General features: G+C 41.4%; 6 protein-coding genes and 1 long non-coding RNA gene across 13 annotated transcripts; 3 read left to right on the top strand and 4 right to left on the bottom strand.

Moving 5' to 3' along the window:
* Nucleotides 1-20,971: 20,971 nt before the first annotated feature.
* MYO1B (myosin IB) lies at nt 20,972-128,942 on the top strand. Of its 2 annotated transcripts, XM_063399880.1 has the most exons (30): nt 20,972-21,107; nt 36,151-36,291; nt 49,433-49,548; nt 68,713-68,807; nt 71,775-71,879; nt 74,760-74,806; nt 77,440-77,503; nt 85,618-85,716; nt 86,083-86,186; nt 87,061-87,208; nt 87,874-87,992; nt 88,731-88,817; nt 89,149-89,214; nt 99,632-99,736; nt 101,219-101,281; nt 102,021-102,221; nt 104,497-104,723; nt 104,895-105,095; nt 106,113-106,206; nt 106,640-106,789; nt 108,882-108,950; nt 110,531-110,617; nt 113,620-113,706; nt 116,832-116,906; nt 117,294-117,428; nt 118,276-118,382; nt 120,849-120,981; nt 122,487-122,639; nt 123,540-123,667; nt 126,199-128,942. In XM_063399880.1, the coding sequence occupies exons 2-30, from the start codon at nt 36,157-36,159 to the stop codon at nt 126,320-126,322; spliced, it is 3,324 nt and encodes a 1,107-aa protein (XP_063255950.1). In that variant the 5' UTR covers nt 20,972-21,107; nt 36,151-36,156; the 3' UTR covers nt 126,323-128,942. The 2 variants fall into 2 exon arrangements, with proteins under 2 accessions (XP_063255950.1, XP_063255951.1); XM_063399881.1 differs by lacking the exon at nt 113,620-113,706.
* Nucleotides 128,943-143,654: 14,712 nt separating this feature from the next.
* On the bottom strand, nt 143,655-144,668 carry TSSK6 (testis specific serine kinase 6). Its single transcript, XM_063399783.1, has 2 exons — nt 144,641-144,668; nt 143,655-144,556 (listed from the first exon to the last, which is right to left on the bottom strand). Exons 1-2 carry the CDS (start codon nt 144,666-144,668, stop codon nt 143,655-143,657), a joined length of 930 nt encoding a protein of 309 aa, XP_063255853.1.
* A 38,441-nt stretch (nt 144,669-183,109) lies between these two features.
* Nucleotides 183,110-194,645, top strand: NABP1 (nucleic acid binding protein 1). Its single transcript, XM_063399879.1, has 6 exons — nt 183,110-184,612; nt 184,719-184,857; nt 187,752-187,823; nt 189,166-189,238; nt 189,497-189,563; nt 190,376-194,645. The coding sequence occupies exons 1-6, from the start codon at nt 184,132-184,134 to the stop codon at nt 190,561-190,563; spliced, it is 1,020 nt and encodes a 339-aa protein (XP_063255949.1). The 5' UTR covers nt 183,110-184,131; the 3' UTR covers nt 190,564-194,645.
* A 41,099-nt stretch (nt 194,646-235,744) lies between these two features.
* CAVIN2 (caveolae associated protein 2) lies at nt 235,745-246,250 on the bottom strand. The gene is made up of 2 exons (XM_063399878.1): nt 245,807-246,250; nt 235,745-238,196 (listed from the first exon to the last, which is right to left on the bottom strand). Exons 1-2 carry the CDS (start codon nt 246,197-246,199, stop codon nt 237,405-237,407), a joined length of 1,185 nt encoding a protein of 394 aa, XP_063255948.1. The 5' UTR covers nt 246,200-246,250; the 3' UTR covers nt 235,745-237,404.
* Nucleotides 246,251-272,200: 25,950 nt separating this feature from the next.
* On the bottom strand, nt 272,201-825,300 carry TMEFF2 (transmembrane protein with EGF like and two follistatin like domains 2). Of its 5 annotated transcripts, none has more exons than XM_063399875.1 (18): nt 825,017-825,300; nt 702,426-702,468; nt 698,987-699,145; nt 677,300-677,356; nt 674,538-674,649; nt 650,584-650,697; nt 461,529-461,727; nt 460,754-460,891; nt 395,807-395,916; nt 389,967-390,096; nt 387,599-387,625; nt 325,406-325,502; nt 305,294-305,442; nt 304,101-304,160; nt 280,367-280,490; nt 278,712-278,870; nt 273,860-273,946; nt 272,201-273,457 (listed from the first exon to the last, which is right to left on the bottom strand). In XM_063399875.1, exons 8-18 carry the CDS (start codon nt 460,866-460,868, stop codon nt 273,361-273,363), a joined length of 1,155 nt encoding a protein of 384 aa, XP_063255945.1. In that variant the 5' UTR covers nt 460,869-460,891; nt 461,529-461,727; nt 650,584-650,697; nt 674,538-674,649; nt 677,300-677,356; nt 698,987-699,145; nt 702,426-702,468; nt 825,017-825,300; the 3' UTR covers nt 272,201-273,360. The 5 variants fall into 5 exon arrangements, with proteins under 5 accessions (XP_063255945.1, XP_063255944.1, XP_063255946.1 ...); XM_063399874.1 differs by having other exon boundaries at nt 674,538-674,646; XM_063399876.1 differs by lacking the exons at nt 702,426-702,468; nt 825,017-825,300 and adding an exon at nt 699,321-701,100 and having other exon boundaries at nt 674,538-674,646.
* LOC134551888 (uncharacterized) lies at nt 787,024-792,221 on the top strand. The gene is made up of 2 exons (XM_063399872.1): nt 787,024-787,139; nt 790,485-792,221. The coding sequence occupies exons 1-2, from the start codon at nt 787,073-787,075 to the stop codon at nt 791,852-791,854; spliced, it is 1,437 nt and encodes a 478-aa protein (XP_063255942.1). The 5' UTR covers nt 787,024-787,072; the 3' UTR covers nt 791,855-792,221.
* A 5,415-nt stretch (nt 825,301-830,715) lies between the features above and the next one.
* LOC134551797 (uncharacterized) lies at nt 830,716-871,308 on the bottom strand. Of its 2 annotated transcripts, XR_010080691.1 has the most exons (4): nt 871,143-871,308; nt 866,446-866,526; nt 834,262-834,334; nt 830,716-831,840 (listed from the first exon to the last, which is right to left on the bottom strand). It is a non-coding gene; the product is annotated as an uncharacterized LOC134551797 (long non-coding RNA). The 2 variants fall into 2 exon arrangements; XR_010080690.1 differs by lacking the exon at nt 830,716-831,840 and having other exon boundaries at nt 833,643-834,334.
* Nucleotides 871,309-960,097: the final 88,789 nt, after the last annotated feature.

Here is a 960,097-nt window from a genome sequence, read left to right as displayed (position 1 = left end):
AAATTCACATTCTGGGACATGATATGTAATAAACCAAGGAAATACTGCTGAGCTGAGACCAACAAGTGACTATAGGTGTAATTTGGCAGGTTTAGTACTAGAAATGTTGATTGGCATCTACTAAACTAGGTTATTTATTATTGTTGATGTTTACACTGTAGTTTCTACTCACTGATTGTCACTCATGGATTCCAAGATTTCAAGCCTCAGCAAATTAAGAGATACTGGAAAAAAAATGGATTTGAATCCTGCTAAAATGCATTGAAACAGACTCCTTGAGCATGACTTTCCTAATCCTTCTGTGCAATTTTAACAATTGAGTTTTTCTTGGTTCCTGTCCATTGACCTTGACTATATGGAAAGTATCTTTGAAATATGTATCTAAAACAGGGTTTAGAGTCAGGAGCAGACACCCACATATGCTCATCATCTGGAATTTAGTACTTTCATGACAAAACAGGGTATAGCATAAATCTGTTTGGATATAGTATTTTAATTGAGCAAGAGTTTCCTGTAGAAACATTGGTCAAGTTGTGTTGGGTTTTTTTTAATAAGGGAAGAGATGATGCAAGTGCAAATTGCTGTAATGCTGAAATACTGTAGATGCAGTTTCAGTGGAGCAATAATACAGTGAGGGCTAATGTCTGATATCTCACCTGCTTGTTATTTGCAGGTAATGAAATACCATTTCATTGCACATGTTAAAACTTGCCTCTGTATTGTTTAACTACTATCAGATGAATATTTCATTTAAAGGCAATATGAAAAAAACCCAAAGGCTTGTTTTTTCAGAGCTTCATCAAACTATGCTCACCTAGAAATTGTGCCTGAGTTCCCTATAAATTCTCTTGAAGTTCGAGAAGAGAAAGCTTGTCAGGATTTTGAGGCTTGCTATGTATTTAGACAGCTCAGCTCTGGCTTGGAGACATCCTGAAGTTCATTACCTGTCCTCGTGCTGTTCCTCAGTAAGAATCGGTCTAGCCTGGTACCCTGGCAAAGCACAGCTTTGTCTTTCAGTACTGCACTTGAATCTAAAAGCCTTTTTATGAGCAGGTGGTCTTACTTGCAGTAAAATCACTCCTTACAAAGCTGTGCAGTGAAATAACGATGAAGTCACAAATCTGCAGGTATATCAAAATGAGAGTGGTAGGTAGCCCTGTGCTATAGGAATGTTCCCAAAATAATATTGAGCTTCTCAGTAGGGACTCCTAAACTGGGAGAACCAACACATTCAGTATGGTATTTATAAATCCAGGAGATGTCAAAGTTCTGTTGTGGAACAGAAAGTGTGGGATTTGCTAAATCGCGTTATTGCTGTGGAGCCTGGTAATGGCTTTTTCTTGTTTCTTTTCTTTCATCACTACGCTAAATGCCCTGAGCTATCTGTCTAATTATTTCAGGCAGCAATCCACATTGTTAGCTTATTTCCCCTGGGTATGTTTGGTGCATTTTTGGAAGTCGGTTTAAAAATTGCATGGATCCATTTGGAAGGAATACAGCAGTTTCCGTTCAGTTTTGCCTTATGGGTGTCTCTGGCACTCTGAATTACCAGAGGCTCACAGCTTCTTGGAAGCCTGCTCTGGAGTGGTGGAGCACAGTCCCACAGGAAAGGTGGTGTTAACACATCATGGCTCTGGTATTTGATGCTCCAGGTGAAGAATTGCAAGAAGAGAAAATCATGTAAAAGTAATACCTGTACTTAGTCACTGAGTCTGTATAGGCAGATACCACTGCTTCCAATTCATGCACTTGCAGGTGATTAAGCAAGGCAATGAGCATAGCCAGCCTTTGTCACATTTTCAGCTGTTAAATTCACTTTTATTGAATTTAATTGAATTGAAACTTTAATTGAGACTGAACCTCTGATTTTTCTTGCCCTTAAATAAAAGCACCTGGAGATTAGAAAGCTGGGCAAAAGCTAATTTACTAATTTTATATTTTCCAAACCAGAGGCAGTTGAAATGGTCACCTCAAATATGCAAAAGGTCAAGGCTGCACAGTGTGCTGAGCTCTGTAAATGGCAACTCAATGGCAGTGGCAACTGGTGAGCACTGTCCTGGACCTTGCTGCATGACTGGTAGCTGCAAAGATCCTGGACTGTACCCAGTGGCTTGTGTGACAGCAGCTCAACTCCTTGGCCACATCTCACCCAAAGGCTTGGAGAGCAATTCCCTGAATCCTGGGAGCACTTGTGTTCAGCCTTGCTGACTCTTACAACTGCTGAGCTGATGTGATGGCTGAGCTGCTTCCCTCCCAGCTACATTTCCTCCTTTCCCAGCTATGAGCTCTGAATCCAAAAATGTGGCATCACTAGAGATGTTCCTGCCAGAGGTAGTGTCCCTTGAAGTTTTGCCTTCTCTAAGGACATGGTGCTATTCTGGGTTTAGAGAGAAGTCCTCTGAACAGCTGCTCTCATCTTACCAATCCTCAAACGCTTCTCTCAGCATTAATTGCTTAGCCAAAAGTCTTCTCACCTGATGCTGTTGTGTGCATTTCCATTTCAGATTGTTGCTCCTGGTGCTTGGTGCCTATGTCTCATGTCACACCTTGCTAGGAAACAGGTGCTGCTTTCTTTCCTCTCAATTACTCAGGTGCTTGTGTCTAAAGGCCCCCATGGTGGTAGCATTCAGATGCTCTTCTCTCCCTTAAATGTCACTGCAGCTGGTGGATGCATTGATCTGCGTTTCCATATCAGGATTTGTAATGGATTTTTTGTATCTGTTGCACCATGGCCTCAGCATTTAGCTTGGCTCTTACCCTGTACTAAAACCAGAAGAACATTTTTTTCATCTGCTACCAGGGAAAAGTGACTTAACATCAGGCTTTTTGTTTGTTAAAGCTCTTCTTGTGATAGCTGTGGAAATGCTGTTATGACTGAGCAGAAAAAGTAGGTAAATGCATTTGCAGTCCAGGCATCTGTGCTCTGTTGTTCTGCTCTTATCTTGGAAGACTTGTTCTGATTTTAATTAAACTCCTTGTTTAATTTTAGAAGAAAATGTTTTTCTGTGATTTAATTGTTATAATACATAATTGCCTCAATCAATAAGAGGAGGAATTCAGGGTCTTAGCCTACCCTGTGTATCACTAAATGCAAGACTTTGTCCTCTTCACTGGGTTTACATTTCCTGCAGACACTTGAAGTACAGACCACCTCAACAGTTTATCCAGGCTAAAGCTGAAGTATCACTGCCTTGCCTGAGGAAAGAGATAATAAGACTGCACTTTAAAAATATGTGTTGATTACTTAATCTTACTAAAGAATATAAACAAGCCTCCTGCTGGCCAAGCGTGAGGAACTCCACAGAAATATTTCATTTGTGTGTGTGGTGTAGATGATATTACTGCTAAAATTGGCATCCAGCTTTCTGCTGAATTCCTGCACAACTCTGAAAAAAGCTGTGCAGGAACACAGAGTCAGGGCTAGCAGACTGTACAATTAAACACTTTTGCTGATTTATGGGATTCTAACTCTTGATCAAGGTGTATGACATCTCAGATAATACCAGATGTCTTGCTGATTGACTGTTGGATAAAGACAGACTTCATATTGCTTTGCTTTTCATAGTACCTTGCATGTTTGACAAACATCCAATGTATGGACCTTGGGATGATCTTGAAATTTGCCTCTCTAGTTGCTTGAGTTGACTCTAAACTTCAGAGAAATGAGGTTTCCTTTGTGTGCAGGTAGTGGAAAGATTTTACTGTTTGGTCCACTCTCAGGCTTGTACATTTAGTGCAAAATGTAAGGTCTTCATATTTACAAAAGTATCCATTTTTAAGTCATTTGTAGAATCAAGGAAAATCTTGTGGGAAATTTAATTTCATTGCATTGCCATGTTGAGGGCAGACTGACTCATGAGTGATAAAATTTTGGATGTGTTTGTAATTCATATGGAGTTGTACCTAGGCTCATATGATCCCACTGGGACAGAGGTGATGGGATTTCTTCAAGTAAATGAGACATCTAAATGGAGTCCACTTTTAAGGAATACATAGCACCAGAGGGTACTGCAGGTGTGAAGCTACACACTCCTGCAGCTCATGCCAAGTAATGCTTTTGAAATGATACACTGGGGCACTCTTCTGTGTAACTTGCCATCAAATGACATAAATTCCCTGACAACTCCTAACTACACTGAAGCAAGCATTCTTGGAGTAGGCTGCAGTACTGGAGCCAAGCAGTTAATCAGGTGTAACATGAGGTTTTGACATGATTTACTGCCTGCTGGTAGCTTGTACTGGGCCTGTATTGTCCTTCTGTATGCACTGTATAATAGCTTTAAGCTGTCCTTAGACAGGACCCTATTGTAAACATGCTGCCTGGCTTAACTGGGATGTCCTGTAAAAATATGTTAATAAAAACTGAAGTAATTTTAAAGGATCCTATCCCTACTATTTCTGTTTCCCAAACTAGTCCCACCAGTAAAGTACAGGCTATGCTCTTAACTCTTGCTGTGCTGATGCTTTGCTAATGTCTGCTTGAGTTGTAATCCTTGTTCAAAGCTAATCAATCATTGTGTGCCCTCTCATCTGGCTGCTGCTGTGCCTGAGTTCTCTGCTGCTTTGGCTTGCACAGTGCAGAAGTTACCAGAGAAATAAAGCTTGTGCTCAAGGGAACCACATAAATTTATTAAGACTTAATTTATTTCATGTCCTTTCTTGTCTCAGCTTACCCAGGTCTATAGAGTGAGTTCTGAAGGCAGTACTTTATTTAAGTTAAAGAAGTTTTTAAAACCAGGTAACTTGTGTTTGATATCTGTATTTGCCAGGTCCTTGTAACCTGGAGCTGGCAGGTCACGGTACAGCAGTAAACCCTTCATGGGGTGCAGTTTCAGAAGGATATGCTGAAAAACCCATTTATTTGGACCACTTTTACTAGACTTTCTGCCTGGGGACAGATCCTGAAAATGTGAGTTGTTGCAAAGAGAGCCGTTCCTTTCAACAGAAGGATGCACTCTGGTGGGTTTAGACATGCTGAATTTTTAAAGGAAACTGATGCAGAGAGGTGCATACTGAGGGGCTTATCAGAGAAATCACTGCATTTTATAGGGAGGGTGAGACATTTGCAAGACCCTCAGAGGAGACAGTGACCTGCATGAAGGGCTCTTGTTTCCTAACCCACCTGCAGCTCCTGGAGGAGCATCACCTCAGTTAGATGGACTTGCAAAGAGTAGCAGTAAGCAGAGAATGATGCTTTGGAGGGGTTTCTGGTTCCTCTCTCTTTTTCTTGCCCTGGAGCTCTGCCAAGTACAAATCCTCTGGAATATGGCTACCAGGATTTTAGCAGGACCTCAAAGAGACCTGCTGGCAGCTCTAGAGAAATGCATAAATCCCAGTTTAAAATAGCCCCCTCCTACCCCAGCCTTTTTTTTTTTTTTTTGAGAAAATTGTGATGTCTTTCTTTTTGTGAGTTAATATGAAATTCTGAATGTAAAGTAGGCATCAAATGTTTTTAGTAAGGATTTGAATTGCCTCACAGATGGAAACAATACTTGTATGTTGGGTAGTGGTTTGGGGAGGGAGGAGGGTTGTGTGTGTGCAGCTGTTGAAGGCCATTAAAAAGTGACCTGAGCCCCCCTGAGAGCAAGCCTGGCATTAACTGTAAATTGATATACCAGGTCTCAAACACTAATTTCAGATTTCTGCATGGCAGGGTTTTGCTAAATGTTCTTATTCTAGGTATTCTGGTTACACTAATCTTTCAAGTACATTTAAAAATAGACTGCACAGCAAATGATCAGCTGTTGCTACAACTTAATAATTGAAGAGTTAATCCTTCAAATCTGAAACAGAAGAATGAATTCCCCTGATGTATTTCCAGCATAGGAGTTTATTTAATATTCTCTTAAAAATAAAGAAATAAAGAAGGACAGTTTTGATTTTTATCTCACTAAAGGAAAAATTATTTTTTCTTGGTTGATATTTAAATTAAGAAATTTATGTTGTCTTTGCTCTGGTAAGTGTTTATCATTGAATGCTACAGGACCTACTATTGTGATTGTGCTGCTTAAAGTTTTAGCAGAGATTGGAAACAAATTTGGCAGACAAAGGGGTGTTGACTTAGATTGGAAAGAAGCTTGCAGTCGAATGTCCCATGATGCAAACTCTGCTTCCTTAGTTCTGGCGTTTCTTTTTTTCTTCCCCTTGATCTGACTAATTTCAAGTTGCTGCAGTGAACTTTAAGAGATGGGTGTGGTGGGTGTTTTCTAGGCATCTGTAACAAAACTGAAGTTACTGGATAGAGACAGGGGAGCTGGGCATCTGAGGTGAGGTGTTTGCAGAGAGAGAATTCCTTGTCAAATCCCAGACACGGTGCCTCAATATTGCAGTGGAGACAAAGCAGAGGGATGGTGCTTTTATGGGGCTGAGGGAATAGTGGCAGAGACCCAGCACCAGCGCAATTCTTCAGGAAAAAAATACCAGTTTTGCAGTGGCAGAGAGCTACAAGCAGCTAAATCCTTCCAACAGCCTGAAGATGGTGGCAGCTGTCTGGCTGGCAGGGCTGGCTCCGTAGCTTGCCTGTGTTTGCAATGGCCTGAGTGCTGCCTGGTGAAAAGGAGCTGCCAGAAAGCTTTGGGAGACAAAAATGATTCTTGGGTTCCTGGAGGTTCTTAATTATTTTAAGGCCACAGTTATTATTTCTTTTGATTCCTGTGAGTAGGATAAGTTCTGATGGCTCTAGAAGCATCGGTGCAGGACAGTGTTGACCTCTTTTCAATGGGAATATAGAGCTGATGGGTTAGTGTGTACCTTTTGTGTGTGCTTATGAGATTTTTATTACTGTTGTATTATTAGTATCAATTATTTTTTATTTTTGTTGCTTGTGTTTTGGCTGTTGGCTTAATGGAAACACAAGGAATGGAACCTAATTTTTGCCATCTGACTGTCTTCAAAACAACAGCAACAAAGGCAATCATGTAACATTGCATGTAAATGAGCATCAATGAACTTTGAGGTGAAATACAGACAAATTGCTTGTTTTCAGTAAAAAAGGCTCTTGCTCTCCCTTAACACCTTTTTATTTTATTTTATTTTTCAGCTCATGTCTGCACCAGTTTGTATGGGAGTTGCACAACTTATTTCCAGCAAGGTAAAGCTGAATATTTTCCTGTTCACGTAGAGAGATGATGAACCCTCAGAGCACCATCTATTCACTCAAACGTGTTGGTCATGGTAGTCGTCTTGCAGAACTTTTTGCCCTAACTTGTATCTAAATTTTTCATTGTTGCAGTTCAGATTCATCATTTGTTTCCCTGCCCAAGCCAGTGAGATTCAGGAAGGAGTCATGGCAGAAGGTTAAAACCTGTTGTTCGACTCGCTATTTAAGCTGCGTGCCTTTTGCATACTTAAAAGCATCAGGGATTAATGAAAGCATTTTAATGGATTTCTGTGTTCCTGAATCATAGCAGAACCATGAGATCACTATGGGTAGCCTGACTACCAGATTTTTCAGGCTGGGTAGTGGTCCTCTATATTATTGAGTAGAGTTTTTAGATGCATTTGAAAAATTACCTGGTAAATGAATGGTGGTTTTATATCTCCCCTTTTTTTTTCATACTGTGTAAGATACATGATAAGGCTAATCAAAAGAACTTTGACAAATACAGAATAAATCTTAAATTTAATTACAGATTCATGTGCCTTCTATCCTTTTCCTGAAAAGGAAGCCACTCTAAAATGTCATTTCACACCACCTGTATGCTCTGGATTCACATTCATTCCCAACTGATGATAAAAAAATGCCTATAAATACATTCAAGAAACATCACCAAAGTAAAATAATCATCTTGTTTATTTGAAGGTGAGGTCAGAAGACCAGTTACATCTGCCTGTGACATGCAGGTTATCTCTCAGCATGTGGAACAATTGCTCTGTGGGATGCCTGGAACCAGACTCAGTGCACTGAAAGGTGATGTAAAAAATGGCTGGCAGGGTAGGACAGAGCATGGTCTTGGCCATGAGCAGTTTGTGGTATCTCTGCAGCCACTGTGTTTCAGTAAAGCAATTTAGACTAAGCTGAATTGGAAATAAGTTAATATTTCTAGTCATTCTTTTAACAGCCTTAATATATTGACCTGATTTATGATCCCCATCAGATTTCTCTAAGGAGACACTGTAAGAAGCCTCCTTTACCATGCATCTTGAGGAGTACAGGGACCATGTTTTGGGCCGGACAAAGGGGGTTTCTTTTATCCTGTATCTTGTATGCCATACCTGGATCTTATCTATGTGGCTTTACACAGCCTGATTATAAAAATGCTGCAATCTGAATTATCTTTATTCTGCCGCCAAATTACCAGTGCAGAAGGCTTTGAAGTCAAAGATTCTTACAACTTCCCTGCCACAAATCCACCATGGCATTTTGAGTACAGTGGGCATTGATTCTGAACACAAGACCAGAAAGCTGTTACTTAATGTTGCTAATAAATGTATTGATGAAATGTCACCATATGGATCCCTGTCATGCATGCAAAAAATAAAATCCCTGTGTATGGCTTATAGTTCTCCTTCCTTCTTCCTATAAGTGCTAGGGACCCCAAATTCTCATTTGGTAATGAGAGCCCAACTTCTTCCTTGGTAGTGAGACCCCTTGGCTTCATTCTGGTGTTGTCCCTGGGCCTTGGACTGAGTTTCATGTGGTTCCTTGAAAGTGCTCTGCACTGCTGGAGGGAGCCATAAGGAGTATTTAATGCAGATGTAAACCAAATGCAGCAGAACACAATAGCCCTGTTCATTGCTCTGTTTATAAAGTCATTAAAAAATGAGAAGAGTAACTTCAAAGTTGCAGAATGTGTCCAAACTCCATTAGAAACTGGACAGAAATTCACATTTTCTTATAGAGTGATAATTGTTTGTTATAGGGACCATATGGAGCTTGACAGGAATAGCTGTGATGAGACTGACAGTTTTAGACATGGGCTTTCTTCAACCAATCATCAAATTGGTTAATGGCTTCCCCCCCCCGCCCCCAGCAAAATCAAGATAAAGCAGCTGCAGTGAAACTTCAGTGGATAACACTGGGAAAGGCTTTCCATGTGGATGGAAGTTTGTCCATTTGCAATGACAGCAAAATGTCCAACATTGTTCTAAAGAAAAGGGCAACACCTGCCTTTAGGCAGACCTTGGTTACTGGGTTGCGGTTCTTTGCACAGTCTTTGACTGTTTGCAAAAGATTTGGGGCTTGCAAAAATGCAGGCCTGGAGCATTCAAGATTTAATACATAGCAGTGTTCCAAACAGACTGTTTTAGGGAACTGGGGAGAGTTCACATCTAATTACTACTATACCTATCTTTTTTTCAATTTTCCTGATTCAGTTTCAAAGCATAGAAAACACAATTTCCCCTGTCTTTTAATTGCCCAAGTAATTTTGATTGTTAAAATACAATTTGTGTAATTTCTCCACTTAGCCTTACAGTGCCCCCATTGAGCATCTCTTTTAATTATACTGAATCAAGCTATGATTTTGCTGGCTTAAAATATCCAAAACTGAATGCCAGTAGCATTGTGTTTGGCTACTGCCTTACTCTAGTTCTGCCAAGGCAGAAACTCCCCAGGCTATTCACTACTGATTTTTTAAAACATTTTTTTGGGGGGGTATCAAACCTTAAAACAAGAGATGCATGATTCAGTGTTGGTTTTGATTGACTTTCAGACACATGTTTCTTCCTCTATGCAAAAATAGTACACAGGAGACCCAAAATAATGGAAAAAAGAAACAGTGCTTGCTTTAGCAATGAGAAGAGAAAGGATTGCAATTGGCTCAGCATGGAAATGTAATGGTGGTGAATAGTAAGCCTTGCAGCTAGTGTTTACAGACGTAGAGGATGTTTTCTTGTAATCTCATTCTTGCCTTTATAGTTATTACACAGAATAAGTTTATTCTGTTTGCTCAGGAGATGGCTGTGTTTGGCATCCTGTGGAGTGGGAATACGTAATGCCTTTTTCATTTCCTAGGAAGCTGAAGGAAGAGAACAGGACAATGTTTAGCACATCCTTTGTGCCAGTAAAATGAGTTACCATACATTATTCTTGTGTTAGAAAGAGCTATAGCTAAGTGATTAACAAGGGAAGGGGCAGGGGAAGGAAATGCTGCTCAAGATTTCTTAACACAGAGACTGGAAGAGAACAAGCAAATGAGCAAGATTTTTCTTTCTTAAACAAACAAAACATCAAACAAGCAAACTTGTTTTTTGGTTTACTTTTTAGGTGCCTGAACTGAAAAAATATCATATCAAAGATCAGTCATCAGCCTTACTTTAAAAAAAAAAAAAAAAGGCAAGACTATAAGTATGGTGTCCCTAATTAAAGTTACAAACTGTTGTAAAATTAAATGGGTGATTATGTGTCAAAACTCCAACTCTAAGGGAACACCTGCAGTGAGGACTAAAAGATGACTTCAGCTCATGGTAGGAGTCCTTGTTATGCTCCATTCCACCCTGACTGTGCTCTTGGCCCTATCAGAGGTGGTTCAAGAGTCAGTCTGGGGCTCCCAGCCAGAGTTCCAGCTGCTGTAGCTGGTATTCTCCTAAGTTTACAAGTTTAGCTGGTGTCTGGAAAAAGGGATGATCTTCCTTTCCTTTCTTTTTTTTTTTTTCAGCTTTATTTCTGTGAATAATATGGGAAAATACACGTTGAGGGGAGCAGTTTTCTGAGCTGTGCCATGGTCTTCTGGACATGGCAAAAGAGGACAGAGGAGCTGTGTGTCCTAAAGGAAAAATTTGCTATTTCAGTGATAACTGGGTGTTCTTTTGTTGGATAATGTTGTGGTGGTGAAATTAACCCTGTATGAAGCAGTGGCATGATCCTACACTGTGCTTGGGCTTCAGGAAGTTGGCCTTGCTACATGCTTTTTCTGAAGTACAGAGATAAAATAGTTCTAAACAGAATGCCCTGAAACGTGTGTCTGTTTCAAAATATCCATGTAAGGTGGACAAGGGATGATTATGCTAACAATGAAGTTTCCATCACATCTTTCTGTAAATAGCTTGGAATCTGAGCTTGAGGTGTGTTGTATTTGAAGTGGTGGCCGATAAGAAGAGCATCAGAAAAAAACCTCTGGCTTTCCTGAGGAGGTGTTAATGCAGCCACAGGATCTAAAAGGTGGTGTCCTTCATCACCTGGCACCTGCAAAACTCCAGGGTAAGGGCATGATTTGCAGGAAGCAGTTTATTCGCTGAGCAGGAATTCTACCAAATTTCCTAAAAGTTTGTTTGGAGTGAGGACTAAAAAAGCAGGAAGGATAACAGGCTGCAGAAGTGTCTTGAGTATCACTGGCAAGTAAGAGTGCACCTGCCCCCTAATTAGTTGAATCTTGCTTGCAGAGAACAGGATTTTGTTTCTGCAGACTGCTGGACATATTAATTGCTGTTTCATACCCCTTTTCTGTTGCAACCCTTTTTGGAAAGCCTCAAGGATTAAACTGCAGTATTACTGCAAAGTGAATAATACAGATGCTGAGTGTGCCTGTGCAGTAAGGAAGGATCCTGCCCTGAGGGGAGGAGTGGGAAGCTCCAGTGAAACACATTGAATGTCTCAAGAGTGATGTGTCCATGATTAACACGTTCATGAGGGGCTGTTGTGTAACAGGACACTGAACTGGTCAGTGAGTAAGCATTTGAAAAGCCTTTAGCAGACTGATAATTATACAGGGCTGTTATAATTTCACAGGAGATATTTCACTGTATCGGCTAAACCGATAGATATGGAAAGCATCAGTTCAAAAAGTTCATAAAAATCTAATGCTAGTAGAAATAGTTTCATTATTTAAAAATGGCACAAAAGCCTTTTTATTTTAAATTAAACACCTCTATGCTTTTTGTAATAATATCGCAGCTGTAGACTCCTGGCCTAATCAAAAGACAATAAAATAACTAATCAAAGGATAAAAAGAGTCTGTATAAATTCACCTCATAAATGAGGTGAAGGGACTAGTTTTCTGAAGGGTTTGTTTCTAAAACTGATGTGATATTTGGTTTCTGGCTTTCAGTATGGTTTTTAATTTGGAATCCTCTCTCCTACAATGAACAAGAAATAGCAAATCAGTACATCCAGTTGTGTTTCACTTGTTACCTTTGGCACAAAGCTTCAGCATCCCTTTTTAGCTTTTAGATACACAAGAATGTTAGAGTGAGGATGTGCCTTTCTGTTTTCCAATAAGACTCCAGGACAGCTTCCTTTAGTCTCTGGGTTTACAATGACAGCCCAAAACTCAGCATAGCTGGCTGAGGCAAAATTGCATCAAAATTGCATCAAATGCTGAACATTTTACAATCTCAAGTCCAGAATTCAAGTCCAGTGGTGGCGGTGGCTACTTGGGATAAGCTCATTCCTTCTGGCCTGATCAATGCTCAGCAAATAAAATCTGGCTGTGCAAAAGATGGAGGACACGATAAACTCAGACGCTTGCCCATATCACAATGTGGATGTTTAAAGAAGACCTGCTTGTTCATTAACATTGATAGCCTTTAAAGGAAATCCTTCCTTGCGTCTGAGCTTGATTAAGGCCTCTTGCCTCTCAAACTGAACTGTGTAAGGGTGAGCAACTGTAAAGTAATCAGGGTTGATATCCTAGTTTCTGCTCTGGGGAAAAAAAAAAAAAAAGGCAATTTTCTTTGTGAGCTTTGACATCTCAAAGTGGCAACAGTTGGTGAGTGTTTGTATGAAATGTGCAGTGGTCTCTGCAGTGCTCATTCATTCCTCTGAGCCCCTGTCTGCTGGAATTTCTCACATGGAAAAGTTATCTGCTCTTTAAACAAGAAAATGTAAATTGATGTCTTTTGTAGGAAACATGCTGAATAAGGATCTCCTACAGACGTAGTTCTGTATGTAGGCTGAGACAGTTTCTGGACTCGAGCCATTCATTTTTGTCCCTACAGTCAAAAACATTCATTATAGCCTACGTAGCTTTGCTGGAGTCTACCAGCTTTGTTTGCAGTAAAGATTCCAGCCTTTTGGAGACTTTGCTATCTTTTGTGCTATGCTATCTTGATATAGATACCAACCCTAATTCTTCCAATGAGGCAAATGTGTTTTAGCCATCCTTTCACCAGATCACAGAATCTCCCTTGCTAGATATGGAGCAGTGCAGCAAGAAATTTTGACCAGTCTGGACTCTTCTTATTATTTTTGTATTAAGTAAATGGGTTGGGTAAGAGGAGCAGGCACTGTTTCCTCATCAGTTTCCTGATATTTATAAAATTTATGGCAGGAACAATCCTTGTGCCCTCAGTACACTGCATCTAACTCTCACTGGGATGGGTGATGTGTGGGAGGAAAGGTTCATTTTTTATCCCATTCATTCACAGGACCCCCACTGCCTTTATTTTTTTAAGGCAGAAAAAAGTAATTCATCCCTTAAGCAGGCACTTCAGAGCTCATGGGCAAATTATGCAGAACAGGCAGCTAAAAGCTGCCTTCTCTCTCAGCTATGCTTTCCTAAAGAGAATAATCATAGAAACTATAGGGTCATGGTTGAGCCCTTTATAGTTGTGTGTGTTATATTAAAACAGTAAATCACTTTCATGAATGTGCTTTTTCTGCGTGGAAGCCATTGGGTAATTTAGTACAAAGTCAGCTGAACATCACTAGTTACTTCAGAGATAGCATGTCCTACAGATGGTTTCAATTAATACTTGTTCAGGGCTGTCTAAAGCAAGTAGCCAGTCTGATTGTTTAGTAATTGTCAGTTAGAAATATCTCTATGTATGTATGTGAAATGTGACCTTCAGGCCTGTTGTTGTCTGCTGGGTAAGACCCCCCAAAATGTCTTGGCATAGGGTTTTAATTTATGTTCTTCTCTCTTCATCTTTTTTACCCCATATTGGAAGTGGGCAGAATACCTGGGGCTTCTGTGGGATTGTCAGCCACAAACCCGTGCATCTGTTTGAGGAAAAAAAGCAGTAATCTATGTTAAGCAGTTATTATGGATTTTACAGAGAGTATTTTTTGTTCAAAGGCTGGCTCAGGCCAATTCTTCTGCTTCAAATTAGTGTTCATTTAGGAATAGCACTTAAATGTGAACGTGGTTTAGGAACTTCACTGGCTGCAGCCCTTTGAGAAGTAGCAGGGCCTTTTTAGTTAAACCACTATTTGAGGTAAATGTGGTTTATTACTTGCACAATATAGATGTTTCTTAACGACTGAATATGAAATAAAATGAATGTTTTGAAAAAAGACAGGCTGTAATTATTTACTGAGGTGATCTATGAAAGCAAATGGTTTGTAATAAATATTACAAAACAGGACATGCATAGGACCAAACACCATAAATACACAGAATTTGATAGTAATGTGAGAATGAGAATCTAGGTATTTCACAGAATAATAATCACAGAATAGCTAAATCATGCACAATCAGTGAATCAATGGAAATGTTCCTATAAATTACACTTTTTACGGGGAGAGGCTGTTTAATCTGGTGACATTTAATAAAGTATATTCTTGGATTCAAACAGGCAGTGGAACAGCTCGGTAGCAGCACTGATGAGGAAGCAGTTTCATCTCTGTTGCCTTGCTTCTTTCAGCAGAACTGCAGTTGGTTCCTGCTGGTCTGGCTGGGTTCAAGATCTTTTCTTCAAGAGAGCTGTAAATATCTTCTCTTACAAGCACTGTGTTCACCTGTGATGGAAGCAGAAACACATCACAGACATATGTTATTAATTTGCTGCATCTTGGCAAAAATTTGCACTCCTAAGGAGTTCACCATATTGTAATAAAGCGGGAGAACAAAGAAATTGCTCTTTGCCTGCATCTGAGACATGCCTAATCCCCAGTGCAGAGTTAACATTTGGGGAACAGAGGAAGAGCTCTGATGCTGGCAACATCTGCCTGGCATGTGCAGTCACATCCTTCACAGCTAGTTACCTTTCATGGGCATTTCTTGCAATTAAGGTGGGAGAAATAATTGTTCTTACGTGCCCTAGATAAGTTGGTCTCTTTTCTTTAGCTGGCAGGGAGAGGGGAAGGCTCTCAGGTTTACAGAATTAGTAAGAAGGAACTTCCAGAAACATCTAATTTTGAAGTTCTTTAGCCATTGATTTTTCCATGCTGTGATTCTCTTTCTTATTGCTGCTGCTTCCATCATTGCTGCCATTTATAGACTGGTGCATAGCCAGCAAAGAGCCTTGCTGAATTGTCCATCTGGCTGCACTTTTGCTTGGACTCAAAAAGGGTTTGGATCCACAGCTTAAAACTTGCCCAGTCAGATCCCTTTTAAACCCTTTTTTAGGAAAATCACATGCGTGAGGGGATCATACATTAAAGAAAGCATGTGCATCATGGCTTCTTTGTAAACTGCCTGGACACTGTTCAGCATTCGTATTTAGAATGAAACCTCTTAAAAAGTCATTCTCTTTTCAACTTCTGTTGGCTAAAGTGGTGCAACTCCTTTTCTAACACCATCTTCTGTCAATTTCTTATGTAAGGAGTGGGCATGCATTTAAAGATTTCTAGTGGAAATTGCAGACCAGTTTTAAATAGTGGGGAAAATAATAATGAAGCATAACTCCTCAACAGAGTTTCACATCATTTCACACTACCACACAGGGATGGGCATTCCCAGACACTAGCAACTTAGTGTAACTTAGTTACACCTCAGTAGGCATGGGAAATACAGAATTATAAAATATACTTGGGTTTATTCTGAAAATAAGTTTGCATATACCTTGAGTTTATCCTGAAAGTAAGCTTGCATATACCTACAGTTCCATTTCAATGCCCTTGTGTTGGGTAATTTTGTTTGCAAGAAGAGACATTTCCCTGGTGCTGTGTGGATTCAAGCTGAAAATTTTTTTCTTGCCACTTAATGTGCTGAGTGATCTGACATGAACTTTTGGATCTCCATGACTTCCTTGAGGGGATACTTGTGAAGGGATGCATGCAGCTATATCTCAAAAATATTTCTTTTGCAGAGGGAGGAAAGATTAATTTGTCCTACTAGGAAAAATGGGACTTTTTCCTCTTCTGTAACATCAACGATAAAATTGAAAAATTGGGGAAATATCACTTAGGAAGTCTGCAATTTCAAGACTTACCTCTGGTCAGACTCTTCCTTGAGCTCTTGAAATGTGTTCCAAGTTTGCAAGATGGCAGTTCAGAAGGCTCTTGCAGCTCTCATGTTTGTATTGAGGTCTCATGTATGTGTTTGTATTGTATATCTCATGTCTTTATATTTTTTTGTTTTTCTGAATTTTACTGGGTGTACTTACTCCTGACCTGAAAAGCAGAAAACTACTAAGTGAACACTGCTTCTCAGAGCCCGTGCTTAATCCTAACACACAAGGTAAAATCTCCCCGGGGTGACATCTTCTCTTAAATTGTAGGTCTAGACCTTCAAATTGGCTTATGCAGGCCTCTGCTGCAAAGGAGAAAAATACTGTGCTAATTGGAGGTGTATTGCTGCCTCTGGACAAAAAGCCATAGTCCCTCCGTGGCAAAATGAGGAAACATTATGGCAAAATGGAAAGCTGACAGTGTTTTGACAGGTGGAAATACAAATCCTGTATAAAATCCAGCTCAGAGAGGGCAGATGATCTGTCTCAGTACTGAATGATGTTTTCTAAAGCACCTGAGGAACATTCCAGCTGTACAGAGCCACTGCTCATTCTCCTAGTTGTGTGCAGTTTAATTTGCCACAGGTATGTGAAGGATGAGCTGTGCTTTCTCGGTTTTTAGTCTAAAACCTGGAATTCTCTGAACTACTGGCAGTTTGTTTGTTTAATCATTCACTTGTGTACAGCCAGAGCTCAAACCTGTGGCCATTTTCCATGACACAGAGACTGTTATTGTTAAATCTCCTGCTCAGTCTTAGAGTAAAATTTTCTGTTGTTTTATGAGTACTTTTTTTTCTTTTTGCCTGAAGTAGAAAGTGTTCTAACTACTATAAAGTATATTCCCACAATTAGAACAGAGGTGCAGCTGCCACATTTTATAAGCATGCAGAATTTTCTTACTGAGTATAGGAAAAATGGCTAAGCATGTTCTTGTGGTAAGAATGGGATTAGAAACATGGACATCTAAAGTGTTTTCCACTCTATCAGGGAATGCTGTATTTATGGGGGTTTTTTTGGTTGAGTTATTCTTGCTGACTCAATTTCTTCATTTATGAATAGGAAAAATTGATCTTCTCTAATCTCTTCATAGAGGAAAATTGTATAAAGAAAGATGAAATAATAAAATCATGTCAATCAGTATGAAAGAAAGATTAAGAAAAACAAGGGTTGACATATTTTTCTTTTCAGCTCTTGCAAACTAATTTTAAGTTATAAATAGCAATACCTGTCTGATTTGTAAGTTCTGGTATTTAAATACATGGTTCAACCAACTCAATGCATTTGAGAAACCTCCTATCCCGTTTTAATTGACACCATCAGGTGTCTCTGTATTTCTGGTGAGCTATCCTCATCCCAGCACCATGAACTGGGAGCAGATTCCTCTCCTGCCTTGCTGCAAATCCTGACAGGCTGTGCAAATTGCAGTTCACAGTAGTTTTGCTCTCTGGAGTGGCTGGGTCAGCTGTCCTTTGCCTCTCTTCCTGGCAAGGTTGGCTAGGAGGAGCTTCCAGCCACTGGCTAGTGCTCATGTGATTGCCAGGGACTGTCAGAGGCCACTCGAGGGCTGTTGTGTGTTTGGTGCATGGTTTGTAAGGCTAAATCACACCCTAAATCTCCACAGTTTGCCCCTGTCAGTCTCAGCACCAGCCAGTTTCACAGTGGGTTTTGTACCCAGCTTTTGGCCTTGTGAAGCTGGAGACTTTAGGCTGCAATCAAGAAACTGTAATTCACCCTGTGGAAACAGCCAGAAAAAGAAAAGGGGGGGAAAAAAGTAATTTGTAAATAAGGAGGTCTTAAACTGTGCTGATGTACCTGGATGTCTCTCACAGCTTTTGGTAAATTGTGATGCAGGACCTGCAAAAAAGGGATGCAGACACATTCTTTTTTTTTTTTTTTTTCTCTGAAATGGCTATAGCCTGTTGGTAAACAAAACCTCTGCCCCTTCTGGGTGATATCTGTGTACTAAAGAAAGCATATGTAATGATTCAGTAGTTGGAAATTCCCCTTAAATACCCTTCAGGTTATACCTCATATTTGAGAGAGACCTGAATGTGTGCCGAATACTGATTATCCCTGAGCTCTCATATGGCCCAGGATATACTACTTGGGTGTGAGAAATGAGCCATATCTTACCAAAAATAGTTCTTGGTGTCTAACTGATCCTCTGTGACCAAGCATGTCTTTTGGTTTATTTTAGTGGTTTTTTTTTTTTTTTTTTTTTTTTTTTTATTATTTACTACAGATTGTTTCAATGGTAATTATGTAGTCCAGTAGATGTAATAAAATGAAAAATATTCTAGATTGAATTCAGTATTCTTTGCATTGCACTAACTTGCTTTAGGAAAAGAACACCGGTTTTGGAACCTATGTTTTTTCCTTTGCTTGCTCTGCAAAGCAAAGAATGTAAGATACAGTGACAGGCTGCTAATTCACATTGTATAGTGGAATTGGAAAATGGCCTCAGAATAAGGATGGATAATGAGATATCTTCTTTCACACAAACCTGAAACAAGGTGGGGAATGGAGTGCTGGATGGGTGGGGGAAACTCTGGATAATTTTTGTTTCTTGGAGGACAAGGCAACTTCATGAAGATACTATATTATTACATATTAATATTAATATTAATATTATTTGCGTTATAAATGCTACCAAATATAACCAGCAGTCATGGATGGAATTTCCATTTACAGGAATCTAAGCATCAAATGGGCATGAAGAGTGTGCATGAGAAGTAGCCAGCATTACCCCTTTTGAAGCACTGTGGTAGGACCATGGAAGGAAAGCTGCACTGCTTTATTGCCCTGTGACCCTTCTCTTTGGATCAAATGGAGAATTTTAACCTCTGAGGTAAAAATTCTTGTGTTTCAATGCCATGGCGATGGCTTATGATAATTTTAATGTGTTAAGTTGAAATGTGTACATTCTCAGTGAAATGCTTGGCAGTCACTGTCTTGGGATGTTTCTTTTTGTTCTGTGTGTGTTGTAGATAAGTAGTGTTGACTGGACAGTAGTTGCTTTCCTTACTGAAACTTGAATTTAGTTTTCATTTGGATTTGGGGTAAAAGGAAATTGCTTTTTTTAAAATTATTATTATTATTTCCCTTTGTTATTTGGGAAAGAATGCAATAACTATCTCCCAGATAGTAAGTTGAGTCATGAGCAAAGCCCTTACCTGAAGCGAGAAAGAGGTGAAAAAAGAGGATCATGGTGCTCCTCAGGAATGGTTCTTGCCTGTGCCTCTTTCAGGCTGCCCCAAAGGTAAATTATCCTCCTGAGAATACCTGCATCAGGCTGTCACTGTTTCCATACAACTGAGTTTTGACCAGGCCCTTGGTTATTCAGCAGGAAAAGTATTTTGTTGAAATAGTTTATGACCACGTCTAATGAAAGCAGTAATTAATATCACCAATATAAAAAACTAAGGGCAAGACAAATCTCAGGAGCTAAGCATCTGTGCTAAAAACCAAAAATGGCCATGAGTCTATGAATCAGCAGGGCTTCAAGGCTCTAGTTCCTGGGATTCATCTGAGCGCTGTCTCCAGCACTTGTACAGTGACAGATTTGAAAACTCTGTGAGAACACAATCTCTTCCTATAAACGGAAGGATACCAAGGAGATGTGTATCTGAAAATGTAGTATTGACTTTGAAATATCTTTGAAATATAAAGTGTTTTAACGAGGAAGACTTTTAGAATGCGTTTTGCATCTTCACTGTGCGGTTCCAATCACGTTGAATGCGGTGACACAGGCTGGATTTCTTCCACACACTGAAGAATTCTGGTTGTGTACCTGCAGTTCAGCTCCTCTTCTCACTGCTGTCTAGCAAATGTAGGTTTAGCTTGGGGTTGAATGGAAGCTACAATGTTGCTGTTGAATTGTTGAAGTTGAATGTTGCTGTTTAGAAACAGCCCGGCTTGGGAAAAGCCTGCTTGCAAACATGAGAAAGTAACAAGATGTGCTAATTAGCTTCTTAGGAAGAAAGCACAGCAGCGAAACTTTTCGCACGGGGTATTTGGCCAGGAAGAGTGTCAGTGTAATACACAGACCTACACTCTCCCTCTCACCTGTGAATGGGGCGTTTTCACGAAGGTGGGGAGAAACCTCTGTTCCTTGCCCTCAGTCCCTGAAACCCCACATGAGCCCTTCAGGGCTTTTTCTTTTCTGCCCCTCTTTTCACACAACGGGGCAGTCTCTCTCCGTTGTTGGTGGCTCCTGCGCTTCTCAGGGGCAGGATTGGGCAGATAAACTGTGTTATGTCAAAGCTTGCTGTAAATACTTTGGGGTGCTTACACTCAGCTGAGGAAATACTGAAAACATCGTTGCAGAAACCCAGTGGGAGACGTTTCACACACACCAAAAGAGGCCAATCTCACTTTTTGACGGCTTCAGGTGAGGGTGGAAGAAACGGAGAACAGCAGAGCAGGCGCGTCTGAAGCGCGGGGGACCAGGTGGGGAAGGCGGGGGGTCGGTGCAGTGCGGGGTTCGGTGCAGCCTCGGGAGCGGGTCCAGGGGTCGGTGCAGTGCGGGGTTCGGTGCAGCCCCGGGAGCGGGTCCAGGGGTCGGTGTCGCAGGGGTTCGGTGCAGCCTCGGGAGCGGGTCCAGGGGTCGGTGTCGCAGGGGTTCGGTGCAGCCTCGGGAGCGGGTCCAGGGGTCGGTGCAGTGCGGGGTTCGGTGCAGCCTCGGGAGCGGGTCCAGGGGTCTGTGCAGTGCGGGGTTCGGTGCAGCCCCGGGAGCGGGTCCAGGGGTCGGTGTCGCGGGGGTTCGGTGCAGCCTCGGGAGCGGGTCCAGGGGTCGGTGTCGCGGGGGTTCGGTGCAGCCCCGGGAGCGGGCGCAGCCCGGACCCCGCGCAGGGAGCGGTGCCCGCCGGGCGGCGCTGCGGGCCTGGGGCGGGCGGGCGGGCGGCGGCGCCTCCGCCCCTGCCGGGCGGGCGGGGAGGGGCCGGGGCTGAGCCCCGCTCGCTCGGCTCCGCTCCGCCGGCTCCTCGGCAGGACAGCGTCCGCCCGCGGCTCGGGGCGGGAGGCGGCGGGACGGCGGGCAGCGCCCTTCGGAGGCAGAGGTACAGCTCCCCACGGGACCCCCTTTGTTCGGCGGCACCGGGGGCTCCGGCAGCCCGCGCGGGACGCGCCGCGGGGATGGGGAAGGGATGGGCGAAGGGATGGGGTCGGCGGTGCGGCGGCTCTCCCGTGAGGAGGGAGCGGCGGGGCTGGCGGCGGGTGCCGAGCGCGGCAGCCCCGGCGCCTCCCGGGCTCCCCTTCCCCGCTCCAAACTGCGGCTTCGGGACGCTCTGCGCGCGTGTGGCTGAGTGGAGCTCTGCGGGCTGGGACAGCGGCGTTCGGGCAGGAACGCGGTGCGCACACACACAGGGACGGTCCGCGGCTCGCTCCCTCAGATAGGAGTGTGTGTGTGTGTGTGTGCGTGCTCTTTCTGGGAGCAGAGCGTGGCATCTGTTTCTTCTTGTCTAAAATAATTACCCTGCGTGCGCGGCTTTGCTGAATTCAAAAGAACGGGCTCGGCTGTGGGGCTCGGGGGAACCGTGGGAAGGGTGCTGGTAACTTGGAGCAGGATGATGGATTCTGCTGTCGGGTAACGCTTGGAGAGGAGACTTGAGGAAGGGCTTTCCGGGGCAGGGTCATTGTCCCAGAGAACTTCCCCGAGGGGACGGGTTGGTGTAGCCTCCCAAGGAAGCCCGCCCGTCTGCGCCCATGGAGGCTGCTGGGATTCGGTGCGGGACATCTGCTGCGTTTTGGGAAGGGCATCCCTTTGTTCCTCGGAGTTGCCAGACTCCCCGCTGGAAAACAATGGCCCTCCCAGCAGAGCCCAGGGAGTGGGGCTGGCGGTGCAGTCACCAGGGGGTCCCGGGCTCGCTTGCCTTGCCCACGGTACCTCTGTGCTCACACGTGCTGTTTGCTTTCTCGAGTCATTTAAAGCTTTGAAATTTCAGACCATGTCATTAAATTAGTTGCTATGTATTTAGTCAGGACCACTATTCTAAGGGACTAATGTAACAGTAATGAAATAAAAGCTACCTATTCTTAAAATTTATGTCAGAGAAACCGTTTAAAATTTATCCAGATTGGAAATGACCACTGGTGTAAAGGTCAGGTAAAACTCCTGACTTTGTGATTTTTGTGTCGAATCATGAGCCTTCCATATCCGTCTGCCCTATTGTTAATTGTGAATTAAGGCTGGCAACAATCTGCCCATCCTTCCCTGGATGAATCATCACTTTGTCAAGCCCTGTGTCAAAAACAAGGCTTTCCCCAAAAGTGTGCAGTGTTAGAGAGCAGAAACAGTCCAACCCGTCTGTTAAAGTAAAGTTCAGTCTTTGGCTGCTTTTAAACATATAAAAGGTAATGACATTCTTCTCATCGTGTGCTTTTATTTCCAGTTTTCCCAGGCCTGAGTTTAAGAATGTCTTCAATTTAGTGCTTAATGAAGTGCTTTGCCTCTGGCTTAGTTTTGTGTGAGGGTGTAAGGGTTGGAGCGTTCCTATTGTCCCCAAAGTAACATCAAGTGGTCACTCCTTATGTTGGCTTGTAGCAGTTACTGGTGTGGTAGGTTTCCACAAGTCCCTCCATATCCTTAGCATGTTTCTGAAACACCTCTGTAGTGTTGGATACCTAAAAGGCTTCTAAAAACACCACGGACAGGTTGACTGCTCAGCAAAGTGAAGGTGAAAGGACTCATGAAAACATCTTAAATCACAGAAACTTGCCTTTTGCCTTTTTACTTTCCTTTTATATATATATATTTAATAATTTTAATAATGGTAAGAGACCTTCTTAAATCACACCTGTGGGGAGGAACTCTGTGAGGAAATGATGTAGGGCCGGTAGTTTAGCTCTGTTGTGTGTTAGCCCTTTCAGGCATTGTGCAAGGCTTGATGTGATTGCCTTTAGAAGGGCAAATGTACATTGCAAGCCTACTAGTGCTTCTGGGGGAAGGGAAAATAGAAGTCTGGCAAATGAGGAGAGGAAGTGGGAGAGAGCAATTGGAAACATAAGCAAAGCCATTAATTTTTCCCACTGTGCGCTCTTAAGAAACTGCTGGCAACATACTGGAGATACTCTGCCTCATGGAAGTGTCAGGGACTTGCTTCACATGATTCTCTGAGATCATCTGGTTTCCCTGAGCTCTGTGGGAACAGAAATTCTTCGTGTTGAAGTCCGATCTCCTCTTCCTTCGGCAGCAGTAGTAGCAGCAGCTTGGGAATTGGAGAGGAAGGTGAAAAAAGTGCCAGTGGGACAGTTTGGAGAAAAGCTCAGTTCTGGTGTAGGCCACGCTGGACACCGATTCCTCCTTTCACTTGCCTTGTGTGGTCAGAGCTGGGACAAATGCTGACATATCCACCAAAGTTCAGTGCCCTTTCAGACTGCTGAGCTTATTTAGCACAGCTCATGTACCCCAGACTGCCCTATAAATCTTACCGTATATTTCATTCATCTTTTTTTACTGTGCTAATGAACAGCAAACTGAAATGGAAAGTGGTGACTTGAGTGACTGTATGCATCAAGCTTGGGGAATTTCCTGCGTTTGATGAAAGACAAAAATAAAGGGTTTTTCCCTCCCTTACAGCTATGTAGTTAGTCTATTAAATTCTCAGAGCCTTCTAAGTAGCCTCTTCTGTTGTGGGACTAATGACAAAAATTTTAGGGAGATTGAAGTAAGCAATGACCAGCCCTGGAGTCTGTAACTTGATCTACAGCTTTTTCTCTTCAGCTGGGAAAGGAAGTAACAGCTCTTGTTACACCCTTATGTAACCTCTCCATTCATATCCTCCAAAAAAGAAGGAAACCAGAGCTTGATTTCTGGTGTATAAGCTAACATCAAGGCATGCTTTGTCATAAAGAAACAGTAAAGAATAACATTAATTTTCTTCTGTTTTGCAGTTCCCAGAATGAAAAAAAGGCCCCCAAACCCACAACCCTTCCGAAAGTTAAACATTTTAATTTTGCACTGAAGGGATAGTGGAAATCTCTGCAACTCTTTATCCTATGGTGTGAAGTAGCTCTTAAAGAGGATACTGCAACAAGGGTCTTTTTGTGAATCTTTCCTGGTGTGTTAGAGCATTAGTCTCAAACTTGCAGTTGTGCCCCGGTTTGCTTGTGGTTTGGGAAAGCTTTGGTCTTTTGGTGTATATTACTCCAGATTTTGGTTCTAAACAGTGTGGAGACCCCCTTTTTTTTTTGTTTGTTTGGTTTGGTTTTTTGTTTCCTGATAATGGCATAGCTTTTAGTAAAAACTGGACAGAAAGTTAATCTTTTTGCCTCTCCCAACTCCATTTTACTGGGAAATTTCCCTTTTGGTGTCACCAAGTAAACTTGTACCCATTTCTTGATATATATTTTAAGTCTGATAGTGGAGTCACCATGGTGATAAGAGAGTTTCAGTGAGAAAGATTAGTGCTTAAAATACAGTTTCAGAAGCAAAGAATAATTATCAAGTCCGCTTTCCAAATGCAAACTGGTTGGGGAATTCTTTAATGCAAACAGTAAAACAGGAGTAATGGACTCCAAGGCCATCTTTTTTCCAGTCCTCCATATTTTGGGAGGAAGGCAATCGAGAGGTGGTCATCAGCCTAAGTGACCAGATTTAACACTCCAGCAAACAAGCTGAAGGCTCAAGATAAGGAATCCAAATATCCTGACTCCCAAGGAGTAAGGGCGAGAAATGTTTACTGTTACTGAGATTTTCTTTCCTCTGCAGGGGTGGGGAGTGGGTGTACCTTGGCCTTAGGTAATTGCCTTGTCTCTGGTTTTGTGAAGTGCTGCCTTGGAACTGCTTCTTCGGTGTGGGTGCACTGGTAAACTTTCCCTTGTTCTCTCTGTCTTGGAGAGGCAGCAGCCCTTCCAAGGTTCTTGTATTGGCAGAAAGCTCTATGCTTCCTCTCAGGAGGACCATGAGAGCAAAAGACACCCAGAGGAAAGTAAGAGCATGTATCAAGGAGAAAAAGAGGAGATCATTGTGAGGAATAGGTGCTGAGTAAAAGATGGGTTGGTGGGTGTTGTACTATCAGAAGTGATTGTTGTAGATTTCTTTATTTTCTAAATGGAGGCAGCAGGGAAAGACTCATTTTTCCCTACTGTAAGGAGAAACCAGTTTTTAAAAGTCTGTGACCACAGCCTGGTCAGCACTGGTACAAGTTTCCTGGGCCCACAAATATGCTTTGTATGTGGGCTCTCTTGCTGTTTGCCTTATGCTTTTTTTTTCTGTAATATTCTATAATTTTCATAGTTTGTACACTCTAAAGTGCTACTGAAGGTACTTGGAATTGCCATAAGAGTACAAATATAAATTACAAGTAATAATAATTAAATTGTAGTCTTTGCTACAATGGAAAGAAAAACAGATAGTGAGCCATGACATCCTGAAATGTTTCATCACATCCCAAAAAGTTTCTACTCTTTTATAAGCATTTTCTTTATGGAGCCTGTTCTCCTTTTGTCTGCAAGAGTGTACTGGTGTTTGAGGATCTTTGAAAAGACTGGGCCTTAAGGTAACCACCAGTTTTCATGCACGATGGAGTATATACAGTGTCCTGATCCTGTGCTTAAATCCTTGCCAGTCACCTTTGAGAACCTGCACCTCAGAAATGAGAGCTGCTAGGTGATGAATTCTGTATCTTGGGAAAGCACAAGCAAAGGAAGTTACACCTGCTCTGTGTTCTAATGCCTTTGTGTTAAAACAATTTGAATCCAAATTACGGGTATCCTTTTATATCAAAGAGATATCCTTAAAGTCCCTATTGCATAAGGACTCTGGACTGTAGTGAGATGCCAGCCCTGCTTTTAGGAGAGCTGTTAAAGGGAGTGAGTTGCTATTAATCCTCTGCACTGTTCCTCTATGGAAGCAAATAAGCTACTTAACATAGAGACACTGGGGAAGAGACGAAGAGGTGCTGTTTTTTCTGGGACTGGGAACCAGTTCACTGTCCACTTAATAGCTTGGCTAGAGCTTTGTGTTTGAGGGCTGAGAATAGAGCTTCTCCTAGCAGAGCTCGTGCTTACCTGATGTGAAAGGAGGGATGCCTGGGATGTCTAAACTCCCAGCAAAAATAACAGCTGCTCTACCTCTTCATCAAGAGAAGTTTGGAGACAGGGTAGCAGAAAGGTGGTAGAGGTGGAAAGGCAGATTATTTTTGGGAATAGTTAAGCCTACAAGATAAACACGTGGTGTGTTTAGTGTCTGGAGACCCTTTGTAACTTTTGTGTGTGTAGGTCTGTGACTGATGGAGCACTTGAGGTTTGTTGTGCAGAGTCAGCTAGGGAAGTGCTAATTCCCTGTGAACCTTTGGAGAAGGAAAAAGTCACGAAGGGGGTGAAAACGAATCTCTCTATGAAGGAATATTCCTGGTAGTGATGAGGAAATATTGCTGCCGTGATGTACCAAGAACCTTCTGTACAGACTAATTTAAACCCTGCTTGGCCAAGATGGGCTCAAATAGGAGAGGGAGCAGAAAAGGATGATTGGGATGGTCAAGGAGGATGGAAAAGCCACTGAGAGGGAAGTAGGCAACTGGCTATGCATTAGTTGGAATGAAGTCCACTGAAATGAACCTCTGTCAATATTTCCCTGTGAGGGAGAAAACACATTTAAATTTAAAAACAAAACCAAACTCCAGCAGCATTAGCAAAGCCAGAAGAAGTGGATAGATTTAGTCTAGAAATAAGGCCCACCATAAGAACAGTTTCTCATGGAGAGGCTGAAAAGTGGCACTCTGGAGCACCGCCGTGCAGTAGGCATGGCTGTGAGATGCAGTGGGTTTGGCACCGGTCTGGAGCACACAGAACAGACACAGCTACAATCGCCATTGTTCAGCTCACAGCCTGCCGGACTTAAACGGGCTCGGGAGATTGCCTTCAGTGATCAAAGAGGGCAGGGCTCTGTGGAAACAAAGTTCTCTCCAGGAGAAACCCTGGAAAATCTTTTGGCAAGCAAGGGTAGTGCTGGAGCTCCTTGTGTCTTGTAACAGATTTCTGGAACACGGGGAGCTTGCCTGTATCTCGTGTGAATAGAACTTTTTGCTTCCTAAAAACTGCCAGATGACAGTTCTCACTGAAACACAGTGAGGGGAAACTTAGTAGCTGTGAGTGTGTGCTGAGTTTGCCTGCCATGGCTGTTTTCCATCTGTGGGAGTTGCTTTCCATTGATGTTTTAAGAAGGTGTCCCTCTCTAAATCTGTGAAGTGTTATATTTTATTTGGAAAATCTCTGTTTATTGTGCTAGTTGTTAATAAAAACACTGTCTGCTGGCTTTTAACTTCATGGACATCTGGGGAAGAGTGATTACCATGTGTTGAAATGCAACTTCACGAACCACTCCCATTGTCTGAAATAGCTCTTGATACAATACACAGGAAGAGCTGGAGATGCCTTGATTTAGAAATGGATGACTTTTATCCTCTAATTTCAGGTGTCCATCTGAAAATGACTGTTGAGAATGAAAATGACAAAATTGTGGATATAGGTAAACTACTTGAGACAAACAAACATGTCTAAACAGTACATGTTATTTATTTAAGTCTTGTCTTCCCTTAAATAGATTGGTTTTTATCTTAGGTTTGGGCAAGTAATGCTTCATTTTCCCACAGCACTTGCATCCAAATTATTTTATTGCTTTCCTCCATTGAAAAGTAAAAGTGTCTTGCTGGGCAGAAAATGATGTGCAGAATAGACAGTGATGGCAAGTGGTAGGGTGAAACGTTGCACTACTGTTTTGCCTTGGCAACCACTCCTGGGACTAGTTGAGTCTGACTTCCTGCAGGTTTTTCTCTTGTGATGGATTGACTTGCAAAGAAGTAATAATTTCCACTTGAAGCTTTTTCTGCAGCTAGGGAATTTTACAGAGCAATTTTTCTGCTCTGTGGTACTTAATAAGGGGTTTATTCTCCTCGCAACCCCATGTCTGATGGAATGATTATGCTCAGATCTCCTCTCCTACCTGCTTTTGTGTGGAAAATCAGCTGTTCTGTTGTCCTTTATTCTGTCCTTTTGCATGAAATTCAACATTAGACGTGTCTGAGAGAGTAGATGTGTAGACCAAGAGATGTACAGCTGTCATGATTTGTCTTATTTTCATAAAATACTAGGCTAAAAACATACCAAATGTTATTTACAAATATTACAAGGACAATGAGTTTTGGAGGAAAGGCCATTGCAATGGGCAAGAATAAGATCCCTGGCATGGTGTTTGGGTGACTTCTTTTCCTCCTGTTTTAAGTGGGAAAGGACAGGGAAATTTTTGCTTTACCCAGATTTTTGCTGCTTGGAGGATGATACGGGTGCATGGAAACTGTGGAAACCTGTGAGTGCCAACTGCTCTCAGCATTAGGGTGCACTCAGTTTTTGTGGCTGACTTATGCTGCATGGATACAGGCACCAATGCCTCTGCTGGGACCTGGATTTCCTGAAGCTCCTGATCAGGCCTGTGTTCATCTGTGACCGCTTTTAAGCCTGGTTCAGTGACTGCTGTGAGGGCTTTCTGTGGCTGCTTTTCCTTCTGCTCTTGGCAGCTGAGTGAAGCTGTGGTGTTACCTGGCCTGTTATTTCATTTTCTGCATATCTTCAGGGCTTATCACCCACCGCTTAACAGGCAACAAAGCACTTGAGCAGAAGATTAGCGTGTACTCTGGTATTTTAACCCTGTAGTATTATTAGGACATCTCTTAGTACCTGCCTTACCATTAGTGTTCCCTCCAGTTGTTCCACCACAAGCAGTTCTTTTGCCTGTGTCAGGGCTGTGTGGTTCCTGTGCTGACTGCAGGAAAGCAAGGTCTGATTGCTGCCCATGTGCTTGTGTGGAGTAAAAAGTAAAAATCCTATTTTAATCAAAGATCTCGATTACAGCTGATTGCTAGATTGCTCCCGAGGGGCTGAAACCTCAGTTGAAAGAAGTGATTTGACTTTGTGAGGGCTAATTGTCCGTATAAGTCTTTTGTAGGGATCTGCTACTGAGAGATCTTTTGAATCCAAGCTCCGGTGTGGTGGCAAGCTACTGGCGTGTGACATACAGCAAACAAAGAAGATCCCCTAATATAAATAAACGTTACCTCGGTTTTTGTGCCCCTGTTCTGTAAACGTAACCTTTGGACTGGGCAGAATCCCCCAAAATTGGCTGAAAACTTTAAGCGGCAGCTTGAAAGATTGAGATAATCAGTTTAAAAGGGCACCCACTGCTTAGTGGAGTTTGGCTATCCATTAGTAAAAGATTTTTTTTTTTCCTGAAAGAATGAGGGTGTTTTCTATGTGTCCATGTCCTGTCCTGAGAACTTTTTGAAAATTGTGTTGTCCAAAGAACACTGTCAGTCTGAAATCGAGTCTTTGGTTTAGGGGGAGAAGGCAGGACCATTGTCAACTTCTGGCTTTGCAGTCACACTTTGTTCCTTATTTTGGAAAGGATTCAAGGAAATCTTACGAAGGTGTATGTGCCAAAAATTGACCTCCTTTGTTACTGAATACTTTATCCCTTTCTGTAGATGTGGACCTGGAATGATTGTAAAACCCTGTGGCTAGGCAATGACTAAGAAAAGCTTAAATATAAGAAACCACCATGGATTCTGTTTCTGCTGAACTCAGTGGGAATTTAACCAGAATTTTGGACTGCAAATAGCCTTGGTAGTGAAGACCTATTTCTAGATGCATTGAAAACACCCAAGGTGTTTTCCCCATTAAACTAATCAAACTAAAAAAAAAAAGGAAAAAAGGACTCCAGAATAACCATTTACAGAAAAAGCCACTTCACACCTATATTCTTTGAAGCCTGTCAATATAATCCAAAATGTAAAGGAACATTCGCAGGGTAAAAATGGAGTAGCAGACATATTTTGACTGTATTTTCACAGCTGCTAAAGAAGAATACCTTAGCAACGTTGAAAGACCCAAATGTTTTTCACAAAACGTGGTGTGACTGTATGAACGACCCAGATAAGTTAAAGCAAGGCAGAATGTTGACTTAGGAAATAGATCAACCCCAGAGTGCGATTACTGGTGGCAGTTATTGTGTTGTGGTTGCACAATAATTATCAGAAGTAATTCGAAGACATGTACTACTGGGACTATAAAGGAGGAATAATAGAATAGATATACTCCATGGTCTCCTAGAGCAGGTAATATCCATGCTAATGTTATTCAAACTACTGGGAAAAAAACCCCAGAAAGTAGCCTTAGAGAAATGCAAACACAACCCCCTCGGGCTGCTGAATTATTTTGTTTTGCTTTTTTTTTTTTTAAGGAAGAGAAGGAGGGCAAAGCTGTACCTTCTGCATTCATGGCTTATGTGATTTTGGTTTTGTGGTAAGGCACTGTGCACCTTTTTGGTGATACCAGAGTTGTTCATAGTCTCATCATAATAGGAACAGAAGCATGAGAGAGGCATCTCTCTCACTTTAGGGGAGATTACTGCTTAGTGTGGGTTGTAACCAAGCTGGTGTAAAAATAAAAGAGAAAACACCCCACCCCCTCACCAAAACAAAAACCCCAATACCCCCCCAACAAGCCCCCAAAAACTTCAGCAACAACCAAACCTCTCACTTCTGAATTTATGAAGAGGCTGAGTCCTGTTAATGAAGCAAGTTTCATCCACTGTTTACGTCAGGCGGAGATAATGTCCCAGCGAACATTTTTGTACATGTCCTAATGCAGTTTAATTACCGCACTATCAGTTTTGCTAAACTGCAGTTAAGGCTCCATTGTTGAACTATTAAAAGATGATATAGCCTCACGTGGTTGCAGCTGTTTGTTCAACAGTACCTTAAGTGGCCTGATTCTTCCTTGAAAAGTACCCAATCTTTAGATAAACGCGTGGTGTTCCGTAGCAGAGGCCAGCAGAGCATTCTTTTCTCCTATGGAATTCTCTGGTCAGATCTTCTGTCATCTAAATTGCAGTCACTGGTGCGAAACTGCCCTAATCTGATGTTGCTGAAGGGCTGTTCCCATTTAGCTGATGCTGAATGCAAACATTCCTGTGGTCCCGATACGAATACACCCCGTAATGCCGCATTTTACTTTTGTAATTCAGCAGAGCTGTTTGCTGTTAGGTGCATTTTACTTTTGTAATTCACCAGAGCTGTTTGTTGTCAGGCGCTCAAGGAATCCGGCACACGTGTGTAATGTTCAGTGCCCACGGAAATTTAAGAGGGGTTGCACAAGGCTTCAAATAACAGCTCTTGCTTGGTAGGTAAGATATGAGAAACACCAGGCAATTCAAAAGCTCCGAATTATAAACTTTTCCAATTTGGAAAACACTGGTTTGTTCAGTAGGACTGCGAGAAAAAAGGGAATTCAGAAGCTATTCAGATACTGGCAAAAACAAAAGGAAAGATGGAGAGTCAGAGGAAGCATTTTAGTTCTTTGAGTGCTTTTACTGTTGTTGCGATATCCATTAACATTCCTTCCTGCAATTTGTCTGTCACGTTCCTCAAGTCCATTTTCTTGCAGGAAAAAGTAGTGGGCTGCACCATGGAGCTGTTCTCTGCCTGCTCTTTTCCACAGGACACGAGTAACAATTGAGAGCAGTCACAGCTGGGAAGGAGGGTGCAGGTGTTCCTGCAGGCTGTGGCCAGGCAGCAGATGGGAGGATCTGGAGGGAAAGCCAGGGTTTCCTCTGGATGATATCAACCTTTTTTCACACATGCTGATGTCGGGAAATGTAGCTCGGAGTGAAAAGGGCATTGTAACAGTTCAGCTGCAGAGGCTGCCTCAGTTTGCCTGGTGAACCAGCACAGGGTGTTTCCAATGAACTTGCACCTTTAGGGCATCAGTCAGAGGCTGGTGAGACACAAGGTCTGCTGGGCAGCAGAACAGGATAAATTTAAATCCTGCCTCTTGCTAAATTGGTACTTTAGGCTTGTCATGAGCAGCAGCACGAGATTATGGGTGCAGCCCCTTTTGGTTTTATTTTGTTCAAGTAATGACATTGTGTCCTTGGCTGCTTTTTGCAGCAGTGGCCTGTCAATGTCCCCATTCTGCGTGGGCTGATTGCTCCCGGACAGAGAAACCAGGAAGGGATGGGCAAGCATAATTACAGCCTGACAGGGGCTCAGGATCAGACCTGAACATGAAATCAGCTTGAGCACCACTATTGGGTTACTGATGTTGCACATTGTCCCTGTTAAGACTTATGAAAGAAAAAGGGGGTTATCTTCTACAGTGAGCTGGTTGTAGTGAAACCAAAGGCTTGGGTTTTTAAAATGTCTTTTTAAATTTTTTTTTTATTTTTTTTTTAAATAATCAGAGCTTGACACTTATGTGAGTATATCTGTGTCAGTTTTGATGGTAGGGAAATTGTCCTCTTGCTACAATGCCTGGAAAGAAAAAAACCACCCAAGCCACCTCTGCAGACAGGGATAGTTCCAGTGCACCAAACTCTTGAGTGTGAGGCAAGGGCTGCACAGCTGTAGGAAGCTGTTGACAATTGTTGCTGTTCTGCTGTTGGAGGGTGATGTGGAAAACCTTGGACAATTCTGTGATGTGCTGTGTGCCAATAACAGGGCATTACTTCATTTCCCCCGTGGAGAATGTGTGCATTTAATTGTACAAGACATTGGGGTTTTGCCTATTCTCTGTATCCTCTTCTATTTATAGTTCTCATTAACTGTTATTTCAGAATGGCCAGTGATGTGGCTGCTGTGGCTGTGGGATGCTGTGATTTTTAATTTGCCATCTTTGTGGCCAAGGGGGGCAAGAAGGTTTTAGGTTCAACTGGCCTGGCTGGATGGCAATCCCAGGCACTGCAGGCAGTGGGTACAGCAGTCTGTATTTGAAAAGGCTCTGTGTGGCCTGGGAGTGTGTGGATAAAAGCATTTTAAAGACATAGCCCGTCCAGCACTCTTTCCTCCCAAGTATGTTGTCCAACATAAAACAGATCAAACTGTAAAGGGTTACTGAATTGACTTTTAAATTTTTTTTCTGAGAATTGAAACATGTTGTAAATGTTCTCACTCCATTGAATTAAGGCTTAGATATGAGACCAAAGGGAGGAAGAATAGATTTGACAACTCCCTACAGAGAAAGGAGATATTTTGAAATGCTGCCAATCTTTCCTTTAGGGACAAGAAGGGTAAATTTGGGAGAAGCCTCAAGTGGTAAGTGGGTATGGGTGAGACCAGGGAATGTTGGGGGAACAACCTGATCCTCCTGATCTCTCAGGCACTGGGAGCAGGTGGTGGTCCCATCCCTCTCATAGATCTGGTCCTTGAAAATGGTTCTTGAGAAGCACTCATTTTTTAAAGGTGTGGCACAAGGAAGCCACTTGTTTTATGTACTGCTGTCCAAACTGTGGTGAGCACGCTGTCAGCAGTGCTGGTGGGAAATATTAACAGCTGCAAGGCATCTCTGAGAGATGGCAAATACTTGGACATGGATTTGGATTGAGTTTCTGAGCTTTTTCTGAAGTTTAGCCATGTAATGTTGCAAGGGTTGGATTATTTTTTTTCCTTCTGTGTAGTGTGCTGATTTTTGACATTTTTTTATGAGACTACTTCTAAAATTAACATTTGGTATCTTGAAAGTGCTATATATCGATCTTCTACTACATTCTTCTAGTAGATTAATTTCAGTTATTAAGCCCTATTTAATTGATTAATATACGTTTAAACACTGTTGCTTTCTCTTAGCAGTGCTTTCCCCCCCTCTTTTTACCTCAGATAGACACCAAATTATCCCACAGGCTGGATTTTTCTTTGTTAGCTAAACCAGAGTAGGGATTATGATTGGATTCCACCAAAGCAAAGGGCTAACAACACTGGTATGGCAGAATACTCTTGAATCATACACAAGTGTAGGGGGTCATCTTTCATGAATTTTTGCAAAGGCTAGGCTATTGAAAATGGATTTGAGCAATCAGTATTATATAAGTTGTCTCAGACTGTTCAATTTTTTCATCGTTTGGGTTTCTAGTATTTTCTAACTCACAAGTTAATAAAAAATATTTTAATCATAGAATGCTGTAAATTATTGTGGGGAAAAAAAACCAAGCTGAAAATTAACCTTTGACCATAAAATGGAACTTTTCCCGTATATTGGTAAGTCAATTTCTGTATACAACTTTTTTGATCCGACTTACAATAGTAGATATAGTGTCTTCCTGCACTTCTTCTGCAAAACATGCCACTGAGTTTGGGAATACGTGGATGTTTTTGATGGGTTTGGCTGCTCTTGCTCTTGAAATTCTCAAGCAGTGATGCATGAAGTGTGGTAGGTGGTATGTAATTTCACAATGGTAAATGAGGTATTGTACTTAGAATTTAAATTTTAGGTTTAAATTGCCCTTATTAGGATTTTTGTGTTGGCTTTTTTATGTATTTGGCCACAAACCCATTATTTAATAAGTTCCATACTTGAGAAGGGCTTTATTTTTTTCAGCCTTCAAAAGTTATTTGAGCATTAGTTGATGTATGGGAAGTAATTAGGTCACTGAAACAAGATTGGTAGTTTAAAGAATTTGTCTTAATGGGATTCAGAAGCTGAAATTATACCTCTGAAAAGATTCTATGAATGTTTAAAATTTTTTGGTGATTCAGAGAGGTGAATTTTTAAGAATAAAAGTATCTTTCTCTACAAAAATATTTGTCCAGTGTTTCTGTTTAAAATAAATGCCCTTTTGTTTGTTTAGCAGAGTTGACTCAGCTTTGGTTGGTTACCATAGTTCAGCACTGTTTTTGCATTTCCATGTGAATTTCTAGTAATTCCCAGGCTTGGTTCAGGTTTTGGGGATCTTTTTGTATTGCTTTGTTAGCTGCCTGTGGAGCTGTGCTGCTCTTCGTTGAATTTGGAAAAACATCAAGCAAGACTTAAGTCTTGATCTAAAATCTCTCAAATGCCATTCACTGATGAAAAACATCAAATAACTTTTAGTAAAGTGGTGGCTGCAGGCAGAAGGGAGAGATAAAAGACTTAGCTTGTTTTAAATTAGTCATTTAATTGGAGAGGGACTATGGCAACGTAGCATTGATTATATAAGGTAATAGCTGCTCAATGGCATTTTGGGAATCAAGAACAAAATGTTTAGAATTAAAATGTACAGCAGTGGTAGGGGGACCAAGGACAGCCTGGTAGCATTCTGTAGCTGGGAGGTGGCAGCTGCCTGGTGAAGGTGAGCTGTTGTTCTGTGCAGCTGTAGCTGGTCCTTGGTTTGTGTGGTCAGCAAAGCTGTTCTCTCACCTCTGGGTCCCTGTTTGCTGGCTGCTGCTGTGAATCTGTCCATTTTTTGGTCTCCTCACAGAAGCTGAAAGCAGTAACTGTGTGCCCAGGGTTCTTGGGGAGCTCAGTAATCTCCAGCACTGGGATTGGAGGGAGGAAAGGCTGGGAGAATCAAATAAGTGCTAAGTTTTGGGCTGACCTTGACTTCTTTGTCTAAATGACTTCCTTTATCAGCCTTGCTTACTTTGATTCTGGTCTCCTGTTCAAGCCCAGCTTCTGGCTTTTGCCACTCGGGTTATGTTGATGCAGTGTCTCCACTTGTCAGCTGGATTGTTGCTGCCCCATGAAAATGTTCTCTCAAGCAACAAAATGACAAGCAAATGAAGTCATTTGGCATGTTCATGTAGCCAATACCAGCACTGTACTGGAATACAGGCACTCTAGAGCCCAGGATTCATGAGCTAAGATCAAATACTGTGGGTTTTTGTCTCTGAGTGGGTTCATTGAGTTGGTTTCCATTTCGATATTAATGGAGTTGGAGAAATGCAAGTAAGGGTAACAAGGAAATTCCAGTTAGGGTTATTGACAAATTTAAACCCAAGTTTGGAGATCCTGATGAAGCCTTTGATAAAACACAGCCTTGCATGCACTTGAATATTGAAGTCATCCAAATACTCTGGTTGTGATGCCCACTGGAATTGTCATTCCTGTTTCTAGGAGTTTCATGTTTAATGTAACCAGTAGGCATTGTTGACTATTAGAAATTAAATTTTGGAATCATGTGGACTGCCTGGGTAGATGCAATGACTTTGAGAATGTTCCTTGGAAACGTAATTTTAATGTAGTATTCTTTTAACTTTTATTCCTGAAGCAGTGTGAGTAGGTAATGCCTGTGAATAATTAGAATAACCTTCAGCTAACATTTGCTGTTTGTTTTAGTCTTGTTTCTTTTGTTTTTCCCAGGACAAAATGGCCAAAATGGAGGTCAAGACATCACTTTTAGATGACATGATAGGGGTGGGAGATATGGTTCTTTTAGAGCCACTTAATGAAGATTCCTTCATCAACAACCTGAAGAAGCGCTTTGATCACAATGAAGTTTATGTGAGTATATGTTAAAAAGTAACATCCTATGGGGAGCTATGCTGTCATTCTTAAGATATGTGTTTATTTATAAGGATACACACAGACTGAGTGCCTGAACCTTATCTATTGCATTAGGGATGTTTTAAACCTTACTTGTGCTGTAGTCTTTCCTGTACTGCATTCTTTGCATTTGATCTTTCCCATCTGGGATATTTTTGCTTTTTCGCCGCTGCACGACACGGAGGACCTCTGATTTTCATAAAGAACACTTTATGAAAGTGCTGCTGACAGTAAATTTGGTGCTCCTGTTGTCAGAGGGCATCACAGATGTAAATAATTCACTTGCAGGGAAGGCACTTCCATAATATTAGGGTGAGCTGAAGCAGAAACAATACATGCTTGGAATATGCTAAGGGTAACTTAAATATTGCCTGCTATCTCTGATTTGCAAAAAGGCTGTGTTTATTAAAATGGTTGGATTTTAAACTAAATACAATGAGCTTGGATATATGTGGAAGTAATCAAAGTCTTCAGGCATATTAATCTCTGAGTGATGATCAACAGGAGAGATGTTGTGAACTGGCAGTTGAAACACAGGCAGGGAATGAAGAGGCAAATGGTGATTCCAGTTAAGCCTTTCATTTCCTGCTTCATCTCTTTGTTCCACTTTTGCTAAAATGTGCACTGTATTGTATCTGTTATACTGCTTAGGCTGTGTGAACTTAATGGTTTGTAGAGACTTTCCAAGGCTGCTGGTGAGCCTAAATATTTAAGCCAAAGTATATCTATGGTCTGGAAGCAATTGTGTCTGCAGCTTACTAAAATCAAATAGTTGTTCTGTACTTAATTATAATTTAGCCTTCCCCCCCTTTTTAATTTTTAGTGTGATTATATTTTTCATTCTTGCTAAGCATTTGAACCATCATGGTTTCATTATACTGGAGAACGGAAAGGAGAAGGTATGAGGGGATCTGTGCTATTTTTGTTTGCTTCATCTATCCTCTTATAGTCTGTGTTTTTGTACCTCTGCTATTCATTGTCTGCCATGTCTTTGTTCTCAAGCAATTTTCTTGTTCAACCCTGGCTGCTCCCTTTTCTGGAGACATTAGGATGGTAATACCTGACTAATTAGGTTGGTTGCTCCTGACTGCTATTGTATCATCTCCACCGATTTGCGACTTCAGGTTGTACTGACAATTTAAATTAAACCATAAATTTAGATTAAGAAAAGACTCTCAGTATCCATGAAAACCTTGTTGAAGAAGAAACCAAAACAATGTATATTTGTGGAAACTTTCTCTATGGATAACCCTTGGATGTTGATACAAGCAAGTAGATATCAGACTTCTCTTTCCTGCTCTTTCATCTTGCTTCTGGTAAATCCTTCATTTTCAACAGCTGCAGTGGTTGCCTCCTCTGGGATTCAGAAGTTTTTTTTTCCAGTCAGTGGCTTGTACACTTAACATGCTTCACAGCAGTTTTAGGGTTAATACTCGGTTTCTAATACTTACAGTAACAGTGGGTGATACTGAATCATCTCATTCCATTTAACTCAAGAAAATAGGAAGGAAAAGACAGCTATTTGCCTGGAGATTAAAGGAGGCAGTAGCACCCAGCCCAGTCTTTGAGCTGTATTTGAAAGTATTATTTAAAGCATTAAAGATGCAAACCTGTTCTGTGTGGGCATCCTGGACTACACAGTTCCTTATGAAGGATTGCTATAAATCTTAGGGGAGTGGATTTCTCAAGGTGGTGGTGGTGGTTTTTTTTTTCTGTCAACCACCATGGATTGGGAAGTATTTAGTTTAGTTACATGTTTCTGCTTAATTCAGACTGGATAGTTTTTTCTTGAAAGAAACAGAATGTTTTAATGGCAATTGGTTGTTCTGTTTTGTTATGAGCTAGTTGTTCAAACACACAGTTCTTTGAGATGGTGACAGTGAAGTATGTATTTCCCCCAGTTTCTGATTCTGCTGCACCTGGCACTGATGTGCAATATAATTATCTGTATTATGTGCTTTGATAGGTGATACCAGGTGCCACTTTTCCCTAGCAATGTAGGATCCTTTGGCTTGCAGGTGGGAAAGTCTGCTTTTTCAAGGTCTTAGAAGCTCTGTTTGTGAATCCATAGTATGAAGGCCAAATGTTGTAGATCTTTGCAAATATTAAAATATTCACTACACACAATGATGGAAAAAAGAGATGTTCATGCCTGTGCCACATGCTGCTACCAAGTATGCAGGTTACTTGTGATGCTGCATGGTTTTATTCACCAAATCACTTGAGGAATATTGTCTCTTCTCCATATCAGCTGAGTTTTGCTGCCTTGCAGATTTTCATGCCTCTGTTGCATATTTTAGAAAACTTGTAAAACAGTAACAGTTGGAGTGGTGCTCACTGTAACAACCACATTAATTTTCAAGTACAAACTCTTCTCTAGTTCTCCATGTTGCCACCATGCACGGCAACTACACTTGGCATTTCTGGTTTCAGACTCTGATGAGGACAATGGAGCCTCTGTTACACCTGGAAGTAGGGCTTGTTTTACCATGTGAAACCTGTAGTTTGCATCCTGGGGAAACCAAATCGCGCTGTTCAAGAGCTGCTGCCGGTGCTTAACCAAGACTGCAGATCTCTGCTGCTCCAACAAGCTACATAGAGAAATTCTCTCAGGATCCTTTCAGGGGGCAGTGGGAATGGATTTGTCCTTTAATGACCCAGCTGTGGGCTTAAGCTCAGCCCTCATGTCAGTGTTCCACTGCAGACATTGCCAGAAGTTGTGTCCAAGTTTACAGAGCAAAGTCAAGCTGCAGCAAACCAGGCTTACCCAACACGGTTTTCTAAGCTGTTTCCTGCCGACTGAAGGCTCTGTCTGTGCTACACATGTTAGTTCTAAGGGGGAGTTGCAGTTGTAGCCTTCAAAAGGGTTTGTTGGGAGGAATGAGACCTGTAACGTGGGTAGCTTTGAAGATGTTGTAAGGTTGGCCAGATGCTGCATGATCATGTTAGCCAGTCTTGGTAGGGAAATGCACAAAGACGGCTTAAAGGAGAGATGGGCACAAGCTTTTTAGGAAAGCCTGTTGTGACAGGAAGAGGAATATTGGTTTTAATCTCAAAGAGGGTAGATTTAGAGTATATAATAAGCAAGAAATTTTTTTTATGATGTGGATAGGAAAACACTGTAACAGGGTGTCCAGAGAGGTGGTAGATGCCCCATCCCTGGAAACATTCAAGGTCACCATGGAGATGGACTCTGAGCAGCCTGGTCTAGTTGGAGATGTCCCTGCTCATTGCAGAGGGGGTTGGACTACAGACCTTGAAATATTCCTTCCAACCCAAACACTCCTGTGATCCTATGAAATGTGGGAGTCAGATCGAGCATTCACTGAACAATGCCAAACCTCTCCCCTCCCCATAGCCAAAGATGACAAGATACTTGGGCTCATTCCACCAGAAGGTTTTTTGCCTTTTCTAGTCTCTCAGTTGTTATGTTTGATGCTGAATGTTTGATGTTGGGCATCCTAGTGCCAGCTCTGTTTACCCCTTTGAAACTCTAGATCTCCACCATCAGAGCTCCCTTTGCAAAAGCATTTCAATTTGGATCCTCTGATGGTCCTTTTGTGTCATCCCAGGCACACTCACTGTTCAAGAACATTGGCAAAGTTTCATGCCATGGTGCAATGAATTCCCTCCTAAGAGTGAGGGCACAGACTGTGGCTTGATTACCTGTTGTTCAATTTTATGTGTATTTGGTGGAAAGTTTAATAGACTTGGGTGTTCTGTTACACACTAGAGTGCAAAGCTGGAGGCTGTGCCTATAAAAATAAGCATGAAGGCTGGTGGAGCTGGAGTTAGGCCAAATATTCTACTAAAGACCATCAAATTCTGCAGTAATCTCATGCTGAGGGGCTTTGGGAGGGGGAGGGTTTGTTGGGTAACACACATGTGTTAATTGGAAATGGGAATCTTAGAGTTTAGTCATGTCTGGAAACGTCTGAGGTATGTCTGACCAAGAAAAATCTCATTAGAAAGCTGTAATTGTTTCTTATATTGTTTTTGCAACTCTTAAACTTTACATTGATAAAATTTGCATTACTGTTCCACAAAAGTTCTTTTCTGTAACTGTTAGTAACAAAAGCCCGTGGGAGCCTTTCGTTAACTTTACAAAATAAAATGTGGCTCATGGGCAATGCATTAGCAAGTAGGAAAGAATCCCACAATGTTGATTATATGAAGGTTTCAGGGAGCAGTTTGTGTGGTTAAAATGTGTGACCTGCAGACCACATGGAAAACTTTAAATGCATTCATAAAGTTCAGTTTGTGTGTGATTGATGAATTTTTGACTTGTTCTGTTGAACTCCCTCTTGGAGTTGTTTTTTTTTTTCTAAGTTGGCTGAAATATGCTGGCCCAATCCAGTTCAGCAATTATTTTTCCTTTGCAGTTTGGGATGCTGACAGATGGGAGGGGGCATTTATAGTGACTATATATGCATTTACAGTGACTCATGAATGGTAGAGATTTTGGATAAATTGTAGTATCTCTATTGGTCTGAAACTTACTTTTATGCTGGGTCTGTTGCTTTGTGAGGCATGTGGAACTGTCAAGGGAGGTGTGAGGAGTCTGGAGGGGAGTGGAGCTGCGTAGGCTCACAGGAGTCAGCCTTTAGAGGTCAGATATGGCTTTATTCTGCTCCGCTGCACATTTTTCCCCACAGTTATGTTGTTTCTTGAAGTCTTCCCAAATTTGCAGAGGTCAACATTTTGTTCCTTACAAGAAAATGTTTGTTTGCTTTTTGTTCTTACAACAAAACAGAATCTTTCTGTGATGTCAGTGTTTAATTTGTATTTTCTGGTGAGTGGAGTTTGTGGGCTGTTTTGGGCAGCAGCAGTCTTATGTTACTGAACATTTGTTGTTTTATCACTGAAACATTAAATATTTGGCATTCCAAGGTAATAACTCTGTTTTATCTGTTTGAGGTACCATGCTTGTGGCTGCCTTCTGCTGGCACAGCTGTTGTGCTGTGCTTGTTTCATAGACTGAGCTGCTTCCTCTTGATCTTGGTTGTTTTAATATTTTAGGGTCAGCCTTTCTGTTTTTGACTTTGAGTAAACTCCACTGTGTCTGTCTATACTATTGACTCATCCCATTTTCAGCTACCTTATTTAGGACCTCACTGAATTGCTGTCAAGCACAGTGGCTTTGTTCCTGCTGCACTTCTACCTGGTATTCCAGATGCTGCATTTGCAAGAACAGGGTAGGGAACAGAATTATGTGAGTGAGACCAATTGTCCTGGCTTGCATCAGCCTTGTGTGACCATTCCATTGATGCTGTGAAGAGGAGAGCCTTGTGGTATGGGAAGCACAAATGCAGCTTGCTGGGAAGATCTGTGTGGTAGTAGTAACTGAGTGACTGTTGAAGTTCAAATTTAGTCTCAGTTTCATTACCTCCTGATGCCAGCATGATCATGTTCACCTTTAAAATATTGTTGTTGAGGCCGGGTGGGGTCCTTTGTTGGGTTTTGATGGGGGCTGTTGTCCCCTGTGGACTTTGGGTACGTTGGAGCTGCGTGTGTGCTGGCTGGTAGCAGGATTGTGCTTTGCAGGAGCCTTTCCTACTGCCAGATCTGACCCTGCTCTCTTGTACTTTCCTGTGTTGTGTTTATCCAGTGAGTCCAGCCTGGGCTGCTGGTCTTCCTTTGGGAGTTTGAGGAGTGGCAGGTGTGGTGGCTGACCAGCTTCTTAAAGGCAGGATGGTTTGAGAGCTGGATGGGAGCAGCCTGTGATGGGAGCCCAGGGGACCTGAGTTTCCTCCCATCTCCTTCTCCTCCTCCCTTGGGGAATGCCTGTGTCAATTTGAGAAATTTTCCCATCAGTGTCTCAACAGTTTTGCCCTTTGAGGGAAGCTACTGAGTTGTAGTAATAATATTGTTGCAGCTGCCACAGGCTAGGACCTTGAAGCCTGCTGCTTCTTCAGATGTTAAGAAAGGATTGTGTGCCCAAGGCACATCTTTTGCTGTGATAGCTTGTGGCCTAAGAAGTATTCTGCCACCCTGCAAATCTTGCTTTGCTTTGTTATCTAAAAATCCTGTGGGTCCTCTGGCCCTTCACATCAGCCTGGTCTGGCAAAACAAACTTTATAACATGCCCAGAGTAAAGATTTTCACAGCAGGTTGGCTGTTTTTTACCTTAAAGTGCTTTGTGGGAGGAGAGTTATTTATCTCAAGGCAGTGCTTTGTTTCCTTTCCTTTTTGTACAGCTCCCACGAACCTGAGCCTCGTGTTTGAGGCACTGTTTATAGTGCTCCATGCAGCATTTGCATAAAGGGGTAAGAAAACAGTAATAAGGATCAGAGAAAACTGAATGCATTTGGTGGGCTGTGTGTAGGGGTCTTGTCCTCCCCTACATGCTTTCTTTTATACCTCTGATGTGATACTTTGAAAAAAGAGAGGAGAAAGTGTAGGAAATGCCTCCAGTTATAGTGTTAGCTTTGCCTCGAAATACTGTGTATTGCTTCACTTGGGTGATGATGACATTTGGGGCGTTTATTGATGGTTTCAGCGCATGTTAAATGAAACCAAAACACTGAAGGAAGATTAATGCAAGATTGACAAATAGAGGAATAGAAGCAAAAGTGTCCGAGGGCTGTAAAAACATGGCTTTCACCCTGAAGAGCATAAGTTAGCCTTGGCTGCAACATGGCAGAAGGTTCCCCTTCTCTCTCCCCACATTTCATTCATACAGAAGCAATGAAACATTTTGGAATGAATGCTCTCTCTAATGTTTTCACCAGTGGTTTCTTGGCACAGACATGTCCAACTACTGTTTGCTTGTGAAAACAAGTCCTTCTTTTTTGAAAAGTGGGCAAACATGGATGTTCGGGGGTGTTTAAACACTGTCTTGAAAATTGCTCATGGCACCTTTGGGTTGACTTCTTCATTGTTTGTTTTCAGGTTTTGCCTATATTTGTATCCTGTGTAGGAGCTCTTTTTGTTTGGATAAATCATCCCAATGTAGCCAGAGAGGAGACCAGCAGAGAGGATTAGTCAGCTTCATTAACAACAACACTGGAGCCTGTCATAATGATATTGAGGTTAGCAGCAGTGTTCACTGAGCAGAGAAGAGGTTTCTGCACCCTCAAGAAACTCAGCAGAGAAACAAACCCGATAATCCGTGCTCGTGCATCCGCTTCTCATACTCGCTCCGACTTGCAGTGTGGGTGTCTTTCCCTGGCAGATGATCTGCTGTTACTTCAGGGCTTGGATCTCAAACAGGTTGCAGAGCAGTTAAGGGCTTGATCCTGGCCAGTGCTGGTTGCCCACAGCTTGTCCAGGCTGCTGCTGCTGCTTGCACAGTGGCTTGCAGGATCAAGCCCATAATGAAAAATATTTTAGTACTGTGGTTTTCCTCTTTGACATGGGTTGCCTGTGTTCTGATTGTTTGCTCTGGGATACAGATGGAGGCTTCTGCCTTTGTGTGACCTCGCTGAGCTTTGTTTCTTGAGTCATTATATCAGCTATTAATGTACTTTGTACAGGACTGTTATTTTGTCTCCTCAGCTTATTTTCCTTGATTGTTTTTCCCTTCTCATCCCTTCAGGACCTCAGCCACTGCTCTTCTGGGTGGTTTTTTTTAACAGCCTTTACTGTCCTGTCCAAGTTTTACAAGGCTGCCTGTCCTGGTTAATAACTTCATTAAGCACAGAGTAGCGTACCAGGATTGAGTTTTTTTTCTATTACAACATCCAGACTTTGTCCACTGTATTTCTGGGACTAAAATGCTGTTTCTGGGAAGGTGGGCTTGAGCAAGAGAGTTTTCATCATCGTGGAGAATAGCCTGTGTTTGTTCAGAAACCCAGTGATCTATTTCTCTGCGGAAGCTCCCAGCTCACTGAAGCACAGGCAGTGTTAGCCCAGCGTTGCCCCAACCTGAAGTGCAGCTGCTGGGATTGGATCACAGGTGGGCTTTATTTGGTGTGTGCTGTTGTGAAACGGTGCCGGCAAACCCTGGAGTGCTACAGGATGAAATCTGAGGCTGTCTGTTTGTTTGTTTGTCTTTTTCAAGTACCCAGCCCATCCCTCTCCACCAAGCAGTACAAACACCTCCACTGCCATACACAGGAACAGAGTAAATCAAAGCCCCAGAAACAGCAGTGGGCTCAGGTGGCTTTGCTTTTAGTCCTGATGTTGCTCTTTTCCTTACTCTTTTCAGACATTGTCTCTTGCAATTTTGTGTTTCCAACCTGAAAAAACACAAGGGACTAGAGGCACTTAACACTTAACTATTTTGTTGTGGCCAACCACAACGTAAAACAAATTTGAGCTCACAACATGATTGTTCAAATAATAGGTGATAGTTTAATACAGTACTGATCTAGCTGGTAATGCCTATTAAAATGAGAAACTTCGTTATAGAGTAAAGCTGTAGTTTTAAATTTGCCCAGCTCTGTCTGAGGTTGAGACAGCTCAAAAAACTTAAAACATGTAAGTACACGCTTCCTCTGCCATCTCTTTGGCCTCAGCTGTTCTGAACATGCAGCAGCACACATGCTTATGAGTTGGCAAGATCCAGAGGGGCAGTAGGTCAGGCAAATACAAGGGAAAATGAGTATTATATTAGAAATATAATCTTCGTGTGTCACATTAAAAAGCCACCTACAAAACCAACACACAGCCCTCCCCTACCACAATGAAAACAGTGCTGGGCAAGCCTTGGTTTTAGATTAATTCCAATAAAATCTAGTCACACTTTTCTTTGATCCTATTTTATTGTCTCCCATTTCAATGAATTGTTTTGGTGGCATGATATGAAACTCTTCAAAGTTGTAGGAACCAAATGATTATTTGAGCAGAGCCATTACTAAAGGAATGTGCATTATATATCTGGAGTATTAAAATTGGCCTGCATAAATGGAAGAATCCAAACTAGCAATCTTATTTTACTATTCTTTTTTGTTTTCTATTTCTGTTCTCCAAAGTTTAACAAATTAAGTAAATGGAGAGAGACCTTGTTGCTCCCTGGGAATTTAGTGCACTTGCCAGGTACATTAGCACTTGGGGCATTTTACAGCAGGACTGACTTGCAGCAGCAATTTCTCTGGGGTGTTACAGGCTACAAGAGGTAAGAAGCAGTGGGTTTGTTTTTAGCAGAGATGATAAAAGGGATGTAGGGTACAATTCCAAAAGGCTTGCAAAAAATCTGTGTAGATGTAGATGTAATGATTTTAACCTCTGCAGAAGGTTGCTTTGCAGAGGTTGCCACAGATCCAGAAAAGATTTTAAGGATACAGTGCGGGCTTTTATGCCAGCCCCAGCTGTACAACTTCTGTGCTGCAGCCTCAGCTGGTGTCAGGAGTGTTCCCTGACTTCTGCAGAAGCAATCTCCTCTCTTTTGGCCCTAGGGGCATTGCAAGTCTACCTGTTACAGGAGGAAAAATAGCTTTATTAATATACTGTATCCCAGGGTGTGAAATATTCTCCATAAGTTGTACTAGTGCTGCTCTAAAGGATCCTCTTCTTGGGTTGGGGTGCACTGCTTCTCTCTTGTGTATCAGATTTCACTGCTGTGCTTGTGCACCCTGGCTGCAGAGGTGTTTGGGGACCTTTCACTGGGCTCACTGTAAGGTTCCTGCAGCCTCTCAGCTGGAAATGTCCAGTTTATAGCAATGACTTTCCCTAGCCCTTGACTGGGAAGAGGCTGCTGCCTGTGTGTTTCTTACAAGTGGCAAGAGCCCTGTTATCATCTTGCTATTTGAGGCTTTTTCTTAAGCCAGTCTGCTTGGGTGAGAAAGGCTCAGAAGGCCTTGCATGGTGCCTGTAAACTTGAAGTGGCACTAATATCTTGCCCCAAGTGGTTACACTGGCTTCCAGTCCTAGGGGGAAAAAGTGGGACATCGAAGGGTCTTGGTCATTGCATCTTGACCAGCGTTTAGAAGTGACATTAACAGCTTTTCCAGTTGAACTGGAATTTGGAATTTTCTTCCTGCTTGAGGTGTTAACCCCTTACCTGAACAGGAAGGAGTTGTATGTGTTGTTTTGGTGGAGAATGCTGCATGTGTTGTCATTTAAGCTGGCAGAAATTTGAATGCTCTGGTTTGAAGCTGACGTGTTTTAGCGCGGTTTCTGCGTTGCCGTGCCACACGAGGGATGTCCTGAGAAATGATGAGTGAGGGTCCTTTTGCTTTGTGCTCTGGGCAAACACAGAATTCGCCTTTGTGAGCTGCAACAAAGTACAAGTTGGGAGGAAGGAGTAGTGTCAAGAGTCTAGTTAGCAAAACTTGACTCTTGAGGAGACTCTTGAGGAGACAGCAGATCTTATCCAAACTTGCATAACGAGACCATGTCAAATGAAGACAGAAATCAAATCTCCTGACTGTATTCTGTGCATCCATCATCATGAGACCACGCTTCTTCTTTCATTTCTGTCCTTAAGCAGGGAAATTCAAGAATCCCTTTTGTCCCTGGGGGGCTGTGGTATGATCTCCCACTACTCTTGGGCATTCTGCTTTCAGCACTGGAATGTTTCTGTGCTTGTCGCTTGCTCAAGGATTTAAGCCATTTATTTTGTTTGTTTATAATAGAGTTCTGGTGGGAAGACAGATGTTATGTGGGAAAGCTATTTTCCGGATCTGTTTATCCCTGTTATGTGGAGTCTCACAGACCACCAGTAGCAAGTAGCTATTAGGCATCAGCTTTGAGAGATTGGCATTTTTAGAAGAGGAAATGTATTAGTTCTTGTAAGCAGCTTTGCAACAAACCCAATGACTTCTTGGCACACTTTGGCTTGGTTTTTAAAATGGATTGGAGTATGTCTTTGTTTCAATATAGCCATTTGACCTTTTGAAATATTAGTATTTTAGGAAATGGCATGTATTTTTTCGTATCTGGCAGTAAAGAGCTGACTTGAATTCCTAAAATACATTGTCTAAGCAGCACTTAGCTATGAAGACATGGTTCTAAATAAATCTCATTTAAATGCCTGTATTCAAAATTAAAAATCAAGGTTTTCACTTTCAGTCATCTTTATTTATCTTGATGCCCCAGGGTACTTCAAGGAACTTAACAATTAAATTGTATGCTATTATGGTAGCAGAATAGGGACAAGTCTTTGTGTTCCAAAGAACTCATGTTTCAAAATACAATGTTTGAGATTTGGCCTTCATGTCTCTTCTGCTGATACTTTACAACAGTGGCTTCGCAACAGGCTGAGCTCACAAATTCCTAAGATTTAGGAGGGAACAGTTTATTAATATTTTATCAGAGAAGAGTCCTAATTGGTGTATCTGTGCACTTGAGAAGACTAGAAAGCTTCTTACTCTTGGGCATTTGTTACTCTTGCCAGTAATCTGTAGACTTCCAAATTGCCAAGGCCACATGTGTTGAGAGAGAGCAAAGTAAACACTGCAGAAAGGCAGTTTTGGCATTTCCATCTTGTTCAGCCAAAGAGATTAGACATAGTTGGAAAATTATTTCCTCCATAGGGGGAGGATGACCACAAACCTAGAACAATTTTTTCTTTATTTGAAGAGCATTTGCATAAGCACACACTATGGTGTGTGCTTGAAAGAAGCAAAACTCTTAATGATTTGGCTGCTTCTGATCCATCTCAGGAGTAGGAAACACTACAGGGATGAGCTGCGAGGGTCTCTGGAGGCCTCCTGCCACTTGTTTTATCACTGCAGTCTGGGTTATTCCACTCAGTTTGGGACAGGAGATGCCATGTGAGTCCACAGCCTGCCTGTGCATGTGTGTGCAATGGAAAATGGAAAATATTCCTCTCCTTTCTTTCTGCTTAGGACCAGATTTAGTAGCATTTAGCAGGAAATTGCTTTAGGCATGGAAGTTAGATTTGGAAGGGTTGCAGCAATTAATATTTTTCATTTGTTATTGCAGCCCTAGCCATAATTTGGTGCTCTACGGAACATGCTGGTCAGTAGCTTGGGCTCCTCATGCCTCTCCTCCCATTTAAAGGTGCAAATTATAGTATTTTCTCTAAGAAATGTTGTGGGGAAAAATCCAAATAGTGATTGTCAGGTACTGAGGTATCACTGCACAGAAGCCCTTTAGAATCATAGCACATTAAAAAATCTATTATTTTTTTCCTTCTGTAGTTACCGCAAATGTAATCCAAGTAATGAGAATCTGTGGCTTTTGTGTAGAGCATATATACCTCCCAGGGAGCACTGGTTACTGGAAAACCATGTTTCATCAGGTGTTGTTTATTTGTTTCACAGTTGTGGAAAGAGATACCAGACTCTTGGGGTTTTGTTAACCTTTGGTCAGTATCTGCAGGCAGGATGGAATGGGGTTTTGGCGTTTTTTGCCACGCCGTGTATTTGATTGCAGCCCTTGGAACTGGAGGGAGGCACAGTATGACACAGTATCTGACAGTAGGTTTAAGGATTCCAGTTAATTGTCATGGAAGTCATGGTGTGCAGAATTTGTCTTCCTTCAGGCCAGCAGTGCTTGGGATCTAACAGAGTGAAACAACACATTCCTCCCTTTGCTTTCCAAGGGTGCTGGTGAGTTTAGAATCTGGAAATAAAAATTGCACTTCACATCTGCTGAGGAATCAGGGCAGGACTTTGTCTGGCTTGAACCCTGACAGTAAATCTGTCCTTTGACAGAAACCTGTCCTAGGCTGTTTCCCTTCAGGTTTCTTATGTGCATGAGGCTTTGACGATGTGGCATAAAGTTTCTCCTTGGGAAGAGGGGCACAGTCCAGTGCCAGCCTTGCCTTGTGGGGTTTGGTGTGAGTGCCCAAGGGCTGCAGCCAAGCTCTGTGACATTTGCCATGCAGATGGAGTCAGTTCTTCGTGAATATCTGTGTCCTTTTGCCTTTCCCTCCCCCAAATGAATTAGTCACAGAAATATAGTATGATTGGACTTTCTTTTAGAAAGTGGTCATTAGAGGCTTTCAGTTATGCAGAAATAACTACTTGGCACCCAACAGAAAGAATATCTGAAAGGTGTTTCAGAATGTGTGAATATATTTATTCATTGCTACAATTAGCCTTTTTTTTTTTTTTGGTTTTTTTTGGGTTTGTTTTTTGTTTTTTGTTTGTTTTTATCCACAAAAGTATTAAATGGGCAAATAATATATGAGCAGCAAAGGTATGTTGAAAAGAAAAACCCTGAGTAATTTTCTCTTTTCCTTCAACAGACGTACATTGGCAGCGTAGTGATATCAATAAACCCCTACAGATCTCTACCCATTTATACTCCAGAGAAAGTGGAAGAATACAGAAACAGGAACTTTTATGAACTCAGTCCTCACATGTAAGTACAGCAAAGAAATTTTAGTTTTCATTCTGTCCGGGAACAGATGGTACCAGCTGTCTCTCTCCTCAAAAGATCTGTTGATTAAAGTAACCAAAATGAGAATCACACCACCACTCCCCCAAAATGAATTTTTATTAGCTCAGACATATTTTAAAGTGAAGTGAAAATGAGTTACTCTCTTTCTTTCATAAGCTTAGGCCCTGATATGTGCATTTCAGAACATTTCCCCCTCCCTGTTAGCAGTAGCCAGTGTTACAGCACTGTAAAGTAAGCAGTCTGTTTTCAAGGAAATCTGTTTCTTTCAAAGTCCAGACTGCCTCCTGGAAGCCTCGAGGTGTTAAATATGTTTGAATCATACAGTGCTCCTTTTGATATCTGAAACTCTCGATTTATCTTTGTGCAATGCAGAAAAATAAAAAACCCAACTCTCTCATGATGAATGCAGAAATGTGTTGGATATATCTGAATGACAACTGTAGAAAAATTAAAGCTTGGTCTTCTCTTCTCTGTGTTGGGTGGAAATGAGCCCATTCATGGAGGACAGCCAGAGCACCATAAATGCATAAGGAAAACTTCAAGACTAAAACAGGATGAATAATAGGACAAGGTGCTGTTTGCAGGTGTGGGTGGTGTGGCTGAGAGAGGTTCATGGTCTTCAAGGTCTGCTTGTTGCAGTAATCCTTTTATCTGTAGTGGTGAGGCTGAAGCCAGCTGTTCCTCCCCTCAGTGTGACACAGGGAAGGAGAAGTGTTTCCAGCTGGGTGTGAGGTTGCACCTGACTCTTCAGCCACAAATTCAGGAGGCTGACTTGAGCAATCAATGGTTGGATAAGTGTCTAAACAGGGCCATGCATTTAGGCATCTTCCTTCAGTGGTAACTTTTAGGTTAAATGAAAGTTACGTGTAGAAAATGTTCTGGAAGCTGTTTGGTTCTGATTAATTTTTTTTGTCTTAGCACTTCATCTGTCACTCTCCCAGATGCATGGTCTGAAATGCAAACAGACCAATAATCAGATCAAATAAGCTTCTGGTAGTTCTTGGACCTCTTGCTTCTGAACTCTGGCTGAATTCAGGTTTTCTTTCTTCACAGTTTTGTTCACCAAGCCTTGCTAAATAGCTTGCTAAATTGACACAGTTCCTTGCTAAAAGAACTTTCTGCTCTGCTAGTTTTGTTCAGCTGCATAAAATTTGCTGTCAAATGATGGAGTATTTTAAAAATAAAACTTGGGAGTTAAGGTTTGTCTGACATTCTGAAAATCAGTATATGTACTTGGTTGAACCTTGGATCAAGTATGTAGTAATATATTGATCTCCACATTTTTCTGTCTCTCTTCAGAGATGATTTTCCAGAACAGAAAATGTTAAGAGTCATTCTTGTGTGTATTATGAGAGTCTGAATTGGTAGAAAAGTATTTCATAAACACCATTCATCGCTAATGACAATAATTGTATGGTCAGGTTCCTACCTCACAGCAAGGACTTGGGGAGCCCAAACACTAGAGATCTGCTTTAAGAGTAGGAGACTGAAGTGGAAAATATTGACTTTTAATTTTTGTTGGGAGATCTCAATTGCTTGATAGCAATAGATTTTCCTTGCAAGTTTGGATAGAGTCCCAAGTCAATAAAATGTAAGCCTAATTTTCACAGATTTTCTTTATTTTGTGTTGCTTCTGTGTGAGAATTTTTTCTTTTGATACCTGCTACATGGACAAAATATCTTTAAAAATAAAGTATTAGGAAATAAGCTTTGTTGTGGTTTCTGTTACTGATACATCATTTCCAAACTGTAGAAATATAAAATGATGCTACTTTATGGTGACCTTGCTTCCCTTCCCACCTGTCTCTAGATGCTTATGGGAATTTCAGAATCAAGAGAGTCACTTTTGGCTCTGCTAAAACTGGTAAACTTCTCATCATCTTCAAGAGATATTTGGGCAGTACTGTAGGTGTATGAAGTAAGTGCTATGTAGGCTGCCTTATGGCATCTCTGGCAAGCCTAAACCACTTTTCATCCCCTTTAATGTGGAGTGCCTCATGCTGTGCCTAAGGATTTGTGCCAGTCCAGTTGTCCACTCTGCAAACGTGGAGCTGGCCCTTGGATGCTGGTTAATAGATCATGGGTTGAGCTTGCAGGGTGGCTTGGAGCCAGCCTTGGGCTGGTCACCAGCACTGGGAACTGACAGGCTTTGGGATGGAGCTGGCATCATCCCGTCCTTGGAGCTTGCAGCTAATTCTGGGGTTGACTGCTCTGGCAGCAGTAGGCCACTGCTAAAAGCAGGGTTCAGGCATGTCTAGGGAGGTTGCTGCACATCCACAGAGACCTTGCAGTCTTCAAGGTGGTGTTTATTTTAGCTGCTCAGGAACTTTAATGAGGAGATGCTGTGAGACAAATTGCAATTTGTGGCACTTGTTCTGCCACGGGGGTAAAATCTCCCCATTGATTTGTGGAAATGTACATACTTAGTTTTCTTTGATGTGTAAATCTCTGTTGAGCCACGGACTCTTGAGAAGAATTGATAGTGGGTAAGTCCACTGCACCATTTAAGTGTGCCTTGGGAAAGACTTTTGGCTCCTGTTTTGTGATCCTGAGCAAAGTAAAATTCTTGACTGTTTAGAAGGAAACTGATGCATCCAACCTAGAAAGTGTGTCTGGAAATAAAATTAGATATCGTGTGTTTCTTATTTCAACATCTCTTTTGTATAAATTATATAATTTTGGTACTAGTGCTAGCTGGAATTAATTAAAACAAAATTTTGAGCAGTGGTTTTGGTTAGTGATTGCTATAGAAACCAGGTCAGTATGGCACCAAACTCTTCCATCTCCTCTGGGTATAACAGCTCAAATTCTCCAATGTCTGCAGTCTTGGAGAGAACATTCAGGTTTGGGAAGCCCAGGATTTCAGTATCAGCATCTCTAGAGCAATCTGACATGGGATGTTCCCACAGGTACAGCTCTGTGTGGGAGCTCCTGGAGAACCAAAATTGTGTTTTATTTCTTTTCCAGGAGTTTTATGTGAGCTTCTGTCTAGGCTGGAGCTATTTGTGTGTGCCTCAGTGTGATGGGTAGGGAGGGTGTGCTGGAGAATGTCAGCTGTCCCAGTTGAAGAGCAGGCTTGGCCAGCACAGGAAAACAGAAGGAAAAAGAGACAGCAGTTTGTGATGAAGGAAATGCATACCTGTGGATTTCCTGCTGTATATGGTCACTGGAGGAAACACACTTTAGGGAGTGAAAAATCTGTTCAGGTGTTTTCATAGCCCTAATCTGAAAGAAGAGGGAGGGAACACCTCGTCCTCTGTTCTGTGTTTCCTCAAGAGCGTCTGTGAGAGTGACTGATGCTTTCAGTGACGCCAGTTAATACTTAATTGCAGGCTTGGACAGGGTTTGTTTTTCTGGGTGTTTTTTTTTTTTTTAATGATCTCTGGAAACTAGAGTAGGGCCACAGTCACACTTTGAATGGGCAGCCAAACTGAATTGCTGAGAGAAAGTTTCTGGTCAGGTGATTTTGGATGGTGTTATAGCTGATAAAATTTGATCCAAGAGGTTGTATTTTAATGGTTCATTCCTCCCTGAGTGCACTACTGCACTACTGTTGTGGCACCGTGTAACAAAAGTGTTATTTTTCTAGTCTCCCAGAATGCTTGTTTTCATAGTCTGTGGCTATTTGCATAGGTGTAATAGGAAGTTTACCAAGCTTTTTAATTGCTGCCTTGTTGTTTTTGTTTTAATGTTGTTAATCTTGCTGGTTTTGTCTTTATCTGCAAGGCAGGATCAAACTTGTCTCTGACTTGGCAGAGCAGAGTATGACATTTCAGTGTTCAAACAGTTTGCTGCTTGATTTGTGCAGTTCTTACACTTCTGTTCTGCTCTCTCAGTTGATGTAATTACTCTTTCAGTTGATGTAATTGCTGCTTTGCTTACCTTGTGGCTGAGCTACTCAGGAGAGCAAACCAAGCTGTCTATCTTGCTGTGTTACATTGATTTTCACTGGTGACAAAGGCAGCTGCTGGCATCTTTGAAGTGAATGCAATGGGAAATCAAATAGTTTATCATCCCACATAGTTGTAGCCATCGTGCTGTATCACTTTCCTACCAGTAACAGATTTGCATTAAGGGGTTGGAGGGTAGGTGCTTTCTTGAATTTCCTGTTTTAATCTTGTCTCCTGGCTACTAGCAGCTCTCTGTCCCTGGCAGGGAGGGTGGCATGTGGCTTTTTACTCCCCTTTATGGTCTGAGATGCCCTACCTGCTCGCTCTAAAATGATTACAGATTATTTTAAGTTGAGGGACAAAGTAGAAGTGGCAGCTGTGCTGCTAATGGCCAGCAACATTCTAATAAGAGTTCAGTCCTGTGCAGTTTTTTTTGGCTATGCACTGAAGTTTTTAGGGGGACATTAGAAATCTGGAGGTGGCTTTTATGAGACACTTATTTAATTCCACTTAGGCAATTTGCAGTATGTTTTATTTACTTATTATTCATTGTATTAAATTGACATTTCTGAAGTTTTCTGAATAGTTTTGCATGTAAAGCTTTCAAATTTAGACTTAAATGTACACAGGCAACTCCAGAAAACCAGCTTGCCTTTATATGGGATACAAGCACAAATACATCAATGTGATATGTTAAAATGCAATAATGAGGAACTTATTAATGCTCTTCATTTCAATTATTCTCATGTTTGGGATATCATCATATTATCCCAATATCAAATGTTACCATTATTGGGATAAAACATCCTGTGGATATCTGCAGTTACTCTGACAATGGATACAATTTGCTGTTTCTTTTTCCACTTTTGAGCCAATGTAAATGCTGAATATAGAAGTTATATTTTTGCTTCTAGCTCTTTTTTGTTTTCTGCTGATGTTAAAGGATTGGATGTCTTCAGGAACACCAAGGTTTCAGTAACCCTTTTTCCTCTATGATGTAAAGCAAATATTTTTGTCTGAAGGGTATGATAAAGCCCCAGCTGTGAAGGATAGTTTTTACCTGTATGTAAAACTAAGCTTTTACCTATATGTAGCAGAGTGGTAAGATACATAGTAGCTGTCTTTATTTATTGAAGATGATGATGATGATGGGATGAAAGTCTGTGACATAGTTAAGTGTCTTTCATTGCCCCAGTATGTTTATTTTAACATTTCCATTCCAGTTTGTACTTTCCTGATCTTCATTTTCTTTCTTTTTTTCTTTTTTTCTTCTTCTTTTTTTTTTTTAAACCACTCCACTGTGGTTTTCCTCACCTTGCAGTGTCTGATTTTACAGACATTTTCTTCTTATTCCTAATAATTCGTGACTTCTCCAGAGACTCAGTCTTTGGACTTGTTCCTGTGGCTCAGCAGAGTTCTGCTTTCAGAAGAGATTCATGGCTGAGGAAAGACAGTCACTTCAGAGGTTAGGTGCCATAATTGACCACTGGGCAGGGAGGGAACATCTGTGACTGGTGGAAATCATAAACAGCAGTTAGGGAGGGCTGTCAGTACCTGATTGTTAAAACCATGGCTGGAGTGAATTGAAAGAAGAAGAGAGGGGTGGAGCCCTAAAGAGAACCTTGAAGTCTTTTTTTGGTAGAGGCCAGACTTATTATTCTCTCAACCCCTGTAAGAGAGGCAGAGCTGATGTGGTGTGCCCATGAATGTAAGCCCCTCGAGCACAGGGGGGAAAAGGGGATGAAGCACCACACTTGTTTCAAGACCCAGAAGGACCTCATGCCTGAGAAGAGCCTCTTTTATTGCAGTGTTCTCTCACACCAATCATGGCATGCAGTTTCCTACATTTCACACTTGGTTGGAGACCTCCGAAGTCCTTCTGAGGCAACGAGAGTTTTGAGGAAGGCAGTTGTGATGTGGCCATATTGAAGTGAATGACCTCTGAAGAGCATTTTGCCAGGGCTTTGAAGGCTTAGGGTACAAAGCAGGGTTTCTCCTACATACAACAACAAATTTAGTGCTTTTTTCCTGAAATTGGAGCAGGGCTGTTTTAGTGGGTTTGGATAGCACATAATGCAGCCATCTGACCCCAGTGCTCCAGAGTTGGATATAGTCTTATTGAGAAGAACAGTAGTTGCTTGTTTGCTGCTGGTTTTATTTTACAGCATTTTTATTTTAAATTGCATGAAATTTTCTAATAATGCAGAATAATACAAGAACTGACTTATGGCAAGATGTGCAGTCGTAAGGAAGCTCCAAAAATGCACCCAACACCCAAGAAGTATAAACAGCCTGAAAAAGCAGTGCATGTATGAATGTTGTGCTTTATTTCAATTTTCAGAATATTCTGGAGTGACTTCTGGAATGACATTTAGACCGGATTCCAAAGTTTGGTGGAATGAGCCTTTCTGTTGGTCCTCAAAGTAGCTCAGCCTAAATTAAGAAGTGAAAAGGCCCTTTGAATTCCTTTTGCATGGCACTGGTGCTGTCCTGCTGCTGTTGGTGCCCGGGAGCTGGGATGCCCAAGGTGGAAATGGGCGATGCCATGTGGCAGCAGAGCTCTGCCCAGGTGGATTGGGGCTGACAGGGCTGTGTGGAGCCAGGGAGGGTTCCTGTGCTCTTGTGGCATTGAAACACTTCCCAGCCTAGGAAGGAGTATATATAGAGACTTCAGGGGATATAAAAAGCATCAAGACAAAGCTGCTGCCCAAAATACCCCAGAAGATGGAGAGTGCTGCCTGCCTCTGGTCTCACCCTCCCTCATCTCTAGGTCTCTCAGAAGCTGCAGCAGCGTGTTCTGCCGTGACAAAAGTATTCAAAAGCACCAGTTGTGCTGGCTCACAAACCCTTTGGGTGTCCACAGCCACACCAGCTGGCAGTGCTGTCAGTCCCAGCTCCTGAGGTGCCAGAGCCCCCTCTCTGGGCAGGGGAGCCTGCTCAGCATCAGTGTGTCCTTTGGAGAGCTGTGTGTGGTCCCAGCCAACACTCACCTGTCCAGTGGGCTTCTTGGGCAAGGGGAGTGCAAGAATTTGGGTACCTTTAAAGCACAGTGAGTTTGTAAGGGAAACACTTAACTTGAGATCTGCTCCAGATGCTTCTGTAACTCTATAATTATTGTCATGGTGTACAAAGGAAAATAATCTCAGAGCATCCTTCATGAATTAACCGCTGGCTTAGAGCATCAAGAAAATAACTTTGTTTTCAGAACTGTTTTCAAATATTTACTTGTACCCCTGTACACAACATATTTCACATTTGACTTCAGTCACGTTGGGGATGGAGAGTCAAATGTTTTTGGTTATCTGTGATGATCTCTCTCTCCTATTTTTTTTCCCCCCTGCATCTGAGTGTATTTGTTAGAGTCTGTGTTTATTTGTAAGCACAGAAAAATTTTGAACTTGGCTAGGTTATTAGACTGAAAATAATTCAGAAAAAAAGAAAGAAAAAAAAAGGTGCCTGAATATATGTTGGGGATGTGTGCAAATGCTTCAGCAGTCTAAACTAATGGTAACATTTTTGCCAGATCCCATTTCTCTCATTTTCCTGGAAACTGGATTGTTCTGTCTAGCATTCATATTATGCCATTGATATTTTTAGGACATAAAATACCGAGATTTTGTTAAAACTAATTCACATTGTCACATGAAGTAGAATGTTCAATAGCTTCATTTTTTCCTTTCATTAGAAGTTTGGGACTTTTTGCACACTGAAAATAATGAGTTGTGCTTAAAAAGGAGACACTGCTGTGTTTCCTTTCTTAAATGCTGTCTGAAAAGTGAGGACAGGTAGAGGCCTTGTCAAAAAGGAGACAAATCCCATTATATGCACTGTATGTACATGGACCAGAATTTTCATTATGCCCTTCCTGCACTGGCAGCCTGCTACTCTCTTTAAGATCTGGGATTTCAAATTGCAAGTAAGAACAGCTGTTGTTCTTTCATTGGAAGTGTCTCATTGTGTTTAATGGTTGTCTTTTCTTCTTCCTTTAAGCAATTTAGAGCACACCAGAAAATGCCCATCTGCTCTGCTAGGAGCCTTTGTCATGATTTTCAATAAAGCATAAACAAAGTTGATGTTTAAAGCCTTCAAGAAAAGCTAGTGAAATTTCAGATATTGTACCACTGTTAACAGCAGATCATTTCCCATTCAATCTCTTTTTATCAGGACCATTATGCAGCAGACTCTGTTTTATTCAGCTCTGGGTACAGCATGGTTAATGTAGTTTGGGTTATTAAGGATAAACTTTTTCATGTTAGGAATCAGGAAATACAGTCTTAATATTTACAGTCTAGCGCACTGAATAATCTCATACTTATGTTTTGAGTAGATAAGAGATCTGGGACTTGGGTTTACAAACAAAGGTCTGAACTACAAAGACTGTGGTCAGTGGTTTAATTATGGTCATTTCAGTAAATTAGTTTAAATCTGCATTTTTCTTTCATACACTTTCCGTTTTACGTGCTGCAGAAATGATTTTTAGTTGCTAAACCTTGTGGAATTCAAGTTGCAATTGGTCTTAATTACTCCAAGATGATTTTTTGTGAGGATGTAGTGAGGATGAAAACAAATATGTGTAGTTGACATCCTCTTTGAGCATCAGCATTCCAACCAAGGCCGTAGATGCAGTAGATTGTTGCTGGAAATAGTCCACAAGGGCTGAACTGGAGCCTTGTGTTTGAGCAGTCTGAAGGAGGCTTTTCATTTCTTGCTTTGACCATTCATAGAAAGATAATTTTGGACATATGTCCACAAATCTCATTCACAAACTCGAGCAAATACCATTTTATAGACTTGATAGACATGTCAGCTCAAAGTTGTACCTGAGCTGACAAGCTCTCAGAAGCTCAGATAAGCTTTAGTGCCTACTTTGCCCAGGGGCTCATGGCAGGGACTTTATTTGGAAAAGAGAGCTGGGAGGCAGAAATTAAGTTGTGTAAGACTTCATAACTTCTTAACAAACTGCTTGGTTTGTTAAGAGAACTTAAGAGTTACTTGCAAAATCAAAAAGGATTCAGAAACACCTCTGAGTAGAGCAGCAGCATAACTATGTAATTACATAGTGTTGACATTGCCTTTCAGATGTTTTCCAGATAAGTGAATTACTTTTATTTGCAGTTCTGTCACTGTTGTCTCTGATAAGCTTGTGAGCAGCTGCATTCTAGCCTTTGTTACAGAGCCTAGATTTCAAATTTGGTGATTAGCAACTCGGTTTAGCTTACAAATAGCTCTGAGGATGAGAGAATACTCCTACTGCCCCGGTGAGACCCCACCTGCAGGGCTGCAACCAGCTCTGGGCTCCTCAGCCCAGGAGGGAATGGACCTGCTGGAAGGGCTCCAGATGGTCAGAGGGATGAAACACCTCTTCTGTGAGGAAAGGCTGAGAGATCTGGGATTGTTCAGCCTGGAGAAGGCTGTGGGGTGATATAATTACAGCCTTCCAGTACTTGAAGGGAGCCCACAACAAAGGGGGAGAGGGACTTGTGACAATGAAGGGACAGTTCCAGGGGAGCTGGCTGCAGTCTGAGAGGAGGTTTGGATTGGATATCAGGGAGAAATTCTTTGCTGTGAGGGTGCTGAGAGACTGGAACTGTTGCCCAGAGAAGCTGTGGTTGCCCCATCTCTGGAAGTGTTTGGGGCCAGGCTGGATGGGGTTGGGAGCACCCTGGTCTAGCAAAGGTGTCCCTGCCTATGGCAGAGAGGTTGGAATGAGACGATCTTTAGGGTCCTTTCCAATCTGGTCCTATGATTCTCTGATTGTATTTCTCCAGTACTGTGATATGAATTTGGTGGCATGCTTGGCATTTTTTCTGCTGGCAAACTGTTGCACTAATGCACAGCTGATCTCTATTTACCTGTCTCACCAGACAGAACTGTGAAGTCACTCCACAATGTATCTTTCGAGGTGTTGTAGCCCTCAGGTATATGCTGCATGCTGGAGTTCAATTGTGCTGGGTTATTTTCTTGTGAGGTGAGACCTTGTAAAACATGTCCTTTTCTGTGCAGTGATTATGTGAAACTGTGCACCTCACTTTGCTGTTTTTCTCTCCCTGAGTACAGGAACATGTTTCTTTCCTTTAGAATAAAGGAATAAATTTATTTTTCTCTCTCTAGTTAGCACAGTAAAACAAATTTGTTTGGAAAGCACTGATAGTTCTGCAGTAAAATTATTTGCAGTGAGAGAAGTCCCTGCCTGAACGCATGATATCAATAAACTCTGCGTGATTCCAAAATTTGACTTGCTGTATCTCTGCTGTCACTGCATCAGGAGGAAATTACTTATTTCTGCCTTCTGACTTCAGGATGCTTCCTAGGGCTGCAGGAAAAAAACCCCAGGATTTTCTATTTTCGAAGCAGAAGAATGGTTTTTTGAGGCAGAGGCACGGAACTATTTGCTAAACATTTTTTCATGCGAAATCATAAGAGCAGCACTCTGCCCTTCAATGCCCAGGAAAAACCCCACCACTTGTACATGTACTATGTACCATAGTAAAACCCTATTTTGGTTTCATCTGTGAGATGAAGAAGTCACTGGGATTTTTGAACAGAGCAAATCAGTGCTCTGCCACTGTCTGGGAAACGCACACACTGTAATTCCCAAAGATACATCCTATTTATAAATTAAAAAGAAAGGAGAAAAGCGATTCATAGTATATTCCTGTCTGTATAGGAAGAAATGAGTTATAATGATCATTGTTCCTCTTATAGGATTATAGAGTCTTGTCTTCTAAGTATCCAACTTAACCTGTACTCTGGCCTTGTTATTTCTGAAATAGCTATGAATACTTTTAAGGACCGCTTTTTAACTAGTGTCTGTATTTAAAAATGGGGAATATTTGTTTTGCATTCTTTTATTTTTATGGAAAACATATTCTTTGTAGCCAGCTAAGACAGTTTACTGTTAGCATGCTATTCTCATGGTATAGCAGCATAAGCAAAACATTTCTTGTTCTGCAGAAAAAGATTTTGTTTATGTAAAATTTGGTCAAAGCTGAACATGTGTGTTTGGCAAGTGAACTTCCCTGTCTTTCAGACCCATGCTGTATTAAGTACAGAAACTAATTCAATTTTCTGTAAAAATATTGAGAGTCTCTGTATTTCAATGCAGAAAGGGAATGACTGTTTTCTCCTGCTCCCTATTTCCTCCCTGTCCCACCAGCCCTTCATTTCCACACATGTAAAAGCTCAGAGGTGCAATTCAAATCTGCTTCTGCATAGATGAAAGAGTAAACTGGGATTTCAAATAACCTTGTGCCCTCTAGTTAAACTCTAACAAAAGCCAAGCATGGCAAATCAGTTTGCCTCTCTCTTCCTTTACTGTTCAGCTGTGTGACCCCTTGCTGCTTCATTTAAACCAGGAAAGTGGAATAAATCCCAAATTTTACAGGCCCAGCCTCAGGGACTGGGAAGCTTCAGAAGAAAAATGAGGAGCTTGCCATCAGCATTTCTGCTGTGCCACAAAGCTGCTTCTCCCCTGTTGTCTGCAGGCTCCTGCAGTGCATTTGGGATGGCAGTTCTGGGAAAAACCTGCAGCTTCTGATGTAAAATATGGCCACCAGGAAGCTCCAGCCTGCAGCCGTGCAGTAAGAACACAGGGTATAAGGACTTGGCTGGTTTAGGCTGTCATTACATCAAGCATGCAATTGCTGATTCATCCTAGCAAATAAACATCTAATTAAATCTGATTTTTGACGAAACAATAGAAAACACTTCCTGTACTGTTGTGATTTAGATTTAGAGGGGGTCCCCGGGGAAGGTTCCCCGGGAGCCCCCCAGGCTCTAGGGTCATGGATGTTTGCATGCTGGCAGGTAAAGAGACTCCAGACGCTGGTGGGGTGCTGATGAGATGAGGGTTTATTCAGAGTCTTACCCTGGGAAGGCAGCATGGTCACTGAGGGAGAGGGGGAAGGGAAGGGGAGAGAGGGAAGGGAAGGGGAGAGAGGGAAGGGGAGAGAGGGAAGGGGAACCTCTGGAGACCTCCCGGGCAAAGAGGACGAGTCCTCTCCGTTTGCACTCTTAACAGGGAGGTTCAAAGTAGGCGCGGTAAGATTCTTTAGCCAATAGAGTTACAGATACACGATACTGCAGGGAGGTTACAGACTTGAGATAAACCATACACTTTCCAGGGGTGAGCCAGAGCAAACCATTTCCATAAAATGCAATTCTACACTGTACTTCCCTTCAAGGATATCCTAGCCCAATAAAATGATTGATTTTTTTAAACAGAAATGCCTTTTCCCTCGAGAAACTTGAAATCCTTGCAGTACATGTGACACCAGACTGCCTTGGGGCAGCTGTCCTCCAGTGTGACAGTGTAGGAGCTGGTTTCTGCCTTGGGTAAGGCAGCCTGGTGTTTGGGGTGAGAGTGTTTGGTGACAGACTCATCTGGTGACTGCTGTGGGACTGGGGCAGGCTGGTTCATGCTGGACTGAACCACAGAGTGTTGGTATGGCTGAGGAGCTGATGGTCAGGTGCTGTCCAGCTGGCTGATGCAATTTCAAGGAAAATGGGGCTGCTCAAGAGGGAATCCAAGCCAAGCTGCACTTCTGAAAAGCAAGGAGATAGGTGCTTGCTTCCCTGCCCCACCTTGACTTATGTGTGTCTTCGCTTCGAGGACGTGAACCTGCTCCAGAGAGGAGTTTGCTGGTTTAGTTCCCTCCTTTGGGCAGTCACGAGTCGTGTTTGTGTGCAGCTGCAGGTGTTTATAGTGTGCAGCTGGCACTGGTTCAGCTCAGTTTGGTGTGCCCTGGGGCACCCGGCTCAAGCTGGCCACTCTCCTCATGGTCTGCTGGATGTCTCTCACTGCAGCTGACAGGACTGAGCCACGGATGGGACATCGCCATGCTTTTCAGGCTTGCTAAAATTCAGAGGGAGACTTCATTTTGTGGACTGGCAAATGGCATGGTCCTCTTCAGCTACAGAGATGCTGGTTTGCACTGGTTGAAGGAAAATAAGGCAACAGCTGGGTCTCAGGCTCCTGGTAAAAGGCACTTCTTCTTTTCCATCATATTAATGTGAGCTCTAACAAGATGTCTTAGATGTTGTTGAAATAGGCAGAAAATCAATGGCTGCATTTTTGGCTTTTCTGTACAGTGCTGGGGAAAGATCACTGTTGGTTTAAATTTTTTTTTTTTTTTAACTCACAATAAAAGGAAGTGATCAAAACAGATAAAGCCTCCCTTAGAGTAGAAATGTGTACCATCCTGTGAGAGGGAAAAGGACCAGGTTTTGGTGAACTGGGAGATTGTGCAGGCACAGTATTTTGGGAAGAAGCATTGTCTGAACCTCTCTGTAGGGAGTCTTGGAGTTGAAGTTCATTGAACAGATCTTAAATCTGCTTCAGTCTGAGAAAGACAAGATTTTCAGCAAGAGCTTTTTTCCAGAACTTTTTTTGTCTAGACCTCAGATTATTGATCTGACACAAGTCTTCTGCTAAACCTGAAGTGTATATATGACCATCAGAGGTTACATTATATTCCCAGTCTACTAGAAAATAAATATCCCTGGCTTACTATCAGCCTGTGTACTGAAGTATTTTACTCACGAAAATTGAGTGGCTTTGCCCTTTTCCCCCTCCCTTTTTCTCTGTCCCTTCCCTTCTGTAAATGACGGCTGCTTCTTACAAATCAGATGGGCTGATTTGCACAGCTTTGGGCTTTATTCTGCCTCTAACAGTGTCTCAGTGGCTCACGTGAATAACAAAGTGGGGAGGCCTGTGCAGGAGGTACCCTTCTGTTGTGGGTATTACCACACAGGGCTGTTGATGAAACAGGTTTCTGTGCTTACCAGGAAAATAAAAATGGAGGTTATGAATAGGAGCAAAGGCTTTCCATCTGTCTTAGCACACCTCTTTAGCCTGGTGTTTAAATTTGTTTTATTTTTTTTCCCTGATTGGCATTTTTGAAAGAGCAGCTGCTTGCCTGTGAAGGTCTGTCCTAGCTGATGCTCCATCAATTCAGCTGTTACTTTATTCACTCCAGTGGCAGGCTAATCAACCTTTTCTTTTCAAGTGTGTCAAAGTGCTGAACATGAGACAGTTTGTAATTATGGAAAATGGGAGTACACTTTTTATCCGTAGGGCAATTAAATGATTCTGCACTATGAGCTACTACTATAAATAATCTCTTACAGTTGTTTTTCCTGAATGGTGAATTTTCCACTGAGCTTCAATGGGTGGGGGAATATATACAGCAGATGATGATTTACAACGTAAAGCCTCAAAGCACTTTATAAAATCTGCTTCAATTCTTCCTAGCTCAGGTTGTTAGAATTTTCATACTGAAACAAACTATAATTCTGATGTTTTCCCATTGCATGTCATGAGAGAAAGAAATAATATCTTTGCTGTTACCCTGCTACTGAGCACTTCTGTGCATTCAGAAAGAGAAGGAAGGAAATTAAACGATGCTCTTAAGTAAACTTGATTGAATTACATTTAATGCAAAATTTATATTAAAAGTGCATGCACAATTTACATATTACTGCTGTTCTTTTTAGTCTGGCATGGTATGTAGTTTTTGATAAGCACTGGCCTTTACCATCCTGCCAGTGTTTAGACACGTTTGGGCAGAAATGAACCCTGATACCTGAGCAGTTGAGCCCTGGTACCAGGACTCTGCTTCATGAGGAATTGGAACAGTCAAGAAAAGAGGTTTTCCTCATTTCCTTTAAAAGTAGCAAACGAATTGTCAGCCAATAGCCAAGATTAGGCAAAGGATGTTCTGAAAAGGGGACCAAGGATCTCTGAGTCAAAGCAACAGCTGGTGAACAAGTGAATTGTCTCTATAAGTGCATGAGAAGAGCAATTGGAGAGAATTTAAAATAGTGTTGACTATTACATTTAATTGAGAATGCTAAGGAAAATGAAAGGGAGAATGAAAATGATAGCACAAAGAAGTACCAGTATGTGGCAGATACTGACCCTGGTGAGGTTGGCTTAAAGGAAAAAGATGGTAGAAAATCTGCTCCTGTAAAGTGAATTTCTGACTGTAAGAGCGAGGGTTTTATGGCTTTTGTAAATGTGGGTGTAGTCTGGAGTGTTCAAATGCAGCACTTGTTGCTTGTTTCAGGGTGAGCATGTGGGAACCTTGCTCCTGTCTCTTCCTGACCCCAGTGTACTGTTTAGACACAGAGATGCTGAAAATTGCCCGAGCCCTTTGGAAATTTCCTCGGAGGACTATGCCATTTCCCTTTGTTAAATTTTTGGGTCAGGACTTTGTGGCACATCTGTCCATCTGGAGCTTGTGGCTGGGCAGGCCGTGCTCTAAAGAAGCAGAGCCTTCTTACTGGGCTAGGTGTGGGCGGCATTTCGATTTCAAATTGCTTCTATACTTAAGGCTTAGCTAAAAGAGAACTCCAGGAAATATTTCTGTGTTTGTTGTGGTAAGAGATGTCATCTTCCTCCATGAAAACCTAAAAATCAAAGAAGAGCTTATTATAAGGTATGGTAAGTGACACTGCTGACGCACTCATCAGCTAATTCAAAACACATGGTTTAAAACTGCTTTTTGAACTAAAATTTTACTTAGGCTCTGTAATTGTGAGGTGGCTCGGAGAGTGGTATGTGGTTTAAATCCATGGTTGCAAATGTTGACTTCACAGAGCCATGACTCTTCATGTTGCTAAAAGGAAAAGGCTAGGATTCTTTGTGGTCTATAGATCCTTAATATGTGTTAAACTTAAATGACCCTAAATGAAATTATTTTTTAAACAAATAGGGAATAGCATGAAGTTCTATTTCTTTTTATCAGATAGAGTTTGAACTAAAAGACTCAAAGTTTTGTTTGTGTTTTCTGTTACTGCAAAGATAGATGTTGATAATAGATAGGAAGGACTGTGAGGTGTAATGTGGTGCCATAAAAGTCAAGATGACATCTGAATAGATCTATCTTTTTCCATGAGATAAAGAGCTTTGTTCAGACTGACATAAATGTGCTGTTGCTCTTTTGCAGTGCCAGAAAGACGGGTCTTAGTTGTTTAAATAGACTTTTTGGTTATTCCTTCTCCGATTGGATTGTTGGAACATCAGTGGTAGATTTTACAACATTTCTGCTGGGTCACTTTTGATAAGTTCTTATGCAAAACCTCTTTTGAAAGTTGACTTACTTTTTCTTTTGTCTGTGGTAGATAATATTTGATACTCTGGTGGAGTATTAGGCTTTGTGGGCTGTGTAGATTGGAGAAAATGGCAGGAAATCTCTGACTAGATTGGATTAAACCAGAACTGAATGAAAACCCCCTCTCTCCTCCAACTTCAAAAACCACATTGCAGTATTAGGTTCTCAGTTTTTCTGTGCAGGAGGAAGAAAAAGCATGATTTGCTGTCTTCAACTATGCAGTGCAGGCAGAGTTAATAAATACATCAAACAGTAAAATACATTTTGACAGGGGCTGTTGAGAAACTTAAATTCAGTGTATTATAAAAGATGAATGGGTACTAAGCTGATTAACTCGTAAGTCAGTATATCAACAGAATACTTCCTCTGTGCTTGATGCTGATTTCATTTTGCAGTGTGAAATTACTGCCAAGAAAATAGTTTCAAAAGTGAAAAACTAGTTGGTGGCCAAGATTGTTTGAAGGACCAAGAGGCACAGAACGAGCCATCCAGTCTGTCAATTTGAAAAGTGTCTCAGAGTCTTGTCTTCTTGCTGAAAGACAGTTTCCCTCAGTCAAACCTGTGGAAAACACAGCATTATTGTTAAAGTTTGTCTCATGTGGCCCATGAATGCTCAGTGCAGTTTATTTCTTTCATCTTCATCCTGTTACTTTTATTTTTTTCCTTGCAAAAAGGAAGGCAATCTGTGCTGGAATAAGATTTTCTGAGGGCTGTTGTACTTTTCCAATTGCAAGTATATCTGCAGCAACTTTCAACAAATATTATTAATTTCCTAAATATGTCCTGTAACAGAGTCTGGTAAAGTGTTATTGCTACTGTAGTTTGGATTCCAAACAGTAACATGGGTGCCAGGAATTGTGTCATGGTCTCACAGCAGCAGCAGCAGCAGCATAGTTTATATATTTTTTTTTTGCTATTTCTCCAGCATGTTGGCCACATCACAATGTGACTTTGTTGTAATGCTAAAAACATTGCAGCCTGCTACTCTCTCGTAAACACATTTTCACCTCCAGCTGAACTGCTGAGCTCAAATGCTTCAATCGGCACAGCAGTGTTGAGGTTTGAGAGGCCAGCCTTGCTCGGGGTTCAGTGGGACACGTACCAAAAGGAGCCAATGACCTTTGATCACGGGTGTTAAATGGATGGTCCAGCCATCTGTGCAGGGGGGAGAATCGCAGTTTAGTGCCTTGGATGGAATAGGCTGGAGAAAAGCAGTGAGAGAGGGGAGCCCTGGGCGGGTGATGGGGCTGGGCAGGCAGTTGTGCTGCGGGAGAGAAGAAGGGAGGGACACAAAGAGGGGGGGAAGGATGGTGTGAGCATCCTTGGCAGGGGCTGCAGAGGGAGGGGAGGGTGGTATTGCTTGGCAGCAAAGGAGCTGCGAGCTATGTCATTGCCCCATTGTCCAAATCTTTCAGAATGCCCCTCACTTGGACACCTGGGTCTCTCGCAGGGTGGCTGGGCTGGTGACATGATGTGGCCACAAAGGCAAACGAAACCAAAACCCAAATAAGCAAATGTGAGATGAGTCTAATACAGGTGAGGGATAGGGAAGTAGAAAAAACAGTGTTGCACATGCACCTGATGATAAATTGGAGACAACTTGTCATAAACTTTTTGGGGAGAGAAGCCTGAAGTTAATGGGCAGTGGTAGCAATAAGTATGGACTAGTTTAATATATGTAGGTTTAATATTTGAAGCTTTCAAACTGCAGCAGTAGGAGCCGGCTCTCACTGCTTGCATTGTGTTGTTCCTGCTTCCCATAACTGGTGTCATGACAAAGAGCTTGCTCTTCTGTAATGGAGCTGTGGTTGCCTGTGGAAAAAAAAGCACCATACAGTTGTGTTGTCCAAAACAAATACTTGATCTGTTTGCTTTTATCAGCTGAATGTGAAGCTCCTGAACTGCTGTAGAATAAAGAATCAAGTTTCTAAAAAGTGCATTGAACCTGCAGTGCCTCTGCATCTTATGTTGACCTGAGAGTTAATTTCTGTTTTTCATACATGGTTTGTTTGCTGTAAATAATAAACAATATCCACTTTTGGATATATGTAAACACTAAATATTTTACTAGATGCATTAATCTAGCAAAGCTCTTGCTCTGTTGAACAGCTGTTTATTTCATGTAAAAATATGCCGTGATTGGATATCATATTTTTTCTTTAATTGGATTATGCACGTGTGCCTTTTTGTTTGGATTTTGGCTTTTATGTCCTTTTTCAGATACTACTTGTTTAAGTTTTTCCAAAGGGAAAATGCTTAGTTTCCAGAGTACTTCATTCCATTAATTGAAAAATGCAGTTGAAAGAAAATCTTTATTCTGTCTCAAAATTACTACTAAAGAAAACTAAATATAAATAAACCATCTGCATTTCTTCAAAGTATATGTTGCTGCATGGCAGCAGAGCACATCTGGATTTAAATTGCAGCCCAGGAGTTTCAGGGTCATGATAATCTGAGCTCCAGGAAATAACATTTTTGGTGCAGGAAATCTGTTGGTTCTTATTACATTCTTTAGGTTCCCTACATGATATCTCACTTACTGGGTTAAGAACACAGTTGGTGGGAAATAAATCTGCATATTCATGCACAAGTCCAGCTATACCCAAAGGCTTAAAGTGCTCAGTGTTTTATAAGGTTGTGAGATTTCTCCTTACTGAGTAGAATTTGTGGCTTATGGTGTAATTATTGCTCAGGGTTCTCCTCTTTCCTTTATCTTATAGACACCTTCAGACAAACCATGCCCTGATGTTGCATTGACATTTTTTCAGGGGAGAATATGACAATTTGTTCAATGAAGAAAGATAACTATGTTTCCATAAAATTCTATTATTTTGTTTTGACTTTGCCATCTTTAGGAAAACCTCAAGATTATCTTTGCTTGTTCCTGAAGGAGGTCCAAGTAAGCCTCTAAGAAAAAGTATCCATTTTGTTTTCTGTGGTCTTTATTTTTGAAAAGTGAATGCTTTGCCACTTATGGAACATTAGCACTTTGAGAGTTTTGGGCTTTTGTTGTTTTTTTTTTCTTCCTGGGTGTGTAAAGGACAGGTTGTAATTATTGTCAGTATTTGGTAGTTTGGGGTTGTTTTTTTCTAATTCTCAATTGGCTTTTTCTTTCTTTGCAGCTTTGCTCTGTCTGATGAAGCTTACAGGTCTTTAAGGGACCAGGACAAAGACCAATGCATCCTTATTACAGGAGAGAGTGGAGCTGGGAAAACAGGTAAGGGGCAGTTAGGATCTGATTAAAAACCATTCAGGGTTGTTTGGAGTCTTGCAAAGGGAAGCTGGAGTTGGTGAGAGTTGAGACATGTCAGTAACTCTCTGTGTCTGGCCACTGCAGGAAGAGAGTGCTGCCACACTTGTTGCTGCAGCTGGGAACTCACATTAAAAAAAAGAGTGTTTTTTCACACTGTCACCATGCTAAAGTGCCATATCATGTTAGCACAGTGTCCTCATCAGTATCCAGAGTTGTACCAAAGTAATGCTGACTTGTCACAGAGTATTGCAAGGGCAGGAAACATTTAGGCTGTCCTGGTGGGAAACTTGAAGAGATGAAAAACTGAACGCTCTGAGTTTTCTAGACTTGATACTTCCACTTGTCTCTCAATAAATACATGCTCTTGAAAACTGGATTATTGCTATTTATCTAAGAAAAAGAAATAACTGTAGCTGATTACTTTGGAAATTTTATCAGCCTTTTGCACACTGTGCTCAGCTGCAGTGCTAAGATTGGCTTGTGTGCCAGAACACAGTGTTTCTTAGGCAAAGCTGATATTTCCTTGAAAATGACTGCTGGTTTTCAAACTGGAAGGTTAGAAACCAAGTGAGGATTGCATAACTGCAGTACATTTTAGGTAGACCTTAAAAAAGAAAGAAGCCAGTTATTTTCAAAGATAGCAATTTAAAACAGAGGTGGCTTGCAAAAGAGACAGCAGGTAGGAAGGCATACATCTGTTTCCAAGTAATTTGAGAGATTTTTCCTTTGCATCTCAGGGTATGTGGGGCTTTGTGTGCTTATTCTGAGCAAGACTCAAAGTAGGTAACAAGAAGTAGCTTTCCAAGACTTTTGTGTACATATGAAGTGTAGGCACCATCTTTAGAGCTCTTTGATTAGTGTCATCCAATTGAAAGGTGTTGAAGTCTTGTAGTCCTTATTTAGAGTTTGAAGACAGGAAAATGTATTCAGTAGAAGTGTAGATTAAAAAAAAACAAGTTCTTATTAATATGACTGTTTGAGGTTCTATCTAGAAGTTCAGACTTTGACAAAGAGTCCTGTACTGGTGGTGTTTGATGTCTTGATTTCCTCACGAACTGTGAATTATCAAGCACCTCACACAACTAAGGTACACATATTGTTGATTTATTCATTTGAAAGGTGAATCAGAGGTTGAGTTGTTGAACTTCTCTGTATGTAAGTAGTAGATTTAGATTTGTATAGAGATTTTGACTCTTCTGTAATTTTTATAGCCATATGGAAAATAATATGAATTATTTCTCTTTTATAAAGGTAATTACAAAATAGGGAGTGGAGAGGGTAGGAAGTTCCTGGAGTTAAGGAAACAATTTTCTTAGTACAGATAGATACACTGTATAACTGTGTTTTAAATTTTTGGTAGCCAGAATATTTGACATTTTTGCACTGGAAGAACCGAAACTGAATTCTCATCAGTTGGGTCTTTTTATTTGCTTCCAATTTTGTCCTTGTTTCTCTGCATGTTTTTAGTGTTAACTGATAGCAACATTGGAAAAAAAATGGTGCATCACCAGAACAAGTGGTGTATTTAAATGTTTTGAAATGTTAGGGTGATAACCCCCTTCCTGATGTCTTTCTTGGGCAACACAGAATTCATAATGAGAAAAAGGTCCTTTATTTTCTTTTGCTGATGTTCAAAGCCTGTATTGAAGTTATTGTGTGTAAACTATTAGAATAGCTTTTCTGCTGCTTCAGTGCATGTTTCTCTTAGTGTTTGAGTGAAAGCCTGTGCTTAAAGATGTTGAAAAATTTCAAATTAAATAATTTGGTAATTCCAAGCTCTGAAGGGAACAGAGTCAAAATAGAGAGCTGGGTTTGAGGCACAAATAAAGGAGATAGGAGCCTTCTGAACCCACCTATAGTTTTTGCTCCCTGATTGCTTCCTGTGTGGCAGGTTTGCTCAGTTTCCTCAACAACATAGGGTAGTAATGCAATGCTAACAAACAAATTTGGATAAATAGGAAAAATCAAAATCCAAGGATAACATCTCTTCTGTCAGTTCTTTCCTGAAATGAGACCCTTAAATTTGTAACAGCTCTCTGAAGATTTGTTACAAATGTAATGTAATGTTTTTTTTTATGACTAGTCTTGAGTTGATAGGGTTTCCAGCTGTCAGTAATTACATTGTGTATCAGCCCACATTGCCTCAAATTTCACTGCCTTGCATCATAGTAACTATCACAGACTCTCTTTATAAACAAAATTATTTTCCAGCTGCTTTTTCCTGACCAGCAAAAACATGAGGGTTGGATGGATTATCTAATCTTTCTTTCTATCATGGGTGATTAACACCCATATGAACCAAACTCTGAGAGTCTAGAAATTGTTGCAGACTTTCTTAAAAGCATCTCCAAATCGGTTTTATTGTTTAAATGAATGCTTCATTTTCTCTGTTGGTTTTACTTTCAAACAGACTGCAGCATGTTATGTGATGTTGCAGTTACTCAGCTGCTTGCAGATTAGAGTTGTAATTGCGTGTGTACAAGTGTTGTGTGTTTGCACTTGTGTATCTGCTGATGTAAACGGATTGAATTTTGTGTCCTGAAACTGCCTGAGCCTGTTTATTTTCAGGCTAGATTAAAACATTTCCAGTGTGTCAGCAGGGGATAATGTTCTTCCCTTGAGGAGTGTCTCTTACTGAGGCTAAATGAAAAAGGAGCAGGTAATGTGCTATATGGTGGCTTTTTAAAAGCTTGGATAGAGGCTCTAGGTATTTAAATCAAGAGAATTGCTGATGTAATGGCATGGGTTTCAGAGCAGGGTATGCTCCTTCTGCATTTCCAGATGGCACAACAATGCAGGAGAAAAGTGAAATCAGTGTGCTCACAGTTCCTGTCTGGCACTGAGAAAATGAGATGGAGATTTAGTCTGTAAAATCATATTGCGGCCTTTTTGCCAATGCTTATCACTGTTTTATTTGGCTCTCCCCCACAGAGGCAAGCAAACTTGTCATGTCATATGTAGCTGCTGTGTGTGGAAAAGGGGCAGAGGTTAATCAAGTAAAAGAACAACTTTTGCAATCAAATCCAGTCCTTGAAGGTAAGCATCTCACAGAGTATGTGCAAGCATGTTACCTGTGTGCATACTGGTGTTCCAGCTGAGCGGGTTTGGAAAGCTGTGTCTGATGATGTTTTGTGATTTGGTGTCCAGCACCATAGGAGATGCTTTAGGTGAATACATCTGCAAGATTTTCTCCAGCTGTGTGTAGGTTTTCTTGAGAAGAGAACGGTTTCCCTCCTGAAGGAAGAGCTCGGGAAGTTAGGTCATACTTCCCAGCCTCCTTCTGCTGCTCTGGGAGGGCTTACCCTTCTTAACCCTGCCTTCATGAAGCTAGTCTGTATCAAAAGACTTGACTTCAGTCTCTCTGATTCATTTCCTTCCAAATCATACTATTATAGTCTCTGGTAAACAAACAACCTCTGTAAGGCATTATTTCTCTTTTAGGGAAAAAAAAAAAGGGGTGAAGAAAGGGATCTTAGAAAAAACTAAGCTGATCCATATGCATGCCTGTTCCCTGAGATTTATTGTTTCTTGGGTCTGGTGACTGCTGGCCTGTTCTTCCTGACAACTGCCATTCCTGCTCTCCCATGAAACACTTCTATTTTTTTAATTAGTAATTTTAATTTAAAGATGTTGGCTGCCAAGAAACAGGATTTTTTTTTTTCCTGGAGATAGGATATATGATCCTCAAAGCTCACAGTTCTGTCCCATTGTCTAATAATTGCCTTCAGAAGTTCCTCAGTTAGCACTGACTTATTTAGATCTATTGTGTCGATTCCTGGCTCAGTCTTTCCCAGAATTTTCAAAGCTGTTGTGGTGCTGAGACAGTGTCAGTTGTCCAAAGACAATTTTTCATTATGGCCAGATCATATGTGATGTTTGTAAAGACTGTTGAGTGTCAACATTGTGTTTGTTGCCTTGCTTATAAGTGATGAATTGGCGTCTATAGGGGACAAGGACTATGCAAGTGAGAACAGAGGGAAAAGTTAAAAAAAAATGAAAGGGAATGCAAGAAATTGGGCAGAGAGCAGTGAGGAACTGGATGGTTAAAACATGGTCTTTGTACACAAAACAGAAATTGTAAGCAAAGGCTTGCAAAGAAAGGATGAAATGTTGACATTTAAACATAATAGAAGTGCTGGATAAGCCTGTCTTTGACGATGGGCTGTGTTCCTCTTAAAGCTGAATGGGGGCATTGCAACCCTCCATTGTTTTGGGTTCACAGAGAAGAGCTGTGTTGTTTTATCACTGTTCTGGAAGCAGATTTCAGATATGGACAGCAATGGCATGGTGGGTACGGAGGCTTTTCTTGCCAAAGCTAGATTGTCTGCAAAATGGGTTTCATTTCTTGTTGGTTTGTGAAGCTTTGTTTTAATGCAAGAGGAATCAGCTAAGCTTACTGAAGATTGCCGCGTCATTTTAAGGTGCTATTTGTTCTGCTTGGTATGCTGGTAATGCCTGTTTAGCTGTTTTGGAAGGTTGGAGACTGTCTTATTCCATAAGGAATAAAAACTGAGCAAGCCTGACTGCTTATATAGGTTTTAGACAGAAATTAAGCATTTGCAGTTAGATTTATTTTTCTTTGGTTATGTAGTTCTGTTTCAGTCCAACTCCAGTGCAAGAAAATGCCATAAATGTTACATATGCATAATTTATCTTATAGGATTATTTTTATTAAATTACAGTTGCTACTGTAAATTAACTTTTAGAAACAATGAACTTTAGGGAAAACCAAGTAATGTGTCTCATGCTTTATAATGGAACATTTGTGCTTGACTCCATGCAGTTATAAATGACTTTACTGTTCAGCACTGTGTTTAAGAAAATGCAGCTCAGAGATTTGGTTGCTGAAAAGATGATTTATTGCAGGGCATAAAGATTTTAAAAACAATTCTTTCACTTATCCTGGCCTTTAGGATCAACAAACTTTTCATTTTGGCTCTAGTTCTTTGGTCAAGAATAAGTCTACTCATGCGAGTTTGTGGAAGCCTAAAAGCATGTATTTATTTCTGTCCAAAAAACATTGACTTGACTTGATCTCTGAATGTATATATATGCTATGTAAATAAATACTGGGATAAATAAAGTCTCTTGTTGGAAGTAGGAGTGCTGTACCTAATGACGGAGGGGTCACTCCTGTTTGACTCCATGTGCGTGGACAATGTGTGAGTTTCAGAGCTTGAATTGTCCTCCAGTCTGAGTTCTTGTCCTGCCCATGCTCTAAAATGGCCACTGAATGTAGCCCTGGAAGTCCTTTCTCAGAGAATTTCCATTGTCATAAAACTTGAGCTAAAGGAATTCAAACCAAACTACTCAGAAGGCTAGTTTAGGTCAAGCTGAAGACTTTCATTGTAAATCTAAATTATTTCAGCTGATAAATATTCAGCTTGAGGTAGGATTAATGAGTTGAAATGGTGTAAGTAAATCCATTTCAAAGCAGTGATTAAACTGTCCCATGCAAACAATTTTTAAGTGTCATTCTGTAATTTCCTTACTTCTGGCCTCCAGTTTTTAACATATTCTGGGATCTAGGGTTCATTTCTTTCTCTGCAATGAAGAGGAAGAAGTATTTCCTGTATTTAAAGTTATTTGGGTAACAAAATTAGGAATTTGTTGATTCAAAGCACAAAGATATATGCTTAATATCAGTACAGTTTTGTTTTGGAACCATTTCCTCTTGTGTATTTTTCTTAAGCTTTTTTAAACAAGGAAAGTGTTGAGAGAAAACTTCTTTGGACTTCTATAGGATTTTGTAATTTGTGATCATATCTGTTCCACTCTGTCCCCAGGGACTGATGCCCATTCAATGAACAGGACATTGTTTCTCTTTAAATGTGTAAGCAGACCTAGATATTTTAGTATTTAAATATTTTTTTACTGATGGATTTGCTTGTTGTATTTGTTTTTCTCTTTCTCCAGCTTTTGGAAATGCCAAAACTGTGCGGAATGACAACTCCTCTAGATTCGTAAGTATTTTCTTTAGTCCTTTTCTGTTTTACTATGTATCCACCATCAAGGCACCCGTAAAGAGGGAAGGAATAATCTGGGGAGCTTTCTTGTAGCTGTCTGAGGACTGTGGTGTTTGAAGAAGGTAAAGACCTTCAGCAACAATCAGTATTTCGTTTTGTACACAGGAGCATCTTCTCCTTCCCTAGTGTGTTAGTAGGGTGCTATTTGTGACGCCTCCTAAAAGATGTTTCACCTCCTTGCCAGAAATCTTGTTGATTTCTGATATGGGCATGGAGTTCAACTGGATATCAAAGTAGAGGCTAAAAAAAAAGCCAAACAAAATTAGGATGTGGCAGTCTATGATGAAAACATAATTACACTGCAGCTGGATTCTTTAATTTTCTGGCACTGGTGGCTTTAGTGTCAGAGACCATGTGTCCAGCAACTGCTCTGCTTAGCAAGTAGATATTTCCATGTGATCTTGTTTTCCATTCATGTATATATATTTTGTTAAAATGACTACTTTGGGTTCCCATTTGCTTTCTATAATGTTTCAAAATGCGTTTACAACTTTAGTTTCAATATGAACTTTTGTAATTTTTTTTTTTTTTTGTGCCTAAATTCTTTATAATCAACTAGTTGAATTCAACCTTATTTTTGGGCATGAAACTGAATGAGAAATTATCGAATTGACAGTTGAAAAAGCAGAAAAGTAGAGTTAATGCTAGAGTTTAGAAGTTCAGAATGTGAGTACTTATCATAGTTTCTCCTGCTAAAATCAGAAAGCTGAACACAACTCTGTCATTTGCTCACTTGTGTCCAGAAGAGTAATATTGTGAGATGTGTTAAGTTGACAAGAGAAGGAAAATTGATACTCTGGGAGAATGGTGTGTTGTGAGTTAAAGCAAATGGATAAAAGTGCTGGACATTGTGAGAGTGAAGAGCTGCCTTTTTTCCCCACTTGGCAGATTTCCTCCCCCTCCTTTCTAATTCTCCAGAGTTGATGATGTTCCACATGTCTGTGAATGCTCCTTCTGCAGCTCATTGCCTCTGATTGTGAACAGAGCAAGGGGTCTTCATCACAAGGGCAGGGCCAAACTTTGGGGTATCTGTGGAGATTTTTAATATTTTCTTTTTAATAGAAAGGGTGGGAAGACTGCAATTATCAGACATGACACTACAGAAATGGTGAATGGAGAGCTCAGAAGTCTTTCCAGGACAAAGTGGAACTAACAACTGTTTTGCCTTTCAAGTCCTTCCTTATAAACACTGAGCTAAAAATAGTTTTGGAAACACCCAGCTGTCCCAGTCCTTGGGAAATGAAAATTTAATTATCTGATTTATTTTTTTTATCCCTGAAATTCGAATCAGCTCAGAATTAACCTTGAACAAGACAGTACAGGAAAGGAAATAGAGTTTGAGTCAAGCCAATCTTGACAAAATACCAGTAAATTAGAAAGTATCTTTGAGTGAGTCAGTGTAAAGTGCTTGGTTTTTTATGTTCTGTATTAAAAAGCAAAATAGAAAAATAAACAAGACCAAATCTCTTCCTAAACGTGGTGGATAAGGAAGTATAAACACAAGGCTTTTCAATGTACTAGTTTTGTCTTACAATCTTGGGTTTGGGTGGGAAGGGACCTTAAAGACCATCTCATTCCAACGCCCTGCCATGGGCAGGGACACCTTCCACTGGACCAGGATGCTCAGAGCCCTGCCCAAGCTGGCCGCGAGCCTGCCCTGCTTCTCTGGGCAGCCTGTTGCAGTGCCTCACCCCCTGACAGCGAGCAGTGTCCTCTGTTAAGCGTGAGCCAGAGGGTGGAATTTGGCTGAATTACTACCAGCAGCTTTTACCGCTCTTAACTCCCTTGCCAACACGAGCAGCACCGCTTTTGCCTTTTCTGCACAGTCTGTCCGTTTTGTCGCTGTTCACTGTAGCTGTTACTACATTAAGCACTTGTCAAATAAATTAAAACGATCCAAAGACCGGAGTGATCTTCCGTGATGTGGAAAAGTCAAGCAGAAGTCAAGGAAGCGCACCGCGCCAGCACAGCCGGGACTGAAACCGCTGGTGCGGTGACAGCCCGTTAATTGTTGCCCCTGGTCTCCCGAGTTACAAGGGAAGGAGTTCAGTGGGAAAAATCCATCACTTTTACAAGGCAGCCACGCGCTCAGGGCCAGGCGTCCCGCAATCGCGAGCAGCGCCGGCTGCCAGCCGCCGCTTCGGGCCAGACTGTGCGGCTCTCCTGCAGCTGCCTTGGCTGGCGCTCCCGCAGCTCCCAGTCAGGAGAGAAGGCTGCCTGCGAGATAACTGCTTCCTGCATCCTTCAGTAAATGAGCATGGTGGTACCTAAATGGCTACAGGGATTGCTTGGTGTTCTTGGCACGCCGATGGAAGTTTGTGCAATATGCGTTTTCTTTGTAGAACCTTAGAAACTGAGCAAGTTACTGGGTTGCTTTAAAAACCCTATTAAAGCTGTTTCCATAAAAATCCCTGGCTGAGATGATGTCTTAGAAGATGTGAATAATTTTTTCAAAAATCTGACAGGAGATTGTCAGGTTGCTCTGCTAACCTTTCAACAAACTAACTTAATGTCTCGGGCAGTTTTTCTTAAACAGAAAATTATAATCTTAAAATCTCTTGCTTTCACAGGGAAAATACATGGATATTGAGTTTGATTTCAAGGGTGACCCGCTTGGGGGAGTAATAAGCAACTGTGAGTATCACTTTTGATATCAGTTATTGATATATTCACAGATTAAATATTTTGTGTAGAAAGGAAGATGGTTAAGTTATTGAAAAGATCAGCTGTGTTAATCTAATAGAATCTCTCTCCATCCTGCGACAAATTCTGCTTTTTAATTTTATTGCTGTTGTGCTGAATAATGTACCTTAGAGTAAGTGAAAACAGACTTGAAGTAAGCATGAATATTGAATTTACTGTGTTGTTTCAAAGGTGCTGAGTGATGTGTGTGAGTCTGTATATTGTCTCTGGAGCTGGTGGCAGATGCATATGGATATCTGAGGGTCTTTTTTATTTTTGAATCCCTGGAATCTGTTGTGTTACTAGGTTTGGTGGGCTTTGTGTTTGTGGCAGGTGCTGTTCTGTAATTTGCAAGGGTGATACAGAGTGTGCTGGAGATCACCATGAGATGAGTATGTTTACTTGGAACCAAAGGCATCTGTACAAATTTATACTCCTGAAAGTGTAGGAAAAGGTTTATAATGAGAGAGGATGAACAGCTGTTGAGTTTAGGGAGGCAAAGGTGGCCTTGGAGCTTGTTTTATGACACCTGTAGCAATTCAGAAATTCTGACCAGCTCTCTGTGGGGAAGAAAAAGCCTGGGAACTGAATGGCAGCCTGGAATGCTTTGACTTGCTTTTCTTTTGAGGGTTTAAGTGTAGCTTTTAAAATAAATTACTCCTCAGTGCTATATAAAGCCGTATTTGTTTGGTTTTCTTATTTTTAAAAGGGGAGGAAGAGGGCAGTGAGTGACTATACTAGGTGTCACTGACCTAGCCTTGACCTCTCTTTCCACTCAGCCAAATTCATTGCTGCTTCTAAAGATGTGACCTTTGACACCATTGGCATTTTACTGCTTGTGAAATAATGAGACTCACCCAAGCTGAGCTGTACTCTCCATATAGAATATAAACATTTTAAAACACAGTGAGAAATTTTGCACATAAATGTAGGTTTTGGCTTTTTTCAGAGGGCATGTTTTTTTCTGGACCAGGTCACCTTTTGGAACTGTGCCTGAAGAGCCTGAGTTTTGTGACAGAGTAGATCTTGAAACTCAAATTAGTCACTATAAAATGTTTATGTCTATCTATGAGCTTTGACATTTGGCAGTCAACAAAATTAGAGGCCAGACATAATATATTCATAATAACTAAATGTGAACAAAAAGGTTCTAAAAGGCTGTTACTTGTTTCTTTTTATTTCACATTCAAAATAGGTATGTAAAAATGAACCCTCCTTTTTAAGAGTGGACATTTAACAGTCTGTCTTTGAAAGTACTGCACTGAGTCATGTAATTAAAATATTGTGTCATATCAAAAGGCAATCCAAATTGCTGCTCTGTAGTTTATCTGCCCCATCAATCTCTGCATGGTGTAATTATAACATTACATGTAATTGTAATGATGTGATGACATATGTATCAAAGGGCAGACATATTTTTGGATCTATCTAAAATATGCCTATTTTAGGCATTCTTTCTGTCTTGTCACATGTAATAAATACCTTTTAGCAAGGAGATTCATTTCAATTTAAGACCTGGTGTGTAAGCCCTGTTGTGGAAAAAGATGTTGCTTGTTGAACTATGAATGCCTCATCCTTGGCAGGGTATGTCACAGGCAAATACTGAGTTCCTGTGGCAGTGTATTAATATATCTCATCTTTGATTAAATGCTTGCAAAATTTAATAGTCCATCCATCTCTCTTTAAAAGAGATTTTAAATTCTCTGCATTTTCAAAGCAAGTTGGTTGTGCTGCCTTAGATCTTTTCCACACATCTGCAGCACTGCATTGCAACACAAACTTCTTCTTCTGTGAGACATCATCATTCTGAAAATATTGAGGACCTAAATTCTTTTAGACCACTCAGAATTTACTCTGGTTTAAGTCAAAATCAGAATTTGTCTTCATAATTCATCAAACATGAAATCAAGTAGCAGTGACGTTTCCTATCTTTAAAATAGAAAGTATTCATAAATATTCTTTGATTTCTGAGTGTCTCTTGGAAGATGACATCATAATGCTTTAGTTAAACCTTAATAGTTATGTCTGACCACACTGATTTCCAAACATCAGTTAAGGCAGTGGGCTTTTTGTGCCACAGCCTGTGCCACCAAGATGTATCTCATACTGTGAGTGGCTTGGAGCACACACAGCGAACATTTGGGTTATTTTGGTGGCAAGAATGGTAAGCAAGATAAGCTACTAATTTTATCAGGCTGGTGTGGATAAGCAGAGACCCATTCGTTTGAAAGGTCTCTTTTGGAATGGCCTGCTCTGCCCTGCTCTGGAATGCTGTGCAGCTCTATGGAAGGCTGCCCACTCTGCCTGTGGTGACCCTTCAAGGAGTGGCTGATGCTGCTGTGACCTTCCCTGGGGCCATTCCCCTGGTGCCCTTCAATGAGCTCCTGCTTCTTAATGAGAGGGGTTAACCTAGGAGTGAACCTTGCACAGGATGGAGGTAGAAGGTGTAACTATCACTGCTTGTCTGCCCTGGCTGGTTTGCAGCCAGGGGGAATGTCCATCTGACAGACCCAAAACATTTAATGCGCCATAAACAAGGGTGAATCTTTTGAGTAAAATCAGAATGGAAATAATGAAATGGAAGGGATTTGTGGCATCTATGAATTCAGAACTGGCATGTACCCAAAGTGAAGATAATGCTGTGTTTGAACAGTGTAAAATCTGTGCAGTCTCATTTCACGTATAGCAGCTCAGATCTTCCAGCTGTGCTGGTTTCCAAGGAAATTGATATACAGTTACATCATCATGAACAGTCATGAAAAGAAATTGGGAATGGAGAATTTTAAATGATTGTGATTTATGCAAACTTTAAGTATTTTTCTTCAGTCAGGATTTTTTTTCCCTTTGGAGCTCAAGGTAGCATGTGTTGCATTTGTTTGATCCACCACCAGCAGGGGTGGGGGTGAGTAGGAGGGTGAAGGAGGATTACTCAGGTGTGCTGTAAGCCCGAGTTGTTCCTCCTGCCTTTTTGTTGCTTTCTGTGAAGTTCCCAGCTCATTTTCCTGATGGGTGGGAGAAGCTGGAGCCCATGTAAGGTGCTCAGTCCTGGTGCCAGCTGCCAGCCAGCCCATCCATTCCCAGGTGACCTGTTTGATGTGTACGGGGTTAGGAAATCCAGACTGCTCCTGCCAGCATTGCTAAACATGAGACTCTTGCCACCTGGGACTGTAGGCATCCCATCCCTGGTTAGGAGCAAACATCAGTCCCTGCTTGAAGGTGTGCTGCTGCTTTAGAGGGCAACTGCAAACAGGTAAATGGCATTTACACTTTCTCTCTCTGAATCGAGGCTGAGGTGTGTTTGCTCTTTGTGCCCTCCTGCAGGGCGTTCACAACCACTGCTGTTGCAGTGGACAGTCTTGTCAGCACTTATGCACTCAGAGCACTTTTTTTCCAGAGCACTTCTGAGTAAAGACAGTGTTGGAGTGTTGCTTTCAGCTGGGTGTAATATTGTGGAAATAAATTATGGAAAAGATCAATACTATTCTTAGTTTTCCATTTACTGTAACTACTTCATTAGTGAGGATGAGAGAGACGAGAATGTGGTAGTTCCTTTTCCACTTGTAATTACAGACTAATGTATATCTTATATAAAAATAGGTATGTTTGCATTTGAAGTAATAGGTGCTAATTGCAATAGCTTTTTTCAGCTCTAAAATATGACTCTGTTTCCACAGATACTGCATCAGTTTTGTACTTAAGGCAGAGTTTGTGTGCACACTTGGTTTGTTAGTTTTGTGATTGGTTCTGTGTACACTAAATTTGATGGCTGAAGGGGTTGTGCATAGTACAAAATGTTTCACACTTACAATAGTTTAAACCTTTTGAAAAGAATGGATCTCCCAATATCTTTCCCAGAATTTTTGTAAGTCTTAAATTTTCATGTTTCACCTGGAATTTCCTGCTGAAAAATACCTGGATTTTAGCATTAGGTGATCTTTTTTAATCTGGCTAAGCCCTTCAGTGATTTAATGATTAACTAGGGGACAACATTGTGCAGCTTGGGAAGTAAAGGATATGCAATGCCTCATCTGGAAAAGCCATTTTTAACCAACAAAATGTCTTTAGAATCCAAATAAAAAGAGATTAGGAAAGGGCTCTGTTTTGCTATCTTTTCCAACAACAGCATGAAAGAAATCTATGACGTTTATGTAAGGCACCAACTTTTTTTTTTAAGCTAGCAAAGTGATAATTTTGCAGCTTATTCTTTTTTACAACTTGTTTGTTCATTTTAAAAGTCAGAAGTAATTACCCACTTACTGAGAAATCTAGAGCCTGAGTTATGTGATTGCTGTTGGAAATCTCCTGTGCTTAGGGAAATATTGCACAAACTGGACAAATAGACATTATGGGAACAGAGACCCATTCTTGTTGATTTTCTTTTTGTTTTAAATCTTCACTTGTTGCAACATCTCCCTTGGTGTTCCTCTTAGCACGTTTGCCACCATTTAGGCAGTGGTTTTGCCTAAACTAGGAAGAGTTTGAGAAAACAAACTAAAAACTATATTAAACATTTTGATGAGGTCATTTTTAAACATCAGTCATCACTTGAGCAACGAGGCTTTAACACTCTAAAATTATGCTGTCATTGTCAGTGCACGTACTGCCCATTTAGTAGTTTTTGACTGACACAATTAGGGATCAGTTAATCCAAGACAACATTACTATGAATTTAGTGGGAATAATAGGGAAAAGTTAATGAGAAACTTTTTAATCTGTGACTTCTATTGATAACAGCTAGATAATCAAGGTAGGAAAAGAGAAAATGTCATGTGGCTGTAGAAATAAGCTGCTGTGACCAGAACATGTTCTGTAACTTCAGCTGAGCAACTAAAAGGCTCCTTTTCATGGCCAGTTGAAGAGACTGTGACTAAAAGAAACTTCTCCTGGATGATTTAGAATGTACTAAGGTAGTGTCTTTTTTTGGTTTTACTGTTTACTTACTCCTTTGTTGAATGCTGATTTGATTTCTAGTATATTTAGAGAAATACAAATATCCTACATTTTTCTACATCACTCGAGTTCATGGGTCAAATAACCAAAAAAAAAAAAAAGGTGTAAATTTGTGCATTAGAGTTTGTAGAAGTATTCTGCAAAAAGATTCTCAGAATCTTTTTTTTTTCCTTTGTTTTAAGTCAAATTGTTTAGTAAGGTGCTTACGGAGATCTCTTGCATTTAAACAGTGATATCTAGGAATAACAAAAAAATCTTCAGAACCTGAGGCCTGTAGCTTGATTTTGAGTCGTCTGAATTGATGGATAATCAGACAGAAATATTTCCAAGGTTGAACTTTTCCAAGGCAATTTTGTTTTTCCTGTTGCTTTGGTGCAGACAACAAGTAAATGTTCCTGTTGAAGCAGAAGCACTGTTAGATAATGCAGAAATATTACCTAACCCATGAACACACCATGTGCTGATAATTCTCTGTAGCCCTATACATAGTTCACATAGACCATGTAACAAAATGTAATTCAGAGAGAACCACCCAGGGGCCACATGTAGCTTTGTCTTTCCTCTCTGGAGTGCTTGATCCACAGGACTGGCAGTTCACACAAAAGTTACTGCCAGTGCAGTGGTTGCATTAAGAAAAATATGTGTGATTTTGATTTATTAAAATGCTAATTAGGGCAAACAGAGGGAAGAAGTTTCCTGAAGAAGTGGGCAGATGGCCTTGATCTGTCCTACGAGTCTGATTTCAGCCTGCATGTGAAGAGAAAGAAAAGGAAAAAAAACACCAGTGAACACAGATCTGAAAAAGAATTTGCAGCAGCTGCTTTGTTAAGGAAAACACCTGATTTTCTGACAGTGACTGCTTTATTCCTCAGTTATGAAGGCTGACAGAATATGAAATGTTAGGACTTTTGAAAACTTGATTGTGAATTGGTTAAATTTGTTGCTTTTAAAAATATGTAAATAAGATAAGCTGGTGAAAAAAACAATTATCCTCCTAAACATAACTAATTTGACATACATTCAGGAACCTGTGTTTTAAATCTGCTGAAGGCATGCATAATTGGTAGGCTTGCATACAATATTTTGCCAGGATGTGTAGCTGGCCTTTCATGACAGCATTTGAGTAAATTTATAGGTAGAATATTTTGAAACCCAAATAAGCCAAACCACATTGCTTCAGTACCCTTTGAGAATACAGCCATTTCCTGACGTGTGTGTAGCCACTGTGGGAGCTGAAGTTGTTTATTTTTTTGAGATTAAATTTGGCCGCGATCTGTTCCAACACTTGCCTGGAGAACCTTCACAGCCAGCACAGCTCTGCCTGCTGCTCCCCTTGCCTTTCCCAGCCCAAATACTAACACTTGGATGGGGGATCAGCCTCTCTCAGCCTGTAAATACTTGAAACTTGTCCTACTATCAGCCAATCAGAAGATTAATAATACTGTCTGAATTTTGTCACTGTTGTCACTGGCTAATTATTGGAGCAGAGAGTCATTTTTGAACCTGACTTGCTATAGCTTGGGTGGAGGAGGGACTCCGAAGACTTGTGTAATTTTGTGGGTTGAAGTTACTTTAGACCCTTCCGAAGGGTCTTTATTTCCTCTTCCATGAGAAGGGAGGTAATTACAGTGGGCAGCACAGGCACTGCCTGTAGCCAGTAGAAATAGGAATACATCTGTTGCATTCTGTTCTTGGAGGGAACCCCAGGACAGATCCACCCCCCTCTGGCCAAGCCCTGCGGTGCCAAGGGCTCCCCAGTTGCTCCTCCATGGTGGACTGGGGTGAGGGGGTTGCAGCACAAGGGTTGCTGGCCTGAGTGCCACCTCTGACTTCCCAGACTGCTGCAACTGAACAGCTCCATTTCAGCAGGAATGGGAATCTGAGAAAAGGTGTTGGAGAATACACCTCAGGTATTCCAGCAACGGGAGGTGTTAAACAACCCCATGTCATGACTTGGCTTTTCCTGTGTCTTACCTTTGTGAAACCTCATCTCACTTTGGGGGTGTTCTGAAGGGTGACAGTTCCCTTTGGGAGCGCTCTTCTTCTCTGAGCACAGGCTTAGAGAGCACTGAACCCCCAGTCACAGAGAGATGTGGGGGTGTGTCATGGTGGTGCAGGGGGAGCTCCTTTGCTGTGTGCCTGGAATGAGGCACTGGATGTTTCTGTCTCCATGTCATTGAATATATGTAGCTTAAGAGAAACACATGGGAATGATGTGTTTGCTCTCTGGAAAAATGTAGTTGTACTAATGAGAAAAAAAATTAAAACCCCTAAGTTTTGTTCAAAACCAGCAGGTCACACTGGTACCTGTCCAGACGTTCTCTTACTGCATTCCTCTTCCTTCTCCTGGGGTGCTGTGACCCACAGCCTTCCAGAGCACTGCAGTCTGGGCAACCTTTGAATTGTCACCTCTGTGATAAATAGGATGTTGAGTCTGAAGTGATTGCAGGGTGTCACAAGTCAGTCTGCTCATGCTGCCTGCCCGCATTCCTGCCCTCGTGGGCAAAGCTTAGACACGTGCCTGTCTCTGAAAACAGTCTTCCTGTCAAGCTGCTCCATCAGTGCAGTGATGCTGTTCAAAATGCTGTTTTTCCATTTCACTTTAGGTATATCAGGATGGAGCTCCTGTCAGCCCCAGTGGGAATTATTTCTTAGTGTGATACACCTGAGGATCACAAAGTTCTGCACGATTATTCAGTTTAAGTGCTTTCTTTATTTGGGCTCTCCTTTTCATTTACCTATCTTTCATGCACTTAGCCTGGAAACATTTTGCCTCTTTTCAAACTTTCACCCATAGAGTCATCCTCACCAAATCTTAATTCTGTGGTGGTACTGTAAATCAGTTAATACCTTTTGAGCACATTCCCTCCCTGATGTGAATTATCTTTGCAGCTCATAGACTGCAGCCTTTACCAGAGCACTGGGCTTGACCCTAGCTCAAAGAGATGTTGGAGAGCCATGATATTCTGTGATAAGGTTCATACTGACCATCTCCTGGTTTGCTGATGGTGATATAAGGTGATGAAGTAGAGAATGATGGAGGGTTATATTCATTTTAAAGGGTTTTGCTCCAGCAGTCTGTCTCTGACCTGTGAGATTTTTGCTTGTTTGTTTAGATCTGCTAGAGAAGTCTCGTGTTGTTAAGCAGCCAAGAGGTGAAAGAAACTTCCACATTTTCTATCAGATCCTGTCTGGTGCATCGGAAGAGTTTCTCTGTAAGTGTTGCCCTTCTGCCCTGTTCAGATGTGCCTTTTCTTTATATCTAATGTGCTATTCCATGTACATCATCTTTTGTGGGAAATGTGATATCAATTAATTTTTCAAATTTTTGGTGGTAGTATCATTGGTAATACCTGAAGGGCACATGCGCTTTGATGTTATCCAGATACCTGAGTCAGGATTGGCTTAACAATGTATTATAAACAAATTTGAAAACCTGTTCTTATTCAGAAGGCTAATAATTAAAAGATCTTTGAGGAAAATCCAATAATAACAACCTATTCCTGACAATGCTGATTCTGGGATAAAATTGCTGCTAACGAGAATGCTTTTACTAATGATATTTTTACTTGACTTATTAGGCAAACTCAAGCTGGAGAGGGACTTCAGCAGATACAACTACCTGGGCCTTGATTCTGCCAGAGTGAATGGAGTGGATGATGCTTCAAACTTCAGAACAGTCAGGGTAAGAAGGAGCAGGGGCTGGCAGTGCCCTCAGCACCAGTGCAGGGTTATGGCCCTTGTTGTGTCTGTTCATGCAGGGCTGGGAGGGACAGCTTTTCTGAGTGCTGGCAGTCTTCGTGCTGGGATAGAGAACGTTTGCACAGGGAAACATGGACACAACTAGGAAATAGGGTCAAGTTTCTGGAGTATTCTTATGGGAATACAAAAAGGACCAAAAAAAAAAAAATTTAAAAAAAAAATCCCAAACAAAACTCCCCCAAACCAAAAAGAAAGAAACAAACAAAAAGAAAACAAAAAAAGGAGGGAAAAAAAGTCCGGATGCCTTGGTCAGATCCTGGGAAAAGTTATATTTTGTATTGGCTTAGGACAGCAGTAACTGAGCCTCAGGGCCCAGGTGATGCTGACCAAGTCAAAAGAAAAAGAGGACTGGGATGATTCTCGAGAGGATTTGCTGTCCTGGTTTTGCTTGGTTGTATTCAGGGAAAAGATGAATACAGGGCCTTGATACGCAGTGTATGCAAATATTCATTTTAAAAGTGACTGGTCTGAGAAGACAGGAGTACCTGTTCATTTGACTGGGAAAAATTGGGTTGGGTTACAAACTAAATTAAGTGGCTAAAAAAAGTATAGCGTTTCAGAAACCCAAATACTGAATGAGTCCTAGAACGGACTGGACTGAATGCCAGCTCCATTTTCACACCTCTTGTGTGTTAAAAAACTTACTTATCTTAGCATAGGAATTATACTAAGTACTTCTAGAAGCAAAAGTGTTCATAAACTATTTGTAATTAATGCAGATAAATGGAGGATTTTTCAAGTATGATCTGTTTAAATGCAGATGCTTTTATCTCATAATTTTATTTGTCCCCTTCCAGAATGCAATGCAGATTGTTGGGTTTATGGATCATGAAACACAGTCGGTTTTTGAAGTAGTGGCAGCCGTTCTGAAATTGGGAAATATCGAATTTAAGCCTGAATCTCGTGCAAATGGCCTAGATGAAAGTAAAATCAAAGATAAAAACGGTAAGATGAGATTAGTGGTGGGAGGAAAGCCAATAATTTGTCTGAAGTCATTATTAATTTTGTCGTTTCTGCAGACATACAATATCCTTATATATGAATTAAATTAGATTGTTTCCAGAGCTCACCCTCAGGCAACCATGGGCTGCATTCTGTACAATTTCAATCATTCTGTTTGAAATTCCAGAAATGATTTTTTTTTCTCACTTTATTAACACTTTGTTCTAAAATATTAAATGGTTCTGTGCCTTTATGTAGCTGCTTGTTTTTTCTGCAGTAGAGGATTTTTGTCCTTTTGCAGTACCTCTGCCTTTAGTATCAGATTCATTTGGGGATACTTCTGCAGCTGATGTATTTTGAAAGTTCATTTTCATCTGAAAGTTTTTCATTATGAAAAGTAGTTTGCTATAAATGGAGGGAAAGTTTCCTCTCAAAAATAAGCGGATAGGAAGTGCTTTCAAAACCAGTAGCTCTGTTTCCTTGCATGGTGCATATTTTTAAAAAAATTGCTTGGCAGAGTGCTGGGGAGGGAGTGTGAACGGGGAATATTTTTGTTTAAGAGCATTTTGGGAAAAATACCACACTTCTTAAAAGCTGGTAGTTTTGGGGAAGAAGAAGCAATAATGATGAAGGATTCATTGCATTTACAGTTTGCTTTTTCTTGCTAGAACTCAAGGAAATCTGCGAGTTGACAGGTATAGACCAGTCTGTATTGGAGAGAGCTTTCAGCTTCAGGACGGTGGAGGCCAAACAAGAGAAAGTTTCAACAACACTAAATGTGGCTCAGGTAAAAAGAAGTCCTGATCTAAGAGGCAAGAATCATTTTAAATGGCAATTTTATTCTGCATGATTAAGTCACAACTGCCCCCCAAAAAACTACAGCTAAGAGGCTGCACTGAATCAACCACAAGCAGAAGTGTGTTTTTTCTTCAGTGGCTTCTCAGGGTTAAGAGATACTGGACACTTTGGTTTTGTGAATCACCTCCAAAAGGTGAGGGATAGGCAAATGTTGCAGAGGATGGAAACACAAGCAGTCCTGCACAAAGCACATGTTGTGGCAGACTGTTTTCATTTAGGGAACTGCTGTAATTCCATGGGAGCTGTGGGCCCCAGGCTGCTGAACAGCCTTTGCTGCCAGTGTGGTTCACGTCCCCAAAATGCTGCAGAGCCAGGGTGGTTGCCACGTGTGTCTCATCAGCTCAGGCTGGCAGGAATGTGCCTTCTCCAGCTGCAGCTGCTCCAGTCCCTCTGCCTAGGACTAGGATGGGGGAGGTGAGGGAGGTGAGTGTTCAGGGAGCAGCTGGAAGAGCAGGAGGGGAGCTGGATTGTGCCCTGCCCTGGTTGTGTCTGCTGGCCCAGCCAGCCTGTGGCCAGGGGGCAGAGCTCCTGTGCCCACTTAGGCACTGCCAGGGCTCCCTGTGCTGCTTTTACTCAGTTCATAGCACCTTTAGCACATGTCAGCAGCAGGAAAATGTTTGGTTTAGCCCAGCATTTATAACATTTTTCTTCTTTTTTTTCTCTTTAGGCTTATTATGCTCGTGATGCTCTGGCTAAGAATTTATACAGTCGCCTGTTCTCCTGGCTTGTTACCAGGATCAATGAGAGCATTAAGGTATTGTTGCTTTGTGCTTGTAAAAAACCAAAAAAAAAAAAAATCAATAGAGATCCTTTAAATTAAAGTGGACAGTAAAACTGTATTTGCAAATTTAATTTCTCCTGGCTGTACACCGTTACACATAAATAACCATATCACAGCTCAACAAATTGCTCTCTGCTCTGTTCTTAAGCTTATAAAAATATTCACATTAAGTGTATTTTGGGAAGCTATGCTTAACATTTTAGTTTTACAGTATTTGACAGCCTACTTATGAGATACATTCATTTTCTTGTGTCCCAAGTTTGCTATCTACAGATGATTGATTCAATGTTTAATTTTGTTCAAGGCACAAACAAAAGTGAGAAAGAAGGTAATGGGGGTGCTGGACATCTATGGCTTTGAAATTTTTGAGGTAAGACTTTTATAATGGTAATCATTTAGTGAGAGAGGTGTTATTAAAGCTTAACAGAGTTGTTCATGGATTCATATTCAGAATATATGTAATTTGACACAAGTGTGTCGTGCCTGACCAAAAAAAACTAAAACAAAACTAAAAAACCCCCACACTAGAAAAGTAAACCAAAGAGAGATGTCTTAACATGCCTGGCAATTGAACAAACAATTAGGAAAGTCAAACTTGTGTTTTTACACAAATAAATATTTATGATGGATAAACTAAATATGTTTTGTTGTGACATACATTCTGAGCATAGGAGAAACTCTGGCACTGTCATTTCTGCCCTGAGGCATTTTGTAGATGTCTTTGAACAAGCTGTGGATCCTGAGAAGGAAAAAACCCAACCACCCAATGAAAACTATATGGTTTTTTTCCTGTCAAAATTAAGCAAGGACTTATATTGCATTTCATCTCAATTCACTTAGATAAATACTCTGTACCTATTCTTAGCTAAAGATCTGTGGCTCGCTGCTGTTTGTTTACAACAGTATTTTTAGACTGGTGGTATGTTGAAACAAAACAATCAATGAGGAGTTTTTAATTGGGTTAGAGAGCACCAGGGACAGGGCATTTTCATAAATCTTGTTCTGACAGTTTTTATTAAGAGATTTATAGAGCTTGGTTGGAATCTGTATGCATTTAAACTAGAAACTCATCTGAGGAGGAAAAAAATCAGCAGAAAACATGCAATCCTGGCCCACTTCCCTACATCCCTCTTGGAAATCTGGGGAGGGTGTTTAAGCTGTGTGGAAAATGGGAATAATCCAGAAAAGAGTAACTGTTCATGTGAGGGTGGTGTAAGTTGCATTTCAGAGGCAAAACCTCCAACTGTGTGCAAATCAGAGTACCCCTGTGAAGAGGAAGAGGAAAGCTGAGAGCTGCCTCCAGGGCTTGCTGAGCGAGGTGGTGTTTGCATTAAACACAAGAGCATGTCTATGAAAATATCAGGCAAGATATTTCAGGTGGCTGAATGAGGATCTTGGTGCCAGATCTCTGGAGAGCTGGTCCTTGCAGTAGCTTTTAGGGAGCTGCCACTGGAATGGTGCTGCTGGCATCCTCAAGGCAGGACTTGTGTTTTTTAGCTCCCCTGTGTTTGCTTAGGTTAGACATGCACAAGAAGGTGGCAGACAGAGGCTTGTACATGAGCCGGCTGAAGGATTGTGTTTGTGGGATGGTGTTCCACAGACAAGGCTGTTTCTCATGTGTAATTTTCATCTTTTCTACATTCAGCCTCTCAGAAGGTCATAAGTGAGTGGCTGAGTGCAGGAAAAAAGAAAAAAAAAGCTCTTTTCACTTACCTGGCATACTGAATTACAGAGTAGCTTTCTTTAAAGTTTTAAAATAAAGTTATTTTTATAACTTTATAAAGGAGTGAATAATAACTACCCTATAAGATATAGGGTAGTTATTGTTCACTCTTTTAAATGCTGAGTGTTGGTGTTTCCTGGAAAAGGTGGGGAAGGTTTTGCTCTTGTGACTTGAGGATCAAATTCATCAGTACATTCATACAAGTTGTGACTCTCTCTCAAGACCTATGGCGAGAATAGTAGCCAAGCAGCTTGGTTCAGCATCACAGAAATAATTGAATTATTGTTTAAATCCAATTATATTAAAGCAACTAATCAATAAATAAAATTTGGACACTATGGAGCAAAAAAAGTCATGTAAAATTTAATAATATCTTAAGATTTACAGCATAACAAATACAGTGGAATTTGGAGTGTTTTGCTATGTGGTACATTTGTAAATATGATAGCCAAACATTCAAAATATTAGCTGAGGTGTAGCTAATGACAGTAATATATCCATCTAATTATAAATCAGTTAAGACCTATGACTAAGAATGTGCAGTACCCTCTTGAATCTAATTCCTAAGTCATGTTTTGATTTTCACATCTGCTCCTGAAAGTTAGAACTGATGTCAGCTCTACAAAGAATGTTTGTTGGCGAAAATGCACTTGAAAGGCTTGATGTCTAAATTTGTGCCTTTTAAACGTGCAAGCTGTTTGATGTGCTGAGGGCAGAAAGGCCTATATTAATCATGTTTCTACTCAGGGATCAGGTAAGTTTGTCATGAGTGCGTGGTCTTTGACCTGAAGTGGCCTTGTACACTGGAGACAGAACGTATCAAAACCCACAGGAGGTGTAGCAGGAGTGTTTTATATACATGCAAAATATTTACACAGGAAGCTCAATACCATTGGAATAAGAAGCAAAGAATGTGTTTATTGAAGGATGATTTTTACATTTTAATTTTTTCCTTTGTTTTTGAGGTTTTCTTTTGTTTCCTAATGGGCAGGGCACAATATTTTTTGGGCCTTTTTTCTGTTCAGGATGATTCTTTGGATCACCCTACATTTCCATGTGTAAGAAGAGTGAATAAAGAAATCCAGATTTACCATTCTGAAAGATCCTACACTTAAGCTTTTTGATGACAATAGCAGTCTTGTTCTAGTATATGTAAATTGAAGCTTTTAAATGAGGTTTTTTTCTTTATTTTTAAAAGATTAATGTATTTACTATTCACTCTGCTTTCTGCAATTAATGCTGAAGTTAATCAACAAGGGTGACTGGAGGTTTCTTGGAAATTACCAGCGAAAAGATAACCGGAGTATTGATACTGCTGGCATATACTCTTTGGGATTTGGGTTTTGTTAGTATATTTATCAAACACAAACCCTGTTTTTCAGACAAACACAAAAGCCATCCAAGAAAGTAGATATAAGGACTTGGCTGTCTAAAAATTCAGATTAGGGAATTTAAATCTATCAATAATCCTCAGCCTCTGTGGGTTTGGCAGATGTCAGCAGCGAGTTTGGCTACGCAATCCACAAAATAGGTGCTGTAAAGCTGTGTTTATTTTTGAACCCTGCTGTGCCTTTTGTGGTAAGCCAAATGCTGGGACTGAATGTTCACAGAGCGAAAGGCTGAAATTTTGGGTGGCTCTGTGTGAATTGTCTGTAGGCAAGGATTTAGGGACTATGATGAGCATGAAAAGGCAGGCTGGAGGGCTGGGCTGGTTGTGTAACTGTGCTGCTGGAGCCTGGGCAGTGGCCTGAAGCCTGACACTAATTGCTCTGAGTATGTTTATCCACATTTTTGAGCGGCTGCGTGCGCCGTCAGTGTGCAGTCTAGACTGTCATTTGAGATGGGGTAGGGATGATGGCTGGTGGCACCAGGAGTTTTAGAACCAGCTTGATTCCAGGCTTCCTGGGGTAGGTTTGGGGCTGTTCCCATTTTATTCCATGTTTGGGTGTGCATTTTTGGGCAGAAAGCCGTTTCTGCGTCTCTGCAGGGTGTTGGGGCGGGGTCCTGGAAGGGAGGGATTTGTGATCAAGCACTGAAGGCTGTAGGAGGCAGATGATGGGGGCCTGGCAGGGCTCAGCAGAGATGAGCAGAAGGCTCTCTCCATTTGCTTTGGGTGTTGAGCTTCCTGTTGTGTACATTTCCTGGGGAGACAAGAAGTAGGGAGTGTAAAAACGAATGTCACGGAGCGAGTGTGAGCATTTCATCCTGCTCAACCCTTCAGAGATGGAAATGTCTGTCTGTGCTAGTTGGCTGAAAGGCTTTATTCTGAATATTCAGGCACCGCTTTGCAGCTGGTCCATATGATGAAGTTAATGATTTGGAGTGCAGTTTTATGGAAGTTAACACTGCCAAACAAGGCTTATTGTTGAAATTTGCCAGGCTTTGAGAAGACAGTTTGAGAGTGTGAGTACTTTCTGCTCAGTCCCGTGGTGGAGCAGTTTGTTCCATGTATTTTAGCCTGACAAGAAACTGGGATGCACTGGCGATAGAGCTGCAGAGAGGGACTGGTTCCATTTGGCTGACCAGAGTGCTGTGACTGCCTTGTCTTTGGGGACAGCATCTAACCAAATCCTTTTGCTCCAGGTGCACAAGAACAGGCAAAGACATGGCAGAATCCACCACATTCTGTGTAAAACCCACCAGTAAATAAAAATATCACCAGCAAACCAGCCAAACAAGCCACCCAGCGGTAAAACCAGGTCCATTTCTCACAGTCTGTGATGCATTTTGATAGCTCGTCCATTTTTTTTAAGCAATTAGCTTGTTTCTTGTGCACAGAAGTCCCTTGAGGTGACAGAAAGAAGCTTGGTCTTGCTGCATGTACTATGTAAGCTGTCATCTGGACAACAATAAAATGACAGTATCTCTACTGGGGGAATGTATGAAGAATGCATTTCTTCATATTAACTACTTCATAGTTGTGTTAATTGTCTGTTTTTAGAGGGAGCTAACCAAATAAAGAGCAATATTCACTGAAAATGTCTTTCTGAGGTGTTTAAGGCATGAAAAAATATGGGAGATATTTCCACCTTCCCCTTAAACCTGTACAACAGCTTGGTCCAGTTGCTGACAGGTTGCTTTGCCTTTTTCTATCCTGTTGAGTCAATGAAGGGCATTGCAATTTCAGAGCACACTGAGCTCTGAGAGATTGCTGCTGCATCAGGGTCTTCCCCCCACACCCCAAAGGATTATTTTACAGGAGAAGGGTCTAGTTATTTTAGTTATTTGCTAGCAGGACATATTAGGGAAAAAAAAATTAAAGGGGAAAGTTATTGGGATCTTATTTTATCTTAGTTTTTTGTTTTGTTTTGTTTAGTTTTTGTTTGTTTGTTTGTTTGTTTTTTATTTATTTATTTTTTTAAAATAATCTGGGAACCCTTTCTTCGTGTTCTGACTTTGGCTTTAACTCATCCATGGATATATGTTTTGTTAGTTGCCCTAATCTCCAGACCATACTTTCCAGCTGCTTTTTCTAGGCTGTCTACCTTGCAACAGATTTCCTTTTTGAAACTGCTCAATCCTTGGCTGATGCCCAGAAGTTTATCATGTACTGGCAAGCAGTAGTGCCAAAATGTGTGTACCCAGCCCTCTGCTTCTTCTGGCAAACCCCAGTCTAGTGGGAAAGAGGAGAACAGAGTTTTTAATCTATAATTGATCAACTGGCAAGTGTTTTGTGAGAGGAGCTTTACAGAGAGGGACCCTTGATTGGACTCCTAGGTGCCAGGGAGATTTTAAAATACTGCTGAAGCAATAACTTCCTTAAGTGATGGGATGCCCAAAGCAGAGATGCATCCCAGAAAGTTAAGCACCATTTAATTAATTGTATTATAACGTAACTATTTAGAGAGGCTTATTTTGCAATGTGCAATTTTATGAAGTAAATCCCATTGGCTGGCTCTTTGCAACAGAGGAAATGCTTGAAATGCTGGAGCAAAAATACACAAATGTTCTGCTTCAGGTTGTGAGAATAATGTTTTGCCCTACAGCAGCTATTTCTGTCTTAGTAGAGGAGTGGTTCTGATTATACAGCAGGTTCTTGCCTGTTTGTAATTCCTGTTGTTCCAGGACTGTGATTTATCAGGTTGAGTTTGTTGAGGCGATGGTACCTGGCTTTTCCCAGGAATCACACCTACACTGGATTCACTGGAGTTTCTTGCCCTTTTAAGTCCAAATTGGGTTCAGATCTGTGTGCCTGGACAGCAGAGCTGGGAGCACGATGGATTTCAGAGTGCCTGATTCTCTGCCTGGCACACAAAAAGGGCTGAAGTTGGCTGAGCTACCCAAATATGGAAAATGGATAATCCCCGAAGCTTTGGCACAGGTCTTTCTTGCTTCCGTGAGGTACACAGAAACATGGTTTGATTGCATGTAGTGGAATATTTGTAATTAAAAGATGTGCCTCTCTGGTTCTTTGCCTATAGAGATATTTACACAAAAGCCCAGAGCAGTCTAGTTTACAGGAAAAAAGCTTGATTGCTCAAATGTTTGTATATATAAACAGAAAAGAAAGGAATAAATGTTGATAACATACCTTTACTAAATTTGCAAAAAAAATTTGAAAAATTATTGTACCTGAGTCACGTTATAACTGGGTCATTGCTTTCTGAGATTAAAATAGTATCTTTTTTCATTTTGTTTAAATGCAATTTTCCCATTTTGCTGATTTTAACTTCCTAGCATTTATATTCCTTAGTTTCATCTCATAAACTCGTATGCTTGTGTGGTCATACATAAAACCCCTATCCCCAGACACCACAGTAGCATGTAAATTGAATTTGCTGGTTGATTTCACTCTTCACTCCACCATTCATCTCAGTGAAGTGAGTATGTTGGTCTTTTATCATCATTACTTTTGCCATCTGGCTTTTTCTCCAGGGGCCTGATGGAACTACTTGGGGTCACCTGCTTATGTTAGGAGGCAGTCAGAGACTCCTGATGCCTGGAGCTGTGCTGATATTTAAAAATCTTTGCTTTCTGGGGCTATTTGTTCTAGAGCAGAAGTATCAGTCTCTGTGTGTCTTTTTCCCTTCTCACATTGATGTAAAAGTTAATTTTAATGATATCAGCCCTGTGGATTTCAACAGTCTCATGACTTGAAATGCTGAGGGTTTTCTTTTAAAAGATGCTTTTCCTTGAAATACATCTCACGTATAATTTCAGCTGTAATGCTCACATAATGTGTTTGAAAAAATGTTGCTGGACACCTTTTTGTCAGTGTGGTTGCAGACTGAGCAATGTGTAGGTTTTTGAATTGCCTCTGAACAAGAATGGTGTGGTGAAAGATTCAGAAGGAAGAGGAGACATTGAGGAACACCTAGGAAAGTGTGACACTGAGGTGTGATATACCTAAGTCCATAGGTTTGGATCAACATCATCTGCTTGGTTTGGGAAAACAGTGGAGAGGACACAAAAAATGGAACACTTAAAGTTAGACTTTATCAGGCAGGTGAAAGTTAAGAATTTAGTCCTGCCTAATGGACAGGTACCCAGATTTCAATTTTAGGCAGGTGTCTTAGTTGCCTCATCATCTTTGGAAATTATTGGGAACTGGATACTCAAAGGTGAATTTGAATTCTATGTGGGGAGAGATCGTTAGAAAGTATCTAATGTTGATAGAAAAATGCCCTGATTTACATAATTTTTATTCAGAAATCTAATGGAGATATTTCTGCCTGAGACCAGTTTGAAGATTTTAGGCTTTTTTTTTTTTCTTTTTTAACAGAATTTTTTTTTTTCTGTTTTGCATTGGTATTTTACTGGTATAAAAATGTATAAAGTCAGCAACAAACCATATATGTCTTTTTCAGATGATTCCATGGTACACAAGTGGAATCTTTTGAAGAAGAAGCTAGGTAGAATATCAAGGACAAAAGAATATTTTCTGTAGGACTTTCAAGCACCTATATGTAATAGCTGTGGCCCACAGATAGAACTTTATAGCTAGTTTATATGATCACTTTATTTTTGCATGGAGAAGAATTTTTTTGGAGTTCAAAATTTGCTATTCATGAAATACCAACCATGGAGGTTGATAAAGAATGAAGCTGTATGAGCAAGACACCATTATTTGAGAAGCGAGAACCATGGTGAGGTAGGCTTTGATTTTTGTCAGTGAATTTTTTTACTCCTCCAAATTTAGTGTTGCATCTGATAAAAGATTCAGAGGATAAGCTGAGGCGGGTTGGTTGAGCTGTATCTATAAATTCAACATGACTTTAAGCCTAGCTCAGGTGTCATTCTGTTTTCCCAGCACCTTTATTTAATTTGAGAGACTGTGTGGTTTTACATTCCCTGAAGGTTTTATTTTGTATTCGTCTGTGCTTTCAAAGGCATAGTTAGAAATCTGCTATTAAAATGCAGGGATTGAGGTGATGCGCTCGACATTAAAAGTAGCAGATTTACAGCCTGGAAGAGAAGCTGATACCTTGAGAATATATGGTCTTTAAAAAAGGAAAAAAATTGATAGCTCTTCCTCAAATTTTGGGTGTGACTGCTCTGCTTCTGTGTTGGTCAAACCCCTTTCTAATACAAGTGGTCAGCATAAGGAGCAAGTAGTCTCTGATGGTTGAGTCCCTCCAGCCCCTGTCTCCTGAGTGGGTTTAGTGATGTACTATCACTGATATGGGTTATTCTCTACTGTCTTCTAAAAAAAAAAAAGTCAGAAGTCCTTTAGATTACTTCTAGTTCTGTTGCATATATTTTTATAAGACCTTCATTAAAATATTGGGGGGGAAACTAATTTGTGAATGTTTGTATATGTTTTGTGGAGCCCTCACATAATTAAAAATCAGAGATATTTATTAAGGGTGAATAAATGCACAACCTCTGTTACCTTTCTTTGAATTGCTTAGAGATAAACATTCTAATTGATTTATTTCATAAGGGTTTTTTAAAAACCTTTTCTGAAGTGTATTTAATTTATCAAATGTCTTCTGGTCTGCTCAGAGTTAAGTGTTTTGAGAATTTCAGTAATTTCAAACCTTTTTCCTCATTTTCTTTGCCATAATTAACTGTCTTGGCCTCGTGGTCTGTGTTATTCATAAAGAACAACATTGCTGCTGCTCTTCAATAACTTTTTTCCTGGAATAGCAATTTTCAGTGGCTTGGCAATGTCAAATAGAATTTCATAGCTCAAAGTGAGCGATTTGTGGAGAACTCTGTGGATTTTTTTTTTTTTTTTTTTTTTTTTTTTTTTTTTTTTTTTTTTTTTTTTGTGGTAAGCCATAAATATCAGAGATATACAGCAAATCAGGAAAACATCTAGCAATTACTTTAATGTATTGTTAATGACATTTTAGTTAGATGGTTTAGCTGGATTTTCTGTTCAGTTTCCATCCTCTTTTGATGACCAAATCTGTATAATTTGTGAGTGAATAGCCCTGAAGTCCTTTTAATAAGAATAACCTAGTCTTTTGGAGAAGCAGTCTCTGAGCTGGGTGGCATGTGCCTGGCAGGAGGATGCAGAGTGTGTTTTACCCTTTCTCATTGTCTGGGTGGTGTGACAGCTGGGGTCCTTTTACTTCATACCCGATATATCTGAAGTGATGGCCTTATCTGAATGTGTCAAGTAAACTTATACTCATTCTTCCTCCAGTATTCTCTGTTCCCTTCCACATTCTACTCTTCTGTTGCAGAGATTTGTATGCCCAAGGTTATAAATATGGCTTTTAGAGGCAAAAATTACCTGGTGATTTAGAGACAGGGCAATGCAAGAATGCTGTTCTGTGTTGGGCTCTGATGTGTCTCAACCTCTTGGTTTATTTGCTAATATTTAGACAGTATGTAAAGAAAGACTCATCTACAAAGACGTGATACATAACATTCATGTAGTGCTTTCCATTTTCAGTGATACAAAGATTGAGCTACTTGGTATGCTAAATAAGTGCTAATAGATATATTCTGTATATTGTTATGGGAGTAGAATAAATACTGACTGCAGTTTATGTAATTTCTTTTTCAACAGAATGCAGTAAGTATGCCTTGTTTGCAGTGCTGATTTTGCTGCATGCCAAATTTTAACTCTCTCATCTAGAGCTATGCAAGTTTTGCAATCTCTGAGTGATAATTGCAGTTGGTGAGAGGGGCAGCATTTGTGGCTGAGGGATTTTGATGATCAGCTATGATTTTGCTTCATTTAAAACTAAAATGATAGAAGTAATCTGTGCTACCTCAATATTTTCTAATCTGCTTGTGTGTTCTTAATCTCATTTAGCAACCAGATCCTTAATTCAAACAGTCCAATGATTGCACTTGCCTTCAGTGATAAAAATTCTGTCAGCATAATTTAAGCCTCACAGGTATTTTATAGCAGGTTATTTGGTAGTTTAAAAAGGCAGTGTCATGTCACAGCCTGTGGTGGGGCAGTCACCAAGCCTCCTTCCTGTGCCCACCCCTCCTGCTGGGGTCTGCTCCACTCCCTGGTCCCTTCTGCAAAGGGTCACACATCTGCTGCTCCCTAACCCAGTTTTAGATGAGTTAGCCTGTTAGAGGGATTTCAGTCAGTGAAGCTCTTTTGTTTCCCATCATTTCAAGGGGCAGTTTGTTGGCAGGGAGGAGGTGGGTTGACCTCTGAAGCCAATAATCTCTTAACCCAGGCTCTAGAACTGGAAATGCAGCTTGAGCCTTGTTCTGTAGGGAAACAGGATGCTTTATTGGCTGAGTGGAAAAGAGCTAATGCTACTATTATGATTTTATTTATCAGACCCTGCAGGAGACTACATTTTACATGTGGGGACAGATTAGTGCAGGCAAAACTTTGGTTGTTTATTCCCTGACACCACAGGTGTCCTATGACTTGTTAAAAGGAACCAGTATGGAGGCATCATGACTAAAACCTACAGAGGTTTTTGTCCCTCCCAATGGACAAACCCTCAGGAAAGGATTTGGTCTAAAAATTCTGAACTAATTGTGATCTCAATCAAATAGTACTCCAACCATCACATCACAAAACTGGAAGGAGTAGTTAATACAGCAGCTTGTTGGCCTGCAGCTGCTGCAATAACTCACTCCAGCTGGGTTCCAGGCTGTTTACACAGAGCTAACTCAAACATGTTTCATCTGACAGGACAACAGCTTTGAGCAATTCATTATCAACTATTGTAATGAGAAGTTGCAGCAGATCTTCATTGAACTTACCCTCAAAGAAGAGCAGGAGGAATACATCCGAGAGGTAATACTTGAACGGATCTTTCCATATCCTCCTCCCATTGCCCCTGTAAAGATACACAGGCATGCAGGCTGGAACCATTTTTCAGGCAACAGAGGCACTTTTTGACCACAGGACTGACATGGAGCATGTTTGTGTGGGGCTGTGTGCTAGTTACATTAAGCAAAAAATGTTGGTTTGGCATTTGTTTCACGTTATGAGTTCTCCAGGTAAAAACCAGACCCAGCTCTGCTTCATTCATTGGCAGCGATGACTGGCAGTTCTGAGCAAGGGCTAATTGATTTATTGGAACACTAATATCACTTTCTGGTGTTAGTACCATTACCCTGCAGCCTGTGTTTTGGATTACACAGCAATGTCTGGGATGCACCCCAAGAACAGCCACAGCCAGTCCTTCCTCAGAGGGAGTTGGGTGGCTAAAATAATAGCAGTCATCATGAAAGAAACTGCAAATGGAGCTTTGGTTCTAGTCTTCTTCCAGGTATGTATTGAAGGGAGCCATGTGAGCTTTATGGATAAATTTAAGATGTCCTGTGGATCTCAGCCTCTAGTGTTTGATGTTATTCTGTGAGTGAACATCAAGCTAAAGTTTTAATAGGTTTTAGCAGTGCTCCACATGATACACAGAGCTCAGACAAAATACCAGCTGCCAGCTATAAAAACTGGCACACGCTGCCTGTACTCAAACTGGATGATACCATTTTGCTGTATAAACATTTTTTTAAAAATACATAAAGTTCCTACCTTGTGATCCTGAGGATAACATGAAATTTTGGCATCGCTTTTTAATTTTGCATTCAGTGGTGAACCACCATTACTGCAATTTGGTTCTTGAATGATATTTCAAATGCTTCAAGAAAAGTAAATTGTAAGAGGTACCACAGAGTGCAAATTAAGAAAGAAATTAATATTTTCCTTCTTCCAGTCATTTGCCCTACCAGTGCTACCTCATGATACATTGGCATCTCATCCTTGAAATTTTAGCGCTGATGTTCAAAAAAGAAATGGAGATATTAGGAACATCTGAACAACAGTCACACTCTGGATTTTTCAAATGGTTTTATCTAAATTTAGCCCTCTTTCTTCCTCCCATTAAAGAAAAAAAAATCCCAACAATGAAGAACTGAGAAATTTTGATCTCAGGAGCTCACAGTGACATGGGCTGATTTCCTTCTGGCCAGTGGGAGCGTGGGCAGCGTGGGAGGAGCCTGGCCTGGCGCCAGGGAGTGCATGGGAAGCTGACATGGGTGGGGGAAAGGAATGGAGAGTGGCTTTGGCAGCCGCTCAAGGACACTCATTTTGCACAGATAATGTTAGGACTATACGATTGCTTTTTTTTTTTCCTTAATAATGAATTGTTGGTAAGCTTGAAGAATTAAATGTGAAAGTAATGCCATGGTTTACTGGAATATCAGTTTAACTGCCTAGAGGAAAATCTCCCTCCATAGTTTTCCTGTTCATACATTTATTTATATTTTCTTATAGGGGATTGAATGGACTCATATCGAATATTTCAACAATGCTATCATTTGTGACCTAATAGAAAATGTAAGTTGTATTCAAGAATCTCTCTGGATAATTTTTAATGCACAGATTTAATTTAGCTGTAACATCTGTATGCATCCTCATGCACAATATTTTTGTGAAATTTTATATTAATCTTACTTTGTGTAGTAGCTTATTTTACTAGAAAGGTTTTTTTTTAAAAAAGAAAAGCTGTGTTACTTTTGTAGAAATAGTCAGCAGTACCTACACACACACAAAAAATAAATCAAACAGCTCTTAAATGTTTACATTTAGGGCTGTTTTCCGTAGCAGATATCACATGCAGCACTGTAATTAACATTTTTTTCATATGGAAACTAGAAAACTCAGTTATGTGTTACTGAATATTTGAGGTACTCAAAGTACTTGTGCATTATGAGAAGACTTCCAATGCAAGGAAGATAAAATTCCTTAACAATCAGAAAAGAACAGTTTTTAACCGTTAACATAAAACACGTGGTGGTTTTACCATAAACTGGATACTTTCAGTTGAGTTGGAGTTGCTGCAGGCTGAGCAAATGACACAAAGTTTCAATGTGAATTTCGGGATTCAGATCTTATACAAAGCTTTCCAAAAATGCAAATGCTAAAGATCAGTTGGAGATGGTATGAGGTAGAAAGAGCCAAATGTTGAGATGGCTCAAAGAATGTTTTTCTGGGTAGCAGCAGTCAAACAGGTGAATGGTCTCCTTTTTGTGCGCTGATGGAAACAAGTACTAAAGCTCTTGTTTTGAAACCTCAGAACCAAACTGGAATCTTGGCCATGCTGGATGAAGAATGCCTGAGACCAGGAACTGTTACTGATGACACCTTTTTAGAAAAGCTGAACCAGGTCTGTGCCACTCACCAGCACTTTGAGAGCAGGCTGAGCAAGTGCTCCCGGTTCCTCAACGACACCTCCCTGCCTCACAGCTGCTTCAGGATCCAGCACTACGCTGGCAAGGTACCCAGTGGAGGGAGCACGTGGTGTGGGGGGCTGATTAAAAACTCAGACCTATCTTAATCTTTTCTGTCTTAAGCCTAAAATCTGTGATTCGGGCTGGAAGACTTTAAGAGGTCTTGGAATGGTTTTGGTTGAAAGGAGCCTTAAATGTCACCTAGTTCCCAACCCCCTGCCATGGGCAGGGACACCTTTCACCAGAGCCCCATCCAGCCTGGTCTTGAACACTTCCAGGGATGGGGCAGCCACAGCTTCTGTGGGCAGCCTGTGCCAGGGCCTCACCACCCTCACAGGGAAGAATTTCTTCCTGCTATCTAACCTAAACGTGCCCTCCATCAGTGTGAACCCCTTGTCCTGTCACTGCATGCCCTTGTACAATGCCCTGCTGCTCTGGCTGAAGTCAGAGCAGCTGTCCTCTCATTAAAGGAGAAAGGTGCCCCGTGTGCTTTGGTGCTGCATTAGGTCTCTGGAAATAAATCATTGCTCACAGTGACAAAAATTCACACACGTTTGTTGGCAACATATTTTAGAAAACATGCTCTTTGTGACTGAACTAACTGCAGTTCTTAGTCACATTCTTGAGAAAATGCAGTTATTGTACATTTGAAGGAATTGAATTTGATTCTCTGTGTTTTAACAGATGGAAGAGAAAGCAATACAGAGGGCTCGCAAACATATTTATATTTAAAAACATAAGCAGTATGAATAAATACAAGTCTGACAGCTTTCAGTGTGTAATCCATGATGACTTTTTATTAATGAAAATCAAAATAATTTAATTTGTAGACTTAAGACAATTTATTTTAAAAAATGGAAAGTAAATGAAGGGTTGAAATTATACCTCTTGTCTGAATCTGCTGAAATGATTGTCACACAGTAACGAATATTTGGAAAGTGTTTCATTTTCCTAGGACTGCTTAATGCTTTTTGAAATTTTCTCAGTCTTACAATTTTGAATAGCTCAATAATTTTCTCATTCAAAATAGTCCTGGAAATTTCAGACTTTCAGCCTTTCAGGCAGCCATTCATTAACATTAGTTGCCGAGAAGAGTTTGTAACTGCATATAATCTGTCAGGGGTTAATACCTAGGTATTTCTTTGGTTGTCAAAAATCTAAGTGAAATGAAAATACCCCAGTACTTTGAGGAGGATTGTGCACAGATTGTGTCTTAGCAGGCAGTGAGGGTCTTTGATTGTTACAGGCATTCACGTACCCAGCAGAGTGAATTCCTCCTATTTTGGGAGGAATGTTGTTTTTCCATCCTCAGCTGAGAACATTTTGATCTTGTCACTGGTCAGCATAAGTTTGACCCTCCTTTTAAGAAGAAATATAAGTAATTTCATGTGAACAGTTGTTCGGGGTTTTTTTGGGTTTTTTTTCAATAGTGGCATTTACTGCACATGTCAGAATCAGAAACATGTTCTCCAAAGTAAAATGCTGCCTGAGTTCCCATAACTTGCTGTTGTGTAAAATACGTGTCAGTACTATTTTCATTTGGTATTCTGTGTACATAGTACATACCTATGCAGAACTGAGAAATCTTGGATCTGAAGAAGAATCTGTACTACCAGCCAGATGACTTGTCACAATTAATCAAATATGTTTCCTATTTGAAATTCCTATTTTCCCTCAAAAATTAAAGGAGCTGGTAGCAATCTGAGATCTGTATGAAGTTCCTCTGGCTGCCTCCTAGGTACCCAGCTGCAGGTCAGAGCTTTGTACTCATTCTTGTTGTTATTGGACTGCTTTCCTGGTAAAGTCCTTTAAAATAACAGTCCCCTGGGGGCTGCACAGCTTGCTGCTTATACCGTGATAGCAAGAGGTGATATTCCCTGTCTTGTTTTAGTTAGGCAAATAATATAAGCACTTCAGTGCTTTGAAAGGAAAGGGTATTTTTGTTGTTGTTTTGGTTCAAAAGAGAGGGAGAAAAACCTTGTCAGACAAAAAAACCCCAGATTGTTTTGGAGTCTTGGCAGGTGGTGGTGTGTCAGAGTTATCATGGAAAAAGGGTTTCTTCCACTTCAGAAACCAGAATTGATTGACAGGGAACTGTTGGCAGTATGAGAAAATGCATCTTTCTTAGGTAGCACGTTCACAGGCATTTTATCCAGCAAAAAGTCATCCAAATGCCAGATTTAAAATGAAAGCTGAAATATCTTTCATTTCTGTCTTTTGGACAGTGTCTAAAAAGGAGAAATCAGTTTCTTGGGTCAGTTTTGAACTGGCCTCTGTTGTAGTTCGAAACCTGTGCTGATGAGGCTCTTCTCTGTTGTTCAGGTGATGTACCAGGTGGAAGGATTTGTTGACAAAAATAATGATCTTCTGTACCGTGACCTCTCCCAGGCCATGTGGAAGGCCAACCACTCCCTTATCAAAGCATTGTTCCCAGAAGGAAACCCTGCTAAGATCAATCTGAAGAGACCACCGACGGCAGGTTCACAGTTCAAGGCTTCAGTTGCTACCCTGATGAAAAATCTCCAGACAAAAAATCCAAACTACATCAGGTAAATTCTGCGGTGCCAAAGATTTGGTGAATTTGTTTGATGAGGTTATAAAAAGCAACAATAAATCTTGATGTCCAAGGACGAACTATTGAAATGTGTGGTTTAAACTCACCATAATAATTGTGGGCGTGTACAGTGCAAAGAGATGTCCCTTTTGGCTTTCCTCTGCAGGTGCATCAAGCCCAATGACAAAAAGGCTGCACACATTTTCAACGAAGCCCTGGTGTGCCACCAGATCCGGTACCTGGGGCTCCTGGAGAACGTGCGGGTCCGCAGGGCGGGCTACGCCTTCCGGCAGCCCTACGAGCCCTGCCTGGAGAGGTACAAGATGCTCTGCAAGCAGACATGGCCCCACTGGAGAGGGCCAGCCAGGTAGGCAAGCAGCAGTATTCTTACCTGTCCTGAGGGAAATTCCCACCTCCCACGTGTCCTGAGCTTTTCATTGTTGTGCATGTGTTGCAAAAGGAGTACAGTGCAGGCCTTACTGGTTTGGGTCTGAAGAAAGGGGTGTGAGGGAGGGATACTAGAGTGGATTCAAAAGAACTGGGAGGGCTGGAATGATCAGGAGGGCACTTACCTTTAATAACCAACTTTCAAAGTGTAAGAACACTCATTTTGTTGAAGACAGCCATACAATCTTCCTCTGCCCTTTCAGGAATAACTTTACATAATGATTGGGGAACGATTATGAGATAAAGCCTCTTGCAAATCAGTTAAATATATACTTTTAAATTGCATAGTATTCACATGTATTTTTGCAAATAATGTCTGGGATGGGCAAATAAGCTTCTATTATTTCTTTTTACATGTGGCCACCAAAAGCATGATTTAAATGTCTTTCATAATTGATTAACATCTTTTAGCTACAATTTAAGTCTTTAGGTTATCAAGATAATGGTGGCAGTGCAACATTGGTAACAATAGCATTGCAATAATCATCACAAAGATCTGCACAGTTCCACTTTCCTTTTTTCTGTTGGTGTTCATAAAATGCATTTGATGAGAATGGAATGCTGGCATTTGTCAAACTCGTCAGTCTTTGTTTCACATTTTGACATTAGTGTGAGCCCTTCCTTTTTCCTTTCTTCTGTTTTTTTAAGTAAAATAATTATAGGTGTAAGAGGAAAAAATAGGCCGTTGCTGATGCTGTAAAATAAAATTTACTTTTTTTCATCAAATTATTCTGAACCTTTACAGTGATTATTCTTGCCTTTAGCTGAATAAACCACTGAGTAAATGAGTTAGGTTTTCAATCTTCTTATGTCAAGCACTATTTAAAAGTTTAAAATATGCTTTCGTATACTTTCCATAAATTAAGCTGTGAATATGTAAACTAAGAAATTTTAGAGCTGGAGGTTATGTTTGTTAAGCTCCTTTGCACCTTCTTAGGGCTGGAGTAGAGGTGCTGTTTAACGAATTGGAAATCCCTGAAGAGGAATTTTCCTTCGGTAGATCAAAGATTTTCATCCGCAACCCAAGGACAGTAAGTGAAAAATGCCTTCTGCAAAATCAAGCCCTCTCTCTCACGAGGACAGCATCATTCACTACCTGCTTGCTACAGATTTTTCTACATGCAGTGCTTTGATATACTGCTGTGAATGTGGCATAAAAAAGAGCACTTTTTAATGTTAGACCCATTAAAATCAATGTGAATCAAGATTCTACAATAGCTGTCAGCCCTAATTTAATGTAATTTTCGAGCACTGACTTGTGACATTGTGTCTGCCACAAATCTTGTTGGTGTACCTGCCTTTAGCTCTGGAGATGAATAAAACAATGTGTGACTGAGGGGGGGACTCCAGTAAAGAGGAGATTTCTCTTCCAACATCTGTGCTTATGGGTTTTTTTCCTTGTCTCCTCTCTCCTGCTGTTTTTCTTCCAATCTCAAACAAAACCCTTAAAACCCCCACACCCAGCTCTTCAAACTAGAAGACCTGAGGAAGCAGCGTCTGGAGGACTTGGCTACTCTGATTGAAAAGATTTACAGAGGCTGGAAGTGTCGTACTCGCTTCTTGCTAATGAAAAAATGCCAGATTGTGATCGCTTCCTGGTACAGGAGATATGCAGTAAGATACTATCCTTACTACATGGGGGGTTCTCTTCATTGTTTAACACATATAACCTTGATAGGATATTTGTCTTCAGTATGTATGGAGAGCTGTTGAGAGAATTCAATTTTATGGTAATACTTAAGTACCAATAGCAGGAATACAGAAAATTTAGTTTCTATAGACTACTGTTAAGTGCTTGCACTGTGCTTGTTTCTAAAAAATTAAAAAGCTCACCAGAGCCCTTTCACTCTGGGAGAGCAGGATTCTGTGGCTCAGCTGGGAAGAGTCTTTTTCATTCAGCTAAAATGCTGTGCTTCCCAACACTTACAGTGCTCTCAAAACATATGGTTAATGTGTAAAAAATGTTCAGTAAGACACATGTGCAGTTCTGTGGAATTCAGTCATTCCTGAGGCTTTTTGTGTTTTTGCCTTATTTGGAACATTTGCCTGAGACTCAAGAATGCTGCCTGTAGGGGTTTATTTTAATTGTAACTCCTAAGACTTGCAATTTGGTATCATTGTTGACACAGTTCACCCTAAAGCAGCTTCAGCTCTGTGTGTGGACTGGATGCTCTGTGCTACAAACTGAACAGCAGTTCTGTTACACGGCTCTTTCACGTCTTCTTGGCAGTTAGTAAATAATACTGACTTCTGTGATGAAAAGGATTTATTTGTTTTTAAAACCACTCTTGAACTTCTCAGCTGTGTGTTTTATTGCTAGAGAATAGCACAGGCATATCAGAAACCTTGGCAATATATGGAAAGAAAGTCTTCTTAAACTGCAAATTGCAGAGTTGACAAATCTCTGCTTTTCAGCTGACAATCACTTCTGTTTGTCCTCTTGGAAAGCCATCAGTGTTTGTTTCATTTCTCTTGGATAATTAGAGGGAAGTATAGATCATTTGGAAAAATTATGACTGAAGCATTCTTTTTTACTGTAAAAACTCTTCTCCCTGACTTTGTGTGATTGAAAGCCCTGTTCCTACAAACAGCATCATTACAGAATTGCACTGTGCCCATATGGCTTCATTATGACATCACGCAATTGTAATGAATTTTAAATGGACTTACTGCAGCTAGATTGGCACAACTTTAAATAAAAAGAAATCAAATACCAAGAACTGCTGATTTCTTACCTGTAAACCTTTATTGGGTCGCTAGTGAAACATGGCAGCAGTTGTTTTATTGGTGATGATAGAGACATTTCCTCAGCCTCTTCCCGTGGATGGAAGGCACCATTCTCCTAACCCAACATGACCAGTGAGTACTGTGCTTTGGAAGGCTTCACAGGAAATCCCTGGAATGGATAGAGCTTTTTTGACTAACTCCTTGTGCTGGAGGCTTGACTCAAGGATCTGCAGGCACTTGTCTGTCTGTTGCCTTGCAGGGCATGACGGACAGCAGCCATGGCATGAGGGTGGCCCAGAGGGGACCCTCTCCAGCTTGCTCACAGGGATTTTCACTGTCACTGAGTGGGCTGAATGTCAAGTCTAAAAGCCCTCTTGCAAAGTCTGTCAGTTTAGTGTTATACTAAATGCTGGGCTACTAGAGAACTGAGCTTTTTAGAAGGAAAATGCTCAACTGTCCAGGAAATTTATTGTTCAGCCTGGCATACTTAAATAGTACTTCCAGCACCTCATTCAGGAATCCATGGTTTTGATTTTGTGACTCTTCCTAAATTATCATCAACCATAATAAAGACACTGTGGGTAACAGTAACAGCACATGTCTTATGAAATGGTGGTAGAAAGCTTAGCCACCAAACCTGAGCATTTGTGACAGTTTGTGTTCTACTCTGGTGGTGGGAAAGACAAATAAAGCTCTTACTGTTAGCATTTAATCTGCATTTGTGCTGCTGACCATGAACTTAGTGTTTCTGTAAACAGAGTGACATTGTCTGTGCAGCATTGTTGATGTGCTTTGTTTCCCCTTGAGCTGAACACAGAATCTACACTCTGATCTGCCCAGTCAGAAATTGTTCACTTTTTACATTTAGTGCTTGTCTCCTCAAGCATATTGTCAAATGTTAGTAATGAAAGGTTTGTTATGCAGTGTTTAACAGACGTAATATTCTGTTCTAAGCATCATATACTTATTTCCAATGCAGCAACAAAAGAAATACCAGAAGATAAAGAGTTCGGCTGTTACAGTTCAGTCATACATCAGAGGGTGGAAGGTGAGTTTGCTGTTACTGCAGCTGTCTCTGTTTGGTGAGGTAAGGAGCAGGCCACAAAACACATTCCAAGTGCACTGAGCCTCCTGCCTTTCACACCTCCTCTCCTTGGAGCTGTGGCTGTGCCACAGCCATTTTTAAATGCTCGTGTTCTCTGCAGAAGAGGTGAGTTCAGGATATCTGCACGTGCTGCCGGGGCTATAAATCCCTGCAAACGGTGCAAGGGGAGTGCTGGGACCACACTAAACCACTTGAGGTTATCCTTGAGGTGGATAATTGAGAGGGTCAGCAGCTCCAGAGAAGGATGCTCTGGGGCTCTGCCACTGGCCTTAGGAAAACTGTAGCGCTGGACTGATTTGGAAGAAACAAGTTGTGATTGGCAGTTATTTTATGCTTAACAGGATTCTAAAAGAATGAATCAGATTGAAAGCAGGATTAAAATAAAGAGTTTGGGTTGCCTGGGCAATTTGTTACTTGGGTTAAATCTTGAATTCTCCTCTGCTAATTGGAGGAGTGAAAGGATACTTGTGTTGAGAAAGTAGTTCCTTGCTGTGGGCTTGTACTCTGCCTCAGTTTGCCACAACTTCACTTCTTCACTGACAGGTTTGTACTTTGTGAAGGGATAATCATGCACCCTAGTAGATATTTAAGGAAAGATGCTTTAATAGGAGGTAAAAATGAGATTAACAGCTCACATGAGAGCAGCCATGATGCTTAAAGCAACTACTGCTGTTCATCTTCAGAAAAAACAACCTGGGCTCCTCTATTTTCTTATTAACCTTTCTTCACCCTGCTAAAGGTGGCTTTGCCCTCTAGTTAGGGAACAGAGAACTGCCCTTATTTCTGGAGTCAGTTCCCTTTCTGTCAGACAGGGAAGGAAGGGGCTGCAGTTAGTAGCTCTTGATGTAAATAGTCTCTCCTGCCCAGAAGGTTTTAAAGTTTGCCAGCAATAAGGTAACGTGATTTGATTTTGCTATTTCTCTGACTTTTTACTTTGTCTTTATTATTTTGTTTAAATGGGTTTAAAATATCCTTTCAGTCTAACTATTGATGTGCTGTCTTTTCCCATGAGCATTATTTGAAGAAAACTGGGTTAAAAGCTTCATCTTTAGTTATGGTTTTCTGTTTGCCATTGGAGAACAAGCTCTTTTGCAGGAGTATTACTGTGCTTGAAAGCAGTAAGTGCCTATGTGTGCCTATGACAGCAGCCTTTAGTGCGACCTAAAGCCAGGCAATTTACTTGTGATTTATTCTTTATTGCACTGTAAATGGATTAGACATTTACTGTATGAAGAAAAAATATTGTTGCCATTGTGCAAACAGACATATAGATATCTCAGGTAATGCAGCAAATCTGGGAGAAAACTGAGCAGTGAACTAAGATCCCCTAACCTGCCAGTCCCAAAGACTTGCAGCACAGAATCATCCCTGGAGCAGCAAATGTTAGGCTGGGCAGCATTTGTGAATATATTTGCTTGGGGATTTGGAGGCAGTGTTGTTTTGGTTTTGCCTAGATTTACAAGTTGCGGTGCCCTACCTCAAAATATAAGAAGTTAGTAAAAAACATTTCAAACTGTTTACAGGCTCGGAAACTTCTTCGGGAGCTGAAGCACCTGAAGCGCTGTAATGAGGCTGCCACAGTGATTGCTGCTTACTGGCACGGTACCCAGGTAAAGAGATGGCTACAAATTGTGTGTCCCGACAGAGACTGAAGAGGGAGATCCCTCAGGAGAGTCACCTGGGAAGATTGTCAGTGCCTTAAACCGCTTTTACTGCTTAAACTGGTTTTTTTTTGGTTTCTCTTTGCTGCTAACATGTTGTAGCTGGTGCAATCTGGGAAGCTGGGACACGCTTTAATATTTGCTGTTTGTAGTGACTGGTTACTTGCTTTCTTTCTTGCACCAATGGGAACTCGCAGTAACCTTTTCTTTCCTAAGCTTTTCTATATCCCATTTTCAAATGCATCACAGGCACGAAGGGAACTGAGACGACTGAAAGACGAGGCTAGAAATAAACATGCTATTGCTGTTATTTGGGCTTTCTGGCTTGGATATAAGGTACTTCATGCACACATCACATGCCCCCCCCCTTCATTACTCAACAATATCGGCATTTAATCACGATTTCATGGTGAAAATTAATGACTAATATGATACACTCTTAAATAATTGAGCATGATCATCGACTCCTTCTATTTCCATTCATGCCACACCTAATAAATCTGATAGCATTGTGTATGCCAGTTTTTTGTAGAGTAGGAAATTCTTTGCATGGCAACCAAGTACAGATTTGCACTAACAAGCCATTAGACTAGATTAAAAGTGAGTGGGCTACAGTAATCTGAAATTAGGAAAAGCATTTAACTACATGTAAATATGCAAAGCATGGTTTGTGGGGGGAGAGGAGGTTGGGGGGTTTTGGTGTGTTCCTCCCCATGCCCCCAACAAGTGCTTTCAGTGACACTGTGTTAGTGGTCCAGTTGAGATTTTCACCACATATTGTAATCTGTACCCTGGACAGTCTTCATCTACAAGTTCAAACCAACATTATTAAGTTTCATTGAATTCTAGTTATGATTGGTTTAATTGATTCTCTGGCTGTGATTTGAACCAGTAAAAAATATCAATGAGTACAAGTAAAGCAAAATTTTATGAGCTGATCTTTTAGGAGAAAATGATGTTAGTGTGCAATTCTGAACTTACAGCTCTAGAAATATCCCAGGAATTTCAGCATCAGCTGTTTGTTTTCAGAAGCAAAGTCCCACTGAAAGATTCTTGCTAATCCCCAGCCTGTAGTTGTGGGTTATGTGAACATTTGAAATGCTGTTCACTAGAGGTCAAAAAATATATTGGTTTCAATTAATAAATTCCTAATTTAGTTGAAAGCCATAAATATATTACATTTAAAACATTTTTCAGTTATTATTCATGCTGTGGGTCTGTTGTTAGAACACCTTGCCAGCTGGATGGAGAAATGTGCTCAAACTTCATGTGGAGTAAAATGCTGTGATTGACCCTCGCTATTTTGATATAAATCTATTAGATTTCCAGCAAAATGGCAGCTCTGGGAATCCAAACAAACATGTACAGAATTTCCTTCATACTAGAGGGTCTTTGGAACTTTTCAGATCTAGCTTGATATTTAGGTAACAGTATAATTTGACAGACACATAGTTTTCTCTACATTTGATTAGGCACAATATGTTTATTTTTAACCGGAGTTCCTTTCACTAAAAAATTGCTCTGTACTGCAGAAGAGGTATTTGTTTTCACAGTTTTAAAATATTTCTTTGAATTAAAAGATACATCCAGTGGATGCAATAGTGTTAACCATGTTAAAGTTCCTCATTTAAATCTTTAGTAGATTTGGATAATTTTTAACACGGTTTAATAGTTATTTATATCAACTGGCTCACAGGAATTTGGTGAAAAATTGTCTCAGTATTCCTTAAATAGAAATAATCTAAATATAATAATATATATATGATAATAATATAAATTGAATTAAGATTAGAAAAATAATTACAGTCTCTGATAAGAGAGACAAAGTTTTATTGGTGCGATCTTTTATCTTTTCCTGGGGGAGTATTTAGAACAAAAATTTTTAAAAGTTATCATCAGAAGTCTCTTGCTTTACCAAAAAACCCCACAAACAAACAAACAAAAAAATAAAACAAGAGTGAGCCTCAAGTACTCAGTTTCCTTCCTTTTCACAAGTAAATAAATACTTGGCTTTGCATAGTTCTTGCTTTTACACTTCTGTGCAGTAGGAGCTTTTCTGCCACGCAGATGATGAAAACAATCTGTGTGTCTACATCTACTGCACGTGAACCTTTCCAGCTGCACCAGAAGAGCGTGACTGGCACAGGCTGGACCTGCTGCTCCCGGGTCTGATAACTTACAGCCTGACAAGGGCAGCTACAGGGCTGGAGTTGCTCTGACTGAGCCTGCAGTACTGGAACTCTTCCTTGAGTGTTGTCATCAGATAACTGAATGAAAAATGTGCTGGTATCTCCTAAAATGCGACATTCTGTTAAGTTGCCCACACATGCCTCAAATTGCTTTCCTAAAATGGAATGATTGATGAAAGGTAGGAAGGTGCCTGTCTCTTTGTGCATGAGGAATGCACTAGGTTTGATGGCTTTATCCCTTAATTCCACAGCCACCATTTAACAGGCTGGAGAAATTTATTTATTCTTATTTTTTAATACATAAAGATCAAAATAAAAAATAACCTTCAGAATAAAAGCCCTGAAGCCACAATGCTGGAAAGCCATTGTGACACGTAGTTTCAGAGCTGATTCTGTCCTGCCCAGGCACTTGCCAGTGGAAGAAGTGACTAGATAGTGAGGTTTTAGTAAGCCTTGACTTTCACATGCATCATTTTGATCGTGAAACTGCAGGCAGAGCTCTCCCATTAGAACCAGGCTAGGGGATGTGTGCACAGAGGAAGAGGAGGAAGGGCTGACAGAATTCCCACCTGTATGTGCCAAGTCAGCAGCAGTGGGGCCCTTGTGACCTTCTCCTTGGCCCCACACTGCCTCCCGCCCCGCTGGGTGTCCAGGGCCAAGCGCTGCTGCTCCGTCCTTTCCCCCGCTGGTGGCTGCTCGGAGTGGGAGAGGCGATTCCCGGGCGTCGTGCTGTCTCTCTTGCTCACTCTCTGAACCTTTTAGGCTCGGAGGGAGTTGAAACGCTTGAAGGAGGAGGCTAGGCGTAAGCATGCTGTGGCAGTCATTTGGGCTTTCTGGCTTGGACTGAAGGTACTTTCTCCGGCGCTCCCATCTGTCAACGTGAACTCAGTAAAGCGTGGCACACCTTACTAACACTTCATAAACAAGCTGTGGTGTGGGCTCACCGGAAGGGATGGTTTTTTTACACATTGTTTAACTTTGTCATGGACTTGGCTGAAAAAGCTGTGAGCTGAAATCGCCTCATTTACAGCAATGTTGAGGCATTGTGGAGTTTTTGTCCTATCAGCTTTCTGATAGGAATCTCAGCTTTCAAGAGAAAGACAAAAAGTCAGATTAAAGGGACTCTATTACAGTTGTTAACTTTAAAAACTGACCTACCTTGGCAGAGGTTCTGTCTGGAAGGATTACAAGGATGTATTTTCTTGTTGTGACCTCTGCTTGTTAGACAGGGAAGTAGGGTGGAAGTGTCTGACTCTCCCTGCTGATCACAGTAGACCCGTGATCCCAGCGTCTGGGGAAATGTCCCACTGTGGAAAGCCAGTGGTCATGTCCTGTTGCATCCAGCAGCCTTTTTAGAGCCTGGCATTGCACACAGCTACCTGTGGCTTGTGACAGCCACGTGAATTCCTAGAAAAACTGAGATGTGTAAAAGTGTTTTGTTTCCCGTCCCTTGTTTTCAAGGACTGGTTGGCAAAAGAAAACACATCTGTAATCTGGAAAAATGTAGTTCTGCTCTGTAAATAGACTTACAAAAATGGCATCTTCAGATGTTTCAGGTCTGTGCCCAAGTGATTTACATAACACAGTTTTACAGACGCAGTCCTGAGGAACTGCGGAAATCTGAATCTGTTTGGTTTGGCTGGGAGCGACCTCTGCTAATAGGGATAGTGTAGAATGCAGAGGTATGGAAGGAACAATTCACTAGATAATGCAGAGTAAAGTTCAGCTCTCATATTCCTGAACTTATCCTGACAGTGATGAAATGGGAAAAATAGTCAGAAAACATATAATTATATATAATACATGTTCATTTGTATATAAAAAAATCATTATAATATACATGGAGACCAGAGCTGGAAAATACAAAGGAGCCATTTTAAGAAGTCATTCTGCAGATCAGAATCACACTTTAGGTACTACTGCCAAAGTAGGTCTGTTTTAATGATTTTAAAGCAAGGATATGTCCCTCCTGAGAACTCAGAGGCCATTGTATATCAAACAGCAGCATTTAAATGCAAGCTGATGACTCCAGAACCTTTAAGGCACACTACAGCAGGAATACATTTCTGCAGTCTGTGGTGTGGTTTTCAGTGAGTTCACTAAATAGCATAAGCTACATTTCCAATTTCCATCTCACCTGAAATACACAGATTTTTCTGAATAAGACTGCAGTCTACCATTCCATTCTATCACAGGCAGTTTGAAGGCAAAGTGTTTTCACCCATGACATGCGATAAAAACAATGAATATTAAACCATTAACTTGTGAGGATTTTGTTGTTTAGTTGGTTTTTTTTTTTTAATTGTATGCCAAGTAGATTTTAATAGCATTTGTGGTACTTTGCAGATTTAGGCTTTTCTGGAGCAGCTTGCATTTCTCAGTGCTTGCTTTGCAGCTTCCCTGCAGCACCAATAGGATGCCTGGGTGTCTGTTAGTCCCTTTCTTCCAAATTAATTTGCACACCTTGCAGCTCGCAAAGAATAATATAAAGCAAGATCATTAAGGAGAGTCCTTGGTGAGATTTGGGATGATTGTGGTTGGAGTGGCTTTGAGTGTGTTAATTATCATCCCTGAATAATTAATAAAGGATGTACTCTAATTATAGTGCACTAAGCCTTGCAGAAAATGAGTGAATAAGAACTCTGATTTTTTTTCCTTTTTAAATGAGGGGAAAAAAAAAATATGGGCTGAATTTGCATGGAATGATGACAGCTGAGTGCTGCCAGTTTTGTTGGTGCATCTTAATGTGTAATTAAGCAAAATCTGTGTACCTGTGGGGTGGTTTTTGTCCCCACATGGTGACAGATTCTTGCTTTCCAGATGCTGGTTTATCTTAAAATGCATGAATCACTATGAGGCAGAAGGGGGTGCCAGGGTAATTTTTTTTTCTGTAAGTTGAAGGGGATTTCATTCTAGGGGTTTCCCTTTATACTCTGGTTACAGAGAAGCCAGCAACACACAGTGAGTTAGCTAAAACCACTAAATTTTGCTCTGGGGTGAATTATGCAAAGCCACGATGTTTTCCCTGGATTTTGCCCAAAACCCATAACAGGTGTGTTGCAGGCTGTGCCAGAGTTTGCAAAAAAATTTGGGGGATGTTTCAGCTGACTTGAGTTCGGCCTGGGTGTTACAGGAATCTGGAAACCAGTTGGGCTTTCCAAAATTGCCCTTTCTGAATTTTGATCTATGCTAATTAGCACTGATAGAAATACAAAAGGCAAAACAAGTACTCTAAAACTTGCACTGCCAAGTGTGTATTAAAAATTAATATCACCTGCAAAAATTGCTTTGATGATCACTTTTTGATTGTGTTTCTAATTTTATTGGTTTTAAAATAAAATTTGGGAGCAAGTAGCAAGCTTGCTGACATTAAGCAACCTTTGTGTTGATTCTCTGCTCTTGCCAAGCACCAAAATCTTATTTTTCTTTTGCAATGAAGACTGCTTGTGTGAAAAGAATTTTTTTTCATGCAGAAGTCTACTAAAAAAAAATTCCCTTTTTATTATAGCAAACTCTGTGTATTAAGAATTTTAAAGGAGAAGAATCTGAAAATTTCACCAGTTAACTCTGTAATGAACATCAAATCAGTGTCACTTCAGACACAAGAAAATTGTATCATCACTGATGATGCCTCACTTTTTCCAGTCCAGCTTTATGCAAAAGCCTGTTGAAAACAGATTCATGCTGTGAATTTACCAATATTTGAATAATTTGTCTTTTTGGAGGGAAGTATTTCAAATTCCTTGATAAGTTTGCAAATAACTGCACTCAGGTCAGCTGAGGTGTGTTTCAGACATCGTGGTCCATGGTGTGCTTCACATAATGTAAGTGTGAGGTGATATTCCTGTTTCAGGGAACCCTTTGCATGTATGTATGCTTGTTTTAATGTTTTCTACCATAGAGCTTGTTAAAAAGTACCTGTGCAAACAAATTCATTCTTTATATTCATTTTGAGGGTTTGTTTAAATTTTCAGGTCCGTAGAGAATACAGGAAATTCTTCAGAGCCAATGCTGGAAGAAAAATTTATGAATTTACCCTTCAGAGACTTGTATGTATATATCTGTACAAAGCACATGTACACTTTCTGTGTTTTAAGTTTTTATTTTCTATCAAATGTAACTGTTGTGTTATGATAGTCTTTGTAAGAAAATGTCCAAGCACATGGAAAAGTGACAAATTAATGATCTGATATTGTGAAGAAAGGATAGTGATAGTGTTTGAAGGTGTAGGAATGGTATTTGCCACTCTTCTGTGATACCTAAATCTGCTTTTCTCAATATTCCTGGCTTTAAAAATCCATATTCTGGTTTATGAGAGCTGAGAGTTGCAGTTTGGTAACTGCTTTTTAATCACAGAGCATCTGCTTTTCCTTGTGTTCTTCAATAACTCTGATATTTGAGCATTAATAAAACATCTTGCTTCAATTTTATCACAGATGCAAAAATACTTCTTGGAAATGAAGAATAAGATGCCTTCTTTATCACCAATAGATAAGAACTGGCCAGCGAGGCCTTACCTTTTTTTGGATTCAACTCACAAGGAACTAAAGAGGATTTTCCATTTGTGGAGGGTAGGACACATTCTGGTCCAGTCTGTGCAGAGCTTCTTCCCATGATTTTCAACAGTTTTATTCACAAAGGATCTATTTTTAGGATGCATTTCCTTCGATTCCAGCCAGGATAATTTTATTCCTTTGGAAGGAGTGTGTTTTTTGATCGTTGCCTTTGGCCTGCAAGGGATGTAACTACTCTGGCTACTCCTTTCTGGGGCTATGGAGAGAGGTTTGCTTCCTGCCACCAGCCTGTTAATTAGTAGCTCGTAATACTTGTGTCCATGGCCAGGACTCAGACTGAAGCTGGAAGTGCTGGGTGGAATTTTTGACTTATGAGCTGGGGTTAGCTGAAATTTGCTTTGGATGGAGAGAATGGCAAGAATCTGTACGAGTGCTGGTGGGACGTTTTACTGATCTTGTGGGCTGTGTTTTCTGTGAATTGTCAAGGAACAGGTTTTCTTTCTGAGCCTGCAAAACTCACCCTCAGCTGTGCTTTTTCTCTCTGCCTACATAAGCTTCCAAAGCTGTGGAACTGTATTTATGTTTCTGTGAACTCTTTTGGCACTCTTCCAGTGAATGGTATCTCATAGATTAAGCTCATGTTTGAGTGCAACATGCTTATAGGAGATATTATTATATAATATAACAATATTATATATAGTTCCTGGTGTAATTCAAAAGTATGTAGAATGGGTGAGGAGAAAAATCTCTCCTGTTTGTTATCAGTGGCATGTAGGATGGAGCTGAATCACTTCAGAAGCATACAAAGAATGTGCATCTTGAGCAATGAGCAAACATTAGTCTGTGGTGCTGTGAGATTGGGAAAGATAATTTTATGGTTTGTTTAATATATCCTGTTTTGTAGTGTAAAAAGTACAGAGATCAGTTCACAGATCAGCAGAAGCTTATATATGAAGAAAAACTGGAAGCAAGTGAACTTTTCAAGGACAAGAAGGCTTTATATCCAGCCAGGTAATGACAGATTCTGCTGCTTTTAGTGTGCAAGATGATTTGGGAAATGAAACAAGATTTTGCTTTTTATCTTAAGCAGGAAAGTGCATTTTCCTTGTTTGACAACATCCCTCCATCATTTGCCTTTACCATCCTGAAAATTGACCTCAGCTAGAAGAAAACTTAGATGTTGTTACAGCCACCAGTGCTGTGATAGGAAGAACTTCTAGAATCCATGTCCAGAATCCATGGTGGTTTGTTGTTCTGACACTGCTCATGCCATACAGGTTTGGGGAACTTGCAGAAGGGAACAGCTTTCCCCCTTTCCCCTCATTCCCCTCAGGCTGTTTCCTGCAATAGCAGACCTGGAGTGAGCTGGAAGGCTCTGAGTGACAATGTCACTCACTCCCAGATGAGCTGTGCTGGGGAGCTCTCCTGTGTTCTGGCTTAGCACATTCACCACACTGCTCTAAGGTGAAGACTAGTGGTGCATATCTTTTTGCAAAGATACTTATAGGAAATTTCTATTTCCATTTTGGAATGTTTTTTGTGGTTTTTTTCCTTTCTTTTAATAATGTGAAATCTCAGCAAATAAGTTTTTTGGTTTCTCAGTTTATTGAGTTCTTTAAAGCTGACAGGTTTTTGTCACTGCTACCTGCAGAGCCAGCATTATTGAAGAAAGTGCAGTAGTATCTAATTTTGTTTAAGGAACACACTTCTTTTGGTATGCAGTAAAACTGACAAAAGAGAGATATGATGTCCTTGAAATTAGTTGCCTTACAATTTTTAAGTGAATATGAGCTTATAAATTGTGGTTTTTCTTGAAAACAACCATTGAGAGAGTTTTCTCTTAGATGCTGTAGTTTGAGCTGAGCAGGAACAAACAGAATGAGAAGCAAGGTTCAGCAGAGGGAGGAACAGGAATCTGCAAGACTTTATGAGAACAGTTCCATGCATGGACAAGCTCTGCTAGTTTGTTTGTGTGTTTCCTTGGTTTTGTTTTGTGTAATTTTTTTTTATTGAGACATTTCCTGTTTTCCTGTAATGGACTCAGTATGCATTTCTCTTTTTTCCCTTCAGTAGATCACTTACTTAATGGCTATATATGCCAGCTTGTGGTTTATTCCTTATTTGCTTTGGGATGTCTTTTTATGCTGCTGGGAAAAGAGAAAGATGGTGCCTTTGGACTTTCCTATGAGCATGCAGGTTTTTTTAAGTTTTAGTCATTATGCATCTGTTCAGCATAGTGCTCCTTGGGAAAGAAGGAATTGTATTTATATTTCTTTATATAGTTTTACACCAAGGCTGAACAATGAAATAACATACAGCAAAATGCACACACAAACATATATACACACATATATATGAGTCATTTTTATCCAAGACATTCTTTAGTGGTATATGTGATAGAGGAACTGCTGATTCATTTCAGTTTTAGTTATAACTTGTCATCATTTGATCATGGATGACGTCCACAGGGAATCTACTGTTTTGATGGCTATGGTATCATAATGCTAATTAATAAAAACCAAAAAACCCCAAAGCTCCAACATGGTGGAAAGTTGGAATGCTTTCCCTACCCTGTATTCATTTAAAAACATTTCCATCTCTTTTTGTCTGGTATTCAGAGCTGATTAGCTCCCACTGTTGTTTTGTTGGTTTGGTTTTTTTAACTGGCCTAAGGGTAGAGAAAATTGCTGTATAAAGTTTCTGATTAATTAGCATGATAGCAGTTCATAGGATGTGGCTAATTTTCTATCTGTACTATAATTATTTAGGGAGAGAGAGGGACTTGTGGGTACTAAAATTCCAGTACCCTTCCTCTTCTTTCCCATCTCTCTGTGTGCCAGAAATGCAATTGCAGAGGCAGTGCTGTTCCACATACTGTATTGGCTTCTCTTGGGCTCTAGTCTTGGCAGAGCTTGGTGTTAATGCTTTGACTGCAGTTAAATCACCGTTTTTAAAGTGACTTCCAAACAAAGGAAGCAGCCACTATTCATTAGTTCTTGGCCTGTAGTGAAGCCCTTATTTCAACACCCTGAGGTGTATAAAGATGGGGGAATTTGCAAGTGCAGCAGATCTTGACAAGGAGCTGCTACACATTTCACAAACAACAGCAGACCTTGAAGGCAAGTCCATGTCTGTCACTGAAGTCCTGCCTTCAATAATAGTATCAATAATGTGTCAGTCCTACTGAGGTTGTGTTTTCTGTTTTCCCAGAGACTCTTACTGGGTGATTTCAAATCACAGTTGACTGCATAGGCAAGGATGTTCATGTGTCTGATAGCCAAAGCAGTTTGGCCCTTTTAATTGGAAAATGTTTCCAGAGCAAGGAAAAACCCCATTCTGCCTTTGGTGATAACTTTCTCTTCATTCACCATCGCTGAAAATTATATTTGTTGCATCTCCTCCTAAAGCCTGTGAGGGTGTCAGGTCTGCTTGAGGTTCATGTTTAACTTGGGTTTCCTTTGCCTTTCTTTCGGGCAGTGTTGGGCAGCCATTCCAAGGGGCTTACTTGGAGATCAGCGAGAACCCCAAGTACAAAAAACTCAAAGATGCCGTGGATGAAAAGATCATTATTGCAGAAGTTGTGAATAAGATCAATAGAGCCAACGGGAAGGTAACCACATAGATTTGATTTATCCAGAAGGGTAGATCATTTTTGTTACAAATAAATTGAAAGCGAGACTCATAATAGTCTGAAGGATTTTTTAAATAATGCATGCTTTTAAGGGCAAGACTGGAAAAGTTGGTTTTATGTAACTTGGTGATTTTAAACACCTTTTTTAAATTTACATAAAGATTACTAAACTCTTGTTTTGTAGCTTCCAGTGAGTTTTCCAAACAAAAAAGGTATCTCATCAACTGGTAACAGACTGTATTGTGTCACAACTAAATGTAGTCTCTGCACTCAGCTAAGGTCTTCTATTTGCCAGTTCAAGAAAATACACATTTAGAAAATACCTTATTCAAGTATTTAGAAAACTTAACTTTTCAAAGTCCATGCTGTCAGTCAAGCTTCTGATAATCACATTTTATTATCTTTTAAAATTATGGGTGGCATACTCTGCTAGTTTTGCCTGTCTTCCAAAGCTCTTTGGAATGAAGAGGCAAGATTCTTGTATCATTTGAATAAAGTTCTTAAATATGGTGGGTCCCTTTTTAATCTGCCGACATAGAACACATTTTGCATTTAAATTATACTTATTAAAACTGGAAGTATAATTCTGCCTTAGTAAACTTAATTGCTTTCACCATATCTGTCTAAACATTAGAAATAGTAGATCTCAACTTCTCAGATCCGGATGTCATTTATGCATTTGTAGGAGTGAAATTACGTTGCCCGTTGTTGATGCCAAGTTAATTTTCTGGTTTAGAAGAAACTAATTAAATGAAGACAACATCTTTCCTGTACTTGCATAGGCTACAGCTCTCAAGATTAAAAAAAAAAAAAAATGAACTATGGTTCTATGTGCTTAAGGCAGCTACTTCTTACTTCTAATAAAGATTTTATTCTTTAAAAGTTTACAGTAGAAAAATCTGTATGTGGATTAAGTTCTCATTCCTCTTTCTTACTATTTTCTAAGACAAATTTAATAACACACATTTCATGCTTTAAAAATATTTGTCTTTTGAAAATACGAATGCTTATCCTCCTAAAGGGTAATTCCAATAGATAAAGGGAGGAGAACATAACTCTGAAAAGTACTTAGGTGATTTGCATTGCTCTGCATCATAGTTTTGTTGAATAATGATCAATATAGACACTTAGTGTGCGATGATTTTCCTGGAGATTTAAAGAGCATGAGAAATGAGGTTATCCTGATTTGCATAGTTTCAGAGTTTCACTTTCTGAATTTTACAGCTGTAAGCCAGTAATTAAAGGAACTGTTTATACCTAAGCATATGTGCCAAAATGAGCTAAGCTTCTCAGTCTATAATTAGACACATAAATAAATTTGACCTGATTTTAACTGATCTGCAGCTTTTACTGAACATCAAATGATCACATTTGCTAATGTGGGCCAAGCTTTTTAACTCTGTGGACTCCTTGGAGTCTTAGTAGGTGCTCGATGAAAACCAGTTCTCATGTACACAACAATCTGCATTCTTGCATTTTCACAGGCTGCATCCAGGATTTTCCTGTTAACCAAAAATAACGTTCTTCTTGCGGATCAGAAATCTGGGACTATCAAGTCAGAGGTTCCACTGGGAGATGTTACCAAAGTATCTATGAGCTCCCAAAATGATGGATTCTTTGCAGTGCACCTCAAGGAGGTTGGTTACCACTCCATCACACAATAATGTGACTGTTCTATGTGCAGTGATGTAAAACCTGTTTGTTAATTATCTTGTAGCATTAAACCATAGGGGTTACCTTGTGGGCTTAGAAATTTATTGAGCTTTGCTATAGTTGAAAAAACTTTTGATTTAAAGCCACTGAAGCCAAATGAGAACAGTTTATTACATTATGAATGATCATTTAACTGTGAAAATCGGACTTCATGTTTCACTGCAGTCTCTTCAGGATCAGAGTTTTCCACTTGTAATATGGTTCAGGTACCTTGTGCCAGTGTTTTCCTTACATGTACTGGTAGAATGTTTCTCTCTTCTTTATGGGATGCCAAGAAGTCCACGTTGAGGCACAGTTAATTTGTCACTCAGTTCTAAAGAACTTAGCTCAGTGCTATATTTGCCTCACTGCACTGTAACTATTGCTCTGCTAAAATCATTAAGCTGGCATCTGTATTCTAGCCTAAATGTATTTGAAGACTCATATATACTTGGTGTCTTTTCATGCTCACTGCCATCATCCTAATCCTGGTGTTGGTAATTTGCTTTTGTTCCTTTCTGCAAGTACTGGAAGCTTGCTGTGGTGTATCCAGACAAGGGGTACAGAAACACTAAAGTTTTGTAGGAAAGTGAAGATGGCCCTCCTTTAGGACCAGAAGGGATATTTTATTTTTTTACCTTTCTCACCTGATTTGCAGATTATTTGGGTGCAAATGGTATTTTGAGCCTATACACTGCACTGCAATCCCTATTTAATTTACAAGACAAAGGATTGTTGTTTCCTTAAACTGTGAAGAGAAGACTCCTTGTAAACCCTCGTGCTTGGCTGCCATTTAACCATACTCAAGGTTTGGGTAGTCCTAACTGCTTTCCTTCCTGTTTCAGGGTTCAGAAGCCGCCAGTAAAGGAGATTTCCTGCTCAGCAGCGATCACCTTATTGAAATGGCCACTAAACTTTACCGCACTACTCTCAGCCAAACCAAACAGAAGCTCAACATTGAGATATCTGATGAGTATGTTTCTTGTTTGCTTAAGAGTATGCTTGCTTCAATGCAGCATGCTAAAAAGTCAAGTATCTAGTGTCAGAATAACAAAACAGTGCTGTGTAGCTAATACTTCTTTTCACTTGACAGAATACTTGTACAGAAGGATCCAGTTTTCAGTGTGTACTCATTTATAGTATTCATTTTGGGTTTTCCAAGTCCCTGAAAGTCATTACAGAAAATGTGCTTTTGTTAAAGTAGTTTCAAATAGGGCTGTGAAGCAGAATTGCTGCTGTAGAAATAATCAAGAGTTACTACATTTGAGAAAACAGTTTTGCATGTGACTGAAAACTTCACAGATTACTATGAGATATTTATAGATTAGAGTGGACACTAGGTGCCAAGTTCTTCTGAAAACAACCAAAAAGAATACAAAGCCCTTCCCCAATCCAATGTAGGTTTGTGAAGCTCTATCTTCTCTCTTGTGAAGAGAGAAGATACAACCTATTGTTTGGGGTTTTTTGGTTGTTAAAAAGCTTTGTTTGATAAAAAACTTGCATCTCAAACTAGTATTTCTTTCTACTTGGTGCAGTTTCATATTTTGGCCTTAAATAAGGACTGCCCTTGTGGTGTTTTTAGCTATGGAATAAAGGTGTTTGTGTGTGTGTGTGAACGCCTAAATTTTGCTGAGTAAGAGTCTCCCTCTCAGTCCACCATTGCAATGTGCCACTTTTGTTCTGTGATGTGGCTCCTCTTTTCAGTAGTATTGATTTTGTGGGTTCATTCACTTTGAATAAAGAAGGAAATCTGGAACCCTTTAACAGTGGTGAAGTACATTTCCTGTAGGCAAAACCTGAACCTTTTTATCTGGCTGCACCATACTGCGTGTGTTCTAGAGTCATGGTACTACAGTTTGTATCCATTCAGATCTGAAGATTTATTAAAAGGATGATTTTGCTCTTTCCTTGAGAATAAAATCTGCCATTTTCCTTTGTTCTGTTACCAGATGTCATTTAATTTGCTCCAGAGTGTGTGTTTTTTAGTCTCTAAAAGTGTGGCTGTCCCCAGTAAATTTCTAGTTTAAGGTGGGCTACAGAGGAATAAACTACTAAAGCAAAGTCACAGCATGCATTGCACTAGTCTGGACTGCCTTCTTGCCTTAGGTCTGGAAAACAGCCTGCTTTCAGGGAGTCTTGCTTTTTGGGATGTGGCTTTTGTTTCTTCTCTTGCAGATTAAAAACATTCATGTGTGTATTGCTATTGAGTTTATCCACAATAAATAATTTTAAGCTGTTCGCAGTCCCATCTCTGCTGATGGTGAAGCAGGAATCTTCTCCCTGCTGGAGTTTAGACACAAGCACAACTAGGGATTGAGGAGAAAATGTGGCCTTATTTTTGACTACTCTGTTTTTTGGGAGGAGAGTTGATCTAAGAATGCTGTTGATGCAGGGCTACGTTTAGGAAGAGACACACCATTCACACGCACAGCATTGGAACAGCAGGTGTAGGAAAATGCAGCGTTGGTGATGAGACAGTGGCTGTAAGAGCTGTGCACACTTTTGAGGTGGCTGCATGGCTGTGGGTGCTGAGCAGGCTCTGAGAGCCTGGGCTGTGCAGCAGGACCCAAGGGCAGCTCAGCGCAGCAGAGGCCACTTCCTCCCCTGAGCTCTGCCGTCAGCTTGATTTGTGGTTTCCGGCTGCAGAGCAAATTCTTTGAAGTTTTTTGGCCTCTGCTGGAGGACTTTTTAAGGATGCTAAAAGGGAAAATCGGCTGTATTACAAAGGACTTTTTAGGTCAGCAGCCACTGCATGTGAGCCAAGAGGCAGCGCTGCCTTGCTGATTGCTTTTAATCTCGATATCCAGATCCGAGAGAGGTTTGAGGCTCCACAGGAGCATCTTGGTTTTTTGTGGCGGTGGTTTTTTTAAAGGCAATTCTCCACATCCAGTTTCCCTTCCAGTAAAAAGTGAAGAGTCAAATCCAGATTAATTTACCCTGAACTGTAGAAAATGTCTAAATTTGGAGATTGCTGGGCAGGAAGTGAATTTTCCCAGTTGCCGAGCAGGGGGTTATAAAGGCTAACTAAGGATTAGACATATGAGAGCTGCTAAAATAGCAGATGTACTAAATTAAACATAAACCAGAAGAAGAGAACTCCCCATGTTGCTACAGAAGTATGGAGCTTCCATGAAAACAGAGAAGTCCCTTTGGCTGACAGTGAAGTAGTTGGAAATAGTCTTTGCTGCATTTCTGGTACATGAGAAATTCTGTTTCAAACTGCTTTTTTTCTAAAGGAATAGCAAACTAACTTGTAAAATGTCCAGTTATAGGCAAAAAGCAATAATTAAGAGATACAATCTGAAGGAGATTCTGGCCATAACAGAAATTATGTTTTTTAAAATTTATTCCCCAATCTTTATTATTAACACAGAGCTGAAAAGACATCTTTTGGAGTGATGCTTAGAACCAACAGGAAAAGTCTTCTGCTACTCATGTGTCTTTTTTGTTTGTTTGTTTTCCCTCTCCACACTTAACTAAAATTTTTACTGTTCCCTCTCTTAGGTTCCTGGTCCAGTTCAAACAAGACAAAGTGTGTGTGAAGTTCATACAAGGCAGCCAGAAAAACGGCAACATCCCAACTTGCAAGCGAAAAAACAATCGGCTTCTCGAAGTGGCTGTCCCTTAACTGCAGCTGGTGACTCTCCCCTCTATGGACTTGTTTCTTTGTAATAGTGCAATTTTAGTGGTTTGGTTTTGCTATTTTTATCCCTTTCTGGAGCTGTTGATGGCTAATAGCTTTAGAAACCTTTGGCAAAACATTTGATCAATCGACTTTGAAGTCTTTTTGCTCATGCCAGTTTTCACCCTCAAAACGCAGATTTTTACCCAGTGAGGCATTTTTACCAGCTGCCACATATCTGTCATACAACCAATCATTCTCTTTGTTTAGCAGCCGTATTTTAGTGCAGCATATCATAAACCCACATATTAATGGTAACTTACTCGTATTCCTTAGTGTAGAGATCTGCTTAACAGGAATTATACATGGCCTTGGTGCTGGGTGGCCATTTGTGCCCAGTGTCCTTTTGTCCCAAGCTGTCCAGGTGTCTGACAGGCTCCTCATGTCCCACCCCTGTGCAGACCAGCAGAGCAGAGGCTGATAGAACAACTCCTGTAGCTCACACTAGGACCTGTGTAACTCAACCTTCCCATCAGCACAGCACGGAGACATCTAATTCTGCAAAGTAGAAGGAACAGATGACTGCACAAGCAGCTACATGCATAATTTTATTGTAAAACAGGTGGAAATTTCGAAACAGCATTTTTAATTAGGTCAGATGTTTCTAATGGCTTTATAAAGTAGAGATCAGCAGAATTAAAGAAGCTTTTTCTCTTTTTTCACAGAAGCTTTAAAGTTCAGGGCATATTTTCTGTTCTGCTATTCTTCTTTTAAATTATGAGTTAAGATTAGAGCCTGAAAAATGCAATAGTATTCATAACACAAGTAAATGCTAGTTATTTAAACAATTAGTTATCAAGTGAAAGGTTTGAGCCTTTCTTTTAAATATTGGCATGTACAATGTGCAATAAAACATGCGTGACATTTTGTGAGTTTATTTATAATACACTTTTGTGTGGAAGACAGGATTGGTGCAGACTGCATAGACAATGTAGGGCTTAAAATAGGTCTGTGTTGTTAATTTGCAGTTTCAGAGTGTACACTACAGTTGTCAATTTGGGAAGAGTACTTTGAATTAAAAAAAGAAAAAAAATCCTTCATTTGGGGGTCTGTATATAAATTGGTATTACGGTAATAAAACTGTTCTAATTCTGTGCTGTTTGGTACTGCTATGTTATAACCATATTTTTGTACTCCAAACTATTTTATATAACTCGTGTGCCTGATGTAAATGCGTGCACAGAAAATACAATCAAGGGCCACATTATAAACCCTCAGTGTAACTGATTGCACTTAGTCTTTTATAAGCCAGAAGCATTAGCTGAAATCCTTGAGAGGAGGGATGCTTTTCCAGAGGGAAGGAACTGCTCACGTGAAGGGTTTGTGGGATGTGACTGTGACTTGTCGACGCGAGGGCAGCGGAGGAAGCGCGTTATGTTTTTGCAGTCTGGACAGAGTAAGACCCTGGCTACCTGATGTGCAGTGCTGGCAGTCCAAGCATAAATAAAAGAAAGAGAAAGAAAAGTTCAGAGTCTCCTTCCTCTCCTGGTGGTGATGTGATGTAGCACTCATGGCTGTGAAGGCTCCTCTGGGTAGTTCAATGTTTGAACAGAGTTTACTGCAATAGCTGTTCAAGTGCTAATGGTTATCAGTCTGAAAAATACAGCTGGTTTGGGTTACACCACACTCTACTTTGGGATTAAATGGTTTTTCTATGATTTGGGTACAAAACAATTGTTTTAACAGGCTGCTTCAATGTTGCTGTTAAAAGTCCATACATGTGACCTTGACAGGTGGGAGAAGTCAAAGGATGCATTTCCCAAACTGACAAAAAGCTGCCTCTTCCTCATAATTGTAGTTCAAACCCTTCTTCTTAATAAATGAGTCAGGTTAATAATTTAATGAAATTTAAGTAATTTTACATGTATTGTAATGATAGATGCTTGCAAAGGAAATTTTAGAATCGATTTGTGATGCAAAATTATGGTACTTGAATTATTCCATTGCCTTAAGAAGACAGCACATAATAATGACAATGTGGCATTTAAAACTCCTAAATCCTGTATTAGAGTTTCTGCTTGGGGAAGATTGGACAGTTAAATTGTTCCCTCACATAAAACTGTTCACTTTCTTGGAAACCTTACAGTAAGAACCACAGGGAGAAAATGTTGAAAATTAATTTAAAAAGTAAGGAAAACAAATGTTTGAAATCTGATGTAATTCTGTAGTTGCTTGCAGGTAAGAAATGGGAGAGTTTGGATTAAGAACATCTGGATATTTGGCCCATGAAACGAAGGTATTTGTCCCATCCCAGCCAGCTCCAGCACACATCCCTTCTATTTCTTTGATCTTTCCAGCAAGTCATAGTAGCCATACCTGCAAAAGACTGCAAGAGGGACAAACGCTTCACCTTGGTTTCCCTTCTGTTTCTGGACTTCTTCAATTTCTACCTTGCACATTAGCTGGTACTTTGTGACAATTATCTTTTGAGTCTTAAATGCTTCTCAATGTACAGAGCAAGTTTTGCTGAACATGAGTTACTAGATATGACTAGGAGAGCCATGGTATCCTGATGTTTAAATTTAAGTGTCTTGGATGTTGAAAATAAAAATGCAAGGTCACCTAACCACCTAGTGCTTTTTTTTTATTTTTTCCTTTTCTTCTGTTTTCTTTTATAACTGTCTATCAAACTGAGTTGTAAAGAGAAGAGTATTCCTCCTCTGGTGCTAACCTTACTTTTGCATCCTTTGACTTTGTAAGTGCTGTTCTTTCATCTCAAAGCTGGGCAAGGATCATTAAGAAAAATTTTTGATGCATGATGCTTTCTAGAATCAAATAAAATTCTGTTACTAGACCTATATTTTCTCTATATCTGTATCTTTCTTACTGCAAAAAGAGCAGATGACTGGTTTTTAGATTAATTAGACACAACACTGGTGTGTGACTTGAAGAAAAAATTTTTATTTTGTATGTGATTCCTTTAGAGGCATCCTCAGTGATCCACAGTAACATTTTTCAGTCCTTTCCTCATCATAATTTTTGCTGAAAATTCTACAAACTCAGTTTCTCTAGCATTAGGTTTTAGACCAATTGCCTGAGAACAGTATTATGGCCAGTTAAACCTGATTTTTAAAAATGGCTTTGTGCCCCAAACCTATCATATTCCACATGTTATGTCTTGTGATCTGTTTCTCTCCTTTTGCACCTAACAATTCTATCCTGATTTTTTTTATATTTTTGTTCACCATACAAATTATGGAAGAAAAGAAACTAAAAGGTAAAATTAGGAAAAGCGTATTCAGTTTTAATTCGTGTTGCCAAAATATAAGCCTTTTTCTAATAATTTCTGGGGGGAAAAGACGAAGACTGAATTAAAAAAAATTATGTGAAATGAGAAAATTTTCCCCAGTCTGTGTAAATGTCACTGTTCTTAAACTTTTAGATCCTTAATCTTGAAGAACCACATACTTTCCATATTCTATAGGAAATGGTTGTGGTTATTTTTAAAGGGTTGCTCTGTAGTGCAATGGTGATGGGAGAGGCACACACCTGTGCTGCTTTGGGCATTAGAACTTCCCAATAAACCTGTTTCAAAGACAGAACTGGAGGAGGCTCTGGGGATGCTGACCACTTACACCAATATAGAGCAATGTGAGTTAGAGGGAATCTCTAGTATGACCAACAAATGAGTTCTGACTCCTCCAGTCTCACTTCCCTCCTTGCTGCAGAGTCTTTTAGCTTACACAAACATATGACCATAAGTGGGAGGGACAATTGTTTGCCAATTTTTGTAAAACCCTGCAAAGTGATCAAAATTTTCTGGATACTGCTTTTAGTCAAGTGGTTTAAAGTACATTCTTGGTACTGTCCCACGACCTTCCAGTTGCAAGGCAGCTAAAGGTTGTTGTCATGTAGTGTGATCTTGCAGCCATTCCAGCACAGGATTTGGGGATTTGCACTGCAGACCTGTCTGCAGTTGTGGGATCTGCTCAGGAGCTTCAGGAGACTTAACTGAGGCAGTGGCATTCTCCTCAAAGAGAACACCATTCACGTGTCAGTCCCACTTACAGTGAGACTTTCCATGTTCTGACTCACTGGAGTGTTTCTTCCTGGACTTGAAGGTAAAGGGAGGTTTAGTGCATGGAAAAAAGAAGTTAATTGGCACAGCAGAACTTGCTTCTGCTGAAATACTGAGCAGTAGGTGTGAGCAGTGGCTGCTTTAAGCACAGACTGTACAGACACTGCCACGTTCTGTCTCACAGGGTGACTGCCCACAGCACTCCCTCAGCAGCCCCACAGCTCTGCCCTTCCCTGTGCTCCTGAAGCAGGGTGGAGAGAGGATTGTGGTGAATTTACAGTCGCTGTTAGTAATTGTTGTGGAAATGTGTGTTTACATAGGTTGGGGAAGATCTGCATTGGGCCGTCTCAAAAAATTAGCTGGAATGCAAAGAGGAAAAAAGTACTCCTATGAATTTGTTGGGTTTAAGTAAATGCATCACTATTTTATGTCTGACTGGTTTTCTCTACAGTAAACTAGTGCGATTTAAAGAACTGAGATTCTCTTGTCAACATAATCTCATTATCAGCTAGAATCAGTTTTGCTCCTGTTCCCTTCCACCCTTGGATGAATTGAGTATTCAGACTTTAATTCAAAATGAGTGTTAGGACAGTCTGAGACCATGGAGTTAACTTGGATTATAAACAATTGATGAAATTGAGTTCTAAAACTATTAAGAAACAGATTGTCTCTCTCCGTCATTCTAAATCTTTAAACAATTGACATCTAGCTGTGAACTGGCTAGGCAAAATTATGAAGTGTGAGCCACAAAAGGCTTTATGTGAATGAACACTCAAAGAATCTGAATCTCTTTTCTTAACAATTCAACTGTTTTTCAAGCTGCACACTGCATTTAGCCCAAGGTAAGGATCTCTTTGCTGTGCCACATTTACTGTTTATGGTCTCTAATTATTAAAAAAAAACCCCAAAACCAAAAAAACCCACCAGTCAACTAAATATTCTTGTGGCCAGGGAATCTTCTTCTCTGGAAACATGGCAAAGTGCTGGGGATCTTCAGGGATTCCCTCTGTAGGAGCCTGGGACTTCACTGCCCACTTTCACCTTTACCCCCTGACACATGGGATGCCTTTAGGCTCGGAAAGTGGGACATGGTGGGTTTTGCCACAATGAATGGGGATTTTTACTGGCCTGACAATGTCCCTTCTGCACATTATGAATTCCTTCCCCACTTGATACTGGGTGGTCTTAGAGATGCTGGATGATGTTTTCTGCTCTGGCTCACATCACGATCTGATTTCCTCCTGCAGTGATAAAGGGAGGCAAATATCTCCAGGATACAGCAACAATGTATTCTTTTAGGTTATTCCATTATCTACTGCTGCATCTTGGCACCTTGCTTGCAGCTGAACATACAGGAAATGTTTTATTTCCTTTCTAACCAAGAGCTGTTTTTAATGAAAGATGCTTTGTTCCCTTTCGAGTTACCTTGTTAGCTGTATGGCATCGCTGGTGTTCCCCAAAACTCTTGACAAAAAGCAAACCTGAAGCCTGAGACATGAAAAGCTGCTGTTGCTATGTGTGCTGTCTCTTCCTGTTAAGAGATCTCCTCAAAGTGCTGTTGTGATGAGTCTCTGCTGGTTTGATTCACCGCACGAAGCCTTCAAGGCTGCTGGGCGTGCTTCTCGTAGCCAGAAAAAATTAATCCATCAGAATATCAAATAGGCAGTTTCAAACTGTGATGCCAGAAGGAGGGAACTCATTTTTAACTGATGCAAAGGAGTATTAAATAGCTGAGAATAACTCAGGTATCTCTTTACTTGCTAGCATGCTGTATAGCTATGGGAAGGGATCTGGGCATAAGTTTAAACACAAAGACTCAAATTGGAGGTGTTCAAAGCAATTCTGTCTGATTGAATTCTCCATAAGCTGTTGATTGTTATTAAAAATTAAAGTCCAAAAGTTGTGGCTGAGCTTGCAGTGGAAGATCCTATATTTTCATTATATCACAAACTTCTTAATATCATATAGACCTTGTGATGGTTCCTGAGTTTTCATGAGCTGTTCTGGGGACGATTAAAAAAAAAAAAAGAAGCTATTTCTGATAAAGAAAAAGGGCATTTTTTCTAAACAAACAGCAAACCTATAGCAATATAAATGTGTGAATGTTTCCAGATCATTACTGGCACAAAGACATTCTCTTTGACCCTTTATTTGAACACTATTTAGAAATTGTAGTGTTGATCTGACCTGCTATCCTGCACATGATTTTCTCCAGGAATGTGGGCTTTGATCCTACCTGGGTGGTTTTCTTCCTATTAGTGAAGGAGACAGGATTTCTCAGGGTGAAACAAACAAAACAACAAGAAAACAAACTGGAAAAGGAACATGGGGACTGTAAGCCATTCCACGCTTCAAGTTTCAGTCCCACAGACTCATGGAACAGTCTGAGTTGGAAGGACCATCAAAGATCTCTAGTCTGATCCCCGCTTTGATGAGCAGGACTTGAACTACATGAGATTGCTCAGAGCCCTGTCCAGTGTGACTATCTTCAGGTTTTTCTGTACAAAGAGGGTGAGGAGAACTTTTTCAAAGAGAGGAGAGCATCCTTCCCCACTGTCAGACCCTGGGATGCCATGGGTGGGGGCTACATCCAACCAGGGTGGAGCAAAACTGGATTTGATCTATTTTTGGTTACTGTGCTAGTCCTGATCTATGGTGTTATTTGGAGGCTTCCCTTGTCTTTGTGGCTTTCTCCTCATGTTTTGTACTCCCAGATATTCCTTTTCCTCACATTGCCCCAGTGTGCTCTACAGTTCCCTTGTGCTCAAGATATCTGTCCGTCTCTCCAAATCATACTTGCATGGAATTTTCTAGAATCTGATGTAAAGAGGGGCATGCAATTCTCTCAGAAAGAAAAGCAAATCCAAAGCAGGGTATGGGTAAGAGGCACTTGGAAAAGGTGCATGAGCTGCCAGGCATCAGGAGCATTCAGTGACTGCTGAATTGCAGCCACCAGGGTTTAGCTGCTTTGGCTATTCAGTCTGGGCTCCAAAACCCATGTACCAGGACAGCAGCCATCTGTACTGGTGCCTCCCAGGGAGCTTGTGAGGTCTGTCAGGCAGCTTTTGAAGTGTGTCACTGCTCAGATCAATGCCAACAGCAACTTGAATCAGTGGGAAATATGTTTGGTGGCAGTGCAGCACTGAGGAAACACTGTCCCTGCAGTTCCTGGGAAACTGCTTTTGGTGTCCTGAACTGGAGTGTGTGAACACACATGCTTCAAAGAAATGAAAATGTGAAGGGAATGTGGACGTCTCCCACCTGGCACATCCACTGGATGCAACTTCTCACCATCTAAGGGATGTTGCCACGTTGTTCCCTGAAGATTGTGCCTTGGCTGTTGTGGAAATCACACTTCAAGCTGAGTTTCTTTGTTCTTCTTTGCACTTGCAATATGGCATAAAGGTCACTGTGGCTTTAAGGACGTGTCTTTTTTCTCCTGAAGAAAAAGTAATTTGACACATTTTTGTTTCTTTTTGAGTGAGTTGGCTACTAATGGAGTTGAAAACCATTCTCAGTCTTGGAAAACAGAAGAAACAAAATGGATCCTAGCAACTAGAAATAAGACCTGTATTTATAGCTATTTCTTTCCTAGAAATGGCTGGAAAAGTAAGACTGAGGCTGCGGTTTCACATTTCAGCATGATCTGAACTGCCACGTTCTCTGTCATTGTAAAACCATGGTCTGGTCCTTCCTGGTCCCTGCAGTGAGCCAGGACCCTGGGCTGCAAGGGCTGAGAAGTCACCCTGTGACAGGAGCTCCCTGGGGAACACAGGTCCCTGTGCAGCCCCACAGGGTGGGACAGGGAAGAGGACGTGGGGATCTGGGACTCTGGCTTGGGTGTGATGCACAGCCATGCACTGGGGTGGCAGTTGTGCTGTCTGCAGCCATGGCAGGTGTCAGGGACGTCACAAACCCTCTTAGAAGACACTGTGTGTCAAAATCACAGCTTTTCTAACTTTAGACAGACACATGTTCCTGAATTTTTCCACAGCAGGGAGAGGAAGCGGTGGATACGGCTGCTGCTGCAGTGTCACCATCTCAAAGCACGGTTCACAGCCTTTCTGTGCCCTGGTGCTGACTTTGTTACAAACCTGACCCGGGTTGGGCGCTGGGCTGGGGAGCGCTGGGAGCAGCACGGCAGCCGTGCTGAGAGCCCAGCGCTCGGCAGCCGCGCAGGGCAGCCTGACGGGCAGGGCAGCAGGGCCGTGAACGCAGCCTGCCGTGTCACTGTGCCGGGAAATTAGGGATGGATACAAAATTAACGACTGTGCCAAACCTTCCCCCTCCCAGATGATGACAAAATTCTCATCGGCTTTCTGGGGGCCAGGACCTCTCCCCATTCTCATGTAAGTTTTCTGTGCAGACACCAAGCAGTTCATTACAGAGCTTCCAGCTGGGATCATAATGTCATTTCCTCTGCTATTTGCCTGGATTCCTTTTTCATACGTTCCCATTCCCTCCTCAGGCTCGCTAAAGAACTGCTTTGCTAATTTGCAATTTACCTGCCAGATAGCTCTGGTGGAAAGGCTGCTCTGGGTTTCTGAGGAAATTACTGCGCTAATCAGAGAGCTGGTGCGTACGGCTGGCAAAGCACGCACCTCCTTTTCCGTGGCTGCAATACCCCGTGTGCAAGCTTTGGCATCAGTCCCCAGGCTGGCCTGCCTCCAGGCCAAGGATCACATCTCCTGTCCCTAGGGAATGAGAGTTTAAATCACTGCAGCTCAGCAATGCGGGGAATGTGACACCAGCGGTCCCTGGCTGTGCCCTGCCTCAAAGCAGGCGGTGCCCGCTCTCCCCACGTGCTCATGGCACACACGAGCAGTGATGCACTGTCAGGGCTCCAAACTTGGCTCCTCCAGCCCGCTTTCCACACACAGTCTGACAGTGCTGTGATGATGGAAGGAAGGAGAACAAATGTGGAGAGGCAGTGCAGTGCTGGCATGCTTTGAAAGCTGACTCCTTCGTTCCAGATGTTCTAAATCACATGTGGAGAAGTGTTTGTGGTCAGATGCTGCTTGAAACTGATTGTTGATAGTCTCCTGAGACAGCCTGTGACAAATTGAATAATAAAAATGCTGAAAATAGCATAGTTATTCCCTGGAAATGCAAAGTTCCCACAATCCAATGAGCTGGGAAAGTTGTTGAACTTTCTTTGGACACAATGTGCTCTTTTTCTGTGCGTGAATGTTCCTCAGCCTTCTGTAGGTCTCCAGGCTTTTTCCTTATGACCCTTCCTCTTCTTATGAGCTCGAGGCAGCCACGCTTCCAGCCTCCCCAGCAGCAGCTGAACTGATCACCAGCCTGCACCATGAAGAGAGGTGTCCCACACTCCATGAACCTCGTCGTTTGCTCCCTGGTGCTGTGGGTTGTTGCGGGTTTGTCTTTGTAGGGCATTTTTCTTAAATTGCTGGGAAAGCTGGCTCACAGGACACCTGAAATCTTCACCACAACAGCCCACCCTGGCCAGCAGCAGTCCTCTCCTGGCCATGCCTGGCCTATGCCATCGCTGGTTCCTTTCCCACTAGTCCACTTGTGGCACTTTAAGGTGCAATCCTTCCCTTCCATCCTCAGGGCCACCTGATGCACAGAGCACCAAACCCTGATGCCAGGGTTTGGTGCTCTGTGCATTCTCCTTGAAGCAGAAGGCTTGAGGTCAGCGAGTGTCCCAGGAGTGCTTGGTGAGGGCAGGTCCCTCTTGAGAACTTGGTAGTTTCATCAGTGGAAGTGGAGGTTTTGGTGGTGAGAGGAGATTTGCTACAGGCTGCTTATGCTGCAGTAGTGAATTCCATTTCTGGTGGCAGAGGGGATAAAAGCCATGGGTTATGACAAAGATGTGGAAATGTTTGGAGTGCCCAGAGTGAGACTGTGTGTGCTTTGCTAGCCAGCAACAGTCCTTATCTTTTGATGGATGCTAAATACATACAAGTGACCTGAGTCTGTCTACTACTGGAAAAATGTCACCATTACAAAAACTACCCTTCTGTGTGCTGATTTCTCTGATACTGGAATTAGCTACAGATCCTGTTCTGTTCTGGCATGAATTGCAGATCTGCAGGCACATACAGTTAAAATTTTCGTGCAAATAGATTTAGGGGAAACTCTTGCAAATATGGGCTTGCCTAAGTGATGCATTGTGATGATCTTTCCATGGGTGATGATTTTGACCACAGCTCAACATAGTGATTTGTTTTTTCTGACCATTTGTTCTGGAGACTGACAACGTTTGGACTTCCAGCAGAGCTCATAACTGAGGTCATCAGCATTTTAACACACACACTCGGTTGAAGTCCTGACCCTACGTGCCAAAGTCTTCTCTGATGCTTTTTGTTCAGTGAAATATTCCACTCTCCCACCAACCTGCTCACCCAGACCTCTGCTGCTCCCCTGCTGTCAGGCAGGTCACCAGCTGATGCCCATTTTTGTGCCCTCCCTGACTGCTGTGGAGTTTTGTAAATGAAGCATCTGCAGTGCAACTATTCCTCCCCCACATAAAAATCTGAGGCGTGCAGAAAATTCAGGGGTAGAGTAAAACCAAAGAAATGGAGCAGGGTGCAATGAAAAACACAAATGCTTTAGGAGTGTTGCAGCCAAAATATGAAAGGCTCCAGTTTCGTAATGAAATTAAGTTTGTGCTGAGCTGTTGGTCTGAAGTTTAGATCCTGCATGATGTGTTGAGAATAGCATTTGCAAAAGATTTAATCTGCTGACAGACTGGTTCTCTGTCCCAAAACCACCAGCACAGATCTCTCCATGACTGTCTCCCACCAGGCACTGCCTGAAATAATCTAACAAAAGACAGAGAACTGGCTGTGCTTTCTCTGTAATGAAGACGAAATGCAGGAGATGCTGGCTGCAGGAAAGGCTACAGTCTCCACTGGAGTCTTCTCCTGGATAGTCACCTGCCCTCAGTAGTATCTTGCACTCACACCTGCATAGTTAACTGTGCTGCTGAGTTGTGTGATCAGCTCAAGAAGTACCTCAGTGACTGCTGATCACCCAGGCTGGCTGAGCCCTGCATCCCCCTGTGCCACCACTGCTGTCCCACCCTCTGCCCATCATTCCCCATCCTCCCTTCTTGGGCTTAGGAGCTATGACCCTGCCAGGGTCTGGGACACCCCGGGGTGCTTCCTTCACCAGTAGTAGTTTTCTCCAACATGGACATAATGGTTTGTGGATCTGTTGTTTGCTGGGACTCACTTTTGACATTTCTCCCCCTATTTATCTGAATGTCTGTGTGTTTATTCAAAGACTGATGTGTTTTCATGTGAAGCTTGCCAGTAGGTGCAACCCTTGTGTGGGTCCTTCTTCCAGCAATTCCCTGGCTCCATCACTAATAAATAAATAGATATTGGAAAAGATAATTGGCTGTGTAATGCACAGAAAGCAAAATTGCTTTCCTTAAGATTTATTTGTCAATTACAGCTTGCCCTGGATGGTGCAGCTTGAACCATTTTCTGGATCGGGAGAAATATGTCGAATAGAAGGGAAGCTGTTGTTGTAATAAATGATTGGGTGCATATGTGCATGACTGTGTGGTTTAGCTCTTCCATAATAGGTATCCTATTAACATGCTAATGAACATGCAAACAAGAAGCCAAGGATTATCATTATTTCTGAGACATTAATGTGTATTTTGGGGTTTTTTGCTTGTAATTAATGAGAATGTTGTCTGGTGTGTTTGTGTCCCCTGGGCTGGCTCTTGCTCTGCCAGGAGGAGGTAGCAGCCCATGTGCTGCACAAATCCTGCCTCTCCTCTTGGCAAACTCCAGTTTGCCCCCATCCTCCAAATCCCACCATGTACCTGTGGAAGGACTCCAACATCTTGCCAGCCTTCAGGCTGGGCATGCTGAGGTCTGAGGTAGCACTAAACCAAGCCAGCTGCAGTGAATGCTCCATATGTATTTTTAATGAAGGTTTTAATGGAAAGGGCATGTTTCTCTAGAGAATGTAATGATATGACAGTGCTGTGCAGAGCATTCTGACAAAATGGTGCTGCCAGTTACAGTTCCAGTGGGTTGCTACAGTACATGGAGAATAAGCAAAGTGACCATATGGAGGAGAGATGGTCAGAGATTTCTGAAGGGCTTGTCTGGAGGTGCTCAGTCCTCTCAGCTACTATTTACTTTAAAATAGTTTAGTGGGACTTGAGAGCTCTCAGCATTTGGCGAGATCCAGCTTCTCTGTAAATATATCCCTGTGAGGGTACAAGGTGATCTGTGACCCTGACTCTGCTGATACTGTGGCCAATGACCTTGTCACATTGTTGGTGTTAAATGGGTCTGCTAAGTTTACTTTTATTTTTTTTCCTTTTTCCCCTCAAGAATCACTTGTACTGTTAACCACATTGAGCTGTGCTGCTCAGAAATGCTTCTCTGATTCTCAGTAGTGCATGAGTCAAACAGTCCTGTGGTGTCTCACTCTCTGCTCTTTCTGAGAACACCTACATATTGCACAGTCCAAGAGAAGGCTCCCTCCTGTGACCAAGGTGCCTCTCATTTATGAATTGAGATCTTCTGAGGAAAGATGATCAATAAAAAAAAATGACACCTGTATGCAGGATCTGTCCCAATAGGGCTCCTGTGACATTTAGGTGCTACCTGAATATAATGAACATCTGCCAACTGAGAGGGAGAAATAACACCACAAATGTCTTTCAGGGAATCTGCTGGTTGCTGCTGTGGCTGATAATAACGTGAGAAGGAAAGAAAGAGCACAGACACCCTACCCACCCCTATGTGGCTCTTTAACTTCAAAGAGAAACACCTAACAGCCACATTAGATCCCAATGTCATGTTGCCTCCTGTAAGAGCAGTAATATCCAAAAAGTAATTAGCAGATGGAGGCACTGCTTTATGTCCCACTTTTTAGTGGGTCTAGAAAATACAGTTATTTATCACCCTTGCGGTCAAACTGATGGAGAAGGCTGTGTCTCTCTGAAACAAAGAATTTATGTAAGCTTGTAGCACAAAACATTGTGTTTGTGGGATCACAGGGTAATTAATGTGGGAGGGCAGGCTGGAGACCTCCAGCCCAATGTGCTGCTCAAGGCAGGGCCAACTCTGAGACCAGAGCAGGGACTTTGCCCCGCTGGCCCTTGGAAATCTCCAAGAACTGAGATGCCCCAGCTGAGGGCAGCCCGTGCCTGTGTCACATCTTGTGGTGTGAGTGTCACCTTAGCTCGTGCAAAGGGCTGTTACATCCAGTTAGGAAATGCGGGTCCCTTATTCAGAACGTGGAAAAGAAACTCCACCCGTCTGTGTTTGTAGTCTTCTTCCTTTTATTCATTTATGAGGTAAAATGAAGTTGACCTGGAAGCTGTTTTGGAGAGGAAAAATCATATGTCTTTCCAGAACAGTAAATATTGTTGAATTTATGATTGCTTGAAGACAGAGTCATGATCTGGCTAGAGGACAAGTGGCTAGGGAAGTTTGAACTGTAATGTAAAATGAAATCCCTTTGGCCTGAGGTAAGCCCCTTAGCCTGTGCACTGTAGCACAGGGAGAACAATATTTACCACTTGGTGCAAGAGCAAGGATTAATGTTTGCTAGGTGCTGTGAAAATGAAAATATTATGAATAGAAAGCTTCTTGTTTGCAAGGAAAGTTACATGCACAAAGACCCCCTGGATCCTGTTCTTTGGTGAGAACCTCTTGTTAGCTTTTTTATTATGCTTAATATAACCAAAAGGCTCAAGACAGGAAAATGTTTGCCTCCCTTCTCCCTCCACATCTCTTCTGGCAGACAACTAAGTGTAGAGACCTGTAGAGATGATGAAAAGAGAGGATGAGAAGATTTTCAGCTGCAGAGGGGTAGACACAAAGTTGTGGAGACTCATAACTTGGTGCAGCAAGGTCCAGAAAAGAGCCAGGGGGATTCCAGGTCACTGGAGAAAAGGCTGCTGGCACTGAAGGCTGCAATTATGGAAAGGTTAATGTATTCAGGCAGGGCTGAGTTGGCTCAATTGCCTGCTGGAAGCTCTGCCGCTGCAGCGAGGCCGGGTCACGCAGGTGCACCCCGGGCAATGGGCGCAGGTCAGCGGGAGCCTGGCGGGGCTGCAGGCAGGCATGGAGAGCCCAGGAGAGCCAGCCCCGAGCTGCTGCAGGACTGCCAGAGGTGTTTGATTGCCGGCAGTGTTTTCCCACCACTCATGAATATACTTATCTCCAGAGTTTGGTAATGTGTGGACTTTTAAGTAGCTGAGTCCTGACGCTTATCAGACACATCAGCCATGGCCTAAAATCTCGAAAGCAAATTTTGCTTAGCTGAAAAGGGAGTTTTAATGTCAGTGTGCAGTGAATTACCTCCCTTCCTTTCATTTGTCTGAAATAAAGGCTGGTTCTCAGGCAAAGTGATGCAGAATATGGACAAAAGAGCAGCTGGAGGAGAGCTACACTAAAGGTCTGGAAGACGTCTTTGAAATTTATAATGGTCTTTTGAGATTAAATGGGGTAAAATTGCTTCAAGATGATCTCAAGAAAACACTAAACATTCTATTCTGCTGAATGTCCTTTTGAGAGTCCCTCTAACTGATTTCAAGACCCATGTCTAAAAATCTGAAAGACCTTCCAGTGAACCTGTGGGTGACACAGGGCACCAGGACAGACAGCAGAGGGCTGTGGATGGGGTAATGCTCACACCATGCAATGAGCCAACAGGAGTCAGGTGCTGGCACAGCACGCAGCTGCCTCATACAGGCCCTGAACATTCCCGTTCTGATCCTTGGAGAAGGATTGAAGAGCGCATAGTTACTTGTGCAGATTGCTTGGTGGTCAGGTCCCCCATGGAAAGTTATTTATTTGGTGATGGTATAACACAGGACCTTTCATTTCCAGATTGCGCTGCGCCAGGATGTTCCACACAGCCTGGGGAGGACAGAGTCACGCTGCAGGGCGAGTCTGGTGGCACTGATCAGGACACTGGTAACCCAGTGTGGCTGCTCTTGCCTCCAGCACACGCTTGTTTAAGTCCAAGGGCTGTCCCATAAACACAGGGCACTGTGCCCCGTGTCTGGGATAGCGGGGCTCATCTGCCAGCAGTCAGGGAAGGGTCGCTTCCATCGACTGTGCGCCTCCCAGGAAGGCTAAAAAGTTAAAGGTTAAAAGCTTCTACCTCCTGAGGAGGAAATAGGCTTAGGGAAGCAGCAGGCCTAACACATACAGAAGCCTCTGGAGGGGAGAGGTGCTGGCAGAGCTGTGAGCCTCAGCCTCCTCCTGCTCAAAGCCTCTGCTCCTGCCCTCCTTCAAAACTGACATGCCACTGGTGCAAATTAGATAAGAATTGGCTCAGGGTCTTTGTGATTTTTATTTTCAATTTGTATAATTAGACGTGTAATGGACTATTTTTACAGCCTGGGGACTGATCTGAGGTTGTTAGTGCTGGCCCTGGAAGATCACCATCTGTCTGCAGAGGGCAAGGGCCGTGGGTTGCCTGTGGAGCCTCCTGTGGCTCGTTCAAAGCTCTCCCCACTTGAACCCCAGCTGCTTTCCCAAGGCACCCAAGGGGGTACAGCCTCACAAAACATTAGTCATCCCTCCCAGCTTGTGTCCTCAACAGATGCAACTGTTTAGGAGAATGTGGTGCTGAGGGGAGATTAATAGGTTCTGGATTTTAGAACGACTCCCATTGTGTTAGCTTTGTCCTTTAAGGAAAGAAGATTAAGATAGACCAAAAGGAGAGGCAACACGGCAGCACCAGGTTTGTGCTTCCCAGGTTGTGGGGAGGTACCTGGATGCAAGTAAGGGCTGGAGGGAGTCAGTAGATGGAGATGGACAGGTACTTGGATGTCCTGGGGTATGGATTGGGATGAGACTGACAGGATGGCTGGAAGGCGAGAAGAAAAAGAAGAATTGAGCCTTGCTGAAAATTTCACTACCCTGAAGCCCACCTCCTTGCTTCAAATCCTTATGACTTCTTCCCTTCTTTTCCATCCCCTTCCTGATCCTTTCCAAGCCTGTTTCCACAGCGCTGGATGGCCACAAGATACCCTTGTATCCCATTCCTCTGCCCACTTCGGACTTTGATGCTGCAAGTTCTATTTTGCAGCTGCAAGAAGAACAAAATAAATCTTCATTCTGGGGTGGCAAAATTCCCAGTAGCCTGCATGCTGAAAAGCCTTGGGCTGGCTCTGCTGCCACATCTTGTTTTACTTAAACCACTGCTTTTAATAGACCCAAAATGTTTGTTTTGGGAAAGGTGTTTCCACCTTCTCCAGCAGAGCCACGTGCATGGGTTTGTTCATGTCAGACATGGTCTGGCCATGGCCCATCACCATCAAACCACCCAACTGGACATTTCCTCTTAGACTTCAGTTCCAGTGGGAGCTGGAGATTGTTTAGAGTGTGTTGAAATGTCTCATGAAAGCACATTTCAGATGCCAGCTTCCACCTTTAATTATTAACCCTTTAAAATGGGGCTTGCCCATAAGGACCGACAAAAGATTTTGGAGGTTGCATTAAGAATAATTGGTAATTTTCCACACTGAAGCTGGTCAGCAGGAGTTAGCAAAGTGGTTCTCTTTTATACTTTTCTCACTTTTCCATTTCAGGTTCTCCACGGCCAGTGGCATTTCTCATCAAGTGTCTTTTGGCAGACATTTCAAACATTGCTGAGAACAAATATCTGAAAGATGTTCCATGTGAGGCGTGGATCTCACAGCCACACCAAAACTTTTGGCTGAGTAATGCTGCCAGCTGCCTGCAAAAATTCTGGTGTGATTTTGGGCTGTGGGTATCACTGTGAGACCAAAAGAGTGGCACACAAAAAAATGTGACATTTTCTCAGCAGCAGTGATTTGTAGGACCACTGATTCTCCCCTGCCACCTGCTCAAATATAGTTTGGTGGTGAACAAGGCTGAGGAGAAGCTGAGACACCTGTGAAGCAGCTCTTCTGCCATAGTCCCCATGCATGCAGCAGCAGAGGGTGGGGAGGAGCAGACTGGGGTGGCTGTGCCAGAGTTTTGGAGTTCTAGGGAGCAGGCATCATGATGGGCTGTGCTGCTGCACCTCGCCACCCTGCCTTGGCAACTCTGCATGGCTGCTGTGTCTCAAAACCCAGCCTGCAGCAGGCTCCCACTGCAGTTTTGGGATGTGACCACCCCCTGAGAGCACGCGGCCTTGCTGGTGCCTGAAGTTCAATCAGCTGCACACACAGGCATCCCTGGGCCTTGAAATCATCAACAAACCACAGAGGTGCTTTTTCATGACAGCATTTACTTCACCAAAATGCTCTCCCAGAATCTTCAGGGAGGGCTGTGTCCTTCAGATGTCCCCATTGAGCCAGCGGTTCTTGGCTACCTGCCCTGCGCCGGGCCGGGAGGATGGGGTGTACTGCAGCAGCTGGGTGATGAGGGCCTGGCAGGGCTCCGGCAGTGGGGGCAGCCCCTCTGGGTACATCACCCCCTTCTTCTGCAGCTGAGGCATGCTCTGGACATTGCTATCATCAAAGGGAACGTTGCCGACCACCATCATGTAGAGCATCACCCCCAGGCTCCAAATGTCGTACTTCTTGGCGTCGTAGGGGATGCCCATGAGCACCTCGGGGGAGGCGAAGGCCGCCGTCCCGCAGAAGGTGGTGCTCAGGTCCGGGTAGCCCTTGAGCTCCTTGCTGAAGCCGAAGTCGCTGATCTTGGCGCGGCGGCCGTCGGCCGAGAGCAGCACGTTCTCGCACTTGAGGTCCCGGTGCACCAGGTTGCGGTCGTGCAGGTAGCGCACGGCCCTCACCACCTGCACAAAGATGTCCCGGGCATTGGGGGTGCAGGGCAGCTTCCCCAGGCTCTCCAGCAACTGCAGCAGGGTAGTGTCCATGGCCTCCATCACGATGTACAGCTTTCTGTTGCAGACCTCGATGAGCTCGAAGACGCGCACGATGTTGGGGTGCTGGATCCTACGCACGATGGAGAGCTCCCGGGGCAGGAACTTGAACACCACGGCTCGGGACGCTCGCGCTCGGTCCACCACCTTGACAGCCAGGGGCCCCTTGTGTCTGCTGGAGGTCGCTGCTTTCACCTTGGAGAAGCTGCCCTCCCCTAGCGTCTGACCCAGCCTGTAGCCCAGCTCGCTGAGTACCCTGTCTCCATCAGACTTTGGTGGCATGCTCAGTGATCTTTTTGGCATGATGTCTGGTTCCGGTGAGCCTGGTTGGAGCTGGTCTTCTGCTCCAGGATGGTCTTCTTCTGCTCCAGGATGGTCTTCTTCTGCTCCAGGATGGTCTTCTTCTGCTCCAGGATGGTCTTCTCCTGCTTCAGCATTGGGAAGCTGTAATGTCTCCTCCATGGCAGCTGCTCAACTTCACCTATGGCAACGCTTGCTTCCACACACCACCTGGGCATTGTGATGGGTGGAATGTTGTGTGCGACATCTCCTTTGTGAGGTGACGTGGGCCTCTGGTGGGTCCCCTCTGCCCATAGGTGCCCCTGGCATGCCTGCACGAACAGGGGACAACCCTGCTGGGGCTGGGTATTTTGGAGTTTTTACCCTTTCAGCCTCCTCACTTGAATTCTCAACATAGTGCTGTATGGATGAAAGTTTAAATGTCAGCTTTCTGGGGTCAGGGACCCATCTGGGGACTTACACCAGTTTTCTGCAGAGTATTAGTTACACTAAAATCCAAACTACACGGAACAGTACAAAGGAGTGACTTCTACTGGCACTAACTGTGAACCACCTTGGCTGGCTATAAATATTGACTTCTTGGGTGATGATGCACAGAACTATTATATCACTAGGGAGGCTTTTGTGACCTTTTGTGGGGCAGATGGGGAATTTTAAATGCCTCTTTCAGAAAAACCAGCCTTTTGGTTTCTTGAGCTTGGAATTGCTCTTTATCTGTATTTATCAAAATGATATTTTGGAGACTTACAGAGAAGTGAGGCCTGAGATCCTTCAGAGACCTTCTGTAACTTGGATTTTAAAAGGTTTTAGTCTGTTTTAGTGGCCATAATGTGGCAGTCAAATTGAGCAGAGGGCAGCTGGGCTGGGCCACAACACCATCCTCCCATCACACGCTGCGTCTCAGGGCAGTGTCTGCTCCTTCTTCCAGATGCTGCATCCTTGGCTTTCACAAACAGTTGTTCCTGGTTTGTGCTGGGTTTTTAAAGTTGTCTGAGTATCCTGTCCTCCCTGTGGAGCCCACATTTCCTTTCCAGCTGTTCAAAGAAGCCTAGGACCACAAAACCCTATCTTCCAAAACACCAAATGCTATTTTTAATTTTTGAATGTATGTTTCATTTTGCAAGTCAGTTATAAAGGGTAATGGTGATCAGCTGAAGACGAAAGAAAATCTTTCTTGTGAGTCCATCTCGTCAGTATTCTGAAGTCACTTTGAGGAAATTAAAATAGCTCAAAGCTGCAGACATAGGTCTGTAAGTGCTGCAGGGGAGCTTTACTCTGAGCTAAGAGCAAGTAAAGCAGTCACCAGGTCGAGTTTTATCTGCTTAGAGGTTGTGGATCCAAACCAAACCACTTTCCCACTCAGATGTTATTTCTACAGGCCAATTGGAAGTATGGGAATGCAACATACCATGGAAATATGTTTGCCAGGTATAGACCACCAGGCTGTACCATCAGGCATGTTTGGGCCTTCAAATAAATGCCCCCAGATTTCTTCTTTCTGGAGTGGATCAGCAAGAAGCCGTTTCCCAAGTCCCTGTTCAGAAACTGACGTTACTAAACACAGAAAAATCCCACCTAGCAATCAGCAGGCCAGATGCAGAAACCCATTTTGCTGGATACGCATGATTTCCTGACAAGTTTAGCCCTTGAGTCATAACCACAGTGACTGCAGCAGAGGTCTGAGCTGGACCTTTCAGAGGAGCTGGGAACTTTGAGATGGCAAAACATAACCGAACCAAGGCAGGCATTTTTATGAGGGGAAAGTGTTTAGACCAGGCTTCCCTTCCCCACTTACTACCAAAGCACCTCTGGAAAATACCACTGCTGCTCCTGGGAGCAGAAGGACACATGCAGACATCTACAGGGGCTTGGCTGATGCTCAGAATGTATTTTAAAATAGGCATGGGCAGTCACATCACAGGCACGTTCCCAAAACCCACAGGCAAATCCTCATTTATGGGAAGCCCCTGTGAAGCCCCTACAATACCACAACCAGAAGAGGGGGTGTCCACACTGAAAAATCAAAGTGGCAGCTACAAATCAGGCTTCAGTGGTAAGGAGTAATGTTGAGGACTCCTGTGCTGCTGGTAATTCTTCATCTGCTCGAGGCAGCAGGTCATTTTGGGGAAGTTTTCTGCAAATTTGGCTGAAGTGGGCAGTTTCAGTCTCAGTAAGCCCTCCTGGGAGCCCAGAAAAAGCCTTGTGCAGTCAGATGCTGCTGGAGCATCCTGGGGGTGGGAGGGCTTGCAGGAGATAGGGAAGCAAGCCCTGGTTTCCCAGGGAGGAAGCAGCTATCGAAGCAAACACTCCCCCTCCTGTATGCTGCAGGCTGCAGCTCTGCCAGCTGCCTGGGCTGCAGGCATCACTGCCCTGCATCCCTGAGCTCCTGCCCCACAGCCAGCAACATGGCCTGCGACTGCTGCAAGCATCTCCAGAGTCAGCCAGCAAGAGGCTGGGATGAGAGGGTTTGGCTCGGCAGGACACTGCCAGGCAGAGGAGGAGGAATGACAGCTGAACTCAGCTTTCTGTACTGTCCTTAGATGCCAGAGAACCAGATTTTTGCTTGGTTGGCTGCTGGCTCAACATTTACCAGTATAAAAACGCACCCAAAAATCTCTTTTGCTTTCAATCTCTGCACCTCAAGTACTGCCACCTGTGGTATAAATATTTTGGTCACACTGATATACTTTAGTAGTGTACTCACTACCAAGATATACCAAAAACCCCCTCACCTTCTGTACTTTCTAGAGCATTTTTTGCATCAAAGCTGTGTTTGTAGAACTGACGTGTTCCATTGCTCTTGTTAATGAGAGCAACCAGAAATCAGGTAGCAATTACTGCTTTGTTAAGTGTGGCATGTGAGCAGGAGGAGCTGCTCTGCAGAGGTATAAATTATTGGAGCTCACTGTCAGGGATTTTGTTATGGGATGTTTCTAGGTCTGGTGGTACGGCTGTGCATCAGCCCTCCATGCACTTAGTCCCTCTGACAAGGGGCTGATCAGCTCCTGCAGGGCCATCCCTCTTCCAAAGGGCTGATCAGCTCCTGAAGGGCCACCAAGTAGGTCAGTCTTACTGGGAAGCTCATGCAGTTGAAGGTCTCTGTCCTTATGCACTGTGTACAGCCACCTTCAACTGCAGGAGAACACACAGCCCATGACACCTAACAGAGGAGGGACTTTTTTCTTTCTGCATCACCCATAGATTTTTTCCCCACAGGTAACATGCCTGTGTGGTGCCTTACTGCCTCAGTGCCATCACTGAGATCCCAGCTGAGATACATATGGCAAACCAGGGCCATAGATCGTGCATGCTTTGGGAACTTCCCCCTCTCTCAGTGAACCCATTGCCCCCAGCCCCTGAGGGCAGGGTTGTGAGAGTCTCGGATGCCTGCCATTGATCTGATGACAGACTGACACCTCTGGGGCAGGGATTTCACTTGGGAGTGGACACTGTTGAGCTAACATGGGTCCTGCTGGTACAAGGGTAGCAAAACACAACTCCTGTGAATGCAGATGTCCAAGAAGCCATAACATACCATATTCTTATACCTTATGCCATGAGGCTGTAACTTACAATGTGTTGCATGACCTCTGCACTTGCACAGAGCCCTTGAGATTTCTTTAAATACCTCTATTTCCATACAAGCAGAAATATTTTGCCCAAGGGCTGCAATGTTCAAGACCAGTCAAGGAATTCCTAGGTGTCCAATTTGTGGCAAGTCCATACCAGACATTATTTCTGTGAATATGGGAATGGGCAAACTTCTGCACAAGAAGTAAAAACAATGTTAACATTTTTGCTGTACTAGGTCATTACAGATAGCACAAAGGGCAACCACAGTTCTTCCCAGCAGATGCTGAAGTTACCAAGATCTTCTTGCAATGGGCAAACATCAGTTTTCTATGATTTATCTTGTATTTGATTTTACAACTTTTAAAAGCATGTTTTATTGTTGTGTGTCTGCACAATGGCACCCTAAATTTGGCCATGGTGCTGTGGCTCCTCCCTGGCAGCAGCAGCAGTGCAGACAAGGGGGAAAACCAGAGTCACAGCTAGTCAGAAAGCTGTGCAGGGCAATATGCTGGTTTTGCTGCTTCTTTCCTCCCTCTCACGTTTCAAGGATTGGTCTCTATTTCAGATTCTCAGGCTATGTTGGGGTTTTTATCCCATTGGCAGATAAGAAGTTTTGGAACCTGCCACCCCTGGTGTTCAGAAGTGGCTGTGACCCTCAGAGCTGTCTGCCATCACATCTTGCTCTTACTCTCTTTTCAAACTGAATAAACTAGTGAAGCTGGGTGTGGGACTAGTACAAGGTCTCCCAGAAATTCAGCAGGATGAGAGGAACAACACCAAGCAGCAAGATCTGTGGATATCCACTTGATTAATTGAGGTTGTTCAGACACCAAAGAGAAACCTGAGGCCAGCACTTGTGTGCCAGAAATATGTCTTCAAGAAAATTAGAATTTAAACTGTGTGAGGGACATTAAATGGGCTTGTAAGCCATCAGAGGGAATAGATGCATGGCAATAGGCCATACTACCACCTCTTGGAGCAGCTTGTGAGTGCCTCAGTAGGTGCCAAAGGAGATGAAAGATAGAAGGCTAATGGGCTGCTCTACAAAGAGGATTTTGCAGCTGGCATGGTCAGGCTGCACCTGCCAGGAATCTCAATCCTAAAGGCAAAAAACTCGAGTGGAGAGAGAGACAAAATGGGTTAAGCAGGCAGTGACAAGTGGGTTGCTGGAGGAGCAAGAAGACTCTCTTGGCAGGTCTGTCTCTGAGAGGTTTTGTACCAAAATTCATATGGAAAGAGGAAGCAAAGTGAGATCATATGCCTCCATCCTTGTAGTAAGTGGAAAGTCATGCCTGGCTTGTCAGAGCAAAGGAAACCCAGCTGCACAGGGAAGGGAGCTTTCCTTTTTAGCTGGAATGCCTGCTCAGAGGGGTGGGCATGGCTGCAGAGAGAGGGGAGCAGATGGGGTGCTCAGTTTCAGAGCTCACCACTCCCTTTCCTGGCTGGAGGTGTTGATCTCCCTGTGTCTTTGTTCAGAGGGCTCCTTCCCACCATCTCCCTTCCAAAGGCTGGGAAGCTGCTTCTCTCTTGGCCCATGCTGCAAACACTTGGCCTCAAGTGGCGATTCCTGAGCGCTTCCAGGGACACCTGCACAGGTCAAAGGGAAGGGCTCTGCAGCACCCACAGGCTGCTGGGTCACCAGAAGCACTGAGCCTGCTCTTCCTGCCCCTCCCCAAGGCCAGGGAGAGAGCCCAGTCAGCCTGCTGAGGTCCCCTTTGGTGCTGGGCAGCTGGTGACAAAGCCATGGGTAGGAGCTGGGGCTCCATGCTGCACATACCTGAAAACAAGGAACATGTCTCTGCTCTCCTTGTTGCTCCAGGATCCACAAAAACACCTCTTTCATAGCTGAAAGATTAAATGCCTCCCACAGCTGGTGACTTGCTTGTCCGTGTTTGTGTGCCTGCTGTCTGTCCCCAGGCTGAGTTAGCTGGTGCTCCCTCAGGGCTGGCCATCCAGCAGGAGGGAGAGGTGTGGATTTAAGCAAGGCAAAGCTTTCAAAAGCCACAGCAAGAGCCTCTTGGGTTAGTGGAAATGGAGCTGGAAGTGGAGGGTCGAGAGGAAAGCTGCTCAGCTCCCAACTTTTCTCACCGCATCAGGTTATGTCTGTTAAATCCAAATATAGTCTAGAAAAACAGGTAAGCATTTTGTGTTTAACTATGCCAAGTGAACAACACTTTCCTCCTTGCAGTGATTTACTTACCTGCCTGTGGAGAGCATGATGTGTTCAGAAAGAGATTTAGTTGTCTGGCACCTATGTAAGTAATTTGTGGCCAATTAGGGATTGCAGAATTTGGTCGGTAATTAGGCTACAGCAGCCTATGGTGCACAGGGCTGGAAAGTCGATGGCAAAGTTTCAGAGCTCTGAAGCAGACGTTTAAATGTTTTTAAGTGGTATGGCTCTTACCAGTGGCTGATTTCAAGAGGTGCTGTGGAGTCATGTTGCAAAACCTTTCCAAGTGCTCCACAAATCCCTGAGGTGGCTTCTCCCACAGGTCTGGTTAGCCCTGGATGAGCCAGTTGGTCGGGGAGCACTGGAGGAGGGGACAGGCTAGATATGCAAACCTTCACCAAGAGATCTTCAGAGCTGTCAAGAGGGATGAGACAGTTCACACTAAGATTTGAAGATAGCAAGGCCAGGTTCTAAAGGCACATTCTAAGTGGCAGAAGGAGGTGATCTTGGACCAGATAGATGGTGTGTGCATATCAAAGAGGGAGAGAGACAGGCAGGCACTTTGGGAACAAGGCTGGAGGCAGCTGACAGGGTTTGGAGGTCTGTTTGCTGAGCAGACACCATCTGTTTACTCAATCCAGCATCTCACTGCACAGGCCTTTATGGTATTTGAAGCTGAAACTGCCTGAGAAATCAAGCAAGAAACTATCTGTGACCCTGGGAGGAAAACTGCCAAGGGAACCGAGGCTTATTACACCCAGCTGCCAAGGGATGGGTGGTTTGGGTGGGGAGTGAGTACAGCCCTGCTCGCACCAGCAGCAGCACATCTTGCATGACACTGGCTGCTTTGCTTTCCAGCAAACTGGGCTCTTTGCTGCTTTCCTGCTTGTGGATTTCCCTACCAGGGGAGTGAATCCATGGAAGGGAGAAGCAGGTGTTCCCCCTGCCTGCTGGCTGTGGCTGTGGGGCTGGGCTGGAGGGATGGCATTCCTTGGCTCCACTGTTTGGGCCGTGGGTGCTCCCCTGACATGACATATACATTAATAATCTCCCAGTGCCCAAGCCAGGAGGAATACACAATATCACAGTGCCCTCTTGGGGGCAGGTGTTCCTTGGAAATAGACCTTTGTGAGTCGTGTGCTGAGGATCTCATTGCTTGCCGCCGTTGTTTATTCTAGCAGCTCCTGCTGCTTGGCTAAATCGTGGAATTTCCCATTGAACAATACTCCTCCCGGAGAAGAGTTCAGAGTTTGGCCTTGGGTTTTCATTTTATTGCTGTTTCTCTTTTGCTGATCTGTGCTTTGAATCTAAAGTGACTGGGGTGAGGAGTTCCTGAGTGAAGATGGCAGTCTGCTCCCAGAAATGAAACCTGTCTTGTTGAAACGCTGTCAGATCACTCGGCCCCAGTGAGAAACAAATTGTTTTAACAATAGATTTAATTAGCTGGTGTTTATATTCCTTCACAGAGTGCTCGAGTCCTGCTGCTAGACCTGTCTGCAAGCCCTGGCATCTGGTGTACAGGAATATGAAGAGCGAGTGAAGCGTTAAATAAGGACGTGGATAAGTGTGGCAATTCCCTGCTGGCTGCCCCAAGAGCCTGGAGAGGGGACACTGCGGCCAGTCGCTCTTCCCCTCCAGAGTTTGCAGTGCCATCTTTTGTCAAACGTGAAAAAGAAATAAAACGAGAATTAAAACACAACTTCCAGCAAATATTTGGGATGATCCTATGGAACTGTAGCTATGTCACAGCTAATATGGCTCTCGATGCCCTACTGTTGCCCTTAGTGCTCTGAATGTAGGATTCTTAGGTCCAAATACCTTACAATGGCCTGTAGAGTGGCCACTCTTGACTCACACAAACTGGGCTCTTCTCCCAGGCAGCTCCAGGACGAGGGGAAATGCCTTCAAGCTGCACCAGGGAGGCTCAGGCTGGATATTAGCACGAATTCCCTCACTGCAAGAGTGGTTAGGAATTGGAACAGGCTCCCCTGGGACGTGCTGGAGTCACCATCCCTGGAAATGTTCAAACACTGAGCACACGTGGCATTTTACAATGCCATTTAGTGGCCACGGTAGTGTTTGGTCAAAGGTTGGACCTGATGCTCTTGGAGGTCTTTTCCAGCCTTAATGATTCTATGGAACAAGCTGATTTTTTTTTTCCTGGGATACAGACCCATAATTTCCCTGATTCCTCATGTTTGTGGGCTTATGAAAGAACCTCTGTTTTAAGGAAGATATGAAATGACAAGCCTTTGCATTTGTCACAGTTTTTCCTGTGTTAGTGGTTTTGGGGGTTGGTTTTGTTTTGTTTGATTTTTTTTTTTTGAACAAATTTGACTAAAAGCCTTTCTGTGGTGAGAATTCTGTTGAAAAAGATGTGCCACCTGGCAGATGAGTCTATGACCCTAAAAGCTGATTTTTCTGCAAAGCCAGACTCCAAAATTGATGCTGAGGGCTTCCCTAGCTTTTGTTTTTTTCTTTCTAGATCTGGGTTGATTCACATCAGAAACAAAGTTTTCCTAAATGCCTGGGCTAAAATCTTGTTCTGGGCTCTGCCAGTCAGTCTTTCATGTTGCTGCTTCTCCCCTTCTCTTTTCTCATGTCATTATGTCTCTAAAGAAAATGTGTCATAGGGTAGCCCTTGGACATCATCCAGCTACACCAGACAGCACAGTCAGTTGGAAAGATGGAGCATGGGGCAAAAAAATTGTGGTGTGAGCAATGTTTGTCCCACCAGGTGCAGCTGGGAAATGCTGGGACAGATCTCCTTCTGTTTTCCTGGGCCAGCACCCTTTGTTAGCGGGGATGGGGGAGAAAACCTTGTATTTCTGAGCATACCTTGCTGTGTGTGCTGAAGCCTTTTAGCTTGCAAAAACAACAACTGATCTCCCCAAATCCCTGCTTTCTTTCTGAGCTATGACAAGGTAGGACACAGCATCTCTCCTGTGCTGCCTTTGTTTCCTTGGCTCTTGCTTGGCCTCAGCCTGTATAAATGCTTTGCCTGCTTTCGTTTTGCTGCTCAGCAGCTCTGTTTTAAGGGGATAAGTTGCTTGATTGCCACTTACTGGATCCTGCTCTCAAATTGTTGTAATTCAGCAAGATTGAACTGTGTGGCGTGAGCTGGCTTGTGCCAGGTGGGACTACAGCTGAATATTTTAGAAAAGCATCTGTATTTTGGGAAAGGAACAGCTTTTGTGGACAAGGGAAGAGGAGGGAAAACCAATTTTTTGAGAGGCTGTGGTGGTCTTGTGTGTGAGGACAGATAGTGCTGAAGGCAATCTTGGCCCCGAGATATTGCAGTTCTGTTAATTACCAAAGAGTGGGAACAGCCTTGCCCTCCCAGCTGTGGGTGTGATAAAAGAGTGAGTTGGGTGGGAGGGGATTTAGCTGGAGTCTTCTGCTGTGCTGTGAGGAGGGAGGGACAGGAGGTGGTGAGACGGACAGAAGGGGGGAGATGCTGTACAAGGGACAGGGTTAGGTGGCTGTGCTAGGGAAAGAAAGGAGTGAGCTAGAACTGCAGAAGGAAGAAAGAAGGAGAGAAAGAGCCAGAGCTGTGTGGAGCTGCCCATGGGAGGCTACATAGAAAAAATATGAGGGACTTTTCAATATCAAGGTGCTGATGCTTGAAGCTTTCTTTGGTGTCACTTGTACCTCCTCCATCAGTTGCAGGGCAAGGCCTTGGCACCTGGATGAAGGAGAGCTGCTGCCAGGGACATGGTTAAATCTGCTTGGTTCTGGGGTGGGCATGGCAAGGTCTCCTCCTGCAGCTGCTGCCAGGGCACTTGGAGAGAAAAGCAGCATTGCCTCTGCCTCCAGCATGCAGGCTCTGGCTCAGGAGCAGGCTTTCAGTTTTGTGCAGAGAAAAGACTCTTGTGCAACTATCTTCCCACCTCCTAGTGGGCTTCTTAACATAGATTTCAGAGAAAACAACTGACCTTTTTTTTCAATTTTTTTTTTGAGAAGGAAATGTGTTCAACACCTCCCCACCCACCCTTTTACTGTCCTACCAATCCTCTATCAGCAGGTTGCAATGGTCGCAAGCTAAGCAGAAGTGCAAAGATGACACCTCTGGGCTCTTAGGCACTGCTGGAATTCTGGCAGTGGTGGGAATCAGGCACAGCCTGTTTGTCAGGACAGAAAATTTTATTTCTCCCAGATATCTGTCTGGCAGGTAGGTGTGATCATTAAGGTGGCATTGTCTCCTGAGTGCTCTTCCTTCACTCCAGTGTCCTGAATGCACAGCAGGAGGGATGAAGTAGTGTTTGATCAGTGACTGTCAGAGACAGAAATAAATAACTTCCAGTCATATAACTTCACTCAGTTTCTGTCTGCTTGTGCTGGCTATACCTTGTGTTTACATGGTACCACCAGAAACTATTTTTAAATGTTAAAATTCAAATGTCCTGCATTGTCCTGCAGGCTAAATCTGTTACCAGTGATAACATTTCCACTGTAGTTTGTTTTGTAGCGCCTCAAGAAAAGCAACTGATTGGAGTGATTTATTTCCAATCCTAAGGAAAAAAAATATAGCTTTGGAGTCTTTGTCAGCAGCAGAAGAAAAGCAACCACAGCACTGGGCAGGCGGTGTCTGCAGTCACAGAAATGACTGATAACTTTCTCATCTTATCACTTAGCAGAGTTTGTGGGTTTTTTTGCTATAGGGTGGAGACATGAAAGAGTTTCTAGGGTCCTCCTGCCCTACATGAGAACTGCAGCAACTGTCTTGGCACAGCTTGAGAATCTGGTTATCTGTGTGAGATGCAGCTGATGGATGAGGCTGCAGAGGAACAAGGGCTGGGGTGAGAACTGCCTGGGGTCTGGCAGGGGTAACAAACACCCACAGCAGAAAGGGTCCCTGGGCATCCCCATGTTCCATTCCACCCAGGTAACTGAGCAATTAGTTACTGCCTGACACTTCTGGGACACTTCTGGGTCTGGCTGTGCTCCCACAGGCTGGCTGGTCCCCAAGGAGATAGGGCAGTAGTCACCAGAGATGCTTCAGGTCTTTGTCATTTACCAGTTCCTCCAGTGGCTTCCCATGCATGTTGCACAGCAGCAGGGACAAAATTAGACTGCTGTCACAGACAGATACTTTTCTGTGTGACATGTGTCTGAGAAACTGGTGTGGCACCAGCTGAGAAAGCCCCTGAGGGCCAGTGAGCAAGGAAACACCACCATGGACTAAAACCTCCCCAAATGATGTGGTCAGGCTGGGATTATGTGCAACCAGGTTTTCATCAGAGAGGCACCTGGTGGTGGCTCTCTTTCCTTCTAGCATCCCTTTTGGTAGGTTTTTTGCTTCCTCAGTGAAATGCAGCATGCCTTTGCACATTTTACAGCCTCAGTTTCTGAGAAGGAATATTTGAAGGGGAGTTTCTGGGTCTGAATTGTTGAGGAAAATAAAGGTTTTTTTAGGAGATGAGGACTTTTTGTATCTCTTTTCTTGACTTCTCCAACTAGGAAAATGCTTTTTATACTTATAATGAGAGGAATTTCCCACCTAGCTGCCTTGTTTTCAGTTTGGATGTTCTTTTGTCTCCTTACTGGCAGACACAGCCTCTGGCAAGGGAGAAACTGCTGTTTTTCCAGCTCCTCTGAAATTCCTCCTCACCTCTCAGAATACCAAACATATCTGATAGCTCAGGCTTGGCTGCAAGGTGCTGATCAAGCAGTTTGTCCTCAGGCATGGGAAAAGGCCCTGAATTACGAAATCTTCAATTGTTTTGCTGACAGAGTTTGTTGATCCTCTCTGTGCTGCTGTGACCCCCAGATGGGAGATGTCCTCCTGGCAGTGGTCAGGAGAGCACAGCAAGCCACTGCTGGTGCTTTCCAGGCAGGGCATTTGCTCTTTGTAGCCCTTTCCCCCACCTTCTTTTAGGAGCATCTGATTTTTAGGCACTCTTGCTGTATCTTCCTAACTCCAAAAATAGGTGTCTCTGTTTAATTAATTATGCTTCTTCTGGGTGCATAATTGCAGGAGCAGGTGAGAGAGCAGTGTTTTGCGTCCTCACCTCTCTCACCCAGGACTCCATTAAAGACAGCTGATTGTCTGTCCCTTGCATGCATGATTTACAGCCTCTTTCATCACAAATTATCAGCTTTTTCCTGCTTCTTTCAAGCCTTCTTGAGTTAACTAAGACGATGATGGGAAGATGATGGTGGCTAGGCCGGGGTTCCTGAGGCAGACATGGGAACAGGAGCAGGGTGTCCTGCAGCTCCCTCTCCTGTGCCTGCCTGAGACACCCCCTCCCCTGCACCTGCCAAGGCAGGAGATTGGCAGGGCAGGGCCCTGCCAGGGCAGATTTTCCCTTGTCCTGGTGCCTGCCTCTCCTGCACACCTCCCAGAGGCACTCCTGGCCACAGGGCCATTTCACAAGGCTTCCTTGTAGCTGTGAACCCTAGATTTTCTTCTTGGAGCAGGCTCAAAGGGCATTTTGCTTCCATGCTCCCTAACGCTGCACTTGTGTGGGCACACTGGCATTTCCAGCCCTCTGCCATAAGTGTCAGAGGGAGGGTTCAGTTCCTCAAATCCCGAAATAAAATGTTCTGGGGAAACTTTGCTGGGTATTTTCCCAGTCTGAGATGCATATTGGACTTAATGAATTCCGTGGGTCCCTCTCAGCTCAGGATATTCTGTGATTCCATGAGGCTACTGCAAGGGACAGGAAGGACACCGGAAAAAATCTTTTGTCCAGCCTGTCTGTTCTTGTGTTCATGTCGTGCTGCAAAAAAATCAGCTGCTGGGTGTTGTCATGGTTTTGCCTCTTGCTTCACATTTCAGGTTGCTCTGCGTGGGCAGATGTCACCTGTTTAATTTCTGAGGTGACTGCTGCCAGTGCTGTGATCTCAGCTAATGGCTGAGACCCCAACGAGTGACACCCGATGGAAAAGCAGCGCTACCCCTGCCTGGGAAACCGCACCTCAGGCAGCCTTTGCTGTACTGCCCTTCCCATCACAGACCTGAGTGTCAGAAGTTAGAGCCTCTGACTGAAACCTGCCAGAAATGCTGCCTGCTGCCTGCCTCAGCCCTCCCTGGAGACCTGCATCCTGTGTGGATGGGATGAGAGAAAAGCTGCCTGGGCTGGGGTGGCAGTGAGGGCAGGGGCAGGGGCTGTTGAGAAAGGATGTGATGTTTGTGGCCATGCTTCATGCTGGCAGCCTGTGTGGAGGGTTATCATTTATCATCTGCCTTTAAGAGCCTGCTCTACACCCTTCCTTTGGGGAATCAGAGCCACTTTGGAATTCACAGGGTCTGGCATTTATAAGTGTTATTTTTCTACCAAACTCTTGTAGGAAGAGGGAATCTGGGGCTGGTAGGTAGCTTTAGGGAACATCAGCCCCTTGAACTGAAAACAAGTTCTCTTTATCTCCTGTTCTAAATTTCTCTAACTTCTCCAGTGACTTCCCTGACATATCCCCAGGAAGCAAAATAAAACGGGGTTTGGACTGGTTTATTCTGCAGAACAACTACTTGCAAAATCGATGGCGCGTTGTTTGTCTTCTCATTTGCTGGAGTCAGAAATAGGTCAAGCAGCACAGCAGCGTTTCTGAGGCAGCCAGGAGCGCTGGTGTACATAGGTGTTTCAGAGGTGGCCTCTCTCCGGGGTTACCGCTCTGCCTAAAATCCCCGCGTCTCCCTTGCGCTAGGAAGAGGAGGAAGGGCATTGTTTGCAGCGGAGAAATGAAACCGCCTAAGACTTCCTCGAACAAAGAGGGCTGGTTTTTCAATAGCAAATCCATCCTGCACGTCCTTCTACAAGGCTCCGTGTCCCTGACGCCCTGCTCTGCTCCTTCTCTGCCGATGTCTGCGCTCCGCTCAGCCCCCTCTCATTAACACCGTCCCTTGCCTGTGGTCAGGCTGTGGTGAGGCAGGAAAGCTTCCTAATGCAAGTGAATAAAAGCGTCTTGCATTGTATGGGGCCGTTCTGGATCGCATATGGGGTTGTCAGGTCTATTCCAAGTCACATTTAAGTTAATATGGTCACAGCAAGACAGCAATATTCACCGTATTTTAGGTCGACTCTTCAGGAAGGTCGTCCCACTTAATCTCCCTTGGAAGATCCTAGCTCTGGGGATTGGCTTTATTTTCTGCAAGTCTTTCGAATGTTTGCTTGTCTCTTTTAGATGTCTGGCAGCATTGTCACTGACTGTAACAAGAGGCTGTAACAAGCTGCTGCATGGGCTTTCACAGGCAGTCAGTCACTGCCTTGGAAAAAACCAGGGGTCTTTGTTTCCTCCTGTGCCATGTGCCCCCCGAGTGTGAAATCAACCCTTCAGAACACACAGTCAGAGCATGAGGGTGACAGCCCACAGATTGTTTAGCATTGCTCTTAATTGTTGGGGCAGCAGAGGAACAGTAATTACACACATGCACTCTTCTGTTTCCTATCTATACTGTGGGGTTTTTTATATCAAACTGGCTTGCTTGAAAGGCTGAGTTCCTGGACCTGAAACCCAGGAGCCACGGGGTATCTGTGCATGGGCTGAGAACTGCCAAATGCGCTCTTATGAGTGCTCACGTCAAACAGCAGAAGTGGTTTAAGGGCTCCCTCCAGCCAAGGTCATAGGAAAGAATTTTATAAAAGCAAACAAACCACCAGCCTGTTTTGGAAAATGCAAATGAGAAAGCTGCTTTATCACAGCATCTGAATGGGATTTGCTTGCAGGGGAAAGCAAAGAAAGCCAGGGATAGGAAATGACCTTCCAGAACTGTCACCATGCTGCCACATGGCTCTGTCACCAGGGACTATTTCCTAGCACAGCCACTGTGACAGCCCCTCAGAGTCCTTTCCTTGCCAGCTTCCTCACCAGTCCTTAATGGCCCTGCTCAGATGACACCCGGTGTGCTTGTGCTTCCTTCCACATGCAGGTCTCTTTCAAGATCTTCTGTGTTGGCTGCTGCAGCATCTTGCACCTGAGTATGCAAATAGCTCCCTCCAGTCCAGGAAACACACAGCAAAGCTGGGTTTTCTCCCGTGTGATCTTGTAATTTCTCCCCTCTTTTGAATTTCTGCACAGCCCAGGTCATGATCAAATACAATGTCAGAGAAAAGCTCATTTCTTAGCTCCATTCATGTTTGGTAGGGTCAGTGTAACATCACTTCCTTTTTATGGAATACGTAGGCTGACTACATGCAAAGAAAAGGCTTTTACCCACTCTTGTTGTTAATGGTGGTCATTATGGGAGGCAGAAGGAACAGGCAACAAGACTGAGATCCCATTGTGATGCACAGTGCATGAACACCAAGTGTTACACTGGTCCTGCTTTGTATTAGAGTCTAATTGCAGCCTGTCACAGTCAACAAACCATTTTTTCCATAATGGAAACCACACACACTCTATATTACACAGCATGCTAAAAGATATTGTGAGAGATGGAGAAAAGAGCCCCTCACTTTTCAGTTACGACGAATTTTTGTTAGTATGTATAATTTATCTATTCAATAAAGAGCAGCTATTCCCCTACTGACCTACAGGATTTTAATAAAGAGTAACTGTGTGGCCTGACAACCTTCTTTAAGCACCTACTTAAAAAGTAACAGATGTTAGGCTAGCATGAATAATATTCTGTGAACAGGTTTTGGGTTTTTTTCATTTTGTGTACCTCCTTAGCCCACCCCAGCAGTGGAGGAGAGCCTCCACTTACATAATTATTAAAATTCAGATGATGGAAGTCCTTGCCCTGCCCAGCCTGTGTCTCGATGCTGCGTGATCTGCTTTGCTATTCTCTGCCGTCGATGTACAACTGAGATCCAGAGTGCTCAGTTCTTCAGTCAGGGACTGGAAAAACAGGGACTGCTAACAGAGCCTGGGGAGCTGTGTGTGGTGAGAAACACACGGTGGTGTTTTGTCCCTGGGCTTTGCCATGAAAACTTCTATCTGTAGGGTTTTGCTCCTGTTTGTTGTTGCTAATTTGATATTTGTATTGGCACTGCAGTTTGTCCTTTATATCTTGGTATTCTGTGGGGGCAGCAAGAAAGGATGCTGCTTGTGAGCCTAAAGCCTAAGGAAAGAATGTGATGAAAAAGCTTTGATAGCAGTGAAGTGGCTGGGGACAGAGGGAAGGAAATGGGCAAATATTAGCAAGGATACAGATGAGCATGGGAATGCTCTGAAATGCCAAGAATTTGTGTGAGTTTGGAATTTGTTTGGTAACTGAATTAACTGACTCTGAAGCCCAAACACTTGGGCAAAAGCAGATCAGCAAAGAACTCTGCATAACAGAAGCTTCCAGCAAAATCTAAACAACAAAAAACCCTGGGAGACCCAGACCTCATGCTCACCTTTCCTGTAGCATCTGCAGCATCAAGGGACTCGCTTGAGCTTGATGCACCAAAGAGATTTGTGCTACAGCTCTCTTTCTCAGCCTGTGCTGCACAGCAAGCAGGTCAGTGATCAACCTGCTCTTCCCTTGGGACTCCATCTCCCTGAAGTCAGGGAGAGTCTCTGCATTGCCATCAGCTTCACAGACTTTGAAGCAGGCACTGAAGCTTGTCCTCAGCCAGCTGAACCCTATTCAAGTTCTGAAGCATAATATTTCATATGGGTTTCTTGTTTCCTGAGGCTGTGGACAGTCTTATGTGAAAGAAAGAGCTCAGGGACTTGAGGCTGAGTCTGCTCCCTGAAGGGTGTGGAGGCTCAGAGCAGAGCAGGGCTGCAGGAATGGCAGTGCTGGCTGCAGACATTCCTGCCTGCCTCTCAGCCTGGACCCTGGTAAATGAGATCCTGTGAAGCTCAGGGGCCTGGCAGCAGTAGCAGGAGCTGATCACCACTGTCTCCTCAGGTGTCAGCCCCCAGAAGAGGAGTGGGTGAGGGGATGATGCTGTTGGGCTGGAGTGGGCACAGTGCAGAAGGCACGGTGAGGATGTGTAAATGGTGCTCTGCTCCAGCCCCACAGCTGCTCCTGTCCTCCCCTAGCTCCAGGTGAGCATTCCCTCCTCTCCCTGCTGGGGAATTGGTGTTAGCCTTTTACCTGTGCCTGAATTGGCTTTTAATTCATGTCTTGCAAGAGAGAAAAGAAGATGATGATGTATCTCTCCTAAACGCTGGCTCTGGCTTCTTTTTGTACAATTATTTTTAAGGCAATAATCATTTTATACAGTGCTAAATCCAGCTCAGCAATGTTAAAAGGAAGACAGTATTTAATGGAAAAGCAAAATAAAAGCATTCTGCAGAAAAGGGAGTAGGTTTAGCTCAGATATCAGAAAGAAATTCTTCCCTGTGAGGATGGTGAGGCCCTGGCACAGGCTGCCCAGAGAAGCTGTGGATGCCCCAACCCTGGAAGTGTTCAAGGCCAGGTTGGATGGAGCTTTGAGTAGCCTGGTCTAGTGGAAGGTGTCCTGCCCATAACAGGGAGGTGGGAGCTAGGTGGTGTTTAAGGCCCTTTCAACTCATGCTATGGCTTTATCAAAACAAGGAGAGTGCAATGCAAAAGATAGACAAGGGTTGTTCCATATCAGCTTCTTCCTGCTCTGGCCCTGGTGTCAGTCAGGATGCACAGGCTGTTCCCTGGCAATAGCCATGTGAAGTCAAACTGATTGAGGATGATATGTGAATTTGAGCATGCAGTGAGAATGATTTCATCCCTGTGGACAGGCAGTGTGAAGTGGGAGCTGAGGAGTGCGTGGCTCTCACAGCCACAGCACGGCTCTCAGCACACGCCTTGGTGGTTTGGGTGCTAATTAGCCTTCCACCTAGGCAAAGAAAAGGAGATGATTGTTCTGGGTGGCCTTTCAAAGGAATGGCAGGACTGTTAGGAAGCTAACAGTCATCTCTCTAAGTCACATCTGATTCAGCTTTGCTGTCACTTGGAAGGAATGCTAGAGAACAGCATTTCCTCTCTGAGGAAAGCTTGAAAGTTAGAGAGAGGCACTTAGGGAGTCTGAAGTAGGGAGCACCTCTCCAATGGATAAGAGAGAACAGGGTAAGAGAGCTGGGATTGTTCAGCATGGAGAAGAGAATACTCAGGAGAGACCTCCCAGCACATAAAGGACGTCTGTAAGAAGAAGGAGAACAGAAATTTTAGCAGGGTCTGTTGTGACAAGATAAGAGGTTACGGCTCTAAACTAAAAGAGGGCAGATTGAGCACCACCCCTCCACCCCATGACCTTGCCCCAGGTTTTGATGGCAGTGAGATCTCCATTCCATCTGCAGCTTCTGCTTTTTTCAGGTTGCTCTGGTGCCTGCTCCCCATGTCAGACAGGTGAAGACATGCTCAGTGTGTTTAGCCTTAGCTTAATGCTTTCTTTGTAGCTGCCTGGGGAGTATATTTACCTCTGGTGGGTGTACTTGACTTGTATTTACATCAGCACTACAGCTGTCCTGGAAATGAATAATGTTACTTGCTGTTGGAGGTAAAATACAAGAGCTACTGACCAGAAAATCCCCTCTCCCGTTGCTCTGATTCTACCTTTTGTGCATTACTGTTGCTGTAATATTTATGTTATTTCAGGTACATTTGAAAGCATTGCATTCTGGTACAGTTCACATCACAAGATTAATCCATCCCTGGAAAACTCCAGCAATCACTGCAGCCTGTGGGAACCTTTGTGTGGATCTGCTTTGGGTCCCTGGCTCTGGATGAAGCCGGCTCCCGATGGGCAAGTCCCTTCTGTGCAGCCCCAGGCTGCCAGGAGAGGGCAGGCAGCCGCCAGCAGCCTGCAGGAGGATGAGAAACCCTTCACTCTGAGCTAAGAAACCCACAGACAAAAGCAGAAAAGCAGACTATCAAGTGACATTGCAGCACATCTAACACTTGTTCATCGAAATTACAGGAGCGGAAAAGTATCAGAAATTTGCTGCATTTCCAGGTGTGGATATGAACTAACAGTCAATACCCAAATACTTGCCATGCTCAAGGATTTTTTAAAAAATGAATCCAGCATCATAGCCTAAGCCTCTCTTTAATTGTTTCTAAGTAATATTTCTTTTCTGGCTTCTGGAGATGATCTGCAGGCTCTCTAGAGTGCACAGGCATCCAAAGACAAAGATAATCAGGTGGGGAGTTATTTTTTTCCTGACTTCAGGAAACATAGGCAGGTGAGCTGCTACTTCTTGCAGGTGGCTGAGCAGACAGGGGGGGCTCGGGTTCTGCAGCCCTGGTATTGCTCCCTACAATCAGTCACATTTCCCTTGCCAGGTGCAGCCTGCCAAGGAAGTCTGCTGCACCAGAGGTTTGGGAAAGGGCCAGGGAGTCCTTCGTGTCCCTCCTCAAATTAAGGCTGTGGGGAGCAGTAGGCTCAGTCAGCCCAGCACGAGTTTCAAGGTGTTTTCCAGATTTTCTGCATTCAGACTCGAGGCGTGTTCTTACCAGGCTGATTTTTAACCTACCTGAAGGTGCTCCCAAAGTCTGGGATGAGCACACAGCTGTTTGTGTGTGGCACGTGCAGACTGGGAATGCTGAGGCCCCAAACCCAGCGCAGAGGTGCTGCAGGTTCCTTTGCTGTGCCTCTGCAGTGAACCTGGGTGCCTGTCTGCCTGCCCCCGTACGTCTGCACTGGCAGGGAGCTGCTGATTGCAGCCTGACATTCATATTCAGGGGAAGACAGCTTTTGTCAAAACCGATCAGTGACTCTTCTTTGGAGGAACTAATACAGCAAATCCTACAAACCCAGTGTTTTCTGCTATTTTTGACATTCTGTAGCTCAGTGGCTTATAATTACCCTGTGTGCTGCTACAGGGTCTTCTACTTCCCAGAGGGTAGCTGCTAGCAGGGCTTCAGTGCATGCCTGGGTATTCAATTAGAAAGAAAGCTACACCTTACATTGGGATAAGCTTGCTTAAAAAGCCAGACCCCCCTGCTGTGAGGCAGTGACAGTCACCTGGGTGACTGATGCTGTGTCTGCAGTCAGGATGAGGGGCAGAGCTTCCAGTGGGCTTGAAGAGACCTCGTGTTGGTCCTTCACAACCAGCTTGGCGTGCTCTGCTGCAGCCTGAGGTGAGCGTGCTGTGTGTGAAAGAGGTGCTGTCTCGGGGCTGGTGTCACCTATGGGCCTGCAGGGTGGCAGGGCAGAGTCAGCTCCCCTGGATCTGCCTGCCAAAGACAGCATGGAAGTGTGTTAAAGGCAGACACGTCACAGGAGATTGGCCTCCTCGCTCCTACATCCCCTTTCTTGTGGGAATTGGTAGCCCTGAACACAAAGGGTGCAGCCTGCCACGGCTGGGAAGGACAGCTGATGAGGTTCTTGGCCACAGGGCATGGAAAGGGCTTTGAGAGGTCCCAGAGCTGCGGGCTCCACTGAATTGTTCCCCTGCCCTACAGCCCAAACCTAAACGAGTCAGCAAATACCCTGCTAATGAGCACAGGGCAGGAGAAAGAGGAGAAGAGATTAGATGGGCTTTAGGATGCAGCAGGTCATTTTAGGATGTACCATTAGATGATGGATTTTTAGGAGCAGCACTGGAAATAGAGGATCTAGCGGAGTGAGTGAGCAGGAGTGTGCAAATCAGTAATAAAAAATAATAATACTAAGACATAATTTCAGTGCTTTGTGATAGAAAAAATAATTATCTTACTGCACAAACAAATGGAAGATCATGGATGATTAAAATTATAATTAAAGCAAAGGAATGACACTGGCACCACAGACATCTCTGCAGACTATTTGAACAGTGTGTTAAACAAAGTCAATCATTTCTTCATAATAATGGTATTTACAGTAACACAATGGGAATGCAAGGCATTTCACTGCAGGCAGCCCGGTGTTTAAAAATATACTTGCAGCATTAATATCCAGAATGAATAGGTATGGTCTGTGCTGAAAATACGGTTAATGCTACTGTTCAGTTTTCAGATGCCAGGCTTTAGCATAATAAGGAGCAGCAAAGGAAATTAAAATGAGGGAAAACATTGAACAAGGGCTTTAAAAAGAGGATTTTCTATAGAGAGTTTAGAGCAGGATGATTTTGATTATATTACTGTACTAGATAAAATGAAGCTGGGGGGATTCATAATTATTAGCATCTCTAATCCACAAAAAAAGAATTTAAAGACAAGATGATAGAATATTATTAGCAACTTCAGGCAAAGCTTTCCTATTTGTGGTCATTATTAGTTGCCTTCTTTGGATATAATTAAAAAAAATCCAACAAGACATAGTTCTGGATTTTTTTTTTTTGTTAGGAGGCTTCAAAATTTGGCCACAAATGTGTTTATAACACTGGGAAACTTTAACAGGTACTAGAAAAGAATAAGGAGTGCTATCATATGCCATGCCACGCACTGTGATATTGCAAGGAGATAATCAAGTGCTCCATGTCCCTTCTCTCTTTTGCGGATAAGCAGGAGACAGGGAAAGATTCAAAAACCCAGAAGGGTTAAAGCAGTCAAAGGAATGCTTAGAATTAATTTGTGTAAATCCTTGCCAATAAATTCTACTTTATGTAAGAGGTTGGTATGGTGCAGGAGAGATCATAAAGTGAAGTTCTTAGTCATTGCCCTTGAGTTGTACCAGCCCCATGTGTGTCTGCCTGTAATATATTTAAGAATTACCTTTTCTGTTTGGTATTTTTCTGGAAGAACCTGTTCCCCTTTTTTTTGCTTTTTTGCTGCTGCTTACTTACAGTCTTGGGTTGTTAGCCCACTCTGTGATACCAGCATACTCCAGTTACCCGACTGAAAAAACAAACACCATCCAATAGATTAAATTTGTACATCTTTTCATCTGCTTTTCATTCGCAGGTACAGATCCAGCTGATAGTGGGGCTGAGCTAGCAGAGCTCCATTGTTTGTCTGGAAAAACCTCATCTCTGCTGTCCCAGTCTGCTGGGGCTCTTCCCATTTTCCCAGCTAGGCTCTTTGAGAGCTGAGACCGCAGGGCAGAGGTCTGGAATCAGCAGCACCTTCTGCCTGGCATACCAAGTTACCAGAGAAATACTGGGCAAGAACAAGACAAGGGAAAGGGATCTTAAGGAGGCTCCTTACTGCCTAGAAATGTTTTGCTTGTGCCTTCAGAAGGTGTAGGCTTTACCTGGGGAAAAGGAAAAATGCATCACAGAATCCAGCTGGTTTTGGTACGCTTGAAATCTTCTGCTTGGAGTTTTTTAAAAGCTAAAGTGATGGAAAAAAGTAGGAATGGTGGTGTACACAGAAGATGGGGAAGACAGCATAAGCGTGCTGTTTGGAGAGTGTTGCCCTCTGTAGAACAGCAGTGAAAGGAAATATAGGCAGGAGGAATCTTCAATTAAGATAGTATAAGGAAGCAAATATTTGAGGAACTGGTAAATCAACTAGATAAGGGTGGAATAAATGTAATTCAAAGACCAATTTCTTGTTGTAGGATGTTGCAAACATGAGAGCGCAGCACTGCATTTGGTGATGGACTATGCAGCACAGAGTTGGAAAAGAGGCTGTAGCTCTCTCTAAAGCTCACTGAAAGATAAATATATCACAGAGGTTATTGTATCATACTGTCAGTGAGGTTTTTAATAAGTAGGTACAATTATTTTAGGCATGAAGAAAATGTAAGAACTATCTGCCCCCAAGGGCTGTTATTCTCACAACAAATGTGCTGGCAGAAAAAGTCAAGCAAAGACATAAATATAATAGGATGGAAAACTATGTGCTGGGGAAAAGGGGACTGTGATCCTGTTAGATGTGCCCAGCACTGAGAAGCACATTCCTGTGGAAAACTTCCACAGAGGGTGCAAGGGGGAAATTCCCAAGTTTTACATATGGCAATGAAAATGGGATACAAGGCATAAAACCAGGCATCAATAAATTCATAAAATTTTCAGATTTACTTGGCGGTAGAAATGTTCTTGGGATGATCTCTGCAGTTGATCAGCACTGGGATGGGAAGTGTGAACTCCCACTTGCATAGTAAGGGCCAGTTTAGAAAGCCTTTGCTCTTACTGGTGAGCATTTAATGCTCATCTGGGGTGACTAAATTCTCCATCAGTTCAATTTCAGGCCAAGTCTGATGATTCAAAATGAATTTTTCCCAAATAATGACTCCCCAAATAAGGAGTGGAGGACTAGGAGCATTAGCTACTATCCCTGTCAGCTATATGAGTACCAATAGAGGGCTCATAGGTTAAATGAAGAATAACTTTTATTTCTTTATTACAGAAAGTAAATGTAAAACAATGAAGAAATGTTTAAAGCAAGTAAGGATAAATGTGTCAGATCAGGCTCTCACACTTAGATTCAAAGGGTAGGGCTAAGTGGGAGGGTTAGTTACACGTGCAGCTTGAACTGTAAGGCAGCCCCAGTGACTTAGGGACATGCCACCCACGCACAGTGTAATGCACACTGCAGAGGGCAGTCTGTGTGTCTGATCTACAGGGTGCACAGCAAACCCCTGCCTCACTCCAAGCTTGTTCCCAGCCTGCCTGGGAGAAACCTGTATGCTCTTGGTTATCCTGGTTCTCTGTATCTGTATCTATTTCACTTAGGCTTTAATTTACCATTTTTAAAACCTTTAAAATATGGAGGGAGGAGATTTGTGGGGTCATTTTTAAAAAAATATTTTCCCCCAAAGCTCTTGTGAGAGCAGTGCTCAGCTCTGTACTGAGAATGCCACCAGTGCCCACACAAGGACCAAACCTTGCTGTTATCTGGTTCAGGACTAGTCTGCAGAGCCTGGCAGCAGCAGGCTTTCAAACATGTCAGTTGAGCATACTTACAGTTTGAGAGGAAAAAAACCTCCTCTGTCTCCCTTGGAAAAGAAACCCACCGTGGTTACTGTAGTAACCATGATCTCATCTGCCAGCAGACACAGACTGCTGGACAGTCAGCACTGCAGTGGGGATGTGCTGCACATGCATGACTCCAGCAAGTAGGGCTTGGGTAACATTTTCTGAGTCATTCAGGCTACCCTTTTGCCCCAGGGCAGGACTGGCTTTGCCTTCACCAGGCAGGTTCTTGTCGAACTCTGTTTTTTAAATCTCCAGTGATGAGGAAGGGAATGTTTTTCCTTGTCACAGCTGTTGCCTGTTTCATAGCCTGGGGTGTGAAAAGGATGGCATTTCCACAGTTTTCATATCCACTGGTGTAGCTGTAGTTCTTGTCTCTGCTTGTTTGATAGATTGAAATAATGACCAGCCATTCATGTAGTCATCCTTGGTGCTTCCCTTTTAATATTCTGGGAGTTGGAATATGCTCTGGGAATCCTTAGGAGATGGTGAAGGGCAGAGCTGTCCTGTGATTCTTCATGGCTGGAGAACAGCTGGGCAGACTCAGAATCAGCCTTTTTCTCTATATTCTTTTGGACTTAATTCCTGATTTATAGAATTGACTCTCCCAAGCCTGAAGGCAGTATCAAATTGCTCTTCTTTGTGACTCAGTTCCTTCTTTTTGGATTTTAAATATGCTGTTACCAGTAAATAGTAGATCTATGATAACACTGGGTTGTGAGAAATTCTAGATCTTGAGGAAGAAAGAAATGGGCATGTAAGTAATTGCTGGCCAGAAGGTGTAACACGTTTGTCAGATGAAACAAGTCAGACGCCAGAGTGTCCAAAGGAGAAAAGAAGATGGTTATTTTAAGGGAGATGATACTGGAAGCATGAGCAGCAGAAACATAATTTCAGTGTCCTGTGGGAAGTTTTTCTGTTTTATTTATCAATTTGAGCTTCTGTGTTCTCCTTTCACACTCCCTCTGGACAGTGCCTCAGTCCATTGCTCCAAGGAGGCTGGATGCAGATGCTGCCCTATTGCATCCTGCAGCAGTACAGAGACAAGGAGATTATTTAGCAGCCTCACAGTACATTTCTATCTCATGCTTTGCTCCTTTCAGGTGGTTACAAATGGTTTTACAGACTTTGAACTTGTAATGTATTAATAAAAAGTATAGAGAGTTTACTTTTAAATTTCTTTAGCTCTTAAAGTGTTTTGGTGTTTCCAATTTCCAGTTGGATTTTTCCCAGGTAAGCTCTGTTGTGTTTATTTTGCCTGGGCTCTGCTTTCATTTCTTGAAGCACAGCTTTAGACTTTGAAGTGATGAGTAAACTTTGCCACTTGGTCATAAGGCTTCACTCTCCCTTGCTGCCTGCTCCTCTTCCTCTGCCCTGCTGTAGGTTCTGTATAGAAGTGAGATGTGCTTCAAGGCTTGGTATAACTTCTTGTGTAGCCTCCATGCTGAGTTTGGGGACTTTAGTTGTTGCATGGGTTCCACTAAGAGCCCTCATCCCCAGAAACGCTGCTTCTTCTCCCACCCTGCCTAAGTTCTTATTGAAATTTTGTGCCAGAAGCTAAGCTAATTCCTTCTTGAAGATATGGAAATTTAACAGCTGCTTGGTGAGGGGTAACTGGGTTTCTTCATGGACTCACTTCCATCAGCCAAACTAGAAGCAGGAGGTAAGGCCCAGGTCAGTCCCAAAGTCCAAAACCAGCAGCCTGGCCAAGGAAATCCAGAACCAGTAAAGACATTTGAGTCCAAAGCCCTTCAGCCTCTCATGGAGCCACTGCTCCCACAGACAACCCAGCCCTATTGTGCGTCTGCCCAGCTGGGAAGGAAGGTGGCCAGGGAAACAAGCCTTGGCCAGCTGCAGCCTCTGCTCATGCTGTGTGGGCCCTTTGCAAGGAGAGATCCCACCTGTGGATCTGACTGCCTCGATTGTTTGGCTACGACACGATTGCCAAGCTTAATTTAATTTTTGACTGGTCAAGATTTGGCTGATTTGATCAGTACAATTCTCCAGGGACAAAAAATAAAAAGCCATTATTCCCACTTCCTGCTATATTTGACTTTGATAAAGCAACAGATTAGTTATCTCTAAGGTAAAGGCATCAGCTGACCAGAGTTTTCAGCTGAAGCATTGTGTATTTAAATGATAACGGGGCTATGTGAGCACAAACACCTTTTTGTTAAAGGTGCCTCCTACTTAATGAAGTGTTACATAAAAACTAAATTGTCCCCAGGTAGTTTTAGTCTGGATATTTGGGTAACACACAGAACAACAGCTTATTAAAATGGAAGAAGCAAACAAAAATAACAGTGATGAAAGGGATCCTTGATTCAAAATGATATTGTGTGTCTTAGAGCATTGACATTTGTGTCAATATCGTATTAGTGGTAATCAAATTTCTCATTGTCTGCTGCAATGTAACCAACTCCGCGAGTGTAAAAGTCCATTAATCATGGAGGTGTGCTCTCTGTGCCTGTGCCAGAGGGAAGATAAATTAGGTGGCACTTTGCAGATCTGCTGAAAGAGAGGAGGACATGCACTGAGTATAGATGGAGTAGGATAAGCAAAACCTACTCCTAGATCTTTTTCTTTGACGTTTTCCCTGTACCAAGCCAAATTATGGTTCATGCTGTACTTTTATTAACTATTCTGCATACTTGTGTATCAGTTTTCGTTTTAGGCCAAATGAAAGTGCACTTCTGTGCTTATGGCAAGAGGTTGTGGGGAGTGAGTTTCTGTGCCTGCAGACTGTGCAGGCATTTTCACCCTCTTAAAATGGGGATAACTACATTTCATTGTTCTCTTGGTCCTGAAAGAAACTGCAATGCTTTCAGCAGGCTCTGGAGACCCAAGTCTGCCATAGCTCCACCACAGACCTCCTGCATGACGTTGGCAGATCATTTTGCTCTACCTTGTTTCCCCTACTCCTACTGCAGGCGACAGCACCCCTGCATCCAGAAGGCAGAGCCTTAATAACACCAAGTTCATGAGATAGATCCAAAGAAAGGACTTGTGGGTGTGTTTTCTTCACTCCTGAAACCATGTGAGGATGCGCTGCACGTGGCGGATGTCAGCTGGATGGAGGGGGGGTCTTACAGGCTCTGCATCCTGTCCCTGGCTTCCTTGGCATGGCTCTGTGAACAGCCCTTGCTGTAAGAGTGCAGCCAGGTAAGAGCAGCCCTGTTATGCCTCTGTTGAGCTGGGAAGGACGCTCCTCTTCCCAAGGGAATGGGTGGCCAGGGAACACAAGCCTTGGTGCATGCTGTGGCAGGCCCTTTGCAAAGGAGAGATCTCACCTGCAGGTCGAGTATGCAGTGCTCTGTGTGCAGTCAGCTCAGAGCTGTAATTTCTGCAGCCAGGATTACATGCATGGGGAAACTTGACTCCATGGACCTTCCCCCATTAATTCCCCAGTCATTCTCTAAGACATGCTCTTATCCCAGTGACTTGCTTCCACACAGTTTGCCCTGGCTGTTGTGTGGGCTGTCTGAGGGGGCTGCATGTTTGAAGAGGTGATTTCAGGTGTCAGAGCACTGAAATGGGTGGGAGTTACCTGAGAGATCGGTTTCACCTCATAGTGATTGAACCCTCCGCACCTTCAGTTGAAAAGTGATGACAATATTCCTTACTTTCCAACATGGAGCTCCTGGTAACAGAAATGCCAAGTGTACTGCAGTGTAGAGCATTGGGGCTCTGCAGTTTAGAAATCTCTGGTTGTCCGTAGCAACCTGCAGGCATTGAAATATCAGCTTGCACATATGTGGGGGTTTGAAACGCTGCTGCTGCTGGAGACTCCAAGGAAAAGGCTCCCAGCTTTGTCCCTGTGTGGACCTTTTCCCCATTGCCCCTCCCCATCCCACACAGGTTGTGGCTCCTGCCAGCACAGCAGGTTTTGGCAGCCTGCAAGTCCTCTCTAGGAGCATTGTGCATGGCCAGAGAGAAACCAGGATCGAAGCAGCACGTGCAGGACAGTCCTACCCAGAGGTAGCCCCCGTCCAGCACAGACATCAGGGCTCTGATGTCCACCACTACACAGAAGACCAGAGTTCACTGGTGACTGATGCATTGTAAAAGACAGACTTGCTTGTAGTTGAAATTAGGAAAGAAGCAAAGAAAGAGATCAGAGCCACTCTATCTCATGCTCCCAGGCCATGATCTGGGCAAAATTCCCCGTGCCCCAGCTAACAAGCAGCAGGCAGGGCAGCATCCCAGACTGTAGCCAAGTGGCCAAAGCAGTGGCTGTGTGACGTGACTCAACATCACAGCGTTCCCCCTCTGCTGCAAATGTCTCAGATTAGCATCCTGGGTCACCTTGCACCTGTCAGTGACCTCGTCCCCCATGTGTTTTGCAGGACCCTTGTGTCAGCCAGCTAGTGCACACTCTATCCTGGTGCCAGCTGTTGTGACAGCCCTAAAAGGGTCACTTGCCATGTGTGCTTTGTCACTGCCTGTCACTGCCTCACTCCTTAATGCTCCCCTCTGTGGGGAGCCAGGGCCTGGACCAACTGCTCAGCTTCAGTGAGCCACTTCTGCAATATTACAGTATGAAGACATTTTGAGCAGCTTCTGGGCTTTTGGCATCACCCAGTCCCTACTGTAATTAGGCTTGGGTGTCCTCCAAAATGACAAAAACTTTAGGAGCCCCAAGTGTAAGCCTGGGTGAATGTAGGTGGGGCTGTGATCATTCCAGGAGTCTTTCAGCTCCAGTGGCCAGTTTACATAATCAAGGCCTGACACAGCAAAAGAGACACATAGTCCAATGGTTTCAGTCCTTTAATCCCTATTTCTACCAGTAATCCTTTCTCTGCAAAAGGCCCTACTTGTCCAAGTAGTTCTCTTGGCTTCAGCAGAGTGTCTTTGACCTGACTGTGCTTAATGTAAACTAAGATTACTTTTGGCATCTGTGGAATCCTAAAAAACTAAACCAGCAGAGTACGATTGCGAGCAACAGGCTTTACAGACCCAGGAGGTCACACTGGAGTTTATATTTGCTGCTGGCAATTCCAAGGGTTTGCTAGAGCAGCCACAGCAGATGAATTGCCTTTCTAACTGCAGAATAAACACTGCATGTGGGGTACATATTAAAGGAATTACAGGGGAAGGGAAGGGAAGGGAAGGGAAGGGAAGGGAAGGGAAGGGAAGGGAAGGGAAGGGAAGGGAAGGGAAGGGAAGGGAAGGGAAGGGAAGGGAAGGGAAGGGAAGGGAAGGGAAGGGAAGGGAAGGGAAGGGAAGGGAGCCCCTTTGTCAAAGACAAAGGATGACTGTTTTCCTGTAGCAGACACTGCTTATTGGAGTGTTTTGCAAGTCAAGAGATAAAGCCTTAAATGGGGACAGCCAATGCACAAAGATGAGCTTTCTTCCAGCTTTTCAAGTTTTGGGTAATTGTGGCCATGGCTAATTTTCATACCATGATGGGTTAACAGTTATGTGTCTGTGATTGTGCAGCCCAACTCACATGGGAAATGCTTCTTGGAGCCTAATAAGCACTGAGGTGCACATCTTGCGTGCTGCCATGGCAACAGCAGGATGCAGGAGAGCTGGGAGGGCTGGCTGCCAGGAGCTGCTTCACTTTGGCAAGAGAACTGCCCTTTGGATGTCCAAATCTGTTTAATTACCAGCTGTGGAAAGTACCTGGTGTCTAGTGAGTGATTCTTCCAACAAGCAATACTCCCATGAGCAGAATGAACCCCTTGGTTGCTGGGCCAGCACAGCTGTGTAGGGGGGGACAGGCAGTCCTGGGGACACTGCCATGCAGTGCACAGGCTGGCAGTGTTTGTGCAAAACTGTCAGGCCTGATGAGGAAGCCCAGTAAAACTCCACTGATGGTGTTCCGGCATTTAATGTCAGATTGTGTTTGGGGGTTTTGTTTTTACCTTGCTTTCCTGGTCAGTGCTGATGCCTGTCCCTTTTGCTGCTGAGAGGGCACGTGCAGGGCAGCCTTCACTCCCTGCTGACCTTCTCTGCCTGTGGGCTTTTGGCAAGAGAGCTGGTAACAAAACATTTGTCCCATGGAGAACTGTGTTACTTCGACACTTATTTTCCCCCAGGTGAGGTGTTTTCCTTGCTGGAAAAGATCATGGTTCTGCAATGCTGAGGCTGTGTTTGCCAGGTTAGCCAGAAAGAAAGTCCCCTGCCTAAGCAGTGGCAGTGTCCATGGGAACTGGTGGCTTGGATACCCTGTGTTCTCAAATTTCCTCTGTCTTCCAGCAGGGCAGCAACTCCTGTGCTGTGTTGTAGCCAAGGATATCACATGAGGCCCTGTCGCTGGTGAGGGAGGACAGTGGGATGGAAAATTAAATGGGGAAAAATGGTTGGTGTAGGAGAATACAGACATGAAATAATTTAAATGTAGCTCCTATGAAGTACTCTGGCAGCTTGGGTAGGTACCTGCTAATTTCAAGTGGAACCAAAATCAACTGCTTTGGGGAGTTTTTTTATTAAATTACCATGGACCTGAAACAGTTTTGTTTGGACATACCCCTGCTCAAGCTGTGGTAAAAGTTAGTATTTCCCACTCTTGGGTCTTGATGTGAAAGAAAGCCAGTGTTTTGCATCAGCCACCACTGCTGATTTCAGTTGCAGGATGCACACTTGGCAGTGGTTTTCCTGCCAATGTTATGAGTGTTGCTGCTGGGCTCAGGGGAGTGATGGTTGATGCAAAGCCTGAGTTTTCTGATACAGCCCTTCACCTGGTCTGTGCCTGGCAGCCCAGGTACCTCCATGCCAGATCCAGCCCATGAAATTAGAGAGTGGCTATCAAAACGATGCTGAGTCTCTTACATCTCTCTGCTGAGGTGTTGGGCAACCTGGTGAGCTCTCCCAGTAAGAGCCTGCATGGTCGTAATGCCAGCCTGGAGTGGCTTGTGTGACATATGCCCCACGTGAATTCCCTGCACCCTCCACAGGTGCATCATTTGCCTGAAAACAGACAACACTCATGGCTAATTATGTGTTGCTCTGCTACCTGCTAATTAAGGAAAGCTGCAAAGCTGAGATGAGTTCTCTGGGGTAGTGTCCACCTGACTTAGTGACTGCAGAGGTGAAGGATAAAAACTTGGGAGAGAAATCTGGAATGGGTAATACAATCGTAGTTGGTTGGGTTTTTTAACCTTCTTCAGATTTACTGACGCTCCTGTTCAGAAATACAGCAACATAACTAGGATAAATAAATGTATGTAAAGATCATAATTCCTAACTCAAGGGAAGCAAACACACTGCAGTAGGAAAGGCCACTTCTTATCTGGCTGGAAAAGAAACCCAGTTGTGTTGGCAGAGACCCATTTTGGAAAATTAAACAGCAGGAAGGGAAGTGCCGCCGCAGTTCCACAGGTGTGCAGGGAGGCCATCAGAAGGGAGCTACCTTGCCCTGCAGGCTTCAGAGAAGGCTGAGGGGAGCTGCAGGGGTGGCTCCCACTCCTGGGAATCCAGCTGGGTTTCCTGGGGCTGAGCATCCATGGCAGAGACTGTGCCGAGACGGTCTCTGCCAGACTAAACAACAAACTGCAATCAGCAATGAGATCTGGGTATTGCACCATGGTCCCTGCGCATTGCAGATGTACAGCGACAGTCAGATGCACACCTCTGGCCACGGCTGCACCTTGGTACCTAGGCTGACAAATGCCACAGGGAGGTTTCTGAATGTAACATATACATTGAAGAGTTTCATTATAGTTCCAATATAGGGCTGGATTTCAAAACCAGAATGGTGCCACGAAGCTTCTGGAATTAACATCTGGTTAAAGCCTGGCTTACAGGAACTTTTAAAAAACTCTTGATATAACACAAGATAAAAACGAGCCTGAATATGGAAAACCTGTACAAAAATATTCATGATGTATGTCACTCTGTATCGTCTTTTACATGGCATCTGACATGAATCAGGATATAACTTAGGGGGTTAGTGAACTGTGTTATCGAGGTGTTGATGTCTCTCAATTTGGCATCACAGCAGCTGAAGCTCTGTTGTAAGGGATGGATGACTAAATGACAACACACAGATGATGTGCCTCCTGTGGAAGCATCTATGGAAGATGCTAAATGGGTATAAGAGACTATTCATTTTATCAGTAATGAAATATCTGCAATACAAAATAACTTTCTTGTGTGCTAAGATTTCAGTATTGTCTGGCTTGCCTGGGGAACGTAATGAAACTATGGCACTAACAGATAATACAACTGCAAGCTGAATTAACTGGAGTTTGTGGTCCTCTGGCTATACAAGACTTTATTTGTGTTTTCTTGTTAAGATAAATTGCAATAATTAATTATTCTTATGCAGAAAATATACTCTAATACCACTCTGCAGCAAAGATGAGACTCTTAGAAAAACTTTAAATTTAACCTCATCAAGAATATTCTGGGCAGCATCAGCATCTTAATGGTTAAATGTACACAAAAAATTAGTCTATACAAGAACTGAATCTTTAGCTCTCCTTTGTACACATCTAATAGTAACAGGAGGGGAAGGGAGTGACTTGCTACATGAAGATGTTACCTTCTATTTTGCTATTACTAGAGCCTTTTATTGGTCAACGAGACCCAGCAGAACAGAAACAATAATTATTTCCTGTAGTACTAGTTTTACAACAGTGGAAAGGCACCCAGTTGGCAAACCCCTTTAAATGAAAGCAGTGAAGGCATCTGATGGCTTGGGATTAACCATTTCCCCAGCAATGCCAGTGAAGAATCACGCTCCTCTTTCCTAAAGCGAAGCTGCATTCACTGAGACAATGGGAACAGATCTGTGTGGTAAAATCCCCATCGAGTACCTGGTACCTACTCCACTGGCACTGTTTTCTTGTAGGATCTCCTGGAGACCTAAATGAGGCCTCCAAAGGTTAACCTGTGGGTAGGCGCAGGATGCCAGGAGGGAATGTTCACCCAGCTGGTCTGAGGCCGGTGACGTGCACTGGTAACCTGAGAGCCTGTTGCACAGCTTTTGTTCCTAGGGTTGCTGAGCGATTATACAGAGTTGGCTGGCTCTGTCCCTGGTGTGCCATGCCCACGATGGCTCTGTCCCTGATGTGCAATGCCAATGTCAGCTCTGTTCCTGGTGTGCCATGCCCACACCACCCAGCCATGCTGCCCCTCCTGAGCACGTGCCTTTCAGCTGTGTTTGAATTCAACGTGCAGTGCCTGTTTCCCAGAGACTCACTGGCTGCACGGTGCTATTCTGTGCTGCCCTGTCTGGATTATTCAGGGATATCTGGGAACCCGTGTTCCTGAACTGTCTGCTATCAGCAAGCCCAAGAGCTGGGAAGCTCTAGGAAGCTTTCACTGTACTTCATTTAATTTTCCATTCCCTCCCACACCTTCCACAACATGGGGCAACAACACAGGATGCAGTCAAATGGTTCCTACAAACATCACTGTGAGTAAGGCTTTTAAATTCATCTTTTAAAAGATCCCAAACTACAACTTGGTTTCAAACAGTACCTTCCCAGGGGTGCTCATTCCAAAGGACTACTTGGAGTACCCATTTTACTTCACATATATTCATGGCTTTCAGAAAGAACAATTTTCTTTGTTATCCCACCTGGACAGGAATGTTGTTGTTACATATGATCAGAAAATGGAAGTGAAAATACAAAAGTGGTACAAAACCTCTTCTTGTTGCCAGTGGCACTTGAAATGTGCTGCATCATCAGGTTTGATGTTCTGAAAAAACACTTTTTTACTTTTTGGCCCAGGTGAATGACTCTTAGGGCTTTTCCTAATGTCTTTAATAGCAGTGATGATATGCAGCTTATAGAATTCTGCAGAATTGTTGCTCATTAGTCACTGACACAAAGCTTTGCACAGCAGAATCTATCTACAGATGCCACAGGGAGAAGACAAGAAAGAAAAACATGTCATACTCTGAGGTAAACAGCTTTATTCCCTATTAGTCTGCCAGAGGCTGAATTAGTAATTGATGAAGCACTTTGCCACGATGAGATTTGTTTAGTCCACTTAGGATTTGTTTTTTGCTGTTAACACAGAGCTAAACAAGCGAGGCTGTGTCTACATGCTCTTCTGCAGATAGGAGCTTGCTCCGCGCCTGGTGCCTTTCAGCAGTGAGCCACATCCCCGGCAGCACGGCTGCCTTGTTTGCACAGCACCGAGGGGAGGGCTAATATTCCCACAGTTACTCATCCCAGCACCGCACCCCCTTCCTCCAGCAGGTGGGAACTGCCTCTGCCTTGCTAGCGCAGGGCAGGCATGCTGTCTGCAGCACTGGCATGCAGCTGTCACACACTGAGCGCTGCCGGCAGGCCAGGGGTAGGGCTGGTGACAGCCCTGGTGACAGCCCTGGGCAGGGTGGGGTCATGTCACCCCCATCCAGCTCTGTGGCAGTGTGAACAAAGTGGTTCCTCTGCCTAGGAAACACATCAGTGAGAAGGCTGGGGTTTTTTACCACCTTTAACACACCCTATTGCTTATTAAGATTTGAGAAAGGTAGAAGTCTGTATTGTTAAGACCAACACCAGATTTTTGGAAAGAAGCTGACACTGCTATAAGAGGAAAAAAAAAGAAGAAACAAGAGTATAGAAAGGAAACATAAATCCTTGTTTCAAAAAGCAAATCCAAACCAAATTAAATTTTCAAAGCCTCCTTCCTGGACATAAATCCCCTATTTTTCTTTTGAAGGTCAGCATTAGATGATGCAAGAACAAGGCTGAACTTCCAGCCCATTAGGCTCTGTGGAGCCAGACAGCAGACAGGGTGATGTGGTGTGTCTGCATACCTCCCCCAGGCATTGGAGAAGAGGTGAGATGCAAAACCCTTCCTGCAGTGGAACGAGTTACAAGATCCTTCTCATCTCCAAGGGAACACACTGCTGCCACAGGGGTGCCATGGGACAAGCTCATGGACTGCAGGAATCATTCCTAGAAGAGACTGCGCTGGCAAATGGAGAAGGCATTTGCAAAGCCTTCTGAAATGTTACCTCCCCTGGCTAAAACTGATAGGCAAGGGCTCACCTTGCTGGTATTTGAAAGGTTTCTGAGCCACTTGAGACAACTCCCCAGTGCCAACTGTCCTGTGTGAGCCTCGTGTGTGTGAAACAAGGAACTCAGCTCAATTGCGAAGGCAGAGGTTTGTCAGAGCCCAGTGTCCCATTGGAACTGCCCTCATTCCCCAACTTGAAGTGTTTGTCTCCTCTTATCAGCCTTGGCAGTGGGGCAGTTTAAGGGATCACTCCACATTTTTGTTGGCATAAAGCTGGTATCTATTTTCCCTGTGTAAGCAGGAGTTACTGAACTGGTTCAGGTGACTGTGACTGAAATCCTCGTGAACAGAGTGTGGGTTATTCTGACACAGCTACAGTGAGAAAGTGCTAATCCCTTCATCTGCACTTAAACCTTTTAATTAAAGATCACTTGGATGAAGGTGCAAGGCTGAGAGGTCAGGGTTTTACTGCAGCACTCACCAGAGAGCCAAGAAACAGCAGTTGTGAGTGGTTTGAGTCTTGTCCTTTGGAGCTCTAGTGGAAAAGATGAAGAGCCAACAGCTCCTATGCTCTCCATCTGCATGGGACAAAGTCAGACCCAAATACCTCTGGTTCAAGCTGATTCACAGCTGAGCAGGAAAGCTGACCTAGAACTGCCCCACATCAGTGATTTTGTGGAGTCATCTGACTGATGTGTGAGGGATTCAAAAGAGAGAGATGAGTAACTTTCAAAAACACCTCGCAGGATTGAGTTCTTAGATGAAAACATCTGCTAAAATGTGTGGAACCCAGGAAGAAAAGACTATGTTAGTGCAGCCGCACAAGCACGTGGCTTCTCTGGAAAGAATAAGAATGCTGCAAATTTTGATTGTTTGCTTGCCCTTATTTTTTTTTTTCCCTGTGATATTTACAGTGCCCCGGCACTCATTCAGCTTTCCTAGCTAACAGTAGGGAGGTAGATGGAGCTGCCTGGAATTCTAGCATCAGACATTTGACAGGCATCTTCCTGCTTCAGGCAACCTGCAGGTACATTGCCCTGAGGCAGAAGGGCAGCAGGCAGCTTGGATGTGTTCCTGTGTCAGAAACAGGACCCCAACAGAGTGGGGATTCCCCAAGTCACCTGCCCCACTGACTTCTGGATGAAGTTCCTCTCAAACCTGTGTGGCATTCCCAGGTATCACTCCTATTTCCCTGGGGAAATACTGACCCTGATGGCAGAACATGGTGTGTTTGAGATGCTGAAGACACCAAACTACTGTTTGTTGGGGTCTCCAGACTGCCAGACTGGCTGCCAGCTTGTTAAACACACACTGATGTGCCATTAGGGAGCTGAAGTGTCATCAATGTTATAAACCTGAACCTGTAGCTTAATTTAGAGGCTTGTCAGACATATGGTAATGGGCTGGTAAGGCTTGGTGAAAGGTGATGTTTGCAGGCATCTGTACATTTTTAGTCTCTATACAATAAAATATTACACATTAGCTTTTGCTCTTGCTGGCAGATTTCTTGTGGGAAGATCTACTTTGGGACTCCAGTAGCACTGAATACTGAGCAACTGACAGAAATAGGGAGTTTGGAGCAATGTCACTGCTGGCGTAACTCCATAGCAGCCAGAGGGTGAAATCCCAGCCCTGTTGAGATGCACGGGACTTGTGCCAGGCTTCAACTGCTGAGAACTCTTTCAGCAACTCAACACTGATTTTGCTTTGGACTGAAACCTCCCTGTGGATCTCAGCCTAGAAACACTTGTATCTTTCACACAGAAGAAAAATGTTCTGGAGCAAGCAAATGAGCTTGGAAATGATTTAAACTTCATCAGTGTCACCCTTGCTGTAGACATTCACTGTGAGCTAAATTTGGTTTGTGTGGTAAGACACTGAGTGGCTCAGAGATACTCATCTTCCTCAGTGATGGAAGGGCTCCTGCTTTGGCTGCAGACACAGTTTATTGGACATGTTCCCTGTTACTCCTGTGAATGGCAGAAGCAAAGTTTCAGTGCTCTCAATGTGACTCATTCATGCAGTCAGTGTTCATCAACATTTTTTTAAGACCAGGAACCCTAGATATTGACAATGTATCTCTCCTGTTCACAGTGTATATTGCTGTCCTGGTGTCCAGCTCCTTTTCCAGGCCTATCCATTATTCCATCTTGAGGATGAAGACTCACCTGCATCAAAGTCCCTGCACTCCTGTTTGTGCAACACTGACTACAGCCCCAGGAAGGTCAGAGAGCTGCTGCTTCCATTATGCCTAGCTGTTACTTGATAACTTTGTGGTTCTGAAGTCAAAAATGAAGCAGGAAAAAAGGTGCTGAGAAACCAAAATAATAATAATAATTCTTGTTTCTTTATACATTACAAAGAAGCAGGATGGGGAAAACTCTTTTGCTTTGCAGGTCACCTTCACAGCAAACAGGAATCATTCAGTCACTGCTGGATAGTACCAAGGACACTCTCAGAGGCTGGCAATTGGAATGATTAAAAAAATATGAGCAAGTTTTTAAGTGTCTCTTTGAGAAACAAACAGAGCAAAATTGTTCTTCAGTGGGAGAATAGACACTGTAAACAATGTATTTAATGAATCTGGAAGGATCTTGTAAGGGAGCAGATGACCAGCTCTGTCTTTCCAGCACAGTCCCAGTCCCTTACAGGAGGAGTTGGTGACCTTGCCTTCCTATCACACACATCAAGCTTTCTGCAGCTGTCTCTCTTCTGGCATTTGAGAGAACAGGAAATATTTCACAGTATCAATGAAATTGGCTGGTGAGCTAGCACAGGTTGCCTAGGATTCTGTCCAGTTGGGTTTTGAGTATCTCCATAGAGTGAGATTCCATCACCTTTCTGCACAACTGACTTGTTTTTGAGCACTTTCACGTAAAAAAAAAAAAAAAAAAAAAAAAAAAAAAAAAAAAAAAAAAAAAAAAAAAAAAAAAGTTTTTTTGTGTTTCAGGTGGAATCTGGTGTTCCATTTTGTGTCTTTTACTCTGTCAATGAACACTACTGAAAACAGTGTGCCTCCCTCTTGTTCTCTGTGCTTGCGACAGACCTTTGCAGCACTCGCAGATGATCTTTGAAAGCCAGGCAACTTTTCTGGGTGCTGCCATCTCCAGGACCATTTCACAAGCAAATTCCCAAAGAGGCCAAAGTCTGCTCTTCAGAATCAGAGTTGTGGTCTTGCCTTTTGTGCCACTGTCCCCTCTCAGGATCACAGGCACTGCACCTAACGCTGACCCACCTTCACATTTCCAAGCAGTTCTTCCTTGATTCTGAGGTCCAGCAGAGCACCCTTGCTTATTAGTTCCTCAATCAGACATGCCAGGGAGTTGTCAGTGTGCTCCTGAGCTTGCTTACATTGCTTGGGCCCCTCCCGCTGTGTTGTCTACTTCAAACCTCTTCCTACCAGCTTCAAAAGAAACCTTGGTATAAAAGAAACCCACGTCCCTCCATGCTCGCTGCTGGTCCCTGTGCTCCCTGCTGCAGGCCTGGTGCAGCATTTCCAGGTGTACTGGCTGTGAGGCACCTCGGAGCCCACATCTGGTGTCCTCTGCACCTCTCCAGCTGCTCTGGAGCACCAGCATTTGCCTTCCTGCACAGATGTTCACCTGAAACCATCTCACCAGTGACACACCACACAAGTGTTCTTGGTGAAGTGTTTCAGTGTTTTCTGCTTTTCAGCTAACTGCACTTGTGACTTCCTTTCTGCTCAAGGCTTGCCATAATGTGAATAAACTTTCTTAACTGGTTGTTTTGGGGTTTATTTTCCCCTTGAAAAATGGAATGGTTCTCCTCAAATCTGTTATGCTTGGGGTTGAAAACACAGGATACATAATTATTCTTTCCAAGGGCTCTAAATAGAAGTGGCAGACAAAAGGAAGAAATGAAGGCAAAGAAACCACCTATGTATGAAAAAATGTTACCAGTTTAAATACAGGTAAAGGTATTTTTGTCCAGCCTTTGCCAGAGACACTGTCGTTCCTGGAGTTAGGTTTGAAATGCTTCCCAAGTGACTAAATTAAAGCCATTCATATACTGAAATATAGTTGATGACTCTGAAAGTTTCAGTGCTACCATATTATAGATCCTGTCAGGAGACAGGCCCCTGAGGGAGTCTCTCATTTCCCTCATCTGCACTCACTGAAGGATTCAGGACAGAAGTGGATTAAGCTCTTGAGGGGGCTTTAAGCAGACTCTCCTTTCAGATTCCTGCAGGCAGTGTATTTAATTCCGAGCCCCGAGTGGCACCCAGCAAGGCTGCTCTGCTGCCTACACAAATATTGCTCAAAACTCCTTGGGCCAGAGCTCCCATGTGGCAGAACATGTGGCCAGGCATTTCACAACTGCTGTCATCTATGGACTTCTGTTCACACGACTCAAAAGGGAAAGCCCAGCTAGGTAGGTTTGGCTCTGACAAGGAGCAGCAGTGCACACACACTGCTCTGCTACCCTTCCTAACGGGGAGAGCTGCATTACAGGACCACCTGCACGTCTTTGGGCTGGTCTGTGGCATGGAGCTATTTCCTCGGGACCCGCCAGCCAAGGATGCCTCAAGGCTTGTGGGGGCTTCTCCAGCAGCTCGATGGCCTCCTGCTTGGAGAAGCTGCCCTTTCCTCCCATTTTACACCCTGCCCATCGCCGAGCACAAGGGAGTAACATCTCCTTAATAAGCTGCTGGCAGAATTGCGATGCTTTGAGAACCTTTTTAGTGCCTATCAGGATTTAGGATCACATTTTAAGCACAGGAAGGTTCAAAGCAGGCTATTGCACAACCCCCGGCTTTCCCTACACGCCACGGGCATTGGGTCCCAGGAGCAGAAAGGTGGTGAAGCCGTGCCAAGCCCCGACATGCCCACAGCCCTGACAACGGCTTTTTTTGCTTGGTGGAGACGGACATCAAATCTCTCCCTGAAGGGAAAAAAAAAAATCCACAAACTAATTCACATGTCTTTATCTTTTTTTTTTTTTTTGTTCCTCTCCCAGTGAAGGAGGCCGGAACTGCCGGGAAATCGCCCTCCGGGAAAGCTGTGACAACGCTCCTCTCAGTGTTACGGCCGGGGCTTAAAATGGCGCGGAAGGGCAGCAAACCGCTCCCTTACTCCGCCGTGCCGCACCAGCCGCTCTCGGGGTGCCGCGGGGCTGTTGCCCGAAGGGAGATCAGTCGGTGGGCGGTGAGGGGAGGCAGAAGGGATGAGGGGAGGCAGAAGGGATGAGGGGAGGCAGAAAGGGTGAGGGAAGCAGGGCGAACGCACGAAGGACACCCCAACTCAGCAACCCCGACTCAGCAGTGGCAGCGCCCCTAGAAGAAGATGGCGGCGGCGGCGCTGACCAATGAGCGCGCGGCGCCGGCTCGCGCCCGCCCGTTACCCAGTCCCGGCGCTCCGCGTGCCCCGGACGGTTCCATTCGCCGCAATCGCCCCCTCCCGGCGGTCGGGTTGGTGGCGCCCGGCCGGTATAAAGTGGAGCGCGGCGCACGTGTGCTCCTCAGTGCCGGCGGGAGAGGGAGGCGGGGTGGATTCTGTGCTGGTGGTGTCGGTGTGGAGAGGGAGCGGTGGGGGTCGGGCGTGCCGCACAGTCACCGCACAGCCCCTCGGTGCTCGTGTCCCCGTCCCCTGTGAGGGTCGCCGGTGCCCCCCTGCCCGGCCCCGCGCTGCTTCTGCTCCCCCGCGGGATGCGGGCTCGGCCCGCCCCGCTAGCCCTCACTCCCGCGCCGGCCGCAGCATGAGCGCGGCGAGCGACACGTATTTCCTTATAAAAGACATAAAACCCGGACTGAAAAACTTAAATGTCATCTTTATTGTGCTGGAGATCGGTAAGTGGCGCCCGGCACGCCCCACCCCCGGGCCGCCCACGCGTGTCACGGCGGGCGGGGGGGCCGGCGGCGCCGTGCTCCCCCTCAGCCGCGCTTCTCCCCGCAGGGCGAGTCACCAAGACGAAGGACGGGCACGAGGTGAGGTCCTGCAAGGTGGCGGACAAGACGGGCAGCATCACCATCTGCGTGTGGGACGAGATCGGCGGCCTTATCCAGCCGGGGGACATCATCCGCCTGACCAAAGGGTGCGTACGGGGCCGCCCCGCGCCCGCCGGGCCGCGCAGCCCTTTGTCACCCGCGGGGCCCCTCCAGGGCCACGGGGGACACGGCCGCCCCCTCCGACCCGCTCCCTGTTACCGAGCCAGCGCCCTAAGGTCACTTGCCAAACGAAACCCACCTTTCCCAGGCCAGAACATGCCCAGTGTGAGCGTACAGGCTAGGAGGGGCTTGGGTTTGTAATCAGGAGGTGGTGGTGAAGAGATTTGGGTTAGCTTTAAAAAGATCCCTACGAAAAGACTGCTGGGGCAGGGGGGAATGCAACAGTCAGTCCTGGTCTGTAAATCAAGCAGGGGAACTCCAAAGCATGTTCTTATTTTCACAGTTAGTTCTTTATTCTGGCAGTCAGCTCCTTAATGAAAGGAGGGGGTGGTTACATATCACGCAGGAAAGTTGCTTCTCATTGGAATGATATAACAAAAATGACAGGCAAAGGAGAATCTTTTCAGTTTCACTGTAAAAATTCATTCTAGGGCTACACTGAAGAACGTATTAATTTGGTTAGGTGCAACTAGTTCCTCAGAGGTAATTTAATAATAATAAAAAGAAACAAACCCAACTGCGAAACTTACTGAAAGAAAGAATGTTAGAGTCAATCTGAAAACCCTTTTCCATGTCACTTAAATTGTCACTAGCACAGTCATAGTAAGATTCATTTGAGTTCTTCATGCCAGTTAGGTTACACTTTTAGAAATCCATTACAGTGATCCTTTGGCTTATGGCACTCCAGGATCTGCAGTGTGTGTAAGGTCCTGTTGACTTGTTTTTATGAAAAAGTAGGTGAAAGGTGACTCAGGCTGCTAACTGAGCTGCTTTTAAGTTGTTCATTTTATCGTAATTCTCAGTTCTGGACTGAAATGGCATGACCCTTGCCACCAAAACTACAGCTGCTTCCTCCTATGCAAATGTCCTTTTACACGAAATGGGCTGACTCCTCAGCAGAGTTGATCTGGGGAAGGCTGCTTGCGTGGAGAGCACGTGGAGTTCAGGGATGGGTAGAACTAAACCAGAGCTCTGGGCCAGCACAAAGCGCCGTGTCTAGATGACATTGAACCAAATCAGAAAAATACTGTTCAGCAGCGTTACTGTACTCCCTTCTGTGACTGGCTTACTGTAACTGCTCTGGTGTTCCTGTGCAACAAATGGGAGAGTCATGGCGTCCTTTAATGTAAAAATCTGAGCTTGGCTTGTATGTATTAAATTTATGAGCTGACACCACTGTTTCTGGTGGGTGGCAGAGTCATGCCCTCATTCACATGAGTTGCATGCTCCCTTAGGACTGTGAAGGGAATGAAATGGCAAAAGCTAAATCCATTCTGGTTTGGCTTTCATCTTCAGAAAACTGGCCTCATGCTGGCATACCTGAGCTCATAGTGCAGGATGCCCTCTGATACAAGCAGAAAAGCTTACACAGACACCGCAGGTAAACATGCCTTTTTCCCCCTTGCTGAATTTCAAGCTGCAGATGCAAAAGCAGGCACTATTGCTTACTTATGTCACTGGGTGGTGAACCCATTTACAGGAAGCTGTTGCATGTAATATTTCTGAATTTGAAATTAGTGCTTAGTGCTTTATGGCCAGCTCTTTTTGAGATAAAAACAAATGCTTGCATATGTGGAATAACTTTGTACTGGAGGTTGTTAGTCACATGATTTGCTGGGTCTTTTCCCAGTAAATGTATGTTTGGCTCACATGTATTGTTTGGTGTCTCTTTTCCTTTGTTTTCTGCCACAAGACTGCATGACTAGCTGGTTATTAAAGGTTAAGCAGTGAGAGAGTCTTTAAAGTGAATCTATGAAGTGAAGAGCACTAATCCTTGTTCTGGATGGAAGGCTCCCAGGATAGTATCTGCAGTTACAGTGCCTGTGCTTTCTGCTGGTGCTGAAGTACAGAGAAGGTTATCACTGCCCTGGCAGTGCTGTCCTCTCCTGCCAACCTGACTCCTCCCTGGTGCCTCTTCAGGGCCCTGCGTGTGGCCGGATGTCTCCCAGTCTCAGCAGATAAGGCAAAGGGCAAGAGGAAGGTTTCTTATCTCTGTTCCAGAGAGCATGAGGAAGTGGTGACTTGTCCAGAGTGGTGACTCCCATTGTACAATTGCTGAGACTCCCTGTTCTGTGCTAGAAGACACACGTGTTCTTTTTAACTCCCTTGCATTGTGCCTGTGTTTCTGGTCTGCATTTTCCTCATCCTCTGCACATCCATTCTGATGCCCCTCACTGAAGGGAACAATTACACAGAACATTTTGTATAGCTCAGATTTCAGTGCTTGAAATCAAGTGCTACCATAAAGAATAAAGTGCACTCACACTGTCTTGTAAGGGAATGTTCCTGCAATCAAAAAATGATTTCAGTGTGTTTCTATACATCACTTGGAGTTTGATGGCCAAACTTGTGCCTTAGAAAAACCCAGTCTGGTAAGGACCTATATTAAAAACATAAGCACTTTTGATCATACACATTCAGTAGGTGTTCTCCAGCAAGCAAAGGTGATTCTTCCTGGCTCCTGCTGAAAGCAGAACTGAGAGTTGTCACCAAATATTACACAGATACTGCTTTTGGCAAAATGCCTTTTCTCTGCAGGACAAGTCATAAGGGTTGCTCCAGTCAACAAAAGAGCATCCACTCTCAAAATAATTGGCTGCTTTCCTGGAATTGTCAGAGGAGTCTGCCGCGCTTCCGGTACCTTTTGCTAGAAGTAGTACATGGAGATCTATAAACCGTTGGTGACATTGGGGTCCCTGGGAAATTTTCTGGTCCATGCTGGTGTGTAATACATTTTAGATGCCTGGAAGATGGCATGCTTGCACTTCCTCTGTCAGCTCATTCACTAAGAATCTGCTTCACTTCTCCTTTCTTTTGCCAGGTACGCATCTCTGTGGAAAGGATGCCTGACACTTTACACAGGACGAGGAGGGGAGCTGCATAAAATTGGGGAGTAAGTATTGTGTGTTCGTACTTCTCAGCAGAGCCTCATGGTAAGTATGAGACCTGGCAGCTCTTAGGAAATGGAATTTAGGGCATCAAAAGTGTGTTCTCAGTTGGTCATGGATGTAATGAGCTCTGACCCTCTCTGGACTGTAGGTACTTTGAGGAAAATCAGCTTCTACCACTAGCAAAGGTCTAGGAGGAGGAAATGTAAATGACAAGGGACTGAATCTGCATTGCTTACTTAGGCCTTATCTTGATTAACCACTTTGTCTTGGTGGAAGCCTTTTCTGTGTGTGTCATCCTTGAGGGACAGGCAATGCAGAGAGGGAAGAGTAAGGTCACTCCAGTGAATCACATCCAAGCAGAAGCAAGCCTCATTAAACCTGCTTTGAACTGCCCACAGACTAGGGCAACAGCTCCTGCCTAAGAACAAACATGAGTAATGTACTTGAGCAATAGAAAAAACAGCAACATTTTTCTAACCAGAAGAGTACTTCCACTGTTGCACAAAGTGCTGTGGGAAACCTTGCAGTCATCAGGGCAGTGGGGCTCTGGGATTGCCACATACCCTCCTGTGGTTCAGAAATGCCCAGTGTTCAGATAGATTTACATGAAAAAAACTCTACAGATTTCCTTGTCCAAAATCCATTACCTCAGAAATGTCACCCAGCTGACTTACTCTCCAGCAGGCTGGAGTGATGAGAGTCCTTATTTGGGTTGTGCCTCCCAGCAGCAGGTGGGAGCTCTGCTTGTGTTTAACCATTCCAAGCAGTGTAATGGTCCAGATCTTTCTTCCTGTCTGCCAGAATTTCCATGTAGTGAGTTGATGGGCCTATTCTGCCATAGTCTCCTTGAGTGGAAAAGGATGCTTTGAATTTCATTGCCTGTTTTGGGCTCTTCTGTGCTATTATTGTTAATGGGGCACTGCATGGTGTGGGAGTGAGTTTTCTCTAGAGGTGTAATGCAATCTCTGTCTGGGAGCAGGCTAGGTGACTCAGTGACCTTGTGAGTGGGTGCTGGACAAGATTGTGCAGCAGGAAGAGAGACAAAGGGAGCCCTTTCATCACCTTTTGTTTTATTTAGGCCACTTAACCTCCCTAGTAAATGAATACTTGCCTGTGCTTGATTGAAATGCCCTGCCAGGAAGATGTGGCATCCTCACCACAAGCCTATAAAGGGATCAAAGAGCCTTTTAATACCTCTGTGGATATTCTCTGAACAGTGGGGTCTTGACTAATTACTTCTAGGTGATGAGATGTGTCAAGAACATATACTCTGTGAATTGTGGAGTTGAGAACTCTGTTAAAAAACGGCTTTAGAACTTTCTAATAATCCTTATTTCTTTCCAGGTTCTGCATGGTGTACTCAGAAGTGCCAAACTACAGTGAACCCAACTCAGAACACGTTGGGCAGAACAAACTGGTAGGTTAAACTTGTCTGAGGCTTCTGGCCTAAAGTGCTCTTTGTTCCAAATATTTCACACTGGGCTGTGATCAGATGTGACTTTTCTGGAAAGATGGACTCAGTGATATATAGATAACAATGAGCCAATAATTGAAGTAGGAGATAAATTCCATGTGGAGTCACTGTAAGAACACAGGGGGAAAAATCAGCCCCTTTCTGTAAAAATGTGGATTTTCTCTGATGCATGTCTTTTTTTTTTTTAACCTTTCTCTAAAGGCACAGAGTGAACAGAATAATATTTCTGCATCAAGTGGTATGGGTACTTGTAATTTTGGGCCACTGGGTAAGTTTTTTTCAGTTTGTAGAAGTGAAAAAAAGAGAAACGCTTAATGGGAATGGAAATTTTATTTCAAGGGTTCTTCATTATTGGAATAAAGAAGTGCACTAGGCTCTAAAAAGTCATTCAGACTGGGGCCTGAACCTCCAGCATGTAAGCATGAATGTTTCCTGAAACTGTTTTCAGGATTTCTTCTGTAGCAGAGGAGATTAGAATATTCAGGGTGCCTATATCACATAAGGGGTGACTAACCTTAAATTGTGATGCTTTTGAAAAGATTTTGCAGCACTACAAATTCTGCTTATTTAAACTTCCTGAGACACTGGCTTTAAAAATTACCTCAGTCTTACTAGACACCATGGCTTTCCTACCTGGTTAGCTCCCAAAACCAGAAGTGGTGGTAATCTGAATTCCAATATTTGACTTACCCAGATCTTTTTTTTGCTGTATTTAAACAAAGAATCTTAAAAAAGAAAACACTTCAAGGCTTAAGCAGGTATAAGCTGGGAGGGAGCCTTAAGTTCTGGCCTGCCCTACACAGTGCCCATACTCAGTAGCTGGTGTTAAAAGTCTGTTACTATGGCCCTTCTTGCTTTAGCTGGGAAAGGAGAGTAGGGATGGAGGGAAGGTAGTTTGGGAGGGGAAGGGTAAGGTGTGATTTGGGGTCTTGCAAGGCCAGAGAGGCTTTTCCTTCTGGTCTTCAGAGTTTGGTGGTTACTTCAAACTCCATGTATTCTCTGTTGGTAAACTTGTGTTGTGTAAGGAATCGGTGATTTCAGCCTATGGAACTTGTGATAACGTTTTTTCTGTCTTCTCAGGAAATGGTTTACAAGCTGGACCTGAAGCAAGTGGATTTCCATTCACGTATAACCACGGCCACATTTATGCAGGTAGTGGGAGAGGCAATGGACGAGGACCTGTAAATCCAGCACCAGCTAATACTGTTCAGCCTCTTCCCCCTGCTGTCAGTAATGGGAGGGACCCACGCAGGGCCTTTAAAAGATGACTATGCCAAATGTGGTTGTACAGCTTGCTTAAACTCTACACTCTACTTGAACACTTACTGCACTTTTATTTATAGTTAACTGTGAACCAGTTTGTCCTTTGGTTGTTTTTTTTACCTTTTGGTGTATGGAGCAAACTTGATGTGATCTATTTCTTGTTTTACATCAGGGAAGCACAGTGAGTCTTCCCTGTACGTAAAGGGGGTAGGGGGAGAAGGTGGATACAAGGAAGTAAGGGTCACAGGTGAAGTGTCTCAATTAAAACTCGGTGCCCTTGCTAAACAGAAGAAAATTTCAGTTACATACCTGTATTTCTGTTTCTTTTGGTCAGCCATGTAGCCTTAATAGGTCTATTCTGTCCTGTGCACGCATGTGTTGACTTCTGTTAGGGATAATGGGAGCTCTTCTTATTGGAAGAGAAATGAAGGGGAAGAGCAAAAATGCTCTGGTGAGCTAGGTGTCCTGGGAATGAATATGGCTTGTGAAAGCAATAAGTGTAAGGAAATGGTGGTGCCAGACCTAGTGGTGTCTCTGGAATCAGAGAATGGATAGCTCGGGTCAAAGCTGAAGGTGTGGTGTCTTGAAGCTTGATTCTGATTCCAAAAAGGTGTACACTACTTGAAAAATTCTCTCTAAACACCATTATCACTGTCAAGGAAAGTGACACTGATTTTTGCTTTGGATAGAAGCTTGGATATTTGTTCTTGCTTTGCATGAGATAGCAGAACAGGAGGATCTAAATTCAGACAGTGTTGGAGAATATGCTTTTTGTAGCCTTTCCTTGCGTAAAAGCCCAAGGTTACTTTGCAGGAGCCTGAATTTCCAGAGCGGACTGTTCTCAAATGCTGCATTACCCATCTCTTCAATGAGTCTGCCTACTCCTCCTCCTTCTTTCATTCACTTTTCCAAATAAATTATGTATTAGGTGAAGCTGTATATGTGGATTGCAGAGGTACTGGCCAAGCACACAGCTGCACTTCTGATGCTGTTAAGGGGGCAAATAGCTGGTTTTATTTCTGAGATTACAAATGCCTTGACTCTAGATGAGAGTCCAGTGCCATATTTCAGATCAGGTTCAAAAACAGCTTGGAAACTGAGGTGTCATACTGGATTCATCTGTTTAACTCTTCTTAACTGACCTCTCAAATAAAACAGAATTGCACTAACCACATCAAAAACAAATCTAACTTTCTTTTGTCAAGCCATAAAGACTTCATGACAAAAGGTTGTTTCTGAATTGTGAGTTGTCTCTGTGGTTATTCATGTTATTTGAATCTACTGCTGTGTTACTAATGTTTACAAGTTGTTTACATTTGATTCTTTTCGTTTTGGTACTCTATGCTGATCTGTTGAAAATTGCTTCTAATCGGTGCAAGTTCCCTGCTTGGTGTGGAATACTGAACTTCTTTTGAAATGCGAGCATCAGCTACAACAAAGTGCTGAAGGGAGGCTGAGAGAGCCCTGTGTGCCCAGACACCTGGGGGCTGTTTGTCTCTGCTCTGGTAAAGTGCTTCCCTGGTACTTCCAGGTGGAACCAGAGAAACTTGTTTCGGACACAACAGGGTGGCATGCCTCAGAAGATCCCCTCTGGGTGCTGCTGTGGAAGAGCACTGCTCCTTGGTGAAGCAGAAAGCAGGCATTTCTGGGGGAATGGTGTAAGGAGGTGACATGTAACTCAGGGACTTCAAATTGCTCACTAGTTTAAATAAATGTGATGTATAGTCCAGATGCGTGGACAACCTCTTCTTCAGTGTTGCTCTAAGACAGTTGATGTGCTTGTGAGAAGGAAGCCAAGAGGACTTCTAAACCCAGGAAATGTCTTTGACGTGTTCCAGAGGTACATAAGATGTAAGTACAGTGTGAGAGCCATGCTGCCCACTAGTAGGTGTAAGGTTTGCAAGTGAACAGTGCAGGTGGTGGTGGAGACTTGGTATTCATTGGAGTGTCTCCAGTGTGGATCTCAAGTCCTGGTGTTCCTAACTTCTCTATGGCATAAAAAAGTTAAAATCCAGGGCAACCCTGTGTTAGTGTGTGCTGAGGTGCGTGATGTTTGTGGCTCTATGCATCTGAGCTTTTATTAAGCTGATAAACAGAGTACTTGTTCACAAATTCCAAGTAAAAAGTGATATGATTAATGCTAAGTGGCATAAGATTAAAACCTTGCAGTCAAGTGGATGATTGATGTGCAGTCGGGAGGAAAAACGCAAGAGATGGTCTTCATGTTCTCAAGGTTAGTAGCATTCCTGCTTTCCTGTTTCTTACATGAAACTATTGCAGTTTATTAATAAATTTTTACTTCTTTGCAGGGGAAATCTGTGCCCTGAAATGGACATGGACTTAAATATAATTTTTCAAGGTCCTCTGATATTCCACTGAGCCTGTGACAAAGTTGTTTCCCTCAGAGGTATCAGTGTCAAGATAGTGAGATCTCAGCTTGCAGAGGAATGTGGGAGCCTGCCTTGCAGCTGTTGGGATCATACCACCTCGGTTCACAGACAGACACACATCTCTATGCAAACAGGCAGTTGTGAATTACTGTGACACAACTAAGGCAGTTCATCAGTGGTTAGGTCATGGAGTCTCTTTACAGATGTCTTCCTATTAATGGTTAGGCTGCACTTAGGGTCCTCTCTGGATAATACAGATTTCCAAAGGAAAAGAAGCACTGGAAAGTGTTCATGTGCCCAGACCCAAACTGCACGGTGCTGAAGTGCTGCTGAGTAGTCACCATACACTTTAATCACAAGATGCTCTGTTCTCATCACCTGACAACAGCTCCCCCTCTCCTACCTGCCCCAGCCCAAGGACTGATGGCAGAGTGGCAGTGGAAAGAGTTCTGCTGCCATCTGTGTTTCTGTCCATACTCAGCATGAGTCACCTTGATTTAAAAGTGGCAAAGCAGTCCCATACTGTGAAATACGGTCACAACTTCGGTTACGGGGGAAAGCCATAAACACCCCATGTGCACAGTGAAAATGGGAAGGTGCTCTAAGAACAAATACAAATGCTGGACCAAAATGCAGGACCTGAAATGTAATCTGCCTTCACAACTTATTTAATTAGTTTTGGTGTAACTTGAAACTGGCAGGTTGCAGTCCTGTGCTCCAAATCATGCTGCTCTTTAGCATCACAAATCCCAGGAAAGGTATCTGCAGTGAATGCTGCTTCTGTAACGCTGTGATGGGTGGTAGAAAACACCTTTTCTACCTCAGTGCAGTGTCTGCACAGATGACCCCCTTAGCAACATTGCAGGGCTGTCCACCACGTTCTCTGGACAGGGGAGTGTTCAGGAGACAGGTGCTGTTCCCTGGAAACCCTTACATTTTTCAGGGACATTGAACCTTATGTTTTGAAAGGACCTGGCTGCTGTGGCCATCTTCTGCAGCTCATGTACATGCTCCTAAAGGCTGGGATCTTTTCCTTGCTATAAGGCAGTTTTCTTCAGAAGCTCCTGAAGTGCTTTTATAGGACTAGGGATTAGTAAAAGCAATGGGGCTTGCAGTGTTTCTGGGGAAGTCTCCCGGGTTCCTTCATGGCCCATGTGTTTTCACCTGCCAGGTTGTTCCCTTGGTTCTCAAATGTTTGTAGATTTGCCTGGTCAAACATGCTCTTTGTCCCTAACCCCTGAGTCAAGTGGGTATTTGCACTGTGAAGCATCCAGCAGTGCTTTCCCACGGGATCCCGGGAGTGCCTTGCTGTCTTCCTGCAGCCCTTGCTGGCGGCTGGCTCAGGAGCTGCACTCAGTTAATTTGGGGAATTGCCTCTCAGCCGAGCACCTGTGCATGCTCCTGAGGAGGCTGCAGGGCTGTCACTGCCTGTTCCGGACCTGATGAGCTCTGCTAATGATCGCAGTGGAGCTCCCACTGGCTGTATCCCAGCCAAGTGCTCCCCTGACTGCAGGGTGAACCTGGCCCTCCCTGCTGAGGAGCAGAGGGGCCACAGGAGTCCCAAGAATTCATTAAGAGATGCTCTTTCTGTCTTCAGCCCTCATTATCTTACTGAGTCCTTTATTGTTTGCAGAGAAGGTGAAATTGTTATGGCTCTTTATGGGGATGTTGCTTTTTAATTTATTCTCTGACAGACATTTGTGTGTGTGTGTAACTGGGATGAGTAGATTAATCCTAAACAAGCTGTTGATTAAACTGCTGAAGTTCAAAGGGGTTAGGAAAAAGTTTAGAAGTGACTAAGGCGAACTCTTAATGACTTCACTTAGGTTTTTAATTTCTCTAAGTTGCTGACTTTTTTTCTCATAAAGAAAATGCAGTTGTAAGAGCTTCATCTAAAACTGCCCTACACCCCCAGTTGATAAAGACTATCTAGATTTATACATGTCCTAGGAAGATTAGGGAAGGAATAAGACATCAGGATGTAGCTCAGAGAAGAAAACTTGTGCTCTGAATGTACCTTCAGAGCTAAATGTTTCCTTATTATTCAAGTTTCAATGGGATGGTTTTGGCTGTGTGAAGTGGATTGTAGGGCTGTCTGGCTGCTCCATGTTTAATAAATTCCCATATAAAAGAGAAAATTTGCTTAATGCACCATCAACTGTGACTCCATGGGAGCATGGTTGTATGTGGTTGTAGTGTGTCAGCAGAGCCCTCTACCAAAGCTTGTTTTGGGTTCGTGTCCAGAGGATGAAATGGCCTTGCAAAGTACTGGACAGCTATTTGGGAAATTTGGAACCATGCTTCTCCACCCTATGTCCCATGGGGCTTACTGGAAGATCCCACTGACTTCCAGGATAATTTGGATCAGCTCCTATGCAGGCAGGAGTTTCTCATCTGTAAAACTAGGATAAAGTAGTAGTGCAGATCTGTCAGAGGCTAAATTTATACTTTATGGTATGGACAAGCTGAAAGCCACAGCCAACATGTAGAGTTCTTTCTAAATTAGGAAAGTTTTACAAATACGTATTTCTAAGCCTGGATCCTTTGTAGTTAGGTAATTGGGCTTACCCCTTTGGGTTTACTTTTTTTTTTTCCCCTCAGCAGTGCCAAGTGTTGCAGTTCTGTGCCCAAAACTGCAAGTGACGTGTCAGTGCAACTGGGAGAAGCTGCTGCTTTCGTGGGCCCTGCCTTCCAGGGCAGGGTGGGAATACCCCAAATCAGGATAGCTGGGGGATGCCAAGGCAAGGCCTGTAAGCACAAGGGCTGCAGGACTCTGACTGGTGGCTTCTGGTACCTGTGTTGTGGGTAAACTTTCAAAAGGGTTGGACAATAACTCTCAGGAGTGGCTTAGGGAGGGGGGGAGTTGGTTCTAGTGTGGGACAAGCATGAAGATGCGTTAAATAGTCTCTTGTGGTTGTTGAGATGGACACTGCTCTCAGAATACTCCTTTAAAAATCTCAGAGGACTTCAAGTATCAGCCCCTTGTTATCTAAAAGTCTCTCATACCTTTTCTCTGTTGCAGTCCCATGGGCAGCCCCACACAGCTCTCAGGGTCTGTCCATCTATGCTAGCAGCTAGTCTGCAGACTCAAGCCTCAGCTCCTCTTCACACACTAATGAGGGAAGTGTGCCCAGCTTCATCCAGACTGACCTGGGACTCTGCTATCCATAGCACACAGCTCCAGATCTTTCTCTGAAGTTTTCACTCTTCTTTCTGCAGTTCCAGCTCGCTGCTTCCTGTCCCTACTACAGCCTAACCCTGTCTGTGCCTCATACAACCTCCAGTCCTTCCCTCCTCACAGCACAGCAGCAGACTCTTAACTGAACCCTCTCCCAGCTCACTCACTCTCTATCACACCCAGAGCTGGGAGGGCAAGGCTGTTCCCACTCCTAGATAATTAGCACAGCTGTAATATATTAAGGGTAAGATTGCTTTTAGTGCTATCTTTATCTGTCTCCCCACAATCTCTAGCTGGCTCCACCATTCTTTTCTATGATTTATGCATTATCTTAATTTTTGTAATTTCCTTCTTCCTAGCTTGATTAATACTAAATTTAATTTTCTATAATCAACTTGAGCATGTAACTTGAAGAGATGAGGTTTAGGCTGATTGCAGTAAAAAATCTACCTATCCAGCCTAGCTTGAATAAAGCAAAACTATTTTTATCCCTAAATTATGCAATATTTTCATGGAGCTCTGCAGCCTACTTATATTTAACCTTTCAAAGGAGTGCTCTATTTTTTCAGATCACCTAATGCAAACTTTGCAAGTGGGTTTTTTAATTATGAGAAATCCACCTGCATGCCATCAACCAAATTATTAGTGAGGCAGAGGATAACCAATAGTGCTGCCAGACTTAAGGTGAATATGAAAAATGTTTAAGTGCTGAGAACAGAAGTTGCCCAGAAATAACTTTAAACACCAGGTGCTAGAGGAACGAATTAATATTACTTACTTTATTTTTAGAAATATGAGTTGAGGCCTGATGCAGATAGACATTTCTATATGCAGCAGCAGCTCTTTGCTATGCAATAGGATCAACAAAATCAACACAACCTTCTTTTGGAAGAAAATAAAATATCTATTTTAGTTTAAAAAAGCCTTAGGTAGGGAGAGAAAGAGAACTTAATAAATTCTCTACTGTTTTTAAGTCTCTGGTGAGCTGTTGTGCTGTTGCTTACCAGAGCTGTCTGTGATGTGGGTTGGGATGACCTTGAAGCAAGAAACTTCAGTGCAAAAGCCATTCTTGCAAGTGTTTTTCTGGAATGCCGAGTCTGGTTTAATTTTGGCTGCGCTTCACTGATGGCAGGGCCCATTGCTAGGGACAGTGAGTCTAAATGTTCTTGTTACGCTTATTTTCCCCAGTAGTATGAGGAGTTAGAGGTAATTTCTACAGGAAGTGAGACCCAAAACATCAGTAAGTCAGTATCATGAAGCCAATTAGAAGGATGTGTCAGCTCGGAAAAATTGTTGTAATAAGCTTCCTGTAGTTTTTTTAGCCAGGTGGATTTGCAGAAGCTCTCTGTGCAACTTCATCACCTGAAGACGTGAGTTGCAAAAATCTGAGTCTTCCTAGTAGATGTAATGTCTGCAAGCCACACTGGGAAAAAGAGGTGCATTGATTGTGGTTGTTCTGTTGGATGTCTGGTGACTGGGAAACAAGAACTGAAAGTAGATCTGTAATTACCTTGTAGTTTTGGGGATGTGCTTCAGCGGCCTGTTGTCACTGGGCTAATTGTGATTTAGTTTGGGTGGTATGAGCAAATGGCTCCTTCATGGCTGTGGTTACTTTGATGGCCAAAGCTGGTGAGGCTTATTTAGTCCAGGCACACAGGTGGCCCCTGAGGAATTAGTTTAAGGGATTAGCTTGAGGTGCTGTGTGCAGCCTGTGATCAGAAGTAACAGCCTGTCAGAGGGCCCCAGCTGTCAGCAGGGTGATGCACAGGAGGAGGTCTCCACAGGACAGTATTTTTAGGTACCACAGGTGTTATTTCATCTTCCAAAAATATTTGGTTCACTCAGGATATGAGGGCTTTGGGCTTGGATTTTTTTTTCATTTGTTTCTTGTAAACTTGAGAGCTGCCTGCTGTGCAGCTCTGTGGTTTCTTTGGCTGCCTTCTCTTTTACCTGTCCTGAGAAAATCTTCTCAGTGGAGGCACTCACCTGTTGTCCTGCCGAGCCTTCCCCTGCCTGTTGCTTACCTTGCCTGGTGAGCCCTTGCACTGCTCTCGTGCCAGTGCTCGACCTCTTCTTGTTCGTCTCTAACATGTTATTTCTCCTCAGGTGTTTGACAGGTCTGTCTCATTACTTCTGCTTTTTCCAGCTCCTTTCTGTACTACCAAAGTAATTGGTAGTATTGGTATCACTACCAAATACAGCCCTGCCCAATTAGAGCCCCTGTTTCCCTCCCCAGCCTGGTGTGACATTGCCTGCCCTCAAGAACAACCACGCTCTTCCTGCAATCCCATTGATGGAATCCGCTGAGGCTGGAGAAGGCATTTCATGCCTCACTGTAACAAGTTGTTCACAGCTCCCCATGTGCTGGGCTTCAAATTCAGCCTTTCAAAAGACTTTGATAAAGAAGAAAGGACTGTTTTTTTTCCTGACTGCTGCAAATGAAAAAGCTTCTCACTTGGGAGTTGTGGGTCATATTTATGGAAATGGGGAGAGCAGTTGCAATATTTATGGCTTGTTACAGAAGCGCTGGAATCTATATTTTATTGATATGTATTTACGTGCCCACAAAAAATCTTATTGCACACTAGTTGAGAGAACTTTATTTAGATTTAGTATTTTGAAGTCATTTTTTAGTGCTTCTTTATTATCCATGGAGTGCGAGCTCCCATATTTCAAGTAGGACTGTCACCAAACAGCCGGAGGTTTTTAGAAGATTTTTATTTTACATAAAGATAAATGTTGAAGCCACATTTTTCAGAGGCACCATCTGTTCCGTGTTGACCTTAATTTTCTGGATGAGTGCTTTTCTTCAAACATTTTAAGTCTTGTCTACATTTCATTTGGTTGGGAGTGTTTAGGTTATTTGTTGAACAGGAAATCAGATATTCAGACTGCAAACACACCACTACATTGCAAATTATTCCCTTTGTGTAATTTAGCAAACTGCTTTGTAAATACGCTGCAGACTTGCTGGGGTAGCTGTGTGTCTCTGGCATCTGGCGGGTTGGCCCTGTGTGGAGATGATTTCCTTGGAATGTCACCGTCATGCCTTGCACTGGGCAGTGGGGTGCAGAGCACCAAGGGAGAGCTGCTGAGTAGCTTTTTAATGGATAGTTTCTGGGAGTGAGGGTTGGGTAAGGATTTCTTGGTTGGCTTTTTGGCCTTGGAAGGGTTTGCTGTCCAACAAACAATATCTGTTCCTACTAAGAGGTGACACTAAAATAGCTACATAAATATATACGACTACATATGCATCACTCCCACAGGGCAATACTCCCCTTTCTTCCTTCAAATTCTTCTTGCTTCCATGTTTTCAGCTGAAATAGGTTTATAGATTATTTTTCCTTCCTTTGCCTCCAGCCTTGCTCTGTGGCTTGTGTGAATTGTGGCTCCAGTGGTTCAGCTGTTTGCTACTCTGCCACATCCAAGGGCTTTCAGGACCCTGCCTGTCTGTCTGTTCCTTCTCTCCTGTATCAGCTCCCTGCTTTGCCCTATCCAAAGCTTGTCCCTTGTCATAAAAGCTTCTTGGCACTGCCTGGCCCTGTCCCTGTATGGCCTGGGCCCGTACAGCTGAATGTCAGGTGTTCTCTATTGAAATCTGGTCGATCTGGGCTAATGCTGGCCCACAGCAGCAACTATTTTAGTGACACAATGCACTCTTGGCAGAGATAGTAATTTCTTTGTGGCTTTGGAAGGGAAGTGAGACCATAATCCTGCTCTTATGTGTTTTTTTAGTTTTAGTTTGGCATCTCCTTTTGCCCATGCAAAATGCAGAGTTATAGTGAGACTTTTTTTCCCTTGGAGTATGGATTTGGAAGTAAAACTCATGATGTGGTAGAAAAAGTGTTACAATATAAATTTTTTGTGTGCGTGCTTCAAGAAATTCCCAGAGGGAAAAAGCTGTAAGGACTGCGCTCTTTTAAATTAACCAGCTGGTTTCTTTACAGCTCTGCTATGTAAGTGCCTAGTAAAGCCCATTTCAATGAGGTGACAAGATATGGGGCAAAAGAGCTGAACAAACTACAAAATAGCTGCTTAAACCAAGACTGAGCTGTTCTGAATATCAAGGCCTGGAGCCTGTCTCACCAGGCTGGTTGCATTTGGAAATACTATTCCTACACAATTTTTGAGGGAAGTGATGGATAGGGAGCTGGAAGGAGCGACTGCTGGGCTTGTGGCTTGTGCTAGTGGCTGTTTACCATTCCAAAAACCACATAGTGCTCTGGTGCTGGGTACTTAGAAGGTTTTTAGATGTTCCTGTGGTATGTGAGGCCCCATGGAGAAAGGCAGTATGTGGCCAGGGCAGAGGAGGCAGCAGGTCAGGTCACCCTGCTCTTCTTCCTCCTCACCATGCCCTAGGCACCAGACATCTCTGCTGGGAAGTGGGGATGTCAGTCTTGTTTCAACTCCAGGATCTTTTTCTAATCTGTGCTATCAAATAGTTAAATCTAGAGTGGGTAAGTTTTGTCTCTCATGGTTATTGCTGGCATCTAGATTTATAACTTTGTTTGCAAGGACAGAAGTCATTAGTACTGAAGAGAACAAAGTTTGCTCTCCCTTGGTTATGGAAATAAATGTTTTTCTACTTCTGAGAAAGCCCTGAGCCCTGAAAATGGAAAATGAGAGTGGTTTGGGTTGAGGCTGTGACTTACGTGCAAATTGCACCTCTCTAACCAGGTGAAGAGTAACTTCTCCTGAAGAACTGCAGCCTCATCCCGCACCTGTGAGATGGGCAGTTAGGAAGGCAAGGTTAGGCTTGACTGCCAGGAGATCAGCTCTTCATGAATCTCAGGTGATCTCTGTTAGCCACTCAGCAGAAGGAGCTGTTGCAGAAACTCAGTAAAAGCATGACTCTTCAGCAGACAGGGGAGTCATTCCTAGATTCTTCCAGGCTTCAGAAACAGCACATTGGGCTGACGACAGCATTTAGGCCCTCAAGTGCCACTCTAGGGTAGCTTGAAACATCTGAACTGTCAGGAAGTAGGACTGTGCATTTGATGTGGGGGTTTTGGGCTATCTAGCGGCATTCCAGTGTGCTGCTGATTGCCCTGGCAGCAGCACCCCCTGAATAGGAATGTTCTAAGAGTCTGAATTTGGACACAACGGCAGGAGTGGGGTAAGAGAAAGAGCAACAGCTGTGTTGTTTTCATAACAGAGCTGCATTAAATACATTATTTCTGTCTCTCCAAACATAAAAATGTTTAATTTTACAAGACAAAGACCTGGGTTTTTTTCCATGCATCTGACTTTCTACAATTGCTTAAGAAAGCACCTAACTTTGGTAACATTGTGGCAGAATAAACTGTTTGGTGCATGTTCATAATGTTTCTTTTGGTAGTTCTATAGCATAAAGTTTGTGAGGGTTTGAACAAATAGTTCTTTTGAACTAAAAAAATCTAACTTTCATCTGCCTTACGGAAGGTATTCTGCAAATACTGCCTTTGCTTTGATATGGCATGGGGTCATATCTGGACCATGTGAGTAACTGTATGACTAATAACTGTATTAGGGTGACCAAAAGCTCTCTGACCTGCTGAGCAGCAAGTTAAATATGAAGGCACTGTAAAACTATTTGGAAGACTACAACTTTGTTTCGTGGTTCAAACTTAAGTAGTTATCCTTGAGAATGTCTGAACTATCACCACCATGTGATTTTAGTTATAAAAAAAAATAAGTGTTTTGAATCTAGGGGGCAACATGCTTTTCACTGGCACATAAGGATGGGTTATTACTTAAAGTAACAAAGGCAGCTCCATCCACTTCAAATGTGGCCTCATCCTCCCCAAAATCTGTGCTTGCTTTTCACTGCTTGTACTTTTATGTCTTGTGGTGAAATCAAATGCCCTGCTACCTGTTTAATTTTTGAGGGAGTCTGCAGTGCAGTCTTTCTCACAGGGTGAAACTGATGCTGAAAAATCTACCAGAAAACTGGCAGGTCATGATTTTGGGGAAGCAGTACTGATGTTGCTTTTGTTTGTCAGGGTGAAACAAAGTATTCAATAATGGGAGATTTTGTGTGTTGCTTGAATTTTGCTTATATGACTGGGCTATAAACCCCAACATGCAGATCAGGAAGATGAATTGACAGGCAAGGGACAGCTGAAGGTTGTCAGTGGGAGGTTCACAGAGAGGTTGTTAAGGGCTGGAGAGGAGGCAAACACAAGCTAATGGGTTTTGATTCTTCTAGTCTGCAGCAAGAAAATAAACCCTCATCCAGTCGTAGCCCTGCCACTTGGTTGCAGCACCCTTGATGAGAAAACAAGCCCACAATTTTCCAGAGTGCTGGCTGTCTGGGGCTCACCTGTGTGCTATTAAGGCTCTGCCTCAGCAGGTGCCCTGGTCTCTCTCCAAGGGCTGCAGCCTCCCTCCTGGCTGGGCTGGATCAGCACAGATCTCTCACTACTCAAAACAACAAAAAAGGTTCAGAATGACTACTCGATGTTTGGAAGAAACAGCAAGGTTGGTCTCCTGGGCTTCTGAGAACTGTTTTCATATTCACTTCTCACAGCAAACAACTAAATTTGCTACTTTGTTTGTATCCATGTTTTTTAATAAAGCAGGCTCCTCTTTAAGGAAATTGCCACAAACCCAAATGTTCATAAGCCAAGTGTCGTTTTTCCTTATTAGAGTATGCTATTATCCCATGTAATCTCTGAATTATAACTAATGAATATAGCTGCACCTAATTACTGAGCTAGCTACAGGTGAGAAGTTTATTTTTAATGAGATTTCTGTTTGATGGGAATGAGTGCATTCTCCAAATGGCATGTCCTTACATACAGAATTTTTTGCTGACAACTGGGTATTTTAGTGATTAGGTTGTGGTTTTTGTTTTCTTCTTGTTGTTGTTGTTGTTTTCCAAATAGAATGAAAAAATGTAATGTGTGGTAACTTGGCTGACTGCTCAGGAGTAAAGAATGCTGTTTGAGAAGAGACTTTCAGTGTTCTACTAGGATTCCCAAATGTAAGAAGCTTGCAGTGCAGACACTAGTGTAGAGATATTGATGTTTTGATAGCAGTGATGTGGCAATAAAGGCACTGCTTGGAAGGTGGCCATGTGGGAGAGACACACTGTGTCTCTCTAGTGCATCAGAAACCCCCCAGAACGGTGTACAGGTGCAGCTTGTAGGCAGCCCCAAATGATGTTAATTCCCTGCACAAGGGGTTCTGATCTAAAGCAGGCTGGTCCTGCTGTGCCATAAACCATTTTCTCCCTGGCCTAGCTGGCACTGGTGCTTGGAATACTCCAACCAAACTCTGAGAGAAAAGGATGTCCCTTTTGCTGGTCTTGGTGAGACTGAAGAGCAGTACATTCTCACTATGAAATTGGTGTCACAATTTGGAGCCAAATTTAGTCCTAGACATTGTTTATGGCTTCATCCATATGCAGGCAAATAATTTTCCCACTATTATGAAAATAATTTGTTTATTTGCCCTCTGGTTATTATACATGATTTTTTCCCCCAAAGATAAGATCTTTTGACTAGCAACTACAGTAAAATGTGTCTGATTTATTTGTGAGAGTTGCTGTTTGCCAAGCACATTGCTGCAGCACAAGTGCTGTTTGTTATGACATTGTACTGAGTCATTTGTTGATGCTATTTGAGGGAGAAAATTTAGTTAAAGAAACTAGAACAGGATGTCCATTTTATTTCAGTACTTGTAATCCTGAGTCATCTCAGATAGTTGATGAAATACAGCACCTCACATTTGAGACAAGGCTTCTCCTAACATAATTTGGGGGTGCTGTAATTTGATAGAGGGTGGAAAAATACACAGAGCTGATTTTATGCATTATTATAGGGAGCTTTATTTTAGTTGTTACTCTCTGTTGAAGCACTATTAAACTTTGCACACATCTGTGGCACTTTACCAGGTCTTTAAATATTTTGTACTCAGAGTGAAACAGGAACCAATGTGTAGATAGCACACAGCATGCAGGTACTGGGATTTTGAGAACTCTGTTTCAAGCTTGTGGCTATTCTGTCTGTGGAGATCAATTAGGTTTATTCTTGATTGATCATGTTGGCTGCCTCCCGCTTTGCTTCCACTGCAAAAATAGAACTCCAGAGGCGTTTGGTTGAGTGCATGGGAAGCAAGCAACCAATGGGATGGTTATTTTTCATGGATGAGGTTGAATTCAAATATTAAGTGAGATTTGTGATATGATTTTATACAAGCCTGTATATCCATGTGAGTATGAGAATTAAAGTCTTTGTGAGAGTAGTATGAGCCATCAAATGTGTATTATTGTTACTTCCTGTATGAAATCTTTAATGATATTAAGATTCTGAAATTAAGCATATTTCCCATTAGGAGCTCAGAAGCTTTTCAGAATAATTTGCATGTATCCCATTAGCTTCACTTTAGGGTAGCAGGCAGCAAATCTTTAAATCACAGAGTATTTATGGGCAGAAAATAAAGGATATTGGCTCTGTTTAAAGCTGCGGGAAGAATTCACATTGGAATAATATAATTATTAGATTTGGAATTTGCCCTGTGAAACACAATACTGCTTTTAGGTGGGGCATGCTACTATAGGGTGAACACTGGTCAGAGGCTGTAAGGGCCTGGTTTCACTTTTAATTTGGATACATGCACATTCAGTAGTTGCAGGAGCCCAGAAGACAAGGGGCCAATGTGTATGTCTCAAACACTGATAGCCAGATAGCTGTGGCATCAACCAAAGATTGTTGGTAGTAACAGCCAAGGGTTGGTAATAACACACAGAAAGAACAGGATGTGGCTGGAGAAGGGGCCTTACGGGGTAGGGCAGCACTTTCCTGGGACAAACATCCTTGTTCTGGCTCCTGGAGAGAAGCACAACCCAGCACAGGCACAGCAATGAGGCTGAGAAATGGGCAAGGGTGTTGGGGATCAAGACCATCAAAACTCTTCCAGAAAGGTTTGAAAGAATGGACTGTGCATGATAACTAATTTGCATAGAAAATGAGAAAGTTTCCAGGGCAGGGAAAGCCTACCTATGAAAATTCATGCCCACCAAGCCCAGGTGTGTGGGTACCCCAAGGACCCTGGACACCCCATCAGCTGCATCCATGCTGGAACCAGGGCTGGTGATCTCTTTCTCTTTCTTCCCTTCTTTATCTCTCCTCTCTTTACTTAATCTTTCTTCCCTTTCACCTTCGCTCTGTATCCTACAGAGGTCAGGCACTATCATAGCAATTTCTGTGCCGAGTGAGTAATTTACTAAGAAAACTTTGTAAGCTTTTGCTGACCTTCTGATTTCTGTCTGTCTCAACCACGAGCATCTGTGAATCTTGGTGCTGCCTGCCCCTTAAGGGTGGCACATCACAGCAGTGCATGTTATGTTATGGGAACCAAGGTGACAATCTTGTTGGAAAAGGAAAATGATACCACCCCTCATGCCATGCAGTTGTTGTTTTCCTCTTGGGATCCTGTGGCTCTAAGGTAGCTATGTCTGATCTGGGACTGGTATGTGGCACTGTCCAAAGGCTTCTCCTTTCATCCCTTCTCCTCCTGACATTCCCAGGAAATCTATGTGACTAGGCAGCAGAGCAGCTAGGAAAGCTCCTTCATCCCTTAATAGAAAAGAACAATGAATAGAGGTAATGTAGGTAAAACTGTACATTTAAATTATCTGCAGTCAAGAAGTGAAATACATTCATCCCTTCTGGCACTCTTGCTAATTTATATTTAAAGCAATATGAATTTCATGAGCATTTTAAAAAATCATATTTTAAATTCAATCTGCTGTCAAGTCATTTGATGTTTTGTGTAAAGTCATTTCCCGTAAACAGGTTATTGAATATCAAAAGACTTGTCTCATACATAATTTCTGGAAAGAAATAATATTATAATAAAGATGAGAATCTGGCACTCATGTGAGTTGATGAGCACTTTCTGGATCAGTGCAGCTTCTTGGTGCTTGCTTTATCCCAGTCGAGGGAGTGACCTAGGAAAGGAACATTTGAGAAGGAGTCCATAATAATAATGTTTTCTAGGTTGCAGTAGGTTATTTTGCAATTAACTAGTGATATATAATATATGAGGAAAGACAACAGTGTAATTTTTTCCAAATATCAGAAAGAGTTGGAAAAATATGGATTAAAATACCTCAGATCTGACAGTCCTTTCAAGCTGTAGAGCTCATGCTGAGTAATGGATTGGTTAATGCAAGCAGATATGTTGAAAAGCTAAGACATGCTTGTCCAAAACTGTTGATGAAATAACTGCTGTATTTTCTTGGCATGACGTTCTTACCTGTGCTTGGAGAGTGTTGTCATTTGGCAGATGCTGCACTATGCAAAACTGAGCATCAAAGCTGGTATGTAGCTGAGTCTTTTGCAAAAATGAATAAATTTGCCTCTGGATGCCTCCAGTTCCTCTTCCAAGTGCTAATATACCCTGGGTGTAAGTGTATAAAACACACAAATAAGGTGCTTGGGGTCTCAAATGAGATGGATCAGGCCAGTAGGGTTGAAATAGCTTTTGATTTAATAATTTCTTCATTCATTTATTTGAAGAATCTCTGTTTTAGAAGGAGGTTTCTTCTGCTTTTGAAGACTGCCTGAAAAAGCAATCTCTAAATTTTGTATCTTTTCTATTGTAGTTTATTGTGATGAATCAGTATAACATCAACACTGAAGTAGTCTTGGTTATATTTAAGAAGCAGCTGGACATTGTGCTGAGTAGAACTGGATTGTACTTCTGGCTTCTCCAGCAAACTGCCTCCTACTTGATACAGGTTTGAAGCAGTTTTACACCTTAATAATCTTCAAACTTAAACTTTGAAATCCCAAGCTCCCAAACTTTCCCAAGTCAGTTTTGTTTTTCCCTAGGTGTTGACTGTCCTGGAATTTGTGTGTTCTTCCAATCAGGAACAGAAGTTCCAACTAATTGCTAAGTGCCCAAATGCCCTAAAACATAGAATTTCTGAGCTTGAGGCCACTGAAGCATTTCTGAAGTGGCACCAATCACATTTCAACTCAGAAGCCACCTGGGACCCCTCTCTGTTTATCTCCGAGGTTTGCTGTGCATGTTTTGTGACTCTTGGAGATGTGAGGACTCTGGTACAGGACTCACACAAAAGAGTTGTCCAGTCTTTTGTCTTCCTCATCACTTTTGAGCTGGCTCCATATTTGGTACCTGTGGCCAGAGCTTTGTCTCCTGGGCTGGAGTTTGGAGCTGGATCTTGCTTGCTGTGAGCCTGTGGGCTGAGCTGACAGGAGCTATGCCCTCTTAGGGATTCATCCTCCATCAGCTACGAGTGCTTCAGGGTGTTAGTGAGATTGGAAAGGAGTTGGGATCCAAAGGGCTTGTTGGCAAGGAGGTCCAGGCTGCAGGGGTGAGAGAGAAGGAGAAGTCCTGAAGTGGCTGAAGGAACCTCCTATTACTGCAGAGAGTGGAGAGCGGCATCACCACCAAGAGGAGCAAAGAGCAGGTGGGTTTGCCCTCTGCACTGTATATTTTTTCATTGTTGGGCAAATTCTCATCTGCTGGATATTGCCCCTCTTTCTCCAGAGGAACTGATGTGACTTAATTTGTCTGAGAAAAGGATTTATTACAAGAAATGGAGAGGTGCTGTTCAAATAAATCCTTGGTGCTCATATGGTAACGTTTTTCCCAAGTTCCTTTTATGAACAAGGTGAAATTAATCCCTGAGGGTCATAGACATCTAATGACCTAAATCTAATGCCATCCAAAGACCTAATCTGAAAATGCTGACACCATTGCTTTGATTTGATTTTTGGAAAAGAATTCAGAGCAGGTAGAAAGCTGAGCATGGGCCAAGCACACAGGGAAAAATGGGATAAGTAAAACCAGCTTTTCCCAGCAAGTACACTGCTTTGAAGGAGTAAAAGTGTAATGTACTCTGATAATGCTGTAGCCTGCAAGTTAAAATTGTAATATGAAGCAAATCCACAATACCCACAGTAGGAAGCTCAGCGCATTACAGTGGAATTAATGTACCATTTCTGTGGCCAAAACGTGGGGCATGCTGAATAGCAGCTAAATTGTCTGGGAAGAGCCTGGCCAGACACCCTGTATTCCTGTGGAGCTCTTGTTCTGAGGGTGTTTGATTTCTCCCTTCCGGCTCCAAGAACAGCAAAAGAAAAACTTCCCAGCTCCTGCGCCCTGGGCAGGACTGATGTCCATCTCAGTCACACCAGCTCTGTTTTTTGAGAGGCTGCTGTGTTCTCAGGTCACTGAGATTCCTCCTCTGCAGAGACCCTGACCTGAGGGCACTAAGGGGTGGTCAAAGGTGAGGAAGAAATAGCATCCTTTGGTTGCTGGCAGGCATTGTGTGGCTATTGTGTTCAGTGCTCATAGCTGTGACTGGTATTCAAAGAAGTCACCACAGATGTCACCACCTGGGACAGCCCCCCAAAGTATCTGCAGCTTTCTGCTGCACACAGAGGAGAGATGATGCTGGGAGAAAATGTTCCATAATGTAGTATTTCTGCAATGTGTCAGTGCCTGCTGTGAAGCGTGCAGGAGAGGCTCAGTGGTGCAGAGGTGCCAGGCATGTCTGCACACTTCTTTGCAGGGTCAGTGTGGTAAACTGAGTTTGCTATACAGTAGGAATAAATTAAATTGGAGATGATGTTGCATTTGAGTTAACGAAATACACGGGAAGGAGGAAAAAAAGGTTAATTTCAAGTGGAGGAAGTTCTCCATGGCCCGGGCCTCTTTGTGACAATGAATCCAGAAATGCCTGAGCCAGAGAGGAGGAGGCACAGGACGTCCTCTGCCAAGCACAGAGGGTGACAAAGGGGCAGCAGCACACCTCGGGCAGCCCGGGGCCTGCAGATTAATCCCTGCGCTGGGATGGGTGCGAGGGATGCAGCCACATCTGGTGCGTCAAAGAGCCGCTAAGGTGGAGCGCTGCTTAAAGAAATTATTCTAAGCCCATTCTAACGTAGGGTGCTGGGAGCACTCCCGGGTTGCTGTGCTGCCTTCCTGGCCCCAAACCAGCGGCTCTGTTGTGTCGATAGGTGGTGCAAGTTTGCTACGGCTTCTGGAAGGCTGGAGCAGCTTCTCAAAGGCTGCAGCACACGTTTAGGCTACAGGAGGAAAAGCTGAACCCTGTAAGCAAAAGCTGACTCTCAAATATAGGCTCTCTCAATATCTAGCCAGTGCCAAAACAGCAGAGGCAGTGTCCTGTCATGTGTGCCACTTCCATGGGCACTCGGGGTTGTGCTGGGAGGTGGCGTTTGGACAGGCTGTGTGGCAGAGGGACTCCCCAGCAGAGTGCCCGGGTCAGTGGGAGCCCCGGGTTTGCTGCAAGAGGGGTGAGCTGTGCCCGCCCCAAATGGCCTCTGGAGAGAACAGGGCAGAGCAGTCAGACTGCTGGTCTCCGTGTTCTGCACGCCATTAAATGGCTATGAGGGAAAGTGAAAACCTTGGTGATGCTGAGAGGAAGTGACAAAGCCCCTGGTTTTGGCTAAAGCAGCTGTGACTGCCAAAAATAAAGGAAAAAGAGGATTTAAACCAAAGTGGGGTGTCTAAGAAGTCCTTGCACACTGAATGTATGATTGCATAGCTTGTCAATCAGACTGTAGATGTGTCCTATAAGGTTTGCAGAGGGTTGTGTTGCCAGTTGGGGAAATCTGGTCTAAATCAGAGGCAGTTAACTATGTGCAGGAGCACGAGGCCATCAGGACTTCCACTGCCAGAGAAAGTCTGTCTTGGTGTATCCAGTGGTTAACTTTGGGGTTGTAGAGTCTAAATTTATTGTATGGAAATATTTGGCTTTGCTTTCTCTTCAGAAAAGACCCCTATTAGCTGTTAGCAGGCCCACTCAACAGAAGAAATTAATGGTCATGGACACCCCAGTGTAAGGAGATTATGAAGCTGAAGAGTGAGAAACTGCAGTGCTGCAGTCTGTCTGCAGGAATATTTTCCACAAGGGTTTGTTTCCATGTCCTGTAGCTGGCAGTCACCCTGTCCTAGCTGTCCAGGGAATGGCAATTTCTCTTTGCTGCAGCTTTCAAGGTTTTTAGCTGAGTCTGTTTCACATTGAGAAAAAAAAAATTCTTTTGGACTGCTTTCATCAAAGTGGAAACATCTGGTTTGGGTGTAAAAATAGCAGGGTGTATTCTCCAGGCAGAGCACATTTTGCTTCTGCTTGTCCTGCTCTGCAACAGCATCAGGTGCAGCCACTCTCTTCTCCCTGTCACTGTGGCACTGGTTTGCTGAAGCCATGGGGTGTGTGTGTGTGTGCCTGTGCACCTCCTGCCCAGCCTCCCTGCCTGCTCTCCTGAGCAGTTCTAATTGAAAGCACTGTATCTACAAGCAGAGATGCTGTCTGGAAAAGCAGTGTGCCTCAGGAATATGTTACTTGCTTAAACAGGTCTCAGAGAGAGCACTGCTTGGGATGGAAGCAGTGCAGATAATGGGGTTTGGACAGCTTTTCTACTGCCTTGTCACTTTGCCACATTTGTGGATTAATTGAGGCCTTCCTCAGACAGGTTGGAAGAGGAAAGTTAAGGTAGATCTGGTATTTCTGCTATTTGTTCTCTCCCTTCCCAGGTGCCCTCCTTGCACAGCGCAGTGCTGAAGTCAAGCCACAGGAAACAGTGGCAGTGCTCTCCAGTCACTGCAGCCAAGGAGCAGACCTTGCCCTGGTCCCAGCTCTCTGCTGGCTCTGGCCCAGCACACAACCTGCTCTGCCAAGCAGGGAGGGTCTCTTTCTATTCTGTGATTCTCTTGTTGCTGATTGTGGGGATGATGGCCCTTCCCAGTGAAACACAGAGTGCATCTGAGATGGATGGGGGAAAACTTCATGAAGATCTCTTGCTAATAATCCTTGATTAATGCACTTATACCGTTCTTGTTAAAGGCTGTTGCTGGACAGGATTAAGGAAGAAAGACCTATGAGAAGCAGGATTGGTTGTGAGTTATCTTCTTGTATCTTTTAATCTCTCATGTGCTATTGCTTGATGTTTTCAAGTCTTCCTTTTGAAATGGCAGATAGAAACATATTACTGCTGTCTAGAACCTTTAATCTTCAAATGAAAATAAGCTTTTCTTGCAGAAGTAGGCTGCTTTTTCAGATGCTTTCAGAAATGCTGATGTTGTGCCTTGGTTGATCTGGCTAATTAAAAATGAGCTTCTGTCAATCAAAAGTATTACTATAATGGTAATGGCAAAAAAGCAAAGTGCAGCTCTAGTAAATCAGTGTTAGAAATGTGCCTTATTTCTTCTGTCTGATTCACTCAGGGATAATTGAAATTTTTGTGAGTTTTGATATTCACAGACTTTTCTGTTACAAACTTTACCCTTTTAATTCCTGTTGTCTGCTTAGATGACCAACGAGTGCTTACTCAAAATACTTAGTTACTTGCCTAAATATTGTGAAGGGCATGAAAGCCTGAGATTTCTGCTGGGCTGAGTCTGGGTTTGAGACTCTTCCTCCTTCTCCTCCTCCCCCTGCATTGACTGTATCCTGTCCCCTTGGGAACGTTTTAGCAGACACTACATTCTGCACCATGTAAAACTGGGTTGAACTGAACCCACAGTCCCAGGATTTCTATCCTGCTGTCAGTCTCTGAGCTGTGCCATTTCCCAGAGTTTGTTTGCTGTCCTAGATGTTCAGAAAACTTACCCTGATGATGCTGAATTCTTCTCTGAAGACGCCCATCTCACTGGCTATGTGTGACTGAGAAGGCTCCCTGATTAAGCATATACAGACAGGAAAGTATTTTTACTCCCTCACATCCTTTGTAGTGTATTTGGCTTTTAAAAATCTATTTCTGCACCAAAAAGATGAGTAGTTGCAGTGAAAGACATACTGAGTATAGAGTTTGACTTAGAAGTGCACGCATGAAATGCTTATAAAAATGTCTGATGGCCAAGGTTTGAAGGTTATGTGCATGCAGCGTTGGGATGGTGTCAGATCTGCCCCTGGTTTTGTTTTCAGCAAAGACAAACCAAAGGACCAAAGCAAACCAGCCTTTATATATTGAATCTCTCAAACATCAGTACAAAGACTCCAGGTGCCTTAATGATTAATTAGACTCAAAATGGCAAATATGACCACCTAGCAGCAAAAACTAACTATATGCAAACAGTGAATTAAACTCAACCCATGGTAACTCAAAAGATCACAAGGCAGCTCAAGGATTTTCAGAAGTATTTCTGATCCACCCCCCCCGCCCACCAAATGCAAGGAGCTTGACCTTCCTCAAAGCAGCCTTGTATAGAAAGACTCTGACTTTCCCTTCTTTTCCTGTCTTTGCTAACCTCCAGTGTCTCTCTTTGTCACTTAAACTTTCCAGTGGTGATGTCCTCCTGCTCCTGTCTGACACGAGCTCCTTCCCCTGCTGACTCCTGTTATCTGTGGCTCAGCCGTTCCTGTCCCTCCCATCATTTTGAAATAACACTCTTTTGTTCTGCCTGTGTGCATGTTCTTGCATCCCACAGACCAGCAGCACTTCCCTGCTTCCTCAGCTGCTGCCTCATCCCTTCTTCCCATTCTCGCCTGTCTGCAGCCCCACTGCACTGTGAGCTAAAAATCCTCGCCCAACAAGATGTAACTGGGGCAATTTAATGGCAGGCCTGAATGCACCAGGACAGGCTACCTCAGGTTCAGTACCTTTTCCCAGATGCTGTAAATCATCCCTATTACTTTAACTGTTCTTCAGATTTAGTGGGACACAAGCACCAGTTTCCTTCATGAAATCCTGCTTTACCCTGTCTCAGTGTGGGAGCCGTGGGATTCAGCAGGGATGTGTGACAAGAAGAGCTGACAGAGATCCTGCACGCATTTGCAGCAGAGCCTCTTGCCTTCCCAAGGTGGAGGCCTCCAAGAAAGTACCTGCTAGGGTATTCCAGTGCTCTTACAACCCTAATTACCTTCTCATGACTAAATCATAAGCTGCCTTTTGCTCAGGTCTGCTTGTAACATCTTCCTCTTTTCTGCTTCTGCTGTAGGGGCTTTCCCTTTAATGTAGCAGCTGTTCAGTTCCTTTCTGAGTGATGGGACTGAAACACCTGCAGACAAGCAGAGGATCTTTCAAATTCCTTTTGAAATACACCTGGAAATGGCAAATTCATTTCTCAGATGGAAGGCTGAACTGCCTGCCACCTGAAGGGAGAAGCCAGGCACGTGCTTCCTGCACAAGCAGGGAAATGGCACGGACAGGAAACACAACCTCTATATTTAAACACCTCTACCCTTCACAACGCACCCCTGTTCTATTGCAAGGCAGTCTCATGATGGTCAGTATTTTCCTAAGGCCTTACCATTCCAGTCTTGTGATCAGACTGCTTTCATCAAATAAAATTGGCCTGAAGGCATGGGGGTGTTCAACAGGGGTGTGCATCTGGCTTGAAAACCACAAGGCAAAGATACACAACCCCTCATTATAAAGCTTTTTGGCTTTAGAGGCCATGATTTCTTTGGAGGAAACCAGAGTGATAATTTTGGAGTGCTATTGGCAGCTATTCCCAGCTGTCTTTTATTTTTAAGGTGGCACATGAAGGAATGTTTTCCTCTGGATTTGCCTCTTTGAGATATAACTCAGGGCAAAAAGGATCATTCTGAAAAGTCTTTGTTTTGTATGACTTCTACATTTGAAATACTGGGCTCTTTTAGACTGGAAGACATGGATTTTTAGCCAAACTTTTTTGTCCATGGCTGTTGACATGTGCACATTGAGAAGAGTTCACCTTGGTTAAAGTGCAGTACCAGTGCAGGTGGAGACAGCCTTTTGTCTTTCTGGTCATGTGTGTGCTGAAATAATTTTTCCTTTGAATGATGTAAACACACAAGGAACAAATTAAAACACAGCATTCTTTGTGCTTTGTTGGGTTCCCCAAGATCTGATTTTTTGATAGTGAGAAAAGAGAATTTGTCCAAGAGGGGAAAAAATAAACCTGTATATAACAGCTCTAAGCTAGGATGAAAAATGCATAGAATAAGCACCCTTTATTTCCCTCAGGTTCTACAGCAAAGTGGGGAATTGTCTGCTTTATCTTGCTAAGATAAAAATAGGATTTACTTTTTAAAAAAGTTTCTAGAGTGTTTAAATAAAAAAAAAATCAACTGAGTTACAAAACAAATCATACACTGGTTACCTTTATCATCTGTTTAATGAAAACTAAAGGAAATCTGTGGCCAAAGTAAAAGGCTAAGGTCTAGGAGTACTCTAGCAATAAATTTGGGAGCTCCGAAATCTTGAGACCTGTGTATTTGGATCATGCTTGCATCTAGTGACAAAATCTTCAGTCACCTTCTCAACCCCTTGCTGTATGTGATCCATTTGTCTTTCTAATGCATATTGTGAAGTCACCTGGCTCACATCTATGCACAAATAAACATTTTAATGAGGAGGAATGACTGCTGCCACCAGTGGCTGTGTCTGGCCGGCTGCCAGGGAGTTCACTGATTGCTGGGGAGATGCCAGCGTTTATGAAAAACGAGTATTCTTTCAAATCACAAAATTATTTCTGATTGAGGCTGGATTATGAATAGCCACTGTGTCTGCCATGGCTAAATAAGTTTACTCAGAAATCAGTGCTCGGAGCTCTGATTGGTAAATGGCTCCACAGCTATTGAGGGGTTTGGGCTTCATTTTCTGGTGTGCAGAGAGCTGTCAGGTGGGACTGGGCTTGCACAAAATGGGGCTGCTCCCCAAACCCCATTGCTGGTGACTGCCTGCTCCTCTCCAGACTGTCTGATGGCCCTTCCTGAGCTGGCTCCTGCTGCTAATGAGAAGTGGGGGAAAACCTTTGGTCTGGAGAACATCTAGGAACAGTCTGTATTTCCTTTAGCTGGTGCTGCCACCTTCTCCCTTTGCCCGGGTGATATCCTGGCCCGGTTTGGCTGCTCTCCTGTGCTCTGTGCAGTCTGGCCAGGCTCGCTTTGCCCTCCTGTGGCTGACAGCAGATATTCAGGAGCTCGGTGCGGTGCCTGAGCCCTGGCTTCGGGCTGCACCTACCCACAAGCCCAGCCCTTCTGCCCAAAGCAACTCCTTGATGATGACACTCAGTATTTAGGATTTGTTTTTAAGTACAAGCTGAAATGTCTTACCCTTGCCTATGTTGTTCTGAACTGGACTGGACTAGCTAATAGATATGACTGACTTAGGATTTATTTATTCACCTTGAAATACCACCAAATTTTTAAGAGGAGAAGCCCACTGCTGGTTCTTCTTTCTCTGAATCCAAATAATTATAGCTTCAGACAAAATAACTCATGGTAACAAAATCTTTTTTGGTAAGAGACGAAGCATTCAAAATCACTTCTTGAAATATATAGTTAAGCATAATTAAAATAATGTTCATACTGCTAGCTGCCTGCAGAACAGTTGCACCTTCAGATCTGTGGCTGCTTCAGCCTGTAAATGTCGATTCCTCTGTTGGTTTATTTCCAGCTGCTGATTTGTCTCTAGAAGGTACTAAAGCATGTCCAGAGAGGGATAAGACTGGGGAAATGTTTAGTGGCTCTGTGTTGTTGCCTTCCCAGACCCTGCAGAGGCAGGTTGTCTCAGCAGGGTGGCCTGGGCAGGATGTGACTTTCCCCATCTGTGTCACACAGGCATGGGGGGAACATCTCCTGTGTCTGGTGGAGCAGCTGGGGCTGCAGGGGGGTGTTTGACTTCATCCTGAGAAACTGGAGATGTCGTGTGTCCCAGATTTACAGCTGCTACATATCAGGGTGGCTTACTGCAAGTGGTAAGGATTTTTTTTTTCATTGACAGGTAGGATTTTTAAGGTGAAGATTAAAAAAAAACCCCATGTTTTAATAGTTGTGAAGTGGAAATTACTGAAATAAGGGAAGCTGTTGATGTTTGCATCTGATCTAAGATGGCTCAGCAGGTGCTTGCTGGCTGTGTTTCCAGTTTCAGCATGGTTCATGGATATCCTTGGGATATTTTGATTTCTAGGTGGAGAAATGAGAGGACAGGATAAACACACACAAAATAAAGCTTTCTTAAGAAACATGTCCTTAGTATACTATAAATGGATTTGTACTTATCTTGTACTTCATTTAAAATAGCTGAAATCTAAGGAGTTTAGGCCAGGAAAGGGTTCTTAGTCTCTGGTATGTATGTCGTTCCCTACAAATCTCTTAACTGTTTGTGAGGTTTATGAGGATGAATGGGGAAAAGGAGAGCAAACTTGATGCTATATGAATTGCAACTCTTTAAAATAAACCACCTGACATAAATGCAGTAGGATAAGGAAAACCAGTCATTAAAGCAAGTGGGAGCTCTTCCTTTCCCTGCTGTGGACATGCTGCTACCCTGGCTCCATGGCAATAGGGTAACATTTTAAGTGGATCCCTTTCTCCTATTTTTGAGCATGAATTAGTGTTCCAAGCATCTGTTATTGGCTGTGCATCCTCCTGGCTAAATTCCTGAAATGTGCTCTTAGAGTTTGTGGAGGATGAACTCTGGGAAAAATTGAGAATTCCACTTTGAAGCATGTGTTTGATGCATTTTGCATCAAAAAATAGAGAGTTTGGGAGTAAAGTTGATTTTTTTTCTGTTCTGCTAGAAGAGGAGGTAACCAATTTTTATCCCTCTTAGAGCACAGTTATTCTCTCTCTAAGCTCTGAAAAATCCAGCGTTCTTTGAGAGAGACAGTAGCAAAATCTCTCCATTTGATGCTAGAACAGTGTTCCTTTTTGCTCATCTGTTTAATAAAGAAGCTGTTGAGGATTCTGCACCACAGGCTCTTGCAGCCAGGAGTCCAGGTGCAGGAACTGGTGCATTCAAATGGTGAGGAGTCTGTGGCAATAATGATTCCACATGGCTTACCTGGGTGCTGTGCACTGGAAGATTTGTCCCTGCCTGCAGCCATGAAATTTCCAAAGCAGGACTGGGACCCAAATGTGATTATAATGTGAGTCAGAATGTAATTATGAATGCAGGAGGGGATGTGGGAGTGCAAACTCTGTTTGATATGGTAAAATCTTTGGTGTGCTGTAGTTCTCAGCCTGAAGTTCCGCACCTATTGAAGATTTCTAAAGTTAGGGCTTTGGAGTTGCTTTAATGTGAAATATTTATTTTTACATTACAAAGAAAATAATGGCCTAGGGAAAAAAAATCTAGGGAAGGTGTTCACAAAACACCAAGATTAGGACTGTGAAAAATTGCATAGGAAATTGCTTTCAGCTTGACACTTCAGAGCCAAAGTGGCACGAGTTCTCAGATGTGACAAGCAATCACCATCTCCTCTTAGACACTCCAGGAGCTGCTGAGTGCTCAGTGTGTATTTGAAAATGAGGCCACCGATTTAGGCTTCTGTGTAGGGACTTAATGGCCTGATCTGAGGCATCCACTTCAGAAGGTTCTGACTGGATTCACATAAACCCTTCAAGTCAGAGTATACAATTTTGTATTTCCTGTGGCCAGTCGGAGACTTAACTCCAGTTTTGCATTTCACATGCCAAGATTGTTTATAGCCCCGGGAGGGAGGGAGGTATTTTAGGCAGTGCTGTTCAGAGGACTGGTTAATCTCTTAAAACTGCCTGGTGTTTGCATTCCTGCAGGCAGAGGGTAGCAAAAAGTTGTGTGGATGCTTGATGTAACTTGGGGAGGGCTGACTCAGCGATGCCCTATACTTCCACCCTTGCCAGTGAACAGAACTGGAGCCTCTGTGCTGCAAGGGTCTGGTCCCACCACCTCCAAGTACGTCATTTGTGGCAGGGGTTTGTCCAGCCTGCTTTAACCAGCAGCTGATGATGGTGGCTCCTCAGCCCACCCGAGCAATCTCAGCAGTGCTTCGTGGTGGCTGCTGTTAAAGAGCATCCCCTCACCCTTTCTGATGTTCACTCTAACTCTCACTACTCACAGCTTAAGTCATTGCTTTTCCCCTTCCTTTAGGGAGGTAATACCTAGAAGATTCCTTCCTAGTTTTGGAAAGTCCTCCTTGTACCTGACAGTTATTATGTTTTCATTCAACCTTCACTTTGTGTAGGACGGTTAAAGAATTATGACAAATACATCATACATGCAAATACAAATACATCATACATGCTAGTTTCTGTTCCTTTGGCACTCTTGGCTCTCTGACTGGCCTGTAGCTCTGTGAGGGCAGTATTTCAGCCAAGGTCTAAGGACTGTTGGCTCTTCGGTTATTTTTGCTCCACAGGGATTCCTTACAGATACTGCATTTTATGATCTAAGTCTTTTTGCATCAATATCACTTTGACACATATTAATTTTAAGATTCCTTACAAGCATCCCAGAAAAATTCCTGTGCCACTGCCATGCCCTTCCCTGTTTCATGCAGGTGCTTATGTTACAAAATGTAACTGCATTTTTTCTTCACTGGATCACATTTTTAAAACTGTTTGTTCTTCTGCTGTATCAAAATCATGTTCACTCTAGCTCTGTTATCAAACTTCCTTAAAGCTTTTGTAATCTGCAGGATTAGTAAGCATGTTCTTTTCCATCATCACGATTATTTGTGAAAGCGTTCAAGTCACCCAAGACAGATCATCATAGAAAATATCCTTTCAGTTTGACAGTGAACTACTGATACTGCTTTCTGAAAACAGAGGTTTTTTTCTGTAGTCTAGGTCATGTATCCTTTTTTAATCATTATGTGTGCAAGGAAAGCCTTCCTGAAGGCAAAGTGTGTATCATTGGTCCTGTTTAAAAAAGATGGGAAGCACAAGGTGACGATGGTTACTCATGCAAGTTTTGTCCGATCCTACTGTATGATCCCATTAAAACAGGGTCACACTTGATGGACAGGCCAAGGAGAAAAGAAATGGGCATGGGGGAGAATTTCCTTTCCATATTTACTTTCCTCTGGGCTCTCTGGGATTGGGATGACCCAAGCTCGGACGTGCTGGCTGGACATGCCCTGGCTGTGCCCTGCCAGCTGTGCCCTCCCCAGCAGGGGCTGGTCCTGGGAGCTCAGCAGGCAGCAGCAGCTTGCGTTGCCTCCAGCCGGGGCTTGGGGCGCAGCCAGAGAATGCTCCAGCTCTGAGCAATGCTGCCTCAGCCGGGCTGTGCTGACAGGAGGGGCAGTGAGGGGGTGCAGGTGGGTGGATGCGTGCTGGAGAGCTGGGTTTGCCCTTTTAGTGCCTGCCATGGTAAGGGGGGCTTCTGCCCTGCCAGCCTGCAGCCCGAGGGACACGGGGAGGGCTGAGGAGGAGATCCTGAGTGGAAGGCAGCCAGCTGATCTGCCCTGGCCCTCACTGGGGTTGTGCTAGCCTGTAGGGCAGCTGTTGTTGGAGAGGGCTCGGGCAATGGGAGCAAGCAGCCTGGTGTTGCGGAGGTGTTGTCCCAAATTAGCTTCTTTCACCTGGTGAACAAGAGGCCAGTCTACACAGAGAGTTGAGATATTTGGTTTATTTACATTTCTGCACAGAAAGAGGAGCTGGGTGGCAAATCCCCAAGGGCCCACAAAGATTACCAAAACTTTTCACTATTTATATACTTTAGCAAACAAAGCCATCAATGTTCATTGGTTACAAGTTACCTGGCTCTCTTATTAATTAGTATTATATCTTCCATTGATTCACGAATCTCTTGCTTCCCATGCTAATTAGTCTATATGCTCAGTCACTCTCTTCTTTTGGGTTGGGGCATTTTTTTGGGTGGGTGGCCATGAGTTGGTTATGATCTGTCCCTGCCAGAACTGCCTTTTATGCAGTTGGAGCTGATTTAGCACAGTTGCTGTGGTGGCTTTCTTAATTTCATCCTTATCTTGGAGGTCGTGCCAAATGTCCCTGTGGCCCGTAAATTCTGCTTTCTTTGTGTGCACTATCAAGGACACATCCTTCTTTCCAAGCTTTGGGAACCTCCAGGCTGTCCCAGGTGTGCCAGCTGGGCTCTGCCTGCAAGATGGCTGCACCAAGACTTTGGGCTGCTGAATGTTAAATTAATATCCTTTAAAAAGACCCATGCACTGGACATACCGTAACTTTAAGCAGGAGATCTTGTGGAAGGAAAATACAGCCTTTGCATGAACACGCACTGAGTCATACAAAATATTGCGGGTCCAAAAAATTCCTGTCCTGAGGCACTTGCAGCCTGAACTGCTCTGAGGAGATAGCACTGACCTGCCCTTGGCTGGGGTGAACTCTGCGTTTTCCCAGAGTGTTTCCAACCCATGTTCCCTGTCGGATAAGCAACCTTGAAGATCTATAATGTCAGAGGAAGGGGAAATCCTGTGAACTGAGCCCCACCTATATACAGAAAAGAAAATGGGTCTGTGTGTCCTTGGATTTTGCCTGTGCTACGCAGCATCTCACATAAATTAGTGATGAATCATAAGGCACTGACGAACTCCAGTCCCCACCACTACCTCTCTTCCCTTCCTTATCTTCTGGCTGCTGCCTTGCTTCGTGCTAAGCAGGTCACCAGACCATAATAGTTCAGTGATTGTTGCATAGATGGCTTGAAAGTATGGGCTGGGGAAGGAAAAAGAAAAACCCAGTGCTAAGTATTAAAAGCATGTCATAACTCTAGTGCTGTAATAAGGAGATATTTCATAGCATAAATGTTAGTTGCTGCTAATGGGACACATGATGTATAAATAACATTCCCATCTGGTTAAACATTTTCCACTGGAAGGTAATTCCCAGCTACACACTTTTTAAACACTATCTCCTGCTTTGGCCTGATGCTTAGCCACGCAGGCATGCAGATATTAGGCAGTGAGGCACTGTTAAGCCTTTAGTACCACAGTCTTATCTTAATTGATATTCATAACACTCTGACACTTTCATGGGGAGAGGAAGAGAAGGCAGAGCTGTGAATTAAAAGCACCTGTGTATGTGAGGCATACCGAGAAAGCTGATTTCTCATAGTTTCATCTTGTGAGGTATGATATAAGCTAAGCTGGAGAAAATGCTGGTTGTTTCATCTCCCGAGGCACCCAAGTTGCCTTTGTGTTATGGGAGGGCAGATTTTCAGCTGAATTGAAGTGCAATAGTGGAGCTAGCAATAATAATAATTCTTACTTTTGTATTGTTTCAGTAAGTGGTGCTAAGGACCTGCTCCTTGGTTCCCTCTCCAGTGCTTTCAGGGTGAGTTAGATGGCTCTGACATTCACAGCTTGTTAATCACCAGAACCCCAGGTAAAAATAACTGGATATTTTAAGTGCTGTAAGATTTTCAATTGAAATTCAATAGCACCCTGGATGTTTTTCTTAGCTCTTGTACTGTCTGTGCATTGTAGGAGTTTCATCATCACAGCATAAATGTCTGTGGCTGCATTGAGAGGGAGCAGGAAATGGGGTGGAGGTTTGAAGCTGCCACAATGTTTTTTTGTTCAGTTTGGCAATTTCATTTCAAACCATTTTATTTGGCTTATTGTGAGTGGGTAAATATAGTCCTCGAGAGTCAGTCAAGCCATACAAAAAGATGCTGTACTGCAAGGAGCATTATGGACTTCAGAGCATCATACCACTCTTTTTCAGGAAAGGACAAATGACAGGTACATCTTGTGTGTTTACTCTTAGATTCTGTTCCTGTTTTGACATCAGGGGCACAGTTGCACTCATGAGATGTTTTCATTTTGAATTCATGTTCTCATACCAAGAAGAAGGATGTGTTCTGGAAATGGTGAATTTCAGAGGGTGAGATTGTTGTGGATCAAAGGACTCTGATGTTGAAGAAGACGAAGATGGTCTTTAATTTTTTTTAATTATTATTATTTTTAACATTCTTTTTGACACTAAAGTAAAAAATTGCTTAGTCTGTTTTCTGCCATTTGTATTCAGGGTGCTCTTGTCCCTGAACAGAACAAAGCCAAGATAAAATAGCAAGGCCCTGCCTTCTAGGGGGGCAGCTAAGAAACCTCAATGGCTGTTGTAAGCTTCTTCAGTGTTGGCTGGGGTTACAGAGCATTGTTTGTCAGGTGATATTTTCTTTGTCATAGATGTGATAAGCACCTGCCAGAATCTGGCTGGCATCCAGCTGCATGGGCCCAGCACAAACAGAGAGGGATTTGATTTTAAATGCTGGTTGGAGTTCCCATCTGGAAATTCAGGACAATTAAACTACCTGGTGCCTAATAAGTTAATTTTCCACACTTGCAAACATGAATCAATTGGCTTAACAAGCAGTACATTATTAAAGTGAATTAAGTTCCCCTAGCTGGTGCTGCTTTCTGCCCGTGTTACTCCAGGCAGCAGATGCTTGCCTTTGGTTCTTCCATAGATACAGCATTTTTGCCTGTCTGAAGCCCCCAGCATACCCATAAATGCTGATCCTCATCTGGTGGGAGATGCTGCTGCCTCAGGTGCTCACCAATATGGGCAAAGGATGCCTGATCAGAGCCCTGTTTGTCTGAGGGGAATTCATGATCTTCTGGCCTTTTTTGGCTCTCTGCTAGGGACCCCTTCCATACTGCACAGCTTCCTTCAGGCAAAGTACTAGGATTCCTGATGAGAGCTCACTCATAACTCTAAAGCATTGGGAAATACTGCAGGCCTTGTCCATGCATTGTTCACTGCATTCTTTGCACTGATACGACACAAATTTGTCCCTGGGTATGCAAACTCTGTACTTGTGTTAGTTCTAGGTAATGTGTTTATTGCAGGGAGAGATTTACACATCAGGCATATCTTTCAGTCACAGAGCACACCCATGTCAATAGTTCCAGCTTTTAATATTGCTGTGGCAGTTTGCTGAAAACAGATGCATATATCCTCAAGAGCACAGGACAACTCTCTAAGCTGAGGAAAGGGGCCAATTTATTTTTCTTTGTGTTCGTGTCTTTCAGCATCACAAGCAGCAGTGCTGGCCACAACTGATGTCACAGAGTCCATGGCTAACAAGCGGGAAAGAAAAATCAGTGTTTTCACAGCCTTGTAATGCCCTGCTTATTGATGTAATAGATCGAATGTCATGTAAAGTTTGACTCTGCACTTAGCTTTTCTCAGCTCCCTTGATCTGTCTCACAGCTGTGGTAGATGGTTCTCTCAGCTGCTGCCTCTCTAATCTGCACTTTGATTCTGCAGGCATTTCTTATCTGCTGGCTGGGGTCTGTTTGACATGTCCAGCTATGAAAGGAAAAACAGGCTGCTAAGAACTCATGTGATAATACTTCTACCCCATGAAGGAACTTTATGTTCCTTGCAAACTTGCCATATGCATGCAAAGCAGCCTGTCTCCAAATTCTTAGAAGCACCAAGCTATTAAATGCCAGTGTTACCCTGGTTCATTTTGTGTTTGATTTTCAGTGGGTATGAGCTGATGAATCCCTGTTGGTATCAGTGGAGCTGTATGTGTATTTAGAGAAAAATAGAGAGCTGCACAGTTCCTGGGGCTTTGTGATGACCTGGTTTTACTAAATCTGCTCGTGATGATTAATCTTTTTGCTTGTATGTCTGTATCATGAGGGCTGTCCCTGGAGACAAAACCCTGGTGTCAGGAGCCCCTCTGGACAATGTGGGACCCAGACGAGTGAGCACAGGCAGTGGCTCAGTGTCAGAAGTGCCCAGGCTGGTGCTGCCCGCCTGCAGCTGGTGCAGGCTGGGGTGGGTCACAGGGTGTGCCATGGCCAGGCTAAAGCTCATCCTGAGCAACAGGGCTGGCTGTGGGACACGGCCCAGGGGCCGGAACTTTGTGGAACTGCAGGGGAAGCTCCTGTGTTGTGAGGCACATTTCTGCACCAGCTCTCTCTCCACAGTGCAGAATCTGTCTTATCTAGGCTCATGCTGGTTTTTAGTACATGACTTTATTTTACTGTATGTGCAAATCACAATTACTTTACAAATTAAAATTACATAAGCAGGCTTAAAACTTGGGTTCTTTGGTCTGCTTCTAGTTCCATTTGGGAAGGCAGCTACCAATGCCCACTCTGACTACCATTTTGTCTTCTGACCTGAAAAAGCTGGTGTACAAGAAAATAAGCTGCCTGTGCTTTGCCTCCTGCTTTCCTGTGGTCTCAATGACAGAAACCTGCTCCTTCAAGGCGTAAGGCTACGGGTAAGTGTGTGGCTGGAGCTGTGATACACATCACCAGCTGTTCATCTTCTCTAAGTGGGGAAGAAAACTACCCAGAGGAGCAGTGGCTGTCCCTGAGGCAGCGGCTGATGTGGATTTATGAGCCTGTAGCAGACATAACCAACCCATTTAGTTTTCCCAACGCAGGAAGCGAAGCTCTCCTGTGGGAACAGACCTTCTGTACCCTTTAGCAAAACAGATCTTGCTTCCTGGGTGATTCTGCTCCATGGAAGCCAAAAGCTGGGCGTTGTGTCACTTCAGCTGTGGGAAACTTATTTACCTGCCTGTGGAACAAGACCTGCTGAGGATCTTGGGGCTTTATGTCACCTGGCAGGTATCACAGGCTATCTTACACCTTTGGAAACATCTTTCTAATGCAATCCTGCCTGCCTGGGCAAAAGCCTGTACTCATCCTTGCTTTTTCACTGCTTTGGGCTCCAGTTAGAGCCATTTTTTTTGAAACAGAGTTTTGCTGGCCCCTCCTCAGCAGTGACCTGTTTCAGCACTTCTCCCTGAGCAGACAGCAGTGTCCAGGTACAGCCAACACTGTTGAACCTGTGTTGGAGAGAAGGAGAGCACATTAAATCTATGGCAAACAGTCCACAAGTGAGCTGTGCTGTTTCCTATTCTGCCCTTTTCTCCTTTGGATTGATTGAGGGCAGGGCAGACTGAGCAACAAGGGCCAGGGGTGAGCCAGGGCTCAGGGAAGTGTGCATGCCTAGGAGTGGCTGCTGAGAGGGAAATCTTCTCCTTTGCCTCTCCTGGGACTGGGGAACACAGGATCTGCTCTGAGAGCAGCACCGTCTGCGCCTCTGATCGTTTGGATGCTCGCTTATCGCTGCGGAGCGAGCGCCTGGATGCAATCCTCCCAGGGGAAACCTGGTGCAGTTTGCACTGCTTGCTCTTTATTGTGGCAGTATCTGAGAGCCACAGTGGTGGTTCAGAGCCCCCTTGTGCAGAGAATTGATTAGGAGCAGGATTGGGATGAAAGGCAACAGTTCCTTGGGGACTGGCTGAAGTTTGGTATTTTTCTCAAGTTTTATGGAAAACAAATTCGTTCTTAAATGAGTGTTGGAGCTGTTGGTGTTTATGGCCAACCTGAGCAATATAGTCCCCTTTCAGCATTTTCCTTCAGAATGTGAGCAGTGGGAGGCTGAGGCCTGGGAAAAAGAGTTTGTAAGCCAAATTCCAAAGGTGGTGTTGAATTGAGGTGGCACATTTTGGTGGCAAATTCTGGCATTTTTAGGTGGTACCTGTGTTTTCAGGAAGATCTAAAGTTAAAAAAAACAGGTTTGAGAAGATGTGGAAGTCATCTTCAAGTGGAAAACTGTTTGCTATCTGTTGGAAGAGCTAGTAAGAATGTGTTTAAATATTTGCATGATGCAGGGTAAAGAAGTTGGTAAAAACCTATGAAAACTTTCATTGCTTTCTGTTAAGTGTGACCTTTTCTTACCCTCCTTTTTTCTGGCTTATTTTGTTGGCTGAGTTTGGTTTTGCTTTTCTTTTTTACTTTTTTTAAATCAAAAGAGCTCCCTGGGAATAACTGTAGGTCTTCTTCAGAATTCCTTTGTAAGACACTGGATTTTTTTGCTTGTCTAATTCATGCTGAAAAGCAGTGTAGCTCGCAGGAAGCACCATTAATTTCAAGGAACCAATCCGATTTAGCAAGGCTTTTCAATGAGATTATTAGGTGGCAGTTTGTGCAATATTGAAAGTGCCAAGGTATTACCAAATTTTACATTAATTTTTCCAATTGTCTTATTTTTTGACAAGTGTTTGTAATTGTTTACTGGAAAAGGAAATGAGTATTCACGTTCCTCCTTTTGCTGCCTTTCTGTTGTAGAGAGAGGAGCAATTCATTATCTCACAGATAGAAAACAAAGTGTTGTTTCCTTCATGGCTGCACGATAATGGAGCAACAAAACGGCACCTCAGACCTCAGTGCTTGGGAGGGAGAGAAGTGCTGTGTGCAGCTGAGCTGGCATCAGAAATGTCTCCTTTCTCCTGTGCTGGGGGTGATTGAAATCTCCCTGCAAGCTACTCTATTTGATATGCTTATGCACTACTGAAAACAACACAGCAAAGCACACCCTGAATATAGTAGTACTTAATTTGTCAGGCAGAGCTTCACTTATCTGGCTGAGAGCCAGTTTTTTATGATACAGGCAGCAGTGTTTGTTTAATGTGTCCCTTATCAAATCCCAAAGCTAATATTTGCATTAGTCCTCTATGAAGATAAACAGGAACTGTTTGAGTGAGAATTAAGATATTGTGTATCATGCTCCTCAGAACTGTATCTGGGTACTTTACTTTGAACCCAAAGAAATGTCTTGCAGATGTGTACTCACTCTGTTCAGAGCAGGCTCTCTTTAAAGCTAGCTTGTGTATAGTATTTGGGGAGGCTACAGCGATGAGGGAGATCTTGGTTTTTATCAAATACAAAGCATTCTGGAGTTGGTTTGAATCCATCAGCCACCTTTCAGGTCAAGCTTTTGGTCCTGAAGGTAGTAAAGAGATGATATTTTGAAGAAACTCATGCAGGACTCCTGCATTCTTGGGAGTCTGGTTCATGTCCATCTTCTCTGCCCCACTGCACAGGCAGAGCTTGCACAGCCCCCAGTTCATTCATTCCAAAACTGCATCCCAAGCAGAACTAAACTCCCCAGACAAACTCAGATTTGAAGACAAGCAGCAACATGAGGACTCTTAGTGACTGGTCAGGATAAAGGTAAATAAATGGATGGTAAAACAAATGATTCCTGGATGTCATTGCTGACGTGTGTCAGGACCCCACCTTCCCCATCACCACCCCCTCAAAAAAAACCCCAGTACAGTTGGGTGGCTGCAAAGTTTAATACAGCTTTGTACAAGCCTGTGAAAAACAATCTGGTACTGCAAATAGTGGTGGTAATGGTAGGGAAACGTGCATGGGGGAACAAAAGTAAGGAACTTAGAGGGCAGAGTCACAGCAATGCAGCTGGGGAAAGGAACAACAACAAATGAACACTGTGTTAAAATAATATGTAGCATGTTTTTCCTCACCAGGTAATATTCATGTTGCTTTCAAAGCTGAACAGGAAAATCTGAAAATATCATGAAGCTATGAAAAGAGGATTATTGTGCAAAAAGAAATCTGTAGTAATGAGGAAAAATAACATTTCATGCTAAGGGCGAGCTTTAACTATAGAGATAAGAACAATAGCAACTGTTGTTGCTGATAATCATGAACATTTGAGGTTTTCAGATTCTTGCCAGGCTCACCACATGCTTTGTCAAGCTAAATGCTGGGAGGAAGCAATGTAGCTGGAACTTGCTGGAGTGCATTAGGTGGAGAAGAGGAAACCTTGTTTCCTGAGAAATAACTTTTTCAGCTAATGCTTTTTTGCAGTTTTTGGCCAGCTGCACTGTCGAGTGAAAATAATTTTTGGAGAAAGACAGCAGAACACACTGAATAATATACAACCTTCAAGAATAAATTGTCTCCATCCCAGTGGGGATACGAGAGCAGGCTAAAGTCTCTTCATTACCCACACAAAGTAATTATTTTGTGGATCTCAGGAATGTTAGAAAAGCATCTTTCCCTTTCTTCCACCGCAGGCCCCTGTGTTCATGTGGATGGCACAGGCATGGCAGGAGAACTGCTGCTGGTGATAAATGTGACTGTGAGCTTTGCCCAGAGCCCCAGAGGATGGGGCTGTATGCCACAGAGGGGCAGGCACATGCCTTGCTGCTGAGTCCACAGGCAATATTTCATGTGACTTTCCCTGGAGGATTTAGCCTAGAAGAAAACTCCTGCAGAGTTTAGCTGATCTCTCCTTTATTCTCATATTGAGCCTTGTTACAAAGAAAATGAGAGCAGACACCAAGCTCTGTGTTGTAGTGTGAAGACTAGGATCTATAGAACCAAAATAATCTTTCAGGTTGCTCCACTAGCATGGCATCAGAAAGGGATTTTTGCCACACTTCCAGCTATAAAAGCAAATCAGCTGAGTTCTGAGTAGACATTTTCACCTCTGGCTTCAGTACTCCCTGCAGGTAAAACAATCACCAGATTTCTTTGTTCTGTTTTTAATTATAGTCAGAGGGTTTGTTTTAGTCCAATACTTGGGGTAGATGAGGCATTAGCAGAGCAACAGTGGATTAACATCCCCTGTGTCTGCATTGTTCCTGCAAGCAAAGCTCCCTGTCTGCATTGCCTACGAGTATTGTAGAGGCAGAGATGATCTCACCCTGTCTGCATTTTGAGCTGACCAGGCACCATATGGATGCAGTTAGCGCCGTGCCCTAACAAGAGACGTGGCACAATAGCTTGGGGCAACATCTGACATTTACCACATCTTCCAGTTGGCTTGCAGCATGGGCAGAGTGAGCTGGTGTCTGTCTCCGTGTGAGCATGGCCTCTGCCTGAAAAATATTGCACAAAGCTGTGCGTGAAAGACTTGCAAAGGGATTTTGTGAAATTGTTACAAAGTGAAACGCTCTCAGTAACATGAAATTACTCCTATTAGAGCTGCAGCTTGAGTAAGTTACATATGATCAAGAAGCACCAATTCAAGTTCTCTTGTCTCTGATTTTCTATAAACACTGATTTTGGTGGTCTCCCACTGATGGCATAGATTATGGCTACTGTCACATCTTGCAAAAGGGAACTGGCTGAAATAGTTTAATTTTCAGGCTGGATGCTAAATACTGTGATAGCACAGGCACTTTAAAACAATACCAGGAGGAAAACTCTTGAGGAACTATTTTACTTTATAGAATGAGGTATAAGTGTGCAGATGACTTCAAAATCAAGGAGCCTTGGATGCTAAATATTTTTTTTAGGGTTTAGCACATTAATCCTTATATTAAATAGCAAGGATGGATATGAAGGTGAACACATAGAGGTAGACGTGTGATGTATATTACATAGATGAACACATGTATGACATACATTTGTTCCTCTCAATGCACCTTCTCCTTCCTCTCTCCTGTAGGAGACTTTCTTTTCAGGTACTGAAATTTGACAGTAGCAAACAAATAGGTGAGGAGACATTTTCCATTAAAGGATTAGAACCTTAATCCAGGTTTTTCCTTCTGTTTTTTCCAAAGATGCAATCTTTTTCTCTCCATGTTGTCTTCTTCTGCACAGGAAATGATCCAAGTATGGTAATTATAAAACCCCTGTATCTATCAACCTGCATCCTGTAAGTCATTAACAAGATTTTATAGTATAGCCTTCCATTTTATGAGAGAGTTATATAGCAACAGAGAGTTTCTGAAAACGTACAATAAAATGACAGACAGCAAGTAAGGAGATGTTAGGAGTGGAGCAGGAGAGAGCTGCAGCTTTATTTTTTGAAGAATGAATGGTGGGAAGGGGACTTGGGCAGGTCCGTTCTGGAGTTGGAGCAGAACCTGGCTTCCACTGTGTGAAGTGGCACCACTAAATAAAGAAACTGGGGAAAGCCAAAAGGAACAAGCTGTTTCTCAGCAGATGCATGAGAATGGAGCAACTCCCACGGGAGGCGAAGCATGAAGGAGAAACGGTCCAGCCAGCATGGCTGCCTCATATCTTAATATAGCCCAGCCTCTTGGCAGAGCAAGGGGGTGAGGCCCGGTGGAGGAGGAGAGCTGGGTTTGCCTTCCCCAAAACCTGTTTGCAATAGGGAAGAAATCCTGCTGCCTGTGTTACAGCCAGCTGCTGGAGGTGCATTCCTCAGTGCTTCCAGCAAATCCTGCCTGCCCCTTGTCTGCAGGTCTGTCCTCAGTGGGGAATTACCTAAATGTCTGGACAGGAGGAGACCCCATCCTGCTGTTCACAGCACCTCTTCTCTTCTCCCAACCTCTCTCCCCCAAGCCTTGGAAGCAAGCAGACATGGCAAAGGTGATCTGTGAGCTTGCACTGCAGCCCTGGCGAGGTGCTGTCACCATCATGGTGTTCTGCAGGCTCAGGCTGAGCTATTTTGATGTAAGATGTTGCTTTTGCCTATTCTAGACCAACTTTCCTCATACAAAACAACCAAAAACTCTAAGCAAAATAAAAATGATTGACTACCTTGCACGGTAAAAATCACTTCTAGACCTAATCCTGGGCGTTGCTTCATTTTGGCAGGTAGAGAGATAGATGATAAATATTGAGCTCTTGGCTCACTGTTGCTGTCTCTTACATGGCAGCTGTCTTGCAGTAGTTTCTGATTCCCTACTCCCATTTCCATCTTTTTGAACTGTAGACCTTATTTGACCCTTGTTTTTCCTTTCTCCCATTTTTGTTGGTTCCCCTTGGTTCTGTCCCAGCCTTTGTTCTGGGCACTCTGCCGGTGTTTCTCAGTAGCCTTTCAGCTCCTTCCTCCAGTTCCCCACCCTTCCTAGTGGCTCCTTCCCTCACACATTCCCTTCTCTCGTGCACACCCCACTGTTCCATTTCTTATCCACATTTTCCTACTTCTTTCTCCTCCTACGCACTTCTTGTTTAATGCCTCCCCCCACTTCTGGCTGCACATCAACTATTGTACCGCTGAGAAGTACTGAGAACTAATTTTAAAAATATATATATATATCCCTGATGCATTGTTTTTTAGGACTAGATTTGTAGGATCCTGCCAGTCTGTTTTCTTTTCAGCAAAAGAATTTACAGCCACATCAAAATCCATTAAAACCTTTCCAGGTTATCACCTTATTTGAGGCTGTGTGTCATATACATTACATATCTATGATATATGTAGTGTTGAACAGCTGCAGCAGAACATGGTCTTGTTTCAGTTCAGATCTCTGTGCTGCTGAGCCTAACCCAGGAATGAATATTTCCATGTGCTGCAGCTTGCTTTTCCTTTGAAGAGTTGTGCAGTGGCACGCAGAGGACACAGGTATTCTTCTAAAGAGCCTGAATATGCCAAAAGAAACCTCCTCCTTTTCAGTTTTACTCAGGACATATTTACCGGTCTTACATGACATGTCACCCCTTCAGTGATAGCCTCCTCTCTGACTGCCAGACTCCAGCTGTTGCCAACAGTGGAATGGTGAACCTTGCAGGGCAATGAAGGTGATTTAGAAGAATTCACATCACTCATAGCTTGCCTTGTGGCCGTGTGGAAGTGACAATTGACTCTGCAGATGCAGGCAACTTCTGTGTGCTCATAATTTGTTTACCACGAGTCAGATGTTCCCAGTGTCCCTTTTTCCATGTCTCTGGCAGCGCTGTGTTGAGTAGCAGTGATTCAGGGACCAGGCAGCCGGTTAATGCAGCTCATGTTGTCACCCTCACGGGGCTCGTTTGCCTACAGGCATGTCAGGAGGAACAAGTAAAATAAAGGCATATATAACTGTAGCTGGCAGCCTGCTGAGAGGATGCTGAAACTCCCTTTAAATGGATAGTGTAGGACATCAGGAGCTAAGTAGCTGAGGAATAAGATAAATTTTCTTGAACAGAGCTGTGTTTCTGTAGTTAGACTGTGCCTGGTACTTGATCTAAATGAGCATGTGGTGTGCAGTGTAGTCATCCCTCGTGTGCTGTCTGTTCCTAGTATTGTCTTGCACATTTCCAGTATCCACCACAGTTCACATCACCTGCACTTCTACACAGCTTAAGCCTGATGGGAGGGAGTAAAGAAGGCAAAGCCAGAGTTTCCTCACTGCAGATAATGGCATAGGGTTTACAGTGACTTTCTGCTCCCGACATTCAGGACTTTGAAGGCTCAGGGTGTTTTTCCACAAACCTTTGGGGAGGAGTAGAGAAGCCTGTAGAGTGATTAATGCTGTATTGGTTGAATTTCTGCTCTTTCATGGTGTGCCTGCACAAGCCTGAGCCTGTATGTGCAGCTTCATACTGGAAAGGCCAAGAGCAAACCACGTGTCCCTTCTGTTGGTGCAATCTGGGCTTGGTTTAGCTGCTGGGGATCACGCTGCAGAGCAGAGAGAGAGGCAGGCTTGTTCTGTCTCTCCATTTTGGATTATGGCTGTTGGCAAAAGTGTGTGTCCTTGAATTTGCTAATTGTATTTTTCTAATTATTCTCTGGCAACAGGCACTACAGTTTTTCTGAGGGCTTTGCACCAGTACACAGCAGACTGTGTTGTAAGGGGAATGTAGGACAGCCACACACACAGAAAAAGTCATGTAATCTCTTGTGGTGATCCCATGTGATTATCTGCTGAGATATTCCAGGGAGCCGTATGGACAAGTTGTTCCAAGGCCAGATTTTCACTGAAGGGAGTAAAGAGCATCACCATTATTAGGGAATTCGGACAGTGTATTGCAGCTGTGTTCTGAGGGAGAGTAAATGCTGGAGAGTTTAAAGCCCTTGACTGGCAGAGGAGCAATGCTAGTGTGCAACCTTGCTGCCACCCAGTATAATACAGTTCCCAGTTTGGATCAATTCCAGCTCTCAGACCCCAATTTACGAACCACGGTGGGAAGGACACCAGTTTTCTTTTAGAAGGTCACTATTATTTAAGGTTATTGGAAATGAGTAAACCTGTTCCAGCTTTATGAAGAAAATATTGCTGTGGAATTTTTAGGACCCAGTTATAATGAATAATGAATATATGATACTTTGTGTAGTGTTTAGCTCAGCCTGAGAGAGAGAAAATAATGGAAGTCTCCTCTTTCTGCCCTGGTGTTCAAATGAAGGAAAATCAAAGCTGTTATACCAGAGCTATATATCAGCTGACATATTTTAGGAACTGTGGAATGATCATAATTACAAAAAAGTCCTCCAGAGAGAAATTATGAGTCATAGTTTATGTACTCTTTGGTGTTGCTATGGAAAAAGAGGTTAGTGCCAATGGTCATACAGCAATATTAATCTCTAATCTGAAAGAAAAATAAATAACAATCTCTAGCTTAACCCAAAGCAGATTTATTCTGTTACTGCAGCACACTCCATTAAAGGGGATAACCACGTAAGAAAAATTAAAGATGACATTGATTATCAGTTCTCAACACGCAATTAGGGAGAGTTCCTTGTTTGAATTAGTGTGCGCTTGAGACTCTTGCAAATCACTCGGTGGAGTGAGAGGAAGGGGAAAAAGCAGTTTGATCAAAAAGGAAGGCAGGAAAGATCAGCCACCACTGACAGCTGCAAGTATGCTGATTAAAATTTCTTTATGCATGCAGTTAGACTCAGCCCGGGGTGGATGCTGGTTCAATGCAAACCCTGAAACAAGGCGCTGGCAGCGGGCAGTCTGAAGCGGTGGAAAGCGGCTTTGAGCCTTTTTCCATTTGTTTGAGAAAGCCGGGGCCGTGAGTCAGGGAGCGGCGGATGCTTGGCTGCTGAGTCAGCACCGCCGGGGCTCTGCCAGTGGTTTCCCGCCCTTTCTTTCGTTGAGGAGGCGAAACCCTGGCAGGGCCGGGGCCGAACAGCTGCGTGCTGGCTCCGCTTCGCTATGGGTGAACCCTTCTCTTTGCCCGCAGGAAGGCTACCTGCCTGACACCTTCCCCTGGACCCCCAGAGTGAGTGTGCCTGAGTGGGGCACAGTGGAACTTCCACCCCTGCCTAGCTGATGTTGTTTTCGGGAGCTGCAGCTGCACTTGCTCCCTCACAGGCAGCTCCCGACAGCACAGACCTCGCAGCCAGAACTTGAAGTTTTGCTCGCAGTGCACCCTGCAAAGCGGGGCAGAGCCTTCCTTTCTGCCACACCGCTGCATCGGCTGTGCTGATGGCAGGAGAACTTTTTGTTTGGTTGATGAGCTAAGCAGACTGGGCTGGGGACACACACGGATCTGGTGCCCTGCATCTGTGCACACAGCTTACTGATGATCACAGGAGTTGTACATGTGGCCCAAAACCAGTGTATGGCTCAAAGCGTCTTTTGAGCCAGCTGAAGGCTTTTCACTGACTCTCAGGGTTGGACTGGCCCCTTGTGAAGAGTTTGACCTAGAACAAATTGCCACTGCATTACTAATTCTTCTGAGCTTACCTCTTTTTTGAGTGTGTGACTATCAGTCATCAGTTGAGCAGCTGTTTGGCATTACAGCCTGCAACAACAAAGGGTTTTCATTGCATTAGTGTGAAGAACTATCCAGGTGTATTCTACCTTCTGATCCTTTTCTTTTTCCCTTTCCTCTGTCTGTTAAAGAGACAGAATATGCTTCAGTCAGGCCTCTATGATGGCTCTCACTGCACTCTCTTGACAGTGAAATGGTCCAGAAAGCCCATATCTGTGCCTTTTCACAGAGGAGCCAGCTCGTGGATTAGCATGTGGGGGTCAACAGGATGCTCTTTGCTTTTTCCCTTAAAAGGGGACGGAAATGTCAGCTGGTTTTGTGTCATTGAAAATGGAAGTATCAGCAGCTGCTGAGTGCTGCTAGTTTAAATATTTATACCCTAAGGGCTTTATCACACCCTTTTTCTTTGTGCAGAGCTGCCACCGATTCCAGTGGAGGTCAGACTCTGAATCTGTGCAGCAGCTCACGGGTCAGGTCTTCCAAGGAATAATGGTACAAGCGGAGCTTGCTGTTACTGTGTCAGGAAGTGTAAACAAGCAGTTTTTAAAAAAATAATTATGTAGACAAACCTGTCAGCAGATCATGGAATGCTTGTGCGTATGCCTGACATCTGCCAGCCTGAAAAGATCCAGGCACATACTTGGGATACTTGAAAGAATACAGGGCTGCTGGTCCCACAGTCTGTCTCCCTCCAACAGTGGGTTTTGCAGGCTGACGTTTTCAGTCAGGCATTGAGAATGGAAGGCAAGGGGAAGAGACAGCTTGGGGGACATCTTGAGAGCCTGAGCTTGCTCTCTCTGGTTTGTAAGACAGCACAAAAGCAGACACACATGAGTTGAGTAAACACTTTTCTCTCTCGCAAAGCATGCTTTGTTTGTTAGGATTACAGATCCACCTGTCCTTGTAAATGGGCAACTGTGATGCAGAAAACATTAAATTCTAGTCCTGCAAGTGATGGCTGCATGTGTGCTGTATTTTGAAGTGGGTATTTGAGTTAATTCTCCCAGATGCTCAGTATCTGCATTTGCAATGCATTTGCAATGCATTTACTGGACAGCATTGTAATGCTCTTAGAACACTGTGCGTGGGATTCATTTCAGCATCTCTAAAACTGGATAAAGCACGGCCAGGGGTATTGTTTGAATTAAAGCTTAGCAGGACAAACAAACCAGCATATCTGAAAGCAAAATGTAAACATGATGCTGGGTCTCCTGGTTAGCACTTGGTAACAGCTGCTGCATAAAGGTTAAACGTGCTTTCTTTGGTCTGTCAGTAAAATTAAGCTCACTAAAGACTATGTGGCACTCTAGAAGACAAGAGTTTATCTGTGTGCATAAACAGAACATTGACTTCAATACAGGAACTTCATATAAATATGCTTTCAAAACTATTTAGTGTATTAAGACTATGCTGCAGTCCAATAAAAAGATGCAGATTGAGCCAGAGATTTTGGAAAGTGCCTGAGTACGTGGATGGGCTAGAAATCTGACAAGTGTCTGGAAAGCAAAGCACTGGTGTTTGCACTGCTAAATAACAGCATAGGATGAGAAAGAAAATGGTATAGATACAACAGGGACATGAACTGAAGTAATAAACACTTGACCTTTAAATTTCATCTTTGCCAGCTTCTCAATACTGCTTCTCCCAAAGACTGACATGGCTGTGTTTTATATTATGCTTTTATTTGTCATATTCATAGTTAGTTACAAGTAAAAATTATTGAAATCCATTGTAGTTAATACAAAATAAAAATATAGCTGCACGAGTTATGCCATGATTTTTCTTAGAAACAGAATCTTCTATATGACACCATGCATTTAAGAGCTTAACTCTTAATAGTACTTGCCTACACTAAGCTCTGACTAACTTCCAGTGTGATTTGCTGGTTACAGACATTATCCCTGTGGAGTAATACCTGTTAATTATTTCATAATGGTACTTCTGCTGTAGCTTTTATTTCCCCTGTAATTTGTGATTCTAAACGCAAAAAGAAGTGAGCTTTTAGTGCAACATTAAGTATCAGTAGAATTTTTATGTATATAAAAAAATAAAAATAACCCACTGCATAAACAACCAAGGATGTAAGGGAACTGGTTGTGGGTATTGTGCTTCCCTTTCCTGCCTCGCCCCTTATCTTTAAGTGACAGGAATGAACATTCATAGTGAACAAACTACCTTGTAAACTTTCATTTTCAATTAATTTTGAAAAATTGACTAGTAATTTTGAGAGCAGGTGGGTGACTTTGATCAAAGTTACTAGCAGAAGACCAAATCCTGTGGCTTTGCAGGCTCGTACTTATGTAAACTCATCCCTGCCATGAAGTTCAATCCATAACACATTGTTCCCTTTGGACATGCCTGAAAGGGTATTTCACCTTTTTGAAGAAATTGTCCTTACATCCCTGTAATTATCTAACTCTCCTGTATAGATATAGCTCTATATATGAAATAATCTGTAAAAAGATAAATTATCCTATTTTCAAAATGCTCTGAGATACAAAGTGGTGCAGGTGCAAAGTTTGACAGTATCTTGCTATAAAGACTGAATTAATTAGTGTTATCTGAGTATATATACTTTAAGCTGGGACTATAGATTGCATACTGTGGGAGGTTTTTTTTCTTTTTTTACATTTCATAGCACTTCATATTTTCTTCAGGCTGCCTTCATGTTCCTATCAAACACCTGTATTTTTTTTCAATTTCTGAACCCTTAAAGGTACAGTAACTGATCACACATTCACACTTGTCGTTAATGTATTTCCATAACTCTGTTAGATTGAAAAAAACTTTTTTTTTTCTCCCCACCTAAGCACAGTGATTTCTTCTAAATGAATAGTAAGTGACTACTGGCAAAGATCTTTCCCCCACTGAAATGGATGGAACCAGGTTTTCAGCTTCACTCTCTAAGTACTCTGCTCGTTTAGTCCTACGGTGCTGTGGAGCAAAGCCCCAAACAAACAATAGGTGTGTGCACAATTACTGAGGCTTTTAGTATTTATGGAGCATGGCAAGGCAACTGAAATCAAATGTTCTCATTGGCATTCCCACATTTACATACAAAACTACTCACAGAGTGGTGGGAAATACTGCGGGAAGAAAAGAGAACAGAAAGGCTTGAGTCTTGACTACTCTCCACATGTTCCTCTGACCTAACTCTAAGCAAGACAGCTCATCAGCTTGCCTCTACCAGACATCCTCTCTTCCCGCTGGTCTCTGACACCAGTTGCCAACATCTCTAAATTCACCAACACCAGTGACTCGGCCTAAAGCAGAGCACGCTGCAGCTCAAGTCATTGACCTTGCCCACTCTGCATTCCAACACGATGCAATAAATTATCACTGCAGAGAAAAGGATGGAAGAGTCGCTTCTCCTGCCTGTGCAGCTGAAACCAGTTCCTGGCCTAAGGGAAACCACGGTGTGTGCGGCAGGCAAAGCGGGGCCTGGGGCTGCCTACGCTGTTTGGTCCACCTGCAGGACGGCTGCTTGGGTCATTTCCTCATCAGACTGCTCCACTTCCCCACCAGCTGGGTTGTTTCTCTCATCGAACAGTTTCTGGGTGGATTCTAGAGGCACCCCGTACTCCTCGTCGTCTTCCACGATGGACAGCTCGATGTTGTTGTTCATCGCTGCCTTCCCCTCCGCTCTGGCCTCCTTGTCCAGGGAGTCGACAGCCGCCCTGCCCTCCTCGGCCAGGGAGGTGGTGGGTGTCATATCCGAGTGCATGTCGGCGAAGGACATCTCATCCTCGTTCTCAGCCTGCTCGTTGCTCGCTGTTTCCGACGGCCTGTCCTCGGCCTCCGCGGGGCCTTCTCCTTCACGGCCTTTCTTCGTGCTCAACGTGAGGGGAGACACTTTGAAACCCGAGCCCTTCGAAGAAGAGGATTTCTGGTGATGCACAGTAAGTGATTTCTTGATCTTTTCTCTCCGTTCAGGCGACACAATCTTTGTGCTGATTTTGTTCATCTTCTTCTCGATGTTTTGGCGGGAAAAAGCTTTCTTGAGGCTGTCCACCTTCTTGAGGCTGGATCTTTTAAGTTTCTCAGCTCTTGATTCTTCTGTTTTCTCCTCTGCACTGTCATCCAAGTCATCTCCCTCATGAAACATTTCATCATCTGAACCCAACTCCACTGTGTGCAAGGTTTCTTCCAGTGTTTTGTTCTCATCCACAGGCTCCTCTTTTCCTTCTGTAATGCTAGGAATTGGCTCTTTTGCAAAAACACTGGCAGGGATCTCATTTTCCTCCTGAAAGAATTGACAATATCTGAGTTTTGCAGTTCACAGGACACAAATAATTTAATAAATAAAGCACAAGCCTGAACAATTAGTCCACCTTGCCCCATGATGAGATGAATGCTGAACGTTTATTGTTTTTTTCAGTCCATTTAACCAGTTACAAGCCACTCAAATCCCACTGAGCCATTATCTGGTAAAGTTTAAGACTTATGAGCTGTCAGCTGTAGGACTACTACTACTACTACTACTACTACTACTACTACTCCTCCTACTCTTTCAAAGTGACTTGGAATGTATGCAGAATGGAAATCCTGTTCTTTTAATTTGTATTAGATACCCTTCAATGAGAGTTTAGCTGTCAAGTTGTACACCTGTCCCTGGGGAGGAGGGAGGGTGTGGTGGGGAGGGAGGTTGTACTGCAGACCTCCAGAAGTCACCTAACCCCACAGAGGTCTCAGTTTCTTGAGCCAAAGACTGAGAATATCCCTGCAGAGGAGTTGGTTGCATCTGGGAAGCATCTCAAAGGGCAAATGCAGTTAGCGCTTTCACCGTATTCCTGGAAAATGCAGGTTGCTGTTCAAAATGGATTGGTGATATTGAGAAACCATGAAGTTCATGATGTGTAGTGTATATCCTACTTTACACCTATTTAGAGGGAAAAAAACCTCAGACTAATAAATTTTGTTGGTAAATATTAAAATATGGACAAGACAACTCCTTGAAATGTAAGGATACAAATTTATGGTATAAATAAAAAGACACTAAAACACATAGAAAACAGGAGCTTCTAGCTAACAGGAAAAGTATTGCTTCGTAGATACAAAACCAAGAGAGGTTTTGTACCTCAACACAGAAAGAAAGAAAGAAAGAATCTAAAAACAAAACAGCTGAACAATGGCACAAGCTGCAGGTCATAATGAGGGATGTCTGTGCCCACTGAGTGCAGAAGCTCTGCAACCCCGAGCAGCTCTGAGGCAGCACAATGAACACTCTGTTCTGTGGGGGTTTTGCAGGCATCTACCCGTGCAAAGAAAATGAGGCTCCTTGCACACTCCTTTCTCCTCTCAGCACTTTGAGCCTTGGATCTGCATAGTCTCTATTAATTACCTTTTTTATCACTTTCAGACAGAGTGCATGCAATTTCACTTCCTCACATGCACAGGAAGGATTTTTCTTTTCCCTCCTCCCTCCACCTTTTTCTTGAGGTACAAAAAAGCAGTAAGTGCTGAGTGAAATGGTTGTAATAGTCTCAGATCTGTCCCTAGTGGGCCTGAGTGTACAGTTATGGGGAAAAAAGGCCACATACACTTCCAAGTTCATGCTCATTATTTCAGGACTGAGCATACAGCTGTGATCACTGCAGAGAATAGGGTCTTGGGTTAAATGTGCTGTCAAGGCTGTTGTACATGGTTGTTGTTTAGTCTGGAGAAGAGGAGGCTCAGGGGTGACCTTATTGTTCTCTACAACTCCCTGAAAGGAGCTTGTGGCCAGGTGGGGGTCAGGCTCTTCTCCCAGGCAACCAGCACTAGGACAAGAAGACACTTAAACTATGTGTCAGGGAGGGTTAGGTTGGACATCAGGAAGAATTTCTTCACAGAAAGAGTGATTAGACACTGGAATGTGCTGCCCAGGAAGGTGGTGGATTCACTGTGCCTGGAGATGTTTAAGAGAAGACTGGACGTGACGCTTGGTGCCATGGTCTGGCTGACAAAGTGGTGTTGGGTCGCAGGCTGGACTCAATGATCTCATTTCCAACCTAATTGTTTCTGTTATTCTGTGATTCTGTTAAAAACTAGGGCTACTTTGTAGCCCTTCTGGTACTCAAGAATATGCAATGTAGATGGGCAGAATAATTTTATACCCCCCCCACACACACACACATATATATACACACAGAGTGATTCAAGTATGCTGGTTTTATATCCTCGTGGATATAAAAATGAGAAGCATAAAAGACATGGAGGCTGGTTTGACAGTTTGCACATGCCTTGTCCCTACAAGGCACAAGGTTTCTGCACATTTTCTGGGCCAGTGGCCTCAGTCAGATACATTGGCACACAGCTTTACAAGCCCTCTCCCTGGAGTGGAACGTCTAATGAAGCCCACACTCTTCTCCCGACACCTATTATGTTGTTGCAACTATCAGCAACAGTGACCAAGATAAAACAAAGGAAACCTGCACCAGCTTTAAGTGAAACCAGCTGTTAACTGCTGTGCAAATATTTATATTTTCTCTCCACTGCAGTTAATGAAATGTGGATTACATGAGTGGGTGCAGTGTTGAATTATTCCCCAGAGCATGAGAACTCAGAATAAAACATAATTTTCATGTCTAGTGCATTCTTTCCAAACACAGGTAATCACACACAATTTTAGACATCTGAACACTTACATTAGGTGTAAGTGTCTGAATGCTATAGAAAACTCTGATTTTGATGAGCAGAGAGGTGGGTTGTTACTTTTTAAGTATTTTATCTAGGAAAGTGGTGTCATGTGAGTTTAATAACAGCACAGTCTGAGCGAGAGATGGGTCTGAAAGATCCTTCTCAAGGTCAGTTTAGCTCTGTCTACAGTATTCATGTTAAACTGAAGTACTGCATGCAGTCTCTAGAAGAGATTGGATTAAAATTTTTATCAAATTTCTGACTGAGTAGAAGAGAGACTGTCAAACTACCCACGTTTATAAAGGGAAAAAGAACCAACAACACCCAAACAAAAATATACTGCATAATAATGAGCTAATGATTCAATTAAAAGCCAATCCTAGGTGGTCTCTGGTTATCAAGCAGTACTGGAATTCAAGTGATCACCCCTCTGTCTACGCTTCCTGCATGGCTTTGGAAAACACCAGCCTCTGGGCATCTATTTGTGTGCTTACAGAATGGGAATGACACGCTTAACCTATGTCATGCTTCCGAAAGACCTTAGGATTACAGGAACTATTAAAATGCAAATGAAAATAAATTAAGTAAAATGCTTTGAAAACACAAGGATGATATAGCAGGAATGCTCTGTGGTGGAACAGACATTTCTATTTCAAACGTGGTTACTGATAACACATTATAAGTGGGCTATTGATAACTTTTTGGTCTTACAAGTTTATGTGACAGCTGTATTTTGTTTTGATACATTTTTAAGCAGTCTGTTATTTCATTTAGGAAAACTAGAACAATACACTGAAAAATGCCAGCTGTTACAAACTGCATAACTATTTTCCATGCCAAAGGAAGTAGAACTTTGATCTTTTCTTCTTGATCTAATCTAAAATTCTAAGAAAGAAATACATCTTTGTATTTTCCACATCTGAGCTCAAAAACAGCCCTTGCATTTTTTTCTCAGATGGCTTGACTGTAGGTAGCTAGCTCCTCTGAATTTTATTTTTCCATGCAGAAGATGAATAGAGTAGTGGAAGTTCTCTGCATAAAACAACTTTTGCTAACACTAACAATACTTGCATAGTTAAAATCAGTGCCCTCCTTGTGGCTTTGATCAGCCATCACTGGGAACTTCCTGCAGGTCATAATTTTACCCCTATCTTCTACAGAAAGGAGTAAGATCCATAACAGTGTACTACAAAACTGGGTGGCCCAAGTGAACAGGTAGTAAATTTACTCAAGAAGTGCTGATTCTCTGATGCTGCTGCATGAGGGAAATCAATCTGCTTTGGTTTGGTTTGTTTTTTGTTTTTTTTTTTACATTTGCTGAGTGAGGCCATGACCTTCAAGAAGGAGAGATGGCATTTTCCCAGGCCAGGCTCCTCTGTACGTTGCTGTTATACGCCCAAATGATCACTAGCCTAAAACTTGTTTTGCTACACAAAATAGGTCAAAACGTGACAAATCCTCCTGAAACAAGCTCCAGATCCACTTCCTTTCCTTTGGACAAATACAGCTCTTCAGACTGGGATGCCAGGGTGGGGAGGGAGGGCCGGCAGGAGGAAAGTGCCACCCGCCCACTGGCACATCCCATGCAGGCTGGGGCGGTGGCTGCACCATCCCCTGACCTCCCACAGCACAGCTGGGCCAAGTTCAAAGAGCTGTGGGAGGTATTTCTGTCATTAATCAATATAAGAGTATTCTCCCTGCAAGGCTGCAGTGGGAGATGCAGCATTATTGGCTTGTAATTCTTCTGGTTCCCTCACCTGTTTATTTTTTAGTTTGAAGTTGCTTTTGAAAAAGATTATTGCAGTGATCTGTACAAGAAGATACAATAAAATGGCTAATTTTTTGTGCCCTCCTTTTGCTTCACTTTAGGATGAAGGACTTACCAAGAGCAGCATCTGAAAAGGACTTGAATGTTAGTGTACTTGACCCCCAAGCTGCAATTTTGACTTATTTTATCTGTCCTATTTCCATGACATTTAATTGAAAAATTAAACATGAGCCTTTTTTTTTTATCTTCCATTTTGCTTTTGCAGCTAAAAAAGCAAACAAACCCCCCCACCAAACTAGAACCAAAAAGCTGGTCATGTGGCAAGAACAAAATAGAGGGGAACAATGCCAAAGCTTAACAAGGATTTTTAAAACAGTCACTTCAGTGTTTTGCTGAATTGCTGTGTCATTTATAATAATTTTTGCATCCTCAAATTCTTGGAACAGAGCTCCCTTAAAATATGCCACCAATTAAAGAAATATATGCAGACATTCTAGGGAGAGAAAACTAAGAGCATTTTAATGGAAAATATGTAAATAGGTGAACTTTTCTAAACACAGTTCATTCTCAGTGCATATGCAGAGGGAAAGCTGATGCTGGTACGTGGCTGCGCAACTTCATAAAATGCAGAGCTGGAGCTGAGTTGTTGTGTTTTGGCTATGCTCAGTGGTCCCACCAAGTATTAGGGAGTTTAGGGTATATGGTGAGTGCAGAACTGAATGCCAAATGTGAATTAGTGTTTTCATATTGAGCTGTCTCCCCAAGCTGGAGAAGCTGGTTCTAATGAGAAACATGCTCTGTGAAGTTTGGCATTGTTTCTTCCAGTGGAAAAGAAGGATTCCCCAGCTGAAGAGGAGTCTCATACATCCAGATTCCCCTTTGTTTTCACAGAAACCTGGCGTCAATATGGCTTCATTACTGTGACTTCTCCTTCCTGCAATTGTTTTTCCATGGATTCCTGTGAAAGGCAGGACAGAAGCCCAGCCAGCCTGCTGGATTTTTCCCCTGTACAATTATCCCAGCAAGGCCGTGGCCCTACTGACTACCAGACTGTCCCTCCTTTAGCCTGCAAGGAGATCCTGACAGGGAGATTTCAGGGAGGTGGGCATATGGGCACAGCCCGCATGGGCATAGCCTGCATGGGCACCCCTCTGGCTGCAGCCAGAGCTCAGCAGAAAATCCCAGCTCCTGCCAGACTCCACTGGAGAAAGCCCTGGATGCTGCCCACCCCAGTCACCCTCTTATGCCCCCAAGGAGCTCTGCTGACCATCCTGGCTTCCCAGACAGCCATGCTGCCATTCTACTGCAGACCACTGCCAGCAGCAATTCCCAGCTCACAGCTGACTTTTTAAAGTAGATTTAACTGCAGTGTTTCATTTTTAAGTCTTGTCTTCCTTATCTGCATTGGCTTGGGACTGGTTATGTTCATCACCCTGCAGTATGGTGAGATATTTTCTGGTGAGGGATGGGAACAGAGTCACCTAAACCCCCACAGAAGCTGTGGAGAACAGACTTATGTCCAAAGGCACCAGCCCAGAGACAGGCCGTGCATTTTCTTTATCTGTTGTGCTGGGACATGGGCCTGTGTTGTTTGCCTGAGGTTTGTGCAGCAGTAAGAAAAGGTTCAGAGGTTTAAACAGGCCTTAGCTTTACCACACTGTTCACTGACACTAGTCAGGAAACGAGCCAGCAGGGGCACTGCTTTACCCCTCAAACCCTTCTGGATGGTTTTTACTGTTGCTTTCACCCAGTCCCTGCAAATTGCTGCCAGTGGAAGATCCCCACCCAAGGTAACACCAACTGTCCTGCACACACAGAGCTTTGTTTGTCTTTCCTCTCTGCATTATGTCATCTTAAAACAGTAAATATTGAGTTCTCTGGAGGAAGACACTCCTTGCAACAGCCAGGCCTTAATTCTCACATTCAGAGGTATGAGAAATGTTAAAAATTACCTTCCCCAGGGGCTGCTGATGCACCCACCCCACAGGACATTTTCTAGGTCTGAACCTAGAGGTAGGAGCCAGTCATTAGTTAACGGGGCTTGGGAGATGGCAGTGTTTTGACATACACTAATGGATCCCAAATTACTTGCAGAACTGCAGAGAACATGTGTCTTTTAATTTACCCAGTCTCTGGAATAATTTCCACATTCCTTCTGGGGAAACATGCTGCAGCTCCTCCTCCTCTTCTGGCCTGACAACCTGGACTGTAATTTGGGAGAACAATAAGCAGGGAGGTGGGGGCTTCCTTTCTGGGGGAATTGCCTGTGCACTAGCCAGGCCTGCCAGCTTTTTACAATCAAGCACCGCTCTCTTATTTTGGGATTGTTTAGAAAAAAACCCCAACAACCCAAGGAGCAGAGTTAGTGGCTGACAGAGGTAACGCCCAGCTGACAAGTTCAGTATGAAGTGCCTGAGCAGTGACTACCTCAGCCCAGCGTTTGCTCTCCTACCCTCCCTCAGTGATTTGTGGAGGCCCGTCTTTATTTTTTTTTAAATACGTGAGAGTCACGTCCCGTGTTTAGTTAAAGCTCACGGCGTGTTCTATCCAGAACATTGCTTAAAAAGGGGAAAATATGCAAACTGCTTCTATCACTGGATGGGCTCCCAGCAAGCTGGGTGTTTCAGCTGAATTTTTAGCCCGTCCCTGAATGGGCCAGATCAGTCCTGCAGGGTGAAGCAGGACACAAGGAGACAGGGAGATGCAGCAGATGCTGTGGCAGTTTTTAGGGACATTTCTACTGCAAGCTTGCAAAATGGGCTCTTTCCTCAAGTTTGCCAAGGGTTTGGAAAAACATGAGGGCCATTCAAGTTTACTTAACCCCACAACACACAATAAAACAAACCTTTCCCCACATATGCCTGGAGTTAGTAAAATAGGGCTCTTTCCCTCCATTTGCTGAGAATGAAAGACGACAGTTTTCTCACGCATGCTGAAAGTTAGCAAAACAAGGTCTCTTTCCTCACGTTCACTTAGGAGTTAGTAAAAAAAACCACGTTATCTCCAAGACTGCAAGAGCTGAAGAGGGCTCTTTCCCAAAGTTTGCTAAAAGTTAGCGAGGAAAAAAAAAAAAAGGAAAAAAAAAAAAAAAGAAAAAGAAAGAAAAAAAAGAAAACAGGGAAAAAAGTGCTTTCCCCTCACATTTGCACGAAGTAAAAAAAGAAAGCTCTTTTCCTAGATTTCCTAAGAAATCAGGGAAAACATGATTAGGGGTAACATGATTTCCCCACGTCCACGAAGAGGAAAAGTGGGCATTTCTCCTAAATTTGCTAACAACGACAGAGGGCACTTCCCCCAAGTTTAAGAGTTAGCAAACGAGTACTCCTTCCCCGAGTCTGCTAAGGTGAAAAGGTTTTCCTCCCACATTTGCCCAGCTAGCACAAACACAGATCTGGTCTCCGAGAGGTTTTGCGGAGAGCTCGCAGGCAGCGAGCAGGGCTGTTCCCGGGCCGGGCCAGGGCTCTCACCTGGAAGATGAGCACCTTGAAGCGGTCCCGGCGGAGCAGCTGCGCGTGGTGCTGCTCCAGGCGCCGCACCTGGTCGCACTGGCGGTCCAGGCGCTCCCGCACGGCGCGGGTGTGCGCGCACACCTTCCGCGACTTCTCCAGCAGCTTCTCCACCGCCTCGCCCGTGGCGCCGTGGCTGCGGCACAGCTTCACCAGGTCCGCCTGGATGCCCCGCACCGCCCCTTCCAGGCCCCGCTGCCTCTGCTCCATCTGCCTCTGGTGGCCTTCCACCGCCTCCAGCATGGAGACCAGCTTCTCCAGCAGCGCCAGCACGGTCAGCGCGTTCACCTGCCCGCCCGCCGCCTCCGCGGCCGGCAGCGGGGGCACGGCGCTGCCCGCCGCCGCCTCCCCCATGGCTGCCCCGGGCCGCAGGGCACCGCCGGCGCCGCGGTTAAGGGCTGAGCCCTGGCCCTGCCCCGGGGAGGGCTCGGGCAGAGCCCGGCCCCGGCCCGCCCCGGGCACGTGCTGTGACCGCCCCGGGACGGCGGTGCCGGCCCCGGCCCGTTGGGGCGGGCGGCGGGGAGCGCTGGCCCCGCGCTCGCTGCCTCCTCGCAGGCATCAGTAGGTGGCAGGAGATACCGCGGAATGCAGCCCGGGAAGGGGCCGAGGCAGGAGAGCGAGGACGGGGTGGTGGGGATGGGCCAGGAGAGAGATGGTGGCTGTAGGCTGGAGTTCGAGCCTGTCCCATAGCCTGAAGGCCTTAAACGAATAACTAAAAGTGTTGAAATTATTTCTGTTCAATTTAAATTATATTAATCGATATCACAATTATTACAATACTCCTATATCGACATGGTTTTATAGAAGGAGATTACTTCTTTAATAAATCAATTATTACATCAATTATTCTATGATCAATTATCAATATACAACAATTATGACATTAATCCCATATTAATGTGCCCTGACAACGTAAAAATGTGGTATAGGCGCATTTATTCTCGTATCAGCATCCTGATGATAATTTGTAATAATGGTCATGATAATTAACAAGCTTGTAAAACATTTACTCATGATGAATCAAATCTTGCATAGCTCTTTCTACTCCATGCACCACCAGACTGGGTTCGGGTGGGGTTTTTTAATAATAATGTAAATATTTTTATCTCCTCATCATTATTATTACAGGGCTTTGAAAAATAATTTAGGTGGTGACCTATTCTATTCTATTCTATTCTATTCTATTCTATTCTATTCTATTCTATTCTATTCTATTCTATTCTATTCTATTCTATTCTATTCTATTCTATTCTATTCTATTCTATTCTATTCTATTCTATTCTATTCTATTCTATTCTATTCTATTCTATTCTATTCTATTCTTCTTCGTTTTGTTAGTAAAAAATCCCTAACAAACAAGTGTGGTGGTACATGGGGTGCTTACTGGAGGGAGTGCCAGGAGCTTGGATTGCCTGCTTGGGATGTGCAGATTTGCTGGGCACTCTGCCTGTCCTACCTGGATTCTGCAGCGTTTCTTTAGTAAGAAAGAATCCTAAGGTTCAATGTGGCTGCTTTGGGTGTGGTGGCAGAGATACTCAGGCACCAGGAGGAGCTATTTGGCATGAAGAAACGCCAAGCTGTTTATTTAGAATAGTGCATAATTGTTCCCAGGAGAGACCCAAAACTGTTACCACCAAGGAAAATGTTACAAAATTCCGTGGACTTGGGTGTCTCATCCTGTCCCGATGTCCTCAAGCAGTCACTGTCTTCTCTCCTTTACATTTGCTTGGAAACAGGACTTCCTGCTGCCACACAGATGTTTCTAATGCTTGGGTATATAGAATTCTAATACGTGGGTAGCTGAAATATCACATTTTCTAATATTTGCCCAAACATACTTCATGATTTCCCTACATACTGCAGATTAAAACCACCTTTTTGGAGTCCAAATGACCATGATTCCTGCCTTTCCTTTGTACACAGAAGGGGAAAAAAAAAAGCATTTTGCCATGAAAAGGGATAAAAACTAATGACTGAAGAACTATGCAAGTGAGTTACCAATCTCAAATACTGTGTGCTTGAGTCCCTGAATGTTCTGCAGTGTTACCTTTTTTTGGTCCTTGCTTTTTTTTCTTTTTCCCTCAGGCTGCAACTTCTATTCTTCAAGTTGGGGGAGCTTGAAAAATGCATTTGTGAGTGAGTTCACTTTGGGAAAAAAATCACCGAGTCTGCCAGAGCTGTCCACAGGGGAAACTATGCTGAGACTGTAAAATATGCAGGCTGAGAGGGGAGTGGACATATTTTAAAGGCACAACCTAAACAAAACCCTTCTGTTTCCACCAGCTCTCCCTGGCAGCACTACCTGATACGCCCTTCCCTAGGAAGGACGTGTTTGTGTCTCCAGAGGGCAGCCAGTGCCAGCCCCTCTCAGCACAGGATGCTGCTTCCTCTCTCCCTCCCTTCATTTGGGCTGGGACCTGGAGCCCAGGCAAAGAGGAGGAATTTTTGCAGAGAGCAGTAGCTTACCTTGCTCTGGCAGGGAGCAGCCTGTGTCCATGCCCAGCTACAAAAATATCTGTGGCAAAATATCTTTTTAATTTTCCAAATTAATTTTTTCTTCAGTTTTGCTGGGCTGTGGTGAGGCCCTGGCCTGGCTTTGGTCCCAGCTGCTGGCCAAGCTGGCTTCCCAGCCCGTCTCTGGAGCCTGTCTCCTCCAGCCTTTTTGAATCAACCTTCTGCTGCACCTGGCACAGATGGATAATGGAGGAGAGAGCTGCCCTGTCTATGGAATCTAAAGAAACACTCTCCTGACTCCTGCTGTGAGCCTTCTGCAAAGGCTCTGCAAGTTTTTGAGTGTTTAAAACTCCCAGCCCCGTGTGCATCCTACAGAAAAGTTGTGACATCCCATGGGAACCAGCACAAAACACAAAGTTTGTTTTCCTGGTCAGTCCTCTGACCCAGCGAAGTCAGGCCAGGGACAGCAGCTCTGCTGGAGCTACAAGGGCTGTGGAAAGCCATGGCAGAGCATTCCTCAGGGTCCCCATGGCTTGGGAAGAGGTGCTGTGTTGTCCCTATGCTCCCTTCCCAGAACTGCTGCTTGGGCCATCAGCCCTGAGGCAATGCTGTGGGGAAAGGAGGGGTGATGAGAACAGGAGAAAAGATGGCCCCAAACTGGTACCTGTCCCATTCTGCTGCTGAATTCCAGCTGTGGCTTTTGACACCAGCTGTCAGCTCTGGTTAGCTGTCACTTTTGTAACAGCACTGTCAGGCTGCTGGGCTGCCAGTGCTTGGAGGAATAGGAGAATTTTTATGAAGGTTTGGGGCTTTTAATTTCATCAATTAATTTGGCAGAGTAGTGGAGGAGGGTTTTTGCCAAGTTTCAATACAGATTTTACTGGTGAGAAACTTTCTAGAGGAAAAAATTTTACATTTATTTAGAAAGAAAAAGCATTAAAGAGATTAAATTTATCAGGGTCATCCTATGTAAGTCAGGAGTTCTTTTCATGTAAAATCAATATGCGTGAATTATATGGACAAAAATTGGAGGTTAACTCACTCATTACTCACGTGGTGCTCACGATAATAAATGTTTGATGCTGGAGCATTACTGATAATTTATTAGGCATGGAGTAATAGGTAAAACAAAATGACAGGAAAGGAAGGAGAAGGGAATTATAGGGGAGTGAAGAATGGCAGGGACCATACAGGTCATCGCCATCTTATTGAATGTCATGTCCCTGCTACCAGTGACTTTAATGAGACGGTGTGAGGCCATCTAACTGCTAAGTTGAAGGGCTGGCTAAGGGGAAGAGCTGTGGAAGGTGTGGGAGGACAGCCCAGCATGACAGGGCTGGTGCCATGAGGGGCTGATATCTGCTATGCTTGGACACAGGAGAAAAGGGGATACGGATGGGAGATGGGTTGGGAAGAAGTGATGCTGCATTTCATGCACCAGAGCCAGCAGTGTCTGCACCCAGCAAGGGCTGGAGACATGAAATCTGGTTGTCTGCTGCTGAAGGGCTTCTCTGAGGGCTGGGCCACAGTTCCACTTCCCTCCTGTCAGCCCGCTCCATCTGTCACAGTGACACTTGTCATGCCTTTGGCACCTCTGCCACTCAGGCAGGGCTGTTTGACACTGGTCAGAAGCTTGTGGGGAAACAGAGGCTGGACTGGCTGGTTTGTTAAACGTGTCATGATTGAGGGAGGTTTATGTTCTTAGGCAGTGAGACTAACAATGCTGATGGGATTTATTCCTGTGGAAGGAATTTTCCTTCTCAGCACAGGTTGCTTCTTCCAGGGACACAGTCCAGAGAAATTAGTCCATGAACCCCTAATGTTGCCTTTTGATGTTTTTTTGAAAGAAACTAGTAATTCTGTTATGAGTCAGTCTCACTGGAAGCACCCTGTTGGTTGTGCTCTGAAGGCATTAGAGAAGAAATGTAATGGGTTAGAGAAGCAGAGACTGAGTTCCTGCATGGTCTTTGGCACTGAGCAGCCAGCCTGGAGTGGTACAGCTCACCCAGGCCTGCTGATGGATGCCAATGCACTGTGGACCAGCCCTCCTCTAGCAATAGTTACTAGCCCTTACATTTTGGGAAGGTATCAGTATCTCGGATGTGATGTGGTGTTTTGTGTAGAGGAGCAAGCATTTGAGCTGGGGAGGGGAAACCTTTTACTGCTCCCGAGGCGAGGGATTCAGCCCAGGAGTCTGCACACAGCCTGACAGGTCCAAGGAATATTTAGGATGAGGGGAGCAAGGGGAAATCACCACCCATGCACAAGGTGGAGTGGGAACTGGGCGGATGTGGGCCCTGGGGCTTCTGCTGGAAGGGAGAGAGGTTGGTGGAATGGGGGCTGTAGGAGGAGGATGCAGCAGCATCCTCGGTGCGCTGGGAGCAGGAGCCTTTGAGAAGCAGAGACTGTGGGCGAGGCAGTGGCTGGAAGGGGTTCCAGAAAGACACCACCCCTCCTGCAGCACCATCCCTGGGGTGTGCAGGGGAGCAAAGCCCTCCCTGCAAGGTCTCTGTTTGTCCCACGGCCACCCAGCCTGCTCCTCACAGGAGGGAAACCCAGTGCCTGGCACCTCTGTGCTCACAAGGGTAACCGTGTTTGGAGAGCCCATGCGTGAGAACGGGAAATTTGGAGAGTTGCTGCTAGGAGAAATTTCAATATTTGGGGAAAGAGAGAGATGTGGCTGTCTGACAGGAAATGTATCAGTGTAGAAGAACATGAAACTGCAATTTTACTCTCTTGTGCAAATGGTATCCAGCAGAACTTAATATGCAATGAAGAAATCCACTTCCACTTTATCGGCCAGACTAAATCATGTTGTGCACAGGAGACTTCCTTTTGCTGTGTGCCAAATAGTAATGATTCTGTGCAGACTTGCAGACAAGGGAAAAAAATAAGCCACATAAAAATACCATATGTGCCAGGCATTTTCTGTGTATTTGCTCAGACATTCGAGGAACACAATAATAAACTACATGCTTCTTTATTTTTTTTTTCCCCATGAAAAGCAAATTAAGTTTCATTAAGGGGGGAAAATAGTTTCCTTAGCTTCAGATAAAAGAGAATATTTCAGCTGCTCAGTTGGACTTTTCTGCAGCTCGGACAAAAGCAAAGTCAGGACACCAGCAGTTACAAATTGAGCGGCATATGGCCGGTCAGCCCGGACCTGCCAGTGCATTGTGCTCCTTGAGCGGGTATGTGGGGCACAGAGCAGGAGGAGCAGCCCCGTTAAAAAGTGGTACAGAGGTGATGTTAAAAGGATGTGAAAAATGGCAGCATCTGCAGGCTGGGCCGTGGTTACCTACAGGGAGCAAGCTCTGCCTTTGGAGCAGAGAACCAGCTTTGTCCTTGGCACCTGCTCCTGCAGCCAAGCCTTTGTGGGGGCTGTGAGGATCTGCAAGGTCACGGGCAGCCAGAGCTTCAGGGAAGGGGCTTTGTTGTTCTTGGTAAAAGCTCTTTCCAAATAGAGGGTGGGCTTTTAGGAAGTGTGATTGAAGTGCTCACCAGTGTTTTAACTTCCTTCGAAAGTGCTGTGTTCTTTGGAAGAAAATGCTGTTTGTTTTTCCCAGTTTCAGATCAGAAGCTATACATGGAAACAGAGCTACTTTTCCCTTTCGGTTTAGGATACTTCTGGAAAAAGGGGGTGTAGTTTTCAGTGAAAGGCAGGATAACCTGTCTGCTTTTTTTTTCCCTTTTTAGGAGAGTAAAAATTATAAAGCTTTTAATAACTTGAAGCTGAATACATATGGATGCTTTCTTCTAGGATACTTTTTATTACAGTACGTTCTCAATTTATTGTCTTCTGAAATTTCTTGAGGAACATTTAAGAAATCAACCCTCTTGGAAAGGACAAGAATGGGCTGCTCCCGTGAAGACTGACAGTGTTCTTGTGTTGTTGTGGAGATTACTTGAGGTGATGCCTCTTCATAACAGAGGGGAGATTTTCTAGGAGTAAATAAGGGATTATGATGAGTATTGTGCTTAAAAGGAATTGTGCCTTTACCCAGAATTTTTATTGTTGCTACAAAACTGAAAGAAGAGATTTTCCTACTTTGTAATCAGGTTGTTTGGAATAGGATGATAATGAAATAACATTTAATGGAAGCAAGTAGGGCATTAATTATATGAAAAGCAGGTGAATTGTGATCTGTTTTCTGCAGATAATTGAGGAGACTTGAGTCACTTCTGGCCTGCAGACACACCATCATTCATATCCTTTGAATCTTTTATTTGAGATGAGCTATAATGGACTTGGAATCTAGAGAGTGTCTTTCCCTCATTGCTGAGGCATCTGTCATGTTATGCCATGCGACTTCACGTTGTTCTGATGACATGGCAGAAGATAACAGTGCAATGCAAAGCCAAGCGTGATAAATGTGACATGGCATGTCCAAAACAATACTTGCTCTTAGTAGATCAGTTATCCTTTAAAAGCTAGTATTTAGGTTTGTCCTTAGATAATTCAATAGCTCCCATCTCTGGTAGGAATGATGTCAACCTGAGTTACTGTTTGTGATGAGCAGCGCTGATGGGACACGATGGCATGAAAAGGATGAAAGAGCAGCAGGCTCCGGGTGCACATCCCCGAGCTCAGTGCTGAGTACCTGGTCAGGGCCAGGTTCACGGGGCTGGGTATGACAACAGTGTGACAAACAGTCAAACAGAATCTGTCACAGCTGGCCTCCGTGACAGCCTCTGCCCACCACAGCACTCTGGCTTTTAATTTATCCTTTTACAGACACCACCAATAGCATGCCTGTGTTAAGGCAGTGAAAGAGAAAGGAAACAAAAAGCAACTCCCCAAAAATATGGAAAATCGTGTGAACTGGTTAAATGAGGAACTGAAATCAAGTTATTAAAACCCAAAGCTGGATGTAAATCTTGCCCAGCCAGTTTGTCATGCAAACTGCATCAATGTGACCTGATAGGCTCCAGGGAGAAGCTAGCCCAGCCTCCTGGGAGAGACAGGGTCAGAGAGCCTCCAAAGGTGGGGTGCATCCTGGGACTCCAGAGTTACTTCCTCTTCACAGAGGAATATTTTGAAAACTGTTTATTCTTATATGTGAAAATAAGAAACCTAAGCTGGAAGAATCTGGGGTATTTGATGGTATTTTCTCTCTTGGTTTCCCTCTCTCTCACTTGCACTCTCCCCTTGCTGGCTTTTATATGCCCTATGACTACTGCTGTCTGTTCTTGATAGTAATTATTTTCAGTGATTCAAAACACTTATTAAATTAGTTATAAAAAATTGCATGTTTTTCAGAGCCCCTGTTGAGGTTAGAAGAAGAAAAAGAAGGTTAAATCAGGTACCGAGCATCCATGGTGCACAGTATTAATAGCTTATTTATTACTTCACAGGCGTTTAGCATTTTTATTCAGAAGTATGGAATAAGCAGAAAGTAATCTACATAGGACACGGCTAAAATGTCAGGCTGCAAATTACATGCAGCCAGCGCTGAGGGTTTCAGACTCGCTCTCCTGCGTGCTGTCGTGCTCTGGGTTACAGGCGGAGAACCTGCTTCAAACCACGTCCATCAGCAGGCTGAACTTGGTTTTTAACCCAGGCACGGTTCACCAGGAGTTATTTACATGTGCTGCCTGTGCCACTGAACCTGTGGTGCCGCTCGGGGTTTCACATGGCCGCTTGCTGGTGCCCTGTAACCCACCCCAGACCTGTGAGCCTCTCCTCTGCCATCCCAGAGCATCTCCCATTGCCTGCACCAAGGGGCTGCCACAACCCTCACATGGCTGTATGCATACCCTGGTTTTATTTCAGTGCATGGATCTTCAAATGCCAAAGCCTGAATCTGTCCGCAGGCTCCAGGCTGTCTTGCCAGGCTTTCTGGAGATCTCTCAGATGATTCAGGCTTGCAGCCACATAAAGGTTGCTCCTGCTGTGAGAAAGGATGGTGAAGGAGTTGCACTGGGTGCACTCTGCTGCTCTTGATCCTTTGCCAAAGTCCATTTTGTTTTGCAGTGTCGAATGTGTTTGAGCAAGCTCGTGGAGGAGCGTTCTGTTCTCTGGGTGACAGGGAAGCTGGTGGGATAGCCAGTCTTCCAGGCTGGCCTCTTGCAGTGCATCAAATCAGCCCTGAGATCTCTGTTTAGGCTGCCAATGCAAAGATCAGTTAGTCCCTGCCATGTGGGGTACCCTGAGGAGCAGCCCAGTGCCCTACAAACCGGTCTGGACCTGCAGAGCATTTCCTGTCTGCCACCAAGGAGCTATCAAAGAACCAAGACCGAGATGTGTAAGACTCTGTCCCATAATTAGTCCTCCAAACCAAGCAGCTGCTGGGCCATTGCTTTTCGACTGGCTCTCACCCTGATCTCATATACCGTGCTGCTTGAATCATTTCGCTAAAAATTCCCCAGAGTGAGGCATAAATCCCTGGCAACCGTACCTGTCCCTGTCTGCACCGTGCCAGCTGCAGGCAGGTCCCCAGGTCCCATGGCTTCCCCTGTGAGAGGAGATTCATCTCTTCTGCTCTTCATTGCTTAGGAAGGGAGGGCAGGGGGAGCTCAGGGATTTAGGGCACAGGAGGAGTATATGGGGATCTCACATACCTCAGAGATTTCCTCCAAATAGGATTTTGATTTTGGTAGCGCAGGCCTATCGTAAAGGGACCTCATCCCTCAAAGAAGACCCAACCCAAAACAAACACCAAAGTATTTTTTCCTCTGAATCTTCTGACAGCATTGCAGATTGCTGAAAAAAGGGTTGAGAAAAATCAATCTTCATTTGGGAAGGGCTTTTTCTCCTAGCATGCTTTCTCCACAGAAATCTCCCTTTCCAGATTCTTCATTTCTTGCCAGGAGCAGTAGCCACAAATCCAATACTGAATGGGAGAAAGGAAGGCCATAGCAGAGGGAAGTTGTAATTGAAGAAATAGAGCAGGATGTTTTTACTTTTTTTTTTTCCTTAGATAAACCTATAGGCCTTCAAAAAGAAACATTTTTTTCCATTGGCATTTTGCTTTAGTAAAGTTTGTCCTAAAAAATACACAAGAACAAAACAAGCCTGGTTCCTCACTCCTAAACATATTTGCCCAACCTCAGAGCTTCACTTATAACTCTGTTTCTTAGCACTAGACATCATATCAACTATTCTGCAGTGTACTGTGCTGCAGTGGGTTTATTTGTTTGTTTGTTTGTTTCTGAGTGATTTCCAGGCATCTGAGGATACTACACTGGGTTAAGGCAAGCAAGATGCTTTTAACCTTCATGCACAGATAGAAAAAAGCTGTCTGCTCTAAATGAGCTGCGTGTAAATCCAAGGACCAATATGAATGGAAATCCTGCTTTCTTTAGCTGACTTGCGTTGAAAAATACTATTTAAGGGACTCAGAAAAATATCTTGTCCTCTTGGACAACACCCAGCTGAATGGGAGGCGCAAGAGAAAGAAAAGGCAGGCTGAATTCTGCATTTAAACTAGCACTCGTTCCACCCTCTCAGTTCTTCTTTTCTTTTTAATGCTGATAAATATTTTCTCATCACATCAGTTGACAGCTTTGTGTAGTGCGACAGCGCGTAAATTCAAGGAAGCAAGCAGCATTCTTTAAAGCTGTGTATTTTCCCAGAATCAACATTATTGTGCCAGACATCAGGTCTGCACCTTCTGCTGCTCTAATGAGCTTTGAGAGGAGCAGGCAGACAGAACAGTGTGGCTCTCCACCTGAATCCTCTCTACGTCATTTGCCAGATCCACATTTGTGAGAGTCCGCTGTCTGTGAGAGCTCTCCATCGAGAGATGTAAGAGTGTGGGTGTTAATAAAAATGGTTGGAAATAAAAAAAGGGAAGAAAAAAATCCCCTCCCCGCTTCTGGCCAAGTTGCACTCAAGGTATGTGCCATAGGGATGATGCAGGATGTTTGCAGTGAGTCATTGGATGATTTGAGAACTACAAATCCCGACTTAAGGAAAAAAAAATTCTAATTTTCTCCACTATATACCTTTGGCAAATATTATCACATCTTCTCCTGTTACTAAATATGGTAATATTTAAAGAACTAAGAGCTGATGGTAGAAGCACATGAAATAGAAGGTTGTGGGAAGTTAAAGAAGTCTTTTGAAGTCCAGCTTCCGGGATAATTTTCCTCTCACAAAAATATGATTGCCTTTGGAATAGCCCCACTCAGGGTGCGTTTGCTGATTGCTGTCTCACAGGCTCACACCCTGTAATGGGCCCTTCCCTGCCACCTCTTTCCTAGTGCTTCGAGGAATTAATTAGGAAAAGGTTATTCCTGCACCTTCCAGTACTTATTCTTCAATATTATTCAGACCACACTATTTTCCCTTTCCCCCCTCTTTCCTCTATCTCTCCTGTAAGACTGGCGTTTTAGGATTAGTCCATTTCCGATCTTGACATTTTTGTCTGTTGCCTTGCACATCTCTATTTAACAGCATATTACCAGTGTCACTTCATGTGAAATGTGTGTAATTATTTTTCAGGTTTGAAAGGTTTTTGCTTTTAAAGGATAAACAACACTTTTCAGGAGTCGTTCCAGGTGCATTAAGACACGTGGGAGTTTCCAAACACAGTGGGAGGAGAAGTTTCACCATCAGTAAGGTCTAGAAGTGCTAGCTGGTGTCCCTTGACACTTTCTTTGTGGAAGATGATGGTTGTCTGCAGAGGCTTTTCAGCAGCTAATTTTAAGAGCATCTTAAATAAATCTCTCCTTTAGTTACAAAGAGTGAATACCAGGTAGGGACAAAATGTCTACAATCTATTGTGTATGCCCTTCTAGAAAAACTCAAGGTAAGAAAACAAAGTTTGAGAAAATGTCAAGGCCTTTTTCAAAATATTTATTTCTGAATTCAGGGTTTTCTTTCCTCATTAAAGTATTAACCAAATTCAGCATGACGTTGCCAGTTGACCAGATCAGTCTTAGGTGTCACCAAGGGCTATTTTGTGTTCCCAGATTCTGCTGGGTATGGTCCAGGGGCAAAATCAGGGGCAGCAATGTGTTCTTCTTTTGCAAATCCTGGCCTGCAGTGTAAGTATTAATAATTTTCTTTGTGCCAGGAGCACTGGGGAGCGATGTGCAGTCAGTAAGTGGTGCTCACTTAGGGGCAGGACACCAAACCCTGGCTGATAGCCAAAGCATTGTTGCAGTCACAAAAGATCTTCTGACATATTTGCTCTTCATGAGCTGCTGCCTTTGTGCCATGCCCTTCAGAGAACTACTGCAAGAAGTGTCACAGGCACAGGGGTAATCCATGTTTGAGACTCATCTGGTGGGACCAGAGGTTTCACATAGGAGGGTAGGTCTTAGTCTGGTGAAGGGTAGTGCTGTGTAGCATTGCTGGCTTTGCTGCTTCACCGTGCTGTGATTGACATATTTTGTCATCAGGATATGTTGATATGCCCCAGGAATAAATTCCATATAGGAACACTAAACACATGCATAGAGCTACCAAAGGTATGTGGACATGGGAGGGCAGGTCAAACCAGTGAGAGGACCATATCTAGTACTTGTGGGGGCTTTGGGGGTTCCAGTAACTCACAGGGAGGTGATGCTGTTCCCAGGTGGGTGAATCTGAAGATGTGGAAGCTGTGTAACGCAGAGTACCTGTGTAATATGTGATATACAAATCCATCCTGCATCCATTAGACCAACCTTTAATAATCTGCTGTGTGTAGCACACAACTCTCCCCCAACCCTCCAGTCCCTGGAGCTCACAAGGGTGAGATAAGGACATGGTCAAGAGGTTCCTTCATTCTCTATCTATTTTTGATAGGAGAATGTGGGAAATACTTCACCTGTGCTACTGAACTCCTGGTTTTGAGCTTAGTGTTTCTTAGAATTCTGGGGTTTTTTTCTTACTTTATTCAAGTACTAATTATGGCAACATCAGTGTACACCAATTTTAGTACCAAGCAAACACGTGCCATTTGTGAAGACCTGTGAGAAAGAGAGAGGGAAGACAAGGTCCCCCTTGCTGTTACTGCACAAAGCAGGGTGGGCCATCCAGTGCAGCATTTGTCCTCCCCAGAGTTCCCAGGCTGCCCTTTCCCAGCCTCGATCCATTGACACTGATGGAAGAGGGCCTGCAGGTGACTGCTGGAAGGCAGCAGCAGCTCGTGTTCATCAGGGCAGCCCTGCTGAGGGACACAGCCTTCCTCTGCTATTGAGTGGAGCCAGGGCTGAGGAGCTGGGCTGGCTGCACCTTTGGTGTGCCCTGGTGTGAGGGGCCCTGTGCTCCTTGTGTAGCCTCTGGCACAGCAGCTGTGATGTGTGAAGGGTGAAGAAATTCGGCTCCCTGAGGGAGAAATGACATTGATCACTTGTAGCCAGTCGTTTTAAGTGGCACTTGGTAGAGCAAATGCATTTAAATAATAGTATTTTTGAAACAACAGTGCTGTAGATATTGTGTTCTCATCCTTCAAGGAGCATTTTCCTCCCAGCTCTGAGGAGAGCAGGGCCAACCCACCAGGCTGTCCTGCAGGCATGGCTCCAGCCCCACGTGCTCTCTGCGCAGCACGCCCTCGGTGTCACCCTCTCCTGAAATTACTTTTTCACTTTTAGGCATGGGATTGTTTTTTGACCTTCAGGCTTCCATTTCCAGCAACAAGACTTGTCAGCTTCTGGGACATGGGCCGTAGACAACTGCAAGCTGAAAGGCTGCCCACTTGTCTTTTGATCCCGTGCCAGGCTGTCCTTCGTGTCGGGGCTGGGCTCCAGCAGCTGCAGCACGGGCAGAACAAGCGATGGCTGGGCTTTGCAGAGACCACAGGTCTCTTCTTGGTGAGCAGGCTGGGTAAGAGCGGTCCTGCAGAAGCCGGAAAGGCAAGGGGACAAAACCAACCTCCAGGGGAGTTATTTTGATTGTGTTATCTCCAGCCAGTTTCATCGTTTTCTCAGCGTCTCCATGCTCTCCGTGTGTGTGAGAGATGAAGGCGCACCCCGGCAAGCACAGAGGCCGCCCTCCCTCCTGACCATTCCTCCGCGGGGGTTTCCCCTGCAGCAGCCCTCGCGGTGGAGCCCAGCGCTGTTTTGAGCATCGCGGGGTCTCTGTCATGGTGACAGTCCCGCAGGGGCCCGGTCCCTCCGAGCTGCCGGGGCAGGCTGTCCCCGCCAGCCCCGTCAGCCCAGTCAGTCCCGCTGGGCTCCCGCAGGGCTCCGCTGCCGCAGCAGCTGCTGCAGACCGGGCACCCTCGGCGGCAGCTGCTGCTCTTAATGGGTTTGGTGCTCCTTCATTAGTGAGTGAATGGCTGGGGTTTCATTTCTCCCCCTGTACTGGTTTTCCAGACCCCTTCTTGAGGAAGCAGACCGAATTCAGGCAAAAGTGACGGTTTTCCTAGGTTAAATTACTCCCGTCTTTTTCCTTTTGATTTTCTTTAAACCAGAGCAGAGACTATGAGGGCATCAAAATGGATACTTTTTGCATATACAGTGCTACTGCAGTTGAAACTATTTGCCCCTATTAACTAACATAAATAGATCTTTAAAAGCCATGGCTATTCCTGATTATTATCACATATATCTGGCAAGAATTTGGATTTTGAGGAGGGGAGGGAGGGCTTTATGCACCCAGAACCTAAAAAATACTCAAAAACCCCACCACTCAAACCACATGTATTTCTTTGAATACGTTTTCCACAGACTTCTGCAAGATCTGTTGTGAAGGGAGCAGTAGCCAGAGACTGGCTTCATGCACCACAATTGTCAGGAAATCAATTTCGGGAAGCAAAATATTTCCTGCCTTGGAAAGTGGGGACATTTTCCTTCCCAGCCCTGGAGAGGCACAGCCAAGGGAGGGGTGAGCAAACTGCTGAGCTGGGCTGCAGGGGAAGGGCTCGACCTGCAGTCCCAGGGAGCCTAGGGTCTGATGGGATTAGCCTGCTTATCTGCTTTTCTGGCTTTCAGTTAGGATTTAGTTAAGAATTTCCTGCATCTGCATCAGCAAGATGAAATTCTGCTGTTCCCGGGATTCGGAAAGGTCAGCAATAGGCCAAAGATATTTAAGCACAGAGTTTGAGACTTTTGAGGTGTTGGAAATGCATAGGCTGGAGCCAAACCCTAAAAGTAGGTCCTTGGCATGAGGAAAGAAGAAGCTTCCAGCGAAGGCTGCCTTGCTGTATCTCTGTGCATTTGTAAGCAGCAGGAGATGTTCCCACTCCATTTCATGCTGGCTGTTTGTCTCTCCATGCCAAACCTGCAGCAAAGCTCCCACGGGCTCAGGTGCTCTGGGGTCTCGCTGGGTGCATGGCGTTTGGGAGACAGTCCTCCCCCGTGCTGCAAAGCCCAGGGCTCCCTGACTTCTTCCACCCCATCTGTGCTTTGCCCACCAGTCAGCATCTGGTAGGTGCTTGCTTTGGAGTGTTCCTCCTCTGCAGGCAGAAAAAGTTCCTCAGATTAATGGTCTGCCTAAAAGCTGAAGAGAAAAAAAAAGAGAAATAATTTTAAGTATCACATTAAAATGCCACTCCACATCTGAAAGGATCCATTAAAACTTTTATAGAGCTTTTTACATTTGTTTCCCCTCTTTTACATTTTATTCTGATTCAGGCACTTATAATTCTTCTCTTATAATTCTCCTATGTAATAAACATTTTTGTTTCAGTTGACTCTGCTCTGAGAGGGACTATTTTTGGTGCAGAGGAGAACGTGGCACTTTTGATAGAGTTTTTCTTTCCACAATCACCATTTGCAGGGATCCAGCCTGGGCAGGAGCCTTGGGCTAGCCCCCTGGAGGTGTTCCTGCACAATCTTTCTTAAAAACGTTGTATTTTTTAAAGGGATTTGGAGAATGCACCTAGGCTTCACCCTCTGGTTCTTCTCTTTTTTAGAAGGAAATGTTTCTAAGGTCCAGCAGAAATCCCAGAAAACATTCAAGGCCAGGCTGGACTGGCTTCTGAGGAGTCTGGTCCAGTTGAGGATGTTCCTGCTCATTGGATGGGGGTTCAACTAGGTGACCTTTGAAAGGTCCCTTCCAACTCAAACCATTCTAGGATCCTATGATTGGGCTAACTGGGCAGCTGGCTCCCTCCTCCTTAGAATCATGGCCAAAAAAAATAGAGCTTTCACCTGTTTAGCCTTTGTAATTACTTTAAAAAAATATTTTAATTCCTGAGTGCTCGAGGGGTATTGACACAGGCCCTACTGTCTGCAGGGGAATCCAGGAGCTGCAGGACATGTCCTGCACCCTGCCCAGCCTGTCCCCTCCGTGTGGGCTGGGGACATGCTCACCATCCCACCTGCCTCCCCAGGCAGCGAGGGGTCTCTCCCAGTCAAACCTGCTCCTCATGGCACACTGTGCACAGGGAACTGGTGGTGTCAATGTGGTACTTGGAAAATAATTTCAAGACCTCAAATTTAGACTAGACTCAAGTGTCCCCATAGAGAAAAGCCAGCACCTTACCAGGTTAGTCGTAAACAACCCAAGGGAGCACGTTGTGCCACGTATTGCCCTTGCCTTGCCTTTTCCTCCTTCTCCTGTGTCCATGACATTGCAGATCCTGCCAGATGAAATCCCACTTGCTGCTTACCTGTGCTTCCTGACTGAGGGATTTGAAATGTATTATTTAATCCTTTGTCTTGTCCCTAGTCCTCTTACATAGATACATATTTTTAAAAGTTAAATGCTCAAAACAAAGCATCTCAGTGCACTGGGAAGGGTGTGGCCACCCCAACAGGCATTTCTCAGGAGGAATAAGGGTTTCACCTCAGCATTGCCAAGCTCCTTGCAGGGCTCCCCTTCTCTCTGTACTGCCTCGTTACTGTACCTGCTCCTCAGGCTTTCCTGCCCTTCCTCTGGCTGCTCGGCGTCACCTCAGCCTTGCAAACCAACGGGCAGAATTCAGGAATGAAAATAATATTCCCTGTGCATACAAACCATGTCTCTAAAAACCTTTTTGTCTTGTTCCTTGTTGCCCTGGAGGATAGTTACTTCAAAGAGCAGCCCTGTTGCCTGGTGTTTCAGTTTATCTCATTACCATTGTGTTTGCCAAGCCAGCCAGCTTTGCCAAAAACAGAATCAAGGTTGTTGGCAGTGCTGGCTGGCTCACATCTTCACCCTCTCTGCTGGCAGAGATGCTAATTTCCCCTTGATTGCAAGCCCTGCATTCATCTTTTGTGAGTAAGCTGTGCCTACAGTCACGGCATAATGGCTTTAAAAACCTGGGCTTGAGCCTGTGGGCCCCTCTGCTAGGGCTGTCCAAGGCAGGGCTAATGGATGCTGTTAGATTATTTACTTGCCACTTTTCTGGCCCAGGGCAGCAGCTGGCTGGCACCCACAGCTGGCAGAGGGCAGGCAGGAGCAGCAGGGTGGAGAGCTGCTTGGCAGGCAGAGCGCCCAGGGGACGAGCTGGGGGAGGCACCACAGTGCGGATGGGTGGAGGGAGGGAGGGAGGGATGGATGGATGGAGGGAGGGATGGGTAGATGGAGGGATAGATGGGTGGGTGAGTGGATGGATGGATGGATGGATGGATGGATGGATGGATGGATGGATGGATGGATGGATGGATGGATGGATGGATGGATGGATGGATGGATGGATGGATGGATGGATGGGTAGATGGAGGGATGGGTAGATGGAGGGATAGATGGGTGGGTGAGTGGATGGATAGGGGCATGGGTGGATGGGTGGGTGGATGGATGGATGGATGGATGGGTGGATGGATGGATGGATGGATGGATGGATGGACAGTGGGTGGGTGCAGGGACGCATGCACCATTCAGGTCATTTGTCACAGCAGGGGCTAGTCACAAGAGTAGAGGTGAGAGCTGACAGCTTCTGGCTCTAGGGGCTTCCCTGGGCTTCAGTAAGACAGGAACAGCCTCAGGATACCCTCAGGATGGTTTTAATACAATCTGATTTCCCTCTTGTCATCTTGAGTTGATTGCAACAAACTGTGTGTAAATTTTTTAGAAGTCCCTGGTGCAAAATGCTGAGCTGGCAGTAGTGTAGCACAACCTGAACAGTTTGTGCTTTTGCTGACTTGGGTTGGCATTGCCAACATGATCAGAATGGGACAGCAAACTTTGGGTTGCTGCTGAAAGCCACTTTAATGGCTGAGGATTATTTTATTGTTTTTAACATGTCTAAAATGAAACACCCCTAAAAAAAGAGAAAAAGATAAAAAGAAAAAAAAAGAAAATTAGCAAATCCTGTATCTATTAACCAGGGGTGAGCAGTGCCTCCAGGGATGGGGGAGTTGGGGTGGACAGCCACATCCCTGGGCTTTACATTCCTGTTTAGGATAGACCTGCCCCAAGCAATGCTATGGCTGTTGCTAAGCAACAAGTGATGCTTGCTATAGCCAATACTGCCCTCTTAAAGGTACGTTTGCAAGGAGCAATCTGCTGTGTGCATGACATTAATTTCCAGATGTATGGATTTGTATTAGTTAGTGGCAATAAACCTTGGCAATGCTTCAGCGTGGTGTTAAAATGGAATACAATGTGGCACAAAGATATTGTGCAGAAAAAGCATTAAGCCCTCCCCTTCATTTAATTGGAACTTAAAGCCGGGATATCTTACTCACCAAAATAAATTAACAGTAAATCAGGTTACAGAATAAATTAACAAATTAAATTGGGTTAGTTGGAAAGTTTAAAAAGGAGTTGCATCTGTTAGCTGCTTGCATTACAGTTACAAAGTCTTGAGCTGGAAGACAAGGCTCACATAGAAACACATAACTGTCCCAGTGCTACTTTGATTTCCAGAATTTATCAGCAAAAGACTGGGCCTGCTCTAACCTTGAATTAAAACTCAGTCATGGTATAACACCAACCAAAGTCAAAGCCCCACATCAAGAAAGGCTTTTGGCTGCTTGTTTTCCTCTGGTTTTGGGAACAATTGCCAGAGATTTGCAGAGGATAGGGCTCCTCTCACGGGCCATCACAAACTCCCTTCTTCATTTTCTTAAGCTTCTTTTCCTTCACTTGCTTTGCTCCATCAGCCAGCACCTCACTTTATCTCCTGTGCCTGCAGAAGATGCTCCCACCCCTTGCTTGTTCCCCAGGGATGAAGCCCTGGTCCCACCTGTGAATGCAGTGGCTCTCCTTACCCCATAACCTTGGTGGTGACTTTGGACATGCACAGAGCCATTTGCAAGGCCTGGGCTGAGGCACTGCTGGCTCTCAGGATGTCCAGGAGGGACTAGCCTGATGGTCTTCCCATGCCACAGGACTTCCCTGTGCTCCTTCACTCAGGCTAGGCTTGCTGTGCTGCCATGGCAAGGCTGAGTGAACTCTCATCTGAAGGCAGCAGTGAGGAGGGGAACTGTGGCAAGGTATTCTAACTGTATTACTTTCAGGTGGTTGCCACATCTTCCCTAATTAAAAAAAAATCATCTTAGGACTCTGGAAATGAATATTTGATATAATAGATTCAGAAAGTGATGAAAATGTTTTCATTAAATAGTGAGAGAGAGACCCTGCAAGGCATAGCATTTTATCTCAACTCTCTAATAACATTAATAAACTCTTTAATCTTTGTCACGTTTATGACTTAATGGCAATCCTTAAAGACATGACAGACAAGTTAGAGCTGCCAGGTTCCTTTAACCTATAAGCATTCATATTCTTCCCAGGATTTTGATTAAGTGGAAAATTCCTCTGCAACGGGCTTTCTTCTCCTTGTAACTCTGTGCTCTGCAGTCGTGTGAGTGGCAGGGGATGCTCAGCTGGACCCTGGTCATGCTGTGGGATGTGTGGGAAGGGGGTGGCACCTCCCAGTTCCATGGCCAGGGGCCAGGTGAGCGCTGGGGGTGCTCAGTGTCAGCCCTGGTGTGACCAGCCCTGGCTGCTCCCCTTCTCCACCTGGACACTGCTGATGGGCTTTGCTCTGCTGGTCACCTGGGGGACCTGGGCTCTCCTCTCCGTGAAAATCCTGCCCAGCTGTGTGCTGTGTTCCCCACCGCCTCTGGGCTCCGTAGCACTGAGAGTCCCCACCCCTGTGCCTTTGCTCACACTCTCGGGGCTGTGGCAGTCTGTGGTTACAGACAGATAATATTTGCCAAGAAACAGCATTAAGGGAGCATCATTTGGTGACAAGGTCAACACTCCAGGCATGGATGCTGAGAGCTGCCAAGGCCAGACTTCACTCTGCCTCAGTGTCCCATTCTATGTGTGTGGTGCAAAGAGGCAGATATCCAGGGGGAAAATGGTATGGATCAAGCAATTATGGACCTGCACAACAAGACAGGCACAGCTGGGGGCAGACTCTAGCCTTGGGATTTTCTTTTTTATTTTTCCCAGCAATCTGGCATTTTCTAACCATCAAGTTCCTGACTAAAAAAGCTAATTCATATTCCTCTAATGTAAGGTTTTGCATTTAATCTCCTTTATTTATTTTGTTTGGTTTTCTTAATGTCACATGAAAGTGCAGCCTTTTTCCCTCTCTTGCTGGGGCTTGGACCCACAACATCCATTTGGGCAGCTGCCACCCACCCCACTGTTCCGAGCTGGAAGCAGAGAGATGCTCCACTGTAGGGTGGGTGCAGAGAAGGGCCATCAGTGTCTTCCCTTCCCCTGAGGCAGCTGCAGTGCCCAAACCCAAACACCCCCACAGCAGACAGGTGTAATTTCATCCACATTAGGTTCACTGTTATCTGCTGCACACAAAAGTTTACCAGCTTGGTAAATTCACTCTTGTAAGTGATAAGCTGCAGCCTCTTTGGTTATTTCTCAGTCACATGCCAGCAATAAAATGAAGAATCACCATTAACCCTCTATTTATTTGCATAATTTTGATGCTGTCAAAAAAAAAAAACAAAAAAACAAAAAAAACAAAAAAACAAAACAAACAAAAAAAAAAACCCCAAAAAAACCCCAAAACCAAACAAAAAACAACCAAAGAGACAATACTCATGTAGCATAAGGAGAATTTTTAAATAGAAGCATTAAATTTTAAAACCCTAATAAAGATAACAGCAAAATAAACTCTGGAATTTGAACTTAGAGAGTGAGAGAAGAAAGATTAGGCTGTGCTGGTGAAGTAATGGAGGTAGTGGCTGGTAACAATTTTTAATAGCACATTAATGCTGAATTACTTTGGAATTTCTGCAGGAGTCAAGATGACATCCACATAAACACCAAATGAATTCCAAATGATTGGTATTATCATAAAGAGCACCAAATGAATTAATAATGATGGAACACTTAAACTAAAACGTTATCTTCCCTAATTTGTTTTCTCTTTTACACACTGCGCAATTCATTTTTAGCCAACTATGAACCTTTCTTTCATTCGTCTTTTAATTTAAAAACATATATATTTATTTTTGTGTGGATGTTCTGCTCCTGCACTGTTTGGGTGGGACTTGGACTAGTCCATCTTCACAACAGTTTCATGTTGGCCTCAGAAAATTTAAGCGATAGATGGGAAGACATCTGGACATGAGACTTATCGCTGGGAAAATGACTATGACTAATAAGAACAATAATAATAATGATTCCCTCTTGATGGTCCCACATGTGCACAGACCTCAGGGCACCCTTAACAGCATTTAATAAGCTGAATGGCTCACTTTACAGCTAGGCATTATGTCTCCCCCTCCCATGGAGAAGCCCAACAGGAGAGGAAGCCTGAGGTCTGTGTAGATGAGCCAGAAGAGATCAGTCAGCAGGAGTCTGGGGCTGGTTTGGGGTGTCCCAGGGAGGAGCTGAGCCCCAGCACTGCTGCTACACGTGTGTGTGGCTTTTTGGGGTATCCTCCCCTGTCACATGGGGGCTCCTTGGCACAGCCTGGGCAGGGGACACCTGCACAGCGTTGCTGCCTGTGGCCAGTGCTGGCCCTGATCACTCCAGGTCCCTCCCCACGGCCCGGCTGGGTGCGCATGCTGACAAATTAGCAGTCAAATGACATTTAGAGAGCACAAGTCTCACTCTCTTCTGCAGGCCAAGTAAATATCATTAGTAATGATATTAAATCTCAAATTGTACTGCTGCACTATGGCAACCACTCAGCAATTTGCTATTGCAGCTTGTTCCTAACAATTACTTTCACAGACTTTATTTCTTGGAAAAGTATTACTGACCATAATCCTCTACATAGCATACCATCAAAAGAAATAATAATAATATTAGTAATAATAATAATAATAAAATAATTTTTAAAAAAGTCAACCCAGCTTTCAGAGTGAGGGTTTAATGCTGCCACCGGGCTGGCATGGCAGGTTTTGGTTTTGATAGGAAGCTGGTGGTGCTGGGAGATGCACAGGGAGCTCGGCAGGGCACAGTGCTTCTGCCGTGTTATTCTTTGTGGCTTTGGCACAGGACATGCTGCAGGGCAGTCAGCTGGCTCCTCTCTACAGCATCCATCACACAAATGTAATTTTATTTCCCTCTCTAAAATTACATTCTTGTCTGTGCATGTGTATTTCTTACAGGTATGGGTACGTAGGCATGCCCGTGTGCGTGCATGTGTGTGCCTGTAGGGTACTTGTGTGTCTACACACGCAGAGGAGCCTGTGTGTGTGTCCACACGGGTATTTATACATCCCATCCATGTCCTCTGTGCACACACACAGACCCCCCTGCTCCTGGCTGCTCCTGGCTGCAGCAGTGCTGCCTGGGCTGTGGCACTGGCAGGCCGCTGGCCCAACACATGTGCTGCGCTTCTGTGACAGAAGCAACATGTAATTACATTAAAAATTAACTTGCAAATGCTGGCGGTGATGTACTCCGCGGGAAAAAAAAAAAAAAAAATCATCGGTTTCATCTTCCCTCATGTCTTGTAGCTGGTCCCTGCAGCGCGGTCTGCATCCATCCAGGTCAGGATCCATGCCCTGGGAGCACCAATCATTTTTATTAACCATTAGACAAGAGGATCCTTTTTATTTGAAAATGTAGAACATGCAGGAAGCACTATCTATAGCCGCTAATTCAGGTCACATTACACGGCTCTCCCTCACCTCTGTGCTCATCCCTGCCCCGCTGAAAGCTCCGCCGTAAAGCCGGCGCTGCCGTCGGGGCTGATCTGCATTTAGGGGCCGGCTCTTACCCTGAATAGTTACACTTCTTTTCTCAGTGACCCCATGTAAACCAAGCCCCTTTTAAAGCTTCTCTCATGGCTAGTTTATGAGGCGTTACTGAGTTTTCTTAACATTTTCCCCTTCTGGTCGTTTTTCCTTCACGCTGGGGCGGCGGCAGGTGAAGGGCGGCGGTGGCTGCGGTCACCTCCGTGTCCCTGGGGCTGGGACACTGCTGGGGTGACAGCCCCGACGCTGGACCGCGGCTCCCACAGCCCAGGGAAAATAACTGGGAGAGGGACCGACCCCAGGGCTCCTCCCTGGGTGTCCGTGCTCCCCGAAATGAGCGAAATAGGCCTCCTGTTTTATTGACAAAGCTGTGCCACCTCGTTAGCATTATAGAGAGATTCCTCACATGCTTTTTTTTTTTTTTATCCTGCAGCTTGGCTGCTGCTGTGTGAGACTGCGGAATATTTTACTGCCTTGTGGCTCCCATTCAATACGGCAAATAAAAAAAAAAGGAAAAGTTGACAAAAATCCTGCCTTTTTCTTTTTTTTTCTTTTTACATGCATCTCTGCTTTTAACAGCGGTGACAAAACTGTTAATTAAGCTGAAACTAAAATAAATTAAGCCCACCTAATATGACAAGCATTTGAAAGCAAAGCATGAGTCCAAAGGCTGGCAGGGTAGGAGCTGCTGTGCCTGTTCCTTCTGCCCCTCGTGTCCCCCTGCCCCTCCTGCTTGCAGGTGCCAGCAGAGGCTGCATTGGTGGCACTGCCAGGGTGCAGTGTTCCAGATGCTTGGGGGGGGGAGGGGGGTGCAAAAAAAAAAAGAGATTTTTGCTTCCATGTTGAACAGAGCACAGTGTAAGAGACTCCATCAGCCAGGCTGTGGCCCATCAACACCAGAAATACAGGTAAACTGTTAATATTATTTATTATTATTATTAACAGTTTTAAATGACTCTAAAAACTTAATGTGTAATGGCCCAGTGTTTCTCCATCTCCCTTCAAGTTCAGCTGAGGTTGTTGATTATTCTGTAAAAGCCCCACCAACAGCTAGACACTCTCAGCTTGCCTTACAAACCTGTGGGGGCTGTAGATGCCTTACAAGGAGAGCTGCAGCCTGGCCACGCACCCATAAATTAAAGAGAGGGCCAGGCTGGCCGAGGCCAGCTTTGATGTCCAGTAATGAACCTTGCTTTTAATTCGGGGCTGCGACTTCCATGCCAACGCAAAACTGGGAGCTGGGAAAAGCTGCATGCATAATCAGGGGTGAAAGCGAGGATGCGGCAGTGCGATGTGTCTGATGTTGGATGAGAGGGAAGATAGCCTTTAATCATTTTGTTTTCAAAGAAGCTTTAGAGAGCTCTTTGAAGATGAGGCTTTTCTGAGGGCTGCCTCTGGAAAATAGGAGGCAGAGATAGACGGCAGCCGCGTCCACCTGCCTGCTCGGTTAACCTGTGCGAGGGGCACACCTGGGCATCCCTGCCACCGCCACGGCCACCACGGCAGAGAACCTCTGCAAAACCAGAGCTGCCCGTGCTGGTGGCACCCTGATGGAGAAACTGCCCCAGTGTCATTGCTGTTGAGGTGATCCCCGTTCCTCAGCGTGCAGGGGAAGGCAAGCAGTCAGAACAGGGTGTCCACATCCCTTCATTAATTGTAGTGTTTCTGTAATGATAATGTTCTGTAAATCATGGCTTATTATCTTTGGATGGAAGGGACTGATAACATCTGATCAGACTGTAAGGAGAAGCACTATGCTGGTGAGGCATGGGGCTGTGCCTGCCCTGTAATGCAGCATTTGGGGTGGGGAGAGGTGAGGTGTGTGTCACACACACCTCCCCAGCGCCCCACACTGCAATCAGTCAGGGTGGTAGCTGCAGGTGAGCTCCTTATGGGCTGGGATCCAGCCCAGCATCCGAGGGCACGAAGGTGTTGGACACCATCTGACCACCCCAGGCTGGGGAGGGTGAGGGGCTCTGCCAATAGCACGCCTGGCTTTAGTTTGAGGACTGAGGTCAGGATGCTGTTGGGATAAATGCATCACATACAAAATAAGGACAGAATTTCTTCCTCCAGGAATGGTACAGGCTGTTTCTTAGGGAATGGGTGTGCCAACAGTCCTATTTTTACCTCTTTTTACCTTTTATACCTTTTGGTGTGGCTTGTGATAAAACAACAAGCCAGGCCAGCAAGTGACTGCAGGCTGTTGGGTGGGGTGTGTTGCCCCAAAGCCATCACATTGAGTGTGGAATACTGGTCTTTTCAGTGGTTTTGGTACATTTGGTAATTTGTTTGGTTTTTAAAGTAGGTGAGTGCTGATAGTTATTTGCAGTTGCCATAGTGCCATGACAAAAAAAGCCTATGAAGCAGCCAAAATAGATTAATTACTGCCCTCCCCAAGTCTATCTCCATGGGCATCACAAGGGACCTTACTCATGCTGCTAAGTTTGAACTGAGAAGAGAACAAACAGCATCACCTCCTCATCCTTCTGTGTGACTCCAGGTGGAGGAGCTGGGCTCTGCCTTGGTGCATGGCACAATCCTCATGGCCATGGCTTTGCCTGTGTCTTTATGTGCCCAGCCCACCTCCCTGCATCTTCTGTTAAACTGCACAGACATTGCCACATCTGGGTTCTGGCCAGCACAGGGATCTAACAAACATGCATTTTCCAGAGCCTTCAGAAAAAAAAAAAAACATCCGCATCTCCAAATCTGCTGTATTTTGTACAGTTTCTGCAAATGTCTTTGGTAGGAATCTCCGTTCCTGTACGCACAACCCCAAGATACTGTTACTGTCAGACTGTGTGGCCATGCCAGCATTTTGAAGGTTAAGTTTGAAAGACCTAAAGAGGTGGGACCTGCCCTCTTGTGTGTTAAAACAAAAATCCCTTTCCCCTCTCTGCCCTCCTGTCTGCAGCAGGTATTTAAACACTGGCCTTGCTGGGGAAGTGACAGCCCCTGCAGCTGGGGATGCAGCCAATGACACCTGGCAAACTCAGGCTGTCAGGGGACTCAGTGTGCCACTGCTCAGTAAGAGCCAGGCTCATAATGTTGGGAAGTTTGGAGACAGTGTGTGGGACTCCTATTTTCACTCCTAAGTGATGCTGTGCTATTTCTGTCCAGGCCAAACCTTACCTTTTTTAATCAGGTTTATTGCTATATCTCCATGGCGATGTGTTTGATTTCTGTATCTAATGTAAGCAACCGAAATAAACAATCCAGACCTGATAGTCCCAGTGGGGGGACTGACATTTGGAATTGGCCCAAAACATGCAGTTTTGACACTTGTTAGACTCCAACTTTTGCTCAGGAAGCACAAAGCACGGGAGGGTGTCTGCAGGGTAGGGCTGCCTTTGCCTCCTTCAGCTTAATCCTCAACCTGCTGCTGAAGTGCTCCTCAGAGGAGATCGCTGCCCTCCCTGTGTCAAGGGTAGCAATGCAGGGGTCTGAGGAGGGACACTGTAATGCCACCTGGGCATGAGTTACCAGAGCTTGCAAAGCCTCCCTAGATGGGATCTTGTGCCACCAAACCTGTACAGTGCAGTGCTGCTGTGCCTGGCCTGCGCTCCTTGTCAGACCACCCTGGCTGAGCCCCAGCGTGGGACACAAGGCCAGCAAGGACTGGGACAGAGAGGAGTATTTTGCAGTTGGTTTCAGCATGGAAACATCCCTGTGGTACAGCCAGCCAGGATCACACCTGCCCACAGCCTCTGTTATGCACTTCTGCCCCACTCTATCACTCTTCCAGTCCGAAAACAAGGCTCCAAGATCGGAGGGCTGGGGCAAGGGCTGAGGACAGGGGGTGCCTGGATGGCCCCCTCTTCTTCTCCCTTGGCCCAGGGAGCAGAAGGTCCCTGCAGAGCCAGCACTCAGTGCCAGAGAGCTGCCCTGTGCCACCATCTGCCCCTCTGCCTGTGCAAGGACCACACTCCCACTCCCATCAATCAGCACAGACCAGGTGTCTGGAAGCATCTATTGCCAATCACCTTTTATTACCTTTAAAAAGCCAAGAAACCCAGAACAAGACAAAAAACTGAGATCGTGTGAACATCATGCAATGGATTCACTTTAAAGCAGGCTGGGGTAGGGAGGGGGAAGACCAAAAATCATGTGAGAGTAGAAGTATTGCTGCACCCATGTCTGAAGGCCAGGCTGGGTGGGCTGTCACTGGTGGGGTTGGTGGTGACTGCTGTGAGTGACCAGATGGGTGCTGAAGCAGGAAATGGAAACACACTCATGAGACGTCATCCCAGGGAACCCCAGGTCTGATTCTGACATGGTGATGACAGTGAGAAATACTCCTAACTCTTGTCTTGGGTACGTTCTGCCTGGGCAAAGTCTCTTTGGAGAGGAGCAGCACAGTGACTGCTGTTCCGAGGGCTCTTTAGCTCAGTTCTGCTGCTCAGTGGGACTAGAGCTCAGGCACTCCATTAGTGGAGTGGATTTTATCCTGCAGCAGTGATGTTACCCCACTCTGCCCTTCAGTCCCACTCTGCTGTCTTCAAAATTCACAGCACAAACTAGAGCAGAATTACCTTCTTGAAGGGATGTGTTTTGCAGAGTTTCAGCTATCACAGAAATAATTTTGCATCTTGTCCATCATGTGGATGTGACAAAACACATGCCCTTATTTTCCTGAGGTGTAGCCAACATTTGGGTTCATTACATTTAATGGAGTAGGGTCACCCATAAAGTTATTCATAAGGTACTTTCTGAGTGGTTTTCACCTTCTCTTTGAAAAAATAAATTATATCAGCATGTTCACGAGGTGCAAATGGGACTGGCATTTCAGCTGTTATTATGTTATTAACTTTTTTTAACCTAATAATTTTCAATCAAGAGTGAGAAGCAATTTTCACTCACTCCAGTGACCAGAGTTGGAGATTCTGCAAAGTGTTCTTGTAGGGTTCACCTTGACAGACACCTAATTCCATTCCAAATGGAAACGTTACCCCTGACACTCTCATTGCGGTTACCGAGAATTTCCATTTCCCCTTCGGTTAGGATTTAATTTAGAAGGCAAAGACTTCCTAAGCTATGGGAGAGTAAAGATAGATGGTATGGGAGAAGAAGGCTGATGAAATGTAGTTGACTCCGGATCTGAAATATTTTATCCCTCCTCAATGTAGGTTAAATTATTCTTCACCTTTCCCACATCCATAATTGTCGCTGATCTTGGACCAACTCAAAACCCTACTACTGAGTTCAGTAGACTCAAAATTGCCACTAGAACTGGAAAAAGAAAAAAAAAGAGATTTGTTAGTGTCCATATACAATATCCCAAGACTATACACAGCTATGAGATACAGCAAATTTAAGAAAGGCAATTTTTTTCTCATCACTGAGTATTTATTATATATAACAAATACATGAAAAAGAAAAAACTATATTGTGTGATATAAATAGTTTATTTACATTACAGAAAAACATCAAGACAATGTATACTATTTCAAATATATCCATACATAATCAAATATAGCTGTAGTACATGTTCTCATTGGTGTAGATTACCACAAATGCAAGGCAACATGTGTAGATCTTGTCTTAATCTTTTGTCTATAATACTGTATTTTGTAGTCCAAGCTCTCTGCAGTTAGTTTTGCCATTGTGGAAACATGCGCTCTTTAAATTAACCTTGTCGATGCTCTTGTTGTGTTGTCTGAACTGTAGTGCCCTGTGTTTTGCTTCTGTCTGTGGATTCTGTTGCTCCTGGGACATTTCCTGGAAAAGAGAGTTGTGAGAATACACGGCTCTTAGCAACACATCTGCTCGAGAGGTGGGGGGGGCAGCAGGGGTGCAAGGGGCATCCTCCAGGCCTCAGTGTGCTTCCTCCTCAATGAAATGGAATGTGCTGGCTAATGGCAATGGCACCACAAAAAACAACACAAAAACACCACAACCCCCAGAAAATACTGTGGACAGAATCATGGCAAAGGAGATGTTCAGATCCCTGAGTGCTGGACACTCTTGCTGCATTGCTATGATCCCAAGCGCATTGTGGCATTCAGCTTTAAATAATGGGTTTATTTTGACCCAGGTGCAGGTGGAAGATCCAGGATGGTCCCACGCTCACTGGCCAGCGTCCCAGGTCTGTGGAGTGTTTACCAAGTGGCTGCATGGGCTGCTTTTCCAAGGCCCTAAGTGTCTGCAGTCCCCCTGAGCCCATGGAAATGCTCCATGCTCAGCCCATGAGCAAACTGCTCCTTTACTGACAGGGGCCTGCACTGTGCCATGCCTGCTTGGCTTGGTGGGGAAAGCAATTGTGCTGGAAAGCCCCAAATCTGACATTCCTTTGGACAGCTGCAGAGACAAACCCCTCGTGTCTCAGGACCTCCAGTGTTCCTCAGCAAGGTAACGTTTCAACCTTTCACCTGCAGCAGCACCTGCTGTGGGGATGCTATATTTCCCCCTAATGGAAAGCTAATGGTGTGTTTCTGGTTCCCTCTCACGGAAAGGCACCCTCAGGCAGAAAGCATGGAGAAGTTTACTCCCAGGTGGAGGCCACAGGATGTTCTAATCAGCTGAAAGCCAAGGGTGGTTATGGTAAAAACTGGGCAGCTGCACAACAGAGACTGAAACACCCTCTTGGAGTGCTGTGAGAAGAGGCCCCACAATACTCCAGACCACAGTGACATGGAAAAACATTCCCTTTGTATGGGGCTGACTTGTTCTTCTGTTACAGGAGGGCTTTCAGCAGCACCTTGTGAAATCCTACAGGTTATGCACTGGGGAGACCCCACCTCAGTGCAGTGAGAGCTTAAAGCACTTACCTGCAGCTCTGTGTCAAATAACCAAGAGCAGAACAGAGTGAAATAGATTTTTACTGACCCCCTAAAATAAAAAAGGTCACTCCCCACCCCCCACCATTGAATGGAAGTGATGTTATAGTTTTATGACGTCAAGTGAAAAGCTAAACAAGAGCATAAGAACTTAGGAAGCATTTAAAAAAATGCTGGAATACAATTATGTAAGTGTCTAGCAAAATATGGGTCAGACTGTCCTGACTTGCCTCACTTTTAAGCCACCAGGACCACCCCCTCCTGAGAAGCTGTATGGCTGTGGGCTATATTTTGCCTCGTTCCTTCCTGGGAAGCAGTGAAGTAGGCTGCTATCATTACTCCAGGAAAAGCCAGCCTGCATCTCCTGCGCTCTCGGGGGTCACGGCAGAGCTTTCATTACGGAACTCAGGCAGACTGCAGTCGGCCTGAGATCTCATGACAAACTCATTATTCACTGCGAGTTCCCTGAAAAGGCCATCAAACTTTGGGAGTGAGTCAGGGAGCTGGCAAACACAGGCTGGTTCACCGTGCGCTACGTGCACACCAAGAGCCTCCTGGCCACTGTCCCCGCGCGGCCGAGCACAGCGGGGCCTCGTGGTGCTCTGCAGGACACAGCCACTGACACTGCCACAGCTCGGGCAGCCCCACCAACACCCAGGGCTGGTGCCCAGGCAGCGCAGCCAAGCTTCCAGGGCTCCTCCCAAGCCCCCAGCATGTGGATTTACAGCCCTGCTTTGCCCCAGCACTCAGCCACGTGGAGCAGGCAGAGCACAGTGGGCACAGCCAGACGGATTGTCTACAAAACCTGGAGGAGCTGGGTGGCTGGGGGATGATGAGGATGGTCAGCAATCTCAGGGGATGCAGCTGTGCATGGTGGGTACCAACTGCTCCAGCTGGAAGCAAGGAGATGAACATCTCATAGGCACTTTCCCCAAGCAAACGATGACAGTAGCTACACAGTAACTTCATGGCCGAGACAAATCAATTCAAATGTCGAGATTACTCCAATTAAGATGATGAAAAGGCATCTTTGAACCAAAAATGCCCATGTTTTAACTGTAAATGACCAGTGGGTGGGTAGGCCAGTGCCCAGCACCAACACCAGGGCTGCTTACACACAATGCTATTGCATTTACAGGTGGGTTGTGTCTGAAGTGCAGCAGGGGTCTGTAAGGGGGGCATTGCATTTAACCAGCTTTTGAGACTTAATCATCTGCTAAAGCTGAGTGGTAGGTTTTCCTTGGTCCTTAACTCTTTAATCAAAAGTCCTTTGTAGTGCACTGTGTGGGGTGCATTCATTTATGAACACAGCAGTTACATCGATGTAAACCAAGTACTGGAGCACAGGCTGCCCCCCTCTCTCCACTGAAGCTTTGCTCCTGAGCTCGAGTTACTCACAATGTGATTCATAGCAGGTGAAACACGTTATGCATTCATTTTTAATCAAGTTATTTCTTCACATAAATAAGCTGCTGTGACTAAACATTAGGGAAGCACTAAAAATGCAAAGCTGTAAAGAAAACTGCTGAGAATCATTATGACACTAGGCCATACCTCTATTATATGCCATCCCCCTTCAGTTTTATCACTGCTTCTTTTTTTGCCTTATCTCTAAGCTAAAAGTCCTTGGGCAGACTGTGCCTCAGTGTTTTACCTTTTGGCCTCTGGTTCCCTACTCCTCCACCCCAGAAACTTTTTCACATTGCTGGCACTAATGATGAGTAGCCAAGCACCAAGCCACTTAAACCCCAATCATCATCACTTCCGTTGGCTGCATTTTCAGCTGAGTCCATCCTCTGAGTCTGCTGGTTGTGTGGCTACAGAAATGGTAATGGTGGCAACTTGGAGGGCCAAGTGCCCAGGAGGCAGAGGAAGAGGCAGGGGCAAACCTCAGCTGTCAGCAGCCCGTTTATTCAAATTAAAGTGTCTGTGCAACAACGGCCCTAAAAGTTCCTGGGACTTACTCAGAGCCTTCCAGCAGTGGAGCACCACTGTACAGGCAAAATTGTAAGAGCAACAACAGTAATTGACAGCTGGAGAATTACAGTGGTAGTTTTGTGAGGCTCAAATGGATGCAGTGCATCAAACTCACTTGATAAATTAATTAGCTGAAAGTTGCACTGAAATGAGCAGCAAAGAATATGGCCTGAGCACCCTCTGAATGAAGTTTCTTTCTACCACGAACCTGGCAAGGTGGTTTCAGCATTTTCAAGAATTCAGGGTGTGGAGTTCAAACCAGTACAGTCAGGTTCTCCAAAGCAGACAACTTCAGAAACTCAATTGCTTATGCACATGCTGCCACAATGCTCTCGTCATGTGGATTTCTCTTAGGCCATTTAAGAGCACACTTTTGCAAATGCATCTCAAATCATTATGCTGGGATGGAGGATGCTCTGCAGTAATTACATGCATTATAGAAAAAAGTCAAAAGATCATAAATTGACTTGGTTACAAAGTGTGGGGGAAAAGGTACTGACTCTGTATGGAAACAGTGTGATTGGTAATTTGCATTACAGCACTGGATCACTCAGAGCTCCCTGTCTTCATTCTTCAGGGTAAAGTACTTTGCTCACTGCATCAAGGTGACAAAACTAGAGTCACTTGACAAAACAATGCACGTTTATTCCATTATCAGTCACTACACCACCTTCTTTCTCTCACTACACACTGTATTTTTGGTTGTTTGAAATACCTCTGTAAATGCCACCTCCTGTAATCTACTGCCTCATTAGGTAGCTGCCATTCAGGTGATGAACTCTGGCCAAAAAAGGTTTTGTTTTGTGCCTTTAGGCCAGAGAAGGATTTATGAATCTTTTTTTTGTCTTTTCCAGGAACAAATGCTCTACACTTGTCTTCCAGCCAGGTAGTCCAACACAGGGACTGATATAAAGTAGAGGTTTTATTTTATATGAAGGTATGATACCTGGCATTTTTTTTTTATTTTAAAAAGAAAATAGTTTTTGAAAGAGTGATTTCTCAGTGCTGCTATCTCAATTAATTTAACCTTGTGATTTCTAAGAGAAGCCTGTAGATGTTTGACATTCAGAACTTACCCCAAGCCCTCCCAGAGACAGTAACACAGTCAAGTGGGGGAGTAGGGCAGCACGTGGAGGGGAAGGATTGCATTTACCCCTCTCATTCTGAACTACCCAGGGGCTTTTTCCATTCACACAACCCTCTGCTCCTCACTAAAGGAAAACAACCCAACTACATCATATATGGAAGACCCTAAAACATGTGCAGTGCCTTTGAACACGCACTCAACACTAATGAAATCATTTAATCAGTGGGGTTGCAAACAGGCTTAAAAGTTTGTATGCTTTGCCTGATTAGGACTAAGGGAATGGGCCCTTAAGGAAACCAGATGGAGATATGATTAGTTTTATTAAGTGTTGATCCAGCTGCTGTATTTATATTCCCGTTATTTATATGAACAGTATTTGTCCAAGCATCTGAATACAAAATAGAGAACTTCACTTGCTGTAGGCACCGTTGCTACCTAAGTTTGATTAAGATGGAAGTAAAAACTCAGTCATAATAATGAAGGAGCACTGGCTGGCTGGACCAGATGATATCTTCTGTTTGTTGGTGAATTAAATAGCATTTGTTATCAGCAGTGTCACTGCAGAAATTGGTCTAATCAGCGCACATTGCAAGAAAACCAGAAGTCTTTTCTCTTTCTACTGTAAAGTACCAGAGATACTGACCTTGTAATACAGAGGACTACAACACAGATGATAGCAATCTGGATGGTTCCAATCACAGCTGCTATTAAGACATACTGAAATCGTACTGGACCTGGAACCACATATAAAACGCTGTAGTCCTTTTTTTCACAGTGTTGTCCAGTATAGCCGGCATCGCATCTGAAATAAAAAAAAATGTTTCTTTCTCGTTATACCTGCTGCTTTCAAAGAATGCTGTAAAAATTGTATCTGGAAAAAAAATAGTGGCTGAAACATAGGCTCATGTGTGGGTTTTTTTTTGATTTTTTGTTTTTTTTTTTCAGAATGGACTCCCACAGAGAGAGTATCAGTGAGTGCTCAGCCTCTCAGAGGGAAGACTTGTGGCCCTCAGTGTCACTAAGTCTGTGAGAGTGAACAACACAGTGAGAGTGCCAGGAGGTGCCCAGGGGACCAAGACATAACTGGCTTCAAGTAGAACTACTTGCTCGTTGTGATGAGAACTCATTTAGTTCCTTGCACAACATACTTTAGATTTCTCCCTTTCTTTGGGGGGGTGGGGGAGGGTGAAAAGCCATCGAGCTGTGGTTCCTTATGCAGATTACCCCTAAGGAGGAGATAAGCAATCACCCAGGCTCCATATGAAATGTGATTAGATGTTCCTGAAAGTGGATACATCATTTACATTTCGTCTGGTTGCTATAAAAAACCCCTCTATTGATGCTGCAGCCATCCACCTCGATGCTGCCTGCTGCGCTGCTCTGTGATTTTGGGGCAAAGCAGTGCTTTTACAGTTTTAGCTCTTGCCCTGTTTCCCCTTAATTGCCCAAGCAAGATGTGAAAATCCAGGTCAATGGCAGCAGGAACTGTCAGGGACTGACAGATGGCTTGGGCTCCTCTCAGGTGTGTTAGTGGAGCACTAACCCTGATGGGTTAAGCCTTGTACTTCCTCCCTTTGCTTCTCCTGCTTTCCCACAGCTGCCAGCACCTTGAGGAAAGGACATTTTCCAGCTGAATGGAGCACCTAAAATGCAGCAGCTGCCAAGAGCAAAATGTGCCCTGGCTGTTTGTGTGACTCAGGAGAAGCTGGCTTGAGGTTCTGCCCTGGGGAGAGTCTGGTCTGTATCTTTGCGCTCCCACTCCAGTGTCCCAGGAAAATAGTGCTTCACTTTTCCAGTCACCTGGCCACTGTGTGGACTGCGGAAGTAATATCTGCACCTGTGCAGGGAGGCATTCACTGCAGGAGCACTGCAGTGCTTTCACTCTATTCCTCCTTCCTGCCCAAACCTCCTCCAAAATCACCTCCTGCTGAAGCAGCTACCTCTGCTCCAGCCAGCTGCCCCAGGAGCACCACCCCTGCAACAGCAGGGACACACGCTGGTGGCACTCCTCTCCCTCAGGCTGAGGAGGGCACCCAGCGTGGTCTGAGTGCTTTGGGAAGGGCTTTTAAAAACACATCTAAATATAACTGAAGGTTACTGGGTGGCTGTACAGTCAATTAACATTGTTCAAAACTCAATACACTTTTGGGACTTCACTGAATAATTTAAGTCTGATGGATTTTATAGCACAAAGGGCCATGGTTGCCATTATTTTCCATAGCTGATCTAGATGAAGTGTTGCTGTAAGTCAGTATTTCCATGTGTGAAGCCTTCCCTTGCTGGTAGGAGAAGGGTTACCTGCAAGACGGTTCCAGCATATTTGTGGAGTGCTCACACTTGCCATGCATGCAGAAGCCGTTGTAATGCTCTGGACAAGGGATGTAGATCCCTCTTGCACTTTCTTCCAGTTTATTTGCATTCTCTGTGAACACAGGTGAAGGGGAAAGTTAACCTGACCCTGCCAGGATAAGGTGAAGTGATGGAAAGAACTCAACATATAAAAGAAAGGAAAACCAGAAGAACAAGGTGTAAAAGATGATGTTCATGGGAAGCAAGAGCAAGGGCTTGCCCATTCTAACAGGTTGGCTGGTGTGAGACTGGCAAGAGTTTATCTCAGCCTTTTGTAATTCCTGTCAAGTTACAGCAAATGAGACACCTGAGAAAATAACGTGACTATTCAAAATCTGATGACAGAATAGCACATGCAAAATACCTGATTATTTCTGTTTTACTTTATGGACTGTCTCCACAAACTGAGACAAGGTTGGGAGAGAGACTCTGGACATTTGCATGTAATATACATTACAGTACATTTGGTAATTCAACAGAATGTATACAGAAAGACTGTTTTATGGCTGAAGTAGAGCAAGAGCTCAGAGCTGAAGTTTATCACCAGTGCTGCATGCCCATGCCCCAAAGCCCAGTGGCCTCCTCCACATCCCACAGCATCCAGCACTTCAAACTGGTTTGACTTTCTGAGCCTACTTCTGCAGCAGTTAGAGTCACTGAGACTGCAAATCCTGGAAAATCCCCTCATCCAGCCAGGAAAATGGAGGCTCCATTTAGTTTTGAAACAGGTATGTGCTCGACTTCACAGGCTGAAACACAGCATGTTACCACCGTGAACTCACATGAATTTTGTAGGCCACCAAGCTATTAATTACTCTGGGTAATTTTGGCAAATTCTTCCATTTAACCAATACTTATGCTCTCTCAAATGGTAACACTCCTTCTTCTGTCATAGTATGTTCTAGCCATGATTAATTAAAAACAGAAGAAAAAAAATCTCATGATGGATGTCTGAGGAAATGTAGCTTGCACGCAAGTAAGTTGAAGCATTTTTATCTTCCAAAGGAAGTCCCCAAGTGTTATAAAACAATTGCAATTTGTGTTCTGCCTCCGAGCCAGTCATGCCAGCAGCAGGCATGCTTAGGTATTATCCCACCTCTGGGAAAAGTGTGTGCAGCAGATCCAAGATTCAGATTTTCATAATGAATTTATTTTCTGTCACTGCTGTCCAAGGAGACTTGTAAGAGTCTCTAACCACTTGCACTAATAAAGTTGGTTATATTGTCCTTATGTGAAAACAGGCAAGGACCAGCTCCCAGCAAATGAGAATGACAGGCAACCTCTACGTCCCTGCTGACAGCATTAGCTTCTCTTTCATCCTCAGGATTTTCAGGACCTCTGCACTCTGGACCATATTGCATCTTTTCAAAGGCACACATGCTGAACACAAGCCTGTATGCCTCTGTTCCCTGATTACACTGGGATACCTGTGTGAGGCTGGTGGAGGCTGTGAGGGACCATGCAGTGCAGGAGCATGGAGGCAGGGAGGATTCCTAGGCTGGGGGCTGATAGCTGTCTCTGGGACAGCACAGGCAGGATGTGCTGACAGGAGGCCTGTTAGAAGTATGGTATAACCTCCTTTGACAGCTTGCCCAGGAATTTTTGCTACTGGAAAAAGGTGGGAAGACAAGGGGTCCATTTGGCACGAAACATTTTTGGCTACCTGTCACCCTCTAAGTGAGACACTGGCTACCAACACGTGAGATATACACAGAGTTATCACCTCTTCATGCATGTTCCTTTATGCCCTGGAAATCCTCCCAAACAGAATAAATGTGTGTGATGTGTCAGCTATCAATGGACTTGCCCATGGCACACATGTAGATCTCGATGTGCTCAGGACTCGTGGGACTCCATACCCATGCAGTGATCACCTGTGCACTGTGCCTGATGGGTTCTGGGTGTGCTTGACCTCTGCTCACATTCAAATCTATTTCTGTCCAGGAAACTGCAGCAAGAAGGTATGGGATGCTTATTAATACACATCTTTTTTCTATGGTGGAAAACATAACGCCATTGCCTTCAAAGCCTCCATTACCAGAGGAGGTTTGCTTCCTCTCTGAAGAACAGGAGACTGCTCTGTGTGCACATGCACGTGTGCGTGTATCTCTGATTGTTCCTTCTCAGGTATTGAGGATCTCTGCCATGTCTGCATACCACCACTCAGTGCAAGAATCCCTCCTCAGATCAGCCTGCAGTGTGGTTAAAATGGTATGAAATCCTTTGGTTTATTAATTTTTTTTTCAAGGCACACTTCAAGATGGGGAGAAATCGTAACTTTCAGGACAGACTAGTCTGGGGCTTGAAAGGGGCACCAGGACCTATCAGCACATGCAGTGGCTCACTGTGTGTAGGCTGTAGGGCTGGCAATCATGTGGGTAGAAACCATCTTTTCTTTAACAAGGTCTTTAGCACACTTTAAAGTAAATCTAGGATAATGCAGAACTTGTAATTACACCTCTAAGCATAATGCTGTGATGGAAAATGCTTTCCTGAATCTAAAATGAGATGGCCCAAGCTTTGCTAGGATTTGTAGGATCAACACTTCATAGGGTAAACACTTCATACAGGAACACTTGTCACCTGTCTCAGAAGAGCCCACAAAACTTAGACACAAATTATCTGTATCTCATTTTGACTGATGATTCCTCCAAAAGAGCCAGGGATTTATATAAAGGCAGAGAGGGAGGAAAACCACATTTTTAGTTTGATCTGCCTATTAGGTTAACTTGAAATACAGACCACAATAAGAACATAATTTTGTTCAGACTGAGAAGATCCCCCTCCCAGCACATTTTGAACGCACACAAAATACTTCCCTGCCTCAAAACAGGTTATTTTTCTCATTACAAAATCCATCTTTTTGGAGCCAATATAGACCCCCAAACACCAGGCTTGCTTTAAAAGCCACTTCATGTTTAAGCTGACTGCTCCCATTTCTGGAAGACCCTGAGCACTTTTCAGCAATCCAGCTGTTGAGGAGATACTAACTCCTATGAATGCATAACAGGATTTTCATCACCATGAAACAAGAACTGATCGTAAAAAGAGAGGATATAAATAAAAACCATGCTGAGGTTATGAAGCAAACAAAAACTGTACTTATCTTAAAAAATTAAACCTAAATTAAATAAACTAGGACTTCCAGCCTTATAAAAACTTTTGATTATTTACGAATTCAGTATTGGATGCAATTTGTACTAATGAAACTACATTATCACTACACTAAGGAACCCCTCTACCACACCAACCTCACACCTACAGAGAGCTAAGCTAAATACAAACCCACTTTTCCCAAGCACAGCAGATCTATATGCACAAAGCAATGACCCAGACCAAATTCAAAGTTACTCAGGTTTCAGGTTTTGTTAAATTCAGTAGCTCCTCTTCACAACCTAGACTTGTTGCTTTGGTGTTGGCAACAATGTGGGAAAGCTTTATTTGTGCCAGAAGGACAGATTTGTACCTTCTTGTGATGGACAGGATTTGAGGCAGAAGCCAGCTGTAAAGACTAGAGGTAAAAATTGGACTGACTGGGTCAGTCTCTCTTATCTTTGGATAAAAGAAATTACTGCCACATTTCTCAAAATGCTTGTCCTTTTTATTTCAAAAAAAGAAATACTCTCTCACCCTCCAGATCAATTGCATTCAAGAATCTTTTTCTTCAAGCATTTTTCTGATCGAAAAAGTCACTTTGATGAAGCCAACATCTTTTGCATTTCTGCAGCATCTTTTTCATCTTTAGCCTAACATGACATTTCATATTGTTCACATCTCTCGTTAGTGCCAGCACATGACATGATAGCCTATCAAATAAGACATCCCAGTCAAAACACATTATTTTTAAGTGCGTGGAGCCCAGATGCTATTTTTTGTAGCCTGAAACAGCTCTCGCACTGGAAAAGTCTCCCAGCTGAACCCTTGCTCTCCAGCCTCTCTGGGGATGGCAGGGAGAGGCTGAGATGATGAGCTATTTCTCTGGGATAAACTGGATCCCAAAAAGATATCCAGTGTGGCTGACCACCCACTCAGTGATCTTGCTTTTCCTGATGGACTGTCTTCTGAAATGTTAAATAAATTGTTTAAAGCTATCCTGTCTAAATTCCTTAATATTCGTGCCTGTTTCTGTCTTTCATCAAGACAGCGCAAAAGAATGATTTCAAATATATTATGTATAATTTCAATTTAAATTTCTGGTTTAGCTATATGGCTTTCCCTCAGTCTTTGGGAGTTGAACGCACACCCTTCAGATTCTTGGGTAACTCTTTCAGTGAGAGCTGAAATTCAGAAGCTGGAACAGTCTGCCTGGTGGCAGGATGTGACTCTGTAAGTGATGAAAACAAGGCAGCCAGACTCTTCTCTGGGCAGCCCTCACTGGTCCCCAGCTCCCATCTGAGCTAACGTGGAGCTTCTGTTCCACAACCAAACCAATGTGCAGCAGTACCACTGTCAAAGGAATAAATCCATTAGTGCCCTTGATGAGGATTATATGAAGTACTGTCTGGAGTGCCCAGAAAATTCTTTCCAGACATGAGGTCCTACAATCCACTTTATAATAAAAATCTAGGCAAAAACATGATTCTTGTATCCAAGTATTGACTGCCAGGCACTTAACAATTAGTTCTGCAGGGCTGGTAATTCTGTCATTCTTCATGTGTGAATCAGTGAGACTTTCTAGGTGATTTCAAGCCAGCAAAGTAGAGGGTCACAGCCTGTAAATTCTGACGTTAGTATTTTGGCTGATGTACAGCAGGTGATGTTGGAGCTTTGGAAGTAATAACTATTAGGCTGTGCCCATATGAGAAAATACTGGCTCATGTACAAAGTTAACACCTAGCGTACAGTCATCCCTGGACCAAGAGAAGGCCTGAAAATACGTATATACACACATATTTCATCAAATAAGGGATGAGACAGTGAATGATGTGCAGCAGAAGCTACTTTGACACTTATCCCATTGGAAAAGTGGTTAGGGAAAATTGACTTATCTAATAATTTAATCTTTTAATACTGCTGAGGTCAGTCAAATTTGCAGACGGAAGCTCTCGCTGATATTGAAGTAGTGACTCTTTACACATCACATTATCAGAGGACATATGAAGAGAAAAAAGGATTCTTGGGTCAAGTGTATGTCTTTAGCCTTCTCAACCCCTTTTGGAAGCAATTCCCCCTCACTCCTTTTACCTCCCTGGTGGCTCTCCCAGAAAGATGCTGCAGAGCACAGCACTGGGAACTTCCTTAACAAACCTCTTCTGCTCTGCATGAAAGACACTTGGTGTGCAATTCTTGTTTGAAATCGAAACAAACATCCAGAGAGTATCCACCTGTGGAGCAAAGGCAGGGATGCCCTGAATTTTGGGAAAGAGCTTCAGATGATTGACTGTAGGTGGGAATCTGAACCCTGTGGATGAGCCTAGGGATAGTTTATGTTACTCATCTTCAGTCTTCACAGAGTCAGCAATCGCTGCTCTTTGGGTGTAAAAGGGAGCTGTCTCAGGCCAGGAACATCGGCAGGAAAGGTTCAAAGGTCCAGGAGAAGGATGGCAATGGTGCTGCTCCCTCTGAAAGTGCAGAATTGCTTTTAGCAGGTTTGCTGGTACTTCCCCCACTCTTCAATAGCCTCCAACAGGAAGGAAGTCCCACAGCAACTTAGGGATGAAGTCCTTAGGAAGGCTCTCTACTCACTTGTAATGAAGAGCTGCCATGATAAATCCCAGCTCAGACCCAGCTCTGATGAGAGAACAGAGATTTCTCTGCTGAGCAGCTCCAGGGCACAGCATCCTTGGCAAACCTGCCCTGCTGCCAGCTGCTCAGGGCCAGCCTGGGGAGCACCTTCACCCCTCACGTTCCCTACTCCTGAAACCTTGCTTCCACAATCATAGAGAGCCTCTTAACAATGAAGAAAATGTGTGCAAGCAGCTCGCCTGAAAATCACTGTTTGGGTGGGCGTTGAGTGAGAATTCCAAAGGAAGTGCTTGCTGCTGCTCAAGAGGGAGCTCACCAGCCCACTCTCCCCGAGAGCAAGTGGAAAATGAGACACCAAATGTCAGCTGAAAACGTCTGGCACCACTATGCTGCAGCCTGAGCCTAAATTCCTCCTGCAGCCACTCCAAGTACAAACTTGAAGCTAGTTTTATTACAGAAACTGCACAAAAAATACCCTTCGCATATCAGCTGCTTCACCAAGGGGAAAAAAAGAAATGGAACATGATGAAATAAATTACATTCACTTCTTTTCTCAGGCACAAAATAGGCTTGCTGAACACAGTAATTTATTAATTTTAAATGTCCCTATGCAAATCAGTTCCCTGGAATAAGATAAAATCCACTTTCCTTTTTAAAAATAACCTAGGGCTTTTTATGTTTGAGATGGTGGCAAGATGTCCTAGTGCACTTTGAAAAAAAAATATTGTGCTCTGTCTTTGCAGCAATGCATCGTAATTATTCAGCCTGCTGCCATAATTAATAATAGAAACCAATGAATTAAGACACTAATAATCCCCAGATGTTCAAATGGAGAACAAAATACTTTCAGCTTGTCAGCAGATATATGGGGGCTATGCTATATATGTTAAAGCTGTTGCTGAACTTTGGAAATCAAGAAGCACTTTTATTTACAACATCTGTGAGTGTATCTTCCTTCTTTGGGAAAACTGATTGAAATCAAGCAACTTGTTAATCATTTTCCTGCATACTTAACAAGACTGTTTGTCTACTCAAAACTAAACCAGGACTGGTTTTCTGTTTTTTTTATCTTTGTTTTTCACAGTGTCTGTTGTTCCCTTGCATTCACAGATGCCTTACCCTAGAGATTGTACAGGCCCCTAAAAGCCAAGGCTCCTGCATGTAAAAGAAGGTTCTACCAAGCAGTTATTGCAATATAAAGTGCAATACAATCCAAAGCTGCAGAGTGATGCCAGCACATGGCAGCAACCACTGCTCACACGTCTGAATGGGAACACCCAGCAATGTAAGCTAAACTGGAAGAGAAAAAACACCCCATGGGCTAATGTGTCGCTCCAAAGCAGCATTTTCTCCATGCCCAGGTGCTCACTTTAGGCTCAGCTCTCCCTGGGGTGATGGTTTCATTCAGGGAGGTAAGCTGCTGCCTCGCCCTGTCTGACCTCCCTGCTTCCCTGCCACCACCTTTCAGCCTCACTCTGACCAAGGCCACTCTTAAAGCAGCAGACACTGCTCTTTGATGCTGCACTCCACACGTGGTTCCAGGACATCCACAGGAGGCTGATGCACTGAGCTCTCCCTGCAGCAGCTCCACAGAGCTGCTCATCCCAGCAGACTGGCCAGGTCCCCACCTCCCTGTGTCACCTCTGTGTCAGCTGTCTCCAGGCCATCTCCCCACACTTTTGTGGGTGAAGCAGCACAGAGAGAGCTCTTCAAGGAAGCTGCTGGGGCCAGTCTTGAGGGCTGCCATCATTGCTAGGCTGTGACTTAATGATGCGGGGCTGTATTGTGGATTTATCAAAGCCCTGGGTAAAGCGGCCCTGACAGTTTGTGCTGCCTCCTTTGTGTCAGGATTGAATAAATCTGTGTTAATCCCATTCTTAGATTAGATTAAATCCCTCTTCATGCTAACTCAGCTACTCTTTGTTTTTGGCAAGCTGCTGACATTCCCTTCACTCAGATTCTCCTGCCTAAGAGAGATGCCACCAGCCCTGTGGGAGCAGCATCCTCCCCCTTCAGAAACCAGCAGTGTAAAGAAATAAAGTCATCGTTTATCCCCTTGCATATGATCTCCTTAGGCAGCTCATGACAGAGCCCTTAGAGGTTGAGTTAACCTTATTATTATTGTAATTCTGTGTTGAAGAAGAGTTGGTGTCAGTTCAGAGATTTGTGAGGTTCCCTCCAATTAGGCTGTGTGCCTGAAGGCAGAGGGGCGAGTGCTGGATCCATCACATGCGGCACCGCAGGAGCAGAGCGGGTGTCACCCTCTGTGAGAAATTCCTCCCAACAGCTGAGCCACGGGCTTGTTTTCTCTCCCATCCACCTCTCCTCCAGCTACTCATTAGTGCCAGTTCTGGAGGGGGTAAAAAATGGACAGGAACAACCAGATCAGGGCTCCTCTCTGTGTGCTCCCCTCTGAAAAAGCACGCCTGAGAGTTTAACTTACTGTTTAATACCAGATTAAACAGAGATGGAAATGGCACCACAGTATGTGGATATTAGCAGCAGAAGATGCTTTTTTATACAACCAAATTGTGTCTCCTTCAGAGAAAGCAGGCATGGATGTGCAGAGGATGGCTAGGAGGGATGCTGCGAGAGGAATTCCACGTTCAGCTCTGTGTTTTGGGGTACAGGAGACACACCACCATCCCACCTGCACAGCCCCAGCAGCACACACAGGATTCTCACTAACCAGCAGCTCTACCCAGTCCAGCGCTGAGGTGACACAGCACAATTAGTTAACTTACTTAGTGATGATTAAGGAACAAAACTCCCGAACTTGACCGAGTGGCATCCTGCTGTTTGTGCTTTGTGTGCTACTATGCAATTTCTGTATCAAAGCAGCCTGGCTAGTGCAGCACTCCAGAGAAGCTTATTTATATGTAGATGTGGCTATATGACATTTCCAAATGCCATACATTTGCATATGAAGGTCCCACTTTTTTCCCCCCACTTCAAGAAAACAGAGTCTGCTGCGATTCCAAACCAGTGCTTTCCCTTACTTGGAGCTGACTGAGAATCATCCTCCTTAAGCAGCTAAAAAACTCCTGAAACACCTAATTTTCACTATTCAGCAACCTTGGCTATCAATAGTGTCTCTGGGTGGGTCTTGTGATTTATAGCTGTACCTTTGATACCAAACTGAGAGCAGAGAGCAAAACTGCAAGACCTTAAGATTTCACATGAAATGGCTACAGATAATCTACAATACCAATCAATATTTGCAAATAGCCCTCAGACATATGATGGAAGCTTGTGGTCATCCTAAAAAAGCCTGTGGGTCACATTCATTACTGCTATGAAGATGGTATTGATTTTTGTCACTGATTCTCCACTTGAAAACAAGAGCAGGAGCATGTTGCAGGAGCTGCTGAGGAGCTCTGAAAATGCAAACCTAACACAAAACCACAACCTTATGCAACACCAGGAAAGCCAAATGGACATTATACATTCAGCTTTCTTGTCAAAGAAGATAACGCTGAAGCAGATGGTATGTGGGCAAAGTTTCAACCTGAATACATTGCCTTATAAAAACCAACAGTGCTATGAAAACAGACCTATTTTGTGGCATGAGGCCGATGAATGCACTTTACCTGCACCTTGAGGAGCTGCCTGATGCCAGGAGGTATGTGCTATGGAGGAGCTGGAAGAGTTTCCCTTTGGCAATGTGTGCATGGAAAAACAGGGCTCTCAGCACTTCTCCTGTAGCACCTTGCATGAGCAGTATGAATTATTCATAATCCACAGCCTGGGCCCTGTCCTTGTGCACGTTGGAGCTGGATGCACAGCCAGGGCGTGTGCTGAGGGAAGCAGTCCTTCAGCATCACCGGGCGGTGTGGGAGGGCTGCTGGGCAGTAGAGTGGATGGTGGTCACCACACATCAGCTGTGCCCCTCTCCCACAGCTCAGCGCTGCTCCCAGGCTGAGCTCCCTGCTCCCTCCACATCCCCTTGGGTTGGGAAACACCGAGGTGGGGATGAGCTGCTCCTGTGAGCCCTGGGGCTCTGCCTGCTCTCAGAAGACTGTGACAGGCACTTCCTGACTGTGGCAACAGGCACAAGGACTCCCAGGAGTCACCCTCACTGTGGTCTCAGCTTATGGAGTTTCATCCACCCGCCACTGCCTTTCCAAAGCACCTCATCCTCCAGCACCAACTGGTAGATAGCATCAACTATGACAAATGGGATGAGGTGCCAGAAAGCTGATAAATACTTTTGATATGGCTCTAAAAATAGTGAAGGGATATTTGTATCCTTCTGACACTTTTTGAAAAGTAGATGGATATGCATGACCTAAGTTTTAAGACGGGTGTCAGGAATATTGATGTGTGGAAGGAGCGGGATCGTTTGGCTGGCATTGCCCTGGGGGACTGTCGCATGACTGATCAGGCCTCCATCTCCCAGCTGAGGGTGTGCTTGGAGGGGGCTCAAGCAGAAAAATGGGAACCCATCCAGAAAAAAAACCAGGATTCATCTTGCCCACCTAGGATATATCTTTTCCTCGATGGGAATGATGAAATTGAAGAAATGGGGCACAAGTCCTCTCAGAGTAGCAATGCTGTACCCTAAGTTATGTTATTGCAATTCCTGCCACATTAACTCCTGTACCATGTATGACTGAGCCTGGCATGTTCTGAGGATCACACCTGTAAATTTAATCTGGTATTTCCAAACCCTCTCTGGAAATGTGGAAGACAAATGTGGTTTCTTCTTTTTCCCTCCAATCTCTGAAACACTGTAGACTCCAAAGGTCTCCAATTTGCACATCCAATCCCAAATCTCCTGAAGGTTTCCCTTTTTTGGCACCCATGCAGATGGCCTGCAGGAATTTAAGTACTGGTGCAACTAGCAGCTCTTCCAGATTGTAAGGACTACACTCATAAAAATTGTGTTTAAGCAATTAAACTGTAGATTAACAAAGCATGCTTCCAGTTTGTGTGGAGATGCATTTACAGCCTGTACCCACCTGACCATACTCAGAGAACAGGCACATCTTACACAACACAGAGCTGCATTTTCCATCCATCCTCTCCCCTTCTGCTGCGTGCATGGCTTTTACTGGCATAAAGATTGGGCAGGCAATCAATGAAACAAAAGCAGGAACTTCCTCTTGAGAAACTGCTGCACATAAAAGCACACCCTAATCCAATTACCAGGTGGCCCCCTAATTTCCAATAGGGCTCCAGGTCTGACTGGATTGTTTTCCACAGAGAAGTGGTGTTTGAAAAGGTCTCTGACTTATATTTAGGTCTGCCAGCATGGTGTTATGAGACTTTAGTTTCTGGTTCCACACTTCAAACAAACTCAAAAAATTACAATTGAAAGCAAGTATGAATGGCAAAATTGTCAGAGGTTTGATGGAAGGCACGGATAAGGAAAGGTTACGCAGGTACGTGACAGGGCAGACAAGTAGGTCAGGGATGTCATTTTGGCTACAAGGGTTTCCTTCAGTCCCTCTGACAATCCGAGGGTTTTACAGTCCTAGTTTTGCACTGATTTTATATTCAGTTTTGATTACTAAAATCAGTCCTTTTTCTTTTTTCCTTTTTTTTCAGGGCACATGTTGGCAAGATGCTGCCAAGCTGAAGTGTGACACCCATTTGGCTCCCTTCCCTCCTTTCTTTTTTTCCAAGGTAGCATCTGTGCTTGTAAAAACATGCTGCCTGAGAGGATTCATCCAGGAAACTAAAGAAAGAGCTGCAGAATTTGGGGGAAGTGTGTGTGAGAAAATAGGAGACTGAAATAAAAATACTTGACTCCTATATGTGATATTTTTGTAGACTTCCTGAATCACATGCCTGGCAAACCCCTTGTGAATATCCTGGTTATTTTAGTTGCCAGAGCATGACCCTGAATGGCCTGTGACTACTCAGAGATATATCTGTTGTTGGCTAAAAGCATGGTCTCAACCATACTTTTCACTGCTTTTGTTCAGGCTATTCAGAAAAGTTTTGTTATGCTCAGAAACACTTTATTGGCATGTTGCAAACCTGTGATCACTGCTTGGTACAAATCAAATGCTACACTTGCTGAGGGATGAATCCTGCGTGGTTTGATGCTATTTTTACTCACCCCTTTGCCCTGCATTGTAAAACTGTGATGGCAATGGGTCCACACAGTCTACAACCTTGCTTTTTCTATCAGTCCAGTTGTATTGTTAAAATCTTTTGTGGCTGCTCAGAGGGTTGGCTTTCAGCAGACTATATGTTTGAAATTCCTACTTGGTAAAGAGGAGCACACCAAGCAGTGTGCATCCCTTAACATGCCTAGAGGTTGGAGAGGTATCTCTTAATATTCCCAATCTTAAGCGTAGGAGAAAATGGATAAAACAATATAAAATGTCACTATTTTACCAAAGATACACTGTTTCCCATCTGTCCTGAAACCCTGTAATTGGAGGGACTGAGCCAAAACCTTTGCGTGTTCTTGGGCTTGCATCACGAGAGTCCGATGTCACCACACAAATGTAAGCTTTTTGTCTATTACTGCAGTGCCAAAGGTCTATCAGGCAGTGGGTGATCTCTGAGAGGCAGAGAGGAGCCCACCCAGTGCTGCAGAGCACCCTTTGTGTCTATCAGAGCCCGAGGGGCTGTGAGGAACCCCTCCAAGGCACGCCGTTCCCGAGCTGCCGCCTCCCCTCATCTGCTGACTGCAAACTCTTCCACGAGCGTGGAGTCCTTGAGCTGACTGCCCCACAGACTCTGCCTACTGAAAGAAGCCAACAGCAGGCAGCGACTGGTGGCCTATCCCCCATCAAACCCTTCCACCCAGACCCATGGCTCTCCCTGTAGGATGGGACAGAAAGCAAGCAGAGAGCTCGCCCTGCGATTCCCTTCCATAAAGAGTGGAACAGCTTCTCTACCCCCCACAGCTCCTGGGATTCATCACTGGTCACACAGCTCATCTTGAAGCACAGACAGAAAAGTCTATTAAGAACACCTTTTTTTTTCAATAAATGAATACCTGCATTTACTATTTTATACACCTGTTATTATTGTCTTGCAGCAGTGTCACAGAAGTGAGCTGTAAAGACAGCATTTCTGAAAATAAAGGGTTTGGTATTTTAACTCCACGCTCACTCCTAGAGCTAATATTGAAAGCAAGAGAAGCTGAATGGAAAAGAAAGGGCAATTCTGGGAAATGGAAAATTTACTAAGAATAAAAATGGTTGAAAAAGCTATACAGAGAAATCTCAAAGCCATTAAACTCAATGGCCACTATGCCACTACTTCAGCAAGGCCAGAATTTTACCTCCTGCCTCTTTAAATCTTATTGACTCCTATAACAGTATTTTAAACCAAACAGCTGACATCCTTCTGCCCAGCCAAGGCCTTTTAAATCACTGAAATGCAGGATGGAAAAAAATCTGCAGTGCCAGATGTGTCTAAAAACAGTCACAGTTCTTGTTGAGGCAATCTGCAGAGGAAAATGTTTAGCATTTACCATGCCTGACAAAACACTAACAGTTTATCAGTTTTGATATTATAGACTAATAACAAGCTTTTCCATGGCTACTTCATTTGTAGAGCATGGAGACAGGCTACACTACTGTTACTTGATTTTAGAACATTGCTTTTTATTTAATCCTTTCCTGTCCTAGCTGGATGGAAGTACACTTTCATTATTAAATGAAATTGTAAATGAAATACTCCAGGGAAGGGGTGTTTTTGATGTATACCTGACAGAGCTTTAAACCACAGATAAAATAAGAGGGAGATTAAAACCTTGGGGAGAATTTTATTTTTTCTTCCCCCCCCGAAAAATATTTTGCTATTATGTAATGCTGTCTAAATTGGCTAAGGCTTGTGATAGCAGCAGTAGGCAAAGCAGTGCATTTTGATTCACTGCTGATAATATTCTGCACTGCTACTGGTACTCTAATAGCACATTTTGTTTACAGCTGTTGTATTTCCAAGAAGAGTGTTTCACACTCAACACTCATGGGTACAAGGTAAAATGACAGCCCAAGTGTGTAAGAAGTCACCTTTCTAGGCAGGTAAATACTGCTTTTCAAACCTGAGTTATTAAGAGCACTTCTGCTTGCTCAGTGATACAGAGGTGCTCCTCAAACTGCCACGGCTGGGTTTATCCTGAATGCAGAGGAATGCTTATATGGAAAGAAGCATGGGAGAAGTGTATAGTATTCAAAGTGCTGCATCTCCCATTAAAACTCATACTTTCTCTTAACTATTTCCATTTTCCTTCAGAAACAAGTTTCTGTCACTCATGGTTTCATACACTAAATGTTAATATGGAAAGAATAGTTATGTTGCACTGCTCGAAAAATCAGTGCAGGGTTGTGGGAAGACAGAGATAGTGCTGAAGGCAATCCTGCCTCTGGGACATTGCAGCTGTGTTAATTATCTAATAGAGGGAACAGCCTTGCCCTCGCAGCTATGTGTGTGGTGAAGGAGTGAGATAGCTAGCAGAGAAGTTGGAGTTCATCTGGAGTCTGCTGGCCTTGCTGCGAGGAGGAAGGGACAGGAGGTTGTGAGAGGGACAGAAAGGGTAAGACACTGTATGAGGGACAGACAGGGTTAGGTGGCCGTGCTAGGGACAGGAAGGAGTGAGCCAGCACTGCAGAAGGAGGAGAGGAGGGGAGAAAGAGCCAGAGCTGTGTGGAGCTGCCTGTGGGACTGCAACAGAGAAAGGTATGAGGGACTTTCAGATAACAAGGAGCTGATACTTGAAGCCCTCAGAAGTTTTTAATGAAGCACTCTGAGTGCAGTGTCTGTCTCAACAACCACACAGGGTGTGGCTTTTAGCAGCTGTGTTCAATGGAAAAGGTAAAGGCACCTTTTAGGAGGTGGGTTCAATGGAAACAAGTGGAACCACCAGCCAAGTGAAACTGTTGTGGCAAAATATTTGTCTGTTTTTACTTTCTTTACCCAAATCTCTTAAACCAGGCAAAATTTGTCACTTGTCTCCATCTAGTCTAATTCTGAAGGTCTACTAAAAATAAATACACCAGCTCCCTCTTTTCTTCCCCAATTGTATTTCCTTTAATTCCACCAGACATGTTTATACTCCTTAATCCAGGTGAAAGCCTTTGTTATCTTAAAGCTCAGGTTACTGCTGCACGTGTCTAAATGATCAAATTATCTTGTGTTTGTATTGCAATTTGACATGATGATACTTCCTCTACAAAAAAGGATGTTTCAGTCAGTTCTAAGCAGAAACTTTCCTTATGGTTACAACTTATTTATTACAACTGTCATATGCTTTCATCTCGTGGTATCTGATATCTAACATTTCATAAAGAATGCCAAAACATCCCATGAAACTAAATTCTGAGGAAATTCAGTTCTATGAATATTTCAAAATAATTTTTTTAACATTTCAGACTAGATCAAACAAAAATATTTAAATATTGTTGATGACTGATAATTCAAATAAATGTTGATGTTTCCTGAAAACAGATATTCTAGCATCTCATTATAACTTTAACTCTCAAATCCTTGGGATTCCTAACAGCAAATTCACAGAAATTAGGCCTAAAATAGAGCTGCTGGGCATAAAAATACACTGTGGTACTCCTTAATATCTATCAACTAATTCAAATCAGTGTAATGGATGGCAAACAGCTGCTGTGCATCGTTTTGAGCAGTATCCTTCAAGGATGACTCTTGAGATGATCAAAGTGCCTGGAGCCCAGAGGAGGGATGGAACCAAGGGTGAGGGCAATTCCTCCCCGAATCCAGAAAACAGGATTAACTTCCCACCCTGTTCCTTGAGGAAGATTGATAGAGTCTTGTCTCAGATCCCTTTTTTTTTTTCCTTTCTTCTCCTGAAGGCGAAGCAGGGGAGTTGAGAAAGGAAAGAAGATGCTGTCAAAGAGGGAAATGCCTTCAGAGTGTCAAAATGCCAAAGATGCTATCTACCATGCTTCTGGCATGTGGATGAAGTGCTGGGGGTTACAGACTGACAGCAGAGTCCCCCAGGAGTCACCCATGTGCCACCACCCTGCATCCCCGTGACTGTCAGTGTTGGTCCTACAGAGGAACTGGGCTCCACAGTCCTCCTAGACACCAAAGGGAGAAGAACTTAAGCTTCCCTGTGACTTCTGGGGCTGTCTGCAGTAAATTTAAGTACAGATCCGCGAAGCCACCTCATGGCCTGCATTATTAGATAGAGTTCATACAGAACTCTGCTATTTAATGCTGGCCTGTCTCAAAGGAGGGCCTGAAAAATGGCAAAGATGCAGTATTATCTAGGTGCTACAAAGTGATTTAGTCAGATATAAAAAGACTTTTTCGGATAACTGTAAATCCCTTCACAATGGCAGTGGCTGCAGCCAGGAATTACGGTGCATATTCCATGTATCCATGGCAGCCAAACACTGGTTGTAGATCATGTTGTTTCATTCCCATAAACCTCTGAAAACAAAGGTTAGGAAAAACAAATTTTGGGAGTAGCTGTAACTAGAGCGTAAAAACTAGCATGACTGCAAACCATAAATGTAATTTTGAGGGTCCCTACTCTTGCCATTAGAGCTACTATTTAGGAAGTAGGTATCTGGTTAAAGACAACTTGAGAAATCAGGCACAATTCAGCTTGTGTGGAGTTTTGGGGGATCACATTTTTATGTGTCAGCAGGAAGGTTTCTTTTCTGCAAGCTTTACCTTCTTTTCAGCTTACCCATTCTTCTGATCAAAACACAGATACTGAGCAGAGGCCCAAAAGATCAGCAAGTACTGAAAGGTTCAGGTTTGCTCATGAAGATGAGTTCCTATGCTCCAACTAACACCAAACATGTAAATGGAACATTATGTGTTTATGGACTGGGACACAAATGGAAGAGTCTGTAGAAATGCCTACATGAACTCAGGTCTGCTCATATCTACTGCACATTGAATTTCTGTTTTTATCCATAACCTTTAAGAGAACAAAATGTTACAGAAGGCTGCTTACATGATAGCATAAGGGAAAACCAACAAGTTAAGGCACACAGTCTTGGGCAACCAGAAGTGTTTGGAGCAAGCTTCATACATTTCTCACAGTTCTGATGGAAACCCCACATGAAAAAATAAAATTGGATTACAACCCCTACCTTCACTCCACATCTTAAGGAAGCTTTACAGCTGAATTCATTTCCAGGATTTAAATGCTCAGGGATGCTGACAACAGTAAAACAGTCTGGTCTGGTTTTGTATTTTTTTAGGCTGCCCATGCCAATACTGGTGTTACAAGTTGGAACTTGTTTTTCTCGTTTGTTTCCTACAGATCAAATTCTTAGCCTGGGTTTACTGAATTTTCAGGCTCCCAAGCTTTAATGCAAATCAAATAGCTTTCTTTATAATGTTCACTCACAACAGTTCTGAATTTGTTTATTATGGGAAGAAAGCACAAACGAATTCTGCAACTTTTGATTCTCATTAGTGACTGAATTAAGGCTAAGCTTTAGAGGCACAAATGGAAATGTTCTTCCTCCTTGAGCTACATCAGTCTAGGTAAAGAGATGTCTAGCAGTTCACCTGAGACCTAATTTAAGTTTTAACGCTAACAATTACAGGTTCCATGAGCATGACACTGGGAAATCGTAAGTAATGAAAAGGCACAATTTATCTCATTATAAAACCAAAACCCCCCAGAAATCCAGAAAAACAAGGCACATTTTACCAAGCTTAGCACATACAATTCAAAGTTAGATGAGAACTCCCATAAAAAGTAAGGTATTCTCTTGGGGCTGGCAGATTAAATGAGCAATATTTCTCTCTCCCTCTCGCTTGTTTTTAAAATCTCCATTAGCCTGTTTTTATTTTGCATGCTCCTCAGGAAGAGATTGTTAGGAGTAAGTGCTGTTAAATCACATGGCATAGTGTTCTGGAGGGCTGCAGCTTCCTTCCTGGCAGGGGGCTTGTTTGTGAGGCTATAATGTGACCCCTAGGACAGTGTGTCTGTCTCCCATTCCAAAAAAATTATGTAGATTGCAGCAAGGTACAGCCAAGAAGGATCTGAAGGTAAATTTGAGAGGGTTCTACAGAAGAAAAGCACTTGGGGTAGCCTGTACTGCAGTGCCCACAGCAAGACAACTGCATTATTGCCCCAGCCTTTCCTATTTTAGAAATAAAACATCCAGTCTTCCTTATGACTCAGGAAAATGCTGGAGTGGGACTTTCCACAGTCCATCTTATACAGCCTTGGAGTTAAATCACAGAAGAAGTAGCTGCAGGTTTTCATTTCAAAAACACCCAGGACAAGTGGAGGTTTGGGGGCCAAGAGAGTCGTTGGGACTGATTCTGTTGTCTGCTCAGACTTGAGTTCAGAAGTAGCTGGCAGTAAGATTTATTGACCCAACAGCTGGTATCTATCACTGCCTTTTAGACTTTCCTCTGGATATCAACAACCCTGGAGGACATGCAAGGCAACAGAAGGGCTGGAGATCACCTGGAGGCTACTAGAACACAGTGATCTCTCTCATGTTTGAAATGCTCTCAGAAGGATCTAGATGGTTTTTTTTCCCTGTGTTTTGCAGAGCTCATCTTTTGAGGACTTTCACTGTGTATAAGACTTAAGTATATTTTCATAAAACCTTGCAAACAAATGCAAATAGCAATTTGTAAGTAACAATTCAAGCAACATTTAAAAGTTTCCTGTTTTTAAAAAGATGTATCAATTGTACCATTCTTGCTCTTCCACAGGTCCGTGTGTGTGTGTGTCTGTGTGTGTGTGAGCGCAGGTGGAGGCCACAGCTAGACAGCATTCATGCTGCCTCACAGCTGTCAAAATATTAACATCTAGGTTTTTTCAAATTTTAAGTGATTTGATGGAATAGCAGGGAGGCTTTCTATATATAATCTATTTATTTAGTGTGACAACCTCTGACTCTGAGGAATCGAAAGCCAAGCAAATCTGCATATGCAAGGATGTAATTTACCTCACATTTTTACAAAGCTGCAGATGAGAAACAGTTTCTCTCTAGCTGTGATGGTTGCACAGTGTTCAGCCGTGTGTCTCACTTGCTAATTCCATTAAGCAGAAAGGAAAGCCTGGTTCACAAAGGCAGAGCAAAAATGCACCATAGTTTATATCCCATAGCTAAGCTCTGGGGCTTTATTATTCTTCAGCAGTTCAGCAAATGGCTGACATAGTAGTAGACACAAAATTTAATTTAAACAGACAATGTCAAGTGGTTTAGACTCCAAACGTAACCTACTTTGAAAATGTTATGATCTGGAGGAAGAATCTACTCTGAAGTTCTCATATTGTATTCCAGGGGAAAAAAAAAAAAAAAGAAGTAATCACTACAGAAATTCAGCACTGCTGTTCTGATTTCTGGCTACTCTCCAGGCCTGTTACAGACAACGAAGATAGCTGTGACTGAATTGTATTTATTTTGGAGCCCAAGACTCTTGGACTTTTGAAGGGACTCTTCAATGAGTCTGAGACTCTTCTTCATCCTTGTAATGTGCCATGGCTCTCATGGCCTTCATCCCGCAGCCGTGCCCCAGCCAAGGGAAGAGGATGTGTTGACACAGATGGATTTTGCCCTTTTTGGTGGAGCTGTGAGTTTGCTTGGGCAACACAGCCATCTGCCGGATTGCTGGCCCCAGCACCCCCAGGAGTGCCAGGACGGCCCCGGTGCCAGCAAGCACTCTGAAAAGGATCCAAGACTGTCATGCAGGTTTGAAATCCCATGGGAAGCCAGCAGGGTGAGCAGGGAACAGAGCAGCCATGAGCAGACGTGCAGCATTTTGTGCTTGTTATCAGTTCTGCAGCAGCGCTGGTGAGATGGGCCAAGTCAGTGCCTGCAGGAGAGTCCCAGGACTCCCCAAAAAGGCACCACCTCAGGCTGCTGCCAAGGGAGAGTTTGCTGCCCTCGAGGAACCCAAACTACAGCTCAAACTGACCACCTGTGGATGCACATTTTTCACCAGAGCTGAAAATGCCTCCTTCCCCCTTCCCATCACCTTCTCAGAGCTGCTGGCATTCAGCTGCTGAGACTTGATCTAATCAATGCTCATATGGGGAGGTTTGTCTGGCCTGGGAGATGATATTATTGAATAGGTCTATCAGATTTGTCAGTGTCTTTGCCGACAATTTTCATGAATATATAACACTGAAATATGGCACATCCATACTGACTTATTTCTTATGGTGCTCAAAATGCCTTGGAAAAAACCCTCTGTAATTTGATAATGAGAAAGAATAAAGTCATTACGGGGAATAATTGCTAATATCCAGATTTTAAGAAGAGAATATAAATATTGAAGAATACAAATAAATAGGCAAATGGATTAACAAGAGGAGGACTCCTTGATTGCCTGGACTCTGAATTCCAAAATGCCACCAAAAAGCCTCAGTTATGCATATAATGGAGAAATTCAAGAAAACATCCATCACAGGACTTTCAGCTCAGATTCTAAAACATACATTACACTTAAAATGCTTCAAAATGCTCTTTCATGGAAATTGCAAGATAAAATGTATTTCTATTGGATTTGAGGGGAAAATCACACCCATTCATTTATTCAGTAAAACCGAATCTCACTGCACAAACTTGATCAAGGTCAACGATCTGCCATTTGTTGAGAGTGAAAATCTCCCCAAGTCTGATAAATAAATACCTTGGGGTTTCAGAAAAAGGAGAGGCTAGAACTGCACAGAGGCACAAATACACGAGAGTACAGACACCGTGTTGACACGAGTGGCACAGGCAGCCATGGCAAGGGCAGAATGGTGACCCTGGAGAGGCGGGACAGGGTCAGAGAAGGGCCTCCTACAGCTCACTCATCTCAGGTTTGCTTTGTTGAAAAAGGGGGTACTGCTTTTTGGGTGCCTCTGATATTGGTCAGGTACTTAGAGTGCTGGTGTAAATTTTGCCTGTGAAAAGCAAGAGCCCTTAAAAACCGAGGCGATGCAAACCTAATGCAAAGATTTACCCCCCAGTGGAACGAGTACCCTTGGCTCTGCAAACCAAAAGATTTGTGCATTATTGGTGAGCATCAGCGGGCTGGCAAGAACAGGAGGGAGCGAAGGGGCTGATTGAACAGACAGTTTGAGTGGTCTGGTATGGAAAAACTCAGCTGGGCGTTGGGACTTGTGGCTGTTTGCAGAGCTGCTGCCCTCCCAGGACCCCATGGTGGGCGTGTGGGGGCGGTTATGGAAAACCCACACTGCTCAGCCACCACAGCCCCTGCAAAGAGCATCTGGCTGCATTAGCATAATTGACAACATCAATTATGCCCACTGCTACACTCTCCCCTGGGAAGGTCCATCCATACGAGCCAGTGTTCTTAAAAGCGTGCGGGTGTTCATGGTCTCAACGTTTTTTAGTGCCATTAAATGGCAGAGAACAAAGGTATTCTGTGGAACGCCACAGGCTCGGGGAAATTGCTTCAGAGGCTGAGGAACTGTTGCTTTTTCACACAAAGCTTCCCATGGTTAGGGCATCATGTCTGAGGAGATATGAAGGTGGGAAAAAAGTAGCACATACCACATTCTTATCACAGCCATCACCATCAAATGTTCCTGCAGCTGAAAGAACACAAGGATGGCACAGAGCTTCCTGTCTGGCAAATGCTGATGCATGAATGTTCACCGAGCCTCAGTTTTATACTGCTGCCTTCCTTTCCCCTGATTATTTCCAGAAGGCTGGAGTTGCTGCAGCTTTTTAATACAGCAGTCCCATTCCCTTAAGGTCTCCTGACAGGGTTATGCCTGAGACATTTCAGGACACTGGAAGCATGTGGATTGCCCTGCATAAACTAGCATTTTTCACCCTACATGCTGTTACTGTATGTAAAAATGAAAAATTTAAGCCAGAGTACTAGGTGCACACAAAAAAGATATCAGCTGGCACAGGGTACTGTGGCTGAGGTTAAACCAGTGGATAGAACCTGATGAGACCTGCCCAGGGAACGCAGCCACCACCCTTGAGAAGCCCACTGGGGCCTGAGCCACACCAGAAGCCCCAAGAAGTGGCTTTCTAAGGTGCAACAATGGCGTCCTCCTTTGCCAGAGGTACCTACTGGACTTCAGTGCTGATTCAGGAAGCCTCCATCACTCCTACTCCTTTAGAGGAGGGAGGCTGCCTGTGTCCTTTCCACAGGTCTTTGTCATCTCTCACTGGACCATCTGTTCCCACACTACTTCTGACCTCTTGATGCTTGGAGACCATCTCCATCACAGACCTGCTCCTTTGTGCCTTGGCTCTGCCCTCTCTGTCAAGTAACCCACATTCCTCCTGAGGTCCCTCCCTGGCTCCCATCCCCTGACAACACTTTGCTGCAGCCAATTTTCTTCTACCCACCACCTTTCCTCTTGAATGTGGGCTGAAATATCACCTCTTCTAAGCAAGGGCTGTTCTCTTCCTCCTGCTCACCTGAACTCAAGGTGCCTTCTGTGCTCCTCTTCCTCCATGACCCACGACGTGGCTTTCTCCTGTCACCACTGCGATCTCCTCCGCCTCCCAAATCCCCAACCTGCCTTTCCTCCCTTCTTGTTACAACTCAGTTGCTCCGTGCTTAAACATGCTGTCTCCTCTCTAGCTGATGTGAATCCCTGCCATCTTAAAGCAAATCCACCAGACAGCAGCAGCGTAGGACAGGCTGCACACAGAAAAGGGGCTCCAGGCCTTCAACTTGGCTTGGGGAAGCCAGTGCTCTCCTTAGCTCTCCAGCAAGAAAGAGAAAGGATTTAAGATAACATTACTTGGCCTTGTTTCTAAACATAAAAGAAATCATTTTGGCCTACTTGGCCTTATCTCCTGTCCCCACAGGACACAACATCAGCCTTGCCAGCCTTTGAAGAAAACCTCCCACATAAAGCAGAGGGTAATCAAGAGTTTGGAGGAAAGACACTGGAGACTTTTTTCTCTTTGCATGTCCCTGTCTTCACCAATGGAAGGGCTCCTTGACAGTAGGAAATACCTGGACTGTGGCTCACCCTTGATCTTACAGAAATTCATCCCAAGATCTTCTTTCTATAGCAACTTCTACCCTCTCTGCTTCATGCTGCAGCAACCCCTAATACCTCACACTGCTCTGCCTCACCGAGATATCACTCATTCAGAGCTCTATGTTTCAATACTCACACACTGTTTTAAATAGGAACAGAACAATCATTTCTAAGGCTGGGTATCCCACTGTCACAGGGATGGCACAGAGGACCTGCACAGGAGATGACCAGCTGGATTAAATACTGCCTCAGCACTCTCCCAGCAGGAAATGTTCATACCTGTGAAACCATCAGCTGCGTTTCACCCAAGCCGTGCAGCTCAGGCAAACCCAGCCATCCACACCTACTCTCTCCAAACACTTCAACACCACAGAAACATCACAAAACTGAAGCAATGAGTGCATCACCTGACCCATTTTCACCAGACCTTCCCAAAGGCTTTCATTCTCAGTGTGAGCTGTGAACATTTGTGTGCACGTGCGTGCGCACGTACACGTTCAATTTCTAAATCGATCCTCCCAGGCGAAGGGTATAAAAAAATGTCTCCCAAGCCTCACTAGTATTTACATGTTTTTAATTTCAAGTGCCATATAGGGCTATTCAGCCATTATATTTTACTATAGCTTCTAAATAAATTAAACCCATTTATCACTTAAACCCCCCACATTTTAAGAACCTTATTAACTTCATAGTTAAATGCTGACAGGTGATATCTATTATGGCAGCGTTTCATGGTATCCCAGCAGTGCTACAAGCTTGATTTTCACTTCCTTAAACCTGTATATCATGACAAAGATATGCATAATCTAGTGCACTGATTCTATAATTTTCAATAACGTCTGCTAATTCTGGCAAATAATTTACAGTACTTATTTCCTCTGTCAGAGAAGGTGTTTTATGGCCCGAGTAGCTGACAAAAATAGAAACAGCCCATTTATTATGAGAGTTTGTAGAAAAAAAAGAGTAATGGAAGGACAGTGTTTTCTTAAAGTAAACCAGGAAAACCATACTAGAAGATGAGGACACTTCACCCGAGCAAATGAAGGAGAAAAGAGACTTACACAGATCCTGTGAATTGTGATTCTCAGAGAACAGGAACCGTACCTGCATAATCTGTCCTTGCATAATGCCCATCTTCTGATTTTGAAGTTGTTGTAGCATTGTCTGTGTGAAAAGAAATGTGTTGAGTTGCCTGGGGAGCCTGGACTCGATACAGCCCATGCCCCAGCCACAGTGGCCAGGCAGAGCTAACCTCACTTGCACACACATCACCTCTGCTGGCTGCAGGGCTCTCCTGGGCCTGCCAGGTGAAAACAGCAGGATCTTTCTTCCTAACAATATGTGATAACAGATTGCAGCTGGGATAAATATATCAGTCTGAAGCAGGAGTTGTCATTTCTGCTCTACTTGAGGTAATTGGGGAGTTTTAATATGTACCCTGAAATGAACTGCCACTTAGAGTGGTTAACTTTAAAGAGATGGGAGTAAACTGGAATGTGTTTAATACATCTGTATACTATGGCCTTGTAAGGAGATGTACTGAGGATTTATGTGTTAGAATCTAAGGAAAAAAGCTATTGAGAGTCTGAGCCTCAGCAGACACTTTACATATCAGGAGCTATTCAAAGGCAAATTCTCTTCATTTTTATCCTAGAGAAAAACAGGGTTTTTAAAGTCAGCTCAAGGGTTATGGGTGATGTAGTAGCCCAAGAGGTTGGCACAGAGAAGCATGGTATTTATGGAGAAACAAAGAGAGCCTCAAGCCACATCTGGAAAACTTCCTTCCAGGCATCTTGGGCATCCTGGGGCCCAGCAAGGGTCACTGGAAGAACCAGCCTGAGCACTGTGTTTGGGAGCACCTTTTCAGAGAATCTTCCCCAGACTGCCTCATGCTGCTCCAGATAAGGGAACACCAGAGGATCCATGCTGGGTGGCAAAATGTACCTGAGGGGCATTCCCACTGTCCTGCTCCATCTGCTGCCTGGCAGACAGAGCTCTGAGCAAGCTGCTGTGGGCAGGAGTCTGGTGACTGATGGAGAACCCAGTGCAGGGCTGGGCAGTTCCCTGCTGCTGCTGTGGGCAGGGTTAGGAGTGGTGACCCCCTCACCCCTCGCTGTGCATCACAGAGGGCTCTGCCTCTCACCTTCACAGACTGTGCTCTACAGTATAAACTGCAGCAGTCTAATGGAAATGTAACAGTTCCCAAATAAGAAGCCAGCCCTGATTCCTTTTTCTTTTTTTCTCCCTGAACAAAAATTGAAAACATTCTTTGAAATGAGTTTTGTTATGAGAGTTACCTTGACATCGACCCAAAGACATGACTTCAATTTTCTCCTGTTTCTGGCATGATGCCTCTTTGATTTGACACGCATTATCATAAGATTTCCCATCGGAAGCACAAAGAGGATTGAAGTTGGTTTGAGAACAGTCAATGTTGCACACACACCTGAAAAGATACAGAAAGAGACAAAAGAAGAGGCTAATATGAGAAACTTTTTTCAAGACATCATAAATACATCTCAGAAATATAAGTGTTTGTATTATCCTGACTGTACAATGCAAATCAACATAATGAAAGTGGAAAGTTCTGTCAAGGGGTCATTTGTATTTCTCAATGGAAATGAGATGCAGGGAGAGGAAAGAGGCACATAAAAGCATGCAAAAAGAAAGATGAAAGAAGTGTGTTTTACATGGAAAACTGTATTACCGCTTGTAATCTCCCGTAAACCAAAGAGATATGCAGATAAAGCAAGCTGCTGAGCCTTCCTGCAAACTAAAAGAGCCACAAAATTCTCCTCTGTTCAGGTGCTGTCTATTGTATCTAATACCATATAAATCCCAGATTACCCCATCCTCAGATTGCCCATATAAATGTGGGTTTATATTGACTTTTGATTTAATTCCGAAAATAATTACAGCACCTAGAGGCACTCTGATTGTAACAGAAGATGAAATACTGAAGCCTCTCACTCCACTGGGATAAAACCACCTGCCAAGGATGAGACTGGAGCAGGGATGTGACCACACTCTCTCTGTGCCTCAGGCTGGTGGGATCTCCCCAGCTCCTGGACACAGAGAGGCCACTCACTATTAAAACCACATGAATGCTGTTTTAGGGAAGACTTTGAGCACAAGCACTTTCTGAAGCACTTGGATAACTCAGCAAGCAAATAGCCTCACCCAGGTGTTACCCAGGAAGGTCTCCTGATCTGGTTTTGTGCTCTGTGCAGGGTGAAGGCTCCCATGTCCAAGAGCACAGTGTGGGCAAATGCAGGCAGTGATGGCCCCATGCTCAGATTGCTTTGAGCCATCTCCAGAGACTCCAGAGCCCATCCTGTGAGCTCCTGGGCTGCCCTGTGATGTGAACCAGAGCACAGGCAGGTATTCACTTCCACAGTCTGCTCTGGATATAAACCAAGGCACTAACGGGGACACATCCTCATCCCAGCAAGCCTCACCAATGCTTCGAAGATGGAAAAACTTAATTATTTCCATTGACAGCAGGCTGTAGACTCTTTTCTTTAGCTTTTTCCTATTTCATTATCATTAGCAACGCCAGACACCCCTGGGCACCTGCAGGGGAAAGGCACGCTAATCTTCTGCCCCCCAAGTGTGCCGTGTAACAGAGAGCTCAGCCTCAGCAAACCCAATGTGATCTCACTTGGGGACAAAGCCAGAGGTCTAACCTGGCAGCTGCTCCAGCTCTTCTGAGCATGTAATTGTGCACATGCTGCTATCTAAACCCTTCCTGGCTCTTCTGACATTAAGGCAAAGCAATGTGACTGATGCTCTATCCCCAGCCCACGGGTTGTGCTGAACCTGGCGGTGCCAGCTCCACCGCTCTCCCTTTGGAAAGCCAAGTAATGGAAATGTCAAGCCTCCAGCCTCGCTGCTTGATTTAAGAAAGCATTTAAAAGTCAGTCCACCTCCCATTTGCAGCAGACATCTGGACACCTTTGAGTACTGGAAGTGTAGAGGGATATACACAAAACTTTGGTGGAAAGAGGAAGAAGGGAATTAGAGAGTGTGGGTCAGATCTCTTTATCACTGTTTGGTTTCTGGCCTCCAGGAATGTGCCCAGGGTGATGGAAAACAGTGGAACCGGTAGTTGTTTTCTAGATTTTTTTTTTACACTGGGTAGGTCTATTTACCCCAAATGTTCAAAAGATACAGAAAACTTCAGTCAGAAAGAGGCCAGTGGTGAAAAGCTGTGGTTATAAATTAAATTACATGATTTCATAACTTGAAGAAAAGCGTCTAGCTCCCTGTGTGTAGCAATTTCCCCACACTGATAAACACACAGAATATAAGAAAAAAAATCCAGTGCATTTCCCAAGAATCTCCTTATCAGCAGAATAAGAATGTTCTGCTCCACTGAAATATTAACCATCATCATTTCTTCCTGCAGCCATTTCCAGCTTCCCACCTTAGTCAAACTCACTTCATTAGGAAACATTTACTGCTCAAGCAATAGCAATTCTTTCCACGTAGCTCCACCATTTGCATTTCAGATGGGACACAATCAGCCATATGCTGCTTTTTTTTTGTAATAAACTAGCTGAGAAACAGCTTCACTTCTCTACATCTTGCTACAGAAAAATGAGTGAAGGTTAATATATATTATGCTTCAAGTCAAGAGAAAATTAAGCCAACGGGAAAATTACAACAAAAGGGTGATCTTTAGGGGAAATCTCAGTAACTCTGGATGCAATTTCAAAAATACCTAGGGGATGCAGGAACCTATGCTCAGAGTTAGACACTTTAGAGACATATTTTTAAAGGTGTTTAAATGCTTCAAGATGCAGGAAAACACTTTGTGAGGGATTTTTGCCATCTCAGCAACCTCTCTCCCACCAATTTCAAAGACCCCTTCAGAGCCTACTAGGCATTTATTTACATCTTCTGATACCTTCCAATACACAAGGACCCCAAATTACTTCCCTGACCTCTTCCAGCAAAACTGAGAAGAGAATCAAGGTTTTTCTGGACCCCATTCTAAAATTTCAACCGTGACACCAGCCTTTCTTTCCAAGCAAACCTTTGCAGCAGCCGCATGAAGAGGACACGCCACGTGAGCACCATGAATCACATGCTGCTTGTGCTGGGGTCAGATCACTCTTGTGCCAGGGAGAGCAGAAAGGGACACCCCCAGGATGCCACCCCATGGTCCAAAGCCTTACAGGATCTCCTGTGTGAAGCCTGATTTTCAGGGCCAGCTAGAGGGATGCAGAAAAAACACCAAACTTGTCACCCCGATCTCCTTGCTGCAAGGATCTGTGCATCATCCACCCCTTGCACAGTTTTCAGCAGACAACTTCTAGCTTTCATCTGCAGTTTATTACTGCTTTTGCACTTATATACTCAAATCCTACTTTAAGGCTGCACAATTAAGTCGACATCAAATGTGTGTCAGGAAGTGCGAAAGGTAGGACTGCATCAGGAAGATTAATGTGCCTGTGTTGCTGACTCTTTCTAATTTATAGTGCTCCTCTTACCAGGGAAAATGATGGTATTCCAACACATTTTTTCAAACTGGAGGAAGCAATAGTCTGCCATTTGGACTATGCTGCCAAATTCCAGAAGGGCAAATTGCAGGGAAAGAGGTGAGGCATGTACTCCAGACGTGTGTGCCCAGGCAAATGCAGCCTCTGAGAATACCTCAGACTTAAGAGGGATCCACCAGTGAGGTAATGAACACATAATGAACAGCACTTAATGCACTTGATTGAATAAAAACCTGTAAAGGTGCCTTCGCCTCTCAAAGCATTATAGAATGCAAGAGTGGGATGATGTTGTGTTAAACCAGAACCACACTGTGACAGCCCTGCTTGGCTCAGGGTGTGTGTGAGGTGAGAGTACCAATGGCGCTCCAGTGCTGTTAATTTCCAGGCACAGAGAGGACCTTCAGCTCTTGTGGGACACAGAAGCCCCCCACCCTGAAGAGAGTCTCCCCCTAACACTTGTCATGCACTGGGCTGGCAGCATCCATCCCACTGTCAAGGGTGTGTCCAATGGGCTGGCTGGCTGCCTACAGCTTCCCAGTCCCTGAGGCACTCTGGTATGTCTTGAATTTTAAGTAATTTGATCATCTGACCGTGCTATCATCCTGCATTTGACTTTTCATTATAGTTCTGTCAATAAATCTATTTGCTTTCTGTGTTCCTAAGTGTAGCACTGAAGAAAGCATGGCAATAGAAGGGCTGACTGAGTGTTCCTGGGGCTCAAGACACTGTGGGAAGGTCAATGAGTTCTCCTAGGGGGTCACAGAATGAAACTGTACCTAAGAGCACACACAGAATACGTGTGTAAGATTTAACTATGCCTTCTGCAGCCAGAAATGCAGCTTTAAAAGCCTCTGTGAGGAAAGAGAGCCTCCAAGATGTCAGCAGATACCCTGCAGCTCCTCTGAGAACGGAAGATATGCTGTTACACAGGCCCTTCATATCTTCAAGTAATGGGCTCGTATGTTAATTGATTAACATTTGGGCTGCCACCATAAACAACCATTAAACAAGGCTCATTTTCTTATGTCTTTTCTTCCAGGTCATTGTGATAGTCTCCAATGAATTCCCTTTCTTTTATACATTTTATTTTATTCCATTTCATTTCAGTTCACATGATGACAATCCTGGAGGAGCTGAACATCCAGCATTTTATGTGGTTACTTTGGTGATCATAGAAGAAAAAAACACCAAAGCAAACTAAAAAGACTGTTGAAGGGGCAAGCCTGGGCACCCCCCCCGAGGGGATTTTGGGCTAACTCCCTATGGTGGATCTTGCAACACTGCTTGATGACGCTGTTGACCTGTCATGAGAACGTTATACCCAGGATGAACCAGAAGGTGTCTGCAGGCAGAGGTGCAGCTTTGCAGGTGAGATGCAAGACAGGCCCAGGAGGGTGCCTGGGGAGCGCTGGCAGAACTGAGCTTAGCCTGAGGCAGGTGAGATGCTGACAGGCACCTCCCTGTGCCTCACTATTGACTTGTGTGTGTGTTGCTGCCCTCTGGTCTGTGAGCTTTGGGAGCTCCTGTCAAGGCAGGAACTCAAAGGGGGGTGCTCAGCAGCACAGGGGAACCCACGTGCATTTTGGGATTCCACCTGCTTATTGTGCTTCCTCCCTCCCCAGGGAAACGAGAGAAGAGCACAAAGAACTCCCTTCCAGCCTGGATCCTGATCATGAAGAAAGGCTGCCCAGCCCTCAGCCTGGTCTGTGTGCCAGCAGTGGCGGTGATGTGCTGCACCAGGCTGCTTGGCCAAGCTGGAGCAGCCAACTTGGCTTTCTGTTGAATCAGTCTCCATAAAAATTAATGGGGTCAATAAAGCAGGCATGGGTGAGTGCACAGTCTCCTAACACCCCACGCTTCTGCAAATAACATATGGTATTATTTTCTGGGCACAGAGAGTACCTTTGCCTGCAGGGAGCAAGCTACTGAAGAGAGGATTCATGGCTATGAAGGACTGTCCCTGGAAGGAGGAACTGCGTTTTAAGGAGGAGTCTCAATAAAATTTGAGAATGGTTCTTTCTCCATGAAGGGTAGGAGAATCCTGTAATTCTATTTCCTTAGTTCATGAATAGAATATAATCATTAGTGACACAGCCGTGAAAAAAAGAAATGCACTCCATACTTTATCTTTACTCTTAAGACAACTATTCAGTCTTTGTTTCCAGCAATGTATTACTGAAAAATAATTTAAAAAATTTACTATGCCATATCTGCACGTAGCATGAGGAAGGTCTCCTATGTAGCTCTGATGGGAAGCAAGGAGGATAAATGAGACAATGCTTCCAAAAGAGCTGTTTCACTGGGAACAGATGCAGGCACATTTCTGTCAGGGCAAGATGGCAATGGCAGCTCTTTCCCATTCAGCATCTTTTAATTAGCCCTCTGCTGTTTGGAAACCTGAGAGCATTGTTGGTGCTACCTCTGTTTATTAAAGAATCATAATCAGACTTTGCTGGCCGTGGGTCATTTGCTTTTTGGAACCAGAGCAACAGAAAATTGTGCCTGAGATATCTGAAAGAGAAGTACTTAATGAAATGACTAACGTCTTCAGCCAAGTGTCTAGTTGATTACAGGGTCCAAACAGCAGAACAGCAATAAATCTGCCACAAAGAGAATTGTCAGTCAAGAAAAAAGGCATAAAACCAAAGAGACAGGGAGGCAAGAGCTAAAAATGTGAAAATGCAAATCTGGTGTTATTTTTACTAGTAGGAGCTCTGATATTTGAGCATATACACTAATTTGGTCAAGTGTGAGATCGCACCCTGTCTCAGAGAGCACTATTTTAGAGGGAAGGTGAAGTTCCATTCTGTAATAATTTTAAGTGCCATATATTTTCTCCAGGCAGAAAAAAACCAACAAAAACCAAAAAACAAAACAAAAAAACCCCAATGAAAACCCCAACAATATTTTGCAGCATAAAAAAGCCCAAAGCCTTTCCTTTGCCACAAAACAGTGTATCAATAAAAACACATTGTTGTACATTTGTGATGATTTCCACCAGAGACATTTCTTATCTTCCTCTGCTCTGACTAGAAAATGGTGATCAGAAACTCAGATTTCTGGATGTCAGCACAGACCTCTCCAAGTCCCCGCCCCTCCGAGAAGGACATTAAATTTGGACATTTGAAGCAAACCTGGCAGTATAAGCCTGCATAAAGAGCCTGGCAATCAGACCCAAATGCCTTTTCTGTCATTTGGATTCCTGCAAGGTTTTTCTTTCTGGTACACAGGGCATCTTTGTTGACATTACCAGCAGGCAGGCTGAAGGGAAGCCAGGCTTAACACGATGCCTCGACACTGGAGCAGGCATTGTCGCACGGTTCAGCCGCGTGTCAGGAGGCTGGTGGGAGCTCTCATTTACCCAGGCAGCTTTGGGGGTGTTTAATGTCTCAACACAACATCATGCAGAGACATTTGAAAGAGCTCTAGGCAGGCACTGGGCAAGGTGAACCTCTGGGAGCTCAGATAGCTTGCTCAGACCAGCCTTGTTCAGACACACAGCCTGTGACTGCCCTTCACTGGGGAGCAGTGACAGGTCACCTCTGTACCTGCCTCTGTACATCACCCACCCACAAAGACACCTGCACACACAGGCAGCAAAACGGGACTGCTCCAGATGGCTTGGACACACCTTTGTTTTGACACGTCAAGAGCACCACATAAATCCGAGCTTCTGCCTCTGACCCTCGGCCCATCTCCAAGCACAATGCTGAGTTTTACAGACAGCCCTACAGAAGCCATGGCCTGGCACCATTACAGCCCTTCAAGAGAGAGACAAAGTCCTGACATGCTCAATGCACAGGGACTTCTGGTAGTCTGGCCAAACACAGGTACCCCACAGTGGTCTCTGCAGCATGTGGAGCACAGCCCAAGAGTGTGAGGAGACAGACTGTGGGGAGACACAGAGATAGGGCTAAAAGCAATCTTACCTCCAAGATATTGGAGCTGTGTTAATTACCAAAGAGTGGCAACAGCCTTGCCCTCCCAGCTGTGGGTGTGATAAAAGAGTGAGTTGGGTGGTACAGGAGTACCACCATTACTCCATTACTTGGAGTCTGCTGCTGTGCTGTGGGGAGGGAAGGACAGGACGTGGTGAGAGGGACAGGAAGGGTAAGGTGATGATGCTGTATGAGGGACAGACAGGGTTAGGTGGCCGTGCTAGGGACAGGAAGGAGCTAGCTGGAACTACTACAGAAGAAGGAGAGGAAGAGCCAGAGCTGTGTGGAGCTGCCCATGTGATTGCTACAGAGAAAAGGTATGAGAGATTTTAGATAACAAGGTCCAGATGTTTGAAGCCCTCTGAAGTTTTAAAGAAGTGCTCTGAGTGCAGTGTCCGTCTCGACCTCCACACAAGAGGATGGCACCCAAAACTGCCTGGCATCACTGCCTGGTTTGGCATGCACTGAACATCACATACATGCAGACATCCATCTACATAATATATATTCAGAATGCACACTGGCACACAGTGCTTTACACTTTCTATGAATCATACCCTACAACCTGTCTGTGCTTGCCAGGAGACTGAAATCCTATCACTGCACTCTTAAGAACATCATTAAGAGGCTTAAAGAATAGAGATTCTATGTGTCTCCTTCAAACCAAATTTTGCTGTAATTTTTGAGGTTGATGCAAAACTTTAGCTGCAGTGCAGAACAATAAACAATACATATTTTATAGTGGCAGTACAAAAATAGCATGCAATATTTCTTTCCTGGCCTGCTAGTGCTTCTCTTCTGTTGAAGATCATAAGAGAAGAAAAGCACGGCTTATTTTGAGTGCCTTCCATTCAATGATTGTTATTTACTCATTTATTTATCTAATTTATTTTTCCTTTTTGTCCTTTGCAGCCCTGTGATGGCACTATGGGCTTTAGCATGCTGACTTTGCACGGTGGCTTCCCTGGGATATTTCACCTATTTCAACTGTTCAAATGTTTATCTTCACCAGGAGTGAAAGGAGAAAAGCTTGATTCCCTCAGGGTGATGCAATGTTTCTGCATGGCATTTCAATTGCATCCTGTTATTCAAACAATTAGAAATCACAGAGACTATGCACAGAATTATCAGCATACTGCATGGAGATTTTTATTATTATGTAGTGCATAATGAAAATGATTTGAAGGACCCCAAAGCATCATAACAGAAGGAAGCACTGAATAATCAGGTGTTGTTTTTTTTTTACTGCAAAAGCCCAAAATATTGTTTACTGGGCATATGTCAAGCTAAAATGCACTAAAGTGGTGAAAATATTTACTGATGGCCTTCCTTGCATACCAAATGCAACACAGTCTGGGAGTGTAGCTGGAGACAGAGCCAGGAGCTTGGGCTACAGCTGCCACGCTGCTGCTGCTGGCAACGCTTAAAAATTCACATGGATTTTTCAGAGCATCCTTTGCATGGCAGCTCATGGAGGATGTTCCAAAACCATGGGCTACTCCTGGAGACACCTTGCTGTACAGGTGTGAGGAGAGTCCCTGGGCACTGGCTACTTCCCAGAGCTCAGTGAGGAACTGGTCTCATGCTCCTCCAGTTTTCAAGAAGTCGCCCTGGAGACTGCAGCTCATGAAAAAAAATCTTTTTTTTCTGCAGTGCAAGACACTGCAATTTGAGTCCCAATTCCCCTTTCATTTTTGACCTGTAACTTTTTTTACTAAATTTTTGACAAAAAACATTACGAACTTCACCTTTGCTTCCTTTTTACAGTTCACAGCACCAATTACAGTATGACCTTCACCTGGCTTCCTAATGCCTCTGGTGCACTCAATAGTACATTGAATTGTGTGCTAACAACTTTAGGGCAAAATAAATGTCTCTCTCTTTTTTTTTTTTTTTCTTCTAAATATCAATTCTTATTTAAATGGTACTAAGTTGTATAAAATGATCTTTGCTACACTGGATGCTTTAAAGCCAAACAGAGAATCACAAGGCTGATGACTGGGTTTGAAGAGTCATGGAAAAGCCCTCGTGCTAGATGTGTGACCAGAGAAGAAAACTGTAATTCTCTGCATGTGCCAATTCAAGTGTCTGCAGGTATCTAATGTGTAAAGTTTACTTAGAGCTCATAGAATAAAATAAATGCCTTTCTATGGTTTGCCTACCCCTGGTGTCCTTCACGTCTCTGTGGCCTGTGCTAAAACAAAACTTTGCTGACTGTTTCTCTCTCTGTAAACATCTGAGGCTGTCCTTCATGAACAGTTTATTGCTCTGTGCCTCAGACTGCTGATACTGCTCACTCCAATCTTGAAGCCAGCAGAATAATGAAATTTTTTTTCCACAAATCCCCCAGTTTCACCCCGGACTGAACAGCCAGTGGGAATATTGCAACATCCAGTGGGAAGCATGGGACACTATCTAGCTGCAGGCCCTAGCACAGGCCTTGCCACACAGGAAGGATCCATCTGCTCACAAAGAACTGCAGCTCTGTCTGGGACCAACCACAAATTTCTCCTAAAACTTTTGCTGACACTAGAAGTTACTTCTGGAAGTGGAAAGTGGACTCTGACTTATCAGTGGAAGTAAAGTGATGATGGCCTTTCGGCTAGCAGAGATCAGTGTGCTGCCAGCCCCATCCCTTGCTGCACATGAACCATCCACTGCTGGTGGGGAAGAGGAGCCTCCCTAGAATGAGTGAACACTGTGGTAAAGGAATTCCTCAATGCAAAGTCTGCCTCCACACGTGCAAACCTGGACCAGCTCACCCCACAAACCCCTCTGTGTGTCCTTAAACACACCTTCCTCAGGGATTCACAGAATTCTCTGAGGTGAAGGATCATCTTAAGGAAATGGCTGGACACACAACCTTGGTGTTATTAGCGCCACACTCTAACCACGGCTACCTGCCTGAGGCAGCACCATCTGAACTGGCCACATATTCCAGGATACACAGCTTGGTCAGCTGTCTTCAACTACAAAACAAAATCCAGTCTGCTATTCAATGAAATTTTAGGAGAATACTTCCAGGCTTTCCTTCAGGCCTCAAGTTATGGAGGAATGAGATCTCAGCCCACAGGTGCGACCCTGGGACCCAAGCAAATCACTGCATTTGCAAGAAGGAGGTTGCAGTAGTAACCCTTTTTTCCTCGGAGCATCCAGGTCTGTAGGTAAAAGCTGCTGTACAAAACCAGGCATTCCTGCTGGCTGGGGCTCTGCCTTTCTCTTGCTGCCTCTGATGACCACAGTGGCTGGCTGCTGTTGGGACCAAGCCCCAAGGTCCAGTACTGCTGCCAGGGAAAGGAAGACAGACAAATGACTGCAATGTGCCATCTCAAGGACATGTCCTTGCCATCAAACTAATGGGATGAGAGTAACCTTCTTCAGGGCTGGCACACAGATCAGTGGAATCCACCTAGCAAGGAGCAAGTGCTGTGCACTGGCCGGGACAGGAGTCCCTGGGGTACCTGTGCTGTTCCACAGGGGAGAGCTGTGTTACAAAATGGGCAGGCTGAGACAGAGCAATTAAATCTGTACCTCTTGGGACATCTCACACAGGCTTTTAGCTGCAGCCTACACCTAGGAAGGGACTGGGGCAGGACATGGGCTCTGTGAGGAAGGGACACCTGCTACTCTGCAGGGGCTGTGGGAACTGAGGTCAGCCCTGTGCGTCAGCTCCTACTGAGTTTTCCTCAGGCTCATATTTAATGCATGGGATGTATTTTTAATGGTTTAGATGTGTGAACAAACCGTGGCCTTGATGTTCCTACACGGGTGTGTGAAGGAGCCTCTGACCTTCTGCAATGGATGCAGTTCTATTTTAATAGTTAACATAAAGTGGGATGGAAGAGATGAAGCATTCTATTAAGACATTTGATAATAAATTGGTAGGTGCTTTCCCAGTGTTTTACATAGTTATTCTCTCTGCTGATCTATTTAGCCAACACATGTAATTCTGAGCTACAAAGTTGTATTCCTGCTTTTGTAAACATACTTACATAAAACTCAATAACAACACAGTCTATTTATTGCTAGAACGCTAGTAGGAAATTGGAAAAGGTATAAATACAATTCATTGCTGGTGATCTCCTGCCCCCTGAAGGCACTGCAAGGCTCCAAATCTTGCTCAGTTCACAGCATCATAAAACTGAAGCAATAAATGTCACTCCTTTCCTGATTGCGCATTAGGCCAATCGGCTTTTTATTGCGACTAAATAGGCCGTCAGGAAGGCACCGCTCGCTTTACTGCTGGGGGAGGGCTTTGCCTAAATGGGGGGCCAGGAGGCGAGGGAAGCTTGCTTTTAAATACACAAGGCTAAGAGAAAACAGGGGGAAAAGAAAGGTGCAAAAGCACGTCGCTCTGCAAGGCCTTTGCACTTGCTCTTTCATGCTGTAATGCCTTGATGGATGCAGACGATTATGTGTCAATGCACATTAATATCTGATGTGCATTACCATATTATCATCCCCTACAAGCACTTTCTCAGCCTGGTGAGCCCAGGCTGTCCCAGCCATGGGGTTACACAACCAGTGTCACCGTGGGAGTACAAACCGAGCCTCCCTTGCAGGGCCCAAAGGGACGGACCCTCCTGCGTTCCTCCCACAAAGCAGCAGGAGCTGGGTGATCTTTGCAACACTCTGTACTGCAGCAGGAGCACAAAACAGACTGCAAAAACCATTCCTCCCAATGCAAATAAAGGCACGTGCTCAGAAGGCTGAGACACTTTCCTACCCAGGACTGAAAACCACAGCCATAGCTGATGGCAGAGGAGTTAAAAAAACCCAAACGAACCCTGGGTTCGTTTGCTTCTCTGTTGATCTGGGCACATGAAATGGTGGCTCTCCACCATGCTGTCATGTGTATATGTTGTGTCCAGACTCTTCCTGAAAAGAGAGAGGGATGCTGTTGCTGCCCCACACACCTCTGTGAGAGGTGCAGGTTGGCATTAACACAGTCCCACAGGACTTTGATGCTGCCACCCCGCATCCTCCAGCTGCCCTTGCCACCTTAATCTGTAACTCACCTGCTCACGCTGGGTGAGCCATTCCAGCCTCCCAGGCAAGCAGAGGGAAGGCAGGAGAGGACAAACTCCCTTCCATCCCCAAAACCCTCCCTGAGCCCCTGAAAGTGTGCAGCCACTGCAGCTCCTCCCCAGTCTTCAGCAAGCAGCCAACTGGACTAATTGCAAGTCATCTTTACATTTCCTCCCTGCTTCCACAGTCCTCTGCCCCTTCAGCCTTCTCTGCCATGACCACCCATGCCTCCCATCCACACACATACATGGATAGGCATCTTGGCCATGGAAACCTAACAGGAAAACTGGTCTCTGTTGAGCCACGCTTTTAAAATTATTGCAGCTTTTTTTCCCCCAGCTCTAATGTTGACAGACGACTAATTGCAAAGACAAATGATGACTCTCTCTTACAAGTCTTCCTCCCCTTGAATTTTGAACAATTTGTCTTGCTCCTATAAGAGCATGGCATAGTAAGACACGAAACCTCCCCAAATCTCAGAAATTATTTTTGGCTTTTCACAAATCAACATTTCCTCTGAAGCAACTGAAGCAGTCAGTAAGGCAAATTCTGCTTTTATCATCACAATTTCCAAGTTATTCCTTTGCACTGTAAGACTGACAGAGCATTCACATTCCAACTGAGTTTGTTCTCCCGTCTACCAGCAAAAGGCTCCACAGGCTACTGAGAAGTTACTCCACAGTTATCAAACTGGGAGAGAACTTTTGTTTCACTGAAGTCAGTGGGATAACTTTCATTGACTTCCCTAAGTTGGAAGTTCACATTCTAAACTGAAAACCAAGTTTGGGTGAGCATCTAAAAAGACGAGTACAAGCAAAAAAAAATAATTGTAAGCTTTATGACTGTGTAGAGTATTATTCCCTGGACACACAGCAGGTTTTGCTGTAATTGCAAAAGATAAAAAATGCCTTTTTTATTACAAAAGCAAATGTTAGGGATTCTGGTTTTAGGATAAGAGATGGATGTGTCGTATAGTGTCCTTAAAAACCTGCTTGGGTGAGTAGTACAGATGGAATACAATGTGGGTCTGCATTTATCTGAGAACATTTAGAGCCATGATATATAGTCTACATGACAGACTTCCTCGATGTATAGAGAAAATATAGCCAATTTCTTTGTGTAGGCAGAATTATTTACCAGAGTGTTCCAAAGTGTATTGGTAATAAAACACTATGCAGTATAAGTAACTCCAGACGATCTTGGCTTATGTTAAAATAAGTTTTTTTTTTTTCCCAAGAATGTTATTAAGAAAATAAATCCTGAGAATCTGGAAAGGCAGGACTTACTCAAATGAACATAAGCCTCTGAAGGATTGTGTTGACTCAATGGATAGAAAGGTCAAATTCTCCCAACCATCATCCTAAAGGAGTTGGAAATCAGTCTCACTTCAAAATTAAATAGGCTATTTTGGCACAGGATGAAGGATGCAGAGATGATAAAGTGATTCTGTGAAACTCACCTGACTAGGAAAAATAGCTGGCTTTAACTAAACCCAAATAATATATATGTAGAGTAAAACAATTTCACCAGATGGCCAAATAAGCCATCATTCTTCCAAGTATAACTTTCTCACCAGGCCACTAGTAGTGCAATCAGTTTAGAAACATAAGGTTCTCATTCCCTCACCCTCCTCTGGAGAACTGGACCATAAGCTATTCTTGGAGCTGCTGAAGATAAAGCCAACTGCTTTTTCCACACCATTTCTGGTTCCTTCTGCAGACTCCTTCTGAGAGGAAAACCACTTGTTTTTGGCTTGATTTAGGGTCCTTTTGAAGACTGTGGGGAACTTTGCTTGTTTATCGTTGGGTACGAAGTCACTTTTACACCTGGGCTAGTTTAGGTTGAAACTGCCCTCTAAAGGAATCCTACAACATCTCAGCAGCTTGCCAGAGACAAACCTGACAGGAACCACGGCATTCATGCAATGCCTACCTGGGGACCTTATTTTCTGACCCTAACATGGTGTCTAGACACTGGTTCCTAATAAGCAAATCTTCCACCTAAGCTGAAATGTTCTTGTTTGTGCTGTGGACAGCAATTCATGGTACAATTTTGTATTTTGCTAGTTTTCCCACTTCTGTGTCTGTTCATGCGGCATTTTTTTCCCCAAGTCCCAGATGAAGAAACATGGCTAGGTTCTCTCTTCAGCTCTCATGCTCCAGGCAGCAGGATCTGGCTGACCAGCCTCCTATAAAAACCTCCAACCTGGCCCCTTCTCAGAGCAGGCTTCCTAATTAAAACGTAACATACAGATGGGGTAGGCATCATCTTGCTTTTTCTAATATTCCTCATGTTTTATCTTTCATTGCAAATGCTTCATTGACTAATTTCCAGTTGCTTAGGCTACATTTTTTCCAATGTTGCTGACTCTCAACCCACTGAACGGTGTCTCTATGCTTATCTCAACATGGCAGCTCGACAGTTTCCCTGGAAGTCAGCTGCTTTCCTTTTATTTCAAAATCTTTTAACCACAGAACATGCACCAAAATGAAACACTACCAGGTAACAGAGACAGAAGTGAGCTAATTTCTGGGCAGGCATTGGAGGTAGCTCTGCTATCAGGTTAAGGTGACAGAGGTAAATCAGTGACATGGGTGTGAGAGGGTGCAACCTGCTTGGTCCTCTGCTGCTGTGCAATGCAGAGATTGTGCTCCAGTGCCTTTACTTCCCTCTGCAAACTCTTACCTGGACTCTTATTAGACAGGACTACTAAGCTCCATGTGAAGATTTATGCAGCAGCAGCTTCACTTCAAGCCTTAGGTATGATGTCAAGTTAAGCAGAAATTTAAGGTTTTGCAGAATTGTGTATTTTTAATGATTCCATTCCTGTGCTTATCTGAGCACAAGTCCAACATGTGTGTGTTATGTCTAGCTATGAACAAAGATCTACTTTTTCACTAGAAGAGAATGAAAAGCAGCAGAAAACAGCAGTGTATCTACTGTATAATGCCTGGGACACTGCAGATGTTAAAGCAGCTCGTTGTTTCTGCATCTGGAACAAGTAGGTCACACATAGTTATTATACACACTGCTGAACACGAAGCAGCCAATACCCGTGTAATGTATGTGAGACTTCAAACTACCTTTTAGTACTTTATAGCAGTACAGCATCTTGTTTGCAAATGCTCTACTTGAGAGCAACTGATGGGAGGGGGAAGGGACACAAAGCTGACTGACCTAATTGCTGCGTGGATCGAGAAGCCGGCAAAATCATTAGTTTCTTTTATATGTTTTCTTTCTGTACTATAATAAAGATAAATATTGATTGCTGGGGCAGGATTGATTGCAGGGGTCGCTGCAGATGGCAGCTGCATGATTTGCACAGATATCTGCCATGTACAGAGCCACTTATTTGCATGAGAATGTGGTTTCACCCTCCTCACTGCCTCTTGACTGTGGGCCCGCCTTGCAGGAGCGTTTACCCAAACTCAGTGTACCAGTGATCAGCAGTAAAGCATGAAACGAGGGACTGAAAGAGCTCATCTTCGTCATGCCTTTTGTCTGTGTGCCTGGCTGCTGTGGGTGAGTGGAGTTTATTGTCCCAGTCATGTGGACAGAGGCATAGGACACAGGGACCTGCTGTAATTACGCTGCAGTGTCACTGCCTCACCCGGGAATGCCACTTGGGAATGCCACCCGCCACACAGCCCCCCTGGGACCAGCCCTCCTTCCTGCCCCACTGACACACACACGGAACAAGCCCAGCTCCTTCCTCCAGGCCTGGATGCTTCCCTCCAAGCTCCCTGCTTGGGGTCATCAGTGACCCTGCAGAATGGCTTCAGCATCTCCTCCTGAGCTGAACCAGCCCAGTGGGATCCTTGTCCACTTGCAAGGAATGGGAAAGGCGCCTCCATTGTTGGCCAGGCTTGTGAGTAGGGAAGAAAGTTTGTTACCATCAGAACAGTGCCTACTGCAGAGCATGATATGCCACTCCCAGCCAAGGAGAAGTCCTTGGGGTGAGTGGGACCAAGCTGCAGGAAGCAGCAGGGGCATTTAGGCACCTTTTAGCCACTGGAGCAAACCCTCGAGTGGTTTCAGGGTTAGGCACCTCCTGCCAGGGAACTGCTGCCTCTCCTCCACCTGCAGCCTCCAGCAGGGAGGAAGGGGCAGGCAGGGGAGCACTCTGGAGGAGGACTCGACTCCTCCCCTCCTTGGACACTGCCAGGCTGTAGGGAAAGCTCTCTCTGAGCACACCACACACCACTGTGTGTTTGCCTTCCAGCTAGCAACCTGCATCTCACTGCTGCACCTCCACACTGCTGCTGGCTGACCTGCTGATATTGGAATTCAAAGGGAAAGTATGCATATTTAACCCCAATTCATCATTTTGATTTTGATTAACTCTGCAAGTCAGAGGTTTGCAGGCTTTAGTTTTGTTTTAAGAAAACACTCCTGTCCTCTCTATTGTCAGCATTTTCCAACTGGAAATTCAACCAAAGGATCTTTCTTATTATTTATCTCCTTCCACTTGGACATATTGGTGGACCTCTGAACCAGCTGCCCAATATTTATCCAAACCATGGCTTGTCCAGTGTAGGGAGTGCTCTTATTTCCTCAGTGGCCCATAAGAAGAAGATTAATGCTGGAACCCAGGCTTCTGATGAGGTTCTGCACTGAGACCAAGCCACTCCAGCAGAGAGCAGGCACTTCATTTGGTGAGCACTATTTATGTACACTGAGTGTTTCACAGATGCCTTTTGGAAGGTCTGAGCAATACACCATGGTTCCAAACGTTACGCCTAATTCTTTAATTCCTTTTAAGTATATCTCTCGGGGTGTCATGTTGAGTAGCCCTGTCTTACAAAATCAATTATTCCTTAGCCAGCTCAGAAACAAAACCCAGAGCAAGCAACACCAAATGTCTGATTTACCAATAGATTGGAACCCCGTGCTAAAGAGTGTAGCCACTGCCCTGCTTTAAATATTCATGAAGCCCACTGGTGCAAAATGCATTAAAGGTGGGAATAATGCCAGTAATGCATGATCCTCTTAGTGACAAGAAGCTTTCACATATTAAAGCAGCAAGACTTTCAAGTGAACAGCCTTTGTTTTTAACTTAGAGAAAGAGATTCACTAATGGAATGCCAAATTGCATTCACTCTCATGATACTTGACTGCAGAATAGGATAATAACACATGTGTGCTTCTACATGCCATGGAAAACCTGTTATTACAGAGGCTTCTTTCCTGCCTTTTCTCTGTACTTTCCAGAAAATGTTCACACAAATCTTACCCCTTCAAGTAATCTGTGTGCCAACCCCCCATTAGAATCCCAGGAGCCTAGCCATTAACAGATTGGTTTTACGCAAATAAAAAGATTTAGAAATAATGATGACACTGTACAATAGCACAATTGAGATGAGTGACAACCGGCAATGAATAACAAAAAAAAAAAGAAAAAAAAGAGTTAAACCAGAGATAACGGTCTGCAAGATATAGACTGTGACAGTGCAGAAGAATGTCAATTGTCACTTTAAATCATCAGCAGCCCAACCACATCTGCTATCACACCTCTGCTCTCCTTTCTGATCTACTCTGGCACCCTAGAAATAGCAGGCGAACAGCCAGCCTTGCATCTCCAGCACTCTGAAGTCTGGCTCTGCTACCAGCCTGCATTCCTCTCACCTGGAGCGGATCAGGCACTGACCCTGCACCCTCAAACTGTTCCTGACTGACAGGGACTTGCTGCTGGTGCTGGGATTGACATTCTATAATAACAGGTGCCAGGACCACCAGGAACTGCTGACCCTGTTTGGATTTTACAAACCTCATCAGTCAGGTGAGAGAGCTAGAGGAACCCTTTTTACATGTCTGATACTTACTTGATCCACATAAAAATAGTGAACAAATAATAAATTTGCATTTCTTGGCAAGGGGAGTGGGGCAATACGTGCCTCTAACATATATTTGAAAGAGGGATCTACAGCCTCCATATACAGTGCACTTTTATTCTAGAAATAAAAATAATGAAACGCTGACAGCCAGGAGGCTCTTTGTTTAGGAAGATGCTCATCCAAGACAAATCAGGGGGCGAGGACAGGAAAATAGAGCTGTGTTATGGCATATGAAGTTGCTTATTTCAAAGCAGACCCTTCACAGGCTTTACATGGGGTTTGGGTTTTTGGAAGGCAGTCGGCTTTCCAACCTCCTAACTGTTTGTCTGGGATCTTCCGAGTGCCAGCCCTTCCCTGCCTCCTGCCCCCAGAAGCACCTTCCCCTGCAGAAAGAGTGCCTATCAATAAAGACTGAGCACCTCAGTTCCTGCATCGTTATTCTGCTCTGTAAAAGCCAAGTTGTTTCAAAGGGGAGGAATTAGATTGTGCAAAAGCTGCAGTAGGAACACTGGGCTAAGTTGGATCAGGCAGTTTTACCAAGCTATTTCTGGAAAAAAATAAACACTGCTACTGAGTGCTTATGATTAATAATGTTATCTTGTAGCTAATTTTATTCCTTGCCCCTCTCTTCTCCTGCCTTCCAATTTGGAAGCGCACTTAATTATGAAAACATGAGCACTAGACTGCGAATTTTGATATATTAATTTCACCACGGTTTTGTTTCTACACTGCACCACCAAAGCTCTCAAGGACAACCAGTCAAGGAGACAATGAAAATCATAATACCTGGGGTAATTTTCTTAAGCAAAGTCAACATTAGGCAATTTCTTACTCACAAATTTCAATACATTACTGAAACCCATAACCAGGATGCACCTTGCTCCTGTTTTTCAACACCACAATTTCCTTTGATAACTGAAGCCAGAGCAAGGTGTCAGTGGTTGGTTTGCTCAGGGTTTTTTTAAGGACTAGAAACTGAGATTACTGTTTACTAAGAGGCTGGCAAGACAAAACCAAAACCAGCACAAATGGATAACCATGACCATATTCCTGAGCTTCTTCACTCAACAGCAGAACTGCTCCTAATTTCATGCCTGACCAAGGCTGCATGGATGGAGTCAGCTGCCCAACACTGGGCCCAGCTATCATGTTCATCATTCATTTACTTTCTCCTCTCTGCTCCATTCTGATTCTCCACACTAGAGCTCTGGCCTCGTTGTTCTACTGACACCTCACTGCCCAGTTTGCACATCCATTCTTTGGCCACAACTCCAGCAGCACCTCCAGACAACAGCTCTGACATTTGCATGGTTATTTTGTTGTCTCTCTAAATCTGTTTCAGTTACTTAGAGAGAAACATGAGGCGTGGCATTAGGGCAGTGTTAGAAATACAGCTCTGTGAATAGTGACCTTTTTGATCTATTGGCTGTTCCAAAATCACAGCGAAATGATTAGCTCAGAGTTGGCTTAATATGAACTTGCATATATCCTAGACAAAATGAAAAATTAAAGTCTGAGTCAATAGAATTATTTCCCTTCAGCTTATGTAATTAAGGTTTAAAATAAAAAAAATCTGAATAATTTTGAAACCCATTTTAAAAAATAAAAATTAAAACCATTTCCATTGAGAAAATGTCTAAATGTACACTCATTTTTTCAAGCAATTGAAGGCCAGGTTTTCAACTCCAGCAAACTAGGAAAAAGTGAGACATATTTCCCAGCCCTTCTAATGCCACACATGAATTAACATGATGATAATACTAATGATACTTTTTAACTGGAAAAGCTTCAGGTCAATTATTTTTCCCAATTCTATTTTTTACTGAAGTATGAAGCTGTAAAACCCCAGATGGAATAACATAAGTTAAAATGGCAACAAAATGGATAACTGTGTTTCTAAACTTGGTCTAAACTGTGCATGTTCCAAAATTATGAACCAGAGTGTTTTATACATTTTTTCAGAGTAATAACCACCTCAGTCACTTTGAGATGAATCTCTGCATGCAGAAAATTGAGTATCTAACATCTGTAATGCTTTCCAAACCACAGTACCTTTAAATAATACAACATTCATTAAAATAGAGGAGTAGAGCAAATTACTGTACCAAACATCCTCTGCATCTTCGTCGCACTCTGCCCCAAACTGGCAAATGTCACAGGTCGATGTCTCTTTTTGATTGGTTTCACCTGAGCCTTCATTGACTGTTTGATGGAAAGCAGAAGAACACACATTAGTAAAGACAGCACTGTAGCAAAGCACTTCTCTCTCTCTAGAAAAATCTATTCACTGCATCAGCTTAATGCGCTGCTCACAGAGCCAACAGCCGGCCAACAGCGCTCCTGAGTGTGCCAACACAGAGACTTCCACGCTGGCCTGTGATAAATCCCCTCAATTACAGAGTTAAAAGGGAAACCCTTCCTTTTCTCTCTCTCCTTAAACAATGACCCCTTCAATCTGCAGCCCAGGAAGGTCATGTCCCCACTGAGCCTTACTGCTTTGTTGCCTGGAAAAAATGGAGGGGCACTGATCGCATCACATGCTGCCTCGTGTCCTTTACCCGTGAAGGCCCTGAGATTGCCCCAAGGGGATGCTTTCCCCAAACATGTTTTGAAATTACCTGCCATGTGGTGCAATCTAGTCCACTCCAAAGGCAAAACATTTTTCTCTGCGGAAGCACAGCTATGAGCCCCAAGGACTAGTTATCTCTGGCAGGCAAGATTTAGTGCTGTCCAGAGGAAAGGACAATCTCCAGCATAGGTTAAATTTGAAACCAGGGCAAAGTCAATGCTGATGTCTGCAATTGTGTAAGGTTTGTACCTGGCCCCTAAGTCAAAAACAAGAAGGAACTAAAGGGAAAAAAAAAAGGGTGTAAGAGGACTGCAAAAAAATACACTCAGCTGAGTACTGAAAGACAGAAAGAGACCACTAAGGTAGGCACCAAGAAGAAGGTTTGTTAAAAGATCCAAAAGAAACATTATCTGTGTTTCTACTGAAGTGTATATACACCCTTTGATATCTTTTGAAAGACACCTCTCTCTAGCAAGACACCATACCTGGCGATATCTTTCTGCCAGTTGCAGAGTTATTTAACCAACGCAGACTTTAAGCATCAATCAGCTCTGACTGATGTTGTTATCTGCACAAACAGCCTCTGCAGTGTCATCTCTCTTGCATTTGGAGTCAGCACCGTGGTGCAGGCTGCTGCACACCTGGGTGCAACCCACCAAAGCTGGCGGACACGCTGGAGAAATCCACTGGACAAATCGTTTGCCTGATGCACATCCAGGTTGTTCCCAGAGGCTTTTGTGTCAGAGCGCTCTGCCTTTGAATAAGCTGCTTTTGTTATTTACTCAAAAAAGGAGGAGAATCCCAGGCTTTCACAAAGCTGTTTGAGGAGAAAGGGCTTTTGCCCACAGAAGAGCAAGTGTGGCTCCCACGCCTGTTTTTCAACAAACTTGTTTCCCTGTCCTGGGCAAGTTATGTAACCTCTGCCATGCTTCCCACTTTGTGATAACAGGAATAACATCATTTCCTCCAACAGAGAATGTGGAAACAAGTATATTAAAATATTGTGATATGCTTAGATACTATAGTGATAGAAATCACAGAAATACCAAAGGTAGATGACTTATCTAAAATGCCTTTTTCATGAGCCTTGATATAGTCAAAGGAAGTGTTGGTATTTTTAGGTATGGACTATGCTGCATTAATTTCTTATCAGTCATGCTTGAATTTAGACTGTATTAAACTGAAAAAAAATCACCTATGAAAAGTATTCTGGTTATATGATTATCTCAAAAGGAAAAAGAAATAAAAGGGAGTTTTGGTGTATTTGTACAAATTTGCTCACCTTTATACCCATAAAATTCATGTACAAAAAAACAAAGGGGAAACCAGGAAAAACACACTCTGGATTTTTGTTCTACTGCATTGTCAGGCTTTACAGGGAGCATCTGAGCTGTGGCTTTTCTGTTTCCTTAGATGACTGAGAAACTCTGTAGGCTCACATGTTACAAAAGCCAATGTATGAGGGTGGGCAAGGAGTCCAAGTGCCACATCCTTGCACCATTACATCTCCATGTGCTGCCTGTGTGATTCCAGCCCCACAGCACCACGAGGCTCATGATCCTCCCCACCTCCCTGCAGCTGCATCCAGGCCTGCAATGTCTCATTTATATTTTAAACACAGAAATTTCTTTAACTGAGGTGATACCTTTGACAGCCTATCGTGGCAGGGGATTTCCAGTGGTTGAGGTATTGGGCAGGACATTAACGAGTGACTGTGGGACCTACGGGCAGATGACTTCTTACAACAGCCAAGCATTCCTCACCTGTCAGCAACATGACAATTGCTCCAGTTCAGGAGGGTGAGAATACATACTTTATGGAACGGAGCTTTGATTTCTTTATTTTGTTATTCTGTAAATCACTTGCCTCGCATCTCCTTTTAATTTACAACGTATGCCCTGCTTTCTTCCTCCCTGTAATGTGGACATTCATAACTGCCCAGAATGTGTTGCTTGGCCGGGGACTTCACACAGAAAAAGTGAAATAGCTACTTAAACCATTAAAAAAGGAGTTTGAAAGACTGAGCATGTTGAAGAGAACTGATTTGGAGAAGATTATCCACTCCACGGCATACTGCAGTTCTGAATTTCTACTTGAAAACAGCAGGTCACTCCCTCATATTTTTCTTAAGAAGCCCTGTGACCAGCTTTCCATAGTCAATGTGCACGTTGTCATTAAATGTGCAAATATGCAGCAGTCCTTACTAAAAAAGACAGCTCTTTATCTCCTGTTTATGCTCTTTCAGTAACACAGATAAGATTATTCTTTACATTTCTTAGAGGTGTGTTTTCTCTCCCTACACAAACATACCCACTGGCATATGCACCCACACCCAGAACTGACACACACAGAGCTGCTTTTCTCCATGCTGTGCAGATAAGTGCTTTGATAAATCTGACATCTTACAACGAGTTATTTTCCCAATACTTCCTGCTGCTTTCTAGCTTGAGGACTAGTGGATGCTTATTTTCTAAGGTGACTCTTTTTCCTTTTTTCCCCTCACTGCACTTGCTGATTTGCACTTATTTTCTAACCCAACTGGAAAAAATTTTTAGCGAAAAATAATCTAGTTTCTGGATTCCTCTTCTAAAACAGAGAATGAGTCGTCTTCTCATGCATGTTAGGTAGCTTTCATAGTAGCAACTATTGAGGTTTTAACACCAAGGCCCTGCAGGAACATAGCAGGGCTCCAGGGAGGCTAATCGCTGAAGCCCATCACTTATTACTCACACAACTAAGAAATGCTAAGCTGAAAATTCCTATTTGTATTAGCAAGATTATCAACTTGGAGAATCCAAAGAAGTGTGCTAACAAGGGTTAGAAGGTCACTAACATTATCCGAAAGTCACTTCAGAGACTACGTCAGTCTCCTAAGCAATATAAATTCTCAGCTGTGAAGGCACTACACACAATTTACAGAGTCAATGGACTGTGGTAACCACAACAGCTCCTGCTTTAATCATTTGGTCCTTCTCTGGCATGCTCACAGTGCTCTGATTGGATAGCTGTGATTTCAAGAATGTCTGTGTTGTTTGCAGGTCCCACAAGAAAGAAACCATTTCTGAGGCATTTTACTCTGTCTCCCTAGCTGAAAAATACCAGATTGAAAGTATCATTGGTAGATTGGTCTGACCCTGTGCTTATTTCCTGTAACATCAGGAGAAAACTAAAAGCCCCAAAACTGCCCACTCCCACTGTAGACATCTCTAGTTTCTCTGTACACCTAATCTCTTTGAATCAAGCCTTCTGTAGGTGCTACAACCCCCCAAAATCATGCTAGGGCTTGATCAACACAGCTTCCCAGACTCATGCTCTGCTAGGAGCTGGATCGGTGGTTCAGAGGTTTTAAAACAGAGACATCAAAATCTCTGTGTTCAAGCCTTCTGAATAACCCTCGCTCAAGTATCTTTCCAAGATGCTTAACGAGTGGCAAAGCCAGGATGGTATAATAAACTCCTGGTAACTTCCAGAAAAGCAGCTCCAGTGGGATGGTTAGGAATGTGCACAGCATCTTGATCTGGTACACAGAGTGCCACAGGGAACATGCACGTACCTTGCCCCACAGACCACACTGTGAGGAGTAAATGTGTGTGGGAAGAGCAGCTGGCGAGAGACAACCAGACAACAGTGGCCAGACACAGATCTCTGAATCTCTCTTTGCTAACACACCTCTGAAGGTAATGGAGCAAACCCAAGAAAGCCTCAGCCCAGTGTCCACACAGCTTTTTAGGACTACTGTAACAATCCTTATTCAACTACACTGGAAAAGACAACAAAGAAACGATATAAAACATCACCGCGTGCTTGAATATACAGAATGTGGCTATAATGAATTATGAATTATGACTACTCTTATGTAGTCTTGCTTTGATCGATGTGATCAGACACGTGCTCATCACAACCCCTGACTCTGACTTGACTTCACATGGTGGGATATCTTTGCTACTGTTGAAAGAAAAACTTCAAAAAAAGGTTTACTCTAGCTCACCCTAACAGGATACATGCTTGTTTTCAGCTGTAAAATCTAGGTAACAACAAAAATCACAAGGAGATGAGAGTTGATGGCCATTTTTGTATTGCAGAATGAAAGACAATGTGCAAATTAAAATGTAGTGGAGGAGGATGCTCTTCAGACCAGCTGAGAGCTTCAGTCCTAAGAGAATTGCTCTGAGCAGGTGAGGAGGTGAGTGGATAAAGTGAGAAAGCTCTAAGCAAGCAGGGCAGAGAAGCCAGGAGAATTTACTAAATGTGTGAGAACAAGCACTACCTGCACTACCAGACGGCTAACAACACCTCACAAACGGCACCAATAAAAGCCCAGATGCTGCAGGCGACTTCACTCTAATCAATAAGCCTTTTTTCCTGAAAGCATTAGCTCAGTCAAAACCTGCAAAGTGAGAAAAATGAAGGGTGCGAAGCAGGGGGTCAACATACCAATGACTCTGCCCGCAACGCCTGGCAGAGGCTCAGAACGGCATTACCGTCAAAATGAAAGGAAAATGGCCTACAGTATTGGTAATAAATTCAAACTCTGACATGCCTTGCCCTGCTTTACTCCTGCCAGCTGGCTCCATCTCAATAAATACAAATTTGCCCTCTCTCACACCCATAAACACTCTGGGGAAATTACTTATTGCAGGGGAAAACAAGTGTCTGTGCCCAGCTCGGGACCCAGCGCAGAACTTCTTAAGGAAACCTGAAGGATTCTCCTTTATACCAATGTGCCTTTGATGGTTTCTCCACAGCACCACAGGTGAGTCCTTGAAACCCCTCTTTGCTGCATGGGCAGTGATTAAAGAGCACTGGGGCTGTGCCATACCTGAGCTGGATGCCTGGGAAATCAAGACCCTCTTTCTCAGGGTTTACTCTCCCTCAAGTCCCATCCTTGGATACCTCTGTGTTGCCATTCTCAGCCAAGTGCTGAAAAAGGTTAATGGGATGACTTTGGCATGATGTAAATACCTAGCAGGGTTTTTCAGGAGGAACTCAATGCACCCAGCCAGCTCAGATTGCTGATAAATGTGCTCTTATCTTATTGCTAAAGACCATGTAGATAGAGCCTGGCACTGCTTTGATGCCAGTCAGACTCCATTTGCAGTGTTTTTCAGATCTTGTATTTATACTGTGATTCTCAGCTTGTTTTTTTTCCTTAAAAATCATAACCAGTAGATTATCTCTGGTATAAGGATCTCGGTTTCCATGTATACATTTGTTTTGAAAGGTATGCCTAAGCAGTGGAGAAAATGCTCATGAGTAAAACAAACACCAGAAACTCCCACGTTTATAATTTTTAAAAACTACTTTTGTAGGGCTGATTCATAATTTTTCAGTCCAATGCTGAGTTGATGTCAGACAGGAAAGCAGCACTTCTGGAGCTGCTCACCAGTGTGCACAGCCCCGTGCTGAGTTCACCTGCACTTGTGGGTGGAGGCTGTGCCTCTGCCCTGGACACAGAGCCTCACAGTGCAAGAAAACTGCCTGGAGTGCGCTGAGTTTGGGGAACAACTAGCACAAAAATTGTTTCACACTATTGCTAAGCACTGCTGCTCTACCTCCTGTCTTGCTTCCTGTCGTGCCTTCTTATTCTCTTGGGTCTTCTTTCCTTTTCCCACCCTAATTTTCCAGCGGCATTTTCCCAAACACCCAGAGCAGCTGTCAGCCCTGCAGATGGGGGTGCTGCTGTGAGGAGAGGCATGGGCCCATGCAAACCCACCTGCCCCTCGCTTGGCCCAGCTCAACATGTTGGTAATAATCTTGATCTTGTTTTTCATTTTGGAAGTCTCAGAAGCCTTCCCCAGCTGTCACTTGGCCTGGGGGCTCGGGGGTCTCTCCTGGCAAGATGGGCATCATCCCCACCCTCCAAACCTCACTCATGGTGGCTGGAAGCGCAGGGGATGGGGATGGTTCCACAGGAGCAGCGCTGCTGCTCTGCACCTGCCTGCCTGCAGCTCTCTCCTTTCAGCAGGTGCAGCTGGAGCTCTCCTGCAGCATCCGTGTCTGAAGCCAGGCCGTGACCCTCCGCAGACCTCTGCAGGGACCTCTCTGCATTTCTACAACCGTGGCCAGGAGGGAATGGATTGGATTCTCACTCAAAGTGTATTTCTTTTAAACAAACACCACTTGCATGTTGCTGCCTCATGCATATTCCTGCAGCTCCCACGGTGCATTTGATAAAAATTAAATGCGATTAGTTGAGGCCAGTTTCTCCCAGCAAATGCCTCTGATGGCGTTACAAAAGGAATGGCTCATTGAATAAAAGCCTGTTGTAAGCTTTCTGCACGCTGACACCGAACAGCTGTGGTTATTGCACCATTGTGTGGTCCCCCTGCAAAACCTGACGTCTGCCTGGTTTCTGTGGGCTGCCAGCACTGCAGATTCCTGAAGGTGTATGATGACCAGCACTGACAGTATTTGCCAGCGTGAGGAAGAGTAGGCTCATGTAATTTTGCCAGGAGCTTCCCCTCAAAAACAGCTTTGAGTAAAAAGCCGAAATAGCACATGGGGACTATTCATCTTTGCCTTGCATTAATTTAAAGTGAAACCTCACTTCTTTGGAGGAGAATTTTCAAGAAATAGATACATCTTTTTGTCAAACATGCCTGCAATCCTGCCAAAGCTTTAGTGCCATCAGTCCCTGCTTTTAGGGATTTCAATATGCATGACAGGATGAACAAAATAACCAAGTGGATGTGGCCACACCTAGGAGGATGCAATGTCACGGGTCACCAATCAAGCCCATTACTAAAGAGCCTGGAGGGAAATTACTGTAGCACTAATTGCAAGGACTGGAAGATTTTTCAGGATCAAGGAGATATAAGAAAAGATGTCTGATTCTTCCCTCAGGCTGACTTGCCTAGCCACACAGATCATTAAACCTCAGCACTGTGTCAAGGTAGGTAGGCAGCTGCAGTCCAGGAAAGTGCCCAATGTCTTAACGCTTTTCTTATTTGTCAGAAAATGGCCATTACCCTGAAGCAGAGTCAGGTCTGAGCTGCTTCTGGCTGGCTGGTCCTATGTGCCAGAAAGAAGTGGAGTAGGCCAGGATGGAATTCCAGAGATGGGATGTGTGGACTCTACACACGCTAGAACATGGCACTTACAAATTCTGTCAGGAAATACTGCATGAGATGTAGGTTCAGTTAGAGAACTACGAGGCAGCGGTGCCTTCCTCTGTAGGAGATGTTACAGTTGGACATAAACCACAGAAATTACCCATCTGTGCTTTCCTTGACCTCTGCCAAGAATTCACATCCCACCTGAGGTTCTGGGCATTTTCATTCATTCCAGGCAGAGGAGAATCCACTGTGAGAATCACCGAATTTACAGTCAGCGGGGAAAAAAAAAAAAATCCAAAGCCATGGTTTCACAAAGCCTAAAATAAGCAAGTCCCAAATGGGTGAGGTGACTTTCCAGAGCTTTCCACACTGAAAGGGTGCTTTTGCCAGCTTCCTACCTGGTGGAAAGATTAACAGAAGTCTTAAATGTGAACCCTTACAGCTACTCATCTTTCAAGAAACAGAATGAAAGGAACAAAGATAAAACCTAAAAGAGCTGTCTGGCATCCACTTGGTGACTACTCCAGTTTTAAGATCTTTGTCACTTTGCTATTGATTTAAGTCTGTGTATCCTTTTGAATATTAGTATGGCTAGCAAGATAGCAACATCATACATAAAAATGTTCTTTATTCCAGAACAGATGAAACTCCCAGTGGTAAAAGAAGATTTAGGTATCTCTGAAGATTTCTTATCTCTGTGCAACATAACTCTCTAATGGTTCAGTGCCTTGGAGGGTCATCTGAGATCACTTATCACATAAATCAAATAGGTGGCAGGCTATAAGAATGGAAGCCTATAGCAATTTCATGTCTTTGCTTGCAGACATCAAATCTATCTTTTAGGCAGACTATACAGGAGATAATATGCCACTCCATTTAAGCCAGTGAAGAAACCCAAATCTGGGTATTAACCAATTTTTGGGAAGCTGCTCCTGGTCTCGACTGCACCACAATTATCTTGGGAAATGACTAGTTTTAAATCCTAAAATGTGGATGGCAGACACTGGTCCTGGTTTTAATTTACACTAAAGCTGCTGTAAAATCACTCTGGCAATGGAAGGGAGTGCCAGAGCAAGTGAAAGTCCAATTTAGTTTATGTCCCATTTACATAATCAGCGGAGTGTAAAGTGGATGCACTGTAAAAATTACTTAGGTCTACCTATCACTGGATTTGACAAGAGGAACACAGTTTTCTTTTCCCTCCCCACTTTTCTTCCATGTAATACTCCTTTCTCCTGATTTCTGTGGTGTTAATGCAGGTCACACACGTGTAACAGAGAGCTGGAGTTGCCTTGGGGCTCAGGAGCATCAAGGAGGTGCCTGCCAAGCTCATTTTTAGCAGCAGGGTCTCAGAAGGGGGCAGTTCAGTGGGGTGCCAAAACTGACAGTCACAACCCACGTTCAGCCAGGCTGAACCTCACAACTGAGAGCTCTGAGAGATGGCTCTTCAGCTTCCTCTCCCTCCACAAGCTCAGTGGATCTCCAATCCCCCTTCACAGATCCCACCTCAGAATTTAGTATTTCTGCAGAAGCACTCCCTGATCCAATCCTCTAAACTGTGCAACCAGGGTTCACCCCTGAGTTTGCTCCTTTCCCTGTGAGAACTTTGAAAACAAAAACAAACTGAAAATGCATCTCAGAGCCAGTGGTTAGGACATCCCTCCTGACACATGTGAAGGTAGCTCTGCCTTCCCAAGGCTGCAGGTAGGCAGTCCCCGGGTCTCTGCTGCACCTCAGGGTGCAAAGGAGTGCTGGCACCTAGAGAACTTGCCAGAAGCTGGGACAAGGGCAGCTGCAAAGCCTCCAAGCTTTGCTGGAGAAGATACAATATTTATGCAACATAGATCCTATCTTTTACATAACCCTACTCCTCAACTAACATGAAAACATATGGCGTCAGTTAATTGCATGAAAATATTTGGTAGGAAGACAATCTTTCAGGACAAATGGGAAATAAAACCCAATCAAGCCATGTTTTTCCCTTTTATTCCTATTATTAGTGGGCAGGTTGAGATAGTGCATGAGTACTGGCTTAAAGCACTCCTTGGTTTACTGTTTATGCAGTAGAATAGTTGTGTCCACAGCACAAAATCCATGAGAAGCACTGGCAGCACTGCTGATGACCTAGGCAGAAAGGCAAGGCAGTTCACGGATGAGTAGCATAGCCACTCCTGCAAGGGTGGCCAGGATTTAGGAGCTAGAGCCTCCATGAACCAGGTCTGCGAATAAACAGGCCATCTAATTTTGTGCTGTCACCCAGAATTTACATGACTGGGAGAAAAAGCCTCCCAGAACTCCACTAACAGGACAAACAGGCTGAGTTTGAAAACTCAGCCTTGAGTTTGAAGCAGCAGGAAGATGTGGATTGGAATCCACTTACAACCAGAACAGTGTTGCCCTTCTGAGTAGTGTAATTTTACAGACGTGTTTATGATATAGGGGGAGCCATATGGCACAAAAGGTTTAAACATTTAATCTCACTTAGCTTCAATACACTGCATATACAGAAAATTGGAAGCCCAGCAGGAAAATGCCAGATTTCATTCTCACTTAGTCGTGATTAACCTTTATGAGCTCTCTCGGAGTTTTGTCACCTGTGAAGTCGCTTGGGGCAGGCAAAGGCTTGCTGCTTTGGCCAGGGGAGCACAGCTGCTGAGCTTGAGCTTTCCAAGAGCTCCACTGCCCAAAATGGGGACACTCCCCTGCCCCACAAGGCAGTGCACCCTGCCCCTGCATCCCCTGAGTATGGGGAGTGTAAGAGGGATGACAGGGAATGAATGACCCAGAGGACTCTTCCCTTTTCCTTCCTGCAGCTGGGCCTCCTTGGCTGAGCTGGGTCCAGTTGAGAGCAGCCTCATCCCAGCAGACAAACACAAGGCAAACAGCTGATACATATCACACTTTGCAAATATGCTCTTTCTCATTAATACTGATTCCCACACACAAACACTTTAGCTATATTCACTGATTGCATTACCATTGCAGAAGTGTAATTAACAAATTAAAAGGGAGGACTGTGATTCAGTTTAATTTGGGGGAAATCTTTAAATAAATAAAATAAAAAAAAGGAGTGTGATGAGTCTGATGTTTAAGGATCGTTACCCTCTGCTATTTGCTTTAATTCTTTGGACATGCTCTAAGATGAATGCTTTCCTTGAAACAAACATGTCCTGAGTGTGCTGCAGTAGTGGCTACACGGGTACTTAAAGAAGAAACAATAACAAAAACCCCAAAGAAATGAAAGAAATCCTGACAGATACTAGATCCAATTACTAGATTGCAAATGAAGGTGTATCATCATGGAGAGAGGAAGAGGGGAAATGCTAGCTGGAAGGTGGTCAGACTGACCTGAGACTGACCAGCTTATTCACCAAAACTTATGAAAAGCAACACAAAACATGCACACCGCCTGCCCACAAATATTTGTGGAAGGAGGGAGAGCAGAAAATACCCCATACTTGCTGCCCTTCCAGATGCTTGCATGATAAAATAAGCCAGTTCCACTGAGTAAATCAATGTTTGTGAGAGCAGTCAAAACTCCTGAGCCAAAGTTAGACTGAATTTCTCTCCAAACACCAATGGAGAGCTCCTGGAAGAATGGCTGCGAAATGATACATACTGCCCCTCACATTTCCGCCAAAAACACCTTTCAGGTGATCTAATATGATGAGAAACCATAATCATTAAGGATTGATCATGCTAATGTAATTTTCCAGATGGCTTATTAACCTACTAAGACATGTTTTTCTCTACTTCCCTTCATTAGCGACAGCGGTAATTAGGTAAGGACAGAGTAGCAAAATTGATCTTATGCTGCTGCTGAAGGGGACAGGGGATGTATCATGGACATTCAGCATAATGTTCTCCAAACTCGAGATGCATTAATTTTAGTTAGTACCACAGCTATTTTCTCCCTTTGATACAAGGAATCTGTTAATGTAGATATTGTATAACAGGAGCTACATTTTTCTCGTATGCCAAAACAGAATTTTCTCTTTCCTTTAAAGTCCATAGCACAAAACGAGATGAGACAGGAAAACATCCCCCTCTCAAGTCGTGTCGTCCTCTCCTTATTTCAGTCTCCTCATGAAAGCAGCACTTTGAAAGCAGAGCAGCTGCAGAGCCCTGGCTGGGAAGCAAAGGAGTGAGTTACACTGTCAGCTCCCGGGCAATGACCTGCAGCACCAACCTTCCCCCACCATCCCACTGATGTGGCAAGCGCCTGTAAACCCAACAGTGACAAAGGCATCACAGCCATGGTGGATTTTATGTATTTTTTTTTAAATGTGAGCAACTGCTTTTCCCTGAGCTCTTCCCCATGTGAGCAAGAGGCAACTTTTTGTAGATAAATGCATTATAGAGAGCTGAAAAGTTGACATTACAAACTTGGCACTCTGATGGCATCCTGTACGAACAGGGAAAGGGAGGATCTGCCAAAGCAAGGGCCAGACATAATATAAAAAGCATCAACCCAGCATATTGACCTTATTTAAGCCCAAACAGCATAACACTAGAATACTTAATGCAAAAATGTCATAAACAGTCTTTATTCTACATGCACATTAATGTTTTCTTTAAATATGCAATTCACTTGATCTCTGCAATCCCCCCTTCTTCAGATGCAAAATCCAAAATAATGATTATATCAGTCATTGCTTAATACATTCAGCTGTGGCCCTGATTTTCATGCATGAATGGTCATTTACATATCATTACCCATCATGCCATCCACTCAGATTTTTCTTTCTAAACAGAGTAATACATTTATAGTTGTCATTTTAAAACAAAAAAGCTTAAAAAAATGGACTTTCATTTCTCGTTACCTTATCTGTGCTCTTAGCAGCTAATAGAGCGGAATATTAAAATGGAAAATTCTCAGTGTGTGTGACAACTGTCACAGTGAGAAGATCTTAGAGAAGAGGCAATTATCAAGGGATTTTTCTCAAATTTGGAAACACTGATAAATACGAACAGAAAAGCCAAAGCAAACCGACCAGAAGCAAAAGAGTCATTATAGCACATTCTTCTGTTTTCCTAACAAAAATCCTTGTTAGGGGCAAAGCTTTTTCCATGTCTGCAAAATCACTGCGGACACGAGGGGCAGTTAGAAGCTTTGCAAGAATAAATTACAATTTTTCAATTAATACTGCCCATGCTCACAATAGAGGAAGGATTCTTCCCCCCCCTCCTCCTGTTACTTTTAAAGTCATTTTCTGCTATGTTTAATTAGGAAATTTCTCTACAGAAGGGAATGTGATAGAAGATTAATTCTCCATTTTCTCACCCACTGTGTCAGTAGACTCAAGTGGACGCTATAAACCCCAGTTAAATACGACGAGGATGATCGAGCGCGGAGCTCCTTTCGAGAGGTCGCGTCCACAGACCGTGGAGCTCATTTCAAAACAGCAGAAATGAGTTAGGAAATGGTGTCTCTCCATGGTGCAGTGCCACGGAGGAGCCATTCCAAGTGCTGCGTGGTGTGAGGGCTCACCATGCCCGCTGACAGGGTTTGCGTCGTGGCTAACGACATCGGGCGCCGCCGGGCGAGAAATGGCATTGCCACAGCTGCCTTGGGTCTGCTTCCCCCCTCACCACTCATAACTATTCCTCCAGTAGTCCCATCCCATCTTACATCTTTTATGCCAAGGATGAAACAGAAGTTAAACAATAAATAATGAAGCATTCGCTGGTGGGCAATATAGTAAAGTTTGGGTTTCGTTTTTTTTTTAAGGGGAGAGACAAAGGGTGCAAACTGTATTTGTTTTTAATGAACAATGAAGGGAACGAGCTATTTACCCACAGGACATAAAACCCCATGAACGGTCTGCTGCTGCCAATGCTGATTAAATACCAGGTTAAGGCTTTTTAAAATTGAAATCCAAGGCAGAGTAAGAACGATTACTTAGAGGAGAGTCAGATGCAGAAACACGCAAGATATTACCCTTTGATGGAGAGGGTAAGCAATTTTCTCAGAAGTTTTGCTAGTGGGGTGGCTGAATACCAAAACAGAGAAAGCATGAAAGCATGAATGATTTAGAGGAGGAAACACAGATATGTAGCCGAGTAGAGACCGAGAGCTTTGCACATTGATTAACCAGGACCAGATTGTTATAATACAATAGAAGTTGCCAGTACAAACCTCCTGGGGACAGGGAAGGTCAAAACAGGACAACTGGCAGAGAAAACATGTAATGCAGAAGAAATTTAAAAGCTTCAATTCCAGTTTTATTTTGAGCTTAAAAAAAAAAAAAAATCAGCATTTTGGCTAGTCCGATGCCTATTTATTCCCCCACATTTTGACACATTTATGAGGCATTCTTATCCCACTCTGCTTGATGCTGCTCTGGTTTCATGTAGAGAAACGCTCCAGCAGAGCATTTAAGAAGGGACAGCCACCTTTGCAGAGTCTAAGGGAGAGCTGCAAGGATGACAAGATTTAGAAAACACAGTTCCGTGGTGAGCTTAGGGGAATGGAAATTTTTTTACTTTGGATAGACAAGACTGAAAAGGAGACTACTCAGCTGATACGAAAAGGAATGTAAAAAAGGCTGCTATAAAAAGAAGTATAGTCAATTGTTCTCCACATCCATAATTCCTGAGACAAGAAGTAATTGACATAATTTACAGCAAAGGAGATTTAAGTTAAATAATAGGAGATTTTGTCCCCCCCAAGTTCTAATAATTACTGTGGGCTGGAACAGGCTGCACTGAAATGAAGCCAGTGTGCTCAGAGGCTTCTGAGACTGCTCCATACAAGGTCTGAGCAAGGGACAGTCTAACTATAGTTGCTCCCATCAGATTGAGGAAGATGGACGAGATGATCAGTCTAAGCTACTTCCAGAATGATGTGCCTGTGACTACACTTTCCTGCAAGCTAGGGAATGGCTTGTCCATGTGTGAAAGTTGTCCACACTGTGAACAACTCAAACCTTTACTTGTACAAATTCCCACTGAAATCATGGCACATTTTTTGGTAACATAATTAAAACATCTTCATGTCATCTAGGTGTGTGATGAATGCTCACATATGGGGCCAGTATATATACTTTTGCATAATCTCTGAAAGTTTCTAGCTCCTGCAAATACAGAGGATTTGGTCACACCTAAGACCTTGTGGTCAAGATTTCAGCTCATCTGATCATGAAGAGGTAGAGGAGCTAAGCATATCTTCCTCTCTCAGAAGAGAAGTTTATTCCCTTAGACACAGTGGTTTGACTATATCTGTTCCACATGACCAAGATTTTGTTCCATTATAATAAAATACCTCTTAGAGAAAAGGAATAGACCTCTTTAAAAGGAAGACACTTAAAAAAATTTGTTAAATGGACTGAAAAATCTATGTTGACACAGAAATACAGGTAATGCATTTCCCAGAGCAGTCAGCAGTGAGGTTCCAGTGCTAGCACTCAGCTCGTCACCCTCACACCAAAATGATGCTGCCTGTGGTGACTGTGCCCTGATGCGGAGGGCAGAAGGTGATGGAAGCAGTGAAGCTCCTGATGCCAGCTCCAAATCTGGGGACAGGAAAGCTGGGAACCTCAGGGAGGCCTGCTTTCAACCAGAGCAGCCTGTGCCTGACTGGATGTGTGTCAGCAGCCCTGGCGGCCGGCGCGAGAGCCGAGAGCCACGCAGCACAGAGGGCTCGCAGCCACCTTTGTGCTGCGTCCCCTGGGGCTGCACTTTCTGCACTGCACCTGCCAGAGGCACAGCACAAAGTCTGTCCCCTTGCTCATGTTTCCAAGCACTGAGCAGCCCTCCTACAGCCAAGGCAGCCTCTGGTGGCTCCTCAGCCTCGGGTGCCCACTCCACACGGGATGTGCTTTTGTTCCCCTCCTTTTTCCTTCCAGAGCAGCCCAGCCCAGGGCAGGATTCCAGTTTATCTGCACAGTGATAGCACAGCCTTCCAGAAAGGGAATACAAAACAGTGGATCGAGTGCAGGCACATCCATCTGTCATCTCCAAAAAGCACACGGGTGCCATGTGAATGCCTGGTCACTCCTGTAATTACCTGTTAAAGCTGAATGGGCAATTTTCAGCCTGAAGTACATGAAATGTGTGAACATTTTAATGATGCACAGAACAATTAAGAATATTACATGCACAGTTCCCGATCACCTTGAGATTTTCTCTCTACTTAGCGCTGGGGAAGCTCAACCTCTATAACCCTGCTAGAGCAAGAGGGCACAGCTAGAATCAGGAAACAGTGAGCGGAGTAAATTGCAGCAAGGCAGGCACTTTTTAAAATGTAAGTTTTCCTTCCAAAAACTCTTAGATAATGATGGAAAAAATGTCCACAGTGAATTCTGATGAAAGAAAAAAAAAAAAGGAAAGACCAGAATAATAAATGCGTCCCATGTGACAGCCAGGAAAAATGAAGGGTCTGATTCAGGTCCTGTTCTAATCAACAGGACTCTCTCCATTACCTCTGCTAACAATCCCACTAAACCCTTTATGTCTGGTTGAGCAGACAGAGCACAGAAGTAAGAAGCAAGCAAGCCTAGCCACTGAAATGGCAGTGAAGCATCATGTAAGACACCTGAACTCATCCTGCAGTGAAGCTGTGTGTATGAATCCATACAGAAGACATAAAGATGGTTGGATGTTACTTCAGCAGACTGCAAACCCCTTGTGTCTGCCCCCCCAAACATGGGATGAGGAGATCTGGACCAAAAAATAAATGAGAGAGGAGGCAGCCAGATTCTCCATGCATAGCCAAACAATGTAAACATAGCTAAGCAATGCAATCCGATGAACAGAAAGGCAGAAAAAAAAGGATCTGGCCCAGTGTGGTAGGGAAAAGTCTTCAGTTATCACATATGAAGTATTTCCTATAGAAGATGAAATGCTGTTCTTGCTCAAGACACTGTGAAAATTTCGCTTCAAGAAAACCCATGGGAATAAATGTGCCAGCCTGAAATGCAAGAACTGCTGTAGCCTCAGACACAGCCCGATGAGGAAGGAGGATGTGCCCCCTAGTTCATGGATGGGAGGTCAGCTTTCAGCTCCTCTCAGCTGGGTGCCCATCAGACTTTGGGGGAGCAGAGCTGCCTCCGAACATGTTGGGACCAAATCCTCTGTGCTCACCATGAGAATTTCTTAGGAAAACCTAATTAGCATGTAGTAGATGTGGGTACCTTTCTTTTCAAACGCTGTTCAGAGTGAAAGAAGTGTAAACATCATCTAAGCCAACCATTGCTTTCAAGTACCTTATTTTCACACTGAGTTGCTATAAACTATCCCCATAGAATTTTGCTGTAATTACATGCAGTAAAGGGAACAACCAGGTAATTACCTCAGACTCTGCAATAACATTTCTACATTAAAATGTAAGTGCAACATGCAGAGCTTGTATCCGTGTCCCAGCCATAGGAAAACCAGAAAAGTAACCCATCTGAGGGTAAAACCACACACTACAAGGCCCTCTGGCAGCTACCAGTGGTCCAGTGCTGTCCCAGTTCAGGCTGCGTGTAACCCCACTGACAGCAGTGCATGGAAACAAGAGTGCGTGTCTTCAAGGGGTGTTTTATCCTCCCTGGGAGCCTGACACCCTGAAGCACACAGAGAAAAGCTTAAAGCAGTCCATTTATATGTGGAGAGAGGTAGTGGAGAAATTGGCTTTCTGATCCTGGTCCCTGAGCACACCACGGGCTGGAATAACGGGGGCTGCCAGCCCCTTGCACCGCTCTCAGGCAGCAGAAATAAAAATCACTGGGGGCAAGGTGGAGTTGGATTAGCCACATTTCACCTCCACAGGCTTGTCTTCCACATTGAAGAATTTTCTCTCTTTCATGAGCTTTTGTGCTTCATTTAAGCCCTAAATAAAGCACCAATAGCCTACAGGAGTAAACTTTACTTTCTACCTGTCAGAATAATTTCCTACCTGAATTAACTTGTGAATACACCTTAAAAAAAACCAGACACAATCCTCTCTGTAGGCTGATTATTTGCCTGCTTTATTTTCCAAATGCCTTTTTTAAGCTGCTCTCCCATTTTGGGCACAAGTGGAATCATGTTAACACACTGACAGGGGGAAGAGTAAACGCAGGCTCGGACTTTACGTGGTGTGTGTGATCTGGTTTATACACTTCCCCCAGGTATGACTCTTCCCTTAACACTACTCACATGGGCCCTGTGCCTGCCTGAAGTCCTAGCACCTGAATGTTTTGAAGACATACTTCTATGAGCTCTCACCATGGGAGCTGAGAATTTTCTCATCCTTTTGCATCAGGAGCAAAAAGCTCCCCCAAGTCTGGCCTGGCTGAGTGGGAGGAGGAACTTTGGGGATGCCCCATCACGAATCTCAGGAAGACACTTCGAAGAGCAAAAATGAAAGAAAAGAAGAAAAATTGTTGGTTAAATATCTCTACTCGAAATGCCAGCAGCCCCGGTGAGCTGCAGCCCTCCAGACAGAGGTGATTCATGTAAGACCCGCCATCTCATAAAGCCTTCTTTCAGTTTAACAAAACTCGGTGTCTGCACCACATCTCTTATCCCGGGATTTCAAATAGGCAACTCCTGGTGCTGGCTGCTGCTGCCCATTCCATGGGGCGTGGCATTGTGGTTCCTGCATCACTGTGGGAAGGTGGTGGCAAACCCCTACTGACTCCGGCCACCCTCCCAGCTCCGGGCAGCACCGCCTTTCTGATCACATTGGTCAAACAAACCAGAAACAACTACCAGCTTTGATTTTTGCTTCCAGGTGTCTTTTGAACCTGAACGCCCATGGAGGACAGCACAGGCTTCTGCATCACTGCCCAGAAGCTGGACAGGCCAGAAAACCCCAGCTGTCCACACCTGGGCTGGCGGCCCCTTCTTTCCTAAGATAACTGTGGTTGTAGGAAGTTCACTAATGGTCTTGCTTTTCAGCGGAGCAGAACTCATCCTCTGCCCTCCAGCGTTTGGTGGGAGCAGCAGTAGCACGCCATGGACAGCTGCAGAAGTCAGGGGAGGGCTGGAAGAAGTCAGGGTGGGTAGCAGGAGTCCATCTGAGAGGATCCCAGCTGCACCACAAAACCAGCATCCAGCAGATGCTCTGCCTAGCTCCCAGTTACACTTTATTAACGAAAACACAGATCTCCTTTTCTGCTCTTACTATCACAGGTAGTTTAATCAAAGAGCTAATGAAGCAAGTGGGAAAAACACAGCCATGCATTGTGCTGGCTGCAAGGAAGATGCTTTGGAGGAACAGAAACCTCCAGTGACCTGACAGTTGGCAGCTGAGCTGGCTGCAAAGCAGGTGACCCAGCTCTGCCAACACAGTGGACCATTTCCAGGAGCTAAGCCTGCAAAGAGCTCCAAGCGCCCGCCAGCATATCCAAAACCCTGCAGCAGAGCACAAAACACAGTTCTCTCTTATCTCAAAGAACCTGGTATTTATCACTCTTAAATCAGGCACAGATTTCATCACATCCTTGTCTGGATCTGGGTTCACTTCCTTCACTGTTTCCCACCTCAGAATCCTCACTGACAAAAGCACCCATCTGCCCCGTATGGTTTTGGTCTGCACATAAAGAATGGTTCTCCTCAAAGACCCCAACCCAACTTGCAAATTCCCACTTCTTTCTTAGTTCATATATCTAAAATGGGATTATTTTATGGGGATCATCTTCCTAATGTCTGAGCAGCTTCAAGAGACCTTACACTGCCTCTTTGCTTCATTAACGCTGTTTTTTTTCTCAACAATATTTCCACACTAAAATGAAATTCACACACTCTGCATCCCACAAACATTAAAGACTTTTCAGGGAATAAATATAATTGCTCAGTGCATCAAGTATGATTGATCTCTCTGCATTTCCTGGTAATTACCCTCAAGAACAGTGTGCATTACACACTCTCTGCTATCAGAACTAGTGTCCAGGGACTTGTGGTCAGGTTTACTAAAATACTCCCTGCAGTATGTGACCTATAGGACATATATGCATATTCTACTTAAGTGGATTCAATTTTGCTCTTGGACTTGCATCCGGCCAAAGGGAAAACATCCATTAAGCTACTCTACCAAACCACCATTATTTGAAACAAAGAAAAAAATACAATCACTGAATCATGGAATGCTCTGGGTTGGAAGAGACCCACAAGGATCATTGAGTCCAACTCCTACATGAACAACCCATACAAGGATCAAACCCACAACCCTGGAGTTATTAGCATCATGCTCTGACCATCTGAGCTAATCTCAGATGTTTTTCTATCAGCTTCTACATATTTCTCTTACTTATTTTATTCCTGCCCTTTACAAAATACGTTTGTGAATAGAAGTCCATACTTAAACTGGACTCTTGATATTAACATTAACAGATCATCTGTTTTCCCTCTGGAAGCATTAAGATTTTGTGCTGATTTTGGCTGAGGTACAGTTAATTTTCTTCACAGTGACTCACAGAGGGCAGTATATTTGGCTGGCTAAACCACTACTGCCCCTTCAATGGCTACTTTTTATTTACAATATAAATAGATTAACAGAAGTTATGCAGTATCAGAAGCTTCATCAGCCTGTGGTCACACATGCCTGTGGGACAGGTACCTGCCTTTTCCCTGTTCTGTCTGTAAGTCTTGATTGTCACTGCCTCTCTGACAGGTCAGAATAGGCTCTTCTTGCTCTGAACCAATCCCTATTGAAACACTGATGCTGAAATATGCTCCCACTTACCAAGCAGTACTAGTGCTTTAACTTTGGCTTTGAATCATGTTTTTCTCATTCTTCTAAAGCAGTGGCAATCCTAAGCATCTGAGTAAATGCTATCCCAAATAATTTGTGTTCTTTCACCACTGCCAAGATGGTGCACCTGCTTTATGCTTGCTTCTCCAGTATTTGGTTCAGAACACTTTCAAAGCCAATGAGGACATTAAACAGTTGAACAACATTATAGTCAGCTTCAAAAATCCTTGCCAGGGCCATAAACACCTTGTCTCTGTGAGCTACTCTTCTCTCTTGCTACCAGTACCCAAATGGATGGATCTAAATAGTCCAACTAGCTGAGCTCTAAATCACATCAAAGGTATCATTAACAAATGGAAAAAAAAATGGTATGGGTCACTCTTGGAGGCACTCAATTTCCTGGAGCCCATCTGCATTCTTTCTTCGCACTCTTTTGGCTTGAAATCCCTGAGACTTAATCAGAGCTCAACGATTTATTCCCAGGGAGTCTTTGGTAACACTGTTCCCTTTTTTATTTATCTTCTGCTACTGGTCTGGTGCCAGCAGATATTCCCCAGCACCTGTATTATATTTCAGTGCATTCCCCTGCACCTAGGTAATATTTCAGTGGATTCCCCAGCACCTATATAATGTTTCAGTGCATTACTAGCACCTGTACTATATTTCAGTGGACTCCCCAGCACCTATATAATGTTTCAGAGCATTGTTCCCTGGTGTGTACTTTGCTAAAGGCCAAACCTCCTCGATATTCTCCTTTCCATGCTGCTCCAGCTGAGCAGCCACCAGCCATTCTGTTTTTCCACACTGTCCAGCTGGCCCATAAACCAGTCCTGAAATCCCAGACAGGCCTCATGACACCAGGGCTTTTTCCTTAATTGCTTTCACAAATTTTGAATGTCACTATTGCCTCTTACTTTGGAGTTAGATGGGAAGGAGCAAACCACAACCTCTGCTGTCTGCTCAGATCGTGGTATTGTTGCAGATCTATTTTTTCAAACCTTTCAAGTACACTTGAATTCACAGCAATTTTGTACCCTGCTCTACAGAAAAGGTTGAGGGGTGCAGATAATGCTTTCAGACTATTGCTAATACATTCTTCTTGTCACTAGATATTCTAGCACCCATCCTCATGTTTTAATTGGGTTTGGGATTTTAGGTGTTGAAATTATCTTTCCTAGGACTACGCAGCCATCTGGGTGAGCTTCAAAGCTAACCTTTCTGTTACCAGATGAAAAATCTGCTAGAAAAATTCAGAAGAGAAATAAAGGTGTCACCTGTTGATCACATGACAGCAAATTCCACCATTAGTATACAAGAGGTAACTTCCACAGACCCGCACCAAAGATCTCGTCCTCTGATGAGGCGTCCCTTGAGCCCAAGGACCTTTGTTCTGCTGAGATGATCACAGTAACCAAAATATAGCTACCATCTTCTCATTTATCTGTCACCTGCTCTTAAATCTGTTGAATGCCCCAGAAAAACTCATCAGCATCATCCTGGAAACACCTACTTCCCAGCACACGTTAACCTGCAGGAGCAGCCACTTGAGTCCTGAGCTAGAGAAAAGAGGTGGCTTTGCACAGAACAGTGGTTGCTGGAAGCTGAAGGCAGTAGAAGCAGACAGGATGGGTTTGATGGCCATTTACAGTGTCTCATTGGTCTTAGTTGCCCTTTTTAGACCCTAGTTTTCTTTTCGCAGTCTGTCTGTTATCTGCATGGAACATTTCCTACAGAGAAAACCATTGCCCACACTTCACATGAAGAGACCTAAGCATGGAGGCTGTGCTGAGGCTGCTCACTGCAGAGCTGTGTGTTCCCACTGCCCAGCCATGGCCTGGCAGACCTGGCCTCGTTCTGGGGCCACAAAACTGGATTTTCTCACTTTGCACTTTGCTGAGGGTAGGAGCTGGGATTATGCACCATATGCTGTCCTTGTATAGGACCAGAACACGGCCACTCTGAGCACCGTTTTTGAGAATAGAGTCTGAACTCAACCTGGCAGAAGCCCAGGCTAATGTTCGCACTGCCAGTCACGGTTTCTCTGGAAGCATCCCAGAGTGGAGCAGAAGGCTTTGAAGGCTTTGAAGAAGACAGGGCTTGAGGCGATGAAACAGGGTAGACATTCCACAAACAGGTAAGAAGAAATTACTATGGCAACACTACACATCTTCGTTAGAGGTGGAAGAGCTGCTTCCAGTAGAGCAGTGTGTTCCATAAGGCCTAATGTAAACTCGTCCTCACAGCTGGAGAACACCTGAGAAAAATAGCTGGGTGTGTAGATAACTAGAAAATCAGCCTGTACTGCCAGAACACACGGGAAGCACAGAAAAAAATGACAAAGAATTCCAGGGCCGCTGTCGCCAGGCTTCGGAGGAGCAATGCTAACTACATCATCACTTGTGCCTTGCCCGACTAAATAAGACCATACATCTTTACTTGGTAAAACTGCCAACTCACTAAGTTCAACTATAAAGTTCATATTTCTACGAATTTTGCATTTCTAAGGGAATCTGGAATACCACCAGCAATTTAATAAATTTATAATAAGTACATCCAGGCCTACTGTAGAAACAATGTTTGGGTAGCAGTTCTGCATGCTCTGAATAGAAGTGGATATTAAGAGAGCCAAGAGCAAGGGTTAATCATGGTATTTAAAAAACAAAACCACCTCTGCCTATGATTCATTTCACAGACTTCAGTGTTTCATGTAGCAAGGCACATAGTTGAGTAGATAATCCTTGTGGGCTCAATTTGAACCATTTGCAGCAATGAAGAAGGGTGGGTACAGTATTTCCTTAGGTAGGGAAGGAAAGTCATCACCATTAAGGAAGGTGTGTGGCACTGTGTGAATAAAACCTGGCTGCTACTGAATATAGTGAAACATGATCTGAAATCAGATTTGCAGTTGTGCTGCCAGGAGACTGAAGAGGTCAGCTGCTTGTTTTATAAACTGCCAATGTTTTCCCCTCTCCCTGCGTGCTCCAGTCTCACCGGAAAGCAGCAGGATGGATGGGAGAAGGTCTCCCTGCTCCCAAAAACCTCTGCAACAGAGGCTGTGGGCAGGTTGTCACCTCTGCCTGTCACCTCCACCAGGACAAGGACACAAAATATACTTGGTGCCAAGGGTCCCCGATTAGCCCCACATTCAGCACAAAGCCATCGTCACCCTTGCTCCTTGGGCCGTATTTGTTACACCCATGGCCCTCTAATGACATTTATAAGCTGTGTCTCAGATAATATAATGCTTCTTGTTGAGCAGCAGTGCTCCACAGGACAGCAGACAGCCCTGGCTGGAAGATGCCTGCCCCCTTCTGCAGGCAGCAGCTCTGCTGGGCTCCATGCAAGCCCTACAGAGAAATGCTCTGCTCAGACAGATCAGGCACCGGGCAGGTTATCACCCTATGAACAGGGGCCACAGGCTCTCAGTAGAAAAGGGAAAAGAAACTTCCCTGGACTGAGCACATGAAAGCCTGAAAACTTTCAGGCTTTTTGGATGAAAGGTGGCTTTAAGCATCTCCCCTCTGAAGAGTCTGGCAGAATAAAGACACTGTTGGAGCACTTGAGCTTTCTACTCTCAAACTCGCTGAAGTCCACAGGGAGCATTGCGTGTCCTTTGGTCAGCATTGGATCAAGCCACCCCAAGAGCATAATTGCCTATGCTGGTGCAGTCTGCCTGCATCCCGCAAGAAAAGAATCAAGGAGAAGAACAGAGAATTATCTGAAGGGAAAATAATCCTGAATTTACACTTGGGCAAAGCACAAAGCTTTGTCTTTATTACCCCTCTCCCTAGGCAGATTGTTTCCCTTCCCTTTCATGTTCACCCTTGAATTCTCTGCTTGCTTTCTGGAGACACGGGCAGGTTTTGACTCTCACAGTGGATACTACCAAGAGAACAATAAACAGGTGATTTTCACCTTCAGGTGCCTGAAACTTCCTTTATTGTTTCATTACAAGCACATAGAGCGGGCTGGCAGTACACACAGTGCAACTTAAAAAGAACTGTGGGTCGAAGTATCTCACAGCAAAATATTACTGTGGATTTAGCACTAATTCCAGCTTTATTCCTTTCCTAATTCCTGTATCACATAGCCTTATCTACAGAGATAAAGTCCCTTGAAGTGCAATTGCTTTGATGCATGGATGGAAGACTTTTGTCAAAAAAAATGTAAGATTTGCTTAGAAAACAATCACCACTATATTTAGACCACAGTCCACTCCAAACTCCCCTGACAGGTTTCAGTGCAAACAGGCAAAAGCTTCCCTTGGCTGCCTACAGAAGTCTCATTTCAGCCAAGCCTGTAGCACACCAGGACATTAACCTCTTGCAGTGTTTGGAGCGTGGCCATGCTCTCTTCAAGCTAAGACCATCACTACCAGGTAGCTAATTCCCCAGGTGCCACAGAGTATCGGTGTCCCTGAAGGGCACACTATTGATCCACAGGTAGATCATATTACTGCTAGGCTTTGGCAGATGCGTCCTTGCAGCAAAGGGCTGAGCTTAATGCACGCTCTGCCCCGGCTCTCAGGAGCTCTTTGACTCAAATCATAGTGGTGCAAGGCACAGATCTTTTGATGTCAAATCCCGTATGATTTTACAGCTGGCAACAAAGAAAATTTACATTTACAGCTGACAGCGACTTTCAGCCAGAAGGATTTCAAAGCACTTTAAGAACTATCATTCAAAACAAATAACGCTGAATTAAGATATTTCTGGGTTGAAATATAGAAAATATTGAACAGAACTACTCAGCAGCTTGGGGTAAAAGGTGAAGAATACGGCATCCAATTGAATGACTGCAATGCAATTTTAGTTAGGCAGGATGCAATTACAAAAGCTGGAGTCTGGCCAAGCCACCAAGGTTAACTATTCTACTTTTTCTAAAAGTATCATGGGATTTTTCTAATGACCACAAGTTAATGATGTGTCTGAAAGTCAGCACCTCTCCCCTTACAGTGGCCTTTACAATCATTTAATAGCAACGGCCCATACCAGATCCAGTGAGAAAACCCCAAATCACCATTCCTACCATCTCAGAAATTTGCTTATCTTAGAAAATTGGGCTTGGAAGGGACCCAGTGAGCCACTAGGTCCAGTTCTCTAGAATTGCAAGAAAGATCACACATACAGTCCTGTCAGCGACAGTGAGTCTAGAAAGTTTGATACAACTTCAAGGTTTACTCCAGAGTCATGATCACCATAAATTTAGTGCCTATCATAAAGGGAGTACACTCGTAAGTCATAAGTACACACAAAACCATGCATGGCGAGTCAAATATGGGCATTAACACAATGGAAACTTTATGGTGTTTGCACCAATTTTCCTATCTTCAGATACTGATCTTGGTGTATAGATCTTTGGTGGAAAAAGGTGGCAAAAATAAATAATCTACAATTTTCAGTTTGCCACACTTGCCTTTAGATTTATCATGGTCAATCCATTTCTTTCAAATGAACTTTTCGACCATTCACTCAGTCAGGAGGTAGCCTGTGTTTTTAACTGCTTGTTAGACAAATAAAACACAGAATTTAATTGTGATAACAAATGGAATGGACAGACTAGAAATAAAAAAGTCCTTTACAATGTTCCATTCAAATCCTGAATATTGCTTATGTGGACCAAACCATCAGGTATCACTTGCTGATGAACATACACAACATTCCCTTCTACCAGATACAAAACCTGCATGTGCCAGTAAGCCCTAGCGTATGATCTACCAAAATCAACAGAGGTTTTTAGGTTGGCTTCTCAGTGCTTTGACCCTCACGTAGCAGATTACAACAGCTTACCAGCTGCAGAACAGCATTTGCACAGCTCGTTGGCTCACACTCCTTTGTTGAATGTTGATCTGATTAGGTAAATGAGATATTATGACTGACCTTCTAGAAAGTTTTGGGCTATGCTTTTCTTGTGCAGGATATTAGATAAAGAAATCATAATAGCCTGTGGTTGCCTGATCTCAAAAGTAATGGTATTCTAAATCAAACAAGAGCAGAACAAATCCAGCTCAGAGAAGTCAGGGCAATTTCTCAGAGAGCAACTCTCTCAGCCATGAAGATCTCTACTGCCACCAGTGAACTGAGCACCTGTCCTGAAGGATCTATCTTGTGTTAATTCATTACATTCTAAGCAAAGCACACAATAGCTTCACTGTTATTTTTAACACTTAGCACATTGTACCATCATTTGCCAACAGTTACTTTTTCTTGGTGCCAACAATTAACTTGCAAGCCTAGTGAGAACTTAATGGGACTGAGATTCACATCAAGTTTGCCAGAAATTTCAGGTTCTGACACATTATAAGGTTGCTGGTAGACAGCCATTTGAGTTCTCACTTCTTTAATTGTTTACAGGTGAAACAGCAAATCTGATCTTTGCTCTTATGCTAGCTGGAAGCGAGCATACATTTGTGAGTATCTGGCGAGAATTTTTCATCTGGGATTTCATTTCCTGCAGATGAAAAAGCTATCTTCTGCTCCTAATACTCTGATCATTATTTGATTAAAAGGATTCATTCTGATTTCTTTCCCTGTGATATTGCATAATATCACGGAGCCCTGTCTCTTTTGTGAGATGTGTTCAGAGGTCGCTGCTTGGCCCTTCTCTGAGTCCCTCACCTCAAAAGTATCACTGTAGGCACAGGGCTGACTTTGCTCAGTCTTGAAAAATGTGAAGATATTTAAGTATTCAGGCAATGCAGCCAAGCTATATTCAAAGGTCTCTTCTGTCATCTGAACTGAGAATCTAAAACCTGGTGTTAATATTAATCAAAACCGGTTTATGAATGTAAGCTCCTACTGAAAACACAGGGCTTTGCACATTCTCTTAGCCTGGATCAAACCTTTGACGACTGCAGTGTTTTTCAGCTAGAGACACCGAACAGAAACAAAAAGACATCGAAGAAAATGCAGTTGTTACACTGCCTTTTCTCTCAGAAAGGAGGGTTTTATAACTGTGCATTTGGTGAAGGAAAAAACCCAAACCCCACAACGTTTATGTACCTTGGTATGAGTGCAATAACTCAGTAATAACCCAGCACATAAAAAAGGAGCACACAAAAGGCTCCAGGTGAAACTCTCTGCTGTGCAGATTGCTTGTCTGCTTTGCTGGGTCACCCTCCAGCTCTCTGCGAGGCCTGGGAGAGGGAACGGATCACGCTCAGGCCCTGCCCATTAAAAGCAGCACTGACAGCTGTCTGCAGACATTTGCCTCTCTGTGCTCAAACCCAGACCTGAAAGCAGCAACCAAAGGCAGCACAGACACAGCTAATGTGCTTGGTGAATAGATGGATGGGTGGATGGGTGAAAAATGAAACCATAAGAAACTAAACTTCACTGAAAATTTAACGTTTCTCCAGTAAAAAATGGCTTTAACTCAAATGTGGCATTCAGTGAGAAAGTTTCCGCTTTCAGTGAAAACTTTGGGATTTTTTTTGTGCAAGAACTCAAGCCTATATTCTTATTTTGGTGACTCTAACTGTACATTACACTGCAAACATCCGACTTTTACAGGGGCTCTTCTCAGGGCCAGAAGACCCTGCCATCCATCGCCAGCTACTACAACACATTTATTCTGTGCTAAGAGCAGGTGGACAGACATAAGCTGCAATTCAATGGGCATTTTTCTTATATTAGAGATACCCGGGATCCAATTCTGTGCTACATATTCTAGTGTGGCAATGCTAGCAGGGCTAGCACTTCCGTATCTCTACAGAAGCGAAGGTGAAGCAGTATTTACTATCTTAAAAAGAAAATACACATCTGTGAAGAAGAGCAAGGCAAAAGAATAATAGTCTTTGTATTTAAAAACTAAAATTACCCGGGGATGGCTGAGAACCCATGTTTGTTACGAACATCAAATATAAAACCAGTTTTTTTGTGACCAAGGTACTGGAATAATTTTTTAAAAATGAAAACAATACCAAAAGTCAAAGTGTAAGTGTTAACTTTACGTCTGGTAAATATTTTTCCTTTCTCACCTTTTTTCCCTAAGCAACAGACTCTCACATTTGTGCAAGCCTTGCCTAGCAGAGCTTTCTAGGAATCACAGACTGTTTTGCTTCTGATTGTACCACCAACATTTTTTCCCTTTTTTTTTTTTTTTTTTTCTTTTCTTAATCCTGGCATGAAAGCAGATGATTTTAACACTGAAATGGTTTTGGCAGCACGAGTTTTAAACCTCCTAGCAAATAGAGCATTTTTGTCATTGCATCTCCTTTCAGACACGTGGCTGGAATTGACGTGGCCCATGCCCTCACATCCTGAGCAGTCACTCCAAGAGGCTGAAGTGTGTGCACCTTACATTCAGGTGTATAAAGTGAGATTAACAGGCCAAAATGTCAACTGAGCGTCCCTACACATGAAGAGCATGCAAAACAGGAGCTGTCATTTGGCTCAACAGTTCTTCAGACACAAACCTAAGGAAGAACTATGGTTACTGAGAGTTTAATAAATCCCAGGGATGTCTCTTTCCCAGAGGGAAGAAACCAAGCCCAAGCCCACCACTGAGCTCTTTTTATCTTGTATCACACAGTGGGGATCTTCCTCCACCTGCCATTTCTTGCCTCTAGAAGTTGTCTGCCTCATTTGGGATTTGATTCCTTTCCATGCTGTCTTACAGCCTAACTGTGTCACCTTGCAAACACAGACAGGACTCTCTGCCAGTACTAACATTCTCAGAACAGTGTTTTGACCAGCCTTCCTCTCTTCAGGAGTGCAATATTGCTTTAATATTACATCTCCTCCAGCACTACAACACTCTTCCCTCGCTTCCTCCACTGTCTGTTTCAATTCCTGGCACCTTCCTGGTGTCCATCACATCTCTCTGGCTCTTACAAACACTACAAACCCCTACATCCATTGCTTTCTTGCTTTCATAGAAGACCCATAAAGGATATAAACCTTCATGACACCTTCTTGAGCATCATTTTCCGCATCATACTTGAAAAGTGAAACAAAATCAGCATAAAAGGAAGATGGAAGTTACTGCATTAAGGTGTGACAACAATTTTTACAGCTTTGCTTGCATCCTGTAGTTTTTTTGCAGTAACAGTGTCTACTTACTCACCTTTCTGCTTGAAGTACTTGAACTCTCAGGGTCTTCTTTTTCAGTCAGAAGGACTTTAACACAGTATGGATATTATCATAGTAAATAATAAAATAGTCCTATAGTACAGTCATCTGGACCAGTAAACAAGCCCAGATCTTTTCCAGGTGCTCCTACAGAGCATTTCTTCCGTGACTCTGGACTGGGGTTTACATAATGATGCAAGCTCTGATCCACAGACACCTCCATTTTAATGGGAGTTTAACAGTCTGGTGCATTATTTGATTTCCAAATGCAGTCAGCGCCAGCCCGTCATTAGAATCAAGGCAGCAATGTGGCCCCAGGGAACACTTCTCCCTAGGCCCTACTAATCACCACCGGCCCTTAAATTCATGCCAAAGTGTTAGTTCATTCAACACTTTGCTCTTTTTTGTTACAGCTTAAAGAGAAGAACGGAGGGTAATTTCATACACAAATGTACAAGAGATTTGGTGCTCATCTGGTGTGAAGAAGGTAATTTGAAAGCTCTTCTATTTAGAAAATCTAAATATAAGAAACTTTGGCCTTCATTTATTGAGATTCTGAATCAGGTCTGGAGACCAATAATAGTTCAGCTCACAAACCATAAAGAGATGCAAGCCCCACTAATTTCATGCTCCTTTAATCTGCTTTCATCAACTGTGTGGATTTTGTAAAAGCACTCAAAAATTAGATGTTACCATTTAGCGAAAGCACTGACTGATTTCTAAAGGGTTAGCTTGCAGCTACTGAAAACATTAGTGACATGGCAAATACTCCAGAGCTATGAGCTTCCCTGCACTACATGAGTTCTGCTCTAGCAACATATATATAATTGTGTGAAAGTTATTGCATGCCCTTAATAAAGATAGAGAAAAGAAGCTTGGCCTGGATGTTGAACTGATTCTGATGAGGTTATAAATAAACTGCTGCTTGTAGTCCCCAAGACAAACAGTTTGGATGTGCTCAAACATCATATTCATTAGCATGGATTGTATTTACACAAATGGAAAAAGAAGTGAGCAAGGCCATTGATTTCATTGTTACGAGCAATGCAAAGTAAGTGAACGCTGTTAATCAACAGTGTGAACAATATCGCTTTTACCAGGCTTTTTAATAAGATTTTTCAACATGTGTTTTCTTCATTTCTGTGATCATTGTTATGAATAATTGCATTAAGAGTGCTGTTTCATCGAACTGTCTTACAACTGCAATAACCTTTCACGAAGATCTCTAGGACAACAGTTACTGTGAGTATAGAGAGAACTGAGTTCTGAGAAAAAAAACCCAACACCTTAGTGCAAATGAAAACACATTGTGTACAGTGGGTCCTGGCACTGTGCTGTGCAGTTACAGAGAGCATTAAGGGAGAACAAGCCTGATGCCATCCAGCTCATCAACTATCATCAGCTTCTTGACTAAAAAAACCAACATCATCTCCATCCTCCTAGCCCGAGTCAGCAAAATGCTGAAAAAGCTCCTGTGAGCAACAGCCACAGCGCACATCAAAGCCCAGACACTGGTTATGTTATCCATCAGGAAGTACCCGTGACAAAATTAAGATGCCCCCCCGCCCTCAAATATGTGACCCTATGCCTGATCTGAATTCCCTGCCTCCTTGGAGAGGAGTGATGCAGAAGACAAAGTGCCATGAGATGAAATGGTAGGTGGGCACCGATAAACTTGCTACACACAGTCTGAGCATAAAAACCTCTCCAGGAAATCAACAGGAAAGTCCCTTCCAGCATCAACCTCCAGTGATATCTGAGCATCCAAGACTTGGGAGCAAAGTCTGGATGGCAGCAGCAATGACCAGAGCTCCTTTAGTCGTGAGAAACACTGCAGATACAACAACACTGCAGGGGTAATGAGGCAGTCACGGACAGAACATAAGATCTGATGCCACCGTGAGAAAGGTGACAGAATCTTAGAATTTCTGAGATGACGTTCTCACCACCAAAGAAATGCCATTCCTAATTCTGATCTGCTGTGCTAAGCTCTAGGCACCCATGCTGAATGAATTCTAACCTCTCAACCTAATTTCTGTGAATGAGGGGACATGAAAAAGGTACACAAGACTCTGGCCTGTTTGACCTAAGGCAGAGGCTGAGAAGAAGTGCAATGGCTATCACGGGATACTGGTGGTTTGGAGAGAGAGAACACGTGTCAGGAAATGGGAAGAACTGGGATCAGTGGGCCCTTTGGTCTCTGCCACTTCTGTATGTAGCTACTCAGCTGGCTGTAGATCAGAGATCAGAGTTCAGAGGAGATCTGGACTGTGAGCTTGGACAACTTTCCTGATGGAAGATCCACACGCAGGAATTGCCATGAGATCCAACTATTCTGCTGGAATTTATATGTTGAACTTTTCACCTCTCTGGGAAAAGTGACAACATTTTTGTAAGGTTTTAGAAACTGCAATAACATCTTTTAAAATGGGGAAAAAATAAAGCACAAGAGAGAAGGAAATGCACATGGAAATATTATTCCTTACTGAAATCAATGGATACTGTTTTTGATAACATTACACTGTATTTATCATGTCCTCTTCCCTCCCGAATGTGGCAAGTGAAATTCTGACATGAACTCAGCTGAAACCCTGCTGATTACCATATGATCTCTGCAAACCCAGGCGGTGTTAATGTTTTCAAAGGAAATGGAAGGTGTTTAATAATTTTAACTCAAAGGCTTCTGAGAAAATTTAGTAGTATGTTCATTTTGATTACTTTGGTGTTCAGCACAGACAGGCTCCAGTGATTTTATCACAGTCGTGGTATGGCTGAAGCTCACTGGAAAGAAAAATCACCCATTTCAGTGCTCCTTCGAGAATCAATTGGTAAAGCCCTTTATCAACAGAAAGCAGGGGAGGTGAGCTAAAGCACTGCTTGTATTTGTTCAAAGTACAAAACGTGCGAGTCAGATCTGAGGAGAAATTATATGACAACTGGGTTAGAACTACGCAAGGCCAACCTTTTCTGTACTGTCTAGAGATCCCTTGCTCATAACCTCGGGCTACTATGAGCACTGTGATGCTGGCAACAAAGTACTATGTGCACATCAGTACTTGATGAACTGAATGAATAAATGTTAAATCCCAAAGCATGATGTTCCTTGTGATCTCTATTAAATGCCTGCAACCCTTTAAAACAAGAGCCTTAACTTCATAATCTCTGTGGCATCTAAATCATCATGAGAAATGAGTTCATTTTCCATACACCGTGTTCTGCCAAGCAAAGTTATTTTTCCAAACGCTTATGTAACTGTTTGAGGGGAAAGGCAAGACTGGAGCTAACCCCGAGTGTGCTCCATGCCCAGCTCGGTCTGATGAGATGCCTTCTGCTAACTGGAGCGAGTTCCTCTTCGGGTTCCACTCTCCTTTGGCTCTTCATCTCCCTTGTACTCTCTTGTCAAAGTGCTGGCAGAGGCCCTGAGCAATAAGCAGCTCATCCACTGCTCGGGAAGTGCTGGAACAACTGCCTTGTACTGGCAACCTGCTGTGTATTTCCAGAGATCCATTCATGTCAAAGTGCTTAATCAAGGTTCAGACTCAAAGTACGGGAATAGCACATCTGTGTTCAAGGTCTGATCTGCAATTAAAATATTTCTGTTGAGCTGGATATTTGGACTGAATCCTGGACCTGCCTTTCCATCCTCTTCTCCATTTTAATCATAGGCTTTCTTTGAGCCTCTTTTGTGTTTTTGCTCTTTGTAGTTACCATGGATGGCTGTAAACTGGGAGAAGAGGATAAAACACCTCAATACCCAGCACTGCTAAGAGGAGTGAGAAAGCAAAGCAGCACGACTGCAGAGCAAGGGTTCAGCAAACAAGGACGAGCATTCAAATTGATGAGAGAGGACCCAGGAACCACGAATGCAGCTTTAAAAACAGCTTTCATCAAAAATAATCAATCTGAAGCACACCTTTCCTCCCTTTGGTTTCTAGACCGCATTGCCAGCTTGCTTTCTACCACACAGTGACAAGAGAAACTCCTTAAAAGCAATCAAAGAAATCTCAGATCTTCACTAAATCACATGCAGAGGATCCTAAGCTTGGGTATAAATTCAAAAGACCACAGAGCCCATGATGAAACCACAAAACTTGGCAGCAAGTGCCACCCCTTGCTTTGCACAGCTGGGAAAGGGGCCATCTTCCCAAAGCAGTTATTTACAGCTCTCTTGACAATATTTAGCTATACCTGGAGCCAGTAAGCCAATATCAGCATTCCCAATGCTTTTAACTACCTCCGGAGCAGGCCTCTAGAGACAGCCAGTCTGTGAGCCACGGAAGAGAAAACCAGCATGTGGAGATGGAGGTTTTCTCAGGCCCCAGGGACAAGGTGTGTGGCAGCTCCCAATGGGTTTGATTTCCCTGCTGCAGACCCAGAAGGAAGCCCTTACTCAAACTAGACCAGTCAGACTGAAAGCAAGTTCTGATTCTGGCATAAATCAAGAGGAGACGGCACGAGGCCTATGGGGAGCAAAGAAAAGACGGAATCAGGAAACCACAATTCATCATTTATCTTCCCAGTATCCTGCTAACAACGGAAACTTCCAAACTAATGACTATGTGAATGCAGCCTTACATGAAATGTATCATCCCTGAACAGAGTATTGAAACACCCAATAGAGAGTTCTAAGATTAACAGGATGTTTACAAACAATTATTAGGAGGTGATTGCCTAATTTTGGTCTATGGTTTGGTGTATTTACATTCTTATATTCAAACATATCTGTACTTTGTAATATTTACACATCTCTAGTTTGAGGCTTCGCATAGTAGTGCTATAAAAATGCTGATTTACTACTTATGCAGACACGGTACACATTTTACTGTGCTGCAAATGCAATTTGCCAAGCTGTTTCATTCCTCCCTTTGTAGTTGTATGATTAAATATTTTGATCTTCCTCTATTTATTTTGCTTAATAAACTTTCATGTATTTTGTTCAACAAATACTACAAAGTTTGGCTCTTGCTAAAAAAAATATTATTTCAAAAAGGAAAGAAAAGATAAGTTTTCCCTATCAGTTTACCACTTGACCGAAATATCATCCTATATATGATGAGAATTACTGTGCTGAGCATTCAATTTTGACCAAGGAGGAGTATTAATAAACACCAATGCTCTCTACTTCCCTGTAGGGAATACTTAGAAACCAAGTTCCAGGTACAGAGAATGACACTTCTGAAAGCACCAATCTGAGGTGGTTATGGATGTTTTCTTATGCACACCCAGTGATTTCTGTTTCCTCTGTTCTTGCATGCATCTTCTTCCATTAGCTGATTTGATCAGATTTAGGAGAGATGAACTGGCTCTCTCGAAGCTCCTTCTACGATGTCAGTAAAACTATTATGTTTATTTCTATCTCAATTGCTTATTTGTAAAATGAAAATAACTGTACTCTTCTCAGAGAGGAAGCTTCATCACAAGAAGACACATACTGACTGCAAACACCATAATATTCTTCTTTAAGCTATAATAATGCTGACATTTCACTAGTGTTTTGTTCTTTCCCTCTTAGAATTGTTGGAGCTAAAACCCAATGCTTCATACCAAATACTGAAGTGCCAAGGGAGAGTATGATATAAATATACAGATATGAAACAGCATCTAGAAATGATGAGTTTGATCTTTCAAAAGACAAATCACTAATCTCTGGCTCTAGTAAGATACGGGATGATAAAGGTCACGCTGAGTAAAGAACTAAGCTGGCGGATCAGTCCAAAAGTTTCAAAACTGATATTGCTACTCTTGTCCCATTGGGGAAAAAAAGCAATCCTTTGTGTGACCTGCAGCAGAGTGTTACAGACACACTGGAGAGACCCTTTCACTGTGCTCAAGGCAAGGGCAATTTTTAACTCACCCAAAGATGTGCAGGCTGAAGCGTGGCACAGTGGTATTTTAAATGCCACAGAATTATTCTATTTATTCTTTCAAAAGACACTTTTAGTCTAAAACTGGTAAAAGCTCTTTCACCTCTGCACATCTTTATGAGGATGATTAATGTGATTCAGTAGAAGTTGCCAGGTGACTGTGAAAGGACCTCTGGCCAACAGTAACTCGAATTAGCTGCTGACATGAAAAAGGAATTGCAGAGTAACATAGCTTTATTCAATTTGGGGCTTGCTAGTTTAAGACGTGATGTAAATCTGATCCACAATTGCCAGCAAATAAGAGCCTCAGCAGAGCACTACCAAAATCCCTGATTTACACCTTTCATCCCCAACAGTGTGAGCATTTCATGGTCACTCCCATTGTGGTGATAACTGATGTTTGGCACTCTGCAGAGCTCTGCAAAGAGTGGAGCTCCATTTCACTGGCTGACTTTTCTTCAATTTCTTTTGCTCAGGTGAACTGGGTGCTGTCTTGTAAAACCCAGCTCCTGGTGCTTGCCTCTACAGTAAGAGCAGTGAAGATCTGTGGACTCTCACAGCCACAAAAGCTGTTACAAAAATGCTGGACCTTACCTGCTGCTCTTCCTCTGAGTCACCAGTGAACTGGCTTGTCCATTGCTTTCAAGATCTTTGAGGAAAGCTAATGTCCTAACACTAAATGCACAGGGAGTCTGAGAAAACAAACTTTTTCCATGAAAACTTTATTCCTCTATGCTCCCAGATGAAAAAATGCTGTAAGGTGTAGCTGAAAAAGTGGAAAGTTCTCTACTTTCCTTTCAGAAACTTATTTGAGCTTATTCTGGATTGAATTTGCAACTATGCTCTCAGGTAAAGACCAGGTTATAGTACAGTAATCAGTTCAGCAGATTGGCCAGACAAGGAGCTAAAGAAGGCAGAGAGAGGACAAAATGAGGGTATATTTTTGGGAAAGCTCTGAAATGAGGCAACTTCACTCTTGTGTTTTCTCTGCCACGCAAGTGAGCTCATTAATGCCTGCAGAATTTGAGGGAGATTGATTAATTGCATAAGGGCCCAGAATGGGCAAGGTTATTGTTATTAATTCTAAATAAATACAGTATGATACAATTGCATCTAAGGGGAACAAAAAAAGCTTTTGTCCCTCTCAGAAGTGAGGAAAATACTCAGTAAACAGTGTTAATTATAGAAACAAAGGGATGGAGTCAGGCACAAAGCTTTTAGGTCACTGACTCCATTCATAGAAGGGGGAAAGAAAAGAGGGTAAGGCACAATCTAACCTAATTATAGCTTTGTAAAAATTATTTTCAAGCCATTAACTGAGATTTGGCCTACTTAGATTGCAAACTTCTAGGGGCAAAGACTTGCTCTTCTCAGCACTTGCCTGTCTTGCAAAATGCAGACTGTGTCCCTGACCAGAGCTCCTGCACCCCAGTATATCAATCCCCCAAGCCAAGAAGGTGAGCCAGCCTTGGCTGGACACATGCCAGGAGCTATGCCTGCTGCTGAAGGACTTCTGGAGCTCCCACTTGAAATTAGCAGCTGGCAAAATGTGGTTTGAGATTTGTGAGCTAGAGCAGAAAGAAGAGAGAAAAGCTGTTTAATCTAACAGTCAAGTCTTCCCATGAAAGCCCAGTTTCTCTGGAGTCAGAATAGGCAACCATCCTCTCCATGCAAAGATCAGCACGAGCCAGAAGCCAGCCCAGGAGAAGCTTTTCCTGAGAACTCAGGGATACACCTACAGTCCTCCCAAAAACCAGTCATCCAGAATCTGAGTCAGCATAAAAAAGAATTAGAAGAGTTACAAAGTTGAGTGGGAGAGGACCTCTCGAGGACTGATCCTAAGTATCTTGCAGGCTGAAAGCGCTGTTCACTGAGAATGAGCACATTCTTTTTGATTTTCTATTTCTTCCAGGTCAGTGCTGGCATAACCTGCTATCTGCAGAGAACCACTTAGTGTCACGGTTCTGCTGTGATATGTATGATACCTGCTGGTTTTGTTCAGGCCTTGGATGCTGGAAACAAGAAAACACAGAAGTGATTCCCTGGAATGCATGGGGGAATGCTTGAGGATATGTCTTGCCCAACTCTATGACTGCAGAGAAAAAAACCCTTGAAAATATAAGTGCACCATTAAAGATCCTGAAACTGAAAGGCAATAACAGAACTGAAACGTTATTTTAAAACAAGCTGATTTGGAGTAATTCCTGATTTTAAAATGTGCCATGAGGGACAGCACAGTGTAGAAATTCTGTGTTCTTGCATGGCCCACCCCTCCCAGCACCCCAGCAATTACTTTTGAATTGCAGGTGAAGAAGTTCCACAGTGTAATTTATAAGTCACCTCCAATCTGTGAAAGCTCTGATGTATTACAGGTAAAAGCGCTCCGCTTCTTACATGGCAATCAGCAGATGTCAGGAGTACAAGTGCTTGGCTCTGCTGGTATTCAGCCTCATGCATAGGTTTGAAAAACACGTGCAGAAGAGCTGGCCAGAAGCATTATTTTTTAATTAAGAGGGGGGAAAAAAAATCTTTACAAAGCACCTTAAACTGACAAGGTGAGGTGTGTGGAATGACCTAAGACAGACAGGCACTGATTGAAAGCCATTGAGGTAATTCCCGAAGTAATTAGATCTTTGGACAACAAAGTGATGAAACAGGACAAATGACCTTTTCTCATTCGCACACCACCAGCCTTATTTTTCTGATTTGTTCCACTCTCCAGGAACAGTATTTCTTTTAAATACTACCAGAAAAAAAAATATGGCTACGGCACTGAGCTAGGATGCAGAGTATCTGGATTCAGCGCCTGGCTCTGCTGCAGATTTCCAATATGACCTTGGGCACATCCATTAATCTCTTGCATCTCAGTTCTTTAGCAGTAAAATGGAAGGAGAGCTACTACCTTTTCCTTGCCTGCGTGCTTGTCTTCTCTGCGGCGCCCGTAAGCATTTTCAGAGCAGTTTCCTGGCATAACCACCTCTATAAATTTAGCAGAGGCAATGAAAGTCAAATGCTGCACTAAAAGTCAGGCAGAGGGAGGCCAAGGCAGGATTTGGAAGCGCCCCCTGGTCCCTGCACTACCTGTGCCTGTGCCCTGGCTGTATCTGGGACATTCCCAGGATGCTCCCTGCCCGGGCAGGAGACGAGTCCCTGCTGCCCACTGACCTGCCCACCACAGGTAACACAGCAGCCTCACATTTGTGAGGCGGCTCCCATGACCTCAAAACCCCACTTGAAACACAGAACTTACTTTTAGAGCACAGGAGGAAGACAGATTTAAGCCTTAGCCACGTGGAAACTTCTATCTGAGACTGGGCATCAGGGAGTTACATGTTGGCCTTACTAAATTATGTGAAAATCTACCTTTTTTGGCATCTAATCATCTCTTTGCTGCATGTGTGGGAGAGTAAATTCATAAACATGCAGCCAGGCAATGCCATACAAGTTCTGTCTGCCTATCATATGCGGACACCCATGGTATGAATATACATCGTTACACACCCACACATGATCACATTTCATCCCAGAGAGCAATGTCAGAGCTGGTTTACCATCGCAGTAAACATCCAGCTTGACACATTTTTCACAAGACCTCTGTGAATTCTGCATAATTACGCTTTTGAGGATGTATTTTGCCAATGTGCCAGCTAACGCCAGAAGCACAGCTTTGAGTTGACTGCATTCTTACTCCCACCAGTGTCCTTGCTATGACAGTTTGGATACAAACAGTGTGCATTAGATCATTAGTACAGAGACAACCCTCTCTCCCTGCCACGCTTGCGAGGTTCAGGCTGATGAATGGGAACTTGCTACTTTTGTGTGGAGCTTGGCCAATATATCACAGAGCTGAGCCCAGGGAACGACACCTAGATTGCCTCTGACCACGCTGCTGGGGTGTTCCTATCAGCAGAAACAAACAAACAAAAACACACAACATGCCTACATCAATCAAGATGTAATTTTCTGTAAACACACGGAAAGTCACTTATTGACTAATAAGGCAGCCAATTATCCAAGGCCCATTAAGAAGTATGAGCACTCAAACCTTCACCCGCTCACGTGAGGTCTCTCAGTGCCCCATTTGCACGTGTTTGCAGTCCCTCTTAAAAAGGTGGAAAATGTCGAACTTATGGAAATGTGCAAAGAATAATGGGTCTAAGATCTGTGACCAAACCAGGAATGAGGGCAGGCTTTTTATTTTTTCGTGTGTTTATTTTTAATTCTAAACACAGACTATTTCAAAAGAAGAAACTTGTAAAATCTCTCCCTGACCTGGAAGCCCATGAAATGACCTGCAAGAGGTGACAGTAATTACAATCAGAAGTTGTCCAGTGATCCAGCCTTATGCTCTGCATCACCCTTTTGCTAATCAAGTGTCTGTATTGATCCCCTCTCCTTGGATGCTTTCCCTGTTACCCCAGGGCCCAAGCAGTGCTCTACATATGGGCTGCAGCTTGAGCTTTCACAACTCCATCACAGTCAGGCATCAAATCTGGTTTGGAACAGAGTGGGGCAGCCCTGCACCACAAATACAAAAATGTTTTAGCTCTTCTATAGTTAAATCTGCCCTCCAGAGATCACATGCCACTTTCTATCAGTGCTAGAGAAGCACAATAACTTTTTGATTTTTCTCTTTCTGTCAGTCTCTGCATGACTCCCACAACTTTTGGATCAGATTTTAAAAGAATACTAATTCCCTACAAGCCTCAGGAGAATGAGCGGCTTCATTCAGATGAGATACCCAGCCGGAGCTCCCACTGATGGAGAGGCTGTGCTAGAAACCATGCTGGATTAAGGACCTTTGGAGGAGAGAGCTGCTGTGAACCCAAACCACAGGAACTGGCTTTATACATTCTTCTGACCATGAAAGCACTCAGAAATCTGAATTTTGGCTATTTTTGCAAAAAGCAAAAAAGGAAGGTCTCCTTACATCCATATTTATGGACTCTGTTATTCCTCATTTTTGTTCAAGATCAAATTCTGGCAAAAACCGGCTCTTCTCTGTTGACTTTGCAATTACACACAATACTTACACTGGGCTCTGCACTGACCCTGCTGATCCTCCTTGTCATTTCTTCCTGATGTGCTCCTGTGCAAGCTCCCCTCTGAATACCACAGTGATGATCAGTTACCTCTTAGAATCAGTGACTGCTCTAAAAAGACTTATTCCAGCTTTAATTAAAAGGACAGTTATTACAGTCATACTTGAAATTCAGCTCTTTAAAAAAAAAACAAAACAACCAACCAACCAAAAAAATCCCCAACCATATTCAGTTTCTTTCCCTCTATACTAATAAAACTGAAAAAATCTGCTAGAAAATTCTAAAGATAGTGTTGTATACTCAAATTTCAAGACACACTAAGTTTAGAACAAGATAATGCAGCATTTCAATTATGGTTTTTCTATTTATACATTTCCTATGTGGCACAAGCCCCTTTAATGAAAGCATGTTTTAGAGTAGCTTCAACACCCAGCATTATTACAAGTTTTTGAATGCACCAGAAGCTTATCAGCTAAAATATGTTAATTTCTCTAATAGGGTAATGAAGTCTAAATGCTTTCAGGAAGACATTGCTATGATAATGGGTCTACTTAAAACACAACATTAGGAGAACCTTGATTACAGGTTGCTCAGTAGTTTCTGACTTCCTTAGGAACCAGAGTTTGTTCCATTGCTAATTTGCTGCAAGAGCTGCTGGGAAGGAAGCTCATTTCCATTTACTTAGTCAATCACCTTCAACAACAAAACCAGAATAAGATTCCTAGAGAAACTGCTAATACAATTTTATCATGGCCTTAAGACTGACTTGGAGCTGCAGAGGCTTCGATGAGGAAGTGAATCCAGGGGAGCAAGTGGAGGGTGTGGTGGTGGCATACAGATGAGAAGCTGAAGGACAGCTGAAATGAAGTGACAGGTTTGATGAGATGAAAAAAAGGCAGGGGAAGGGTGGTGAAGGTGGCACACCCACTAAGGAACGACCTGGCTGAGGTCTGTGCACCTCTCTGGAACAAGCCTCTGCATTTCTACTCGTGCAATGCTTGGTAACTTGGGAAGTCCCCCATCAGAGCCTGAGGATCCTTGTGTTCTCTGATATGGGAGCTCCTCTTGGCTTTATAAACCTGGTGACTTCCCAAGACTTGACTCTTACCAACACACGTTTCTCCCACCTTCAACACACACAGGCAGCCCCCAGTGCCAGCTCTCAAATTGTCCTCTGTTTCAGATCCATAGGAAGCAGGATAACACCACATAACTTGTGACCAGGAAGGTGCAGAGGCAGGGCTGTGGTATCTGCTTTGTGTCCCTCAGGCACAAAGCCCAGGACATCCCAACCCTGCACTTGCCCTTGCCTCACCCAAGAGCAGCAGGATGCAATACTCGCCCGTCCCTTCCCACACCCAGGTATTTATTGTACCACCGAGGCCCATTCTCCTGAGTGCACCCGGGGTTTGCCAGGCTGCCAGCTGCCTGGCCTGACTACAAACACACACTTCTTCACTTCTCCCTGTGTCCCTCCCAGCTGCAGGATCAGGACACTACAGGATCAGCCGTGCCAGCAATGCTTCAGCTTCTGCTAGACGGGAGAACAGGTACGTGGTGTGTATCTCGTGTACGTGGAAGCATCTTGTCAAGCAGCAACCCGTGTACAAGCCAGCAAGCTTAGACTGAAAATAACATTAAAAAAAAAGCTGAAAAAAGAGATACTTCTGTACTTAACAATCACACCAAGTTCTGACCCCAGACATCACATCTGATTTCCATTATAGGAAAATCATGAATGTCTGACTGTGTTGTACAGATACACTCCTTCAAAGGAAAAGGGCTTGATATTTGTCTCCATGTGTGTACCTGAGACCGTACTCTCCCTCGTTGTGGAAACAAATGGTGCTGTAAATCTAGCAGTATTGAGCCCAGCGTGATCTAAGTGAACTAAATAGTCTAGCTTGATATTTGCATTTTCTCTTTTATCAAAATAATAGTAATCCACTCATTAAATCCAGTATTTCTGTAATTAATTTGCAGACATTACAAATCACCTTTAATTGGATTAGCTATAATTACTATAAATTAATTTCCTGAAATCATGCTATATTTGTGGGATTATTTTTATATTTTATTTTTAGCAATATGAACTTAGGTGAACATAATGAGAGACGACAAACCCTTCAGAGGTGAATATCGGAACCTGCTCTACTCTTTTTTTGCCAAGCGCATCTGTATATTGCTCCTTTTGAGAGGCCCCAGTGATCCCTTTCTGTACTTGAACTCCACAGACCCCAGTTAGCCAAAACAGTGCCTCATTGCTGCTCCTCCGACTCCCAACTGGCCCCTGCTGCAGCTGGGGAGTTCCTCAGGAGTCTGGTGCCCACCACGACTCTCCTTTTCCAGTGGCAGTCTGTCCCTGGCATCAATCACCTCCTTCTGATGCAGAGGGAACAAAGCCATGCTCATGTTCTAAAAGCAGGCAGGCCTTTTCCTTGGCATAGCGTGGCATGACTTTAAGCAGCCAGTTCCTCTGAAACCTCACATTTTTATGGCAAAACAAAATGTCTCGAGTCAGGGATCCACAAACCACTTACCATGCTCTGGGACAATCTCTGTGCTAACAACAGACCCCTGGGCTGTCTGTGCTGTACACAGTACCTTGGTTTCGGTGCTCCACCCCACTTTTGGGAGGGGTTATTTCCCAGCTAAGGGTCCCTCAAATCTTCTCCCCTTGGGTTATGCTCTTCCTCTGCTGACCCACGCTAACACAGCTCCAGGGACTTCAGTCAACATCGGCTGAAGATGTGGAGCACACCTCATACAAAAGGGTCATTCTCGTGCACTGTACATGATTTTACAGCTGCAGAAGCCACCTAGGCTTTCTCTGCTCATATCCTGAGATGAAATCAAATGTCGTGTAAGGAAGAAATCAAACATAAAGGGGGCAATGACCTATGGGCATAGCTCACCCTAGACAAATGGAATAAATTTGCTGGAAATACAGGGTTCTCATTCAAGACCTTTCATTCTTAAAATAAAATTACATGGCACACTGGCAGGAGTTCTGGCACTGCTCTAACACCAGTCACACTTTCACATTTAATACGTGCCATAAAAATAGCACATTTGATTCAAATGAGCATGTCACCTCACATAACTGTAGCACTGTCCTGAAAGTTACATTTTCTACTCCTTATATGAATATGCTGCCTTCCTTTCCCACAGTCCAGCTCTCACAGCTCCTTGTGAGCAGAAGCCCAGCAAGATTTAATCATGGAAAGCAATCTCAAAACTTATTTTTCAAATAGGTGGAGTCAAACCAGCTACTAATGCACGAAACAAAGTCCTCTTGAAAAAAAAGTGAGAGTACAACCAGGTGTTATATTAAAAAAAAACAACCACCAAAACTAATAAATGATGCTGATTTTATACACCCTGAATTTACCTAAGGCGCTAGTGTTTCTATTTGACTAACCCCTTAAAACAAAATGCAACTCTAGGGCATTCAACAGCATCTCCTCTTCCACTGCTGCTGCTGACACACACCTCTGGCCTGACCTGTCTCCTGCTCCCCGTTTTCCACAACAGGCACTCGCTCCTTTTGAAAAGTGAATTCTCAGTAAGGAGGAGAGCAGTGGGACTGACAACCACGATCCTTGCTGACCACCCCAACCACGCAGCCTCGCACACAGGTTTACCCTCCCCATCTCCTTTGCTGTCCCTTCTCTGAGGCACTGCTGGCCTGTGCCCGGCACTCTGCTGAGCCCCTGCACTGCACCAGTGGGCAGAGGACGGAGCTACGGACACAGGAGCCGTTTCCTGCTGGGTGTTGTCCTGAAAGGGGCCAGGAAAAGCGCCAGGCCAGCAAAAGGCAGGGCAGGACCTCGGCAGCCCACAGCGAGCCGAGCCGAGATTGCTGCGCTTGACAAAACAGCCCGATCAATATGTAAAGGAGAAAGAGGGTAGAGAAGGAGCAATTAGAGTGAAATGTAACTTTCCTCAGTTTCTCTCTGAGTTCCATGGGCAGTCATGGCATAAATGATGCAGAGCTCATATATTTAGCATCTTTGTTGATGATGTTGCGTGGCCCAAGTAATTTTGCTCACCGTTTATGTACTTCTTGAAAATACAGTCTCTGACTCGATGCTCAGACATTAAGTATGTTAATATTGCAGTTGTAATTACATGTTTTTTTCTTCTAATTTTGGAAGTATAATTATTTGGAATAATTACACAGAGGGCGAGTTAAGTTCTGGGAAATGGTTGAGTCACCAAGAGTCACATCTGCACTCACGCAGAAAGGCTCGCTGAAATCCTCAACATTTGTATCCTATGTAATTACAAGAGCTGGGAAAAGCAAAAAGTTGGTTTATGCCTTTTAGGAGAAACACACCAAGTCTATTTGAGAGATGCTATAGGGATTTCCTCCAATGGAAACAGTGGAGCTGCTATGACCAGTTCCTTCCTTTAGACTTGCTGAAGATTTTCCGCTTCACAATTAGAATGGTATTTTATGTTTATCCAGTACCTTCATACTTGAAGAGCACACAGCCAAACCACAAACAACAATACCTCTCAAATCTTATAAGCTTTCCCCACAGAACTCCCACCTAGAGCCAGAGATGAGATGGAAGAGGACTTGCAATTCACTGTATACAGACAACTCCAGTTTGTAGTACAGTCACTGCATAACAGGATACTAAAATACTCCCAAAACAACTGAGGAAGGAAATTACATACAACTGAAACTGCCATTTAAATGTCAGGCTTGCAGAATTCTAACTCTTGAAGCTGCTTGTTTTGGAGCAACCAAGGACCAGTGGAAAAAAACAACAAATGAAAAGCAAATGGAACTTTTCAGTGTTCAAAAATGAGGGTTTAAAACTGAAGGTCTAACATTTTAACAAATTCATCATCAGCCAAAATAAGTTCAAGTGGACCTGCTGCACCTTATTATCCTCTTTCCTTGCCCAGCTCTAATGGAGATTTATTTCAGCAGCCAGGGTCTCTTAGCAGTGTTTGTGTGCTACCCGCAGGTCTGGAGTCCTCTATTCATTCACGTTATTTAAATAATAATACATATGTATAATCCTTCTTCCTTCTGTAACTGTTCTACTTGAAGAACCAATTAATTCCATTTGTTACTTCCTGGTGTATTATTTCTTCTCTACAAGCTGGAATCCCTTTAGGAGCCCTGTCTGCCCTTGACTACTGATTATTTCCTTGGCTTTTCAATCATCAGAGTCTCTTCCTGTGGATTTTAGAGCATTATTGTGATTGTCAATTTTAATAATGCAGGTTTCCATAGTCTGTGCCTGCTGCAAGCCTTTAAAAAAGAGAAAGAAAAAAAGGACAATCCTGATTTCCATGGTTTTAAAAATAAATGAATCAATCATTTTGATTTTTTAAAAATATAAGTAACTTGGTCTTGCTTATTATATGCCCATATATTACGTGATGCATATGTAAACACTGACACTCACACAGCTCTTCTCTACTTCTGTTCTGGTCTAAGAAACAGCCACAAAATGCCTTCAGATTTAGAGAAAGTGAGCTTCCAGAAGAACAAAGCAGGAAAAGGGTCAGCCATTTAAATGTCTTTAAGCAGAAGGCACTAAACCCAGACCTTTGAATCCTGACCCCTAGAGGAGTGGCACAAGCCATGGTATCTGCTGAGGTTCCATTGGCTTTTTTCCAAGACATTATAGATGAAAAACACCTAGCCTATTTTCAGGAATTTATTTGCTTTGTAAGTACTTGACTGAATGATCCTTAAGTGCTTGAATGAATACTTAGAGGCAGAAAATTCAGAAACACAGGCATTTCCTGAGGCATCAGACTTCGGGAAGCAAAGTTTCAGATCACCTGTACTTCCTTCTGCACTATTACGTGATTAGGGGAAGCATTAAATGCCTGCACACTGCCGCGGCGGATGGTTTAATTTAGCTATCAGGCTTCAGGCAGAGCTACACCACCACCAGATTCACTCCTCCAGCTGCAGCCTTGGAAATTACAAATCTCCAGCCAATGCCACTGATCATCTCTATTCTACACCAAGCCTGCTCTGGCATGGAGAGCAGCAAGGGTATTAAAACTCTTCCAACTCATCTGCCAAAACGAACAGCACAGTGACGCCTCCAGCTTCAGCAGGGGCCTCTGCTGATGGTTTTGATAGTTGAATTAACACCATAAACAGAAACGACACTTCATCTTAATATTTTGCTGTGTACTGCTGCCACCACCCGAAGGGGTGCTGTGGAGCTGAGAGCAGGAGAGGAGCCAGCAGGAAGTTTCCTGGATGTTACCTTGGCCAAGCTCCACAGGACGTGTCTCCCACTGCCTGGGTGATGGCAAGGCGTCCAAGGCATCTCAAGATGTCCAAGGCGTCTCAAGGCTTTTTGAGAACTCTTCACTGTGGCAGTGCAAAATTAGGTGTAGATCTGAGCTTCCAGTTACATCTGTCTGCAAATAACCAGCGCATCTGCTCCCTGAGCTGCACAGGCACTGAGAGGCTGATGCTTGTGAGGTTATTCAGGACCAGCTGAGAGGCAGCTCTGCCCCAGTTTTGTCCAAATAATGATTTCCAAATTAAACCCACCATAAGGCTGCTGATGAGAGCAAGCCAAAGCTCACAGCCGTACTGTATCTATGAGCTTTCAAATGCTGCCTTAGCATCTTCCTTTTAGTTACTGATCAACATAAGCACAAGCTCATCTGTTCTGAAAGAAGCGCTATGAAAAAACACAACAAACCAGTTATGTCAGGCTGTGGGAATGCACCACAGTCAATCACCTAACAATTAGCAACAGTACTCAATAGAGATGTAACTAGTAATGTCCTATTAGCACAGAAAGCAGTGTACAAAAAGCACAGGGAGGAAATGGACAAGCTGAAATGCTGGGAAAGAAAATGCTCCCAAGAGTAACAGTGCTCCCTGAAAAAAACACCTATCTTTTACAAAGGAGTTAAAGCTAAGAGGACCAGACAGAGGCAAACAAGATAAGGGGCAGCACAGGGAAAGGTGCTCAACGTCCTGAAAGGTCTTGTGTTCAGCTTTCAGAATCCAAGGAAAACAGAACATCCAGTGAAATCGGTTTCATTCTGGCAAAGGGATCACTATTAAGATCATTACTGTATAGCCAGATACCAGCATTTCGGTTTATTCACAGCTGGTTCTCACATACAAACACATTTTTTGTATGAGACCATTCCTGTTCACATTTACACTCCCATCTTGTTGCACAAGCCAAGCATTTGTTGGTGGTTTTCAGCAAGCCATTTCCCACTAGGGTAGCTCAAGGATGAAGCTTCTTTCACCTTCTTTAGAAACAGCTGCTCCTGGCTATCTCCAGTGACATGATTTGGGAATACATTGACCCCAGTCTGATTCATGATGAATATGCACATAGAAACATAAAAATTGTGGGCATGCATTTATGCAGAATAATGCACACAAAATATGCGTTAGGCTCCCTTGTAATGCTCATACCTACAAAAGGTTAAACAGCCCTCAGTGAGAGAGAGATATTTAAATGGACCTTTTTATAATGGCAAACAATAATGCATTCTGGTTACCTTCTGACATGGCTTACTTCCAGTCAGCATTAAGGAAAATTACTACATGATTTCAATACATCTTGGTTCAATTTCATGCAAGCTTATTGTCTTCTAATTACCAACACAGCCATTTGATCTGCATCCAGATTAAGGCACTGCCCTGACTTCTAACACCAGAGCAATGCCTCTGGTGGTGTGCTCATTTCTCAAGCAGTAAGCAGTTTGCTGTTGTCTCACATCCCCAAGGCACAAATAAGCAGATGCTGCATGAAAGCTTGTTTTACAAAACTGCTTCAGTTGTGGTATACATTTTCAATATAATACACTGAGTGCATTACAGCAAAAACTTCCAGGGCCAGTAAAATCTACAAATTCATTAGCAAACCCAGACTCTCAATTAAATCTAGCTGAAGACTAGATCTAGTTGAAAATGACTGTCCAGGAGAAGGTGAAATGAATGAAAAGCTTGATTGTGCTTCCCCATGTGAGAATGGCTCAGTTTACCACCCCAGTTTTCTCAATGTCAGGTGGGATTGCTCCTCATCAAGGATAGGCTTCACTAACCTTTCTCTTCTTTCTGTTACAAGGATACCGTGGTTGGCTTAAAAACTTGCATGTTTTTTACAAAATTACAATTCTGGGTGTAAAAGCAGAGGCACAGCTTTTCACTGTCAGCATGGTTTCTACACAGAAGGCACTAGCAGCAAAATGCTTTGGAGCATGCCCTCACATGCTTTCATTCACGGCTAGGTTTAAAGGATCAGAAATTATACCTTTGTTTTTGAAAGACAAGCCAAAGGAAAAAGCAACATTTTCGCTCTCTTTGGCTTATTTGCATTTCTTACCTACATTCTTCTCCCTCAGAACACACTGTCAGCTGCAGGATGACAAGAGAAGAGCACCTCTGGAGTACTCTCTAGCTAATTCTTTACAATGCCTGTAAACTATAAAGTGGGTTGGTGGTTACAACAGGAGCTCTTGAAAAGCATACATTTTGCCCTTCCTCCCAACAGAGGGGAATCTTTGTTGAGCCCTTTGAAGAAACTCAAACTAGGAGAGGATTATTATTCCAAAAATATTTGTTTAATGGCAGTGTAATAAAAATATCCCAAAAGTTAATCTGGCCAGCAGCACACCAAGGTTCAGACAAACCACCTGGTGGCTGTTTCTGGTAAATGTGACATTTGTCTCGTTGTTTATGGCATAACTGGCTGCTGCTGACAGCCACGTTCCAGCAGCCTTGTGTGACTGCCTACCTTACAGGAAGAGAAGTTCTGTAACACAACCTGCAGGATTACTGTCTTTTATGAAACCCTCTGGCACTAAATCTTTCCAGACAGTAACAGCGCAATCACAGCAAGGAGGATGAGATATCAGAAGAGCTTCCCTCCCTCACACTAGTTATTTCTTCTGTGCTTCACCATGTTCCCTCACCACCTCTCTTGGATGCATTCAGCACGTGTCCCTAAGGGTCACAAGGCCAGGGTGCTCCCCAGTGTCCCCTCCCACCCCTCTTTGTGTACAAACATGACTATGACAGTGTGTTTAGTTTTGTCTCCACAAGATGATGGCACCTTCACCACCATTCCTCCTCCTCATGGGAGGTAATGAAGATGAGGGTTGCTAGAAGTGCTTGTAAGCTCAGCTAAGACATCAAGCTGAACCAATCCAACCCCTTATGAATTGCACTAAAAGTTATATTAAGTCCTAAAATCCAAAAATAATTTCACTGCCTGCCCCACTCTGAGACACTGCCATTTGACAAGTGACATGACCAAATGAACACTCTGTGGCCATTAATTTAAGAGTGGAATTTTCAGGGATTTATAAGGTGACACTTGCATCATACATGCTAAAACCTGCTACCACTGTACAAGTAATTGGGCACTAATTTAACCTGGCCTCAGGTGCAGTGTTGTGCAGTCTGACAGCTCCCCATGCAGTTCACTGCAGTCAGATCAGGGCCTGCTGAGGATCTTATGCTTCTTCCACATCTCTCCAAATTAGTAGCTTTTCATCAGCTAGTTCTACAATGCCATTAAACACAGAAAACACAGAGATGACAGAGATGGCCCTGATCCTGAAGGCACAGCACTCTGATGGGAAGGGAGAAAATGCAGATTGTGTGCCTAGCCACCACGTGTTGTTTTAAACAAATGGGAGTGCATATTCTTAATTATATAGATTGCACTAGTAATCTCTTCAAGAGAGAAGATACATCTTGTATAATACGACGAAAGATTGATTGCTTCTGCCACCATTTTTCCTGCCCCTAGCAGCTGTTTAATTCCCTAGTTAAGACAAAGCAAAATCTCTCCTTCCTATGAAGCTGAAAAGCAATCTAGCAGGAAAAACTAGAGATGAAGACAGGAAAACGTGGTGAAGTAGCCTGGTGAATTCATAAGATACCATGTGTAGAAGTTTCTTCCCATTTGTTTATCAACTTTAAACCTTCTTATAAGTGCTCTGCATTTATAATTGCTTGCAGATAACTGGAATGCTCTAGAAAGTTACTTCAGATATTCTTTCCAATACATAAATTACTGACAGATTTTCCCAGCATTACTTCCAAATTAAGGGTACCTGCTTGTCCACTCCAGTACTGGCTTGGGACTGTATCAAGCCACAGATTACTCTCAGTGTAGCTGATCTCTGTAAAACAGATTTACCTTACCATAACTGCCCATGGAAATCAAGCAGTTCTCTTTTAATGAACAAATGTTGTAGGCACGGGAGTTGAGATGGAAAAACCTCAGGTAGAAGTCAGATGGATAGGCACAAAGAAAACAGAAAATCCTGTGAAAGACTGGCTAGTACCAGCTCATGCCTGTTAAAACTGCTCTTTTCAAGTAAGAATGAAAGCCTTAAACCCAAAACTTTTCACTTCATATGTATTATTGTCAATTCAAAAGTGGCTCATGGTAGTGTTTTCAAATAAAAAAAGAAATCCAAGAAAATCTCCTCACAATAGAAGGAAAATTTCACACTAAAAGCAGCTGTTATGCAGCTAAGGGTATCCAGAAAAGAGTTCCTTATAGCAGAGGTGCTAGTGCATGCTGCACCTTTGTACCCTGAGCCCTTAAGTAGCGCTAATGGGTTCAGATACAGATTTAATTCACTGCTTTAAAAGAGCTCCTCTCCGTGTAAAATACTCTCTTTTCAACAAAACCCCCATTATTGCTACTGCCTGTAGACACTGCTTAGTCATTTGTCACCCTTACCTTTAGGAGATTGATGAACATTGGGATTGAGGGCCTCAAATCTGATGAAGCACATTTTTCCAGGATGCCACAGCACAGGAAAGATGCAACCTTCCCCTGCATACACAAGGGAACCTGGCCTGGCCCAGACAGGGGGGAGTCACCACCATGGGGGCAGAAGGAGAAAAACGCCAGGAAGAAACCAAAAAGAACAACAGTAAGGATGGTGCCAGGCTCGGCACGGCCCAGGCCCTGAGGTCTCGTGGTCCAACTGTGTAAGTTGCTGAGTGCCCTCAGCTCCCCTCTCCTTCTGGGAAGTGTAAGGGGTCCAAAACCAGCCATGGGCAGTATCCAAGGGAGCTGGTTTGGGAGGGGCTTGTGATGACAAAGGGGCCTGGGCAGGTGTCAGCTTTTCTTTGCTGTTGTCTAGGTAGATTCCTGGCACGCAGACAGCTCAGCCAGGCCATCTTATCCATGAGCTGTGCTGTCCCCAGGTCATCTGCTGAGCCTCTCCTGTGCTGCCTGCAAAGGCTTCACAGGGCATTCCCACTGCCAGCTTTTAGAGGTCCCCTGCTGCTGTTTGTGTGCCACCCGAGGGGATGGCAGGACCCTGCCCCTGAAGTTCTGAGCCCCTTTGCTGAGCTTTCATTTCTAGCACAGACACACGGGTGTATCACCACTGCTCCTGGCAGGTCCACCAGGTCCTGGGAAGAGAGACAGGACAGCAGGACACTCCTTGCACAAATGGGGCAGGGGGGACTCATCCATGGCCCATGATGTCCTCGGCTGTGGGGCTGAGGGGAAACAGCACTGCTGTGCCATGCCACAGAATGCTGCAGGCACCAGCCAGGTGACAGCACCCAGCACTCACCACGGCAGAGCCCTCAGCTTTGCAAACACTCAAATGCTCTGTTTCTCGGGGACTGCTAAACAAGGGCAGGGGATTGCTCTGCACAGCCCCAGCAAAAGCTTCCAGAGAGCCAAGGAAGAAAGAAAAGACTAACAAAAACTTTCAAAAATATTTGAGAAAACCTGTGCCAAAATCTCCTTGGATGTGTATCCATGACTAAGCATGAGAAGTGAATTGCTGCTGCCATGCAGAGGGTGCTGCTTGCTGGTCACAGTCTAAAAGCACTGATGCAGCAATAAGCACAGCTTAATTGCTAAGAAGCTTCCATATTAATAGCAGAATTTTTGGTCACAAACATGTAAAAGCCTGTAGGCTTTGGAGCAGTAAAATAGAACTGGGGCCGTATGGTGGCAGAACAAAGTCTGCTGAAGAATGTTGTATTTTCTGCCTTTGATAGGGACTTTCCAGAGCTGTCAGCTGCGCTGCAGAATTAGAAACCTGACACTGCAGCAATCAGTTTTTAGATTTCAAGCTGTTCAAATGACTTGTCTCCAGGGAGGAATATGTGGCATGCAGAAATCAATAGAGGAACAGGTAAAGATGCCAGTGTACAAGGGCAGCTGCCCCAACACCATGCCCCAGCCAGCCAGCTGCCAAAAAGGAGTCCTGGGCAGAGGATGACAGGAAAACTTGCTCTGCCTCTGAATCAGCACCAGAGAGGTGCTATAGACAATTCATTGCATTTGTGAGATTGCAGCTTGATTATATTTGCTTCCACCTCACAGGCAGATCTTGCACACGCCCTCAGTTCACACTCCGCCAGTGCTCCAAGCCACTTGCTGAAGAGATTATAAAAGAGTCTATTTTATCATATCCTCACCTCTGAATGCATTACAAGTGACACCGCTTAATTTTAGCCAATCTGAACAGCTAATTAGATGCAAACAGATTGAAAAATTGTACACACGGGACAACTCATTTTTCGAAAGGCCACTAATCTAAACAAACCTGAGTCCATCAATTCACTTCAACATTTGTCTAAATGAATCACAGCACAGACCTGTCCTGCACAGGCCTTGTGATTCATATAAGAGGCCTCCTCCTCTTTTGATGAAAATTTCAGGCACTGTACAAAAGAAGAAGTTATTTATTTATCAAGGCCCTTTTATAACAAATATGAAGATGTCTCTCTGAGTCTAGTGGACAATGTGGATGAGCCAAAGCAACTCCAACCTCCTCCGGCACTTCCTCTCTCACTTCCCAAACACATCACACACACCACATCAAACACAAGGAGGCTCTCCGTAGCGACAGATAAAAATCAAATTATATTTAATCATGATCAGTACTGGTTGGAACTTCAGAGCTCCTTGGGTGTCATCCTCCCCTGGAGAAATGAGAGGGAAAAGAATCCTGGACAGATCATCCAGATTTATGTGGGGTTCCTCCTCCCCTCAGGACTCCCTCCAAGCACCAGCTGGAGCAGACCAGTAAATACACTGGGAATCAGGGAAGCAGTGCAGGACACAGAAACTCAAAGGGGCCTGTCACAACTCAGGTAAGATCAGGAGCTACTGAAATTATCCAGTGCCTGGCAACAGAGAGAAGTGTTAGTATGCAATGCAGTGTAGTATGGCCTATTTTTTAATACAGAGCAATTAGCAGAGCATTATGCATGAAGTTTTCCACTTCCTATAAAGCCCACATTGCTTCCACTAAGTGCAGATGTAAATGTACACTTACATTTACAGTCAGATGGGAGAGGGCAGAGAGAAACATACTTGTGTGGATTCTGAAATGAACAAACATATCCACATAATCAATCCCTTTCTGGACTGCTTAGCACAGCAATCTTGCTGAACAAAATAGGCTAAACTCTCCCTAATTCACGTGTAAGCTAATTTTTGGCACCTAGAACTAAGAACTGCTGAGCACCTTTTGTGACCTGCCATGCGACAGAGGCCTGAACTTTGAAATTCATCCTCATCTGAGCAGAGCAATCCAGACACCCAAGGGTCAAAACCCCGAGCACTGCACAATCCTCCGTAACTTTTAATCACTCACTTACTTCATTGTGCTATTGCCTTCATTTACAAACACACACACAAACTTCGCTTGGAGTTTGTCTAGCTTTAATTGCCAGCCCAGCATCTCATTAGACCTCTGTCTGTCAGCATAAAGAGCCTGCTGCTCGTTTGTGCTCCCCGCACTGGTACTCACTGATGGTGACTGAAGTCAGCCTTTCCCTTCCCCTGACAAAGCCTAAGGCAGCAAAGCTTTCAGGGCAGTGTTTGCTTGGCAGCCACGCCCTTGGCTGCACACAGCCTGCTCCCCTGCTTCTCAGGGCCCTTGGAGCTGCAGCCTCCTTTTCTGGTGAAGGGGGAGGTAATGTGACATCCTCAGTCCTGCTCAAGAGCCTGATTCTAAAACACACCAGTGGCCCTTTGCCCTGCTGTGTTTCCAGAGCTCTCTCACACAAGCACATTCACTACCAAAACTCAGCTCTCTTTGGAGCATCACTGTTTCCAGCAGCATTTCCCCACCACTTTCTGGTTTTTGTCTTTGCTCTGTGGTCGTGGCTTTATGTTTGGCCACACTAGAGGACCTGCTCTTGCACCAGAGTACCAAGTAAATCGGAGTGGGTTGTGACAGTGAACCACTCATTTCTTAGCTGCCCAGACAGAACTTTTGAGAACCTGATCAATGAGAAATGCACCCACCTAAGCCACTGGTAAAACAAACAAACAAATGAAGAGCACAAGGCAGATGTCTTTTGCTGTCTATCTAACAATGATAAATCCACTTATAATTACATCCTGAAAGGCAGTTTTTACTCCACTAATTGCGTACCATGTCAATTTTGCACGATTCTTGTTCCTTAATCATAGTGTCATGTAGCAGCACGCCAAATGCTTCACTGACATCCACGTACACTGTATCAACCAAACTTGTAGCTTCATAAACAACATTTCAATTAGTTGACAGAATCTATTACATCAGCCCATATTACTGATATACATGTTGCTCAGCATTAATTCTCATTTATTTCTTTATTGAGCAGGTCCGGGACTGCATGTCCTGTTCCACCTCAATCAATGTCAGATTGGCAGGCCTAGAAATATCTGATTTTTTTCCCCCTTTACTCTTTGTAATACCTACACATCTAATTTCTCTTAGACCTCTAGAACTTTTCCATGTTCTCAGGTTTACAGAAAACCAACATTAAAATTCCTCAACGAGCTCTCTTTACACTGCTACCTGCAAGATATTTGGGGATGCAGGGTAAAAAAAAGCCCTTATTTGATATCTGTTTTTCTTAATGGGCTTAAAGAGGCACCATCATTATCTAACTCCCATGCAGCTAGAAGAAATGGTATCAAGAAATCCAAGGCATTAAAGAAATTCACGTGAAATAACATGAAACTGTTTTGACCTCTTCTTCCCTGAGTTGTGATATTTTCAAACTGCAGTTTAGAGATCTCCCTGTTGTTGAACACTCTGGGTTTCTATTCAAGTATTCTCCTGAGCAACAAGCTATGTTTTAGTTTTAAATTAGAAACTGATCATTTTCTAAAAAGCTATTCAAAAACCTGGGGTAAGAGATTCATGGCAACATCTTAAGAACTGGTAGTGCTCTCCCATAAAATGCTAGCTTGTCTGGATTTGATTATGAATCGCTCTGGAGTCCTGGCCTTGCACCACACTCATTAAACTTGTCCTGTGTGTGCATTTACATGAAGTAGGAGGCTGTCTCCAGTTTGCTAAGTGTCTAGGAATCAGCTCTGCCCTTCCTGAAGATAAGCTCCCACTGACTTCAAAAACAGCAGGCAAAATTTCTGGTTTCATTTCCCAGTCTCTGAAAGGAAAGAAACCTCTTAGACAAAAGGGAATTTAAACATCCAATGCAGAATATATTACCTTTGCCAGATGCAGCTGAGGTCTGAAATGCAGGAATTAGAGAAAGCAAATACATGAACCTTTAGAGAGACTTGGCAGTTTTCATCCAATTTGCTCTTTTTAAGATCTCATGAGAGAATCTCACAAAATCCTATGTCACACCAAAACCAGTTCAAAGCAAGTGCACAGTGAATCAGCTTCTTCAGTCACTAAACCACAGTGTAAGTAATGATGAGATGCACGAGGATCTGAAGCAGTTGTGGTCACTCCCAGGCTGCCTCAGATCCCACTTGTGCAAGACATCCACATTCAGAGGAAAAATTTAAAAGTCAGAGGCATTTAAGCATGTGATAAAAATGAAGCATGTGCTTGAACACATGCTCTTGCCCCATGAAGGAAGCTTGTTCTTAGCAACCTTGGAAGAGCCATTTGAAAGTTCAAAAACCATTTTTTTACTCTGTAGAAGAACTCCCTGAACAAAAAAGCAAAATGATTTGCCTCTCACTGTCATCATGGCTAATCTCTAGTGACTCCACACTTGTCATAAAGAAAATGAATCCAGGTTTACAGAGATGTAGCAGACAAATCGAGATCACTACATCTCTCTTTTGCTGTGTTTACAATAACAGACCAATAAATGAGTATTTGTGATGGGGTGCTGCTTTTTTAATCTGTTTGCTGGAGTATCATAGGATTTGTTTGATGATTTGATGACTTAGTTATTATAGTGGATTTACAGATTGCACATGATTAGCCAGTATATTTTGGATTTTTTTCTCTGTTTCTGTGCAGAGAAGCAATTTTGACTTCTAAAGCAAAACCAGGGCATCCTCAGTATTTTTGGATGTAGGTGAGCATCCTCCATTCATAGAATCCCTGTGTGGCTCTGAACTACTTGCACAAAGTGCCAAAAACCTAAAGGGTTGCATAACACAGGAAAGAGGTTATGAATGAACGTCATTCATACTTCTTGCCTACAGGAGTCTGGGGATCTTCATGTCATCTTCCATTCATTTTCCTCAGTTTTGCATGAATGGCTGAAAACGGGCCACAAATCATTCCCTACCCATCAACTCTTCCCCATGGCATTTCTCAGTGCCTGCTTGATGGGACCAGGAGCACAGCAAGGACTGCTGCCCATCACTAACACAGCAAGCACAGGTAGAAAAGGCAGCCCTTTTCACTGGATGTTTGCATTCCAGCTTCAGAAGCAGCAAGCAAAACACAGGCAAAATCCAGGAGACTAAATCCAAGCCCGCCACCTTCCAGGGCTGCTGCTTTATCTAGAACCCTGGAGAGCTTCTAGGAGCTATAGGGATTTGCTCAAGCATCTCAGCCTAGTAGGGCTGATGAGCTCAGTACTTAGCTCAAATGAGAGCCTAAGAGGAGTCCAAAAACTGGTATTGCTGTCATCTCCACACCTTCCTAGGATTTTCCAAAATGGCTAATGCATCCTACCCAGCACAAAATGCCCCTGGCAGTGGTCAAGAAGTCTGGCACTTTGAATGTCCAAGTGCTTCTCTTCTAGCCAGCAAAAACAGGTTAGAACTTCATCCTTTCCTAATTTTTAAAGGCCACAAAGAGACATGAGCTGCCTTTCCCTGACCTAACTGTTATATAGGTCAGATGAGCACCAGCCCTGAACTGGACGTCACGCAATCATGTTAGGACAGCAAAGAGCCTGAGCTAATAAACCTGGCCTTTCAAAGAGCTTATTGGTTTGGGCTCAGTGCCATGCTGAGGTTAACAAGGTAAAAACCCGTTTAACAAAGGAGACATATCTGACCAACCACAGTCAGGTCAATCATTTAAGATTTAAACATTCCCTCCAGAGGTATTTACCCAGTCGGTGCACGTTGCTTATAGTTGATTCTGTACCTTCTGATGCTGCTTTAAATTATATCTCCCAAATCAAATTAGAGCAGAAGAAGCTCTCCTATTTCCTCATTGCAGTTGACAATTGCACATGGGGTCAGCAGCTATTCTGAATTCACATGAGGGAAGCTTGGATCACCTATTACACCCAGGAAAAGAATCTGTACCTCAGACATGAATTCTCTTTCTTTTCAAGGTTAAACTAGAACAGAGTATTTTCCTGTATATTGAGAACATGTGTGTAGGTGTGTGTTTATCAGCACTGCATTTTAAATGCTGCTTTGTTCAAACCAATATACACTCCAGGTTTTATGGTGTATTTTGGCTCAAGTGTGATTGCTAGGACAGTGTTTACAGCAATATTCAGTGTGTTCTGCATAGCCCTGCCCATCAACCAACACTGTAATAAAGCAGAAAGGGAAATCACTGGAAAAGCAGCAGACCTGCTAAATTCAAGTAAGCCATTCAAAACTAGCATGGAGACAAATGCAAAAGCAATTGGGTCAAAGTAGCCATTTACTTGTTTTTCAAAGGCAAAAAACCCCTATATACATGCTGCACTATGGTTTGCCTTAAAAAAATAATATACACTCCAAAGTGTTAATTTTTTCCTGCCTATTTTCTCTGGGTTAGTGTTTCAAGATGACTGCTGCTCCATATAGATTTATAATATGTATGTGTTCATTCACACATCTCTAAGTCAACAGGAAAGGCAGACCAGAATACCAAATCTATCATTAAATCTACATGTAGGCACCTACAAAAAGCTGTAGGACTTCATATTTTTCTGGCTAAGATTAAAGGGATAAATTGAAAGAATGAACAAACAAACGTGCCATGCTCATCCTTAAAATACACACACAAAGCAAGAGAGGCAGGAGGGAGGGGAAAGATGACTTGTAAGGTTGTTGGATTTCAGGTTTGTCTAACAGATCAGGAGTAAGTTTAAGAGCAGTATAATCTCTGATTCTTTCTGGATGTCACAGTGTTTTGCTGACAAACACTGGAGTTCAAAAGCCCCAGCACTGGCTTGGCTCTGAAGCAGCATGTGCTATTCCCAATTCAGACACTGGAGTGTGATGCAGATTCCAGCCCTTTCCCAACTTGAATATCCAGGCTCTGCCTCACAGTTTTTATTCTCTCTCCCACTGTGAAGAAGTGCTTCACAGTGTCAGGGTGTACCACCCTGGAGTCCTAATCTTAGAATTAGCACCCCTACTGTAAAATAAATGGTGGTGATGATATCGATGAATTATGACTCGTTTGGTTGGTTGATTTTAATTTTGCTTTAGTCTAGATCATAAAGAATTAGCATAAAAATCAAACTAGGATAAGATCTGTGTACCCAGGGGCCCAAAGAACTCCCACTGAAGTCAGTGGGACTTGAATGCAAATTGAAGGAGGCTCTGAAAGGCATTCATAAGGTAGGTGCTTATGCACTGCCCTGCCGGGGGTCACAGCAACCCCCAGGTGCCAGTCACCCCCAGTGAATCCATCAGACTGTGAAAGAAAGCCAATCCACAGAGCTGGGAGTGCAGACAATGCAGGCAGGGCAAAGAAGTGCTCTGTGTGAAAATGAAACCGAGGAGAGATGTTCTTAGCCCATTAAGAGCTATAATGAAATACTGCATCTTGAGTTTGTTGCTGTTAGAAGGAAGCCAGGAAACGAGCAAGAATTCATTATAAAGCTGCTCAAGACCAAAACATGAATCATTGGGTTCTAAAAAAACCTGGTTGTCTAGAGAACGGCATAGATGAAAATGAATGGAATCTCTTTAAATTACTCTCTGTATAAAGTCTTTCACATTCATCCTTTCTGGCTTTCTGATTAGTATCTTTCTGGGATGTGGGTTTTTAAATAATTCTACACCACACTCCCAGCTTCTGCAATCAAAACACTGAAATGGCTCTTGATTCTGCATTTTTCATCTTCATTTACAGGGAAAAATCTACTGCTGTCTTCTGCAGTAAGAAACTTGAACACCTACTGTCCTACCCATCTACTGGATATCCCCAAAAGTGTATGCTGAAGGCTCAGTAATCAAATGAGATTAAGATTCCCTCATCACTTTACAAATAAGGGGGCTCTTGTATGTCACTGCTGCATAAAGGAGGATTAAATCACCTCTGGAAAGCCCTCAAGATCAATCAAGTGCTGAAATGCTGGGACCTCTCTGATCTCAGCATCCCTGACAGGAAAGCAAAAAACCCCAAATCCTACACAGTAAATTGAGAAGAGTTCCCTGCAAACCCAGATGGGAATACCTGAAAGGAAAACATGGCAGCAAATCACAGCCTCTGGCTGTTTCGTTCATGCCCTGACCAGTTTCCTGAGAAAAAGAGGCTTGTATGACCACATGGAGTGCTTTTCTACATCTGTCCCTCACACCAACCCCTTTCCAGCTATTTCTGAGCCCTCTAGCAATTACAGCTTCCTGTGACAAGCTCCACTGAAGGAGCGGCAGTACTGGGAGTTGAACTGGTGTCCGTCATGGGGGGAACCACCTCAAAGCCGAGGTTTTCTTGTGTTTTAAGAACCAGAAAAACACAACTTGAGTTCATTTCTTACTAGCTGTGTACCTCATCAGACCAAAGAAATCCAACCACGAGATACAAGACTGTTGAAAAATTTGTTCCCTTATCTCACAGCTGGCTGGCTGGGAGTGTCCCTATGGCAGGAGTTTTGCTAAAAAAGATGCTGCACTGGTTATTCTGTCAACCAAGACTGCTTGGAGAGGCGTAAGAAAGAAAGAATTTTCAGGAAAAATCAGAGAACACACAAAATTGCCTAAGACCTCGTGCTTCTCATATGAACATGCCCCACTCATGACTGCTGGAGTGGATTTTACAAGACTCACTGTGATGACATCCAAAATTTATTGCAGCTTTTAAAACAAGACCATGTCTAGTAAATAGTGATGTAGTGACAGTATTTACTTGTTGGATTTAGCTTCTTTAGCTTCTTAGTGCACATAAATATACTTTTGTACTTTAAGAACAGCCATAGCTGCCTACTAAATCTTGAATAATACAAGGCAGCTTTGTAGACCTTTAAACACATGTACCAACTTGGTTCTGTCTCCTTCACAAATCTGCTTCCTTACTACCTGCACAGTCAGTCCCAAGGCCCTGTACTGCCCATCTGCTGTTGACCTGAGCTTCTAAAATGAAAGTCTTTGGAAATCATGCTTTGAAACTCCTATGCTTTCTGAGAATGGAATTCATTGCTTCCAGAAAGTGGCCAAGTTTATTTTCCCATCTCCTCAGTCATAAAACAAACTCATAACTTTATCTGTCTTCCTTGGTACATGCATGAAGAATTTTGTGCAACTTCATCTGAAAACCAATTTAGTGACCACAGGTGTGAAAACATTATCGTACATATAAATCAAATTGTAGATTTCTGATAAGCACTGAACAAGGTATTTTTCTGGTGTAACCATTTAAAAAGACAATCTAAAAGAACATTACAGTAAAATAGGAATAGCTGGAAAAAAACAGCTATTTTATGTGGAGTTTTTGGGGATTTGAAGCATCCTGAAGTGTCCTCAGTTCCAGAAAATAGCCTGTGTCTGATGTCAGAAAATCAGGCCCCTTGAAGTGCCTCATGCTCACGTTGCTGACCACATCACAGGTAAAATAACACCTTCCATACACATCGTGCTCACTGATACTCTGGTTACCAATATTAAACAAGGACTAGGGGATACTTTGCCATGTAACGTGACTGTATTAGGAAAACCTGACTCCAACCAGGAGCAGCCATAAAACTGGGTCAGAGCCCAGCCCTGCTGTCTGTGTCATGCCAAAAGCTGGCTCAGCTCCTGGGGGTTGCCCCAGCCAGAGGAGCCCAGCAGCCCCCAGGCTGATGCTGGCCTTGCCCTTCCCCTGCCATGGGGCTCCTGGAGCTTACTCACGGAGCTGGGGCAGAAATGAGGGCAACTCTCCAGGGCAACCCTCCCAATCTACCCAGACTAGCCCTGGCCCTCCCAGACAAGCCTAACCTATAAGCCCCAAAAGTCACATTCCCTACCCCTAGGCAGAGCAGTACCCGGGCCCAACATTTGCACTTCCAAAAAGGACTGATGTCAGATAAGCAAATCCATTATGACTGCACCAAGAAATAAAAAACAAAACAAAACAAACAACAAAATAAACCCCTACTTAAATGCTAGTTTGTCTACATTTTACAGTATCCCCTGTATGCCACAAAGGGCTCAGGTTATTTCCACATTCAGTTTTGTTGTTGCTGTTCTTATAAAAACACATTGCTCCTTCCCTGTGACATTTCTTCCTATCTTTGAAAGAATGCTCTCTGCTACCACAAAATATTTGGCTTGAATCCTCCAGTGAGGAGGAGCCAAGGGTTTGGCTCATGTTTTAAAAACAAAAGAAATATTACCCTAAGCATAAAACAAATGAGTGCAACTGTAACAGTAGATGGAGATAGAGCTCCTAGCACAATCTATAAATAATTCCAAGTCCTATTAGAAGTAACACAGCTTTCTGAATTTCCCTAGAAAACAGCATGTCATGATTAGGTTCCAGCTTGACTGAAATGCAAAATACCACTTTTTTCAAAAGACAGAGCTGAACAAAAGACAATATGTAGTGCAACAACTAAATTGCAAAGCATATCCACTTAGAATCTGAAATTGTGGAAGACAATGTGTGTACACATAAGAGCAGAGATATTAAAGAAGACTCTTACCTCCGTCCCCAGACCCTGAGCCAGCATCTGAGAAAAGAACAGAAAGAAATTTACATTCATGAGCTCCAGTGTGTGCTGTGAGCATGCAAAGCAAGGCTTCAGTGAAGTGTGCTACAGTGCAACTCGCGTTTGATGGCATCCCTGGGTAAATTACAGAGATCTAATCTGGATGTGATTCACTCAAGCCATCTTTCTCATGTCTCCATTTTTTTTTCTTTAAAGTCTCTCTATCAGATGAAAGCAATGTAAGCCACAGAATGCTGCAATGTCCTTAGAAGTCTCTACCTTGTTTTGTTGTTCTCAGACTGATAAATCTTTGTTCCCAACAGTACTACAAAGTACTCCACTTGGTCACTATTAAATCCTCACCAAAGAGAAATTGTAACCCCATTTGTTTAAGGAGAGAGCAATTGTAAATTTGTATCATTATCTTTAGACAACAGGACATCTCATCAAATTATTACTAGCTGCAATAAGCCATTAAATTACTATTCTTCAAAGTCTTCAGGTAAATTATTAAAATGCCATTTTTCTCACGGTTGTTGCTGAGGTTCAAAACTGAGTGCTTTCTTTCTCCTCTGCTCAACATTGTGTTGGCTGGAATGATGACAGTCATGAATTTAGAAAGTGCAACATCACAAAATTGCCAAGCCCAGAGCTTCAGTAAGAAACCTTCTAAACAAGGCAAAGCATGGAAGTGCACACACGTAGGGTTACCAAAAATAATGCCTAAGAGGAGTTTCTTTTGCAGGGAAGGGAGGGAGGATGCCATCCTATCCTCCCTCCCCCTTAGTGATGGAATCATGCACTTATCAGCATCAAGATTAATAGAAAGTGTGGAAATCACACTCTTTGGGATCAAAGTACCCTGTGAACTGTTAGATCTCATTTACTGACAGCAAGGTCTGGTGGATCTGAACTTGCACATGCCATCACTGCTCAAAACTACGAAAGGAAAGGAAAATCTTTGCTAAATAATTGGTTGCAAGAATTGCTTCAAATGGCAGATTTATGCAGCAAAGCTGCAAAGGCCAGATGCAAAAGGTGGCTGAGGAGGGGAACAGAAATAATGCTGTTTTCCCAGTGAACATGTCAAGACTTCAGGAAAATGTGGGGTTTTTTTCTCTTCTTTTCTCTGTTTTTGAAATACACAATGTATTTCAAGAGAACACTGCCAACACAGTCATTGCCAGCAGGCAAGCAAGTTTCAGAAAAGTTGTAGCAATGCATTGAAATTATCCCTTTAATCAAAAAGTTTGAACCGAAAAAGACCAGTTAATTGTGATGAGAGAATTCACTAAGTTGAACAAATCCTACACTGCAGTAGGTTTTGTCAGCCCAAGCTCCATTTAATACCAATTTATGGACAAAAAAATTGCAGCATATGTTTTTTTCTTCTTGAAAATTGTCAGGTTACAGCTTCAGAGAAGAACAACATTTCCAGAGAAAGGAGTTTATTTTCTCTCAGGTGTATGAAACATGAAATTACAGCACTGAAAAAAGTTTGTCTAATGTACTTTTTATTGACTCCTCCATCCTCAGCCAAGAAAAAATTCTGCTTTAAGTTTAAAGAACTCTCTCAAGAACAAAGGCTTACTCCTGCTCTTTTCAAGTTAACTTCACTGCCCACCTCTAACACATCCTGAGCACAAAAGAAAAACATCAAGAACTCCTGCACATAAGCAACTCAGTTTTCCTGACAGATTTTGCTCATTCACCTTTCTGGCTGTTTTCATACAAGCTGAGATATCAACAGCTCACGAGGCTCAGAGTTGAGCAAAGCTGTCTCCCACGCCAGTCAGTTTTCTCAAGTCCAGAACAGAACACCTGTGGCACAGACCTGTCCATTATGTGTGCTTTGGACTAAATCTTCTGCTGGTATGAATGCAGGGCTCATTACAACCAGTGGTCTGTTGAATCACACCAGCTGGGGATCTGGCCCTACCAGGATAAGGAAAAACCCAAGAAACTGGATTGCAGGCAATAATGCTCCAGTTCTCTCTCTCCAGATTACAGAGAGGTCTGTGGTAATCCAGATGCCCATTTATCAGACATCTGCTCACTTAATCTGCTACCAGGTCACTTGTCGTTACAGCTCAGAAGTGTAGGGCACAGGATGATCAGGAGCACAAGATACAAATTAAAAGATAAATTTACTTCTGTGCTGAATTCTACCAAACAGTGCCAGGGTACTGCGTATCAGCGAGCCTATAGGAAATCACTTAAAATGGAAGGATGGCAGCGACTTCCCATGCCCCAAACTGCAAAGAATTAACCAGTAATGAATTCAAAGCAGGAATGCAAATGGTTTTGTGAACCAGGGGGGCGTGGCAGGGTCAGCAGGCAGCCTGGAGTGAGTTGTACGTACCAGTGGCACACGATCCCTCGGACACCAGCAGGATTTCACTCTGCTGCTTGCAGGCAGCCTGTTTCAAGTAACACTCGTTCTGGTAGGTGTCACCATTGGAGCCACACACGGGCACGTAGTCATTGTTACACTGACGGGAAGGGACAGAGAGCGGCAGCGTTAGTCACACGGGCAGGGGCACAGAACCCATCCGGGTGCCCCCACACACACCCCCTGCTCCCTGCCAGCACTAAAACCCTGGGAAAACAACAGACAGGGACACACTGACAATCCTCCCTCACCTTTACTGACCAGGGGAGAGGGATGGGTATGTTGGAAAAGAAAAATCAGACTTGAAGAGACTAGGGGAAAGGTAATCTGAATGGGTAAAGTGTTCACTAAATGCCGCAGGGAGGTCTCTCACTGCCAGCAGGAGCAGGGGGCACTCCCAGGGAAGGAACGCGGGCAAGGCAAACGACTCCACACATCTGCAATAACAGCTCCTGTGTTTCCAGTGGATGGCTCCAGACAAACAGTGCTGAGCAGGCTCCATCTCCCCCTCCTCCTGCACACACACAGGTGCGTGTCTAACTGCTCGAGTGCCCGCTGGGCAGAGGGGAATGATTTCTGAGACATCCACAATCAAAGTCCATCCCTCTTTCTGCACAGACATTTCTGCTCCCGGCAAGCTGCAGCTGGGATGCTCCACAAAGGTCCAAGCTCTCCCCACGGTGGCCAGTGGGGAGGAGTGGCAGAACTGCAGCAAGCTCAGCCAGTGCAGAAGTTTCTCACCCCTGCTTTGGTTCCAGCTCCTGCTGAGCTCTGCCTGATTTCCTCTACCACCTGAAGGCAGTTTTGCCCCTTCTTGTTCATTTAAAAAAAATAATCATTTAATTTGATACCAAAAATTGGGCAACCTACAGGGTGCAGTTATCACAAGATAATCATGCTTGGAGGCTTAGAAATACTTGGGATGTGCCCTGTACATGGCAATTATACCAGGGATATGATTATCTTGTGATTACCCTACTCCTGGTATGCCTCATTGTTTAATTGGAACAAATGGAATGATCACCATTATTATTTACAAATGCTCACCTCTGCCTAAATCCAAGTAAAAACTTAGAAGAAATCATACATCCTATTTAGCTGTATTATGCCACCATGCATCTGAGGTGTGCTTGTTGGGCACAATGTGAAACACAGAACTGAAATATCAGGGATATTAACGTCAAAAATGCTTTAAACTGAATGACTACAGAAGTGATTAACACAAACAATTGCATAGATTGCATTAATTGCAGGCCTCCACACAGAGCAGCTGCCAAGAAATTATTCATAGTTGGTCAGAGTGACATTTTGATTGGGCCAAAACAAATGACATTTTCCTTTTGCATTGTATTCTCTTCAATCTTCCCAAGATGTTGCCCACCCCCAGCACCCTCTTCCCTCAGAACAGCAACCACAACAGTAGAAAGCCTCTCCTTCTGCTCCTCACGGAGGGTTCCTCCATGCAGAGATTTTAAACTGTTGATTAAAAATGTTTCTAGGCTATTTTCACCATTATGTTTCAAATCTGAGCAATGCTTCAAGCATAAAATGCCAGCTTCATCCAGAAGCTCAACAGCAATTGCTGGAGGCTGATCTGGAATACACAACCAGGACAATTAACACAATCGTGCGTGGTTTTTAAAGCATGAAGCATCAAATCATGCTTGCTTTAGGTGTAATATCTGCTTGTCACCCGAGGATTTGTGAGGAATTTGGCCTGGAGTATCTCAACAGGCTTTGTTACATGTAGAAACAAGGTTGGATTCTTTGCCTAGGAAACACAGTGGCAACTTCTCTGCCTGAGAAACACAAAGACAGCTCCTCTGCCGGTTTCCCCCACAGGAAGGGACTATCTTTGACAGGGGACCAGCTGCAGATCTGAAAGGCCAGACAGCCCCACAAAAATGGTGAAATCCCAAACCACAGAAAGGAGTACTATGAGTTAGGCTGGAACTTCTCACAAAGGTAGGCAATTTTAAAATGCATTTGAGAGACACTAGGATGCCAGGAACTATTAGTCCACTCTCCCCACTATCATCTTTGAAACACTAGGATTTAGATGGAAAAGTCAGGAGTCATACCGAGCAAAGGGAGGGATATCTTCTATATGGATCCTGCCTTGGCATTGAGCTGGAAACTGTAGTGGAAGTTACCCAGGAAAGAAAGCAAGACCACTGATGGGAGGGTTGTGATGTTAGTCACCAGGTGGTTCCTAACCCACTAGAGCTACACTCTCGCGTTTGCCCATGCTGAACCCTGTGCTCATCACGATCACAAAATACTTCCTGCTAGTGCTGGCGAGTGTGAGGTGTTGAATGGCTGTTCCCTCAGTCTAGTAACATGTTTGTGTCATTGGTTTAGGGCTCAACAGACCAGGCTCTAGATGTAAGAATGATTCTTCATTCCCAAGTAAGGACTGAGCAAGCCCTCAGGGAGATCCATGTCAAAATTCCCACTAAACCAAGCAGCACAGTGCCACACTGGCCACTTCTCTCTTACACATGCCAGTTTTTAAAATACAGCTGTAGAGCTGTCCAGGAAATGGACTCATGCAATTCCATCAGTGTCAGTCGAAGGCTGCCTTCCTCAGCACCTTCAGCCTCGAGTGCCCACTGTCACAGCCAGGGACAACCTACCTTTGGGAGTCTTTGGATCAGTGCCACTGAAAACAGGTGGTTTGTTTCCTAAAGATAATGGGAACCTGTGTAACTCCTCCTCCTGGTTACACCCTTAAAAGCTTGACCTCCTCCTACTTTCATGGATCAACTACTCCTAAAATGCCACCCACATCTTGAACCAAGCAGCACAAAAATATATTCCAGAAATAAAACAAAGCTGGAAGTTGGACAGGTGGTGTTGCAGCTCCACAAACACTGAAGCACGTGGAAGACTCAATATGCATGAAAACAGGACTCCTTCCTCCCACAAAAAACAGTGACTGCCCACAGACTTGGTGACTTAAGGGCAAAGACACTGATGGAAAGTGCATGGTATACTGTTTTGATGTGTTCATGAAATGTAAGAGGGAAGAGCCCAGCTGCCAGACCTATGGCTTTGGGCAAACAGGTACAGACCCCAGCAAGCCATGTCTCCAGCCACACGCCTGCTGGCACAGCTCTGCACCTTCTGTTGGACGCACTGAGGCTGAGGGAAGGAAGGGCTGGTGGTTATCACATGCTCGGCCCTCCTGCAGGAGTGAGCACTGTCCTCACAGAGGAGCCTTCCCTCCCTCCCAGCACCAAAGTCTGGGCTTGTCCTGCGCAGGGGATGGTCTGCATCTCCTGATCAGAATGGGACATGATGTTTTTCAATAGAATATGTGTCTCATTGAGAGGTGTCACAGCAGACTGTGACAAGAGAACCAGCCAATATGAACTTCTTTCTCAGCACATGCCTGCTGGCTCTCCAGGGCTGGAAGTCTAACTTGGGTGTTCCAGAGCAGTCTGATCATATTCATCCTCTCAAATAAAAATAAATTCATTTTAACTCCACTTGGGCAGATATGAAGTATCTGTAAGTGTGGTTTGCACAAACCCAAACAAAGACTGCAAAGCTCTGCTCTCCACTTCAGTGTTCACAGCCCCTAAAGACACGGGCTGGTCAGCCCAGAACTTTCATCTGTACGGAGGCAAAATGAGCTCTCCATCCTTGTCTATTCTCTCAAATTTCTGAAGACATAAAATGCAGTTATAGTGGTGAGGACTCTGTTATTGATTTGCTCACTATCACCACAAAGAGCTATCACTGAAATGGGAGCCCTGAATTCTGATGGGTGGCCCCCTTAGTCGTGACATAAAATTACCTGGCCAGCTCTGCCTCACCACACCAGCCTCACACACCACACCAGAAATTAATTTTCTACTCCACTGGCACATCTTTTTGGCTTTTCACGCTGTCCAGTGATGTTACAAGAGAAGCTAACATCCCCCCAAGCTCTGCCTGTATCAAAGCGCTCGCGTCTGACTAGAGGAGCCCCCGGCACAAGAGCGCCCTTGGCAGCGCTGGCACAGCATCAGCCACAGGTAATTTGCCCTCCAAGGTCACCGCCAGCCCTGCGGCTCCACAGAGGGCTCACAGCAAGACAAAGAGCTCTGAGTATTTACAGGGCCACTGAAACCAAAGATTGCTGTTGATGCTGACCCATTTCCTAGTGACTGGGACCACAATTGCCCAACTCATTCTTTGGACCTTATTTGCATATTCATATACCAATTACGTGATTTCCTTAAATCTGTTTCAACTGCCCCCTACAGAACTGCTAAACTCAGCATACTTAGACTGTTCACCTCTCAAAGAGGGGACCACACAGCCTGGAGAAGTTTACCTATCTTCATTTACCCCAAATCACCAGGCACCAGCACTCTGCCTTGGGAAAAGAGCGCTCCCGATGCCTTCTTCCCTGCCAATGGTAACATCTGAATTTGCACCCTCCAGGCTACGAGTTCACAGCTTTATGCCAAATGGCAACACCAAACAGGGACCAAAGACCCAAGCATTCTCAGTGGCTGCTCTAAGTTCCCCAGGCTCATGGCACAACATCTGCCCTGGCTTACCACCAGGCAATGGGACAAATCACAGGGGTTTCACTGCCTTACAGATTTTTTCTTAGAAAGGATAAGCAGACCAGACCATAACCCCAGTATCACTGTATATGCTGAGCCAAGGCAAAGGCTCAGAACAGCAGTCTCACACTGAATTTTTGATTGCATGCGAACTCTAAATGGAATAAAAGACTCCCATGGTCAATGTGATTTCCCTTCCAACATGGGAAACACAAGTGTTCAAGAACTACTGTCTTGCTCTCATTAGAGAAAATTCCTTCTTTGTTTAAAATGAAGGAACTTATCACTTGGGTTTTATCTCTGAAGGCACATTTAGCTCTAGAAATATAAACGATACTTGCAACACTTTAACGTGAATGGTCTATCAAAGCTCAATATTAACATAGTCATTACACAAGTGCAATCTTGAGCTGTGCACTATTTGGCCTGTTCTACTGTAAACACTCAAATCAGCACTGTAAGTTTCACAACTTCACCAATCCACATTAAAATGCACAAAAACATTGGAGCATAAACACACAAAGAACCCTGCGCTGGTACACGCTTTAAAGTCCTTTAATTTGTGTGGTTTCTATTCAGGTCATTATTTAAAGACCAGCTGTTTTGCGAGTTAGCTAAAACATTAAATGGAATCCTTCATAATGAAATCGTCTGACTTTGAGAAGGGCTGAGGTTTAGATGTAGCTGAGAGAGGAAGAGACAAGAAATAGAAGGAAAACCCCTTCCTACTCAGTAATAGCTCTCCTAAAACTATATAAAACCTAAAGGAAGTTCATCATTTTGGAACAGAGGGATTGCTCCTTAATCTGATCAGCTGGGCAGATAAACAAGCAGAAGCATTGTCACTATGCAGCCCTTCCTGAAAATATTGCATAAGCACATTACAGATCCATTTCTTTAACTAGATCAGAACTCCGAATACAATAAGCCATGATCTGTATCAGAAATGAATTTAGAAAGGACTCTAAATCCTTGTTAAAAGGGCAGGGATGAAAAATCAGAAATGCACAACCTGGAACTGCAGACCCGAAGGGACATTTAAAGCCACAGCATCTGCATTTTCCCAGAGAAACTTACATCTTCTTGACACCAGTTGGTTCTCCTGCCAGCTTTTATACACACTGCCAGGTTTTCCCTCTAACTTCTCTGCACATAGAGAGATAAATTGCCAAGTGATAGATTATAAAGGGAGATCCTTGATTTGTATTCTCATTAGTGAATTAGAGAACGAAACATCAATCTCCTTACCTTGAACTGACAGACACAAGTCACACTGTCTCCAATCCTTAAACACTCCCCATCAAATTTACAGGTATTGGTGTCGCAGAGAAAGAGATCATTTTCTCTGTCATCGTAACCTCAAATGCAAAGAGAGGAAAAAAAAAAGTCAGCTTCGGACTAGCAAGAGGAACTATACGGGATGATTGCATTTTAATGCACATAGCACGACAACCTTGTTGATGAAATTGACAGAGTCCAGATTTCCTTTTGTCCTTCCCTGTCCTCAGCTTTTCACTTTTCCTCTTGTTTCTCCCTCGGTGTTTCTCTCAGTTCTTATTCCCCACTGCCTCACGCACTTTTTTTCTATTTCACGGACTCGGTTTCCTCAAAAGTCACTCGGTAATTATGCAATTTCATGGCTCTGGGTTGGAAATGTCATCAACTTATCCCCATCCGATCACAAATCTGTTGGACGAAAGTCCAGATTGGAATTTCTCCAGCCCATGACACAACAAAGCCCCCAATAATAAAGACAAACAGGCTGTGTGTTTTCTGTGATGGTCTGCCTGATCCCAATGAAGATTGATGACCTCTAAGTTAACAGGAGAAGTGCCAGGTTCCCCACGAGCCGCTGAGTGAACCGAGCTCTTTGCCTTCAGATTCTCCAGGAAAAACCAACAGATCTGACTGAAGATTCAGTTCACGAATACGAGCATGAATTTCAGATTTCGCTAGCTGACTTCCCCCTCCAACAACGAGTGGCTAGATACTAAACAAAACAGCTATATCAGACTCCAAACCCATTAAGACCTGAATCCATTGATTTTTTAAAAAACATCCGAGTCCTTTTAACCATATCACTACATGTTTAAAACGAAGAGCTCACCGCGCAAATTCCCCCCGATCTAACACGTCATGTGCGATGCACGCAGTATCCCGAATACCGCTCTTCCCCTCAGAAGGCTACTACAGTCTCATTTCCGAATGATTTTACGTATCGGAGAAGGACCAGCTGCTGACCTACATAGGAGACCCGTTACAAAGGTCAGCCCGACTTTAAGAAACAGGCAGCGGGCTCCCGGTGTCGCCACGCCGATGCCCCGATCCGCTCTCCGCCGGGTGCGCACGGAACCAGCCGCCCGCAGGATGCGCACACGCGGCCCCGTCTGCCCGCGCCCCTCTCCCGCAAGCCGAGTGCCCCGTTCCGGGCAGAGCCGCGCTCCGCAGGGGCCGGGGCTCTCTCCCTGCCCGGGGAGCCGCCCGCACCGGCGGAGGGCGCGGCTGCCGCGCCCGGCGCCGCGGAGCGGGGCGCAAGCGGGGCCCCGGGGGCTGCGGTCGCACCGGGAACGGCGGCGAGCCCCGACGCCCGGGACTTTCAGCCTTCGCTATTCCCGTGCACTCAACGGGACGCGGCATCACCCTCTGAAGTTGCCTCCCGCGAGCTCGTCCGCGCAACTCCGAGCGCCCGGCGGGGCGCGGCGGGGCTGCCGGGACGCTCCGGTGCTTACCGGAGCAGTTCCAGCCGGTGGGCGTCTGGCAGTCGCTTAAGGAGGTAGGGAAGGCCGCCAGCTTGTCGGGGCGGGCGAGGACGAGCAGCACGGCGGGCAGCAGCAGCCAGCAGCAGCAGTCGCAGAGCGTCCAGCCGCCGCCGCCACACTGCCGGGGCGGGGAGGGCTCCCAGGGCACCATGACTTCCTAACTCAACTCTCCGGCGGCGGCGTGCCCCCCGGGCGGCGCGGCGGGCGGCAGGGACGGGCGGCGGGGCCGCTGGGCATCCCGGGGCCCCGGCCGGCGGCGGCAGCGGGTCAGCGAGCGGCGGCCGGGCGCTACGCTGGAGCGAGCGGCGGAGCCCGGCGGGGCGGCGCGGGGGTGCGGGCGGCGGCGGGGCGGGGAGCGGCTGCCATAGGGGCCGGGCGGCGGGGAGCGGGGGGAGGGCGCGGAGGGGCCGCCGCCGCGCAGCCGCCGCCGCCGCCGCCTGCCCCGCTCTGCCGCCCGCATCCCTCTGCGCGGGGGAAGCAGCAGGTCCCGGCCCGCCGCGTCACGTGCGCCGCCGCGCCGCCCCCATTGGCCGAGCGGGATGCGGGGCCCGGCGGGCGGGGCCGGCGGAGCCGCTGCGCCCCGCGGCAGCGCCCGGGGCAGGGCAGGGCGGGGGACGGCGGGGACGGTGGGGACTCGGGCAGCGCTCCGCACCCCTGCGCACCCGTGCGCCCGCGGGCGCCGTCCCGCCGGCCGCGGGGATGCGCCGGCCCCGACGGGGCGCGAGCAGGGCAGTGCCGCGCATCTCCGCGCATCTCCGCGCCCAGACATGTGCGCGCACGGCCCCCAGCCGCAGGTGGCGAGCGCGCCCGCGGGCAGGGCCGTCCGTGCCACCCTCCGCGCACACACGGCGCACACGCTCGGGCGCTGCTGAAGTTGCCAACCGCGCGCCCGGGTGCCGGAATTTAATCACGCGCGGCTGCGACGTTAGGAAAATAAAACACCGTCACGCCCGTGGGGTCTGGAGCGGGCACGGGGCTGGAGAGGTGACGAGGGGAAGAAACGAGCACTGCGGGGAAAGCAGGGAGAAGAGAGAGAGGGAAGATCTTGCCCAGCCTCGGCAGGCAGTGGCCAAGGTCTTCTCGGGCTGCGGCACCATCCCACCATCCCCGCGACGGAGCCGGAGGAAAATGCACCATCACGCTGGCACGGAGGGCTGCTCTTGCCTCCCACACCTAAGGCACGCTGGCGGAGCGCAGCCCCGGAGCAGCATCCCGCTGCCTCCAGCCGGCGATGTGCCACGGGGCTGCGGGAGCCGCCTCCCCCGCTGCGCGCTGCGCTGCGGATCCTCCTCCCTCCTCCCATCTAGGGCTTCAGTTTTAGCAGGCGGTCGCCAGGACGGTCGCGGGGGGGGACTCCCCTCGCTGCCCCGGTGGCGGGAGCACAGCAGCAGTGTCCCCCTCACCCTCTCTCCGCGGCCGGGGTTGGGAGCCGCCGGCCCCGCCGCAGGGCTGGGGGGACCCAACTTCGCCCCCTCCTCCGCGCATCTCCGGGCCCGGCGCCCGGGCGGAGCGAAGCCGGCAGACCCCGCCAGGTAAACCGGAGACCTGGCCCCGACCGGCGCTTAGCGTGCGGCCGTGCTGCCGGCGGGATGGGGCGGCCGGCGGCTTGGGCGACAAGGACGCGTTAGGTTGGAGAATAATAAAAAAAGATCGCATCGATTTCTGCAGATGGCACCAGGGAAGCGCTTTCTAAACACGGGCGCTGGACCCCGCGGCCGCCCGTGCCGGTGGGAGCCGCCGGCGGAGCAGCCGGGCCGGGCGGGACCGGGGCTCTGTGCGGATGCCAGGCGTTGGGCAGGCGGGCTGGGCTGGGCTGGCCCTGCCCCTCCTCCGCCCATGGGAACAGCTCGGCATCTCCGAGGGCTCCGGCAGCGCACGGGCGAGCCGCGAGTGTGGGCGCTGCAGGCTGGAGGAGGGTGCGACTCCCTGTGGGCCCGGAGACCCCCGAATGCATGCGAGGAGACCCTGCTGGAAGTTTGCTGTTCCCGAAAGTATGACCTCCTTTTCGCCCCCTATAGCTGAGAGTCCACACAAATCCTTACACCAGTACTACTGCTTGTTATCCCTTCATATAGGGGCATAGCAGGAGCCAAGGAATACTTCACGCTCAGTTAATTCCCGTCTAGCTTCTCCCTAAGCTGTAAACCAGGTTTTCTTCTGCCTCCTTCCTCCCCTGTACATCTATGTCTGCTCCCTGCTCTGCCCACCTGCTGCTATCTGTATTGACCTCTTCTGCCTACTTGTACTCCAGAAGCCTATGCTACAATTAAAGGGTATCAATTTGCACATTCCAATATGTTCTAAAGCTCTGATGAAGATCCACACAAATCCGTGCCTACAGTTTCCTACTTACTAATCAGGACCTAAGCAGAAAGAAAATACTAATTTTTACTGCCTGCTAGTGGTTGCACTGGATCTTATCCTTCATCTTCCGTGGGATTACAGAGCATCTGCCAGCTGAGCACCTGGTGCCAGATCAATTTTTTTTCCTTCCTTTTATCTCTTTACTTCACTTTTTCATGCCATTCTGTTATTTCATATACTATCATGTTCCTTTTATTTCCCTGTCTCCTCTCCCTTTTTGTTTTAACTGTTTTGGTTTGTTTGGGTTTTTTTCTCCCTCATATTCATTATTGCTGTTAAAACTCAGCTCTCTGCTTGACATATCACCGAGGTGCTTAAAAACCAAAAATGTCCTGGCTGGCCACAGGTACCACAGTCGCAGCCTCACCAGGGGAATGTCCTCTCTCTTCTATCTTTCTGCCCTCCTCTTGTTTCTTCTTCCCACTTCCCTTGTTCTTCTGTGTGGTGTCACTTCTCTCCATTCCCCTGGCTGCAATTAGCAAAGCCTGCAGTTTCTATTCCCTTCTTCTCCTTTTCCTCCACTCTCTTCCCTTCTTCTACCCCAACCTACCTTCCTTTTCACATAGCTACAGGTCATAAAGGCACGCTGGCCTCATCTTCAGACCGGTCTGACCAGACCACATGGGAATGAGACTGCGAGGTCAGTCCTTCCCAGACCCTCTCTGACATGTCTCTCCTGCCACAATAACTCACTCTCCAGACGATCCCACAAGTGTTCCTGGTGCTCACAGGACCATGAAATCCAGCAGCAGAGCCCGGTTCTGGCCTGTGCTGTCCCCAGAGTGCTGCACAGCACCTCAGCCACCGAGCTTCAGGCTCACGGTGCTGGCTGACAATTACCCTGCTTTATCTTCAGCCACTCGCACAACAGGCAGTGCCTGGGGAGACAAAGAACCCCTCTGTTGGTATACTGGCTTTAAGGCTTTGGGATGTGGAAGTTCCACCAGAGGTCCTGTAATTGCCACAAAATGATGCCTGAGCTGTGAACATGAAAGCGTCTGAAGGGCAATCTCCTTATGGCAGAGTAGGACAGTTTTTGCTCTGACTAGCACTGGTATCTTCCTTAAAAAGATTTTCCTTGTTGATACGAAAATTCTATCTGTAAAAACATTTTGTTAAGATAAAAAAATACATCTGTCTGTTCCAAAAGGGATGGCTAGACCCACAAGCCCCTTTTCTCAATTACTCTCACTAGCAATTTCTTCTGAATTACAGAGACTGAGCTATAATCATTTTTTCATGTAGTCCCTAGCTCCAAAGCATTCTACCCTCTTAATGCGACACTGCACACACAACCTCTCAGCAACACATTATTCCCAGCTATACTGCAACACTTAGGCTAGTTGACATCTACAGTCTTGTACTCCCTGATGTGCCCATCCCATCTCACCACTGCACAAAATCTATGACTTGTAAACCATGCAGGCAGCGCCAGGCTGGTGTGAGGTACAAATTGCCACCGGTATCTCCTCACTGAAACACTGAGGTCATGCTACCGAGCCACCGGCGGGGTTCCTTGCATTGACTCTAATGTCAGATGAGCAGCAAAAATAATCACAGCCTTCTTGGAAGGGTCTTCTTGTACATGATGAGGGCAGGCTACATCTCAACTATTAAACCCACCTCTTGTAGAGCTTTTCTGAGGCCTGCAGTTTTGAGATGCCCATATTACAATAAACAGGCTGATGAGTGTATTCAAGGGCAGCTAATAGCGATGCAGATTTGTCCAACACACGTGGCCATGCCATGCATCCCAGTGCTCGGAGATCAGCTTCCAGCTGACAAGCAGCTGTTTGAGGTTTGTTTCAGGCCCTCAGATGTCTCAAAGTGAGGGCAGGGTGGGTCCTGGCTGTGCACTGCACTCCTTCAGCTAGGACTGGGCAGCAGCAGCTGGCAGAGGGGGCCTGGGGCCAGCCTGCATCTGGTCCCAGTCCCACGTAGGCACGTCTGTGAGTAATGCTTTCTGTTGCTGTGCTTGGCCAGCAGATGCTGTACTGGTGAGGAATTACGCAACCTCAGTTATTCACACTTGTATTATATCTTGGCTGTGCTGCTCTGGGAGGCTGCAGATTCCAGAAAGTTTTCCAGAACTTGGGAGAAGCCAAATGGTGCAGATGAGTGTACCAGAACCTCCTCAGCAACACAAGCTCTGGGTACACAACACCCATTCTCTTTCTTCTCTGTCTATCTATGGAGCTATGACTATGAAGCTAATGTCATGGATCTTGATCTTTAAAACGCTTTATGTCCTGTGTCTGATGTCTCTAAGGGCCCTAGGAAGTAACCTTGATTAAGAAGAGCACTGAAAAAAGGCTTCTTACAGTTCAGCTAATATTAATGAACAATGTTTTAGTTGAGCTAGCACTAGAAGTGTGGGCTAATGTTCCACAGCTGCTAAGAACAAATCCCACCAAATGTACAAGGGACATTTGAGTTAGCCCCTTCCCTGTTGCCACTACATCACAGCCTGTTTATGAAACACACATTTACAGAATTGCAAAAACCCCAGCCAAACCCCACTCTGTACAATTCTTGAGAGAATGAAAACTATACGTGTGTGACCTACTGCAAGCTACCACCACTTGTTGTGGTTCCTAAGGAAAAAAGGGAAAAAATCTATTTAACCTACAAGACACTCACCCAATCATGGTGGTCCCAGCCAATCCTAAAGAGAATGGAGTGTGAGGGTCACCAGTTTTCCATGGTAATTCTTCTTGACAAAACCATGTGTCTCATTCAAAAGATCCCACTAGAAAAGGCTTGGAAGCCCAGTTGCCAGTCAAAAGACCCCAGGCAGAAGGAAAGGATGTTACCTGTTCCAGCAGAAGACCAGTGAAGGACACACAACCTGTATGCACTTGCTGTGTTGTATATGAAGCTGGAATTTCTCCCCGCACCACGGAAGAATAATGCTTATTTCAGGTCTGTGTATTTTCAGGCCTGGTTTGACCAAAAGTTGGCACACTTAGACTAGACACGTGTTTCTGTCAGAAGTTTGTGAATCTCAAACAGATTTTATGATCATCTATTTTTCATGTGTGCAGGAAAAGCACACATGGCTTCACTCGAATGCACAGGCAGTAGGGAGCTCTTTGCCTACATGCAGTTTTACAGATTTTATACAGCTTTCAGCTAAATCACATATATCCATGCTAAGTATGCCACTCTTGGATATCATAGATTTTTAATGCTCTGAGGGATCCTTTGGGTCTATAAACAACAAGTAGATTACATTCATCTACATCATGACAGACTTTTTTCTCCCCCTCTTGCTTATGAGACAAAATATGGCTCTTGTTCTTCCCTGGAACTGGTATGGGATTCAAGCACAATTCATGTACAGTTATGAGAAAACCATGCCATATTTTTCATTGTAATTAACTGCTTCAGAGCAAGACTTCTCATGTATAAAGATGAAGAAAGGTCTCAGCTTTGCCTGAAAGACAACTTGCCTTTCAGCAATGTCTCACACTTTGAGTTTTGACTGAAGCATTCCACTGCTTTGGTGACCTGTTGTGCCAAAAAAGCTGTCTTGTGTTACGCTTTGCTTTCAACTGAATTTGCTGGCACATACCAAGGGACAGAACAAAGTATTGCAATTTATACTGGAACACTATTTTGTGCTGCTCCACACATAAAACTGATGTCAGGAAAAAGTGTACAAAGGACATGGAAAACATAAATAAATACTTTTACCTTCAGTTTTAAATAGATGGATCGAAATGCATGAACCCTAAAGATTTATGAATCCGTTTATAGTCCATTCTGGAGTTTTAACATTTCATGCAGCTTGTAGGAGGGAGTGTATTATTTATAAAAAGCCATGGTTATTCACCAGTGTTTATTTCTGAAGAGCAACAAACTATCTTCAAGGGAGATTAAGAAATTGATACCTCTGGTTTACCACTAGTGTTAGCCAACTTAAAAATCCTTTCTCATGACTGATTTACAAAGACCTTTACTCTTATGAGCACATTTGCAACACTGGACATTTTGTTACCCGCAGTAGAAATCACCTCCACCTCTCAGGACTGCAATGGATTCAAAGAGGTGGTGCTGGTGGAAACCTTTGCTGTTGTGGAGATACTTGAGCTTTATTTTTGCAGCCCTTTTCCCATCACAGTATTGAATGGAAATTCAGACCTAGGGCCTGCAAGGAGAAAACCCACAGCAGCTATTCACAGATATAATTTCTGTGTGATGTGAGTTTCTTGGCTATGTGAACAATTTCTTCTGTCTGATGAAATGTAACATCCATTTCTTGTTTTCATTTTCTATCTTTGGGCTCCTTTGCCCAGAGTTGTTTTTAAGACAAAGGACCTGGAAGAATTATAATGTAAAAGTAAGTGAAGCCTTAGCATACCTTTGGTCTTTCTAGCTACTTTACCTCATTGGAATTGCAGTGATTGCTTTTCTTCCTAGCAGGTCATAAATCAGTTTCAATGAAAAACAACTTGGACATTAACCAGCATTTTCAAATCGTGTTTCTCAGTCAACTTTTAGCTTCTCCCTCTGTGAAAGTGGAGTTTGCAGAAGTTGCATTCAAGCTCATCTCAACTGACCATGCAGCATCCTTCTACCTAGATACAATTCCTACAAGCCACCAAGGGAGTTCATAGTTTAATTGAACAAATCCCAAGCAGTCTGACCTATCCCTCTGGTCTCTGCTCGGCAATGCTGTCACAGAAACACCTGAACTGTGTCTATCTGCAGAGCTGAGAGCCCAGTCACAGACAGATGTAGCACTGCTCATCACAGGAGCCATTTCTGGCTTGTCTCCAGCAGAGCCTTGAGGACAGGTGGAGGGATGGTGCTGCTCAGGGATAAGAGGGAGTCTCTCTGTGGCTAATAGCTCCTGATAGATTTTATTTCCATGAATTTCCCACGAACCACATGAACATATGGCAGCCTGGAGGACCTGTGGTCGTGAGCTTCACAAACTGTGAGAAGGTAACTTTCCTAAACTCGGCACCTGCCAACATCATTTGATACTCCTACTTCATGCATTATGAAACAAGAAACAATCATTTTGTATTCAGCAACTTGTGCCAACACTTATCTGTAAGCTCTGCTCTATGTCTCCTGATATATTGCTAAATCCTTCTAACAGATAACATCCTGCCCATGCTCTCCTTTCACGTAGGGCTGGAGATCTGGCCCCTACTCATGAGAGGCATCAATGGGCAGAGTCTGACCACTGCATGCACCGCCAACAGGAGTGTCCCTTCCATAGTCCTGAGAGAGTTCCTGCTGTCCCGAGCATGTGGCATGGCTACAATGTGTGAACCCAAAGACAGAGTTACCTGTTAAACACAAGGAACTAAAGGCCACTTTGTACGCCCCAGGAAAATATTGGGATAAGTTCAACTGCTCTGTCGTGGTATCGTGCCAAAGTGGTGACCAGAGGGGTGGTGTGGTCCTGTGTGCTGCTCAGTGAGAGCCTGGTGGATAGCCCTCAGCTGGCCTGGCTCAGGTCAGAGAGTGAAGGGTCACGGGAGCACTGCCAGCTGTCCTTGGGAATGGAGCATCAATGAAAATTAAGGACAACAGAAAAACCACTGAGGGTCTTGAAGGATTTGCATAAGAAGGATTTACACCTGGATCAGAAGTCAAAATCCTTAGAAATTTTTTGCATACACGCACACACACACACACCCACACACACACACTCGTACCTACATACATGCATGAAACATAATGCTTTAGACATTATGAAATCAGATTCCACATCTGAGAAAGGAGATGCCTAGGAGAGCTACAGTTTTGTAAAACACCATTTGGCACTTTCCACCTCAGGATCTGAAAGGGATGTTCTGGCTATACTGGCATTGTATACAACAGGCTACCAACAGCCAGCACAGAGATGGTGTTCTAAGGAAAATGAATATTACTTCCCACTTAATGTATGGCACCAACACTTAGGTAGAATTTGTTAGTAAGCCACACTAATCTATCTGATTTGCGAGCTATCACACATGTATTTAACTTTACCTTAAATGAAACAAAACAGCAATACTGTGAAGTATTGTTGAAACCTGAAAACAGTTCACTCCACATAATTAAATTTTAATTCAAAATGTCATTGCTTGTGTATGACAGAAACATTTTTTATGATCAGTCAGACAATTTCTATATAATAGCTACCTTTATTTGAAGGCATATCGACTCAAAAAAGTAAAAAATGCAAATGAAGATTCTTCACTAGCTAAAACATTGATGTCAAATTATATATACAAATGGTAGCATAAAAGAAAAAAAAGATTTGTCAAGTACATCAAGTAAAGCTCTATAATAATACAGAACTCCCTGATGCCTTAACCAGAATATTTAATAGCTTCCATTTAAAGAGAGAGGAATTAAAGGCAGAGTGCAGTCCCAAATACCACTCCCATCTACTCTGAATATGGTGGCAGAGTAATTTTTCCTAGATCTGTGACACACAATCAGAAATCATCCAAGGTATTTGCTGCCCAACACATGAGAAGTGGCTTTTGCATATAATACTGGGAGACCCAAACTGAAGGTGAACAAAGTACCTCTGCATTTGTGATATCCACAAAGTCGCTCATCCCTGCCCATGACCTCTCGGCTGTGCTTTCCTCTGCTGGTGATCCGTGTCTTGGCTGACCCCGCCCTGCTCCCATTCCCTGTTCTCTGAGCTTTCCAGGCACAGCACACACCCTGCTGTCCCACGCTGCTGGGAGAAGTGGCACCCTCTGGCACAAGTTGTCTTAGCTCAGTGTCCACCCTCCTCCTGCTGCAGCCCTGCTAGAGGATCTCAATCCCAGATGGATGAGGGTGTGAGGACAGGGCTGGCAAAGACTTTGGCTTCCTATGGAAATGGCACATTCTGCCCAGAATACAGCCTCACCATTTGTTTTTTCTTTACTTCCTAAAACTTCGGTGCAAAGCAGTCACCATTAAACTCCGTGCAGGAGAAATACACAGCAATTATGAGAAGTTCTCTGCAATTCCCTGTCCTGCACCAGCCACAGCCTCACTGCGGGCTGCAGACAGGGCATGGAGGAGTCTGGTGCAAGAAGGACTCTGAGAGACCCCCTGCAGATGATTTATGAGCTTAGACCGCTCTAAAATGGCTCCTATTTCCATCCTAGCAGAAAGATGTAAAACCTGCTCCATGCCTGCTCTGTAAAGTGAGCAGGGTGTGTGATGTGCAGTATGTTGATAACAGACAAGGTGCCAGTAGATGGCTCTCAAGATATGAGGCCTACAGGGCTGAGCCCCCCTCCTGGTTAGGGAGCAGTGCTGCTGCTGCATGCCGGAAGCAAAACAGCCCCTCAAACTCTACCTTGGGGCAGGACAGGGATGGCTTGGAACTGTGACATCTTCTCCCCAGACACGCCTAAAAATAGCCAAGTCCTTAGCTTTGTTATTTTTGATAATTCGAGGCAAAAATGCACTCCTCACTAAAGCAGGCTTGAAATCTCCCTTTAATTCCTTAAGTGAGATTTAGGGGCTGTTAAAGTGGGCTGGGAAAAGCTGAGATGATGCTTCTGCAGTACCCCTGTTGGTGTGCAAGAAGAGGTACTGCCAGTCCCAGCGGGGCTGTGTAGTTAATAAGTCAGATTTTCCTAACTAAACAGTTGAGCTATGTCTATTTAGAGTTGATTTTCTCAGGCATATGTGAACTAACACCCCTAAGGGGAGGGGGTCCAGGAGGGATGCTCAGAGTTAGAAATTCTACAGAGGATTGAAATGAATTTTAAGTACTGTGTAACTACTGTAGATAACATTTAATTGGGAGAAAAAGAGGAGAGAAGGGGAGGGGGCTCTCATTTTCAGTTTGGGCAGTGATTTATATCCCAAGTCTAAATTTTGTGAATTGAGTAAATATAGAGATAACAAAGCAATCAAAATTCCTACAGCTATTCAGTCACTCTTAAACCAAAGAAGAGGGCTTGTACAGCATGACTTTATTCAGACAACTGGCCATTTAGTGTATTCTAGAAATTCTGCTGGAAATGTTACTAAGTTTTTAATTAAATTTGGTTTTATGGTTACTTTAAATGCAGTTTTCCACAAAGCATGTCCTGAGGCCTTTGTCACTCAATGGTGATATATTTTCCTGGTCAGCAACTCCAATCTATATATATTATACTCCTTCTGTTTCTTGGTTTCATGTCAGGGACAGCCAGAGTGACTGTTGACTAAAGAAGGGAACACCATCTCTGTAGGTTTCTGTAGTCATTAGGTTAGCAGAAAAATAAAACTAACTTCCATAATCTTTTTCCCTATAGGTACCTGGCACTTTCCAGGAGCAAAGTAGGGAAAAATGTGATTGCTAAAATCTCACACAGTCATTATTAAACTAATGATACCTTTTTCTCTCAATCTTGCCCCATAAAGGCATCTATAGAAGTGAAGGTGTACAGCTGCTGCTTCCCATTATAATAGGAAGGGGAAATGCAGGCTTGTAGTATTTTAACCCCATCAAGCAATAATGTGAGCATGTAGAATATTAGAGTATTATGTAATAAGGTAGAATGAGATAATAACATAATACAGCATTATTAGACACACTGTGCCCAAACCATTTCCAGCCACAAGAAAAACAGGGTGAGGGCAAAGGGTTTGGACTGGCACCAGCAAAGGTGAGGAGTCCTTAATGAGCTGCCTTCCTTCCATGCTCTCCAGATGAATAACACTTCCTAATTTCCAGCTCTGTTTGTGTGTGTTTCACATCTTTCCTCTTGCTTCCTCCTACTCCAATCCAACCTCAGGCTACAGAGGGAACTTAAGAAAGGTAGCTGGGTAAGGTTTGTCAGGTAAGTTAGGTCTGCCACCTGTTTTGCATGAAGACTATCTAGTATTTCAGACTATTAAAAAAAAATTTAAAAAAAGGATGAATGACGCGGCCTGGCAGTGTCCTCCAAAGGCCACTGACCCCCTCTGGTCAGCCGCTGCTGGTCTTCGGGGTGCCGCGCCCTTCCGCGGCGAGTCGTCCTTCAAAGGACGCTCCTTGCCTCAGAGGCACAGGCACTCCCCAGGGATTCAGCTCAGTTGTGAAGCACGGCTGCCCGGGCAACCGAGCTCGGAGGCCAGCAGTGCCCTCTGAGGGGGAGCAGGTGGAACTGCTCAGCCGGGCAGATCTTCTTCTTCCTCAGGCGGAGCAGAAAGGAGAGGCGAGAGTCAGATGGATCCTCCAGGGCCTTCTTTATTCTGGAACCGACGACCTCTGAAGAACCCCGAGGGCTCTAAGTGCCCTGCTTATATAGGGACTAAAGGGGGCAGGGCCAGCCACTCGGGCCAATCAGAACAGGGATTGAGAACTTGGCCAATCAGGGGAAGGATCCAAAAGTGCACCAATCAGGGAGCAGGATGACAGGGAAATGTACCTTGGACCAATAGGGAAGAAGCAATTAACATAGGGGCAAGGAATCATGGGTTTTGCTCTGGGGAGGTCACCCTAACATAGGTGAACATGAACAAGGGAGACTCCCCAAAGGGGAAGACTGTTGGCTCCCAGCATACTTTCCCTCCAAGAGAGAGTGCTGCTCTCCTGGAGGGTTTCTTGGGTTCCCACAGATGAACTTTTACTGAGGGGCTGGGCTGAATTGAGGTAGGAACAAACTCCTTTACTTTAGTTTTCTGAACCCAAACTTTTCACAGAAGATGAGTGTCCCTCAATTTGTGATACTCTCCAAAGCCTTGCATGCAACTCTGTTCTGGGGTTTGAGAAGGACCCGTTGAACTCAAACCATGTTAATGTAAGTTACATCACTGAACTGTAACATTTCTGGTATTAATTAGGGGTACCAGAAACTGTTTGTAAAAAAAGCTTCCATTCTTATACAAGGTCATAGTTTCTCCTTTCCTCCCCCTCCAGATTTCTCCCATATGAGGAGGGAGAGGCGGGTATTAGCACTGGAAGGAAGTTGGCTGACATTCTGATCCCACGGAAATAAATGTGAATTAGTTATTGTAGTTAGTTAGGATTTTTTTCCATCAGCTTTCATGACTAATATAGTTAGTCCTTGATTTACATGCTATTATCTCCCTATGAACTTTAGAGAATCTTGTGCTCATTTCTTTTTATTACAGCACTAGAAACTATTAAAGAAAAGCTCACCTTGAAGTGTAGAAGACAAGGTGGTGGTTCTGCAAATACAGACTATCTAATGAATTCATGGCTTCCCTTACAGAACTGTTCTGGTAGTGGTGATGGGAATTTTTCAAGATAAATTTGATAAAATGAATTTCACTTATTATGGTTCTCCTTTTATGGACCTGTGCCCCGATTCAATCTCCTAGTCTGAACATCTGGTGTGCCTTAAAAAGATTCTTCCACGTGGAGCCTGGTTCCCGATTTCCTCAGCTATTATTTATTACATCGTTTGGGCTTTAGGAGGGCTTGCTGAACCAGTGTGGATAATCTAAAAAATAAACTTAATGTAAAACTAATGCAAACTGTACAGCATAGGAGATTTAGAAAAGCTTACTTAGCAGTCAAGTAAAACCCTTTCATTTATCTTGGTACTTCCTGAATCCACCTCTGAACAGATATGGGACCATGAGGGAAAAAAAACCCCAAGTACTTTCTGAGTGACCAGAAGGCAGAAATTCCTCACACACTTGAAAACAATAGTCTCAGCAATGTTTAGAGATCAGAGAGGTTTGAACTCCCTCACATGGCCCCCATCTCAGTTGCCAGGTGGCATCAGGATGTTTTGGCCCCTGTTTTGAGAACAGTGTCTTACCCACACTTAAGCCACAGCATCTTTTTAAATTTAAATTATGACTGCCTTAATAGCCTGCTGCCTGAAATGTTCTTTGATACTGAGGCAGAACGCTTTCCAACAGTGCACAATCAAATCTGTGGGGCCTGTTAATGCTGCGTGCTGGCAAAACCCTATTTAGGACATAGAAAGGTGATTATCACCTTCTAAATTTTGTCCAAGTAGAAAGCTAAAACAATCTGGATTGGATGTGAATGCTGCATACAAAATTCTTTAACATCACCTGTCTCCAGAGTCGAGGTTAGTGCCAGTGGCTTCAGCAAATGAAGCAAAATAATCCCAGATCCAAGGCTTTCAGGAGTGAGAAAGGCAGAACTGTTAGCAGCAGTGCTGCTCTCACACTGTTTGTTAAATATGGTGTGGAAACGTGAATGCTCAGGAGCTCACAAACCCAGATGGAGGATTCTGAACGTGTTCATGCAGTAACAGAGACTAACTCCACTCAGGGCCAGGTGACGTCCTAGGTGTCGTACAAGAGACCTTCTGGCACTGATGGGGATTTTCCACACCTCAAGCAGCAAGTTTTAGTTAGAAGTTTTAACTTTTCTTCCAGAGAAGAAGGCTTCTCTTTTTTTTTGTGTCAATAATACTTATTTCAAGCACAGATTCTTTGTATATAATTCTTGTTTCTTTTCTCTCAGGCTTAACCATTGTTAAGGGTTTGTATTGCCATAACAGCCCATTTTTTTGTGATACTGATGGGGCAGATCCAGTCCAAACCCTCCTCCTAGTCATATTCGTCTGTTCTAATAAACATATGACATATCTATCATTCAGAGAATGTAAAATGGCCCAGAAGATGTGGGGAGTGATCTCTGGATTGCCTGGTCAGATCCTCTTTGCCATTGTTATAAACACATCTGGGTTATTTTGCCAAACCAAAATTACCTGTTTCCCTGTTTGACCTTCAAGAGCACTCTAACCAACCTGGCACCTTGAAATATAGAGAAAACAGTTTCTTAAAAGCACCAGTATGTCTGCACTTCTACCTTTCTCTGCAGTACCCAAAACCAGCATGCCAGCACTTGATTGCAGGAATTTGTTCTGTGCTGGAGAGCAGCCCCGGTACAGAGTTAGAAGACAATGTCTCCCTGCCTCATTAGCAGAGCTGCCCAGGGCAGCCCCGAGCTGCCCACCGTGCCTCCCCGAGGCACATTTGCTGGTTACAGCTGACCCAGAGAGGTGGGGAAGCCGTGGCTGGATCTAAGCTCAGGAACGCTCCCCAAATCCGCGTTCAAACGCATTCCTGACTTCCTGCCGCGGGAGGAATGGAGCTTGTGGCCTGTCCCCCACTGTGCCAGCAGGTCCTGCAGCCAGCATGGCGTGAAGGCCACCAGGGCTGGCGCTGGGGCCTGGCTGGGTGCCCAGCCCAGCAGCGACCAAGGGGAAGTGTGAGCCTGAGGAGGAGCGACGGAGCCAAGATTGCTCATCAGAGAACCCCCACCCGCGAGAGACGGAGCTCCAGAGGCAAAGCTCAACTGCATCCTGCAAACGAGACCTTTGTTAAAGACCCTCAGATGGCTTAGAAGTGAGATTTCTGGAAAATGTACAAAATGGAAACAGAATTACAGCACTGCTGTAGATGGTGACAAAGCATGAAGATACATCAGCATTAAATAAATGGCCAGCTTGGGGCTCTCAATTGCAATTACCACGTACTCTCTGTGTTTGTAATACCTAGGAGACCCATAGCACATTACAGAATTCTGTTAATTACTAAGTACATGAAGAAGGAGAGGAAAAAACACTGTGACCAAAATGTATATTGTGTATTGATTTAGAGCTCTGTAATTTAAAATTAATAATTTATCATTCCTCTTAACAGGCTACACTGTATTTTATAAAAAGTAATGAAACCTTTGGAATACAGAGGAAATCACTTCCAACTGTCATTTCATCTATGCTGAGAAAGGGGAAGGAGTGGTTTGTCTTCCTCTTGCCACATTTATAAAATGTGCAGTTTGGCAAAGAGTAGATTAGCAAGATTACAGACTTCTCTTTGCTGTTGCTTATCATGCAACAGTGGACAAAACAGTAACTGGTGTGTGATGTTAAGAGAGTCTTCCCAGGTAACACCCTTGGGAAGCTGGAGCACTCAGAGCAATGACAATCGTTGTCCCATCAGTTTCAGCAATTCCAACCAGCAAAAGTAGCTTGGCTTATTGAATGAAAATGAGACTGTCTCTCTATTGCTCGAAAAGCTAAGTCACTCAGATCAAGACTTCCACAAGAAATGGAACACTGCACACGTCCAACTAGAGGAACAACCACAACAAAACTAATTTGTCATGAGAAATTATTTAATCTTGCTGCAGCTGCAAGGTTTGTTTTGAGTGCATGTGCCCATTTGTGCTAAATAATTTCCTACAACCACACTGTGAAAACTTTAGGGGAAAAAGCTTCATAGAGAGCTTCAAACAAACACAAGTATTAAGTTCTTATGTGTGCTTTCTTTATAGAGGCATTAATCATTTTCAGTTATTGCTCATTTTTAGTGCAGATAGCTCCTGCTACATCCTTGCTGTTAGAGACGTGAAAAGCTTCACAGCATGGTGAGGAGGTCAGGTCCCAGCCTCCTTTCCAGGGGAAACAGGGCTTATGCGATTACATTGATTATGAGCATGCAACTCTTTTCTCCCTCATACATTATTTATTTAATTGGCTGCTTTCAACCAACTACAGAATCACAGATTTCTCCAAAGTAATTAAATTCCTAGCAGTTTCATTGAAGCAGACAAATAGGAAAAGGACAGAGACCCTAGACATGCTCTGAACTGAACTCCTTTTTAATAGACACCAAAGGACCTCAAGAGGAGATCCAGCTAATGATACTAACTACAAGCAAAATTCACGTGAAACTTTGACCCATTCGAGGGTCTTTAGAGACAAATTAGACACAAATTTGGTGCTGATGAATCTGTGCCAGCTGCTATCAGCTGCTGCATGCTCCTTGCATTTGGCACGGGTGCTTGATGTGTTGAAAGTGCAGTGCAAAGTTAAGACACTGTCCTAAAATCTGGAGAGACCTTACTGCTCTGCCATGCACTTCTGTGTGATTATGGATTAGGATTTGTACGATGCTGCTAAAATGAGAGCAATGCCTTTGGTCTCTATAAAGAAAGATGAAACAGGTAGGAAGGCACTCACACAATGTGAGGACACAAAGAAGGAACCTCAAAGACAAAACCACAATGTCTAATCCTGGAGAAAATTAAAAAATTACCATACAGTCCTCCCTTTCTGCCACTTAATGCATAACTTGTCTTCTAGACTTCATTTTTACGCATCTTGTTTCTTGTATCTTTTTTTTTTTTTTTTTTTTTTTTAATCATCTACCCTCTGACCCCAGTTGGTTCCTTCCAGGTGATTCAAGACACTAAATCAGCCTGGGAAGCACTAGAGGAACAGCTCATAGCTTCAGAAAGAGGTTTCAGGAACAGAGTCCAAAGCATGTGAGGAGGCAGCATCCCAGGATGGCTGGGATTTTCAAAGAACTGCTACTCTGCCTGCAGATTGATTTACATGCCCTGTTGATCATGATGATATACTCCCAAGTAACTTTTCTCTTGAGGTTTAATAATAAAATTAACATCCCAGATTTAAAAAATTTGAACAGGTTTCTCCAAAAAAAACATCAGAAGTAGGAAAAATATATATATGTGGCAATCAGCTATTAAGAGCCACAGACATCAGGAATGGCATCTAATCCACGATTCCCCAAGAGCTGGAGAAAAGTCATTACTTGTAGACAAGCTAAGCCTCAGTGTCCTTTGAGAGCCACACTCACTTTTCATGCTCTCTTTTTGCAGGGATGGGATGCAATAGCAGAACAGAGGCAGCTGTTCTGATGGAGCACACACACTACCAACATGTCTTCATAAGTATAGTGTACAGGGTTTTTTTAATTTCCCCTCTCAATTAATTAACTTTTCTTTAAAGCTCAGTATTTTTAGTGGGTGAAAATTCTGTCGTACTTAGGATCACTTCATTTTCTCTTCATTTTTTTTGCAATTCTCAAAGCATCTCCCTTTGTGGGGGAATAAAAAACACCAAAAGCAACAACCATAAAACCAAAACTCCCAAATCTGATACGTCAAATGCTAGAACAAAGTTATTTTTATTTATCTCGATGAAAAAAGAATTGCCCATTTCATATGCAGTAGGCACTCCTGGACAAAACCAGAAACTAAGTGGCTTATCTTAATGTCTAGTCATGGATCATCTTACTGTTGTGCAGAGAGTAATGGAGGATAACAAAGGCACTCCCACCCATACTGCCAGATCACTTGTCTTCTGTTTAAATTCATCCTTAATGACATAACTACTCCAAATCTCATCCCTAAGTAAGCAACAGAATACAGAGATGGCAAATATCTAAGTGGCTCTAAGAAGAACATCCCTGGTGTTATCCCTGGGCAAGATTGTCCATTACACTGCCAAATTAATGAAGACCAAGCCAGCAAAAAATTCTGGGTGACAAAACAAAGCATAGCTCCTAACTCTAGATAGGCCACTGAATGATCATTCCTCTGCTCACAAAGTTTGGTTCCAATTACACCTCTGAATTGCTCATTCCTTGAAGACATCTGGTGTAAATTGCTTTCTGAAAAGTAGCCACATCTTTCACAAAGTTATGCAGATACAACAGCTGTTGTATATATGCTCACCCAAAAGCGAGAAATGGCATTCTGCTTCTTCCCCCTCTTGGAACACAAACTCACTTCTTAGCATCTACTGTACAAGTAGAATTCGATTTTTGTTGTTGTTGTTGGATTTGGGTAGGGTTTTTTGCTTTGTTTTGTCCTATTTTGTTGGTTTTATTCTTTTTGGTTGTTTTTTTCCTCTCCTGCTGACTCCATTCCTTCCACATAAACCTATGCCTGCAAATTACAAACGCTGTGTTGCTAAGTTCTGGCTTTACACCTATAAAGCATTTCAAAATCCTGGCTGAGGTTGTGCTGAGTGCTCGGCGGCTGTTTTGGTGGCAGCTGTTTTCTCTGAGTCAGCTGGAAGCCAGCTGTTCTTTAGCTACCTTCCCCTTGGTTAGAGGATGCTCACTGGAGGCAGTTTCTGGGATTTGTGATTCATTTGCAGGAGATTGCTGGACAGATCTTGCTTTTTCCCATATGCTGGAAGGCCACTTCTGCAAACAGCTGTGCCATTTGGAAAGGTGTGACAATGCTCTTGCTTTTGAGAGTCTGATTAATCAATATAATGTGAATTTTGTTCAAAACTGTATGGGTCCAACCTAAATTTCTGTTATCAACAGGAATGTCTCTGCACACTTCACTGAGCTTTGAGTTAGATTGTGCTAAATACAGCATCTCTATTTTCCCAGCAGATGTTGGTTGGAAACAAAATTCATCTGTGTGCAGAGAGATCAGAAAAACAAAATCTATACCAAAGTCAAGCAATGAATAAACTATATCTGAGTTATGAATGTGGTTTGATTCATCTGTCATTTAGACTGGCTTGGTGTCAGTATCTCCTGACCTCAGCCAAATGATTCTGGCAGTCCTCTGAAGAATAGAGACAAAAAAAAAAAAAAAAAAAAAAAAAAAAAAAAAAAGAAAAAAAAAGAAAAAAAAAAAAGAAAAAAGCTCCAGTAGCTGGAAATAGCATAAAACGAGTTACTATGATGGAGCTTTTAATAATACACAAGACACATACAGTATCCATGTTTGGAGTAAAATAAGGATGATATTTACTATTAAACGAGGGGCTGACTTGGATCCTTCAATAGTGAATGGCAAAGAAAATCCCCAACAAAACAACTCCATTCATATTTTTAAGCTAAAATTTTAACAGGATTTCTTTTCCTATGAGAGATATGAAGAGGTATCGTTGCTTACATTATTTTAGGGCTTGTTTAATAAATCTACATGAATTGTCAGTATGTTTATCTGATTTGATTTTATATGATGGGAAAAGGGGAAATAAATGTGTTTAAGAGAGAAAACCAAGCACACATCTAAAATGATGAGATTTGTGCCAGCATTTGCTATGATCGTTTGCTGCATCCCCCCTGCCCCCACTCTTGTGTTTCTATGCCTCTGTTCTTTCTGGATTTTATCTGACTCTGAGACTCAGCTCCTGTCTCTGGAACAGAGATAGCACACCTAGGCTGCTGCAGTCTAAGTAATGAAAAATGGCTATTAGTATGGTATTTGTTGTTGCAGGAAGAGAAAACTTTGAAATGTTCCAGCCGTGTAGTAACTACCACAGAATGCAACACAAATGTATGCCTAGAAATGGACAAACACCCATGGACGTTTTCAGTTTTCCCCAGACTCTTTGGGGTTTTTTTCTGATTTTCTTTAAAACCTCATCAGCCTGTATTGCAGGAGGCATGCACAAATATAATCATACAATAACCTGTGTAAATATTTATAGTACCAGGGGATAAGGAGACATTTTAAACACTTAATTGCAGTGAGAAGCTGAACAGGAGACAACACATGTACCATTCCTCCATCCCCCTTGGTTAAAGAGAGGGACAAATATTAATATAATGTAAGGCAAGCACAACACCTACAAAAGCTGGATCAACCCTTCTCCCAGGGCACTGCCAATCAGCAATTCCTGATGAAAGATGTTAAACAGGAAAATATTTTGAAGAAGTTTTACACAGCCTTGTGGACAGGTCTCCCCCTTCCCTGGGCTCAGCCTCCACAACGGAGAAATGGGCTGGTGACTTGCTGTCCCTGCCCACCTGGTGTGGCACTTTAAAGCACTGCTCCTGGTAAGGAGATGAGGCAAAGGAGGTGGGAGTGGAAGGGAGAGTTTGTTCTTAAGGGAAAAAGATTCTTCCAATGACAGAAACCCACATGTTACAGATGGGTACATGCTGAGCTCCTGCCTGCTTTCAGAATGGTTTCTGCTCTCCAACACTTACTGTCGCTTTTTTTCTCTACATCATCAGCAAGGATCCACTGTCTGTAACAGGGATTTATTTCAGAGAAAAAGCAGAAGTTGGAGTCCTTGCAAAGAGCACCAAAACTACTTCTGAATAATTTGCCACTGCGACCACCCTCTGATACCACACAAATATGGAACTAACGCTGCTCCTGTAAAGGTTACAGGATTTGTCTTGTCTTTGTTGAACCTTACGCTGCTGTTCCATATTTTAATAGAAATTAAAGAGCTAATTACATACAATTTAGACTACACATGAGGGACACAGGCTCAGCTTCCAGCTGAGCTGGGAAAATTTTAATTGTTTAGTTAGAAAAGCAATCTATTTGGAGATGTGCGAAAGCAACTCCTGATTCTAGGTTAAAAGTCATCAGAGCAATTTATGATCTTACAACTATTAATTTCCTAATTTAGATCAAGGAATAGCAACTGTAAGGAAAAGGCAGCGACTGTGCAGATTAGATCATTAGAGCCACAGTCAGCAGAACTAATGTCCATTAACCTAAGTGGCAGCATTAACACTCTTCTTCCTGGCACGGACCCACTGCCTCCCCCTAATCTGCCTTTCTGGAAGAACACCTGGCTACAACAGAGTGAGGCAACTCCAGGGAAAAAAACCCCAAACAAACTAAGCAGAAAGGCAGCATCCATGCTTCTTTGGCTATGGGATTGTCCACTGTGATACGGAGTCCACTGTGATGGGTGCAAGGGGAGTGTGTTCCCTCCTTCCCACCACACAGCTCAGGACATTAAGGATCCCACAACCACTTCATTGGGAAATGATTGTGGAAAACTGCAGGGCAGAAGGCAGGAAAAGTGCTAGTTTCCTGGCCAGCATCAATATCATCTGCCTCTTCTCTCCTGCCTGGTCAAGTCACCCAAAAACCTGACAGACAGCTTCCAGCAGAGACTGGCTATGGTGCCACTGGCAACCACAGGACATTAACACACAGAAGAAAAAAACAAAAAAAAAGAAAAAAAGAAAAAAAAAAAGAAAAAAAAAAGTAGAGAAAATTTAAAGGCATTTTATTTTTATCATGATGAAAAAGTGAAAAGTGTCTTCATGTTCCAGTAATGAATGTGAACACACATATTTTAGGGAACTTTTAATTATATTTACTCCTTAGCTATTCTCATTTTCCAAAAGCGCCCCTTTCTGGGTCTGCCACCATCATTTCTGTACCATCCACAGTCAGCAAGGAACATCATTTAAAAACTGCTAATGTGTAGGATTGAACCAGCATTTATGTGTCTGACAGATTCTGTCTTACTGTGCAGAAGGGAGAAGCAACAAAAACTAACAATTAGAAACTTGCAACAACAGTGAGATTTAACGAGAGCGCATTCACAGGGAGCTGCCGAGGGCAAATGAAATGAACCAGGATGGATTGCCATCTGTTTTGGGCAGTTTCACTTGGCAAGGCCCTAAGGCCAGAAGGGACTGGTGTTATCTTTGCTGTCTAGGTCACCACACCATGCTGCCTAGGACAGGCTCAAGCCATGTATTGAAACAAAACTTCCTCTCATGCCAAAGCACCACAAAAAAAAATACATTTTGCATAACCCTTGACAAGTTATCTGCCATATTAATCTGGTGATTTGCTCAGTTGAGTCTCCAGATTTATCTGTTCTCTTTTAATCATGGCCATGATTCAGTCATCGCATCCATTTTTGCTGATATCAGTGAAAGTGTACTTCATTTGTTCAGTAATATGCTCATTTTATTAAAAAGATAAGGAAGCAAATATGAAATGAATGATATTAATAAACATTGGACTGACTTACTACATCAAACCACCACATGAGTACTCATAATTTAAAAAAAATAATCATGTCAGTCACTGAATTAATACAACTAAAGATCTGGGCTCTATTTTTTAGGCTCTACACAAATCTGTTACAAAAAAGAAATACACAGCCTCTGTTTCAAGGCAAAAATATTGGCTGTTTCAACACCAGTCACTGATATATTGGCAGAAAGTTCAAAATTTCAAGTCCAAGATCATCATGAACCCTCTAATAGAGAATAAAACACACTGCCCCCCTGCAACCCTTCCGCAGCACTGACTGAACTGCCATGGACTTTCACTGCTAGGGTGAAGATCTGGGTGGTGAGAAGGGGCCTGGGCAGGTCTAGAGCAATGTGCTTTTACCACTCTGCATAAAACTGCTGGGGGACATGAAGGTAAAGCACTCTGTGTCCCCTCTCCACCTGAAAGACACGGGACCATGCTGCACTTTAGCTGCCAGTGGACTGAGTCTATGGACTAGTGGTACTGCTCAGACAGAGCAGTGGTGACTCTGGTTTCTCTGTTCTGTGGTGGGATAGTAAAGCTGGATATTTCTAATTATTTTTTCCTGAGTTCAGGTGCACAGAATACACTTTGTCTAGAGATTTCCATTTCCTACCCATCATGAAGAGGGCACAGACATGAAAACCTTCAGGGTGGTGTTCCATGACCTCTGAGGCCATGTTAGAATCTATCCACAGCACTAGCAGTGAGCTCTCTTTGGAGGGAAACTGCTGGAGTTCTTGACAACACTGCTTAATGTGTGCTCATACAGTCCACTGACGTAGAACTGCCAGGGCAATAAAAATAAGAACATTGTCTTTGTTCTTTTCAGTTTCCCCAGCACAAGTGTCATAACACCATATTCCTCCTTCTCTCTTAAATAGCAGCAAAGCTGCTCTATGTGTCAGAGCTTTTGTTTCTTACCAGGGAAAGAGAATTATTTTATTGGGGTGGTTCCTTTCAGTCCTTGTTACTACAGAGTTAAGGCACTGCCAAGGCAAGGTAATATTGCTACTGAGAGTATTATCTTTTTGGCCTCTGGGCTTTGACATGCAAAAGTAAACACAAGGCCTTTACTAGACGCATATTTTCAAGGGATGTCTCTGTGGTACTTTAGATCACATAGATACTGAGGTGAGAGGTAACTCTGCACAGGAAAGTAAATCCACATCTAACTCCAGCATGTTTGGATGTGAGATCTTGATTTTGCTGTGTAGATGCAGAAAACAGCCCCTTCACCCAGCTTTGCTGACCTCCAGCTCTAAACCAGCATGTGTCACATTGCCTAAAACCATGAGGCTGATCAAACCCCAAGATATCAATAAGCAGAGAACTGCACTGTTGCTGCTTTTTGGGCCTCTAAAACTTTTCTTCATACCCAAACCAAAGTCCAGAGAAATATTTCCTTTAAACAAAACCAGCTTTTCACATAACCCTTAGATTCTTGAGCTCTGTCTAGAAAAAAACATCCAAGTACCACAGGAGTCTGAAGAAAAGAAAATATGAGAAGTCAGAGCCAGCAACACTAGCATTTTAAATGAGAACATGAATTTCTCTGAGATGTGGGGATAGTCAAAAGAAAAGAGAAGGTGAGGACTGTGCTCAAAGCAGACAAGGATATTGCTGGAAAGGGAGACAGACAAAGAATTTGGCAGAATTCAACTCACATGCTGCCTCAGCTGAAGCAGATAAAACTTGCCTTTTTCTTAGAGACCTGTTGTTATGGTTTTAAAACTTTTTTTTTTTTCCTTTTTTTTTTTTTTTTTTTTTCTCTTCCCTCCAGCCTCCTACCTATCTTTTAGCTGCAGATTTAAAGAAATAGGAGGCAGGTGCATTGTGAGATGAAGGGCTGAAAAAAAACCTGAAAAAAGCAGCAGCCCTTATCATTCTCTGCTCTCTTTCCCCAATCCATGAACCAGGCAGTGAAGGAGCTGCTCTTTAGCCACCCGAAGGGAAAGCTCCTGATGCAGCCTGTGCCATGCCTGGCGCCTCACACGGAGAAGGGTCCTGCTCTCCATTTCACAGGGCCACGGTGGGGAGCAGGGTCCTTCTCAGGCTCCCTGGCACGGTGGGTAGGGGGAAAAGCTGGCAAGAGAGCCAGGGAACAGAGTGCCAAGAGCAGGGAAAAGGAAGCAGGAAAACTACCAAGACAGACAGAGTGGAGGAGGCTGGATGAGAACTCAAAGTCACAGCCAAAATGCAAAGCTCAACACTATATTTAACAGAACTGCTCAACTGGATGCTGCTGGAGAGCTCAAGTTTTGAAGGATCATAGGATTAGGGAGCAACTTTGGATTTAATGTTTCTTCCCCCCTCTGTTACGACCTTCACTCTCACATCCCATTCAAATGTAGGTAGGAACTTCCCTAGACAGCATCTTTGCAGCTGTCATTTCCTGGAGCAGTCGTACATACCTAATAAACCTTTTCAAATATTATGTCTTGCTTAATTTAACACCATTGTCCTGATGTAAGTGCACTCGATGGAACACATTTTAAAAACTATGTTAAATTTGGCTTCAATAAGCTTGGGGAGCTCTGAGGATTTAGTAGCAATCTAAGCTCACTCACTTTAAGGCACTGCTTGCAGAACCAAGAAGGATGAAGAGATCTTGAAGAAAAGTTAGGAAAGGGGAGTTATGTGGAATTCCACTACTTTCCCTCACAGTTTTCTGATTTATGATCCTTTCCAACAGTTGTAAAATAAGATAAATAATTAATATTACAACATGAACTATTACAACCATGAATATATTCTGGTGGAGTTGCATGTAACATCAGAAAAATATTCCATGTTACCAGCTTCATCTTTACATTCAATAGCCAAACAATGATCAAACCTTATTTGATGCCAATATACTGATTGTCCTGGTGGAATTTATATTGTTGAATATGCATCTGCTTGGTTAAGTTAGATCACATATCAGACAATACTAAAAATTTCTGACAGAGTTGCACAAGATTGCAGCAAACCCATCAAAATAAAGCAGCATGATAGCAAATACAGCAGTTTAAACAAGGGTTCAATATTTAATACTGTAGTCAATTTTTTATTTTGAGAGGCTGGCAAGGATTAAGCTAGAGGAATTGAAATAATTTATTTCATAGCTCTTTATTCAATCCACACAGTAAAGAACCTGTCCATCGTGGCCTCAAAACCATGACACAGATGAATTGCTTCATTCTGTTTCCACACAAGGAACTGGATATTGTTTAATTAGGGAGAGATATTTTAAGATGCCATGAGATTGTCTGGAATATTTCTGAGACCTTTCTAATTTGCTGTTAGGACTAAAAGACAACTGTGAATGTCATGAAAACAGAACCTGTTTCTTCCCCAGGAGTTTACCATCATGGAAATGACTCTGTGTTATAGAACAATGTTCTTGTGGGTATATGGCCCACGCCAGGGTCCACAGAAGCTGGGCATGCTGGGGAGAGACTCTGACCTGTGTAACCATTGGAACACTGGTGGGTGTGCATCACCTTGCCCCACTTGCCTTGGTGGGGCTGGGCCAGCCACGCCAGCTGGGAACACAGCCTCATCCATCCCAGGCACCAGGGCTGAGTGCTCAGAGCACAGCTCCGCACAACCAGCACTGTCTGAGACATGGTGCAACTGTGATTAATGATTATCTTCAAGACTTAATTACACTTAATGCTCTCCTGTGACTGAGTGAGGTGGCAAGAGAGACTCCCATACCTGTTTGTCAACAGAAATACCACAGCTAATAGCAATAATGTCTAATATATTCCATCTTGAACTTCAGAATATGACCAGCTGGCATCTCCTGTCCCTGCCAGGAGACAGGGTCAAGCTGAGGAGTGTGAACTCCACTACTAATTATTGGACAAGGAAGTTGCCATGACACGATTGTTTCTCCCCTTATGTCAGTTTTTACCAAGATTTCCAGAATACCAGGATCTGTTTTTCCACACAGTGACAAAGGGTCTAGACTCTTTCCAGACCCTGCAGTAGCCACAACCCTACTGCTGAGCTGCAGAAGACCACACTGGCACCACACACATTTCAACATGTGTGCACAAGAGAGAGAGGGTGTGCACAGAGTTTAATTCCTGCTGCTTGGTTTCCATCCTGAAACACAAGGAAATGTGTTTGGGATGAATTCATTTGTCACTAAATGGACTGCCAGACCTCATTTCTTCTTTAAACAGCAAAAGGAAATGAAGCCTCCCACTAAATATTGGAAAATACAAAAGGTTTAGATTTAAAAGCTAAGTAAAGCTCCCTTACTTGCAAATTCCACTGAGTAGTCAAGAATAAAGCTGTTCTGAAATACCACAGAAAACAAGAACTTGGGATCTTCTTTGTGTCCACTCTATGAATGAGGGAGGAAGGCCTGACACAGATCTGTGATAATCACCAAACCCCTCAGACCCACCCAGAACAGTGGCAGAGACATCCTAAAGACTACTGGGGTGCCAAAATATGAGTGCTGTAGAAATAGCAGGAACTCATTCTTTAAGCAAATATTTCAGCTGTGAAACAGTATGCATTTTTTTGGAGTGAAAATCATTCATTTAAAGGAAAGATGCAGTTACCTGAGGCTTTGTGACCTGACTAGAACCATAAGCAAAAACTAATAGAGAGACAATGTCTGTGAACTTGTCTGACCTTTTCCCCTCCCAATAGTACCCTCAGCTCTCACCTGAACTTTTTCTTGAACTGTTACTGTTCCCAGGATTGAAGGGTCTGAAGCAGTTTCCCAAGTGATCCCCTTAGCCTCATTTTACCAAATGAGCCCCAACCCAACCCTAACCTTAAAAAATCTTAGCCTGTTTCTCCCTGATGTGGGATAGAGAGCTACCTTTGGCCCTCCTGCTAAAAGGGTAAAAGGAAGGAGAGCACTGCAGAGCTATCACCACAACTCAGCTGAGCTCAGCTAAACCCAGTATGGACCAGAGCCAAAAAGGTGTCTGAGGAGAAAGCTCAGACTAGCACATCCCTAATATTCCTCTTCAGTGGAGGTGTCCAGCAGATCCCTCCCCTTGTTTCCACTCTGCAGCTTGAATTGCACAGCCCTAAGGGACACTGTCTGAAGGTGGAGGTGTTTTTGGACACACGGGGCACCGACAAGGGAACAGCCCTCCTGGAGGAGGCAGCAGCCTCCCTCCATTGTGTTTTTGGCAAAGAGACTCAAAGAAGTGACAGGAACACCCACAGGTACAGGATTCCCTGGCAGCTCCTACCACTGGACAGTGGAGGGTACTTGAATTCCCCGGTGTGGAAGGCTGGAGCCCCTAAAATGCAAACACACAGAAAGATACTCAGGCTGGAGGTGACCAGCACTTCCTACAAGAGAAGTCAGAAATCACACACAGACTTCCAGTGGCTGCAGGCTGTGTGCTCCACATGCAGAGGGAGGAAGAGAGAAATGCAGTACCAATAATTTTTCTGCAGCTGCTTTAGGAGTATCTGCACAAGTGCTAGAAGAACTGCCTTCCCCATTCCAGTTAAATAAGACTAGCATTTTCTTCCAGTAATTTCTAGTCGGGTGCACATTTGGTTTCCTGTAAACTATAAATTCATGAGGACAAGCCCCACAAACCAGCACAAGTAGGAATCATCCCAAGACTTATGTGTGTGTGACATTTTCAAAAAATTCCCACAAATCATTTATACAGCAGGACGTGTACATGCTGGCTGTGAGCAAGTCATCAAGAAACAACATTTCACATCCCTGGGCTGGCACTTGAGGTGGGGCCTGGAATACAGCTGGGTGGAGAAGAGGGAATTTATACATCTTGTAGATGTAGCAGAGCTCTCCATGTAAGACTAGGCAGCAGAGCTGTGGAGGAAACAAGCCTTGCCCATGGGTTTGTTGGGATGTGAGCAAGAGCTGCTGCATCTGCTGAGATTTCTCTCCAGCAAGCTGCCCGGGTTTGTTCAATTATGAGCTGTGCCAGTGAGGAAGGAGCACGCTGGACCTAGAGCACATCCTCACTGCTCTCCTGCTGACTTTTCTGGGCTGTATTTCTGCATCTCCTTACTCACGGATTCTCCGGTCCTTCCTCACTGCTCTCTCACAGTAACTTGTCACACACCCTTTGCAGTATGTATGAAAAGAGCAGCTACTGCTGGGAGTCACAAGCAGCTAAATGCCTCAGGATGCTCAAGTACCACCAGGAGAGGTGAGATGTAAAGGGAATCCTCAAGATTCCCTTCGTTTCACAAGAGCAAGTGCAGCTCGTGGCTGCTTCTCTGAATACCAAGTTGATTGTGAATTTTTGTCATCAATTGTCATCACCTACTCAAAATCTGCCAAACTTTAAATGCATTTTTAGTGGGCTCAGAGAGAATTAAACATTATTTTGTGTCAAGAGTAACTAAAAACTCGCTATCGACCCAGTTTTACTCTTTGTGGAAGGAGTCAGAAGCATAAAACCAGCCATCAGCCTGCAGTGAGTCTGCTGAGAAAGGAGGAGAAAATATTCCTCCTTTTGCCAGAGTAAACCAGATTTCAAAGTCAACCTGGGTAAAGAAAATCTCCAGCCACAGTGGAAAAACATAGCTGAAAAGCCAACACTGAGCCCAGAGTGCAAAGGCTGGTTGTGTTTCTGAACCTAGGGTTGCAAATTCACATCTTTAAACTCAAGGGGCTTTGCACCCACCTCACAACAGGCTAACCAGTGGTGTCAAGATGGCCACAGTGGCTGTGACTTAAACCCAGGATTTAAGAAAACAAAAATCAACTTTTCCAAGCACAGAGACTGCCTGATCTCTTTCAAGCTAGGATGAATAATACAGATATGTTTAAATTTGAAATACTCTTCTTGTGAGCTTTATCTTCCAGCAGCAAATTCCTATCCTCTTTCCCCAGCTGAGCCAAGATATTCCTAAATATTTTATAACTAAAAATCTTTTTCTCTTTGCCCTCCTATGTAGATTCTCACACCCTGCAGCCCAGCATGACAAGTTCTTCTCTTTGAAATACTGAGCCACTTTCAGTGGGTCTTGTCAATCTTTTGCACCTATTTTAATGGAATATTTCAAAGCAGAGGGAGATCAGAGCACTCTGCCTGGGTGGGCACTGGCTGATGGTGTCAGGCTCTCTCTGCTCACCTCCAGCTGCAGTGATCAGATCCCTCAGCTCTTTGGGATGAGAGGATCATGGATGTCACAGCCTAATGGGTGAAAAGTGGTGGTGAGGGAGCTTGAAAAAGAGTAGATAAAGCATGCTAAATTTAGAAGCTGTTTGTTTTCAAGAATGGGTTTGAACTTTAACTCACACAAAAATTATGCCTCACAATTCTGCTCTTTCATGACATCTTTGTTCCTCAGCTAGGGCCACAATATCACTTCATTGTTAATAGCAAGGCTCATTGTTTTTTTTTTTCCTCCACCTCTCCAAATGTGGATGCCTGGATCACACTGGCAGATGTAGCACCCAGGTCTGCTCTAGATGCAGCTGCATCTAGTGCTAGCTGCATCCAGCCCAAGTTCTTTCCAAAGGAAATTAATGGGAAACACTGGAGGCTTGGTGTTATTCATACCAGAGTCAAACCAAAGGCTATGTAAGCTTCCATTCTGGTATAATATTTAAATATTAAATAGAATCTGAACAACTACTAAACAACTATTAAATTTCTCAAGCAGCTCATTCTTCTGGATAAATTAGAAGGCAGCATAAAATGGGATCTCCTGTACTTCAATTACATTTCTTTGTTTACATGAGAAGCAGCCTTTTCAGAGGGAGTAACTGCAGAAGAAATGGCTGGCTGTACCCAAAAACTCCTGCCAGGATATTCTGAATATTGGGGACCATCAGCTCCATTAGCATCAGGCCACAGGTAGAGAAGGAGGAGAGGCTGCCACGAGACAAAGTCCTGAAACTCACTACAAGCCAAAGGGGAAAAGGAGGATAGTATTTTCTTGAAAGCAAGACAGTTAAGGAAACAGGGATAAGACACTTTGATGTGAGAATTATTTTTGCTTTTTTTTTTTCTTTAAATCATCAGTTTGTTTTAGCTGGAAATGACACTGTGAAATTAATTATTTTTCTTTATTGTCCCAGGCAGAATCCCCTGCAATTCCTTGATAAACTCCTATCTCATGCTCATGTCTTCATCAATTTAGAGTCTTTACTTCCCATTAGAATTAGTTGTTTACGGTTGACAAATATTATCTGTATTTTCCTTGCTAAAATGGTCATGGGGATAAAACTTCCATTTTTATGCTCACAAATAAAGCTGAACAATTATATGGCTTTTGGCAAAAACAGGAACATAACAAGATTTCTTTTCAAATATTTTTCCTCCCTTAAATTCTCTATTGTGGTATTTTGGATCCAATGCCTGAACATTCACCATAATTAATTAAGCTTTTTATTCTCAAGAGTATTTTAGTGAGATTTGCCAGAAAATGCTTGGAAAATGGCTATGCATTTAATAATATGTCTATTGACTACTGTTCCAGTGATCTGCAGGAATGGATAGCCAAAATAAGCATAAAAACTTAGTTACGACTGGGAACTGTGTCCCTGTTACATAAACACAGCTTAAAACCAAGAGATGAATTTTGTGTCTTTCCAAATGATTAATACCATATCAGAGTAAGAACCCAGTTAAAGGTGAAATTTGCCCAGATCGTGAAGGGTAGAGCGAGCCATTGTGGTCATCAAATGTTGGGGCAAGGGACAGAAAAGCAAAGAGTAAATGTGTGGTCACACACAAGCCAACTTAGGAAGCCTGAGCACCGAAAGAACAAGCTACTGAGACCACAAGTGCCCTCCAGAAAATGTCCTGTGCTGAAATAGCCTCCAGCAGGCCTCCACTGTTCACAAGTACCTGGATGCAACCTCTGTCCCATTAATTCTTCACTTTTACATTCGCTTCTTCCTTACATGCTAATTCCACTGCCAGTGTCACTGGAGATTTGGCTCATAAAACAGGTTTCAAACCCAAACAGAAAATGCGAGGTGGCTTCACACTGTGGCCACCAAATCATTTCTTTCGGTACTCAGCATACCTAGGTTAGAGCTTACTCAGGAGTTTGACTCCTACACTGCGCCCTCCAACTCAAAAAGCTTTTACTCATCATCACTGTGAGCTGGGGCTGCCTCCAAAAAACCATCTGTTTGCATTGGAGCTGTTGTGTTGTAGCCTTACTACCTACTGCCATGTCAATAAAAATGGAAAAATAATAAACCTGGTCTCTCTGCCTACAGAGGTTTCCAATCAATGAAGACATTTGGGTTACTGGCTTAGCAGCCCTTGACCCCATTTAAGGTTTCATTTCCTGGGCCCCAGCAGAGAAGAGATCAGCACTGCTAATGCAGCACAAGAGCATTGGCTGAAGTTGCTTTGAAAGGAAAACCAAGATGCACACAGATGCACACAGCCCTGATCACAACTTTCCCCTCTGTTACTTATAAGGCATGATAAAGTAATAATAAAAAATCTGAAATCCTTCAAGTACCATATGTGTATTTTCAAACAGTTTCACTTAATGTAATTCTTCAGTCAAATGTCCAGAAAACAGCACAACAAAGGCTGACATATATTTCAGCAGTAGTAAAGGAGGGATCACATTGAGTTTAAATGCAAACATATGCAGCCCTTGTAGACTGCAGCCTGACACTGATAATTGTTTTGCCCCATGAGTTTGGAACTTGGGATAGGCTCTACTAGCAAAATACCCTACAAAATATGGGCCTGACCCAGTGCTTACTGAAGTTAATTGGATTCTTTTTCTATGACATTGGCAGACATGATTTTAAGCCCCTAGAGCAGAAATTGGTCCATTTTCTCTTGCTGTTCACAGAGAAGAAATTCTACTGTGCCTTTTCAAAGATGATAGCTAGGTGTTAAATCCATGCTTTTATTTTGTTTAAGGAGAATGGATTTCTTTCAAATAAAATGTCCTTTTTTTTCTTTGATGCAGAGTTTTGGCACATGTTTTCAGGGTCAAGATCTAATAATAGCCCTTACAAAACCCCCACAGTTGTGACATTCATTCAAACAATGAGACTGTAATGATGATGATAATTGTGTTTATTTTTGATTCTGGACAAATGTCATCCATTCTCCATCCAGTCCCATTGTGAAAAGGCCTGAGCCACGACCTCCAGCAGGATCAGCTGACACAGTTCCACTTGGCCCAAATTTATGACAATCTGCTGAAAATGGCAATCTTAATTTTTTTCTATGCTTTTCTCATTGCTGAAGAGATCTCCAGTAAGAAAAATTACTTTTCATTTAAGTTAAAATATTTCAGCTAAAGGTTAAACCAAAATAATACTAATGATGCACTTAACATCCTCCCACTGCAGAAGATCTCCTGGTGTCTCTTACAGAGGTCCTTCACCTACTCAACGGAGATTTGCCTTCAAAAAATAAACAGACCTGTTTGCCAGCACCCTCCCCTCCTCTAGCTGCACTACTGCCCCATTTTAAGGGAGACCATCTGCCTCTAGGGCCTAAACAGGTGATTGTAGCTTCTTCTGGAAGGTATTTCCCAGTTGCCACTAAGCTGACGTCTTACTGCATGCTGGGGATGAAAGTAAAAAGAAAGATGAGAGTAAGAGGGAGAAAGGGAAAGGGGAGAGAGAAAGGAGGGACTTACAGAGATCTTGGGTATGTGATAGATTTCTTCCAAGTAATTCTGAATTTGTAAAAATTCAAACTATTTGAATATCTCCTGATAGTTCAATATATTGATAGTTCAATATATTTTGAATACATAGTTGAACATATTTTTTGAATGCTGAAGTAATAAGAAAAATAAAGTATTAGCAACTGCCTTGGAAGTGTATTATTAGAAGTTAATATTTGAATAGTTTTCTTTTGTAGCTCAGCAACCCAGCAGAGCCCATCTTTATAGCAGTCCTAGTCTATGTATGTTTACTTAAGACAATTGAAGTGATTCTCTTCCTTACATAATTTCTTGTTTTCCCCTCCTTCTTTCATTAACAGATTTTGATTTAATAGTTTTTGCTGGAGTCATAGTTCATCATTGTACCAAAGATGGTAGCATCCAGCAATTTATCTGTCAACCTCTTCTCGATACACCAGCAATTTTTCATAGAAGAGAGGAACTTACTGGAGCAGCAGTCTATTCTTATGGCATATGGACCTATTAGTGTAGTAAATTTATCATTATACATGACATAAAAGATGCATTACCATCCATTAAGTTCACGTAGAAGCAAACCATTGGATGCCTACCACTGGATCTCTCCCACACAATATCCTTTCCAGTAATGCCTGTGTGGTCTTTGAGGAGAGTTTCCCTTCTAAATGGTACCCTACAATTAAACATGCAGGGCTTTCAAATGCAGGCCAGCTGTAAGATATTGGCATCAACATTTACTGCTGTGTAATGAGGTGCACCCAGTTAAATGTGCATAAATTATTACTTGTTTTTTATGGATAGGAAGCTTGATTTTGCATTTATCTTCTGCCACACCTTCCACACCAGTCAGACATAAATTGAAAAAAGGCTCATTATCTTTTTTTCCCCTTTGTGTTGTAATGCAGCAGTCCCAGGCAGGGAGGGGAAATATGCACAGTCCTGTGCTTCTGTAGCAGAAGAACAGAGCCCCAGGCAAAAAGCCACCATGCCCCAGAAGCACAAGGGGAGCCCCCAGAGATTTGCTTATCATCTCAAACCCCCTCTATTTTCAATTAGATGATCTAAATAGCAAAATTACTTTGTGTTGTCACAAACTATATTGCTGTTCTAAGGGAAGCATGATTTGAACTAAGTTTACACCTGTAGCTGACTAGTTACAGGCAGATAATTTGTCAATTGAGTTTTGCCTGTTTTCATTCTAATAATGCTCTTTGGCAAGCCTAGATGCCTTTTTCTCTTTTTTTTTTTTTTCATTCCATCTCCAAGAAGCCAAGCCCAAGACAGGATTGGAAAGGTCATTTTCCCTTTTCCTTTCTCTTTTCCTCCATAGTGAGAAATGTACCAAGATAAACATACCCCTCTACCCATTGTACTTGGCCTGAATTCACCCATTGAGGTCTGCTGGGGTTTCACACTAAACCTTCAACAAGAACAGGAAACACGCAGAAGGGAAGAACATTTTCATTTAAAGGGTGATAAAATTCATCACAAGTTCTCAAGACTGATCTATAAAGATTGAGAGCTTTCTTCAAGCAGTTTGTACTGCTGGGTCACTTTACAGATATTGCCATTACCGTAAAAAGGAAAAGAAATAACCCAAACAAAACCAAAAACAGCAAGGGAGGGAAAAAACCAACAAAGAAGGGGTAGAGGAGGACTAATTTTACAGGGTGGTGGAATTGAGGACACCAAGAACAAGCACTGAAATCTTACAGTCTTTGATCAAACTTCTGCATGCCTCCTCCACTCCTCAGGAAAAAAAAAGGCAATTATACTCCACTCTGATAATGATGGTAAAGTCTCAGGAAGTAGCATATGCAGCAGTGGGTACTTTTCTTTAATTATTTGTTGCATTCAAAGGCAAAAATTGTACTTAGATTGCTTCAGTGTTGACTACTGGAGAAAAGGCTTTTACTGAGCAAGGTAAGAAAGCAAGGAGGGAGAAAGTAACTGATTTTATTTAAAACATTCATATTGAGAAAAGAGAAAATGGTGTTTGGCGGACTTTTACTCTTGAAAAATAAAAATCCTTCCAACAACATTACTGATTAAGAATCAATTGTCAGCCCCTCAGTCAGTGCAGAAGAGACGCACAGATCAGATAGGCTAAGTGTGGACCCACATCACACACCTGCAGGGATATTGTCTCTTTCAGCCTGAGCAGAGCACACGCAGAGGGGTGCCTTGGAGGAGGACTGGAAGCTGCCCCGGGTGTGTTCACAATTGGTAAAGGAGGTCCCATGGAGTGATCACTTAGCAGAGAAACACATAACAGCCCTCTCACAGCGTTTGCGCTGTTGGCAACCATTACAAACCAATTATTTCCTTTGGTCTCTTAAAAGGGATGGGAATACAGGCTTCCTAAGGACTGCCATCACCCTGGAATGGCATCACTCCATTGCTTCAAAGGGAGCTGTGCTGAACACGAGCAGACACTGTCTGACCTACCCTCCTAGCACTGAGCAAGCCCACGAGCTATGGCTACAGGAATGAAAAGTGCTCCCCAGGTGCCTTGTCTTATAAACTGGTAAAGACAGGAGAAAATTCTCTGAAATCTCAAAGACCTCAATTCAAATGTGCTTGCAGAAGCATCTTTTTATCTATCAAAAGCTTTTGGACTCCAATTAAGCAAAGTACAGAAAGGGCTGGAATGCCCCTGCATAACCTTTGCACAAGATGATGCTTGTATGCCAAGTGCACAAAAAGCCATACAAGTTATTTAAACCTGTATTTTTTTGTCCATTTTCAGTAACAGCTACCACTGCATGCTGTGTATCAGTGGGCTGACTTGTCAGTGGCTGAAGCCTGCAATTAGCCAATGAGTAAACATGGCTTCACGCCCTCAGACCCTGCAAGGATTAGCTTTTGCTGTGAAATACAGACACATTGGCAACGCTTTGGATGCATTTTGAAACACTACTGGAACACTCTGGTACACTTCAAAAGTATAGATTCTTTACATTTTCCCATAGTGGCAGGCCCTGCAGGGAGTATTTAGCATCAAGTGTAATTATTTTGTTTTATGGAGTCTGTCTCAGGCTCTAGATGTCTGTACATGGCTTCTGTTTTAAGAGAAATACATGCAGATGCCAGGAGGTATTGATGTACACTCAAGTTCCAAAGTACTGTCACTGCAGACAACATCTCCAAACCATCCTTCTCCTAAACAGCATCTCTGTTGGGAAGGACCAGGTTTTAAACCTGCTGTACCCAACTTCACTCAGATAACAGAGGGAATAACTAGAGAGCATTTCAGAATAAGGAAAACTGAACACTAGGATGCCAATTTGCATTTCTTGTCCGTCTCACAGCTGTGGGATCAGTTTCTTGGGGTATTGTGGCAAGTCTTGTCAGCACAGGTCCCACTGTCCTTCTCCCCAGCTCAATATATTCATCCTTAGAGGTGTGATCAGAGACACTTGGATTTGCAGCTCCACACCTTTGACTAAACTCTACAACCTGTGAATTATCTACCTGTAATTTCTAGCACAGGCTGCTCTAAAAACACTTGAGTAAAAGTGCTCTTCCTTCCCATTCTCCATTTCATTTTTTAGCTGTATATGTTGAGAGTGGCCTTGTGCTTCAGCAGGGCACACGAGAGGCATTTGGGTACATCAGCAGGAAGGTTGGCAAGAGGCAGCCAGCAATCCTAGCAGAGCACACAATGCAAGGATCTCTTAAGCCAGAGGGCTGTGTACATTTTTGTAATTCCTGTATTTTACCTCTACTCCTGTGAAGTGTCTTAGATGGCAGTCCCTGGTACTTGTTACCAGACTGGGTCTAACCTCAAGCACTCTGGATTGAAACCTTATTTTAAAAAATCAAGCAAAATACTTGTAATTCCACATCACATATTACTTCAAATAAGCAACTAACGTGAGTGCTCTGCACCTCACAGGGAAGGAGGGCCAGAGGGACACTCATCCATTTGTTTAGAGCACTAAATATCAGTCAGAGTCAAGGATTTATGATTGGGTCCATCACAGTCGGTTTCTGCAGGTAGTTTTTTAATTTGTTTGACCAAGAAGAACCAGCTATTGTAACAAGGATTGCCCCTGTCAGCACTGCTCAAGGCAGTTAAATATAAGATGTTATCACCGGGGAAGAAAAGCTGGCCCTTTATTGTTATGGATGGGAGAAGCAGCTTGTTACCATAGCAAGGATGTATTTTCACATGTGGAGGCTGCAGCTCAAAGGGGCAAGCAACCTCTAAACTTTAGCAGTCATGACTGTGGGGCAAAATAGAGGGCAAAATATTGCTTTTCTGTTGAAACAACATCTGCAACGTGGGAGAAAAGATGCTTACGGTATCTTGTATGTGGTTACGCCATTGTTTTGCCTCACTCTTGCCAGCAGACACCTCATGATTAGATAGAATTTTTAGTGCTGCTCTCATCACCTGTCTTCATTATCCACAATGTTAAGTGGACATGGGTGAGAAAACGAACACGTAAAACTTATTACTGCAAACTAATTAGCAGAGGTCTTTTACATTTATTTAAATATAGATATTTAAAAGCTTTCCTCTGGGAGAAAGGAAGACATTCCCCGGAGTGGGCTTGCATTTTAAGATCTAAAAAGCACTGTGCACTCGTGCAAACATGCAGATACTGAATGTGTACACGAGAAGTCCTCATCAGCTTCACAGGCATTTAAGCACCAGGCGAGTCACTGTCCTTTAGAAGGCTCATTTGCCCAATTACAAGAGGGAATTTTGCCCAATAAAATGAGGGGGGCATGGGCAAGCATGCTAAGGTAGAATCCTTCCAGCCAGTAAAGATTCTAGATAGATACTATAACTCAGCACAATTAATTGTACCAAAACCATGATCACCAACACTCCGCTTTCACTGCTAAACACGAGCAGCAATCAGACAAAAATAGGAGGGTGGGCACCCAGGAGCATTAACTCACAGCTTCTTGCTTGGCAAACAGAGATTAGCATTTAACGCTGTCTCCTGGAGCAATGCAGTTGGGACTGCTGTTCACAATGAGCAGGCTCAGTTTGTCCAAAGTCAGAAAACACAGAGTATTTTGGTATGAAGTTTGGTGATTCAGAATGCAAGCTGGACAACAGCCAATGGTGGAAGCAATAGAGGAAGGGACGAGAGAAGTAAGAAGTTCTTTGACTGTGGTCTAAGAAAGAGCTTATACCAGAAAGACTCAGATGTCTTTTAAAACTTTATTGTTTGAGAAAGTATTTAAAATATTATTAATACTTCAACCACTTTCACGGTTTTTATTAAATTTCTAGCTAGAATGAAATCTTTTGGCACTGACTTTCATAGCATAGCATGCATCTTGTGAAAGACTGATTGCCATCCAGCCTTCAGTTGCCACTTTTCAGTTTAACTGGATTTAACAGAGACTCCTGTTTCTCTTAGTCACTTAAGGAGTGTGTATGGGGGGGAAATTCCTCAGGCAGCTTTTTTCTTTGCTTCCTCTCTTTACACTCCATCCAAAAGAAATAAAAACTTCCAGACACAAAAAGTTAAGGGTTTTTTTCTCTTTTTAAAGAAAGCTGGTCCAAGGCAAACAGGATTGCTTGAAATGTTGGTCATGAAAATCTCTTGCATAGTGAATTATCCATCTGCGAGCTTGGAACAGAAACAATGCAGGCTTCATACTTGGACTCCTGTTGATATTTAATGCTCTTTCCAATATATCACTCATAAAATCCATGGATATAGGTGATTGCAGTTGTTCTGTTTCCTTTAGCACATCTGTCTTGGAAAGTCTGTTGCACATCTTTACCCAGAGGTGTGCAGAGGGCAGCGATCGACCTGCAGCGAGCTGAGGCCCCATGCTCTTATCTGCAGCTCTCACACAGCAGCAGGCAAACACTCAATTATGCAATTGCTGACAGAGCATTTGATGATTTCCCATTTCTCTTCATCTCCAAAACATGTATCCTAAGAAAACAGACAGCACTGTGGGTTCAGCATTCCTTCTCATGCCTTTGCAGGAAGCGGGAGCCACGCCACTGATTTCAGTGAGAACAGAGAGGGATCCAAAGGCAGACCTGGATGAGACTAATCTCCCTCATTTCTGTGGGGGATAATTTCTAGCTGTTCTCTCATCCTTGCTTTCCCCCTTCTCAACCCTCACTTGCCCTCATTGTTCCTCCTAGAGACAGGGTAACTGAGCTGTTGCCAAAAGGATCTAATAAGAGTAAACCTGCTTTAATTGTGATTTTAAAAAAGAGACTGTTCCCTTTTTGAGGGAAAAAGTCCAACTAATGGCTGGTCCTCTTCACCTTCAAGTAAACAGAAGCCGATACTTTTCTAACATGCTTCCATTAAAAAACCCCTAATTATCTGTGAGGAAAAATGTTTGAATAGCTTCAGGAACGTACAACCCAGGTGTCAAGTCATTTGCAAGATCATGCATCTCAGCACGGCCATGACATGGGAAATAACCTTAAAGGTGCACAGGGCACCTAAGTAGTACTGGGCAAGTTTTTCTTTCTGATGACTTGGGTGAACTTCAGTATGAAGTGACATTATGTTTCTGTGCCTACATCCACTGAACTTCTTCGGTCTTGGGAGCATCAGTGATTTACTGAAGAGAACCTGAAGACCACAAGTCACATCTGAAAAGCCATAGTACTCCTATAAGGGAGCAGCTGTACTGTCACTGTCAGGTATTCCCTTGCCTCTCCATCACTTCCACTGCGTGAGATAACAGCTTATTTAAGAACATCACACTGTGCACAAATTAATCTGAAACAAAGGAAGATGGCACTGAAATCAAGTTGGCAGAAAATTTAATTTCTCTGCTTTCCTTGGAGCCTAAAAAAATGGGTTGTATGACAGACATGGAAATGGGAGATGAGAAGAATGTATTGGTAGCATTCTTTGATTCACTTTTGAAAAGGTAGTTTTGCCACACGTCTGCCAGAGGAAGACATAGATGAAGGACATTTTTACAAATAAAGTCCTGGAGGCTATTCCATTGCCCTCCCACACAGTACACCTGCTTTTCACCACATATCCCATCACATAGTTCTCATTTCTTAGACTGTTTTGCATTTCCATATGTCGTCAGAATACTTTTCTACTACTTAAAAAACAAACAACAGCCCTAACAAAGCCATCAAGAGTTTTGCTTTTTGTCATGCCATATTCTTCACACACACATGCACAAAGACTCAAACCCTTTCTCCTCCCCTTAAAGCACAACAGATTAATTTAGTTTGCCTCCATATCTGCAGTACAGCATTGCCATGACGAAAATTTAAATGTCAGGAAGAATTCAGTACTGTATTAGAAAATGAGACATCTGCCATGGTAGGCTCTGGCAAGGAATGATGTTCTCTAATTGAAATGCCCAACCTCTAGCGGGTTTCCACTCAATAAACATCCTCATTGTTGGTGAAATTGTTACAGACAGAAGCTTCCAAGTTAGAGAACCCAGCAATAAGCCTTGCTTCTCTATACACAGAAAAAATCTGTCCCTTGTACATATAAGTTCATAGGATGAGAACCATGAGGGAGACAAGCAAAGACAACTGTATTTATTCAGAGACAATGGATGGATGAACCTCGTTCCTCTCCTGCAAATTATTTCAATTTCCAATGTGGATGTTGGCTGAGTGGTTAGATCAGAAGTGTGCTGTAGCATCTGGTTTGCAGTTATGCACAGCTACTTCAGCTTTATAATTCTGTTTCCCTCGCCAAGACTATAATACATTTTGGTTGCAAAGCTAATCCTTGGCAATAATATTCTATAGTGACCTAAAATCTAAAATACAGTTTTTCCTCTGAAATACAGGTCTATAACTTTTACATGTTATGTTGTTATCAGTGGGAAGGTCTATTGCTGATTTCACTGAAGTACCTAAACAAACATGCATTTTTTTCTATATTCTACTTTGTTATTTATAGTTTTAAAAAGGGTTATCTGTCCTATTCTTCCTTTTACAATAAATGCAGTGCCATGCCAAATAAAGTCTTATTTAAGAATGACATGGAGTTGTGGAAAACTAAAATCAGAGAAAAGTTGACACTTTCATTCAGCAGCAAACATATATGAGCTGCAGCACATTGCAAACGAAGCAAGCTGCATTGTACAAAAAAGCAAAAAAAGAAGGCATCGTGGGAATAGCACAAAGAATCCACTGAAGCAGGAGACAAAACTACAGATGTGCTCTGTGTACACAAAGGTTCGCACTTGCACAATCCACAGGTGAAACAAAAAGCGTGTTGGGATGCAGCAGTTCAGAGATGTGACTGGTGAGCGCCCAGGGCTAATTCTGAAAGGAAGGTTGCAGATGGAGGATAAGCAAAGCGCTTGCTCTTTGACAGAGATCACATAACTATTTCCAATGAAATAGAATAAACGTTACCTGACATCAAAAGCTTAGTTCTGATCAAAACTCATCCGTGAAAGGAGGCAGCAGCAGAGGAACGAGTTATTCTCCATATGCACTTTAAAAAGGGAGATGAACCAAGAGGGGAAAGTCACTTTACATGAAAATGCAGTTTTACCACTCTACTTAAAAATACCAGCAGCAGAATTGGATCGTCCTTTGTCATCACTGACACTTCAAATATCCTTTTATTTCTTTGTAATCGCTTTCCCAATCATGTTTGCCTCATGCAGACTGACAAGAAGGGAAACTTGCTCCTGCATTCTGAGTACTTAAAGACCCGCTTCCCTTAAAAGAGAGGAAGTGCTTTTTGAGTACAAGCTGAGAGATACAGATCTCAGATTAGAGAACCTATTTGTTACTCTGATATAACCTTGTTTCTCAGTGGTTTTATGCTCCTAATATCACCTTATGTTCAGTTTAATGATCTTTTTATTCAGTCAGTTATTTTGTTTTACTACTTAATTTGCACTTAATCACGCATCATTTTATGATTAGCAATACAACTACAAGAAGAATGCTTCAAGTTTCTTAAGGCTCTGTTAACTCTGGAACAACTTTAAAAACTCCATGAACACCCCCCCTGTGCGACCCAGATTTTTGCTGATGAAGCAAGTAACATACAAAAGGGTAGAAAAGAGAAAAAAGAAAATTTGAGTTTCTTGCTATCAGTGGTGCAATTACCACCGGATTATTCCGACTTCATTGTCATGACTTGCATTGTCTTGTCTTGCAGCATCTATGAATCCCTTTAATTTACAGTCATGTTCTGGTTGAGCGTAAGGGCTTAGGGCTTACAATAGAAGAGAAAAAGCTCAGAAATACCTTTAACTGAAGTTGTTTCACATGGAACTTCACAAGCAGTTCACACCATTTTTTTAGATGTTACATTTTAATGGCCAGATATGTCCTTCTGATTTAACTTAAGGGAAGATACACGAGGTGACAGTAATGCTTCCAACACACTGCCTGTACAAAAGACCCTGTTAAGCAATTGCCCATCACAGAGGAAGCTCTGACAAGGTGAGTGCCCCTCCACAACCTTAAATAGCACAGAGTTTTAAAAATCCCTTCTATTTTGTAAGATCCTTTTACAACCCATGGCAGATACTCAAATTCAGAAAGAAAAGATTGATATAAATTGCACATTGATATAAATTATCAAATACTTGAAACAGGGTGTTTTAGAGCATGAACAAGGACGTTGAACTGAGGAGGGCGCAAAGAACTTTAGCATTTCCAAACAAATTAGACCTTGACTTTGTCATCTTCAAGTTCTTCAAACACCACCTTTTAAATTACAGTCAGCATGAGACCACAGTGGACTTGGAGACCCTCAAAGCTGTCATATCCTGTGATCTGCAGGCAGCAATAAGAAATATAAGTTAGTGTTGCATTCACAAATCGAAAGAGCAAAGTTCAGGATTCAGACCAACTATTGCCTGGCCTTCAGAAATTCTTCATTTAGGGATAAGCTTGGTCTTATGATTATTTTGCAGTTAATATCTTGGTTTTATCTAGCTACCATTAGAAAATGGGCAAAACTTCTCTTAACTTCATAGTATCCACAAAGGGCCATAACTCGAGAGTCACGAGACTACCTACTTCTGCTTCTATGCTTTGCCCTTAAGAAAAACAAGTAAAATAACTTCATATATATGTATAGTGAGGTACACAGCAATTATTTTAAGATATGGGCACACATAGAGGAGAACAGGTATAAAGAGATGGTTAAAATAAGAGGTTTGCTTGGAGGTGAGAACTGTAGAATCTAGACAACATGAATATAAAATGTAAGCAGGGGGATAATAGAAAAAAATATCAAGACCTATAGAGACATCTTGGTAAATGTCAGTGCAGAATTTGACCTTTTGGTATCTATCATACATTCACCTGTCTTTGTTTGGGACTGGTATCTCCAGTGTCATTTTGCATTGCCTTGCAAATCCTCTGATGCCTGCCCAGAAATGTTGTACAGGAAGGATCCAAGAAATAAGGCAGACCACTTCAGCAACTACAGGGATAAAAGTCACATCTTCTAGTATCTCAAAATCTAAAAATTGGTGTCCTTCTGCATCCAAGGTGTTGTATGAGCATGAGCCAAAATTGTGTTTCATGCTTTTGAACATGGGGATCCACTTTGCTTGGCTTCAGGTGGAAAGGAATGCACTTACTTGGCCATGGCACCTGTAAACTTTAATTTTCTTCATCTGACTTCATTGCCTGAACTGACATGTTTTTGGCAAAAACAGGTTGCTGTCAGCTACTCAAAAAAATGCCCCTCTTTTAGTTTTTTTTTTTTTTAACTAGCAGTACACAGATAGTGATCCTAGAGCAAACTTGGGCCCTGAACTCTGCCCTTGACCTCTATCCTCTCTCACCCTGCCCATTAAAACCACAACCTGCAGACCCAGTGTGGGCCCAGCGTGGAAAAGGATGCTTCATTAGCCTTGCAACGGTCTTGGCTTTTCACCTGGTCACTGGAGGAAGAGGATGTGGGAAAAAGATTAAAGGTGAAGAGGAGTTATCCTATTAACAAAAAGAGGACCCAGAGGAGCTGGCTGTGCCCTGATGTTGTTGTGACAGAGTACTGGAACTCTGAAGCCACCAAATCCAGACAGATTTTATATGATCCCCTTGTTCAGACAAGCACTCAGATGGCACCATCTTCTCAAACCAAAATTAACAAGCTTATCCCATCAAATGGAGGTTGAGGGCCACATCCAAGGCCCATATTTGGGACTACATATCTATCCAAGTGTGTATTCCAGAGAGCTCTGATTCTCTGCAAGGCTCCAGAGCTGCAGCCCAGCTGTGCCTCTGGACTGAGAGGATTTTGTCATCCCGTTTTGTGCTTTGGCACTGAGTTTTATAGGGGCATCCTGAATTGTATAACAAAGCACCACTGAATGGTAGATGCACCATAAAGTAGATTTCTTTTTTTTAAATCGAGTTGTTAAAAACTCATCCCCCCCTTTTTTTAATTAAGAGAGAAGAGCACGACCTTCTGACACTGAGGACTAGAACACAAAGGCACTGTGGATTACCCAATCTGCAAGCAGGTCCTAAATAAACAGCAGGGTAACATTTCCAGAGAAGCCCAAATCCAGTTTCCACAGGGGTATAAAGACACATTCTTTTTGTTTTCTGTTCAAGGGAGTGGAGGAAGCTCTAAAGGAGACAGAAGCTGCTACAGATATGATCAGCTGAAGTTAATCTTGTCTCCAATGAGCAAGCTGCTTGATCAGTGCTGTAAGTGCTCGGTTACTGATGCTGGAAGAGGCACAGCTCCTGGAAACCATGCAGATGCTGCAGCACTTCACTGAGCTAGGGCCTTGGGGTACACCTTCCTGAAACCCTCAGGAGGGTGTGGGTTTAATTTTGGGGGGGTTCAATTGGCTTTTGTATGTTTGCTTTTGCTTTATGTCTGTTGTTTTTTGTTGTTGTTGTTGTTGCTGTTGCTTTAACTTTCCTCCCTCCAAAACAAGATATTCCTCCTATAAGGTCTGTAGGTACAAAATGGAAGTCTTCCCTGTTTTTGGAACGTTTGTAGTTCAGATTAATGTTTGCAATTTGAATATTCCATTTAGTTAACATCAAACAATGAAGAGATGCCAATAAAAGCTACCGGTTATAAATTAAAGCACCCCAATATCAAAATCACTGCAACATTCAAAACACAGTAATAAATTTATTTCCTTTCACTTTAACAAATCCCAGGATTTTAATTTTGAAAATAACCTTGTAGGAAAATGAATGCAAACCTCCCATAAAATTCCAAAGATCAGCAGACACAAGAAATATGAACAGACAGCATGTTTTTTCTTGTTCAGTCTGCCCAACATCTGCAGCCCTTACTCCTTTTTGGTTCTCACTAGCTTTGCTCAGTTTAGTTTCTTTGCTAAATTTTCCCTTTCTCTTTAGCCTGAACGTGTTTTACCTCCCTCAGTAGATTATTTCCACAGGCTGTGGCTTAAACCCCATGGCTGGCTGGCAGTGCTAGTGCTTGCCCCTCAGGATTACAACTATTGATTTATCCACTGCTGAAAGTCTGTAAAAAACAAACCTGCTTTACTCAAACACCCTGGAAAAAAAAGATCAGAATACCCATATATTGAGGAATCTGAGGAAAGAATGTAGGGAGATGAACAAACATGCCAACTACTTTTTTGGCAGTTAATAAATTTGGTCAGCTCCAGCTGCTGAACACCTTGCTGCAAGAGAACCATAGTTTGACTGAGAGCTTCTCCTTCCTGCAGCAATCCGTCTGCACTGGCTGGATTACCTGACAGCAGGCACCCCTGGGATGCACTACTCAATACACACATGCAAGGAGGGCTTCCCTTCTGAGCTAACTGGGGATAAATTTCTGCTGTCCACATCCACCTCTGCACCCTCTAACAACCGCCCCTTATTCAGAGCTCCTAGGCCTGGCTATTTGAGAGCTCTATTTATGGCACTCTGACACCAATCCTCCAGCCCCCAGAAAGAGCTCACATGAGCTTGGCTTATACCACTTGGAGATAAGCAACTAATTCAGAGAAATAATGAGCCTTCAAATATATTTAGGTTATTTTTCAACCAGTAAAAACAAGTGGGATGTATCCAGTTTTCAAAACTACTCATATTTAGAAATTTCCCCCCCTCTCCAGAGGGATGGAACAGTTCACACTGTACATTCTGCATCCTCATCTGGATTAAAAACTACCAGTGGTCACCCTTCACTAGACTGAATTTTACATTATTTTATAGGAAACAAGTGATATGATAAAGAAAACTTGAATTTACAAATATTGTAGGCCAGATCCTTCTCTGCTTGTACATTTATCTTCCTCTAAGACTTTCGTAAGGCACTTCCGTAAAGCATCTTGCTTGCTACCTTTCATCACAGCTGTCCACAGACTTGTCTGAAGGACTAAGGATATTTGATTAAATTTCTCCATTCAGCCAACTGCACCCCCCGAAATTAAACCCACACCCTCCTGAGGGTTTCAGGAAGGTGTACCCCAAGGCCCTGGCTCAGTGAAGTGCTGCAGCACATGCATGGTTTCCAGGAGCTGTGCCTCTTTCAGCAAAACATTAACTATGTGAGCTTTCTTCCTGGTTCAGTCTGACGCGGCCTGGCGGTGTCCTCCGAAGGCCACTGACCCCCTCTGGTCAGCCGCTGCAGGTCTTCGGGGTGCCGCGTCCTTCCGCGGCGAGTCGTCCTTCAAAGGACGCTCCCTGCCTCAGAGGCACAGGCACTCCCCAGGGATTCAGCTCAGTTGTGAAGCACGGCTGCCCGGGCACCCGAGCTCGGAGGCCAGCAGTGCCCTCTGAGGGGGAGCCGGTGGAACTGCTCAGCCGGGCAGATCTTCTTCTTCCTCAGGCGGCGCAGAAAGGAGAGGCGAGAGTCAGATGGATCCTCCAGGGCCTTCTTTATGCTGGAACCAACGACCTCTGAAGAACCCCGAGGGCTCTAAGTGCCCTGCTTATATAGGGACTAAAGGGGGCAGGGCCAGCCACTCGGGCCAATCAGAACAGGGATTGAGAACTTGGCCAATCAGGGGAAGGATCCAAAAGTGCACCAATCAGGGAGCAGGATGACAGGGAAATGTACCTTGGACCAATAGGGAAGAAGCAATTACCATAGGGGCAAGGAATCATGGGTTTTGCTCTGGGGAGGTCACCCTAACATAGGTGAACATGAACAAGGGAGACTCCCCAAAGGGGAAGACTGTTGGCTCACAGCATACTTTCTCTCCAAGAGAGAGTGCTGCTCTCCTGGAGAGCTTCTTGGGCTCCTGCATCAGACCACATCTCCTCTGCTCCTACATGCATGGATCATTTTTGGTTACTGATTTCCAGAACCAGTGTGGTGCTCCATCCCCCCAGATGACATACCTTAGGTGCGGTTCTCTAACAACAGTTTTGTGAGGCTATAAATGGCAACACAGAAGAAACCCCAGTAAGTAATTTCGGGAATTCAGGCCTTTACTCTAGCCAAAATATGAACGGTTCAGGCAAACTTGCGAAAGGGATGATTGTTCCCCATGTGCAAAGACAACTCCTACTTCTGAAAAATTAGTTTGGAAACTGTCACTCTCCTGGGCCACTCAAGCCAAGGTGTGCTTAGTTTGCACTGATGGTCTCCACTGTCAGAGTTTATATTCTATTCAGTTTTGGAGCTCCAAAAGGAATGACAAGACTCAGGCTGCCAGAGATCTCCTGATGGTAATTAGTCAAACAAAAAGAGCAAATTCTTGGCTCCTGATGCCCAGCCCAAGGCCACCCTCCCTCCCCCAGACTCGGAGATAGTCTCTGTCAGAAAGGGGCATTTCAGAGTGTCTGGCACAGATCAGAGCCCTTGCTTCTCTGACTCCCTCTGATTTCTCCCCTCTGTCCCTCCCTTCCCTGTGCTGCAAGGCAGAGAAAAGCCTCTAGGATAGCTCAGGACCTAACAGTAGTCCCATTCTTGCCTTTCTGGCAAGGAAGGAGAGTTAGGTGCTTCAACAACACATCATGCATAGGGAGTGGGAGGGGGGAAGGGATGAAAGAAGGCAGCAATTGCTGACAATATGTGCCATTTGGGTGCCTAACACTAATTTCAAGATAGAATAATAAAAATATACCACTAACACAATTTATTATTTGTTTGCATTTCAGGATCTTAAAAATAGAGCAGACAAATCATAATAGATGATGTCCCCAGTGATTTCTATTCCCTAATTGCACAGATAACTTGCTTGATTAGTGCTGTGCTTTGTACAACAGGACTAGCTGGAACACAGTGAGTCTATTTACTTCAGAAGTGTTCTGGATATGATTAGCAGGAGTGCATAAATGTACATTAGTGCATATTAATGCACCAACTAATCTACACTGTGGACAGAAACAATACATATTGTATTTTTCCACCCAGTATGTTTCTATTTGAAAATTCCTTACACAACAAGTGCCTCTGAGGTACTTATTTTAATTTTCCTGTTGCAATTTGTAATTACCTTAGATTGATATGTCTGTTTTTCCAAATAAATTGCTTTACTGGCTAAAATATGCCCTCTTTGTAAGCAGATTATATCTAGTGCCACACAGCACAGTTAACTTCTTTCTCATTGGGAGAGGAGGGTTTGAACTCCTGCTGCAAGGAGATTTTTTTATTTTGCTTTTAAATACATCAAGGACATTTTCTGTCCAGAAACAAAGCTTCCCTGTAAATGATGGGGATGATTCTGACATCCATCTTCTAACTAAGGATATTTAAATTTCTGTGACTTCCACTGTGCTCTCTGCAGCAGTGAGAAGTAGCTTTTGTACACAAAAACTGGCAGCCGAAGAAAGAGATGGTTTATAACTCTGTTGTCAAATCATACATTTGTTGTGACCTTTTCTATGACATACATGCAGATTACTCACCATGACAAATATTTACCATGTAATATAGGAAATACAAGAAATAATATTTCTGATACAATGGGAAAGTCATTAAGTACCAGAAAATGGAGAGGAAGTTCATCCCTTTTGTCTGTGGTGCCTTCTGCACAGCTCTACAATCTACAGGATACCCACCACCACTTGGCACAAGAGGGGCACCCCTCAGCAGGACAGATGAATTCATGTTTCCATGCACAGACAGCATGATTCTTTCAAGAGGGATGAAAACCAAACCTCATCCCAGCACCTTATTTTCAGAATTTGCAGAGACAGACAGATTTCAGTAGCATGTTTCCCTTTGCACTCAAAAGTGCACCACTACCCTCGAGTCTTTGGAGGTCATGTCATCTTTCCCAAGTTCCTTTCACCATTATCCATTGTCAATAGAAGAGCCAATGATTATTTCAAAGTTATTTATCTATTTCATGTAAGTGTCTGTAAGTGTTACCATGTTTCTCCCACTGTCCAGAGAGCTCTTGGCTATTCTATCATGACATTCAGTGATGACAGTTAGCACTGGGATCACTTCCAGAGGAACTTTCTGTATAAACATACAGGAGTTGAACAATCTTCTGTCCAAAAAGCAAAGAAAGAAGACTTACACTGCCAAATATAAATCCCAAGAAAAGGATGAGATGTACTTAGTAGCTGCTGACTGTACAAACTAGACAGGCAAGTTTTCTTTTCCTTCATTATCTCTGAAGGAATGTGCCTACCCTCCTCATGCTGACATCACGGAATATCCTGGGTTGGAAGGGACTCAAAAAGGCTAGCTCCTTGTTCTGCACAGAACAGCTACAAAAATCCACCACTTGCCCAAGAATGTTGTTCAAATGCTCTGTGAGCCCTGGCAGGACCCTCAGCACTTCCCTGGGGAGCCTGTTCCAGTGCCCAACCACCCTGTGGGTAAAGCATCTCTTCCTAATATCCAGCCTAAACCTTCCTGACACAACTCCAGGCCATTCCCTCGGGTCCTGTCACTGGTCACAACAGAGAACTCAGTGCCTGCCCCTCTGCTTTCCCTTATGAGGAAAATGGGATGAGGTCTCCCCTCAGCTGTGACAAGCACACACGTAGCAAAACCATTGCATTCCTCCTGACCTGGCCTCAGTGAGACACCCTGTGCTGAAAATTCTCAGATATATTCTCCTTGTCTCTTGCTAACCAAGTCTCACTGCTGGTAGCCAAATGGATGATGCTCAGATTTCATGAGATGTGGAGCCTGGCAGATTCCTGTTCTGCTGGGTACCTGACCATGTCAGCCTGCAGCCTTGCCAACACTCAGCTGAGCAATTTCATGAAGGCAAACGCCAATTCCAGATCACCAAAGGTGATTGATCACAAAGGCTGTGCACATTGTGGTGCCAAGGCAACAGGGGAAGGGCTGGTCCCGACAGCTGAGAGGAAAGAGGACCCTGAGGAGAGGAACTGTCTTCAGAGCAGTGCAGCTGGCCGTGCAGATGCTTTGGAGGCTGCGCCACACTGCAGGTGGGCCGACATATCAGCACAAAGAGCAGGTTGGGAAAAGAAACACTCGACACTTTGTTTAACTGTAACCAGACGGAAATGTCTCACCCTCTGCCTTCAGAACTGGGAGTTAGATTAGACACTAGCAAATTGCATGGATGTTCTGATGGGATGCTACTCTGCAGTTTCTATCATTTTGTTCGCAATTTCTTTCCAAGAGTTAGGGGTCAATGGCTAGAGTCAGACAAACCCACTTCCTCATGCTTATGGTAATCACTTACTCCCACTTTATCACAGTGCCTCTTATCTGAAGTATCCCAAAGCATTTTACAAATTCAGCAACACATCGATGTTGGACCTGATCCAAAGCCCATTAGGGTTAATGAAGTTAATATACAATGTATTGTATGCATGCAAACATTTCATAAATTTCTTGCAATAGCATAATTACAGTTGAGGCCATCCAAACAGCCTCGACCCTGCCCTATAGTGATGGAAACAATAAAAAAGAACAACTGGATGAGTCTTCCAAAGACAAACTGCATTTTTTTGCAGCTAATTCAAAGTAAGACCATATTTAAATACTTAAATAATAATTAATGTGTACTATTGGCAAAGGAGTGGGTTTAGGTTATGAGTGCCACTTAGCTGAACATTCTCGTTCTTGAGATTTTTACAGTTTGACTATCAGGCTGAATTTCCTAGATTGAATGCAATTTATCAGATAAACTTTGAATGAAATTATTAGGGTAGAAGAGATGACAAATGCTAGTTCAATTTTAACATTGTATTTATCTAACTAGTGATCAAAATTAGCCTGGGCACATCAGTGTGCCATCCTGACACATTCCAGAACACTTGCTAATGCATACTGCCCCAGGGAGTCTTTAGATAGGAGGTGTACCAGGAAAAATATTATGCTCTGCTTCACACCTTTTTTAATGCTCTTTCCTTAAGTAGCCTTAAATGCCCACAGTTTGAAATAAGACACAAACTGGATGGACACTTCACCTGACCTAGTGCAGCAACAGCTCTGGGAATCACATGTTTTAGAGAAAAGACTTTGGGCTTTACACTAAGGCTTTTGAAGTGTTCAAGCTAGCAAACCCATGGATCCATTTCAGCCATCCTTACAACTTCATATATCCCAACAAAGGCCCACACTGAAATACCTCATGCCTACCCTCCAGCTGTTTTAAATGTCAACACTAGTATTTTAAAGTTGATATAAACAGTAATTTCAATCTGAAGCTTGAATAGTTTGAAGTTCATCATTATGAACGGTTACCTTCTATTTGGAATTTGGCTCCCCATCTCAGTGCTGGACTTCTGCTGAGTAAAGAACGAACCAAGTATTGTCCAGTGTGGGCTTGTGTTTTCCTCAGCTCTAGAAGGAAGATGGGATTGAGAAGAACTAAAAGAGCTGAGGGATAAATGACATTTAATAAACCAAAGCACTCCCTTAAGTCTGCTCTGGGAGACAAAGGGACAGCACTTTAAAACACTGTGTTGTGATCAGTGCAGGAATCATTCCCCACTCTCAGTATCTGATCCTAAAGTGCTTCCACTAGAACAACACAATTCCCATCCTTCTTCCCAGTAATTCACTGAGAGTGTGCCTCAATTCACATGGGAGGGATTACAGGGAAATTGCAGTGCTTGTGAGGTACGTTGGGTTGGCAGCCTCGGATGCCAATGCAGATGACTATTCAGCAGAGACTCTCAAAACAGGTATAAAACAATGCAAGCAGATGTCATTTCCAATGCAGAAAGAGCTCAGCTCTGGAATAGCTTTCCTTCTGCCTTGGATCAGGCTCCCCAGGGACAGCATAGCTTTTCTGCCAACTGAAGCACAAACTGATGCTGTCTAACCCAGTGAGCTTTTTGTGATAACTAGACTTGGAGCATCTACTCACTGCACAGGGACAACTGCCATCAGCAGCAGCAACCTTCAGCCACTCAGATGTCTGTTCTGAAGATATAGAATATTATCTTGTTACACAAAAATATATTAAAAGATTTCGTTTGCCTGGAAACATCACAGTTCTTCAGTTTAGAGTATTTTTGCAAGAAAACCCTCTTCTGTGTCAGAGCAGAAAGTTTGTACAAAACCCTTCCTGTTCAGATTTGCATTGATTTAATAACTATATGTTGTCCCATCACTTACTAACATTTTTAAAGCAATAACCTAAGCCATCTTAATAAAGACTATGAAAAAATTCTCTTAACTTCAAATGCTGCAGATGTTCATAAAAACTGTGTGAAGGTGAAAGGGATAAGAGAAGTCTTTTCACCATGGAGACAGAAAAAGGGGACCCAGACAGGCTGTGCAGTTTCCACACTTGAAAGTTTTCAAGGTCTGCCTGAATAATGCCCTGAGCAGCCTTGTCTCACATCTAACGCTGCTTGCAGGAGGTTGGAGTAGGGATCCCTTTGAACCTGAATTATCCCACGATCCTGTGGAAGTAATTGTCTGACATAAACACAAGACAAAATAACTTCAAAGTTAGTATGGGATTATCAAAGTATTTGATAACAAGTGCATTTGAGTTGGAGAAAATCTCCCTCTGCTTTTCAAGCGCAGAAGGCCAAAGACCTGACCGATAGGGGCAAAAATAATGATACAAGCTAGCCTTTTGCCATGGGACTATCTCAACTCAGATGTTCACAACATAATTAAAGATCTTTATAATGGACACATTAATGAACTACACAATTCCTTTCTAAATTTAGAGGACTTAACAGTTGTACAGCTTCTACCAGATATAGGCAACACCAGCAAACCAGATTTGAGTGAGTGGAGTCCTGAAGGGATCAGGTTTGATGCAGCTCAATAACGAGGCACATACAGCTGGAAACACTTGTGAAAGTGCTGAGGGCACAAAGATTATTTCAGCAGTAAGATGAAAAAGTGAGTAGGTAAATTGGTTGTAGTACAGTGACCTGATAAACTGGCAATAATCCAAGAATATGTTGAACACAACCACATGGAAAGAAAACCCTGGCTGGAGCTATGAAATGAGTTAGAGAGTGTTTAAGGATCAAGTTGTTCAAGAGGAGCTCTTAGCTGATATTAAATTAGTGGGGCTAATGTCATCTTGAGTTGCACACCAAAGGAAATGTATTTCTAAATATTGCACTCCAATTTAGGAAGTCATACTTCAGGAATACAGAAATAACAGTAAGTCATAAAAGTCAGTGACCAAAAAAAAAAAAAAAAGATTGTGATTTTAATTACATTGCCCAGTGGTAAAATTTTAGCATTTTTATGTTTACTGTTCATAAATGCCACAAATAAAGAGCTCTCAAAGCACACCACAGAAGAAGGGTCTTCCAGTCACGCAGATAAAGAAATAACAGGAGCCAGTGACTGGCCTTACATCAGCTTCAATTCCTAGGAACCACATTACACAAAAACCTCCAAGTCCCTAGAAGACTCTAAACCCAAACAAATACAAGAGTGGCTGTCACTTTGTATTGATGCTCACTCAAAAATAAATTTTTAAGAGGCACCCAGTGTAATTCTGAATGCAGATACCACAGGTGTGTGTGTTTAGGACTCACTGCAGTTATGCATCCGCCATGCCAAGAACCAGCAACTCTCAAATATAAGGGATTCATATATTAGCAGTCTTCAACTGGCAGCCGAACTCTGCTTTACCTTCCTCTATTTGTGATTCTAAACATCTAAAATATTCAGAAGCTATAACCTCCTTTGAACATTTCCACTCTTACTTCAATGGGGCTGTGACATTCAGCACATAGGATATAAGTGTTAGGAGCAGGCATCTAATTCCCTCTGCCAAAGGCAGGAAGAATTTGGATTGCCTTGAATGCTTGGCATTGTGAGTGTGCACAAACCTGAAAGAGCATAATTAAGATGAACATTGGCCTGTTAAGTCTTTTCTTAAATGGTGCTAGTCATGGAGGGGAAAAAAAGAACCGCAGAATAAAAAAGTGATTAGAAGCATTAAATCTGGTCATTTGGCTTAATTCCCACCCTGAGTCACAGTCTAGTACGAAATACAGACACTTGATCTTTTTTTCCTCCTCTGTCCTTTCCTTTCCCAGTGAACCAAGTGTTATACCACCCTCTGCCATCCTTCCTGTTGTGCCATTTTTCTGCAGACCTGCTTTTTCTACTCTGGTTATGTCTGGTTATCTGCATTTTAGATCACATTATCATAATCAATCCCAAAATTTGTATTTTACAAGGGCCGGCTGGGTAGATTGTGTAAGCTTTTTGAGCAGATGACTTTATAGCCACCTTGCTCGCTGCACTACAGTTTCCTAAAGCTAAGGAACATGCTCCCATTTTTCAACTAATTAGAGCAATCAGATGTAAAACAGTTTGAGAAAGCTACTGATCGGCAGACTATTTGGTGGGGTGTTTAGTTGGTTGTTTGGGAGTGGGTTATTTTTCGGGGAGGGTTTGTTGTTTTAAAATGGAACTGTTTGTCAGTATTCTCATGGTAAACTTCTCAAAACAAAACCTCTCCTTTGTGTTTAAAATAAAAAAAAATATTAGCAAGGCAGTCTAGCCAAGATTACAGCTCAAAATATCTATTCAGCCAATAAATTGACCTATTTAATTTTTTCCCAGACTCCCCAAACCTTCAGAGCGTTGTTAAAAATCCAAACTCCGTGGTGCATCCTTTTCAGTGGCACTGGACACTAAACAAATAAATAAAATAACTGAATAAAAAAAAAAAAAAAGAAATGAAAAATTGACCTATTGTCTTTGCTAAATGTCCACCAGAAATCTCCACAGCACCTGGGGTGTGGGAAATGGGGCTGTGGAGAAGCAATATGATAGATTAGCATGGCAGGAGAGTGAGAGCACTTCCTTGCCAACAGCTGCGTTAGAACAACTCACAAAGAATGACATGTCCTAAACCTTACAGTTCTGTCGATTTACACCAGGACCCAAATGAGAACACTGCAGGAAAAAAACCCTTCCTGGCCACACCACTTGACAGCTACTTCAAGGAGTACAAATATCCTGTGTTTGAGGCAGGGGGTGCCAGTCCATCCTCGTGGGCAGCGGGGTGACCTGGCCTTGCCGTCCCCAGCATGCTGGGGGAGGCAGATCCATCCCACCCTCCCAGGTGTCACTCAGGCTGAGCAGTTCAGCAGGTGCTTTTGCTCACATTAAAGGCTTGCAAATGGCGCTGCTAATTGAATTACAAATTAACTCATTATCGGATACAGTAAGTAATTTCTTTAAATTAAGTGGAGATTAATTAGAATAGCTGGGCAGAACAACTGAAGCAAAGTGGTCCCACCCCCGCCATCAACAGCTAAAACTGTCAAATTCTTCTAATCTGACTGAAATTGATTTGGGATTATCAAGCACATCTGTCAAACTAGCATTAAATACTTCAAAACTTAAGTGATTCTCCTAATATTAAAACTTGGGTATTTGACACCTAGAAAACTTGAGAATAACCTCAAAAATAAGGAGTTATTCAGCTATGTTTCTTGAAAGAATGGATTCAAACATGCATTCAGGTGCTTATGAAGGGTACATTTATAGCTGCTTTAGCAGATTAAAAATCTGAGTAGAAAACAGCCCCTATTATCCTGTGAAACTTTATTACTTCTGAAATAGTTATTAGTACCAGAGTAACACCGAGATTTCCTCAGGTTGTACAAATACACTCATGGTCACCAGGGACACTGCAGCTCTCAAGGTCATCCTTCATAGCATGACGTTGTGTCTATGTGTAGAGCAGAAAGAGACAATAAAAGTGCTGAAAAAAACCCCAAACCCAGTATTTATTGGAACAGAACATTCAAATACAACAATTTTTAAAATCTGTTCCTAAAGGAGGAAGAAATGGTCAAGTATTATAAATCATTATTAGCAACTGAAACATTAAGGACAAAGCCAATTTAGAAATAATCCATCAACTGATCAAGAATTTTCTTTCTCCTCCCATATGTGTAAGCAGTGCCACATGAAATCACCCAAAGCCTTACAAATAGCATTTCCACCTGCTGAAAAATAATCCATTAAAGTCTTTTTATGTGAGTCACAATAAAGTACATCATGATAAACTGTATTTTAATTGGAGACTATGAGAAGGAAATTAATTTCACCAATAACCTTCTGTGATAAGGAGACACACGGGTAATTTGATGCTTGGTCTTGTAACTCGAACTTCCCAAGGAAAACTGGGATTCACAACACCATCATTTATAATCCCAGAAAGGGACTAGGTAGGGTGGGCCTGAGAAACGTAGGACAAGCATGTAAAATATTAATTAACACCTCGAGATACCACCTCTCCAGAAATGAACAATAACCCAGAGGACTGGAAGGGACTAGAGGGTGGTAAAAGGCAACAGCTGTGTCCAGAAGGGCTCAATCTTCTTTACAGTGACAAATACAGAGCTGACAACAGAACAGACGCCATCAAAACACTATTGGAAAAAATAAAAAACCCCAGAATGCTCCACGGGAAGTGCTGAGCACCCAAAGAGGTTATTTGGAAAAACTACAGGGAAAGGAAGGCAGGTCAGGGTTCTGATATCCCCAGGGTCTTGTGCCAGGTTATGACATAAGTAACTCAAAAGGCACCCCCAGAAGCTAAAAAAACACTTAAATCACATCTTAGATGAAACAATCATCACAACAGAACAAATTTGACTGAAGAGTTGTGGCGGTAAATGATGACAAACTTGTTTCTTTCCCTTTTAATGCAAATTAAAATGACATAGAAACGTGACAACTGTTTTGATGCGGACACATCTTGGCAAGTCCTCTGTGGCCTCCTCATCCTCATGGAACTGGAAACATTGAAGGAAGGCATTTGCCATCACTCTGACAAACCTGCTTATTCCCATCCCCACATCTAAGCCACGGGTGTGTTACAGTGCAGGATTAGTAAGGATAAAGTAGATAAATTGGAGTCAAACAGGACTCCTCACTTCTGGAAAGGAATGAGGGAAGAAGGGGTTTAGAAGAGAGTTAAAAATGCTAACTGTAAGGCAATTAAAATTCTCTATGAAACTATCTGTGGTACCATATTAGAAAGCAGACCATTTCCACAGACACTGGAAGAGGTACCATAAATTAACCAAATGACACACTAAAAAGCTTATACTTAAAATCTGCTAATCCCCTTAGACTCAGCCTCTAACAATTTTGCAACAGGAACTGCAGCTCTTTTTGACAGAAACAGTAAATCATCCCCTCAAGCATCATATCTTACTGCAAAATAGGTATGTAAGAAACGGTATCTGTCCCAGCTGGTTCAGAACAGTGTTTTAGAGCAGCTTATGATTATACTTTAGAACTTTTTCCCCATTTAAAAATTCCATCAGTTTTAACATTAAATCCAGAGATAAATTGGGCACTTAGTTATATTAGAGGCTTTTTCAGTAGATATTCTAGACATTTTGCTACCTTTCATGTTATTCTAGAGGCTAGTTAAACTCATTGTTTGAAGTCCAAAAGCTTTTGGAAATTGATGTCTAGGGCTAAGCTTAAATCTTTAAACACTTTTCAAAAGCAAGATTCATTCAGAGAGCCAAACAGTCTTAGCAGTCAGCCTTTGCAACTGGACCTATTTGCAAAGATGGATCTAAAATAGATTACTTTATCTGGCTGCTCCAACAAAAGCCATTTTCAGAAAGAAATTCTCTAATACATCAGTCTGTTTCACAGAATGTAGCAGTTCTTAATTTGTCCTTCATACAGCTGCAAGTGCAGTGAAGATCTTAAATGCTTTATCTCAGTGGCGTAAAGGGTAAAGAAGGGAAATGCAGATGTAAAGCACTGAACTCATTTATTTGGACAGTGGATGAAGCAACCATGATACGTTTATTGATTTGCTGCTCCACTAATTAACATAGAGCTTTCAGTCTTCAAGTTTTCATCAAAAGATTGAGCTGTTTAAGACAGTGTTTCCAAAGTCACTTTTCAGAGATGACACCTTAAACCAGAGCAAAAGCTCTGTAATTTCTGCTTGTAATTGGTAATGAATGGGCCAATTCTCTGAAGACCCCAAGCCATGTACTCTGACATGCAGGCTTGTGCACAACAATGTGAAAAGCAAGCCAAAATAAAATGCTGCATATTTGTTTCTAAGTAGCAAACACATTACAGCAGGATACCAGTGTGGAAAACACTTCCCATTATAAACATGGAGACATCAGACCTGCATCCGTCATCAGACACCTCCCTCTCCCTACATAATGCATGACTAGCAAGTTAACAAATACCTCCTTAACAAGTATAAGAGAGGAAGTAAAAAATGGGGTCCCAGAAATTAGAAACACATTTCCATTAAATTCTGCCATGCTTAGCAAGGCAGCAGCTCATTAATTTCCTGAGATCTGCTCGTTCATAGCCACAACAAACAACTACAGCTTGAACAGCAGTAATGGAGAGACAGTGTTCTTCATGGTATTTTCATGTCTCCTGACACCAAGAGGACGGTGTTTATTAGCACAAGCTTTTTTTTTTTTTTTTTTTTAATTTTTTTTAATTTTTTTTTTTTTTTATTTTATTTTTTTTTTTTTTAATAACCTTTTCACAAGTAGCATCTCAGAAGACAGAAGAGGAGCGATCATGTCTTCACGAGCCCAAAGTCCAGCTTGTTTTCTTAACTCCTGACTTTTCTCAGCAATTACTTAGAAAATTCTCTTTCATTCAGAATATCAGCACACATCCCTGACCTTTGTTCCTCGCTATATACCGATAATTAATGCACCAAAAATTACTTTCACACCCTGAAAGAAGAAAACAAGACCACTGCCTGGGAATTAATCCACTCCCTGGATGCTAGAACACACAGACTTAGTTAATAGCCCCAGAAAAGCTTCTGATAATATTGTCTCATTGCCAGCACTGAGTCATGATGGAGGTCCCTTACAAACACACCTACAGAAACAGGGCAAAACTTGGAGGGTGAGGGCAGATGCAAAAAAGCTTGTCTTTCCTGTATTTCAAGGAAAGCAAGGGGCAACAAGGATAATAATTCCACTGGGCTCTGAAGAATGTGCTGCCATGAAGTGGTGTTGAACAGCCCTGGCACAGGGCCCTCGGCTCACTGCTGGATGCAGGGGTGGTCCCCATGTGAAGAACTCTTCCTCTGGTTTCTGTCTCTGTTTGTTGTTGTTGTGGTGTTGGTTTTTTCCCCATTTTTTCTGGCAGCTGAGAGAGCTAGAGGACCTCGACACAGAGAGATACTTTAACACTTCAGTGGATACCCAGCCAGTAGTGGTGTTTGAATACAAAACCGAGGAGCAGACCCATTCACCCTGGGCTACCTGACAATTTGCTTCAAAAGACACTGCAGAAAATAATTAGGAACCATGTGTTAAGGGGCACATATTTGAAATTCCAGGTAAGCATCTTCCACAGAAAAGTGGAACTGTTATTCTTGCCCAATACAGTTCAAATGAACTACACAAGTTTAGGGGTTTTTTCCCTGATGAATTCTAATCATATTTTCCTTATATTAACAGCAAAATGAAAGCCTTTCCTTATGTGCCAAGAAGCCCATTTGCAGCTAATTAATTCTCAAGGTTTTTATGCTGGTCTTTCTACTTACAATTTTACAGTTCAAAAGAATAAAATACAACCTCTTTGATTAAAACAATATGCAAAGCCTTTTCACTGGAAGTGATGTTGTGACAAGATGGATTATAAAGGTTTTTAATAAAGTTACAACCTCAGGTAGGATGAACATGTGTCAATATTATAAGAAGAAAATGCAGAAAAAAGCATGTGGGAGAAAATAATCACAGGGATAAAACAAAATAGTTCTGGCCACACATTGGGATTCTACAACAGCCTCAAGTACAGCAGTCACATGGGAACTGATCAAGAAAATGGTCACCTCTTCCTTTATGTGTATCTACACCGTAATCAGAAAAAAATCTTGCAAATCTTATTTAGAAAGAACTCAATGAATTCCTTTGTCCCTCATCCTGCTGGATATTTAGAAGGGAGTGGATGTGGGGGGGAAGATGTAACTGGTCTTATAACTGTCAAGGTTTCTTAATAGATCAACAGTGAAAAGTGGATTTCTCCTCTGCCCATTTTACTTTGCAGATAGCAGATTTCAAAATGGCACAAGAAAATCTCCAGACACTTGAGCATTACAGGGCCTGGTCCAGCCTCTGAATGCACTGGCTTAGGAAGAGATGTCTGCAAGCAGCAGCTTCAGGGTGACATGACTGAAGATTTTGGTGGCTGCAGAGGGAGAGTGTCTTGGTGCTAGCTCAGAAACAAAGCTTTACTTGGTCTACCAAAACCTTAGTAAACACACATGTGAATTTATACCCTGGGCCAAGCTGATTGTGACCCATCTGCACTTGTGGGTCAACTTTAATCCACAAAGTGGCCAACTGTGTCCAAAAGGCCACTCACCAAACCTTCAAAGACACTAGAGGACAAATTGTTCTCCAGGGAGCGAATCTTCTGCCCTGGTGCCTCAGAGTAGTTTGCCTCAATGACCCACATGTCACACCAGAACTCACCACCAGAATTTTTAGGGAAGGGATTTCTTTCCCCTGCAGCACTGGAGGAACCTGGGTGCTGATCAAGCCTATCCACACAATACTCACCAAACAGAAGCTGTCCAACAACCCTGGGCTGTAAAGCAACTTTAAATTAAACAACTTGAAAGAACTTCCTTTTGTTGGGGAATTAGGGAAAAAACTCCATCCTACAGCCTCCCAGACACAGGTACCTATAGAAGAACTAATGAAGTACCTATAAAAAAAATGCTAAGAGCAAAACCAACTGCCTAATGCAAAAGGTTTTATTTTCCTGGCTAGCAGCACAGTTGTTTTTCAGGATATGACTCTGTGAAGATGTCAACTATTTGTTTGTCTGTCTAGCAGATGTGTTCCTCAAGTGTAAATGTACCTGTGGCCATGCCAGAAAGAAAAATTATTTTCTCCCTTCCCATGTCCTGTTAATTTTAAAGGGCCAAGACAACAGCAGGCAAGCCAGATCTGAGTCCCCTCACATGACAAGGTTTGCTAGGCTGTATTTTGTCACACCTGCACAAGCACACTGAAAAGGCAGGTGTAAACAGAAGCTGTAATTTGTCCTGCTGGTGCTGATGCATGGGGAGGCAGAAAACCCAGCTTGAGCCAAAGCCCCAGTTGAATGCACAAGGCTGCCAGGTAGAAAAACAAAAGCATCTTTTCAGTCCCAACCTGCATATATTTTATATGAAAATCACGAAGGCACAATAAATATAGAACACCACAAAGAACTTTTTTTACAGTCAATTTTTCGGAGGAGAGCTGCAATTTCTATAATGAACATGCATTAAACCCTCCATAAAAAAGTTAATTAAGAAAATGAGTTTGTTTTTTCTACTTCAAATAAGTATTTTGCTGTTTAAAAATACAGTACGTATAGTAAATAAGGTTTGGCAGGAAAGGTTTGTTGCAGAGCTCTATTGATATAGATAACAGAATTCTTCTCTTGTGTAACTTACAACAAATTTAGACACTCCATGCATGGAAATAAAATATGGAAAAAAGAAAAGCAGCACATGAAACACCACAAAATCATGAAAAAAGCAGAACAGAGATGTGCAGAAATGGCACAAAACCCTTGGGAAAGAGAAAGGTCAGATATTCACTATTAAAATGGATAACTCAAATGGATTCTTTCCCCCATCTCACATTACAGCTAGTTTCAGTAGAAGCAGAGGAGCCCACAGTTTTTCCACCAGTATTTTGGAAAACAAAGTCTTTAAAGAACTGAAGGTTTCCTTTTTCAGTCACACAGATCAAGAGGGAGACTTTTGAAACCACATTCAAACAATTCTGTATTGATAGTTTCCAAATTTTCTCTAACTTATCCAAAAAAAGAAATAATGACAGTGCCCTGTAACAGGAGGCAGTAAATAAGGCTATCACAGAGATGACAAAGAAAAATACTGAAGAAGGTTGAGGGAAAAACATGTATGGTTTGACCAGAGACAATCTATATGGAAGAAGAGCTACAGATTAAAAGGGTCTTAGTTCCAAGCAGAGAAACAACAGGCGGAAGAATTCAAAGAAAAAAAATCTACTTGTATCATTAAGAGAGGAAAAATATAGAATAAATGTCTAAAAGGGAAAAAAATCCTAAGGTTTACAGCAGTTCATAGTTAGAAATGAAAATGTAAGTTTTACCAAAGAAAACAGAAAAAACCCATTGGGGTGTTGCAGACTGGGTGCCAAGCCAAGAGGAGGAAAGGGGGCCACAGCTCATCCCTGAGGCTCCTGGTCACCAGCAGGGGTGGATCCCTTCCTGAGGGATGGCCGAGAGACCCCTCACCCCTGGGCAGCCAGCACTCATGCTCTGCAGCACAAATAATGAGGTCCTTGAAAAGGTGGCAGCTTCAGTGGTTGGGACAGTCTCCTCATCAATACCTCACCCCAGCTGCAAGCTGAACTGATGTCCAGCCTACTCAGCAGCCAAAGATTAGGTTTATCTCACAATTGGCAATGGTGGGGTGGATTCACCAGGACAGATGTTTGTTGGGACCAAAATCCTGTTCCCCAAACAATTTTTTTTTTCTTTTTATGACCACTTGGGGAAGCAAAATGAGCCAGCAGCTGACAAACATGATAAACTAAGAGTATGGAAAGAGACTTCTTTTCATAGCACCCAGAAAATGAGACATCCTCACCTGCAGCTCAAGGAGCCCCTCTGACTAACACCCCCCAGGACAGACACCACAGGAATGATGAAACCCCAGCCTGAGACCACATCACAAACCGTGCTCAGAAGAGCACATCACAAAGAACCCTGAAGAGCAGACAGGAGCAAAGCCCTCTGACAGGGCTCAGGGTCACTCCTGTACCTCCAGAACTCACCCTTTACACTACAAATACCATCTTCTCCAAAAGCCCACCATACAGGCAGCACACACATACCCACTAGCCCCTTTTCCCTTTGGTTTATTGTGTAATATTGCAAAGAAATGAGAGTGAGCAGAGCAGGACCTCAGATAATTCCAGGCAGGGAGACACTGGAAATATCAGTGTAACTTGTTTTAGCCATATCTTGTCATAAAGCACAAAGTTTCTTACCTGTTGTCAGGTGGTGAAGAAGGAGTTCCTGTTTGCTCTAATTCAATGTATTTTTCTTTCACAGGCAAGAAAACAAGCCTGCCTGCTACTTCCTGGGCCCAGTCAGCCCACCTAAGGGTAACTTAGAGCCTTGACCATGGCAAAAGCTACTGGGGCAGGTGGATGTGGTATGGGTAACTCAGCTACAAAAGGGAACTTTGTAGGCAAACCCCTCATTGCTCATTTCAGAAATGGAGAAGGGGGAAATAATTTGCTCTTAATTTAGCTGTTTTCCTTCCCTTACTCTTGCTCTTATTCCTTTCCAACTTTATCTCTTAGTCTGCTTTTCTTTTTACATCAAGCATTTGTATAGCTCCAATTTCCTGAAAACGAGTAAGCTTACATGAAAACCCAAAGTCACATTTTAGACCTAAGTGAAAAATGCATGGTTTACTCTGGTAAATTAAAGCCCATATGCAGGAATTGTTGGTATTTTACGAATTGTCTTTCACAAAGCATTGGCTGAAATGAACATTTGCTCATGAGCTAATGGGAAAACCTTCTTGTCAGTGTGCTCTGGCTAACGAGTCATGGCAGCTCCTGCTGGACCAGAGCAGGAATCCAACTTGGCCACATCACAGCCTTGCTCAGTGACAGGCATTAGCAGGTGCTTTGGGGAACAAGAACGGATGAAATGCCTTTCCCTATGCAGAGGTTGCAGTCCTTACCTGTTAGAAGAGCATATTCCGTGGTGTTTGTCTCACAAAGGTGTTTTAGGATGTTTGTGAGAGCCTTTGGATGCCAGGGCTTCTTCAGGTGTGTGTTTATTTGAGTTTTACACATGTCAGGTCCTAATAGAAAGGTCTCTGCAAAAAAGGTAGTTCTTATGTTCATAGCAAGTCATAAATAATATAAATTTGATTTTAAAAGAAGTTATTGTGTTCTGGTCTTTCTACATGCAGTTGCTTTGTAAATGCAGGCTGACTGACTTCCCTGAAGAGAGGCACCTGAAGCATCATTGAATTCTTTGGAAAATTAAAAGAACAGGAAAAACTTAGGCTGATTGCCAAAGTGGCAAGTTCAGTCCAGAGATGGAGGTGCACAGGAAGCATTCCCACTGGAACTCTCCCCTCTCACACGTGCCTGATCTCAGTGCTGGGGTAATTAATTCTCATGTCCTCTCAACACATCTCCTCCCTCGTTACCAAGACTGTGATGATACTGGATGGTGTCTTGTCTAGTCTATTAAAATGCAGATTACATGACAAAAAGACCTTCAGCATCCAGAACTATCATTCCAGCACATTTCAGCTCCCGCTGGTGCTGGCTGGAGCCTCCATGTGTAGGGAGCTGAATATCTGAGCAGGGATCTGTGGCACAGATATCAGGACATTGTAGTCTTTAGTCACTGCTGGCACACAAGCAAAGAGAGACATTTTTCTTCAGTCTGTTCTGTGGTATCCTGAAGAAAATGCACCTTTACACTCTCCTCAAGAAACTCACCATGTGCTTCCCCGGAGGAAGAAAATCAGGAATAATTAAAGAAGACATGTGCTGTCCGAACTTCTGACAGAAGCTTCTTTGATAAATAATTCATCTTAAAAATCTTGAGAGGTATGAATGAGATGGCAAACGAGGTGCTCCTCTCAAGCACACAGGCCTTCCCGGGTGACCTCCCCTGGCACAGGCAGTTCATAATACCCTGGGGGGGCACAAACAGAGAGGAGTTTTAACAAATTTGTCAATGAAGCTGTGAAGTACAGGCATATGCTATAATCTTGGTACTGGAATATCTCACACCAGAACCTACTGTGCAATTCAAAAAGTATCAGATAGTTTCCCACAACGAATTCAGGGAAGACAAGGGAAAACATCAGACTCAGCTCTCACCATCAGAAGTGAAAAGCAACCTTACACATTAACAAGGGTTTGCACAGTGTGTGTCCTTTGTGCAGGACTGCAGTGACAAATACCCATGCAGTTACAAACTACATGGCATTACACCATTTAGACCTCAGGGAGCATCCTGCCAATTTTCTGTCCATCATTTATTTTCAGATCTGATGGTATGGACACTTTGAGCGCTCTTAGCCGAAGGTCACATCCAGTGAAGCTGCAGCAACAAACCATTTTCCATCTCTGGTTTTGAATGGTTTAATTTTAAATAGTTTGTTATACTTCTGTTCAGGGCATGTGTTCATAATAGTCAGAAGGGAGCTGAGTCTTCCAGCAGTGCTGTTCTTCAGCTTTCTTCAGCATTTACTCTTAGATACATGAACTGAAACATCTGCAGTAAACATTTTGCTCTTTTTAACCTTACATCATTCTTCCTTGGATCTCCTAACCCCCGTGCTGGGGATGTTTACGACAAATGTATAAAAACCTATGTGATCTCTTCTTACCATTAACAAGTAGCAATGAATAGTCTTCCTAATGGTAAAACATACAATTAGCATTTTAACAGAACCAATCTTTATAAATCAGGGGTCTTAACTGAGGGGCAGTTCTAAATAAGGATATACAGATCAAAAAAGTGCATGTAAAACCTGCATAAATTATATATACATATTTGGACCAGATTAGCCCATGTGATTACCTCAGCGTCTTAAGGAGAGAGGAGCATTGAAAAGGAATGTTTCTTTGTTGAAGGTACTTGAGCTGATCTCATGTAAAAAAATATTTCAAAGAGGTATTGTTAATGTGACAGGCATTGCATTAATGTGAGGCTCATCTCATCTCTGTGCAGAGTAGGGGCTCCCATATGGTTTGAATTTGACAAATTTAAAACAGCATTACAGTGGTTCATTAGGAAATGTGAGATAGATAAGCAGAAAGAGTGTCTGAGCATGGCCTGCAGCAAGCAACTCCATGCTCATATTTTGAGATTCTGAAAAACTTTTCACAGTTGGTTTTTTTTCTGTTTGTGTGTTATATGGGTCAACTACTTTAAACTCTGGATATCTTCCCATCTACTTGCCAACCACCATTTACTTTACATGAATATTGATTTTTATTTTTTTGTCTCAGTTAATCAGAGATCATCTGTCAGACTTTTAAGATGTCTATCTCACTCTGCCAAAGAAAGCTCCATGCAGATCCTGTTGGACTGCCATTACTTTACTGAGGGGGAAATATTTTTATATCTGATTTTACCTTTCTACTTCTGACACAAGGGAAGTCACAAGCTGAATAAAGCTTACCTGAATCCATCCTACAGAAGCAGGAGCAAGGGTGCATAAGATTACTCACAACCAGATTTAATTAGGACCCATCTTGGATAACAAAACTGAATTAAAAGAAGGGAGAAAGGAAACAACCCCACCCTTACTCAGTTCCACACAGAAGATGTTACATACACGACTATGTGCCAAAGTTACTCTGAGGACTGTTTTTGACTTGGAAATAGGTGTTGCTTAATAGAGACTTTACAGTTTATGAAAAAAACCCAAAAACATGTAAAGACAGACGTTTTCTTGTCTCCTGTTTGTACACTTCTGTTACTTAGGCTGAGAAAACAAGCACAACATTTGTGCTGCAGAAGTATTTAACACTTTACACATTGCTAAAAGGGAACAAGTTTTTTTTTTTACAAGTTCCTTTGTAAGAGCCTCCAGCACTGCTGGACAAGCTACTCTTGTCTCCCAAGATCCCAAGAATCCTGTTCAAATGAGCGTTCAATTTACTTTTATTTATTGACTGACTTGGCCCATAAATAGGAGGTGATTACACAGAGTCAGTGATCAAAGCTAATGCTAAGGGACAGTTCAAGGCTATTAACAAAGAGGCCACAACTAAGAAGGTTTTTATTGAACACTTTCTAATATTCTAAGGATTTTTTAAAATGAGACCGGATAACCAAACTTCTGAGGGAACCACAAAACTATTACTGAGTGCCATTTAAATCTTGTCATTTTGCTGACACCTGTTGTTATAAGAAAAAAATAAGGTTAAATCTGGTCCCATAAAACAAAACCAAATTTTTGTTTGCAAGTCAGAAGACCTGAAGCAAAGAATTAAAAAAGCCCCAACTTTTAAAGAATCGAGTGTCACAGATAAACAACACAGAAATAACTCATGCAATTTATGGTTTTCCAATACTAAGTTGTATCTGTGATTCAGACAGAGAGAAATCTAATTTATGGGGACATCCACATCTTAAAATAACAATCTTGAAAATAAGCAGGAAATGTATTTTCTCAAAATAATTTAAGTGGAAAAAGTCCACTTCTCTTATGACAATGATGAGACTGCTTTTACACAGTTTATGTAGGTTTTTTGTTTAGAGAAAGATGATATTCTAAGCTAAACCACAATTATGTTACCAAGAAACACACCCTTGTGCCCTTACAAGAATGTACCATAAACTGAGGAGCTGAATGTGATAGACATTATTGAGCAAATAATTGTTTCCTCTGCAGAATGTCATATTATGTGTCCTACATAATGCAATACAACTCATTTCACAATGCATTTTCACAGAAATACCTCGCTGTTCACAGAAGTTGTTACACCAAGGCATCCTATTGTGGAGTGCTTCAATGAGAGGGAAGTGGTGCAAATGCAGGCAGATGAAAAACTGAGCTACAAAACTTTGTGTGTCAGCACTGAGGGTACTGGGCTCAAGCTGGGAGTTGGCAATGAATAAAAACTCTCCTGCTGCAGACAGCACAAGGAATCTGAATTTTCGCAGTGCATCTCCAAAGTGGAAGGGAGGCAGAGAAGTGCAGAGCCCGGCAGGGTGAGGGGGAACTACTGCGAACAGCAGAGAGGGGAGAGCAGAATCGCAGAATCATCTGGGTTGGAAAAGACCTCTGGGCTCATAGAGTCCAGCCTGTGACCCAACACCACCTCGTCAACCAGACCAGACCACTGAGTGCTGCATCCAGTTGTTTATTGAATTCCTCCAGGGAATTAATGGTCTCCAGCACCAACCTGGGCAGCCCATTTCAAGACTTGAAAACTCTTTCCAAGAAGAAATTCTTCCTGAAGTCCAACCTGAATATCCCCAGGCACAACTTCAGGCTGTCCTTTCTTCCTGTCACTGGTTGCCTGGCAGAAGAGCCTGACCCCCACCTGGCTACACCCTCCTTTCAGGGAGTTGTAGAGGGTGATAGGGTCCCACCTAAGCCTCTTTTTGTCTAAACACCCCCAGCTCCCTCAGCTGGGGGTTTATCAGTCCTTCAGTTCCTCATAGGACTTATTTTAAATGGTCACTGCACTCATCAGCAGCAATGGGAGCACAAAAAATTACAGAAATACTAATTGCACTCCACACCTGCAATGGTAATTGCAATGATGCTTCTGATTCTTGCAAAAAAGTTGGTTTGGAACTTAGGATGGATTTCTGTTGTTGTGGTGGTTTGTGTGTTTGTTTGGTTGGTTTTTTTGTTTGTTTTCTTTTGTTTTCCTTCTGAATTGAAATGAAAGCAAAATTTCCTGAAAAAATGAAGCTCTGACTTTTCTCCATCTCAAGAGACAGTGTTAAGCCTCAAGAATCAATTGCAGGAACTAAGGCATGGCACCATATCAGCCCCTCCGAGGAGCAGGATGTGCAGTTTTATGGCTGATGGTGAAGCAAGGGACACTCACTGATTTGCTGTTGACTCCAGAATTGTTCTAAGGACAAATGAAGTGTGATAGTACATCACACCCCGATTGCACGTCGATGCCATTTCCCCAAGTGATGTGATGACACTGTGGTAGGACCATTAACCCATCTGAGGCTTTCTGCATTTGTCTCAATCAAACTGACAGCAGCATTGTGTAAATGTGACTCTGGGCAACGCAAACCCAGCGGTGTGGACCTGACAGAGGAAAAGGCAGCTGGCATTGAGAGGAGGGACTGACACGACACAGACATATGTTTGAAAGTAGGACTCTTGCTAGAGGACATTTAAATAAAAGATTTGTCATTCCTCTCAAGCAATTTGAGGTTATTGCTAAGGCACCCTAAAGATCGCTGGAACTTTTTGACAATCTGCCTGCACATATTATACAGAGCATCACACTAAGCATCAGGAAAAGCAAATTCCTCTGAGGAGCAGAGACATGCATTTAACTGTAGGCACACCTGAAAATACTGCTGCTGCACTGGTAAGTTTAGAAGTACTCTTCAGGACTACTAGGAGCAATATTTTGATAATATTGTTGCCCACCTCTTGGCCAAAATTTCCATTTCCACTAACCGAAATTCTGGTGGATTTAGGATTTTAAGGCCTGGTTTGAACATGGAAATACAGATCAGAACCAGCCTTCCCTTTCATATTTATTCAAAAAGCTAGAAGAATCATTTATAAGTGTTTTCTCTTTTCTTTATGGCATGATACATCTTTACCATATAACTGAATCTTCAAAAATGCAACAAGTGCTATTGTAACATTACTTTCTTTTTTTCTTAGCTAAATAAAGATATAAATATCAATTCCTGTGTGCAGATTACTGTAGATATTGAAATAATAATTAAATATATCTCTACAAAATGTTCTCCTTGCCTTCCCTTTTATCCTAGTGCATTAAGGTGCTCATGGAACACAACTTTTCTGCTGCCTTCTAACAGATTTTGGTCCGTTTAAGTGTCATCCATCTTGTGATGTACATAATGAATAAGTACAGAACAGAAGTGAAGTTTGTTAGAAGTGAAGAAAAACACAAAACATTTTCTTGGGCCCCCCAAAAATCTACAGAACGCCTGCTAGGACCCTGACATTTAGAACTAGTATGTAGAAATAGATAATAATGAAAACTAGTATTTAAAAGACCTGAGGACTAGTGACAGACTTAAGACTGAAAACCAATAGAAATCATATTGCAATGCACTCAGTGAGAATTGCTCTGCTTTCCCAATGTTGTTTCACTAATAGAAGGACTAGAAGTGTTAAATTCCAGAACATTTCAGGATAGAGCAGATAAAAAAGCCAGCAGTTGTTTAATAATTACTAACTAGAGGCTAGGAATAGGAACTAAGTCACAGAGTGCACAGTTTTACTGCCTTGGGGACATATTTTTTCCCCCACCCTCTAATGTCCCTCGGTGTCCCAAAGTAACCTCTCTCCCTGTGAAAAAACCCAAACCGCTATTAATTTCTCTACTCCCTGCTACCCGTTTTTCATTCCCAACTCTGAGGCTCTTTACTTGTTGATTTTGTTGCCCCGGTAGCATTTGATCAGTTCCCCTGGTGACAATGAGTCCACCCCAAACACCGTGGCCAGCAGGAAGCAGGGACCACAGCTGAGGCCATCCCCTACACCGCTCTCGGCTCTGCCACACGATTTATTTCAGATCCAGGCAGCTGCCTTGTCACAGCTCAGGGAACAGGGCAAGGGAGCATCAAGCTACTGAAATAGGAGCAAATGGAAGAGCACAGGCAGAGGGAATCTCCAGGAAGCAGACACCAAAAACGTTCCTCCACCGGGGCCTTTGGTGTTGCTTCTCGCAGAAGTGCAATCAGAGCAGAAAGAACAAATTGAGGAGGTCTTACGAAAGCTCATCTGTTTTCCCACTATTTCAATTTCCTAATAAAATTATTACCTCCCCAAAAAGCTTTGTCTAACAAAAACCACGTTCTATCTGCCAAACTGTTTCCTTTTTCCTTTTTTTTTTCTGAATAAATGCCTCAATCATGCAGGAATAAAGGGACGGCAACTGTATTTACAGTATTTCCCTAAGTGTAATCTCTCTCCCCAGCAGATGTGACAATTTACTGCCAAAGTAAGTTCATCACACCATTAGTGGTGTGAAAGGAAAGCCTATTGTGTACCATAATGTTTTTTCTCGCCATTAGCAGTTCATAATTACCGACACCGGCTCCAGGGCAGGCGCAGCATCCCCATCTCTCTGCAGCTCCGGCAGCGCTGTTCTGCAAGCCTCGGGGACACGGCAAGGAGGAGACGCTTCCTGATGGCTCCTGGTAAAGCCAGGGCTTTATTTCCCCCAGACCCAAGTGCCCAGGTGGCCCCCGCGGCTGTGCCCCTGTTGGCATCACCCCCCGAAGTCACCGGACTCCTCCGATGCAGGCACATTTCTTCCCCATTGGTGGTACCTGGGATGAGACGACGCTTTATGGCTACAATAATGACATTCCTATAAACTTTTATCACTTTCTATAATACCCTTTCATAAATATTACTAGCACAATACTTAGTTCAACATTTTATTTGAAAGCCCATAAAGTAATAATAAAGATTGTCAAACCTGGACCTTTAAACTACACAACATATTTTCACACAAATCACATTCTAAGAACTGACCCTGCCTCACTCTTTTGGTGCATTCAGCATCTCCTGTGACAGGTACACTGTGTCCCCAGTGAACAACTGTCTGTGTTACCATTGCTAACTTTTCAGCCTTTTAAAATATTTTTCTATTTTGAGGTGGTTGTGGGGTTTTTTTTTGGTAATTTTTTTTTTTTTTTTTTTTTTTTTTTTGGAATAGGATTGAGAGTGATTTTTTTCCCTGAGAAATCACAGAGACTGTTGTTTTCTGGTAAAACTACAACAAAGAGCTAAAATAAACCCAAGAGAACTCCCCAAAGACTCAATACATCAGAAATTTATGAAGAGCCAGCTAAGAGTGTAAAGTTAATGAGCATATATCGAAGCCTGTTAAACCACCATGTACAGGCTTCTCATCTGGGAGTAAGGCAGCCTTCAAACTACATTAACCTAAGAGTACTTTGCCCCAAACAAAGGGATGCACACTGTACTTTAAAGGCTTTTATTTCTGCCCATTAACTTTACTTGAGCTGTTTGAATTCTCCTGCTCTTCTCTAGGCAAGTTATCAAATTGCTGCTTCTCTAAACCATCTTCCATCCCAAGCAGCAGATTTTCTTTTCCAACCAGAGGGACACAGTTATCCCTAAACTCTATTCATCAACTCACTTCACCTGTTGATTAGTGATTTCAGCAGGGGATGGGGCAGTCACCCTGGGGAGCCTGTCACATCCACGACCCTTTCCTGAATTCTGCTGGAATGGGTGCTCTCTTTCTGTTGGCTGCAGTGAGAGATAAGACACATGATTTTGACATATGATTCATATGCATAAGGTGGGTGTACAAATAGCACATCCTATCTTTTGGGATATGCTGGGTAGCCAAAAGGAAAAAAAAAAAAAGCACTAATGAGATCATTCAGTGAGATGGGTTGAGTGCCTTGGTTGATGCCTCAGGACAGCTGATAAGAACTTTACCTCACCCAATTTAGAATTGAGTAATATTCAGAAAGCATTATTGACACAACAGGACATTATTTTTGGGGTTTTTTTTAATCCTTGAAAATACATGCTCAGTGTGAGCCAGATGCTGGCTCCAAAGGCATCTGAATTCACAACAAGCAGCTTGTCACAGCCACGTAACTGGCAAATCTCCAGGCAGCTTTCACTCCTCTCACAGATGCCACATTTCTCAGACTAGGTTTGGCTACATCACAGTCTTGTATGAACTTCTTGGATTTTTTTTTTCTGCTGCTTCTGACTGGTGCTTCCATTCCTTGCTGGACTTTCAGCCTACATGACTGCATGTCACCTTTCCTTGGGAATGTGGCTGCAGGGCTCAGTTCTCTCCCTTTTCACTTACCATGAACCAGCACTCCCACCAAGTACATTTGACCTACTTATCCACTCTTATCCCTGCACCTGGGCCCTGCTGGGACCCTGGCTTGCCCTACCAGCTGGGGAGAGGCAGTGCATGAGCAATGTGGTCCAAATGTGCACGTGCATTTATGCCCACTCCAGGCCTAAACCCTCGCTGCCAGCAAGCCTTTCCTTTGAGAGCATTTTGTGGTCTGCCAAGAGACACGACAGAGAAAGTTCACAAAATTGCTGTATTAGCTGACATTGTAATGGGATTGTGTGATATCCCAGGTGACCAATCATTTTCCTCTGATCAAGATAGCTTGTGCTGGGTGGATGTGAGAAAAGAGCCTCACAATTTGTGTCCACCTTCCATCCATCTCCCAATCCTCTCTGTGTGCTCAGAAAGTGCATTGTAGCTAGTGAGGAGGGAACAGTTAATCCCCTCACTTTGTGGTAGCTCAGACTAAATCCATTCTTGCCCTGTATCACCTCCCCTAACGCAGTTGCACCCATACCAGAGCTGTCTTCACCAGCTGCTCTCTGGTCCCTGTGCTTTGCCTGCCAAGCTGGTAATGCGCCGTGTTCACAAAAAAAGCTGGAAGATATGGAGCAGGATTGAGGAATAACATTTCATCAAGAAGATTCATTCATCCTAGACTATTTAGGATCTGAAACTGGCACCAGCGATTCCTCAAAAGATAGATTGCAGAGCTGCAGAAAACAGGGTGAAAAAAATTTGAGAGGTCGTCTAATCCCATCCCATCTCCAAAGGGCCATCTGTGCCACATTTGTCTGACCTGCTCTCAAAAGCCTTCAAAGACCAAGTGCCTGTGATCGATCTCTCAGGGAGTTTTGAGAGTGACAATCCTCAGGACGTGGAAAGAGGCATCTCTGGCTCCTTCCTGGCAGGGCAGCTGCACTGCACAGCTCCCACTCATGTCTCCACAGGCTGCAAAGCACTATCTGGCACTGTGGAAAAGCTGGCTGCAGCATCTCCCAGTGCCAGCCTCGTACAAAAGCAAAGAAACCCCCTTTGGCACAAATCCTCTCGCACACACAAGCACTCAGAATATTTCTTTCTGGCTCCCAAGAGAGTCGCTGCTGAGCCTGGAGCATGTTGTACCATGTGGGAGGATTTCGCCCCATCCTAAGCCTCCTCATAATTTCTGTGTCAATTTCAATACATCAAATTAGGGATTTCTAGCAAAGCTGGGTGGAAGAAAAAGCACTAATTCACACTTTTCTGAACAAAGAGTTACTGGCCAAGAGCTATGCATTAAATATCATCTTTTTAAAATTTCATTTTTTAGGTTCTTCCTCCCTCACACCCACCCACCAGTGCCTGAACAAGGAACCTCCATATTTTTTCCAGTCTTTGCACACTGCCTTACTATCTATACAATTCCATTTGGATATTTAGAAACAAGGCTGCAGCCACTTCAAGCTGATTTTTCCATAAAAGCAAATTGCTGTTTAATGTTTTCAGTCTTCTTGCTCTGCAGTGCATCAGATGATGACTAGGCTGCTTTTTACTAATCTGAGCACTAAACTTAATTGTCACTCAGAAGTAAATTTTTCTGTAACACTTCCTTCCCCTTCTGTCATCCTGGGTTTCTCATCAAACTGAATTAGCTCGTACATGGTGATTTGTTTCCTTTTAAATGATGCTGATTAAAACAAAAATCCCAGTCTGGTAGCATGCAACTTCGCAATGGCAAACGAAGAGTAGTGTCGCGGTGCCGAAATTGAAGCCCCTTGGCTTCACCCCGAGCCAGCCCAGGCACCGGAGCAAGCGTAATTCGAGCTGCCCCTCAGCGGAATGAAGGGGTCAGCCCTGTGGGTCCTTGGCCCTGGGAGAGGCCTGAACGGCGGTAGGATGACTTGAGCGACGCGCTGAGAGCAAGAAAGGAGGATCCAGCCAGCCAGACAGTGGAGCCACAACTTTAATCCAACCGAACACTGTCAGGGCCACGCGGAGCTGGACCCAGACTGAACTGGATACAGAACAAAGAAATGCACCAGCTTATAAGCTCTCAGGGAAGGGGAGGAGAAATGGGAGTTCCTCTTTGTAGCCTCCAATGAAAACTTATCACTAGGGAGATAAGGGGAGGGGTTGCAAGCCTTGGACCAATTAGGGGGTAGGGGAGGGAGAACACTGTGGCGGGAAAAAGGGGAAAAGAAACATGTAACTAAGGGGAGCTAAGAATAGGGGCTTGTAGGGAGGATGTATCAACTTATGAATTTCAATTGGGGGGGGGGTACACAGAACATACAGCATTGTACAGAACATACAGTATTGGACCCACCAACTTTTTTCTTTTCACATATCTAAATCCATTCCACTCGGTAAACCACCCATATGTCTTTCAACTTCTCTCTGCCTCAAAACTCTCTTTCCTATATCCTTCTTTCAGCACCCTCTCCTTCTTTCTTAAGTCTCTCTTTAAATCTTCTCCCTCGTCTGTCCTTCTTTTCCTTGACACAGTCCTTCACAGCACCTGCTTGTCCATGCTTACACTGTCCAACTTTCTCTGGGGAGTCCAACTAGGATTTAACAATGGGGAAAGTTCAACCGTCCACACCACCACAGAGTAGCTGTGTTCTTCTGAACATGGACTTTAACAGGAGTGAGGAACAGAAGTATTTTTCCCCTTTATTGCTCTCAGTTGGGTTTTTTTGGTTAGTTATATGTATATATATATTTAGACACACATATATATATGTGTGTGTGTAAAAGGCTGCACACTACCCTTCCTTCATAGCCTCTTCCCTTTTAAAGCAGCAGAGAGAATCTTCGTGCAGATTCTCCACTATTAATTGTTTATAATGTTTCTTTCTGAAGGAAACACTTACAATGGTATCTCAGCAAACATTTCATATTATTTATATCAGTAAGTGCTCTAGGAAGTTTGTATGAGCTGTTCCTTCATGGCTGAAGTAAGCCTACTTCATACTTACCAATACTCTACTGCCTTGGGACTTAGGGCAGTAGACATACATTTTAAAGTTACATAAGATCAATTTTTTATGCCATTGAAGTGGATTTGCTTTGTAATTAAATTTATTTCCAGTTGTCTTTTTTAATTGTTAATCTAGAATGCTGCTTAGCATACATTTGCACCTGGAAGCTGAAGTATTACAGAGTGGTATGTGAGAGCTATGTTAAAATATATTTTCTAAGAAAACTAAACACTCATCATTTATGGGTAATTACATCAAATGTTTTATAACCAAAAGGGCTTGATAGAGGAGGAATTCTCCATCTCCTGAATTTTCATCTGTTGATGGAAAGAGAATTCATTAAGGTAGAAATAATATCCATAAGTAAGGAATAGATATGTCTCTATCTCTTCTGAGTGTGAGCACTGAATATCATATGAACTCACTAATATTAAAAGAATATAGAAAAGAAGATGTGATGGCTACATTATGCATGAACCTGGTGTAGTTTGCTCCTTTAGACTTAGTCAGCTTACTTGTGCTTTTTCATTCCTCTTACAGCAGAGATCAGAGAGCAAAAGATTCCCCTGGCAGGGAAGCTAAATTGGATAATAACATATTAAGGGTAATAGAAAAGTGGAAGGGAAGAGGGAGGGTTTTTACCCAACAGCATCCAAAGATCATTAGTGGGAAGTTAACTCTGCAAGTGCCAGCTGGCTTTTCCAATTTTATTTTTTGAGTGTACCAATGGAGCAAATAACTCAAGAAAATGTCCAGGGTCAATGAATTGATTTCCCTGCCAGGTAGGAATCATTACCAAGAAAATGTTTACTACTGTCATATTTTGTTAGCTAAGAAAGTCCCAAGAAATATTTCACTTGAAATAGTAAAAATCATATTCTGCTCTGATGAAATGTATCTTTTTAATATTTATATCTCCCCAAATGATGATCTCCCCACATCAGGGACAGGATGGTAGATACACAGACTGCTGCCAGCTCCTTTCCTTTCCTACTCAGAAAAGCATTCTTATTCAGAGCAGCTCTTGAGCAAATGTTTAAGTGCTTTCTTGAATTTGAACCAAAATAGTCACTCTCTAGGTGATATATATTTGGCTTTTTAAAACTTTACATTTTTTTTCCCTGCTGATCTTCCAGGTTGGATTTATTTGTTTTGCTGGTTTTGTTTTTCCCATGTTGCTGATTTTTCAGACTTCTCATTTTTTTTTTGTTATCAGCATTCTGGTGAATGTGTTTCAAGATCCAAAGGGATTGGGGTGACCACTCTCATATCCACCCACTTTATTAAAAAAGTTCAAAATTTAATTAGGTCTCTTCTTGCTTTTAGCCAAAAATCAAGCCCGTAAGAGCATGGCTTTGAAACACTGCTTATTGATACATTTCACCCTCTAAACCTATACAAATTAAATGAATGAGAAACTATTTTTCTCCTTACAGTGGTGTTGAGATATGGAGAGTTGAAGAAACGACAACTTTTACAAGCCTTCTCCTTGGTTATTTAGAGTTCAGAAATTCTGACTTTTTTGCATCCAAGCAACTACTCTGAAGTGCGTTCCTTGGCAGAAGTGAGAATCTCTGCCCAGCATTCTAAAGATGAATTTACAAAGACACAGTATTAGATCCTCCAAAGGAGGAAGACACCTGCACATTGAACCCGTCTCAAGCGAGACAATCAGCAGGCTAATGGTGCGCTGTTCACTTCAAACTGGAACCAGGCTCCATGTGTGTTCCCAGCTCCTGTGTTTGCAGTGTCAGAAGGAACTGTGTAATTGCAGTGCAGATGTATCTTCAATAAAGTGGATTATTCACCAGCCTCCAACACACAGCTTCTACAACAGTATGTGGAAATTATGAGGGATTATATATAAAGATATTAATTACTAACAACACCTGCTGAGGTGCTATGACAAAACCCCACTTGCAACAAGATTTTCAAAGGGTTTCACTATTGCAAAAGATTTTCAAAAGGTATTCACTACACATACAGGCATGTACAGGTATGTAAGCAACAATCCTTGCTGGGAAAAGGAGCTGAGGATTCTCTGTTGGCTTCCCAACAGCTGTTCCCAGAGCTGAGCAGGTTTGCAGAAACACAACCTAAAGTTTTCTATTCAATAGAGGATCCACGTGAAATTAACACAGCACACAGAAATACCCCAAACTGCCCCTTCAGAATTTATACTTGGAAATGGGAACTGGACAATTCAAATCAATTTGACCTGCATGAGTAAGCATCTTTTTAGATAGTAACAGGGTTTCTAGACTCCGATTTCAACTGTGGAAATTCTGGAGAACAGCGTGTCGTGGTTGCGGGGGGAGGTGAATTTTTCCAAGGGATGTGGGCAAGCCAATCAGTGATCAGCTTTTTTGCTGGCACTTGGATTGGTCACTCGGAGGTTTGGACACGCCTCTGAGGACACAAAGAGTTAAAAGCAGGACTCCAGGGGGGTTCAGCCTCTTTTTGGATCCCGGCTTCAGCGGGGCAACACTTCTCCTGCTTGGCTTGCAAGGCTGGGTGGGGGAGGGGAACCACGTGGCCGAGCTAGAGGAGAACCATGCAGCCGAGCTGAGGTGAGCTGGAGCCCCAGGGGGAAGAGAGTGAACAAGCTTTGAGCTGAGCTGGCCCCATCCAGGATGGAGGGGTGGAAAACTGTGGAAGTGCGTTCCATGTGTGCTCACCCTCCCCCCCCCCTCCGGGAGAAGGTGCCCAGCCACGTGGGAGTTGCCGAGCCTGGGAGTGCCTGAGCTTGCAGCCCTGCTGAGAGCTAGAAACTCTTAACCCTTTTCTTGGCAGAAAGAAACTTTTCTTAGACATTGATTCTCATGACTGGTAGTTTCAGAAGAGAGAAAGAAACAGCCTGAGACTGAGATGATAAAAGAAGATGAAAAAACTCAGATGGGCAGAGATTGAAGAGAAGTGGCTTTTGAGCTGAACTTTTCTTGCATAATGTTAGCCATAGACTGAACTTAAGTTTTTTTTGAACATAAACTGCATTTAGGTGGGTGCAGCTGCTTTTGCTTTTGCTACAGTGACTGGCACTTGAAGAGTGGAGCGAGCAGAGAAGAGAGGGGGAGGGTGAGGTGGCGCCCTCTGCCCTCAGGGCAGACCTGCTCTTGGAACCCCGGCCCCTGGGTAAAAAGGGGAGAGCTCGGCATGCAAGTATCCTTAAAAGAGCCCTGTATGCAGCTTCAGACTATAGACAGCGGTGAGAGCGCTGGACATAGGAAAAAGAGAGTGTCACCCTGGCAGACTTCTCTGGGCAGTGCCAGGGGTGACATAGAAACACATAAGGGGTGGACCCGTGTTTTCTGAGGAACAGTCTGTGGTGCAGGAGAGACTCCTCTCTCCCTTGCTGAATTGAAGATTAGTTTTTTTTGAGTAGTGATTGTTTAATTTAAAACCCAAAGGTTTGGTCTGTGGAGAGTAATGTGTGGGGGGTGGAAACTGGGGGAAGAGAAGAAATGTTCTGAGAAGTTTTTATTTCTGTCTTTGTGTGTGTTTAAGAGTTTTCTGTCTCTGTTCTTATGTAATGTAATAAAGTTTTGGGGTTTTTTTGTTTCAAGATTTAAGCCTGCTCTGCTCAGTTCCTGATCACATCCCACAGTAGTTGTTAGGGAAAAAAAAAACATATATTCATGAGTGCATTAACATCTAGCCAGTGCCAACCCATGACACAGCGAGCTCACAAATCTGTAATACACATGCAGGCTGTGTATTCGAAGTTTCATGGGGAGAAAGAAAATGACCAAATTGTGATTTTTTTTGTTTTAAACAAAGCCAGAGCACACAAGTGCTGTGCATGTCTGCATGGAGAAGGACGGCTGGGCATCACACACGGTAAGAGGCTGGTATAAAGTCACTGTAATGTGTTTAACCAAATTGCCCAATAAATTGCTTGTAAGTAGAAAAAAAGAGGGCAGTATGAAGGATTTACTACATCTAAGTAAAGACAGTGGCTCAGAGCGGGATCCACTCCTAATTGGTAACAACCATAATATTTTTTAAGTGTTTCTGACTGGAAAATTTGTTAAAATAGTGGTACACAATTCCTAGTTACAATGATTATACAAAATAGTATAAAATAAATTCTATTAGACAAAAATTTTGAAATACAATTTATTCTAGTGTGTAAGAAAAGTGATCTTTTGTTTCTAACAACTTGGGGGAAATAAACTGGATTTTAATTAGAAAAGAAGCATGATGAAATTAAAGCTAAAAGAAGAACAAGGCCTTAACAAAACTAGCTGAAGTGTTAAAAAAAAGTGTTTTCACTTTTTAATTTTAAATTGAATTAAGAAACCTACAGTTATTATATAAGGAAGATAATTACAGGAAAATATTCAGCTGGAGAAGTGCTTTAGAAGTCAGCTGGGATATATTCTTACAGCCCATGGAGCAGAAACATTCCTTACCAGAAAGAAGGAAGATTTCTTGCTGATACACAATTTATAGAACCATAGAAAGGCCTGGGTTTGAAGGGACCTGAAATATCATCCAGTTCCAACCCCTAATCCTTCTTCTACTGTGTCACTTCTTGCCCTTACACAAAAATTGTGGTGGCAAGTATTTTCCAGCTGGCCATCAGACCTCCTCTTTCAGTTTCTTTACTTTCATTAGCCACACAAGCAGGTTCTCTATTGCCTTAATTCGCAAAGGTTTTAACAAGCCAGGCCTAAAGAGAAAAGGAAGGCAGGGAGGACATCATCTTGGGCTTACCAAGCTGCAGCTCCCTCACTCATCCTTTCCCAGTTCCCTGCTGCTCTCTATCTGATAAACTTTGCTTTGTGGAGGAGATAAGAAAATCAGAGAAATAAATCTCTCAGAAGAGAAGCTGAGCACAGTCTTCTGCAGGCACCAGCTTGTAAATATTCACACTCTAAGCCTAAATATTTGCCTCTTCATAATGGCATCTTAGCCAGATTTACAAAGCCAAGGGAGCAGCTCCTGTTTCATTAAACAGGGTGTCCTTCCCTTCCTCACAATGCTCTCTCCAGCCTGTATTGATTCAGACAACACAATAAGTGCTGACTCAGATCAAATACAGTCTCAAAACCCACTTTTTCCCTCATGACAAAAAAAGCAAACTGAAGACCCTTATGATTTGTACCATAGAAACATAAAAATAGAAAAGAAAATTCTGCAAGCATTTATGGAACCTTTGCAGTCCTATGTGAATCAAATATGAACCTGAAGTAAAGTCCTTGGGGTATCTGATAATGTGTACAGTAATTTCCAGAAATATAGAAATAATTGATTTATTTTGCTTCAGAGAAGGGTCCTTGGAGCAAGGACTATTTACCCTTAGGGATTCAGAACTGCTTAGTCAGACAACCAAGTGGAAACAGAAGTCACATTTAAACTCTGTACCCAGCAATTAAAATGTGGAGCTACATTTTCTTACACCTTTTGACTTCTTGGGAATAAAGAAACCAACAACAAAACCCCACAAACTCATGGAAGAAAACCAACAAACGAAAAACAAAACAAAAAAACCCAAAAGACCACACACCCCCAAAACCCCCAGAGTTAGAAGGCTTTTTTCTCGCTTGCATGAATGGAAGCTCCCCACTTTACAGATTACTGACTTTAATATCTTAGTACAAATGCCTATTGACAAATAATAGGCTTTTTTTCTGAGGGCTCGGTTCCCTCTTTTTCCATTGCCATCCTGACAGGATCACCTGTGCCCTTTAACTTTGTTTCTGCTAAAATATGAAGACCTCACGAGAGCAGGGCTCCCCTGGAAGCAGCAGCCACTGTCGGTTGTTGCGTTCTCGCTTGGATGATTCCTACCATCGAGCACAAACACTGGCCAGAAACAGCCTCCACAAAAATGAACCCCAGCCACAAAAATGACACCTTCTAGCAGGAATGACACGTACTTAGCACTGCAGCCTGGCCTGCCAAGCCTCTGGCGCTGGGAGCTCAGCTAGCAGGTCTGCCTGCGCTACCAGCACGGGCATTTTTCCTGTCAGGATTTTAATGCCTCCCCATTTTTTAATGATTTTTGAAGTGTACAAATGGTTTTCTGCTTTTCCTTCTCTCCATTACAAGTCAGCCTGTTTTAATTTGTGCAATTCTGATTTTTTTTTGTCACTGGCTTGTCATCACATTGTCTTCAGAATACTTGAGAAACATTAATGAAACACAAAAATGTGCTAATTTGTGAAAATAATAAGCATTTCACTTAGGAGGAAGGGAGCACATCTACACTGGTAGTGACGCAGACAGACATCAATCATTATCCTACCTACCACTTCACCCAAACTGTGGTCTCCTTGCATTTAAAAAAAATGGGAGATTCACCATCAGATTCATTATAACTTGTCCAAAGATATATTTTCATCTCCTCCGATGGGCCTTTCTCCATTTAACCTCTTGTTCAGCCATTCAGGAAGAAACACTAGTGCAACCTTGCAGAGAGTTTATAAGTTATGGCCCAGGGACATCAGTGTGCTGTGTATGTCCAAAGAAATTGCTGGAGAACATTTAAATGTTGTTCTTGCTAAATTACAGCTCAATTTAAAAAAATGCACAGAGAAAGGAAGGAAAAGGCTGTAACAGCTACCCAGACAGGGTAGCAGATGGGAAAGAACAGAGCCTCTGCAAGGTCATACAGAGCAGGTGGCTGCTTGTTTATGGACTCCTCTTTTCAGGAGAATATGTATTTTGCACCATGAATTACGAAATATCTCCTATTTATTATAAAGGAGGACTGGAACAATTCATCTCCTCTATTATGTTTCACAGAGGAACCTGTGCTAGGGTTTTAGACAGGAAATGATTCTTTCCAGTTTCTGTACTCCTCATGAGAATCTTAAAAGGAAGGCTTGTGACTCCCAAGCCTGCAAATCTCCCCCACCACTGTGCTGCTGGCTTTCCCCGTGTCTCAAACCCACACACTGCCAGAAACCAAGCTATTATAAACAGGAGGTTCATGAACCTGAAGCCAAAGTCTTTTAATCAAACTTCAAAATTCATCAAGTACACAGATTAATTCCTTATTAGTGTTAAAATCAGTACAGCACTAATGACTTGAGCAGAACAACCTGTACTGCCACTAGTTTAATTTATTATAATTTTGAGGCCAAAACAAACCAATATGTAGGTCTATTTACCTCTTCCATAACATGGCTAGCTGAAGTGCCCCCAGGAATCCTCCACCAGGGATGAATCCAGCAGAATTTATTTCAGTGCATCTTGAAAAATTACTTCATGAAAGTTAAAGCATCCTGATCGCAGGGATCAATCCAAATCCTGTTCAAATGCCAACTGTTTTGACACAGACCAATCTTTTTTTGTCTGAGAGCCAGCGCAGAACCTTTAAATGTTGCAGTATTTGCTAATATAACATGGAAATTATTGCACAAGTAATGTCCAGGATGAACAAAGGTAGCTGCCAGATCACCGGATTTCTCTAACACACATCAATGCAACAATCAATAGGTTATTTTGCAATTTTCCTAATAAAATATTTAATGCACAAGCAATATAGAAAAAAAATTAAACTTGACACTAAACTGAGCTGCCAAAAGGAAAGAAAAACACTGGACATGTGCTACAGGATAGTATGTGTGTTGCTGCTGTTGTTCTCAGACTGGAGCTCCACTGCCTGAGCCCAGCAGTCTTCCCTTGTCCTTCACTGACTTGGAGCCAAGAGCCTGCTTCTCAAAACATTTATTATTCAAAGGCCTCCACAGACAAATACTGCTGAGAAAATTAAGACAGCAAGACTACAAAAGCAGGGTTTAGTCCACTCAGGTCCAAGCTCTGTATAGGAACAGAGAGTTCCTCACACCCACTCTCAAAGAGAGCCTCCTTCCCTTTCATCAGCCCTTTTTTCACTTCTCACCACCCCTAAACTGGCATTTCCTATCCACAGGCATTTCAGAGCCTGCTTTACTTTCTCATTCATACTGTCTTAAAGGGATGCCCTTTAAGATTACCACTCATCTCTGACTCCCTTTAAGGATAAATCCTCCCAGCTGACATAAACCTACACAGCTTCTCTGAAATAGGAGAGCCTTAATCAGTTTAATCAGATGAGGAACTTACGCTTCCTGCCTGCTCCTTCTGCTTTGTCCAGTTAATTCATGCCTTTTAAAGGAATAGATCCACCCTGTTTTCCTTCATTCTATTTCTTGAGGAGCTTGCCAGTATTCCTTGTCACTGCAAGTTTTTTGTCTACCTCAAAACGTCTTCTCCAAAGTCTGTTCATTTCTTTCAATCCTCTATTCTACCAATATTAAAAAAAAAAAAAAATCTGAATTATGTGATCAATGTCTCTATTTTAAAAATTTGCTATATTAGTAGATTATCATAAATGCATTGTAGGAATTATATGTATAAAAATTACCTTTTGAACAAAATACAGAAATGGAGTATAGCCTATATTGAGTGTTTCCTTTTAGAGGTATTGGAGGAAGCAGAAAGGCTGCTTCTTTCTTAATGTGGGTGTTGGAACTGAAAGAAATTGAGAACTTCTCCAATCTGGAAGACAAACTTGTTTGCCATTCTGAATGAACACTTGTGCTACCAGCAGTTATTTTTACCTACCCCATCATTTCGCAGCTGGGAGAGCCAAACAAAATCTAGGGAGAATGTGGGGCTCCACGCCCCAGCGTTTCAATACCCCGCATCCCACCTGAGGGATCACGGATCACAAATGACACTCCCTTCCGTGGCTCTGTTGGAGGTTGAACGGCAGCCTCTCCAATCAGCACTCTTACAACCAGGAGCAAATTTAGTTGTACATGCTGGTGCACCCCAGGCGGGGAGCCAGGAGAGCGTCCCTGCCACACGCACACCCCAGAGTGGAGCCAGGCAGCTGGCATTCACATGTGGCTCAGCACTGTGTCTGGAAACATGCCCCAAGAACTCATGCTGGGCACCAGGTCTGAAATACTTTTAGAATTAGTTTCTGGAAACGCTGTTGTTTCAGAAAATAGGGTGAATTGAGCACTGTTATTTCCTAAACCACAGGAAACTGTACCTTTTTAAGTTTTGCAGCTTAAGCTGGCATAACTACTTCAGGCAAAGATAACATTTTTAAGGATGGGGGGGTTTGTCTACATTTTTCAAGGCACAGCAAGTTTTTCGTTATAATGAAGGGTCTCTGTACAGGAACAACACAATCGTGAAAAGTAAAACCTCTGGAAGTTATTTCAGCACACTGTGCTCTTCAGCTGATGCCAAACGCTTGCAGACTGTGGATTTAAAATTTGACCTACCAGAAGAGCTAGCAGAGGTCAAAGTTGTTATTCACACAGCCCCAGTGACCAGTGGCTAGCACAGCAAGGCAAGATAGGCAGGGATAAGGATAAAAAGCAGTTCTCTCTCTTCTCTATCTGCCTGGAGGGAACGAAGACACCTACTTTTGCAGCCCCAATGTTCAAATCCTTTTTGCTTTCATGTAGTTATTGAGAGTGTTCTCTGGAGTATTAAATGAGAGGAAGGCATTACAGTTTTTAACTTTGATGCTCTATTAAGACGAATATGCACCTAATGAGCTAAGAAATTACCATTGCTGCTTTTTTTTTGTGCTGCTGTACAAGAGTAGCTAATCAGGACGGGGGCATGCTCTTTGTGTTCCTAACTCAACAGCAATGAAAGTTAGAAGATCATATTCAAACATGTGTTTAATGCAGCAACAAAAAAGGCAATAATAGCTTCTGCTATGAAAGGAGGACTAAAAGGCCATTTTTTTTTTTTAATTTTTTTTATTATTTTAAGAGCTACAGCAACTATCTCTTGCGATTCAGATGTTGTTTGGCATAAAACTTGAGGGATATTATTTGTAAACCAGCTATACCAATCAAAATTGTAAACGTCTAAATGTCTTAAGACAAACAGCAAGAAAAATAATCATCACAATTGAAACCTCTGATTATGCTGGGAGGAAAAAGAAGTTTTAAGTTAATAGCAACATTTGAACTCTATCGGAACTCCTTAATGCAGTGAATTAATCCTGTTGGAATTTGAAATATGTCCTTGTTTCTCAGGTCAGGCTCCCAAAAAACGACGGTGTATTTAGTGACAACATGAGAAGATAAAGCCAATTATATTCCAGCATTATTGACTGATATTTCCTAGTTGTCAACTGGAGTATGGCAAGCCTTATTCATACTGTGATATGTGATCATGGATATGAATCTCTGTTTCCCCCTAAGGGAAATGTTACAACAAACAGTTGATAGAGCAACAATTTCCAAAGTAACAAATTAAAAAAAACTAATAAATATGATGCAAAGAAAGAACGCGAGAATTTAGGCATTTGTTTTAGTGCCTAAAACAAAACACAGGTTTTCTCTCAACAGTACCTCTCCACCAAGGTATCTCTCAAAGATACCTTGGTGGAAAGGTACTACTGAAATAATGAAGAGAGAACCACTATACTGACACCTTGCCAAGGTTCATGTCCTGGAAGGTTTCAGTCCCCTGTGAGTCCCACAAATGTTTTACCAAGTAACTTTACTCAGGTGGTGAGAAGACCTGAACTCGATAACAGCTCTGAAAGTCCTCTGAAAGCTGAAAAGCAGAGGTTTGAGTAATTGCAGCTCCTTTGGCAGCTACAACGGGCCAGGAGCTCTCTGAACCAAACCTTTATAATGGTTACATTACACTCCTGTAAACAAACCACAGGGAAGTGTGTTCCCTCTTCCCTCTGCTCCTGCAAGCATTCATTTCCAGGGCTTACAAAAGGCAAGATGGTGTTTGCTTGGCAGTATTTTTGTGTTTTAGTCAAGAAGATGTTGCTCTTCTTATGTGCCACATTTAGCCTATGGCAGAAGTGACATAAGACAAAGTTTCCTCAGTGTCCTTTTAAAAAATCATCAAAGTCCCAGAAGATCTGGTAACATTATAGAGAAACTAACAGTAAGGATGATTCATCCCTGGTTCTCTTTGATGATTTTTTGCTTGTAGAAGATGCACTCCAACATTTTCCCTTTCACAGAAGTATTTCTGCAAAATGTGAACCAGAGGATTATGTTTTTAGATAATGCTTGGCCCCCAGTTCTTCAGTGAAATTTGTGCCAGCCCTGTAACTGTAGCTTGAATTTTGGCCACCCTCAGTAATGGCTCTGGCACAGGACTACCCCGCTGTACATGCAGCCACAGCACATCCTCGTGGTGGGGTTGTCTGGGGAGGGACTTGCAAGGACATTATTTTAACCCAGGTGCTTGGAAACAGAGCACCCTGAGCTCTCCTTCTACACAGCGAAGGAGCAAAGCAAGCTCTGCTCATTCTGGGCTCCTGAATTGCCCTCACACCGACTTCTGCCACTAGAGCAGCAATCAAAAGGAATCCCACAGGGGAATCTGAGCAGAGGGAACGATTTTCTAGAGAGAAAATGTCACACAGAAGGAACGAGCAAGGAGGAAGTGTAGTTTTAGGGTTGTATTTCAGCTGTGATTCCGCTTTGAAGGCAAGACCTAGTAGAATCCCACTTTCCCACAAGTAATTTTCATCCTCCGTGCACTCAGTCACGTCAACTGGCTGCACAGGAAAAATTAGGTGTAATTACTACTTAATTATCATGAGATCTGTGCAGCCAGAGATCAGCAATAATCCTACCTGATGTATCAAAAATGCCAATTAGGACTGATGGGTCAGGTGTGATTTTTAAGAGGAAAAATAATAATAATTTACAAAGAAACAGGTCCATTTCAGATAATAAAAATCTTAGTTGTTGCGATTAACTCAACCCTTTTCCTTTTCCTGGTTGATGGCAAAGTAGAACAGGGCTAGAAGTAATAGAAAAACAAAAGAGAATCCCAAGTTTGAGATTCTTCAGGATGTACTTAGAAGCAGTAAGTTTGACATGAAACATGAGAAATATTCACAACAGTTTCTCTTTTCTCCAAGCACACATTATTTTAATATAACATTTCAGTGAGCATAAATTTAGGTTCCAGCATGCATGGCCTCTGAGGAGCATGCCACAGCCACAGCTATAATCTGCTTCACAGAGGTATTGCTACAGCTGGCAGAGGAAAAGAGAGCAAAACTATTTTACCCCAATTTACTGGCCTATTGTGGAGGAAGAGAATGGGAAAAGGGGAAATCAGAAAATAAGCAAAATAGCTGTGAAAGTCACAAGATAAGTAGAAAAGCTCTAAAACCTATATCAACCACTTCCAAACTCATTCTTCTGAGTTGTAACTTGCTTTATAAATCAGCAAAAGAAGAAACAACAGGCTGCAAAGAAAATGGAATTATTTTACATTGCCAGTGGTATGAACTCAGGAAGGCTGGTCGGCTGCTGGGGATTTAAGAAAACCTCTTTGCAGTAGTCAGCACAGGGAAATTCAGCAGGCACAATTTAATGAACAAATCCAAGGGCACAGGGTTGTTCTCCAGCAGGATGGGCCAGAAGGTGCGAGTCCCTGGCGCCGCTTTGCAGCAATGTTAGATCAGGAGTGCTGCTGCTGCACCCGTGTTAGAGCGCAGTGACTCTGCCAAGCATCTCTCTGAGAGAGGCCTTCAGGGGACACCAGCACTCTGCTCTCCCCAGTGGCTCACTACAAACCATCTACTGCCCCACAGCACAGGGCTGGAAGCTAAAATTAAAAAAAAGAAAAAAAAAAGGATACAGCAGTCATTTCTTTCCAACAGTGATTTGACACCCAGTTGATGGAAGGAGCTGAACCCTGTAACCCCTACACCTTGGGTTCTGCCAAAAGAGATTCTCTCAGAGCACCCACGGGGTTATGGATTCCTGCTAATACCAGCAACAGGATGGATGATAAAATTATGGTGGTGTAGAAATGCTCTCTCAATTAATTTCCCATCATGTTAAGGCCATTATCAGTGGATGTCATCTGGCAAAATGGAAAAGAAAAACACAAACCCAGAAGCATTCAATATCTCTGAAAGTTTCACTCACTTAGCACATGATATAATTGCAGGGTAAAGCAGCCTCTTGAAATAGTTTACCTTCAAATAGAGCTGTAATGGTATTGATTTAAAGCATTGACAGGCAGAGCTGCTTAAAACACATAAGCATAGATGGAATTTAAAAAGAAATAAGTGTACAGCCCAGAAAGAAAGCAAGCAAAAATTCATTTCTCACCACCCCAAAATTGATTAAAGATTTCTACATGTCAACCAGATGTCAATTTTTGCACCAGCTTTCAACACAAAGCTCCCAGGCCATTGTTATACAGATCTTTATATTACATCATGTTGTGTAATGTAGCTATTTCTCTAAAGGAGCTGTTTCTAACTACAGGTCTCCTTAGCTGTTATCTGCAGTTTTTCAGGGGGAAGATGAGAGTTTAGAAAGGTATGCATGGGAATAAACACAATGTAAACTCTGTGGGAGGGCTGTCACATATTCACACACTGATACAGACACACACATATTCATGTCTATGAGGGTGCATATGCATTTATGTCTGCATGTATATTTACAGGTACACAAATGCACAGCCATGTATGGTAATTAACCAGAAGCCATTCTTATTTTGTAAAAATGAAAACTCTGCAAGAGAATAAAACAGGCAGGCTTTGCTCTCTTTTCTTCACAAGCTTTCTGTCTCCTCTTTGCTCGCTACCTGCCAGTTTTGTCACTGTCTTCCCAATGCAGACACAGACGTGTATCAGCACGTAGCAGAGATCTTGGGATGCTGTGGGGACAGCTGAGCCAAACATGTAAGAAAAGATCACTGGTGTATGGAAGGTTCCTTCTGTGTGTTGATCTGGAGATACAATTTCCCCTGCCATAATTAAAGTACTAGACATATGATTAAGAATTAAAACTGAGCCTAGGAGAAACTGTGTGTGCCAGGAAGAAGTAAGCAGAAGAACATTTACAGTAAGACAGGCAGCAAGAAAGCAATGAGCCAAAGCCAGCTGGAAGAGTTTGAGACTTTCTTTAACATACTCAAAGAAAAGCGTACATCCGTAAGAGAGAAAGAGGACAGAATCCTCTGAGCTGTATTTTTGTCTCTCCACTTTCGAAAATGTACAGGATATATCAGGGAGGCATTTGCATTTACAATGCAATTGCAACAGTCTTCTGGATATGTACATGCAACCATTCATTGGTACAAAGCATCCAAGGCAACTCTTATTAGAAAAGTCCAAATTCCTTTTGGCTGTAACAGGAACTGCTAAAGTCTTAACATTCAAGGGAAAACTTCTAGGCTGATGCACACGCAAATGTCTCACAGGGTGCCTCAGACTGTGGTCCCATGGCTTGGTTTCAGCTGAATAGCACCAAGAGATGACGGCCTTTAACCACACATCTTCACCCCAGCAGAGTTTACAGCCTGCTGGGATTGTTACTGCTCCCCTCCCCTTTCCATTCTGCCTCAGCAACCTGGATGGCACTGATCCTCGAGACAGTAGGTTTTACTAACCCAAAGCACTCAGACATAGGTGCTAGGCAATCCCACACAGGCAGATCCGACGGGAAGGTGCTTCCAGCAGCAGCTGCAATAGGGCAGGACACAGCCTGGTGACATTCTGAGCGTGAGGATGTCTTCCAGCATGGTTCAGAAAGCATTACCAAAGATGACTGGACTCTACTTCCAGATCTCATAGCTCTGAATAAAAACAGGTGCCCAAATGAAAGAATGCCCATTAGCACTGGTTACTACTGCAAATAAGTCACAAACTGAATCCTACATCAAAATTCAGTAGTTGTATTGATTTACTCCCCCCACCCCCCCAGCATTACAAGAAACAGCTGTAAGCACAGCTGACATCTTGAGGAATTTCAGGCAGAGAAAAGCATTGCTGTGTTTGTAGAGATCACCAAATAACTAAAAATCAGGAAAAAGTACTTTTGGAAAGAAGTGCTTCTCAGCTTGCTGAGGTAGCAATAGTTGCAATTATTGACAACTTAGAAACATAGGACACAATTTACTCTTTTTTGGGGAGTCTGATTCCCAAAATGAAGCAACTAGGAAAGGGCTTTGACTGACTGAGACTTGGGCTCCTTTTGCTTAGTGTGATCCTGGCCTGGCCTTACCACTGCAATTGCCTCATTCCAGTCTATGCCTGCCTGAAGGAATTACACAATGGCAGCAAAACAGATCTTAACTTTATTCCATGGGCAGCTTCCTTGTTTCAGCTGCCAGCATCTATAGTGCCACTGCATTAAGGACTATCTGTTCTAATTTAAATGGGCTGCTTTAGAGAGCAAAATGGAGAAATGCAGACTTTATGGCTACATCAGGGGCATCTTCAGCTTTGAAGACTGTGTAAGTCTTTTAAGCATCTCTGGATGTCAGCCATGTGAGATGTAAGTGGACATCAGGGCATGGTAATAGTTTTATTTTTAAAAATGTAACCTGTAACAGAAAAAGCATCACTTTCTTCCTCAAATGAAAGCTAAAAGAGCAAAGGCATTCATCTACAGACACAACTTGGAATCACTGATAGTAGGGGAGGGGAGCCCCACACATTCACCTCCAAAACCCCTCTAGCCATCATGTCAAGCAGAAAGATGACGCACTGAAATTTTCCCAGCAGTAGTGGATCATCGCTGTGTTTCTTGCCATAGCAATTGATATTTAATTCCAACTTTTTGAAAGTTAGATCACTGAAAATGCCTACAGCTGCTCCATATCTGCTTCACTTCAATACCTATCTTGTTTGGGAACCAGTCAGGTTTATAGCTGGTTATGTAACTTCATTTCAATCCTCATTAAAAAACACACACCACTGCACTCCTCCCTGCCCCAGTGACTTACATGTTCCTTTGTTTCATGGGGCAATTTCAACCACTTCCAACAGTCTCAGCTCTGACTGATACTCTTCCTCTCTCTAGATTCTGTGAAGAAAGTGATGCCATTTGACTTTTTGACTCAGCAGGACTTTGGCTTGGGATGCAGCTGCAAGGATCAGCCATGTGAGTGAGCTTCCCCCAGCTCTGCTGCAGCCTCAGGATCTGGAGAACGTTGGTCTGTGCTGTTACTATGACAAAACACCCCAGGATTTCTGTTAAATTAAAAGTGGAAGGTTTTGAGATTTCACCCCAAAATTCAGAATGTAACAGAATCAGAATTTGGTGCCCAAGCCAAAACACATAACATCATTTCAATTTAGTTTTCACTGAGTGGTCAAAATAGAAATTAAAAAAAACAGCTAAAGGTATAATAAGAATTCTAATAAGGGCAGACTCCAGCCCACTCAATCCCTGCTGTGGAACTGGCAGCTTTTTACATCCTCATGAGATGGGTGAGGCACAGAATTATACAAATTCCTTATAGGGTTTGACAAGTCCATTACACCTATGATGTCTTTAACCTTGTACTACTTTGTTGTACTGAACTTACGTCAAAGCACATATTCCAGAATAATTGCCTGATAATGTTTGACTGCTGAGGCTGCAGAAGACACAGTGCTGGGATGTTCTTTCAGCTCAGAAAACAGTACTGAGCTCAGCCGTGAGGAGGAGATCGAGGAGCCAAATTAACTAGAAGCTGATGGTGACATTTTCCCCAAACTAAACTGAAAATATTTTTTAGTGACTAATACCTGAAATGACTTTTGATCTGCTAATTTTTAATTATTACTTGCTTCTGATTTCCAGTCCTGATGGGGAATGGAAACAAAAAATATAAAATAGTGGGAAGCATTACCTCTATTTCTGTTTTCATTAGGGACAGAAATTACTCAAATTTTCCAGACACCTTCTAATGCTCCTTTTTCAACTTCCTGGACAAAAAAAAGTATTTGATTTGTGGAGCAGCTGTATTCAGTTGCTGCACAGTGCCTTTTACCCGGGGTGGCAGACTGGGGTGGTTCCATGGGTTTGGATGACACTGCTATCACAAACACAGTCTGGGTGTGATAAAAATAACAAAGCCCTGAGTAAGATAAGAGGAGCAGTAGCTATGATGGTGTTTGCCAAGAGCTGCTAAAAGGTGGATCTGTAGGTGGGCTGTTTAAAAAGCAAAAGGCATAGGCAGGTAGTTATAAAGTGAGCTGTCTGCTACCACAGATGAATTCCTAATCATTGGGAGTCACTGCCATGCACTGCAGATTGCTTGTTTTAAACAGCACGAAGAGTTAGTCACTCTCTACAAGTCTTTAATTTCTTTAATTAGCAGCAGGATAACCAGGAAGATGCCAAACTTGAGTCCTCGGCACCCCAAATTTGAGTCCTTAGGCAATCTCAAATTTTTTTTTTCCCTAACATCATGAATAATTGAAATGGGATAAACCGAACCACAAGCTCACAAACATGCCCTGAATAAACACAATATAGACATAAGACCACATATTCTACGTTACATAAATGTTCATAGTTTAAATATTTAAATCGGTAAAACACGATGACAATTTCCCTGAAAAAGACAGAGCCAATAAAAATTGGTCCCAAATGGAGAATCTTACTTGAAGAAATGAAATGAAATTAAAGAGAGGTGATGGGATATTTCAGCCCTAATTATTTTTTAGAGGTCTTGGTACACTGTTTTATAATGATATTGTAATTCAAAGCTGAAGATCTCAAAGGCTTGTGTGCACCACAGAAATACAGGATTTGAAAGACCTGTATTGTTTTGAGGCAGGGAAGTATTAAAATCCTCTACATACAAAAGGTAACACCACACAAAGATAGAAGAGAGAAATAAAAATCCAAGCTGGAGTCTAACTTTCCTGGGTGTTTCTCAGAAATCCCACATCCAACCCCACATGATTTATTCAAATCAAAGGAAGGGGAACAAAGAGCAAGCAGAGTGCTCCTGAATCCCAGGCCTCTGCTCTAATTATTGACCCATGCTCTCCTTCAACACCAATTTGCTCTCACACAGTTTAATCCATTTTGAAGCCTTGATTAAAAAAAAAATAAAATCATACAAAATCTTTAAACCATTCATCCCCAACCTTCACATATTACATCTAACACACATCAAGACAGAACATGGTTATTTTGTGTTATCTGAATGTGCAGTGGTGCTTTCTCATCTCTCAGACTGTGCCACTGCTGGATTCAACTTTCTGTATAAAATAGAGCCAAAGGCAAGCAATCAGTACTGCACCTACCAGTCCTGGATCTCAAAATCTTTAAATAATTTGCCTGGCAATGCTGAAGTGTATAGAAAAAGGATTTAGTGCAGCAACAAGATATGAAATAAACATCTGTATTCGGTCTTGAAATGCTTCAATTTGCCATACATGTCCCAGTTTCTAAAGCACACGCCCTGCCAAAGGCCTTTCTGATTAATAGCTTAGAATCCCCTTCCATGGCTCCAGGGAAAGGGGAGTGGACGTACTAATCTGTTATCCACCTGTCTTTGTATTATGTAATACAATGCTTATTTTATCCAGGAAGATTCATCACCATTGACACCATAATAATCACAGCTTAAATTGCAAACCAATGAACTCCCAATGCTAGCCCTAACTCTGTCTGGCAACTAAAGCTGAATCAGACTTGTCTGTCAAAAGCTAACCAGGAAATCTCTAATTATTTACTAAATATAACAAAATGGTGAACCTAAACAGTTAGATTAAAAATAACCAGTTAAAAAGAAAAAAAAATTCTTTCTACTATGAAACTGAGCACAGTAAATACAAGTAAAAAAAATTATTCATTCTTCACAAACAAACACACTTCTATATAAACTAACAATATGTCTGTTTTTAATAAGACATGACTTAGTCTTGCTTACATTGGTGCAGAATCAGATCTGCCACAAGTCCAGGGAAAGATGATGTAAAAGAATAATAATTATGACCTGGGTTACAGCTTAAGGACCAGATAGGGTTTGAATTAGAGCAAGCTTTGACTCTGGGATGTGTTAGATTGTATACAAGGCTCCAAAAACCTCTTTGTTGTATGGGAACAAGGGGGAGGTTATTTCACAGCACCTCAGATCACTTTGTCCACTCCCAAAGGGAGAAGAAATCTCTGCAGTTTTGAGGTTTTGAAGAAAAACCTTTGAAGAAGTGACTTCCAGTGGCACACCTTTCAGGACTGAAAAGTCTTAGACTCATGTTCCTTTCATTCCTTTGTGGGTAAGCTCTGGCTGCCTTTGGTTTCTGAGAAGAAACATGGACTGGTGACTGCAGTATTTCCTGTTATTTTAAACATTTTACTGTGAAGCAAAAGACTTTTGCATACTTAGAAGAATATTTGTGATTCCACTGCTGCAGGAACGTATCTGTTCATGTTCAAATCATGCATAATTGGCAGCTTTTGGACCAATTTTTACCCAAGAAAAATTCCCCTAATACACACGTAGGCTAGGGAGAAAGTATCCCATCTGCTGACTGGCTCTGCAGGCATCTGGTGGATCCTGTATTTTCCTGTTCTTAACAAGCTGTAGAAGCTGGCATGGCCAACACGATGACAGATAACATAAATGTTCAAAGAAATGCTCCTTTCTTCTTCCTCAGTCACTTTCAGCACAGGCAATGAGGGCACACCTGTCCTGCAGCCCTGTCACCAGGTGAGTTCTCCCTAGCTGGGGATCCTGTCTACAGGTTCAGTTTGGCAAAAAGGACATCCTGACTTCATTCAAACATACACTAGAAGTCCTGTAAAACAGCAATCTACCAAGAAAGCCTGTCAAGAGTATTGAGTTCTTTCTGATCAGTTTGGGAGGTCTGGGAAGGTTTAACCTTCTCTTGCTTTTTTGAGCATCACCATCACTGATGAAAGTATCAAAACTGATACAAATGAAAGTATTTGGATGGAGCTCCCCTTTACGGTGATCTTCCAGTCTAAACACCAGCAGCAGACCCATTGTACATTTGAGAAAGGACATGTGGAACTTGCCCTTCAAGAGATGAACTTGTTTCCTGGAGTTTGATCTCGATAATTGGTGAGCACTAAGAGATTGTCAGAAGTCCTGGGCACAGTTTTGTATTTGGAGGCAGCAGGTGCAACTTCCCACTGATATGAGAGACCTGACTTCAACAGGAAACCTATTTTCTTGACTCTGAAATAAGCCTTCTTCCTTGGCCCACTAAACCTAGTTTTCAGCTGTGGCAAATAAAACCCCAAAAAACCCACCAAAAAACCCCCCAAAATAACAAAAAAACCCCAAAAAAACCCTAACAACAACAACAACAACACACCATTAACACCAGTTGCTGTAGATTTTTATCATATTTTTGTTGTGTGAAACTGAATACTGTTTTTAGGTGGTATCTCAGGCTAGGGAAAAATTGATTTAAAACTTCATTAGGTAAAAGATACACCATCATATCATCGATATTTTGACAAATTTTAGATATTCTAAAGATACTCTTTAGATTCTGGAAAATATTCAGGGCTCAGGAGACAAGTGAAATAAATTGAGATAATCAATAAGTAGACAGAAAATGTCTCAGTGTGGTATGAGCAGAAAATTTTAGCATCTTCTATGTCCCTGATTACCAGTGGGCTAGAAATATCTCGATCCTTCAGTAGGACTACACACCTCCACTGGCATCTGACATTCAAATTCCTAATGTGAAAACCAAATGTATCTCTACTTGCAAACATCCCATTCCTTAAAGTGATATTTATATCCATGACTGAGTTTGCTCTGGTGTTGAGATTTTAAAAAAAGAATAGAATAGTGCCAAAATACTGTTTCCTCTCTCCCCCACCCCACAAACATGGTGCAAGCTGCACACCACCATGTGTTGATGTTCCTGAGCACGCAGCATTTCTTGCTGCTGAATGACACACGAGTGTCTGTCCTGGACCACGTTGCTTCAGGTAGTCCCACACAGAGGTCAAAAAGATCACTGCTCTCAAAGCATATGGTTTTCTCCCTGGTAGGAGCAGAAATCCCTGTATCTGTGATAAAAACTGTGGGGGAGTGAGGGAAGAAGTCACAAGAGAGTTATTTTTGCTCTAGAAGTAAATTTCTGGTTTGTAGTAATATTCCACTAATAAAATGCATGAAAATTTGGACTGTGAATTATTATTTACTGTTCTGATATACAACTTACTTCTACACATCTACATTAATAATGTATACATATGCTAGTGGCTTTATGCCCAGAATGGCAGTGTGGGTGCTATTCTGATGCTTTTGTCTATAGAAGTCTGCATTTGTAGTACAGCAACAGCATCATTATGTCAAATTATGTCATACTGGGAATAAATAATAGACTCTGAACCAGGAGAACTTTCATTTGTTTTACTGTGCTTGTAGACAGAGGAACTTTCTCCCAAAGTAACAGTGGTTCAGCAAAAGTCCTCTCAATGACAAGTCAGAGGTCTAAATTCATCTTTTCTCTGAGATGGACCAAAGGTTTGAACCTGTTCCTCATTAACATACTAACAAGCATCCCAGGCAAAGGCTCCGTAAAGACAGTCTGCTTCTGCATGATATTGACTTCAACTAAAGCTAGAAAGGAATACTGCATTGTCAAAACCCTCATGGTTGGTTTACAGGAATCATTTCCCACCCCATTCTCTTTTTTTAGGGCAATGGTAGGATGCTCCTACAAGTTAAATCAAAGCTAATATGTCTTACCTACTCATATCCAGTGTATACTCATAAATTAACTCCTTAGTAAGAGGTATTTCCTTTACCTGAAGATGTCATTTTGCCTACCACAGCTCAAATGATTACTTCTGGTTATACTTTCAGCACTAATCTGAAAAAACATTATATTTTCTATGCAGGGTATGGAGTAGTTACTTGCCTTCAGTCTGTTTTTTATAAGATCACAGAAATAATTAGAACAATTAGAGAGGTTATTTGATGCCTTTTTGTTACAGAGGCTGTCAAGACTAGCCCTTTCTAGCAGAAAGAAAACATTCCCTGAATCCATAAAATGTACACAGATCTGTGTTCTGGCTGATTTTTAAAAATCTATTCCTGTATGTGGGCTATAATCTCTCAACTCATATTAGTCACTTGGGCCTGAACAAACATTTTGCAGTGTTTCATCATCAAGTCCAAGACACAGCTGTCAACAGGACATAATTCTTGTCCTGTACAGTCAGATCACACTTGACTTTTAGTATTACAACAGTAGAATATCCTGTTTGCTTGACAACAGGGACCCTACAAATTCATTTTGAATAGCAATTCCACCAGAGGAGAGCAGCATCACTTGATGCAGAACATTATTGCCAGTTATGTTAAAGGAACAGAGCAAATACTCTGAGAATGAAAGTGTGGGTTACTGCCTCTCATGAAACTTTTCTAAGCCTATGTGGATACTGATACATGCAGGGAGGCTGCTCAGACACCATTTGCCTTCTTGGACACACTTCTCAAAAACCAGCACAGTTCACGGAAGTACTTCCTCAGAGATTTCCACATGAGGGATTTGGTTGAATCCTCCTGCAGCAAAGCACAAGGCTGTGCCAGTGGTGCTCTCCTCACCCTGGATCCCTCCCCTGCACCACCCCAAGTGGGATGGACACTGTTGCTCAGTTCAGAGAGAGGAACAGATCCTGGCACATATCCAAGCACCACCAAAGGGGAGGGCTGGTTTTTTGCCACCTAGCAAGAAGCTGCCGCACAAGGCCAGACCTTCTAGTGAGAAAGATGCAGTTTGTATTTAGGGTGAAGCTAAGAGCTGTCAAATGAGCTGAAAGTCCTCTCCCACCTTCTAAAGGGAAACTTCCTTACTTTTCTCTTTTCAGAACTTCCTGCTCACAGTTAAGTCTGCCACCACAGGCAGGTAGTCCGTTTTCTTTGTCCACTGCTGCCTTGAAGATTGATAAAGTCTTGTCTGCCACTCTGCAAAAACTCAGTTTGGGAAAAGTAGTGCCAGGAATAGGACCATGGGTTTGCTGAGAAACAGCAGCATTAACCTAATGAGATTTTTTGGGAGTTTTCCTTCTAACCTTCAAATAGTTCAAGACATGTGCCAGGATGTAGACAAGGACTTCTAAGCTGTTTTTTTCTCAGTGTTCTTAACTGGTCTGTTTAGCTGGTAAATGCTACAGCGTTAATTACACAGCATGGGGATTTTTGCCTGCAGAATCAGTGAGGCTTTTCATGCACATTTCACCTGTAGCCTCAAAAGCTGGAAACTTGATATTAATAAAATTAAACTAAAGCAATTTCTGAGGGATTTGTGATGGGGGCTCCTCAGCTCCAAGTCAGTCCTTGCCGGGGGCTTTTTTTGAGTTTGCTGTTCTGCTGCCTGTTTGGACCAGTGCTGCTGGGCTCTCCTGCTTTGTCTGAGCACAGAGCAGCCCAATCAAAAAGCTGCTGCCCTGTTTATCAACCTCTGCCCTCTACCCAGCCCTCCAGACCCCCAAAACCTCACAGCCAGCACACAGAGTTATATCTGCTAGCTCAAACACTCTCCAGCCTTTTAAGCATTGTGCAAGAACGATGCCCCAAATCTTCTATTTTCATCAGAAATATGACCCTCATCTTCACTGAATGGAAGAGCTGAAGTGTCTTCAAACATTTCTTCCTACACAATCGCCCTTCAGTGAGGGGAAAGAAATAATGTACTAAGAGCATAATCTGTTTCTGTCTGTTACAGGTGAGTACCTTCTCTTCCCTAGAGCCTGCTTCTTCAGATCTGCCCTTTTCCAGAGGCGTGTTTAACCTAAATAAAATGAAGGGCTCTTCTTCTGCCATGAACAATATTTTCACTTAAAAAGATAAAGCAAAATACACGCCATCAGGGAAAGATTTAATCAAAGTGGGAAAAAAATATAAATTACTTTCTATTTCAGAAAGCAATTCTTGGAAGCTGTCAAATCTAAATTAGTTTTATTTGGCTTTTGACCTTTCCTGCAACAAAGCACCTGAATTCAGAGGCCAGTTCAGTATCATGTGTACAGCTGGAAAAATTGACATGTGTAGCCTCCGAGCACTTTACAATCAACTCTTGTGATCTTCAGAGAAAGGAACAGGCACAACATGCAGATTACTACACCAGTTAGAAAACCCAAACCAGAACTGAAGCCTTAGATCTGACAGACTTGTTTAAAGGCTATAAAGAGGACTAAGTGGCACCAAGGATTTGGCAGAGTGTGGATTTTTTTTGCTCCAGAGAACTGTGGAAGGCTGTGCACATCAGAGCACTGGCAAGACCTTTACACTCAGAACTCCTCAGACTGTTTGGACCGTGCTTATGCCAAGGTCTAGATAACACCAATGCTCTGGAAAATTCATGGCATGTTACGGGAAGAGTTCCTGCACCTCATGCAAACAGCATTGTGTGTGATGCCAAGAACTTCAGAGCATCTCGAACTGAGGCACAGTGAGGTAGGAGAAAGCACACACAGCACACTGCTGTAATTCTGGTGCTACAAGATATTCCATACTCAGAATATTCTGCAGTTTTTTTGCAATTCAGTATCTCTTCTATGAAGAGTTATTTAAGTCTGTTTCATTAATGAAAGAAGATGGTTACAAATCTAATTATTTCAATTAAAATCTTTGGCTGGTCCTTTAGAAGCAAGTCTCTGACCTCTTTCTAACTGATAAATTTCAGTGCGTGCATATACATAGATATATGTACACATATAATTTTATATATCTGTGGTCTGAGTACTGAAATTCCTAATCTCCTTAAATTCTTATGGAAATAAAATACCTTGGAATACTACAGGTTCCATAGATTTGTCTAAATTCTGATACATTTCTTAGAAAAGAAAAAGAAATACAGTAAAAAGATTCTTATTTCAGTGAATTAACTATAGATGCAGAGCCAGAACCTCTAAGCATAAATCAGCATAAATCTGTTGAAGATAGTGCTAATGGAAATAGTGATTTATACCAGCTGAAGTACCACCGCATATCATTTAAAATTGTTTGTAGAGGCTTTCTGAGTCAAACACTGCCTACATCTATTTGCTGAAGCAGCCCTACTAACTTTAATTTAATCAATTCCTTAAATTGAACAGGGTTTAGCCTGTCTTCTTGTATAACTTATGCATAATGATACAAATGTTCTGTAAATACACCAAATAACAAAATAAACACTGATCAATGTGAACAGAAACATGTATTTGTTTAATTTTGGAGCCAGGTAGTTTACAGTTTATATGACCTGCACTTTGCAGTTTATATGATAGCACTTTTGTATGTACAAGCCTTTGCTAGTGTCTGAGAAAGTACTTTGGCTGATTTAAGAAAGAGAATATTTAAAAATGCAAACATCCACAACTCCTTTTCATTTCCACATGTTGTCTTCTGAAAAGATCCATACTTCCTTTTCTAAACCTGTTTAGTTTATGCACTCTTCTTTAGCAACACTGAGTTCCTGCAGCTACATTGTTTATGAAGCTTTACCTTCTTATTTCAGAAAAAGGCTCATTAGCCTCACAGAAGAACTTGCTACTCAGAGCTTGTTTCCCAACAGCATCCACAGTTACAAGGCAATAGCTGAAATAATCTTTTAAACACCACCGTTCCTGTCTGTCAGCTCCTTTTGAATTTGAGTTGTGTAGTGCATTTTTATTCTTAGGATGTGAATCTTGAATTGTGTGTCTGAACCAAAAGAGAGGCACCTAAAAATGCTTCTTACTTTTCTTTAGACTTGGATAGTCCACAAGAAATTAGAATTTAGTTGTCAGCTCCAAGCAGCCTCAAGCAGAACCTGCACATTTGCCCTGGACAGATGCAGCTTTCACACTACACTTGTGACGAACAGAACTCAAGGACCTTCAAACTCCTCCCACCCAAACATCTGGAGTTTTTAGTGCATTTGGCAGTTATCCTCCAAATAGGAAAAGCCCTTTGGATCAGGCTTGTCACATGCAGTTTGGATGGTCAGCAGGAATTCATTCAGGATCACAGCATCAGTTGCAATTTTAAGTGAGTAGGAATAGGTGGAGATTTTTAATAAGAAAATACACTTACATCTAGACAGTCACAAAAGATGGCTTTGGCTATTCAGAAAATTAAGATATGTCTCAAAAGTTACAGCAAATTTATGAATCCAAATAGACACCTTAATACTATTATTATTTGTTCAACATAACAATAAACCAGACTGACTGAAACTCATATGAATGAAAGTAATAGAAGACAGACAAGCCAGAAACAGACATATTTATACACACATTGGGATTTACTTTCAAAATCAATTTTTAAGAGTGTCCCCAAAAGACTTTTTTTCAGTGCATCACTGTTAGCCTTAATCTCTTTTCCTACCTATTAGAATTGGGGTGGAGAACAACTGAAATACCCTCTTCAATCACTCTGTTATCTCTTTTGGGGAGCATCCACATCTAGACAGCATGATAGTTGCAACCATAACCCTCAATAGCAATATATTCTGTTTGTTAAATTCTTATTTCTGGCCTTTATTGACAGTCCTTTGGAGACTCAGTTTCTCAAGCAGATGTTACGATGGCACAAAAGCTGGAATGACAGCACTTTCCTCCCTTAAAGAGAAAATACTCAATAAAAGTTATAGAGTAAACTTCTCACCGTTTTAGCACAGCATCACTTTAACTCCATTGATATTCTCAAAATTATCCTCTTGATACATCTTAGCAAAACCCAAGACTTTCCACTTTCATCACTGGGTGATCAAATAATAAAACAGACTGATACCCTGGATAAGGAAGGTGGTCTATCCTCAGCATTGTAGCTGACCTTTTTGGTGACCTGAGAAAGGTCATTTCATTGCTTTCGTCACTTTCTGATCCTGCTTTTGTCTGTGTGTCAGCACTTACTGCAAGGTTTGTGTGATAAGGAATGTCTCTTACATTGCTTTTATACAGTGATGCTTGCACTGGTGTTTCTGTTTACTAGACATAAAAAAAAAAAAGAAGAAGAAAAAAGATTCAAGCACATTTAAAACCTAGAAGAGATACAAAGCTGACCTTTTCATTGCTTCCTCCAGCTCGTGTGCAGCACCCTGTACTACACCATTGTGATTTGTCCGTGTACATTAGTCTTACAATAAAATACCCCAATTTCATACACAGGAGAGCTGTGGGTTCAGAAATAGCACATCGATCAGGCCCTATTGTAAATATAATATGATACAGAGTGCAGATCAATATTCTGCTGTACCTGCTACTACAATGCTGAGTGCGAGCAAATCATTATTTTTAGCTCTTAATGACTATGGGAGCTTAATTTCATCATTTTAAAGGTGAATAGGAGTGTTTGAAAAACAACCCCATTAGTGGCCACTGTGTGAGCCCCCATCAGTGTGGGGACGGAGCAGACAGCAGCCACACACAGGCACTGCACGAACCCCTTTTCTGTTCATGAGCCCAAGGCAAGGCAACAGCTCTGCTCCCCCTGTGCAGCCAAAAGGTGCCTTTTCTGCCCTGTTTTCCAGAGCCCCAGAATGTCTGGGGAAGGCTGAGCACAGGTTTGCACTGGCACCACAGTGCATTTCCCCCTGCTGGGCAGGCTGGGTGCAGTCCCTGCCCTGATGCCCTGCGCTCCGTACACAGAGCCTGGATGAATTTCTTCTCTATGGAGCTGCAGACAAGATGACAGAGGAACAGCTTAGAGTGTAAAGAGACTCAAACTTGCTCCAAACAATTCCCTGCTCTTTCTCTGAACATCTCCTATCACCGTGGAGGCCTAACCAGGAAAATAGGCTGGAGACACAGATCTGGGTGCAACAACAGCAGCAGGGCAGAAGAAGACCCGGTTTATTTACAAAAACCTACTTTTATACTTTTACTATGAGGCCTGTGGATTGGAGGAAGGAATTCCCACCTCAACACCACATTGGTGGAGGGGACTGTCACACAGTCTTGTTTGTCCCAGCAGGGAATGTAAAAACAATGGCTATGTTTACAGAACATAGCTGATGTTTACATTAAAAGAGCGTGAGAAGGTACGAACTTCTCCTTTAATATGAACGCTCAGCAAACCGGGAAAAACTCATGGCAACAATCTCCCATTTTCATCCTCTCCTTCCAAAACTCAGAAAACCCAATTAAACTGACAGGGACTCAGTGAACTGAGTTTTATCTTTCAAGAACAAACCCAAGAACTGAACAAAACAGTAATTTATGAAACAGAAAACAAAAAAGCAAACCAGAAAGATAACCAAGATTAAAAAATAAAGTAAAATCAACAGCTTCAGTGACATTTATGAAACCTATCCTAAAGAACAACTACCAGAACAATTTTATTCCCTCTGATGCTGTTTACCTCCCTTGAATTCAGAGAAATCCAAGGCCCAGGACTCCTGGTCAATATTCTGAGGTTGACCACCAAGGCCTTACGTGGATTGCATTCAAACCCAAGCTGCCAGTAGTTCACTCCAAATTTCATGAGCACAGAAATGATCACCTGTAAACGTCCTCTTAGATGTAGAAGCCACTGATTTTATTTAGTTAAAACTGGCCTCAGGTGACTGTCTTTTCTGTTTTCCTAAACATTAATTTCTGGTGTTTGAACTTCATTTCCAATGTTCTAACTTCAGTAATTGCTGCTTTAATCTTTTGCAGCTTCACAAGTTCTTGGTAATAGAGAATAATAAATGTAAATGTAACATTTAGGCTATCAGTAATTTATCCTGAGAGAGCAGTTCAAAGGAAGCATCAGCTTGAAACTATTGGTTCGTTTGTGAAGTTTGAGGCAGGAGACCGAACTGTCATTTGACTTCAAGGAGCCTTTGTACTGGACTAATTATAAGACAAAGCCACTGGACTTGTACTGATGAGTTATTTATATTTTTGATGAAGTTATCTGCAGTTATTTTTTGATCTCTAATTAGAGGTGACCTCTAAAGCAGGGGTTTGCTTCATTTTCCGGAAGAGCAGCTCAGGAATCATTCAATCACTCACTTAAAATAAATACCACAGTGATCTCAACACTCCCTAGAGTTGATTCTTAGTTAACAAGAGAAGAAAACATCTGATTAAGTTCCCAGAGCTGGCTCTCTGAGTGGCCAAGGGCTTTTTTAAAATATGTCACACAGATGGAAAATGTTTTCTAGTGGTATCGACAGCGAGTCACGACACTCTCCTTTAGATCCTTCATAATTTGTGAGACAGAATTAACAGCTGTTTTTAAAGTAAAATATAACCCATAGGAAATGGAAGGAGAGGCTGAATCCTGACGCTTCACTTTCTGTCATTCTCAGACCAGGAAAGGAAAGGTTTCATTTTCGTCATTTAAATGCTAATATAATTTCATGACCACCTGTCACACCATAAAATGTTTTCCGTTGCTTTAATCACATTCTGCTCTCCTCAGCAGAAAATTAGCTGATGCTAAAATACCAAAACATTATTAGGAAACTTTTATTTTTATGGGTAGATCATTTGGTCCATAAGAATTATCTACTTGGGGCAATCTCTTAATCAAATGCTGATGCATGCAGCAGTCACTTTCAAATACCAGGGAGAGCAAACTGATGTGTTCGATGGCCTTAGGGTGCACTGGGGCAGTTTTAGATTAGCTATTAGGAAAAAATTCTTCACAGAAAGAATTGTCAGTCATTGGAACAGGCTGCCCAGCAAAATGGTGGAATCACCATCCTTGGAACTGTTCAAAGAACCTGTGGATGTAGAGTACGAGGATGTAGTGGTGAACGTGGTGGCAGGACTGGGTTAACAGTTGGACTTCCTGATCTTGGAGGGCTTTTCCAACCTTGATGATTCCATGGTCTGCACCACAAGTACATCTACAGTTCTCCACTCCTTACTTCTGGTACTTCCAGGAGTGAATGTTACATCCATGGGATAGAAAATACTCCTTCAGCTGCAATGGGTGAGATGACTCTGACTCCCTCCCATAGCTTTCCCAGAAATGAAGCAGCTTTCCTGTATTTTAGGGGAACAACAGACACAAGCTGCCTTCTCTACGTGTTTCTTCTCAATACAAATAAAGTGTATTTTTAGCTGTTTTGACTAGATACTGTCTTCAAGTAATTAAGTAGGAAAAAACCAAGATGTCCGACAATATCTTTAAAAACAATAGGAAATAGTAAAGACACTAAACCATATCTGGAAGGAATCAAGGATGAAAACCTGGAAGCAGCAGTCCAGCAGATATTGAAGAGATCTGCTTTTAGAAAACAGCAAAAAGGTTTGGTCTGATAAACCCTGATGAGTAGTTTCAGCCACAGAGGTTCACAAATTAGAGCAAAACTGCTGTGCTATGCCTTGTTACTTCCCTGATTTCTTCCCACCTGAGTACCTTATTCAAAGAAATATTTGCTACCAAATCTTTGTTTATAGTAACTGTTAATCAAATCCTCCACCTCACATATGTTTTTGCAATTTCAGAACGTCCTGGATATTATTTTTTACTCTTCCTATGTGAAGATAGTACCTTCATCATCTTTGGAGATGACATATAGTTCTTAGTATGGTAGAAAAATTATAAAATATTATCATTAGTTATAGCAGAAATAATGATGCATTCAAACTTAGTATTAGAACCAGAAATTTAATCATATTCTTACAGTGAGCTCACTAGCTAGACTGGCCAAACATAATCAAATTTATTATGTAAATGCTGTTAAATTTATTTTATCATTAGGACTAACCATATCATGATGACATGGTTAACTTTAATCCATTAACACATATCAAATATTATTTTCCTAATGTACACTAAAAACAATGTTTGATTTAACTTCATGCCCTAGCATCATCTAAGGTGATGTTGTTTCCTGGAACAGAAGAACTCAAAGACAGAAAAAGTAGTTCTCAGATTTTCATCCTCTCCTTTTATTCTTCCTACAAGTCTGAGCTAAGAATGAGTCCTTAGTTTCCCAGAGAAGTCTTTCTGCAGCCCCAAGTGGCATTAAGCAATCTCCATCAACCAGTGACAGCAGACTTCCCCAAATTCCTCCTAACTCTATTACTGCCCTTAATGGAGCAGCAGGGCTCGAGCAGTTATGACTGCAGCCAGCACAGGCACTGCTCCAGTCCGGGATTTAATCTGTAACAATTTGATGATCTGGCCCTATTATCAATTCAACAGATTCTAGATCCTTTTAATCTCAAGCCTACTCCAGTACAGTTGAGTCAGTTATTAATTTCTCATATAAACTGAAAATAAAAACGTAAACAAGTAAGGCCTTCAGAAAGACTGGATTTTTTGATTTTTTTTTCTAAATTCCTACTCCAGTGCTTCAAGATGCAAATTGTTCCCAGATATTTCTGAACAGCCCCACAGTTCTAACTGCAACTGGTTATTAGGGGCACATTTAAAAATGGCTTGTAATTTTTCTTCAGATTTTTTTTATGTTTCAGAGGAACCATGCATCCAAAGTGCAAAAAATAAGGTAATTTACCAGGCTCCTTTGGACTTTCATTACTATTCATTTGTCTCCATCACTGCTACAATGAATTTGAATTTTGCAATGGAAACTACCCTTTCAAAGCACAGCTAAGTATTTCTAACAAAAAGCCCTGATTATGCAAGATAGATGGGGTTTTTGTGTTTTGGTGGAGTTTTTTTAGCATGTTCCAAGTCTTACATTATAGCATTATTAGAGAAAGCTAATGGCTCAGATTTTTCAATCAAATTGGACTGTGTTCTTGAACAAGGCTACATGATTCTTGCAATATGAGCCACACTGATTTTGGAGTTAATGTTGTTTTTAAACCAATCTGACAGCATTTTGACAGTCCCTTTGACACGCTGCAGTTTCTCATTCTAAGACCTCAAAACAAAACACAAGAAACCACCGAGTGGTGCAGAATCTTGCACTTACAGCTTCAGCAAATGATGCAGACAGTTTCATCAGTGTCTTTCTCACCAGCAGGAAGCAAACAAAGCCTCATCCATCGATGAAGCAAGCCTAAGTTAGATTTCATGGGTACACGCGAAAGTTTAGATCTTTTGGCAAAGATTCTGCACATCTAAGATGGAGATAGCATGGTACTAGTGGTAGACAACAAATTTTTCTGAGTGATAACACAGTGTTTTTCACAATGTGTAACTTCTCCATAGCAGGATGACGGTTCCACCTTGTTATTTACGTTTGCTGCAGCACTTCCAATCCTTGGGAATGAGGTGGGAGCAACAGAACGTGCACATAAATCATTCAGGTGTCACACTGGTAGATATTAAAAAGTCAAGGCTTGCCACAGCACTGGAATAGTTATGTCCTGTTTTTAAAATACTGGTGCCAGTCTTCTCCCGTACATGACTGCTGAAGTGTAACCTTCAGCAATTCTGGACCATAACTGTAATTGTAAATTTTAAAAAACTTGTTCAGTATACTTTGAACAGGTATTTGTTATGCAGACCACACACACTTCTATATGTGATGGTGTTGTACATAAAGTATTCATAACTGGGAGTGTCTGATGGCTTCAGTACGTAAATTCACTCTGTTGTACATTATATGAAAAAAAAAAAAGAAAAAAAATCAACATAACCTATTTCATAATAATCTAAAACAACTTCTGCTTCCCTAAAAAAGAAGCTACAGGATGCTGTCCAGCCTTTAAACCTCAGAGCTAGTCTTTGATTGCACCAAGGACACTGCCACCTCCCTTTTTATGGTACCAGGCAGAAAAAACCTGTCAAAACAAGCCTGAACTGAGCATGTGACTGGAGACAAGCTACCGTTCAAATCTTCTCCCATCCAAATGGCAATCTGAGGACAGCCTGGTCTTGGTATTTGCATACTAAACAGATGTTGGTATTAATTATTTGGTGAATCCTGAGAGACATCAGTAGCATACAAAGAAATCAGCATATTTACACTGTCAGAAACAACTCTGAAAGAAAAGACAGTAAACACAGATTAAATTAATCTGTAGGGTCCATCCAGGGTAGGCAAATACAACTGACAATTTCAATGGTAATGCCTAATTGAGCAGTATCAAACAATCCATTTTTGCACATATTTTTTATAGACCATGGTATATACCAGCGTTGGCAGATTTACAAAAGCAGTGCTAGGCCAAGAGACTGGGACACAGCCACCAGGATGATCATGGCAGAGGAATCAGGGTTCAAAGCTTCTGTCACATCTTAAGGTTAGATTTTGTGAGCTACATTTTCCAAGCTCAATCTTTTGCTGAACCTTTGCTGAGAGGTCCAGAAGACTTCTAATTGAGGCTGTGAGAAATTTTTCCTGGGTTGGCAATTAAAATCACATTAATTAAAACCAAGCTCAAAGTTTGAATGATAAGGAGGCTATAGAGAAAGCAGAAAGAAATAGATATTTGTTTCACATGATCTGCAATAAGGATTTGCATTTTGCTTCCTCATTGAAGACACTGGAATCTTTTAATTGATTTGACTGATCGTCAGAGAAGTAGCAAGTCTGGAAATTGTGAGCAAAGCCTACTCTAGAATGTGGAAACCCCCGCAAATATCTGAAACAGTTCCAGATCAAAGGTCCAACTAGCACAGGCAATTCAGTATACAAAAGTTGATACCAAGGGCAGAGGGAAAAATACACACCACCTTTCTTCCAGCATCCCAACATTTCCTGTTCAGGGGCTTTTTTAGCCAGGTATAATTTCTATGTATTAATTAATTCTCAGTGAGTGTATTTTCCCTGAACTGTCTTGAAACCATGCAAACTCCTGGTATCCTTTCGTGACTTCCTAAACTCAGGTGCTTTTAACAGGAAGAATAGTCTTCATCCGGTCTGAGCACAGCTCCAGGATCACTGAGGGGCTCCATTTTTGTTTTGGAAGTGGGAATGCTATGCTGCTTCTCCAAATGGCTCACCACTCCATAAACTTCCTTCACTTCCCCTGTTGCTTCTTTTCCAGACTGAGATTTGCCCAATCATTCTTTAGAAGGCAGCCTCATGTCCCCAGTACAAGTGACTCATACTTTTGACGTGCCAAGAAAGATCAGGGGACAGATCTTCCTCTTCGAAATTCCCCAGAAAAACTAGTTGGGACATTATGTCCTGAGCTGCTTGTCTGCCGTGAGGCTCTGACTTCACCACCTTTTCTTTCACATGACTCAAAGCACACTCCTGGGCCACTTCACCCTGCTGAAACCACAGGGGGAGTGACTCCCACGGAACTCTCTGTAGGAATGATGTACAAACTGTCCCTGTTTGCTGTGTCACCAAGCTGCCACAAACATTTTCTCTCTCGCACTGCAGGCTGTATTTCTGCATTCTGCACAGCTGAACGTTTCTGCAGCAGGACCTTCAGCCAGTGGAGCACCAGCTGCAGCACATTCACAGGAGTTTGACTGCTGCCTTCTGTGCCTCTCCAGGGTTATACTGGCAATGGAACTCCCTGCTCTGCTTTTGCCTCCGTCCACAAGGGACTCAGACAATGGAACTGAACCCAAACCTGCTGCTGGGGCTTGTGTGGAGAGGGAAGCCACTACACTGGACACAGAGGTCTCCACTCAAAAGTGCTGCTGGAACATAAACGTGTCCAGTGTTTGTCTGCTGCCGTCTCCAGGGACATGGACCAATAGTGGGGCCTTTGGAACAAGGCCATGTATTGACTATAAATATACCAGGTGATGCAATTTTCTTTAAGTTCCCAAATTCTTGGTCTGAACTCAGAAAGGCCATATTGTATCTACAACAGGCTGCTCTATATGTAAAAAACCAGCTTCCAGTGGAAAAAATCTTGGAGTCATTAGAGCACCTGTATGGGAAGCCATTAATGCACTGCCTTCCTCACACGTGGAATTCTACAATTCCAGCTGTTAATTAAATCACTATTTTCTCAATTTAAGCTATCTTAGCATAACTGACTCATACTTTTAGTGTGCAAAGAAAGATCAGAGGACAGATTGCCTACTCTAAATTCCTTTGAAAAACTAATTCAAATCATAATATCCTAGGCTGCTTCTCTCCTGTGAGGTACTCACTTAACAATCTATTCTTTTACATAAGTCAAAGAGCAATTCAATTTTAAAATCATAGACCTTGAAATTTTACAACTAGCCCAATTATCATTTTAAAAAAATGATGATTTAACCATTAAAGTATACCCAATTAGAAATGTCATATGTGCCTAATTTATATAAATGCTACTTAAATTACAATAAAATGGATTAGTTTTCAAGGTAACTGTATGTAAAATATAACTTAATCATTTCAAATACTGAAGTTTATCCCTATAACTCTCCCTATTTGTCCTTCTTTCCTGGTTGGTCATATTTCACCAATGACAGGGTTGAAGTGCAGTATTAATGGAACTTAAACCCAAAATTTCTGAAACACAGAAATGGGAAGATGCTCTGAAGCCTATCTGTCTCGAAGGACAGACACCTCATCACCATATCCAATACCATTGTCAGTATTGGTTTTATCAAAGAAACAGAGAGCAAAGAGACCATTTCCAAGACACACACCAAGGACAGACTCACAGAAATCTATTAATATTTTTTGCTTGACAGTAAAAGAAGCTGCCTGGCTTTTGCTCAACTGACTACATTGATAGCTTCAGTTTGTAGGTAGTGAATGCTAAAACATATTGCATAATTTTGCTGCCTTGAGAATAACATTTATTACAGATAGCATTGAAAAGCATTTAATATTTTTGTGAACAAAAGTGTTAAAATGCCTTCACAATTACTGTGTAATAACATAGCATGTATTCTGCTCTGGGTGATGAATTTATTCTTTCATGTAATGAGCTGTCATGATTTTCTTTATTATTTTTTTTTACTGAGCAGGAAGTTGCAATCTAGTAGGTGTCTAGGTTAGCTTGTCCCCAGAGCAGAATTTGATATGCAAAATACAACTTATTAGTTTTCAATTTGCCATTAGCTTAGTTAGGAGATGCAGTTAAAATTCCTCAGCAGCTGGTAACACTCCTGCATTATAAAATGGTGTTGCAAGTGATGCGTAAAGAAAAAACACAATGCAGACTTGGCTTCATCAGGTTTCACTCAACTTGCAGTTTATATCACTCAGAAAAGGCCGTAGGAACAATGCAAGTAACCTGTTACTCAAACACCAAACTGAAAAGGCCAGGGTAGTTTACTATCAGCACATACAACCTGTCTCAAGGGGTGGCAGCTAGTTAAAAGCTGAATTTATGGTATGGTGGTCCTTTCCTATTGGACAGTAATTACAAAGGGAGAAGGTGACATTTGCTGCTAAGACAAAGAAGATTCAGAAGTGAAGGCATGTCCATTACAACCCAAATGTACTACAGACACTATTTAATGTGCTGCATCAAATAAAATTCCTCGGAATGAAAATCAGACAGAGGCTCAAAGATTTAATTTGAGAAATTGGAGAAAAACCAGATTAAGGCAGAGGAGGGGATTGTCCAGTGGGCGAACAAGCCTGCAGTACTCCAGAACAAGAAGGGAAAATGAAGCTCAGTGCTTAAACACTCAGAAGGATTTCTTCTATAAGATGTGGGTCCATCAATTAGAAACTGTGGAAGAAAGATAGAGAGTTCTGCTTAGCAGATTATACACAAACACAATGACCCTCCAAACCCATGCAAATTCACTCCTGAAATTTCTCTGTCAAGATGTTTCTGATGGATGTGAAGGAGTATTCATGTTACCATACTGGATACAAATACTCAGTGTCATCCTAGAATAGATAAATTCAAACTGGGGAAAAACTAGGAGAGTTTCCATGACAAACAGAGAATGAAGAGACTATTTCATGAGAACAGATTAAAAGAGCTTGCTGAGATCAGTTGCAAAGAACTTGTCTTGTTTAGCTAAGCAGAAAGCTCAGAAGGCTACAGTTGGTCTCCCAGAATAAAATGAAGATGCTAAAACCAAGGGAGCAAGAGGAATTATTGAATCTCAAAATATAATGGTAGTTGGAGAACAAATTGTTAAAACAGAGCACAAAGATTCTTCAATCAGAAATCAGTGATGAAGGACCATCACCAAAGCATGGTTTTGAAAGAGGATATGCCAGTAAAGTGACAGTGGCTGGGGTTTTGATACAGGAGGTCCTGTCTGGATTTAGTTCTTGCAACTCACCTTTAAAGGGAGAGATACAGCCCATCTGAATTCCTGAGAAATTTCTTGGGGTGGGGGGGGGGAAGCATGATTTAATTTTCCCTGGTGCTAACAGTTCAGTAACCTTCATGAGACAAAACTTTTCTATAATTGTGTGGATTTCTATCCTCAAAACTAGCAAAATACCAATAAAAGCACACTGAAACCATCTTTGTTGTAACTAAGCTCAGTAACCCATAACCTTTGTCAAGGGGGAGACAGATTTCCTTGCACATCAAGCCATGCTGTTTGGTTTTGCAGAGCAAAATTCTGATTTCCCCCATGCCCAGGTGCTACCAGGAGCGTCTTGAGGACATCAATGTCCTACCTAAATGTCACAGAATATTCTGAGATGGAAGGGATCCACAAAGATCATTGAGTCCAGCTCTTCAGTGAATGGGCCCCCACAGGGATCAAGGCCACAAGCCTGGCATTATTAGCACCAATTAAGCTGGTCTCAGTGGCAGTTATCTTGAGGTTAATGACTATTCCTGGCACACAAAATATTTCCAGAGCCTTTGAGATTATGCCAAATACACCTGCTGGTCATAGATATATCCTGATCAGCCCCATTCCTGCACATGGGGCTGTGACTCCATGCAGGTATACAGCATGACTTTTGCTTAAATGGTGACACAATAAGACAATGACTGTATGATGAAATGATGCCAAATGTTCCATAAAGTCAATAGGCTTGAAAGTGGAAAAAATATGACTGGGGTGAATGACTGTAAGGCACTGTAAATACATTCCTTTTATTAGTTGCTTACAGTCGTGGCAATAACATGGGTATGCTATAATGGTGTATGTGTTTATTTGCTGCATGGAAGATGTATTGCCACAAGCTATTTGCAGCTGACAGTCCCAGCAAAACAACATTTGTAATGCAAAATCAGCATATAAGGGGCTTATCCTCATTAAGTATGCAACAAGGCATGACAACTCAATAAAATATAGGGATGCTCTCAGCAAATGTCAGATCTGTCTGCCTCTTGACTGATCATGATCTCTACTCTTACATGCTTGTGCACCTGCACTGGGTCATTTTTTTTGATGGTTTCACACTCTGACTCCTGTTTTGCAGGTGATTTGGCTCAGAGGGCTAAACCCAAGAGGAGAAGGGACATTTTTAGAAGGACTATTGGCTGACTTTGTTTATTTCTTCTTGGCCACGCTGTGCAAAAGAGACCTTTACTCTGAAGCACTTCATGCATCAGCGACACAAGCTAAACAACTAAAAGAGCAACACAGATCTTTCCTCTGATATAACAATGTGCTACTTACTAGGTGCTTTGATAATCTCTAGGCTGAGGTGAAGAGTGAATTATTTGCACTAAGTCATCCAGTAAATCATTGCTGGAACCAGACGGAAAATAAGACAACCATCATTAATAAGTCACAATTACAATCACTACACACCAGAAACCTAACATGAACATTTTGCAGTTTGTGCATTGAAGACAGTAGGCCTAAATTCTAAGCTTGCTATGGTGGAAGTTCTTGGTTAGTCTCACCCTAAAAGGAGTATTCACATATTTGGAGCACCAGGAACAAAAGTTTTCAAAAAAATACCGATCCAGAATTGTCACGTTTTGCTTAGACTCTTGATTTCAGGTTGTCCTTCTCTTCAGCTACATGATCAGTTTCTGTGATTTATAATAATCTAGATGTGTCAGCAAGAGCACTTCTATTGCAGGTCTTATTTTCCCTCTGTCTTAAGACTGAGTATCACAACTTCAATGCACCTTGCAAGAGTCTGGAAAGAGAGCAGGGGACACAGATACAGCCTTGCTCCTGAGGATTCCCAGCAAAGCTACTCTTGGGTTTCCAGATAAAAGCAGAGATGACTTCTGACCTGACCAGGCTCACTTCTTATTACCACTTCTATTTTTCTGAGGGAAATTTCAGTTAAAACTAATTTTTCACAGAGGAAATTGGCTTTTTCATCTTGTATATCTCATTTTCATTGAACTCTCCTGCCTTGCCTAAGCTGTGCCCGTAGCTCATCATTACTCATAACTTCAGATATTTAACCTTTCCTTTGCTTTCTAAGGACCTAGACACCCAACAATGGAAGCTGTGGCTTTGCTATAAAAGCCTGAAACTTGAAATTTGGAGAACTATTGTCACATATTTCTACACATGGGATATCTGGCAGAGGACAACAGACACTTGGCAATCTTTCCTCTAATCTGTTCACTTAGGAGTAAAGCAGCATGCTCAGCCTTGGAGTCATCAAATTAGTGATGGCCATTCCTTCATGTTTAGAGTCCCTAAATAACTCCAGGTAGCAAAAAGCTCCAATAAAATTGATGTCCTCACAAGGATAAATGGTCCCAAGCAATTTTCAGATATACCAGTAAGACTTGCAGTGTTAACTGCTTAGATCAAAAAGAAAAAAAAAACACTAAGGAATGGATTTGACGATATGGTAGAGCTCACTTGATCCCAGGGTCTTTATTCACTGGATAAGAATAACAAGAACCAATTTATTGGCAAAAATCCTACTTGACAGTACTAGCGGAAAGGGCTTGGAGGAATAGCGAAAATATCTTATTAGAAACTATTAGACCAGATATATTCTCCAGCTGATCCTGGAGAATGTCCAAAAGAAGGGCTCTGACGAGAAATATCTGATTCTAGAAATCAGATGCACAACCTTCATCGCATAAGACGGCCAGCATGTGCTTGGTGTAATAAAACATGGAATTAGTTTTAACTACTACTTCACAATTTTTTGGTCCCTGAACAACTGATGGAATCATCTTTAAATAATCACTTTATACAAGTCATTTAGAATGTAGGATTTTGCTGAAAAAACCACAAGACTTCCAAAGGTGACAAAGGTCTTTTAATTTTACTTAAACACACTTGTGAGACTTAAGGTAGCAGTCTCATGCCTTGCTGTTAATTATTTTGATTACGTATCATATACTTTAAAGCATTTTCTGATTGACTTTTCTTTTTAAGAAGATGTAGTTTGTAGAACACAGAGTTTTTTTAATCTCACTGCAATTTCCTTTTAATTATTAACACTAGGAACTCTATGTAATATCCTGGCATTTATTATTTTTCTTTTTGGTGTGGGAAATTAAATTGTATATGAGATCACATAAAAGCAAATGTGAATTTCAGAAATAAGAGTGCTACAGTGACTACACAGAAAGTTGCATGTAGTTAATTAGGTAACTGGGAGTATCTTACTGATTTAGAGGTGCACTGGAAAGTGCTCCTGTATATATGCCTCTTCCATGGCACAGCCTAATTGTCAGTGGCAATACAAAGTGGAAGAGAAGGGAGGGAAAAGGCCGTTTCCCTTTGATTCAGGTTTTGATTTGAAGGTTTTTCCTTAAAAGCCAAGACAATGCTTCCTTCTTACCTTACCAAGGATACAACCTTTTTTAAGAGTTTACAATGGACACTGAATACCAAAATTCTCTAGCAAATTAAGTCAGTAATCTGTGTTACTCTATTCAAGCAAAGAACAGAGAATGAAGGATGGAACACGAGTCACATCCTTCTTTAAAGAAATTATTTGATATTTTTATTGTCATATCTTTCAATTAAACTGGTATTTTTCCACAAGGAATTAGAAGTATTAGCAATTTGGCTTGTGGTCTTATTCCTTACCCTCTTTCTTCTGCTTTTCATATTAGCTGATGTACTGATGAGTATTACACCTATAAAATTATATGACATGGATCTTACCATTCCATTCCTTCAGCGGGACAGAACCTGAGCCAGCCTTCTCATGGCCAAAAGTAAGAAGAAATGGCTTTCACACTAAATTCATTAAACTGGTGTGACAAGCACCTATTTAACCAACTGTGGTGGCTGGCTGCAGTGGAGAAGCTTTTAGAATAGATAAGCTGGATGAGTTATATTTTTAATAGACTGCTGCACAGCTAAAATGATCTGTAATATAGAATTGGGAAAATTCTATACTCCACTGCATCGGCACTAATTTGAAAGACCCTCCTAGCTACCACTCCAGATTTGTGTCTCTGAATAAGTGTGAAGGCTGATACATTAAAATGAGCTCCGGTTAAGTTCATTTTTGCATGAGGGCTCATAGCAGGGCTTCATCACTTGGAGAGGAGACCCACGAGCAGCCCCACACCAGGACTGCTCTCAAACAGCTGTTAACTATGGCTGCCACATAAAAAGGACTGACAAGGATCATAAATTGGGACCCGAAGTATTTCAGTCACAGTACCTGGCTTTTAAAATTGTAGTTAAGAAAAATGCCAGTGGGATGGCATTTCCATAAATGAGAGCCCTATGCAGGCTCTCCTAACCCTGGGGGCTCAAAATGCACTGCTCTTCTCAGCTTTTCCAAGGGTTAGGACACAGACTCACTCTGCCAGGTGAATAAGAGATAAGGTTTGAAAGGCTCTTGCTGTTTGCCACTCCAAACCCCTAATTTTTGGCTGTACAGAACAGCTGAGATAATCTGCAATAATTTGACTATTTTTCAGCTTCACTGCAAACACGAGGTGTGAAATGACCCATGTTAAAAAAAAAAATCCCTAAACAACAAAAATCCACCTACACACAAAAATATCTCAAATCTTGAAACGACACTTTGTTTTTTAACTTTTACCTGCCACTTCACCAGCTGTTAAATTGTGACATACACAGCCCACTGCTCAGAAGTCTCAAGAGTTTTCTCAAGACCTGAACCAGAAAGAAACCTGTCCTTTACACAAAAGACAATAGGGAAAAATGTTTCACTTAGAGAAACTGCCTAAAAACCCATTAGCTGCCTTTTCTCCTATTTTCACAGCAGCTAATTACTTGCACAGTCAGTAGTCCTCCCAACTACGTTAGCACCCTGTTCATGGAGGCATTAATTGAGGAGAAGGCACCCAGCAAACACCCATTCTGTAATACTACATATGGGGGAATAAACACAGGGATACCTGCACACTCTCCCCATTCCAGAGCAGACAGCTGGGACGACAAAGGCAACATGTGAGGCTTGGGTCACCAAACCAGCTTTGACCTTGATCCTGCATGAATAAATTTGAAGTCCTGCTCTCAACACTTGCATTCTCTGGGGGAATCTCCAACTAAAACATTTGAAATCTGCAGAGGAACTCAAGCCAGAATGGCACATATTTATTAGGTATTAAAACATGAACACACTAATTTCTGCATTTGCTAAAGTTATGGATTAAGGGATTTGATACACTGGAAAAAACAATCCTTACATTTCCGAAAGATCTAGGAATAGTCTGCGTTAAAATAGATCTGTGAAGCACTAACTTCTCATGATACTTGAGAAAGATGCTGAGATTAACAAACATCAAGATATTTTTTCATGACTTCACAGTGAATATTGATATTCCCAGATGTGCCAGGAATAAGCACCAACCCAAGACATTCAAAGTTTATTGTTTTATCTTGAGCTGTGCAAAAAGACAACTTCTGATACATAGAATATATGCAGCTGGAAAGATAAAGCATAAATCTGCTTTGTCTTTTCTTCAGGATCTTTTTTTCATGACTTGTGGAATTCTAGCCATTGGAGAAGTTCTGGTGCTCATTTTAAGTCACTGCAGTCAGACACCCCTTACTCTGAGCTTCAAAAACTGTTATGGCCACAGACTTGCTGTGATTGCTTGCTCGAGGGTGCACTATCGAAGCAGGAGCCACAAACAGTGCACAAATCCCCATTATTCTGTTCGTCTCCGTGTCAGCAGGAGAGAAGGAGGAGATGACACCAGGTTACTCAGGAGAAATGGTTCCTGTAACGATCAGCAGTATTTCTGGGGGTACCTAGGGATGCTTGAAAGGGAGAAAAAAAGGAAAAGAAAACTGCAGTATAGAGGCCATCATCCCACATGGGTCAAAGGAAACAATACTGAACTGATTGAAAGCTTCCAACACGGCGACACAGTCTCACGGGACACATGGAAACACAAGAAGAGTCTGATGAAAAAAAACCAGCAGAGCAGGAAGGGGTGGAGATGAGGAAAATCTAAACTCCACAGGGAGCTGATCATGGGAATGGAAGAGAAAACCAAAACCTCAGGCTGTTGCACATTTTTGAGAGATAAAGAAAAAAAACCCAGTGATGTGCAGGGGTTCAGTGAGATGCAGAAACAGAGCCAGGAAAACAGAGAAATACAGACAGATAAATATAGAGAATATATACAGGTAATACAGGTAAATACAGAGAAACACATAGCATAGGTTTGTGTGAGAAATGAGGGGGGAAAAAACCAAGGAGAAATAAAAAAAAGAAGGTGAAAGACTCCCATAGGATTAAGGAAGCCTTATTAAAACCGTAAGGTGGCAGGAAGGGGAAAATAAGGAAAAGCTCTACTTATCGTCCAGGAAAACAACAGAAAAGGTGCAGCTCTCAAAAACAAACTGTGTTGGGAAGCAGTGAGATGACTCCCCAGTTTGCTGTGTCTGACTTGGTACTTTTTGCTTGAACTGTTACCACCTTACTTAATTTCTCAAAATTTTCTGTTTTAGCAGACTCTGGAACCACTTGAAAATGAGCTTTTAAAGTAAATATACTCTTATAATTCAGCTTTAGAAACTCACTTTTTAAAGTACCATAAATTATTTCCATAGAATATTTTGCTATTTTGCCAAATGAAATGCTGTTTCTAAAGCAGTCCATAGGCAGAATTTAAAAGAGTCATTCCGGACACTTGGCTGTGCTGTATGGAGCACTGCCTGTGCTTCCAGTGCTGGAGGAGAAAGGACATCTCTGTGGCTGCCAGTCCTGGCAGTAAATGATGCTGGCTCACATGTGACTCCAAGGCCAGGCCTAGCTGGAAGAAATTAATGATAAACAGCAGTTTTCAATTCTCCCCTTAGTCTCTAGGAAAGAACACACACATGGCCAGTAAGCCAGCAAAGAAGGAAGTGAGAACATAGAGGTGATGCCACTGGTTTGACACCAGTTACAAAAAGCTCAAAATGAAGAAATCATAGAAAATTTTCCAAAATTGAGGATTAACAATGAAAGATAACAATTCCAAAGAGAAGAAGCAGAGAGGGAGAAGATAAAAGCTGCAGGAGAAGAATTAGCCCCTTCCAAGACCCCACAGATTCCACTGGCCCTTGCCAATGGGAGGAAGACTGTGGCCAGCAGGGATTCACCAGATAATGGCACCAAAAGTGTGATCATATTTAGTGCCCAATTGGACAATCTGTCTGATTCAGGCCACAAATCTGTGCTGTAGCTTAAAAATTGTGTGTTCAAAGGTTCTGAGTGCATATGACCTTGCTCTGAAATGTTCAAGTCTGGTAGAAGATTCCCAAATAGAGTGAGACTAAGATTTGAGGGCTAACTGATGGGACCTATGCACTTATCTGTGCTTTACTCAAGCTTGTTGATTATTTTAACAACAATAACTTTTTTTTTTTTTTTTTTTTTTTGCATTAGGATAGGTGAAAACCTGATTTTTTAAAATTCAATTGAATATTCTTTAAAAGATCCCTTTGTAGCTGACAATAAAAAATGAACTTGGCCAAGAGTAATTGACTGAAATTTTAAGGAATAAAGGCTTATTTCTCTTTTAAACTTATTCCTTATGTTTAACTGGAAATCTTCAGCTCACAGAGTAAATTTTTAAATGAATAGTCCTTGAATTGAGATCATTGCTGTACTCCCATATGTACGCACTTTTCCTTACATACCAGTGCAATTTAATTCTCCTTCCTTTCAGCACCTATTCTATATCAAACCTATGCCTGTCACAGCCTAGAAATCGAAAGACATTTTAATTCCCAGATGGACCCAGTAGGGCAACAGATTTTGTTGCCTCCTGTTCTTCTGTGTGATCACATAAATGGTAGTTGGAGCCCAAGAAATGTAACTGCCAACTGCACACTCGGCTGTGGAATTCCAAGAGGCACTGACACGTTTGGTAAATGGCTCAAGTTTGAAGAAAAAAGCTAGAATAGAATTCCCTTCCTGGAGATTTTGGCCTTATGCTTTTAAAAGGGTAGGCAGAAAATGTTTTGGCACTATTTTGTAGTAATAAAATACAATAAAACCATTTTGCTTTCCACTTAAATACTTACATGTATGAATTGTGCCTGATTGCTGAGATTTTTGAATTTTCATCAGGAAATGTAAGCTGCAACACTTACAACACACAACATCATTAAGCTGAATGTGCTATCATAATCCATGAGCAAACAAAGTTATGAGGCTGCAAGTAAGGAACTTTTTAAATCTCTTGCCAGTTGTTTGCTTATTAAGCAGAGAACTGTGCCTTCAAAGAGCGAACAGCAGAAAAGAGCAATGTGTACTGGGTTGAGAAAGTAACTGTTCGGAGATTGGAAAGAAAAGAAAACTGTTGGAGATCTACAGATGACACAAACTTTAACAGAAATTAAAGGAGATTTTAAAAAGTTCCAAGTGGTCAAAGAGTTAAAGTGCATTGTAACAGATTTCTTTTGGTCCCACAAGTCATACAAAAGCATGTTCATAAATACTAGATGGAAGGCCATTAGTCTGCCAGCATTGCAGTCACCCTTCTTTGCAATATGAAAGCTTTTTGAGCCATTGTCCTTTTAATTTTTTTCCCTTTTACTTTTCTATTTTTATAATCCACCCACAGACCAGATCACAAAAGATTTTGGTTCTACACTTCTACAGCCTTCTTGTAACAAATATTATTGAACTTAATCCTGAAACCTGGCTATCCCAAACAACAGCACTAAAGAACAGTTTGAGTGAGATAACCTGGCTCAACACAAAGAGCTGTAACAGTGCTGGAATTATGTCACCCAGGACCTTTTTGAAAAGTGGAGGTACAACATGGCAAAGACTAATACTCTGCCCATGAAAGAGTTTTGGGAAAAGTTGGTTTAGCTTTTAAATGGCCACAAGTGTGTAACTAACTTCATTGTACTCCCTGGTACATTGTTAGGGTTGAAATAGAGCTGCTGAGAAGAAGTGGATTACCTTATCTCTGACAACAGTGACATCAATAGGAGAGATTTGCTTTAGCAAACTAGAGGAAATATGAACCTATTCACAGTATAAGAACTTTTCGTTATTGGTTAACCTATCAGTTACACCACAGAGCCATCAAAATTGGTGACTCAAACCCATGATTCTCATGAACTGCAGCTGGCAGGAGAAATGGGAAAGAAATGGAGAATTAGAAGGAAAGGCCAATGGAGAACTCCAAGAAATATCCATGAATGCAGCAAGTCACTGAAGCAAGTTCAAGTAAGAATTTTATATTTATATGTATAAGCAATAGGACAATTGAGCTGCTGACATGAAAGATGAGAAAAAAAGATACCAGTTTATTTTAATCTTACAAGTCAGTGGCACTGACTTCACTTTGAGCAGTCTCTATTTTAAAAGCTAAGTGAGGAACACCAATTCAGTTATCAGACGAAGACTAAGTTATCAGTTACAGAAATTTATAGAATGTTACACTCCTAAAAATAATACATCTCTTAGAAGTTATCTGCTTCAGATGAAAAACCAAGAACAAGGAGATTTAATAGATATGACTATGCTGAGGCAAACATGCTCTTTTATATAATTTGTGGAATTGCTCCTCCAAGGCCAGATGGCAAAGGGGATCACAGACTCCTAACTGAAAAAGATCCCCAGACAGCTTAAACTTGTAGAAAGCTATTAAAATGTGAAAAAGACAAAATGAAACTGGAGCAGATTGACAGTTTTGAAAACTAAACAACAGAATGTAACTTTAGTCTGGGTTAGGTGGGAAAAAAATAAGGAGAAATCCGCATAATTAAACCAGGCTAAATTTGAGGCAAGACCAATAGCAGCAGATGAAGACCTAAGCAGTGTCCTGTCTTTGGAAACTTCCTGTAGCTCAAGCAGCAACTCAGTTTTGCAAAAAACTACAGGAGAAGTAGAACTTTTTATAGAGAAAAGGATGTATGCCTGCTCCGCGCAATGAAAAAGACTTTCTTCCATTGGCTCTGAAGCCTGCTGTGATATTTCTGCTCCCTGTTCTTAACAGTTTCCAAACCTTCAGATTCATTGCAGATGTGCTCCTTTCTCTCCTACTCCAACTCCTAGTCTAGAAAAGCCTCTCCTGGCTGGGCTTTTCCTTTGCTGAAAGCAACTGAGCACTCCCTCCAGAAGGTCTGCACAACCCAGTGCGACAGCCAGAACCAGGCTAAGAGTTGGTTTCCTCCTTGGCTCCTTGCAGTCACACATTTGGAAAAACATAACAGACTGCAGCACACAGCAGATAGTGAACAAGTGGAACATGTGCACCATCCATGAAAATAACAAAAAGGGGAAGAGCCAGGTGCCCAAGGACTTAACGTACCTTGTAAAAATGAATATTTTTTCTGATATGTCTACGGAGTCAGAACTGAGAACCAGGATTATGACTAGAGTGTGATACTGTGCTTTAAAACACAGTAAAAGAAACTTCAGCTTGAAGAGCTCCAAAAGACTGCAGGTTTGTTTTTATATACTAGAAAATGAGGCAAATTTTGGTTCCAAATTACCAGTTCCAGTATCTGTTGCAACTTTATTAGAGAATAGAATTGAAAATTTAATTTCAGAAATAAAACCCTCTCTTTGCAAGATACAATGTGCCAGTTGAGAGATTGTCAGACAACATCATAATTTGACTGTTAAGAATGTAAGATATTAGCAATAGAGCATGATTTTTAGTTTATCTTAAGTTCAGGACATCCACAGTGCTTTAGTCTATGGGAAATAGTGGTCAAAATTTGTTGAAAAACACTTAAAAACTTGGCAATTTTCACTTAGAAACAATAATGAACGTCTACACAACTTGATTATAAATGAGAGCATCACCCTCAGAACCAGAACTGTTGGATGTGAAAAGTTGTTCAATAGCAAGTTTAGAATTTTGAACTCAATAATTGGATGTTTTGCTCAACTATAAGGCCACTGAGGCAAACACAGCAGTCTTGCAATGTCTTTGAATGCCTTAAAAAAGTCAATATACACATCTTCATACAGGCCTTACAGCCCTGTGATAACTTATCTCCAGTTGCAGAAAAAGGGGTGAAACAGCTTCCTTACCACAGCTGTTTTATTGACATGACTGTTAACCAAAGACATCCCTGTAAAAAGTTAGGAGACACCTTTTTTTTCCACTTTTGAGAAATAAAAACCTGAGAAATATTCTGAACTTCCAAGGTCCAAAACAAAATAGATGGCTGAAAAGCAAGTACATTGGAAAATACCAAGGGAATAGAGCAATGCAGGAGGAACTTGAAAAGCGTGACAGCTTTTGATACATGTATGTATTGTCAGGGGACTGATCTTTTTTTTTCCTCCCACGAGGAAGAGAGAATTACTGGCCTTTTAGGAAGCCTGCAACATCCCTTGCACAGTCTAGTTCAAACCAGTTGCTTCGGAGTGGTTTTATTGGAAAGGGAGACAGAACTCCCCATACCCACATATATTTTCCTTTTAGGGTTTGTTATCCTCCTTGTTGTGTAAAAGACTCCGAGCTGAACACTGATCTCTTGCTAGCAGCCCCACATTTGCATTACACTGTGATTAATGGGGAAAGCACTGCACCACCCAGACAGAGAAATAAAAATATCTTTGTGCACGACAGCACTAATAAAACCAGATTTTCCTCAAGGCAGAATGGAGGGTGACTTTTTCTCCTTTGGAATGTAAAGCATAATAGAAACATTTATATTTTTATATATAATAAAACTCTGAACACTCAATACTCCTCCTGGTTTTGGTAGCTAACCTTTTTATTGCCTGAGTGACCTCTGTTCTTGACCATAAATGAGTAATTTACTTCAGGTTGACAGCCTTAGTCAATTTGGAGGTAAAATTTATGTACTTGGATTTATGCTTTAAGTAGATTTTTGAATGTTGCCACAGCTAATGATAAGTAACACTCTTGAAGAGAGGTAACACTCCTATACCAGGATTTTCACTGAACTGTAGCAAAAGTGGTCAGGATGAGGTAGGTATGGGGTGTGCAGCCTTCTGTGATTTATCTGGAGTTATCCACTGTTGAATAGCAGTTCTTATGGTCACAGCTTTCTACAAAAATAACTATGGCTAAACAAGAGTTCATTCTCAAGTAAACAGTAATAAACATGCTGAAAATTATTCTTCCTTATTCCTCAGATTTGGGGTTTATCTATACAGTCCACATACTAATAAAGCTGGAGTTTTCTCAGATCTTTCTTAATACACCTATAATCCGGGGATTTTTAACAAATTCCAAAATTGTAAAACTTATTTTCACATTTCTATTAAATTTTCCTCAGTAGGTGATAATGGTTTGGCTACAAAGCACAGTATTAATTTATTTTTTAACAATTTCCTAATTTTAAAAGATTTACAGTTCCTTTTTCTTTCTTTGCGAGGACCTTTTCCTTCTGTCTTTCAAATAGTTCTTTATTGTTTTGAAGTCTGGTCTTTCTGCTCCTTCTCTCCCATTTCCTCCACATTTTTTAAAATTTGTTTTTTAGTATTGATAAGGAGGATAACATTTAATTAGGGTATAAAAGAGGGAAAAGAATCCCAATGACTTGACTTGAACTTAGCCAAAACCTATTCATTTGCTCAAAAGCGTTACAGGACAGCAACACTTTAGAGGTAAATCAGTCTCTTCTGAACACTTTCCTCCACTCCTTCAGTGTTACTTTTCTTTAAGACTCCTAATGTAACCTCTTGAAATGTTTAATGTAATTTCAATTTCCATAGGCAACTAATTCTTAAGAAATGTTTACCAAATTGTACATCTGAAATTATCACCAGAGCTTCTTGATTTAAGTAAATTACTCCGGAATCATACGCAGGGATAATTTCTGCCATAGATGGTCAAGAGAAACCTGAAATGCAAACTTTACATCTTTTCTCCTTAAGCTTTAAAGCATTTTTAGTATATGGTGTGGAAATGTACATTAACAAACGGGTCAGGAGCAGCTCAAATCTACTGGTGCTGCACCTGGCCCAGGTCTCCAGACTTGGTTACACATGGAGTGTGCCAATGCTTCACCACATCCTATTTTCAGCAGTTTATTACAACTTAAATACCTGTTCTATACCTCAGCACCAGTCAGAAAACATTCCTAGTATCCTTGATAAGTGACCCCTGGGAAAAGCATGGCCCCTGTAAGAGCTTTATTTCAAAGCTTTTGTCTCCCAGCTTCCATTATTTCACTGCCAGTATTGTCACCATCACTAAGAGATAGAGACCTTTTTAAAGCAATCTCAATGACCTCTGTCTCCAATTCTTCTTCAGAACACAATTCATCTAATTTTTTAACATCTTTCCAGGTTTTAGCTAACAATTCATTTAAAATGTGTGCACTGTCTGGAAGTAAATTAGAGAGGGAAAAGGGCATTTAGAGATGACTGAAAATGTACCTCTCAAGCTGTTTCTTTTTCTATTTCCCAGCTAGTCTTGTTGAAAAGGTGGTTAGAAGATCTCATTTTATAGGCAAACATTTTTCTCTATTTCAGTACAGTTATTTGTACATCCATCATGCTACACTTGGAGAGCTTGAGGAAATTCAGAGCTGCACTTAAATACAGGTGATCTGGGTGTGCAGTGGACAGAATTTTCTGTATATTTACTCGTATTTTTACTAATTGTTCTATAGTAGGTGCAGAGTGCACTGTAGCAGTGGCTGCAGTTAACAAAGCCACTTTCACCATGGAGCACACGAGCAGGACTCTATAGGGGAAAACCAAGCCACAGTTCCAGCCCCTGGTGGGATCAGGACAACAGACCAGGCAGGACTTCACACTACTTATTAGGAGACCCACAGAACAAAACTGATGCAACTCGATATCTGTGCAGTGTGCACTGCAGGGAATTTAGTCTGGAATTAACTTAATCTAAACTAGGGCTATCTGTGGGGCTGGCACAACCACTGAGCTTGCTTGGAAGTCCAAAGCTGGCTGTGTTTTCCAGTAATTTTCTAAGCCTTCTCTGCTACACACTTGCTTTTCCTCATGCAAACAAGATTTAATCTTCCAGATGTGCAAGTCATGAAGATGCTCTCCCAGGGACTTCATCTTTGCTCCTGCATTACTTGGGAGTTTTACACTTTTGCAGTGTTGCTGAACAAAATATTAACACCAGGACAGGCTGGGTGCAGGACAGCATTGGAACAAAGTCAGTGCAGTAAATAGGACTAAAAGGAAAGATTTAATTTGCCTGTAGATGTGAAACTGCAGTGAGGCAGCAAAGCAAGCAGTACTCCCGAGGCACCATTCCATGACATGTTTGGAAAGCTTTTGCTGAAATATCCTACACCATCAAAGTTAAAATATTTTCACTCTCATAAATCTCTTCACAAAAGGTAATACCAATAAGGCTTGCTTGACTTGCAGCAATCCAGGATGACACATCATGCCCTAGATCAGACAAGAATTTCAACATCTCCCAGAGCTCAAGTCAAAGTCTAAGTCTCCAGGTTATAATCACACATACACACACTTATATTCATCCTGAGCACTGTTCTTCACCTGGAAATACTGTCAGCTTCAGCAGGCTCTAGAGATAAGCCAGTTCTATGGAGCAGGGACTGACATCTCAGGAATACCCTAATTATAACAAGGTTTTGCATGTTATATTTAAGAGACATTTTTGTATAATCATTTACTAGTTAAGACAATAAGGAATATAATTAATAGTTATATGGCAAGATTTCTGCAATTTGTAATTCCCTAATTGCTATTTTGGATTTTAACTGAACATCAAAATGTCATAATCTAGTGGCACCAAACACAGAACACTTAAAATGTCAGCGAGCAGAGAAAATGACTTCAGAGAATGGGGTTCAAGAAGTACAGATCTGTGATTTAAAATGTACAGTTCCTGATGGTATGAATTCCATTATGCAGAAACAGCTCTTCTCAGTGCTGTATACTCAAGACTAGAGACTGCAAAATGCTTTTTTCAGAATCACAGTCCTCTGCTTCCCCTGCTGAGATGTCAGCAGACTTGGGCTAAATTTGATGGCAAGTGTTCCAGATCCCGTCTGTCAGGTTCTCCCATGCTTAATGAGCAGCACACCCATGAAAATACTGTGTAAACAATGAAACAGCAGATCGAAGAGGTGTAAATGAACTTGCTTCTGCAGGATTTTCAGTCAGAGCAGGGTTTGGGACTTCCAGGCAGGCCTGCAAAGCCCTGCTGGGTCCCTAGAACATAATTGGCTCCTGAGAGCAGCAGCATATATGAGGCAAAGTAAAGCAGTTTAGGAAGGTCTTTCCAAAAACTTTCAATAAATGCAGCTCATTCATTTTAATGGAAGCCTGTGGTTCCAGTGGGTGGGCTGTAAGAAAGAGCTGCCTAAGCCTTGCTCACTTTATTTCCTGTAAGAAACGTCATCACTGTAGGTATGGTACTCGACTGCTTTGGACAAAAGAATACACAAAGACCATCAAATATTCTTTTGTGCATGGATGTATAGCCATTTCCTAAATCTCCATTCTCCAAAATCACCACTCAGAAGGATAGGTGCAGCACAAAGGCTCCCAAGCAGTGAAGAAGGAACCCCACAGCTCTGGGAAAGATTATATTTTCAAGAATGCTGACAGGTTGATCAGCTCGTAGAATGCATGGGCCACCCTTCCAGGCTTCAGTGACTTAGTGCACCTAATGAGTTATGGATTTTAAGTTATTTTGCAGCTGGGTTAGTCCCTGGCTTCCCAGCTGAGGCTATGAACAACACAAAATAATGGCAATTTGTGATCCAGGCAGGCAGCGCTCATTTGTGCTCCCCCAGCTCCCCCAAGCAACCACTGTACCAGTGAGCCTTCACAGGTACCACTGTTTACATCCAGGGGCTCAATTCACACTGTCTATTGTGCTGAAGTAGGTTTTAATTGACACTACTACAGAACAAAACACTTTTGCATTACTATACCTATTTATATTAGTCTAGGAGAGAGATCACTGAGTTTGTTTTATGATATGTACATGTAGTACATGATTTCACTGCTGAAGGGGCTCACCATACATTTCAGAGAGTTGTCCTCTAGATTATAAAGGAATAGGTCAATACAGTGCCCAGATTAACTGTTTTAAAAATAGTGTTCAAATAGAAGCTGCAGGGGGAAAAAAAAAGCATTTACTTTGGGGAAAAAAAAAAAAAAAGAGTAAACACTACAGATCCATTTCTAGCTAATGTCTTTAGTTAAATTAGTGTTGACATTAGAACCATGGAAAAATAGCAAAAATATTTAAGTTCTGGAATGACAGATCAGTCAATCAAAATTAACTGAAAAGAAAACAAAACTTTCTTAGTAAATAAACATATCACATAGGAGAGTATGCTACCACTTCAAAGCTTACATATGTTTCTGGCAAGACAATTAGCCCAGCTGTTTTTCTGTTCAGATCACTGCCTTTTCTATGACTATACACATTGCAAGTGGTCAGAGAGGAATCCCAGGGCACCTGCTCTGCAGCTATTTTTGCATTGTTTCAGCCTCATCCATAAGAAGGAAAATGGGTCTCATCATAGTCCTTTTCTGTTTGAAAGGATCGTCTTTCACCGTGGGGAAAAATCTCTCTTGTTGAATAAGAGCATCCATCATAGTTTAAACAGAATTTCAGGAATGACAGGTACCTTATTTAGATAAGGTGACACATTACTGCTTCCTCTTTCTTCCTTTTTCTTATACAGTAAGATCTATATGGAGAGTAAATTACTCTATCACACCAAGTAAGTATCAAAGTCAAGCTCCATTTTCTGAGTTTCCTATTCCACATCCCCTTGAATTGCTCATCTAGCTGTTTGAAGGACATCTGAAGTGGATTTCTGGTTCCACTGCTCTTAGTATCAAATATTTCTGTTGGCTAGGCTGAGTGATAAAGCTTACTGAAATCCTTTTTCCTAGGAGAAGGTTACTGGCAGGAACTGGATTGCTACTGAATTGCTGTTACTGCCTGTTAAGAACAGGGACTTCAGAAAAAAATGAAGCAGCTATAAATACCACCAATTTAAAACACTTTTTACATGCCTTCCAGATTGCTTTAAATTGTTTTCTTTAAAACTGAAAAAGATTAATGTGCTGAATAGAAATTAAGGCATTTAGATTTCTTTGAAGCCCTTATTGCCATGACCAGTGCACTGCAAGGCAAGGGCCAGCTCAGCCACGGGATTTAGCCCCAAAGTAGGGCAGAGCAGCACGAGCTGCAGGACCTCCTTGTGCTCAAATCTGACACCTATTTGTCATCTCTCTACTTTTACAGCTACTTTGGAGGTGAGCTGCTAAACACGACCTAGATGGGCAATACTGGAAATCACAGAAGGAGACTCTCTCACTGATTGCAGGAACACAAATTGATAAATGAGGCAAATGACGTGGTGTACATCCTTTTGTATGGGAAACCTGAGAATTAAATGGATCCTGGTGGAAAAGGCCCTACCTGACAGGCTTCACAGACAGTGTCTGACATCCGCTGGGGAACTTGGCCCCTGTTTGCTACAATGGGTACTGCTAATGTGTGACTCAGTAAGTTTGGAAATATAAACAGGAGAAAAGCAGTGAAATTAATTTTACCAGGAAATGGACTCAGCATTATATGCAATCAAAAGAATCTGAACAGTTTACTCACTGCCCCTCTACTGAAATCAAAGTTATAACACTATGGAAAGGGTGGACTGAAAAAGAAATGCATCTGGTTCCATAAAGCTTTGATCAAAGACTCACTCAAGATTCCTGGAAGTGAGTAATAGAGGATACACGGGGATGGGGAGAACACTGAGAATCAAACACTACCTCAAACAAGGATTTAGCTGCAGACTGAGCACACCTGAAGTAAGTGCCATGCCAGCTTAGAGAAGTAACATACTGATGTAAAGCCCCCTGGCTCCTATTATTGGAGTCTACTGCAACTTCTCATCTGGCTTATCTTCAGCAAACCTATAGAAAAGTCCTAAGAGCTATGAAAAACACCTCTCAATGGTCCTCTGGTGCTTTCCACAAAAATCCTTCATATGTCCTGTAGGAACAATTCCTTTCATCCGAGCACAATTTGCTCACAGAACAAAATCAATTTTTATCAGTAAAGGGGCACATGGACTGGAAAGGAGATAACACAGATACATGGCAGATCCAGGGAAGCAGAGGTAGGAGGAATATTCAGATTAAAAAGAAAGGCTTTGCATCTCGTTGACAATGCCTAAAGTGCAAAGGCAGGGACCACAGCCACACTGAATGCATATGCCATTATGGAAAAGGAGCAGACACTCATCATGTGCAGGATGAAAGCACATGGATCCAAAACGCTGGACTGACAGAGAGCACAAGTCAGCAAGTTTAGGAGAAGGAAAGATGAGGTACCCGAGTCACAATTTCAGCTGTGGAATGAATCATGACTTGCAATGAAGAATCTGATGGACTGAGTGAGCTTTCAAGAGCTTAGGGAAGGAGCAGAGGTAGGCATCTGTTGTGTTGGTTTCCCAGCTGCCAAAATGATTTTCTCATAAGCCTGTTGTGACCATCCTGAATCCATGTAATTGCAAGGATGACCAATATGCACATGAATGTCCAAGACCTGGAGATGGAAACATTTGAAGTTGTATTTAAAAAGAAGGAAAAGAAGCCAAATATGAGTCTTCTATACCTTTTGCAACTATATGCACACGTTTTTTTCCTGCTCATACGTGCACTGTAGACTTTACTGGAATGGGTCCTAAAACGGCCTAAATCTTGTCATGATTTAGTTTTTGCTCTTAGAAACTAAGAAATAATGAATAATGCAGGACATGTCAGGAGCTCCCTGAGCCTTTGGCCACAGCAGGATGCACTGGGCAGGTGAGGAGAGCAGTTACAGACTGGGTGGAATTGGGAACATTTGGCAGCAGGGGGAACCAGAAGTGACTTGACAGAAGAGAAAAGAAGGATATCAATGGATACAGAAGTACAAATTTTCTCAGGAAGCCTTTAGCACATCAATTATAGCTGACAATTAACACCCCTACTCAGGCAGCCAACCTACAGGGAATTCACAAGCTGCCCCCATTTGTGGCAGGATAAAAGGAAGAGACAAATAAAGGAACAGGCAATGAATTATTTTTGCACCTTGTTGCTGTTGGACTTCTTTTGCACAGTTTATCATCAATCTTAACAGAGAAAAGAGAGGTTGTCATAGGAATCCTAATTCCAACAAATGATTTAAATTATTTACAAAAAAAAATTTAATTCATGCATGTCATGCTTCCTGGCTGGAAAGTATGAGGGCTGTCTTCAGGACAACTCAAAAATGAACTCTAAGATTTTTCTGTAAATGACATTTTTATAAATCCAGCTTAAGAGTAGAGAGAGGTAATAAACAGTTAAGGAGCCTGGTTCACAGGGCTTCTTCTATGTTGCATTCCCCAAAAATACTCACCATTAAAATGTTTTAGCTGAGATTTTCAAAGCAGTGTGGGCAAATGCTCTGCACATCTCACATTAATTAACAGCAAGTGTGTGGGTAATTCCCTGTAGTACTTTGATAATGTCAGCTTTTTTTTCTTAAACCCATTTAGCATATCCACATGGAATAGGATGGAGGAAATGTGTACAGTGGTTCCAAATTGCACCTCAATAAAAAATGCCATTTTGTTCTGACCTTATGAGCCTCTGATCTGTTCCAACAGAGGGATTCTGATCTGCTATTTTGGGCAGATCCAGAAACAGGAAATAAATGTGCCCCATCATCATGGTGATCTGAGCCTAGTCAAGTATCTCATAAAAATATTTTTCTGTTTAGAGGGCTTGAGGGAAGGTGAGGGGAATAAACCTTTCTGTTTACTCTTAGCTTTGGAAAAATCCACTGGGAGGGACTGCACAATTAACATATTAATGAAGGCTGGCCTCAGATGTGATGCCTGAAAGCAATTATGGGCAAATTAAGAATATAAATGAATGATAAAAAACTCGTGCCTGTCTGGGACAGAAGGAACATAAGCTGCTCAGCACTGAAACAAGAATATACATTTTACCTTTTCCATGGGGAGGGAATCCTATATTACTTGGCTTGGAAAAGGCAACATTGGTAATGTTCACCAGACCAACTGCAAAAGACCAATATTACTGTGATACCTCTGCTGGTTTGTACAACAATTGCTGAGCTGGATGGCAAAGTTCAGACAGTTAAAACCTGGAAGTGCAGAAAGCCTGAAAGTCTCTACTCAGCTAAAGTAGAGGAAATAGGTAATTTTCCATATTGATCTCTGTACATTGACATGATTGAATTGAATCTTATGGTCATCATTTTTCTGTGGGGTGGATTTTTTTTTTTTTTTTGAGATATCAATTACAAACAATAATAACTATTTGCATTAAGTCTTAAATGCATTAATGGTGAGCAAATTCAAACTGAAGAGGGTGTAAATGCCTCCAGCACAAGAGATTCTGATTTTCCATTCCTCATTAGCACCAGGTGAAGGCAACAAAAGAACTGGCTGGAAAGCAGGATTTCCATTCATGGCTGATTTTGTTTTACTCTTCTAGGTTACAGTCCAATTCAGGCCAAAAACTAACATGTGCTAAATTCCCCAGGCCCTGCAACCACTTAGTGATATTGATGTTCCTGTCAGCTTTCATGACCAGAGCAAAGATGACAATTTTCCTGAGGAGCAACAGGAAACCATGGCTCCCGGGCTCCAGCAGCAGAAGACAGACCAAAGTCTGGAGTCCTGGCAGCTCCCTGCATCCATATCCCTTAAGACACACCATCAGAAATCCAGGTACTCTTCACCTGGCACCCTGCTCTGGGCTTGGCAAGCGCTCGCACCAGGGGCATTATGAATGAAACATTTGGGGCTCTATAAAATGGCATTTTTATATGAAAGTGTTCAGCCAGCTCTGTTATCAAAAGCCTTTACAACTAAAGACAAAACCAAACACCAAAAAAACCTGGAGGCAGGGAAAGCACATTTTTGAACACTTAGGCTTTTCTCCAAAACATTTCAACACACATGAATGAAAGCCATCAAACAGTGCCACAGGAGATACATTTTTAGAAAGCAAAGGCAGTGAAAAGTTGTCTTCCCACCCCAGAAAAACAAAAGAAGTTAGAATTAAATGAACTAACTTAGTTATTAACAAAATCACTGATACGTCCCTGACTAGATGTAGAAAATCTAGTTCTACTGTTGCCTGTTCTTATTGACTATAGTTGTCTATTTTTACTGCTTTCTGCTGGAAAAGACAAGGAGCAAGCTTGCAGCAGCCTCATTCCTTGAGATCAGTTCTTGGAAAACTTATCTAAAAGATGAGCCTCTAGATTAATGTGGTTTTTTATTATTATTATTTCTCTATTTTAAACTCATATAAACAATCTACCTTAAAGGCCAGGTAAGTGTGGTATCTATTATCCATTAATGTATTCTACCAAAGATAAACCTTCAAGTCCAGAAATACCTTTGCTAAGCTTTGACAACCTTGGCCCTATTCCTCGAACGGTCCTTTGGACAATCATCAGCAGCTTGGCCATCTATGGAATGTATTCCCAGCAGGATTTTCTGGGTCAGCCCCAAACCTGCCTGTTAACAACCCCCTGCTTGGCTCCCATGTCTTTGTCTGTGTCTTATTACAGCTAACAACAGACAACACTCTCAGCATTTTCTGCCAGGGAAGGCTTAAGGTTTTCTTTCCCAGAATGTTCCTGCCTGTGATTTTTGACTCAGACAGAAAACCTTGTTTTCCAAAATACGTGCTATTTACACTAGCAAGTCAAATATATTCTTTTCTGTGCAAGGTCAGTGAGATGTGGTTTTAAGTTGCTACATCTTATTTTTGGCAGCAGAGATGCCAGCATTCCTCTTCCTGCTGCCGTGCAGGCTGTGAATCAGAATTGCCAACAGGATCTCTGCTCCCTACTGGTTAGCTCAAAGATCTCCACAGCCAGGAGAAACCCCTTAATGCTGAAGTAGTTTTCCATGTAAGTGTACCACAGCCTCCCACTGGATGCTGCTGGGGAGCCTGGCAGCACAGTGTCAAGGAGCCAGAGCATGTATCTGACTTGGAGATCCAGTGGCAGACAGCTCACTCAAAAGTCTTATTACCTCTGACAGGCTGCAGAATTATTTGATTCATTTGTTTGGAGTTTATGGCATATGCTGCATGTTCTGCCTTCAGATATAAAAAGATGCAGCCAGGCAATAGGGGGGCATCTGCCTGTTCACCTCAGATGCAGCCAGGCAGTGTCTTCCAGAGGAAGGAGAGACTGTCTATCTTGAGAGCAACACATGAACACAGCGGGAAAACACAGGCAGGGGTGAGCCAAGTGACTTCCAAAATGGGATTGCACTGAGGGAAGCCAAAAACATGCCAAAACATTCCTGAGAAGCAAGAGGGAGACACTTATCATGCAGGAAACTGCAACCTTCCCCTGAGCAGGGCCTCAGCTGCATGGGAGGCAACACACAACTTGCATAACCTGGGCTCAAGCATCCCAGGAACCAGCTGCTATAGAATATGCATATTTAGACAACAGCCATGAAAGGCTAGTCAGGAAGAGGTAGAACTTCAGAGATTAGATTGGTGAGATGGCTAGATTGCAGTTCAAGATAGAAAAACACTGATGTGAACAATTATAAAGTCCTACAGAAAAAAAACCCAAAAAAACAGTTCAAGGATAGTAATTTATTGATCCTGGAGATCAGTCCCTTGAAGGGAGCCACAGATTTTGACCATTTCTGGCCTGACAACTGCACGGCAATAAAGACATCAAAGGTGGTGAGCAAATTGAGGCTCCCTCCTTTTAGTTATTTGTTAGATATATTAGTTATATCATGTGTTCCTTCTGTGTTTTTAGCTAGCTTTGCCCATGGTAGAAGTTGCCCAGAGTGATTCAAAGTCTTAAAAAGTTGTTTGGCCAGAAAACAGAGCTAGAGGGAAGGACATGACCAGCTATGACACAATGAGAAAGAACATGTTCGTTGTTAAAATTTATTCTATCTGCAGAACAAAGTATATGAATTTTCTCCATTTAAACATCCTCTTTAAATATACTGTTAAATTTTTTATTGTCTACTAAACCTCCATTTTATTAATTGGAGGCATCTTTTAGTTTTCTCCCTGCAAGAAAAGGGAAGTGGGATCATTTCACCTCAAGGCTCTGGCAACATCAAGTTTCTGTGGCACAGCTGCCAAGTTTTTGCCTTTCTTTCCCCTCTTGTATGTGAATGTAAGGACCTAATGCTTCTCACAGGTCTGCTGCTACTTAGTTTTGTGATAACTCTCCAATTAAAGAAAAGCATGGTGTCAGGATCTGCAAGGGTAGAATCTGACTGGCTCAAACCACTTCATGTCCACTGGCAGCTTCCTGTGAAATTCAGTGCTTCAGCAGAGTAGGATTACAGCTGTCTGTAAGTTTTTCATATGGAAAATGCTCCTACATGTCAAATACATCACTGGAATTATGAAAGAAAACCAAGAATATATTTGCAATGACAGGTAAGTACATATATTTATATAAACGAAGCAGAAAAATAGAAATAACCTTAGCATGCAGCTATATTCCACGGTTATGTACAAAGCATTGTATACTCAGGCTTTGGAGCTGAGGATTTGCATCAAAAGTTTCTGCAATTGTGAATCATAATTGCGTGTGATAATAGAAGGTACTAGGATCAGCCAACAAGGTTTCTGTTCCCTTTTTCTTCATCAGGTGGAAATGAACAATTGCTTTATTTGTTACCAATTTAGGAACAGTGGGTAAGTAATTATGTCTCAGCAGCCTATTGATTCCCCCTTTGGGGACACACAGAGAAGACTTTAGGCCTGGCATCTGTCAGACCACGCTTTCAATGGAATCGGGAGAAGGCGGCGCTTGAGCCTCCTTTTCCAAGAAACCCCAGGATGTGACACAACACATCCCTCACTGTCCCCTTTCTGTCACCTCCCTTGTGCCAACAGCACGTTCACACAAAGCACAGCTCCGGGGAGAGAAGCTGCCTCTGTTACTGCCCCTCAGCTGTGGCTGTCTTCACATGGACAGGACGGGAACTGAGGGATTGTCTCCTCCCTTAGGCACCCTGGGCTCCCATGTAACCCTGAAACCCCTTCCTCAAACCCAGCTCATCCCTTTTCCTTCTTCTGCTGCAGCACAATCTGACAGGGGAAACAGCCTGACAAGGGATGTACTCCTTACCTCTTGCTCACACAGGGTTGTGTGTGGAGAAGACTGAAGAAAAAATATGAAAAAATAAAATTTGAGGAAAAAAACCCATCCCAAACTTTTCCTTGCATATACCTGCAGGCCATGGGAGTGCAATGCCACTGATGTATTTCCCAGAAGCAGTAACTTTGGAGTATGTCAGTAGGGCTTAGAGATACACTCCTTTCCTGTTGTAAGATATATATCTGTTTATTAAAATATATAATATACTGTCAATCTCTCTACTGAAATAAGTTATAAAGCATTTAAAGTACCTCCATACTGAAATCCAGGGTGGCAAAAGGCAGTGCTGGGCTTAGTCCTGCTCCTACCAAGTATTAAAGAACAGTGTTTGATTTGTTTGAGAAATTATATGTTGATCTGAAGCCTTGCCCATCACAGCAGTTGTTTTAACAGAGACAAGAAAGCAATGGTCCCAGGAAGAGCTCTGGGACTATGAGATACAGAACCCTTGAACTCAGAGTGCCCTGCAGCTCTCAGTGCCTGAATGTCCCCCAGCTTCTCAAAGAAATCTATTCCCTGAACTGTGCAGTGAAAGAAAATATTTTAATGCCATAATTGTCTCTCTCAAACCCAAATGTAACCATTTATGACAGTACACAAATACAAACTTACATGAACTAGCAAGTTCTTATAGCATTAAACATAAAAAATGATAAAGAATCATCTCACTGACATTAGCATTTTCCTAACCCTATACATTTTCCCCCCAGCACAAACCTTTGAGAGGGTAAATGACAGCAGAGGTGTTTGCAGTAAAATAAAATATACATTTAAGAGTGATACAGATACTACACTACTGGATCAAGCAAAAATATAGTTGATTTTAAAGCAACTGTTGTCCAAATTGATGATAAGTCCAGACTCAGGGAATTTGCACAATTAATTTAAAATATCTTTTTCATCTTCAAGTTTTGTATAAAAATTATTGAGTTAATTTACATTTGGTCTGGATTAAAACAATTTCAAATTTATATTGTAATTTTCAGATGATGGCAGTACTTTCAATGGAAAGCCACAAAGAAAACACAAAGGGTTGTTGATGAAAAAGATGACTGCATGAATTACTGTCTTCATGAGAAGGCTGAAGAGAACTGGTCTGTCTGTAGCTTCTTGGTACAAGTAAGAGACAGAAGAAGAGTGTAAGAATGCATGTTCCCAACTGTCTATCATCTGGATTTACTTCCAGTGGTGAAGGAAACAAATTGTCTCTGTGCTTTGGGGCATCATTTGTCATGAGCTGTTATCTAAAGAAACATTTCCTGCTTCAGGAACACCTTAATACAGAGTGAAGGTCTTTAAAAAACAAACAAACAACCAAATTGAGAGAATTGTCTGTGATGAGCAAACTGAAACAAAAACGAAATCCTTGTTCACATTAAAAATCTCTGAAAAAACCCACAATGCAAGCTTGATATTTTCTGTAATTGCCAAAGCTCACAAATTTGAAAAATTGCACAAAAGGACACCAGTTCCTAAGACAAAGTTGGTGTACGATTTTTTATGTTGTTCCTTCAACCTTTCATGATGGAGATAGCACAATTCAGCTTCTCAAATGGAGCTACGGGGACATATGAAACACAGGAACATCCCATAATACTGATGAACAAATGCTGACAGCACTGATCTTCTGCCACTTGTCCATGTTCTGCTTGGAGACTTTCTGATTTTTAAAGGCACACTGAGATGTGCAATGATGGAGGAAAAGCAAGCTCCACTTGCTTGCTGCAGTAGCTGGTGCATGGAAGAGACGGGTGGGTTCTCCTGTGAGGGAACATGAGCAGAGCTTGGGGGGCACAGGGAACTCAGAGGGCAGTGCCAGTGCTACATTCCTGTGTAGCACCCTTCAGAACCTGCCCGTTGCCCCAGATTGCCCATCAATCTGAAAGTCATCCCAGATCAGGGTGAAAAGGTGGAAAATGTAATTAAAGCACAGGTGACATGCTCACTTTTGTTTCCGATTCTGTTCAGAGACACGAGAAGAGCTCTCAGTCTTCTCCAAGCACAAGTGAGAGAGCTCCCGTGTGGAAAGGTGCTGACTTGTCCCTCGGCAGTTCTGCTTCATCTTTTTCTAAGGTAAAGCTTTTCATGATGATTTTGGATCTGAAGGTGCAGATTGCTTTGGGAATGACTTGTGGCTATGGAGACCAGTCAATTGCTTGCACATCTCAGTGAATGGAGAATGCATACGAAAACCAAACTGAAAGCTGCACCTTTTAATATTTGTGACAACTGTTAAAGGCAGTGCAATTTATAAAGCACAAAGGAATCAGGGAAAAATATGTCAAATACTAAATCCCTCCTTAAAAAGTAATTTAAAGTACATCCCTACATAACTACTGATTGTGATGTATGAGATATGTACATGCAAATATCTGGGCACTGAATTTATTCCATACTATGCTGAGAGTGAAAAATCAGAGTTGGATCAGGGGTCCAATTTTCACAAAGACATTTTGCCACCTGGCTTTACAACAGCAGAAAAAAAAGCTTTTGATAGAACTGTCAGGTGATGATGAACTCAAGTTCAAATCCAACAAAGCGTAGCTTAGCAACTTTCTGTGATGAAGGAACGAATTTAGTCTGGTGTCTGGCTGAACCCTTACGCTCCACATTTCTCTGCAAGAGTGGCTTTCTCTGCCTTATTCACCACTGAAAATAAATAAACCAGACTTTAACTGAAGCTTACCAATATCTCAAATGACAAAAAGCAACTGTGGAGCAAGTGCACACTTCCTGCCAGTGCCAGCCTTTGATTTCCCCAGGTGCTACTTTAAATCATAGCTTTTCTCTTCATTTGAATTTTGTCAAGAGTGAGCAAGGTGAACTTTGATGTCTGCTCACCAATACTGCACTGAAGAATGGGCAGGAAGCTCAAAACAAATGAAGTAACTTGAAAAGGCAAATCATTGTTGCAGCTCAGCAGCATAGTGCAAGAGAGCAAGACATTTATAGCATTTTGATTGTTTCTTATAATTTAAAGCAACTTGGAAAGCATTAATAATAATGCTTGCTTCATTGAGATTCCCTTTGATATATTGTCTTGTACCTGCAATGTTTAATAAGGATGTTATAAACTGAAGAGTTTAGGCTTTCTCTGGCACTTATTTTAGTAGAGAGCACAAAAGCACAAGTCTGATAAAGACATAAAGGTGAAAGGAAATGAGAGATGAGTTTCAAGGAGACAGAACAAAGCAAGAAAGTTTGGGAGCTGCTCCTTTAGAAGACATTCCTTAACCTTTATGACTCACTCTAGCTCTTTCATTTCACATTTAATGCTAGAATAGGAAAAGGCAGAACACCTGATTTTGTCTTGTATTTTGAGCAGGGTCTGGCTAAAAGAGTTGGTTTCTAATTCTTTACATACACAAGGGGTGTCAAAACAGCAGATGTGTAGGTAACAGGGAATATACAGTTAATTATACCTGCAAAGAGGAACCCTCACGCCAACCCCCTGGAAAACTGCCCTAGGAAAACCTAACACATGCAGGTGCTTCTGCTGCAGGACAGGTGGCAGCTGCGCAGCTCTACTGTGCAGAATTGTGATAAGTCCTCTTCCCTGGGCTTTTAAAGCAATTTCAGATCCAAAGACAGGCTCCAGGGAGGAACAAACCAGAACTAGATTTTTGTTTAGATTTGTTGTCTGTTTTTGACCAGTGTCTCAAACTAGGAAACAGTGAATGGGAAAACGTAGGACCATGAAAAAAGAAAGGCATTAAATTGTCTGTATTGGAAAAAAAATGTCTGTCAGCTGTTGAAGAGGCAAGGAAGCCCTTTAAAAGTAGGTCTGGCCAAAACAAAAGTAGAGTTCAGCCCAGAACAATGTAAAGAAAATTTCTCTTGGGGAAATAGAAATAGAAGAAAGACCTAATTAAAAGTGAAGGTCTTGCAGTAAATAAATGATTAAACTTGCTTCAAAAGTGTGTAGAAACATGAGTCTCTGAGAAGAATGTTAAGTTACAGTAGAGGAAAAATCCCCCACAAAATTGTTAAATTTTTTTGTTTTTTAATGGAGACTAGTGAAATCCTACTGTTTTACAAAGAGAGCATTAAAGCACACATATGCCTGCCTAATCAGTTACATTAGAATCCCCACGGCTTTCAGGAGACACGTATATTAGTTTGGTAAAAAAAAAAAATCTAATAAAAATAAGTTTATTATTTCCATTTTGGAGATATCGTCTCCCTCTACAGTAAGAAAACTGCATCACTTTCATTTCAGAAGTAATTTTACGTGCAAACCACAGTATTGAATCAGTATCATATTAAAACACATGAATAAAGGTACCAGTGGAAAACCAAATTAAGCCAGCACTTAAATGCTTTCCTAAATTTTATTTCCTATTGTAATTCCCTTACTCCACTAAGTTGACTTGAAAGCTCTGAACAAGAATTTATTCTGTAGGGTACCCAGCTAGGCTGAATAGAAACCCCCAGTATATTGAGTTCCCTCGAGAAAAGTTAAGTGACAGGAAAAAATACAGAGTGGGAGGCTACAAAAAAACAAAAATTCCAAGAACACATCAGAGAAAAAAAAAAGTCACAGATGAAAATGCAAATTAATACGTAGGCATCTCAAGAAAATAGTTACAGTTGGGTAAAGGAAGAAGGAACAGGGGAACCAAGTTTTTGTTTCGTTTCATGGATTTTTTAAGACTTGTAATTCTATGAAAAGCATAGTTGATATTTAATGAGTTGCAACCGGTTGCATTATTTTAATTAGTTTATGGCGATAAGGAAGAATCCAAAGCAGACAGCTGTGAAGATTTGCCATTTTAATTAGCTAAGCAGACAGGAAAATCAAGAATAGTCTTGATCCACCATGGAAGACTCTGTTCAGCAGGGCCATGAGGGAAAAGAACTTCTGCAGCAACACATCACAACTTCTGTACTAAAAAAGGGTCTTGTTGGCTGTTTTAAACAGGGAAAACACTCCAAATAAATAGCATCCACTTCACAGGAGCAAAACATTTCTGAGAGGCCAAAACAATAAGCATGACAAAGAACTGCACAGACCAGAGTTATCAAGATTATTACAGCCCAGCAGCTACTTGGACATGCTTGCAGTGTGTGTTATGTACAGATTTCTAACCTAAATATAGAGTTTTATTATTGATTACAGCTTTACTTGATTTGTTTTGGGGCTTAGGGATAAAATAGGTATTTTTCAGTCAAAAAAGTTCAGGGCTTCTGAGAAGTAAATTGGATTAAGGGTAAGAATTAACAGCTCCTTTTAAAAAACTGCTGAGTATTTCCACACCAGTCATATGGACAGATCAAATAATGAAACAAATTTATTTCAGAATTCAAAATGTTGTAAGCAAGAATACAGTTGTTGGTATCTCTGGAAACTAAATTAGACATGAAAAAATGTTTCCTTTGCATCATTCATCACCTTGTCTTTATTCTTGACTGCATCTGCTGGGAGACATGCACCTGGATTTATCTTATACTGACCAATAACTTAAATATTTGTTTCCTAGCAGCTGCTGGGCCACCTGTAACAGTTGAAGGGACTCCATGACCGGCACAATGACCTTCAGCTGGCAAAACTCTGTCCTCTCAAGCTAAGCCCAGGTTCACACCTAGTCCCTGGGTTTGAAAATAACCAGCTATTTCTGACTCTGTTAACATTCTCCACATACATTTTCAATCTTACTTAAAGATAAGTTATTACTGTACACAAATTACAACACATAGACTTATGAGTTAATAATTTACTTGTCTAGCTGGGGAATTTTCCTTTTAGTGCATTATAGATGAACCACAGACAAATTCAGTACTTTCTTGAATTAAGCTCATCTAGCCAATCTAATTCTGAATATATCAAGCAGTGCTGTTCTCTGTGGGGACAATTTAGAATGAAGTGTGCTTCACTATAAAGAAGATTGTCAAGTATTACCCAAGACTGAGTAGAAATCTATTAAAAAATGCCAACACCAACAATAGCTCAGTTTGGATTACTAATCTCTGCTCTTTCACAGCAAACATTATTGGGTTTTTTGGTCAAAACATTATTGGGGTTTTTTGGCTGCTACAAGAAGATCATTGGTCCTTCACAGAAATTAAGAAGGATCTGTAACATAAAATTGTTTAAATAAGAGTCAACACAGGCAGGTTTAAACTAAGCCACTCTTTCCTTATATTCAGGGATTAGTCAATTGACAATTAGATGACTTAAAACTGACAATGGCACAAGAACACTTTTCTTCCTGGAGAGTGTTTGCAATGCCTAATTTTAGGCACAGGGCAGCCTTGTTAATGTGCTCTGTATCTCGCATGTTCTCCACCTTCATAAGTAAAGGAACTCCTTCCATTGAGGACATTTAGACTTAAACAGTTTAATACAGCTGATTCCAAGAGGCTGGGGTATAAATAAAGCCTGCAGGTGCCAACAGGGAATACGGAATGGATTTTGAATCAGCCATCAAATTGGTAAGAGGCAAATTACACAGGGCAGTAGAATCTCCCTATTACACTGACACCAAATACCACTAGAAAAGTATAGAAGGTTATAAAGTAATTTTCCCTCATCCTGGTACATTCTGAATTTGGCAATTAAAAGCCACTGAATATGAAGAGTCAGACCCACAGTGTGTTTCCCCTCTGAATAGAGCATCCTTTGTACTCTTCAAAGCCTGATGTCACTTGTGTCTCCCCTTCCTTTTTGTACCTGAGCAATGCTGAATCCATTTATTGTTGCTAATTGTCCTTCATTAGTTACCTTGCAGTTTTGATTGGTTTGACTCTTCACCCTAATTGATTTGCAACTGTAATTGACTTTCCCCTCTACTGATTTGCCTCGTGTGTTTTTATCATTTTAAAATGTAGAAGAAACACAGAATGGAATTAAATTCCCAGTAACTGCTTATTACCATCTTGTAGCACTTTCATTTCCCACCTCTGAAACAACTACACATGGCTTCAAATTTGTGTGCCGTGACATTTTTTACCAGTATCCATAATGTTTCTGAACTATCTTCCATCTTCGTCCTTTTCTTTTGCTCTTTGTGATGACATTAGGATCTCACTGTAGCTCCCCACCATTTCCCTGAAGCCCTTATCCTAAATTCATTAATATCCATAACCCTTTCCTCCACCTCTTCTACTTTGCCTTCTTTAGTGTGGAAGCAATGAGGGTTTCACAGGGCATGCAATAATCCACACATGCAAAAACCCTGCCAAGTTTAAATCCTCTGCAGCACAAATAGACTGTGGACTCTCCAGCTATAAATCAACAGAATTTGCCCACATGCTTATTGCAATGTTTTGATAGGATGAAGGGAGGAGCCTCTCTTTTTCTGGCATGACATCTTTAAACTGCAACCATGTATTTCCTGAAACACGCAGAACAGAAACACACTAAAGAAAGACCAAATTGCACCTGACTTGAAGAAAGGATAAACAGTGCCATTAGGTCAGGCACCCATCTGGTCTCACCCATTCCAGAATCAATGCACTACTGGAGCTGGGTGAGCGCAGTGTTTCCTTGAGTCCTACGAAAAGATGAGCAAGGGGAATCACTCAGTGCATTGTTCCTGGCCCCATTTCATCCCCTTCTCTTGCTTCTCCATTAAATCTTTTCTGTCCAATTCTTGCAGTATTTCATCCTCGCTTCGACTCCCTTGCACAACTGCTTTTCATCCTCACTCACAGTTTTGTCGCCTTCTTTAACTGCAGCTTTAACACTTCCCCTTCATTTTCTTCCCTTCTTTGCTTCCACCTCCAGTTTAGAAGTGTCTCATTTTCCTGCCTGCTGACTCCTTAAATCTGCTCTCTTGCTCCCAGCTCTCTTAACCTCCTACCAGCCACTCTCTTCCTCCTCACCCTTAGCTGATCTGGGTCTTTGCAGCTACACTTGTTACAAACCAATTATATTATTTTGCCTTTTTTTTTTCTTTCCTTCCTTAATTTAAGCAATCTTGTTTTCTCCCTCTCCCTTCATTTCCTTCTGAGTTGCTTTATTTTCATGTAGATGTGGACTCTAGAATCCCTTCTGAAGATGCAGAGGCAACATTCTTGCTACCCAAACAACACTGAGTTCATTTTACTACTGTTCCTCCTACTGAGCTACATCACTGCTTAGTAAATGGTGCCAAATTTACATATACAGATATACAGATATATATATATAAATAAGAGAACTAAAACCAATCTGAGCACGGCCACAGCCATAGGTATCAATGAACTGAACAAAGGGGCGTGTTATTATCTATTTAGGGAGAGACTGCCTTAGCTCAATGTAAGTTAAATTGGGCATGGAGAGAAGGGAGAACAGTGACTGAAGAGCTGGAGAAAGTACTGTTTCAGACTAGACCTGGTCAGAAAAAGCTCTCTCAAGCTATAAAAATTTCAGTTTATAAAATAATCTATTCTATTGAAGTTTGGGTGTGCACTGGGGCACACCCAAACTTCTTCAAAGGCTTTTTTCTTTGACATGGAAAAATTGGTTTTACTCTTTAATTAAGAGAGAGTTGGAAAATTTTTCAGTAGTGTCATCACTAATTTTGCATGCTCTGGGGCAATCACCCCTTTGCAGCAGAAGTTAATTTTTGCTGCCCTGTTAATACCTGAATGACAACACACCTGAGTTACAGGCAGATGTTAGTTAAGGCACTTTAGTTAACTGAGGGAGTTCAACCCATAGAACCTCCCTAACACAATGGTTTTTACTGAAATAGGAGCATCTACAAGGAAAAGGCCCAGGGATCCTAAAATAAAGACTAAAGTTATGAACAGTACATTAAGGAGGTGCACTGAGTTCCAGGCTTATCTAATTCAGAAAGCATACAAGTCTTCTCCTGTGGAGATGGCCTTCCTCAACTGCCTCTTGCTGGAAATCTTGGGTGGAGAAATCCTAAGAACATTTTTTGGCCCCTGAATTTTCAATTTAAAAAGATAATTAAAAAAAAAATTGGGAACACCTCCTCTTCATATTCTTGACTGGTAAAATCCCAGCACCACCAATTTGATCTAGATCAGTGTGTACTGCTCAAAGATTCCACAAAAGATTATAAATCTTCTCTCTTAAAAAATGTTCTTTCTCACAAAATATTCTGAATTCATTTATTGCTTTGGCCAATTTATATCCAGTCTCTCTCTGCTGAATTTGATACTATGTTATAGTGGACATCAGCAAGCTTGGTAAGCACATTGAATTAATAAAAATTTAAATTCCATGAAACAGGGAAAATACTACCGAGTCTTTTTTATTTAATTGCATAGAGCTATTCCGTGACTGAGCCCACAAATAGTTACTTTCTCAGTTTCTTATTTTAATTACAAGTTTGTAATTTTTTACACGAGCTTTAGAATCTCTTTCTCGTACGCTCTATTTTTAGAGCTTAATTTACATTGTTCTGCTATATTACAGAACTGTGCATATTATTTGAAAAGCAAAAATGACAATTTATGGAGAGTCTCAATTTTAGCTGCATTTTTTTGTTTTCCCTTTTTCTTAATTAGAATGCTTGTTAATTGAGAGTTTTCAAGAGGAGAGCCAAGACATTCTTACAGTATTCACTATCTCCTAACAAACATTTCACTCTATTTATGCGTGGACATACGAAAACAGCAAAACAGTAATAAGAAATATACTTCAGTTTATGGTAAATTGATGTCTTCAGTAAAACATAATTAGAGTTACTTTGCAAAATGGGATAAATAAGTTATTCTGCTGCTCACAGAACCCAGCAGAACATATATTTGCAGCTTAAACACATGGGAAACAGTACTTGTAGGGCAGCATAGCAGGTACCTTTGCCCCAGTTGCTCTGCACAGTACCTGTATTTCCCAAAGAAAATTTTATTTCAGATACTCATGCTTACTTTCCTTCATAGCTACTCTTCATTTGTTTCACAGTCACCATGGAATTAGGTAACAGGAGTGGGCAATATTTTTAAAATTCTCAAACTAGATAATTTTCTCAGGAGAAACATGGATTTAGGCTATTTTTTCTGCGGAGCCCAAGAATATCTGCAGATTAATTTTTCATGAGATCCAGCCTGTACACTACAGCATACGGCAGATTTTGCTGCAACATGATTAATACGGAGCTCTGTGCTAAGCACTTGCTGGGCATTAAACGCTTTCCAGAGTCCACATCAGTCTCTCTGCTGGATTGTTTGGAACCTGACCCAGAGCCAGGTCATTTCAACAGGGATTCCTTGCCGTGAAAACTAAAGGACCTTGCACAACATCCTGGCGTGTGTGAATAGATAGATAGACAGACAGACAAGTAAAGAGATACACGTGTGTATCTAGACACAGACATGAGATCCTGACACTAGTACTCCATGTAAAGGCAAGACACCAAACTGGCATTCTGGATTCTATCCCAGGACTTGTTAGATTGAAAGGGCAGCTGTCTGTGCCTTGGCTTTTAGCATGTAAACAGGATCCACAATAATTCCTCCTGGTAGCTTGCCTATTTCTATGGTTTGAACTCAGTTCCATCCTCCGTGGCTTGGGCTGGTTTCTGCTTTATGAAGAGCTCATCTGTGGATGCAGGACCTGGAACCCCCAATGTTATGCAAGGTGATGCTCAGGCACACGGTGCCGGAGAGGAGACAGATGGGCCGCAGAGCCACGGGCCACCCTTGCCTCCCAGCTGGCTTCGTAAAAAGGCTCTGTTTGGACAGGTGAGCCTGACCTCATTGACTGCTTGCAAAGCCTGCTGGCAATTTCATGCTGCTGAGAACTGCATTCTGCAATGACAGCTCATGCCAGGGTCTGTCAGAAGGAAATAGCAGAGAGACTGCAAACCATTAGGGAAATAGCCTAACAAATATCACTGGAAGACCATGCTAAAGGAGAACTATTATGAGAGAGGCAGGAAAAATAGCCAGCAGGAGACATTTCAGTATAAACATTTCATTTAACAGTGTAGTAACTTCTCAAATTTATCTCTCCAGTAAACTACCACTGCTCAATTTTTACCCATGTGTGTTGCATAAATAGCTACTGACATTGCTGATGTGCTATGCAGTCCACAAGATTTTGTATCCAAAAGGATCATACTTAAACACTTTCATTTGAATTAAAAGTGTCATCAATGCCAGCCTTTCACAGCTCATCGAGGTTTTAACCTGGTCTTGCACATAAAGCAGAATAAACCTTTGGAGAGTAAGTCAAGCTTGGACATGTATAGATCAGTAAGTTCTTTACCTAAAAAACAGATGAGTGCCTGGGAAATGCCCAGCATTCTGATAATATTCACACCAGATTATCAGTGTCAGCCTAATCCTGAACAGTCACCAGCCTTCCATCCCATCATGATGATCATTATTCACTTGAACTGCAGCCCAGCTCAAACGACTGATTTCATGCAGACTGTTAAATACAGAGAGAAAGTCTGCTCCAGAGGGAAGCTTTGCTTCATAGCAACATAAAAGACTAATGTGTTGCCTTGCTTTGACCCAGATGGGATTGCTTACAAGCAAATAGCAAATCCTTGATGTTGGATTAATTTCTTTTTCAATCTCCGATGAGGGAATCCTTCCTTTCACCGCCCTACTACACTTCCTATGGGAAGTTTCACATTTTCAAACACTTTGGTTCTTTACTTGCTTGTGTTGCGACTGCAGTATTACATGATTGCTACAAGTGAGAGCTGAATAATTTTTATGCATATTTTTTTCTACCTGAAAATAATGGCACGAGGCCTGCAGAGATGGCAATCAAACAGATCAGGCATGCGATCAAGGCCACTTTACAACACTCATCTTCTCTCACGGATTTCACATTTCCACTCACCCTCTCAATCAATCTGTTGTTATTCTATTTGCCTTATGTTCTAACTCAACATGTCATCACTGTTCAAAATACATCACTTCTACCCTGGCATGCTCCTTTTGCCTGTCAACTGTCATGGAGAACTTGTGACCAATCAGTATTTTGCTTTTTTTTGCTAGGGACCACTTAAAACATCCTCAGTCACTTCCCAGGAGACAAATTTAGTCTCTTGCCAAAGTAAGTGACCTGGGTTTTCACATGCCATCTATGAGCCTGAATCAGAGTTACAGAGTAGGGTTTGCTAATGGTGAAAATCAGAAGGGTTCTGTACAATGATTACATATACTTCATGTGAACTAAACACCGACTCGCCTGACTAAAGACAGAATTTGATAAAAACAGAGTGCTAGTAACATCTGCTGCAGTAAGTAGTAGCCACCTCTTCTGAAACACCACTGTGGGTGTACGCAATCCATAGAATATGCTGGATATGGAATCCACAGAATAGGTGTCGTATACAAAATGAGGCATTGCTAACAGCCTTCGTGCCTTGGCTACAAAATCATGTAGGATCAAGGACCCTTAGGAAACCACCTTCTTCAATCTCTTGGTCAAAGCATGGCCAGTCGGTGAAGGTTGCCAGGGCCTTTTTTATATTATTATTGCCAACCAGTGCTTTTAAGGTATTGCCACTCTTCTGCCTCAGTAAAGAAAAGATAAGTAACAATTCTGTTGTAACTTTGGGTCCTCTTATGGAGGTTTCACAGCACACACAGATGATGCATTGCAGAGCTTCACTATCATCACAAACCTCCTTAATACCAGGAATTTTTAGCACTGCCTCTCTTAGGCCTGGATTTCTCTCCTGTATATCATTAACATTTCATACCCTTGCAGAAGGAATGTCAGAGCTACTGTCTTGTGGCTCTTGTGTTTACTTGCAAGTACAGTCAGCTGTGTTATCCAAGGGATAGGAGACTGAGTGATGGGAGGTAATTCAGGTACTTCTGAGCTGGGCTCCAGCCAGCTCAGAAGCCTCTCCCCTTGCTCTGGGAGAGTTTATTTGCAGAGGCACCAGAGCACGTCCTGGTGCACATCCAGGAGGGCTGGCACAGACCTGAAGCCAATGAGCCCTGCTGAACTCGGCCAAGCTCCATTGAGGGGCTGACTCTCCATCTTCCTACTCTGCTCCCCTCACTCCTGGTTCTGGGAACACTGCCCAGACCCACCTGAGCAGGCTCTGTGCGCTGCCAGGCTTGGTTGGGAAAACAAGCAGCCTGCTTCTGGGCCTCAGTTGGATCTGAAAGCCACTTAACCATATTTGTATTATGCTGCACCTGCCAGACCCAGACTGGAGGGCAAGCCAATACAAAACCCACCCAGCTGGCTGTGTCCATGGCATTGCTCACAAAACAGGGATGCTGTGCCTATGGAAAACAGTGTGCTATTTATAATGGTTTGTTACAGAGCATGTCTGTCCTTAAAGCAATAATGAGTTCACAACTCGAAAAGAATTCAGTCTAAATATTCCTAGTTAACATTACCTGATTACAAACATCATAGTGAGCTTTACTAATTTGTCTGAAGTGGAGATGCTGCAGAACATAACGTAGCTCTTTTCTAGTTTCATTAATATGGTGAAATGCACAGAAAGATGCTCTGACCTATCCAAATTAACATTAACAATGTTTCCCCTTCCGTGTTGATCAAGCACATCTAAATGATGGCTAAGAGTTGACCAACAGAAGGTAATTGATTTTCCTGACATTTATTTGCTTACATCCAATAACCTCATTCCTCAAAGTAAGTTCATCAGTATGCTGAAAAACAAGCTCCAACTTCTGGTATTTGAAAGCCTGACTGGCTGCTGCTCAATCTTATAAACCTGGGAAAAGCTAGAAATAGAAGTATTCTGCATGAAGGAGAAAGATAGGAATGACTGCCTAGATAGGAATCACAGCAGCAGTGATACATTGAGAATTCAACCAGTTACACTCCCTCATCTTCATTAAACATCAGTGTTCAATTTGTTGTAGCTTCAGCTTATGAAGTGCTTTTCACAATTAAAAGGGGTTAAGTTTAAAGAATCAAACTATTGACATATTTGTACAATTCACTATGCAGCACATCTGTAGTACAGTGGCAATGTCCTGCATCACTTGACTATCACTGCCAGGATAGACTGCACTCCTCTGCTACACACTGCACCTGTATTCCAGCACAGATATTAGACATCCCAGTTTGCTCTGGAAATATCCTCTTTAGGGCATTCAAGTGTATCCAAAGTGGAAATGAGCTCAGATTATTCAAATAATTAAAATAATGGCAAACACACTGGTTTTCCCAGGGAGAGGTACAAAGCACTGGGAAGCCACAGCATTGCAACCATTTTACATTAGAAGCTGTTTCTTGTCTACTTTCCAAGCTGTGTAAAAATGCCCACAGATATCACAAGAGAATCATTTATAAAAATAATTTTTGATTTATGTAGGAAATGAGGCTAAAAGCATGGGAAGGCAAGGATCAAACACCTTCAAAAACTTGCTCAGAATGACAAGGTAGCAAATTCATTTGTTTGAAGGTCTAATTTGAGATATTTTCTTTAACTCAAGTGTAACAGAGATTTATGCAGAATTCAGATACCAAATTGCAGGGCCACTTATTTACTTTTCATGCAAATTGTTTAGTTTCATGTCCATCATTCTTTGGACACAGCTATAAGCCTCATTATTCATTTCTAGCAATCAAGGCAGCCTCAAAGCCTGATTTTCTCAGGTTGTTGTTTCTATGTCTTCCCAAAAGGAAAAGATCGTATTTGTAGGAAATATCTGTTTGTATTTATGCAGTGTGAACTTCTCTCAATGCACGTAAGCTTTTCAGCTATTTTTTCACTGATAATTTACAAGGCTTTTTCCACTTAGCAAGCAGCTGAAGTGTCTTTATTCATCAGTCATAAACAACATGAAACTATTTTACCATTCGTAATTTCTGGACTTTTAGGGATCTTTTTGCAGCAGGTTGGGAACATGGCCAGTATGATACAGCTACAGGAGTGAAGTTTTTTGTTCATGTTTTTGACATACATTTTTTGCATAAATATAGACTCCAGAAAGCAACTGATTAACTTGCAGTCTATGAGGGCACAGCATTCCAATTTGAAATGTTCATTACAAGCTTGCAGTTTAGAAAATACGGGATGAATCTCAGCAATTTACTCAGTATTTAGCCTAAGTGACTTCATACCCAGGAGTACTTACATTGTGCAGGCTCTTCCAGACAGGAGTGCTGAGATGCTCTGCATAACAGAGCTGCAACTGATTTTCTTCCTACCTGAGCCTTGATAAGTTAGAGTAGTCCCAATTTTAATAGAATCCTTTAGTTGCCTGAAACAAAACATAGTATTGATCCTTTGCCAGAGGAGGGTAAGAGTGGCCAGTAACCTGCAAGATCACGTTCCTCTTCACACTCCATTTTATGTTTTTTGTTTAGATGAATTTGAAGCCTAAGAATGACAATCCCTCAACATTTGTAAAATAAAAATACATGTGACTTTGTGTAAATGCAGAAGGTGTGTTATCCTCAAATGAAACCTTCGATTCAACAATTCTAAACACACCAGCACTTGCAAAGTTGTAGAGATTAATTCACATGGCTGTGAATTGATTTATCTCTTACTGATTTGGCTACATTGATTATTCTGATGCCTTCTTAACTGGCTTAACTTTGGATGTCATTTTTAGTATATGTGCTTACTATACTCCTCTCATTTGATTAAATTAGAGCTGTGAATCAATTCTCTCTGCCATGCAACTGAATTTTCAGATATGGTTTCATTTCATTTTATATGAGGTTATTTAGCCTCCCCTCACCCCCTAGTCTGTTTCAATAAATGTGTATTCATTCCACAGGGTTGCAAATGGAAACAGTATTTTACTTTTACTAATTTTAATAGTGAGGCTCAAGGGTAAATCTCACTCAGCATCACAGAAGGGATACATTTGCTAAGTTACAAAATCTTTCCCACTTAACAAGTTTCTCAGCTTCTTTTTGGAATGAAATCCCTGCAAATTGAGGCAAATTTCTCATCAGTGATTCTGGAAACTGGTGGATACTTGACAAGATGTGAATATAAAAGCAATGCAGAGGCTTCTCATATTTATATTTACCCTCAACTCCTCCTTTCCTAGTCCACCTTTTTGTTTGTTTGTTTGTTTCGTACCCCACAGGAAGAAGAGTAAAGAGATTTTTAAATGTCAACAGTTAAAGAAACACCACACCACTAAAAGATTTTTGCAGCCAAGAGGAACAGTCTTTGTAAAATATCCCTGTGATTGGTTTTACACAACCCTAGTCCTTATTCACACTAGAGCATACAGAGTCTCATGAATGGGCATATAATGTTGTAAGCTGTAGTGTGGCTGTGGATGTAGCCCTATTCAGAATAAACACAACTTTCTGGAATCTCCATACATCCTAAAAAGCAACTCTTCCTTTTCCACAATCTCAATCACAGGTTTTAAGCAATTATTTTATAGAATTTTCGAAGAGTAAGACTTTTCTGTAAAATCTTTTATTCAAGATCCAGTAAAACTTGATGAGGGCTGTGCAAAGGAGTGCAGCATAGAGTGCTGTCATTTTATGTGAAACTTCCATACTTATGTCCAAGAGATTCATTACTATACAAGGGATGCTTTTTCTCTGCTTGAGGAGGAGAAATTAGACAGAATCTACATGTTAGAATTATGTACCTGCATACACTGCTGCTCTTGACTGTGAATAGTTCAATGAATTCTTCTCACCACTCACTGTGTCCATTTCTAGAGCTTTTTTGCGGCAAAATTTCCTCTGACTACATCACAACATAATCCCAAAGGTATGAGCATTTCTTATATGATCCTCAATAAATTATATTGATCTTCTATGATTAGGCTCTACTTTTGTTTCAAAGAAGGTTTGAAACTTTACAGAAAAGGAAACAGAATCCATTGTCTTCTGTTAATCAAGCCTACTATTTTTCTTCTCTAATGTAGGTCTCCCTACTTCACTGTAATTCTGGAGTTTTATATAGTTTGCTGCATAATCCTTATGGAAATAGGGGGTTTAGAGTTTAAGAGATGTAGAGTACAAAGGCAGTTACAGAGAGGTGAACATATTTTACAAGATTTTTACGTAGCACAATACCACGTAAGTCAAAAGCCATGAGTTTTAAGGTCTTGAATGAACTTTGCTAAACCCTAAACTTTATTCTAGTGATTCCACATTCTACCTTTTCCCAAGCACGGTCCCCTACAGCTTCTGCTGTTAGAAGCTTCTCTGTGCTGTCAGCCTTTGTTCTGACTGAGACTGCACTGAGCAGTAGAGCACACACATATGTTGACAGAGAGGCCTGAGAGTAGCCTCTAAATCCAAAATACACCACTTTCACATCAGCAAAACTTCCTCAAATTCATTTACAGCCATCTCAGACATAATTACAGCACAGTCATCCTTTACTTGGGGTTTCTTTGTATGTACACAGCCCTCTGCCATTCTGATCAATGCAGGGAAATATTTCAATACACTTGGAATGCATGCATTTTCATTGCTCATATTAAATCTAATTTACTATTTTCACAAGCTATCTGGTGCTAATTACAGACACTGGGAATTATGTTAAACAGGAGTTATTGCTTTTTAAGAATACAGTTTGATAATCAGAAACCAAGATTCCGCTCTGATAGCACAATGGTACTGTATTTATTTTTTTGCTTTGGGAAAACTGTAAAACACCTAACACCTCTGACCTCAGTACACTTCTTGTTATTACAAATTCATAGCTAAATGTAATTCTTAAGAAAATCAACTGCATTTTAAATGGTATGTTTCTTCTCCCCACACATACCTTCTTCAATTCCCTTCACGTCCTTAGTCTGCACTGAAAGATCTGAAATAAGTAGGTGTTGGGGAGACTCATTGGGATCAATGTTATCTTTAATGCTTTTTACCTGGCAGGAACCTTCCTGTAGCATTAAAGACAATGTGCTGGCTCAGTGTGCTCATGGCACTTATTTACATCTCCTTCTCATTCTTTCTCCCTGCTCCTGCTGCCCAGAGCCAGGCTCGCTGCTGGCAGGTCTGCTCACTGCGTGTGCAGCATGGCAGGGAAGGAGCCTGGTTCTGCTGGGAGGTTAAGGGTTCTGGCAGGGATGGGCCCCTTTGCCACCAGCCCCAGAGCCAGCCTCACTAACCCTTGCCCCCTGGGCTGCAATGTGTGGCTTGGGACACACTGATCTCCATGGCTAAGGACTGCACAGGGGCAACTCTCACAGCTGGCCATCCTTTGCTCTGGTAAGCATCCTGAGCCCTGTTCCCTCCAGGCATCTTGGATTTACCATTCTGAGAGCTCTAACCTTAACCTAAATCCCTTGGAGAGTCCCAGTAGCTCAGCCACATGCCCTGACTAATTATGGGAGGTGAATTCCACTAGCAGTCCCCATATCTCTGTGCCCTCCCGCTTAAACCACACTCTTAGTACATGACTAAGCTACAGCTTTCTCCTTCTTTGAACAGGAACGGGCACTGAGATGTTTTCCCATGTAGGAGTCCTGGTGCCAAACCATGCAGAAACTCTGGTTGTGTGTTTTCACTTTTCCCTATCTCAGTTAACCAAATTGCTGTTAATCAAGTTAAGCAGTCCTATGCTAAGAAACTGTTCACAGATACTCAGAAAAATGTTAACTGCATATGTTTACTGCAAACTGGAGCACTCAAACCACCCTGACAATTCACGCTCAGGGAAGGTGACAGCAACAAAATGAGATGTCCTCAAGGACATCAATGGACTGTCCTCAAGGCAGAGGCCAAGGAATTAGGATTTCCAAATACACTGTGATGTGAACTTGCTGTGTGTTTCAGATGAACTGACAGGGCACAATAGCTCTCAGCTCACCTTGGCTATGTCACGGTGGTTGTGAGCTGTTACAAAAAAAGCCAGAGGAATACTGGCCATGAGGACACCTGAGCACAACTTAAAGAGTACAACAGTTCCTGCAGTACAGCCATGAGAAGAACAATGTCCTCTTCAATACAGGTTGTTAATTTCCAGGGAAGCTGTGGATGCTCCATTCCCAGAGGTGTTCAAGGCCTGGATGGGCCTTTGAGTAACCTGGTGGAGTGGAAGGTATCCCTGCCCATGGCAGGGGAGTTGTAACTAGGTGATCTTTAATGTCCTTCCAACCAAAACCACTCTATGATTCCATGAACTCAGAGCAAATTCTGTCCTCAAGATGATGCCATTCAGGCAACAAGTGCTGCTACTCTAAAGGTGCTGACCTCTAAAACCTAGAGGAAGAATTAAACCCATTGTAAGCTCTGAAACCTAGAGGAAGAATTAATTAATTCTAATTAATTGCAAGTTTTCTGTTTCAACTATATTATGTCCATATTCTACATGAAAAACAAACACAGCTGGAACAAATGTGCTATATTACTACATATTTATGATTGCAACAATCTCTTAATGAATTCATTAAGAGTGTTTGGTCTTGTACCTGCCATCCTTAGGCTGTGCTACAGAGCACATGGATGTGTTTTTACCAGACAGATAATTTTCAGGAGGTGCCTTTGTCTCATTTGTCAGAAGTAATGCTTTGTACACCTCTGCTGGGAACGCTGAGCTGGCTGCTGAATACAGAGCCAAGAGGTCCAGATATTGGCTTCCTTCCTTTTAATTATCATCTCACATGTAAAGGAGACTGTTTTATCTTTCAGAGCACAAGGGTTGTATAAATAGTCTTTAGTACAGAAAAGAGCTAGACAGTTTCATGGTTATAATTTAGAATGTACTTTCATTTCAGTTATTTAGTCCTGAAGCCAAATGAAGCAGAGAAATGTGAGTTTTTATGATATTATCTCTTCCAAAAATATTGGTTTGATCTTATTCAAATCTTTCTTCCTGATAAGCCAAAGACACTTTGTTGAAATTAGCATTTTTTTATAAAAGTGAAAATGAAGGATTCCAGCAATTTCCCAAACCCAGATGGAAAGAAATAAGGCCATGTGCTTTGTATTCACATTTTTCCCTCCCTTAAAACTACATCAATAAAACCAAGTCATCAAAAAGTACAGCTACAGTGTAAGTATCTTCATTTAAACACAGTGTTTGAACATAACCATGATTGGTTCTTTTTTTTTGAGACTATATTCATTTGAGGAATTTCACTAGGTAGATGTAGTATAGACTTTTCTAAGTCCCTTGACTGAGTACAGCATGACATTCTGATTAAAAGATTAGCACTGTACTATATCAGTAGAACACATTTTAAATGGATTAGGAACTGATGACTGGACAGATCTCAAAACAGAGCAAGTTACTATTCAGAGAAATACGGGGATTTCTTAAACCATGGAAATGCAAAATTGAGCTAAGACTCATAGTTTTGCACAGAATTTTTTGTTGCTCTGCACTTTGAAACAGAAAAAGTTGGAATAATATGTAAACATACTTGCATCTAGTTCTCATTAAAAACAGCCAGCTGGGTCTTAACACAAGACACTACCTGCATGACACACCAGGAATATGACTCTCTTTTAATGTGCTTCTGTACTTTTGTGACAAGAGAGAGAGAACACCACCACTTTATGAACACCAGCCAGTACAGGAGTAGAAATCCTCAGAGCTGTCCGAGTCTTTCAGCAATGACTACATTTACCAGGTCTGCCTCAGTTAGGTTTGATTTATTAAAAGACCCAGTCTGATCCCATTGTGATCTCCAGAACCCTGCAAAGAACTTCCTGAGAATGAGCCAAGATGTTTAGGAACAATTCCTGGTTTGGTTCCACCATCATTTTAAACCCTGCAGGACTATGAGCACAACTGTAGCTGTGCAAGCTGTTCCTGTTTGCACTACTGACAAATGGGGGTGATAACTTGCCTGAACACCCCCAAGTCAGGGAATTCCCCTGCTCACACTTCAGAGGGGTGGGGTTACAAGGCATTTTTTTAAACAACTGATGCATGGCTCTCAGCAAAACTTTGAAATTGCATCACAACCAAAATACCATGTCTCACAACATGGTATTCTCCCAGTCAACAAAGGAAAACACAGGTCTTAAAACATCCTTCGTTAGTTTTCAGAAGGTCGACGAAAGAAACCCTGGAGTAGCCATGCTTATGAATCTTGATTGGAGCTTGGATTAAACAGGGTCAAAGAGGAGAGTTAAGAGAGAGAGATAAAGCAGCCTTCTCATCTCAGATGAGGCTGAATAAGGGTGGAAGGAATCTACAAGCATGTGCCTAAGCTGGACCCTAAAACTCAGGGACCTTCTTGCTGTGTGTGCAACAAGGCTTTATCTAAGTCCTCTTCATTAGATAAGATTCTGTGAACCACTTTCAAGCAAGTAGCTTGCAATTTGGGAAGGCAGCTTAAAAGCTTTTGGTGCTTAATTGTGCAGAGAAAGTCTTAAAAAAATTCTTGCGGGCTGGAACAACTCTGCTACCTTTGACTCTAAACAAAGAAAACCTTCCTTGCTTTTAAGTGTGTGGGGACATGGGATCACTATTCCCACAAAACCAGGCATGTTGGTTAATGGCACAGGGGAGGACCTGGAGAACAGCAGAAGCACTTGGCCTTTCCAGCAGCTGGAAATGAGGAAACTGCTATAGACTGGAATCTCCCTGCACCACATTCCCTGTTTTCAAAGGGAGGGAAGAAGACAGGTCTGAGATCACCAATACATTTCCTACCCCCCCTTTCTACAGGAAGCTGACCAGAGTACATTACACTTCATGATATTAGAGTATTTTTGCTTGACAAAGTTTGAAATTTAGAGAAAAGAGCTGTCTACTTAATTAAAAACAACTAATCTCCTAATAATGCCAGCACCAAAAATTATTTGTCTTTTGGCAAATGCATTTTCCTATCCTGATAAAACTTATCAAAATAATGTGAATCTGCTTCTGTCTTTTTCTCTATATGTGTGTGCAATCAAGTAAAATAAACATGCACTAAAGCTTGGAGACAATGCACCTTGGTTATCCTTTTGGGTACTGTTTTGTCTTCCCTCCATCATTACTCTTGCTGTTTCTGCAGCATAGTGTCAATTCTAAGCACACGTCTGCAAAACCAGAAGAATTCTTTGTCATCTTCATCCTCCCTACTAAGTTTGATTTATCTTAGCACCAGCTATCAAACCTGAAATATAAACATTTTTTCCCTGACACAAGGAATTATCATAGAGTCATAGAATATCCTGAATTGAATGGGACCCACAAAGAATAATAGGATTTATAGATGTTCCTGGTTAAGGAGGAAATAAATAAAAATAAAACCACAGGATTCACTTCTTAGGTGACTATACCACACAGATGCAAAAATCACACGACCAAATCCTCCCCCCCCAATTATTTAGTTTGCTGACACATACTGTAAAGTGACTTACATTTGATCATGCAATAGCCTAATGAATCAATCAAGATCATCATTTCAGTCCAGGCAGTGCAGAGCATAATAATCAAAATTATGAACAGAATGGTTGCATTGATTTTTGTTAATCTAATCTTCCCCTTAGCACCAACCTATCATTAGATCCTTACACCTCTCCAGCTCCTGCCTGGCAGCAGTGACAGCTGGGGCTGTAGCTGTATTGACAGCATTCTCATTAAACAAAGCCAGTGATTATCAAAGTATGCTCATCAAAAAATGTGACAACTGCCACTCGTGACTGAGGGATTGTATAACCATAATGCAACTCTCCTTCTAATACTGCCATAAAATTAGTAAATAAGAGCCCTGCATAAAGCAGGGAGATACTTACTAACTTCACTTTTTGTACCACTTAATATACCGTTGTTTTAATTGTGTTCATTTGTTATATCTCTGCTCTACAGAAAGCTGCTAGAGTGGTTTGTAAATCCCATTGTGTCACAAGACAAACAACTGACACAGCCTGCAGTGCTGCAGGAATAGGCAACAGAAAATCACTTAATCCCCAGGTGGTTTAGTTCTACCCCACTGACTGTGATAAAGGTGTAGACACAGGAAAGCAGATTTAGTACAAATATCAAAGGCAAGGCTCAAATCCTAGGTCCCAGTTGGCCTCTTTGTGTACGTCTGAAATTCAAGGGCTGGGATAAGAAGTCTGCTTCAAACAGTCAACAAGTATTTCCTTCCATTTAAACCACCTCTTTATGAGGCTAGGAAAATAGTGGCAACAGCATTACTCATAACTGGCTCCTGACCCTAAAGGACATAATAAGGTCAAAAAGTGTGCTGAGAGCTACACCACTCTTTAATTAATGCTCTTATCCACAGGTAATACATGGAATTCTACATAACTTGCTATCCCAAAAAAGGAAAACAATGTTGCTCTGGTTTGCCTTCTGGAGGATCCTCTCTTTCATCATTATCGGACTGTAAAGAAATTAACTTCCTTATTTAGTTGCCTAATATTTAGTGATGTGAAAACTCCTACATATTACTGAGTAAAATGGGCAAGAAAAAAAACTGAGCACCTTTCTGCAACACTGCTGAAGGAAAGTTCCTTGGCAAAAAGAGATTTTTAAATTTAAAAAAAACAACCAAACAGGCAAAAACACAACAAACCCAAACAACCAAACAAAAACCCCCAAGATTCAAACTACAAACTACAAAAAAAAAAAAAAAAAAAAAAAAAAAAAAAAAAAAAAAAAAAAAAGTCCGTTCCACAAATTATTCAAGCTCTGGTTGGTTGCCTTGCATGAAAAATCTACTCTAACTCTTCAGTCTTGTGTGCTCTATGCTGCATACATAATTAAAGCCTACCATTTTTTATCACAGAGAACAAGTGGCTAGATTTTTACCAGTGATATAAAAATAACATGACATTTGCTTTGGAACGCAAGTAAAAATTTCATGATCAAATGCAAGGTGCTCTGTGGAAGCTTCCTTTCTCTATCATTATCTGTCATTTTCAGTCAAAACACAGCTAATATTGGACATCTGGGAGAAAGGCTTCTTTTGCAGGCTTTGCTTCATGAGCAGAATATGGCAAATAACAGAATATTTCAAAGTTTTTCCCCTTTGTGGTCAAAAATAAAAAGCATAATAAATATGTTAAAAAGGGCTAATGAGTCCCAAGCAGCAAGAGCTTCATCTTTTGAGGACTTTTATGAACCATAATTATCTAATTACTGTTAATTGGTTGAGTGGGATGAGGGAGTACTATGGGTGTAGGAGGGCATGCATTGCGCTGCATACTCAGAACCCATCCCAGCACCACTGGGTGTAATACACAACATGCTCAGGAAAATCAACTATTTACATGAAAAGTTTTTTGAGTGAATTTGCAGCTTTCATCTGTGGTTTAAAAACTATTGCTGATTCTTCATGTCCTGTGCATGCTAAGTTAGAAAAGTTGACTGGATTCCTCTCATACCCATGAGATATAGAAAAATCCATAAATATACATTTTCACTCCATTTTTTACAAAAACATCTTCATTCTAAAAATTGCACACTGCAGCCCTGAAGTAACCCTGAAGCAACTAATTTTTTGCATCCTGAATCCGAGGCACATAGCAAAGGGCTAACTCTAATGCAATTTGCCAAAACGGATGCTGAGAACCCATCATGAAGGCTTAAAAATTTCTGAAAATAGGAGTTTTGGCTCACGGTGGTGCCTCTCTGTTTTTGTACATATGATTTTCAGTATTTCTAGAACACTGGTAAATGGTCACCACCAGTGAGGATTGTGGCACTGCTGTGTCTCAAGGATTAACCTCTCTTCAAGCAGTTTAATGGCAGTGAAATGATCCGAAAAGTATTGGTTAAGCACAATAACACAGCTTTTCATACCCAACTTTGTGCCAGAACACTTTCAGGTATGATTATTAAAATCTCATCTAAGCTCTATGCAACATGAAGAGCAAAATTATGTGCTTAACTATATTCAAAGTAGAACTTCAAACGAGTGGCCATGTGGTGAAGAGGGCTGTGAAAAGTCAAGCTGTTTTCTCCAGAAATTTAGAACAAAACTAACTCACAATGCTAGACAGCTGGAATACTTGACTAATAATCTTGATTGTTGGTCAAATGCTTTCCTCTTCTGAGAAAAAGGAATGTGTTTCCAGATTTCTGATGTGTTAGGAAAAGAAATGGAAGGGAAAACAAATGGGAGCACCACTGTCTGGCACACATCATTACCTGCTCACCCGGGTGGGCAAGGCACAAACTGAGCCTAATGGCCCTCCTTTGTCTTATAAAACACAGCCCAAGGCCCTAAAGACATTACTTACTGTCCAGAAATCGGTGTTTCATTAAACAGCCTCTTTGCTTATTAACACCTACTGCAGCGACAGCTCTGTGGTGACAGTGCACACACAGCAGCATCACTGTCACTACAGGATTAACAGGCATGCCGGAGTTTGAGGAGCAGCCCAGAGCTGTTGAATCAGGGAAGGACAGACACATCATTGCTGCCCACTCCTCATATCTCAAGTAATTGAGCCAGTAAAGGCTGTCCCTGAAAGACTAGAAATGCACTGGCTCCTTCAGTAGTAGGTGCCTCTGCCCAGTTAGCAAAATGCTGGCAAGGGGGAACAGAGGTCTTTTGTATAAGAAAATAGCAAGGTGTGCTTCGGCATGGAGGAACTCACTGAGGAGAGTGTGACCTCAAAGAAATGAGAAAGGTAATCTGAATACAGAAGAAATATTACTGTCTGCACTTATATCATAGTTATATTTTCCAACCCACTGTAGTTGTGAAAATAGCCACTGCTTTTATTCTGTTATATTTCCTAGAAAAACTGAGATTAAGTGCCCTTTGGAAGATCGTTTCCACTTAAATACAAAAACACTGCGCTCGTTATATTACTATTACTGCACTACTTCATACTCTACACTTTAGACAAAATGCTATGCCCAAAATAGCTACTCTCATATTTTGTTTTGCAATATTTTTCCCCAGAATTTCTGGTATAGGCCAGCTGTGCTTCCAGTGAAAGAAAAATTCCCATGTGCAACTGGACCAGAGATGCTAAACAATGTGTTACAGGTCCAGAGCCTCAGCAGTGCTTATCAGAACTTTGAGAGATTCAAACTGTGCATACCCTTCATAGCCTGGGCTTGATCAAACAACTCTGACTCTTCCATGACCAGGAGAGGCTATTCCAGGACTCCTAAGGGCAGACAGCCAGCTGTAACTTTTGTTACCCAGCCTCAACCTCTTTTAGTATTGGAGTGTAGGAATATTGAGACAACTTGGGGATTTTGCTCAGCAACATAATAAACCCCCCATCCTTCTGATGTTGTTTAGAAACAGTAACAACAATTTCAAAAGTAGCTTGAATAGCACTTAAATTCATGTTCCAGACTTTCACTGTCAGTCTCACACCATAATAGCCCAGCATTCTATAGTGAAGAGCACAGACATACAATTGAAAGCTATACAAACAGTTCTATTTCCTCCATGTTTTGTAAAAGCTCGGCCTGAATTTTTAAATAAATTGAACACTTGTTCTCATTCTGTGTACCAACCTAAACAAATCTGTGAAAATTTTATGCTCTTTCTACTCTTTTTTTGCTATCTCGATGTTGACATCAGATTTATCACAAGAATTTTTACCCATCCATGATTAATTTTGTAAGCAGCACTATAGGATGATCAACAACACATTCTCTTAATTTTCCATCTGATCATCCAGAAAACATCATTTTCTCCTGAAGTGTTTTCCACAAAGAAATTTAGAAGTAGGAATTAATGTAGTCTTGAATTAATTTCCCTCATCAGCCAGATGGTTTAATTACTGGAAATGAAAGAGCCAAGAAGGAAGACTCCTTGTACCAAATTCAAAAGGCTATAGAATGTAACATCCCTTGTTTATTTAAGTCTCAGTGAAACCCAGAGTATTAAAACATGTGTGGAGAAATTTCACTTAAAATCACAGTACTTTTTCTGCTCTCTTTCAAAGTGAAACCTATTAAATCAAAAAGTCATTTTAAAAATTGGCTGTTTTCTACAGTGTGAATATAATTGGATGTACAGACTTTTTCCAATGCAAGTTTTAAGTGGTAATGATAAAAGATAATGTAAATATCACTCCAGTGCCCCTTTCCATCTGTGACTCACACTATTATGTGCTTATGAGCTCCACATCTAGATATCCTGGGAAGCCTGCAGGTATTCTTCATATTTTATACATCTGAAGAATCAAATTGTGGTGGTTTTTTTCCCCCTATTTTTTCTTTTTCCATTTTTTAAAAATTAAGTTGTTAAATAAGCAAAGTTTTGATGTTTAAGTGTGAAATTAGGATTTTTGACATATCTGTTGACAATATTCCAACCCTTTATAGTCCACTGAAATCTACCACAGCTACACAAGTAGCATTGCAAGACTATAACTTACATAAAAATGTGATAATAAAAATATAAGTTAAAAATACTACCGGCCACTTGACCTTTTTCATCTAGTGGGTTTGAAATCACAAATACATATTTGTTTTAATCTCTGTGACTTTCTGGCACATTAAAGCACAGCAATACAAAAGGATCATAAGTCAACTCGGTTACTACGGCACTGTCTGAATTTCAGTGAAGTGACCAATCCAGGCTGGAATTTGGCAGCCTTCTCTACCTTGCCCTCTTGCTTCTTCTTATTTTGGTCTCCCTGACTCTGAACAGATCTCATCTGGACTATGTGGGAAGGGTGGCCTCCTGGCCAGTGGCTGCTGTAGTGTAACTGCTCTGACAATTGTGCTGTTGTCTCTTTTTGGTGTAAAGAAGAACATTTTCAGTCTCAGTGTCTGCATCCCAATTCCTGGATAATGCACCTCAGTGTGCTGGCAGTTTTGATTAACATGTACAGCTCTGAGACTCCTTACCAAAGGCATCAGGGCAAAACAGTGTTTTTCAAATTGCATTGCAGGGGAAACCTATTAGATCTGCGATAAAGCTACCTAATCATCAAAGGCAACAGCTCCCATTGGCTTCTGTGGATTGAGCTGTAGCCCTGAATGAGCACAATCTCATTTATTAAGTCCTTGTTCATGGCCTTGCTGTATTTCTCTCTGGCTAGTGACTTGCTCTGGTTCTTCTGATATGCTCCTTAGTAGAAACATTCTCACAGATATACAACATATTACCTCCCCAAATGAAAACATTCTAGAGAAGTAATAATTTATGGCCATGACTTGAGAGGAAATGTTTCATGATTCTGAGGGCATTTGAATTTGGATTAATCTGCAAAAGCTCTGCTGAACCTTCCTGCACTTACAAAGCTGCCTAAAACTTTCATATTATCAAATAGGTTATGGTACTGTTATAAATGCCAATCAGATATTCCAATTTTAAATAATAATTTGGTTTATTAATAACAAGTCAAATCACAGAATTTCGATAACCCACCAACAGCGGAGAAACTTGACAGAGTTTTCCCGGGAAATGCCAAGGGTGAACCGTGAGATACAGGGTCTGGCAGCCTGCTATCTCCCCCAATGGTTCACAAATTAGCCCGGTTCGGGGCTTGGTTTTTATACACTTTATTCTGCCCTCGGCAATATTTCCCCATATTTCCCATTGTTTCCCGACTAGCTATACAAATTCAGGAGTTTCCCCAACCAGAAAGCAGAAAAGAGTTCTTTTCTTAGTTCAAATGTTAATGTCCAGTTTCAATAGGTCCTTATAGTTGATGAGTGGTCGGGATATCGAAGATGTGGCTTGATGGTCCGTGGAGGTGGCACCCAAGGTGTGAGTTGCTGGTGCCAGCTTATCTCCGGGGTCCCTCCCTGGTGCTTGGACAGCTGCGGGCTTTCCCGGAAAACTCCTTTGTTCTTTTCTGAATGGAGGCGCCGGCTGTCTCAGGGCTGTCAGTTTCACCGTCTGCTGCAAAATCTCTTAAACTTTTACCTGATATCACTTTATACAATTTTATAAATTTCTAATTTATCATAAGAACATGAATTAACCATTCCACATTTATAACAGTACTATACCTTTCACTTTGGGGGTCCACTGTATTCAGAAATAGTAGACATTGATTAAATCTTTCAAAGTGAACTTCATCTGAGCATTTCAAGGATCATGTATTCAATGAAGTTAAATGTTTCCCCTCAAGTATCCCTGGAGGAGTGGGCTAAAAGCTTTATTGATATTCAGAAGATTCCTATTTCTTAGAACCAACATTGCTTTAACTGAGTGTGAAGATTCAACTGCTGGGTGCAGGAACAATGACACGGAAACCACCAAAAGAACAAGTCCAAAGAGTAGTAATCAGCAGCATGAATTCCATCTGGAGGCTGGTCCCTGGTGTTGTGCCCCAGAGACGGATAGTGAGGCCAGATTAACATCTCCACTGGTGCTGTGGATGATGAGACAGCAAATACCCTCAGCAAAGGTTCAGAAATGTGACTCCAAGGAGCAACTGATGCAGTAGAGGACTGAGGTGCCATTCAAAGACATCTCAACAGATAAGATGAGAAATGAGCAGGTAGGAATATAATGGAGTTCAATGGAAAATGCCAAGCCCTACACCCAAGAAGAAGTAACCCCAAGCAGCACTACAGGCTTGACACCAACTATGTAAAAAGCAGCTTTGCAGAAAAATGTGGGATTGCATTTTATGGAAATGGTTTGCTCTGGCTCACCCTTGGAAAATGTATGGTTTATCCCCAGTCTGTACCCTCCCTGCAGTATCCTGTATCTGTAACCTCATTGGCTGGAGAATGTTACCGCGCCCCTTTGAACCTCTGTGATAAGAATGCCAAGGCAGAAGGCTCTGCCCCTCTTGCCCCTCTACCCCTGGAGGCCTCCGGACGCTCCTCTCTCCTCTCTCCCCCTCCCCCCTTCCCCTCTCCCTCAGTGAATAAACCCTCACCTCATCAGCATCCCACCGGCATCTGAGTCTCCTTGCCTGCCAGCGCGGGAACACCACGACCCCAAAAGACCCAGGGGGTCTCCGGGGGGCACTCCCCGGGGACCCCCCATAAATTTAAACAACAACAGATGACGCACCAACGTCGGGCAACAGCACCAGCGACCCTGAGACAAGATGGACCATGGTAACTCCGTTTCGGTGCCGTCTCCGGTGGAGCGGCCGTTCTGGGCCATCGCGGCCTGGGGCGGCCCCTCCCCCACCGCGCAGAGACCTCGTGAGCCACCACGCGGCCGTCCCACCACCGCCGACCAGCCCGGCGTGGGCCCGGGTCCCGGCCCCTTGGGGTCCCGGCCCGCCTCGGCGCTGTGCGGGCTGCGCAGCCCCGCCGGGTGGCGCGGCGTGGGGCCGGCGCGGCTCCGCCACGGCGAGGCTCCAGCGTGAGCCCTGGCGTGGCGGGACTGCCGCAGCGGCGCGTGGCTGCGGCGCAGCCCCGGCCCGCCTCGGCTCGGTGGCGCGGGCTGCGCGGCAGCGGCGCGGCACCCTCTGGCCCGCGGCAGCCGTGGCGCGGGCGGCGAACCGGCGGCGGAGCGGCCCCGGCCCGGCGCGGCCCCGGCGGCGGAGCGGCCCCAGCCCAGCGGCCGCGGCGCAGGGCAGTCCCGGAGCGAGCCAACACGTGGCCCCGGCCCCGCCGCAGCGCGCGCGGGCCCCAGCACCGGGAGAAGCCGCGCGGACAAGCAGCCCTGGACAGCAGCGAAAGGAACTCAGCCAGACAGCCATCAGAGAAGGAAAAAGCAGTCTTCAGTTGTGCCCAAGCCCCGCACCTTCCAAAACTCGGTTTTGTAAATTGTGTAACCTCCTTCCTTACCCTTACCCCCTCCTCCCCTCGCTGCTCCTTCTCCCTAACCCCCTTTCCCTTAACAAACCCCCGAGAGTTAACCCCTTCCTGCTCAACCCGGCATGGCACAGCTGACACCACGTGCTGCGCTGTGACCGCATGGCCACCATGGCCACGTGCTCTCAGTCCCATCTTCCGCTTTCCAAGTCCCACAAGGTAAACGCTAAGAAACCAAACCCCAAAGCTAAAGTGAATTTGTAATACCAGTTTTGCAGCCTTGTATAATTGTTAATGCTACTTCGATTCCCTTTCCCTGTTTTTCTGCCCCTGTCCCTTGCTGTTCTGGCCAAACAGCAGGGTGTCCCAAACCCCTCCATTTCCTTCCCATCCCCATGAAGTAGTTTTGCAATTATGCCTTTCTAGTTTTGTGTGTGTAAACATTGCAGATTCCCCTGTTTTCTGTTTTAGAAAGCAGAGGCCTTTTCAGGTCACAAGTGTGGATCCAAGGGAAGCAGTTTTTGAATTGTCTTCTTGTAAGGCGCGATTCAGTAGTGTAGACTATTGAATCTGTAACGCTTTTGGGTTTATGCTGTCCTCAGTTAGTTCTGAGGGTGATTGATAACCTAAATTGGTGTCTGAGAAAGTATTTGACGGTTTTTGTAGTTTTTTTCTTTTGTTTTTCTTTTGATGACCTAAAACTGGGGGTCTTTTGTTTTAGTTGAACCAGTTGGAAAGTGAAAGGAGTGGTTTGGCTCAGATCCGTGAGTGTCGGTGACTTGCTGTTCAGGCCTTACGGGAATTCCGTGACAGATCAATGGCAGCTTGAGTTGATTTAAATTCCTCACTGCCCCTGCCCGGCCCCAATGGGGGAACTGCAGCAGGCCACCTGGAGAATCTGAAGCCGTGTGTGGAGCCCGGGGAACTCCACGTGTTTTCCTGTCCCTAGAGTGGGAGCATAGTCAGCGCCACAGCCTAAGCTGGGGGCTGTGGTGGTCTGAAAAGCCAGTTGGAAAAGACTAGACACTATTAGGCCAGTCACGCTGGAAAGGCTCAAACAAATTTGTTAACTTGTTTCAAATCTTGCAATATAAACTCACATAACCCGTCTACTGCAATTACAAGGTCAGATCAACTGTTCACAGTATAACATAATCCTTACTGCAATTGTATTTGGTTTCATGCTGCAAAACTGTAATTACTGTTTCATTTTTTAAATTATTAATTGTCATATGTCATATTTCTCTTCTCACATTTTAAAGAAAAAAAGGGTGACTTGTGGGATTGCATTTTATGGAAATGGTTTGCTCTGGCTCACCCTTGGAAAATGTATGGTTTATCCCCAGTCTGTACCCTCCCTGCAGTATCCTGTATCTGTAACCTCATTGGCTGGAGAATGTTACCGCGCCCCTTTGAACCTCTGTGATAAGAATGCTAAGGCAGAAGGCTCTGCCCCCTCTTGCCCCTCTTCTCCTGGAGGCGTCCGGACGCTCCTCTCTCCTCTCTCCCCCTCCCCCTCCCCCCTTCCCCTCTTCCTCAGTGAATAAACCCTCACCTCATCAGCATCCCACCGGCATCTGAAGTCTCCTTGCCTGCCAGCACGGGAACACCACGACCCCAAAAGACCCAGGGGGTCTCCGGGGGGCACTCCCCGGGGACCCCCCATAAATTTAAACAACAACAGAAAAAGGCCTGGAGGTCCTGGTGGTTAGCAAGCTGAGCAGAGCCAGTGACGCATTTTTGTGGCATTGAAGGTTGAGACCATCCGAGGCTGCATTAGGAAGAGCATTGCCAGCAGGTCAAGGGGGGTGATCCTTCCCCTCTGCCTTGGTGAAACACATCTGAGTGCTGTGTCCAGTTCTGGGCTTCCTAGTGTGAGACAGACATGAGCGTGTGCTGCAGGGAGCCAAATGAAAGGACACAAAGGTGAAGGGGTCACAGCATCTGCCACATGAGGGGTGGCTGACATTGCTGGACTGACCAGCCTGGAGAAGAGAGAGCTCAGGGAAGATCTCACTCATGTTTGTAAATACACAGAAGAGTAAAGATGATGAAGTCAGACCCTTCTCAGAGGTATCCAGTATCAGAAAGAGAAGTAACAGATGCATAAAATACAAGACATGCCATTGAAAAATAAGGAAAAACCACTTCTTGACTGTGAGGATGGTCAAACCATGGTGCAAATTTACCCCAGGGGCTGTGGAGTCTCTGTCCTTGAGAATGTTCAACATCCAGATCCAATCCTGAGCCATCTGCTCTGGCTGACCTTCCTTGAACAGTAGGTTGTACTAAACCATCTCCAGAGGTTTCTGATCACTTCTTTTTGTAAACCTGTGACACAATTGGTTTTGGTTTCCATCACATAATATTAATAAACACAGTAATTCCTTCTGTTGTAACAAATGTGTTTAATTTAAAAGTGCGAGACTAAAACTACTTATATTCTAATCTCTAAATTGTAGGGGTTTTTTGCAAAATAGAAGAAACTGAAGATTAGAATGACTCCACAAGTAAAGCATGTGTACATCCACACAGATGAAAGAATATTTGCCACTAAATTTTACTGCGACATAGCATTGCCTGGGTAAAGAAGAATGGATTTGCTATCTCTGAATGTTAAAGAACAAGGAGAAAAAAACCCAAATAGCCACAATTGTTTTCCTATCCCCTCTCTTTGTGTTCTTTTCCTCTGAAAATGTTAATCCATACACTCATTTTGTGTTCGTAACTCCATCCCATTCTCTCTCCTCTAATCTTTTATTTGCTTTCTTCCCTAAAAAAAATCTTTGTTAGGACGCACCTAAGCTGATGGGCAAGAAGCAAATCAAGAAACTTTATCTCTGAGCTCTGCCATTCACTTTAGTTAATTGAAATCTTTCAGGTCTAACAAATCCACTTTTATTTCTCAAACTAGCTAGGAGAGAGTCACAAAAGCATCTTTGCACAATAAAAAGAAAAGAGCTAAATGTTATTTATGACAGGATTTGCAATGAACTTTTACAAAAAGAAAAAAAATTGCAAAGAAGTTTATAGTAGCCTCCAAATACGAATGTTTCATATTCTTAGCATGACGAGTACTTACTGCTATTTTGTACGAATACATTGTCCCGGAGACATGGAACCTTCATTTCTTATGCTGGGAAATTGTAGCTAAACCTCACACTTTCCATAGCGATAGACAGTTTCCACTACAGCAATATCCTTCTGTCACGAAGCAGCTTTCTACTTTATTGCAAGACTCTCTAAATTTGCACTATGCCTCTTTTTGAATATCTAGTTTATAAAGATTCTCAAGGAACTTTGTCCTTGGTACATCATCTTTATAAAGAACGACTTCTAAGCATTGGCTGCTCTGGTCTACCTCTACTTGAAGACATGGAAGTTGAGGATATCCACAATAAAAAGAGGTAGAAAATTGCCATGCTAAAATTCAAAATTTCACCTACTTATTTCAAATTTCTGCCTGACCAAACACTTCTGCAAAAGAAATTGGAATCTTTGGTCAAATAAAAATATATATCTTTTAAATTTAATGCCGTGAAACTTAACATTTTATGAGATTTAGGTTGCTGACACAAGTAATACCCAGTCAACCAGAACACTGTAACAAACCCCGGGTATGCATCAGGCAGTGGTTGCCGTTTCAAAGTAACTTGCAGTTCAAATATGCACTAATCTTACCACACCACCCTTCTCTTACCTCCCTCTCCTCCATCAGAACAGCTTTTGGATGCCTTCTCTTTCCTTCTTTTTTTCTTCCATGGGGGATGGAAAAGGATCCTTTGCTAGGAGAACTGTCAATGAAATTGTGCTTTTGTGCTCATTTTTCAGCTTTCTACCAAACTAATGAAACTGAGCTTCCCATTGACCAAGTGGACAGAGAGTAGGATATTAACAATTTTACTGTAGTTAACTAAAGACAAACAACAGAGATTTAACCTATTCTTATCTATGGCAATGAGCAGCATTCACTAATTTTTTCCCCTGCAGAGTAGTGTTGTTGTAAAAAGTCTTGTACTTGGACTTCTTCACTTAGGGCTTTTTCAACCACTGACACTCTTCTAACCACTTTGCTACCAACTATTAAAATTCTGAGTGTCACAATGTCTGAAAGTTTCTGTCCTAGGGTTCCTACTATTGTTTAAGCCCCGTATTTCTTTTTCTAAGAAGTGGAAATTTAGTTGCAGAGAGGAGTTTGAAAAAGAACTTGAAAAAATCTAAAAGAATAATTAGAAAAGTGTGTCACAAGGGAGTTTCTTTAAAATCACTATTTTTAAGCAAGTCTCAGCATTTTGAATGTCTGGTTTTAACAATATTGCTTAGCTGTACAGCATAAGAAAATTGTATTTCTGTAGGACCAACTCAATAGTTCATGTTTCAACACATCTTAATAATTAACTAGCACAGTTTGGGAGCATAGGTCAGCCAGGCTTCTCATTTCTGTTGAGCAAAAAATAATGTATATGAGGTTCTGATATGCCTAATATAAAAATAAAGTCTTGTCCCTATGCAGTAATTATTTCAGCAAGTTTTTGGCTGAAGCAGCAAGAATCTGTGTGACTGCTGAACACGCACACCCACCGGTTTAGGAGTGCAGAAATCCCTTTGTGTCCACCCTTTCGGGTACATACCAGGAAGCAAGGGACAGCTTTGGCCCCGGCCGCGGCTCCGGGCGCTGTTCGTGGTGCTGAAAAGACGCTCCCAGCGCACCGGCACCAGCCCGAGTTGTACTTGCAACTGTGAATTGCACTTGCAGGTTGCATTTGAGTGACAGCAAAAAGCCTTTTAAACATATTTGCTCGAGAGAGGCTGTTTTAAAAATAACTGTTTCATGACACAAGTGTGCCGATCTAAAACTAATGGATGTATATTCATGGATCACCCTTGGATGACTCCATGCTATAGCAACCCTTTGTTCTAATAAATAGACAAAGGGCTTTTTTTTCCGTCATAGATGACTGGTTAAATATTGTGGCTACCTGAGCACATACAAAGACTATCAAGACTGTGGACTTTGTGCATACCTAAAAACCAAGTGACAGTTTTCTGACACCACTGATGGTATTTTAGTTCATTTCCTACAATCTTTATAAATGCAGAGCACCAATCAGCTTGGTGAATGAGGGATTCTGGTTTCTGAGCCTTTTCAGCACTATGCAAAAAAACCCTGCAAAAAATGTGAAGCTTTTTTTGGCTGGTTGTTTAAAAAACCTTTATGTTTTGTTCTTCCTTGTTAGGAGAACTGTCAAGTAAACTAGAACAATGCAAGAGTTCAGAATCTTAGTAACATTATCACGAGCAGAGACTCATACAATTTCTGCAAAAATGCATACCTAAAAATAAAAAAAGTTGATACAAATGTTTTATTAAATGGAGATTCTCCTTTTGATAGCCAGTAGCCAAAAACATCAGGCATATCTACAGAAAAAGGTGCATTTGGGTTACATGGCTCTAAGAACTTAGAAATACAAATATCAGAATTTTATATGGTCCCTGGGGAGAGAAAGTTTATAAAAAACCCACTCCATCTGAGCATCCTGTCTACTGATTTACCTGCCCCTACCCCAACATTCACAGTGCTTCAAATGAAATAGCATTTCTGTTTACACTGGGGAGCCTCCTATTAAGTTCCCACTTGTCACAGCACCTTTGTGAGATGGGAATCTGAAACCCAGTGGGAAGTGACTGACTTCCACTGGTGTTTTTACTACCTTTTTGGCTTGGTTTTTTCAAGCACAAAATTCAAAATTAGTTCTTCCCTGTGCTACACCAAGCCCTAGGCAGATGAGGTCCATCTGTCAGACTCCAAGACATCCTCTATCAGCAGGCATATTTGAGCTGACAAAAGGGTCAAGGTTCATGGGCTGAGTACTGCTCACGGAGGGAATGCGGCTCAGAATTTGTAGGCACACTTAAGGAAAATTTCTGGTGTCAGACTTGTGTTGCTGTCCCTGTAGGAAATAAGCCAAACTAATGAGGAAAAATATTGAAAGATATTCCATTCTCGAGGCTGTCCTATGCATCCAATTTTCTCTGTTTCAGCTTATTAGTCTTCATTCTGTGTCTCCTGCAGCAGCCTTTGTCAGCACATGAATAATTAATGTTAATAGTCTCATCAACTTCAGGGCATACTGCAAGACTCGTTGAGCAAATGTTGGTTGGGCTTGTCCTGCCTCATGAAGTCTTTTCTTTCAGTTAAGGGATCCCACAGAAGAAAAGATGTGCTCTCCTTCTTTGGTGTTCCTTGAATAGGCAAATGTAGCAATAAGAACTATGTGTGGTATATCCTGGTATATAGATGTGGCCAGATTCTCTAATAAATGGGAATATTCAGTGAATATCTAACACAACGGTATAAGAAAAAAAGCTGCTTTTGCTTTAATCTCCTTATACCCAGCCAGAAGATAATTTTTGTTGTTTTAGCATCACATGGTCTCATAATATCATGATTACATTGTGTTACTCATGATTACTTCATAAATTAAAAAAAAAAAAAAAAAAAAAAAGCAGTGGAACTGTTTCAGTCACAAATTGTTTTTTGCACACTTCCCAAATGGGGCTGTCCACTGAAGGTGTCAGCACAAACCAGACGAACAGGGAGAACCTAAGAGATTTGTTAAGGCTCACTACTCCTGTGAGCCATACAAACTCTCACTACTGCCCTGTGTTTTTCCTACTTTTTAATCCCTTCTCAAATCCATAATGGGAAACTGGAGTTACAATGAGCCTTCCCCTTTTGGCTGTGACTATAAATGAGGCATGGATAAAGCAAACACCAAATCCTACCTTTAATAAACAGACTGCCAAGTTAGGCTGGAAGACGCAAATCCTACAAATAAAAGAGGTTCAGTCAGATGCATCTGTTTTTTAAATCACAGCATGCTTTCCTCCAGGGTGGAGTACAATTGTGGTTAGCAGGAACACCTGATGTTCCATTTAAGATCCATTTTATGAAAATGTGAGAAATTGTTGAATACCACTACAGTTGAATAAAAAGCCATATTGTTAACCAAACCACTACCAATTTTGCCCATTTATCTTATTAGGAAAAAAATAAAAAAAAGAAAATGTCAAAATAGATCATCAGGAGTTTCAAAGAGTCTGACTCACATGAAATAACTCCTCAAAATAAATATCGTCTTAAATCTGGCAAGAAACAGTGAAGTCACTCTTGACCACAATGAAAATGCACAAATAACAAATTGCCCAAGTCTCCAGAAACTGAAAATACAAGTAATTCAATTTAAAAGACACAGATGTTTTTGAATAAACAAATATTATATGAATCTATTTATGAAACATACTTCGCCTTTTTATTTTAATATAACAACATGACCTCTAGGTGTTAGAACCCCATTAAAAATGTTTGAAAAAATAGTGTGTTTTAAAAGCAATCTCTACTACTTGCAGTGCTTTTTAAGTACCAGTACATCCTTCATTGTTGAATGGATCAAGAAAATCTCTGGTGCTGATTTGAAAAGGGTCTAAAGTCAGAGAAAAATACCAAAACTATCTGATCAGATGGCTATTGGTTGTAGTAAAGAGGAGTAAATTCAGCAGAACTGGAGGAAACAGCACATTAGGACTGTTTTTTGAATAAACTGAAACATACCTTGCAGTAAGACACAAACATCAGCCTGGGCACATGCTTCCATCTGCTCCTGAACTTCAGACAGTTTGGCTTGTCACTGTCCCCGAAACAGGACAACAACCCAAGCTCCCACTTCTCAGTGTGCTATGATTCGCCTATTGACAGTCTCCTGTCCAACCTTGACAAATGTTTTGCTGGTTTGAATTGCTTCTTTCCTCCATCTCAGAACATAAACAAAAACCAGCCCATTGCACAACACTCCACACATTTTGGTGACTTGCTCTTCTGGTATGTTTTAATTGAGTAAACTTGAATTGACTTAAAAGTAAGACCAAAAAAAAAAAAGAGAGGCAGACCCACAAATATATTTAAATTCACTTTGCCTGCTTAGTATATAATGAATGATTACAGCATTGGCTTTAAGGAGATAATTATTTTCATAGTCCATAAGAGTGAATATTTACTGGAGACACTTAGAAGAATTTCTTTGCATGAGTGAACTAATAAATTTTAATGAAGACAAGAGTGATATTTGGGGTTACACAGTTAAAAGCAAACATATAGCATATTTAGCAAATTGAAAACCTACTAGCCGCATGTATAAAATACACATTTGTTTTAGCAGTATTCTGTCATTTTTAAAAACTATGCACTCACATCTACTTTTAATTAAAGTTCTATTTTTTTCTAGGTTTAATACTAGTACCCATAACACCAAAAATGTAGATACTACAAAAATGAAACAATTTATTAAATAGCCTAAATAAACTGCAATTTAGAAATTAACTCAAGCCCTGTCCAGAAAAAAAATCAACACAAAATCAAACCCCAACCACCCTCAATCTAGTATCCCATTAAACAGAAGGCAACATTGAAAGTTAAAATAAAGGATCTTCAAAGCAGGAGGGCAAGAGAAATAGTGGCTCGTGGACTGGGCCATGAAAATGGAGTGGCTGTTTCATATTATAAATGTAATAACTAAAATCTGTGGTCATACTTCCAGCTGTTTGCATCTGCTTGTAGGAGATATGAGATTTTTATTTCTCGTTGTTACTTATTACACCCACTGCATTGTGATCTGGTGAACTCTGCCAGTCTCACACAGTGACTTTGAAAACGTCTGAGCAAACAGATGACTCTCCACTCTGAATCCTAGAACAACATGTTTGCTTTGACACTCCTGCAAGCACACAGGCCTTGATAATTAATAAAATGAGTCTTAAAAAGGTCTTAAACCAGAGAACATTGTCATCACACTGGTCCTGTAGCTTCCCTTGTATTTTTTCCACAGCAGCCAAGCACAGGGTATAATACTCATCTTCAATATACGAATGGTTTCTGCAGCCCAACAGACACTTTACCAGCCCAAAGCAGCCCCACAATCTGCAGTTATTTCATTTCTGGCATTACAAAGTAAGTGCCAGACTGTCAAGAGTTCCCCTCTAAGCACAGGATTTTCCTCTGAAATCCCATTTATTTAGATAAGCAGTAAAAGTGACATGGCAGCAGAAAGAGAAGAAAAATTGTGTTAATTGGGTATATGGAAAAACCTCCACGCTGAGAACCAGGACTTCATTATCCCAGAGCACTTTTGCGTGCCAAAAGATACTGTGCAGAATTCAAATACAACATGATGACAGTCCAGGCAGGTCTGGGAGAAAGGCAGAAGAACAGCCAAGTAGGGAATAGCACAGTTAGACAAATCCAAAGCAGATGGATAACACTAACCACAAAAGGAAGATATAGAAAGAAAATATTCTATCACCCTAATTCTATACAAGTGCAAACCTTCTGTCTGTGCCTCATTGGAACACTTACAGAACTCCAGTACAAATTTCCTAAAATACTGGTATCAATGTTGCCATTTCCCCCCTATATTAAATGCTCTCATGTTACCTACTTCTGCAAGTCCATATAGACCTGTTCCAGTCTGGAAGATATACAGTCATGTCAGGAGAAATCTCAAGTCTTATTTAATTCAGCAAGGTTATCAATAATTCTCAGGTCCTGTGTGTTAATTTTGCATAGAACTGAAAGTGATTCCAAGTCAGGCATGTGGGGTTTTAAGCAGTTTGCCTGAAATCATTGGCTATTTCCTTGGGAGAAGTCAGTCAAGCAATGTTGATTTTGGACTTGTCCTTTGTGTAATGTAATAAGAAAAATGCTTCAGATCCCATGCAACAGCACGGCTGTTGTGGGTTATGCATTGAGATATTTTTCATAAACTTCCCATTGTGTCTGCCCAGATAATGCTAAGCCCCGTATGTTCTTTTTTGGCGAGCCAACTGCATTCAACCTACCAGATTAATGACACTTATAAATAAATAAAAGCCTACAATTTACTGTTAATAGAAGACCAGCTGGCATCCTACAGTGGAGCTGAAGGTGCAGCATGAACAGAGAGAGATTGGTAAGAGGTTGCTGACTCATTTTTCATTTATTTTATGGGTGTTTTTCAGCACAAGGAGCTTACAAGCTATGATGCAGCTATCTCTGTCCAAGTTCTATCTCAACCTCATAACAGAAATCAGTAATTAAAGTTTAATATGCAGCATTGAGACTGTCTGCATCTCTCAAGGGGCCACTAGAAAGAAATTAGCAAAAAACAATGCTAGAAGTTTGCTAGAAGGATTTGATAGCCAATTCTAAATTCATCTGCTTCGATTGGAAAACAGAAAATGCATCTCTTGGGCATCTGCCATGTGTTTCCTACAAGTTTCATGTCTAAATAAATTCAACACATGGCAAACTTTGAACCAGAGGCCCATGTAAACCCCTGCAATTTGTGCTGCAGAAGCTCCCTACTCTGTCCTGGTAATCCAAACTCCCCCAGCATAAACAGTGGCATGCAGAGCTGGGTGGAAGGAGAGCAGACAGACAACTGAAATTAGATGCTGATGAGATGCCAAGAGAAGATTGCTTCTAATGCCATGCCATGCCAGCAACTGGATAAGATAGTGCCCTTTTAGCTGAAACAAGAATCAGCTTGTAGCACCTTTGGTCGTTTGTGCAAGAGAAAGGTTTTTTTGAAAGGTTATTGAAAAGGTTCAAGGGTTTTGAAAGGTTGTGAGCTTCTAGAAAGCCCACAAGTTTCAAGAATACTTTACCACTCTGAGTTCTTATTCAGCTCAAGTGAAGGCGGTTCCTCACCTACATCATTTATGTTTTGTACTCCAACCAAGCCATTTTCTTTATGCAAACCAAGCAATGCCAGCAACTCCCCTCTGTGCCCAAGATGACTTCTTCCCACATTATCCAGTGCTCTCAGCTTGCAGAGCAGTAACCAAAGAGAATTATTTCTGCATCCTGGGTTATAGAATAGGTACTTCAGAGATGTATTTAACAGAAGATTTTCTGGCCTGGTTATCAAAAGAAGAGAAAGGCTTGTCTAGCCTGCTCTACACTTCCATTTCTTCTAGTTCAGCCTCTATTATAACTCACTGCCATGCATGGCTGCAAGTGGCCACTTACCAGCAGAAGCCTCCTACGTATGATTTCAAAATCAGCTTTTTGGCATGACATTGACGGGAGATAGCATAGGATCTTTGGGTTGGGAACCCTTTCACAGAGTTTTCCTCTCTGCAAGGAGAAGGTTTACATATAAGATTTCTGTTCCCTGCTTCTCTGTATTTGAGGAAAGAATGTAATCCAGCTCTGTTTGTTTCAAGCAGGCAATGACACTTGGAAATACAGAGCAAAAAGCTGCACTAAAAGTGCAAGACAGATTCAAGACACAGGGCTGATGTGCAGTGCCCAGCAGTCTAGCAGGTGTTGGTCTATCCTGCAACAGCTTCTGGAAAATAAATTTTCCTGCTGCTGGCCAGACCAGTAGTTGAAAGATTGCCTGGTTTGGAAAGGAGCTTGTACTTGTTGAGATGCAGATCCTTGGCTATGAGAAGACAATTGCTAGTTTGAGTCAAGTAGCTCAAATAAAGAAGTGTCAGGTACCAGCTGCTAATCTGAGAAAATCAATGTAATTTTGATTAGTGCAATGGGAATTTGAAGAAAAATTGCCAGGTTAACAAATACACTTTTCTTTGAGAAGTCCCCATGTGTACAAGCTTATGTAAACTTAATTGAAGCCAACAAAGTGCAACTTTTAAAAAACAATGTAAGTGCCTTTTATAGGAGTTCAACTAATGATTATAGTCACCAGGGTAAGTTTTCCAAAAAATCAGCAAAAGACAGAGAGGCTTATGCCCTTGTTTAGAGTTATGGGAAAAAAGTAACAACCCAAAGAGAAAGTTTCTTTCTTTATTTAATACATGCAACTTCCAATGAATATAGCAGTTTGGACTCTAATAGGGTCACTAATTTAAATTTCAAATATAAAAGGCTTATATTATCAAATAAAAAAGGCTGATTATGTCAACATTGTTAAGATTAAACATCCCAGAGAAGTAGAGGAACAAGACTATTTTTTTTTTTAATAAGGATAAATACATGCTGGCTTGCTTTTCCTTGTTCTGAGAAATGTTTCACTTTTTCCAAAGTATTCCGTCTGTAATAGTTTCATACAAAAGAAGGAAGAGAGAGGAATAGGATAAAATTTAAAGGCAGAGGACTTTTCTCCAGTGAAGGACTCCCATATAAAAATGTCTGAACTTCATTAGAGTTTAAAAGAAGTAATTTTCTTTCAAACCCATGACTTATTTTGATAAAGAAGATGCTGCCTACCAGAAGCAAAGAGCAAGGAAGACATCACACTGATCTGATTCCATGTGTCTAAGCAAGTTAGCCCATGCATGTAATCAGTGAAACTCAAATGCTCCAAGTGCTTGCTCAAGGAAAAAATCTTCCCCTGCTGTACCAGGCTGCAGGATTGTCCAGAGGCCCCAGGAATACTCACCAACATCCTTAAAGCATCAAGAGCCATGATGGCAGCAGTAAATAATAAACACAGGAAGCATTCCAAAAGACAAGCTTAGCTTAGCTTCTCTCCAGGCCTTTGTATCTCCCCTTTCTCACTGGTGGGGTTTTATTAATTTCTATTGCACATCCTCCACTTTAGTCCCCAGTTTAACTCTGCAGTATAGAGCACGGACCAACACTGTCATTCATATAGCTGAAGGAAAAACTTAGGAAATTGTGATTTCTTTCCTCCCTTGGTGCTTCACTTGACACGAACACATTTAGGACACTTGCTTCTACTCTCAAATTCTCCACCTTCCCTCATATTTGCATAAAAATTTTTAATCTGGCTCCATTAACCTGACACAAGAAAAAGTTTGCGCAGCATTGCTCTTTCCTTTCATTGTCTAAATGCTCTATCAACGATAACATGACATATTGCTAAGCCCTTTTGTGTCTGCAAGCTGGCAGAGTTAAGTGGCACCTCGAGGGGGATGGCAAACTCCACCAAACCAGCCTGGGTACCCGGCAGTCTGACAATGGTCTGGCATGTGTTCATGCAGCTGGCAGACATGTTTCATAATTTTCTGTCTAAATATTTGGATCCCTCAAATGAATTTTTCTTCCCTCTCCCCACCAGCTTAAAACAATATTTTGAACAGATAATGCACCAGAATTGACTTTTGATGTGTGTTTGTTTCTTATAAATAGTTTTGTTTAAAAATATTAGCCTAGAAAATTCTTGTCATTGCTCTGAGAACCCAGCTAATCATTACACATATTTATTTACACTGTGAGCCTTCAAGCTACTGTAATTGTCTCATTCTCCACATTTGTATCAGGGCACCACTGAAGGCAATAAAAGAATATGGAGTAAGTGCTCATTTCCACAATTTTTTTTTTTTACTTGTATTGTCACAGTATTACAGTGTCCATGAAGGAGTAATTTTGTTGCTACCTGTTTCAAGAACAACTTTATAAAGGTGAAAACCACATCCAGGAGACTTCACTAAGGATGCAGACACACTATTTAAACAGTAACATTTTAATGATCCAAAGCTTGCCATTTCATATTTTTACTTAATGTTTGTCGATACAGGCTAAGAAAGATTAGTGTAAAGTTATTTTGTAATGAGCAAGATCACCCTTTGTGTTTATAGCTGATCAATAACAACTTGAGATGAGAACTATGATGCAAAAAACTGTCTTATTTCCTGCTAATTTAATAGGTAATAAGAAAGGGCTGTACCACTGTCACACACTGAAGAAATAAGCTTAATGCTATTATTCACAGTGTTTGAAATAGAACCCTGAAAGTTTGTTCTGAAATCTAGCTTAAGTAAAGCTGAAGCTACAACATAAAGTCACCTGAAACTGCCAAAAGCACACACAGCAATAAAAAACCCAACCAACTAACCAATCAAAAACTAAAAACAAAATAAAAGAGTTTTTCTTTCATTTAAGACTGAGCACAAATGGAATCTCATATTGCTTGGGAAGCTTTGACTCATTTTTAGACTCTCAGGGCAAAAAGCTCTTTGTGCGTCCACCAATAGCTGAGCACACATGCAGAACCAAATTCTCTCCTGTTTACAGCCTTTCCTTGCAGGCATCCAACACGCATCAGGCCAAAATAATCTGGTCCCGTTATGACAATGCAGAGCCATCAGCAAGCCTGATCACACAAGAGAACCTGATCCACTGTCAGTAACACTGTGCTGCCCATGGACAGCTCTGATGCAGCATCGTTATGCTGCTGCCTAATTGCTTCCCCCTGCAGTGACGAGCGGGCCCTTCTAGAAAAGCAACCAGCACTGCTGCTACAGGAGACTGAATTCTGTACAGGACTGAAGGTCAAGATCATTGCCTAATAAAACAAAAAGCTTAGTCTCAGCGCGAGAAAAAGCCTTTTCTGCACATCAGGGAAATAAAGCCTTTGCAGGCCTCCTGCAGTCGGGCACCATTTTGCGGAGATGGCAACATCCGAGGCCCTGGAACGGCGAGGGCCTGGCGGAGCGGCTGACAGCGAGCCACCATACTGCGGGTGTCAGGAGCCTCACGTCAGCAAAACAGCATCCACCAGCTGGAGCCCCACAAGTGCCAGTTTTAATTACAAACTTTATTTTCAAATAGAGCTCACAGTTTGTACAGGGTACGCTTCATGCCATCAGAGCGTTTGAGCACTGCACCAGCCAACTAGGTGGCTTGCTGTTTTCTTAGCAGTAGAACTGTAGACCTGAAATATTTGTGTTCATTCAGAAGAACAATAATTTTTTTCAGTTTGTCAAAGACTGTGTTATGTAGATATACTAGTAAAATATCTAATGATTTCTCTGCTCTACTTTCACCTTTAGACTCATGATAATTCCTTTTATATTTTTATTTCCTGAAAAGTCAATGTTCTTAGTTCTACAAATTTAGTACGTGTACATTCACCTAAATGTTCATTTAAATGTTTATTTTGGGTTTGCCAAGGAGATTGTTGCTCAGTTTTGCATGCCTTGATTCCATTGTCCTCATGCCACAGCTCAGGAAGCAGAAAATATGCACATGAAAAGAATTGGTCAGTCAGTTTGGGATTTCACTCATGCTTTCCAATGTTCATTTGGCACAAGTGTAATATTTCACTGCTGCTCTAGATTTTATTCTTCTTTCTTTTGTTCTATAGCCATCCCTCTTTTTCCAAACCATGGCTGTAGTACATTTAATAAAGGGCTCCATTCTGAACTCTCTGTATTAACATTAGGAAGGTCTTAAAATGTTCATTTCTTCACATTCTTATATAGAGCCTTATGTGTATATCTACCTGCATATGCATATGTACATAATATTATTCACACATTCTTTTGAATTATCTTGCTATCATGATAATAGGACTTTAGAAACAATAAATATGAGTTTAAAAGCTATTATTTTTTCCAGTGTATTCCAAATAATTCTGATCCACCAGAAAAATATTGCTCCAATTTTTATTATCACAAATTATATCTATTCCTCCTTGCTACTCTAAGCTACTTTGAAGCAGCATGAAAAGAGGTTTCAGGTAAGGAACTCTCCTGACACAAGCTGTTTCATAATACATTTAGACATTAGAATCTGATGTAAAAAAATTTGCGACAAGTTTATTCCATAAGCTGCAAATTGATGCAGTGTTGATCACCTATGGCGAACAGATCTCATGCATTAATTAACTGTTTCTTAAACTGTCCATTAGATTAATGGAGAAAATTCCACTAGAGATGAAAACTGTCTCACTGCAAAATAAAACATCAGAGTGGCAGACTGGTAATCTGCATTAAAAAAAAATGGAGGAGATACGAATGAAAGGACAGAGACATATCAGATATATGCTGTCAAAAATCTCTTCTAGAACTTGCTTCACTTAATTCCTTTATAACACCCTGACAGGGATGATGTATCATTTAGTACTTTTAAAAGATTCCCCAGTAAGCCAGAAAAGTGATGAGCGGCTCTTGTGACCCTAGCACCCAGAATAATTATGATTATCTGCACTATTTAGCCTGAAAGGAATCGGACACTGTTCATGGTCTGTTAGTTCAGCTATGATGTTTGATAATCTGCACACACAAGTCATTGGAGGTCACTCAACCTTAGAGTACTTTGAGCACACTTAGTTAGCCTTTACTGAATGGTAAAGTGCAAGTGCCCCATTTCTATTGCTATGACACTATTGAAAGGCTGGAACTGCTGAAGGATGAAAATAATTCCATTTTATGTCTGCTATGCAGAACGAGTTGAATACACTCAGTTATTTGGTTGGACTGTAAATATGAAAAGCCTGCTAGGATGTCAAGAGAAGTGAAAACTAAGCAGATGGAAAATGAAGCTGAAGAAAATTAATCTGATTCTGTGCAACTGGTTAGAAGTGTTACCAGACTCTTCCCCATCACCCAAACACAGAGAAAATCTCCAAATGTATAAGCATTCCTCAGCTACAAATTAGCCTGAATTGAATAACAAAAGCATAACAATGGTTCTATATATGTGTTTTCTGAAAAGTAAATACAAAAGTAGCTTCTTGGTTGCATGATTAGTGTTTTTATATTAAATTGAAGTCACATTGGAATTTCCTGACATATTAGAATTTGAAGAGGTATTATTAAAAGCAAATGTAATATAAAAGATACACCACCAAACCACTAACTTATGTTTAAAACATAAAACCATTTAAAATTTTAAAAAGAAAGTGGGTTAACTATCTCTTTAGACCTACTCTATAGACTTTTGGCTTCAAGGGGAGCAGCCATGGCATCATCACATAGGAGTCAAAAAAAAAAAAAAAAGAGGTACATCAGAAGAGGTCCTTTCCAATAAGAAAGTGCTATTTAATAGATCTATGCTCACTGAAAACCATGATACATTTTCTGGCCACTTTGGGGAGCAGATCCACTTGATCTTTCAGAGATAATGCCTTTTTCACTGTTCCATGTGTACATGGAAAGTGTCAGATGGAGTGGGCACAAGATTATTTTTTCAAGACCAATTTTACGTTCTAGATTTGAAACAATACAATTCAGAACAAAAGTTAAAAGACTACATATAGGTATCCAGTTGCTAAGGTGCCAAAGTTTTCCAACTTTTCCAGAAATCAATACCCTCACACTGATACAAAATTAAGAGTGCAGAGATTTGGCCCTCAGTATTGATACAATACATCTCTATGACTCAACCCTGTTCATAACAGCAAAAACTTCCCAATGTATAATCTCTTATAGTGTCTCTTATCTCTTATATACCTCTTATCACTTATAAGTGCATTATTACCATTTAGGATTGTATTCTGTGATAGTCTTCGCTGTTGCAAATTCTGCTTCTGTGGCAAAAAAAAAATGCTAAAGCCCCAAAACCACAGTAGTAAAGTTGTGTGATTCTGTGAGACCTCCCTAACTCCCTGGCTACTTCTCTTTCTGATGCTGCAGTTTCCTCTTTGCAATTCATCTTTACCATGTGCACAACTGCCAACTTCCAACTTTTTTTACCCTCACAAGCTGCATGAATGCTGAGAGGAGAACAATGCTCTTCATACCTCTCATGGGTCATGTGTCACTGCTTTGCTTACCAAGAGGTAACTACTGAGCCCAAGCCAGGCACAGCAAAAATTTCACAAAACCTCATCCTGGATAAGCTGGAGGTGTCTCTGAGAACAGTCTGAAGATGTTTCTCCTTCTCCCAAAAACTTTAAACCAGCATCAGATTGGTATTTCTTTGTTTTATGTTTCTTCCCCACCACCCTTCATGTCATGTTTATAAGAATCTCAGTCTCAGGATGAAAGCCTGAGCTGACTTTTTAAAATTTATTTCCTGAAATAACCTAATTCTCAATATTTGTTGTAAAATTATTACTTATAAATAAACAAACTAAACATACATACAGTTCTGCTGAAGCTTTATGGTGGCAAGATGGTGTATTTAAATCACAGGCTGAAAAAAATCAATAAACAATTATTTTTAAATACATTTATGTTATTCTGTTTTTCTTTGGATTTCTCTATTAATCTTGAATTAATTTTCTTTTTGCAATAGTTATAATGCCATTATTGGGTTTTGTATCTGAAATACTTTAAAGTAGAAAGAGCACCAAGTATTTTAATATATTATAAGGGAATCTATATCCAGGTAACAGATCAAAGCCATATATTTCATTTTTACAACCAAATAAAATTGCATATTCCTTAGTTTAGCACAAATAATTCATGCTGTGGCAAAGAATGGTATAAAGAGCTGTCAGAAAAAGATGTAGGTATTCCTTTTTTTTATTTTGTTCTATTTAAAGCAGTACATTTTCTGTTCTATCAAGTGCCTGTGATCACTAAGAAAAATATTAATACCTCAGCATTTATCCCACAGTGGCCGTGCTCACTGTGCCTGCATTTCTATTGATGAAAGCCTTTTCACTGAGCTCAACACCAGCAGCAGAGCCTGTCGTTGAAAGTTCCAGCCTAGACATGTACTCAGGACAACTTCCCAGTCAACAGCCTCAGAACAGCGTTGAAAAAAGAGGTTATCCACCTTCACCTAGCTCTCCTTTTTATCATACAAGCCAGTCTGTTGGTTTTGTTTATTTGGGTTTTTTTTGTGTTAGAATAAAGAAGGAAAAAGTTTGCCAGCAACTTACTTTCAGTATATGGTCTCTTACTACGGGCCATAATACAGCTCCAGTATTTAGTGAATAGCTCATTAACATGTTGAGTTCACTTATATTGTGGATTTTCTTGATTTTGAAGGGTTTCTCATCTGACACAGAAATTTGATTGTTCTACCCCAAGTTCCAGTGATTGCAAATTAAGACTGTAAAGTGTAATGTGCTCAAGGGCTAAAAGACTTTCTCCCTAAACTTAGAATGAAGAAAGAATGACAAAAATAATTTCAAGTATTTCAGTCTTCAGATAAAGCCTGATACTTCTTTCCCCTCCTCAGTCTTCCTCATTAATTCTCTCCCATAAAGTCTATTTAAGTCAAGGAATGATAAAAATTCAGATGTAAGATACTAAAAACTAAAGCGCACCTCAGCAAAAAGACAAGTTCAACTACCTTTGTACTGATCAAAATTCAAATCAGCCTGAGATTTTAAGCAGTGTCACTTTCTCATTCTTGCTTTCCCCTCACGTTATATTATCCCTGTTCATCAAGTACCTCTGCCAGTTTTCAGATGTGTAGACAAAAACTGTTATTTCTCATAGGTCCTGGAAGCTCCCTTTATGGTACCAGGAAGCAGAGTTTGATGACAGCAAGCTGGCTCAGCATCTTTTTTTTTCCACTACCCTCAAAGGATGAGTAAAAGGGTGCAGCAATAAGATATATGAGCCACAGAAAATAAAATAGGGTGATATTTATCATTCAAGGGAGCAGGAGATGATTTTGCTTAATCATAGCTTTGTTTAAATAGCATCAAACTCTTCATGCAATGTTATAAAATTCTAATTGCTCCATTAGCTTACTTTCCAAGGAAACTTCAACATGAATATCACCAAGCAACTCCAGTTGCTGACAGAGAAGTGAGAGTGCTTAGGAACATAGATAAAATTAACTATGAGGAGAAAAAAGTAAATCAGAAATGTAGCCACTGTCTTAATGAAAACTAGAGCTGTTGGCAGTAGAGACAAAAAACCCCAGAGCCTAACCCAATGAAAATAGCTCAGAGTAGGTGAAGCTTTTGTGCAGCAGATACCATGAAAGAGTTCAGATTTATGGAGACAACTTGATTTACAATCATAAGTGGATAAGGCCTATATGCACAACAGACAACAAAGGGACTGGACAGAATACAGACACCTTTAGTTCAGGTTCCAGGCCATTCAGTCACCCATCCTATCAGAGTATAATTTTTGTGATTTAGGGTATGTTTTCTCTTGTTACTGTTATGGTCTAAGTGAGGAAGATTTGTTAAAATAAAAATCAGATAACATATTATAATCTAAAGAAAAAATCAACCAGCTTTTGGACACAAGCCTTCCTAACATCCTACATAATCAATCATAATTCTAAAACTCATGACCCTTCAAGGAAAGTGCGTCAATACTATTCTTCAAAAGTGACAAAACTGGGAAAAAAAGCAGCCTTTGATATATTTGCTATTTCACCCACATAAGAGAAAATCTCAGTTTATTTCTATCTCACTGCTGATGTCCTTGTCAGCTGTTACTGGTCATTAGCATCTTAGCTCATTCAAATAACTTTGCCATTCAATCTTTTCCTCACCCTTCACAACAATACGTTATGAGTCTTGTTACTGGAATTAATGACCACTTTTTAAGAAAGAATTTGGCAATTCCTTTTGACTTTTGAGTTTTGCCTAGGCAGCCAGCAAGCAACAAGGCTGAACTCAGACTTTCAGGCAGTTACGTATTTATCATTAAATTTCACAGAATAGCAGGTTGGAAGGGACCTGAAGGATCATCTGGTCCAACTTTCTTGTCAAAAGCACAGTCTAGACAAGATGGCTCAGCACCCTGTCCAGCAGCATCTTGCAAGTGTCCCAATGTTGTGGAAAGTACCACTTCCCTGGGAAGATTATTCCAATGGCTGAATGCTGTGAAAAGTTTTCCTCTTGTATCTAATTGGAATCTCCTCAGAATCCTGATTTAGCAAGACTTATTCTGACATGGGAAATCTGTTACGGGTCTTATGTTCAGACATCTTACACAACTTTTTAGGTAATATTGGTATCTTGAATTACAGTAGATAATAAATAGCATAACAGAGAAACCAATACATGTTTGATGTCCACAACAGATAATCATCCTCTTGCTCTGCTTCTTCTCCTTGACTACCACTGAAATCAGGAAAACTTAAAATCTTGATCCAGCCTTACCCTGAAACAATTTGTCACCCACAAACAGGCAGCTTAGGTACACTGCACCATTTCACAGTCAGAGCTGCTTTATACCTGGAGCATTTTCCATTATTCTCTCAAACCCAGGGCAGGATATCCTGTGGTTTTAAGGGAAAGACACTTCAGTTGGCATTTATGGCTAACAAAAGACTGTCTCTGTGCACAGTATCACAGAAAACTTGTTTTGCTTCTGCCTCGCAGAAGTGTTAGCTACAAACCCTGTCAACAAAAACTGCCTGGTTTTTGCTAGCAGCACAGCCACGCTGGGGTTTCACTTTGCTGAGGGCTTTGCCACGTTCCAGCAGAACTGTAATTGGGCTTGTTTGTGCCGGCGGGGGGAAGGAGGTCTGCCACACCACATGGCACCCGGAGCTGCTGCCACACACAAGGCAGTCACATTCTGCTCGCGAGCTTCCCAGCTAAGCTGTGTTTTACTACAAACACAAACGCAGGGATTTGGGTTTCTCCTTCTGCATCTAGCACAGATTACAACAGGCACCTTGCAACCAAAACCCAGCCACCATAAAGATACAGAGCCCCTGGGAGAAGCTGCGACGCCACGGGGGCAAGAGCTTGCATTTAACACCAGTAAACAGATAATGCCCAAAGAGAAGCATGCTTTGGAGCATTCCTTAAGGCAGAAAGCACATGGACCATACTCCAAATATCTTCTGTGTGAAATGGAATAAGGAGGCACCTTTCAATGCTTTTAGCATCATTTTGATAAACTAGTGCTTCTAAATTCTTGCAGATGTCTTATGTAAACTCCTACCTGCATTCATTGATTGTAATAATAATAATAACAACAACAATAATATTGTTAAGACCCACTCACCTTCTGTAAATGTCATTTTGGTAATTGGTGATACATAAGAAATCTCATCAACCAATACATGTGTATTATTTACCACCTATAGTGTAATTCCACTTTGCAGATTAAGAAAAATAAACTAGCTCAATATTACTGAAATCCTCCCCAAGATGTGGAGAATCATGTAGCTCACTGAGATCACATGATAGTAATAATTTACAATCACTATCACGTTCATTGGAGTTTCTATAATATCCCATGTACTTTATTTTTCACATGCATGCATCACACATTTGCTACATTAGAAAAATAAAAAATCCAAGCCCCCAAAATCTCTCAGGCAGCGTGACTTGTTTCCTGAACAGCTTCACCCAAACCCATGAAGTGCAGACTTTTTCAACCCAGTTGTGCCAAGAGGCATAAGTCAGATAAGACACCACATTTTTCCATCCTTATAGATAAGTTGACTAACACTAAAACAGAGTGTCAGGTCCTTACAAATGGCTTCGTGACTTAGAAAATTTGTGTCCTCCTCTTGATAGATCCCATGGAGCACAAGCACGGCAAAGTGGAGTCGCTTGTGCTATGGCAGTGTGGCAGGCATGCCATTTTTCTCACAGCAGAAGAAACCTGTAATTTTTTGAGCCCCTGATGGCTGCAGGTATATAGAAGATTCCCCTGCTTTCTCTGGCAGAAACAATAAGACCTTTAAATATGGACAAAAGCTTGGGGGAAAAAAGAGTTCGATATGTTTCTAGGCTGATTAACCAATATTTAATTATTTAGAAGCTCTAAATGGCTATCTTTGGCTGGCATGGGTACAAAACATGTTATCATCTGCCAATAAAGGCCAGGAAATCATATCTTAAACATGTAGCAGGGCACTGCTCTGCAGAGAAGGTGTTTACTCCATTTGCTGCACTTTACCATTTCATTTAATCAAAGGTGTTTATGTCACACTTAATGAGATAAGGGACAGCAGAGGCCTCAATTGCAGGTCTTAGCACTGTCTGATAACTGCAGCAATCTGGGAATAAATACTGCTTTGCAGAAACCATTTTTTAGAGCCCTAATAAAGTAATCATAGGCCTTAGTAGAAAATGGTTAATTCGATCATCTATGTTTTGTTCTGGGAGTAAAATGCGTATTACTATGATTAATTCATTAGAGAGTGTTCTTACTAGAGTTAATTTGATTGTTCTGAACCAAGGCATCACACTGCTGAGTGGCTATTGTGCGTCTGCAGAATTCATGTACTAAAGCCTCTAAACATTTCAGCATTGTTAAAGGTGCCAGAATTTTTCTGATCCTCTGGATATAATGAGGTTCTTCTTGATTCAGCTCGTGGCCAGCACAGCCACTGCTCCCTAGAGCTCAGAGTTAATTCACAGCAGTTCTGTGAATGTGAAGAGATGGAACACCCAGTGTATCCAAAATGCTCGGCAAAATTTTTCCAGTTGTTTTTACATCTTCCCAGGCAGTGGATAAGCTTTCTTCAGTATTCACCACCAGCTGAAAGGCTCAGAGAAATGGTGGCACTGGCCTCCATCTAGTCAGCAGCTACTAAAAGGGATGTGCTCCACAACTGCTTGACCAGCTCAGACAGCTGACACAGCCCAGAAGTTTTTGAGCTATTTTGGGTGCAGCATTTTAACGACAGATCTGCTCTGACAGTCTCAGCTGCTAGTGAACCCCCCCTATAGGCTTTTAGCTACTTGGTCTCATATATATAATTTTACTCTTAACAGATGGATCTTCAGCAAATACTGCTGAAGTGACTATGTATGAGAAAGTAGCTGGTTATCAGCTGTGAGGATGCCTACAGACAGTAGGGAATTGTCATACAGACACGAGGGAGCTTGAAATTACATTTCACAGAGGCAAAGAAAACAGAAATCTTTTACTGTCCATCGCAAACAAGATTGATACCCTTTCAAGAAAGCAGTCTCAGAACCTTTTATCATCTTCTTACACCTTCTGATATCTCTTGATAAAATTTACTAAACATTGATATTAGATATAATGTGATATTACTCAAAGACTCTTACTAAACTTTACTGAACTAGGTGCTGTACTAGTACACAGCTAGAAAATAATTTTTTGCCTGAAATAATCTTGTCTGTAGATAGGGCTGCTGGGAAATCAAAACACACAGATAAAAGGATAAAGCAAACTTACTGACTTCTCCCATCATGGCTCTTCTAGCTCTAACTCTCATGTGCTCCCATGAATCTTTAACCCTATAAAGTAGTGAGAAGCAAGGACTAAACTGAATTATTTATTAATCCCTAAGTCTAATTAGAATAGTCTACATATCTTCCATTCTTGGGATTTGTCATGTTCTGAGCAAGGAAAAGTTCTTTTACAGACAGGAAAACTTTCCACTGCTCTCAAAGTTTATGTGCTTGTTAAATAGGCTGTAATAATTAAATGCGTACACATGCTTGAATGATAAATTTTAGTAATAAGTGCACTGGGACTTACCATGACCTTATCAAGTGGGGCTAGCCAGTCATTAATTCAGATAATGCAATTTATTATCATAATCTTTCGCTTATACTATTGTAGGGCATATGATTTATCCTAATTTGCATATGCAGATTGAGATGCAATCATTTCATTAATTTTAATGCTTTTTTCCTAATCCCATCAAGATTAACACTTCGTCTAAAAGTTCTGTACAACGTACTTGTAACTGCCCATTAATGTGTTATCCTAATATTAGCATGGGTGAATTATAAGGAACAAAGTGTGTTAATTCAAATGTGCTAGTTCCAGATGAGAAACTGCACTAATAAGGCACATACATAATTATCTTTTTTTTTACATATAGGTACTTGCATTAATTGGGAACACCGGAGTTCCTGTCCACATTGTTGGCATTGCCTCAGGCAGGAATTTGGGGCCTATCTCTGACCCTCTCTATAACCACTGCCAGAGATACCATGTGGCATCTTACACATCACCACTGAACATTTAACTTTCCTGTTTTTCAGTAAGACGCGCAGTGGCAGAGTCAACCATTCATTAATACTTCAGAAGTGAAGACTCACATAAAGGAGATGCTTGAAATTTTGTTTACTAATTATGGATTAGGAACAGATGCATCATGTTAATTCATGTGTAATGTTCAAGAGAATCATCATCTTTATTCTAATATTTGTATTGATTCAACCTAATGACATCTCCATTTTATATACACTTGTGTGTATCTGAGTGTATAAATGTACTTATTCAAATGCAGTAAGTAACTATATTTCATTTACAAAATCAAGAATGAATGTGTAGCAAGTAGATTTTTTTAATTGCTAACAGTGAAACTCCGATCATGTCAATTTGCTAAAACTACTGAACAGACATTAGGTAGGATTTTCAGTCATCAGTGATATCAACAGATACCAGTATAATCAAAGCAAAGGTTAAATTCAATTTACCATTTTATTGGAAAGAAGTTAGATTTTTAAGCTTATTGGCAGAAGAGAACCTAAAATTAAAAACTTTCAGAAAAATGTCTAGAGATGCTTCCTTATATTATTCTGTCTCATTAAGAAAAACAATAAAGTGTCTGAATGTATTGCTTGTTTTCCTACATTGCCATAGATTACAATAAGAAGCTGAAATCAAGTGTTTAATTTTACTTTTATATTTTTAACCAGATTCAAAGTTTGACCCATTTAAGCATATGCAAGAGGAAATACATCAAGCATTAAAATATATTAGGCATCCTAATTCGGCAGTGAGGATTTAGCAGTGATGAGTAGGTTTTCCTCAAGCAAGTAAATATACATTATGTCACTAGTTCTACTGGAGATGCTTAAGGTAATAGATTTGGGCCAACATGTTTTATTCATGATTTAAAGCAGGTGTTATTTTCCAATGAGAAAAAAACAAGTTGTAGGTTTGAGTAATTACTATATTACTCTAACCTTTTGCTGTTATTAGCCAGCTGGGATAATACTGAGGCTTTTAACTTCATTCAGGCTTCTGCTGAGTTCAAAGGGCTTTCTACTCTCCTCATTCCTTCCCAGGCTGTTTCTAAAACTTTCCAATGCTTTCTAGCTAGGCTTAATCAGAACTTCAGTCAGCCAGGGGAACAGAGAGTGTGTAGACCACTTTGACATGGATGTTATGTACCACTGTCTTCAATTCTCACCCAAATGTATTTTTGTCAGGATTTGTTTTCAGTTTTGCTACTTTCATCGGCAGTATTTGTTTTGCATTCCAAGTTAGCATTATCCCCAAATCATTTATCTATTAACTAAAAAACCTACTGATACTGCATCCACTTCAAAGGCACACTAAGCAGACGGTGTGGTTGTGAGGTTCTGCAGAATGCATAGCAGGGGACGTGCATTTTCACTATAATTTTGATATTTGTTTACATTATTGTATAGAAGCAGAAAGAACTGAAAGGACTCAGTGTGGTATCACACCTATACTTTGGAGGTACAGGACTGTGTACAAATTTACCTTGACCTTTATTAAAAATAAAGGTCAAGGTAAGGTCTTGTGATACCTGGAATGAACTTTCAGCAACATGGGTATAATTTTAAGTATTTCTTGCTTAATAAGAACATTCTAATGAGAGCACACAGATTTCTCTGTCAGCTTTGGTATGGGAGAACTGAATTTCACATAGGTTTTGCACCACAGAATAGTTAACCTTGAGTTGACCTGTGGCTTCCTTCATTCTCTTCCATCTTTATTTTTATGAACACCAAGTACTCAGAATGATCCTTGTACGTGTAGTTCAGCCCCCTGGACATTCCAGGCACCTGCAAATAAGTCTCCTACTAACCCCACCACTGGTAAGGGCAGGGCAGAGGTATCCAGACACCAGGGCAGTGCAGACACAGGAGTCATTAGCTCCTGTTCAATCCAATGCCAGCCTGCGCTCATTAGCACCAGCTCCACCTCACCCACGCCAGAACAAGGCAGCTCAATGCTTCCTCCTGCTGGGCTCCCACCAGCAGCCACCCAAGGGATCCCCAGCATCCTACATGCCATCCATTCCGTGCTCACCCACCAATTTACAGCAGGTAATGAGGCTTCCTTTGCAAATGGCACTGAAACCCTTCCCACTGAACCTAAAAATACAGCATGTAGCATACAAACGGGATTTTTAAAGGTGGAGGAATATTCCTTGATCTGAACACGTGCAAAACCCCACTGATTAACATCTTTTAGCACAAGATACAAAAAAGAAAATTGAGAACACCAGGATATGCATCAAACTATTCCATAGTACATGCTGCCATACTGCAAGAGTATGAAAAGAACACTTCTTTTAACTGTAGAGTATTGATCTTTTTTTATGTTAACTACAAGCTTTAATTAAAATTTCAGGTACTAATATCATGCCACATAATTAAGAAGAAAAAACAATACTCAAGTTTAGAGCATATACAAGTTTTATGCCTTGTTTCTTTGTTCTTAAGTAGTAGCAGAGAAACCCCTTACAATGTAAGAATATTTCCAGCCACTGGACTGTTAGGATGTTATTCTAAAAAAACCCTAAATTTGCTCCATAACATCCAGGATGTTGAATTTCTCAGGTTTACGTCAGGCTGACTGCAAGGAATCCAGTCTTTTCCTTCATTCCCTCAGTCAGACATGGTTACAAAAGTTTTTTCCTTATGGATCCTCAGAAGCTTACACAATCACCTTGCTTTAATTTTATTGCCTTGCTATGGGTTTTCCCACTGTTTCTTTTCTGCTAAAAAGGAGGGGCGTGGAATCTGATTCTTTCTTCTGGATTCCTATTTTAGTATGAGAAAGTTCATCTGTGTCTCCTCACATATTCCATAGGTAATAATCCAACAGTAAAGACTGAGCTTTAGTGTCAGACTCAGACTCTGCCACCAGCAATTAGCAGATGCTTACATCTCATTTCTATTTTTCATTATTCAAACAGGTTCAATTTGTTTCTCAATATATAACATAAATTTGCCCCACAGCACCTATTCAGTGATCAGAAGGGTGCAAACTGGTAGTACAATAACCAAAACTTCTTGAGAGTGCTTTGGTCACAAATGAATTTTAAGTTAAAGCTGTAGAAAGCATGATTCTGAGCTCATTTTCCCATGTTCACTTCTGGAGAGTCTCCATCAAGCCAGCATCTTAAACAAAAAGCAGATTATCCTCCACAACGTATTTATTCAAGACTAGTGCTTATTTTATTTTTACTCTTTAACAGAGTTCTTTTTCCAAGACTTCCTTTGTTTTATGCATTTTCTCTTCCCAAAGCTGAGGAACTGTGTTTTTTTAAGCCAATGCTGTTATTCTGGATTTCTTTGCATGGAGATGCTGGAATAGAATTTTGTGAGTTTCTTGCAGATATTGCTATTATTAATAATCTCAGTAAAAATAGCAAATTTTACCAGGCAACTCAGCAGAAAAAACTGTTGCCCAGGGGAAGTGCCGATTAAAACCTGTTCAACCAACAGGGAGAGATGGTTATTAATAAGGAGATTTTCTTTGGAAATCCCTATGGAGTGTCTTTGCCCTGACCACATGCATCATTTTCCATGTGCATACCCTCATCAGTATGAGATGGCGGCTCTGTGCCATGTCTTGCATCATCCCATAATCTGATTAGTGAGGATATGGCCAATAAACAAACCTTCATGACCACAGCCATACAATGCACTTCACAGCAGTTTGAGAAATATGTGCACTGGTACTTGCAGATTTAAAAGATTGTGTGACCCAAAAGCAAATCTGAAAAGGAAAAACGTGTTGACCACGCATTGTAGATAAGCTATTCTAACAATTGTTTCATTACAAGTGCAGCATCTTCAAACAGATGGAATGATAAAGAGTAGTAAGTAAATTTTATATCCAATTCATAGAGTCGAACTTCAGAGATAAGCTGCCAGCAATTTTGAAAATACTTTAAAGACTCTAAAGGTTTGGATATTACTTTTAAAATTCCCCTTTAAAATCAGAAACAAAAGTTTAATTTTTTCTTTTGATCTGCAAAGATATTCATTTCTCTTTAATTCAAATGGTCTCTTTTCAACTTTGAAGGATATGCTACTGCATGTATATATACAGAACATATAAAATATATATTAGCTTGTCTGCAGCCTTCAAAAAGAGCTTTAATTTGCTGCTGTTTCAAAAGACTGAGGGGATTGCCTTCAGTAGGGTGAGAGGAGTGGCAAATGTGACAGCTGCAGGGTTCTGCAAGACTTTGTAGAGAAAAATAAATGGACATGGGATTGAGAATCTGAAGCCAGTCACGTTCCCTTCCCCTCAAGCCCTGGCCAGTGCAGAGACTGGGAGGATGCTGTCTGCAGTCTGCTACAGGTAAGAGCCAGATCAAACCAGTGATGGGAGTCTCTTGCACTGCCGTGCCAGCTCATCTCTCAGACACCCCTGCTGGCCACATTTGGGTTCCTATTTCCACTCCAAGTGAGCCTGCAGGCAGGAAGCCCAAACAGAGCAATGTGCTCGAGTACCACCCCACCCCTGCAGGCAGAACAGGGCACGAAGGAGCTCACCAGCTCCTTTCCCCTCGGGCAGACACTGAGCTCCACTGCCACGACCAGTACTGGCACCAAAGCCCCTGCTCTGAACAGGAAAGAGCAGGCTGGAGACAAGATCAAGCACAAGGAGCTAGACTGCACGCTTCCTTCTTCACTAAGTGAACTCAGGTGTGCAACTGGAGGATGACTGGTATTGACTTACTCTTGCTTCTTTCCAACATGTATCACACAATTTTATTAAGTTATTTCAGGATTGTAAGCTCTGTGTTAGCATGAATCAAACTCCAGCCACTAAATGTGCCCCACTGTGTTACATCACTGGTAGTTGCAAAAGCAGAGGAAGATTAAAGTTCTCTGCAAACTTTGTATTGTGGAGGTCATACATTCAACATTAGTAATTATGGTTCACTATGGGATGAAATTGCATTATGTCAATATTTCTAACTTTTTTCCTCTCTGCAGCACAAAGATTTACTCAATTATTTCACTGGCCATTAATGATAGGTGTTCTTTCAATTAAAAGAAAAGCCCACAGACCTATATAACCTATCCTGCTCCAGAGACACGGTAAATCATTATCTCCTGTACAAGACCATTATCACTGTGTGCCATAACAATCAGACTTAATGAGGCTTTCCTCTTGCCTCCTCTCTTGACTGCCACCAGCAATGTTTTCTGTTTACCAAGTTCCTCTACGCTGTTTGTGTGTTGAAATTACAATCCGTCCTTTTCCCAGAGAACACTGTTTATATCAGCAGCTGAAAAATAGAGAAAAGGCTTTTCTGTTCTAAAGGCACAAGGACTGTCTTGGGTATTCCAGGTTTAAATAAGTTTTCTGCCCTGACTTGGGCAAAATCATTAAAAGTTTTTCTATGTCCTGGTGTGTGTTAAGGGCTCAGGGTTGTCATGCAAACCAGAAAGGCAGTTTTGCAATGCCCAGAGATGAACCAGGACCTTCCCCATCCACTTAAGATCCCAGCTATGTCAGATGTTCCTCCCAGTGTGACATTTCCTTTGATACAGTCATCTTTCTTTAAAATGTTCTGAAAGAAGGATAGCCCCACTATTTTCATCACAAGAGTAACAGACCACTGTTACTCTTTTCTGAACTTTTACAGAACTGCATACTTACCCCATAAGAATGGGTAGGTGAATAATTTCCTGGATTTTAGTCACGTGGTCTTGCACCTGAAGAGCTTTGTGTCTGAGCAAGCCCAACATCCCAAAGCAACACTTGAGACATTATCATTACATCACTGCCTTAAATCAGTGCCAGCTGGACCAGGACAAGGCCTCACAGGGCTCCTGTCGAGCTCCATGAACTGAGTGAACTGCAGTTTGCAGTGAAATACAAATAAGCTCAAGAGGTTTTATATTTCAAGAGAAAAAAAAAAAGTTACGGTTTTAGTAATAAGGTGAACTTTAAAAAATACCCATGACAGGATGCAATCTGAAATGCAAATACAAAGCCTGTCTTCTCCCAGAGTTTAAATATCAAGAATGACCTAAAAGTTTACAGTGGTTCCCTGGAAGATGTTAGGCTTATTGTTATATTAAAATGAATTGGTTGAGATCTGAGTGTCAGGAATGGGATTTGCAAGAATTAAACATGGTAGAGATACCTGTGAATTTTGTTTTCTAAAGTTGGCTTTTGTCAGAACAGATGATGTTCAACTTGAACAAACCAAGGTAAATTGATGGGCAGCATGTGACAAAAGATGCCAACACAAATCTTCCCTTTGCCCTCTAAGCCCTTTTAAAGCACATCCCAATTTAAGTCGAGACTTGCTTTTAACACAACAGGTGCTAGGGACTTAGTGTTGCAAGGAAACCTAAAATATGTTTTCGTCCCACACAGTAAAGTACAAATGTCCACCCCAAAACTGAGCTCTCATCCTCAGGCATCCGAACAAAGGGCTAACAAAGGTGGGATGCTATTGGGTTTGGCTATGGCTTTTTGGTGTGTTTAAAAACCGATATTTTCTAGTCAGATTTGCATGTCTTGACTACGTGCTTGAACAAAGAGCTAATTTAATATATTGAGGACATATGTTGGACATCTTTCAAACAATACAGCACTAGTTCATTTAGCTCTGTAAATGTTGTGTGGACAGACAGTAACATAAGAGCGTGAGGACTTCTGCAGCCCTCAGTATAATGCCAAATTCTGTTACCAACAAGTAAATATATGTAATTTTGATAAATTACATAGATGATTCTATCTCCACTACACTGACTTGCATAAACAAGATTTCTAGTTTTCAGTATTATGACAGATAAGTTGCATCATCTAGTGCTAATAATACCGAATAAATTGATTTATTATCTGAAAGTTCAATAAAAAAAACCCAACCAAACAAAAAGCCTCCACTTACTGAAGATTAAATTTGAGGTTCATGAAAACAAATAGTTTTCATTTACTCAATTTTGAGCCAGAAGTTTAGATGCAGTATAATTTCAAATTTGTTTAAAGGTACATTCATGTGAAAGGGAGAGCTTTTTCTTCTGATGCTACAAGGCTGCCCAATGAAGGTGTCTAGAATAAGTTTGGCTCAAGAGCTGGGAAAGAATCATATCTTATAGAGAGACTCAGAACCACAATGTTGTGAGTTGCACAGAAATCCATGCTCAGAAACATAAGGCTGTCAGGTAGGTGAGAGTTAAGGTCAGTAGGTTAAACAAATGCACAGAGTGACTGTGCTAGAGGATTTTACAGCCTTTCTGCTCCACATGAGGGATAAATAAGGTGTGGAATTGTTTCTGAAATTACTTTGGCTCAACAGTCTGTCCATTGCCTCTCCTCTGGGTAATCTTGAAGCTTTGCCAGGATGTTATGTTCTTTGATACAGAACATTTGTCATGATGAATAGCATTATGTAAAAGTTGTATTTTCCCTTTCTGTCTTTTTATTTGTAATATGAGAGATCATAACATGGATTTAATGTTAAGAGGTCTGAGTACTTTCAGTTTTTACAATACCTGAACAATTGAGAGCTTCATATTTACAGTGTCAAAACCACCCTTTTAGATTCCCTACATTCATACGAAGCTCTCATGGCCTGATTTACAAATACAGTTTAAAAAGAAACAAAGCATTTTTCCTCACAGCAAGAAACGTTTTCCCCTGAATAAATAAAAATTACTAAACACAAAACTTTGAACATATTAATCTTGATTTTCCAGTCCTTCCTCAGTGCTAGTAGCTAACACTGGTTGCAATGTACTAAACTTTCAACATTCCCCTCTTTTTTTGCCCATTCCCTTCAGGTTCATGCTTATGCACATCTCTAATACCGATTACTAGAGTATCTCTCCTTGCTCCTTTTTCAGTAGATATGCAGGTAGGCTGATGAACAGCACGAGATACAATTGCGCTGTCATTTACCACTTACTCTGATCAAACCACAATCACTACCAGCAGCCCTTGAGTGATAACTCTCAGCACTGCTCTGCGTAAGCAAGGATCACAGGCTGCGGCCAGAACAATCACACTGCTCTGGCAGCCAGGCACAGGGCTCTTGATCTCCCAGCTCCCTTTGTTCCCTCAGACTCCGTACAGAAGTCAATTACACATTTACTGATAACGTGGCTTACCCTGCCAGAAGAGTACTTCCATTAATATTACATCTAGTATCAGAATAAATGTAGAATAAAGGCAATTCTGTGGTTAAAAACCCGTGATATCTTGATGCCCACTTTCTGAAAACAACAGTAAAATGTACCTATAGCAATAACAAGGTACAGAACCACATGACAGCTCTTCAGAGAAAGCCTAAGTGCTTTGAAAAAGATCAATTACTACAAAATTGTAGTGCACTGCTGTCAGTCTTCTACCTTCCTTTATAGTGAGAAATGAAATATAAATAGCCTTTGGCAGCGGGTTGGAGTACTCCTCGATTAAGGGGAGAGTTTGCAGTGAAGTCCAAAGCCAATTCTGCTGACTTCCACGAGCATTGCCATATCCTATACTCCATTTTGCATGGCAGGGATAAATAATCATCACAACCCAGCTGCTTCTAGATGCCACTGATACTTCTTCAGTCAGCTCTAATGAGAAATCAACTCTCCATAGTCCAAATTGTTTAGGGTGCCCACGAGAAAAGTCTATGAAGAAGCCCTTTTTGATAGCCATTTATTTAAAAGGGGAAGACTATTTTAAGGTAATCAGAAGAGTAGGAAAAGGAACCATTTTCCTGTTTCCTTACAAGGGCTAGAAAGAGCATGCAAAAATAACAGAAGTCTGAAAAATAAAGAGAAAGGTCGTTGAACCACTGCTGCCTAAGAAAGAGATGTCTCATTTCTATTAATGTCAACTCCAAGAGGCCCAAGCGTGTCAGGCTTCACAAATGTCACCGGTGTTATTACCTCGTTGTTGAGTATTATCAGTGGGCTAAAGGTACATATTCCTTTAGATGGCTTTATGCTGATCTGGCAGAATAAGGCCAGTGAAGCATGAATAATGTGGGAATTTATGCCCTCGTGAAAAGTGCTCATAACTACTTCTCTCCCTTGACATCTTCATAAAAAGATATTTCATCACAGGACATGGAAGATACTTTCCCAACTCAAACTCAGCTGCAAAGCAGAATACGGATTTTGTTGTAAGCGGTTTTAAGTAGCAGAACTGAAGGAAAATAGTGTGCAACACTGGGGTAAAATGCTGTTAACTGGAGTCACTAATCTGAGAGATGAGAGCCCATCTTCTGGGCTGGGCTAGCCCTCAGCAAGCAGAGCTGTCAGAACTGCAATTTGGCAGCAGGGCCATATTAGTTTGAGAGAACGGGGCAAGCACCATGACCTGCCGCCTCTGTGTTTCCACGTGCTTGAACACAGAGCACAGACATGTCTAACACCATCCATCCCCGGGTTTTGTACAATTTATACTCCTTGTTCATCTCCACCTGAATGCCTTTTCTAGTCTTCTTTATAAAGCAATCATGAACTTGTATGCTGAGCAGGACACAAAATAAGCATGGGTGGTTTCTTTAGGGTGCCAAAAACTGCTTGAGACTGACAGCAAGAACTAATTTTGATTTTAACCTCCTTGTCCTCTTCAGAATTAGTTCAGAATCTCAGCAATTCTAGAAAGAATATTACAGATCGAGCAAAAAGTGCTACATTTCACAACAGTAATGCACACTAGGAAATAAGTGTAATTTTTCTCTTAAACTATCAAAGTAATTTAAACCCCTTAGTGAGTAACTTAATAGACAAGAGCACTCTAGCTTCAAATGGGTTTTAATGGGAGGGTAACCACAAGAATAAAATCAATTAATGAATACTATAAATAGATGAGTGAAAACTCTCAGCTCTTTTTCTTTTTCAAACATCCTCCTACCCCACCACCCATAGAACTACTTCCAGAATAATATGATAGATCAGCCCACATAAGAAATAAAATACTGCTACCATTTGGAGTTCTTTACACTGAATTTTCTGGAAATTTCATGCAAGTTTATACTTCAAGAAAATTGGAGTGTTGTAACTACACTAACAACGCATTCACATGGAAACAGAGAATACCAACATTTTTGATGTATTTTGGCTGCATTTGGAATGTCAGAAATAAGATGCCTTGAAAGTTAAGCTTTTTAGGAGACTTGGTCTATTTGACGAGAAAAGCCATTTAGAAGTTTTGCCAAGCTACATCCTCTAAAAACTTAGCCATAAGGTGTCAGTTGCAATAAAACTCAAGGAAATACTAACGGCCACACAAATGACTCGTATCTTTAGGGGTGGTAAAAACAGAGAAAATGTTTGTTCATATGTCCATTCAGAAATGAGAGCATATACTTTCTGCTTCTCTTTAACATTTAAAGAGTGAAAGAAATGCTAACAGAGATCCCACTGTTAACAGATATCATGACACAATCAGTCTGTGATTTGCTATGGAACAATGAAGAATCAATAACCAGTAACTGGGTGTTGAATCCACATCAGTGGTGTTCCAAAGTCTTTCCATCATAATAAAACATGGCAGAAAGATAGACCTGATCTCCTTTTACTGATGTGATTGTAATTGCACAGTGTCATCTGAAAAACAGCCAAAGGTCTTTCCTGGAGTACTTATAACCAATGAGCCACAGCTGTATTTCCCTTTCACAGCCTCTGAAGTGTCTTGGAGAAATCTGTAACCGCACTCAGCATCCTGAGGGTTGAAACACGAGAACGGGATGTGACAAAGGACAGGAGTGGTGTTGAGAGCGTGTACATGGCCAAGAGTTTCAGACTTGGGGCTGTGATCTTCTGCTGAGGCCACACAGAACTCCCATTCCTATGAAACAGATACTGTGGAATTCAATAGAAGAACAAGCATAACAAGGCTGTACTAAGGAAGAACGAAGCAAAAGCAGGAATTAAACACCTTCCTGCTTGCTGTTTAGGTAGGAATTTACTTTTCCAGTATCTATGTGACAGTAAAGTAACCATGGAAATAGCTTATGAATGTTTATACACAGAGGTTCTCTGACTGTGCATCATATTGTTTCTTTTGTAGCCTTTAAACAATGTGAATTAAGTTGCCCAATTAGTCCACGTTTGTTCTTTTAATTGGTTCTGTACTGCTGCATCCTCAGTGATGCAATTTGTGCCCTCTGATGTCGCAGGGGGTCATGGCAGACACAAAATCACTGACGGTGGAAAATTCAGTAAAGATTTCCACAGAACAGATTCATTCACTAGTGCTGTGAAGGGTGGGAGAGCTCAAACAGACCTCACTGATCTACACCGGGTCAAGTTTAGATGAAGTCAGTTACAGAATTAGCTCACTTTTCTCCTTGTCTCTACCAGACAAACACATTCACACATTGAGAATTTATAGTTCTTATCAGGAAGCTTGAGTAATTAATAATTTATCAGTTTCAGCAATACAATTTTTTCATAAGACTTATGATGGTGAATTAGAAATAAGTTATCTTCTGAGGAGGGATTTAGGTATTGCCATGATAACTTTTATTTATATAACCTGAAAAACTCTTTGTTTCATGGGCTCCCACCCCAACAGAGCAACTCTGTGACCATACCTCTTCTACACTGTGATTAGTTTTTTTAAAATACAACTGCCTCATATATACACCGGTCATTCACTGCCATTTCACTCTAATTCACCCCAAGGGACTTATTAACCAGAACCTCAGTTATACTGCCTCAGTGGTCACAACACCATCTTCCCAAGCAGCATGCCCCAGGCCCTTCAGGAATCCAGATGCTGACCAGCGTGGGGCTCTGAAGAAGGAAGGTCATATTTGAAATAGCAGATGTGCCCACAGAGAAAACTGAGCTCACCAAGCTTTTGATGATGTCTAAGTATTAAACTATTGATCCAAGAGGAAGACACCTAAATTCTGGTTAGATTTAGAAAAGACAGGACAAGAGTGCACACACACCCACTGCTCCACAGGAAACCTCACCACATAATGAAACGTTTCTAAGATAATAGAGATGAGATTCTATTGAGGTGCTCCTTCACTTCCATTTCTTGCACAAGAGATGTGAATGACCCTGGGAACATTCCACATGCAATGAATTCTCTGTTCAGGATATATCAGAGTAGTCAGAACAATTTCAAGCAAGCATACAGGATATAGCACACAAAATGAGTAAGTTAAATGCTCATAATTCAAGATCAAAATGAAGAAATAAGGTCATAAGAAGAACCCGTTTGAAAGGCTCTTACAAATCAGACTTAATAGCATGCACAAGGAAACATTTGAGTGTTTTAAATCATATTGAAGCCTGAAGGACCAGCTTCATGAGCTGAGCCTTTTGAAAAGCAAGAAATAAAAGTCTGAGCTGGTGCCTGGTCTTCCTCTTAGCCACTCATTCAAGACAAGGCAAAGGGTAATTACGAAGACATTCACTGGTTACAGCACGTGTTCAAATGAGCCAGTATTCATTCAGATGAGTACAAACTTATTTCATTTCTGGGTTCTTTAGAGAAGCTAAAGATTACTCAAGGCATCCGGTATCTGTTTGTCTCTGTACATTCTACAGACAAACAAAAATCAAAAACCTTGCAACAACTGAGGAGACAAACACTTGGAATGAATTAAAATTGAAGTCTGACTTAACAACATTTTTTTGTCACAGTGTCTGCATAAATCACTGCAGGAAAACACCAATTTACTCCTTCAATGTCTGTGTAACTATGCTTGACTTACAGAGGATGTAAACTCCCAGTCAGAGTATGACAATCACAGAAAAATGCAAAAGTATCCTTTTAGTAATGTGATTAGTCCCATAAAAGCTGTAACCAAATCCTTACAGTTAATCATGTAGCTAAGTGCTCTTCCTAGCTCAAATCCTAAACCAGCAACTTAGTGCAGAATTACACTTTCATAAGGACACAACCCATCGTCTGTGTTAAAACATTCCAGATGTGCCTCTTTTCATCTGTCAAGGGGACACATTTGTACCCCTCATGTTTGTATTTAAAGTTATTGTGCCTGTATCAGGCATTCTCATTTTAAAAGCTCTAGATGTATGAGTACATACTAGGATTCAATGAAATACTCAAAATCCATATTTATGTTGATTTGCAACTCTTTGTTGAAAAAAAAATTGACAAGGAATCAATTCCTAATCACTACTCACATATTTTTAGAAGTGTAATATACATAAATATATACATAGACATATCAAAATGTATATGGGGGGAGCAAGATGAAGTACTGGAATGATCAGTTCAGTCCAAATACAGAGACATAACATGGGAAAAAAGCACCCCTTGCTGTTTTAGGAGCTGCAAAGCTTGGATGTGGGGTGGTTGGTGTTTTTACTTCAGGGGTGTGGGTGGGGGAGGGAGAAGACCTCTGTTTTAGGTTTTTCCCTTTTTTTAATTATTATTTTGGAAACAGCCAGAATCCCATCTCCCACATGGGTCAGGCTGGACCCCCACCTATGACCCAATGACAGGCTGCCATGCACTCCAGCAGAAACATTGGTCTGACAGCTGGCTGAACCCTCTGGGTATTTCTCATGTATCATTGTTCCAATTAAATTGACACCTGTGCCACAAGCTTCAACTAAACCCACTGTGAAATCTGTGTCCAGAGGCCTGGACTGTTCCTTACCAGGGGCAGGTAGCCACAGGGTTATTATACAGTCTGTTAAAGCTTTTTATCTGGAGTAAAGATCAGCAATACACCACAGAAAGGCTGACAAACATGGCACACCTGGACTCCTTATTTAGCTGAGCACAGGAAACAGTTTTATTATGTGCCAGGGAAATAACTGTAAGAACAAATCTGGCTTCAAAACTGAGAATCAACTGTACTGCAGCCAAAAGCAGTGCCAATCTGAGACAGGTGTACAGTAAGCGAGCAGGTGGAAGATAAATCCCATTGTGGGAAGCTCAAGGATGCTTATCTCACCACAAAGAATGCATGTGTCTCTGGTACTGGTTCGGTTTTATACTGTTTGCATCTACTGAGACTGAGTTTCTGCTCTGGAACACACCACAGGAAAATGGGAGATCACAAAAGCAGCCTTGGAACCCTCCCCAACTTTTCAAATTCATGACTGTTTCTGAGGCAGAGCTGTCCCTTCCTTCCTAATGAGCTAAACTACTTCACTGGATTCCTGATCAAAAGTAGCTCTAATAATAAAGTTAAGAATAAAAATGGTGCCCTTGAGCCAGTAGAAAAATGTATTTAGTGATCTTGTGTTAAAATAAAGATATTGCTCATTCTGACCTGAGCCAATAAGGGAGAAGCAAAGCCTGGAAACCTGAGGGTGGTGATCAGGGGTTTGCTTGCTCTAGGATTGTCTTTCCCCCTCTAGGAATGCATCGAATGCACACGTCACAGGGACAATCTCTGACATAGTTTCTCCAAACTTGCAGTATTACACGGACAACAGAGGACTTGCTGAACACAAAGGACCAAGTAATCTCAGTTTTATAGCTCCTGTGCTTAGGTTGGGGTTCTGACTTTCAGTCAGCATTTTTAGCTGTCACATTTTGGAGAAGAAAAAACAAAAGCAAAGAAACAGCAAGTAAAATGAGGGCAGTATGGAGCATCATAGTTGCAAGGAACAGCTACACTCCAGGCTCTTTCAATAGCTACAATTCTCAGGAAGGGTAGAGATGAATATGAAATATTCCATAAAACAGTCAAAATAAGATGCATATTTTTTTCCTACATTCAGTGTAGGCAAACAGTGAACTCCCCAATGCAGCCAGGCACTGCAGTCAGTTCCAAACCACATATCAAGAATGTGTACTTGTGCAAGCTAAGAGGAAGAGGTAGCAGTGAGATGGAAATGCAGCCCGCATCAAAAATTGCTCACTGAGGTCAGACTGCCTTCCCCTTTCACTGAAGTCAGGTGCAAATCTCTTACAAGAGGAGTCTTCACAAACAAGTTGCTTTCCTGAAAAGTCTTGTGCTTTTCTTTAAATTCTTGTGCTTTCTGATAAGTATCACAAATAGAAACCTTTAGCACAGCAGTGGTAGTACTTTTTTCTTTTCTTGAAAATAATCCCTCATAGATTAATTATAAAAACTTTTTTTTTTTACTGTAGATTTATCTCAAGCAGAGATGAGCCATGAATTAAAGTGTAATCACCTTGATAGCAATTATATATGTAAATTTCACCTCCATTGCACTTTGAAAATTTCCTTAATTAATGACATGTCTTTCTGCTATGCTAAATGTAGCAACCCAGAAGTCTGGATTCCAGCTGCTTGGGAGAGATGAACATCCTGCAAGACTTTTGCCGGTCTCTCGCCCACCACAGTGCCTGGCCCAAAGTCTCTCATTTAGAGTCCAGAAGCACACACAGCCTGTAAAGTGACCTGCTGCAGCAGGGAGGAGATCATCCTTTCCTATGTTCATGAATTTCGTGGCCTTCCAACAGATGTCAAGTGAGTTCCAGTTCAAGATAAATATGCAGGAATGTCTAACACCCTAGGAGTGGGGCTCTGTGTTAAACAGGGTCCCCACACAATTGAGAAGCAGTGGGTCCTGCACAGCCCAACCTGTTCTCTCATCTTGGCAGGCAGCACTGCCAGGAAGCCACCAGCTCAATACAACTCAGCCTGAATTAGCTATTACTTGTTAAAAGCAGGACTGGACACATAAAAACAGCAGCAATGCAAGATTATTTACTGACTTTGAGTTTCAGGGCTGTTTAATGTCACTATAAGAAAGTGCTACCAGCAACTTTCCTTGAGGAAACTGCAGCTGTCTAGAAACAAATAATGAGGGAATTGTTGCCAGTTTTCAACATTTTACAGTAAAAACCTCACAAAGCCCTGAAAAACCAAAACAACTTCTGAGTAAAAAACCTTTTACAAAGTTTGGTATCATGAAGTAGAGATTAACTCAAGGCCCAGAGGTCAGTAACAGTGTTCCCAGGGAATGCTACTGAATATTTTGATTCAGGCTTTTAGAAACTCACAGTTCTTGAGTAGCAGTCAGAAACTCACATGAAATACTATTTTCTGCCATTTATAAATTCTGGGGGACACAACATCATGCATGTGATTGAAATTTTCATATAAGAACCTAGTAATTGTTAAATTATGCTCTCCCCTTTTTTAATATTATTTTATAAGAAGCAGAGTATTTGTTTTGAAAAGCTAAACAAGCAGGTGCAAGAACAGGCTTTTATTTTTTTTTAGTCTTGGAGCTGAAAAGGAGGATATTTGGACGATGCAGCAATAGTACACGCTCCTTGACCCATCAGCTGTCACTGGCAAGATATTATTAATATAAACCGAAATGTAAGAAGTGTGTCATAAAGATTTCTATGGGAATTACTTCTGTGCACACACTTGCCTCATTAGATATGTTAAACAGACTAATGGTAGAAAGATCAACTCTCATGCAATAAATCCATAACATAGCTTTAAGCTTTTTGCTCCTTTTTTTTTTTTTCTGCAGATTTGGAAATACAAGCTGACAAGGAAGAAAAGGGAGAAAAGAAATGGGGCTAAATCACCCAGATATGAATGCTTGTGTAGTGCCTTTTAAATAGGCTCCAAATGGTTCCTCAGGCCAAGCATGGCCAATATAAACTGAAATCTAATGTTCTTTCATCTATTTCTTGACCATTTTAACAAGCATTTACCAAATTTGCCATTGATATATTTAGACAACAAAACGAGGGCTGAGTGCTTGCAACTGCTTTTTTGTTTGCATGGGGAAGTGATCAGCAATTCTAGAATCTTGCTTGGAGCCCTGCTCGTTTTAAGTCTCCATGAAACAGAAGCATTGTTCTTCAAAAACACGTCACAGGGGTTCTTCATAAGCAATTTTAAAAAATGTCATTTTCTTATCCATACAAATGTAAGTCAAATAAAATTACTCCACAGCTGCCGGGTTTCTAGCTTTTCTAATTGTATTTATTCACGGATTTCCTTGGCATTTCAAAGTGGAACTAGAAACAAAAGCAAACAAAAAAAATCCAACCCAACAAACACAATGTATACATTGATGAAACCTCCTGAGTGCTTTAACATAATCCAAGGCAATTTTCTCCAAGAAACCAAATGAATGAAATTTGCTTATGGACCCCTAAGCTTTGCAAACCCTTCAACTAGAACAAGAGAAATATGTGGCTGGAAGCCAATCGGCAGCCAAATGTGTTAGATGTGTTCCATTTATTATTAATGTGACAACATTCTATATAGCAGCAACAGGGCAGGCAAGTAAAGCGTTGCCATGGAGATGAGTTACTCAAGATGCAGCTAAAAATATTCCCTTCTTCCCTTACTGTAATAAATATTGCATTATGTGAAGGCTAACAATGATGATATCAAATGCCATCTCACAAAGGCTTCCAGCTGTGAGCATTCTGGCTATCTAATGGATTGCCCGACAGACATGCAGCACTTCTTGCCTGTGGATGTCAAAAGAGCCTATTTTTGCCCTTATTACGTGGTTAAATGTTAGATGGCAGCTGTTGACATCATTAGGACAAAATATTGCTCCCCACTCAGGGTGGATTTCTTACACCATTGTGACTTTGGGGGATTACAGTCATGTTCTGTGAGGAGATGCAACTAAAACTAGAAAACAAACATATGGAAAAGTCCTTTGAGCAAGATCACAGGAGGTTATTAGGCCTTGTCTCTGAGGATTGTGGTTACACATTTCATCTTTTTGCTGCTCATCAGGTGCCTTAAGATTACCAAAAGATTATTTATTAATCAGAGATGGAAAAAAATAAAAATATTGTTCAGGCTTTTTGGAAGGACTCTTTCCTACCTTCAGCTTTCTTGTAGTTTAGATATATCCAAACAACAGCAGAGTTTTTATAGAGTTGGAAAAAGCTATGTTGCAACATTCTTTGCCATCCACAGGAAGTCTTTAAAAAGACAAAGCATCCATTTTTTAGTTTAATTTTTTCTTCCTCAGGAAAACTTTTTAATGATATGAAGTGAATCTTAATCAAATAATTTAACTGAGAAATTAAAATACTTAATACCAGAGCAAAACATAATTCAGAAATAATTCATAATTCAAAACATTTGCTAATGTCATAACTGTTCTTACTTTTTCTCTGCTTATGGTCTTTAAAAGATGGAATTCATTTATTTCTTAGTTTATCATCTAATTGAACAAAGGAATTATTTTCATAGAATCCCAGACTATACAGGTGTGAAAAGATCTCATCACTCATCCAAGCTGTGTCCTTGTTAAAGCCTGCTACAGAGTAGTAGATCATGTCTGCCCTTTCTTCAGTCAGAAACTCACCTTCAGCACTGTAACAATAGAACTTCTTGCCTGTACATATAATCATATATAAAATTCTCATATTTCCAACTCAGTTTGAATCTTTTGTTTTGCTTAGGGTGATAGTACGCTTATTTTTCAGTAGAATGAGCTATATGTTAAAAAATAGGATAATAATTACACTTGAAAAACCCAGAAATTGTTCATAGAGAAATGGCAGGGTGGAAGTTTTAATTTTGCTTTTCTCAAAGCGCAAGATTGTATCTGCTGCTAATAGGCAGCAAAAATGGGCACACATGGGAAACCCAACCAGGGAATTTAAGAAAATGGGGTAACACTACACAAAACTTCTGCCAGTGTGTCCCAGGAGCACAGAGCTTTGTGATCAGAACCATTTCCCCTGCAGTGGCACACTTTATCACTTTGCTGAGAGCAGGAACCTCCCCTTGACAACACATACACAGGCACTTCCCTCAGGAACACTGTTTTTAACTGTCATTTCTCCTCTTTTTCTGTGTGTACTCTGTTCTTAGCCATGATGGCACAGAAATGAGCTCTCTAACACTACCCCCCAAGCACACTCAGCTGCTGGCTGAGTAAACACAGGTGCAAGTCTGTCCTGAACAGCAGGTGAGCCTGCAGTCACAGAAATGTCTGGGTACTTCCTCAAGAGAAAAAGCACTCTTCAAAATAAGCCTCCCTACCACGCATAATTCCTGCTTCTCCCCTTCACCTCAAGAGGTTACTTCATCTTAAATGCTCACCTGGGCTCAACCCCATGGAGCCTCTAAGCATGGGCTTTGTGGTTTATTTGTTGGCTCTAAAGGACTTAACACACTTTTGGCACAATATTAATGATATCCCTATTACCATTTCAAGGATAATAATTTGACTCAGAGGTGCCTGTGGCTCTGTAAGCTTTCGCTACTTGACTCTGCATCACCTTCCACTACACCAAGTTGCTTAAAACCCCGTCCAACCTGTCCTCAAGTATCAACAAGGACAGGGCATCCATGGATTCTCCAGACAAGCTGCTCCAAAAGGGATTTATCTGCTTAAATACCCTGCTCCAGTTTCATGATTCTCCCTGAAACAGCAAAAAGTAATTTTTCTCTGTTTCAAGAAGCAGGTTGATAATTCTTTGGGAAGGGACATTTTATTCGGCTTTTAATTTCTCCACTACTGTTATGCATGTTTACCCTGTGCTAGTCTTTTTCTTTTTCTGTCCTTCCAAGCGAGATGTTATCCTGCTTTTTACAAGCACCACAGCTCTCCTGTGAGCCTCCAGCCTCCCTGCAAAGGCTCAGCACCAGGCAGCTCCTGTGTGCTTTGCCATGCAGGTGGAGTCACAGTGACCTTGAATGATACATTTGCTGGACAACCCTCCAGAGGATTGCATTATTTCTGAAGCAAGGCTTCCTGTCAGATGTTGTAATACATGGCACAGATGCCTGTTCCTAGCAGACACTTCACTTGGAAAAAGCATTCTCTTGTTTTTCAAATCCATTACATAGAGCAAAATTAAGAAAAACAAACCTACTTTTAAGCAGAACCTGATCTTGTTTGCTACCACCAAATCTTCCCCCCCTTGTTTTTTTAATTTTATTTTTGGCAAGGCTTATGGTTTATGTATGCCAATTACAATAGCATAGGTAATAAGAACAACAAAAAACCCCAACCCAAACACCAGATACATGGGAACCCTGGGGAATGGTTTTTTTGGAGGACTGATTTGTACAGGACTGCAATTAGATTGCATAAATTCACTCGGTGTAAGAACAGCTCAGTGGTTGAAGATCTCAAACTAGAGCAGAAGGGGCTCTAAGAGGGACACTGTTTATCTTCTGCCTACTTTAGAATCCTTGTTAGTTGAGCAGAGGGACATCAGAACAACATTAACTATATTTTGAAAATACTGAGAGTGTAATACCTCTCCAAAAGAGAAAAAAACTCAGTAATGAAAAGCAAAATTGTTGGGGGGTTCTGGGCAATTTGTGCATTTTTGTTTTGTTGTGGGGTTTTTTTTTGTTGCTGGTTTTGGTGTTTTTATCTGTTGGTTGGGATTTTTTGTTGTTTTGTTACAGCTTGGGAGAGGATGTGCATTAAAAAAAAATAAAGATTAGTAAGGTTTAGAAGACAAGTGGTAAGAAGTCTGGGTGGATAAGGTGACAATTTCCTATCAATGAGAGCAATTAATCATCACAACACACTCTTAAGCAAAATGGTTGATAATATACCTTGAAGACTGGATGCTTTTCAGGTAGGAATGCTCCAGCTAACCACAAGGCACAAGTCCTGCCTTAAAGAAAAGTTACATAGATGTAAAAAGACTTAAAAAAAATCTCATCATATAGGTACTGGTTTAAAGTTAATGATTCCTTCCAAGTTTGAATGCAAACTGTAAAATACCTTTCATACAGTTTATATAAATTATGGTAATGGAGCCATTTTCACCTGAAATATTACTAACTCAAAAAAAAAAAAAAAAACAAAAACCAAAACAAACAAACAAAAAAAAAAGCTTTGTTATATACAGGGCAATATTGCTCACATACATCAAAATCTTAAGAATGACTTCAGAAGTGACATGAAGTAAGCCAATGACAGCACAGAGTCCATACTACAGGTTAAGCATATATTTAAGAAGTATTTGAACAGAGAGCTTGAAGGCCCTTTCCACAGTGCCCAAGGAGTCCCCTGAGAACAGTCTGCTCCACGAACAGGAGCACTGAGCTTAGAGGCTTTAGTTAGTTCCAGGTCATTGCTCTCCTGTTCTTGCTCTGAATATGAAATTCTGCAATAGCCCTCCATCATCACACCTCTCTGATGCCTTTGCAGATATTTCCACTCAGAAAACATAAGGGGCTCACGTGTCTTAGAGCTGAGGTGTCCTAACTGGTTGCTACCTCACATGGTTCTGCATTCAAAGGTCACACATTTGGTCAGGCCAAATGTGCAGAAACAATTCATTGAAGAACAAGTTGAATTCAGTGTAGTTATAACTAGGGAGTTGTGTCATTTATGCTGAAATTATGTATAAGCATTGACAAATTCCACCTTTGATATCCATTGATATATTTTGGTCTTATCTTAGTTTCTCTCTTCCACATTTGAATATTTTCTAAAAACATCCATTACAACTTCAGTAATTAATCAACAAATGTCATTTTCCATTAAAGCATATTTAATCATGACAAAAATTGGGAACAACTAACAACCAAGACCAGTATAATTACTTCTAATGCAAATGTGCTAATTTAAATTGTGGAATACTTCTTTAAGAGAAGTCTGTGTTAATTGAGGCCTGCTCATGAAAGCAAGCTGCTAATTGAGCTGGCATGTGCCAGATAGACTAGTCCAACTGAAAGAAAGACAATATTTGCAATGTAACACTGATTTTAAAATTTAACATTTTAATGAAAAAAGCTGCTATCAGGCTCATGCCAGTTCAATTAGTCACTCCTTCCCATGAGCAGACCCCAATTAACACACTTTTTTGAAAGATATATCCCACTGTTCAATTTAAACATGGAAGCATAGATGATTACACAAGTCTATTTTGATAATTAGTCTTACTTGATCTGTCTCAAACGTGTTGTTTTTGAACTGCTGCATCATCAAAACTTATGGATTATTTTTGAGCAAATGCTTTTTATCTGCACTAAGCAGGCACTGTCTGCACAACAGAACCAAAACAGCCCAACCATGCAGCAGTGGCAAAGCAACACCTTGGTGCCTGTTGGTAACAGCAGAGCTCACAGGACGATCATTATGATCAGATGGAGGAATCAGGTGAACACGATTTCTGTTGTGAGTGAGCTCTTGTACAATCCTACCACAAACAGCAGTAAATAAAAGCAGGCACGGGTTGATGCAAAGGCTGAGGTCAATGAGGATCTGTCTTGACTTCAGTGAGTGTTGGATTAGGCCCCCATGTTCCACGGGAGAAGAGGAATTATTGCATCAGGCAGTGGGAGCTGGCAACTCAGCAAATATTGATTTGGCATGGTAACTGCTATAATATTGATTTTAAACACAACTTGAATATGGATTTATCAACCATTCTGCAGCACTGTGTCAATGTGCAGTAACGACAGCCTTTGATGACTCAGTAAAGTAACAACAGCAAGGAAGAACGAAGGAAGAGTCATGATCACTGCAAATTCTCCCTCAGAAGTATCATGATAAACATACCTGGGGATCTTGTCACCTAACTGAGCTATTGAAAGGATTTGTAAGTTGTGTCTAATTAGCCAGGCGTGATGTTAATCAATAAAGTCACACAGAATTTGGGAATTTCCCCTTTATTTGGGACTGCAGCATAAAATACAGTGGTTTCCTGTGGAAGGCAATTGATCTTGCCTACTAGTAAGTTAAAACAATGCTTCTTACCATCGATCCCTTCAGATCAATATTGGGCTTTTTGCTTGATAGGATGGAACAGGCAATTTTGAATTCACAAGTACAGATGGAGTGAAGGCAGACATGCCATCACTGAAGCAAGCAATGTGTGAATACAGTGCCCCTGCAGTCCACTAGCAGCAATCCCAGCTTCAGTGTGAGTCTTTCATTGCATGGTGGGACCATACTTCTGTTATTACTACTTGTCAAAAGTAGTCATTAATGTGATTCCCTGAGGAGACATTCCTACTGATCTAAAGTGTCTTTAGAGAGTGCAACACAATCATCCAGTCTGAAGGAGAACATACAAATCTGTTTGCCTTAGGGTATTACACGCTTGCTAACTTGTCACTGCTGCAAATAATGCCATTACCTAATGTATTATGCAGGTATTCCTGTAAACTAGAATTTGTATTTAAGGCAAAACCCGAAAAACCCCCATACTCATGCTTTGGAAAATTATTCTGATCAAACCAGAACAGTTTGGGAGGTATCTATCTCCAAAATCCTAGGGGGATAGGGCAGAAAAACACAATGGCACATGGTCTTTAACTTACATATTTACTTTCCTTGAGATAGTTGCTGTAAAAGTACCATTCATGCTCCTAGTATTCAGAAATAATATCAAACGTGAAATGCAAAAGAGGTTTGTTTACTAAAATATTTTCATTTTGAAGGAGAGGCTGCACTTTCTGTTAGAACTCTGTTAATTTCTGTAACCCAGTGCACCTGAATAATTCCAAAGGCTTGACCTGAACTGAGTAATGGCAACAAGACTGGTGGATTTGCTAAAGTATCCCAGGAACTTGGCTGCCTGAGGACCTCCCCCATGCAAAGGGCTTCAATAAGGTCTGTAGGAAGGTGGTGCAGCCAGCACCTGGTCTGGTGGGTCAGAAAAAGCTTCAGATAGGTCAGTGCAAAAGAGACCACACGTGTCATTTCAACTAATATTTTCTCTTATTTTTCCTGTGGGTAGACTCTGCCTTCTCCCTTTGGCATGAATTGCAGCAATTCTTAAGTCGCAAACATGTTTCCTAACTTTATGGGGTTTTTGTTTGGGTTTCTTTAAAAAAGCTTGGAGCAGGAGAGACACACGGTGTGGCATCATTTTGATGTCAGTGGAGGTGCATGTCAGTGCAGAATTTGCCTCACTTTTTCTAATCTTTTCAAACATGCATATCTACTCTGAAACCTCCCTGCAGAAACTTGGCAAGAAAAAAAAAAAAGTAGGGGTAATTGAGAAGGAATGAGAAAAACTTGCCTTTCAGGAGATGCTTTGCACTTCTGATGCTTCTCAGAACCCATCACTCTGCTCCTATGACAGACTCCTCTGTTCCTACCCCCTATATTGCTACAGTACAAGCTGTGCTCTCTTTTTTAAAGCTATTTAATTTTTTTTTGTTGACTATGTCACATTCACTATCACATAAATACTCATGCTATCTCAAAGTTTAAGTACTTGGCCTCTAGGAGCACAAAATATTTTTTATTTTGTTCAGAATGCCCCCACTCTCAGTTTGGTCACAAACCACCCTCAACCTCACATTTAAATTCAGGAATTCAAACCCTTGCAATAAACTTCACATTGAATGAGTTAATATAGACATACAATTAATTTTTTTCCCCTCAGGCTGGAGATACTGGAGATAAAGACTATGTAAATCAAAACAAAGTATGCTTGTTTCAATCAAGCATTCAAAATTCAAAAATAAATATCCTCAGTTTTAAGTACTAAGAATCTTTTCACTGGACTTAAAGTTTCAACAGCTTCTCCAAATCTGGAGGGAAAAATGCCCTCATTAAAATACCAATACTCATTGCATTTCAAACCTATTTATTTCCTGAGATAGTAGAACAAGAATTAAATGTACTTCCTCAGAAATTCAGGGCCTACTTGAACCAGTAGCTCTTGATACACATCTTGAATTAAGTCCTCATTTAGCTTATCAAACAGAAAATAAGTTGTTTGTGCTTTTCAAGCACTTTAACATAAACTTCAGTTTCAGGCTGAGAAAGAATACAAAGTCAAACACTCTGGATCACAGGTATGAGCTAAGGATGCAAACTAAAGGCAGCTTGGGACCCCCCCAGTCAAAGGAGAACATCTGTCAATAATTTCAGGATACTATGAGAGGGGCTTTTTAACAAAAACAAAACAAAAAAAAAGAAAAAAAAAAAAGGAAATAAAACAAAGAAAAAAGGAGATCCCTCTGACCTAGTTGCAGAAGTAAAAGCCAAGTGCAGAATGCAGCAATAGCAGATCTAAGAAGACATTGTTTCTGAGAAAGCTGAAGAAAGGGAGTCAGCAGGGAAAGGGAAAAGTTCTCCATTTTGATGCTGGCATCTCTCAGGCTCCTTGCCAGAGGCTACAGGCATCCCCAGGGCCCACCCAAACCTACTCAGGAGACTACTATAGAAAGGTTCACTTAGGCAACGCAAGCATCTCCCTGTCCTCACATTTTGTATGAAGTCTTACAGCAGTCAGTACACAAGTGCCATTTTTTACAATTCTGTTCCCAAGATAACTGAGGTCTGTTCCTATTGAACTAGACTTGCTAGGCATTAACTTGAAGCTTAGGAAAGTTCCTCAGGTACAGGAGCAAACTTAGGGCAATGGGTGGTGCCAAAAAAACATGTTTTACAAGGCACTACTGGCCCTGCATACAGCAGTAGTTATTAGCACCCCAGATATGCTTTAAGATAAATGATACACATATTTATGTGGGCAGGCCTTACAGAGAACTAGACTTTTTCAGGTACAGTCACTATTCAAATTCACTATTCAATCAGAAACGGAGAAATTGGATACATTCTAAGAAGATCAACCCTCTTAAAGACTAGTGTACTTGCCCATCTTACATAATCAGCAATTCTACCTTCGCAACACCTCATGTTCCAGAAACCCTAAAACAGCCAGAACAACTCGTGTCATCTTCACGTTTTCCAGTCTTTCATCTCCTTAAGATCCTGACTCAGGAGCGTCACAGGCTCTTGATCTAATATACATTACAGAAAAAGACGTGTAATTCCGTAAGCAGTGACTCACCCTGGCAGCCTCCGCCTGGGGGAAGCAGCTCCACAAAGGATGGCTGCAGCTCGGCATGGAACTCCCTCTCCCTGAGCTGGCACTCTGAGGGGAGGCAGAGCTGGGAGCCCTGCAGAGCTGCCAGGTGTGCCCAGGCCAGCCTGCCTCACCAGCAGGGATTGGGAGCTGCTGGGATGGCCCCAGCCCTAACCACACACTGGTGCAGCTCGTCCCCTCTGCTTCTCCAAGGCCCACCCAGGTGCAACAGATCCCTGGGCTTTGGCTGCAGAGACACAGCCTTCCTCACCCTCTCCTTGGCACCAGTGGTTGTAGTGAGCTACCCCATGGCTTCAGAAATATAAACTGAGAGCTGATCATTGCAGTTAGTACTGTCCTTTTCACGCTAAGGGCAAACAAGAACTTTTAGAGCTTTTTGGGAAATCAAGAGAGCTGCCAGACCACAAAGTAGGACAGTGGCCAAGGTGGAACCTCCCAAGAGACAGAAACCCCATGGTGTCCCACCTCTGCCTTTGATGGCTTGCTAAAAAGCCACCTTGTTAGCACAGGCAGGCAGGCACCGTGTGCTGAGGCTTTCACCTCTGTCAAAAAGAGAGGAGCCCAAGCCCTGACCCCTTTCCCAAGGTGCGTTCGGGCTGTACCTCCTGCACTGTCACAACAGATTGGGCTGTGACAGGTTGGTCAGGAAAACCAGAGATGTTTTACATTTTCTGCTTGACTTGCAGTCCTTTTACCAGACCAAGGCTTGGGACACTTTTTCTGCTGGTATTTTTATTATGCTTTGGAGAAAAATAGGTCTGAGGTTGACACTCAGCTTTACAATTTCAGTAGTATGCACATAAATTTAACTACTTAATTCCACTGAGCATTGGGTAAGTGGAGCAGCTAAACCCCGTATACTGCATGGAACATTTATCACTAACTACAGTATACAATTCCCTTTGCCATTTAGGCTTACACATTTTACAGCATTTACAATCATGCTGAATTATGCTGGAATTCCCATTTCAAAGGATTTCATGAATGCGTTGCTTGAATGTTGCCAAACTCACTTTTTTTTGTTCATACAGACTTCAAAGGGATGTGAGGTCCTGTGAGGCTATTTATGCACTGCTGGATCACAAGTACTGTTGGGATGTCTGGATTTCACTGAGAAGTTCCTGGAATAAAATTTAAGTGAGATCTGACTGAAAGTTACAAAGAGATGTAATTTTAATCCAGTGCACCATAACTACTAGTGAAAGTTGATTTCTTCCTGGCATCTAATTGGTAATAGCCTTTATCAGCTTTTTATGATTGGGGAAGGTCAGTAGGGTCCCTGCCTCAGTGGTATCTGACACACTGTCGTGAGAGGGTGGCAGAAATCAGCTCTTGCCTTCAAGTGAACTCTCCCTCCTCTCAGAGCAGCTCAGCAGCCAGGGAGCCCCACTGTTATCTTCCATGAGGGAGAAAGGCACTCGTTGGCTTGCAGCCATCCTCCCCTTGAAAATCTCCCAGTGTGTTTTCACAGTTTAAACCTGGCTTTCTCTCGGCTGGGAAAACAAAAGCAAACTCAGAAACCCCCACAACTCTCAGAGGACAAACCTTCTCTTTGTCCAGGGGGCACACCTGGCCTGCAACTCTATTACTTCTACTGACTAGTTTGGTGGTGCAAATTTTTGGATATATAAAACACTTTCAACTGTAATCCTGGGTTGTGAGAACTACAGAAATGTCATTCTGTCATCATAAATAGATGACAAAATGAATTCACACTTCCCTGTCTCTCCTATGCAAATCCTGCCTATGATCTTCCTAGTTTCCTTTATGTATCTTAAACCCTGAAGGTTTAAGAGTAATATTTCTGTAAGTCAGATACTATTAGATACTTTTAAAGCTCTTCCTTCTCTTCTTGAAAAAAAAAAAAAAAATGGAACCAATTAAAAGAAAAGTCTTCTCACTGACTTCAGCTGTACTATAAAACTCTTATTAAAACTATCATGGATGTGACAGAAATAAAGGAGGTGATGAGGAGATATTTATGATGTACAAAAAATGCCCAGGGAGTACGTCTAATGATGTGATCAGGATTTTTTAGGCCCTTAATACAGTGATTATTAATGCAAGTCTGCTTCTATGCTTATGCAAATAGGCCTAGGACATTACAAATAATTTCCAGTCATGTTGCTCGAGAAGGCCGGGTGGGGATGCAAGGCTGTCTGAAGCCTGAAGAGACTTTCTTAATGGAGTCCAACAAGATTAGTTGCCTTCCCCCACTACATGACTCTGTAAAAAAAGCAAATAAATCACTAACAGTCTCCTAATAGACTTAGTTCTCTCCTGTCCTGAATGAATATTGCTTGGAATAAGCTCTGCAATGGCCAACTCTGATATTGCCACAGTGACTTGTTTTTTTCAAGGCTGTGTGAAAGATTTCCAAGTTTTTGAAAATGTTGCACCTTGTCCCGCATGCAGGAGTGTAAAAGGCATTCTGCTGCTGGGCTGGAACCCCATTACTGGAATGGTTTTCACTTGATCATGTTCTCCTGAGCTGGATCTCTGAGGTGAAAGGGGAACTGGAGTTCTCTCCCTTCCTGTGAGTAAACCAATACATTCCTGCTCCAAGCCCTCCGTGTTAATGGATTTATTATGGGCTGTGTGATATATTGCTGCCTCACCCAAGACTCAGCTGTGTCTAGTGGAGCAGCCGATTCTGACTAGCCTGGCTGTATCAATGCATGGAGCAGGGAGTATTACCCCTTTTCCTGGGATTGTCACATTTTATTTACCTTTCTTACTTTTTTTTTTTTTTAAATTTTACATTTACGTATTATTCACAATTTATATTATCCTTCTAGTTTTTTTTTTCTTTTTGTAAATTATTTTTTGTCTCTTCTGTACAAGCTCAATTTTAAGTATGTTACAAGGTGCTGCTCCATTCCTTTGTTAGTGATCAGTGATCCCAGCAATCAGGATGCTTTCTGGGATGGAAAAAGTCCAAATAATCCCATGAAGTGGGGGAATAAAATTGATCAGGTGGTTGAAATGGCTGTGCTTCAGAAGTTAGGAGTGAGGCACACAGATTGCAAAGGACTAGGGATGAAGCTGTGGCACAGACGTGTCTCATGCCCAGGCAAGGGAATTGGGACTTGCTGAAACAATAAAGAGGAAAAAAACACACAAACCAAAGGAAGCCATAGCAAAAATTATTCCAGATAAGAAGACAGCTTGGGACGGCAAGCCCAGCTCACTGAGGCTGGATCTGATAAGCTCCTCTTTTCTAGTTATTGTGTCTGACCTGATTCACTCACACCTTTTTTTGCAAATCTGGGTACCACAGGGCATTTCTGGCATGCAGGTAATGGAATTGAGAAGCCAGTTCCTCTTCCCATGCTGAATTCCCACCAGACACAGAGCCTGTGTGCAGTGTCAGCTCTGGGCCCATCTCTCACTGAAGGTGTGCAGCCCCACAGCCAAGGATCTCCTCCTCCCCTGCAGAGCAGCCTGCCTGCTGTGAGCCACATCACTTTGTAGCACATCAGGAATTAGCTAATAGCAAGAACCACTCTCAGGAAGGTCTCGTTCCGCAGTGAAGGTTAGCCCATTAGACATACTCTGTTCTCACTTAGTAACCCATCATACCCTCAATCTGCATTTGTAGCAATCACCTACAATTTCAGAAGTTCTATTAACTAGCGCTTTGACAGACCCTTCCTTGATATTTTCTAGGCAAGCAACACATTTTTGAAAAGGTGGGTACCCTTTTGCACATATATATTTATTACAGTAGAGTGATAAAATGCTAGTGTAATAGAAATCAAAGGTTTTGATTATGATATAGATTAGTCTTTTCTTTGCAGGAACTATGGACTTTTATTAATGCAAATATGAAAGACCAAAATTTGCCCTAGTTTTTCTCAAAGAGTTTTGGAGGGAGGGTGGTATAGGGCCTACCAAGTTGCTGGTTTGTGTACTTATCCAAAGAAATTACTAAATGAAAATGATTGTTATTTTGATAGAAGTAACACTGCAATTGCCAATCAATGACTGAACCAAAAACTACAGAAGTTTTTTGTGTCGCTCAGCTTAAACAGTGCAGATGTTTGTGATATTATGTCCTCTTTTTTAACAGAAAAAAACCTCCTTGCAAAGCAAAAAACTTAACACAACTGTAGCAGAAGTTAAAGCTGGAAAAGTACCACAGATTTGCTTCTGAAGTGTGTTTGGTACAGAGTATTTTATGTTCAGAATTCAGAACTTCTTACTTCTAAAGTGGCTTGAGACATGCTTTATGCTTCAGGGGAAACTATTTCAATCAATCCCAAAGCTAGAAGTGACTCACTCTAAATTCTCCTGTTAAAATAATGTCAAAGTATTATTAGCTAAAGCCATTTTACAATTGGATTAAGAGTACCCTGTTCTCTATCCATGTTCTCAAGTTTGACTTAGTTTATTTACAGATGGTTATCTAACAACGCTAAAAAAAACAAATCAAAGGCTTCTCTTTTCCCCATACAATACTTTACTTCTCAAAAAGTGCTATTCCCTTTTTTATATGGAAATAAAAGATTTTGTTCCTAGCCTGTTCACAATAAATAATGATATTGGACAAATCTCAGAATACAAAATAAATTTGGATACTATACAAATGTTTGGAAAATGCAAACATAGTCCACAGGGAATATGTGACAATTGGAGCTTGAGCTGGAAACAAAATGCTGCAGATTATTAGAAATATCTACTTTCACTACAACAGAGCACTCGCACAAGTCCACTTCAGTCCAATCAGTAGGAAATTTAGGTTGATGGGATAAATTGATAGCAGATAGACTGATCAATCTGTACCTGTAATCTATCCAACAAATTTAACACAACAAAATGGGGTTCTCACAATCCAGAGGGCTGAATTAAGACACCTCCAGAGACCTGCTCCAGTAGACTTTTTTTTTTAATTTTAGGAGAGTTAATAAAATTTGGAAGAGTTTCTAAAACAGAGTAAGGGACTACTCTTGTGAAACACCCAGCTGTCTCTGCCTCCTCAGTGCTCAGCAATGCTATAAACCAAATATAATCACCAGGTTTGGGACATAGACCCTGAGAGTGCAGGTCAGGAGAAAGGAGACTCCTGCTGAGGATCCATCCCTTTGTAATAAGATGCTGAAATATTTCAGTTTGGATTTTCCCCTGCAGTGTTCAATACCAGCTGTATTGGACATTGCAGGGAATTGAAGATAGAATCGATTGAGATAGGTTTGGGGAAGTGACTGCATTAAGTATTACCTGCTACTGCTCTGTCTGCCCGGGATGGTTCCTCCCATAGCTGCAGTTAGCTTCTAGAAACATAATTATCAATTCATTAACTTCCTTAACTGTACCATCTACAGCAGATATACAGATATACAACAGCACACAGATAAAACTCCTGCCAAACTTCAAATCAACACCTCAGTCATGGTTACTAACATTTCCATTGTCTCCTAAGCATGTCTCCTAAGCACACTGAATAGAAAAACAATATAGCAACTCTGAAATTCCAGACTGTGGGTATGGAAATGATGAGTGCAGATTTTGGGGACAAAACCCAGGTTTTTGTCCTGAATTCTTCTTAAAGGAAAGCAGAAATTCTCAGAATTTTTTTTTAATTAGACTAGATTTTTATTTAGTAAAACAAGAATCAAATAATTAGCAGCTTTATTCTTAAGCCACACATGTACATAAAAGTGCTTGCAATGCCTTTAAGATTATTAAAGTCACAAGTGAATTTGTAAAAATCTGACATTACAATGATTACAGTAGTACTATTAATTACCTTTCTTATCATCAGCATTGAACTTCAGACCCTACATGGTGCATTTGAATGACTGAGCTTTCAGTCATTTCTTGCTGAGAATCTAGATGGACAAAAAAGTGATTTCCCCACTAAAGGGAATGTCAGTTTTGGGACACCAAGTTCCACCTCATCTCCCACATGGATGGAAACATTGATATTTAAGGGAATAAAAACCAAACAGAAACTGATCTATATAAAATGCATCAGCACTACAATAGCCATTTCTTTTATTTTGCACAAAACACTGACATTTTCTTCCTATCTTCTCAGCCATATCTGTACAATGTAATAGGAAAGATAATTTACTTGGGTGATAATGTTTTGATTCTGGTTTATGTAACAACTTTAGATGAAAATTTAAGCACATCCTCACAATTCTGTAAAGTTAACATCAGTCTGGAAGAGTTATATGATAATTTTTATCTTACATATTGGTTTTAGGCTTTATAGTACCAGGAAAAAGAAAGGGGGAAATTATTTGTACATACGTGGAATATCAAAGATGTTTAGAAGTCTGAACATTGTTTGCAATACATTTATTCAGATTCAAATGTTTAAAATTCTGACTATAGAACAACAAAATTTGTATCAGCTTTCCATAATGATAGTGTTAGGGTTGTACTAAGGAGAAAAGAAATCTTAATATGCTTGGTTTGTAGTATTCCCAGGAAGCAATTAATGCTAATAGTCCAGCATGCTGGAAGTTGGAACATTATAAATTCCATCCTAGGCTCCAGATTGCAGAGGCAAATTTTGAATTGACTTATACTTTTTACAGTGATATTTCTTAAAACTGAGATATCCAAAACAGTTGGTTTAAATACAATCAATATGATCAATATAATCAGGACAAACTTACGGCCCTCACTGGGAAATACCTATTGAGAAACAAGAGAGGCTTCCTGGGAAAGAGCAGAAGGATTTTTGTTTGTTTTGCACTGTATCTTTTACCTTTACAGGGAACATGAGTTGTAATGACCACAGTAGTCCATCACATATTTATAAGTAATGTGTATAGCTCCATTACTATGTGCATTACTCCATTAATACATTTTCCTTCCAAACTTGGATGTATTATTCAGTTTACCAATGCCTTACACCCTCTATCCAGTGCTGGCATGGTGAGCTAAGCAGTCTCTGCCACTGCAGTGATGTGGCTTTTATATCCAAAACCAAGATGGCCAAAGATACTTTCTTTTGGAGCAGGAGTGTACAAACAAGCACCATCCACAGTGCTAAAACTCTGTGATCATAAAATACAATTGTCACCAGTAGTTGCTAAGTGACAGCGATTCCTTTGTGATAGAAATAATATCCTAAAAAATTTCTAGTGCCTCTTTAGTGCTTTTTTTTTTTACCTTGAAAGAGATGATCTTACTAACAGTGACATGCCAAGGGCTAAGGACTTGTATGTGAATTGTAGACTGCAGTGCCATGTAATGATGCTGCTGAGCTAGGCTTAAACTAGCTGGGGATATGATAATGGAGCTGGCATTTGGGGGAGCTCCCGGGTTCTCAACTGTGCAGGGAAGCATTAGTCAAACAAGGGAGAGGTCTAGAAGGCATTTTTGTATCCCTTCAACAAATAGTTGGAAGCAAGTCTGCCACATGAAAATCTCTGATGACAATGATATCCATTAATGAGGATAAAATTATTATCAAAGGCAAAAATGAGAATGCACTTTGGAAGATTAACACTAGGAAGGGAAATAAAAAATGTTTTAGAAAGCCTCAGTTTTGCTTATAGGCTTTAGGCAAGGACATTTGCTGGCCTACAGCCTCAGAGGTTATGTGCTTGTATTTTTTCCACAAAATTATCAGTAATCTTATATTCCCTTGTGCCAGCTTGTTATTTTCTGCAATTGTCTTCAGCCCATCAAAAAATCTTATTGTTAGAGCTGTGTGAAAAGATCAAATTATATTCAAAAGGTGAGGAATAGCAACAGTCTTTGATGAGATGCAATGATTTTTAAGCCAAAGGTGGGATCATGCCTGCATGAGCTCACAATAGGGAGATTAATTTTACAACACAAAAAAAGGGATTTCAGAAATTTTTAAGTGCCACAAAACCTGCATTTGAGACGTGTTTTACATCTTTATTACATCACTTGGACATTAAAGGAAGCCTGAGCAAAATTCTGAGAAGCCAATTGCACTTCCAGTTAATAATGACACGAACCAGTCCAAGGACAAACATCTAAATCATGTTGCAGCAAATTACAGAGGGAGATTCTCTGGTGTCTGAGGTGTGCACACACACACTGAGAGCTATGGCACATTGCCCCCTTCCCTGTCCTCCTTTCTGCCCCTCCATGGATGCACACACACACACTGAGAGCTATGGCACATTCCCCTCTTCCCTCCCACTCCATGGATGCACACACACACTGAGAGCTATGGCACATTCCCCTCTTCCCTGTTCTTGTTTCTGCCCCTCCATGGATGCACACACACACTGAGAGCTATGGCACATTCCCCTCTTCCCTGTCCTCCTTTCTGCCCTTACACAGAGCCACTGCCATGCCCCTGCTGGTCCCCACCCCATGTGCCCTCATGGCTGCTATGGATCTTTCTCCCTCCCTGTTCTCGAGCTTTGGAGGTACAACAGGAGAGTCATCCCTGAGGAGACTCTCCCTCACACGTGTCACTGGGACCAAAAATCCCCAGGGAGTGATCAGTGAGTAGAGAGAAGAACTCACAATGCTGACTCCTCACAGATGTACAGACTGAGAGTAATTCTGACCTACACCTGCTGCCTTTCTCCCCACCCCTTACACACCTCATAAAGCTGTACTGAAAACACCCACATAGCTCCAAAACCTACACGTAGCATTACATTTTGTGTTTCAGTACTTTCCTCACTTTTTTAGAGAGCATAATCCACATGAGCAACTTGGACCTAAGACAATGAGAAGCCCTCTCCACCATGAATCATATTTTCCCCCTCAATGGCAGTTTTGTGAAGGCCAGACCATAGTGAGATCTCTCCATCACGTATCAAATCCTTGTGTCCCATATCATTTTACACCTCATGAAAAACATGGATTTAAAAACTCATGAACCCATCATGATGACTTCACGTTGATAATCTTTAATAAGTCACTTTCTGACATTATCCTTTTCTGGGATGACACTGATCTTTATTGTGAGAATCTGTGAATTAATATTATGCACATGAGGCTGACTCATCAATCTTAGAAGCAATATGAGAGTGGCTGTAGGCAAGGCAAGAGCTATCTTTGCCCAAAAATGAGGTACACAGGAAAAAAAAAAAACTTTCTATGGATGCAGTTCCTGAAGCTTTCTAGAAGACTGAATGCCACAAGTCTTCTGAGGAACGTTTCCATTTTCTTCTAAGTGAATTGCTTTTTTAATTATGAAAACAAAGTTTTAGTCTTATTGTTACATATGTTTATACCAGAGGTATTAAAGAACCAAAAAGAAGATGTCCCTGTGGATACTGGTGAGGCTGCCATGGGCAAGCCAGGCTATGGAGCACTGACCTTGGCTTTCCACCTATGCCTAGTGACAGGATAACCTGCAAGGGTCTCCCCATCTTGGGGGACAAGACCCCCCTGGTCCTTCCCCCAGACCTAGAGGAAAGAATGAATTTGCTGGCATACACTAGTCTTGACTTGTGTGGAGGTGGGGGAATACACAAAACAAAACCTTTTTTCAGAGAGAAACAATTCAAGGTAATACATCATGATACCTAATTTTTTAAAATTATTTTTTGGAGAAAAACATTCAGAGTGGTTAATTTTCTCAAACCATTTCATTTGGATTTATTATGGTTATTCACACTTAGAATTTATAACATATATACTCTTAAGTAGGTGATAACCTTCAAGTTATGGAAATAAAAACATGCCTGCAGAGAACATCTTAATAGTCATGATATAGAATTTTATATTTCATGTTTAGGTCTGTCCAGAAATCCCTAAACATACCTTTTACAGCTACATGTTTCCTTTTTTCAAATTGTGAAAACCCAAAAGAGCTGAAAAATCTCCTTATCCACTTCAATGGAAATATTATGAAAATCAAGTTGCTTCTGTCCTGGCATTCTTTCTAATAACAATGTAAGCTGATTCATCTTTAAGGCTAAAGTATTACTCCCAAGAAGTTTCATCTAGTATGTTCAGGAAGAAAAAAGTAAAAACTGAGACCTAAGATTAAATATTTTTTGCATAAAAAGCAAGCAGTAATAGTGATGAAACCATGTTGGCTGAAAGATATGAAAAGAAATGAGAATATTTTTTACTATAAAATGTTAATTTCAGCAGTGATGAAGCATTTTGAGAAACTAATATCCATAATCAGCCACAAAATATAAGCATTGAAGCTCCAGCTGACCTGATTCTGGGAACTCAACACACAGCACAGGGAATTATCCAGACTGCTGCCCATTTTTCTCTTTTGCACAGATATATGAGGTGGTCTAGCTGAGTAATAGGCAAGGAAGGATGTCTTCTTCTAAAAATGGAAATTTCAAAATAATTATATCCACTTAATAATGCAGGCAGGCAAAGCACTACACAGAGAAGAAAGCTAGTGGGTACTTTCAAAAGCTCTTGGTCTGCTGATCATTATTATTTTGAGAGGATAACATGTCCCTGTACAGTAATACCCAGCAATGAACTCCAGTGCTTTTGAAAACACAAGGTGGGTGGCAATTACAGTAATGTCCTGAATTGTCTTTATTTTGTAGCTATATGACATAGTAAAGACAAAACTTGTATGTACAGATAGTATCTCTTATAGTATTAGTCTGTATAACTGTAAAAAAAACAGGTGAATTTTCAGCTAATTCAGAAAGAAACATATTACAGAAAAGTAAATTAAGAGTAAACACCAATTGCCCAAAAATATTTTTAACACATAGCCTTAAAAATAAACAGTAGGAATTAGAGTTTTTTGAGTAATTCTTCAGAAATTGAAGAAATTTCTCATCATTATTTATGACTGATATGCCCCAGAGAATTCCATCTGTCATCTTTTACCAACTACCAAGAATGTGAACATTATTGATGTAAGCCTCTGTTCCTCTCAGCCACATCTGTTGCAGTTTGCATATGAAGTAATATTTTTTCAAGATTAGACTTTAATGGTGATATTCAACATTATTCCATCAGAAATGAAAACAAAGGGATAAAATATATTTAAAATAATGTATTATATTTCATTAGATTAAAAACTATGTTTTACTTCGAGCAATATGTGTTCTGTTCATAATAAATATCAAAAATTTAATCTCTGTCAGTTAGTTGGATATTCAGAATGTGTAAGGAGCAGGAAAGGGACAGGGTATTTGTTGTTTCTTTCATTAAAAAAGAAAATTACCAGATTTATTGCCCAAAAGAAATGCTACAGCAAGAGCAAGCTAATAAATGCAGCCTTGTGTTTCTGCTAAATACTAAAACTTGTGTTTTATTTCTTTAATAATAAATTTAATAGATTAAATGGAAATAATATTGTAGTATGCTACCAAGCAGAAAATTTCAGTGAAAAATAGCATTTCCACTGAAATCAAGAGGAGATTTCCCAGCGTAATGAATGTGGCAAAGTAACCTACTCAGCTTCAGGGAGACCCTGACAGATTTCTCAGTCACTTCTCTTTCTGGACCACAAGTCCTGTGAAACTATTTTCTTCAGTACCTGCCTGCATGTACTTAGTCTATGCTTACTCCCCAGTCAGATTTCATTTCCAAAAGTTCAATATGTTTTTAAGGTACGTAGTCAAAAGGCAAAGATATGTGTTGTGAAATCAAGGTACTTGGAACTGGCTATGGGCCTGGCCTTTTGAATACATCATGTATGTATTAAGAGCTTTCACTGTAGTTCAGAGTAAATAACAGTGTCAGAAAGAATGAGCTGGAATCAGCCACAGTGGGCATAAACTCTAGAAATAGCTTCAGCTTATTCATTACTCTTTCATATCACATCCCAATCCAGATGTACTTCCATTTAGCTTTGGTCAGAGCAGCATTCTTGATGGAATCTGGTTTATTACAGCACTTGACCTCTCTTCCTTCTCAGGAGATGCTTAATTCTTGATATAAGGATGGAAATGCTTACCCACTTGGGGCACACAAAACTGACTTCTATTACGAAATGTGATTTATAAAATGAGAACCCTGGTTAAGTGGGAGATTTTAGGGGTAGGGGGGTAGGCAGATGAAGTTTGGATGTGGCAAAGCTATTAAAGCAGTGTTGGCAATAGCATGCCCCACAAAAAACCCCCGACAGATTGAAAGACCATATGCTGATTGTGATCTTTCATGAATGTATTCAGACATGTTCTCCTGCTAAAAATTCACTATAAAATACATTTAAGCAGCATGTTTTATATGCAATTCTGAATGCTTTTACAAATTAGGGCATTTTCCCCCCCGGTTTCCTAAGATGGTATTTAATTATGTGAAATGTTTTCCATTTATTCACTAAAAGCTCATAGCTGCAGTGGGATGGTGGGATTTGCTGTTGCTCCCAATCCAATCGTTCTTTCAACTCACTGAGAGCCAGATTCTGCCTGCCACTCACACAGGAGTGGGATGGAGGGTGGAGATGTGAGCAGAGAAAGAAGGGCTGTCCAGTCAGACTTGCTGTGTAGTAAACAAGAAACTTAAACACAAGAAGAAAACACTTAATTCTGCTCCCCAAACTCTCAGGTCAATGAAATGGGTGGTAGCTGAGGAGAGGCCAGATCACCAAGTATCACTGTGGAGGCCTAGCCAGAAAACAGACTGGGGACACAGATCTGGGTGCATCAGAGCATGCAGAGCAGAAGACCCGGTTTATTTACCAAAACCTACTTTTATACTTTTTCTATGAGGCCTGTGGACTGGAGGAAGGAATTCCCACCTCAACACCACATTGGTGAAGGGGACTGTCACACAGTCTTGTTTGTCCCAGCAGGGAATGTAAAAACAATGGCTATGTTTATAGAACATAGCTGATGTTTACATTAAAAGAGCATGAGAAGGTACGGACTTCTCCTTTAATATGAACGCTCAGCAAAACCGGGAAAAACTCATGGCAACAACCATGCCTGAGCAGCACCAGGCAACTTTTGAGAAGGAAGCTGGGTAGGTGACCACTACAGATCTCTTCCATCCTGAATAATCCTTCTGTTCAACACTCTTTTCCTGGGAAGGCTCAGTTACTTTGCTTTTTTTTTCATGAAAACACACCGAGTGCTGCAATGCACAACAGTGTGGGAATAACACCTGCTCCTCTCTCCAGCAGATGTGGCTGTAGACATAATTTGCACTGAGTGTTTATCTCACTCTCAGTTACGGGGATATCCAAGGGATGTCAAGTAGGAAAGCAACCTCCAACACCTGCTACTGGCACCCTGTGGTTGCTTGTGTCCTGCCACTGCTTTAGGTTTGTAGCCACTGTTGACACGTATTCCTTTCCCTTGTAAGAAAATAATACTTGGATCTGGAAAAAAAATAAATAAAAACATGTGCATTTAATTTGTGCTTCCTTGCATTTGATATGGCACAATTACTAATACTGGAAGATCAATTTCACCTTTAATTTTAGGGATCTTCTGGCTGGTTTCCTGCACATCCCACATGCACAGAACACATCCAGAGAATGTTTACACCACTGTGGAACCCGTAGCGAGCTGACAGTGCACATACAAACTACTGACACTTCAATAAAAGTATTAATTTACAAAACAGACAGGATAAAGAGAAAAAGAGCTGCCCTTAACAACAATTTGCCCCGGCACAAATATGCACATTTGGAATGAATTAAAAATGAATAAGCAAGTCGTTTTGATGCCTATGATCCATTATATGACCTCAGACATCTTACGTGTCCTGCAGCCAAAGCTTAAGGTCTTCAGTTTGCTGCTAGTATTTACAAGCAGCAAATATTAGTGTCTGTGCACTAGATCACTGAAAGCACGGTCTGCCTCAGGGCTGGGTGTGTGAAGCACTCAGGCAGGGCAGGCGTTGACACCACCTCCCATGATTAAGAGGCAGGGAAGAGAAGTCATTTGCCATGTAGCCACATTTAAGGCTCGCTTACTGTCAGCATTAAGCTTCAAATGATTTTATTAAGCTTTCCTCTTTGCAAAAACTATTTTTACTTTTGGGATTAAAGGAGCACTATCTCCTTTACATTACATTCTCTCAGCTTTAAGTTGTCCTTCATGTGTCTTTAAACGTGTTCAGCCTCACACAAATGAGATGCTTGCACACTGGTTGTCCACATCCTGATCTATCCAGCATCCATGTACAACCCAACCCAGGATGGGCTCAGCACCTCTCTCACAGCTGCACTGGGCTCACCTGTGGGTTCTGATACACAAACCCCACACCCCTGAGAGAGCTGTTCCTGCCCAGGGATTCAAAGATGATCTAGAGCCTATGGTCACAATTAATGCATTGAAATTTGGATTTGCAAATTTCTGCAAGGGGAAGACATTGCATTTAATTGTTCCCAGTGCATCTGGCTAAAGAATGATTATCTCTTTTTCTTCCTGTTGGGCATTTGTTTTAGCTGAAGTTGGTGAAAGTCATTAGAGCAGTTAATTGTTAAACAAAGATAGGCACAGGCCCTGCACTGGCTGAGCAGTGCACAATGTGTAGCACTCCCTGCACTGCATCAGGAGCACAGTAGAAAGAAACTGGGAAAAAAATCCATCAGTAGTGAAAAAAAGAGATTACAACGTTAATGAAACCAGAAAATGTGGGGTTTGAAAGAAAAGACATAAGACAGTATGAAGGCACCTTTGTATCCAATGGTCTATCTTGTAGCCAAGCTCAAAATTGCATGAGGAGAGAAAGGTACTGATCTTGAGGGTTATTATTTTCAACACAATACAAAAGAAAGTCACAAGTGATACTTAGAGCACTCAGAATTACTCTCAGCTTTGGAAACCAGAGTCTGAATCCATGGGACAAAATGTCTGAACTTTAAAAAAATATAAGAACTTCAAACATATAAGAACTTCAAACATATAAGACAAGGATAATTTCTTCTCTTACAAATGAAAAAAAAGTCATTGGCAATGTCCTCATTATGCTCAAAGAAAACTTTTCCCAAAATCTCTTATCCTAAATAAATTGTTATTACCATTATTATTGAGGAATTACTAAAAATAAAAATAAAATCAAATCATATGCCTAAATCTGTAAGACGTGTATATTGCACACTCCTGGTATCTTTACTTTTCATGAACGTTATATATGCTGTTTGTTATTTCATTTCTTCAAGTTAATTACCTAACTAAATCTTTCCGTGCCTTGGTCAGACTACAAAAAATACATAACGAACTGGAGCTTCACAAAGGGAACTGGATGAATCACCAATTCAGCCTTAATTACTGCAATATAGATAAATTCTGGCCATACATGTGGCTGTTTCAGAGAGACAGACAAACTTCAGTGATAGAAGTCTGCTATTAATATATATATATTTCTTTTAACTGTTTCTTGAGTATTCTGTATAAACATGGTATTAATTTTATTAATGTATATGGAAAAAAAACAGGGATTGTTTATAATTTAATTTCTCAGTAACTGTAACACAAAGGAAGAGAATGCTGTAAACAAATTGCACCTAAACCCAAGCTTCTCTGCAGTTTGAGGATGGTGTACAGCAGGGAAGCCTGGATCATAAGGAACGACTGAAAACACAACACCTATTAGACAATTTGCTGTAATTCAGTGAAGAAACTGAATTTCACGAAGTTTTAGAAGAGCATGTCACAAGCAAGAACTGTTAATAAAGAAGCACAAAACCTTTTACAGTTGTTCGTTGTCCCACACCTCCCTCATCTGAATAATGTCAGAGATTTCAAACCCCAGTGTTGTGAGTTGCTTGAATTATTTCCTTGTTCCAGTGTAGACATCAAGAAGAGAAAATCACAATATACCATTCCAGCTAAAGCTTCAATTTTGGTCACAGTCAGAAACTTCAAAAGGCGTTTTTGTCTTTGCACCATAAAACCCCATTATAAGGGCTCCCAGGTCATCCACATGCTTTTAAAAATCCCTCGGGTGAAATCTTAGTAACTCTGTTATTGACTGCAACGTGAACAGGATTCTACACCTTGTTTTATGGTGTCAGTTCTATCTTTTCTGTTTTCATCCATAGCTTGACTGAAAAATGTCAATATTCCCCAAATTCTGACAGCTTCTTATTGACACTTCTATTGAATCTAAAGCTTTTTGAGTCTGAGTACCTAAAGTGCCAAATGAAGGGGAAAAAACCCAAAACAAAACAAAAAACCAAACCTAAAAATCAGAAAAGCCCAAACCAGAAAAAAGGGCTTTTATTCAATTGGAGAAAATAGTTGGCTTTGTTCAATATCTGAGGACCACCACAGGTCAGAGGATTCTTGTTTCTTCTGCTTTATCTTATTTTACAATAACATGGTTTCAGATAAAAGATATAGATTGTTTTGCCAGATGTGAAGAGGGAGAAAAGATATCTTTGGAAACAATAAGCTCATTGCATTATTTCGGTAGGAGTAAGAAAAGCATATTTTACCTACAACAAATGATTGGAACCGATATATTCCAATATATGGAAGATTTCAGGGCACATTAAGTTCTCAGACTTAAAAGACTGATGATATAGTAGGAGATAAAACTGAATCAGGAGAAATCCAGCATTTCATCTGAGTTCACTTGCACCTGCTTGCACTTGTGGGCCTTTTTGGTCACTCATAAATCTCTCAGAGACAGGCAATGAATGTGATGCTTTTAGAACACATGCATCTGGAACATTAAACTGACATAGCACGGTCATGAGGAAACATAAATAAATGACTGGTCAACAGGAATGATTTAACTTGAACAACCGACAACCTCCCTTCCTAGGCAAGCTCTTGGAATTAGAGGTCAGAGTTCTAGGGGAAGACCTCTATTCCTCTTCAGTGTTAGGACAGGAGTGGCTTTTCTTTGTTAAAATACTTTTTCTCATTGCATTTAAGAAAAAAAGAAGAACAAGAAAAAAAGGAAATAAGGTTGTTGACCTTGGACTTTCCAATTATTTTTTAAGAACTCAAGAAATCTCAGAGACTTGAGGGTAACACCTTCTTTTATTCTTCCTTCAGCAGAGACAGATAAAAGCATACGCACATTTATGAGTATTTGGAGAAGAGAATTTGATTTGTAACTTGGTTGCAGTTCTCTAACAAGGCCAGTCTGTTGAATCCCTGCCTGCTCAAAACAGCTCAGAAGGGCATATAATTTTCAACGGTGTAATTGCTTGGATAAAATGGTCTTCCTGTGAAATAAACCAGGGGGAGACAGTTTGGTCCATAAACAACTCAGCAATGAGGTTTGCTCTTCCAGAGGTTGTGGTGTGGAAGAACCCTTTCCTGGAAAGAGCAGGGTTTATCAGCATTAGCAAGCTTCCATACCTCAGAGTGAGATAAAATTAACAGTTCCACTCATGATTAGGACAGTTTGTTTTACAAGACTAGTAAAATGTGGTTGGGTACTCAAACAGATCAAATTTCAGCCACTTGTTTTTTTTCCAACAGCCAAGGAAGAAAATTCATTTTTCTCAAAGTAAAGTTATAAAACATACTAGGCATAAAACTGATTCAGAACCATTGCCTCAGAACCTGGATCAGCTTAATGCCACTGTACTTGTATTTTTAGCCAGGAAAATCAGATTTTTTTTAATCCTTCCTAGGAATTTGTGGGCTAATAATAGGTTTCCTCCCACTTTTAAATCAACAATTTACAGATAACAAGAAATTAAACAGTGTTTCTTCTGTGGACTGTAATAAAGGATGAAATATTTCAATGCCATGTTTTCTCATGCACAGTACCCTCCACCTCTGATAGTCTCAAGTTGCTTGAAAACCCTACTTCATGAAATAACTGAGAGAACACCCACCCTTACATAGCTCACATACTCAGTCAGCCTCCTCAGAATCAGCAGCAGAGCCTGCGTGAGGCACAGATGATTTTGAAAGAGAGGAGGAATTAATTGCTGGAATCAGAAAAAAAGTATTGAGAGAATGAAGCATCAAGAAAAGAACTACCGAAGAAACTCCTGATGTGGAGGCTCTTTTATAAAAGTCTCTTTTTCTTGCATGGCTGTTATCTCTGAATATGTCTTTCAAATTCATGAAAACTGAAAACCCCCCTTTGCTTTTATGTTCACATTACTGCTTATAGAAGGAGGTGAGTATTCATCTGGTTCACTCATTTAGAGCACCAAAGCAGAAATGCTTAAAATTTTGTTGCTCTCCAGCACAGAGCCTTTTCAGTAAAATGTGTGGATTTTTTTTTCTTTTAATTTGAGGAAATATATAATGGAGGTTGCTGGCCTGACACCTGCTCTATGATTTGCTGTGTGTGGTGGCCACAAGCATGTTTGAGCTCATAAAAGTCCTCTCTCTACAGCCCCTCATTCTTGCCGAGGATCTGAAAAGATGGTACAAGGCTGCAACATGTAAGAGTAATTTCAAACCCTGACTGCAAAGCCAAATCCCATTTCCAGGAGCAGTTTGAACTGAAATCCCAATAAACAGCGACAGATACAGGTGCTGACAATAACCATAGCTGCAGCAAGCTGCTCATTAAAGATCCTGACTCAAATAAACAGACCCCAATGGGCCTCTTGGAAATCACTGTCTTCTGCTTCCATGTGCTCATTAGGCTCATCCTCAGCCTGCTCAGGCTCGTTGTCACTTTGCAGAACAGCTCCTCTCCCCATGATACTGCAAAGGCTGTCGATCCCCCTTCTGTTCCAAGCACCGCTGCCTGTCTTGAAAGCAGATTTGGGGACTTGGAAGCTCACACTAAGGGTGTGTCTGTGTAAATTTTTCATATTCCCCCACCTGGCCCCAGTGCTATTGCAGAACAGGCACTTTGGAGTGCAAGGACAGGGATTTCCATTTACCTCTCCTCTGCTGCTTCTTTTGGCAAGGTTCAGTGCAGCAGCAAAATTATAAAAATTCTGCTTCAAAGATAACAAACCAGTACATGAAGCAAAATGTGAAGTGAGGCACTTTCCCTGTTTATTACTCAGGATATGAAATAACCAAGAGCAGTAACAAGCTCCCTTGGTTTGTATGGCAGGAATGCTGCAAAATTTGGACCGAAATTTCCTGTCTGTCTGAGGAAATGGATTTCTGAGTATGTTGATATTTGATCTGAGACCAATGCACTGAGCTTGATCCAGAGTACTCTGAAATCAGTGGAAATGGAAACAGTCCTGTGGCACTCACTGAACTTTGGACCAAGTTTTTATGATCCATATTCTCTCTCCTCTGCAGTTCCTCCCCCTGCAAAGTCAAAATGACCCCTGTTCCAGGACATGCTTCAAACCCTGTTAAAACTGCAGATTTAATTTGACTGAACAATTCTGAGAGCATGAAAGCATCTACCTTTGCCTGAGCCACCCTTCTAATGCAGGTACCACACTTAGTACCTTGCAAAGCACTTTGTGGAGCTGCAACAGCAGATGATAATCCAGGGCCCTGCACATCATCGAGACAAAACTGGTGAATAATGCATGAGTATTTTGGGTATTCATTTGTATGCTTGATGGATATCTCAATTTAGCTGTCAGATGTGATAATTTAAACTACAGTTCTAGCCAAAAGACTATGTCCATTCTTTTTTTTCATTATTAAACCAGAGATATAAACACATATAGGAGTAAATATTGTAGCAGAGAAAACCTACAAATACAGAGAAGTAACACTCTAGAAAATAAACTTTCCATATAGCCTGTATGACAAGTATTTGCAACCAATACTCAGTCTGAAGTTCCAAATAAATTATCTGAAGTGACTTCATACACTCTGTATTTGTTGTACTTTAAAAGTACAATTCATATTGTAGTAATATGTTTGATACACATGCTAACGGGTGTTGCCATGAATTTTCCTGGTTTGCTAAGCGTTCATATTAAAGGAGAAACGTGCAGTTTCTCACGCTGGTGAATTGTAAACACAGGACCATGTTTTGTAAATACTGGCAATGTTATGAGTACTTTCTCCAAGACAAGGGGAGGTTGAATGACAGCCTCCTGGACCAATGTGACAGGAGAGGTGGCGATACCCTTCTCCAATCCATGGTCACCTTGCCACAGATATATAATGGAAAAATAAACTAAGGGCAGGGTCTTCTGCCCTGCTGCTGTTGTTGAACCCAGATCTGTGTCCCCAGTCTGTGTTCCTGGTTGGGCCTCCACGGTGATAACTGGCGCCCAACGTGGTCAAGTTGCAAGCTAGTGAGGAAAGAAAAAAGAAGAAAGAAAAAAAAAAATCTGCCTTCTACAGCTGCAAAAAGAAGAAACCCACGATGTTCTCAGAGGAACGATTGATGATGGAACTGCTCCACTCCTTTTTGTTGTCCTGTGACGCTGACTTAACCAGGAAACACGTGAGAGAACTATTTAGCTGGGGAAAGAAACTTGGAATTTTTTATACTGCTGAAAAGGCAATTTATATTGGCCCATGGAGAACCCTGGGAAAAAGCCTTTTCTCTGCCGTCCTTGACGGAAACTCTAAGGCAGGCACTCTTTTACGGGCATGGACAACAGTCTTCCCACTTTTAAAAGAGGCTGGGGAGGACTTTGAAGTTTATTCTGGGCTTTCGACAGGAAGCAGGACTGGCTCCCCTGTGAGCTCCGTCGCTTCTGACGAGGATTGCTCTGATGCAGGTTTAGAGCCGATGCGGGAGACCCCCACCCCCATGTCGGGGGTTGGGCGCGCCCAGCGGGGTTTTTGGAAGGGCGGGGAAGCTTTTTTCGGTCCGCTCCCCGCGCGGTTTGCCGGGCGGGGAGCTGGGGTGCCGAGGGGGCGGAGCGCTCGGCATCGGGTCCCACGCCGAGCGCGGGGGATCGCCCGCGCCGCCCCGGGCCGCCGTGCCGCGGCGACCCCCCCGCTGCCCGCCACCGCTGCGGGGTCCGCCCTGCAGCTGCCGCGCGGAGCCGCGCCGCCTCGGGCCCCCTGCGGGGAGCCGGGGGGGCCGCCGTGCACGCCGCCCCCGGCGCTGCCGGCGCCGCCCCCTGCCGCCGCCTCCCCGGCCCGCCCCGCCCCGCCGCAACCTGCTCCGCGCAGGATTCGGCAGGCGAGAGCGGCGGGGACGGCCCCTCCTTGCCCCGTCCCCCCGCCGCGCCAAATGCTGTGCGCGGGGTCGCCGCCGCCGGCGGTCCGTGCGGTGCCCGCAGCGGAGCCGCCGCCGCCGCCCGCCGCGCCGCGCCCCGCCCCACGCGTCCAGTGCCGGTCCGGCGCCGCGGGGGGAGGGCTGGGCGCAACGCTGCCCGCTGCTGCGGGGCCACCCGCGCTGGACAGCCCCCCCGCGCCGCCGCGCGGCCCCGCCGCATGCCCCCTCCGTTCAGAGGGGACGGGGCCGAGCGCTGGAGCCGCAGAGCTGCTGCCGGCTCTGGCCCCGGCCACCGACCCATCGGCTGATGGAACAGGAGCTGAAGGCTGTGGCCGGTCGGCCACGCCTCCCTGCCCAGCGCGACAATCGCCCCCCCGCTCAGAGAGGAGTCTGAGCGAGCCACTGTCCCCCGCCCACCCCCCCTACGGGGCCGGGTCGGCGGTGGGAGATGATAACGGGGAAAAAGCGTTGTCTGATGTGCACGCTGTCCCTGTCGTGAAATCGGATGAGGCTTTTAGTTCTGCATCCCAGGTGAACCAGGCTGCTGACCTAAGAGAGCTGCTGCCTGAAGATGCAACTTTGCCCGAGCCAGTTCAGGGAGCTGTGGACGTGGGTCCACAGCATCATAGCCATGATGACCCATCATGGGCAGTCCCGCTTCCCTTATCAAGGGACGTGGCAGAAGATAATATAAGCTTCACTGAGGCAATTCAATGGATCAGTGCAGAATTTGAGGATCTGATCTTTCCTTATGTAATAAGAGGTCTTGCAACAATGATGCTTGAACCTCAACAGGTTTCTACCTTTGAAAGAAATTGGAAATTCCTAGCTGGACAAATGGCTGTCAAAAATAGCCACCTGCCTCGAGATGATCGCTTGTTTGGGGTCGGAGTTGACCTACTTATGGGGAGGAGTCAATATGCTTGCCCTGTTGTGCAAGCTGGCCTTTCTTTCATTGTTTTAGATTCGTGCAGATACATAGGGATATCTGCATTGATAAAAACCAAGTTATCCTTCTCCCCAAAGGAAGACTTCTTAGACATAGCACAGAAGCCAGAGGAAGCTTTTAATGAATTTATATCGCGTCTGATGCATTTTTTAAAGACGAGAGTCGAGGATGTAACTTTGACAATGATAATTTTGGAGCAATTAGCAAGAAGCCATGCTAATTCTGCTTGCCAGAGGCTCCTGGAAACCATTCCGGAGACTTCTAATATCCTGGAGATGGTCCAGACCTGTGCAGTTCTAAACACCTGTGATTCTATGGTGATGACCCCAACGGCTGCTTCACAGCCGGCAGAAAAGAGGCAGAATGCTGGACACGAGACACAGGCAGATATTCAGCCTAGTGGAGAACAGGAAAAGGAGGCACAGAAAGTGACTCCCTTGTTTTTCTGCGCACAAGGTGTGGGTCCAGACCATACTGCAGAAACTTGTAAAGCAGTGGGTCATGCTGAGCCCACGCCAAGCCCGAAAACTCGGAGGCGAAGAAAAAGACGAAGACGTCAGGGGGACGAAACAGTTTCCCAAGCTCTAGAACAAGAGCAAAATTCTCTGGCTGGTGTACAGCCAGCATCTCAAGTGTAGGAAGTGTTGATGTTGCCACATAGCTATGGTCAGTTTTCCTTGGACCTTGCAGTGGGTTTCTACGTCCACATCCTATGTTGCATGCATTCTTTGAGAAAAAGTCAATTGCTCAATTTGTGTTTTCTAAGTTCTCTATCCTCAGGTTCTGCGATCCATGCTAAGAAGGTGGCCGCTGAAAGTCTGCTGAGCTGCCTCAGGTGCATTGGACTGATCCTGTTTGATCCTGAAACCTTGTGCATCCTGTGCCACCCTAGTGCCACCCATCACAGAAGCCTCTTCGAGATCTGATTGACATGGACACGGACTGGCATCCTCTCTTTTCCTATATGGCCTCCATAGAGACTTTGGATCCTGTGGAGCTGCTGGACAAGGACAGACTGAAGCAGTGTGATGCTGAGAGCCAGCGGACTGTTAATCATGGACTCAGAGGAATTGTTTGCTATGGCTCAGTTTTATGTATGGTAGCCATTGTGACCTCTGTGGGGAAAGTGCATGTTGTTTGGGGGTTGTGGTTTTGGGACAGAACTTTTGGGGTTCAGAATTTTCAATTGAGTGGTTAAATTTTTCTTGGAATGCTCCTGCCTTTTGCACCGTATATTCCCTTGTATCTTATAAAAATTTAAAAATATGAGGGTGTTGGTTGAATTATGTTAGACTATGCTCGAGATATTTTGAGCAGGTTATTGCAAGGGGTTCAGGGTGAAACCCTGGGTAGCAAAGGCAGAATCAGACCAACATGTAGCCCTCACACCGTCACCTAAATGAAGGTCGGTGAACTTTATACAGGTTTTTTTTTCTTTCTTTTTTCCTGTCATAGAATTGTTCATTTTTCTTTTTTTGTTTTCTTTTTAATATACTTAAAAGGGTGAGATGTTGCCATGAATTTTCCTGGTTTGCTAAGCGTTCATATTAAAGGAGAAACGTGCAGTTTCTCACGCTGGTGAATTGTAAACACAGGACCATGTTTTGTAAATACTGGCAATGTTATGAATACTTTCTCCAAGACAAGGGGAGGTTGAATGACAGCCTCCTGGACCAATGTGACAGGAGAGGTGGCGATACCCTTCTCCAATCCATGGTCACCTTGCCACAGATATATAATGGAAAAATAAACTAAGGGCAGGGTCTTCTGCCCTGCTGCTGTTGTTGAACCCAGATCTGTGTCCCCAGTCTGTGTTCCTGGTTGGGCCTCCACGGTGATAAACGGGTCTGTTACTGAATGGAAAGTAAATAAAATACAAAATCAAAAAGTCAAAAAAAGAGGCTTTTCTTCTGTCAGTTTTCTCAGACACATTTCAAAATGCCTTTTTTTTTTTTTTTTTTGGCCTCTATATGCTTAATTGGCTTCATTTATGCAATTTAAAACTTTAAAATCAAATTTACCTTACATATTCAGATGTCTAAAAAGAAATAATGAAATAAAATGAGAATCACAGGTAACTTGTTCTGTTTTAATCTTTTTGCTCCTGCACTGTCACCTATCCCTACCTTAATAAGGGTTTTCACGGTTGTATTTCTGCCTGCACCTGTGCAATCACACTCACAGAGATTTGTAGGTAAGCAGACACAAGAATTCTAATCTCCTAGATTAGAAATACAGTTCTTAAAATTAAGCCCTAAACCTACCACCATGCAGATTTCTCTGCAGTCTTTAGGTGCAGCTACAGCAATCCAAAGTTCCTGTTCTTCCTAATTCATGCTGACACCATTTTTGTCCTTGATCTTAGCATAGATTAATTCTAGCTTGGTCTCATCAGAATTTTTATTTTTAAAATACATATGATTTTCTGACTGATATTTTCTATTTAATCCCCCACATGTATGTTTTGCCCATGAAGTTTGTTTTTTTTCACTTGAACTTTTTGCAGGTAAATGTTACAAATGCACAGAACACTTTGCATTTCATGAAAAGGAGAGAAAATAAACACTCCCCTGTTTTGTTCTTGCAAGCCACCTTAATAGATTTACTGAGAAGGACAAGGCAGTCCATCTTGAAGGCCATAATGCTATTTCACTTTGACATCTGTTCTAAGGTAATGGTATCTATCATTAACAATGTCATTAGTGACCACTCTCAGTCCATTGTTCTCAGTGTCTCAGCTGGCTATAAAGATCTCATTTTAGACACTTAGCTCTGTGCATATGCCCTTTCATGACATGGTTCTCTGGGAAAAATGCTTTATGGCTAGTCATACTATAATAATTCATTTCCATTTAAAAATACACCATGTGGGATTTCAAATGAGGGAGAAGGATAAAAAATTACAAGTTTTCTGACCATTCATTGATATAATACTAAGCATTTTCTAATTAAGCTGTAGTATCCAAGCATTAGATGTACAAAACAGGAAATCAAAGGGAATAGCTGAAGAAGTGTAAACTGTTTTAAGTGCAACTCTTTGTTTATCCTTCTGTGTTGATTGTTTTTAAACATGCATAAGGTTTATTCTCTAAAAATGACGATCTTGGATTATGCACACCATACCTCCCATATATTCATGATCAGTTCTGTACCATCACCCAGATTTTGCAGATGTTACCCTATTATGAGTATTACATTACTCAGTAACCAACTTCTGCTGTATTATCTGTGTGAATATATCCAAATAAGCCTTTGTAGTCATTAGCAAAGCTTCCCATCTTCATAGAGATTTAAAGCACAATCACCAAAGACAACACTGCTCAGTGTTTCACCTCCACCTGGAAACTTTGAGACTAACCTAACTGAGCATTCTGCCATTAAACCTATGTACCCTGATTCTTAGTGCTGTGGATTCGATCTGGTCCCATCCTGCCCTGGCACTGCAGAGGTAAATCCTGCCCCTCTCTGCAAGCCCCTGAAGGCCAAGGTATCTTGCCATGCAGAAGGTCTCAAATCATTCTATCAGTAGCCCAAAATCAAGACGCCAGAGGAACTCCCACCTGTCTCCTGGATGCTGCTACTTTTGTGAGCATGACCCCTCACCTTCCCATTCATTTCATTATGAGAATGTTGGGAAATGATTTCAAAACAGTTTGCAAGAAGTTCTTTTTTTATTATTCCTCTCTCCTGATGAAAGGTGAGAGCTAAAGGTGGTCAGCCAAATTTGAAAGAGAAGATGAACGACACAGATGATGTGAGATCACCACAAACAAATGAGGCATCAGCTGGAACACCTTACACTGGGAGCTGCTGATAGAGCCAAAATGAACATTTTGTATATTTATATTTTGACAGAGAAAATTTAGAAGGGTAGGAAAGGCTAATGAAAAAAATAAGCTGACTTGGCATGCAAGTCAGCTTCTTTTCCACAGATTACTGGAAATTTTACAGCATACTTATACAAAACAGGAATAGGACCATATATCTTAAAACTAATAAAAAATGACAGCTAGTGTGATGATATTTGTATGCCAATATAGAATAATGTCCTTGATATTCTGAGCTCAAGGGATTTCCATAAAACATAAAAGCCTTGAGGAGGAACTCCAGGCTACATCAGTATGAATTTTGCTGGTAAGTTCAATGGGAGTAGATTTTAGCATGACAATATGAATTTAAAATGATGGAACTAGAAAATGACTGACACAAATCCATACACTTAACCTGGTAGTTACTTGACCTGTTAGACAGTGGTAGCCCAGTGAAGCTGTAATTTTGCTATGCCTCCATGCCTGTAAGTATGTCCATTCTGCTATGGGCCTAAACTGAGGCTTATTAAAGCTTAATGGGACCTCTGCCCTGGCTTCATTGCTCTTTGGACAAGGCACATTAAATAGGAAATCTGAGTCAGCAACAGAATTTGAACAAAAACCATAAAACTGGTTCCTGTTTGGAGATAAAAAATTCTGCTATATACTGCCTGTGTGGAGTCAAAACAGTTGGGCTTATCTTCTCAACATCTCTCGTATTCAATTTCTGATACTTCACTGTTGAAACCAGCTTGTGTGTGTATACACAAAGAAGAATTTTTCTGTTTTCTTGCATTAATCTTGCTGCCAATATTTTAAACAAATAATTGATGCAAAAAGGAGCATATCAGAAATTATTCATGAAAAATAATATTAATCAAACCAGTATTCTTTTTGCTAATTTTGTTACTCTTCCTTCCAAAATTTACTTTCTGAAATTTCTTTCTTTCAAAATATCTGAACCATCAGTTTGTTAATATCAGTTGTTCCTACAGCAACAGAGCACAATCCTGCAGATGGGTTATAAAGGAAGCGAAGAGAGGAAATTCATTATCTGCTGTGGTTTGCAGGTGCTCAGTTTAGAACCAGCACTGAGTTAATTTTGATGGATAAGTGGGCCAGACAGCATTGACCAGATGGCTAGTCAGAGATTTTGGGTGCACCTTGCCGTATCTTTTCTTTACAGTAAGCACAGCAAGAACACAACAAGGCCTTTAAATTCTGAGAGCTCAGATTTTATGAGACCACAAATTATAACACAGAAACAGAAAAAAATGGGGGTGAGGTAAATTAAGATAAAAGCCCGTGTTGAAAAAATTCTTTGCCTTGATATGGTTTACATGACACATCCCTGATACTCTGTTTTTCATTCAGCATCATAGATTGACTTCCTGGATTGCAACAAGTTCTGCAAAATCCCTTCTGAGTCATTAAGAGGGGTTTTATTTTTTCTGTCACCGCTGAGGCCAGCTAAGTGCCTGTGTCTTGTTTTTCTCAGTGGTCTCCTTGCCACTTTTCACTGTCCTTTAGCTGCTCTTTGCTTTCGTGCTTATTTCTGCAAGCTTCCCAGGCATATGAAGTTGCACCTGGCACACAAGCAAACAAGAAGTGTACTCCACATCAGACAATCCCAGGTGTTAACATGACTCTTTCAATATGCAACTCTCTGCACAGGCTCAGCTCTTAGGATTTTGAAAATGGAACTTATCACATGCTTCATTCAGCAGCGATGGATTTGGAGAGGGAGAGTTAAAAAATTCCACTGAACTGGGCTGGAACAGTTGTTTGTCAGCTTGAACTCACACTAAAATGGAAAGAATGGCAAATTTGGAAAGACAGAAAGTATAGCATATGTTTCCAGATCTTCCTTGCAATCTCACTGCTGGGGACAGACAGGCACGGGAGAAGAATCTGCGCTGGAGTTTCAAGATGAGCACACAGAGCTGGTCCTGGCCTCCTCCAGGCAGGATGTGCTCCAGGAGCAGCTACAAGAGCAGGCTCTATGGCCCGCCTCCATCAGGGCAATTAATAGAGCAAAATTTATTCCTTTCCATTCATCAAATATATAAACACCTTATTTTTAAGAATTTCAGAAGAGAGGAGCAGGTGGAATATCCTGACCTTTTGCCCACCAGTCACACCCAGTTTCTGACAGCTGATGGTTCATTAATTAGAAATTTAGGACCTGCACACCTAAAGCACCATAAAGTAAGGCACTTATGCTAATATGTGCATGTGGCTGAGGAGCTCTGTAGCCTCACACAGGCATATCTACACAAACATGTTAGCATTTTTCTTGCTCTAGTTTTGATCCATTTGGGAGCAAGAAATTATCATAAAAGTACAGGAAAGTTGTGTTTCAGCTGAGTAGTTTCAAAGTTTGGATAGACTAGACAATATTGTAGACATGTTCAGTTGCTTATTCAAACTTTTTATTGGTTATCCAAGTATTCCCTCTGAACCAGGGCTGATTGCATACTTCAAAATGGTGTTTGCAAACATTCTTCAGCACTCTGAGCAGCTGCTCCATTCATTCATGTTTTTGCTGCTTTTTATTTACTATTCATGAACATCTGGACTATTAAGAGTCTGTTTGCATAAGTGGCTGAAGAATTGCTGTTCCCTATATCAATACCTGTATAGTTCTCACAAAGAGTTAAGTGTTCACAGAAAAACAAAATTTATAAGCATTTGGTGTAGTGATAGGATTTTTTTAGCTGAGTATTTTACTCGTCCAACTGGGAAGCAAAAATAAAAGCAAGTGATTTGAATGGCAAATAGGAAATAATGAATGTTTCATGGATATCACATAGGTTAAAGTTTATTAGCACAAGGTTTTCATCAAATACTAACTAAGAATAAATTAACCATTCTATGAAGCATCACAAAAAGAGTTAAATCTTGTGACTGTTCATTCACAGGGAGGTATATTTCATATTTCTGTAATGATAAACTTTTGAGGTCTGCCTACTGCTAGCTAACTGTGAGCTTTGGTGTCTTTGAAGTATTGATAACTTCCCTCTGGGATTTATTTGTGTCTGTTCTGGGGTTTATATCCTGATGGGTGCCAGATGACAGACTCCTCCGCATTTCAGTAGGTACTTTGAGAATGTCTTTTACTACTTCCTTTTCTTTTCTCCCCGACTCATCATTTTCCACCCTGCCTCTAAGCAGCTGTCATATGTTCCTCCCAGCTTTATAAGCAATAAAGAGGAACGTGGGCGAGTTTACAAGATTTGCACACCCATAACTTTCAGGTTCTTCTACCTAATGTCTTCTGTTTTCCTGGGGTTTTAAAATTACTTTTCTGTACTTTTTCTTCAACTTTCCCCTGCTGTAGCATGAAAGTACACACAACCTAGATCTTCTATATTGCTTTTTGAAACTGGCGATATTTAATCTGTTCTTAACATATGGTGGACACTCCTGGTATAATTAGCTATGTCTTACCTATGGTTCTTGAGAAAAGGTGAATAATAAAACTGCTTAAGAGGAACATGCCCATAAACATAAGGATTTGACCTCAGGTTTTTACAGCTGAAGCAAAGATCTGTATCACTCACCTACAGTCAATGTCCTTTTCCCGATAATATTAACATTTTTATTATTAGTATTAGAAAACAACAACAACAACAACAAACCAACAAAAAACAAAAACAAAAAATCCTACCAAAAAAAACCCCAAAACAAAAACAAACAAACAAACAAACAAACAAAAAACCCCAACCACTCCAAAAATCTTATCCAGAATAAACAGCTGAGGCAGAAAGAGACAGAAAAAAGAGTCTTAGCCATCTTCCTTCCATCCAAACAATTGAATGCCTTGAATTGCAATTAAACTCCTCCCCAGAAAGGTGATGGAGTTGAAGGCTGAGGCTGGAGTCCCTCAGGTGAATTTATCATACTCAGCACACTCATCACAGACAGAGACACCCCAGCAAAGCACGGGTCAGTCACTGCAGAGGCCAGGACATTTCTCTCTCGGGTCCTGTGGCTGAATGCCTGGTCACATGCAAGCCAGGGTGTTTACACACAGCACACGGAAACCCCTGGAAAATGAGGGTTGTGGGGCCTCTGTTAAGCTTTTCTGAAGTTAAATATTTAATACAGTTACTGTGAGAGTCACTTTCAGCACAGTGCTGTGCTGAGAGGTTTGTTGTGCTGCCCAGAGCCATGGTAACCAGGTACTTTCATGTACAGCCAGAACTTGCATATGAAATTAAACATTCAAGCTCTCCTTGCACTACTGTATGCAGTTCTTTTGGCATCAGACATTCCCGTTACTCTTGGGAGGGTAATATTTTCAGAAGAGACCCTCAAGCATAGTTCTGATTGAGAAAAGGAGTTAGAATAACATAAAATTTGGAATTACCAAATTTATACCTCTATCTAAATGCGGTTGATTCAACTCCTTTTCATTCAGCAATATGCAGCTTAATTTGAAATAATAATTTTCTAACACTTTGAAAAACATAATTGAGATAGAAGCAGGAAGCATCCAAGTCTTGCAGATAATAATAACAGTAATAACTAAAATGCTTAAGAAATGCTTTGTATGTGAACATTTTCATATCTTAATCTCTGTTTGGCAATCCATAGGTTTTTGTATTTAGCAAACATTCAGCTCCTCAAATCCTTTAAAACATTTCCTCTGATTTCAAATTTTAACATACTTTATGCTAGGTTATACTTATGGTATATCTGGTTATTGCATTTTAGAACCTATAGAGCCATAATGCATGTAGTTACAGCCTCTGTAGACAAATTGTATTCATAAATTCAGATAAGCTTAGGTTCAAATTGTCTACACTTATTACTTGGTTTTGGAAGAAAATATAACTTAAAAGGAGTAAGTTTTTATACCACAAACAAAACAAAACACAAACCAAAACAAAACAGAAGACTGATGGCAGATAAAAGTTTCTAATGGTGCTTCATCTTGACAATATTAACCAAAGACATCCTAATGTCATGTTAGCTCTGTATATCTTTCCTTAAGATTTATCATATCCTCCTCAATATTTGATGGATGCATTCAAATTAATGACCAGATGTCATGAGGAGTACAAAAATATACATTTTTAAATGCCACTGGTAAAACACTCGACACATGCTTCTATGGCTTTGTCATATTTTACTTGTATCTCCTTGAAGATAAATATAGCAATTTCAAAATCATACTGAATTTTCCAAAAGTTCCAGGAAGATATTTGGTCTTGTTTTGCAATTAATATGAATTTGTTACTATGCAGTGTGAAATAGGCCAAAGAGATGGAAACAACCAGTATTTTATTTTCTGTTAATAAGCATTAGGTTTTTTTCTAATTAATTTTTTAATGTTGTTTTTAATTATCAGACTTTGGGAGACAAATGTTGACAGCTATTCTGTTGTCTGCTCAAAGCCAGGGAAATTGTTAATCAAACCTGCAGCTAAACATTAACATGCACTGTTAATATTTGTGACGATGATAATTTTAGGAAGGAACTTGTTTTGGAGAAATCAGAATACCTCTGAAATATTAACACAGGCAAGATCAATAGACTTCATAGTTCAATACAATATTTAGTATATTATTGTGTGCACTGAGCTTGCTTCCTGTAGTGGTACCAGTGCAAAGCAATGTGTTCAGCAGGAGTGTGTGGGGGAAAGAGAAGAGTTTTGGAGCAGGAGGAGATGCGGGAGCAGCCCCCGAGGAGCAGCTCTGTGGAGGGGGCACAGGGGATGAGTGAAGAGGCTCTGAGCTGCCTGTGCAGTGAGTGCTCCCTCTCCCTGGAGCCTCACAGCACCCCCCTGCAGAGCCTGAAGCCCAATTGCTACTGCACTCCATAGGAGCAGGAAACTTCCCCTAATCTTTGTGCATCCTGAGGACAGCCATTATTAAAGAGCCTCATTCCTGGGCCTGCTCTGATTTTATTCAGGCTGTACTCTTATAGCAAGTGCCTATTAGAGCCATTAAGGTCAGATCTCTGTAGGTACCCCCAGCTCTTATTTAATTTAATTTCTGAAGCAGTGGTGAAAAGCTGCTGAAGTTCTAACAAATGGGCTGATTTGGTCACTTGCACCCTTGCCCCATTTGCAATAAGGAAACTTTTTCCCAGAGAAATTTTCAGGGTTTTCTGCACAAAAGCATTTTTTAATCTCTAATTATATACATTGTCTCATCTAATATGAAGAGCCAAGCATTGACAATAAAACAATAACCAGCCTTATTTTAAATCTGTTATCAATATAATTATAATTTTCTCTCTTAAGGCCTCTTCCTTGATAATTAGTTTCTGACAATTCATTGTTGTTTGCTTTCACACAAAGAAAGCACAAATGTATAGATAGCAGAGATGGTAAGAAATGCTAAGTTTATCTAATCCATTTCTAGGACGTAATTTCCAAGATAATATTTTTTATCAGATATATACAGATAAGAGATACAAATGCCCATCTTTCATTAAGGCTTTTGCAGTATTTTTCCATGAGCTAATCACTCACTGCCAAAATTCTTTCCTGGTATAAGTGTAAATTATTATTTTTTTGATTTCATTCTATCACTCCCCGCTTTTCAGACCCAAATATCCCTAATTTTTTTTTTCTTTCTGATATTTAAATGTCACTTTTCAAATATTACAAAAAAATAGCTTCATTGAAAATAAAACATACGGAAAAACATACTTATTCTACATATATTTTTAAGAGAAAAACCGTCAGGATCTGCATCATTCTCTTTCCAGGTAATACTGCCTTGCAAAATCAGAAGTGATTTTGTTGCTTGCTGTTACCTACAGGCTTATTAGAGCTGACAACTCACATATGGGTGACCTGGTGATTCACTTCACTTCTTCTATTAGGTGTACAAAAGGCAGGGAAGCAGTACTGAATAGAGTACATGTGAATAATGACACTGAGAAAATGTGGTATTTTACTTGAATGTCAAGTGTTGTATCCTCAAGCATGTTCATATTTTTTAAGGAATTAAGAGTGCATCCTTTAGAGGAATGATGAATGTACATCTTAAATTGGACAACGGAAGAAGAATGTAAAGTTTGCAATTAATTACTCAAATGTGAAATTAAAAAATTATCTTTTCGCTGGGACTTTGTTATATAAATTTCAGCATAAACACAGCATTCCTTTCTACCCAGCAACAAATGCTTTTCCTTAATAAAACTTGACTTTGGCAAGGATCAGTTGACTAATTTGTTCTCCAGCATCCCTGGCTTGAAATCAGAAGAAGACTAATGATGCAGTCAGTAGATACTTCTCAGTTTGTACAGGTTTACCCAAGGCATTGGACATCTGTTTATGAGAGATCACGCTGAGAAAATGCCTACATAGTGTCATCTTTCATCTTAACAAGTGGTGGAAATAACAATTAACATCCTTGATTTATGGATTTTTTTTCTCAGATTTTTGTGTAGTCTGTCAGCTATTATTTTCTTTATTAGCCAGAAAGGATACTGTTCACTGTTAATTATCTTTGCTCTTGTACTTTGAATTCATACCTTATTCTAACTTGTACGACAGTGTTGTAGTACAGTTAACAAGAAGCACTGCTCAAGGAAAAGCTAAAATGTTTTCATACACAGCTGCTAAAAAAGGACTTGGACAAAATTCTGCAAAATTTTATGGTCTAAATTGTTTTCTGAAATTGGTTTACAGTTTCCTTAGGTCAAAGATTTTGTGGCTTTTGGTTTGTATATTTGACATTTCTTTGACAAACGAAGTTGGCAGAGAACTGAGAAAACAAAACACTGGAAAGCCATATGGTTGTGAACTTTATCTTTGTTGATGCAAAAGTAGCTCAATAGGAAAGGAGAACTTGCATTTTGCTTTCCTTTCAGTTCCTAAGAGTTTCTAAAGCACTAAATCTAAAGATTGTCTGTAAAATATAGAAATGACCATGTCAGTAGTCACCATTATTCTGATAATGATGAAGACTTTGTGTGTATTTATGAGGTATTTTGGGATGGCACATGTGTTTCAGCCCATCAATAGCTATTGTAATCTTCCTTCTTGCAAAAAAAAAAAAAAAAAAAAAAAAAAAGTTCCTATGTGTAGTCTGAATGTCTAAATCTTTGGCTTCTGCTTTCATTAATACAGATATTTGAGATTTCCCACAAGAAAGCACAGTTTGGGCCCCTTTGGCAGGTATGTAGCATAGTCTGTGCAGGGTTCCATTGTTTCATTCTTTCAAAATGCATGATTTCAAAAGATTTAACTCACAGTCCATCTGAGCTTCTCCTTGGTTTGCTGTTGCCAGACACTAAAACAGATATTAATTGCAGTCTGATAGATTAATAAATAATGACATTTTGTTACACAATAAGATTATTTCACATAAAGTAACAGGATGTAACGTTTTGCATGGAAATCATGAGGAGGAAGAACAAGATGATGGACTTTATATTTGCATAGATAAATGTTCATTTATGATGAAAAGGAAAATAGACCACATGAGTACAGGAAATACAGACTAAGTGAAGGCTTTAATTCCGTGAGTGAACAGAAGAACACAAAAACAGCTTGCAGCCTGTAACTGTTTTAGTCCCCACTTTTATATCTTTACGTGAATATTTCAGCAACTGTGTCAACATCTTAGTTTTCCTTCCGTCCTGCAAAAACATTAAGCAAACTGTTCTGAATATGTTAAAACCAAGGATGACGGATTGCAAGTTGTACAAAATATGGCACAGCTCAACTGTCTCATTTTTCATGAGTTTATTTTTTATCCTCATTGCACAATTTACCTGTTTTCCCTACAGAACTGCACTGCACCACCCTCCTTGGGTCTTAGAAACACACATCATTAAATAAGTTTTATTAAAAAAATTTTTACATTTCAAACCAATAGCTTTTGCTGTGAATAACACTGTCTGTGCTTGTTTCTCAACAAAAACATATTTTCTTTTTTTTTTTCAAGCCTAAGAGACTAGATTTCTAAATACAAGCTTCAATGCCAAAATTACTGCATATGACTCACTTAATGTACACAGATTTTACCAATGATCTTATATTCATTTATGTTGCAGAAGCAACAGATGACATATGCTAAAATAAATAAAATCAAGGAAACATTATATGTATGGATGAAAAATAATGCATTACTATTTCAGCATAGTAGCATAAAATAACAAGGAAAAAATATACTAATTCAATGAATTTTTTTGTTTTGTAACTGCATTCCTAGACTATGCCATGCAATGACAGGTGTGGTGAGAGGATTGTTTTTCAGCTGTAGAGAAGAGGGGACCTTATCTCTGAGAAATCAGAAGGTACAAAAATCTCACCAGTATCACAAGAAATTTGAAGATTTAAATAGCAGATAATCTAAACTAGTAAACTATTTCCAAAATATTATTTTAGTATGCCTTTCAAGTATAAACATTGCAAGTCAGTGAAAGGATCTGCTGTCCAGCAATAATGACTTTAAAGGTCACTCAGGGCTACTCAGACAAGGTACCTGTAGCTCAGAGCTGTGGAATGCCTGAAGGGAATGAATTATCCCATATTATAATTTCTTGTTAAATTCTGAGGGTTTTTTCAGCAATTCTTTTAATTTCTTAGGAATAGGACAATCTCTGCACATAATTTCCTCTTAAATTCTCTTTTGCTTCACCATCTTTTAATATCTTAGAAAATAAATCAAGCTCTGGTTGCAAATCCTGTTGTAATCTAATATAAATTCTTAAGTTCTTATGACTATATAGATTGTGTGAGCCACACAAAAGTCACTGCACTAGAAAAGAGCAATAATCTCCACATACACAGGTGAAACAGAAGTCAATGCGACAGCTCCCACAAGGAATTGCTCAAACTCCTGTTATTACTAAGGTTTTTAAAGACCAGTTTTCAGTGGCTAAAAATCTCTCTGTGCCTGTTTTTAAAGAGAGGACTGGTTTTCAAAGGCTGGAAATCTCTGTGCCTGAGGTGTTCATGTATGAAGCCAAACACTCAAAGCCTTAGTCCCAAATGGAACTGGCAGCAGATATTTTTCCTCCTGTACTGCATGCAGGCCTGAGTGTGCTGTGATCTGACTCCTCTGCAGCAGCACCACCACAAACCTTTGGACTTGCAGAGATAAAAGGTCTTATGGTGCCAAGCAAGCAAACATGGACAGAGAGTGAATAACTAAATTTCCTGGTTAATGCTGGTTATCTATCTCTTGCAAATATAAAGGTTTTTCTCTTCTCATTGAACCTATTTTTCTTTTTCTTTTATTGTCTTTTTAGATTCACTAACCTTTTCCTCACAGTATAGTTCATATTCAGACATAGGAATTTTCTAGCCAAGTCTCAGTTTTAATTTAAAAATGTTGCTATTTACAGAAGCTGTTAAAATGATTTTTTCAGTTCTCTGTTCAATTTATGAGATCCCTCAAATCCCCCAAATGTTGGCTGTAGCAAAATGTCGCAACCCAAGGAGTTCATCTGTCCTTTCTTCCCTCATATCTCCTCAGACACAAGGATTGCATTTTCAGACATGATCACCATGTGTGTAATAACTTCTCACTTCCTTTCCTACAACCCCAGAGATTTTTTTTTATAGTCTGTTTCACATTTCTTCTCTTTAGCCAGTCTCTGGTAATCTCTAAAAGTATCTACTGGTGTTTAGAGTTTAATCTTCGATCTTGCTTACTTGCACTCTTATTTTTGTGCTCTGTCTCAGTCAGTATGCTGTTGCTACAAGTTAATCTCCCATTACAGCCCTCTTCAGATTGGCATGATGCCGCGAGTCATGGAGGGCTCCCTGGCACTTAAGCTGGGACACGACTGCAATTGAGTTAAACGTGCTGAAGCTCAGTTAATAGCAAACACAGCGCCAGAGATGCTGCTTCTGTGCCTGACAGGCCCCATGCGAGATCTAACAGGGAGAAGTCACACAAATAATTGTATTTACCTTGGCACGAGGCACTCCCGGGAAAGGGCATTTGGGGAGGATCAATGACAGCATCGAGGTTTAGATCTTGCTTGCTACAGCGCTGGCTTTGACTTCCCTAGACCCCGGTGACCCCTGCAGGAGAGAGGTAATTGATGACAGCCTGTTACCAAGAGCAGGTTATAATACTCCTCTTGTCCAGCCACACAAGGCAGCCTAATCTTCCCCCACATCTAGAAAACAGCTCACCTCAAACACCTGGGTTCACAGATTAGTGTTGCATGTGGGCTTTTTGGACACAGTGTTGTTTGATACTCCTTGCATGTCAATATCAAGGATAAAGGGTATTATTACTATTAGTATTATTACAGTATTGACTGTACAGTTTTGGCAGTGCAGGAAGATTATCTCAATAGTCCCCTTTCTTTAGTTTATTTCTAAGCAATTTTCCAATAATGCTGTAACTCTCAGCCAGTTATAAGTTTAGGATATGAAAAATAAATTCTTCTTTTTCCTGATATTATGCATGACTGAGATCCAGTAATACTTATACATTTACCAAATGTATAATGGTTTAGTTGGGCATGTTTTATCTCATTTCTTTTAGGGATGCCAATATATGTAGTCCTTACTACTTTTAAAAGATCTGTTCTATAATTTTGCCCTTTCTTTTCTATTTTTCTTTTATCTGAGTCAGGCACTGTCTCCCTCTTCTTGAAGTTTCCCCTCTCAATTATTTTTATCATTCTGATCACTCGTACAATGTTATCACATTTCTAGAACCAACTGAAGTATGAGATGCAAAGAACTAGTTTGGAAAAAAAAGTTTGCCTTTCTGTGTTGGGTTGTTTCTGGATAATCCGGCCGAAATTCTTGGAACGTATTCATTACTTTGAAATGTTTAGAAAATAGACCAGCTCAATATATTTTTGGTTACAAGCTGCCTGTATTTCTTAAGACTTTACCAAAAGAAGAGATTATTGCCAAGAGAGGATTTCATAGAACATCTGAGGAAAGCCAGGGATGGACCTTGCTGAGTTTGGACATTGGGAGACACCAGTTTCAGCTCCCTGACGTGTCTGTAAGAACCTGCAAAGCAAATGCATTCCATGTTGTGCCAGCATGGGCAGCATATAACTGGTTAGCAATGGCTGCCCTGCACTTATGCTTCTTTAAACTGTGAAGAACATTTTGGACAGTCCTATGTAAATGTGCACGTAGGCAACAGAAATAGCTTCAAGAACAGCAGATCCCAAAAACTAATAGTTAAAGAACTGAATATGAACCAGCAGACAGAAGAATTCCATTCACTAATCTATTATAGTCCCAAAATTGTGCCTTTTAACCTAATATCAACATATAGATTTAAACTAAAATATTTATTTTATATTAGCACTTTACACAAGGTGTACTTTTCTGTCTGTTTCTCTCAGTTTCTCATGGGAATTAGAAAACTCTCCTGTTGATCCGTTGGTAATAGATTGTTTATATCCCCTAAATAGCAACTGTGAATTTTTTATTCATATAGAAACAGGCAAGAGAGGTCTAATAGAAAATATATTAAATAATACACTATCTAATAAACTAATACAACAGGATCACATGACCCTGTGTCTCTGTGCATACAAATTGAATTGCTGGAAAGTTCAAGAAACAAACATAAATCTAATCCCATGTTGCAATGGAGTGTGCAAGAGATCTCTGTTACATGTATTTGTGAGACAGATATTTTTCCCTTCACAGGATCATGATCTGTTGGGGGTGTGGGGGCGAAAGAGTCCATAGAGAAATGTCACTTTACATTGAGTAACAGTGTTTTAGAGAACTACACTTCATAAACTCCAATTGCATATTTAATCCTGTCTAAAGATTTCCAGATGCTGTCTGGGAATAATTAGGCTGAGCGTGGCATTTAGATAAGTAGACTTGGTTTAATTTATCTGTACACATGATCACTCCTTGCCATACCCCCTTTGACAATCTGGGCCATCCTCATGCATTTCAAGCACACGTATAACCAAAGAGGACTGAGCAAAATATCCTTCACTGATGCCCCCACCCAATTTTCCTGAAAGCTGACAGAAATATTGGGCCTAATTCTGGTATCATCTGAACCTTGACACGAAATCCAGCAGAGGTTTCTCCCAGGCCTCCCCACTCAGCACTTTCCACTGATGTGCCCATGCAGCTGAGAAAGGCTGAGCAGAACCAGCCCGCTGAAACACAACCAGGTGCATAAGCCCTTTCTCTTTCGCCCTGCGCCCCAAGAAGCCCTCAGAGAAGGATGAATGACAATTAGAACTAGCTGAATGTGCTGACTAAAAACATATGGGAAACCTTGGCTCTGTTATTAATGGCAGTGTCAGGAAATCAATGAAGATTGCATGTTTCACCCAGTAATATCCTGGCCTACATTCCTCACTGGCAGTTTTACATGTTACTCGATACAACTGGCCTCTACTTGGGTAGCATGCCAGCAAAACCCAGCAAAAAAACCCTTCAACACTACAAAAGAACTTATTAACAGATGCATCATGCTCTGCCACAGTCTGAAGGGTTGAAAAAGCAGCATTCATCTTTATGTGACCCCTTACCTGTTCCCATACACACACATGCATGCCCCAGAAAGCAATCCAAGACTTTTTTCCTTTTTTGTTGTTGTTGTTGTTTTTTGTTTTTAAATGGATGGATTAGCCACCAATAAATTGGAGGAAGACAATCTGCCTTTCTCATTTTCTTCCCACGTGCACTTGTTACTTTAGATTCAAAAAGGAAACCAACAATAACAAGATGTTTATCTACTGGCTTTACATAATTAATATAGAGAAATTCCCCGACAATGTAATTGCTGTAATGAGAAATATTAGGCCAGGATTACATGTTGACATTGGTTCTTGAATTCACTAGTTTGCAATACTCTTCCTCACCAATATACAGAAGGTTTGACAGAAATGGCTGGCCTATTAACTCACCCTTGGAGGGAAGTGCCTTACACTTCCCATCCCGCTTGTCGAGAGGCATTTGCAAGTCTTACAGTGCATTTAATGAATTCTCTAGTGCTTGCACATTCAGTTTCCATCCTTTCTTTTTAATCTTTAGTGATTTTAGCAGCAATATCCTGGGAACCATTTTGGTACAAAAACTCTAATAAGGAAAAAAGCAGGGTGACATTTAATTAACAAAATTAATTAGTACTAAATAGAGAAAGAGCATTCTCTAGCCATTTATGAGACAACAGCTGAGAATGGAGGAATGCTGGGGATGACAGCTGGAACTTGCACTCAATTAAAAATTAAAGCACATTCTGAGACTATGAGAGGAAAAAATAATTTCCACACTCAAATTTTTCATGATCTAAAACTTCTGTGATTCTGATATCATAATGGAGATTATCAACTCTTTTTTGAGGTGCCACTCTGACAATTTTCGACTGCAGATATGATAGCCTAAATAGGGAATTTAAGGTTGCTAATAATAATCTTGCTTTTATTTTGTGGCCCTGTAGAAAGTATCTGCAGGACCTCCCCTCTACCAAGGTTTTTTTGGAATGGAGCTTGATATTCTCATCATGTAACTGAATATGAAGTTCAATGAAAGTATAAGCCAAAAAGAATCAGCTACATCTCCATTCCCACTAATTAGATATTGTATTGTTCTTGACCACTTTAGTTTTATGAACCAACCAAAAAGATGTTCTTAAATGGTAAAATGCAGCAAATATGTTTTATGGTAGAGATTTTTTTTATTATTATTTTTAACTCACTACTGTTTATTGCTCTAAACTCTCTGTGACATAAAATTAGGGAATAAATACTGCCATTTAATCTTAGCTTATTTCTTTTCTTTATTTTTTTTAGCTCTGATGTTTAGTACTAAACAATTCAAAGCCAATGTATTGTAAATTAAGATAAAACTGCAGTCAAACAATATATTGCCTGTAGGAAGTGGTGATAAATGATCCTAACATATATACCAGGTTCTTCAAAGGCAAAGGGCTACAAAAGCTGTAGGCGGAGTCTCTGCTCATGCCAAATTGTTTTTTCATGTTTCTGGAAACCAGGCAAGGCAGGTTACCCAGCTGCCCTTGAGCAATCATATAGGCTTATCTCTTTCAAGACAGACTCTAATTTTCTCCAAAAGATTTTCTCTTTCACAGGAAGGGATGTCCTGCCTGGCTGCATCTTTATCCCTCTGTAAAAGAGGTCTCTGAGCCCTTGTCCTTGGAAAGTAAAGCTGCACACGGCCTGGACAGTCAGTCTTTTCCTAAGGAATGACACATTCTTGATGTGTCCTACTAATGGCCCCATAACTTAGACCCCAATTTTCTTCAGTTTGCTTTGCTTGTTTCTGTTCAGGAAAGTCCACCTCAACACGGAGCTCCTTCTCCTTAAAATACCTGGATCCAAAATTGCCATGCAAATTCTTCAGTATGCCTTTTATTTTTTTCTATAATGAACATGGATAATTATTTTTAAACTCATAATATAATTATTTCGATTTTTTTAAAAATTCTACTAATTTTAGTTCTACAAAAAGTCTTTTAAAAATACTGATTTTAATTGAAGCCTGAAGGAATTATGAAGATATTCTCTACAGAGGGGGCAGACACACAATAGAATGTCTAAACACAATTCCAGTATATTACTAGTTGGCAAAACTGTTAACAGAAGGATTACTGAATTTATATACCAAGGGAAAAAACACAGAGATGGGGAGTTGGGGATTTTAGACAGCCACATGAAATATGCGTGAAATGTATGGATGCATAAGTGCAAGCCAAGTGTGAGCTCTCACATGTTGATGTGCTTTCCACAAGACAAATATAGAATCAGGGATGGGGTACTCTCAAGTTAATGGCGAGTAACATTCTAAAAGGAAAATTCATGTAGTTTATGATCCAGATGACATGGGAAAATCATTGTCCAGACTAAAAGAAAGGTAATCTGAAGACTGAGCCCAATAGTTTAAATCACATCACTCTTGCTCTCTTAAAATTTATTCCCTTAATTTTTATTCTTCTTTAATGCAGGATTTAGAAATATGTTCAGAGCTTATATTTATTTTATGACTAAACTATTGTACTTGACCTTGCACAAATTTATAAACCTGCAAAACTATATACTTTTAGTGCAGTTGAATAAATTTACTGTTTGCAGGACAGGCTCTACATGTACATTTAGATAGGTAGAGATGTTCCTGTGACTTTCTTGGTCTTCAGTGGGAAGTATTCCAAACTGAAAATATTGGTCCAGATTAAAAAATTTTCAAAGTCAATAAAATTATATTGTGCAAGTACATGTGTTTTATGTCTGTAATCTTTTACAACTTTGAGTTGTTTACATCCCCTAAGGGGACATAAAGACAAACTCAAATAATTACTGAAATCAGTGGAGGGTCTTTCCACCGCCCTCAGGAATGGACACAAAATTCAGAACTTAGGAACTGTTCTTTTGATTTGTCTGCAGATCAATAGCTTTTACCAATGTTAATAGTACACTGCTTGGATTCCTTCACAGATACTCCCACTTTTCAAATGTCTTCTGTTCTGATACTGAGAAATGATGTAAAAGCATTTTTACAGCACAAAGAAAATAATGTGAGTAGCTGTTAGTTCAGTTATCTATTGAACACTGCACCTCAGTATTATTACACATTCTCTTTAGAGCATTTCTTCAAAAAACAGAAGGGAATGTTTCTTACTAAATGCCCATTTATTATGAAGTGCACACTGGAAGATTAATTAATGAATATTTGAGAAATGTGCTATCAGAATAATTTGGGATTTACTGCATTTTCAAAAACATAACCTTACGGTTTATTTAAACAAACAAACAAACAAACAAAACCCCCTGTGTTAAGGATGTTCTCATGAATGCCTTGAGCACTCTGCTAAGGGAGGGATTTGTTCCCAATCCAGGGGTGGTTTATGAGTGCAACACATTAGCCAATTTCTTATGGCCACCTGAATACCCTCATGGAGTGGAACAATCCCACTGGGAATGCAGCAGTAGAGTAGTAAAAAATACTTGTTCTTTGAATTGTAGACCTTGATTCTCCACATTTAAGGCTGATGAGGAAGAGTGCCATCAAACAGTATATGAACATGTTTAGTTTATGAACATTCCTAGGAATGATATCACACTTGAACAATGGGTACAAATGCACTGGTGTTTAAATTTTAAAGTAGCGATCAATTTACCATATGAGAAACTATTCTCATAAAAATGACAGAAATAAATAAGTCCTGTCCCAGACTTAGATCAAATATCTAAAGTCACACAAATCTTGATGAAAATGTAGTTTCACTGAGAAATACTGAAATTTAAAATCATCAAATTCATATATGTAACCATTAGTCTCTGCCTGCGAGATGGCAAACCCCTGTCATGGCAACTGTTGATTAAAATTGATACATAATTCAGCTTGGCTTCCCCACCAGAGATGTCAGATGGAGAAATGTGACATAAAAAAAGGTCCCGTGCTTAATTCCTTTTTTCCAAACATAAGAAACAGAAAATTTTGTGGGATACCCTCTGTGAGATCCTGATATGTATTTAGTCTGGCATTTTGATAATAATAAATTGGTGTCCATTGCTGAAAAGAAAATTGCAATGGAATGAACACCCCAACAGGCCTTTTCTTTCTCTCCACAGTAACCAAAGTGCTCTAAAGTCTGACTCCAGCAGACTGCTTTTTTAATGAAACCTAAGTTAGCCATCTCTAATTCAGAGTTATTAGAGCTGGAAGTATTAACCTGATTCTCCTGAATCACCAATCAGTGACTGAATACCCATTTAGCAGCTGTGTGTCTCTTGGCACCCATCAAAGAGTTCGAAGTGGCTTTGATGGTGTCATCTCTGCAGCCCTGATACCTTTATCAGACAGGTTTGCAGTGGGCACAGAGTCTGCCACCAACATGTATTAACCCTACTTTCTTAACCAATCAATTACACTGGCTTAAGGCTACTTCTTGATTCTTTAGTCAAAGCTGAATTTAGCAAAATTTGGGATGTGAATATACTTTACTTTTGTTCTGTTTATCTGAATGACTCTGACTGCTCCCTTAGAGACTTATCCGAGAAGCTTTCCATCCTTCTCTGCCTTTGATCAAAGGCTGTCAGAATTTGCTTCATTTACATTTCAGACCCCCTGATTAAACCATGTCCTTTGGGTTACAAAGTATTGTTGGATGACAGAACTAAGACAAACTGTTCTAAGTTCCTCATTGCATTGTCTTACTTAGAGATTTTTATCACCCTGTTATTATGCCTCTCCTGTACCTGCATGCCTGTCTGGCAAAGGAGTTTTCTTGCTGGAGAAGTTCTGATAATTTCTGGGTTTTAGGACAATAAATGACTCTGGATGTCCTATGGATATCATTACTGTTAAGAATATTAGTGTAAAGATAACCTGACTCCTGGGAGCATAATTCTTTTCCCAATGTCCCTTTTTGTGCACAGTATCCTATGAACAGCACACACCACCAATGACAGTTTTAATTTAGAAGGGATCAGCTCTTTGCAATTGATAGCTACAAAGCCATTCAAGCCAAATAAAATCAGTAACAAGAGGGCTTCTTTGGTTGGTCCTACAGCATGTTCTTTGTTTCATGCTGTTAACAATGAACAAGGTTCATGACATGACATTTCATCAACTAAATCTGTGTCCCTTGATAACCTCTTAAAATCCTGGGCTTTCAACAGAATTCCCTTTCCCTGAGAAGGATTCAGTTAAGCTCTTATTAAACTCATACAGTGTCACAGACCACTGACAGAATAAACCTCCAAAGCCTAATTTGGCTTTGTTTTTTTCCCTTCCTCTCTCTCCTGGAGCAAGTGACTTGCACTAAGAGCCTTACAGTTTTACTGGCTTTGACAACGACAACCAATATCTTGGTACAAGATAAGCACAAAGGTGGCAAAAACACGTAAGTGCAGTCTCTTCTACAGCCCTAGGCACACCAAGTGGGCAGTCAAGGGCTTGGCCAGTGTTTCATGGAATTACTGGGGAAAAAAGAAACCAAACAGACACGAGGTGTTGCTGCCATTACTTCTGATGCCATGCATTATAACTTGGTTTCCAAGACTGACTTTTTTAGAGGTCACTTGATCCTTTTGTTTCTGCCTCTGTGGGAAGTTTAAGGCTACTGTAACCAGAAAAGTGCCCTGCTTTTTTGCCTATTCTCAAAATCTGATCAAGGATAAATATTTACTAAATGGAATGAGACTCATCTCTCTCTGACACTACTATGTTCCACATTTTTCTGGGGTTTTTTTGGGTTTTTTGGTTGTTTTTTTCTTTCGTGTGTCTGTGCGTGTGAATTTTTTCCTTCTAGGTTTTTCTATCTTCCTGCTAGTAGTCATTCTTGATAGTCATGATGAAATTTTAAATGGTTTACTTTACATATGGAAAGTGAATACTGAAACTGTCTTTTAAGTTAAGAAATAATAATCCTTTCAATCATGTCAAGAGACAGAGTGCCTGATTGTCAGATTTCTGTTGATTTTTTAAGACTTTTTAGTGCTTTCAGCTCTTAAAAAATGCTTATAAAAGTCATTAGGGTTCTCCATAATGCACACTGCAGGTGCAGATATAAGCAACTGAATACAACTTTTGAATTTGCTTTTCTTGGTACTTACAAAAAGGAGAAAATGTGAAAATACTTTTACTACCTTTTTTGTTTGGTTTGTTGATTTTTGGGAAGAGTTCTATACTTTGGAGCCATTGAATGGTTACCTTCTTTCATTCTTTCTTTCCTTATAATTTGTGTTTCTATATTGGATACTGGCAAAAGAAGCACATAAATAAATATATAGTCATAATAACTATGGATAAACCACTCATGGGTAATATTTTTGTAATGATTTAAGAATTTATAAGGAAGACAATGACAAATATTATACTATGAGGCTAAGGCATGGTCTCTAACAAGACATGCACTATTATATACCTAACTAGTTATGTCATTAGCATCAAATGATACAAGAACAGGGGGTTGTTAACAACGAATGCAAATGAAGCCTTTAAATAATTATATAATTATGGCACTGTAGGCTCTAGACAGATTAGTTTGGCTTAAATTTATTGAGCAGTAAAGTAGAATGCACTGTTAAAGTTGGACTAAAGATATAATCTAGCCACATCATATTAACAGTATGGATGTATTTGTCTCAGAACCCTATGGCAGAAATCACTGTTCAGCTTCCAGAAATGAGGAAAGTTTCCCTCTCAAGTTCAGAGGCAAAGACTGTGGTTCTGTTCAGAGATCATCTTGTGTAGTCTCTGGGCTCTAGAGAGGTATGGACCCTTTTATTTGGGAGAGCATTTCATAATTCTTGCTCCTTCCATTTCACTCCCATATTCAGCTGGAATATTTCACTCTAATATACAGATACTTACATTATTATGGTTTCTAAAAGAAATGATAAAAGAGGGCTCTCTACAAAACTGTAAGTACATGTGCACGAACACTAATGATACCACCTCATCCTTTCTTCATAGGCAGGGGAACAATGTGAAAAAAAATACCCAAGAGTAAGAAATAATAGCAGCTCACAAAATGGATAAAATCTCAGTTAACTGAGAACATTTAAGCAGCAATGGATGCTGTCATAGAACTCTACAAGACTCTCACGTTTAAGAGTGGCACCCAAACTGGAGGCAGGCTGCGGAGGATCCTGTCAGAAGTGACCTGAATTTGGTGAGAAAGACTTGCTGCTTTTTCTCCTGAATGGGTCAGGTGGATGTGTCAAGTACAAGCTGCAGGGTATGAGGATGCACATTTTCATCATAGACAGTCAACTGTTAATAATTTTTTTCATTATTTTCATCTGAATTCATTTGAAAAATGACCAATGGAGTATGTCCACTGTACAGAACAGTACACAGGAATTGACTGTAATAAAGCAGTGAAAAGATAGATTCACTCTAATTTATAGATTAGACCATTAAATGAATGAGATAAATATTTACATAGCATGAACTGGCATTCTGTCTCAGTGCATACAAGTATAAAGTAAAATGATACCCCTACTGGAATATAGTCAGATAATTTCATTTATTGTAGTTTCACAGCATTACTGACCAATCAAAATTAAAATGATACTTAATAGCCAATAATGCACAGCAACACTGACATGTGAAAATTATGTTTCTCACTTTCGCTTCAAACTCCTTTTTCATTTTCCTTGCTATTATATCGAAAAGGAATTTAGTTAAAATGAAATCTGTGAGAACAAAAAAATGCTCTCTGTCTTATCAGTTGGAAAGGGTGAGGGTCTCTTGTGACTGAGTAAAGAAATGACATTTTTTGCCTAGTTCTTCACCCTGAGAATAAATTCTTATTGTTTTTAAATGTTACAGAGTTTGTCTGCTTTAAAATAGCTGCTTTAGGCAGGTGATGTGTGTCAGTTCAAGAAGAAGCAAGTGAACCAAAAATCCCTGGGTATTGCAGACATTCAAGAACATGAGTAACGAACTCCAGTCACATAAGCTGTGCCAAACAGAAGGAAAGGTTTCTTGAGTTTAAAGATGTTTTCCAAAACTTTTTTGCTTCTATTTTTCAGAAAATGATATACTTCTCCTTTTAATATGGTAACTAAAAAATGTAATTTTGTTTAGATTGTTAAAACTGTCCTGGAGTACCAGTACAGCTCAAGCAGATACCAAAACATTTCAAAGAACTTCAAAAATTTCCAAGAGCCTTGCTCAATTTTCTCCTAGTAAGCCTTAAGGCACAAAAAAGAGCAGGGAGAATTCAAGAAAAGAACCACATTCCTGCTCTCCCACAGATCCAGGCTTTGTTCCCTCTGTTTGATGACCAAATTGAAACCCACATGCACTTTTGCATCCTTGAGGAGCAGACCAGACTCCTTTTGGGTGAAGACAGTGATACTGGGCATGAGAAGGAGGGGAAATGTTATTTGCCTCTCTGAAACTAGGACAGTCTGTTTTGTGAGTACCAAAACTGGCAGAAATAAAAAGATTTCTCCTTCTGATGAGGTTTTCCTGGTGAGAGATGAACAATTTCTTCATTAAATGGGTTGAGTGAAGAAAAAGTGCTCCTACATCTGAAGTTCTATGATGGCTAAGGATAATAAGGATAGTTAATTCTCAGCAGTAATTAACACATTCCTTTAGGTTTTGGGAACAAGGAGAGACACTTGGAGAATTTCTATGGACCTGCATCTATCATCTACTTACAGATCTTAGTTCCTGATTAGACTGGTGGCTTTTGGCATCCCCAGCTATAAACTGCATGGCAAGAGCCTTGTACCTGTGCATTCAGCACGATGTATGCTCCAGAAACTACTTGGGAAAACAAAGTTCTGGCTTGCAAACCTGTCACTGTTTCACATATTGCTGGAATAAAATAAATTACTTCTCCTGGGGTTTCCTTAATTTGCTATAAACTCCTTCCTGCAAAGAAGTTTGCAAAACAATTTTTAATGGGAACTTCTGAAGGCTATTTTAATACTAACACTAGAAAAAGTAGGCCATATTTTATTCTGTAAAAAAATTAGGAATGTAACACAAGTGCAAATACACCTGGTTATATGATTTAATTTCTAGTAATATTTTCTTCAGTCTCACTTGTTCAAGAACAAACACACTATTTATAAATGAGTTGTAATGGTGAAGAGATGTGCCCACTATACCTTCTAGTGTACAAAAATAAATTATAAAAATTCAATTCCAACATTAAGCAGATAACAAGATAAAAATGAGTGAATAAAAGTAACGCAGAGAATATAGATACAAGAATCAGAAATAATTATATATGCCTCTATAATAGATTACTTATCCTCATGATGTTTGAAAAGTGCTCTCCATTATATCCCTTTATTGAAGAACTTACATTTTCATTTTGTTTGCAATGCACTCTGTTAGACTGGATGTTTGCTTTTCTTTTCCAGGGTAAGGTATCTGGAACATTACCTCAGCTCTTACCAAAGATGCTTGCTCCAAGAATTCAGTGAGGCAGAGGAATGTTCTCTTTGTTAGCAGGTTTTTGCTTACAGCATTTTTTGTCTGTAAGGAGGGGTTTGAGTTGAATGAAAGGGAATTTGGAAAATTGGTTTGTTCAGTCTTTAAAAGAAAAACAAAGACATGTATATAATCACACCCATAACAGGTTACTCAGACAAAGCTGGTAATAAATTACCTCCTATATCCACTGGGGAATAATGTGAAAGTGATGTGCATAAACTAAAGCAATGGAGGCTTAACCTAGATGTTACAAGAGTCTTAGCACTGAGAGAATAAAAGAGGAATTAAGAAAGTGAAGGAAACCAGATTTTTAAGGCTAAGATTTTTAGGTTAATATCAGCCAAAAATTGTTCAGCTATAACTGCTCCTCTTGTATGGAAAATACAGTAAAAGGCAAGATAGGGTGATATCCAGCTTTATTCTTTTACAGTCATCCTGAAATCAAAATATTTTTACTTGCACATTTGTTAGGTTCAATGTGTTAGAAAAATATGAAATAAAACATTTTATTTTTTTAGACAGATTTCAAAATAATCAGTCATATAGCCACATAAAAGAACCCTAATCAAGCTTTCAGCAAAGGTTTTTGGTGTGGATGAACCCTCATTTTTCACACAAACAATTTTGTTCAGCTAGATCTGAAACCAAGTTAACTGCTCATTAATTCTTTCCCAGACAGTTTCTAAAGTCTGTATGACAAGTTTCCTTGGTAACAGCAGCCAGCATATTCCATGACACCTAGCCATTAAACCAGACAAAAGCACGGATCCTGAACCTCCTGCCTCCATCCCGGAGAATAAGGAGAGGCTAGAGACAAACACAATCCCTGGCCTGCACTCGATCCCAGACCAGGCAGATGGCTGATGCAGCTGATGTGTCCTACAACTCCCTGGACACGTGTACAGCAGCTCTTGGATCACCTAACATTTGCCACTGCCTTTTCCCCCTTCTATGAGTTTGTAGGAGACTGTGTTAGAACACTGGGCAAACAGCTGTAATTTCTGAAGTAAAAAGTTTGCCTCAACTGCTTTGCACTCCTGCAAACTCTTAATCCAGCCAATATTTATAAGAGAAAAATGCTTTACTGTTTTTATTTCTAAGCTTGATGATCTCATTGCTATTTTTGATTAAGGAACAACCCAAATATTTCAGTCATTAGCAACTGCATTGTGCTAAATGCTCTTTAATAGACATCCAAGAACAGAGACAATGTAGCTGTACTAAGTTCAATGCCAGATCTGGTTCTCTATTTGCTTCATCCACTCACAGCAAGAACAGACTTATTTCTTACTCAACTAAACCATTGTAGCAGGTATTCATGACCTGATAGTAGAGACCACAGCTAGAAGAAGATGAAAATCTGTTTCCTGAAAGTGAAGGAATTCAATATCCACCACATTGGGAAATTTTCTGAGTGTGCTGAACCAGCAAACCCCTACAGCCGAACGTGATTCTCAGGTGATGGGTGAGGACAATGCTCTCATCAGTTTTAGGTAAGAACTTCAGGGTGATGGAGCACAGCCAGAACAAAGGAAGCTGAATTCTGCTCAACAATAAGGACAGTCTTTATTATTGATAAACAGTTACATCAGCTGAGAGAACCAACTGGTTCTGTAACTGTCCCAGTGTTAATCAAAGGAATGCAAATACTCTCTTGATGAGGTAGCTGGACCAATATTGGGAAGTAGCTCAGCTCAGTGCAAGGGTATGAAAACTGAAAAAGGAACAAATAAGTGTATTTTGCATTATACATTTAATCCTCCTCATGGAAAATATCTAAAAGAGCATGGTCAGAGGGCATTGGACTCAGGACGAGGGAAGGTGATCTTACCATGAAAGCATGGCAACTTGAAAATGAAATAAACTTATTCTGTTTGTTCTTCCTGGCCTGCTTATGGAGCTGTGGAAGTATTCAATAGCAGATATCAATGCTTCTACCACACAGCTAAAAAGTTCCTGTTAAGTGTTGTTTAAAACTGAAAACTTGCTGGTTTTTCTACAGAAATGTTAATTCTTAGGAAAATCTGCTCCTCTAAGACTTTTTTTTAAATGAAGGAGAACATCCTAGGATATGAAGAATGGTGTCTCCTCAGTCTGATTCTTTCTGCCCTACTGATTTCAACAGCAATATGCATGTCGTTTCAACACTATGCTTGGCAATGAAGTTAAGAATGATTAAAAGGAATCTTCCTGATCTCCAATTACATAAATTTAAATATACACTTGACACAGTGTATTAACAGGCAAAAACCTGGAATTGTCAACAGCTTAAAAGCCTGATCATCAGAAAAAATGCATTCTAAATTTCTTTTATGCATTTTCTGTGGGCAAAATCAGACTTCAAAGAGCAAATAAGAACTGATGCTAGATTTTATCTTTTTTTTCTCAGATTCTTTTCCCAGATATGGTTTCTTTCATATTCAAGTTTGCACAATGAATAGCAATTTTGACTCATTACTGTCTCAATTGCTGGGGCCCATATTATTCTTCAACTTCAAAATTATGTTACCTTCTTTTCAATGCCATTCTTAACCATGGAGACAGAATATGTCAAACTGATTTATGCCTGGACACTTACCTTAAGAGTGAATTATTTTCCCAAGCAAATATGCCAGTATAACATGCATTCTTTTAAAAAGTGGAAGTAAAAATAAAATGATTCAATTGATTTTTTTAGGGTGTAAATAATATAAGTTTCCTATCCACCTATATACCCTAATTATGTGATCTTCCCCAATATCCACAAAGATGAAAGAGTATCAAAGAAATGCAAAAGTCAGGGGTTTTAATTTTTTTTCTTTTTGAGTATATGCAGATCACATCTCAGTAAATTGCATCAAACTAATAACAAGAGACAAACATTACTCAAATTACATGAGTAGTCCTGTACAAAAATGGGTTTACTCACTGTGCTTAACTGACAAGAGATCCATGGAGAGGAATTACTGATGAGAAATCAAACCAAAAATCTTAGGAGAGAAGAATTATAGAAGACTAGAGACATAATGTGTTCCTGGAAAAGGGGCATTAGAGGCCAAAGCAGTGAAAGAAAGAGACGTGTGCCTTTCTTGTCACATCTGTTGACATTCTTGTCACATTCTAGGACTGAAGGCAAGGAAGGATCACTGTGCTCATGAGAAAAGAGGGAAGAAAACTATTCCTCAGTTTCCTTGGTCAGCAGAAGGGGGTGGCTGGCTCCAGGAAGATACCAAACCGCTCTCTCTACACCCCCTGGAGTAAAACAAGCCCCCAGTCACACAGATACCCCCTCCTTGCTTTGCACCTTCACCAGTAGATATCCAGAAACTGGTAAGATACACAGTTGCTGCAGGATACTCCACAATATTTTTGGACCAGTCTTGTCAAGCTTAGAGTTAAGACCTGAGAGGAAGCTTAGCACAGATGTCAGCACTGGAGCAATCAACACTTTGGGCTAATGCCTACCAGCATTGTTACTAATGCAACATTTTCTTTGTTGCAAAGTGTGTTTAAGGTACAACTCTCATCAATACTTCCTATGAAAAGGGAATTTAAAATGCTGGTGAGTAGGTAAGATGCTCAGGAGGGTGATGGTGGCTGTCAGATGTGACAGGACAAGGAAGGTCTGTGCTTCTATTTGCAGTGTGGAAAAGAGGTACTTCTTTTTAAACAATCAATTACGGTGGCCTTTTTTGATGCCTTCAAAATTAATGTACTGCAGCTGGCAGGAGACAGCTTCATGCACTCTGAAAATGGCAGATGTGAAGTTTTCAGAAGAAGCAATGTCCTTGACACTGAATTACTCTGAAGTTGTCCAAGTTGTGAAAAGGCCTAGGAGGAATGAACAAAAAGCTCAGCTAGCTGACAAAACTGTCTAAAATTCTTTTCTCTTCAGGAAGAAGTAGAAGGTGGGAACATGGCAAGTGTCTAACCATGTATTTTATTTTTGCTTCAACAGCAAAATGGTACTAACTTGGTTAGACCTTAAGCAAAGATTAACCTCCTGTAGTGACAGGGAGAGTCTATGCAAGAAGAGGAATTTATTGTCTGCTTCTGTTCATTGCATTGTGAGGGTCCTGAGGAAATCTATGAGTGCTAGAAAATTGCTGCCTTTGTGGCAGCATTTCATTATATATTACAGATATATTAGCTAATGTCTGGAATTGTTTCTGACATTTAAACAGACAGGTAACTAGTTCAATAGGCAGATAAAGCAAAGACTGTGCTTTATCCTGTGGTTATTATTTTATGAAAACACCCTATTATATGATCTTCCATACTTGCTGATGGGAAGTGTGCAATGACTGGAGGAAGATGATGGGCAAATCAAACCCGAGTGTTCTTGAGTGACTGTGAGACTCACAGAATACAGAGGCGTCCATCAGCACTGATCAAAAGCAGTAATACTGTGCTTTGAAATAATTATGAAAGTACATGAAAGGAACCACCTGGGAAGGAAGAGACTGAGGGGGTTGGGAAGTACAAGGCAGCACTGTTCACAATGAAAGAAGAGAGTTACTGTTTACCCAGTGCACCCTGTCAGAGCTTTCCAGAAGAGATGAAGTGGTGTGTCCAGCATGGAATGATAGCACTTATTAAAGAGCCATAAAGAAAGCACTAGTTAAGGAACCATAAAAAATAAATTGGAGAGAAACCACGCAAGCAACTGATGGGAGCTTGTGGCATTGTAAGCATGCCAGTTTCAGTCATGCACCCAACACAGATAAAAACAGTAAAGAAGAACAAAGTTCTTGGACAAACCAATGGAGTTATGGGGTCTATACATAGTACTAATTACACTAGAGGAGATTTGTGATTTCATTTACATAGTGTTTCATCTATTTAGTATTTATGTGAAACAGGTAGGTATGGAATTCCATTATTCTGCATTTATAGAAGTATTATTTACAGCATTTACTATATTTTAGTGTCTCTTAGGCTTATCTTTGTGTCCTGAAAAATTACAACAACAGGAAGATTGGTAACATATGCATGGTTTGTTAATGAATCTGAATGTGTTATGTTTTATGATCTCTACCCTTTCATCATTAGTAGTTGCGTTTTCTGTGGCTAGGTTATGTTTCCTGCTATGCTGCAATGGTAATCATACAATACATCTTTTCATACCATAAAAGTTGTCATTTTCATTTGTTTCCATCTGCTCATCCACTTTCCCTGAAACTCCATAGAATCCCAAAGCTCAAAATATCATTCAGGTGAATTCTTCCTGCCCTCCAGCTGGCAGTACTATTACTATTTATATTAAAGTACATTGAGTAGATAAAGGTTCTGCCCAGATATTTTCTGCTTTTCTAACTCACATCTGCTCTCTCACTTGCTTACTCATGACAATAAAATTGCAATGAAATTCTTCACTGAATTTACACTGTGTTCAAGCCATCTCCTCTTCTTCCAATGAAGAAGCTTCTAAATAAAAATGTCTCCTTTCAATTAAAGTTTATTGATCCTCATCTATCTTTGGGCAAAAATATGTAACAATACCTGAAGTAAATGTTCTAATTTACACCAATTAAAACTTCCCAGCAATCTCATTTGTTTCTACAGTCTCTCTCCTACAGTGATCTCTCTTTGTCCTACAGTTTGTACAAAGTAAAAGGGCACCTAGACACAGATTTGAATTAAGTGACTACAAGCATAGTAGCTAATGACTAATATTCCTACTTGTTACAGATATACCGGATGACTATTACCCTTCCTTTCACTCCATTATTAATGGCCTTATTAGGAATGCAAATCAATGTCCACTATGTAAAATGGAAAACACAAAAATCAATTCATGTCCTGTTGCGTACGGTTTAGATGCAGATTTTCTCTTCATAGTGTCACAGGTTCAAACCAAACCTTGAATACTAAATTAACTTTAGATGTTTCGTTTACTTATATGTTTCTCCTGTATATTTTTTATATTAACTTCCAATACATTTTTGTTCAAAAAATACTGACCAAAATAAAAAGAATAGCTCTGTAAAAGAGGCTAATAAATGGTATTTGTAAATACAGAGCAAATCAAGGACTAGGTTGGACAAAACCTGTGATGATCCTGGTTTGTAATTTATTATTTCTGTTTGAATTATAAAGCTGCTTTTTTTGTCCTGTTGCAACATCAGGATCAAAGTCGCTGTTCTGTCCACTAACACTTTCAGTCACTGGAGAATTGCCTTTATTTCTTGGAAATGGTCCTGAGGCCTTTGCAGTTGTGATACAACACAGGTCCCTTTGATTTTCTTTGATACACTTTTTTAATCATTGGGAATCAAGTGATATTAGAACCCCTTAGTAAATGACCCATAATCAAAGGGAGTGAAAATAGTATTTCAGATCCTCAATCATATAAATGGTCAAGATAGAGAGCTCATATCTTCCTCCAGAATTCTGTTGGAGAATTATAATTTTCATATTTTATAATCTTTTTCTTTATTTTTTTTCAAATGGAAGTCCTTGGATTTTTACATAACCATAAAATCCTTGCTGAAAATTAACTGATATATAAACTGCATATAAATCTATAAATATATGTAAATATGTGCAACTGTGTTTTACTTCCATTTATTTTGCTCCTAAATAGGATAGAGAACTCTTAAAGACTAAATAATGCCTTATCCATGAAAATGTGTTTGCAGTTGAAATGTGGAAGTGCAGCTATCACAACATTGACCTTTTTATTTCATTTTCTTACTGATAGTGTAAAGGAGGAAAAGAGAGATGAGAAACAAGAAATAGACAAAGAGAAAAAGGGAAGAAATTACAGAGTTTCTCTGAATTACCCCATTATCCTGTGCAATCATTTACGGCAATAAAATCACAGAGGAAGTCTAAGCCACAGCTACGGAATATATCCTATGTACCTGATGCATCCATTGTTTATCCACAGCAATATCATTTAACAACATATAAAATAAGAGATTAAAGTATGGATTTCTGGATATAAGTTTTCAATTCCTTTTTGCCCTAGTTTTAATGAAATCATCAGTATTACCAGTCAAAAGAGCCAAATCACTGGTAGATCTTGGTGGATATTTTATGAAGATCTGAATAAAGGATCAATCACCAAATCCAGTAGGAAAGAAAATTCATAACTGCTCTTTACTGAATAGTTAAACAAAAGTAAGCCTAATATTTAAACATGGCAAGGACAGAATGATAGCAGTCTTCACATGAACATGGGAGTTGTTTTCTCACACTTGAGGATTAATGGGAACTGCTCCTTTGGATCATTTTTTGGAGATGGCAGCTGGATCATATTTTTCCTTTTCTCATTCTTCTCTTCATGTAACATTTTTCATTTCTCTTTTGCTTACTTTTTTGATAGCTGAGTGTGTATTGATACAATCACTACTTCACATATTAGTTCTTCAGTTGTGGAAAAACTGTTGTACATTACTGTTTATTTTGCTTGAATAGCCTGTGCCTGGCAGTCTCACAGTCAACAAAAAAAAGACAAACAGAATTCCTTCGTAACTACTTGGAGATCGGGGGTGGGGTGGAATTCCCCTGGGAGCCATATTGTATTTAGGAACAAACAGAATTTGCGAAGGCTTTTTACTAGCCTAGCTTCATGCAGTTGCTGTAAGTAAAGTAGAGTCATTCCTGGCTCCCCACCACAAGCGGCAAATGATGTCATTTGTCTAAATTCTTGGTTCCTAAACATTAGCATTCAGGTTCTCTATATAAGCTGTTGAATGTGCTGCAACACAACCCCTTTATTTCATGGGCTATAAAACCTAGGAAATACAGACATCCACAAGCTATGAAGCAAAGGCTCATAAAAATGCCATGAAATGTGCAATTATCCACTAGGATGAATCTTCAAACTATGCCTGGAATGAACTGAACTGGGGGATTTAGTTGAAAAGCCAAACTCTTCACAGATCACATTGACAGTAGACAAAAATGAAAAGGTACATGAAAATCAGAGTCAGCAGAACTCTTTGAATTTAACAAAGTAACCATACACACTCTAATAGTTCCATGCAACTGCCTATGGAAAAAGTTATCTTGAAACTTTATGCTAGCTGAGTGCCAATGACTCCATAAAAAATGGATTTAATTAATGAAAATTACACCTACCAAACCTGTGAAAATGGATGCTTGTCACTTCTAGCACTCCCTAATTTCCTCCCTAAAGCTAACCAAAAGTATTGCTTGAAGGATGTGAATGCAGTACACAATGAACTGTAAGATGATTTTCTTGTGTTTCAGAGAGTAGGTATATTGCCACAGTATTTTCAAAGAGTAGAAGTTACTCACTAAACTTGAAAGTTTTCACTGCACTAAGACATGTAGTTTTAGTATTTTCTATTACTATATAACCACAGATTTGAGAAAACTAGTGAAACTTGCTTTTGAAAGATTTCAATCCCCAATAAAATGTCTGTCTTTTCTGCTCCACTCACCTAAATGTTTTTCCTCTGTACCATTAACTAAATAGATCCCAAGGATATGATTGTCTAGAAACTTACCTTCTTTTGTCTACTCTGGATAGATCTGTCAGAATTCATTTCTACACTGCTACCTATTTCTAAATTTCTCTTGAAAACAATGACTAGACAAACTTCTCCAACATCACATTATCCTGTCAATATGTCCCTTTGTATCTCACACCTTCAAAACCTTCCGTTCAACAGGGAGTAGTATATTAGTGTCTCACAGAATTTCTTATATAAAGTTTTCATGTCCTCTTCATATTTTCAAGGCTGCTCCTGAAGGTTCATCTAATTAGAGGCATATAAAGAATGACTGATAAAAGCTCTATCATGCAACTCTGCATCCAGCTGATAACAATGAACAGACTTTTCAGCCTTCAATAAGTGATAAAATTTCGAGAGCTGAGCAGCAGGTAGTGGGGGCCCTGTTTTCTTTTATGATAGCAATTAGTAACTCAGAATAAGTATCTAAAGCACAAAGTTCAGAATTACTTTTGAATGTAACATAGTGAAATGTACTAGGAAACACCAGCTGGTTAAATGAAGTAAACTTTACTCCCTCACTGACCTACATGACTTATCCCATTAGAAAATCTAATACTACAGAAGCTATAGTTCAGAATGTACTTTACAGTGCAAAGTGGCAGTTTTTCTATGCACATATTTGTTTGAGTAGTACAGGTGCCTTAGAAATAAATGTGGAATTCTGTACCCATCCAAGTCTTTGTGCAGTTTGGTCTGCATTAGAAATTTACATTAATTAGACTGTTCTGATAAATATTCTCACCACCATATTGTACCAGAGACTCTCCCAATGACAGAAATTATGTTCTGAAGTAACTGATTAATGCAGTCCAGTGCCAGCCTCACTGCCTTACCTCCATATTCTTATCTCATTGACAGAAAGCACTGCCAGCTGTTAAAGAAATGCAGGGTTTATAGTACAGGAGATAACAGTGAGAGAGAACAGGACCAATCTAAAATTCACAGAAATCAGAAAACACAACTGCACAGTTCTAGTTAATTTAAGTCACATAACACAGGAACTCAGACATGCAGCCAATGTTGTATACAACTCAGCTACCAGAGTCTGACTGTGACTTCAACTCGAGGAGAATGACAAAAACTGAGCAAATCTTTTTGTGGGAACACATAGGACCACATCCATGCATAGGGACAACCAGTTCCAGCCTAGAGTGCCTTCCCCTCAAAAGAAAGTGGATGCATCTCCTGGATTAAAGGCAATCACAGATGCAAAATAAAATAACCCAGCACATCATGTCACTCCAATTCCTGTCCAATGGAGCATAATCTGATTTGCAGTATTTTAAACTACATCCTGATTGGATTACTAATGAAGGCTGGCAATTCTGAGGAGTTTCCCAATTGCTGACAGTTTCTGTGAAGCAGCTGGGCAACTACTTTTAAATTGAGAAAGACTGTAAAATATATTTACAGCTAAATACCTTTCTGCAAAGATGGGCCAGATGGTCCCATAGAAATTGGAAAATGAAGGAAGCATTAATGAATCATCCAAGAAACCAGAAATCTTTTAGTGGGTGGTACAGTCCATTAAAAAGCAAAATCACCCCAAACCCAACACTACCCAACTCTTCATAAAGTGCTATTTTGCTTACTGTAATTTAAATGCACTTATAGGCATATTGCATTTCTAAATAATTGCAGTGCAGCATAATTTTAAAACAAATGAAGTTTGCTTTTGTCATGTTAATAGCATATTCCATTACCAGATGAGATTTAAAGTTGAATATTTTTTGTAAAGCCAGGGAAGTCTGAAAAGAAGACAGATTTCCAAACAGAGAAATGTTTCTAAAAAGACTTCTAGACTTAGTAGAAACCCTTTCTGATTATAACTAAAACAGTTCTAGTTGCCATTGAGATAAGAGCAAACCAAGAATCAAAGCCCTTTTAAATTGAATGGCAGAGAGAAATCTCTTATGATTTCCTAGTCCATGCAGATCAATAATGCATGTTTGCTTTCTTAAAGGATCTTATTCTCCAGGATAATTTTTAAGAAGTGATCCTTCTAATGCAAAGTGCCATCTCGGTAATACTTCACTATTGCACAACTAATTGCAGCTTGTTATTCATTTCTCCATTCTTAATTGTTTTCCATCCTTTTGTTTTTCCTTTCTCTCCAGGGAAAAGAATGAAATGCCTCTTTCAATTTGTTAAGCTATCAATAAACTAGCTTGACAAAAGCAGTATCCTATTGAATAAGAATTGTACAAATTTGAAAACAAGCTAATGAAATGAGCAGTTACCCTTGATAACACACTTACCATTACTGAAGCTGTTGATGCCTCCTCCTTAAATTAAGTGCTAATGATCAAGCCCTATGGTGCTGTTGGATTTGGTAAAAATCAAACAATTCCTATACTTGCAGATTACAGAGGTAAAGGGTATCACTTGTAGAGTCATAATTGGAGTTCACATGTTGTTTGAATGATTCAATTTGCATGCCCTTTTGGGGCAGCTTTGGTTGGATCTTGAGCTATTGAAAGCAAGTTGATTTGCTGCTTCATGTCTAAGAGAAAAGACGGAGGGCTTTTTATTTGTTCAGTTTTTCCATTTATGGGCTTTGATTATGTGTCAAACGAGCTTTTGAGCCAAATCCAGTCTTTGGGTACAACTCAGCTTTGGGTACAACTCAACTATTCCTGGACATCTGTACAACACCTTCAGAGGAAACCTCTTAAGCAGCCACAGCTGAGACAAGGCGTGTGTGATCCTTCCTAGCTCTTTGCCATTTTGGCCACAACTGCCTTTTCCATCCACCTGGAACACTTGTGCTTTGCTCTAACTCTTATGCCCCATCTAAGACCAAAGTAGTCCAAGGCTCATTTTAAATAACCACTAAGCCATTGTTTGATGCTCCTTCCACTGGCAGTTGTTTGTAGCCAAATGGAAATATTATTTTTTAAATGTGTGTTAGATCAACAGCTAATTGTAGGAACAGAATAAAGTCTGAACATCATATTAGTTTCAATATTTTTATTCCAACTACAGATATGTATGTTTTGGAACGTGTACTGCACAGTCTTAATAGAAAGATACTTGTTTTGGTGTTCTTAAGAGTATTTTTGTTTTGATGCATAATATGATACTTTCTTACAGAGTTCATTATGCCCTTTAAATTTTAGCATCCGTATGACATTATTTATATTTTTAGTACTTTTATTTGTATTTTTTCTTCAATAGTTCTTAAGAATCTGATATTAATTTCTAAACCAAGAAATACTGTTATAGAAGAAGGAGAAGTGGAAAAAATATAGTAGCTGTTTTTTTAAGGAACTGAGGTGATGAGAAACCATTTTCAGGCTCTGTTAGCGAAAAAGGCAACCTTTCTAACAATAAAAAGATTTTTTTCAGGATTGATAGAAGTGCATGATAGATCCCTCAGAAGATGATTGCAAAAGTTGGTCTTTATTGATAAGGTGAGCTTAATCTGTAATCAATATTCTGCATGCATTGATTCCATCTGTATTATGGAAAAGTAATGCTCACACTCCATATTTTGAACATATTTCTGAGTTGACTTACCCTTGGAATATTTTTAAGAGTAGTTTTATTATGTTCATTTTTTCCTCCAAGTTGTTTATGTTTTTCTTTCTCTCGAGTTGCCAGCCATCATCTCAAGAGTCTAGATTTTCTACTTGAAATATCCAGCATATGAAATGTGAAAACACGACATGTCATATTGCATCCTAATTAGAAATGGTGAGTCCTGGAGAAAAAACAACCTAAGCACGAGCCTTTATTTGAATTTTGAAATTAATTTAGACTGATTTTACCCCTTGTGCTCCCTCCACATTAATATTCCAGCAAAGAAATGCAGTGGCAGGTATAAGTGCTTAAACAGTTAAGTTTAAGAGAACATTGAGGTTTACACAAAGAAAATTTGAAACTTATAACGACAGCCTCTGATTTTTTTTTCCTGTTGATGGGTGTGGAGAATCATGGTAGAGCCTTGGTCTGCAGGTGACACCCACGTTATCAAGAAGCGAGATCTGACACCAGGGTCAGAGCAGGCTGCTGCCTTTTACAGTAGTGTCTATTTTCTAGCCCTGTATATTCTGTTTAGCGGAAGTTTTAAGGTAAAAAACCTGTTCCTGCCATAAAATGAAGAATGAACACAGGTCACATTTAGGTCAAGAGAAATTTTACCTCTGACACTTCAGGAAAATTGGGTCAGATGAAATTCTGACTAACTTGATTTTCTTTAGTAGGAATGGAACAAATTTATAATTAGTTGATATATATCATGTTATATAATTCAAATGAGTATAGCCTGCTTCTGAGACCCAGTGACAAGTGTAGTCATTCAGATTTCAATAAAATATATTACCTATAATTAGTCTATTTCATCATTGTTGGATGCATTAAAAATGTCCCCCGTTTTAAAGAAAATTATTATTCATCAGATTTCAAAGGAAATTGAGCAGCAAACAGTATCTAATGTGATTTGTCTCATAATTAATACACTTATTCACTGTGAAATACAGCTATATTGCCCATTATTTTTAAATAACGCATAACACACTGAATTTTAAAGGCATTGGGCTATTACCCAGAACAAAATACTTCTAGCAGATCAGAGTGACATTTAGCTTTAGCACTATAAGTACCTGCCCTGGGTAAATAAAGAAAACAATTTTTTGAACAAAATTGAACATTTATTTGGCAGCAGAAAATCATAAATACATTTCATAGCCAGCAAGCCTCAAACTATTCTTAATGCACTTAGGTAAAGGGTATGGATGCATAAAGAAAATTCATCTCAACAACATGCTTTCAGGCACAGAGAAATCTTACTTCTTGTCTTAACCCAGTGCTTGCCCTGCTTCCCCAGTGGATTTTTTAAAATTTTGTAATACCAGTGCAAAAAAAAAAATATCTGAGTTTATGCCTTATGCTGTTATTGCTTTGTTTTTAGTTTGCCTGCCTTCCATTTCACCTCCCCCCGCTTTTTTTTCCCTCTTTCTGTTTCATAAGCTTTTACTAGACCACATCTCCCTTCCCTGTCACTTTCCCTCCCTGACAGGTCTTTCCTCACCATCACTCTCTGCAGGATTTCGTGGGGGCTCTGCTTCCTATTTGGGGTCCCTGTGCCAGCACCTCACCTGGTACCTTGGCGCTGGGATGGCGCTGAGTAGCCGGGCAGGGGCGGTTCCCAGGCACTGTCACCTGTGTCAAGAGCCCCTTTGCTCCTCCACCACCGCCTTTTAGCACCTCTGGTTTGTTTGCCATCCACTCCTGTCCTTGTTTGTCTCCCCCAAAAAGCCAGGCTCACACACTCTCCAAAATCCCTCAGGCAGGGGCAGCCTGGCAGTGCTGAGCTGGAGCTGCTCGTGCCACGGGCCTGACCTCAGGAGAGCACAGGCCCTCCAGGTTGGGAACTGGCCCCTGCAGCTCCTTCTGTCTGACATAATTATACCTGAGAGGGACAATTTTTGCCTGAGGAATTTGTGATCGTTACTGGCACAAAAGTATGCAGAAGAAAACTTTTTTTTTTTTTAAACTACAGTATCTTTCCCAGCATTTTAAATGTCTGAAAGTCTACCAGCTTACATTTTCTATCACAACAAATTCCTGTTGCCCTTAATTTTTTTCATGTGCACATTGTAATGTCATTTTGTGCGAAGAACTCCTCCAGTAACTTTAGAGCTTGGAAATGTACATTTAAAACGCATTTGGAATAAAGTAGGAGTTGCCATTCTGTATCACATTTAATAGGTTGAGAAAGGGAAAATGCAGAACTAGGATTAAATTCTGCATTAGAAGTTGAATGCTGTGAGCTGCACTTATCAGAGGCTGAAAAACCAGGCATTTGGGCTTTCCTTCCCTTTGAATCACATAGTACTCATGGCTTCTCTCTTTTGCATACTCTAGCATAAAACCATAAAATACAGGGGGTTTTTTGTTTGTTTGGTTTTGGTTTTTTTTTTTTTTTTTTAATTAGCAAAAAATATTACATTAAGCTTATACATTGCCCAGGCAGTGCAAGATATACTGATATCAGCAGTTCAAACATTTACAAATGCAATAGTCTTGCATCCAGCACTTCAATGTGGTTGTCACTTGTGGAATAAAGCAGAATCTACAACAGGAAAGAATTCCGGCCGCAACATATCTCAGGCATTTTCCCATACTTTTAGAAATGTAAAAACAGGACATTTTGCAATTTTAAATAATTTGAGAAGAAAGAACAGTGACTGACTTCCCCATGTTCAAACTGATAAAAATTAAGGAGCTTCCCATGCATTTTCTGGTCACTACAACTTTATTTGACTAACTGACCTTACCTGCTTTGAGCACAGGTAGAAAGATGCAGGTCTCCAAGCAACTGAGTTCCTCAGTATCTATAAATAAAAGAATAAAAGTATTAAAATCCTCAGGGCCGGACAGCTTCCAGAAAAAAAAAAACCACAGTTATATTCAGGTGTTTGCATTTGCATGAGGCTGTCATTCATATTTGTCACAGGTTGATGGGACTGGAATTTCTTGCAATTGCTTGGTCACTTATTGACTGAGGTGATGTCAGGGCAGTTCTCAACAGAGAGATGACCCTAAAAAAGACCCCTGGCACATACTGAGAGAAACAAGCTAAAGGGGAAGATCATGGCCACTGACTGTCCTGCAGCAGGGCTACAAAGAGAGGACTGGACAGTTCAGAGGTACTGATTCAGCTCTGCAGAGGAGAAACAGCTACAAAAACTCAGTGGCCCTGGATTAATTTTTGACTGAAAGGAGCAATATCAGCCTCCTTTAATCCACCACCTGGGCAAGGCAGGCTCAGCAGGGCAAAATGCACCGTCCCTCTCGATGAGCAGCAAACAGCCTTTCCACTTTGCTCTGCCCACTGCCAACACAGGTATTTTTAATCTGCAATTTATTTCTGTCTGTCAAAGGTGAAAAGCATTAAGCAATTAATTATTTGAAGTGATTTAAGAGACAGCTGGAAGCCAGGGAGACTTCAAAAAGTAGCCGATTGTTATTAATTCATGTGGTATTCATTAATGTGTCATTAATGATGCTGCTTTCCTTGATATTTGATATAGAATGCAACACTATTGTAATTTCTCTGCAATTTAACAACTGCTAAAGAATATTTCCTGAAATCTGAGAGCAGTACAGATGATTTCAAGCTAACATTTAACACTTTATGCAGTGTCAGGGGTATTCTGCACCAGAGTATTCTTCCTCAGCATACTTGGAGAAATCCAGTCTCCAGCTATGACCTGTCAAAAGGCTTCCCTACCCCATCCAATGAAGTACCAAGTGCTACATCAATAACCAAAGACCTTGTCCATAAAACTTAGATCAGGAAATATCTAAGTTAGATCACCCTTCTGTTCCAGCCCATAAAACTTGTGGATGCTGACATCCAACATGTCAGCAAATTCCCTGGGCAAGCAAATGGTGATCCCAAGAGGATCCTTCAGCTGCAGATGTCTACAATAAAGGTACTGTTACCTTCCCACACTTTACACTGTCAGCATTAACTTTGCATCTCAGGCTTTTGTAAGATATTTATGCACCCACTACATGTTGGAGCCTTTTAACAATTCACTCTTCACAGTTACACAGGCATATATTTACTGTGTAATCTGCATTCCCCTTCCCACCAATATATTATGTTCAATGAAGCTGAAGTTCATATACTTGCTAATAGAAACCACATTTTTTAATCTAAAGACCATGAATATATAGTACAATTCCTGGCAGAATCTTAAAACATTGAAGAAATACAGCTCTATTTTAAAATTAAAGAACTCCAAAGACAATTTCCTGCTCTTGGGTCTGATCCTGTGAAAGGCACCACACCCACACAAGGATCACCTGAGGGCTCTCAGTCCCTCCCAGTATCAGGTTATTATTGCTCAGAGAGCTCTGCAGGCAGCATCCACATGATGTCCATGGAGAGAAGCTGCTGTCCACAAAGCCTGCCTGACTACAGGGCTTCCCAGACCACTTGACTCCCCAGCTGACCTTTCAAGCTTTTCCATCATCCCACAAAGGCTCTGTGGTTGGGCCACACCAGGCTTGCCTATTTTAATCCTTGTTTCTTCATGTTAGCTCCAGAGGAGAGCATTAGGCACTGATAAACAAACACCTCATTGTGGCTCCTGTCATAGACCAGGCTCAGCCGTGCCCCTGATATTATCAGACCAAACAATGGATAAAGAGCTCCTGCATGACAAAGCACACACTGTTTCACATTGTGACAGAGTTCACAGTTTGAGATGCACAGGAGCTTTATTTTTCCCCCGAAAAGAGACAAAAGTTGAATAAAAAAATGCTGTCTAAGAGACAAGTGCTGCATTATGGTAGAGTGGGATTTGAAAATAGGTCTATTAATTTGAAAATAATAAGTCTCTTAATTTTCAAAGACCTTAAGCTCCAAAATGTTCCCCTAATGTAACTTGGACCTATCCTTGTCAAAGAAATTACAAAGATGCCTGCATAGATCTCCCACACCTCACCAAAGTGAAAAAGGCTCTGCAGTCTCTCCACATTTCCCAATTGATCATGGAGAACAGAAGCATCCAAGTTCAGAGACCCTGTTCCTGATGTATTTCTAGCTAATCAAAAAGCTGGAGTTCCTGGGAATCACACAAGTATAATACTTTCTGCTTTAAAATATTTAGACCAGTTGAAAAGTTCCCATTCCATATCCGCCTTTCTATTGTCTGCAGCTCGAAGATGAACTGGTTTAAATACACAGTAAGATACACCTTTGTGAACACCACCACATTTCTTCTGGAATGCATCAATATGCTCAGCAGTCCAACTGTGTGAAAGGCTTTCAGGAATTCTTTCTTTTTTTATGGAATGGTGAAGAAATAGCTGATTGATGACTAGTGAAAAGATAGGATCAACAAAATATTTAATGAAATATATTTCAGGTTCAAAGTGAAGTTTCTGAGTTGGTAGTATTTTAGAAAGAGACCTACCAAGCCCATATATGTCTCACAATAAAATTGGGATGAGCAAAAATGATTTATAGAAGTAAAATAAGCAGTCTCTTTTTTGAATCTATTGTGTCTTTCAGGATACAAGTGTCTTCTGTTTGAAAACCTGCTGGATGAACTTAGAAATCTTAAGATCAAACATGTTTTTCTTCTTCATATTCCAAATACTTTTAGAGGAAATAATTTTTCCACTTCCAATCATTAAGTGACACATTAAACAAGAATAGGATACAGGTGTACAAAATTATCAGTAGCACCATTCTTATTCAAACTTATTTTCCCTTGTTTTCTCACAGATCACAGAACTGTATCAATGCAGGCCCTGATCCTTCTCCCAAAGGTCTTGCTATTGAATTTCAACTAGGACAAAACTAAGCAGTGGGGGGAAGAAAGCAGTGAAACGGGAGCAGAAAGAAGATAGGCAGCAACTATAGTAGAGATAAGAATAGATGGTCACAGGCTAACATAGTGCATAATTTAATGGCTTTCTTGAAATGCTGAATTCCTTTTGGGGGCAGATCAAGTACCTGCATAATAACTTTCTGTGATGTTGGAAGTGACAAGCACCTTAAAATATGTATGGAATATTGGAAGAATGAAGAAAAAGTGAAAAAAAAAAGTGAGTCTGATTATTATGCCCCAGTAGTTTTTCTTTTATTTCAAGCAGACTGTATCTGACTGGATTCTTACTGTCTGAAGGCAAAAAGAATAGTCCCACCCTGACCACATTTCACTTTTAGTACCATTAGATCTGGGTAGCCTAAATCTTAAGGCTTCACAAACATTTCAGATGGTACATATTACCTATGGCACAGTTCATAAAGCATAAATATCACTAGTAGTGTGCTAGAGTACGCCAGATTTTTTTCATGACACAAATATGGTGCACTACTTAAGCAAGATTAAGGAGCACGTAGCTAAGTGTTCACTCATCAGGCCTGCTGTTCCAAATGATTGCCTTACTTACACAAAGGGGTTTCTTTTCCTCTTTGAAATGGTTAATATTTGATAGTTTCCTCCCATGAATAAATCACTCGGCTGTAGTTATAAAATGGTGTGCTACAAAATCTAAATCTGAAGGCAGATGAAGACCTACAAAATTCTGCCCAGCAGATTATAAGGATTTAAAATATAAGGCACAAATCTGGATCACTCCTCCAGACCTAGTTTAAACCATGTCTGCTGCTGTCTTAAACTACCCTGCACGCAGTTTGGCAAGTGTGCAGAAATAGCGTGGTAAGCGCTCTAGGAATGGCCAAAGGAAATTTTTTAGGGTATAGTGAATTGTGAAGTGGGACCTCAGCCTGATGAAAGGACTGAGAGTATGTCTATGTGTAGGTTTGTATTCGGTTTTTGGATAAGAGAGAGTCACATGCTTCAAAATATTGGAATACATTCTTAAGTAATGCAGAATAGAAACCTCAGTAGTTCCATACTTGTATTATCTCCATATGAACTGGCACTGCTTTTGAAAGTCACCTTTCACTCCTCTGTACTGCACTGTCATGGTTTGGTCTTTAATCCTCATTACTCTTCTGTTTTATTTGGGATATCTTTTTGAGATCCTCATATAGCCCCAAAGCATATTAATGTGATATAAAGTTGTTTATAACAACTTCAGACCATCCTACTTTATTCTCAGAATGGTGAAACAGAAGGAAGCCAAACTTGTATCATAGGTTAATAGACTGGAAATTTGGAGAAAATAAAATCTTATAGTTTTATCTCATGGAATTATCTTTCTAGAAACACTTTTTGGCAGCTCAAGTACTCTTAAGTTCATCATTATTTACCATTGTATCAGAAATTAGTGTGGTAGGATGCTCAACAGATACCTGCAGAGAGAGCTAGTTGGGATTTCATATAACTAAATAAAGTTTATTAAATAAAGAACTAAAATATGGGCATCCACCTGCTCCGGCATGAGGTTCTCCACAGGCTGCAGGTGGATCTCTGCTCCACCTCCATGGGCTGCAGAGGCACAGCTGCCCCACCATAGTCTGCACCACGGTCTGCAGGGTGTGCTGCACCAGTGCCTGTGCAAATTCCACCTACAGTACTTCTGCTTTCCAAATAAATGGAGTGCTTAATAGCAGAAACTCTTAATTAGGAGACAAATGTTTAATTTACCCTCAGAAGTGGATTCAATCCTCTGTGACCTAGCAAGTCCTTCTTTAATGTGCAAAGAATATGAGGGATTATTTTGTGAACTGTGTGCACTAAGTGTTCTTTTTTCTTCAACCCCACTATGAACTCACTTTCCCCTTACAGTGGAATATATTTCTTTGTTCAAATTCAAGATTAAGAATTGGATTTCACACCAGTACAATAACAAATAAGCTCAGAGTATCAATGGAGTTATGTTGGACAGCAGAGGTAAAACCAAAATCTGTCCTATTTTCTGAGCCCGTATAGTATTATCATTTATCTTGTCTTTGCGTAGAGTAATCAGGTTGTCAGTGGGTACATTATTGTAAAGCAGATGGGTAATAAAACTGTCCACAGTGTCCCTCCGGAATTTCATATTTGCTTTTGGAAAAAGAAATTCTTTAACCTGCCACTTCAGGCTTGGGAGAAAAGCTTTCTCAGTTTCAAGTATACAGGATCATATTTAACACCTGCGACTTTTCAGTTCCAATGTTGTCACAGAATTACGGGTGGGAGGAATGCTAGTGGTGGAGTTTCATCTGAAAAAAATGGACCTTACTGCGTTGATAGATGGCTTTTAAACTTTTAACTTTCAGTTCTGGTTTTATATTGCCTGAGAGGGAATACTGTGTTGAAGATAATACAAATTGTCCTGCCCTTAGTCCTTTAGGATCCTATCCTTCATACTCATAGCCATGCATGCTGCAGCATTTCAGCTTTATGAAAGAAGTACTAATGGAAAATTTTCCCACCTTCCCATTTATTGTAGTTTTAACAAGAAAAATAACCAACATCAAGTAACAAGTGAAGGGATGAGAGGAAAAGGCCTCAAGCAGTGCCAGGGTAGGTTTACATTGGGTATTAGGAGAAATTGCTTTGCTAAAGGGGCTGTCACTGAGACAGGCTTCCCAGGGTGGCAGTGGAATCACTGTGCCTGGAGGTATTTGAAAAATGTGGATGTGGCATTAGGGACAGGTTTAGTACTGGACTTAGCAGTGCTGGGTGAACAGTCAGACTCAATGATCTTAAGGGTCTATTCCAGCCAAAATGATTCTATGCTTCTATGATCAAGTTCTACCAAGATCTGCATTTTTTGTGAGATAATTTTCCCCCCTGCCTGGTATTGAGGCTCCCTTCACTTTTGCAAAGCAGGCCTCAGGCTCCTTGCCTCAGCTCGTTGGGTACTGGCAAGCCCAGGAGATGAATGAGCCACCCCTGAGGAGTCAGTGACAGGATCCTTCAGGTACATGAAGGGGAACAGGCCCCTGGCCCTAGCAAACCAAACATTTGCAATAAGAAATGGGTCTTGACAAAATCGTTCACGATCCTAAGGGGAGAGAAGAAATACACTTTTATCTTTGAGTCTGGCAGAAGGGAAGTAAGTAACCACTCCTACAGGGCAAGTGGCCCTGGAGAGCTGCCCCAGTAGCTTGGGAGGAAGATGATACTGGCATGGGGCTTAGGTTGTTTGCCATAGCATTTATAAAATCTCCTGGCAAATGTTAGTGGAGTGCTGACTTCACTGTAACGCCCTTGGCTGCTTGGTCTCACAAACAGCCTAAATGGTCTGGGGTTTATTACAAGACACGTATTTATTAAACAAATAGGATAAAGATGTGTGTGTTTCCTCTCATTTGAATTAGTAGGAATTTCCATGGAAATCTTGCTAGTTTAGTGTTTGCCTTCTGTTTAGCAGTTCTTAGTGACACTATAAATGTGTGTTATAAATAGGTCTGAATAACAGGATAGAAATTTCCACCACCTTTCCAGCATCTTTTCAACACTTTCTGCAACTATGTCTTTTCAGAATATTTCCAATGTATTCCAAACAAAAAGCACCTACTCCTTAACTGAGTAGTATCCCAAATTTAGTGTATCATGGTCAAATCCTTAGCCATAACCACTGACCACTTCCATCCACAAAAATGGAATAATGATAATTTACCATAGCCTAAGATGAGGCAATGAATTTTGGATCTATGCCAGAATTTTATGTGTAGATAATAGGAGTAGTTTTACAATAAATTTTGATCGTCGTCTGTATGTAGGACTTTCAAAATATACAGGAAGCTTTGGAATGGGATGAACATTTAAGAATAATTTTATTTGAGATCCACTGATTGAGAAACTGGCTGTTATTTGCCTGGCTATTTATACAGAGCTTGAAGGGGAAGTGAATTTACTTTTGGACATCTGAAACATCTCTGCAAACACTTCCCCTGAAAAATACTGGTTTAATTTTGTAAGAAAAGTAATTTCACCTCTTTCCTTACCCAAACCTGTATGGATAGGTTAGGGATACTCAAAGTACAAAGTCACCACCCCAATCTTCCCTAGACAAGGCAAATTAGAACAGATCGGTGTCAACTACTGGAACAGATGTTTACAGCAACTGAGCCTGAAGATGCAGACAGACCAGCTCTCCTCCAAGATTTTGTAAGACAGTCAAAGGTACTGCTGTTGCTTTGAGACCTCTTTGGTTCTTTTATAATCTCTAAGCTGTTTCAGCAGTCATACCTTATCAAATCAAGTAATTCCTTGCTTTCAAAACATTCCTGGCTACCTTGGAGGATTTTTTTTATGATTTTAACCCTTTTCTTTGGTGCCTTTTGCAGTATATTTCCTGGGAGCGTGTTCCAGACAGCTGACAGACTTGCCAGATAGGATTCTGGTGAATTTGGTGATTTGCATTGACTTATACCAAGAATTCTGAAGTTCAAAGGGGCAATATAATTTCCTCTTCTAATACTGTATCTGTACATACCAGCAGGATATTTTCTGGGACACAAACAGATGAACAGGTCAGGCAGATTTCGGCTAATGAAAACCAAACTCTTCTAGTAAGTGCCCCATCTTTGCCTAAAGGTTTGTCTCTTGGATAAAAAATTCAGATGTCCAATGGTTCTCATTATTCTGTGTGAGAATAATGCTTTTTTTGTTATTTGGGATAAATTTGGGATAAGTTTTAGTTTCTTTATTTTTATTTTGGTTACATTGTTCAAACATTAATCCCTTATTAACTATTGTCTAGAATAACTGAATGTTTCTTAGATAAATCTCTATTTTTCTTAATTCCATCAACATGAAAACTATTTGTTTCCATTTGGCACTGCCTGAAGGGAGGTGTGGAGCAGAGGGAGATGGCTTAGGAAAAAGAGAGGGAAACAACTGGGGTGCAAATAAGAGGGGATAAAAAGTGTGTTTTAGACCTGTGATGAGGGAAAATGGAAAAGACAGACCTGGCTGTGGGTCTGATCACAGACTGAGGCCATCAGTGGGCAAGGGTGTGGAAAAATGCCTGTTGGATAGATGACAGAGTTGCTCTTGGGACAAATAATTAGGTCAAATGTAGCTGTGAACACCTACCATGACCAGTTTCATGTCTGTTCCCTCTTGAAAGAAATTTAAACATGGGCCAAGACGCACTCAGCCTTGATCAGAAATGGAAGAAATGTCTATTTTTCGAATCAATTCTTTGTTTGTTTTGTGTGGATTTCTTAGTATATTATTATTAATAAACTTTTTTGAGATAGAAGTTACTTAAAACTTAAGAAAAGCCCAGGAGCAAGGCTCCAAATTTACACAACGGAATCCTTTTTCTTTCAGATTGAGAAAAAAGCATCAAAAAGATATTTAAGATAGTTTGAAAGATGATGAGGAATAGGTACGGAAATACAGGAGTCACATAATTCTTCTGAGCAATTTTGCTGCTTTCCTTGGCACTGGCAAGAGGAGGGTCTTCACTCCTGACTGAAGCATTTTTAAATGGATTTTTTTCAAGGGGGAGAGTAGGAAGAGTTCCCTGGCATGTACTCAGCAGACAACATTTAAATGGATCTCATGGGTTTGAGCCTTTGAGTGCTATAAGCAATTCTCATCCTTTTGACTTTTCACAGCCTTAAATTCCCAATTTTAGCTTGCTGCCTGGGGGATCCAGACAAGGAAATCTTGGAGCAAATTGTGATCTGGTTGCAGTATCCCACTTTGTCCTTTGTGATCAGATGAGACCATCATTCAGAAGACAATACATCAGGATTTTCCTTCTATTCTACCACAATAATTCCTGTTCCTGAGAGCCTGCGTAACAATAGCACAGAATTATTCACTATGGTTCCTGTTGCCTGACTTCAAGTACAAAAAACCCCATTTTTCCCAGATCTTTTTTATTCTCAGTTTACAGTAATTTGCAGCTTAGTTATTCATGCTAGGCTAGACTGAATTATTTACCTTTTTCCAGGAGTTCCTATTTTTTTTTTTCTTTTTTATTAATCTCACCTGAAATAATTAGAAAATAGCACAGGAGAATTGTAAAAACAGTATTAAAAATTAGGTGAATTGAATTTATGCCTTGTTTTAGAATAGTGTGTGTTATTGTAACGTGCAATTATATTGGTTAAAAAAGACCTCAACTCCCCCCAGGTTACAGATTGATTTCATGGTTGTTTTGTAAGCTATTGCTCTGCTTCCTGGGGTATCTCTCAGGCTCTGTTCAGCACGGAATCCATTATAAACTACACATTCAGATAGATGAAAGGTATTATAGCAAGATTAACTTTGCTGCTATTGAGTGAATAATGATTTATAATTATTCCTTTTATGATGTTGAAGTTAGCTGGGCATGTGCCTACCAACCCATTTCCTTTTGTTCCTGGAGGTGTTGCTTTTAGCAGCGGTGGTTCCAGACATCTCTCAAACAGCAGATTTAAATGAGAGCTGCAAGCACACCCTTGCTGGTCACAGCTATCATCTACAGATTTTTACATGTGATTTACAGTCTTTTGTACCCTATTTATTGCCTGAGTTAAAGTGAAATCATCAACACAAAGAGACAGTCACGAGTTGCTCTCTATTCCTTGCTGGGGCACTCAAATGAGAATGAAGAACCTAAAAAAAGAAAGTGTAAACATGAGGAATGTTTAGAAATAAGCTAGAAAGCTATAGCCATAAAAGTTACTTATTATCTTCCTTTTTTTAAACATTACTGAATCACTTCACTGTTTAAAAGACAAGTCCCCAGCAGATATGAAGCAGCATTGCCTTTTATCTCCAGAACATCACCTGGTCAATGGTAAGTGATGGGAAGTAAAAGGTAAATGAACACAAAAAATATGCAAATACAGGCAAAACTTTGGTGAGTTTTAGTAAAGGGTTCTCCCTGATCTCTGGTTTTCCTTGTTTCACCTCTTCCCTACCTTCTGTGAATCATAGTCACATTTCTCTCTAAAGTATTTTAATCTCTTGTCAGTAGTAATTTCTGCAATTGTCAAAGCCTTGCTACTCCTCTCTTCCTTCTGTTCTTGATGTTCCTCAAAACGTGTCTCCACATTTTCTGCTGGATGTACCTCAGTTTTGGTCCCTACAGAAGAAAGGTTTTGCCATGGGACACATGGTCCTGGCCTTATTAAATCATCTATTTTGTCTTTTTTCTTGCTTCCATTAACAATGAGTTGAGAAAAATGAACAAACAGCCATAGATGGACAAGATTATATTTTCAGGAAAATGCTAATATAATTACACAGAGATTCCAGACTGAAAACACCTGACAGTTTTCAACTGCTACATATACAAAGCCAAACTGCTTTCTTTGGGAAACAAAGGTCATAACCTTGTCAAGCAAAAGCAGAGTTTAATGGTAAATTCAGGATTATTACTTCTTGCTCTGGAATCCCGGCTCCATCGAGTCTGAGTTCAGTTGCTTCTTCCTGAAAGTCTTTTTAAAGATGAGAATATAGCTAAGAATAGATCCCCTCATGAGAGACAATATCCTAAAATTATGCTGAGTTTTCAAGGTATACTTCACAATGTGGAAATAATGGAAAAAAAATAGTGCTGAAAAGATAGGAAGAGTATTCCTAAAAATCTTTCATTCAAAAAACTATTATTCTACAGAGGAAGAAAGTATTGTCACTTATGAAAAAATGAGGCAGAGAGGTGAGCACCTCTTTTCACACAAGCCAGCTGCAAAAGAGCTCTGGATTGTGAAAGGCAGAGTGTGCTGCTGGAGCTACGACTGCATTTCCATGCTGGGAGTAACAAATCCCTCTCTGAGGCGAGGGTGAGCTAATAGTGTGAGAGAAGGAAAAGCCCTGGTGACTCTGAGTGGAGGTGACTGCTCCTCTGTGCATTCCTGTTAGAGCGCCAGTTGTTTGCTTTGACTGTGCTTTCTTATTTCAAACAAAGGATATCAACAGCTTTAGATTCCAAAGCTTTGCCCTGCTCTGTGAACAAATAAATTGTACCACACTTAGCACATTGAAAATTCATAGAATTTGTGAAGGCATAGGCTTAAGGCATGCTTGCCATTACTCTCTGCATATTTATACGAGATCTCTAAGCCTGGTTACAGCCGCTGGCTGCACTCAGGTCAACAGCATCACATAATAATGTTGAACTGTATTAAATGAATAAATAACAGATTTTAACAGTGGGGTCCATTTGAAGAAGGGGTCAGCAGCATTAAGCTAAGGGCAAAATTATTCTCAGACCGTCACAGTACATCTACATTTCTATAATCCAGCTTCCTAATGTACTAAGAGAAAAACAGAAGTGCTGTGCTGATATGAGACAAGTAATGAACAAATCTACCTTGAAAATAGATCTGATTAATTTTTTCCTTCCCAGAGAAAACAACATCTTTTCTTTTTGAGAAAAACTGAATTTCAATTCATGTTTTTGTTCTAAATCCATTCTTCTGTGCTGATAATATTGTATGCATTATTAATTCTGAGTGAGATACTCCAGGCAGTCTAGAATGACATGAAATAACAGCTGTGAAGGTATAACTGAATTATAGCTGTTCTAAGACAACTGTCCAACTATTTTTATTCATCCCACCAAGAATGCTGATTTAGAAGTAAGGCCCTTTTAAGACTCTTGAAATGCCTTTAAGCACAACTCTTTAAAGCCATTTTTTTGTACTGAGAAACCTTCTGATGTCAAATTGGAATGTGGCACATCTTTATTCATTGCCCAGTCGTTTCAAGAAAGAAATAATAATTAATAATATTACCTCAAATATTGTGTGCATAGTCAGCCTGAGATTTTCTGTCCAAATAATTCATAATATAAAACACTATGGAGAAATGCTCCTAAAATCTGAATTCCTGAGATTAATGGCATGATTCTGACTGAGCTGAAATAAATTGACTTCACTGACTTCCCCTCAAAATCTTCTTCAAAAACAAGTAAAAAAAAAAAAAAGACAAATACAAGAGAAAAAAAAGTGACACAACTAGAAATCTGATGAGCTGCTTCAATACTAGCTCTGATTACAATCAGTCTTTTGATTGCAGAACTCAACCACTTACTCTAAGGTGATATACAAGAATAGCAAAGAACACTTTGTGGTCCATATCCTATTCATCAACAATTATTTTAACATTAAATTATGGTGCTTGGATATAAAATACAGAGAAAACAGTCCCAGTTCTCTCTCTCTTATTCTTTGTCAGTGTTTAGCCTCTCTGAAGATGAATCTAGTGTGTCAGTGAACTACATAGAAGAGATCCTTCCCTTGATTTTGCTCTCTGGAGACAGAGCAACATGTTCCTTACATTTTTTGAAAATACTTCTTCAGCAGTGTGAGCATGGTCTGAGGAATCACTCGACTGAGTGAGGCTGACTCACATGTCCCAGGAGACCCCTTCAGAAGGAAGGAAAGAGACAGGTGTTTTCCATCTTCAGTGAGCATTAGCTTAAGGCTTTCCCATTCACAGGCTGCAAGCTGCAGCCCTTCCTTGCCTCTCCGTGTTCTGGATAGCAATTTTAACAGGCAGATGTAGCAGCCTGTTAATTTGCATTACTGTTGCTTCAACTCTGTGACCTTTCTGCACCCTGCAGTCCAAGGCTCTGGGCTGTGCTCCTGGCACATGATGGATTTTTCATGATGGATGAGCTGGGTGAGCGAGAAATATGTCTGGCTTTGCCAAAGCCACACATCATCTGTGGCTGAGAGACAAGAAAGGATGTAAAGTTTCATTTATTAGTGCTGCTGAAACTGAGAAACAGCAAGATCTTTTATTCTGGTATTAAGGGATTGCATTGAAAAAAAGTACAAAGCATGCAAGTAATTCCCTTTCCTTCGGGGGTGGGAGGTCATTAACAGCTATTCCCAAGCCTGTAATAAAGTTGTTTATGTTCACCCTCTGGCTAGCACTGTTCTGGAGCTGCCCCCAGTCCCTCATCATTAGACATTATCCAATGCTTTAATGAATAATGCTCTCACACCTAGGAAGGTAAGGTATCATAGGCAAGGCACCGGTTGACACAGTTCAAACCAAATTGAGTTAAAAGAGACCTGTGAAAACATATTTTATCTTTACAACTGAGCACAATCTGCTGAAGCAAGGGATAACCTTTTAACAGGTATTAATGTGCTAATCTGCTATTGAAATTACATCCACAGTCTCTTCAGAAATTATGACCTCTTGTATTTAAATACATTTCTGCTGCAAAATAAAACATATGTTTAGTGATAGGGTATAAAAACCTCTTGATTTTCAAACTGTATAAACAGGACTCAGATTATTTACACTTTCACAGGCATAATTTTGTACTGGAGTTAATAGCAGGTTAAAATGGCATTAGTTAACCACCTATTTCTCTAATTTGCTCACACAGAAAACACATGGTGAAATTTTATAAATATACAGTGGTTAATATTAGATAAGAACTCTTTGAAAAATTCTGGTCCAAACCCATGTTCTACAACTAGTAATTTAGTAATTCACAAAGCTATGCACATGCAAACCACTAACTCGTTTTATAGATCAAGCATAAATCAGGTTTCTTGAGCAGGCCTTTAAATATCAGGCTGGAGACACACTTTAAAAGGTCAGAAAATAACTCTCCTAACAGCACTGATCTTATTTGGAAAGGCAGGTTATTTCCCCTCTCCAATGACCAAGAAGTAGTTTCACGGTAATTTACAGCGTTTCAGGAAGACAGGAAGTAAGGGAAACCCAAAGGAAAAATTACATCCCTGTGCCCTGCTGGTCATGAGCTCCATAAAGAGGGGACACTGGCTAAAAAGAAGAGAGCTGAATGTGCGGCAGCTACTTAATGGCGAAGGATGAACTTGGCAATTCCTTGCTGTCCCTTTCCATGGCATTAATCACTTGCCTTTGTGGGAACACCATCCCTGGGATTGCTGAGGGTAAGGACATTAGGCAAGGTTTGATAATTAAAAAAATACTTTTGGACTGAACTCTGAAAATAATTCCACGTCCATGAATGATCTTTTTCTACATTTGGAACAGTACCCTCAAATTCAGACTTTTTAGGTATTTTTGCAGAATTCACAGGAATATAATTGCTGAAGTAAATATTGAATATAAAACTTCTTTCCTGTATATTTTTTTGAAAAGTATGGACACTTTGAGTTTATTGAGTTCACAGAAGTTTTTTTATGAAGTTAGACGATATCATGAAGCTTAACTAGGTTTTGCTGTTGTATTACAGGTTTGGCTAATAACTACTAAATTTCTCCAGATCAGGAGAAGAAGAGGAAACCCAGGCTGAGACTTCTATGCAAACAACTCATAATTACAGCTCACATCAACCAAAATCAGAAAAGAGGAGTGGGAAACAGTACAAAAAATTCAGGCATACTAATAATGGCATAACAGGAAAATTAAAGAGCAGAGGATAGTTTATATATATAATATGCATATATTTATTTGTAAAGAATAATAAAGAAATAAAAAATTATTTTAAAGTAAGTTTAATTATAAATAAAGTATGATTATCTACAAACAGTGTCAAGTCACCTTTAAATATTTTTCTGGAGATTATCTGTAAGGTTATTCAAATGCATGGGAGTTTTCAAATTTGGATATAGATTTCAACCTAGGCAGCCCAAAGACATTGAAAAGTCTGTGTAGAGGAAGTAAAAATGTATCTTCTCTGGAAGATGGAAAATGCTGAGTTTTGAAAACTGCTTTAGTTTTTTGCAGTCTCTGTTCCCTGCCAATACCCCCTTGCCATGTCCTCATGCCCCCAAAATCCACACAGCAAGTAAAACACTCAGCAAGAGGATAACCCTGTGTAAGTTTTATCTCCAGAGCTGGACTTGTGCTGCCTGGGGCCATCGGTGCCATGTAGTAGTGATGATTTTGGCCTGGAGAGTGGGTCCTGGGCCTCCAGTTTTCCTGACAGACATCGGTTTCTCAAGCTCAGCAAACTCTGTATCAAGGCGAGTTCCAACACAGAATTTTTAAAATTGCCTCTTAATTACTGTAGTTATGCTAAGAATAGAGAAGAGTAGCAAAACATCATTGCTAATGAAAAGTCATTGAACTAGCAAGACAGATAGATGCTTTTAATTCAACGACTTGAGATGCCAGAAGATTTTCTCATCTAGGCATCTGGGAATTAAAACCTTACTGAGCATAATTAAAGTGTTTGTCTGCCCTAACCTATAAAAGGTTTATCCACAATGCCAGTTACCATCTAATGAGACAGGATATCTGCCAAAGAGAACAGTAGTCTATTTTTCTCCTGTATCTCTGCGAATATCATCTTCACAAGTAGTTGGAACAAAGGCAAATAATCAACCTCCTATTATTATAATTGTTTGTATAAAAGGGTTGCAGTTAAAGACTCATTATATAAATCAGCAGTCTATTTATGCTGTTAGTTATCAGGTGTGCAATTATGCACATTTATTCCCTTGAGTAACTGACCTTAGCCTTAAGTGGATGCCCTCTCCATCATGTTTACTCTGCTATTCTTTCCCATCCTCTAAACAAAATAACAGATCTATAAATCAGAGACATTAAAAGAGCTCCAGAAAGACGCCAGGCTGTTTTTCAGCCTTCCTGCTCTCCAAATTGTGCAGTTGCAGACTGCAGGGTGACGTCTCAAGGGCTATTTATTTTATTCCCTTTTGTCTTTGCTCTGCCACCTTTTTTAATTGTCATGGATGTGTGATTTTTAGGATTAGCTGGCCAAGTCCAAGATGCAGTTTCTACAATGTAAAAAGATGTAATAGCCCTGCTGTGATTACCTAAACCAAGAGAACTCTATGATATACAGGCAGGTCAGCTTTAATACAGCTAAAGTGTCAGCATAGACTTGCAGTCAATTTACCTGCCATTTAAATGTGAAGGACAGGATTTGGGTAAATAAGAAAGAATTCAAACTGCTCCTTTAACATAACTTTCTTGAGAAATTGAAACTAGAATCCTGTTATAATAACTCTATTTTCCTTATTTATGTAATATTTATATAAACCTTTATGTATGATGTCAGCGTGGGAATCCTATTTTCTGGTATTCTCTACACACTAGACAACTTATTTTACAAACTTCTGCTCCCTATTGGCAGTAAAACACTACCTTTTTGGTTTCTATTGCATCTGTTGAATTACTCCCTTGAGAAAAGCCACATAAGTAAGAATAAAGCAGGAGAATGAAGCATATTTATCAGATGTGAGATGAGTCTATCCAGGTTGAAAGGATTCTCTTCAAAGCCAAAAAAAAATAAAATCTCCCCCACAAGCTAGCAAAGACTGACCTTAGAAAGTTAATCTTAGCTTAGGAAACATTAAAAAAGGAAAGGAGAAAAAAGAAGAGAAAAAGAAAATACCAGAATTTTTCAAGACTGCATTTCCCATCTTAGGCTAAAGCTCTCCTTTCACGGTGCTGTTTCGAGACCTCAGCGTCTCCACGCACGGCTAGCCCGGGCACTGCGACATGGGACAAGGATCAGTTGGTATGCTGAGTGATGATACTGATTGCTGTGGGTTCTTGTTAAGAGAGATCTTTGGCAGTGGTCTTAAAGTGACGAAGCAGAGGCAGGGTGGGAGGCTGCGAGGTAGCGATGTTTATTGTGCAGCAAGCGTGATCTCTCCCGCCTGCACCTGCTCTCGCAACTGCCCCGAGGGCGGTTCTGCGTACACCTTTATACAGATGGTGTCAGGGAGGGGTAAAGGCGAAACAACCAATAGAGGGAGTTCTAGGGACCGTTAGACAGGTGCAATATTCAACTTTTGCCAACCAGGGGACAGGGAGAAATACAAAATTCGCGGGCTTTCTGACGGACAGAAAACTGACAGTTATGTAACTTGCCTCAGGGGTACACGTGGATGAGGAGGGAACAAAGGAACATATTACAAACTCAATAAACTCAATTTCACACAGCGCCACACTCTCCAGTGAAACAGATTTATACATTTTTCAGTCTGACAAAAGTTACCCTTCCTAAATCAAAGGTTTCTTTCCTACTCAGCACTGTTCTTCCTAAGCATCTAAATTACAAGAGCCTCTATATTTCTTCTATTTGCTTTCATGGGCAAGGCTCTTTCAGTCTTTATAGCAATTAGGTACATCCCAAGCAGTCCCTTGATCCATTTTCTGCTGGGGCTCATAATCCCATGTACCAACACCAACCACCTGCGCTTGGAAAACAACAATCCTTGCTTCAGCAGTGGCCTGGCTGCTCCTTGTTCTCCTCCACTGCAACCAGGAAAAGGGTAGTATCACCAGGATATTACCAAAAGACCTGTTGATAATAAACACTCACGTCATTCCCACAGAGAGTCCTTATGCCTGAGCCACAGCAGCCCTGTGTTTCTCTTGCAGTTACCTCTCTGCTTTGAGGGTACTATGATTGTGAGAATATCTATCATATTAATTCATGACACAGCACTGTGTTTTATAGCTAGTGTCTTCAGGAACAAGCAAACAAACACATTCCACACCTGAATGTTCCAACCATTACACACTGAGATTAAAACATATTTAAAACCTGCCCAAAATTAAACACAACACTTAGGAGTCAAGTTCAAAGCTGTAAACCGTGCAGAGCTGGCTGTGGAGGGAGCCACACCTCAGTGTTCAGGTTTAACACTACCTACGTGCACATCATCCTGCTCCTGAGCTCTGAGCAGGAGCTCCTCAGTCCTGAAAGGTCATAGAGGAGTGCAGATCTATCTCGGGTTTCACCCCATCCTATCTGAAGGTGCTTTTCTTTAAGGCTAAACCCTGCCAGGGGTGAGATCTCAGGGAATATTCCTGTATAAAGTTCCCATATGAAATTTTGCCAAGCTTGTTTTACAGAAAATATAAGCTTGTTTGGTTTTGTGTATGAGGAGACAACTAGAAATTGCTGCTGTCATTTTGTTCTTGCAGTGCATCTAATAGGGTGCCTGTGGGACATACATGTAATGATTTTATTGCATCAAACCGATAGACTGTCTCTTAGTTACCTTGCAACTCCCTCTGAAAGTCTATTTTTGTGCTATCTTGTATATTTTATATTTGCTATTAGTTATAGCGTACATGTGATACTCCTATGTTATTATTCTTTAGTCCATGTAAAGATCAGCTATAGTGACTACACCTACTCTCTGATTTACTGAGTACTCCAGTGCTACCATGTCAATCCTCCCATCATATATCTAAGTTTAATTTTAACTTTTATATAATTTTCCTAGGCTGAAGAACATTTTGTTTACTCCTTGAAACTTCTTCCAAACCTGATCTCCTCAAGTCACTCCTTCTACTTTGCATCACTTCCCAATTCAATACATTCAAATGCCTTGATTATTATAAAAGTTTTGTCCTTCACAAAGTCAGATGGGTTTGGTAATGTTGTTTTACAAAATGATGGCAAATCCCAAGGGTTCAAGCTTGACTTCTTCAAGGGACAAGGTAATGATGTTGAAAATGATTCCATTGTGCTGTCTAAGTATTACCGTTATTAATCAATCCTCAAAGCATATTAGGAATGCTAAAATCTGCTAATACTTATTCTTTAATTAACATTACTGGATTCATGCATTACTTTCAAACTAAAATAAATCCAAAGCTTCTCTAATAGTGTGGGATGTTTTCTGTTCAAAAAAAGTCAGATAAAAATAATATTTGCAAATGCACATATTGCTTCATCAAAGATATTATTAATGTTTTTTTAAAAGTGAGAGTGATACATGACCTCTGTGTATGCCCTGCTTGATGTAAACATTTCCACTGACATCTGTGGGCACTAGGCAAATCTCTGGCCATTTTGTAAACGTGGGTTAAACAAAAATTAGCACAACTGGTATGTTCCAAAGAGGAGACACTGCTATTAGCTAAACAGGGCAAAGGTCCAGCACTCACAGCACAGGCTGAGTGTCCTTCCTAAGCAAACAACAACCATATTTTCATCACATCAGAAGTGAAGGCTTTTCCTATGTCATTGTCAGAAATTATAGATCATTTTGACTGGAGGGGAAAATAAATACAAAAGAAATGTCCTCAAATAGAAGTCGGGAATATAAAATTTTAGTACAAATGATTAATATTTCACAAAATAATTAGCAAGTGAATCATCATCTTATCATCAGGTGTGTCAGGCAGACTCAATAGTAACCTGTCAAAACAGCAGTAGAAAATAAGTGAAAAATGAGATCATATTTAAGTTGTTCAGAGAGGGATACATTACAAAGTCATTATAGTCATCCTAGGAGCAGGCTCACAATTCCAAGATTGCAATATTCAGTTAAAAAAAGAGACTACATGTAACCGAATTTCTTGGAGATCATGGGCATAATGTGCTGTGGAGTGAGATGTGAGCTATCCCAAACTGGGCCTCAGACTAGGCCTCAGACCTGGGCCTGCTACGCCTCACGTTTAACCTACATAGAACTAGATAAGCTTGTGGCGCACGGGAAGCTGGGTTAAGGTATGGGTATCAATAGAATAGGGCAATTACTGGGAAAATGCTGTAGCTGCCTTAAACTGTGAATGTTTACATATTTGCTCACACTCCCCTGCCAATAGAAATGCACCTGTCACTGTAAACTATTCTTATTGTATATAACCGGCCATCTCGTGAATAAAGAGGAGAACGTATGATATGATCATGTTGGTCTGACCTACGTTGCTCGGTCTCCGATCCCACTTATAGTCCCAGCTTCAACTACATATGGAAAGAGTCATTCCCTGTGGCATACGATGCCCACAGAAAGACAAATATTTTAATCACACACACAAGTAACAGCAGATTTATGCTGGTTAAAGTACACTTTAAGAGATCTTGAAATTTCTCTCCACGCTTTCAGCATCATACCCAGGTATGATAGATATACCCTGGAACTGAATATTTGAAGGTGTTCCTCTCCATTTGTCCTCACTATCGAGGCTGAAAAAAGTCTCTCAGTGCTTTGCAAATTCAAGAAAAGAACATTCCCATCACCACTGTGGAAAGTATCCCAGGACTCCTGTTTTTTCCGTAAATTTAGGGATCTGAGAATCCCAGACTGAAATGTTTCATGCATAATCCTTTAGCCCCACAAATGCAACAATGCCCCTATGTCAAATCTCATCACTGGTCCTTTTCTGTGGAATTTAGCTCTGTAGAGGTGAATTCATTATTAGAACAGAAGTGGAAGGTATTTTTTATTAAAAGGTCAGTCTGGAGTTAGCACTTTTCCTTGTGTACATGTGAACAGCTGTAATTAAGACTACTTTATTATGTAGCTATATAACTGTACCCACAGTACAGATCTCATCATCCCAGAGACAATAACTGCATCCATAGGTATATGCAGCTGCAATTTTACAGTCAAATTGTGGCCTGCCTAAAATTCAGCCCTGGTGAAAATGCAGCAGGCAGCTGCCTTCCCTGCTGTGAAAATACTCCTCACCAAAAAAATTTTGTTAAAAAGAAATTATTGGTATGTAAGAATTACTGAAGTCTTCGAGCAGCATCCTGGGGAGTCCACAGGACACAGTGCTGCATTTAAAGTAATTCCTACATAAATACATCATTTATTATAAACAATTAGAAACCTGTCATTAGTCACACCAGAGGTGTTCTTGCTTCCTGGCTATTGGTTAATGGCTTCAAAGTAGAGCACCTTTGAGAGCTCCAGGGAGATTATTCCATGCTATATTGATACATATTCAAATAGACCAGTTTCTGTAAAATGGGTGCATGAAAAAGAACTTTGTGGGCTTTTATACTTTTAGAGACCAGGAAAAACTTACATAAGCCTTCAATTCACTAATACAAGTCCTCTGCAAACTCTGCTACTAGGGTTCCCATTCTTTTCTTAAAAGGACAATTTCTGCCAGCCAAAATAAATGATAAAAAATACAACACATATTTGGACATATGAATATTATTACCCAAAATATCCAACCAAATAAGATTCAATGAGTTTCTGACTTTTTCTACCATTTCCACATTGCTTTATCAATGTATATAGATTATCCAAGTATATACATCTATGCACAAAGAAGCTTATTTTCATTTCCAGCTCTTCCACCTGTTTGACAGGTAGATTTTGCAGGGAACAAGTAAAGTTTCTTACATCTGTGCCACCATTCAGCGGCTTAACAATATGAATATAACAGCACTTCTGATTCTTTAGGACTTACACTAATGTTCCTTTTTTTTCCTCTGGAATCTAAAATATACGTTTTACACAAAGAAAGTCAGCCCACAGTGAAACGTGGTAAGCAATCGCTGATCTGGAAAACAGCCACTCAAAATGACTCTGCTGCTATCCACTGGCTGAGTCACTGAGGTGGGTGACTCAATGTAATTTTGCAAACATGGATTATGTTGTGGGCTCACCATGAACATTTTTTTATTTCCCTGCTTTTGTGGAATTAGGACACATTTAAGGGACAAAACATCAGGTCTAGAGAGAGAAGAGAAAGTGAGAGAAATAGACAAATCTTGTAAGAAAGATTTGCGACAAGAAGCAATCGGAATCTGAACAAGAAAGTATCCCTTTAGATAATAACATAATCATAATGTTTATGGTAAGCCACTACAGATGAGGCAATATTTCTTGAGACAACTGAGTAAGAAGAAACAACAAAAGGTGATGGTGAAAGGCAGAGGGACAGTAGTAACAGTACCTGCTTACTTACCTAATTCTAGAGCAGTTTTTGAAAGGAACTTGAAATGGAGAGAAGGTCCATCTCCATCTTTTATCTGAGTGTTCGTATACATGTGCTCATGCACTTTTTATAGAGATGCTCGGTACATTTCCAGTTTTAAAGAAAAAGAATAAATCTGATTGAAAATATCTGCAGGAAAGGAAAAAAAAATAGCTGGATTTCTGATTTAATTGAAGACAAAAATGCATTTTTATCTTTTTTTCAGAAATTCTGGAGTTTTCCACCAACAGGATTTGGTTCCAAACCTCTATAGTACATCAAAGATTAACCATACAAATATGTAAGCAATGGTAATGTAAAATACCTTTTCTGATTTCCTTTCCAAGTATCTGATATCTTTGATCAGAATGTTGCCTTCATGCAGCCTGTATTGTTGACTGTGTATCTAGTAGGTGATGATTTGCCCAAGCTTCTGAAGAAAAAAAAAGAAATAAATATTTTTTCAGCAAAATACTTAGATAAACATATAATGATGAAACTGATTCCCTAAAGAATTCCCTTTTGTCCTTGACATTATGATCCAGGTTACCTCTGTCCAGGCATATTCAGGGCAAAGCAAATCTATGACCCTTTTGTGACATGCTGTAATAATTACTGATATGATGGCATTTCATCCTTGTGAGACTTAATCTGCACCTCAATCTTTTTTGATAATAGATACTACAAATTCAGGAAACACACAAGATTTTTCTCAACAAATAATGGGATATATCACCCACTTCTGTGAAAAAAAAGAAAAAAAGCCTGAAAATAAAACCACTGTCAGCTACATGCTAGGTAGTATCCAAGGAAACTATACCAAGCTCTTTGTGTGAGTAAGGAAAAAGTCGTGCATTAAGGGTCTTGTTTCTTTCATCGTTCTCCACTATTACCCATCTAACAGCAGATCCACACACAAGCACCTGGCTCACAATTAGGAGACAATACAGCTGTGTTTGGAGTGGGGCTGAGAATCAAACATAATGGTCATAATGATCACTAGCAGAGGTCACAACTATGTAAAAATTACTGAGATCTAGCTTATTGTTCAGATTGTATGTCTCAAAGCTGATTTACCAAGTATTTCAGACAAGAAAATACAGAATTGGTTTTGTACGCTCTGCACTACTTGGGAATTCAAGGCAAGAGATTACACAAATGACGGAGGCGTCAAAGCTGGGGTCTCTCACTTCACAGACATTAGATGATATCAAGGTGAAAGAGTTATTTATTTAATTTGGAGGTGTTGGGTTAGGTTTTCTTAATGTGTTTTCATGCAGCTACATATCACCTGAAAAAATCCGAAGTTCCAAAGCCTGTCAGTTTTATACTAGTGCTGTATTTTGTCACATTGTCAATCTGCAAGTATATTGTAATTGTCAAAACGACATTGCTGAACCTGCCATGTGACACAATAACCTTGGGTTTTGCATATGCTGCTGTCTCTTCAGGAGAAGAACAGCTGGGCTGATATGGCTTTTACAAACTTCCTTAGTTCCCACAATTTACTGTTACTCAGCAGCCAGTGCTGTAGGAAGTAATAATCCAGTGACTGAACCCATTTATCTATGAATCTTCCCCTGACAGACCTCATAATTTATATCCATAAGATGTCTTTCAAAAGGGATAAAGATTGATGGTTGAACAAGACCCATGCTTTTACAGCCACTGCATTTAAGGCCCTCTCTATAGGCAAATCCAGGCTCTGATCTCAATTAGGCAATGGGGATCCAAATCCCCTCAGCACAAGCACTGCATGGATGCAGGAGCTGGGACACTGAGTCGTGACTGCCATGACCAGGCTGGGTTGGACTCACACTGGACACTGAGAGCAGTTCATGCACTGCATATCCTTGGGGACAACCAAACTGTTGTTACACAGAATGATTCCTTGTTTCCTTGAAGTTCTGACTTCCACAGGATTTTAAAATAACGTTTTAAACCTACCAACTGAACTTTGGTGAATGGTAAAATCTATGAATTTCTCCTAGATAAGCATCATTTACGGCAAAAATGCTCTTACTATACCAATGGTTGCTCAGAGCTGTTTTGGGGGAGTTTATTCTACATCCTTGATTTGGAACTAAGACCATATCCTGGTAGTTAAAAAAGAGTAAAAATTAGTTAAATTTTCCATTTCTTTCCTGGGTTCCCAACAATTCTTTTCTACACTTCAGAAGATGGCTTGTGTCCTAACACAGTTATTTTGAGGACCTGAATTACTCAAGAACTAAAATGATCATTAATTTAGTATGAAAATTCAGTATAGAGAGCAATTCAGAGTGAAATGTTTGTAAAAACATCTTCCCATTTCGTACATAGGACAACTGTGGAGTTTTCTGTATTGTTTAAGACCCTTTCAAGTTATGGATTGAGAATAATTCTAGTAATTTTTATTTTGCCAATGGGAAAATGAATCACAAAGATAAAGCAATTTGCTTGGGCTCATTTCTGACCCATCACCTGAAGTACTAGGAATTTAACTTTCAATTCTTGATGAACTAGGCTGTAGCCTATAAAACTTGATCATGACAAGGGTCTGTTTCTTATTCTTGAGAGCATTTTCTTGTCTGTTTTGATATTTTTTAATATTCAATCTCTCACCACAATGTTGGGAAGATTTTTCCAAATAATGGGTGCCTGAGGATTAGTAACTTTTTTCTCAGAATGTTATTTACGAAGTTTGGAATATCTTCAGACTGAGAACTGAGAAACATTCCTTTTGAAGCTACCCTGGAACAGTCACCTGAGAGTCTAGAAGCTGTAAAATCACCTGACAACAATATCATCAAAACCATGCAAAATTATTTTTCAACTTACCTTGTTGATGCTCTGTTAATAAAAAAAAAAAAAAAAAAAAAAAAAAAAATCCATGTAGAAGGGCATACTTGCAGAGGTACATGTGTTTCAGTCTTCATTTTCCTGTCTTGATCTTCCTTTCTACCTTAAAATTTTTAGGTATATGTGAAAACAGATACGAATGAAACTGAAAGCCTGGCCAAACTCTCAGGCCTTGCAGTATAAAGAATAATGGTCAGTTCTTGATTCCTCAGAGCAAATGCTTTGCTGCTGACACAAATCTTGAGTTGGTGAAGTTTCAGAATGACTCAAAAAAAGTCCCCTCTTTCTTCATGGGATTTCATTAAATAGGTAAAAATATGACTGAAAAATGTAAGTACCATTAAGCAAAATTCACTGGAGCTGTTCTTTATATGTAGACTCTGGTATTTGGGCACAGTGGCGTTTCAGACAAGCCACTAAACAAGCCTACAAGTATAATTCTATGTACGCACCACAATGGACACTGAAAAACATCTTACATGCACAATATCCTTTCCTCCTCTTTGCTGTGTCAGCTGACATCTAAACAGGTCTCACAGGGAAAGAGGAGAACTGATGGCTCCACTGGTTTCAGGAAGAACTGTCCTACCTGAAGCACAGCTTCACTGAGATGCACTCACTTCCATGGTCATCTGCAGGGAAGTAAATTGAAAAGTTAATGTGACTGATTATAGTCCATGCTTCGCTTAAAAAATGGGGCCAAGTCTCAGTTGGGAGAATTTAATTAAAGCAGCCTTCCAGCAAGATAATTATACACCCTTTTTTTCCACTGGGCATTTCTAGTCCTTAAACTTCAGTTAATAATAGCACAATAAACAAAGACTTCTACATTTTTCGCTAACTAGCAACATGGTGAACCTGAGGAGTATCTGGATGGCTTTTTTGACTACTGAAGCTCTCAAAATCTCAAAACCAAGTTTGCTGTTAGATTCATTCCTCATTTTGAAAATGAGTTCTAGTCCTAGCTGAACTATTATACTACCACCAGTACAATAACTGCTTACTTTTCTGATGCTTTCACCCACAGGCCTGATTATTTATTTATCTTTTTGAAAAAAGGACACAAGAAGAATTACTGTAATTTATAAAGGAAGAAACAACCACATGAAAATTAAGGAAGAAGGAAGACTAGTCTTTAATAGGGACAGATATGTTTGGGTTCTACCATTGTTATTCAATATTCTAGGCTGTATATAACTTATCCATGAATTTTGGATATGTAATCTGAAATGTTTTGACTTAATGAGGGTTCAGAGTTGGTGGTACATGTTTACACGTGAAATATTAGGGTTGCTTACTCTAGTACTTGGTAGAGGATTTCATTACCCACCTATAAAATTCAGATATTCCACCACCTCACTTAGACATTAAAATTTCACTGGAGATTTTTTTTTTTCAATTAGGAAAAACAAACAGAAAGTTATATCTTGTGTGTATATTAATAGGGTAATAATTAGCATTTTTTCTTTGTGCATCAGATACCTTATGGAATCGATTCCTAATTCATGAAGATGGTTTTGGGAAGGCATAACTAGTCCAGATGCCACAGAGAGATATATATCTAATCTAATTTCACAGATGTGAATTCCAAAATATGTCTTAAGAGAATAAATTTCATAATGCCCTTGAGCACAAGATGGTTATTGTCAGAATTATCTCTTATACCAGAGGAAAAGCAATAATGACAGAGTGGTTTAAGACTTTCCTTTATCAGACATGAAGATATACAAATTAGGATTGTCTAGATCTCTAATAAATAAACTATTGCTTGAGGCAATGAACCTTCAATCATCCATTTGATCATGAACATTTAATTTAAAGTAAAAAACAACGTCGAAGCTCCTCAGGGAAAAGGAGGAGTTTTCTCTTTGGCTGGGCTGCAAACTGTAATGATACCACAGATAAAACTCACATTTTTCTTTAATACAGTCATTACTTACTATTTGAGGGAGAAAACTCCACAAAGTGTTGGTCCTGTCATCTCCCTGGACTGTTTGGATTCCCATTTTTCTGCTGCTTTGTTTTAGTGGAATTTCCATCAACAACAACCACCACAGACCTTACCTTGTGAACTATAGCTTCCTTCAACTTTTTATGGATTTTTTAAGCCTAGTGACATTTGAAGATAACTAAGGGCCACCACATAGTTGAGAGGACAAAGCAAAAAATAGGACAAATTAGACTACTGCACTAATCCATAACTACTTGCAAAAGCACCAAAATAATAGCAGGGTGTGGACCCACCTTTGTGCACCCTGCATTCAACAACCTGCCTTCTTTCTCTTTTCAATCAGATGCCATGTCTGCATCAAGAAACAGTGTTGAAATAATCTTCAGATATTTTATCTGTCACAGTGCAGTGTTTCTCTTGAAACGCACAATTTCCTTATCAAAAAGAATAAAAATCCTCACTGCTTTTCAGGTAGTATATTATAAAATCTTATTTGATGTGTATTTTTCTATAAACTAGAAATGACTGTTGCTAAATAACTTTTAAAATATCAAAAAGCAGATTGTAGTACCTGTTAGCCTTACATAAATAGTATTTCTGTTCTTCATGACACAGGAAGACAACAAAAGAAAAAAAATTATTCCTTTTCTAGGCATTCTCAGTTTTCTTCCTACCATAAAGAGCCACAGCACATATTTTTACTAATAGGGGACACAGGGTGTTTCTTAACAAAACTGTTAGGTTTGGAACCCATTATCCTGATTTTTCTGCACTGGCTTATAAAACTTTAGCTGTCACTAACCTGGGAATATATAGCAAATATGTCAACAAAATTTAGCATGTTGCAAGGCAGCTCAGGACTCCACAGGCTCCTTTACCACAAATCACAGCAGCCACAAAAGACTGGAAATATTGGAAATTGCTTTTCTTCTTATTTAAAAATTTAAATTAATTTTAATTTCCTTTAAATATGTAGATACTCCAAGTTAACATGGTGAGATTCAGGACTTCTCATGCATCAGGAGGAAACAACAGTAAATTCACTGCTATTTTGAACCACATATTTTAATATTCTTTACACTAGCATCTACAATTTAATGGGTGTTATAAACGCCAGGACAATTTATTTCCAAATTCAATCATTTGGTTTATTAAAAATTCAAATCACAAAATTTGGATAGGAATCAAATCACAGAATTTTAGGCAACAAAACCCCCACAAACAGCGATACCTACTTGACAGAATTTTTCCCGGGAAAATAGCCAAGGGTGACCTCTGAGACACAGAGCCTGGCAGTCTGCTGTCTCTAGCTGGGTACACGAATTTGCCCACTTAGGGACTGAGTTTAAATACGCTTTATTTCCCCTTCGGCAATATTCTCCCCATAGTTTCTGTTAAGCACCGGCAATTTAGAGTGTTTTCATTAGGCCCTGAAAGAGTCCCTCGGTCTGTATTCAAGCGCTAATGTCCAGATTCAGTCCTTGCTTTGAGGTGATTATCGGCCGTAGCAGCGTGGATGGCTTGCTGCACGTAGTCAGGGTGTAGGTTGGCGATGTTCATTGTCTTCTTCTGACAGCGTTTTTGCCTTGTATTTCTCACCTTCTATTTCTAGACCAGGAAAATCAGGAGAGGTGCTCAACGGGAATCTGTGAGGCACGCGGGTGGAGCACGTACGCATCTATGATACATTTATACAGTATATTACAGTTTCCAGTTTATAATTATCCATAAGACATGAATTAAATAATCCTATTTTTCACAATGGGCATTACCACTCAGGAGCACACAGGACAAATCTATAGGTGTAAATCCATGAGGTTTACAGGTAGATTTCTAAATCCTATTGTTTGAGTCTTTCACTGATTAGATAACATTTTTGTCCTTGTTAACTGTACCTCCAAATTGCAGGTAAAAAAGTCAGAGATGAGTGTGACCTTACAAGAGGACACATACCATGGGCTGCACATATTCTATGTGGAATTATTAACACTTTGGCAAGGGCAAACAATCATCATCAATGCTTTGCCTGGGGACTGATTTAATAGGGTTGCTATTAACATTAAAGCAGACAATTTTTAAGAACATTCTAAAAAATTATGTGAACACCAAAACAGTGCTCATAAATATATATATGCCTCTTGTAAAATTAAATCAATAATAATAATGATAAAAATACAGCTTTATAAAATATGCAGTAACAGTAAAAATAGCTTGCAAAAGTAAATTTTACTGACAGTCAGTAAAAATTAGTGGTCAATCTGGTAAAAAAATCTTTCCATTCCTGCACTAAGTAAGGAACAAATTATACATTTCCTGAGGAGATTTTCCTCTCAGGCCAAAAATAGAGGAATGAGAATTTGGGATTCACTATTCTGAAACAGAAACTCCAGAGCAAAGAGAGTTTCATGAAAGGCAAATGAAATGTTAAAATAATCTAAAAGCATACTAGATTAGAACAGCAAAAAACCTCAGAGCTGGTTAGGACCATGCAGTTGGGGCTTGCAAAAACAATTTTGTTCTTGTACATGAAACATTGTTTTTTTACTGTGGTCCTTTTTCTTGTTCTTTGACAGATGTGAGACCTTAGTACTTCATAAACTCAAACGTTTTTATCTTTGCTGCACCAGTTGTACTCTAGATGATTTCATTTAAATAATGAGCTATACTTTAAACCTGATGTGTTTCTACATTGCCTATGAGTCAGCCATTCTGATTTAGACATTTTTCACAGCATTTTCCAGAATTTCGTAGCTATCTCAGTCTCTCCCAGAGGGACACACACTGCCCACAGCAACCTTATCTTCTGATCTTGACAACCACACAACATACTTCTCTAACTTGTTCACACCTTCCTCATTCCAGTGAAGGTTGTTCCCTGTTGTACCAGCCTCTCCCAGTCCAGCTAGAAATTCAATAAGGGAGGTCTCCTTCTGCAGGTTTTGAAACCTGAGTGACCACAGAATAATTTACTTGGGAAGAAGCCCCTGAAGAAAATATTGCTCAGCCCCTCACTTAAGGCAAGCAAGCATATCAAGGGCAGCAAACTAGAAAAGAAACCCTGCAAGAGAGAGCAGATAAGTTTGAACATACACAGAAAAGTCATATACCTCCTGCAAAGTTATAAATCCAGTTAAATATAAGTGTCCATGTACTGCTCTTTACTCCAAGAAATGTGCCAGGAGATGCGGTGGGAGTGCTTAGGAACCATGAATTTGTCTGCCCTTGCAATAAATATTCTCTCTTGACAGACCTTATAAGCTCAGTTTGTTGCTATCTGAAGCCTCCATGGCTCCTGTTCATCAAGGGCCAGAGATATCTAAACCCTACTGCTTTTCTTTTTTCTCTAAACATTGTGTTAAAGAAAAAATGTGGGAAAAGATGCAATTAAAGATGTTTAATATATGTTATGTGTTGGCAACCCTGAAGGCAAAGGGTTATTTGCACCTCCTAAGCCATCTCTTACCATAACACTTTTGGGAAAGTCTCTCAGAAATGCTTCTGCTCAACACTTTCCTATTCCCATCCAAAATCCAGCCATGTTGATCATGGCTGGATGTCTCCCACATGGATCATTTCCCCTGCCCCTTGGAACATGTTTGCATAGACATCCCTCAGCCCTTGCAGCTCCACAGCCTTTTCAAAAATGATTTCCATGGCTTTCATGGGTGCTGTTAGAGCAGAAGCAAAATCCCCGTGCTACGAAAGTTTGAAAGCTTTGCTTAAAACCTTCCAAGGTGACTAATACGCAGGCTTCACTGCCCACAGAGAAAGTCTTTGCTTGAAAATCGCAGCTGAATTAAGCACACCCAGTTTAGAAGCAATGAAAAAAAAAAAAATCTCATAAATCATATGAGAAATACCTCACGGGCTGTACTTCACGAACTTTTCTTCTCACAGGGTGGCTCAGGCTGGAATGACACCTGGTTTTCTGTGTTTTCCCACCTGCTGCTTTTCCCACCCAAACCGCGCCTCAGGCCCGCCATGGTGCACAGGCCTCCCTGCCCTGCTCCCCTCAGGCGCCCAATCCCTGCTCCCCGACTCTTCCACCTTGTGCCCACAGACCTGCTCACTCCATCCTTTTCCCAGGAGCAGGGACCCCCTCTAATCTTCCAGGCTGTCTTCCTCGCTGTTTCTGAGGACGGGAGCAGTGAGTGCTGCCCCACGGTTAGCCCCTAGCTGACCCCTGCCCGTGGCTGCTCACCCTGCCCCTGGCGCTCCCTCACTGGCCGTCCATTTGCTGCAAATAAATAGGGAAATTAATTCTTTTCTTATCCATTCTTGCTGTTTAAGAAGAGACAGAACAGACAGTAAGATCCTTCAAATGGAAAATCATGTATTACTCATGATTTCCTGAATTTACCAAAGGCTGGGTTTTTTAACCCCATCCTCCAACATTAAAACTCCTTTAAATTTCTTTCTTATTATTTCAATTATGTTAAGGTATTTTTTAGAGAAATATGGAGTTTATTGCATTATTGCCATAAAAGTAATAAAAACATTCATCTATTACCTGTTCTGGACAATCACACTTAGTATAAAATTGGCTTTATTAGGTACATTATGAGGTAAATTGTTTCCTTTTCCTTATTTTCTTATTTTCCTTTTTATGAATTACTTTTCCATCTACAGGTCCAAGAGGTTTAAGAATGATAAATTCCATGTATCTACCAATCCAATAATCTGCAATACAATCTATTTCAATTTAAAAAGTGTCTAAAATCTAAACAATCTGCTCCAATCCAGATGAGCTAACATTACTTAGATCCTTTATTCAGATTCCTATTATTCCAACAATGAAAAGAAAATCTCTATAAGAACAGAATTAGTTAGCCAGGCAGTTATGAGGGAGAGTTTTATTTTGCTTTTATTGTCAACTTCGGTGTTTTATGCTAAAGTTACAATTTAATTTTAAGATTGCATTTACTTGTGTGAAATAAAATAATATTTCTTGCTGTGATTTTAAGAAATAGAGCTAGTATTTTGGGAAAACATAGCTGTGTCCATTAGACCTGAGTATTCCCTTTAAATGGTAATGATATCTATCTGTACATAAAGATTTATATCTTACATGACTGTACTTACTTGCTAAATGATAAACATTGAAAATGTAATGAAAATTATGAATGTGCAACATAATTTTAAGTAATACAAATGAAATAAATGCATAAATTTACTATAATTATACTTCCTTTCTTTTTATATGTATTTTTAAACATATTTTCCCAACTGGAATCAAAACAGTTACACTACAATTAAACAAACTTTTAAGTAAAATGTAGGGGGGTGGGAATAAAAACTCAGAAGTTGAATATGCCACATGCAGTACCCTTCAATTAAATAAATACAAATAAATTATGAGAGCCATGTAAAAATTCTTACTTGATTTTAGGACTGCTTAACTGAATACAATAGTGAAAGACAGAACCTAATTATAGTGTTGTATATCATATTTGGAATTTTCACAATTCTAACTGTTCTTTCCTTCTTTTTTCCTTTTGCAGACTTTTGCTTACACTCATCCTGCACCTCAGATTCCCACTGAGTCCACAAGGATTTTTATTTGACCTGGAGTACCTGCAGTATGCTTGAGGTCTGTTTGCCATCTCCTACCCTGCTGTTGATGGCTGCAATTCCAATTAAAGCCTGGGCAGTGCAGCTCTGCAAATGTCTCTGTATTGCTCTGAAGTTTTGGTTCCTAAACTGGCATCTCCTGATCCTTGGACTGGGCTGGTCAGGGAGGTAACACAGCTCAGAGGAACCAACTAAACAAACCCTCACCTCTGCATCACAGAAAACAGGTCCCACCTTCAGTCTATATACTGTAAAATTAAGGTAAATAACCTAAACCAGTTTCAATGTGTTTCAATAGGTAATTGTGTGCTTTCCACATAAAGGCACTACAGTTTCTCTCTGAATTAACCTCTCTGGTGCTGTAATGTTTTTAACCCTTTCCAATGCACTGGAGGGATAAGAAAGTGAGTCTGCAATGCTATTAAGGCCATACTACCATGGATATCTATATTTAGCACTCATCAAAAACAAAGAGCTAATTAAAAGGTTTTTAATTAAGTTAGAAATCTATTAGATTTTCCAAGTAAATCCTTGATTAGATATTGTCTTCCTTTGTCTTTATTACTCTCAAAGTCGACCAAGATTCTGAACTTTAGTCCCAGGAGGAATGTTCCCACACCTCTTGCTTACATCAGCATATGACATATATTGGAAAGGTATTGTTGAGGATAAAATTAAAGAATAGGGTTGTAAAAATGGTTTTATCTCCTGCTAATGAGTTCATTCATTTTTTTGCAATGACAGCAGATTAAGACTAGTGTGTTTAAATAACATTAAAACATCCATAACTTTTATAGGTTTTGAATAGCAAAGACATCAGCAGGTACAAAAAAAGTGAACATTTCAGAGAATGACTTGCAGGCTGTTCTCTTGCAAGTCATCTGTCACAGGCTTATTTCATGTCAATCAAAACTTACAAGACTTGTTTGAATTAGTTATTAGCTACAGGTAGGTATTGGAGGGTGTGCTATTCTGTCAGAGGTAAACAAGAGTCTTTTGTTGGCATTGTATAACTGAGATTAAATTCTATCTCATGCCTTCCTAACAATTATCTCCAATTTCCTTAATCCTTCATGAATATTTGCACCCACACTTGAATCTGTGCTTACTTGTATCATCTGCACATGAACATTTACCTCCCTGTTGCTTTTTTCCACTCAGTCCCACCAATTTCTTTTAATTGCTTCCTGATGGAATGCAAGTACAGGAAATACCATTTTTGATTTAAATCTCTGTAAGTAGAAAAATTTATAATGAATACTTCAACCATCAATACTGCAACCATCACACACTCGTAGAAACAGAAGTGAACTACTTAGAAAAAAGTTTGTTCTTTGGAATAATGAATAGCTGAAACAGTTTCAACATCTGTGTGAAACTTTGAGTCAAACAAAACTTTTCCCATTTGCTAACAGTCCTAGTAAGACTCCAGTACACCTGAAGATAATTATTAGACTATAGGCAGAGAGTAGATGTTGGGATTAAATGTACCTGAGATGTTGCTGCTAGAAAGAAAGAAGTATTTTTAGTGAATTCTTATCAATAAAAGTCTGCTTGATACAACATTGTCAAAACATGAAGCTCCGATTTTTCCCAGCTCCACCCTGAGGGAGGAAGAAAATTATTATCTCTTACGAGAATAATGAGAAGAGAAGATTAGTATCTCTGTTCTGAGAGTCCTCAAGGAAGATTTTTCCTTCACACAGGACATCTTTATAAATGAACAAAGCACACAGAGATCTGGACAAAGACAATATGACACTTCTTCCCCCCCACTCCGATCAGTCAACAAATCTAATGAAGTTAGAAACTACATTTCCAAGTGCCTTTCTCTCTCTTCTGTCCTTTTTCATGAGGCTTTCTCCACTGATGAATCTGCAAGGGCTGCCCTTGGCTGAGAAAGGCCTGATGGTTTGGGCTGTAGGTAAAGTGTTTGAGATAACAGTGGTTTCAGCATGTCAGAGTGGGGATGTGGGAAAACATCTGCAGCCTTCTGATGAAACTACTGACTGGGGAGTTGGGCTTTAGCTTGTGAGTATCAAGATATCCAGGTAAATCAAACTCTCACCTTTGTTTGAAAACCTGTAAAGAAAATTCTCCCTGATATATTTCTTTCCCATGCAGCCTTAATATACAGCCTTTACCCAGAGCATAAATTATTAGGTTTTAAGCACTTATAGAGAACTAGTTTCTTCTTACAGGACATAAACAGAAATTCACATTTCTGAGTGGCGTCATATTTTTTTAAACAGCATTGCCCTTGCTGGAAACCACAAAAATTCAATTTGTTTGGCACCCACTGGAACAGCTGAACATTTGGAGGCTATCCAGTCACCAGGAAGCTCTGGAAATTACATGTCCAAACTGGACAGTCATTCACAAAGGCACAAGGGCACCATTTTATTGTGCATTACTATGGGCTGTGGCAGTTCTTGTAGTACCAGGACACACCCAGCCAGTGAAAGAAATGCTGTACAGACAGATTTTACTTCCTAATGCCATGCAAACACCTGGCATGCCAGGAGGGCCTCAAGTTGCAATTTCTATTTGGCCAGCTATCATAAATAATGTGTAGGTATATATACCTTTCTCCTAGAGAGTCCCTGCAAGTGTCCAAATGGCATCAAATATTCTGTGCTGACAAAATAAAAACTCTATACATCCACAGCATGAGGTTACTTCTTCCCTCAGATGCCAATTCAAAGAAAGAACATATCTGTTTCTTTAAAAAAAACAACAGAAAAATTACAAGTGGAACTTCTCCAAAGAATCAAAACTTAAAAGCAATGTTATAGCAAGAGGGACAGTATTCAAATTTACAGCAGATGTTTCACCATTAATTAATGACATTAAAAATTACTCTAGAACATGATGCTTATGCACCCTTTCCACTCATAAAACATACAAAAATAATTTCCAAGTATTTGTAACATATGAAAAACCTAGATTACTAGGATTAGGTTCACTAATCAAAACAACTCCAAAATTCCCATGAGCAGGGGCACGTAGCTCATATTAAGTTTATATAATTGCCTTCCCTCCAAAAGACTTCTTGTGCCTTATTATGAAAATAACAGCTTGATAAAAAGACTTTCAGGCCTAGCTCCCCTCAAAGGAAATGGAAAGACACTTGGAGAAATCACCAAGACTGATTCTCCTACCCTAAACTGCACGACCAACTAAAAGATCATCACACAGTGAAACACGAATACTTGTCTAGGAACACTTCCCAGAGAGCCTGTTACAGCATTCCCAGCCAGCAAATAGTTAAGTCAAACTAATCCTTGTTCTTTTGGATATATAGAACACTGAAAAGACACATAACTTCTATTATTTGTAGACATTTTTTCACCTTCTATAAACCTCAAAATCACAAATCAGCCTTGCAAACTGAAGAAGATTACCCTGATGCGGTTATGAGCTAGGAACAGTATGCCAGAGGAATTAAACTGAAATTCTGAACGCAAGTTTCTAAAGGTACTTCAACTCATTTTCCATGAACAGTGGTTCTTCCAATGGGGATTCAAAGAAGCAAAGCAAATCCAAGTAACTTCCCAGGAAAGGCCTCACGGGTGGTATGTCTCAGATGCCATCCCACATGACAGGAACTGATTGCCCAGATGCTCGGTCACAAATAGGAAGAAATCAAATGAGACAAGGCAGGATCTGATCACCTTTCGTAATAAAATCAGATATGCTACACAGACAAAGTTTCTCTTAAAAAATGAGAAATACACGGCCTTTCTCATTCTCAGTATAAAATGAAATACTGTTTAAGAGAGCTGGGCACTAACACACACTTTTTTTCCTTAGCTGCCCAGCAGCAGAGGGCTCAGGCTGGTCCAGCCATAGATAAGAATCTCTGTAGAAATAATAATAACTTCTACTGCTTTTTTAAAGATTAAGACAGTAAACACACATTTTGTTTCCATTTGTTCTACTCAAATGAAACAAACTAGCAAAATTTGAATTTCTAGATAGTGAATGCATCATCTAGGTAGGAATTAAAAATAGAAATATGTAAATTCTCTATGACTGTTGCATGAACTTAATTTTGTTTTAGTGATGTAAATAACATTTTTAAAATGAAAATTTCATTTAAATATTGATTACTTGGAAAACCCCAGGGAAAAGAAAATACTTTGTTTCCGAATGACTATGGAAGACTAATGATGTCTGCTTAATCCATCCATTATTATTGAATCTTTTCTATTAATTTCATTAAAACATATATTTTCCAATAGTTTTCTGTTATTTCCAAGATGAAAAGGGAGGGGGGGGCATTTTCAGAGCATTGAGGCTGTGTAAAAAATATAAAATTGGATTCTTCCATTCTTCTTAAGAAGGATGTATAAATATATACTGATAAATAAACACAGTGAGCGAAAAAATTGTAATAAAGCTCTTTTCCTAATAGATTGCACTGAGAGTTCAGGCTGTGTTCAGGTACCTACCCCCCATACCCACTGGCATGTAGTGAATCTGTCTGCGAAGAGGCCAGCAGGGAACACAATCTCAGGCTCTGAGCATGGATAGAAAACTTTGGATTTACAGTGTGATGCATTCCAGGCACTCAGAAAGAATGAAGCTTTTACTGATTCACCTTTATGAGTATAATGAATAGGTCATTGCTGTCCACTGATAAACAAGGTACAGAAAAAGGGCAGCAGATAGATTAAAAAAAACCAACCAACCAAACAGCAAAACTAAAAAATCTCCAATTACGAAAACCAAATCAACCCCAAACCCACCACAACTACAAAACCCCCATACGTATGTTTACATCCAACTATTATAAGAAATGTGCCATACTTGACAATCATGCTACAGTATACAAAAGCAGGGACTAATTTCAATTCATCTTCTCCCTCCTGGTAGTTGTATATAGTTTTGCTATGGTCATATGCCACATTCTGTAAGGAAAAAACACAGCTGTCTGCACAAATTGTCTCAAACATTTGGAGAGGAAGACAGTTATGGTAAGAGCTCCTGAGATAAGCTTTCAATCCAGAACACAGGAGGTGACGTGCCATATCTGTTCATGGTTTGTCTTTGTTACTCTTCATGAAGATTCTCCAGTCATTGCATTATTTTGAAAACTGTCATTTTAAAAAAAATAGTGTAGTGATAGATACAGTACCTCACAGAAAATCACATTAGATTTGTGTTAAGAATTAATAAAACAGAGACCAATGAAATTATTTGAGTACAGCAAGTGTTTCTAGAGTAGATCATAAAGTATAACAGCTGCTGTGGGAAGCCTGCAAGGCCCAGCATGCAGTGTGGGGTGCAAATGCACATTTAGCAATCCCTCTGACACTTCCCATTTTCCCAGGAAAATATAGCCTTTGGTTGGGTAAATACAAAGAATGCTCTTCAAACCTGTTTTGAAGCCATGATCTGAAGACAAAAATGGTGGCTTGGGTCTTGGGATGTGGTTTTGAGGGGCTTTTTTTGGTTGGCACTGCCTTCAGCCTAATGTAAGGTGACTGACACTCTACTACAGCATGTTAACATAAATCTCTGGCACCAGCATCTCAACTTGCTAATTTTGAGAAATGTGTTGCTTTAAAAATTGCTGAGATTACAATGAGATGTGCAATAAAATTACAAAATCTGCAGGGATAGTGAGTGGTTTGCTCTCATAACTCATTACTGTATTTTCCCAGAGTCCCTCTGAAAATGTGTTTGTTGTCAAACATGTAACAGGATGTGTTGCTGACAAGCGCCAGTCAAAAATTTACATCATCGATCTTGGATTTTACTGGATCAATACAGTTTGTCTTTGTTGTGTGCCTCAAGCAATTCTGTGTCAAGCTATGTTTTTGGAGCTCTTAAAATTGGCAGAGAGTATGCCTTGGGAAGAAGAAAGAAAGGGACAAATGGTAAAAATATACGCACATATATACATTTACACACATAAGAGTGATTCACACTGCCTACATTTGTCACGATCAAATACATTTTTGAAAACATGTCTGACTGAAAGCAGAGCATTGATCCACATTTTTAAACTATGCTCTGTGCTGCAGTGAAGTTGATTCCAGTTTACAATCCAAGGACAGAATAATGTTACCTACTGCATGTAATATTTGCAATTCCAGGCTTTAGATATAGAAACACTGCTCCATATCAAGCAGAGGAAAATGTGTACTGTAACCCATAGATATTTATAAAATAGTTAAATGAGGAGATCCACGTGCCCATTATCTAAAATCCTAATCAAACCCGAACTAATAATTTTCAAAGGCTTAGAGAGATTGATTGACTTTCCTACAAATATTTTTCACATGTGTGCCCTTAACTTCACAACCTTCCTAACAAGCATCTGGGGAAGTCCTCACGTAGCAGAGTTCAGTACTTGTTCTCACAGCCTTGCTAACCTTGCAGAAAATACTGTGCATCATGCAGCAGGAAAGACAACTTCCAATTCTAATAAAGCAAAGGTTCAAACATTTGCAAATTTTATACAAATGATCTGCAACCAGATTTACATCTTCAGACAGGATGAATTTAATTTGCATAAATGACAGAAGGTCACTCAATATCAGGACACCAGGATGTATTGCGCTGAACCCACTGCTGAATATTTTTTGTTCTCTTCTATTTACTTGGCTCCACCTCGAGGGTGGGAGATCTGTGGTGTCTCTTCTCAAACAGGGACAGCAAGAGTCTGACCTGGACACGCAGGATGACCAGGAAGGCAAAGCCATTGCCTCTGTACCCTTTTCACTGCAGCTAGAGGTAACTCTCACAAGAACTGTGACTACTCAGGCCCTCTTCTAAAGGCTCTTGAGTGCTATCTCCCAAAGATAGGGTTCTCTCTTGCACTTACCTATGCTTAAACCCTAATTTTCTGAGAAACTGCTGAAAACTGCAACAGCATGGTGTTTTAATATGGCTGTTTTTTCTCTTGTAGTTTCCTTCCATTTTGCAGACTCAAATCTTGCAAATGCATGTAGATTGTGAATCTCCCACATTAACAACAAATCTTAGAAGCTAATTAAAACCATCTATGTTTTAAGAATACCTTTTTAATGTGTCAAATGTGCTGTCACTTCATGCAAAGACGTGCAAAGATGTTTTCCTAATGGTAAACCTGACTCACTGACATGATAAGTAAGCACCACTGTGAGTATATGTGATAGGCATATGCTGCATAAACACTTCTCACAGAGATTTCAGCCCCCTTTAAATATGCTGAAAACGACAGCTCATCCGTTCTTTTCCCCACCTCCAACCACATTAAATTGTAGCTCCCTCACAAAGCAAGAGACAAATTTATAAACTTCCAATTTGGGGCAAAGACCAAGCTGCCGTTTAATGTTAGAATTGAGTTCCAATTTAGAAATAAAAAGCTCTGAGGGGTGACATTCTTAATGAACAGTTTACTATTGCAGAAGACACTCACAATCTTATATTTGTATTTATAATTCAGTCAAACCCAAAGTGAAATAGTGATCTATTTTTGGTCACTAGGCCAGTGATGCTTATAAGCAGAGCATAAACCTGTCTTTTTTGATGCTTGATTTGCACTTAATTTCATTCAAAAAATATTGCATATCTTCATATTGTTTAGCAGATTGATCCTTCCATTAACATGTTAAATCTGTTTTATCTCTTGGCAATTTTATCCCAACTTGTCTTTGATGCTTTCAGTTAGTGTTTTGTGATTTATAAAGACCTATATGAAGGCAGAATCCCACCTCTGAAGAAAGAATGAGCAAGGCATGAATTTTACTGCATATCCCAATGATCAGTCAAGTGCATATATCTGTCAAAACAAATGATTTACTGAAGAATACAGGAAAAAGTATGTCTTTTTCTTCCTATTTCCTGTCAACCACACCTTTCAAAAAAGTGATGACAGTCACTTTCTCTGATGCAACAGACAGTTTGACATACATTTCTTTAGTCTTTATTTTTTCTGAGACCATGACTTCTTGTTCTAGAAAACAACTTATGATTTCAGGAAGGACATTTTGATTACAAAGCACTTCTTAATAGAGAAAAAAACCATTAATGAAAATGTTGAAGCTGTTTAACAGTAATATCTGCACACAACTTTGGAGACTTACTTTCCTTTTTCATTTGATTATTTACTGGCTGGTGATAATAGTTCAGTGGTGACTCAGAGCAATGAGAATATGACAAATGTAAGGGTACAAGCCTGGCCTCTTGGGTCCTGCTATGAGGTCAAAAGATAACGACAGCCATGAAAAAATTACTACTATCCCTTTCTCATTTAATTAAGCCAGAGATCTCAGTCTTCTTACCTGGGCTCAAAGTTAAACTCATAATTTTCTCCCCTGTTGTCAGCTTTGTACTGCAGAGTTCTCTGTAGGCAGAAATCCTGCATTGGCTACAATGATGCTTGCGAGGTAGACAGAGAACGTCTCTGCTCCTCGAGGCAGACAGCACCAAGTGTAAGTAATATTTCCAAGAGACTTTGAGTTAATTAACTGTACTGATGGGAAGTCCCAAATGCAGGATGTGGAAAAGGCTTACAAGAATTTACAATTACAAAACATGGTCCACCTGTTGGGGTTTGGAGGTGTGTACTGGTTGAGCCTTGCTAAGCCCAGCTAGAAGGAAAATTCAAAGGAAGGAGAAGCAGCAATTGCATAAAATGTTTTTCTACTGAACGGACTACACAGATAAACAATGTCTGAAAATGGGGGCCATTCTTGACAGAGCTGCTTGCAAGGATCAGACAAATGTGCAACACACTCCACCTGCCCCAAACACTCCCCCTGTGGAATTCTTGTCTTTTAGCTTATTGGTCTATAGGTTTAGCATCTTACTTCTTTGTTGCTGTTGTTTGTTTTTGTTTGTTTGTTTTCTATATTGTGTTTCTTTCCCTGCCACACACTCCCTGCCCCAGTAAGGCCTGATCAGCCTTATTAGGTGATAACCTTATTATCTAGTGGCTGCAAATCCTGAAAAGCAAGACTTGATTGCCAAGACAGACAGATAGGAAAGACCAACCCAAAAATGAAGCACTTCCCTAGACCTGGAAAAAATGGGCACATCTAGGGACAGGAATTCGCCTCAGGAAAGATGAGGATGAAAAGGCAAAGGTGCCATAAGAAAGGATGGCAACCAATCACCAAACCGGGATATCGCCTCAGAAAAATCTTTAATGATTTAAAACACGTTCTCCAGAACAGATGTTAGGCTCAAGATAGCTCTGAATGATACAATCAATGAATAAGTGATAAAAAGTTTCTCGTTTGTGGCAGTGATCTGAAATAATAACAAACAGATAGCTGTTTTAGTCTGAGTTTTGCTTATGTCATTAAAATTTAAACATGATTAAAATGAGCCAGTCTGGATTTATAACCTGTCAGTATGACAAAGGGACTTTGACACATTTGTCTTCTGGCATATTATGGGGATTTACATTTTGCACCATACAATTATATCTGTATTAAAATGACTGAGCACACTGAACATGAAAAGAGTGATTCATAATAATGGCATTAAAAGCAATAAAGAGTTAAGGACACTGGAAAGGAAATTAAACAGAAAGGTAAAAGAGGTTTTATATAAAGGCAGAGTAGAAAGGAAAGACATATCTCTCTTCGTTCGTGCCTCTTTATTATTAGTCTAAATAAAGAAGAATGTAAATGGAAAGAGTTTCTGCCTAAAGAATCAATACAGAAATAAAAAAGCCACCTAGAAATAGTTTTAAATCCCCTGATCTCATTTTGCACTGAACACTGCATCGTGGGGTACACATACATTGAAATTTGAATTCCACATATGCCCACAATTTCTCCTGTGGGTTTGGCTTTCTGATGGGACTTTGATCTTGAAGTCAATAGAGAAAAGAGAGGTGAATAAGAAATTGTTTTCATCTTCTGTAAAAACTTTTTGTCTTATTAGGGCAATTTTGACTCCAAACAAGATGAAAAAAAAAAAAAAAGAAATCTTGGAAGAGTACAATGAACTGAATTTAAATAGAAATGAAAAGCTTAATCAAAACAACTGGTAGTTAATAATGATTGTTTATTTATTTATTTTGGTCATTATGTTGTTGGGTTTTTGTTTTGCTACAGATAACTATTAGGCAAAATACTATTTTTAATATCAGAATACCACATCTGTAAAATAAACTTTTCTTTTTGAAGTGTCAAAGGTTCCTTTTTTGGGTTTTTTCCAGACTTTGGAAAATTAAGGATTGAGTTTAATAATCTCTCAAAACTGAACATTTTTATTTGTTTGTATAACAATATTAATTTCCTTCAAAAATGTATTAGTTGTGTGGAGGTTTTTTGTTTTCTTTTGTTAATCTAAAATATTTCTTTTTTAATGAAGAATAGTTTGGTTTTTAAAACAACAGAGTAGAGAAAAAAATGTAGTGGGAGCTGAGCCTGTCCCTATACAATGCTGTAATTCAGTCAAATACTATGAAAAACAGAACTTTGGTTCCCACTTTGGCAAACCAGTAGAGCTGCAACAACCAATATCTGTTGTGAATCTGTCCACCTAATCTCCAACGTCAGCAAACAATTAATGCTGTCAGATCCTGCCTATTAAAACCCATAGTGCTATTGAATCTTCAGTTTTGTCATGTGTCTGTAAAATAACAACATAAATGTTTGTATTTCTTTGTGTTGACATCGAGCTTACTTCTAAAACAATTGTACATTTTTTTAAGAAGTAAAACCAAAACCAACATAGCTACAAGTTAAATAAAATTATAATTACTTCTAATAATATTTGCATGTCATTTGAAATTTAAAGTCAATAGGTTGTGATTTTTCTTTTTATAAACTCAGTACTTGAAGATAACTAGCTGGATGTAATATGAAGACGAGTCCATTGGTCAGGAAATCACAGAGCCAGCAAAGAAACACATGTTTCATAAAACATAACAAAGTGAAGGGAGCTATAAATAAAAAATAAAGCTACAGTCTGCAGTTAAAATCCTTGCTGCTCACAGTACATCATTCTGTTCCTAAGTGTCTGTTGCTGGGCTAGAGTTTCTAAAATTAACATTGCAATAGCCTACATAGGCCCCAAAACACACACAAGAAAACACTGCTGAACTGGTTATTTTAAGTGCTAACATATGTTTGTTATTTTCCCGATGTGTTTCTGTCCCTTGAAAATATTTATCAGGATAAAATTTTGAATTGGCTCTTTAAACAGTCAATGTGCAAATGCGAAGAGAGAAGTGTGTGTAGTTTTTAGTGAAAACTGAAGTAGTGATGAGTTTTAACAGTTTCACAGTATTTATAACCATCACTTTTGCACTTGCTAGGGTCAGCATCACTTAAAAATTAAAAGAGATTAATGCACATGAATCTAATGATAATATTAGGAAAGCTTAATTGGTTTATAACCCTATGAATTTAGAAGTGAAAATGAAATCACATTTCTTACTTAATACAGAAATTATAAAGGAATTGTTGATATTATATATATATATAAAGCCTCAGTGTTATATATATACAAATATATAAATAAAGCTTTAGTATTATATCCATATAAATGTATAGATAAAGCTGCAGAGTTTGATGTACTCACTGCTGTCCACTAAATGCTACCTTTGTGTATTGCAACTCCATATCCATGTAAATGTGTGAGGAGGGCAAGGTTTGCTGATTAGGAAAAGTAGCTTCCATTGAAATAAACCATGGTATAGCAGACGATATGACCAAGAAACAGGGCAACCTCCTCTCAGAGCACAGCAAGTGGCAGCAAGATCCATGGTCCTTCCTGGTACCTGTTAGAAGCCTTTCATGTAGCTCTCTCCAGTAACACCGGGTCACACCATAGCAGACATCTGAGGGACACTGAGAATTTTAACAAGCATAGCTAAAACGCCTTGGAATGACAAAAACAGAACTCAGCCTGATGTCTGCTGGCTCTGATCTGTACAGCAGGTTTTGGAAAACATGCCATGCCCAGCCCTTACAATGGAAAAGATGAAGCTGTCTGGGTACAAAGTGGTGCTGAACTTTCATTTCCACAGCAGTCCACACAGGAGGTATCCAGACTATGCTCCTTCCCTGTGAACTCCATGTGCAGTCCTCTCAAATGACAGCTGAACCAACAGATATGGAAATACTTGGCTGAAGTATTCCTGTGGCTTTAGACTACTTTCTTCGGCACCTTTTTGTACTGGCTTTTAAATAAGAGATTGCACTCACAGTAGAGTATTTGGGAAGGTACACACTTGTTTCAACAAACACAGCAAAAAGGCTAGTTAAGCTAAATTTCAGTCATTCTATTCTGCATAGATACACAGAAACTAAAGAATATTTTTCACCTGATTATTTGAGCATATTCAGATCCATCTACATATTGAAGAACATAAAAAAATTTAAAACAGCCAACACACTCAACTGAGTGTGTAAATAAAAAAACTTGTGAGTAGGAATTGCTGAATTTGCAATAAAACCACATTGTAATGAAGGGAGTTCGTGGTCCTGGAAAAATACAGTATGTGAAAGAATCAACAATTATTACTGTATCTTAAACAAATTTGTCAGCTTACCACAGAAATGAAATTTCACAGGACAAAGTAATCACCCACGTTTCTTGTTTCTGGTAAAATTGGTAAAAATATACTTTTATCAAAAGTACTCAGTTAAGACCATGTCATACTTACATTACTTTTTCATCCATATATTCATTATTGTGTTGAAGTGCTATGCCTTACCTGGATTATTAGGGTCTTTTTAATGGAGATGTTTGGTCTGACTATTGCTTTAATGTTACAAGAGAGCTGTAACCTCGACTGCATAATACAACTCTTCTGGGTTGCATCTGGTAGAATCCAGCCATAACATGGGGTGGGGACTCTCATGCAAAGACCAGACCAGACACGCAGTTTGGCTCACTCCCCACCCTCTGCATGCCAGAAGATTCAAAAGAGTAAAAGCAGATGTAAGAGCACTCTAAGGAAATAGGAAAACGCGATAGCTGTCTCTAAAGCAAGTTCTATATATTTCACCTTACACACAAAACAAGAGCAGCTGGCAAGCCACAGTCTGGAATCAAAGCTATTTGCTTGTAGTTTGCTCAGTATTTATTGGGCAGTTCTCGGTGCCTGCATACTGGCATGCATTAGGACATCTCATTTTATCCAATATCTGAGACTCTGCTCTTTCAGAGATAACATTTGAATTACTGTGACCTTCCCAAAGCATAGTCACTTTTTTTTTTTCTCGTTTGAAGCATCAGGTTGGATCTTAGATTGCAGTTTTATACATTATGACACCCCAGTAACTATAAAAACCCTTGTATTCATTCTGTACAATGTCTTCTATCACAACCTTCTGGCTCTTCCTGGGCTACGACTGATCTTATTCTGCCTTTTAACAAGCTACTCTCTTTACATGACTTTAGGAATATTGAGAAGGCTCTTCAATCAGGAGATGTTATAGCCTCCAGGAAAAGAGTGTAGTTCTTTTAGACCTGTCTCTGGGTGCATTGCAGAGCTCGGAGGCAGATATGCTCCCATCCCTGACACTTTAGGGCTGTGTTCTGCTCTGTTCAGGCTGCAAATGCAACATGCCTTCATACTATTCCAAATCCCTCACTCTTTCCAGGCCGTATCTCAAATCCTGGTCACTGCTGAAAGAAATCAAATACTGACACCTCATAATTTGCTCATTGCTTCATGGATGTATTTATGAGGAAGATACAGCTAAGAAGCCATAGAGAACATTAACATTTCAGCACTACTGAATTGGTTGGGGTCTTCCCATTTTTCCACAAACCTTAGAAATTCAATTGAAAAAAGCATAAGGTGTAACCTAGCTAATAGGAAGTGGTGTAGTTGCTGGGAGATGAACTTTCTGGAAGCCAGAAAAGGCATTATTATCATGAGGAAAATGGGCACTTATTCACCCCATGGGAGTTCTAACTGTGGCTATGGTCCAGTTTATAAGAGTCATGCTGTGCATGATAAAAACGTGTAAATGAAAGAATGGAAAACAGCTCTCGGGTTTTATTATTACAAAATCAAGGATCATAAAGAGACCTCTCAAACTGGAAACTTCAAACCGGAAGGTACTTTTTTGTCCATGGAACTGTCTTATAAGGGAATTAGCAGAAATATCCCTATTTTGCACAATATTTCTTGTGTAACCTACTTAATATGGAAACGCACAAGGCTGCAGATCACTTTTGACCTTGTTGAATACATAATAAATGAATAACTCTGTGGTAACTCTGCTATTTCATAGTTTACAAATATTCACAAGCCTGGGAAGACTAAGCATTTTGCTCTCTTATATTTATTTTAACACATGATGCAGAAACACCCAGAGGCTCTCTATAAAAGCTGTATATATACATAATAAAGCCTTGATCCTGAAAAACTCACAGTCTAATATGAACAGTCTAGACAAACACCATGAGAAGACAGATAATACCATGCTGCAGATGGGAGAAATGAAGGGTGGAAGCACAGAGGAAGCTGCACTGCTCAACAAGTGAGTAATTTCCTTTGTGGCCCATCTGTGTCATCCCAGTTCTGGTCAAGCCATAACCACAAAGAGCATCCTGAGATGCTTGGATATGCCAGAGTATGGGACTGCTGGCATTTCTGAACAGCACTGCTGGCAGGGAGCTCCCTGTGGACAGACAAAAAAACCCAGCACTTTCCTTGGCCAGACAGTGGCTAATGCCATGGCTGCTCCTGGGAGTCTGATGGACTTTCTTGGGAGAAACCAAAACCTGGAGGAAGCAGTTACTCACAGCTGCTACTCCACTCCTGTTTTCAAGAATGAGGTGACTGATTATGCTCCCCTTAGAAAATGATGCCTGGGAGCCAAACCCTCCCCTCTTCTGCAAGTACAAGTTTTTTGCACAAGCAACTAACTGAACTCAGAGATCATAGCCCACAGCTGGGAAAAAGAGGGGACTGATTTCCATCACCCCAAAGAAGGGACTTAATTGTAGAGAAAACATTTTGACCAGTGAAAGAGGGCATAAGAACAAATACAAAGGCATAATTCAAGATTTTGTCTCATGTCTGGGAGGATCTTGTTTTTTTATTCAATGTCATTCTGTGAGCATTTCATGTGGAAAGCAAAGGCAGAAAGAAGCTGGGGATCTGTACTTCCAGCTTTGTCCCAGCTGTACAACACAGTGCTCAAACCAGACCATTCCATCATGGCTTTGAAAGTCATCAGATCAAATCTCTCAGAACCTGACAGGTTTATACAAAGAGTGTTTGCCAAGGTATTCAGGCAGGGGAAGATCTAGGCTCAAGTAGATATATCAGTACAAAATATATTAAATTCCTAAATCTGAGAAGCTGTATCAATATTGGCTACCTATGAAAGCCCTGACACTTCCTCGTCAGGCAATGGTGGAATGAAAGTTTTCAGAGCTGCAATTCAGCGCCTTCTCCCAGGTGACATGTCCCAGGTCTACCAAGACATAACCTACAGCTCAAATCCTGCTTTTTCACTTATTTCACTAATTCTCATTCCTTAAAAAGCTGGAAAACAGCTTACTGAATTAAAGCAGACACCAGAAAGTGTGTACAGACATCAGGTGTGTAAAGTGATGGGCTAATTTTCAAACAGCCACAGGAACCAGAAGGGTTGCATGGGACCTGCTCCAACCTCCTTCTGGTTGATTCTGCTCAGGAAGCTGTCGGTGTGACTGGAGCAGGATTTGGGTGCTGTGACCCTCTGTCCATGCACATTGCCCCTTTCCCTGGAGGAAGATCTCAGGGACATCCAAGGGGGCAGGGAAAAGTGCAGGAGGGACAGACTGGCCCTCGCTGCCAGGCAGTCACTCCCCAAGAGGCCACTAGTGTCAGGGCTTGGGGTTCCCTGCCACAAGAGTGTCCGTGACCACCAGAAATGGGGACATGAAAGAGAGCTCACCACAGGAGACAGAAGGCCATGGCAGCTGGGTGAGAAACAGGCTCAAGGTTGGCAGGCACAGGACAGGCTGCACAGCTGCCAAGGGAAGGGCACCCACCTTGTGCAGATGGCAGCACTCAAGGCACCAAACTCCGCGGGTTTGGGAACAGAGACAAACCAAGTACCAAGTCTGTTGTTTGAGAATGTGGCAGAAAAATTCATTTCTGATCTCTGCCACCCACAAGATATGCTTAGAAGAAAAAAGTCATCTTCTACCAGATTACAGTTCTTTGAAACAGTGAATGAAACTTGTCCAAGCAGGGACCCTGAATTTCACAGCCCTTGATTTTTCTAAACGGCATATGCTGTTAAAAGAGAAACCAAATGAACAAGTGCAAAACACTTGACATTGTACAGTACATTGTAGATATTTTCTAGCATATGCTACTGTTGTTACACTGCGCCTTGTTGTGCCAGACATCAACCAGGTCACAGCATGGAAGGAGAGAAGTTTGAGAAGAGCCTGTTCTCAGAATCCTTAGGGGCATAAGGAAACCTAAACTTTCCAAGCAGTGGGAAACACACCTCATCTTCGGGCTAAACAAGGCTGGAAAGCAGATTTTTTTCCTGATTTTATCACTATGGGCTGTACTAATTATCATGTGACCCTGGAGCTGAGACAACAGGGCTTATAGTTCATATACCTTCAGAGAGTGACTATTTCCTTCAGTAATGAACCTGGGTTCTCCAGACTTTATTCTTACACATGAATGGCTCTTACCTTAACCCTAAAATTTTCTTCTCTGAAAATAACTGCAAACTTACATAGAAATCATCCTAATCATAAGGAAAGAAAATAAATTTTTAAAGCCTTCAAGAATATTGCACTTACGTTAGACGGAAAATTAGGCTTTCTGTCATTTTCTCCCCTTTTTCGACAACTGGAAGCTTATTTGTCTATCTTTAAAGAATGTTGTATGCTCTGATAAATATTTCACTATCAGACATCAAATGAAACCTAATTTTCTCCTCTATTAAATGTACTTAGTATAAATGCAGATTCAATATTTTTCTGTGTGTGTAAAATTTTAATTGCTCTAATATTTATTCAAGGTCAAACTCAAGTGGCATATGTTGAAAAACGTTATGGATTAATATGACAGCCTGTAACAACAGAGATGGAACTGGTTTAACGTTTTTTTTAATGTCACTGCTTCAGCTAGAGCAGTTAATTATTCTTCAAGTATGTCAATTTATCCTAATGCCTCACTACCACAGATCAGCACCAATGAAGACTTGCCAAAGAACTGCTGGAGTGTTTGTGCCAATTTTCATCTATGACAGCCTCACACGGAGAGCAGCACCCAACAGTGGTCAAGTGATTAGCTAGATATAGGGAGATATTTCTCTGCTATTGGCATTGCTACAATAAACCAAATTGCTAGAATGGTTTAAATCCTAAAAGCTATACTTCTAAAAATCGTGCCAAACAGGTAAGAAACAGAGTTAAGGTAAGAAATTACTAAGGGCATCTGCAGGAAGCACATTTTCAAATGTGCAGAAGAGACGTGAAAATATTCAGTAATGGCCCTATAGACTGCTAATATCACTGGCCATTTACAAGTTACCTCATCATTTTTCTTACACACAAAGGAGGGTTGTTGCAGGTTTTCCTAAACAAGAGAATAACCACCCCTTTAGCTTTACAAGGAATGAAAATTGACACTCACAATCCTTCCTTGACATTTTTGGAAAATGCTTTTTGTTAGGCACTTTCTGATAGCAACCCCTGTCATACACTTGACGAATTATATCTCGTAAGGATGAGATACACAGCTTTCTTGAAAGAGTTAGTTATTTCTGAACCAATCTCCTAAACAATTCAATGAAATAGATTTCTAGGAGGCAAATCAAACTAATAGAAAGAAATTAATATAAAAATCTGAGATTTTGTTTATTCTTCCTAAAAAACCAGGAAAAAACCCAAACAACAATGAAAAAACAAAACAAAAGAAAGCAAACCCCCAAACCCCAAGCCCACAGACTCATTTATAAGTAGACAGAGCTGCATTTTTAATGTTTTTAGTTTGTGTGATGCATCTGTTTGTCAGGTAGCCTGCTCAGCAGAAAAATATCAAGGTGTGCTCACATTGTCTCATTTCTTCCCCATAAATTATTATCTTCCACTGCCTCCCACTCTCTATAGCTTTCCACATACTCACATGAAGAATGTGAAACAAAGAACTGAGGTTTAGCGTGCTTTCCTTCACCTTTCTCTCTAAGGCAAGAATAAAAGCAGGATATTCAAGCTATGAGTATTTGAAATGGAGAAGAAATAATTGCTTACATCCTAAGGTGCTAGCTGGAAAGATGAAATTGACAGCAAACACCATATGAAATGTACATGTGCCCACTCCAATAGTAGGGGGGAAAAAAAAAGATTACAACAGTTTATTTCTGTCATAACATACAAGCTGTTACAAAATTCAGACAATTCTTCCAGTTCAGTATCTCCAAGTCCAACAGTTTTCCTCACCACCCCTAGTGCTAAACCCTGTCATCTCACACACCAAATGTGGTACCCTGCTGGTCCCTTTGCTTCTCACAGCTACACCTTCCTCTCCTTCTGGTTTGCTTACATATGAAATGTCTTGCTGTCAGAATAACTTTCCTCACTTGTTGTTGATTTTACTCCCTTTTCCAAACCCTTTCATTTCATACCCCAGTGCCTTCCATGTCAAAGGTTTTAATTTTAGCAACTGCATTGTCTTACACATTAGGCTGCACACACCTGAAATAGTAACTCTGCCACTGGCACATGGAAAACGCCATCCTGATGAACACCAACAGCAAATACTTGTAATAAACAAGGTCTGTACAGACTGTGGAGGCAGGGGCACAGATTGCAGGAACAGAGAATTCTGAGGAGGCACCACGAAGACAACTGTGTGCGAAAGGCTGCAAAAAGATATACACGTGCAGATCAGCTCCCTGAAATCAAGAGCTGATGTATTTGCCAAAACAGGGACTCTTCTTATGTTGGTACTTTGCATGTGATCCATGAAGCAAATATTTAAGGGTAGATCTGTTTGAAATCAAATTACTCATTTGGGAGGAAGAGATGTTTTCTCCAAAAGCAGACTGTGCTTGATTACAATATATTTATGAAGAACACAATAGCTACTGTCTCATTTTACAAATTTGGCTTGCTTAGAAACATGTGTATTTTTATTGGACAAAGATAAAAATAATGACTTCAAATACATTACAGTATCTTTAATCTTCTGTAATGGATGTCCCTTAGGCAAATATTGGTGACATTGGTAAAAGAAGACCGAGTAGCTTAAATCCTATTTCTCAAAGGGTAAAAGGTGGATCTATCAGAAATTTTTATACTCAGAATTTATCTGTGCTATAAAGTACAAAGTGATGCAGTGAATTTGTGCTGAAAAAGTAACTCCTCCAAGAAATGGTATAAGCCTATTGCTATTTACCAGTATTATTTGATGATCTTTTAAACACACTTGTGAACTATTCCAAAAACATGAAGGAATTATGCATGTATTTTTTAGCCACTGCAATGAGGCATGTGGGACTCAGGGCATTGTGGGGAAGGGGAAAAGCAACAGAAACTACGAGTTTTGCTGGCATCTCATAAGGAGAGGAGAACACTTTACACACATGGGGGACTTTTGGTCTGGTCTAAACTGGATGTCAATTATTTCCCCCAAAATACATCACATCTACTTTCAATCATGAAAAGGAGGAATTTAGAGTAAAGAATATTATTACTCTAAGACCTTTCAACGTGTCTTTGAAATACCACTGCTGATTTCTAAAGCTGAATGAAAAATACTTTTTCAATGTATAAAGAATACTGGGACTGAAAATATATAGGCTCATACGTAGAAAGGCCTCATAAGCTTCCTTTCCCCTTTAGACTTCCAGGTCTGGATTTGGTTGCTTTATTTTTGGACATTTTGGAGACAGCACTGTAGGTGTTCTTTCTGTTTTGTACACCTGAGCACAGCTCTCATGATGGGAGTTCCCTCTTCCAGCCCATCCCAAGCAGCGCGTGGGAAGGCCACGGGTGATTCCCCACCAGATGAACAGAGCCCCAACACTTTGCACACTGCATCCTTACAGTGCAGGGGATGCTTTCCTTCATGGGGGACAGCAGATGAATTTTTCATTCACTGAGGATGAAGAAAAAAAGGAATAAGCCAGAACATCCCATAATGTGTGGTGTGAGGCTGCATTTTCAGACCTGGAACTCGCTCCGCTCTCTGTCACTGCCACCATCTGCTCTTCCAGCCTCCCCATCTGCTTCCCCCACCACTGCTGAAGTCTCCCTTGACTTTCTGCAAACACTCAGACTCCCTGCTCTATGCTACTCTCACCTCTCCACTAGGCAGAGTTTTCCAAGACTCCTTCCAATGTCTCTTGGTCATTGCTGTTGAACTGGACTTCTCCAAAGCACCACCATCCATCCAAACTCCTTCCACCGTCCCTGGGAACACAGGAACTCCAGCTGTCCTGCCACAACCACTCAGCTCCTCCTTAAGCTAGAACTTCCCATATTCTGCAAAATCCCAACAAGCCTGTCATCGTTATTCAGCCTGGGTAATTTTCTAGTCTCCTGTTGACTTAATTCATATATTTGGAGACCTCCTGGCCCTTTGGTCTGTTGCTAATCCTGCCTTTAATTTTCAGCCTTTTCAGCCTTATCACCTGACAGTTAGAAGAGGTTTGCCTACACAACATAGACAACACTGTAAGATTTTGTTTTGATTTTAATTTTTTAATTCAATTTAGGCCACAACTTTCCAAAAACATTTCTTTCCCCCATTTTATAATCAAGTTTAAATATTATTTTTAAACCAACAGGGATACTGCACATACCTTATGTATGGTATCATTTGAAAAACAAATTGAACAATTTTGGTTAGAAAAGACCTTTAAGATGATGAACTCCAAGAGTGAAACAATCAATAACATTATACTAATAGTAGTGTTTTCTGGGAGCTGCAAAACTATGAATGCTGCAGCATCACAGATGTGAATGGGTCTCAGTAATACCACAAGAAGAGATATTAAATTAAAATTTATGCCATATTTTAACTCTCCTCATATCAGTACATTGTTCACAAGACTTTCACTGGATAAAATACACACAGAGAAAGCTGTCACTGTGAACCATTTATCTTGAAGCCTTTTAGTTTTCTACTCATAATGCCTTATTTTCTTAAGAATAAGCTTCTGATTTACATTTCTGTGAAAAGCTTATTTCGAGGTCTCTGTAAATGCTATTTGTGTTACTGGGATGCACCAGCTTTATTTCACTATTACATTACTGACAGAGTATCTCAGTTATGGGGGTGTAAGAAGAAAGGACACTTAGAGAATACAGCAAGTGAGAAGTAGCAAAGGCTGGCTTCTCTTAGCATAGTTCATGTTGGCCACGGTGTGTTACGGGACAGAATTGGCCTGAAGACCACAGGGCAGCTCCTGTGGAAGTGCTCCTGGATATAAGTACAGTTGGGAAGGCAGTCCACAGTGCCTTCCACTTTTGCATTAATGCCAAAACCAAAACCTCTACAGCTCAGAGACAATGAGATGCTGTGATATTTGTCGCAAGTTTTCATTTGGATTTAAACAGTCCTGGAAACCCAGAACACAGACACTTGAAACTGTAAACAAGGGTTGCAACTGAGGGAGTCAGAGAGGTGACGAGATACTCAGTAGCAGGGACACGATTTCATTATGAGCTCAAACATCTCTGTAATTGATTTGAGGATTAATATTAATTTATAAAATTAAAAAGTACAGACTGTTTAAAGGGTTCATCCTTTCATTTCTAAATTTCTTCTCACCACCATTAACTTTTGATCCCTAGGCCTAAAACTGATCTACTGGAGCAATTTCTCTCCAAGCTCCTAACAGCTGAAATGTATCTCAGTGAGGTGGGGCAGCAAGAAGCTTAGTCAGCTCTAGTATTTCATTAAGGGATTGTCTCCACACAGCAAACAGGGTACTGCAGTCACTGAGGTCTCATCCTAAGCTGAGTTGGTTTGGAACTAACAAAATTGAGCCACGACAGTAAAACAGCTTGAAACAAGTGGGACCCTTTGTATTTTGCAGCTTGTACACTGCAGCAGCAGCAGCAGAATTGTGAGTGGCTGAGGCAGCTGGTCAGTGCCTAAAAGGGACATGCATCCACAGAATGCTGCTCAATGGCTCCTTGGAGCATTGTTCTGGTGGGTGCACTCACCTTCTTTATCCTCTCCCCATACCAAGGCGATTTCTACCCAAGGAACATGCCTTATTTCTGAACCACACTGATGAAACTGATGTTTTTGACATGTTTGGCTCTAACATGTTCAGGACAATACTTTCCTCCAGTAAAATGACAACTGAAGTAAAGCTTCGGTGCTATATGTTGGCAGTAACAACCAGTGTTTTGACTGCATGGATTTAGGAAAAGAAAGAAAAAAAAAAGGTATAAAGAGCAATAAAATTATGAAAGAGACCTGATTTCTTATTCATGAAATTTAAATTCTTTTTGTATGGCTAGAATGCTTAAAGCTTCCTAGAAACCAAAGGAAGTGGTTTAAGAACTTTGAGTATCAGCAAATTGTTTATCCCCTTGCAAGTCAGACTGCTGGAGAACATATTTATCTTATGTCATTCCCATAGTTATCCTTGGCATCAAAGAGATGATTATTTATGGAACAAGACGTGACTGGGGAAACAGTTTTTCTGAGATAATCACGCCCCTGGGACAGTGCATGGCTCAGGGTTCATTACCATTGAGAGGAAAAGCGTGTTTTGTTCTGGAGTTTTTAATTCCAGACTGCAGTTCCAGCCAGGCAGCCTCCTTCAGGTGGATTAATGTGTCCCATTTGGAAGCTCACCTCACCTGTCAATCACAGTATCTCACCCAACCTAAATAAAATTCTTAACCCCTTCTTTACCACACTGCCAAAAGGTAATACCTTTTCCAAACGATTTTGGTGTTTTAATTTTAATGCCAAGAGATGAGCAGAAGATACCCAAAGGGTATGCTGGTATTAGTACAAAGAGATTCACCTACAGGATGTGCAAAACCAACACTGAATTAAAAATATGACAAGTTTACATATGTAACTCAATTGTTTAATAAAAGGAACACTGATAAGTACCAGTACTTAAAGCCAACCACCTGAATTACAAAAAGAATTATGCATAATTTCTTCGGAACAAAGCACTTTTATAGCTTGAAGGTGCCCCTTCAACACCCAGTTTGAAACAGCCATTTCCAGCACACAGTCTCCTCCAAGCTGCAAGCAGAGGGTACCACTTAATTCTCAATGAAAGTGAAATCCAACGAGAAGCTCACAAGGAACACTTTTTATGCCCTACTGTGTGGTCTTAGAAGTAAGATGACAGAGGGCTGTTTACCTAACTCTCTTGAGAAACAACTCCTGTGAATGATGGTTTTGATAAGCTGGATCTCAAACAGAAGCATTTGCAGCCTCTTGCAATGTGAGGTATGCATCAAAATCAACAAAGAAAACAAATGTTAAGAACCTAATGCAATACTTCAGACAGAAAGAAAATGTAACTTTCTCCCCTATTTGTTTAAATAGAAAGTGAAATAAATCTTATCAACTGTCTACATGGATGCTCATTCTATCCAGAGGTAACAGATGAGAGTTCTCTGTGGAAGTGATACCTAATGACTATGCACACACTTATCTTTCTCCCAGAGGGATAATTGTTTCTACTCCAGACTCTCCATACTTTCTCCTTTTTATATTTTACAGACACGGCTTCCCTCTGTTCCATAAGCCAAATCTCATTTTGAGCACACAGAGTGATTAGGAATTTCACTTTTCTCCTCTTCCTGAAGAAAACATTTGAAACCATCACCTCTCTGGTCTGCCTCTGCATCATGCTTGGCCATTGGCCTAGGGCAACACTTTGCTTTCACAAATATTCTCATGCTTTAGATATGCAGAGTTTCTTTTAGTTTGCAGTGGGGTTTTTTTTTTGTTTGTTTGTTTGTTTTTGTGGGTTTTTTGGTGGGGTTTTTTGTTTGTTTGTTTTTTAAGTTTAGCTACTCATTCAATAACTTTGTGCTTTCATTTCCCTCTTCTTCTCTTAAACGTTTCCAACTCTACCAATTTAGCTCAGGAAGAGGATTTTTTTATTTTACATTTTTTTTCACCTGTGCCACAAGCAATTATCATCTCTCAAATACAAGATTTGAAGGCATCTTGTAACACCCACTATGATGAATTTTATTCAAAAGTAAGTTATTACAGAGGAGATATAATTTCTGTATGTTACATCTCTGGGTTAGTCAATTTTAAGCCTCTATATTCTTTTGCTACCATAATTAACATACTACTTCAAAGACACAAAAGAACAAATGATCCATGGAGGCCAGCACTGGGCATGAGAATTCCAGTAAGATATTTTATCTCTTGGAGTCCAAGTATATTAAATCTAGTACTAAAGAAACTGTCTGTTCTTAAAATAATTGCCAAAGATAGAACAACAGAATTAATATCCTTAACAGCAACATGCTGTGCTCTCCATGCCTCTAGAAGCAGATTCATTTATTGCATCAATTAATGTATTTGTTGCCTTTGAAATATGTTGAGGTCTATGGGACAAGTTATGCAACTTTGCACTAGTTCACTATCAAAATACCTCCTTAGATTATTAAAATACTTAATACCCTTTAACTACCAGTTCTTTAAAAATAATTTTCCTACAGCTTATCAGGACAACAGGAACAGAGGTAACATCTGGTAGAAATAAGGAAAAAATCTTGGTCTTCTGGCACAAAAAAGGGCAGTATTTTCACATCCTCTTTATGAATAGTCAAACAAATGTTTGGTCTGTAGTCTTTCCTGGAGTCAAAATAAGAATACTCAGCCTTTACATACCAGAATACTCAGCTCCTACATCCCAGCCCCTCAAATAGCAGGTAGCTGGACTTTACAGTCAATCCAAATGCTTTCAAATTGTCTTACACAGCTACAAATTTTCACACTACAAGGAAGTATAAAGGTAATACAGAGGAATTGTTCCAAATAAATTATTTATCAACCTATTTCCAGAGGAGTTAGAGACTTCAGGATAGCTGGCCCTTCTCACTGGAAAAAAAAAAACAACAAACAAACAAACAAAAAAACCCACACAAACAAACAAAAAAACCACACATACACAATATGTCCAAAGGGAAGACAATCTCATTGCTAACGTTAGACTTCAAGTTCTTCTTGAACAGGAAAAACCTATTTCATTTTATGAGTTTATAAAGTAGAGCACAGAAGGGTCCAGTGTGGTAATCTTGGCTGTCCCTCTTTCCAATGATTGTTGTGCATACATTGTGTCTCTTTTTATTGAGTATTAAAAGCAAGTTGTTTATCATTAAGATACTACTGGCAGTTTATAAGAAGACATGAAAACATGGAAAAACCCCATCAATAATTGATTACCAGAATGCTTCCAGATAGAAATAAAATCAGGAGAATAAACATTGAGTGCATCTCTCTAGGCCTTTGAATGAGCGATATAAAAACATGTCTGGTTTAGCAGCCTGTACTGCTCGCTGTCATCTGATTTTAAACATATTCTCCCTGTTGCCCTGAGTAATCAATAAATTCATTTTCTTCATCAGTGCTTGGTTTTCTTTTTCCCAGCTGTCATAACACAAGAACTCCTCTAAGCAGGACTACTTTGTCATGAGATTTCACCCAACTGAGCCACATAATGCTTCTGCACAGAAAGGCAATCAAGGAAATTCTCTTTAGATGTAGATAATTTCAAACAGATAAAGCTGACAGAGATCAGGTACCTTTTGTGCTTCTAATTTTTTCTCTCATCTTGAAAAGAAATAATATGTACTAAGTTAATCTATTACTTCAAGGGTTCTAAAATTTAGTTGATCTGTTGGTCTAACAGTTAGCAGCAGCATTAACTATTACTATTACTTTAAGCCCTGTCTCCAAAGCAAAGCATAACAAAAGGTTTTGGTGATTGATAACACTTTTAAAGGAAAGAGCTTATATCTGCAGAAGCTAAGCCACAGAAACAGGGGGTGTACTTCACAGTTCCTGTCGACTCCACATTGAGTTACCTCAGATGGTCACTTCTTACAGGATGGGCAGATTCTATTATGAGGAAGGGAAGGAAGGAAAACGCAGAAGGAAGGCACGGAAGGAAAGAAGGAACATGCAGAAGGAAGGAAAGCGTGGAAGGTGTGGAAGGAATACGCAGAAGGAAGGCGCAGAAGGAAGGCGCAGAAGGAAGGAAGGCGCAGAAGGCAGGAAGGCAGGAAGGCAGGAAGGCAGGAAGGCAGGAAGGAAGGAAGGAAGGAAGAAGGGAGGAAGGAAGGGAGGAAGGAAGGCAGGAAGGAAGGAAGGCAGGAAGGAAGGCAGGAAGGAAGGAAGGAAGGAAGGAAGGAAGGAAGGGAGGAAGGAAGGCAGGAAGGAAGGAAGGCAGGAAGGAAGGCAGGAAGGAAGGAAGGAAGGAAGGAAGGAAGGAAGGAAGGAAGGAAGGAAGGAAGGAAGGAAGGCAGGAAGGAAGGCAGGAAGGCAGGAAGGAAGGCAGGAAGGAAGGAAGGCAGGAAGGAAGGAAGAAGGGAGGAAGGAAGGAAGGAAGGCAGGCAGGAAGGCAGGAAGGCAGGAAGGCAGGAAGGCAGGAAGGCAGGAAGGAAGGAAGGCAGGAAGGCAGGAAGGCAGGAAGGCAGGAAGGAAGGCAGGAAGGAAGGAAGGAAGGAAGGAAGGAAGGAAGGAAGGAAGGCAGGAAGGAAGGAAGGCAGGAAGGCAGGAAGGCAGGAAGGAAGGAAGGAAGGAAGGAAGGAAGGAAGCAAGGAAGCAAGGAAGGAAGGAAGGAAGGAAGCAAGGAAGGAAGGAAGGAAGATGCAAGAACTTTCCCCTTTTCAACAGCAGGAATGCAGTCTCACCAGATTTTTGAGGCTAACCAAACAACTGCACAGAGCTCCTGGTATTGGCATGAGAGTAAAAAAGATCCTGCTGCAAAGTGCGAGAAGGTGCACCACTGACTTGCATACATTAACATGGTGGTCACCAAAGTAGTTGGGTCCATGACAGGCTTAAAAACATGTAAATTATCTCCAAATGAAAATAAACACACACAAAAAATATATTCACATTTTTACCTCCCAGGAGGAAAAATCTTTGAATCTAACTCCTAATTCCTGGGGCAAAATAAATTGCAGCAAACCAAAATCTTTTTTCTGGGTCAGCAATCCACTTCTAGCATTATAAAATTCTTTACCTGAGTTAGGGTTGTTGGGCTTTTCTATTTTTTTTTTTGAATGATGTTTTTGATATAGTGGTAACAAAAAGAAACCCATTACAACTCATTTTCAAGGGAAAGTCAGAGACTAGAGGAACTACATTCTCTTCTGGGATTTGTGGTTTTAATTAGGCCTATACATTCTAAAATTAAATTCTCAGTTACTTCCTTTTTGAAGAATGTATATCCTACAGAAACACAGATATTAGACATAGATATTCTTGAAAGAGATGTCATACAGAAGCTCTGCTGTTTCTATAAGATATAGGCTGCCACAGCCACTCTATGGCCAAACCCTGAAATGGTCACTTCTTGTTTCTGTGCAGGAAAATCATTTCTGAAATAAATGAGAAATAATTTCTACATGTTTACTAGAAAATACCACCTGTTCATATTTGACATTGCTTCCTGCTTTCATATTAAGAGGAATAAACAAATAACTTTAAATTAATCTTTCTTATACAACTCTTAGCTAGTAAATTGAAAATACTTACTTGGTTCTGTTGATGGGTGCAGGAATAAACAGACTTTGTAACAGTTCAATAGCATGTTTAAGTAATTAGCTGCAAGGAATCTATTCAATAATACTCTAAAAATACAAGATCTAAGTAGTAGAAATGTGCTGTATTAAACTGGGCTGTTTTCAGTGACCATGTATTTAACAGAAGAGAACATATTGATTTGATATGCTTCTCAATTTACGACAGATAACATGAACACATGAACAATTTGTTTAATTTGTTTAATTGCCAAATGAAGAGTAAAGCCTGCAGTGTGTGGGACAACTGCCTGATCATCTGGGAGTCATTGCTGTGTCTCATTTGGCTGGAGACTGACAGTGGTCTACCTGCTTGTTTTACAGCACAGCAAGGGAGTCCCACATCCAAGAAAAGACACTGAAGGAAGAGCTTCTTTGATACTGAAAATACCTCCAGTTTCCTTACGGCTGATATAAAAGAAAATCACAAAAATAAAACATACTCCAGCAGAGTGGTTTACCTGAAAACAGACTGGGCATTTAAACAAGAATAATATCATGAAAGGCGTGCAGGGTTGTTTTTGTGGTGTTTTTTTTTTGTTTTTTTTTTTTTTTTTTTTTTTTTTTTTTTTTTTTTTTCTTAGTTGAAAGCAGCAAGGTAAAGCTCTGCATCTGATACAACATCTATATAACATGTAAATAAAAAGTTAAATGAATTTAAGATATTTTGAGCATTAGAAACAACAAAGCTGTCTTTGAAACTATCAGCTGAATACAGGGCAGAACATCATCCTCCACTGATGGCTGGAGAAAATAAAGATAAATGTTAAGATTTAAGTGAAAGGCTCCTGAAAAGTCTAAATGTGTTCTGGTACTCAGTGGGAAAAAGGTGTAGCAGATTTGGGTGGAATGAATTGTATTGTATATTAAAAAAACAACCAAAAATGGACAGTTAAAGGTGTGCAGAAGCTGACTGTATTGCCAACACAGAGAATTAGGTGAAACCGAAAGAGTCTCAAACTTCAGAGTCAGTAGGCTTTAGATTCAACATTTCTGTATCTATATTCTGCCAATATAGAGAACTCCATGTGGCTTATTTTCTCTAGACTGCTGTGCCTGAGAAATGCTTTTCATTTTATTTCATAGTCTATAGATACAACTATCCTACCTTAATCAGTGGATATAGCTGTCAAATTACTGTTGAAATAGAGCTGAAGAGAAAAGAATAGCAATTTATATCCTCAGGTGTGGCTCATTTATATCCTCAGGAATTGCTGGGCATTCTGTGGGTAGATTTTGTAACTTTCTGTTTGGTTTTATTCTTGTTAGTCACAGTAAAAGTTTTCGGTAAGGCACAGAGAGCAGAATCCAGTCATTTTCTTTCTGCTAAAGACTGCTTTGCTCAAGTAGCAAGGAAGAAGCAGAGTATAAAAAAAATAATCTGTAGATTGTGAAAATGATTGATGAAAAGTGTGCTGAGCACAGAAACACCTTTATTCAGCAGGGTGCCACACTCAGAAATCCCCTTGCTGTTGAATAACAGCTCATGGCTGCTACAAGAAAGCCCCTCCCTGCTGGGAAATTTTGAAGCCAGGCGGAAAAGTTCTATGCCTCTCTACAGAGAACATTTATATCTGAAATGACAGCTATGACTACACCTTTGAGATAGCTTTCAGGGAAGGAAATAGAGTGCACCTGGGTGTCAGTGCATGAAATAGTATGAGAAATGGAAAGTTATTAATACAAGGTCCTAAATACTTTAATGGGAAGAAAAAAATTACCATCTGTGGATGTTTTTTTCACTTTAATAGAAGCTTTATTGTTTCAAGGACAGAGGGAAATTGCCATTACTGTGTGTTTCAGAGGTGGTTCTCATTGTTCAGCAAGCCCATACCCAAACAGAAAGGAAATTGCCTGCTGCTTAGTTGATAGTTGTAATTTTCATCTTCTTCTAAATATACAAATAAGTCCAGGGTAGGAACTACAGGAGCAGCTCCTTGCCTGCAGCATGGCCTTTTGATCATGTTTCACTCTAAAAAGACATTTCCTATGAGAGGAACACGTTTTAACTGACGTGACAATAATTTTGGCTAAACTATACGTGAAATGCTAATGCAACAAGGAACTCTCATTTTAGCCCATTTCAGAACTTCCATAGAGAGGAAAAAGAACACAGTGCTGCAGAAAAAGACCTTTATAAATGTGTGTGGGTAATAAAATCCATGGCTAGCTTAAAGGAAAAGATGTAAGTAAAGGAAGACAGAGATGCTAAACTGGATCATATGGAACACTTCAAAAGGTACATTCTGAGGAATGTGTTCTGCCACACAAGTTCGAGAATGCACTAAATTCATCAAACAGCTATAAAAATCTTCAGTGAATTGTAAAAATCTACCAGATGGAAAAAGGCTAAACAAGAAAGGTCTGAGCTCTTCAAGAGCATAAAGACTTCAAAGGAAGGAATGGCAGAATTTCAGTTAAAATTTTAAAATAAAACACTTTCTGAAGACGAGAAGATAGACTTTCATTCAGAATCAGACAAAAAATAAAGGCAAGGCATTACCATGCTCATAACTTTAGAGACAAAACTAAAATAAACGACCATTTTTGCAGACATGAAGGAAGGAAATTATTCTCCCTGCCAGGTGGCCAATAAAAGGTCTGTGTCTCTTTACATCCTAGAGACGAGATAAAATGTGTGTAGGCCTTGCAGTACCTATCATGAGCAAAGTCAGACAGCACAGAGCCCGCTGCCTTGCAATGACTCAGAATGCCATGGCACAGCCCTGAACAGAAGAGGGATTTTTAACAAATCTCCTTGACCTAGTCTAAATTCTCCTGGCAAACAGCAGAGGGGTGGGAATGGCCACGTGTGGGCACAGCTCTGAATACAATACACGCCTCACACTGGTGTTTGCTGTTCATTAATGTCATTTTCCATGGAGGGATTCTCTCCGAGTGTATTACTAACATCACTTTCACTCCTGTTTTTGGGGTGGTGAAAGTTCCTCTGGAGCCTGCTGGAGCAGTGCCAGGGCTCTGGGAGGCAGATCCAGCCTGATCGTTTACTGGGCACATTCCCAGAAATCAGGGCATCAAAAGCTGAGCCCCAGCACTGCCGGCTTTGCGGTGCGTTGTTTTGGACTGGCAATGACATCCACTAGAAAGCTGTGGAGGATGGATGGGGCTCAAGAGGAAACTCCAGCATTTCCCTTTGTGCATCTCCCAGGATCAGGAGCTTCCCTACTTTACAGTAGCATGAGAGACGGCTTTTTCCCAAATACACATCAGATAAAAGTATAAAGGTCACTCTTTGATGCGACTTCACAACAGCAATAGAAAAGAGGATAACGCTGAAGACACACACCTTCCTTCTAGTTATTTCCAACAGCTAACATGTACTTAGCCAAAAAAGCCCATTTTCTTTACCCATAAGAACAGCCATATTTGTCTCTTAGTTATACACTTTGCACAGAACACAAAAAAGCCCTGCAAACAACCATGTGGGTTTCAAGCCACACAACATAAAGTACAAAAAAATAAAGGTATGCATCCAGTGCTTGAAAATTTTTCAATTTCTGAAAAGAAAATCCTATACAGTGCTCTACATGAGAAGTATGGATTAATTGGACTGTTGACTTTCAAGCAACAGCCCATTTTGAATTCAGTATATTAGTATTTTCAAATATTACAGGCAATGCCAAAGCAGTTATTTACCTATATTTGTCACATAAGATGTCTTATATTGTAAATGCTTGGAGATTAGAGCTTATGGATGGAAAACAGCTCTTAGGTCACTGCTCAAAAGATAATGGCAATAATTTTCACACATAATGACAGTGATGTTAAATGTCTGCACACTGTTGCAATCCCCTTCACCATTTCATTATCAATCTCCCATCCCTTATGGCTGTTGACTGCAGTTGCTCTTGCAGCCCGATACACGTGACTGTGAAACCTTCCAAGAGGGACAATCCCATCTCTGCCTTGCTCTGTGGTTTGGTTGCCTGTCTGCAGCCCTGAGTGCCCTGCAGGGTCATTCTTCTGCTCCACTTACTGGAGAAAGCTTTGCAGGAAAGGTGAGTCTTGCACACCAACCTGATCGTGGCAGGGCTTTTACTTTTTTTTTTTCCATCTTCCTTGGGAGGGGGGATCCTTAACTTGAACATTGATGGTATCACCAGGTGGTTCTACCAGAGGTATTTTTTGTAACACAATTTCCTCCATGTCTGGTAGCTCCATTAAGAGCTGAAAAGCAATTTTTAATTTATCCTTTGTCTTCCATTAAGTGCCAGTTCTTTCACAAGTTAGAATCTTGCAGAAATGAGAGGTACGTTAGGTCAAGGTAAATAAATTGTTTGAATGAAAAGAATGGAGAGACGCTTCAAGGCAAACAAGTTTGCTTTAGAAACAATTTCTACAAGATTAAAGATGGATTTGAACTATTAAAACCGATACAAAATTCTAAAGAGACAAAAATAAAAACATTGAGTTTTTGCTGATTATTTTAAAACCGGAATCATAAATCATGCAATACAGTCCTCAGCCACAGAAACCAACAGCAGAATTCTCAAGAAATTGAGGACAATTCTTTCATTTGGATAATTCACTGAAAGTCAGTTTAAAAGAATGGAAAGGGTAGGTACTAAGAAACTCACAGGAAAAGTAATTTATACAGTACTACTGAATATTTCCATCTCTCTTCTTACATGCAATGGAGTTTATTGATGCCTTTTTATAATGTCAAATTCCAGTACTTACAAACTTAATTTCTTCTTCTATTTTAAGTTTAAGCCTGTTAAGATCTTGAGTCTTTCATCCAGTTTTTCCACAACATTTTGGTGTCTTTCAAATGCAAATCCGATTCAAATTAATCATGAGTCAGCATCATTTATTTTGTCAATTGATACCCACTACTCAATGTATTGCTGAAGAGAAAGAAACAGCTGCAGGAATGAGAATCAAGACACTATCAACCCCTCAATTGTTGTCAAGTTAGGATTGTGCATGCATTTTTTCTTATAGATCTTTATCATCTGGTTTTAGGGGTATTATTTTTTTCCCCATTTAGATATTTAAGGAGTTACATTATACATTGACAATGGCTAATTACTGTCAGCCATTTTGTGTTGCATGCCAGAGAAAATATCAGCAATCTTGTCTCAGTGCTCCCATATTTTGTAAAGGTAATCAATACATCAGGATGTTTGACAGTGTACAAACCTGCCAACACTTTGTTGGTACCAACACAAACATTGTGGCATCTGATGTTAAGAAGTTCTTGACTTTCATTTTACTTAGCAGCAGTAACATAGGAGATTCAGGGTACACATTACCCATAACACTGTGATATTTCCAACTTCCATTAAGAAGACTAGTTTGGTACAGGTACAAATTTGCAAAAAAATAGCTGTGTGGAATTAGAGGAAAAAAGTTCCTGATGAAGTTTCAACACATAGAAGCAGGGAAAAACCTCAAACACAACAACATCTCTGCAGCCTTACTCACAGTGTTTTGAAAGACCCTGATCTCTGTAGGCTCACTGAAAATCAAGTGTGACTGCTTGCTCTAAGCCCTCACACAGCTGCCTTTCTGAGAAACCTCACCTCCTCTCTCTGATTTCTTTCCATGGAGGAGAGATGGCTCGGTCACCTGCTTCCTCATTTTTGTTTTCACAGGCATCAGCTAAGGCTCCCAAATGTATCATAGACTCCACTTACACTTATATCACTTTCCTTTCCCTCCCTTCAAATACACTGTTCTCACAGCTCTACACAAACGGCAGTAAAAGACATCTCTCTCTGCAGCCTGAGCAGCCAGACTTGTAAGCAAATAGATAATCAGAAACTGAAGTGGTCTCCCACTCTAATGAAAATTCAAGATACTGTACGTGGATGGAAATGCTCCAGCTTGCCTGAGAGAGCAGAGCCCCTGAGCTTCTCAAGACCTTCATGGAACACCAAACACAAGCAAGAACCAGTGGGAAAGCAACGGAGCACAGACGCACGAAGCAGCCAATGTGTCAGATCAAACATTTTCCCTTCTGAAAAATAAAACAGGGAGCGTGCTACAAGCAGGGATCCTGCAAGACAGATTAATCATTCTGTCTGGAACAACTATTCATACCATTCTCCAGCAGAAACTTCCCATAAAGTGGCCCAGCAGGGAGGAAAGCACGGACCCCAAGTTGAAGAGAAACATCAAATTGTCCTTGCAATTACAGGCTGGCAGCAGAGGGGCTGCTGCACGTGAAAACATGACCAGCACAGGTCCACGAAATGGAACTGGCCCACGGAAGCTGTCTGCTTGTTATTCAGCTCCATTTTCACTCACAGAGTAATAAGTAAAATCAAATTCCATTCCAATTCATTTGGCACTCATTCCTGTCTGCATTTGAATAGCTTAAGTGGTCTTCACACTGTTCTGTTATCTCCATCACTGCAATTTCAGACTGTTTAAACATGCCCTGAAATTTTGGTACCATGAATTTTTCTGCCTTAAACCAAATTGCTGAAAGCCCTGAGCAGCTGGCAACCACTAGAAAGGCTTCCAAATGCTGAAGGTATTATAAAATCACCATGGCCTCTCTTCGGAAATGTAGGCTTGCTTGAAACTGTCTCTAATTTATATACCTCACCTGAGCGATACAGTGTTAGGAGGGTTTATAATTTTAATTAATAGAACACATAGAGATCTAAATGGCTGGTCACCAAGCTGTGCTCTGAATAAGAACGCATTAGAGAGTTTTACTGGATATAAATTGTTTTTTGTTTTCTTTTTACTATATTATGACAGATTTATATCATAAATATATACTCTAAAGAATATATACTCTAAAGAATATAAAGAATACTCTGGTTTTGGGGGTACAAATCAGTAAGTTTACAGTGAAAGATATAACTAGGTGAGTATGGTGAATTCCGCATCAAAGTGGAAATGACCAAATAGATAGGGACTAGCAGAAATTCAATAAAGTCATTTTAAACCTTCCACATAAGTTCAATGTTTTTATTTTATAGCCATTTAGTATATGATGTTTAACTTTCAGCCTTTAATAATATGGGTGAAAAATGATTTAAAAAATTACGTGGGCAAAATGCAGTTAAATATGTGAGGAAAATTATAATAGGTTAAAGATGACTGCAGTGCCCACAGAAGCTGACTGCAATAAATTGCTGATGAGGCTGGAGCTGTGAGTGAGGCAAAGGCTGCCCTGACCAAATGGGAGCTGCTCACAGTCATGCCATTTATCTGCCCATCTGTAAGAGAGCTCTAGCCTGGCATCACAGGGCTGAGCAGTGCAAAGCCCAGTGCCACTGCAGTGCACTAAAGCCTCAGAGAGAGTGACCCCTCCTGAAAATCCATATACATCAGTGGGCTACAGTTCTTCAGGGAAATGGAGAGCCAGACAACAGCTCTGTTATCCCTGGCCCTACTACATGCTCAAAGTCTCAACCAGCCGTTGACTTGAAATTTCTTACCTTTATGAACAGCAGTCAATATGGATTTAAAGTTGAATTCAACTAAATATAGTTGAAACTTTTACAGTAAATACAGTCTTTATTTCTAAAGAAAGGCTTCAGAGCTGGCCTGTCTCTTGTCTTCTGTTCATACCCTCTTCTAACTGCTACATCCTAAATCCTGGTATTAATCTCCTTAAATCACCTCAGGATGAAGGCTCCTAATCCCACACCTTATGTACCATGGATGCAGTTTTTCCACTAGTGGAACTGTCAGAGATGAGGGTTTCTGCAGAAAAGATGTCACCAGCGAAACAAGGTGGAGAAGAAAACTAAACTTTGAAGAATGCTTTTCAAAGTCAAAGCTTCAGAAAAATGTCGTACTGCATATAAACTATTCACCATCCTTTTCTCCCTTCCCAAGTGCAAAGCCATCCTTCCATAAACTGCCTCCTGCTCACACTGGTCACAGGATCAAAGGCATGTCGACGAGGCTGCAGGCTTATGCCTCTGGAAACAAAGATTTCTCTACTGAAAACTTTTTGTGTTCATCCATCCTTGAAAAGTCACACACACACTTTGCAGTTTAAAGCACAGTCTCTCAGATAATGTAACGCTCCATAAAATAGCACAAAAAGCACAACCCTACAAATGAGACCCACCAGCTCCTGAGAAATGACCTGAACATTTTCGAAGAAAACAACAGTGTGTTTGCTCATGTGTTTGCACAACACAGACTTCTTTCTTGCTTAATTTGTATTACAGCATCTTGAGGAGAAAGCCTGATTTTCGTTCATTACTACTCAGCACCTGTCATTTACACAAGTACCACCTTCAAACAGTAAAATAACAAACAACTAAGGAGATTTTTTTTTTACAAATACATTAGGCAGTTACATTTTTAATTGCCATTACCCTATTTAAGTTCTTAAACATTAAAGCAGAAGGATATCAACACTTTCATCAACACACAGACATTTGTGATGCATATGCAAACAACTCCAGTAAAAAGGTCCTAAGCAAAAGTTGAACAATATAGTAGCTGAAAGACAGCTTACTGCATTGTTGCAGCTGTGAGGCCTGGTGGCCTCTCTGGCGGGCAGTCGCCTAAGGGCAGAAATGCCTGGTCATGGTGACTAGGCCAAAATAACCCTTCTCCCGCACTCGGACCCTCTGTTATCTCCCTGTAAGACAATAGGTCACTTTCTACCCCAGCTAATACTATTGGACACCTTTTCAAAACCTCTGTACCCTATAAAAACCCCACTTTTCTCCCAGCTCAGTGGAAGAGCTGTCCCTGGAACCCTTCACGGAAGAAGCTAATAAAGATTCATCTGTGGAACTCCATACGGCGCTTCTCCTCTCTCTCCCTGCGTCTGCCAAGGCACCTTAGCAAGCTCATGAGCTGAGAATCACTGCAAAAGAGCTGATCACTGCTAAGAGCTGAATATCACTATAACAAAGCTTGCTAAGTGTTGCCTGTGCCCGGGAGTCTTGCCGGAGTTGCTTGGGCAGGGGGGTACGTAGGTGCACCCCTAACCAGGACCAACAAAGGCAGCCGAGACACCGACTGAAGCTACCGGGAGAAAAACAAAACTGCATCTCATTTTTTTGAATGTGGGGAAGCACAGTGAGGAGGCAAGGTGATATTTTAGATTAGAAATACTTTTTTTTGCAAAAGCCTCGATTTTAAACTTGCACAGTACCTGACATTGCAGGGAACTTGAAGTTCAATAAAGGAAAACACATGCACATGGGAGCATTTTCTTAATTGGACTCTTGAGCTGAAAACTCAGATGTATTTCTAGTAGATGAAATGCTTCATATTAAATGTCAAGATGTATTGAAGAAGTGACACTTAAAATGAACTGAAGAAAGAAATAAAACGGAAGAAATTTAAGACAGCATTTATTAGCTGAAGATATTCCATGCATAGAGCAACTCACATTTTAAAACTAATTTCTGTCTATCTGGGATAATGACTGCGTGCCAGGAGTCAGGATTACAACGCAGAACCGGTATCAGAGGGGAGAAAGAAACTTCTGTGGAAATAATTTGGAAACACATAACACAGCTCAGAGGAAGACTACTGCCTTCAGCAGGTCTAATTAACACCAATTGTACTCCATTCCTGGTCTATAAATACACCCTAAGGAATTTTTTTTTTTTTTGAAAATAGCTCTCTAGAGCTTTATTCCAGTTGCAGTCACTGTCTGGTCCAAGCAGACAACCTGCAAGGCCACTGCTGCCTTTCCCCTCCTGCCCTGTGCTCCCAGCTCTCTGCCTCCCACACTGCAGGACCTCTGGGTCCAGCTTGGAGTCCAGATTTAGGCCCCCTCAGTACCCACCCTTTCCTCTGTGTTCCCCCCCATTCTTCCATACCAATTCATGGCTTCTGGCTCCTCTCACCCTTTGCAGAACTCTGCACTTTCAGTCTTTCTAAGAGCCTTCATTTTCTACGGTGACCCTGGGAGGTCAGGTATTCTGACCTCACTTTTACATGCCTTTTAAAAATTCCTTCCAGTATTTCCATCCATTCAGGGCACCATTACTTTTTTGCTCCAAATATCTTTCACTCTTCAATTATTTCCTTTTGCTCATCACCTATTTCAATTCAGCTTCACTAGCTTTCTCTTTTCACCCTGTCAGACACTTTTCACATCCATCTTCCCCAGCCCTCCCTCCCTTTGTAAAATGATAGAGTTTGTCCTATCACCTCTGACAAGCTGTCCTTTCAGTTATTGACATCATGGCACCATGGCAGCCTAAGATCCAATTCTCTTCCTGCTCCTCTTGTCACGCTGCTGAAGCAGGCGTGAGAAAGGGTTCAGATTTTGCTGGCTTCCTGTGCCTCACATTGATTCTCTTCTTTCTTGTCTTTGCCCTTTCTCTTTTGGAATACCCCAGACTGATCCTTCGGCTGTCAGCCCTCGTTACCACCACAGTTGCCTCTTACCTGCTACCACACACATGCTCTGCTGTTCAGGCTCTTACTAACATTTCATCTCAAAAACCAGCCATCTTCTCAACACACCTTTCTTTCTTGATGAGTGAACTCTGGTGAATCCAGAACTGCCTTTTAAAGCCTTACCAATGCCAATTTTGAAAAATCTTCAAATTTATAATTTACTCACATAGCTTAAATTTCTTTGTCTTTCATGTTCTTGTATCTAACCTTCAGAAATGATGCAGCTAAATAGGTATAAGTCCTTCTGCCCTGATATGGTTTTTTTTTTTCTTCCTATTTTGAATATCTTTAGCATCTGAGGAGTGAAATTTGTCTTTTTTCTTCTTCTCCACCAGGCAGTGCTCAGGAAAGTCAAGGAAAGTCAAAACTAGAACTCCTACTGTTACTTAGCATAAGACTTCGATATTACTACAGATTTACACTCCTGCTGCTGGAAACGCAAAGTGCAAAAAAAGAGTAAGGATAAAGTAAGCAAGGAAATACAAGCCAAACTGTAGGTTGCACCAAGATCAAGGGTGGCTTTGGAGATCAGGAACCTGAGATCCCCCTGCCTGCACTGACAGTTTTTCAGTCTTTTTCTCGAGGCTGCACTGTGCCCTTATGGTTCTACCTATCACCGGGTTCCATTTGCCTTCTCCATTCCAGAATATCACACTTCAAAGAAGATTGAAACAGGCTCAGTGGTAGAAACATCATATCTGAACTTCCAAACAGAGCAGATCACTTTTATATAGGAAAATGAAGCCACAAATTATGTTGATTTATTATAATAGTGTCCATCCAAAGTAGAGGGAAGTAAAACCAGTGGCATGTGGGGGTTAGCAACATGCAGATCAATGCTCCATGAAGATATCTGGCGCTATTTATACTTAACATAGGTGTATATTAATTATATATTTCGTTGAGGGAAGCCAACTATCAGATTTCCAGGGAGGGATTTATAAAATGCTCTTCCATACAAAGATTCAGAGGAAAAAAACTAAATTTAAAAACCTAAATTCTCTTTCCTGTTCATATTTATTCTGCAGCTCCATGCTGGAAGAACAACTGGAAATCTGGATGCTCACAGGAACTCTTTGCAAGATTCCTCACTGGACCTAGCACAAGAAGAAAACTACAACAGATTTTCAAGCTCAGTGTTTTATCTTCAAGCCAAACTGAAATTCTTTTGGCTAGAGGTAAAACTGGTTTATACAGAGTAAGACCCCAAAACTTCCTGTAAATGTCAGTTGTGACATACCATATACATAATTGTAACAAGAACTGTGAATCTGTTTGGTATTAACTTCACCAAGTCACTTCTGGGTCAGTTTTGCTGTAAATCTGTGATTTCAAAAGGAATCTGCTCTCAACAGGAAAGCTTACTCTCTTGCAAAACTCTCCCTTGACTACAAGCTTTAAAAAATTTTGAGGATTTTGGAAAGCACTAGGGAAAAATGCTTGGTTTGTAAAGCCAGGAGACTGGCACTGACAAGGAAATAGGAGAGCTCTTACTTCTGAGGACACAGGTATCAATCTGAAAATGAAAGAATTATCTCTCAAATACTAATCAGCCAGGATCATGTAGCACCTTAGTGAAATGATATAATTTTGTGTTTAACAGCTTTTATCAGTGCCAGAGCATACTGGGACTACAAAACAACTTTGCTCTTGAGAGAATTCCCCACAGCTGGCTACTCCGAGGCTGCCTGCACAGCCACATGGAATCCAGCCCATCCACAGGCAAGACTTGAAGTGGGATACAGCTCTGAACCTGGCTGGGGTGGCAGTCCAACCCTGCTGTAGAAAGCACTCATCTATTTCTCAGACTTTATATAAATATCCCAGTTTAAAACTCCTTCTTTTTTTTCTTTTAAAGCCAATATAGTTTATAGCTCTTTCCAAGAACAGATTTTTTTCTAACTTGCAATTGTTAACTGGCTATTGTTTCTTATTCTAAAGTTAACAATGTTTAAATCAGAAATAATTAAAAATCTGATACATGAAGTTACAATTTTAATTGTAATAACATTTCACTTTTAAGCAGATAATTTCCCAAAAGCCACTTGTGCAAGTATAAAATGTGCTCATATTACATAATCTTAAAAAAGCAAAGTAATAATTTTTAAAATCTCTACTTTAAGTGGAAAGTTAAGCATCATCAGTCTACACCAATGGCAAGCCACTGTGCTTTGCCCATAATGTTGTGTGTCCTATGAAGAGACATGTGATGTGAGGAAGAAATTTTTTTCCAGCTCAACCATTGTTTCATTGTGCATCAGCAGCCACACTGATGCCATTAGTGTGTGTAGGTAGCATGGGAGCTGTCATTATAATTGCATTTTTCAGGCAGAGCCAGAATGATTATTTGCATTTTTACTTGCAGGACAACACAGATAGGGAAGTCTGCCTTTGGAGAGTGCACAGGAGGAGAGTCTGATGGACAGATGTGTCCCTGTGAATGTGGGAGCCATTCTGAGGATGCCACCTGGAGCAACCAGGGGGACCAGCAATGCCCTCTCCAAGCTTTGCTGCCCGGCAGAGATTCAGAGGTGTGAGATAAATGCTGCCTTCAGCCAGAAAAACACTGGCAATTTCAGAGGCTGAGGATTCCTCCTATTCCATTGTCGTCATAGGGATTTCTGAACTTTGATGCAGAGACCTTGTTTGGCTGTCTCTTCAAAAGCAAAAAGCTGAGAGTCCTTTTCCTCTTCCCTTACACATGGCTCAGAGCCTATTGTTAGAGAGAAACCTAATTAGTTCCTTCTGCAACACTTTATAATTGAGATCTTTTCTGAGATGATCCTTGAGACTGCCCAATCATATTTCATTCCTATTTATCAGTAACATGTTTGCTAATGCATTACATGGCACCATTATCATCTATATACTCTGAGATTAGTCAGTGTTTCCATTAGGGAATTATAACTCATCCTTACAATTTGATTCCAGACAGAATTGCAGCTTTCAGCATCAGAGCCCAGAGTGATTTAAATAATGGAATTGGGCCATAAAATCTGCTTAGTTTCCAGTGTATATTTTATATTCGAAACAAAATGCAAAAATATTGAAAGATTTCAAATTGGGCTGTTGCAAAGCACATTTAGGATGCAGTTTTACTGATATCAAAGATTGCTGCTTTTGTGCATCTATCTTTTTTAAATAATGGTATTCTTATGTTGAGCATTCTACAAATACTTTTCTCAAAATGAAATTTCACAAGAATACTTACAGTATGGGCTTCCACATCCATCTATCACTACACAGATAACTAATGCCATTACATGGGTGGCTCATAAGAGAATATTTTGAACATTTAATGGTTGTGAAATTCTAAAGAATGCATAGGGAAGTCTGATATTTTTCAGTCAACAGAACTAAACCATCACATCATATCAAAGACAGCATTTTACATTCAGGAAACAGACTTTTACAGAAGAAAGATGGGAGTGCCAGGAAACTCATTTAATAAATGAACAGCAATCTTTGACCGAGGTTTTCCAAATTGTGTGCTTCAATACAGGTTTTAAGTGCACAGATATACATCATTCTTTCTACACATGATGGGAAAGACACGATGTTTGGAGTCCCAGGGAGAATCCCCGAAGTTTCTGCTGCTCTTTTTAGTAAATGTTGGTATCCATAGATAAACTCTCCTTTGATTTATAAGTAACTCTGATTCTGTGACCTACTTAAAACAGTGTGCATAACACACCCTTAACACATAAAACACCAATTGGGTTGATTCCTTTTATTCTGGCTTCAAGAAAAGTTTTCTAAAATTATTGGTTCATTACATCATTGAACTTATCAAATATATAGATCACAGAATCACAGAGTCTGGAAGGACCTCCAAGAGTCATTTTGTCCAAACTCATGTTCCAAGCAAGGCCACTTAGATGAGGTTGCTCTGGGATGGATCCAGGAAATTGAACCCTCAAGAATTCAAGTCACGATTACCTCTGTGAAAAGTGTCCTCCAGTACCTGGTACCCCTTATACTGACAGTATTTTTAAAATCAGAATTTCCTATCTCCACTGCCTTTTTTCCATACCACTGAGCACTTCTGGGGAGAGCCTGTCTCTGTGTTCTTTAGACTGTCCTGTTAGGGAGTCGTAAAAAAGAATTGTGTCCTCTCTTACGCTCTTAAAGCTGGCCAAGGCTCTCCTCAAGCATTTCATTTTTCAGCTCCCTGACTGCCCTAACCCCCAGCTGGGCTGAGGGTTTTGAGTTATATCAAAGCCCTACTTGTACTTGGCAGTCCAAAACTGGACACAGGCCCATGGGACTCTCAATGGGAATCATGGCCTATATGTGGAAAAAACACTACAGTGAATTCACTGGTTTTTTACAGATCTATTGTATTATATTTATAATGTACTCTTAAATTTATACTTACATTTACAATATTTATAGTATTTTTTTAAATAGAGCTTGTATTATGATGTGCTAAATGCAACACTTGATCAAAACAGTTAAATATTTGCTGTATACCCCCAAGAACACTGGCAAGCAAAATGATTGAAGTGTCTTCCAAAGGGAAGTAAATGTGGCATTCTTACTACAAACAATTTTAGTTTAGCATTAAGAACTCTTACATTTTAACTTTAGAAATCAGCATTAAAGAAGAAATGTCCACTAAACTAGTCAAGAGAAGAAAAAAAATAAATAGACAAAAAAAAAAAATCTCCTAATGTTACAGCTTGGAAAGTCACAACATTTAATTTGTTTAGATTTCCAAAAATCCATTACACATTTGCCTTACAAATGTTATAAAATTTTTGATGTTTTCTAAGGACGGTCAGGTTCCAGGAGTCATACACAAATAAAAAAACTGCAGAGACAGAAATTATTACCAAAGTACCACAACTATTATCACTGTCTGAACACAAAGATGACAGTCGCATTATGCTGCAAGGATTATGCTTCAGCACAGGACGAGAAAGTTTCCAAGACTATTATGACAAAGCAAAGGATGAGATGCAAACATGAAAAGATGTGTTATTTCCATTTGACAAAAGTAGGAGACAGGATGCCAAGCACTGAAGTAAGTTGCCTAAGGCAACATGTGAAGATACACGTGCTGAAACCAAATCTTCTGAAGCCCAGACATACATTTTACGGTCATTCAAGATTTCTGGTTTCAGTTTCTGTGCATTAATCTACTCTCAACGCCATGATTCTTCCTCAACTTAATCAACTGAGAAGCTGAACTGACTTTTCAGTGTAAGGGCTGTACTTATGAAGAGGCAGCTCTCTCCTGCACCCATAGAACCTGACAAACACCAGTGGTGAGCAGCCCTAGGAGAAGCTGGGGCATGTGGCAAGGCTGCACCAGGCGAAGAAGGACATGGCACAGCATTCCTGGGTCTGGGAATGTGGAAAGGCTCGTTCCTGGGGCTGCACCAACAGGGAGAATGAGAGCCACCCACATGCAAACAAAGAGCTCCTTGGCCTCGCCTGAGCCCTGTTCCCTGTGCTGTGCTCCCTGCCTGTCCCTCTTCCCAAGCCAGCCATCCAACACCCCGATCACCACAGAACCAGATCATTAGTTTGTCCTCTCTCCTAACCTGCTACCTCCTGACTGCCCACTGAACCCACTCCCTGCTCCAGGAGTATCAACGACATGGTTTTGTTCCCTTCAAAAGCCTTTCTGAATCTCTCCAGATCTGCTGTTAACTATGCAATATATGCATACTTATATAAACATATACTCATGAAACCTACAGTATATGTAACAGGCAATGTATTTGGTACTGGTAGGAAAGAAACATTAATTCTAGCCTATTGCTAGAATTAATGATATTCTACTATGGCATAACATTGTCAAACAAAAAAATCAAAACTCCTCCTTTCAGTGTGTTTAAGAACTTCACATGTTCCTTAGTATATTTTTCTATATCCTGAAACTCAGAAAGAAAAAGTAAAACCTATTACTACAGAATTATTTCTTTTTTCAATATTTATAACTAGAAAGATGAAAAATTGTAAAACAACAACAAAAACAAACAAATAAAAAAAAAACCCCACCAGACAACCAAAGACACAGATTTCAAGATGACTATGTAAATTATTTTCTATTTAGACTTCAGTGTCATATTACAGAAGTTAGGTAGTTATAGAAGGAAGCCCTGCAGACCACCTTTGTAACAAGTATGAAAGAAGCTGCAATGGACCAAAGCAGCATGATGATACCTGTTAGTGCATCTGCTGTTCCACTGCTGCATCGTGTCATGTAGCCAAGCTCAGACACAAAATCCTGTGAAGTATTGAGCAGAATTCCACTGGCTACAGATTTTACCCCTAATCTGGCATGCCTTTAAAACTAAAGCTATTATTACACCCCAGTTTGTCAGATACTATAATTTGGGTGTTGCAGCTAAGTCACAAAATCAGCCTTCATCTACTGTTCTTGTCATGGCCTTGGTACCATGCACACAGTCACAACTCTTACTCATTTCAGAAGCAGCAGTGGTTGTTAAATACTGAAAGACATCATGTAATTGATTTTAAGCTGATTAAAGGGAGAATACAGCATGAGTTCATTCTTGGTTTTATCTTCTCTTGCTGTTTCCATTTGAACACAAGTGGAGAAAATATTATATTTTTTTTCCCACAATAATGAAATACTTCTACTCTGTGGAAAAAATGACTACAATGTTTGCATTACTGTTATTTTCACTCATAAATTGATTTAATTTTACCAAGTGATTAGTTAATTTTTTAAACCTGGAGGAGGCTGTTGCCATTCAGAAACTGCACTACACAAAGCAGCATCTCTTTTTTTATGATTCATTCAATGACCTAGAACACGATCGCATTTCCAAAAGCTGATGCTGTGACAGGAACTGAAGCATCCGGTGGAACTGCAAACGTGCTGCGATGGGCAGAGCTGAGCAGGACCAAGCTGGGAGAGAGAGGGCTGGCAAACAAAGCCACTCTGCTTTCTTCCTGTCCCCTCCCCACTCCCCACCTTCCCTGTGCCTGGCATTTGTGGATGCAGCCCACAAGAAGAGAGGTTCCCAAGGGGCTCCTTGACGCCTTTGGAATGCCATGGACCTCCTGAGGCAGCCAGGCCACAAAGCAGTTACTGCCCAATTCCAGGGATGAGCAGCAGCTGAGCAGCAATGCTAACTGCTCATGGGGCATCCTGAACTCCTTCCATTCCCTGGAATTCCAACAGCTTTGGGCTGCTACAGCCTCCTCTCTCACCTGATCATGTGCCACAACCATCCTCCCGGGAGCAGAATTCAGTGCTAGGAGAAGCAATAGCAGAACATGGCAAATAAAATGCAAGTACTTTTTCTTTCCTCATTAATAATGTTACACGTAAAGGAATAGTGTCAATCTTGTTTTTCATTTGAGGAACTCTGACAGTGTTAAACTGTATCTTAGTCTTTTCAATTAACATTATGATAGTAGTTATCTAAGACAACTTTGAATACAGACAAAATAAGAATTAGTCAAGAAATTAACAAAGTAAAATACCATATATAAAAGAAAAATTGAAACTGTAATTATATTAGTAAAGATAATTGCTTATCAACATCTACAACAGCTGTTTAAAGTAAATTTTACACAGCAAACCAGTAATAGATATTGTAATTATTGGGTAAAAACTGCTTTATCAATTATATTCCCAGAAGTCTGAGGCATGTGAATGTGATGCATAGCAAGATATTGCTGATGCTGAAAGCAAAACAGATTCTACAAGGAGGTCCTAGGAGACTGAAGAGAAGAAACATCTAAATATGCTTTTATTCTACTTACAAATGAAGTGGAGAGATGAGACCTTTCATGTTTCCAGCTAAATAACAGACAAAATTACCCTGAAATATTCTGCTAGATGGTAGAATGCCCTGCATTTCAGAGGTGAGTTGAACAAACCCTCAAACGTGTTTGCTCCATCACCATATTCTTCACACTGAGGTGGTTCCATGGCACCAAATACAAACACACCTGTCACAAGATCCATGGCAAGACCAATTTTAAGATGTTCAAGTGCCTGAGGTATTCTGAGATGCAAAAATATACTGCATTCACTCACTCAGAAACTGTGTCCTGAAAAGCAATCCTCCAAAGAACTGAAAATGAAAAGCCTTCCTGTCCCCCATGCTGATCTAATGCCACATGCAGCACAGCTTACCAACACCTTCTTGTTTGGGATCTCCCTTCTTTTTACCTCAATTGCCCTTTCCTTGAGAGGTAGTGAGGATTAATTACACAGTGAGAATTAATTACATACTAACTGAAGACAGCCCAGAACACGGAAAAAAGCATTAGGTAAGATTACATTAAAAATATTAGTGATAAATCATGTAGTAGCCTCTGCAGAGCACTGAACAGTATTGAAACATGAGGCTATTTAGAAACAGAGGAATAAAAGGGTTTGCTCAGGCAAGTTAGTGTCACCTTCTTTCAGGTAAAACTCTTTAGTCTACTGAACGGTCAGTATGTATTTAGAATTTTGGTCAGGAGGGACTGGTACAACAGGCCTGTACAGGCCAGGACAGTGACTTCATAATTTGGTATACCCACCAGAGAATTCAAAAGACTAGGAACACCTGCAGTATGTCTAAGTGACTTCCTGTGTCTGGTTTGACTGGTTTACCGGGAGGATAGAAGCGACAGAAGTTATTAGTTTTGTTTGCATTCGAGTCGATAAACAAAAGTTCTACGTGTATTTGAATAAATCATACATCATGAATTATGAAATTATACAAGGTTGGAATGATGAAAACCATTGATTTCTGTCTCTGCCTAAGGGCAGATGGAAAGAACAGAAAAATGAGATTTATAGCACATTCACTAGGAAGACTTCAAAAGCGATGTACATTTTTCCTGTGAGAGCAGATCAATACAATAATTTTATTTTTAAGCTAAGACATGGGTATAGCTAGGACAGCCTTATCTCTTATCTGTCTAGTCTCACACATATGCAATGATATTCACATAATGTCTACACCAGCAAGATACAGTTTTTGAAAATATAACACCTCACTGAGCTCCTGGCAGCACAGATCACATTTCTGCACTACATCTTGCACTTAGCACAAGCATCCTGGGGCGAGGTGACATTTGCCTTCTTCACTCTACAAAAGAAAATGCTACTTTGCTTCAAACAATTAACAGCATGTTGTGAAGGACTGATTGAAAAGCATACATTTTCAATTTTATACGCAATATGGAATAAAATGGTAAAGTACTTCTAAAAGGGTCTGAGCTCTTCCCTAGGAGGCAAAGGTGCATAAAGGTCAGTGTGTTGGGGATTTTGGTATGGTTTTTTAAATGTCTAATAAACAGGCCTGCAGGAGAGCCTGCCAGTAGGTCTGCCTGTGCCCAGTTCTGGGGAACACATCCCTCTTAGCATCACACTGATAGTAGACAGCACATTCAAATGGGGCACACACATCCCCCCTGGGAAGTGCAAGGCTGCAGTGGGGAAACAGGAAGCACGAGGCTAATATGGCATGAATTTGAGCTGCACATGGTCAGTGTCTTAGAAGAGGCACAAGGAGAACTTGCCAACTTCCCTGCTGGGCAGAAGGATATGTCTAATCTTATTGATAATGCTCCCGCAGCCATCACAGCCTCAGGATGGGATTGAGCCAGAGACTGCAGGGGAAGGGAATATCTTTCCTTAGATCAACAAATGCAGCTGAAGAGTAGACAAGCTGTCAGATATACAAGAATTTTTCTGCTTCTGTTGAAAACAAAAATCACGGACTTACGAGCCATATTATTCTTATGGATATTTATAATCTCACCTATCTTGGTCTTTTCCCCACGATCGCTTCAGTGTTCCTCAGGAGATAACTTATCTGTTTTCTCTCCTGTACAAACAATTGTTTTTGTTGTAGCTTTGCTTTCCTTCCCTTAATTATTCAGTTAGCAGCACCTTTTTTTCTCTCTAAAACATCCACTTAAAATCATGTGCAATTTGTTCTCAACTTCCATTAGCTATGAAATTTAATGCTATCCTTTCATAACAGTAGGGTGTGCCTGAAAGCTCATCCACTTTTTTCCAGGCATCTCAGACTCCAGGAGGAAAAACAGCTGCAGAGTCTGGAGATGCTTTTGCTGTTCAGTCTCCTTTCCTCAGAGAAGAAACTGATTCACGAGGCATACATACAGTAAAGTTGCAGAGAGAAAATGAAATTTTATGGTCAGGAAGTTGCTAGGTAAAGGCCATACATTGTTAATCACTAATTGGCTGTTAAGGTGCATTTACCAGTAGCTAGAAATTCTTCTTTATAAATATCACAAGGGTCCTTAGATAGAATTTATAAATAGAACAAGCTGTTAAACATATACACAGAGAGTATGCCTACACTGTCTTTGAAGTCAAGGCTGCTTGGTGGAGACAGAGACTTTGATTGCTTGTATTTAGAAAAAACGGCAACATTTCTAAGTAAGCACTGTGATTCACCACTATCTTTAGTATTTAGAGTCCCTTATCCAACAAAAAAAAAATTGTGCATAATTTGCCATTGGTGGACATAGAAATACAATCCCATTTTTCATACCAGTTCATAATCATCTGAACAAAACAGAAAACATATATGCTTTCATAAAATACACTCCAAAAAGTTCACTTATTTCAACAGGATAATTATTAGATCTTATTTGTATTTTACATGGAGCTACACATAAAAATACTTCTCTTTTGGAATTTTGAGGACAGCAGTTACAATCTTAAATATATCACCCTATTCTCAGTTCTACAAAGTTAAACTTCAGTTCAACAAAAGAACAATCCTGACATAAGTCTTGATGCTTCCTATTTAAAATGAAAGAAAAGATTTTGTGCAGTATTATCACCGTGGAGGCCCAACCAGGAACACAGACTGGGGACACAGGTCTGGGTGCAACAACAGCAGCAGGGCAGAAGACCCTGCCCTTAGTTTATTTTTCCATTATATATCTGTGGCAAGGTGACCATGGATTGGAGAAGGGTATCGCTACCTCTCCTGTCACATTGGTCCAGGAGGCTGTCATTCAACCTCCCCTTGTCTTGGAGAAAGTATTCATAACATTGCCAATATTTACAAAACATGGTCCTGTGTTTACAATTCACCAGCGTGAGAAACTGCACGTTTCTCCTTTAATATGAACGCTTAGCAAACCAGGAAAATTCATGGTAACACAGTATCACATTAATAACTCTAGCAGGTATTTCATGAGTTTTGAATTTCAGACTAAAATAGGATTCAAGTAATCACAGGACTTGCTCGGAATGATTAACACAATGTGAAACTCTTTCTCTGAAGAACAAAGAATATTCTGCATGTACCTTTCATATCCCTACAGCACTGTATTTTCTACGTGCCTACATTATCATGCTATACACAACTAATCATACACAACATTTTAGCACAGGAATGGTTGGAGAGCCAAGGAAGAAACTGATTCAAAGAAATTCTAGACTCGGGTCAAAGAGCTAGGAAGGTGTATATGTGCAGAGTCCTGCCCTGCCACTTCCCAGGAAGCCTTACTGTCACCTCTCACTGCCTTTGGGAGAGGAACCTTTCCAGACACGTGGAAGAAGAGTTACACACTTTGCTTTTCAGAATGGAATAAGCCATCAGCTCACACTGAGCTTAAGTGGCCACCCAGTCTCAGCTTTCTAAATATTTCTAAGGGATGTGCTCAGGTGGCTGCGTGCTCCAGCACAAAGGCACTGCATTGGGAGGGCTCAGCTGGTGCCACTGACCAACATGTGCTTCTTAGAATACGGTAAAACCAGCCAAAATAGCCGTGGGGAAAAAGGAAGCAACTCCATACATTTCCTACTATATCTTTCCCACTTTGTGATCCCAGGTTCCAGATAATCTTATCAAGTGCAGAAAGTGGAGTGAAAACCAAACTGAATCTTTGTTGTAACTATAGACATGATAGGAGTCAGCAGGACTATTCTGAAAAGGAATGAAGGTCTGCCTATTCCAGTACAAGCATTTTATAAACGTGGATCATAGATCATTATATATATTATAGCATCTCAAAGGTAATAATAGCAATAAGAAATAATTTACGGCTAGTTCCCTTTTTATGGCCCCATAATAGTATGACTTAAATGCTGCACAGACCTTGGACTGGCCCTAAAGAGTGAAAAGTTTTATTCTTTACGAACCTTGTATGATGGTTATTTTATCTGAAGCAGCAAGCTAGTAAAAGTATGGCAGCGGGACATTTTCCCTCGGTGCCATGTGACAGATGTGCCCTTTTGATTTCTGTTGTATGAAAATCCACTGGGAGGTTTAGGGTGGTTTTATTGCAGAAACCTATCAGATCTTATTGGCCTTCTAGGCTGATGGGTAGTAGGTTGTTTCTCACAGCTCTCCTCTCATCTCTCTCATTGTACCCTCCTTGAGCTGCTCCGGTGAGGTCCACAATGCTAAATCTTGTTTCACAGGAAGATGTAGGTTGGTTTCTATAGCCTGATGTCTGTGTCACAAAGAATTACATAAGATGTCCTTAAAAGTGACAGAACTGGTTGCATTGGATCTCTCTTTTCAGTTCATAAACTTTATTGATTTTTTTCAAATACAAATATGCCATTAAATTCGGAGTCAAAAGCATCTGGATATTACAAGCCTTCCATGGAAACAAATGTACAGATTTTTGGATGTCTTCCAGCCACTTTCTTACGCTAGACTGGTGGAAAGCAAGCTTAAAACTGGTGATGCCTGCCAGGATCAATGCAGAATCTTTCTAAAATGGTTGTAAGGAATGTGTGTGAAAGCTGCAGGTTGAAGTGGTGTGTGCCTGTGGATTCAGGGTGGCACTTTGGTAGCAAATACAACCCAGAGAAAGCCTCATCCTTCCACTTGCTAGCCAGACAAGAGTTTAATATTTTACACCACTGTGATACAGTGTGGGACTGAAATTCCTCCACAGTTGCTTGTTCTTAGAGACAAAGAAACAGGGCAAAGCCAAGGTCACTAACAGACAGGGACGTGTGTGATACCTCACAGTAACCCACCCCAATCTAAATTTCAGTAAGCTTCAGAGCAGCCTGCTACTGCAATAAACTTTTCTTGCTAATCCATATAGTCTGTCAAAAAAGAGAATGAACTCCTCATTCCTCTGAATTCAGGGGATAGGACATGTGGGGGATAGAATTTCACAGCACCCAAGGTCTAAAGCTCCTTGCTCCGTAGTCCAAAACTTAATTAGAAATATAACTCCTACCACAGGAAGTTTGAATGCAAATGGCCTATTCTGGTCATGTGCATTATTAGCTGGATGAAAATCTTTAAGATTTTCTTAAAAAATAAAAGATGTCTCGCACTCCAAGAATGCAACTTAAGCTTGGCACAGCTTTTAGTGGCAAAAAAAAAAGGAGGAGATAAGGCAATTCAAAATATTCAACTTTTTTTTTAAATGGAAATTTTTGGTTTTCTCATTCTGAAATAGTGTTTTGAGACTACATTTAGCCACAGTAATTTTAGAAAAAGCTCTAAGCAAAGAATATTTCAGATCAGACCATTTTTTCATATTAACATTAAGCATTAGAACACCAATACAAATTACAGACTTTTCCCTCATATCTCCAGTTATTATGATCTGCTTTTATGCAAATGCATTGTTGTGTTGTACATTCATTCACCACTCTTCTCTCCCAGCCTTTCCCTCTAACAAGCCCTTGCTCAATTCGTAAGGAGAACGTAAACAATTAGCACAAGCAGTAAAGTTCAGTAACACCTGAAATGTCTCCCAGCACCTCATATTAATTTAAAAGTAATAACAGCGAGAATGTCAACGCATCTTAAAAAGAAGTTATTGCTGTTTGTTACGTGCAGCAGCCTATGATTCATTGGGTGACACAAAGAAAATCTTTTGCTGAAACACTAAGCAGGTTATAAAATGCCATTTGTGTGTTACTTTCACAGTGGCTTTCATCTGTCATTATAAAACCATCCAATTAGGACAACAAAAAGGAGGGCCATATTTTTTAAGTGCTGTTTCTTCCCGAATTAACTGCTTCATTTCGACATAGAACACTTTTGCCTCATAATTTTTCTGAAGCATTGCATTTGCTTTTTATGTCAAAGAATTGCACAACATATTTTATTTTTGTTTTAAATGGGAGCTATGGGAAATCTGCCCTGATTTACAATGAACTTGTGCGCTTGTGCTACGATAATACAGAATTTTCAAGCAAAGGCAACACCTCAACCTCTATCCGCTACACCAGAAAATCACAAACAGATCATGGTAGGTTGACTCCCTCTGCAATTCCAAGCAGTTTGAATTTAGGCTTTTTATGGCCTTCTGTTAGAACAGTCATTATTTTATTAAATTTTATAAAGGACCACAAGAAAGGAAATCTTGGTCAATAACTGTGAGGCAAACACCTGCTTCCACAGCCTTTTACTCATGCATTTACATCAGGCAGAATCTTGTTTTAGAATGACAGAAAGAGCAACAGTTCTCCAAATCTGCATCCAGCTTCTGGTTTGAATTATAAATGCAATTTCTCACTAAGCAGGTCAAGGCTTTTTTCAACCCAGTGATGGTCAGAGCACCGCAAAACCAACCACACTTTCTCATTCAGGAGTTGCTTTGTGCATTCCTGAGATGCTGATATGTTTGGATTTAATATTTGTTCTTTTGTTCCAAATTAAATTTAAAAAATATATTTTAGACTTTCTCGTGTTTTTCTATCTCATACATTTGCCAATTCTGTAAGGTTTTTCCTTTATAGCTTCAGGACTAGCTATGAATAAACCAAGACCTCTCTCCAAGATTCCTTGGAGATGGTCTCCTACTATAAAGTATTTCTTGGGGCACTGAAAAAAACATGTACATATTTAAAATGCATAGCATGTCAAATGAGGTAAGGTGGGGTTTTGTTGTAGCTATGTATTTTTGGCAGAATCCTGCTCCTCATATCATAACAGTAGAGTTTTTTCCAGTGCTCTCATCACTCCCTCTCCTTCTTAGCTCAAGTCTCCACCTTAATTATCAGAAAGCAGAGAATAAAACTAAAAAAGATTAGCAAATAAGGTCCAGAATGAGGAGCACACATTCTTTTCACATGAGAATAGTAAAAGAGTCTATTTAAGCTAAGGTGCACCATAGCAACAAAACATGCAAGAACCAAATCATTCTAAAAAGGCACAGCATATCCTTGTACAGATGCCTGGACTTGATGTATAAACATGCAAAACGTTTTTTCCTGTTTTCTCTGCCTAACATTTTGTTCTGCTCTTTCAAGTTTATAATTGTCCTAAGCACCTGGTACATGGTATGAGACTGCCTTCTCCAGGAGAATACAGCTTAATTAGCCCCTACATGGTATTCATCCTGCTTATTTCTGTGCCAGTGAGAAAGTAAATCATCTGACAGAAATGTCCCAAATGTGTTTCAGTTTAAATTCTGATTTGCCTCTTTCCTGCACACACTTCAGAGTCTCTCACTTGCACAAAGCTCTTCTGCTGTCAATCTTACTCACAACATGAGAAGTGCTAAACTGGAGATTTATTGAGTTCTCTGTGAGGAAGAATTACATGCACACATTCCTTTGTTCTCTTTTCCTTTCTTTATTCCTCATTACTGTTGTTGGGTCTACTGATTGTCCTGCAAGAGTGTTTATGCTTCAAAGTTAGAATTTGTTTTGGCCAGCTGGTCCACAAGAGCTTTTTTAGGTAACACAGCAATGCTCTAATCCTCAGGAAGTTATGACAAGCTATATTTAAAGGATTTATGTGCCTGACTAATAACGAATTAATTAAAATCAAACTAGCAGCAATATTCTTTGTGCCTTCACATAATGTCTGGCACTCTATTAATAAAAGAAAATCTTTATTAGAGAATAAAAGTAAAGTGTCAATACTGAATCCTCTGGGATTCAGGAACAGAAGGGTGAATTCCTTACTAATATCAATGGATTTCTTTCAGGGAATGAATTTGAAGTGTTTCTGGACCAAAATGCTGCTTTCCTGTCAGGATACTACATAGATAAAATGGTAGAAGCTATCTTTTTTCCTTGCTCAAAAACTCTTTGAGAGCTATTTTTTTTTTTAATGTATTAGCTTTCTGTACGCTTTCTGTTACTATTTCAAAACAAAAACTACCCAAAGAATTTTTTAATGTCACAGAAGAAGCCTTATGGAAATCTGTTTGCTACAGTCCAATGCCCCATCTCAGAAGGTTCAGAATAAAGTACACCTAAAAGGTTTGAGGCAGTGGAATAATTTCAAAACAGTTTTCAGAGTCAAAAGCAATTTTAAACGTTTGTAGCACCTTTATATTTCTGCTGTGAGTGCTCCAATTTGGATATCAGTCAAGCTGAATGCTCACAGCACAGTGTAGGGCAAACTTAACTATTTGCAAATATAACCATCAAAAAGGAAAATAAAAAGACAGGTCGGTAAGGCCAGCTGGGGGAGAGTAACACCCTCAAAATAAAAGCGGTTTTGGTTGCATACAAAGCAGCAGAATTCCTATAGTTATCTATGGATGTAGAGCTGAGACAAGAAAGTGAGAAAAGTGATACTCTCTTGCCATGAAAATAAACAGAAAGAAATGAGGCCATAAAATCTCAGCTATAGCTGGATATTTAACTCCAGTCAGTAATGTTCTCTTTCCAGAATGATTTCTCATGTGCATAAGTCTGGATACACTTTTTAAAATATGGCAACATGGCTTTGTCAAAACCTTTTGAAGGGGGCCACTATTTTTTTTTGCGGACTGCTAAGGAGAAAGGAGGTGTCTGTCACACCTACTGCAAGCCCACTTTCTCCTGCATTCAGCAAGGGCTCATGTGCAGCACAGGAATTAGAGTACATCCCAAGGCAGGCAGGAAGAGGAGGGCAAACCAAGCTGCTGCATTCAAGACTTTAATACATTTACCCTCTCTGCCGATTTCCCACCCCTACACCCATCAGAACTGCCGTGTTCTTCAACACCCTGACACTCTCAGCTACTGTCAGTTCTGCTCTCCAAGCACACCCTCCTACAGCCCCAGGCAGCCAATTCGATTGACTCTCCATGGTAAATGGCCACCCAGCCCCCTTTCCTGGTCAGTCTGCACAGCCAAAAATGCTCCTGTCCATTGGAACAACTACTGATTGGCCTCACCAGTCATCAATTTGTGTTTATATCTTTAGGCCAGTAACTAACTGGTTTAATACATAGATTTACTTGCTTGGCTGTAATTTACAAAAAAAAGCAGTCTTACTTGTGGCCAGCAGCAACACTTCAGCTATGCTGCTCTGACCCCCACAACAGTATCTTGGCAAACACAAACATCTTTGTTAGTGTTTTTTGTTGTTGGTGGGGTTTTTTTGTTGTTTTGTGGGGTTTTTTGGGTGTTTTTTGGTTGGTTTTGGTTTTTTTGTTTGTTTGTTTTTTGTTATTGTTGTGGTTCTTGGGGGTGTTTGTTTTTGTTTTTTTTGTTTTTTCTTTATTTTGTTTTTTTAAGTGTTGTTGGCTTTTTGTTGTGGTTTTGTTTGGGGTTTTTTTGGAGGTTTTTTTGTAGGCAATATGCAACCCCTAAGCAATATTATAAAGTTAAAACCTCAAATGATAAAAGACACAATCTACTTTATAACGCCAGTTACAAAAGAATTAGACAACTTTACTAACTGCAGCAACAGAAGATGGCACTGATGACATTTTTACTTCTGCTGACTTCAGCATGAAGATAACAATTCATCTTCCAGCCTGGCCAAGAGCAGGTAGAGTTCTAGCTGTTTTTCCTGAGGAAAGTTTGTTATATCAACAACAATGTCTCATAAGGGGAGAAAAAAAAAAAGACACATTTAGGAAAACATTTTAGAATGTGAGTATGAAGGAGTAATGAAACCAGCAAGAAAAGAAAAAAACAAGGTTTCAGGAGGGGTGTTTTCCTTCTGGCTCCTCAACAGCCAAATCTGTTCTACTACAAAGCCAGGGCACAGAGCTCACACATCATCTACAGCCCAGATGATGAAGTCCTATTTTTGGGAGTCACATCAGGCTTTCTGCTGCTACCAGGGTGAATCTCGCTCCCACCAGAAGCTGCACAAGCTGCACACCAGACGTGCTTCACCTTTGCACTGCGCCAACACAACATCCCAGACTTCTCTGGAAGACAATGGAAGTGCCACTCGTCAACGTGGGGTTTATTTCTGTATCCCACAACTCATTTCTGCGACCCTGTTTGGTTACCTAAGAAACAGTCCCTGGATGAAATTTGACTGATTATGTTGTCAGGTTGATTGTCACTACCGTGGGTAGAGTTTCATGGGGTGTGTGCACATGTGGGATGCAAAAATATTTTAAATAAACACTTGACAATTCTAGTTCTTTTTTAGTAGTATTATGGGGGGAAAAAAAAGAGAACTGGGAGAAATTACAAATTCAAGAAGTTCATTAGGATCTGTATTATACTTCTGAGGTTAACTTAGCCAAAAGAAAAAACAGAATAGGCTTTCACGCAGAAAACAAGGGTATTTTTAGAAAAGCAATCTGTATTGGAAGGTTAATAACACAGTAACTTTACAAACTCTGCAAGATTGTAATAAGTACTGAAGTTATTTTCAAATAACAACAGTGCTCATTGCTTTCATTTATCATTGCCTTGTACAAAATATTGAAGCATAACAGCCTTATTTAGTGAATTTCCAGTGTTAAAATCTCTAAATGACTGATTATTTGGGCATTGGAGATATGTGCAATTTCACTTGCAGCCCACGTTATTTAGATTCAAAGAACCTGCTAAACAAAAAACAAATAGCTGGTTGAGAGATGAAAACCTTGTTGTTAACCACTTATAATACAGATTTTCTGTGACCACTCTATTCTCTCTCATGTAAACAAAGGAGTCACATCAACGAGAGCTAATTCTGAAAGTATGGTGGTGAGGAATATAAAAAAGAGGAAGAAAAGAAAGACCAACACTTTAATTACCACAGACATGATAAAACAGAATGTTATCAGGGTTCTGATAATGCTGCAGAGATTGCTGAGAAGCATCCTTCCTGAGAGGTTTATAAGTTGGGATAAATATGGGCACCAGAGAACACATTTTTGTCTGCCACCTAAACACATTTTCCCTCATTATGATCTCCCAGCATTTCTTACGAATGTTGTTTCACTCTCTTTGTTATCGTTCTAACTACAGTGGGGATTTGCTGAGCAAAGTTATGACATATAACCCCTTTTCCTGCCGTTGTGTAAGACTGCTACCACTGCATCTGGATACTCAGAAAGGATGCTGACAGCAACACATGCCTCTGTGATAAGTAACATTGACAAAATATGGCTTTGGGTGGAGAAGGAGGATTGTTTCCAAGCACCTCAGTGTAAATTTTCCTACCATAGGTGCAGAATGTTTTGACCAAGGACAGAAGTGCACACAGTAAAACCAGAAATCTCTGGGGAACAAGTCACTAATGACTCTGTAACGCTGGGGAAGAACAATCTGTCTTGTTCACTTTTCCTAAGCATGGCACACTTGCTCCTAAAATGCTCTTCTGGCTGGCAATTAGCCAAAGGTTTCTGGTGCAAGTCCCTACAAGGTCAGTTATATTTTTTCTCTCATTAAAAAATAATGTCAGAAGCACTGTAGCATGGTGGCTCGACAGCCCGATGTATCCTGCTTAGAGCTCTGGCCTTGTGCTCTCGAGCACCAGTTGGGGATCAAAACACACAGCAAAACCTCAGTGAATTTCCAGGTCTGCTGCATGGGAACAGAGAAAGGTCTTTGGGTTTTGATATTATGAAGACATTTTGCTTTTGGAAAGGTAAACAGACCATATGTTTAGAGAGATGACTGACTTCTGCAGGGATTTGAAAGAGCACAGATCTATTTTGTTGATTATTTCTATAATGAGGATAGAGTGAATAAACACATTACCAAAAATCCAATGTACTGCAAGAGTGCTCCAAATGAGAGCATAACTCTATGGTGTACAGCATTTATTGCTTGACATGATGATATGATGTATTAATGCACAAGCTACCTGAAAATAATCTTATTTTTCAAAATAGGTTAACATTTCACCATTATTTCTTCCTACTCTGCAATACAATTTTTTTTCTGGTTTTTGTTTTGTTTTGTTTTGTTTTTGTTTTTGTTTTTGTTTTTTTCCTTTTTCTTTTTATTTTCTTTTTCTTTTTTTTTCAGTTTGTCTCAGGGGAGATGCAGCTTGGGGAAGAAGAGTTTATAAAAATGAACTAAAACTAAACCCCTCTAGTTGCTCAGTGAGCCCAGTGACTTGTGCAGTCATCTGCAAGACAGGGGACAAACATAAACTCACCCTCTATAAAGAAGGAGAATGAACCTGGTTTCAAGACTGAGTCTACGTCTGGAAAAAAACCAATAGGGTTTAAATCTGGTTTCTCAGTTCAGACTAGTGAAAGAAAGTTGCTCAAACAACCAAATTCTTAGGAAAAACATTGGAATTAAAGGGAAATATGAGGCGATGGAACCGAGCATTTGAAGATGGAATTTATGGAATTTATCAGCATTTATGGCTGATGAAGCCTGGAAGAAGCTAAAGATGGCAGGTAATATTTTGATATCCTCTTCTGTCATAAGGTATCCAGAAGATTGTTGTACTTATGAAAAGGTGCTTTTCTGGCTGTAAAAAAGGGCTAGCTGCTCCTTGGCTGCTTCTCCAGGGCACTGCATGGGCAGGAGGAGATCTCTCTTACAGGGCTCTGGAGTGGACTGGCAGCTAGGAAAAACTGCCTGAAATGAAAGAGGTGCTGGGGTGCATTAAGCCATTTCCTCCTACGGATGTCACAATGAAACCCTGCATTTCTCCAAGCCACCTCACATAAGAACATGGATTTCATGGTCTAAGACAAAACCTTTTATGTATATTTTTCTCTACCACTGCAGGACAGGCCATGACCTTGGTCTAGACTGACTGCAAATAATATTTACAGTACACTGAACAAACAACAATTCACAGTTCTCTTCTAGCACAATTAGTTGCATCAGTGTGTTATTCAACATAACTTAAGAGCTGCAGTGGGTGGCTTCAGAGCAAGGCTGCATCTTTAGAGGTGTTACATGAACGTGTGCTCCTATGCTCAGAGTTTCCAGGCAGGTGTTTCCCAAAAGTTTTGGCTCTGGAGAAGAGAACCTTGCCAACCCTTTAACACGGACTGAATGGGGAGCTCGGTTAAACCTTTTTCTACAGTGCTGGGGACAGGTCTATTTTCTACTGCTGTTTTATTTCTACAGCTGATGATTAAATAACCCACCGTGCACTTGCCTTATGGCAGTCAGTACAAAATTAAATATTTCCTCATGCAGAGTTCATTAGACATCAGAGTTTCCTAGTTAATTCGTTAGGTCTCCATGAATTCCCAGGGAATATTATAAAATTATAATTTTGGTCTATTCTCCTCCAACCTATTACAGAATACATTTCATTTTCCCATATCTAAAGCATAGTGAATGAAACTATTAGAGGAGAAAACACATCTGGATCTCATTTACATTTCCTTTCATGCAGATCAACATAACAGGATGAATTCAGTCCTTCAATATTCTTTATTCAGGGAAGGAAAAAATCAAAATGAAAGAAATACTAGATTGCTCCTCCTACTACACAGCATTAATGATTTTTTTTTCCACTTTGCTCTTTGCAGCTTTTGAGGCAAGAGTCTCATTTCAAATTACACAGCACCTCCTGGAGAAAGGAAAGAGCATCTGGAGGAAAGAAGAAGCTGCCAAGTCAAATTCATGCCCTAAAGCCCCAGACATGCTCTTTAACACTGCCTGTGCTCAACTGACTGAATTCAGCCTTGCAACTGCTTTCCACATGAGAAGTGATATTCTCACCTACACACTGTAAAAAATGTCCCAGTTTAGATGTGGCAAGTTGGCTCATGGGGACATCAAGACCAGGAAATAAGAGAAGAGTTACCCTTCTGAACCCAAAGGGACAAGGTCAAGTCCAGGAAAAAAAAATTCTACACACAGTAGAACACTCAATTTTTAGGTTATTTGCCATCTTCCAACAAACTAACCCATATAGCAGATGTAGAGGTGAGAGAATGGGCTGAAGGAAAGCCCATGGAGCTCTGCAAAGATTCCCCCATCGCGTTCCAGGTGCTTGTGGGGAAGGAGCAGTTGAGAAAGGGCAGGACTTAATGAACTCATATCAGCTCTCAAGTTGCAAGGGGAGAATAAGGAGGATAAATGGTCTTTCTTTCCTGAGCAGTTAACTGTCTCCAGTAACTTTAGCACATCTAACACAACCCATTTTATTGGACCTATACACCCTCCTCCTCACCTCAGGGAAAAAATAAAAAGGAGATAATTTGGACAAAAGTGGTGTTTAAAAAAAATATTTGATTTCAAACAGAATCTGTAAACTGTCATGGCAACAAAATGCTCCCCTGCAGATCTGGTAAGGCGGGAAAAGGCTCCACTTGGCTTTAAGGGATATAAGAACTCCAAGGAGATCTACCAGAGAGTAGCACACACCCTGCCTTCACACAGACATTGCAGACATCTGAACAGCTTCGTAGCACATTTTGTGCAAAATGCTGAGCCTCCATAAATAGTCTTTTCTCATTCAGGTACAAGGTCCTAAGGCATTGGATATGCTTCTCATCTCACCAGCAGCTGTGCCACAGCTTGTCCCTCCTGAACTGCTCTACCACCAATGATGAACTTGAACCTCTGACCAGTTTTGATTTCCCAAAAACACACAGTATATTTTCATGAACACAGACATATTTACTGAAGTCAAAATTTTCTTTTTGCCGATACTGAAGATGGCCTTAAAACTTATCACTAATGCTACACTGGGCTAAGTGGCTTCTCTCATGACTAAATCTTGAGTGTTGATTGTACATTTTACCCTGAATATTCATGTATTCAAGTGAAGCTACACACACACAGAAGCAAACATGTATACAAAAACATGTACATGTCTTTGGTTCTGTGTGTACTTATCTCTTATGCTTACTCATTTAGGTGTGTATCTGGTGAGAGATATAAAACAAAAGCCAGTTCCAAAAAAGGAAATCAAAAGCCATCCAAGTTTTTCAGAGCAGTGGATAAAAGAATTAGTCTTTAAGGTTTACTGAGCTCTCAGGAATGGGATTTAGCTTAATTTAGACAATACAGTTGCCTGGTGTTTCACTTAACTTCAGCAGTCTTCATTAGAAACACAAGTAACATACCACACACTAGATAAGCCCAGCCTGAATCCCATCTAGGAAGCACGAGGTACTCTTGCACCTTCTGTCTTTGTGCTGAGCTCTCTGTGACACTGATCAGCACAGTCTGCAGCAGGATAAAACCTGCAGCTGTACAGATTCCAAATTTCCAAGGGCAAGGCCACTCAGTGGAGCTGTATCCTGGCTTAGTTTTGGGCTCTGGTTTCCCAATTGCCACTGCCCTGTTCACAATCCAAGTACCACTGACTGATGGAAACATTAGCACAGTTGACCTTATGTGATGACAGAGTGAAACACAGGGGAGGGAAAGAGTAGTTTCTTTCAAATGTAAGGTGCTAAATACTTTCTGACCCCAGTGTGGATGCGTGAGAAACATGAAAAATGGCATGCGAATTCCCACTTTTCCCCACTTGCTTTCCCACATGTCAGAAAAGGGCTTGTGCTGAAGTTCTGTGTCCCAAAAACCAGCATTGAGAGTGAAGAGGCACACCAAGCACACTTCATCATGCACAGCAAAGCCGTGGGGCTCCCACAGAGCTGTGGGCTCACTCCTCAAAACCTTGACAACTGACCCACCCTGTTAACTAATACAAAAGCTGTTCTACAGAGCACTCCTATAGGGAACAGCAACAGGACCGTGACACACAGAAGCAGGTTCTTGCATGCAGGGATGTGACAGCCCTGGTTTCTCTCTGCATGGAGAGTCCTGTCTGTCCAAAGCAGATTTCAGAATCCACTGCAGCGCCTCTGAAGGGAACAAAGTGCTGTGCTTATGTTTCTCTGCTCTTCCTCTTGAAACCTCATTTTATACATACCTGAGACACAAGAAAATACGCACTGTTTTGTCTTCAGCAGCTGATCTTGATATATTTATAACAATCTCAATTAGAAGATTTTGATGGCTCTGTTATGAAACGATCTCTTTGTAGCATCCCTCAAATTTATGCACTTCATCACTCCTGACTTGTATGCCTTTTGTTCCTCTTTTCTTACAAAGGGGACAATAACAGTAGAGTATACTGACACAAATTACAACAGCTTATTCTCATTAACTGCTCCAAGAAAGAGAGCAGTAACTGAACAGTATCCACAGCAGCTCTCTCCAATGCTGATTTATGTTACAGAATTGCGGTTCATGAAAAATGCGAGTGTGAGTTTGCTTGCTTGGAAGCAAACATAAGCGACTGGCTGGCTGAAACCTGCTCGCTTTCAATCTTGTACTAGCAGCCTAAAAACATCTAAATTCTTCCTGCCCTACCTTGTGGCCCTGTGAACTTTGCCTCCTCCTTTTCTCCTTGCTGCAGGGACACCTCTGCTCAGTGCCTCTGTGCTTTGTGTGCAGAGGGCTGGGGGCTTGTTTCAGCAAGAGCACATGTGCAGTGGGAAGGGCAGGGTTTACAGGTGCCTGCTGTCCCTCAAAGTGGTTCATGGGGCACAATTAAATCTCCTTCTTGTCCTGCATTTGCAGCTGCTGCACAGTGGGGCCCTGAAACCTGCCCAGGTCACGAACATTTCCAACACTCTCGAAACCAAACAAAGCCATTAATTCACAAGGATTTGTTTCCAGGTTTTCTTGCCTTTCCCCATAAACAACTGTTGACAGGTCTCTAAAATCCATTCAGACTGAATTGCTTCTCTAATTTGCATATGCAAATAGAAGCAATTCAAAGTTAAGTGTCAATTTCCATAAACATTGCAATATCTGGCTTGTAAATATACACGTACATGTGAAATACTAAGCCTAATTAGACCTCAAGAGTATACATAAATAACTTTTATTGTTTCTTTCATTTTCAACCTAAGCTTTCAGGCACTTGAACTCCAAAAACAAGAGTTTATTGGTTGCATTGTGAGATATGTTCTGCATCTGATCCTTTAACTTTGGGAGCTGCAGAATAATGCTAATTTAAACTAATTTACAGAAAGAAACAATTTCTCAAGAGCTCCTGTTTCCACAGGTAATTTTTGTTACTTGGGACTGGATAAGAATAATGCAGCAATGCTAAATAAGTCTTCTGCTAACAATTTGAGGTCTATATGGTGATATTGAAGAAATAGGGCTCATATTTTACTTAGGAAAGTGTATGCTGGATTTCTAAGCAGCAAGATACCCCTGGCTTTAATAACGAGAATTTTTGTGAATCGCACGCCAGCTTTTGTTACAGGTAGATAAAATATGAAAAGAAAACAAAGAAGCATAGAACTGGTTCCACAGTATACGTAATATTTCTGTGCTTATTAGCTATTGTTGCAGACATTATGGTTCTTACCTCAGAGCTTATATCAGATTCACTTCTAATGAAATCAGAGTCAAGAGTCGTGTAAAGTTTGATGCATCTCAAACGAAGCTTATTCTCATTTGCAGAAATACTTCTCTGTTCTTCTCTCAGAGTTTTATGTGAAAACACCAAAACCTGATCACACAAATCCACCATTCTTGCCATTTTAGGGAATATGCATTTTCTTTAATTCCAGAAGAAAAAGGCACATGCAGACATATGTAAAAAGAAAAGGCAGTCAATGACAGATGTGTACAAGATTGGTCATTTACCAATATTTATTTAATGTTGGCATCTCTTCTGTTTTTACTGACATATTTAAGGGTTCTTTGGAGTGAGTGAAAAAATAATATAGTGCAAAATTCATATCCAGTCATACATGAAGAACTAAGCTTGAAATGGAATCTTAAATTTACACATACAGTCAGCTCCTGTATAAAATAACCCATATTGACTAAAATCTTGAGGCCAGGACTACCCCTTTGTTTAAAAAAATAACTTGTGCAATGGGATAATGACAATGGCCACACACCTTTAGGTGTTTTTGTTTTTGACAGGACAATTTTTAGCTGCAGCCAAGCACGAAAATCTTAACTGCTGTGTATACAAACACCAGTGTTAAATCAATCAACACCTAATATTCTAAAATATTTACAGTATCTGGGGCAGGTTTTTTGTGCAGGTTTTTTTCATGAAGCCTCCTTGTACATATTTTTGAAGAAAAAAGAAAATTCAGCTTTTATGATGACAAGAGAAAGATTTGGAGACAAATTTTGGAAATATTTTAGAAATAAAGGGGAGAAGGTACAAAGGTAAAATACAGTATGAGTGTTAGAGATGCCATGGGGTCTAATGCTAGTAAAAACAAGCTGGTGAAGGGACACCTGGAATGGAGACTCATTAAGAGAAAGAAAGAAGGCACAGGAAGGCAGGGAACAAAAAAAAAAAAAAAAAAAAAAAAAAAAAAAAAAAAAAAAAAGAAATCCATGTTTCCATAAAGCCAACGTGGTCCTTGTGGTATTTGTAAGAGAATTGGAAGTGTAATATTGTTATCATTTTAAAGAAAGATAAAGAGAACACTTTTTCCTGTCTGACAGTTCTCCCATGAAACTACCATGGAGACATTTGCAAAATCCTTGGATTTCTCATTTTAATCAGGACCCATAGGAAATGAGGCCAGTACATTTCTTCTGTGGCATTATGCTGCCACATCTATCCCCAGAGCTCGAACGCATCCATGTTTCACAACACATCAGAGTTCAGCTCACCTGACAGAAGGCAAACATGACAAGTTTCAAAAATAGCAGCACATCTAAACTGCAATATTCCCCTCTAACCAGCATGTCCTAATCTCTCATCTTTGATCTCCTCTTCATCTGGGAAACCTGACACTAAACACTGCAGGCAAATTTGCTTCACCTAGCTGTAAGCGCTTCCTTTGGGACAAGGCATGAGTGAAACTGGGGTTTAACTCTCTTCCATGCCTAAGTTTAAACATGTACTGCAGAAGGGCACCCATTCCACAGTCTGGGAGCTTTCAAAAGATAAATCCCAGTGGAGATGATGCAAAAAGCAACTAAACATTTACAGTTCCAGGTAGCTGACAGTCAGGACTGACTATACCTGTCACCTGTACCTTCCTCCAGCTCACAGCTGAACTGAGGGGGAGCTTGGCCATCCAGCCAAAGGTACCCTCTGATCACTGGGAACAGCTTCTAAAAGCTCTCTGGGGATGTTTCACTTGTGACATTGCAGCTTTCTAAACAGACCAGGGGTGATAGAACAGGGACAACCATCACCACAACCCACAGCCTTAAAGCCCCTTTTTACTCCAGGCAATAATCACAGCCATGTTACTGGGCTTGCCCCTCCTTCAAGAATACACCAGCACAAACCAAAAGCAGCTTCTCAAAGAGACAAAATCTCAGTACTAGAATTATCACCTTGATCAAATATACTAAACACAACTGAAATTAAACACGAGGCACTTCACAGGGTTCGTCCTGTCAGATGCACAGACCCACTCTACCTGTGTGGTCTGCATGGTCAGAGGCCTTGAAACCACTTCTTTTTCCAGAGAATTCACATAATTTCTTCCATTTCTATGAATCTGGAATGGTAGATCCTCAGAAGCTACACAGCACCTAGACATTTTCCAAATGCTCCCTGAAATCCATGGCTGTTTTCCAATCCTCTCCTTGGAGGGCAAGCTAGAAGCCTATTCATAAAGTATGAAATTTGGTTAGCTCCCAGTGGAACTTTCACTTTGAGACAGAGACAAATATTTGACTAGCTAATAGCTAATTAAGGACTAATGTGCTAATTAGTGTTATAATGGATTTTTTAAACACTTGCAGAAATAATTAGACCAGGTATCAAGATACAGTGAGCATAGACATGACTTATACATTGAGGATAAAATCTGAATCAACCCTTTCTTGCAGTTACCTGCATTTAACACCTCGGCATGACTGCAATCAATGACTCTGCTTTTTCAGAAGTTACTTCTGAATGTGAGGCAGGTACTCTTTGAGTTCTAAGTAATGCCACACTGGTACATTTTAAATCCACCAGGCACTGCATTTCAACCAAGGAGAGAAAAGCTTACCTACAGAAGTTCTCTGATATATCAAAAGCAAAAGTAATCAAACACAAAGGCAGAAATATTACAGATAAACTGCTTTTGGACAGTGCATTCCAAATTATGGAATTGCATAACCTTGAAAATTAAAAAACTTGAACACATGAAATTAAGGAGAGTGTGAAGTTTATGAGAGAATTTTCAGGGTTATACCATCTTTTAGTTCAAAAAGCTGGGGGTCCCTTCTGTCTGGTATCCCTCTCCGACCACTTTGTGTTTCTGGTCTGAAATCTCTGTACCTGCCTGGCCATGCTGAGCTACATATTGTTTACTTATGCCCAGATTGTCAAGAGCTCTAAATCAAACTGTTCCCTTCATTCTTTTTCTCTCAAATCATCTGCACAATTACAGTATTAATTCTTTGATATTTCCAGGTCACTGAGCAAAGCTGTAAAAATTCATTCTTGAAATCACATTATAAGGACCTTACTGGAAACATCCTCTTTTGTAATGAACACTAATGAACTAATCAGGTTTTATTTCTTTTGGTGATTAAGTGGTCATTTTGCATATTCTGACTTTTTCAGGTTTAATAAAACTCAGACCAAAGCTACATGGTTTTCCTGCTCACAAAACACAGAAAAATTGTCACTGCTGATGCCTGCAGGCTTACTAAAAACCATCACTGATGGCCTGGAAAGATCCTCATTCAGCTCCTCCAAAACTCTTCAACATATCTCAGTGAAAACTACTGTTCCTAACACTTAATGTGCAGGTTTGTTTAACATTTTCTTTAAGTACCACATGAATGAAAAGCATGTTATATTCATAGAAGCACTCCCAAGATGCAAAATAGAAATAATTAAAGGAATTATTCCTCTCCTAATAGTAAAAACACACTGCCAGGATTTTTATTCTAAATAATCCCAGGCTTTTGTTGCACTGTGACAACTGCAGATTTCTCCCTGTACCGTTTGGTTTCTACTGTCAAATTATTATAATCATCCACTTCTGGCTGACATTCCTTCTTTTTACCTCATGTGCTATTTTATAATAGATATAATAAACCCAAATGTGAATTTTGTTTCTTAGAATACTTATGGCTTCCTCTATATTTATTTTACATCTATGTGTGTGGATATTTATTGATCATACACATCTACCCAAACTCAGGGTACAATGAGGAAGATTTTACACTACTGGGGTCCTTTACTGCTAAGCTTGATTTTTAGATGTGCATAAGCTTGCTTGTTGACTTGTCTCCATGGAATTAACATGGAATTTAGAACAGAACCAAGAAACAGCTTGAAAAGATGATGGGGGAAAATGCATTTTTCTAGGTACCACTAAATTTCATGCTTTAAAATTAAATTAGAACATAAATTCACAGCTTTCAGCTTCCAATATATTTAGATGTACTTTCAAATATTAAGTCCAATTATGAGTAATTTGAGGCTAGATGGTCTCCTTGTTATTACTCTGAAAGCTTTCTTTGTCTTTCATAACCTGTGGTGAAGAGGCAGAAAAAAGCAATTTTTATGAGCTAGTAGCAGACACTTTTTCTGTTTTAATTAAAAGTCATAATTACATTTTTGATTAACTCAGAATGAACAATAAAACAGATTAGTTATCAGCTTGCTACATTTTGTGAAACAATATCAAAGCTCAGAAAATTTTAAGTTCCTTGACATTCTTAGCATAACTAGATAAAGCAAAAACATAAATGTAATTTATGTTTAACAGTGTCCAATTTTGACATCTTATTTGAAAAATGAGCAGAATTACTAATTCAGACAAACTACAATTGCTGCAGATCTTTGTTGGTTCATAAACTGCGTGCTTTGCTTGCATTATTTTAAATAACTTAATTGCACAGTAAGTTGTGGGGTTTTTTTCAATAGCAATAGTCAGTGTTTGACTTTTGAATGCCAAAAATTAAATATCTTGGAGGGGTGATTTGATGCTTTTAAAGACAGCCAATATTCAATGCCTTTTTTAAAAATTTTATTTTTAATGTGGAATTCCACAGCTGTGCATAGGAAACTTCAGACATGAGTGGAAAGTCCCTTCAAACAGCATAATTGGGTTTTAGCCACAAAAGCTATTTTAGAGCTAAAGGAAATATAATAAACAATAGGAAAGGATCAAATATAAAAAGGTTCAGAATGTGAAGATGAGAAGGAGGTGTCTAGGGCAGCGCTGGTGCAAGTTCCTGCAATATTCCCTAGGTCAGACACTGCCAGGAAACACCAGAGATTCCTCTGCAGCAGAAAACCTGAGAAACTTCCTCTGTGGAGAGGTGTTTAGAGAGTTTTAACAACTAAAATCGTGCCACACAGTTATAGCTAGATACATAAACCAACAGACAATTATAAATCATGCAAACTAAGATGGCCTTAACACATCAATTGAACTTCAGGAGCTGAATCAAGCTGAATCAATCAAATCCAATTCAAACTCATAGATCGGGCTGACATCTGAAATGAGCATCTCAGATTCCTGTCACACTCTAAGAATATCAGAATTCTTTATCAGGAGAGATTTCAGGGTGGGGAGGTTCATTTTTACAACCTTGTGAAGTGTTAGAATTGAATTGAGGAGTGCCAGAAGCCACTGAAAAGCAAGGATCTACTGGGCAAAACTTATTTTAGGGTTGGGGAAACTTACAAGTCTCAATTCACAAAGTAAATAATTTCTGTGTAGAGGACGTGAAAGACTCAGGGTTCTGGAGATTTGACTTTGACAAAATTGAGCTTATCAGAGAGACCATAATGGATAATCTCACCACCTTTTTTCACTTCCAATCTCTGATTAAAATTTGCCTACAGCGTGTCTTCATTTTGGGTATTGTAACAGGAAGCAGTGAAAAAAAAATTATCTCATTTGTCAAAGTTTAAAAAGGTACCAGACAAATGTACACTTATTTCTACATGCTGAGAGATTCATACATTAATTTTTGAACAAATGTTTAGAGAGTCAAACATTGACACAAACAAGCAATTTTGTACATTGACTTAATTTGAAACTTGATTCTACTTGTGCATTGGGATAAAAAAAGGATTAATATTAATCTATTATGAGTCTGCTAGCAGTGTATTTGGGAGTTTAAAATAATAGTTTTAAATTTCATCAAGTGGCAGATGCACCTCTAATTACTTTAGACATCTTTTAAAATTCTATTAATGTTGTCATAAAATATAAAGTATCTATATCTGGAATTCCTAGAGGACAAATAGCAGAAAATCTACATAAGGTTTAACAGGTTATAGAGAAATTATAAACTATTAAAATCACACGTGATATTTATATGCTATAATCTTGGTTTTAAAAGTGAGCTTCTAAATTTCAGTATTACAGGATGCCATCTTAGAGTTTTCCATATTTCTTATTTCTTCATTTAAATACATCTAAAATAGTAGCTAATAGTGTTTTTGTTGATGTATGAGGTAGCAGTCTTGCATAACAGAAGGCGAAATGCATATATGTGAACAAACACAGCTTTTATTAAATAGAGACTGCTAATTACAGAGATAAGAAACAGGAAAGAGTCCTTCCTCTTCCCCCCGTATATTTCCCAAATTTCTTTAAAAATTAAGAAAATACTCCAGATTTTAAATATTCCTTAGCAATTCACTGGGAAAACCAACTGTACTCTCCAAAACAGAAACACATATAGACAAATAGCAAAAAGAGATGACATTTTTCCTGTTCAGCAATCTGAAACTTAATGAAGAGGAGATCAGAGAGGGTCTAACTTTGCTGGATCAAAAAGAAAAGGGCAAAGGAAAAGTTGCTTCTGATAATCTCTAAGGCTCCTGCACAGACAAGGTTAGTCTCACATTGGTGCAAAGGATCAACAAAGACCAAGCTGCTCTCTGTGCCCATAATTAAGAAATCAACCTTTTTTTTTCCTATCCTGGCAGTTTCTTTAACAGTTTATATCTGACATGGTTTGTTAGCATATGTAAAAAATAAGTGAATCTGAATTAAAATGCACACCAGTTTAAGTGTGTAGGGCCAGTTGCCCAGGCATGTCAACTCTCTGAACATTAAACTTTGTGTGACAAATCACTCTGAAGAATTTTTGGAGAATTCTCCTTAAAATTCATTGCTCTTACTTGGTAACTGAAATTTCCTAGTAAAACACACCATTCATCGTTGTATTTCATACATTAACTAACACAGGAAAACAACATGGTGTAAAATAGTTACTACAATTAACTAATGACCTCCATTTCTGCTGTGAAATCTGAAGATGCACCACTCCTGCTTTGAACTAACATGCAAGGAAAAGGAGCATCATCAGTAGTTGTGTAACATATGAGATGTGAAAAGAATTCTATTAAAAATCAACAATACTTTCGAAAGTATTCATCTTGCATGGTGACTCACACCCTGAAAACAGCACTATAGTTCTTCCTAAAATATTAATTCTGAGCATTTATACCTCCAGTATCAGTCTTTCTCTTAACTTTTAACTCCAATTTTTATCTTTTTACAGGAACTCAATAGTTGCTATGTTTCCTTCTCAATGTAGCAAGTTGAGCTATTACAAAGGGTTTCAAAACCTACCATAGTGACAGAACCTATGCCCATGCCCAGCCCTCACAAACACTTGTGGGAATCACAGAAAAGTGATACTTATCTCCCCTTCATCCGTGTCCATGGCACACATACAAGCACACAAAGCATTCATTTCAGTGCTCTGTGACCAATCTCCAATTGCAGTTGCTGATTAGTTCACAAGAGAACCCCAAAACCACTAACAGGACCTCATGCTAAATAGGGTGAGGGAAATTTCACACTGTAAAAGCACACACAGTGTTGACCAAGAAAAAAATCACTTCAGCTCCAAATTAATTCTTTTAAGAGTTTAAGAGAAAGTAGAGGTTCTCTTAGAATTAGAAATTACATGTATTTAAATTGTACCCTCTTGATGAGTACACAGACATAGCAAACTGCAACTCAATCTCAGTTTTCCATGAATTCCAAGAAAACCCAATTACATTCTGCACCAGCTCGTTGAAGCTCCTGGTTCATGCACCTCAGAGCAAGCAACCATTGCTTATTCTTGCCAAATTTCCACAGGGCCAGAGACAACAGAGAGATGTTGAAGAGCATCTGCACCGCAGACTTTTCAGCCTAGGTCAGCAATAGCTGTGGGATTTTTTTCATTCCATGCTAAATAATGCAACTCTTTCCCTCTCCATCCGTTCACTGTTTCACCTTTATTCTGTATCCACCAAGCTTTTTCTTTGCCTAGTTTTTCCTGTGCTTTGTAGTACTATGTGAGCCACCTAAAAGGTCACCAGGCTTTCAAACTTGATTAAACAGTGCCCTTATAATAAACCTTTGGTTTGGAAGGAAACAAAGCCTTAACTGCATCAGCCAAACCTTTTCAAGTAGGAGGTATGCATATGGTCTCTAGGTCATTAGGGAAATTAGGAATAGTTTGGCCAACAAATGAGGATATTGTAACTTGCAGTTATGCAGAAATAGAATGAACATTTAGAAACATGGTGTTCAAATGAACGAAAGCTGAAAAGTTTTGAAATGTTGGCTTTACAAACGTGGAGAATAAAGCTGAGGAACCAGTATTCACAGTCATTTAAGTTTTACAATATGTGGAAAGCACAAGCATTGCTTCAATAAAATAAACAAAGGAATTTATCATCCAGAAAGTATGATTTTGATGCCTTTGTATTCTAGCCATATAATTAATGACAAAACTCTCAGAATACAATTTTGTAAATTAAGGGTTCCTCACCTACCATTTCCTCAGCTCCCAGTTACCTCCTTGTTCAATGTATTCATTTAAGGAAAACAGCAGTAGGTAGACCAAAATAAAATCATAAAGTGAATTAGTTTTCCCTAAATTGCTGCCTGAATTCAGGATGAACTCTTTTAGGTACAGTGGGTTAAGTACTTAGAGGCTAAGTTCACATCCTGCTTCCTTTCTGAAATGCTGTTTTGTTACAGTATTCTACTCACTGCTGTGCTTTCCTTATCATACTCAGGGAAAAATTGTATCTTTCTCATTTTATTTAAAAGTGACTTGAAAAGTACCCAGTTTTATACACGTCTTATATGAGATGTTCAGATGTGCTTTTTCTCTTAGAAGACTAAAAGTTTCTGCTTGAGCTGTGCTCTGCAGTGGCCCCTGATGGTTAAATTACTTGCTAATTTCTACCTTGCAGATTTTCTCAGGTTCAGTTAATTTTCCCTACTCTTATTTTGAGTTGTCTCTCTGCTAAACTCCTTCAAGTGAACCAGAAGTTTTTAAAGCCATGGTTGGGGGTGAATTGAAAAAAAAAAAAAAAAAAAAATCAAACACAACTTCAGACATGAAGGAGTAACATATGAAATGGAGATTTTAGAATAAAAATTATTATGGAAGGTTATAGACCAAAACAATATGAGAAACTCTGGTAAAAGGGAATGTTTTTAGTATTTTTTTCATTTCATTTAAACAATAGTCTTCTTTGAAAAATTGATGGGGAAAATTTAAAGCAAATTTCAAGTCCATTTACATAGTCATTGACAACAATGTTGTCATTCACAGACACAGAAATAATTAGAGATTAAAAGCCTTATTAAATATAAAACATTTTCTACCTCTTACTGCAGCTTCGTACATTTGCCTTTCACAGCTTCATTTACAACTCAAGACAAGACAAAACCAGCCTGTCATCTTTGCTTCCATCATGTCCTTCAAACCTACTTGAAACTGGTGTTTACAGCTGCCTTTTGTCTGCCATCGAGCATTTTCTGCTCTAGCACAACAGCAGTGCCCAAAACAAAATAGTCCAGCAGATCATCATTACCTGCTGAATTCAAGGCTGCACTGAATCAGAACATGGGAAGACAAAGTGCTGAGAAGACCAGAAGACTCAAATGTGAAAACACAGAACCATTTAGGTTAGGTTCAAGTCCAACCAATAACTTAACACTGCCAAGGCTACCACTTAGCCACATTCCCCTAAACACTACATTTTTAAACACCATCAGGGAAGTATTTAAAATACGTGTAAAGAACAGTAATTACTCAATTTAAAACTCTATTCTTTATTTAGTCTTCTTTTTCATTTACAATCACGGCATAGTGGCTGCAAAATGGAAAAGCCAGTGGAGCCCACTTCCATCACCTTGTGAACTTGGCTCTGCCAAGTTTAAAGTCACCAAATATGGCTGGAAAGATTATTCTAACATAAATGCCAAAAGTAGAGATATTTTTGGATTGAATATTGCTGAAAACCTCCAGATGATGGAAGATATTTCAGCCACTCCCACTTTTTGAGACAACAAGGACTTACTACAGAGTAGAATCAGAGATCACAGATTCATCGAATGGCCTGGGTTGGAAGGGATCTCAGAGATCACCCAGTTCCAACCCCCCTGCCATGGGCAGAGACACTTCCACAAGAACAGGCTGCTCAGAGCTCCAGCAGTCTGCAAACACTTCCAAGAATGGGGCAGCCTCAGCTTCTCTGGGCAGCCTGTCACCGTGTTTCATCATAAAAACACGTCCTTCTTATAGAAAACCTAGCCTCTTCTAGTTTAAAGTCATTCATGACTGGATCAATCATTAAAATATTAAAAATAACCTTAAAAGCCAAACATTCTGTCTGACAGGAGCTTAAAAAGTAAGAATAATGTGTCACACCAGGACAAATAAAAAAGCTTCATAGACTCCATGTTTTTCAAGGAAGAATTCTAAATGAGAATCACACACTCGTTTATCTCTGCTCAACACTTCTCAGTGCACTAGAAGGCTTCTCATGGGAGATATTTGCTGATATCATAGAAGGCTTTTCTGAAGATTTCCAGCATTCTTATGAGGATTCTAAAGTTCAGCAGTGCTTTAGCAAAGTCAGTCTGTAAATTCCAAGGTTTCTGGGATAAATAAGGGCTTCTGAGGTCTGGAGAGCAGTGCAACTCACGGGAGAAACCAATAAAACTGACAGCATGCCTTATGATCTTTTTATTCCTTGCACAAATGTCTTGCCTTATTTTAGATAAGTCAGAATGGTCGCTGGCAGAACACAGGCTTAGCATAACTGCAAATCGCATGTGAATAAAGTGAGGCCTGGGAGGGATGCAATGGACGACAGCACAGCTTCTCATAAACAGAATCTCTTTAGCTTTGAAAAAGTTGCTGACTCAAAACTTCAATACAAAAATATTAACAGAAGCTTTTGTAAAACAAACATAGTGAAACGTATAATACCTCATCAGAGAAAAGAAAAGGGAAAAATCCATCTCCCCCCAGCAGTCCCTCAACTTCTGGGCTTCCAAGGGAATGCTCATATCACCGGACAAATTAAAAACATCCTTCAAAGTGTTCCTCTAAAGAATTTCTCCCCTCAATTAAAAAAAATAAAGTCCCTTTATATATATATATATATATATAAACAAAAACAAAACATACAAATAAGTAATTTAGCAACTCATCATCTTACCACTACATAAGACTTCACTAAATCCCAGTGTGCTCTGTACCCTGGTGGCCAGGAATGCCCATGGAAGCAGTTCATATAAAGACACCATTTCAATGAGAAGTTGGATGTAGGATCTCCAGCAAGAGGTGAGTTCTTGATCTAGTTACTGAATATAAAATTCTGGTGTTCTCCAAGGAACCACTAACAGTACAACAGAGACCAATGACACCTTTCTGCTGGATTCCATAAAACAAATGGATTATTGTTACATCCCCCTGGGGAAATGGTTTCTTCTCCCTCAGGGACCCCTGGAACTCCTGTCATGTAGTCTGACCCTTCCTTCCCCTTCTGACCCCATTGGCTGTGTGCCAGCTAGCCCCTCCCTCAGAGACCCTAAGATAAAGGGTCCCCTGTCCCCCGGGAGCTCTCTCTCCCGGGACATCAACCTGGAATAAAGGACTTGCAGCTAAAAGGGTAAGAGAGCCTCTTTTGAATCCTTGTCCTGTCTTTCTTGATATAATCCTGTTAGGCCTGAGAAGGGCTGAGCTAGCTGAGACCCTTGGAGGGATACAGGATTGTGTCAGTTGGCCCCCAAAGTGGGTTTAGTTCTAGAAACCCATGCGGAGTTGGAGACCTTTCATAGTCTTGAAAGCTCTTTGGGAAGTTCAACTACCCTAGGCACTTTGGCCACATTTTGTGGCTATAGGTGGGTAGGGATAAGCTCGTAGCTTGTGGTTGCCCAGTCACGAGTGAGCTAAAGACAGGACCTTCAGTTGCTTCTGACTCAGCATATGATACCACGGACCAGGTAAAGTCCTCCGTTTGATCGGTACCGCAAACTGGGAGGGCGGAATTTTACCTTTGCTAGTAGCAGCGGGTGGGTTTTAGGACCCTGCTGCGGCGATTTTTTTTTCTTTTTTTTTCTTTCGTTTCTGATTGCCGCAGCCCGCGGACCCGTGGGGCGGCTCCGCACAAGGAGCCCTGCTTTTTGGGGAAACCCCGGCCCGGGCACGTATCCCATCGGCCAAGCAAGGCTGCGGGGACCCCCCGGTGCCACCGGGGCTGGAGAAACGGCGCGGACGCGTGACCGCAGCCCCGGAGTTTTCCCCGCCTGTTCTCTCTGGTTATAGGAGACACAGGAGTTACATACAGCTGACTTTAGCAGCTGGAGGCTGGATTTTGAGCTAATAGCTTTCAATAATATCGAATCATGGGCATGCAGCTATCAGCTCCTCAAAAGAGTATATTAAAACAACTCCAGGACCTTTTAATTAACGTTAAAATTTCCAAAAGGCTGCAAAAACGTTTTGTTCGCTGGTTAGAACATGAATTTACTGAAGCTGAATTACTGCAGATAGATACTGTTTCATTTTGGGATTACGTGGGTACGGTAATCACAGATAAAGTCCAAAATAATGATCACGCCGTTTCTGTATTTATCCCAATATTTTTGCAAGCTCGTAACCATCTGTTAGAGTTAAACAAACCCAGCCAGGAGCAAAAACTTACCCCATGTAATCCCCCCTCTGATCCACCTTTATACCCGGGTTTACCTTTGTCCCGGGATCCTTTTAACAAAGCCAGTTTCTCTCCTCAGGATCACGGCGGGGGGGCAGGGGCGGCCCGGGACTTCTGCGAGGCGGCAGGGTCCCTTAGAGACCCCCTCCACGTGGCTGATAACAATGGCGGCTGCCATGTGCCCCGACCCTCCCCCCACGACCCCTTCCCCTCCCAACCCCCTCCCTCTGCCCCCGCCCCCACCCCGTACCCCTGTGCCAACCCCTGCTGGCCTCCGGCAGCCCCACCCCACCCCTCCTCCCCATGCCTCCTTCCCGGCTGCTGCGGCGGCTCAGGGGGGGCCGGCTCCTCCTCCTCCTGCCTCCCCGGCAGCAGGGAGAGGGCCGCCCCCCACACCCTGCACGGCCACAGCGGGGGGTATGATTGCCACACGGCGGGGGGAGGGGGACAGCCTGGGCTGCCCAGCCAGCACGGACAGAGCACGCTTTTCCTTCCCCACCCACAAGGGACTGATAACACTGTAACCCCGGTATCCCCAGACACGGGGGGTCCGGCAGCAGCTTCCAGACCCTTGGCAAATGCAGATGAACCCATTTTCTCTGTAGCTCCAGTAGCATATGTAGGCAAAAGGCAGGGTTCTCGGCAATACCAGCCACTCTCCTACCAAGACAAGAAAGAACTATGCAAAGTACAACGTGAGTTTGGCAGGGACACCCCCATCTTTAAAGGGATGTTTAGAGCCACATTTGATTCTAATGAAATGGTCCCTAATGATATTAAGGACTTATTCAGGTGTCTGTTATCTCCCTCAGAGTATGATCTGTGGGACAATATGTGGAAAAGAGCTTTAAGAACACTTTTACAGGAGATTCAGCAAAACCCTAATATGGCTAAAGACACTGAGAATAATGATATTACATTTGAACATCTGTGTGGTGAGGGTGCATGGGCTTGCCCTGAAAAACAAACCCGAGTATTATCCAAACAAATTTTACTTAGGATTAGCAATGTTGCAGAGAAAATGTTTTATCAGCTACCATCAAGGGAAGGGAAAGGAAGTTATGTCAATGTTAAACAATTTCCTACGGAGAATTTCTTACAGTTTGTTGATCGTCTGAGGACACAGGTGGAACACCAAATACCAGATCCCGTGGTGCAGGCAGAGCTGATCAAAGAGATGGCTCAAAGAAATGCTAATGAGACCTGTCGTAGAATTATCCTCACTTTACCCTTGGACCCACCACCTACTCTGTCCCAGATGATAGAAGCTTGTTCCAGACGGGCAGAATTGTTCTGCACAACTGAAAGACACCCTGGAACAACACACCCACAGCATACAGCCCCTGCTGGACCACACCCCAGCAGGCAGCAGATGCCACCAGACCAGCTGCAGCGCATCATCTGCCTCCGCTGCAAGAAACCAGGACACTTCGCCAGATCCTGCCCTCAGACCCAGAAGCAGAAGAAATCCAACAAACAAAAAAACTGAATTCACAGCGCGTGCCCGCGGTTGATACTACAACGCGCAAAGATATAAATGTAGCGGGACTCACATTGGCAAAAGCTTCTCTCTTAAAGAAAAAGGGGGGGGAGGGCAGGTCACGGGGTGTGGGGGTGCAGAAAAATGTAAATGTTAAATGCTCAACTAACAAGGTTTGGCAGCCACTTGGCCGTTTTAGACTTGTAACTACCAAAGGTTTCCATTTCAGATCTACTGAGTGGATGGTTATAACAGTTGACCTGTCTAACATCTCACAGGACCTGACGGTTTACCACGTGGGATTGGACAGTGAGTATTTTGTTATTGGGGACACAGCACACACACCCTTGGAAATTGAGATAGCTCCCATGACCATAAAGGGAAAAATAATAGGCCTCATGTTGTTGGCTCGTTGTTTGCACCCACCCTTTTATCTGATAGCGGGGCAGATTCTTGCCCAAGCCATTCCGGTTCCAGCAGAGATCACAGCAGACGGTAAATCACCAGAGGTCTACTGGACAGAGGTGGTGGGGGAACCTAAACCCTCTATGATGTGCAACATTACTTGTGGATCAGAGCGCCTCCAAGTGGCGGGAGTACTCGACACCGGAGCTCAGGTCACCGTATTGCCACAAAGCATGTGGCCTTCAAATTGGGAATTAGAGCCGGTGGCAGGCAAACTTCAGGGCATAGGAGGAATCTCAATGGCAAGGATTTCGAAAAACGTGGTGCAAATTGAGGGACCTGATGGAAAGGTGGCGAATGTCCGTCCTTTCGTAGCAGATTATAACGCCCCACTGTGGGGGAGGGACACCATGTCTCAGTGGGGAGTCCGATTGGTCATTCCTAAAACACCCCAGGATTTTTGCAATTAGCCACTGTGGAGCGCCCTACCCAGAAGTTAAAGTGGTTGGAAAACACCCCCAGATGGGTAGCACAGTGGCCTTTGAGTAAAGAAAAGCTCAAGGCGCTGGAAAAACTCGTGGAAGAGCAATTGGCTCAGGGACACATTGTGGAGACAACTAGCCCCTGGAATTTCCCGATCTTTGTGATAAAGAAACCGGGAAAGGACAAGTGGAGGTTGCTCCATGATCTAAGAGAAATTAATAAAATAGTAGAAGACATGGGACCCCTCCAACCAGGGATGCCCACTCCAACAATGCTCCCCCGAGATTGGAAATTGGCTGTCTTAGACATCAAGGACTGTTTTTTCCAAATTCCATTGCACCCTGCAGATGCCCCTAGGTTTGCCTTCTCAGTTCCCACTGTCAATAGACAGGCCCCAATGAAGCGTTATCACTGGAGGGTCCTTCCCCAGGGTCTCAAATCGAGTCCTTTCATATGCCAACAATATGTAGCCTCATTACTGTCTCCAATACGCGCACAGAGGAAAGAAGCCATCATCCTTCACTACATGGATGATGTGCTAGTGTGTGGCCTCAATGACTCTATACTCCAACACACGCTTGACCTAGTGGTTAAAGTTTTAACCTCTGCTGGATTTCAATTACAGGAGGACAAGGTTCAAAGGATGCCACCTTGGAAATACCTGGGCTTGCAAATCAGTGCAAGGACTGTAGTTCCACAGAGCTTAGAAATTGGTTGCAATCCAAAAACTCTAGCAGATCTCCACTCCCTGTGTGGGTCCTTGAATTGGGTAAGACCCTGGCTAGGCCTCACAAATCAAGATCTAGAACCCCTCTTCAATTTATTGAAGGGGGAGAAGGAGCTGACGTCTCCCAGGGAGCTGACCCCAGAGGCGAAGACAGCAATCGAAAAGGTACAAAAAGCCTTGTCAGAGAGACAGGCTCACCGGTGTGAGCCAAAGGTGCCTTTCCAGTTTATTGTTCTAGGAAAACTGCCACACCTGCATGGCTTGATCTTTCAGTGGATCGAGGAAGAGAGAGATTCACTGTTGATAATAGAGTGGGTTTTCCTCTCCCACCAAAGATCCAAGACCATCACAGAGCCACAGGAGCTGATAGCACAGCTGATTCGGAAGGCCAGGGTAAGATTGTGTGAATTGGCAGGTTGTGACTTTGCATGCATTCACCTCCCGGTCAGACTTTCAGAGGAGGGAAAGAACTCTCCTGAGAGATTGACCAAAGAGATGTTTGAGCATTTGCTGCAGAGCAATGCCAGTCTCCAATTATCTCTGGACAGCTACAGGGGACAAATATCAGTCCATGCCCCGTCCCACAAGTTGTTCAATGAGGAATTCCACCTTATTCCTCATGAGAAAAGGAGTCGGAGACCACTCAAAGCTCTCACAGTCTTCACAGACGCATCGGGTACTTCAAACAAGTCCGTCGTGACTTGGAGGAACCCACGGACTCAGCATTGGGAAGCTGATGTTGAGTTTGTGGAGGGATCCCCCCAAGTGGCTGAACTGGCCGCAGTGGTAAGAGCTTTTGAGAAGTTCTCAGAACCAATCAATTTGGTAACCGACTCTGCCTATGTGGCGGGAGTAGTGTCCAGAGCGGAGCAGGCTGTGCTCAAAGAAATAGAGAATGAACATCTCTTCAGGTTGCTTTCAAAGCTAATCTATTTGGTTTCTCATCGACAGCACCCGTTTTACGTGATGCATGTGAGGTCACACACTGATTTGCCAGGTGAGATCGCAGAGGGGAATCGCCAGGCAGACTCCCTTGCTGCCCCAGTTGAAAAGGCACATCTCCCTGATGTCTTCCAGCAGGCAAAACTGAGTCACCAACATTACCATCAAAATGTGCCAGCCCTGATCCGACAATTCCAACTAACACGGAGCCAGGCTCGAGCCATTGTAGGTACCTGTCCGAACTGCCAGCTCCAGGTCATGCCATCGATGGGCATGGGGGTGAACCCCAGGGGCCTGGGCAGCTGTGAGGTATGGCAAACAGACATCACACACATTCCTAGTTTTGGTCGCCTCAAATATGTTCATGTGAGCATTGACACATATTCAGGTGCAGTGTATGCCTCTGCACACGCAGGAGAAAAATCCATACATGCCAAGCAGCACCTAGTGCAAGCCTTTGCAGTGTTGGGAATTCCAAAAACAATCAAAACTGATAACGGCCCAGGGTATGTGTCCAAGGAGTTCCTAGAATTTGTCCAGCAGTGGGGAGTGGAGCATAAAACTGGCATCCCTCACTCCCCCACAGGTCAAGCTGTGATCGAGCGTGCACACCAAACGCTCAAACAGGTTCTGGCTAGGCAGAACTGCTCGGCTTCGTGGATGACACCACAGCAGAAGCTCTGCAAAGCCATGTTCACCATCAATTTTCTAAACTGTTCCTTTGAAAACATGAGTCCACCTGTGGTACGTCATTTTAACAGTGGTGATCAGTTTAAATTGTCTCAGCGTCCACCGGTTTTGATTAGGGATCCTGAAACTTGGGAAACCAGAGGTCCCTATGAGCTTGTGACCTGGGGTCGTGGCTATGCATGCGTGGCTACTCCCTCAGGCCCTCGGTGGATTCCCCAGAAGTGGGTGAAACCTTTTGTCCCCAAAAATCCAGCTCCAGCAGACGGGGACGAGAAGCAAGTGACTGATGCTTCGAAGAGAAGACGCCGCCGGATGGAAGAGAAAGATCCTCCTTAGAGGTGGATTCCTTCTGGCAGAAACAGGAACTTTTTAACATGTTTTAAAAAATGTTTATTTTTCCCTTCCAGAGAAAACCTACCTCCCACTCAACCCTATGATGAACCCCATCCAAGTTGTCATCCTGCTAATGCTGAACAGTCTGGCAGCTGCATGGATCATCCCTCAGCCACATCAGAACGTCTGGGTAACCCTGGCACAGACACTTCAGCAAGAAAACATATGTTTGTCCACTGCAGCAGCTAAGAATCCTATGTCTACCTGTCTGGTAGGAATTCCTTTGCAGGCTGGAGAATTTCCAGCAGGCTTGGACAAATACAGGTCCAACGAAATTCCAGAGGCACACACTCCACAACCACACCAAGATCAGCAAAAGCAAGGTGTGTTCACCATGAACCCCTTAGCGGAATGGGTGCAGGGTTTGCCCAGGGTAGCTCATGAACCCCAGGAGTTAGAACTATTGGGTTCCTCCCCTGCCACATACTGCATCCATTTCTCTGTCATCCCAAAACCCTCTAGCACTGACGAGTACCACCTTATAAAGCAGTTCCGGGGAGAATTTACTGCAAAGAGGTGGTGTCATAATATAAGCCACATTGCATCAGACAACCCATCCCACTCCAAACCCAGAAGCCTCCCTAGAGGATTGTTCTTGGTTTGTGGGGATCGGGCATGGGCAGGAATTCCATCCCGGCTTTTCGGAGGGCCATGTACCATAGGGCGATTGTCCGTGTTGACACCCAACCAAACTTTAATTCGTGAATGGACACACAAAAACAAATCGGCTGACAAAATTCAAAAAAGGAGTGCTGACAATTTGGACCCAAATTGTAATTCAGACATTTTTCATTGGGCAAAGTCAAAAAGAGTTGCTGTATCCCTGTTTCTTCCGTGGGTAGCAGCAGCCAAAGCTCTAGGTGAATTGGGCCAACTAGAGTGCTGGGTGGTCAAGCAGGCTAATTTAACATCTATCGCCATCAGCTCCCTCCTAGAAGACGAGGAGATTACCAGACAGGCCACGATCCAGAACCGTGCTGCTATCGATTATCTCTTGCTATTGCATGGACATGAATGCCAGGAATTTGAAGGACTCTGTTGCATGAATTTGTCCTCAAAGGCTCCAAACATCCATGCTGCCCTCCGAAGCATGAACAACATGATCGGACAAGTGAAGCAAGAATCAGAAGATTGGATCAAGGAACTGTTCAAGGGCTGGGGACTCACTGGGTGGTGGACTTCTGTAGTCAAAACAATTTTGTTACTTTTTGTTATCCTTTTCCTTGTAACCATAGCATTCGGAATCCTACGCTGTTTGATTTTCAAGGCTATTAATGGCCTCATATCTTCTACCTCAGAAGTCAACCATATAGAGTTGGCAAATCTAAAGCGGTCCGGTCTCCCTACCAACCATAAGTGGTGGGAAACCCACACTCCGTGTTAAACAGAATGTGAGAACTTCTCTCTGTATCTTTTTAAACAAAAAAAGGAGGAGATGTTACATCCCCCTGGGGAAATGGTTTCTTCTCCCTCAGGGACCCCTGGAACTCCTGTCATGTAGTCTGACCCTTCCTTCCCCTTCTGACCCCATTGGCTGTGTGCCAGCTAGCCCCTCCCTCAGAGACCCTAAGATAAAGGGTCCCCTGTCCCCCGGGAGCTCTCTCTCCCGGGACATCAACCTGGAATAAAGGACTTGCAGCTAAAAGGGTAAGAGAGCCTCTTTTGAATCCTTGTCCTGTCTTTCTTGATATAATCCTGTTAGGCCTGAGAAGGGCTGAGCTAGCTGAGACCCTTGGAGGGATACAGGATTGTGTCAGATTATGGCACCAATTCACCAACTAAAGCTTATATAGCTCCTGATACCACAAGGAAGCCTAACATGCACCCTGTGAACTCAAAACACTGCATTTATCCTCACAATAGGTAATACTGCAGAGAAACAAAATATAACAAACATCAACAAAGCAAAATACAGCCCTAGTTGTTACATATATACAGTGGATAAATATTAGGAAAGCCGATGTATTTATTTTCCTTATGTAGAACTTCTTAACCGGTAATGTCACAAAAGCTTTTTCAAAATGAATTAAACTAGGAAAAAAAAATGAAAAATTATTTTGAATTCTAGCTAACATTTGGATTTTCAGAAATGTGAAATCATAAGAGTTAATCTTTTAAGGAATAGTGTGGTTCAAATGAAGGCTATGACAAACGCAAAACATCTTCATGGAGTTTACTCAAAGGCAATAGCAGACTCCAAAATTAGTTTGATCTTTTGTACCAAGATCAAACTGAAATCAGTTTATATATCATACAGTTCTGCTGGTGCAATGATACTAACAGATAAAAAAAAAAAACCCTTAAAAAAACCACAATCTAAATGACATACCAATATGTTTTCCTCTGCATTTCCAAAGCACATAAAGAAACAGCTTTCACAGACTGCAATAAACTCTTGAAAGCAAGTAAGAGAAAGAGTACAGGACTTGTTACTTCTCTAAAACTGCTCTGAGGGGTAGCATGATGGTAGCTAGCTAGTAAATATTTTATTCAGTGTCAGAATTCAAGCTAAATAAAGTGAAAGTGACCTACTACTGTTAAATCCAGTCACTTCTGCAATTTCTTGGCAGTAAGAAGAGCAGATGCCCTTTTGTCATACCCAAATTGGTGTTTGCTGTGGATTTATGGAACTTGCAGCTTACTTGCCTATCAAAATAGTGAGAGTATTATTCTGGACATGGAGGAAATCTGAATTTGATCTGGCCACAGGCCAAATCATAGGAGGTTCATGCTGGAGCACAGTTAATGAGTAGTCAGAAGAAGTGGCCAGTAATTGGCAGCTCAGCTTCTGTTGCAACGATTGCTCATTAGGAAGACAGGCTGACTACTTGGCTTCTTCATTTATTCAGTTTTTGACCCACAATTTAAATATTCCAAACTGTTCCATTTTAAAATACAGGACAAAAAGACCGTGTGATCTCACGTAAGGAGGTGGCAGTTCCTAAAATATTTACATGAGAAACAGCCAGTTAACGCACTTTGCCATGCTTTCGATCATGGGAATTATATCTGACACTAAACAAACAACCATGATAAATAGTGACGAGGAGGTATCAGTTCCAGGGAATATATGAGCTCAAGCAAGTTTTGTTTATTTTGTTTATTTCTAACATGTGTCTGGGATTTTTTTTTGTTCAAAAGAGGGTGTTGGGAGCAGCGTGCTCTCTAGGGTCCAGCTGTTGGGCATTGTTTGTGCCCAGAGATCAAGGAAATGCAACTTGTGGCAGATGTGTACTGGTGTGTTTACAACAATCCAGATGCAGTCACACCCTTTACCAGCCAAGAAAATTGCTCAATCTAATGGGCACTGTGACAGGAACCTGCATCAGCTGGCATTTGGAAAATAAAACTCAGTCAAAAAGCAAGCAGATAATGAAGCAAGATGTCATGCACTCAACAGGTAACAAAATCAGATCATTTGAAAAGTGGGAGACAGGCCTCTTCTTGCTTTTAGACAAAACAGAAAATCTAACCCCACAGCTGATGGTGGTGCTGAGAAGAATGACAGCAATTCCTGTAACACAGTTCTGTGACAGGACCTATTAAGTGCTGAAAATGGATTTGGAATCAGCTGGTAGGAAAGCAAAGTATGCAAGTTGCACAATCCAAAATTAAATAGCTGAAGCAGAGTAATTCAATTAAATCCTCTAAAACTTTCAGTGATAAATCACATGCATATATCACTTGTCTAGATTACTTGCCTGTGTGGGCCCATCAATAAAAGTTCTGTTGAGGAGTCCTTCTCACAGCTTTTATCCAAAAATGTCCCCAGAAGCACTCCTGAGACTGCTTTGGCCAAGCTGCTCTCCTAGAAATTGTTTACACATGAGCTGAGGTCTAGAAGTGACCCCTGTCAGTAAACACACAGTGAGTTTGGAGCCCAAACATCAGCGCTGTACATGCTGCATTTCATTGCTCACAGCCCAAACTCCACCATGGTGTGAAATGTAGCTCAAAGAGCTGCAGATGGACTGCACTCAAATGTCTGAATTCCTGATGCTTTCCATGAGCTGCTCAGATCTGTGGGCTGCCATCCAGCAGGTTTAGCCAAGCGCAAAGCATGAAAAATTGCATCAAGAGACTGTTTCTGTAGTCACTTCAGCTGAGCTACTTGAATGCCATGCTCATCACTACACTAAAAAAATAAAACATCAGAAAGACCTGGGATTTGTTGTGTTGAGCTGCCCAGCTGCTGTGACCACACCACAGCCCAGCAGGGACATCAGGAGATAGAGAGGCTGAAGAACATCACACAAGACACGTCATTCTGACATCCTCCTCCACATCTTCAGATCTTTGAAATCTTGGTCAAACTGCTCACGTCAATGTGCTTAAATCCAAGCTCTCTGAAAGCTCCTTATTCCAATTCAGCCAGAGCAAGGAGAATGGCAGGCACTCCCAAACACATGCTGGTAACTACAGGGTGACTTGTGCAAGCAAAAGCAGCCCGTGTCAGTCATCTGCTCGTGAGGCACAGCATGAGCCATTAGACACACACAATATGTATGGACTTGTTTTGTTGTTGTTTTTAATAAACAGCTCAAAGAATTACCAGTACTGATTTAAACAGGAACATACCAACCCAGCCCTTGTCCAGTGACAGCCTCTGACCTTACTCTGTGTATAAACTCAGCACCTACTCTTGGAAGGGCTCTTTGTTTCTCTACTTTGCTGTTTAGAGGGGAAGCATAATCCTTCTGAAGGCACCTTTCTTGGCAAGGATAAACTGCATCAGCACCACAAATCTTCAATGAAAGCTACTGCACTTAGGAAGTTTGCCTGGGCTCTTTGAAATGGAACAAAGTGTATAATTGAGTCAAAGCAAAATAAACATGTTACTGAGTATTTAATAGGCAAATAAACATAGCATAATAATTACAGTATTATATACAACACTAAATATTGCAATGAATGACCAAGAGAGTTGTGAAATAACATCTATGGTTAGAACTGAAGCCATGATAACAAAGGACAAACACGTGCCCCTGGTTTGCACCTACTTACCTGAAAGAATAGCTGGAAGTGTTTTTCTTTTCTGTAGACCTTTCAATTACAAATACTAATCCAGTACAGAAAAATCTCCCAGTGAAAGATGTTAGGCACAGATCTACCTGTGCAGACCAGCAGGATTTTCAGACTAACTCTAGTCACAAACACACCTTTTGCTTCTGTGCAATTAAACTTCTTATCCCTTGCTTGGGGACACAGAACTCAGAATATTATTTTTTGATGTTTGCATCATTAGAAACAGAACAAACAACTTATTTTGATAGCACTCATAATATGTCTATTTTTAAGAAGAAAAAAAAGGATTAAAACATTTACTACTGACATTGTATATTAAAAGGTACATTGACAAATACAAACTACTTTCACCTTTACTTACCACTGGTCAGTGTTCTAACTCTGGCAGAGGTATGAACAACTAAAATTTAAAGTGTTTCAGATATTTACACATTAAATATAAATGTGTGTGCTTACATGCCTCCTGTGTTATGAACTGCACACTATATTAAACATCATACTTTCAGATGCAGAACTGTCAGGCCAAAGGAACAGTGGTCTTTTTGCTGTATGAATAGATTACTACAAACACAAGTGCAGGCTTCTCCCCATTTTCCCATCACGATCCTGTTATCCACACTTGCAAATGCCCAAAGACAAGGAGATAACTTAATTAGCACAGATAATTAAACCAAATGATGGTATCAGGGCCCTTATGGTCTTACTTTCATTATTAAAGCTTATTCTGTAATGATAGTCATCAATTGTTTTTCAGATTTTGAAGCATAGTCACAAAATCAGAAAACCTTCCCCAAAAATTACTATAGAGGGTTTAAAAGTTTGTATTTATTGTGGCTGCACCATTAAAATAAATTCACCAAAAAATGTAGCCAACAAGCACAATTGTTGAAAGGTATGACAGCAAAGACATTTAGACCACATTCCTAATAGAAACTTTTGCCAGAACAGTATCCTGCAACAAATACATTGGTGGGGAAGAAAAAAGAAAAAATTTCTTCATCCATCCAAGAACACTTTGTACCTATAACTTTTCTATGTCTGCTTCACAAAAATTTACCATTTAGGAACCTATCTGGATTTCATTTAAGAGTTTTGACTACAAATTGGGAGTCAAAATTTTTCCTAAAGTGTTATCATGTTAGGGTTTTTGATAGCACTTTGCATTTCAGTAGTAAGACTACCACAAATAAAACACCTCAGTGTATTTAACACAGGAGGTTTGCAGTGGAGCCAGCAAAAACATTGGAAGTGATTTCTCCCAGCAACACCTACCTTAAAAAAATACATTTGCAATTAAGGGTTTGCCATTCACATATGATAGTAACTTTCTGACACTGCTCCTTCATTTTCAGCATTTTGTTTTGTGCATGGAGCACTGCTGTGCACTGAGGAGTTGTTGTAGACAAAGGGGGGATTTTTACCTCAGTAACTATTCACATTTTATAATTCTACTTAGAAATGTGCATGATTTAGGGAAACAAACAAACAAACCCAACCAAAACAAACAAACAAACAAACAAAACCCCACAACAAAACAACACCACACACATTTTTCTGGGTATATCTTTTCATCTGAAATCTTATGCTGTCATGAATAGGATCTCATTTTCTTAATCAAATGACAAATAAAGCTGAAGTTCTGACTCTCTAGTGTTATAAAGAAAAAATATTCTTCCAAAATGCAAAACAGTTTTGTACTGAAACCTTCCCTTACTCTGGTATGTGCAAATCATTTACATGTGCATGTACTTTTGATTTTTTTAAATTTATAGTGGATGATCTAGGCTTTATATATAGAGATTATCTGGAATATGAGTTGCTTTGAAAAGTGATTTTGCATGCACCTCTAGAGCAATTCCTAGTATAAATTAATGTATTTACATTTACCTTAATGCTTCTCACTTACTGAGTGTTTCTATAGTCTCAGTTTGTTGTTGTTATTTTGCTAAGGGCCAGGTATGCAAAAATTACCATATTATAAACTTCCTTCCCATAAAAAAGCTTCCCTGTTTTAAAATCATTATGCTATTGTGATATTTAGCTGTTATTTCCTCATGAACTTCAAATATATTTCAGCCTAACAAATTCAAATCCCTTTAGTAAACTCTCCTTGTTGCTTGTCCATACCTTCCTACAAATTTCATACACATTTAAGAACTTTGTCATTTGTTGTACCTTCGTAACTCTTTCCTGAAAATATACCTAAATCATACAAAACCCAGTATTAATTCAGAAGGGCTTGGCACATTATTTTGGGAATTTTCAGCCTGGCTCTGTTACATGCTCAAGCTTATTCAAAAGTCAGGGTGCACATCAGCTGACGTTCAGGTTATAAATGTAATGAATAAAACTGTTCTGACTGTGGGTAGGAATGACTGTGAATAATCTCCATTTTATACAGTACACCATAAGTCATTGTGACCTTTTATTCATGTGAGCATGTACATGTTTATTTGTTTATGGAAAACAGTTCTTAAAGAAGCTTCTCATAATGTTGCAGCATATGCTACACAGGGACGTTGTCCCTTTGATCTAAACCTACATGTTCAAGACATCTTTAATCTAAAAAACCTTCTTCTCTATCACCTGCGGAGAGTCTTTAATTAAAAAGTTGAGTTACCAGAAAAAAAAAGTGACACTGAGTTAAGCAGATATACATATTTAAGAAACTTGGGAAAAAAGAGTTTTCACAATTTTCTTCAAAATAGGCATAAATTGATGGTGTGTTCTAATTATGAACACACTTGAGAACAGTTAAGTCAATGAATATTTGCCCTGTTACAAACACTAACAATAATTGACTAATAAGTATTCACTGGAATAATTAATTACAGTAAATTTTAAAACAGTCTTGAAAACATCATAGGGTTTTATAAAAACAATATAGATGCATCCTTTTGTAGCAGTAGCAAAACCGGTCTTGAAATTCCATTAATTTAGCAGACACAACTTTTTTCTAAACAGGAATGAAAGAGAACCCACATTATATTCACCATACATGCAGCTTTTATTTTTATTTTCCTATAAAAAATTTTGTATTTTGCAAAGCGAATACTCAGCAGGCACAGAGCAGTTTTACTGAAAAGCATCTGAAGTTACCAAAGGTCACTCTCAGGAGGATGTATTAGTCAGTGCCTGCAAATAAGATTTCCACTTAATGTTTCTCTGCATGAATTTGATCCTAAGAACTTTAGTCACGATTCAGCAAAATCTCCAAAGAACAGGCATTATTCCCCTGCCCTTGATGGGGGCTGAGAGGTTACTGGTCCCCTTTGAGTAAATCTGGTTCTTTCTTTCAGCCTGAGGGGTGAGGTAATCCTGGAGGAACTGCCTCAAATACAAGGCCTTGAAAAATAAGCTGGATGACTACACATGACAAAAATACCACTGAGAATAGAAACTTTGTTGAGATAGATCCAGCAAGATGGAGGAGCAACTAGCATAACATTTATTATTTCAATTTTATTTTTTTTTTAAATAATCAGCTTTCATTGCCTTTTAGCTTCTGGAGCTGGACCTCTTACATGCGCTGGCAACATGTTTGGGTTTTTTTCTGCAGCCACAAGAGTCAGAAGTTCTCATTCACGAGTGTCAGCTGAATCTCTAACCATTTGAAAGTCCAGAACTCGGGAGAAATTCTTGATGTCACAAGACCCATCATAACAAAAATCAGAAGAGTCAGAAATAGCTATTTGCTGAGGGTCATATCAGCATTCAGCCCTAATCAAACGGTATCAGATATTCAAATGCAGTACAAATCCACTTAAAGAGTGTTTCTTTAATCAATGGATTGACAAGGCCCCAAGGAAGCTGCAAAAGGCAATCAGCACACGCTGGCAGGAAACTGGAAATGTAATTACAATCTAGAGAAAGGAAAATTTCACTGTGCCCTTCTAAACAATACAAACTCTTGTCATTTGCATGATGTCCCCCCTACCAAAGAAAGAGACAGAAACCCCCTCCCTGCATATTTTCATGTTAGCCATTTAGTACATCCACAAACTTGTACAATCAGGAAAGAAAGGAAAATGAGTTTTGAATAACGGTGTGATTGACTTGGAGTTCAATTTCTGAGTCCACAACACATCTACAGTACTTGGGAATTTCTGCCACAAAACCTGACATAAGGCCCTTCTTAATTGTGCTACGGTTTTCAATGATACAACATTAAAAAGAAAATAAGCTTGCTCATGCTGATGACATTCCAGTAACTCAGGTTGTCTGTATTCAAATAAAATTTTTCTCTTTTCATTCCTGATTATTGTATGGCTCATTAAAGGAATAAACCCAGCATGACATGAAAAATCACTTCAGTTTGATAAAATGAAGTAAAACCCTATTCAGCAGCAGAAGCAGCTTAGCTTGCCTCTAAGAGAGAAGCTGAACAATAATTATTTTATTTATTACATAACTGATTTTATGATTTTAACATTTTCAAAAATGACACTTCTGAACAAGAGGTATTCTTTCCTACCAAGGGGAAATCTCCTTTTTATTTATTTAGAATTTCCCTGCATACGTGCATTGCATAAATTTTAGGGCATCTGAAGTTTCAATTTACTTCATGTTCAACCTTGAAGTCTAGTTAAAATAACCTGCAAACTGGAAATAGTTAAAGAGTGAACCAGCAAACAAAGCAAACAGAGATGAGGAAGGAGAAAAAAATATTTTCTACAAGGTTGCTTACATGACTTCATCTATATTTCTGAAGTTATCTAGGAAGATTTGCCTTTAGATCTTTTACTGAAAAACTCATCAAACCCACTGAGATTTACGTTTCAGGAAATAATTGAGGAAAAACATGAGATACTCGAAGTTCAGAGAGCACTGGGGATGCTTTAACAGCAAAATATTTTATGCCAAAACTGTCTGGTTCAGTAAAGCCACAGAAAGTGGCCTAAACTTGGAAAGTTGTCTCAGTTGCAAGCTTGGGGCTTATTTAGGATGAGGGAGCTTTTGTGGGATTTTTTTTTTTTTTTTTTTTTTTTTTTTTTTTTTTTTTTTTTTTTTTGGTCTCAGTTTGTTTGTGGGGACGGGGGTGGGGAATTGTTGGAGATTTCTTTTTGTTTCTCAGTGCCAGGATGCAAAGTGAGAGGCCAACAAGTCTTTCTCAAAAGGTCACTCACCAGCTTTTTCACTCCAGTCACTGCTAGGATGGTGTCACCTTTCAGCCACTCTCCCAGCAAACACAACACTCTCTCCCTTCTCCAAGATCTTTCCAGTTCTCTGCTGCTGCACAGAAGAGTCACCTTGCTAAAGCTGCAACCCAAACCTCTCCCTAGCCACCACTTTAAAAGCAAGACATGGCAGATGAGCTGATCCTGGTCCAAGCTACCCAGTTTCTGTGGAAGAACCCATGGGAGCTGCCTGGAGCCAAATGAAACCAGGCAAGGATCCCTCCTGGGGGAGGCACGGAGGAGAGCAGGGAAGCTCTGATGGGTGATACCCCAAACCTTCCCAGATGGCTTCTGAAGAAGCTTGAAAGGCAACTGCTGATGGAAATACCAATTACGAGCAGCTTCCCTCAAAACCACAAGTAATAACAAGTTTTGTTTGCAATAGCTAGAAAGGAAAACTCTGATTGCAAAATACCCATGTGTTGTTTGACGAGAAATGAGATTTTTGTGGGAGTTAAGTGCCGGTGAGTGAAGAAGCATTTAATTTCCTAAATCTCTCATTTTATGTAAATCAAGAACCTTGCTAAACTTTGCAGTTCTATATCTTTCTTTAATAAAAACTTATAAAATAAGAACACCACCCTCCCCACATACACACACAGACTTTAACAGCAACAAGCAGATTTTGGAACTTGGTTCCACATTTGTTACCGGGGAAACTGCACAGACTTGGAGAGATTCACATGCAAATTATTTCCTAATCTGCTCTGTCATAAAAACACAATCTAGCACTCAACTAGCAATATGCATTAAAATGCAAAACCCAGGATTATCAGCGAGCTCAGTCTTGATTTTGACTCTGTTTGCTTCTTACATTCACAGCTTATATCCCTGCTATGAAACTGCTGCTAAACCACTCTGATTTGGTGAAAAAAAGTCTTCTACCTACACTGTGTAACAAAGACAGCAAGGACCAAGACTTCTGAGCACAGAAAAGATTCTCCTGCCTCCTGAGTCAGCCAGGGCAGTGCATCCAGCCCTCATGTCCCTGCACTGTATAACCAGCCCTCCTGGGCCTGGGGCTAGCACAGCTTCCTCAGTTGGGATCTGAACCTGCTGCTGCAAAGGTCACTACTCTATCAGCCTTAACATTTGGGTTTGTTCCAATGGAAACACGTGCTGGCAAAGTGCACAATACCGAGAGAAACAGAAATTAAAGTTCTACAAGCCCAGCATTAGCAGTGCCATTTAGTACACTCCACTGAAGGAGAACTGGCCTTCACTCAGCCTCGTGAGCTGACTTCAGTCATTCCCACACTGCCTCAAATTAGTTAATCCGTGTATTTCCAGCACCAATGGAGCTGCACAACCAGAGTCTGCAGCTGCTGGCAGAGGCCAGAAACACCTCAAAGTTTCTTGCAGCTCTGTTGGGTCCCAGTGCAGCAGCCTTGACTGTCTCGTGCCCAAGCATGGTGAGATTCACAGCGCTGTGCCCTGCCAAAGGCAGCAGAAGTATATATATCTTCAGGGAACGTGATATTTACATTAGAGAACGATAAAGGAAGCTTATTTCCTGTCACAAAAACATCTCAGAAACCTGTCTGCTCCTAACTCCTTCCGCTCACTTGAGAGAGGATGTGTTATCAGCCTGAACTCCTGGGTAAGTGATACCCCAACTTTGCCTTGATAGAAACTCATCAGAACCTGACAATGTGCATTTAAGCATTTGATTACATCACCCATTGGTCATTAAGGAAACCACAGCTGCATCTTCCTGTTACAGCCTATTTGATTAAGTTATGTGATACATCCTCCAGCATTATTCATGCCCCTGTGCACCAGCAGCTAATTTCCTTTGCTGCTTGTCATCCAGTTTTTATTAATGTCTCCTCCAAAATGAACTTCTCAAATTATATTCTTTCTCTTCTCATACCTTCTCACAGCTCAGTCTAGTTCTCACAGACATATTTTAATTCATTTACCTGAAGAACATACCATTACTTAGCTATACTAATACATTTTATTTTTTACCTTCTTATAAGTAGGTTTAGTCTGGGTTTAACTGCTGGTTTTCCTTTTTGGGAGAGTTATTTGATTCAAAAGTACTTATTCTGAGCAAATTAAGCTCTGAACCAGAAATGACTGATGTAACTTTTACAACATGCTAATTTGCATAAGTGTAACTGCTGATACTAGAACAGGAAAGATTAGCCAGCAGTTTAGAGCACTGACTAAATGTGAATTTTGTCTCTGTGATGTGCACAGGCTCTGGAAAAATATAACCAGTGCAGTGCTTTCACTGTAACTCTGATTGTTTAAAAAACATAAAACACATGCAAAGATGGAAAGCTGATGTTTCCAATTAAGTCAATCTAGATATCATGAATTTAAATGCACCTGAAAATGCTCAAAAACTTGAACCTGCATCCTCTACAGCCAGAATTGCAGCATGACACTACAAACCAGATAACTCAAGGCACAGTATTTACTTTTCTTGCAGTTTAATCCAGTTTCTACTACAGAGGAGCTGCAGCAAGGATCCCTCCCCAGGAGACAGTGGATGCAGGAGCAGGTTCATGGTAAAACCTGCACCCTGCAGGTTGAATCATCCTGGTCAGCACTAGAGAACCCGAGTGAGTTCTGCTCTGAAGGTGGCAGGATTATCTTGTCCCTCTCTGCCTGCAATGTGTACTAAGCCATGCACAAAACCACTGAGGGGCTTACACAAACACAGGGAGAGCAGTAGATAACATTTTCTATACTTGCCCTTGCACAGACATACGTGGTATTAAAAGTGCTTGCAAACCTCATGTTCTATCTGTACATGAACATTTCTCCTAAACTTTGTCTCTTTTGAGTTTAGATTTGGAGCAGGCTCCCTCCACTAAACTCAATAATCTGATCTCCAGACTTTTTCTTTCCACAAAAATGGCAGAGATGAGCTGTCAGGAAACACAGAATATATGGTAAAAAATTCAAAAACTTCACAGAGAGGCTGGTGCATGATGTGCATTATGGTAGAAGTGAAGAGAAAAACCAAGGGGAACTCAGGAGGTTCTTGAAAAGGAACTTAAGAAGAGATTTAAAAAATGCTTTGAAGTGATTTAAGTATTTCAGGATTATTTAAACATCGTCCTGGATGTGAGCAAGGCTCAATTTAGTCTTCCTTCGATAAATATGCACTTGCCTTTCTAACAGAGATCATCTTAATCCCTTTTCTATCCTGTTATTTTGGCTAATTCCAAATGTATCAAATACACATACAAATTCCATTCCTATTTGCCAGTGAAGTTATCTTCAGCATATGCTACAATAATAAGTGCCAGGGGGCAAAAAAACCTTATCAAGGTTCATATTATTGATTATGTACTATTTTGTAATGAATTTCACTAAATCCTGCAATTCTGTGCTGTTTAAGACCACTACAGAGCTTAGAAAGTAATTTGTGTAACAACAATGAAGAATTACTCTGACAGAAGTGTGAGGGAATTCAGCCTTCAGTGATGAACACTGTCTGAACCTATGTCCTCTCATTAGTGTTGAATTAATTAGGCATTATTTATTCATATGACACTAATGATTATAATGCGGGCCTGTAATTGTCAAAGTTTCAGAAATTCTTGGTGTACTCTGATGGTGGGAGGAGTTCAGTAGCCCTGTGAGAGACAGTAACCCAAAGTTTGCATTCTCACTTTGAGATGCCATTTTAATTTTTATTTTCATCCTGAACTTTTAAGATTCATAAAAGCTTCAGCCTAATTTTTCCCCCTACAGTCATAAAACACTTCAGTTTTGAAGTACAAAAAGTACATCCATAATTAAAGGCTTCCATAAGAATTATGCTGTATGATTCATTTTGTTCCAAACCAATAGCAGATATTATGAGGATACCATTCATTATATGATTACTATTATTGCATTCTTGGTATTTCATCTTCATGCATTTAATATTCTACTTTTTATTTAGCTTATTTCTAAAGAAATATTGCTTGCATATTATGACAAAAAAAGGAAGAAATAGGGGAGGAACAAGATTAATATTTTTTGGGAATGTGTGCTATTATTTTGATTGGTGAATGCATATGAATTAAAAAAAATCATCAGGTACATTAGTCTGTTGGGTATACATGCAGTAAACTTTATCCTAAAGAAGGAAATTAAAAATACAATATGAGAGTTAGATAAGCTTTCAGAAAGGCTTAATTTAGAAAATGTTTTTGAATTATATTTAACACAATGTCAAATACCCTTGCAAGACGTTTAAATGTCAGCTATTTACTGGGAGGAATATGACTGTTTAAGTATTACTGTTTAAACAAAACAGAGAAAAGTGAAACAGTATTATACATTTATGTGTCAGCACAGAATATTTTCCTCATTTGCACTGAAAGAGAAGCTTTAAACCTGCACAGGTCTGTTTGGTAGGGGAGCAGAACCAATGACAGGGGAGATGTATTTCAGGAAGGGACTCATGAAAGAGCCGAGCAGTAAAAACAAGAAACTCAGTAGTGCCCTTGTCTCAGTCCCAGCACTCAGGAACATACTGCAGAACTGCAAAGTACAACAGCAGCCTACCTGTCACAGCATTGCATTCCTGCTCTGCTCCTTGGAGGGGTCTGCGAAACAAAAAGCTGGCCAAAGGGTAGAAACTTCTAAATAAACTCTCACTAGTCAATCACACCAGACAACAATCAGCAACAGGTATTTGATTACACCCACAGGCATGTGACAGCACCTAGCAATGCAGAGGCTCCAAAGATGAGCAGGGGTTTATATACTCAGTCATGGAAAAACCTTTTCTGCTTTTGCTTCCTCTGAGTTTCTTGTTTGTTTGGGGTTTATTTGTTTTGTTTCATTTTCAGTTTGGTTGGGTTTGGGGTTTCTTTTTTTCAGGAATTGGAAGATGTGAAATGCAGAATGGATGTTATCACTTGTAGATAATTCAAACACAAAGCAAAACTACTGACTATTATAATATTCTGCCCTGAAATACCAACAAAAACATAAAAAATAACAACCTAAACCCCATTCTTGTTCCTCTGGCAAGTGCTGCACACAAAAACGAGCAGGTGAATGGAACAACAAATGTAATTATTCCCATAAACCCTCTGGGCAATGTTACATATTCTCAGTTACCTATCACTGTATTGCCATTAATCAGCAAGGTTATACACACACACACACACACAGAACTCTGATAACATTCCTTAATGGCTTTTCATAATGAAACAAACAATGTATGAAAATAAGACAAGGAGGCTTCTTTTTTCACTGTTGTCCTGATTCAGAGGAAAAGAGATTATATTGGAAGCATTTTTCAAGTAAAGACTTTATCAATTTATTGCCATCTAATAATTTAAATATTTCAATTAGTTTTACTTTTTTCTTTGATTGGCTTACATTCAAAAATAAGATTGTGAAAAGATAAACTTTTTGCAAACAATAAGTAAAGAATTTTCACTTAAAGCATCAAATACAGTGTTGAGTACTTGATAATTTGAAAACTAAGGAAAACATTAAAATTTATCTTTAGATAGATGTGTTTTCAGAGCATTGGAAGCTTTCTGAGAAAATGATTCCCAGAGTCCTAGTCAGCTTAGAGCAAAACAAAACATAGCATAAAGAGCGAACTGTAAAAGTGTCTCTTGTCAGTTTTACAGGAGGAACAGGAAAGAAGCAGCAGTGCACAGAAGGTACTGTTTGATAAGATTTACGCAGAAAGCTGTGGATTTGTTTCTGAAAGTAGTGATGAAATTGAAAAGTCTCCACTCAAGGTAGTCTGGCTGAGTTCCTGTTAGAATAATTAATTCAACACTGTGGGGATGGAATTGTTATTGATGCGTTGAGGCACCAGGAGACTTGGACAGGCATTCTGTAATTATTTATAATCTAAGCAAATAAATATAATTAGGCAATATGTATCTTTATGAAATGCAAATGGAATCTCAGAGGTACAGAAGATCACCTTTACTTCCCATCCAATGACTTAGATAAACTTTCAAAGATCTACTAATGTTGTGTTGAAGCCAAGAAGTCTTTAGTTGTAGGAACCTGGGAAATGCTATGACAATGTTTTGATCAGCATAAAATCCCAATTTTGTCAAGAGAAAATCAGGCAAGTTCTGTGACAAAGATGATAGAGACAATAAAGGAGATACATGAGAAAGTTCAAAAGCTGGAGTTTACACTGTATGTATAAAATACATGCAATTTCCTCTTCTCGAAACTTTTGGGCATGTTTTAGCACCAAGTGAAGAGATGACTTCACCCAGACCAAAGTGTTTTATGCAAATGTATAAATATATACAAATATATTTGCAGAGAAGCAGAAATGGTTCCAAGCTGAAAAAGCATGGCTGTCAATACATCAGGAAAAGAAATAGCCTGGAGAATGTACACAGAAATACATGCATGGCCAGGCAATTTTCATCTTTTTCCAGAATGAAATATAAACTTCCACTATCCTGAGTCTGCTTCTGCAAAGGATGGAAGATTGACTTTGGGATTATTTTTTTTCCCACTTGTTTAATGGTTTGGGCTTTTTTAATCTGTTCACATATGCATGCTCCTTTGAGCATCCTCAAAAGGAAGCAACTTGGTTTTTTTCTTTCAAATTACAAGTGAAGTTCTTGCATTATATTCTGACTCCAGGACACATAACTTTCTAAAGGTGATGAAGCATCGTGAGATCTAAGATGAGTTGCCAAAATATTGGAAATCTTGAAGGTTTCTTCAGACACAATTAGCTAAACAGGTAGAAAAAGAGTATAGTAGAAAGCAAAGCAAGCTCCTTAAAGTGTAGATGCCAACAAACAGCCCACCAAGATCAAAACAAAATTCTCCTTCAGCTTCTGGAGAATCAGAGTCCAGATTTTATTGAGACAATGGAAAGAGATTTAAAATAGAACAAATAAAAATACTTTGTCATCTTTCTAACCACTTCTATTTTGCTTTAACCTGCCCTCCTCCCAACTTTTCATAGATCATCATTGACAGAGAAATTAAAGAAAGAGAGTTGCAATGGTCAAAAATGTTTATCCTCTAAAGCCAATGCAATAGGGTAACAACCAAACACTGAAACGTACCTTTCTAAACTGTTTTGGGATGAGCTAAACAAAAATGAACAGTAGAAAGACCAAACTGGAGAGGGAATCATGGGAAAAAATTACTCCTAAGAAATCAATCTCATTAACAGCACTGGAGATAGCCTGATTAATGGCATTCAGCCATTTCATGTGGCATTTAGTAAGAACCCTATACAATTTGCTCACTCAACAAGACACCATCCCATGTAGCTCCAGCTGCCTTCCTCATCCTTCCTCAGAGCACAGGGAAGGCTTTGTTCTGACTTCCCTGTCCCCAGCCCCTCTGTTGCTCGGGGTAACTGGGAGAGGCCAGCTCTGCAGAGAGCCCCGCACAGCCAGGGAGGGAGGCGACAACCACAAACCATTTGTGACAATGACAACCACGGCGGGTGAGAGTGATGAGAGTCTACAGAGAAATATACTGAGATCCATGAAGTGAGGCACCCCTGAGAAAGTGGAGGAAAATGAAGCAATTTGAACTGCTGGATTTGTGGATGTAGGGACAGGAGCTGAAGGAGCTGCTGGAGAGATGCAGGTCTCGGCTCTAGAGGCACCTCTTGCTTTCTTATTAAAAGCACCATGTACAGATGGAGTAGCTAATTTATGATGACATTTACCTTGAGCAGCCCACCAACAGGGCAGAAAGAGCTTCCTACCTTGGGGGTAGGAGTGTGATACAGGACACACAGAAGATTCTTTGTACTGCAAACTCTTCAAGCTGTGTTTCAGAGGGGTCCTGCCAATCAATACTCTGTTTTAAAGGTTTGGCAGCCTAGTGGATAACATTTCATTTTCAAGATTTTAGCCTCACCAGAAAGAAGGAAAACTTTACATTTCTTTCTTAGATAGCACATTCTTAATCGTACAAAAATCACAGAACGACTAGATTGGAAGAGACCTCCAAGACTGAGTCCAACCCATGCCCTCAACACCTCAACTAGACCATGGCACCAAAGTGCCACATCCAGTCTTTTTTTAAACACATCAAGGGATGGTGACTCCACCACCTCTCCAGGCAGACCATTCTAGTACTTTATTATTCTTTCCTTGATAAGCTTTTTCCTAATATCCAACCTAAATACCGTATTGCAATATTGATTTACAGGGCTGGCTCTTCAAATCCAGTTTAGAACCCAAAATTAAGGGCCCATCTGTCCTGATCCTCTAGTTCCATACTGTTTGCTGCTACAGCACAGGGACATGTTCTTAGCTCCTGCCAGTTGGAAGCCATGTCCAAGCATGAACATAGCACAAAGTCACAGCCCAATTCTTTTACCTCTATTACTTTTGGGGGCCATTTTGCGTGATAAAAAGGTTAAATAATGGTTCTGAGCCATTATTGTGTCTTTCATTTGCTTTCCTTAAACAAGAAACAGTGTAAAAATGCATCATTGATCTGTCCCTTCCAAGCTTCTCCTTTTCCATTTCTATCTGTATTTTCAGAGCTTTTCTGAATTATGTGCTTCATCTTGAGATAGTTGCTGACCAAGTTTTTAAACTCTGGGAGATGTAGCAGCAACACCACCACTGGGCAAGTCCAGGATCCTCGGCAGGGCCCTCAGACTCAGCAGCTGAATGGGAGGAGCTGTCAGCTCCACTGCCTCCCTCAGACCTCACACCAGTTCTCCTCTGGGCAGGTGCTCCAGCAGCGGTGCCTCCGTGCCACTGCGCCAGGCAAAACCTTTTAAAATTATTCCCTTTGATGTGTAACCACAGGTCCCAAGTTCAGCTAAGCATGTTGGGAACATTAGCAGGTTTAGCTCCAGAAGGCAAACACAAGAGACAGCTTCTGAGTCAAGATATCATTTTGGAATAGTTGCTGCAAGAAAAATTCTGAGAAAAAGGAGGAGCAGGTATTGTGGATTTTTCAAGTGAATCTTGGAGTTCCTGAAAAGCACCACTACCCAAAACTTTGATTATAATAGCAAAAGTATTAACACGTGCTTTACAGTGCCACTTCACCTGTCCCAGACAAAAAGGAAAAATCAGAGAGAGGGGAGCATTTAATTTTCCTTAGTAACAATAAACAACACTGAACAGCATCTTCTAACTCACAGAATGCAGTCTGGACTTTCAGTATGGAATAAAATCCTTTGTACTCTTAGCACTCCACCTTCCTCAGCCTTGGTACAAAAACCCTCATATCCCACCCAGGAGAGTTAACTGTGTCCTCCAGACCCAACTCCCTGGAGAACACAGGCCAACCAGCATGAGCAAATTGGTTTAAGCTGTGGTTGCCAGTTAAGCCTAAATCAATCCTCTTCATGGATCAGCATCTTGCAAATAAATTAATGGGCACGTTACCTGGGAGACAGTATACAGCCTTTTTCTACCTCATTAAAGAATTCCTCCCTTAAGCAAGATATTAGTCATTCTGAAATTTGTGGGTCCTTCACTTACAAATTTTCAAAGGGAGTTTTGAAGTCAGTCTATGCAGGATTAATACATGGTTTAAAGTCCAACCAGGGCTTTGTAGGTCTGTGGTAAGAACAGCAGCACAGAGCAATTTCTGTTACTTTTGATTTAAATACCTCATTTACTCCTTCCACATGAAAGGTTATTAAATAAAATTATGCTTAACTAACGACTTAACACTAAAGGAATTCTCCTTTTGCAGAGATAAGACTGTTGTTGTACACTGTCCCCAAAGCAAGAAATTTCTACAACTGCATTTATGTAAATACCATCAATGTATAAGGAAATACAGAAAATGAAATAAAAACACACTATCACAATTTTTAAAAAGAAACATTAGAAAACACTGCTCTAAAATAAAAATAAAAATGAGATCAGTAGAAAGTCGTACAATAATTGTGGGTAAAGTAAAATCTGAAATCTTATTCCTTTGGTTTTAATTGCTGGTAGAAATGTATATTTTAAATATAGGGAGAATAAAGAACAACCTTAATAAGTGGAGACCAGGCAATAGGTTTACTGCAATGAAAACTTCTACTGTGTTTTTCAAACCTGTATTTTTTACACTTTCATCACTGTACCACTTCACATAGTTCATGTTCTACAGAAAGTTTTCCACACAGATTACACAAAGTACTGATCACCATTACCCTAAAAGTGCCCTGGACACTGAGCTCAAAAGCAACAGGAATCATCTGCTCCTCCCTTCTCATTCTTAGCTGGTACTTGCTCTGTCTGTTCTTGATCCCCACAACCCTGCAAGGCTGTCCTGCACCATTCCACCATGCTTATCATCAAGTTGGGGGTTGACATTATGCCTTTATCTTCACAACACCTTTTGTTTCTGTTCACAGCTTGCCTTATGAGTCTGGAACACAGAAAAAAACCAAAAAAACCTAAAACCCTCCCCCCCAAAAAACCCAAACCAACCAACCACCAAACTTTTTTCTCTTTACATAGCCTTTCACATAACTGAAAACAGTTACACTGCCTCCCCTGTGATTTTCTTCTCAAGATTTTCCACACTGCACTTCTTTCAATCACCATATTCTGGGTTGCTCTTCCTTTGCCATCAACCAATAAATCTAAATCCCTCTTGAAGGAAAATCATTGTATTTTTACATAGGATCACTTCATGCATTTTCTGCACTGTTTATACAGCCTAATAAGGTATTTACCCTTCTCTCAGCAGCATAACACTGTTGACTCACATTCTGCTTGGAGAGGAGGAAGGGGAGTTCTGCTCCTTCATTGATGCATGGGGTACTGGGTTTAGAAACTGGAAACTCTAAACCAAGGCTTTCTTAGGGGTCTAGTTTTAAATTCAGCCTCTGATAGAAGAAAGAGCAATTTCTTACAAATAGAGAAGGAACAGAAGAGAGTATATGGGCAAGTCAGACCGATACAGAAGCAGAGTCCTGATAACTCTTGGATTTCCAGTCAGTAATTTCTTTCCATCTGGACTCAGCACAAACTGGAACAACTCCTTTATGGGACTGTGTGTACAAGTGATGGTGTCCCAGGAGGGCAGAATTCCCAAGTGACCACATCCTCCTTCAGGGTGTGCCTGTACATGGAACTGTAACAGGGAGGCAAAACTACAAGTTAGACTTCTTTCAGTTTTGGGGGTGAAAAAGAAATCTGATGGAAAATTTAGAGGCATACAAATTTTTATTTATGCAAATACACATTTTCAGAAAGAGCACAAAAAGAAAAAGGTGCCCTCAAGGTGGTACCAGTTGTCAGAGGGAATTATATGATTTATAGAAGCTCTCATAGCTGGGGCAGGTGGCACAAAGATATTTATAGCCATCTCCCCAGCAGAACAGGTGTGCTTTGTGAGTAAAGTTAATTTCACACAGTTTCATTAGGCAAATTTTCACAGATAGGGTCATGATTCATCAGATCACTTTTTCTATGATTATATGCATTTAAATCCTTTACTGAATCAGATTGCTGCAGTCAAGCTCAAGTCTGCAGTCAATGGCAACTCTGACATTGTCTTCAATGAGAAAGAATTCACTCGATTTCTTCCAAAATCTATTCAAACATTGTCTCAATGCACAGGTACATCTGTTCAAACTCTGGTCCTGAAAGAGTAAGCATTTTGATTCTGGCATTTTATTCATCATGTGCAATGACCAAATTAAATGTTTGGTACAGGATTCAATATTTAATCTTAAAACATTCCCATAGGATTTTTTCCAACTTCTTAGTTATGTGAAAACAATGGAGAAACCATATTTTCCCCTACATATTTCCACCCTCTCACTCATCAGAAGGATCTTAAATCAGTCCTGACACTTTGCTAATCTCTGTGTGCAGAGAGCTGATATTATAAAGAGCAGCTCAATATATGTCCCTTTGAAATTATTCTTACTTTTGACAGGCAGCACAAGACACAAACTGGAAAAATTACACGTATGAGCTACTGGACTAATTTCTTTCACACAAAGATAAATGCAGGTCTTTTACACAGAGGTAAAACCTGAGATCTGAGCTACCATCACTGTATGGCTTTACCACAATTATTTCATTACAGGAGACCAAAAAACGAAGAAGCTGAGCTGGCTGATACAAGGCAGTCCTTGGGTAGGACACGAGTCTGCTCCCAGTTTATCCCAACACTGGATCCACCTGTTCCAAACCCAGGGGCTCTGTTAGAGCTGCTCACCCAGCCCTGATTTGTAAGGCAGCATCTCATGGTGAGGCTGCATCCACAGGCTCCTTGCCTTTGGATATGGAGCTTCACTGCTACCCTCCCTCTTTATAAACCTTTTTTCCTCACCTTCTGTCAGGCTGTGCTTCACATTTAATCCCTTAAAATATTGCACATACAGCCTATTACAGATTTTTTTTCTTAATTGTACAGGTAAGATCAATCTATGAACAAGATAATTCCAGTCTCAGTTTAATCAAGCTTGATGTGAGGCACCTTCCTCTCTTCTCAGACATATTCCTTACTTAGAACATATTTTTTATTTTTCTTTTTTCAGGAAGATGTGTTTTGCCATTATTTAAGATTCCATCCCTTTTCTTAACCAGGAACAAGATAAATGGTTCAGCAAGTCACAGAGAGATAATCAGCACATAAGGATTCTCAGATATAGTGAAAGTTGGGTCTACACTCTGACATTAATGTCACAACAAATGGCAGTTTTACAGCTCAGAGTAGAGGAGGCACGTGGTTACATTTACAGCTCCAATACAAACAGACTCCCCTAACAGTTTGACATTTGACAAGAAGTCAGGTGTATTGCATGGGATCCCAATCAACTTTATGGTTACAAATTATCAAACACAAAACTTAAGAGTCTCTTCAGTTGTTCAATTAATACAGACTTCAATTATCTCTCTGTGAATACAGATTTTGCTAAACCAGTGTGTCTCAAAAGGGTTTTGGAAGGAGTTAAATCATCTTATCTAAAACAAAAGAGAAAAGTGATACAGTCACACAGCTAATGGAAGAGCCCCCCACAGAAAAAAAAAAGCAAGCCACAAAAAACAAAAACTCCCTCTCTATACATATATATTACATATTCCAAGATTTGGAGAGCTCAGAAACCTCCTAAAATACACTGTAGATTTTTAAACTCAATAATTCCCCTGACACAGAGATACTTTTGAGACTACTTCTGAAGACAGTGTCAGTTTTCCTACTAAATCAAACTTCTAAAGATGAGAGGCCAGGGGCGGTTCACAAGATATATTTCTACAGTATATAAAATTGGACAGGGATACAGCCAAAGTGGAAAAAGTTTGAGTCATTTCAAAAAAGTAAATGACTATCAAATGCATAAAATAAGCTCAAACCTAACTAATGGCTGCAGAAGTACTGTTCCCAGAGCTTTTGCTCAGTAGCATGTCTCCTTTATCCAAATGAAGGCATGAAACCAAATTGCCAATTTTTTTAGAGTTGCTTAGGTGGGGTTTTTTTGCATTTATATTGAGCAAGTGAAACATAACTGATAAAACTATAAGCTTCTGCAATTCTTGTTTTATTGCAAACCATATCTGACATACACATGTTCTCACTAGTATTTAAGTGCTTAATCACTTGATGGGCATGAGCAGATTGTTGCTCTCATATGGATGGCAGGTTTTTTACATGCAACATTTACATGCATTTTTACATTCCATGTGGATCTAGCTCCTGACAATCAGAGCACTCTGTGTTCACAGACAAGCATGGCCAAAGTGTCTTTCCAGCATGCAGTACGAGTGGACAGAGGAACTCCATCCCAAGCCTTTAGCTGTTGCCATCACAAGGCAGTTTTTGCAAGTGAAAAATCGCTCTTGCCTACTGAAACCCTGTTTCTCACTCACTCTGCAGATGGAGGTCAAATTGATATTTGTCTTGCTGTGTAATGAAGACATAATAAAAATGGGAAGCCCTAAAAGAGAAGGAGGTGATTACAAGCACTGTAATGGATGCTCTGTTTACTCTGCAGCTTGCATTACACCATGCAAAGCCAGGCTCTGATGCTTGCCACTGCTACCTACAGCGGATACTTTGGACGTCTCCTGGGAAATGATACCTTCAAGTATATTATATTTATCAACAACACAGTGCCAAGATTGGCTGCTGGCCTGAAAAAGACCCTCACTGTGTTAAAGAAAAAAAATGTTACCGTAAAAGGATTTAATGAAAACAACTTAGAGTGCAAATCAGCCAAAGGCTTATAGACAGTCTATCCTTGTAGCTTGCCACAGGGGAAAAAGGACAGTCTCAGTGAAAATGTAATATTAACAGAAAAAAATAAAAGAGGCAGCAGTACCCATGTGAGACTGATGGGTTGGAGTGCCGAGGAACAGAATCTTGAGAAACAAAGGTAAAAAAATAATTATTCCATTTCATCAAAGCTATAATAGGTTTAAATGACCAAACTTGTATTGGAGTGGGATGCATTTTCCCACAAATGCAAACCATTTGTATGTTTATCTTCAGGTACTGATGAAATGATATAACTTTGTGTGCACATTCAGTCAACATGGGAAAATTGGATGCAGCTCTGTAGAAATTTAAAAGTCTTCAGTTCCACAGGACAACCATGCACTCCAAGCCTTAGACACACCCAAGCACAACAGTTTTTAACATCCTCAAAGGGGCTGAATACCATTTCAGTATGAAAAACCCAAACAACTGGACTAAGATACTGCATATCAACACTTTTTTCTTGTCAAGTAAAGAAGACGTCTGTAAAAAGGATAAATTCACAGCACAACTTGAATTTTTTCATCTCTTCTTACTGGTTTTGACTTCACACCACTCATGCTTTGACCTCTTCCCTGATCTGCCTGCTCTATGGAGTGTTTATTTTATACAACCATGCAGGTAGTCAGTTCTCAGAGCTGATTCTATTGACTGGAATTGCTTGGGCAGTGGGAAATTTCAGCAGTGAGCCATCCCTGAGGCAATTTTTTTGGTAGTGTTTTCATTGTATGTAAGCAGGAGCCTAATATTTAGATTCTGTTCCATCAGCAAGACACTATCACTAGACCATTAACATTTCATACACAACCTTGATTTTAAATAGGAAACTAAGTGTGTTTGCACACTAGTATTTGACTTTGTGGTCTTGCTTCATCTCCTTGCTTCCTTCCCCAGAATTTAAAAACAAACAAAAAAATCCCCCCCAAACCACCAAAGGAAGAAGAAAGAGGACACACAATCATAAATAGGAAGGATTTGTGCGTGGAAAAAAGAAAGGCTTGTCCACCCTAACTTGACCCACTTGACCCACTGTGTGCACTTTCAACCCAGCAAGAGATTCCCACCAGCTGCCCCAGCCTTGGGAGTTTTGTTTAGGGTTTGGCTTAAATAATAATGTGACCCCCTACACTAAAAAATCATCTTATGACAGACCCTAACTTTCTCCCAGCTTCAGAAATCAAACTGCAGCCATAACTCCCCAGAGAGTCCCTTTGGTGAGAGTGACAGGGAATTCCAGGGGCTCCCTGTTTGCAATGGTCAGGTGGAAGCCTTGGCAGCCACCCTGCAATTTCCCACTGGAGTTTATCTCAGGTTAATATGCCACCTGACCTGGTGAGCTACTGACAGTTAACAGACCTGTTTGTTTTGGTGAATACACTTGCTGTGTGCTTACACAAACCCACTGAGCTCATCTGATCTCTACCCTGTTTACTAGAAAGCATGGCTCAGGTGCTGAAACATCTCTGATGTCTTCAAACAGCAACAAAAGGCATTAACTGGACCTCTCTTTTATGGCTTTCTAATTCCAGAGTCCTTCCTCACAGTTTGGTCATTAAGTGGTCTCACTTATGCCCTACCTGACTTCCTGCTTTTGATTTAAGAACTTTTGACTAGAAGCCTGAGCACCCCTTGCAAGTTTTTAATGCTCTATTTGCTGTCTCCATTTGACCTGTCATGATTTATGGCCTTTCTAGTTCTCATTTGGACAAGCTCTGCACTTCTTAAAGCAATTTTTTAAGCCTTCCCCTATGATAGCCTCCCTGCAGTCATGCTCCGAGGAGCTGGGGCCCTTTGATGGCTTTCCTTACCTTGGTTTGCTTTTTTTTCTGCTATAAATGTGTTGGTTTACCTGGGCTTCTAATAAAACAATTTCCAAAACTGGAGATAATTTTGTAGGTATCTTGTTTTTCATACAATTAGTACAATTATTTTACTAATTACCTTTTAAATATATATATAGTTCTGCTTCTTTACATTAAATATTTGCCTGAATTGGATTTATTCAGCTTGCTACAGAAAACAATTGAGTGCAACATGAAACAATTATAATTAGGAACACTTCTATGGATGGGTCTTCAATTCACCTTGAAGCAGACCTTGTGTATAACTTGAGACAAAATTCAGAATGGCTTTTTTCCCCCTAAAATCCTAACACTACAGTTCAGCCCAAAAATTTTACCTCTATACCTCATTTAGGTGAAACATTGACTGCACATATCTGTGCTATTATCAAGTGTGCTAAATGCACAACTTCTGATTTCACTTCATATTCCCTGGTCAGTGTCATGCTCCTGAACATGAGTTTGCAGTCCATTTCTAGGTATTTTGATTTTTATCTTTCCCTATTTGAGTGGGCAGAACTCCTGTGCAAGCAAGGCCTCCACAGAGCTCCTCGCTTTTTGCTATGTTCCTAATGTTACATTTTCCATGCTGTGACACTCTCCTGCCTGCACAGATTACGCTCTCATCCTTGCAAAGCTGGTAACCTGGCAACTCTGTACCCTATTGATCATCTCCCATTGATCACCCTCCTTCTGCCAGAGCTGAGATGTGGTATCACAGCCAGCTGTCATCAGACAGCCGGCGTTCCTTCTATCAAACCTCCCAGGCTTCCAGCACTGGCACACAAGGGCTTGCTGCTTCCTCCCTTCCCCTGCTGCTCAATATTGCATGTGGCAGCTCGCTGAAGTCCCTTCTCAGGAGTGCTGCTTTCTTTCTTCCTCCCCATTTCCTCCCCACCTGCCTTTTGGCCTTTCCAGACAACTGCTGGCCACCTCCACCCTGTATTGGCACAACCCAGGGGTTTTGTAGTCGTGCATTTCTGTACCCGAGCAGGTGTTTCCATATAAGGAAGTGAAGCTAGAATTTTCTATAGCCTGCTCGCTGTAATTGGCTTGGTCCCAACACAGACACAGTGATAGGACTTTAGAAGTGCTCCTCAAAGTCTAGTGTCCATCTCATTGGGCCAAGAGCCAAAAAAGCCCACCTAGACCATCGAGTACTAAAGGGCCTGCATAAGGGTACACGAGGCTTTTTGGGAGTGCCTTAGCCTGTGTAACTTTGCTTGGTACACGGTGCTCGGCTTATCTCTTTTCATTTTGTAACGTTTATTATTTTCCTGTTATTAAAACTTTATTTTACAAAGCATATCCCGGGAAGCCGTCTCGCTATTTTATTAAGCCATTTCTCCGCTGGCTGGACCTTCGGAGTTATCGGGAGCTACCCCGATAAATGGCGCCTTCGAACTCGGACCCTACATTAGGGTAACTGAATCGAAGTTTGCTGACAGAGAGCCCTCACGTTCAGCTAGGCCATTTTGCTCTTGGTTTCGTTTTTTTAAAAGCGAGCTCGTGGTGGTTTTTTTGGTCGTGAAAATAAAACCACATTTTTGGGTCAAAAAGGCTGAGAGGGAGCCTTTTGACTGAACCCCTATACCGGTGAGAGGGGGTCTTTGCCGGACACCGATTCTGGTACAAGGTGGATTACTCTTTAGAAGAGAGAAGCTGCAGTCTAGCAGAGCTGGAGAACAGCTAATCACCGAGTGACCTGAGAGAGTCGGAGACAAACCAAGAGCTGCCGGGAGATCACAAGAGCCATTCTGGTGAGTGACAATGGGGACCCGGCAATCCGTAGAACAGCGAGACACCTTTTGTTATTTTAATTATAAACTGACTATTCAAGACTATAAGTTTGAGAGGAAAGAACTTAAAAAACTTGTGAAATGGGTCTATAAGAAGTATCCGGACACTAATACAGCTGAAACAGTAACAGTGGAATTTTGGGACAAGATAGGATTGAAGTTGTATAATTCAAAGAAAAAATCTGTGTTAAAATTAAGACCCATCTTTAAAACTGTGTTAGACTTTGTAACAGAAGAAGGCGAAAGGCTCAGCAGTGAAAAAACACTTGAAACTGCAGAAAGAGAAACCTTGAGAAAAGCCTCTAAAAGCAACCATAAAAAAGGAGCCCAGAAAGTAAAATGCAAAAAGGCTCCTGCTCACCTTAGACATGATAAAAATCCAAGTTCTGATGCCCCAAGTCCCAGAAAAAACCGGTTTGATTTACTCCCGAGAAGCAGGCAGGGAAGGGCTCAAAGCCCTCCCCCGAGCCGTCCTCAGACCCCCGGAGTGGGACCTGTGCCAGCCGTGGCCAAGCAGGCAAAGATTCCATTCCAACCGCCCTCCCCACCCCCTCAGTCTCCTGGTACGAGATTCGGGCGATCCCGGTCCGTTAATTTTGAGCGCGCGAGTTTTGAACAAAGCCCTGAAAGCGCGGGCTCACAGAACAAAGAAAAACGTGGAATTCTCCCCATCTCTGAGGCAGAAGCTTCAGCTCCATGTGGGCGGGCTCAGTACAGCCCGACGCTGCGGCACGAACCATCTGATGTGTCGCTCAGCTCCTCCCACTCCAGCACGGGAGGCTCCCCCTCCATGGGCGGTCCCAAGCCTCGGGCACCGCCCCGGGTTGTCACCCACAGCCTGGACAGGCACACCCTGGCTGTGAGGAGCGTGGGAACCGGATGTGACATCCCGGAACTTGCCCTCCCCAAGATGGCGGCGCCCATGCCGGAGAAATGTAAACAAACTCCGATGAAAAATCAGAAAGTTTCCCACACGTCCTGCAGTTTCTCTGATGATTCAGAGGATTCATCAGCCAGCATAGATCCCTGGCACAAGATAAGGAAAGAAACCAGCACCCCAGAGCCAGCCCGGCTCTGGCGACAGGAGACCAAAACAAAACAAAAACAAGGACAGAGCAAGACTGAAGCAGTGAAAGTTTATCATCGTCTAAAACCCTCCAAGAAAACAGAACAGAGACAGCTAACAGTTCAATTCCAGCAGCCAAGATACAAAGTAGACTTCGTCCAAAAGAAGACTGTCGTGAAAACCACCACAAGAATCCACCAAAGCAGCAGGCTCAAAATACCTTAAAACCCTGACCTATTCTTTTATTTTGCAGTTTTAACAAGAAACCCAGAACTTTATAAGTTAATTTTTTCATTAAGATCTGAAAAAGACTACCAAGTAATTCCAAAACAAAAGGTTTTTCTTTTCTGTTTTGTCAATTAAGCAAGAAGATTATAATAACTTGCCCAAAAAATTTATATTCCAAACTAATTATAAAAGCGAATTCCTAAATAATTTTTCCTTTACAGGAAAAGATTCTGCAAAAATATTTTGCTTGCTCATATCTTTAATTGAAATAGTTAATTCAAAATTCAAAAGTTTTTAAAAATAGCCCGTATAAATATTACAAAAAAAATTATTAAATTCATCTCTATAATTAAATTGAAAACCTTTCAAAATTCATACTCCTCTAAAAACAATTCGTTTTATAAATAAGTCAAGAAAATCTAAAATCTCATAACCATGTAGTAAAATCCTAACACCAAAAAATAAAAATAAGATTTTAAGAAAGTCTAAAAACTCTATCTCAAAACCAAAAAAGAACAACTGTCTACATGTTTTTCAAAGTTCATATTTTATGTTTACAAATTTTTATGTTGCAAGTTTGGTAGAGGGAGCGAAGACCTCTCAAGAAAAAGTTCTAATCAATTGTAAAATTCACATTAAAATACTAATCTTTTTCCTTTTTTCTCAACAGCAACTGTATTGTGTCACATGTTAAAGCAAACACTAAACTCCTAAGTTTTATAGCAAATAGCAAGGTAACAGCAAACTTTTAACCATACATCAAAATACATCAGCTCTTGTAAAAAGTGTCACATATATCTCAAAGTAAATTAAGACAATTGTGCAACCATGCCCAAACTACCAAACACTAACTACACCATCAATAGCAGCAAAAATTAACCCTCAAAATTAAAAACAAGTATCATGCAATATCAACCATTTAAACAATTCAAACAAATTCACTTGTCTAACCACACACTTTTTAAAGTATGTTCTACCTCAACACATAAAGGAGAAAAAGACCAAAAAAGACAATTAAAACATCTCTTGTAAACATTTCTCATTCCTAAATGTACAGTTCTTAAAATTACAGAAGTTTTTCAACATATCAAATCTACCACATATTATAACTAATTCATTCAAAAGCCAATCTATTGTTAAAAAACACACGAACAGCTAAAAATGCTCTTTAAAAGATAAAAATGGGAAAGGGCGTAGTGCTTTCTATTATAGAAAGGTTGAACAAAGTTATATATATGTTTTTTAATCTCTCATATTCATAAAAATTCTGAAAACAAGACAAATTTTAGAGCCTGTCCTTTATGGCAGGGAGAGAGGTTTTGTTTGTCTCCACAGGTACAGACTCTAAGAAAGTTCCTGCAAAAGAAGTTGAGTCACAACTACAAAAGAAGAAAGGAGAGAAGAACACACCAAAGACACTAGATGACCCCGGATGGTAGCTTCAAGAGGACTTTCGCATTTTGACACAGCCCAGCACTATAGACACTGAAATACGTTTGAAGCAGAGACTTAAGTTTTATAAAAGTTGCACTGTTAAAATTTCTGAAGTTATTATTGTCATGTCAAAATTGTTCGTTGTTGTATGTTAAAAGTTATTATCAAATCTTTATGTAGAAGAAAAAGAAAATATAGTTCACTTGAAAAAATCTCTCCAAACAAAAAGTAAAATAAGATTCATATGTAATTTGAGACTAAATATTAAATTTTAAAGATTGGCTAATAAAAAGAAAGTACCAAATTTAAAATTTTGTAATCCATAAAACTACAGCTTAACTATAAACCAAATTGTTAAATAACAATAAGTTATTGACACAATCACAATTATGAACAAAAGTGAGAATTTTTTCAAAGTAACTATTTCTCTTTTTTTTTCTTTTTTTAATATGATTTTACAGGGTGAGATGTAGTCGTGCATTTCTGTACCCGAGCAGGTGTTTCCATATAAGGAAGTGAAGCTAGAATTTTCTATAGCCTGCTCGCTGTAATTGGCTCGGTCCCAACACAGACACAGTGATAGGACTTTAGAAGTGCTCCTCAAAGTCTAGTGTCCATCTCATTGGGCCAAGAGCCAAAAAAGCCCACCTAGACCATCGAGTACTAAAGGGCCTGCATAAGGGTACACGAGGCTTTTTGGGAGTGCCTTAGCCTGTGTAACTTTGCTTGGTACACGGTGCTCGGCTTATCTCTTTTCATTTTGTAACGTTTATTATTTTCCTGTTATTAAAACTTTATTTTACAAAGCATATCCTGGGAAGCCGTCTCGCTATTTTATTAAGCCATTTCTCCGCTGGCTGGACCCTCGGAGTTATCGGGAGCTACCCCGATAGGGTTTTACCTCTCCGTGCTGATTTCCTTCGTGTGTTCATCTAGAACATCCCAGCCAGGAAAACACATCTTTACCAATACAGCAACTTTCCCTGCACTTCCCAGTAAGCTCTGCAGGGTCTGCTACCATTATACTTGCCAGGGTTTATTCAAGATTAATCATTGTGTCTGCCTTTTTGCAGCAGCATGGCATTTCTTACTCATGCTTTTCATCATGTGCCATAACCCACAAGCTGAGTATCTTTTTATGGTTATTTTATCATCTGAAAAACACCAAAAGAAATGATATGCAATACCTGCATAAGTGAATATCATCAGCATTTACTTTCAAGTATGCCACTGACAAAAAAGTAGCATTCTCATCCTCTAGCTTTTTTTTTCTTCCAGACTCTTACTTCCTACTTTGTAACTATTAGAACTTAAAAATAAACTTAAAGGCTCTGCATGCTTACCAGTACTGTCAGTACTTGAGCTACTTCCACCATCCCTCTTCCTGAATTTTGTATTTCAATCATCATTATACAGGCTTTGTTGATTCAATGTTGTCTTTTATGCACTATGTTCGTAAAGCCTTATTAAAGTTTAATGAGGACACAGAATCAGATAATATTTGCATGTAAAATAAAGCTGTAGTCTAAGCAATACAAAGTATCTATAATCATCAAACCAAATCACTCAGCACAAAAGACAATAAAAAGAGAATGGAAGCCAGGGAAAGAGATTTTTGTATAGAATCTCTTCCTAGAAACCAGCTACCAAAGGTTCACTAGACACAGTAATTTAACTCACAAAGCTTTGTTTATCAAGTAGAATTACAATTTCTAAAGTGTTGTGGTTTTTTTACCCTTCAAACACCCAAATATCTGTAAAATCTCAAATACAGTAAGTAGTTGTCCTAATTTTTAATTATTTTTAAGAATTCAGCTGCAGAATAAATCAGTAAAGGATCAACTATGACGTATGTGGGCTAAGTGACAGATGAAAGAGCCCTTTACTGAAATGCTACCCATAATAGGGGATAACAGAAAGGAAAGAATCAGTTTCAATATACCTCAAAAGATTAAAAAAGGTAATGAAAATCAAGATGAAGGTGCATAGTCTTTGCTCTCCTATCTGCAAAAGATCTAAGCAATTTGAGACATAATTTATTCCAAGATCAAAGTTGTCCTAGTTCAAGTCTCTCTGCTGGCAGGAATGATTTTACATTAGCAAAATTATTTTACTGTTTTTGTAGTGATTCTCAGATGTGTTTTTATGTTCTCTGACTGCAGCAGGTGATTACTGAAGACCAGGGAACTATTTTGGCTGAGTCAAAGCTAGATTAGAAGCCTGCTTCACCTTAAAGAGAGGTAAAGCAGCACTGGTTTTTATTCACCATTATAAACACAAATGATGCCTCCTGTAGCTAAGGCAGGAGAAGACAGCAACCCCCAATGAACTGAATTGAACCAATGCTGCAAAATCTTATCTATGAACATTTATTTCTATCTTAAAGCATTTTTGCTTTAGCTTCAGTTTTGCATCCCTTTTGTGTTTGCATGTTCTAGTAAATTCATTACTAGCAGAAGTGCTTGCTGAAGCTGTGGATTTGCAGCAAATATTTGAAAATATTTACTATAACTGCCCTATAAATTTACAGTTGTGGTTATAGCCAGAAGAAATCTGATTTTGGAGGTTAATTTAGGCCTGTCAATGGAGAATAAAACAGCAGGTAACTCCATCTTGAAATGCCTTCTATTAAAATCAGCAAGAACCAATTCACGAGCCACAGTGACTTAATTGCATAGCTACAATAAACAGTTTTGGATAATAAATACTTCAGATGGCGTAAACAGTCCAAAACTGTACTGCAAGGGAATGACCTTTTTGTCACTTTAGAAGTTCTGAACCAGGCTTGACAACATCCCTGCTTAGGGAGTTGCCTCTCTAACTTAACCTCTTGCTACCAGTATCAGATCCTTCAGATTCTCATTTCTGCTGCAGCCACCAAATGTTTTGACCTGACAACGTGATTATTGTCGAAGCAGGGAGCAAAGCAGCTCAGCTCCTTGGGAGAGGGTCAGGTTTGCAGAGAGTCAGCCTCAAACACCGTCAGCTCTAAAAAAGCATTTTTCAAAACCCAACACACCACCCCACTTCTCAAAGTACAGAAACCCAGTACAAGTTTGCACTGGAGTAGCCATGAAATCAAAGTGAGGAAATAACCTTCAAAGACCCAGTCTTTGATGAACACAAAGCAGTGTGAGAAGCAGACACCTGCAACAGATCAAGCACGAGGAATTATGTGAATCTCCTTGAAACTGGATGACTTTGGGAATGAGCAGATATTAAAAAAACAGCAGAGAGGCTCCCTCCAGAATAACATCCAGAGTTGCAGGGAAATAGTTGGAAAATAAAAACATACTTGCCTTAACTATTTCTCCAGTAAAGGTGGTTAGAATTTTGAAATATTGAAGGACATTCAGCTCAGAAGTTCATCAAATAGAAAGGGTTTTGCCATATCTCTATGCAAGAGAGATATGGCAAAACACTGAAGAAAAATCATGAAGCAAATAATGAAAGCACTTCAGTTTTTGGCTTCTCTTGTCTAAAGCTATTTTATGACTCTAAATGAAAATTTATATCTTTATCAGGATGGTTACACAAGCAAGAAATTAAACTCTCTTCAACTTTGGCAAATAAGCCTCAGAGGAAACTCTTCAAAACTGTAGGGATTTCTGTCTACCAGAACATTTTGACAAACAGCACTTTAAACAGAGTAACTAAAAAAGCAATATAGTTCAAAAAATCCCCAACCATACTTCAGGAAGATGTCTTCCATAGTTTCTGTTTTTGAAAATTAAACAATGTAGCTACCAAATTCCATGAAAAAAAAAAAAATAATACGCTTGCATTGATGTTTAAACACATGAGAAAACGTTTAATGCTTACCATTGCGAGTCCATTTTGATGAGGAGCAAAGCGTACGCTACTGGAAACACAGTAAGGAAAGGAGCCAAGACTGGCTGCAAAGGTCACAAGTGCAAAGGCAGATTTTAGCAGAATGAGAACCAGGCAGCTTTAACCCTTCTCCAGTGCTGGTGCCCTGCCCACACACACATCCCCAGGGTGGTTCTAGTGTCCACATGAACCCTGGGCCACGTTTGTTCTCTTCCACATGCCAGGAGTTCTCACCCACCACCCTGGGCAGTCATGCTGATGGTGGAGGGTTAAAAAATAATTTTTTATATAAGTTAACCACGGGGCTTAAGTTGAGGGAGGGGGGGAAGGTAGAAGACTTACAACTAGAATTTGATGCAGCTCAGCTTGGAACAAACGTCAGCTTCTGCAACCATTGTAATAACTGAGTCAAGTGTGACTCCAGCCCAGGGGATAATTGAGAAGCATTGTTTTAACCAAATCAAGTAGAACCCAGGGTAAAGCATAGGTATGATTTAAGATACTAACTAAAAAATAGGATAATCAGTATCTAGGGGTGGAGGTTAGTTAACATGTGTATAATTTGAAACTATAAAAATCACAAATCGACTCTGTATTCTCGGGCACAAGATTTGGGCACTGTATGCCCCTGTGTCCCGCGCGCTTGAATAAAGAACTGCATATGATCGCCTTCGTGTGGTTATATGTTTTCTTACACGAACAATGCCAGGACTCCAGAGCAAACTGTCCTGGCCAAGAGCTTCCTCCCCACAAGTGGAGTCTGAATGCCATGAGTGCAGAGAATTCTGCTGGGTTGCTGAGGTCCAGCACTCACTTGCAGATATGAAGCCCAATCGAGCTTACAACCGTAGTGGTGTTACTTTCCTGCATTCCAAAACGTGTGTGGGAAAATTGTGGTACACTTTTAAGAGTTCTTACTGTTCTACTTAGTCCCACTACAAACATTTCATAGCTTTTCCAGGACTGGGAGTGAGGAGGGGATGTCATGGCAGAATTTTTGAGAAATTAAAAAGATCAAACACAGTCAGAATGAGCTCATGTGCTTCATATCTCATTTAGTTATTGATCTATTTTTTCCTTTGGATAGGGGAAATTTTAAAAGACTTGGGCAATGTCTGACTAGATATAACCAATAAGGTTCCATTCTACATCATTTATTTCTAATTTCTTCTTGTTTAGGAGTATCTCACTAGTGAAGGAATTGTCCTGGTTTAGGACAAAATTAGGGGAAAATCTCCACAACTCCATCCCCCACCACCGGGTTCGGGAGGAATTTCCTCAGAGGAAAAGTGGAAAAGACTTGTTTATTGAGAAACAACGAAAAAACACTCCCCAACACAAGAAAAACAGTCCGAGATGACAACAAATGTTTTCACCAGTCCAAGAGAGGGTGAGCAGCCTCTGCTGGGGAGGGTGCCAAAGCTTCTCTCAGGTGCAGACTCCGGGGGGTTTTCCCTTGATGTTCCCGAATCAGGGCCCGAAGCAGGTCCGATGTCTTCAGGGAAGGGAGGAAGGAAAGAAGGGGAAAGACAAAAGCAGAAAAATGGCAAAAAGCAAGCAAAAAGCAGAAAGCAAGAGAGCAAAGCCAGCAAAGCTGCCTAAAGCTAGCAGCAAGCAAGCCAAAAGCAAGCAGCCGGGGGAGGGGCTCAGCTATAGACAAAACGAACTGAGAACATGGGAACAGAAAAAAACACGATTTGGGATACAAAGCATGAAAGTGTCCTGTCACCCCAGGACAGGAATGAAGACTGATACCAGCTGAGGTAAGATTAGATGCCAAGAGAATCCAGAGCTGTTAGTAGAGACTACAAGCTTTCTTTAATTACCAGCTACCCAGGTAATATATTAGAAGTAATGGATAATAGGAGTTAAGCTGCTGTTGTTACTCTGTTTGGACTGGAATTCTTTTCCAGGATAGTTGCTGTTTGAAATGAATGGCCCAATTACCCAAGATTTAAGAAGCAGGACTCCATCCACCATTTTACCTGAACGGCAAGATTAGAAGTATTGGGAAGAAACCTACTGGTCATTATTAAGGAGAGCTAAAGAATGGCTATATGTACCAAAACAGAGCTTACAAATGTTTCTTTTTCTGTTTCATCGAGTTTGTTGGTCCCCCAATAAATTAATAAGCTCAGTAGTAGTCGAAAGCAGTTATACCCTAGATGTGAATATTTTTCATTTTTTTACTAAATTCACCCAAAATAGATCTATTAACCATCACTCAAGGACATTTTGAGCTTTCATTTTTAACACTGTCAAACATTTTAAATATTAGTCTGATAAAGATTTCAAAATTTTGTTTTCATTCTGTACTCCATATAAAAATTTCTGTGGGAACTTTATTGACTATGTTAAAGATTTAACTCCCTATAAAGAGTGGTGGTGGATCAGACATTAGAAATAATACCTGGCTCAACAATTTACAGGTAATCTACAAACAAAACTATCAGAGTACAGGATTTGGTAACATATACTGTTCATCTTCCCTATCTAATTTCCCAACTCAAAGTAAACACTAACTGGATAAATACACACAATGCTTTAGCAAACAGTTTTGCTCACAAGCAGTTGTGTTTTGCTTTCAGGACTCCTTCAAATCTCTGTCATGAAAATAATCAAAACCCCAGCAACACCATAAAAAAAGACATAAAAAGCAGGACCTGCAATTGTTGAATAAAAACCTGAAGGAATTACTTGTTCTCTAAGCATACATAAGAACACTAAAAACTGCTGTGGACATTTGCTTCAAGTTGAAAGTACACTCAATTCTTTGAGTACACAATCAGCCATGGAAGACAGTTAGAAAGCCTAAGGTTTTAAAAAAAACAGGGCTTGGTCTTCCATTTTTGCAAAACAGTAAAACCGAGTTCAAATCATGAAAGTAAAGTTGTGACAACTTTACAATGAAATAATGGAAATAATGGAAAATCAATGTAGGAATTACCATATAAAGACAAACAACCCCCAACTCACTGAATATTTAAAGTGAGCATCCTCAAGTATTGACATATTTCTTAAAAATGGCTAACTTGTCAAAACATCTTCTTTGAAACATATGGAAAACAGTAGTAGTTTTTTTCCTGCTAAAATTAAAGTGCCTGCTCCAGTAGGGGAGAAGAAAGAGTGACTGTGGAAAACCCACACAGAATGAAGGACTGTCTGGGCAAGATAGGCCGTGAAGAGATATGAATTGTATTAATTACTCCCTGGAGCAAGCCTTGCTAGGAGATGCAGCCACGTGCACACAAGGAAGATGGAGAAAAATATGAAGCAGCTGAAATATATTCAGCTTATTAACTATTTAACTACTCCTTACTAACAGAAAAGCATCAACATGTCTTACAATTGGTCAGGACATCAGGGCCTGGAGGGTACCAACTCCTCTGAGTATAGGCTTGACTTAGCAGAGCTGGATATACCAGTTATTAGTATCAAGTGCCAACAGCCCATTCTTCTGACAGTGGCACATCTTGGGTATAGTTTCTCTCAGTCTGGTGCAGAATTTCCCTTCCAGAGTCTTTCTGGTTCCATTTAATCCTCATCATCTAATTAAAAAAAAATCACTGAGGACATGGCAGTAGGCCTGTAACAGTAGTGTTTGGTTAAGAGGTTGTTTCCTTGAAGAGAGCTAAATGTCTTTTTCATTAAGAGGGGATGGAAGTAACCCTCAGATAGAAATAATATTGTCAAAGAAAAAGGCAAAGCCAATTATTACACCAATTAATGTCCATTATGCTCAGTGTTGTTTAAGAATGTCTATGAGATTCAGCTACAGGAACTCCACAGTACAAAGCAAATAAAAACCCCAAAACCAACAAACATTGAACTAAAGAAAAACAACAGCTAAAAAACTCCACCCACCCACCCAACAAAAAAAATGCTGAGATGAACACAGCTAGAAATAACAAAAAAATCCCTCTGAATATTTCTGTTCACTTTTTAAAAACATATATTCTGCAAACCAAATGTATAGATGAAAAATTACTATGAATAAAATGCTGTTTGTTGCTAACCACAATAATCAAAAAATTCTTAGTCTGCACTCTGGTATATGCATGTGCAAATATTTATAAACTAAAAAAACACAAAAACACAGTAAATGTGGGAAAAAGGTGGCAGGATATTGGGTGAGGTGCATATTTCCTTTAGAATGTATTTCCATGCAGACAGACATTATGATTGAAGCTTCAGCTATGCAAGATTTAGGAAAAAACTGCTGTGAATAAACCAGAATTTTCCATTTTTTATTCCATTTTTAATACTTAACAACCAAACATAGGTTCACAGGTACCTTCCCAAATCTACCTTAGTTTCCCTGAGTGTAGTCAGATACGTTCTCAGAGGACACATAAAATTGAGAAAAGGGAAACTGAGTGTACTCTGCAATAGAAAACTGTATACATCAGCAAATGCTGGGTAAAGTTATAGTATCATGACCATATGAGATTCATAGAAATAAATCAAACACTGAGATTAAAACACTCTACCTCAGCAAACAAAAATGTCTTCTACTTCCTGCTTACCCTTTTTCTTTACATTTTTCCCCTCTTCAAATACCCACAAAAGCAAAAACTGTAGGTGAAAATAATCCATTACCATTTGAGAGTAGCACAGCTGTAACACACGAAACCCCTTCACCTCTCAGGGTTTTATTGGGCTTTTACTTTTGATTTGTTTTGGGGGGTTTGGTTATTTGTTTAAAACAAAACAAAACCAACTTTCCAAATGGATTCACAGCTGCATAGAAAGTACTTTCTACACCACTTGTGTCTGGTTTGTCTTACACAGATATTTCAATATAACGGTTTGTAGTACTACCTCCCTCCTCATCAAAGCTATACACAATTATCAGAGCTTGTGAGTCTCCCAAGTTCAGTTTCTTCTCCTCACTGACTTTCTAGAATCTAAAGAACAGTATTTTAAAATACAACACAACACTGGCATTGTAGAATTTACTTCCGCCTCTGAGCTGATAATCCCCCTCATTCCAACAGCACTGTAAACCAAAGAACCCCAACAGGGAGCAATGCACTGCACCTGCTGAAGCTCTTAATGTGAAAAATAGGGTTCATTCTTGTGATATTATTCATCTCAATTGGAGCACATCTTTTTTTTTCACTATGGTTATAAATACAGATTTACAAAAAATTTATACCTCATGATGGCGGAAAAAAGATGTCAGAGACAAGTGTACCAACTTAAAGATTTCACCTATGAGATTACACCTCTGTTGTGAATACAAAAGAAAATTATCAATAAGTAGTAAGGAAATTAAAATACCCCATTAGAAGACAGAAATTATGGAAAATTCCGTGGTTTTTAAACTGGTAAAAGGAGGATCCTCACATTGTCTGACCATGTGGTCACCACATCAATATCAGAGTGACACACTTCTCCAAAGATCATTCAAAATATGTAAATTACAGCAGAGTTATTTTCTCCTCACCGTTTAGGCTGGCTGCTGAAGTGCTGTTTATGCACAGATTAAGCAATTGGTGCTCTAAATTGAACTGCAGGTTCTCCCTCCTTTACTGACTTACTGAACACAGAACCTAGAGACACTAGGGCTCCCTGCTATTCCATTTTCCCCTTGGCCACAGCATGGGTAAAATGTTCATCTACTAAAGAAAAGTCCTTCCAATGATTCATTTTTCATTTGCTTTAATAGGAACATATACATAAAAATAACAATAAAAAAGGGCAACAAAATAAAATACTACAAAGATGATGCAATTATCACCTTGGGAATAGGAGAAGGAATGAGCCAGACACGACAGATGTGAGCTGCATCAGTTAGTGTCTAGTTGCCAGGCTCCTGGATACTGAAATGGTGAAAGAAGCCTAACAGAATATGACTGGAAAGGTAATGGAAAGCAGACGTGAACCTTTGATTGATGGGTAGCTACTTCACTAAACTTAGACTTCAGAAAAGATGAAGAATATTTAACCCTTCATTAAAATGGTGCTGAAAGAATGGTGTCAAACTCAATTCACAGTTCGTATTTCAGCTAATTACAGCCACACATTTAAAATTACTACAACTGTGGGGGGAAAATTGAAATTAAATTTGTGTAGGGAAGCATAGCTGTTAAACAGTGATTATCAAGGAAAATTATATGGCTTCTGGGAAGTACTGAAAGCACTGATCCCAAATAACTTACCATTCATGGGTAAAAGACTATGCACATTTTATAGCTCCATGGAGTATTACTTTGTCTTCAGTGAGAGGAGAGGAGAAGAGCATCCCTGAGCACTCCACAGCAAAGCCCACACATCCTGCTCCAAGCGGCAGATTACTGGGAGCGAACGCCACAGAAGCTTGAGCCTGCTCTGCAGCAGGCTGTGCTTTTATGCAAAACTATTCAGAGTGACTCTTCCAACCTCTATGGAGACAAGTGAAGACTCCTTTTCCTGCTCTGCTGCCGGTGGCTGTGTCTGCACAGGCAGACAGTGCAGCTCAGGAAGAGCAGAGCTGCAGAGAACAATGCTCGGTGCTGAGGGCTCAGCTCTGACATGACACGCATTTTTAAAGACTTTAACTTCTCTGCTCCACACATCTGACTGGATGGTCGCTGGGGTCAGATGCACAAGACAAACTCGTGGAATAGCTTTCCTAATTTGAGGCTATTTGCATTTAAGCCCAGGTCAGGAGTGACTCTGCCAGCTGCCTCCTCTTGCTGTGCTTCAGTTCACCCTGCAAATGGTCATGGGATGGAAAGAGTGGACGTGTCTGAAACTCATCAAACATTCAGTCCAAGGGGTACCTGATGAGCCCCAAACACCAACAGCTATTCAGGACAGGACGACAAGAGCTACAAAAGAAAAGGTGAAATCAAGACAAGTAAGAACTGAACTGCAACAGGCAGCGTTTCTGGATGAAGAGCTGTTCCTGCAGATCTCATCCACTCTGATATCTGAAGCAATGTTACGCAACATGCAAGAAAGACACAGCCTGTGGCAAACAATGTCAACATGATTAGCAGCTTAAAAAAACCACAAAACAAAAATGAAACTTTCTTTGGTTAATGATTTCTGGGGTAGAAAGCAGGCATTTTTCAGCTTTACTCTTTAATTGCAGAACAACGTGATGGCAAAGGTTTTCAAGGGAAAATATAATTAGAACTGATTCAAAAGGCAAATAACTTCTGTTTCACTCCCACCAAGTAGGCAATGGCTTTAAAGCTATATTTAGGCTTTAATAAAGCCATTTCCCAATCTTATAATTTTATAGTGAAAAAACCCTAATTTCATAGTGAAAAAAACCAACAGTGTTTAATTTAGAGAATAATGTGTTCTTGATCACAAACTAGAAATCTGATCTACTCTAACAACCTGCCACTAAATGATGTTTAATTTTCTTTTCGCAGTGGACAGTCCCATGCTTCAAGTTCTTTCCTGATTTCCATCTTTTCCAAATCTCTAATACATTTGTGAGACTAGACACACAACCCTCCCATCAGGCCAATGGCACCTGTGAGTTTTTCAAGAATCTTGATTTTAAGCTTCTAATCCTATGTGCAGTCCTCACTTCTGAAGTCATAGGAATAAACCCAACCAAAGGCAACTCCCGTATTTTTTTCTCAGCAAGACTTGTACTATTAATTTATATTTTTTGTGTCAAAAACGTAATCATGTTGGACAAAACAGTTGCCATATCTTCTGCCCCAATGTTTAATATCTTTACCAATGATCTGGACAAAGAAATCATTGAGCACTTGAGGCTGCATCTCAAGTGCTGTGCCCTTCACTTCACAAGGACATTGAGGTGCTGGAGTGAGCCCAGAGAAGAGCAACAGAGCTGATGAAGGGTCTGGAGTGCAAACCTGATGAGGAGGAAGCAATAGAGTCACCCTGCATTTAAAAATGTGTAGATGTGGCATTCGAATATGGTTTAGTGGTTGACTTAGCAGTGTCAGCTTAATCATTGAACTCGAGGATCATAAAGGTCTTTTCCAACCTAAATTATCCCATTTTTCTGTGAATGTCACCAAGTAAGTAGTGGAGCCAAAGGTCTCCCACAGGTGAAACAGCAATGCTGTCATTACTATCAGCCACAATTTGAAGGCTGTATTCAGATTTCCAAGCTGAAGTGATGACAAAATCACTGACTACTTAGAATCAAGTCTTCCTACACATGTACAGTCTCACACAATAATTTAAGTTATTTATTTCAGAACATTCATCCTAATTCTTCCTCTGCTCAGGTATTCAAGAAAATGTTTGGGCATATCAATATATGCCTCATATATTGATACAAGGAGTATATTGATACAAATGAGAAGCTCTTGATGGCCAAATCAAATCATTACAAAGCACCAAAAATAAAGATCTCTTCTTTTACTCTCTTTCATTTCTACTCATCTCCTAATGCTGATAAATGATAAAGCATGACCTTTTTCAGTAGATAACAACAATCGTGGTTTTAAGAAATGCTTACTGGGAAAAGTGAGTTCTACAGGAGAACATATGTTTTCATTTTTTCAGAAAAATGCAGGAACAGAATCACTTTTGTTCTTTTTGTTTGCTGTTATTTTGGTTGGGTTTTATTTGGGACTTTAAGGGTTTTTTTTTTTTTGGGGTTTTTTTTTTGTTTGTTTGTTTTTTTGTTTTTTTTTTTTTTCTTTTTCTTTTTTTCTTTTTTTCTTTTTTTATTTCTTTAATTCAAGTATCACTGATTAATTCTTGGCAGACAGCACAAGCAGTTTTTTAGTGACATTATGAATTACTTAAGTGAAAATTTCAAACATCCATAGTTCAGAAACCTCAATTCCCTACACATCCATTTCAACATCAAAATATTTACCTTATGTTATTTTAAAATAACTTTCAAGCTTCATTTTCATCATTTATCTATTTTTCCTCTAAAGATTGCACAAAAGCCACTTTTTAAAATGAACTTTGTAACTAGAACACAGAATAACGCAAGCTCACGGAAAGGCTCCTGAGATTATTCAGAGTCTTTGGCAACCTGGAAATTCTTACTTTCAAGATAAATGAACTGGGTTTAGAAAAACAAGATTCTACAGCTGCCTGTCCCCTGGCACCTTGTAACTATAACTGGAGTGAGCAAATTAAGTCTGACCACCACTGAGCAGAGATGTGCAGCCTCTAATGAGACAGCACGAGGGTGATGGCTGCAGGCCTTGTGGATGGAGCACAGTCATTGTGCCATTTTCAACCTCCAGAACATTGAACAGCCTGTGAAACGGAAAAGGGTCTAAAAATCACCTCACCATGAGGAAAGGCATTTGATCCTAAAGGCTTCCATAGTGGTTTAGGGACTTCACAGTAAAAGTGAATAATCATCTGAAAGAGAAGAAGTAGTGGACTCATCAAAATGCAAATAACAAATGAGAGGAAAGTACAAAATAAAGCAGTTCTGTTTCGACATTTCCTGAAACTGTACCAGATGGCCCAGTGCTTGCCTTTCATTAAGTAGTGTGCTGGGATAAAGCTGTGTTAATTAAATCACTAAACTACCTCTAATTCTCTGTTATTTACTAATTCAACAAATTTAATTTTTTTTGTTTCGTTCAATACAGCAAATTCTAATTAAGTCTTGCAAAGTTGAAAGGATCAATAATTAAATAAAATAGATGAATAATGATAGGTGGTTGTCTGTTATAGCATTAGCCATAAAACACAAGTTCAAGGCCCAAACTAGCTCACGTGGAAGGAGTATTTCTCACTAAAGAGACCCCATGGAACAAAATAGTGAAGGAAGAACTTTCTAATACACTTGCTCTAGCATTACAAATGCTGCCAGCACTCTAATTGAGATGCAGGCTGCTTGGCACTGAGCTGTGCAGCTTTTCCTGAGATAACCTTAGATGAGGACAGGCTTCCCAGGACCTGGCTTTGGGGCCACCGAGGTGCAGAGCTTCAGCTGTACCAGCAGAGGCAAACACACAGCACTCACTCCAAGCTGCACAGAGCAGATCCTGGCTCTGCTCAGGCTCCCTTCGCCTCAGTGTCCAAGCCTTGTCTGAAAAGCAGCTCCAGTGCCCAGTCACCCTTTCCTCCCACGTAATCTTTTGGGATAAATGGCCATTTGTGCACCAGAACAAGCCACCAGCTGTCCTAGTGACTTCTAGCAGGACTGGCACTTCAGGGACTTATTTGAGTGTTCCCCTCTGCTTTGCCCTCCACTTACAACAAGCAGTACTGGGAGATTTGTTAGGAGCTGTTCCTTCACTCAACCACAGTCATTTAAGAAGTTCTTTCTGTTTCAAGATGCTGAAATTTGAGAGCCAGGAGGAAATAAAATAAACAAATCTGTGGGTTCCCATGCAAGGACTCAGGGTCTGTGGTTTTCTGCCGAGGAGGTACAGCAGCACCAGGACAACACGGTCCAAGCCCGGCAGGCACAAAAACCCCTGGAGCCTAAGGAGTGAGGAGCAGGAAGCAGAGGAATGCTCTTGTTCCAGAATGCCTAGCTCACATTGCCTAAAGAGTAACACAGCACAGCTCAGGGTCCATCTCTATCCAACATATTTGAATTCTTCAAGCAAACAAAAACCTTCTTGCAGCTGGGGTGCCAGCCAACTTTGCAGCAAATGCAAACTCCTCGGAAAATATTTGTGAAATCACAAGAAATACCAGGAATTTTTTTGTAATTCCACCTGTTTTGGAAATAAGAGAATTGTACAGAAAACTGGCACTTCAAGGAAAGAAAAAAATAAACAACAAACCAACAACAAACCACAGAATCAAAACAATTATAATGATTACAACTGACAGTGTTTGCGTTCCATCTCCATCCATAGCCAGTACCCTTTTCACATTCTAGTGTACAAGGGAAAACATCCTGCCACTAAAACATTTTTTAGCTTGTCTAATACATGAAACCAGTGCAAATTTACCCACCAGTACAGGAGAATCTTCTGTCAAGAGACAGAAAACATGGTTAAGCAAGGAATCCTGCTTAACTACTTATTTTCCTAAAAGACAGGACTGTATTGGAAACTGTTGAGTGGACAGTGGAAATAGCACCCAGGGTTAATTACCAACGTTTCTGCAGAGAAGAAAGATTATCAGCAGCTCAGAGAACAGATAACTGCTTCCTTTGGTAACAGCTGGGGCACTAATACTCTTAGAAGGTTGGCAAACAACCCTCTGTCAAACATTCATGCCAAATGCTCATCTGTGTGCACGACAGGTGTGACTAACCTGTCCAGCTATTAATTCTTCCCATATTTACATTTACCATTCTCAATTATGCAGTTTCTTGAAACACTCCCCTGTGATTTAGGCCAGTGCCAAAGAACTGGAAGATATTCATGTTCTCTTGCACTGTAATAACAAATTATTATTTGATTTCTAAGGAATGGTGAGATTCTGCAGGTATTTCGCTCATTAACAAAACCCCCAGTAACAGATATAGGCTATACATGTACAGTACACATTAACACCATTTGTCTGCTGAAGCATTCGTGAAAAGAAAAGCAAGAGTAAGCACCTGAATGACCCAAAAGGATGATTTCTTTGGACAGCTTCTCAAGTGGCTGGTTCAAGAATCTGAGTCTGGAGGAACCTATGAGGCCCAGAGCCTGCTCAGGCAGATGAACAGACTGCTGAACTCTCCAGCCCTGGGACAAAGCACATGGCATTTCTCCCTCCATCCTTCCGAAATCTTGCTTAGAAAGCACACTCCAGGTACAGGCTGAGCAATGACTCATGGCTGAAACACTGATTAACTCTCTAATGTGACCCCTTTTGCCTTTGAGGGCAACACATCAGCCTACCCTTCCCTCTCAACCCTGACCCAGTTCTGTCCCTCCTGTCCCCAGCAGAACCAGGGCTGAGCAGGCCACTGGAGTCACTGCTGACAAAACTCCCTGAGCTGCCCAAAAATTACATTTTCGCTGCATCCTGTGCTGATGAAAACGTTGCAGAGCATCCATTCTCAGAGCTGATGCATAAATCTCTTGTTAACACACAGATATTTTCAGAATGATTAAGAGGTGAACACACCATGAGCTAGGAACCCTAACAGCTTTCAAGCTGGATTTTACTGAGATAAATAAAAGTTGTAGCCAATTTCAGTTATATTAACTTGTGCTTTAAGGTTTGGGGATTTTTTTTTCATATTTACTTAATTAAGCATAAAGCCTTCATCAGAAATTTTATTTGATTGGGGTATTTTATTCATTCCTTTTTAGAAAGGATTGTTTACGAAATGCATACAGACAAAGAGCAATTTAAATGTGCTCCTTTTGGGTCAGCCAGCTCCCAGTGAGGAAACAAGGCTGACTCCCTGCTTTCTGACTGGTGACATTTCTGTTCAGCGTTTCCTATGGAAAATGCCTAGCCTGGATGGGCTCCTCTTGGGAAGAAACCATGGAAGGAGGTGAAAGATCTATAATTATACTTTCTTCTAACTGTTTATGATGCTGAAGACGAACTGCACCTCTTAACAAAGCAACTTAGGAGGTTCACAGGTTTCAAGGGATTATGCTCTACTGAATATCGAATAGCCAGCCTAAAATTCCCTTAACCTGTTCCAGGGCCAGAGCAGCCAAGCTTAAAAAGGCTCAAAACTTATTTTCAAAACAGGGTTTTCTTTGTAGGTTGTTGAAAAGTTGTTTTTGTTTTGGTTTTTTTTTTCACCTGTTTATCTTTGAGATTTTCTTTGTGCAAGAAAGAGGAGTATATTTGATGTATTTCTTTCTTACTACTGTTCTGGAATTGAGAATATCAAGAAACTAAGCTTGAGTGACTGGAAAATATTTGTAACAGGTTCAGTTTGGGAGAAAAAGCCTTGGTTCTGGTATAAACAAAAAACAGGTGATGTGAAAATCACTTCAGAAGGACAGCAACAGGCATTTGGAAAAGCACTTTACATTTCTTGTGGAAGATGTGTGCAAGAGGAGAATGAAAAAGTAAATAATTGTTACTATTATTGACATGCCCTGATGGAAGAAAAAACAAGCCAGAGATACAATGAAATCAATCAAAAATAATTCAATTATTGAGAAAATAATTGTATTGAACTGGCATAGTAGGCACTCAAGATGCCATATTACAAAGTCCAACACATTCCAGGGTAAATTAAATGGTCACCACTCATCACAAATTTGCTTTTGAAATCTTAAGCGTATTGTCAGTTCTTTTAAATCTAAATCCTTTAAATTTGCAGTAACTCATGTGGAGATTGTTACACTATCTGTTACTACACCAGTTAATTGATTAACATATATTATCAGGTATCAAATTTGATCTGTGCAGAATTACAGAAATCTGTTCTTCCTTTGAAACATACTTTTTGTGGAACACTTTTTCCACAATTATCAAGAGAACTCCTCAAGAGCAGAAATTACATTTTAACCCTAAATTACCTGGTTTCTTCTTTCTTGGTCTTAGACATAGCATTTCAATTTGACACATTTTTACAGAACAAGTAAAAAAATTAAAGGTCTAAGTAAATTATTTCAATCCTACAATTTAAATGTCCAAACCCTCCAGTTTATCAGGGTCTGTAAAGCAATAATGAACAAATCTGCCTTAATCACAAAGTAGTCCACTCTTACCTAGCTTGGCATTTCCTGCTGTCTTTTGGCCAAGTCATTTTTGAAGGAATAATTATGCTTTTGTACTGCTATCAGAAAACTGGCAATATGTAAAATTTCCCTGTATGGAATTTCCCAGGCACAAAGCCCTGTGGGTACCCAAACTTTCCTTGTATTCCACATCTCATTTAGAGACATAAGTTTCAATTGAAACTGAGGTATTTTCTACCCTGTAACAATCTGGTTCATTCACCTTTGACCCTACCCACCCAAACTGTCAGTTGCTGTGTAAGCTGCCTGCAGGACCATTCTAATCAGATTTTTAATTCATATGGTGGCTATTGGCTCCTTTGCAGTCTCAAAAAGCTGCTCTGATTTATTTTTCCAAACAAGAAGTGTCATTTCAAACTTAGATACCTTGCTAATAGATTCCTAGACATATAAAGCTCATTGGTAGTCCAGAAATAAAATGTTATTTTCATTAAAATATCCAAAAATTTTCCCAATAAATTTTAACTTTATGTACTGTTTCAACACACTAAGCAGCAAATAAAAAATACAAACCTAAGGGCTGAAGCCACCTTTGCTACCTTTCACTTATTCAGTCACTATTCTCATCCATATATTACCTCCTGCCTTCTATTAAATGAATGTACACAACCTTCTCTTATGTATTTCTTTTCTAGTTCATCAGTACCCACTGGTAGGGTTGGTCTGGTTACCCAGGCCAAGAGAGAAACTAAATCCTTACCCATGCTCCAGTAACTCTGCCACAACAGAGCAGATGAGAAGCAGATTCTGAGAGCACTGCACACAGTAAATTCAGATGTTTATTTTCAGGAGATTCATTTGAAAGATGGATCCCACATAAACACAAAAAATAGGTACCTCAGGATATGCAACACACAATATAAGGTTTACCTTCCATAAATTATCCATTTTCTGGCAGATTTGTTACTGAAATTCTACTTTTCTTCAGAAATCATAAGTTCCCCAAAATGAAGAAACTTCCAGACTAGTAAAACAAAATTCATTGTGGAAAGACTGCAGTTTGGTAATGGCAGCTGATCCAAAATTTTACCTGCTCTCCCCATCCCTAATTGCTTATAAGGATTACAGAAAATATTTAGGTTTGCTGACGTTTCATACAACAATATGTAAGAAAAAATAATTCTATTTTCAGAGGGAAATGAAACAATCTTGTGCTAAAAGCACAGATGTGCAAAAAGCAGCAAAAATTAACAGTAGATGCTAGAGAATAAAATAATTTTTTTCCCTCTAAAGAAAAATGTGATAGGACAAAAACTTAAAAATCTAATGCAAGTCAAATCCAAAACTCTAACCTAGACAATTCTGTCATAGTTTCTAATTAAACTATCCCCTCATGAACCTATTAGCACAAAGAATTTTTAATGCCAAAATGCTGATTTTAAGAAAGAAAATTATTGTTTATATTTCTTCTTCACAGGTGGAGTCAACCACTGAAGTGCACTGCTAGCTGTTTATAAACGTCTTTTGTTAAAACAAGCTGGTGCTGCAAATATTTTAATCACAGGTTGTAAAAGCAGAGAGAAAAAGCAAGTTTTGTGGTGAATAAAGCAGCCTGTCACACTATTGTGCCCCGAGGGCAAACAGAATGCTAGATGCTTTATCAAATAAAATAAAAACAGCTTGTATCTTTTTTACGTTGATTGGCACGTGATTGAACTTTAATAAACCCACAGACTCTCTTTAAAAGTTTCCTTCCAATTTTTAAGCGTTATCTTTTTATTTCAAAATTCCTTAGTTAACTGAATTCCAGAACAAACTCGGTGCAGTTGCAGGCTTTTATTGCCATTCAGTGCTTTATTCCATCTCAAAGCATTTCAAGCCAGCATGCACACACACAAAATATTTTGTTACCATTTTTGTCATGCTTATTTATCTTTTCAGCTGGCTCTTAGGTGTGTTTTTACTTTCACAACTTGTTCATCCAAAGGTGTATTATTTAAATGTCCTCTAAGACAGGAGTATTTTGAACACAATACAAAAGGAAAACAAGAAACCAGTGTAAAGTACACATTTAAAATCATGCTTGCTGCAAAATTGCCCGTTTCTTGTCAACAGCGGGCACATTCATACAAACGAAGATATCCAGTACATAAACTTCTAAAGCTCCATCAGCTGAAACACTGAATTTCTCTTTAGCTTAAGATTCATCCATCATGAGGAAGAAAAAGAAAAATTCCCTTATTTGCCTCTGACTGTAAGTCAATTTCCTGAACGAAAGAGCTGGGAAATAAAAATACAGGTAGTCAGAACAGAGCAAGTACCAGTAATTAACTTCCACATGAACTGTAGAAAAGCAAAAAGCTTATTCAGCATGGTCGTAATTAGTGAAATGGCTGAGGAAAGAAGGGGTTTCACAAAAAGTCACACACTTCTGATAGATGATAGTGTAGCACCTAAGGCTAACAAAAGTTGTATTGAATCTCTTCAGAGATATTGCATTAATGCCATTGAATCTTCTCTTCAACTCAATGTAGAGAAAAAAATTTATGGAGCTTCCAAATCACTTCTACCACTGTTGACAAGCCCAACCACCATAGTTACAGTGTCTTTAAGCTGAACTATTAAAAATAATTTATTCATTGAAAGACCAGGTAAAGTTACACCTCCTATATAAGGAAATGCATGCTTACTACCATAATATTCTTCTTGCTTTTGCAGAATTTCAGAAGAGTCCCAGGGAGTGAGGAAGGATTATGGAAGAGTCTGGGAACTGCTTTCCTCAAGCCTCAAAAGATTCAGTATCCAACCCTGTTTTTTTGTGCTGGGTAATATTTGTCTGGCTTCCATGCAGCCTCCCTACCACCCATTTTATGAGGCACTTGACAGCTGTGTGAATTATCCCTTTATTTTTACAGTTTTGGTATGTACTTAGCAAAATTAGATGCCATTAGGTTTATAACACCACAATCTACTTAGTCTGCAGATTGTAACTCTTACTATTGATCTCAATGAACAAGGAAATCAAGTTTGCTTGGAGGTCTGGGACTTTGTATTTCCTTATCTCAAAATTCCTACAAGTCTAGCAGAACCCAATTCATTTTTTAAAAGGAGGTGTGATGGTCTGAATTTGAAATCCTGTCTCAGAAATTCCCAAATCTCTGTAATGGGATATGTGGTTACTGCAGAATTGACTCCAGCAAGATCATACAGCCCTGGATTATTTTCAGACAGAGATAATGAGACAATAAAAGATTTTAGTTATGTTGTTTGTAGAACAAACCTTTAAAATTAGGTTAGATTGCCATAATATGAATTAATAGCAAAGTTTCCTACCCATTTGAGTGTTGATTTTCCTGTGCAGGGTACAAAGCCATTGTTCTCCCATGGCTTAGTATTAGGAAAAAAATATGCACTTTTGGACTTATGTAATTATTATTTCTTAGGCATCTTCCTTATATTTTGAAGAAAAAAAAAAAAAAAGGCATTTCCTGAAGGTAGCATTTAATGTCAATAATCAGCAACCACTGATGTTTCCAAGACTAGTGATTCAAACTCTGCAGAAACAAACAAAGCAGCTCTGTTACAGAAACACTTCAAATATCTTTTCCTCTAATTTCAAACCAATGCAAGCCTTAAATCAGTGTAAGTTTGGTTCATCACAATGTGAACACATTCATCTGCACTCCACAATATATAACAATATATAACAAGTCAAGTAAACTAACAAAAAAGTTAATCACAAAAAGTAAAAAAAATGCTTTTCAAACACCACCTTGTGTGAAAATGGTCTACACCTTCATACATTTGTTTTTGCTCTGAAACGTATGCAATAACAATAGTCCATTCTAAACCCATTGTAGTCAACAAAGGAATTGATAATGTATCACAATGACCACTGAGGAATTGCCTGTTGGTTAATCCCAAACTTATGAGTGTCAGTTAAAAAAAAATCCTGCCCAAAATAATTTAAGTAACAGTCACAATACAACTGGCCATGTGTCCAGTTGTGCTTATTGTCCATTCCCTATTTGATCCCTCACTGTTATTTGACTTTCCCTGTTAATCCCCAGCTCAATGGGGTGGCTGAAGGATCTGGTGAGCAGAGTTTGAAGAACCAATTTATAAAGTGATATAACTTACTAATTACTGCATTTTTGGCTTATGACTATAACTGCTATATGGAGAATTTTGCTCCTGCATAAAAACATTTATGTGCTCCTTCTCTCTAATGAAGTTTATGTCATCTTGTTCATAAAATCACTCTCGTATCAAAAAGCTTGCTGGCATTAGTTAATTTTTCTTCCATTAAAATTGCTTCCAAACTTCATTAGAGTGATATTTGTTGTGCACATCAACAGCAAATTATTTTAATAATTCAGTTAAGATTTTGCATTGTCTATTTAAGTTCTTCAATACTTCCTCAATATTAAAGAAAAATACTCAATGCTGTCATTACTCTGTCTGTCCTGGAATAGTTGGCACTCAAATGTTTTGTCAGCCCAGAGACAAATTTACTGAGTTCAGCTAAACTGGAGACTATTAAATCCTCAAACATTAATCCTCTTTATTCAACAAGGGGTTTAGGACGACACATAAATACTCTGGTTCAAAAAATTGTGTATGGAGTCCAAATGTGACAGAGAACATCACAGATCATTAGAGTAATTATTTAAAAGGCAAAAATAAAAGTTAGATGGTGAAGCTTTATCTGCCTGGGCACAGAATGATTCTGGTTAGAAACAATGTCCAGTGGTTTCTATAGGAAGGTTCAGCTCGAGCAGACTACCAGGTGTTCTTCTTCCCAGTGGATATTTTGCAAGGATGGATATTCACCACCTCTCTGGGGAGCTTGTTCCAGTGTTGATCACTTTTGAGGTGAAAAGAACTTTTCGTGTATTATGATGAGATTTCCCTTTTTTTTTTTTTCTTTTTGGATGAATGGAAGTTGCCTGTAAGGTCCTGCCTCAATTTTCTTTCTATCCTCCAATGTTTGCCTTTCTTAGTCTCAGGAAACTGCTCCAATCTCCAGACATTTCAAAGACCATAGTGGCCTTCCAAGAACATTACCCACCTCCCAGCACTCCCAGATGGCTGGAGCTCAGCCTCCCTGTCTCTGGATCTCTTGGTAAACCTTTGGCTCTCCTCTGGGCAGCAGGCACAGCTGCATTGCCCAAAGGGTTTGTGTCCATCCATGGCAGCACTGCAGCCAGGCAAGCCAGAGCTCCACATTTTTGTAATCAGAGCTCTGCAACTGTGCACAGACTCCCAGTTCCTTTTGTTTGCTCCTTGCATTGCATGCATTTGTGTGCAGGTATTTGAGATGTCCTCCTGTTGTCACTGCTTTCTCAAGGCAAGCTCCACAATCCCCCCTCTCAGGCTGTCTGTCCCAGCTCTGTCTCTTCCCCTATCATGCCAGTGATAGGACATGGTTTTATTCTGCTCTCTAAATCAGCAAGTTTGTCTCCTTTCTCTTTCCAAGGTGTATAAGGCTTCTAAATTAATGAGTTGCATGAGGTTCTTTGGAGGAGGGTGCTAAGGAAGCAGAATATCAGTGATATTTCATTTATAAATGCCTACTTGATATTAATATTGGACTATATTTGCCCCTCCCTAAGGTATCTGTAACAAATTGTCCTAGTACTTCCAGACTGAAGCAACAGAGAGTTCTTGGTCACCTGTCAATGCAAAAATACTGCAGAACTAATTCTGTAGTTTGAGAAAGAATACGGCAGTATGTTCAAGCTATTCAATAAAGAGTTATCAAAAAGAGAGAAAAGGTTGATAGGTTCATTATCATGCAAAACCATGAGAAAATGGAAGTACATCCCTGACTCACAGAGTCAAACGCAAGTCAAGTAACACTTGACCAGTTAGTGATTTATACCCACACACGTATAGAGGGGAAAAAATAATCTGAGAAAGGAAGAAAGTGGTTCAGCAAACAGAATGATTTTAGTGATTACTGATGAATCTCTATGTGAAACTGAAGGAAATCTTCTTCAGTATCACTGAGGTCAGTGGAGCTCTACTGCTATATCCCTCAGAAAGGTCAGATTTTCTCACCAAGATGCTCCTTTCTTTTTCCATCATGCCTGGAAATGATTCAGTTCCCTTAATTACCTATCTGAACCTGACAAGAATACTTTAAAGAGCTTGTTTAACAGCTGAACACATAGTCTCCAATATTTATTAACAGAACCAGAGCAGAGCCTTATTTTGTGCAATCAATAACAGTTTGAAATAATTAGAGTTCAATGAACTACAGCACCACATTCCTTGCTTACCACCATAGTGTAGCCTGGCAAACCCTTAAGATCATGTTTGATGCATTTTAAACATATATATTCCATTAGCTTTTAGGTCTGGATAGCACAGAAAAAAAAAAAAAAAAAAGGAAAAAGGTAAATAAAGCTCATTGTTACCACTCTCTCCTAACGGCAACATCCCACCAAAGATACCAAAGATAAAGCCTTTTTCCAAACATCACTATTCAAATTATAAATATTATAAAGATAAAGTATTGAAAACCTTATCTAGTGTTACCAAAAAAAAAAAAAAAAAAGAAAAACCCATTTAAAACTGAACAATCTTATGCATCTGAAAGGTTCACAGCCAAGACCAAATTCAGCTTCTCAAAATGAAAGTTTGTTGCTGCTAGTAAGGATAGTTGACAGTCACCTGAAGTTTGGAAACTTAGAAGTGTTTTGCTCCTTGAAGCAGTGTACCAGTTACTCCACTCTATTTGTTCCAAAACACAATATATTACTGGATTACATTGCTACATTTCCCTTCCAACTCTCTGGGGGAAAAGCCAGGCCCTTTTCAAATGGAGATGAGAGCGACAGTGAAGAGCTGCTACAAGACCATTTTGCTAAGTGACATCCCTGATACTTACTAGAGTCGTGTGCAACTTTATCGTGCAACCACAGCTTTAATGAGATGTGACCAAGCCTGGGAGCATTTGGTTATGAATATATATTAGCAAAGTTTCAAGGCAGAATGATTCTTATATCCTGTTTTATACTCCCAGCAGCCCTTGATAGTAACAATGAAATGAAGTTGAATCATCCTAGCATGGGTAAAGAACTTTAAATATTTAAGAAATAACCCATCAAAAACTAAAGTTCAATTTATAAAAAAATGCATGACCACCAGAATAGAATACAGTGGGACCATGGCACCTTAAATCCTAAACTTGCAAAATTAGCGTGTCTTATTGGTTGAGATGACTGATTTTTCCTTCCTGGCTGTAAAACTATAGTTCTGCAATTAGTGAGGAAGATATGGATGGATGAAACAGTCTTATATATTTGGGTTTCACTCAAGAGTATCTCAGGGTTTAATTATTAAAAAAAAAAAAAAAAAAAAGAGACAGAAGCAAAGGAGCTGTTGTAGGTCTGCCATTCAATTCCTGATTTCCCAGGGCAAACTAGTGCAAATGTGGACACATATATTACCACACACAATGGTGGAATGAATAAATTTGAGCCAGAAATAGCTGGCCACACTGAAAACCCACAAGGTAGAGAATCTGTTATGCATAGGAGTTAAAATCTGGACTTATATGAACTCAATGGAAGCTTATAAAAATACAACATTAGTGCTTCATAGGACTATACACAGAACTTGACCTATGGTCCACTTGCCTTGCCTAAAATTTCAATTGAGTTTGTGCCATACATTCGCAAATCAAAATAACATAATTTGGTAAATCTGGTAAAAACAAAGTTATTTTTAGGTGAGAGTCTTTTTTTTCTCCCCCTCTTGAATTCTGGGTACGTTTTGCAGATGTTATGGTATTACCATAGTTTGAAAATTAATACGCTGCTGACAAGAGACAGCTAACAGCACCAGAAACCAAACCTTTAACCACAGGATGGAGCAACTGGGCAACAGCTGTACTGCTGCCTGTGCCATTTGTCTTTTCAAGCCTGTTTGGGATTTAGGAATTGTTTTCTCTCTATTCTGAGGTTCTCCTGGATGCTGAACTCTGTGCTTTATTCCACAGACTGAACCTATTAACTTCAGAGGTATGTCAAGTGAGGAGTCCTGCAGAAACCAGTGAAAATGCTTGTGCATCTAAAAATTCACATATTGAAATCCTTTATTTCATCTTCTGAGATTCTTAGTAAGACATCAAGTTGCAGCCAATAGATTCCTTATTTCTTATCTCAGCATTTCTAGCAAATTGGGACACCAGCTCCATTTCCACAGGAAACACCAAGCCATTGGCAAACACTTTTCTCCAATATATCTGAATCTAAAAAGCTATTTTTGTGGGATTCTAGGACAACATTTTCCTCTATTACTCAACAAGGTTTCCATTACTCAGCTATTGTTTCTTGTTGTGCAATTGCTACTTTTAGAATATTTCAACCCTAGAAAGAACTCCTGTGCAGCCACACTGGCATGTCTTCCTTCCATTTAATCACTGGTTCCCCATTTTTATCCTGTTAAGATTTGGGATATATAATTAAATTTCCAAAACAAAAAGGAGTATAATATTCAGTCTCCCTTCTCTTTCAATAGCACTATATCAAGGGATGGGGGAAGAACAGATGATGCCAGAAAGGTGCACATTTATTAGAACTGGAGGTTTACAAACCATTGTTAGTCATACTACAAGAATGGGAAGCTCTGACTTGCCCCCCAAAAAAGGCTGTTTTGATGCAGCCTGGTGAGAGTGACTTCCTGAATCACAAACATTTGTTCCTCGCTCTTTTTTTTTTTTTTTGAGAGAAGTATAAACTCAACACCAAACACCTGCTATAACTTCCAGTCTTTTTACTCTGCATACCCTCCCCTACATCCTTTGTTTCCCACAATATTTTTTCTAAGATGTGCCATACCCATTTCTCCTATGTCTACCTTGACAATTTTCAGACATCGCTTTTGCTGTCACATCATCCCACAATCCTTCTGCTTAGGTTTTCAAAGAAACATAAGGTTTGATCCAAGCTGTCCTTAAGACAAGCTGCAAGAATTTTCCTCCTTGACTTATTTGTTACTATCACATAATAGCTATGCACAGCAGGATGCAGTGTCTCTGAAGAATGGGTATAAAAATAAATGATTGCTCCTCCTTAGCAAAGCTGCTCAGAGAAATCTCGGACTTGAATCCCAAGGTCTGAGATTTCTTCTCTTTTGATTCTATTTCTGTTCCTGCTAACAGTCTATTTTATTAAAATACATGGTGCTAAAGAACAAAAGAAACTGGTCAAACAGATAAAATCCTGTGATGGCTTGAGTAATAAGTCAAGAAATCTGCTATTCATCTAGTTTGAAATAAGGAACTCTGTGACTGGCAGTGCAGATCCAGGTGAGGAGGCTGTAGCCAGACAGATGCTTTTTTTTCAGCACTGGGTAAAAAAGCAGACAGCTGGAGAGCTGGTTGAAACCTATTGTTTCCCAAAGTAAAGTACCTCCATGGGGAAAAAAAAAAAAGTCTAAAAAGGAAAACAGGGACTCCCTGAGGCAATGAATGGGTGAGTGACCTGGACATGTTTGACAGGAAAAGACTATTTTCACAGATGGAGATGACAGTGAAGGATGAAATCTCAATGGGGCTGAACCCAAAGCAAAAATCATGAAAAATAAGAACTGATCAGGCAGCAGACAAAACCCCAAGTATTTACCAGCCCTTGATAAGCATATGTGAGTCAGAAAAGTGGCCAGCAAGCTCACACACACAGAAATGTAACACACCACAAGGCATTAGAAGTCAGTAGGAAATAGCAAAGCCACCCATGCAGCAGTTGCTCAGAAACTGTACATTACAGGACACAGAAATAGTGCTGTATGCTATGAAACAGAAGCAGGCAAGTTTTTACCCTAACATCCAATGAATGAACAGAAATGTGACAATAAATGGCACAGCTCAGAAACCTTTCACATTAAGAGAGTCATTGTCATCTGGACACAGGGTGATCAAGCACCTAAAAAACCCACCAAATTCCTAGCCAGGCTCTAGCTATGTGATTTTTTTTTGTTTTTAAATGGCACTGCCTAAATCAGAGAATTGTACCTATCAGCGTTGTCATGCCTGATTAAAAAAAATACAGCCTGTGATGCATAAAAGCAAGACAATGAGATCATCTGCAGTCTGAAGGGATCTTCCAAGCCACTCCTTGTGGGCAAGAAATCTGTGAGATTGTTGGAATCAGAGCAAGCAGAGCTACCAAATGAAATGGCTTTAGCTGTAATTACAGCAGCTATGTTCACTAAAGCCAGGAGAAAAAGAAACTCAAAAAGGAATGAGGAAAAAAAATCACAGTAAGTTACAATACCATTATTAAAGCAGGACTCTTACTAATTCCAAACATTTATTTTTTTTTAGCAGCTAATAGAAGAGTACTTTGGTCAGACACGTTCTCCAGGACATTGTGCTTGATCACTCTTTAGGGATGTGCTGATCTGTGGCACTGATAGCAGGATCAGTGAAAAGTCTTTTTAATAATGATAATGGCAATGAAAAGCAGCTTCATTTACTTCATCCCACATGAATCTCCATTAACGTGAGCAACCTAAGCCCTGACAATACTGGAGCCAAGTAACCAAGCAAAAGCATGAGCCATTTTCTAACAAATCCATGAAGAAAGCAAAATTCATAAGATCACATTTCAGTACCATGGTACTCCCTCTTTTCACGCAGCTATACAAAATACACATATCAGCTTCTGCACACCTGTGTTATTAAAGAAGCTGCAGGTTTAACCTGGATACCCTTATCTCTGCTCACATCTGCAGTGCTGCTCTTCTTCCCCCGCTGTTTTCTCTTAAAGGATGCCAAGAAAGCAGCATTTAAGTCTTTTGTCTTCTCTTTTGCAAATCCTGCACTGTTATCAGTTTCTGAGCAGAGAGAGTTTCCTGCCAGGCACCATGCCCAAAACCTTGGCAGTCAGAAAGGTTTTAACTCATTCCAGGACAGATCTGAGCACTTTGCATTGAATAGAAACGAGATTGGTCAGACTCAAACAACTTGAGAAGTTCAGAACTTACTCAAATAAATCCCAAGCTGTCATTTTCAACAGCCTCTTCTACTGATTTTATCTCTCTTCATATAAACCCTCTTTTTTCCTCATAGCACCATCTGAGCAACCTGACTGAGCCTTTGGTTGTCTTCCAGGGGAGCTGGGGCAAACACCTGCGGGGAAATGAAGGGCCACTCATCTCCTGATACCCAACCTGAGGTGGCTCAGGCAAGGCTGGGATGCCTCACACTCCCTCCTTTCAGGGGCTCCAGTCCATGCTGCAGCCCTGTGTTGGCTTTTGTGCTGTGACAGGGCACAGCCTTGTCACTGCCACCAATGACTCCCTGAAAGTCCCCAGTGCCACCCCTTCCAATCAAACCCTGCACTGCTGGGCCCCTTGGATAATTCAGCCATCATTTACACCACCTCGGAATTAACATGAACTATAAAATAGGCCTTCAGCTAAGGCTTAAGTGCTTTTCCAAAAAAAAAAAAAAAAAAATAAAACAAACATACAATGTGGATTCAGATTAAAATGGTGTAAATAGAAGTTAATGAATATTATTACTTAAGTTATTAGAATTTTCTGCTTGAAAAAGTTTAATCTAATATTCCCATTTTTAGTATTGCCAACAGCACTGGGGCATGCAGTTCAATAGTTCAACGTTACCAGCTTTATAATTGCTTTCTACACACCTTAAAAAAGGCATTTAAGTTTCAGGATGTAACAGAATGGAATGAATTACCCATAGCCACTTCAAATGCAAGGGAAAAAAGTTATTACTGCGTTTAGGTATTTACATATCTTTTCCTTTGAGAAACATGAGGAAGAACTAAAAAAAATGGTAAACAAATGAGAGAAAATTCTGTAATCAAATAATTAGGAAGCCTTGGGCATTTCCAGCTCAACCAGGCTTGGACATCTCCAGCTCAACCAGTATTTTTAAAAGAATGTTTAAGCTGAAATTTTAAGTGATGTCACAGTTTTTCTTCAAGACGCAATATTTTAATACTGAATTGCACTTTATTTACTCTTATCTGTGCTTTGTGTGCTCAGCAGACAACAAGTTGGATTCATCTCACAGCGCACCTCACTCATGACAAAAGGTGTATCCAACATTTCATCTTCAAGTTAAATCATGTTACAGTTTGCTGACAAATCTGTTTTAACATCACCAGTTAACGCCACAGGCGGAGACCGTGCCATTGGAAAGAGGGATTAATTTGTCCTGGTACTGACAGCTGCCTTGCTGACAGTACCATCAGATTTACCATTTCAGTGGCAGCAATACCTGAGCAGCCACCTGTAAGAGGAACACTTTGTTTTTTGAACCACTATCATAATTTTAAATATTTAAAAATACAATTAAGACAACAGACACAAATATCAGTTACATGAGGAAAAGCCCCTAGGAAACTAGCCCAAGAAGTACTATTTCAAACATCATACATGCTTTTCCAGCTTTAATTACTCACCATTTTACACTTGGACAAATTAAAGAATCAGAGAAATAGTTATAACTTAAAAATGTAGGAGCAGATTGACACAAATTACTATGACAATCAGTCCAAGTTATTTTAAAGGCCTTGTTTCAGGCAGAGTAATTTGGCCCCCAAATCCTAAAGGTTTTTTGAGATTTACAGAATTCCTAGGAGATGGGAGTAGATAAGAAATGCAAGATCACCCTTATCCTAATCCTGCTTTGGATGTTCTTACTTCACTTATGTCTATAGTGACATTTCCATTTATAAAAGGAAAACCCCATTGCATTCACTAAGGCTGTTACTGAGATAATTGCCTATTACTTCTGTGTTCAAACTTCATGAGCAATGGCCCTGCAAGCTTTTCCAAAGGAGAAGAAATAGTTCCAGAGACAGCAAGCCTTCCTTTCCTGCATCTACCATTAGAAAAAAACCCCAAAGCCAAACCCTGACTTAAAGGGCTTCTGCAGTTTATGAAGTTCTGAAGTAGAATAGGGCCCACAGGCTGAGGTTCCCATGGAGTTCCAGGTTTGTATGTTGTACAGCACAAAAGAACATCATTCAGTGCAGCCCCAGCACTGTCTTCTTGTCAAATTCAGTGTGCTGCTGTGCAATACAGCAGAAATGTCAAGCCCAGCTAAGCTTAAACTAAACATTTAACCTGCAAGCCTTCCTCACTGTACAGACCAATAAAACTCACAATGACTTCAATGGGCACTTGAACCAAAGAGCCCTTTTGAAATTAGCTGTGGTGAAAAGTTCACATTTTTTTGAAGTTAACTCTAAGATACAAAACAAAATAACACTTAGGAGGCACATAACTTCTCTTCATGGTTTTGAAGGCTCACTAGTCGACATCAACAGGATCAACACTTCCAGATTGTGAACAACTCCTGAGAAAATGCTTTAAGGACTTTGTTTATAGTGAAATATCCCAGTATTACTTCTTTCCTTGTAGATCATTGTGCATAATGAAAGGACTTTACATCTGCCTTTCCCTCAAGAGAATCGAGACCAGAAAAGTCCAAGAAAATCTTTTTGTTTGGGCACATTGCTGACATCACCAGGTGAGATCTTGCCTGAACACTCTGAAATCCAGACAACTGATATAAGTGTAGGACTTAATTACATGCTCAATACTCACTGAGTGCCCAGTTTGAATAGCAAAGACTTCCAGGGACTGGTCTTTCATTTCACTAATACCAGTGCAAAACTCAAGTATGTTCTGTATTTATTTTTTTAAGTTGTTTCTAAGTTGCACAGATGCAACTGAAAGCAAATGTAGCTGAAGGCTTCTGAGAGAGTGCACTTGAGTATGGCCAGTGCACACAACCTGGTCACATCCACAGGCATGGTTCTGTTTCAGGAATACCTAAGTGCCCATCATACTTAGACAGTTTTAAACATCTTCTACCAAATCTACACACAAAAATAATGAAATACTTGGTAAAAGCTAAGAAAAATCTACTTATAAAAAATTGTACTTTATGTATTGTAATGCAGAAATTTTACCTTTTTTCCCTTTTCATGACAAGGCTACTGCAAAGCAATTTTGTCCAACTTCCGGATATTTCAATAGATTTATTATTTGTGTGATAGAAGCACGAGAGCATAGATGACCATTTAATACACTAAATGTTAAAACATTCCTGCACCATTACAGAATTACTAAGAGCACAAGGATAAAAGAAGCACTGGATTCTGATAGATTGAACATTATCTCCTCAAGAAAGGCTGGGGGCTGCCCAAACTGCACAGAAAGTGCAGCTCCAGAGGTTTTGTGCAGACCTACAATGCCCCTACACTGCAAGTTTCCAGTGCAAAAGTGAACTGCAGAACTGCCAAGGGATGAGGCACTGCTGCAAACTCCAGGCTCCTGTACCCTGAGAGCTGGATTAATGTTGGGGGGGAAAGTTCCCCTGTGTCACATAGGACAGTATCAGTGTCATAAATGCCTGAGGCTAAGCCTCCCCAGGGAGAGAGCTCCAAAGTGAATAGACTGGAAAAAAATGTAATCCTAAATAAGCTTCCTGTGCCTCGTGTACAGTCACAACAGAACTTCTTTTAAGGAGAAGTACTGAGGGGCTTGGGGGGGTTTGGTTTTGTTTTTGTTTGTTTGGGGCTTTCCCTGTTTTTTTGTCTCGTTTGTTTGTGTGAAAATGTAAGGTGTTAATTCATGTTCTTATGAGTTATGGCATGTTAGAAATTATAGAAACTACTGTATATATGTTATATGGGAATATAGTCTTAAGTTTCAGTCTGCCTTGAAAATTCAATGAGACAGAAGCAGGCACCACCCTGGAATTTACATTTAGAAAGGAGACAAAGGACGTACAGGAAACCTTGGCCTTCTCTTTAGCATCAGAAAAGGACACATTAAGATAAGCTATCAGTCTTCCCCTTCCTAGATGACGGAGTTGTCAGATCATTATCTTCAGCCATCAAAACACCCTCATCCGGAACACCACCATCAGAGAACCATAATCATCAACATCTCCGGAGATGAACTTTTACCATTCATAAACTTTGGTGTCCATTCACTCACGGGAAACTAAAAATTAACACCTTGCAGTAGAGAAGGAGACTCTTTTCAGCTAAGCTGGAGATGACTATGAATTCGAATAACTAGCTTGGAAACAAAAGGACTATGAGGAAATTTTTGCCAGAGGCGGAATAAAGTGTATAAAAACTAAGCCCCAAAAGAGGCCAATTTGTGAACTCAGGGGGGACGGCAGTTGGCCAGGTACTGCATCCCAGTTCACCCTTGACAATTACCGGGTTAATTGTCAACATATCTCCGCTGTGGGTGGTTTTGCCAAAATTCTGTAATTCGATCCTTTTTTTAATAAACCAAAAATTATAATTTTAATTAGACTATTGTACTGGCATTTATAAGAGTTTGTAACTAACAAAGGAGACAGAAACATGAAAAGTTTTGTACTTTCCTGAAATTATGAGAAAGGAATACAAAAAAGGGAAACAAACAAACTTTTTGACAAACTTTCAAGAGTAGGAAAATCTACAGTCAAATACAAATTCTTCTGGATTTCTGTATTCTAATGAGGAATTTCTCAAATCCTTTTCAGAGCAATCTTAAAAAGAATTGGCATTCAATTGACATTCACACTGGACTTCCACATTATCCTCTTTTCCTCCAAATGGTCTGCAGAAGAAGAAAAAAAAAAAAAACCAAAAAAAAAACCCCCCAAAAAACCACCAAAAAACCAAAAACAAACCACCCAAACACAGGAATGACTGGCTTAAGTCAGCTCAAGGGACAAAGTCCAGTGAGGAGGCACATAAAGGTTGAGTTCATCATCACTGAAATCTGAAAACCCAGGAAATACACAATGGACTGTCCCTCCCAAAATAACTAAGATCTATTGCTTTTTCAATGTAATACCATATTTTGTGCTTTTTCCCTTGCTATACAAACTGTCATCACAGCGACCCTGCTAAAGGACTGATCTTCTCCCAAGAAACTCCATTTCAGAAGCATGAAAGGCCTACGAGGGATTCAGACAGCCTGGCAAGTTTCAATTTCATCTCTAGCAAGATAACAGCTAGGACAAAATAAAGTAACTGAGCAAATTCATAAACACAGTTCATTATGAAGGTGCAGGATGGTTTCTGTGAGGGGAAACCCTGCTAGTCCAGAAAACTCTATGGCCATGTCTAACAGCGTGTGAGTGAAGGGATTCCATGAACATAGCACAGCTGCAATTTCAAATGTTATTGAAAAAAGTTCCACTAGACTGGAGGAAACAACCATTTCTGGACTGAGTGCTAATCCAAGCAACAAAAGCAAATAATAATGCTTAGCCACTGCTGTGCAGGGTGAGGCCAAGCCAGAGACATTCCCTACATACTGGTTTGTGTCAACATCTTCATCCATGACTGTTATAAATGTGAAATTGCTAATTCATGTTCTTATGATAAATTGGAAATTTATAAAACTGTATAAAGTTATATCAGGTAAAAGTTTATGTTTTAAGAGATTTTGCAGCAGATGGTGAAACTAACCACCCTGAAACAGCTGGCGCCTCCATTCAGAGAGGAACAAAAGACTTTTCCGGGAAAGCCTGCAGCCTTCTCAAGTACCGGGAGGGGACATCCGGAGATAAGCTGGCACCAGCAACTCACACCTTGGCTGTCACCTTCACAGATCATCAAGCGACATCATCCATATCTCGATCATTCATCAGCCATAGGGATCCATAGAAACTGGACATTAACATTTGAAAGGAGAGAGAAACTCTTTTCTGCTTGGTCGGGGAAACTCCTGAATTTGTATAGTTAGTTGGGAAACAATGGGAAATATGGGGAAATATTGCTGAGGGCAGAATAAAGTGTATAAAAACCAAGCCCCGAACTGGGCAAATTTGTGAATCACTGGGGGAGATAGCAGGCTGCCAGACCCTGTATCTCACAGTTCACCCTTGGCATTTCCCGGGAAAACTCTGTCAAGTTTCTCCACTGTTGGTGGGTTATCAAAATTCTGTGATTTGATCTGTTATTAATAAATGAAATTATTATTTTAATTGGAATATCGTATTGGCATTTATAACAATGACCTAAAAAAGGAAATTGGAAAAGGGTTACAAGCCTTTCCAAACCAAATGCTGCAGTTAAACAAGAAGAACTCCAGAAAGACCCCACCCCAAAGCTGAAAAATCAGACAAAAAAAAATGGCAGACGCATCAATGGAAATAATACATGTTACTGTTCCTAGGCAGCAGAACATCATTCTGCCCACTGCAACTATAGAAAATTCTATATTTAAAAATAAATTTTAGTTATCAACAGGAGGTTACAATACAGCTTAGATACTAGTATTTTTATATAGTAGATCTTTCACAGAAGAAAAAAATCACAACACAAAATAAGCTCTCTACTACATATTTGAATTTAAACAAAATAAAAACTAAAGTACAAAATAAATGTTAGAAGACAGTGACAAATCGAGCTTTTAATTTAACAAAATACCCATAAATAATTCTCACATTAAAATAAAGCCTGCAAGTGTGTTTACTTTAATGACTACTGAACAAAACCCAAAACAATTCTACAGAATTATCCTATAAATTCAACTTTATGGTACTTTGTCTAAGGAAATTCAGATCGAAGCAGAGAAATAACACACTGCCAAAATCTCTAAGGAAGATGTACAAGTAACCTGTGTTAAAATGACACTGCCCTCCAAGAAATTTAATTTGTAATGGAAAAGCTGTATTGTAATCTGGGCACCAGGCCCCTTTGATACTTTTTTTTATTCTTTTCAAAAACACTGAACTCTCCTTTTGGTGGTTGCAAATCCATACAGATAGACTCTTGAGGATAAGCTCCAAGGCAGGAAAAATACGTATGAAATGAAATAACCAAATTCCACACATTTTAAACGCAGGCCCAGAATGTGACAACAAAGAGTTCCTCCGAATGGCTTGTGGGCCTTGCAGAACAACAGCAGTGCTGAACAGTAAAGGCCATTCAGTGAAGGTGAGAGGGGTCTCACACAACAAATGCTATTTAGCACATCGAGGGTGTCAAGAAAAAACACAAACTGCTGTGTGTAAAGGCTATTGAGAACCTAGGGTAAAACTAAAATCTGCACTGGAATGAAGAAAAAGACTGACAAAGCTCAATCTTCATGCTTAGCAATACTTCAAGACTTAAAAATCTGGAACAAGCCTGGTTGCAGTGTCACAGTATTTGAGCTCTTCTCTATTTGTTCTGCAGTCAGTTTGGTGGGGTTTGTTTCTAAGACAAAGCAGAAATAGAAGCTGAGAGAGCTGAAAGCCTGACAGCCCTCAACTACAAGAAACTGAAACTGAGCTGCAGGATGAGTTGCTTATCCATAGGAGATGAAGTTTTTATTAATGTCTTAACTAAATAGAGACTTGTTATTTATCTGTTTGATTCCAAATGACAGGGGTGAGGTGATGGAACCAATGGATGACCAATGACCCCAGAACAAAAGTGAGTACTTGCCATCATTCAGGTTAAGAGAAGATAGCAAAGAGTACATTTGCTCTAGTCATTCTAAGAATAGAAATTAATAATCTATCTTAATTGTTAGATATTTTAATGGCCTGCAGAATATATCTAACAAAGTAGAACAGAGGCCTTAAAGGAAATTAAATTCTCAGGGAAAAATATTACCTAATTAAAGTGTCTACAAACACATTTCAGAAATGGGAAAAAATATTGAATTTTGTCAGCAACACCTGCAAAATATTTTAATATGAGGTATCTACAACCCTTCTGACTTCCAGATTTTCAGAGAGTATGTCAGAATGTTTTACAAAACACATTAATTGGTACAGCAATCATTTGAAGAGATGCACATCATTTCATTGGAAAAAGACTGTCAAGAAAATTGTGGCTGGTGTTATTACACATCCCTGTCCCTGAACTCTGCCTCAAAATCCTCTGTCTTATCCCAATGGTACTAATATTTGTAATTATAAAGATACCATAAATTGTAAAGATGTTATAACGTATAAAAGGTATACAGGATCTGATATCTTATAAAAGGTTATAAGACATCAGAGTTTCAAATGAAATTTTGGCAGCTTTAGTTTCAGCAGTAGTCTCTTGCATTTGTGATTTGTTCTAAGTCTTTTTTTCCCTTCAGTGAAAGATATTTCTTTTGCTTGAGACTTTCCCTGGTGCTTCATGTACTTTTCCTTAAGGGCAGGAATTTCATATTCTTCTTCCACCGGTCTACAAGTGTCGATATAGTTGAAACTTCTCCATTTTTCATTATTTATTGCTTAACTGTGGACAAAAGCAGAGGTAGCAAGACAGATAACACAAACACAGCTCTCCATATTGGCAATGTGAAACAGGGAAAGGAGTTTTACTGTCCAGTGCAAATCCACACGAAGCACATTCTGACAGATGCCAGTGCTTCAGCTACCAGCAAAATTTCAGCAACATCATTTTCTCCAAGCCTTCATTCTGGGAACATATAAAACTCAAGTTCCATCACCTTTGTTTAGTTTTCCAGTGTCCAGCAGCAAGTGAGGACACTGCTTTGACAGCTCTCCCTGGGGGATACATGATCTGGGTGAGGGCTGCCACACTGCACACAGATGCAGCCAACCATGACAGAAGCAAATGGAGAAGGTCCTGAGAGGTTAAGGGAACACAGAATCCATGGCCACCTGCTCAGAGCAATCCACTGTGTCCTCTGGGAAGCCAAGCAGATGGGTCAAAATCCCAGCACACAGCTCTTCAGGAAAGCCTTTGGCAGCCCCTCTACCTATCCATGACAGGATTTTAGAGGAAAGCATTGGTTTGTGCTCAGGGTACAATAGGATTTATCATTACAGGACTGTCACTAATTTCTTCAGCAAATTTTCATTTGCTAAGAGCCCAAACTCACCTTGAAGTTTACTCCACTAATTTTCTTCTCTTCATATGCCTGCAATTCAAGGTATTTTACATTGGTCCATTCTCATACATGGTATCGCTGGCTGTATCTTCTTGTTTCCAGTCACTTAGAGTAAAGAAAATGTTGAGCTATCTAATCAAACACGTCTCACTTACTGTGGAAGTCACTGACCTCTTTTTCTGCCCTATTTGAGAAAAAACTCTGATTTCTGAAGCTACCAACAAAGTTACATATGCCAGTCCTAAAACACTGTGAAATCCATCAGATTAATCTAGAACAATTCAAAGACCAGAACACAAAATTTGAACTGACACTATGAAAACAGTGGCTCAAAACTAAATCAGCTGAATATCATCTACATGCACAGAAGCATCCAAGACATTAGTTTATATGACTATTTTCTAATTCCAATAAGCAAAAGAGAGCAGAAGGGCAGATCAAAAGTGCATTTCTGGTTATAACAAAGTCATAAACAGAAATCAGAGAAGAAAAAAACCTGTGGAGGAAAATTCATTCCCACAAATGGGATCTTCTCCAGTTTGTAAGTGAGGAACACTCAGACACTTGATAAACAGAAGTGCTTTGTTTTCAGAGCTGTCAGCATGAAATTTTCTATGATCATTAAATCAACTTCCATTTCACATTCAAAAGGGAAAAAACCAAAACCAAAACAAAACAAACAAAACCACAAAGAAACAAAAAACCACCACCCGGAATTAATAGAAGTAAAATGTAATTTATCTGCTTCCTGCAAGGTGACCACTTGTCACACAGCCCACTGAGATTCCCTACAGGCCTGCAAATAAACTTCCCAAGCCTAAAAGTAAACTTCAGCTGTATGTAAGGCTGAGAGCTTAATGTGTGAGCATCTGTTCTCACAGTTATTCCATTTAAAGTGCACTGTCATTTCCAAACTGCAGTACAGGTGTCCTGTGCCACAGTCTTAACCAGAAGCTTCCTATGTATAGAAATATTTTCTTCCTCCTGTTACTTTTAATTGCATCATGTGGAATTACACTGAATAAAATATTGGTTTCCAAGATTTATGTAGCTTAAGCAATAATGCAGTTGGTAACACCTCTTACTATGTTTTCTCTCATCCTTTATGGAAATTTTCTAAGCTTAAGTATGTTAGCTCCTGGCATATGGCATGTTAATACGCATGTTGTGGGAGTAATGCTCTCAATTTATCTACCAATAGTTGGCAGTGTTCACTCAATTCCCTACAGCACGACAGGAATTCAGAGGATAGCCACAGGTGACACTGTCTGGGCCAGGGTTCCATGCTGAACGTCAATGTTTTAGCTGGGCACATTCCATGAAAACTAATTTTTATTTTAAAAAAACTCTGCAAGGATAGGAAAGGTCCATTCTGCTGCCTTATCTTAGTAATGGTTCAGGCTTAAGACATTATCTTGTATTCAGCTCAAAAACACCACCTCCGTACTTCTGGTAGTATCCTTTTTTTCATATTTTTCCTTTTTCTTTTACTATTCTTCCTAATTTAAGCTCCCATTAATATCATACCTCCCAAATATTAAGAAGGTATCAGTGATAACCTAAACTACTTGCCTTATTCTACCCTGATTTTAAAGGGTTTGCCCTGACAGAAGCCTGAGGAGAACCTCCCACTTCGACACTGTATCACTGAGGGCTGTATTATCCTGGTTTGTGTAATTTTAAACAAGCAGCTTTTCTGTCACTCTGAATCCATGAAGACAACATATAGATATTGTCAAGGACAAAGATCACTTGCCACTAGTCAATCCTGAATATGAGTTGGCCCTCAACGTCTTCTCTGTTAGCAGATGGCTTTGTGAGCCAGTTAAAAGCTTCACTTCACATCTTCCTTCCCTCAGTGCTTTGCAGAAATATATCCATCTATATATTTGTGCTTCTATATATATCAATACATATTTCTAATTTTTTTTTTTTTGCATTTCATTCTTTTGGCTAAATATATAATTCCATATTTCTCTCCACTTGCTAATTTTACTTTGACAAGATTTGACAGATGACAAGAAATCTTCTCTGGTGGCTTTCCCACATTCCTCTGGGCCTGACTGCATACCCACAAACAAAGCTGTCAGCGAAGCCACCTGCTTACTGACAAAGCAATGTGTAAAAAAATAAAGCTACACAGTTTTTCAAATTGCATCCAAAGAACAACAAACAACCCAGAGCCATGAACCAGAACTTGCTTCAAATCAGAGATGTGCTCACTTTGTTACCTTGTTACCAAATGTGTGGACTAGCATCAAAAACAAGTCTTTTTTTTTTTTTTTTTTTTTTTTTTTTTTCCCCCCTTCAAATCTGGAGATAGGGAAAAGGAAAGAAGATGTCTCCATTCTAAGCACCCTGCAAAATTCTTTCCCATGAAACAAGTAAAATGCTCTAGATTAAGATCTACTGCATGAGCACAGGAAGTTAAATCAGATGATATGATGGTCCCACCACAAGGATAAATGCACAGGAAACACCACCAAAATATGATGGTTAGTACCAATTAGTAAAACCCAATCAACAGTACAGGCTGGGGACTGACTGGCTGTAAAGCCTAAAGGGCTATAGATACTTTACTATCAAAATGGACAAGGAAATGGAGAGAAAGGAAGGACTGTTTGCATTTATATAGTCACACAACACCTATTATGCACTATTATCCATGCACTATTATATTTCTCCATCTTTTAACATTAGGATAGAAATATGTGGATGAATATATCTTCCTGTCATTCCCTTACAGCATTTCTACAGACATATATCCAATGCATTTCACTTTTATAACATACACTGAAGTTGATAATAGTGTGAGGACATCTCCATTCCCTGTTCCTTTTCCATTGTCCACTGGACACGCACGTTTTTATTAACACTACAGTTTTATATTTGCCAACACTTCTTCAGAAGTGAGAAGAAATACTCTGATTGTAGATCAAGCTAAAACAACCTCCAGACTGCTCTACCTTGGAGCAGGGCAGCAGCTGAAAGCTGAAGCAAAATGTGTTTCTGCATGTCACTGAAGTATGAAATACAGACAAGTGCCCAATTTTATCCCCAGATATTTCCCAATAAGTGAGTCAGTTAACTGTCCCTTCTTGCTCTGCTTTGCTCAAGATGGGACCCATCAACAGCAGATATGAAAGCACTTCCAGAGACAGTCTAGCCTGTCTCTGAGCTTCAGTGCAGGCACCTCTGCAGTCCCTGCTTCCCAAACATCCAGGGAGGGGCACCTCTGGCTTCCAGCCCCTAGCCAGCATGGGTTTCCTGGCACAGAAAAGCAAAGGAGGGAGTTGAAAACTAACATATGCACATTTAGTTCTCAGGTACGCAGGAAGAGATACTCACACTTGTGCAGCAGAGATACCTGCTGCCTGTAATTGTTCCCTGTTAATTGGCTTTGTAACAACGACAATTTCACCCAAAAAGCTTGGAAGGCTTACAAAATGGAATTGCATTTGTCCCTGATATTACCCTTCATTAGAACAATTTCTCCTGAAAGCACACCTCTAGCAATGCATATTTTTAAGATACACAACCAAAGCTCTCTAACATTCTTCCCTGATCAGATAGGAGCTTTTCTTTTCATGTTATATCATCACAAGCTAATTCCCAATTACTCTTCTCTAGAACTGTAACTAAACTGGAAATTCATTTCAAAGCTTATGATGTACAGCAAAGGAAAAATCTGAACTGGTAACATTCTTATAATCGAGAGCATAAGTTATTTTAAACATCTGGAAAGATCACAAGGGATCATGGGAACAGTAAATGAGCCATACTGTACCTATAAAAAAACACTAAGGGTTCGACACCATAAATTACCAGCAATGACAATGAGCTTTTACTTATAACAGTTTGTACTAAAATTTAATTGTAGCTATAAGAAGGTGTATTGCTTGAAAAGCAAGGAAGAGCTTGCAGGAGACACAGGACTAGTAAGCTGCTTATATTTGATTTTATAGACTTTTTCCAACACTATTTAATTAGAAAACACATTAAAATTTGTTTTGGTTTGTCATATAAAATTGTTTGCATAGACTCTCCACAGACACATAACCAAGAACTTATCTAAAGTTTGTATTTTTGTTTCTGCTCTCAGTTACACAGTGCCACAAATTCAAATAAAACCAAAATTATCAACATCAAATTCCCAAGGTGATTATACCAAGAAGAGTCCCATATATAATACAACAAATCTGAATTAGTTATTTGACACATGCAAATGGTGGCCCTTCATCAGAGTCCTAGTAAATGAGAGATGACTTCCAGGAACTTGGTCTGTAGCCACATTCAGGAAATAAACTAGTTAGAATTTTAAAATGTTGGTTCAGCTAGGAGAAACAGAAAAATGGATCAGTTCATTCAAACATAAAATAGCCATGAAAACATTTCTGCTCAGGAACTTATAATAGTGTTCTTGCTACAATTCAATATCCAAACAACTTGGATTTGACAAGGTAGAAACCTTGCAGTTAAAACCAGGAGCTTTTTTTTCCTCAAAACAGAGGTAGTGAATTTGGGTTCAATAATCATTAAACAGGTAGAGAGGGATGTACATTTTCTCATAGTTCTGTCTCTGAAGGCATTTAGGAGCAAATGAGTCCTTCAAATTGGACTCATTATTACTCAGGGTTTTACAAGACAAGTATTGCACTGAGCTAATTGTGCATAGCCACCCAGCTTTACCTTTAAGCACAAGCTCCCTCATTACTTCCTTGGGATTTTAATAGATTTGCTGTCTCTAAACAAGAGCTGCACAAATAAACCATTACATTAAAGGTACATAACAAAAAAGCATGAAGTGTGGTCATGGTGTTGTACTGCAGGTAAGTAGAGTCAACAGGTCTGACTAGAGACTCCACAGGGGACTGAGAAGCTGAGAACACACACATGAACAAGGCAGAGGAGTCAGTGGAGGTGCCTGAGCACTTCCCCTGGGCTCCCTGGAGTGCTGCAGTTGGGCAGCAAAGACCAAGGGACACGATGCCCTGAGCCATGGGCAGGGCTGCATCATCAGCACTGGATATTCACACCAAACAGTGAGTTATGCGCACCAAGGCAGTGCCAGAATTTACATCTTTCTGACCTAAGGATGCACCTGCTTCAGCCTAAGAGCCAGGTAATTTCTCAGTAGAGAACACCTTTTTCTCCAGGAGGGATCTGCCCACTCTGACTTTTCTACAGCTTTTTCTCCTTCCTCAAGAGTATCTGGCAATTATGAAGCCCTCAACAAAACAGCAACAGGCAATTACACAGAGTATAAACATCTGAATAGCCAAAGAAAAAAAAATCCTCATCCTTATTAGGACATATACACAACAGATATTAACATTTCTCCACCTCATCCAACAGATCCTGGTTATCCCACTTCATGTGTTTTATTCCAGAAGTGACATAGCTCTTATGCCTCTGCAAAACCCATTTGAATTTACCTGCATCTGAAATGTTAAACAGATGTCAGGCTTTTCCTTACACTCTAAACTATTATGGCACTGGAGCTGGGGTTCCCATTCCCTTATGGAATCTACACCAACTCCACAAGAAGCACATGCTTCAGCTTCCTCTGAAACATCTGGGAGTGTTCTCAGTTCACAATTCAAGAAATCCAGTCAGGTTTGTGCAAGACATGTAAGGAGCTCATAAAGGACTCCAAGGACAAAGTGTATTTTAAGCCAAGCCACATTTAGTCTAAGTTGAGCATTCACTAGATCATCTTTGCCATTAATGGCAGGTAAGATATTCTCTAAACTATGGATATTGGTGTTTTTCATCCTCATCTTCAGTTATTTCAAGGATATGAACTGTATTAAACACATCTGAGCCCAAAGTTTTGCTGTCTTTTACATCTCACTGCACAGCGATATCTTTCCATACAAAGAAGACAGAAACACCATGTCACCTGACACACAACACAGAAATGGTGCAGCTTTGACAGCTCACTAAAAGACTCTTCTCCAGTTTTAAAGGAAAAAATGGCTAGCAAGAGAAAAAAAAGCTTTAGTGACAACACTGAAGAGTCAAGAGATCAGGGTCTGAATGAATATTTACATATTGGACATTAAAGGCATTTATCCATGATATGAACTTTTAAATGATGAAGCACCTTCCTGTGTAATGTCATAATACTTTCATTCAGCTAAAACTACTCTTGACCTTTTAAACCCCATACAAATAGTATCTAAAAGAATTCTAGAAACACTTTCTTCAGCCTGCATTACAACGCAGTTCATTGCTGCAGTAAGTGAGCTGTGTTTTATGTGTTTGCAGGTGTACTGCACTGGTCTCATCCCATGTAATAACTGAGGGAATTTCAGGAATGTAACCAAACTTACTGAGCTCTGCCATACCTCTGGCAGCAGTCATCTACAAGTTGCTGTAAAAAGACCTTGCAGAGATCACTTCCAGTTAAGAAGTCACAAAAGAGGATGAGGACAAACAAGAGGTGCACAGTGAGCTGACTCACCATGACAACAGCCTTGAAGAAAAGGTGCTCCCTGGTACATCCCAAAGGACAACACCTCCTGTATCAGAGGTTAAAAGCAACTACACGGATTGACTTTCCTCTCTGACATCATGTTTCACGTACTTTAGACCATCTGGTACAAAAGAACTCTTACTTATCACACAGTTTAAATGCATGGAAGAGGCACAACCACCGAATTATTGTTAGAAATATAAATAACTGATATGTTATCTTTCCTCATGTAACACTACTAACTGACACACTTTCAAGTCCATTATTCTCTCCTGTCCTCCAAATATGGTGTTGCAATTCCCTAAAGAGAAATTTACCCTCCAAATTCAGAGTTGGCTATTCAGCATGTTTCCTTAAATCTGGGAGATTTGTGATCTGTGTGACCAAAATGAAACTCGCTATTAACAGACTCCTTTTCCTTATTTGTCCTTTGGAAAGGGAAAAGGTTTGGGGAAGCATGGAAATCTCATACAAGTACTCAGATTAACCCCAGAACTACTCCCCTTCCAGGGAAGGAATGGATCTCACTTGAAGAACATCTGTTCTTCAGCAGCCACCATCTTCTGCAGGTAGAAAGTCACGAGGAAGAGAGCACTGCTACCATCCACTCTGCCATAAAAATCCCCAACCACAGAGAAGTTGAGCAGTATTTGATGCAGGAAAGTGCAGCAAACCTGGGATTCTGTGCCAACAGAAGCACAGGCAGTTGTTCAAGGCAAGCAACTCTTCTTACTCTGCTCTAGTCAGACTGTCTGTGCCTACTGCAGCCAGAACTGGACCCTCCAGAAGCAGCAAATGAATGACAGCAGTAAAGTAAAAATAGTTCACAACAACACATGTCCTTTGAAAAGATACTGAGGCAATCCGGCTAGCTGGATTTGGGAAAAAAAATAATAGAAATCTTTGTGAGGGACCTAGCAGCAGCTCTCCAGTACTATGCAGTACTGAAGGGCTGACAGGATGATAAAGTCTGTCAGGATGCACATCAGGAAAATGAGAGACAGCAGGAACTAATTGAAAAAAAAAATTCTGACAGTACAAGGGGAAAAGAGCCACTACAAAAATAATTAGGCAGAGGCCCAAAGAAGTTGTGCAACCTCCATCCTGGGCAGCTTTCAAAACCCACCTGGACAAAGCTCAGATGATCCTCATAGCTGACCTACTTTGAGCAGGAGGTTGGCTAGGCCCCTTCCAGCCTCAAAGATTTTGTGACTCTCCCCTCTGTTGGCTCTTTAGCTAGAAGCTTACAAAGCCACTTTAATGTCTCAGATCACCTGTTGCCTTTTTATTCAGTAATATTGAGCTCTACAAGATGTAAAATATAGTATCATTCCAGTTGGACATGGCTTTCATTTAGCTTTCTGACAATAGGAATTTTTTTTGCAGAAAACGTTAGCAATAAACAAGATTTCTTAAAGAAAAACAAGAAATACAATCAAATATTAAAAGTATCAAAGTCTGAGTTTTCAGTTTTAAATTTAAATTTCAAACCTCTTCAAAGACCTTAAAATACATACATGTTTTAAAGTTTCATGAAAGGAAGGGGCATTGTAGTTCTAGTTCTCAGTAAGTTTTTTTTTTAATCTACTTACCAAGTGCATTTTGCCACAGCACTGTAATAATTCCCTGAAATAGGAAAATCCTCCTAGGCTGAGCAGTAGCCTGGCCACTACCTAAAAAAAAAAATCTGCATTATTCCTCTCTTGTCACAAACCCAGGGGTCATTGCCCAGGAAAGTAGATTTCTGTTCTTCCTTTGCTAACTTTGACCCTTGGAAAAAGAGTACCTCATTGCTTTATTTGTAAAACTGGAAGTTAAACAGACCAACACCAGAAATATTTCATCTTTTGCCAACAGACATGCTAATAAAGAGATAATCCTCTCATGTTTATATCAAAGCTGAGGCAATCCACAGCACTAATGCAAAATCCCTCACTCATCTTCTTCCATTTATGCTCTGTTAATCATATAACATTATTACAAACAATACAGTAAACTAATTACTGTTCAGTCACTTTTTTCTTCCACACTATAAACTAAATTACTTACTCACAGATGCATTCTCTCTGTGCAGATGAACTGTTTGTTTGCTCTCTTTCCTTCCAGGCTGTTTAATGCTTCTTTAATTTGCAGACACCAAAACCTGAAGGATGCCTTCCCACATAACAGGGGTGAGGGTTCTTGGGTTGAGATGGTTTCTGGGTTTGGGTTGGGGCTTGGTTTTTTGTTTGATTTGTCCCAGGGGTTTGGGTTTGGTTTGTTGTTGTGTTTCTTTGGTTTGTTTTGGGTCTTTTTTTTTTTTTTTTTGCAGGAGGTGGGGAAAGAGTACATGTAAAATGGCCTCAATGAATTTTCTCCTTGGCTGTCAGAGCCACTTTTGAATGCTGTACATAAAATATTCTACAAAACCTGGAAAAGTCCATCTGATTCTTTACCCTGCAGCCTTGTGATATTACATTGGTGCAGTAGTTCAGTAACAGCAAGCACAAAGCAAATTGCACCTCTTACTTCCTCACATTCATTACAAATACCTTTGGGCACGTCAATATTCTGCTGAACTGGTGCAACTAAAGTATCATGAACCCTGTATATCTGAGGCACAGTATGAAAATGTTTTAGCCTATGAAAACAAAGACTTTCAGGGAAAAATTTTAAAACAATCCTCCAAAGAAAAATAAGAAAATAGAATCAACATAGGCTTCTGAAACCGACAGCAGGGCAAAACCATGCCAGCATTGTATGGTTTGAATTACTGAACACTGAATATTGAGTTCAGAATATCAGAATAAATACTGAATACATTTCAAAATATTATTGTGCTGGAGAAGCTGCATATACTCACCATGTTCAATACTATTTATGAAAGCAAATCAGAATTTGTTCTGAAAACGGTTATATTCTGAAACTGAACCTGGAGACATGTATTCATGCATTATTCTTCTCCTAGTTGACAGGAAAGTACGAAAGGCATTAATATATGAATCAGTGTTCCACTATCATTTTTCATAGCATGATATCAAATCTTGCCATCCATTTTCGAGAACAATAAAAAGCTCTTTCACTTGCAAGGTATGAAATGTAGCATGGAATCTGTTTCAAGCTTCTAAGGTTATTTAAAATAATCCATATTTCAAAACAGGAATATTTTTCAAAAATTAAAAGTTCTCATGGTACTATAAAGAGCATTGTAAACCAACTCTGTTGATTCATGAATAAAAATATACCACAAACATAACTGTGTCACGTTTGCACATACAACTCATGCTTCAATGGAGCACTACAGACCCTTTCAGAAGAGAAAGCAAGAGACACTTTAAAGGCAGCAACAAAATTAAATCACCTCAGACAGGTTTCATTTGTCCCAACCAAAACCCACCAAGACTTAAAAATGCTCAAAACTCATGAAAGAAAGCCCTCAATATTGAATTGCAGATCACAAGGAAGACAAGTAGATGGCACAAAAATCTGTGACAGGACTTGTCTGGTGTTTCTAGCATATTTCTCTCATTTGGTGTATCCAGATTCATCTTCCACACAAAAGTCATATGGCCAGCCCTTAAAATAATTTACACTTCATGACTAACTATGTATTGCTTAATTAGGGATAAACTGCTTTCTAGCTTTGAGCTTGCTCAAAAATACCAAGACAGTACTTTGCCATTTCTTTGTGCCAAATAAGTACTACATGTCACTCCACATTATATTTTCCACCAACTGAGAAAAGTGCATTGTGCACTTTGGAAGCACTAAAAGCTTATCTCTTTCTACTACCTATGATTTACTCTTTCCCTCATCTTAAAAATGAGGCTGAGCTTTGAATTATGGTTTCTACATCTCAATATTCACCCTCTTGTTTTCATCCTAAGTCTTTGGAAGAAATGGCCTTCTGTGAATGCCTCTTACAAGCTCTGCTTTTCAAAGCCCAGGAGTTCTTGTCCTACTGTGGTCATGTTCTGGTGCTCAAAAAGTGTTGTTCTTTCTACAGTGTGCACAAGGGACACTGCTTATTAAAGAATGGAGGTGTTTTCCAACAGTAATAAATTAAATCAAAACTATTTTGTTTTAAATGTATGCTCCAAATACCATACAAGTCCACCTTGGTGAGCCTCTCAAGAAATTATTGAAGGTCTCAATCTTTTATGCTTTTGTACCAAATATTTGGTCCTGAATAATCAAGTGAAATCAAATTTCCTTTAAGATACTATGCACAAAAATAGCTCAAAAGGCACAGAAACCATCCACAAAGAACGTGTCCCTAGATAAATGAAATCAGTAAATCTCCTATCCCTTTCAATGCAAAGCACTCTCTGATTTAATTTTTTTTATTAAGCTCTCACTACTATTCTACTTTTTTTTTTCCTTCAGCGGACTGATTGCAATAAATATTTGTATACATATTTGAAAGACACTAAGTTGCATTAACTTTTAGAATAATTGGGATAAATCAGTGGAATGGTGTTCAGTGAATAAGATTTCCCTGGCAATTGTCACAGGACACACCACTACACTCAAAAGCACATGAGACTGTTTATCACACTGCACACATATCCAACAGGTCACGTTTCAAACAATCAAGGACTGCTTTCCACTGCCTTTCTTGCTTTTCTTCCCCCTTACTTTAGTTGCTGCCCCCTCAGTTCATTAAGGACTTATTTACACTAATGAGAAATTACTCAATTTTCATTTCCTCACTCAGCATAAGTACCATAATAGTGCCATATGATATTTTATTCAAATAAAAATTTTGAGTTTTTAATCAGTGCAGCAAGGATCTCCCATATCACATTCCTTCCTCACCTTCTGCTAGATACTAAGCCAACAACATGAAAAAAATCTAATTAAAACTCAAAATGTGGACCGTACACAGTTTATGGTAAGCATAAAATGGTGATTTTTTTTTTGCTACTATGATTAATTGCAAGAGTTGAGCTCTATTTTTTTACTTTTGCTTCAAAAAGTTATCAAGCCAAAATAAAAACAAACTTGCCTGTTTATTCATGCTGCAACTATTAAGAGCTCCATTTCCTTTTGCTACTTTAGCACTGTATTCTATCCTACCAGGGCAAATAACCATAAGGGTTTTGCTTGGTTTCCTTTTTATGCTAATGCTCAATCATAAATGGCAAATACTGGCTTGGAGTTCAAAATTATGTTGATTTTGCAAAGTAGTCATCACCTCTCTATATTTGGGTCTGATGATTTTTTCCCCAAAGTGATAAGTTGCTATTTCAGGTGGGGAAAAAAAAAAGTTTGAAAAAGGCTGGGTACTCTGACAGCCACACCATTAGCAGGAAAAGACAAAAAAAAAAAAAAAAAAAAAAAAAAAAAAAAAAAAAAAAAAAAAAATTCATAAATCCTACAGAAGCATCACATTTTAATGGTGTAAAACATCTACTTTGAAGCTGCTGCCTAGAGTTATGAATCCCTGAAACATGAACTCATTCTCGGTCCTATTCCAAAGTCCAGGGGAGCCAAAGTCCACTGCAGGGTTTATCTATTTATTCAGGCTTTTGCCTGAGGGAGAGCTGCAGGAGCAAAGGGAAGGTTGGCAAATTCTCTTTATTTGCAACTAGGTCATTTTTATGTATTAATTTATGTACATGTGCCTAGAGATCATGATAGGCATATTTCATACAACAGCAAACAACTTTAGCCATAACCTAATTACTTTAACTAAGGAAGAAAAGAATTCTCTAGGTCTCCATTACAATAAATTCCTGTAAAAACTTGCCATGATCACAGATACTACAAAATAAGAGTTTGTCTGATCTAAAACTAAAAGGGAAAAAAATGTCTTTTCACACACTGAGGCACACAAGTGAAAAATCAAAAGCCAATTTATAAGTTGCCTGTACGTTGTGCTACTATTGGAGCCTTTTCTTCAATGCCCTTCAACTTACTGTTGAGTAATAAAAGAAAAATTCTTCTGCCCTCTCAGTCTAACTCTGGGCATAATTCTGCAAGTGTTCTAAAGTTTCAGAAATACTGTAGTTCACTCAACTTGGAAAAAAATAAAAGGAGCTGCTAAGAATAAAAGAGTCCCCTGAAAAGGAGTACAAAGTGGTAGATTTGTGGTATTATACTGAAATAACACAATCAATACAAGAAATCAACTGGAAAGTGAAACTGATTGCTGAATACTTTCTGACAAATCTAAAGAGACTTTCCTGCAGGTGTTGGTTTGACCTATTCCCTGAAGAAACAAGAGAAGCATATCACATTGGCAAGCTCAGGGTACAGCTTAGATATAACATTGTTTTAGGAGAAAGAAAAAATAAAACCAACCCACCATGTTTTTGAGGTGACACATCAGTTCTAGAAATGGACTTGAAAAAAATGCAGTGAGCCTTATGGCACCTGCTCTGCTGTGGTTAAATTATTTAGACATTAGCTATCATGTTACTTAGGAATGCAAGTTCAGTAAACAATGTGTTGCTTCAGTGACAAACTCAGCCTACACTGGGGCCAGGCGTGTCCCAGACCAATGTATTAAGGTACAACAGCACTCAGCAGAGCCAATAAAAGGCTCCATGATGATTTTTAGAGAGGCCAAGAGAAGCTTCAACCCTACAGTGTTCTGTTCTGCATTTGCAGTTCATCAGGAGGTGCTGAAATGAGTCATTGTGGTTTGGGTGATGGATGGATCAGTTTAAGAATTGCTTTGCAGTATGGAGATGCTAAGTGACAGAAACTGAGGATCCTACCAAGAGCTTACAAAAAAGTTGAGAGAACTTGGATTTGCAAAAGAAGGGCTCATATGGTGTTCAGAGGTTTATTCAAACCAACAGAATAACTCTGTCTACAGCTGCTGTTCTTACCAAAGGGAATGTATGGCAGGGTCACAGTTCTATTGGAGAAATGAGATGGAGTACGTGTGAAAATCTGAGAATTCCAAGTATGAAATCACATACATGCATCAACAATGAGCATGTTCCATATGTCTTTGAGAAATATTCATGGCAAGTAAATAGAAATGAGTGTGCACTAAGAATATGACAAGTAGAGCAGACCTCAGGAATAGAGCTCATTTTACAAGGACAGAAGTTGACATTGCATTGTCACAAACACCAATATAAGGTGAAAGAGGATAACATGCTCAGCAGGTCACACTTGAAAGCTTTCTCTTCCAATATCTAAATCACAGTGACATTCCTAATGACCCACCTTTTTACAAAGGGTATTGTAACTAACATGGGATCCTTATATTTAATTAACAAATGAAAGTTTTTAAGCTTTACTAATCTGTGACTGGCTGCTAAATCTGTGGTTTACACCATAATATCAAACCTGTTTTATGTAACATGCAACTCATACAGTAATTTTCACCAGTTCCAGGCATCCACTTCCCTTCCCTTGATAAATGAAATGCATTCAGAAGCAGCAGAGTAATCAGAACTGGGAGCTGGAAGATTTAGAGTGAAAACCTGTGGGGATTTTCCCATTTGTCACCCCTGGGCCCTGGTAGTGACTTAGGGAAAATGTCATGGTTATCTACAGACTGTAAAATGAAGTTGTTAAGCACAAACAGACTCAGGATGAACAGCACAAAAATGACTTAAAATTTCAAACCTATCTTCTACCTCCATGGTGAGATAAAGCTGCACCACCTGCCCTGTGCCTGATTCCCAGTGCCAACAGGGGAACATGTGGATTAAAGCTGCATCTCTGGCTTGGCTACAAGTCCTGTGGAAATGCCATGTAGTATTTCCTTACCTGAGCAACCATCCCACCAGACATGGGATCAGCTGCCCTGTATGTAATGTAATGATCCTGAGGAGAAAGATGAGGTTAATGATGCAAACTCAGCTTTCAAAATAAACCCAAAGGCCTACCACAGCAATTTCAAATTACATGATTTTTTCTTTTTGACAGACAAAAACTTTATTTTTAACACTAAGTAAAGACTTAACAGTATTTATTTACAGTGTTAAAAGTTTTCTTTAACAATAACAAATGACTGAAATGCAAAACCCCCAGGGGTATCATTTGCATTAATAAGAAAATGTTTTTTCAGACAGTAATTGGACAGTACACCTGCTCTTGCATGTAACTGGTAACATTTCTAAAACCATAAAGCTGATTGCAGAAGAGTTGTTTACTGTGAAAACTGTCCTGCTTCTCTTCACTTCACCCAGAGAAGGGAGTAAATCACAAAGACTTCAACTATGAGTATCTAATATCATGAGGTTGTGGGGTTTTGAACATCACACATTTTATTTACTCAGAACTTCTGACATAATTGTCACGATTACTGAAATGTTAAAAGTGATTATGTTAACCAGCCAACACATTTGGAACGGAAAGAAAGGAAAAAGCTGTTTTTTCCAAGGTTTAAGAACATAAAGTCCTTAATCTGTCTACTTGTTTATCATGAGACCACTCTGTCTTTGTTGGGGATGGATACCAAACATAACAGATGGTTTGCCAAAACCCCATCACGTTTGCTTCAATTATTTGTGAAAGACTGCAGAGGGGGAGGAAAGAACTATGATGACACATTAAAATCTAAAAGAAACACAAAGCCAGGTACTAAACAATAGAAAGTATGACAGGCTGAAGGAAATAGACATTCATGCACAAATTGCTCTGAAGCAGCTCCAGGATATTTCACTTCAAGAGAAATGAAGAAAGTACAGAGTCAAACACAAGGCCAAAAAAGAAGATGGTTTCATGGTTAATTCTGGCTACTTAGTTTTTTCAACACACCAAAGGGACACAGAGCTGATTTTCTATAGAATTACTAACTTAGTATTATGAGAACATATGTAAAAGTTAAAGATACACCACTATGTGCAACAATTAACTCTGACTGCAAAAGGGCAAACTTGTGAAAGGAGACCAAATGACCTTTTAAATATAGGACTAAGCTCAGCAGACAATAGGGTGGTTTCTGATTCTCCTAAGCCTTTAAGAATGCTTTTTCATGGCCAAGGTGTTTAAAAGATATGTATTTATGGCATTTAAGAGACCTAGTTTATTGATGGACTTTTTAGGTTAATGATTGAGCTCAATCTTTTGCAACCTAAATGGTTCTCTGCAGGCGAATGTGTAGAACAGACTTGCCAAACCCTCATGTGTTTCCATGTGTCCTAGGAATTTACCAGCAGCACTCCACCAAAACACAAATGCCAACATTGCAGTACTAAGTCAAGCATTCAAATATTACAGATAAAAGAAACAGATTAGAAAAAAATACAGCAGAGATTTATAAAAACATGTTTGAACATGATCTTTTATTTCTTTTCTGAGCTCAAAGTGTTTGACCTCAGAGCTGCAGAAATGTAGGGCATTGAAATGGGATAATTTAATTGAGTAATCTGATTTCCTGTGTATTACCAACCACTGCACTTTTACTTAGCTACCTCTCCCTCACTAGATCCAGTAAGTTACATTTATCAAGATTATATTCTTTCAAGATGCCAGTACTTCTTGTGAAGACACACCAAAACCAGAAAAACAACCAATTACTTTTGACAATATGCTCCAAAGATTATACTCTCAGTTATGGATCAAGTCCAAACACTAATTTTCAGATTTTTTTCTTGTCACTGTCCATCAGCAAATACTCCTCTTACAAATTTCTTCAATACAGAGAGTTTTCCTTGTCAGAACACACTGGAAATTCAGTTATGATTTGTCATATACTAAATAAGCTATATACACAAAAACATAACTATATTAAATAATATATATGCAACAAGTAACCTACAAAAGCTATTCTGAGAAAAAAAATTGTTCGAGAAACATGTAATTTTTGTGAAATTCACACTATCACCATGGATTTGCAGTCTCATGGGAATCAGAGAGAAAGGCTAAATACTTTTCATTATACTTCAGTATAAGCAATTCACAAGACGGGGTCCCCTAATTTATTGGGGTAAGCAGAAGAGAGGCAAGAATTAATTTTTTGTCTCCTTCCCTACCTTTATATATAGCTGCTATCCTGAACAACTCTTTGTATATACAAAGGAGATAATAAATTACATGACTAAAAAACATTACTAGAAAGAACTGCAGCGTTTACTACCAGATTGATAACTAAATTATGTTCTTGGAGGTTTTAGAATTTAGTCCACAGATGAATCCTTAGTTCTGCCTGAAGCTTTAAAGCCATGTTTTGAAATAACTAGGTCTTGCATTTTAGGGTAAAGCACACCTGAAATCTGAAGTTCACTATAATAACTCACCCTCCAAGGGTGAAGGGCTATACACACCAACACATCTCAGAAGGTACTGCAGGGTGCTGCACTCCTGCACTGTGTTGTGTGGCTCATACAAACGAGGCTTTCACCTCTGCTGGTGAAGGGGGTGGTTTAAAACCAGGCTACAACATGGAGACCTCCCTCACAGTATGTGCTCAATCAGCCCAAAACACCTCACCCAGAACAAATCACAGCTTTCAAGTTCTGAAACAGAGGCTAACATCCACGGGAGGCTTGAGAGTCACCTTCCCTCCTCACCACACACCCCGTGCTTTGCTCTGATACTCATCACTCCTCACTATCTGAGGTGACCCATAACAGTCTGAGTGCTCATGAGCACACACCAATTGTCACCTCCCTAAGACACCCCCAAAGCTAAAGATCACTTCAGTGTCCATTACCTCTGCTGCAGCCTCTCCAGATCAGACCTTCCCCTAGAAGAGACATGAAGACAACTTGAGTTTTACTGATATTTTTGATAAGAGTGAAGTGGGTGAAGCTGCAGTAGATTTAGAGTTCCCTAAAAATGATTCTGGGTACACTGGTACAAGGCAGTGTGGGAATTAGAGACTGATGAAAATTATTTAAACCATCATATAACACATCAATAATCCAAATTCCACACCTCTTGAACAGTGAGAGAAGGGTGAAAAAAACCCATCTTTTACCAACACATGCAGGCTGAGCATGAGCTCAGATCTTGGGAGCTATCACGGAATGTTTTGTCCTGCTCATGTGCCTGGCAGTGAAACCTCTCTGACCATTAACAAGTAATTCCTTTCCAAGAGCAGTTCAGCTCTGCAACCATCTAATTTCTTAATAAAGGAAACTAAGGTTACCTGTGAAGAGGACGAAGCCAGTGTCTCTGCAATTTACAATTGTCACAACTGCCATTCGCATAAAATCAATCTTTTCAGTGTTTAGCTCAAAGCAAGTACCTTTTCTCACATGTGTCATTGCAGATAACTGCAATTCAATCCTATTTTTTAGTCTTTATTGTAGGAGGTGAACTAAACAGCATCTGCACTTTGGTTATTTTTTTACTTGCATATGTGAAGAGATAACTGCAAGGAGTGTTAATGCTCAAGTTTATGTTAATCATGTCTATGGCTAATATTCCACAAAAGGGAGCATTCAGCATCTTTCACTCCATTTCTGAATAAAAAGAATAAAAGTAAACACAAGAGCCACATAACATCAGAATCCTTTAAAGCTGCCCTGTTTAGTTGTACACGGGCACTACTCTTGTCTGTCTGGCCTTATGGAGGTTGTGCCTACTTTATAAACACCATGAAATTCAGTAATTTCAAAGAAAATTTAACTATAAGAGCAGCACAAGCCATTATGTTCCAGCAATCCATCATTTTTAGAGAAAAAATGTATTTTCTTCACAATGAGCAATTTATAGATTCAACAAGTACATCTGGTATTTCTATTTCAAGTCTATTATTTCACAGTAGTTCTAGTAAGGGTAAGGCTAGATAAATATTACAAGAGATTGACATTTTGCATAGATTATTTCTAAGATCTCAAAATAATTTGGTAAGCATTGTACCAGACAGTGAATAGAAAAATCTGCAGCTCATAAGTCAATGTATTAATTTGAAATAATGGCTACATTCCCAAGGGTAAAATGACAAACGTCCCACCCCAAAAAAACTCTGAAATTATTTTCATTATGTGCTTCCACACACCCTTGGCAGCCCTTGGGAATCCTGCAGCCAGGGAAGGTCTGGTCCAAAGTTATCCCACTCCATCCCAGGGAAGGCAGGTGGCCAATGAAAGGCTCTCACAGCTCCTTTAGAGCCAGCCCCAGTGTCTCCTTGCTGTCCACACTATTAGGGAGAGGCCTAAATTAAAATTTCCTCCCAGAGACAGGTTGCTGAGTTGTTTTTTTTTGTGTGGTTTTTTTTTGTTTTGTTTTTGTTTTGGTTTGGTTTTTTTGTTTTGTTTTTGTTTTGTTTTTTGTTTTTTTTTTTTTTGTTTTGTTTTGTTTTTTTTTTTTGTTTTTTTTGGTTTTGGTTTTGGTTTTGGTTTTGGGTTTGGTTTTGGGTTTGGGTTTTTTTTGGTTTTGGTTTTGGGTTTTTTTACTCCAGTGCTCTCTTAGCAGTTAAATGAGGTGCTGTGGGCTGGTTTACCTGAGCTAAAAGAAATTAAAAGATTTACTCTCATGTGTTAAAAACATTATAATTTCTAAGCACTTTGATACTAATCAATCAATTCAACCAGAAAACGGACCTCTCTCCACCCCATGGCTTCCTTCCATTCTGGAAGCAGATTGTGGGGTTGTTTTATTTTTTATATTAGGATGAACAAGACACCCAAGCAAATTAACTATTTCTAGGAAACAATAGATAAATTCTGTCTTCAGAACCACAATATTTTGTTAGATCATGAGTGTATAAAGCCCCAAACTACAAGTATGAAGAGCTGGTTTTTTACAATTTTTTTTTTTTTAATGTAGCCAATCCTTTATTTGAGTATGAAATTAAGTTCACATAATTGCAACACTGTATGTTATATCAATCACAGTAAATATATGCCAAATACAACAATAACATATGTATAGATCTAGGTATACAACAAAGGTGGGCTTTCCCAAATGAGTTCAAAATAAGTCTGTTTATGTCTTCAGTGTGCCAACCTGCATTTCCTTAGCCTATGATATAATCTATATATTTTTCAAGTCATAGCAATCAAATAATTCAGGAATTATGTACTTGTAAGGGGACTTCTCACATGTCTTTTACCCTGTGCCTATGGATAATTAAAGCTTTTTAAATGGGAAAAAAACCAAGAGGAAACTAAGCTGCATGTTCCTTCAATATTACTCTTCCCTCCTGATACACAAGCCCACATCTTCACCTGTAAGAGTTTCCTGATTTATTAAAATTGATTCCACACTATAAACAGAGTATGTGCAATCCAAATATTGCCTCTAGATTCAAACCATGAAATAAATGGCAGCGGTTCAGTTTTCCTTTTCTTCCCACTTTACCCTTGTGCTTCTGGCTCTCATGCAGACCTAGAGATGCAAAGTTACTCCTTCTGCCACTAACCACACCTCAAAATGAAGATCAGGAAAACCACTTTGCGTATCCATATCAGCTGCCCAGTGTTAGATGTGCAGCAGCATTGGTTTATTCCGAGTAACAATCCACTTACAGAGCAGGAGCCCATTTCCTTTTTTATACAAGTACCACATCAGGGAGTTTACATTTGCAGGGATCTCCATCAAGGCCGTTTATAGCATGCAAAGGATGCAGCGGAATATTAAAATTTTACACACACATGGTTTTGGCTTCATTATAATTTCATTAACAATACAGAGTAGAGAACTATGTCTGAACAACACTGGGATGTTGCACAATGACACAACACTAGGAGACAATTAGGGACCATCCCCTCAATGACAAAATCCAGAAGAGCTTTGAAGGCTTCAGATTAAAAACTCCCAATTATCTATGATGTGGTATTAAACTCTCCTTGCCCAATTTAAATTCAAGTAACATGATGGATTTGGTCTCAATTCTTACAGTTGTTTAAGGATGCAGCAAGCTTGAATCCTGTAAATGAGACATGGATTTGAAACTATTTTTATGCTTACATTTGAGTACAAATATTGTTTAGGATCTTAATTCTGTTTTTCCACAGTAGAGGACAATCACAGCAGGGAAAAAAAAATAAAATACAATAAACCAGCAGTTGTTTTACTTTGTTCTCCATTGCATTTAATCATTTTGTTCTCCATAAGCACTTGGGCATTTGGGGTTTTGAGCCTGTTGGGTTTTTCACAATTCTTTTATGATCTCACTACAAGATCTTTCATTGTATTATCTACAGAGCCATTTGGCTACAGGTTAAACACAGCACAGCTTCCAGGCACCACTGCATAAATAACAGGAAAGGGGAAGAGGGCTGAACATAATTTATTATGTGTTTCATTTTTTATTTTCTTAATAATTGGTTGATAAATGAAAAAAGAGAACATTTTATTGATATTCAATCTTTTCATTCTTCTATTAAATAGTAACTTGAAAGTTTTACATAAAAAAAACCCTCAGGAAAGTGCTACTACATATATCAATAAAATATTGAAGGAAAATTGCTAGTGTTACTTCCACTTGACTGTTCTTAGGCCACTGTAACACACAAAGAACTACAGCAAACCAGAGTAGGTTTCCCTAAATACTAGGGAATGACTAAATTTTATATATATATATATATATATGTATATATACACTTTTTTTTTTTAATTGATCTGCTCAAGTTTGTTGATTAGGTGGTTATGCTTGCAAACTTTGTACTTTATTTAGGAATAAAACATTAGAAGATTTTTATTGTTAAAGTTCCATTTTTTTCATTATATTTGTATAGGCCGCTAAACTCACTGTTAAATACAGCTTCTAAATAACCAATGGCTGAGCTTGATTGGACCAGCTAATTAACAATGAAAGAAGCAAAACTCCTTATACTTAGTCCAGTATAAGAAAGCCAAAGTCACCTAATTCCTAGACAGACGGCAACAGAAACTTGGTGAATGGGTATGAACTTCAAGAATTCCAATACTGGCAGTGCAGGGAAAGCCTCCTAAGCTCAGGTGCATGCAGCACTCATCCCCCTAAGCTTGGCCTGTCATGCAAACCCGGGACACATGGGCTAAAAATGACAGCAAAATTGTGCCTCACTTGCACCCTCACAAGCAGCAGAGCAAACAGAACCATTGCCAAGGCTTTCCTCTCTCAGTTTCAGGCACATGCAGCTGGCACCAAGGCGCTGTTCTCGAGCACCAAAGGCAGCAGATGGAATGAATTACATATTTCAACAGCCTTTGACATCATATCAAACACCTTGGCTTTTAGTTTGAGAAGAGTAACTCCTGAGATTTTTTTTCTTCCAGCTTGCACCATCCAAATCAAAGCCATACACAGTTATTTCCTTTTTTATAGGACAACATAGCCATGCCATATGCTGCTGACTTGCATCTCTTGCATAGTGAAACAGTGCAACAACAGCAAAATAAAGTGTTCTGAGTTTGGCTCTGTGGCTAAGGCACTACTCACTGAGCTACGAGTTACAGATAACAAACAAAGCTTCAAATCACAGAACAGAGCAGTTTGGGTTGGAAGGGGCCTGGAAAATCACCTACTTCCAACCTTCCCCACCACAGGCAAGAACATCTACCAATGCCCACTGCATTGTAGAAATTATGGGCTGCTCAGTACTTTTCTAAACCAAAGAAATTTCAAGCCTTTACAGCTTTCTCAGGGTTGCTGTTCCCTGAGACTTTCTTCGGGGTTGCTGTTCCCTGAGGTAATAAGGTTTTCTCTCAGGGTTGCTGTTCCCTGAGATTCTTCCTCAGGATTCCTGTTCCCCAGGGTAATAAGGTTTTCGGGAGTTTCTCTACCTCTCAGGGTTGCTGTTCCCCGAGGTAAGAAGGCTTTCTCTCAGGGTTGCTGTTCCCTGAGATTCTACTTGGGGTTGCTGTTCCCCAGGGTAATAAGGCTTTTGAGCTCCCCTTGCCAAAAAGGTCTCATGCCAGAGCCAGAGAAGACAAGCTGAGTCCACCAGTGCACTTCCAAGGTTGTTTATTCTTCATTATCTCTCAGTTCTTTCTCAGCTCTGCCAGGGTACATTATCTCAGTTCTTTCTCAGCTCTGCAAGACATCTCCAGCAGAGCAGGACATGTGGCCGACTGGGCAGATCAGTGTCCCAGACCCTTTGTACCATTTCCCTGGTCCAACCACTGTCCACAATGTACTTTTTATTTACAGAATCTTACCAGTACTTACTACCTATGTTAACATGTCATTTCTACTCTAAACCAATCCTTGTGATACAACTCAGAAGAAAATGGGGGAAAAAAACAAGAACAAGGAGGACAGGACCACTCCCCAATTCCTCAATCTTGCCTCTTCAAACCCATGTACTAAAAATCCTAGCTTCTGCATTTACACTCTGTGATAAACTAACTACTACTTATTTTGAATTCTCTCAGCTTGTGATTCTTCATACAATGTGGGCATTCACTCCCATGGACAGGGATCAGAGGCAGTGTCCTCCTGGGCTCTGTGTGAGGCTGGCTGACCCCCTTGTACAGATCCCAGACCCCCTAGTCTGGTCTCCAAACCCTATAGGGTGGCCAGAGGGATTTCCTGGACTCCGACACAGCTTGGCAAAACTGATCAGCTGTATTTAAGAAACATCATCAACTGATTTTAGTTTGTTCCTTAAATTTCCTAGTCCTAGCTACCTTGTGCAAGTGCACTGCCCAAGGAGGTGGGGACCTTTCCTGCTGGTCACAGTGACACTGCTGCTGGGAACAGCATGGTTAAACATGTCCCACAGCATATTGCTTTCATCCAGGAAAAGAGAAATCTCTTCTAGGCACCACATTCAGCTGGAGATCTGTTCCTGAACTGCATCAGAGAAGTCTGGGTGCTCACATCTGTGACTAAGTCCAAGGAGAGGCTGGACCACAAGCCTATTCCAGTACCTGACTTCCATTGCTCACCTGCTTTCCCCTCTCTCCCAGAGTAGCTGTCAGACAGACATACACAAGTGTCTGAAACATCTTCCCCTCTGCCTTTCCTCCTTCCCACCCCTACAAAATTGTACCTCTGCCAGACTCAGAGACCATCCAGAGGCTGCTTCAGCAGAGGGCAGTGAGAGTCCATTCTGAGGAGACCCAAGCTGGAAGGCACTGTCTGCACAGGACCAGGACATCAGCTCACCTAATTCCTCTGAAGACCTCAAAGTGAGTGAGCTGATGCAAGTTCTCCTATGCTTACAGGTCTTCTGTTTTCCTGGAGCAAGCTACCAAGTGCCTCTTTGCTTTTATGTTATCAATTATTTCTTCCACTCTCAGGTTTTGGGCAGATCAAGAGAATGCACCTTGTTATGACATTGGTTGCTTCCCCTTCTGCTGAGGTGGGATCAGTGCTGGCTATTCTGCCCCTTTCAGATAACAAAGGTTATTCTGCCTTTTTGCAGACTGTATCAGACCCATATCCTCCCACAGCTTCTTAGCTGGAAACTCTGCATGTGCAGGTGACTTTGATCCCAGCCAGCTCAATACTTCTTTGAAATACATTACACAGAAGCACCAATACTGATGAAAATCTCTTCAGTCTTGTTCATATAGGACATGAGGAAAGAGAAAACCAAGTATGACATTCTCACTTCCCTGCTTCCTCCATTACTTTATTTGTATTCAACAATTTTAATAATTCTCAAGTTGAGCCTAAATGATCCTTTTCTTTTAATCTCAGTTTAACAAAGAGAAACATTTAAGATACAATAGTGATCTTTCTCTTCTCTGCCCATTTTTTCTCCAGAATCAGTTTTTCTTATTTCTGTTGAGAAAGAACATCCTTCTCTCATCAACGGAAAAAAGTTTGACATATCCCTAAGAATTTTCTCTCTCAAAATCTGCTGTCTTAATGGGTTCAGAGTAAATAGATAGTATGCTGCAGTTCCATATGGAATTAGGAGCTTCTGTGTACCTAATTCAGTCCAAAGGGTGCCCTTCTTTTCCAGCTTTGTTCACTTTCTCACTTTACTTCTTCCTAATTATTGCATGCCTCTGAAGTTGAGCTCTCTGTCCAGTTTCTCCTCTTTCTTGCAAGAGGGACAGCTGAGAGAGACAGGATTTTTCTGACAAAGATGAACTACTTCAATTCATCTCAGTTGTCTGCTACCCTAATCTCTCAATTTCCTTAAATCAGCCACTCAAAGTGAAGAGACTAAAATACTTACAGAGATGGAATAAAGAAAAAAGAGCCCAGGACACATAGCAATGGTACAAAGAAAATAGATTGCTATGTTAAAAAACAAAAAATAAAGCATCAACTCAGCCTATAGAGCCAGGCAGAAATCAGCAACATGTAAGCAAAATATATTTCAGAACTGAAATGACAACAAGGCAGAGCAAGATGTGGTTCTCAATCTGTACATTCAAAGCAGTTTTACTTAAACATTCCCAGGAAAGTACTTATTTGTACTTTGTCATCATCAATGTGTCAAAATAAACTGATCTTAGCCTTCATGTTCAGCACCACATTAAACCAATTTATTTGCTAATTTCTGTGTAGTACATAACACATGATGCAGTTTAAGATGTCATTGAAATAGAAAACTCAACTTCCACATAGAGTATTTAATTTAAATTGTGGATGTGACAGTGTATCCTGTTCCTTTTCTGGGAGTCAACCACAGATGCATTTTTCTCTTTGCCACTGATCAATTAAAATCACCAGCTCTTTATGCAGAACCGCTGGCAACCTTGGAAGTGTCAAGTTCAAATCAAGTTCATCTTCCTAACCTTCATGAACTTGATTTACCCATTTGTTTAAAGGTACAGTAAGCTAACAATGTGAATGTTTTCATTTTAAGTACATAAAAATACACAAGAAACAGCTCATGCAAAACTTCTACTGCAAAGAATTAAACCTGCTCAAGAGCTACTGCATCAAGCTCCACAAGTTGAAGGGAGCATAAATCCATGTCAAAGTCTTCAATTGCTGGAACAATCTAAACGTTTCAGCTTGCTAATTAGTTCAATTCGTACTGTCTAAGGTGTAACACCTGGGGCTTATTACAGGCACATTTTAAAGGTGTATCAAGTGTGTACAGGTGTGCAAACAAGCCATAAAGTTGTGCTGCTTTCCCCCACACTTAGGAAGTGATTTTTATGGCACATATTTTTTTGCTATCCACACTTGCTCCTTAACTTAAAGTGGTTGCCCTTGCTCTTAACTGCAACTTTCCAGTGATGCTGAGGGCATTGTCAGATGTATGAAGCACTCTGATTCTTAGGTTAAAAAACCATCATTAACCCAGTCTTTTAAATAGTATTGACAGAAGAGGGAGAAGTGCAGTGAGATGGAGGTCAGACATCAGTGCAGACTGGTGAACCCATATGCAACCTGCACATTCTAATTTTTGATACTTATGACAAGAACACATTAGCGATTTAGAAGCCTTACCCTTCTTTCATAGGTGAAGCTCTGATTCTAAATGAACTGTCCATGATTGTACTTCTTTTTCTTTTCCTAACCTTGCATTAGAAATACATCAACAGTGTTTTAAGGGTGTCTTTCAGAAAGTTACAGCAGAATGACTATCCCATTTAATTAGGCCCTGGGATCCTCGCTATTATTCAGAACATTTAAGGCAATCATAACAAAAAAAAAAAAAAAAAAAAAAAAGGTTTAAAAGCTACTAAAGGTTGCTAAAATTGGCAATCACAGTCTAGCACAGCCAAGCAATACTGTCAGTAATTCATTCATGCCATGCACACGCTCATGTGCAAGAGCCTGCAGCATAGGCATCACATCTACTACTGCCCCATTACTATGGGGAATATTTCACTGATTTTTGAAATGCACAGCAATTTAGTTTTCCAAGAACCCTCCACTGTGTTCCATCACCTTTTGGTGACAGTCCATTGTCAGGTCATGCACGTTGACACTTTTTAACTGCGCGTAAGCTGGCTGCGCCTTTGCCATTTACTGCCAGGTGCTATCTGGAAGCCAGTTTTGCTCCATTCAAAACAGAAAAGCAGGCTTAGCTGACTTTCCCCACACACAGTTCTCATAGAAGCAGTTGCTCATGCACTGTCAGATCAAACCCAGCAGCCTGGCCAGATGAAGTCCAACAGCCGTGACCTACACACCAAATCCTCCTCCTCCTCTATGGCTATGTCACACCCACGCTGCCTGGAACAGACCTCCAGTGAGCCATCACAGAGCAGACAGGATCCCTGTCTCACAGTTGCATGGATGCAGCAGGGAGGATACATATGCACCAAGAGTCGAGCACATGGAACCTGTCTTTCTCAAAGCTGATTATTCTGATGCGGTCTGACAGGAGCTCCACGAAGCTGTAGCCTTTTCAAAGGCTCCCTTGCTGCGTGAAAGTCAACAGATGTGGCAGTGGAACAGCATTTGGAAAGACTGAGACGCCAGGCAATGAAGACTATTCTCTCCCTGCTCTGACACAAACACACAGCAGTCACCAAGTGGAGCCTCCTGTAAGCCCAGCTCTTTGGAGAAAAGAGTTGAGCAGCAGGGAGAGACAGAAAGGGAGTGGCAGGAATCTATCATTCTGTCTATAAAATAAACTGGGAAGGAAGCACATGCCAGTGCCAGCAACCTATCATGGACTAGGTGATGGAAAACAGACAACAGCAGGAAAAAATGACATTTTAAAGACACTTTCAAAGATAATTTACAGTTACAATAGTGATGCACAGCATTGAGAAATTATACCTGTCAGATGACTAATTGGTGATGAACACCACATGATGGAGTGAAGCTGTTTGACAATAACTGGCAGCATGATCACAAACAAAAACCACCAGCTCATCCACTGCAGTCCCATCCAGCATATTAATGAGGGAGCTGGGACAATCCTTCAAAATATTCTGCAAGACTGAGGTCAAGTGACAAGTGATTTCATTTCAGGCTAAAAACCTTTGTAATAATTTATTAGCTGGGGTTTTCTTTTGTTGCACTCATAGATAGAAAACAAATCAGTTTCTTACTAAGAAAAGCAGTCTAATCTAACCATACACAGCACTTTGGTATGAACTTGGACAAATACTGTCCTCCTCAGATGATAAAGGAAAATCATTTGTACCTAGGATGAAGGGCTTTTTTGGCCTTAATCTCAAAGTTCTCTTTAGAAATCTACTTTTGTTATTTTAATCAAATTCATTCACCCCCACATACTGCAACATGAATCTAATCACTTGCTTTGCAAGTTTAGTACCCAGAGACACTACAGAAGTTTTAACAGCTGTTGGAAAAATGTTGCAGCCTCTGACTTCTTTAACTGGAGTTACTGCAGCCAAGATTTCCTGTAAATTGATGATGTAGCTGGATTAGATGTTAATATGCAGCTTGTTATATTATTCATGAGAATGAGTCACAGACCTAATTAGAAACATGACAAGAAAAGCTTTTGAGTCCACAATCTGGATTCTCCCTGACATGAAAGATTTGACATGTGAATACATTTTCACTTACTGAAAGAAGAGACAAATGACCTTTCACATCTAAGCACAGAAACATCACATTGGAGATGCAGAACTTGCCTTTCTGAGAGTTGGGAAAAAACAGAAGTATCCAGTTTGGTATAAAAGAAGGCCTTCAAAAATGTGATTTTCCCTTTGATGGAGCATCTGTCTGCTTACAAAACATCCATTCCATGTACCCGTCCAGTCACAGATGTTAAAGAGAGGCTCTGTAACCCTCTGCCAGGTGATCACGTCTGAGGCTGCAGTAAGGTAGCACAGGAACATGTCTCATCAAGGCATTTAGGCCTGATAAGTAGAATTTTGAGAGAAATCACTGCTGTTACTTTTTTTTTTGCACATTTGGGTAAATTATTCCTTATCTCATTACCTGAAAATTGGATAATTTAATTTCTACATCTATTTAAATCTTAGTCATATTCCAGGCCTAGATGAGACTAAGTTTCAGATATAAAAAGATTAAGGTATTGCTGGATAAATTTGAAATAAATGTGGTCTGTCAGCCAGAGAAAGAATATTATGGGAAACATTTTGTCCAGCTTACAAAACAAACCATCACAATATACTAATGAGCTGTCAGGATGCAAAAAACCACTTTAAACAAACTAATTTAAGTTAGATGGCAATTAGTGGGAACCTTACAGTACACATGGAAAAATTAAAAGATTCACATTTCTACCCAGTATTGATCTTCCCCTGGTAAAACCAAAGGTTATCCCAATGTAAGCAAGGCTTCCAAGAAAAACAAACTCAAGTGTCACATAAGCAACTGGGAGTTATTCCAGACTTGACAACACTGAGCAAGAGAAGTCATTACTAATAAACAGCCAACAGCTTTGCACTCTGATGTCTTTCTATGAGGGTGATACTGAAGGAGATAGAAAGGAAGAGGTCAGGATGTACTAGCTTCTAAAATTAATAATTCATTAAAAATTTCACTTGAAAGAGCTGTTATTAAAAAAAAAAAAAAAAAAAAAACCACACTTGAGAAGAACAGTGTAACACCTCAGAATCAATGTTCTCTGTGTCCTTACTTGTATGGGACCAGCCCCTAAGCCCTCTGTAAACCACACAATCAAAGAGATTTCACACACCCCAAGCTGCTTTTGTTTCCTGTAAGCCAAATAAACATAAGCCCTACAACACAGATAAGAAGCAGTTTCATTCTGAGGTATTTTGAAGCAGCCTTATTTCTCAGCAGGTCAAAACCATCTACTGGTAGTGCCAGTCATTCCACCTGAAGGCACCAAGGAGCAAACAAGTGCTAATTGGATAAAAGCTACAAGCAACTAAACATTGCCTTGAACTACAATTGCAACACCTGGCCTTGGGATATTTTGAGCTGTTTCAAAATAAAAAACGAATTATAACCTTTGATAATCTGCCATTGTTCAGGGATATGCTTATTTTCATTCTTAATGAAAACAGGGTTCTTTAAATCAATGAAAGTCCTATTTTAGAGGAAAGTGTGGAAAAGATTAAAAGTCACAATTCTGAATTTGTAAATCAAGGCATTTTACATCTTCAGCCTCTGCTGTCGACATTACTGGTACGTTCATGGCCCAGATGTAGATTTTGAACAAATCAAAACCCCATAATTTAATGATAGAAGACTCTACTATAGAAAGATTATGTAACAAAAGAGGAAAAAAAAAGCCCAGAAAACAAATCAGAAAAGTATATCAAGACCTGACAACTTAAGCCCTATGAGCTCAGTTTCAAAATCTTTATCATCAAGTTGTAACATTCACCAAACACAACTCCCCCAAAGGATGTAACTCTTCCCAGGTCTTATTGAAAATTAAAGCAGCAGCTCACACCCTTGACATGGCCAGCAACAGGAAACCTCAATCTGCCACTACCCAGGGAGCATTCAGTCTAGAAAGGGAGCTCTTGAAACATTGCTTCTTGATATTCCTCTCAGCTCAGCTGAGATTCCAAGTGGTTTACAGCCAGAGGGAAAAAAAAAAAAAAAAGAAAGAAAAAACAGCCCACACCATTCTAGGAAAGGGATTTTTACAAGTTTGCTTTGCTAGTATGTTTACACAGAATTTACTTCAAAGTCTCATAAGATAAAGGTTTCAAAGAACCTGTTCTGCTGAGGAGGTTGTTTGATACGGTCACTTTCAAACTAAATATTAAAACCCCTACTAGCTGATGGCCACGTACTACAAGTTACACTAGCTGTTGCAGAGTCTGGTGCTCCTCCATTCCCTTCTCTTAGCAGTCCCATTATTTCCCTTCCTTTACTGACTGCCTCAAGAGATCTAAGAAGGGCAGACAGACAACCCAATGAGTTTGTCATATCCTTAAAAGTTTAAAACTCTTCTCTCTGCTCCTGTCCAATTGTTTCTTCTTTTTTTTTTTTAAATCTCCAACCCCACACTCACTTCTGGGCTCGAATGATAGAAAGGAGTCAAACCTCAAGAGGGAATATTAGCCCCAGAGCATCTACCAGAGGCATATTGCAGATTCTGTGCCTACAGTACTCAAGCAAGAGCTACTGCTTATCCCAATCCAAAGGTGAGCACAACTCTGCAACAAAAACTTGAGAGTTCTTATGCTAGGGGTTTTGTGGGTTTTGATTTTTGTGTTGGATTTGGGGTTTTTTTGCCACTAACAACAACAAGGTAATTTCAAGGGAAGAATTCAGAAACATTCTTAGATTCATCAAGCTAGTGGAATATAAGCAGCAGTACAACTGACTTGCTCAAGTATGGAAGTGTATTAGGATGGCTAAGTGGACACAAACCTCAATTTAATCTTAACTCTATGGAGTAATTTGTCCCCTCCTTCCCCAGGAAACAGTCCAGTCTACTTTTACTCTTAGGAAGGCAGTAAAATTGAAGTTAGATCATTGTGCAAATAATACCTTCACAGGTTCTTGAGCACAAAGGAGAGTGTACAGCATAAACCATTGGGGTTTTGCTTGAATTAAACAGAAGAATTATTTTTACTATATTTCGTAGATATGTTTGAGGAAGGAAACAAGACTAAGACAAAGAAACAAGCACTAGGAATGTAACTAACTGCTTTCCACTTTCACAGGGTCTCTTGAATTAAATAATGGATAGACCTAAACCCAAAATGCTAAGAGTGATACAATCAAAGAGCATGGGAACACAGTTCAAAACAAAACATAAATTTTCCACCATAATGGACAGGATGGCAAAACTAAGTAGGAGTGTTTCCCATTTTCTTAGTTTGTGGGTCTGAGTAGTCCATCAATATTTTCTACAGCTGCAAACCCCCACCCAATGAAGTATTTAAGAGATACCTAACCTGACCTGTATTGGCAGTTTCATTCAAGCCCCACTTTGCTCCCCTCTGATTTCACAGTGACCTTCTTCCCCAAAATGGCCATGTGCTCAAGTCAGTGGGTCTCCTCACACCCTAAGAGAACCCAGACTGATGCTGTAAACAGCCTTTCAACAAACCATGGAGATTTCTCAGCACAACAGTTAGTTCTAATGGAGACACATGAACTGAAATTAACAGTGAAAGGAATATCAGTTATCAAACAACTGAGCATTTACAGCAATGAAAATGTCATTTATTTATAAAACAAAGAGAACAGCAACAGAGCTCAATGTTTGACTAAAAATGAATAGCATCAATGTTTTGACTGAAGTGATCTTTTTGAAACAATAATATTAACAGAGATAGCCCTAAACTGGGAAACTTTCTGATTCTCAAAAAAAAAAAAAAAAGTCGATGATTACTTGACTGACAGTTAAGGGGAAGCAAAAAGCTGTTAGGAAGAAACTTCGGACTGAGAGTAAACAAAGGGCACAGAACTATCTAGCAACCCCAAAACTCGAAAAAACTAACTTGAACAGACTGCAACAAATAGAGATAAAACTTAGTGATGTATCTAATTCAACAGATCAATCCAGAGTGTTTTGCAAAGAAGTTATAGATTAGAAATCATACTTCAACCATACTACATAGAAAATTCAGACTTTTGGAAGTAGTTTCAATATTAAGCTTCTCTGATAATGCATTCTGTCCCAAAGTAAGCCATTTAAATAAGTGATTGGCAATTTCAGCTCTTCTGAATTTCCACTGCGCTTAAATTATAAGATTAAACAAACATAATCTTTGTTAAGAGTTTAGTGAGAAAAGCTTCTACATCAAATCATTCTAATCTCTTGTTAATACAGTTTGGTTATATTTAGGAACACCATTTCCCTGCTTATCAGATATAACCAAGATTCACACAAGTGCTTAATTGAGAAAATTCTCCTAGGATTATCAGTCAGCATCACAGTATCTGCCTCAGAGCACATTCTAGACCTTTCAATGTAACATCATCCCAGACTACATTTGCCCTTAATTTATTTAAATTAGTTTAATCCCTAATATTTTACAATGCAGAAGTAGAAAATTTCTCCTCACATGTGGTTAAATCACAGTTATACTTGACTGTTATATAAACACTCATATTACTGTACATCACAATGTATCTGGCTCACATTTGGGATCATGTTCTTTCCGTGTTAACATTTCTTTCAATATACAGCAGCATTTATGTATGGCCAAGGTCCCACAAAGCAGAGCTTGGCAGCAGCTGAGGGCACCACAGTGCAGTCACAGCCACCCGCCAGCACAACTGGCCAAAACTAAAACGAGCAAACCAGAAGCTGAAACAAATAAACCAACCCTAAAACAATATTTAAAAAATTCTAAAAAATCCAAACAACAAAAAAACCCTTCAAACACTAAAGGTAATTGGCCCATTGGCCTGGTTACTAATACTATAAGAAAACAACTATTAAAGGTGACACCTGGGACACAAACTAGCCAGAGCCAATTCCCAGCTACCCCATAACTTGCCTTTCTGTGCATACGCAGTTTTCAGTTGCCCATCTTTCAGAGACTGGAGCCTGCCAGACCAGGTTGAGCATTCAGCAATGTCTGCTTGAATTACCCAAAGCATTCAATCCAGAAGCCCAAGTTTACCAAGTGTGATCCTTCATTGAATTCCCTACATTCAAAATTGATTATTCAAATCTACTCCTGAGACAGTTCTCAAGATCCAATGAGGACATGGAACAGTTTGGAAAGCAAACTAAGGAACAAAGCAGAAAAACAAATTTGACAAATTTGGGAGAAAATGCTGAAGGGGAAAAAAGGCAATTGTGGCTTTCATTGCACTGTTATTAGATATAACTTGTAATTGCTATGGGGTAGCTAATAGTTTATTCAGGTTGACAACTTAAGTCAAAAGTTTATTATTTCATTCCTGATGCTGAACACTTGAAATTCTTCAAGTTCTTACATCCCAGCTGAATCCTGTATGCATAATACTTGAAAACACATTCTTTATCAGAAAGAAAAATAGATTTGAACACAGTTGCAAGCATTTCATAAATTCATACAATTCTCAAACTACTAGCTTAATTCCTGAGACTATTTTTATCTTTTGCTCTTGTGCCTATTGTTGTCTTCTTTCATATTCTGTTACTACTTGTAACCTACATTAATCCTATCTCACTGCAGTGCAATAATAAAGCAAATAATTACCTAAGGGATGAAAAGACTGTATTCCTCACTATCTTGCATAAGGATGGAAACCGAGCATTTCAGGAACTTCAACAACTCATTTCTCTTAATGGGAGGGAGAAAAAAAAAAAGATTTAAAGACCTCACAAACTCTAGCTCAAGTGAGAAGCTCACAAAGGCCCTTAAGCCACGGAGACATGTGCACACCATCCCCTCACCACACAAAAATGAACCTGTTTCTCACCACCAGCCAGTTCACAGACCCAAACGCCTTCCCCAGTCTCAAGTGAAAGTAGTGTCAAGGGACAGGAACTGGGAAGTGTCCCAGGGTGCACAGATCATGCTGGCAGCAGCACTGGCTCCAGCACACTGAAGTTCAGCTGGTGATGCACAGCAGTTTCTTCAGACCGCTGAGTTTCATGGTCCTGGCTGTATTTTTCACAACAGCCACTTCAGTACTGGGCCTGGTATAGTAAAAAGTTCTGCAGTTCTGTTTCCTCTCACGTAAAATCCTATTTCTCTTCTTCTTTAAGACACACAACTTGAGAGAGAAACACCTCAGGAGGTAACATTTAATTGCAACCAGTTCCCAAAGTGAGCTTGTAAATTATGCTAAATGTTTACATTATGTACTATGAGAATTCCAAGACTAAAACTCTAAACTGCAGTTTTCCAGTTAAAAATGCCTGTCAATTAAAAAGCTTAAACTTGGCCAGTTACTCTCTGTCCCAGACCACCATCCAAACACACTCTTGCTTGTATGCAGCTCTTGCACCTTCTGGGTATCTTGACCACAGAACTAAAACATCCAAGAACCTATTCAGTATTGCTTAGCACTGAATCTTCCGAACAGGGGTAACAAATACAAACACTTATGGAAACAACTAGGAAGTTTTGGGGTTTTTTTCATTTTATAGGAAGAATTAACACAGCAGTAATAGAAGTCACCTTTCTACAGAAGCAGCTCTCACAATTAGCACACTTTAAGCTGCACCACAAGTAGTTACTAGATATGAAATCTGGTTGTTCCATGCCACCAACAGCATGTGGACCTGCTACAGTAAAATATCACAGACATTTTCTTCTCTTTTTCTTTCAGTTTCAAAGACAGCCATAAAGGCTGGCTGGCTCCCTGGGTAGCTATGTTAACACTAAAAACACTGGCCAGCAGAAATTACTGCAATCACACCTCTGCAATCTTCCACAGAGGAGGGCAATCATACAGATCAGGGTATGGTCAAATTGCCCCCTAATTTTGCTAATGTCCATCTACTCTGGATACCCTTACTTTGTATTTTTGTTTCTCAGTCATCACAGAACTGAGAGCTGCAAGAAAAAGAGAAAGAAACAACATGAACAGTCCCTGACTAAGAGCAATACTGGATTGTCAGGAACTAAAAATAGTTGATAGCATCTGTACCAGGCATTTTCTTTTACTCTCTACTAGTTTCCATTTCAGGTATCCTGTTAGCTTGATTTAGGATTTTGCAGCTAAATACAAAGGGCTGCAATTTGAGAGGCCTACAAGAAAATAAACCTTATCAGACTCCTCCCCCACCAAGTGACGGGTGTAAATCACAAAGGAAAAGGTTTTAAGCCTAATTTCAGAAAAATATAGTATTAGCATCAGATCCCAAGGGAATAGAGATATAGGAGCAGCAAGGAAATGCTCCCAGAAATGTTTTCCAGCCTGAAGAGACAAGCTAGCCACATGAACAGGAGAGAGCCACTTCTTTTACAGTGTGTACATTACTGAATGCAAGATCTGTTGACCCTCTGGGCTTCTGTTTTTAACAAAAAGCAAGACACTAGCTTGTGTTTATGAAGATCATAATTGGACTGCAATGTTTTTACTCAGCTTCTGAACAAAATACAAAGAGACCACGTAACACGTTAGTAAATGCAGCATTTAGAGCAGCAACTAAATAGTCCTATCTCATAGTTATATGTTCAATTCTTCATAAATTGTGATCAAGTCCATGAAATGCAGTACCTAAACCAGTTAAATCCCACCTACACCCCAGACATCCACCTAGACCTGCTTGTGTAAGTAAGGTTTTCCACTCTGCTTCCTATCCCTTGTCTCACCACAGCCCTCAATCCCTCAGCCAGGCACCAGCCAACCACTCACCTCTCCAGGCATACCAACTTGCATGCCATCAAGTGCTGCTCTTAATTACCTGGTAATCACCTGCCCCACCCACAGCAGCTGTTCAGGTTCCTGACTGCTTAGAGAACAGGACCGAAGTGCAGACCCCCCACGCCTCCAAAAATAATTTTAAAAAAAGGCAACTTTTCTAAATAATTTGAGACTAGTAGAAGATACATGAGGACATGGAGAGACTTATTTGTTCCCTTTAGGCCAACCAAGAAAAAGATTATACTCTTTTCTGTGAAGGGAAGACAGGGTTTTTGAAGCAGAAGCATGTTTTATTAGAGTAGTCTCCTTCCACATTTGTCCCTCCTCCCCAGGCATTCATATAAATATCTGTGTCTGAAAACACATCTAGACAAGTGCATGGCTTGCACTGGAGCAGTTTAAGACATGCTTTTTATTGCACAAAGAAGCAGAAATGTGCCCTGGAAGAGGCACATCTTTTGTAGCCACAAGAACCCTGCCAGGACACCTGCTGCTAAAGCAACAATTCCAGCTCTGCAGTGGCTTAAGCTGAAATGGAAATATTGCTTCATCAGCACATAAACCACAACAAAGAATTAGTGACATCTCTTTTTCCAAAGTTTGACTGAAGGTTTGGGAAGCAGGTTTGCCTGCAGAGGGCACACAGAATCATGACACATTTGCCTACTGTGCACCTACAATTTCTACACAGTCATAATGACTGCTGGGGTGACTGAGCAAGCTGACAGTGTATGACAGGTTATCTATGGCACATAGAAAGTCACAGAAAGAAGAAGAGAGAAAGAAAACACAGAAAATTACAACACAAAAGTTGTTGAAGGAGTGTGGCAAGGACTGAGGATTAAGAGACACAAATAGGAAGAGTCCATACCCTTTAACTGTAAAGTGCTGAAGGGAAACTGCAAGTACTTGCATATTTGAGCTCACCATCCTGACTTGCATGCCTTGTCCACATTACCATTATTTCAATAAGATTTCCTTCCTGCACAAGCTGCCAGGTCTCCAGTACCAGTCCTACCTCCCTTCCAGCAGTCTCCATCTGGACAGAGAGTTGCAAATAGATCAGGGATTGCTTTTTCCACCATAAGCATTCAAGACAGCCATAGAACTTCAAGGAAAAAAGTCACACTGAGTGCCCAGGGCAGATATTTTAGAAAACTGGAAGAAGGAAATATTGTTTGAGGGTCACAGTTATGTTGAGGTTTAGCCTTTCAAATGTTTGTTGCTTCTCTACTGAAAACTGGAGGTGAGAAAGCCTAGGCAGAAAAGGGATGGGGAAGCCATGTAGACAAAATCATAGCTCTATACAAGGACAAAAGCAGATTCCATCTTCACCAGGGCAAAGAGAATGGTTTCATTATTAGAAAAAACAAAAGCAAAAACTCCCAACACACATCTTCTGCCACTACATTTAGACATTAAATTAAAAAAGCACTATAAAACCATTGCAGTAAATTAGTGAGCTAGAAAAAATAAACAGGGCAAAGTTTTATAGTATCCATATTTATCTTTGGAAAGATGAGCAATTCCAATCTGTATCCCAGCTCCTGCTCAGTATTTACTACAATCTTAAATAACAATCAAGTCAAACACAACAGATCACTGATGTTCCTACCTTCTGCTTTCCATACACAGCAAAAGGTGACAGCAACTACAGCTCAGCTCTCCTGAGCTCACACTGCACTGCAGCTATTCCAGCCACACCAGCACGGGACTGGCCTCAGGTTGTGCAGCCCATGCCTGAGCCAGGCATCAAAGTGCCTTTTCTCTCAGGCAATGCACCCTTCCAAAACTTCTCTACCTTCTTGAGGACAGAAGCAAACCCCTCCACAGGTGCAAAAGTCAATGCTTATCAAAGGTTTCCCTTACCAGCTTCGAAGAGCCATCTCCAGCCAGCTCAGAGCATCCCTGACAGAGAACCAACCCTCCCTCCCGCTGCCCTCCTTTTATCAGATCCAGGTGACACCCATCTACATCCATTCAAAACTAAGCAGTGAAAAGTGATGATAATTAAAATCACCTGAGTAACAGCTGCGGTGAATTAGCTCCCTGCTTTGGACAGGCACATTTTTGGTGTCCTTGCTGCAGTGGGCCAGTCCCTGCCCTGGCACTGGCAGGGGCTGGAGGGCAGCTGGGAGACTTTCCCAGTGCATGGAAACCTCTGCAGCTTTGGTAGTTGGGGCATCTCATGTGTCTGCTGGAAATCTGGCACCACAGTGGGGATCCTCAGGTAGCCTCAGGCTGGTATTTCTGATTTTTTTGCAGTTCCTTTGTCTTTGGCCTGAGATCAACAAAAGGGCTTTAACCTCCCCCCCACCCCCCTCCCAGTATAGCAGAAATGGCTCAGGCCACTTTTCACTGCAATCCTGCCCTGGCCAGATACCTGCAAGGTCTGGATTCATTATTCAAAGTACGCTCATTAGCATTGTCTATTGACAATATTCCATACAAATAGGACTGGGTTGGGTTGCTTTCCAACAAGCTCATGCATAACAGAGATTTCTTTCTAAATTCTTCACTGAACTCATTCAGGAGAAGTTTACCAATCTTCACCTCCACCAAGACATGTTCCTGAGTCCTGTGCCCTTGAGTCTCTGCATTTGTCATACAGGACATTTACTAAACATGTAAATGTTTCTCTTCCAGCATCCCTGCTTCTGCATTACCCACACATTTAAAATGATGCTTCTTACCACAAGACACAGAGCTGCACCTAAGCAACTTGCAAACACCAAGAATAAAAAACGGGGGAGCAACTTGCCCAGCTTCCCCCAAGAAGCGCCTGCCTTCCCACCACATTGTGCTGGCCCCAGAGGCTGAGGGAGCCCAGCAGATGTGGCTTGAGGGGCCACACCATCCTGGGAGGCCTTCAGGCCTGGCTGCAAGCTTCTTGCCTGCAGCTGAGAAGAAACACCCTTCTCTTGAACAAACTTCAGAGGGAGAGCTGCAGTGGAAGTCCCAGTGGGCGTGGCATCCGTCTTTGAGATGCCCCGTGTGTGGGCGTTTGTGGTGGCCATGGCCTCAGTCAGGGCCACGCCAGCCTTCACCCTCACCTCAGCCCTGGCAGAGTTTGCTGTGCCCTCGGTTGAGGCTGTGCTGGCACCAGGCTTTGCCTGCAGCTCGGTGGGCCTGGAGTCGGGCTGGGCTGTGGCCGTGGTTGCTGCGGCGGTTCTCCTCCTACGCCAAATGCGCAGGAACCTCCGCAAGATCCGCAGCACAAGGAAGGGTGGGAGGAGAGGGACGTTCCATGCTACGCTCCAAGCGTGGAGCTCGGCCCAGCAGGGACAGCAGGCCCGGCCCAGGTGGGGATGGCCGCAGTACCTGCGCTGCTCTGCGGAAGCGGCCATGGGCGGGTTCCTGCTCTTGTGTCCCGTCCTTCCCTGCATCTGCCAAAGAGCAAGCGCAGCCAGAGATGAGGGGCCGCGGGAGAGGCCAGAGAACAGAGCCCAGGCCTGCGGGCCCCCAGGCAGGGACAGCCCCCGGATGGCCAGGGGACACAGCACGGCCTCCAGGGGGCCAGCCCCAGGCCCTGTTCTGTCCTGTCTGCTGCCATGTCCACAGGGGCTGGGATGGCATGGGGCCAAGCTGGCTGCAGGCACCGGCCCTGCTGCCCGGCTCTGCCACTCACTGTCCTGCAGCAGCTGCAACTGCTGCGGCGCTTCAGGCTCCTGTGCTGGGACAGCTGCAGGGCCTCTCCTGTTTCTGCCCCGTAGCAGCCTGAACAGGCTGAGCACTCTGCCTGCCATCGCCTGTCTGACCTCGAGGGTACATTTGAGACAGGTGCCTCAGGAAAGGTCCCAGTCAAGGAGTGCCACAGTTGTGCCTTTGAGGCATCTGCAACACAGAAGCCTCAGGAAGGCTACAGGACAGCAAGTCCTGCCCTCTGTTCTCAAGGGCTCCTGCCACAATGACAGGAGACTCCTCGTGAGCAACTGAGGTCACCAAGTCCCACGGCCTGGCCACAGTGGCACCGGCCGCAGGGATGGGAGATCCCTCGGAAAAGCTCCGAGTCACCAGGTCCTGCAGGCTGGCCGCGAGGCCGGCCGCAGGAGGAACGCCTCAGTAAAGCTCCAGGTCAGCAAGGAACGAGCTGCTGGGTGGAGGTTCCTCACAGCACCGCTCTCTTGCCTCCTGTCCTGTCGCGTGCTCCGAGCACTGTGGCGCGGCTGTGTCACCGCCAGCGCCTGTGTCAGCGCGTGTCACAAAGGGCCGCTTTGACACCCTGTCCCACGATGACCGTGCTGTGCCGTGTCACAAAGGGCCATGGACACACTGCCTCCTGCCCTGGGGCCACCCCCGACATGCCGAACGTGCCCCAGGTTGGAAAGAATCCATTGTCCCGAGTGTCTAAGACAGCCCGGGACACACCTGGACCGGCCAAGTGCTCAGGGATGGAATCTCCACGGTGCCTGGCCCACACAGCCCAGCTCGGTGCTGGCTGGCAGCACAGCAGCTTCCAGCAAGCAAGAGGCAAAGGCATCTTGCCAAGAGTTGAAACACACCTGATAGGGAAGATGGCATTTGTGTGTGCATGAAGGCCTTTGAATTCACAGCTCTCCAAGAGAGCTCTGGGGCTCTCAGCTGGACAGAGAGGATCCACTTCAGACCTGTGCTCAAACAGGGGGGAACACACCCTGCTGCAGGTGCCTGGGTTCGTCTCCGCAGGCCCAGGCAGATGCCAAAGCTGCTCCTCATAATTCGTATTTCTGCACGTAGATATCATGTATTCTGATCTTATTAACATACGTAGTAGAGGATTTCATACTACACTCTTAGTCAGACTCAAAAGGAAGAGGGGACACCCGAGGAAGATAGGTGGAGTTTTAAGTACATTGATATAAGTTGATATAACCCTGGAGATAGTTCCCCAATATTTAGGAAATATTTTTCTGTGATGTTCTTTCAGGAGTACTTCTGTCATCCCGCTGAGTAATGATCCAAATGTGGGCCCAGCTCTGTTCCTTAGGCCAGGATGGGTGGGACTGCCCCTGGCTGCACTTTGCTGCTCCCTCACTTGAGCAGTGCATTCAGAGATTTCCAGCTAATTTGGGTTCATCATTTGAGTTTATCTGGTGAGAAGGGCTGCAGTTCTGTTTCTAAAACACAGCAGCAAAAGAGACAAGGGTAGTAACAGGGATGAATTCAAGGCATGCTCCAATTTCTTCTGCCACACTGCAGGGAAAATGTGGGAGCAGAGAAATGGAGAGCAGGGAAACACAGCAGTGGCTCACAGGGCAGTCCAGAGAATAAAGAAGGTTTGAATAGCCTAAGAACATACAGTCTCAAAGCTTCTCAGGCAGGAATTCTGCAAAGGTATACCTTTGATTTGTTGTATTGTTTGCTTATTTTTAATTTTCTGGTCTCTTGATAACTTAAAGTTCCAATCCATCTTTTTTTACATTTGTTTGTTTTGGTTTTTGTTTTTCTTATCTATGGAAATCTAGAATCTCAGCTCAGCTTTTTTTTGTGATCTACATCATGATTGCTGTAATTTACTTATCAGAGAACAAAAATCCCTATGCACTTTGCACTTCTGGAACCTGTGCCAGCTGTGTCGTGCTCATTACATGCCCATGAGATGTGACAAGGAGCAGCTGTAGCTGATGTCAGAGGACAGCAAGGAGGGGTGGAGGAATCAATTCTTCATTCCTTAGTAAGAAGGGAAACAAGTACTGAGATGGGTTTACACTCTTTCTGCTGCTATGGGTTTATGGCACATTGTAATACAATTATCTACAAGCAGGAAATCAGCAGACTGTTAAAAAATGGCAGCACAGGGCTGAAAAAGCTACCCCTAGTGCTGAAGGGCAGTGGATTTAATTTGTCCCTAAGCTGGTAGGGATCTCATTCTGTGATAGGTAAATAAACAAATTGCAGGTAAAATAAATCTACACACATCTGTGTTGAGACAATCTGACTGATGAGGTGTCTGGATATTGTGTGCATAAGAATCTCTAACCAAATACTGAATTCTAATAGACTTCACAAGTCAATTCATACTGGATTTCACAAAGGCAGTTGTCAATGCCCTATGGTTGAACAGCTTATTGAATTAGGAGAAAGATACTCACTATTCTGAGCAGACTGCATTCTCAAAGTATAGGTGAAACAGCTAAAACATCCCATCAAATATGACTTAGCAGGGAAAGGATTTATAAAAATTCCTTTGTAAATAGAAGCATATTGTTCTGATCTTACTTCCATTGTTCTGTGAAATTAGAATGACTTTTATACATAATGAACAAATGAATATTTGTTTATTGAACATAAGAAATTATTTTTTCTTTACAAATGGCCTCATAGATTAAATACTGTTTATATATCTCAGAAAGCTGTGGGGGAGCTGTGAAGAGTTCTGTTTAAATCACCCCATGTGATTTATAAATCACTTCTAAATTGTTTAAATCATCTCCAGCTTATAAGATAGGAAACATTTTGTTAGAGAAACAGCTAACTATGTATTTTCATACTGATAATGATATAACTATATCTTTTATAACTGTAACTTTTATAACTATAACTTTTCATACTGAAATATCTGATGCTTTGAATAATACATGACATTTGAATGTTTATTTTGCACTTGGGACCCAGATTATCTACTAATCTTTGGGGATATTGGAACATCCAGCTCAGGAGCTTGTTCTATGCAGTAACCAGCTCCAAGCAACTTAAAGAATATCAGCTGCTGGGGTCACTTGTAAATCTTCCTGTCTCTGAAGTTAAATTGTTTAAACAAATACTATAGGTTTGCAATAAGATCAAAAAATGTATGTTTAAGGAAGCTTTTGAAATGGCTTAGTGAGATGTAAATTGACTGTGACTGAGTGGAAATGAAACTAGGTGCTATGATGGTACCATTTGGCAAAATGTGAGCCTGTTGTTACTCAGGAATGACAGACTTCAATGTCAGGGAAAAAAGGATTCCACAGAGCTAGGAGTTTCTAACAGTGCAAACCAGCACCATTCATTTTGCAAGTCAGCACAGCTTTCAGTCATGTTTCTGAGTTTCATATTGGATGCTCTCATTACTGTTTTCTTTTCACTGACTCATCTGGAAAATGTGGAGATCCTGAGCAGTTTACACCAACTGATCCCTCGGGCTAGGGAATACAGCACAAAACAATGCACCTGGCAGAGCCCCTTTGTTGCCATGAGGTTTTTCCTGTGTGTCAAGTGCTCATATTGAAAGAGAATGTGCAGCTTCTCTCACGCCTGTTAATGTAAACACTGGCCATGTTTTGCTAGCTGTCTCTCTTTGTTTACATATTTCTAGATTGGAGGAGAAAGGTGATGGACAGTTAGTTTAACCAGTGTTGATTAGGAGGTGGGAATTTAATCATCCAATGGATAGACATTATAGGAGATGTATATAAGTTACTTTGTAAATAAACTGGAGGAGTTCCTGCTTCCTGCCCTGATCTGCTCGCAACCCAGAAAATGTCTCCCTGAGTCCCTCTCTTATCGTCAGGATCAGCTGTGGCACCCCTTAATCCTTTGATGATATCCATCTTTAACATGCATCCTTATGGCACACAAGAAACCTGACTGCAGAGTAGTCACACAACCAGAGCACATGTCACCAGTTGCTCAAAGTGGGCCTGTGGGTATTTCAGGCTGAGTGGGTGGGTGTTTTATTTATCACATGGATATGACAACTCTCTTCTTGTAGTAGGGGAATGCAGTAACTGCTGTTCCACCACTAACATTTGTTTAATGTAGTCAAAGAAAAAAACCATTTTTTTAGATTTTTTTAATGTATTCTGCTCCATATCATGATAGATTCTAAAAACCATGGTGACTTTTTCAACTGTTTTCTTTGAAGAGATCTAATAGCACAGTTAACACAGTTGAATTATTTCACCAAGTAAGAAATTTCACTCCATTTTCTGCTTTCCTCATTCATTAAATTTATTTTCATCAGGTACCAGCTTGCTGTCCAGCAAACCAATCTCATTCCATATTGATTTGGGATGAGGCAAAAGGACAAAAGGAAATAAAAAGAGTAGGGAAAAAAGTGGTCAAAAAAAAGAGAAGCCCTTGACCTCCTTCCCTTATGTGGCAGCCTAGTATGGCTGAAAGATAAGTGTTGTGATATATATGAAAGTAATTCCTCTAACACAAGCAGTATAAATTTATTTCTAGCCTCTCTCAGTGTGGTATTGGTTTAGTAGATTTGGATAGCTAGCACATTGTGACAGGAGTCATGATCCAGCAGAAAATATTTTTCAGTTGAAAAACCCACATGACCTTTGGTTTGGTGAAAACCAAAGACAAGCAGAAAGTTTGTTTGCCCAGCCTCTCTTCACTGCCTCACTCCTGATATGCTCCAGGCTCCAATATTCAGACCATGCCTCTGTTCAGAATGGTTTGAGCCTGTGCTGTGCCTATTTACACATGTTAGTACAACACTCACACTCTGCCAAGGATGAGTGATTTTCAACACTTCTGATACTGAAATGCTCTTCAAAATAAATGTTCTGATCCTATGAGCTACTGAAATGTTCAGATTGTGTCACAGCTACTGAAGGCAGATGTGTTACACTGTGTCAGAAGCATATTTAACACACTCGAGGGCTTGCAACAGGCACCATTTGGACTGATGTAAGTTTGTAATGTGATAACAGATCACTATCATATAAGAAGCGAAATTGCCAGATAACCTTGTTATAATTGCAAGCAGCTTATGTGCAGAAAGTCTGATGTGAAGAGCAAAAGATCATTTAGAAGAAAGATGTTAGGAGCAGTCAGCTCTTTAATTTTCGTCTTCTGATTCATGTGCTTACATCTGTCTTACCATGAAATGCTGTCCATCAAAATAATTTTCCAGACAGGATTTCCTAAGATGTTGATTTATAAATTGGATACAAATTTGCACAAGATCATTCTGAGTCAGCTTTGAATCTGACCTAAAAGTATTTCTTGTCATATGGAAGCAAATTATGGTGGAGGAGTAAAACAACAGAAACATTACTGAGAAACATTGGTGCTATTCTTGGCACTGGAATGCTGCTGAATGTCACAAAAAACTGACAGATCAGAAACGGGTGACTAAAAGAAAACAGGACACCAGTAGCTTAGATTGTCTGTCTTTATTAAAATATACTCTGCCTGGACTGTAAAAAAACAAGGTAGTTTTGGCCATCTTTTTTCACACAGAAGCATGACCACTGCTACAAACCCTGCCATCTTCAAAGCATGACAGGTACTTAGAGCTACCAAATGAAGTTGTTTTAGCGTGTCATAGTCTGATGTGGAATTGCATTTTATGGAAATGGTTTGCTCTGGCTCACCCCTGGAAAGTGTATGGTTTATCTCAAGTCTGTAACCTCCCTGCAGTATCGTCTATCTGTAACGCTATTGGCTGAGGAATCTTGCTGCGCCTACTTTGAACCTCTGTGTTAAAGAGTGCAAACAGAGAGGGCTCGTCCTCTTTGCCTGGGAGGTCTCCGGAAGCTCCCCTTCCCTCTCTCCCCTTCCCTCTCTCCCCTTCCCTCTCTCCCCTTCCCTTCTCCCTCTCACTCAGTGACCATGCTGCCTTCCCGGGGTAAGACTCTGAATAAACCCTCATCTCATCAGCACCTCACCAGTGTCTGGAGTCTCTTTACCTGCCAGCATGCGAACACCCACGACCCTAGAGCCTGGGGGGCTCCCGGGGGACCCTCCCCAGGGTCCCCCCTAAAATCTAAACTACAACAAATGATGCACCAACGTGGGGCCACAGCATCAACGACCCTGAGACAAAGATGGACCACGGCAACACCAGCACAGCACAGAACCTCGCGAAACACCGCTTCAGTGCCGTCTCCAGCTGAGCGGCCGTCCCGAGCCGCCGCGGCCCGGGGCGGCCCCTCCCCCACCGCATAGAGACCCCGCAAGCCACTACGCTGCCATCCCACCACCGCTGACCAGCGCGGCGCTGGCTTGGGGCCCCGGCCCACCATGGCGCAGTAGCGCGGTGTGGGCAGTGCGAGCCCCAGCGCAGTGGGACCGTCGCCTCAGCATGTGGCCGTGGTGCAGGCGGCGTGGCCGCAGTGCGGGCCGTCCCGGCAAGACCGCCGCGGCGCAAGCCCAAAAGACGGCGTGGTGAGGCCCCGGCATGAGGCGCGGCGCGGCCCCGGCTCTGCCGCTGTGCGCACGCGGGCCCCCGGCACCTAGAGAAGCCACGTGGACCACCCCTGGCCCTCCCCCCACCCGGTAGCGGCGGCAAGAAGAGCCCTGCAGAACAAGCACACCGTCAAGCACGAGCAGCCAACGCCCTGGACAGCAGCGAAAAGAACTCAGCGAGACAGCCATCAGAGAAGGAAAAAGGAGTCTTCAACTTCGCCCAATCCCCACACCTCCCAAAACTCGGTTTTGTAAATTCTGTAACGTCTACCCTTACCCTTACTCCCTCCTCCCCTCGCTGCTCATTCTCCCTAACACCCCTTCCCTTAACAAACCCCCAAGAGTTAAGCCCGGCATGGCACAGCTGCCACCACGTGCGCTGTGACCACATGGCCAACATGGCCATGTGCTCTTAGTTCCCACTTTCCGCTTTCCAAGTCCCACAAGGTAAAAGCTAAGAAACCAAAACCCTAAGCTAAAGGAAATTTGTAATACCAGTTTTACAGCCTTGTATAATTGTTAATTCTACTTTATGATCCCCTTTCCCTGTTATTCTGCCCCTGTCCCTTGCTGTTCTGGCCAAACAGCCGGGTGATCCAGACCCCTGTTTCTCTAACCCTAAAACCCAAAACCTGTTGTTTCTGCATTTCCTTCCCATCCCCATGAAGTAGTTTTACAATTATGCCTTTCTAGTTTTGTGTGTGTTCATATTGCAGATTCCCCTGTTTTCAGTTTTAGAAAGCAGAGGCCTTTTCAGGTCACAAGGGTAAATCCATGGGAAGCAGTTTTTGAATTGTTTTCTTGTGAAGCGCGATTCAGTATTAGACTATTGAATCAGTAACGCTCTTGGGTATATACTGTCCTCAGTAGGTTCTGAAGGTGACTGATAACCTAAGTGTCTGAGAAAGTATTTGACGGTTTTTGTAGTTTTTTTTCTTTTTGTTTTTCTTTTCATGACCTAAAACTGGGGGTCTTCTGTTAGGTTTCCAACACTTCTGGTGCAAGTATGGACGAAAAAAATCCCCAATGGGTACATATGGATGAATGTAAACAATTGCATGCAGAGTGTGGGTCCTTTGGTTGAGCCAGGTAGAAAGTGAAAGGAATAATTTAGCTCAGATCCATGGGTGAAAATCTGAAGCCTTGTGTGGAGTCCGGGATACTCCAAGTGTTTTCCTGTCCCTGGAGTTGGAGCAGAAGTCAGCGCCACAGCCTAAACTGGGGGCTGTGGTGGTCTGAAAAGCCAGTTGGAAAAGGCTAGACACTATTAGGCCAGACACGCTGAAAAGGCTCTAACAAATTTGTTAATTTGTTTCAATCTTGCAATGTAAACCCACATAACCCGTTTACTGCAATTACAAAGTCAGATAAACTGTTCACAGTATAACATAATCCTTACTGCAATTGTATTTGTTCTTATGCTGCAAAACTGTGTAATTACTGTTTCATTTTTAAAATGTTGTCATGTGTCATATTTCTCTTCTCACATTTTAACGAAAAAAGGGTGAATTGTGGAAATTGCATTTTATGGAAATGGTTTGCTCTGGCTCACCCCTGGAAAGTGTATGGTTTATCTCAAGTCTGTAACCTCCCTGCAGTATCGTGTATCTGTAACTCTATTGGCTGAGGAATCTTGCCGCGCCTACTTTGAACCTCCCTGTTAAGAGTGCAAACGGAGAGGGCTTGTCCTCTTTGCCTGGGAGGTCTCCAGAGGTTCCCCTTCCCTCTCTCCCCTTCCCTCTCTCCCCTTCCCTCTCTCCCCTTCCCTTCCCCCTCTCCTTCATTGACCATGCTGCCTTCCCAGGGTAAGACTCTGAATAAACCCTCATCTCATCAGCACCCCACCAGTGTCTGGAGTCTCTTTACCTGCCAGCATGCAAACACCCATGACCCTAGAGCCTGGGGGGCTCCCGGGGAACCTTCCCTGGGGACCCCCCTTAAATCTAAATCACAACAGTCTGATTTTAAAAGTGAGATTTAAAAGTTGATATTCCCTTCCATTCAAATAATCACCTGAAAATCAGAGCTTTTTTTTTACACTTCTGTGTACGTTCTGCTTATTTTTACCTCCATAGAAAGAAAGACAATAGAGGTGGGGATATCAGCCTAGAATTGGAAATGCTTTGCGTTATCTGGTAATCTCATATGCATTATATGCAAACACTTTAGCAATCCATCAATGCTGAAAGATCTACAAACTTTTCAAACATGAGAGCTTTAATTCCAGTACAAAGTATATTCCCAAATGCAGCTCATGTCCAGAAGATATCAAGAAAATAGGTGTTGTGGTTGTCTTTGTGTGAGGTTTTTTTTGGGGTTTTTTTGTTGGTTTTTTTTTGAAATTACATTACATTATTCATAGATCAGAGTAATGGTTGTTTAGGGAGGAGATGGTTGAGGTTTTTTCCCTCAGGGGCTGAATAAAACCTCTAAGAATGGCCAAGAAAAACAGTAACAATTAATCTGAAGTGATTCAAACTCTGGAGAATACTTTCTCCCTTCTACATCCTCTCCACCTCAGTACAGGTTTGGTACAGCTGCTGGCAGAGAAGGTTAAAAGTTTATTGCTGTGGACAGGGATACCGTAGTTTCAAAGTCCTGGAACATTAACATGCTGAGTCTGCCAGTCATCCTAGATATGAAGTAGGGATCTTGAAAAAGATGGACCTTCTGGGGAAAGAAAGAGAAAAGGAACTTTTATTTTATAGTTTTCTACTCTCATTATCACATGTCGAGGCGCCTCTCAGGACAAAGTCCCAAGCCTGCCCGGGCTAGCTCAGATACCACAGCAAGCTGTAGGTACGAGACACGCAGGCCGAGCCGATCCTGTGGGTCTGGGCTCCTACAAGCTGTCACTGAATGTTAAAAACAGGGCCAGGAGACCTTCTGCTCCTTTGAAAAAGCCTTTATTAGGACAGCCTCAGGGTGGGGGCTCAAGGGGCTGTGCACACCGCTGCTGCTCCCACAGAGACACCGCAGAGTAGGAGGTGTGGTCGATTCTGCTGCTTGCGCCACAGAGTCGGGGCTTCCGTCCTCACGGGAGTGTGCAGGAACGCCTGTTCGGGCTCATCGAGTCTAGGGGTGTCTCTCTCTCTCAGTACCTTTAGGTGAGGGCGAGGAAGCAGAAGACTCTAGCAGACAGTCTGACGGCTAGCTGACCTCGTGATGTCTTTTGTGAGCTCAGGTTTGGTGTGGATCTGTTGTTCTGAGGTGTTATTCACTTTAGCTGGGCTTCCGGGGAAGCAATGTACTATGGGAGCTCCGAGGTTCTTTGCATTGGGGCTGGGTCAGCAGCAGTTTGATGGACAGGCGGAGAGCAGCAGAGGCGGTGCTCAGCAATTTGACAGGCATGTGGGGAGCAGCAGAGGCGGTACACAGCAGAAGGGGAGGAACGGAGGAACAGGAACTGGGAACAGAACTCAAAACAAGACAATTACAATTCAACTGCAACTGTGTAACTATACATTTAAACATCTTCAACTTTAACTCATTCACTTCACTGAAGGCAGAAATGACAGGTGCAGAAAACGGCAGAGGAATGAAGGGAGGAATCAACAGAGTAAATCCAAGAAGTTTATTGGAGGACCGAGAGCACCCACCCCACCATCTGCTCTGACTGAGCCCAATCGGGTTCTGGGACAGGCCCCTTTATAAGGGAGTGGTACAGTGGGTGGTGAGGAGGGACCAACCAATTGGGTTCAGCCTGGGTGTCTAGACAGGTAACTGACACATGCAGGAACCAGTCACAGGAGGGAGGAAGGAACTGCCTCTGGGCCTAGCCTATCACTCTACGCCCCTCAAAGAACTTTCTAGTCCTGAGGCGGAGCCCTGAGATGACAGACAGGCTTCAGAGAAGGAGGGGGAAAGGACTGACAACTAACTGTCAACTAGGGGGTTTCTAGGAGCAAACCGTCAAGAGAGTGAAGCAGGGGGTACACAGAACAAAGCATTTGAACAATAAACATCCATAAAAGACAACTAAACAAACATGCACCACTACATCCACACAAAGCCCAAACACGTCTGCCACTGAACAGCACATCAGGACAAACCCAACAGCAAATATGTGATGTGCTCACTCATTAAACTGGAATACCAGAATACAAAGATTGCCTTTCAGATAAACTGGCCTAGTTTATCTGTACAAAGAAAATAAATTTATTAGGTTCACATTACACCACCAGGAATTCTCAGAGCACCATCTGTTTTTAAGCAAACAATTGCAACTCATAAAGTAGTATACCTACAGTGATTTACAGAGAACAGTTCAGAACTTTATCCCCAAGTATGATGACAGAAAATTACATACTTTTCTAAATCAATGCTTCCTAGAGACTCAGGATCAATGCAGATATCCTTTTCATTGTTTAGTTTTATATCTATTCCTAGATTGGATTGGATTAAATAATATTAGATTGATAGATAATACAACACATATCTTTTATCTCAATTTGACTAAACAACATTTGAAATACTCCTAAAACAATGTTTCTTCATTTGAATCTTCAGGTACACAGCTGGAGATTCAACTGAATTTCTATTTCCTCTTTGTCCTGCTACTGCCTTTGATGAAATTTATTTGGATGTGTGAAAATGGAAGACTCTGACGTGGAATTAGTTCAGGACAAAATTAGGGAGAAAAGTGGGAAATAACATGTTAAGTGTCTCCAATGACCCTTTCTCCTCTTGGTACATGAAAAGGGAAAAACCTCTGAGTCACAGAAAGTAACAGGAAGTTCTTTACTGACAACTGCACTCACCTCTAAAGAATCTGGGTGTTATCAACCTTTTATCAGGTCCCTTCTAGTATAAATTTCAGAGCCTTTCTAGTATAGCTTTGATACTGCTGGTAGAATGACCAGCTTCAGTGTTGAAACAGTCGTTCTCCTTTCACGCCTGGTAACATAAACTTAAGAGATTTGTGTTCTGACTGTCTTCCTATTTAATTACTTCAGAAAATAATCTACCTCAGTTTTTCCATCAGCAGCAGGTGCCTCAGATCCCAGAAATTTTTGTATTGTACATGATGGAAGAAATAATCAGGTGGCTTGGTTTTATTCTGCAGTGGTAGTCAGCAGTTATATTATCCCTGTTACTACTGTCGTAAGAGAATCTGAAAGACAGAATATCTGAAGATGAGATTCTGAATTAAAAAGGTTGATCTAAAGCTATTGTGAAATCCATTTGAACTTGTATCTCAGTTCTAGTAGGTCAGTTCTGATTCAATGGTTATTTGCAAATACTTGTGATATTTCAGAAGCTACACAGATATCTTGCCAGTTATAAATCTGAAAATGATTGGATTTCAGGGGGAGGAGTTACATGATAAGGTGAATTAAGTAGCAGTTTCATTTATGGTATAGTTAAACTGAGATGTCAGGATTTATGACCCTTGTTGGAAGGGTCTGAATAGTTTTCATGGAAACTATATAATATTGGTGTTCATTTGAAGTCCAGGACACTCTCAATTCTTCACTTCTTTTTAATGCAATATTCCAGGCTTTCATTCTTATGACAACTGCCACCAAAATCAAACTCAATTATTTAGGGACAAACACTTATTGGTGTGGTTGTGACAGGAGAAAGAATTAAAAAAAGTTCACATCCATCACAGGTTGCCAGTATGACTTGGAGGAAGAACAAAATCATGGGAGGCAAAAAAGTCCATGAGTCTTTTTCCATCTGGCTCTCTCTAGTAGAAGTCTAACAAGCCTAAGATCCAATGGTTTGGAGAATTATGCCATGGTCAGAAATGTGCTTTGAGATACACTGATTTAGTTCCCATCTCTGCATTTCTCTGTGGACATCTGTATTGCAGAGCCATGCAAAGAACTAGACAAATCATCACAGCCAGCTGTGGCAGAAGTGATGCTAAATTCAGTTTTACTCTGAACACCTAATTCTTCTGTACCCTCTAACAAACAGAAGTTACCCCCCAGCAAGATTTGTGGTTAGTCCCTTGATATCAACAGGCTTCAGAATACCCCAGCCATTGCTTTCTCTTGTGCAATAGGATTTTTTCCACAAATTGCTGGGGAAGTTGTAAAGTGCTGCTATTTCTTGACATTATTTCAGTATTAACCTACAAAAGAGGATGCACCAATAACTGGCCATATGGAACTTAGATCGTTTCAGGCTATTAGGGTAAATAAATTATTTTTAACCCTAGACACAAAAGCCTGCCTCTAACTTTAACAATATAATTTAAAATACCTTTTTGATATTTACACCTTAGGCAGGATAGTTTAGTGGCAGTTTTAGATGAAAATTGCAAAGTTATAGTCAAGGTAAAAATTACTACAAGAACATATGTCCTAAGGGTGGAACAGACTTTTGATTCTGGTGTGATCCAAAAAAGGGTGAAGGTATGAAACTAAAAGACAACTGGAGAAGTTTCAGAAGGAAAACAGGGAAGCAGTCACCAATTTTTGCAGAAACTGTAAAGCAATAATTAGCAGGAGTTCAAATAACATGCTCTCCCAAATGATTTGTTCATTCATGGCCACAGAGATTTAAAACTGATACCCACAATTGCTACCATCATGCTGATCGTGTACGTTTCAATAGTGTTTCAGTACTGGCATATTTCTAATATCAGTTGACAAGTAGATTCACGTGAGACGGAGTTGGAAAGAGCATCTTTCCCCTGCTGAAGAGTTCAACACTTTTATATGTAACTGTTTAAAGCTGAGAGGTAAAGAGTAGCTCAGTTTATTGAAGAAGCCTGCTTTCTCCCTGCAGGGTAACGTTCAAACATGACAGCTAGAGCATCAGTCTCTAGTTCAAATCTTTTGGGGAGTGGCATTTGCTCAAAACTTGAAGGAATAGAGAATAATAATAATAATAATAATAATAATAATAATAATAATAATAATAATTTTTTTTTAAAAAAAAAGTAATATGGCAACTAAAACTCCAAAGATTCATAACTTGAAAAATCTAATGTTCAGATGCACACACCTACTACAGTTAAAATCCTTGAAGCAATTTAACAGATACATTTAGATTCTATCTGACTTGTTTCTTACCATCAATGTTAAAATATTTAATAAAAAATCCAAACCAAACCATAGACACACATTCAATTCTGTGTTGGTTCTCCTACAGTTGGGAGCCCCTCTGCCCACATTTCATAGTTGCATATGAGATCATGAACAAATTTGGAGTGCTGAAAAATTTCATGCTAAATGTGTGGCTCACAGGGCTTGATTTGAGAAATAAAACAAGTATTTAGAGTTCAAAGCAAGCAAGGACTCAAAATATTTTAAAAAATAGATTATTTCATCCATCTTTCACCATTGTGTGTGGTATAATGTGTATCATTCTGAAAGGATGACTTCACAGATATAAACCAGCAAAGCTGCTCCAATTTCAGTATATAATCTTTGAGGAGCAATCAGGGAAACGTCAGTTAGAGACAAGAGTGGGGAAAAAGCAATAATAAGAAAAGGCCTGGAGTGAACTGTAATAGTCACCTACGATCTAAAGATGGAACCCTCACAAATTCTTGGGATTTTTGTTTAAGTCAGACTTACTGACCAGGGTTCATTAAATGCTATACTGTCCCAAGGAGAAGGCTGGTCATGCATAAAAGCATTTCTGTTAATGGTATTAGCCCATTAAAAAAAAAAAAAAAAAGGAAGAAAATTCCTGCAAATAAAAAAAAAACCAAAACAACCAGCACATGCTTCTGTGGTTTAGAGTTAATTGAGCTTTAACAGGGGGAAATTCAGAGCAGGACTTTATAGAATGATTAAAGACACCTGAATTCTCTTTGCTTAGGTCCTGTGGAAGCTCTCAGGATTCATAAGAAATGAAATGGTGGGCGCTGGCAGCAGAGCTGGATGAAGTCTGCATCAGTGTCTCCAAGGCAGGGTGAGTGTATCACTAACCCATCTTTGGAGTATGATTTTTCAGCAGCTGTTAATCTATTAGTTTTAACTTCTCAAAGCAAAGGACTTTTCAGATATCAGTAAAAATTGTTAAAATTCTGAATTACTTTCTTTTCTCCTACGCTTTTTTAGTCCTAATTGAATGTCTAATTTCTTGCTTGAGAAATTAAACTGCTGTGAAATAAGGCAGGTAAATGAGAGCTCCTGCTTGCTCCTGTCCCACGGGTGTGTTGATGCAGCAGCCCTGCTGTGTCTGCATGCCCCATGGGTGGGCTTTAGGCTCTTGTTTCTCCCACCTTGTTCACCACAAAGCTGTAGAAGACCCAGGTTAAGGCAATTATACACTTTAAAACACCGAGTTTCTTCCCTCACCAAAGTACAAATGTGTTTTGCACAGAGCTGAAATTTTGTATTTACCTGGTGTCTTTCAATTAAAGAGAAACTTATTTAATCACATGGCCTGCTTTGGTCATGTGTTTGGTTTTTTGTTATTTGTTTGGGGGTTTTCTGGCAACATATTTTGTCCCCAATATTTGCAAACTATGTCAAGGTTTTCAGAGTTATGCTGATCCAGGTTTAGGAGACCTTTTCATAAAGGCAAGAAGAAGTAGCAGTAAACAGTTCTACAAAACTACATTTACAGAAAACATTTTATAGGATTCTAAAATTAAACTTGATTGAGGGCATTTGTTAAAGAGCTAAACAAATTAGAAGAACTTAATAGAATATTTTAAGCACTTTAAAAGGAAAAAACCAGATCTTTCCCCTTGTACAGTTATCTTGAAAGGCCTTTTAAATAAATAACACTATGACACTTGATATAATTAGATTTAAAACCTATCATGAAATGGTATCCATTTAAGGACTTCTATTTAACCAGCTATCAGGGCTTTGGATTAGGGGAAGAAGAGAATTCTGACGAACAATTAAACAAATGTCATCTCTTTACTCCATCCACTTTTATTTGTTTAGTGAAGAAAACATTAATGGAAATGCAGATACATTAGGACATTATCATAACTAGTACATTAATAATGCAAATAGCTTAAGAAGGTTAATTGCTTCTCAAATGAGTAGTTACTGTGTAATGTTCTTCCTTTGCAAAATACACCAACTCATTCAAAGATAAAAGCAATTCCTTTTTTTTTTTTTTTTGTCTGCAGCTACTCTTGAAATATACATAAGCATTTTGACCTGTTTGGATTGAAAACAATTATCAGTCAGCAATTACAGGATGAAGTCCAGCATTCAAAGATCAGAAATACATTATCAGTGAAAAATCTTTACTCTTTATACAGCATCAAAACCAGACAGTTATTTCTGTACTGCTAAAACGTGCCTTTCCCCAAAAGGCCAGAACTGAGCACCACAAGCACCACATTTGAATTTCAGATTATTATTGCTGCTCTTGAAAACAATTAAACCTCAATAACTGCTCCCTTGGTTTGCATGAATGCATTCTCTCAGTTGTTTTAACATTGTTTGAGATCCAACATAGGACGTCAACTGTCTCTGTTAGATTCAGATAAATAACTGAGTTGACTTTTCTGGTTTAAACTGAAATATAAGTGTTTGATCACTGGGATTTCAACATAGCCACTCTTTCATTAGTAACTCACAATAACAAAAAATATTTCAATGTATCCTGCAATGGAGCAGAGCAAAAGTCAAGTTCTGTTGCAGTGAGATCGGCATTTGATGGAGCAAATCATAAAATGAAATGACACACAAGTTTCCAAAGGAAGGTCACTTTCAGAATTATGATTTACTCTTAGGTTTGTAATCACTGCTTTTGACTTCAACCTCTAATAAATTCTCTAAGATTTCCTAAGCCACAAGCAGAAAGAAGTCATCCAATACTTCAAACAAGAGGGAAGCTAACTTCTGTAGTGTTGTGGCAGGAACCAAGGTCACGCGGCTCCTTGCAGTTACTAATCAAATGTGGGATGGAGAAATCTCCCATCCAAGCTGTCAGTTGTCCTTTTGGAGAGGGTGTTCCTGCAATTTGTGTTCTTTCTGTAGTCCTTGCTGTATATTCCTAGTTATTTTCTCCATGGAAATCTCAGTTTTCCTTATTTTGGTCCACCTATCAGTTAAGTTTGCAAGCAGTGCCACTGAAGTGATATATTTTGGTATTTTCCCAACACAGTCTCATGCTCCAATTAACAGGTGCAAGATGAGCTCTTGATGAGCACTGAACTCTTCAGCCTCCTCAAGACCTTTCACCACTCAGGCCTGATGACATCAGTACATGAACAAACTCTCCACTCAGAGGTGCAGCCCAACACTACAAAAGGTGAAATCTAGCTCTGAAACACTTCTAAGTAATTATAAATACTGCATTAGCTCAACTTGGGGGTGAGGATCTTTGTTAAAATATATAAAATTATTGACAGCTACGTGGGATTGGGAATGCTCTACGCGCTGGTTCAGTGCCTTGGAAAACAGGGGGTTGGTTCCCTTCAACACTTCAGAAAAACATGCACAACAAATGTAAATATTCAGTCCTAACAACAAAAATTAGCCATGAGCATTGCTGTGCTTAATAGCAGCTGTTAATATAACAGCCTTCATGGATCAGTTCAAATTACATATTCTTACACATTTTTCTGTGAAGATTTTTTCTGCACTTTTTAATTGTAGATCCTAAGATTTCCTGCATTCTGCTAACAATATGCATTTTGTGCATTTTTCTAATATTGACGCACCTAAATCTGACTTTCTATGGCTCAAATGATTTTAAAAGACCCATATTTTCTGCCATGGTGTCAAATATTTATAAATAATCCCTTCATTTTTCATACCAGGTCTTACTGTCATGTTCTCATTCCTTTTTTCAGAGTATTTCAGTCCTGTGTTTGAATATTGCATTGAAGAAGACATTTTTGCAATTTGATTATGGAATGTTATGACGTAACAGAATCCATTAGCTCTCCCTAAGTCTCCCTAAGTCTGAGCTGTTGGCTGGCCTCTTTTTGCTGTCAAATATCAGAAAATTCTTACATATGGGAAAAAATGCAAAGTTTGAAAGATGACTATGCTTGCAAAGTGAAGTTTCCTGTTTTGTTTCTCTAGCTACAAGGTGATGAAACCATACTGGAAAGATCTGATAACAGTGACTCACATAAGTGGAAGATTTCTGTGCACTCTTTTTGTGGGAGAAGGAAATGCTGTAAAAGCACACCTTCTGAAGTAAATATATGTACGTGAAAACGAAAAGTTTTCACAACATTGGGTCATTTTGTTTTCATTTTAGGGTTAGTTTGTACACTAACACCAGCATTGTAATCGCCAGATAGGCTGAAACAGTAGGATTTTCTGATACTGATATGAAATGTGAACTCCCTGTCTCCATGACCATGTCTCCATTTAGGACTTTCTAGTCACTATTAAACGTTTCCAAAGATCTCTTACTAGGTTCCAGATTGTAGCTTTTCAACAGAAACAAACAGTGTAGTAATGCTCGTGACTATTTTTGGGTACAGCTCAAAGACATTTTTAATAGGTGTAAAATCTACTCATACTTTTTTGTGGGTTTTAAATATTAAATGAGAGAAAAATGGTCATTATTAACACGACACGTTGGAAAGAAAATGAGCTCATAAATATTTTTGCTATTACTTAGTTATAGCATTCTATTTCTATTCCCTGTGGAAGTAGTATTAGCAGTGAGCATAATTTTTGAGCCCCAGAACGTATGCAGGAGAGATAAGGCTGCAGTCCTAGGAGCTGCTGCCCAGCTCCACTGTACATCACCCTGACGAATCCTAACCATTCACATCCTGCTTTTACCGGTTACTGTAAGCAAGGACAGTTAGTTTGGCCTTACTGGAACTGGGCAACAGACCCATCTCTCATAAGATTAACCTGCCTCACAATCCCGTGATAAATGTGCTGCAATTTCTTTGCTCATTATTTATTTAGTATGTTTCTACTCGCTGGATCTAAAAATTTGCTATTGAATTTCTGAAGTTTTGTCTTAAAATTTATGTACATGTATCTACCAGGATAGGGGAAATAACACTTGGCCAGTCTGTTGTGGATAGAAAAGTAAAAAGCTTTTGGATTTTTGCTTTCTCATACCAGGAAAAAATGAAAAGCAGCAAACGGCATACCTTGAAAACACTTTTTCATTAACTATAAATTTTTAATAAAGAAACTTAGATTTTTTTTTTTTTAATACAGGATAATTTCTTGAATAGGTGGTTTATTTCAATAGGTGGTTTATTTAAATCTGCCTTAGGTCACAGGAAGCTCAGGAACTATTGATTGGATCAGGTATTTGCCTTCATTGTTCGCTGTTCAAAATGAGCTCTTCATTGTCTGAAGTTGGTCACCGAGGTCATCTGATGCCATTTATAAACCTATCAGCAGAACACCCACAGTTTCAGAGGTTTTGTGCATTGCTGGAATGAAAACTCATTTGAAATCTACACAAAGTTGCCTAATTTCCCAGTTCTAAGTGTTTGGATCCTGTTTTAAGCACTTCTGAATTTAATTAAAATCTTTACTGATTCCATTGAGATTGTATCAAGTCAAAACTGGTTACCATTTAAAAGCACCAATGCTCAGAGGAGGCAAAAGGAGGGACTCACAAGTATTTTCGAAGTGATTTTAAAAAATCAAAGTCTCAACTAGGCAATTGTATTCATCCATTCCCAATCCCCAGCTCACCAAGTTACTCCAGTTTATCAGATGCAGCATACAGAAATGCATGCCTGTGCCTTGATCAGCACAATCCACTCATTCCATTCACACTTCCCAATAAGAGGTGCACTCATCCTCTTAACGTTCAAGTTTGGCAGGAGCGCAGTGCAGCTTTGGGGCAGTAGAAATTACAGAGGAGCTCGAAGGTTTGTGTTTTAAAAAGAGCTTGTGCTTATGGTCTTCTGCCCATCGAGCCTGCTTTTTAACTGAGCCTGCCAGCAGCACTACTGGAACCAAGGGCAAGTTAGCAAGTCTATTGTAAAGGATGCTTTTGACAGTCTACATGTAAGAATTCACCCTGAGATGAAATTCGGCATCAAAGGCCCTGGCATAAAGCTTGCTTAAAATGACACTAGCGCAGAAGAAAATAATTTCAGATCTAATTTGATATTTCAATGGGGAACTGCAGAAAGCGTTCAAATCTGCTGAAAATCTGCCTTTTATAATATTGTCTCCAGGAAGGTGTCTGATAGAAAAGTTTCAGTGCCAAGCAAGAACAGAATTATCCTCCATTTGAAAGGAAGTAAATAGATAATTTCTCTCTGACCTCCAAAGAGGAAAGACTATTCTCTCCACATGGCGGTGAAATGTAATAAAAAGAACGATACCCTTGGGATCCGTTCTACCAACAAAAAGCTACTGAGCACACTAACTGCATAGATAATCAAGGTAGTTGCATGAAAAATGAGAAATTTAAAGGATTGCTGGGAATGGGACTCTGGCCAGTAAGAAAAAAAGGCTACAGGACTAGCGAGGGGAAGTGAGTATAATTTCATATATTTCTGGCAGAAAACAAATAAGAAAGTACTCATCTGCAATTACAGAAGATATCGTCTCTTTTGAACTAGAGTTTGCAGAATCTATTTGTAAATACTGCTGTGTTTTCTCCTCGCCTCCACCCCTATACCAGCACAAAGCCTTTGCTCTACCCTGGCTTTAATAACACATACACTAAAAAGTACAGGAAAGATGAATACACTTTCAAATAGGGTAATATTTCACATTTCCACTACACTGCACATTATTTGCAATTTCATTCAGAAAGATATGGATAAAATAAGCATTTGGAATTTTGAGATCAATGAGGCTTTTTCTCAGTGCTGTGCAAGAGCATCATGGTTTTGCTCCAGGAAAACCCTGGTGGCTGAAGTTTCCAGGCTCTCCCTGCCCTGGGAAGGTTGATCCTTGTTGAGCTGTTGCGTGGTGCAGTTCATTTGTCTGCCTTGGTGCTATGGAGGGAGCCCAGGCCCAACACCTCGCACACACGTGGACAGTTGAAATGTGCATTCTGAAGGGCAGTATCCGTCTTTGTGCCAGTCCATTAGGCCTGACTTTTCTCTGAGTATTGTTAGAAAGAACTGGTCTGTGTGAAACACGGAGAATGCGCACCTGAGCCCCTTTTCTCTGTCACTGCTCACTGGACCCAGCACTAGGGGCTCGTCTGCACACCAGAACGTGCTCTACAGGATTGCACCCTGTGTCTGGTGTTCATTGCAGGGTTTGGTCCTGCCTCAAGCCCTTCTCTGAGTGTTTTGCTAGGAAAACAGACGTTCTGGCTTAAGTGATCCCAGCTGCTGATTTCAGCACTATCTGCCTGAGCAGGGTGAATTCTTCTTGCCATTTTTATACAACTGGGAAAGATTTGTGGCAGTGTGTTAATTTAATCGGTTATGCTTTGTATACTTTTGTACTTGTTGGGTTCTCTGTTCCCCACCCCTCGATTGTTCCTTTGTTTAACTCACATGACTCCTGCACCTGTTATGCGGCACACGGTTAGCTGCCTGTCATTTCTCCCACCTTTGCAGGGTCCCTCCTATTTTCCCCTGATTGGTCCAAATGATGTTCCCGTACCCCCATATCCCCTGGCAACCTGCCCCAGTTGGCTGGCAGTGGCTGGCCACCCCCTTTGCCCCCCCTCCGACTCGCCTCGGACAAAAACCCCCCGCACCCCTCTCCCCCCGAACAGTCCCGGGCTGAGGAGGTGTTTGCAATAAACCCTCTGTTCGTCTGAAATTGTTTCCTCCTTTCTTTCCACTGCCTGTCAAATCTCCATCGCTCACACAAGCCTCTGCTAGGCAAAGAACCCACAGGAGTCAGTACTGCCTGCGTTGCTCGCAGACTGACCCGCCTACGATGCCTGTCGCTGTGTCTGGGCCAGCCGCGACAGAGCCCGTTGGCTCTCTGTGAGCACACCGACGGAGGTGTGGTGCCCACCGTCTGGCACTGGAAAGGGGCTTTCAGCGCCTTTACGGAGCCCACGGGCAGGATTGGTGCGTCTCAGCGAGGAGCTGAGCCCACCTGAAATAATCCCTGGACGTCACATCGGCCCGGGTTTGAGCGCCCTCCGTGAGGGATCGCTCCTCGGGGAGAGGAGGGCAGCCGTTGTCGCAGCGTCCCAATAACGGTCCTTCTCCGGCGGTGGATCTTCTGGAGCAGCTTTGGAGCACCACGCCAGGGGTTCGTAAGTAAGCAGACCCCCCTAGTCCGTGGGGCGGGTCGGTGGGGACGGCGTTCCCCTTTCTGGCAGCCTGTGGGGGACAGCCCCCCCTCGCTGAGGTCGCGCGACCCCCGGGATTTGGGTTTTTTGGCCCCTGTCCTGGGCTCACCCCCCCCGGTGGTTTTCCGTTCCCTCGGTTGATTTAAGGCTTTTATTTTTGTGCGCAAGTGTGGGCTCGCACGGCGCAGCTGCCGGCAGGCGCGGGTTTTCGCCGGCCAGCCAGTTTCGGTTTCGCCGCGTGCGCTGGCTTTTTGCAGAGGCGGTCGGGCGCGTGAAACATCAGTTTTAAAAGACGCGCGGCGGCGGGGTTCTTTTCGTTGCGTTTTTTGTTTGCTGGCTCCAGAAATCACGCAGGCAGAATGGGTGCTTCTCTGTCTGCTTCCCAGAAGGGAGTGTTTTACAGTTGCGTTGCGTTGTTAGAAGTTAATAAAGTTAAGTTCTCTAAGGATTGTTTAAAAAAGCTGGTCCGATGGCTTTTCCTGCGCTACCCGACGGCGTCCCCGCCGATGGTCCACACCTCCAGGTTTTGGGAGCTGGTGGAAAAGAAACTGTTACAATTAGGCAACGCCGGGGAAAAGAACACACAGAAATTAGCCTTTTTAATTTTGCAACTAAAGACGGCAGCGACGAAAAAGGGAGTGCAGAAAAGCTCTCAGGAAACCCAGCTAGCCCCCGTTTCCCTTCAACCCAGTCCCAGTCCCTCTGCCCCGAGAAGGGGAATTTTGAGGAAAGCAGTGACTCAGGGAGTTGCTAGCCCAGGCTCTCCGAAAAATTCCCGGCCCCCGAGCCCCAGTAGCCTGGGACAGACTGCTGGGGACCCCTCGGAAGGCTCCGGCCAAGCTGATCGAGGACCTTTCCCCCCCCCTTCTTCCCCGAACTGCAAACCCAAGGTTCAGTTTAATTTAAATGCATCACACCGGCCACAGAATGGCGGCAGTGACCCACCTAATGGCGCCCACTCCTCCACGTGGCCGCCACCCTTCCCCCATCCCCTGAACCCCTTTCTTCCCTCCAACCCCTTCCTTCCCTCAGCTCCTCCCTCTGCCCCTCCCATAGCCCCTCCCCAGACCCCTCCTTCCTCCCCAAAGGTCCCGCCCACTCGCCCTGCCCCTCGACACGCCCCTGAGGCGGGGCCGAGTCCATCTCCCCGCCCCGGAAGGACGCCATCTTGCCGGCAATTTTCCCACGCTCTCATTTCCGGTTCCCATGGTTGGGAGCCAGAAGAAATAAGCGAGGGTGAGCCGGAGGTCACTCTCTCTGCTGCGCCTGTCACCTACTGCAGAACACGTGGTGGTGACACACCAAAACCCAATTGGCATGCTTTTTCCCAAAGCATCATTCGGGATTTATGCAAGGCGCACAAGGAATATGGCAGGGAGAGTCCCTACTTCCGTGGCCTCCTCACTGCTGATCTCGCAGGTGTCCATGTTGTTCCAGCAGACCTCCAGCAGCTTTTCTCCTGCCTGATGAATGGCACAGAGTTTAAGCTCTGGGATGCAGCATTTAAACAGGCCCTGCGAGAAGTAATGCCTCAGTTGCCCTTTCCAGCCATCGATGAACAGGGCAATCCCCTTTCCCTTGAGTTGCTTGCTGGTGAAAGTTCCTATGTTTCCCCTGAGTCCCAGGCAGCCCTAATACCCTCGGCAGTCCTTTCAATTATAAAAAATATAGCCTGCAAGGCTTTCTTTTGTTTGCAGCCAGACGCACCATCACCACCCTATACCACCATTAGGCAGGGACCTTCTGAATCATTTGTTGCCTTTGTAGAGCGGTTCACCAGGGCAGTGGAAGTTCAAGTTAAAACAGAAAGTGCACGGGAAGGTATTATAGGGGAGCTTGTTTTCGTTAATGCTAACGACCTGTGTAAACAGGCAATTTTGAGTCTTCCCCTAGATCCGCCCCGCACTCTCCAGTCAATGCTCCAGGTGTGCCAGATGAAGGTGTCCTTCCTTGCCCGGAGGAACCCACCACCCTCCCAGGCAACTTTTCCGCCCAAGGCTGTGCGTGCTGCAGAATCATCCCAACAGCCTCGACATCGTCCGCCTCAGTGGCGACCCTCCTTCGGCAATCGCCCTGGTCGCTGCTTCTTCTGCAAGGAGGAAGGACACTGGACTGCCAACTGCCCTAGGAAACCTTCACTACAGCGGACTCAAAATACATCTCCAGGAACACCGGTGCCTTCCCAGGCACAGCAAAAAAACTGAAAGGGGAGTGCGCGTCCACCCAGCATGACGACCCCAGTCGGGTGGACCGGGCAGGGAACTCCAAAGGGGGTCAATTGGATGGACATTCTACACCAGACTCAAGAACACCTGAACATGATATAGCAAAACCTATTCTCACTACCTCTTCCTTTTTTCAACTCTACAGGTTGCATCTCACCAGACCATTGTACCTGACGGATAGGGACTTCCATTTTGTGACCATAGACCCAAATAAGTTACAGCAGTGGCCAATGACCGGCGAAGGTAAGTTCATCATCATCGGTGATTGCAAATACACTCCGCAAGAGATTGAGGTAGTCCCAGGGACACTTCACAAGAACCCCAGGGCCCTCATTCTCTGGCTGCGCTGCACTCATCCGCCCACATTTTTACCCGAGGGCCAGGTCATCGCACAAGCAATTCCTTATGGGGACCCAGAACATCTTACCTTTACTGTAAATGCTGTACATCACATTTCCACCCGTAAGCCCTTGGTGCGATGTATGCTCACTGTGGGAGATGAGTCAGTAGATAAAGATCTTGTTTTTGACACGGGGGCAGATGTTACACTCATCCCAACCGTGGAATGGCCGTCGCACTGGGCCCTAGAGGATGTAGACGGACAGATCCAAGGTGTAGGAGGGTTCCAATCCGCAAAACAGTCGAAAAACGTGGTAAAAATTACAGGGCCAAAAGGACAATTGGCTGCCATCCGTCCTTTTGTTTTAGATTACAAGGAACCACTGCTTGGAAGAGACCTCATGGCCCAGTGGGGGGGTCACAATTGAAATTCCCGACCCCTCGCAAAATTTTCAGGCAGCGGCTGCTGAGAAGCGCCCGACCCTGAAACTGAATTGGACAACAGATAAACCAGTCTGGGTTGAGCAGTGGCCGCTAACAAAAGAGAAATTACAGGCGCTTGAGGAGCTCGTGGAGGAGCAATTAGCTAAAGGTCACATCGTGGAGACCAATTCTCCATGGAACTCGCCCGTTTTTGTCATTCGAAAGAGTGACAAAAAACGATGGCGCCTCCTCCACGACCTCCGCCAAATTAACGACGTAATTGAAGATATGGGGTCTCTCCAACCTGGGATGCCTTCCCCAACCATGCTGCCACGAAATTGGAGTCTGGCTGTAATTGACATAAAAGATTGCTTTTTCCAAATTCCTCTACACCCAGATGATGCCCCGCGTTTCGCCTTCTCGGTTCCTTCCATCAACCGAGCGGCCCCAAGGAAGAGGTACCACTGGAGGGTGCTCCCGCAAGGGATGAAGGCCTCCCCAGTGATGTGTCAGCAGTACGTCTCTTCCTTGCTGTCCCCTGTGCGCGCAGCCGCGGAGGGGGTTGTCATCCACCACTATATGGATGACATCCTTGTTTGCGCGCCAACCGAAGATGAACTTACGCGAGCGCTTGACCTTGTAACCAATTCGTTAGTTGCTGCAGGGTTCGAGCTGCAAAAAGATAAGATCCAAAGGATGCCACCCTGGAAGTACCTGGGCCTGGAGATTGGTAAGAGGACCATTGTGCCTTAAAAATTAGAAATTCGGACATACGTCTGTACCCTTGCGGACGCCCATCAACTTTGAGGTGCCTTGAATTGGGTAAGGCCCTGGCTAGGTCTGACCACCAAGGATCTAGCCCCTCTTTTCAATTTATTGAAAGGGGGAGGGGAGCTCAGTTCTCCTAGGGTGCTTACCGCAGAGGCAAAAGCAGCGTTGGAGAAGGTCCAGCGGGCAATGACATCGCGACAGGCACACAGATGCGATCAAGAGCTTCCCTTTTGGTTCATCATTCTGGGTAAGCTGCCACATCTACATGGGATCATTTTTCAATGGGACACAGGTGCAAAAACATCAGCACACAACACCAAGGGCCAAGGCAGAAAGGACCCTCTTCTTATTATAGAGTGGGTCTTTCTCAGCCACCATCGGCCCAAAAGAATGACACAGCCACAAGAGCTTATGGCTGAGCTCGTCCGCAAAGCAAGAACGCGGATGAAAGATTTGGCAGGGTGCGTCTTTGAATGTATTCACATGCCAATTGGATTGTCAACAGGCCAAATGACCAAACCCATGTTGGAGCACCTGCTTCAAGAAAATGAAACACTTCAATTCGCTCTAGATTACGGGCCAAATTTCAATTCATCGGCCGGCCCACAAACTATTTAATTCGGACGTAACATTTAAATTGGCTTTAAAGAGTGTCCAGAGCAGGAGACCTCTCGATGCGATGACAGTTTTTACTGACGCATCCGGGAGTTCTCACAAGTCAGTGATGACTTGGGAGGACCCTGAAACTCGGCAGTGGGAGGCAGATATTAAAGTAGTTGAGGGTTCACCTCAAATAGCCGAGTTGGCCGCTGTCGTCAGAGCACTTGAGAGATTCTCTGGACCTCTCAATATTGTAACCGACTCCGCATACGTAGCGGGGGTGGTATCTAGAGCAGATCAGGCAATTTTACAAGAGGTGTCCAACACAGCTCTGTATGAGCAGCTCTCGAAATTGGTCAAACTTGTCTCCCACCGAGAGCAACCGTTTTATGTGATGCATACCAGGTCGCATACCGATTTGCCTGGGTTTATTGCTGAAGGTAACAGGAGGGCTGACGCTCTTGCTGCCCCTGTAGCGATAGCCCCATTGCCTGACGTTTTTGAACAGGCCAAGCTCAGCCATCAGCTCTGCCACCAGAACGCGCCTAGCTTAGCTAGACGTTTTAACCTCACATGTCAACAAGCTAAGGCGATTGTTGGCTCGTGTCCTTCCTGTCAGTCCCACGCCGGTGCCTACCCTGCATGCCGGAGTCAACCCTCGTGGGTTGGAGAGCTGTGAACTCTGGCAGACGGATGTCACCCACATTCCATCATTTGGGAGACTGAAGTACGTTCACGTCTCCGTCGATACCTTCTCTGGCGCTGTCTATGCCTCTGCGCACGCAGGTGAGAGGGCCCAACATGCTATCCAACACTTTGTTCAGGCCTTCTCATTCATGGGCATCCCCAAGGGGATCAAAACAGACAACGGCCCTGTGTACAAGTCCAAGGAATTTGCTGGCTTCCTGAAGCAATGGGGAGTGGAGCACAAGACAGGCATCCCCCACTCCCCCACAGGCCAAGCAATCGTAGAGAGGACCCATCAAGAGATCAAGAGGGTCCTTAAACAACAGCAACAGGTGTTAAAGGTGGAACCACCGGCAATCAGATTAGCCCGAGCCCTTTATATCATCAATTTTCTAAATTGTTCCTTTGAAAATCCCAATCCGCCCATTACCATACACTTTGGGTGCAACAAGGAGTGGCAGTTCGATCCCAAGCCCCCAGTGCTGGTGAGATCGCCTGAGTCAGGGAAGGTAGAGGGTCCATTTGACCTGGTGATGTGGGGGCGTGGATACGCCTGTGTCCTCACGCCTACCGGGATCAAATGGATACCTGCCAAATGGGTAAAACCATTCATTAAAAGGAAGAGGGAGCGTGACGACAGCGTCCCGCAGGTGGCTTCGGCAGCATTCCGCCGTCGAAGGCGAGTCCCCTCCAGACCCTCTCTTCCCATTCTGTGGGAATGGGACCATGACCTGTCCTTTACCTATTTTTGTGACCCAAATTAATAATTTTTGGCCCCCCAGTTTTGTTTTTCAGACCCGGACCCAGGATGCTAAGCCTCCCGACCGTGCTCTTTCTGACCAAGCTGCTAACATTCACCCAAGCTTGGACCGTCCCACAGCCACAAGCCAACGTGTGGGCTCTGCTCGCAGAATCCATGGGACAAGATCACATCTGTCTCAATCAAGCATCAGCCTCAGACCCGATGTCCACATGCCTCATGGGGATTCCCTTTAGACAGTGGGAAATGCCTGAAAGACTTCTCCATTGTGCCCACTGCATCAGTAAGACCCCCCAATTTAATCTTTTTATTGGCTGGAAGAATTTTGTGCTTTCCCTGCCAGATATGAAGGAGGAACCCTGAGAGCTGCGGCTCCTCGGAGCAACTACAGCTCCCACCTGCCTTCGTATTACCAATTTGGCCGACGCTTTAGACAACCGCACCAAGCACGCTTTTCAATCTAAAGTGCTAGGTAGAGCCCACTCGTGGTGCAAGAAGTTGGCCAAGGGAGTTCTTCCCCCTCAAATTCACAACCACCCCAAAAAGTTACCCGAGGGAGTCTTTCTGATCTGCAGAGATCAGGCTTGGGCAGGTATCCCCTCTCGTCTTTCTGGAGGTCCATGCACCCTAGGGAAGGTAGGGCTGTTCACACCCAACAAGATGCAAATTACAGATTGGAAAGAAAAGCAAAAGAGACAAAGTGGTGCACATGGATTGGCAGTTTCCAAAAGAGACCTTAGAAAATTAGACCCGGATTACGATTCGGAAATTATTCATTGGAACAAAACTAAAGAGGTCGCAATCACAAATTTTGCCCCATGGGTCTCCTTTGCTAAGGCCGTGGGGGAATTGGGACATTTAAAATGTTGGGTGGCGAAACAAGCGAATTTAACCTCCAGAACCCTATTCAACCTCCTGGAGGATGAGGAAATAATGAGGCAAGCTTCCCTCCAAAATCTGGCAGCCATAGACTACATCATACTTCTCCACGATCACACGTATGAGGAGTTTGAGGGTCTGTGTTGTTTTAATCTGTCGACTCGGGCTGAGAGCACTCGAAAACTCATTGCACAGATGCAAAATATGATCAGTGACATCAAAAGAGACACAGGTGATTGGATGAGCAACATTTTTAAAGGTTGGGGTTTATCTGGATGGGCCGGGTCCATTTTAAAAACATGTCTGTTGATTTTGTTTATTATTTTAATTGTTTGTCTTGCTTTCGGACTAATCAGGAGATCGTTAATTAAGTTAGTTTTAAGTTCCACATCTACCCCCTCTCCGGCTGCTGCTCGGGTCGCCAAGGCCACGGCTCCTGAAGACGAGTTGAAGGAGCTTGAAAAGGAGCTTGAAGAAGAAAGTGATGGTGAAAGCCTCGCAGATGATTAGTGGCCAGCTCAACAACCTCGATTCGCCAAATGTTACCTGGACTCTGAGCAGCTGCTGGACCCCCCTCACTTCTGTTCTTTTAGTAAAAAGAAAACGGGGAGATGTGGCAGTGTGTTAATTTAATCAGTTATGCTTTGTATACTTTTATACTTGTTGGGTTCCCTGTACCCCACCCCTCGATTGTTCCTTTGTTTAACTCACATGACTCCTGCACCTGTTATGCGGCACACGGTTAGCTGCCTGTCATTTCTCCCACCTTTGCAGGGTCCCTCCTATTTTCCCCTGATTGGTCCAAGTGATGTTCCCGTACCCCCATATCCCCTGGCAACCTGCCCCGGTTGGCTGGCAGTGTCTGGCCACCCCCTTTGCCCCCCCTCCGACTCGCCTCGGACAAAAACCCCCCGCACCCCTCTCCCCCCGAACAGTCCCGGGCTGAGGAGGTGTTTGCAATAAACCCTCTGTTCGTCTGGAATTTGTTTCCTCCTTTCTTTCCACTGCCTGTCGAATCTCCATCGCTCGCACAAGCCTCTGCCAGGCAAAGAACCCACAGGGTCAGTACTGCCTGCGTTGCTCGCAGACTGACCCCCCTACCACCCTGTCGCTGTGTCTGGGCCAGCTGTGAAAGAGCCCGTTGGCTCTCTGTGAGCACATCGACAAAGATTCTACTGATTTCTCATAAAAGAACTTACCTATACTGCATAACCTAAGTTAGCCAGTGCTTTCATATCGTGTTTGTTAGCAGGAGACTGTGTGTTCCTTAGTCCATGTTAATTCACCCTGTGGTAGGTGATCACTGTGTGAGCTAATGCTTTAGCAAGTCATTATTCAGCCTCAAAGTTTTGTCATGATTATAACCAGAAGATAAAGCATGTCACTCCAGTGTAAATCACTGCTATATTAAATTAATATCTTGGATTAACAATGGCATCAAAGATTCGTGTTGTATCAAAATCCTTAATGTATGTAGGCCAGTTGCCATGGAGATAGCAAAGTTTGAAAATGATTTCGTAGGAATAACTACAACTTTGGAACCTAAGTGCTTCCAAGTAGTCTATAAAGCTGCAAAAAGAGGAGCAGAAATGGCAATTGCTATTCTTGAAACAAGTTAAAAGACACAAGTTCAAGATACCTGATATTCTGAGCAGGAGTTTCAGGAACAAAACAAGTATTAGCAGTTTCTGTACAAATACCTCTGTTATATTGTTTTTACAGAGCCCCAGCTTTTTCAGTGAGCAGTATAGTCCGTATTGGTTTGAATTTAGGGTGTTCAACATCTATAATATCCGGGGTTTTTGCAGTTTTCTCTGTTCTACATATGCACTTTTCTTTATGGAGGATGAAAAGAATCATCAACAAACTGCTTACCCTGCAGTATGAGTAAAAAATGTACTTAGTAGCTCATGAGGCTTAAGACATCACATTTGATGCTGGCAGCAGGTGTAAAACCCTACCTAAGCTGTTCCTGTTTGACCAAATATTAACTTGGTCCTTTTAGAGGAAGAAAGTAGTGTGTTCTGTAAGGCTGTTGTCTTCTGTGGATCAGACTGAAAGTGTTGATTGCAATCAGTGATCATTTGAGGGAATTTCTGAGGGGCTAACATGGCATTTTTCTGTACTCTGGCTGTCTGAAGATTATCTCATGTCCATTCATCCATATTCTGTATCTTTGCAAGGCAAGTGACATAAGTGACTCCATTGCAAATTACAGACAAATCCACTGAATTTGCTGGACCTATAGAACAAGAACTCTGACATGAGTGGGGAACTGATCCCCCCATACCTTTCTAATTTTATTGACAGTGATTTCTTTTCCATCACCAGAAAGAAAGGAAAAAAAACCCTAAAAAAGGAAAAAGGAGGAACATAAAACAAATTCTCTCAATCTAACCCCTACAGTTTGATTTTATATTATGAAATACAGTGATATTAAGTAGAATTTAATAGCAGAATCTTACGGGGGTCAGTTTGACTGCAACACCAAGATATGCAACAAGCAAAAGGCTGAATTGTTGATGCACGTTTTAATGGACAGATATCCACAGCAATTACTCTTTATCTATGAGTGAATTATTATTCTATGTAAATATTTATTAAAAAAGGTAGTAAGTGAGCCAGTTCCTGCTTTCTTCTAGTAAAAGACTAACACAATAATTAGTTCCATTAATATGAGCTTTTCAGTGACACTTGAGGAAGTGCAGAATGAAGAAACCTCATGGTCTCAGCATAACTGACTGAAAGGAAGTTTAACCTTTAGGGGTTCTGAAAAGCTCTGGCCTAACAGTACCAGAAGCTTAAATTCAGTGTTGGTTTTGGGTGATGGAAAGCACCTATTAATCTCCATCTATTCTGGAATTAAATTATAACTTTTACAGAGCCTATCTATGTTTCCACAACTTCTGTGAGAGCAAAAGCAATCTGCAGCTTCATGGAAGAATTATTGCCCCCCTCTTTTGTGAAAGGAGTTGATAGGGAGATCTGAGATATGTTTGTTTGGGGAGAACACAATTACAGGAAGCAAATTCAGAAATGAAACACTAAAACATCTCATTTCACCAGAGAAAGCCAAATCAGAAGGGAGTATTTCCAACACAAGTTCATGCCATTGTTAGCAGAAATAACCTGTGCATTTTAGCAGTCACATATGCATAGCCATGGGGATTTTTCCAGTTACATGTGGGGTTTTTGCCCCTGTCAGATAAATCAAAGAGGCAAATGAAAATCTAGTACTCAGGAACACTTATTATATTATGTCACACCCCCTGGAGGTCTGCAGTTTTGTAATGAAATGAATAAATTACAAGGAAGCAGTTTGATATCCTGAAAGTTCTACCCACCCTTTAGGACAAGCATGTCAGGATAAATTCCATTTAATTACACTGAGCACAAGCTAAAAAAATAAAATAAAAATAATAATTTAAAAAAAAATTCAACCATCATCTTTTTTTCTGAGGCTCCATGTGTGTAATAGGGAATTGACCTCATTTACTTCTACATGACTCCATTACATTATACCTCCACAGAAGTGACACTGAAATGGATTTCAACCAACAGAAAGCTAGAGCAACGGTGTTTAACTAGACCCACATCTCAGTAATTCAAAATGGGCCATGGACAAACTAGCTCAATGTTGATTCTTATATTAATGTAAACTCAAGCAGTTCCTGAGAGTTTTTCGTCCTGTGTGTACAGCCCTTTATAGAAACAAAAGCACTCAGCAGTTCCCCATAACTGGTGGTTTGAAATGTTGAAACAATTGGCACAGCGGCAGAATGCACACAACAACCAAGTGGTTTCCACATGTTCAGCTTCTCACAAAGTACACAACACCTATAATTTCCTCTTATTTTTTACAGTAGTATTTCAAATCAAATGCCAAGAAAAGATACAAGTAGACCTTGTTTTAATTTAACTTGAAGCTCACAATGGAGTTACTTCCTTGGCTTCGCTGAATTTCTTGACAACTTATATCCGTGTTGAGGAAAAAAATGTCTGGTTTTCCAAATGTGGGCTTTGTTCAGAGTTTTATGTCAGGAATGTGAGAAGATACCTGCCGCAGCTGATCCTGAGGATAAGAGAGGGACTCAGGGAGACATTTTCTGGGTTGTGAGCAGATCCTGGCAGGAGGCAGGAACTCCCGCGTTTATTTACAAAGTAACTTTATATGCATCTCCTATATTGTCCATCCATTGGAGGACTAAATTCCCACCTTCTAATCAACACTGGTCAAACTAACTGTCCATCACCTTTCTCCTCCCAGCTAGAAATATGTAAACAAAGAGAGACAATTAACAAAACATGGCCAATGTTTACATTAACAAACGTGAGAGAGGCTGCATATTCTCTTTCAATATAAGCCCTGGACACACAGGAAAAACCTCATGGCAACAGATACCCGTACCTCCTTTTCAAACAGTGCTACAGCTGCTGGTAACTTAACAAAGGGGCAAAGAAGATATATGCTGTAATAGAAATTCTTCATAATGTTACAAAATACTAAAACAACACCAGCCAAGTGTGCTATTCTAGACAAAAAAAAAATATGCCATGTCATCTTCAACACCATTTCTGGGCAACACTGTGTAACGTCAAAGACCAGCCATTGATAGTTTATAGCAAACATTAAAAATAAAATCAGCTCACAATAGACTGACGTTTGTCAGAATCTGCCTTTCACACCACCCACAGGCAACTAAGGGAAGGCTCTTCCAGCACCTTATATTTAGATTTAAGCAGTTCCCACTGAAATCAGCAGTGAGACAACAACTGACTTCAGCAGAAGCCGGTTAAAGCCATCAGAGTGTTCTGCTGTCTTTGTGCTCTATCCTAATAAAAAAGAGGACTTTGGTGGAAGTTAGTCTTTGCCATGGGGAAAAAAAAACAAAAGGTATTGTAAAACCACTCACATTGCTCACAGGAACTGGGGTGTTTCCACTGAGGAAGAAGGGAACTGTATAGGATCAAGAAAAGATTTTGAATGCTGCATCTCTGTGGTTTCAGCTTGCCCAGCTTGACTGTAGAGCCACCTTCTGGTTTCAAATAACAATTGAATATAATTGAACATAACAATTTCAAACTTGCTGACAGTAAGAATGTGTGTGTGTACTTTAGTGATGCATTTGGAAGTGTTTCAATTGACTGCTTTTAGCCACGTTAGAAAAATGACACAGAAAAGAAACACTGTGGGTTCTGCTTTGTTCTGAATCCAAATAGCCCAGTGACACATTTGGATATCAAACAAACTACCCTGGGCTCTCAGGACCATTTATGATTATATAAGAAACTGAGACTGCAAACGGGAACCCTGAGAAGTGGTGAAACCACAGTGATCAGAGTCAATAGAAGCAGGATGGGAACAGTTCTGGATAGATCCTGGTAACATTCTCTTTCCACAGTGCACTTCCCTGCTGGTTTGACTCCTAATAATATTACTTTCTGAAACACAGAACCACCTCATCAATTCCATTTTCTTGATGTCTGACCATTCTCTGATTTTGGGTTGATTGCCGTAAGTCTTAGCTAGTACAGCATGACGTTTTGAACCGATGATAGTGTTAGAGGTGTCTGCCAAATGATTGCAGCCCAGAAAGAAAACGAATCCTACAGCATCTCAGGCAGAGCATGGGTGTTATAATGTCACGCTCGTTTGAGATGAGTTTCTCTTACAGTTGTGTGATTAGGGATGGCTGATCTGATCCCAATATAGGCCTCGCCTTATGTTTCACACAGACCAAGGATTACAAAGGCACGGAGTGAGCAGGTTTTAAGCAGCATCATTATGAGACATGGGAGGGAAATACTAGCTAAAAAAAAGTTTTAGCAAAAAGCCTCTTTGTTTTCCATTTCAAAATGAAGAGGTGTGAGCAAGAGGGTGATGGCCAGTCCAGAACATCAGAGATCCTGTGGCTGTGGCCCAGAGGAAGAAATGAGCCCCTCACACTGACAGCTTAATCTGCACCTTCCACATTCCAGATAACTGCTCTAATCACAGACCACCTCATTTATCTTGGAGCTGTTCCAGGCTCTATAAGCAATTTCATTCCCATTAGAGCAATGATGTGAACTTTCATCTGCCATCAGCATGTCACAGAAGATTCCTTTCCATAGGGCCCTCAAATTCTTTCCCTTTTATTCAGAATAAAACATTATTTATAGAAATTTGAACAAGTCCAAGAGAAGCAAGTGCAAGGACAAGATGAACTCTTCAGCCCCTAGACAGCAGATTAGAGCTTTTCTATACATGTATGCCAAGCAATATACAAAGCACTTGGCATGAAAATCTCTTTCTCCAAAACAGAAATTGAATTTCAATAGTGGTTAAAGGCATTCATTATTAAAATTAACATTTTGCAAAGTTCTTTTTTTGTTGGTAAGCTGGCAAAAACCCCAGCATTTACTCCTGAAATGTGGGATTCACTGTAGGTGAGGTCAGTGATGTGACACAAGGCAGGACAAACGTACACAGGAAGGCAGATCCCAGAGTCTCAGTGCAGAATCCCTCAGGTTCAGTGGCTGATCCTCAGGCGGTTCATAACAAAGTCAAATGCTGCTTCCTTAGCAACTCTGCAGCCATCAGGGAATTAAAGTTATTAAAGTCTGAATTTTATGAAAGACATAAATCTTAAATTCAATACTACCTAAGCTAGGTACTCTTGAAATCAGTGGTGGAACTTTCTCTGATCTAGCAAGGCTAAATTCTAACATCCATAAAATATTGGTTGCATTTTCAGTGTTCCTGTTTTTTACCTTATATACACACAGACACATGAGTTTGAAAAGATGCAAATCTTTTTTTAAAAAACCCTTTGAAACATTTTTGGTCTCTGATAAAGAACCAATCACTTTTCATAATTGTTTTTAAATTTCTATATTGTTTTGATGTTTAGCTGCTGTGAGTCAGCTTTACAAACCTTCTGCTTTTATGTTCACAGGAGCACAGTTGAACTATTTAGCTCACATTACATTGATTGCTGCTGAATAGAGGACTTTTGAAGTATCACTTTAAATCTGTTTGATATTTAAAAAAACAAAGTCCTGTTTGTGCTATCTTTATAGCAGAGACTTTAAATATTCTCAGGAATATTTAAAACTTTAAATATTCCTGAGAATATTTAAAACAAGTTAAATTATTTATAACTGTAAAACCAAAACAAAACACATTCTGTTAGGTCTTTTAGATCAGTATCTAACAGGAATGTTTTGTTCTCTGAATGTGTCCTTCACACTGCTTGCTCTTAGAGAGCTAAACAAATATACCTATGAATAAAAACACGGTTTTTTTCAATGCTCCTGAATTCTTTACCTGTATTTCTGCTTGGGAGGAAAGTCTAGAAGCTGTATCAAAAGTTATAAAACAAAACATTTCTTGAAGACACACAGGTATATGAGCATGCAGGGTTTACAGATGTAAAGTAATAGCCCTACTTTTGGTTAGAGTACAGGTATTTTCCAAAAAGTAGCACAAAAGTCATCAAGAGCTCAATGAAAACAAGTGAGGAAATGCTGAAGCACTATATGGAAAAGTTTCATTTTTTCCTCTGAAACCCACTGGATAATACATTATTGAAAAAAATCACATCAATAACTTCAATAATTGGATAATACACTACTGAAAAAAAAGTAACATTTTGGATGCTTAGCTCTAGAACTATTTGAAAAGGAAATATACATCTTTCTATAACTGTTTGGAAAGGAAGCAGTAGAGATTTAGTTTCTTATCTATTTTTTAGTTAGCTTTCCCAAAACTTCAAGTGGAAAATAATACAAAGAGGATGAAAAAAAGAAGGAAAAAAAAAAAAGAAAAAAAGGAAAAAAGATTCTCAAATAATAATGTCAGACACGTGCAAAAAAAGATTCTACATTTGGAAGTGTAAATAGTAAAGAAAGAGAAGATCAAAAGCACCTTTATAGTTACAAATTGATGGTTTTGTTTAGCTCTTCTGTATAAAAGCAATGTTTCCACTTCTAATCAGTAAATAGTGTCTTTATTTACAAGCAGAGTATTTACTACAAATTAATCACTATTCATAATATTAATTTTATTTTATGGTAGATTGATTATTAATTTCAGTTTATTTTTCTTCTCAGTGGTTTTTCCTCTCTCATTTTAACCTGGAGAATCAGGGAAGCGGAATCAGAGTGGATGAATCTATGAGAATCTATGAGATAGGTGAGTGAATTAGACAGAATAATTTGTCAAGACACAGAAATATCACTTCTTCCAGGGAATGATATACAAATTATTGTAAGTTATAGTGGCCTAAGAGAATACACTTCATGACTTTTCCTCTGATGTGATTTTTTCTGTGATGTGATTTGCAAAGAAAATAAATGATCAGTCTCTTGAAAGAAAAACAACTCTGATTGGGGCCATGTTTTTGATTACTAGGTGCCTTATTCATTTAAGCAATTGTCCTCTAAAATATTTTTACAGGAAGGAAAACTTGAGGAAATGGAGCTGCAGGAGAAAGGCCTGATAGAAGGAGGGGTAAGGAGAGCAGGGTAACATCCTTGCTCATGGGAATGAGGAGCCATGGAGAGGACCTGCACTTGGAGCTCATTGATACAGACTTGTAAGCATAAACTGCTACTGGCAGCGTGCCACACAAAGGTTTATTTTTATATGGTGCTCTGAGACTAGAAACAGGATATTTCCTCCATGGATGTGGCCACAAACTAGCCATTCTCAGAGACTTTGGCACCAGTTTCTAACTATCATACATGTCTTAGGTTTTCTTCTACCCTTTCAGAGGAAGACATTTGACAAATAATAGCAAACACTTTTTTCCTCTAACTTGACACCTCACAGTACCTGTCTAGAATCATAAATTTTCACTAACAGGTATAGTCAAAACTCATGACCAATTACAATGAAGATGTGTAGAAATCAAAGATGTAATAGGAACAGAAAAAGAGAACTAAAGGACTTACCAATTTGCACAAAGGTGTAAATCACCTGTTCTGAAATACACTAATATGAAACTTTTGCAAAGTTGATTTCCTCTTATTTTCACCCTGCTAAAACTTTTTTTTTTTTTTTTTTTAACAAGGAATTATATAATGCTGTAACACTGAAAGCAAGGGGTTAAAACGCCTGGTCTTACCAAAGGGTTTCCCAGAAAGATGGAAACAAAATACCTTGGATAACTTTCTTGTGCAGGAAATCAATGTTAATTCAAGACAAAAAAAAATGCCCTTAAAGGTATCCTCGCTTGGGAAAACCTTCCTAAAAAATTCATTGGAAGTTTGCATATATATTTCAATATTGTATTTAATTTGACTTTAAGCCCACATTTCAACTGAAGCATATGTTGAAATGCCTTATGTCAATAAAGATAGACTTTAATATATGTATTTTCCCGAAATAGGATTTATGCCACAAATTATGCCCTAGATTATTACATTGAAACAAGGTTCTAATTATAATGTATTACCAGTTCTGTTGTCTATTTTTCTGCTCCATTTAATCAGTCTGGAAAGAAAGCTATTGTGGTAATTTCATCTTTTGTTGTAGATGGATGGAAATTAGGACAGAGGCCATAAGCAGCTGTACAGTGGGGAAATCAGGATTCGGATACAGGAGCATTTCCTCTAGGTCTTTCAGATTTTTTTCACTTCTTGTAATATCTTGTTCCAGCAATTACATAATCATCAAGTCATACTGGTCACTTTTGGATGCCATCATCCTCATTTCCTTGTTTTTGGAACAACACTGCAACCCTTATATGGTGTTTTCTTCTTTTCCTGCTTCCTTAATGACACTTCTGCCCATAGATCTTCACCATAATAACATTGGAGCCTTCCTTGTACTTTGGTTTTAACCAGCTATGTTATTTACACTGAACTGTTAATGCAAAGAAACAAGAGGAATTACACATAGATGACAACCTTGAAATTAAGGACTGGGAGTAAACAAAGCCTTCAAATGAAAACCTTAGCCATTTCTCCTCAATGCACAATGTATTAAGGGCACTGGATAAATACCATCAATCTAATTGGGAAGCATTAAGTTATCTTCCTCATTAATCAGATCTTTAGTGATTTTCTATGAAATTAGTATTGAATTTTGTATAAAAGCAGTCTTTTTCTTCAAATTTTTCACACCTGCCTTCACAGTGAGCAAGATGAATCATCTGCTCACATGCCTGTACATCCAAACATGTGCACATACCTACTTTTCCACAGCTGAGTAAATCAAAACACAGAGGTAAAAGGGGATGGATCCTGAGGCTGGCCCATGTCGCAGAAACCATGGCATGGCACAGAGCACGTGTCCTTTGCCAAGCATAGGCATTGGATTCAAAACCTGGAATGGTTCCCAAGGGAGAGGAAGTCATTGGAACAACTCCTTCCTGCAGCTCACTGAGTCAGAGGAGCGGAGGGGGTGAGGTGTGATTATCTGAGAGATTCATCTGTGTCTGCATTTGATCTAGCATGGCTCCCCATGCTGCACCTCAGAAAGCATTAGGCAGAGGTGAGACACAAACAAATATGTTCCTATAATTTTAGAAAAAAGCAAATTCTCTATTAATTTCTGAGTGAAGTTTTTCACTAGTTCTCCTCTGCTGTTGTCAGGTTTTTAAAGCTTACTTCATTATCTATGTTCATGGAATCTTTTTTCCAAGTTGTACATTCCCAGTTAAACCAGATCCTTTAGGCAAATGAATCCTGTCACAAATTGTTGCAGTTCATGTGCTTATACAAGTAAATACCCCAGTAAATCAGATATCAGGATCTACACATGCCTTTTTTATCTCTCCCTAGGAGTTTCCATATATTGTCTGTAAATAGCTACTTTATTTGAACCAGATCTAGAAATCACTGGATAGAGCTAATCAAAGATTCTGATTAAATGGCAAAATGCAGTTTCATCAACTTTTTGTACCAGATGATTGCTATTTACCTCTGAATCTTAAAAAAAATCTTGTCAGAAAAATATTCAAATGTTTTATTTAACTTTCCTAATTTGACTCATTACTTTATGTATTTTCTTTCAGGTATCCATCAATGGCATTTTAATAGGAAAACAATAAACCAGGATTTAACACTACAGTTTAATAAACATGATATATCGCATTAGGTGATTTAACCGTAAGTTATTTTTTCTCAATACTGCATAGGAATAATCAATATTCATCTGTTTCCTATCTACATGGGCCTGTGTAGCTTTGCACCAAATTTCAGTCTAACTACACTCAGGCAAATCCCTGTATTTGGACTGGAAGAGAAATTCTGTCATTTCAACATTGGTTTCCATCTAGACTGCAATGAGAGTTTAAAGGAGAGAATAAAAATTCAGAGAAAGTATTTTATAGAGATGTCAATACAATTTTTAATGCTGCAGAGTTCTAGTATGGAACAGCCACTTGCTGGAGAAGTTTAGAAAAATGGCCTTCCTATTCTGGGAAGGAAGAAAGGAACTAACACCAACTCCCATGTACTTGATAATGTGTTTGCTACAGTTTAGATTTTGCAGCATCTACAAAATGGTTTAACTGCCTGAATGCAATTATCTTTCTCAGTAGAACGGATTGGGACAGCAACATCACAGAAGGGGCCTCCACAGCCCCACAGTCCCCACGCAATGCATTTCACGTAAGAAAAGGTTCACACTGGCTGTCCTTGTGCAGCTGGAAGGAGCAGTCAGCATGACTGCAAATGGGCGAAATCCACACACGCTGAATGAGAGGAATCAACCGGGCCAATCCAATGGTCAAACACTGATTCGCCACTGGATGAAAACAAAGCCCTCAGAACAAAACCAAGTGGGCAGTTGGTGTTTGGGACAGGCAGGGACTGCGCAGCACATCCCACTGAGCAGAATGTGTGCCTGAGAGCTGCCTGCTGCTGGATGTTCCAATGACCAGCAGACCAATGTGCAGTAACAGCAACACGGTGGAAGGCAGCAGTCCCAGGGAGCAGAACGGAGTTGGCCCTGAGTGCACACGTGTAACTCAAGGGCACGGCACCTGCGTGTCTGGGGAGAGGCTGCTGGCACCAGCAGAGAACAGCGGGATGTCAGGTCTGGGTGAAGGCCTCAGACACATATCCCCATCTCAGGAAGTGTTTTGAGACTGATCAGCACAGACATTCAATTATCCTGAACCACGTCCTAAAGCATGAAGAGTCCCAAGAGCAACGGTAATGAATGTTTCCTCCTCTCTCTCTTCCCATGGCTCTCATAGGCTCTCTCATTAGCCGTTGCATATTTTCATTTTCAAGTTGAAATGCTGGAAAAGTAGATTTGTGTATACACATACAGAAAATGCAGCATTAACACACCACTGGGATCCAAAAATACAAGTCTTGAACTGAGGGGGAGTGGCTTGTCTGTCCCTGGGATTTTAGGCTAATTAGAGAAGCTTCAGTGCACTTTACTGTAAGCTGACACCTGACCCAGGAGATTTGAATGAATGATTCAAAGTGGGTCAGATTTGGGGCACTGAACTCTGTAATCTGTTAGAAAGCAAAATGAACATGAATATGTGGAAACACCATCAATAACTCGCAGAAATACATATTTTGCCTTTAATATAAAAAGTACGTACAATAGGTTTAATTTGCTTTTCACTTGAGCCAAATTCATTTGTGCCAACGGCACGGAGAATTGCTTTCATTTAAGTCTTGTTGCTGAAAAAGCACATTCATTTTTTTGTCCTAAAAGAAGTTTTTTCACCCCTAACAAGCCAGTAATTTTAGAAAAAACCTATAGCTTGTCAGTTTGACATGGTTTAATTTGCAACAAACAGTAAACAGAGTATAGAAAATGGAAAATCTAATAGAGACAGGCAGAGACAAAGCATATTTTTTTTCTCACTAGAAAAATCTGTGTGGCAAATAATGAATCACATATATTTGCATTTGTCCCTGTGACATAATGTTAATTAATTATATGTGAAGCATTCCATTAGAAGGTATGCACCTAAAATAAATAAATGTTAGTTTAGTTAATTGCAGCCTAAATTCTAGTCAGTGACTGAGTATTCAGTACCCATTCATAGATGCTTCCAATTTACATATTTCAGAAAGTATATTATGCTCCCATTTGCTTAAATGTCAAACAACAGAATGATCCTGATAAACACCACTCAAAACCAAGAAAAACTCAGAAACCCCCCCAAGTGTAGCTCAACAGTCTTTTTGACTCAAAATGCTTAAGTCAGTATGTAGGAGGAAAGCTTCATCTAGTTTAAACTTCCACTGAGGAGCTGGCCCTAAATTTTACTTATATGTGTTAGTGCTTCTTCTTCACCCCAGCATTTATTGTAGCACCCAGTCCTTCCAATTACTGTGCATCAAATGATTTGCTAACCAATGCCAGCCAGGAGGGAAGTAGTGTACCCATATTCCCTCAAGCAAGAAGTTTGCTGGATGAGGAGTACTTCTGTGTATCCCAAAGTCTTTTAATACTGCCATGTGTTTTTAACATTAGCTTTCTCTGCTTGAGCTTGCTTTGACAAGCATATAATGTGGGTGAGAATGATGTGAATACAACACTTGAGGCCACTGAAAAGCTTGGAAAAAAAATTTGTACTACTAAAATTATTTCAGTAACAGAGCCACCGATCATGAATACAAATAAACTGTAACAGATCCTCCAGGCATTTGTATGCAGAAGTGTACATATAAATATTTAGCTATTCATATCCAAAGTATTAAGAATAAAGATCCTGAGCTCCAGTTGGTCCTAAGATAAAATCGTGAGATGGATCCTTGGTCATTTCCAATGCTCAGCCTTAGAAAGAACTTTGAGAACTTTGAGAACTTTGAGAACTTTGATCTCATGATCACACTGAGGCCCCAGAGGGTTTTAAGGATGTGAGGTAGACAAATGTAACAGTAAGATGTCTGAGCAGGTAATGATGACACCTCTGCTGGGACCTCATTCAGAATCTTGTCACACTACTGGGACATCCCACAAATATGCATCCAAGCTCTATGCTGTGTATATTCCTTTGTAATCTGGAATGTGGGGTTTGCCTTTCCTTTGCCTTTGCTTCACCTGCATTTACCTTCACCAAGAGAGTTTTGTGACATCAAGTTGCTAGCATGCAATGGGCTAGATGTAAACTGTTCTGTCATTCATATTTCTCTTTCCCCCTCAGTCTCAATTTCACCTGGCAACTTTTCCACTGTTGAAAATAAAGCATTTATGGCAAACAGAAATGTAGGTAATTTGGAGAACATAACAGAGTCATTGCTATCCCAATTCTTGAAGTAAATTAACAAGTTTGGGCATGCTGAATCAGGATCAGGTAGAGACTCGACACATGATTAAGTCAGGTTTAAATAAGTGCTATGATAACTGTTTTCTAATTGCTGCCATTAAGAATAAATAAAACCAAAAGTAATAAATAGGCAAGTGAAGACCACTAAGGGACAGCAAGATGAGGACAGAAAGAACTTGTTAATAACATACTGAAAACTGAAGAAAAATGTTTCTTGAATGGAAACAGTGACTATTAAGTAGAAAACAAAGAAGCAAAGATAAAGGAAAAGTACTTCAGTCAGGGACAAAAAGAATCAAGCTTAAAAACGGACAAAATGCAGTGCAGAATCAAAATCAAACCATACTTTTGTAATTACTGACAGTTTTTATTTAATCCAACCAATTATCTAAAATATGATTCAAGCACACTTGACTTCAGTGAATTGCCTTCTATAACACTTTTATATGTATCATTCTCAAAAGTCAAGTGTGCACTGATTGCACTTCAGACAATCAGTTACATTTCTAGAACAGTGGAGAGAGGAAAAATGCCCCACACGTTTAAACCATCCATTTAGCATGAAGTTACCTGGAGTCTGGGTGTTCCCCTTTCTCTCCCCTCACCAGGCATTGCCCTGCTCACAGCTGGATACACCACACTGCAGCTCAGGGCAGCCGGGTGTGGCACAGGTCAGCCTGGGCTGCTGAGCTGCTGAGCCCAAGGTCAGCTCCTCTGCTGATGGAAGTCAGTGTGAGGAGAGCTGGAAGCAAGAGCTGGCCCCAATTTTCCCCTAGGAGCTGCTTTTAAGCTACACTGCATCACCAGTCTGTCTGAGGTCCCGACCCAGGGTTGTCACTGCACCTGGCTCCTGGCTAGGAGAGGCTGAAGCTCCCACATGCCAGAGTCACACTTGGTTCCTGCCTCCCTGTCCCTTGCAGAGCAGCCAGCCTTGCTACACCCTGTCAGCAACGGGGAGTTCTGTGACGTTAGCAGCAGACCTGTACACGCGCATCTTCTGGAGCCCAGGATCTGCCTGAATGGTCTGAGTGTTGTGCTGATGGCCTGCAAAGTTTCCAGGGTGATGTTAGTCCATAGGTCCTGACTGCCATTAACCCTGGGCTCATCCTCTTCTGACCTTGCAGGCACAAACAATCACCCTAGTTACTGCAACAAGGGCAGCAGCCAGAATTACACTCATGAATTCCTCTCCCTTTTTGGCCAGGTCACAAACTGGAGGCTTTGTGAGGTGAATACTCATTCAGACAAACTGTTGTTTTGATGCCAGTCTTAAAATGTCATCAGATGGAGGCATGAACTTATTGTCAGGGAGCTCCATCCAGCCTGGTTGTTCAAAGGCTTGGGCTAGGGCCGAGGCCACTTTTCCTTGGCTGAGAGGGGAACAGGGCACAGAACCATCAGACTCCTGAGCTGGGGCAGCATTTCCCAGTGCGCAGCCAGCATATCATAGGGTGTCAACAGGGTGCAGAAACAAGTGCTTGTTACAGGATATGGATAAAAAGCTGATGAAATGCAAAAGTCCTTGAGAACAGAAATCTGAGGATTAAACTGGGAGACACTGGAGCATCTCTGTTGTTATTGCTCCACCTTCAGAATTTTAGTAAGGAGAACCTGGAAGAACTGCCCATTTCCCTAAAGCCCATCTTTCAGTTGTTGTTGGGAAGCTATTCATGCAAATAGGGTTGTGCTTTTGTTCCAGTTTTGCCTCTGAAGGCGCTGCAGGTGGCGATTCTTTGTGTCCTTTGATGAGAGAACAGAGGGTGGCAGGTGTCCCGTGGCTCCCACTCGTAGGAAAAGCACAAACCCGACGATCAGCCTGCGCCCTGTTTGCGCAAAGCGCTTGAAGAGCAGCTGCCAGCAGACACATTTTGATCAGACAATGAGGGAGCGCTACCTAAGGCATTTTTCTTTGGAGATCTGTGAAGGAAATTGTCAAACACAGATGGATTTCCTACAAAGTCACTTCTGCCTCTTTTCTCCCTCCCCATAACTGGTATTTCTACTGGGACGCCTAGGAGTGGGAATGTAGCATGCATGTAATCAGTTCTGTAGATAATCGATAGACAGACGGTATCAGGAAATTAAACTAATATTTCTAGCAAGGCAAATGACAACAGGAATTCAGCATTTGGGTTTGAAAGATTGAAGTAAACTTCAATAAGATAACAGCCAGGATTCTTCATAGTGACTTTGCACCCTCCAAGTTTTGAGGGCCAGATTCCAGAGATATTAAGGCATCTGTTTTTCAAAAAAAAAAAAAAAAAAAAAAAAAAAAAAAAAAAAAAAAAAAAAAAAAAAACGAAAAGAAAAGAAAAGAAAATAGAAATCAAACTCCTACAGACTACCTCCACAAACACATGATAGTATAATAATTTGAAAATAGCATCCCAGGGCTGCTGGGACTTTTCCCATAAGTTTCACATGGATGACCTATGAATGCTTGGATGTTTAGCCTTATAAGGCTATGGCACATTTTTCTTTCAAGTGACTTTACTTTCACTTCTAGTTCTGGGATAAAACATTCCATCATTTTTACTATTTTAGTTTAATTTAGGTCAGAAGCATCTTTCTGGCACCTAATTCTAATTTCAAAATGTCAATGATGTTTTCAGACAGATGGGTTTTTTTCATACTGTGATCACCCGTTCTTGGGTGAAATTGTTAACAATATCATCTCTAACAATTAGGAGATTTATTTTTATGTCTCTCTGACAGGAAAATCAAACTTCAGGTACTAAGATGGATGTCAAGTTCAAGTGATTATGCTGAGGATTTAATTCACACAAATCTAATCACTTTCTATAGGTCACTTTTTGAACACTGTGTGCAAAGTCTTGGTTTCAGTGTTGGTTTCATTTTCTGAATTTTTACAGTTTTGTTGCTGTGCTTGAGATGTGTATGTGATCATATCCTAGGACAAGCATTTTTCAGCCAAAAACCCCTGTAAGCCTAAATATTTGACCATGAAGGAGGAATGACATTTTCCCCCCAGAGGATAATTTCTTCATTAATAATTCTATACTGGGGAAGTTAGAATTCTTCTTTATTTTTAGTATTCAACAAATTATTTCTTGTGAAGCAAAAATGACAGCTTTGGAAAACTTATAATAAAAGTCTACTTCTGTGTGAATCTTCCTCTCCCTGAAATGAAAACAATCTAATGTGGGTCAAACTTGGTGTCACAAGGAGACTAAGGGAATGTGTATTTCTGGCTTATTTGAATATCTTATTTGAATATCTTTCATGCAAGATATGTGCTTACATTCCACTAATTCACCCAGTGTTGCTTGTCACAGATGATGGTGACAAGAAGTGCTGTACAGACTTTGGACTTTTAAACAGCAATGTTTTGCTGGTCCAACCTAGAACACTCCTAGCACTCTGGAAAAAAGGTAAAATAACTCACACTTGATCTTGCAAGCCTACAGCAATGGAAAAAAAATCATCCTGAATCAAAGGATTCTCAAGAGTGCCTGAAGCACCCTGGGAGGCACGAACCCCATAGAACAATAGTGTTTAAAAACAGAATGCTTGAAGCTGTGGAAGGGAGGACAGGAGATTTGCCTTGCTGCCAGGTCCTGAAATGTGCTGTGTTTTCCAGTAGCCCAATTTACAGCCCTCTTGGGAAAGATGAGAAAGCCACAGAGTAATTAGCAGGGCTCAGACCTGCTGGAGAGGACATGGGGTCCTATCTAAAAGCCACATGCAAGTTCTTGCTGATTTTTGTAAGTTTACTATGGAAAAGTAGAGAAGAGTTTAGTGATGATAGGTAGGAGTTTAATTGCAGCATACCCTTTCCTATTCCCTCTGCTCTAAGAGAGCTTGGCTACTTTTTCTCCTGCAAACACAGTAAGGAGCCTTTTATTTCCCCCTCTCCTGAGGGGTGAGATATTATCCCCCTCACAGCACTTAGTTGACTGATAATGCAGAAGCTGTATAAAAGCAATCGGGTGATTTGACACATTGAAAACAGGAGTCAAAGAAACACAGATATTTTTCAATAGTACCACTTCAGGATATATTTCATTTTCACATTAATTCCTCCCATTCAGAGCTGAAACAGAAAACAATCTGCCAGTAGAGAGGTCCCAGCTGTGTCAAGGTTCAGTAACAACTAGAAGTCATGACTGGCCATGCCTCCACAGATGTGTCTCTGGGGTTGCAGCATAGCAATGAGATCAGAAAATTATATAAAGGGCCCGCCAGGAACTGCTGCAGCCTGCAAATGCCTCAGGCTTTTGTTGGGAACAAAGCAGCTCCTGTCACCCATGGCTAGTGTGACTTTGCTGCAGCACTTTTTGGTTGCAAAGTTTCTCATGGGCTGTCACCTGTGTGGTGCAGGCTTTTTTATTTATGCATTCATTTGTGTTGAAACAGCAATAGCAGTGCAAAAAGTTTTACTGGTAATGCCAATAGAAATAGCATTAAACTCCCCAAAAGAAAACATTAAACAAGAGCAGTGTTACCAGGTAGTATTCAAGCCAATTCACAAACCTTCTCTAATAGTGGAAAAGTGAAAGGTCTGTTGTAAAAAGTCTTTCTACACTGTTGAAAATATCAATACCACATGCTGGAGTTGGAACTCTCCAAGAAACAAATACTGATTTCCCTCTTTTCTGCACACAATGGCTGTGTGAACTCTGAATCTTTTAATTGTTTTAAGGTTGACAGATTCTGTTAGTATTGAATTTTTATTGTTTCATTGCTCTCCTGTTTTCTGCTGCCACACCCCTCACCCCTCTTTGAAACCTTTGGAGAGGGTACTTCACTTTTTTCCCCCTTTTTTCTGTTGGAAAGACAAGCAAAGGAGTAGTTGAAATTAATGTATTATTCCCTGTAATAAAGTTCACTGTCATGTCTAATTAATCTAATTTTAGTATTACCATCAGGAACACTGTAGCAATTTCTTGGCAACACAAGGTAGTAGTGATGATATAACATTCTTATTTTAAAAAACCCAACAACATACATTCCAGAAAATCATGCCATAAAATGAATGTTTGCTGTATAATAGTGAAATGTGGACATATCATTGCTACAGAAATTCTGCTTTAGAATCTGTAATTTTGCCAATTTTACAACAAATATGAAAGGCAAAATTGAAAGAGAAAGACAGAGGAATGCATAGGCACATGTGTTTCTGGTGATCCAAATGCTAAGCAAAATGTGGAGCAAAATGAAAAGGATTAGAGCTTTTTTTTTTTCTTAAAATTTATTTTACTGAATAACCACTATTCTTTAACACTAGGTATATGTCATGTAAAGCTTAAAAAGTAGTTATTCATTGTCCTGAAGGTCATCCAGACACAGTAAGTTCATTTCATTTTCCTGACAAGAGATCCAGGCTTGTTTTGTACTCTATGGAACATGACAGAGAGGGACTGTCCCTCCAATCCATTTCAAGCAAATAAGATTTTTCCCTCTGAGGAAGGGGAGAGAGGAGGTGGCTGAATCTGATCCTGCTGTACCTGAGCTCATCCAGGGACACCAGCTCAAGGGAATGCACTGCAGAAGCGTCCACATGAGTGAGAAATGGGTCAGAGTGTGCCAGCGCCTGGATCCTGCCGTGCCACGCTCACCAGGCTGGTGGCAGCACAGTGGCAGCAAGTTGGACAAGTCCCAGACTTGTCCCCAGGGGTTGTGCTGACACCCACAGGCTGAGATCCCCTTCTCCCTCAAACAGAAAGTGTGACCCTGTGCTTTACTGTGATGTCAGCAGCTCATAATATATATTAAGAATAAGACATTTTGATATTTCATTTGAATGCCATAGTTACTTACTCTCCTTTCATGCAACATCTTTGCTAACCTTATTTCTTTCCTTATGCCGCTTTCATCCCAGTCAAATTATCCGTGATCCTTTTCATTTTTCATTTCTCTGGACATGTCACCTTATATTCTGCATGGATCTGAAAACGTATGTCATCAGTGATTTTTCTTGTAACAAATTTTTAATTACTGTCTACCTATCTCATGGTACACAATAGAGTTAGATCCTTGGAAATCGGAATGCAGCTTCCATTTGGGAATTACACATATGCAGACTGATAGGGTGAGACAGGCACTATGCACAGGCTTTTAGCATCTTTCCTAGCACTTGTGTTTGTAATGGGAAGAAGATGAAGCAGACAGGTCCTTTCAGAACAGAAAATCTCCCGAAGCACCGTGTTGAGGTATGAGCAAATGCAGCAATTAAATGCGGTGTCAAGCATGTGTGCTAAGGATAAACAAACAGGCAAAACTAATTAGTTAAAATTTGTCTGGGAATTGGTGAAGAATAAGAGCTTTGAATTATGAGACAGATGTTTTATGTTGCCAAATTTTCTCCTGTCCTTTTGGTGATGAAAATTTATGAAGACACTGAGCTATAGTTTATGATTTATCTGTTATGATGTTTGAGAATGGAAATACTAAAGGACGTAATAAACTTTTTTGCTGATGGTAAAGCACAGTCTTGTGTATATAACCATATTTTTATAAACCATTTTAATAATATTATAATTATTAATATAGTGTAAATATAGTAATAAAGATGTCAAGTGACGGAAAATCTGTTCAATACTGTTCCTGAAAAGATTATTCTTGTAACCTCTGCAGAGTCAATGAGCTTCTCATTGCTTATTACTCAAGCTGCTGGTCCTCGCTGGTTCCATGCTGATGATATTGCAACACACTGGGTGTCTTACCTAAAACACAGACAACTGAGTTTTCTAGCTGCTGGATACTTTACATTCAGTATTAATATTTTGCCTAAGTGTATTTTGTACTAAAGGAAATTAAGAACATTTTGAATTATCAAATCAATTATAGAAGGATTTCATGTCCAAGTTAAATTCAGTTTTGGTGTTCAACTTAAGGACACTAAAGATGTAAACCAGTTAAGTTCATTAATAAACTAATGGATAAAAAATGGGACTATGACAAAGTTTTTATATAAAGCCATGACCTTTTCTTCAGTTCTGTGATATTCTACTTTTAAAAAAATTAAATATTATGGGGTTTCAGTGAAATATTATTCTAAGTCTGATTTTTAAATGGGAAAAAATGTTTTCAGGGAACAAGACCAGTGTCTATGGCTTTACATTTTTGTAAAATTCCTCAAAGTTGACTGTCAAGTACTAGTTGTTGTTTTTTTTTTTTTTTTAAGCCAGCAATTTTTTACTTCTTTTTCTCCCTTATTTTGAAAACCCTGGAAATTTAAGGTCATTTTCAGGTAAGCTCCTTGCTAAATCATTAGAACGGCATGATCAATTTGAATGAATTGTTCTAATATGATGCATTAAATCGAAAGAAGTTATGTTAAGAAATTGTGAAAACTTGCATGAATAATTGCAATATTTTTTTCTTAGCAAAGTCTGGGAGAGCTGCCAAGAAAAATCTCTCTCCCTGACAAAAGTTCCTAAGCACTACATTTACAAAAAGTGTAAATATGTAAATATTACTGCCAGGAATGAATCTTGAAAAGAACATATTTATAGTGAAAGAAAAGGTTATTATTGAAACTGATTCTGCTCCCCCAGCACTGTGATCACCAACAAATGCTAAGTTTACTGAAACATTTTATAAATATATGTATGTTTTCACTCAGAAAAAGACAGATTTTATAAGCATAGTGCAGGATGAAGAATGACCAACTAGAAGTATTGCTGACTGTCACTAACCTGGCCAAAATCCAACATATGACATTTCCATAAGAAGGAAAAGTACAAAGAAAAGTCTGCTAAAATCAAAAGCAATAAACAATCCATGTGAGAAAAACAACAATTTCTAGCCAAGAAAGATTCTAATGAGATTGTCTACTAAACACTTATCATCTAAATGATCCTGGAATAAAAATTTTGCTGAATGCAAACAAGGGGTGAAACTGGGTAAAGAGAAGCCTGATAGATAGATGTTGCGTCCAGATCCATGTTTAAATATGGATTTTCAGTTCCTAGTATGAGTCCTTGCTTCTCAGTTATAATTTGCCTGGAGGAGGAGGATATCATACACAACAGGTTTGTGGAAATCAGTGGATGTATAAGCTGAGGATCTGCTCCTTTATTTTTCAAAAGCACCGACTGCAGAAACCCAATTTACTACTCTTGATCATAGCCAGAAACATCTGACTGATGGAGCTGGAGTTTCCCAGGAGTATTGAGGCCTCAGAAGGGAGCTGGGATTACAATTGAGATGTAGATAATATCTCCGGTATCACTTGGCAATTTCAGACAACTTACAGTGCATTACCACACTTTCCTGCAATTTGGTGCTTGGATGTCATAAATTACATTGACACACCATTAACATAGGTAAGTAGAGAAAATAATTGATCTCTCCAGAGAAACATTAGAACCCACAGTAATAACAGATCTGCAGCAATCACTATTAGAAACATACAGACCTCAACAGTTTTTCTTTTTTCATACCTACAGCTAAGCCCAAATTACTTTCCTTTTAGTGTCTTACTTATGGGCTGCTATTCTTGCACTAATACCAGGATAGGCCTTTAATATGTAAACTGAGAAAAATAGTTTACCAAAATTAGCTTGTTAGATACATTCATATTATTAGAGATATCCATGAAATGACATGTGTGGGTTTTTTCAAAGAAAGGAAGAAGACTACATTATTAGTAGCCTTGGAAAAAGACTACATTATATTCTGTGTTAATAGAAAATTTTCTTAGTGAAAGGGCACAAATGAACCATTAAAGTGGACAAGAGAATAGGAGAGGAGGAGAACAGGAAAGAAACAGAAGAGCAGGAAAAAAAATTTAAAAAGTGAGAAAATGTAAGATTAGTGAGAAACCAAGGAGGAGAAAGTAGGAAGCAATTCACTTTGAACATACAAATAAAAAGAGGAGCACGGGAATTCTAGGCACAGATGGACTCCCATTTTGGAAATTCTGACAGGATTCAAAGACTTATGAGAGGATGGTATTCTTCATCAGATGAATGATACTGATGTGACAAGCAATATATACAAAGGTTAGGAGTAATTCTATTAAAAGAAAGAAAGACAGACTGGCCACTGGAAGCTCAAGTACAGTTTGCATTTATGCTTTTCATTCCTTGTTAAAAATGTGCTGGTGACATACATGTTTAAAGAACAGAAATTCTTTTCAAAACTGGGTTATTAAATCTTCTCTCAGACTCATCACAAGTGATGAAAGGTAGCCATGTGTTCAGATAGCTGAGGTATGAATCATTTTAGGGCTACTAAGTTGTCCCAGATATTCATAAACCATCTGTTAAGTGAAAGAGCATTAGGTATACACCATGCTAATAATTCTTACATTTAATAATTATACTCAGCGTGACACATCATTGGAAACAGCAGAAAAGTGCATTTCGATACCCACAAAATCCTCACACAATTTTAAATATAGTAGATGAGGGTATGTTTGAGTGGGCAGTGATAAGTAAGAGCATCTTTGCACAGAAAGGGAACTGCTTTGAGAACATGCCTCTTTTATTTTCTCACAAATACCAAACATTAATTTTATCTTCACTGCTGGTCACAAGACTCTCAGAAATTAAAGTTGAAGATGAAAATCAGAATGCAAAAAACTAATATTTTGACAGGCTCAGTGTGATTTAATTCTTGATTCATGTATTGTGGCTTTCTCTCTTATATGATATTTCAATATATGGACAAATTCCAGATCCAAAATCCTCAGCCTTGAGTTTGGCAACAATGCTGTGCAAATAATACCCTCATGGCCATAACATGCTCTCTCCCCCTGCCTTGACCAGGAAAAATAGTGTTATCTTCATCCTCAATTTCCTGAAACACTTCAAAAATATTTGTTAACTGTTTAGTTTATGAAGCAAAATGGTGACCTAATCCTAGTAAAAATCAGAAGCAGAAATTCTAATCAATGTAAGCATCGAAATCACCACTGGAATGTGTCAGTGTGTTTGAGTTTTATGTCTGACTCCTGGGCAGAACCTAAGCTGTGACTTGCTAAACTGACCATTCAGTTCAAATTTACCCAACACTAACCATTATCACCTCTCTGTTTTCTATTTTCTTTTCTCTATGTTACAATACATTTTTGTCTTATATTTTTGGGAAACTTGAATCGCCTTTAGGGAAGCCAAAGGTGTATTTACAATAAAAAGAACTCTTGATTTGTATCAGTCCAGTAGTTACTATATTGCACTTATATGGTGAGCTGTAGAGTATAAAACCTTAGCAACCTAACATTTTTTCCTTTCTATGACAAAATAAATTGGTTCATTCTCAAAATTATTTCTTCTGAACTTAGGGAAATTCAGAATAACCAAAGATGATGTGAACTTTTCACCCCAGACCTAGCAAAACAGGCAGTTTTAATTCTTCTCTCCCATTCCGTTTTCTTCTAAGAAGTGCAGATAGAGGGGTCAGGAATAAATATTAGAAAATGGAAACTTTCAGCCATAAATCACTATTTATATCTTGCTGAGGTCAAGGCTAAGGCACACATTTTGAAAAAATGTTTGCAGTCTCCCTTGTGACCTCCTGAAGCCAGTGGATCTCAACTACTTCATGCCAGTGAAGATTTGTAACTTCCCAAATTCCATTTATTCGCTTACTTCATCCCCAATGCCACTTCTCTCAGGAGTCCCACTGCTGAATATCTTGGTTCTCAGACAGAGAGAGAATTACCTTCACAGGAAACACTCCTTTACTAGGGATGAAGTCATTCCCAAGCATTATGTTCTGATACGGGAATAATATGGCAGGGAAGAAAGCAAGACAGTGTTGAGGGAAGGCTGCGTGCAGTTACAGCCACTACTCTGCTTGGAGAGCTGAAGGGTGGAAGTGACATCCCATCCTGCCCATGCTGGGCTGTGTTTTTCAGTGGAAGACAAATTAGGGTTTCATCCCTACCCTCTTGGTCTCAGCTGTAAGCTGTAATTTCACAAGATCAAAATCCATATAGGCGAGAACAAAGGACTGTCCTCATTCTGTGTATTTTGTGGAAATTAAATCAGGCAAAGTGCAGTAAAAACAAAATGCGGTTTGACTTTACTGCTAACAGAGGAAGGATTTAGGTTTAATTTTGTTCAGGTGTGAAAGTTAGTTTTTGCCTAATTTTGTCTCTTTTATAGCTGTTTTGCACAATAGCAAGGTGTTATTCTCATGAAATCCCATAATTCACCAGCATAGTGCTATAAAGACTTCTAAAGTGTTATTATTTAATACCAGTTTCACTTTAGTGCAGCATTCATTATATTTAAAATTTATGCTTTTTATGTATTGATTTGTCTCTTTTAGAGAGGAAAATGTTTGGAAATATAAGTATTTTGATAATTAAAAGTGCTGCAAACCCAAGAAAAATAAGAACAATAACTGACAAGTGCTTTGTTGAGAGAAAAACGGAGAAGAAAATCATATACAAGAGGAAAAGTAGCACTTCTGTGAAATGTACTCTTTTAACATTTCCACTGACTCTGATGGCAATATTTATCTGAAGGGGCTATTGTTGGATACTGAGTGATGATCAGGGCTGAGATACAGCTTGCTTGATTTGGGCTCCTAACAGAAAAGGTGTGTATCACAAACATGGGTAAAGTGCAGATGTGCAGGGTCTCTGGAGCAGATTGCTGCCTCCCAGTTTGATGCTGTCGCTGTTCAGTAGGTGGTGTGACTGTCTCCTCCTGCTTTTTTCTGTACTCCATGATTCTTGAACTGCCCTTCCTAGTGGCACTGTCTCCCGGGAGGAATGGAGAATAATTCTTTAGAGCCATGCACTATGACTAAGCAGCTGGCTTATTGCTTGAAAATGAAATTTGAATCTCTTGAGTCCAGAAAGATTAAATGTGGTTCCCTTTCTACCTAGAAGCACAAAGATATTTCTTAAAGCCCCCTCACACCTCTCTGCTTTGGATGCTAGGCATGAAAATTTGGCAGCTAGAAGGCTTTCAGATTCCCTGAATTTTGCTTTTCATTAGATATTAGATACTTGCTGGAGAAATATGCTATGCAAAGGCATTAAATATCCCATCGTGTCCTATACAAATTGGTGTTAATATTTTCTAATCCCAGACCTCCAGCTGGAAGGAACTCTTACAGTATCACAGCACATATTGTTAAATACCTTCTCATTCTGCTTATAGAACGTAGGTTTAATGTGAACTTGAACTGTGATCTTTTAATGTGATCACTTAGTTCATTACAACACTGTTTCACCTACACAAATCTCTTGAAGTTCACTGCAATGAATCAGAGCCCAGCACACACGAGTAACTGCAAAGTGAGACTGAGTTTTCCTGTCTCTCTCTGGTGCAGTCTCCCATTGGTTTCTCACTCTGAGGGCTTTTCAGAGATTGCTACTCTGAAACAATAACGAGAAAACCCATTAAAAAAGATCCATTTTTATTTTTAAAGAATGGAACATAAAGTGATTCATTGCACTATGGCATGTGAAGTCTGTCATTCTGCTTTCAAGTCCCTGTTCATCCAACCTTGCAAACAACTAACAAAAATCACTGTATTTGGTTGAAGTTTGATTTACCAAGATTTTCCTGCTGCCTAATAGAGGATAGAAAATAAAAGGATGGGAAAAGAGACATCAAAAGATAAAAAGAAGTGCCTAGGGGTAGATTAACGTGCAGTGAGGAGACCCTGTACAGGATAAATGCAGCCCATCGTATGTCTGCCCAATTTATCACCCAGACAGCACCAAGGAGGGAGGGTTTATAAATTACATTAACCTAATTTAAACCCCTCCATCGAAAATAATTGAACAGGAGAGCTGCTGTTTACAAATACGTGATCTAGCCATGACAGCCATTCTGATATTTTATATAAGCTGGGTTGTGCCCCCCAATATGTGAGGTAAGGCACCACTCTGGATGATTAAATATGACAGAATCCTTCCTGGAGAAATATCAGTTTGTATAAGCTCTTCAAGGAAGTGCTGAATATATTTACCTGGACAGTGTCAGGTTGTGCTGCACCATCATTACAAAATTGACAAGAGAAGTGCTAGAGGTAAACAGCAGATGATGGAAAAGGGCAGGGAAAACCAGCAGCCAACAAGACATGAGGAAAAAAAAGGAATGAATTTTGATGGAGAGTCCTCTTTGCACTAAGCCACTTTAATGGACACAGCCAGAGAAAAAAATAAATTCTTTTTTATCATAGGATTGTTAAACCTGTTCCCCTAAGTCACAATTCACTGAAAGAAACATTTTAAAATCTGATAATCAGAGGCAGAAAGAATGCAATAACAGGAGAAGGTATGTCCCAGAAAAGTGACTTTTACAAGGAACGCCAGGATCCTGATCTACCCTGCAAATAGAAGTTTCTGATTAAACTGAACTGGGAGCCTCTGGGAAAAATAAAGGAAAAACTAAATTTTTCAAAATAGCTTAAATAACAATAAATTTTAAAAACCATTTATCCTGAAATAAATGACTAATTTATTCCCAGAATTCTTCATCATTTCTGAATAATATACGTGATGAAGTGTGAGAATGATGCTTGATTAAATGAGGTCCCTGGAGTGCATTAGAGGAGATTTAGTCTGGAAAACAGCATCTGCTGTCTCTTTCTTTCCTTCTCTCAATGCTGTGTTGTTTCCACGTATTACAGCATATTACCCTCTTTCATTTTGAACAGAATAGGACAATATTTATTCAGATTTTTTGTGGTGGCCATACAATGGGTCTTTCAGTGTGAGGGTCTGAAAAATATTGCTGAATGCTTATTCTATTTTTCCTGGCAGGAATAATAATTACCTTCTCTTAGTCACTCACAGGTCATACAAATCTAAGTCATTATCTGATATAATAAGGCCAGTAAATTTAATTCAACAGGCTTTTTTCCAAGACTATTTTTTGTCATATTTCTGTTCTTACCATTGCATCCAATATTGAGGATCATGGCTTTGGCATAGCACTAATAAGAGCTAAAGAGATGTGTCAATGATCAACAGCTGGATATAGCACCACTGCTATCCTTTGCCATTGCCACCAGTTTGGTAATGATGAAAGGCCTGTGCCTTGTCCAGTACAGCTGTGCTGGACATATCCAGCCTTAGCCGGCTCTAGAAGCTGAGGACAGCAGAGACAGCTCATTTGCAAGGCTCCCTGAAAGAGCAGGTTTTTGGAGCTCAGCTGTAAACACTCACAGTGAGTTTTGAAACCTTTGTACAGACCCCAGATGTCCTTTAAAATGCCCGATCTGGCACTAGCCTTCAGCAGCATCCCAGCCCACATCCGAGCGGGATTTTCATCCCACTTTCTCTTGCTGTACTCACACCATCTGCCTACCAGCCCCAGGGATATGGGAACACTCAGTACCTGCCATGACAGCAACTTGGGGAAAAAATTCTGTTGTAACAGTGTACTTACTCAGCATCAGAAATCAATGCCAAGACATGACTGGTGTGTAGGTGGCCAGATGCTGGTCCACAAATATCTTCAGACTAAGAATGGGTCCAGTGGGTGGGTTTGGTGTGTTGGGTTGTTATTTTTTTTTTCCTACTTGAAAGCTATGCTGTTCCAATATGTTCCAGTATGCTCTGCTTCCTCATTAGCACACATTCCTTCCCTACCATGTGCTGCATTTGATTAGAAAGACAACCATTTTTACAAGATGTTATGTCAATATTAACTAGCAACAGAGATAATATCAAAGATAAGACTGCCATCAAGTTATTAAGAGACTGTAATTTGCTTGAACGTTTTCATGAAATTATAAAATTGGGTATCATATCTATATCTGATTAGGAAGAGCAATATATCTCTGAGTTAATAATTACAATCTTGTTTTTACTTGGTGACAATCTATGACTAATTGCTGTCTGAAGAGAATTGAAACAGATCAATTCAAAAATAAGCCATCTAGAGAAAGGTAATATGCTTAACACATATTCACAGTTGGGACTGCAAAGTTCCTATATTTTATTTGGATATCTCTATCATATGGTAGCTCCTTAAGAGACTAAAAATCAAAGCACATTAACTAAAAAGAAGTAATTTAATAACTTAGATGTTTTAGTTCTTTGGGTTTTATAATGCTATTAATTTACCTGTATTTAGAGGAAAGCAGAGTTGGAAGGATTTCTCATACCCAAACTGAGATCTTTCACTATCTAACTATGAGCAACAAACTGCTGGTAATTGGTCTCTGCCCAGCGTCAGTCTGATCTGTGGGGGCCTCCTTCAGTGCAGGCAGCTTGGGGTGCAGCTGCAGGGAGAGCTGCAGCTGAGCTCTGGTGGGAGCTGGAGACCAGAGGCCATGAACTGATGACCCTTTGCACAAAGAAGGCACAAGGACCTCTGCCTATCATAGGTGCTCAAGTGTGACTGACCTAGTGGTTGTTGGGTGCTCAGAGGAAAATTTCCTTAATAAAACTCTGGATCACCTCTGATCTGGTCCCATCTCTTTTAGGGCTGGAATGCACTGGGCCTTCTCTTAGGGTGTATGTTCCAGTTCTGTTTCAGCTGAAAGGAGCCTGGGTCACCCGCAGTGTTCTGTGATGTGGGCCTGGGAACAGCAAGTGGGGGTGATGCAGAGGTTTGCTCCAAAAGCAGGACCATCATCTGTTAAGTCAGAAATGAAATGCCCTCATGGTGTTGCACTGGGCTTAGAAGCAGCAACACTAAAGCCTGGCTGGTTAGTTGGGTAAACAGGAACCAGAACCTTCTCTTAAACCTCCTATCATTCAGCTTTCAGAAGTAATATCTCCATTGAAAGAATAGAGATTTTTATCACATCAGAAGATAACTTACTTTTAATTTGGAATGTCATTTGAAATTGAGTCTTCTGACTTCTTTTTCAAACAGGCATAACCACTGTTCCTGAAAGTCCCAAATATGATGTGAAAGATAAAGCACGGCTACATAATTTTTCTTCCTATCAACTTCTTTATCTTCATTAAAATTCTTTTAAGTATAATACTTAAGCTGTAGCTAACAGTTGAGATACAGTAAGCAAGCATACCACCCACTTTAGAGAGATGTGGTTCTGCCTGAAAAGGAATATGAGATTCCCTGTTTGATAAGGTACAGTACTGGGTGAGAAAAGTGTTCTTTTATATTTATCCAATGTTGCAGGCTCTGTTCAAAAGCTGGGAAAAATCCTAATTCTCAGTTATTGTTGCACTGACTCACACGTAAGTGATCTAATACAGAACCAATAAACATAGATATATGCAAACAGAGAAAGCAGCACAGCAAAACATCGTTATTTCTCCATTATTCATCATTTTGGTTAGTGCTGGGGTCCCCATGCTTGGAGATATTCAAAACCCATCTGGACACAGTCCTGGGCAAGCCCTGCTCCGAGTAGGGGGATGTCCAAAGACTCCTGCCAATGTCAACATCCCATAAGTCCATGGAAGTTAGCACCAGACACTGACCCTGAATTTCCTGCTTGTAACATTTCAGCAATTGGGCAAGGGCTTTCTATTCTAATATTTTCAGTCTTACACATTGCTGTATATTATTGCATAAAATTATGTTACTTATTCTACATTTATAAATCAAATGCAGTCTATCAGACATCAAATTCATTTCTCTGGTATCAATGAGGTTTAGTAGCAGATTTATTTTAAACATTTTGCCAGAAAACATTAAATATATTTAAATAAATGCCTAATCTCTTCAAATTAACAATAAGGACTTAATATTAGAGAGATTGGAAAGGATTTAGTAAATTAGTGTACAAAGTGACAGGTTAATTGCTCTGCAGATCATTAAGCAACACATTTATTTAGCAACCAATAATTCAACCAATGAATTCAGCCTGTTAACAAGGGAAAAAATATTTTTCAAGCATTTGGTCATATTTTGATGAATAAATTTATTTAGTGAACTTTTCCACAAGCAGTTTTTCAGCTCTCATTCAATATTTATTACTCACAACTCAAGCAAGGTGATGGGTCCCTGTAATTGTATTTTAACTCTCTGTTTCTTCAGATGACTGCAACCTCAGCTGTTTTCTCTTGTGGAGAGGTGGGTTTTTTGGGAGTTTTGTTTGTTTCTCCCCACTTCTCTGTAGGTAGGTCAAAGAGCTATGAAGATAAAGTACATATCAATATGCAGCTGAAGAACTATTTTAAAAATAATTCTGAAAAACAGTGCAAGTAATTCTTCTCTAATGAAAAAGGATTCTTAGAAACACTCAAGTGAAAAGGGCTGCAAACCTGGGGAGCCCCCAGGGCTTCAGCCTGAGGGGGGCTTCATAATATAACATTCAACCCCCCAAATTATTCACACTTTAAAAATATGTTTACTGACTCCATGCATATTTAATATGCATGAAAGTAATGGAGATAAATGCATTATTAGGAGACACTATTTCAGTTCATTTATTCCCTTTCCCACCAGTTCTACTGAAAGCACAAGAAAACAGAAATGAACATTCCATCTTTAGAAGAGTTGAGACATGTATGGGCAAAATTCAATCTTAGGCAGGCAGATCTTTCAGAAGGGCTCTGATTAACCTGGCAGAGAAACACCACCCACACCAAGTACCCTGCAGGGTCATAGGAAAGGGGAGGTTCTTCCAGCTCTTGTGTGATACAAGGGCTTCTCTTGGGAGCCAAAAAACATAAGAAAAAACACATTCATTTTCAGGTGTCAAAGCAGGCAACCAAAGACCTCTTATCCTCTCTTCCCAAGACACCGTGATAAATCTTAGTGGATTTCTTCGAACACAAAGAGGCCAAGCATACAGTAGCTTTTAAAGGAAAGAATAGGAAATATTCCAGGTGCTTTAATGTCATTGGCAAAGCTCAAGATGCTACATATTCCACTGAGAAGTGTTGGAGATTTTTCGACATTTAAGCTCTTCAAAAAACTTGTGGAAATCCATTTGCTCCCCACGTATACATAATTCCCACAATTTCAATAAATATTGATCTTTGTTTGGGTATCTATTGAGATTAATTGAGTCAACAACTAAGTATTGACCAAAACAAAGAGGAGGTCAATACTTACATTGAAGGAAAATATACATTGATCTTTGCTGAAAACATGAAGCCCGGAGGCCAAATATTTGCCATAATTTGTTTATCCTTTGTGACTCCTGGAGATTCCACCGGTGAAACTGAGCATCAAAAAAACCCCAGAACTCATGTAGTTTATATAATTAGTTAATTACCCACCCTAGTGTAACAGATGATCTCAGTGTTAAGAACTATCTTGAAAATTCTACAAATGAGAAGGAATAAAATAAAGACATGCTCCCTCCTGCTATGTAGAGTCTCTTTTTCAGTGGAGCATGTTGTTGAAGAGATTATCTGTGATTAAGTCTCCAACAGATAAGTTGTGTAAAATGGACTGGATGCCCATAGATATCCCTTCCAAATGATATTATTCTACAAGTCCATAAAGGATGCCATGACAAAAATCCCATATTGTTAGATACTCATAGGCAGTGCCCAGCAGCTGAGTAAAGCCTCATTCAGTTGCTCCACAACAAGAGTTAATTTAAATTAGAACAAAATGCAATAGAATTATTCTTTTTTTTGCCTTTTTTCATAATCATAACTTCAAATTCCTCCTGTATTGAAAACCTTTTCGAGATAGGAACAGAAGTCTCATTTGGTGTAGAACAAACTCTGTACTTACTGATATTTGAGTCACAGAATAGTCTGAGTTGGAAGGGGCCCAGAAAGATCACTGAGTCCAACTTAAGTCATTATTTTCCTCGCATTTTAATCTGACCTAAATATGTAGTCTACAATGACAAAGACATTACAAGTGAGCAATAGGTGACATTTTTATCATATCTGATATGAAACATTTTATCATAATCTGTTCTGGGTACTATACAAATTAAATACACATCCGTTGAGCATATTGCACTGGCAAAACCTCATATGGTGTGTTTAAAAGGCAACCTTTAACATACCAATATGCCTAAAATACATTTCCTAGGAAGATAATCTTGGCTAAAAAGAAGTAGACACTGCCTAGTAGGGGAAAGCAGGCTAGAGTTTTTCAGATTTTTTTCTATTTAATTCATTAGAAATGAAAGTGTTCATACACAGACTGCTGAAAAAACATGTAGCTTTTAATGAAAATGCTAATAAAATAGGAAAAACCTAATTTATACAGAACAGAGAAGATTAACCCCCTGGCTTTTGATACATGATTTGATTGTGGTCATAGTATGAATGTAAGGGTGTCTTATGCAAAGGATTCAATTTCAGATAACAGACTTTATTTTCATCTTTGTGCAATGAAGAAACATGCCAGCTTCTTTGTTTTAATATTTACATTTTGGTCATGGGTGGTGGCCATACTGTCTTGGGCAAAGCCTACTACAGCACTATTTTTCAGGGGAAAAAAAAAGGGGTCTAAATAATCTCACACAACATCTACAGAAATCTCATCTTCTAAGCTTTTTTCCCCCTCTTTGTTTTACTAAAAAATCCTTTAGCTATTTCATCTGGATTATGGCTAGTGTTCCATCTCATTCCAAGTCATTTTTATGGGGGAAAGAGGAAAAAGACTGCTGGGATTGCCATTTTAATTTCTATCTGTCAAGAATGAAGTCTTTGAATGAGGACACTAACAGGACTGGGGGAACACAGCTGAGATCATCACACCAGAGTAAAGTGAGGAAATAGGAATTGTAAAACTTCTGTAGTCATCCCCAGTAAGAAAACTATTTTAATCAGTTTAGCTAAGCATCTTATTTTTTGCCTAAAATTAGTACATTCTAAACTGTATGAGAACAAAATAAATTACTGTGTTACTTAATGCTGATTATACCAGAATTAAGTCAGGTTCTCAATAGCAGATAATTTTTTTCTTCATAGATCTCTAAGAACTCTCTTCAAAGATACTTTAAAAAAAAAAAGTGTTTATTCACAAGGTCAAGCTATAAGTTAAGGTGAGACATCTTGCTGTTTTTACCTGGAGTGAGAAGGTATATTTAGACTGTAATTCAAGTATCCAGAACCTCTGTCTCTCTTATGACTGTAGAAAAAGGATGAGGTTATTAACATCCATATGCCAGTAGCATCTTTTATCAACACCTGTCTGTCTTTGGGGATTTGTTGAACTCTTAATAAAATGTATTTCTCACTTGAATATTTATCTTTTTTTTTTTTTTTACAATAAAAGCAGGATAAAAATAAAGCCATGATTTCTTTATTTCATAACAACTGAAGAGAAAGGAAAAACTACCATTGGCCTTTTTAGAAACTGATTGGGTAAAACATGGAGAAAAAACGTGGTGAGAAGTGTTTGCTGGAAGTGCTAAGAGAATAGCAAGGGAATTTTGGTGCTGGAATTAATCATGAAA

This window comes from Prinia subflava, chromosome 6 (assembly GCF_021018805.1).
Source record: "Prinia subflava isolate CZ2003 ecotype Zambia chromosome 6, Cam_Psub_1.2, whole genome shotgun sequence".
In the NCBI taxonomy this organism is placed as follows: Eukaryota; Metazoa; Chordata; class Aves; order Passeriformes; family Cisticolidae; genus Prinia; species Prinia subflava.
The sequence above is the reverse complement of the archived record's forward strand: the minus strand, read 5'-3'. Positions and strand labels throughout refer to the sequence as shown.

Coding starts and splice junctions, on each gene's coding strand:
- MYO1B (XM_063399880.1), top strand. CDS start 36,157: ATGGCCAAAATGGAGGTCAAGACATCACTTTTAGATGACATGATAGGG. Junction 106,207..106,639: donor TCATCCGCAACCCAAGGACA/GTAAGTGAAAAA, acceptor CCCCACACCCAG/CTCTTCAAACTAGAAGACCT. Junction 118,383..120,848: donor AAGGCTTTATATCCAGCCAG/GTAATGACAGAT, acceptor TCTTTCGGGCAG/TGTTGGGCAGCCATTCCAAG.
- TSSK6 (XM_063399783.1), bottom strand. CDS start 144,668: ATGGAGGAGACATTACAGCTTCCCAATG. Junction 144,557..144,640: donor GACATTACAGCTTCCCAATG/CTGAAGCAGGAG, acceptor AAGAAGACCATC/CTGGAGCAGAAGACCAGCTC.
- NABP1 (XM_063399879.1), top strand. CDS start 184,132: ATGAGCGCGCGGCGCCGGCTCGCGCCCGCCCGTTACCCAGTCCCGGCG. Junction 184,858..187,751: donor ATCATCCGCCTGACCAAAGG/GTGCGTACGGGG, acceptor TTCTTTTGCCAG/GTACGCATCTCTGTGGAAAG. Junction 189,239..189,496: donor ACGTTGGGCAGAACAAACTG/GTAGGTTAAACT, acceptor CTTTCTCTAAAG/GCACAGAGTGAACAGAATAA.
- CAVIN2 (XM_063399878.1), bottom strand. CDS start 246,199: ATGGGGGAGGCGGCGGCGGGCAGCGCCGTGCCCCCGCTGCCGGCCGCG. Junction 238,197..245,806: donor TCAAGGTGCTCATCTTCCAG/GTGAGAGCCCTG, acceptor CAATTCTTTCAG/GAGGAAAATGAGATCCCTGC.
- TMEFF2 (XM_063399873.1), bottom strand. CDS start 397,468: ATGGTGCCCTGGGAGCCCTCCCCGCCCCGGCAGTGTGGCGGCGGCGGC. Junction 395,917..397,287: donor CACCGGCTGGAACTGCTCCG/GTAAGCACCGGA, acceptor TTTGCATTTGAG/GTTACGATGACAGAGAAAAT. Junction 273,947..278,711: donor GTAGTCCTCTGTATTACAAG/GTCAGTATCTCT, acceptor TCTCTTTTCCAG/GAAATGTCCCAGGAGCAACA.
- LOC134551888 (XM_063399872.1), top strand. CDS start 787,073: ATGGTTATAACAGTTGACCTGTCTAACATCTCACAGGACCTGACGGTT. Junction 787,140..790,484: donor TTACCACGTGGGATTGGACA/GTGAGTATTTTG, acceptor TTTCCCTTCCAG/AGAAAACCTACCTCCCACTC.